Raw genomic sequence first — 1081982 nt, 5'->3', positions numbered from 1 at the left:
AACTACTTAAATGAGTGCAGCAGTCAGGAATAGGTGTGACTGACTGCTCTGATGTAAAGTGCCTACAAACCACCTCTACAAGAATTTTCATTTCATAATGGGTAGACTTCAGCTCAATCACAAAATAGAGGATTTCTCCCGTGTATTACTTATGTGACTGTGCCAGGCATGCCAGACTGACATTCTGCTTTCCACAGTTTTCCTACAATACATTGCTTATACATTCAAGACACTAGCAATGCACAGATTTATTTAATTAACTTGTAATTTGATGCCAGTAGTCTAATAGTAAAACTTGAAGACCCATCTTCTCTCACCTCCTGACCAACTGTTGTGATTAACTCTAGGATACCTACTTTCAGACAATGCAGCAATGTGGTGACTTCAGGTTTCATGAAGAAATTGCACAGGACCTTCCTAATTGTCAAAGCCACCAAACCTGTTACTGGGGTGGATTTTCTACATCATTTTCAGACTAAAAAGTTCATATGGGAATATCAATTCCAAATGAATGGTGAGGCAGTTTACAAACATATTAGCTGTTCACATAAACAAAAAAATGTGGTGGTTACATGCACAGCAGTACTTGGAAGGACACCCATGTGTTCATCTGTCAACAGTAAATCATCAGTATTAAAAGAACTTCTTACAATAATAGGCACTGTTAGTAAACTAATTGGAAAAGAAATGATATTTGAGGAAGAGAAAACATGGATTATTGCAGACAATTTTGTGTTATGAGCTCAAATTACTGATCACACTGTTGCCCTCAAGTATGTTACATGATGACCTTACTCCCCAGGTGACCTAGGATGATGTGAAACAGCTGTCTGCACCACTCACAGGAATACTTCACAACACTAGACATGACATTCCAGCTATGCTGGCACCACCGGTTACTTTTAAAGCCCACTGTTTGGCACCTGCTTAATTTTTAAAATCTTAGGTACATCTGCCACACCCACCCAACCATAAAAATAGCAACTTTTAAAAACTTGTGATAAAACTTACAATAAAAAATCATTCTTCTTTTTACAAAACATAGTTTCTTATTATCACAACAATAAAACTATGAGGTTAAAAATAAACAACAGGTGCAACCATCTGTCCCCATAGCAGTGTTACTTTGATCCCTATTTCACACACACACACACACACACACACACACACACACACACACACACACACATAAGCACAGTACCTTGCTGCTGCAATTTAATACATATGTATGATTTTTAATCTCTGGTGCTTCCTTGAATTCCAGTGTGTTAAAAAAATCGATGGGAGGAGCCAGAATGCTGTTCCAGCTGAAATTAAGTCCTGCTGAGAAGTATGTGAGAGCAAAGAAAGAATCTGAAGACTTAATGGCTGCGAGGATTATCTGACGTTCAGATAGTTTGTGTGTGTCTGCCCTCCATTTAGTAAAGAAGGAAGGTGGTCTTGGCATCCTTATGAGGACTACCATAATTTAAAGATGCAGACAACTCCTGATGGTTATCATGCTCCACACTCCCAGGACTTTACAGCCCCATTAGCAGGCACTCAGCTGTTCAGTTTTATCAATTCACAAAACCCATATCACCAGGTTCCAGCAGCACTGACAGATTTACAGAAGATGGCAGTGACTACACTTTTTGGCCACTTTGATTACATCAGAATGTCATCTGGCCTGAAGAATGCAGCTCAAACAAGGTAGCATTTCATTGACAAAGTGTTTGGGTCTGCCCTCCTGCTTCGGTTTTCTGGATGGTATGTTAGTTTTCTCCAGTTCTGTCACAGAACGCAATAAACATCTCCAGATTATTTTTGATAACTTTCCCATTACAGATTGCACATCAGCAAGTATAAATGTATGCTTAGGCAGAAAGAGGTGAAGTTTTGGGGACATTTGGTGACCTTCTGTGATGTTTGGCCTTTTCAAACTAAGGTGAGAGAATTTTCAATGGTTTTCTGTTTTTATGGCATGATGAACTTCTGCAGGTGCCATCTGCCTGATGCTGTGGCCACACGAGCACCCCTCTTTGCTCTGCCTTGAAGCCCAATATCATGAGGATTCTAGTGATGTTATCAGCTTTCAGCAAGGTCAAATCCAGTTTAAAGTGCTTTTAGCACATCCAGTGGCAATAATGTGTAAGCTTTCACAACTCTTCATTTCACATTTCTGTGTAAGTGGGAGTTATTGTGGTTTTACATTTTTTTTCAGACAAATCTGCAAGATTCCTGAGAGATGTAGTAGTTCACAAATTTACTTCAGGGCTGAAAAATCAGATATTCTTATGCTGCACCCTCACAACAACTTGTGCTAATTGTACACTTCCTTGTTAAATATTTACTTGTAATCACGCTTATTTATTTTGCCACTCTCTCAATCAAAGGATCTGTTCTCAGAGGCCCTAGTTCTTTTGTGGCTTACTTTTCCTGGTAATTTATTTTTCTGTTCCCAGATCGAGATTTTCATTCAGCAACAGAGTGTGTGCTAATATATAACACGCTGGCAGATTAAAGCTGTGTGCCAGACTGAGACTTGAACTCGGAAACTTTGCCTTTTGTGGGCAAGTGCTCTATTGATTGAGCTACCCCAAGTATGACTCACAATCCCTCCTCACAGCTTTACTTTTCTGTTAGCATTTTAAAAAAATAGATTCCATTTTTACAATGTGCAAGAAAGCCAATTTCCACCCAGTAAACAACCAACTTCAAACACAAAGTTCCATTTGTGCTAATGATTAAACTCAAGTGTAAAGCCTACCAACATGGTCACTCAATTAGAATAAAAATGAGGTGCTGATATCCATAAGGACCTAAAGCATACTGCCATCAATTCCACATTCTAGTGAATATCAAAGGAACCAACGTTACTGCTTTTGTGAATTTTCATATATGCAGTGTGGGCATACAGCACAGATAAACCTAAATCACCATTAGATCAACAGATTTCAGAAGCCTGAATAGATCCTACAAGCTCACAATAGACAGTGGTGTGCTTTAGGCCCTTATGATTCTTGCAAGGGAAACTCCCCATTGCCTCCCCTTCAGATTTGGAGGTAATATGGCCCACTGGACAGCCCATCAAAAAGTGAATGCAGATCAAGCATCACAACAGGGAGTACTATACATTGGTTACAGAATATGAGTCATGTGGTAAGAATATGTTACTGACACAAGTAAACATGATGAATAGTAATAGCAGGCAAGATACTACAAAGGCATCTCACAGAAATGAAAAAAGCAAATAAACAGGTGTGACCTATATTAAAACAAAGGAATGCAAGAGTTGAAACTTCCAAAACAGAACAGAGCTTCAAAAACGTTAAAAACATATGTTTTGACAGAGCACAGAGAAACTGTGTGATTGTGAAACAGTTGCATTCACCTTTTGCTGCTTATGTGACAAACTATTATGTTTTCATCATTTCCTTGGGAGTGATCACATTCACATTCATATGAACACCTGAATTGGGCAAGGGGACATATCTCACTCACTTACCAGGCATACAAATTAGTTGTGTTGATGAGAGATTCATATCATATGACACACGTATTGACACTAATGTTGTGTATGACAGAGCAGATGTGTTTACCAGTGGAGGATTCAGTTGACTTGTCACCTTGTCATCAAACGTTTGCAGTTCCCATGTGAAAGTTGCTTCCTTTCAGTTGCTAATACAGTAGTTGTGCAGAATGAACAGTCATTGTAGGTCCCTTCTTTACACCTTGCTTTTTGCAAATGAATGTTACACCATGACACAGACACAAATCTGAATACAGGGAACAGTAGAAAGAAATGGCACCTGGGGGTTTGATCACAAGTCACCTGCTTAGTAGTCCAATACCATGACCACTTAACCATGATGACACTGCTGTTTTAGCTTGCTCTACATTGCACTTCTTTCCCTTGGACCGTTTCTATTTCTTTTTTTACAGTTCAGTAGACCTTATTCCTGTTTTTCTGTTTGTTCTGCGTTCAGGTTTCAATGGCCTGTCTACTGAGCCCTCTTACAACAATATCAGAGGAAGGTGAGATAGGGAGTTTCCCTTGTCAGCACCTCAAATGGATTACTGTATGGCAAAATTCATAACTTAATAAGTATAATTCATTCAGAAAACCACAAAATAGGATTACTGTCAGTGCAACTTTAACCTATACTGACGACCAATCTCATTTCAATGCAGAATGTGGTGAGTGAATGAGCATATCTGAGGAGTGTGCTATCATCTAGCAGGATTTATGCCAAGTGAACAGTTACAAAAGTCTGGCATTGTGTGCTACCACCTGGTGCCACTGATGTAAACTTCTAGCTGAGTGGCAAGGGCTGTGCACATCATGACTCGTGCACATTGACAATCAAAGCTAGATGTATTTGGCCCATAAGGCAATTACGCCATGTGAGTTGCGCGTGCACAAAAGCACCTTTAAACATGTGCAACTGGAGGTATGATCACAACCCTGTTGCCAAGTTTCACTGAGTCTTGAGAAGCAATAGTGTGGTAGACATGAGAACCATATGTTTCAGAGGCAGTATCTATGTCACATTTAACATCATTCAAAGAAAAATAACCAATAAATATGTTAGGTGTTAAAAGTTAGGATGTCCATGTGCTCTTATACTCTTTTGCAGCAGATGCCTTTGAGCACATCCTATTTCTTCTGCATCTCTGGCTATCATTGTTGATGTTAGACAGACTGCTTCGCAATTTTTGTCAATCACAAATCAGTTTCCTTGGTTTTCAACATACCTCATATCTCTTTCTCACCATGACAATTTTGTTAGTTTGAATTTATCAGCCAGGGTACTCCTGATGCTTTTCATCTGTGAAGTGCTGATAATGTTGAGCACAGATATTTTTCTAGAATAAATGTGGTTACTGCAGGCATCAACTTCTTACAACTGGCTATGGTACATAATGTTGACATACAGGTAAAGGCCTTTATCAAGCAGACAAATACAGGACTGCATCTCCACAAGTTTTCAATGGCCAGCTTCCTTCTGTGATGCAACATTTCTCCAAGCTATACATGCTCTTTCATTTCATTGTCTTTTAGGAAACAGGTTTTTAATTCCACAAATGGCCTCACTTATTCTGGAGCCAGAGACACTGTACAGATGGTGACAGACAGATCTGCATGGACAGATGTGAGATGTGATTGCAGGTTGTGGGTAAAAACTGGTTTGTTTTATCAACCTGCTAAAGTAGGATGTCACATCCACTAACCAATTTGTTCATTCAAGGAGCTTACACAACACTTTTCTCATGTCCATATCGACCTGGTAGAAAGTCTCATCCCTGTGAAAGTCTTAAGTATATTTTTTCAGCAATTGGTAGGTCTAGCCACTGGGTGGAAGCAGTGCCCCTGATGGACATCTTGATAAAAATGGTCACACCAACATTTCTAACCACATGGATCTCATGATCTGGCTGCCCAATGAATGTAAATGGACCAAGGTTTTCAATCTGTGTCCACATTTTTTTGTGAGGTGGTAGAATTATGTGGTTTTATACATCATCATACCATCAGCTACCAGCAGTAACAGCATGGTGGAATGTTGGCACCAAACCTTCAAGTAGGTCCTGGTATGTCATGATTCTTCTTTGTTGGTGGCCTTGTTCCTCCAGGTTTTCATGTGGCATTCAAATCTGATCTTGGTGCACCAGTGATAGAGTTTGCATACATCAAGACCATCAGGTTTCCTTTGCAATTCTTTAGCCAACAACAAATCTACCCACTCAATAGCCTCCATTCTTAATGCAGAAAGTCAAGATCTGCTTTTCTAGTTTCCATCCATCCACAGCATTCCAGCAGGCAGATCCAGCTATTTTCATTTACAAAGACCTCAATACATGCTCTCACATTATGCATCACATGGACACTTTCAAAGTCCCTTTAGAACTGCCTTATATGGTTGTGAACCACAGTGCTGACACAGTGACAATATTAGTTAACACTAAATGTACCAAACATGACAAATCAGCCGACCTGTTCCAGACAAATTACACTTCGTGTGGGCCCCACTATTGTCACTTGACATCTACACTGAAGTGGCTGACCTGCCTACTCTGTTGCCCAAAAGTGCCTTCAGCCACTCCTAACATCAACATATGAAGCTGCTAATGAGGCTGCTTCATCACTGGGGCTACTCCATCACTGGACCAGCCTCACAGGACACTCACCCCATTTCTTTGGCATTATGTCCAGTACACATGAGAGCTGGCATAACAGTCTGGCATAAATATCCATTCATCATGACCTCCAGTCAGTCTCAAAATGGAAACCACAATAAAAATAAAAAAAATGTTTTATTTTCAACATTTATCTACACCTTCCAGCTACATCTCTACATATTTGCTGACCCAAATTAGACATTTATCATAGGGTGGTGCTGACTTTCCAATACCTTCATTATAAGAGGCAGGCATTTATGATTTCTGCCAATTCCTTACATTGGTCTGGGTGAAAATGCTGTCCTCGCAGTCAGCAGGTCATGTGAGATGAAAATCAGAGTGAGCCAAGTATGGGCTGTATGGTGGGCTGTCATCCCCACTGAAAACACTGCACAAATGTTCACATTACACTTGCAATGCAGCCGAGGAAACTCATAAGAGTTATGTTACATGGGCTTCAAGAAGTCAGGTGAAACCTCTCAAGAGATGCATCACACTTGGCAGGAGACACTATTTTCGAGGCATCTTTACATGCTCACTGCGCACTCAGTACTGAAAAGTGTGACATGATGTGGCAGATGGGAATACTAGGAGCACTGTGCAACACATTTGTGCAAAGCTTTACTGGATTTGTGCTGTGACCAACTGGGAGTTAAAAGAAAAAAGCCCTCACAGTGAAATATACTGCTTTTCTTCCCTATCAATAACACCTCAGGAATACAAAAATCAAATCACAATTTATCTACCAGTGGTGTTAAGGTGTTATCAGAGGCAGAGATTGCTTCAATAGACCTCACTGTTGTGGAAAAAATAAGACATTATTTTGATAATATGACAAGCCTGGATGAAATATTTGATCGAGTGCACTGTTTGGAGTATCAGCTAGGTGAGTGGGAGAATTGAGACATAATTTTGTGTGATGTATCACACATTACAAGTTCAGCTGATGCTTGGAGTAGTCATTTAGTTTTAATTAACACTTTAAAAAATCAATTTGTGAGTACAGAACTTGGTGATGGTGTTAATCCTTCTTTACATGTTCACTCTTCAGTGTAACACATTTTTCCGAATGATAAATGACCTGGGGAGATCTTGTTTGTCAAAGTCTTTATTTTCAATGTTCAGGAAATGTTCAGTTTCATACATCTTCATGTTGTCATTCTGGAAATGCCAGTTATGCAATACTTTCTTCAAGCAAGAGGAGAGGAAGAAGTCACTGGATGGCCTGCCTGGAGGATACAGGGCGTGAGGCAAAATTTGACAGCCCAGCGGAGCATGGGTTTCCAGTGCAGAAAGAGCTATGGTATTGTCATGAAACAAAAACTCCATTTTGGGCAGCTGCCCATGACACTTTGTCTTGAGAGACTCCCATAATGTACCACAAGATTTCTGTAGTATGCTCCAGTGATAGTTTGTCCCTTATGAGCAAGACTGTTAACATCCCAAAAATTTCTCAGTGACACCTTTCTCAGTGAAGATTAGGTTTTTTCCTTTTTCAGTGGCAGTGAATCCACATTTTCACAACTTGCTTTGCTCTTTTGTTTTGGTGTCATAGCGATACAACCAGTGCTCATCCACAGTGACTAGATGGTTAAAAAAGTAATATGGATTGCCTTAACATAGCTGCAATATTTCCACTGCTGCCATCACCATGGATTCCAAAAACATCAATCATGTGAAACACAACTTGTACTTTTCTCACATGACATACTGAAACCTTTGGGTCAAGGCAGTCAGGTAGCTGCAGTATTTCTTGTTTTCCAAAAAGCACTTTCACTCACTAGCACACCTGTGCTTATTGTCAAAAGTATGATCATATGGGGGTAACAAGTGAAATTTGTGACTGGATTGAGAACTTTTTGGTAGGGAGGACACAGCATGTTATCTTGAATGGAGAGGCATCATCAGATGTAGAAGTAATTTCATATGTGCCATACAGAGGTTTGTTGGGACCCTTGCTGTTCATTTGCATATTAATGATCTAGCAGACAATATTAATACTAACCTCACACTTTTTGCAGATGATGCAGTTATCTGTAGTGAAGCCCTACCTTAAAGAAGCTACATAAATATTCAATAAGATCTTGATAAAATTTCAGTGCTGAAAGACTGGCAACTTGCTTAAAAATGTAAAATTGTAAGAAATTGAAAATTGTGCATTTCACAAAATGAAAAAGCACGCATTCCTATGACTATGATATCAATGAGTCAGTTGGAATCAGCCAACTCATACAAATATTTGGGCATAACACTTTGTAGGGATATGGAATGGAATGATCACACAGGCTCAATCATGAGTAAAGCAGGTTGTAGACTTTGGTTTATTGGTAGGGGAGAGTGGGGCACATTGAACCATAAAAAATATTTCTCCATGTTACTCATCCAATAATTTTATTACAGAGTTGTGATTTACAGGTGTTACAGTTTAATCATTCAAGTATCAAATGGCCTTCTATGATTGCATTGTCATTAATTGTTTTTTAACTGCAGGCCTTTGAAGAAAATTTGGTAAATGGTTCATTGTGCCCCACATGTGGGGTACAATGAACCACTTTAAACAGATTCATTGAAAGAACCTATTTAGCATACAAAGTAAGTGTAAATAAACTTTAAACATAATGTGTACATATATTCCATGTGTGAATCATATAATTAAATCTGTAGGCACACAATCATGTAACTTATTTTGGAATTACTGAACATCAATGGACTCAAAGCTGATTCCAAATTTGAAATATGATTTTGTCTCATTGTCACACCATCAGTAGCAGGTCATGGGAGCACATAAAGTATGTTGCTATCTGGAACAAAAGCTTTATCCTTTATCTAATTCTTTCTCCTGCTCCACAGAAAATACCTTACGATTGTCTTAGTTTGGTGTTAATCTTTCTCTGGAACCACATTTAATGTCTTGAACATATCAATGAAGAGTTGGGTAAGGCATCAAATGAGATTTAGCTCCTTGATGAACTGCCATGCCATTATTAAGAATATCCTGTACAGCCTCTTGCATAACATAATGGTCAGTTTTACCTCTGTCCATCTTCCTGTGGTATGAAAGAGCCACCTTCAAACCTGATAATATAAAACAGGACTGCTGAATGTCTGTGATTTAAAAGCCTTAAATTCCTACACATATGTTTTACCCATTCTAAGGAAACAAAGTACAGAGTGCTTGTATTGGACAATTAAAAGATTCCTGGGGCACAATGAACCATGACTCATTGAGCCCCATGAGAGCTTGGTTCAATGTGCCCCAACAGTACATATTTCAAACAAAGCTCATGTGAGGTTATGTATGAACATTGTTAATATTTGAAGATCTGTATCATTAAAATACAGTATTGATATTGTTGCAATGACTTACTTTCTCTAAAATTTGGTGAAAAAGGATTGAACAAAATCCAAATTATCTATGTCTCCAAAAATTACTTCACTGTCGCGAAACTAACATATCACAAGTACACCACTAATGGCAGGAACTAGATCCTGCAGAAAACAAGTGGCAGTTGGTAGAGCAGTACTGACAACATATGCACAGAGGAAAAAAATAGTTAACCACCTAATACTGAAATTATACTACCTGATTCAATGTACCCCATGGTTCAGAGTGCCCCACTCTCCCCTAGAATACTGAGGCAGTGCAATCAGTTTACAAAGGAGACTTTTTACAAGTCACTCATGTGACCAGTTCTAGAATATTGCTCAAGTGTGTGGGACCAATACCAAATAGGACTAACAGGGGATATTGAACATATATAGAGAAGAACAGCAAAAATTGTGACAGGGTTGTTTGATATGTGGCACAGTGCCACAGAGCTACTGAAGGAACTGAACGAGAAGACTCTTCGAGATAAACATAAAATATGCAGGGAAAGTTTGTTAATCATGTTTCAAGAACCAGCTTTAAATGATGACTCTAGGAATACACTACAGTCCCCTATGTATTGCTCACATACGGATTACACCAAATCAACATGTATCATTGCAGCATTATTCTCCAGCAAATGCTGAAAATGAAATACCACACTATAATACACTTTATCAATGGGGTGCATCATATTATTTTGGCTCCTCTAGCAGCATGCAAAAGTATTGTGGAATGAGTATTTCAGTGTGTACCTGGGCTGCAGATATGTACCTGCAATACCTGTGAACAAGCAAAAATCTAATTTATGTTTTTGAGGTGACTATTAAAACCCCTTGTAAACCCCATGCTTTGCATATGAACAGTTCCAATAAGAAGGTCTCTGTATGGCTGGTTACCAGAAATATGCAAGGATGTAAGGTGCAAACTTGATTTCCAATGTTTAAATCAGGAGACTTTTAGATGAGTGTTTCTGCAAGGTAGATGGTAGAAAAACTATAGGTCCATTTAAAATAAAAACTTTATAGCATAGAATAAATCACTGCATTTCATATAAAACAAAGGGTATAAACACACGCCATTTCAGTTAAATTCATCAAAATACAAGAATATAAATCAGAGTTATTACATTTTTCAACAAATTTTAAAAGTTAATTATAATGGAAGGAGCAATGTTAGCATCTCATCAAATAGCTGAGATGTTGAACAGTCAGTAGGTACATAAACAAGAGAGGATAAAGTTGCTAAGCATGTGATGAAGCGAGTTGGGATCTCTTTACTTCCTCTCTTGTTTTGCCATCTGCCTCCTTAAATTAATTTTATTTTCGTTTTTGTCTAATCACCATTAACATGCATGAGTATAATCTGCATTTACATAAAAGAAAAAAGTTGGCCCTCAGCCTTAAGGAATGTAGCACCAGGTCTAATTTTATGCTTAGTTTTGTGTAAGTAATTACTTTCCTAATTTATTTTGGGCTTTCCTAGGTAATACATTCTGTTATAGGGTGAAATCAATAATTGTTTCGTGACTTAGATTCTATTGTTGACTTATAAACAAATATAACTTCTGTTCTAATTACAATCATTTGGAAGAAGAACTACTAGGATTCTTAAAGTACTTATTTGGCTCTATTTAAAAATGTATTAGCAAAGCCAGCCCTTAATTAATTCCAAAATAATTACCAGGTTTGTTTGTATAACTATATCTGCTAATTTCATTTTTTAAACAAATAATTTGACCTAACCTTTGTGATAGAAGGAACTGTTAAAAGGGAAGAATTTTTTTATGTATTCAGTTAATTGAATGAGTTATGTTTTAATTGTAATTTCTGTCACTTAAACATCAAGCAATTTGTAGTATCAGTGCCTATTATTGTGGGGATGTATAACAGATCGATTTTTGGTCCTGAGACAGCCAGTCCACGCCCGATTTTCAGATGGGAATTACATATCAGTTGCAGTAACAATGCATCAACTTAATAGTGGAATTAGGGTAACACAAATAGGCCAAGTGTTTATACAATTAATGACAATGTCTGTTCAGTTTATTTGAGAAATAGTGTCGCACGTACCGTATTACTCTGCAAGAACTGTGAACTGTGTGGTTAGGTTTTTACTGCTCATAGGTGTTCATAGGTTGATATGTTTATTTATTTGCTTTCCAACATGTTTATCATGCAATTGGCTTTGTCAAAATACGTTTTACATATTTATAAAAGTATAGTTATTACTAATTTTACATTATACATTATGCATAAGTATATCTTTTTAGTAGGTTTTTTTTTACATTTTTACATTTTACACACATTTTTATTTTACATATACTCATAGACAGATAAACTTCTTACTGATCAGAAGATTCCAGTAATAATTATTATGTAGTTTACATTCAAGAATTAATCATACAGTTTTACACATTTAGTTAATTATAGTTGCACTATTTCATCATTTATTTCATTCAAGAAATAATTATACATTTTTACACATTTAGTTGATGATAGTTACGTTATTTCGTTGTTTATTCATTCCTTCCAAATTACTTCCAATATATTCTTAAATTGATTAGAATGCTTTATTTTTAAACCATGTGTCTAACACCTCCTTATATTTGAGGAGGGTGAGGGTTTTGAATGATTGTGGCAATTTATTATATACCTTTAGACTTTGGTGTTTCTGACTGATGTGTTCCAGTGACAGCCTAGAATATGGTACATCAAGCATGTAGTTATTTCTAGTGCTGTGCAAATGTAAATTCATTCTCTGTGTAAATTGTTCTAAATTTTCTTTTACGTATATTAAGCAGTTATACATTGAGAGACTTGGAAGGGTCATTATGCTTAATAGGCTGAAGTGATCCTTACAGGTTTCTCTTGGAGCCAACCCTTCTATTGTAATTGCTTTTTTTCTTGCCAATTCCATGTCATAGACTGCGCGCGCAGCACCTCCCACAGGAGGTTCGAATCTTCCATCGGGCATGGGTGCGTGTGTTTGTCTTAGTATAAGTTAGTTTAAGTAACTTTAATTGGTGTGTAAGCCTAGAGACCAATGACCTCAGCAGTTTGGTCCTTTATGAATTCGCACACATTTGAACTTTTTTTTTTTCTTTCCAATTGAATACACAGTTTGTGCGTTTGAATTACTCCATAACATAATCTCATATTGTAGCTGTGACTGAAATAATACATAGTAGTGAAACATCAATAAACTTTAATGAAGGAATATCTTAGTTTATACAGCAGGAATATTACGTGTGCAAGTTTGCCTGTCAGATACCTTATATGGTCATCCCATGTGAGCCTTTGGTCTATTTTTAGTCCCAATAGTTTGACACTGTGATTCTCTTCATTCTGTACCTTCATATTAAAATAAATTTCCTCCATTTTTGTGTTGTTTACACATAACTGGTTAGCAATACATCAAACCTACATTTTTAAAAAAGTTCATTATTTTTGTTTACGACCTCTTGCATACTCTCACATGTGGAGATCATGGTCATATTGTGACAAAGCAAGCTGGGATCTTTTTATTTCCTCTCTTCTTTTGCCATCTGACTCCTAAAATTAATTTTTTAATTTTTGACCAATTACCATTAACATACAGGAGTATAATCTTCATTTTCATAAAAGAGAAAGGTGGGCCCCCAGTTTTAAAGAATATAACACCAGGTATAATTTTGTGCTTAGTTTTATGTATGTAATTGATTTTCTAATTTATTTTGACTATTCATAGTTAGTACCTTTTGTTATAGGGTGAAATCAGTACTTGTTTTGTAACTTAAATTCCTGTTGACTTATAAACAAATATAAATTCTGTACTAATTATAAACATTTGGAAGACAAAACACTGGCATTCTTTAAGTATTTGTAAAATAGGGGAGCTCTAATTTCGTTAATTATAGCCTTTATTACAAAGTTACTGAATCTATAATCGTCTTCTGTTGTAGAGTTGTTCAGCTTGTTTACAGAGTTATTTATATCTGTATCAGTTATTCTATTCCAGGTAAATCTTTTATCTGTTTTATTCTGTGATTGCAAAAGAAAAGGTTCTGTATCAGTTAAATTGTCACTTTTTGGTACATGGGCATTTACTGAATTTATGAAGTGTTCTTTGTGAATGTTACAATTAATTGGGTTACTGATTCTTTCCCTTTCCCATGTTCATCTCACTTTCAACTACTTTCCAGGAAGCTTTACATTTGATTTTAGAATTAAAATATACTCTTTTTTTTCATTTTTGCTGCTTTAATTTCAGATTTGTATATTTTCCTAAAGTTTATATATCTATTCTTGTTTTCTTGACTACCTTCAATGTTGTCCTTCAGCATGAGTAAGAGGATACTGATTTTATTGAGGTGTACCACATTTTTGTATGTTGTGGTTTGTGCATATTGCTATGGTTAGATCTCTTAGTAATAAGAGGACACTTAATATCTAATATATTTTTTACATTGGATATGTATGCAGAAAAGTTTTCATTTATGCCTTTGTTGATGATTATTATTCTAGCCCATTCTATTCTGCTCAGTTCATTTCTCATTATTTCAATGTTCAACAGCAAACTATTGTAGCAGTATGCTGATGTTTGCCTGCAACCTATTAATGAGGCTTATCAACATTTACCAATAATGAATTGGCCATATAACTGTGTACTATTGCAGGTTTTTGAACAGTGCAAGTAAAGAATTGTGAAAAGTAATTGCGCATATGTTGGCTACATATGTTGGCTACATTGTTTACAGTAGTCATTGTTGAACTTCCACCCCCTCCCCCATTTTCAGCCAGTATAACAATGCAGTACGTCGACATCAAGCACCATCAATGAAGAAATAAAGCAAGCGAATGTCATGAGCAATACTGGAAGCAGATACTGCAGCAATTCCACTGCCTCCATCTTGTATTTCAGTAGATTAGAGCAAGTATGGAGGCATACAGTCCACCTTCATTCCCTCTTACCACATGCGAATGGAACAGAGCAAGAACCAGTGAATCAAACCTCAATAGAAAATAAAGAGAAATCAAGAGTGACAGAAGAAAGTGGGCAGGCACAGTGGGAGAGAGAGGGGGTGGTTGAGAGAGAGAGAACAGAGCAGAACACCAGTTATCCTTTTGAAGCAAAAATGTATTACAGCTCTTCCAAGAATTTGATTCAATTAAAAAACAGTTGTAGCGTTCAACACTGTCCACAACTGAAGAGCTAAATTTAGAGTACAAACATTTCTGCATCTATGGGATTTGCTGAAAAATAAAATAAATAGTCAACAAACTTTTGCTCAGAAGGTAAGCAGTGGATGACTGTCTAACAAAGGCAAAAAAATGATTTATTAGATTTTGTGAGAATTTCAAGCATAACTAAAAATGACATAAGAAAATCTCAAAATTACATTTCTCTAGGCATCTAAACTGCAAGTAATGTGCAAACTAAGTCAACAGATCAAGCTACAAAAACCAATTTCATGTAACAAGTACAACTAGGGGGTAACTCAAAACAATTTTCCTTAAATATATCAAATTTATCTTACTTTTGGCAAGTAAGAATAATCTACAAGTATGGAAATTGTAAAACTAACAATATGTCAAAGAACAAAATTAAAGCAACAGAAGATTGTCATCTTACACTGCCTAATGTATTACAGTAGAAGTATTAATATTACTCCACTGACTACCCTGTTAAGAATAGCCTACTTGAGACGCAACATTATAATGATGCTTGATAAAACACATTAAATCACATTATTTACTCCTATATTCCCCAGAGGTAATATTATTGAATTTTTTTAACAGCTCTTGTAAAAGACACACTCTATGTAATTATTCAGAAGTTTGTGATATATCTTTGCCAAAAGTGCACTAAATATTACTAATATAATCAGAAAATTTCATATTAATCAGCAATAGCACTCAAAAAGCAGTCATAACTTTGAACATGGTTAACATTTGATTTATTTTTAAATAATCTTCATTTTTGCATTTATCAAGATTTACATATGTAAATAGTTTTGACTTTGATAAATTTTCGATGGTAGTAAAAACTTCGGCTAAGCAGATTATGATGTGACACACCATGTTGAGCACAGCAGAGTGGACATAAACTGGCTATCACAGTTTTGTACATTCCACCTGTCATTGAGGCAGGGATGGTTGGAGCTAGGGTGACAAAGAAACCAGGCAGGCTAAGCAGGTAAACAAAAGACCATGTGGTTGAGCAGAAAATTTTGGTACAAACAGATAATCACACTCACAAAATCTTTATGCACAGTTATAGTCATAAAATACATAATTATATTAACAAATAATGGAAGGAGTAAATGACATTTAACTGAGACACTAAGTAATTAAGAGGCACATAAACAAGATTTAAAACATTGTTGACCTATTGGACAATATCCATCTTCTGAATTAGCACAAGACACAAGGAAAAAAGCAGTGAGCTTGCCCTGGAATAGGCAGAGGGAGATGCATGTGGCACACATGATGAGGGGGAGAAATGGGTTGAGAGGAAGAAGATAAAATAGAGGAAGATAAGGTGAGGGAAGTGTAAGTGTAGATTAACAGAGTAAGAGGGAGGTACAGGGAAAGAAAAGAAGGTGGAAAAGGGACAGGAGCTTATGGAGACTGAGGAATGCGGCCAGGATTGAGGGAGTGTAAGGACAATTCCCATCTATGTAATATTTAATTCAGAGCAACTCATGTTGGGGGCCAGGAGTGTCCAGACTGCAGGGCTTGAAAAGCAGCCAATGAAGTTGAGCTTGTTGAGCTAAGAGAAATATTCTGCCACTGGGTTGTCAGTTTTGCTCTTGGATCCAGTTTGGATTGGGGATAATTTGGGTGGATAGTTGGTTGAAGGTGATATCACAATAAAAGACTGTGTGGGCTTACAGCACGGTTGGAATATGACATGACTGCTTCCACAGTACTGGAATGGCATCTACAGTGTACCTGCATTGGGCAGTTCTTGTACTTTTGTCTTACACAGGAATATGACCTATATGACAAAGGGTCAGGAGTAAGGCTAGCATTTGGATGGTCTAGGATATTTCATAGACTGGGCTGGTGGCAAATACCATTTTGGAAGAGGTGGGATGAATTTTTTTGATGCACAATCATAGGTAGTTGAAGTCCTAGCAAAGGATGTTATTAACTTGTTCTACTCCAAAGTGATGTTGGGTAATGTGGGGGAGGGAACTTCACTGCAGTTGGTTCATGTGGATAGTTGGAGAATTAGAGGCATGAGTGGAAAAGGACAACAGATACGTGTTTGTGGTCTTGGTCTGGAGGGGAATGCTCATCACTGCAAGTACCTATCAGGCTTCAGTTGCCACCTCTGACCCACCAGGAGAGTAGCATGTTACTTGTTTAACTTTCTCTGTTTGCTTCTGTAGTTAATTCTTAAGTTGGCACTATTAATATGGATAAGATGTGTGCATGCTGTGTGTTGACACAGGAGGAGTTGGCCAGTTCATGAACAGCTGAAGACACTTTTGGTCACAGTCAGCTGTCTTCAGGCTTCTGTCTCCAGGTGTAACAATGGCAGAAAACAGGTGCATAGGTGTTGCTTCTTTCAGTCATGGGCTGTGCTCCTGCCGCATTGCAGGGTGTGTGGGGGGGGGGGGCAGAGGGAGGCAGGGATGAGTGGGGGTGAAGCGAGCTTCATACGAGATGTGGAGGAGGCCATGCTTGTTGCTATCGAGGGTGTAGTAATACACGAGTTGTGGATTTGTGGATTGCTTTGTCAGCAATGACATCTGTTGTTCGGGTTCTGAGGCCATCCTCATTTCATGTGGGCAAGTGGAGGAAGCTGGCTTTGCTCATGGAATACAACCAGAGCTCTCAATCTGTAACCTTGTTCCCAGAGTTGATTGGGGTCCTTCAGTATGAAAGCAACTGGAGAGTCTCAACCACAGGTTCCATAAATCCTGTGACAGCCTTACCTGCAGATTTTTGAACCTGTGTGATAGGGTGGAGAACTTGTAATCTTGTCTCAGTGTTGTTGTCTTGAAGCCTTGTGTCTAGGGTACACTCTTGGGGCTGTAATTTTTATAATGTTGTTCATTCTTGTTGAACTAAATAACTGATGAAGATTTGCCTGTTTCTATGAATATATTTTTTTATCCCATTCTTTTATATCACACTGACTTTACAATCTCCAGTTTAGAACACTAATAAACATTGTTGTTGACAATATTAGCAAAATGTATGTACATTTCCATCAGAGGCATGCCCACTATTACCACATTCTGTAGTACTCACAATTTCCAAAGAGTTTACAAAGCAAAAGAGTTTACAAACTTTCTTGACAAAAGAAGAATCATCACCAAGATATAACTTTATTTTATAAATAAGTCCAGAAATAAATTTAATAATTTGTGTTAGGTTGTGCAATTAATAATATGAATTTCAAGTATACCAGAAATTTCATTATTTCAAATAATTTTGAAAGAAGAGTAATTTTAACTGTACATTCAGAGTACTAACAAATTGATTTCTTTTTACATATTTTAGCCTGAAATATAACACATTGCTTACAAAATCATGTGAAGTTCATTCAGTTAGACAGCTGATATAATGTTCACCTATACAAGAATCGATAATATACATGGTATCAGATATTTCTTTTAAAAAAGGCAATGTTAGAGGAGGGTGATCCATTACAAGTAGTTGGATACTTCTTGATAGTTCAGGTGTGCACTTCCCAACGGAACTTGCTATTCAGGTAACCGAGTACTTGTAGAGTAGACATGGCCTTTTTCTAGGTTAGGCAGCAGTTTGAAGTCCTCTGGTGAATGCTTGCCAGTTGATATGCAGAGAGGAAAATCACACCACATGCAAAGTGAAGACACTTTGACTAGCGTGGTTTTAACAGTAAATTGTCCAAGTATTTGTAATAAAATTCCTGAATTTATACCTCTCCAGGGAAATTGTCACTCGCAAATTATTCTTGGAACTGAGAGCAGACTGATACCTGAAGCAGAAAGCTTCAAAATATTTAGAAAGGCATGGAATGTGTATATCAAAAAGCTAGATTATATGCCACCAGAGGGGGAGTGTTCATTGCAATCAACAAAAGTCTTGTGTTTGTTGAGGTCAAAATTGACTGTAAGAGATGAAGTTACCACCTGGATGTTAGAAATGGGCCTAAATGAGCTCTTAAGTTGGGTATCAGATGTTTTTATTGGCCAAAAAATTCTGCCTTGACAATTTTAGAACCTTTCAACGAAAGTCCAAGCTCAGTAGTATGGAAATACCTAGAGCATATTGTACTGGAGGCGACTAACCTGCCGAATGTAGACTGTGACATCTATGCATTCACAGCAGGTGGTAAGGGGAGGCAATCTTATGTAGAAGTTTGAACACATTTTCTGAAAACTGTTGTGAGCAGCAAATTCAATAGTCCACATGCAGTGGAAATATTTTACACTGTGTAGTTACAAACAGGCCTGACCTTATTGACAGTGTCACTATAGAGGCAGGGATGATATCATCATGCTGAGTTAATAAATCCATCAGGAAGGCAAGGTGAGAATTTTCCTGGGAAGAGAAGCTAAGCAGTTTTAACATCCCACTGAGACAATGAATGCTCTTCATTTAGTTCCAATAAAATGGATTTAGGGAAATTATGGGCAAAATTTACACTGATTGTAAAGTGTGCTCTAGAGAAGCATGTGCCAAGTAAGTGGATTAAGGATGGAAAAGAACCTGCACTATTTAATAGCAAAACTTGGAAAAGGCTGTGAAAGCAGAGACTATTGCTACTCTTGGTTCAAAAAAGAGCATGCAACTGATAATAAGCTATAGTTATTAGAAATTGGTGTGTGTGTGTGTGTGTGTGTTATGTGTGTATAAGAAGATTGATACATGAATGATACAATAACTTCCATTGGCATACATTAGCAAACGAGAATATTCTGGTCCTATGTAAAATCACTAAGCAGTTCATAGCTTTCTATCCAGTCACTCATTGACCAATCCGGCGTGACAATAGAAGTCAGTAAAAGGAATGCTGAAGTTTTAAATCTCATGTTTAAGTAAAAATTCAAGCAAGTGGATCATACCAACATACACTCCTTTTACTGTCATGCAGATTGCCATACAGAGCACGTAGTAATAGGCATTTCTGGCACAGAGACACAACTGAAAGAAATGAAAATCAAAAAGTTGCCAAGTCAAAATGGAATTCCAATTTGATTTTAGAGATAGTATTCTACAGCATTGGCCCTTTACTTATCTTGCAGTTTTAATGAATCTCTCACTCACTTCAAAGTCCCAATTGACTGGGAAAAAAGCACAGGTGGTTCTGTATATAAGAAGGGTAAAAGAATGGACCCACAAAATTACAGACCAATATCATTGACATCAGTTTGCTGTAGATTCTTGAACATATTCTGAGTCTGACTGTAATAAATTTACTTGAAAATATCTGTCAACAAAAACAGCATTGATTTAGAAACCATCACTTGTGAAAACCTCAGTTTTCCCTCTTCTCGCAAAGTATCATGTGCACTATGGATGAAGGGCAACAGGTTCCATACTCCTAGATTTCTGGAAAGTATTTGATATGGGCCCCCAAAACAGTGAGTTAACAGAGGTCCAAGTATGTGAATTAGATTCCCAGTGAGTCACTTAAAGACTTCTTAAGTAGTAGAACCAAGTATGTTGTTCTCAATGGCTAGTGATCATCAGAGACAATGCTATCATCAGGAATACCCCAGGAATGTGTGATAGGATTGTTCTCATTCTCTGTATAAATAATCTGACAGACAGGGTGAATAGGAATCTGTTCCATGTCATCCCACCATGTTAGATTAAAGGGAGATATCAAAGCAATTCAGACACATGCTGCAAGACTTGTTGCCAGTAGGTTTGCTCAACATGTATTACGTTGATGCTTTGTGACTCCAATGGGAATCCCTGAAGGGAAGATGACATTGTTTTAGGAAAAGTGTAGAGAACCCTTCATCCTTGCACTCACCTGCCTGTCCCCCACTTTCACTCCCTAATGTCACTTTGAATTGGAACAACCTTCCAGTTGGGTTTTGACCAGCATTGTGAACAGAAATTAAGAGTATCCATCATAAAATCCTTCACCCTCTTTCAATCCATAAAATATACTGCTTCATCATTCTGCCACATCTGGTCCCACCTCCTGCCACATGGTCACATCCCAGTGGAAGACAAGTCCTATGCAACCACTTGGCACTTCTTATTACAGTACCATTGCTGGGATATCCTCCTCTTTCAGAGGGATGGCTATTGGTGAAAAAAATCTTGCATACACAAAGTCCACTGTAGCTACTGCACAGCTCTTTATGTGGATGTGACCACCAATCAGTAGCCCATCCTAACAAATAAGCACTGCTGAACTGTGGCCATTAGTAAAGCTGATCACACAGTTGCAGAACATGCTGATATTGAGTGGCTGCTTCAGAACCTGTTCCATCTGCACCCATCCCACCCTGAAATATCTGTTTCTCTACATTCCATAGATGAACTATCTCCTTGGACACCCTTCCCCCATGCACCACTTTCCTTCGATTTGGGTGCCCCCTCCTGCCCTTTCCTGTGGCAAGACAAGGTGAGCTCACTGGTGCTATTATCTTTCCTGTTTCCTTGAGGACTCTCCTTCCCATCTGTCGGTCACACTTCCCTCTACCTGATAAGTTCACAGCTCACCTGAAGTACAACACCAGGGCAATATTATGGGTGCAGATGGTGTATTAGTTAGCTCATAAGGATGACATTGAGCTAACAAAATCTTCAGAAGGACATTGTCTGAGATATCAAAATTTTCAGTTGAACATTGTCTGTAAGCTAATATTTTCAATTTTGTTTATGCCTCAATTATACTCTGAATTGTTACCTTTACTTCTTCCATTTGTATTGAACCCTACACTTCGCAGTATTATATTGTGAAATCAAATACCTCTTATGATAGCAGGGTCATCAACAAGAACTAACATTTCACAATGAAAATACAGATGGAGCTGAACTGTCTGCCTCATAAGAGAGAGCTCCTGTTATTTTTACATAGACTGTCCTAGTAACTTCCCATGTTTCATAAACAAAGCCTTGAAAATTGCTGCCGTGGGTGTGTACACATATCCTGTTCATTCATTCCCCAGGTGCTATGCACCGCCTGGGTTATTGATTTCTGCAAGTGCCTTGAGCCGCCAACCTCTCACTACTGTGGATGAGATACTTCCATACATTAGAGACCTGGCCTATAATACATGCTATCAATCAATAGTCTCTGGAAATTCCACGTTACTTTACGTCAGAGCACCATGGAAATACTTCAGTATGGCTGAGATGGCAAGTTACCATTCCTGCCCATAAGGTTGAAAATGCTTTTATAAAATGTTCCATGCATTAGTCTGAATTCTTCCTTGAAAGAGCCGTTCTTTCTTCTGCAATGCCTCTTGATCTTCAGTAATGCTGGATCTTCCCTGTTTGCGGCTGTAATGTTTGTTTTTTTGAGTAACGATGACTGGGATATCACAAACACTGTACTGTACTTACAATGTAGTCTACAATAGGCAGTCAGCATCTCTATGTTTGTATTCAGATACATACACTACTTTGACGTCATATTCCTGAAACTGCAATGACTATCTTGCCAATTAACTGAACAATTTTTCAGGCTTGTCATTTAGTATAAAAGTTGGTCAATTACAAAATCAAATGATTTGCCATCTAAACAGGATCAGAAAGTACTTATTGTTTAAAAGCTGCAAGGAACTCAGTCTCAGTATGATGGTAATTCTTCTCACAGTTGGAGTACTATGCAGGTGTTAAAAATCAGTGTTTCAGAAATTTCGTAGGTCTGTGCTAGTATTACAGCTATTCTTTAACCACTAGCATCAGTGCGTAGTTCTTTGTCAGAATTCTTGTCAAAATTAGCCATATGCCAATACCTCCCTAACAAAAGTCTTTCTTGTTCGTCTAGTGACTGTGTCTTGCAACTGTAATCCATTATGGAATGTCTGTAGTAGGAACACATAGCAAGGAAGCCTGCTACATCATAAATGCACTGAAAAATTGCAGACCTATTATGGATCTTACTTATTCTAGAACAGTATAGAGTCTGTACCCATTAATTAGGTACCTCAATATTTTACGAGAGGCGTTCAATAAGTAATGCAACACTTTTTTTTCTGTAAGCAGGTTGGTTATACTCAAGACTACAAACACCACATTAACCCCTACTCTTTTGGGTAAAAACTCTATCGCAGTTCAATATGATGACCTTTTGCCACCTTACTGGGACAGCCTGTATGCCTGTGTGGTGCCACTCTACTGGTCAATGTCGAAGTGTGTGTCTTGCTGCATCATTAACCTCCCCGTTATCCACAAACTGCTTCTCACATAGTACATGCTGCATTGATCCAAACAGATGGGAGTCAGAAGGTGTGGAACATGGACTGTAGGGTGGATGAGGAAGAGCAGTCCAAAGAAGTTACGTGAGCCCCTCTCAGGTGTGCAGACTTGTGTTGAGGCCTTGTATTGTCATAGAGAAGGAGAAGTTTGTCTGCATTTTTGTGCTGACGAACACACTGAAATAGTTTGTTCAGTTTACTGAGGGTAGCACAATACATGTCAGAATTGATCATTGCACCATGACGGAGGACATCAAACAGAATAACTCTTTCAGAGTCTCAGAAGACTATTGCCATAATTTTACTGGCTGAGGGTGCAACTCTGAATTTTTTCTTCAGAGGATAGGTGGTGTGGCACCATTCCATGGATTGCTGTTTTTCTTCTAGTTTGAAGTGATGAACTCATGTTTCATCTCTGTGACGATGTTCAACAAAAAATTTGTCACGGTCAGCCTTGCGATGCACAAGTGACTCCGTACAGATGGTCTTCTGTTAAGTGGAAAGAAACCCAATGGGCACATACCTTTAAAAGTATCTCAACTGGTGAATGAGTGCGTCAGCACTACCGATAGAGATGTCCAGCTGAGCAGCAAAGGGTTGGATTTTGATCCATTGATGACTTTGAACGAATGTGTCTGTACATTCCAAGGAGTCACAACTGTGTGCAGGTGGATAGCACATGGGACATCGGACAGGTCTGCGCAACCCTGTTGTGATGATGACAAAAGCTTCATCCAATGACTCACCATGCTTCTGTTCACTGCCAGGTCTCCGTAGACATTCTGAAAGTACCTGTGATGCTCTGGTGTTCCACCAAAAGAAATACAATAACAGCTCTCTGCTTGGAACATATCTCCGTTAGGGACACCATCTTGAAGGCAGCATATAGCTGTGCCACCTATTGCAACTTCTTGAAACTGTAGGGGTTGAAACAGGAATATTCCATGATGTCCCACAACAAATTCTCACTTTTTTCCACCAAAATTGCCAAAAAATGTGTTGCATTACTTATTAAACATCTCTCGTATTTCTTGTGTGAAAAAGACACTTTCTTGAATTCAAGCTACGACTGCATGTATCCCAAATTGTTAAGTAACTTAGTGCTCTTAAAATGCTTCAAGAAAAGAATAGTGTAATTTAGATTCCAAATACACACCATCCACTAAGAAGTCAAAGCAGACTGTCCACCATGTGTCCAAATGTGGGTGGAGCACTTCACGTACCAAACTACACAACTTTGCGCTCAGAGACCATCAGGTGTTATGAATGCAGTCATTTCCTTCTCAGCTTCGATCTGCCAGCAGTCAGTCTGGATAACCACAGTGAAGAAATACTTCACTCCCTTCAGAGACAATCGACAACTTTCCGACACTGAACTACGTCATCTTGCAGCATCTTCCCCAGTTCCTTTTGAATTATCCATATTTTAATTGAAACCACCTTGTTTGAGGAATGACTGTGGGATGACTGCCAATGTTGATGAGGCATTTCACATAAGTTTCATTTGGTTTGCCTCATCTTCTCTTTACACTTTGAAACTGTCGTTCCACTATTGTTATTTTGTAATAAAACCTGGCATAGATCAAATAAAGTAGTCACTTTTTTGTATATATATAATAGTTAAATTCCTTCAGGTGGCTTCAGTTGTATGATTCCAATAGTGCCGTTTGTTGGATACAGAAGTTCCGCTGTTCACCGTGTCTGTCTCAATTTGGGTGTTTCTAATGCCAGTTTTCTTTCTGGATGTGCTTGCTTGTTGCTACTTGATATAAAAAGTAATACGAAAAACTCATAAGTTCATCATTCACTTTCGATTTATTTCACAGGGAAGTACAACTTTGTTCCACGACTGAGTCTCAACTGACCACAGCCGACTCTACAAGTGACAAAGAATGACTCTAGCTTCAAAGATATTCCACACGACACCCAAACTTTCGCTTGTAATAAGTCTCTTTGATATTGTTCGTCATATCCACCAAGAATCATGAAAGAAGGTTGTATACGTGGAAGAACCCTGGAGATACTAAAAGGTATCAGATAGATTATATAATGGTACGACAGAGATTTAGGAACCAGGTTTTAAGTTGTAAGACATTTCCAGGGGCAGATGTGGACTCTGACCACAATCTATTGGTTATGACCTGTAGATTGAAACTGAAGAAACTGCAAAAATGTGGGAAATTAAGGAGATGGGACCTGGATAAACTGAAAGAACCAGAGGTTGTACAGAGTTTCAGAGAGAGCATAAGGGAGCAATTGACAGGAATAGGGGAAAGAAATACAGTAGAAGAAGAATGGGTAGCTCTGAGGGATGTAGTAGTGAAGGAGCAGAGGATAAAGTAGGTACAAAGACGAGGGCTGCTAGAACTCCTTGGGTAACAGAAGAAATATTGAATTTAATTGATGAAAGGAGAAAATATAAAAATGCAGTAAATGAAGCAGGCAAAAAGGAATACAAACGTCTCAAAAATGAGATCGACAGGAAGTGCAAAATGGCTAAACAGGGATGGCTAGAGGACAAATGTAAGGATGTAGAAGCTTATCTCACTAGGGGTAAGATAGATACTGCCTACAGGAAAATTAAAGAGACCTTTGGAGAGAAGAGAACCACGTGTATGAATATCAAGAGCTCAGATGGCAGCCCAGTTCTAAGCAAAGACGGGAAGGCAGAAAGGTGGAAGGAGTATATAGAAGGTTTATACAAGGGCGATGTACTTGAGGTCAATATTATGGAAATGGAAGAAGATGTAGATGAAGACGAAATGGGAGATACGATACTGCGTGAAGAGTTTGACAGAGCACTGAAAGACCTGAGTCGAAACAAGGCCCCCGGAGTAGACAACATTCCATTAGAACTACTGACGGCCTTGGGACAACCAGTCCTGACAAAACTCTACCAGCTGGTGAGCAAGATGTATGAGACAGGCGAAATACCCTCAGACTTCAAGAAGAATATAATAATTCCAATCCCAAAGAAAGCAGGTGCTGACAGATGTGAAAATTACCGAACTATCAGTTTAATAAGCCACGGCTGCAAAATACTAACGCGAATTCTTTAAAGACGAATGGAAAAACTGGTAGATGCAGACCTCGGGGAGGATCAGTTTGGATTCCGTCGAAATGTTGGAACACGTGAGGCAATACTGACCTTACGACTTATCTTAGAAGAAAGATTAAGAAAAGGCAAACCTACGTTTCTAGCATTTGTAGACTTAGAGAAAGCTTTTGACAATGTTGACTGGAATACCCTTTTTCAAATTCTAAAGGTGGCAGGGGTAAAATACAGGGAGCAAAAGGCTATTTATAATTTGTACAGAAACCAGATGGCAGTCATAAGAGTCGAGGGGCATGAAAGGGAAGCAGTGGTTGGGAAAGGAGTGAGACAGGGTTGTAGCCTCTCCCCGATGTTATTCAATCTGTATATTGAGCAAGCAGTAAAGGAAACAAAAGAAAAATTTGGAGTAGGTATTAAAATTCATGGAGACGAAGTAAAAACTTTGAGGTTCGCCGATGACATTGTAATTCTGTCAGAGACAGCAAAGGACTTGGAAGAGCAGTTGAACGGAATGGACAGTGTCTTGAAAGGAGGATATAAGATGAACATTAACAAAAGCAAAACGAGGATAATGGAATGTAGTCAAATTAAATCGGGTGATGCTGAGGGAATTAGATTAGCAAATGAGACACTTAAAGTAGTAAATGAGTTTTGCTATTTAGGAAGTAAAATAACTGATGATGGTCGAAGTAGAGAGGATATAAAATGTAGACTGGCAATGGCAAGGAAAGCGTTTCTGAAGAAGAGAAATTTGTTAACATCGAATATAGATTTATGTATCAGGAAGTCGTTTCTGAAAGTATTTGTTTGGAGTGTAGCCATGTATGGAAGTGAAACATGGACGATAACTAGTTTGGACAAGAAGAGAATAGAAGCTTTCGAAATGTGGTGCTACAGAAGAATACTGAAAATAAGGTGGATAGATCACGTAACTAATGAGGAGGCATTGAATAGGATTGGGGAGAAGAGAAGTTTGTGGCACAACTTGACTAGAAGAAGGGATCGGTTGGTAGGACATGTTTTGAGGCATCAAGGGATCACAAATTTAGCATTGGAGGGCAGCGTGGAGGGTAAAAATCATAGAGGGAGACCGAGAGATGAGTACACTAAGCAGATTCAGAAGGATGTAGGTTGCAGTAGGTACTGGGAGATGAAGCAGCTTGCACAGGATAGAGTAGCATGGAGAGCTGCATCAAACCAGTCTCAGGACTGAAGACAACAACAACAACATCCACCAATATCAATCAATATATTGCAATTTTTAAACATAATAGTAAATTAACATAAAAAATAAGTAGACTATAATTTATAAAAATTCTGACAAAAATATAAGAGAAAAACATTGGCCACTTCGCCCACTAAATTCGGTATCGATAACTTCAGTTGAAAATAATACATCTCCCAGATCCATTACAACTTGAAGGTACCCAAAAACTGACACTGAATGGTCAACACTTGCCAGTATTGTACTAACATCAAGCTGGGGCTCATTGGTGGCAGGATAGCAGATTCATCCAGTGTGCAGTCAGTAATTGTAACAAAGAATCATCGGCAATTTGTGTTCTAGAAGTTACAAATCCTAAATAATGAAATATTTGTCAGAGACAGGAATCAAACCACTGACCTGAATATCAAAACAAATGGCAGTAGCTGCTACGCCATGGCAGACAACATCCTGTATGTGATAGTATTAATTAATTATGGAGTAACTTGGCACTTGGTTAATTTGAGTTTGGAAACAGTTCTGATGCATTTCCACAAAATCAGACTATTAATTGTGGCCACAGCAACTAATAATTCAGTACTTAACTGTAGCAGGTTGTGGTTTTAATTTGTGCTGACTGAATAAACTGGTGTTTATGATTCACACTATGCCACTTAAAGTGATATCATTCACAATCCAATATTTACAAATGGCTCTGGGCACTATGGGACTTAACAGCTGAGGTCATCAGTCAATTTTACATAATTTTAAATTATAGATTAGATAACTGCATATAACCATCTTCAGTTATATACTGCGGCAGTTTATGGTCATCTCTTTACTGTCAGTGAGTTGCAGTTAAACACAGTGACCATACCTTGTCCACTGACCTCTCGGCAAGTTTTCAAGTGTAAAATTTAATGATGCAAGATGTGACAGCAGTATCAAAACTCAACAACAAGCAACTAGATTAATCAACAATAGCATTTTTATGGGCATCTCAAACAAGATCTGTTAATTACGCAAAAAAATATTTGATGCTTGTGAAATAGTTGACAAGAAGAAAGTGAAATTTATATGTAATGGATTTATTTCTCAAGCAACACAAATAACTATTATTGTTGCACACTACAAATCAACATCATTGGCCTGCAATGCAAAGAACACCCTATTTCAGTAACATTCATATATAGGTGACATAGTAAAAGAAAAAGCTCTCAAATGATCAAAAAACTACGCTACCCTACTCATGATTAAATTGTCAAAAACTGTATTAGATTATAGGTGCTTTGAAATTTCAGAACTTTGACATCACATCTCACTCTCTTTGTAGCTTATTCTATGTAACTCTGTACATACATAACAGAGGCAACTAAAGTCTCAAGTCTTCACAATAAAGAAGGCAGTATGGTGCAGCTCATACTACTACTACTACTACTACTACTACACATTGCTTCAGACTACATGGCCTTCACAAAAATAAAAGTAGACATTTTGCTTGTAGTCAGTCAAAGAGTTTTACATAATAAAATTAAACTCCATAAAATGACGATTACTGTATCTAACATGCCAAGTTCAGGAGATTTTTAAAAATCTGTTTTTATTTCTCATTATATTTATCCAGGCTTCGTAATCTTAGTATATAAATGATAATCTGACACTACGCAGTTCTTACAAAATCCAACTCAACATTTTACCACAAAAAAGCATCACACATCATGTCTCGTTTCCACAGCACAAATAATTATGAAAATTGCCATTTGAAAAGGAGGGAACAATGAAATGCAACAGGGTTACCCATCTAGTATATCTCACAGCCAAAAATTGTTTATTATTGCAATTTGATTTTACACATGAAATAACTTTGATTGAGCAAGTTAATGCCATGCAGGTTGCTGTGAGTGAATTACTCAATTTTCATTTTTTTGTTTGAAGTCCTAGTATTTCTCTTGCAGATATGTATTAGATTTTTCATACTTCAAGCTCATGAATCTTGTTTAATTATTATAAAGTAGTCACAAGAAGAGAAAGCCTAACATCTGCAATATATTGTTAGTGTTGGGATTAATGGTGGTTAAAGTAGCTTGAAATATTTGTATCTTATGTGGGGAGAGTGCTATTGGATAAATTTAGTCAGAAAAGACTGCTCGTTTCAAGAAAGGTCATTCTGGCATGAATGATTTCCACATTCAAGTTAGTCTCCATAACTGGCATACATGATGAACTACGACTGTTTACCCTTCATGCAACATTTGCATTCACTAGCAACAAAAATCAATGGGGTCCTATTACTGGATTTTGGCTTGAACATCATTAGTTCATTCATTGAGCATTCCTACGAAATATTGTCACTGATGATAAGTTATAATGTTTTTGTGTCAACTTCTTAAGAAGAGCCAGTAGGTTTCTACAGATATTAGATTGCTTAATTGCCTGAGCACTGTCAGATTGTTTTAGGCAATGTGAGAGAATAGATTGCTGATAGTTAATTTAAATCTTCTGCTTACTGCTGCGTTGAATAAACTAATGGAAAAACACTATTAAAATATAAACTCCACAAATACAAGTAAATTACAACTTACCACAGTAACCTTACCATAAAAGTATATTTTTAATAAAAGGCAGTGCATGCAATACTAGTGTGTCCAAATCAACATGAATTAGTACGATATTACACCCTCTGGTATTCAAAACAATCTGTGTTAAATGCTGTCCTGTGTCATGCTCGAGTAGTGGGTAAATGTAGTAGTAGTTGCTGTAGCTGCATAAAGAAATTCATAAATTATTCAGCTCCACTATATCGTACATAATATTGTGCATACCCAAAAACCAAAAATTATGTTGACTGAAGCAGAAAATAGTTTTAACAAATGTGCAGTATTATAAGTTTTTTTGCCCTTACACAATGAGGTACTGAAAGTAGGGAGAAGACTTACAATGGTGAAGTTTTCTTAAGATTACCTTACCAACTTTCGATTTGGCTGTTTGTAGCTCTAGCACAGAATAGGTAAAAAGCTGGCCTCTGAAGGAATTGGAACACACACAGCCTTTACTTAACAGCATGACACAGTTACCTCAGAGCCAGCAAACAGCTTTAGTAACTAACTCTCTCTTATTGCCTCACTGGTGGCTAAGACATGTAAATCATAAAGTAAAAGACAATATTAGCTGCAAATTCCATATCAAACTACACTCCTGGACTCAGTATCAAAAACTGATAACCCTGAGTCACACTGTTTGAAAATCAATAATGTTATTCATTGAAAATGACAAGGAAATATCAAGTGAATTTTACTGGATAATTCTGTGCCGAAGAAGTAACTGGTTGATCACAAAGTTGCCAAATATATATTGTGTTGTTGCTGTGTTTCTGTTATGGTGTCAGCAGGAAGAATCGGATTCCACAGGCAATATGTTGTCGAGCAGATAAGGAAGTGAGTACAGCTTGCAGCTCAAAGATTTGGCCACTGGAAGCAAGAACACCAAAAATATGAATCAGCGAACTTCATTCCCATATCTGTAACTAGGTTACGGGATGGGGCACAGTAACTAACAATACTCAGATGGACCAACTGCAAAATGAGCACCATGAATCCGAAACACTATTACTATAAACTGAAAAGCTCATTCACCAAATGCAATTCACAGAGAAGGCAACACCTCTTCTGATCATTACAAGCTTAGAATACATTTTTACTAAGACTGCTGTCATTGCCACAATCTCAAAACAGAGGAACACGAATTGAATGGAAAAACCATTGATCTGATTGAAAAATGTTAACTCCACAGAGTCTTGGTAACCTACGCACTACATACAGTTCCAAATCAAGAAATGCAAAAGGCCGAAAGTGATATCTAGAATAACTCATCCTTAAGCAAAACTACCGTTCACTCTATACCAAAAGAACAAAAAGTATCATTTACTTGTAATGTTTGCAATACAATAACTGCTAATGCCTTTGCAATTAAAGTGGAAAGTGCCTATGTCACTGAGCTTTTATATTAGTACATTGAAAACAGAGAGAACCCCGACAAACAATAGGTTGGCCAAGCTGTTACAGAAATGGGAATAAAATTCACTGGTTTACACTTTTGGTATTCCGGTCCTTGGCAGCTGCTTCTTTAAAATGGAAGCTGTACTCACTTCCGAGCCCACTCAATCAAACACTGACTGGGGAAATGTTCTACCTGTCGGCAATATAATTGAACATGGGAGGCAATGCAAAATCTTTGCATTCCGATTGAATTGGTAAAGAAGTCTTCTTTTTCTTTTCTTGTCATTACTGCTGAAGGATTTTCACTTAAGGTGTGGCACATCATTATCAATTCACTGTTTTTAGTCAAGGAAGGTCATTCCAAAACAGAGACTGCAACTTATCTCATCTTTTACATTGCAATTTATCTGTCCTGGCCATCAATGGAGCATAAGGGAGATGAATGCTGAAGCTGTTGGCTAACTCTGAGGTAACAGGATCCTGCTCCACTTGTTCTCAGTAATAATTTTGATGGAAGGCAGCTTTTTATCTATTATGTGACAGCTACAAAGCAGTCAGATCAAAAGTTGGTATGGAAGTCTTAAGAAAATTTCTGCATCACGTCTCCTCGCTTTTTTCAGCACCCCACAGTGTAAGTGCAAAACATCTTTCAGTACTGTACCTGTTTTGTTTGACACTGTGGCAATGAATAATTTATGAACAGTTTCTTTATGCATCTACACAAACACCCACTATTTCATAATTCTTCAGTATGACACAGACCAATACTTACATTCCGATCATTTTAAGTCCAAAGTGCGTAATATCTTAAGTCTATGCGTAAATAAACCTACTGGTTCAAAGTTAAAGATGTCAAGTCAAGTTTCAAGCTGGCTGCACAATATATCAGATGGAAAAAAATCTGTTCACATTGCCCTTCTTAAGAGACTAATGACATTTGAGCAAAAAGTAACCCCACTGGTTTTTGTTACGTTGAATTAAAGCATACATTACTGTTACACCTGACTTCTGAACCTTGGTATGGAATGCAAAACTAGCATGAAGGTTTAATTATAGTAATTCATGACATATGACAAGTATCGAGACTTCCTGAATGAGGATAGCACTCATACCAGAATGGTCTTTCCTCAAACATGAAAATCCTTTTATAATGCGATTTATCTGATAACACTCACCTACACACACAATTTAAATGCTTTGAGCTGACTTCACTCTATTAAACTCAAAGCTAACAATATGTTGCAAGTATTAGACATTTTTCCAGTTTCAACTTTTTTTTCAAACCTTGAACAAAGTTCATAAGTTTCAATTATGCAAAATCCAATACATAACAGCAAGAAAAGTATTAGAACTTCAAATAAGAAAGGGACAATTGATAAATTTACTCATAGCAACCTACGTATGTTGTGTTACTGCACGGTGTTCACTTGTTTTGTTGAAGTTATTTTGCACAGAAAAACAACACCTAAACATGTTTGTCCTTTCCAATACCAGTTCAAAATGTGCCCAAGGTGCACCATGTATCAATGGTCAGGCAGACACCCACTACCGCCAGTTGGTGGCTGGCTGAAAGGTGCCATTATTATGAGCAGACACTCAAGCAACCACAAGTTCCTTCGAAGAAATGTTTCTGGGAGGTTTTGCTATTACTGGTTATCTCTGAGGTGCCATCAAACTGATACTTTTAGCAGACAGACGAAATGTGGTTTAAAAATAAAGGAATAAGAGGATGAAACTTGGGACTTTGCAGCTACTGTACAACACTTACCACTATACAATGAGCTGATACAATACTGAAAGCTTGTGATGGAGGCAACACTTCTGATAGATGTTTCTGCATTCTGTGTTGTTGTCAGATCATGCAGATGACCAGATGTTGAATTCTAAGGGGCAGCTTCTTCTACTGACATCTTAAGTGAATGACTCGGATTTTGTCTCTGTGGCAGTGGCTACATCTTATTTGAAAGACTGTACATATTTAAAAGGGGGGAGGTGAGGACAATGGGTGGGGGAGTAGGCTAAAAGTACTGTAAATAATGTAAACACCTTCTTTGTTAAACAAATAACCAGCCTCACAAAAGAAATTACCTGGGATGCTTCGTAATTGTATGACATGTAGTTTGATTCCAAGTCCAGATAACTTTAACTTGTACAGTATATATTATAGTTTATTATTTATTCTACTACAATACAAAAAATGTAAGATTTATTACAACAACAGTTCTCACATTACACTAATATCTGCAATGTCATTGTGTAGGTACAGATATATCATTAAATGGTCTATTCCATAAAATATTTTGGGTGAAAAGTCAAAAATTCTGAAAAATGTGCTCAAAGATTTAATAAAAATAATGGGAACAACTAACACCATTCATTGTTCCTCCTCACAACACATACACATTTATTTGATATAGATACAATCTTTCTTATACATCAGTTCGTTTCAGAAGCATACAACAGAAAAGATGCATTCTAAACTACAAAATATGACAGCAAATCACAATATACCAATGACCATCAGGTAAAAGAAGTGAAATGCCAACAAGCATTTAATGCTACAAATAAAAATTTATTACAAAAACACTGAGTGGCACTTGATTTTTCAAATTTATGCCACATTATTTCATCATTAAACATACTGACAGTTCATAATTGGTTGTACATTTATTTACAGAGTACACAGTGCCTTCAGGCTGAGAAGGATTTGAGATGATGTCTTTGGAAACAAATTTTCTTCCATACATCGTTATTCTCATTAAGCCCTCCACATGAAGAAAGGTGCTGAATTAGAACAAGTGATTCTATCCATAATCAACAATAAAACATAATTGCAATTTCTCTAACATTTTAACAGATTCAGTGCTTTTCAGATGAGCAATGAGAATAGAGTGTCAGTATCCTGCAGTCCACAAGCCAAACAATAATTAACAGTGGCTAATTTCTGGGAAAGGAAAAATGGAATGCTCACAGAATAAGCAGAATATGAGACTGAATGTGACTACCTCTTGTAACCTAAAAGTTGAATCTTGTCGAGAAACAAACATTCTATGCAACCCTCTGCTCATATAGACAGTGAACACAGTCTCCTGCAGACTGTATAGTATCAAAGAGGAACAGTTCACTTCACTGATTCAGAGGATTTGATTGGACTCCTGGAGCGAGATCGTCCAGGGCTCTTTCTCTTTGGAGGCCCAGGCGTATGTGAGCGGGAACGTGAGCGTGACTTCCTCTTGGAGTCTACACCCCAATCACTTAGGTCATATTTACTTAAGTCCCCTTCATCTCCTGATTCTTCTTCTTCATCATCATCATCTTCTTCCTCCTCCTCCTCCTCTTCCTCTTCATCATCACCTTTTTTGTGCCTGTCTTCCTCCTCTTGAGGACTACGACTGCGTCCTTTGTCAGAATCTCTATTGGATCCCCTGCGCTTGCGCTTACGACGTCCAAATTCATCATAACCATCTGAATCGCTGTCACGCTCTACATACTCAACTACATCACGGTCATTGTAACCGCCTCCAAGACCAGTGCGTTCTTCAGCTTCATCAGCTACACGTGGAGCAGAACACATGTTGCAAGCAGTGCGGCGAGCCCAATTTACATTTCCACATTTGCCACACTGCCAGTCATCAGCACTAAATAGGCCACGACTCTTCTCAGCAGCAGCTCGTCCTATTTCAGGTGCAGCACCCCTCCGTCTCCTGCTGCTGCTTCCTCCCCCTGGCCCACCATCTCTCTCTCTTTCACATCTGTTGCAAGCTGTTCGACGTGCGAAGTTCAAGTTGCCACAGCTTGGATCTGGGCACACCCAGTCTCCAGCTCTCACACCATTCATGTCAGCACCTGTAAAATATAGTTTAGAAGCTATAAAATAAATCTGACATATGTAAGTTTAACCAATAGCATATTTCCCAAATGGCAGGCTTGTCAAATACTTGATATAATGTAACAGAGAGACCCCACAGGAGGGAGGGAGTCATTAAGAAGCTTGTCTATTTTTCCACATCGTAATGCAGGCAGATTACAACTGCGTTGTCCCAACGTGTAAAGTGATGAACAGTTATTTGTATCAAGTGAACAGCTGTTCATTCTAGGGATCACTTTAATGTTATGGATTAGTATGGAATGATAGAAAGGAAGAATTTAAGCAAGTTGCTGAATGAAAACCTAGACTTCTCAAAAAGCACTGAAGGTAACAACGAACTTAACGTCAACGTCTGATGGATTACCCCATCTGCACTACATGTGAATGCTGGGAGAAACTACACAAGTCTGCAATCAAGACTAGGACTCTGGTGAACATTCTGGAGCTCAAATACTGTAGATTTTACCTCTTGCCAGGTAACATCTAGGCAAAGAAGTGCCTTCCATCACAAGGATTTGAACAAGAAATAACTGGGATAGGCTTCTGTGTAGCAGCTTGCATTAGCAACTTTTAACTATCAAGCTGGGTCCTTCTAACATACTGCCATCCATCCAACAGTAACAATTAGCATACAGATGAAATAAAATGGATGGTAAAGGTCTGTTTTATGAGTTTTTTTGCATCAAATCATACTGGTTTTACATTTAAAGAGATTCAGTAGTTGTCACATTAATACAAAACCTGTTTATTACCGTGATATACTATCCAAAGGACCAGTGATAATTGCTAATGATCTTCATTGGACACAACAAGAACTTTGCCTTTCTCCAGAAGGTGACACTAAGGTGATGAAGATCTTCATCTGATATTAGATCTACAACTTTGCTTATATTGATTTACAGCAGATGAGAGTAGTGGCAAGTGGTGATGTAGGTGGTTGGTCTTGTCATACAATAAGCTTAGACATTTGTAAACATAACACTGTCAAAATATTAGTCAATCTGTGGTTGCTTTAAAAAGTTGTGTTCAACTGAATATTCAACTTCCGAGCCCAATTCTCATCATTTGTGGGAAGTTTTGATTTTCTGCTTTCCAATGAAAAATCTGCTGTTGAGGCTCATAAAATGCTGGCTAAGACCAATGGTGAAGCACCTATTAGAAATAAAGTGCAGAGATAGTTTCAACACTTCGGAATACATGATTTTGATGTCTAACACCAGTATGATGCTGGAAGAAAGAAGGTTTTTGCAGCTACTGATGTATGGAAACATTCACAGCAGATCATTACTGAAAGCGACTGATGAGTTTGATCAGAGCACTGAAAGGCAAATGGCCACAGTATAGCAACAGACATGAAAATGTGATGCTGCAGCTTGACAACACTTGACACGACGTCACAAAACCTATCAAAACACACTTGGAAATATTAAAGAAAATTTTCTGATGGCAAGATCACATTCAAAGCTGTTTTTACTGACTGGTTTCAACAGGTAACATTGTCATCTTCACATCTTTAAATTTTCTTTTAGTTCTACATCGTGTTCCATTGTGCATTCACTAGTCACACCATGTTAATACTTTAGTGGAGAGTATATTGCACATTCCACACAGGTTTATCAAAAATAAAAAAACAGCAGGTTTGCCACAAGTGAAAACACGCAGCTAAACTGCACGTAGTGGAACTTGGCGTGTCTACATGTGTAGCACTCCTCTGATGCCTGTCAGTTGTTAAAATCCACAATGTATGGTAAAAGTGCACATTCATGCCAATGTTTTACATTTACATGGCAAGTGAAACACATCTTGCAATCTTTTCACTTGAAATTACTATGTAAGAACTGAAGAGTTGTTTATCTACCTTATGCTGGCCCATCATCCAAAAAGATCAGTAGACTCCTACAGAAACATACCATCCAACATATTTCACTCCCTTCAATTAAGATAAAAAATCTTGCTTGTAATATTAAAGATGATCCAGACTGCTGAAAGATGGGTGTGTATTGCATCCCATATGAATTTCCAGTGTCTCAGTTGGAGGCAGACTATCAGGAGTCAAGCAGAGATGCAAGGAACATCAGCTGCACACCCAACTACAACCTTCAAGCAAATCAGCTGTTGCTCAGTACAATATGAGGAGGCCAGTATTGTGTTGCAAAAATCAAGAGCGTAATTAAAGAATGTATAGAAATAACAGTGTCAGAAAGCCTAATAAACAGAGATGGAGATTTCAATTTAAACAGAGCTTGGGGTCTGCTCTAAAATTAGAAAGATCTTGTTGAGGTAGGCGTCAGGACTTGAACCAAGCTATAACAACAGTCCACAGTATGGTTGGATTCCAGCGTTCTTAAGCAACCATGGTGGCAAATGACAAGAGTGGGGCGGCAATCAATGCGTAAAGCTATTGTTATTGTTTACTTCACGATCGTTAGTTGGGGGTTGAGCAAAAATTTCCCACAGCTGTGCCTGGTATACTCATACTAGTGTACTGAAACAGTAGTTTTTGAAACTGTGTTTCCAACAGCTGAAGGAAACATTACACTGTATGAAATAGTTGTGATCTTTAATATCTTCTGCTGCAGTGTAAAGTAATGTATTTGATTAATTACCAGAAATTCTTTTCTTTATCTAACAGAGGATTCACAACTCAATGCAGTTTAGTTTTCTGAATCCTCCTCTCCACAATGACGTCTCTCCTTACCCTTCTGTGATATCACCACAGTGCTATATATAGCCATAACTTACATGAGGTAAAGCCCTAATATAGGTCAGCAATACTGCTTAATCAGTAACCATTAAGCCTACAAGACCACCTGTTCTCTTAGACTACCACTCACTCTTTTTACAACATCCCACCTGTTAATCCTTGCAGTGGCCCTTGACTCCACTAATTTCATTACACATATAATCACAATATTCCTGCAACATACTGAAGTGAAGTTAGATGGTCGACAAAATATAACTTGTAACCTCACAATTAAAAACATGTTCCGACTGCTGAAGTGCAATGCAAAGGATCACAATACAGTACTGTTTGGTATATGGGTCATATCCACTTTAAGTCAGACAGGCCCTTCAGACATTCTGTTCAAGCGAGGGACATGTTCTTTAATCGGCTATGTTAATACAGCAACTGAACCATAGAAATTTGAACTTGCAGTGGTGTCGTATTTGAAAATACTACTGTACAACACTTATTCCACAAAGACTTAGCTGAAAGAAATGCAGTATTCCACATCAGGAAGCTTCTAAGGGTGGGAGCAACAGTATGATACCCTGCCTGTAAGATGACATTTTAATGAGTGATAAAGGATGAAGAGCATAGAATGTATACTAAAAATTACTTGAAATACACCAAGCGAGGTGGTGCAGTGGTTAGCACACTGGACTCGCATTCGGGAGGACGACGGTTCAATCCCGCGTCCGGCCATCCTGATTTAGGTTTTCCGTGATTTCCCTAAATCGCTCCAGGCTAATGCCAGGATGGTTCCTCTGAAAGGGCACGGCCGACTTCCTTCCCTAATCCGATGAGACCGATGACCTCGCTGTTTGGTCTCTTCCCCCAAAAACCAACCAACCAACTTGAAATACTAAACAAGTTGGAATCTGCAAATATGACATAAACCATACACCAAACCACGGAAATTAAAATTCTTGATTACAGCATCCATAAGTAGGCCTATATCAATAGCAAGACATGTAATTATATAGCAAATACTAACATATCAACATCAAAAGCAACAGTAACTGTCTCAGCAAATATGACATAGCTGTTGTCTAATTTTGTAGGTATCAAGAAGTGAACTGCACCTATTCTACTAAGAAAAACAGAAGTACATGAGTATTAGTTTCGTGGGCATTAAAATCACCAATAAACAACACACTTTCGTTATCAAACTTCACACTACCTTTCATAGGTTAACTTCTCAGGTTTTGCTTCCCATTCAATGGATTTAAATCAAATGTCACTGATTTATTTGCTTCATACAAAGCACCCCTTATTCCTTTTAATCTCATTAATCAAAACATCACTTTTCTTGTGCTATACAATATCTGATTAAATGTGTAAACATATACGTATCACAACACTGCTATGAAAATTAATAAACTACAAAAGTTCACAGTTCAAAACTTGTTAGTGAACTGTAACAAAATCAAGGAAAAGTCATTGAAAGTTCATGAATTTTCTTTCAGCCATGTTCAAGATAATTGGCAAAACAATGTCTGGTGGTACTTCAATTATGTCGAAGAAACTGAGAATGAACAAAAGTGAAAAATATATATTCTTCACACGCCCTACTGAGATGTCAGTGTCATGCACATAATTTATTTCTTCGACTTCCACCACTATCTGTAATCTGTATTTTTTTCTAGTTCCTTCTCAAATATTTCAAAAGTGCAAAAAAACCTTTCTTTAAATTGTGTATACTTGTTGCCTCAAGGCATTACACATTTTTACTAACACTGGCTGATACTTCGCCTCAGACTCCTCACGGTACACCTCTCCAACACCTGAAGAACATGACATCCAGTAGCTGACAGATTCGTTGCATTTGGTGGCATACAAATAAATTTTATACCACAAACACTACTGGGTTACACAACTGTTGGGCTGAAGAGAATTGTCTCCAAGAATACATTTAATGTTATCCAGGTGTATTGCACTTGAAAGAAAAGTATCTTTAAACAAGCCCGTTAAAGTTGCCATACAGATACACTCAAGTGTGATCGTACTGAGGCCCAGTGGTTCAGCATGGCTTGATACAGCACGAATGGCCCTTGTGACCACCTTCAATCAAAAGCTTCTGAATATGTTCACATCTATATATCATATACAAATGGAGCAAATCAACAGCAGCTGACTCTTCGATAATAACTCAATGAAGAACTCAATGAATGCATAACCTTATGGGGCACTTCTACCACATTTACTGGTAATAATTTTTCTGGGTCGCCCTGATATTCTGTCCCACAATTGAACTCATTCGACATGAGTCACTAGCCAAGTTGTCTTTCAAAATTATTTGTATTGTGCTAAACTGTGATTAATTTCAACGTATTAGATATTTGAAATTTTACCTAAAAATTGTCAGACTGAAGGTAACTGTAAATATCACTAAGATAACAAAAAGGGCAACAGTATAAAAGGCTATGTTTAAATAACCATATAGATCTAGAACATTCTCACTTCCGTACTTCATATTAGTGGGAACTTAATTACCCAACTGAACTATACAGTGTTAACCCTCATGCAATAACATCAATCTCACCCTACCCAAAGGCATGTGTATCAACATAGCAGCCTCTGTGCAAATGCAAATGTAGAAGTAATTAAAATGAGACACTACTAAGCTTTGGGAGTTGCGTTGGTGTTTTTGCAGGTTTCCCATTTCCACAAATGTAGCACTTCTCTCTAAAAAGAAATGAGGAATTCTGTGTACAACCCGATTATTAACTTAATTATTTATCATATCACACACTGTAATATTTGAAGACACGCTAACAACACTACGCAAAAAAGTCAGAACGACTTACCTTGTCTAATCTTCTTGCCGGTAGACGCCACAAAGCTTCACGTCACTAAAACGTCCACGAGCGAAACTGGTGACTTTCCACAATCAGGCTATTAGTACGTGTGATTGTAAACACTTATTAAAAACACTGTTTACAGCCAAACTAGGCAATTTAGCAAACAAATTTGTAAATAACGTACATTCTCGGTTCCATAAACGCCAAACACCAAAGATACTATAAACAGCCCGTATAGCATCCTGAAATGTAATCTGTGACGACGCCCCTTCGATTATTATTTATTCGTCGACATTCATATGCAAATGTAAGAGTCAGCTTTACGCAATCATTAACGTTAATCCTCGAATTGTATAACTGTGGCTTCATTTTAGTGCGGAAAATAACGGTACTTACCTCAATTGTTTCTGCTGCAGCGAAGGTCCTGGTAGGACGATAAAAAGAGCTTTTGTCCATCATTTAGAGATTACAAGAACACAGCTGTAGATTCATAAAACAGGAGAACTTTTAGTAAATTGTTTCAGTTCTATGATTTCTAGTAGCGACAAAAACCGTTAACCATGGACAACCACATCCAGCACACCGTTGATATCAAAGATTCGGTGCGTTACTATGACGACATAACGAAATTTTTGTGTGGAAGACAGCCATTAGGCCAGTTCACACTGGCTGTCACGTCACGTCACGTCAAGTCACCTAGCCCAGTACAAAACGGTAAAAGCGAGGTTATGAGTTAACATCCGTGATACAAAAAGTTGTAGTATAGTATCCTAATTAAGGAACCAACAACGATAAAGGTTATTCCCGATGAAAGCAAACTTCATAACGTAAAAGTCGATCAGTTTTGTGTGGTAAGATGCTGAGAAATGAAACAACATTTTAAACCATCGAAATTTATTTGATAGTGAAAATATATACACACTAACACATTAAACTATGTTTACAAGGAAATAAATAGATCCTATTGTCTTTATTCATTGTGTATTTTCTTACGTAACCAATAATGTCAGAAACAGCTTATGTTCTTATTTATATGCAGTGTGAACATCAAGTTTCTCCTGTTACTGTCAAAACGTAAAGAATTTTCACTTTTAGATATCTGACCTCGCTTGTTGAAGAGCACTCTATAGAAAAAATACTCAATTTGTCATGGAACAGTTGCAATTTTGAACGAAAATAAAGCACAGTAAGAAAATAAAGATTAAGAAAAAGCAAAAGAACAAAATACACTACAATATGATGCCTGGTTTATGGCGAAAATTGGTTAATTTCCGATGTCAGCAGAGGATAACACTGTTAAGACTTTCTTCCCGAGAAACCTTGACATCTCGTGACGTGACGTAACAGTCAGTTGACAACTTGTGTGAATTCCGCCATTTGAAATTCACCGTGGAATGGTTGATGTGACGTGACATGACAGCCAGTGTGAATTTGTCTTCAACTAATGCGACTAACCGAGGTAATGTTTATGACACAAAAAATTAATCTGGGAACAATAAAGAACAATACGTCCCATAAATGTTTTCAGTGCTCACATGAATGCAAATACGTAAGATTGAAATGAAAAATGTATATCACTGCAAGATCTTTAAATCAGTAACATCGAAGTACATGAAGTACTATAAATAACTTCATTTCTTAGTAGGAATTCCTTTCTAATTATATACCAAACCACCAGCTGATTTAGCTTCTCTGTTAACCATAAAATCTCAAGATTTTATGAACGATATGCCTACAAGAATGGTAGCTGTGCTGTCCAATTAATTTAGTCAGCATCCATGTCACTACATAAACGATATTGGACTTGTCACACACGGGAATTAAAAATATGGAATGTACAAAATAAAACTGCCTACAACGTATACCAGAAAATTACAATTTCTTTGTGTGTGAATAGTGAATAATATTTTCTCCCAGGAAAGACTACATATAGAATAAATAGTAATCTATATAGTACTGCTGTGTTGTGTTAACTGAAATTTATGAAGATAGAAATTTCTCACAGAATCTATCACACAAGTGCATTATGTATAAGGGAGATTAGTTGATAAAATCTTTTCTTGATATCCCATATATTCATTTAATGAGTGGTAACATATATCAATTAAAAATTTTCTGAGTTCTAGTTTAAAATTTATATCATTCTTTAATGTATTGAGGCAGTTCATAGTAGAGATTAATACCCACATAACATACATACTTCTTAGTTTGTGCTCTTTTTGTTTGTTCTATGTGGGGATAATAACCTGTTCCTTATGCTACAGTTCTGACAGCATTTGTGTGAGGATTGCTTAGATTTGCTATGGTTAAGAGTACACATTTAAATATAGCCTATAGATCGATGGCAGAGTAAGTATTTGTAATTTTCTGAAAAGAGGTCTGTGGTGAACTTGTTTAGGAGTGTGGGTGATTAACGAACAGCCTGTTTTTGTAGGATAAAAATTTCTTTTTAATTAGATTCTGAGCTGGCCCACAATACTATTCCATATAAGGAAACACAATGAAAATTTCAAAGGAAGCCATTCTGATGCCTTCTAACGTGCAACTCTCAGTATGTAACAAGTTGAGTAAAGTCAGTGCAAGGAATCTTACAAGGCTTTTAATTGTTAGCTTCAACTGTATGCATTCTTAACAGTTTTGCAAACTTCACTCTTTCTATTAATCTGTTACCCAGCTGTAGATTAATGTCTTCACCCTCAGTCATTTTACCAAACTATATGTGACTGTTTTTTCATTCAGTGTAAGTTTATTTGCTCTGAACCAACTCTTAATGCTTCTTACAATTTTATCAGTAGAGGAGTGTAATGAGTTTTTAAAGTCGTTCACTATTAGACTTATGTCATCTGCACATAATACAACTGTGGCTGTAGTATATTGTAACTGTAAATCATTCATATCTATGAGCAAAGCAGTGGTCCTAAGATGCTACCCTGGGGTACTCCAAAAGACACTTATTTTGTTTTTGAAACTAACCTTATTTTTTATTTGAATTAACAGTGGTAAGCTCTATAACTTGAGATCTGTTTTTGAGATATGACTGAAACCACATGTAAGCTCTCACTGTAATAGGTATAGGAAGGAGCATTTCTTGAAGACACTACTGAAGGTTTTGACAGGTCTAAATTGATTCCAACTGCACTTTTGTTTTTCTCTGAATATGTAATTATTTCTTGGGTGTAGTCTATAACTGCAGTTTCTGTGTTGTATTTTTCACAAAAACTGTGCTGATTAAATTTCCAAAGTTCATTGTTGTTTAGGTAACCAGTGACTCTCCATCTTATCCATTTCTACATTTTGGAGAAAGCAGTAAGAAGTGCTGGGATTGTAGTTTTCTATTTTATGTCTGTCTCTACTTCTAATGGCTCCTAAGGAAACACACTTTCACTAAAGGACAAATTTGTAATATGTGCTAAAGCTTCTGCAATCTACACTGCAGTCTTTACTATGATGGAAACTGGTACTTCATCATCACCTGCTGCAATTTTTGGTTTTAAGCTCCTAGTCACCATAATTACTACCTTTTCATTTTATGCAGAAATGTTCATGATATAGGCAAATCTTGGAAACTGTATTGTTTTTCTTGTAATTTTTAAGTTTAATGAATGTGGTACAATATCACTGACATGAATTTGTAATAGATTCTTGGAGCATATTCTGATCTCTAATGAAAGGAGGTTTCTTGAACAGAATGAGCCCCTCTGTTTCGATAACTTGTAATGAGACAACTGGCTCAGTATACATATCAAAACCTCTTGTGCACTGTCAACCATGGACTTTTTGAGACATATATGCAATATGGAATTAAAGTTCGTGGCGAGTCTACCATCATGCAAAAGAAAAAAATTTCATGGTAATGAGAAAAGCCATTCAAATTATACTGAAAAAGAAGTGAAAATAATATAATGGGTTTTAATATTTTAACTTTTCTGTTACTCTCTATATTTTAAGGAATAACATGAATCCATTATGATATCCCAGAAACATGTAGACAAATGATATTGTTTAACCACATAAAACAATAAATAATTTCTTTGTCCTTAGCAGAGACTACAAATTTTTGAAAAAAGAATCTCAGTACACAAGTAGCAATCAATAGAAGGATATGAAGGTAATAAGAAACACTTAAAACTGAAAAAGACTTTCCCTTGAATCTTAAAAAAGTTTCAGATATAAGAATAATTACTGGAATATAGTACAGAAAAATATATGAGCAGATGATTCACCAAGTAAATGATAAGTTCTATGTGACATATTCAGAGAAAGTGAACTAGATATGAACTCAACTGTAAGCTGTTATTTGTATATATTATGTAGATTGTAGAGATACTGACATCTCCTATATTACAGGTGTGGAGCTGCACAAAAGGAAATTTACAGAACCAATAAAAATCACAGTTACTGGATGGATTCCGAAATTGTCTGACAAAACCTAAATAACGCTTTTCCTCTACACCTACCATCACATGACTACTCAGCAATTGAGGTTTAGATGCTTGTCAGAGCTTTCATTGAACCATTTTCAGACTATTTCTATAGTGCTCCACTCTCTGATAGCATATGGGAAAAGCAAACACTTGAATTTTTCCATGCTCTGATTTATCTTATTTATTTACAATGATCATTTTTCAGTGTTTAGATGGAATCAACATCATATTTTCGCATTTAGAGGAGAAACTTAACGAATGGAATTTCGTGAAAAAATGTCACTGCAACGAGAAACACCTTTGTTTTAATGATTGCCATGCCAACTAGTGTATCTATCTATGACACAATCTCCCCTTTTTTGCGATAGTATAAAAATGTACTGATCAGCCAGAACATTATGACTACCGACCTACTATCGATATAAACCCATCCAGGCGATATCAGTATCAACTGCAAGGAATGACTGCTAGTCAGACACACACATTGTGCATGTAGTTTCAGTGAGTGTGCTGCCCACGTGTAGAACGAGGAAGGTGCAAAATCTATGTGAATTTGACCAAGGGCAGGCAGTGATGGCCCAGAGGCTTGGTATGATCATTTCAGAAACTACACGACTTGTCAGGTGTTCAAGGAATATCCTTAACATGTGGTGAAATGAAGCTGATACCTCATCCAGACATTGTCAGGTTGTCAGCGACCCCTCATTACGGATGTGGGACGTCATAGACTGAGCAGACTGGTAAAACAGGAAAGGCGATGAACTGTGGCAGAACTAAAATTAGACTTAAATGCTGGGCAGAGTACAAGTGTGTCCTAACACACAGTACACTGAGCACTCCTAACGATGGACCTCCGCAGCTGATGACACATGCATGTGTCAATGTTAATACCACAACATCGGTAATTACAACTGAAGTGGACACATGACTTTGGTGCACTGGCAGAGCATTGCATGGTCTGATGAATCTCAATACCTTCTACATCATGCCAAGGGTAGGGCACTAATCCATCGTATTCCATATCAGCCCCTTGACACCTGTACTGCGGGACAGAGACAAGCTGGTGTTGGCTCCATTATGCTCTGGGAAACATTCAGATGGGCATCCAAGGGTTTAGTGGAGCTCTTGCAATTCACCATGATGTCCAAGGACGGTTGTACACTTGTTGCACACCATGTACATCCCTTAGTGATGATCATGTTTCTGAAGGCAGTGGCATTTTTCAGCAAGATGATGCTCCCTATCACAACCCCAGAAATATGATGGAATGGTTTGAGGCACCATGTGGCGAGTTCTGGTTCATGTGATGGCTCCCCCCAATTCACCAGATCTGAACCCAACTGAACACACCTGTGATGCAATTAAATGTGGCATACGAGGTCATCGCACCCTTCTATGGAATTTACGGGGGTTACGTGACTTGTGTGTGCAAGTGTGGTACCAACTTCCTCCAGCAACCTACCAAGGCCTAATTGCAAACATGCCACAATGCATCGCCTCTTTTATACGTACGAAAGGTAGACATACTGGATATTAGGGACATGGTCACAATATTGTGGTTCATCTGTGTATATCCTGCATCGATCCCACCTGGAAAGGATCCTATACCATACAGCAACACTCCAGAAGAAGACCGAAAAGTGTAATGTGTGATTTTTATTACAATAGAAGATGTTATATCTACTAAGTTTTCTACAAAAAAAAAAAAAAAAAAAAAAAAAAAAGCAGTCGTAGGTCACCTTCCCCATGACAGTTAATTGTAATCCCCAAAAATCGGTGTGATTCGTCATGTAACCAAAATTAACGGATTTGTTGTGGTAGTCATGTGGAGGATCTAACATTTTTCTTTATTTAGACTCGTATAGAACTTTTTGCATCCTACAGATATCTAAATCAGTCTAACTATTGATATAGAGTTTCTGAAGACTTTACTACACGCTAAACGACATCATTATCTGCAAACAATGTAAAGCACCTTATCAGATTGTCTCCTAAATCATTTATAAAGATTAGAAACTGCGGAAGGGCTGTAAAACTTCTTTGGGGAAAGCTAGATATCATTTCTGTTTTACTCAATGGTGTTTCGTCAGTTACTACAAACAGTTACCGTTCTGGCAGGAAGTCACGAAACCAGTCACATAACTGTCGTGGTCCTCCACAGGCATACGATTTAATCAGAAGATGCTTGTGAGGAATAGCTTCCTGGAAATCTAGAAATATGCAAATAATTGAAAGCCGCCATCGATATTACTCGTTAATTTGATGAATAAAGAGCCAGTTGTGTTTCAGAAGAGTGACGTTTAGTCAAATTGTACTGACTGTGTCCATAGATCGTTTTATTTGAGATAATTCATAATGCTTGAACACAGTATACACTATATGATCAAAAGTATCCGGACATCTGGCTGAAAATGAGTTACAAGTTCATGGTGCCCTCCATAGGTAACGCTGGAATTCAATTTGGTGTTAGCCCACCCTCAGCACTGATGGCATCTTCCTCTCTCGCAGGCGTATGTTCAATCATGTGCTGGAAGGTTTCTTGGGGGATGGCAGCCCATTCTTCACGGAGTGCTGCACTGAGGAGAGGTATCGATGTCGGTCGGTGAGGCCTGGCACGACGTCGGCGTTCCAGAATATTCTAAAGGTGTTCTATATGATTCAGGCCAGGACTCTGTGAAGGCCAGTCTATTACAGGGATGTTTTTGTGTAACCACTCCGCTACATGCCGTACATTATGAACAGGTGCTCGATCGTGTTGAAAGATGCAATCGCCATCCCCGAATTGCTCTTCAACAGTGGGAAGCAAGAAGGTGCTTAAAACATCAATGTAGGCCTGTGCTGTGGTAGTGCCACGCAAAACAACAAGGGGTGCAAACCCCCTCCATGAAAAACACGACCGCACCATAACACCACCGCCTCTGAATTTTGCTATTGGCACTACACCACATGTTGGCAGATGACATTCACTGCGATCGGGTCTCCACATTGTGTACCGTGATGCGTCACTCCACACAACGTTTTTCTACTGTTCCATCGTCCAATGTTTACGCTCCATACATCAAGCGAGGCGTCGTTTAGCATTTACTGACGTGATGTGTGGCTTATGAGCAGCTACTCGACCATGAAATCCAAGTTTCCTCACGTCCCACCTAACTGTCATAGTACTTGCAATGGATCCTGATGCAGTCTGGAATTCCTGTGTGATGGCCTGGATAGATGTCTGCTTGTTACACATTACGACTCTCTTCAACCGTCGGCGGTCTATTGCAGGCAACAAACGAGGTCGGCCTGTACGCTTTTGTTCTGTACGTGTCCCTTCACTTTTCTACTTCACTATCACATCGGAAGCAGTGGACCTAGGGATGTTTAGGAGTGTGGAAATTTCGAGTACAGATGTATGACACAAGTGACACGAAATCACCTGACCACGTTCGAAGTACATGAGTTGCGCGGAGCGCCCCACTCTACTCACTCACGATGTCTAATGACTACTGAGGTCGCTGATATGGAGTACCTGGCAGCAGGTGGCAGCACAATGCACCTAATATGAAAAACGTATCTTTTTGTGGGTGTCCAGATACGTTTGATCATATAGTGTATGTTCCACAATCTTACTACAAATCGATATCAGTGATATGGTTCTGTAACTAAGTGAATTACTTAGGTTTCGTTTCTTGTATATTGGTGTGACGTGTGCAACTTTACACTCATTAGGTACAGATCTTTTGTCAAGTGAAGGGTTGTATATTTCTGGTAAATACTGAATTCTTAAATCAGCGTACTCTGAAAGGGCGCTAATTGGTATACAGTCTGGATCAGAAATATTGCCTTTATTAAGTAGCTGAAGTTGCTTTGCTATACGGAGGGTATCTCCTTCTAAGTTATCTGAGTGGTCAGCGCGACAGAATGTCAATCCTAAGGGCCCGGGTTCGATTCCCGGCTGGGTCGGAGATTTTCTCCGCTCAGTGAGTACCCAGCAGTGTTTTCCTAATCATCATCATCATTTCATCCCCATCGACGAGCAAGTCGCCGAAGTTGCGTCAAATCGAAAGTCTTGCACCCGGCGAACCGTCTACTCGACAGGAGGCCCTAGTCACACGACATTTATTTTAGTTAGTCATGTTGACAGCTTTTCTTGACTCTCGAATCCTGCAATATTTGATGAAGGAATTTTGGAAAACAATGGTTACTAACCACTTTAGTGGAGCAGACATCATTAACATTACCGGTGTTATCCCGCATAGAAGATACTGTTTGTGTCTTGGCGCTGGTATGCTTTACTCTGATGGGTCAGAACATCATGACCACCAACCTAATAGCCAATATGCGTAAAAGTGGCGACAGATTGTGGTATGAAAGCAATGAGGCCTTGATAGGCTGCTTGAGGAAGTTGCCACCACAGCTGCACACACAAGTCACCGAATTTCTGTAAATACCAGAGAGAGTGGCAATTAGCTCTGTCATCACATTCAATGACGTCACATGTGTATTCGATTGGGTTCAGATCTGGCAAGTTGGCGGCCAGCTCATCAATTAGAACTCGCTACAGTGTTGCTCCAACCATTCCATCACACTCCTGGCCTTGTGACATGGCACATTATTGCGTTGAAAAATGCCACTGCCATTGGAAAACATGATCATCATGGAGGGGTTTACGTGGTCTGCAACCAGTGTATGATACTCTTTGGCCGTCATAGTGCCTTGCACAAGCTCCACTTGACCCATGGATGCCCATGTGAATAGACTGCAGAGCATATGGAGCCGTAGTCAGCTTCTCTCTGTTCCACAGTATAGGTGTCAAGGAGCTGTTACCCTGGAAGACGACCGATTTGCGCCCACCCATTGGCATGGTGAAGAAGGTATTGGGATTCCACAAACCATGCAACTGTCTGCCACTGAGCCAACGTCCAGTGCCAGTGATCATGGGCCAATGTCATGGTGTTAGCATTGGCATATCCCTGTCTTGTCGCCTGTGAAGGCCCATCGTTAGGCTGCTCAGCTCATTGCGTGTTCAGACACACTTGTACACTGCCCAGCATTAAAGTCTGATGTTAGTTCCGCCACAGTTCGCCACCTGTCGTGTTTTGCCAGTCTGCCCAGCCTATAAACAGATGCAAAATGTCCAAAATTGGCGTTCTTTTATAGAAGCTCGAAATTAAACGCGAACTTCAATGCAAGATGGTTATAATAGTTTCCACAACGTAACTTTGTCTCGAAACCTAGCAGTAAATCCAAAGAGATTCTGGTCGTATGTGAAGTATGCTAGTGGCAAGACACAATCAATGCCTTCTCTGTGCGTTAGCAATGGAGATACTATCGAAGACAGTGCTGCCAAAGCAGCGTTACTAAACACAGCCTTCCTAAATGCCTTCACAAAAGAAGATGAAGTAAATGTTCCAGAGTTCGAACCAAGAACAGCTGCCAATACGAGTAACGTAGAATCAAATATCCTCAGAGTAGCGGAGCAACTTAAATCACTTAATAAAAGCAAGTCTTCTGGCCCTGTCTGTATACGAGTTAGGTTCCTTTCAGAGTATGCTGATGCATTAGCTCCATACTTAACAATCATATACAACAGTTCGCTCGACGAAAGATCCGTACCCAAAGACTGGGAAGTTACACACGTCACACCAATATTCAAGAAAGGTAGTAGGAGTAATCCACTATATTACAGGCCCATATCATTAACATCGATATGCAGCAGGATTCTGGAAAATATAGTATTGTTTTCAAACATTATGGATGACCTCGAAGAAAACGGTCTATTGACATACAGTCAACAGGGATTTAGAAAACATCGTTTTTGTGAAATACAGCTACCTCTTTACTCGCACGATGTGTTGGATGCTATTGACAAGGGATTTCACATGGATTGCGTATTTCTTTCTGGATTTCCGGAAGGCTTTCGACACTGTACCACACAAGCAGCTTGTAGTGAAATTGCGTGCTTATGGAATATCTTCTCGGTTATGTGACTCGATTCGTGATTTCCTGTCAGAGAGGTCACACTTCGTAATAATTGACGGAAAGTCATCGAGTAAAACAGAAGTGATTACTGGCTCCCCCCCAAGGAGGCGTTGTAGGTCCTTTGCTGTTCCTTATCTATATAAACGGTTTGGAAGACAATCTGGGCAGCCGTCTTAGGTTGTCAGTAGATGACGCTGTTGTTTATTGACAAGTAAAGTCATCAGAAGATCAAAACAAATTTCAAAATGATTTAGAAAAGATATCTGTATGGTGCGAAAGTTGGCAATTGACCCTAAATAACGAAAAGTGTGAGGTCATCCACATGAGTGCTGAAAGGAGTCCGTTAAACTTCCGTTACGTGATAAATCAGACAAATCTGAAGGCCATAAATTGAACTAAATACCTATGTATTACAATTATGAACAACTTAAATTGGAAGGAACACACAGAAAATGTTGTGGGAAGGTTAACCAAAGACTACGAAGATGCAACAGATCTACTAAAGAGACTCCCTGCACTGTGCTTGTCCGTCCTCTTTTAGAATACTGCTGCGCGGCGTGGGATCCTTACCACACAGGACTGACGGAGTACATCGAAAAAGTTGAAAGAAGGGCGGCATGTTTTGTATTATCGCGAATTAGAGGAGAGAATGTCACTGAAATGATACAGGGTTTCGGATTGACATCATTGAAACAAAGGCGTTTTTCGTTGTTGAGGAATCTTCTCACGAATTTCCAATCACCAACTTTCTCCTCCAAATGTGAAAATATTTTGTCGACGCCGACCTTCATAGGGAGAAACGATCATCATTACAAAATAAGGGAAATCAGAGCTCGCACGGAAAGATATGGATATTCGTTCTTTCTGTGGCTACACGAGACTGGAATAACAGAGAACTGTGAAGGTGGCACTTATATGTGATTTGCAGAGTATCCATGTAGATGTAGACATAGACAAAGTCCGACGTCTGTAAAGAGGCGTGGCCTCACAGCCCAACAACACCCTTACCCCATTCTACACTCGCATAGGACGCTCACTGAAACTACGTGCACCATGCATATGTCTGACTATAATTCATTAATCGTAAGAATAAACCCGAAGTAAACGTTTCATTACGTATTCTTCCGCGTTTGCTGGAGCCTCATTGGATTACCGTTTCACGTGGGACTGCAGCCAAGCTGTCTCAAGCACCATAAAGTACGATAATAAGGACACGTTTTGTGCTGTGCCTTACGCGCATATTGACTTAGCGATAATACGAGACAACAGCTTTACCGGTGCATTTAAATTGGATAGCACTGGCCGGTCAGGTAGTACAGCTAGCCTGCAGTGACGTGGCCAGCTGCAGTTCACACGTAAAAAGAGACGAGCAGAGGAGCAATACAGCTTAGAATGCCAATTAATTTTTAAGCAGAATAAAATAATAGACTGCAAATCTCTCTCAATACGCTCCTTAGACAGCTAGAGAGAAACCGCAACACGCTACCGTTTTCAGCTAACTTACTATTGTAATTATAAACAAGAATGATGAAAATTCCTGACTTAACCACAGGGTAATTTTTCTGCATAAGCTGCGTGTAACGTAAGAGAATATTGGAGGATTCCACCGTATAGTTAAATATTGAAGCCGCTGAAGGTTTACTTACAACAGTCAGTCGTCTGATAATTACTTAGCTCATTCCTTATCCGAATCCGAGAAACACATTTCAGTTCTGGAAGAGTCACCTGCTACGATGAAAACGAACCTATCAACAACAGCATCCGCGAAGACAACCAGGGGCAGCATTTTCTCTTCTTTTACGACGAACCGTTCTACATCCCGCCAGCGTTCGGCAGTGACATGTGAGGAAGCTGTGTGCGTTAATTCCAGTACGTCTTGTTACTTCTCAGGCCAAATCCCGCAATTTGGCTCCAGATCAGAATGGTACAGCTGCAAATGTAAAAATGCAGCATTTGTATGATGTGCTCGATGGTGTGAAAATGATTGTTTCTCATGTTTTTACGATACTTAACTACTTCTGTGGTATAAAACGATGGAAATGGCCCAAATAAAGAGGATTTGGATTTTAACTTTGGCCTTGAAAATTAAATTGCTATGTTTTCTTAATTTAAACAACTTTTATGAAGAGTCTTTCTTAAAACACCAATAATTAAGAATTTGTATTTGAAATGGAAACAGGAATTTCGCGTCCAATATGTAATTAGAAACACGAAGACGTGCATTATTTACAAAAATGATGATGAGTTTTATAATTATGAGATGTAGGTATTTCAAACTGAACGATAAAAAGATTATACCAGCAGATTCGAATCAACACACGAATAACAACGCTCAATTCACCTTCAAATACGCTGCAAACAACACTGTGTGTCCAATGTGGTTGTGTGTTTCAACTGCAGTATATACACCACTGAGAAAACTTCGAAGCCGATTATCTTCGTAAATTTATGAAAAACATTAAGAACAGCCTATTTCTCGGCACTTGTTAACCGTGTTCCACACGCGTGTTTCACTGCGGAACAGAAAGCAGCCTCAGCCATTTTCATACTGTTCATTAACAGCGCGACACTCAGAGCACAACGCTGCAGAGGCTGTGACTGTACACGATTTTTGTAATAAAAGCTACGTAGCTAAAGCGCGATTAAGAAAAACTTTGATGGCTGTTAATGCAATTGAATACCTTAAAGTTTCATTTAAAGTAATTTACTATCTAATACATAAGTAGGACCTACTCCCAAGAGCGTAACAACACGAGTGTACATGTGCTATGGCTTCTGATGGATCATCGTGTTTGTGTTTTTTACATCAGGTTTATTCTTATGATAAACGGACTATAGCAGTCAATCCTCTCCAGGAGACGCTGCTGTCGCCTGGATGGGTTTATATCAATAATATGTCGGTGGTCATAATGTTCCGGCTGATCAGTGTACATATGACCAGAATATCTTTTAACTTCCTGCCAGATTTCGAGATAGTGTTTCGTTGTGGAAACTACTAAAAGAATACCACACTAAAGTCCATTCTAAATTTCGAGCTTCTGTAAAATATTGATAACCTTGGAGATTATTTGATCTTTTAAATTTAGTATCTTTTTTGTTGTTTCTGGAACAGTGTCCTGGCCTGGTGAGTGAGCTATAGGGCATCTGTCCTGTTCTTAAGAATTTATCTGATATGAAAGTATCTCGCACTTTTCACCAGTACTATTTCTCTGAATTTAAGCCACATCTGGTCTATACTTACATAGTTTCTTTTTTTAAATGACTATATTTGTATTTACTTTTGGTGGATTTGGATGTTAATTCAGTCTTGCTACAAATAATTTGTGGTCACTGATCCCTGTATCTGTCATGATGCTCCCTATTTGCTCATGAACATCTATTTTACTAAACAGCTAACCCAGGGCATTGTCCCAGTTGCAGGTTGGCTGTCAAATGAGATTCATATTTTCCTTGAATCTTTCATTGTGTGGTATAGCATCTGACAGGGAGGGGAGAGGGGGAGCTGCAGTAAAACGAACCAATTATTAATATATTCTATTTGTCAAATATGATCTCTATACATATTAACTTATGGCAACTATCCACTTCAATTTAACTACAGGACAAACTACTTCTAACAGCAACAAAAATACCATCAGCAAGTGACTAGCATTTCTGAACACTTATTGGTAAATGCTTCAGCTGGACTTATCTCTGGCATTTTCAACTTTCAGTAACTGAAGTGGCTTCAACTGCTGTGTTTATTAGCGCTTGGTCCTTTAGTTCTTTCACAACACAGCTGCAACAACACAACAACTATAATTTGACAGTTCCTAGATCTACCCACATTCTGTGTTTAACATGTATCCTTTGAGACTAAAGCACTGTTTGTACTTTCCTGAGACCCTCTACTATATGAAAACATTCAGTCAACTCCACACAGCCCCTACCATCCATGTAGCTGCCTCCTCTGACGCAACTCAAGGAATCTTCTGTATACAAGATCAAAGAACTATCTGAGCCTCTGATTCAGACTCCCCACTATGCTTTGTACCAAGGGTTCGCAATTGATACTGTCAATGGTGTCACAGATGGTGAGCGCTGCCTTCATCTCATAAGCAAGACTGACTGTCTTTAGCACTTGAGACAGTCGCCAGAAACCAGAAAGAATATCTTCCATTTCAAAGTAACACACTTTATTAGTAATGACATGTGCTGCCACCCGAATTTGATCACACATTTTACTCTTAAAGGCATGTGGAAGGAGCCATTCCACATTTAAAATGGTTTCACCTGGCATGCACACACAGTTCACACTGGGCTTCTTCACCTCCTGGACAGTCATACCATTAAGGGGGTCCCTGAGCTCCTAACTACTAGTAACCCCACCCTCTATGAATACCCAGATCTAGTAGGCTGAGAGCCTTCCACTGAAATAAGGCAAGTGGTTGCAGATGCCTCAGGGTCTTTCTGAGCCACAAATAGTGCCTCACAAGTGGGTAGTCATTTCAATTAGTTCCCCAGTACCTTGAGATGACCTCCCTCATGTGCCTGGGTGTTGAGTCAACATCAGTGTGGGCTGTATCTGGGCCAAACGCACTACCAGACCAATTGGGGGCATATGGGATGCGCTTGATGTCTCTTGATTCTCCAGGTCTGTCCCCTCCCCCCTCCCAGTGTTGCACGTTGGCAACAGAATCAAACTGTATGATCGAATCAACCACCACTTGAAGGTGTGAGAGGAGGGTCGCCAACTCAGATCACATACCAACACAACATTCACAATCCCTCTCTATACAAACTTGGTGGAAAGCTACATTATACAGAAATTAGAAAATTTATAATTATACTTCAGAAGCACATAGATAAATCGAAACAAGTAACTTATTTCTACTTAGAAGCTCATAAATAGACACCAAACGATCTATTCCCATGGAGTTCCCTCCTTAAACGCTGGAATCAATACAGTTGGGTAGATTAAATATTTTTGAATATCAAAAAGCATCTGACTCAAAACACATGAGCAATTATTAGTAGAAGTTAAATCATATGGGGCCTGAAATTAAATTTGCACCTGACTTAAGAATTTCTTTGTAGGGAGGATGCAACATGTTCTTTTGAATGGAGAAGCATTATCAGATTTACAAGTGTGTTGGCACATTGCTGTTCATGTTGTGTATTCATGACCTTGCAGTCGATATGAACAGTAACTTCACACTTTTTGCAGAAGATGTGGTTACCCACGATAAAGCACTGTCTAAAAAAATCTGTACAAATATATAGACAAAACGTGTCAGATTTCAAAGTGGTCCAAAGTTTGGGGAAACCTGATTTAAATATTCAGAAAAGTAATATTGTACATCTCACAAAATGCAGAAACATAGTTTCCTACAACTGCAATATCAGTTAGTCACATTTGGAATATATACCAACTCCTAAAAAACAAGGTTTAAATGGCTCCGAGCACTATGGGACTTAACTTCTAAGGTCATCAGTCTCCTAGAGCTTAGAACTACCTAAACCTAACTAACCTAAGGACATCACACACACCCATGCCCGAGGTAGTATTCGAACCTGCAACCGTAGTAGTCGCTCGGTTCCAGACTGTAGAGCCTAGAACTGCTCAGCCACCCTGGCTGGCACCAACTCATAGATGTAACAGTTTGTAGATACGTGAATTTTCATCCATTTGATTTAGAAAGTGGTATTGGAAAATACAGTGCATTACAATACAAGATTAGAAATACATTTATGTACAGAACAGTATAAAGCAGTGTTTGGAACTACTGTTTTATACCATAATACAATGAAAGAATATTTCATTCAAAAAGAACACTTTCAATACAACACAATTTGGACTCAGCAAGGTGAATAGGCCCTGCAATATATATTGCCAAAGTTTTTACCTGTAGCCAATAAGTGGCATCCATGAATAATCACATGGTTCTGGCATCTGTCATCATGAAGAAAATAAAACAAGCCCTTTGCTAGCATGAACTTACCTTATGTCATGCTGTGCTCTAGTATCTAACTGGGTTGTGCTACACAGACACGATCAGCCTGGTCTGCTTATTGGATTTCACATGGAAAACTCTTTGGATTGCCAGTACACGAATGCAGATAGACTTGTGTGACTGTGAACTATCTGGTTTCTTCCCTTGGTGTGTCAACAATCTCACAACGACCTGTAGTGAACTGGTTTTGTGAACTGTCAAATGATAATTGTGTATCCTTCCTTGCTGTGTAATAAAGAGTGTTTGTTGCACTTTAGTAGGTGTAGTAGACATCACTACCTAAAATACTACTTTTAACACATTTCATATTTATGCAATATAGGAGCAAGATAATACTGGGTTGGTTCAAGGAGTTCACATCGTTTTTCCATAAGTTTAGTAAACACAACAGATACTTTAGTCATCAGTAATATACTCTCCTTCATTATTTACAACAGTCTTTTAACGTTGGGATAAATTTTTAGTTCCATGACATCAGAAATCATGTGATTTTGAAGCTGATAAATCGTTAAGCCATGTTTGGAGCACATTTCCTTGAAGGTTGTTCGATAGAGAGCTGAAAAGATGGGAATCTGAGGGCGCAAGATCAGGTTAATAAGGTGTGTGTGGAATAGCACTTCATCTAGAAAAGGGAAAAATGACAACACAGTAGCCTTCTTGGATGTTATGCGTATGAGGTGTACTGAGAGAAGGTCTGAAAAAAAGTTTTACTGAAAGTCAGTCATTCACACAGATATCTACATAAGAACTCAAATCATTATCCACAACAAAAGAAGGGCATTATTAAAAGTATTGTCAGCATAACCAAAATAATTTGCACATCAGAACACTGTCATAGTCTGTAAGCATGAATTTAGTTTCATGGGTTTCTATTCTATCTGTTGCATAATGATGGTGTATGTGACTAAGAGAGACACAAGTATAGAGGCTTACGTGATTTTTATGCTTGTTATTAATGTTGACTACTGCTGAGCTTACAGCAACTCTACCCACTTCAAAATGATGAAAACGTGGAAATTGCAATAGTGGATATTACAATGAATGTACATTCAAGGGCGAATATGAAGTCATCAAAAAACTGTTAGAAAACTGAACAACTATGTCCCCAGAATATTCTTCTAATAGCGCAACTTGCCCATGAAAAAATGTCGAATCAAGCAACATGTAAATTCCTTAACTAATACCAAACATCATTCATACATTAAAAGGTGAGAAACTACCTACCTAGTAGCATAAACTCGAAAAATATACCTGTAGTATGTAACTGATCACGTTAGTTCATGTATTCATATAAAATATATTGATTTTCAAGATAAGACACAGCTCATATCTCATGTGTTTGTGTACTTACAGATTTCATACTCTGATACAGATGTAGTCCTCTTATTCTTCCAGAACTGGGAAAGCCAAGAAAATACAATCCTGGGTGTTGGGTACACACGATCTCAAATGGATAAAACCATAGCAATTTCCATTTCTTTATTGACATTGACTTGGGATTTTTTCGAACCAAAACTAAGGAATGCCTCCTACAGTTGAGAGTGTTAAAATACTATTAGTTAACTGCCAAAGTACACAAGAAACTCCCAGAGTCTGAACTGCTCCTGCAAAGCAGCCTAGCTCACATAATACTATTCACATAAAGCCTGCTAAGACCTGGAGTTGATAGCTGTGAGGTCTTTTGGAAAAATTTAAGGGTGTGTCGAAAGGACAGGCTAATGGATATATTTAACACAAGTAGATAAATAACTAATATCCTCCAAGATATAAATTCTAGCTGCATGCAAGACTGTTTTGGGAGAACTCAGTATCAGGGCTGGGTATAAAATTGTAATTGGATCCTTCTATTGACTACCAGACTCATCTGCTGATGTAACCAAAACCTTAAGAGAAAAGCTCAGTTTGTTTGTACGTAAGTTTCCCAACCATACTGTAATCATCAGAGGAGACTTTAATCAAACAAAAATAAATAGGGAAATTTACAGTTTTGTTAGTGGTGGGCATGACAAGACATTCTGTGAACAATTGGTCTGAAAAGTACCTAGAACAAATGGTTCGGAAACCCACTCATGATGGAAATATTTTAGATCTAATGGCAACAAATCGACCTGAACTCTTTCAGGATGCCCACATCAAAACCGGTATCAGTGACCATGACATGATTGTGGCAACAATAATTACCAAAGTACAAAGGGCAACTAAAAGAAGCAGAAAGCTATATAGAAGGAATTTCCACAGTGCAGAGGAATGTGTGCTAATATGAAACTTTCTGGAAAATTAAAACTGTGTGCCAGACTGAGATTCGAAATGGAGACCTTTGCTCTTCATGAAAATTGTTCTATCAACTGAGCTACCCAGAAGTTGGGAAGGTAGGAGATGAGGAACTGGCAGGAATAAAGCTGCGAGGAGGAGTCGTGAGTAGTGCTTGAGTAACTCAGTTGGTTGAGCACTTAAGCACTTGGGTAACTCAGTTGGTAGGGCACTTGCCCACGAGACACAAAGGTCCTGAGTTCGAATCTCGGTCCGGCACACAGTTTTAATCTGTTGAGATGTTTCTGAAAGTTATATATGTTCAGTAAACTAGATAAAAGAAGAGTTTTGTCATATCTCAGTGAGGAACACCAAACATATATCACCTGATAGCAAAAGAGATAACACACTGGATAGATATGTAACCAACAAAACAGTTCATAATAGGAGGGACCCTTCGTGGTACACAGTCACTGCAAGGAAGCTTCTAAAGAAACAGAGGCTACTGCATAGTAGGTGTAAAACAAAGCATGAGGCTATAGATAAAGAGATACTGAATGAAACACATTTGGTTGTTAAGAGAGCAATAAATGAGACCTGCAGTATCTACAATGGTAGAACTTTGTCTGATGATCTTTCACAAAATCCGAAGAAATTCTGGTCATATGTAAAGACGGTTAGTGGCACCAAAGGTAATGTCCCATCACTCGTGGATGAGACAGGATCTGAAATTGAGGAAAGCAAGCAAAAGCAGAAATAATCCACTCCATTTTCAAACGTTTCTTTATAAAGGAAAACCCACGAGCACTGGCCCAGTTTAATCCTCATACCACAGAAAAGATGAGTGAAATAGATGTTAGTGTCAGTGGCGTTGAGAAACAGCTGAACTCGTTAAAATTGCACAAAGCTCCAGAGCCAATGGAATCACTATCAGACTGTATACTGAATTACCTCTACTTCTAACTATAGTCACTTGTAGATCCCTCGAACAAAACACCATGGCCAGTAGTTAGATGAAAGCACTGGTCACACCTGTTTATGAGAAGGATAATAGAATGATCCACAAAACTATCGTCCAATATCCTAGACATCGATTTGTTGTAGAATCTTAGAACGTATTCTGAGCTCAAACATGATGTATCTTGACTAGAATGACCTCCTTGGTGCAAGCCATATTGGATTTCGGAAACATCGATCACGTGAAACCCAACTCACACTTTTCTCACATGACACTGAAACCTTTGGAACAAGGCAGTCAGGTGGATGCAGTATTTCTTGATATCCGAAAAGCATTTGACTCAGTACCACTCCTACACTTACTGTCAAAAGTACAATCATATGGGGTTTCAAATGAAATTTATGACCAGACTGAGGATTTTTTGGTAGGGAGGATGCAGCATGTTATCTTGGATGGAGAGTCTTTGATAGATGTAGAAGTAACTTTGGGTGTGCACTGGGGAAGTGAGTTGGGACCCTTGCTTTTATTTTGTATATTCATGACCTTGCAGACAATATTAATAGTAACCTCAAACTTTTTGCAGATGATGTGGATATGTATAATGAAGTACTATCTGAAAGAAATGTCATAAATATTCAATCAGATCTTGATAATGTTACAAGGGGGGGGGGGGGAAGAGAGCAAAGTTTGGCAGCTTGGTGTACTTCACAGAAAGAAAAAAAAAACGTAATATCCTATGACTATAGTATTAGTGAGGCATGGTCTGAATTACTCAACTCATACAAATACCTGGGTGTAACGCTTTGTAGGGATATGAAATGGAATGATCACACGGTCTCCGTTGTGGATAAAGCAAGTGGTAGACTTGATTTATTGGTGGAATACTGGGGAAATGCAATCAGTATACAAATAACATTGCTTACAAATCACTCGTGTGACACATTCTAGAATATTGCTCAATTGTGTGAGACTTATACCAATATCCTAGGGGATAATGACTGTGTACAGGGAAGGGTGCAGCGAACGGTCACAGATTTATCTGATCGTTGGAAGATACTTAAGAAACTGAACAGGTAAATTGTTGAAGATCTATATTAAATACCCCAAAGAAACCTATTCATCAAGTTTCAACTACCGTGGTTAGATGATGACCTAGGAATATAGTACAACTCCCTAAGTTTCGCTCGTGTAGGGGTCACGAGGATAACTACAGGACGCAAATAAGCATTTAAACAATCATTCCTCCCTCGCTCTATGTGTGAATGGAACAGGAAAAAATTCTGATGCAGAACGTACTCTCTGCCATGCAGTTCACAGTGATTTGAAGGATATAAATGTAGATGTAGAGGCCACCTGTTGTATAAATGCTAATTAGAGTAAATTTTCTGAAAAATTATAGTTTTCTTCATTCGTTTGCCTTACTGTTTCCATATGAAATTTTCTATGACGTTCAAGCTTTGCGTTAGGTTTGTATCTGTAAGTGTTTTTCGATTTGCTCAACTCACGTGGAGTGCCGTTTTTTGTTGTGTCTAGGACGTCGCTGACTATTCTCTCGAAAGGCTCCAAATACTGACAGATGAGTAGGAGAACGGGCTTATATCTTTGATTGATGTATGACAAATAATTACATTTGTTTATTGTGTACCTCTTCTGAAAGAAGGAGATAAAAGGAATTCACAAATTAATTATTATTAATACTAGCTGAGTACCTGGCATTGCCCAAGTACTTATTTATTCCAATACTATTAGTCTACCTCCTCCTTTCCCCCTCTCTCTGTTCACCTCCTCCACCTCCTCTCTGTTTGTCTACTTCTCCCTCCATTCTCTGCCCACCTCCTCTTTCCTCCAACTCTCTGTCCCTTTCCTCCTGTCCCTCCCTCTATCCCTCTGCTACTACTCCCTCATTCTGACCATCTGCTCCTCCCCTCTCTCATTGTCTGTCTCCTCCTCTCCCCTCTAAATCCATCTTTTGCTGCCCCTCTCTCTCCTACTCACCTCACCTCTCTCCTCCACCATACTCTCTCCATTCATCTCCTTCTCCCCTTCAAGCCATCACCTCCTCCCCTCTCTCTCTGTCCATCTCTTGTTACCTTTTTCTGTTCATTATTCCTCTCCATCTCTCTCTCATCTCCTCCTCCCCCAACTATCAGTTCATCCACTACTCCTGCCTCTGTCATATCCTGCTGTTCCCTTTCTCTGTCCATTCTCCCTCTCTCTGTCCATTACCTCTCCTCCACTGTCTGTGTCTCTCTCCTCCTTTCCCCTCTCTGTCTGTCCATCTCTTCCTCCTTCAGTTCTTTCTCCATGTTATTACTCCAACCCCAACAAGAAGTTCCAGGTTGTTACCCCACACTATTTCTTTCCAGGTAGTGTGTAACTTTGTTTGAAATCGATCCATGGCTTTAGGAAGATCTTCTGATCTGCAGCTTTGCCCACATACACATATGTCACATGTATCTTACATGCATTTAATATATTTCACTCATATTTGTACACATATTTCATCTGTGTCTCTAGGGGATTTCACCATGCAGTTTCGTTTTCATGTACCTTAATCTTTCTGACGTTACGTCTCCTGAAATATGTGTTGTGCACTGATATAATTTTGTATGTACATTCAGCAGTATATGTGGATGGTGTCTGCAGAATGTGTTGTGGATAGAGTTAATACCAACGGCGTAATAAATTTAAACGCCACACATGATGCGACAATTTTTTTATGCACTTCACTGTTTTGATCCAATATCTCCTGACCTATGTGTCATACAGCGATATAATTTTGCAGGTAGATTCAGTGTTATATGTGAGTAATGCCTGAAAGGTGTGTTATTAATACAGAGTCCGCCAGTAAAATGTATACATTCTTTGTCAGGCTCTAGCGAGATACAGATATTGTTCGATTTGAGTTATGAGTGTGTTGTAGTACTGTCTTTGGCTCAACAGGTATTAGCACTTCATCCCGGTATTGAGAAAACAAGTTGGCTGGAGCATATTTGACATTCGAGCAACGAAAATGTATTGTGAAGTGGATTTTTAAGTTTCATAATGGCGTTGAAGTGCAACGTCAGAGGAGGTGGGAGTTTGAAACAGAACTGCCAACCCACCTAACAATTAAATGCATCATTTACAAGTTTCAATTGGATGTAACAATATTTACTAAGGAAGATAAGGAATACAGCGTACAGCTACAAGTTCTGCTTCATTCGTTCTCGTGTTGGAAATTTTTGTTAATTCTCCACAGAAGCCTGCTATGCAATGTGTACGTGAAGTGGGGGTTACCAATACAAGTGTACAAAGTTTTCTGAAAGCTGCACAGTGGAAAGTTTACGTTACACGATTTCTGCATACAATTAATGACGACGATTCTGATCGCCAAATGTAATTTTGCGAATGGTATCAGCAAATGGTAACTGATGATGAACAATTTGTGACGAAGGTAGTGTGGAGTGATGAGGCACAATTTAAACTTCATGGAAGTGTGAATCAGCAGAAGAGTGTGCACTGTGTACTGGAAAATCCGCATGTTTATCTGGATTAAATCTATCACAGGTTCATGTGTGGTGTGGACTATCATCTAGGGGCTTAGTAGGAACCTTTGTCTTTGATGCTACTGTCACTGGAGAAGTGTACCTGGAAGAGTTATGCACATAGTTTTGCCACGTATACATGCACTTTATGGAGCTGATGAAGAGGTCTTCTACCAACAGGATGGGGCGCCACCACACTACCACCTACCAGTACAAGATTTCCTGGATGACAATTTTCTGGGGCATTGGATTGGACGAAGAGGGCCCATTGAGTTCCCTGCACAGTCGCCAGATCTAACACCTATAGACTTTCACTTGTGCGGAACTGTGAAAGATAACATCTATCGACGTAAGCCGTGCACGCTGGAGGAACTTCGCCAGGAGATTACTGTGACATGTGCAGTGAACTCCACCGTAACACTGACTGACGTAGTTACAGCGACCGCTCGTCGTTCTGTTACACTGTATGGCCGCCAACGGTGAACATTTTCAAAATTTAAAGTAACCATGTGCTACATAGAAGGTTGTACAACATGTGTGATCAATTACTAAACGTAAAACAAACATATAAGTAATACTTTTCGTTTCTTAAAATGTGTATACATTTTTCTAGCAGACTCTGTACAATTAATGGTATAAATTAATAAATAAAAACGTTATATCTGATGCGGTAGTTTCTTTGCATGAGCAGCAGAAATATAGTAAGCGATAAACGTTCTTCCTTCAATCATTTTGTGAGGGTTGTCATCGTGAAGAATCTTCATAAATGTTTGAAATCATATGTAAGATTCGTTGTGAGGCACTAAGTGCTCTTATTGTCAAATACTATGTGGATATACGATAGTGGAAATCAGTATAAAGGTATGGATGTTTGTAAGAAAATTAACATTGTCAGTTGGAACAGTTGTGCAAGTGTATATGCAGTAGTATAAGATCGAATGCACTGACAAATACAGTCAAATGATATCGCACTTGATGTCAGTAGTACAGTATATAACAAGACATCAACGGTTCAGATAGTGGCAGGTGGAACTCGGTATAAAGGCAGTCTTCTCTGTGCTGTGTTAGTGTGTGAGTGCGTGCCATTACCACAGGTAGGAAACAGACACCATTAGTGACAGTGTGTATTGTGTATACAAAGCTTGACTGTGACAAGGCCACCCAAGAAACAGGTGTCACATGATGAAAAAGCAGAAATACGTGTGTACAGAGAAATGGGACTCTCTAATCATCAAATGGTTAAGAAGTTGAACTTCTGAAGTACAGTGATTGATAAGTTTGTTACATTGGACGGAAGATATGGACAGAACGGAAAATACGGGCAAAGCAGAAAATCGGAGGCACCGAAACGGTTATTTTTGCGCAAAACAAAGGCCAAAAACCTTATTCTTCTCAATTTCTCGCTGATTTACAGTCACCAGTAACTGCGAGGTGTGTACAACAAATTTTGTCACATGACAGACATCTTGCATTCAAGAAACGACTGCTGAAAGGTGCTCTAACACTCAAACATAAACAGTCTTGATTAGAGTTTACTGAAAAACATATGTCATAGACTTCAGAGTGGGATAAAGTTATCTTCAGCCGTAAGAAGAAGTTTAACTTAGATGGGCCTGATTTGGATTTCAATATTATTGGGATGATCTGAGAACAATGCAGCAGGTGAGAACGAGCAGTAATTTTGGTAGTGGAAGTGTTATAATTGGGGCAGCCTAATGGACTAAAGGTAAACCAAGCGTTGTTTGGATGAGCACCAGAATAAACTATAACATGTACACTGAGATGCTATAGACTGAACTGATTAGAATGCGTGAGGACCTAGAGAACGAAAGTCTAATTCCCAAACTAACGCGTCTGTGCCTATTTCTGTTACAATCAAAAAGTGGGTTGAAGATAATGATATTGATATTTTTCCCTGGCCTGCACGTAGCCCAGATTTGAATCTCATGCAAAACGCTTAGAGAATACTTGCAAGGCACGTTTATCGCAATTCAAGGCATTTTGACGCCATATGCGAGCTGAAGAGTTATGCAAGGACCGTGGGCGACAATTTCACTCAAGAACTATAAACTCTGACAAAATCAATGCCAAAGAGAATTTTTGAGGTAATTAGGAAGAATAGAGGTTGTACAAAGTACTAACAGTACAATTACACAACAGGATAGTAAGTGCCCTTGTACCAATTTCCATCCAGGTTATGCGAATGCCTTATTTTGTAACTCATTTTATGAAAGATACTATGTAATTCCATCATGACTGTTTACGTATTATACCTTTCTACTATTCTCATAATACATTCGATACATGTGTGCTTCAGGCACTGAAGTATTACCTTCGCAGGAACCCTGCCTTCATAGTGATTTCCACTACTGGAGATTAGCTATTTGGGCGTCATGAGATATGTTATTGTTTCACTCCCACCCCTTTGATAGGTAGGTGGTTCTTACCTCCACAGTGATTATCTCCAGACAGTAAGTGAATTGTGTATCATTTTGGTTGAAAGCGATCCAATTGTTTAGGAGGAACTTTGGAACATGCATATATATATATATTGCTATTATTAATGTTATTATCACTCATTACCTATGTAGCTAATTGTAGGTTGTACTTGCTGATATCTTTATTTATTTCAAAATTGCTGATTTGATTCACAACCAGTTTTGAGCCCCAAAGTATGGAGATACTACACTGTCAATGGGCAAGACTCATCAGAACCATGAGCACCTCTGAAGATGTCCATTGCAGCTCTGGATGAAATGTCAGGCACAAAAAAGGTTCATGGCCCACAACCATACAACCCACAAGATTCATCAATTAAGACAGGTGGTCATAAAAGCCTTCACTGTATGATAAAGAGGTAATTATTTACAGTTAAATTGATAGAAATAATAGGATTAAAAACAATAAAAATGCAGCAAGGCTCCCCAGTGCTTCTGGTGTCTTGTGGTGTTCATAGTGCAAAGTATCAATGCCGTCATCAAGATGAAACATGTACAACATGCTGCTAGGGACATACAAACTCGATTTTACATCATGTTATCATCTCAACACTGCTACATACAAATGGAATAAAACCAGCGGCAGCAATAGCAATTGGAACAAGGTCAGGTTGAGAGCAAAGAGGCTATGTGCTGCATTCTACTATGGGTAGTATCACACACTGCATCTCGAGAATCCCAAGGAATTGGGCTTCCTGATTCGACTAACTCTCATGCCACAGTAGTGCAACATGATAAAACCACGAAACTCGATTGCAATAATATGTCATATTGAATTTTGATGTATTTGATTGTGTTTGAATTACAAGTTACATGTTAATGACACTGCACCATTTCAAAGCAACAGCCCACTGAAGATTTATCACGAACATTATGTCACTCTTGTTACGATTTTGTTCATAATTATATGTCAGTTAATAACAAAGCGGCGGTAAATGCCTTCAGGACATCAAAACGTGAAAGATAATTTCTGAAGTTGCGTGAGTTTATTGTAGCATAATTAGTAAAGGCATGGCGTTGTGGAGTTAATGAAAGGAAGTTCGTGTCCTGCTATATGGTAATATCTTTTTCCATCTTCATAGTTGTAACAGATTCTGGGACATTCTTATTAAGTGTGGGTTCAGTACTGATATGCAGACAGTTATACATCAGGTGACAATCACTTCTGGTGGTAAGATAACATTGGTAGCAATATGATGTCAGTGTACATTCTAGGTGACCTTGACCTTGAGTAACAGGTTACACTTGAGGCAGTTGGATTAGTTATGATCAAGGTCACCCCCACCCCAATCCCCTCGCCCCTGGGTCCACCATCAAGCCCATGCACCTGAGGCAACTATGACAGTTATATTCAAGTTCATTGCGCAGCCTGAAACCAGTTACATGTTCTCCAGTCACTTGTATGATATAAAATTGGCACAAAACCACTCCCATTCCCCCTCTCGCTCTCAGCCAGGGGGAATACATTAAAATGATGGAAAACTGTCCCCCTCCCACCTGGACCTCCCCACCCTCGTCCTTTATAAGTGGAGTAACTATGTGCCAGTCTTTTGCTGAGCACTACTATAGGGAGGTGACCGAGTTTCTTATACACAAATTATTATTGCCATTTTTTATCTATAGTTCTGTAGTGAAAGGACTGGGAAATAATAATAGTGATATAGAAAATTAATGTGTGATTTACCAGTAACCACTTTTTTGTGATTCAGTTTCTTACAATACTTGTTTGTTGTTTATTAACATTTTATCAGTCTCTTTTATGGAGTTATTTACAGATGTAATGCAAAACATTTTTTCAGATGTCTTATATGCATTAGTTCAGTTAGAATAAATTGCAAAGCTTCAAGTTGTATGCATTGTGAATTGCACTACAGAACTTCCCCATTAGATGACAGCGGCCTCTAAATGGAGTTTCCACTTTTCTGTCCAATGGGAGTCCACAAATATGACAGTCAACTGCCTTCTTGTATAATGTATCATTCTCCTGCAAGTCAGTCATAGGAATGTTGTTATCATAGTCCCATCAACTTTCCTCACAAGTTTTTCGAGTTTATAGAAAAGTCATCTCGTACGATTATCTGCAGTCTATGATATGAATTTATTGAGACTGGAGTCATATGGGCATACAGCTTGATATACTGCCACATATGTTGTGTGCCATTCTGTGGAGGTGGTATGAGAGGCATTGGGGTCACCTTCATAATATGCTACAATGCTAGGAGGCACCTGAAGTCAGCATACACGATGAAGGGACATGGCTCCTGGTGGTGGCCATTCTTAAACTTAAGAACTTTTTATCCTTGGTAGTCATTTCCACTCATGTCAGTTTCTCACTCGAGCAGTCAATGAAGTAAGTGAGCTGAGGCAATTAAGCAAAAATATCTTTTATTTTCGTATTTACTCATATGGTTGGAAAGTAGGCAGGACACATGTTTGATAGAATGCAATCTTGCTTCTCGCCCTCAGAGAATAGCAACAAATCTAAGTGTTTGGGGTGCCAGCCAGCTAATTTTGAAAAGTATAGGGGGTCCAACTACTTTATGCTTTACTTTTGTCTGTGCAGTGTACTCCTGGTAATATTCTTCTTCTGGCCTGCTACCGTCCTCACCCAGGCCATAAACGGAATTAAGTGGCACAGATTCTATTGTTTTTGTGAAGTCCTAGAGTTTTACAGGGAATAAGATCCCTTTGAAGGATAAAGCCCAAAGACGTCATATGTTTGTTATATACTCATACGCTCAGGATGAACACTACAATTTCCATTACAAGCAAAACAAAGTGGACCCCCCATTAAGTGGATCAAAAACATGCAAGTATATAGTGAGGTGGGGTATGCAGCTGAGGCATTAACCAACACTTTTTCCTGCATTTCAGAAAACAGTCTTGGTACGAAGGGCATTCAGTAAGCTGCTGACAAGTATTAAGGAAAGTGGCAAGATCTTGATACCCCACAACAATGTTGTCAGTGCGAACTTGTGAGATCCTGTCCCTAAAAACGCCAGCGATCACAGAGTAATCCAATCCAGCTGCAAGATTTACTTGATGATTCATAAGAGAGTGGACAGTGGAGTTGCTACAGCTAGGTCCTAGGTGATGTTGACATGATGCCCAGCGCCAGCACCTATGAAACCGTCCAGGACAGAGAGAGTGTAACTGTGCTGGCTGACACGCTCGTGTTATCAGTCTGTGCCACGACGTTGAAGGACCGGACTGTGACGTATGCGGGCGCTACGACAGACTGGGCAGGACTGATGCATCATCATCATGTCAGATTGTGGAATTGTTGTTGTATATGCAAGTCTGAGTCTGCACATAACCGCCACATTTGCAAGGAAAAGCAAAAGAACGCTACTGGTAAGTATCAATATTGATAAGTATCACGTTTGTGCACAAAAGACAGATATACGCAGATGTCCACGATAATAATTCGCAATACCTGCATGAAAAATCACCATCGTTGGTATGACCACATTGGGATTTCAACCATTCATCTTCAGCATGATCGATATATTATTTTTTAATATTTTATTCAACTCTGCCTTTGGGTCAACATTCATCTGACTCGTTGCAACATTATCAAGGGCATCTAGAAAGAAAAAAAAAAAATGTTATAAATTTTGCTTACAAGTATGTGTAACAAACATAACCCTCCACCACACATCGTCAGGTGGCTTGCGGAGTATGAATGTAGATGTAGATATTACTGCAGAATCGAAAGAAAATAAACTAATACTACTTTTGTAGTCGTCCCTTGATGACCGGTGTTATCCCCCACAAGCTAACGCTGGAGAAAGAGGGTCAGCTCAGTTATTTAGAGCTCCAATACAGAGGGACTGGGTACGGCGTCAATTTCAGTCACAGACTGCAGCAGGGAGTATACAGTTACTGAACAGGGCTGTACTTGATCCAGTCCAACAGCGTCATTGCAACATCCTCAGCAGGGATCGAATGAAGCGTAGAGCCATGGGTCATAACAAATATGAAATGTAACGTCCACTGTTCGAAGTGCCGTCAATGTGAACAACAGATGACTGACACGTGTAACCAATGGCACTCCATACCATCACGCCGGGTGATACGCCAGTATGGCGATGACGAATACACGCTTCCCATGTGCGTTCACCGCGATGTCGCCAAACATAGATGCGACCATCATGAAGCTGTAAACAGAACCTGGATTCATCCAAAAAAATGTCGTTTTGTCATTCGTGCACCCAGGTTCGTCGTCGAGTACACCATCGCAGGCTCTCCCGTTTGTGATGCAGCGTCAAGGGTAACCGCAGCCACGGTCTCCGAGCTGATAGTCCATGGAGCTGCAAACCTCATCGAACTGTTCGTGCAGATGGTTGTTGTCTTGCAAACGTCCCCATATGTTGACTCAGAGATCGAGACGTGGCTGTACGATCCGTTACAGCCATGCGGATAAGATGCCTGTCATCTCGACTGCTAGTGATACGAGGCTGTTGGAATCCAGCACGGCGTTCCGTATTACCCCCCTAAACCCACCGATTCCATATTCTGCTAACAGTCATTGGATCTCGACCAACGCGAGCACCAATGTCGTGATACGATGCACTGCAATTGTGATAGGCTACAATACGACCTTTATCATAGTCGGAAACGTGATGGTAGGCATTTCTCCTCCTTAAACAAGGCATCACAACAACATTTCACCAGGCAACGCCGGTCAACTGCTGTTTGTGTATGAGAAATCGGTTGGAAACTTTCCTCATGTCAGCACGTTGTAGGTGTCGCCACCGGCGCCAACCTTGTGTGAATGCTCTGAAAAGCTAATCATTCGCATATCACAGCATCTTGTTCCTGTCGGTTCGCGTCTGTAGAACGTCATCTTCGTGGTGTAGCAATTTTAATGGCCAGTAGTGTAGATCCGAAAACCACATTACTTTGTTTATTTCAGCCATTAGGAATCGTTTATGCTTACCTCTAGATATTTAGTTTTAGGCAGGATGACACCTGCTCGTGGCTGTGCATAGGTAACACTATCTTACGCCGCTTCAGTCGGTGTTCTTAAATATAGGATTATATTTCGGTTCAGGTGCACACTGTTTCATTTTCGAGGTCACAAGCGGGCTGTGGTGGGGTGCAGCGCATCTGTCGATTAAAGAAAAAGAATATTTATCCGACGCTTTGTGGCTCTCCATTAATGGTGAAAGATCGCCGAGTGCGAGAGACACGGCCTCAGCCGCCGGTGGCTGATGCACCACAGCCGTTGCCTGCAGAGAACTTCCCATGACTCAGACACTGCTAGTCCCTGCATGCTCGCCACTGTGCATTTCGCTGAGGGACTCTGCGCGTCTGTAAAAAGATTGAGGCATACACATCGAACACGAGCAAGGCAATATGTAACCACTAGTTGTCACTCAGAACTATCACGGCACGCACCACTTCTGCGATAATAGTAAGGGAATGCAGGCAGTGGGAATAATTTTTTCTCTGATAGCGAAAACATCTTAGAAGTGGACATCGTCCAGTAGCGGACAGCCGCTATCACACCCAACCCTCCTACAGACCGGAGCACATTGTTTCCTATCTTGAAGCAGAGGCACACGTCTTTCTCAAGAGCCCACTACTTCAGACGTATGTTACAGTACGATACAAACCCCAGCACTCCACCAGGAATAAAAAATGATGTCTTTCTGACCCTGCAGAAAAACGTCACATGGAAAAGAAGACTGGTATTGCCTGCCAGTTCTACGTTATTGCACTAAAGTTATGACTCCCAAGGCTCATCTGTCTTTTTATGGAAGTGTTAAGATCACCGTGCACTTACATTAAGAACTGATGCATCTAAATATTATTGATTCCTACATTGATGTGTTTAGCTTCTATAATTACACGATATTACTTTCTAACTCAACAATAGAACATGAAACGCAATATAAACAATACAGAATGTCCAGTATTTCTATTAAACATTCAGATCTTTTTTCTTAAAACTAATTCCAGCAAAGTATTACGTACACATAAATACGGTGATAATCACCTCCAAAGCACTTGATCTATTAGAACACTCATTTAATGTTCAGTTATGGCACAGCCATAGGTCCTGCATATTTCCTCTGACTGGTTTATAGAACTTTCCTGCTAAAATTTCTGTTGGTATGTCTATTGCTGTTACAGCATGGTCTAGGGGAATATGCCAGTTTCGTCTCTAAAACTGACACAAAAAGTAGCATAATTGAGCTATGTGCCATGTGGGATTAGCTGAGCAGTCTCAGGCGCTGCAGTCAAGAACTGTGCGGCTGGTCCCAGTGGAGGATCAAGTCCTCCCTCGGGCATGGGTGTGTGTGTTTGTCCTTAGGATAATTTAGGATAAGTAGTGTGTAAGCTTAGGGACTAATGGCCTTAGCAGTTAGGTCCCATAAGATTTCACACACATTTGAAATTTTTTTTTTAGCTATGAGTGTTTACAGTAGGATGAGACAGTTCCTTGAACATTATTATTATTTCCGTATGTTAAATACATCCTAAATCTAAGCTTTGACACTTGTAGTTGATCAGTATTCCATGGTATCAACGTAGGAGAATAGTATAATGAGCATCACCATTGTTACGGGGTCATGAAGCTAGATTTTTGTAGGCATACAGCTATATATAAGATAGCTAAAGTCAACACATCTGCCTAATATGCACTAACTAACATTACAACACACTCCACATCCACCACAATCCACGTGTTTTAGTGTACATACTGAAAAGTAATGCCACTGAATTTATTATTCTGTTCTAAATGCTTATTACTCGGTCGACTTTCCCACCCTCTACCGTATTACTCAGTCGACTTTCCCACCCTCTACCGGTAGAGGACACCATATTGTAACATATAATATGGCAGTGTGTAACGTAACTATGTTGGTGTGTGTAGTCGAGGGTTGTAGCTGCAGAAAACTGAAAGTACGAATTCGAAGAATTAGTCCACACGTGGAGCATCCTCTCCTTCAGCATGAGACTGCTGGAAGACATCTGACAGCTTGGATTCACTGTCATCGCTCACTACCATGTACAGTCCTGAAATGGCCCCATTCGATTTTTGTTTCCAAAACTTAAAGAAGACCTTTGAGGACTTCACTTTGATAGTGATGAAGCAGTGCAAGCAGAGATGACGTTGCGGCTCTGTCAACTTTCTGCAGTGTTGGCATCAAATAACTCGTGTCTCGTTGGGGAAGTGTGCTCATCGCCAGGGTGCGAAATAAATATGTAGACAAGAAGAATAAAGATGTAGAATGTTAAAAAAGTTTGCTTTACACAAAAAGCTTTAAGAGTTTTCACATTAAGAAATTCGAAGCCATTTTTCAGGATGCCCTCGTATAAGGGTTGGCTTTTGATAGCTAGCAATGTGTGATCACAAGAGTGTTTTGTGCTAGACGTCTTGGGAGAAGCTGATTTTGCAGATACTGTGGCTGGGCAGTTAATATGTACAATAGTTTGTTGGTAAGGAAAGCAATCCGTACATGCTTGTATGTTAATAAAACAGACTACAGTCCAGTTAAAGCCGTCAAAGCTTAGCTGAAGTTAGAAGATGGAAATAAAGTTCAGAAAAACAATAAACTGCGGCTACCAAAGCTTAGATCTAGGACGTATGTAAGTAGAAGGACAAAGAGAGTTAATCTATTGTACCTCTGCCTCCTCCCCACCCCTACCCTCTCTCAGGAAACCATCCCCCTCTCAGGAAACCATCCCCCCCGCTGCTATAAGTACACTTTCAGGTCTGAGTTATTGGAATAGCCCCTCTCACCCTTATCAATTTGATTGACTACTTAATTAAATTGATTAATTAATTAACCTCTCTCCCTCTGGTAAATGCTCCCTCTCCCACCCTCCCTCCCAGAAATTGGCAGGAAAAAGACTCAGTTGATCGGTCATTTGGAGGAATTCGGTTGCTATGTGTGTAATATTGTTTAAACAGTTTAGACATTTAAATATTATATCATTATTTATAGCAGTGTATGGAATATAGTTTATTTATTTAGTTAAAGAATTTGTCCAGAAATCGATTGCTGTGTATGGAATATTGTTTAAACAATTTTGAGAACATGGGGAGTATTGTTTATTTCTGCGTGTCTTAATCTAATGTTTCTCCCTTTGTCGGCACTTAACCTATTGTTCTGTTAAGCAGGTTTCCATGTCACCCCCATTTCCTTAAAGTTTTGTACCACCTTTGATACCGAATTAAGTAACTACACTCCTGGAAATGGAAAAAAGAACACATTGACACCGGTGTGTCAGACCCACCATACTTGCTCCGGACACTGCGAGAGGGCTGTACAATCAATGATCACACGCACGGCACAGCGGACACACCAGGAACCGCGGTGTTGGCCGTCGAATGGCGCTAGCTGCGCAGCATTTGTGCACCGCCGCCGTCAGTGTCAGCCAGTTTGCCGTGGCATACGGAGCTCCATCGCAGTCTTTAACACTGGTAGCATGCCGCGACAGCGTGGACGTGAACCGTATGTGCAGTTGACGGACTTTGAGCGAGGGCGTATAGTGGGCATGCGGGAGGCCGGGTGGACGTACCGCCGAATTGCTCAACACGTGGGGCGTGAGGTCTCCACAGTACATCGATGTTGTCGCCAGTGGTCGGCGGAAGGTGCACGTGCCCGTCGACCTGGGACAGGACCGCAGCGACGCACGGATGCACCGTAGGATCCTACGTAGTGCCGTAGGGGACCGCACCGCCACTTCCCAGCAAATTAGGGACACTGTTGCTCCTGGGGTATCGGCGAGGACCATTCGCAACCGTCTCCATGAAGCTGGGCTACGGTCCCGCACACCGTTAGGCTGTCTTCCGCTCACACCCCAACATCGTGCAACACGCCTCCAGTGGTGTCACGACAGGCGTGAATGGAGGGACGAATGGAGTCGCTTCTGCCTTGGTGCCAATGATGGTCGTATGCGTGTTTGGCGCCGTGTAGGTGAGCGCCACAATCAAGACTGCATACGACCGAGGCACACAGGGCCAACACCCGGCATCATGGTGCGGGGAGCGATCTCCTACACTGGCCGTACACCTCTGGTGATCGTCGAGGGGACACTGAATAGTGCACGGTACATCCAAACCGTCATCGAACCCATCGTTCTACCATTCCTAGACCGGCAAGGGAACTTGCTGTTCCAACAGGACAATGCACGTCCGCATGTATCCCGTGCCACCCAACGTGCTCTAGAAGGTGTAAGCCAACTACCCTGGCCAGCAAGATCTCCGGATCTGTCCCCCATTGAGCATGTTTGGGACTGAATGAAGCGTCGTCTCACGCGGTCTGCACGTCCAGCACGAACGCTGGTCCAACTGAGGCGCCAGGTGGAAATGGCATGGCAAGCCGTTCCACAGGACTACATCCAGCATCTCTACGATCGTCTCCATGGGAGAATAGCAGCCTGCATTGCTGCGAAAGGTGGATATACACTGTACTAGTGCCGACATTGTGCATGCTCTGTTGCCTGTGTCTATGTGCCTGTGGTTCTGTCAGTGTGATCATGTGATGTATCTGACCCCAGGAATGTGTCAATAAAGTTTCCCCTTCCTGGGACAATGAATTCACGGTGTTCTTATTTCAATTTCCAGGAGTGTAGTTATGCCCTCCTACCTTTTTCTGGTACAATTTTCGAATTTCACTTGCTTTTGAACACCATTTCTGGTGCATTCTTCTTTGTCACCCACACCCTTAAACTACTGTACTGCATTTTACATAAAAATTATTCAAATTAACCTAGTGTTCTGAACTTAAACTGCTGTTCCACTCCATATCACCCACTCACACACACCCTCCCCTTAACTATTGTATAGCTAACTCCACATTGATATAAAAAATTTACACAAATTAATTAAATCGATGTTCTTCACATGTATGCGGTAGGTTTTTTTAATTTGTAGCATCCTATTGGTTGGTGAAATAGATGGAATATGGTTTAAACAAAAGATTGCAAGTTTAATACCATCCCACCACCCAGTGCCTGATGCCAACACCATGAAATCTGCACTCGCCCCCAGAAGTCAGGGTGCACCAGCAGCCAGTGCAAAGTGATGATGCGGCCGTCAGCTGCTGAACCATGCACAGGTGTCCGTTCTGGCCCCAGAATCATCAGGCAGCGGCATCCCTTTCATACTTGACATCTGAGAAATTCCTGTCGAAATATGTGTTCACCTAGACACCATTGCTGGCGCGATGATGCATAGCTGCAGTGTTGGTCCAGCGCTGAGAAATGTTTGCATAGCAGCTAACAGGTTCTCAGCGTTATACCGACATCACATATCTATGTAAATGACAGCGAAGTCCCCCCTATAGACGCACTATAGAAATCTGTTGCAATACTTCCTAGAATAACACAGCCTGCATTGTTTCTTGCGATACTAACGGGACATGCAAGCTGTGTCGATCTGTGCACACGTGCTTACCTGCCTAGGGAGGCTGACGCATCAACTCGAAATGTTCGTCCTGCTGTCAACATACATCTCAGAAACGTTAAATGTTCTCACTGCTGAAAGCCTTCATCATGTCTGTGCACGCTCGCTAAAACACCGTTAGTCATAAAAGCATTCTTGTTGTTTGGAAAGAGAGTACTGTGTAAGCATAGATGGGGGAAATCAGAATAATTACACAAACAGAATTCGAAGCACTGTCTTACAAAAAATAAAAATGGAGGGAATTTTCGGTACCCTACTGCTACTGGTCTAGAGATGTCCTAATGCCACAGTTGCGGATGAGTGACAGCTTCCCTGCCAGAGATGGGTGGTGTGCTTCAACTTGTCTTTGAACACTTGCTTTCACAGAACTTTCTGTCGATACCTTGCCTCTATCATGTTCGAATCAGTTTGTAGAGACTTTTAAGTCCTGGCACAAAGGATGTCTTGTGAATGAATGTAGCATTATGATTGGTTCCTATTGATTCACCTGCCAAATTACTGATACCACAGGCGTGGGAGCACTGCCTGTCTGTTTTTTGTGCAGATAAGACTTTCAGTGCCAAAAACTATTTGTACAGATCACCATATTGCACCGACTATTAAACCCTGCAAAGTGGCCCACAGATCGTCAAATACGAAAAGACTCTTACTCAATTACACTACTCTGCCACTGAGGACAGGAGATTGAATATTAGAGCATGAAACCGATGTGCAACCCGGCAATATATAACTGTGTACCGTGTCGATGTAGTAAACAAACAATTCGTATCCTGCGCCATACGAAATCGCCCCTTTTACATCATTCATGTAGCTATCGACCGTCAGACAAACATATACCGCGAAGACAGACGCCATAAGCACAAGCACTGTAAATATACTCCTGGCTGCACTAGATATTTACGCGAGGTCGGGTGGTCATCTATTCCGGATGCATGACCAGAATGCCCTTAGTGGGCCGAAGCCACTCTCAAAACTGTTGTATAAAGGCTGGGTCGGTCCCCTTCGGCACAAAGACTTTATTATTTCTGATCCCAACCTGCTTTCTTGCTTGCTTTTCAACACCCATCTCCAGCCTGTGGGATTACAAGAACACATGTAATTTCACATGGTTTGTCAGAATATCATAACATTTTCGCGATAGTTCTCGATATCAAGCACATAGCAATACCGCTTGCATAGCAGTGCCACTCGTCCAACAAGATATAGACTGGAAATTATTTCTCTAGGAACCCGAAACTTCAGCCAGGTGGAGCGTGCTGTAAACCATTGAGTAACTAGAAACTTTTCCCATCTGTGAAGACCGTTATGTGAAAACTATAAAAAAACAGAGGATACTAATATTTACTCTCACGAATATTGATGTCGGTGATATAACATATTCCAAACCATCCATATAATTTACAAAGTCAACAAAGGTGTTTCTTATGTCTAGAGAATCAGCAAATGTGTCTTCTACCCATCCTTCACTTGCTAGATGCAAAAACCACAGTCGATGTTCTCTCAACTAAATAACAGCTACATTTCTGCATCCCAACAGGTCTCTCCATTTGGACAGCTCCTATTGTTAGCCAGAAACGTGAATCATTTCCGCCACAGGCCACCGGCTCTGCGCGGCATGCATCCCCATTGAATGACATTTGACAATGAGTGAAGTATCGGAAATACACCCTGCTGAATGGTGTGGCTCTGGAAAGAGAAATACACTCCTGGAAATGGAAAAAAGAACACATTGACACCTGTGTGTCAGACCCACCATACTTGCTCCGGACACTGCGAGAGGGCTGTACAAGCAATGATCACACGCACGGCACAGCGGACACACCAGGAACCGCGGTGTTGGCCGTCGAATGGCGCTAGCTGCGCAGTATTTGTGCACCGCCGCCGTCAGTGTCAGCCAGTTTGCCGTGGCATACGGAGCTCCATCGCAGTCTTTAACACTGGTAGCATGCCGCGACAGCGTGGACGTGAACTGTATGTGCAGTTGAAGGACTTTGAGCGAGGGCGTATAGTGGGCATGCGGGAGGCCGGGTGGACGTACCGCCGAATTGCTCAACACGTGGGACGTGAGGTCTCCACAGTACATCGATGTTGTCGCCAGTGGTCGGCGGAAGGTGCACGTGCCCGTCGACCTGGGACCGGACCGCAGCGACGCACGGATGCACGCCAAGACCGTAGGATCCTACGCAGTGCCGTAGGGGACCGCACCGCCACTTCCCAGCCAATTAGGGACACTGTTGCTCCTGGGGTATCGGCGAGGACCATTCGCAACCGTCTCCATGAAGCTGGGCTACGGTCCCGCACACCGTTAGGCCGTCTTCCGCTCACGCCCCAACATCGTGCAGCCCGCCTCCAGTGGTGTCGCGACAGGCGTGAATGGAGGGACGAATGGAGACATGTCGTCTTCAGCTATGAGAGTCGCTTCTGCCTTGGTGCCAATGATGGTCGTATGCGTGTTTGGCGCCGTGCAGGTGAGCGCCACAATCAGGACTGCATACGACCGAGGCACACAGGGCCAACACCCGGCATCATGGTGTGGGGAGCGATCTCCTACACTGGCCGTACACCTCTGGTGATCGTCGAGGGGACACTGAATAGTTCACGGTACATCCAAACCGTCATCGAACCCATCGTTCTACCATTCCTAGACCGGCAAGGGAACTTGCTGTTCCAACAGGACAATGCACGTCCACATGTATCCCGTGCCACCCAACGTGCTCTAGAAGGTGTAAGTCAACTACCCTGGCCATCAAGATCTCCGGATCTGTCCCCCATTGAGCATGTTTGGGACTGGATGAAGCGTCGTCTCACGCGGTCTGCACGTCCAGCACGAACGATGGTCCAACTGAGGCGCCAGGTGGAAATGGCATGGCAAGCCATTCCACAGGACTACATCCAGCATCTCTACGATCGTCTCCATGGGAGAACAGCAGCCTGCATTGCTGCGAAAGGTGGATATACACTGTACTAGTGCCGACATTGTGCATGCTCTGTTGCCTGTGTCTATGTGCCTGTGGTTCTGTCAGTGTGATCATGTGATGTATCTGACCCCAGGAATGTGTCAATAAAGTTTCCCCTTCCTGGGACAATGAATTCACGGCGTTCTTATTTTAATTTCCAGGAGTGTATATGTACCATTCTTTTGACTTGACATACTCTTCCCTTGCGATCACAGTATTCCACATCAAATCCATACCTTCCTTATGACTGGACATAGTCATTTCCTTTGCACATGTCGGAACACAAACACATACTTCATAATCCTGACGCGCAAAGCAAACCTATTACGCACCCCCTACTGCTAAGTGTAATATTTCGCCTGTAACTGATTGCTGGCGATACGAAATAATACCGACCGAAAATCAACGATGGGTGGATATGTCTCATAAGTTTTTCTTGTGAGTGGTACCACTGGGTCTTAGAAAGAGAGACGTAATCGTCTTACAAACTGCAGATGTTAAAAAACACGACTATATTAATATCACAAGCAGTCATGGTTCTACAGGTGTACACAAGTATCCATGTTAAAAGCTATACTGGCTTTATGAATCGAGGTATGGCATTACCTCTGAATGAATTGGTTTTTCCAGACGAATACCGTGACGCTGAATGTAGACGGTGAAGGTAGGACTGTACATTATCAGACCAGCAGTGCGGTTACACGTAGGCCATGATGCAACCTGGTGATAAAATTGCTGGATTTTGAAAGTGATTCGGTTAATGAATGTGGTATGAAACCGCTATTTGCAACTCCCTCATGCCGCCGCTAGATATTTCTTCAGTATTTGTAATGTATTGTTTCGATACCATGTCAGAGGTTCCGCAATATTTTAATGGATTATAGGTGATGGTTGATTGAGAAGGATCACAAACAGTAGATGGTGTGCTGATTGAGGTTGTAAGAAATGTACACCAGCTCTCAGTTCTCTAGTGTTATGCTATTCACTAGAAATGATGTCTATGATTTGGAATCAAGTCTTTCCGCTCTACCACATACTTGCATTGGATACTATGGAGAAGTCCTTTAATGTTTACACCCGCTAGTGAATCATATTTCTGGCAATCTCATATTTGAAAAAAAGTCACCTTTCTCGAACCTGTCTGCTACAGTAAAATTCTAACGTGGTAATCCCTACATATTCTAACGTGGTAATCCCTACATATTTTGCAACTGCTGCCATTTGTATTCAGTCGCCTCCACACAACATATTCCACATTTGCAGAGTGTCTGCACTGTTTTCTGTATGTCTGTGTACATGGATGTTTCGCGGATGGCTCCTATGACCCACGGTACACCCAAGTTAGCATTCGAGTGTTGATCCTCTGCGCATTATATTCGGAGCGATGTTAGGATGCGCATCCACAATGTGTCACGTCCGAGTTAGCGTTCGAATGTGGATCTGCTGCCCACTATATATCCCGAGCGATGTTCAAAGGCTGATACACCATTCGTTGCATCTGGGATAGGGCTCACAGGTGGACCACCATGCGTCACGTCCAAAGATGTATTCTATGTCCGAAGTTGGCTCCACCAGTGGCAGGACCTGTTCCTTGGAGCTGTCTGCAACACATGCACATACACAAACATACAGAAAACAGAGCAGATGCTCTGCAAATGTGGGATATGTGGAGTGGAGGTGAGGGGATACAATCGATTACAGTGCTATACTCCACCTCCCGATAAGTGTATTTGCACTAGATGTTGGCAGTTGTACTACATTAACAAACAATTTTAGAACACGGAACGAGAGATTATGACATGATCACATGGGTAGAACTGACATAAAATCGACAGAATTGCAAAAAATACATATAAATCGAGGGAATATAAACCAAAATGTGGGGAAATTGAGGAACTACTTTTGTGTCTTCTAGCTGGCCCAGAATAATTTGTACATGAGCACAAGTATGCTACAGCAAGAGGAATCCGAGAAAACATCGACATGGAAGTGAAGGGAGCCAGGGAAAGATGACTACTGTATTTGACGCTTTTCAGGAAGACAGAGAACCATCTGACTCTAAACCTACAGGCATCTGTATTAAAGGATGACATAGAGTGGATGGAGTGGTCAGTTGAGATGGAGTTGTAATGAGGTGTGACTTAATGGTAGACTGATGTTGCATTCTAGAGAGAGAGAGAGAGAGACAGAGAGAGAGAGAGAGAGAGAGAGAGAGAGAGAGAGAGAGAGAGGAGGGAGAAGTGGTTGCAGGTCATTTGACCATTTTTTTCCTGATATTCTGTCAGGATGCATCAGTTGTGTGACAAAGACTGTGTTTGACTCATAAACAACTGCGTGTTCTGTGTGAATCTTAGAGCAGTGTCTACTTGCGATCATTAACAGCAAGCCTCTCAGTCATCAGAGGACTTCCATCTCATGTGTGATGAATCGTGACACATTCCTCTAAATAAACAAAGATTTATGTGATGTACTCCATTCCCCTGTCTCATCTTTGGTATAAAATCGATACTTCAGTTTCATAACTAATATAGCGATAGGAATTTGTGACATGTCGGAAAGTGCTGCAATGTGTTTATCTGTTTCCTGGTAAGAGGTATTCTCTGTTACTAATGATCATTTTATGTAGGACTGATGTGGGCATAGTATAATTCCTGAACCATGATCAGATGTGAACAGTGAAAGCTATACATCTCTGGAAAGCTATATTGTTCATGTATCACACAGTCACTGTTTTAAGGAAGTAGTTTTTTCGTTTTACAGTTTGTTACCATAGTTTAACGCAGAGAAACCTGCAAGAAGGATGTATGTCATGCACAGGAAGTACATTTCTTACATTGGAATCTTAAACCGAGCGAGGTGGCGCAGTGGTTAGCACACTGGACTCGCATTCGGGAGGACGGCGGTTCAATCCCGTCTCCGGCCATCCTGATTTAGGTTTTCCGTGATATCCCTAAATCGTTTCAGGCAAATGCCGGGATGGTTCCTTTGAAAGGGCACGGCCGATTTCCTTCCCAATACTTCCCTAACCCGAGCTTGCGCTCCGTCTCTAATGACCTGAATGTCGACGGGACGTTAAACACTAACCACCACCACCATTGGAATATTAACAGCGCTGCATCCCATATGACTGATAGGTCAGAAACTCTAGCGATCTAACATTATAGCTTGTTTTAAGTGCAGAACAATGTAGCCATAGGAGTGCATGTGTTTATGTTCTCTCTTACCATTACCGCCCTGGTACTGATCCCAGACATTAGAACAATACTTTAAAATTAATAGTGTAGTTGATTACGTAAAATGCTTCGAGTTCCATCTATCTGGAGCTCCATCATGCATAAAAGTCACCCATTTCTTGTTCTTCTTAACCGTATGCTATTACATCAAAACACTTCAAATCCGTTACCATACATCGATAAGGAGTACTAAACTCCTCGACATGAGTGCATCTAGAGAAATCTTGTGCACTTGGATGGGCGAGGACTCGTCAAGTTCCACTCATTCAAGGGGCATGGAATGTAGCGGTCTACTTCTGGTCGGTTGCAGATTAAATTGGTAACGATGCAGCAGGGCACACTGGTCAAAAGCAGTGTAAGGGGGTCTTTCAGACTCTAATTTCATCCTAAAATTGCGAGAATGCTCTGTGACTCCCAATCACATAGAGGCAAATAGTAAATTGTGCACTTTGCTCGAGGTGTTACAATTATGTAGATTGATGTCTGGTATACTTTGACGACGTATGTGTTCGAGAATTAACCATGAATGGACATACTGCACAGTCATCTATCTACATTCAGAATGATACTCGCAAAGTAGAGAAGGGGCGGTTTAGCTATGACACTGAGATTGGGGAAACATGCTGTCGCTTAGTGTTGAAATTACTGTAAAATTGTTAAAATTGTTCACACTATCAACTGTGAAGCTTATTATTACAGTACGTCGACGGTGTCTTCTCCATCCCATCCGTCCACTGGTACACTGTTGGTTACTGCATAATGACTGACTGACATCGCTTGTTTGAGGTGGATGGTTCAAATGGCTCTGAGCACTATGGGACTCAACTGCTGTGGTCATTAGTCCCCTAGAACTTAGAACTACTTAAACCTAACTAACCTAAGGACATCACACACATCCATGCCCGAGGCAGGATTCGAACGTGCGACCGTAACAGTCGCACGGTTCCGGACTGCGCGCCTAGAACCGCGAGACCACCGCGGCCGGCTAATGGCTCTGAGCACTATGGGACTTAACATCTTAGGTCATCACTCCCCTAGAACATAGAACTACTTAAACCTAACTAACCTAAGGACATCACACACATCCATGCCCGAGGCAGGATTCGAATCTGTGACCGTAGCAGTCCCGCGGTTCCGGACTGCAGCACTAGAACCGCACGAACACCGCGGCCGGCTGTTTGAGGTGGAGAAAGAGTTTTGGTGGAGGGGCAACACCTTCTGAGAATGGCTAGCACTGAAACAGAGATCGCGTACATGTCTGCAATGTGAGGAATCAGCCAAAACGGAACACAGAGCCATCAGCTAATTCCGTCACTGTGACAGATGAGTTTAAATGTAGAGGTCGTCAATCACCTTCAGACTGCAGTTTGGAAACTCTCCACAATGCCCCCAACCTCTTCCAGTTTCATTAAGTTGTAACTGTCTTTTATTTAAAATTATTCAGTGTGTGTGGTGTGTTATGGTAGCAGCAGTAACAACATGACTTATAACGTGCAACGTCTAGTTTTCTGTGAGAAGCAATGGATCAGAATATCAGTTTAGAACCTGACACAAACCTCAAAGTTGTGGCAGAAAACACAAAATGTATGGCAGTGTACAAAGCGTGTTACAGCAGAAAAAAGCAATGTTCCAAACAATGATACAGGGTCACAGGGAGGCCTCTTCGACTTATAATATAGTTTGTGGGATACGGCCATCCTCCTACAGTACATGTGATGAAATTTTAAACTGGCCTGTGCAGTGGATCAATACCTGGATATTTAATAGGATCATCACATGTGCTCGATGCCAGCACACAGATAGTGTTTGTTCTTGATATAAGGAAGGAGAAAGATGTGGTAAAAATCTTATTGAGTTCTCAATCAGATAAAGTTAGTGGACCTTTTATAGTTCGTAATTTTTGCTGTTGGATGGTTCAGAATAATGAAGATAGCATGTTGGGCTGATAGAGGTGAATGGGCCTCGAGGGACGCAGATCTGCTTTCGACTGTAGTATCTGTATGTGGTTTGGAGACACACCACAATGCAGCAGCAAAATCCTCACCTTCTACCAGTTCCCGTACTGTCTTTTATACTATCTAATGCTGCAGGGGCAGGTTTTGTTTGGCGCTGACCTTACACGTCGTACACTGTTGGCAGAGCTATGACAACTTGCTCCCATTTCCACTAAATGGTCAAAACACGTACCTGTCGAACTTAGATTAGAGATTAGATTAGATTAATACTTGTTCCATAGATCATGAATACGACACTTCGTAATGATGTGGAACGTTTCAGGTTAATAAAAGATGTCTGTACAAGAAATTACATTACACAAAATATTGCATGACACTAATGATTAAGTTTTTTTTTACTTAGTTTATATCTAAAAATTCAGCCAATGAGTAGAAGGAGTTGTCATCTAGAAATTCTTTTAATTTATTTTTAAATGTTAGTTGGCTATCTGTCAGGCTTTTGATGCTGTTTGGTAGGTGCCCAAAGACTTTTGTGGCAGCATAATTTACCCCTTTCTGTGCCAAAGTCAGATTTAACCCTGCATAGTGAAGATCATCCTTTCTTCTGGTGTTACAGGTATGCACACTCCTATTACTTTTGAATTGGGTTGGATTATTATCAACAAATTTCATAAGGGAATATATAGACTGTGAGGTTACTGTGAGGATCCCTAGATCCTTCAATAGATGTCTGCAGGATGACCGTGGGTGGGCTCCAGCAATTATTCTGATTACACGTTTTTGTGCAATGAATACTTTTCTACTCAACGATGAATTACCCCAGAATATGATGCCATACGAAAGCAGTGAATGAAAGTAGGCATAGTAAGCTAATTTACTGAGATTCTTATCACCAAAATTTGCAATAACCCTAATAGCATACGTAGCTGAACTCAGACGTTTCAGCAGACCATCAATGTGTTGCTTCCAGTTTAACCTCTCATCAATGGACACACCTAAAAATTTTGAAAATTCTACCTTAGCTACAGACTTCTGTTCAAATTCTATATTTATTACTGGAGTTGTGCCATTTACTGTACGGAACTGTATATAGTGTGTTTTATCAAAATTTAAAGAGAGTCCGTTTGCTGAGAACCACTTAATAATTTTGTGAAAAACATCATTTACAATTACGTCACTTAGTTCTTGGTTTTTGGATGTTATTACTATACTTGTATCATCAGCAAAAAGAACTAACTTTGCATCTTCATCAATGTGGAATGGTAAGTCATTAATGTATATCAAGAACAGTAAAGGACCTAAGACGGAACCCTGTGGGACCCTGTACTTGATAGCCCCCCAGTTTGAGGAATCAGCTGGTGTTTTAACATTACATGAGCCACTTATTTCAACTTTCTGCATTCTTCCAGTTAAGTATGAATTAAACCATTTGTGCACTGCCCCACTCAAACCATAATGATTTAGCTTATCTAAAAGAATTCCATGATTTACACAATCAAAGGCCTTTGAGAGATCACAAAAAATACCAATGGGTGATGTCCGGTTATTCAGAGCATTTAATATTTGATCAGTGAAAGCACATATAGCATTTTCTGTTGAAAAGCCTTTCTGAAAACCAAACTGACATTTTGTTAGTACTTTATTTTTACAAATATGGGAGGCTACTCTTGAATACATTACTTTCTCAAAAATTTTTGATAGAGCTGTCAGAAGAGAGATTGGGCGGTAGTTGTTGACATCTGACGTATCCCCCTTTTTATGCAATGGTTTTACAATGGCATATTTCAGTCTATCAGGGAAAACACCCTGCTCCAAAGAGCTATTACATAGGTGGCTGAGAATCCTACTTATCTGTGGGGAACAAGCTTTAAGTACTTTGCTGGAAATGCCATCAATTCCGTAAGAGCTTTTACTTTTCAGTGAGTTTATTATTTTACTGATTTCAGAGGGAGAGGTTGGTGGAATTACAGTTGTTTCAAACTGCGCAGGTATGGCCTCTTCTATTAATAGCCTTGCCTCTTCTAGTGAAGATCTAGATCCTATTTTCCCCACAACATTTAAAAAATGATTATCCAAAATATTTTCAATTTCTGATTGTTTGTTAGTGCACTTGTCATTCAGTTTTATTGCACTAAAGTCTTCCTGTGCTCTTGGTTGCCCTGTTTCCCTTTCAATAATATTCCAAATTGCTTTAATTTTATTATCAGAGTTACTGATCTCAGACATGATACACATGCTTCTGGACTTTTTAATAACTTTTCTTAGTACCGCACAATAGTTTTTATAATATTGAACAATTTCGGGATCAGTACTCCCTCTTGCTGTTAGATACAGTTCTCTTTTACGGTTGCAAGATATTCTTATTCCTTTAGTTAGCCAAGGTTTTTTATATGTTTTCTTGGAATTATGTTTAACTATTTTCTTGGGAAAACAATTTTCAAATACCCTTAAAAATGTATTGTGAAATAAGTTATATTTCAAGTTTGCATCGGGTTCCTTATACACTTCATCCCAGTCTAGCTGCTGTAGGCTTTCCCTAAAGTTTGCAATATTTATATTGTTAATTGAACGCACTGCTTTGAAAGTCTGATTTATTATACTGCATGGAGCTATGTCATGTACTGTAACAAGCTGTGCACTATGATCTGAAAGACCATTCTCAACAGGATAAGCATTTATGTCACTCTGTTTCTACACGGGTTGCAGAAGGTGGTGGATATGACTGTGACTTCTGATCAGTTGTGACTTAAATTGGAACGATCACATGCACAAAGTTGCAGAAATGGCAGTAGTTGCAAGATGCATGGGATCCAACGCAAGTATGTGGATGTAGGAGCGTCTACAAACTGATTCGAAAAAGATGGAGGCAAGATATCTACAGAAATTTCTGAGAAAGCAAGTGTTCAAAGACAAGTTGAAGAAGACCACCCATCTCTGGCGTGGCATTATAGTTGAATTCTTTTATCTTGACGGCTCGCGCATGCCCGCCAAGACGTGGGAGATTGCTGCGTTGCCAGTTGCACACGACGCACGCACCAAGAGAAGCAACGCCATAGTATAGTATAGTTTGCAAGCTTACGTTTAGGAGGGAGCGCGCAGTTCATGAAGTAAAGCCACCACGGACGCATTAACCCTTTCGCTGCTACAGAGACGTGCTCCCCGCACTCTGCGCTGTGTGCGATTTTGTCACTGCACTGCTCGCCTGTGCCGACACATGGTGTTCCCACTGCTTTGACACTCTTATCATTCGATTCCACAAAAACAATCTGCCCCAGAAAATAGATTTTTACACATCTTCTTGACTGATACCTTCCCCCCATAAATGACTTAATTTTGTTTCGATGTTCAACGCAGTTATTATGCAGCATTAAATATAGTAAAACATTGCACGAAATTTTGAAGAGTTTGCAGAGGTAAAAGTGCATAGAGTATACTTTCCGTATGGTCTATTTTAGTTGCCACAATGTTGAAAATGAAATGTGGACAAGATACGTAAATTTCATATAAAATTTACTGTATAACAATATCTCATTTAATTTAAGTACCACATAGGTGTCGTATGTAATATTGAGAAATATTCCGTCTTTCGCGACTGTAACAAAACTTTTATTTACACCGGGCACGTTTGGCTTTATTTTAAAGCACTTCAATCAATCAAAAGGAAGTAGACAAAATACATTAAACAAAACTGTGGACTTACTAAAACTTGAATATACCGTCTATCAGTGAAGTGATCTGAGCTATGTCAAATATAATTTTTGTGTGTGGCACACACAAAAAGCATTTATTTGCTAAAACACTGATTAGCCTACACAAACGTTGAATATTGTGTTACCGAGCACAAAACTACGAAAGGTGACTTGGCAATGGAGGAGACAAAATACTGTCCACTGAAGATGCTTCAAAAGAGAGAAAAGCGTCTGGTCTAAATAAGTCGCTTATTACAGTTGCAGAAGAGGAATATATTTCAGTACCATTGGTAAAACTGCGACTGTGGAGCAAAAACAAGAAAGAGAACATGAGTACCATTGTGTATGCGCCATACCTTTCATTGATTGAATTGCTTTAAAATAAAGCCAAACGCGCCCGGTGTAAATAAAACTTTTATTACAGTCGCGAAAGACGGAATATGTCTCAATATTACATAAGTCACTTATGTGGTACTTAAATGAGATATTGTTGTACAGTAAATTTTATATGAAATTTAGGTATCTTGTCGACATTTCATTCTCAACATTGTGGCAACTAGAATCGACCATACGGAAAGTAAACGCTATGAACCTTTACCTCTGCAAACTCTTCAAAATTTCGTGCAATGGTTTACTACATTTAATGCTGCACAATAACTAGGATGAACTTGGAAACAAAATTAAGTCATTTATGGGGGTATGTTATCAGTCTAGAAGATGTGTAAAAATCTAACTTTTGGGCCAAATAGTTTTTGTGAAATCGAATGATAAGAGTGTCAAAGCAGTGGGAACACCATGTGTCTGCACAGGCGAGCAGTGCAGTGATGACAAAATCGCACACAGCGCGGAATGCGGGGAGCACGTGCCTGCAGCAGCGAAAGGGTTAATGAAGAGACAAAACACTAGAAATTTCAAAAAATTGCATTCAAACGAATAAAATTCGTGAAGTAAGACACTGCGATATTGTTTTTAAATAAAGAAAATATTAAGCACCGCACAAGGTTTGAACCTTTCGCTTACTGACCCAACGCTTTAAAGGTTACGCTAACGCAGCTCGTCTTGCAATGTATCTCCATGAGGACTATAACAGGCCACGCAAAATACTGACAAACACTCTTGGTATGACTATGAATTACTCATGCTTCGTCGAAGTACAATAGGAAGTAAACAATTACCGCTGTCCTTTATTGAGAAAAATCGGTTCGTGAGATTGATACAAACACCTTTCCTTGCTATCGCCTGAATTAGGAGTCTTATTGCTCGTTTAGTTTAATTAATTAATAGAATATGAAGCAATTGGTATAAAAATGCTTTTTCCAAACTTTCTATAAAAGAAAGTCTGCTATCAAGACATTGCTTTTGTTCTATTACTTTATTTATGACTGAACGTTTCTAAAACTGAAGGCACTCGTCCGTACTCTGCTCTGCAGTCGAGATCTGGCAACGTCGTTCTCTGTTCATTGGCTGACTGTGTTTTTTGACGTCAGATGCGCAGAACGAACCTAAACTCGGCCTCCAACATAAATGACGCGCACTTTACAACATCTCCAGACCAGAAGCTGTAGGATATCGAAAATTTCCTCCATTTTTCTCTTCTGTAAGACAGTGCTTCGAATTCTGTTTGTGTAATTATTCTGATTTTCCCCCGTCTATGCTTAGACAGTGCTCTCTTTTCAAACAACGAGAATGCTTTTATGATTAACGGTGTTTTTGCAATTGGACACAGATATGATGAAGGCTTTTAGCGATGAGAACGTTTAACGTTTATGATATGTATGTTGACAGTAGGACCAACATTTCGAGGTGATGCGTCAGCCTCCCTAGGCAGGTAAGCACGTGTGCACAGATCGACACAGCTTGCATGTCCCGTTAGTATCTCTAGGAACAATGCAGGCTGTGTTATTCTAGGAAGTATTGCAACAGATTTCTATAGTGCGTCTATAGGGGGGACTTCGCTGTCATTTACATAGATATGTGATGTCGGTATAATGCTGAGAACCTGTCAGCTGCTATGCAAACATTTCTCAGCGCTGGACCAACACTGCAGTATGCATCATCGCGCCAGCAATGGTGCCTAGGTGAACACATATTTCGACAGGTATTTCTCAGATGTCAAGTATGAAAACGATGCCACTGCCTCATGCTTGCAGGAGCCGAACAGATATTTGGGCATGGCTCATCAGCTGACGGCCGCATCATCACTTAGCGGTGGCCGCTGGTGCACCTGACTCCTGGGGGTGCGTCCTGATTTGGCTTCGTTTGTGACGGGTGTTGGGTGGTGGGATGTGTTTTTTACTTGCAATCTTTTGTTTACATTATATTACATCTATTTCACCAACCAATAGGATGCTGCGAACTAAAAAAACTACCCCATACATGTGAAGAATATGATTTAAATAATTAGCATAAATTTTTTATATGAATGTGGTGTTAGCGGTACAATAGTTAAGGGGAGGGAGTATGAGTGACTGGGTGACATGCAGCAGAACAGCAGGTTAAATGCAGAACACTAAGTTAATTTGCATAATTTTTATGTAAAATGCAGTACAATAGTTTAAGAGTGAGGGTGACAAAGACGAATGCACCTGAAATGGGGTTCAAAAGCATGTGAAATTCGAAAAGTGTACCAGAAAATGGTGGTAGGACATAACTAATAACTTAATTCGTTACTAAAGGTGGTACAAAACTTTAAGGTAATGGGGGTGACATGGAAAACCGCTTAACAGAACAATAGGTTAAGTGCTCACAAAGGGATGAACACTAAGTTAAGACATACAGAGTACAGTGCTGAATATTTGGTTATGCAAGGTGTTTTCCCCTTGTAATTACTTCTTACAAGACTTAACACGTTTCCAAATAGTAGAGAATTATGAGCAAGAGAAATTCAACTCCCACAAACTGAATTTTTTAACAAACAATATATCTTGAATTCCTAATTATGATATCCTTCCTCTCCACTAAAGAGCTACCAATTTCCATATAATCCATACACTGCCTTGAATCCCCTAGACTCTGTAAATAAACAATATTCCACACATTGTCTAAATTGTTTAAACAATATTCCACACACTGCAACCAAATTCCCTCCAAATGACCGAACAACTGAGTCTTTTCTTACCAGTTTCCAGGAGGGACGGTGGGAGAGGAGGGGGTTTATCAGAGGGGGAGAGGTTAATTAATTAATCCATTTAATTAAGTAGTCAATCAAATAGATGAGAGTGAGAGGGGCTATTCCCGTAACTAGGATCAGAAAGTGTGCTTGTAGGAGCGAGAGGTTACGTTTCCTGAGGGGCTGGGGGGAGGAGGTGGGGGAACAATAGGTTAGGTGCCTGTCAATCAAAGGAAGGATCCTTTTAGCAGAACAATAGGTTAAGGACCTGACAATCAAAGGAGAACAATAGGTGAAGGAGAAAAAAAGGTTTGCCACTGAGTGCATACCTGCCTCTGCTGTACGCAACCTGTACTAACAAACTGCACCAGCTCTCTCTTTGTCCTTCTACTTATGTGTATAACAGATGGAAATAAGTATGTGTGAAGACATGACATTATCCTATTTTAAATACATGCATAGCCCAATTACCTGTAGCGACACCTACAAAGTGCTGACATGAGGAAAGTTTCCAGCCGATTTCTCATACACAAACAGCAGTTGACTGGCGTTGCCTGGTGAAACGTTGTTGTGATGCCTCGTGTAATGAGGAGAAATGCGTACTTTCACGTTTCTGACTTTGATCAAGGTCGGATTGTAGCCTATCGCGATTGCGGTGTATCGTATCGCGACATTGCTTCTTGCGTTGGTCGAGATCCAATGACTGTAAGCAGAATATGGAATCGGTGGGTTCAGGAGGGTAATATGTAACGCCGTGCTTGATCCCAACGGCCTCGTATCACTAGCAGTCGAGATGACAGGCATCTTATCCGCATGGCTGTAACGGATCGCGCAGCCACGTCTCGATCCCTGAGTCAACAGATGGGGACGTTTGCAAGACGACAACCATCTGCGCGAACAGTTCGATGACGTTTGCAGCAGCATGGACTATCAACTTGGAGACCATGGCTGCGGTTACCCTTGACGCTGCATCACAGAAAGGAGCACCCCCAATGGTGTACTCAACGACGAACCTGGGTGCACGAATGGCAAAACGTCATTTTTTCGGATGAATCCAGGTTCTGTTTACAGCGTCATGATGGTCGCATCCGTGTTTGACGACATCGCGGTGAACGCACATTGGGTGCGTGTATTCGTCATCGCCATACTGGCGTATCACCCGGCGTGATAGTATGTGGTGTCTTTGGTTACACGTCTCAGTCACCTGTTGTTCGCATTCACGGAACTTTGAAAAGTGGACGTTACATTTCAGATGTGTTAAGACCCTTGGCTCTACCCTTCATTCGATCCCTGCGAAACCCTACATTTCAGCAGGATAATGCACTACCGTATGTTGCAGGTCCTGTAAGGGCCTTTCTGGATACAGAAAATGTTCGACTGCTGCCCTGGCCAGCACATTCTCCAGATATCTAACCAACTGAACTCGTCTGGTCAATAGTGGCCGAGCAACTGGCTCGCCACAATACGCCAGTCACTACCTTGATGAACTGTGGTATCGTGTTGAAGCTGCATGGGCAGCTGTACCTGTACTCGCCATCCAAGCTCTGTTTGACTCAATGCCCAGGCGTATCAAGGCCGTTACTACGGCCAGAGGTAGTTGTTCCGGGTACTGATTTCTCAGGGTCTATGCACCCAAATTGCGTGAAAATGTAATCACATGTCAGTTCTAGTATAATATATTTGTCCAATGAATACTTGTTTATCATGTTCATTTCTTCTTGGTGAAGCAATTTTAATGGCCAGTAGTGTATTTAAACATATGTAGAGTCTACATTATGTTGTAAGGAAGTTGTCCTGAATTAATTATGTCTGACGGCATGAGTGTGTTACAAATATTTTCTGTAAGCACTCCAACGTATGACCTCCTTCCATTGCTATTTACAATGTTGGAGTAATTTGTACATTTTTAACCAGTTTTCTCCCTCTTTTCAAGATTGACAACAAAAAAAATGGCTCTGAGCACTATGGGACTTAACATCTACGGTCATCAGTCCCCTAGAACTTAGAACTACTTAAACCTAACTAACCTAAGGACATCACACGACACCCAGTCATCACGAGGCAGAGAAAATCCCTGACCCCGCCGGGAATCGCACCCGGGAACCCGGGCATGGGAAGCGAGAACGCTACCGCACGACCACGAGTTGCGGACGATTGTCAACAGAAGAGACATGTAAAATTTCCACGGTGCAATATTTTAAACAGTTACTATAATATCCGACGTTAAACATCACCATCACTGGCGCTGGATAGGAATAGTACCATATGTGCACACGGCCACGTGGTGTAGTGCTATTTTCGCTACGGCGAATCTGTTGTGCACACCCAACGGGGCTTTCGTAAGCATTTCAAGATTCAGCTACGATATCCAATTCCTGAACATGGAATGATATTGAAATGCGTAAGAAACTTCCGTATTACTGCCAGTGCATCAAATCGAAAGTCAACTGCCCCCTGGAAAACTATCCGAACCTCGAGAACACCGAACGTGTGCGTAGCAGTTTACTGACACGTCCTCGTCGTTCATTACAAAAACGTGCCCAAACAACCAGGCGAGCAGTTTACAACAGTTAAAAGTTCGAATTCATGATGAAATTTCCAGAACTCCTCCAGAAGTAACGAAAGATATATTCAAAAACTGGGTGAAACAGCTCGAGTATTGTGAAGCACCATATGATCGTCATTTTTCCGATGTAGTATTGCATAGGCAAACTTGAATAAACGATGTACCTTGTGTGAAATGTTCAATTTCGTTTCGCCTTTAGTTTGTGCGTTATTCTCATCGTCAACATATTGTGAAATATCCCGTAGTTAACAGTCTTTTCTCGGTCTTGATTGTCTGAATGGAGTATTTCTACACCAGTCACTTTTCATGTGGCCTTATTACTCCAATAGACAAACCGCATGGAATGGATAATGTCTGCTCGACACGTTGGTTTATTTTGATATTACTTGTCTCAATACAGAATTTCGATGCATAGTGTATCACTTTCACAAGCGTTGGAGTCTGTGTTAACAAAGTTCGACTACATTTTGTCTATCAGTCCCCTTTTTTAGTATAGTAGCTACTAGTTGCGTTATGTACCCCTGTCAGTTTCCTGTTTTAGTAGAGTGCTGCCGTGTGGTACTGCCTCCTGCCATTAACAAATGGTTCCACAAAAACTACGGTCTTCTACGGATTATGACAAATAGAAAGGTGCTGTTGTTGTTGTTGTCTTCAGTCCTGAGACTGGTTTGATGCAGCTCTCCATGCTACTCTATCCTGTGCAAGCTGCTTCATCTCCCAGTACCTACTGCAACCTACATCCTTCTGAATCTGCTTAGTGTATTCATCTCTTGGTCTCCCCCTACGATTTTTACCCTCCACGGTGCCCTCCAATGCTAAATTTGTGATCCCTTGATGCCTCAGTACATGTCCTATCAACCGATCCCTTCTTCTAGTCAAGTTGTGCCACAAACTTCTCTTCTCCCCAATCCTATTCAATACCTCCTCATTAGTTACGTGATCTATCCACCTTATCTTCAGTATTCTTCTGTAGCACCACATTTCGAAAGCTTCTATTCTCTTCTTGTCCAAACTAGTTATCGTCCATGTTTCACTTCCATACATGGCTACACTCCAAACAAATACATTCAGAAACGACTTCCTGATACATAAATCTATATTCGATGTTAACAAATTTCTCTTCTTCAGAAACGCCTTCCTTGCCATTGCCAGTCTACATTTTATATCCTCTCTACCTCGACCATCATCAGTTATTTTACTTCCTAAATAGCAAAACTCCTTTACTACTTTAAGTGCCTCATTTCCTAATCTAATTCCCTCAGCATCACCCGATTTAATTTGACTACATTCCATTATCCTCGTTTTGCTTTTGTTAATGTTCATCTTATATCCTCCTTTCAAGACACTGTCCATTCCGTTCAACTGCTCTTCCAAGTCCTTTGCGGTCTCTGACAGAATTACAATGTCATCGGCGAACCTCAAAGTTTTTACTTCGTCTCCATGAATTTTAATACCTACTCCAAATGTTTCTTTTGTTTCCTTTACTGCTTGCTCAATATACAGATTGAATAACATCGGGGAGAGGCTACAACCCTGTCTCACTCCTTTCCCAACCACTGCTTCCCTTTCATGCCCCTCGACTCTTATTACTGCCATCTGGTTTCTGTACAAATTATAAATAGCCTTTCGCTCCCTGTATTTTACCCCTGCCACCTTTAGAATTTGAAAAAGAGTATTCCAGTCAACATTGTCAAAAGCTTTCTCTAAGTCTACAAATGCTAGAAACGTAGGTTTGCCTTTTCTTAATCTTTCTTCTAAGATAAGTCGTAAGATCAGTATTGCCTCACGTGTTCCAACATTTCGACGGAATCCAAACTGATCTTCCCCGAGGTCTGCATCTACCAGTTTTTCCATTCGTCTGTAAAGAATTCGCGTTAGTATTTTGCAGCCGTGGCTTATTAAACTGATAGTTCGGTAATTTTCACATCTGTCAACACCTGCTTTCTTTGGGATTGGAATTATTATATTCTTCTTGAAGTCTGAGGGTATTTCACCTGTCTCATACATCTTGCTCACCAGCTGGTAGAGTTTTGTCATGACTGGCTCTCCCAAGGCCGTCAGTAGTTCTAATGGAATGTTGTCTACTCCGGGGGCCTTGTTTCGACTCAGGTCTTTCAGTGCTCTGTCAAACTCTTCACGCAGTATCGTATCTCCCATTTCGTCTTCATCTACATCCTCTTCTATTTCCATAATATTGTCCTCAAGTACATCGCCCTTGTATAAACCTTCTATATACTCCTTCCACCTTTCTGCCTTCCCTTCTTTGCTTAGAACTGGGCTGCCATCTGAGCTCTTGATATTCATACACGTGGTTCTCTTCTCTCCGAAGGTCTCTTTAATTTTCCTGTAGGCAGTATCTACTTTACCCCTAGTGAGATAAGCTTCTACATCCTTACATTTGTCCTCGAGCCATCCCTGTTTAGCCATTTTGCACTTCCTGTCGATCTCATTTTTGAGACGTTTGTATTCCATTTTGCCTGCTTCATTTACTGCATTTTTATATTTTCTCCGTTCATCAATTAAATTCAATATTTCTTCTGTTACCCAAGGATTTCTAGCAGCCCTCGTCTTTGTACCTACTTTATCCTCTGCTGCCTTCACTACTACATTCCTCAGAGCTACCCATTCTTCTTCTACTGTATTTCTTTCCCCTATTCCTGTCAATTGTTCCCTTATGCTCTCCCTGAAACTCTGTACAACCCCTGGTTCTTTCAGTTTATCCAGGTCCCATCTCCTTAATTTCCCACATTTTTGCAGTTTCTTCAGTTTTAATCTACAGGTCATAACCAATAGATTGTGGTCAGAGTCCACATCTGCCCCTGGAAATGTCTTACAACTTAAAACCTGGTTCCTAAATCTCTGTCTTACCATTATATAATCTATCTGATACCTTTTAGTATCTCCAGGGTTCTTCCACGTATACAACCTTCTTTCATGATTCTTAAACCAAGTGTTAGCTATGATTAAGTTGTGCTCTGTGCAAAATTCTACTAGGCGGCTTCCTCTTTCATTTCTTAGCCCCAATCCATATTCACCTACTATGTTTCCTTCTCTCCCTTTTCCTACACTCGAATTCCAGTCACCCATTACTATTAAATTTTCGTCTCCCTTCACTGTCTGAATAATTTCTTTTATTTCATCGTACATTTTTTCAATTTCTTCATCATCTGCAGAGCTAGTTGGCATATAAACTTGTACTACTGTAGTAGGTGTGGGCTTCGTATCTATCTTGGCCACAATAATGCGTTCACTATGCTGTTTGTAGTAGCTTACCCGCATTCCTATTTTCCTATTCATTATTAAACCTACTCCTGCATTACCCCTATTTGATTTTGTGTTTATAACTCTGTAGTCACCTGACCAGAAGTCTTGTTCCTCCTGCCACCGAACTTCACTAATTCCCACTATATCTAACTTTAACCTATCCATTTCCCTTTTTAAATTTTCTAACCTACCTGCCCGATTAAGGGATCTGACATTCCACGCTCCGATCCGTAGAACGCCAGTTTTCTTTCTCCTGATAACGACATCCTCCTGAGTAGTCCCCGCCCGGAGATCCGAATGGGGGACTATTTTACCTCCGGAATATTTTACCCAAGAGGATGCCATCATCATTTAATCATACAGTAAAGCTGCATGTCCTCGGGAAAAATTACGGCTGTAGTTTCCCCTTGCTTTCAGCCGTTCGCAGTACCAGCACAGCAAGGCCGTTTTGGTTAATGTTGCAAGGCCAGATCAGTCAATCATCCAGACTGTTGCCCCTGCAACTACTGAAAAGGCTGCTGCCCCTCTTCAGGAACCACACGTTTGTCTGGCCTCTCAACAGATACCCCTCCGTTGTGGTTGCACCTACGGTACGGCCATCTGTATCGCTGAGGCACGCAAGCCTCCCCACCAACGGCAAGGTCCATGGTTCATGGGGGGAGGAGAAAGGTGCTAGTAGCAATGAAATTCTAAACTTTGGCTGAAATGTACGAGAGTTGGAACTTTAATAGTGGCAACTATGTATTTACAGCTCGTACAAAATAGATTCGTGTTTCAAAGTTTTACTAACCTTCGAAGTAGTCACCAGCATTGTGTATAACCCGTTGCTAGCGATGTGGAAGTCGTAGGATACTCTCAGCAGTGCCAGTTGTGTTGACAGTTCAAGCGGCGCGACTACTAGACTAATTTCTAGCAGTTCTAAAGCGAATGCCGTGAAGTGTTTCCGTCAGTGTAGACACCGAGTTGTACTTACGAGGGCTTAAGTCAGGGGAGTGCAGTAGGTGGTATAGCACTTAGCAGCCCCATCAGTCAAACAAGTCAATAACAGCTTGCACTGCATGTGCTTGAGCATTGTCCTGTAAAATGATGGTCAGGTCCTGCAGAAAGTGTCATCACTTCTGTCGCTAAGCTGGTCGTAGGTTGTGTTCCAAAAATGAACAGCTACTGACAAACAGACACGAACTTTTCGACTCAATTAGTGTAGAACAGAGAATCGGTGATCATAATGCCAGTCTTGCGTCACTGAATACTGCTGTAAGTAGGAAAACAAAGAAAGGTAGGAAGATCTACCTGTTTATCAAGAGCAAGAAGAAAGAGATTTCAGGTTATTTGAGGGGTCAGCATGAAAATTACTTCTCCAACACAAACAATGTTGAGTATCAATTGACAAAAATTCGAGAACTTCGTACAATAGGCTTTAGACCGGTACGTACAGAGCAAAGTTGTGAGGGATGTAACAGATCCTCTATAGTTTGGCAGTCGTGGTAGAAAGCTGATACGAAAGCAAAGAGAGCTTTACTGCAGAATTTAAACGTGTCCGGAGCCATATACACAGATGAAAACTAAACGAAGCCCGAATTAGCGTATCTACGTCTTCATGGTTCCATAAAGGGCTGTGTGTGAAGCATTCAACAAATTCGAAAGTAAAATTCTATCTATCGACTTCACAGGAAATCCTAAGAAGTTTTCGTCTTACTTTGAAGCAGTAAACGGATCGAAGCCATCTGTCCAGACACTCGATGACCTAATGGCAGCCGGCAAGGGTAGCCGAGAGGTTCTAGGCGCTACAGTCTGGAACCACGCGACCGCTACTGTCGCAGGTTCGAATCCTGCCTCGGGCATGGATGTGTGTGATGTCCTTAAGTTAGAGGTTTAAGTAGTTCTAAGTTTATGGGACTGATGACCTCAGATGTTGAGTCCCATAGTGGTTAGAGAAATTTGAACCATTTTGAAACTAATGTCACTGAATCGGAGGAGGTGACAGAAGAGGCTGAAATACTGAACATCTTTTTTTCAAAACAGTTTCGCAAAGGAAGATCACACTGTAGTCTCTTCTTTAATTAGTCGCACGAACGAAAACATGACAGATATCCAAATAAGTGTCCGTGGGATAGAAAAGCAACTGAAATATCGCTCAACAGCGGAACGGCCACTGGATATGATGGGATACCAATCGGATTCCACATAGAGGGTGCCAAAGAATTTGCACCATTTCTAGCTGCAGTGTGCTGTAGTTTTCGTGAAGGGTTGTCGTACAGACGCACAGACCGATTAAGTCTATATCTCATACGTGAGTGTGTTGTAGAATTTCGACACAAGTTTTATGTTTGTACATTATGACATTTCTAGAGAACGAAACTATCCTCTTTAGGGGTCAACCAGGCTTCAGTTAACAAGGATCGTGTGAAATCCAGCTCGCCCTGTTCGTCCAAAAGACCCACAAAGCAGCAGTAGATGGCGTGTCTCTTGAGTTCTGTAGCATGCGATACGGTTCCGCACTACCGTTTAATGATTGACATACGAGAGTACAGAATATCAGACCAAAAGTGTGATTGGACTGAAGAGTTTCTAGCAAACAGAACGCAGCATGTCATTCTTTAGGAGAGAAGCCTTCAGACTTTTCACAAGATATATAAATGGCCTTGTACACAACGTTCGAAGTTTCCAGCTCGTGTCTTCCTTGGAGCTCATTGATGGTATAATGGGACACCTTCGAAATTGAACAATTCCCACCCGTTATGGGAGTAGTTGGTTGTAGACTGGACTTTCCTTTAATTTCTACGTGTCTGAGCAAGTTTTCTTAAGGTTAAATTATTCTCGTTGAAAAGCATAACTGTTTGACCGAATCAACAGTTTTCTTTGTTGTCTTTTATATTGCATGTTGCAAAGAATGTGCAAAATACAAAACTTATGGAAGATCCAAAAGTATTGCAACTGGCACCATGTTTGAAGTATTATTCATTATTATCACATTGATTTTTAGTTTGACATAATATTTCGTCATAAAAGCTATCAGCAATTAAGAATAGTTTCTGCAGTGTATCTTACTTCTGATTGTATTCACTGTAAAATGTATGATTTTAATTGAATCTCATCATCTGCAAAATGCGCTATGAGTGCATACAGTCTAATATTATTTATGGTTGTCTACCTGTCATTGGCCATCAGTAACATTTCTACTAATATCATTAATAATAAGCAATGATTGTACTGCCATATAACAACGTCATTTTTAACCTATTTCTGTGATACAACATCATAAATGAATGTTAACAAACTGCAAAAATTTGTTATGCATACTGTTGATATCGTACCAGGTGTGGCTACAAAATAACGAGACTGATGCTGTCACAGAGTAAACACGCATGCGCCAGAGATGAACAACCAGTAGCTGTGCTGCGTGAAGCCTTTTCCAAAAGAATGCTGCGTCTCTCAAATCACTACGACAGTGGCCTTCATTTGTGTGAGAACTGTTACTTTGTTTGGGCGGAAAAATGATATGTGTAATAACAGAGCAACGAATTGCCGTGAAGTTTCACATGAAACCAGGAAAACCTGCTACTGAAACCTATTTTTTACGCAAAGAAGTGTATGACGAAGATTGCTCATCATGTACGAGAGTTTTTGAGTCGTTCAAGCGTTTCCTACATGGCCGACAAGACACTGAAGATGACTCACGCTCGGGATGCCCTTCAACGTAAAAAACGGATGAAAGTATAGAAAAAGCAAGTAATTGGGTATTGACAGATACACTCGGCATTGTTTGTCCTTTGGACAGTATACTAAGAAGGATACGACACATCATGGCGCCAAAATACGTGCAAATATCTTGTAGTCAGCATTGAGTAAGGTTAGGGGGCGCTAATGGGCAACTGTATTCTCCCTTGATGCTTGTTAATTGTGTTGATAATGTCTTTGTCAAACGATGGCATAACCATGGCGACTGTCATTAACAGTTTGTGAAACATCGCAGTCAGCTTTGGCGCCACCAGATCTTGGAAAGACTGGTAAAATTCCACAGTGGGACCATCCACATCAGGCGACTTCTTTGGAGCACCCTTTGCTATTGCATCCTTGATGTAATCACATGTAACGTCCTCCATCAGGACTTCTAATTTTAATGCCTGAGATGGTGCGAGTGACGTGGGACAGAACTGGCTCAAAACCATGAACTTCATGTTGCTCCTACTGGTAGATGTGGCGGAAGTGTTCCACAAAGCCAGCCACGATATCTGCCTGGTTGATGGCTCGGTGCCCTTCAGGAGTGACAAGTCCTAAGACCGATTGTTGCCAATGGTGCTCCCTGTAAATCACAATGTGATGCATTGAGGGGTCTTCCTGACACTCTGTATCTTGACGGCAAATCCTCACGACCACTCCCTGAAACCTGCGGCAGGTCAGCACAATTATGTGAGCCTTGATCCTGTTACAATCCATCTGAAGGGCTGGAGAAGCTGGTTACATATTAAAGTCACAAAGGACAGTGAAGTTGAAATCTGTTGTAGGGCAGTTCCGTGTAGACACTTCCCTGCCAAACTGCATCAAGACTCGTCATATTGCAGGCTAGATGCATTCCAGTCACCAAGCCATCATCGTCGCATATGCTAGATGCCGGCATTCACATGCAGTCCAAACCTCCACTACATGCTGCTGACAGTCAAGATTGGTATGGCGTGTAGTGTTTAATTTACACAGTACACGACTGTGCCACACCACCCGTTGTGGGAGCAGGAGGGTACTGACATGTGCAGGGGTCCAATAAAGCCAAGGGTCACCGTTGTGCATCTTGGGTAGCATCGACAAGCCTCTGGGAAATGTAAATCCAATCCTGGTGACTCACTGTGTGGCCCATCTGAATGTATAGCCTTGTGCATAGTCATTGCGAATCTCCCATATTTCACAAAGGGAAAGATTGTGGATGGCAAAGCGCAGTTCCTGGCAAGGGTTGAAGTGTGGTTGTTAGTTCTTCTGATGTAACACACAACTGAAGTCACTTCTAAGCAGGCAGTGTTTGTTGCGGCCAAGAAAGAGGGAAGTAATGTCGAGCTCTGTCCCTTCTGTGCCTAGAGCCAGATGAGCCACGCAAATTTACAATACAGGTGCCCATCATGGTACATGCCATACACTCAGGGATGGCAAGTGTATGACATCATCAACTAATATCCCCCTCATGAACATACGTGGCTACACCGTGTACAAGGTCATCACCAGAAGAAGCGTAACTGGCCCCATCTGGCAGGGTGGCCAAGTGCACCTCCTGAATTAGTGTCTGAAGCCCAAATCATTTCCCACAGAAGGAATATCTTCACCTGAGTACTAATGTTGCTGATTTTAATCGTAGCCAGTTGGTATGCTTGAACCTCCACATGTAGGAATTCCGCCAGTAGGCAACAGAAGGTGGGCAGCTGGTAACGTCGCTCGCCTGGTGTCCTTGGAAACCATTGCTACTGTCATGCATGTATTGCTCCGTCGCGGGTGCCGGACTCACCTGAGTAGGGTTCCGTGCTTCTTCGACATTGCTGCTCCATGCTGATGTCTTCTACGCCTGAGATGTGTCCATATGGTCCAACACAAACACTGCCAAAGACGGCGGCAGAACAGCCGAGCCGCTAATGCGGCAGAGTCTTTTCCAGATCATCCGTTTGCTAAAGCTTCGCACTTGTCACTGCTGGTCGGTCTGCCAAAAGTAACATCATGGTCCTTTTCATCTAGATAAACCACAACCGAGGCGTCATCAGACTGATCGGTCACTGAATCACGGATTTGAGACAAGTCATGATTTTGACAGTGTTTTTGATTGGATGTGGCATGGTTACCTCTTCACTGTCATGGTGTAGATAGCCTTCCTGGCTCCCTTCACTGATGCCCTACAAGGTCTCTATTCTAGCACAGGCTCCCTTGTCCAGGTTAACAGTCATATCACCAGACCAATACTGACCTGCAGTTCCTTACGTCAGGGATGCACACTACTGATGCTCCTCTATGCTCTCGCCCTGGAGCCACTTATTGGGAGTCTCATGATACACTTGTCAGGATTCATCCTGTGGCAAAACAAATTCTGGTGCTGTGCCTATGCAAACCACCTGTTGCTCCTGATACGGTCACCAGAATATACCACAAGTGTACTCGATCTGATCTGTAGGTTCAGGATGTGGCAAGCAGTTCTTTGAATGAAGCCAGATCTATGGTGATTCCAGTTAGCCATGTGCTTGAGAAGAATTGGCGCCTCTACCTTGCGTCCAGAGCTTCTGATACCTTGGCGTCATCTTTACATCCACCACCTGTTGCACTGCAGTGGTCAACTTCCAGCACACCCTCCAAGTCATCCACATGACCCTTCAGCAACTTAACCTCCATTGCCTTGATGCTTTGCAAAATACGAAGTATCTGAATGAGCATATAGTTTCCACGTTGGTGTACATAGCACAGGGCCTTTCAATGTTGCTGGCGACTGGTCGCAGCCTCCAGATCCCGTCGTGCTACTTAATGATGGCTGGTAACATTTTTAAGGTCAAATATGATACATTCACCCTTCCCCGCAAAGCTAGCAGACATGGGCTCACCAACATCCGTTGTCGTGTGGTGGCTTTGTATCTGAACCCCATGAACAAAAATGGTCAGGTATAGGGAACTCACTCATGGAACAACTCTTGGATATTTACATGCCGGCCTCCATTTAACCACCAGTGTCAGAAGGACATGTTGCACCTCTAATTGTGCAACTGTCTATATTTTTGTGGATCTTAGCTATGGTTCAAATGGTTCAAATGGCTCTGAGCACTATGGGACTTAACTTCTGAGGTCATCAGTCCCCTAGAACTTAGAACTACTTTAACCTAACTAACCTAAGGACATCACACACATCCATGCCCGAAACAGGATTCGAACCTGCGACCATAGCGGTCGCGTGGTTCCAGACTGTAGCGCTTAGAACCACTTGGCCACTCCAGCCGGCGATCTTAGCTACGTCGGCACTGTCCTCCCATGTAGATGCCCCCCTTATCCAAGGAATTTCTATATACATTCAATTTCTGACCACGTATCTTGCAACAACGTTGAGATCAAGTATCCATTAATGATGTGGATGGTGCAACTTTCATCAGCTGTAGCTCCCATTATCAGTCCAAGCGACGTGGTATCACATAGCCTGTGGAAAATTCGCCGCTAACCAGCATTTATATGCGACTGGTTTAATGGACAATCCTTTATGCTCCACCTTTCATGGGCTCTAAACATGCACTTTGTCCAACAGGTTTAACATGGAACACACACGATCCTCAACTGAATTCCAGTGAGGGCAGGTTGTCAACACCAGCTGCTACGCAGGTGCAGCATTGTGAGTCGCCAGTGTTGCCCAATCGACCATTCTGACATCATTCACCGAGCTTTATTGTCAGAAGTTGTATACATTTACAGACAGAAAACAACACTTCTTTTATTTTTGATTGACTTGGTTTTGATAACGTCCACCTTAAACTTTTATGTTATAATTCAAAACTACACTGGACTCTTCTAATTCTTTCTCCAGCCAGTAATCTGACAGGTACAAAGAAGGTATGTTCTCTAATTCCAAAACATATCAAATTTTTTCATGTAGACTTTATTTTTTGTGCCTTTAGCAATTTGCTCTGTTCCTTCCAGAGCACTCTTCTAGACGAGAGCATGCGGTAATTTTAATCTTGCCTCTTATTTCCTTCGTAATACTATTGCTGTAACACTCCACTTCTTCGTGGGTGTACGTACCAGCTCTTCTACTACACACTCTTGTGGAACTTCCGTATAGGACTTTATGCATAAAAAACTTTCGCAAACGATTGGTCATTAAATGTTGTTACGCCGTCGGTTTTAAGCTCCGCAAACGATTGTTCTGTTGCTAAATGCACAGTATCCAATCCAGCTCACTTAGAGACAATGTAACCATCCTTTTTAAGTAGATCCTGGTGAGAATGGAGCGCCGGCCGATGTCGTCGTGCGGTTTTGGGCGCTTCAGTCTGGAACCGCGCGACCGCTCCTGCCTTGGGCATGGATGTATGTGATGTCCTTAGGTTTAAGTAGTTCTAAGATGTAGAGGACTGATGACCTCAGATGTTAAGTGCCATAGTGCGCAGAGCCATTTGTACCATTTTCGAGGATGGAGCTTTATAAACAGGTTTTTCGAGACTCCAGCATATGGCTACTTACTATTGCTATTAACAGTAAATGCAGATATTTTACATTAGCCATTAGTAGCCATATTTCACCACATACCGTGTTTAAAGTAATGTGTAAGTCTCACCTGCGCATTTGCAATAGCTGTTTTCTAAGTTATGGGATCATTGACAACACATGGATATGATGGGCACAGAGTACAGTGGGGCATACTGTAAATACTGCTTGTTAGAATTTAAAACACTTAAACAGTTTTGTGCAGGGTAAAACACATGATCCATTTTGTAGCTGTATATTGTAGCCTCCAGTCTGGTGATGCCATGCTGTTTAGTGGAGGCGGACGTAAATGTTTCTCATAATCGCTTGTCTGGACACTTTATTAAAGCTATAAGATGGTTACCGACAACTTTGTTTACACCCGGGCTTGTGGTTTGACATATAAATTAGTTACATACCTTTACTCTATAGTTGGAAAGTCGTAGAGATTTAACAGTCTGCTCCAATTATAGTTGTCCACAATCACAACGCAGCTTCCCAGAGGGTCTCATTCGATGCAGAAGTCGTCGTTTGATATTAGGTAGTCGCACATCTCTATTTTATTAAAAATCCCGTCAAAATTTTGCGTTATGTAAAATTCCTTAACGGAATAGTCGTCTACTCGCTGATGTTGCAGTGTTTCAGGCATCTCATCCATTACAACATCTATTTTAACGTCAGCTAATTCACTTTATATGGTAGAGCCAGAGTGTTTTTATATTTATTCGAAATTGTTTCCAGTGCTTCCTTGTCGATTTTATCCCATATTCCTTTTGCTGTCACACTTTCGCTCCCATGTAGGAGAAATAGTAGCTTCACAGTGACACCATATCATGCACTGACATACTCAAAGAAGTTACTATGTAGATAACAACTAAACCAGTTTCACATCTCCTTATTCAACATTAGATCATGCCTTCTCTAATTGATCCCAACAGTCCAATTGTTCACAGATTTAACTTACGATAATCTTATCACAAAATGCTTCTGTAATAGGACTAAGCACATTTAAATTCTTCTTCCTAAGGAGCGCACTATCTTCGATATAGTTTATGTTGACAATGTCAGAAACAAGATTTCCCAGGTTGCAACTATAAACCAAAGTGTTCGTCGGTTGGTATCGTACTCCTCCATAATAGCTGAGGCCCTGTGCTACCACTAGTCATTTCTTTCCCTATTCCACTCGCAAATAGAGTGAGGGAGAAAAAACTGTCTATATACCTCTCTACGAGCGGTAATTTCTCTTATCTTATGATAGTGGTCTTTATGTGAAATGTATGTTGGCGGCAGTAGAGTGCTTCCACAGTCAGCTTCAAATTTCGGTTCTCAATACTGTTCCTTTAAAACTATATTGCGTTCCCTCCAAGGATTCCCAGATGAGTTCTCGGAGTGTCTGCCCACTAATTTGGCGGGAGCCAATAGGAATGCTTCTACAGGGCTGTATTCTGAGGGAAACCTAGGTCTGCACAGTTATACACATTTCGAATGGGGGCAGTGAGCAGATGGGTACTTTGCTATTGCTCACTGGGTCAGCCTTCCCGGGATATTTCAAAAGCACACCTCAGAACGGAGGGATGAAGGGGCCCATATTGTTCATCATCTTGGTATTTACCCCAGTGGCATTTAAGCGCCGAGTCCTTCTAAGAAAGATAGGACAACTTTTGCGAGTCTGGAATGATTAACAGCTGTCCAACATGGCGAACGGTGGCTTGTGGACTGGGAGCGGTACAGTACTGACGTGCAGACGGAGTTTCACAACCCAATGGCCCGGGTTGCTGCTGTTCACTTGCGACCGGGCGGCGGTGGAAGGATGCGGGCAGAGGCGTCGCAGGGATGGAGAAGAATATGAAACATTCTACCGCCCCCATAGACCGACAAGTTTCGTAATGATGAGTTCCGGAGTAGGATATCAGAATTCTAAGTGACTTACTTCCACCATCATGACAAGGCAACCAAGGGACAGAACGCCATTACCATTGGATATCTTCAGTTATTTGACGACGGTTGTCAACTATTTTGGCATCGGGGGAAGTGATTATTTAGCCTGTGAGAAGCCACCAGAGATGTCACGGAAGCGTCTGTAATGGTTACCTGGTGAGTGTAACCCAACTGCACGAAAAAATTGGTCACCATCCAAAGGAACTCTCATGATCAACTTAATTAATTAGTCAGTTAATTCGATATCAATGATGTGTCGCCGGGCGCCTGAAAGCGAGGACGATATCATCACGGATATGATTCACGAGTTCGAGCGATAATCGGGCGTTTTGCCGTAATGACGAGATCTTTTAGGGGAATTTCATATCTCACCTACACAGAGAGAGACGACCATCGCAATAAAACCATCTATATTACTGAATTTATCAAGTGATACGTAGTATAAACCTGATAAGTACAATTCCTCCGTGCTACTACCTTAAGAGACTTTGCAGGTGATGGGACATTTGGTTACTTTAAGAGAGTTCGAAAGTGATGAAGCATTTGTGACAGAAGTACAGTATGCTCTTAGCGCTCTATCATGAGCCAAACATGAGTTTAATATTCTAGTCCTGTGATGCAGAACATGGCAGATATTAAGCTGATATGAAAAGATCTTCTACTTGATGAGAGAATAGCTAGAGGAAATATGGCCTGTGCCATAGTGCTGTACAGGATTTTGACAACAAGTAACGATACTTTAGCGATGTGAAAACATGTGTATGGGCTGATTTCTTGAAAAATAGCTCATATAAAAGGAAAGAATCTACATTTTATGTGAGAAATTCTAGGTGTATTGATAAAACAAAATCCTCATTTCAAACTGGGTAAATTGGATTTTTTTAATTGGGAAATTTATGTCAGGGATGAAACTGCAGTTAGTACTATACATCCAGGTTGCATCAGCTTGTTTTCCATTGTGTCACGGCCAGCAGCAGGAGTGTTCACGAGGGCTCAGTGAACAGAATCCATGGCTGTAGCGGTATAACTAAGCGGTGTAGTGAGCGGTATAACTAAGAAAATTTCCGGCTGGCCGGCTCTTTGGTTTCAAAATAAACTCGTTATATGGACTAGATTGGATGTGACTTGTCAGTCTTTCGTCCTGAGATGGAGTGTCCAAGTAAAATAATGAGCAGTAGATTCATAAAAAATATCACACAATGTATTCATCATGTTTCTGTTGGCTAGGATGCGACTTGCAACTCATAAATAAATATAAGTGTGTTTCATTCCCTAATGATGTAACTACAGGAATCCTGTATATATATGGGCAGGGATTTATAGCCGCAAGGAGACAGTACATCGGTTTTATAATATCATTACTCATCCTATGTCCCTCCCAGCAGCAATTCACTTGTAGATCAGCAAGAGGCTATTTCCCTACACTTCAGTGATAGCTTACTGTCCTGTTATTATTACCCATCTTTCCCACATAAGCTATTGGCTACACTGGCTGGAGCAACTCTTGAGTGCTGAAGTAATATCGGAAATATTCTCTCCACATCCAGCAGTTACTGACAAAACTGGGTATAGCTACAAAGCTTGATCAATGACAACTGCCCCTCCCCAACTCCCATGCTTCACACCTACAAGAAAAAGTTTGGATTTTCCAAACCAATAGGAGGGGGGGAGTCAGACTGCACCAGTATTTGATGTCAGTCATCTTGGATTCTGATGTTATCGACTGCATCAGTATTCCAAAGATGGTGAAATAAAGAGAGTACCCTACATCCTTGCACACCAGTAATATGCTAATTGAATTTATGTAAATAAAGAATATATTGTTATTAATCATTATTATGACCAATGCAATATAATGTAGTTATTATTTGAATTTACCAAAAATATTCGAGTTTACTATAAAAAAAATCCAAATTTATCGTGAGGGATGTGGTAGGGATGGGAGTAGAGGGGAGAGATCCTCGTATGGGCTGGGTATTTCCCAGAGGGGCAAGGTATAATAATTGATCAATTTAATTAATAAATCAATTGATTTGATATCAATTGATTGGGATTGGCATCTCTTTTCCCATAGGGATTGGGAGGGTGGGTTGTGGGGGGAATGGGGAGTTCTCAGATGGACGAATTATCCCAAGAGTTCATGAATCAACCCTCAGGGGGTCATATGCCAATTAGCTGAACAATAGGTTAAGTGGAGGGGAAGAGGTGGTTTAATTGATCAATTTAATTCATTATTACATCAGTTTGATACCAAAAGTCTTCCAGAACAAGAGGGTCATAAATTAATTAACAGAACAACCACAAAGACAAAATGGCCCAGGATCGGCTTTACCCTACTACTAGAACATTGTGCAAATAAGGAAACCAGTGATGATGTTGAGGATTACTACAAAGTGTTTGCATTCATACACTTTTTGGGTGTCTTCATTAGTTCACAGCACAATCGATTTTCGATACATTGTGAACTTTTTAACCTTTTTTGTCTTCTACAACGAAAAACTGAAGACATGGGTTTTACTGATGGAGTTACGAGACTCCATTTATTTTATGTTTTAAATCGATTAGTTGCAGGTTTAACGACAACAGCTGAGGTGAAAACCTTTCATCAACGCATGAGTAGACTGGAGTAGTTTCTCAAAACCCTGTAGAATGTTTGTCTGCTCGTGGCCATCAGATCAAGCATAATATCATTCCGTTTCTACTGCTCTTGGAAATTCTACTAGAGACAATAGCCAGGAATGAGCGCGGTTTATCCACTCTCAAGAGAATCAAGACGTACCTATGGAGTACAAGTAGCGAAGTACTAGTGAATGGGCTTGCCATGAAGACAATTCACAGAGAAGAAAATAGTGACATGGCGAGACAAAGAGACCACCGTCTTCCTTCTGTACTTTAAATTTCTAGTGAATGGTTGAATCATTTGGCCCATTTACTTGTATTAAAGTAGCAGACAGAAGCATATTTTATACACTTCAACGCAAATTAACGTCGGCTAGACTATAATAACAGGCAATTAATAGCATCAGTGCAGAAAATTTTCTTAGCAACTGGATTGTACAAATGTAAACTAATGACACACTTTAATTGTCTTAATTTGAACATTAATTTAGTATGCATCCGTAAAATTAATTTTCGATTTGAGCGGTAGTAAAATGACAGGCATAGCCTCCCCCTCAAAAAAAAAAAAAAAAAAAAAAAAAAAAAAAAAAAAAAAAAAAAAAAACAGTGAATACGCCACTGTTCGTTTTACGTATACTTATTAACAGGAACAGAAAAATACGAAGAATAAACAGCAATCCAGGAGCGACGGCACTGTGCTGACTGCTACAGGTACCGTCAAGCATGCAGCGGCACTAAGCCGCTGCTGGATTGCTGTTTGTTCTGACATGGGACACATTTGACATCGAACGCTCGGAACTGCACGAAACCATGCTTAGAGTAACACTAGATCGCATAAAAAGGTGTCTGTGTCATTTCCATGCAAAACGTTGCATTCTGCTGGAAGTGACATTTTAATAGAGAAAAACAAAGCAACAAGATATGAATATAATAGCAGCGAAATTATACGTAATTCATTACATTTTCGAGCAACAGTGACAAGAACTCTCTGCTTAGAGTAATTAAAATAGTGCAAAACACACATATCCTACAAATCTAATAGTGCTTACATTAGTTCTCATAGTGAAAATGAGGGACTCCGACGAAGTGGTCAAACAAAGCGGAAGAAAACAACGTGTACGTCTCACTAAAGCCATGTTCTTACATTTAAATCCACTTCCGTATTCATGCAGCCCAATATCAAAAGTCACACTAATTACGTTTTCAAATAAAAATATGGTTGCATCACTGTCATAGCCTGGTTTTCGCCAAGCATACTGGAACACAGGTGTATACTTTGGTGCAGATAATTAATTATAAATCTCAGGGTAAATGTTGATGGTGAAATAACGATCATACTTCTTCACTTTTAGTCTGACACACTGCAGTGCTACAAAATCCTTCTGATACAGAGCTTATATTGAGAAAAGAAGTAAACTTCAAGGGGACGGTAATACCTTCGTTTGGAAAACTTGATTCTAGAATGGAACAATTTGTATGACCTGACCAGGAGTCACACGGCAATAGGCTCGTCTCACTTGTTACACGCTCACCAAGGAATGAATCTAGGAATCGTTTCATATGTTCTGTAGTCATGTTTACACTTTTACTTGACACATGTGAATATTTTGTGGGCAGATTGTTTCAAGTTTCTTTGAAATATTAGGGCCGAAATATTTTGGGCCGCAAGTGCCTTGTGCCTCGTGAAAACCGATACACAACTTGTTTACTAGTTGTCTGTCGTTGGTAAAGTCACATTAATTGTGTAGCTGTGGATGGAGCTATGTACAGACTGCACTAGCTGTAGTTTTCTATTCTCTGCGGGACAGTGTTGATGATGATCACGTATCATACTCCTGCCACTGTTCCAAACATTTCCTTTCTCCACACCTTGCTCTGTCATATACATATTCGCTTCCTCCACAAACTGTTGTCACTTCTGCCGTATACTATTATTGTCACAGGTCTCTACCTGTGACAAATGTAGTAAAATGCCTGCATGAAATGCCATATCCAGCCTTACGATTGTCGGTAAAAGAAACTGAAGCTTTGAAATTGTCCAAGCCAACCATTTTAGAGGCTTCTAGTGCCTGCATTTGCAGATTCCAATAGTGAACTTAGATCCACACGACTTTATTCTATCAAACTGTGGTATTATATGCTCTTTTATAGTTTGTAACTGCGGCAGTCTGTTTTCTTTAAAACGAGCTCCTGCTCGCCTTTTGCTAGACATATAATTTAGGATTAATCAATAATAGGGGAAAGTTCGTATAGGTGCACTTTTGATATAAACTTGATATCAAAGTAATTGATTAGCTAATAAAATTTTCAGTTAATCACTCTCTCCCTCTGTGGTAAATCCCAAACCCATCAGAGGGTCCTTCCCCCCTTCCACCTCTGGGAAGTGCCCATCCCTGTCGACAGTAGTGTGCTTCGTGATTCTGTTGTGCCTTTGTAGGGACAGCCCTCTCGTCTGTCGCGCCCAGCCTTCCTGGGACATGTCACAGCAGCCGCATTGGACCACACACTGGTCACATCTCACGATACGATCCAACGCAAGTGTGTGATTCAGTTCATCATGTCTGATACCAAATCGCAGACACAATTTCTGAGGTCAGTGGTCAGTAAGAAGTAGGATTTTGTACCATTTCTTATGACTCCAAGCTAGCACTGCGTTTTAAGACACGTCTCACATGAGATCATATGACCATAACAGAGTTGCTCTGAAAATTGTGGGTACATCTCGGAACCTCTGAGGACAGTTTATTTCGTATCTAACTCACCCTCCAGATGTAGTCTTAAGCTTTGAATGTCGTAAATGTAGTCAAATGCATCGCCACTTTCGATCTCTTTTATGCCATGTTGTATGTAGTATGGTTTAGTGTTCGTCACGTGTTGTATATTTTGGTGTGTGCTGTGTATATGTCCCTGCTCTGATGCGTTTGTAAACGTTCTGAATGTGGACATGGAACACGTGCGCCAGAAATTCTTAATGGTATCACGACATCCAGATGAGCAAAATCACTCGAAATCTGTGTCGCTTACATCTTCAAACGCCTCAGTGTTTAGCGCAAATATCGACACACGAAAGGAATTCAATAAAAGATACAACCTTCATGCCGTCCAGTTCCAATAGCAACACAGTATATTCAGACACTATGGCATGCCCATCCCTCACGTATAGTGGTACTCTCACACTACTGTAACCTTCAGGTGAGCAAAAACAGCCAGAATATGAGTCTTTCACGTTACCTCGCCCCATGTGGAAAAAAATGCTTTCTGCAAACCAAAACACACAGAAATTCTGACCGGTTGAATCACCACAAACAAAACGTGTCGGTGCTCACAGACCTGAATTTTCACATGTTACCGCTCTGTAGAAGCATTCCTACTGCTTCCAGCCAAATTTGTCACTTACCTCCAGAACTGGGACATCCCCAGCCCTTAACATCCCTCCCATTCCTCCCTCCCATTCCCACCCTTCCTTCTTACCCCTCCCCTTCCCTCCCTCACCTGGAAATTGGTGGAAAAATCTTAGTCTATACTGAGCTGTTGGTGTCAGACAGAGAGAACTTTAATAACTGTATTACCTGTACGCATGCAGCAGAAGACTGTGTCCATAGCTTCCTACATAAGGACAGGAAAGAAATGATAATGGAGGAGCATAAAAAGAATACTTTTTGGCAAATAATGATGATGTAGAAGAACAACTTAAGATGAATTTCAGAACTAACACAGATGGCTACTGATGCTCAAACTACCAACCTTGTTTGAGATGGCTAGTCAGCCAACCTTTTCCACCACACAAAAGGCTATTGTCACTAGTTCAGCAAGTAAGTGATATTATTCTTATGTGGGGGACGCCACACGGAAACCCGTAACAATAGTTGTTCTCCCCATAGCCACACAGACAGGGTTGCAGCAAACCATCCTCTTCCACACCCCAGATCGACCAATGTCTGTGCGAGTCCCCAACATGCGATCTGGCAACACCGGAAGTATAAGGTGAGCACGCTAGCTCACCAGTCCCAGCCGCAGTCAGTGGAAGGACCACGAAACATCAACAGCTGGTGAAATCGCCCAGCATCTTCCAGAACAGAAAAAAGTGCAATAATAAGTACACCCTGCTTAATACTCTTACACTTATATCTGTTACATCTATGTCTGTAATTGATATTATTATTATTGCACTTAACAGTTCTTCTTCTTCGTTCAACAGTATAATTGGGGCCTGCAGCATAGTGCCCTCCAGCTTGTCAAGATGTGCAGCTGCATAACGGTCCAGGTTGTCAGGACTTGCAACAGAGGGAGTGACTTCCAGCACATGGAATACTGTAGCGGAACCGGTCAGTTCGTTGGAGTAGGATAAGTATCTACTGTTGTCTGTACCACTCACTAATGAAGGCATTCAACAGCAGAGCACGCATATAACTGTCCACGAGTTGCCGGAGACCACCCGAGGCTTTCAATTTCTGCAGCCAAAACCTGCTGAGCAGCATCGGCAGTGCTCTGGGAGTCTCAAACAGCATAGTGCAGGTCAGTACTGGCATGCAAAATATTCACCATCCAATAAACCTTGGGACATTTCTGTGATACTACAGGGATAGATTGTGGATGTAGTGGATGAGAAGATATCAATTTCTGCCAGTGAGCTACTACTACTATTCACTTCTACATATAACATATCTGTTAGTGGGTCAAAACCTCTGAATATGGGCACTGAGGCAGATTGCGACCGGCATGTGGTGATGGAGACTGAGAACATGATGAAGGATGTTAAAGTGCAGTTTACTCAGTAAGATTGAGGTGGTGGGGGGGGGGGGGGGAGGTATGTCCTGCAATGCTGTATATCAATGCTCAGATGACTACAAAGTATAATCCACCTCTTTCACACCAGGACATTTGCTGTGATTGTCCAATGCTATCTGTCACATCAGTGTATGATGACTCAGCGCTCAGGGTGAAATTTGGAGCTCTATCCATTTGTTTACTGTGTTCTATTGTTATAAACGAATTTGGACTATGGATGGTGCTACCTCTTGTGTCAAGAGACTGAACTGCCGGCTACCGCCTATTCAAGATGCATACAATGACCCTTTGAACTATCTTCGTGCATATAACATACAAGTGAACGTTTTAGAACGGTGCTTCAGTTCATGTATCCATGCAGTGCCAATGTCAGCTACTATTGCTTTAATAGTTATGGAATCCACCCGTGCTAAATTTACTGAAGGAATACCTTAGTTTTGTGATGATGCTCTCACTCTGAGCGAAATATGAGTAGAATTTAGTGCATAATATCAGTTCGTTACCATAAGCCTTTGTTGTTATTTACAAAAAACCTATCCCCCACTGCCTTTTGTGACACACACACACACACACACACACACACACACACACGATTTAGTTTTGAACATGAGTGCATAGGTATGTAAACAGGCAGAACACCGCGCTACGGTCGGAATCGCCTGTATAATACAAGTGCCTGACGGAGTTGTTAGATGGGTTACTGCTGCTTCAATGACAGGTTATCAAGAATTAAGTGTGTTTGAAAGCGGTACTATAGTCGGAGCTTGAGCGATGCGACACAGTATCTCAAAGGTAGGGGTGAATGGGGATTTTCCTGTACAACCATTTGACGAGTGTATCGTGAATATCAAGAATCCGGTAAAATAGTTTAACTATCTGATCAAAAGTATTTGGACACCCCCATGTGATGCGAAATTGACCACTAGATTCACAAGACGCGGTCCGGACAGTGTAAAAGGGGGCATAGAGTATTGTATTGTTAGTAGAGAGCCAGTAAAAACGGAATGTGTCTTTAGGTAGAGATCAGTGACTTCGGACGTGGACTAGTTATCGGATGACACCTGAGTAACAAATCCATTAAGGACATTCCAACCGTTCTAAAACTACCCAAGTACTCTGTTGATAAGGTCATTGTGAGGTGGAAACGCGAAGGACCACCACAGGTAAACCAAGACCAGACAGACCTCACTGTACTGATGAACACGGACCGTCGAGCAGTAAATCGCATGAAAGCCAAAGTGCTACCAGCTGTCCAGCTAGTACAGTGACTGTGCGTAAGGACTTAAGAAGAGTGGGGTACACGGTCGAGCAGCATAAGTCGCCGCATAAATCAGCAGCATAAATCATACATTTCTGTATTCGGTACTAACCGACGCTTGAGATGATGCGAAGGACGATAGAACGACGCCACTGTGCAAAGGACAGCCGGAGACGAATGATTTAGAGTGATGATCTAGCTATACTCTGGGGCAGTCCGATGGCAAAGTTTGGGTTGGGCGAATGTCTGGAGAACGTTACCTGCAACCATGTGTAGAATCAACAGTGAAAAACAGATGACGTGGTGTTACGGTATGGCAGTGTTTTCCGTGGTTATGGTCTGATCACCTTCTTGTGCTTAAGAAAATGCTAAATGCGCAAGTACATGAACACATGTTACAGCATTGTGCACTATACAATACAGAAACATTTCGCAGACGATGTTTGTTTGTACCAGCACACCCTGTCATAAAGCGGCAGCTACGAGGCAATTGTTTGTGGACAATAATATTCCTGGAATGAACTGGACGGCCTGCCCAGGGCCCCGACCTGACCAAACAGATTATCTTCGGGGTGAGTTAGAAAGTCGAATTTTGCTCCAGGCCATAGCGTCTGTTATCAATATGTTCTCTATCTACTTTCGGCCCTTGATGAAAAACGGGGTGCTGTTCACAATCAGGCACCTCACTCAAAGTGTCTCTAGCACAGTTTAAGCCATCATGTTGGCCAAGAGTAGATTCACCCCATCTTAATATCCTCTGACAGTTGTTCGGTTTGTTTAATCACATAATACAGCCTTGCTTAACCTTCTGTGGGGAAATAGCGAAGTTTTGGCCAATGGCTCTGAGCACTATAGGACTTAACTTCTTAGGTCATCAGTTCCCTAGAACTTAGAACTACTTAAACCTAACTAACCTAAGGACATCACACACATCCATGCCCGAAGCAGGATTCGAACCTGCGACCGTAGTGGTCACGCGGTTCCTCACTGTAGCGCCTAGAATCGCTCGGCCACTCCGGCCGGCAGCGAAGTTTTCCGAAGGTTTCCGAAGGTTGTCTGAGTCTTGATCGATTGTCAGTACGCAAGCTTAAGCAGGCATACCAACGAACACATCCTTGAGTGTGTGTACTGATAATGTGCAGGCTTGTCTTCACTGTCCCATAATTAAAAAAACCACCAATTTTTTGAGTTCAAACAAACTCGTGTGGCTTCTGTGGCCACTCCACAGACTGTGGCTTCATCTCCTGTAACAATATGGTCAAGGAAAGCGGTATCATCCCCATCGTAACGCGCCAAGAACGCCAATGCAGCACCCATTCTCGCTGCTTCCTGATAATCTGTGAGCATGTGTATCATTCACCGCTCATAGATTACGTGGTAACCGAAGTGCAGAGTGACAGTTACTTGCACAGTTGAACGAGACACTTCCTTGGCATTGTTCATGCACGTCGCTAACTGTGAATCGACGATTCTCTCGAATCATCCTATCCACCTTTTGTTTCAGCGCATTTGCGATGTCAGAGGGGCGCTCTGATCCCTTCATCATGAACATCTGTTCTCTCATTCTCAGACATTATGTACCACTTTCGGACAATGGCTGCATTCATTTCAAATTCGCGTTAAATAGCAAACAAGTCTGCGGTGAACGTCACAGGGGCTAACATTCTCCACCTGCAGAAAACGATTAACACCTCGCATCCAAGACTCGGCGGGATTCGCAATCGACACTGCCATGGGTTTACAGCTGTATCTGCACTTAGCACGTAACAGGGTTCAACTTACAACCGCAAGCGGAAACTGTCCGCATCACATTGAACACCAGAAACCAACGAGCGGTTGCCACAAGGCGCGCGGATTATAAGCACAAATGTTCTTTACTTTCTGGGTCGCGCTTCTACTTTCAAACGTCAGTAGTGTGACAGTCTTCATAGCGGCATTTTCTCGAGCGATCTGAAGATAATTATCTGGAAATTCTAGGAAAGACTCATTTGAATATAAGAACACCGGCTTTGCTTCTGGGCGTTGAGACGAAAGTCCATTGAGGGATTTTGCACACGTTACACTTTTAACAAGGTACACAGCAGTTGACCCTATCATAGCCAGACATATCGTTATTAAGAAGATAAATTCTTCCAGAAGCAACTACGGGAGGAGAAAAATTTGAGTTATTTCTTTATCTGGAACAGGAAGAATGGTTCAAATCGCTCTGAGCACTATGCGACTTAACTTCTGAGGTCATCAGTCACCTAGAACTTAGAACTACTTAAACCTAACTAATCTAAGGACATCCCACACATCCATGCCCGAGGCAGGATTCAAACCTGCGACCGTAGCAGTCGCGCGGTTCCGGACTGTGCACCTAGAACCGCACGGCCACTCCGGCCGGCGGAACAGGAGGAGATGAGGTATATAAAACAACACTCGCTTATTACAAACATATTTACTGAGGTTTTATAGCCCCAAAAGCTCGAGAAAAATCATAATATTGCTGACAATGTTTTGTGATTGTACTCTGATTTTCAATCAGTGCTGGTACGAACGACAGTAGGTTTAAATGTGTTTCTCCATTAATCCTGAATAACTATACGAATCATGTGTATGTTTTTTCGGCACGCAGAATGCTTGATATGAGAAGAAATTTATCGTTTCATTAACCACACATCACGTTTCCTCTTCAGTTTTTTCCCAGCATGCTAACGGCGAAGCCGGCCAAAACCACTAAATAACAAATTATCTGTCGTCCAGCCTCCGCTTATTTGAAACACAAACTAATGCGTGCTTGAACTGTGAGTAGCCGAAGGGCATTTGTGTATGTTTGCACAAAATGCTTGCACTTGCATGGTTCTCAGGCTTGCAGTTACGTGAGTGGCCGTCTTACGGTTAGAGAGAGATAGCGGTGAGCTAAATGCACGGGTAGGACAATAACATTCGCCGCGCGGAGTGGCAGCGCGGTTTAGGGCATCATGTCACGGACTGCGCGGCCCCTCCCGCTGGAGGTTCGAGTCCTCCCTCGGGCATGGCTGTGTGTGTTGTTCTCAGCATAATTTAGTTTAAATTAGTTTAAGTAGTGTGTAAGTCTGGGGACCGAATACCTAAGCAGTTTGGTCCCTTAGGAATTCACAAATATTTGAACATTTGACAATAAAATTTGATCAAAACTTCAATACATTTACGTGAACAGGCTGTATCATCACGAAAGTAAAGCTAAATAATTTTATTTAGCACTAATTGTTCGTTTCGTGAGCAATTTACACACCATATATGAAGTTTATGACCCCCGTTTTACTCATTGCAATTAAAACTGTACCAACGAACCCTCGTGCTCACCACACTACAGCTGAACGTTTAGCGATTGCATCTGATGAATTAAAAATGTGGGATACAGGAAGAGGCTCTTGGTTTAGCTGTCGCTGAAGTATCATCTAACGCTTTTAAGCCGCATGCCTTCGATTGCATAAGATATGATCACGGACAACAACCTTTCAGCAAAACTACTATTATATGTTTGTGTTGGCATTAACATGTAACTGTTCACTGTTAAAAAGCGGTCCCTGTTGATCGAGAAACAACAGCCAATGTGTGAACGGTTTTCTGCTGTACAGTATCCACAAGTTTTGCGGTGAAGTAATTTTGTATAAAAATTTTGATCATTAGCACTAAATGCTACAATTACGCACTTACTTCACTAACCGACGTATTCCTATTGGCGGGAACTTCTGACTGTGTTTATTCATCGTGCGACTTAAAAGTGGGACGTATTCGAGAGTAGTGCGGTTCAAATGTTTATCTCGCCATCTAGGTTTCGGATAAATTCTAGTGTCCGATTCCACTCGACGGCTTTGAGCAATGACGTCACACCTAAGGCAAAGACGCTACGTATAGGCTATCTATGAAATCAACGCATCATACACGTAAACAAACTAATGTAGCGTACGATAAAGTTATCATCACATTCACGCAGTTATTTACTTAGTCACGAATTGTATCGAAACGAACTGAACATAAAGAAAATAATTAAGAACAAGAGTTAAAAACAAATTTTCATGAGTGGTAAGAAGCATTCTCATAGTTTATGCGATTAGAAAACCACAGAGAACCTTTAAACTGCATTGCAATAAAGCGCATGGTGAAGTTATATTGTTATAAAATTGCGTTAATTTTACATTAATTATTGAATCCAACGGGAGAAGCGCAGGAAAGTGGGCGTTTTGGGCAGCGAGAAACTATAATGTATTAGAAAAACGGAAAAATTAAATGAATCATAACAAATACGAAACAGTAGCATAAAATATCGAGAAACTGACATACTGAATTCTAAAAGAAAAGCTAGTACATGACAAACCAATATCTACAAAAAAATAAAGAACATTGGAATAACTAGATGTAACCTAAATAGGTAAATGCCAGTTACAGGTTCCAACCGCTCCATGATTCATAAGTTGTATGCAGTGAAACGTAATACTATTTCTGCATCTGTAATTGCTCCCTAAAACTCCTGAGGCGTGTAACAAAAATTAGAATCGGTAACTAGAAATGACCTATATAGCCCAACTTTAGTTACCGATTCCAATATTAGTAACTTTTTTGCAGTAGTTCAGAGAGCAGTTACAAATGCAGAAATTATATTTGCCTACATTTTAGTGCACACACGTGCTGAAAAAAACAATCTAGTTAATGAATCACTGAACGTGTGGAATCGGTAACTAGAATTGACCTCTACAGGCTAATTCTAGCTACCGCTTCTAACTTTTCGATGGTTCATAATTTTGGACATTTTTGCAGTAAATCTATGGACTATGTTTTTGTAGGATTACTACGAATAACTAATGCCGGCCGGAGTGGCCGAGCGGTTCTAGGCGCTACAGTCTGGATCCACCCGACCGCTACGGTCGCAGTTTCGAATCCTGCCTCGGGCATGGATGTGTGTGATGTCCTTAGATTAGTTAGGTTTAAGTAGTTCTAAGTTCTAGGTTTCTGGTTTCAGGTAGAGTCAGTTTCACCAGATACAATTATCACACATAATGATGCAAACAGGATATTTGTCTGATTTCATTACAAGATCAGGTAGTATTCACTCTCGCAGTGGGCTCATCAGTTTACATGTAAACCACACACTTTTCAGTTTCTTTGTTGTTGTCTTTGATCTGGAATTACACTATGTTATCAAAAGCATCCGGACACCCCCAAAAACATACGTTTTTCGTATTAGGTGCATTGTGCTGCCTCCTACTGTCAGGTACTCCATATCAGCGACCTCAGTAGTCATTAGACATCGTGAGAGAGCAGAATGAGGCGCTCCGCGGAACTCACGGACTTCTAACCTGGTCAAGTGACTGGGAGTCACTTGTGCCATATGTCTGTACGCGAGATTTCCAGTCTGCTAAACATTCCTAGGTCCACTGTTTCCGATGTGATAGTGATGTGGAAAAGTGAATGGACACGTACAGTACAAAAGCGTACAGGCCGACCTCGTCTCTTGACCGACAAAGACCGCCGACAGTTGAAGAGGGTCGTAATGTGTAATAGGCAGACATCTATCCAGACCATCACACAAGAATTCCAAACTGCGTCAGGATCCACTGCAAGTACTATGACAGTTAAGCGGGAGGTGAGGAAACTTGGATTTCACTGTCGTGCTTTACCAATGGAGGGCGCCACGAACTTGTAAGTCATTTTCAGCCAAGTATCCGGATACTTTTGATCACATAGTATATATTATGACTACAATAGATTTACTTAGTTATTTACATTAAGTATTGAATATGTTCTCAATTTTTCAAATTCAGCTTCTTAATTTGTTTCCCTATTTCTTAGAAAAATGTCCTTGTTGTGCACAATATTCTGAAAATGCCCAAATATGCAGTACTGGCGGCGTGTATGCTGCTCAGTTATAAAATCATTCAATCTTTCCTTACAGAACGCGCACCCATCTTGATGTGCAGTGTAATACGAAATTCGTCAGACATGTGCACTTTTGGTGACATTTTTACTTTTTTTTCGCTAGGGCAAAGACTACAAAGCCTAGGGAAGCACAATCTTCTCCTTCAATGTATGTTACTAGGACTTCAAATTTTCGCTAACTTTTGCCGTACACTTTTCTAGGAATGTTTTCGTATTCTGTGCAAACACGTGGTGAGCTGAAGTGCAGGAGCGAAGGGCTGTGAGCGTTCCAAACAATCAGGTATTACACTCTCAAAAAATGTTCAGCGCATTCTTCTCTTACAAGCTTTTGGTGCGCTTTGCACATTTTCCTACCCTCCTCGTTCGTATTCTGTTTATGCGTTTTTCAGTATCTTGTACATGTTCTTTCCAGAAAGTAAACGATTTTGTTCCACGATCTCTATTCACTCAAAGGTAAAGGAAATTACATAAGTCAAATAAATCTGCCAAAAACTTGAAGGTTGGTTTGAACACCCCCAGTGCTATAATCTGCACCTATATCCGACGTTACTGTTAGTGTTGTCTGCCAGATGACTAACATGAGCAGCAGGCCCCAACACAATTCCGTGGGACTTGCCCGATGTTACTTCAACATCTGCTGATGACTCTGGATCCAAGATAATATACTGCGTCCTCCCTGTTAAGAATTACCAACGCAGAGATAAATTTCGTTTGATAGGCCATGTGGTCGCGCTTTAATTACTAAGCCGTCGGTTAGTAACGAACCTGGACGAGTTTAATTTTTATTGACAATACTAGTTTGTCAAAGCTTCAATACATTGAAATGACACCACGCCACCAAAAATATTTACAATTATTTGCATCTGACAATGCGATTTTACAAGGTTAACATGTCGAACACCCAAAAGATAACGTGTGCTGCAATTATATTAGCTATTACTTGCAAGCAACAGAAAACAACGAAAAGAGGAAATGGTTCCGAGAGTGGTTGAAAAAAGATGCGACTGGTCGCATGTTAATTCACTGGCTGAAATTAGGACCATTGACCCTAAACATTTCATAAATTATTTTCCAATGAGTCCTACATCATACGACAAGTTATTAGTTTGATGAGAGATAAAATAGAGGCAAAAAAACTTTAATGAGAGAGTCTATCGCAGTCGACAAGAGATTTTCAGTAACTTTAAGATTTCTAGAGATTGCCATCCGAATGCTCGAAGTTCAGTTCCGTAACATTATCAAATACAATTAGTAAGATTCTATTGAAACCCGCGAAGCAATTATATCTGTCTGGCAAGGATAGGTACAGGCAACTGACATAGAGCATTTTTTTGCGATTTGTGTCAGTTTCGTGAAACTGACATTTCGCAGACCTCTTAATAGTCATTGCAGATAATCGGCGTATTTTTCGAAGTGGGCGCGCTTTTCCAAACTGCTATGTAATTCAGCAATCAGTTCTATTTTTTAAAATTAACAAAGTAAGCACGGTCGAGAGAATCCTCCTCGGACCATCCTGAAGTGGTACATAGAATGTTTACCCTTGCACAGGTCTATTAACATTGTTTTGTGTTAAAAGACTACTTGCAAAGTTGAATCAGGTGTACGATATGCACCAAGCCTAATTGAAAACATGAGCTGTGGACACTAACGCCATGTGGTTTGTTCATAAGTTCTGTCGACATCTGAATGGAGAATTTTGTCAAACAGTCAATACTTTGCCTCACACGTTCATTGGCTATTGACAATACCGACAATATTTTGATGGCCATCAATACTGCTCGTCAATATTTCTAATATTGACAATACGTGCCCTCAGGCGGTCAATATATTGACGGTTCGATAACATTTATGAACGTGTGAGGGTCCCTAACCGAGTCAGGAAATAATGCATGTACTCGATTGTCTTCGTAATAGCTTTCAGAGTGTCGTGTGGTCTCGCATACGCTATGTTATTAGACTCTGTAATGGTTGGCACGAAGAAAGTCATTGTGTTCGAGATATCTCATATTCGTATAAAGAATGCTCCTGACATGCACGTGAGCTGACTTACTGTGTTCAAACCCTGGTCTAAATTTCTAGACGTCTTCTTCCCCTCTCCTCTGTAGTTTATCCCTACGATCTTCAGAACATGAAAGACAGTATTGTCAACATTGTCATCTTTTGTAAATCTGCACGTGTTATAAATTTGGATTTATCTTTCTGTAAGGTATCTTCTAAGATAAGTCACATGGTGAGTGCTACGTCGTGTGTTCCAACGGTTCTCCGGAGCCGCAACTGATCTTCGCCAGAATCAGATTTTACGAGTCGTTACACCCTTCCGTACATAATTCGCGCTAGTATTTCATAGTCATCACTTAAGAAACTGGTGGCCGGTAACACTCACAACTATCAGCAGCTACTATCCGTACCGAGTGAAGTAGTGCTGTGGTACAAACGACACTGACCTCAAACCCCCGCCAGGTGATCCAGATTTGGATCTTCCGTGTTTTCCCTCAATCGCCTAAGGCTTACGCCCGGGTGATTTATTTGAAACTGCACTGGAGATTCCTCTTCCCATCCTTCCCCAGTGCGACCTTACGCTCCGTCACTGACGACCTAAACGTCGACGGGACGTTAAACGCTAATCTCTCTTCCTGTCAGTCCACCAAAGTCACTTCCTATTGGTCTCGACGATGTTTCAATACGTTAACAAAAAAACAGAAACTTGAGTGTAACTATAGACAACCGTCTCTTTTTTTTAAATTTATTCGCTTTTGGGACGTGCCCTTACAGCCCTCTCAATAGCGTGAAGTCAATTATGGCGATACGAACGTAAGGGCAACGCAACATTCAATCCCCGAACGGAGAAAAATCTCCGATCCAGCTGGGAATCGAACCCAGGCCTCTTTAGTTAGAAATCCGCCGCGCTGACTGCACAGTTACCGAAGCGGACAGATGAGCATCTCACCTGGACAGAAAATATTGTCATCACAAGCAGGGAGATTCCCGGTTGCCTCTATGTCCTTAAAGAGTTTCGGATCGTACTTCTGCAGGCTGTGAAACGTAAACTTACGCAATCATTCGCTCTGCCTAAAATCCAATGCAGCGATGTAATTCAACACAGCATCAGTTGTGAAGGCACTAGACGGTTAGAACGAACCATGAATCTTTGTTTGCTTCACAGCTGCGACGTCCGTCTACATGGCCTCGTCACAGCATCATATACCCAGTCAGGTTGGTTGCGGCCAGACATATTAAGTGACTACCGCACACTATGTTTACTTTATCGACTTCTCGGAGAGCAAGCACAGCAGCACTTTACATCAGTGTTTAAATACCTGTCATCTCATCACAATCCGCACACAAGGTCTCACTTATCTATTATTAACCAACCTTAGCTCATCCATAAAAAGGAAACATTTGCAAACTCCTTCTCTGTAGCTGCTGTCTGCCTCTGGAACAAACTACCCTGGACTCTGCGCACAGTGACATACCCTTTTCCTTTTAAGGAGGTGGAATACTTCCTCCTTTTACCGTCATAACTCTTCCCCAAAAATTAACGCGGTTGTCCAGTTTTCCCTCTGTCAGATAGTCTACGTCTACATCTTGACCTACGTGATTACTCTGCTATTCACAATAAAGTGCCTGGCAGAGGGTTCAATGAACCACCTTCAATCTGTCTCTACCGTTCCACTCTCGAACGGCGCTCGGGAAAAACGAGCACTTAAACTTTTCTGTGAGAGCCCTGATTTCTCTTATTTTATCGTGATGATAATTTCTCCCTACGTAGGTGGGTGCCAGCAGAATGTTTTCGCAATTGGAGGAGAAAACTGGTGACTGAAATTTTATGAAAAGATCCCGTCGCAACGAAAAACGCCTTTGTTTTAATGATTGCCACACCAATTCACGTATTATATCTGTGGCACTATTTCCCCTATACCGCGATGATACAAAACGAGCTGCCCTTCTTTGAACTTTTTCGATGTCATCCGTCAGCCCCACCTGAGGTGGATCGCACACCGCACAGCAATGCTCCAGGATAGGGCGGACAAGCGTGGTGTAAGCAATCTCTTTAGTAGACCTGTTGCACCTTCTAAGTGTTCTGCCAATGAATCGTAGTCTTTGGTTTGCTCTACCCACAACATTATTTACGTGATCGTTCCAATTTACGTTATTTGTAATAGTAAAGCAAATGCTCCCATCTTCTCTCCTTTATGCCTGTTTCTCTCTCCATTTCTCAATCAGTCACATCACTTTCTTCATAGTAGGTATTGTGTTTTATCACGTTACTCTTTAAATTTTTCCACCTCTTGTTTCATGTCCATTGCTGCTACTCTTCATAGCTTATAATTGTTTCCCTGTAGCTTGTCTCTGTTGTACTTATTAACGAATGTAAGCTGCGCTTTTTTGTTTTTGAGCTATAGTAACTGTTGCTTTTGTTGTGATAAAAATGTAGAACGTACACTCGTTTGTCTACCGAGATAAGCTGTGCAAGTGTTCAATCCCAGTAGCTGAGTGGTGCCGGTACGGTAGCTCAGCGTGTTCGGTCAGAGGGCTGCGTTGTCTCTGTAATAAAACAAAAAAAAAATCTGAGTCAAGGAATCAACTTGAACGGATGTTTTGTGACGTCCGCCCAGACCAAACGCAACGAACAATATAGAACAAATTGAATAAAAAAATAAAAAATAAAAGATGTGGTCAGCGCGACAGAATGTCAATCCTAAGGACCCGGGTTCGATGTCCGGCTGGGTCGGAGATTTTCTCCGCTTAGAGACTGGTGTTGTGTTGTCCTGATCATCATTATTTCATCAACATCGACGCACAAGTCACCGAAATGGCGTCAAATCGAAAGACTTGCACCAGGCGAACAGAAAAGCTGTGTAAATGTAACTTGTGCGCTTTTGTTGACCGATTATGTTAATTTGATGTTAAGTAACCGTGTTTCATTTGAAGATCAGTTTCCTTGATTTTTTTAGTCCAGTTTCAGGCTGCATCGAACAGAAGTCGATGGCGCATTGTTTGGGGTCACGGCCGAGCATGATTATTGTTCATTCGCTGTTCAATCATCAGACTATAATTCATACGTCCCTGAGTTCATTTTTACTGGTATTTTTCTCTCAAAATACGGGCAATGTTAACCGTGTAATATTCAGATCGGTCACTGGTCTCCAAACAATGTCGTCTACCAACATACTCGTCGGTCGGATGTAATGACGGCTCGGGAAGGCAGAATTCAGCTTAATTAGAACAGGGAAAAAAATTTTTTTGTGCCACGTTTTGTCATTTCAGTAGTATTCTCTCAACCAGTGCTTACCAATTATTCAATGCTTTTCTAAAAGTAATGTTTGCTAACAGAGATAAAATCAGCAAACATTTCATGTTAATTAATTAATTCATATCTATCTAACAATAATAATATACGATATCTTATTTTTTATTTTTGTTAATTGAGAAATGATAATCAGCCGTCCGATCTTCAACAGTTTTCTACAGCTCCACATTTTAAAGGATTCTATTCTCTACTTGTTTGAACTACTTATCGTCCACATTTCACTTCTATACAATGGTATACTCGAGACTAATGGCTTCAGAAACGACTTCCTAATACCTAAATTGATATTAGATTTTAAAAAATGTTCAGATGTGTGTGAAATGTTATGGGACTTAACTGCTAAGGTCATCAGTCCCAAAGCTTACACACTACTTAATCTAAATTATCCTAAGGACAAACACACACACCCATGCCCGACAGAGGACTCGAACCTCCGCCAGTACCAGCTGCACAGTCGATGATTACAGCGCCTTAGATTTTAAAAAAATCTTATTTTTCCTCAGAATCTCCTGATTTAATTCGACTACATTCCATTACCCTGGCTTTACTTTCGTTGATGTTCATTTTATACATCCTTTTCAAGAGACTATCCATTCTGTTCAACTGCTCTCTCAAGTCCTTTACCGTCTCAGAAAGAATTATTACGTCATGGGTAAAAGCCTAAAAGTTTTTATTTCTTCTCCCTGAGCTGCAACTCCCTTTCTAAATTTCTCTTTGCCTTTCTTCACAGCTTGCTCAAATTAAATATCAAACAACGTCGGGTATGGGCTATAACCTTGTCTCAGCCGCTTTTCAACTACGGCATCCCTTTCGTCATGTCCCTCGAGTTTTATAACTGCAGTCTGGTCTGCGTACAAGTTGTGGTGTTCAAAGAACGAAGTTGGTACCTCACGTCAGAATCTCAAATAAGGACAGTCGCTGCCTAACGCGGCGACTAATGAGAGACGTCAGCGCAGAGACGTCTTCAAGAAGTTCCAGGCGACGACGCTCAGACACAGTTGGTAACCATCGCCTATGACAACAGCATCGTCTAGCTCATCAGATCCGGCTGCGACCTTATAGAACTATTAGTCAGATCTATGTACCAAAGTTTATAGTCAATTATACCTTGGGATGAGGCTATCATTCTGTATGGCAGCTAGTGGCAACAGTCATAGTGTTTAGCGACAGTAACAAATATAGAATGTCGTTCATGTGGACACTGATTGTGTGTAACCTAAGTATTTTATATTGTTAAAATAATAATGACTTGATCTAAAATTTTGTGTGTGTTATGGCATCCGCTTTACCTCCCTCCAGCGGTAAATGAAGGCTAGCTACAACAGTCTATGCCTGAATTTTTTTTCACCACTACCCAAGTCATAAATAACCTTCTGCTCCCTGTATTGTGTACAAGTTAACTTCAAAATTTCAACGTATGTAGACTAGTCACATTGTCAAAAATCTTTCTCTAAAGGTACAAGTGCTGTAAAAGTAGGTATACTTTCCTTCAACCTATATTCTAGGATAAGTGGTCGGGAGAGTAATGCCTCGAGTGTTTCTATATTTCTCCGTAACCCATATTGATCTTCCCCGATCGTCTCCTACCAGTTTTTCGCTCTTCTGTAACTAACACATGTCAATATTTTGAACCATGGCTTATTAAACTGATATTTCGGAGGTATTCACACCAGTCAGCACCTACCTTCTCTGGGGTTGGAATTATTACTCCCTTTCTCACCTTGGACATTAGGTGAAATAATTTTTTCATGGCTGGCCCTCCCAAGCATCTCAGTAACTGAGGGAGTATATTGTCTACCCAAGGGTTTTTTTGTTTCGATTTCGGTCTTTCAGTGCTCTGTCAAATTCTTCTCACAGTGTCATGTCTCCTACCTCATCTTCACGTACTTCGTCTTCTCTTTCCACAATACTGTCCTCAAGTTTGTTTTCCTTATAAATACTCTCTATAAATTGCGGTAGTTCAAAAGAAAGGCGCCTTTTGCATGCTGCAAATTACTTTTTCTTGAAAATTTAACTTGTGCACCCAGACGCGTTTCGCCCTAGTTACAAGGCGTCTTCAGTGAGTGTTCTGAAATATTACATGATTTTTTTTGTTTGCACCTATAGTTCATCGTTTGCACATACAGGCTATAGATTTATAACAGTTCACGGACGTTTTTTTAAATAAAATAATTCATTATTTGTATGCCAAAGAGTTTTCTGTCATGTGGCAAACCGGCTGAAAGTTTGCAGTTTTGTCCAAGTGAACATGACTAATAATTCACTGCTTGCACTGAATGATAATGCAATAGACAGTAATCGCAACCGAAGGCCACAAATCCCATTTCTCTCCCAAGAATGTGAATGAAAAAGAAAATAATAATAATAATAATAAACATACGTAAAACAATAGATAAATAATAAACCACACACACACACACACACACACACACACACACACACACACACACACACACACTCACTGACACACAAAGAATTTACACCAGCAGACATATAGTCGAAGAAAAAACAATTGAAAGCAAAAATTGAGAAGGTTGGCGACACTTAAAGAAGCGAGTGGTACTCTAGACACAGAAAACGGCAGTTACAGTGCTACATTTCGAAAACGTGACCACAATGAAAACTACAAACTTTCAACCAGTTTGCCACATGAGAGCAAGCTGTTCGGCTTACAACTAATTAATTAGATGCTGACCTGTAAGTACTTTTCCATTTTAATATACAAAACTTTATTCAACTGTTTTAAATCTATAACCTAAATATGCAAACGATTACCACATATGAGCAAGCGAAAAAATCGTGTAATATTTTAGGATACTCACTGAAAGCGCCTCGTAACTAAGGCGAAACGCTTCTGGGAGCACAAGATAAATAAACTTTAAAAAAACTTAATTTTCAGCGTGTAAAAGGCGTTTTTCTTTTGAGGTACTGCAATTTATATCAGAAGCTGCGAAAATGGTCACCGCAAGAAAACTTGTTCTCTATATATTCCTTCCACCTTTCAGCTATCCCTTCTTTGGATATTACTAAAAGCTTTATAATGGCCATTAAAATTGCTACACCAAGAAGAAATGCAGATGATAAACGGGTATTTATTGGACAAATATATTATATTAGAACTGACATGTGATTACATTTTCACGCAATTTGGGTGCATAGATTTTGAGAAATTAGTACCCAGAACAACCACCCCTAACCGTAATAACGGCCTTGATACGCCTGGGCATTGAGTCAAACAGAGCTTGGATGGCGTGTGCAGGTACAGCTGCCCATGCAGCTTCAACACGATACCACAGTTCATCAAGAGTAGTACCTGGCGTATTGAGACGAGCCAGTTGCTCGGCCAACATTGACCAGACGTTTTTAATTGGTGAGAGATCTGGAAAATGTGCTGGCCAGGGCAGCAGTCGAACATTTTCTGTGTGTAGAAAGGCCTGTAAAGGACCTGCAACATGCGGTCGTGCATTATCCTGCTGAAATGTAGCAGAGATCGAATCAAGAGTAGAGTCACGGGTCGTAACACATCTGAAATGTAACGTCCACTGTTCAAAGTGCCGTCAATGCGAACAAGAGGTGACCGAGACGGTGTAACCAATGGCACACCATCCCATCACGCCGGGTGATATGCCGATATAGCGATGACGAATACACGCTTAGAATGTGCGTTCACCGCGATGGCGCTAAACACGGATGCGACCATCATGATGCTGTAAACAGAACCTGGATTCATCCGAAAAAAATGACGTTTTGCCATTCGTGCACCGAGGTTCGTCGTCGAGTACACCATCGGAGGCGCTCCTGTCTGTGATGCAACGTCAAGCGTAACGGCAGCCACTGTCTCCGAGCTGATAGTCCATGCTGCTGGAAACGTCATCGAACTGTTCGTGCAGATGGTTGTTGTCTTGCAAACGACCCCATCTCTTGACTCAGGGATCGAGACGTGGCTGTACGATCCGTTACAGCCATGCGGATAAGATGCCTGTCATTTCGGCTGCTAGTGATACGAGGCCGTTGGGATCCAGCAAGGCGTTCCGTATTACCCTCCTGAACCCACCGATTCCATATTCTGCTAACAGTCATCGGATCTCGACCAACGCGAGCAGCATTGTCGCTATACGATAAACCGCAATCGCGGCAGGCTACAATCCGACCTTTATCAAAGTCGGAAACGTGATGGTACATATTTCTCCTTTTTACATGAGGCGTCACAACAACGTTTCCCAGGCAACGCCGGTCAACTGCTGTTTGTGTATGAGAAATCGGTCGGAAACTTTGCTCATATCAGCACGTTGTAGGTGTCGCCACCGGCGCCAACTTTGTGTGAATGTTCTGAAAAGCTAATCATTTGCGTCTGTAGCACGTCATCTTCGTGGTGTAGCAATTGTAATGGCCAGTAGTGTATCTGTGAAGCATTGGACCCAGTACGGACCGTTGAGCACTCAGACTGTCATGTGGCGTTTCACCGACAGCTTGCCATCTACCTTGACCGTGAAGAGGAGGCGCCTGATACGACAGGGCAGCGGAACATCGGAGTGCGGTTGCGGTGGGTGACCACTTAGGTGGCCTCCGGGTGTGGGGGTCTGGGCTGGTGGCGGTGCGAGGTTACGCCAGCCGCGGAAGGCGCGGCTGGCGGCGTTGCCGGGCAACCAGGTGCGACCTGGCAACCTGGGTCCGTCTGCGAGCACGCGCCCCTGCCTCTCCGCGGGCAGTCTGTGCGCGCGCGCCGCCGCAGCCGGTTCTGTAGTCGCGAGTGCGCGTCGCCTGCCGTGGACGCGGTGCAGTGCAACAGGTGCTCCAGCCGGCGCTCCTGCACGCGGCCTCAGCCGAGCTGCACCCACCCTGAGGTAAGACGCCGCCGGGGGACCCGCTGCCTGCCACCGTGCGGGCGCCAGGTGGCGGCCGGCTGACCTCCCGTCTGCCCTCTGCTGATCGGCCGCCGAGGACACCGCTCGAGTGTGATGGCCGAGTATCGTTAGCTGCGGTGTTCCAGCTCCGCCACCTTTGTCTAATTCGCTCGTGGGAGGACGCTGTACCCTACGCCAGTGCGTCTTGTGTCTCGCAGGCTTGTAGAATTCGAGTTAACCACGAATTACTACCACTAAACTTAATTTCCTCTCTTTTGGATCGTTACTTGGAAAGCCCTATTGTCTATAAAAGAATATAGGTAACGGTATGCACGTTATCGACGGGATTTTTTAACCCTTCCACGGCGTTTTCTGCAATCTCCCTTTCAAGTGGAAACAGTGGATTCCTACATGTGAAGATCTGCTCTGCCCAACCAATCGTGTGGTCAGCTGCGAGTGTTCTTTTTGTCACGGTGGAGAAAAAAGCCACAATGCATCCAGGCACAACTGCGATGAATGGACGATATATTTAGCCGTGAGTAATTTCGTGCTCGTCTTCGACAACGCCAACCACCTGTCGCGCAGAGTACGTATTGTTCCATCCGTGTTATGGAATAACAAGGATTCATATGCGTTAACACAAATAGACATTGAGTAAGCTATACTACTCAGTTGCGGTGTTCATAACAAAGCTAAAATCACAGGTACATTGTACAAGAAGCATATGTCGCCGTTTGAAGATGGTGATAGTCTCAAAGCTAAAATAAACCGTACATTCCACGAAAGTGGGTGTGCTTACAGTGTCGTGATAAGAAATGCATGTTGTGTTCTCCTGCCGTTATGGAAAAAAATGTCGAGTTATTGTCTTTATTGAGTCTATGGCCGCGAAAGTTTGGGAGTCAATTTTGTTCATTTCTGTTATCGGACCTTAATCTTGTGACCGCTTTCAAGGAAATCTCGGTTAACTGTGTACTCGGTTTAATTATAATAATTTATAATGACGCCATGAACACGCAGAATGATGTGTCTACCCATTTCAAGCAGAATTCGCGCAATTACTTTCCACAATTCATGTTCGGTGGGTGGTAGGGGTATCGTTCTCTACCTGTGTATGATTACGAAAGCATCTGGACATTTGTAGCTATTTATCTTCTTTGTTCCTCTTTATTCTATCGGCGCAGCTCTCGCTCGTTAGCGTATTGTCACCTAGACACTCATCCATGTTGCGCACGAGTATTTCCAGCTTGGACAACTTGAGAAACGACTATTGTCACTATTAACTATCTGTTTGACATCGAATGTTAATTTTATCAGCTTTACGCTCTACATTAAATGGAGGTCCACACACAGAACTCATAGTTATTTAGTATTTATTATACCGTGGTTCATTTTGCTTACAACACGTATTGGGGAAGAGTAAACGTCAGTACCGCACTAAAACACTTCTATAATAATGCAGTTTTAAAATCTGCAACATACCATGCGATACCGATGAAGATCTTATTCGTCATTTTCCGTAAACATTGTGAATTATGACAATACCCTGAATGGGATAGTGGAGTCTATTTTTCAGAGACGTCCCAGCTGCACACCTGTCTTTTTGAACGAAGTTATACGGCTCCCCAAGTCCTCACCAGACCCCAATAATAATACTAAGTTACGGTAATATTAAAAGAGTATGGAGATCCAACTTTCTTAAAATGTCAGAGCAGAGTAATAGAAGTTAATGATATCAGCGCAATGAATGATGGGGAAGTTGCCGTGGGTCTGAAAGGAGACGCCTGAAGAATGTTGGTGGGAAGTGGCCGCCGGCGCTTTTCGGCGCTACGTAACGCGGACGATGACTAAGCCACGGCGATGCTGCGCTGAGCATGGTTCACAATTCGTCACGAGACGATGAAAAGGCCTGCAACTTGTTCTGGCCAAATGCCATCCCGATAGTCGCCAATCCATGAATAGGAGGGAAAAAAATTGGTCAGATGCCAATAGGACTCGCGTTCTGAGGGTGCGGCACAAACTTAATTATGTTTGTAGGCAGTTTATCCCTCCCGGCAGCTGAGAATCACATCGATTTTTGGCTGCTGTCGACACTGATACTGCCACGATATTGGTCCCGGGAATGTTTTAATTTTAAGTTTGGAGCCGGATAACAAATGACAGAAGATAAATGTTTTCGCATGATACAGTTGTTACATATTAACTATTTTCTGTGTTTTTTCTTTTAGTTGTAATGTAAAACTCTGCTTCTTGCCAACTTTTGTGGTTATAGGTCAATGGGAAATACCCTATAGGTCTTGATGAGTGAGATTTCGAATATCAAAATATGTGACGTAAATGCTCGTATCTTTTGATTGCGTTGACTTAGAAGCTTCAATTTTTTACACCTCCAAGGGACCGTAGACCTCAGTACGTGACACGAGTTTCAACTTGACACTTCTACCCGTTCCAGAGGGAAAAGGTTTTTAACAGTCGGATGGACAGACACTCAGATAGACGGACAACAAAGCGATCATATAATAATTCTTTTCTTATCGATTGAGGCACGGAACCCACAAAATTAGCACAATGCACGATTGCAAAGGTATTCAATGAGTTTTTGATGCCACAACTTCCGATTTCGTGGTAATAAAATATGATATATTGTAGATGGAGCTATGTAAATTTAAAAATTTGGAAAATATTCTTAGTCAAATGTTAAAACAGACGAGGAACGGAATGAAAATGCCTTAGCAATAGCGTAACATAAAACCTGTGTTTGGAATTGGGTGAGGCTTATTTTAGTGTAGTCAAAATAATATACGTGTTTTGCTGCGCCAGGTAGGGTGACAGCGACATTTTAACATGGAATGCAGGGAAATAATTATTGATTTAGATTTTGTAACCAGTTGATAAACCACTTGAAAGCTAAACACATCACTTTCCCGAAACAGTCGCTTTTGCGCAACTACCTGCTGAACTTTTTACACAGGAAAGCTTCCACTTGAAGCGATCAGCTTTACTGGAAGGTTATATTGGTCACACTGGATCTGCGAAAAGAAATCAGTCACGACAAAGACGTTGCGCTTATGTATATCCGGTATCAGGCGAGGGAGGATAAATGACTCTCTCTTCCTTCTCTCTAAAACAAAATATCTTCGCAAACCGAGCTCATATCCGGCACCTCCAAACAGGCAGAAGTATCAGTTCAGTAATAATTTGAAGAAAACGGGAACATGTAATGGCTAGCAGCATGGGTACCCAGTGGCGATATATCAAAACTAAAACTATTTCGACTTTCTCCGAAAAACGTAACAAAATTCGAAACAACGAAGAAACAAGAATGAGCACATTTCAGTAGACGAGAAATGAATGATCGCCTCTGGAAACCGAAAGAATGCATAGAAGTATGGGCACACATAGAAAGCAATGGGGCACAGCTCACCAGGAGACATATAGTGTTTACATGAAGTAGAACGGTGACGATTTGTCACATTAAATTCTTCTCTTTTAAGCGGCTTCTATTATTCTGCTTCAGTTGAAGTGAAAATCGAATCAGTGACACAAATTCAGAAATCATGTCTGATGTATTAGCACAGAAGACACTGTAAAAAAAATGGCTTTGAGCACTATGGGACTTAACTTCTGAGGTCATCAGTCCCCTAAAACTTAGAACTACTGAAACCCAACTTACCTAATGACATCACACACATCCATGCCCGAGGCAGGATTCGAACCTGCGACTGCAGCGGTCTCGCGGTTCCAGATTGTAGCGCCTAGAACCGCTCGGTCATTCCGGTCAGCAAAACACTGTAAACCGCAATAAAATCTCCAAGGGTTTCTTGCCACTTAAGATCGCAGTGAGACGTTCCGGAAAGGCAGTCCGGATTTGTGGCGTATGGCAGTGGTAATCAACACTGCCACAATAACTCTTGTATGTAAAAATAATCATCTGTTACTTTAAAATGATACTTCAACCGATCTTTGTATGCTGTCTAGACACGTTTCCTGGTATTGTATTGTTCAAACGCTTTGTGCTATCAGTTTCCGCAGTGTAGACACATTTGCATATGGTCCCAAAACAATAACAAACTTACAACTGCAACTTTCATAGTCCCTAGAAATAATTTTATTTCAGATAGATACTACAGTGTTGATTACGTTGTCAAATAGTAGGGCGAGGTATGAGTGTGAATGTTAGGTAGGCAAACAGAGAGAAAGTACATAACTGTGGACGCCAAAGACATAATTTATCGGAATGATATTGGCCAACTATTTACGTTTTTCGTTCGTCGCAAGCGCTGCACTTTACTACAAAGCATTCTTTGTCGTGAGTTGTTTGAAAAAGACAATGACTCATGGACGCAGGTATAAGAGGAACTGCGTTAAACGAACACTGAAGTATTTTTTTTCCCTAAAAATGGCAGTCGGTACCGGTCACAAATTACAGACAAGCAATAAAAGTTTCAAAGTGAAAAATCCATCTTTATATTGAAATCTTATTTCAGGCTAGGCTGCCTCAAGAAGGGTTGTTACGACCAAACTCACTCATGCTCTGTCTATACATAACGATTGAAAGCAAATTTGTAGCAGGGTCCTCTTTCAAAATTAAAATAGCATTACAGAAGTGGTTCTCTGTTAACGACTAAATGACATTTACAGTAGTGTGAAAGAGATGGTGGAAACGATATCAGTTTACAATGTACCACAGTGTTGTAGGTGAAGTCGAGAGTACATTTTAATATGGGCCACAAGTCGGGAAATAAACTTAAATGCAAAACTAATTAGTTTACATTTCCAATTAAATTCATTTTTTACAGGCAAAGCAATTTCGTAGTAAGAAGGCCAGAAAACAAAACGATTTAATTGTCAATTTTGCGCTCTTAAATTTCACAATATTTTGTAGAAAAATGTACACAAACGTCAATTTTACATTCTGTACCCAAAGACTGGAAAATTACTCAAGTTACGCCAATACCCAAGATAGGAAATTTGAATTCATCACCTGAATTTACAGTCCGAAATTGCTAACGTCGTTTTGCAGCAGGACTTTGGGACATATACTGTGTTCGAACATTATGAGTTACCTCAAAAAAAAAAAAGTTATTGACGAACAGCCAACAAAGATTCAGAAACTACCGTTCATGTGAAACACAGCTAGTTCTTTACTCTCACGAGGTAGTGAATGCAGCGACAAGGAATGTCAAATTGAGTCCATATTTTTTAATTTCCAGCAGTCTTTTGACACTGTTCCTCAGGGGTAACATCTAATCAAACTGCATGCCTTTAGAGTGCCGTCGCACTTGTGCGATTGGATTCGTATTTTCTGTCAGAAGGGTCACAGTTCATAGTAATTGAAGGAAAGTCACTGAGTGAAACAGAAATAACATCTGGAGTTCCCCATGGAAATGTTGTAAATCCTCTGCTGTTCCTGATGTATATAACCGATTTAAGAGGCAATCTGAGCAGCCCTTTTAGATTGTTTGTAATTGATGCTGTCATTTACCGTCCTATAAAATTATGAGATGATCAAAACAAATAGCAAAACGATTTAAACAAGATATATGTATGGCGCGAAAAGCGGAAATTCACTGTAAATAATGAAAAGTGTGTAGTCATCCATATGGATACTATAACGAATCCACTAAATTTCGGTTATAGGATGTAATGCACAAACGCAAAGTAACATCATACTGCAACGATTGTACATATGCAAAGCCTGTAAATTCAACTGAAGACTTAGGAATTGCAATGACGAGTAACTTAAATTGGAGCGATCACATATACGATGTTGTGGGGAAAGCAAACTAAAGATTGCGATTTATTGACGGGACACTTAGAAAACGCAATAGGTCTACTAAAGAGGCGGCTTACACGACGCTTGTCCGCCCTCTTCTGGAGTACTGTTGTGCGGTGTGGGATCCTCAGGAGATAGGATTGACGGATACATCAAAGAAGATCAAAGAAGGGCAGTTCGTTTTCAATTATCGCGAAATAGGGGATAGAGTGCCACGGTAATGTCACACGAATTGGGGTGCCAATCATTAAAACAAAGACTTTTTTCTTCTAATAATTTCCGGGTATGCAGCCGGATCCCGTCGACATTCTACCACGATATTTCGGCCCAGAGACGTCCGGCCATCATCAGGAAATTATTAGAAGAAGAAATACGCCGGGAAAATTTCAGAAGTCACATCGAAGACTTTTTTGTTGCGTCAGGATCTTCTCGTGAAATTTCAATCACCAAATTTCTCCTCACAGTGTGAAAATATTTTTAGTGCCTACCAAAATAGGGAGAAGTAATCACAATAATAAAGTGCGAGGATCAGAAATATTTAACTGTTCGTTTCTCCCGCACCCTGGTGAAGAGTGGAACGGCAGAGAATTAAAGGACGATTCGAACAAAAATCTCGCGCGGCGTGCTTATTCTGTAGCTTACTTTGTATTTGTAGGCCAATTTCGTCTCGACTTTACCTGCCCCACTTGGATATGTTGTAAACAGTTATCGTCTAGAGCCTATATAGTAGGTGACTAGCTGCCTAACTCCAAGTTAAGTTTGGTAATTACTAGCAGATGACTACACCTCCAACTTTGACGATGAGCACTCTAACACTGCATCGGTCCAAACCTAATGATTATGTATTTCGCAGCAGATTACAGAAACACTGTTGTGTGTACCAGAGGACGCGGGGCCATGTGATAAGAATAGTACGCCTCGGCGGGCAGCCCACGAGTTGTGAATTGTTTTACAAGCTGGTACCACGAGCTGCGGCCGTGCCATTGCGGGCAAGCGCATCCTGGTACGCCGGCCTGCGAGCCGAGCCTGCGATGGGCTCAGTGTGGCCGACAGTCCCCGGAGGGTGCTACGTTTTGAGGTGAGGGGCGAGCGCTTTGCGTCAAGGGCGAACGCTCCGTCCCGGGTGTTCCTCACCCCCACCAAATATGCGGAACAGCTCTCAGGCCGTCTCTTCTTTCGTTACAACCTCAACGACGTCGGAGCAAAGAAAATATTTTCCTTATTCGGTGTGCTTTAATGAATGATTGAAAATTAATGGTCGATTTCATCATAAATAACATCTTCTTTGTCTTCTTCCTCTTCTTCTTCTCTGCACGTATTATGGTTTTCCTATTACGTCTACTTGTAGCCCTTGGTTATGGGTCTCCCTGTTTTTCCTCACCCTGCTGATTTGTATTAGTATCTTTGATTGCCTGTCACCCTCTATCCTGCTGACACGCTCTTTCCACTTTCTCCTATTTTTAGGGTCTCTCTATCGGTTAAAACAGAACTCTTCTGGGATAACTTCGTTTTTCGTCCTTCTGTCTGTCTAGCTGTTAAAAACTCATTTCCTCAGGAAGGGGTACGCGTATCACGCTGAAATTTATGTCACATACTAAAGTCTATGGCCACTTGGCGGTGTAAAAAATTGAAGGCTCTAAGTCAATGCAATCAACATAAATACGGCCATTTATGTCACATTTTGATACGCTCTAACTTAATCATCAAAATCTGAATGGTACTTCCGGTTGACATAGAATAATAAAATTTGGCAAGGGGCCAGGTATCACAGTGCAAATAAGGAAGAACATCCGAAAATTCTTAATCTGTAATTACATCAAACGAAAAAAATGAATGGAGAATTACTGATTATTACAGTAATAGTCACCCGCCTCCTATATGACCTTATGCCACATTTATATTACGAGATCAAAACGTCCTCGAAAATGTTGGAATCTCTGGGTCCGATACCTTCCCAGCATCAAAGTAGATAATAGGCAAAAATGGTCGAGATATTCATTTCTCGGAATAGATGAGCTGTCTAAATACATAATTAAGTTTGTACGGAAACTTCAGTGCTTGAGTTCTAGTCGCACCTGGCCAAGCTTTTTTTACGTTTAGTGCCAGTAGTACTATTTCGTCTCTTTTTTCTGTATTTCGATTGAATGAATGTCTTATGTATCCTACTACAAGTCTCAGAAATCTCTTTTCCGGGCTCTCGATTGTTAGTGTATCCTGTTTTCTTGTCGACTATGTTTCACTTTCATATATTACAAACAGGAGTGACAGTGTTTTGAAAATTTTCAGATGTGTCTCTTTCCTTACCACCCTTTGTAAGATTCGTCTTCTAGTGCCATTCATTGAGTCAAATTTCTTCTTGTTGTGATATGGTGTATCCTAAGTTCCGTATTTGTGTGGCCGTATTGTCCATAGTCACTTTACAATTACTGAAGGTGACTTACAATTAAAAAATTACGTCTATTTTTGTCAGCATGTTCATCTCGTTTTATTGAATTAAAGCATCATTGCTCTGTAATGAAATATATTTACAATTTGCGTTGCTTTCAGATCGCAAAATAGGTCGTTACGAAAGATGTTTATTCTACTTACGGTATTTTATGTATGATTTGCGCATACACGAGGAAACGACGTCTGCGTGCACGTTTTTGAGGTTTTCTTCCGCTTGCGCTGTTGTTTTCCTCCCTATCCCACATTGCTTTGCAAAATTAGGCATTTCATGATGTGAAACACAACACAATGTAGCACCCCTGTTGTTTCTTTGCTTCTTTCTAGCTGAGCATGTCTCTTGGTTCTTTCGTATGAGTAGTGGGAGCATAGAACCAGCGCCTGCCTCGGCAACACTTCACGGAAGTTTGACATGGGTGGTGATCCGCCCATGACTGGCTAGCCCAATGGCCACACATTTATGATTCTCATTATTTGGTAGCACCTGAAGATGAACTTTTAAGACTTCGAAACCGGCGGGGATAAATAAGAAATTACTGGCGGCTGAAGCGGATTTTTATTCTGTTAATAATTTATTCAGTAGACGAATAGACTTGAGGGTGCAGCTGCCCAGCAATCACTGCATCTGTGAATAACAGGGTAGGCAAAGCTATTTGCTGCAGGTTTCACAGTGTGACTACCTTCTTCACTCGTTTCACAGCACCAGACATTCAACGAGTCTTAGAAATCTTCAAGTAAAACTCCTGGCATCTCTTTTGTACTTTTCTATTTCTGCAATCTTCTCCTCGTTTAAATGACAGGCAGTGGTCTTTTGTGTTTGTTGAGACTGGATCATGAGATTGTCATCACCTTTGTTGGCGCCTAGACAACAGCGAACAAGATATTGTACCCGATTTTTTGTACACAGGCGTCAACTCAGTCACTAAATAAAATTAATGTACAGTACTGCACAATATCCACAGCAAGAAGAACTGTAAGAAGTCACACCTCCGACCAAAGTTCTACATCTACATTTATACTCCGCAAGCCACCCAACGGTGTGTGGCGGAGGGCACTTTATGTGCCACTGTCATTACCTCCCTTTCCTGTTCCAGTCGCATATGGTTCGCGGGATGAACGACTACCGGAAAGCCTCCGTGCGCGCTCGAATCTCTCTAATTTTACACAGATAATTTTATGGGGCTTAACATCTTAACATCTGAGGTCATTAGTCCTCTACACTTAGAACTACTTAAACTAACCTAAGGACATCACACACATCTATACCCGAGGCAGGATTCGAACCTGCGACCGTGGCAGCAGCGCGGTTCCGATCAGAAGCGCCTAGAACCACTCGGCCACAGCGGCCGGCAAACAGAGTGCAGCCTGTGGCACTTGGAGCACACAGCGTCAGGCGTGAGGCTCTGCTGTGGCCAGTGGCGACCTCGTGGCAGACAACGCATTACGATATACACTGAAGCCCCAAAGAAACTGGTACAGCCATGCGTATTCAAAAACAGAGATATGTCGGTCATTGTAGAAACACAAGACGTCAGAAAAACCACACCATGTGGTAAAAAGCTGGAAAATAAAAGCCCACTGAGGATGCTGCAACTGCAGTGAAACATGTTTGGGTTAAAAAACAAAACTGTGTTTTGCTAAAGGCGGACCCTATCCAAAAACATATATATGTAAACAGGCATAATACGGTGCTGCGGTCGGCAACGCCTATATAAGACGATAAGTATCTGGCGCAGTTGTCAGATTGGTTGCTGCTGCTACAAAGGCAGGTTATCAAGATTTAAGTGAGTTTGAACGTGGTATTATAGTCGGTACACGAGCGATGGGACACAGCATCTCCGAGATGCCGATGTAGGGGGGTTTTCCTGTACAAGCCTTTAACGAGTGTACCGTTAATATCAGGAATCCAGTGAAACATCAAATTGCCGACATCGCTGCGGCCGGAAAAAGATTCTGAGAAAACGGGACCAACGACAACCGAAGAGAATCGTTCAGCAACCCTTCCGCAAATTGCTGCAGATTTCAGTGCAGGTCCACCAACTGTCAGCGTGCGAACCCTCAACGAAACATCATTGATATGGACTTTCGGAGCCGAAGGCCCACTCGTGTACCTTTGATGACTGCACGGCACAAAGGTTTACGCCTCGATTGGGCCCGTCAACACCGACATTGGACTGTTGGTGACTGGAAATAAGTTACCTGGTCAGACGAGTCTATTATCAAATGGTATCGAGCGGATGGCCGTGTACGGGTATCGAGACAAACTCATGAATCCTGTGCCCTGCATGTCAGCAGGGGACTGTTTAAGCTGGTGGAGGCTTTGTAATAGTGTGGGGCGTGTGCAGTGGGAGTCATACGGGTCTCCTGTTACGTCTAGATACGACTCTGACGGGTGACAAGTGCGTCAGAATAGTGTCTAATCACCTGCATCCATTCATGTCCATTGTGCACTCTGACGGACTTGGGCAATTCCAGCAGGACAATACGACAACCCACACGACAAGAATTGCTACAGAGTGGCTCCAGGAACAGTCGCCTGAGTTTAAACACTTCCGCTGGCCACCAAACTCCCTCGACGTGAACACTATTGAGCATATCTGGGATGCCTTGCAAGGTGCTGTCCAGAAGAGATCTCCATCCATCATACTCTTACGGATTTATGGAGAGCCCTAGTGGATTCATGGTGTCAGTTCCCTCCAGCAGTACTTCAGACATTAGTGGAGTCCATGCCACGTCGTGTTGCGGCACTTCTGCGTGCTCGCGGGTGCCCTATACGGTATTAGACCCGTTTACCAGTTTCTTTGGCTCTTCAGTGTATGAGGGCGTGCTGAAGAGTAATATCTCCGAATTTTTATGTGAAAACTCGTAAAGCTTTTAAAATAAAACAAACGTTATCATCACGACGAGAGACCAGCTTGCTGATACGGTTACTGTAGAATGTTTGGCATCGTCGACCCAGCCACAAGCTCACCTCTGCTTCATCACTACCAAAGTGAAGTCTTCGAAGGTGTTCTTTAAATTCTGGAAGCGGAAGAAAAGCTGATGTGGCAAGTCGGGACTGCACGGAGTATGATCGATGACAGCGAACCCAGGGCGTCGGATTGTTGCGGCTGCACCAACGCTCGTGTACGGTCTGGCATTGCCATGATGAAGGAGGGGGTGCTGCACGTGTGGCACGTTTTCTGCGGTTGGGAACTCGATTACAGCTCGCTGTTTCTCACGCACCGATATAGTTACGTTACACACCACCATATTACACGCTGCGATTCGGGCCCTCAACCGGCAGGGTCCTGCGAACATGTAGAAACGAAGATTAAAGATGCAGAATGTAAATAACGTATATTTCATTTCAAACCCTTAAGAATTTTTGCGTAAAAACTTCGGGGCCACACTTTTCTACACGCCCTTGTACATGGAAAGTTGAGCCTTTATTGGTAGTGGGAACAAAAATAAAATACAGGGTGATTATAATTGAAGTGGAGTTTCAAAACAGTGTAATAAAAAAAGAACAGCTGCTCGGAATGACGTTACATTTGAACGGAACACTATCGAAGAAGGGGGAAACATGAATCTAATAAAAAAATTAAAGCAAATTTCAAACTAGGCGGCGCTGTAAGCGCCATAATCTAAGTGGGTTCGCCTACAAATAACAGATGAATCACAATACGGCGGCTATGGTGTAAGTTGCACACTATTCCAACCGCGCTGTGCAGCGTGCGTCACCGCGTAAGTTAGCATTCAACAGCTGGGGCACTGCTATTTCGGTAAGTCCATCCACCATGGCAAGGTTGTACCACATCGAATGAGAAAAATCGGTTTTCGTTTGTCCTGAGGCCAACAGCACACTGCACTTCCAACTAAACTGCCTTTTCGATTTTCGTAATCATTTTCTCCAGACTCTTGGTAGACATCGGACCAACACCTTTTTCTCATACTCTTGAATGTCCGGCACTTCTGCAGAGCTACTGGCGCAGCGTCACCGTTCTCGTAAAAGAGCTTTCCCAGCAGCGCGCGATCCTATGTTGAGAGAGTCACGCCGAGCGTCTCACAAGGGGACCACTAGAGCTGTTAACTACGGGTTTTGAAGAGTCTTAAATGCAGAGGAACTTCTACCAATACCTGACTCGCGGCTTTTCGTGTGGCGGCTCCTAGTTTCCGAGAAAACCGCTCTCGAGCTTTTATGTGTGCCTTCTATGCCCGTAACATTAGTCATGTTTCGAAACGAGCGCAGCGTAGCGGCTGAGGTGTTCATTTCCACGCTGGCTAGCTGTACGGGTGTTTTGAACCATCTTATAAATGCACTTCCGAGCAACATTTACGCCAATACATTTGCGATTAGAGATGCGATACATAGTAGTCGTACAATAAGATCTGTTGGCCGAAAGTTGAAACATCATTTTTGGCTGATTTAATAGACTAAGTTTCTCGATTGAAACACAAAGGAATAATCTATTGTGCATCACGGTGTGATCTATTGTTAAACTTCCGAGAGCGTGCATTCCTAGAAGAGTTAACATGTATTTTTCCTACTCCCGTGTATATTTCACGAAAAGACCATGAATATACTCGTTCTTTCCATGAACTATTCCCGACTGTGACAGAAAAGCCTGCGGAGTGGAGGGGAGATGAGAGCGGCAGTGATACAGAACTGCCCTCCGCAACACACCGCAGGCTGGCTTGCGGAGTATCAATTTAAATGCAGATGTAGAATGGTAGATAGAGGATGTTAAACGAAGAAGATCACGTTTTAATGAGTGCGAAACTATCGGTTCTGAGGCATACAAACGATCGAAAAAAAAAAGTAGACGGTACGGAAATTAAACACGTACCGCCACCAGCGTGATAATAGTGAAACTTAGCCACTGTGCTACGCTTACTTGCTCGGCACATGACTTACATAGTGGATGTGGGAGGTACGCATGAAATTTCAACATCGATTTTCTCGGCAAATAGGGGCCGTCACATGAAAAACGGCTAGCCACTTATTCAGGATGGGTCCCTCTACAACGTATCTTACTCTTCAAAACCTGTGATTAACTGATGGCTCCCTTATCAGATGCAGACTGAGCAACATCCGTGTACCCTATGTCTTTTATTTTGTATACTCTGCAAAATTTTCGTAATATTTTTTACTCTTTTTCTTTTTGCCTAACCCCCTCCCCTTCCTTCGATAATATTCTGTTCAAATTTGACTTCATTCTGAGCAATGGTTCCTTTTTTTTTTTTTAGGCGTTTGCAAACTGGAACTTTAATTAGAATCACACTGTATGTTGCGGTTGTGCATAATAAAAAGACGCATATTTTGAAACTATTAAAAGCTATGCAACACATCTTACAGACATTATTCAGTAGCGTACCTCTCTTTACTCGGACTTGGTGTAGATAGCGTAAACCAGGACAGCACTCACAGAAAAAACTACGACGGCTAGGTGATTACGCCGACGCAAGAAGAAAGAAACATGCCGAGAAGAGTTCTCATTGTGATCAGAAGAAACATCATTGGTTGAGCCTGAGAGACCCATTGGTTCTCGTTATTGCTGTACTTTAGGCGAATGGGAAGCGCCGAACAGTTGAAGCTACCGCTGCTCCACGATGGTGTCTTCGGCTTTCGTGGCGCCTTTATGGTGGCGGTAACAGCTTCCAGCAGGAAAGATCTTGACGAGTGCGTGGACGTGAATACCTGCGGTAGGGAAAAACGCAGCTGCATTGTGGACTGCTGGGAAGCTGCGGTCGTGCTCGCACGAGGAGGGAACGCGCCCGGCACGTCTGGGGAGCGGGCGTTTGGGCGCAGCCGAGCGGACAGAATTACCGCAGGCCCGGCCCGGCGCTGCTGCGTGCCTGTCTGGCGCGCGGCTAACGGGAAGGCGAGGCATGGGAAGAGGGAAGCGAAGGGAAGGTGCTACATGACGCGCGTCCCACAGTAGGTATGCCGGGGACAAGCAGGTGGGCGAGGCGTCTGGCCCCTCTAGTGAATAATGAAGCAGGTGTCTCGAACAGAATACGTCCTTCTCCATGTCCACCAGCGACTTCTTCCTACTTGTTTCTCCTGACTTTATCCCTTGTCTTCACGGGGTCGGCATGTTATTCTGAATTTCGCGATGTTAGTGGTAGAGGGAGGCCGGATGTTCTTCCTTTTCGCCCCTCCCCCAACTCAACAGCCCCACCCCCACCCCCTCCCCGGGGCCGCGCGGAGTAGCCGCACCTTGCCAACACCGACTCAAAGGAAGGCGTCGGCGATTGTTCGTGACGTCACGGCAGCTAGGCACGGCGAACGCCAGGTCTGTTGCAGGCAGAAACGCCTGGGCGTGCTTATCACTATGAATCTCTCATTTTTGGACAAAATGTTTGGTATTGTTTTGGATTCTGCAGGTTTATTTAGATGAAAGATTTACTTACTATCGTAAAGCTACAAATGAAGATCATAGTTGTGTGTTACTGAATCCTGTCGAAATGATCAATATGAAAAGATGCTTCGCCCCATTGCAAACTTCGCAAATTTTACATTCAAGTAACTATATTTACTTGATCCATTTTGTTATCGAAACTTACCCCAACCCCCTTACAATGAACTCGTTTCTTTTATTTATTTATTTATTTTCGTTTGACATCGTCACTGGAAATGTGAACTAATTTACATGTGTAAACGACCAACAGTTGCCAGTCATTACATTACAGTCGTTTTCAACGAAAGGAATTCTAAACAGGAAACAAAATAGCTTCATACATCGAAAATACTGCTGAGCTTAAACTTTTTTAAACATGCACATTACAAGAGATAAATATTCCCCTCTTGCAACTGAAAGGAGAAACTTTATAAGATAAAAAAAATTATTTGATAAAACAAGTATCTCTATTTTGCCTCTTCTTCTGCCCCCCACCCCCTTCCCCAACGAGTACAATCGCAAGATATTTCATTAACATTCAGTGCTCCTCACCTCATACTCAACAAAGATACCTGAAGAAGAGCACCAATATGTTCACAGTTTCTTGTAAAAGCAACCCAGTACAAACGTAACTTCCTCAGATTTACAAATAAGGTAAAGAAGCACGAATTCTGTTGCTGCTGGACCATGAAGCTGTTTTTGAACGTCAATCCTTAAAACAGGTGGAAATTTAAGTTGAGGAGTACACTATTTGTTAAAAAGTGTAATTAATTGCACAATTAATTATTGCAGAAATCTCTCAGAACAGTGTGTGTTGGTCAGCTATCGCCAATATTTTCACATTTTCCTGTGTCAGAGAGGGAGGCACCACCATTATGAATATGCCTGCAACAGACCTGGCGTTCGCCGTGCCTAGCTGACGTGACGTCACGAACAAGCGCCGAGGTCTTCCTTTGAGTCGGTGTTGGCCTTGCCAAGGTTCGCGCGGCTTCCCCCGTCGGATGTTCGACTCCTACCTGGAGCAGGGGTGTGTGTGTTGACTTAGTTTAAGTTAGATTAAGTAGTGTGCAAGCCTAGGGGCCGATGACCTCAGCAGTTTGATTCCATAGGATCTCACCATAAACTTCCAATTTTGCCTCCCCGGGACCGCATGTTGTGTACCCCATCTGCCTGTGTTATCGCATATAAAACAGGGATGCAAAAAGCCGACCGGTTAATACTGATACCGGTATTTTAATTCTGAATAACCACTACTTTTCGGTACTCATTTGGTCTCGGTTATAACAGGTATTTTTTTTTTTTTTTTGCTAAAAACCGAGTAATAAACGGATACATCAATTAATCATAGCAGTGGTGCTAAAATTTTTCTTCTTTACATAAACATATTTTTTTTAAAAAAAGAAGTAATTCTATTGGTAAAATTTGTGTTGCTTTAAAAGATTAAGTTATTACAAAAATTTTTAATAACAATGCCGACAGAAGCGAGAAACAAGCACATGGCATAAGAACTGGAACAGGACGGCTGGGACAATAACGTATCTGTGGCTTAAGGCACTCGTGTACGAGCAAGGTGCAGGCCTTGCCGCCACCTATCTACATGGCAGTCTCTCGAGCCATTGTGTTGCAGAATGACACCAACCACAGCGTGCAAATATTTTCACGAAAGACTTAAGGCAAATGAAGCATGTACTTCATTGCTATAAAGATTTGTCTGACAAAAAATGGCTCTGAGCACTATGGGACTTAACATCTGAGGTCATCAGTCCCCTAGAATTTAGAACTACTTAAACCTAACTAATCTAAGGACAGCACACACATCCATGCCCAAGGCAGGATTCGAACCTGTGACCGTAGTAATCGCACAGTTCCAGACTGAAGCGCCCAGAACCGCTCAGCCACCGCGGGCCGCTTTGTCGGCCACTTCTATGAAATAATAGAAGAGAAAGGAAATTATCCAATCAGTAGCAAATTAATGTCTATAAAATATGCCTTTACCTACTTGTAACCCATGGAAACGGACAAATTGACACGAAAAACACAATTTTCCAACCTAGTTTTCACCGTTTAACACTGACTATTCGTTATGCTCAAGTAAGAGTACGATCCCCGATTACAAAAACTTGGAATCATTAGGAGAATACGGGTAATTTTGTGTGTTTTCCAACTATTTACCAGTTTTCGAGAAAACAGCGAACGATGGAAGGAACAAATTATCCCTTCTTTACTCGTAATTTAATATTTGGCTCTCTGTATTTGGAAAGTGAGAGAGTCAAAATTTTTGATTCTTTATTTGATTTCTACGTTTATTACAGGAAGTAATAGGAACACAAAACCAAAAGTCGGTTATTTCAGAAGCCTATTATCTTGAGAGGCTGTAACAGTCAGGTTAAACTAGCATCGAAAAAACCGATATAGCCGAAAACCGTTTGCCTCAGTAATAACCGCCATCCCTAATATGAATGCGTGTGAACGTTTGCAAAATGTTTTTGCGTATCGTGTTACTGAGGCGGGGCGACAGTTCCGGCGCGATATTCACCTGGTCGGATGTGGCAAAAGCCTTAAAACTGACACATCTGCCCTCGTCGTTAACCCGCCGGGCCTCCCGAAACGCGGAATCTGTGCACTAACGCTCGCGGCTCTACGGGCGACTCCATGCTAACTACTCATAGACAGGGTTTCGAAAACATTGGTCACGTGAAACCAAACTCGCGCTTCGGGCCGCGTGGCTCTGTCGGTAGCGATCGAGAGTGATAAACCCTGGTTGGTGTGTCGCTTTGGTAATTATTTATTTTTTTCGTTCACTTCATTGCAAACTTTGCAGTACAGCCGTCACTATTAGCTGACGACGACAGCAGAAGCCGAGATCTCACGCCGTTGGCTCGATAGTTACACCAGTAGAATAACCTGTGGAGCGGGCGACAGCTGCTTGGAGACAAATTATTTCGGCGAATTCCACAACGGCTGGAAGGACACGACATTTTTTGTTTGTTTTTGTTGTTGTTGTTGTTGTTGTTGTTGTTGATGTAAGGGACGGCTATGGCTGTAGCAGGATTTCGTTCACTGCCGAAGCAGCAGACAGTTGAAAACGTTCTAATACGACAAAATATATATTGAAATGTTGGGCGACGGCAATTTGCCAACGGCACAAAAAAAATTTGTTGAAAACTCATTACGCAGAAAAGTTTCTGGTTTACGTGTGTGAGATGTCTTCGTATATTACGAGGAAGTCCTCACAGAAAGTAATCTCGTCGACAGCCACCATCGGCGAGAATTTTTGAAGAAACAACGGAAAACTTGTTGCATTACTTTACACGAAAAATAGTTTGTAGGAAATGAAGAATTAATTAGTTCACAAAAACTTATGTATATGTGTGTAAATTTAATATGATGACTATTATATAAGCAAGAGAAGCATTCGAAGTGAACGAAAAAAATGGAATAAAATAGACGAGGCGAGACTTTTTTTCAGAGTTGCATCGCTGTTTTGCTTAATCGGTATTTGAGCTCTGAACTTCACGCACCATAAATAAGAAAAAAATACAAAAACCCTTGTCAGTAATACTTTACACTTCTTAATTACGATCTTATGGGATATCAAGCGAAATTTGTGACTATATTGGTGATTTCATGGCAGGTAGGACAGAGCATAATATGAGAGGACTTCAATAAGTTACAAGTTATTATAGCAGGCCAAGTGACTTTTATCGAATGCTTAACTACACTTGACAGTGACACAGATACATGACACCATTTTTCAACATAGTCACGAAGTTTCTGTTAACAGAGGCCGGAACATTCTACCAATTGTTCAAATCTCTGTAAACAACGGTTGGAAGGTTCTACCTATCTTTCAGTTCCTCGAGTATAAAAACACGCTCCTTGCTTACAGAACCACCTTCCACATGATCTTTCAGTTTGCACGAAAGATGGCAATCGTACCGTCCAAAATCTGGACTTTCCGATCAGCATCACCTGCGTCTGAGCAGCCTTTCTAAAATTGCTGGCATTGCTTCACTGCGACTGTACTGGTCCAATACCGTCAAGTTTCGCGGTGAATCTGTGTGCAGCCGGAGGAAGACAAGGATATAGAGCCTTCATAAGGAGAATTACTAGTAAAGCACCACCGTCTTAAAAAACAAGTTTCCAGTTGATGACAGCTTTTTATGGTGTGTGACTGAGGCGAGAAATAAGATTCAGCCATTTCACTTGTCTAAGGAAAAGGAATGTAGTCGTCTTCGATCAAAATACTTGCGTACACACGGCTTTGTAGCGTCGGCCTCAACACGGAAAGTAGATGCACCTACTCCACGCCAACGGTTCCTACAGTCATCAAGAAACGTAGGATCTGAAGATGCTCTCTTAGAAGACGAAACCAGGCACGTAAAAGTAAAAGTAAACAACTTTAATGCGATTACGACTGCTTGTATTGAAATAAGTTACAATATTAATAGATCGTCGTTGTGGCTCTGAGCACTATGGGACTTTAAAATCTATGGTCATCAGTCCCCTAGAACTTAGAACTACTTAAACCTAACTAACCTAAGAACAGCAGACAACCCCCAGTCATCACGAGGCAGAGAAAATCCCTGACCCCACCGGGAATCGAACCAGGGCGTGGGAAGCGAGACGCTACCGCACGACCACGAGCTGCGGACGATCGTCGTTGTCCCTGCAACAATGTTCCAAAAAATTTAAAATATTTGAACAGCTGTGGTCTACGTGATGGAAAATCGAGTATCGTGTTAATATCATGAATTGTCTACACTTATCTTCTCCAAAAAAATTGGGGTACAGTGCAAATTTTATTCGAGGCGCCATCAACCATACGGGATATTTTCTTTTCTGATTTGTCTGTGGTGGATCGACACACTACACACCCACACGATTGTCGGCTTCCGCAGCTGTGAGTGCAACTGTGCGCCAGCTCACCGCCGAACTGGTTGTGCGAGAAATTCCGCACGCGTCGCTGCGGTTCCAAAATACTGGCCCTAGCAGCCGCTAAAAGACGTGAGCGAACAGCCGAGACAATAAGTAGTCCGTACTTCACTCCTAATAGTCTCGGATGTCCGATGGGCGTCGAACCCCAAAGGAGAAAAATATAACAGCATCTCATTCGAGATGACGACGCTTCAATTGTTTTAAAATTTTTTCGTTCACAGTTAAGAAAAAATATTGAACTTCTGTAATATGTAAATCGAGTGTCACTCAAGTCAATACCAATGAACCTTTATTATTACGAGATTTAGAGCTCAATGTCGGATCGACATTAGAGTTATTACATACGGGAGACTGGCCCGGATGGAGTCAAACAGCGCCGTGGCTTGTTTGAGGTATACTCCCGGATTATACATGAAACCTACGGGATACCTAAATTCGGGATTTAAGTAGCGTTACACTTTTCCCAAATGCAAATCCGCTGCCTAAGACATTTTACCACCTCACCCGGCAATCACTCGATGTGGAAGTATGATTTCGTGCAGAAAGCACGGAAAGCAGTTAGTCGTCTGTTCTAACGAGTGTATGACTTCTTGTAATTCTTGTCCTACTATACAGAAATTAGTTTCTCAATTCCATTACCAAGTAAAACCTTCATTGTGGTACACTTTTAGTTTCGTTTAATATTAGTTCATCTTACCACTGCATTAGAACTATTCTTCATATTCGGTAATGCAAATTGTAATTTGAACTAAACAGTATTTGAACGAATATTTAATTGCAAAAAATGTATGACGTGCATTCTAGCACGTTCCCATACGCGGAAAACGTCGACGCACGCCACTGCCTGGGAGAGTTATTCTACCACTTCGGAAGAGAATGGAATTTAGATTTCCCCGTTAACTTAAAACGAAAAGAAAGAATAATTAATTGTAAAATCAAAAAAAATTTGTGACATGACAACACACTAAAAATTATAAATTACATGCTCCAGGCACGTTTTATTACTTTAGAGCCGAGAACCCTTTTCGATAATCGTACGATGATCATAAAGTGGATTGCATTTTGCTTGCGTCGTGAAATGTTGTGGGAAGTACATACACGTTATGTCTTATTGGCAGACACTTATCTGTCGTCTTGTGCCAGTGAAGAAGTAATAACAGAAAGTAAATTGGAAGAAATCGTCCAGATAATGATGCCATGGCCACCGAAATGGGTAGAGTGGGCAGAGGTCTCCCAGAGAACGAGAGACTGAGGCAGAAAATCAACGTTTCACGAGTATTATCCGATCAGGTGGAGCACTTGACAAACGGTAACTATTTTATAACATGCCAACTAAGGCAAACAGGGGAATCAGAAATTAAAAGAACATGAAGCAAACGCTTTTCAAAGTATTTGAAAATATGCTGCAATAACAAATTCTGCTCGTTGTGTCATTGGGAACCACATTTTTTTAGGCCTAATGTTATTATCTTTTTATTTATTCCCCCAGTGGGCATCATCTCATGTTGCATATAGTATGCACAGTTTGTGGGAGCAATTGCGTGTGATCAACAGTTTACAGTTTGGCACCAGTTCGTTAATGTCTGACTTGTGCGGATAGCTAACTTCTACGAACATTTCAAGGGCTTAACGGTAGTACAGGAATATGTTACGTAATTGGGTACACATGTCTTCAACAACTTACCATATCTTCTTTCCGCATACCAATTATCCTTCTCCATGGGATCCATAGAATAAGACTAGCGTCAGTAACTTCCAGGAGAGACTGTTTTACAATTGCTTTATAGATTTTCGTTGTGTTGTCTTGCATCAGCGACGAATCTTGTACAGGTCGAGAACAAGAAGTTCTTGTTCCAAAAATAGATCGGTGCTATGCGTAGTGCGACTGAAGAAGGTCGGAATGTAACGGTGTGAGGTAAAGCCAGCGTTAGGCATGCAGAAGACTGCAGCTGCGTTGAGTTTGCATCAATACTGAGCTCCGGACCAAGATGCAACCCTCCATTTCTCACGGTAGCAAACATAGTCTGAGCTTCAAGACGTGATGAGTTAGAGACGGAAACTCTATGTCTGGCCGAGGATGGAAACCTCAGATTTTTAGTCTGGCACTTAGCCACCGAAAAACACATAGTATTACTCTTGATATTACAGAGGCGATGTGAATATCGTACGAGTTACTTTTCCGACCTCTGTATCAGCCATCTTCGTCAAGTCCATGCTTAATTCATCCTCTGGACGGTTTCGAGATATTGACGATATTATTAGTTTGGTTTAGCATTTGTTTATTCAGAACCATCACTAGCAATTAATGCTGCAGCATTTATTTATTCAAACCCATCATTAGCCGTGAGTGCAACAGTATTGATCTTCAGAAGGTGTTGCATACATCATCATTATTTTTATTACTTGCGATAACTCTTGATAATTACTAATAAAATATTGTCAATACTGCGTTCTACAATAAATAAATTACTCCCAGTGGGGCGCAAGCCTTTCTATTTGGCACTGTTTCGGCGGCTTGTATGTATTAATATGTAAATACGCCGTAAATCTGGCCCATTACATGCAGGTTTAAAAACAGATGCGTTAGCAACTAGTCCACGGATACGATGGTAATGAGTTGCAGATTTCACTGTAAGTGAATTACAAGGGAACCGTCAATTTTGAGGAGAACTTAAATCTTCCCTGTCGAAGGTACGAATACAGATGGCTTTCACGTTGGAGATTCCTGCCTTTAATAGTCATGAAAAGGATAAGAAAACTTGCTGGACACAGTTCACACACGACGTTGTAGACAAAAACAGTGAAAGTTAAGGGCAAATGAAAAGGAAGATTGGGGTTAAATGTTGTATCAAAAAACGAGATCATTAAAGACGCTGTAGGTAGAAATGCGCGTATTCAGTGAAATGAACATGAGCACTGGTGCTCTTGGAATTAGCGATGACTTTAATGAAAAAGATCCGAACGGGAAAAAGAAAAAAAAATAATTTCGCCCCCTTTGAACACTTCCGTTTATCCTACATTATCCACAATTCCAATAGCCTGATTTCTGCCATCTAATTTACAGTCCTGCTACGCTGCAGCACCTAACCGACATATCTAACCAATGCAACGCCTTCACACAGCATATCCTCTCCCAACGAAGTTCCAGCCGAATTCGTCTTCCAGACGACGATGCTCACCTGTATATGTACATACGTATGAAGGTGTAGATTTAACCACCCAGTCAGCACTAACTGTTCCATCCCTGTCTCATACCACATCAGGACTCTTCCTTCCCTCTCTATCTTTCCCCATCTCTTTTCCACATATCGATCCCTACTCCACCTCTGTTTCCTACGATACATGCTATCACTCACCATCATCCTATCGCATACCTTTGGCTATACCGACAACTACGATGGTACAGAATGCCTAACCTTGGCCTCTCCTATCCTCTCCCAGTGCAGACTTTTACTGAATTTACAGTGCTTTTATGTTAAGGTCTTCATATTTCTGTGGCATATTTGTTTTATTTTTTAACTAAGGCGACGAAAGTGAAGTGTTTCTGCTTTTAATACCATCAATCAAATTAATGTTTTCATAATTTTAAAAAATATGCATACTGATGAAAATCTCTCAGATTTCTAGCCATGTGGCAGCGTTATACAGCGTCCTTTCGGTGACGTTGTACTCGTTGTCTTCTGGCGAACATGATGAGAATGGCATGGCCGAAACCTCGTAGTATAACACTGTCTCTCGGCTGGAAACCCGAGAGCTGTTAATCATTAGTAGTTTTACACGTATGTTGGGGCAGTCTATATTCACACATATCTAACTTACATGGTTAATCTTTTTAATTGTATTGTTCACCCCACTGACGGACCTATGGGCTGAGGGGGAAGAAACAAGAAACACTAAACAAAATGAATTCTGTTTATTAAAGCCGAATATAAAATTGAAGTTGTAGTCACGGCCTTCCACCAGGTCCATATATGTGCCTGTTCCTCGCACCCACTTGTCAGAGTTCTTGCTACTTCTCTTCTGCCGCTCTTCCTGAGTCATTCTTTTATCCTTGTCGTAACTCATGGTTTCTCCTAGTCTTACCGTGCTTTTAGAACTCTTGCTTTGTGATCGATTTCTTAAAATTAATCAATGCGAGGAAATGATGTAAGTCGTCGTCTGTCCATTCCCTGTAGAACAGTCTCTCTCTCTTTAATTGTTCTGTGTAGTCACTAATGCACACAACACAACTTAACTATTGCAGAACGACAATGGTGCCTGCTTCTTGTAGCAAGGGTGAATGAACTCTCACCGGAGACACTCTCTGCATTCAGAGACGGTGGCAGCCTTGGGTACCGCCCCGCGGTTCCGGTATGGTAACGCACGTAACTCGCTCGTTGGCGTCGTTTTAACGTCAGCCACACGTCACTCTGCCCCGGGTACTCCCACTAGCCCGGAAACACCTCAGGGAGACAACGCTTCTTGCTCTCGTCTTCTCTCTCTGCCCGCCGCAGTATGTTGTAGTAGTGGCAGTAGTAGTAGAAATAGTAGAAGAAGAGACTGTCCTGTTACATTAATGTGACGACCTTTCGAAATCCATAATAACCACCATTTACAGCACAGATAGCTGTGGGGCGTGCAGGAACACAATCAGTGAGGTTCTGGAAGGTAGCGACAGGCATGTGGAGTCGTGCCAACTCCATTGCCGTAGTCAGCTGCACTAGGTTTCTCGGTTGAGATCGAGGTGGTCCCACAGATTGTCGACTGGGTGGGCACGACGGCAAGGTAGACTCATCCTCTTACTCTTCGAACTTCGCACGTACACTGCGAGTTGTGTGATACGTTGCATTGTCATGCTGGCAGACGCCATCGTCGCCGACCGGTGTGGCCGAGCGGTTCTAGGCGCTTCGGTCTGGAACCGCGCGAACTCTACAGTCGCAGGTTCGAATCCTGCCTCGGGCATGGATGTGTGTGAAGTCCTTAGGTTAGTTAGGTTTAAGTAGTTCTAAGTTCTAGGGGACTGATTACCTCAGATGTTAAGCCCCATGGTGCTCAGAGCCATTTGAACAATTTGAATGCCGTCGTGCTGAGGAGAAAAAACTGCACGTATCTGTGGACATGGGTCCCAAGGATTGATGCATACTTGTGTTCATCCATTACACCTTCCAGAGCCACGAGGTCACTTAGGGAATGCCGCGAAAACATTCCTCCGTCCTGGAACCTTCCGATGATTGTTGCAGTGTGTTTGGTTTCAGACGTTTCACGCTATACACGCCAGCGGCCACTCGTAATCTGAAAAGGCCACCTGTAGTCAATCAAGTTGCGCTAATGGCGTGCAAATTTCAGCCTTCGTCTCCGATGAACAGCAGTCAGTATGGGTGCATGAAGCAGGTGCCTGCTGCAGAGGCGCATGCGCAGCAACGTTCGCTGAGGAACCATTTTTGGTACCCCCTGGTTCGTCTGAGCATTCAGTTGATCACCAGTTGCACGCCTGTATAGGTCACCGCAGGAGCCGTGCACACCCGTCATCTGTGGCTCCTGGTCTTACGTCGGATAAATCGTTCTGCTTCCGCACTACGACAATGAGTGCTCTGTTCTAGCACCCCCACCCCCCCACCCCCACGCGCTTTATATACCATCCACTAGTGCTGCCGCCTGTCGATCGATATTGCAGGTTGACGTCCAACAAAGACGGCGGCCTCATTAATGTGACTGGACCCTGTAGATTTAGTAGTGGTGACAGTGCAAGTGGCAATAGTTGATTTGTCGATGAAACATTGTTCACAATAATATTAGGCACATAAAGTCCATAATGCTTTAAATCAGGTATGCAGTTTATACACACACTAACTCCAGAAACAAAAACCACAAGTTTTCCTTTTATTTATTTAATCGTATGGCTAGGGCCCCCCGTCGGGCAGTCCGTTCTCCGGGTGCCGGTCTTTCAATTAGACGCCACTTCGGCGACCTGCAGTCGATGAGGATGATAGATGATCAAGAAGACAGCACAACACTCAGTGCCTGGGCGAAGTAAAATCCCCGACCCAGCCGGGAATCGAACTCGGGCCCAAAGTATTGACTATCCGTCACGCTGACCATTCAGCTACCGGGAGCGGAAAAGTTTTCCATTGACACATTATTACGTTCACGCACTAATAACCATCATCAGTAGTCGAACGATGATTCTGAGAGCTGCCTCTCTCGTTGGCGATTTACGTTTCCGTAGCTTTATCCCAATGAATGCTGACATCTCCCCTGCAGCAACTAACGTCGTTCAGCGCTCACACCGACAGCCAGATATTTTGCGGTGTTTATTCTTTCCAGTGTTTAGTGGCCAAACGTGTAATAGAACAATAATGCTTCCCTGCTTCTACTTATAACCAATACGTTAATGTTACTTATGTTGAGGGTAAACCGCGAGTTTCAGCACCCGGCGTCAATACTGTTTCGGCTGTAATCTAAAATGTCATTCATATACGAGGATTGTACAGAAAGTATGTTCCGATCGGTCGCAAAATGGAAACCACTGGGAAAATCCGGTAGAGCTTTGCACAGATGTGTTGGGCAGTGTCTCTAGTATGCCCGTCGATCGTGTCGCGTCGCTCTTTTTAGTTTTGAATGAACAGTGAGCACGTAAGGTTGCGTAGGGAATAGCGTCTCCCGCCAAATATGAGGGCTTAGTTAGATATTTCGCCTGTATCATGCAGCCCACATAACATAACTGCCGAGCAGTTTCTTCTTTATGGCAATTCTCGGACGCACACTACAGGAGCAATGAAGACGCTCCTGCAGCGTTTCCGATGAGAAGTGTTTGATCACCCACAATACAGTTCGTAATTGGCTCCTGAGTCTCATCTCTGCTAACAAGAACCACTGGCTATGAAGGCAATTTTTTTCTACAGACAACGAGCTGCAGACCAGTGCTGGTAACTGGCTGAAAGCACAGGCGGCTGCTATCTATGACGAGGATATTGTAAAGTTGATACAACACTACGACAACACTCGAAGTTGGAGTGGCAACTATGTAGAGAAGTAGGTGGAAGGTGTACCTAACTGTTGCAAATAAAACGTTTCTGGTTTTCACTGTGGTTTCCATGTCCCGACCGATCGGATCTTACTTTCTGGACGACCATCGTACATCGTAAAAACAGCCGCCCTATAGCACTCTCGTATTATACTCTCTAAGTTACATACTTTTACATCTGATGATTTCACATCACTGAGAACGACACGTCGTGATTCTGATCACAAATCTGGGCTGAGATTAGTATTCCGTTCACTAGGTGGCAGTGCGAGAAAGGTGTGAGCGCTTCCTGGAAGTCAGGGACACTGTATCAATTTGAGCGCCGTTAGCTACTGCCTGATGAGCCTTACGAACAGAGTGAACCGAATTTCACGCTAGCTGTTTTGGAAATCCATGTACTTTTTTGCATAGATGAATATCAATATCCTAAAGGCTGTAATACGCAAACATAAAACGTATTCCATAATTGCCTCTCAGAGTGACCATCTGCCCGACTATCCTTCTTCGAAATAAAATCCAGCGTCATTTCACCACTCGCTTGGACCGCTGCAGCGATTTCCGACTAACAGCTGCCCTGAAGGAGAGAGAGATCGTTCGCATAATCTGTATAGCATCGTGGAGGTACACTACCAGGTCCAGTTGCCTTCCTACGTTTGAACGACTTCATTTTATACTCTATTCGACGGTCAGTTATCTTGGTGTCTATCATTGCAATCTTCCGCAGTGGAGCGGTTTCGGAAGACCGAAATGAGTATTTCTGCTTCTTCTGTTGCATTTTCGTTTCAGTGCCAGTTTGATCACTGTATAAATGATTTTGATGTTTTTACTGACTTCACGCAATACCAAAACATTTTAGAATTCCTTGACAGATCTTGAAAATAAATTTGCTGTTCAATTCATTGAACGCTTCTTTGAATGTTCCTCTTACGTTCGTTCTCCCTTTCTTCAGCTTTTCATGGTTTATGACACTGAAACGTCCCCTTAGAAAAATTATACAAGATTGCGATTAAACAGACACACAATATTATTTAGCGCAACGCAATCTGACTTTCAAAAATCCCTACAAAAGAATGGCCCTGACTAACATTAACCTATACCGTTCACAAATCACTTACCTCACAAAAATCTTCGTTACTCGAACTACTGCAATACAGCGAGCGCCATTACTGCCAGCTAAATAAAAGATTCAAACTACGGAAGGCACTAACTACTGATAGGCATAGTTAGCAAATGACAGATTTTAATAGAGAACAAACAATGTATTTACCTTAATAGTCATAATACATATAGCAGTTCATGACATCCAGTCTTACAAGTTTCAAAACTCCGCCATTTCTCTCCCCACATCCACCACTGCTGGCGGCTCACCTCCAACTGCGCAACGCTACGCGCTGTTCACATCCAGCTGCTGCTGCCCAACACTACAATGGCAGACAACAATGCAAACCAGCCATAGACTGCACACAGCACAGCCAGTGATTTTCATACAGAGCGCTACGTGGCAGCGGCGTACCATTATAAGAACCTAAACAGCATACTTACAACACAAACAATTGACAGTGATAAAAAAGGAATCTTCTTCCTCTCTGCTGAGTTGCTATGTCACGTTCTGCGTCATCTGTGACCTCGGACGTGTCTTCTACGAGTAATATTGAGGACTCATCGCGTGCGACTGCTGTTTTTGTGTTACTGTACTCTGTTTCCTCGTCTGTCAAACTATGTGTCGACTAATAACAATCCCAAACGATCTAGCGCTTTTCATCTAATGTCATTACGGTAAAACCATAGGAAATTTGCATTTTTTTTGCTCAAAAAATTTCTCATTGTCAGAAAGTATTTATCGATTCAAAACACGTTGTGAATTATCGTCGCAGGCAGCACAGAGTGTTAAAGCATTTGTCCAAAAGTCGGTAGTTGACGTTTGCAGTCACAACATCGCTTTTACAGTATTCAAATGGCTCTAAGCACTATGGGACTTAACATATGAGGTCATCGGTCCCCTAGACTTAGAACTACTTAAACCTAACTAACCTAGGGACAGCATACACATCCATGCCCGAGGCAGGATTCGAACCTGCGACCGTAGCAGCAGCGCGGTTCCAGACTGAAGCACCTAGAACCGCTCGGCCACACAGGCCGGCGCTTTTACAGTATTCTACGAAAGCCAGTTCATAGATGTAGGCCACTGATGGGATCATGTATACAACTGGAGTTCACCCCCTCAGCGTCAGTTAAGTCCTGGAGGTGTTGTACTAAGTCACCGAAACTAGTTGCAATATGATATAATAACATCAAATCGACGGCTGTAGATGTTTCATTTTATTAGTAGAAAAACTAAAGGTTGGTTGGTACTATTATCTGCCAACAAGTCGGCATACTGTTGCTCCGCCAGCTCCGATTCTGAATATCATCCAAAAAAATTAGATTCCGATGCTTTGCGTTATCTTAAAAGTCCCGCTCTGCCCTTTACAGTTGGCCAGAAGTGTATTCCGGTCCCCAGTAACAAGGTATAGCACTATAAATTTAATTCCTCTGCTTACTTCTGTGTTGTCTTTGGTATATAAAAACATACACATTTTTCAAATACTTCCCTTTAACCCAGTATGGGAGAAATGTCTGCCACATAACACTTAAATTGAGCACTTTTCGTCTTCAGTCTCATGTTTGGACAAGATGTCCGAAATTTCCTCACAACCGTGTCTATACTTTTTCACATTGCGCTCTTACAAATAATTTTTCGTCGTAGAATCACATGCTGTCGCCTTTTCCATCAGCACTCTCCTGTCTCTTCTTCCGTAGTCAGTTTTCAACAATGTGAACAGCAAACCGACGCAGCTCTCTGCAAACACACTTTCTATCACCTCTTTCTGACTTTAGCTACCAAACACAAGCAAGTACTTGACCGCGGCCCCACCGGTACCTTGCTAAGTGGCCAAATTTAGCTCCTCTAACGGTCGGGTCTACGCTTCGCGGCGTAGCCGAGTAACACTGTGACCGATATCCAACCGAACAAAACGTTTCTCCTGTTGTCATAGAAACTACACTTACCTTGTTAGAGTATCTACGAATCGTGACAGGAGATAAAGTTTTGATAAGGATCTCATGTATGGAAGTGGACTGTTTGGATGTAGAATTAGTTTGAAGATCGGATGACTTTCAAATCTCTCGTTGAGCTGATTGCTGTACAGGAGCTGCTCCTCGTGACCACCTACTGTTGTTTGCACAAGGTGGTCTGCTACAAATGCTTTCGTGCATCGGTCCGCCAGACCTCGTGCAAGGAGCTTTCATTTCGACAATGCAGCCATCTCATGTATAACACTCTTCAGATGGCCCGACAATAAAAAGTCGAGAAAATTTAAATCTGGCGACAGTGAAGGCCCAGAGTGTTGTTCCACCTTTCACCGTATGTTTGGATGAGATGTTTGCGGACGCCATGTCCAAAATGCACGGATGGGCCGTTATTTTGGAATCACATTTGCCGATGAACTGACAGTCGTAAATCTTCCAATAACCACGGCCAGTTCTATTTGCTGGGATGTCAAGTATCTGGAGAAACGTACTTGGAGCAGGAGATTTGAAAGTGATCCCATCTTCAAATTTATTTTGCATTGCGGTGGAAAAAGTCATAGGATAGCGATATGCACATATACAGATGGCGGTAGTATCGCGTACACAAAGGTATAAAAGGTCAGAGCAAGAGCGGAGCTTTCATTTTCACTCAGCTCATTCCCGTGAAAACGTTTCGGGCGTGACTGTGGCCACGCGACAGCAATTAACAGACTTTGAACGCGGAATGAGAGTTGGAGCTAGACGCATCAGACTTCCACTTCTGAAGTCGCTGGCTTATTCAATATTCCGAAATCCTCAGTTCTAATACCAGATTTCAAGTATTACCTCTCACCACGGGCAACGCAGTGACTGACGGCTTTCACTTAACGACCGCGAGCAGCGGTGTTTGCGCAGAGTTGTCACTGCTAACAGTCATGCAAAACTGCGAGAAATAACCGTAGAAATCATTGTTTGGAATACGACGAACGTATTGGTTAGGACAGTGCATCGAAATTTGGCGTTAGTGGGCTGTGGCAGCGGGAGACCGGCGCGAGGGCCTTTGCTAACAGCACATTTCCTGCAGCGCCTCTATTGGGCACGTGACCATATGAGTAGGATCATAGACGAATGACCCCTATTTTTGTTGGCAAGGTTCGAGTGTGGCGCAGACCCCACGAAGCCATAGACCCAAGTTGTCAACAAGCCACTGTGCAAGCTGTTGGTGGCTCCATAATGGTGTGTACTGTGTTTGTATGGAATAGACTGGGACCTTTGGTCCAACTGAACTGATCTTTCACTGGAAATGGTTATGTTCGGCTCCTTGGAGATCATTTTCAGCCATTCGTGGACTTCATGTTCCCCAACAACGATGGAGTTGTTAGGGATGACAATGCGCCATGTCTCCGGGCCACAGCTGTTCACAATTGATTTGAAGATCATTCGGAGAGCGAATGGTCTGGCCACCCATATCGCCCGACACGCACCCCATCGAACATATATGGGACATAATCGAGTTGTCATTTCGTGCACAAAATCGTGTTCCAGCAGCACTTTCGCAATATTGTAGATGGCTGTAGACACTGCGTGACTCAATATTTCTGCAGGGGACTTCCAGAGAATTGTTAAGTCCATGCCACGTGGAGCTGCTATAATACGTCGGGCAAAAGGATGTCCAACACGATATTAGGAGGTATCCCTTGACTTTTGTTACCTCAGTTTACATCCCAACAGTACAGGACATCGGTTCCTTATCAAAACTTTTTCTGCCAAGTTCCCTCTACAATTCCTAGAAGCTAGCAATGTCCTCCAATTAAGGTGACACCTGTTGTGAAAATTTTCTCTATACATTTATTCGAGTCTCAAGAAACTAGAATTTGTCGCGTTATACACTAAATGTACTTCTGCAAGTTAATGTCAAGAGCCAAGCTACATCTTCGACAACCAGTCATGAACTTAAACTGCCGCAAACGCCACATAGGACACATAACAGGCGAATGTGTATTGTTTTTCGAGGTAAGGCCACCTGACACGGTAGCCAGTTGTTTGTTGTTAAAGCAGGTAGTTTACGTTCACGTGCCTCAGACGCAATTGCTCATATAAGCCCTCGTATGAACAAAATATTAATTTGAAATTTTTGTCTGCAAATACTCAATTTACGATCCTCAGCCGTCTGCAGAGTTCTGCTCGCTCGCGGCTCGTAGTTTAAGACTCTGACGCGGAGATCCTTCAAAATAAACATTAAAATCAGATCTGCAACGAATGGTATATTCGGCCACACGTCAACAACCGAATGTTCCGCGGACTTTCTAGCCGAATTGCAGAATGTTACGCAGAAGTCTTCGCCCGGCGCGTGGCAGAAACACCTTTATCGGCGTGTTTGTTTCTCGCTCGTTTGTTCAAATGTTCTCACCTCCCTGCCACTCCGCGCCACCCCGCGCGCTCAGTTCTTACCGTGCTGCGTGTCTACACTCCTGGAAATGGAAAAAAGAACACATTGACACCGGTGTGTCAGACCCACCATACTTGCTCCGGACACTGCGAGAGGGCTGTACAAGCAATGATCACACGCACGGCACAGCGGACACACCAGGAACCGCGGTGTTGGCCGTCGAATGGCGCTAGCTGCGCAGCATTTGTGCACCGCCGCCGTCAGTGTCAGCCAGTTTGCCTTGGCATACGGAGCTCCATCGCAGTCTTTAACACTGGTAGCATGCCGCGACAGCGTGGACGTGAACCGTATGTGCAGTTGACGGACTTTGAGCGAGGGCGTCTAGTGGGCATGCGGGAGGCCGGGTGGACGTACCGCCGAATTGCTCAACACGTGGGGCGTGAGGTCTCCACAGTACATCGATGTTGTCGCCAGTGGTCGGCGGAAGGTGCACGTGCCCGTCGACCTGGGACCGGACCGCAGCGACGCACGGATGCACGCCAAGACCGTAGGATCCTACGCAGTGCCGTAGGGGACCGCACCGCCACTTCCCAGCAAATTAGGGACACTGTTGCTCCTGGGGTATCGGCGAGGACCATTCGCAACCGTCTCCATGAAGCTGGGCTACGGTCCCGCACACCGTTAGGCCGTCTTCCGCTCACGCCCCAACATCGTGCAGCCTGCCTCCAGTGGTGTCGCGACAGGCGTGAATGGAGGGACGAATGGAGACGTGTCGTCTTCAGCGATGAGAGTCGCTTCTGCCTTGGTGCCAATGATGGTCGTATGCATGTTTGGCGCCGTGCAGGTGAGCGCCACAATCAGGACTGCATACGACCGAGGCACACAGGGCCAACACCCGGCATCATGGTGTGGGGAGCGATCTCCTACACTGGCCGTACACCTCTGGTGATCGTCGAGGGGACACTGAATAGTGCACGGTACATTCAAACCGTCATCGAACCCATCGTTCTACCATTCCTAGACCGGCAAGGGAACTTGCTGTTCCAACAGGACAATGCACGTCCGCACGTATCCCGTGCCACCCAACGTGCTCTAGAAGGTGTAAGTCAACTACCCTGGCCAGCAAGATCTGCGGATCTGTCCCCCATTGAGCATGTTTGGGTCTGGATGAAGCGTCGTCTCACGCGGTCTGCACGTCCAGCACGAACGCTGGTCCAACTGAGGCGCCAGGTGGAAATGGCATGGCAAGCCGTTCCACAGGACTACATCCAGCATCTCTACGATCGTCTCCATGGGAGAATAGCAGCCTGCATTGCTGCGAAAGGTGGATATACACTGTACTAGTGCCGACATTGTGCATGCTCTGTTGCCTGTGTCTATGTGCCTGTGGTTCTGTCAGTGTGATCATGTGATGTAACTGACCCCAGGAATGTGTCAATAAAGTTTCCCCTTCCTGGGACAAAGAATTCACGGTGTTCTTATTTCAATTTCCAGGAGTGTAGTTGACAACATTAGTCTGATACACTTCGCGAATACGTAGTCACAGTTTATCGTACTCCCCAACTTTTGATTTGTTTGAAAGTGAAATTGTGTCAGGTCTAACTAGTAACAATCGATCATGGCTTCTAAAAAAAAAGACGATGAAAATAATCCGGAAAGTTTTGGGTATAAATTGTGCGAAATAAAAATTTCTCATGATGGCGTTGGAAAGAAAGGGGCTACATCAGGAATGATAAATAATTTGAAAAATAAACACAACGGCGAACATCGTTAAGTCGCAGCCTAGGCTTCCTTAGGGGCAAGAAATTATGGATCAAGGTACAGGTGTAAGTAAACCTTCGACATCAAAAAGGCAACTGAGTCTTGAAGAATGTGCTGAAATGCGTAAACCATGGGATATTAATCATCTAGAGGCTAAAAAATACCGTCTCGTAGTTGTTGAAATGATAGCAATTGACAATGAGGCAGTAACTATAGTACGCAGGGCTGGTGTTAGAAGACTGATTAACAGAATTTCGCCGCAGTGTAAAATACCAAGCCTCCGTTACTTTTCAGACAAAATGATTCTAGCAATATATAATAAGGTGGTTGAGACAGTAAAAGATTAATTTCAGAGATATTATATTTCCGTGTTGCAAGTTTATGGGACGTCCAGATGACAAAAACGCATGTCGTTATTCATGATAACGGATGAAACATAGTAAAAGCTGTTAGTAATGCAGAGTTGACCTCAGTGCGTTGTTTCATTCTACTCTTCAATTAACTGTTAACGATTGTCTGAAGGCTCAGTCAAATGTGACTCAAGTGATAGCAACAGGTAGGGGGATCGTAGCTCATTTTAATCGTTCTAGCACTGCACGGGAAAACCTGCATTCTATCCAAAAAGATTGGATCTCCCTCAGCTTGAATTGGTGCAACATGTCAGTATGCGGTGGAATTTCACCTATTATATGTTTGCAAGATTAATGGAACAAAAACGGGCCAGTTCAGCCTATCTCACGAACCGTGATACTATCAGTCTGCTGCTGCATAAAAGAAGTTTTCAGAGCAACTTTTGAAATTATTACAACCATTTGAGGAAATAAAAATAAAAGTTCCGGCTACGTATGCTTTTCAGAACTTATCCCTTACGTTTTACATCAGTGCGATATTGCGACTAAACGAGAACATCAGAGATAACACCCAAAGTAAGCCAGATGAGCCTTGTCATACAACAAGAGTTGCAAGAACGATTTGAAGACATCACAACAAGTAAAAATTATTTGGTGGCTGTTACCTTAGACCCACGCTTCGAAATGAATATTTTCACTTGTCAACTGAAAAGGAAAAAAAATGTAAAGCAGTATACTTTGATGGATAGCCTGAAGGTAAACTAAGGAGCAAGCAGCAACGATAGCGTGTATTCGTTCCCTTTTGGGGCCTAGAAGACGAGAACCGAAGGGCAGAAGATACGCCAGACTATTCACTTATCTTTTATGATTCATGCTAGGCCATCGAAAAAAAATGCAGTTGCAACTGAAATAGACCTTTATTTAAGTGTTAAGAATATATCACGTCATGACAATGCATACATATGGTGGGAAGCAGGTGAGATATATTTCCATGTTTCGTAAATCTTGCAGCAAAATATTTGTCGGTGCGAGGAAGTAGTGTTCATTCAAAGCGTCTTTTCTCTGAAGCTGGGACTGCCTACGAGAGGAAATGGAGTAAAGTACTGTCTAAAAATATAGAAAACTCAGTCTTTCTGCGCCATAACCTTCCACTTCTAAATTTTATTTACCAGAATTGAAGTGCACAGACCTTAATTATTTAAAAAAATGTGCCCACAGAATACATACAATAGTTTTATTTGATATCTAATGTTTTGTTAATTTTTATGCTATGGAAGTTGATTACGTACCTATGACTACTTCAGTGGTTACAAGAAAAATACATTATTATAATAAAATAAATCAATATATTCATTTTACCAATTATCTGACTACAAAAAACATCTTAGTTAAGTATTCGGTGCTCGGCCGAATAGTACCTAAATATTCACTATTTCTCGTAAGAAAATGACGTGAAACGTCATTATTGATGGTTAAAGTGTTTTGAGTTTCGTTGTTTTCGTGTTGTAACTTGCATTTTATGAAAGTATGAGGTTCCAAGGCAATGGTGGATTAAATATGTATAAAAAAGGCGTCGGTTTTGTATGATTTGTTAAAACCGGATGTCAGTTACTCGCACGTCAGTGATTAATGCCTTCAAGGGATCACATAATGTAAGAGATGTATACATGCAAGTGTACCGTAGTCCAGTGAATCCAAATATTTTTATGCTGGCACGGTTGCACATCGTGTTCGGTCAGAGGGTTAGCTGCCCTCTGTAATTAAAACAAACTGAGTTAATGGATCAACAACGAACTGAAACGGGTGTCTTATGGCGTCATCCCGGAGCAGATGCAACGAAATAGCCGGCCGGGGTGGCCGGGCGGTTCTAGGCGCTTCATTCTGGAACTGCGCGACCGCTACGGTCGCAGGTTCGAATCCTGTCGCGGGCATGGATGTGTATGATGTCCTTAGGTTAGTTAGGTTTAAGTAGTTCTACGTTCTAGGGGACTGATGACCTCAGAAGTTAAGTCCCATAGTGCTCAGAGCCATTTGAACCATTTTTTGCAACGAAATAAAAATAAATAAATAAAAACACCGAACAAAATGAGATAAAAAAGTGGATAGAGAGACAGACTTATTATAAGCATGTGACATGATTCGCATCATCCTTTCTCCAAATTTTTTTTATTCACCTTTTCGTTTTCTGAAAGAGTCTGGGCTTTCTTCTTGATTTACTTGAACTATGTTCTGCAATATTAGGTGTTATGTGCATATGAGCTCTCTCTCTCTCTCTCTCTCTCTCTCTCTCTCTCTCAAGAGTGACTTTGTTCCACTGCATAAACATGTCAGGGAATATGGACCAACGAACTGCAAGACTGTTCTCTACGTTACTGCCTAATCCGATCGAAATTCAGTATTTGTTTACCTATCCAAAAATCACCATCTCAGCACAAGAGCAGTGGCGTAATGGAAACGTCAGTGTTTCGTGGCGCGGACTATTAAATGTCATGCACTGAACCAGTACCTATGGTTTCAAGTTAAGAACTGAAAACACGAAAAACAGTAAGTTTGTACCGAAGCTAATATAAACAGCATAAAAGATATCTCGAAAACGCGTCTTGTTGTGGTAAAGTGTCGCGAAATGTGACGTCGACAAATATGCTACCTCCAGATCTTATCTTGGAGTTAACCTTTGATGTTATTCCCCACTTCCCTCCAAATCTTGGTTGTGGGTTGAGTTGTTTGGGGGAAGAGACCAAACTGCGAGTTAAACGGTCTCATTGGATTAGGGAAGGACGGAGAAGGAAGTCGGCCGTGCCCTTTCAAAGGAACCATCCAGGCATTTGCCTGGAGCAATTTAGGGAAATCAAGGAAAACCTAAAGCAGGATGGCTGGACGCGGAATTTTACGGTCGTCCTTCCGAATGCGAGTCCAGTGTAGTAACCATTGCGTCACCTCGCTCGGTCTTGGTTGTGGTGGCTGGTGACAGACTAATGTGTGTTGCGCAGCGAGATATGAGTTAGTTTCCATTGATAAATCCTTCTCCAGTATGGAAACCATGAACCGCGCCTGATTTTGACCCTAATGTTTTGCGACACTCTGTATGTTATTCTTCACCACTGAGCAAGCAACCCTAATGTCTATGAATTTATTACTAGAATTTTAATTTTTGAACCGTACTGGCACACGGGGACTGCTACCGCCAAGCCTGCAAAGCTACTGAGTCGCTGCTGGACTGCGGTTTATTCATCGTGTTTTGCTGTTCCTATTAATACACGTCGACAAAAAGAACACCGGACTAGACTAATCAGTGTGCGCGCTGTCGAATGGGCACGTAAAATTCCGATTAAAAAAAATCTAGTTTGTAAAGAGAAACAAACAAAGACCCTCTGTTGACACTGACCGTACCATGAAAGACGTGACGAGCAGTAATTGTTTGGGATGAGTCCAACTACGTGTTGCAAAAACGGATTTGCAAATATCTGCAAAAACTCTAAATCAAATGTGCCTGACAACTCTTAAGGGAGTACTTTCTGTTTGCCCGACAAGTAAAATTTCGTTATTCACTATACTTCCTGGTGTTTCAATTTTCATGGTTAGCAGTGTAGGATAGGTCCACATCCAAAAGTCTGCGAACGAGACATCAATGGGATTTGCGTGGACTGACGCAGTTACGAGTACTACGTTGTCAGCTGATTACTTGCATGAAGTCGATTTCATTCTGAAGATAACCGCTTTAACGGTGTATACGAATGTATGTGTTCGTGGCGAAACGTACTGATAAAATTCTCTCGAGCTTCCAGCAACGTCTAGTGGTGTGGGTTTTAAATCACTTGACGCGGCTGGTAGCTCGGGAGAAATTTATCACTTTAACGTTATTTACATCCGAACTCGGCAAGCCTCTGCCCCAAGCATCAAACCGCGCCAATTCGAGGAGCCGGTCTCGGAATTGCAAGGACAAGCCTGTTCATTACTCTGAACACCATTTTAATAGCTTTCTCTTATGGAAAATGGTGGAGCACTTCTGTAATGCTTTCGCACTGGCTAAATACATCCGAAACCAGATGTTACCTCAGTCTCCTCAGTCTCTTCCAGTAATCCACTTTAGTAAGGACCTCAAGTCAACAAAATGAGTTCCCTTCGTGAATTACATGCAACTCTTTCGGATTGCACGGAATTTTACTGTGGCATCCGCCTTCTACCCAACGCAATTTATCTCTCCCCATAACAACTTTACGTATTTGGCATTAACGATTGATCTCAGTGGTTAATCGACAATGGTATAAGGAAAAAAAATTCAGGAAACTGTGATCCAACTTCTATAGGCCAGAGGTTAATTAAGTACACCGCACATTTCTTACACCTCCGGACCATACGCACGAGAAACAAACATTCTGACATAAAGAAAACGTTGCTTAAGCATTCTGAGCAAAGAGCTCCTCGCTCTTTCGATATGTACTGGGACACAGTGCGGTGTGCATCAATACGACAACGATGTTTCTTTCACATCGATAATGCAGTTTTCTTTGTTCTAGTAAAAGAGACGCAAAGCTTAACTGATCCCAAGTTGTAGGTTTTGACTGCCACTTGGCAGCTGCATATCCGAAACACATGTATAATTTACTGTCGCAAGTAAAAGGTTTGTTGGGACAGAATTTCCATAAGTGGAATTTTCTACCTCGATGAAATCAAAGTTGAAAATAATCATTGAAATCACGCCCAATAATTCATGAGAACGTCCTGCAACGCGGGTATCAGTATTTAACACATGCAATTTCCATCCGTGACCGACTCTAACATGCATAATGAAATCTGATAATTTTGCATTAATCACCATATTCCACGAGATACTACGTCTATAACGATAACAATACTTACGTGAAAGCGAGTATTGTTTACATCTGACTTTGAACGAGGTTACTTCTGCGACACCAATCGGGATTATCAAAGGTCCTGTCACTGTGTATTTCTGTTATTCGTCACATTTCCTCGATTCTAGAAAGAAAGCGGTAGGCTAGAGTGTATCGCGTTGGCGCTATACAGGTCATTACAGACAGAGCCCTGGTACAATGAAGGGGCGCGGGAGAGCATCTACCAAGGAATAGTGGAAAAACTCTCCCGGCATCAGTTCAGATTACATTGTCCAGCTGTATTGTATTGTTTTTCCCTCTTGTCCTGTAATATTGTTCCCCTATTTCTTTGGCGAAAGGTTTCGTTCTCTTGGCGCACCAGTACAATTGTAAGTCTTTAAACAACTAGGGATATTAATCAAAGCTCCACAGTACATATATTCACTTATCAACATTCCATCTGAGGTTGAGAGTAACAGAGATGCACATAAGTACAATGATTGAAGGAAAAAAGATCTGCAGTACCCTGTAATGAATCTAATTTTGGCACAGAAAGGAGTGAAATATGCGGCTATAAAACTCTGACAATCTGCGGATAGAAATAAAATGCTTGACTGACAGCACAAGCATGTTCAGATGTAGATTAAAGTTGTTTATCCTCAACAGCTTCACTTCTTCTACACTATAGGGACATTCTTGAATAGAAATAATTCGTCTGTTGTACAGAAAAAAAAAACTTGTAAAAGGACAGCACGCAGCAGTGTAAATACTTTTCTATATTTTTACAAGGTATGTGTTCTGTTTTTGTTGAGCAGACACGTTTCACATCACAGCATTTATTATAAGGTGACCTATGCAACACGTAACTAGTTGAATAATTGACCAATCTGTTTGCCAATATCGCAATGAACACTTGTTTCTCGTTGGTCTCCTGTTTACTCTTCAGTCTGACCTGTTTGCCTGATTTTTGTTCTAGAAATTCTGTAGGTTTTTTTTTCTATTCACAAGCACGTTATGTTTCAACATCTACTTTTGTAAGACACAGATATCTCTGTTGAAAGTCCGTACTAAAACATACAGTCTCACGTCTAATTCTGTTTTATTAATATTGAGAAATGTACAAGCGTCCACACAGTACACATTGTTTCTGTACCGATCAGTCCACCTTCATATAGCCATCGCCTGATTGACATTTGTCTCGTGGCTGGTTTTCAGAATATATCCTGATTTTTTAAAACTAGTATTGAGCTAGACACAGCACTGCTGTAAATGAGCAGCTGACGAAGAAACCCATCCATTCAGCAGACGGCTCTTAGAACATCTTTCTAAGCGCAGGGTTAGATTTTCAAACGGTGGCGGCATAGGCTGCACACTTTTCGACGCCCCTCTCTCCCCATTTCAAATTAAAAATTCAGTTTAAAAAAATGTAATCAGTGAAGGGATTACCTAAAAGAAGCTTGTAAGAGATAGATAGACTACTTCTTAGAAAATAATAATGGTAACACGAGCAGTGACAGCTGAGAATCAGAGCAATGTCAGCTGGTACAGGAAGCGATACGAGGTGAAACTGTACAGCAATTTCGAGCGAGTACATCAACTTAAACCGTCAACCAAACGCTACACTAGCAAAATTGATGCTGGCTTCTTTTGGCTTCCATGTTTTCAAATGACATGCAATTCACTCACTTTGAGACCAAACCTACCGAAAATACAAGCACCGATGGAGTTGTCACGGCGTCCCCTTCCCTCCAGGAGTCATGGGCCCAGACCTATCTGGGCTGTGCGCATATCCGACACTGCCTAAACGTTTTCAACATTGAACCTGTTAAATGATGCCATTATACGCTACGTAAGGACTAAATGAGAAACGAATGAAGGCTTCATTCACACGTGCCTTACTTTTCGCTCAGCACACGGCAGATGAGGCCTTCAGAACGAAGGGGGAAGAACGGTGTGGAAAATACAGCATCGCGACGTGACAGGGAACTGCAGTGGCGGCAGTCTGGACGCCGGGCGCGGTGACTCGCATGCGAGGTGCCCTTGAACCGGCTGCTGCTGCGGCCAGCCGGCCAGCCAGCCGCCTTGAACCCCGGTCGGCGGCATTCCTCGCGTGTGACGCGCTCACCCCGGCGCGCACTGCCGAGCGGGACGGAGACTTCAATGCTCGGTTGGAACACGAACCCCGTGTAGCGGTGATAGCCGACGCCCTGGACGAGCCGGGAAACGTTCGCGGAATGATTGACCTCGGTCGTTTGAGGTCTTCGTGTACGGCTGTAGCCAAACTATGACCCTCTTGTCTCTAAGTACGGTGACTCGGAACGTCATAAGCTCTCGCGCAGTAAACAGTCGCTCGAGGCTGGTAAAAGAACGCAGGTCATTTAATCTTGTAATATTGGTATAGAGACCGAAAGGGCCCGCATTACAATACTCCTGCAGATAATTCTGGTAACAAAGAGAAACAATGTAACACTATCTTAATAGAGCATTAGTGGTAAACTCCAGGAACGTGAAGCACCTTTGAAATATTTAGGAACAAAATTACGTAGCGGCATAAGTAATCATTAATAAGGACAGTGAATGGAAGAGTTAGATTTACAATGTCATTGTCATTTCAGATCTGAAGATTGTTCTAGAGGAACCGAAACCGGTCATGTGAGTAAACATTTTTGCAATCAAGACGGATTATAAGTAATATTCTATAACCAGTGATTGCTGTATCCCCTCAGACATTGTCTGTTTTTGAAAAGAGTTGGATTTGTTGGGAGCATTCTGGGAGAAAGTGCTATGTAGTTGTTAGGCAACCCGTACAGAAGAAAGCAGTGTGGCCTATTTTGAAGTAGTGCTGCAGTTCTTGGGGTCTTCATAGAATTGTCCTGACAGCAGTCGTAGAAGAAATTCAGAGATGCACAGCTGGGACGGTTACGCCTTCATAATGGAAGTTAGATGAAATTTTCTGAAAGGCGTGCAACGCTGTACTCGCGAAACATTGTTGGGCCAATTCAGGAATTCTTTCTGAATAAGGCCGTCTAGATGGCTCAATATATTAATTTATTTATAACACAGTTCCCGTCACTGTCATATCAGATCCGTAATTAAGATTAAAGGGGCACTATTATGAGTGGTCTCTGTCACTCATTATCAGGCTGTAAAAAAATAAAGTTAAATTTTTTTTTTAATTTCAGTCGCCAGAAACATAGAATTTATAAAACAAGATTAGTATGAGTATCAATAAACCAATGTCAACACGGAGCATAGATTTTATTGATACTGACACTGAACGTTATTGTTCAAGTTTAGACTTTGGTGGGAAATTTTAAAATTTTTAACTTTTTAGTTTTTTAACTTTTGTAGCTCGATAATGTGTAAAAAAACACATCTCCTTAATATGATCTTTTAAGCTTAGATACGCCTCGGATAAAGTAAAGTATTAAGTGATCTGTACGGTTTAATTCACAGAATGACCACAATGAAGACACAAACACTCAGGAATTTTATTTATTCCTTCGCACTCATTGGTCCTCTCCTCGTCAATATTTGACAGTTGAGTCGCATGTGTATTTGTAGGGTGTAGGTGATTGTAAGGGATGCGTGTGTATTGTAGTGTTATGCTTCTGTTGTATGATGATGGTGAGAGAACGGGAAGGGTGAAACCCAGTGCCACCACATAGCCTCCTCCTCTCGCACAGCCCAGAGGAAGCCGTCGAGCTTACTATCCTCATATCACGGATGGACCAGCATCAACAGGGTCACATGTCCTCACTTCATGAGGCACTGCGGAGAAGAGACCTTTGCCATTTTCTTGGAAATCGCATTTGTACATCTGCAGGTGGAACGGATAGTTCTGCTGTGTAACTCCCGTTTAGAAGCAAATTCTTTTTCGTTCAAAATGTTCAGGATATCTACATTGCTTTCCTCAGGAAGAGTAATGAGGTTACAAACGAGATAAAATATTTGGAACAACGTATGTCTGTCAAAGGCATATTTTGATTGAGAAACAAGATCTTGAAAGTAAATAAGTCACGATTACATGGCAACCTGAGTTCGAACATAAATGAAATATTCTGCGCCTGTCTATATGCCGATAGTCTGTATTATGTCTTCAGTGAGACAAAAATAAATCAGTAATACTGAAAATTTGTTCTGTTTGTGATGTGTGTTGTTGAAAAATATGAAATACAAAACCAAGTCGTATTGAGTGCGATTGCATTGACATTTAAATGCGGCCCGTTTGCAGTTTCCCCTCATCCTCCTCCCCGCGCTCAGACAGCACTGTCTGCCAGTGGTGGGAGGGGGGGAGGAGGTGAGAGGTGGGGGTGGCCAAGCTCGAGAGCTGTGGCACTCGTGACAGTGCACCACTCACTTGCCAAAATAGTGGCCGTCTCTGCCTTACACACATAAATGGAATGACACTTTTGTTCAGATGGCATACTTTTAGTCTTCATCAAGTGATTGCTGCCTTAAAAACGTGTGACAGATGAAAACTGTTTACGCTCTGGTTCTTTGCAGGACTTCTATATTTTTAGGACAGTGCTTCTCCAGTTGAGTGGTCGAAACGCGTCTTGTAGGGCAACTCAGAGTTTCAATATAGCGCTGGCTCTTAGACCTCGAGCAGCTATTGGCAAACTGGAACTTCTACACTGACGAGCAAACGAAACTGGTACACCTACCTAATATCGTGCAGGGCTCCCGCGAGCACGCAGAAGTGTCGTAACAAGACGTGGCTTGTGCTGTACTAATGTCTGAAGAAGCTCTCGAGGGAACTGACACCACGAATCCTGCAGGGCTGTCCATAAGAGTGCGATGGAGTGGAGATCTCTTCTGAACAGCACTCGGCAAGCCATCCCAGACATGCTCATCGATGTTCATGTCTGGGGTGTTTGGTGGGCAGCGGGAGTGTTTATACTCAGAAGAGTGTTCCTGGAGCCACTCTGTAAAAATTCTGGACGTGTGGGGTGTCGCATTGTCCTGTTGGAATTGCCCACATCCGTCAGAATGCACAATGGACATGAATGGATGCATGATCAGACAGGATGCTTACGTACGTGTCACTTCTCAGAGCCGTACCTAAACGTATCAGGGGTCCGATATCACTCCAACTGCACACATACCACAGACCATTACAGAGCCTCCACCAGCTTGAACTGTCGCCTGCTGCAGTGCAGGGGCCATGGATTCATGAGGGTTGTTTCCATACCCGTACATTTCCATCTGATCGATACAATTTGAAACGAGACTCGTCCGACCAGGCAACATGTTCCCAGTCATCAACAATGCAATGTAGATGTTGACAGGCGCAGGCGAGGCGTGAAGCTTTGTGTCGTGCAGTTATGAAGGGTGCAAGAGTGGGCCTTCGGCTCCAAAAGCCCAATCAATTATGTTTCGTTGAATGGTTCGCACGCTGACACTTGTTGATGGTGTAGCATTGAAATCTGCACCAATTTGTGCAATGGTTGGACTTCTGTCACGTTGAATGATTCTCTTCAATCGTCGCTGGTCGCGTTCTTGCACGATCTTTTCTCGGCCGCAGCGATGTCGGAGATTTGATGTTTTACCCGATTCCTGGTATTTGCTGTACACTCGTGAAATCCCCGCTTCATCGCTACCTCGGAGATACTGTGTCCCATCGCTCGTGCGCCGGCTGTAACACCACTTTCAAACTCACTTAAATCTTGATAAACATCCTTTGTATGAGCAGTAACCGATCTAAAAACTGCGCCAGACACTTGTCTTATATAGGCTTTCCCGGCCGCATCACCGTATTCTGCCTGTTTACCTATCTCTGTATTTGCATAGGCATGCCTATGCCGGTTTCTTTGGCGCTTCAGTGTATTTGCTCCCAAAAGTTCGAAGTATAAGCACTGCATCCGGGGCTTCGTGTCTGGTTTCGGGTTGTGGCTCGTCTCATAGTTTCAGCTGGTCTCGAATGACCGGCGCACACATTTTCTGGGCTGGAATCGCAGCTAGCGGCAGACACAGACTGGTGACGCGCGGGTCTGAGTGTGGCGTGCCTTTAATGACCTGCGATGACCCGGCGCTGCGCGGCGCAGCAGACACGTGGAGCAGTCAGTCGGCATACCCTGTAGCAGCAGCAGCAGCGTTTGCTCTCGCCGCTAACGGGACGCCCGCGGCCGCTGCTTTCGCCCGTGACGTGCGCTCCCGGGAACCGCGGCAGCCGTGAGAAATGATCAATCGTCCGCGTGAGCCACGTGTAACCACCCAGAGGCGGTTTCTACGTCCTCTCAAGGATATCCCCGTCGATGAATCACTGAGCGAACGACTTTAATATTCCATGGGATTTATTGAGTCAACTATCCACATACCGTAACATGCAGTGACTTTGATCATTCAATAAATATTTTTCAAAATTACGTCAAAACTACGTAAGCATTTGAAGATAAACTTTTCTACAAGTTAATACAAGTATCACAGTCTGTACAAAACATATTAAATATTTTTTTGTTCTACTCTAATGCTTCTGTAATTTGTTTAATATGCACCACCTCACTTTTGTGACCCAGAAGACACGGTCGGTTGTCAGTGTAACTTTGTACATGTACACAACATCGGCGGGATGTAATATCTGAGCAAGGCTTTCTGAACGACGGTGCTAGGCGTCCACGTACTCATAAGCATAAGCAGCACAGGAACAGGGAGTGGGCTGCGAGAAATGGCCGTTCTCCGCCTAGACGGTGACTCAGCATGGAAGACCACAACGTATTTCTGCGCCGTACGCAGAAAAGCTCTCCGTTCCAGGTAGGCGGCGAGGTGGTCTGTGAGCCGGACGCTCAGGCCACCGCCCTGGCGGGTGCGTTTGCACAAGATGTCAGGCCTAGTGACGCCCCAGTCGATCCGGCCACTTCCAGCGTGTGATCGACGGTCTCGCAACACTCCTGACGGCACCGGTGAGGTTGTAATCAGCAGTTACGAAAAAGCTGCCTAAATCTTAGCGATTCGACATAAACTCTGTTTTGCCCACGCATCAACTTAACAGCAACACTCTCAGGGAATTCATTTACCACTGCTTCCGTAATTATATCTCTTAAACGAGGTATTGCTGTAAAGTTTTCAGATTTGTAAAGCACCTTAACAACTAATGAAGGGCGAAGTGTTCTGGATTCCTTGATTAAATTAGTAAATGAAAAAGTGAAACCATTTAACACATTGACTGTTAATATGGTCGTGACATTATTAGATTCTAAGTTTAAAAAACTTGCTTCAGGACTTTCAAGAGGCACAGAACGCTGCGGAAGTGCTTCAGAAAGAGTATGCTGCTATCATCGCATCAACTACAAGAATAATACCTAAAGAAGAAGCACCCATGAGTGGTGCTACTAAGTCTAGTGATACGTCTAACTGTTTGAAATCGAATGATCTACATTTTTTGCCCAATTAGCAACATCGTGACGTCGATGTCGTTACACCTGTCAGTGATTGCATAACTGACATATCTATAATAGACAAGCACGTTTGTGTATTAGAATACTGTGCAAAATCTAATAGTATGTTGCGTGTAATGGGCCAGCAAATTTTTGTTGTGTCCAGCGACTTCAGTTCCTGCGGAGAGGATTTTCTCCAAGGCAAGATAAATAATTACTTAAAAACGCAACAGGATAAAGGAGAAGAATTTAAACACCTTACGCATATATTTTAATGTCGTATTTTAAACAAGGGAGTAAAGAATAAGAATTTAAATACCGTACTTTTTATGATACAAAATTTACATATCTTGTAGTTTTGTATTTTAAGCGATAAAAATTGTTAGAAAGCTTTTTTTCATTTGAAATAAGGGCTAATAATTCGATAGTTTTTCGATATATCGATAGTTTCGAAGATACTATCGATCTTACAGGATTATCAACTATCGATGTTTAAGTAACACTAGTGCTTTGAGATTCCAACGTGTTACCACCCCCGGCCGGCCGATGTGGCCGAGCGGTTCTAGGCGCTTCAGTCTGGAACCATGCGACCACTACGTTCGCAGGTTCGAATCTTGCCTCGGGCATGGATGTGTGTGATGTCCTTAGGTTAGTTAGGTTTAAGTAGTTCTAAGTTCTAGGGGACTGATCACCTCCGATGTTAAGTCCCATAGTGCTCAGAGCCATATGATCGCCTCTGACGAGAAAAACTAGCCAAATAAATTAAATATATGCTGCTGTACTTTTCGAGGCATCTTTCTCACAGTCACAGGTGTGTAACTGATGCTGAGTGAGTGTTTAAGGAAACCAAGCAATCACTATTCACACAGATCAACAATCAACACTATTCATCCCCCAGGACAGAAACAGTGTTCCCATACTGTTTGCAAGTAAGAGAATGTCTCCTAAATGAAACCGGAGGCTTTCTCGGCGAATTTAGATGATTAGATCTTCTTGGCTGATTCCCTAGAAGACTTCATCAGTGTTCTAAATATCTGCATTGCAAGTATCTAGGCGGTACGTGGGAAACAGCTCCGTATTCACCTAGTAGGTGTAGAAAACCGTCCACAAACCTCATCCTGGCTGTCTGGCAGATCCATCGTTGTCAGTTCGCCGGGCGGATTCGATACGGGCCCGGCATGTCCAAGAAACTGTCGTGTTAACACACACGGCTACCCGGGCGGGTTGTGCTATTAATAAAAGGTTCTATGCCGTCTTTTGCGACTGTAATAAAACACACACACAAGTGGGAAAATGTCATTTCCCCCACTACACACAAACACAAAAGGAATGGAAATAATAAAAAGCCATACTCACACAAGGTACGACGTATCATCCTGCCCCCTATTCGTCATTTAAAAATAATAATAATAATAGTGGTGAAAAAATACATACTCACACAAACACGCACACACACACACACACACACACACACACTAGAAGCTTCCACAACCACCAAAACAAAAGAAAACAAAAAAACGATCACACCCCGCAGTATCTGAATAAGATACACGCGGTTTAAGTGGAACTACACAACATAAGAACGAAAATATATTCCGTATCAGTGAAGTGCAGTGTATTAAAATCGAACACCTATGTGTAGAAGAAAGTTAGGAATGAAATAGGAAACAAAAAATCGTGAGTAATAATAATGGTTTAATACTGGTTAACAGTAGGCCAGTAATTTAAAACATGACAAGTGTTTGTAACCCTTCAGTCTGTGCTCATCTACTGTACCGATAAGACAACTTGCTCGTGGAACAGCTCAGCACTTTCACAACGGAAAAAAAAAAAAAAGTTGAAAAAGTGGATACGGCTTCATTTCTGACGGATGTCGCGAAACAGGGCAGCGGTGCGATTATACGCTGAAACATATCCTGAACGTGATAAGTCGTCGCAATAAAAATTTGCGAACGTTACTAAAAAAAAAAGTTAAGAAACTCGAAGTGTGAAGAATAAAACAAACCAACAGAAAAAGAACGGCAACTATGGGAGAAATGAAAATAACGTTTTAAAAGCAGTAACGTACAATCCGCATGTTGAATGTGTGACGATGTTTATTGTGCTACGAATACTTCATTCCATTACATTTCACCCTTTCCACATTTCTCTCCGTCAACAACTTCTTGGCATGTTACAGCTCTCCGAACTGAGTCTTCGAAAACTGCAAAGTGATGCATCGTTTCTGTGCAATATCTTCAATATCTTGCGTGCAGATTAAGTATCGTTTCCAAACCACGGGAAAATCAGTCTTCGTAATATACACCATTGGTCCGTTGAAAAATCAGACTGCCTGTAAGAATTGGATAAACAACGACCTTGGTCTGACAACGTGTACTGCAGGTCTTCAGGAGTCGCATCTTTGTCTCATGTTTCATTGATGGGACTCCAGATAGCCGCAAGTATCCACCATTCCTAGCAGATGTGCGGACTTGTTGGCACTGAAAGCAAACAAATTGAAACACAAGCAATATGCCATTGGTCCGAATTGTTTTGCTTACACTCTCCATAGATGAGTAGCATTTCGAACTCCTCTTCGTTGGTGTACCCTGTCTTCATTTGAAGATTTGTGTGAGCACAGTGTACAACAACGATGGAGAGATAAAAGTCCACTCATATGTAGAGAATGTAAGTTACCAGAACAATAATTGCAGTAATGTCACGGTGTGACCGGTATGTTTCAGTTGTTTACCGTCAGCTCCAGCAAGTGTTCCAGTTACATTACCCCAGGTAATGTTCTGTTTGTTAGTACAGAGGAGTAAAGTCAGTTTTTTTTATTACGGTTTTGGTAACACTATGGTTACATGAATGGTACACTGTAATAGGTTTTTGAATTGTTCTCGGGGACCGGCCGGTGTGGCCGAGCGGTTCTAGGAGCTTCAGTCTGGAACCGCGCAACCGCTACGTGCGCAGGTTCGAATCCTGCTTCGGGCATGTATGTGTGCGATGTCCTTAGGTTAGTTAGATTTAAGTAGTTCTAAGTTCTAGGGGACTGATGACCTCAGATGTTAAGTCCCATAGTGCTCAGAGCCTTTTGAACCATTTGTTCTTGAGGAGAGGAAGAGGATTACCGAATAACAAGATGCAGGGTACTATTAAAGTAAAAAAGACATACTACAGTTCATATCTTCATAACGAAGTTGCAAGAAAGGCAATTATGCTGGTTAATGTCTCTCTCATAGCTAAACATCATTTGGTTGGTAAATTTGTTATTTTGTTTCTGGATAAAAAGTTATTTTGGATGGTCAAGATATAAGGAACACTCCGTTTGGTCTAAAGTATGAGGGTTGCCCAGAAAGTAATGCACCACATTTCTTTTCTTAACAATTCTTTAACGAACATGATGAGAATTACACACGCGAAAGAATGGTGTTTTATCTACACACGCTACTTTTCCACGTAATTTCCATCCCGCTCTATGGCCTTCCTCCAGCGCGAAACAAGGGCGTGTATGTCATGTCGGTACCAATCCTTGTCCTGGTAAATTCTGGAAATTTGTGGTAGACCTTATGGGACAAAACTGCTAAGGTCATCGGTCCCAAAGCTTACACACTACTTAATCTAACTTACGCTGAGGACAACGCACACACCCATGCCCGAGGGAGGACTCTAGCCTCCGACGGGGTAGCCGCGAGCACCGTGACAAGGCGCCGCAGACCACGCGGCTAACCCGGGCGCCCTTGTCCTGGTCCAGTGCTTCACTGTGTGAATCAGCTCCTCATCGTCTTCAATATGTCTGCCACGAATGGCATCCTTTAATGGCCCAAAAAAGTGGAAGTCCAAGGGGGCTATGTCAGGTGTGTGAGGTACGACAGCCGTGGATGGTCTGCTCGACCGCTGTAAATCATGGAGCTCCGCCAAACCGCCTTCTGATGACCTCGCTCTCCTTGCCCAGCGACTAACTGTACTTCTGTCGGCAGCAGATACTCCATAGACTTTGCACAAGCGTTTGTGAATATTCCCTACAGTTTCTTTCTCTGCAGTGAGAAATTCAATGACGGCACATTGGTTGCAACATACATCATCTGCAGACGCCATTTTGAAGCTGTCCTGCAGCTACGCTATATTTAGGAAGTGACGGAAACTTGGCGCGCTCACGCAGGAAACTTCAAATAATACATACGAAACGTTTCGCATTAGTGGAATTGTTTTCCGCTGAGAAAAAAAAATGCGTAGCATTACTTTCTGGCCAACCCTTGTACTTCATAGACGTAGTATAACAGCTGTAGAAGTCAGCAAAGAACAGCCTATGTTAATCAGATGTTGCAGTAGCCCACTTGCAGTGTTGTCAAGCCGAAGTTCACGTATGAAGAGTTTAAGACCTTCACGAGCACTGATGACATACTCTGGGTGATAAAGAAAAAGCGAGGCAGCCATACGGTATGTTCGGATGTCAATGTAACTGGGTACATGTACCCATCATTGGCGGGATGTAAATGATTACAGTTGTAATTCCCTGTAGTGCGGGCACGGGAGTGCTTCATTGCTGTTCGAGTATGCCACTGACACCACGTCTGGTGGAAGATACAGGGTGTTACAAAACGGTACGGCCAAACTTTCAGGAAACATTCCTCACACACAAATAAAGAAAAGATGTTATGTGGACATGTGTCCGGAAACGCTTAATTTCCATGTTAGAGCTCATTTTAGTTTCGTCAGTATGTACTGTACTTCCTCGATTCTCCGCCAGTTGGCCCAATTGAAGGAAGGTAATGTTGACTTCGGTGCTTGTGTTGACATGTGACTCATTGCTCGACAGTACTAGCATCAAGCACATGAGTACGTAGCATCAACAGGTTAGCGTTCATCACGAACGTGGTTTTGCAGGCAGTGTAATGTTTACAAATGCGGAGTTGGAAGATCCCCATTTGATGTATGGGTTAGCACGGGGCAATAGCCGTGGCGCGGTACGGTTGTATCGAGACAGATTTCCAGAACGAAGATGTCCCGACAGGAAGACGTTAGAAGCAATTGATCGGTGTCTTAGGGAGCACGGAACATTCCAGCATATGACTCGCGACTGGGGAAGACCTAGAACGACGAGGACACCTGCAATGGAGGAAGCAATTCTTCATGCAGTTGACGATAACCCTAATGTCAGCGTCAGAGAAGTTGCTGCTGTACAAGGTAACGTTGACCACGTCACTGTATGGAGAGTGCTACGGGAGAACCAGTTGTTTCCGTACCAAGTACAGCGTGTGCAGGCACTATCAGCAGCTGATTGACCTCCACGGGTACACTTCTGCGAATGGTTCATCCAACGATGTGTCAATCCTCATTTCAGTGCAAATGTTCTCTTTACGGATGAGGCTTCATTCCAACGGCATCAAATTGTAAATTTTCACAATCAACATGTGTGGGCTGACGAGAATCCGCACGCAATTGTGCAATCACTTCATCAACACAGATTTTCTGTGAACGTTTAGGCAGGCATTGTTGGTGATGTCTTGATTGGGCCCCATGTTCTTCCGCCTACGCTCAGTGGAGCACGTTATCATGATTTCATACGGGATACTCTACCTGTGCTGCTAGAACATGTGCCTTTACAAGTACGACACAACATGTGGTTCATGCACGATGGAGCTCGTGTACATTTTAGTCGAAGTGTTCGTACGTTTCTCAACAATAGATTCGGTGACCCATGGATTGGTAGAGGCGGACCAATTCCATGGCCTCCAAGCTCTCCTGACCTCGACCCTCTTGACTTTCATTTATGGGGGCATTTGAAAGCTCTTGTCTACGCAACCCCGGTACCAAATGCAAAGACTCTTAGTGCTCGTATTGTGGACGGTTGTGATACAATACGCCATTCCCCAGGGCTGCATCAGCGCATCAGGGATTCCGTGCGACGGAGGGTGGATGCATGTATCCTCGCTAACGGAGGACATTTTGAACATTTCCTGTAACAAAGTGTTTGAAGTCACGCTGGTACGTTCTGTTGCTGTGTGTTTCCATTCCACAATTAATGTGATTTGAAGAGAAGTAATAAAATGAGCTCTAACATGGAAATCAAGCGTTTCCGGACACATGTCCACATAACATCTTTTCTTTATTTGTGTGTGAGGAATGTTTCCTGAAGGTTTGGACGTACCTTTTTGTAACACCCTGTATAAGAGGTGTCAACAGTGTGAGATGTTGCATGATCACTGTGAAGGACACGGAAATGCCGCGCACTCGTGAGGGACAGCGATAGAAGCGCCTGACGGTACGAAACGGGCCTCATGGTGCGACTCCATTTGCCTGGCTGGTTGAATCGTGAAATTTCGTGATTTGCGGGGCATTCGGATGTGACAGCGGCCTGATGCTGGACTGCACGGGACGTGAGAGCAGGCATGCTAGCTGGTCACATCTTACCACCAGGAGGGCGCATCACCGTGCTGTGCACCGAGCAAATCGTAACCGCTTCACATTTTCACAAACAGGTAATGGAGTCACTGCAACATTTTGTCTTCCTGCACCATTGGTCGCACGCTAAGTGCAGTTCGAGTTGGGGATTACGATCCCATGTGAATGCTGCTGTTCACATGATAACACAAACGACTGCGTTTAGAGCAGTGCCGTGATGGGGAAACATCAACTACTGATTAATGGCGTCTACGTGTCTTTAGTGATGAATGACAGATGACCATCGCCGATGAGTAAGACGTCATGCTGGGGAGAGGCCCCGTTTTTCCAGTGCACTGGAGAAGCACAGTGTTTTTACTCCTGGCGTCTTGGTATGACGAGTCATTGGGTATGACTTCAGGTCACACCGGTTGTCACTAAGAAACTCTGGCAGCACAACGCTACGTCACGGAAACCCTTTGTCCTCATGTGTGTCCTGTTATGCGGCAGTATCTTGGTGCCATTTTTCAAAAAAATGGTTCAAATGGCTCTGAGCACTATGGGACTTAACTTCTAAGGTCATCAGTCCCCTAGAACATATAACTACTTAAACCTAACTAACCTAAGGACATCACACACATCCATGCCCGAGTCAGGATTCGAACCTGCGACCACAGCGGTTGCGAGGTTCCAGACTGTAGCGCCTAGCACCGCTCGGCCACCTCGGCCGGCACGCCATTTTTCAACAGGACAATGTTCGCCCGTACAAGACACGTGTGTCTATGAACTGAGCATTACGTGGTGTTGAGATGCCTCTGTGGCCAGCGAGTTCCCCAGATCTGTCCGCGATAGGACACGTGTAGGGCCAGTCCGGAAATGAACTCTGTCTCAGTGGCAGTATCCAGGACATCAAAGACCATTTACAAAATGGGGAGGGGGAGGGGGGGGTTAGTTTGCCTCAGGCAAGAATACAACTTGATGGCACCCTTCCCAAGCAAACCAGTGTCTGCATCCACAGTAGACACGTTGCACACATCATACTGATAACTAGGGTCATACTGTCAGGAGTAAAATACAGGGAGCGAAAGTCTATTTACAATTTGTACAGAAACCAGATGGCAGTTATAAGAGTCGAGGGACATGAAAGCGAAGCAGTTGTTGGGAAGGGAATGAGACAGGCTTGTAGCCTATCCCCGATGTTAGTCAATCTGTATATTGATCAAGCAGTAAAGGAAACAAAAGAAAAATTCGGAGTAGGAATTTAAATCCATGGAGAAAAAATTAACACTTTGAGGTTCGCTGATGACATTGTAATTCTGTCAGAGACAGCAAGGGACTTGGAAGACCAGTTGAACGGAATGGACAGTGTCTTGAAAGGAGGGTATAAGATGAACATCAACAAAAGCAAAACGAGGATAATGGAATGTGGTCAAATTAAATCGGGTGATGCTGCGGGAATTAGATTAGGAAATGAGATGCTTAAAGTAGTAAAGGAGTTTTGCTATTTGGGGAGCAAAATAACTGATGATGGTCGAAGTAGAGAGGATATAAAATGTAGACTGGCAATGGCAAGGAAAGCGTTTCCGAAGAAGAGAAATTTGTTAACATCGAGCATAGATTTAAGTGTCAGGAAGTCGTTTCTGAAAGTATATTTATGGAGTGTAGCCATGTATGTAAGTGAAACGTGGATGGTAAATAGTTTGGACAAGAAGATAATAGAAGCTTTCGAAATGTGGCGCTTCAGAAGAATGCTGAAGTTTAGATGGGTAGATCACATAACTAATGAGGAGGTATTGAACAGAATTGGAGAGAAGAGAAATTTGTGGCGCAACTTGAGTAGAAGAAGGGATCTGTTGTAGGGCATATTATGAGGCATCAGAGGATCACCAATTTAGTATTGGAGGGCAGCGTGGAGGATAAAAATCGTAGAGGGACACCAAACAGATTCAGATGGATGTAGATTGCAGTAGGTAGTGGGAGAAGAAGAAGCTTGCACAGGATAGAGTAGCATGGAGAGCTGCATCAAACCAGTCTCAGGACTGAAGACCACAACAACTCAAATATCATCACACTCCCTCTCGACCCGTGGAGTTTCATTTGATTCTTCTTCCCCTCTTATGTGATTCACAGTTTTTGTCAGGCAGTGTAGATCGCGTTAAGGGCGAGTGCCACAGAGCGGTGCTGGAGTAAGCTGCAGAGGGAATAAGGCGGAGAAAGGCGCGTCGTGTGTGTGTGTGTGTGTGTGTGTGTGTGTGTGTTAGCGCGCAGCCAGCGTCCGTGCAGAAAACGAAACTGGCCGCTGGGCGGCGCGCCGCACATAACGGGCCTTCCGCGTCCGTGGCGCCCTGCCAGAGCCGGCTGGCTGGCCGTCCAAGGCGGCGGCGGGCGGCGCCGCAGGAATGCCTGACTACTCGCCTGCCTTCTGGCCCTGTCTCTCCACGGCCGCGCCACACACATCTGTTCCTATAAAGTAACGTAGTCAGCGTTGTTGTGCGGAGTAGTGTCGGGGGAAGCGAGGGAGAGGGAATGGAGATCAAGGTTTAACGTCCCGTCAAGGGCGACGGAATGAGAAACGAGGTACGGGCCATATTCAGAAAGTAAGGACCGATCGTGTACGGAATGGAAACATCTGAGAAAGTCTGATGAACATTTGCGCAGATGAGTTGGTCAGTGTCTCTATTAAGCCGGCAATCGTGTGATGTCACTCTCTTTAGTTCTGAGTGCACAGTCATCATCATCATCATCATCATCATCATCATTTAAGACTGATTGTGCCTTTCAGCGTTCAGTCTGGAGCATAGCCCCCCTTATAAAATTCCTGCATGATTCCCTATTCAGTGCTAACATTGGTGCCTCTTCTGATGTTAAGCCTATTACTTCAAAATCATTCTTAACCGAATCCAAGTAACTTCTCCTTGGTCTGCCCCGACTCCTCCTACCCTCTACTGCTGAACCCATGAGTCTCTTGGGTAACCTTGCTTCTACCATGCTTGTAACATGACCCCACCATCTAAGCCTGTTCGCCCTGACTGCTACGTCTATAGACTTCATTCCCAGTTTTTTCTACCGAGCGAGGTGGCGTAGTGGTTAGACACTGGACTCGCATTCGGGAGGACGACGGTTCAATCCTGCGTCCGGCCATCCTGATTTAGGTTTTCCGTCATTTCCCTAAATCGCTCCAGGCAAATGCCGGGATGGTTCCTTTGAAAGGGCTCGTCGACTTCCTTCCCCATCCTCTCCTAATCCGATGAGACCGATGACCTCGCTGTCTGGTCTTCTTCCCCAAACAACCCAACCCAGTTTTTCTTTGATTCCCTCATTGTGGACACTTTCCTGCTATTGTTCTCATCCACTAGTACCTCCAATCATCCTAGCTACTTTCATATCCGTAACCTCAATCTTATTGATAAGGTAACCTGAATCCACCCAGCTTTCGCTCCCATACTGTTGGTCGAAAGATTGAACGGTGCACAAATAACTTAGTATTGGTACCGACTTCCTTCTTGCAGAAGAGAGTACATCGTAACTGAGCGCTCATTGCATTAGCTTTGCTGCACCCCGCTTCCAGTTCTTTCACTGTGTTGCCATCCTGAGGGAATATGCATCCTAAGCCGGCCGGAGTGGGCGAGCGGTTCTAAGCGCTACAGTCCGGAACCGCGCGACCGCTACGGTCGCAGGTTCTAATCCTGCCTCGGGCATGGATTTGTGTGATGTACTTAGGTTAGTTAGGTTTAAGTAGTTCTAAGTTCTAGGGGACTGATGACCTCAGACGTTAAGTCCCATAGTGCTCAGAGCCATTTGAATCAATATGCATCCTAAGTACTTGAAACCGTCCACCGGTTCTAACTTTGTTCCTCCTATTTGGCACTCAATCCGTTTATATTTCTTTCCTACTGACATTACTTTAGTTTTGGAGATGCTAATCTTCATATCATAGTCCTTACATTTCTGATCTAGCTCTGAAATATTACTTTGCAAACTTTCAATCGAATCTACCATCACAACTAAGTCATCCGCATATGCGAGACTGCTTATTACGTGTTCATATATCTTAATCTCATCCAGCCAGTCTGTTGTTTTCAACATATGATCCATAAATAATATGAACAACAGTGGAGACAGGTTGCAGCCTTGTCTTACACCTGAAACTACTCTGAACCATGAACTCAATTTACCGTCAACTCTAACTGCTGCCTGACTACCTGTGTAAAGATCTTTAATTGCTTGCAAAAGTTTGAACTAAAAGTGAGAACGAAAAATGAAATGAGCGTATGACATTGATGGCCGGGAGTCCTCTCCTGGATGAGTTCGGAAGCCGAGTAGAAACTCTCTCCGGCTCACACCACACTGGGTAACTTGCGTATCGATGATGATGAAAGGAAGATGGAAATAACACAACATCCAGTCCATGAGCGGAGAAGATCCCCGACCCGGTCGGGAATGGAACCCAGGCCTCTGTGCATGGCGGTCAGACGTGCTAGCTACTCAGCAAATGGAGAGGACTGAGCACGCACAGAAGCCTAGAAAATAGTGTCTCCCGCCAAGTACGAGTGCATGCCGGGAGATTTCACTTGATTTCATGCAACCCCACGTAACTTGTCATGTACGAGGCTAATTCGGAAAGTAAGATCCGAGTGGGCTCTAAATGGAAAAGCCGGTGAAGCTTTGCACAGATGTGTTGGGCAGTTGTCTCTAGTATGCACATCGATCGCGTCACGTCGCTCTTTCCAGTGCCGAGCGCACAGCGAGCACGTAAAGATGTATAGAAAATAGTATCTCCCGCCAAATATGGGGGACTGGTGAGATGTCATGCAGCCCACATAACATAACTGTTACGCGTTTCCTTCTTCGTCACAATTCAAATGGGGACGTAACTGCTGCGGTCATCAGTCCCCTAGAACTTAGAACTGCTTAAACTTAACTAATCTACGGACATCACACACATCCATGCCCGAGGCAGGATTTATCACAAATGTCGGCAGCACTCTTCAGGGGCGATGAACACACTCCTGCAGCGTTTTCGATGGGAAGTGTTCGATCACCCTCAATACAGAGTTTCATCTCTGCTCACATGAGCCGCTGTCTATGAAGACAACATTTTGGCACAGACAACGAGGAGTAGGATATAAGAGAGAATTGGCGGAATGCAGAGGCGGCTGCCTTCCATGACGAGGGAACTAAAAAGTTGATACAGTGCTACGACAAATGTGTAAGTCTGAGCGGCAACTATGTAGACAAGTATGTGGAAGGTTTAGCCAACTGTTGATAACAAAACATTTTTGATTTTCACAGTTGTTTCCAATTCTCGACCGATCGAATCTTATCTTCCGAATCGGCCTCGTATTTCCTTCTTCATGACAATTTCGGCAGCGCACTGCAGAGGCAACGAAGATGCTCCTGCAGCGTTTCCGATGGGAAGTCTTGGATCGCCCACCACAGAGTCCGGGCTTTGCTCCCTCTGGTGTTCATCTCTGCTCACACGAACCGCTGGCTATGAAGACAACATTTTGGAACAGACAACGAGCTGCATACCAGCGTAGCGAATTGGCGGAAAGCACAGGCGGCTGCCTTCTGTGGCGAGGATATTGGAAAGTTCGTTCAACGCTACGGCAAATGTCTGAGTCGGAGCGACGACTATGTAGAGATGTAACTGGATGGTTTCTAACTGTTACAAATTAAACATTTTTGATTTTTATAGTAGTTTCCATTTCGCTTACGATCGGTCCTTGTTTTCTGAATAGCCCTCGTATAAGCTCCTGTCGGGGAAGGACGAAGCAGGAAATCTGCCGGGTGTGTTTCAAGGGAATCCACCCCGGTTACGAAGAGATTGAGGGGAAACTATGGAAAATCTATATATGGGTTGCTGGTCAGGGGTTGAAACACCGTCCACCAAAATGTGGGTCCAGCGCCTTACCGATGCATAATTTCGCTCGGTTGTATGAAAATACAAGCTTTCTCGGCGAAAATTTCACGGCATATCAGCCGAAGAACAGCGCCCTTGGCTGAAGATGATGAGTAGAATTCTTTTCCTGGTCGTCTATGTACGCTGGCCTTGTTCGCCATTGTAGTCACCTGAACCAGTTTCGGGTTGCACGTGAAAGGGGTCTTTGTTCGGCATGAAGAGGACGGCCCAAGATTTCCCTAATCCTCCTAAATGAGTGGCGGTGGGAGCAGACTACACTGATTTTTAATATGGAAACAGAAAAGATTGTAACAACTGCAGAGGTATCTCTTTAATCAGCGTTATGGGTAAAATCTTCTCAGGTATTGTTGAAAGGAAAGTGCGAGTATTAGTTGAGGACCAATTGGATGAAAATCAGTGTGGGTTTAGGCATCTTAGAGGTTGTCAGGTCCAGATCTTTAGCTTACGGCAAATAATGGCGAAGTGTTATGAGTGGAACAGGGAACTGTATTTATGCTTTATAGATCTAGAAAAGGCATATGACCGGGTTCCTAGGAGGAAGTTATTGACTGTTCTACGAGATTATGGAATAGAAGGCAAACTTTTGCAAGCAATTAAAGGTCTTTACATGGATAGTCAGGCAGCAGTTAGAGTTGACGGTAAATTGAGTTCATGGTACAGAGTAGTTTCAGCGGTAAGACAAGGTTGCAACCTGTCGCCACTGTTGTTCATATGATTTATGGATCATATGTTGAAAACAATAAACTGGCTGCGTGAGATTAAGATATGTGAACACAAAACAAGCAGTCTTGCATATGCGGATGGCTTAGTTGTGATGGCAGATTCGATTAAAAATTTGCATAGTAATATTTCAGAGCTAGATCAGAAATGTAAGGACTATGTTATGAAGATTAGCATTTCCAAAACGAAAATAATGTCAGTGAGAAAGAGATATAAACGGATTGAGTGCCAAATTGGAGGAACAAAGTTAGAACAGGATGACGGTTTCAAGTACTCAGGATGCATATTCTCACAGGATGGCAACATAGTGAAAGAACTGGAAGCGAGGTGAAGCAAAGCTAATGCAGTGAGCGCTCAGCTACGATCTACTCTCTTCTGCAAGAAGGAAGTCAGTACCAAGACTAAGTTATCTGTGCACCGTTCAATCTTTCGAACAACTTTGTTGTATGAGAGTGAAAGCTGGGTGGATTCAGGTTACCTTATCAACAAGGTTAAGGTTACGGATATGAAAGTAGCTAGGATGATTGCAGGTACTAGTAGATGGGAACAATGGCAGGAGGGTGTCCACAATGAGTAAATCAAAGAAAAACTGGGAATGAACTCTATAGATGTAGCAGTTAGGATGAACAGGCTTAGATGGTGGGGTCATGTTACAAGAGACTCATGGGTTCAGCAATAGAGGGTAGGAGGAGTCGGGGCAGACCAAAGAGAAGGTACCTGGATTCGGTTAAGAATGATTTTGAAGTAATAGGTTTAACATCAGAAGAGGCACCAATGTTAGCACTGAATAGGGGATCGTGGAGGAATTTTATAAGGGGGCTATGCTCCAGACTGAACGCTGAAAGGCATAATCAGTCTTAAATGATGATGATGATGATGATGATGTAAATTCTCCACGCTGGCCGTTTTTCTTTGCAGAAAAATTCTGAGTCGTGTCAGGGACCAGCGCCTCACAGACGCTCCATTGGCGGGAGCAGAAAGTGGTCACCGAGGACGCCTGCTCCTGATTATGACTGGCTGAGAGCGTGGGTGTTAACGAAACCGAGGAGTCGCCCGCCAGCCCTCGTGGGCTGTACAAGTCATGTCCCCTCTGGGGCGGAGCTGGTGTTCTCGTTGAGTGCTGTGCGGAATACTGAGAGAACCCTAAGTGCGTGGGCGCCTGAGTCTCCTTAGGCACCTGCGAATGTTGCGGATTAGTAAGGGTCGACTAGGGTAAAAAGAGAGAGATTAGGCAGAGCGTGGAGTCACTGGAGGTGGTGTTGGATAAGAGAGACAGATTTGGCTAGGCCTAATTCATTCCAATAATTTACACCAGTTTCCGTGCAGATTTGAGACTGGTGTTTCCATGTGATTCTTTCCCTATTGACTTCGAACTGTATTCCTGTTTTGTTGCCACTAGCCAGTTTGAGGCGGTGTATAGAACTGTCAGCGGTGAACATTTCCAGTCCAGTGCACTAGTGGTGCTAATCATAAATGTCTGCTCGAGGAAGGAAGAGCTCACATTCAGTTTCAGGCAGTCTTGAAATTCTGGGTAAGTTCTAAGAATGATTGCCTCTGGAAGTCGCGAGGTCCAAACGATACATATCGAACGTGCGATCCTAAATCGATCATGCGACTCTGGTGGCGGACGTTATGAGTATGTTTACGGTGGTCACTACAGCAACGACAAAAGAAGAGCGTTCCAAAAATACTTGTAATTACGAAGGAGACGACTTTCCTTACTCGTTGTCGGTGTTTTCGTCATGTGAAAGTCTATGTGATGTGTACGCTACGGCAACAATTCCCTTTTTGCCGTTCATTCGCGGAGGTGTGTAACTTAGAGCACATAAAGGAACGACGGAAAGCAGATGAAAATGGCGACCACAAATAATTGATCATAAGGCACTCGAGCCTTTGTCGTTCCGGATACATCATATCCTCATTCAGCTCATCCCTAGTGTACAATAATGTTGTCGAGTAAGTTATTTAACTATGCAAATGGAAGAGCTACACTGTTCATTCATTTCTCCATACTTACCATTGCACTCACTATATACACACTCTTTCATAATGTAACACTACATTTACTGTCAGCTGACTGTAGGATTATGGAGACGGTGTTTGGTTATCATTTTGCGTGGTGCGAATCCTCATTTCTTTGATTAAAAAACTGAGTGAGCACCCTTCTGTAATGAGTGAGGAACTGAACTCAGAAAGAGTTAGTATTATTCATTGTATAACCTTGGAGTAAGGTTTTCCAGATAAAAAAAAAAAACATTATAATGCGGAACTGTGTTGTGAAATGACCGACATGTTTCATTATTCTGTTTATTTACCTGTGTTACACTTATTAACGAATCCCTAGTGTAGAACGCGCTGCTTACCGGGTATAATTTTTAAAACTGGTTTGTTTTAGTAATCTTTTAAAATTTTATATGACTAATCTTTGCACAATTTTATTCGTCGGCAGAAAATGTTATTTTGTGGTTTACATTTACTCTTCCTCCGTAAATATAAACGAAGTCTTGATCTTGCTACGTGATCATGGACATAGCTGTTCGTGCAGTAATTATCAAGGTTATTTTTGATGTACATAACTGCGTGGTAAATGTTTTGAAGAGATCTTTACAATGAGGACAATTACTATTTTAAGTTATTATTCTTATGAACTTTTCTGTAGATTGAAAACTGTTCTGTAGCTTAAAAACTGTGTTCACATTTTGTGTAGTTATTTCCCAAAAAAGAGTTCCATAGGTGGGAAGTGAGTGTACATATGAAAGATAATCAACTAAAAGATATTGGTTGTTTCACACGGATGACACGACTTTTAAGTGCATAACATGCTGGTGACATTCATTTTTCGATACCTTTGTGTGTCTACACCACTTCATCTGAGAATCAGTATTTAAAAAAAAAAAGTGGTTCAAATGGCTCTGAGCACGATGGGACTTAACTTCTGAGGTCATCAGTCCCCTAGAACTTAGAACTACTTAAACCTGACTAACCTAAGGACATCACACACATCCATGCCGGAGGCAGGATTCGAACGTGTGACCGTAGCGGTCGCGCGGTTCCAGACTGTAGCGCCTAGAACCGCTCGGCCACCCTGGCCGGCAATCAGTATTCAATCGTAGAAATTTTGTGCTCTGTCTGTGAAGTATCTGGCCTATCGCAATTGGCCCTGAGTGCTGTATGACACTCTCATGCCATTGCCACTACGCCGTCACGCTATTTTACTTCTCACTACTGAGCAAGTAATCTTACGATTTTATTACAAGAACGGCAACCCGTGCTTCCGTGTGTGCCTACGCTTAAGCTGTCCAGCCAAACTACCCCTAAAATGGCAACAAAGCAAGGTCCACGTAGCAGACAGAATGCGAGCGAGATACGTTTGCGCTCGTGAAAGCTGTTTGTGGTCTCGTGAGCATGCCCGACCATTCCAAGGACGCAACTGTTGCCACATTAGCAACAGAAACGTTGGCTGTGCACGCCTGTTTATTGGATTTGCAGATACTCTGCTCCTAATTGGCCCCGCGTGTCGTTCATGAAAAACTCTCACTTGCAGTTTTTACTGAAACTGGAGTAATTACTTTTTTCATTGGTTCATTATGTGCGGACTGCTACTATTAGTTGTTTCTCTGTTTGCTGCCAAAATATTACATTTAGAGAATTACAGTCCAAATAAATTGCTATTTGAACTTGTATTAGCTTAGTTAAGAATACTTTTTTTCCGAAAAAGCGGGTAGTTTTATACAAAGACGAACGAAATCATTCTGAGATGATAACGCTCGAGCCAGAGGTATGCTTACAGCTACATTTGTACGCCGAGAACCATCTCACTGTGTGTGAGGGAAGGTGCTTCTGATATCAGTTTCATTCACCCCTGCGGAATTCTTTCCGTAAATGGAGCATGGAGAGAACGACCATCGATAAACGTCCGTATGAGCTCTAATTTCTTTCACACACGTCCATGTTTCTCTTGACGGGACACCACAACCGTTGTTATAATCGATGATAAAATCCGCTACAGATATAAAGATTACGTATTTCAAAAAAAGGAAAGGACTACCCTGTTTCAGGACATCTGTGCCATCTTCATGTGCATATTACAATGTGAGTCCATAAAAGATGGTAAATGAGGTTAAACGGGTTAAAATATGAATAAGAGATTCACTATTTTATGCATCCTTTGTGAACTCACATTGTAGTATGCACATAAAGATGGGACACTTGATCTGAAACCGGTTTGTGCTCTCCTTTTTTGAAATGAACAATTTTCACAACTGTAGAGGATTTTATCTGATTTCTTAGTTTTTCTCATCGTGTTCATTTCGCGAGACCAAACTCTGATGAGCCAAAACATTATGACTACTGGTCACCTGATGTGGTAAGGAAGGTGTAAAATGGTTCAAATGTCTCTGAGCACTATGGGACTTAACATCTGAGGTCATCAGTCCCCTAGACTTAGAACTATTTAAAACTAACTAACCTAAGGACATCACACACATCCACGCCCGAGGCAGGATTCGAACCTGCGACCACAGCAGCAGCGTGGTTCCGGACTAAAGCGCTTACAACAGCTCGGTCACAGCGGCAGGCAAGGAAAGTGTATCAGCAGAGCAGTGAGGAATGGGGAATCATTATAATTGCGATGTGGGCCGCAAATGGGGAAAGCCACTGACATAAGCGACTTTGAAGGAGGGCGGACTGTTATGGCCCGGGACCCGGTAAGGAGCTTCTCAGATACGGCGAAGCTGGTCGGTTGATCGCGTGCTACTGTCATGGCAATCTGTGGGAAGTGGTCGCTCTTTAAGGCAGGATAGGCGGCATCTGTGGCAGATCTGACAACAGAGTACGGTACTGACAGACAGGCACAACCGTTTCGGCGCACGTAGTCGAACATGGGGCACCGCAGCAGACGACCCATACGTATTACCATGCTCACGTAAAGGCATCGTGGCCATGGCGTCATCTAGACTGGAGTGTGTGCCAAGGAGACGTGTCGTCTAGTAAAACAATCATGTTCCTTGTTACACTAGGTCGATGTTCGTGTCCGGGTACGCCGTCATCCCGCCGAAGTGCTGCTTGAATGATGCACAGCGCCCCTGACGCAGGCCGATGGGGTTACTATTATCCTGTGTGGGACATTCCCCTGAGCTCCCTACATCCCTTCATGTTTGGCGTCTTCTCCGATGGTGAAGGCACCTTCCAACAGGATAACTGTCCGTTTCACAAGACCCGAATCGTGCCACTGTAGTTTGAGGAGCATGATAGTAAAGTCACGTTGATCTGTCGCTAACTCTGCGCTCGCAATTCACCGGTCCTTAATTTACGGGAATTGCGTGACTGTGCGTAGACATCTAGAGGCACATACCCAAGGAAAGCTATCAAGGGCTGGCCGAATGCATGCCACGCACAATTGCTGCTGTATTGTTTTCCGGTGTGTGTTTGGGGGAAGAGGGCGCTTTTTATAGTCACACGATGGATAGTTGCATCGTGTCGTTCTGTTATGTGAGCGTTTTTTAACTCCTTGAGCCTCATACTAGCGGCTAATTAAGCTTATAATATAGGAGATTTTTACGATTTTTTTGGAAAAGCTAATGAAGCAATGAACGTAAATCTTTTTGCACATTATTTATTGAGCCTTGGACAACAGTTTCTCATTTTTTTAAAAAATGAATTCAATCATCATTAAGCAGCCCACCCGAGAGGAGCTTAAGTTGTTCTGTCCAAAAAGGGGTTGCGTCCGTGTCGGAAGTCATGCAGTCTGCAAATCTTATCTAAAAACAAACTACAAACAATTTTCTTAGAGTATAGGATATTGGGCACAGAGTTACAGCACAGTTTTTTTTTAAATATGATAAAATAAGAAATGAGGGATGTTCGGTCCCGTGTTTTTGGTCACGTTTTCTTGAATAACTAATGACTCAATTAAAATAAAAAAAATAGCCTACTCCTCCTGGCGGACATGCACGAGGAGCAACTCCGCAAATTTCAAAAAATATCTTTATTAGTGTACCCGCACACTGTATTTCAAGCTGACAGATAAGCTTCCATCACGCACACATCATTTTGGACAGAGAAACTTTAACTCCCCGTATGAGGGGCTTCATTATGACTGAAATTGTTTAAAATATAAGAAACTGTTGTCCGAGAATCAATAAATAGTGTGCAAAAAGATTTACGTTCATTGTTTCATTAGTCAATCATGAAAATCGCTTATGTCATAGGGTGACTAAGGAGAATGGACCCCTACCATCTCCTGCGCTTTATCGTAACGTGGAACGCTACCGTTGTGCTCCATATGATAAACGAAATCGTTGTCTGACCAACACTACGCGAACAAGAGACGAGCGCTTTCGGGCATGCACTATAATTACCCAGCCAGGATGCCGCTTTACCCGTCACAAGGTACAAATCGTTGCGTCATTCTGTTACTTGGAGAAGGAAGAGTCACGGCTGAAGATGATACGCTGTTCGTTTCTCTGCGTGACTCGTGAAACGGCCGGTGAAAGGCAGGATGAGGGACGCGTCGAAACACACTATTATGATGTGAGAAGAGTCGTTCATATATATTCACACTGGCACTGGACGTCGCTGTGAAGGACCGCTGACAGCGTTGCGGCATTGCGAGGTTTGAAGGTGGCGCCTTGGGCGTTCCTGTTACGCGCTCTACGCGATTTTTTGTGCTCAACTTGCTGCTTTCCTCCATCAGAGGGGGAGCAAAACTTTAGGTCGTGGTGAACACTTCGCCGTCGCGTATGGACGAATCCAGGACTGTTCCTTTACTAATTTGTTCAAATCTATATATTGCATGTGATCACTCGGGACACTAGTCGTTTTAGTGACACCGTTTATTGTGATTTATACATTAATAGGTACCCGGCTGTAATGACTGCCGCCGTCTTTTACACCCACGTTTATATTCCGAATGCCATCCTACGGCATGTCGCGAAGGATATCTGTGTAGCTGTGCCCATATGTCGTCGTCGTCGTCACCGTTCCTCACACTCGCTCCCCTCCTCCCACACCCCACACACGCTCGTTCCAAACAGTCCAGAGGAAGAACGATTGTTGGCAAGCCTCCGTGAGAGGTAGAACCTTCTCTGTAATTTTACCAACCTGGACTTTTATAGTTATACATGGAAGGAAGCAGAATATTGGTAGACTCCTCTAGAAACGGATGCTTTCGGAACTTTAACTGGTAACCACACTGTGACGAAGAACGCCTCTTCTGCAGCTTCTGCCACTGGCATAAGATGAGCATAACGTGACACTTTCGCGTATACTGGATAATCTATAGCGAAACTCATTGCGCTTCTTTGAATTTTCTCTATTGCCTCTATCAATCCTATTTGGTACGGAGCCCTCACTGATGAGAGAAATCCAAGTACTGGTAGAACCAAAGTTTTTATAAGCTACCTTTGTTGTGGACGGACTACATCTGCACCGCGCCTGGTTAGCCGAGCGGTCTCAGGCGTTGCAGTCATGGACTGTGCGGCTGATCCCGGCGGAGGTTCGAGTCCTCCCTCGGGCATGAGTGTGTGTGTTTGTCCTTAGGATAATTTAGGTTAAGTAGTGTGTAAGCTTAGGGACTGATGACCTTATCAGTTAAGTCCCATACGATTTCACACACATTTGAATTTTTGACTACATTTGCAATGAATGTCAGTGCGGCATCTGCGTTACCTGCGATTGATTTTATGTTGCCGTTGCCGCTGAAACGTACACATATTTTATCGATGTGACTGCTTCCAGCGATTGTACCTGCAACCATGCAATCAGGCGGTAATGGGTGTTTCTGCTGTTTATGTGCTTTTTTTTTACATTTGTTTATGTTGAGGGTCAAGTACCAATATTTGCACAGATGGTCGATGCTCTACAGGTCTTCCTGCATTTCAGCAGAATTTTCTAAAGTTGCAACTTCACTATATACAATAGCATCATCCGTGAAAAGCGATATCTGACTTCCAACGTTATCCACTAGAATTAGGTCATTTTTATACAGGTCTGTGGAAAGTAATGGCCCTATAACACTGCCTTGGGATATGCCCTAAATCACCCTTACATCTCAAGATTTCTGTCCGTTGAGAATGACATGCCGTGTTCAGTTTGCTAGGAACTCTTCAGTCCAATCACACAGTTGGTCAGACACACAGTTGGTCTGATATGACGTAACCTCGTAGTTTGTTCATTAGGCAATAGTGCGGAACAGTATCGGACAGCTTCCGAAAGTCAAAGAACTCGACAGCAGCCAGGGCGCCTGTACCTACTCCTTTCTGGAGCTCGTGGACCAACAGAGCGAGCTGGATTTCACACGATCATTGTTTTCGGGACCCATGTTGATTCCTAGAAAATACAGGGTGATCAAAAAGTCAGTATAAATTTGAAAACTTAATAAACCACGAAATAATGTAGATAGAGAGGTAAAAATTGACACATATGCTTGGAATGACATGGGGTTTTATTAGAACCAAAGAAAAACGTTCACAAAATGTCCGTCAGATGGCGGGTGAAAGATCTCTTGCGCGCATCGTTTGGTGGTGATAGTGTGCTCAGCCACCACTATCGTCATGCTTGACCTCCCAGGCCCCCAGACCTCCCCCCCCCCCCCCAAAAAAAAGGCTCTGAGCACTATGGGACTTAAAATCTATGGTCATCACACAACACCATCACGAGGCAGAGAAAATCCCTGACCCCGCCGGGAATCGAACTCGGGAATCCGGGCGCGGGAAGCGAGAACGCTACCGCACGGCCACGAGCTGCGGACCTGAGACCTCAGACCGTGTGATTATTGGCTTTGGGGTTACCTGAAGTCGCAAGTGTATCGTGATAGACCGACATCTCTAGGGATGCTCAAAGACAACATCCGACGCCAATGCCTCACCATAACTGCGGCCATGCTTTGCAGTGCTGTTCACAACATTATTCCTCGACTACAGCTATTGTTGAGGAATGATGGTGGACATATTTAGCATTTCCTGTAAAGAACATCATCTTTGCTTTGTCTTACTTTGTTATGCTAATTATTGCTATTCTGATCAGATGAAGCGCCACCTGTCGGGCATTTTTTGAACTTTTGTATTTTTTGGTTCTAGTAAAACCCCATGTCATTCCAAGCATGTGTGTCAATTTTTACCTCTCTTTCTACATTATTCCGTGATTTATTCAGTTTTCAAATTTATACTGACTTTTTGATCAGCCGGTAGATTTTAGGTCTTCCTAAATGTCATACGCGAGCGTCATGTGTGCTAGCGGTACAGTTTAGTCGGATGGCCCCCTGTGCCGGAGCTTGTGGCTGGCCCCAGTGGTCTGGGCTGTGGGTCGTGCGGAACTGGGCTGTTCTCAGAGTGGGAGTCCGAGGTACTTCCGCGCTGCTCGCAGGGAGTAACGAGGCGAGCCCGCCGCTAATTGCGCAGTAATTAGGAGGCGCGCTAATTGACGAGCTGCCTCCCAGGTCGACAGGCAGCCGCCACCGAGCCGGCCGCTCCTCCCAGCATCCCCCGCGGCCGCGGCTGGCATGCCAGACGACGCAAGCCGCTGATTTCGCCGGACCTTCAACGTAGCAGCCTTGATCAGAGCTGCGATTCGCTACGATGGGGACTGTGGTACGTTGTGCACATACACTGCTGGTCATTAAAATTGTTACACCAAGAAGAAATGCAGATGATAAACGGGTATTCATTGGACAAATGTATTGCACTAGAACTGACATGTGATTACATTATTCACGCAGTCTAGGTGCATAGATCCTGAGAAATCAGTACCCAGAACAACCACCTCTGGCCGTAATAACGGCCTTGATATGCCTGGGAATTGAGTCAAACAGAGTTTGGATGGCGTGTACAGGTACAGCTGCCCATGCAGCTTCAACACGATACCACAGTTCATCAAGAGTAGTGACTGGCGTGTTGTGACGAGCCAGTTGCTCGGCTACCATAGACCAGATTTTTCAGTTGGTGAGAGATCTGGAGAATGTGCTGGCCAGGGCAGCAGTTGAGCACTTTCTGTATCCAGAAAGGCCCGTACAAGACCTACAACATGCAGTCGTGCATTATCCTGCTGAAATGTAGGGTTTCGCAGGGATCGAATGAAGGGTAGAGCCACGGGTCGTAAAACATCTGAAATGTGACGTCCACTGTTCAAAGTGCCGTCAATGCGAACAAGAGATGACCGAGACGTGTAACCAATGGCACCCCATCACGCCGGGTGATATGCCAGTATGGCGATGACGAATGTGCGTTCACCGCGATGTCGCCAAACACGGATGCGACCATCATGATGCTGTAAACAAAACCTGTATTCATCCGAAAAAATGACGTTTTGCCATTCGTGCACCCAGGTTCGTCGTTGAGTACACGATCACAGACGCTCCTGTCGGTGATGCAGCGTCAAGGATAACCGCAGCCATGGTCTCCGAACTGATACTCCATGCTGCTGCAAACGCCGTATTGGTGTGGCGCTGTATTTTATCATCTTGTGTGGAAGATATACCTTTAATTCTCAGCAGATTAAACAACGAGGTATATCCAAACATGCCGAATCAAAATTTGCAGTGAAGTGCAGGAAAATTGAGGATTGCATCTGCTTTCACATTTTTTCAAGCTAACGGGATCAGTTGATGCGACACATTGACACATTCTGAGGCACCAAGAAATTGTCGATTTGGTAATGAAACGAAGTGTGTGTAGGTTGGGAGGGGGGCGGGGAGCGTAAAATTATAGGGGAGTCTAAGGCTCAACTACAGTCAGCAGTTTCAAATGGATACAGGTTGCAGCAGTTATGAAGAGATAAGAGGGTTGCTTAGGATAGAGCAGTATGCATGGCGGAATCGAGGACAACAACAACACACCGAATGTTAGTGGCAGCCTTCGTACCTGGCCGCCATCGCTATCATCTGGCGACTTCGCTATTTTGTCCAGAATGCTCTCCCTCTTGGTCTTAGCGCATCCACATCTGTTGCCATAAATGGAACTTGACGTAGAACACTAAAGGGAAGGAAATGTTACATTGTTACTAAACCATCGTAAATTTTACTATTCCATATTTTATACAAGGAAAGTTGTTATTTATAGGTTTATGCACTAATTACATGGTCTCCAGTGGTAAGTCATATACAAATACGTACAAAATGTCCTGTTTTACATCCCATACTCACAATACGAGACTGGCGGAAACCGCGAATTGGTACGTACTGCAGTCGTAAATTTTACGAGGATTTAGTAATCAAAGGCTAATAGCCCTTCCAGTTCCATAAAAACATATTATTAGCACTTCCAGTTCCGATAATTAGTCCATACTCAAGTGGGCAATTACTTATCCTGAATAAAAGGACATAAACACGCACCTTAAAAAAAGTCAGTAGCACCTAACTTTTCACCTGCTGAGTCCTCAACCGACGTAATTTCTCTAAAAGAGGCGATTAGTCTCCGCTGACTGTTCTAAATCTTTTTAATTACCGGTATTTTTAATTATGACCGACATTACGGCATTTACGCCACGTTCAAACCCCAGAAGTGTATTCCACGTATCTAAAAGTGATAGTTAAAAAAACTGTACTAATGCAAGAACTAATAAACAGACACCTTACAGAAAAACTTTGTAATAGCTACACAGTGCCACTGACCGGGTATAATCGGTTATTAATTTGATTAATTAACGGAAGTCCTACCAAGCACAATCGAGATTAAGTCCCACATCACCATTACCAGTCTTCTTATGCAATATTGCAAAATATCAAATTCACGTAACACCTCCTTTGTAGTCTTAATGACCCTGCAAATTTCTTGCAGCAAAATTCACCACAGCACATTTCTACTGCAGACGTACTAACTTTGGCTGACGAAACCGAGAACACGGCAGTTGTCCGTATGGACTTCCTCCAAAACGCTCTCACCTTCTCTCAAACTGACGCAAGCTATTCCAGGCAGTGTAAGCAGATGGATACTCTGGAAGACAGAATATTCACGCTGTGAATTTATCTACTGTACTCCACAAATTTCTGTTCTGATGCTAGTGTACAAAATAAACGACACTTCGATTACAGATGCTTGGGTTTATAGCTGTACTGCTTGCGTTACAGATACCAATGTATTGCAATTGATTAGGGAGCCGGTGAAGTAGTGCCTTCTTCAAAACAGGTTGTGGTTTTATTGCAAACTTTTCCCCTTCTTTGGATCTGTGAAATGTGTCAGGTTGCATCTTGGCTCACGCTAAGCTGATAGTTCCCTCTCGTCACTGGCTCGGTGCACAACTAAAATTCGTGATGTCATGGATAACGTCATAGGGTAGGGGGGAAATTTGGCAACATTGCACCTTGAGCCAGAACCCGCCTTGTCTACTTACTGTGCACTAATTCAAGGACGGAGGAAGGTAGTCTCATACTAAGTCTAACAGACGATGCCTACTGAGGAGAAAAAAGTTACAGTTTAGGGTCCTCGTGCCATCGGGGTGAACAAGGCGGAGCGCTACCTCCAGTGGGTCAAGATGGTCGAAGAAATCGCCAGCGCTCTATTCACAGGAGTCAGTCAGACTTCGCTTGAAGAAATATAAACTGTGAGATGTCTGGGCCGGGTTGGCTGGACGGGGGTTTGGATCCGTGCTTTAACTGCTGTGTCATCTCGCTCGATTATTACTGTGGTACTGAAACAGATCGAGGGGTCGATAATTGCTTCACATTGCGAGTAGTAAGGAGTGACACAAGTTTTGAAAATGTAGTAAAATATCTAAATATACAGTTTTCCTCCATCAGGTGCCGTAAAATGTGAAGAAGTATTTATTTTTTATTGCCAATTTGTTCTCGTACACAAGCTGTGCAACTTCACTGACGTAACAGGAGCTTTCAGCTTTCTGCACCTACCGTGACACCTCTCGCTTGTTACTTTTCATGAGCTCTGCTACTCTACAAACCATACTTCGCTCTCCGGCCAATCAGATGTTGATGTGCTCTGTATGTAACTGTACAGTTCGATATTTTCCCGAGGAAATGCTCAAAACTGTGGGAGTGTGTGCTTCATAAAACGCAGAAAAGAAATAGGTACAACTACAGTTCCAACGAATCGCAACTGGATTCAGTCAACTCACAGCTATAACTCGGTGTAAGAATTTGTTTACGAAATGTAATAATCACATGCGCTCAATCGCAGGTAAAAAGGAAGTGTCAAATTTGGGTTCATTGGCAGGAGACTGGGAAAGCGCCGCCAGTCTACAAAGGAGACTGCTTACAAATCGCTTCCGGCTACGTACCACCTTAGAGTAGGCCTAACAGAGGATACTAAACGTATACAAAGATGAGTGGCACGAATGTGCACAGGTTTCCAGAATATTTTCATTTTGCAGCGGAGTGTGCGCTGATATGAAACTTTCCTGGAAGATTAAAACTGTGTGCAGACCCGAGACTCGAACTCGGGAGCTTTGCCTTTCGCGGCAAGTGCTCTACCATCTGAGCTTCCCAAGCACGACTCACGCCCCGTCCTACCAGCTTTACTTCTCCAACCTTCACAGAAGCTCTCCTGCGAACCTTGCAGAACTAGCACTCCTGGAAGAAGTTTGGAAAGAAGGAGACCAGGTACTACCGGAAGTAAAGCTGTGAGGACGTGGCGTGAGTCGCGCTTGGGTAGCTCAGATGGTAGAGCACTTGCCCGCGAAAGGCAAAGGTCCTGAGTTCGAGTCTCTGTCCGGCACACAGTTTTAATCTCCAGGAAAGTTCCGACCACAGGTTTGTTTGACCCACTGGAGAGCGATACGGAAATGCCGAAATTTTGAATTGACAGATGCTTTGAGTCAAGAGCCTTTATCGCGCTAAAGCCTTCTTACACGATTTCACGATGCAGCCCTAAATGAAGAATCTAGAGACATTCTTCAGTCCCATAGTGTCCCCGAAGGTTAAATTAAACTAATTACAGCGCGCACAGAGATATTTGGGGAGTCATTATTCCTGCACTCCATTCGCGATTGGACCGCGAAGAAACTCAACATATGGTATTAGGCTAAGTAACCTCTGCTATGTACTTTGCAGTGGTTTTCAAAGCGTGTGCGTATTTTTTTATTTTTTAGTATTCTAACCGGTCTAATGGAGCCCTTGCCAGGAATTGCTCTCCTGTTCCAACCTCTTCATCTTAGAGTGGCACTTGCAACCTGCGTCTTCAATTATTTGCTGAATATATTCTACCTCTGTTTTTTTCTACAGTTTTTACCCTCTCCAGCTCCATTCCGTTCAGTGCCTTGGAAGGTGTATCGTGTTTTAACAGAAGTCCTATCATCCTGTCCCTTCTTCTTGTTAGTATTTTCCATGTATTCATTTCATCGCCGATTCTGCGGAGAACCTCCTTATTACATACCTTATCAGTCCACTTAGTTTTCAAGATTCTTCTGTAGCACCACTTCTCAAATACTTCGATTCTTTCCTTTCCTGGTTCCCACAGTCCATGTTTCACAGCCATACAATGCTATGCTCCAAACGTACATTGTCAGTAATTTCTTCCTCAAATTAAGGCCTATGTTTGATATAGTATACTTCTCTTGGAAAAAAATTCCCTTTTTGTCAGTGCCAGTTTACTTTTTATGTCTTCCTTGCTCCGACTGTCATGGGTTATTTTGCTGCCTAGGTAGCAGAATTCCTTAATTTCATTTACTTCGTGATCACCAATTACGATGTTAAGCTTATCGCTGTTCTTATTTCAGCTACTTCTCATTACTTTAGGCTCGCTTCCATATACTCTCAATCCATGTTCTGTACTCATTCATTCCATTCAGCGGATCGTGTAATTTTTCTCCACTTTCCCTGAGGATAGCAATGTCATCAGCGAACCTTACCATTGATATCCTTTCACCCTGAATCTTAATTCCACTCTCTAACGTTCCTTTTATTTCCGTAATTGCTTCTTCGACGTACAGATTGAACGTTAGGAACGTATGGCTACATCTTCGTCTTCCACCCTTTTTAAACCTGGCACTTCTTTCTTCGTCTCCCACTCTTGATGTTTCCTCTTGGCTCTTGTACGTGTTGTGTATCACACATCTTCCCCTATAGCTTAACCCTATATTTCTCAGAATTTTGGACATCTTGCACCATTTGACATTGTCGAATGATTTTTCCGGGTCGGCAAATCCTTTGAACGTGTCTTGATTTTGCTTTTGTTTTGCTTCATTTATCAACCGCGGATGTAGACATGAAAAAGTAAAGAAGACCAGTCGGTGGCAAATTTCTTTTCATACTTAAAAATGGAGCTTTGATTTCGAAAACCGATAAACATCCAGTGCCTGCTTTGACTTAGTGTGAAAAGAATTGGGGCGAGAAGCGGTGATCTCATGCTGAACTAAGATCCACGCCTTTGTCTGAAGCAGTTTATCGAAACAACGGAAAACTGTCAGCATGAAGAGATTTCATTCCAGATATAAGCCCACTGCATTAATCACCGTTCCAGCTCACGATGTCAGGCCTTTTACTATACCAGTTTCACTGAGTCAAAAAACCGGGCGATATATTCTAAAGGCGAAGCAGAGTTCCCGTTCGGGAGGGCGGCGATACAGATACCCGACAGGCCGCCCACATTTAGGTTCCCTGTGATTCCCCTATGTAGCTGAAGGTAAATGAAGGGATGATTATTTTGAAATGGACACAGTCGATTTTCTTGTCTCACTCAATCTTGTCGCTCTCGCCAACGCCAGGACGTTAAACACTAATTTGCTTTCTTTCCTGCACCAAAAAGCGACCGTGACTTCCTTCGCAAACTACTTCAGCATTTGCCTCGCATGGAAACTACTGTTGACCCAAGTGTGTGCGTGTAATAACCCTGAAACGGTCGATACTTTGTTTCGCTCTCCCAGCTGTGTGTGGCATTACTTCCTGGTCCGCTTGCAAGAGCGACTCCTTATGGCGATAGCAACCTCAGTGCAGACGTGCCGTGCATGCTGCGAGTCATGTTCTGCCACTCACGCTCACAAAGAGGTGCAGCGTGTCGGATCTCTTCCGCTCTGGCTGGAACTGTAACATACAAACTTTGTAGGGACTCACCAGGCGCCTCGTAAACAACATTCCTCGCGTCGCTGGAACAGAGAAGCAGTCTGAAGGAGTCCGGACATTGGGGAGACCGTACAGGTGGCCGTTGCTGCCACGGTGCTCGTTTTTCCGTTCGATGCTGTCCACGTGCGCGTCTACAAATTTTGGGACAGAATAAAATGTTTGGAAAGACAGCAGGAGCTAGAGAAAGCTTTCGTCTCAGTAACCTCTGAGGAGGAGTGAAAGGAGGTGCGCTCCAAACAAACTGTCGTCTGAACAAACTATTCTTTCTAAATCCTGATCCTTATTTTTTTCTGGGATCTGTGGCATCAGATTTATCTTGAGCATTTAATATATCTGTTTCGTCAAGCGAAACAACTTTGTTTGTTGATATACATTATGGAAATACGTACTTTTCTAGATAAAGGCTTGCAAGAAACGCAATCAGATGAATACGTGCCACAGAATTGACTGCGCGTAATCTATATATGCCTGAGATTTATTCGCAATTGGGAATATTGGCAACCATCAGCTGTATAATGGAACGACGGCCATGAAAATCTGTGCCGGACCGGGACTCGAACCCGGGTTTCCCATTTTATCGCAAGCGGTCGCCTTACCATTAGGCTCTCCCAGACCGAGGACGATTCGTGGCTGGACTCAACCTTCGATATGTTGTCAACCATGTTTCTACAAACTGTACGCGTACATTTATGTATATTCTCGTACAGGCAAGACATTTTACTTGGAAGTCGCTTGCCCCTTGTCGACGGATAAATACCGTATTGCAGCGCCTATGTTATTCCGAATTACGATGCAATGTTCCTTTGGACACTCTTGTATGTCCAAAGGAACACTGCCTCGTGATTCGGAATAACAGAGGCACTGCAATTGGTAGCAATCTATCTACACTCCTGGAAATGGAAATAAGAACACCGTGAATTCATTGTCCCAGGAAGGGGAAACTTTATTGACACATTCCTGGGGTCAGATACATCACATGATCACACTGACAGAACCACAGGCACATAGACACAGGCAACAGAGCATGCACAATGTCGGCACTAGTACAGTGTATATCCACCTTTCGCAGCAATGCACGCTGCTATTCTCCCATGGAGACGATCGTAGAGATGCTGGATGTAGTCCTGTGGAACGGCTTGCCATGCCATTTCCACCTGGCGCCTCAGTTGGACCAGCGTTCGTGTTGGACGTGCAGACTGCGTGAGACGACGCTTCATCCAGTCCCAAACGTGCTCAATGGGGGACAGATCCGGAGATCTTGCTGGCCAGGGTAGTTGACTTACACCTTCTAGAGCACGTTGGGTGGCACGGGATACATGCGGACATGCATTGTCCTGTTGGAACAGCAAGTTCCCTTGCCGGTCTAGGAATGGTAGAACGATGGGTGTACAGCCAGTCTAGGAGATCGCTCCCCACACCATGATGCCGGGTGTTGGCCCTGTGTGCCTCGGTCGTATGCAGTCCTGATTGTGGCGCTCACCTGCACGGCGCCAAACACGCATACGACCATCATTGGCACCAAGGCAGAAGCGACTCTCATCGCTGAAGACGACACGTCTCCATTCGTCTTTCCATTCACGCCTGTCGCGACACCACTGGAGGAGGGCTGCACGATGTTGGGACGTGAGCGGAAGACGGCCTAACGGTGTGCGGGACCGTAGCCCAGCTTCATGGAGACGGTTGCGAATGGTCCTCGCCGATACCCCAGGAGCAACAGTGTCGCTAATTTGCTGGGAAGTGGCGGTGCGATCCCCTACGGCACAGCGTAGGATCCTACGGTCTTGGTGTGCATCCGTGCATCGCTGCGGTCCGGTTCCAGGTCGACGGGCACGTGCACTTTCCGCCGACCACTGGCGACAACATCGATGTACTGTGGAGACCTCACACCCCACGTGTTGAGCAATTCGGCGGTACGTCCACCCGGCCTCCCGCATGCCCACTATACGCCCTCGCTCAAAGTCCGTCAACTGCACATACGGTTCACGTCCACACCGTCGCGGCATGCTATCAGTGTTAAAGACTGCGATGGAGCTCCGTATGCCACGGCAAACTGGCTGACACTGACGGCGGCGGTGCACAAATGCTGAGCAGCTAGCGCCATTCGACGGCCAACACCGCGGTTCCTGGTGTGTCCGCTGTGCCGTGCGTGTGATCATTGCTTGTACAGCCCTCTCGCAGTGTCCGGAGCAAGTATGGTGGGTCTGACACACCGGTGTCAATGTGTTCTTTTTTCCATTTCCAGGAGTGTATTTTCTATAGATAAGAGATGTATAACTGATAAACATATAAAACATTCCACACTTTTCTCTGAGTCACAATCTACACACCGATATGGTTCGATCACTCATCGAAAGGCTCTCTTAACATTTACGAAGTATAGTTAGCAAGTTCGTGCACATGGTGCTTCCATTGCGCACCACAATCTGTACAATTGCTAATGAAGGTAACAGTTTCACGCGGTTGCTCCTCAACTGTGGCAGAAATGACGTGATATTGTCAGCTGGTGTGAAAACTGATATCAGTGAACCTGGCTTGCATCGTTCTCTTGACCCACGACTTCAAAATACCTAGCATATCACAAGATTCTAAGTTTTGGATATCAAACCGGTTTCAGCCGCGTGATGCAGCAGAACTCAGAGTGTTGAGACGCTGACAACGGGTAGCAGAGCGGTGTGCTAGCCCCATGTCCTTCCGTATCGCATCCAAATAACATCATCGGCAGAAGATGATGCAGCGGCCGCTCAGCATGAAACGATCCTTAGGGTGTGAACGTGGACTTGGTAAACTTACATAACGAGTAATGTTTAAAAGACTTGAGTGTGGGTTCTTAGTGATACACTGTAAATTATTATACAACAAAACCAGCCCATTTTCTAGTGGTACTCTCTCAAAGCATTCCACTCTTCTCGTGTACTATGAAGCAAAAATAAATCTACAACCAATCAAGAAATTAAGAAGTAACCGAGATCTTACAATACTCGACAAATAAATTAAATGGTAATATCAATATTGATGGTGTAATATGGAACTGATTACAGATGAAATATGCAGAATTTCTCACTACACTACCTGATCAAAAGAATTCGCACACCTATTAGTAGACATATAATGAGGTGCGTTCACCCTTAGTCTTCGTGGGGGCTTTCACTCTACTGGGGACGCAGGTGTGTAAATGTACGTGGAGGAACAGCAGCCCCTTTATCCTCCAAAGAGAGTGGTTGCGTTGGACGCCGGGGCCTGGGACTGAGTTGACGTTCTACCTTATTGCAAAGGTGTTCCATTGAGTTCAGATCGGGACTCCGGGCCGGCCAGTCCATTTCAAAATGTTCTTGTCCACAAACCGTTGCCTCACGGATCCTGCTTTGTGACAGGGTGCATTGTCATGCTGATACAATAAATCATTACCTCCGAACGGTTCGTCCACTGTACGCAGAACACAATGCTGTCAGATGTGTTCATATTATTCCGAATTTAGTGTTTTCTTAAGCTCAATAAAAGGGCTGCACCCTAACCACTATAAACACCCCTATACCGCCACACTGTCCGCCTGCTTAGTTGACAGGTAACGTGTTTGCCTATCATGCAGCGGGACCGGTTTCGATTCCCGGTCGGGTTGGAGATTTTCTCCGTTCATGGCCTGGTTTTTGTGTTGTCCTTCTCATCATGTCATCATGACCGACATGCAAGTCGTCCAATGTGCCGTCACCTGAAATAAGACTTGCAACCCGTCGGCAGAACTTCCACGGAGAGAGCCTCCCGCCCATCAATGCCACACGATCGTTTCATTTCATTTACCGTAACACCAGCTCCTCCGTGCTTCACTGCTGGCGCTAACGTTCTCCAGGCATTCGAGAAGCCCGAACCCTTCCGTCAAATTACCAAAGGATATAGCGCGATTCATCACTACAGATCACTCGTTTCCAGTCATCCACTGTGTAATGGCGTCGCTCTATGTACAACATCGAGCGTAGCTCAGCAATGACCACAGAAACGTGTAGCTTATGTAGATTTACTCCAACGTTTAGAATTCACGAGTGATTGTTCCCTCTGGTTTCATGCGATTTCTTACAACCAGCCTATCGAATGCTGGGCGGTCCCTGTCCGCCAGTGCGTGTTTAGCTGTGGTTGTTGCTTCGTGTTTCCACTCCGCAGTCACTCCATCAACAATTTACTTGGGAAGCTTTAGAACGGTTAAATTGTCCCTGTATACACAACACACAAACACACACCAAAACCGACAAAAAACAGATACAAATACCAGAAAGCAGGTGTATATCAACTACAGTGTAACACTTCTGATGAAAGATACAGAGGACAAACAGCAAAACATTTGATGACAGATACAAAGAACACATGAAACCCTGAAAGTATGGGACAAACCACTTCACATTTGCAGAATACCTAAGAGAACACAATCAGAAACCAATCACTAGAGAAGAAGACATGAAAATAATTAGAATCGACAGTAAAAAGCGCCTTACAACCCTGCAAGAAAATTACCATACACAGAAAACCAAAGATGAAAAGAAAACCCTGTCGAATGATCAAGTACAAGTGCCAAACAATCCACTGCATACACAAATAGATAAAATAATAGAATAACACTCCAGAAGAGAAGTATTGTCATAATAATAATAATAATAATACCACGGAACACCTTTTCACTCACTTGTCCCTGGAAATGAGCGTACGGCATTGTGGGCCGGGTGTCCCCCATTCGAGGAAGTCCGGCCGCCGAGGGCAAGTAGTTACTGTATTCGACGCCACACTGGGCGACTTGCGCGTCGGGGGTGGGGATGAAATGACGGTGAGACAACACAACAGCCGGTCCCTCAGCGGAGAAAATCTTCTGCCCCAGCCGGGAATCCAACTCGGGCGCCTTGGCGTGGCATTCCGCAGCGCTGACCACTCAGCTAACGGGGACTGACATCTATTGTCTCTGAGCTCCTCCACAGGACATTTAAACCAAAACTCAAATCAGTAAATCACCAAAGCTTTCAACCGCTCTGCCGGCCGCGGTGGTCTCGCGGCTCTAGGCGCGCAGTCCGGAACCGTGCGACTGCTACGGTCGCAGGTTCGAATCCTGCCTCGGGCATGGAATTGTGTGATGTCCTTAGGTTAGTTAGGTTTAAGTAGTTCTAAGTTCTAGGGGACTGATGACCACAGAGTTGAGTCCCATAGTGCTCAGAGCCATTTGAACCATTTTCAACCGCTCTCTGACATCTGTTGCATTCATACTCAACACACTACAACCCAACGCCCCCCCCCCCCCCCTCCCACACAAACACACACACACACACACACACACACACACACACACACACACACACGCGCGCGCGTAAACGTCACGAATAGGCGTTAGTTTTCAATATATACTTCGTTAGTCTCTGTCGGTCTATTATGGCCAGGGGACATCGGCTGTTACGTACTTCTCAATTCAATAAACTTTACCAACAGCCGTATACTTTAAGTTTATTTTATTTTATTTCGAACGCAATTACTGTCACCCTTTCGTATGAATCAGTTTCACAACGATTGGGATTCATGGTATCCAGCTTTATAGCGCTATACGATAAGCTCGTTGATTCGAAAAAAGCGTATGGGGCCTGAAGATGGTAAAATGAATTGCCGAAACTGGTTGCCTTCGAAAGAAAATAAAATAACCTGAAGTATACGGCTGTTGGTAAAATTTATTGAATTGAGAATATACTTCGTTAGGTCAGCAACATGTGGGAGAACAAACCAAACAGAAGGAAACATACAGTGAACTCATAATCTTTATATCTTTGAAAGCAGAGTTTTCGAACAAATATCTGTAACTAGTGGCAAAACACTAATAGAGCACTACAAAAATAAGGTAAACATGCTCAACAAAGTGAAGGAAAAAGTTTGGAATATAAGAATGCGCTTATGTTTAGGAAATGAAGTGGTAGTGCCAACGCCAGGCGAGTTAAGAGGAAACGTAAGTCCAACAAACTGTAAGTAATTACTTATTTACATAAAAAACGCGACGTGAACTGTTCGATAGTGTAAAAGTAAACCATAAAAAACAAAACTGTACTTTTCTGGATCCCACTGAAGATGCCTTAGACAAAAAAAGGGGCGAAACGCGTCTGGGAGAAATAATTACAGTGCAGCAAGAAAAGGCAGTTTTTATTTACAAAACAAATATCTCTGTGCTTACAGCGGAGGATGGCTACGCAAACAAACTTATCGTCCCTGCTGGATTTCTTACTTACGCGACATTCAACGACTGGTTGCACGTTCAAGGTCACTGAGCTTTCCTGATCGGCTCATTCCGCCACACACCGTTGGGTGGCTTGCGGAGTATGAATGTAGATGTAGATGTAGATGTATTATTTCTCCACTGGCAAATGAGTACTCCACGCTTTCTTTTATGATGGCTGGTCTGCGTCTCGTGACATCTAGTGGTCAACTCCGCATTACGCAGGGTTGCTAGATATTTTTGATCAGGTACTGTATATGGTATTGATACTTGGGTACTATTTACTACACGACAGATAGTCAAGATTGTTTTACTATCATTTTCAGGTTAAAAACAAGGGAACAAGATCAGGTACGACTTGCAAATATTCCCGGCTATGTTTTCAGATGACCTACGTGTGTGTAGCTGGTATCGGATGCTTACTGCAGCACACTACTGACTAAGTGCGACAGAGACGGACGTGAAAGTGAGACGCGCGCCCTTAACAGTCGTTATCGGTCGGCGCCAGCAATGCGGACTCATTTAGCGCGGAAGCCACGGGTTTCTCCCGCAGCGGGAAAGCCGGCGACCTCTTACCACTCGCTCCACACGACAGCCGCGCTCTGCTGTGACGCACTTTCGGAAATACCTTTCCGCACGGATTTCGTTTGACAGAGCTTTCGTCTGCAGAGGTCGATCCGTGGTTCGTGCCAGCACAGCTGTAGTGACACAGCTGGAGCGGTATTCAAGCATTAGAAGCCGTGAATCATCCCGGGACGCGTAGAGGCTAGCTGTCTCCGCGGCATAATGTCTTCACTAATGAATACGCAGCCGCCGTGTTAGAGACACTAACACTTAGCCAAAATCTGCTAGCTCACTCCACTGCATAGTGTACTACTAGCGTTACGAATTCGCTTCCTTCTCATTCCGTTAATGAACAACGTGAAAGGGACTGAATGCGTCGGAAAGTTTGTTGCAATTTCACTTACATTGACCAACCAGAACATTATGAACACCTGCCTAATAGGCGGTATGGCCGCCTCTGGCAGGGATATCGCGGTAACGCGTCGTGGCATGGAAGTAATGAGGCCTTGGCAGGTCGCTGGAGGGAGTTGGCACCACATCTGCACACACAAAATTCCGGGGAGAGGGGCTGTGACGCCACTGTCAACCACATCCCAGACCTGTTCGATCGGATTCGGCTCAGCCGCGTTCGGGGGCCAGCAAATCAATTGGAACTCGTCGCTGTGTTCCTCTAACTACTCCGACACAGCCGGCCGGAGTGACCGAGAGGTTCTAGGCGCTACAGTATGGAACCACGCGGCCACTACCGTCCCAGGTTCGAATCCTGCCTCTGGCGTGGATGTGTGTGATGTCCTTAGGTTAGATAGGTTTAAGTAGTTCTAAGTTTATGGGACTAATGACCTCAGAAGTTAAGTCCCTTAGTGCTCAGAGTCAAATTGTCAAAAAATAAACAGTCAATTAATTTCATCCACTGCCGTCGGGAAACAAGATCGCCATGAAGAGGCGTTCGTGTTCTGCAATCATTGTACGATACTTCTCGGGCATGATGGTGCCTTGCAAGAGCTCCACCGGACCCATGGATGCCCACTTGAGTGTTCCCCAGAGAGTAAAGGAGCCGCCGTCAGCTTTTCTCCGTGCAGCATTCACGTATCAAGGACCTAGTCCCCAAGACGACGGATTTGCGCGCTCCCATCGACATGATGAAGAAGCTGTCGGGATCCATGAGACCATGCAACTCTCTGCCACTGTGCCCACGTTCAGTGTCAATGGTCACGTGATCATTTAAGTCGAAGTTGCCGATGTCATGGTGCTGATATGTTAGCCCCGCCACAATTCGTCCCCTGTCCTGTTTTACCAGTCTACCCAGACTACGAAGTCAGATATCTGTAATGAAGGGTGGTCAAGTCATCCCACGACGTCTGGACGTGGTTTCACCACAGCACTCCTCGAACACCCAACAAACCATCCAGTTTCCGAAATGATCTTGCCGAGTCTCCAGGCCACCACAATCTGCCTTCCGTCAGACTCAGATAGATCGTGCGCCTTCCTCATTCTAAATACGGATAGCACGTTTGCTGATATTATATGCACCGTCATGTGTCTGACTAGCAGTCATTCCTCGCCAGGTGACGATGTAGTCTGGACGGTTTTATATCGAGAGTAGGTCGGTGGTCATAATCTGCTAGCAAATCAGTGTATATTCTCCTTATGCGAATGATAAGCCATAGGCAATAGTCTGGACTTATCTTTACTAGTTACAGCTGCACCAGGAGTATCTACTTCTAAGTTGTATTAAACCGGCGACCTAGAAACAACGTAGAGGCTTCGTCCCGCCGTAGCCCTCACTGGTTCACAACATAACAACAGGCCACAGCAGTCCACACACCCTACCGTTGCCCCACACCGAACCCAGGGTTATTGTGTGGTTCGGCCCCCAGTGGACCCCCTCTGCCGTCTCATACCAGACGAGTATAACCCTAAATGTTTGAGTGGAAGAGTAATGGTGGTGTGTGTGTGTGTGTGTGTGTGTGTGTGTGTGTACGTGGAAATGGTCTTCGCTCAGCAGTCGCCGACACAGTGTAACGGAGGCGGAATAAGAAGAACCAGGCCGCATTCGCTGAGTTAGATGGAAAACCGCCTCAAAAACCATCCACAGACTGACCGGCACACCGGACCTCGACACTTAACCGGCGGGTGGGACTGGCACGCCTTCCCGCTCGTGAAGCAGCGCGTTAGACCGCGCAGCTAGCCGGGCGGGCGTTCTTCTAAGTTACTCATTTTCCAACTGTTCTTAATTGATTCAGATATATTAACTTCGTTTTCTTTGGTGAAGAAATTTCTGAAAAACGCATTAAGTCTTATTGGAACTGATTTTTAGGATTAAGTTCTTACTAATCTCTATTAATTTGTTTCAGTAGCTGTCGAATTTTATTTGTATTAGAAGCATACTGTACAATGTCATCAACAAAACGTAAGCAAATCAGAGTGCTGTTAGATGGCATTGCCTCTTCTTTTGATCAGTTTAAAGATTTCTAAAAGCTTCCACTAGCGCTACCGAGAATAGTTTTGGTGACGTGTAATCGTCTTTACTGATGCCGTTTTCGGTTCATAATTTCCCATATTCTGATGAAGTCTAATGGGCCATTTAGGGTAGTCTCTACAGTACATTTACATTGAGATTATCTTGATGGTAAACAAACAGGTGGCGCAAAATATGTTTTAAAGTGTTTTTGTCTACTACAAGATAATATGGGGTGATAAATTCTTATCTTCATATTCATGCTGTAGCAGACAGTCTGAAATTTAGTACAGAAGGTTTTCAAAGCGCATTCCTTCTGCAACAATGAATGTGTAGTGCCTTGGACTGACTTTCTTTGATGACTTCCTGAAGAAAATCATTTTACACTGCACAAATCTCTTTGGAAATTGCAGTAACAACATCCTGGAATGTTGCAGGTGCACCTTTGAAGTCTCTGCTCTTCTTATAAACCACTTAAGAAATAATCGTACAGCCTGAGAACAGGACTGTAAATGGGCCATTCCACACCATGGACAATGAATGCTTAGGTGTCCAGGGCAACGATCTGATCTCTGAATGTCTCCTGAAGGAAATCGAAATGGCGTGGACATACGCCTCCTGCATGGGCCAGTAGCTTCGGAGCATTCGGCCGCTTCGTGCAGGACGTACAAATCCATGTTCCAGTACCTGCCTGTATTTGTCTACTGAGACAAGTCGCTGAATAAAAATGGGCCAAACAGTGTACTGTGCACTGACTAAGCACCAAACAGTGACTTTCTGTTGATGAGATGGAGCAGCAACTTGAAAGTGTGGATTCTTGTTAGCCCAGTGGCACCAGTTCTGTTTGTTAACGTAGCCAAGGAGCCGGAAGTGTGCCTGATCACTAAACCAGATCCGAGTTCCATTCTCAGTCATATCATTTCCAAAAGAATGCCGCCTTGCTCCCCGTGTCTGTCCTTCGAAGGTTGCTACCGTCGAATTTGCGACTGAAAAGGTCGAGTTTCTCTTGATTATCGTCTGGAAAGGCCGCCGTCATGATATTCTTGAGTTGCTGTGCTACACGTCTTGTTGATGCAGTGGGTTCCTCGTTAAGTAAGGTTCGCACACGTCCCACGGTCTGCAGGGCTACAACGGAGACTGGCCGTTCTGATTGGCACTTCCTGGAGCCATGTGTGGATCCGGTCTTTTCAAAACATTTCATTAACCTGTCACAAAAAAAAAACAGGGAAAACGTTACACAAAATCGGTATCAGAGGATTCTTAAATGGTTCAAATGGCTCTGAACACTATGGGACTTAACATCTGAGGTCGTCAGTCCCCTAGCCTTAGAACTACTTAAACCTAACTAACCTAAGGACATCACACACATCCACGCCCGGGGCAGGATTCGGACATGCGACCGTAGCAGCAGCGCGGTTCCGGACTGAAGCGCCTACAATCGCTCGGCCACAGCGGCCGGCTGAGGATCCTTATTCCATCACAATTCGATTTCAGTTCCTTACTGGAAACTCACCGAGAAACAGTCACTCCGGGTGGCGTTGTTCTTGGACCAATGGGCTGCTGAGTGGGCGCCTCGCCACAATAATACGTCCAGAATTTGCGTAAAAAGTCTTTACGATCAACAAATGCTGTTCTAATTTTAGTACTTCCATTCTGAATTGTGAACTGAGACATCGATGGATAAGCTATAGAATTTTCAGAACTACAGTACATCAATATCCCAATTAGAATCATTTGTGACATACAATTAAACCACAGTAGACAAATACCAGCTATTTTGTGCCACCCTGTATTATCGCGACGAGGTAGATGAAACCTCCGTTTTCTCCTGTAAACCTCTGTGAACATCAGTAGTTGGTTGGCGTGAGGTTATAGAAAACAACTCATTGCACTCTCAGCCACCGCATGAAGACAAAGCCGTGCACTGAGAAATTGTACTTAACGAAAGTCGTAAGTTTGAAACCCACCCTTTGTGTTCAATGTTGCAGCCAGCATGTTAGGAACGACGCGACAGCAGCATCCGCCACCTCTGGCTTATTCTCTCCGCTGCAGACGCAGGCATCTGGCGACTCGTGTCAGTTTCTCAAGTCGCGCCGCCTGTTTCACGAAATCGCGACCCCGGAAAATCAGTTTTCTTCGCCGCAATTGAATTTCCTCGGCACTTCCTACTTTCTAAGCTGCTGTTCCGACAAGCCCGAGTCTTGCCGGTGGTAAGGGATTCCGTGGCTCGTCGCATACACGCTTCCCAATCACCGTCGTTCACGTCAAGTGTCTTGTATCGACTGTTGGAATATCAGTGGACACACAATATCCGCTAGTTCGAAACGAGTTCCCCTCTTCTGCATATGTACGGTAGGAAATAGGTAAATACAAATCCTTGGAATACGCTAATCCACTTCCGTAGCAGAGGTAGCTGGCGCTCGCCTGTGCTGTGGCGCTCGACTCGTGTGTAGGTCGTTCGAATCTTAAAGCAAGGAAAAAGTTATCGCCAGTATTTGGTCATCTAGAAGAGGGCAGGTGGCGCACAGTTCCTAATCCCAAAATTTTGCGCCAGTGTCCTGGGTTAAAATGGAAACCTCTTCGCAGTGTCCAAATGGGAAAAAGGCATGCGAGACAATTGATGGTAATCCGTTCGTTTCAAGGGGGCGTTATGCTCGGCGGTCCCCTTCGATCTGTTCAAGGACCGACACTGCAATGTAAAACTCACTCATTACAGTCACCCGCACGGCGCACACACACTTCTGACACCTCGTAGTAAGTGTCACAAAGGCAACGGCAAACCATCTCCACCATGACCTTGCCCAGAGCAGCAAAACGGAATTCCTCCCTTTGCTTGCAAAGCTCATTTCGCAAGTTTATCAGCGTCTTTAACTTAAGAAAGTGCCAGGTCTTCTGCTGTAGCGGTGATAACTATTAACTATCGTACTTGGCAGACAGAGGAAGACTATTCCAAGTTCGAGGGTCGTTATACATTTTCTGTAGAACAATGAAGGACTCCGTAGGACTATTTGACAAAGCGATATTTTCTCCTACATAAATAGAACTGTCGCAAATGGGGAACATTAAACTTTTGAGAATGACATTAGACGCACTCGACGTGAACACAGTGTGCTTCAAGGCAGAAGTTTCGACAAATTTACTACATCTGTCTATACACCACAAGCCGCGATGTGGTGCGTGGCAGAGGGTACCTATTGAACCACAGTCGCTTCCCACTTTCGTGTACCAGTCCCGAATGGCCAGCAGGAAGTACGACTGTTGGAAAGCCTCAGTGTCAACTGGAAGCTCCCCAATTTTACCGTCATGGCCTTTTTTTTCGCGATATCGCAAGGATAAGCATTATATTGGTTGGCTCTTCTAGAAACGTACGCTCTCGGAATTTTTACAGTCCTGCACCAGGCCTCTCTTGTAACGTCTGCCTTTGGAGGTGGTTGTGCACCTCCGTGATTCTTTCACCCTTATTAAATTAACGCGCTGCTCTAGCAGACGAGTGGGACGTCAGCTAGGAGGCTTCGTCTCGGGTGTGGTGTAATGCGTAGGCTAGGTTACGACTAAAAGGGAGCGTAAATTACAGGGGGGAGTTCATAGTGTGGGAGGTTAAGGTTGCTCAAATTGGGTTGGGAAAGGACATGGAGAGTTGGAAGACTGGAGGGGGGGGGGGGGGAGGTGCTGATGGAGGCGCGGCAGTAGGAAGGTCGTCAAGGATAGGGGAAGATACAAAAGGAGGGAGCAGGATTAGTGTTCATCGTCCTGTCGACAACGAGGTTATTAAAGACAGAGCGCAAGCTCGGATTAGGGAAGGAAAACGGCCATGTCCTTCCAAAGGAACCATCCCGGCATTTGGCTGAAATGACGTAGGTAAATCACGGAAAACCTAAATCAGGATGGCCGGACGCGAGTGTGAATTATCGTCCTCCCAAATGCGAGACCAGTGTTCTAGCGACTGCGCCACCTCGCTCGGCTGCAAAGTATAAAGTATTGGGACTCAAGTTTATGGGAGATGTAGGAGAACCGAAGGTGTTCTTTCATGAGGTGTGGGAATTTGACGACCTAGTTCAAGACTCGGTTGCGGGATGGTAGTCGGGTGCGGAAAGGGAGGCAGTATATATGTCGTACTGGAGGGAGTGATAAAACTTTAGAGGAGCGTAGGCACTCTGTGAGGCTTGTTGAGATTTAAGGACAGGATTTTTCCCGTGTCTATCGCCAAAGTTGTTGATTAATGGCTGTTGAAAGACGTCGTTCACATGTGTATGAATGGCTGGAGGGTTGTGCGCGGGTGGCACCTTGTTTGTGGACACACAGCCGAGGTCGCTGATGCACCTACGTGCGGTAGTGTTCGACTCGGAGGGTGAAACGGTTCAAATCCTGGTGATGGATGTAATTTTCACTGTAAGTGTCAGGCCGGCGACGGGAGGAGGATTCGTAGCGTCAATTTTCTAATCACCAGGCTTTGCGCCAATCTCCTGGATTAAATTCCAAAGTTGAAGAGAGGGTATGTGGCACTGTTGATGGTAATCCATCTGTCTGATGGGAACGTTAAAGTCGGCGGCCTCCTTGGTGCTATTCAAAAGGAAGAGGCTATGTGACGGCAATGGGTTCCATCGCTTCCCTCGTCTTATCACCCAACAATGCAACGCGGCTTCTGTGTCTGCACACGGAGTATTGTGATTCGTCGCCATAGTTGAGTGGTCAGCTTGGCTGCCATGAGGAAGATACGGAGTCGATCCCCGGTACTGCTTAGATTTTTTCCTTGCTGGGTGATGCGACCGAGTAGTAGTGGCTCCACGGTTTGGGAACAACGCAAAACGGCCGAAGAGCGCCTTACTGATTACGTGCCCCTCCACACAGCATGGCACCACGAGGCAGAGTAAGACACGGCGGCCGATCAACGTCCCTCGGTCCTTCAAGGCCTGGAGCAGGAGCTCTTTAACACGCACTAGTGTTTTCGTGATACTGAAGGCAGACAAGCATGCTGCCGGGAGCGTATATTCGTCATCGCGTTTGAAATTGTTCAGACATTTTGCAATCTCGATTGCCCATCTGATGACTCATCGGCATAGATACGGTGCCTTTACAAAAAGGTGAACAGTAGAAAACTCTATAACCTGATCACGGTCTCATTACATGAAGCAAAAACTGACTTACAAGACTGCCTGAGATGCATAAATCTCTCATGCTCTTTTAAGCGTTCTTTAATTACCGTAGGAAGACTGATCATCCAGTTTCTGTGGAACCACTCAGACCTCCTCAAACCTGAGAAACGACGCGCCTCAGCAAGAATTCCATTTTGCGGAAGAGGAGAAAGTAGACAACTGCGACGGCAGAGGAAAGAAGTGCGGAGGGCGAGGGAGCAAAGAGCAGGAAGGTAGGACTAAGCCACAACAACGTTTGTTTGCACTGTCGCCAACAATGACACGTAAGAATAAACACGCGTAAGCTTCGTGGAATATACGTGCTTGCTAGAGGCTACAGTCTACAGTAGTGAAGCACTACGCTCTCGTTCAACCTACAGTGTAGCAATGAACATTTCACTTGACATAATTATCTTCCGGATGTTCTTTTTATTTATTTTGGGCTAACAGAATAATAATATAACCATTGCTAAAGAGAGCACAGAAAGCACTGAAACATGTTTGGGAAAGCAAAAATAAACAAACTGCGTCTTGCAAGATACAAAATTCTTCTCAAATTTTCCGTATGAAGATTCAGAACAACAATAGTGTACCAGAAAGATCTATCTCGTCCTGTTTTTACATGTTTCCGAAGATCTTATTTAACTGTTCGTCTGAACCACAGCAGCTACGTACATCTTGCTCTTAGTCCTGACCGAGGTATGACATGATAACATGCTTAACCAGGTTACTAAGCATGAAGACGTTTCTAGCCATTCTAATACTCTTTCTGTCAACACCGTTATATCTTCCTAATATTTTGTTGTACTGCTGTCATACAAAGAAACACTCGGCTTCTTTATGAACATGCGGCAGCTGTTAACTCTGAGGTGTAGCCCACAGGGTGGAAAGGGGTAAGTTTAAATATTTGGAGGCGCCGGATTCATCTGAAACAATTTTCACCTACAAATCTAATACATCTACATTACGAATGAGTTGCCGACAGAGCTCTTACATTACTTCAACTACAGTTGAATTAAGGCGTTTAGTCTGTGCAAACATGAAAGAGTCATTGTCACCACGAAAACGCGGTTCCTTGGACGGAACGTAAAGATTTGAGGATTATTTTTTAATTCACTATTTACTTAGATTCTGTATTGAAGTCAGGACAATGTAAGCATACTATGTTGATTGTATTGTCGAACTAAAACACACTGAAACGCTAATTTTGAGGTGGAGATGGCATACATAGTCGTTATTCAAATGAAAAATGCAATATGGTATTGCATACATATACCCATGTGACATGCGAAACTGAATCCATAAAATATGTACTACTTTTTACACAAAGTAGTGCTTACAGTCCTATCAGCGCCTTTTTATAATTTGCAAACTATCAAAAATTAAAAGTAGTCTCCCACTCACGGAATGAGTGTAGCAGAGCAGGTGCAGGAATCATTCATCGCCGTTCCATCAACGTCCTGGTGGAGGTGGTTTCCTATTGCCTTCCCCCGACCTGTTATGGCCCGTGAATATCTATGTCGTGCCGACTACTAGCAGTATCATTTTTCGACGACAGGATTCGAACTGGCTTACTTCATAATCGGGCACCACAACACAATAAGATGTTAGAATACAGAAAAAAACATTTATGGACAAAATTATTTCGACATAACGTGACACGAACCCGCTTCGCTAAAACGGAAAATATTGGTCACACAGTGTGCTGCCAGCAGAACACTACCGAAGAACAAAACAAGTAGCGTAGCATTGCCAAACTGTATTTTCACGTAAGGGTATGCCAGTACTTTGTTTGAAAAGTCGTATTTTGGTACAAGAGTTATCTGTCACTTTCTTTTTATTAAAAGACTACCAGAACATATTCATGCATTGAGAACGACGTCCAAATGTGATCATTTGTACCGAGATCACAGTTATCCATAAGCTGCACCGAAAGGAACTGGGAGTGTTTTAATAAAGTGACCTTCAGCTATTGTTCCAAATCATGATTATTCGAAATAATAAATTACTTTTTTGTGTCGGACCACAAGCTATCACTCGATTCTACTAAGTTCCTCGGAAAAATTAATACTTACTTTGTAAGGATAACATGAGAGTTGCATATGATGTTACTGTTGCAGTAATGAGGTGCAAACCGTCGAGTCGTGTTGATGCTGTGGTTGCAAGAGAGGGATAACTGCTCCGATAGTTAATTAGTTCCAAATGTGCCTGGGGCTCATGGAGAGGCCGAACTAGGATGGGGAGCACTGCAAGGTCTGAAGCAGACGGAAATCAGATGGTGCTGGCCATGTGCTTAAATATTTGTCCCGGTGTAGGCGATTGAAGTTATTTTGTTTGTCTTTTCTGTTTTCTTTGTTTTATAATAGCGTTCCTCGAAAATTTTATCCAAATCCTTTGAGAAGATCGTTACAGTCGACACTTATTGCACTATCGCTCTCGTAAAAATCAGGTTATTTATTTTATTGTATTGAAATACACATGAGCAGTACATAGAAATTATAGATATACACATATAACATCATAAGACATATTACTAACAGTTAGACAATTTTATATCAGATCTTTAAATCCAGTTTCGTCAACCAGGTAGTGGCAAAATCGATTGTTTTGTTCAAACGTCTCCTAGGTCATTGATCCTTCGTTTTGAAGCCATTAGGGAATAATCTCTTTCTGTTAAAATTCGCTATACCTTTGGGAGTGATTTAGTTTGAGGTGACGGTGTGAACCGTCGGGTATTCTGCAAGTTTTCCGAAGGTGTGCTGCAAAGTAAAACCTCCGATTTCTTTAAATTTGAAAACTGTTAAAGCTTTTTAAGTGAAACATGCTTTATTAACATTCTACATATTTATTCTTCATGCCTACATATTTATTTGTCAACGTAATCACCCTGGTGATGAACACATTTGTCCCAACGAGGGACCAATTTATTGACACCGTCACTGTAGAATGTTTGACTTTGTTGTCAGGGCGACAACCTCACCTATACTTTGTTCTAGAGCTGTCATGGTGAAGAAGAGGGTGCTCAATGTGTGGACGAACTCTTCAAATTCGAGCTTTCAGTTTCCTGAGGGCCTCTCACGCAGAAACATAGTTACAATTTTTTTCATAATGTGGGGGCACGGTCATAATACACTTCTGTAAAGTCAGTACCGACATTAGAGTGTTGTTTACTTACAGTGTTACATTTATACTCAAATGTGTAAATGCAACACTATAAATAAACAACACTCTAATGTCGGTACTGACTTTAAAGCATCATAGTTACGTTACACTCCCCCACGTTACAAGCTTCGGCAGAGGACTGCAACTTGCGTCAGCGAAGCGGGAAAGTCGACCGACGGCGGGACCACGCCCACTTGTCACCATCGATTTTGCCCAGATTTACGGTACATGCAGGCTTCACCAGAAATGAAAGTGAAAGAAGCGGAAGCTGCAGATTGTCAAGCGCTGAGAGAAAGAAAGACATTTTGATGTGGGTCACGCAAGATATGAGCCATTTATATTAGCGCAGTAGTCAAGCAGCGGTTGGCGCAACGAAGCGAGTGCAAAATCATTATCCGAAGGTGACGGGGTCGAAAGCTTTATCACACTCCAAATGAACTGAAATAACGCTCAATACATTGTATTTTTTTAATATTTCCTTTAAAGGCTTGAAGAGGAAACCGAAAGGCAAAACTGGGATTGCAAATAAATTTCCAAGAAAGGATGATACTAACAGCGTCCACAGCGTCCACGATGACTCAGGAAATAACTTTAGAATGAAGGACTGTAATTAATGCGTTCGTTTCATTCTAACCTTCGGGCAGCCTCGGCAGCTGCAGGCGAGCAGCAGTCCCCTCTGCAGCTAAAATCGGGCCGCCGAGAGGGAGAAAGAAAGTACATCCGCAGAATACTGCAACAAAATTACAAAAATGGTTCAAATTACTCTGAGTACTATGAGACTTAACATCTGAGGTCATCAGTCCCCTAGAACTTAGAACTACTTAAACCTAACTAACCTAAGGACATCACACACACCCATGCCCGAGGCAGGATTCGAACCTGCGACCGTAGCGGTAAGAAATATGCGTGACACTTAATATCTCAACCGAAACTGAGAACAGAATAAAAAAAAATTGGAAACATTACTTTTCAGCTTGCCCTCGTAGCTTGCTATATTAGAGAAAAGGCACATTTTTGCCACACATTACAGGATATATGTCTGTCACTCTGGAAAAAAAAAACGAGTTAACGAAGAAAGTTTCTGTGATAGACGAAAGTTGTAAATCCACTCTGGAATAGCTGAATGTAAAAAAAGTTATGAACGTTGAGTAAGAAGGATCGCTGTCGCTGTTAAAAATCTTTGTTCAGAGATACGAATCGATTTCGCAAACCCTATTTGCGTCATCAGGTGATTAGTAAAAAAAATTATGCAAATATGGTTTGCGAAAACCGTCGTGCCTTTGAATGAAAGTTTTTAACGGTCGCAGCGGTCCTTCTTATTCGACATGGACCATTTGGTCTGCGGATGCCTCACTTACAAAGTGTTCTGCTCAAGTAGTTTTGACTAGACATTGGACCTTTAGGTTAAAACAAATCCTTTTTCAGAGTTCCTAGTTGCAAATAAACTTGAAGTTGTGTGTTTCATAGCTAATTAAACTCGAAACAGTTAATTTTATAATACCTAAACCAGCCTTTTTCGACGCTGAAACCTATGTTTGCCTGTTTTAGCTTTTAAATCCTGTTTCTTTAATGTCATACACAATTCTTGTATTTTCAAAAAGATAAGAGTTGCTTACAAGAATCGAAGGTGAGAGGACTGAAGGCGATATATAAAATCTGTTGCGCATAGAATTCTGAACAACGGCCTGTTTCCACAATGAAAGATATTCATAGCCTCACACTAGCCTCAGATAAAAACAACACATACACAAGGGGAGAGTTACAGCTGCCTAGCCAGTATAGTAACGAAATCACACCTCTCTCCTTCGTTATACACGGACTCTCATTGTTTGAGAGCGACGCCATTGTCGAACTTTTATTACCCTCCCGCCAAACGTAACTAATATGTAGTGTACCGATGAAACATGTTCATTGTTCAAATTCTGTTCTGGTTTCAGTGGGCGAACAGTTCAACAGAACATATACCGAAAACAGCTAGTTCGAGGTCTAAACCTATAAGACTGGCTAGCAGAGTTTTCTACACTATACGACAGATGAAAAAATTATGTTCTGCCAAGCATGCAACAAAGAGGTCAGTCGTTACGCGTTTCTGCTTCTGAGTTTTTTCTGCCCTTCTCACATCTTTCGACACGAGAGTGTTAGAGTGTTAGCGAAGCAGATTATTTTGTAAATATTGTTTAAAATTATACTAATAGCGTACCAGTTGTTCACTTTTATTACAATTTTTAAGTTGCTGAGTTCAATTTCTGTATAAAAGAAACGTAACCAATGTGAAAATGTCATATCTATAGTGCAAGTGACGCACCAAGTGCCAAGTTTTGATTTTTTTTTAAGTTCTGAGCTGTAATGAATAGTTATTAAGAGCCAGGATGATAGTCGGAACACTAAAATTGCTGAACTATGTTATATGATTTTTTTTCTTTTATTTTGTTAAAATATATTACCAGGCACCCTTAACTACTAATTTTTATGAGTGATTTTATATAGCATTTTGTTTCTTTCTTGTATTAGATTTCTGGTTATAAAAAGTCCCACTTAACATGCAGATGGGGCATGCGTTGGACTAAAATCTGAATTGGAGGAAACGTGCCGGCCGGAGTGGCCGAGCGGTTCTAGGCGCTTCAATCTGGAACCGCGCGACTGCTACGGTCGCAGGTTCGAACCCTGCCTCGGGCATGGGTGTGTGTGATGTCCTTACGTTAGTTAGGTTTAAGTAGTTCTAAGTGCTAGGGGACTGATGACCTCAGAAGTTAAGTCGCGTAGTGCTCAGAGCCATTTGAACCATTTTGACCTCGAACTTTTCTTTGTTTAGCTCCAACTGCCACTTTTCGCACTATACAGAAATTCTCTCTAGATCATTTTGTAATTGGAATTGATCGTCTGATAATTTTACTAGACGGTAAATTACAGCGTCATCTGCAAACAATCTAAGCGGGCTGCTCAGATTATCACCTTGATCATTTACATAAATCAGGAACAGCAGATTGCCTCTGGCACAATCTTGCGGAACTCCAGATATCACTTCTGTTCTGCTCGATGATTTACCGTCTATTACTACGAACTGTGACCTCTCTGAGAGGAAATCACGAATCCACTCACACGACTGAGACGATACTCCATATGCACGCAATTTGATTAATAGTAGCTTGTGAGGAAAGGTATCAAAAGCCTACTGGAAATTCAGGAATATGCAATCGATATAAGATGTATGGTTGCAGCGTGTGAGCTACTTCAAGTATTCTGCCCGTTGATGCTGCACCTAACTGGTGCAGCACGTGGTATCAACTGTAAAGCAGAGCAAGTAAGGCTAGTGTTTGTGACGTAAATAAACTAATCATCAAGGTAAATGAAGTTTTTACACATGGTAAGCAGCAGCGAAATACTACATTAAAAATCTCTCAGCCGCCTGGAAGCTATCTGAAAATCTACTGGATGATGCCACCTCTGTAACTTCAGCAAAACGAGTTCCGCAATAATCTCTCAGTCGAAGGGGACTTGGCTTATACTAGAGCTCACTACACGCTTATGGCAAGAATTATTTCAGAATTAGACAGCTTACGAGAACATTCCTTTACTGAGAGAAGTTGAAAAGAAAATGAAGCGCCACGTGAAGTTGAAGCAAAAGTAAGACCAAAATTCAAAAGATTTTTCAGAAGAACATCGCCTTGATGGCCTTGTGTGCTGTAGAATACGAGGGTGAGTCAAATGAAAACCTTAAATTTGTAATAACAGATCGAAATTTCGCGCTGTTATCCTGAAAGTTGGTAAGCGCGCTACAAACAGCGAGCAGAATGGCCTGTGGGTGGCACCATAGTGCAGATGCACACATACCGTCGCAGTATTAGTAGAAAGATGGCAGCCCCACTTGATACTTGCACCAACGAAGAACAGCGTTCTTTATTCGGATTTTGCGTAGTAAAGGTGTGAAACCTTTTGAAATTCATCGACTAATGAAGGTTCAGTCCGGTGATGCATGTTTGTCACAGCAGCAAGTCTACGAGTGGAGTAGGAAGTTCGCAAATGGTGTGACTTCAGTGGAATATGCTCCTCGTCCAGGTCAGACACAACGAGTTGTGACTCCACAGAACATTGCAAACAGTTGAAGCCATAGTGAAGGAAAACCGCCGAGTGACACTGAATGACATTGCAGCATGTTTACAGATTAGTCATTGGTCAGCACACCACATTGTGCATGGTGTGCTCCAGTTTCACAAAATGTCTGCAAGATGGGTGCCACGGCAGCTGACTCCTGAAATGAGAGAACCACGTGTTGATGCTTGTGAAGAACTTCTTCGGCGCTTTGAACGAGAAGGCGATAGTTTCCTTGCTAGAATCGTTACTGGGGACGAAACCTGGTTTCACTTTCACCAACCGGAAACGAAGAGAGCGATCAAAAACTGGCGCCATTCCTCATCACCAAAACCAAGGAATTTTCTAAAAGAACCATCAGCAGGGAAGGTTATGCTGACTCTTTTGGGACGAAAAAAGCGTCATTTGGAGCATTACATGCCTAGAGGGACCACTGTCACCAGTGCATCATACACAGATCTCTTAAAAAATCATCTGCGGCCTACAGTCAAATCAAAGCGACGTGGATTGCTGTCAGCAGGTGTCCTTTTGCAACATGACAATGCAAGACCCCACACTGCCCGTACAACAGTTTCAACAATCACAGACCTGCATTTTGAGTGTATTCCTCTCCCACCATACCAGACCTTGCCCCAAGTGATTGCCGTACGTTTGGACCACTCAAAGGCACAGTGGGAGAATAGAAGTTCCAATACAATGAAGAGGTACGCCACGCGGTGCATGAGTGGTTGCGCGGACTACCAAAACAATTCTTTTGTAAAGGAATTTATGCACTTTGTAAGTGTCGGAGGACTTGCATTGAGCGTGGGGAAGATAATGTTGAAAAGTGATACAGCTTTGTACCACTTCTGCACAATAAATAATATTTTAAAAAAATATTTAAGATTTTCGTTTGACTCACCCTCGTACATGCTTAGCGGAAAGTTCAGCTGCTCAGATTGCAGGATTCCTGTCCAACATGAGCCGAAAGTGAAGTACGCACCTCTCACATCTGTTGATGTATAATATCCTTTTTCGGCATATAAATTAATACTGACTGACAATGGCCGTACTTTTCTATGGAAATAACATGCCCACACGTCAAACCTGCACATTTTACATTATTTTTACTTTTTCTGCACAATAATTTTTAGGTATTATTAAAGGTTTTGTATGGCCTAAATGAGGTTCTGAAAGAGCCTGTTTGAGGTGGCGCTTTTCACGGCCACATAACCTGCGGTCTAGTGATGTAGTGACGACGACGCCGAACGGGCCGGCAGTCAGGCAAGCCGGGGAGCGGAGGAAGGCGAGCGCGCGCTGGCCAAGTGGCGAACGAAGGCGGCGCATGCGCAGGCGGTAGCCGTCCACGCTACGGTCGGCGCGCTGCAACCCGACGCCGGCTTCCGCCGCGGGCAGCGCCGGCCGACACGCGACGCCCGCCGCGCGGCCTTCGTCGCCCGCGGCGCCGTGGGAACCGGAGCACGCCGGCCGGCAGGAATCCCACGACACTCCGTAATTACGACTATGAATCCACGAGCGCGGCTGCCCCTGGTTACGAGCAGAGCCGCACGGGCTCGTCGACCTGTAACTTCTCCAGATTCTGTGCCGGAAAAAAAGTTAAAATGTGTGTGAAATCTTATGGGACTTAACTACTAAGGTCATCAGTCCCTAAGCTTACACACTACTTAACCTAAGTTATCCTAAGGACAGACACACAGTGCCCGAGGGAGGACTCGAACCTCCGCCGGGATCAGCCGCACACTCCATGACTGCAGCGCCCTACACCGCTCGGCTAATTCCGCGCGGCTCTATGCTGGAAAAAAGAACCTTCTCGTAATCAGTACAATACTCGGATTCCAAAAAAAATATTGACGAAATCATTCCAGTTGATTCACTTGTGGGTTGTTTGTGAAACACCGTACATTGTATTAACTGAACGAAACACTATATTGCCCTTTTTCACAAAACATTTTCATCTTTGTACGGCCTAGGTTTCGGGCTGTAATCCCACTTTCAAGTACGCAACAGATTCGAAATATGGCAATCAAGCAAATATATACACGTGGCAAATTCTTAACTTACAATTTTTCCATTTAAACCATAAATGTTATCTCTGTTGACTATTTTGAGATAGTTGCATTTATTTTGTGCAACCTTATGATATTAACTAGATAGCCTTTATTCTATCTCTGAATCTGTCTACAGACAGGCCAAAAGAGGAAATATTGCAGTTTACCTTCCACAGGTGAAATTTCTAAGCCGACCGCTGTGGCCGAGACGTTCTAGGCGCTCTAGTCCGGAACCGCGCTGCTGCTACGATCGCAGGTTCGAATCCTGCCTCGGGCAAGGATGTATGTGATGTCCATAGCTTGGTTAAGTTTAAGTTGTTCTAAGTCTAGGGGACTGATGACCTTAGATGTTAAGTCCCATAGTGCTTAGAGCGATTTTTTTTTTTTTTATTTCTAAAGCATAAGCAACACTTCAAAGGCAAGCGATTTCTCTGTCTTGAAGTATGTCTCACAGACATTAGTTAGATGAACCTTCAGTTCAAAGGATAAACACTTGGCTATGATAAAAAGTGGGGCTTATAAAATCATCCGCCAACTATGTTAATTCCGTTATATAAGACAGGCTTCGCTCAAAATGGTTCAAATGGCTCCAAGCAATATGGGACTTAACATCTGAGGTCATCAGTCCCCTAGAACTTAGAACTACTTAAACCTAACTAGCCTAAGGACATCATACATATCCATGCCCGAGGCAGGATTCGAACCTGCGACTGTAGCGGTCACGCTGTTCCAGACTGAAGCGCCTAGAACCGCTCGGCCACACTGGCCGGCCAGACTTGGCCGTCAATCTGCACGGGGCTCAGAGAATTCCATAGAAGCTGGAAATTAAAGAAGCCGGATTCATCCAGTTTTGAACATTGCTTAAACCAGAAGTGTATAGTGAATGTAGAAGTCCTACATATAGAAGGGAAGGTCGCAAAGCTCACTCAATTAGGAATATTAGGAATTAAAGAAACGGACCTATCCTCACATTTACTATTGAATAACCAGATTCAGTTCAATTACTCAGCTCTTTCAAATAATATTGCAACCTCTGCATAGGAGGGAACCCATGGCACCTTCGTTTATAAGTACGTGATCACACAAATGCCCATTCATCCACAGTTTGTTTATTCATTCATACTTACGAGTAAAGGCTGTCGTAATGGATGTCATAAGGTTGCACAATGCAAATGTACCTCTGTTAAAATGGTCAACAGAGGCAACTTTTATAGTTCAAATCGAGAACTTGGTTGTCACCTTTGTAATCAGTTGTGTACTGGAAGATTGGCTTACGACCCGAAATCTAGGTCATACGAAAATAATAAGTTTTGTGAAAAAAGGAAAAAGGCAAAAAAAGGTTCCGTTTACCTTTTTTTTCCATCAGTCTACTGACTGGTTTGATGCGGCCCGCCACGAATTCCTTTCCTGTACTAACCTCTTCATCTCAGGGTAGCACTTGCAACCTATGTCCTCAATTATCTGCTTGACGTATTCCAATCTCTGTTTTCCTCTACAGTTTTTGCCCTCTACAGCTCCCTCTAGTACCATGGAAGTCATTCCCTCATGTCTTAGCAGATGTCCTATCATCCTGTCCCTTCTCCTTATCAGTGTTTTCCCATATTCCTTTCCTCTCCTCATTCCTTACCTTATCAGTCCACCTAATTTTCAACATTCGTCTATAGCACCACATCTCAAATGCTTCGATTCTCTTCTGTTCCGGTTTTCCCACAGTCCATGTTTCACTACCATACAATGCTGTACTCCAGACGTACATCCTCAGAAATTTCTTCCTCAAATTAAGGTCGGTATTTGATATTAGTAGATTTCTCTTGGCCAGAAATGCCTTTTTTGCCAGAGCGAGTCTGCTTTTGATGTCCTCCTTGCTCCGTCCGTCATTTGTTATTTTACTGCCTGGTAGCAGAATTCCTTAACTTCATTGACTTCGTGACCATCAATCCTGATGCTAAGTTTTTCACTGTTCTCATTTCTACTACTTCTCATTACCTTCGTCTTTCTCCGATTTACTCTCAAACCATACTGTGTACTCATTAGACTGTTCATTCCGTTCAGGAGATCATTTAATTCTTCTTCACTTTCACTCAGGATATCAATGTCATCAGCGAATCGTATCACTGATATCCTTTCACGTTCAATAACAACTGCAGTAGCACCATTTTTATTGAAAGTTCTTAACGCGGAGATCCTTTCTTGTTGCGTTAACATCGGGACAATTCGGAATACTTCAGCTGTAAACACGTTTCACATATCACGCTTTCAACAGTTCACTAGTTTGATTATTGTGTTTGTTTTCTTTGTCATTGCATTGTATAGCAACTTGTCAAGGTGTAATTGTCACCATGTGGTAATAACAACTTAACGGGTTAACATATAATGCTGCACTGCGTCTTGGTGATTTTGTAACCAACTGTCCAGTGACTTTTGCATCACCTTGTATAAAGGACACGAAGAGCGTCCGACATCACAGTGAAGGGCACAGACATGCTGCATACTCATGTGAGACAGCGTTATCAGCACTGGACAAGTCTGAAAGGAGTCTGATTGTGGGTTTACATTTCGCCAGCCAATAGAATCGTCCAGTATCCAGATGGGTGGGGCATTTGGATGTGACAGTGGCCTGATGCTGGACTGCACGGGTACATCAAGGCAGGCCTACTTGTCATCAAGGTTGCTGTCGACCACGGCAAGTAGTGGGCTCCCTGCAACATTCCGCAGAATGCTGAGCCGTTGATCGGAGGCAAGGGAATTACTGTCCAATGCTTGGGCTTGTAACATTACATGAGTATGTCCTACATAGTCGGATCTGCTTTGCGCCACGTGAGTGTAGGGAAGTCGAAACCAGTAGTGACCCATGACGTCACATCAACTTGAGATTTTTTTCATACGTCATTCATTTCTAAGTTCTATTGACTATTTACAGAGTAAAAAATTTAATTATGGTTCAAATGGCTCTGAGCACTGTAGGACTTCACTTCTGAGGTCATCAGTCCCCTAGAACTTAGGACTACTTAAGCCTAACTAACCTAAGGACATCACACACATCCATGCCCCAGGCAGGATTGGAACCTGCGACCCTAGCGGTCGCGCGGTTCCAGACTGAAGCGCCTAGAATCGCTCGGCCACCCCGGCCGGGATTTAATTGTGTACAACATTTAATAGGTAATAAGTTTTAATGAGATAGATATAAATATGTTTTGACATAGCAAATAACCTTGTTGCATTGTGCATTATATGTTTTCTCTTCGTAAGAACAAAAACTTCGGTGTTGTTCGAGTGCGCTATCAAGTAGTCGTCGAGTGCGGATCTGCTGTAGCTTTCATGAATGGACATAGAATTGTAATTTACAACCCGCAGTTGATTTAAAAATTATTCTAGGGGCCCACGGCCCGACTTGGCTGCAAACGAATTGCGCGCAAATTCTCAAATATCGGCGCTGAGTTTAAGATACGCGGCTGGATATCGGGTGTTATCGTCGCGTGTCTGATTAAGTAACGTACCCACATTAGCTTGATAATAACTATGAAAGACTTATATGAGTGGCACAGTAATCGTCTTGATGCTTAAAGCAAGCGAGAAGAGATTTACTGTCGGGATACGACAAACTTCAATCATTGCATAGTCAGCTTGTTGATACGTTGCTTAGCAACTCATAAACGGACAGTGATAGAATTATCGAAACGATCTTGCAAGTATCAATGACCACTACACACACATAAGAAACTAATTACTCTAGCTGTGAGTGACTTCTGGATTCGATGAGTTTTTTTTTTTTTTATTTCAGCTAACTGGTATTAATAAACTCCTTTCGTACTTCAATCGTCAGTCGTCTCAAACCAGAGGCACGAGTGATGCTTCCTCACAGCACTACGATATCGTGAACCACCACACACATGTGCCCTCCTCTCACTACATTTCTGCACTGAAAACCCTGAGATATAGCCGCGGTAGTAAGAAGGAAGAGGAAAGATCAGCGAAAGAAACGGAGCGAAAAGAGAAGGGGAGGTCACAGGTTGTAGTTAACACCACAAGAGAAACGGCTCCGTATGGAGCGGTGACGTGGCCGGAAAGCAAGGACTGCTGGTGATGGATGGTGTCGCACAGTGTTAGCGATGAATCGCGCTTCTGTACTACACCGGATGTCCGCCGTTGGCTAGTATGGCGGGCGGGGACCTGGGGAGAAGTCGGACTCTTCCAATGTTTTGGAGAGGCACAGCGGTGTTATCTCGCTCTCAAGGCGTGCGGTACCATCAGGTATAACTTCAGATCACGGCTAGCAGTGATTGACGAAACTCTGACGAGCACGTCACAGGCACCCTGTGTCTTCCTCGCGTAGGACTGCATCGTGGTGCCACGTTTTAACAGGACAGTGCTCATCCACACATGGCACGTCTTTATGAACAGTCTGCGTGATGTTGACAAACTCCCATGGCTAGCAAGATCATCACATCTGTCCGCGATAGAATATATATAGACCAATTCGGACGTCAACTTCTATCCAGCGCTAATCTATATCAAGGACCACTTCCGAAAGTTGTGGTACGTCTTGCCTCAGGAGAGGAGGCAACTGATTTATGACACCCTTCCTAACCGAATCAGTGCATGCATCAACACCAGATGGAGTGCAGCGTCTTACTAATAAGTGCGCTCATGCTGCCAAATTCCCTGGGAGCACTAAAATAACATCACATACCCGCGCAACCCGTGAAGTTTCATTTCGTTTTATCCTCTCCTTCTGAGTGCTTCACTTTTTTTTTTTTCAAGCAATCTACGCAAGCGATGTGATGTGTAGGGTAATCAGCAATCTGCGACTATTTGTGAATGACGCTGCAGTGTACAGACAGGAGGATAAACGATGATTTTGATAGAATTTCTATTTGGCTTGATCGATGAGAACTTGCTCTAAAGGTGGAAAAATGATGGAAATCGATGCAGGTGGGTAGAATAAAACAATCTTGTAATGTTCTAATATAGTATCAATAGTGTGTTGACACAGTTACGTCGATTAAATATCAAGGCGTAACATCGCAAAGCGGGTATTTAGCATCTCCACACTGAAGCAATTCAAGGGTTTGTTATTAAATTTGTTACGGGTACATTCGATCAACACATATTACATCTTCAGAAAAAACCTTCATAACCCTTAAATTTGTGTAAGAGCTTAACAACTTTCCCTTTTCCGATGACGTTTTTCGTGCCAGTGCCAGTTTGCATTTTAAATCCTCTTTACTTCGGCCGTCGTCAGTCATTTAGCTGCTCAGATATCTTCTCAGCCAGCATCACCTGATTTAAGTCGATTACACTCCATTACCCTTCTTGTACTTTTGTTGGTAACAACGATCGACGATCAATGACAGATACGTTTTCCGGTGTATTTTTCTAGGTAGGTTCTACCAACAGCGCGTGTTTCAGGAATTGAAGTGACTGGGTACTGAATTCCCTCTGGAGAAGGAGCGTACAAGTAATAGAATGAAAAGGTCTGATTAATGTATGAAACACTATAAAATCAAAAACATTTCCAAATTTTAGTAATTTTGGAATGGACATCTAGAAATTTAGTAGATGAAAACAAAATGTTTATCTGAAGTCATGAGCTTTATGTACACACAAAGTTCGTATGTTGGTTAGTTTGAGGAAAGTAGCAGGAGTGATACTGTACATGGAGCGAAAAGTCATCTACAGCTGCTACTTTCCTCAAACTAACCAAAATACGAACTTTTGTGTACATGTTGTTGTTGTTGTGGTCTTCAGTCCTGAGACTGGTTTGATGCAGCTCTCCATGCTACTCTATCCTGTGCAAGCTTCTTCATCTCCCAGTACCTACTGCAACCTACATCCTTCTGAATCTGCTTAGTGTAGTAATCTCTTGGTCTCCCTCTACGATTTTTACCCTCCACGCTGCCCTCCAATACTAAATTGGTGATCCCTTGATGCCTCAGAACATGTCCTACCAACCGATCCCTTCTTCTGGTCAAGTTGTGCCACAAACTTCTCCTCTCCCCAGTCCGATTCAATACTTCATTAGTTATGTGATCTACCCATCTAATCTTCAGCATTCTTCTGTAGCACCACATCTCGAAAGCTTCTATTCTCTTCCTGTCCAAACTATTTATCGTCCATGATTCACTTCCATACATGGCTACACTCCATACAAATACTTTCAGAAATGACTTCCTGACACTTAAATCTATACTCGATGTTAACAAACTTCTCTTCTTCAGAAACGCTTTCCTTGCCATTGCCAGTCTATATATCCTCTCTACTTCAACCATCATCAGTTATTTTGGTCCCCAAATAGCAAAACTCCTTCACTACTTTAAGTGTCTCACTTCCTAATCTAATTCCCTCAGCATCACCCGACTTAATTCGACTACATTCCATTATCCTCGTTTTGCTTTTGTTGATGTTCAACTTATATCCCTCTTTTAAGACACTAACTATTCCGTGCAACTGCTCCACCAAGTCCTTTGCTGTCTCTGACAGAATTACAATATCATCGGCGAACCTCAAAGATTTTATTTCTTCTCCATGGACTTTAATACCTATTCCAAATTTTTTCTTTTGTTTCCTTCACTGCTTGCTCAATATACAGATTGAATAACATCGGGGAGAGACTGCAACCCTATCTCACTCCCTTCCCAACCACTACTACCCTTTCATGTCCCTCGACTCTTATAACTGCCATCTGGTTTCTGTATAAATTGTAAGTAGCCTTTCACTCCCTGTATTTTACCCCTGCCACCTTCAGAATTTGAAAGAGAGTATTCCAGTCAACATTGTCAAAAGCTTTCTCTAAGTCTACAAATGCTAGAAACGTAGGTTTCGTCCTTCCTTAATCTAGCTTCTAAGATAAGTCGTAGGGTCAGTATTGCCTCACGTGTTCCAAACTGATCTTCCCCGAGGTCGGCTTCTACTAGTTTTTCCATTCGTCTGTAAAGAACCCGCGTTAGTATTTTGCAGCTGTGACTTATTAAACTGATAGTTCGGTAATTTTCACATCTGTCAACACCTGCTTTCTTTGGGATTGGAATTATTATATTCTTCTTGAAGTCTGAGGGTATTCCGCCTGTCTCATACATCTTGCTCACCAGATGGTAGAGTTTTCGTCAGGACTGGCTCTCCCAAGGCCGTCAGTAGTTCCAATGGAATGTTGTCTACTCCGGGGGCCTTGTTTCGACTCAGGTCTTTCAGTGCTCTGTCAAACTCTTCACGCAGCATCGTATCTCCCATTTCATCTTCATCTACATCCTCTTCCATTTCCATAATATTGTCCTTAAGTACATCGCCCTTGTATAGACCCTCTATATACTCCTTCCACCTTTCTGCTTTCCCTTCTTTGGTTAGAAATGTAGTTGATTCTCTAGATGTCCATTCCAAAATTACTAAAATTTGGAAATGTATTTGATTTTATAGTGTACCAAAAAATGTTTTTGAGTTTGTAGTGTTTCATACACTAATCAGTCATTTTCATTCTCTTACTTCTACACTTTTACTCCAGTGGGAACTCAAAGTCCAGGCAGTTCAACTCCTGGAAAGCGCGGTTTGGTATGTCGTGGGCCTTAACTAGACAAATGCAAAAACTGGTTTAAATGGCTCTGAGCACTATGGGACTTAACTTCTGAGGTCAAAAGTCCCCTAGAACTTAGAACTACTTAAACCTAACTAACCTAAGGACATCACACACATCCATGCCCGAGACAGGATTCGAACCTGCGACCGTAGCGGTGACACGGCTCCAGACTGTAAAGACCGGTCACCGGGAGACAGAAATCTTTAAAAATTAATCTGAAAGACTAGCATAGGGGCTCTTCAGGACAACCAGGTTCCTCCAATTGCCACATATGCTGAAATCTTGCTGTAAACTGTATTACAAAAAAAAAAAAAAACTATGTTCGCACTAAGGGACTACTTGGCGTTTTTCGATAATCAGAATGTTTCAGTTTAAATTAATAGCCCATAGAAAGTGCACAAGTTTCATTGACTTCCGCAATTGAAAGGTGATTCTACTGTACCTCGTCTTCTACTCAAATCTAAAAATTTCTTAGTGTCTTTTTCGTCCATATTTTCAGAAAAGTTGATCAACAGAAACCGCTTTTCGTGTGGTGTATTTTTGTAATACTTCATAGTTCACGTTTCTAAATGTTGAATTGGTATTTAAAAAGTGATACTCGTCCTCTTCAAAATTTATATATCATGAATAGCTACTTTGAGGTCCTCTGCCTAGCTAGCCGTACGTTTGAGAATCCCCCTCCAAGAAAAGAGAAATAAAAGTTTTTTGACTCATTCATGTCACCTGATGGAACATCCGAATAAAAATATATTTGAAATATTTGTAAATTTTCCCTTGTGTCTTCAGAGGCTGTTGCGGTAAGTTTACACTTACTGCTATTATTGAGTTTAGCAGCCTAAATTTTCCGTGATAGCTGTATGCTGTAATTAAACTAGACACAGAGGCTCTAGATATGCTTAACAGATTTTTGTCTGTTGTGAGTGATGGTCGAACTAAACAAGGATCTATAATTGAGTCTAAGGCCTGACATGACAATTTGTTAACCAAGAGGAAAACTGGGTGCTCACACATCATAAGCGATTTTCATTAGCCTTGGATCAGAACCGAATTACAACTTGCATTCACGACTATAGTGATTTCAAATCATAGGATTAACTTGAAGTTCATGCAGTGTCCTTAATTTCTCCATAAAGCACTTCTTATTTTCCCTCAAGTCACTGTAGAAGACGCCTAGAAATTCCAGATGAAAGTGGGTTACAACAAAACCTCAAGCGAGTTTCTCTTAGCAATGGTTTAAAAATGCAAGTCCTTCTTCACTAATTTCATAAACAAGAACTCTCTGCATACCCATGAGTAGTAATAACATTCTGAATTTATGTGGTCTCTACAGTGGTGTTGTTGACATCTTTTCAGTGGTGATCTGATTCCGACAGGATCATTTTCATGGAAATACCTGGTTCTTCGGCAAAGACCAGGCGGAATATTCAAATCAGGCTACTGTGCGTATGCACCAGACGACTGCCATTTTACAAAAAGCGTCCGTCCTCCGATAATTACGTGCCGGTGAGAAGTACGGAGCGCTACCTCTGCACTCCAATGAAGCCTACTGTAGCTTGTTTACGGGCAAGTTTGTGAGCATACAGCAGTCTGGGCACATCGTAAACGCAGCGATTTAGGTGCAGGAGTCGCACTTACGCAAATGAACGGGCTTTCCACTCAAGCTGGTGGCATTCATGGATTCCTCCAGCTCTACCTGTTCTTTTAGTTACCTCCACTGCTTTGCAAATCGTCACACTGTCATAGGCAGCCGATCTCAGAGTCCCAAATAAGACTCCGTTTCGAGATCTCTACACTCTGTATAACTATTGATAATTTATTTATAGAAGTTCTTTGTCATAGGGATTGTTTACACGTTGCTAGTGGAATTTGTCGGAGAAGTCTAGTATTTACACAGACCTCATAAGCAGACTACATTATCCGATTAAACGTATTCAGGTACCTCCGGAGAAGTCTAGTATTTACACAGACCTCATAAGCAGATTGTTGTTGTTGTTGTTGTGGTCTTCAGTCCTGAGACTGGTTTGATGCAGCTCTCCATGCTACTCTATCCTGTACAACCTTCTTCATCTCCCAGTAACTGCTGCAAACTACGTCCTTCTGAATCTGCTTAGTGTAGTAATCTCTTGGTCTCCCTCTATGATTTTTACCCTCCAAGCTGCCCTCCAATACTAAATTAGTGATCCCTTGATGCCTCCGAACATGTCCTACCAACCGATCCCTTCTTCTAGTCAAGTTGTGCCACAAACTTCCCTTCTCCCCAGTCCGATTCAATACTTCCTCATTAGTTATGTGATCTACCCATCTAATCTTCAGCATTCTTCTGTAGCACCACATTTCGAAAGCTCCTATTCTCTTCTTGTCTAAATTATTTATCGTCCACGTTTCACTTTCATACATGGCTACACTCCATACAAATACTTCCATAAATGACTTCCTAACACTTAAATCTACACTCGATGTTAACAAATTTCTCTTCTTCAGAAACGCTTTCCTTGCCATTGCCAGTCTACATTTTATATCCTCTCTACTTCGACCATCATCAGTTATTTTGCTCCCCAAATAGCAAAACTCCTTTACTACTTTAAGTGTCTCACTTCCTAATCTAATTCCCTCAGCGTCACCCGATTTAATTCGACTACATTCCATTATCATCGTTTTGCTTTTGTCGATGTTCACCTTATATCCTCCTTTCAAGACACTATGCATTCCGTTCAACTGCTCTGAGAAGTCCTTTGCTGTCTCTGACAGAATTACAATGTCATCGGCATACCTCAAAGTTTTTATTTCTTCTCCAAGTATTTTAATACCTACTCCGAATTTTTCTTTTGTTTCCTTCACTGCTTGCTCAATATACAGATTGAATAACATCGGGGAGAGGCTGCAACCCTTTCTCACTCCCTTCCCAACCACTGCTTCCCTTTTGTGTCTCTCGACTCTTATGACTGCCAACTGGTTTCTGTACAAATTGTAAATAGCCTTTCGCTCCCTGTAATTTACCCCTGCCACCTTCAGAATTTGAAAGAGAGTATTCCAGTCAACATTGTCAAAAGCTTTCTCTAAGTCTACAAATGCTAGAAACGTATGTTTGCCCTTCCTTAATCTAGCTTCTAAGATAAGTCGTAGGGTCACTATTGCCTCACGTGTTCCAATATTTCTGCGGAATCCAAACTGATCTTCCCCAAGGTCGGCTTCTACTACTTTTTCCATTCGTCCGATTAAACGTATTCAGGCACCTATTACTGGACGTTACATCTACATCTACATTTATAATCCGCAAGCCACCGAACGGTGTGTGGCGGAGGGCACTTTACGTGGCACTGTCACTACCTCCCTTTCCTCTTCCAGTCGCGTATGGTTCGCGGGAAGAACGACTGCCGGAAAGCCTCCGTGCGCGCTCGAATCTCTCTGATTTTACATTCGTGATCTCCTCGGGAGGTATAAGTAGGGGGAAGCAATATATTCGATATCTCATCCAGAAACGCACCCTCTCGAAACCTGGACAGCAAGCTACACCGCGATGCACAGCGCCTCTCTTGCAGAGTCTGCCACTTGAGTTTGTTAAACATCTCCGAAACGCTATCACGCTTACCAAATAACCCTGTGACGAAACGCGCCGCTTTTCTTTGGATCTTCTCTATCTCCTCTGTCAACCCCACCTGGTACGGATCCCACACTGATGAGCAATACTCAAGTATAGGTCGAACCTCCTTTGTTGATGGACTACATTTTCTAAAGACTCTCCCAATGAATCTCAATCTGGTACCAGCCTTACCAACAATTAATTTTATATGATAATTCCACTTCAAATCGTTCCGTACGCATACTACCAAATATTTTACAGAAGTAACTGCTACCAGTGTTTGTTCCGCTATCATATAATCATACAGTAAAGGATCCTTCTTTCTATGTATTCGCAATACATTACATTTGTCTATGTCAAGGGTCAGTTGCCACTCCCTGCACCAAGTGCCTATCCGCTGCAGATCTTCCTGCATTACGGTGCAACTTCTCTGTATACTAAACCATCATCCGCGAAAAGCTGCATGGAACGTCCGACGTTAATGTTGGGTGTGTCCCTGTTTCGTCTTTATGACAACCTAAACTCTGTTGGAGACGCGTTGAGTGAGGTGTCTGTATGTCTGTGGCGCAATGGGAGACCACTGCTACCCAAGAGCTGAAACTGGAAAAGGTAGTGATGTTGCACCCTGGGATCTGGAGCGTTCTAGCTCATCCGAAAGATTATCCATTGGGCTCAGGGTGCGACTCTTGGAGAGAAAGGGGGGGGGGGGGGGAGGGAAGAGGGAAATCCATTTCGGTAATGTTACTGTCCACAAACCATTATCTCACAGATGCTTCTTTATGACAGCGTGCACAGTCACCCTGACAGCCCGCATCTTGTGGTCCTGCGGTAGCGTTCTCGCTTCCCACGCCCGGGTTTCCGGGTTCGATTCCCGGCGGGGTCAGGGTTTTTCTCTGCCTCGTGATGGCTGGGTGTTGTGTGATGTCCTTAGGTTAGTTAGGTTTAAGTAGTTCTAAGTTCTAGGGGACTGATGACCATAGATGTTAAGTCCCATAGTGCTCAGAGCCATTTGAACCATTTGAACTTGGCGTCTTTCTTCAACGACTGCAAATTAAGTTTCTTCAGCATCTCCGTGACCATTAACCATGACTTAAACCAGACTGTGTCCATTCTTGCTGCCCTTCTTTGTGTCAGTTTAATATACCTTGTTAGTTATATCTTGTATGGCTCCCAAACACTTAAGGAATATTCGAGGATCGGCCACACGAGTGTTTTGTAAGCAACATCCTTTGCAGACTGTTTCGATTTTGCCAGGATCCTACCAATGAACCAAAGTCTGCCACGAGACTTTTTCTCACCACTGAGCTTATGTAAGAGTTCAAAATTATAACCTTATAAAGTCCTAACCCAGGCATTTGCATTTGACTGATTCCAGTTCTAACTCCCTGAGACCGAGCGAGGAGCCGCAGTGGTTAGCACACTGGACTCGCATTCGGGAGGACGACGGTTCAATCCCGTCTCCGGCCATCCTTATTTAGGTTTTCCGTGATTTCCCTAAATCGCTTCAGGCAAATGCCGGGACGGTTCCTTTCAAAGGGCACGGCCGATTTCCTTCCCCATCCTTTCCTCACCCGAGCTTGCGCTCCGTCTCTAATTACCTCGTTGTCGACGGGACGTTAAACACTAATCTCCTCCTCCTCTAACTCCCTGATACCGTAATAATATAATTCCTCGTTTTTGTGAGTTGTGAAAAGCAAAATTTCACAGTTCTAAACATTTAAAACAAATTCTCACTCCCTACTTGTGTAGGATTTTGTGGACAGTACTCGATTATAAATATCTGTATCATCCGCGAAACGTCACAGGTTACAATTAATGTCACTTTTCTGGCCATTTGTGTACCATTACGAAGGTGGTTCGCCCTAACATTTTACCCTCAGCTTCGCCCCTGTACCTATACAGCACATATATTGCACAATTCTCCTCTTCCCACCCCTATCTGTCCATATCCTCCTCCCCCATTCTCTGTCTATCTCGTTCTCTAACCTCTCCCTACCGATCTCCTTTTTCCTCTTCAATTTCCACTATCCCTCTCCATTTTCACCTGCCTCCTACACCTCCCACTCTGCCTCCTCTGTCCATATCGCCCTCTCCCTCCCTCCTTGATCACTTTCTCCTCTCTCTTCTCTCTGTACATCCCCTCCTTCCCTTCTCTCTGTTCCCCCATTCCTTTCCCCTCTCTCAGTCCACCATCACCATTCTCTGTTCATCTCCCCCTCAATCTCACTATCCATCTCCTCCTCTCTTCTCTCTATGCTAGTCCGTGCCCGTCTGCATATAAAGCCCCTGGAATATACTCTAATACAACCTACACAACATTCCTGTCATGCAGAGCAGCCTCGATGTCAGGATGTGAAGGGTTAGCAAGCCTTCCCATCCCTCATCCCTATGGAGAAACGAGCTTCTCATCCCTACAATTCTTGCTCCCGCACAATAAGTGTATACACGTATGTGGCTACATCTTTGTTTCCTGAAAGTTTCCTCTAATATAAGTTTTGGTAATATAAATTTGCCTTGCCTGACTTCGCTATCGATTTTATATTTCATACTGGTGTTTCACTCGTGAGTATGCTAATATAGGATGAATCAGTGCTTCCTTTCTTAAGGGCTGTTGGTATATATTTGTTTGAAACTGAATCGAAAGTATTGTCTTCAAAGCTGTGAATCCCAGATATGCTAGGAAATAACACACATTGTTCTTTCCATAATTTCGGTCACAAATAGCAATTAGTCGGTTGCGATATATTGACTTCCAAAGCTATAATATACAATTACTTAAATAAAATCTCAAGACATTGTTATGCAATTGGTGATAATTTTAGTGAATTTCTTGTACACATAGAGGAGCCTGATAGGACTATAATTTTTTTCTCTGTCTCCTTTCTTGTGGAATAGAACAATTGCAGCATTGCTTCAGGTTTCTTTCGCTGACATTTCGAAAATAATTTTGCTAGTCCCTTTTGCATAATTGTTTCTCCAGATTTTTATGTTGTTCCTGTCCACAAAAAGGTTGACGTTTTGTTCAGAGTTTCATTTGGATAATACACGCCACTGTTTACACTGGCTGGTAGCTGAGTAAGCACAGCCGAAACTGTGAGTTACCCGTTCGCCACGAGAATGGCCCAGCGACTGCTAAGTAGACGGGAGTTGAGCTTCGCTAAACGCTAACACTGAACTAAACAGCACGGTATTTTCATTGTGTAATTTCTCTGTTCGTAGTGGTATTTACAACTCGTAAACTAAACCGCGAAAATATGGCCTTACAATGCGGGTTGTTTACACCCGTATAACTGACTTGAATGTCACTGCAGCTGCGTGGCATTGAGTTACGTCTGTCTGCGGGGTGGCGATTGCTGCATCGTTTACTGTTGATCTGTTTGTCACAGTTATCGTTCAGTTGATACCTCGTTTAGGTTAGGTCCTGCGTAACCTTGATCGTACTGATTAATAAAAATGTTTTAATGCTATCAAGTAACAAACTGACTGACATCTATACACTGTTGGCCACCATCTGTTATGTGGCTGAGGATACTTCACGTACCCACTGCCACTCCCTTACTTTTTTGTGCCATTCACGAATGGTTAGCGGGAACAATTTATGAGCTTCTGTGCGAGCTTCAGTATCTCTCATTTTAACTTCATGGTATTTTGCCGAAATGTACCTAGTAGGAAGCAATATATTCGTTAGTTTAGTATAAAACTACTCCGTGATGCACAAAGCCTCTCTTGTAGCGTCTGCCGCTGGAGTTGGATAAGCATCTCTGTAGGAGTTCTTCCTTAAAAATGTACCTGTGAGGTACGCGCCATTCTTCTTTAAGTCTACTCTATTTTCTCTAGCTTCTACCATTCCTATGTGGTATAGGTCCCAGACTGACCAGCCATACTCGGGTATCGGTCGAGGGGTGGTATTGTAAGCTATATCCTTCGTGTAAGTATTCTACCAAAGAACCGCGGTCTGTCACGTACCTTTCCCTATAATTAGTTTTATCTGGTAGTCCCATTTTAAATCGCTCTGTACCCACACTCCCAGACATTGAATGGATGTGACTGTTCATAGCGATTGTATGGCAATAGCGCAATCGCAGAATAACTTATCTTTTCAACTATTTAGCAGTAATACGTAACATTCGTTTATGTTGAGGTCAAACTCACAATCCCTGCAGCAGCAGTGAAAATAGTTCCTTCCAGCAGCTGAATGCCTGGAATACCCAGAGATAGGCAAGCTGTCGTCCTGAGAATGAATGAGACATGATCAGCGCTTACATAGAAGACATTTTGCTACATGTGTCGTCATAATTAACACAGCTTCAACCTTTCCTCCTTTGTTATCGCTCGAGACCGGATCTGCCGCTTGCCTCGGCGGCTGGATGATTTCTTGCTGCTCCTTGTTTCTATCGGGAGGAATGTTGCGCACGTCCTCTGTCTGCGAATCATATAAATTCTGCTCGTTGTGGTTTCTTATTCCGTTCACTTGTCTGACCAGCTTGCAGGAGAAGATGGAACAGAAACCCGGTCTTGGCTCAGACAGCTGTTGGGAAACCTCAAAGAGGCTGATCGGTGAACTGGGCTGTTGGTCGTTAATCAGGCACGAGGGTATGGTTTAGGTGTGATCATTGCCCTGTTTTGCTAACTCTCTACCTGTTACTCTGTACGAGCATATTTTATAACTTTATTCTAGAGGATAGAAAGGACACTTTTTTAAAATGATTCTTACTTATCCATCCATCACTAAGTGAGAGGTAGTGTGATCAGATGAAAGTTTATCGTTCAGGAAAGATATACACACATCAAAAAAAGTTTTGCATCACCCCGGTTCCGAGAACTCCTGAAGATAGACGTAGACTGTGGATATTGTATCACAGACACAGGCACTTTGACTGTTCAGAGATGTCGCTAAACCAGCCCAAAGATGAAAACAACCATGCATGAACAGCGCCTATTAGATGGAGGGGGTCCGTCAGCCGATCAGTTCCAGTCATTCCACCAGGAAGGAGGTACACAGCTTGTGTTTTCTGTAGTTCAACTACGCCTAGACAGTCAATACCGCGGTTCCATACCGCGGTTCCATCGCGTCCGCCTTGTTACTTTGTGCCAGGAAGGGCTCGCACCAAGGGAAGTGTCCAGGCGTCTCGGAGTGAACCAAAGCGATGTTGTTCGGACATGGAGGGGATACAGAGAGACAGGAACTGTCGATGACATGATTCGTTCAGGGCGCCCAAGGGCTACTACTGCAGTGGATGACGGCTACCTACGGATTGTGGCTCGGAGGAACCCTGACAGCGACGCCAACGAACTGTCAACGAACTTTGAGACGATTTGGTTGTGTCTTGGGGACCAAGTTGAGAACAGGAATGTTTCGTCGACGACATCACCCAACGGTGCGACAGTGTTACTGTGTCAGACGTGGACGCGTTCGCTACTATCTGACGTCTTCAGTGCTGCCAGGCCCATTACAAGGAATTTCGCTTGCAGTCCTTGAGCGTGCCAGCACACGTGAGCTGCCAAAGGTGTATCCTAGCGGCAGGCGTTAGTCGTCATAGGTTCGACGCTCCGTAGCGTCGTTGGATGAAATTTCCGGACATGGGTTCTTAACCGTAAGTCGTTAATCAGGACACCCTCAACAAGTTTTCCAGTATCTTCTGTTACGCCATGTGGAGTGTGAATTGTGTTACTGATTCTATAATTGTTAACAACCTAAGATAAACTTACTTCAGTTTGGTAGCAAATTTTGGGAGATGGTAACGTAACGTATAACAGTACACCATATTTGTAAATTATTAATGTCACTAGATTAGACTAGACTACTGCGCCGAAATCACGTTTTAATTGTGGCACGATGCTTTCATACTCAGATCTTTTACTCATCAAATTACCTTCCATTAGGACAGTAGAATGCGCTCAGGGGGCCGTAATGAGCGTCCGCGCGATTTTGAAGCGCCACGTCACGGACTGCGCGGCCCCTCTCGCCGGAGGTTCGAGTCCTCCCTGGGCACGGGTGTGTGTGTTGTTCTTAGCGTAAGTTAGTTTAAGTAGTGTGTAAGTCTAGGGACCGATGACGTCAGAAGTTTGGTCCCTTAGGAATTCACACACATTTGAACATTTGCGCTCAAGGAGCGTGCCATAAGTTTCAAAATTATAGGGAACAGCTGTCAGTCGTCGTTTCCGTTCTAGCTTTATTAGAGCAGATTGAGATTTTGGCTAGTAACTAGCCATTATCAGTGCAGTACTTCAGAATTCATTAAGTGTAATGAACTGTGACAGGAGCCCGAACAACAGGTGTAGACGTATCAGGGCATGAGTAACAACTCTGAAATACTGCATTGATAATGGCTAGTTACTAGCCGAAATCTGGATCTGGTCCAATAAAGCTAGAACGGAAATGACGACTGATTGCTGCTCCCTACCATTTTGAAAGTCCTTAAGTATTTTTGAAATCAGATCGAGCTTTATTTCTGACTTTACACGAAGCAGCAGTTTTAACTAAGGCCGGAGGATTAGAAATTAATGTCCAGTCGTGACTGGAATGCCAACACAATTTGAGAGGAAAGTGCAGAGCTGAAAATGGCGCATACTTAAAACAGGTTGTCCGAATAGGGCTACAGTCTCGCTAATCCCACATCAGCTAGCTTAGTCTCTTCCAACCGTACAAAAAGGCGTATCGTCGTTCAGTGTAGTTCAAACTAATTTCATTTCTTAAACGGTAGTGTGTGCATGTTCACCTCTGTAGACATTTTATTGTAGTTGCTACATAAGCATAGATCTCCTTCAATCTGTGATTTGTTTGTACTGCATAGAAAATTTCCATAGCCACAGATTAGATGTTCTGTATATCTTTTGAAATGCTGAGTGTCTGAAATGATTTGTTATTTTAGGCAGGGGACATTTCGCACCCTTTGCGTTCAGTAAATAATACATATTTCCCATAGGTAAACGAATAGTTTTAAATCTACAATAAATAAAATGGCACATAAGATTGTTATTTCAGGTCATTTAAATTTTTTTTCCTTGGAAAAAAGTATTGATACCAACAAAAACTGTTATCAAATAACTTCATTAACGAAACAATGATGGATAAAGAGTTTACACAGTGTGAAGGTTGTTGTTTGTATGTGCAAAATGAATATAATTTGCTATTTACATCTTTATCGGCTACGTTAAAAGAGAAGTAATGTTTCGCTATACGCTAGGGAAGGTTGACAGTTTCAGTTATACTGTCTGTATTCCCGATAAACTTACTTTTTAGTACCTGGCCCAAAGGTAGCTTAACACTTTCGTAGTGGATATTATTCTTGATGAGAAATATGTTTAACCCTTTTGCAGAGGGAAAAATGAAAGGCAGCCAGGTGTATTTCACTGAGGCTCACCGAGGGACCACGAGGGCTACTTTTTTTTCGACCTCGGATCGGCCGCGAAATGGAAACCACAGCGAAAATAAAAAATGTTTTACTCGCAACACTGAACTACATCTACCAGCTACTTTCCTCCATTGTCGCAGCTCCAACTTAGATCTTTGCCATAGCATGGTACCTTATTTCTAATACCCTCGCCATAGAAGGCAGCCATCTGTGATTTGCACCAATTCCCTACGCTGCTGGTCTGCAGCTCGTTGTCTGTGTCAAAATGCTTTCCTCATAGCCAGCGGTTCACGTGAGGGAAGCGATGAAAGAGGAAGCCAAGTCCGTGCTGCATGGTGGATGATCAAACCTTTCCCGTCGAAAACACTTTAGGAGAGTCTTTGTTGCATCTGCAGTGTGCAACCGAGCATTGCTATTAAGGACATGCGTGACGGTTACGTTGTGTGCTGCATGAAATCATAGGAAACCCCTCAGCATGTACTTCACACTTGCCGCGAGACACTAATGTTCCAGGCTTCATTATATGCTCACTATCTGCTCAGAAAAGAAAAGTAGGATGTGAAGTGACATATGTGCACTCTAGAGACACTGCGAAACACATCTGCACAAAGCTTCACCGGCTTTTCACTGTGGTTTAAATTTCGCTCCCAATCGGTGGTAAAAAAAAAAAAAATAAAAATAAAAAAAACTCTCGTACCTTTACATTCCAGTATTACTTTCGGGCACTGAGATGCTGCTGAAGCAAAATTTCAAAGAGAAGGCATGTGGAGGAGATACTACTCAACGTTTCCCAATTTGAGGCCCCAACATTACTTAAAAAATTACCAGACAACTTCTTATTCGAGACAATTACAAATAATAAATTTCATTGCTGGAAAATTGTTTATTGAGTTAGAAATACTGTGTAGCAAGAGTGTGTTGTCCTCACTTTCTGAAGTTTTTTTTTTTTTTACTCGGCCTTTTCACAACGTATCTCAGGTTTTGTTACACAAAATAAGAGCATTTCTACTGAAAATTGTGTCTGTGACGTAAACAGCACATGGCACACATACTCATGCACATTTCATCGAGTGTTCTTATGCTACACTGAGCTGTAAGCGGCGATTTGTAGCCACCGGAATCCTCCTTGTGAAGGAGGCATTAACAGCTGTGTGTTAAACGGCGCCTAGTGTACATAATGCTGAGCTGGTTTCGAAACCCGTCACTGGAGGGAAAGGGCGTGTATGGGTACAGTAGTACGAAAGCTGTGTGGAAACCTGAACTATACAGCTGTAATAAAATTGCCGCTGGAGGGTAACAATTTGTCACTACGTCAGCAGATTGTGTGAAAACGCGCATTTGTTTCTTGGAACAGCTTCTCTATCGGCAGCATCGAACAGAGTGGATCACGCGACATATCACGTCACGTCAGAGAAATCTACAGGCACAGCGGGGGGAAAATCGAGAGGGATTTGTGCCGGCGTTTCTGAAGCTGCAACAGCAGCCCTATTACTTAGAAGATCCTTATGACTAGCAGTTCCTTACGGCGACTGTACAAGGCGTAAAAAAAATACTGCCGCATTTCGAGAGGAGTCTAACAGAATAAAGAGGAAAGGTTTGATGACAGACGCTACTAAAAAGTTATCCTCCTAAATATGTATGCTTTACATTAAGCAGATACACTAACATCGAAATAATGCTTCTACAGTGGCGACGCAAACACACAGTATACCACACATAGAGGGCAATAAAGGCGATTAATCAACACGCCCTGCCGTGGTCGGGGTGCAAAGAAAGTAGTGATTTGTTGGAAGAATTCTGGGAAAATGCAGTATATCTCTGAAGGAAATCACATACAAGACACTAATGCGACCAGACCTAAAGTGCTGTTCCCATGTTTTGGAATCTTTATCAATTAACCACGACATCGAACGAATTTAGAGACACGCTTATAGGATCGAAACCGGTTTCTATGGCCCATATGAAAGTGTGAAAGAAATAGTCAGGGAACTTAAAATGGAATGTTTGAAAAAAAAGACAATGTAGTTCTCACGGAGATTCAAAGAACCTACATTTGATGAAGACTGCGGCCATATTGCTGGGTATGTCTAGTGTCTAGATCATGCGAACAATGTAAGAGAAATTAGTTCGTGTGTAGAAACACACAAACAACCATTTTAACCTCATTCAATAATGGAATGGAATAAGATAAAGAATCGGTAACACTAGTACGATGTATCCTCCACCTTGGACTGTACAATACCTTATGGAGTAAATGGAGTGATTCAGCTGCCCTTACTGGTGTCGTTTCATGCAACCCACACGACGTCTGTATCAGGAAATGTATCCAGAGAGATGACAGCCACGTCATCGATATAAGTCCCTCTCAGAGATTTGGGCGACTGTTAGCAAACAGAATCATACTGTAAAAAATACAGGTACAAGTGAGGATCCGCCATGAGTTACATTGTATTTTTTGGCCAAGACATGCCTTATTTCTGCCATATTTATCCAAGAGTCTCCAATCTTACTATATATAATTAACGGTGTAGTCATATAGGTTCTGGATGTCTCTGTAAGTTTATTCCGTGCCTAGTACTTTATCATTCGTAAATGGTTCATCAGTATTGCTTTATAAAGAGTGTTTTACCACTAGAAACAAAAAACAAAAATCAACAGGATACACCAAAATGGGAAGTGCGGAAGTAACAACTTTCCGATATGTAACGCAATGAAAAGATTAATGTACAGTGTGATTCAGCTGCCCAGTACCCGGCAGGGTAGCCGTGAGCACTAATGCGCTGCTGCCTGGACTCGGGTAGGCGCACCGGCCCCGGATCGAATCCGCCCAGCGGATTAACGACGAGGGCCGGTATGCTGGACGGCCTGGATGTGGTTTTTAGGCGGTTTTCCACCTCCCGCTAGGTGAATACCAGACTGCTCCCCACGTTCCGCCTCAGTTACACGACTCACAGGCATCTGCAGACGTTTGCACTATTTCATGGCTTACACTAGACGCAGACAGCTGGGGTACACTACTTACGTCCTGGGGGGTTCAGGGTGGTGGCAGGAAGGGCATCCGGCCACCCTCTGCAACTAACACTGTCAAATCCGTAGTAACAAGGCCGGCCTGGCGTTGAAGAAAGGCCCAAAGAAAGAAAGGAATGTCAGCTGCCCCTAGCGCGTCCGCATCGTTTTATGCAACCCCACATGACAGAACAATTTTTTTGGCCATTTAGCTGGGGAGATGTGAAGCACATTATCAAAATGTCGCAGGATAACTAGTAAAGTATACGAAGACATCGTAGATCTGTTGTACATATTTTGTTTATAAAATTGCTTTAGCACAATAACGTGGCGTTTCATATACAGATGTTTTCATTTGGCTATATTCCCATGTTGGTATTTACTGTTAATTTCGTTGTTTCTGATGGAGATACACGCCTTATAAAGCAACGTTGACGAACCATAACAAAAAATTAAGTCCTCTAGACGGAATAAACTCACAGAAACATCCATAAGCTGTATGACTATATCGCTAATTACACAAAGAACAAAGGAGGGAGACAACTGGATAAGAATGGGAGAAGTAAGGTATATCTTGATCCAAAAATAACGTGTAACTCATGGCCAGTCATCCCATGTACTTTTTACAGTACGGTTCCGTTTGCTGACAGTAGCCCAAAACTCCGAGAGGGAACTTACATCGATTACGTGGCTGTTGCCTGTCTGAATATCATTCTTGATACAGACATAGTGCAGGCTGCATAAAACGTTAACGGTAGGGGGAGCTGAATCATCCTATACATGGAGATGTAAATGTAAATGACAGTGATTGTCTGACGTTTCGTAAATATGCAATTTATAAATTATGACGCACATTATATTTTGCAATTACTCGTTTAGATATTGTACATAGTCTCAAACAACATGATTTGGCGCAGTTTCTTTCTTTTTCCAATAAAAAAATAACTTAAAGAACTATTTTATCAGACACACTCAACAATATCGAGTCAAGGTATCGGAAGAAATTTTCGTCCAGAAACTGTGAAGAAAGAAGATCTGCGTTTAAGTTCTGTCGATGACGACGTCAGTGGAGTCCGAGCACAGCCTCAGAACTGACAAAAAACGGGTAAAGGAAATTGGCGGCGGCCTCTTGATAGGAATCATTTCGGCATTCGCCTTAAATGATTCAGTGAAAACACGGAAAACGTAGAGCTGGATGGCTGGACGTGCGGACACTTTAAAAGCCACAATGAGGCCAAGAAAAGATTCTGAGAACGACTCTTCAAATCAATACCCTGTAGCGATCCGTTTTACAGACTTATCGGGCAGAAATGAAAACATGACACAAAAGGCGCTTCATCAGATGAATCGAACGTTAAGAGAGAAGTAAGAAATGAGGACCGACGGAAACAAAACAAAAAAAGATCTTGAACTGCAAAAGAGGTGAAAAACAGAAGGCAGTTGTGCGTCTCGAATGTGAAAGGCTGGCACAAATGGCACCTTTTGGTCTCTTTGAAGTTCTACCACAGCATTTGATTGAAGGGTAACGAGTGTTAAAGTTGAAACAGACCACACAAAAGAATGAGTTATCCGATAATAACACTACTGACGTCAAACAGTATCTCCTTCATTACCAGCGCATGTAAGTACGGGCAGAAACGTGGTTGATGAGAAAGGCGGAAAAGAAAAGACTGCAGGATTTCGAGATGTGGTGTTGAACGAGAATGCTGAAGATACAATGGACTGGAAAATTTTAAATTAAGAAAAGCCTACCCGAAACAGGAGGCTGGAGGAACAACATAGTCACTTGTCTATTTCACCGATCATCCTAGTTCATTACTCTAATCGAGGGGATGATGCAGAGAAGTTGATTTAGAGGAAGACCGATACAGGAGTTAATGGAGGAAATAACAGTTGGCAGAAGACTCGAGACAATAAAGACACTAGCTTCAAGAAGGGAAGAACATCAGCGATCCGACCAACTTTCGTAACGAGAAGGAAAAGAAGAAGTAGCGTAAACTACGATTTGACTTCGCATTCCTTGTGATACTTTGTTTATAGTTGTAATTGAAAGGAAAAAAGAGTCTTACCTGTCACAATTTCGTTGCCACATCTTGAAGTAAATCTGTGAACTTTGAGGGAAAATATGATTGAGTTGTATATAATTTCTAAGTAGATGTGTATCGAATAAAGCTAGCACATGGTTCATGTACTACGCTGCAGACGAGCCAAGCTTAAATCTCAGTCCTTCCATTCTGATTTAGGATTTTCGTTGTTTTCAGTCACTACAATGGAATACTAAAGACCAAGAACGATTCCTTCCCGTGTTCTTATCTATTTGAGCTAGAACTCTTGTCTCAAGCGACTTTTTCGTCAAATGGACGTGATCTTGACTACGTGGTTACTGTAGAGACAACCCCAGATATGAGCAGATTAGCTCGGGAAACAACGTGCAACTGACATTAAATTCGTCTAGCAAGTCGGTGTTCAGCTTGTGACTGAATGTCGGTTCGAATGTAGGTTCCCGTCGGTCTGCCCGTTCAACAGTTGACTATGGAATTGACTATTTGGAACATCTCTAACGCTGGCGGGGGCCTTAGTATGGGGAAGCGTGGCGTCTGCCATCGTCGCAGAGGGACTAGCAGAGGGTCAGGCGAACGAAACTTGTTGGCTGACAGTTGGCAGTGCGCTCTCGTATTTGCACAGTTATGAGATGTCGGTATGGCTGGTGGCCTGGTGCGGCGGAAAGGGCCGCGCCAAGTGTACCGGAAGGCACGCGGGCCACCGTTACTTCAGCCCTCGAGTAGCCGGAAGGAAACGCTAGCTAGCTAGCACCGTGCCGTACGCCTAACGGAGGTCAGCAGGCGCAAGAGTTCCCAATCCTGACGCTCACACAGTCCCGTTGAGCTAGCTTCGAATTTTTGCACGTATTATAGAGCCATAATTTTGAAGAAGCTATGCGACACACGACGGAAGTTTCCAGTACTGCTGCAAATGGTAGGGAGTAATTATTAGAGACGTAGATATGGAACCGTTTCTTCTTGTATTTTGTCTTCAACCTGTCGTTAATTTGAGTGTGTCATCCATTTCATCCTGTAAGGAGCGATCGGAAACTGTCCGTTTGAGGGCGTTGATGCAGCGTATATGTAACGTAGAGCGACTCCGATGCGGGCGTATAAGCACCGACTTGTAGGCAAGGAATTAGTGTTATACAGTATTTGAGTCTTTCCGACGTGCGAGTGATAAATGTGGAAACGTGAGCGACGACGTTGTTAAAAGAGCGTTCAAACAGGACCAACGTGCTGGTATTATTTTCTTGACTGCCGAAAGACAAATAGCAGTAGACATCGACCGCAAAATGAAGAATGTGTATGGGCCAGCATGTTTGTCGAAATTCAAGCGTATGGAATCGTGCGCCAACTTCGTGATTAACCTAAGTCCCAATATCGAAAATGTAATAACGCAAAAGTTACGCCAACACAAATAGCAAACACTCGAGCAACCGCCTATGGCTCCGATCCCTCCCCATCGCGATAACCACGCCTTCGCTCTGTTAAAAAAACCTTGTAGGGTCGACGATTCTTGTCGGACGACGAGATGCAGCAGGCAGTTACGGATTTCTTCACCCTCAACCCGGTACGTCGCTGGTTTGAGTTCCTGAATTCTGACGGCGATTTTGCCTGATTGGCGTACCGATTCTGGACTGTACGGCATTCGAACGGGGACTTTTTAATTGCCCCGTTATGCTTGTCTTTCCACTTCTACACACCTACTGCCAACAACATATTGCAGGCATTCGCTTAAGCAGATGGGATATAACGTAGTATCACAGCAGAGTGAAGTGGAAATGAGAGTGAGTGTAACAGAAATATTCACAAATACAACAGCAGGACGAGAAATGACCTTAAGAGACATCTAGGGCGCGTAACTTCGGGAAAGCTATATTGGTGCTAGTCACTAGTTTCAGGACGATAGCCTGTAATAAACGAATATCCAATCAGGAATATAAAATATTCATCATTTTGATGTGCAGCTCCTTGTATTGGCCGTGTTTGCAGTTAAAAATATTTTGGATTTGGGGTCCGCCAGTTATGCAAAACACCGTTTTTCTTTAACACCCAAACATGTTTCGGCACCACTGTGCCATCATCAGTGGGTTTCCTTTTTATTTTGCACTGTAATATGAACATTTATGTTAGAAGTTTGTAAGGTTATGTTAATATTTAGTAGAAACAATCGATCGCTTTTTTGTATATACCTTTACATTTGATGAATGTGAAATTTACAGATCCCTTTTATGTTGTAGCTTGTCATCTGTAACCAAACAATGTTGTTTAGAACGTTTTTTGGTGGGAATTAACCTATCTTCTGGAATGTAATTTAGTTACTCGCGATGTTTTCGCGCCTATATTCGGTTATTACTTACAGTTTTCCGTGGCCAGCACTCTCATTTCCCGCATTATGTTGACGTGTAGTGATGCAATGAGAGTGCTGGCCACGGAAAACTGTAAGTAATAACCGAATATAGGCGCGAAAACATCGCGAGTAACTAAATTACATTCCAGAAGATAGGTTAATTCCCACCAAAAAACGTTCTAAACAACATTGTTTGGTTACAGATGACAAGCTACAACATAAAAGGGATCTGTAAATTTCACATTCATCAAATGTAAAGGTATACACAAAAAAGCGATCGATTGTTTCTACTAAATATTAACATAACCTTACAAACTTCTAACATAAATGTTCATATTACAGTGCAAAATAAAAAGGAAACCCACTGATGATGGCACAGTGGTGCCGAAACATGTTTGGGTGTTAAAGAAAAACGGTGTTTTGCATAACTGGCGGACCTCAAATCCAAAATATAAAATATATTTGTAGAATAACCACAAGTCCTATTCTTTATCATCGATAAACATGAAACTATACAAACGTGAAGCGACAGAAGAAACCACCAACATTATTTTATGTACTCCATTCTTTTCTGTGCATGCCATTTTTCCCCTCCACTGCTCCTTCGAGCGCCTGCTACACAGTTCTGGAACTGCTGGCATATGTTCCAGCAGCCAGCCGGGGTGGCCGAGCGGTTCTAGGCGCTAAAGTCTGGAACCGAGCGACCGCTACGGTCACAGGTTCAAATCCTGCCATGGGCTTGGATGTGTGTGATGTTCTCAGGTTAGTTAGGTTTAAGTAGTTCTAAGTTCTAGGGGACTGATGACCTCAGAAGTTAAGTCCCGTAGTGCTCAGAGCCATTTGAACCATATGTTCCAGCAACCTGTCCCGACTTCTGCACGATGCCTCTTTTCTATCGTATCTGCATTACGTTTGAACTGTACCATTTTATTCTTTTCTGTTTCTTTCTACATGCCACGTTTCACTTAGGTGACACACTGCTCCAGATGTACAGCTGCAGGGACTCCTTTCCACATCTACATTTACAGATAGCCTCTTCAAGTCACTGTACAGTGGATGGTGGAGAATAGTCTGTCCCATTCCGGATCTGGACGGCGGTCTGATAGGAGAGATACTGTGTGTGTGTGTACGCGCCGGCAGCTGCCGAATCCTGCAGCCAGCTGTGTGCTGCGTGTGACCCGTTCTGCGTGCGGCCCGCCCTCCATCCACGCTCTCTCTGTCTGCCAGACACGCGGAACAAAGGACTGCAGTCAAGGCGCCAGAACAGAGGCTGCGGACCGCGTCACACCGCCTGCCCACGACGCCGAGGAAGCACGCGGAGTGCTTAGGTCTGACTCAGGCTGTACCATGGGGACATCTCTCAATCGAAATCTGTAGGACCACACACAATGTCTACATCTGTTATAGGTACAGCTGTTGTAGTAGGCATCATATCGAAGACACAACTCTCCAAGCTACTCAGCCTTATGCATTTCTCAGTTCCGCTTACATACTACACTCCACATTCATTTAAAACTGCGTATTTCATTCAAGTCTTGGTGTCCCTCAAAACACACACACACACACACACACACACACACACACACACACACACACACATCATTGCCAAATTAACTGTTCTGTACGACATCAGGATGTCTCAGACAAAACTATCTTTCTGTAAAGTTGTGCCAGAAACCTCTTTTTTTTTCATCAAATCGGCTTAGTACGTCTTCATTAGATAGTCGACGTACCCATCTAAATCTTAGCATCCGTCTGTAGCTTCTATTATTTTGTTGTATGTGCTATCGTCGTATGACTTCAATATAGTGCATCATTCCAAAGACACTTTTAGAAAAGCCTTCCTAACACTTGAATTTTATATTCCGTGTAAAATGTTCCTCTTTTTTAAAGAAGCTCTTCTTGGTATTGCCAGAATACATTGTATATCCACTTCACTGCTGCCATCGTCATTCATTTCGCTGTCCTAATAGCCAAACTTGTCTACCACTTTCCGTGACTTCTTTCCTAATCTGATTTCCTCAGCATCACTTGACTCCAATATACTAGCTTCATTTTTTTCGGTAAGGACAGAGGATAAAGTAATGAGTAAAATTCCGTCGTACAGGCAGGACTTCTTTTTTCAATCTTATTTTGTTCTACACCATTCGTTGAATTTGTTCGGTGCGGACGTCGGATGACACCCATTTAGGTTCTCCGTTGATCTGTTCACTCAGTACTTTGTCACAGAGGGTAGCTAACCCTCTGACCGAACACGCTGAGCCACCGAGCCGGCGTACTTGAACCCAGGTTTCCTGCTTAGGAGGCAGATGTCCTAACCACTACGACACCGTAGCACTGTTACTACCACTGCTGCCTGGTCTCCCCTAGTACGATGATCTCCCCAACAAAAACTTTAATTCACGCCTTCAGCACATTTTCCTATCCTTAAATTGTGGTGTAGTGGTTACCAAGTCTGCCTAGTAAGCAGGAGCCCCAATAGCGGCGCAAATTTTAATTTATTATTTCAGTTTCTATCCTGAGCGAAGATAAAGTTGAAAAGTATATGTCTCCAGGAAAATGTAATTCCATTAGGTAAATGTTTCATTTTTGTTTATGTTCATCTTATAGCATCTTTTCAAGGCGTTTTCCATTCTGTTCAGCTGATCGTTCCAAGTCAGTTTGTAGTAGTTGACTGAGTTACAATGTCACTAGTAAATCTCAAAGTTTTTATATGTTCTCCTCGAACTTTAATTCCCTTTCCCAATTTCTACTTGGTTATATTTACTGCTTGATCAATAAAGAAATTGAGTAATATCAGGTATAGGCTACAATTCTTTCACTTCCTTCTCAACTATTGACTCCATTTAAAGAAATTTATAACTGCAGTCTGGTTCCTGTCGTATTTTACATAATCTTTCGCTCTCAGTATTTTACCCCTGCTACATTCAGATTTTTGAAGCGAGTATTCCAGTTAGCATTGTCAAAAATTTTCTCTTAGTCTACAAATGTTATAAACGTAAGTTTACCTTTCTTCAGTCTATCTTCTAAGATAAATCGTAGGATAAGTAGTACTTCACGTTCTTCGACTTTTGTCTGGAGCCCTAACTTATATTCTTTCAAGGCGATTTTTACCAGTCACTCACTCGATTTGTAAATACGAGGGGACTTCAAAAACTAACTTACACATTATTTTCCCACGTTTCTTTTATTTAATGTTGCGCTACACGTCGGAATGACACAGATACATGACATTGCTTATAAACTTAGTCTGGAAGTCTCTGTAAACAAATGATGCAACGTTCTACCAATTGTTCAATTCCTAACGACTGAAATCGACTTCTTGGTTAGGGATCCATTCGGGAAGCTGCGTGAATGTCATTGTCGTTGCAAAATCTCTTTTCCCCAATGCTTTTGAACTTGTCGAAAAGATCCTTAATTGCCTAAACATTACCGTCAGTGGCCAATGTCGATGGGCTTCCTTCCCGAACAACATCACTCCCGCCTGTGCATCTTTGGCCAAAAGTGTTTCACTACGGCTGGACTTGCAGACAATGACAATCGTATTGTGTGGTGTGTTTTAACTTAGGAGTACGTTTCCAGTTGCCGCGTCAGTTCACTCTCACACTGTGACGCACTTGTATCCGTATCGCAGCTGAACTACCTCTGCGGGACACATCTCTTGTGACAATGCGCCACTCTTCTTCCGCATTGGTCTCAGCGTGAGATGATACATGTAACTTACGTTTTGAAGTCCCTTCGTAATTCGATTCTTCGACTTATTAAACTAATGGTTCGGCAATCACACCTGTCCGTAGCTGCCCATAATACGTATTGCGATTATTACACTCTTCTTCAAGTAGGGTTGTTCCATATAACCTGAATACCATGTGGAACACCCTTGCTATGGTTAGGGGAAGGCTGCTATCAATGGGCCACCTGCAGAAAATGTGTAATAAAATCCTCGGATATTGTAATAAATATTTTATTTTCAGTGTAACTTGAAAAGTATCATTTACATTTCGCTACAGTAGACACAAATTCATAAATATTCACAGTTAATGAAACATATGGAAAATCAAAGCCGACCGTTGTGGCCGAGAGGTTCTAGGTGATTCAGTCCGGTACCGCGGTGCTGCTACGGTCGCAGGTTCGAATCCTGCCTCGGGCATGGATGTGTGTGATGTCCTTAGGTTAGTTAGGTTTAAGTGGTTCTAAGTCTAGGGGACTGATGACATCAGATGTTAAGTCCCATAGTGCTTAGAGCCATTTGAACCATTTTGGAAAATGAAAATATGTGTCATCAGCCCAATTAAGGGGACTGGTTTCCTTCATTGAACCAGACACCTTCCATGTACGGTTTATAGCTGTTAAACACCACACACGACAAAATAAATGTCAATATATTTCGTAATTTTTATTTTTAGGAATTTTTTGTTGTCTTCTGAAACTGAATAACATGTATTCGAAACCAAGGAGGCTAAAACTAGAAATGTCGCTTTATAAGGTAAAAAAAATCACATTTGACTGATTATCAAAACACTTACAAACCACTAGAAAACATGAAACGGAAACTATCACTTAAATTTTGTACATATTGGCCTACTTAGGCCTAAGATTAGACAATATTCGTGGTGGCTGATTCATGGCAACTCGTACTGCATCGCTCAACACCAACTAGTCTTCGTCCACAGCACACAACTTCATACTGTTACAGGTTGTTTCAAAAATGACCGGTATATTTGAAACGGCAATACAAACTAAACGAGGAGCGGTAGAAATACACCGTTTGTTGCAATATGCTTGGGACAACAGTACATTTTCAGGCAGACAAACTTTCGAAATTACAGTAGTTACAATTGTCAACAACAGATGGCGCTGCGGTCTGGGAAACTCTATAGTACGATATTTTCCACATATCCACCATGCGTAGCAAATAATATGGCGTAGTCTCTGAATGAAATTACCCAAAACCTTTGACACCGTGTCTCGCGGAATGGCTTCACATGCAGATGAGATGTACTGCTTCAGCTGTTCAATTGTTTCTGGATTCTGGCGGTACACCTGGTCTTTCAAGTGTCCCCACAGAAAGAAGTCACAGGGGTTCATGTCTGGCGAATAGGGAGGCTAATCCACGCCGCCTCCTGTATGTTTCGGATAGCCCAAAGCAATCACACGATCATCGAAATATTCATTCAGGAAATTAAAGACGTCGGCCGTGCGATGTGGCCGGGCACCATCTTGCATAAACCACGAGGTGTTCGCAGTGTCGTCTAAGGCAGTTTGTACCGCCACAAATTCACGAAGAATGTCCAGATAGCGTGATGCAGTAATCGTTTCGGATCTGAAAAATGGGCCAATGATTCCTTTGGAAGAAATGGCGGCCCAGACCAGTACTTTTTGAGGATGCAGGGACGATGGGAGTGTAACATGGGGCTTTTCGGTTCCCCATATGCGCCAGTTCTGTTTATTGACGAAGCCGTCCAGGTAAAAATAAGCTTCGTCAGTAAACCAAATGCTGCCCACATGCATATCGCCGTCATCAATCCTGTGCACTATATCGTTAGCGAATGTCTCTCGTGCAGCAATGGTAGCGGCGCTGAGGGGTTGCCGCGTTTGAATTTTGTATGGATAGAGGTGTAAACTCTGGCGCATGAGACGATACGTGGACGTTGGCGTCATTTGGACCGCAGCTGCAACACGGCGAACGGAAACCCGAGGCCGCTGTTGGATCGCCTGCTGCACTAGCTGTGCGTTGCCCTCTGTGGTTGCCGTACACAGTCGCCCTACCTTTCCAGCACGTTCATCCGTCACGTTCCCAGTCCGTTGAAATTTTTCAAACATCCTTTATTGTATCGCTTTTCGGTCCTTTGGTTACATTAAACCTCCGTTGAAAACTTCGTCTTGTTGCAACAACACTGTGTTCTAGGCGGTGGAATTCCAACACCAGAAAAATCCTCTGTTCTAAGGAATAAACTATGCTGTCCACAGCACACTTGCACGCTGTGAACAGCACACGCTTGCAGAAGAAAGACGACGTACAGAATGGCGCACCCACAGACTGTGTTGTCTTCTATATCTTACACATCACTTGCAGCGCCATCTGTTGTTGAAAATTGTAACTACTGTAATTTCGAAAGTTTGTCCGCCTGAAAATGTACTGTTGTCCCAAGCATATTGCAAGAAACGGTATATTTCTATCGCTGCTCGTTTAGTTTTTATTGCCGTTTCAAATACACCGGTCATTTTTGAAACACCCTGTAATAAGACAATATTGTGTGAATTGCTCGTACTTTCCAATGACGGCTGCGGAAATTTAACCACTTTCACCATATCACTAGGACTTTCAATCATTAATGCTAATCAATTACAAGAAAATAGTGTAAATATTAGCTTTGTTCACTGTTGCTTTGTGTCTTTATGGAGTAACTCACTGCTAAGGTGGCGAATTTTTGGCAACAGGGGGTATACTTAACGAGCGCTAGTATGCGCCTATTGCCAGTATCCACAGCAACCTTACCCTAGTTTCTTCAGGGATCTCAATAACTGACGTTGCAGGAGGAGTATGATGTTCATATTTCCATCGAATTACAACAAAATTGTCTCTTCCTGCGTCGTCAAGTACACATGAGCTACCATCTCTTAGCCGTAAACGTAGGTTTCCGCGGCCGTTGTCACAGTCAATTAAATTCTTCTGGATTTGAGGCCGCATTGTTATCTATAAAATTCCGACGTTAGAGATACACCCTGAGGAAGGCGCCTTGCAATAGTCTGCGCAACGTCGGAATTTTATAGACGACAATGCGGCCTGAAACCGAAAAGACTTTTATTGAACTGTCAGTTGTGCGGAATTTTTCTCCAACGACAATAGCTTGCATGTTTATAGATAGACCGCATGTACCATCTAACGGTATTGATGTAACATTAATACTTCATCTTTGGGATGATAGTGAGAACACGTATTTCTCTTCTGTCTTGGTGAAAACGACGAATAATCTGTAAACGCCCAGTACTACAACCACGATATCAGTGTAGGTTAAAACCTCTACCCTGTAGCGAGTTGCCAGACGAGCTCGTCCCCTGGTCGCAGCCGCAGTTAGCTGGCTCGCGACGTGAGAGAGAGGTCATGCTCGCCCGTGAGTCCGGTAATGAGGAGAGCCGTGTCCGCGAATTATCGCTGACGTCAACGCGCGAGGGTTCCTGCCATCTCGGCGGGGCGAAAGTGGTGATCACGCCGGAAACTGCAGATGCGTGCCGTCATCGCCTGCCCGAGGGGATTGGCGGGGTCTTCCTCCACATAACGTCACCGTCACTCCAGACCACCTCCTGCTACCCTTTTTGCGATTTTACGGCTGCTAATGCAGGAACTCCGTTGCGACAATAGTCACACTATTGTACACTGAAGCTTCCGGTATCAGTTCGTAGAAATTTAATGTTGTACATAAACGCAAATTAATTTCCTTATTTGCGATTATACGGATGGTAGCCGAAATAAGGGAAATCCTGTTTTGTGCCAGAGTACTAATAATTTCGCACATTCGTAAGTTCGTAGGCCTCCACGGACAGTGAAACTCCTTGGCAGGTTAAAACTGAGTGCCGGACCGAGACTCGAACTCGGGACCTTTGCCTTTCGCGGGCAAGTGCTCTACCATCAGCGCACACTCCGCTGCAGAGTGAAAATCTCATTCTGGAAACATTCCTCAGGCTGTGGCTAAGCCATGTCTCCGCAATATCCTTTCTTTCAGGAGTGCTAGTTCTGCAAGGTTCGCAGGAGAGCTTGTGTAAAGTTTGGAAGGTAGGAGACGGATACAGGCAGAAGTAAAGCTGTGAGTACCGGGCGTGAGTCGTGCTTGGGCAGCGCAGATGGAACGCCGGCATGGTAGCTTAGCGTGTTCGGTCAGAGAATTAGCTGCTCTCTGCAGTAAAAAAAACTGAGTTAATGGATCAATAACGAACTAAAACGGGTATCTTTCAACGTCCGCCCGGAGCAGATACAACAAACGAAAACGAACAAAAGGAGATTAAAAAAAAAGATGGTAGAGCACTTGCCCGCGAAAGGCAAAGGTCCCGAGTTCGAGTCTCGGTCCGGCACACAGTTTTAATCTGCCAGGAAGTTTCATATCAGCGCACACTCAGCTGCACAGTGAAAATCTCATTCTGGTTCCAAGGACAGTATCATCTTGAATAAATTTATTTCGGGTGTTAGGACGCGTCACTTTAAAACACTAAAGCAGCTAAGCCGCCCACGTTTCGAAAGACTTGTTGCGGTACTGTTCAGACCGAATAACTGCTGGCTGTTTTGAGTTAACCGCCCTGAAGAGATCCGCAGCAAGTCGGCCGAAACCTCAGCAAATTAGTTGCTTTACTGTTTTAAAATGACACACCTTCTAAATAGCAATTTAGTGCTTTTGTGATTTAAAAGACACGGTCTAACGCCCATAATTACTTTATTTAAAATCCGCACAGAGTTTGCGACGTACTAAATACTATCCCGCTTGCTCAAATGGCGCTAAGCACTAGGGGACCTAAAATATGAGGTCATCAGTCCCCTAGACTTAGAACTACTTAAACCTAACTAACCTAAGGACATCACACGCATCCATGCCCGAGGTAGGATTCGAACCTGCGACCGTAGCAGTCGCGTGGTTCCGGACTGATGGGCCTAGAACCGCTCAACTACAGCGGCAGGGTATCCCGCTTGCGGGAAAATAAAATACGCTCTGCAAGTGCACTCAGAACGAGTACGTAAAGCTTTTGTTAAGTACTGAATGCTGTCAGTACGTCAAGTGTTCGAAACCTGCAATAACAAGACGATGATGGTACACACAATTGATACCAACGTACTGGATGAAAACCTCCAGTGATCTCCAGTGATCGGCGTCGCCGAACTTTCAGGAGGGTTCTCGTAAGTACCCGTGGAGTTAATGCTACGTAGCTGACGTCAGAGTCAATTAGCATCTGGAACAACCTGTTCCTGCGCTGAACAGTCCGACGCGCGCTGCATACCGAGTGAACGCCCTCCGCCGGGTGGCGATACTTAACCCTTTGGTCTCCACCCAGGGCATGTTTGTGCGCAGGCTATTTGGGCTGCAGCCAAGTAAACCCAAGCACAAAAATTTAAAATAAAACAAATTTCCGTTTTAATTGTGTGGTCTGGCAGCTTGTAGAAAACGTATATGAAATTACACTGCCTATTTAAAAAAAAGTGAAGTACCCAGAAGACTTGCTCTGATGTCAGTGTAGCTTTGTTCACGTACACACCATCGCCGGGCACGAAAATGACTAGAATTGCAATTCTCTACGATAGGCAGAGCGACCACCATGTAGCATTAGTGTTGTTCGTGTTCAGCATTGTTACTGGGTCTGGTAGGCGTGAATTGCGTCACATGTTGACTGATCACTGTCAAGGACAGGGAGATGCCACGTACCCGTATGATACACATTTACCAGCATCTGACTGAGTGGAGCCTCACTGTGGAACTTCATTTGGCCAGCTGGTCGAATCGCTCAGTATCAGGTATGGGAGGCATTCGCATGTGACAGTGACTCAGTGTTGGACTGCATTCGAACGTGACAAGCAATGGACTCGATCCAATGCTGTGTGTCTTCCCGCATCATTGATTGGAGACCAGCAGCGACCGGACTAGGGACTCACCATCCCATTCGTGTGCTGCACGTAACACCACAACACAGATTACTGCACTGGGGGTGACTTAATAAGGAAACGTGGACTGCTGACGAATGTCGTCGCCTTGTGTTCTGCTATGAGTAGTGGTTCTGCTCTACCCCAGATGACCACCATCGGCGAGTACGGCGGCGACTTGTGGAGAGATCCCGTCCTTCCAGTGTTTTGGAGGGGTACAAGGGTGTTAACCCTGGCGTCCTGGTGTGGGGATCCATTGCGTATGTCTTCAGATCACATCTTGTAGCGATTGAGGGAACACTGACAAACACAACAGTATGTCACGGACATCCTGTATCCTCATATTTTATGTCTCATGCGAGAGTACCTTGACGCCATTTTTCAACAGGACAGTGCTCGTCTACAGAAGGGAAGTGTCTCTATTATGAGTCAGTGTGACGTTACGGTGCTTCCGTGCCCAGCAATATCACCAGATCTGTCCCCAATAGAACATGTATGGGACCAGCTCGGAGGTCTACCTCTTGTCCCAGCATCAGTATCCAAGATATCAACGACCATTTACAATAGTTGTGGGCCAGGTTGGCTTAGAAGAGGATACAACGGCTCTGTGACATATTTCCTAACAGAAGCAGTGCATGCATCCAGGACAGAGGAGGGTGAAATGTCATATTGATAAGTGGGCCCATTCTGACAAATACCTTGTAAATTTGACTCAATTTTGAAATCACTGAAATAACACCAGAAACCCTCTCCACCTGTGAAGTTTCACTTCGTTTCCTCCTCGCCTTCTGGGTACTTCAATTTTTTGCCTTGCAGTGTATTTACAATAAGCAATTAATAGAACTGAAATACAGATAATTGCATAGATATGAATGTCAACATGGTTTTTTTTGTTTTTTAAAGTGGTGTAATTGCTCATAGTGATCACAATCAATCGTTTTGAGTACCTTAATAATATCTTTTTTAATGTTATCAATTCGTTAAATCATAAATATTAAATGCTGCGTTACAGGCTTTCAATTCGAAAGTGGTTCGAAAATGCTATTTCTGGAATTTAGTTATCACATAATTTGCCCTTGTTGGATCTACGTCACAAATTGAGCCTAGCGGTCCTCAGATTCTAGAATACTGCTCAGAGCGTAAAGGACATCGGTACATTGCACCACTGACCATCGATATCAAGAGACAGGCGTTAAATCTGATCTAATATCTAACGTTCACATCTAACACTGTCATCCGATCATCCGCTCCCTTCGTTATAGGTTGCTTATCTAACGGCTACCATGGGTGGCAAAAAATTGGTTTTAAGTATTTTATACGATGATTGGCCGAATTTAAAAATTTTAAATCCTTTCATGATCTACTAACTGAACGGAATAAAACTACTTTAAAGATTTAATACAGGAGAAAAACTATTGCAGTTACAAACTGTGTATACGTGTTCAGGCAGCAAAATTCACGGCACGCAAATTACCAAAACAATTTTCATTCATTATTTGATAAAGAAAACACTTAGCGAATTACAACAAACTTTACAAATAATTTCGAACCTTTTCGAAACTTTTTCTCGGTAATCCCTCCCACAAAATAATGAAAGGACGAAAGGTCCTGCATCCAGGTGCATGCTTCTACATTCTTTTCACTACATTTTCGCTGCTCGTGCAGTAAAACTTTAGCATCAGACACGAAGTTTTGTTTTAGCTTATTATTTCTTTATTACTAACTATGTACACTACACATTTTGCTGGCAGTATGCACATATATCACTGAAGATACCTACAAATTTATATCACTGCACAATACACTGTTTAGAAGAAAAACTAGCTTTTCTGAAAAAAATGTTTTACGTGCTTAGCGCCAAATATTTAACACTTAAACTCATTTATAGAGTAATTAGACATCTGAAGCTGTTTCGTACGTAGAACTTTGATTTTCAAAGACTCTGAGGTAAGAAGGTTAAACGTTAATTCTAACATCCGTCCTTTTTATGAGTGATAATGACTTAAAAATATTATGCATCACATTCCTACTTGCCGTTAAATATGAATGTGATGGTGGATGCTACTAATAGTGTTCGTTCAGTTTTTATATAACTCCAATGATCGTATCTAACTTATATAGGTGCTGTGCTGACGTTCTTGTTCTCTGTTTCAGGTTCGTATTCAGCTGCGACGCGGCAGTTTCCTCTGACAGCTATTGGTAAAGTACTGCTCAGTTGTTAGCTATATGTAGCAGAATTTCGTGAAGCTTATTACCAAACCGTACATGTATTGCGCCTTCTCCTCTCTGCCATTCTTCCCTCCATCCGACCCCCCCCCCCCGGCCCCTCTCTCTCCCCGTCTTTGTCTTCCTCTCTTTCCGTGTTGATGTCTTTTCTCTAAATTGCTCTTTCACGAGAATATAGTCCGTAGCTATTGCAGCCGCCGTTGATAACCGCGCGTTAGCAAGCCGCTTTCGGAATTCCGGGAGGCGCGCTGGCCCCACATTGAAACCACTCAGTGGATTAACGACGAGGGCCGCTGTGTCGGCCAGCTTGGATGTGGATTTTAGGCGGTTTCTCACATCCGATTGGGTGAATACTGGGCTGATTCCCACGTCCTTCCTCATTTACACGATTCGCATACATTTCGAAACACGTTCTCACACTTTTATATGGGATGACACTAGACACAAGTACATAGTATGTGTTACATGAAAGCGTGGTGTCTGTTCTTTGCGACATATCCGAAAGAAGAGACACAATTCGGAATCCGCAGCTGTGATAAGTATTACATAAATTGAAGATGGAAATGGGAGAAAGGAATGGAAAGGGAAGGAGTCGGGTTGTTTGGGGGAAGAGACCAAACTGCGAGGCCATCGGTCTCATCGGATTAGGGAAATATGGGGAAGGAAGTCAGCCGTGCCCCTTCAAAAGAACCATACCGACAATTACCTGGAGCGATTTAGGGAAATCACAGAAAACCTAAATCAGAATGGCCGCCGGCCAGTGTGGCCGTCCGGTTCTAGGCGCCTCAGTCTGGAACCGCGTGACCGCTACGATCGCAGGTTCGAATCCTGCCTCGGGCATGGATGTGTGTGATGTCCTTAGGTTAGTTAGGTTTAAGTAGTTCTAAGTTCTAGGGGACTGATGACCAACAATGTTAAGTCCCATAGTGCTCAGAGCCATTTGAACCATTCAGGATGGCCGGAGGCGGGATTGAACCGTCGTCCTCCCGAATGCGAGTCCAGTGTGCTAACCACTGCGCCACCTCGCTCGTTGGAAAGGGAAGGAACTGATGATAGCTATCTAACATAACTTCCTAGTAAACAGGAGATCCGGGTTCGAATCCCAGTCTAGCACACAATTTCATTCTTCGCCGCTGATTCCGCATAAAGTCCCGATGCAGCTGATATCACCAGCTCCTTTCCTTTCCTTTTGTTTCTGTTCATTTCCTCTTCAATTTACATAACATATACACAGGGTACACGAATACTATAAACTATACCACATGTACACGGAATTTTATATACGCCACATGCTGATAGAGGAGGGCGGCTATCTTTCGCTGATCGGAGTCCTTGACCTATTTTCTTTATTGGTCTAAAATCCAGTATAATGTTATATTCCTATAAAAACTTTTCGATCTGATCTGTTACTTTTTTTAATAAAAGAGGTAGAAACTGTATTCTTCCATCGTTGTTTTTCATGCTTGTTCTTCGGCCTTCTGTTATTTGGTCGTAGAAGTCTGTGACCAGGCCACAAATTTGTCAAACACAAACCGATACGAGCGAGATCGTTTCGTTTTAGCTTTTTCTAAAGCTAAACTGTTGAATTTCTCCACAAAGAAATTAGCTATAACAGGACCTAATGGGCTACCCATTGTAACACCATCAAATTTTTCATGAAATTTATCATAGCATTGAAACTGATTGGAAGTAAGCAATGACTGAAAATAGCAGACAAATCTCCACGAAAATTATTCGTTGTAAATATCATAACTTCGTTGACTGGGATCACAGTGAATAAAGACACTATGTCGAAACTGACAATGACATCTTCAGGAGCGAGAATTAAGCCTTCAATTATATCTATAAAATGACGCGAGTCTTTTATATATGAGTCAGTTTTCCCAATATATGGCTGTAAACGAGTACCCACATATCTTGCTATTTCATACGTGAGAGAATTGATAGACGTAACAGTGGGTCTCAGGGGAAGACTAATTTTATGAATTTTCGCTTGACAATAAAGTCTAGGACACAAAGCTTCAGTCTTCAATAAAGCTCTTTTTTTCTTCTTTTTGAACAGAAGTGGAAGACTTTATCAGATTATATGTTTTCCTCAGTACACCGGCTGTAGGGTCTCTTTTGAGTTTTTTTTTTTACAATCCTGACGTTAAAAGAATCAAATCGTAAAGAAACATTGGACGAATTCTTTGGTTTTCTAAATAACATAATTCTACGATTCCAGTGTACCATGGAAATAGAAAATGATTACGAAATATCTTTCTTGGATGTTTTAGTTGTGGGACAGACCGATGGAAGTTTGGGACATAAGGTTTTACGAGAAGTAATGCACACAGATAGATATTTACATAAAAACTCAAACCACCAACCACAACGAAAGAGAGGTGTCATTAAAAGTCTTGCCGATAGAACCAAAAGGATTTGCACGCCGGAATACTTGGACGCCGAATTAAAACATTTAAGCAGTGTTCCGAGAAAAATGGCTACTCGGCGAAGAAAGTAAACAGAATTCTATGACCAAATAACGGAAGGTCAAAGGACAAGCATGAAAAACAACAATGGAAGATTACAGATTCTCCCACTTTTATGAAAAAAGTAACAGATCGAATTGGAAAGATTTTACAGAAAAATGTCTTTAGACTGGGTTTTAGACCAACAAAGAAATAGGTCAAGCACTCCGATCTGTGAAGGATAAACGCTCTCATTTGTCAGCATGTGGCGAATATAAAATTCTGTGCACATATGGTAAAGTTTATACTGGAACAACCATGAAAAGCGTGAATACGCGGCTAAAGAAACACAAAAGTCTTTGCCGACTAGTGAAAATAGACATATTGGTTGTAGCAGGCACGATCTTCGGACAGGAAGTCAAGAAGTGAAGTTTTCTGAAACAAAAATTGAACTACGACCAGGAAGTGTTACCTACTACTGTGTAAAGAAGCCATTGAAATACATAAACATAGGGATAATTTAATAGGAAAGAAGAAACCATGAAACTTAACGATATATGGACAGTAGCTCTGGAGAATCGCTAAACAGTTTTTTATCAAGTTTTATCCATGGAGGTAAAAAAAAAAGGGAGGTACCATTACGTCACAAACTTGAAGCCCATGTCCGCCATCTTCACTAGCCCAAAACATTAGGTAGACCTCATCCACACTCCCATAGTTAACCGCGGTGACACTTCACTGTGATGCCACTCAGTGTCGTATTACTAGAGCAAATAGGCATTCGAGAACAGAAAAAACGTTCGAAATTGCCTTCCTGACACTGCGTTATTCATGTAAGCTCCATAATTTTTAGTATTTAAAACAGTTATTGCACGCACACGACGGAAATAAGGAACAAGACGCACATCTACACTGGAGTCTGCTAATGTTCTGGGCTTTAAAATGACACCCACTCTGGCTTCATAATAACGTACAACGTGTGTGGTGCCCCCTCCCTTCTTTTTTAATCTCCGTTGTTTTATCTTTGACAAGGATCACTTCTGCATATCACGCGTTCCTGTGGAATGCCTCTTTTCAGCATTATATATGCCGTTAGTCGGCATGACTCAAGGGAAGAGCAACGCCTCTGAAGATGTGCAGCGCAGTCCTGGACGAACCGTTAGGAGCAGAAGAGTTTTGTGGACCACTACTTTATACGCCGAAAGATGAAACGTCCCCTTTGGACAATTATTAATGAGTGTGCTGATGAAACCTCTTACGTTATTTGATTTTCAAACAGCTGAGCTAAACTGAACGTATTCAGACATTTCTATCTTTTCTTATTCTGATCAATACTAAACTGGCACACAATATTTTTAGCGCAACGCAATCTGACTTTCAATAATCCCCACAAAAGAATGGCCCTGACTAACAATAGCCTATACCTTTCATGAATCACTTACCTCACAAAAATCTTCGTTACTCGAACTACTGCAATACAGTGAGCGCCAATACTGCCAGCTAAATAAAAGAGTCTAACTACGGATGGCACTAACTACTGATAGGCATAGTCAGCAAATAAAAGATTTTGACAGAGAACAAACAATGTATTTACCTTAATAATGTTCAAAAGTCATAATACATATATCAGTTAATGACAACCAGTCTTACAAATTTCCTTATTCTGGCGGACACACGTCCAGATCGTCCGCTCTCAAAATTCTGCCACCTCTCTCCCCATATCCACCACTGCTGGCGGCTCACCTCCAATTGCGCAACGCTATGCGCTGTTCACATCCAACTGCTCAACATTACTATAGCAAATATTCCAACAATGCCAACCAGCCACAGACTGCACACAGCACAGTCAGTGATTTTCATACAGAGCGCTACGTGGCGTTACCAACATAAAAACCTAAACAGCCTACTTACAAACGTTTAACAAAAGCCTTCAAATAAGCATGTTGCCGGACGTAATTGGCAGTTCATGAAATGCATTGTTGTGTGTTGTTCTCCAAAGTCAGACATAACTGATACACACGAGAAGCCCCACCTTGTTCTTTCGGCCCTAGATAGATATAGATACTCCTGTGCGAAGGCTATTGAGACGTTGTCTTTTCCTGTCCAGGTGAGTTTTTTGATTGGCGCCAACCTGTTTAGCAAATTGTTGCGTTCTCGCCATAGCCCTAATTCTCATAGTTTTCATGTGTCCTGTGTGAACAATAACATCCTTATTGGTAAAGCGTTTGAAATCCAAAAGCATTAACATAAAGCATTTTCCTTTTATTTATTAAGAAATTCGTACCAAAATGCCAATTGTGATCTACAATGGTCGTTATTATAATTAATCGTGATGATTGTTTCTGCAATATACGAAGAGCATTCGAAAAGTAATGTCCAATCGGTCGCAAAACGGAGACCACTGTGAAAATGAAAAATGTTTTATTTGCAACTGTAAGCAGCACCTTCCAGCTACTTCTCTTCATAGTCGCCGATCCGACGTAGACAGTTATCGCAGCGTTGTACCAACTTTCCAACACCCTCATCATAGAAGGCATCTGCCCGTGCTCTCCGCCAATTCTGTTCGCTGTTCTACAGCTCACTGTCTGTGTCAAAATGTTGTCATCCAAGCCTGTGGTTCATGAGAGCAGAGATGAAACTCATGGGGAGACAATTACGGGCTGTATTGTGGGTGATAAAACACTTTTCATCGGAAACCCTGCAGGAACATGTTCATTGCCCCCTGCAGAGTCTGGCCGAGAATTGTCGTGTAGAACGAACTGCATGACAGTTATGTTATGCGGACTGCATGACATCAGGCGAGATCGCTCACCAGATGCTCATACTTGGCGGGAGACACTATTTTCTAGGCATCTTTACGTGTTCACTGTACGCTCAGGACTGAACAGAGCGAAGTGACGTGATCGACGGACATACTAGAGACCCTGCAAAATTTTACGGTATTTTCAGAGTGGTTTCCATTTCGCGACTGATCGGACCTTACATTCCGAATAGCCCTCGTAGAAGGTCTTCCATAGTGCAAAGAATTATTGCTTCGTATTTAAATGGATGCTGTATATTTCACTCTTCTCATAATTCTTTACTTTTTAAGTTCACTTTTCTATTTTGTGGATTTCGAAGAAATCTGTATTCAGAAACTGGGTTAGAGCGAAGTTTTCTTTGTTAGTTCAGCGTGTGAAGAGCATTTTCAAGGTGAAATGAAATTTCGTATGGCTAGGGCCTCCCATCGGTTTTCATGGTAAACTGATTGTGTTAGTGGGATTGCCTTGTCGAAGAGAGTGACAAAGGGAAATCATGGACTGTCTAAATCGGGACGGCTGGACGGAAATTCAGTCTCTGCTCCTGATCAGAACCGAATTACCCCCCATGCTCGACACCACTAGGTCAGATGATTGTTCCTCCGATTAAAGGACAAGCGTTTAGCTTATTGAGACGTTGGTCTTTCAAGTGCATAAGCTTAAACACATCAGTCTAGCGGTCAACTCTGTGATAAAATTTGTTGTTAATCTAATACAATTTCTGTTGTGCAAGAGATGCATTCTTCTACAAAGAGAAAATAGCCCAACTCTCTTCTAAACGCTGACTATTCTGCTCCACGAACTGTCCTGTGTTCCTATACCATGATTTATGGTGATGCTGATTCCAGTTTACGGCTCTTAACAGTACAGTTGCCAGTATCCGATCAGTATTCGTAGCCCGTGAGCAAGCAACAATCGTATATGAGAAACAGTGCTTTCCTGGGGTAATTCTAACAAAACGAGACAGCTGCAAGAACATATGGGGTTCATTTGTGTGATGGATGATAATTTTTTAAATCTTACGTTGTGTATTAGAAAATGAGGTTCAACGGCCTTGCGATGCTGCCATTACACACAGGTATGAAATACACTCCTGGAAATTGAAATAAGAACACCGTGAATTCATTGTCCCAGGAAGGGGAAACTTTATTGACACATTCCTGGGGTCAGATACATCACATGATCACACTGACAGAACCACAGGCACTTTGACACAGGCAACAGAGCATGCACAATGTCGGCACTAGTACAGTGTATATCCACCTTTCGCAGCAATGCAGGCTGCTATTCTCCCATGGAGACGATCGTAGAGATGCTGGATGTAGTCCTGTGGAACGGCTTGCCATGCCATTTCCACCTGGCGCCTCAGTTGGACCAGCGTTCGTGCTCGACGTGCAGACCGCGTGAGACGACGCTTCATCCAGTCCCAAACATGCTCAATGGGGGACAGATCCGGAGATCTTGCTGGCCAGGTAAGTTGACTTACACCTTCTAGAGCACGTTGGGTGGCACGGGATACATGCGGACGTGCATTGTCCTGTTGGAACAGCAAGTTCCCTTGCCGGTCTAGGAATGGTAGAACGATGGGTTCGATGACGGTTTGGATGTACCGTGCACTATTCAGTGTCCCCTCGACGATCACCAGAGGTGTACGCCCAGTGTAGGAGATCGCTCCCCACACCATGATGCCGGGTGTTGGCCCTGTGTGCCTCGGTCGTATGCAGTCCTGATTGTGGCGCTCACCTGCACGGCGCCAAACACGCATACGACCATCATTGGCACCAAGGCAGAAGCGACTCTCATAGCTGAGGACGACACGTCTCCATTCGTCCCTCCATTCACGCCTGTCGCGACACCACTGGAGGCGCGCTGCACGATGTTGGGGCGTGAGCGGAAGACGGCCTAACGGTGTGCGGGACCGTAGCCCAGCTTCATGGAGACGGTTGCGAATGGTCCTCGCCGATACCCCAGGAGCAACAGTGTCCCTAATTTGCTTGGAAGTGGCGGTGCGGTCCCCTACTGCACTGCGTAGGATCCTACGGTCTTGGCGTGCATCCGTGCGTCGCTGCGGTCCGGTCCCAGGTCGACGGGCACCTGCACCTTCCGGCGACCACTGGCGACAACATCGATGTACTGTGGAGACCTCACGCCCCACGTGTTGAGCAATTCGGCGGTACGTCCACCTGGCCTCCCGCTTGCCCACTATACGCCCTCGCTCAAAGTCCGTCAACTGCACATACGGTTCACGTCCACGCTGTCGCGGCATGCTACCAGTGTTAAAGACTGCGATGGAGCTCCGTATGCCACGGCAAACTGGCTGACACTGACGGCGGCGATGCACAAAAGCTGCGCAGCTAACGCCATTCGACGGCCAACACAGCGGTTCCTGGTGTGTCCGCTGTGCCGTGCGTGTGATCATTGCTTGTACAGCCCTCTCGCAGTGTCCGGAGCAAGTATGGTGGGTCTGACACACCGGTGTCAATGTGTTCTTTTTTCCATTTCCAGGAGTGTAGTTAAGGAGGTTCAAAAAGAAAATGCATTGTGCTATAAGGCAAACTCCGTCTCAGAAAACGAAGTGTCATCTAGTGTAGTCACTGTCACAATGATGTGTGAGAAAGTGGGCGAGTAGACTTGAATGTCTCACTACCTATCTACGACGAGCCTGATTTCGTAGAGACAGTCTGGAACTCAATAGGCAGCTAGCATATGAGTGATTAGGTCGATTGGTTGCTGACAAAACGTAGAATGTTCGTCTCAGGATAAAGAATAATCCTGGAATGACCAGAACATGCATGCCTAGCAGATCACAAGACAAGTAGTAGTTCGTAAAAATTTTCTTTTGAAACTGAGGCAGTTCGATCTCAGAATAGCTCTATGCCGTGCGGGATTAGCCGAGCGGTCAGCGCACTGCAGTCATGGACTGTGCGGCTGGTTCCGGCGGAGGTTCGAGTCCTCCCTCGGGCATGGGTGTGCGTGTTTGTCCTTAGGATAATTTAGGTTAAGTAGTGTATAAGCTTAGGGACTGATGACCTTAGCAGTTAAGTCTCATAAGATTTCACACACATCTGAACATTTGAACAGCATAGCTCTATGTACGAGGAAGGTGTGTCTCCCAAAGCGAAAACGCAATGGCGTAGATGTAATAACAACTGCCATTCTTGTAATTCACGACAGAATGGCCGATACGTGGAAAGTTTGCCTTTGTATCACATAGCGTAAAGTATACGTACGGTTATAAGGTTTATGCGGGATATTTTTATGGGGCTACGGAGCATTCTAAAGTTGAATCTCGGAGGAAATCTACATGTAGATAGTGATTACATGTACCTTTACTAACAGGCTAAGCAGATTTCCATTTTTACACATTCGTTTTGGAAGAGAGACTGCATTTCCTAATGAGGAAATTAGTAGCAGTTTAATCCCGAATTACAAAATTTCTCTAGACACAACTCATTAGCTGTGCATTTCCATTTGTTATTTTTTCAAAATCAGACGCTTTTTTTTCTCGCACTCACGTTTTTACAGCCACTGTGGAGCGCTCGCTGAGCTGCTGATTTGTACCCAAGGCTCAGTGTTCCACAAAGAAAGCGTTTCTCGCACGTAAAACGAGAGGCTGCGCCGTCATGACGGCGGCTGCACAGCTGCAAGGATCATTGCGCCAGGGCAGCTCGCTATTGACACAGGAGCGTGCAGTACTGGTATCTTGCCGTGTCGCTCTCGAAACAGTTCTCAGGAATGTGGAGAAATAGCCATAAGACGTCTGTAGCGGCTCTAAGGCTTGTAGGTCTGTCTCTGTAGAAGTGCGTACCGTCTCGCTGTTTTGCTCTTGTGCATGAAGGAATCTTTACAAGGGTACTCCTGTGTGCGTTGGCTTTAACAAGACATTGGCGCAGTTCAGAGGCTCTGTTTCATGTCCACAAAAAGATTCAGGATTGTATGGCGTCAATGACTGGATTATTGACAAGGACTGTCCAGTGGTGAAACTCTACAGCGCAGCTGGGAAATATCGATGTATCCCTTCTAAGGGTTCATCTTTGACCACCAAACTATCCAAGGTTTGCTTTATGCTACCTAATTCTTCATAAAAAAGAAGGAAAAAAGAGAGAGATTATGGTTCAAAGTCCTGTGGACGCCGAAGGTTTGAGGACGAAACATACGCTCGCATGCGAAGAGGAAATCGATCGAGTGTCCTTTCTAAAATAACCGTCCCGTCATTTGTCTTTCGCGACTTAGGGGAACCACGGAAAATCAAAATCTGCATGGCCATGCTGAGGCAATCAGTCATCGATTGCCAACTGTTCCTCCACTCAGCGTAGTACGAGGCGTGTTTTTTAAGTAAGTACCGTTTTGAAATTTAAAAAAAGACGTGCTAAGATATCTCAATAGTTTTATTTTCTACATGAAAGCCTCTACCGTAACATACCGCCATTACAGTCTGATTCTTCCTTGTTTTCGTTGTATACTGAGTGTTTAAGATGCCTCCGATAATCGTGAGTCCCGCCGACTGTGAAGTACGGGCTGTTATAAGATTTCTTAGTGCTAAAGGCCTAAAAGCGATCGATATTCATCGTGAGATCTGTGCAGTTTACAGAGAAAACATTATGAGTGATGGAATGGTAAGAAAGTGGGTGAGAGCATTTAAAGATGGCCGCACAAATGTGCATGATGAACAACGGAGTGGGCGTCCTTCAGTTGTTAATGAAAGTTTGGTGCAGGAAGTGGACAATAAGGTGAGAGAAAACAGACGCTTTACGATTTCCTCCTTGCGGGGTGACTTTCCTAATGTTTCTCGCAGTGTTTTGTATGGCAGTGTGACCGAGGACTTGAATTACCGAAAATTATGCGCACGTTGGGTACCGAAAATGTTGACGGATGTGCACAAAAGCAAACGTTTAGACAGTGCACTGACTTTCCTTGAGCGGTACCACAACGATGGTGATGATTTATTAAGCAAAATTGTTACGGGCGATGAAACATGGGTGGCCTACGTCACACAAGAATCAAAGCAACAGTCCATGGAAGTTGAGCAAGGGCATCGTTTTGCTGCAAGTTAATGCCCGTCCGCATGTGGCGAATAAGACCAAAGATCTCATCACATCTTTTCGATGGGAAACTCTAGATCATCCTCCGTACAGCCCCGATCTTGCGTCCAGTGACTACCATCTGTTCCTGCACTTGAAGAAACACCTGGGCGGTCAGCGTCTTCAAGACGATGACGAAGTCAAAACAGTGGTGATGCAGTGGTTAACAAGTCAGGCAGCAGACTTCTATGAGGAGGGTATTCAAAAACTGGTACAACGTTATGATAAGTGCCTCAATACTGACGGAAATTATTGAGTAAAGTAGATTAAGGTAGAGGCTTTCATGTAAAAATAAAATTATTGATATGTCATTGCAGGTCTTTTTTTAATTTCAAAACTCTACTTACTTAAAAAAAAAACAAGCTTCGTAGCAATGTTCTAAATGCTATTGTATACTTACGCAAGTAACGCTTTCTTAGGCGCAGTAAAAGGACCGCACCCCAACCATGATAAACACTACCACACTGTAGCACCACCTCCTCCTACTTCACTGTTGTCACTACACGTGATGGCAAGTAATGTTCTCCACGCGTCAGAAAACCCAAACTCTTCCAACACACTGCCACGGGCCACAGCGTCGTGAATCATAGCTCCGAATCACTTGTTTCCAGTCATCCACTGTGCAATGCCGCCGCTCTTTACGACACCTCAAGCGTCGCGTGGCACTGACTACAGAAATGTGTTGCCCACGAGGAACTGCTCGGCCACTGTACCGTATTATTTTTAACTTCCCACCCACAGTTATTGTGTTAGCCGGATTGCCGGTAGCACTTTGTAACTTACGAGTGGTTCTTTCTGCTGATTTCATGCGATTTTTTGCACCTCCGCAGCCCTCGATGGCCATGACCAGGTGCGCCTGGTATTAGTTTAGCTTTGATTGTTCCTTCGCGTTTCCACTTCACAATCACATCAACAATAGTCGACTTGCGCGGTTTTAGAAAGGTTGAAATGTCCTGTTAGTGACCAGTATACTTCGAATTCACTAAGCTCTCCTGACCAACCCATTGTGTTGTTAGTACTTCTCCACGGATAACACAACACTCATCGCATCCTTTTTTACTGGCGTGTTCCCCATCTCGTGACGTCTAGTGGTCAATTCCGCATTCCATAGGGACGTCCGGATGCTTTTGATGAGACAGTGTATATTAACATCATCTCCCAACATTTTATCACCCAAACATAATGGATGAATTGTTGTGGCTGGAGCTGATTAGAAACGAATGGCAAAGCAGGGAGGGCGAATGACCTTGGGGCCGAGCGAGAAAACGCTAAAAAAGTGGTTCAAATGGCTCTGAGCACTATGGGACTTAACATCTATGGTCATCAGTCCCCTAGAACTTAGAACTACTTAAACCTAACTAACCTAAGGACATCACACAACACCCAGTCATCACGAGGCAGAGAAATGAAAACGCTAACTGGGTGCTATTGAGGAGAGCGTCAAATCCACATGAGTACATCATAGCGGTGCCGCAGATGCACAAAATGGAGGTAACACACCAGAGGCGAATTCCGTCGCATATGATTAACATCGGGAAGAAGAAAAAGATTCATTATCGTAGCTCCAGAAATTTGTGGTAAGGTCTTATGGGACCAAACTGCTGAGGTCATCGGCCCGTAAGCTTACACACTACTTAGTCTAACTTTAATTTATGCTAAGGACGACACACACACACACACACACACACACACACACACACACACACACCCTTTCCCGGGGGAGGACTCGAACCTCCGACGGGATAAGCCGTGCGGACCGTGACAAGACGCCTGAGACAACGCGGCTCGTAAATCTAGATTTCCGTGTCCGCAGAAGAGTTGATGTTATCGCTTTCCCACGATATCTCGACAGTTCCACCAGGTGTGTCGGGAGCAATTATCCGTCGTTGTCAGTTTGAACTCTAGTGAATCATAGACCCTGCACGCCGCCTGTTTGTAACAAAGCTAGTTTGCCCTCAACGACAATTACGTTCTGTTGAAGATCTGCCCGCGCGGAACATTATCCGTATCTGTCGGAAACGAGTTCTACCAAGATGTAAGCAAAACTTATCGTTTTGCGCAAGCTTCAGCGCCTCCCCGTGTTGAACAAATCATCCGAGAATGTAATCTCCATCAGCTTCTTTATTGTGCTGTCCCAAAGTCTGCTTCGTACTTCGTACTTCATTCTGTGCTCACTAGTGAGCCTCACTGTGAGCCTTATTTCGTTGCCTGTTTGAGGAGGATGTGACGGTGGTGTTTTTTACATGTGTGTTTCCATTTCTTATTATTTGTTCAACAAATGATATGTCCATTCATTCGATAAAGTAACCCGATTTGCGCAAGACCACAACTGTCTTTAACAGAGCATTGCAGACCTTTTTATTTCGTTGGAGGGATCAAAATACACCAGATATGATCGGGAAGTAACAGAAATCTTGTTATTTCGCGAATTGTATTCGTCCGATTCGAGCGATTTTTTTCGTTGCCGTTTAAGTAAACATGTCTGAAAAGTATTTATATAATGTTGGGCATAACGGCTGTTTCACCTGTTGTCAACTGTCAAAAGGTTGCATGTGTTTTGATAGTATCGGCAATTATTGATTATCTATAAAAATGGATCAGAGGATTTGTATTAAATCTTGCTATAAGAACAGACTGAAGTGCAGACAGTTATAGGAACCTTAAATATTATTTTTGATTATTATATTATGAGCAGAATAGAGATTTATGGATGGAATAAGTGTTTCGAAAAAGACTGTGGCGACATTCAAGATGACGAACGCCTTTGGGCTGATGAAATCGCGAAAAAAAAGTGAAGTAATGTATTATTAACAATCACCGATTCACAATCAGAGATGCCGTTGACAACATGGCACATCATTTGCCACATGCCACGAATCTGCTTCGGATGTTTTGGGTACAAAACGTGTAATAGCAAAATTTGTTCCAAAATTGTTGAATTTCGAATAAAACCTGTGGCGAATGCAATTTACGCTAGAGTCACTACAGGAAGTCAGAAACGATACAGAACTACTGAAATTTGTCATAATAGGCGACGAAACACGAGTTTCTGTATGTGACGTCGCAACTAAGCTTTAATCGTCCGAGTGGAAGCATTTTGGATCTAGAAGACCGAAAAAGCTTGGTAAGTGCGGTACATAACGTTCTTAGATTTTAACGACGTTATGCAACATGAGTTCTTGCCAAAAGTTCGATCAGTAAGGAATGCTACTCACAAGCTGATGCGCAATTTTCGTGGAGCAATCCGAAAAAGAGCCCGGGTTTGTGAAGAAACAATTCACGGCTTTTGCATCACAATAGTGAATTCACTAGCTTACAAATCGTTGCTTGTTCATGAAAATTTGGACAAAACCAATACTTTATTGCCGCTGCTGCCTTCTTAGTAGCCAGACATGGCCACACATAACATTTCTCTGTTAAAAAAAATAAAGGAAACCCAGAATTTTATTAACTTTTTAAGTACCGATGGCTTTCGTATAAAACCACGACGCTATTTCAAGACAGAGACAGCTAGACGTATGCTAAGAATGTATTAACAGTCGCTTACAGCATTCAAAGCAACATTTGGAGCGGAGATTATGCTATGTCATTGTAGAAGATTGTCTCATCTTTTTTCTTTTCTTTATTGTGATCATATTGAGGTCATTAACAGTGAAAGTTATCAGTTTGTACTACTGCTTTTATGAGTGGTTTCTGAAAGGAACCACTGGTGCAATATGTTCTTTTGATATACATTTATTAAACTTTAGCCACAATTTTGCATGTTATTAAGGAATATCATTTGTTTTAGGCATTATGAGTTCATGGAAGTTTCGTGATCAGCGGTTGTGTCTAGAAAAAATGCAAAATTACTTTTAAATGTATCTCATGAAATGTTGGGGGGTTGAAAACTACATGTCCCAGTGGTTCCAAAGGGAAACCAAACCTTTATAACAATTGATTGTTTACTTTTTGCCAATTAATTCTTATTTCGTTGCCTACTATGATAAAAATTTACTTTTGTGAAAAATCTTAAATTTGTATTCCAAAGCGAAATCACCTCCTTAAAATAATCGACTGCTTATTTTTTGACAATTTCTTCGTGTGTTCATTTATAGGCCAATTTTGTGAAAAATTTTAAAATTATTTTTTTATATATTTTTGGGACTCAAAGGGTTAAGCAGGCATCGCTGAGAGAACTTTAAGAGGTAGAAAGCTCTGGCCTAAGTGCATAATATCTAATGGGGACTATTTTGAAAGAGATTTTATTGATAGACGAATAAATAAATTTCTTTCGAAAAACTAAAAATTCCTATTTTTTTAACACATTTCCTGCACTGGAAATTATACTTTCCAAGTATTTTTCCGATCTTCCTGGTCATTGCGTCGTCGTATGGAAAGCAGGCGACTCAGGACTTGGGTCCCTTGGTGTCAGTTACGTTTGCAATTACTTATGATTTGGATCGCAGCCGAAGCTCGATACGTTTTTCCGAGTACGCATTCCATTTCAAAACTTGTCTCAAATTTCGCAGTCTTTCTATGTGGCTGTTTTGCTTACCAGCGTAGATGCTCCAAAGAGAAAGAAGGGTGGTTGAGGGTCGTGACACGGTGTCAGCAAGGATCCGTCTATTCTCTTACGCAAATGATGATACGTTCAAAGTATACACTCCTGGAAATGGAAAAAAGAACACATTGACACCGATGTGTCAGACCCACCATACTTGCTCCGGACACTGCGAGAGGGCTGTACAAGCAATGATCACACGCACGGCACAGCGGACACACCAGGAACCGCGGTGTTGGCCGTCGAATGGCGCTAGCTGCGCAGCTTTTGTGCACCGCCGCCGTCAGTGTCAGCCAGTTTGCCGTGGCATACGGAGCTCCATCGCAGTCTTTAACACTGGTAGCATGCCGCGACAGCGTGGACGTGAACCGTATTTGCAGTTGACGGACTTTGAGCGAGGGCGTATAGTGGGCAAGCGGGAGGCCGGGTGGACGTACCGCCGAATTGCTCAACACGTGGGACGTGAGGTCTCCACAGTACATCGATGTTGTCGCCAGTGGTCGGCGGAAGGTGCACGTGCCCGTCGACCTGGGACCGGACCGCAGCGACGCACGGATGCACGCCAAGACCGTAGGATCCTACGCAGTGCAGTAGGGGACCGCACCGCCACTTCCAAGCAAATTAGGGACACTGTAGCTCCTGGGGTATCGGCGAGGACCATTCGCAACCGTCTCCAAGAAGCTGGGCTACGGTCCCGCACACCGTTAGGCCGTCTTCCGCTCACGCCCCAACATCGTGCAGCCCGCCTCCAGTAGTGTCGCGACAGGCGTGAATGGAGGGACGAATGGAGACGTGTCGTCCTCAGCGATGAGAGTCGCTTCTGCCTTGGTGCCAATGATGGTGGTATGCGTGTTTGGCGCCGTGCAGGTGAGCGCCACAATCAGGACTGCATACGACCGAGGCACACAGGGCCAACACCGGGCATCATGGTGTGGGGAGCGATCTCCTACACTGGGCGTACACCTCTGGTGATCGTCGAGGGGACACTGAATAGTGCACGGTACATCCAAACCGTCATCGAACCTATCGTTCTACCATTCCTAGACCGGCAAGGGAACTTGCTGTTCCAACAGGACAATGCACGTCCACATGTATCCCGTGCCACCCAACGTGCTCTAGAAGGTGTAAGTGAACTACCCTGGCCAGCAAGATCTCCGGATCTGTCCCCCATTGAGCATGTTTGGCACTGGATGAAGCGTCGTCTCACGCGGTCTGCACGTCCAGCACGAACGCTGGTCCAACTGAGGCGCCAGGTGGAAATGGCATGGCAAGCCGTTCCACACGACTACATCCAGCATCTCTACGATCGTCTCCATGGGAGAATAGCAGCCTGCATTGCTGCGAAAGGTGGATATACACTGTACTAGTGCCGACATTGTGCATGCTCTGTTGCCTGTGTCTATGTGCCTGTGGTTCTGTCAGTGTGATCATGTGATTTATCTGACCCCAGGAATGTGTCAATAAAGTTTCCCCTTCCTGGGACAATGGATTCACGGTGTTCTTATTTCAATTTCCAGGAGTGTATTTGTTCGTCATTTTTGTCTCTCGCATTACCATTACATCGAGTAAGGGCGCACTCTCAGTGACAGTGGAGAGGCATACGTACTTCTATACTGAAGAGCCAAAGAAACTGGTACACGTGCCTAATATACTGTAGGGCCCCCGCAAGCATGTAGAAGTGCCGCAACACGATGTGGCATGGACTCGAATAATGTTTGACGTAATGGTGGAGGGAATTGACACCATGAATCCTGCAGGGCTGTCCATAAATCGGTAAGAGTACGAGGGGGTGGAGATCTCTTCTGAACAGAACGTTGCAAAGTATCACCAAATATGTTTAATAATGTTCATGTCTGGGGAGTCTGGTGGCCAGCGGAAGTGTTTAAACTCAGAAGAGTGTTCCTGGAGCCACTATGGAGCAATTCTGGACGTATGGTGTGTTGCATTGTCCTGCTGGAATTGCCCATGACTGTCGGAATGCACAACGGACATCTGTGGTTGTAGGTGATCAGACAGGATGCTTACGTACGTGTCACCTGGCGGAGTCGTATCTCGACTTACTAGGAGTTCCACATCACTCCATGTGCAGACGCCCCACATCATTCCAGAGCCTCTACCAGCTTGAACAATCCCCTGCTAACATGCATGGTCCGTGGATTCATGAGACTGTCTCCATACCCGTACACGTCCATCCGCTCATATAATTTGAAACGAGACTTGTGGTGTCACCGCCAGACACCAAACTTGCTAGGTGGTAGCCTTTAAATCGGCCGCGGACCGTTAGTATACGTCGGACCCGCGTGTCGCCACTATCAGTGATTGCAGACCGAGCGCCGCCACACGGCAGGTCTAGTCTAGAGCGACTCCCTAGCACTCGTCCCAGTTGTACAGCCAACTTTGCTAGCGATGGTTCACTGAGTACATACGCTCTCATTTGCAGAGACGACAGTTTAGCATAGCCTTCAGCTGCGTCATTTGCTACGACCTAGCAAGGCGCCATATTCAGTTACTATAATCTGAACAGATAATATTGTGAATCATGTACCGTCAAGAGCGACGTTCATCATTAATGGATTAATGTTAAGTATCAAACTAGCTACGTCCGCTTACTGAATTCTAATTCCTTGTCATGTTCCTGACCTCACGTCAGTATAGTTTTTCCCTCACGCGAGCCTGCGTGAGCTAAAACGCGTGCATTTCGGCCTCCCCTCATAACCCGGTGTTGGCTCTTCTGCCAACACAACAAGACTCGTCCGAACAGGCGACATGTTCCTAGTCATCAACAGTCTACTGTCGGTGTTGGCGGGCCCACACGAGGCGTAAAACTTTATGTAGTGCAGTCATCGAGGGTACCCGAGTAGGCCATCGGCTGCGAAAGACCATATCGGCGATGTTTGGTTGAATGGTTTGAACTCTGACACTTGTTAATGTCCCAGCACTGAAATCTGCAGCGGTTTGCAGAACGGTTGCGCTTCTGTCACGTTGAATGATTCACTCCAGTTGTCATTGGTCCCGTTCTTGCAGGATTTTTTTCCGGCCGCAGCGATGTCGGAGATTTGATGCGTTACCGGATTCCTGATATTCAAGGCACACCCGTGAAATGGTGGTACGGAAATATCTCCAGTTCATCGCTACCTCGGAGATGCTGTGTCCCATCGCTCGTGCAGAGACTATAACAGCACATTCAAACTCAGTTAAATATTAATAAGCCGCCATTGTACCAGCAGTAACCGACCTAACAACTGCGCCAGACACTTGTTGTCTTTTATAGGCGTTACCGACTGCAGCGCCGTACTCAGACTATTTACATAACTCCGTATTTGAATTCGCATGCCTATACCAGTTTCTTTGGAGCTTCTGTATATTAGCTCGTAATTTTTGTCTCTCGCGTTACCGGTGCATCGAGTAAGAGTGCACTCGCAATAACAGTGGAGACACATTCGTACTTGTACACCTACGTGATCTACTTGGCGGTTTCGCTGTCCAATTCGAGCGTGGCTCGCAGTTGGGTCTGCCGGACGGCGAGTGTTTCTTGCGGCGGCGTTCGCAGAACGGCAGCGAGGCCAGGCCAGGCCAGGCCAGAGGTTCCGGGTCGCCTGCCTCTGCCGCCGCACATCCGGCTGTCTGTCCGCGGGACGCCGCCCGCTCCTCTGCTCTGCGTGCTCTCGTTAAGGGCTGCGCCGCGATCTGTTGTAGTCGCAGCTGCTCTACGCGTCCCACACCGCAGACTTCGTTTCTCCCTGCATACGGTCGCGCACGCCATTAACACACCCAGAATCTCCGCTGCGCGAAAAGCAAGGCGCGCCGAAAGATCGAGGCAGTCTACGCCCGTCAGGATGTACTTCAGCACACAGTTTTCTGTGCGTCAGACAAAAACGGAGAAACGGGTAAATACAGTCCGATCAAAAGTATCGGGACATCTTCTAGTGGTCATTAGAACGAAGTGTGTGCACTCTTCGCTTATATGACGCCTTCGGACTCTTTCAGTGTGGCGTCTGATCGTCTGTGGAGCTTTGACAGGCCATTCTCCCTCTAGAGCCGATACCAGGGAAGGTAGTCATGCTGGACGCTGGGATCTGGAGCGAAGTCGGCATCTTAAGGGGACGACACCCTGCCTATCTAACCATGTTAATTTAGGCAAGTATTTGACCCATTCCTCAAAGAAACTATTTGATTCAGGACCTTAATACTTTTACTGTATGCTATATGATGGTAATAGTCAACTGTACTAAAATCAGCCGGCCGGAGTGGCCGTGCGGTTCTAGGCGCTACAGTCTGGAGACGAGAGGCCGCTACGTTCGAAGGTTCGAATCCTGCCTCCGTCATGGATGTGTGTGATGTCCTTAGGTTAATTAGGTTTAATTAGTTCTAAGTTCTGGCGACTGATGACCTCAGAAGTTAAGTCGCATAGTGCTCAGAGCCATTTGAAACATTTTTGTACTAAAATATGCTTTATCCAATTAACAGTTTTTAACAAATACTCTTTTAAATTTATTAACAAAAATATTAAGTTTTTTTGCAGAAAATATTTTTTGTGAACTTCCAAATGGGGGAATATTAATAAATGTAGTACCAGAAGTGGCTTTTTTAGTTATGCAGAGTCTCTGAAAATTTAATTCATTTATCTATGATAGTTTCTGATATAATGGGGCATATGTACTGAAAATTTTAGTTTGCGGGAAATTGACTTTAAAGAAATTTTTTTTTTTTGAAATTTGTTACTTACATTTCATTAAAACTGTCCTGCTGCATATGACGGCCATTCTTTGTCCTCTAGCAGGTCTTCCAGCTTCTTTTTTCACCTTCCTGGAGGTTTGTCTTGCTTTCTTGGCCATATTAGATGCAGCCCTGTCTGCATCGGCTATCCTCATTTTATTGCAATGTTGCAGTCCAGTGATCATATTTTCACCAGGATTAATTCCCAGCTTTTTCAGTACCCAACACTTTCCAGTATTACCACAACTGAACGTAATAACAGCATCATGAACTCCTAGATTCATTGTACGCATGCCTACAATACAGTTTTAGGAAGGCGGTTCCAAATTATGCTGTTGAAACATTCATTTGGGTTCTGTGTCTGCCAATGCAGACATTTCCTTAGAAGGTCACGATGAGCCAAGTCTCTGAAAATAGGTTTAATTGCTGTAATAACAGCAGCAGGAAGAGAATGCTGCTAAGAATAAGATTCTCCAGTTGCCTGAGCCCTAATGGATTTGCACCACGAATTTTCTCCGGATGGACACAATCCATGAGGTGGCTTATCATCAGTAGAGGACTTATGGAAGAATATGCCCCAAACATCTCTCTTCATTGCCTCCAGATTTTCGTTATTTCTCCTAATTGCCTGCCCATAGTATACCTGCAACTTTTCTGTTCCAGTTTTAGTTAACAGACCCTAGCCTGTCAACAATTTTCCATCTTCTAATTTTTTTTCCTCTCATATAAACAGTTAGTTTTCTCAGCCTTGTCCCCAATCGTTTTTGAACATGGCCTACACATTATATTTTGCTAATAATGCATCTCTATATGGCTTAGAGTTGACAGTGGGTGACAGAAAAGTGGGCGTGCTACATAAACACACGTGATAGGAAAATGCTCTTTAAATGTCCACCAAAAAAATTTTCTCAGCAAAATCCTTTCCAGAGTACTAGAATAAAACGTTAATCTATCGAAATATGATGAAAACCGAAAATCGATTTTTTTCGACCTGAACCACGATGTGGTCCCCTTAACTCATCCCAAGGATGTTCCATTGGGTTCTGATCGCGAGTCTGGGCACGTCAGAACACATCAGGAATGTTACTGTCCACAGGGCATTCCCTGACAGATGCTGCTTTATGTCAAGGTTTATTGTCGTGCCGACACAATCAATCATCACCTTCGAACTGTTCCTCCACTGCAAGCAGTACACAATGCTGAAAACTGTGGCCCCGGTCACGTCCTAATCAAGAAAAACACGCTCACAGCGTAACATCAACTACACGCTCTTCAGAATTGGCAGTGCACATGACGGCAGGTAACTTACTCCAGCGTGATTCATCACTTCACACGTCTCTCTTCCAGTCGACCACTGTCCAGTGGCGTTGCTCGGTACATCACCTCAAGCGTCGCTTAGCACTGAGTACAGAAATGTGCAGCTTATGAGGAGCTGCGCGAATATTGCGGCACATTCTCAATTACATAGCCATAGTCGCTGCGCTAGCTGCACTGCTCCCACCTGTTTCGAAATCACGACTGATTCATTCCGCTTATTTCATGCGATTTTTTACAACCACCTCCGCAATTCTCGACAGTCACTGTCCTTCAGCGCGCTGGTCTTGGCTTAGCTGCGGTTGTTCCTCCACGATTCCACCTCAAAATCGCATCACCAACAGCCGGCTTGGGCAGCTATAGAAGGGTTAAAATGTCCCTGATCGATTTATTAGGTGACATCCAAAGACTAGTCCACGTTCGAAGTCAGTGAACTCTACTGTTACTGCTTCCCTGCTGACAACACAATGTTCCATGGCTTTGTTTTATACTGGTAGGTCTGAATCTCGTGACATATAGTGGTAATTCTGCATTAGACAGGGGTCTACGGATACGTCTTATCAGATAGTGTATCTACCTCCAGCATATATATATAGCCATGAACTGGAATGTCTGAACACTGATCAGTTTTCATAGTGCCATGTAGATATTATTATTGGCACTCCCATAAATCTGCATAGTGAGGCGCGACTGGTATCATCTGTGAACACAACGGCTCAGCGTCTAATTGAGTGTTACGTCCAGTATAGCGTCGCGTCTAACGAAGCAGCGATGCATAAGATGTCACTTTACTTAGAGGGCAGTACTCTGTCAGTACTCAGACACTGAATAAAGCATTCGTACGAGCGTGTTCAACAATGTTGTTTCGAAACTTCACAATTTTCTGCATTTTTCAGAGAGATTTTTGTTGCGGGCCCTTAGATGATAGTCTCGTAGGCGGTACTCGTAACTCGGTTACGCTGTATTGAAAAAAATGGCTCAGTGCACTATAGGACTCAACTTCTGAGGTCATTAGTCCCCTAGAAATCAGAACTAGTTAAACCTAACTAACCTAAGGACATCACACACACCCATGCCCGAGGCTGGATTCGAACCTGCGACCGTAGCGGTCTCGCGATTCCAGACTGCAGCGCCTAGAACCGCACGGCCACTTCGGCCGGCTTCAAGGTTGAATCCTGATTATTAAATGTTGATGCTCACTGAAACCATACATAATTTGCCGTCGTCTTATCTAGTTTATGTAGAAGTGAGATCATATCTAAGATGTGTTTCCTCGCTAGACAACTGCCAATATTCACCCTGCATAAGAACCGTTTATCAGTAAGAACACCCATGTTAAATATGACGACTGATTCTTTAAAAAAACAACTCTCAGATTACTTTACAAATGAGCTCATCTGTTACAAATCTGACATTATAAACATTTAAAATCTTTAAAGCGTGAAAAGTTTAGGCTCGAAACTACACTCCTGGAAATTGAAATAAGAACACCGTGAATTCATTGTCCCAGGAAGGGGAAACTTTATTGACACATTCCTGGGGTCAGATACATCACATGATCACACTGACAGAACCACAGGCACATAGACACAAGCAACAGAGCATGCACAATGTCGGCACTAGTACAGTGTATATCCACCTTTCGCAGCAATGCAGTATGCTATTCTCCCCTGGAGACGATCGTAGAGATGCTGGATGTAGTCCTTTGGAATGGCTTGCCATGCCATTTCCACCTGGCGCCTCAGTTGGACCAGCGTTCGTGCTGGACGTGCAGACCGCGTGAGACGACGCTTCATCCAGTCCCAAACATGCTCAATGGGGGACAGATCCGGAGATCTTGCTGGCCAGGGTAGTTGACTTACACCTTCTAGAGCACGTTGGGTGGCACGGGATACATGCGGACGTGCATTGTTCTGTTGGAACAGCAAGTTCCCTTGCTGGTCTAGGAATGGTAGAACGATGGGTTCGATGACGGTTTGGATGTACCGTGCACTATTCAGTGTACCCTCGACGATCACCAGAGGTGTACGCCCAGTGTAGGAGATCGCTCCCCACACCATGATGCCGGGTGTTGGCGCTGTGTGCCTCGGTCGTATGCAGTCCTGATTGTGGCGCTCACCTGCACGGCGCCAAACACGCATACGACCATCATTGGCACCAAGGCAGAAGCGACTCTCATCACTGAAGACGACACGTCTCCATTCGTCCCTCCATTCACGCCTGTCGCGACACCACTGGAGGCGGGCTGCACGATGTTGGGGCGTGAGCGGAAGACGGCCTAACGGTGTGCGGGACCGTAGCCCAGCTTCATGGAGACGGTTGCGAATGGTCCTCGCCGATACCCCAGGTGCAACAGTGTCCCTAATTTGCTGGGAAGTGGCGGTGTGGTCCCCTACGGCACTGCGTAGGATCCTACGGTCTTGGCGTGCATCCGTGCGTCGCTGCGGTCCGGTCCCAGGTCGACGGGCACGTGCACCTTCCGCCGACCACTGGCGACAACAGCGATGTACTGTGGAGACCTCACGCCCCACGTGTTGAGCAATTCGGCGGTACGTCCACCCGGCCTCCCGCCATGCCCACTATACGCCCTCGCTCAAAGTCCGTCAACTGCACATACGGTTCACGTCCACGCTGTCGCTGCATGCTACCAGTGTTAAAGACTGCGATGGAGCTCCGTATGCCACGGCAAACTGGCTGACACTGACGGCGGCGGTGCACAAATGCTGCGCAGCTAGCGCCATTCGACGGCCAACACCGCGGTTCCTGGTGTGTCCGCTGTGCCGTGCGTGTGATCATTGCTTGTACAGCCCTCTCGCAGTGTCCGGAGCAAGTATGGTGGGTCTGACACACCGGTGTCAATGTGTTCTTTTTTCCATTTCCAGGAGTGTATGTCTAAGGTTTGTTGGAAATCAGTAACAATTTGTTTCATTATCAAACACTGGAAGAGTACATACTATGGGTAATTTCCGCTTAGTTTTTAGGAAAGCTTTTTGCGCATCTCATTTTTTTGATTTCCTATCTCCTGACTCGAGCTACGTTACATATACGCTGCATCAACGCCCTCAGACGGAAACTTTTTGATCATCCATAATATACGTAAAATTTGCTGGAAGTCACTGAGTGCACTCATTCGTAAAATACTGAATGAATATAGTCTCGTAATTCTCGCAGAATGTTTTTGCTGCTTAAAGCCATATACACAGTTTGTAATTGTAATACTCGCCTTACTGCATTAACCATTTAACATAAGATTATACCTCTTAATGAGTAGATTATGACAGCATTTCATAAATTTATATTCGATGAATAATTATATGAAACATTAAAAATCAAATCCTCCGGGAGGATGATAGATAGTCTGCCTATCTAGAGAAGTTCTATATATTGTCGCGAATGATGTAACGACCATTTTACTTCGTGGACGGTTCAAAAGCTATCTGGGAAATTACAGTAGGCAAAGGAACTCATAATTGTGTTGTATAGTAAGTATTCTTAACTCTCAAATCACCCGAAATACTGAAATAAGTGTGGTGTTTTGAAATGGAGCAATGTACTTTTTGATGGTATTCTAAAGCTCTCATAAAGATGAATGTTAAAGTTGACGTCGAAACCTTTCGCAAAAGTGTCCGAGATATGTGCCAAAATTTAACGCTGTGGCAGAGCGGTTCTAGGCGCTTCAATCTGGAACCGCGCGATCGCTACGGTCGCAGGTTCGAATCCTACCTCGGGCATGGATGTGTGTGATGTCCTTAGGTTAGTTAGGTTTTAGTAGTTCTCAGTTCTAGGGGACTGTTGACCTCAGATGTTAAGTCCCATAGTGCTCAAAGCTATTTGAACTAAAATGTGTTGTAAAGACCGCCGAGCGAAGCTCTCATGCCAGCTTCCGACGTTAAATGCAGCAATAAGGTTGGCCTACAATACAAAAATAAAACGTATTTCTTCTTGTTCCTCCTTTACACGACATAGATACCGAGTAAGCTACGATTATTGTAATTCGAAGCGTACACTAACTTCTACCATGTCACGAGTGGCTTAGGATAACTGTTTCAAAAATTATTTAGGTATTCATGTTTAACTGAATAGCTTTTGTGGAAAGACACAAACATTCTAAACACTTGATACGACGACGGAGCTAGGTATGAGAGCCTTGCTTGGCGGTGTTTACACGACATTAGCCGATTCCGGCCACCCTTGCTTTTAAGTTCTAGAACACTTTCCCGATACTTTTGCAAAAAGGCTTCAACATTATCATTAACAAACGATGCATCACTGAGCTCTCCTTTTTAAGAGATCTATAATTTCGTTAATAAAAGATATCGTTCCATTTAAAAACTATACTTGCTCCTTTATTTCCATTGATACAAGAGTTAAGTCCGTTTTGTACGAGCGCCTTTCTCGTCAAAATCGACTATTCGAAGCACCTTCGTGTTATCAGCATGTCTATGACGTCAATGGTCTGTAGACTGTGGACTTCCAAATGTCCGCGTATGCTGCATATTGTGCATGCGTAGAAACAGGAGCTCGTGGCGGCGTCTTTTAACATAGGATGTTAACCTATTCTGGCCGAGCTCACTCCTCTTACAGAAATGGATTTTACGCTTCGGCGTCTTCTTAATGTTTATTGTGATGTTTGCTTTGTCTTCGTGGCACATTGGGAAGTTACACGAGGTCCTGGAATATTTTTCTAATGTGCTCGCATGCAAAAGAGACGAAATATCTGAAAGCGAGAAAGTATTTACGTTTTACAGAGAAAGAACCTGCACTATGAATATATCAGAACATAAATAGATAAACGTGTTTTAATGAAAAGTGTTTCAATAGTGAAAAAGTCATAATTATTTCACGAAAAAAATAATTTTCTATATTACTTGGCACTTAGAAAGAAAACATGTTACAGTGGATAGAGCAAAAAGACGTTATGTACTATGTTCTACATATTGTTTGATGTTTTTGAAAGTACATACTTTCTCGTGCACATAAGTGTACATGTTCTGAAGTGTTTGGATACCTCTTTTCCTATTCTTTCAGTTCTCAGGAGTGTAAAGGATTTACCACATGACCTTTGACTCTGCTTTGGACTCTATTCTCGTCGCTTGTTCCTACATTTTGTCACTATATATCGATTTTTCGTAAAAACGATAGTCCCTCAAACCTCACTTTCAATACCAGACTTCACAGCAGACAGTTCTCACAACACTCACAGTTTTGGCGCTGACATGTGAACAAAATTGACCAATCGAAACAGAGGAGACTCTGTACAGAAGGGAACTCCAGGGGCGCTCCAGTAGACTCCCTTGTCTCCAGCAGTTAACTGAGAAAAGTAAGTCGATCGTGTAAGAGTATTTACCAGTCAACAAAATTACCATCCCTCTGCGTACTTTCATATCCAGAATCCCTCACTCCAGTATCTTCAACTGTTCTCGAATAGTGCACCTGTCAAGTAATTTCGGCCGTGAGAACCACGTGACATCGACTGCCCGCCTTGTCATCCTTACGTGACTCAGGCTGTATTTGACAAATAATACGGGGACAACTTACGTCTGACTTCAGCAAGCACGAGCGCCTGAGAATTAGCCTTCGGTCTTGAAAACTGCTGTCACTAAAGAAATTAGATGTACCTGTAAAAGAGTTATTACTTAAAATGTTTCAAAAGCGTTTCTAGGATATTAAAACCCGAATAGCGTTTAGTGGCTGTCAACTGCACCATATCGGTTATGAATAAAACCACGAAATATTTTGGGAGTTAACAATTTTTTCTCATCGCTTCCTATTTGAAGAACCACTTCAAAAATGCGTCACCTCCGGTAGCTGAAAGATGAGCGCAGCTGACTGTCATGCGGAGAATCCGGTACGATTCTCGGTAGTGTCAGGGATTTTTCCTTGGTGGGAGGACTGGTACGGAGTTCACTCAGCCGCCCGATGCCACCTGAATGAGAAACAGCGGTTCCCGGTCTGGAAAGCAGAAAACGAGTGGGAGAACGATGTGCTGACCTAATGTCCCTCTGCATTGCACCCAACTGACGCCGCTCCAAAACGTAACTCGGCGCTCGGCCGGCATCGCGAGGTCCTCATGACTATAACGCGAAATTTATAATTTTAAAGGTGCACTATCTCTTGACCTCTGGCATTTTGTAAAATTCTGGAACATGTTCTACGGTCGCGTATTTCTCGATACTGAAAAAATTCCTTTACCTGAATCGACATGGGTTCCAAACTCAACGAGTGCTCTGTTCGTCCACGATAAACAGAAAGCAGTAGGTATCGACGCACAGTGAGCCAACTCGCTTCAAAACTTGGATATAACAGAAAAAGGAATAGAAGCTACAAAACTGTGTTCTTTTTAGAATCTGTGAGTCGCTGATTAGGAGTCCGATGTCCTAATTACAAAATTCAGTATAGCGGAACCAATTTGGCTGATCAAAAATTATAAATTTAGCGTACTAGATTAGAATTTCAGGTGCAAGCATTGTGATGTCACTGATAATGAATCAGAAGTAGACTGATAATGAATTGCCGTATTGAAATATTTTAGTTTTTCAAACTAAATAATAGTTTCGTTGTTTGTGTCATTAATTGTTCTCAGAGGGCTATTGTTGGGTTGTCCACTTAGAGATACACTGAAGAGTAAAGGAATATAGTACACATGCCTAATATCTTGTAGGACTCCACGCCACTACAGAGCCTCTACCAGCTTACCGTCCCCTGCGGGCATGCAGGGTCTACGGATTCATGAGGTTGTCTCCTTCCACTTACACGTCCATGCGCTCGATGCAGTATGAAACTAGACTCGTCGGACGAGTCATCAACAGTCAAATGTCGGTGTTGACGGGCCCATATCGATGATGTTTCGTTGAATAGTTCGCACACCGACACTTGTTGATGGACACAGTTGGAATCTGTAGCAATTTGCAGAAGGGATGCACTTTTGTCAAGTTGAACGATTCTCGTTGGTCGTTGTTGGTCCCGTTCTTGGAGGATCTTCTTCCGGCGGCAGCGATGTTGGAGATTTGATGTTTTACCGGATTCCTTACATTCACGGTACACTCTTGAAATGGTCGTATGGGAAAATGCCCATTTCATCGTCACCTCAGAGATGCTGTGTCCCATCGCTATTGCTCCGACTATAACACCACGTTCAGACTCACTTAAATCTTTATAACCTGCCATTGTAACAGCAGTAACCGATCTAAGAACTGCGCCACAGACTTTTTGTCATACATAGGTGTCGCCGACCGCAGCGCAGTGTTCTGCCTGTTTACATATCTCTGTATTTGAATACGATATCTTCGTATTTGAATACGCATACCTATACCAGTTTCCTTGGCGCTTCAATATGTTTCTAGACTTCTCTATACAATACTTGAATAGTTCTGCAACATTTCGCGAATAAATGTATGGCCACAATTTCGTATAATCTTCTAGGAATTCTACAGAAAAACCCTAATGAAATATTTTGTGCAGGTTAATAGTTAATGAGATAATTGCAGTAATGAGGGACCCATTTTTAATGACCGCCCACTAAAAACCTGCAAATATGTGCAAGCAAATACGCTTGAACTCTTTAACTATACTATTAAGATTGTAAGAGAGCCACTTACAAAAGTGGAGCTACGCATAGGAAAATTTGTAGCCAACGATTTCGGATAATATCGGTAGTAGTTCAGGTCCACATACGCCATTACATAGGTTAAAAATGTCAAAAACACACCTACTGCTGTGATACCCGTCTGTTTTTATCCTGACAGGATGTCAATCATATATTAAACAGGCCACACCAACAATATCTGAAAACTGTGTCGTTGTTCGATTTACAGTTTACCGTCAACTGTCACGGCATGTATCATATCGACCTGAGACTGGAATGACACCGCAGCATTTGGCAATATGCAGCAGTGCAGTATACAAGATTTCGTGTGACTCAAGTCGGAACACGCATCTTTTTTTCTATTCCGTCCAGATTTTGAAGCAAGATGGCCTACTGTGCAGCGCACAGGTTGATGCCGTATTCCTTAACTTTCAGATGTCGTTCGATACACCTCCGCACTGCCGCCTAACGAACAAACTAAGAACTTACAGAATACTAGGCCAACTGTGTGACCGAACTGGACAGTTTCCACCAAACAGAACACTGCTAACCACTCACAACAGAGAGAAATCTTCAGACGTAAAATGAACTGTGGGCGTAATCCTGAGGGAGTGTTATAGGTCCATTACTTTTCATTATCTATGTATATGACGTCGGAAGTTCCGTTAGGTTTATCGTGGTTAATGCTGTTGTATACAGAGAAATAACAACGCTAGAAAACGGTGGCGAAATGGAGGAAGACCTACAAATGATTGACGCTTGGTGTAGGCATTGGCAGTTGACCCTCAACATAAAGAAATGTATCGTATCGCGCATAAATAGACACAAAGACCCATTATTGTGTAATTATACGAATGCAGAGAAGTCACTGAAAGCAGTCCACAAACTATACAGAAGTATCCGTGCAGAGGAATTTAAAGTGGAACAACCAAATAATACTAATCGCAGGTGAGGCAAATGCAGAGTAAGATCTATTGGAGGAATATTCAGGAAGTGCAGTCCATCAACGAAAGAGGTAGCTTGCAAAACTTAGGTTCGACCAATCCTTCCATACTGTTCGTCAGCCTGAGACCCGTACCAGATAGGTTTGAGAGAGAGAATGGAAAAGATGCTCAGCCTACTCCAGTCGCCGGCCTACAGGAGCGGCGTTCTGCATCACGGTGTGGTTTATTGTTAAAGTTCCGAGAGCATGTGTTCCTAAAAGAACCAACCAGTATATTGTTTCCTCCTGAAGACCATGGAGGTAAAATTAGAGAGATTGTCGCTCGCACGAAGGATTCATAGGAATCATTCTTCCCACGAACCAATCACGAATGGAACAGGAAGATTGGGAAGGGACAGTGGTACGCCAAATACCCTCCTCCGCGCACCGCAAGGTGCCTTGTCTACACACCGTAAGGTACCATGCGGAGTATAGATGTACATGTAGAACAGGGAAACCAGAAAAGACATGGGGTGGTAAATTACTGAAGCGCTTCATGTAGCCTCCCTCGACACAATCTGCTCAAATGGTTCAAATGGCTCTGAGCACTATGGGACTCAACTGCCGTGGTCATCAGTCCCCTAGAACTTAGAACTACCTAAACCTAACTAACCTAAGGACATCACACACATCCATGCCCGAGGCAGGATTCGAACCTGCGACCGTAGCAGCCGTGCGGTTCCGGACTGCGCGCCTAGAACCGCTCGGCCACCGCGGCCGGCCACAATCTGCGCAAACCTTTTCTTCCTGCACAGGTTCTGAGGACGCTGAGAATGAGGAGGAATCTATTTGATCCTGTGTCGGCTTCTACTGTATGTGCCAGACATAGGACACACATTGTGAATGCCATCGAAGCTGGTGTTACATCACAAGAATGATGAAGGCAGTTTTTCGTGCCCTCCACTTGGGGGCCGATGACAGCGAGAGTGAAAGATATATTGCGTGTTCGATATTTTTGGCTTCAGTGCTCGAAATCTCTGAGAGCAATAATGGTACTTAGTTAAGTACGTACGAGGAAAAGAACTCTGATGGTCTTGATTTCCAAAACGTTCCTCTTCTTTGGGAAAAAACATAAAAAAATAGTATTACGTACAATAAAATCGGGTCGGTATGAGTAAAGATTTCAGAGTCGAATACGAGCCCGATGAGTCACCCATTTACATCTACGTACATACTCCGCAAGCCACCATATGGCACATTGTGAAGTTTATTATGTACCACTGACCGTCATTACCTTTCCTGTTCCACATGCAAATAGAGGAAAGAATAAACGACTATAGAGCCTCCACGCGAGCCCTAGTTTATCTCTTCTTCGCAGTCATTACGCGAAATATATGTTGGTGTCGTTCTGCCGTCGGCGGCAAATTCTAGTTCTCTAAATTTTCTCATTAGTGTGATTCTTCTGTTTCTCTCGACGTATTTGTTTATCGAACAGCCTATGGTTGTACTATTGGGTCAGTGTCCAACGGGCAGTGTGTAACATAACAGCCGGCTGAGGTGGCGGAGCGGTTCTAAGCGCTATAGTCTGGAACCGCGCGACCGCTACAGCCGCAGGTTCGAATCCTGCCTCAGGCATGGATGTGTGTGATGTCCTTAGGTTAGTTAGGTTTAGGTAGTTCTAAGTTCTACGGGACTGATGACCTTAGAAGTTAAGTCCCATAGTGCTCGGAGCCATTTGAACCATTTTTCGTAACATAACCGCTTGTCTGCTTCTGTCTATCTGAGTGAATCTTCCTAAAACTGTCTACTAAAACTTCTCAAAAATGATTACCAAATGAATTTATTCCTAACTTAAACTTTGTGTACCGTGCAAAACTATGACTATACTGACTTATACAAGGACTTAATATGATTTGCTCAAAAATGTCTGCAAATTCTATAGAAATGCAGTGCTACTCTGAATGTAACTTTACTTTTGAAATCAATGCGCAACTGAACATACAAAGAAATTACTGGCCCTAAACTGTATTTTTATTTACCTCGTGCCTTGACAAACATTTCTCGAAGCAGCGCACAGCATATAGGAGCAAAGCAACATTAAAAAACTACGATTGAAATTCCAAGCCATAAAGTGCAATGTGAGTATGTTCATAATGAACTGAATGAAGGGTGGAAACTTTAACTGATAATAAATGACTTCTGACAAAATGCAAATAAAACTTAATATTCAAAAGTAATGCTTTAAAATCACTAAACGTTCACAATAGTATTTACACAACATGACATCAAGAAATAACTTTAAGCAAGGGGAATCTTATCTTCCTATTAGGGCAACTTGTATAACAATCCTATTACGTGAGCTTCGTTACTATAATCTTAATAACACAAAAGAATGCTACGCCCTTGCCTGCTTGCCTCAACCTCTCAACATTCCAGAAAAACTCACAAGTAATCTCCTCAACTTCTCTCTCCATAATTGCACCAAAAATATTTATACTTCGATTCCATCAACCTTATATCACATCCGAATAAATCCAAGTCGACCATTTGCCTTGCCTCTACCGATATCACGAGCTCATTGCATTTCAATTCGTTTTACAACATTACGCCTAGGTATTTTAACGACGCGACTGTGTGAAGCAGTGCACCACTAGTGCTGCACTCGACCATTACATGATTGTTTATCCTACTCATCCACAACAACTTACATTTTTCTACATTTAAAGCAAGCTGTCAATCATCATAGTAAATAGAAATGCTGTCCTAGTCATCCTGTACCCTGCGTGACTCAAAGACAACACTTCCCTTGCACTACCGTGTCATCAGCGAGCAGTCGCGGACTGCTGCTCAGTCTATCAATCAGATCTTTTATCTATGCAGTCAAAAAGAGCGGTCCTGTCATATTTGCCTGGGGCACTCCTTACGATACCCTTGACTCTGATGTGCGCTCGCCGTTGAGGACTACGTGCTGAATTGTATTACTTTGCAGCTCTTCTGCCGTGGAGGACAACGTACTGGGCTGTATTAGAAATTTTCGAACCACTCACACATCTCAGAAACCTATTCAGTATTCTCAGATCTTCGTTAACAGTCTGCTGTGGGGCTCTGTGTAAACGCTTCCCGGAAATTTAGGTTCAAAAATGTCTCTGAGCACTATGGGACTTAACATATGAGGTTATCAGTCCCCTAGGCTTAAAACTATTTAAACCTAACTAACCTAAGGACATCACACATATCCGTGCCCGAGGCAGGATTCGAACCTGCGACCGTAGCAGCAGCGCGGTTGCGGACTGAAGCGCCTAGAACCGCTCGGCCACAGAGGCCGGCGCGGAAATTTATGAATATGGAATCTGCCTGTTGCGCATCATGCGTACTCAGCAGTATATCAAGTGAGGAAAGGACAAGCTGAGTTTCGCTTGAGAGATGGTTCCTAAGCCCCTGCTGCTTTGTGCACAGAAGCTTTTCTGTCGACAGAAATTATACTCGAACGTAGACAAGGTTATGGTCAAGAATTCTGCAGCTTGTACCGAAGCACTGGCACAGATGCCGGTCCAGATTGCGGACCGAGGTTCTGCTGGCCCTATTGTGTGTGTGTGTGTGTGTGTGTGTGTGTGTGTGTGTGTGTGTGTGTCTTGGGAAACCGACAAAGCGCTCCGTCGCGCAGCAGCAGGGTCGCCGTTTCGCAACGTTGCTGCCTGCTGCACGCTTCGTAGGCTTCTCGACTCTTTGCACATGTGTGAATGTGTACACTCTCTCGCTTACTAAAAGGGGATTGTACACCTTTGAAACTGTCACACACAATGTAGGCCACGGCGTGAGTGACCCAGAATTCTTTTATTTTGGGATGTCTTCGTGGTACCAGCATACAGAAAAAAAAGTACATAAGAAAACCAAGGCACGCAGGAGAACTGTGAAGGTAGGAGAGATGTACTGCCGGAGGCAAAGCTGTGAGGGCAGCTCGTGTGGTGAGCATTGATTACTGATGCGGCAAAAAATTTGCCTGCGAAACGCTGCGATGTATTATTTCTCTTGCCAGAAACGCACTCTTGAAGTTTGTCTCTATTCATTATGCAAAAAGATCATCTATTGGAGCCCTTCGTGGTGTACAGTTGTATGGTTCAGGTTTGACAACCCAGTAACAAACATGGAGATGCTTGATTTGTTGCATCTACAACAGTAAGCAAAAAGCTGCTCAAAACGAAATTTATTCCACGGTTTTCTTTCAGAATAGCTAGAGTGAGATGTGTGTGACAGACTGACGTCAATCACTTTGTGTCTGAAAGTCAACTCGGCTCATGAGTTCATAATCCACACATGTAACTAATATTAACGGGCCTGCGTTAAGAAGACCGTCATTTTATGTTTTGTTGTGATTTAACTGTTATCAAGGGCATTATTATTAGTTGCACGGCGCTCAGTTTTAACAACAATGACATTATCACAAGTGATAAATTTTTTGTCATTCGCGCTGGTCAGGTGACGAAATCACGCAAAAAATAAAAATGGTGACGGACAGTTCGTGATGAATAGCAGAAAATTACGGCTGCCCCACTTGTTGCGAGTGTAGAGAGGCTGCGTTACTGCTGCAGCTACAAAGCTGCTAGCCCGCACTGAAAAGCTGGGAAACAGACGAAAGCAGCGCGGCGCGCCAGAGGCGGATCAGCCACGCGAGGCCTCCGTCAATCGTCCGAGGGTGGGCCGAGCTACAGAGTATAAACATCTATGGAATGGGCATTCGGATGCAGAATGGTAATTCCGTCACGGACATCTGCTGCGGCTCAAGTCATGTGATTTTGGGACGGCGCATTTTTGCCCGTACAGCGCTTTGCGCATTTTGAGGGGTATTACTTCGCTGCTACGGAAAGATTACCTACAGAAATACCGTGAAACTTTGTGTACGCGTTTTACAGACTTCTTAGCACTTTGATACCAGAAATATGACGATCGGAGCTAGTGTGCTTCTTCGCTACAGCATCGTTGCTCAAATTCTACTTTATTTGTTTTTTCTGTAACGGGATAAGAAGTGAGAGTCAACAATATCTTTTTACGTTTTGTATTGAATTTTTTCAGAATCTCGAGTCTCTGCTCAAATTCATTACGTTACAATACTTTAGACGCCGCCGAAGTGTCACGAAACAACAACGCATTTGGAACTAGGATATTGTTACAAAAAATACGGTGAGCGATTTGCACCACCTTCTTATTCATTATTATTTCAAGTTTTTCTTTATTTGCTCTTCTGCTTTTTACAGATAAGTGAAAAAGTATAACATTTTTTGGCCATGTGAAAGGAAATGTAGAACTATACACTACGCACAAAAAATAAAAAAATGCATGATCAGTGCTCGAATTTTGGAGTAAGAAAAGAAATGACAGCCAACAATTTTTTTTCCTGTTGCACTGATTCATATTGTCGAATCTGTTCTAATTAATGACGTTACAGTGCAACTGTATAGGAAACCGTCTCAAAGAGAAATACAGGGTGTTTCAAAAAGAATATACGTATTTGGAACCCATATATTTATTAAACTTTAAGACGTACGGATATGATACTTACCACACGTCTTTACGAACCTCTCAAGTTCAGATTACAGATGTTCAATATGTCCTCTATCAGCGACAAGAACCAATATCACATCGATAATCAAATTCTTCCTATACTGGGTGTTGTGTGATGTCTTTAGGTTAGTTAGGTTTAAGTAGCTCTAAGTTCTAGGGGACTGATGACCATAGATGTTAAGTCCCATAGAGCTCAGACCATTTGAGCCTCCTATACTCGAGCAAGCAAGTCCTTCGTCACTGATGTTATGGCAGTGCGGATCTGGTTCTTCGACTCTTCCAGGTTCTGTGGGAGTGGTGGTACATGAACGTTGTCTTTAACGAAACCCCACAGGAAGAAGTCAGAGGATGACAAATCCGGTGACCGTGGAGCCCAGCTGAGACATGCTAAGTCGCTAACTCCTTGACGGCCCATCCAACGGGTCGGTAGAGTTTCATTCAGATATTCACGCAGTTGGCGACTCCAGTGAGGGAGTGCCCCATCTTGTCAAAAAAATGAAGTTGTCTTTGTGCAGCCTCGGAAACAACCTGTTTAGCGAGATACTGCTGACCGTTAACCGTATTTCCATCAAAGAAGAATGAGCCGTAAACAGATCATCGGGATGTCGCACAAAACACATTGACTTTGGGCGAATCTCGCACATGTTCAGTGGCTTTTTATGTGTTCTCTAGGCCCCAAATTCGCTCATTGTGTTTGTCTAGCTGACCACTAACACGGGAAGTCGCTTCATCACAGAACACGATGCGTTGTGCGAAAGTGTTATCATTGCCAATAGCATTAAGAATCTCATTACAAAATTCCATATGTTTGAGTTTGTCATCAGGACGTAGAGCTTGTAACAGCTGTAACTTGTACGGCGTCATAACCAAACGACGTCTCAAAATACGCCAAATTGTTGTTGCAGGCACTTGTAACTCCGGACTTGCACGACGAGTTGATTTTGGACTACGTTGGAAAGCAGTTTGAATTCGTGCAACATTTTCTTCAGGAACACAAGGGCGGCCAGGACTCTTTCCTTTACATACACATCCTGTATGTAGGTACTGTCGATACCATCTGTGTATTTTCCACCCATTCGGCGGATCAATTTGGTACCTCAACCTGAAACGTCTTTGCACTGTAATCACGGACTTGCACTTCGCGAACTCGAGAACACAAAATGATTTCTGCTGCGGAGTAGCCATTTTAAACAAATGACGGTTATCAAGCAAAACAGAAGCCAACTGACATCTAGCGGCTATTAATATCGATTATGTATTCGTATCTCCAACAGCCGAGCCGAGGTGCAGCGATCGATAGTTTGGACAAAATGTAATACGAATATTCTGTTTGAAACACCCTGTACTTAAATACACACAAGGGTTTGAGAACCCGCATAAACTGGAGTAGATAATCAGACTGTCACGTACAAATTTTATCTCCATACGAACATAGTACCAGAATATATACACTGACTGGCAGTTTAGTCAAACACGCTTACAAATTTATCTAGCACTTGTCTCGTAAACAAACGGCCATAAAATGGCAGAAATTAGTATCTCTACAATAAGTCTTTATAATATCGTGTCTCGATATTTTTAAACATATGAAGTGCCTCATATCAATATGGCATTTACAATTATACATTTGTTGTGCTTACCTATAAAAAGTAAGTAGTCCTCCGTTGACATACTTCCCTTTACATCCGTAGTGATGACAATACTGCACTAGCAGTTACTAAAGCTCAAACGCACAGAAACATATACGAGGGTTGGAATGTAAATAGTGGCAACTATTTATTCACAACCGATACAAAAGAGTTACATGTTTGCACCTGTTACTGTCCTTCAAAGTAGTCGCTAGCGTTGTGTAGAACACGTTGCCACCGATGTGGATGGCATAGTATACCGTTAGCATAGCCTGTTCTGTTGATGGTGGGAATGGAGCGGTCTACTGCCTGTCTAATCTCTGGAACAGTACTGAAGCGAATGCCGCGAAGTGGTTCCTTCATCTTCGGAATCAAATCAAAGTCACAAGGATGTAAGTCTGGAGAGTATGGTGGATGGTACAGTACTTCCCAGTCCCATCGACAGAACAGAGCAGCCACAGCTTGCGCTGTATGCGCCCGCGCATTGCCGAGCAAAATGATGGGTGGGCTGCGCAGAAACTGTCGCCGTTTCTTTCGTAAAGCTGGTCGCAGGTGATGTTCCAAAAACGAACAATAATACTGTGCATTGACGGTCTGCCGTGGAGGAACGTAATGCGTTAGGATAACACCATCACAGTCGTACACGAGAACCAGCATAACTTTCACCATACTGGGGGCTTCGGCGCACTTTCGACTTTGGCGGCGACCCATAATAACGCCATTCGTTAGACTGGCGTTTCAGTTTTGGCTCGTACGATGTGGCCCATGTCACATCCAGTGTTACAATACGGCGTAAGAAAGCCTCTCCGCGCTCAGAACGGTCCAAGTGCGTCTGAGCAGCGTCGTAACGCATCCATTTCTGCATTTCCGGCAAGTCATGAGGAAACCATCGTGATGCAATTTTCCGCGTGCCCAGATGTTCCTTCAGGATGCGAAGCACAGTCGCATGCGCTAATCCGGTTTCGTGGGCTAGCTCACGAATCGTATGGCGTCGATCACTGTCGACTAACGCGGCAACAGCATGCACTTATTTTTCAGAGACGTTAGGACGACTTGATGCATATCTGCCACATTATACCGCCCTTCATTGAAGGCTTTTACCCAACGTGCCACTGTTCTGTAGGGCAATGCCGATTCCCTGCACGCCTCTTGAAGACGTTGATGACACTGTCGTGCTGTACGACCTCTGGCACATTCAATCTTAATCCAATCCGTTGTTCCTATTTCGAAAAAATAGTGACACCGTTACGTTAGACCGCTCGCTCATAAGTGACTGTGTTTCCCTAGATTGTGCACATACCAGTGATGTGGGACGGGCTAGTCCATTTGCTCGGAGGTAAGGTAGGTATGTCAACAACGTGTGCTATCAGCGACAATAGAAGATTCGATTGCATAGTGTCTCCACAGCAGTGTTGTCTATATTTAAGTTCCAGCCTACGTATAAAGCAAGGCGATTACGTGTAATATTTATGTTTCGCTGTTCTAGACAAGCACCATCGTCCCAAAATCACTTGACTAGCCAGGTTTGATGTTAAGAATGCAGTAGGCTACGCTCACTCCATACATACACACACTCTATGGGCTGAACGTCCGCAGAAGGCCTGCGTCATCACAGCCACTCGGCTCCGGGCCTGTCTCTGTTGTACGCGCTGTCTACTAGAGTGACTACTTTCCATGGAAAAGAGTCACTTTGCTGTCGCGCTTATACTTTTTACGCATACTTCAGTTGACAGCCACTGACCGAAGCAGGGAGGTGACTGGCCCATTCTGAAGGAGCGTTCCACCAGGTTTACTACAGTTTCTCTAGCTCGATTAACTCTATTGTGGAGATCGTTGAATGGGCATGCCCGATTACCTTCCGCAACCTCCTTGTTCTATGCGAGTTCGCAGCCCCTCTCTAAAAGATCTCATCGCCCTAGGCACACCTCCCCTCCCCTACTCCCTCTCTTACACCTACTCCCGCCACTCTTTTCCAGATGAATAGAGACTTATACATCCATCAATATACATATATTTCACCAAATATACGAGAGCCTGATGGAATATAATACCTTGGAATTTTGTATTCTGTTCTCAATAGCGGTTGAGGTATTACGTGCCACGCATATTGCTCCGTCGGCTTCCCGCTTCGCTGACGAAAGTTGCAACCCACTGCCGCTACCAGGTGTAACATGGCGGTTTGCAAAGTAACTGTGTTGGTGCGTGAGAAACAGCGTGCTGTAATCGAGTTTATAACCGCAAAAAACGTGCCGCCGGGCGTGGTAGCAGAGCGGTTCTAGGCGCTTCAGTCCAGAACCGCGAGACCGCTACGGTCGCAGGTTCGAATCCTGCCTCGGGCATGAATGTGTGTGACGTCCTTAGGTTAGATAGGTTTAAGTAGTTCTAAGTTCTAGGGTACTAATGACCTCAGATGTTAAGTCCCATAGTGCTCAGTGCCAAAAAACGTGCCTTCGATTGAAATCTGTACAACAATGAAAGCTTCGAGAGTCAGAGTGATGGGTTCCTTGACAAAATGTTGAAGGTGATCGAAGCATGGTTCGTTATTTTGACCTCGAAAACAAGAGAGCATCAATGGTGTTCCGTCACAAGGGCCACGGATGCCAAAAAAGTACAAGACCGTGCCATTAACAGGCAAAGTCATACTCACACTGTTCTGGGATATTCAATGTGTGATGCATACTCATTCACAGGCCCTGCTTAATAATAATCTGCCCTTTGTCTAAGTCGGTTCCTCATTTGCAGCCCACGTCTTCGCTACGGTGATCCCCGTCCGTGTCTGCCCCGCTTACGTACTTTTGCTACCGCGTGACGTGCCCGCAACGCTACAAGACGGCATCCAACGTAGCGGTGGGCAGTGGACATAATATTTTGGCTTATCAGTGTATATAATGTAAAGATACAAATTTACAGCTATCTATTTTCTGTGTTACATCAAAAGGCAAACTGTATTTTAGTTAAAAATGAATATAATGGGTGATGCACTTCAGAATACACTATACCGAGACACTATAACACAGTAACCAAACCAGGACGACTTTTGGGACTGAAGCACTCATTGTAAATAGGAGAGACACTCACGAAATCCGACACATGCATGGCTTGGCCAGAAATAAGAGACAGAAGCGGAAGCTCCAGGTGACGAAGAGTTTGTAACGTATAGCGTTTTCCGCATGCGTCTGGCGAGGAGAGGTACAGAGGAAAGAATACAGAACGATAATCCGACGGTCGTGGGGTCCTTGTGCGGAGACCTCTTAGGGATTCTGAAGTGTACACGAGAACTTCGCACATAAAATTACATTCATTTATTGTTTGTCTCTTGATGATTTACACGTTCTGGGGTTGTATCTATCGTAAAAACAAGAGAAGCAGTAATTTTCTCGGCATCTTGCGCACTTAATAAGTGCTGCATTTTTACAATTACATGCTTGTTTAAGTTTCTGTACAAAAATAAACTTGGTTTACATTCGTAGGAGGTTCTTTGTGGTTGCACAACTTGGCAGCAATCCGCGCTTAACACTGCTCGAAGGTCAGAATGAAGCTGATGGCATGCGACGTCCCGTACACTTTCATTACAATCCCTTCTTGTAAAGTTGTTTGCAGAGTCCTCGTGAGCACTGCAATTACAAACTTCACTTGAAATTTTATTTTCTACCCCAAACTTTCCTTTGGGTTTCCTCTTCATGGCTTCTTTGAAAACATTAATAAACACAATATACAGGGTGTTACAAAAAGGTACGGCCAAGCTTTCAGGAAACATTCCTCACACACAAATAAAGAAAATATCTTATGTGGACATGTGTCCGGAAACGCTTAATTTCCATGTTAGATCTCATTTTAGTTTCGTCAATATGTACTGTACTTCCTCGATTCACCGCCATGATTTCATACGGGATACTCTACCTGTGCTGCTAGAACATGTGCCTTTACAAGTAAGGCACAACATGTGGTTCATGCACGATGGAGCTCCTGCACATTCCAGTCGAAGTGTTCGTACGCTTCGCAACAACAGATTCGGTGACCAATGGATTGGTAGAGGCGGACCAATTCCATGGCCTCCACGCTCTCCTGACCTCAACTCTCTTGACTTTCATTTATGGGGGATTTGAACGCTCTTGTCTACGCAACCCCGATACCAAATGTAGAGACTCTTCGTGCTCGTATTGTGGACGGCTGTGATACAATACGCCATTCTCCAGGGCTGCATCAGCGCATCAGGGATTCCATGCGACGGAGGGTGGATGCATGTATCCTCGCTAACGGAGGGCATTTTGAACATTTCCTGTAACAAAGTGTTTGAAGTCACGCTGGTACGTTCTGTTGTTGTGTGTTTCCATTCCATGATTAATGTGATTTGAAGATAAGTCATAAAATGAGCTCTAACATGGAAAGTAAGCGTTTCCGGACACATATCCACATAACATATTTTCTTTCTTTGTGGGTGAGGTATGTTACCTGAAAGTTTGGCCGTACCTTTTTGTTACACCCTGTATTGAGCACTGTTTCGGTTTATTTCAGGTGTAGTTACGTATAAATAGAAAATGAAAAATTGTTTTACTCTCAGGAAATCGACCCCACGATCACTTTCTGTTGGAAGTCCTATTAGTCTAAAATACTGAATGAATATAGTCTGGGTAACTTGTGCTGCCTCAAGACACATACACAGTGTCTGATACTTGCCTTGTTGTTAAACGTAAGATTACATATCTTAACGAGTAGCTGATAATTATATGAAATAATGAAAATCAATTTTTTGTTGGCCCTGGGAAGCCGTTAGACAGACAACCTACAATAGGAACCGGGCCACGGTGTGACGACTTCAGTCGTTTAGTAACACAGATTATGGCTTTAGTACCAAATGGTAACTTGTTTGATTTTTTTTTTTTTTTTTTTTGTTGATAGAAACGTGAAGATGAAAGCTAGCTCTCTGAAACATGTAGTGTGCTGAATAAATTAATTCAGAGTGGCGGACGTTGAATTCCCTAGTCACTCTTAACTTTCTTACTGAGTCGTGGTCGGACAAGATTTTTAGATACTGACGTTCACTCGTTCTGGTTTAAACGGTAAAAAGTGCTACCGTTTGTGCCAGTTGTTCCAAACTGCGGGTAATTACCCTCTGAGGGACGATATGAAATTTTATGAGGAGTAAAAGCAAAATGATTCTCTTATGCTTCGGTCACGAAACGAAACTATTTTTAAAAGATTAACAGTGTTCATAACACTGTAACACCCTTTACATACAATGAGGTGGCAAAATCATCGGATAGTGATATGCACATACACAGATGGCAGTGGTATCGCGTACGCAAGGTACTAAAGGCACTGCATTGGCGGAGCTATCACTCATACTCAATTGATTCATGCGCAAAGGTTTGCACCGCAAGACGACGGGAATTGACACACTCTGAACGCGGAATTGTAGTTGGAGCTAGACGTAAGGGGCATTCAGTTTCTGAAATCGTCAGGTACTTCAATATTCCGAGATCCATAGTGCCAAGTGTGTGCCGATAATACCAAATTTCAGGCGTTACCTCTCACTACAGACAACGCAGTGACAGACGGCCTTCACTTAATGCCCGAGAGGAGCTGCGTTTGCGTAAGGTTATCAATGCTAACACAAAGGCAATACTGCATGAAATAACCGCAGAAATCCATGTAGAACTTACGATGAACGTATCCGTTAGGACAGTATAGCGGAATTCGGCATTAATAGGCTATGGCAGCAGACGACCGGCGCGAGTGCATTTCCTAATATCACGACATCGCCTGCAGCGCCTCTCCTGGGCTCGTGACCATATCGGTAGGACCCTGGACCGTGGCCTGGTCCGATAAGTTCTGATTTGAGTTGGTAAGAGCTGATGGTAGGTTCAAGTGTGGCCCAGACACCACGAAGCCGTGGACCCAGATTGTCAACAAAAAAGCTGTGCAAGCTGGTGGTGGCTCCGTAATGGTGTGGGTTGAGTTTATATAGAACGGACTGAATCGTCTGGTTCAACTGAACCGATCATTGACTGGAAGTGGTTACGTTCAGGTCTTGGGGACGATTTGTAGCCATGCAGGCACTTCCTGTTTCGAAAGATGTCGCAGGCCCACAGCTGTTCGCGATTGGTTTGAAGAACACAATGGATAATTCGAGCGAATTATTTGGCGACCCAGATCGTGCGACATGAATCCCATTGAAAGTTTATGGGACATAATCGAGAGGTGAGGTCGTGCACAAACACCTGCACCGGCAACACTTTCGCAGTTATGGGAGGCTATAGAGGCAGCACGGCTCAATACTTCTGCAGGGGACTTCCAACAATTGTAGAATTCATGGCCTGCCCTTGTGGCCGAGCGGTTTTAGACGCTTCAGTCTGGTACCGCGCGACCGCTACGGTCGCAGGTTCGAATCCTGCCTCGGGCATGGACGTGTGTGATGTCCTTAGGTTAATTAGGTATAAGTAGTTCTAAGTTCTAGGGGATTGATGACTTCAGAAGTTAAGTCCCATAGTGCTCAGAACCATTTGAACAATTTTTTTAGAATTCATGCCACGTCGAGTTGTTGCACTACACCGAGCAGGAGGAGGTCCGACATGATATTAAGAGGATCCTATCACTTGTGACCTTAATGTAAGTCACCAATAATTACATTAAAAAAATGGTGTTAGCTCCAGAAATTATGTGGTGCAGGATGCAGCTTGTGAATTGAATGTATGAACAATATCTTCCTCACGTAGTCCATCCACTATACATATGAATTCTGATTTGTACCATGCATCTATGACAATAAAATAGACATATGCATTACATACGGTTATATATACCATAAAAATTTCTTCTGATAGTTATAGGTCTTTCTGACCAAAAATTGCTTTATTATTCATTTCACAACAGATAAACGAACTAATTGACAGCACTACACGACAGTAACAATGTAATGGCCAATACACTGTTGATGTCCTGAACTGTATTATTATTATTATTATTATTATTTTAGATTATTCCCATTTAAGAGAGCGTTTGAACTTGAATTCCTTTATGATGATTGTTTATGTTTTTTCTGAGCCCAAATTTTCTTCATTAGTTCACTGTGTTGTTTCTTTCGCTCCGCTGTCCATTTGCATCTTGGTCTCTTCTGTGTTGTGGTGTCAAAATTTCTTCTGATAGTTATAGGTCTTTCTGACCAAAAATTGCTTTATTATTATTACTATTATTATTATTATTATTATTATTATTATTATTACCTACTATTAGTGGCAGTGGTCTGTCACAAAGCGTTGGCAGCCTGAAGTCTTCCAATTTCTGTCGGTGGAGAAGCAAAGACTCCAGTAATTAAGTGATACATAAACAATAAGTTGGTGCACACTGTTCACTTGGTTCCTTGTAAATGGGACTGTAAGGTGTTGTTAGGGAGAGGAGTGGTGCAGAGGGAGCATGTTTTGTAATAAGTGTCTAGCCACAACGTATATACTCATCTTCCTTTACTGAGGAGAAGCTGTAGGCAGCACTACCGATGCACTGGGAATTGCTTCATTATTCTATAAGAAAATACAGTCAGAAATAGCAACATTGACTTCTTAATTTTCGGTTCAATAAAATAACGATAAATGTCAAATAGTCGTCTATCTTTTCTCATTTTAAAAATAAAAGTGTTAAAAGACTTATTTTTCATTGTAAAGTTTAGTACGGCGCAATTGTTGCTGATGGCTGCGGAGGAGAGGGGGCTACCAGGCAGTACCTGATTACGCCTAGGGATGTGGGAACTACTGCCTCCGCCTCGAGCAGCAGCCTGACCCCGGACACTCGCGCTGCCTGAGCTCACCGAACACTCGAACGCTCCGCGTGCCCGCGGAATACTGGGTGGTGGCGGGGCGCACGGCAGCTTTGCACAGGCGGCGCCGGAGAAAGTGTGGGCGGGTTGAGTCACGGGCGCTGAGGCCGCCCCGGTCCTAATGGCGCAGCTTTCGCTCCGGAGCCGGGCAGGCGCCGTTTCCGCTAGAACTGTCACTCGCTGCCTGCCCTGCCTTTATCTCCCATCGACAGCGAGCGGCGCCGGCCGCCCAAAGACCGAGTTCTTGCCCCCCCCCCCCCCCCTCTCTCTCTCTCTCTCTCTCTCTCTCTCTCTCTCTCTCTCTCTCTGTGTGTGTGTGTGTGTGTGTGTGTGTGTGTGTGTGTGTGTGTGTGTGTGTGTGTGTGTGAGCTAGAGAGAGAGAGAGAGAGAGACCGAGAGGGAGGGAGAGAATGTTAGTCCATATGTCATGACGTTGGTCTTCCGGTGTTGTCATCAATCATTTGGATCAATTAGTCACAACTGGACTCACTCGTAATATATAAACCAGCGGAAAAATACTCATATCGGAGCACAATAATGGAGAATATGATCCCGTTTAAAAGACGGACTGAGAAATGGGGCAACAGCTGCCTCGCTCTACCTTCCTCAGCACCTTTAAAAATTTTCCCAAACATTTTGGCATGCGAACATATTCGCGCCTTCTTTTTTAACATGTAACTCACCTCACACGTCCACAAACTGCAACTCACTCAGAACCCACTAGTTCATCGCTGTAATTCGCTCATACCCATCCACTCTGACTCTCTCATTCACCCCAACCCATTGTCATTATCTCTTTGTGTGTCTCTGTCACTGGCTTCTCCCTCACAGCCAGGTTCCTTCGTTCTGCCCTACTATTACTGTCTCCCTCTTTTGCTCTCTTGTCGGCCGCGGTGGCCGACCAGTTCTAGGCGCTCAGTTCGGAACTGCGCGACTGTTACGGTCGCAGGTTAAAATCCTCCCTCGGGCATGGATGTGTGTGGTGTCGTTAAGTTACACTCCTGGAAATGGAAAAAAGAACACATTGACACCGGTGTGTCAGACCCACCATACTTGCTCCGGACACTGCCAGAGGGCTGTACAAGCAATGATCACACGCACGGCACAGCGGACACACCAGGAACCGCGGTGTTGGCCGTCGAATGGCGCTAGCTGCGCAGCATTTATGCACCGCCACCGTCAGTGTCAGCCAGTTTGCCGTGGCATACGGAGCTCCATCGCAGTCTTTAACACTGGTAGCATGCCGCGACAGCGTGGAAGTGAACCGTATGTGCAGTTGACGGACTTTGAACGAGGGCGTATAGTGGGCATGCGGGAGGCCGGGTGGACGTACCGCCGAATTGCTCAACACGTGGGGCGTGAGGTCTCCACAGTACATCGATGTTGTCGCCAGTGGTCGGCGGAAGGTGCACGTGCCCGTCGACCTGGGACCGGACCGCAGCGACGCACGGATGCACGCCAAGACCGTAGGATCCTACGCACTGCCGTAGGGGACCGCACCGCCACTTCCCAGCAAATTAGGGACACTGTTGCTCCTGGGGTATCGGCGAGGACCATTCACAACCGTCTCCATGAAGCTGGGCTACGGTCCCGCACACCGTTAGGCCGTCTTCCGCTCACGCCCCAACATCGTGCAGCCCGCCTCCAGTGGTGTCGCTACTGGCGTGAATGGAGGGACGAATGGAGACGTGTCGTCTTCAGCGATGAGAGTCGCTTCTGCCTTAGTGCCAATGATGGTCGTATGCGTGTTTGACGCATTGTGCATGCTCTGTTGCCTGTGTCTATGTGCCTGTGGTTCTGTCAGTGTGATCATGTGATGTGTCTGACGCCAGGAATGTGTCAATAAAGTTTCCCCTTCCTGGGACAATGAATTCACGGCGTTCTTATTTCAATTTCCAGGAGTGTAGTTAGGTTTAAGTAGTTCAAAGTTCTAGGAGACTGATAACCACAGATGTTAAGTCCCATAGAGCTCAGAGCCATTTTTTTTTTTTTTGCTCTCTTACTGCTACTACCTCATTCTTTCCTTCCCTCTGTTACCGTCTCTTCTCCTTGTCACTATCCTCGTTGTCATTGTCATAATTCCATCTCACATTATCACTTGCTCTCGCCCACTTTCACATTCCCCTTCCTTTATTCCTCTCCCACTGGCACTGTCTCTTTCACTGTTCTGCCACTGTCAACTTCGTTCCACAGCCACTGTGTACCTCTCTTTCTCAAGCTGCCTTTATCTCCTTCGCTCATTCTACAGGGTGTATCAAAAAGAATCATCTGATTTGGCACGTCTCTATGTCTGAAACTAATAAACATATACAACGAATTTTGTTTTTTGATGAATGAGAAACTCAAAAAAAAATTTTTTTTCATGCCTTTTCGTAGGTGTATGCCCCCCCTCCCCCCCTTGAGATGCACGGCATATGTCAATGCGGTATTCAGATTGTTCCCATGCTGCAGCGGGCATGTCTTCAGTTACAGCTTCCGCAGCTGCTGTTACGCGAAGTCCCAGTCCATTCATTGTTGTTGGTAACGGAGGCACATAAACAGACCCCCACAAGAAATACTGGAAGCCAGTAATGCAAGGCTGAAATATTTGGTCCAGTGCGACCGATCCATCGCTCATTTCCCGCACTTCCAGTTGCCAGTGTGGTGGTGCCCCATCCTGTTAGTAAATGAAGTCGTCCGAATCAGTCTCCAAGTGTGAGAAAAGAAAGTTCTCAAGCATATCGAGAAATGTGCTTCCTGTAATAGTGTTCTACCCAAAGAAAAATTGAACATACACATTTTCCCGCGAAACTCCACGAAACACATTAAATTTTGGAGAGTCCCTCTCATGTTGTACAGCCTCATGTGGTTGTTCCGTATCCCATATTCTCACATTATGACGGTTCAACTTTCTATTCAAATGGAATGTCGCCTCGTCACTAAACACTAACCGCGGAAGAAAACTGTCATTCTCCATCTTGACAAGAACGAAATTACACGACTCCACACGTTGTTATTTGTCACCATCACGAAGAGCTTGCAGTAGCTAAATTTTGTATGGTTTCATGTGTAAACGTCGACGCAACACACACCAGGCGGACATCGGAGGCATGTTGAGCTGTCAAGCTGCACGGCGATCGGACTTCTGCGGACTCCTTGTGAGACTATTTTGGCGGGTGCCATTTTCCGTTCCCGAAACAATCTGTTTCTCTGATTGCTCTGTGCTGTAGGAGGATCCGCACCATACGTAGTACGAAACTCAGGCTGAGTGGTTATTGCTGACCCGCACTGCGCAAAACGTAGAACACAAAACGCTTTCCGTTGTGCGACACCGTTTTTACTAGAACCGAAGCGCGCACCGTGCTGGTACCTAGCGAGAACCATACAACTCGAGAGTGAGCTCTTTCCAGCAGTACGTTGTTCACGCACATATCTCAAATAACATAATAGTTATGACTATATTAAATCGGATGATTCTTTTTGATACATTCTGTATATCACAAGCACTGCCTACTACCTTCCAGTATTTGTTACTTTGTTGCTTTTTCGCGTCTTTCCAACTGCCATTGTGTCCTCCACTCTCAGCATAAAAATGTGCGATTGTATTCAAATGGCAAAATTTTTGAGAAAAGTTTTAAAGTTCCTATGGAAGGTAGAATGAGGCGGCTCGTACCCCACTTGTCAGTCAAAGTCTTTTAAACAGGAGGATATTCGTGTTTTTGTGCTCCTGGGAGCATTTTCCGCTGGTTTCCTTTCTTTTTCCTTCTACAGCAGGACACTTATGTGAAACGAACTTTATGGGTCAGGGATGTTTATTTATGAGAAATTGAAATTACGTAAAACTAATTTTACAACTCAGACCAGATTTTACGCGCGCAAATATTTTGCATGTGCTTCGCTACTACAGCATGGGGTTCCCAGAACCCTTCTGATGATAACGGAGACACTTTACAGCGTATTTTTACGTGCTATGTCCCGTTCCCGTTATACACTAAGTTTTCGCCTCACATTGGTTATTATTTGCGTATTTAACGCGACAGCTATGGTACCTTTGAACATATGTATCTCTGAAACGGCTAAAGATACCAAGAAAAATTTCCAAGATTGTTCGAGATTGGGATATTAGGAGTATATCGTAAGCATTACTGCTGTTTGGTGTTCATAGCCGCGTTGAAATTCGCTGCTGGGTTTCGGTACCCAAAAACCATGTTTTGGCGTGTTTCTCGACAATGGATAAAGATGTTTGAAAATGAGAAGATGGCAGTTCTAAATAAATCCATAGAGACCATACCGTTAAAATATGAGCAATTATCTGCGGTTAGTTATTTAGCTATCCGCTGCTGACGACAAAAAATGGTGAAAAACGCTTTTTTCGGGTTTTCTTGGGAACTGCCAAAGAAATAAGTGGTATCTCCATAAGCCCCTTAAGGCGCACCGTAGACCACATCTAATGTCAAGCGAAGCAACCGATTTCCTCTGTTTCCCTAAGATGGAGGAAGTGTGTAATTTTAAACTTTAATACAGTATCGTATGATAACTACAGTAAGACGATCCTTCAGTTGGGTATACATATGGTTCCTCACTCAAGGGCTATCCAAACCACTGGACCCTACTTTTCTATCACCGATAGAACCCGAAGTATGGGCCACTGAAAATCCCGGTTTTATAGGCGGCGTTTTGGGACATAGCGCATGCTGTCGCATGAGTACCGGTACCTGCGAGTAACAATGCGTGGATATTAGAAGTAGCCCACGAATGTAACTTATCGACTTAGTGCACTCCAAAAGAGTATTTTCAGTACTGTCATAGGTAGATCATTTGACGAGAGACAGTGAACGGTCTTTCTCATAGTGTACTCCATTGCACGAGTACTTTACTGGATGCGAAGAGAAGCATTTTATCTAAGGATACTTCTTGATTAAAGCAGACCTCCTTGCTGCCTACAGCTTAGAAAATGTTGTCATGATTCGAAGCAAACTTTGTAATGACCAAAACGAGTCTGTGGTTTCAATGGTTGCCTACGTGCTTTCTTACGCTTTGTTTCTAGGATCCCTGTACCGAGACGTAAGATGCGAGTAGTGTTGACGTGCTGCAGCTGTTATATGGGCCCTTACTGGCGGTATGAGTGAAGATAACTGGGCGAAAGCAGAGCGAAGTACCAGTTTGCTGTGTAGCGACAGCTCTCCTTCCCCCACAATCACACGTATGTAGCGGGTTCCGGAGCGCACGTGCTGGCGCGACTCACGCTCTTCATCATCTGCTGAGCGCTCGTTTTCCCACAGTTTGACCACAGCGCATTAGTCATACCTTGCCTGCTGGAACGCGGATGAGGTCCCTGCACTTCCTTCACGCCTCTGTGGCTTCACTTCCATTGCCGCACAAGTGCGCTTGCCTGAAGTGAATATGTGGCTGGTTCAACTTGCTCTGAGCACTATGAGACTTAACAGCGGAGGTAATCAGTCCACTGGAGCTTAGAACTACTTAAACTTAACTAACTCAAGGACATCACACACATCCATGTCCGAGGCAGGATTCAAACCTGCGACCATAGGGGTCGCACGGTTCCAGACTGAAGCGCCTAGAACCGCACGGTCACTCTGGCCGGCAAGTGAATATACTACTTCAGGTCCTATCATGCATGCATATGCAGTGAGCTGCAGCGAGTCGCTTTACATTTGTCTGTACGCGTCGTTTCGCATGAGAGGCAAGCAGCTTGATCTTAGGCTCAATGAGACCGTAGTGTGGCTTGGCCAGTGGATCGCCATAACGCACTTTGCTCATAGAGACAGATGGAGAGCCTTCTGGTGGGAGACAGTGAACCGCTTTCTGTTAGTCGTATCCTTCGCTGTTTACCGCCGTTTGTGCGCATTGTCGAATCAGCACCTCTAAAGTCCACTGTTGAACAATAGAACAAATGATAGGTCTTCTGCGGCGTCAGTCGATCATCAGCGAATCGCTTTTATGAGGATGTTAGAGGCATCGTGGTATTACAGTTTGGAAGGACAAAAACTGAACAAGTGCAAGTAAGTCTCGGGCTCTGATGGTTCAGTAGAAATTTAATTCTGAATACAGACAGTTCATCTACAAAGATTGATGAGTGACTCTGCGGCTATCGGAATATGTGACACAAATGGTCGTATCTTTTAACTACATGGACTTAGAAACTTACATTTTTTACACAATCAACGGGCCGTACGCTTTAGTATTAGATACAAATTTCAAAGTGATATCTCTACCTGTTCCTGAGAAAAAGTACTCTTAGCAGACGGGCATATATATATATATACTCATTCAAATTTTGAAGGTACCAGGGGTAAAATACAGGGAGCGAAAGGTTGTGTGCAACTTGTAAAGAAACTAGACGGCAGTTACAGAGTGTCCAGGGGCAAGAAAGACGAGCAGTGAAGTTCTGTTTTTACCGACTGACGTAAGGAGTTCTAAAACGTAATTCCTACACATAGGCATTTATATATTTACATAAAGCAGGTGCTGATATGAATATTAACGAACCATACGTTTACTAAGTCGTGACTGCAAAACACTAACACTAATTCCTTAAAGAAAAATGGAAAAACTGGTAGAAGACGACTTCGAGGATTCCGAAGAAATGTAAGAACACCCGAGGTAATATTGACCCTCTCGATGTATCTTAGAAGGGAAAGAAAACCTGTGTTCATAGCTTTTGTAGATTTGAAGCAAGCTTTTGACAACGACGACTGAAATGCACTCATTCAAATTTTGGAGGTACCAGGGCTGAAACACAGGGAGCGAAAGGTTGTGTGCAACTTGTACAGAAACTAGACGGCAGTTATAAACAGTCCAGAGGCAAGAAAGAGGAGCAGTGACTGAAAAAGATGTAGCCGATCCCCGGTATTATTAAATCAGTGCACAGAGCATACAGTACAGGAAATCAAAGCACTCCGTCTGTATACCACCAGTGGCCATCCGACCGCCGTGTCATCCTCAGCTGAGAATGCGGATAGGAGGGGCGTGTGGTCAGCACACCGCTCTCCCGGTCGTTATGATGGTATTCTTTGACCAGAGCCGCTACTATTCGGTCGAGTAGCTCCTCGTTTGGCATCACGAAGCTGAGTGCGCCCCGAAAAATGGCAACAGCGTATGGCGGCCACGATGGTCACCCATCCAAGTGCCGTCCACGCCCGACAGCGTTTAACTTCGGTGATCTGACGAGAAACGATGTATCCACTGCGGCAAGGCCGCAGGGAAGGAATTAAAATTCAGGGAGAAGAAATAAGAACGTTGAGGTTTGCCAATGACATTGTAATTCTGTAAGGGACAGCAAAGGACTCGGAAGGGTAGTCAAACAGAAAGGACAGTGTCTTGACAGAAGGATATAGCATGAACGTCAAAAAAAGGCAAATCAAAGGTAATGCAATGTAGTCGAATTACATCAGTCGACGCCGAGGAACTAGATTACGAAACGAGACACTAAAAGTAGATGAGTTTTGTCATTTGGGCACCAAAATAACTCATGATGACTGAAGTAGAGAGGATATAAACGTAAACTAGCAATGGCAAGAAAAGCGTTTCTGAAGGAGGGAAATTCGTTTAAGATTTAGATGTCAGGAAGTCTTTTCCGAATGTCTGGAATGTAGCCCTGTATATAAGTAAAACGTGAATGATACACAGTTAAAACAAGAGGAGAACAGAAGCTTTTGAAATTTTGTGTATAGCAGATAGATCATGAGAAAGTACTGAATAGAACTGGAGAAAGAAGGAATTTGTAGTATAACTTGACTAGAAGAAGGGATCGGTTGATATGACACGTTCTGAGACATCAAGGAATCACGAGTTTAGTACTGAAGGGAAGTAGAAGGGGGGGGGGGGGGTAAATGGTAGAGGGATCCCAAGAGATGAATACAGTAAGTTGGTTCAAAAGGATGTAGGTCGCCATAATCATCCGGAGATGAACAGGCCTGCACAGGCTGGACTAGCGTGGAGAGCTGCATCAAACGATTCCTCGGACTGAAAATCACAATAACAGCAATATGTTTACGGGTCTAGTACGAGTAGAATTTGAAGGTAGTCAACGTGGCCTTGTAGTAGGAACTATTCTGGAAAATTCCTGAAGTAATTTAGAGAAACAACCGAAACCCTAAATCAGTACGGACGGATGGGAAGTGGAGCCTCCAAACTCCCGAGTATAAGGCCAGTCTGCTCAATCTATTCGTCAGATGATTTATATATACAGAGAACAGGAGCGATCCTATTACATTTCACTTGGGCACTCCTGACGATAGCCGTGAGTTTTACGAGCACTCGCCGTCCAGGACGACGGTAGTGGGTTCTATTAAATAAATCTTCGAGCCTGGGAACCTAGTCCACATGCTCGGACCTTCCGTACTAGTCTGCAGTTCGGCACCATGTCAAACCTAGTTATGTGGAATCTTCCTGCTATCCTTCATCAATGGTTCGCAAGATACCGTGCGAGAACAGAGCAAACCGTGTTACCTCGTTGATTTGTGGGTATTATCCTATCGCTCTCAAGGAAATTTATTATATTCGAACTTAGTATATGCTCAAGAACTCGGCAACAAGCTTAGGTTAAGATTATATTTGTGTTTAATTCTGCGGCTCCGTTCTTTCACCTGTCTTTTATATGGGAGTCCCCCGTGTTTTTTTTTCAGTCACTTGGGACTTTCTTCTTTTAACATTCCTCTTACTATTATGGAATAAATAATCAAGTTTCAGATTTCACTGACGTATCTTCAGTGTTCAGATTTTATCTTCAAAACAATCTTCTAAATGACAATAACAATCATTTCATCTTCACAACAACAGCATATCAACTCCTTCACAGAAAAATAAATACCTAACTGACAATTTGAATTGCCCTACACCAAGCATGTCACTAACATAATACAATACCTTCCATTACAGTAATTATTATAGTACAGTTTATTGTACAGTTAATCAAAATGGTTCAAATGGCTCTGGGCACTATGGGACTTAGTTTCTGAGGTCATCAGTACCCTAGAACTTAGAACTACTTAAACGTAACTAGGACATCACACACATCCATGCCCGAGACAGGATTCGAACCTGTGACTTAAACCTAACTAACCTAAGGACATCACACACATCCATGCCCGAGGCAGGATTCGAACCTGCGACCGTAACAGTCGCGCGGTTCCCGACTGAAGCGCCTAGAACCGCTCGGCCATAACGGCCGGCTACAGTTAATCATTGTAAGCAAAACAGAGACTTACTACATTATATGATTAGTAAACAAATTACTTGATTTACTTTTCTATAAATAGTATTCTAATTTGCAGTGGAGGTTTTATATAATTGCATTTTCAAATTATTAGTTATAAAAATTATTAATCCCTAACAAATAAATGCAAAATCTCAAATTTACGTTACTAATATTTAATAATTAATTTACTTGCGTTGTTATTTTTCTTCTGTAGTTGTCTGTACCCAGGTGTAATGGTAGGTACGTCTAACGTGATGGGACTTGATTACATCAGACATTGTAGTTGTCGATACGCAGTAGTACCGGTTGGCAAATGCACTGGCTGAATAAAAAACCGCAACTCCAAGAAGGAGTCGTGCGACATAAACGAAAGTTGGTAGTCGTGTTTCTACATCTGAAAGATGACGTCTGTCAAATTTCGCGCCAGTCGCATAAGAGTGCCGCTAGTAGCGCTACTAGAAGAATGCAAGTCAGGTCTGCTTTAAGTACACGCTGTAACGATGGCGAGCGTCAGTTACCTTCGAGACTGGACGTGATGAGTTGGTGTTAGTCAAGAGTGCCTTTAATGTGACAAAGACGCCACTCTCAGCATGTCACTGAGTTTGAAAGAGGTCGTGTAATAGTGTTACTAGTAGCTGGATGGTCCTTCTGCGATACTGCACAAAGACTTGGCAGGAATGTAGCCACTTTGGAGGCAGCGGTGTTCACGAGAATGTACCGTCGGAACAAGACCGTGCTCCGGACGGCCACGTGCCAGTGCCGAAAGCGAAGGCCATCGCGTTCGACGATTACTTCTGTCGCATCGTGCTGCATTTTCGGCAGCAATCTGAGAAGCAGTAGGCACCACAGTGACACAACACACTGTTACAAATCGCTTACTTCGAGGGCAGCTCCGAGCCAGAGGCCTTGTAGCGTGCATTCCACTGACCCCGAACCACAGCCATTTGCGATTCGATGTTCTCAAGCGAGAGCTCATTGCAGGGTAGGGTGGAGGTCTGTTGTGTCTCCTGACGAAAGCTGGTTCTGTCCAGGTGCCAGTGATTACAGTGTCTGGGTTAGAAAGACGCCAGTTAACGACTCGCACCCATCCCTTATGGGTGCTAGACACACTTGATGTAAATCAGGAGTTATGGTCTGGTGTGGAATTTCGTATGATTGCAGGTGTACTCTCGTGATTACTCCACACACCCTGACTGCAAATCTGTACGTCAGCCTGGTGATTCGAACTGTTGGCAGCCATTCGTGAACGCAATACAGGGGGTGTTCTCCAGCAGGATAACGCTTGCCCACACACCACTGTTGTACCACAACATGCTCTTCAGAGTGTCGACGTGTTGCCTTGGCCTGCTCGATCATTAGATCTGTCTCCAGTGGAGCACGTATGGGACATCATCAAGTCGAGCCTCATCCGCAAACAGCATTAACCGGCCCGGTATTGACCGACCGAGCGCAACAGGGGCGGAACTCCCACAAACGTACACCCGGCATCTGTGCAACACAGTGCACGCACGTTGGCATGCTTGGCATTCAACATTCTAGCAGTTTCACCCGTTATTAATCTACCACTATCGAAGACAGTGCTGCCAAAGCAGAGTTACTAAACAGTCTTCCGAAATACCTTCACAAAAGAAGGCGAAGTAAATATTCCAGAATTCGAATCGAGAACAGCTGCCAACATGAGTAACGCAGCAGTAAATATCCTCGGGGTAGCTAAGCAACTTAAATCACTTAATAAAAGCAAGTCTTCTGGTCCAGACTGTATACCAATTAGGTTCCTTTCGGAGTATGCTGATGCATTAGCTCCATACTTAACAATCATTTACAACGGTTCGCTCGACGAAAGATCCGTAGCCAAAGACTGGTAAGCTGCACAGGTCACACCATTATTCAAGAAAGGTAGTAGCAGTAGGAGAAATGCACTAAATTACAGGCCCATGTCGTTGACGTCGATATGCAGCAGGATTTCAGAACATATCAATATATGTTCAAACATTATGAACTACCTCGAAGAAAACGGTCTATTGACACACAGTCAACATGGGTTTAGAAAACATCGTTCCTGTGAAACCAACTAGCTCTTTATTTAAATTAAGTGTTGAGTGCTATTGACAAGGGTTTTCAGATCGATTCCGTATTTCTGAGTTTCCGGAAGGCTTTTGACGCTGTACCACACAAGCGGCTCGTAGTGAAATTACGTGCTTATGGAATATCGTCCCAGTTATGTGACTGGATCTGTGATTTCCTGTCGGAGAGGTTACAGTTCGTAGTAACTGACGGAAAGCCATCGAGTAAAACAGAAGTGATTTCTGGCGTTTCCCAAGGTAGTGTTATAGGCCCTTTGCAGTTCCATATCTATATAAACGATTTGGGCTACAATCTGATCAGCCGTCTTCGGTTGTTTGCAGATGGCGCTGTCGTTTATCGACTAATAAAGTCATCAGAAGATACAAACAAACTGATAAATGATTTAGAAAAAATATGTGAATGGTGCAAGAAGTGTGAGGTCATCCACATGAGAGGTAAAAGGAACTCGTTAAACTTTGGTTACACGGTAAATCAGTCTAATCTAAAAGCCGTGAATTCAACTAAATACCTATGTATTACAATTACGAACGACTCATATTGGAAGGAATACATAGAAAATGTAACAGACCTACTAAGGAGACTGCCTACACTACGCTTGTCCGTCCTCTTTTAGAACACTGCTGCGCGATGTGGGATCCTTACCAGATCTAAAAAGTTCAAAGAAAGGCAGCACGTTTTGTACTATCGCGAAATATGGGAGGGAGTGTCACAGAAATGATACAGGATTTGGGCTGGAAATCATTAAAAGAAAGGCGTTTTTCGTTGCGGCGGAATCTTCTCACGAAATTCCAATCACCAACTTTCTCCTCCGAATGCGAAAATATTTTGTTGCCACCAAGCTACATAGGGAGGAACGATCACCAAGTCAGAATAAGGGAAATCAGAGCTCGTACGGAAAGATATAGGCGTTCATTCTTTCCGCGTGCTGTACGAGACTGGAATAACAGAGAATTGTGAAGGTGGTTCGATGAACCCTCTGCCAGGCCCTTAATTGTGATTTGCAGAGTATCGATGTAGATGTACCAGAATTTCACATTTGCAACGATTTAAATCGCGCTTACATTGACCTGTGATCTTGTAACACTTAAAAGTGTTACCTAGACAAATGTATTCCCAAAACTTCATTACTCTACATTAATTATTTTTCGGTGATGCGACTTCTTTTCCTTCAGTGTAGATGATGTTGAAATTGATAACAGCTCACGCTAGACAGGAGATTCGCTATAAGTGCAAGCCAAGTATGACAAGGGATAAGATATGACTGTAAACTGTAAATGCTATTAGACAATGGAGCCGCTATCAAGCGTACTGCGTGATATGCGGGTCAAACTGCCACTGGCCGAGACACGCGGCGGCCGTACTTCGGGGGCCAGCGCGCGTCGCCCGGCGGGTCGTTGCGTACAGAACAGCTGTCTGCAAGCCAGCCAGACACCGCCTTGACATTTGGGGGCGACCTCGTTCCGGCTGCCGCCCCGCGGTCTCCAACCTCAGCTGCCGTAATGGCCCCACTGCTATGACTGTCATTAATAAGCCAGTAAGCTCCAAGGAAAATAGTGATAAAAGATCCTTGCAGCTCTATAGCCGACATCGCTGCTGCACCATCGACTGGGAAATATGCGTTGTATCCCTAATGATGCAACAAATTTTCAGTACTAATATATGGCCAGTAAAGCGATAAGTAACGGTGGCGTAAACGTTATGATCAGAAAATTTTCCTCCAAGGTCTTCTTCGATATTCCAACTGTAACAAGCCATGCTGGAATAATAGCAATATCTGATCAAACGTATACGGGCACCTATTACTGGACGTTAATCTGGGACGTGTCGACCCTTCGCCTTTATGACGGCTTTAACTCCGCTGAGGATAGTTTCAATGAAGTGTGTGAATATCTGTGGAGGAATGGTAGCCAGTTCTTCCAGAAGAGCCGAAACCAGAGGAGGTAGTGACGTTGCACGCTGTGGTCAAGAGCGAAGTCAACGTTCTAACTGATACCAAAGGTGTTCTATTGGGTTCTGGTTGAGACTCTGGGAGAGTTATTCTCCACAAACTATTACCACACAGGAGCTGCTTTATGAGAGAGGGCGTTGTCATCGATGCAAACAGTCGTCGCATCCTTTAATGCAGGGCTTCCCAACCTTTTCAGCTGGTGAACCCCTTCTTCAGTCGAAAATCCATGGCGGACCCCTAGTCAGTCAAGAGCACAGTAACTTTAAATTTCAGAGCGAAACCCATGGGAATTGAAAGCTGTTTAATGCAAGTTCCATGGTCCCAATGACCCCCCCCCCCCAAAAAAAAAGTATCAATAGTCTTTGGTTTAGAGATGAATGAAAACAACATGAAGGTAAAAAATCGAATTATGAAATAGGTAGTGCTCTGACAAAGCAAGTTTATCATTTAATGATGACTGGGGCCGCATACGTGCCAGCGAGCGCTGTGATTGGTCGACAAAGCTCGCTTCGCGCATGCGTAAAAAGTTTAAGCGCATCTATCGCCTTGAGCTGAATAACAAACGACCCCTTTATTGTTGCGAAACAGTCGATCAGAGATGCCGCATTCTCCTGCACTAAACTGTGTATGCGTACTCACATAGGAACCGCAAAGGCTGCATGGGAATACGACCTGAAGTAAAACGCATGTTTTTCACACGAAAATAAAGTGATGAATTTGATTTTCACATTTTTATTCAATAATTTTACTCATTATTTTACACGATTTGGTGAAGGGCGGCCGCGGACCCCTTAGAGAGCCGGCGGACCCCGACCACACGTTGCGAAGCCCTGCAGTTTAATGTATGCTGTACACAATACCGTAAAATGCGTCAATATCCTGCCGCATTTAGCGTTTTCTTAAAACACAATAACAGATCCACACCGTAACTCTCCCCCCCCCCCCCCCCCCTCCCCCCGGACTTCATTGTTGCCACTAGAGATGATGGCAGTTCACGTTCTGTAGGCATTCGCCAAACACTAAGCCTCCCATCTTCTTGCCACAAGATATATCGTCTCCAAATCACTTGTTTCCAGTCATCAAATGTCCAATGGCGTCGCTCTTTACACCAACTCAAGCTTCGCTTACCTTTCACTTCAGAGAGATGTGTCTTATGAAGAGATGCTCCACCATTTTAATTCTCTATGCACAGTTACTATGCTGTGTGGACTGCTCGCAGCACCATGGAACTCGCGAGTGCGTGCTTCCGCTAATTTCGTGCAATTTTGTACAACCACCCTTCACAATGTAGACGGTCCCTGTCCGTCAGTACACAAGGTCCGCCTAGTCTCGGTTTAGCTCTGGTTATTCCTTCGCGTTTACATTTCACAGTCACATCGCGAACGGACGACGTGGGAAGCTGTAGAAGGGTCGAAATGTCCTGATGCATTTCTTTTTTAAGTGACATGCAGTATCTAGTCCACCTTCGATATCACTGATTTCTCCTGATCTTCCCGTTCTGCTGTTACTGATTCTCTACTGTCAACATCATGCTCCCCGTCTCCTTCTAAAGGGTGAGCCACTAACTGTTGCCACCAAGAATAACTCCGAAAGTGTGATAGGAGCTGAAAAGTTTGTAGGACAAAAGTTGCATGGGACAACGGGACCATAATATGACGCTGGTTTTTTGGTGCTAGGTGGAGTCGCTTCAGAGATATGAAGTTCAACTTTGTTTATTTAAATGGGATGCTATAGTTTGGTACTTATTTTCTGGTAGCGGCTATCGAGAAAAATCCAATGATGTGTTACAGTAATGTCTTTGAAGGTCAACGGTCACAAAGGGGGCATGAACGTCCATTGACAAGTGTTTGAAGTGATGACCATTGGTATCAATGCAGTGTTGCAATCTTCTTATCATGGATTGATTGGTATTCCTTATCACATCGGCATTTATCGAAGTACATGCTCTGACAATTCTCTCCCGCATATCTTCAGGTGTAATTAGAACGTCTTTATAAACAATGTCTTTTAGGAATCCCCACAATAAAAAATCCAGGGGCGTCAGGTCTGGCGAACGAGCCGGCCATGACACATCTCCTTCGCGTCCAATCCAACGATCTGGGAACTGTCTGTGCAACTCATTTCTAGCCATCAGTGAAAAATGTGCCGGACACCCATCGTGTTGATACGATATTCTGTTCCTTGTTGCTGAAGGTATTTGTTCCAATAACAGACGTAATGTTTCTTGCAGGAATGTGGTGTACTTCCTACCATTAAGATTTCCTTCGATGAAATAGGGACCTATAATTCCGTCCTCCAGAATCCCACATCATACATTGACCGACCACGGTTTTTGGTGTGCAAGTTGCCGCAGCCAACATCGATTTTCAGTTGCTCAGTAACGCATGTTATGCAAATTAACATTTCCACGGTTCGTGAATGTGGCCTCGTCAGTAAATAAAATCAAATTAATAAACGTGTCATCCCTCTGAATCCGAAGTTGAGCCCATTGGCAGAATTCAATGCGACGCATACAATCCGTACGAGTTAATTGTTGGCGGAGACAGAAATGGTAAGGATGATATTTATGACGATGCAGAACACGAACAACATAAGCCAGATTCCCTTGCAATCTGATGCGAAATAACACAAAGATCTCGAACCGCAGTGGCAAGAGCACCAATTTCTGTTTCCTCGTTAGTAACCTTCCTTTGCCGGATATCCGATGCGTTAAAGATCCAGTTGTTCTCAGTTTATCATACACATGTTTAAATGTACGACGTGTAGGGTGAGTACGTTGAGGATATCTTTCAGCGTATAAGTCTCTAGCTGTCACTGAATTTCGTTGGCATTGTCCTTAAATGAGAAGCATATCGACTTGTTCTTCGAAGGAATACATCTTTCACATTCGCTTGATTTGGCGATACCAGTCTTACCGTTCCTATTACTATTGTATTGCGAAACCGTTGAATGGTGTTTACACGTCAATGGCACGTTAGATGGATATGCCGTATTCGGCGAATATTTACAATTTGCACGATACAAGAGAGAGAACTGTCAGAGCATGTGCTCCGATAAGTGCCGAAGTGGTAATGAATACCACTCAATCCATGGTAAGAAGATTGCAGCACTGCATTGATACCAATGGTCATCACTTCGAACACCTTCTGTCAATGGACGTTCACGTCATCTTTTTGACCTTCAAAGACCTTACTGTTACAAATCATTGGATTCGTCTCGATAGCCGCTATCAGAAAATAAGTACCAAACTGTATCATCCCATAAAAAAAACAGAGTTGACCTTCATATCTCTGAAGCGACCCCACCTAGCAGCAAAAAACCAACGTCATGGCCCCCGTTGTCCCATGCAACTTTTGTTCCACAAACCTTTCAGCTCCTGTCATACTTTCGGACTTATTCTTGGTGGCAATAGTTGGTGATTCACCCTGTATACTGGCGTGTCCGCCTCTCGTGACATCTAGTTGTCATTTGCACGTTACACATATTTTTGATCAGACAATATAACCCTTGAGTCACTTTAACGGCTAAACCACGCACATCTACAGTTCGCTCTGTCGTGAGCCTTAATCGCATGTTCCTAGTTCAGCCAGCTCGTCGTGGTAGATGGCTACAGCACGCATCATTTGGCTTAGTTTGTGCATCGAGTGATCCCTTTGCACACACATGCACGTACCATCAGTAACCGTCTTTTATGACTCAAAGTTTCTAGCTTTGCATCCCGCTCCGAGCTGCAAGGAGCTAGACAAATATACAGCTACATCATCACGGGAGATCCCACCACTACCTTTCACTGCAATCGCTACGCGAACAAAAAAATGCGACGTTAATGCCGGATTACCGGTACATACAAAATGCAACTTATACAACCCATTTCGTAGTATCTCAGGAAGTGAAGGCGAGTACTTGGACGGAGACTTTAATACGCTCGTCACAGTCACTGACGCTGTACAGCTATCTGTCTGAAACGTAAGCCGCCAATGGCGTCCAGTAGAAAGTCTGGCATGAGGCAATGAACTACACTGGAAGTCATCATTACTAGTTACTGGAACAACTTCATGTTAGCGTTAGAATATTTTATCTCATCCTGAGTTATGTATTACCACGCCTCCTCGTTTAGTATCTGTCTGGACCAGCTTATCGCTGTGCCGGCAGGGAGCACTAAAATTACGAAACTCATGTAAGTAAAACAGTGCTATGGACACGTAAATATATTAGTAATACTTCTGACAGGAAGTTAAGTATACGTATTTTAAAAGTGGATGTATGGATGTATGTGTGTGTGTGTGTGTGTGTGTGTATGTGTATGTATGTAGGTATGCTTTCCATCTCCTCCTGAAACAATGAACCTATTTCAGCCAAATTTGGTACACAAAATGGTTCAAATGGCTCTGAGCACTATGGGACTTAACATCTGAGGTCATCAGTCCCCTAGAACTTAGAACTACTTAAACCTAAGTAACCTAAGGACATCACACACATCCATGACCGAGGCAGGATTCGAACCTTCGACCGTAGCGGTCGCGCGGTTCCAGACTGAAGTGCCTAGAACCGCTCGGTCACAATGGCCGGCATTGGTACACATATATCTTGCTGTCAGGTGACAATCGCTGTAGCGGTATGAAGCACCTACCGATCAAAGGGGGGCCGGCCGCTGTGGTCGAGTGGTTCTAGGCGCTTCAGTCCGGAACCACGCCGCTGCTACGGTCGCAGGTTCGAATCCTGCCTCAAGCATGGATGTGTGTGATGTCCTTAGGTTAGTTAGGTTTAAGTAGTTCTAAGTTGTAGGGGACTGATGGCCTCAGATGTTAAGTCCCATAGTGCTCAGAGCCACTTGAACCATTTTCTCAAAGGGGTGAATTCACAGATTTTATTCATCCAGTATATGGGAATGAGAATACTTAGCGACTTGCAACAAACTTGACGCATAATTTCAAACCTTTATGAGATTTTTTCTCGATGACAACCTTTACAAAATAATGAAAGGAAAAATGTTTATCGCTTTCTACTTTTCCACTCTTCGTGGGGTAAAAGCACCGCATGGGACATGACGTTATAGTTCATTACTTCTTTATTAGTAGCTGCATTCGTGACAAATTTTGCAGATAGTATACACATATACCAGTAAACGTAACTGCAACGTTATATGATGTACGACACATAGTTCAGGAAATATGACATCATAAACAGTGACATGCGTGAAAAACTGCCACATCGTGTATGACGTTTAAATTTATTACTTCCTTCTAGTAACTCTATTAGCAATAAATTACGGAGACAATATCTAAAATAGTATATCATCGTACGATACACAATTCAGGATATACAACGTCATAAACACTAAGCACAACGTCAGACGGGGCGGGGCACGGGCGTGGACGCACAGCTGTAAATAAAATGCGTGCGGAGGCCGACTTTTTCACCTAGTAAGCACATAAAAGTAAATGAAGTGTTTAAATGTGTGTGTCAATATAGGATAGCAAGGTAGAGTTGGTGAATGAGGAAGTTTCCATAATAACTGTTAATAGTGCATATGTAGTAAATTTGTAAAGTATTCAATATTAAATGCAGTCGTATTAAATACATCACAGCCTTTAACATTCTAGAAGCGATGGTTTCATTATCTCCGTAGTTAAAGTTTCTGACATAGTCGTATCTAAGTGTATATCAATCTAAGATTTATATAAATAAAAGAAATTGTGTAATTTTATGTTGGCAGAGGTACAAGTATTCAAGGGATAAAGGAGAGACAGGTTTCGCGCTCGCCCTTATGTGTGTGTAATGAGAAGGGGAATGGTACCTAGTGTGTCGTATAAAAGTACAGTACTCAACAAAACGGCTTTCGACCGCACGGGTTTTTGTTTTTACCGTCAGGAAGTTGATGTGACTCATCGTGCGAGGAAGCAGCCTTGCGGAAAATTATTCACTGAATGAATGAAAGACGCGCCTTTCGGTAGCCCTTGTATTGTCAGGTCAGTAGCCTCTGCAGTTTAGTGGCAGCCGTTGTCGTGCTTATCTCTGGGATGCCAGCAGTAGCCATAACGAACGTGGCGAAATGTGTTCTCTCCAGAGATACGTGACAGCGGGCGATAGTGAGCTTTATGCATTTTCGCAGTAACACAACCCTCAGCAGTTTCCTCGCGGCTGTAGGGCTAACGCGACACAACCAGGACTCATAGCGTTGCCTCGAAATGAAATCTTAGGCCATTTTCCTCTCATGAGTGGACTCTGTTTCAGTCTTTAAGATCTGAGACAAAAATCAAGAAAAAGAAAAGTACGAGAGAGTAAGAAAAACTCGCTTGAATGGCAGCAGAAACCGAAACCTGTTTACCCTTTATGATATATTTCAACTTGAGCGTCAGTGTAAAAAATGGTTCAAATGGCTCTGAGCACTATGGGACTTAACTTCTGAGGTCATTAGTCCTCTAGACTTATAACTGCTTTAACCTAACTAACCTAAAGACAACACACACATCCACGCCCGAGGCAGGATTCGAACCTGCGACCGTAATAACAGTTCGGTTCCGGACTGAAGTGCCTAGAACCGCTCGGCCACAACGGTCGGCTCGCAGGTAACCAAGAAATAAATTATTATTAAAGAGGGACACCCTATTTTCGATGACGAAACACATATTCACCTCTCTCAATGATAAACAGAGTGTAGTTGTAAAGGAAAAACGTTCCGTCAAGCCGCGCGGTAAGAGACGTTTTGCCACGGTTCGCGCTGCTCCCTCCGTCGGACATTCGAGTCCTTCGTTGGGCATGGGTGTGTGTGTTGTCCTTAGCGTAAGCTAGTTTAAGTTAGAGTAAGTAGTGTGAAAGGCTAGCGACGGGTGACCTCAGCAGTTTGGTCCCATAGAACTGACCACAAATTTCCAAATTTTTCCGTTCCGTCAAATTCCAACTTTTCCGTATATCGTCTGTACAAACAAGTAATACATTAAGTGATTTCGCCTACCGAACTCATGATAGCACTTTCGCAGCTGTCAGTCCACGTAGCCAATAAAGAAAGTGTCGCACAGATTCGATGTAAGTTTGAGCTTTCTGCCTTGCGGAACAATAATTTGTTCTACTTTTCCACTACGCGCAACTCATTTTTCTCCCTCCTTAGCCTTAGTTGTCTGACATAAACTGAAACTACTGACGGCGAGTTACTGGCCCATTTTCATCGCTCCCGACAATGTACCACTCCCACTCTAAGGTGAACTGCTTTCGACAATTCTCGCATTGCTGATAAAACTCTTCTTGAGGTGAAGCTTCGGTACACGCAGAGATTCTTTGCTCTCTCAAGATAGGGTCCAAGTATCCGCGCGGGACTGTAATGACCTTCTATAAATTTTTTTATAGCTGGAAAGTCTTTACAGTTGGCTCTGAGCACTATGGGACTTAACATCTGTGGCCATCAGTCCCCTAGAACTTAGAACTACTTAAACCTAACTAACCTAAGGACATCACACACATCCATGCCGGAGGCAGGACTCGAACCTGCGACCGTAGCTGTCACGCGGTTCCAGACTGTAGCGCCTAGAACCGCACGGCCACACCGGCCGGCTAGTCTTTACAGTTTCGCACAACTTTAGTTACACTTCCTTTGCATCATTTCCTCAGTCGCACCTATATCTGCCGTGTTGGACTCAAGAATATTTCCTTTTTGTCAGAAATACAATATAGGAGAATATTGGGTAACGTTAGACTGCCAATGCCGTATCACACTGCTGTTGTTACACTGCCGAAAGAAATGTAACACCAAGACGAAGCCATTTTATCGACAACTGCTGAGACGGTTAGTTCATCATTGCAGAATACATGATAGCAAATTCAGACCAAATTAAACACACGTGTCACAGTAAAGAGTGCCCAAATACGCAGTGTACCTCCATCCCTACCCACCCTTTCACCCCCCCCCCCCCTCCCCCCTCCACCAAACCCCCACAGTCTGGCGGCGGCGTCGTCGCGTATTCTCGCACGAAACGGTAGAAAAGGTGCCGAATGGCATCTTGCGAGAGAGTGTCCCAAGTGCCGAGTATCTTTTGTTGCAGTCCCGCAATGATTTTTGCAGACGATGGACATCGAGTAAATTCCTGCTTCACCCTGTCCCATATGCCCTCAACTGGCGGGAAATCTGGTGATCTTGCCAGGACCGTTGTTGCACACGTGACGAGCACGTTGCGCCGCAACAGCGGCGTATGAACGTGCACTGTCTTGTTGAAAACTGGTTGCTCCAGCCTCCCCCCCCCCCCCCCCCCCCCCGCCCCAGTGAGACTCTATTCGCCAGTCGACGCTTGCACGTCACCGAAATAGCCCTGCTCGCCGCTGTCGCTGTGTCAGTGGTAGCATCGCTAGAGGCACGCGAGATCTTGGTCTTGTTGCGAGCAGGAAGTTCCCGGTGGTTTTTGTGACACATGAGGTGCAACATGGGCCCAGACTTCTCCCTGGATGATGTTCGGTCGGGCACTGCTGCTCCCACAATGCGTCGATCCTGATATGCGTTTGTACTACGCGGATGTCTAGAACCTAGTCTGGGGGTTTGGGAATGCTCCACAGACACATTACTGCAACATTTCGTCCATTATGTGCAATAATATGTCCATCCAGCTTTCCGCAGGCCTGCAATGCGACCGTCTTCAAACGGCTGGAGTTGTTGAACAGGAGTAGGAACTCGTCGGCGGGACACGGTTGTGCCCTAGACTGAATGTTGCACTTACTGATCGTCTCCAGACACTTTACGGAGAGTGCACAGACAGGCGTCCAGACCACCTTATGACAGATGGTGACCATCAAAAAAGATTCAATAACACTATAACCCCCCAGTATCCACGTTACCCTGGTGTTACTGAACACGGTCGCTGATGATGTTGCTTTTTTTTGCCAGCAGAGTACTTTGACAATAAGTTAAAGATTAGGGTGCATTAAATACTAGTAGTGCTCCTTTAATTTATCACTACATTTACTTACGCTTCTACTCCTTCGAGAACAATAAAGCAATAAATCTCATAAGCAGAATAAAATTAAACCTCATCTTTTCTTCAAACTACAGTAGATAGATCAAGACCAATGATACTGCGTCGTTTCAGGTAATTAATAAGCCGTCGTTTTCGGTATTTCACGTAGAAAAGAATTCAAAAATTTGTACTTAAATGAAAACTCTGCCATACCTGGTACAGACCTTCTGGCACAAGTTCGACAGAGACCTGTCATTAGTGATGAAAACAGTAATAGTTCACCCCCGTTTCTTTTTCAGGATTATGCTTCACCAGAGTGTTGTGATAAGGTGGATACGTCAGCTACTGCTGGAAAAAGTTGCTGCAATCTGTAACATATCGTGAAATGTTTCCAGTTCTCTCGCATTATTTCTGCTGAGGTAGTACAATAAACGCATCAAACATGATGAAACACAAGATTAAACGGTTTCGTAGTTCTTTCTCCCACTGATACAGTCGACGGAATGAAAAAAAAAAGGCATGGATGCACAGCTGTCAAAGTCGCTAAACATTTATGTAGACTGCAGTTTTATAGTTACAAGTGCTCGTATAACACTGGCTTTTATTCTGTCTCCACAGGCCTCATTCACGAGCAGCTTCGAAAGTGTACAGTTAGCGTGCAAGAGTTGTTTGATGATGTTTCTGTGGTTTGGAGCGGGAAACTTTCCCCCGCAGCATAATTTCGGTGGTCGGGTATTCGTTACTCCCAACTCGCAGATTTTGTTTTACCAGTAATTAGGGTGGCTAGACGGCGGCTGGTTTGTTTGGCGTCACGCAGACAGCCTCCCCCCCCCCCCCCCCCCACCCCCACCCCCCCCCACCCCTCCTCACCACTCCTCGTCACTCTTGTTTCGCTTTTCTACCCTGGGGCTATTACAGCTTATAGGCTTGTATTACTTTAGAATTGAAAGCAAGCGTACGTTCTTTCCTTCATGCGCAATGCACTTCTAAATAACATTACAGCTACGCGATTTTTATTTATTTGCGTACAAATTTATAACACTTCTATTCAACCGATGCATTGCAATAGTGATTGCAGCAATAAAGCAAAATTGTGCTTCTTCCAATACGTACAGAACATATGATAGATTTTCGCTACGAGAATTACAGAATAGTTCGCGTCGAACAGGTTACTTAAGCTTCACCTTCTTTGATTAAATGAACCAAATTAAAATTGCGTGCCATGCTAGGACTCGAAACGGGACACGTACACTGTCCCATCAAAAGTACCCGGACGTCCGTATGTGATACAGAATTGACCATTATATGTCACGAGAGGCGGATCCGCTACTATAAAAGGAGGCGGGAGTTTTGGGTTGTCAGTAGAGAGGAAGTAACAGCAGGATGTTTCGGTCAGAAGAGCTCGTTGACTTCGAATGTGCACCAGTAACGGAGTAACGAGTCTATCACGGATACTTCAACCTTTCTACAGCAAACCAAGCGACGACTCCTGAAGTGATTTTGAAGTGGAAATGCGAGTGAACAATCAGAGGTAAACCAAGACCAGTCAGAACTCACGTACTGACGAACAGTGAACGTCGCGAATTGTGGAGGGAGGTTGCTAAAAATCACATAAAATCAGCAGAAGCAATCACTCGTCAACTCCAAAGTGCTATCAGCGGTCCAGAGAACATAGTGTCCATACGTAGGATATTACACTACTTGTCATTAAAATTGCTACACCACGAAGATGACGTGCTACAGATGTGAAATTGAACCGACAGGAAGAAGATGCTGTGATATGCAAATGATTAGCTTTTCAGAGCATTCACACAACGTTGGCGCCGGTGGCAACACCTACAACGTGCTGACATGAGGAAGGTTTCCAAACGATTTCTCATACACAAAAAGCAGTTGGCCGGCGATACCTGGTGAAATGTTGTTGTGATGCCTCGTGTAAGGAGGAGAAATGTCTACCATCACGTTTCCGACTTTGATAAAGTTCGGATTTTAGCCTATCGCGATTGCGGTTTATCGTATCGCAACATTGCTGCTCGCGTTGGTCGAGATCCAATGACTGTTAGCAGAATATGGAATCGGTGGGTTCAGGAGGGTAATACGGAACGCCGTGCTGGATCCCAAAGGCCTCGTAGCACTAGTAGTCGAGATGACAGGCACCTTATCCGCATGGCTGTAACGGATCGTGCATCTATGTCTCGATCCCCGAGTCAACAGATGCGGACGTTTGCAAGACGACAACCATCTGCACGAACAGTTCGACGACGTTTGGAGCAGCATGGACTATCAGCTCGGAGACCGTGGCTGCGGGTACTCTTGATGCTGCATCACAGACAAGAGCGCCTGCGATGGCGTACTCGACGACGAACCTGGGTGCACGAATGGCAAAACGTCATTTTTTCGGATGAATCCAGGTTCTGTTTACAGCATCGTGATGGTCGCATCCGTTTGGCGACATCGTGGTGAACGCACATTGGAATCGTGTATTCGTCATCGCCATACTCGCGTACCACCTGGCGTGATGGTATGGGGTGCCATTGGTTACACGTCTCGGTCACCTCTTGTTCGCACTGAAGGCGCTTTGAACAGTGGACGTTACATTTCAGATGTGTTACGACCCGTGGCTCTACCCTCGATCGATCCCTGCGAAACCCTACATTTCAGCAGGATAATGTACGACCGCATGTTGCAGGTCCTGAACGGGCCTTTCTGGATACAGAAAATGTTCGACTGCTGCCCTGGCCAGCACTTTCTCCATATCTATCACCAACTGAAAACGTCTTGTCAATGGTGGCCGAGCAACTGGCTCGTCACAATACGCCAGTCATTACTCTTGATGAACTGTGGTATCGTATTGAAGCTGCATGGGCAGCTGTACCTGTACACGTCATCCAAGCTCTGTTTGACTCAATGCCCAGGTGTATTATGGCCGTTATTACGTCCAGAGGTACTCATTTCTCAGGATCTATGCACCCAAATTGCGTGAAAATGTAATCACATGTCATTTCTAGTATAACATATTTGTCCAATGAATGCCCGTTTATCGGTTGCATTTCTTCTTGGTGTAGCAATTTTAATGGCCAGTAGTGTAAAAAGAATGGTTACAATGTCCGGGTTGCTTCTCATAAGCAAGACATCTCTGTAGTCAAGGCTAAGGCAGTGTAAAGAGCGACCGCCACAGGGTAGTGGGTGACTGGAAACGAGTGATGTGGAGTTATCAGCCACGCTATACCCATTGGCAATCGGATAGAAAGGTTTGTATTTGGTGAACGCCTGAAGAAGGTTATCTGATATCATGTGTAGTGACAACAATAACAATAACAAAAAACATGTTTTCCATGGTTAGGATGTGGTGCTCTTATTGTGCTTAACAAAACGCTAAATGTAAAAGAATATGAAAAATTTTACAGCACTGAGTACTATTAACAGTACAGGAAAAGTTCGGAGACAATTATTGATTGTATCAGCATGACAATGCACTCTGTCATAAAGCAGCATCTGTAAAGCATTTATTTGTGGCAAATAACATTTGTGAAATGGACTTCTCCCTATCCCAGAGTACCGACGTGAAGCCAATGGAACACTTTTGGGACGAGCTAGAACGTCGACTTCGCTCCAAATCCCAGCGTCCAACATCACTACCTTCTCTGGTTCCGCCCCTTGAGGAAGAATGGTCTGCCAGTCCTTCACAGTCATTCAGAGATCTCATTCAAAGTGTTTCCAGCAGAATTCAAGCCGTCATTAAGGAGGAGGGTGGACACACGTCATACTAATGTTCACTAATAGGTGTCTTGATACTTTTCGTGAGCTAGTGTACCTCTCGCTGCAAGAGATCTGCCAACTGAACTTCCTCAGCATTTAACGCGGATCACTGTAGTTATAGTGTAGTGTAGTGCAGTGTAGTGTATGTTGAGAGGCATAGCAATTCTGAAAAAACGATAATTACGTGCCGTCAATGGCACCCGAATTGTTCGTCTGAGATGAAGTGCGATGCATCTGAGGATATAGTGTACAGCTTTTTTGTGTCTGTTGTTTGCACTTCATATGCCAAACAGCTACAAAAATGTATCATGTGGAGTCCTGTACACTCATCTCTTATATGGTGCCCAAAGAATGCTCCTTTCTTGGATAGCTACAAAACAGTTCAAGCAGATCTCATTAATGCTTTTTATTACAATAAAGTAGATTTATAATACTTAACTTTGCTTTACAAGAGCGTGTCGCAAGCGACTGGCGGCATGCAAACAGTGCCTTCGCTATATACAATGTCCATGCAAGTTATTCAAGCTCGCTCATAAGTCACTGCTATCGTTAATATCACTGCTCTTCTAGTCCTCTCTGGTAGTGCCTCTGCTAGTGTCCATCTTCAACTGTCCGGCGGAGGCTGTTTTTTTTTATCTTTCTTTATTGTGATTTCATCTCCCTGCTCCATATGGGGGCAGGGGAGGGCTGTCAGCGGCACAATCCACCACTCTTCAGCCGAGTGACATGACAACTAAGACAAGAATAAAATGTTACAGGTAAGGTGATAAAAAAGGGGGACAAAAAACAAAGTAGGGGGAGGCCGAGGTTGGCAGGAACGGCGCTTATATTCTCTTCTTGTAGAGGCCGCTCCTGTTGTGGTGACGTCCTACTCAGCGTGCTGTTGGCTGACGTCGCCTCACAGCCTTCTCTATTTTTGTGTTCTTCATCTTGGATCCGTCGTTTTTCGTTACGCCGGAACATAGGAGAGATGAGCTAACAAGAAAAAAAAAAAAAAAAAACAAAGCTAGTACTTTCTCTGTCTGAAGTAGCAAATTTGGTTACCGCCATAGCCCAGGGTATACCAAATCTTTAGGCTCAAAATAGTTCATACGGTAAGGAATTCTAAAATCAGTTTGTTTAGACCATGAATCAATGGTCAGGTACGAGTATTTCAGGCGGCACGAGGTCTTGAATGAGCAATTGTGTGAGGATTGTGTTTGTATACTGCTTATGTTTCATAACTGCATGTCGCATCGACACTGGCGGCACTACTTTGAAAAACAAGTCAGTCATCATAGATGTATAGATGCTCGGGTTTACTATCGTTTACAGTTAATGACTGGTGGAGGATACAGAGCAGTACTCGTTAAGGGAACTTGAGGACATGCGTTTAATGTACGATGCAGCGAGGCGCAATGCCTAAAAAACCGATCAAATTTGCAAATAAAGTTTCGCGACGGATGAGCTCTAATTGGAGGGTAAGTATCGCTGTGGCAGCTGCCAGTCATCTTCAGGTGAGCCGTCGCAGACGCGAAAACGTCCTCCTACTTGAAATATCGTGCGAAGTATTGAACGACGACCGGCAGCAAGCCCGAAATTTGTTTGAACATTGAATATTAGTTCCTTATTTTAGCGTTCTCAGTCAGGCTTCGTCTGCCATTTGACTAATTCTGACCGTAAGGATCTGCGTGTAATGGAGTCCCAATCGAGACATAGAAGTTGGCATGCAAAGGAAAATCCAATCTAAAATTTGTTGGATCTTCTCTACAGAGTTGTAAAAACATATCATGGAGAATAACTCAGAACTCTGTCATTGAATGTCTTCGGTCCGATGTTACCAAGATCGCTCTACGTGATAAACTACTTCTGCTCAGCGTCTGCTGGAAGTAGAGCCGCCTGATCGCTCCGTGGCAGACTTTGTGCAGGGAACGCGTTTCCAGACGTTCTCGCAGACTCAGCTGGTTGCTGTCAGGCCAAGGAAGAAGTGTCGCCCTTGTGCCCGGCCACTACTATGATATAATCTTCTTTTGTTTTTTTTTTTTTTATTTGCAACCAGTAACATTGATTGTAGGTGACGAAGTAACAGGTGGCCACGGATAGTATCAGATGAAGCTTTACGTTGAATACAAAGCATGCCGATAATATAGGTCAGATACCACTGACTTTACGTTTCTGAACATTTGAAACAAGTTGCCAATTTTTGCACAACTTTGAAATATATCATGATCTGACTGAATATTTATGCAACAGTGCTTCACTACGACACCCGAAGCTACTTCTACATCCGAGAATGACTCTCCAGCCACGATAACATGCTGTATCCTCCACGCCAAAAGTCTTCAGTTCACAAATTTCACTTAATACCCTATATGACTGCACTTTCGACAATAAGTGTAGACGCGGTTCTGATTCAAAAGCTTTTCGAAAATCAAGAAATACGGCGTTTTTTCCCGGAATCCCTGCTGGTTGGTATTGAGGAGGTCATTCCTTTGAGACTTCTCCTCATGTTTGAGCTCAGACTAAGTTCTACAAATCTACAACAAATCGATGTCAAAAATATTAAATTAAATTAAATTGGGGCTGTTCTCCTCGGCTTTCCTTTGTAAAGGAACGTTTAAAAACGGAGTTAAGTACTTCAGCTTTATCTTTGTTACCCTCAATTGCAGTTCCTGTCTCATTCGCTAGGGACTGGACACTAACTTCGGTGCTAATAATAGCCTTAACATACGCCAGAATTTCTTTGGGTTTGTGAAAGATCTTTTGACAATATTCTGCTACGGTAGTATCGGAGGCATCACGCACTGCTCTCTTGACTGCCAAGCGCGTTTCAAATGTCGAGACGAAGACCCATCTTCGTAACACAGAGTGGTTATAACTAAACTTCCGGTACTTGAGCCTGTGTGGACGAAAAACTATTTACCGAATGGGTACCCAACTTTATGGTCAGACTGTGCGGTGCAGGATTGACGTTGTAATTAGTGTTAATGTCATGAGTTGCCGTTAGGCACCGGTACTCGTACGGCGACGTAGGATTGAAACACAGGCATCAGTGTGCATTATAACCGCAGACAGTCAGTATGGTCTGGACAAAGCGAGCAGAGCTTTACGCGTAAAACTGTTTCATCAGAACATAGTGCTACTGATCTTCTCGAGTAGTAACGTATTAACGGAATATGGGGTTGAAGAACGTGACTCAGAAGTTCGAATTAACTGTCGATTTGGGAACTGCCCCTGGGAGAGGCCTACGGCCATTGCGTCACAAATTGTTGAAGTTAACTGGGGCCACGGCTGAGAGTGTTGGGCGCAATGTGCCATCTTCGTGCAGTGCACGAGCTGTTTCACAACGTCTGAACATTTCATGGTCCGCGTTCAAAAAGTACCGCAAAAATTTGTGAATTGATATCTTTAGTGCGATTCCAGGCTGTCGTGGATGCAGGTGGTCGTCACATCGACCAGCATTTGTAACTTGGAGCGTAAACGCGGTGCAACGTAACAAATGTTAAAACGTGTTTCTTCCAGCTGTTTATTCGTTATTTCTCCTCTGGCTATCCTTACAAATGTTTCCACAAATGTTTCCCTTATTATCGTACTTGACAGTACTCGAGACAACTTGGTTACAGTCCCAAGTGAAACGGAAATCCAATGAGGTTCCAGCAAACGGGGAAGAACATACAGTGCAATGTTTACATAAGGTTTATTCTTAGGATGAGCGGATTATACCAGGGATTATTCCTTAATGGGAGGACTGGAACAGGGTGCCCTCGGTCTCGTGAGCCCAACTGAAGAGCTACTTGAATTAGAAGTAGCGGCTGCAAGACATGGAAAGCTGGCTGCTGCTACCAGAGCCGTGTGCCGACTGCACGCCCCTCCTCCATACAGCATCCGAATGACGCCATTAGCTGGCCACACACGAGCTTATTTTAATGACGGCCCACGAATATTTCCGACGGATTCTGGAAAGCCCGCACGCCACGCCTGTGAGTTAGTGGACACGTGACCTGCAGCTCGGCACACGCGAGCAGATTTTAATGACGGGCAAGTTCAGAAAGTCCGTGAGTTTCCTGTGGTTCCCAAGTGACAGCAAGTTTTAGATGTTACAAGTATATGGAAGGAGTGGACTAGTGACCACATCTAAAAACTTCTACAACTCTAACGCGAAATGCCGTGTTTGTGGAAAGTGACAAAAAAAATGGTTCAAATGGCTCTGAGCACTATGGGACTCAACTGCTGTGGTCATCAGTCCCCTAGAACTTAGAACTACTTAAACCTAACTAACCTAAGGACATCACACACATCCATGCCCGAGGCAAGATTCGAACCTGCGACCGTAGCAGTCGCACGGTTCCGGACTGCGCGCTTAGAACCGCGAGACCACCGCGGCCGGCAGGAAGGAGGTACATGGCTCTTGTTGTTTGTAGTTCAACCATGCCTAGACGGTCAATACCGCGGGTCGGGCGTCCGCATTGCTACTTTGTGCCAGGAAGGGCTCTCAACGAGGGAAGTGTCCAGGCGTCTCGTAGTGAACCAAAGCGATGTTGTTCGGACATGGAGGAGTTACAGAGAAACAGGAACTGTCCATGACATGCCTCGCTTAGGTCGCTCAAGGGCTACTACTGCAGTATATGACCGCTACCTATGGATTATAGCTCAGAGGAAAGTGACACATGAATATTTCAGGAACAAGACTATAAAAAATAGGGCGATAAAGAGACGGTTGAAATATGATGGCGTGATGGAAATTTATGCCTTCGAACGCTTTATGTGAAAACTCCGACAAATTTTAAAATAAAACAAACTTTATTAACACTCTACATCTTTATTCTTCACTCTACATATTCTTGTGTGGCCTAGCATTGTCATGCTGAAGGAGAGGGTGCTCCACATGTGGAAGAACTCTTGAATTCGAAACTCGATTACAACAAGCCGTTTCTCGCGTACCGACATAGTTGCGTTACACACCGCATGTTTCTCACTACAATTCGGAATACCATAGCGGCAGAGAGGTGCAAATATGTAGATATGAAGAATAAAGACGTAGAATTTTAATAACGTTTGTTTTATTTAAAACGGTTTAAGACTTTTCACATAAAAAATTCGGAGGAATTTCTTTTCAGCACACAATATTTACCCTGGAAGAAGGACGCTCGGTACCTTCATGTTAGGATCGTGGACAAGCACTATGCAATCAAAAATACTCGTATATATGTAAGCGGACATTACAACACGAGGTGTGTTCACCTTACGCCTTTATGACGGCTTGATTTCTGCTACGGGCTCTTTCAGCTGGACGCTAGGATCTGGAGCGAAATTGACGATCTGACTCGTCCCACACTAGGTTCAAGTCGCAACTCTGGGATCCAGTCCATTTCAGGAATGCTATTGTCCACAATCAATTGCCTCACAGGGTGCATTGTCATGCTGATACAAACAAAAGTGGTCTCCGTTCTGTTCCTCTACTGTACGCAGTATACAATGCTTCAAAATATGTTCATATCCTTCCGCATCTAGCGTTTTCTTAAGCGCAAAAAGGGGAACGTGCCCCATCCAGGATAAACAATCTCCACACCGTAACAACACTTCCTCCCTGCTCCACTGTTGGAACTAAAAACGGTGGCAAGTGACGTTCTCCAGGAATTCGCTAGACACAAATCCTTTCATCTGATAGCTTAAGGATATAGCGTGATTCATCACTCCGAATAACTCGTTTTCAGTCATCCACTGTCCGGCGGCGTCGCTCTTTGCATCACATGCGGTGCGTCTCGTCTTTGTTTAGCCGTGCTCGTCCCTTCGGGTTTCACAATCACATCAGCAGCAGTCGACTTGGTCATCGTTAGAAGAGTTGAGATGTCCTCGATGAATTAGATACCCAGGTGACATGCAATTACTAATCCACTTTCGAAGTCACTGAGCTCTCCTGATAGACCCATTCTGCTGTTAGTGCTTTTCTACTGGCACCACAACCCCCCCGCCCCCCCCCCCTCCCTTTCTCCTTTTATTCTGGTGTGTCTGCCTCTGGTGACATCTAGCGGTCAAATCCACATTACGTAGGGGTGTCCGGATTCGTTGGATTAGGCAGAGTATGTCGCGTGAAGTAACACATTTCTGGACTCTTTTTAGTACGTGGGCTCATCAAATTTTATGACTATGGTTATTCACGATAGGTTGAGTATTATTGTTACACTCTCGGATTATCAAGACAATCGCGTGACGAATCGCGCTGTTCTTCTTGGAATGTCTTCTAATTCCTACATTGATCAGACTTGAAGAGAGTCCCAGGCCAACGAACAATTCTCAACGATTTATCAGGAAACTGCTTGGTAAGCGACTTCTTTTGTGCATGGATTGCACTTCCTGGGGACTCTTGCAGTGAACCTGCCTGCTGTATGCTCTCACCACGAATATACAAATTTAAGTGATAATTCCATCTTAAATTTCCCCTCACACAACTGGATATATCGAGACTGTAATCAACCACATCGGATCCTTACGTCTATTCATTCATTTCATTTATTTACGTTGTTTTTTTAAAATTTTTGTTTACCTCCTAGAAGCCATCACAAATTAACATGATTTATGAATATATATAAAAACGACATTTGACCATCTTCAAAAATTCATTTTAGGGCACACATTCTTTTTATACCGTATATATAAGACGAAAACTCACAACAGGGAAAACGTCTAATCGAGAAAATTACAATTAGATCACGTAGCCACAACAAACCCAAATACAAGTGAAATTCTGAACCTGATAATACGCAAATTATTCATAGAGTCTGACCATTAGATGCTACAAATAAAGATTAGGCCAATCCTAAGTACCACACCGAGCGAGGTGGCCCAGTGGTTAGCACACTGGACTCGCATTCGGGAGGACGACGGTTCAAACCTTCGTTCGGTCATCCTGATTCAGATTTTCCGTGATTTCCTTGAATCGCTTCAGGCATGTGCCGGGATAGATCCTCTGAAAGGACGTGGCCTATTTCGTTCCCCATCCTTCTCTTATATGATGAGACCGATGACCTTGGTGTTTGGTCCTCTCCCCCAAATCAATCAACCAACCAACCCAAGTAACAATAGGACATCACTGAACAAAATTATATGACTGGACCCAGAATACTTGAAGATAAACAAAGAGAAAATTAATGGAGAAATTGATTAAAATGCAACAGAAAACTGGACAGACGTAGCGAAGCCAATTCAGAATGCAATGCATCGGACTCAACCACTTAGGAAGCTCAAACTTAGATGGTGGATCGCAACTGTGATCAGGCCAGTGAAAGTAGAATCCAGGCATGAAAGAAGTATAGCAGTAACAGAATAACAGAAACATTGCACCATCTTCACAATACAAAGCTCATAAACAATCCTCGAAAGATATTAGAAGAGTGAAAATGACATACGACAAAAGTAGATTAAATTAAATTTGGAAAACTTCAACAGAAACAACAGGAGAAATTTCTGCAGAATACTCACGGAACATCCAATGGATTGTCAGCCTCCAAATATCTGCTTCAATCTCTAGAAAGAAATTATAAAACTGCGAATTGTTAAAAGTGGAATTGTTACAAATGATTTGATGAGCTTCTCAGACTGCAAAATTGTTAAAAATGCTTTGATAACTTCTCAGATCGGAGAAGTCAAAAAGAAAAATTACTCTTCACAAATACAAAATCCACTTTCGAAGTAGCCTACGATTACGGAGGTAGGGGAGGTTATAAAGCATCTAAAAAACATCATAGCCTCAGGAGAAAATGGCATTATCTCCAAGATCAAAACATCACAAAGGAAGTTCATAAAAATCTCATTGAAATATGGATTACAGAGATAATTATACAGGAATGGAAATGTTCATTGATCATAAAAATGGCGTCAAGAGAGATCGTAATAATTACAAAAATACTTCATTATTACCAGTGACTTACAAAATTCTCTCTCTCACACAGACTAGAACCACAAGCTGATACAAGAACAACAATCAGGCTTCAGGATAGGAAGATCCCATATTGAACAGAATTCGAACCTGCAAACACACCTGAAGGGCAGACAGACGAACAACACTGTAGTCACATTCGTGGACTTTAAGAAGAAGGCCTATGACTCCGTAGACGGGAAGACTGTCTTTGATACATTAGGAAACATGGAACAGACAGAAAAACTATGGCATTCATATAACAGACACTCACAGACAACACATCCAAAACAAAATTTCTGGGAGAGATCTGATAAACATTCGTGATACGTATAGGGGTCACACAAGGGTCTCTCATCGTTTTGATTCAACATGGTGTTGGACAAAATTGTCAAACAATGGAAAGAGAAAGTAAAACGGGTGCCGTTAGGAAGAACAAGTGCAAACAAGACAATCCTAAAATACCTGCCATTTGCTGATGACCGGCAATACTCAGAAACTAGAGACAGTTAGCACTGGGATACTTACATGATATCTCTGTCAAAATAGATTTATAGATGTCATATGAGAAGAAGGAACAATAGACGAACCATGAATACGAAATACAGAAAGCTTAACAGTGTAGAAAAAATAGAGTACATAGTGGAATATGTACAAAAGGAGGTTCAAACAAGGCCTCTTACATAGAATGAACAGAAAAAACTTCAGAAAGGGTACAGACTGACTTGGACGCACTACAACAAAAGTAATATTTCAAGACAAGGCAAACTCACGCACTAAGTTGTAGTGCGAGGGACTTCCAGAGTGGCCGAGCGGTTCTAGGCGCTACAGTCTGGAACTGCGCGACCGCTACGGTCGCAGGTTCGAATCCTGCATCGGGCATGGATGTGTGTGACGTCCTTAGGTTAGTTAGGTTTACGTAGTTCTAAGTTCTAGGGGACTGATGACCTCAGAAGTTAAGTCCCATAGCGCTCAGAGCCATTTGAACCATTTTGATCTCCCATTATAGTACCCGTATGCAAACAACATATCTGCGTATTCTGCGTTGGTGAACATATGCGACATGTTGGTACTCACGGACACAACGGACTTGCTCAATTAAAAACACTCAGTTATGACACGCTCATAGCCTCACAACTGCACACTGATCCAACTTACGATTCCAGTCTGAGTAGGCTTGCAACTTTCTGTCCGCCACAGCGCCTACACAGCATTTCCGTAAACAATATCAACACCTGTCTTCATATCCATTCACGGACGTGTGTAATTTTCAACCCGCTTCAGTTCCGTAACGGTCGAAAATGGGACTCACGTTCATAGAACTTTTTCGGTTGATTTTCACATATACAATCACGTCACAAATTAGGTGACATTCCTCTTGAATCTCCCTGTATACAAGCAGACAGTGACCAAGTGTCTATACCTCGTTTAAAAAAACTGGCTCACTTTTTTTTATAGCGCTTGCACTGAAATAGGATGTAATTTGTACCATCAGTTGTAACGTTATCACAGCGGCAGTACAGTGTCTCCAATACACCGATTTTATGTAAATGGCGAGGAAAGATCCATAATTGATTGAGACACAATCTCAGAACGGACGTCATTATTTTCCTTGATTTCCTGGACTTTACACAAACCACAGTTCTCCTGCAAACGTGGGAGTAGTCTTCCGCAGCCATTGTCCCAGTTTTTTTTTTTAAAAAAAGAGGTCTCGCAGAAGGCCATCTGCAACAGTAGCCGAAAAGTCGGAAGTTTTACACAATAACAATGCGGCCACAGACCCAGAAGAATTTTATTGACCCTATCTCTCTTGGTATGAACGGTTGTATTCGCGCATAGCATTTATTTTGGCGGTTAGCTGTCAACATTTGCACCAGGCACTGATAATCTAAAAGAATCTCTGCATTTCGTAAAAAAGTTTCTAAGGATGTCATGTCCCTCTACGGAACTGCGTCTGCAAACCGGCTGCACATTTCATCAGCTTGGTCATTTATAAATATTATCTGGTCGCATTTTCTCTCACTTAATACAATTCGTTAATGATAATTGGCGCTACTCTATAGAACAGGTCGACTGTGGTATGGCGGCAAGGATACCGGTAGCAATCCCGAGGGTGAAATAAATTTTCGACTCCACAATGTGGCAAGGAGGAGAGATGGTGGTGTACATTTTCGGATTACCAAACTGTGCGTCAGGCCCCTACGTTTCATCCAAAACCACCCCGCAGTGTCCAATGGAGTGAGGAGATGAGGCGCTGTTACAATAATAATGGCGTGTGGCTCAATTAATGTGGTGCAAGTCTTTCAACTGGACGCCACTTCGGCGATTTGCGTGTCTCTAATACACCCCAGTTAGTCAACCAGGGAATTGGGATGTACAGTTCAAAGTGGAATCCGAACCGCGTGTCGTTCCCGTCAACTCTGCACGTTATCGATAGGTGAAGACCAGATTAAAGGCAGACAGAAAATCTGCAATTCTATCCCACGTGTCTCATTTTCCAGGCACGTGCTTTACTAATAGACCGCCAGGCTCGACTATAATGCCCTCGCATCAAGACAACAAGATCGGCGGCACTTTCGGCGCTAATGAAGTAGAACAGACTGTGTTTCGCCCTGCCCCCCCCCCCCCCCCTATTCTATAATCATTCCCAATAACAAATCCAGAACTGCTCTGTACAAGAACTCAACGCCGAATAAAGGGGAGGGGCTCTCCGTCGAAACGACCGTGAAAATTTGAGGAAAAGACATCATTCCACCAGGCTATATTTTAAAAATATATTTTATTCAAGGCTACAAGCTTCGGACATGGCCCTTTCCCAAGCGCAGCTGTTGCAGATGTGGGTATATCGTCCTCGTCTCGTCGTCCTAAAATCGCGTGTCTTGCGTAATTATGCATAGCACGATCGTCAGAACGTATGATATCGCGGTGTATAGCTAGAAAACACACACTGGAACAGACAGCTACATTCCACGTGAATGTTTCTAGAGCTAATTACCGTCTACAAGAGATAACACTCGTTGTTTGGAGACGGTCTATACCCATAGCGGAGTGAGGCGCAGCTAGTTGGAGCCGTGTGTGTGTGTCGGGTGGACGGAAGCTCGGGTCATTGCCCACAGCGGCCGGCCCGCTTCCTATGCCGGAGTTGTTCCGGCCAAACACACGGCGGTGACAATAGCTGCCAGTTCCTCAGCCCACATACCTGCGTCCACGTCTGCTCTTCCTGGAGTCGCACAACAGTGCATAATGGAGAAAATATGTCATGCAAATACCAGTCAAGTGGACTTTCAATACTCGTGGTGAGACGTATTTAGTGGTATGGACTGTACTGGGCTGCAGAAGTCCCCAAAGAAACATTCTTCAACCTCTGGTGTCGCAGCTGTACAAACAGTTCGTTGTAACTGCTCAGAATGTTCTTCGGACCAACAACGAGCATCCTATCACGGGGACATGTTGCATTATCTACGTGGGAAATGCTTTCGTTCGAAGCGTCCAGGAATGGGATGGGTATACTCACTTAGAAGCCTAAAATCTTTATCAACGATTTTTTTTAACTCGCCAAGTCTCCTTAGATTACAGAGCCATCAATGAGCACTATTTCTTACTAACAAGTGAAGCCTTAGTTACATCTTGATCTAGCAGAGCAAGTTACGTTTTTTCTGCCTTTTGCAAACCAACAGAGTGTACTCACCTGCAAGAAAAATACTGCTTCAGGTGTTGTACGTTTAATAAGCACAACCCCGTTGATGAATATCGAACGTCGTTACGCTGATCTTATCTACACGTAACTGATTTCGTACCTCATAAAATGTGGATGTTTTCTCAAGTAGTGTCTCTTGTCCCTTAACACGATCATCGCTCCCGAGACGTCCACAATATTGATGATTAAGAAGAGATCGTTTCTATAAAAGCATCAAGGAGAAATCTTTGACTCACCAGAGGCAGATCCAAACAGTTTTAAAAGCAGAATATTGCAAGCACCTCATTCCAGTTATCATTCAACGTTGAAATCTGATAATTATCGTCTTATACTTCCTAAATAATTTTAGAAAGGCACATGGAGGCTAAGTGAAGAAAACGATAACAGTATGCAATGCTCACACGAGTATTTACATACGGATATCACGTGACCAAGCACCCTCCGTAGCCTATGTCGCAATCTGAAGGTAATATGGTGCCAAACGACCTCGATGACTCAGTTGGAATCCTATAGGCTACAGAAATTTTCAGCACCACATTTTGAACACCTGGGACAGAAGTGGTAGCGTATAATCTCTCAGTGTCATCCAGAGCGACAGTGCACTGGTTTAAATCCCAAACCTTCCTGCAGTTCGTCGAGAAGGTGTCATGTGACACTGACGACGATCTGCTGGGTGCAGACGTCTTGGTGGCGTTCGAGAGGCCTAGAATTTCACCCCCTCCTTCCTTCCACTGCAACCATTATCGATAACAAACATAAACAACATGTTACACCGACTCACATTCGTCTCAAATAACACTTGAAACGCTGCTATGAGAAAACACAAAGGTACCTTCCTAAATGCCTCACATCTCTTAGACATTCACGAAAATGTGTAGCTATAGCTTTGCTTATTAGCTATGCTATTACGACTCTGTTCATTTAGGTTTGGCTTCCCGCAGTTCTTGATGACTTCATTTATTTAATTCTCTGAATGGTAGACTATCGAGGTCCGACAGTTTTCTTACGTCTGTGTGGAACCACCAGAAACAGCTATGGGTTCTGTTACTCAATAAATTTTAACCCTCTCCAGTCGTTTCATGCGATACTTGTTCCTGACAACAGTACTTCTAGCAGCGGCTTCTTTGAAGCTGTGTTCTTCGCTATAAAATGTATGTCTGAGAGCGATTACAGGTTGGAAGCGTGCAATCAAATCTCACTTTCCGTCGACCTTATCCAGAACAGCACTACATCATTCCCGCAATGATGTCATCGCTCACACTGAGATTGCACTCCTTGTCTAATGACCTAAGTGTCGATAAGACGTTAAGCTGCAACTTTCCATCTAGGCTTTAGCGGTCCAGAGACGAGGTCATAAGAGAAGGAGCATAAGCACGGAACGTGGAAGAAAACCGACCGTCTCCTTCTCCAAGCCACCGGGCAGTATTTACCTTAACCGATATAGGTATAACAAAGGTGTATAGGTATAGCAAAGGATACTTAAATATGGATGGCTAGACGGTGATTTGAACTGTCGTCCTCCCGTATGCGAGTCCAGTGTGCCTCCTCGTTGGGTCGTTCCAAAACGAGTATCGATTTCTGCCACTACTGTCGAAATGTGCTGTAACACGCTTGCGTTGTTTCAAAACAGTTGATCTTATCCAGTGATCAAAAGTTCTCCAAAATTTACAGAACATAGTGCAGAGGTTGGATGGAAATATGGAAACACCGCGAGAAACGCATGCTTGAACGTAAATGCATACGTTAGTCAAACGCGCAGGTTGCGCCGTTGCATTTGACCGCGAATGTCACCTGTGCTATGTTCTCAACACTTTTAGAGTGCCAGTAGTGGTCAGAATAGTATTCTATATACTCATGGGTGTATTATGTAGGAATTATGTGAGCCGGCCGCTGTGGCCGTGAGGTTCTACGCGCTCAGTCCGGGACCGCGCTGCTGCTACGGTCGCAGATTCGAATCCTGCATCGGGCATGCATGTGTGTGATGTCCATAGGGTAATTAGGTTTAAGTAGTACTACGTGTGGGGGAATGATGACCTCAGATGTTAAGTCTCATAGTGCTTAGAGCCATTTAAACCATTTGAACAAAGTGAATTCGTACGCGGTCAAATTGTTGGCGCTCGTATGGTGACTATTTCCGTAACCAAGGTAACCGAAGCGCTTGACACTTCAAGAGGCGCCTTATCAAAAAGATGTTTACAGTACACAAGGAAAGCGGGAAAATCATCGTCCCCTAAGTCACAACGCCGACTGTAGTGTGTGTCGAATGATCGTGAGATACGATCGTCGAAGAGGATTGTGACCAAAAATAAGAGGACGACTACTGTAAAAATCACTGTAGATTTCAATGTCGCACTCGCGAACCCTGTGAGCATCAAACCTAAGCGAAGGGAGATGGTTAAGTTAGGAATTGCAAGGTGATCTGGAACTCCAAAACCACACGTCAGTGACTCAAATGTCCAATACGGGAAAACGTGAGACCGAAGTCATAAAATCTAGTCTCTGGAGCAATGGAAGAAAGTTATCTGGTCTTACGAAACTTGGTTTCACAGTTTCCAACTCCTGGCCGAGCTTACGTCCCATGACTGAAACACGGTGGGCTTTCGGGGAAGACTTGCGCAGCCATATCGTGGTATCCCATGGGCCCCATGATTAGGCGTACTCTGCACGTTCACATTACTGCCAAGGATTGTTGGTTGATTAGGTATATCCCATGGCGCAGTGTTTGTTCCCCAATGGTGACGCTATGTTTCAAGACAATACAACCCCGGTTCACACAGCTCACATCGTCCAGGACTTGTTTTGTAAGCAACAGGATGAGATATCGTATCACTCCTGGCCACCGCAAGTCACCAGACCTCAATATTATTGAGCCTTTATGGCCTATTTTGGAGAGAAGGGTGCGCGATGCTATTCATCTCCATTATCGCTATCTGAATTTGCCATTATTTTACAGGAAGAATGGTATAAGATTTTCTAGAAAACCGTATAGGACCCGAGATGACGGGTAGTTGTTTTGAATGCCGGCGGTTTTCCTGCACCGTATTAGGCATAAAAATGATTTGTAGTTCTGGCGTTCCCATACCTTTGCCCGTCTCCTGTACATATTACACGCACAAGGCCTCGCACGTAACTTCGCCTCTGCATGCGTAACACAGATTGAATGGTTAATTAGTTGAACTGTGGCCAGAGATGGCAGTCGAACAAGTCGAGAAGAACCCAGAGAGAGCGCTGACGCAGGCAACGACCCGGGCACGCGCGTGTGCCGCAAGCTATACAAAGTGGTTAGCGGAACAGATTTCAAAACCGCTTCTCGGGCCAGGCCGCTGTCGAAGCTAGTAGCAGTTTTATGCCGAGTTCCGCAAGCCATATACAAACAATGAAGACCTGCAACGTAAAGACAGCTTACGAGAGAGATCTTTTGGATACGATACTGCGCCCAGCGGACCTCGCATCCTGCTGGGCTGATGGAGGCACTCTTTGTTTCAGCTGTTACTGAAAGACGGTAGAAGCACATGAAATATGAAACTTTGTGAGATGGAGAGGCTCATCAGGCTTTCCTGACTAATTGGATTTGGTTTCTTAACAAGAGATATGCATGCTACTGTACCTTTGTTGAGCTTGAGCCGCGCGGGATTAGCCGAGTCATGGACTGTGCGGCTGGCCCCAGGCGGAGATTCGAGTCCTCCCTCGGGCATGGGTGTGTGTGTTTGTCCTTAGGATAATTTAGGCTAAGTAGTGTGTAAGCTTGGGGCCTGATGACCTTAGATGTTAAGTCCCATAAGACTTCACACACATCTCAACGTTGAGCTTTATGGACTGTCCCGAGAATCACGAATCTCTGTTCAGAGCATGTTTCCCATGGAAGCCGTGACGAAGGAGCTTCGGGTTTTACCAATCTTGCGTTAAAGAAGTTTATTAATGTCCCTTTACTCAACAATTGTGATATGTTCCACAACACAGTTAACACGCACTATATCTTTGGATTCTTTCCATTCAGCTGTATTGATCTATTTATGCTATCGATTTCAGTGTTACGGCGTCTCATCAAAAGTATCCTGACACATATTAGCTGTCATTAATATGGGGCGTGTCCATCCTTCGTCTTTATGGCGGCTTCAACTCTGCAAGGGACACTCAATGACGTGTCTGAATGTTTGTGGAGGAAATGCACCACATTCTTCTTCAAGAGCCGAAACCACATAAGGTGGTGAAGCTGGACGTTGCGGTCCGCCGCGAAGACGACGTTTTAACTCATCCCAAAGATGTTCCATTGGTTTCATGTCTGATCTCCGGACAGGCCAGCCCATTTCAGCGAAGTTAATTGTCCAGAAACCATAGCCTCCCAGATACTGCTTCGTAGCAAAGTGAATTGTCGTGCTGGTAGTCTACAATCATCATCTCTGAACTCTTACTCTACTGTACGCAGTATACAATGCTGTAATGCATTCATCGTCTGCTAAGCAGTATTAGGAGCTACACCCCAACCACGAAAAACATCCCTTACCGTAAAAGCTCCTCCTCAGTATTTCACCATTGGCGTTACAAATGCTGGCCAGAACTTCCTCCAGGTAAAGCCAAACGCTTCCATCAGATTGCCGTAATGTATAGTGTGACTCTATACTCGATTTCAGTCTTCCAGTACCCAGTGGCGTCGTTCTTGACTATCTTAGCACTGACTACAGAAATGTGTGACTTATGACGAGCTGCTCAACTGTTGTATCTCTTTATTTCTAACTCCATACGCACAGTCATTGTCCTAGCTGAAGTGCTGGTAGCATGTCATTCCTTCCGTTGATTTTATGCTATCTTTTACAACAACCCTCCGCAATGCTCGACGCTCCGTGTCCATCAGTACATGGGATCTTCCTGGTCTTGGTTTAGCTACACTTGATTCTTTACGTTGCCACATCACGACCACTTTACCGACAGTGGCCGTGAGCAGCTATAGAAGGTTTTAAACGTCGCTCATGTATTTGTTACTGGGGTGATATCCAATGAGTAGTCCACGTTTGAAGTCAGTGGGCTCTGCGACCCACCCATTCTGCTGTTATTGCTTCCCTAGTGACAGCACAATACTGCGTGATTCCTTTTATACCGGCGGGTCCGCCTCTCCTTACGTTTAGTGGTCTGTTCCGCATTACACGCCGGTGTCCATAAATTTTTCATCATATAGTGTATTAACTCTTCAGACGTCCGAATGGATCTCCAAATTAATCGGCCTTGGAGTATGTCGAATAACTCAAGCGGAGTACGTATCGAAGATCCACCAAGCAAATCATAACTCAGACACAACTGATTCAACAAGAAACTAGCAAAGGGCGTGCAGATACATACACCTCGACGTCAGTAGAACTGGCCAATGTGTCTTTTTAAATTATGTGATTCTAAAGTTTGGGCTGCACTGTGAATCTTCTACGTGCAGCCAAGGGCGATGCCGCAGTTTTTAGCGCTCTGCAGTTCCATTGAGACAGAGTGCTGTTGCTATTCTTGTTTTGTCAACCAGGTTTAGGTTTACCCTTACTTCCCAAAATCGATTAAGGCTAACTCCGGTATGATCTCTTTGAAAAGGTCACGACCGATTTTCTGTCCTACGCTTCCCTAATCCGAGCTTGTGTTCCATCTCCAATGACTCCGTCGTTGACAGAGAGTTAAATCTTAATATTCTTCTCTAACTTCTGTAATATCCTTGTGATGAACATTTTTTCCAACACATCGACTCGAGATTGGAACCATTCTTCCTTTCATGTGTACGAGGCGTCACAGTTAACCCTCTTTCTCATTCAAAAATTTTTTTAAAACCCTGAAAGGACACAAGAAACCACATATGAAAAAAGATCTATATTCTGGAAGGCACAATGAATCAACACAAGCATGTATCAATCCTTGGGAACCAGTCCACTCCTACATCTGTCCTTGGTGATCCTGTCCACCCCTGCATGCACAGTGTGTTTTCATCGTCACGATGGCATCTACCAGCAGGACAATACAACGTGTAACACAGCTCGTAGTGTACCTGCATGGTTCAAGAGCACCATGATGAGTTTACCGTGCTCCCTCGATTTAAACTCAATTGAGAATCTATGGGACCACCTCGATAAGTCTCTTTGCGCTATGGATCGTCAACCCAGGAACCTAGTGCAGGTGGCCATGGCACTCGAGTCACGGGGCTCCACATTCATGTCGGTACCTTCCAGAACCTCATTGACCCTCTTCGTGCACGTCTCCTAGAGGTTTGCGCTGCAAATGGTAGTTATTTAGGCTTTTGACAGATGGTCACATTAATGTGATTCGGCTGTTACTCAGTGGAGTAATGTAAATATAAATGTAATAAAAATTGCAGCAGAGTGGGATATTCGAAGCATATAATATTGGTTGATAGAGCTGAATGCCCAAGAGGACCCTCTGGAAATATGAATCACGCAAAAACAAGTTCATGTAAATTTTTGTAGGACTATAGTCCACCTGCGTACCATTTTCAGATGATACAGGCACCAGACCTCCCGCTATTGCACTTAGTAGTAGTTCCGTCAACAAACTGCTAATGATAGCCGGCCGCTGTGACCGAGCGATTCTAGGCGCTTCAGTCCGGAACCGCGCGACTGCTGCGATCGCAGGTTCGAATCCTGTCTCGGGCATGGATGTGTGTGATGTCCTTAGGTTAGTTAGGTTTAAGTAGTTCTATGTTCTAGGGGACTGATGACCTCAGATGTTAAATCCCATAGTGCTTAGAGCCATTTAACATTTTGAAGCGTCAACGCTGTGTTGACTTCAGGCAACAGTGAATTGGTATAACGGGACCAGTTGCCAGCTCGCTCATGTGATTTAATGCCCTCTGATATACATCTTTTTCTCTTGAGGCATGTAAGTCGTGTGGTGTAAATTATTGCAGTTGCTACCATATATAAAGAAGGAATATGTCGTGCTCTACAGAATTGGAAGGAAGAGTAACGAATAGATGAAGATATATGATGGAGTGGCCGTTACTGATTATCTTATTTCACTGCCTTGCTTTTATTACTGGATAAGTAATAGCTGTTCCTGCAGTAATGTCTATGTGTCTTTGTTAATACTCTCTCGCTATCGTTGTCGAGCCGTTGTTGTATGTGTTCTATTGCGACAGGGCGTGGAATTACTCTCATAGCAGATAAGGCCACCCCGTGGTTGGTTAGACTCTAAAAAGCATCAGGTTGCTGAGGTTGCGTATGATGTGGTTGGTCGACTGCTTGGCATTGGCATAAAACAGCCGCGCAGTCAACCTGAATCGAAACCGAAAAACCGGCATTTCGTGGAGCTGCCGTGTCAGACAGCCACCCTCTGTGTTCTGTTATAGACACTTTGAAACAAACGGACGTGAGCGCCGGCGTTGTTAGGCCTCGCCCAAGCATTTCATTGTTTTCATCGAAGCAATGGGACATCTCGTGATTAGAATAGGTGCAGATCAGTAATCAGGTTTTTGTTTCGTGTGAAGACTATTGCTTGGTGTCAGAAACTTTTCAATAAAGCAACAAAAAAGTAGTTATTTCGCTTAACGAGTGACTCGCAATTATTTGCAGATGCTTCATCTCTTGAAATGTAGACGCGACTATTGTTGATGCTCGTTGGATAGACCTCGTCTCTTAAGTAATTTGTTGTCTGCTTTCAAAGTTCAAAAGAGGTTCTGATCAGGGAAGATGGTTTAACCGGGACACCACGACAGAAAGCTGATGCACTGGTTGGAACAGCCAGTCAAAATTCATGTCATGCTTCACTCTGTGCAGTACTTGCCTATACCGGAATGCAGCCGGCCACTGTGACCGAGCGGTTCTAGGCGCTTCAGTCTGGAACCCCCCGACCACTGCGGTCGCAGGTTCGAATCCTGCCTCGAGCATGGTTCAAATGGCTCTGAGCACTATAGGACTTAACATCTGTGGTCATCAGTCCCCTAGAACTTAGAACTACTTAAACCTAACTAACATAAGGACATCACACACATCCATGCCCGAGGCAGGATTCGAACCTGCGACCGTAGCAGTCGTACGGTTACGGACTGAGCGCCTAGAACCGCTAGACCACCGCGGCCGTCCCGAGCATGGATGTGTGTGATGTCCTTGGGTTAGTTAGGTTTAAGTAGTTCTAAGTTCTAGGGGACTAATGACTTCAGATGTTAAGTCCCATAGTGCTCAGAGCCAATTGAACCATTTTGAACCGGTATGCACTTCTGGACATTAAAATCGCAATACCACGAAAGCAGAGTGCAGCAAACATTAAATGAACATGTAGTATTCTGCGTGCTTGGATATGTAAAGGGTCAACATTTCAGCGCAACCGTACAAAGTAGCTAGGAGTAACGCCATCTACATTCTGTTCGTAAAGGAAGATTAGACAGCAGATTTCTCAATTGGAAATCGCAATTATTTCGTATTGAGAAGATCGTCTTATTCCTCATTTACAAAAGAGAAACGCCTTAAAGCACGTGTCGGAATTCGACAGCGGGAGGATCGTGGCCCATCAAATCTGCTATTAAATCATTCCGCGGCACTGCTTCTCGCTAGGTTAGGATCTCGCGACTCTCATGAGGATATGGAATCAATAGGTCCCGGATGGATACACTCAGCGTCATGACAAGTGTCTACACGGGCAGTGTCACGACACCTGGAACACAATGAACTGTCAGGACGACTACCATTCTTGCTGCTTCCCCTGCGGCGGCAGCAGAGTGAGGCGCGACGGCAGAGGCGCGGCCAACGACAACACTGGACACAGCAGTGGTACTACGCTCTCTTTTCAGGCGAATCCCAGTTTTACGTAGGGGATCACGATGGACGTATGTGTGTCTGGAGACACCGACCACAACGAGCCTTATCAGAGTGCATGCGTCGCTGTCCATACGTGCCCAGCACCTGGCGTGTTTATGTACTACTCGATAGACAACAGAGTCAGCTCTGAGTCCAATAATCTGTCATTTACATTTCTGCGTGGTTGTCGACTGTCGTCGATCTCTCCGTGACGTTATAGAACGAGTACTTCAACACGACCTTCCTGAGTACAGAATGTTATTTATTTTTTCTTTACAGTTACAGATTATTATCTGACAAACGAAAAGAGGCCACACAAATCCCAGTTTCTTGGATGTTAATATATTTTCGTATTAACTATTAATTCCTCGCACTTAAGTAAAAAAATTGAAACAAATAGAATGCTAATACTACAACTACTTCTGTTACTACAACACTACAGTAAAACCTTTAATGAAACGCCGAGTTACTAATACTACAGTTCCCACTACATAATCATTTCTGTTTTTGTACAATAATTTTGGGGTATATAAACTGTAGATGATTGTTTCTGCTACTGGATCCACCCACATCCCGCCCCAGTCAACAGCCATTGTCTGCTGGATTCCTTGGGCGTAGAGAAGCACTTCAGAAGCGTTCCCCCTAGAAGAAATAACTCCACGATTCACTGTTACGTCTTAGAATCCGCACTTCCGTGATCATGCAGCAACACAATGTTAATTCTTGCGAAAGTATTTCATTGACTGATCGCGGACCTAAACTATCTTCTCTAGAGATCTGCAGAATATGTTGTCTAGCAGGCACAGCAGCATGCTAACGTGCTGTTGAATGCCTTGTCAAGTCTTCTTTGACCTTCCTGGTTACTGCCGCTGCAGTATTGTCCAAGATTCGCCAAGTTGACCCACTTCTCAGTACAGAGGACGTCCAGCTGTTGCCATTTTCAGCGTTTTATCCACGTCTTTGAGACATTAAAAACATTTACTACTAGACAGCCGCTATGATTGTTGAACTCTGGCACAGAGTTGAAGCAGCGTGGAATGGCCAGCCTAGTTAGAGCCACTGTCGTTGCCAGGGCGGCAGATCTGTGCACTATACTCATATTTCGCACCCGGTATACCCCAAAATGGCTGACAAATTTAATGCAGTATTGTTCCTGCCACACTGCAGGTTCCCAATAACAAAAAAATTCGTTATTAGTTACTCTTCGTGGTGTTTAAGTTTGAATGCCCAGAATTGGACCCGTAATGCCTTATAGTAGCTTGAGTATCCGCATGTCCGTTTACCTTACTTTTATTTGATATTCCCCTTGTTCGAATCATTGCTAGCTGTGTTCGGCTGCAAACAGAGGCCAACAGCATCCTGTCACGTTATCACGTGTTTCCGCCACTCAATGAGTAGAACTTCCCATTATGTGTTCTTTCAGTATTTCTAGAAAGCGGTTCTTGGACTTCTTTTATTGCATAGACTGATAAATTATTATTTATTCGAGTCAGAAGCAAATACAGTAAGTTTTAATTATCATTACAAACAAATGAAAGAAACAGTTATCAGGCTACACTATCCTTGACTAAAATCTTGCAGCTTCAACTGCACCCGGTGTCACAAGGTGAATTTTTCTTCTGTCTTGAATGCAGGACATAGTTGACTGTCCACTAGTTGCATCATGGCCTGTGCTTCTCCGCAGAAAGTGGTGGTATCCAAAAGTAAGTGCCATTAATGAACTTTATTCTTGGACTTCCAGACTCTTGAAGTCGATTGCCTAAGCTTCACACGATCCAGCTCTGTTGGTGCCCAAGAAGAAGCGTTTCTAAAGGAATCGCCCAGGTAGAGATATTCTCAAGTCATCCACAGTCGCCAGCCGCTGTCACCGAGCGGTTCTAGGCGCTTCAGTCTGGAACAGTGCGTCCGTTACGGTCGTAGGTTCGAATCCTGCCTCGGGCATGGATGTGTGTGATGTCCTTAGGTTAGTTAGGTTTAAGTAGTTCTAAGTTCTAGGGGACTCATGACCTCAGATGTTAAGTCCCATAGAGCTCATAGCCATTTGAACCGTTCTGATCCACAGTCGTCTTCTTGCTGTAGCTGCTGTTGTTTGTAAGACTCAGTTGGTGTTGAGGAAACTTCGTCTCGACTTCAACGTTGGGGCTGCTGGAACGTACCCACGTAGTGGATTGTTTTCTGATTAACTAGAACATGCCTATGTAATGGATGGTGAGCCAGATTTCCTGATGGGTCTCATTTGTTCTCTCCGCGTTAGCAACTATTTCACGACGAATAATTGGTGACGTTAGGCCTGCGGGCTAGTGGAGTTTTGCAAGTGGCTAGATTTCAAACAACCTGTAATAAGCCTACAAGTTTCGTTTACAGCCTCGTCGACTATATTTGTGTGGGTAGATGTGTACCAGATTGGGCATTTATATTCTGCTACACTGTACCATGTTGCTACTTCCTTAGCTCTCTAGGTTTGTAGTCGAGAGCTCCACGGGCTACCACTGATCTTGTGAAGGATATTATTCTGGCTTCCACCTTCATTATGATATTTTCGCACTGCTGCTTGTAGGTCAAAGTACGATCCAGAGAGGCTCCCAGACATTTCGCATGTGACGCATTTATTATTTTTTTAATTAGCATTTAGCCATCGCCATACAGCCATACATCTTGTTTACTATTTCTATCCCTCACCATGTGATGTCAAGTTTGCGACGTGGCTGAGTGTGCTAAAGATGCAGCGCACACAGTTGTGTTTTAAATGGGTTCGGACGAAGTTGACAGAGTAATAGGCACTCAGCTTGCTCAATTCGTCTGTCAAGTGAGCTTCAAAGATTTCACTCGCCTGTACAGTGCTGTCGTGACGTAGTCGTCATTGAGTACTGCACAATGGTTCGAAGTGAAGCGAGTCGTTGTTGCAACGGAGGCTACGAATAGTGAGTAGCAGTGCTTCCCGTATTTTTAGTTCCCCTGAACTGCTGGTTCTCAGACAGCCACCTTGCGTAGACCTGGAAGATATCACGAGCGGAAACTGCAAGGTGTAGCGGCGCGGTCTTTTCCCAAGCAGTCGTGCGATCTGCCGGAAGCCGGTCACGAAGTACAGTACTACACTTTACTTTTTGCTTCGAGCGACTCAGCTCTCACACTAACGCGGTCACTTTTCTAAAGACCATCTCCAATTTACACGAGAGAGCTAAGTACATTTGCTCGTCACGGTGAACAAGCAAATTCGACATAAGGCTTGCCGGACGAGAGCTTGCTGAGCGTTTGGCATTGCCCGACGAGTCTGCCTCTCCTGCTTTGCTCACAGTTTTCTGCCTACCATTTTCGAGGAAACATAGGCAGAATTCCTGGTGGCTGAGTGGTGAGGTGCGGAACTCATATAGGAAGGAGAGCGTTTTAAATACGCGTGCAATCACCCTTATTTTGGTTTTCATTGGTTTCCATAACATCGATTACGGCAAATGTCACCATAGTTTCTTGGCAAAGGACACGGCCGATGCCCATCTTCACCCTTGCCTAACCCGGGCTTGTGTTCCGTCCCTAATGACCTCGTCGCCCGCATCCTGTGGTCGTGCGGTAGCGTTCTCGCTTCCCGCGCCCGGGTTCCCGGGTTCGATTCCCGGCGGGGTCAGGGATTTTCTCTGCTTCGTGATGGCTGGGTGTTGTGTGTTGTCCTTAGGTTAGTTAGGTTTAAGTAGTTCTAAGTCCTAGGGGACTGATGACCATAGATGTTAAGTCCCATATTGCTCAGAGCCATTTTTTTTAATGACCTCGTCGTCAATGGGAAGTTGAACCTCAATCTTCTTTCATTTTCCTATTAAACAAAGATTTATTCCCAACGAAGCAAGGAGAGCACGGCAGAGTAGCACACGTAAACAGAGCATTCTTCGCCAAAATAACTCTACTACTTTCAAACGTACGCCTTAATTTCAATAAACAATATCGGAACAAGTACGTCAAAATGTTAAAATGGCTCTAATCACTATGGGACGTAACATCTAAGGTCATCAGTTCCCTAGACTTAGAACTACTCAAACCTAAGGACACCACACACATCCATGCTCGAGGCAGGATTCGAACCTGCGACCGTAGCAGCAGCTCGGTTCTAGACTGAAGCGCCTGGCACCGCTCGGCCAGGGCGGCCGGCAAGTACATCTAGAGCACAAGGCTGTACGTAAGCGAATCGTGGACTATGGGAAAACAAGGAAATAAGAGACTCGAAGCGTTTAACGTGTTACAGACGGATGTTTAAAATTTAGTGGACCGATAAGAGGTGGGGAGGTTCTCCGCAGCATCTGAGAGGAAAGGGATATGTGGGAAATATTGGCCAGATCGAGGGACAGAAGGGAACGACTTCCATGGAACTATACGGAGCTATAGAGCGAAAAAACTATTGGGGTGAGAACTGTTTGCCAGAACGGAACTCTAATCCGGAAACTTTGTCTTTCCTGGCAACTCCTCTACTGTCCGTGCCATCGAGGCACGATTCATGATCCAGACTTATGGCTGTACCGGTAACTCTCTTCTAATTCCGAAACTTCGCCGAAATTCTCCTACATACCTTGCGGGACTAGCACTTATGAAAGAAAAGATACTGCGAAAAAATGGCTTAGTCATGGCCTAGGATACTGTTTCCAGAATTAGCTACTCTTCTGCAGCAGACAGTGCAGTCTCTGTTGCAGAGTGAAAATTCATTCCGGAGCTTGGAATATACCGAACAAAGAATGAAGGACGTTGCGTGCCAGTGCTACTCTGAGACGAAAAAGTTGGCTCAGGAGAGAAAGTCATCGGTGGCCTTGTCAGACGAATCACAGAACCGATGATCTCTCAAAAACAGTTACACACCAAACACAGGTTACATACGATCAAGTGACGTCCGGGTGTCGTAACAAAGAACGAAGTAAGAACACAATTCTCGCATCAGCCATACAGTCGGCCCGAAATCACCATCTGCAAGGGTGTGTAGTGTAAAAACCAGCCCAGTATTCCGAAGTACTGTGCAAGCAAAAACAGGCGGACACCTGCGTTCAGTGGGTAGAGCGTGAGTCACGGCGGCTGCCTCGTTCCTTCCGTGAGCTTGCCCAGCAATAGGCGCCCCTGTACAGAGTTGGTTCCCATGATTTCCACCGGGTAAGCCGATTCGCTACCAGGTCGGGAAAAAAGATGCATATGTTTTAAAATGGCACCGCTGAAACACCGAGTCAATTGTCTGCTTCCCTGTAATGCAGATCAACCGTCCACGTCCGTGAAGAAGTCAGACAGAAGCGGGCCATCCTTGCCTAGTTTAAGAAAGATTTACGTACAGTACTTTCTTAACAAAACATTATTACCCATTATTCCACAAAAAATTATTCCATAGTTATCTGGTGTGTTCTTTGCCTCTGTGTGGAAGATCAGTAGGAGTAGCAGGCGTACAGATGATGCGCTGTCGACATCGATGTCATTAGGGAGTAGAACAATAACGTGGAGAATACAAACGATTTGTGCAGAATCCACAGGGAGCCAAACTGCTGTTAAGACTAATCCTGAACTGGACCGGTTGTCCGTGTCGTAGAACAATCATACAAACCCTGCGGGAACAGAGAACGCAGCAATATTTTCACTTCTTTTCTTCAGCTCAACGTTAAAGAAAAATGCCAAAAAATAATGTGCAGCTATTGCAACTCCAAAAGGTTCGGACTTAGGTTCATTACTGTTCTTCAGATTTGTGTCTGACGCTCCACTTAATACGATAGAAGACTGTGAGTTATTTCGCAGACATCTCTGGGATTACAATCAGTCTTAAAAGGCACAAAATAGTAAAAACTTAGTAATTGATTTTTGATAGATATGTTATTGATTTTACTCTTCGCTTTGAAAAAAAAAGTTCATTTATTCACATGAACAAATTCAAACGTAACAAATCCCAGCAGTTAGAAGAGTAACTCATATCTGTCTATGTGGTGAAACTTTGAACCGAAGAAACAATTCTTGCACATTTGAAGATATACATTTGTATTTCAAAATAGGAAACAAAAGGTTAATATATTTCGTCTATTTTCATTTGGTAGTACTGTGTGGAGTAATAATCTGGAATAGCACACCCTTCATAAAAGGAAATTTAATCCAATAAGGCGTACTGTAAAGATGATATATGTTGCAAATACAGATCATAGTCTATATTTGTTTCAAATCACTAAGTATTTAATGGCAGCTTCACAAAAATATAATCCATAACGCAACCAGCCACAAAAAATTTTAAAATGTTTTATTTCACTGCCATAATCGGTTAGCTGCTACAATGCCCATATTCAGATGACTAACGTTTCCGAGAGACATAGCATTATTGTTAATTAAATTCGTAGCGTGCTTGGCTACTGCCTTATTGGCATCTTTAATGGTACGTGTTACTTAGTGACAGCAAATGAGAATTGGATTTCATAAACCGAAACTGCAAGGGAAGGGGTTACCAGGCCCCGGCGAAGAAAAGATCCTGCAACATCTCTACTGAGAATCTGCAACGTCGTCGCGGAAGCTCAATTCAAACGGCTCTGAGCACTATGCGACTTAACATCTGATGTCATCAGTCCTCTAGACTTAGAACTACTTAAACCTAACTAACCTGAGGACGTCACACACATCCATGCCCGAGGCAGGATTCGAACACGCGACCATAGCAGCAGCGCGGTTCCGGACTGCAGCGCCTAGAACCGCTCGGCCACAGCGGCCGGCCGTCGCGGAAGCCCGAGCAGTTGTACGAGTGACAATTGGCGCCAGGTGCATTGCGATCATCACAGCTTGAAAGTTTCCTTTAAAAATTCTTTTCGTTCTGACTTTTTGATGTCGTACCGCCTTGGTTGGTAGGTTGTGACTTTGCTGTTGCTTAGCTTTGGATGACTGCTGCGAGAAAAACCAAACGTATCCGCCTGTTAGAAATCAACATGAATTTGGCCCTGTTTTATAAACTCTCTAATAATGTGCAAACTGGTTAAATTCTAAACTTCGCAATTAATCTCTTTAATTAAACAAAGTGGTCCCTGTGCGTTAATGATCCGCCTTATAGCCCTGCTCATGAAATGGACCCTGCGCTCTGAAAATTTTCGTAGCAAACTGTTCCTGCAACGAAAATATCTTACCTCGTAATATAATTGCTTGGAAACGCGGAGCTTGCTGTTCTCTGTGCACCAGATGCTAATTGCTAACTACAGATGCTGTGAGATTAGTGCAATGCTCCAGGCAACAAGTAAACTATTTTACACTCATCATTGTGCGAGATACTGCTTTAAATAAAAATGACTTGGATCTAGGATGTGGACAATGCTCTTAGGTGAAATATTTCTTTAACAAACGGTTTTTAAATTATCTGATGTATTATCACTGGTATGACATTCATGTTACAACACTTATTAACATCGACTGAGGTCAACACTGATACCAAAGTCTTACTCTCACAAATGTTAGACCGATCATTAATAAAAATGGAAAGTACCTTACAGAGAAAATTACTCAGTCTTCAATGAAAATATTAAACTTTCCTGCTAGAGGTGTCTAATTCAACAATGATTCTAACTTCTCGAGACTGCAGTGCCAATAAAAAAATTACCTTGATTCCTCTTCATGCTCTTTTCATTCTAAATCACTTACCAAATCCCTCTCCTCTGTTTCACAATATTCAAACACAAATCATTTTACTTAAGCACAGATGCATTTAACGTTACGTCTACATTGCCACGAGTCCTTTGCTCAGTGTCTGTCTCACCACTCCTTCGTTAAACTCCAGCGCACCTCGCTGCCAAGCAGCGATGATGAACCAGATACATCTTCCATCGACAGAGCTACTCTGATCAAAGGCTGCGCGCGAATGGAAAGCGATTCCAAATTGTCGCTTAGCGTCTGAGACGTCGATAGTACGTACAAATTCCAGAAATGCAAATAACAAACTCCCAGTAGACCTGTTTCAAGCTGACTGAACACAGCGGTAGTTTATAGGAGAACACGTGACTGAGTGTTCATTTAGAACAGCCAAAGAGACCGATCCAGGCAAGAGGTTGGTTTTGGAAATGGTTATTGAAGACTGAAAACAATAACACCAAACAGACTCTTTATGCGAAACATCGTTCGTAAGCGAGCCACTTTCTAACATTTTCTTCTATTCATCGTGTAAAACTCGTTATGGAAGATGCTTGATAAGCAAGATTCGCCAGTAATTTAAAAAAAAAATGTGGTGGGCCGAATACCGTGTTTTTTGGTCCATTACCGCAGGCCGGAGTGATGGTGTTCGCGGGCCGTAGTTTGGAGACCTCTGCAATAGAACATTACAGTCACATGCGATAGCAATGGTCCATTAAAATTGTTTGGATGGTTTTTGAAGTATCTGACGACGCCTACTGGCCTGATTCTAGCGGGCAGCATTACGGTGGCAGCTGTGACCCGTTGAACAACAGCTGAGTCACGTCACAATGGCCACGTGTGCCCGCGAAGTAAGTCTCTAACTGTCGGCGGACAGGAAGTCGTGCAAAGCATCCGCCCGAAACAAGGTACACAGAGTGAGTATTGGAGGCCATGGCTCCAGTATGGCAGGCAGACTGCTACCCACCTGGGACGAGCCGACTGCACAGTTCAGTGACAGGCGAGGAGGACTGGAACGTGAGAGGGCCGCGGGCGGGCCTGCACGCCATACTGCGCACTGGGGAGCGTGAAGGCGCGCGCATCCGGAGCAGCATTGTGGCCTACTGCTCACGCAGACGTCCGCCCTGGCGCCTCCAGCGTCGCACACAAATAAGTGCGCGTGAACGAGGACGACCTCTGGTAATACATTACCTTGCTACGTTTCATCAAAAATTCAGAGGGTCTGTCCAACTGTCTTTACGGGTATTCGAGGTTTCCATGGATAAGGAAACAGCGTTTGTAGCCACCGTAAAATTCAACTAGTTTGAGTTCATGCATATCGTATTACACTCTGAGTCATTTCTGAGGGCACGTGGACAACGTACCTCATACTACTGACGATGCTACTGGCTACAGGAAAGTGCCAGTGCTTGGTGTAAACAATGTAATGTACCAAAAATACTTGATCGAATGTAAACAGTGACTTCACTGTTAAAAAGAAAAAAAGGCAATTACCAAAATATATACACGAGGTAGTAATTATCGAAAGAACATTTCTTGCCGGCCGCGGTGGTCTCGCGGTTCTAGGCGCGCAGTCCGGAACCGTGCGACTGCTACGGTCGCAGGTTCGAATCCTGCCTTGGGCATGGATGTGTGTGATGTCTTTAGGTTAGTTAGGTTTAAGTAGTTCTAGGTTCCAGGGGACTGATGACCACAGCAGTTGAGTCCCATAGTGCTCAGACCAATTTCAACCATTTTGAACATTTCTTGTTACGTTATTGATAAAAGTCGATCTTTTGATATTTTTTTCTTACCTTCTACGAAATTCCCTTCTGTTCAATAAGATGAATCGAGTAATTTTGCATGAACAGTCTTCCCAGGTCTCTGAACACTTTCTGTGAGATACGGTGATAGATGGCTATGTTGGCAGAAAAATGTTAGTCTCGATCTTGTCAAATACACTGTGCACCATAGCCGATCAAACAGTGCTCAGCGCACTGCAGTTCGGTAATTGTAAACACCTTGAAAACACAGTTTTGTAGGTAGAGATGTCAGTGCTTCACTACCGACGTACATCTAACTTGTGTTTCCCTTTGTTTCAGGTAAGCCGCAATGGATGATGAACGTGACCGCGCTGCAGCAACGTGCAGGCATCGAATTCTTCTACTCTTCTACAAATTAGGGGGTAACTAATCAACATCTATGCGCAGTAAGTTGTTACCGCTCTATGGAGACATCAAAGTGAACTGCAGTAAAGTGTTTCGAGGGATTCAGAGGTTTCGGCATGGTGACTGTATGAGCGAATACCAGCCGTTTACAGGTGGACTGTCAATTCTGACAACAATAAAAACGGCTGACTTACTAATGAGCTATTCCGAAATGACACGTACATCATCACGAGACAGCTCACAGAGCACCCGGGTATACCAAAAGGACGTGTGCTAACGCTGATCTAAGCTCGGCTGTTACATTTCGATTCTTAAAGCAAAGTATCTCTGCGTCGACAGATTCTGCAACAAATGGACACGGTATTGTTTGAAGATCATAAGGGTATGAATGTTGTAGAATTTCTCTAATTCGGAACGAGGTTACCTAAGAACAATATTCTTCGTCGTTGGACAAAATACTCCGAAAAAGAGGGATTTCTGTAACATCACCATAAGGCAAGACTGCTTGCTGCACCTACTGCAGTCCAAAGGTTTGGCCAACCAGGGTGGGACCGTAGAGCCATAACCCATACAAAGTCCAACTGAGTATCATTATATATTTTTATCAGTTTGGGCAGCTGAAGGCTTTGAATGTAAACAGCTTCGAAATAATATCGAGTAGATTATGTCTCTGAATAAGTGATGCAATGAAAAACTCCAACAGTTTTACGAACTTGCATTCGTATGGAAGTAGAGACACACAGTTCGCAATCCAGTTAGTTTTTATTATACTTCAAAGTCAAGATTTCGCCTATAAATAAACATTTTCAGTGCATTTTCGTTATAAGTCAACAGGCTCGTGGCAGTTCATGTCACCATATGTTCTTCCAGAAGTAGAGGCAGAACATATGGTGAAAGAATTGGGGCGAGTCTGTTGAGTTATAACGAAAATGCACTGAAGATGGCTATTTACAGCCGAAATATAGATTTGCAAACATAAGAAAAACGAATGGGATTGCGACTGACTGCTGTGTGCCGCCCCTTCCATACAAACTACGGTCACTGTGCACAACGGTTCCTGACGGAATCAGAATTGCTTAGCTTGCATGACTGTCACCTCAAACAGATCGTATAATGGACAAAATATAGAAGGGTCAATGCTAACACCTATAAAATTTCATTTCCCCAAAAAATGATTGTTAAGCTAGGAAGGTAAGTAAGACAGGAAATGGAAATCTACAACAAGTATCTAAGTTCTGTAACTTAGATGACAACAGAGATCTGATGGACTTTGCAGGACGAATGTCAATGATCAAATAAGCCTTCAGAGTAAAAAAAAAGAATAATCAACAATTAGCTTAATACAGACCCACCCAGCGAGGTGGCGCAATAGTTAGCGCACTGGATTCGCATTTGGGAGGACGACGGTTCAAACCCCCTGATTCAGGTTTTCCGTGATTTCCCTAAATCGCTTCAGGTAAATGCCAGCATGGTTCCTTTCCAAGGGCGCGGCCAATTTCCTTCCCCTTACCTCCCGAATCCGATGGGACCGATGACCTTTCTGTTTGGTCCCCTCTCCCCAAATCAACCACCCAACCAACAGATTGTCAAAGTATTTAGATGTAACGTTTTATATTATGTTTAGAGGTCTGCACCAGTGCTGATATCCGTGGCTATACGTATCTGCGGATATCCGCAATAAGAATTACTTTGCAGTTAAAATTTAATGGCAGTGGCAGTGTGATGAATTTCACTTATTTATATTACATTTGTACGGGCATCCCGTATTCTTCGTACCAGCAGTTGTCTTTCGTCTGACCCATTCCTGTTTCGTTTATAGTGGCATACGTCACCCATGCAATTACCGAAAGCTACCCGAAAGCTCTTCTAGAATACTCCGTCTATTAGAATCTTCGCTTCATCGCCTGACTACTACTCGCGTATCACATACGTCACAAATAATGTTCAGTGTAAAACTAGTGAATCTATCGACGTTTGTCTCAAATATATCTGTAAGTAGAAAAACAGTGGTTATTACATTGAGAAGCGTAGCAGTTAATATGTTTTTAACATTATAGTGAATGAATGTACGTTTAATTAATGAACTATACGAATAACTTTAAACAGTAGGTATGCGATGTGTGACAATAGCTCGTAATACGACTTTATTTGAGTTCCCAATATTACAGAAATGTTACGCAGAAAATTTCACATATTTGTTTCATTTATTACGGTAGAAGCTTGTCACTTACAGAATGTATCAAGAATATGACTGACTATGTTGTATTAAAACGTGGTCACGATAAGTGTCTACGTTCTTAATCAGTGCATCATAAATTACGTTGTCTGACCTCAGAAGACGAGAACTTACGTCAGGCCAATCACGGTTAGAGCTCCAGCGTACAGCACAGATTAAAATGGTTTATAAAATTTTAATACCCGCGAATCGGGAAAAACGGCTAACGACTGCGGATCAGGATATCGCTTGCCTTATCCGTGCAGACCTCCAGCTACTGCTGTGAATAAAATGGAAATTCGAAGAACAGGAAAGGACAATTTATATGAAATATTGTGGACATGCTGAAGAGTCTCGATAGCTTCCTGCATTGAGAGAAAATCCAATTCTGAAGTTCTAAAAGAAGTAAACGAAAAAAAGAACATTCATTAACATCTTGCAGAAGAAAAAAACTAGCCTAATTTGACAAAGGCTTCTACTCGCCACCGCAGTGAGTTCTGAACGCGCTTGAATCCACCTAACATAGTCAGTACAGTGTTCAAATGTTTCCACAAAGCCAAAAAAGAGATGTGTCATCATTGCCACGTTTAAGAATGGCATCTGACCAGTTTATAATCTCCTCTGTGAATGATTTCAGTTATGTCTTGTAACTAGAGGTGGCTACACAACATGTCAAACTGATTCCCAAGATATTACGATCATGGCTGAATGACTCTGTTTCTTTGTTCTTATTTTATTCGTTCAAAAAAAGGGGATGGTCTTCAGCCGTACAATTGTTTTTAAAAACCTCGACGTAATTAAAAGTAACGCTAAAAGTGGAAAGAACAAATATTATCTCATATAACCAAAATCAAGTCCAAATCCGAAGGGAGGGTTGTCGATGACGTACAACTCTCAGCTCTCAGCACTGGAAGCACGTTTATTACTGTCACCAACGTACAGACAGAACGAAACTGAACTCCTGTACGGAGAGTGCAGCTATTTATACAGACATGTTAGTATTTATACAGACGTCGATTGTTCCAGAACATTCAATATCACAAGCATAAGATATTTCAAGAACCTTCCACAATTGTTAAATACTAAAAAGCAAATAACTGCTTGTGGTCGGGTTTGAAATGGCGACCCATCGCACGGCCGCTACGCTAAATATAACATTACACTAGGCTACACTACATGCACTAGAGATCCCGGCAGTATTGTTAAATTCTTTGATCTTCATAGGTCGATGATGGTTCCCATGGTGATAGCTAATATGCTGGAGGATGGTGATGAGACTTCAGTACGTTAACTGAAAGACGACGTTCAGAGAGCTTATGATCAGCCACAGCTGCACAGCTGGTTGAAATGGCATTAAGAGGTGAGGAGGAAAGTAGAAACGGAACGTAGGTGGTGAACTGATGTAGCGGACTGGAAACGGGAATTTGTCAAGTTTTATTCTGAGGGATGGGGTAACGGGAGAGAGTCCAGTTTCACATGCGAGCGTCTTTGGTGCATCAGGGTTGAAGATGCTGCACATGGTAGGATAAGAGTGGGATTAGATAAGTGCATCTAGGAGGGAAAAAGTTAAATAGTAATGCCCCGGTGCCATTTTGGTGAAATGTGGAACGAGCATCTAGTGTGATTTTTTCGAGAATAAAGGATCACTCAAATGGATGGATAATTGGAGGACAGTTGTGAAAAGCGGAAAATGTATGTTCTTCGGGATATGGGACGTAGAGAGCTGATAGGATGGAGTGGTGAGTCTTTGGGAAGGATGGGGACAGTCATTTTTGGTTTTGTAGGATGGCTTTTCTTGTGTTGCAGTTCCAGACGTAGGTAGGGTAAGATGGGTACCGAAATTTAAGGCGTGGTTTTAGAAGATTATTGGACATGCAGTTCATTCATTTGTGTCAGAAACAAGCACAATACTTGGTAATTACCAATAAAAAAGAAAGAAAGAAAGAATTATCAAGCCACAGTACTGTTGACAAGCTCGCAACTTCGGTTGCGATCGGAGTCGCAAGCAGAAGATCGGCACAAGCTACTTCAGATTTCAGCTACTTCAAGATGACTATGTGGTCGCGTTGCCCCTGAGAGCTGGTAGAGTTTTACAAGTGGCGTAAGTTTGAAACAACCTGTAATAAGCCTACACGTTTCGTTTAGCGCTTTGTCAACTGCGATGGCGTGTGTTGATTTGTAACAGACTGGTCACGTACACTCTACTGTAACATGTTGCTAGTGTCGTCGTTGTCAGGGTTTGTGGTCGAGAGTCTCATGTACTTCAGTGATCTTATGAAAGATGTTAATTCTGGCTTTCGCCTTCATTCTCGTATCTCGCAATGCTGCTTGTACGTCACCTATAGTGACTTCTGGATAGTTTTAATCGTGCGTATTTACTAATTGTATTCCATGCCATATGATAAGTTTGCCACGTGCCTGTCGTGCTCAAAATGAAACGCATACAGTTATGTTTTAGCAGGATAGGGACGAAAATAGACACTCAGCTCCCTCAGGCGTCAGGTGGGATTCAACATAGTCAAAAGGTTTCCCATGTCTTGCTAATGCAGTATCACTAGCGTAAAAACAACTCCTCGCGTTCACCGGAAGTAGCTAGTCACGAGTATCGATAACATTAGTGAAAGAACACTTCCTTGAGATTCCGTGGAGGCAGCTTAGTGATTTCAATGAATGACTACGTGATTATGATCATGTACACTGAGATGACAAAAGTCATGGGATAGTGATTGCACATATGCAGGTGGCGGTAGTATCGCGCACACAAGATCATTGCATTGGCGGAGCTGTCATTTGTACTCAAGTGACTCACGTAAAAAGGTTTCCGACGTGTTTATTGCCGCCCGACGGCAATGAATAGAGTTTGAACGCGGAATGGTGCTTGGAGTTAGGTGCATGGGACATTACATTGCGGAAATCGTTAAGGAATATAATATTAACAGATCCACAGTGTCAAGAGCGTGCCAAGAATACTAGATTACAGGCATTAAATCTCAAAACGGACAACGCAGTGGCCGAAGGCATTTACTTAACGACCGAGAGCAGCGACGTTGTCGTAAAGTTGTCGGTGCTAACAGACAAGCAACACTGCGTGAAATAACCACAGAAATCAATATGGGGCGTACAAATAACGTATCCGTTAGCACAGTGCTGTGAAATTTGGCATTAATGGTCTATGGCAGCAGATGACCGAGACGAGTGCCTTTGGTAACAGCACGACATCGTCTGCAGCTCCTCTCCTGGGATGGTGACCACATCCGTTGGACCCTAGACGACTGGAAAATTGTGCCTCGTCAGATGAGTCCCGATTTCAATTGGTAAGAGCTGATGGTAGGGTTCGAGTGTGGCGAGTGTGACGAACCGTGGACCCAAGGTGTCAATGAGGAACTGTGAAAGCTGTTGGTTGCTCCATAATGGTGTGGCTCTGTTTAAGTAGAACGGACTGTGACCTCTGGTCCAATTGAAGCCATCATTGGCTGGAAATGGTTATGTTCGGCTACCTGGAGACTATTTGTAGCCATCCATGGACTTCATGTTCCCAGCCAACGAAGGAATTTTTATGGAGGACAATGCGCCATGCCACTGGGTTATAATTGTTCGCCGAGGGGGATTAGCCGAGCGGTCTGGGACGCTGCAGTCATGGACTGTGCGACTGGTTCCGGCGGAGGTTCGAGTCCTCCCTTGGGCATGGCTGTGTGTGTTTGTCCTTAGGATAATTTAGGTTAAGTAGTGTGTAAGCTTAGGGACTGATGACCTTAGCAGTTAAGTCCCATAAGATTTCACACACATTTGACCATTTATAATTGGCTTGAAGAACATTTCGGACAATTCCAGCGTCCGGCATCAAACCCACAAACACTTATGGAGCGTAATCGAAAGGTCAGTTCGAGCACAAAATGTTGCACCGGTAACACATTTGCAGTTATGGACGGTCATAAAAGCAGCATGGCTCAGTATTTCTGCAGTTAACTTTCAACGACTCGTTGAGTCCATGTCACGTCGAGATGCCGCAATTCGCCGGCCAAAAAGAGGTCAGACACGATGATTTTTTTTCACTTTAGTGTGCAGTGTGCGATCTGTATACATCATAAGCACTCACCCACATGTGACCATTGCTTCGTAGAGTCATTTATCATTTTCCGCTAGTGCATATTGGACAGCCTTGCCAGTAACCGAACTGCCGTAACGCGCAAGCGCCACGTTGACGGAGCCGGCGCGGCGCCAGAGCCAGAGCCAGACGTCTCGGGAGCGACGCCCGCGGCCCTCGCGGCCAGCCGGCCAGTGAAAGCAGCGCAGCGGATTACGGCGCCGTTTGCGTCAGCCGCTGCCGTGACATCACGCAGCCGTTCACCGCCACACCAGGATATCCGACTACTGCCACAGAACCTGCTCAACACCTTTAACTAAAAATTACGAGGACCACACGACTTTCGCTTACCTGTCACCGTCCTCATCCCACAGTAGTTTAGACCTCTCTTAGGTATTAAAGAGGCTGCCATTAAGTAACACGGCATCCGCGCACGACAGCTACGAGTATCAACATCAACAACCCATTGTAAATTGCCACCACTCTCTCCTTTCCTTTGTTTGACAATCTCTAACCATCGAACGCTTGCCACATGCGTGACTTTGTGCAACCACTCCTCAACATCACAAAAACTCGGAGCAGTGGCATAGTAGCCGCGAAGTAATACGTTTGAGAATCTCAAATACTGCACAGACGTACACCTTCAATTATTTAGTCCCATCAAAAGTACAATTTGTGGCACTGGTTGTTAATATGTTGTCAAATCAAATATGAACTCAATTAATTTCAGCCGGCCGCCGTGGCAGAGCGGTTCTAGGCGCTTCAGTCTGTAACCACCGTCTGCTACGGTCGCAGGTTCGAACCCTGCCTCGGGCATGGATGTGTGCGATGTCCTTAGGTTGATTAGGTTTAAGTAGTTCTAAGTTCTAGAGGACTGAGGACCTCAGATGTTAAGTCCCATAGTGCTCAGAGCCATTTGAACCATTTTTGAATTAATTTCAGTTCCATGCTGCAATGGCATTAACCATAGATTACTAAGCCCTTGTCAAATCAACGATTGCAGTGAGGTATAAAACAGGATATTTTGTACTTGATTTGGTAATTCAGATACCACTGGAAATCTAATAATGATGATTAACTATTGCACGACCTATTGACTATGACTTCCTTTGAATAAAGTGTGGAGTAGTAAACTTTACGATGGTTTCGTAGCAATGTAATATTTTTCTCCCTTTAATGTTCTAGGGTTAATACACACATTGATGAAATATCGAGGCAAACCAACATCGCAATTAATGTATGGAAAATTTAACATTTTGCTATGAACTCTATGCACCTAGAAAATTTCGCAGACAAAACGTTTTTGGAACAACAACAAAGAAAAAAAATGGCTCTGAGCACTACGCGACTTAACTTCTGTGGTCATCAGTCGCCGAGAACTTAGAACTAATTAAACCTAACTAACCTAAGGACATCACACACATCCATGCCCGAGGTAGGATTCGAACCTGCGACCGTAGCGGTCGCTCGGCTCCAGACTGTTGCGCCTAGAACAACAACACTTTCTTTATGCTAATGTACGAGGGTTAAGCAAAAATTTCAATTTCTATGCGTAGGACCAATGATTATAAAATCGATTGTCCGCAAATGAAATTTTGTTGCGAAAGGAACAAAAGGTGTTTTATCATACAGATCGAATGGTATAAAAAGACGTTGCAAGAGCAACGAAAAAGAAGAAGAAATCGAGAGCTGGTGACATTCGCTTTTATATTATTGTACATACAATGCCAAAAATTGTAGTTCGTAACTTACGATGTCACATCGTCTCGGGGTAATGAAACAATGCCGACACAAAGAACGTACGACAGTTAAAACACAATCAACAATAAATTTTGTGTAAATTAGTGAGTAGATGAACAGATATTTGTGAGTCATTCTCAGAGGAGGATAGTGTCGCCTAATGAGCGACGAAGAGATGAACATGGACTGACACATGTGTGCACAGCTTTGTAGATCTGGGAACTTGACGCGTCCATTTATGGCTTAGATAATTTAAACGTAAACAGAACAAAACAGATTGCACGCATCATCACTGTGTAACAATCCAGTTAGCTTTTAGTCTGAGATGTACTGATGTACTAAACGCCTTGGTGCAATTTGTGAAAGCTGTAACTGTTTCAGGTTTAGAGTTGTATTGTTTTTCTGTGTGTTGTTTCAGAGTAAATAGTCAGTTAAGTGTTCTCTGCGTTGCTAAATATGTCTAGAACTGTAATATAGTAAATGTGGTAGCGACGACACAACCGAACCTTACACGATCAGTTATAGTAACAGTGGCAATTGAACGACAGTCCCAGCTATCTAAGGGGACAATACTGACAGAAACAAAATACTGACGCTCAGTACTGACAACGATCCTTATCTCCTCAAAGTTGCTACGTAATTGTTGGGGTGTGTGTCGGAGGGGGGGGGGGGGGGGGGTGAGTGGGAAAGGGGATTACGTGGTCACGTTTAACACTTCTTGTTTATATATAACAGCAAAAGTGGCACTGTCATTAATAAATTCACCTGTCGAAAGCACTTCGGCTTATGCGAGACGAGACGGGTGCTTACAATGTTCACCTCCTCTAACAGGCTCCGCACAGCAACGTCCAAAGTTTGTGCGAAAAGCAGCAACATCTTAGCAAGACACTTTTCAATGAGGACTCGTGTTTATAATTTGGTGAGGCTCAATAAAATAGCGTACGGTGTCCATGGGGACTCGGCGAATGAGAGCTGGCGAAAACAGTGACAGTGGAACTTTGGCTGTAAAGGGAAACGACCATAATGGCGACTACATCGTTGAATGGTGAACAGTAAGCAGAGCGTAAAGCTGCAAGTGGCGAATGTCGATACCCACACGGAAAGAAACTACTGTGTTTCACGTTAAATTTATATTGCCGGACACTGTCTGCAATGGAACATTCGGCACCTGCTGTCGAAAGAAATACGTGTATAGGTGAAGGTTCTGGCCGTGGCCTCGGATTTCTAAAAAGACGCACGTGTTGCACGAGGGTGACCTCACCGGCTGTTTCCTTTCCGATCGCTGATATACGTACGTTGCAATGTACTTGTAAATTAGTGTGATTAGTTTGGCAAATACTGTAAGTGTTTTATGTGAGTCAATCTACACCCAACAATACTGTTTAGAATTGATATTATTTTATTCGGTAAAGCTAGATGCTACAATTCTGCCCGCTTAGTGTCGTAGAAATTTTTGTAGCATTCGATTTTGTGTTCTGAACATTCGTCAGTTAGAATGCCACAACATGTATTTTTACTGCTAGTATAACACTGCTTCAGTCATCGGCTTACAGTGTTTATGAAACTATTAGTTTCCATGTATCTGTACCAAACATTTGCAGCACTGGCAAATCATCTTTCTCTTCGTCTCTCAAAGAAATAACACTAGCGCTAATTCTGCGCACATTCTGGGCGTATGCTTGATTACCTCCGACAAGTATCAGTGCTTACCGCTATAACAAACTGATTGTCAGAGCCACGGGTGGCCGGCCTTAGTGGCCGAGCGGTTCTAGGTGCTTCAGTCTGGAACCGCGCGACCCCTAAGGTCGCAGGTTCGAATCCTACCTCGGGCATGGATGTGTGTGATGTCCGTAGGTTAGTTAGGTTTAAGTAGTTCTAAGTTTTAGGGGACTGATGACCACAGCAGTTAAGTCCCATAGCGCTCAGAGCCATTTGAACCAAGAGCAACGCGTGAAAACAAGCACTGTACCTGCACATTTTCACATGGGGATAATGCTTTCAAGTCACCTAGGCAGCCATCGTGCAGCATCTCCCCAAGAATTATGTTACTCTAAAATTGTTCAGATTAGGAACGCATTTGAAGAATGGGTAATTACCTTCCCCGCGGCCTGGGTTTAGAGATACTGAAGTATTAATCCTATAGTGATACCCCCAAGAATACTCCTGATCTCCTATGTTGTACACAGGAAAGTTGGAACTCAAGAAAACTGTGGTGAAATGTAGGAAGACCTGCAAAGGACCGGTGCTTGGTGCAGGGATTGGTAGCCGATCCTAGACATAGATGAATGGAACGTATGGCGCTTCAACAGACGGGAAGGCCCATTAATGTTCGATTACATTGTTGAGGTGATAGGTCACATGGAACAGTAATAACCGTAAAATGAAACCGTTCTGAGCTACGTTACGTGGAACGAACTCTTTAAAAGTCGTAGTATAGAAAACGTATTAGCATACGTTTTTTCTGCAACGACTTTTAAGAAATTAATTGTAAGCATGGGAAATGTAACTCATCCACGAAAGGAGAGGCTTACGAAACAATTGTTCCACCATAATTGAATATTGCTCGTGTGTCCGGATCCATTAATAGGCAGAGTTAAGAGAGAAGACAGAGATGATGCAAAGAAAAGAGACTAGTTTCGTCACAGGTTCGTTTAGTATGCGTAATAGTGTTATAGATCTGTTACATAGATTCTTTTGTTTAATATCTGACAAAAAGTGTAATTTCTTTCAGCACAACACAAAATTGTGTCATTTGATTTATAGCGAGAAACATACGCGATTTTCAGCGTCAGAATTCGGCAGACATGTTATCCTTTACGTACCTTTTATATCTTTAAATCGATTCCTGTCTCATGCATACATGCTGGAACACAACTCTGTTCATTATTACCGTAGCAAAACGCGACATATCTTCATATCTACCTCGGATGATACTGGAAAGAATCGCATATGTTAGGCGCTAGAAACAGAATCGTAAGGGATCTCTTCCACGTGACGGTGGTTTAACGCTCGAAACGCACAGAGGGCGAAAAAGAAAATCTTGTCATTGAAGAAGATATGCAGCGTGGTCCGAAACAGTCTGAAAAGCTCAATGGGGTATTTCAGGACAGGTGGTGCTCAGAAATAACTGTTAAAAAAAAAATCGAAACGTTGCGCCGCTACCGATTTACTTAGTATTGAAGTTAGCCAATGAGTCGTTGGGCGCGCAAATTCAAGCAGACTTCTAGAGACAGTGTCACCAAACGTGTTCTTCGTTTGGTTTCCTGAAACTGAACAAACGTAGCATTCGTTCACCTAGCTTAAATTTATCACCTCCGAAAACGGCACATTTTGCCCGGTAATGAGCATTTCAACAAGTGGTAGCTCACGGACCCACAGATGTCTCTGCATTACACCGTTTTAGCGCGTGCAAGTGCTTGAGTTTGCGCGCGCAAGGACCTGATTGGCTGACTTCACTGCTAAGTAACTCGGAAACGGCGCAGCGTATGGAATTGTTATCTTAAAAATTACTTCTCAGCAAGACCTCCCCTGCAACGCCCTTACAAGCTTCTCAGACTATTTCTGACCACCCTGCTTGTGTTGTTTCCTCTTGTGGGCTTCGGTCCGAAGACTGGATTGATGCAGCTCTCCACACTAGTCTATCGTGTGCAAGCCTGTTCTTATCTGCATACCTGCTGCAACCTACATCCACTTGAAACTGCTCGCTATCTTCAAGCCTTGGTCTCCTTCTACAAATTTTAGCCCCCCCCCCCCAAATTAATAATTCCTCGATGACACAGGATACAACTCACTATGTGCCACAAATTTCTGTTCTCCCCAATCCGATTCAGTACCTCACCAATCGTTACTCTATCTACCCATCCAATCTTCTGTAGTGCCGCATTTTGGAAGCTTTTATTCTCTTCTTGTCTTAAATGTTTATCGTTAACATTTCTCTTCCGTACAACGCTGCACTCCAGACGAATATTTTCAGAAAAGCTTCCCAACAATTAAATTTATATTTGATGTTAACAAATGTCTGTTTTTCAGAGAGGCTTTCATGCAACTGTCAGTTACCATTTTATGTTCTCTCTGCTTGTGTCATCATCAGTTATTTTACTATTCAAATAACAAAACTCCCATTCCCTAGCCTAATTCCCTCGGCATTGCACGATCTGATTAGACTATATTCCCGTTACATATACAGCCCCGTTACAGAGATGCCCATCAAGTTCCAGGAGCATCACGTAGAGGATTGCCTTTCACATTCCAAGAGCGTACCTCCTGAGAGGCATCATGTAACACATTAATTCCTCCACATACCTCTCGCACAATTATCATGACGGGAAAAATCAAATAAATTAGAACTTTTATCTACGAATACGTACAAATGTTCTAACGTGCGCTGTTCTCGAATGGGATAAGAAAGAGGAGGGGTGGCGACGGGGGGGAGGGGGGGGGGAGGTGGAAGGTTGATAGTTGGAAACGTACGTTCAATCACTCAGCGTAAAACGACCTGCAGAACAGAGATGTAGATACACTGTGTGATCAAAAGTATCCGGACACGCGGCTGAAAATGGCTTACAAGTTCGTGGCGCCCTCCTTCGGTAATGCTGGAATTCAGTATGGTGTTGACCCACTCTTCACGGAGTTCTGCACTGAGGAGAGGTATCGATGACGGTCAGTGAGGCATGGCAGGAAGTCGGCGTTCTAAAACATCCCAAAGGTGCTCTGTGGGATTCAGGTCAGGACTTTGTGCAGGCTGGCCCATTACAGGTATGTCATTGTCGTGTAACCACTCCGCCACAGGCCGTGCATTGTGAATAGGTGCTCGATCGTGTTGAAAGATGCAATCGCCATCCCTGAATTGCTCTTCAACAGTGGAAGGAAGTAGGTGCTTAAAACATCAATGTAGGCTTGTGCTGTGATAGTGCAACGCAAAACAAGGGGTGTAAGTACTCTCCATAAAAAAACGGCCACACCATAACACCACCGCTTCCGGGTATTATTGTTGGCACTACACTTGCTGGCAGATGACGTTCACCGGGTATCCGCCATACACACCCTGCCATCGTGTACCGTGTACCGTGATTCGTCACTCTACATAACGTTTTTCCCCCTCTTCATTCGTCCAATTTTTACGGTCCTTACACAAAGCGAGGCGTCGTTGGGCATTTACCAGAGTGATGTGTGGTTTATGAGAAGCCGCTCGCCCATGAAATCCAAGTTTTGTCACCTCCCGCCTAACTGTCATAGTAGTTGCAGTGGATCCTAATGCAGTTTGGAATTCCTGTGATATTGTCTGGATAGATGTCTGCCTGTTACACATTGCGACCTTCTTCACCCGTCGGCGGTCTCTGTCAGTCACAAGACGAGGTCGACCTGTACGCTTTTGCGCTCCACGTGTCCCTTCACGTTTCCACTTCACTATCGCCTCGGAAACAGTGGACCTAGGGATGTTTGGGAGTATGAAAATCTCGCGTACAGACGAATGACACAAGTGACAACCAATCACCTGACCATGTTCGAAGTGCGTGAGTTCCACGGAACGCCTCTTTCTGCTCTCTCACGATGTCTATTGACTACTGAGGTCGCTGATATGGAGTACCTGGCAGTAGGTGGCAGCACAATGCATCTAATATGAAAAATGTATGTTTTTGGGGGTGTCCGGATACTTTTGATCACATAGTGTTTGTATACATGGCATGTGGAATGCATCGCTTCGCTTCTTTGGAAAAGCTCGTTTAAGACAGCACGCCTATCCATACGTGAACGTCTGCCATGCATAATAACTTACTTAACAAATAATCCACTCCCAAGGGGAAAGCTGATGGTGGATCCTGTATATGGCTGTCTGCCTAATATGGTTCCATGCGTGGAAAGTGCATGGACTGCTGTTGAATGATTTAGCGAAGTTATAGTGACTGAGCACTGGCTGAGAAATCGTTTCACCACTGGACGAAAAATATCGTGGCGCCAGTCAGACGTCGCGATGTCGAGAACGAGGTGAAAGAAACGCAGGGCGCGGTTTGTCGAGGCGTGTAACAACAGACAGGGCCGACAGTGATTAACGACGTGAGAGCGCTCGGGGCGCTCCGCTGACAAAGACGTGAGGCGCCGCTGTCGTGGGGGACACGGGCGGGGCCTCGGGTCACTGCGTCACAGCAGCTCCCTGCGCTGGCTCCTCGTCGTATGGAGCCTTGGTCTGAAGACGCTCCAAAAAGCCGAAACCGGTAATGGAAATTAAATATTTTTCTTAAAAACTGTAGCTCTTTTATAAATATCAGGTGCAGTGGCAGTGTTCCGTACTGAGGTCAAAAATTATTATCCTTAAGAAATGTCAGTGGCTAGGTCAATCTGCGCCTAGTTTCCTTTTTGCACTAGCTTTAGGAGCCTCGTGGATCCTTTACTAATCCCGTTTCTCTTCATTCCTATCCTGGTATCGAGCCATTTCTCTCCTTCACGGCACATCGTATCTTTCTTTCTCGACACGCTTTAGTTGGTCCGCATGTTCTCTTTTGGCTTCATGTAGAAAACTTTCACTAGATCAACCAAGAAGGCCAAATTTTAGTTCATAATGCACTGCCTCGTAAACACGAATGTCTATAAGCTGCTGTTTTCCTTCTACATCTACATCTACATCTTCATAGGTACTCCGCAAGCAACGGTACGGTGCGTGGCCCAGAGTACCCTGTACCATTACTTGTCATTTCCTTTCCTATTCCACTCGCAAATAGAGTGAGGGGAAAAACGCCTGCCTGTATGCCTCCGTGTGAGCCCTAATTTCTCGAATCTTATCTTCGTGCTCCTTACGCGCAATATACGTTGGCAGCAGCAGAATCGTTTGCCAGTGAGCTTCAAATGCCGGTTCCCTAAGTTTTCTCAATAGTGTTTCTCGAAAAGAACGTCGCCTTCCATGCACTTGCGTTCCCGAAGCATCTCCGTAACACTTGCGTGTTATTCGAACCTACCGGTGACAAATCTGGCAGCCCGAGTCTGAATTGCTTCGATGTCTTCCATCGACCTGGTACGGATCCCAAACTCTCGAGCTCTACTCAAAAATAGGTCGCACCAGCGTCTTATATGCGGGTTCGTTTACTAGTGAACCACTCTTCTACCTTCTACCAACCCCACGGTGGCAACACACTACGGTCTGCGCTCCACCTCGTATAACGTTGTTCATACCTATACAACACATTCTTCCCGCGCTCCCACAGACCAATGAGGCCGTCGACTACACTGCTCTAAGCGAATCAGCGCATTAAGTGTTGCGGTCAGTGATTGTGGTTAGCAACCCGGCCGTCAGAACGGGCTCGTGTTTCCTTTCAGAGGAGGAGGAGGAGGAGGAGGAGGAAATTAGTGTTTAACGTCCCTTCGACGACGAGGTCATTAGAGACGGGGCGCAAGCTCGGGTGAGGGAAGGGTGGGGAACGAAATCGGCCGTGCCCTTTCAAAGGAACCATCCCGGCATTTGCCTGAAGCGATTTAGGGAAATCACGGAAAACCTAAATCAGGATGGCCGGAGACGGGATTGAACCGTCATCCTCCCGAATGCGAGTCCAGTGTGCTAATCACTGCCCCATCTCGCTCGGTCTTTCAGAGGAGTTGCAGTGGGAGTTACCTGCTACATTGACCTGAATGTCTGACAGTTGTGTCGTAGTACACACCGTAGAGTTGTGCGGTACATGTGAATTTATTTGTTATGTGTAAGAGAGCGGTAGTTGTGATTAATGCTTCACAGTCATTTCCACTCTACAAATAGATATCAGATAGCGGATAGGGACAAGTGTAACTTTTATAAAATCTCACTAAATGCCCTAACGCCTATGGCACGTAAAATAAATCTGACAGGATACACGTATGTTTCGTGAATACATTTAGTCTACAGTTTTATTGCATCGGCTACATTTCGTGACGACAAGGAACGCGCTCAGTTGGTGTCTGCAGATTTTCGATCAGCCGCATATCTTAGCTACGTCTGCCGATGACCACATGCGTCCCCGAAGCGCTCAAGAGGCGGCGCTTGTTCACTCTCCTGGAAGAGACTTACAGAGGATAGACTCACATGGTTAGCTCCGTCAAACCAGTCTTCGAACTGTAGGCCACAAAAATAACAACAACATCGCAACAAATCTGAGCGTAATAAGTTGATATGAACCCTGAACACTGATCCTGCACACCAAACTGTCAATATACGAAAATGGCCTTACGTCCCTCGATTATAGAGACAGATATAGTTCGTTACATCAATTAGTTATTTTACCGGAGATCTCATTCAGTTGTTTTCTATAGATTCTGCAGGTTAAAGGCTGTTCGCAAATGTCATCATGCTCTAAAGTGAAGTAACACTGGCTCTGCAAAAAAGCTGAGTTCTGATACGGAGCTCGTTTTCGTCTCGTTGTGCAATGAAGATGAGTAAGCTTCTGTACGCCAGGAGGTAACTGGATGATGTAAGTGAAAAGTGAACTGACTTGTTGCATTAAAACAACGATAGAGTAATAAATCTACTAAGAATCCACAATTTTCTTGTTGTCGTTCAAACAATCAACTTAATTTTCAACATATATGTATCTGTTTCGTGTAGCCTACCGGATAACGCACGCATTAGCACGCCGCTTCCGGGATTAGGTTCAAATGGCTCTGAGCACTATGGGACTTAACATATATGGTCATCAGTCCCCTAGAACTTAGAACTACGTAAACCTAACTAACCTAAGGACATCACACAACACCCAGTCATCTCCGGGATTAGGGGAGACGCTCTGGCCCATAATGATCTAATACGCCCAGCAGATTAATGCCGAGGACCGGAGTGCCGACCAGCCTGGACGTGGTTTTTAGGCGGTTTCCCACATCCGACTATGTGAGTACTAGGCTGGTAACCACGTTCCGCCTCAGTTACGCGACTCGCAAACATTTCGAATACGTTTTCGCGCTTTCACTTGGGATAACACTAGTCGCAGACAGATGGAGTACAGAAATTCCACTCCTGGTGGCGAGGGAGAGAAGATGGCGACAGGAGGGGGGTAACCGATCATCCTTTACACTCATTGTTGACAAATGTAGAATAGCGCACTGACCGCAATCTCATTTCTCCAAAATTTTTTCGGTCTGACATAAATGTATCATCCAACTTCCGAATTCGCGTCCCGGTCTGGTAAGTTTCATTCTGCAAACAATCCCCTAGTCTGTGGCATGCAGAAGAGCTATTCCCAAAGGGTATGTAGGAGAGATGGACGGTAAGAGATGAAGTACCTGTAAGAGATCCATGAGTAAATAATTTAGTGCTAGCGCACTCGGGGAGATGTAACTTGGATGGACTGCTCACGCGCTGCCTGCGGTATGTAAGCTAAAACTGAATCGCAGACCAGAGAGCAGTGTCGGCAGCAGTAGTGCCAGGAGCTCGCAGTCGGGCGGCTGGGCCGGTCGTGCTTGAGCGTGCCGCGCGCATATGTAATTTCTAACAACTGATTTTGTACTATTGTTATAGCAAGTCCCATGTAGATGTTTTCAAAAAATCTTTTAATAATAATCTTTCTTATAAACGTAACTTTTGACAATCATTCATCTGAATTTAAAGATTTTAACAATTTCTCCTATCTATGGTCATCCCTATTATCGTAAAGAAAAATCAGTTGTTTCCTTTGATACACAACAAGTCTAGTGGCCAGCATTGCACTGGGCTGTGCCAGAAAAAAAATTATAGGAGCAGATACACACGCGTTATCTGGCGACTTCATTGAGGTAAGATTTTTCAGGGTCATGACGCAGCATTGTTGACGTCCTGATTTACCAGTTTAGATTCAAAGTCAGTTAATTATTGAAAGGTTATATATATATATATATATATACTCCTGGAAATGGAAAAAAGAACACATTGACACCGGTGTGTCAGACCCACCATACTTGCTCCGGACACTGCGAGAGGGCTGTACAAGCAATGATCACACGCACGGCACAGCGGACACACCAGGAACCGCGGTGTTGGCCGTCGAATGGCGCTAGCTGCGCAGCATTTGTGCACCGCCGCCGTCAGTGTCAGCCAGTTTGCCGTGGCATACGGAGCTCCATCGCAGTCTTTAACACTGGTAGAATGCCGCGACAGCGTGGACGTGAACCGTATATGCAGTTGACGGACTTTGAGCGAGGGCGTATAGTGCGCATGCGGGAGGCCGGGTGGACGTACCGCCGAATTGCTCAACACGTGGGGCGTGAGGTCTCCACAGTACATCGATGTTGTCGCCAGTGGTCGGCGGAAGGTGCACGTGCCCGTCGACCTGGGACCGGACCGCAGCGACGCACGGATGCACGCCAACACCGTAGGATCCTACGCAGTGCCGTAGGGGACCGCACCGCCACTTCTCAGCAAATTAGGGACACTGTTGCTCCTGGGGTATCGGCGAGGACCATTCGCAACCGTCTCCATGAAGCTGGGCTACGGTCCCGCACACCGTTAGGCCGTCTTCCGCTCACCCCCCAACATCGTGCAGCCCGCCTCCAGTGGTGTCGCGACAGGCGTGAATGGAGGGACGAATGGAGACGTGTCGTCTTCAGCGATGAGAGTCGCTTCTGCCTTGGTGCCAATGATGGTCGTATGCGTGTTTGGCGTCGTGCAGGTGAGCGCCACAATCAGGACTGCATACGACCGAGGCACACAGGGCCAACACCCGTCATCATGGTGTGGGGAGCGATCTCCTACACTGGCCGTACACCTCTGGTGATCGTCGAGGGGACACTGAATAGTGCACGGTACATCCAAACCGTCATCGAAACCATCGTTCTACCATTCCTAGACCGGCAAGGGAACTTGCTGTTCCAACAGGACAATGCACGTCCACATGTATCCCGTGCCACTCAATGTGCTCTAGAAGGTGTAAGTCAACTACCCTGGCCAGCAAGATCTCCGGATCTGTCCCCCATTGAGCATGTTTGGGACTGGATGAAGCGTCGTCTCACGCAGTCTGCACGTCCAACACGAACGCTGGTCCAACTGAGGCGCCAGGTGGAAATGGCATGGCAAGCCGTTCCACAGGACTACATCCAGCATCTCTACGATCGTCTCCATGGGAGAATAGCAGCCTGCATTGCTGCGAAAGGTGGATATACACTGTACTAGTGCCGACATTGTGCATGCTCTGTTGTCTGTGTCTATGTGCCTGTGGTTCTGTCAGTGTGATCATGTGATGTATCTGACCCCAGGAATGTGTCAATAAAGTTTCCCCTTCCTGGGACAATGAATTCACGGTGTTCTTATTTCAATTTCCAGGAGTGTATATATATAGTCACAATTTTATTGTGAGGTTAGTCAGCATTATTATTCCGAGGTTACGGAAGTAAACTGTTGGGAGGTTACATACTGCCGGAAGTACAGACTATGACGGCGGGTCGTGCGAGAGTCGTGCCTGCAGAGATCAGTCGGTAGAGCAATTGGCCGCGAAAGGCAAACGTTTAGGGTCCGGTCTGGCACACATTTTTATCATGACAGGAAGTGGTATAAATCTTCTAGCTAGAAAATAGGTAGAAAAGACTTCGAACCCTGCTCGATAACTAACTGATGCACGTTTACCAGTGTGCTGCTGTGTCCACAGCTGCGTTATTGTGGTCAAAGTGAATTTCTTGATAGCTACTCTTGACTATTTTCGTAATCTAAATTTGTTTCAAATTTTTGAATACGAAGAATAATAGAGCGAAGTTTTGGTTCTATCTCCGTGCAACCAGTACCCCTCTACTCTAACTCCAAACAAATAGCTCCATCACTTTTCTAGCCGACAAAACTCTTTGATTTATCTGTTAAACTCTCATCCAGTTTTTGTCGGATTATGCAGTGTGATAATAAATGAAAACATTTTTGGAGTCGCACCAAACCACCTAAGTCTTTCACAATCCCATTTTAAAAAAAAAAAAAAACTTGTCGACAACTGGGGCGTACTCCAGCGAACTTACAAAAGTTTTGTCTTTGGTGACCTATTTATCTTAAATACCAATGCGTCTACAACTGCTTTTATACTCGTTGTTGAATATACGCATAATTCAATTTTGGTAATCACAACTGCTCTGTCCTGCACACGAATATGCTTAGTAACAGGACGACACTGCGTTGAATCGCATATTGGATAATTCCTTCCCGGATGATAGACATAAGGCAACGGACTTCAGCACCGCTCCTCCAGTAGCCTCGTTAGCAGACAGAGTCAGTTTGTGATAGTAATAACTATCAGCTGTTTTCAGAAATCCGGGATAATAGCAATCACTCGATCTGTTGCAAATCCAGTGCTTCAGATAAAAAGTGCTTTCATCGTCATAACCTAATTATGATGTTACAGAACAGACACTCTCGACCACTACACAAAATTGCTTAAAATTATTTGTCCCTTGCCACATCGATCTTTTGACTTGTAATTTTCTTTATCAGCTTGCTTCGTTTCGTTCAAATATTCGTTCTTGCTTTGTCTTTTAGAAATATCCCTAGCCTTACTAACATGCATTGGAAGTCAGAAATACCGCTTATTCACACCGACATAATAGATAAACTAATCCAGCAAGTCCTGACATGAGAGCACTATTCATTTTCATTTTTTTAAAATACCTTTTCAAAGAAATGGTTCAAATGGCTCTGAGCACTATGGGATTTAACATCTATGGTCATCAGTCCCCTAGAACTTAGAACTATTTAAACCTAACTAACCTAAGGACATCACACAACACCCTGTCATCACGAGGCAGAGAAAATCCCTGACCTCGCCGGGAATCGAACCCGGGAACCCGGGCGCGGGAAGCGAGACCTTTTCAAGCAGTTGATGTATTTCAATCGAAGTGCAGGGCCGAAACACTTCGATTCTAGATAACTAGTTTTATTTAAAAGATAATGTTTTATTACTATCAAATAATTAAGAAGTCGATAAAGATACACCCGCAACTTTCGTAATAGTTTTCCTAGACCAAATACAAGTTCAGTTTCGTAGTTCTCTTGAGCAAACGGGGTCGTTTGCATACATCACAATAATATTCTGTTTGATTTTTATTGATTTTTATCTTTCCGTTTGCCTTTTTTTTAAAAAATAATTATAGCACTTCTATCCCCTTGTAACCGGGTTCAACAGTTGAATTCATGCGAACAGAACCAAAAATTTGTGACGGACTTTCAACTCTGTTTGGAAGTATTGAATTATCTATATAATTGGCCATTAGTATAACTCGAAATGATATCGAACTTATACTGTGTTCGAACATTAGGGATTACCTCGAAGAAAACGATTTATTGATACATAGTCAGCACGGATTCAGAAAACATCGTTCTTGTGAAACTCATGAATAATGAGTGCTATCGACAGGGGATGCCAAACTGATTCCATATTTTTAGATTTCGAGAAGGCTTTCGATACCGTTCCTCACAAGCGTTGTCTAACCAAATTGCGTGCCTATGGAATATCGCCTCAGTTGTGCTACTGGATGCGTGATTTCCTGTCAGAAAGGTCACAATTCATAGTAATCGACGGAAAGTCATCGAGTAAAACAGAAGTAATATCCTACCTTCCCCAAGGAAGTGTTATAGGCCCTCCATCGTTCCTAACCTATACTAACGACATAGGAGACAACCTGAGTAGCCCTATTAGACTGTTTGCAGGTGATGCTGTCATTTACCGTCTTGTAAACTCATCAGGTGACCAAAACGAATTGCAAACTGATTTAGATAAGTTATCTGTATGGTGCGCAAAGTGACAATTGACCCTGAATAACGAAAAGTGTGAAGTTATTCACATGAGTACGAAAAGAAATCAGCTAAATTTCGATTACGCGATAAGTCACACAAATCTTAATGCTGTAAATTCAACTAAATACTTAGTGATTACAATTACAAATAACCTAAATTGGAATGATCGCATAGGCAATGTTGTGGGTAGAGGAAACCAAAGACTGCGATGCATTGGCAGAACACTTACAAGGTGCAACAGGTCTACCAAAGACACTGCTTACACTACGCTTGTCCGCCCTATTCTGGAGTATTGCTTGCGCTGTGGGATCCATATCAGGTGGGACTGACGAATGATATTGATAAGGGCGGCTCGTTTTGTATTGTCGCGGATCTGGGGAGACAGTTCCACAGACACGATACGTGAATTGGAGTGGCAATCATTAAATCAAAGGCGTTTTTCGTTGCGGCGGGGTTTCTCATGAAATGTCAACCACTAATTTTCTCCTCCGATTGCGAAAACATTGTGTTGGCACCCACCTACATAGGGAGAAATGATTATCACGATAAAATAAGAGAAATCAGGGCTCGCACAGAAAAATTTAAGTGCTCGTTTTTCACGCACGACGTTCGAGAGAGGAACGGTAGACACAGCTTAAAGGTAGTTCATAGAACCCTCTGTCCGGCACTTTATTGTGAATAGCAGAGTAATCAGGTAGATGTAATGTGGTTCGTTAGGCACGTAATTCTCATAGGGTTTGTCTGACGCTACTGGAATGCCTTCACAAGCCGATAGACTGAAAGATGAAGTCCTAGGTGTGATAAAGAGCGGGGTGGGGCGTTTGAGCAGGAGCAGCAGCTGTGGGGACAGTCTTGGCAAACTATCGGTGAGTATAGGAAGCAGACTTTATTGTTTTACCTATCATGAAGGTGGCAACACTGATGCAGTAAGATTCGAGAGGTATCAAAGTGTTTAGACTAGCTCTGCTGACAACCAAGTACATATTTCTCTGCGGCGTTCCTTCTGCTCGGTAATAGCTAGGAAGTAACACGCCGCATGCTGAGATCACGCGTACATTGGCAGTTAGTTCTGCATTGTCCACCGACAGTGCACAAGTTGCTGACTGGTTTCTACGTTTTCGGGTATTTTGCTCACGGAAGGTCCCCCGATCTCTCATTGTTTCTAGTGACGTTTGCTACTCAAATCATCTAGCACAACTGATTGTAGCATCACCGTACACCTGCCGAATCATATCAAGCGAGTCTGTGACGGATTTCCTCAGTTTGACAAGCTTCGCTCGATGTTCAAACCTACTGTCCATGCTGATATCCTGGGCTTGGTAGCAAATGTGGTGATAATAGTACCAAATTCACAGTCCCGCACTTAAACACGAGGCTGTCTCTCGGCAGACTGACTACTCTTGTGAGGGCAATGCTCGTTATGCCTGTGGGTACACCTTTGTGCTGTCATCTGTTGGTGTGTTACAGAGTTAGTTCTCGAAACATTTTGACAACCTCTGGTAGTTGAGTGCACCTCATTTCACTAATACTGTCTTTATTTTCGAAGTCAAAGAAACAAACATTACGCGAAGTTTTTATTCGTTATTTAGAAAGTTAAAAAAAAAAAACATGTATCAACGTACGAAGCCGTGGAACTGGAATCCTGGACAAGAAAGGACGGCAAGATAAGTATAGCCACGGGAGCTCTAACGGCCCGGGTTCGATTCCCGCTGGGTCGGAGATTTTGTCCGCTCAGGGACTGGGTGTTGTGTTGTCCTTCACATCATCATTTCATCCCCATCGACACGCAAGGCACCGAAGTGGCGTCAAATCGGAAGACGTTCACCAGACGAACGGTCTCCCCAACGGGAGGCCCTATCCACACGGCATTTCCATTTCCACGGGAGCTGTAGGTTTCAGATTCTGTGTTATTAGTTGGGGGCTGAATTAATATCATTTCAAATAAACTATAGGTACATCTCAAAGTTATTAAACGTTTCAGCGAATTACACAGAGAACTGTTAATCACACATTTCTACGATCGAATTGAAAACAGTGTATGGCAATTCGCAGCCGCTGGTTGCGGCATAGCGGTTGCGCTGACAGATCGGAAATCTGATCGACAGTTCGTTTCTCTTTAATTTTCCTTCTCTGTTATACTTGCTCCATCTTGGTGCGCAGCTGGCGCCGTTTGTAGAGGAGCAGTGATGTAAGTACGCTGCAGGTCAAACCGCCTAGTGCGCAGCTGCTCTACCGCCAGGCCTCGTAACTGCTGCGGCGACGCCTGCGGTGGGCGTCCCGGTGTGAGAGCAGTGGCGAGGTGTGAGCCGCTCGCCTCGCAGCGGTCCCGCCTGCAGTCCGCCCTCGCTGCTCACTCTGCTGGCGGCTCGCTGATTAAACACTCGTAGGGTCTACGAGTCTATTTTTGATGGTCTGTAATTTTAAAAATATTTGGTTTTAATAAACTGCTTTCTTTCACTTTGTTTGCCCCTTAAATTATATTCTGACAGAAAAAAAAAAAATATTTTGCAACTTTAGTTTAGCATCCGCTGAAATAGTACTTCCCAAGCTGTTCGGATCTTTCTGGACCCTGTGTATTTTAAGCTTTACTACTAGCCTATAGCTAATTTTCATAATAGTCAGTTTGCCAACAATGGAATGTGTGTGAGTGCCGTAAAGTGGGTATAGGGAAGTGAAGTCACTATTGTTTTGAACAACGGAATGTCTATTTCTGTGGAAAGAAGGGAAGGGGAACTGTGAGTTATTGTGTTTTCCTGTAACCAAATCATTTTCTAAACTGATTAACTTCTACTCAAGTCACTACGTTTATAGCTTTCAAATTCATATATTTCATAATTTTTTAAAATCAAGATAATGGTTTCTTTGCAAGATTTTTTAAAGGACAGTATTTTTGCCGTTGACTGTAGAAATTACTTGTTCCACTGTTGCAATTTCGGCCATTCGGCCATTTTCAAGTGGGACTGCAAAAGATTTTGCTACAGCTTATATCAGACTTTAAAATCCTCTGACATGTATACACGTCATCGATCTTTTCACGGTAATGAAACAGCAGACATACTGATGAACATGTCTGGTAGTAATGAAGTAGTTTCGAAAGATGAAGATCGTATTCTTCACTAGAAGGCGCATATGATACACCAGTACAGTAAATGGTAAGCAGTGCAGTTATGAAGTCAAATTCAAATGATTCAAATGACTCTGAGAACTATTGGACTTAACATCTGAGGTCATCAGTCCTCTAGAACTTAGAACTTCTTAAACCTAACTAACCTAAGGACATCACACACATCCATGCCCGAGGCAGGATTCGAGCCTGCGACCGTAGCAGTCGCGCGGTTCCGGACTGAGCGCCTAGAACCGCTTGGGCACACCGGCCGGCTGTTACGATGTCAAAGGATAAATCAACTGAATGGAATACAGAATCCCTACTCCGACAGGGACGGCATGCTGCACGTAATATAGTTTACCTGATTCCAGGACCAACAAGGTATTCCACTTCTCGGATTACAAATGAATACTCAGCTTTCCTCCATCGATTGTAAACATTATACTCACCCCCCTCCCCCTCCACTCTAATGCTGAAGGAATTAGGTTTATATGGAGATGAGTGAAAAAATTAGATGTCCTTGTGCTAGATGCTTACACAGATCTGTTGTTATTAGCAGGAGTTTATAATCACATAATGAGTCTAGTAAAATTTTATTGGAGGAGTACAAAGGTCGCCCTATTTACAAAGCTACAATGTGACTAGAAACGTTCAAAAGAGTAACAACGGTTATTCTATTTGATGATCCGAAGACGAGACTACAAAGACGCGAACAAGATAAGTTTAAACCCATAAGGGATTTGTGGGACAAATGAGTAGAGATAATTCCTAAATTATACAATCCCAATATGTTTGTTACAATAGATGAAAAGTTGTTGCGTTTAGGGGAAACTGCCCTTTCCGTCAATATATGCTTACTACCTGGACACAACGCTTGTTTCATGCATCCCAAAGAAAAACAAATGTGCAATTCTGCACACCATACTGTATCACGATGCAAAAGTCAGCGATGGCACCAAGAGATAACCCTTAAATAATTTTAGACTACGACACTACGAAAGGAGTTGTGGATACACTAGACAAAATGGTGGTGAATTACATAGTAGAAAGGAATACAAAGAGATAGTCTATTGTTGTGTCCTCAAATATCATCGACATCTCTCCATATAACTCTTATGCGCTACACAAGGCAAGTAACGCCCCATGGAAAGCAAACACCCTACAACGAATAAGACTATTCCTAGAAACTATTGCCGAGCAGCTAACTGATGGGGCTATGAAGAGACTAGTACATTTTCCAAGAGGAAATGTCGCAAGAGAAGCTGTAGAGAGAAGATCATTATCGTTTGAATATGTACCCTCCACATCGGAAGAAAATGGTCCTAGGACTAAGAAGAGGGGCAGGTGTCCTCTATGTGGAAAACCTGATAACAGAAGTTCCGTGAAATGCGTTAAGTGTTAAAAGTTCAGTTGCAAGAAACATCTTACACTCACCTATAAACTCTACGAATAAAGTTAGGCGTAGTGTAGTAAAATCAACACACACAGTATTGTATTGTTTTACTAGCCCATTATGGAATTTGAATGATTAATACATTAAACTATTTAAATCATAATTTTATTTGTGATTTCAATACAGGGTACCTACAGGAAATGAAGAAAACTGGTGTTTTTTGACCTGAACATCTTCAACGCACATGTAAAATAAACACCGAAGTAGGGTTAACTAGTCGACCGCGTCAATGACTACCGGAAATTAGCTCCTCGATGTGAGAGAGCTGCTCTCTAAATAAACACTGGCATCAGTAGTGCGCCTCGGAGGCACGTTCCTTCCGGAATAAAGGTCTTACGGACATCTTTCCGCATTAGATTGTCGATTTCGACCTTTTGACTGTTTAAAAGTAAAAATATCGTAAATGATGACTTGACGAAAGAGGAAGACCACAGAGTAAAAATCAACTAGCGCATTGTACATTCAACAAGCGTGTTGAACTGTCGATACCCAGGAACGTAACTTATTCAAATAGTTTTGTAAAACAGTATGAAAAAATATCTTTACATCCAACTTAGATTCGTCAGATATGCCAAATACACTGCCTCACAAAGAAAAGAGAAAGAAATGAAACGAAACTTCACGTGCTGAGAGAGGAAACGAAACTTCACGTGCTGAGAGAGTATCTGATTTATGGCCCTGATTGCAAAATAAGTCAAATTTACAAAGAATTTATCAGTAAGAGGCCACTTCTCACTAGGACGTTGCACTCCCTCTGGCCTGCACGTATGCACTTTTTCTGTTCCGATGGATGTCGTAAAGCCGTTGTGTCCCGTCCTGGGGTACGACGGCCCACATTTATTGTAACTGGTACTTGTTGTCCAGGATACCGGCAATGGGACGGAGTTAACGTGCGAGCAGGTCCCACACATGTGTCATCTAGAACAGATCTGGGAATATTGTTAGCCACAGAATTACCTGACAATCACATAAACATTTCATAGAAACACGTGCCATGTGTGGAGACCACAGTTCTGTTGTAAAATGACATCACGATACTGTCGCAGCAGACGTACACACGAGGGCGCAGGATGTCTCCGTGACAAACTGTTGTGTTGTCACAGTTCCCACAATCAATACGTGTATCGTAGCAGTTCTCACAGTCATACCAGATGGCTTCTCACATTACGAAGCCAAGACGATGAACACAGGGTGACGCCATTCCTCAGCAGTCAATGGCTCCTGCTCACAAGGCCTCTCCAGACGCAGCCGTCTGTGATGTTGTGTTAACTGCAGTTTAGCCCGCATCTCGTGGTCGTGCGGTAGCGTTCTCGCTTCCCACGCCCGGGTTCCCGGGTTCGATTCCCGGCGGGGTCAGGGTTTTTTTCTGCCTCGTGATGGCTGGGTGTTGTGTGCTGTCCTTAGGTTAGTTAGGTTTAAGTAGTTCTAAGTTCTAGGGGACTGATGACCATAGATGTTAAGTCCCATAGTGCTCAGAGCCATTTTGAACTGCAGTTTACGTAAGAGACGGTAATTCCCTGGTCTGACTGCTGCTAGTCTCCAAACAATGGTGCGGGACGACTCAGAATGTTGCAGGGAGTCAATTACTTGTTCTCGTAGGGCCAGCGCAGGTTGGAAGGGGCTACACTGTCCTTGGAGCACAATACGGCGACCCTTCCTTGTGGTGGTCACACTGGTCGAATCGTGACGACGAGTCTACCCTCAAGTTCCCGGCCGCTGTCACATATGACACTAATCTGGATGTTGGACGATTTGAGCAGCCGACCAAATGGAGACCCACAATGAGCCCCATTTCAAACTCTCTCAAATGCTGACAACGCAATCTAACACGAGTACGCAGCATCTTCGTGTACTTCATAGTGATTACTCAACATCCGAACTGTTCACGCCCCCTTATGTACCCTGACAGGCCTGATAACAACACCAAATACAAACATCCCTAACGCAATCCGGTGGCCGTTCTACCCATCACAGAGAACTAACTCTAGCCGCGCGGAGTGGCCGCACGGTTTGAGGCGCTATGTCACGGACTGCGCGGCCCCTCCCGCCGGAGGCTCGAGTCCTCCCTTGAGCATGGGTTCGTGTGTTATTCTTAGAATAAGTTAGTTTACGTAGTGTTTAAGACTAGGGACCGATGACCTCAGCAGTTTGGTCCCTTAGGAATTAATACACATTTGAACATTTTGCAACTCTAATCATTTTCATACACGCGGATGATGTTACATTGACAGCCGATCATGTCTTCTAGGTGCTTCGCTTTTTTGTCAGGCTGTGCTTTTAATCATAAACTATTGCCACATAGTATAAACTAAACTATGTATGGAGTACGTGGACTGAAAACAAACAGCTCTATACAGAAACAGTATCCCAGCACAAATTAATGAAGTGTAACTTCATTTTGTGAAAGAGAATCTCAATAATCACAATAAAATAATACTTACTAAAATGTTGATTGACGTCAAGCATTGCTTTTGTAGAATGCTAACACGCGCGAAAAGTCTAACTGAAGCCATCTTGCTATTAGTAACCGACGCCATCACGGCAATTTCTAGTTATAAAGTGCTGATCTTTCTCCATATCAGTTCCAAATAATCTCCAGGAAGTTTGAACAGGATTTATGTGGACGAAAGTTAAATAAAAAATCAAGCTCTGCCAGAAAATAATGGGGCGTTAAGTTTCTTTATTTCTTTCTGCGTTCTTGTCCATCCTTGCAAAAAATCACGAATTTAACAAAAAAAAAATCTCCCCTACGTTTACACATGACTGATGTGGCTTATAGAGTGATTGTGCATTTTGGGGGGATTCTTCTGCAGCCGATCTTTCTAATTCAAAGCAGACAAAGTTTTCTTCAGATATAACTGTATTCTGTCCTCGTCTTTTTTTCATTCAAGTAAATTCCACAGATATTTCGTTAACAAACAAAATACGTTTCAGGTAGTTCTACGCGTTCTTCAGTCTCAACTGTCTAGCTTATTTCCACGAAATACTGAATTTTATACTTTAATGTCAATCACCGGAATTTACTAAAACGTATTATGCATTTTTAGTATTAAGGAACGGTTTGCTTTTCGAATGGCAGAATTAGTAAATTGCCATTTGAAATTATCTTTTACAAGGAACGGCAACACAATTTCGGATGCACACGATGTTCAAATTTAATAAAAAAACATTTAAACATGGTAGTAATATTTCACCTGTTTATTTCACTCTGAGCATGGTATCAGGCCAAAGAACCGGAATGGAAAGTGCATAGGCCCGAGACATTAACGTTATTTCAAAACTTGGGTTACTCTTAAATTTAAAGATATTAGAGTTACAGGTAAACATCTGTCGGTGGGATGCTACTGGTTAAATCCCAGCGAGTTCATTGTTGTAGGTTTTGTGGTAGTTTGTATGTGCCTTAAATGATACCAAGTTTGGTGACCTTCACTGAAACTTCGGCTCCCCCCGTAGACGGTCGTAGAAGAACTTTACATCACCAGTATTTGGCCGGGGAGAGAAGGAGAGCTTCCTTACGACCAGATTTCATGGAGCAAGGGCAACTGGTAGTCAGGCCTAACAATACGAACTCAACACCCTACTCCACAAACATTCATCTAAGACATCCACACGACACATTTACACACGTGAGTCACTGCGACGAGGAAGGAGCAGTCAGCCCCTCAAGTTCTGGATTTTCTATTAACGCCCCTGAAAATGAGTCAACGTTTATTATAATTTACATAGTGTGGATTTATAGTAAATAAATACACTCCTGGAAATGGAAAAAAGAACACATTGACACCGGTGTGTCAGACCCACCATACTTGCTCCGGACACTGCGAGAGGGCTGTACAAGCAATGATCACACGCACGGCACAGCGGACACACCAGGAACCGCGGTGTTGGCCGTCGAATGGCGCTAGCTGCGCAGCATTTGTGCACCGCCGCCGTCAGTGTCAGCCAGTTTGCCGTGGCATACGGAGCTCCATCGCAGTCTTTAACACTGGTAGCATGCCGCGACAGCGTGAACGTGAACCGTATGTGCAGTTGACGCACTTTGAGCGAGGGCGTATAGTGGGCATGCGGGAGGCCGGGTGGACGTACCGCCGAATTGCTCAACACGTGGGGCGTGAGGTCTCAACAGTACATCGCTGTTGTCGCCAGTGGTCGGCGGAAGGTGCACGTGCCCGTCGACCTGGGACCGGACCGCAGCGACGCACGGATGCACGCCAAGACCGTAGGATCCTACGCAGTGCCGTAGGGGACCGCACCGCCACTTCCCAGCAAATTAGGGACACTTTTGCTCCTGGGGTATCGGCGAGGACCATTCGCAGCCGTCTCCATGAACCTGGGCTACGGTCCCGCACACCGTTAGGCCGTCTTCCGCTCACGCCCCAACATCGTGCAGCCCGCCTCCAGTGGTGTCGCGACAGGCGTGAATGGAGGGACGAATGGAGACCTGTCGTCTTCAGCGATGAGAGTCGCTTCTGCCTATGTGCCAATGATGGTCGTATGCGTGTTTGGCGCCGTGCAGGTGAGCGCCACAATCAGGACTGCATACGACCGAGGCACACAGGGCCAACACCCGTCATCATGGTGTGGGGAGCGATCTCCTACACTGGCCGTACACCTCTGGTGATCGTCGAGGGGACACTGAATAGTGCACGGTACATCCAAACCGTCATCGAACCCATCGTTCTACCATTCCCAGACCGGCAAGGGAACTTGCTGTTCCAACAGGACAATGCACGTCCGCATGTATCCCGTGCCACCCAACGTGCTCTAGAAGGTGTAAGTCAGCTACCCTGGCCAGCAAGATCTCCGGATCTGTCCCCCATTGAGCATGTTTAGGACTGGATGAAGCGTCGTCTCACGCGGTCTGCACGTCCAGCACGAACGCCGGTCCAACTGAGGCGCCAGGTGGAAATGGCATGGCAAGCCGTTCCACAGGACTACATCCAGCATCTCTACGATCGTCTCCATGGGAGAATAGCAGCCTGCATTGCTGCGAAAGGTGGATATACACTGTACTAGTCCCGACATTGTGCATGCTCTGTTGCCTGTGTCTATGTGCCTGTGGTTCTGTCAGTGTGATCATGTCATGTATCTGACCCCAGGAATGTGTCAATAAAGTTTCCCCTTCCTGGGACAATGAATTCACGGTGTTCTTATTTCATTTTCCATGAGTGTATTTCGGATGAGGTATCACTTGTACCTGAACTGTTTGTTGATTCTGAGCAATATGCAAAAGGAAAAACAAGAATAGTAACCAATTTTGTCATTTTATTTCACCCTTTTTTCAATTTCAGCATTCTGTTTACTGATAGCTTCGGCGTTCTGTTTGGAATTGGGCCATTCGCCTTGGCTGGGACAATAATTCGTCCGTCTCTGATTGACTCCGATCGCGTGCAGGCTCATCGTGTAAATTGAATTGTTTTCGGTTGGCAAGTCCCAGGAGCATTTTTCGTAGTTCCTCTGGGACACATCACACTGAATGTTGCCCCAAAGAGCGAGTTGGGCTTATCGTTGACTGTAGTGTTACGAAACTGCACCCTGCCAGTGTTACGCAAATTTCCAAGTATGCTTGGCTAATCTGGTACCTTTCTGATGCACACTTTCAGGAGGGCGTAAGTCATGTTCAACTGTGTGCATGATATTACAGAGAAGTGATGTCAGCTTCAGGTCACTTTGTTATTGTGGATACATGTTCTCAAATAGCACTGGCCGGAATTTGGATGTAAAGGAGTTAATTAATTTCTGTGATTACAAAGCTGTCAATCAATCCCATCAAGTTTAACTGTACCGTTCCGAATTGCCTCATGATCAAGAAGCAGGGTGGACGCAAACTTGGGTAAGACTGATTGTGATAATTTGTCGTTACAGAGTTTGTCCTTGGACTGTAACTGCAGAAAAGTGAGCCATGTATTCAGGTATCTGATACTGACGATAGATTGATTTGTGTGTGGCAGAATTTGCCCATGTTATGCTTGATTTGTGTGTGGCAGAATTTGCCCATGTTATGCTTCAGTGAATTGTAATTAATTTTTTTTATTGGTGCTTTTGTAATTGCCGTAATGTTGGTTTTCTCACAAGCGGATTGATTGAACTGACGTTAAGTAATTCACATGTTAGTGCCCCTATGGCCACTTACAGTGCACTAACGTGGAAAAATTTCTTAAGTTTATTTGGTCAAAAATAATGGCGTGGATAATTTTAGATTTTTAAAGTTATTGGTTCTTATGTTTAAAGGAAAAGGAAACTTGGACAATCTAGATCTTAAGTGATAATTCTAAACGCCTTGACTCATTGAAAAAATTTTAAAGGTTATTCGTTCTAATGTTAAAGGATAATTTTCCATACTTTAGAATCCGAGTAATTACCTTTAAATATTTTGAAATGTTTTATATTCTAATAAATTTGCATGATATTAATGTTTCAAGGATTACTCATTTTATTTTTTTTAAGATATGAGCTTTCATGTATGCCTGTGTACGCCTGCGTAACTTAAGCAAACCAATAAATGTTGAGCTACTGTGCTCAGCCGCTTACCATACCAGAACTGTTGTGTTCTAGCTTGACCAGCTCCAAAGGTTACCTTTCCCTTTCGAATCTTTAAGAGAAGGTATCACTTTCTGAGATTGATCGGGGGATTTTCTTATTGGTTTCAGATAGAGTTCATGGTTTCCTACATATGTTCGAGAATATTGTTTCTTTCACAGATAATATCTCAGGGACCGTGATACGAGGATTGCGATATTAATAATGAATCAGTCAGTTACTCATTATGTTCTGACGACTGTAGTAGGAACAATAATCACACGAACACTTGAGCAGTACAACAATCGCCAGTCACGGATGTGTCCTTATCACAATACTGGTCAAAATTGTTATTCTGTAGAACAGAAGCTGTTGAAGATATCGGCCGCCGTAGTTACACAGTAAAGTTATGCATGATTGACAGTCGTACACATTGCAGAATCGCGAAACATTGACGCACATCTTCAATGGGTGCAACAGTCTAGCAACAAGGTCCATGTGAATATCGACCTCAGTCTCGCACACAAGGGCTTCAGTATTACCACCGGCAGAAATATTTCGACAGCATCATACCGAGCGCCTAAAGTGTTCCAGAACAGGACCATGACAATCAAACTGCCTATCAAGGTAGTCCGTAACAACGTGTGCCAAACGTACCGATGCCCCTTCGTGTTGAAACCACCCCGGCCTACGAATTATAAGCTGCACAGTTTCGAGAAAGTATAGTTTTGTTGAAGCCTTTCAGTGTCATTGCGAAATAAGGAGGCAGTGAAACAATTCCTTGCATTAAATCACGCAGTAAACATAAAAAGCATGACAGTAGAGTCCACATCCCCCATGCGGGTAGCAATCATTATCAAGTATTTATCTACTGTCATCAACTTCCCTCGCCAGTATTTGGCTGGCAAGGGTGACGGCGTAAATTTCCTGACTACCAGTCTTTGCACCGATGTCCTGGATTAGATTCCAAATCTCTCCGTAGTGCCTCATGGAGAGAGGGCATGTGACAGTGCTGATGGTGTTCTGCCCGTGGAATGGGGACGTTAACTCGCCGGTCCCTTTGGTGCTTTTCGAGAGGAGTAGGCCATGTGCAAGTTTCACCAGGTCATGTACACGGATGAAGGCAGAACGTCTCAGACATTTTTCTTCCGTTCCGATCCCACAAAAAAATGAAATTTTTATGCGAACGCATTCCCTTGGAAAGATATCTCCGTGGCAGCTTTAAACCGTGTACAGGACCCACTTTCGCATCTGCATATTCCCCCTTTGGGGGACGTCTACCAGCTAGGCTATCAGAGCAATTAACTGAATTCGTGGTACATTATTCAAAACGCAGCTTGCAAGAAGGCCTGTCTCACTCTTTAGTCTTGTGACGATGCGTTTTTCCGCAAAGTAGCCACTTATGACGGAAAATTCAGTCTATACCTTAATCTGTTGACGACGCTGCACCGTATCACATAAAACTCCCCAAGCGTGCTGACACAGACTTTGTGCCTGAGAATAATAATGGCGGCTCGTCTTGGAAATTTAGCTACGGCTTCCGACTCAGAGGCTGAAACTCATAGCTTCACAATCACAGTTGTTTACGATAGTGTTTAAGGCGTCAGTTTACGAAGGTAGAAAAGTTGAAGTGACATTGTATTGCTAAATTTGATACCTTCACAGTTTCTTCTTGTTCCCAATTTTATGAATATCGTATGTTTAGCAGCAACATGAACTCTCATAAGGATGAGTTTATTTTCAGTTTTAGAACGTATCAAATAATTTTTAATATTACACGCATCAAAAAAAGTTTTCGTATCACCCCGGTTCCCTGAACTCCTGAAGATAAACGTTGACTGTCGATATTGTATCACAGACAAAGTCCCTTTGACTGTTCAGAGATACCACTAAACCCGCCCGAAAATGTAAACAATCATGCATGAGCAGCGCCTATTAGACGGAAGGGGTTCGACAGCAGATTAAATGGCTCAAATCGCTCTGAGCACTATGGGACTTAACATTTGAGGTCATCAGTCCCCTAGAACTTAGAACTACTTAAACCTAACTAACCTAAGGACATCACAGACATCCATGCCCAAGGCAGGAATCGAACCTGCGACCGTAGCAGTCGCGCGGTTCCGGACTGAAGCGCCTAGAACCGCTCGGCCGCCGAAACCGGCTAAGGGCTCTCAACAAGGGAACTGTCCAGGCGTCGCGGAGTGAACCAAACCGATGTTGTTCGACATGGAGGAGATACAGAGAGAGACAGGAATTATCGATGACATGCCTCGCTCAAGCTACCCAAGGGCGACTACTATAGTGGATGACCGTTATCTACGGATTATGGTTCAGAGGAAACCTGACAGCAACGCCACCGTGTTGAATAATGCTTTTCGTGCATTCACAGGTCGTCGTGTTACTACTCAAACTCTGCGTAATAGACTGCATGAAGCGCAACTTCACTCCCGACGTCCATGGCGAAAATATTGAAGGAAATTCAGAAATAGACAAATACAAGTCACTGAGGAATGAAATAAACTTATCAAAAAAAGTTGGATGTTGTATCACAGACACAGTCCCTTTGACTGTTCAGAGATGTCACTAAATTCGTCCACAGATGTTTTACCAACCATGCATGAGCAGCGCCTATTAGACGGAGGGCTTCCGACAGCCAATCAGTTCCAGTCATTCCACCAGGAAGGAGGTAAAAAAATGGTTCAAATGGCTCTTAGCACTATGGGACTCAACTGCTGTGGTCATCAGTCCCCTAGAACTTACAACTACTTAAACCGAACTAACCTAAAGACATCACACACAGCCATGCCCGAGGCAGGATTCGAACCAGCGACCGTAGCAGTCTCATGTTTCCGGACTGCGCGCTTAGAACCGCGAGACCACCACGGCCGGCAGGAAGGAGGTACATGGCTCTTGTTGTTTGTAGTTCAATCATGCCCAGACGGTCAATACCGCGGGTCGGGCGTCCGCATTGCTACTTTGTGCCAGGAAGGGCTCTCAACGAGGGAAGTGTCCAGGCGTCTCGTAGTGAACCAAAGCGATGTTGTTCGGACATGGAGGAGTTACAGAGAAACAGGAACTGTCGATGACATGCCTCGCTTAGGTCGCTCAAGGGCTACTACTGCAGTATATGACCGCTACCTATGGATTATAGCTCAGAGGACCTCTGACAGCAACGCCACGATGTTAAATAATGCTTTTCGTGCAGCCACAGGACGTCGTGTTACGACTCAATCTGTGCGCAATAGGTTCCATGATTGCCAACTTCACTCCCGACGTCCATCTTTGCAACCATGACACCATGCACCGCGGTACACATGGGCCCAACAACATGCCGAATGGACCGCTCAGGACTGGCATCACGTTCTCTTCACCGATTTGTGTCGCATATGCCTTCAACCAGACAATCGTCGGAGACGTGTTTGGGGGCAACTCGGTCAGGCTGAACGCCTTAGACACACTGTCCAGCGAGTGTAGCAAGGTGGAGGTCCCTGCTGTTTTGGACTGGCGTTACGTGGGGCCGACGCACGCCGCTGGTGGTCATGGAAGGCGCCGTAACGGCTGTACGATACGTGAATGCCATCCTCCGATCGATAGTTCAACCATATCGGCAGCATACTGGCGAGGCATTCATCCTCATGTGCGACAATTCGTGCCCCCATCGTGCACATCTTGTGAATGACGTATTTCAGGATATCGACATCACTCGACTAGAGTGGACAGCATGTTTTCCAGATATGAACCCTACCGAACATGCCTAGATGTCTGGGATTGATTGAAACGGACTGTTTGTGGACTACGTGATACACAAACCAGTCTGAGGGATCTACCCCGAATCGCCGTTGAGGAGTGGGACAATCTGGACGAACAGTACCTTGATGAACTTGTGGATAGTATGCCACGACGAATACATGATGGATCAGTGCAAGAGAACGTGCTGCTGGGAATTAGAGGTACCGGTGTGTACAGAAGTCTGGGCCACCACCTCTGAAGGTCTCGCTGTGTGGTGGTACAACATGCAATGTGTGGCTTTCATGAGCAATAAAAAGGGCGGAAATCATGTTTATGTTGATCTCTATTCCAATTTTCTGTGCAGTTTCTGGAACTCACGGAACCGAGGTGATGCAAAACTTTTTTTTTTATGTGTATATTAGTAATCTGAACAGGGAGTGCCATTTACCTTGAATATCACAAATTAATTTCTGTCCAGAAGGAAAATAAAAAAATATCAACCAAATGTTTGTTAGCTATCGGGGGAACATTAAACAGAATGATTATTTTTCTTGTGATTACGTCTGTTACTAAGATCTGAACTGTAGCACCTCTTATTTCACTAGCATCATATACTACTTGTTCGGAAATCCACTTTCTCTCCTCGACATCTGTGAATCCACGGGAAAGCTAAATCCGGATGGTCGTTCGGAGATTTCACCCCGTTCCTGCCGAATACGAGTCTGAGGGTGTAGCCCGAATAACAGTTCCGTCTGTGCACGGGCCGCTTCACAGTGTGTGAAAATTTTTCTGGTGATTTGATGATTTTCTTGTTGCTCGGTACGGAAATATATGGAGAAACGTTACCAACACCTTATATCACTCTTGCCTATCTTGGTACATCAATTGGAGGTCAGTGTGTAAATCGATCCGAAAAGATAATCGTTAAGGCTACATAGACTGAACGAGTTATCTCACACAAAAATATGCCCGTCCTAACTTTGTTGTGTTTGTAACGCGACTGAGGGTGTATGAGAAGTACTTATGTATAGTCAACCACGAAGGGCCGCAGAGAACGTAGCGTGATTGTGTATTTCAACGAAGAATGGATTGAAATCCCATGAGACGTGTCCGCAAGTTACCTCAAGTCTGTTGGAGTGGAGTATGTAGCAAATACTTTGGCAAGCCAAACTGGTGCTACACGACACTATGTGAAATGAGGAAAAACAATTAGAACTACCAATGTCAACGTACTGGCTCTCTTGAACAAGAATTGGGGACGTAAAGATCCTGGCATGTTTGAAGGACCATCGCAATTATTGCCCGCATTGAGTTAGGAAAAACAGTAACGTAAAGCAGGGCCATCAGAGAAGAATACGGCAGCAGGAGATATCTCCACCACCTCTCTCGGTGAACCATTAAGTGTGTTTCCTGACAAGGATAACAGTGGTTCCAGATAGTGGTAGAACAGCCATATTTACTTTCGAGGAAGAGAGAAACCAAAAGCTTAAGGTAAGTACGCTCTGGTATTGTTAAAAGTGCTGTAATACATCGAACAGATTAAGTCATTACTGCGGATGTCACCAAAGTGATAACAGAAAACGGACAGGGTTCATATTCTGTGCCCCCTGTGGTTTACGACGTTTTATTGGTAGTATCTTAGCAACAATTACTTACGATTCTCGTCATGTGTGTCTGCGGAACTATCATCTGCCGATTTATTTACGGAGGATCTATTGACCCTTGTGCCAAATTCTGATATTACTTTATTTTCAATTTCTGCTTTCATTAAGATACGTGCCAATGACAGGAGGGAAAAATGAAACTTTTTGGCCTGGTAGTAAAAGACTGCGAGGAAATGGTGCAAAACGGATGGTGCCACGTCTTTTAAATACGGTGAATGTTTCAGCAATTACTGCTTCAGCTCCCATAGCTTTCCTTTATCAAAATCTTTTTAGCCATGTGCACTGTCCTCATAATAAACGTTTTTCGCTTTCAAAATTCAGATCTCTTGACACGTATTTTTTCTTTCAGTTGGTGTAGAATATTTGTGTAGAGTTTGTTAGCCTTTATTTTATCCTTTTCTAGTAATCGATAACCAGCAGTCACTTATAATTCCAGAAAACAATGGACTTAACATTTTCAGCACATAAAATCGGCTACACTTTTTTTCTACAGTTGCAAAAATTTGTATAAAACTGTTGGATTCTCTTTCCAAAGGTTACCAAGATATTAGTTTTCAAATTTGTCTGTTGTCAGCATTCAATAAATGTTTTTCACTTCTTTCACAAAGTTAATTCTTCACGTAAAATGTATCGTCGCTTTCTTTTACAGTGTCTTTGATTTTTTTCGGAACTGAAACTGGTCTTCCGCGAGGTCGGATTCTGTCAGTTTTTTTTCCATTCTTCTGCGAATAATTCTAGTCAGTATTCTGCAAGCATGACTAATTAAAGTTCGGTAATATTCACATTTATTAGCGCCTATCGTCTTTGTAATTGGAATTATTTTATTACTTAAGACTGAGGGTATTTCGCCAGTCTCAAACTCTTTCACACAAGATGGAAGAGTTTTGACATGGCTGGCTCTTCCAAGCATATCAGCAGTTCCAAGGGAATGTCGTATACTCCAAGCTTTATTTCGGTTTAAGTCTTTCAGCGCTCTGTTAAATTCTTCTCTCTGTATCTTATCATTTTCATCTACTTCTTCTTCACGTTCTATAATATTGCCTTCAAGATTATTTCTCTTGTATAGCCCATCTACATATTACTTCCACCTTTCAGCTTTCTCTTCTGGGTTTATTACTAATTTTCTATCTGAGATTTTCATATTAATGCGTCTGCTTCTGTTTCCTCGAAAGTCCTCCTCAATCTCCACACAGTCGTCATCTATCTCTTCCCTAAATATGAATGCTTCTATATCCTTGCATTTCTGCCTAGCCATTTATGATGTGACAGTTTGCACTCCCTGCAATTGAATCTTTTAGATATCTGTATTGGATTTGGCCTATTTCGTTTGGTTCTTCATTTTTATATTTTCTCCCGTTCTCAGTTACATTTAACAGCTTTTGTTATATTCTCCCGTGTGTCTTTTTACGTATTTGATTCTGCACTTCCTTCACTATTTCATCTCTCAAGACTATCTATTTCTCTTCTGTTGCGTTCCTTACCCCTCTTTTTTTTTTATATATAGCGAAACGTCACGTAAATCACTATTTTAAAATCCCAAGAGCCATTGGTTCTTTCAACTTATCCAGGTCACTTTTGCTTAATTTCCTACATTTCTGCAGTTTTGTTCCGCAATTCATAACCAATAAATCATTAATAAAGTCCTCACATCCCCCTGAAATCTGTTTTCGAAACCTCAGGCTCACCATTATGTTATCCATTTTAAGGCTTCCTCTATTTCCAGGTCTTTTTCACGTATAAAACCTTCATTGATATATCGCTACAATTTATTACGTCGAGCTATGTGTATGAACGAAAATTTTCCTGCGACGTATTAACAAAATCACTGATGTGCATTCAGATGAGGATCCGAAGATAAAGTCCGGTACTGTGCGTGGCGGCTAGCGGGATGGCGCGTGTGAGCTCTCAGCCGCCCGCCTGTCGCCCCCTGCTGGTGACTCTTGGCTTGCCTCCACGGCCTTCGTCCTCACCGCACGCAGGCGCATCGGCTACGCGGACAGCGTCAGACAGTGACACTTGCGTAACGCCTTGTGCGCTGCAAGACTCCTGCACGCCAAAACGTCTATCGTATCAACTTCGACAACGACCTGACTGCGTAAATTCCATCCCAGACCCACTGCAAACGAACTTTGGTAACACACTGTGTAATATATCTGCCTCATTCAGCTATCGTATTAGGCTCCAGGAAGCTATTCCCAGGGCAGTGGAGATGCAAGAAGCATAGAGATGACGCAATGTGGGATGAGGTACAGGTGACAGATGTTAGATTCGGTACCATTCCCGTGACAAAGTCCGCCTGCATGATGCTGCTGCTCTGTGAATGGCTGCTGTGTTCGGCGGTAGGGGCCAAAACGTTAAACTTTAGAGGCTATTATTAATTAAACATGTCATCCAAATTACTTCATTTTTTAAAATAAACATCTCTCAACAGCCAACTATCAATCAGTCATTCCAAAATTATTAAAATCAAAGTATTATTAAAACAAAAGACTGACGATATTACTGCCGAAGCACTTCGGTGGCGTTCGGGTCGCGCCTTGCTGGCTTGGCGCGCAAAGTGTCTCGGGCAGTCCGGTTCTCCAGTTCTGACCGTTTCAGTAGACAGACATGTTTTCTGTTGTAGCAGAATTTGTTTCATCCAATTTTATTTACTACAGTTCCGACCATCGCTAGGTACAGACTTGTTGTCTGTAATAGTAGTATTTGATTCAAGTAACTTTATTCTCCAGTTCTGACGGTTCCAGTAGACAGACATGTTGTCTGTGGCAGGATGTATTTCATGTTATTTTAGTCAGATATAATGACTGTGGAAAGATATGTTCAATACTTTGTGATCAAGAATAGTTTCTAGTTTCTATATCAATAAAAACGCGAGTGACATCCCAAATGAGTTATAGTTTATTCGTAGCAGCAGTTCATCTACATCTACATGACTACTCTGCAATTCACATTTAAGTGCTTGGCAGAGGGTTCATCGAACCACAATCATACTATCTCTCTACTATTCCACTCCCGAACAGCGAGCGGGAAAAACGAACACCTAAACCTTTCTGTTCGAGCTCTGATTTCTCTTATTTTATTTTGATGATCATTCCTACCTATGTAGGTTGGGCTCAACAAAATATTTTCGCATTCGGAAGAGAAAGTTGGTGACTGAAATTTCGTAAAAAGGTCTCGCCGCGACGAAAAACGTCTATGCTGTAATGACTTCCATCCCAACTCGTGTATCATATCTGCCACACTCTCTCCCCTATAACGCGATAATACAAAACGAGCTGCCCTTTTTTGCACCCTTTCGATGTCCTCCGTCAATCCCACCTGGTAAGGATCCCACACCGCGCAGCAATATTCTAACAGAGGACGAACGAGTGTAGTGTAAGCTGTCTCTTTAGTGGACTTGTTGCATCTTCTAAGTGTCCTGCCAATGAAACGCAACCTTTGGCTCGCCTTCCCGACAATATTATCTATGTGGTCCTTCCAACTGAAGTTGTTCGTAATTTTAACACCCAGGTACTTAGTTGAATTGACAGCCTTGAGAATTGTACTATTTATCGAGTAATCGAATTCCAACGGATTTCTTTTGGAACTCATGTGGATCATCTCACACTTTTCGTTATTTAGCGTCAACTGCCACCTGACACACCATACAGCAATCTTTTCTAAATCGCTTTGCAGCTGATACTGGTCTTCGGATGACCTTACTAGACGGTAAATTACAGCATCATCTGCGAACAACCTAAGAGAACTGCTCAGATTGTCACCCAGGTCATTTATATAGATCAGGGACTGTAGAGGTCCCAGGACGCTTCCCTGGGGAACACCTGATATCACTTCAGTTTTACTCGATGATTTGCCGTCTATTACTACGAACTGCGACCTTCCTGACAGGAAATCACGAATCCAGTCGCACAACTGAGACGATACCCCATAGCTCCGCAGCTTGATTAGAAGTCGCTTGTGAGGAACGGTGTCAAAAGCTTTCCGGAAATCTAGAAATACGGAATCAACTTGAGATCCCCTGTCGATAGCGGCCATTACTTCGTGCGAATAAAGAGCTAGCTGCGTTGCACAAGAGCGATGTTTTCTGAAGCCATGCTGATTACGTGTCAATAGATCGTTCCCTTCGAGGTGATTCATAATGTTTGAATACAGTATATGCTCCAAAACCCTACTGCAAACCGACGTCAATGATATAGGTCTGTAGTTAAATGGATTACTCCTACTACCCTTCTTGAACACTGGTGCGACCTGCGCAATTTTCCAATCTGTAGGTACTGATCTATCGGTGAGCGAGCGGTTGTATATGAGTGCTAAGTAGGGAGCTATAGTATCAGCGTAATCTGAAAGGAACCTAATCGGTATACAATCTGGACCTGAAGACTTGCCCGTATCAAGCGATTTGAGTTGCTTCGCAACCCCTAAGGTATCTACTTCTAAGAAACTCATGCTAGCAGATGTTCGTGTTTCAAATTCTGGAATATTCCATTCGTCTTCCCTGGTGAAGGAATTTCGGAAAACTGCGTTCAATAACTCCGCTTTAGCAGCACAGTTGTCGATAACAGTACCATCGGCACTGCGCAGCGAAGGTATTGACTGCGTCTTGCCGCTTGTGTACTTTACATACGACCAGAATTTCTTCGGATTTTCTACCAAATTTCGAGACAATGTTTCGTTGTGGAACCTATTAAAGGCATCTCTCATCGAAGTACGTGCCAAATTTCGCGCGTCTGTAAATTTTAGCCCATCTTCAGGATTTCGCGTTCTTCTGAACTTCGCATGCTTTTTCCGTTGCCTCTGCAACAGCGTTCGGACCTTTTTTGTGTACCACGGGGGATCCGTTCCATCTCTTACCAATTTATGAGGTATGAATATCTCAATTGCTGTTGCTACTATATCTTTGAATTTGAGCCACATCTCGTCTACATTCGCATAGTCAGTTCGGAAGGAATGGAAATTGTCTTTTAGGAAGGCTTCTAGTGGCACTTTATCCGCTTTTTTAAATAAAATTATTTTGCGTTTGTTTCTGATGGATTTGGAAGAAATGGTATTGAGCCTAGCTACAATGACCTTGTGATCACTAATCTCTGTGTCAGTCATGATGCTCTCTATCAGCTCTGGATTGTTTGTGGCCAAGAGGTCAAGTGTGTTTTCGCAACCATTTACAATTCGCGTGGGTTCGTGGACTAACTGCTCGAAATAATTTTCGGAGAATGCATTTAGGACAATCTCGGAAGACGTTTTCTGCCTACCACCGGTTTTGAATAAGTATTTTTGCCAACAAACCGAGGGTAGGTTGAAGTCCCCACCAACTATAACCGTATGAGTGGGGTATTTATTTGTTACGAGACTCAAACTTTCTCTGAACTGTTCCGCAACTGTATCATCGGAGTCTGGGGGTCGGTAGAAGGAGCCAATTATTAACTTAATTCGGCTGTTAAGTATAACCTCCACCCACACCAATTCGCACGGAGTATCTACTTCGACTTCACTACAAGATAAACCACTACTCACAGACACAAACACTCCACCACCAATTCTGCCTAATCTATCTTTCCTGAACACCGTCTGAGACTTCGTAAAAATTTCTGCAGAACTTATTTCAGGCTTTAGCCAGCTTTCTGTACCTATAACGATATCAGCTTCTGTGCTTTCTATTAGCGCTTGAAGCTCAGGGACTTTTCCAGCGCAACTACAACAATTTACAACTATAATTCCGACTGTTCCTTGATTCAAGCACGTCCTGTAATTGCCAAGCACCCTTTGACATTGCAGCCCATCCCGCACTTTCCCGAGGCCTTCTAACCTAAAAAACCGCCCAGTCCACGCCGCACAGCCTCCGCTACCCGTGTAGCCGCCAGCTGAGTGTAGTGAACTCCTGACCTATTCAGCGGAACCCGAAACCCCACCACCCTATGGCGCAAGTCAAGGAATCTGCAGCCAATACGGTCGCAAAACCGTCTGAGCCTCTGATTCAGACCCTCCACCCGGCTCTGCACCAAAGGTCCGCAGTCGGTTCTGTCAACGATGCTGCAGATGGTGAGCTCTGCCTTCATCTCGTAAGCAAGACCGGCAGCCTTCACCAAATCAGATAGCCTTGCGAAGTTAATTTCAGCCTCAAGAAAAAGAATCCACGACCTGCGTGCTGTTTTCTGCGCTGGGGACATCATCATCATCATCATCATCATGAAGACAGCAGGTTAGTGAAGTGTACAAGAACTTATGTATTCCACACAGGGCAGTTGAAACAACTAGGCACCTCACGTGTACTGCATGCACAGTACAAATGTGCTCAGTGACACGTCATCTGCAGTAATGCAGAGGAGGTAAAGGAGGACGAAAGTGTTAACACTACCTCACTTTTATTCCTTTTTATTGTCATAACTCCCAATTTCCTTCCCCATCCTTTCCCAACCTAGCTTGTCGTCCGTCTCTAATAACATCGCTAATAAAGAGATGTTACACCTTAATGTCCCTTCCTTCTTCACATAGTGTGTGATGGATCACTTTAATGACGCAGTTTTACACAAGGCCTATTGTGCCAGTAAGAATAACGCGTACACAGGAATTCAAGTCAATGTTAATTTAATTTGGCGCGTAGACGAATGAAAATGTATACATCAATCAACCACGCCAAATGGCTAAATATCTCACAAAATTATAAGTATAATTAATGCATTGTCAGAACTATTTTTTGCGTACAATCAAAATTTTATCACAACCTCCATGCATCAATTAGAAATTAGTAATTCATATTTCTGACTTGATTGAGAGAAGATATATTTCAGGATATGTAGACCTGGGTTGACGATCTCATTTTGTTACACAACATTTCAAAGATTAACCTAAAGCGATTTTCGTCGGGCCATCAATCATAGCAGCCGACCAATTCGGTGAGCTCAGTCGCCGAAATATTGTGCAGAAGAGTGGGAAAGTCAACAGTTCTGCGCACTCTGAAATACGTCGTATGGTAAGGCGGTTACCCATACATATGTTTACCTATGTCAGACGGGTCCCTATTTGCACCTTAAAAAAAGCAACATACGAAAATTTGAAACCAGCCTTTATATAGGTTTACGATTGGCACACAAGTCGCATACCATTGTTACTTCACTTTGCCTGAATGGAACGTCGCAGTATATGAAAACGCATACGGCCACAGAAACAAAGAGTCCCAGTCAACATTTCCCATGCTAAATTTAAAAAAGGAAGTACTGAATCAATGATGACGTATCAGCTATCAACTACTGCAATATTCGTATTTGTTTGGTTATTTTTATGTTACCCACGAATAAAAGAGTAAACTTTCAAGTTTCAAGGACCTAAGGAACGACATAGTGGGACTCAGAAAAACCATGAGTATTGTCTTAGAATTGTTTTCCTAAATATATAGAAAAGAAGAAACTTCAATCCTAAATTATATGTATCACGGACATGGCAGAAAGCGAAGAACATATCACTCATTTGGAAATGTTCTGAGAGACGGGGCATAAAAATACCTGTTCCAAATAATTTAAGTGAACATCCTGGATTTTTGGAAACGTGTTGTATTATATTTGATGACAAATTGTGGAAATCGCTTGTTACGGAAAGAAGGGGTAAGTTTGATTGAATTACCAACGTAATTTGCCTTAGCGTAGCGTTTACAAAAGTCGTTTCTCTTTCTTTATCTCACGGGGACGTTTAAATTAATAATGCTAAAGAAATAACAGACAATGCAGGTGGCGTAATAGGCCAACAACAGAGACCAAAAACTGCGAATATTGGGACTACTTCGTGTAGTCGAAAATTTTTGTACAGCGATAGGAGCGCCACGAGCAGTATACTAGGAACTCCTTGCTGGTCAGGGATGAGTGTGGGCGTAGAGGTGCGTTTGAGGGCAACTTTTGTATGTTTTTCTTGAATAACTCGAAAACCGTGAGCTCCCAGTACAAAATTTAACTACATTAAAATTCCTACACGAGGTCCCGTTCAGTTTTTCTGTAGGACTAAAAGTTTGCACGTAGCGAGCGAGAGAATATGAAACTCTCGCGCGTGGTTTTTGAAAGCCAGATGTAACGCTGCGGGTTGCATAAAGCGACGTGGGTAGGGACAACTGAAATCTTCTTTATACAGGGTGGTCCATTGATCGTGACCGGGCTAAATATCTCACGAAATAAGCGTCAAACGAATAAACTACAAAGACTGAAACTTGTCTTGCTTGAAGGGGGAAACCATAAGGCGCTATGGTTGGCCCGCTGGATGGCGCTGCCATAGGTCAAACGGATATCAACTGCGTTTTTTTTTAAAAATAGGAACCCCCATTTTTTATTACATATTCGTGTAGTATGTAAAGAAATATGAATCTTTTAGTTACACCACTTATTTCACTTTGTGATACATGGCGCTGTAATAGTCACAAACATAGTGCTCACAATTTTAGACGAACCGTGTGTAACAAGTAGGTTTTTTAAATTAAAATACAGAACGTAGGTACGTTTGAACACTTTATTTCGGTTGTTCGAATGTGATATATGTACCTTTGTGAACTTATAATTTCTGAGAACGCATGAGTTACAGCATGATTACCTGTAAATACCAAATTAAAGCAATAAATGCTCAAAATGAAGTTCGTCAACCTCAATGCATTTGGCAATACGTGTAACGACATTCCTCTCAACAGCGAGTAGTTCGCTTTCCGTAATGTTCGCACATGCATTGACAATGCGCTGACGCATGCTGTCAGGCGTTGTCGGTGATTCACGATAGCAAATATCCTTCAACTTTCCCCACAGAAAGAAATCCGGGGAAGTCAGATCCGGTGAACGTGCGGGCCATGGTATGGTGCTTCGACGGCCAATCCTCCTGTCATGAAATATGCTATTCAATACCGCTTCACCGCACGCGAGCTATGTGCCGGACATTCATCATGTTGGAAGTACATCGCCATTCTGTCATGCAGTGAAACATCTTGTAGTAACATCGGTAAAACATTACATAGGAAATCAGCCTACATTGCACCATTTAGATTGCCATCGATAAAATGGGGGCCAATTATCCTTTCTCCCATAATGCTGCACCATACATTAACCCGCCAGAGTTGCTGATGTTCCACTTGTCACAGCCATCGTGGATTTTCCGTTGCCCAATAGTGCATATTATGCCGGTTTACGTTACCGCTGTTGGTGAATGACGCTTCGTAGCTAAATAGAACGCGTGCAAAAAATCTGTCATCGTCCCGTAATTTCTCTTGTGCCCAGTGGCAGAACTGTACACGACGTTCAAAGTCGTCGCCATGCAATTCCTGGTGCATAGAAATATGATACGGGTGCAACCGATGTTGATGCAGCATTCTCAACAACGACTTTTTTGAGATTCCCAATTCTCGCGCAATTTGTCTGATGGTGATGTGCGGATTAGCCGCGACAGCAACTAAAACACCTAATTGGGCATCATCATTTGTTGCAGGTCGTGGTTGACTTTTCACATGTGGCTGCACACTTCCTGTTTCCTTAAATAACGTAACTATCCGGCGAACGGTCCGGACACTTGGATGATGTCGTCCAGGATACCGAGGAGCATACATAGCACATGCCCGCTGGACATTTTGATCATAATAGCCATACATCAACACGGTATCGACCTTTCCGCGATTGGTGGTGGTGGTGGATAGTGTTTAACGTCCCGTCGACAACGAGGTCATTAGAGACGGAGCGCAAGCTCGGATTAGGGAAGGATTGGGAAGGAAATCGGCCGTGCCCTTTCAAAGGAACCATCCCGGCATTTGCCTGAAGCGATTAGCGATTTAGGGAAATCACGGAAAACCTAAATCAGGATGGCCGGAGACGGGATTGAACCGTCGTCCTCCCGAATGCGAGTCCAGTGTGCTAACCACTGCGCCACCTCGCTCGGTTCCGCGATTGGTAAACGGTCCATTTTAACACGGGTAATGTATCACGAAGCAAATACCACCCGCACTGGCAGAATGTTACGTGATACCACGTACTTATACGTTTGTGACTATCACAGCGCCATCTATCACAAAGCGAAAAAAGTGGTCCAACTAAAACATTCATATTTCGTTGCGTACTACACGAATCCTATTTTTTAAAAAAACGCAGTTGATATCCGTTTGACCTATGGCAGCGCTATCTAGCGGGCCATCCAAGCGCCATCTGTTTTCCCCCTTCAAGCTAGACGAGTTTCGTTGTTTGTAGTTTTTTCGTTTGATGCTTATTTCGTGACATATTTAGCCCGGTCACTATCAGTGGACCGCCCTGTATGTAGAACAAGAATTAAATTAGAGTTGGCGTCCACAAGATCAGTATTGCGTGAGACAAATAAGCGTACAGCTATGTAACAGGTATCAGTACATTGGCTTGTATTACGAATGTCTCGCGCATCACGCTGGCCCGTTTAGCATGCGTCTTCTCCAACCGCTTGGGATCGGATTTTGTCGAACTAAATGTTACGGCAAGAGGTTAAGCACTGCCAATTACATTGTTGTTGGAACGTCAATTTCTGGTAAAGTATACAAACTTACCGTATACGCACGACCTGCATCAGAACATAAGCCCACCACTAGTCTCGTAATGCTGTCCATACTTCGGTCATCGTAGTAATTAAGCTGTCATACAATAAACTTCTGAAATAATTTGAGTATTTAATTGGCGTATCTTCTTTATATTTTACCTCGTAAACTCTTGTGTTTTGTTTGTCGGCACATCCGCCCACCAACTTAAATATGCAGAAAATTTTGTGCTTGAGGGCAAGCTACCATGATATGCTCTGATCTTCTCTACTGTCCTGCGAAAGGAGCACACGACAGAACTCTGAAGATAGACAATGTCGCTCAGTCTATTGCAGTCAAATGAGGATTACAAGAAGCGGGAAACTGAGCTTGGCCACTCCTGTTCTCCCACTGGTATTACGAAGCCGCACCCACCTAGCTTTGTCTTCCTTGTATCACCTTCACAATTCTTCCTGTTGTGTCGCTTTAGGAGTGCAACCCACGCGCAGATCATAAAGCAACGACACCAAAAAATTTTCTCGGGGACTGAGTCGGTTTGGCGCATTCCAAACGATGGTTCCTATGGATGAGATCTACCTTACGTAATTCTTCAAACAGTCTATACCTACATAATTATACATTTCACAAATACTGAGTATGTCAGTACTTAGATTCACACAGGCATGTTAGATCAACCAGTATTAGAGTCGTATAAAGTGGGTCCAAGTGGAAATAGTGCGTTTTAAATGGTTCAAATGGCTCTGAGCACTATGGGACTTAACATCTCAGGTCATCAGTCCCCTAGAACTTAGAACTACTTAAACCTAACTAACCTAAGGACATCACACACATCCATGCCCGAGGCAGGATTCGAACCTGCGACCGTAGCGGTCGTGCGGTTCCAGACTGAAGCGCCCAGAACCGCTCGTCCACAGCGGCCGGCAGTGCGTTTTATCTTAGTAGCGTAGGACTATCTTCTTGCTGTATATAACGACACTGAGTGACATGAGAGCCCCACATGGCGCTGGTTATACCGCAGTAGCCGATTCCGGTCGTCTTGTGTTTCAAGTGAAGCACATTTCACAAAAATATTTTCGAAAATTTGTGCCGAAATTAACAAGCGTTGCATCACTCTACTCGTATTTTCGAGAGCTTTCAAGAGCCGAAAAAAAAAACCAGTTCCATTTCAAATAAAAAAAAACATACTTGCTTCAATGTTTCGGTTGATGCACGAGTTAAGAGGATTAAACATAGGCCTACAACAAAATTGCGTGGTCCTCTACTCACCATCATTCATCGAAACCCCGTTTGGCCGTGGAATAAAAAGAGTGATACACACCTCATCATGTTTTTATGCCAAGTGATAACGAACAATGTCGCGAATTTTATGAAGTACACAAGTAATTTTTAACATTTATAGTTGTCCCAATTATGACACCGAATGGTTGCTTTTAAATGGACATTTGTGAGACCCCCTTCTCTTGACAGCGGCTCACCGGTTTCCGACTCTGTTATCTTGCTACTATTCATTGAAGCTCCACACATGTTATGTGCAGCCTTTGAAGACTGTTTCCACTCTCACAGAAAACAGTATGAAGTTACATTATAAAAAGTCGGTGCGATAATTTTTCGGCTATAAATGTTAAAAATGATTTACGTAAGACCCTAAATTCGCAGTATCGTCCGCTAATAATTGGCGAATACTTTTACTGTATTTGGATGTATTTCAATTGGTTTAAGTTAACTGCTTCACCACATGTATAGTGTGTGTCACAGTCTCAAACGCGTAAGTACCAGCACAGCTGCCGGGCGCTGTCACCGGGCTGTTCTACGCGCTTCAGTCGGGAATCGCGAGACAGCTACGTTCGCAGCTTCGAATCCTGCCTCGTGCATTGATGTTCTAAGTTTAGAGGACTGATGACCTCAGATGTTAAGACCCATAGTGCTTAGAGTCATTTGAACCATTTTTTGAACCAGCATAGCTAATAATCTACTAGAAAGATTATATTATTTTCTGTTGAACATCCCCTCGCCATCTATTAGAGAAGTGACAAGGGCTTCATGGACAAGGCCAGGGAAGAAAATTGTCCTTGACCTTCCTGAATTACGTGTTATGACATTCACCAGACATAACCATGGGATTCCTAAAAGACGATGACCAATGGCGATTTGAATCGCGCCTCTACCGAACGCGAATGTTAACGCCTGCGTTATCACGCACGCTGTCACAGAAAGCGACCAGTAAACCCCATACCCATTCATTAAACAGTAGAACTTCCATGTATAAGCGAAGTAATAAATTAGAATTCATGACTGATGCATGAACAGCTAAAATGTAACAAGAGATAAATTTTCTTCGTTCCATCATTTAGTGGGAGGAGTGGAAGGCGGAGAGGAAGCGAAAGGTGGGAGATGTCAACAAGAAAAAGGTTCGACAAGTTTTAAAATTATGTGTAAAGTTTGCTGGAAGTCGCTAAGTGTCTCTTCCTCAAACACTGGAGAATATAGAGCGGGTAATTTGGGCTCCGTAACTTATGCTGCCCCAACACATATAAACAGCTTGTAACAGTAATATTGGACTTACTCTACTAAACCCAAAAGAAAGATTATGACTGTTAGTGAGGGTCTGTGGGCGAGTTTGAGTTTTAGGATTCTACAATGTGCAGCGCAATTAAAGGGTCACTTTTTCGAAACAACGTCATTGTCTCCCACTGCGACGTAGACGTTTGCAGCTTGGCTCAAAGATGCCGACAACTTGCCTATCAAATGGTGCAGAAGCATGACGCCCTGCGACGTCACGTTTGGCTCAGTTACGCTTCAGACAATCAGGTGTCGGCACATACGAAAACAGGGCCACAACTCAAAGGTTCATGTGAGGTTTAAGGTGGGTTAATGATATCACATCAGCTCCAAAATTCACCAAAATTCTGTCCAAAGCCATCGTGGACATGTCCGCGATGGGAGGGTCGTCACACACGTTCTTACCCACCTTTCGCCTCTTCTTTTGCTCTCCGATGGTGGTCATAACGCGACACCCTGCGCTGAAATCATCGAGTTTTGTTGTGTATGACCGTGGAAAACTTTTAGATGCACCGCGATTCGAAAAGGCGCGAGGGGATGGCATAATGGGCGTCAATGAATCCTTTCCGTGGGGATTTGATTAAAACACATTTCGCTGTGTGACCAAAAGGACGACATCTTGACAATCTTCGGCACTGCTGACACCAACGGATGATTCAACCCTTCCCTTAGCACATTGTTGGCCAACAACCCCACTGAATGTGACCACAGCCCTTTGACGTACAGTGACATTGCATTTTTTATTATGGTGTACATGATGGAACCCGCCGGCCGCGGTGGTCTCGAGGTTAAGGCGCTCAGTCCGGAACCGCGTGACTGCTACGGTCGCAGGTTAGAATCCCGCCTCGGGCATGGATGTGTGTGATGTCCGTAAGTTAGTTAGGTTTAAGTAGTTCTAAGTTCTAGGGGGCTAATGACCACAGATATTAAGTCCCATAGTGCTCAGAGCCATTTGAACCATTTTTGAACCATGATGGAACTACTAGGAACCGTTCAGAACCATTCGACAAAATTTGAACGTGACCCAAAGTGGCAAAGGGTGATTTTGTTTTTTCAGCCTCCTGTTTCACACCCTCCTGTGATATGATCACAGAGAGTGCGACATTGACACATGCATGAATAAAATGGCAAAGGGTCATTTTAATACACTCCCCCTCCAGTTTGGCAACACCCCTGGTGCCACCCACCAGTGTTTGTTGAGCGCTTTAAAAAGGTACCTCAACAGAGACAAACTCTGACGAAGCCCTATGCCTCGGCAGGCACTTCTCCTATTCCATATCACCTATTATCAGGCGCGAGGGCAACAGTGTAGCCTGCTTGCAGGTGCCTAGGACTCTCGTCATGGGTTCTGTCTGTACTGGAACATTTTTAAGGTGCTCAACAAAGGTCAGTGGGAGGCACCGAGGACGTTGGTGGACTATTTGGTCTTAGAGGAAAGCTATGTCGTTTTAGTCACACACGTGTCAATGTCACTCGGTTCCATGATCACGCCACAGGAGGGTGTGAAACAAGAGGGCTGAAAAAGTTAACTACCCTTTGCTGCTTCGGGGCACGCTTAAATTTCTTCGAACGGTCCACCTTGTACACCAAAACGAAATTGACGGTCTCAGTGCACTGCACTTGAAATGGATGCGATCGCGTTTATTGGATTTGCTGGCCTACTATGTCCTTCACTGTCTCCGTTGGATCAGCAGTGGCAAACGTTGTCAAGACGTTGTCCTGTCGTTTTAGACTGCGAAATGTGTAGGAATCAACGTCCCAAGGGAAGCAGTGGTTTCATTGACGCCCTTTATGCCACCCCCTAACGCCTTTTGGCAACAGCTTTGCCGCAGTGGACACACCGGTTCCAGTCAGATCACCGAAGTTTAAGCGATGTTGGTCGTGGCCGGCACTTGGATGGGTGACCGTCCGGATAGCCATGCGCTGTTGCCATTTTTCGGGGTTGCTCTCGGCCTCGTGATGCCAATTGAGGAGCTACTAGACCGACTAGTAGCGGCTCCGCCCACAGAAAACCATCATAACTCCTATCCGTATCCTCATCTCTGAGGATGACACGGCGGTCGGATGGTCCCGATATGCCACTTGTGGCCTGAAGACGGATTGTTAACGCCTTTTCGTGTGGATTACGAGCGACGGTGTGCCTGAAATGCTTTGTTCTTCCAGCCATAAGAAAATTGCATGATTCAATGCTAGGCGTGGCGCTTCTGATCTCCGTCGCAGAGACGTCACAAGAAAGGCGTGAAATATGGATAAGAGGGAATGTTACGACCTTCCCATCGTGTGACACGTCCACACTGGCGTTGGGCAGAATTGTGATGAAATCTGCTGCCAATGTGACATCATTAACCCATCTTACATTTCGCGTGAACTTCAGAGCTGTAGCCTTTTTCTCGCATGTGTCGACACTTTGTTGTTCGATGTGTCGCCGAGTTCGAGGGTGACGTCGCTAGGCGCCACATTTTTGCACCGTTACAGAGGAGGCTCTAGGCACCTTCCAGCCAAATTTAAAACTTGCGTGTCGCAATGGGAGGCAATTTAAGAGTCTCGTAAAACTGACCCTTTGATTGTGTTGTGCAGTATAGATCGACGTACACCGCCTTAGTAACGTTCTGAAGTGTGCCTCACGAAGCAACAGCACGAGTACAGATCGATGACAGGAGAAATACAGTACAGTGCCGGGTGCCTGTGGTTACGAGCTGCGTCAGACTGCGAGACAACCGGGTTTGGGTCGCTGCCGCACACTGGTGAGCAGCAGACGGGCCGGCGCGTCCCTGAGCTTGGCGTTGTGTTCCCAGGCGACGCGTGCGCCGGAAGTGCAGACATCGGAACGGCCCGGTCAGCCGAGGACAGCACGTCCCCGTCTACACGGCACGCAGTCTTCTGTCTTTTTATACGTGAAAACAGCGATCTTTCTTGAATTCCAGTTTGAATGTACCTTTTCCAGTAAGTGATTTTGTTGCTCTTCTTATCTATTGCTAGTACAGCCAATAATACACCTCCATCGGTCATCCATATCGCTTGCCAATAATGTTAGAGAAAACTTCTCGAACTTTCCACATTCTAAGGCCTCTACCTAACAATCCACAGACGTTCAGATTACCAAACACAACACAAAAATTCTTAGGATTAATGACCAATTAGAAACGAACTTGGTATTCCAGTACACTAGCCATCGAAGAGAAACGTCATAACAGGTTAAACAGTACTAAAACTATTAACCTCCCGAGAAAGCAGACTGCACAGCAGGACCATCATCTATACGTACAACTCCAGCCGGAAAGATCGAGCGGTTCTAGGCGCTTCAGTCTGGAACCGGGAGAACGCTGCGGTCGCAGGTTCGAGTCCTGCCTCGGGTATGGATGTGTGTGATGTCCTTAGGTTAGTTAGGTTTAAGTAGTTCTAAGTTCTAGGGGACTGATGACCTCCGATGTTAAGTCCCATTGTACTCAGAGCCATTTATACGTACAACACTGCACCCGCGCAAATCTCACCAGCGCAGATGTTGCTTGGAATTGCGTTTTTGCCAAGTTTCAGATAGTCCTACAAATTATTGTACGAATTCACTCTGTATCTAACTCCACTCCACCCGCGAAAATCTCACCAGCGCAGATGTTGCTTGGAATTGCGTTTTTGCCAAGTTTCAGATAGTCCTACAAATTATTGTACGACTTCACTCTGTATCTAACTGTTTTCCACCATCCATATCATTTACCAGCTCATTAGTTGCCTAGAACGCTTTCGCCTGTCCGACATCTCATGTAATTTGAAATGCAAACATTCCACTGAGAATCCTGGAGCGCTGCGACGTCTGTATCAAAACCCCCAACCCTCTTCTCGGAGCAAGTTTAATAGTGTCCTCTTCCAACCTAGCAAGGTTATATTGAGCGTATCCCTAAGACCTGCTGATCCTAATAACTACAAGCTAATGTACTTTTACAGATTCCAGAACGGGACACCAGTTCTCCTTTCAATAATTGTCTGCAAAATTCTACCTAACTCCAAATACCTACATCTACATCTACATCTACATACATACTTTTCAAGCCACCACGTGGCGTTTGGACCCTTGTACCACTGCTCGGCATTCTCTGCCCTGTTCCACTCGCAAATGGCGCGAGAGAAAAACGATCGTCTGTGTGCTTCCATACGAACCATTATTTCTTTTATCTTGCCTTCTCGGTGCTTGAGGAAAATGTATGTCGGTGGCAGTAAGATAGTTCTGCAGCCTGTTACAAATACAACGATACGTCCGTACGATCCTTTTGCGTGAATGAATTTTTAAGCGTGCAATTTAAAACTTCAGCGTTTCTTTTACTCTATGCGATTGACATACCAGACTGGTCTACGAGTCACTGAATAGAAGCTTTCCACCCGCTACGTAATTTTGCGAAGGACCAGAATTTACTAGGATTCTCGACCAGATCTTTCGCTAACGTGATGGTGAAAGTTATCGTATGCTCCGTGCATCGAACTTTTTACAGACGCACATATTTGTTCTTACTTGTGCCTGTCGACATTTCTACGTTCTACGTTACATGCTTCACTCAAATATCGCATATAAGTTGTTCTTTACTGCCATAATTTCTTATGATAGGGCTACTTGTTGCCCGATCTGAAAAGAAGTTCTAGCCTCGCAGCTTCGTCCTCAAAAACAAAACATACGTTAGACTAAAATATTTACACTCCAGTTGCGACTAGCATCCTAGTTCTGCTAGCGCACCTCTATTCCCACAGAGTTCTTTTTTGTGTAATTTGTAATATGTTTAATTCCCTATCCAAAAGAGAAGAGCGGGCTGTTCGTTGCCACCCTTTTCAGAATCCAGCTCGTTGCAGCGAAATACGAGTGCATGTGAAAAGTAATGCATCCGATTCTTTATTAACATTCTACATTGTCATTCTTCCTGTCTACATATTTATTTTTGTTCATAGTCATCCTGGCGACGAGCACTTTTCTCCCAGCGAGAAACCAGTTAGCTGATAGCGTCACTGTAGCATGTTTTACTTTGTCGACAGAGCCACAACCTCACCTCCCCTTCTGTCGCTCCGTCACTACCAAAGTGAAGTGTTATTTAAGTTTTGTAAACAGACGAACATAGTATGGGGGAAAGTAGGGACTGTATGAAGGACAGTGAATCGAAGGCATCGGACTGTTGCAGACGTCGCAGCGCTCGTGTGTGGTCTGGCGTTGCCGTGCTGAAGGAGAGCGCGCTCCGTTTGTGGACGGTTACAAACTCGATTACAGCACGATGTTTCTCACGCACGGACATAGCTGCGTTACACACCCACATGTTACTACCTATAATTCGGAGTCCTCTAGCGAGAGAGGCTTGCAAATTGCGTCAGCGGAGCGGGAGAGTAATATGCTTGGCATGTAACATTTCAGCCAATCTTGAGAACTTTATAAACAAAATTGAGGTATTGCTTTTCAACGTGCCCTATACAAGGGGGGAACTCAATTGGGAATACTTGGAAGAGGCTTTTCATTTACGAAATTTTTCTTAAAAGCTGGGAAATCTCCCGAAGACCTTTGTCGGAATTGGTGGATGGAGCTTATTTTATATAATTGATTCTGCAACAGATGAAATATGAAAACGTAGTATGGCTGGGTATCTGTTAACGTGTATTAAAAAGTCACTCTTCCCCAGAGAATTTTGTCCGGTCCCATATTCAGATTGAAATTTCTTACCACCTGTGAGAAATGTTGCCACAATCTGTCACCGAGATGATCTACATACTGTGTACAAAATACAGCACATTACAGGTGTTTAACAACGTATCTCACAACCAATTAAGTATAAATACATAACTAAACACGTATCTCTCAAACGTGACATGACAAGTTTGTCTCATTCTTACTGCCAACTTAATCTCAGGATCGTGTGACGTTCGTAATACCTGTACGTCGCTGCAAAACTAAGGCCAGACACAAGTTCTCGTGCGTCATTCATTCATTATCTTCTACACTGATCTTGGAAAACTGTAGCATACCCAGATAGATTTTTAAGCAATGCCGCCACAATTTTTTCTTTCGGCAGTCTGTAGGATCATGGGTCTGCAAGTTTGCGGAGGCACAAGCCTTTTATTTAAAAAATCAGTAACAGTATTTATCATTTGGTTAATGTAGCTTCCTCACCTAATTTTAATACTTACATGAAACGAACGATGTTTAAAAAACAAGAAAATATCACTAAACATTCCTAAATATAATTACGGCGCCCTTTTGTAGACTACCTCAACTGTTTCCACACAGTCTGCTATTTCAAAAAAAAGAGACAGGCTATGTGGTCTCTTGACAAATATCTGAGTAAGTTAGTTAGTAGTGACACTCTGAGACTATGCTAACGCAAGCCGACTCCGTTTGGGCGACATAGAACAAAAAAAGCAACTCTTCGCGTTCTGCTCCAGACAGGCCAATCGGATACGGTATGGAGAGGCGTGGAGTCAGCACACCGCTCTCCTGGCCGTTGTCGGCTTTTTTGACCTCGGAGCCGCCACTTCTCACTCAAGTAGCTCCTCACTTGGCATGGAAGGAGAACGAATAATTAAAAGGAGAATTACAGCATCCAGTTTTCCCTTTACTTGATCCTAACGTCACACACACACACACACACACACACACACACACACACACACACACACCAGTTTTGTCACGTCTTCAGAGAGAGCAGATTCCGCTTTGTATGTTTACCTCCGTGAAACAGTCTTAACGTAAGTCGACTCTCCTTCAATGGTCCTCACATGACTGAGAGTTTATTCCAAGAACAACAACGGCCTCGATTACCGACGATGACCAATGCGACTGCCGAACACCGGAACAAACACGGGAGGACATTTTATACGGCTGCCTGAAAAGAAAATTCGTGGGTACCTGAAAAGACATGGTAGAAGCAACATATGCAGCAATTATCCGACTGATGTCTTTGGATATGCACATGTCATATGTCATCTTATTTTGGCTACTGCCAGTTCTCCATCTTTTATTGTTACCTATACGTACATACACAGAAATGCATCTGCTTGTACTGATTCGTATCCTTTTTACCTTATCTCGTATCTACTTAATCGTACGTACTTGTAAAATATAATCCTGTAAGCCATAGACTTATTAATAAATAAATGCTCTTAATATAATTTCTAGCTACGGCGTAGACAATCAGGCTGTAGCAGATCTTCAAAAACAAGTCGAAATCAACAAATCGTGAATATGGCTCCTTTTTAGGGTTCCGTAGCCCAGTCGATAAAAACGAAACCCTTATAGTCTCACTTTGTTGTCCGTCTGTCTGTTTGTCCGACTATTAAAAACCCTTTTTCTCAGGAACGGGTTGAGGTATCGTGTTAAAATTTACTTCGCATACTTAAGTCTACGTTCGCTTGGCGGTGTAAAAATATTAAGCTTTCATGTCAGTGCAATCATAAGATTTGGCCATTTACGTCAGATATTTTGGTATCATACCAGTGTCGATAACGATATCGATAACGATAACAGAAAAAAATCGTCGAAATTCTAGATTCCCTAGGTGTACATAAATACATAATTAAGTTTGTACGGGGCCCTTAGTGCGCGATTTCTACTCGCACTTTTTTTCATTTTTTTCTTTTAAAATAAGTATACAGACATTTCTACGTAACAGAAATAAATTTCTGAATGTTAAAAGACGAAACAATTCATTTCCATCGAAGATACACGTAATTCCTCAGCTTTTCACAAGAGTCCATACAGAAGTAGATCTATTGCATTGTGTAGCTTCAATAAAAGGATGCTATCTGTTAAACTGAGTGGAAAGAATATAAATATAAACTTTCTTTTATTTTTTAGTTTACGGGATAAAGAGGGACAAATACAAAAATGTCATGTAATTTTACGATGGTGCGATAAATGTAACACATTGTTTAACTATGTTAGCTGTATGTTACATGTGAAGAAAAGTCACAAAAAAGTAGCAACATTTAAAAAAAGCGGTGCTATGAGAATAGTGGGAAATTGGGACACAATTTCAACATTTTTAAGTATGCAGCTGAAAAGGAAAACACAAATTTCTACATAGTACGAAAGAGGAATAATGCGGTGGACGTGGGTTAAACTGCTGGTGACGCCAGAAATTCAAACTGACACGACCATAACTGAAGTAGCATCGGACGATAATATTTCCACCAAGCTGTGAGCCACTGGAGATTTATTATTTATTTGTCTGCAAAAACTGTTGATACAATTTGTTATGTATATCGAGTGTATCACAATTAATACCTAAAAGTGACACATGTTAAAGTATACGACAGCAGAAGCAAAAACAATCCAGCAAACATGCATCCACAAACGAGCCGTTTGTGAAGAAATTGCAAATTTGTGCCAGTGGCACTGATTTCCGTGAGAAATATTATCCTACTCAGTATAAATACGTCTGAAACGTAAACCTTTCGATTAAGTCATCATCTAATTTCACCCACGGGGTAGCTCACCATGACACAGGCATGACGGATCACAGGTTCATTTTACTGTCGTTGTAAAATGTATCCCAAAGAAGTACCATCCATCATAAAATCCTTAAAATGTAAGTGTTCCAGTGGGTATGATACAATATCAACGAAGTTAATCAAAGAGTGCTCATGCGAGTTGAGTTCTATCTTAAGTTGTGTAATCAATCTCTTATCAGCGGAACTTCTGCAGACTGGTTAAAATATGCTGAAGTTAAGCTTCTTTACAAGAAGGGGCATGAAGAGATACCATCAAACTATCGGCCAAATCCACTTTTGCTGGCTGTCACAAAAATTTTTGAAAAGGTTGTGTTCAAGCGTCTCCTTAAGCATCTGACTGCAAATAATATATTGTCCAAGTCACAGTTTGAATTTCTTAAGGGTTTTGATGTAGAGAAAGCTGTTTACACTTACAGAGAGAATGTACTTAATTTATTAGATAATAAATTAGAGGCTACTGGCATTCTCTTAAGTAAATTAGAATATTATGGTGTCACTGGCAATGCTGCGAAATGGTTTGAGTCTTATCTATCTAACAGGAAACAAAAGGTGTCGTTGCAAAATACCTGTGCAGTAAACAGTCAATCTTCACCTGACTGGGAATTAATTACATGTGGTGTTCCTCAAGGTTTCTTCTTGGGTCCATTGCTTTTTCTTGTACACATCAACGACCTCTCGTCTGCTACATTGCCAGACGCGAAGTTTGTTTTGTTTGCAGATAATACAAACATTGCAATAAGTAAGTAGCAAGTCCAATACAGGTTTAGAAATAGCTGCTAATCAAACTTTCATTGATATTAATAAATGGTTTAAAGCTAATTCAATGTCACTAAATTTTGAGAAGACCCACTATATGAAGTTCAGAACCTGTAAGAGATCTACTTCCAGAATGTCTATAACTTATGAAGACATGCAGATCGAAGAAGTTGAAAGTGTTACATTTCTGGGATTACAACTCGATGATAAATTCAGTTGGGAAAGGCATACGACAGAATTGCTTAAGCGCCTAAACAAGTCTGTATTTGCAGTGAGAATGATGTCACATGTAGTAGATATAAATATAAATACCTTGCATACTTTGGTTACTTTCATTCTATTATGTCACACGGGATCATATTCTGGGGAAACTGATCAAACCGAGCAAAAGTTTTTAAGGTGCAAAAGTGTGTGATAAGAATCATTTGTGGTATAAATTCAAAACATCCTGTAGAACCCTGTTCAAGGAACGTTGTATTCTAACCATTGCTTCTCAGTATATTTATTCCTTAATGAAATTTGTTGTAAGTAATACATCTCTATTTCCAACCAATAGCTCAATACGTAGTATCAATTCTAGGAATAAGAACAATCTACATAAAGACCTAAAATCACTTACCTTGGTCCAAAAAGGGGTCCAATATTCAGGAACACACATTTTCAATAAATTATCAGCAACCAGTAAAAACTTGGTTTCAGATAAATCGCGGTTTAAACAGAGTTTGCAAGACTTTCTCACAGGCAACTCCTTCTACTGTGTAGACGAATATCTTAACAGAGACTGTTCAGCCAGCTTAAGTAAAAATGTGTATTAGATTTCAGTTTTGACGGCACTTGGTCACAACAATCAATATTAGGTATTTTGTGTATGATAAATTGATTAATAGTGCATAACAATGCTTCATTCTGACAGCATGTTAATTCTGTAAATATTAGCTGCTCCAGTTTATTGCATTCTATTCACCTATTTCGACAATCTTCTGACAAATGTTTAGGATAGTACGTATTATATACAAATGTTTTATGTTATACGTTCTGACATGTTCCACATCCACGAGAATCATCTCATTTTTTGGGTCTATGGAACGAAAACTGAATGTAATCTAATCTCATTTAAATCAAACGTACAAATATGGCCCAAGATGATTGCGTCTAGCAGGGCCTGTACCTTTGCTTTAAAGATCACCTGACGTCACTCCTCTGGATACTTTCTCTTTCGAATCATCTGTAACGTAATGTTTACGGCACTACCCGTGATACGATTGAAGAACTGGAGCAGCGAGTTGTACCGTCTAGTCAATATTTAAGAGATGATTCGGGAGTGCTTGAAAGAATTCGTAACTCGCTGCAGAGACGAGCATAATATTGCCTTCAAATGTAAGGACAGCATGAGGAATGTCTCCTTAACAGGTGCGAGAGTACAGTAAACTGCTATAGTGTTGCATTTCTTGGTAATGTAGGTCTTGGTTGAAATTTGAGCCTAGTTAGATGAGAACTTAATACAAAAGTTATCGTTTCAAATAAACAAGGGCCAGTCAAATGGAAACGAGACACATGGAAAAGAGTATGAAAACTCTTTATTATTTAAAAAGGAATCGCCATAACTGCTAATACATTTAGCCCTCTAAGAGACGGGACGGTCAATGCCTTCACGGAAAAATGTTTTTCTACTGTGTTTCGGTAAAATAGTTAACATATTTCTGTGACAAGATTCATAATTGATTTCATTAATGTAGAGGTACTTCGATACATCTATATGTATATATTGCAATGATATTATTCTTACATGTATTCTTTCTTTTGTCACTATGATTTTTGACGTACTTGTAACTCTGATTTTTGGGCGCATACGCGGTTATTGGAGAGTCAAGCTTTGATCGTCATGTTAAAAAGACACAAATTGTAGTCAGTTTATGAAATGTGAACTTTAACAGTGAGGAAGATATTTTCAAGTATGTTTTATATTGTGAAGTGATATTTTGGAACGAGTTACGTGATATTGCAACAAAAGTAATTAAAAAGAAGTGTAACTTAAATTCGCAGTGCTGATTACGTTTTTACATCACCATTGTCCGAACTTGCAAAAGTTTAATCTTCAAGAATGGGTTTATGAAACACATCTATAAAACTTTTGAATATTGCAGAATAACACCTAGGCCTCTTTGCATCCGAGCTTGGAATTATCACTACCTAGATTTTCGACGATTGAGCCATGAGTTCATAACGAGACCATCGTGGGAAACACGAAATAAATAAATAAATAAATAAATGGCTCAAATGGCTCTGCACTACGGGACTTAACATCTATGGTCATCAGTCCCCTAGAACTTAGAACTACTTAAACCGAACTAACCTAAGGACATCACACAACATCCAGTCATCGCGAGGCAGAGAAAAAACACGAAAAGATGAGTGCCTAGTTTATCCATTATTTCAAGAAATGACTTTATTAACTGTGCTCTAATGACACCTGCCTGATAATATAACTTTGTTTCTGCCCGAAAATGCAATATTTAGCAGCGTGAGCAACACTACAATTATAATTAATTTTTGACCTTTTTGTGGTAGGATTGTTAGACTACGAAACCAAGTTGCCCGCCCACATGCTGCCAAGGTTGTTTCGACTACGCTGCAGAAGTATCGCTGGGAAGCTCTTAACTTGTCCTCCATACAGTCCCGATCTCCCCCCATGCTATTTTCATATCTTTAGAGTCCCGAAGTAAGAAGTTCGTGGCCCTCTATTTCCTTCGGACGAAGAGGGGCACGCCTGGGTACAAACTTCGCTCCATAGGCAACCGCAAACATTTTTCCATGAAGGCGCTGTAGTTCTACAGGAAGAGTTCTAAAATCATAAACAGTTTGCTGCCTCGTTTTCATCTGATTGCCCTTTATATTTATACAAAATACGACAGTCAACAATATTTGGTACTGAAAATCGGCTCGTAACCACATATTCGCACTTACCTCGCAAACGGGTTCTATTATCGTATATTTCCACCCGTAAGAGCTTTCGAAATTAATTACTTTCTGTTTAAAATCATTGCAGTAGAGCAGCTCTGACGCCCACTCAGCGTGTCGTCCCAGGCGGTCGCTTGCGTCACATGTACCTTTAACCGGCGCTGAGAAGTTGTAACTGATATGTTATTTCTGAAAGTGGGTTTATGGCGGCTGACAGATCAGTAGACACAAGTGTGCATTCGTGGCTCACGGTACTACCGACAGCGATGAGTGCAGTATTGCATCTTTGCAAAACCATATTTTAAGTTAAAGACGACTTGTCGGTTGACTGTTTGTGTCAAACCTCTCATAATTGCGCTGTTGAAATGTTAACCTTTGCTGACCAGTCTTCCCATACGGCTGTTAACTCGGAGCGATGGCGCACCGGCTTACTGCCGCCAGCTCACGTAGCGCAATCTGCGTGCCGCGGCGCCCTTGCTGCAGACGCCGTCGCTGTAAACATTGGCGTGAGTCATCCCACAGTTCCACCTGCCGCCAACAGGTGGCACGCGGCGGTAGCGCCACAGCTGCGAGGGTATCAGTTGCAGCCAGTGTCGCCTTTACAGGCAGCTGCACGAGGCGCGGGAAGATCGAAAGAGGCGTCATTTCCATAAGGTAGTACCAGATTGTTGTTCCGTACTATTACAGTATTGATATCTGTTCCGCGTCGTACTTCGTTCCTCAAACCGAGGCACAGCGCCACACGCAAGCAAGAACCTCGCGCTTCTGTAATTGTTGCGACCCTACAGGGTGAGTCCGAACCGGTAAACTAAAGAATCTGTAGTTTGATTTATCATTCCAATTATTTTTATCACTTTTCTGCACGCATGATACTTGCAAACTGCATGGTATGGCGTTGAAATAATGATCCTACTGAGGTTAGATGCTCTTGTTGCGTTTGTGTATGTTTGACAATTAAAATCGGTTTTTAGATACTCTGCCACTGTTTTCCTTTTTCTTATTCTTTACTCGTATTAACTATGTGTCATCTTCAGCAGACTCCGTCTTGTTTCTGTAAAATACTGTGCCGGTACTCTGTAGATGATATGCTGTCAATCCATGAAACGTATTAATGCAGTTTCAAGCGAGAAAGCACCACAAAATAAAATGCACATTTTATAATTTCTAGACCCAAAATAGAGAACCAACCAAAAGCTTGTAGATTTTTCAGAAACATAATAATACCCACTGAAGACTGCACATAGGTTCATAGTGTAGCCACATACGGAATCGTCGAGAATGTGTGCAGCAAAGAACTGCGCGATAGTCATTTGAGGTATGTGACATAACACTCTTTAATTGAAGAACTAATCGCAAGAAGGCTTTGAGCGTGAATGGATGCCGCAATTGTTGAATGCCGACAGAAAGTAAATGGGAAATCGAACTTCTCAGCAGTTTTTGTATCCTTGTAACAGGAGCCAACAGTTTTGTTCCGCCGAGTTATCAGTGCGGTTGGGACGTGGGTTCACCGCTCCACCACAGGAGCGAAACATCAGCCAGAGATGTGGGTGGAAGTAGCGGCCTTGCATCAAGAAAGAGGAAGCGTTTGCCGGGAAGCAATAAGAATTCTGCTCATTAATGGTGTTAGTAGGGCTAAAACAATAACTGGCGAATTTTACGCAAGTCTTATAACTGCATTTTAAAAAAAGGCACGAAATGAGGCCTGGACTGAAAAAGAAAAAAAAAACTACTTCTTCAGGATAATGCGCCGAATCACGAAGGTGCTTTGACCATTTGAAGTCCAGTTAAAGAGTTACCGACAGTCGCATATGTAAATTTTGCACGGCATTCGCAATTCTGGGGTGAATGCTAATTACTGAAACCTTCTGTAAAAAAACAATGCCCTGAACGGGGGTTGCAGTGAAAAATTAGGGCATTTCAGACTAAAACAATGTCTTTCTTACTAGAAACTTTCATTTTGTTCTTGTAGCTAACAAATATCTAATTAAGGCATTTGCATTAGTCACGTAATAATATTTACAAAAACGGCGCTTCTTTATTACTATCTCTATCAAAAAGTATGAACACAGTACTCATTTTCAAAATAAATTTTACCTTATTCGGTGAACCTTACAATACTTTGGAACCCTTGAAATACCTTATCGATGTTGGCCACATTTTTCGTCGCGACTCCCTGTATGTTGTCTTGCAGAATGTGAACTGCAGAAGGAGACTGGCTCAAGGATTCCTCTGTGTCTCCACTAGTTCCCGCACAGCATCAACCTTGTCTTCAACGACCGTTATGGAAGGTCGACCGGGGTGCGTAGCGTCCTCGACGTTGAACTCAATACATAACAGAAAGATGTGGACAGCCTTGTCCAAGTATTGGAGGCATTTCCTGACATCTCTACCTCTTATCAACGTTTGACAAAAACAGTGCGCAAAGCTGGTAACCTCTCTTCTTTCTTGCATAAAGGCATATTTTCATCTTAAAAGAGCTTCATCTCTCGGCCATACCTCATAAATAAACCTGTATCCTTTAGTTATTTACCCTTTAGGAATTCGACTGCCGATTTTTGAGCGACACTTGTTTTCCTTTCACGACGGACTGAAAAAAATTGTTGGGAAGGAGTATTAAGGATAGTAAGTACAGGTGTTCTTACCCAGAAGGCTGGTTTCAACACCTTGGTGCTTTACTAGCCCCTGATGTACGCCCTTGCCTTTCCGTGACTCGTGAACTTACTTGTCCAGGGTGTAGGGTGAGCTACAGTTTATCGCGGACTCCTACCTACAATGTGACGTTGCATTTTTTATATTAACAAATTACTGCCTAATAACAGCGAACGGATAACTGACAAGAAATCCTGTTAAATCTCTGACCTTGGAATATGTAGTGTGACGCCTACACGTACTGCCATCGAATCACACTAAGGTTAGTTCAGCTTTAGACGTCTTCACTGTCCACACTTATAAACTGATACTGCAGTATTATCAGACGCTTGTTGCAGCAAATGTACTGTTAACTGTGACGCGTAACCGCAGAAGACGTGGTACATCGTACTGTACACAGTTGGTACCAATAATATTTCAAGAGCGGCTCTACACATCGAAAAGAGCTTCTTGTCAATTGATGGTACACAAAGACAAACATTTTTGTTGGTATGGTAAATGCTTCATTTTAGGAAGTATAATGGTTTTGAAAGACTTTCGATTGCTCGTGAGGAAAAAAGTACTATAAAGCAGTATCTGTCAGTATACCTACAGTTAGTGAGACTCTCCGGTCACTGAGGTAATTAGTAGGTTGAAATCTGTAGCAAAGTGGAGTTACAGCCGCACTTCGTTGCAAACGTGGCTAACGGAGCAGACGCTATGCTATGCTATGAAATGTACGCCCACTTTTAGCATAGTTCCCAACGAATATCCCTCCTGACTTTGACATGAACTAAATTATTGTCCTTCTCTTCTCATTCTCTTTTTTCGTTGCGACGGAATGTTCTCACGAAATTCCAATCACCAACTTTTTCCTCCGAATGCGAAAATATTTTGTTGACGCCGACCTACATAGGACGGAACGATCACCACGATAAAATAAGGGAAATCAGAGCTCGTACGGAAAGATATGGATGTTATTCTTTCCGTGCTCTATACGTGATTGGAATGATAGAGAATTGTGAAGATGGCTCGATGAACCCTCTGCGAGGCAGTTAAATGTGATTTTCAGAGTATCCATGTAGATGTAGATGTATATGTAGATGAGCAATCGAATGCCGTTAGAAGTACGTCTTTCCACTTACAAAAATTGTAACTGCTATAATATTTCCTCAGACGAAACAGTTGTATTAACAACTCAGAAAAAATTTCGCGCCTTTGTCAAATACCTTCTGTCAATATCTCGGCCGATTCACAAAATACAGTACTTTAAATGTACACACCTTTCTTTAATGTTTCGTTAGTCGTTTTAGTAACGACGACAAAAACAACTCTAACCAGACATTTTTATGTAATACAAGCACTTGTTTATTTAAGGAGTAATGCTTCAGTGGCAGTTAAATGTTGCTGGTTGTTACTTTTCATCATTATCAAGTCGTCTTAGCACCTCCTCACAGACTTCATTTCGCAGCACAATCCGATACTTCGACGCTCTTCAACATATATGTACTACAAAACATGTAAAGAAATTAAAATAATTTATAAGGTTTGAATATCGAATACGGTGCTCTTCCGTCGCGTAGACTGCTTTAAACACCAGAAAAATAATACTCTGTTTACAGTACTGACCAACGTCTAATGTGTTCCTGTATCAGTTGACGTGAAGGGTGGGATGGTTGCATAATCAAGGCTGATTCTATTAACAGTTATTGCCAAACGAAACTCGTCCTTTGTCTCTATTAGCCACAGTATCAACGGGACGTTAAAATATGGCATTCTTTTCTTTCCTTCTTCGTTTCTGATGTTGTTAATAAGGAAACAAGTAACACAATGGAAACATCCTTTATTAAAAGGAAAAGGAAATGCGATGTTCAACCCGAAGTTGATTTGGACAGTATTGTGCTTTTTACTACTGAACGTGGTATGTCCTTGACTTCCTGTTGTAGTCACCAAATATTCTTGGTGTCTAACATGAATGTAGCACGAAGAGAACCCTCTTCCACCGGAAGTAGATGCTGTTATTGGGGTGGCTTGCTTGCACGCAGCAACTATACTGTCTTGACTCAGAAGTAAATAAGTTCAACAAAAAAACTGAAGGCAACACAAACTAGCGAGAGTTTATTGAAGGAGAGTTTCCTTTACGCTACTTTAAGTTTAATATGACGGCTGACGATATTGTTACAAGTTAACTAGCACTTTGAACACTGGTCAAGTCATGAACACGATGAACGATGCAAAGGTGGTCTCTTTTTGTCGGCGGTTGCAGATAAATCCTGATGCTGGCTTTAGGCATACATCCTGACGCTGTCGAACTAACTGTTTCTGAGTGGAGCCTCGCGTCATTTTGTATCAGCTTTTGGCGGATGAATTTTCGTCGGGAACTAGTTGCGTGACGGGAGGCGGAAGCATAACATAGTCTTGTGTTGTGTGTATCCTCAATGGCGGACGCTCATGTCCGGCTTGAAAGGGAATGGAGAGAAGAAAACCTTTCTTGTAATTATGGTCAGGGACCGTATGTACATAATAGTTCTTTTAGGTTGTCACTTCCGCATTGGTCAAAAGTAAGTGTCGAACTGTTTACAATAACACCAACACGTCTTATAGCTTAGCTCAAAATTTTAATGTGCCAATACCTCTCTCCAGCTCTTCTAAACTCCCGCACACAGTTTGAAGATGTCAGGAAGTTTCACTACAGCTTATTTTCTGTTGTAGAACAATGGTTTCGTTTCAGCTCTGACGATTGCGCACAATAATCCCAGTTGAAGTTCAAGGTAAAGCACAGCGTCACCCTTCGAGACCTGTGCTAACGGGTATCGCGTACCGCAGAGGAATTCTGACCAGAGGAACAGCAGCAGTCACGAAGAGCCAGAGAGATCAGACGCAGAAATTACCTGCACGCTAGGCGGTAGCAGCAGGGATCACCAAGGTTGGAATGCCGAAGAGGATTGCGTAAGTGGGTGGGACGCTGTAAGGCTGTGGACGTGTAAGTGGACTCCCTCCTAACGCAATACGATTTCTTTTCCCTGTTTCTCTGTGACAGTGCTACTTAAACGTGTTATAAATTGTAAGAGGGCGTGCTGCAAAGTAACGTCTGCGAATCCTGTATGTGAAAACTCTTAAACCTTTTTAAATAAAACATACTTTATTAACATTCTGCATCTTTATTCTTCATGTTACATATTTGCAGCCCTGTGCCGCTAGAGGGCTCCGAATTGCAGCTGTAACATTGCGGAGCGTAACGTAACTACTCGTATGTCATTGAGTGAGAAACAGGGTTCTGTAATCAAGTTCTTAACCGCAGAAAACGTGCCACACGTGGAACAGCCCGGCGTCTTGAGTTCACTGTCATCGATCATCCTCCATGCAGTCCCAACTTGGCCACATGCAGTTTTCATCTCTTTCCAAAACTTAGAGAACACTCCCGAATACTTCGTTTTGATAGTGACAAAGGTGCAGGCACAGATGAGGTGTGGGTTCGCCGACAAACTCAAACATTCTACCGTGGCTGTATCAACAAACTGATCTCTTGTTGGGAGGAATGCCTTCTTCGCCAGAGTGAACATATTGAGAAATTAATACGCAGACGTGAAGAACAAAGATGCACAATGTTGATAACGTTTGTTTTCTTTATAAAGCTTAAAGGGTTTTCACATAAAAATTTCCGAGGAATTACTTTTCAGCACGCCCTCGTAGGTTAACGTTGTCTGTAAGGAAATTTGTGTTTCCTAAAGTATCAGCACTGGCCGTAAATCGCTAATACACTCCTGTGCAGTGGCACTCGACTCGGAGACGACGGATTTGGATCCTGCGACTGGAAGAAATTTGGCCGGTTAAGGGAAGGGGGGGGGGGGGGGGGGGGATTAGTGGCGTCACGTTCCTTGTAAGCAGATTTTGCGCCGGCGTCCTGTATTAAACTCCACGGAGTGGCGGTATATGATACTGTTGGTGGCAATCCGCCCGTCAGGCAAAGACGTTAAGCTCGACGGTCCCCTTCGTGTCATTCGAAAGCGGTAGGCTACGTGCCGGCGCCTGGTTGCACCCTATCCCTTCCTTTAATCCATAAAAGCACAAACACAACACTGCATAGCAGAAGCAGTAACTTACACGAGACAGTTACACACGTGAGACTTGATACTAACGGCATACCGCCTTCATTGGGACTTTGTCCAGGACTGCGGTATTGCCGCATATGCCCCTACGGCTCATTTCCTTATTATGGGATCGACTTTGACTTTTGAAGTGCGTTGTTGAGCAGTTGTGACATTAAACTAAATACAAAGTACTTTTAACTTCTCATTTACACACGGAACCCTTAGAGGATCACTTTCTTGTCCGCCTGTCTATCTGTCCGTCTGTCTGTCAAGAGCCCTTTAACGGAGGAAGGGGTACAGGTATCAAGTTGAAATTTGTGTCAAATACTAAGGTCTAAGGTCGCTTGGCACTGTAAACATTTGAGCTTCTAAGTCCATGCAGTTGCAGTATAAGGCCGTTTATGTTTCATATTGTCATACCGCAAACACACTCACCAAAACCTACAGGTGAACTGTCTGTATACATATCTAAGATTGTCAGGAACTTTCAGAGCGCGAGTCCGACCCCTACTTGTCCATTTTTTTCTACGGTACTGAGTTCTGTAGCTGTCGATACATATCATACACAAGTATAAAGTAATACAGCATGTCATCACTACTGCACTTGATCTGTCCTAAGTTGTATTTGGTTTTTATTTGCTTAAATAATGTTAAAAGCTTTAGATACCGAAAATTAAATAAATTCAATGTTGTCACCTCCACATTTTTTTACACTTTATTTCTAACATTTACTGGATCAATTCCGAGGGATTTATTAACGCAAATATAAAGTATGTGTGTGCCCCCCCTCAGCCATAGGCCTTGCCATTGGCGGGAAGGCTTGCATACCTCAGCGATACAGGCAGCCATGCCGTAGGTACAACCGGAACGGGAGGGAGGCCAGACAAACGTGTGGTTCCTGAAGAAGGGCAGCAGCCTTTTCAGTAGTTGCAGGGGAACAGTCTGGATGTCTGACTTGTAGCATCAACCAAAACGCCCTTGCTGTGCTCGTACTGCGAACGGCTGAAAGCAAGGGAAACTACAGCTGTCATTTTTCCCGCGGACGTACGGCTCTACTGTATGATTAAATGACGATGCCATCCACTTGCGTAAAATATTCCGAAGGTAAAATAGTCCCCCATTCGGATCTCCGGGCGGGGACTACTCAGATGGACGTCGTTATCAGGAGAACAAAACTGGCGTTCTACGGATCGGAACGTGGAACCTCAGATCCCTTAATCGGGCTGGAAGATTAGAAAATTTAAAAAAGGGAAATGCATAGGTTAAGGTTAGATATATTGGAAGTTGAGAAGTTCGGTGGCAGGAAGAACAGGACTTCTGGTCAGGGGAATACAGATTTATAAATACAAAATCAGATAGAAGAAATGCACGAGTAATTTAATAACGAATAAAAAATATTAACGGGGTTAAACTACTATGAATAGCTCTGTGATCACAATACTGAAGCCAAGATACACACAAAGGCCACACCCTCCACAGTAGCACAAGTTATGATGAAGAGATTGAAGAAATGTATGATGAGATAAAATAAATTATTCATATAGTGACGTGGCACGAAAATTTAATAGTCACGGTGGCCTGGAATTCAACAGTAGAAAAAGGAAGAGAAATAAAAACAGTATTTGAATACGGACTGGGGGAAAGGAACAAAGAGGAAGCCGCCTAGTAGAACTTTACACAGAGCGTAATTCAATCATAGCTAACACTAAGTTTAAGACTCTGAAAGAAGATTGTATTCGTGGAAGAGATCTGATTATACAAGTATAATGTCAAGACAGAGATTTCGGAAGCAGATTTTAAATTGTAAGACATTTCCAGGAGCAGATGTGGACTCTGACCACAATTTATTGCTTATGAACTGTAGATTAAAACTGAAGAAACTGCAAAAAGGTAGGAAATTAAGCAGATGAGACCTGGATAAATTGAAAGAACCAGAGGTTGTAGAGCGTTTCAGACGGAGCATTAGCAGCGAACGATTGACAAGAACGGGGGAAACGAATACAGCAACAGAAGAAAGAATAGCTTTGAGAGATGAAATAGTGAAGGCAGCAGAGGATCAAGTAGGTAAAAAGAGGAGGGGTAATAGAAATCCCTGAGTAACAATAAAGATATTGAATTTAATTGAGGAAATCAGACTATATAAAAATGCAGTAAATGAAGCAGGCGAAAGGCAATACAAACGTCTTAAAAATTGTCAGGAAGAGCAAAATGGTTAAGGAAAAATGGCTAAAGAACAAATGTAAGGATTTAGAAGCATGAATCACTAGGGAAAAGAGACTTAGAGAAAGTTTTTGACAATTTTGACTGGAATACGGTCTTTCAAATTCTTAAGGTAGCAGGGGTAAAACACGGGGAGCCAGAGACCATCTACAATTTCTACAGAAACCAGATTACAGTTCTAAGAGTCAGTATAAATAAAAGAGAAGCAGTGATTGAGAAGGAGTGAGACAGAGTTGTTGCCTATCCCCGATGTTATTTAATCGGTATATTCAGCAAGTGGTAGAGGAAATAAAAGAAAAATTTGGAGTAGGATTTAAAGTCCAGGGAGAAGAAATTAAAACTTTGAGGATTGCCGATGACGTTGCAATTCTGTCAGAGACAGTAAAGGATTTGGAAGAGCAGTTGAACGGAATGGACAGTGTCTTGAAAGAAGAATATAAGATGAACATCAACAAAAGCAAAACGAGGATAATGGAATGTTGTCGAATTAAATCAGGTGACGCTAAGGGAATTAGATTAGAAAACGAGACACAATGACTTTTGCTATTTGAACAGAAAAATAACTGACGATGGCCGAAGTACAGAGGATATAAAATGTAGACTGGCAATGGCAAAAAAAGCGTTTCTGAAGAAGAGAAATTTGTTAACATCGAGTACAGATTTTAAGTGTCAGATAGTCTTTCCTGAAGGTCTTTGGAGCGTAGCCATGTATAGAAGTGTAACATGGGCGATAAACAGTGTAGACCAATAGAGAATAGAAGCTTTCGAAATGTGATGCTACAGAAGCGCGTAGAAGACTAGATGGGTAGATGACGTAACTAATGGGGAAGTACTGAATATAATTGGGGAAAAAAGAAATTTGTGGCACAGCCAGACTAGAAAAAGGGATCGGTTGGTATGGCACTTTCTGAGACATCAAGAGATCACCAATTTACTACTGGAGGGAAGCGTGGAGCGTAAAAATCGTAGAGGGATACCAAGGGTTGATTACAGTAAGCTGATTCAGAACGATGTAGGCTGCAGTAGTTACTCGGAAATGAACGGACTTGCACAGGATAGAGTAATATCGAGAACTGCTTAAAACCAGTCTCCAGACCGAAGGCCACAAAAACAATAACAACAAAGTAGGTGTGATCGAATTTTGTATTGTAATTAGATTTTTAAGTGCAACGTTCTTACAGTATTCGTTTAACACATGAACAAGGTAAAGTCTTTGACCACATTCCCGTACTATGAAGCAGCTGGAGACATACGGAAACAAATGCACATTTGAGAACGGAAAACTTCCACGAGAACCATCAAATGTGTTCTCACATCCACAAAGTGAAACGGAGCGTATTTTTCTTGGACGTGGTAGTGGAATACTCCATACAAGTTCTCGAGAGGACGTATACACAGACCGAGAACCCGTCAATTCCAGAACTGCGAAACAGAGAGACACCACACTAGACACAGGACCCTTTGCACTTCATTCAGATCCTGAGAAGAGGAATACACGCCTGTTTTAATGTCTGCTGTGGGGCTGAAACAGTTAACTGTTGTTAATCACAACGGATCAGCCCACAACAAGAAAAGATAATCCAATTTTAAATGAAACTGTATGGGGCAGTTTATTAGCAGACCTGTGAAATGGTTATGTCACAGAATTTTTCTCCTCGAGAATTACTATTGTGAAACTAAAATACGAAGTAGTTACATTTGGAATGAAAACGAAGTTGATATCTGTATGTCACAGGATAATAATGTTGGAAATCACATTATCCATTGAACAGTATTCCTGTGACTACATGCCCTGGTGAGAGTAATCGTTGCCTTATCCTTTGCAACAGCGTAAAACAAGAATAGTGTGTCATTCAGGTGTCAGGGAAACCGATGTCACAAACAACAAGGCACCTAAAAACTAGTCTTTCCACTTTGTCGCAGCTCGATGTGGAATGGAGCATCAAGAATGACAGCAGAGGCAGCTGTGACCTGCTGCTGACCTCTGTATCTTGCGTAACACTGAGAAACCAAATTAGCGTAGCACTGAACAGCAGGAAAAAATCGCAGCTAATGCGGCGCGTTACAAACATTCTATTATTATTATCGAAGAACAGGCCGTAAGATATTGTTGTTGGTTGGTTGGTTGGTTGTGTTGGGGAAGGAGACCAGACAGCGAGCTCATCGGTCTCATCGGATTAGGGAAGGACAGGGAAGGAAGGCGGCCGTGCCCTTTGAAAGAAACCATCCCGGCATTTGCCTGGAGCGATTTAGGGAAATCACGGAAAACCTAAATCAGGATAGCCGGACGCGGGATTGAACCGTTGTCCTCCCGAATGCGAGCCCAGTGTCTAACCACCAGATATTTTTGTTCGTGGTTTCCTGCGCACCCGCAGCACACTTTTTCTGCACTGTATTAGCAAACTGAAGTCTGTCATACGTTATCGCTGTGATTTATTTTGCATTTTTGCCCTTCTTTACATGATTCAGACTGGTATCTCTCAACGTTTTAATAGATGAGTCTGAGTGCACAATAGTATCATTAATGCGACAACCAAATACTGTGGGACTATTTCTCCCGTTTATACGCATCTTCTTGCACTGGTCCGAATTTCAGACAAAGAACTCTACAATGCAGTACTTGGATATATCATCTACCTAATGATTTATTTCGCTAGAACTGGTGAGCGCAACCAAATGTTCGGAATGACTATTGTCTTATATTTGGTCAACAGTAAATACTCCGCCTCCGTTGCTGAGAGATCCGTATGACTCATTGATATGCGGAGATCCTGGATTCAGTTCTTGGTACTGGCTGTCATTTTTCTTTAATGCGAGTACTCCAAAGGGATGCACTCAGGCACGTGATGCCAACTGAGGATGCATGTGAATGAAATACCGGCTCCAAAGTCCAGGACCCTGACAACGACCGGTAGAGTGCTCTGCTGACCTCAAGGCCCTTCACACCGTTTCCGAATGACATCGGTGGCAGAGGATCACACATCGGCCAGTCGGCACTGATAGGTCCGTCAGGGCTGGAGCGCAGAACTTACCAGTGCGAAAAAGTTTGATGTCTCATATGTATTAGTGAACGTGGATTCTGCAACCAGTGTGTCTGTGTCATATAACTCGCTCTTCTTGTTCTAGAGATACTGAAGACTGTAAATTAAGAAGATTATAAATGCTAGTGTTCGTTGATTTTCAGAAAACCTTCGACAGTGTTCTACATTGTGGTTAGTAAAAGAAAATACCTGATAGCTGAACAGCGAACTATAGTCCGTTCTTCATAAGAATAAACCTAACGTTAACAAACACAAACGTGATGATCGGTCAGAAGCCGTAGCACACATACACTGGTGGTGTTACACTCTTGGAAGTAGGCCCTAATTTGTATGAGATATATTATTACTAAGTTACGTTAAATGAAACTTTAAGATATTGCAATGTATTAACAGCCATCAACGTTTTTCTTAATTATGCTTTAGCTATCTAGTTATTATTTCAAAACTCGTGTACAGTCATAGCCTTTGCACTGTTGTGCTCTGATTATCGCGCAGTTAATTCGCAGTATGGACGTGTCTGAGGCTGCTTACTGTTCCGCAGTGAAACACGCATTTGGAACACGGTTAAAAAGTGCCAAGGAATAGGTTGTTCTTAGTGTTTTTCATAAATTCACAGAGATAATCGGCTCGGAAGTTTTTCGAAGGGTATTACATACAGTTGAGAGACCGACTTAGATTGTATTTATAGTGGCGTCGGTAACGTAGTAAACTGACATTAATCTGCAGGCCATTGTTCGCTGGTTTAAGTCTTGTCTGAGTCATTTATTTTCCTCGTTTAATTTGAAATACCTACATTTAGCAATTGTAAAATCCATCATCATTTGTTATGTATAATGAACGTCTTCTTGTCTCTAATTACTTATTGAATGCGAAATTCCTGTTTTCATTTCAAATATAAATTCTTAATTATCGACATTTCATGAAAGACGGTTAAGGAAGGTTGCTTAAATTAAGAAAACGTTGCGTAAATTAAGGAAACATAAGTCATTTTTGAAGGCAAAAATCAAAAGCTAAATACTCTTTATTTGAACTAAGTCCATTGTTTTACATTACAAATTTACGTAAGTGTCGTAGAAACACAGAAAACAATCATTTTCAAGCATCGAGAACACCATAAAAGTTGCATTTTTCCTCTTGCCCCTGTACCATTACAATATGAACTCAACAGAAATGATCTGGAGCCAAGTTAAGGGATGTGGCCCGAAAAATAACAAGGCTATTGAGCTGCCTGACATGCTGGAAGTAACGCACGCAACTTTTTCATATGTCACTGCCGAATTCTGGTGGGATTAGGAACAACACCTCATAAAAGTGGAGGAGAAAATGCGGCACCTGGGTGGCTTCGTGAATTCTGTTGTTGATCGGCTCGCTATCAACGTAGCAGATGACAGTTCCAGAACTGAAACGTATTTCTCGGATTCGGATGAGGAAGAAGCTAAGAGATTACGTGACGAGTGACTGTAATTAATATCTTCATTAGCTCCAATATTCAACAGTACGGTGAAAACCTTTCAGTACGCTTTTGCATCATATTGTTTCTTTGTTCATCTCTTTTTACGTCTGAACGCCAAATGTTCACACCATAGCAGGTTAGTTAGACAGCTAGCTGGCCAGTGCTGTCGAAGTTTAATGCGCCGGTGAAGCTCCTGTCCCGCGTTATCGCTCAGGCTATGTGCGTGTAACACCGCGTAAAACATATACCTACGATCGTACTTGACTGTACTGGTCACAGCTTGGCTTCCGCTCCACGTCTAACGAAATCCAATGAGATTCAAGCAAACGCGGAAGAATACATGGCCTAATGTTTACACAGGTTTATTCTTATGATGAGCAGCGTAAAGTTTAGCGGTTGGATTGAAGACATCGTAGAAATCAGAGATCAGTATACTGTCTATGTACAAATACGGATGCTCGAACCCTTAAAATGAGCAATATATTGTAATGCACGTAAATAGACAAAAAGACATTATTGGACCTAACCGTCGACAATAAATCACTGAGTTCAATGAGGAAGTACATATTCCTAAAGTTATGCATTAGAAATGATTTAAACGTGAATGAACAAACAGAGCAGTGGTGAAAGGCGGCGATATACTGAGATTAGTTGGAAGTTCCTTAAGGAATTGTAATTCACACACGAAATAGGCTAATAACAACAACAAAAAATAATTCATCTGACTCTTGAGCAACGTTATCCCTCTGGGACGAGTTTCTGCTGAAGGAATTGCAGAGACAGACAAAAATCAAAGAAGAAAAGGAAAGAAGATAAGACTTAAACGTGACTGACATAAGAGACGAAGCGCAAAGTCCAAGTGGACAAAAATGGAGCGACAAATCTGCAGTTGCAGTTTTAACGCAATCGAAAACGTAAATTTGAATGAGACGACAGAGATCTGCACACCGATTCTTCCGAACGCGAATCCATTGCACCACCTAACTTGCTAATTCATAGGAAGGTCCGAGATCCGTCACGAGTGTGTTTAGGCCACGTGCGAGCCTCACAGGAATGCTCAGCAATCTCCAGTGGAAGACGCCACAGTAACGACATCACATAAAAGCCTAATGTTAGTATCTGCGAGTGGACGTTCCAAAACTTCTTCCACGTCCATCTGGCGTAACGGCAGTGACGGTAAAAGCAGTGAAACTGTGGCCTTTATGGCGGCACTCTTCCGGTGAGCGAAGTAGGAAATGAGGTAAACGCAGTGGTTCACCCAGCAGCCTCATTGGCCTCCGCCATACACCGCACGGAGGCTTACGAATTATAAACTCAGGCGTAAATGATAATCGCCTAGCAACGTGAGAAGAATATGGTGGATCAGCTCCTGGAGAAAGATTACACTTGTCGGCTGTGTGAATATTATACGGATAGTGCAGTAGGGTCAGAAAATTAAGTTAAAAAAATATTTAGTGGAGTGAAAACAAGACTCCTTAGAAATTACACAATGAATTTTTTTTTTCCGAATCTTCATAGCCGAACGAAGAGTGGGAAATGGACAAATGGGGCATCAAACTGACCAGCCCGACACAGTTTTGCATGAAAACCTTTAATTGCTTGACAGTAGTGAGGGTAGTTACGAAAAACTTTATTAGTTACTTGAGTAGAAAATTGAAACATATCACAGACAGCTGCTGGAAGTTGTGTACATGGAGTGTCAAAAAGTCTGTCTCTTCAAGACTTTATTTTCCGTATGAAAAGTTATACAGGTGTAGGAATTGTGGAATTATTTCTTTCACGTTGATAAAGAAATACAGAGTAAATTCAAACTTCTCTGCTTTGTCTGTATCTATATACTCTTAATAATATAATACTGATTGTTATTTAGATACATTGTATTTCATGCTTTCTGAACAAAAGTAGAAAAATTTAAAAAAAAAAGTTCGCTGCACACGATTTCAAGCATCTTTCAAAGGGGCGAGGAACGTTTATATACAAGGCGGCTACTATTAAACTTTCGCTGTTGGGCCAGTTTAGTAGCCAGTGTAGATGGAAACGATTTACCGTAAGGAAACGTAACTTTGTAGGTTTGATGTTCAGCCTGTGCGGTGCAGGATTTGCGTTGTTAGTAATGTTGGTGTCATAACTTACTGTTAAGGCGTCGACACTGGTACGGTGAAATAGCACTGAAAAACATGTATCAGTGTGCATTACAGTAGCAGACAATCAACATGGGTCTGGACATGGTGATCAGGGCTTTACTCGTAAAGCTGTTTTCCCAGAAAAACAACAACAGTGCTCCTGCTCTTCGCGCGCATCGACGCGTTAAATGAATACGCGAGTTCCTCTTTCCGCACCGGCGTTGAAGACCATGATTCGGAAACTGAAATTAACTGTCGATTTGGGAATCGTTCTTGGGAGAGGCCGCGGCCAACTGTTCTAGAAGTCACTGTTGCCGTGGCTTAGAATACTGGCCGCAAAGTGCCACTGTAAAGCAGTGCACGAGTTGTGTCACGACAGCCGAACATTCTGTGGTCCACCGTTCGAAAAGTGCTGCGCAGAATAAATTATGGAATGGTATTTGTAGTGAGTAATTCGGAGCCACATTGACCATTAATCGACCATGATTGTTTAATAATATGAAAAGGTTCTCGGATACCGTTACCAGTCATAAGATTTGTTGACAACTAAATTATTTATTTAGGGATATATTTCGAGGAGTTACCTCATCATCAGGCTATACTGGCGTTACAGAAAGATTTAACTTAAGCGTATACAGATATTAAAGTTTCTTTACATGACTGTTGTGACCATCCTGTGAAGAGAGAGAAGGATAACCTAGTATGAGGCGATGTCACTTTGTGTATGGAGATGGATATGAAAATATTCATCCTTGGCCGTAAGTCTAAAAACGAGATCCTAAATGAAAGGACAGAGTTCAAAAATTCACACTTCTTTACGAATTTCACTCTTAAAACAATTAGTACATGGAATTAAGGTTATATATGAGTATAGATCCCAGAAATATTTTTGTAGTCCATTAAAATAAAATGGTTCAAATGCCTCTGAGCATTATGGGACTTAACTGCTGTGGTCATCAGTCCTCTAGAACTTAGAACTACTTAAACCTAACTAACCTAAGGACATCACACACATCCATGCCCGAGGCAGGATTCGAACCTGCTACCGTAGCGGTCGCGCGCTTCCGGACTGAACGCCTAGAACCGCTAGACCACCGCGGTCGGCAATCCATTAAAATAAAAAGCTTTTATGCTGTCATTTGTATTATAAAATTGTCACATCGCAAATTGTAAAATGATTGTCTTACAAAAGTTTTCAAGTGGACAGCAGACCAATATACAAAATGGCTTCACCTCATACTAGATTATCCAAATCTGATGAGAGGTATCACCTCGAAATTAGTCGGTAAATAAATATTTAGCGGTCAAAAAAATTTGTGACTGGTAGCGCTATCAAAACCTTCTCATATCTCTAGTGAGGTTCCAGGCTGTCGTGGATGCAGATATTCGTCACATTGAGCAACATTTGTAACCACTTTCGTAAAAAAGGTTCGTAATTAATAGATGATACCACTCTCATGTGGAAATTAAAACGTTTTTCTTTCAGTGATTTATTCGTTATTTTTCTTCTACGTGTCCTCAAAAAGTTTCCCCAAAGTGCCATTGCCCTACGATCACTACTTTTTCGTGGGGGCGAAAGTTTAATTATGACCACCCTGTTATTCCTTACTTTTAGACAGCTCATTTCACAAAACATTTAACTGTTTTCCAAAGGACATGAAGTGTTACACAGAACTGCGATAAAATAAGCCGATAGTTGCGTCGTCGGTGGGGCTGTTTGGACTAGACGGCTCTCTCCAGACAGTCAAGTACGCGGCGTTTAAAGCGGCTCTTACTGTGGAATGCTGTCGGCGCCCGAACCGTGCCGGGGAAGAATGCAGCGTGTATTTCGTAACGAGCATACGGGTTTCTAGCACTGCAGGCGCCGGGTTTGCTTTCTCCTGTACTCCTCGCGTGGCGGCAGTGATCTGGAGGAGCGCTGACTGGGGCCACGTACTGAGTTTATGGCTGCCTTCAATCGTAACTCTCCCATCCTCTCATCACCGTACCATCACACAACAGAAACGTGACAACACACGACACACACACACACACACACACATACACATACACCCATACACACACAGTACGGTCACCTGACTCAGTAGATACACCTAGCACACAACTCTGAAAGAACGCGTGCACGGAGATAGAAGACCGTTTCAAGCGGTTGAACCAACGCCTCCTGGGACGGGCCTACCGCTCGGCGTCTCCCAGCTATAACAATCAGGGCCTGGATTACGCGTAGGCCAGGCAAGCCCAAGCCTAGGATGTCGAGAGGAAAGTGGCGCGTGTTATTATTCTTAAAAAGCTATCCAGCACAATGCCCGCTGTCAAGTAGCGAAATAGTGCACACAAATAGGAAACAAGCTATTGAAATAAAAAATTGAAGATGCTGTTAATACATTGTTGTAATGTGCTCTGTGCTAATGTTGGGCCACGTCACTATTACTTTGTCACTCTTTACCGTGTGAGCCACTGTTGAACTCGTTACTAATGTTTAGCTTATACACTACTGGCCATTAAAATTGCTACACCAAGAGGAAATGCAGGTGATGAACAGGTATTCAGTGGACAAATATATTATACTAGAACTGACATGTGATTACATTTTCACGCAATTTGGGTGCATAGATCCTGAGAAATCAGTACCCACTACAACCACCTCTGGCTATAATAAACGGCCTTGATACGCCTGGGCATTGAGTCAAACAGAGCTTGGATGGCGTGTACAGGTACAGCTGCCCATGCAGCTTCAACAGTATACCACAGTTCATCAAGAGTAGTGACTGGCGTTTTGTGATGAGTCAGTTGCTCGGCCACCATTGACCAGACGTTTTCAATTGGTGAGAGATCTGGAGAATGTGCTGGCCAGGCCAGCAGTCGAACATTTTCTGTATCCAGAAAGGCCCGTCCTGGACCTGCAGCATACGGTCGTGCATTATCCTGCTGAAATGTAGGGTTTCGCAGGGATCGAATGAAGGGTAGAGCCGCGGGTCGTAACACATCTGAAATGTAACGTCCACTGTTCAAAGTGCCGTCAATGCGAACAAGAGGTGACTGAGACGTGTAACCAGTGGCTCCCCATACCATCACGCCGGCTGATACGCCAGTATGGCATTACGAATACACGCTTCCAATCTGCGTTAACCGCTATGTCGCTAAACACGGATGCGACCATCATGATGCTGTAAACAGAACCTGGATTCATCAGAAAAAATGACGTTTTGCCATTCGTGCACCCAGGTTCGTCGTTGAGTACCCCATCTCAGACGCTCCTGTCTGTGATGCAGCGTCAAGAGTAACCGCAGCCATGGTCTCAGTGCTGATAGTCCATGCTGCTGCAAACGTCGTCGAACTGTTCGTGCAGTTGGTTGTTGTCTTGCAAACGTCCCCATCTGTTGTCTCAGGGATCGAGACGTGGCTGCACGATCCGTTACAGCCATGCAGATAAGATGCCTGCCATCTCGACTGCTAGTAATACGAGGTCGTTGGGATCCAGCACGGCATTCCGTATTGCCCTCCTGAACTCACCGATTCCATATTCTGCTAACAGTCACTGGATTTCGACCAACGCGAGCAGCAATGTCGCGATACGATAAACCTCAATCGCGATAGGCTACAGTCCGACCTTTATCAGAGTCGGAAACGTGATGGTTCGCATTTCTCCTCCTTACAACAAGGCATCACAACAACGTTTCACCAGGCAACGCCGGTCAACTGCTGTTTGTGTATGAGAAATCGGTTAGAAACTTTGCTCATGTCAGCACGTTGTAGGTGTCGCCACCGGCGCCGACCTTGTGTGAATGCTCTGAAAAGCTAATCATTTGCATATCACAACATCTTCTTCCTGTCGGTTAAATTTCGTACCTGTAGCACGTCATCTTCGTGGTGTAGCAATTTTAATGGCCAGTAGTGTAGTAAGGACTGTTGCAGTGTAGTGTTCTGAAACTACTACACAATTAAATTAGGCCAAGTACAAGGGTTCTTATTTATTAAAACTCACAAAATATCTTGTTATGAACTCTGGTACAGAAGTATTCAGTGCATACGAATACTTAGTCTGTGACAAATTATCACTTCCAGTAGTAAACATTCTGCAGAGGTGAAATCCATATTTGCGATGCAGCACTAAGGCTATGGTGCTTCCAGTACCAGGCCTAGTTACTAACATGGCGTCTTCCAAACGGTGTCTCTCAATAGTCTACATCACTTGCTTGTAAATTCGTAACAGCGACTGAAACTCAATCCGAAATAGGCCTTTGCTGCCCTCAGATCACAGGCTATAATACAACGGGGGTTGCCACATCGGATTAACGTGATTGCCTGTCACTGTTGGAGATAAGGTGCTCGCTCGTTGTCTCTCCTGACTTCATGATATCATCATAGTCACTGGTTGGTGTCGTGGTTGGTACGGAAAAGTAGTCCATCCGCTTTAGGAGAGCCATGAACAACCGCTGAGGCTGGCGCTGCTCACAGCTTCGCCTGCGTCTAATGAGATGATAAATCGTTGCTCCGTCGAAACTCCCCATGCGCCATCAGCATCATTAGCTGAAAGAGGGCTATGAGGTATGTAACGCAGAACCACCCGAATGCATGATAAGAGTATGGTGATCCGAAGTCGGCGCATGTTCCCGTATTGACGCAACCGAGTCACCACCTGGTCTCAACTGCAAGCTGTCGTTTCCCATGTTAACGGTGGTAACACCTTCTGTGCCCCAGTGGCGGATCGCCAGGACTGGAGGTTCTGCATCTGGCACCCGTGCACCCTTTACGGTGGCAATTGTCCTCCAGAGGAGTGACAGTATAAGTAGTTGGGAACACGAGTAGAGTGTCTACTTGAGGGCAATCAACTGCTAAGTTCCGCATTTGACCCTTGAATAGTCAGATCAACCAGTGACCCTAACAGCCATGTAGGTGCTGTATGCTTTGTGGCTCATGCACAAGGAAGTGATTTCTTGAGTCATAGATTGGGCGTCATGATCTGGCACAATGGCGCGAGGAAGACCTCCTACAGAGACGAACCGTTGTAATGACCGTACCATTCGGGCTGTTCCCTTGTTGTCCATATGTACCACATAGGGGTAGCCACTGTGGGCCTCCAGCAGGACTATCCAATGCATTCCCAGAAAAGGTGCAACACAACGGAGGTGGAGCTGACTCCATGGCTCTGAATCCAGCAGGAAACAAGGCGTGGGGCACATCCACATACTGGTTGTGGTTGTGGGCATCCAATTTGGCTGCTGCTGTCGGATATAACGAGCTGTACGGCAGGAAGATGTCACGACACACGCAGTTTCTGCGGTAACATGTAAACAAAACCCATCCCTCATGGAAGACGACGCTAAGTACAGGAATGATACACCAGAGACGCTGCAGTACGTACAATTGTCGAGAAAAGGTTCAGCCAAATTGTTGAAGAAGTTAATGTGGCCTTGACTGAGAATGCAATCTTCAAGCAGTACACTGACTTTAGAGTAGCAGTCAAGAAAGTATTCGTGTTAAAGGGGCTTGAGGCAATGTGTAAAGCAACAGGGGCCCGCATGATGTTGTCCCATGGACCTGATAGCAGAATCCTTATCTGTGCAACTAAATGGCTAACCCAGCGCACAATGCACGTCATCTATTGTAGGTTGCGTCTCTAAAGGCTTGCAAGGAGATTTGCAGTATTTCATATAATTGTTGAACTAATTTAAAAATTTTAATTCCTTTTATAATCTACTCATTAAGAGGTATAATCTTACGTTAAAGCTTTAACACGATAAGTAAGGCAAGTATTAAAGTTAAAACTGTATATATCTTACGGAAGCGTGATTGGGCAGTTATCGTTTACAATATACATAAATGATTAAGTAAAAAATGAAGGATGCTCCATAAAGCTGTTCACAGATGATGGGTTATCTATAAGAAGGTAACAATGCCAGAAGACAGCATCGATTTGCCGTATGACTTGCGGAGGATTTATGAACGGTTCAGGGACTGATAGTTGACATTAAAGGTAAACAAATGTAACAGTTTCTGCGTACATAGCAGAAGGAATTCACCGAAATGAAATGTCTTGTGACGAGGGCCTCCCGTCGGGTAGACCGTTCGCTTGGTGCAAGTCTTTCGATTTGACGCCACGTCGGCGACTTGCGCGTCGATGGGGGTGAAATGATGATGATTAGGACAACACAACACCCAGTCCCTGAGCGGAGAAAATCACCGACCCAGCCGGGAATCTAAACCGGGCCCTTTGGATTGACAGTCTGTCGCGCTGACCACTCAGCTACCGGGGACGGACAAGGAATTCACTACTGTGAACTTACAACATTTGTGACGAATAGCTGAAACAGCATCCGCCGTATACTATGTAGGAGTAACTATCCAGACTGATCTTAGGTGGAATGATCACATAAAGCAAGTAGTAGAAAAAGCAGATGCCACGCTGAGATTCTTAGGACGACTCTTACGGAAATACAACTCATCCACAACATCAGTGGCTCACAAAAAAGTTTTCAACCGATTCTATAATACTGCTCATCACTCTGGGTCCCGTATCAGGTAGACTAACGGAAGGGAGAGAGAGGGAGAAGATCGAAAGAAGAGCGGCGCGTTTCGTCACGAGATCGTTTATTCGGCGCGAGAACGTTACAGAGATGCTCAACAAACTTCAGAGGCAGACACTAGTCGTACAAGACAGGCTTTTAGCGTCACGGAGACGTTTACTATTGAAATTCTGAGAGAGTACTTACGGGAAGAGTCGGACAACGTAATACTTGCTTCCGCACACGTCTTGCAAATTGACCACAACGAGAAAAGTCGGTAAGTTAGAGGTAATACAGAAGATTATCGACGATCATTCTTCCCACATGCCATTCGCAAATAGGACAGGAACGGAAACCAGAAGTAGCCTCCATCACAACCATTACGTAGTTTGCGCATTATTGACGCAGAAGTACATGTAGACGCAGCGTAGCTTACGAGCAAATTATGCACATCAGTACTTGGGAACAAGAGCACTTTGCCACTTTCAGTAAATTTTCCACAAAATTTCAGCACTTCCCAAAACTGACACGAACCACAAAGTAATGAAAACAAGAAGGTTCATCGCTCGCTACATTTCATTGTTCATGCAGTAAAACTTAAGGATCAGGCATGATGTTTTAACTTATTACTTCCTTAGTACTAACTCGCAAGACATTTTGCACAAGTCTGTGTATACCACTAAGTGTACCTGTAACATTATTAATTGTACGACATATACTTCAGAAGATATGGCATCATAAACGTTGAAATGTGTGAAAAACTAGCTATCGTTAATCCTAGATTACTAAATCCTCGTAAAATTTTTATCAATTCGCGGTTCCCACCAATCAGATATCACCCGTAAAAGAAAAAAAAAATGGTTCAAATGGCTCTAAGCACTATGGGACTTAACATCTGAGGTCATCAGACCCCTAGACTTAGAACTACTTAAACCTAATTAACCTAAGGACATCAGACACACCCATGCCAGGCGCAGGATTTGAACCTGCGACCGTAGCAGTCGCGCGGGTACCGGACTGTAGCGCCTAGAACCGCTCGGCCTCCGCGGCCGGCTATCATCAGTAAAACAGAACATTTTGTTCTTATTTTGTATGTGACATACCACTGGTGCATAACCTATATCACGGCGTTTGAATAAAATATGGAGTAATAAAATTTACGTTCGTTTAGCATCAGTGTAACTTTCCCCCTGTTTAGTGTTCTAGGGTTAAAGCGGAGAGCAAATTACGCTGACTGTACTCGTCCAGTGTTCGATAATGAAAGCACTTAGCGACTTTCGACAAACCTTTATCATCATTTCAAACCTTTTCTAACCTTTTTCATTGTGGGCGAAAAATCCGAAACTAATGAAACCAACAAAATTTGGGTTTCCGTCTTCAACGATAAATGTTTTGCTTGCTCAACATCAAATACTTAAAACATGAACTCATTTGTAATCAGATATTTGAAACTGTTTTATACACGGGAGCACGTTTCTTTGGGGGGGGGGGGGCGTTGTTGATTATTTTCTAGAGTATGAATTGCAGGATCTGCCCGCTTTAGATCACCTTGGAGTTAAGATTGCTCTGGCCATGAAGTTCACCGTTCTTCCGGGAAGTATAATTCCGAAACAGACGGGGGCCCCCAATGGTCCCCCTATCTACAGTGACAGAGCTGGTGCCGTATAGGCAGGAGCTCTCGGGAACAACGTGCAGCATGGCAGGGTCGGCTGAGTGAGTCACTGCGCACTCTTGTCGCGAGCACAGCCGTTATCTGCTTCGCTAAAAGCCCGGCCGGTCTGCGCTTAGCCATCGACGCGGCGTCGCAGCAGGTTCTATACGCCACCTTCACACAGAAACACAGAATTGCCCGTAGGAGGCCTCTGTGTTCTCGAGTTGGCTTTGTAAAGTTAAGGTCACGGGTTGATATGCCGGAATTAGTCTGAGTTTTTACCTTCTGTTACAGTGTCTTAACTAATACGCTGATAAATCTACAGGAATACATCTGTTCGTTCTACAAGAAAACGACAGTAGCTAAACTTAATCCACCCGTACATACACTGGGTGAGCAGAATCAGTATTTTAAGGGTGTTGCAGGTTACATAGCGCTGAGAAATAATTGATATTGTCATTTTTGAAAGGGCCTTACTCCAAATTTTGACACAATGGTTCCAGATTCTATACACATAGATACATCTTTCTGCATGTAAAGGGTCTCATTCCAGGTATTGTAAATGCGTTTTTGTGACTTAGAGCAACGTCATTTTTGAAAGGGCTTTACTCCTGGAATAATGCCCTTTCAGTGGTGATCAACTTCGTATGCCGTCAAACGAAAACTAATGCAACATGTGTGAAATTTCGCTTTTCGTAGTTCAGCTGTTGTTATTTCTGAACATGTGTTGTGACTTTTAAAATGAAATCGAGTATTGAGTTGGAACGTAGTGGAAACAAGAAGAAAAGAAAGAAAGGAAAACGTTATGTTGGAAACTGTGAACAGAATCAGCAACAGCAACAGTGAAATGTCATGAGTATACTACCTGTTTCAACCATGTTTCTCTATGCATTTTGTACATAGTAAGCTACAGTCAGTTGTTGTGGCATCTGAATACATAGGAGGATTACAGAAGCATACATTCGATGTTTTATTTCCGGAAGTGTCTGTGGTTTTTAATTTTGAAAAGTCCTATATTGGAACATTGGCTATTAACGGGGAAAATGCAAGGCATTCAACATCTACGTGACTACATTTTGGAGGACTTTAAGCATTTCTATGAGGATTTTATGAAATGAACTGTATGTAACACTGCTGCTGGTACTGCTGCTGCTGATGATGATGATCATGACAATTATTTATGAAACTGTGTTTATATACTTCGGTTAGAGTTATAATACTGCGAGATTGAACGGGTAAAAAAAGAAACAATTTAAAACACTAGTAATACACAATTTGACCACGCATATGAATTACTTCTTCAAGATAAGGACCTTATTCCAAGATTTTCACAAAATATTCATTTCATTCTGCTCTTTAAACACTCGAAAGCCCATCCTGATACATTTCATACACTCACGTACAGAATGTTTTCCTTCGTTCCCGAAAACCTAACATTTTGCAATAAATTCCTTTACAAAAATGACTTTATTATTTGTTAAGAAAAGAATTCGATACGTTGCGCCGAGTTAGTTAGGATTGAACTTAGCTAATTAGGCCGTTGCGCAAGCAAATGCAAGTGGCCCGTCAGGAACGGTGTCGCCAAACGTGATCTTAGTTTGGTTTCCTAAAACTTAACAAGAGAGCGATACAAAAATTGAACGTGGGACGGGAGTAATGATCAAAAGACTGAGCAGTCTGGTGCGCTATATTTACAGCAACTGACACTAATAGTATCCAGCAGTCTGCTTGAATTCCTAGATGCTTACAATCTTTTCAGACTGATTCTAACCACACCTGTATACTTGCACGTCACCGTGCGGTGCATGGCAGTGGTCGATCGCGTAACAATATTAGCGATTTTCTAATTGAAAAATATTCATTACTAAGTTGTACAAAATTTTACTATACAATTTTTGACTTAAAGAATCGACGAGACTGCAAAATGAAAGGAACTGAAGCAGTTACGGAATTCAACATGATTTGTTAAAATCACCATGAACAACTACATTTTTAAGAAAAGTACCAAAGTCTTAGATTCATGTCAATGCAAAAATCAGAAATTTAGATATAAAAATAATTTATTTTAACTGTAAACAAACATATTTACTAGGCAAACGCAAGATAACAAACGGAACACACCAACCACGTATATTTTACCTGTATTTAATTCAAATACAATACTTTCCCAAATAACCCAAATAATCAGACTTAAAATGAAAGTTTAAATAATCTTAACGCTTTGCACATTCGGTGGTGTTACTGACGCTACTTATAATATCTTTATAGCTTTGTTCCTCTCAAATATCGAAAAGTTGAGGCTGTCGTCTAACGAAGTCTGTTTCTGATCAACCACAATTTCGAGAATGACTTTTTTCCAACTGCTGTTTGCGATCATTGGTGACAAGTATGTTCTTAGAGCGACCTCGGTATTAGGAAAACACTTGGAATTTTTGTGAGTTCTTCCAGATCGAAATTAGATGAGATTGGCAGAAAGCTGTTATACATAGCTGCCAACTGATGTGGACCTGTCACGCGTTTGACGGTGGACCACTGTTGATTTAGGACATGGGAGAGTGAGGTTTGACAGATAACTCTTGACTTTATTCCCATAACCTGACCACTGAAAAATTCAGCCCATACAAAATAAATACGCCCTTTTCGATTACAGACAAATACTAGCCACGATATTAACACACAGTCAACACGGATTTAGAAAACATCGTTCTTGTGAAACACAACAAGCTCTTTACTCGCACGAATTGGTGAGTGCTATCGACAAGGGATTTCAAATTGACTCCGTATTTCTGGATTTACGGAAGGCTTTTGGCACTGTACCATACAAGCGGCTTGTAGTGAAATTGCCTGCTTTAGGAATAGAGTCTCAGTTATGTGACTGGATTCCTGATTTCTTGTCAAAGAGGTCGCAGTTCGTAGTAATAGACGTAAAGTCCTCGATTAAAACAGAAGTGATTTCTAGCGTTCCCCAAGGTAGTGTTATAGACCTTTTGCTGTTTCTTATCTATATAAACGATTTGGGAGACAACATGAGCTCCGTCTTAGGTTGTTTGCAGATGACGCTGTCGTTTATCGACTAAAAGGTCATCAGAAGATCAAAACGACTTAAAAAACGTATCTGTATGGTGCCAAGTTGACAGTTGACCCTAAATAACGAAAAGTGTGAGGTCATCCACATGAGTGCTAAAAGGAACCCGTTAAACTTCGGTAACACGATAAATCAGTCAAATCTAAACACCTAGGAGTTACAATTACGAACAACTTAAATTCGAATGAACACAGAAAATGTTGTGGGTAAGGCTAAGTAAAGACTGCGTTTTATTGGCAGAACACTTAGGAAATGTAACAGATCTACTAAGGAGACCGCCTACACTGCGCTTGTCCGTCCTCTTTTAGAATACAGCTGCTCGGTGTGGGATCCTTACAAGATAGGATTGACGGAGTACATAGAAAAATTTCAAAGAAGAGCAGCACGTTTTGTATTATCGCGAAATAGGGGAGAAAGTGTCACTGAAATGATACAGGATTTACGATGGACATTATTAAAACAAAGGCGTTTTTCGTTGCGGAATCATCTCACGAAATTCGAATCACCAAGTTTCTCCACCGAAAGCGAAAATATTTTGTTGACGGCGACCTACATAGCGAGAAACGATCACCATGATAAAAAAGGGAAATCAGAGCGCTTACGAGACTGGAATAATAGAGAAATTTTAAGGTAGTTCGATGCACCCTGTGCCAGGCCCTTAAATGTGACTCACAGAGTATCCATGTACGGGCCAGTTAGTGATGCCTGCCCATTTGTGGTACGGGTCTAGCCAAAATGAGCTCGTGGCAATTTGATTCCCGTATTGACTGTAATCCGAGGATCAATGTATAAGGCAATGCACGCGACCTAGTCTCCTATCTTATCCTCGTAGTCCCTGCGCAAGTAACACGATGGGGGCAGGAGAACGGTCGCTCAATCTCCCTCAACACGGGGTTTCGCTAGAACATCACCACCTTTCTCCTCACAAAGGTCTCCACTTAAGTGGAAAACTGCACTGTCCTCCAGGAGATACAGGACACAGCCTACATAGAAAAGCGCCGAGCTGCCTATCAGTCAGGCGCAACGTCGTTAAGGTTACACTCCAAAGAGGGCTCACTTGACATGGACTACGTTACGCTTCTGCCTTGCGTCACATTAATAAACTGCGGAACACAATTAAAATACCACTTTTTCGGAAGCCCGTAGCTGTCTCCCATTGCAACGCAGAAGTTCGAAATTTCACTCAAGGGCACCTACAACATTTCTCTGTAATGCTCGACTACGCCTCAAACAGAAATCAGAAGTTCATGTGAGTTTTACGTGAGTTTTTGATTTCACAATAGTTCTGCCCAAGCCATTGTGTTACATTATGGGAAGTCCGTCATACCCCCACATCAACCGTTCTCTTGATACTTCTGCGACGGAAGTCAAAACTGCGATGTCCAGTATTGATATCAAGAGGTTTTCTTATAGGTGGCCGAGGAAAACATTTCATAAATACCATCGCTCAGAAATGACACGAAAAGGCCACAGGGGTGGCATAAAGGGGCGTCAATGGAACCACCTCTTTCGCTGGTGCTTTGATTCCCACACGTTTCGAGATGGAAAACGACAATTTGAAGTGCGATAAGCAGCAGGACGACGTTCTTGACGAAGTTTGACACTGCTGACACGTTCGGACGATACAACCCTTCTGTAAGGATGTTGAAGTCCTGCAGCACCACTGAACGTGATCGCACCCCTTGGAGTGAAGCGAGTCGCAGTTTTTCCTCTCTGTACAGGCTGGAACCAATACCGACCGTTTAAAATCGCTGGACGAAATTTGAACGCGATCGAAGCAGCAAACATGTAAAAGGTCTGTTTGGAGTTTACCGCAATGTTCTCTTGGCAGTGTGCTTTCGCTTCGCTTCATTGAAAGTAGTAAACCTATAGAGTACATTTGTAGTTTCACAAAACATACAATCAGAACAAAAAAATAACGAAACAGTTTCTTCACACGTGCGGAAGTAATAGTAGTAATAATAATTAGCAATAAACAAAATAATAAGATCAATAATAAGTACATAACGCTCAACCAACGAAGCAAAAGCAGAATGCCAAAAGAACATTGCTAGAAACTCTGAAAATTCTTTCACATGTAAGGAAAATGTTCTCCCATATAACAATTTCACTTGCAATTAGTTCAGAACAATTGTCGTAGGTGGGGTCTGAACGCTCTTCTTCTCGTCCACGCGAGAACCGTAATACAATCACTCACAGATACGGTTTTCCTCGGCTGGTGATACTTTTAATTACCGTTTACGCACGTTCTGCTGGACGATAGCACACAGCACGAATTAAATCGGTGTTTCAGTTCACCCTCTGTTGCCATACAACGCCTGGTATCGATCTAAGTGTCTGACATCTAGAGGTTTGGGTGTTAGCTGCACACTGACGGCTGATTCGCGGCGGAACCGTTGACAAAGTAAGCGTCATTTCTTCATCGATGGATCTTAGTCTCTCTCGCTTTAATGTATTAATTTCTGTCACAACTCAAAGATATCCGGGGATTTACTGCTTACTGACGACTCAAAAAGTATTCAAAGACACTTCGATGTAGAAAGTGCAACAATAATACTAAAGTAAATAAATTACATTTAATTCCTATGAAAATATATCAGTTACCGCCACGTATTAAATGAGCAAGGAGTAAACAAGCACCTCCTTACTTAAAATCAAAGGAAGTAAATTATATTTAATTTATTTAAAAGCATAAGAATTCGCTAAATATCTAAAATCTAAATCCCTTAATTTCTTAGAACAGTATTTAAATGTTCGCGTCACACCGTTCACTGCGTGGCGGCACACCAATCTGTTTTCAAGTCTGCCACTTTCTCTTGTAAGCCTAAACTCAAGTTATTAGGAAGAAGTTCCGAATCCACGAATGGATCACGAACGCAGTCAAAATCTTCAACATTCTCTCCAAAATATTTTTTGAAATTCAGCTGTAAATGTTCTTTAATTAAGTCCATCAGCATCTTATCATCGTCAGTAAGGGTCCATGTAGTTGAAAACATCTCACACGATCCATTTTCAATTGTCTGTATCCAAAAATTTAACTAATTAAGAAATCTTTAAATATTATACACAGCAGTCAGAATATTTTCATTTCCCCACCGCGTTTTCCTGAATAGGCGTAACCGCATTTCCCTGTATACGCGTACGAAAATATCGTAAAGATTTACCAGCTCGGATATCCATTTATCATGTGCAAATAAGACCGCATACTCCTGCCCCTCAGTAGCCAAAAATATGAGTACCTCATCTCTAAGTTCAAACATTTGCATTGACACTTTACCTCGAAATAACCCTCGTACTTCTGTATGTATGAGAAACGTAGTCTGCTATTATCCCATATCTTGACACGAAACATTAAAAAGCGGCATTATAGAGGCTGCGATTTGATGTTCACGGCTTTGACTGCTTCGTTCATTACGATTTTCAGAGGAGATGGTAAGATGCAACAACAATGACGTCGCGATGAATGAGACAATGGTCACTTCGTAAGATAGGATTTACTTGGTGGACTTCACCCACGAATCCTTTTACTCGGCCTGTCATAGAGGCTGCTCCGTCTGTACAAACACTAACGCAATCTTCCCACGTTAATTCATTGCGGGCCAAATACTCATTAGTCGCACGAAATATTTCTTCACGTGTTATATGCAACTACATGCCCAACAACATATCATGTAGGACAGAAGTCGTGAGTGACCTCCTACATCGGTGGACTTGTCAATTTGAATTGAGAATTTATGTCTGCTCTTTATTTTCGCCCTCAAAGTGTCTTCATCGTCATTGAACATGTCACTAAAATGGTGGCTGAATGCGTCAGCAGAGAGATTTTTTGGAATTCAGTAACAGCTTCTGAACCAAGGACTGGTTTTACCGTTTCGTTATACACTGGCATTAAGGTTTCTGCTGTTGAGGGACAGATATTTTTGCAAACCCCGGAATTTTAGGGAAAGGCACGTATAGCCAGTCGTACACAGAAGATGCGGTGTTACAAAGTACCCTCCCTCTGGTGGCGTAGACTATGTAGTGGTACTGGTGGGTATACAAATAACTTAAGGTAAGCAAAGTACAACAATATTGAGTAAATAAATTACATTTAATTTCTATGAAAATATATCAGTTATGGCCATGTATTAAATAATCAAGGAGTAAACAGGCACCGCCTTCCTTAAAGTCAAAGGAAATAAATTTCATTTAATTTCTTTAAAAACATAAAAATTTACGGAATGTCTAAAAGCGACACGCCTTAATTTCTTACAACATTACATAAATGTTGGTGTCACGCCGTTCACTTTGTTGCGGCACAACAGTCTGCCGTGGCACAATAGTCGCGAAAACGGCTCTACAGTATTGTTCCAGCGTTTGGTGTTCTTATCAGGTACACGTGACATCAGCACCGCACTGTTAGGAACGTAACAGGTCGGTGTAATCCACACGAAAGTGTACTCCAGATGCTCAGGGAACTAAGAATTCCTTGAAGAAAGTAGTGTAGTTCTCGCGCAAGCCCGTTGGATGAATTTAGAGAACCTGTATTCGAAGAGGATAGTGTGATCATTCTGCTGCCACCGCAGTATATCACGCGTAGGGATCATGAGAATAAGATAAGAGGGATTAGGGCGCCAACAGGGGAATAGCGACAGTTGTTTTTCCCCTCGCTCAATACGCGAATGGAATACGAAATAAAATCACTGAGGACTGCTTTACACCAGCGGAAACAAACGAACAAGCATTCGCAGACAAATTGCGTGTTCACTACCATTCGCTTTTATCTGTAAACAAGCGTTTACATTGGAAGAACGGAAGAAAATACGAGATAACGAGCTTAGCCTATGAACAGTGCGTTATTGGTTTTGGCTCTAGTAACCGTCACACAGGGTAAAACGCTATATAGTGAGATCCATGTTCAGAGAGGATTATTTTGCACTGCGAAAGCCCTCATTTTTTACGAAGTACGCAAAATGACGTTGCAAGTGTAAATTTAGGTGTCTGAATTCGTATGTAAACGCGGAGTACGTGGAGGCAGTTCAGTTAACATTGAACTGCATCTACAATCTTCCGCAGCAATGTTTGCAAATCTTTGCACTATGTCGGTTGACGCATTCTCACTAGAGCTAAGGACGAAATTTACAAGTAGGACATTTATTATCGACGACCAGTACAACCCGAATAAATGCCAGCAAACACTCTAATTATCAGCAGTTGGAGCCATTTACATTACTGATTGTTTCGCATTTCAATTGCTGCTATGCAGGGTGTCCCATAAGTAATGGTCAGTATTGAGTGATATGACAGGAACGATAATCCGAAGCAAAAAAGGTCTACAAAATATAGACTCCAAAATGCATATCTATGACCAGTTGTTCATCATCAGTTCTTTGAAACAAATGTCTTCTACGATAAGAGCTTCGCTTTCCGTATTTTGAGAAATGATCGGTCTTATGACTGGTTTGAAGCAGCCCGCCACGAATTTCTCTCCTGTGCCAACCTCTTCATATCACAGTAGCACTTGCTACTACGTCCTCAATTATTTACTGGATTTATTCCAATCTCTGTCTTCCTCTACACTTTTTACTCTCTACAACTCCCTCCAGAACCATGAAAGTTGCTTCCTGTTGTCTTAACATATGAAGTATCATTCTGTCCCTTCTTCTTGTCAGTATATACCATATATTCCTTTCTTCGCCGACCCTCTGGAGAACTTCCACATTTCATACCTTACCAGTTCAACCAATGTTCACGCTTTTTCTGTAGCACCACATCTTAAATCCTTCGATTATCTTCATTTCCGCTTTCCCAGCAGTCCACTTTTGCTACCATCTTTGCTCCAAACGTACATTCTCAGACATTTCTTCTTCAAATTAAGGCCTATGTTTGATATTAACAGACTTCTCTTGGCCAGGAATGCCCTTTTTGCCAGCGCTATTCTGCTTTTTATGTTCTTGCTCCGTCCGTCATGGGTTATTTTTCTGCCTAGATAGCAACATTTCTCAGCTTCATCTACTTCGTGATCACCAATCCTGCTGTTAAGTTTCTCGCTGTTTTCATTTCTGCTACTTCTCATTACTTTCGTCTTCCTTCGCTTTGCTCTCAGTCCATATTCTGAACTCGCCATTCTCATTTCATTCAGCAGATCATGTAATTCTTCTTCATTTTCACTCAGGATAGCAATGTCATCAGCGAATCGTATCATTGATACCCTTTCCCTTGAGTTTTAATTCCACTCTTGCACCTTTCTTTTATTCCCGTCTCTGCTTCTTCTAAGTACAGATTGAACAGTAGGGGCGGAAGACTGCATCCCTGTCTTACACTCTTTTTAAACTGAGCGCTTCGTTCTTGGTCTTACACTCTTATTGTTCCCTCTTGGTTCTTGTACAGATTTTGTATTACCCGCCCATTTTTCTCATTTCGAACATCTTGTACTATTTCACAATGTCGAACGCTTTTCCAGGTCAACAAATCCTATGAACGTCTCTTGATTTTTCTAGTCTTGCTTCCATTATCAACCGCAACGCCAGAACTGATTTGCCTCACTGTGCCTTTACCTGCCCTAAGGTCAAACTGAGAGTCACGTAATATATCCTCAATTTTCTTTTCCACTCTTCTGCATATTAAAAGCAAACCATGGAATTATGTGAATGATGTTTTTCCGAAAGCCTGACGGTTTATCGCCGATCTCATACATTTTCCACATCAACCTGAATAGTCATTTTACAGCCACTTCCCCCAATGATTTTAGAAATTTTCATGGGATGTTATCTATCCTTCTGCCTTGCCGGCTGGGGTGGCCGAGCGGTTCTAGGTGTTACAGTCTGGAACCGCGCGACCGCCTTAGCCCCCTGTACTTCCTATATACACAAATAAAAAAAAAACGATTTGCAACACCTCAGTTCCGAGAGTTCCGGAATATGTACAGAAAATTGGAATAAATATCAACGTAAACATCATTTCTGCCATTTTTATTGCTCATGAAAGCCACACATTGCATGTTGTACCACCATACAGCGAGACCTTGAGAGGTGGTGGTTGAGACTGCTGTACACACCGGTACCTCTAATACCCAGTAGCACTTCCTCTAGCATTGATGTATGCCTGTATTCGTCGTGGCATACTATCCACAAGTTCATCAAGGCGCTGTTGATCCAGATTGTTCCACTCCTCAACGGCTATTCGGCGTAGATCCCTCAGAGTGGTTGGTGGGTCACGTCGTCTATAAACAGCCTGTTTTCAACCTATCACAGGCATGTTCCATAGGGTTCATGTCTGAAGAACATGCTGGCCACTCTAGTCGAGCGATGTCGGTATCCCGTAGGAAGTCATTCACAAGATGTGCACGATGGGGGCGCGAATTGTTGTCCATGAAGACGAATGCGTCGCCAATATGCTGTCGATATGGTTGCACTATCGGTCGGAGGATGACATTCACATATCGTACAGCCGTTACGGCGTCTTCCATGACCATAAACGGCCTACGTCGGCCCCACATGTGCCACCTTGATGCACTCGCTGGACAGTGTGTCTAAGACGTTCAGCCTGACCGGGTTGCTTCCAAACACGTCTCCGACGATTGTCTCGTTGAATACATATGTGACACTCATCGGTGAAGAGAACGCGATGCCAACCCTGAGCGGTCCATTCGGCACGTTGTTGGGCCCATCTGTACTGCGCCGCATGGTGTTGTTGTTGCAAAGATGGACGTCGGGAGTGAAGTTGGCAGTCATGCAGCCTATTCCGCACAGTTTTTGTCGTACCACGAAAAGCGTTATTTAACATGGTGGCGTTGCTGTCAGGGTTCCTCCGAGCCATAATCCGTAGGTAGCGGTCATCCACTGCAGTAGCAGCCCTTGGGCGGCCTAAGCGTGCTTGTCATCGACAGTACCTATCTCTCTGTATCTCCTCCACGTCCGAACAACATCGCTTTGGTTCACTCCGAGACGCCTGGACACTTCCCTCGTCCAGAGCCCTTCCTGGCACAAAGTAGCAATGCGGACGTGATCGAACCGTGGTATAGACCGTCTAGGCATGGTTGAACTACAGACAACACGGGCCGTGTACCTTCTTCCTGATGGAATGACTGGAACTGACTGGCTGTTGGAACCCCTCCGACTAATAGGCGCTGCTCATGCATAATTGTTTACATCTTTGGACGGGTTTAGTGACATCTCTGAGCAGTCAAAGGGACTGTGTCTGTGATACAAAATCCAACGTTTTTTGATATGTTTATTTCATTCCCCATCGACTTATGTTTGTCTGTTCCTGAATTTCCTTCAACATTTTCATATTTCCTGCTGCTTTCATCGATCAACTGAAGTAGTTCTTCTGTTATCTTTTCTTCGCAGTTAACTTCCTTGTCCCTATATTTTTCTTTCCAACTTCTGTGACTGCTCGTTTTAGAGATGTTCAGTCCTCCTCAACTGAACTGCCAACTGAGCTATTACCGTGGTGTCTACAGCCTCAGAGGACTTCCCCTCATTCTTTAGTACATCCGTATCCCACTTCTTCGCGCATTGATTGTTACTGAATAGTCTCTTAAACTTTAGCCTACTCTTCATCACTACTACATTGTGATCTTAGTCTATATCTCCTCCTGGGTACACATCACAATCCAGTATCTGAGTCGGAATCTCGGACTGGCCATGATGTAATGTAACTGAAGTCTTTCCTTGTCCACCGGCCTTTTCCAAATAAACCTCCTCCTCTTGTGATTCGTGAACAGAGTATTCGCTATTACTAGCTGAAATGTATGAAGAACTCAATTAGTCTTTCTCCTCTCTTATCCCTAGTGCCAAGCTCGTATTCTGCCGTAACCCTTTCTTCTGCTCCTTCCCGCACAACCGCATTCCGTCTCTCCACGACTGTTAGTTTTTTATCTCCCTTTACGTACAGATTTATAATTTCAGTACTCTCATATACTTTCTCTATCTCTTCATCTTCGGCTTGCGACATCGGCATGAATGCCTGAACTATTGTTGTCTATATTCGTTTGCTATCGACTCGTAGAAGTGGTACTATGCACCAAAAGAAGAATGAAAGTCCAGTAAATATCTGTTCTAAAGTTCATTCCTTCAGGGAGAGCCCATGCTTACCATACAATTTCTTTCTTGTTTTGGTCCATACTACCTTGTCTCAAAATTTGGAAAGCAAAGAGTCTGCAGTAGAATAAAGCAGTTTCACACTATCGAAGATGAACAAGGGCTTATAGCAACTCTTGTTGTTGTGGTCTCCAGTATGAGGTCTCGTTTGATGAAGCTCTCCATGCTACTCTATCCCGTACAACCCTCTTAATCTCCGAATAACTACTGCAACCTACATCTTTTCGAATCTGCTTGTGTATTCATCTCTTGGTCTCCCTCTGCGATTTTTACCTTCCGTGCTTCCCTCCAATTTTATTGAAGTCCATATAGGAAAAATGATGTCAAGAAATACAATTACTGAAATGTGAAATACACACACGATATTTCACATACTCTACTTGATCAAATCTGCTGTACACTTTGCTAGAAGGCATACATCTTGATCCTGGTACACAATTTTTATTCGTCATTAAAAAGCTGTAACTTATCAGTGATACATCAACAATGTAATTACAAACAACACGAACGCAAGAAACGCGAATGATCCAAGTCTTTCGTATATTTTCAAATTTTTCAGTACAACAGATACATATTTGCTATTGTTTACTTTCAATGAAACTGATTGCACTTTCCTTATTTAATAAAAATGTGCAGAAAGCTTGTGCTTATTTACTCCGTCCCGCCTCTTGCGAGCATCTAATGAATTTATCGTCTTTCTCACGTCCCCAGTAGGAAGTTGGATCTGTGAGCGCTTAAGCAAGTTTTTTCAACCATGTTTCTTTTCTTTCGGCATATGTGTTGTCATTTTCTCGGATCCCAAAAGCACCTCTGCTGCTGGTATCTACATTTTTCTGTCAACAACATTACATTGTCTTCAGACCACTCCACCACTCACGCAACGCACGTCAACGAGAAAAGTAGACAAGACAGCACACGAAACTTTTCTGTGCTGCAAGCGACGAAGTGGAGAGGGGCACGAACTTCCTTTGGTAGTTCGCGAAAACAAGCGGAAAACAAGCGGAACACAAACAAAGACTGGCGAATGTGAACGGAACATGACCAAATGAATTGCGCGCGCGTTCGCCTATCGTTCAGTTCTGTTCAGATGATTTCGGAATATTCATAATTTCGGCCAGTGGTGCGTTGTAGCGAAATGCGGTTGGCATCTCTGCATACGACTATGGTTAATAGACGAGTACCGGAAGTTTCAGTGTTGTATGCCTGTTAGTTGCTTTTCAGTGTTGTACTGAGTAGAACGTTGTGTCGCACAGTTTGCGAATTTCGAAATAGCAGAGTTAGAGGAGCAACGCACCTGCATTAACTTTTGCGTGAAACTCAATAAAACCTATTCAGAGACACACCAAATGATGCAGGAAGCCTACGGTGATGAGTGCTTAAGCCATACTCAGTGTTTCGAATGCTTCGCACGGTTTAAAAAGATGGAAGTTAAAGACGGCCGTCGTTCAGGATACTCTTCAACGTCTACCGACGACGCTCATGTTAGGAACGTCAACGAAATTGTGCGTGCCAATCGAAGCTCGACTGTCCGAGAGGTTGTAGAAGAATGTAACATTTCAATTGAACAATGTCATAAAATCCTGACACGGCATCTAGGAATGCATCGTGTTGCCGCCAAGCTCGTCGCACGGCTCATGAGTTGAGACCAGAGAGACTTTCGCTTCGCAATCTGGGAAGAGCTTTTGGATCACATAAGTGAGAAGGAAGTATTCTTTAAGAGAATCATAACAGCTGATGAGACGTGGGTCTACGATTATGATGTTGAGACCAAGATTCAATATTCGCAATAGGTGGGGAAAGGTTCTCCGCCAGCCGTTGTGGCCCAGCGGTTCTAGGCGCTTCAGTCCGGAACCGCGCTGCTGCTACAGTCGCAGGTTCGAATCCTGCATCGGGCATGGATGTGTGTGATGTCCTTAGTTGGGTTTAAGTAATTCTAAGTCTAGGAGACTGATGACCTCAGATGTTAAGTCCCATTGTGCTTAGAGCCATCTAAACCCTTTGAAGGTTCTCCAAGACAAAAAAAAAAAAATCTCGTCATGTCAGGCCAAATGTCAAAGCCATGTTGATAGTCTTCTTCGACTTTGAAGGATTAGTTCATCAGGAATTCGTGCCACAGGAACAAACTGTTAATTCATTGTACTATCGGGACGTGTTGCGACGCCTGCGAGAAAATGTGAGAAGGAAACGGCCTGAAATGTGGCGAGACAATTCATGGCTCTTGCATCAAAATAACGCGCCCGCACATTCACTCCTGTTGGTGCGCGACTATTGTACAAAAAACGAAATCACTGTGCTGCCTCATTCCTCCGTACTCTGCCCCTGCGAACTTTTTTTATTTCCAAAGTTGAAAACCCGGTTGAAAGAACGAAGACAGGGGAGACCAAAGAAAATTCTCATACGATACTTCGCGCGATCCAGCAAGATGCGTACGAAGGCTGCCTCCGGAAGTGGGAACGAAGTCGGGAGCGGTGTATCAATTGTGGAAGACACTATTTCGAAGGAGACCATTCGCAATAAATAGAAGGTAAGCGTAGAAAAAAATCTTGTGGACAAAGTGCCGGAATTTTTTGAACAGCTCTTGTACACATATACGTTCTGTGGACGTATGGTACCAACACAGCTGAACGTCACGTCTGTCGTATGGACAGTTACCCGGAAAGACCCTCCGTCCGCTAAAATGTCCACAGTAGCACATCGACGAGATTCAGTTAATTTCTCGTGTGTGCTCATTTCAGACATTTACACGCAACCAACTTCCGTAGACGAAAACTGAATGTCGGAAACAGATTTTCGCTCACGATTTTATTTCAAAGCCTCAATTGTTTTCCCTAGCTTAGTCAAAGGTCAGTTTTCCGACCAATTATTTTACGCAATGCCCTCCGGATATCAGCTATTTTGGTTTACCATTTGGTCAGTGCGATGGCCGTTTTTCTTCAAGTAAGGAAGTGGATAGTCTTACGTTCAGTATTATATTTACGTCAAAAGATGGCACTTAACAGCCCAAACAACTGTGAAAAACGATTGACATCTGCAATGAAGCGAACATTGATTATGGAAGAGAAATCCAGCAGCTCGGACTTTATTTCCGAAAACAGAATTGGAATGTTTATATCACTAACCAGAAGCAGTATTGGGAAGTCGGGTTCGCAAACCTGGATTTTAGAGCCCCCATGGAAATATACTGAAGCTGACTTAACATGTTTAGTGTCTATAGTGTTTACCAAACCCGTACGATGCCCTCTTTTTGAATAATCCCATATTTTTCCATTTCATCGTTACGAATCAGACAGCACGACACAAATCATACTTTCACTCTGTGCAGGAAACAGTTCGAGTTTAATGATTCTATGGGTGTTTACTGGCCTCCCCCGAAGTCGATGTCTAAGTGGATAAAGTGCTTGCAGTTGATAATGTGTGCTGATGCTTTCTAAGAGCTGGGAATAAAATTTGCTTTATCAGTGGATGATGTAGAAATTTCGGTCTATAAAAAAAGACCAGAAGCATGAGCCAGAAGATACGTGGAATACAACATAAACGAAAATGATGACGGTATACAAAGATGAGTAAAAGAGGGGAGCACCGACAGATAAAAAAACTCTTACAAAAATTTTACAATTGCACAGTTATGGCAAATAATTACCAACATCAACAAGCATAGTTTACTGGCACTCTGGCTGAAACTTCAGTAAATTATTGTAAATGGCAGGTATTTGCGAGCCTATACACAGGCTTTCTAGCAATTAGATGTGCTCAGCGCATTCTATCGGCAAGTTGCATGTGCTCACAGCACGGTGCTGACACCTGGTAGCACACAGAGTAACCTACCCACCGCGCCACGCACACGCTGAATGAAACAACAGAAGTTCCAGTGTATTCTCAGTTACAGCCACCTTCCATTTATTTTCACGTTTGTAGAGCATAAATCTTCCCTCCATTTGTTCTAGAAGAAGGCGAACGCAAAGAACGGTGGGAATCGTACAAAGTAATGCCCACCACACCTCCTAAAGTTAAGGGTAACTTTCTGTCACCACTAGTTTTAAAGTGTCATAGATGCCTACGAGTTTAATAGTAATGGTACGTCAATATATGACATATTTTAATATAACAATATTAATTTCTATGTAACAGTTGTTTGTGTATTGCTTTAGCACATCTTCAGATTAATCATTTTAGAGGAGTACATCAATCTTCTGAGAAATTAAGAAGTACATGATCAAACAACTGTAACGACATGTGCAAGCGTTGAAGTAGTGGTAATACTGTTTCCTTCAGTCGTTTTCGCCTATACTCTGGAAGTCTCTCTCTCTCTCTCTGTTTTATAAGTGGAAATCGTTTCCATTTCTGTACTCCTATGATTTGCCTGTTCTACGCGCGGACTCTTGAACTGTGTCGGATTTGTTGGTGCAGCAGGTACAGCAGAATTTGAATGATTGACTTTAGCAGACTGGAATGCATACTGCAGCCGTTGAGGCCGAACAGAGTTAGCAATTTTCTAGAATTCCTTCCCATTTGCGAGACTCTTAGTTTTCCTACTATTTCGTTCCCTAAGAGAAATTTGTAACTTGACCAATGGAAAAATATAAACGCTTTTAGTGACGTTTTCTTTGTGTGTGTGGGGGGGGGGGGGGGAGAGGGAGTGGGTGGGGGAGGCGTCATGACACCCATGACCCTCCTACCCCGTCTCCCCCTTTGAATCCGCAACTCCTCCACTTTCAAACGAAAAAACGACTAACGTCATCCAAATTTAACTGAAAATATAAGAAATGACAAAATATGTTTCCCGGCCTGGTCAGGATAGTTTTCTTGAATTTCGCTATCTCAATGTGGAGAAACCCACTCTTATTTGTAAGAAATGTGCATGAGTAACGAACGACTCAGTGACTGTCACTATCGCTCAGGCATGGCCACGAAAGTGCCCAGACAAGGGAACTTAGAAATGATCAGGAAGGAAAAACGTAATATTTTTCCCTCTGGCGGTGAAATACTAACACAAATTCTTTAAAGGAGCAACGGCCTTCCGCAGTGGACAGACTGGGCCCCGTGAGATCACCGAAGTTCAGCGTTGTCGGGCGTGGTTGGCACTTGGATGGGTGACCATCCAGGCCGCCATGAGCTGTTGCCATTTTTCGGGATGTACTCAGCCTCGTGATGCCAAATGAGGAGCTACTCGACCGAATAGTAGCGGCTTCGGTCAAGAATACCATCATAACGGCCGGGAGAGTGGTGTGCTGACCCCACGCCCCTCCTATCCGCATCCTCCACTGAGGGATGACACGGCGGTCGGATGGTCCTGGTAGGCCACTCGTGGCCTGAAGACGGAGTGCTTAATTCTTTACAGAAGAATGGAAAAGCTGGTAGAAGCTGACCTCGGCGGAATTCGGTGTGGATTCTGGAGAAGTGTAGGAACACGCCAGTCAATACTAACCCCACGGCTTCCAATAGAAGACAGACAGGTTAATGAAAGGCAAACCTGGGTTTATCAACATTTGTAGACTTAGAGAAAGCTTTTGATAATGTTGATTGGAATACTGTCTTTGAAATTCTGGAGGTAGTAGGGGTAAAATACAGGGCGTGGAAGGCTATTTACAAATTGTAAAGAAATCAAACGGCAGTAATTAAGCGTCGAGAGCTATGAAAGGGAACCGGTGGTTGAGAACGGAGTGATACGGGATCGTAGCATATCCTCGATGTTATTCAATGTGTACGTTTATCAAGAATAAAGGAAAGCAAAGGAAAATTTGCGGTGCAATTAAACTTCACGGCAAAGAAATAAAAACTTTGAGGTTTGCCGATGACATTGTAATTCTGTCAGAGACAGCGAAGGACTTGGAAGTACAGCTGAACGGAATGGACAGTGTCTTGAAAGGAGGATAGAAGATGAAAATCAACGAAAGCCAAACAAGGATAGTGGAATGTAGGTAAATTAAATCGGCTGATGCTGAGAGAATTACATTAAGAAACGAGATACTTAAAGTTGTCGTAAGTTTTGATGTTTGGGGAGCAATATAGCTGACGACGGTCGAAACTGAAATGTAGCAGGGTTGACAGTGGTGGAGACAGTCGGAAATATCTGCGTCGTGTATGGGATAATGCCACTGTACGCAGCACGGTAAAAATATAGTTTTCTCGTTTTAAGACGTGTCGTTTTGACATTAGTGACTCTCCACGTTCAGGAAGACCTTCGGGGTTTGATGAAGGTCGTTTAAACGCGTTAATTCACTATGATCCAAGTCATTGTAGTCGAGAACTGGCAAATCCGATGAACGGTGATCATTCCACCACAACGCAACATTGGCATGCAATAGGTAAGGTTCAAAGATCGGTTGTATAGGTACCGCATGTTCTAAGCCAAAATGACAAGAATCAGAGGATGGCCACATGTGTAGCTCTGTTTGCTGCTCATCAACTGGCTCGTGAACAACGCCGACCATTCCTATGCTGTATCGTTATTGGTGACAAGAAGTGGTGTCTTTGTGTTAACATAAGGAAAAGAACAGAATGGTTCTACATCTGCATCAGCATACACACGTACATACATACTCCGCAAACCACTGTACGGGCCGTGGGATGGTCACCCTGTACCACAACTCGTCATTTCCTTTTCTGTTCCACTCGTAAACAGAGCGGGGCAAAAACGACCACCTATATGCCTCCGGACGTGTCCTAATCTCTATAGTCTTATCTTCTTGGTTCTTACGCGAAATATATGTTCTGGTGTCAGCCTCAAATACAGGAATTCTACATTTTCTCAGTAGTGCTCCTCGAAAAGAACGTCGCCTACCCTTCAGTGGTTCCCATTTCAGTTCCCGAAGCATCTCCGTAATACTTGCGTATTATTCGAACCTACCGGTAACAAATCTACCAGTCCAACTCTGAAATGCTTCAATGTCTTCCTTTAATCCGACCTGTCGCGGATCTCAAACATTCGAAAAATACTCAACAGTGGGTCGCACTAGTGTACTATATGCGGTCTCCTTTACAGATGAATCACTCTTTCTCAATTTTTTTCCAATAAACCGAAGTCGAGCATTCGCCTTCCCTCCTACAATTCTTACAAGCTCATTCCGTTTCTTATTGTTTTGCAACGTTAAGCCAAGATCTTTAATCGACGTGACTGGGTCAGTCAGCACATCACTAATCACTAACACAGTATTCTAAATTACGGGTTTGTTTTTCCACTTATCTACATTAACTTACTTTTTTCTTCATACAGAGCCGGCCGCTGTGGCCGAGCGATTCTAGGCGCTTCAGTCCGGAACGCGCTGTTGCTACGGTCGCGGGCTCGAACCCTGCCTCGGGCATGGATGTGTGTGATGTCCTTAGGTGAGTTAGGTTTAAGTAGTTCTATGTCTAGGGGACTGATGACCTCAGATGTTAAGTCCCATAGTACTCAGAGCCATTTGAACCATCTACATTTAGAACCAGCTGCCATTCTCGGACCGAATAATAATGTCCAGTGTCTGCCAAATGACATCTATTTGTGAGCTCCAGTTTCGGTATTATCCAAATGTTACATCCAAAATGCTGAACCCCACAAGCACTGTACGTGGTACATAAATTCCCCAGTCGACATTCGTAGCGTGAGAGAAAGCGTAATTGTGCTTTTGAGTACGACCAAGACTGTATTTAAGTTACTATTTCTATTTCTAAACTAAGCGAAAATTCCACAAACCAAACGTCCTCTATGTGGGAAATATTTCAGTAGTCTAATAGAGATTCTTGGCTTGTAATTTTTACGTAGTGTCTGTAGTAACGATGTGACGTCGTGCGTAGCATGTGGAAGAAAAAGGTTCATGTGTATATCTCCTGCCACAAACAGCCTCACAAATATAGAAAGTGCAGTAGTCATCAACGCAAAGATTTGTTTTAACACCGGAGTACTCTACTTTTGGCCATGGTCCTATCGGAGGTGGTATGTCCTTGTTCTTCTGTGATCTCTGAAGTGGCTTCCAGTTATAGAGAAACCTGAAGTTTAACGTGCACACCGAGTCACGAATTTGCACATTAACAAACATTGCCAGAGGTAAAAACAGTGTTAAGTGGCAAATAAAATTCCTAGGACTGCCTACTTCCCAGACATATGGATCCGTAGTCCGGCAATTAATCACACTTTCTTTCAATAAATAAAACAGTTTGTACAGCCACAGTAATAGAACCGAACTCATTTATGAAATTTTGTTCGTAGTCTTCGGTATCAACGTTTCGTAAGAAATTTAGGTGTAATTCCAGTCCAGAACAGGAGACAGAACTTTCTTGAATTTCTGGTCTGTTCCAGTATTACGATCAAATGACAGAAAAGTCTCGGCAAAAGCGTTATTATCACAAGCAGTTCAGTACGTGGAAGCCAACAAAGGTTGCTCATCCACAGATATGCTAGAAAAGAAAGTTATTACATCTGCGTAACGAAAGTAACTATGTGGGTGGACATTCCAAACGGCTGCCCCCCTCTAACACAGAGGTTCCCAAACTTTTCCTCTGATGGAACACCTTAGAACCAAGGTACGCCGATGTAACACTTTGTTTATTTTCAAAGGTAATAATTTTTTTAAAATGAGAAAAGCTTATTTTAATCAAAGATTACTACAATTTTAAATTATGACTATAACACAAAAATCATAATAAAACCCTAAAAAATTGATATCGTTAAAATGTCGAAAAAATTCACCTTCTTAATAGTTTTTCGAGGAGCACGTATTCACTTCCCGCGGAACACACTTCCGGAAACCCGCGTCTAGCATGCGAAGAGAATTTCAAGCCCAGCACCAGTTGTGCTAGTGACAAGCTGTGGTTCAACGAGTCGCCAAGCCAGACAAATATTTACAGTATAAGCAGATTTTATCAAAGATCTTACGCTAGATAGCTTCATAAGAAATAACAAATGTTTGCGACATACAATGAACTCATTCAGAAAAGTGTCAAAATGGCCACTGCCTCTTACATCACGTTATACGTTCAATTCTTAAATATACAAATCCTTACAGACAAAGAATACCTATAAAATTGAACTCCTGTCAACAGAAATAATTGTATAGGTTGATCGTAAGTATACAGCTCGTAAGTGGGAACAATTTTAGACAAAACTGTAAAGATGAACTACACAAGGAAGTCCAACTCTTGCCTGAACTTCTGATAACATTTGAAATATTTTTTACAGCTATTTCTATGACGGAAATTAATTCAGTTACAATTTCAACAAATCTTCATTTTTTGCAATAATATTTTTGTTAAATAACTGAAATAAGTAAGGCGATGTGGCAGTAAAAATAAAAGAAAGTGCGCGTTCTACTCCAGCATTTATATCATTCGTTCTCACACTTGTTTTCTCTGTTCTTTCACAGATGTCGTGACAGTCAGCCTCAGCAGCACACAACGACTGCAGCGCCATGCTCGGCGAGTTGGAGAAAGTAAGTACTGTCTTGATTTACATCATATACAGCGTTTCCTACAGTACATACGCTACTTTTGTCGGTGCTTTCCTGGGCTCAGTTTCTTTGCACGGGGCGTATTCCATACCAGAATGTGACAGTTACGTTCTGTTTCTTGAACAGCAAGTAAATTTATATTACACTTGAAAGTAAATGAATGACATTGATATAGTTGCGGATACAGAAAAACCTCAAGGAGATATCTTGAGATACCTCTACTTTTACCGCAATAAAATATAAGTCGCATGCAAGGTTTAAGAAATTTTTATTTAAACTGATTATAAACGTATACAAGACAATTCCATCTTATGATATAAAAAAGTTACAGTTATAGGTCTCTTCATTAAATGATGAAATCTATGCGCCTAATCTTCCTGGTAAATTTGTTAATTAGATCGTCAATAGAACAATCAATGTCAGAGAGAGTGTTTAACAGAGCTAAGCCATTAAGTCGATCCTCCTCCATTTTTGACCTCGGCCATGTCTTTGTACGCCGCAATCTTGAAAAACTTCTTTCTACTGTAGTAATAGATGCAGGCGGACAAGCAAATATTTTGTACAGCGTGTACTTTAGTAGGATAGTCAGATGTAGGACAAATAGACAACGCTTGCATAACAGAATCACGATCATTAAGGGTGTTTATACTCTTATTGAAGAATCTCTCCCATTAGTCTCGTTTTAATCGCCGGCCGGTGTGGCCGTGCGGTTCGAGGCGCTTCAGTCTGGTACTGCGTGACCGCTACGGTCGCAGGTTCGAATCCTGCCTCGGGCATGGATGTGTGTGATGTCCTTAGGTTAGTTAGGTTTAAGTAGTTCTAAGTTCTAGGGGACTGATGATCACAGATGTTAAGTCCCATAGTGCTCAGAGCCATTTGAACCATCTCTTTTTAATCACAGAACAGAATATTGCTCGAACAAATGCCAGACAGAATAACGTATCGAGCTCACTAAAATGGCCGCGACTTTTCTCGTACGAATGTAGTAGCTATTTATGTGCCAGACAGAAACGTATAAAATACGATGACGCGGAAGCGCCTGCTACATAGGAAAGTACAACTACTCGATTCAGTCGAGTCGATTGACGAAAGAAACGAACGAATAATGTGCGGGCTGATTGGCGCAGGTTACAATGCGGGCGGCGGCAGGGGGGGGGGGGGGGGGCGCCCGTTATTCTGTAATGGTGACTTATAAAGTGAGAAAGTAATTTGTGTTAAAAAATTCATTAAGCAGAGTTGCAGAAAGTTAAAGCAAACAATAATAATTACATTTTATGTAAAAATTTTATGAAACCTAAGGAAACTATTTTTAAACCCCAACTACGTACCGCCCACAGTGAAAGTTGGAGCGCACACTGCAGGATGTATGGACCAGTTCGACTACCACAGACTTAGACGAATGTTAACTGCAGTCTCTCTCTTAGGGCAATTTTCACACTAATAGTCTATTATTTATAAAAAGTGAATCGTTGTATCACCTAAAAGATAATTAGTTCTTTTGTGTCCCTTGAATGATATTAGTCGTGTTCGAACATTTAGAAAAAGTTTCGACTTCCACGTGTAACTTGATGTTTGAAAGAAAATGTTTAGATTGTTATGTAACTGGTGACGGATACAGTGTATTCCGTGACCAGCGTTCAACATGTGTATGGAACCTGTTTGATGCTAGAAATTCTACCCCGTTGTTCACACCACCTTGCAACTACGTATCGCAGTAAACATTCCAAGCCATTTGATAATCCACGTAGTTCAATCGATACCAAGTAACATTCAGCGCTCCTTTCTCTCATTGGAAAATATAAATGTTTCCTTTAAAATACTGCGGATAAAATAAGTTTTTAAGACTTACACAAAGTTTCATACGAAACAAGACCCATTCATATATACAATGAAGATTATCAGAAGTTAGAGAAGATACTTGAATAGTCGAAAAAATTGTGATTTGAATGAATACAGCATACATCACACGACACTGTCAGAAATAAACGACTGTTAAGATAAATGAAAGAATTAATGTCAGTAGAACATAAGCGAAATAGAAGCAAAAGTTGAATATTTGCCCTTGTCAGGTGAGTTGGTAAACCAATCGTGTGTTATTGGATTAGCAGGCGCTAATGAAGGTAGTATGTTTTAGAGAGCATAACTCAGACGGCCGCGCGTGATAGCCACGCGGTGAAAAGCGTCTTGCCATGGTTCGGGCGGCTACCCCCGTCGGAGGTTCGTGTCCTCCCTCGGGCATGGATGTGTGTCTTGTCCTTAGCGTAAGTTAGTTTAAGTTAGATTAAGTAGTGTGTAAGCCTAGGGACCGATGACGTCAGCAGTTTGGTCCCATAGGAACTTACCGCAAATTGCCAGTTTTGCCAAAACTCAGACCATTAGCTATACCTTTTGTATTACATTCAGATTTTTCTTTATTTCTGTTACCTTCGACGTTATACGTGTTTCTAGACCATGTTTACTTCAGCTTCTGTAGTACTGTAATGAAGACGATTCCTATTATCTAGGTTTTAATATGCCAGCAGCATTCCTTATTCTAACTTTTGGGCCTTCCGCATGCACATTGGCAGATATTGGAGAAAAACTTCAACGAAGAACATTTTTTCATAACTTAAAAAAAAATAGACTCGACTGCAATGTTATTCAATCTGTACAATCAGCAAACTGAGAACAAAACGAAGGATAAATTTGGAAAGGAAATTTAAAATTCGTGAGAAGAAATAAGAAATTTAGGGTTTGCTGATAACGTAATCCTTACAGAGAAGGGAAATGACTTGGAAGAGCAGCTGAACGGAATGTAAAGCGACTTGACAAGTAGTTACAAGATTAACACCAACAAAAGTAAAACGAGAATAATGGAATTTAGTCGAATTAAATCAGATGATGCTGATGGAATTTTATTAGGAAATGAGACACTAAAAGTTTTAGATGAGTGTCGCTCTTTTGGGAGCAAAGTAACTGAAGAAGGCGATAGTAGAGAGCATACGAAATGCAGAGTGGCACTGGAAGAAATGTGTTTCTGAAAAAGTTAACTTTGTTAACATCAAATAAAAATTTAAATGTTAAGAAGTCTTTTCTGAAGGTATCTGTATGGATTAAAGACAAGTACGGAAGTGAAACGTCCAGAATAAAGAGTTTAGAGAAGAAGAGAACAGCAGCTTTTGAAATGCGGAGCTACAGAAGAATGTTGAAGATTAGATGGATGTATCGAACAACTAGTGAGAAGGTGCTGCATAGAATTAGGCATAAAAGAAATTTGTGGCACAACCTGACTGAGAGAAGGGATCAGTTGATAGGACACGTGCTGATGCATTAAGGACTTGTTAGTTTCGTAATGAAGGGAAGGGCAGGGGATAAAAATTGTAGTGGGGACCAAGGCTCGAATAAAATGAATAGGTTCAAATAGATGTGGGGTGCAGTCGTTATGCAGAGATGAAGGGACGTGCGTAGTATAGACTAGCTGTCTTAAGACTGAAGATCACAACAACTACAAAATTCCTGACTGACGCTATCAAATACCTTTCCAGAATCAATAAAAACTGACACCCGTTTGACATTAGTTGCTAAGAAACTTGCAATCACGCCAAAATGGTTTTAAGACTACTTCATTCAGTAACGACTTGCGATTTGGCTCATAATCTAATTTGCGCCAGTGCCTCATTCGCACCTTCTAAACTACTAAAAAAAAAGGGAAAAAATAGTATCTTGCTGCAGAAACCTACATCTGGATGACCGCAAGGGAACTTGATCCCTAGTACTCCATACTGTAAGAGCAGTGACATAAGCCGTCTCGGTCCCGTTCTTCGCTCCACTCTCGTTAGATGTGAGTATCTGAAGACATTCTGGTGTTAACAGATCTTCACGTTAATGGAACGACTGCATCGTCAGCAATGAAGAACTGTATAATCTGGAATCACTCTATCCTTGATAAAGTAGTTAACGCCTTAGTACTTAAACCATGCAAAAGATACAAGCTATGCCGCGGCCTGGAATGGAACTCGCACCTAAAAGGCATTTCTGAGGAACCGAGACGATGCAGCGGCAAATTAAACCGCTGCATCAGTCCACGAACGGTTCTTGGTTGGCACAATTTGTACAGCAATGTTCCCGGTAGGTTCGTGACCGTATAAGAACCCTGAGCCTGCATAATTGCCGCAAGTAATCACCAGTAATGTAGTTTTAACAGGTCGCCAATAGTAAGTGCAGTGCAGCCTGTGCGTACAATGGTGACCATGTTTAACGATGTTATCTTCTTTTTACTGCCGCTCGCAGCCAAGTCTGCAATTATGCTAGTCCCGGCACTCACTCACTCACTCACTTACTCAAAGCCGCTTCTCGAGCGACACAACCTCGTAATAAATTGAGAGTCCGAGGTGCGGATTCAGCGTTCCGTTATGGAGGCGGTCATAGATTGTTATTGGCTGCACTCTTACCCCCCCCCCCCCCCTTTCCCCTACCCCCAGAAAGTCAACCTATCGTCATCATCACGCTTGACGTCGCAGGGTCAACATGCTTATTAACGGATTTCGCAAGCTAACTTTAAGGGTGGCCACAAGCCTTTCCTGTCACCATTAATAACCCGCTCCTGCCCCACCCCACCCCGCGACGGGAAGTGTGTGTACCCCAACTGTCTGCCTGTAGCGTTCTGATGTGAAAGTGCACGGAAGTTTTCTAAACGTTTGCGAATCGTGTTAATTGTGTCAGGACTTGGGTTACAGCCAGCATCCGTGAAGCGGGATGTGAGAAAGCGCCTAATAATCACATCCAGGCTGCTTGGCACATCGACCCTCGTCGCTAATCCGCCAGCCGGATACCATTCGGGGCTGAGACACGTCACCGCCTGGAAACGGCGCTTTAGCACGCACGACCATCCGGACGGGTAGATGACTAGGATTTTAATAACTACAATATAATGCTTGATATAATAATAATAATAATAATAATAATAATAAAACCTTCTTCTTCTCCTTCGCCGATGTCATCTGAGCCTACTGGGAAGCACGAGGCTCGTATCTACTCTTCTTACAGCAGCCCTTCATTTTCAGGCTGTGAGTCGGATTTATTTCTTCCCCCCCAATTGGTCCCTGTGGTCTACTTACTGGTGAGCGACATTGGGAAAACTCCCTATCGGGTATCTTTCCAGAACCACAATCGATGTTTTGTTTTCCCCAACGGGATCTCCAGTTGTTCCAGATCCATTTTTATCGATGCAATCCTTTTATTCTAGGAGGCCTTCTTTTTACCTGTCACTGCGAGGATTCTTGTGGTGAGTCTTTTGGGATTAATCTACAACTACATACATACTCCGCAAGCCACCTGACGGTGTGTGGCGGAGGGTACCCTGCGTATCTCTATCGGTTCTCCCTTCTATTCCAGTCTCGTATTGTTCCTGGAAAGAAGGATTGTCGGTATGCTTCTGTGTGGGCTCTAATCTCTCTGATTTTATCCTCATGGTCTCTTCGCGAGATATACGTAGGAGGGAGCAATATACTGCTTGACTCTTCGATGAAGGTATGTTCTCGAAACTTCAACAAAAGCCCGTACCGAGCTACTGAGCGTCTCTCCTGCAGAGTCTTCCACTGGAGTTTATCTATCATCTCCGTAACGCTTTCGCAATTACTAAATGATCCTGTAACGAAGCGCGCTGCTCTCCGTTGGATCTTCTCTATCTCTTCTATCAACCCTACCTGGTGCGGATCCCACACTGCTGAGCAGTATTCAAGCATTGGGCGAACAAGCGTACTGTAACCTACTTCCTTTGTTGTCGGATTGCATTTCCTTAGGATTCTTCCAATGAATCTCAGTCTGGCATCTGCTTTACCGACGATCAACTTCATATGATCATTCCATTTTAAATCACTCCTAATGCATACTCCCAGATAATTTATGGAATTAACTGCTTCCAGTTGCTGACCTGCTATTTTGTAGCTAAATGATAAGGGATCTATCTTTTTATGTATTCGCACATTACACAGCTTTGGAAAAAGACATTTAGTATTTCGGCCTTTAGTCTGTCATCCTTTGTTTCAATACCATTTTGGTCACAGAGTGTCTGGACATTTTGTTTTGATCCACCTACCGCTTTGACATAAGACCAAAATTTCTTAGGATTTTCTGCCAAGTCAGTACACAAAACTTTACTTTCGAATTCATGGAACGCCTCTCGCTTAGCCCTCCACACACTACATTTCGCTTCGCGTAATTTTTGTTTGTCTTCAAGGCTTTGGCTATGTTTATGTTTGCTGTGAAGTTCCATTTGCTTCCGCAGCAGTTTTCTAACTCGGTTGTTGTACCACGGTGGCTCTTTTCCATCTCTTACGATCTTGCTTGGCACATACTCATCTAACGCATATTGTACGATGGTTTTGAACTTTGTCCACTGATCCTCAACACTATCTGTACTTGAGACAAAACTTTTGTGTTGAGCCATCAAGTACTCTGAAATCTGCTTTTTGTCACTTTTGCTAAACAGAAAAATCTTCCTACCTTTTTTAATATTTCTATTTACGGCTGAAATCATCGATGCAGTAAGCGCTTTATGATCGCTGATTCCCTGTTCTGTGTTAACTGATTCAAATAGTTCGGGTCTGTTTGTCACCAGACGAGTCGGTTCTCTGTTTAACTGCTCAAGGTAGTTTTCAGATACAGCACTTAAAAAAAATTCACTGGATTCTTTGTCCCTGCCACACGTTATGAACGTTTGAGTCTCCCAGTCTATATCCGGCAAATGAAAATCTCCACCCAGAACTATAATATGGTGGGGAAATCTACTCGAAATATTTTCCAAATTATTCTTCAGGTGCTCAGCCACAACAGCTGCTGAGCCCAGAGGCCTATAGACACATCCAATTACCATGTCTGAGCCTGCTTTAACCGTGACCTTCACCCAAATCATTTCACATTTCGTATCTCCGTCAATTTCCTTCGATAGTATTGCACTTCTTATCGCTATAAACATGCCTCCCCCTCCACTGTCCACCCTGTCTCTGCGATATACATTCCAAACTGAGTTTAGGATTTCATTACTGTTTACGTCTAGTTTCAGCCAACTTTCTGACCCAAGTACTATATGGGCGTTGTAACTGTTTATTAATGAGAGCAGTTCTGGGGCCTTTCTATAGACGCTCCTGCAGTTTACTATTAGCACAGTAATATTGTTATTCCATGTTGCATTTTGCCTACTCCTACCTTGCCGCGTCTCAGGAGGCGTCTTGTCGGGCCTAGGGAGGGAATCCTTTAACCTAAAAAACCCCCATGTGCACTCCACACATACTCCGCTACCCTCGTAGCCGCTTCCGGTGTGTAGTGCACGCCTGACCTATTCAGGGGGACCCTACATTTCTCCACCCGATAGCGGAGGTCGAGAAATTTGTACCCCAGCTCTTCTCAGAATCGTCTGAGCCTCTGGTTTAAGCCTTCCACTCGGCTCCAAATCAGAGGACCGCGATCGGTTCTGGGAACGATACTACATATAGTTTAGCTCTGATTCCACCCCGCGAGAGAGGCTTTCCGCCTTCACCAATTCCGCCAACCGCCTGTACGAACTGAGAATGACCTCTGAACCCAGACGGCAGGAGTCATTGGTGCCGACATGAGCAACAATTTGCAGTCGGGTGCACCCAGTGCTCTCTATCGCCGCCGGTAGTGCCTCCTCCACATCTCGGATGAGACCCCCCCGGCAAGCAGACAGAGTGAATACTGGCCTTCTTCCCCGACCTTCCGTTACTTCCCTAAGAATGCGGATCAAATGTCCGTAGAAGGCCAGTCGCCGTTTCCTTACACACGTGAAGGTGTCAGTACAGCACGTCGTAGTGCCGGATTCTGTAGATGCGTTCCTCTTCTCTCACGTGTCCTAGTATCCTCCTCAGGATGTTCCTCTTCTTGATCTCCAGTTTCATGAGTGCGCCCTTCCTAGCCGTTACCAGAAGCCTTTACCAGATACTCGGAGGCATACAGAAGAGCGGGTTTTACTACCGACTGGTAGTGTCGGATTCTAAGATTCTTGGAGAGGTACTTGGACAAGCTTTTTGCAGGGGTAGTAAGCACTTTCAGAGTTACCGCGGCTGGTGTCTATGGCTAGGTTCTCGCTCTGGTTTGCAAAGATCCACTCTGCTAGGTACTTTACTGCAAATGCTTTTCTTATGGTTGTGTCTTCTAGTGAAAATAACAAAACTAATATTAATAATAATAATATTTTTACATTGATGTTTAGCACATCGCTTTAACATAGCCTGCTGTAAATTAATCTGAAATGCATTCGTCAGAAAATTTGAGATTTACATGTGTCATGTAGTTGGTTTAAGAACTAAAATAGCAACACTTTCACAAACCTGACAGTGTCATAATTTACGCAATATAAAAATCTAATGGGCAGTCACTGTTATCAGTATTCACTTACCACTATCACAGAGAAACACAGTTTGCAGACTATGGTACTCTAGCGTGTAAATGGACGGAATGCTGTATCCATCAGTCGTTCCCGCCCACTTCCGGAAAAGCCAATCGTTCTGTTGTTCTTGTTCTGTAGATTGGCGTTTCTACCAGTGGACTGAAGAAAAGTGTCGGATATGTTGTTGGCGCCAGGTACGGTTAGCTTGTGAGTGGGCGCCTTTAGCTGGTCAAAACGCGTGTTCATCCACGTGGGAAAGCAAATGAAAAGTATCCAGTGTTCGCATAGCTTGTAATTTTCTACAATTCTTGTCGTTTCAGAGACTCGAAGTTCTGATTCTACTTCAGTGTCTACTCCCTTGCCCACCAACCCCCGCCCCCTGCCGCCACCCCCACTCCCTTTGGATCCGGGCCTGAGCAGTCGCATGCTCGAATTCCGCCGCGGAAATGTGTGTGGGCTTCCACTGCGATAAAGAAAATACTTTGAAACATTTGAAATGTAATATTAATCTGTGAACTGGGCTGAAAAGATGACCTTATCGATAACCTAGGAAGCTCCATGAGGCTGTTCGCGGATGATACTGTTGTATACAGAGAAGTCGCAACCCTGGAAAACTATAGCAAAATGCAGGAACACTTGCAGAGCATAGGTGTTGGAATTTGTCCCTAGAGATAATAAAGTGTAACGTATTGCACATAAGCATGCGGAAAGAGCTGTATTGCATGACTGCACTCTTGCAGAACAATCACTGGAAGCAATCGCATCCATTAAATATCTGGACTACGCGTACGGTACGAAGTAGAAAGTACACTTAAAAGTAACAGCGTGGAAGGCGCATGTTAGACTGAGATTGATTGGAAGAAATTTCTTGAAAGGTAGTCCAGCCTCAAAGGAGGTATATCACAAAACTTTGGTTTGGCCGATTCTTACCGTATTTACTCGAATCTAAGCCGCACTCAAATCCAAGCCGCATCTCAAAAATGGGACACGAAATCAAGGGGAAAAAAAATTCCCGAGTCTAAGCCGCACCTGAAATTTGAGACTCGAAATTCAAGGGGAGAGAAAAGTTATAGACCGCACTTCCAAATCGAAACAAAGTTGGTCCATTGTAACATGAGACACAGTATAGGTCGAATGGATGAAGATGCAGCTACAGTAGTTTGGTTCCAGTCGTAAGCTTAGCAGTTAAGCTTTACCAGGTAGCCATTGCTATGCGTCAGCCGCTCCGTCCGTATTTATACGGGTACCCTTCCTTTTTCACGTGCTTCGTCTGGTTTCAATCGACTGCTTATTTTGCTTTGGCCTGATAAAGTGCCGTTCTCTTTGTTACAGGTGTTAACGTCACTCTAAGCTGAAAATGCATTATTGTACTGTGTCATGTATTGTTTGTCGCATTCTGATAATGAGTGTTTACGACCTGTCGCCGCTCGCGGCATGGCTTGCTTTTGTACACGCTTAGAATAAAAAGAAGAGAGGGATTGTCTCAGATGTCAAGAGACTTCTATCTGTTGTTACTTACACCACTGATTTCTTTGATAATGATCAACAAGAACCAAATAATAGACTACGTATGATAGAACATAGAAGAATTTAAGCGAAAATTTTTCTCCGTTTGAAAATCTTTGCAGACGCCTCTTTAGTACATTACATTCTGCACAGAAATTAGTCATCTTAGATTTAAAAATCGTGTCAGTTGCCGTGTTTTATTTCTCACTGTATCACTATTCAGCATAAGAATAATACGAATATAAACATGACATGATATGTATATACTTCCGCGTTTGCTGTTGTCTCGCTCTAGTTTCCTAGTTTATTAGGCAGACAGGATTTAAATGACATAGCAGCAAACATGAAAGAATACAAGACACAATGTTTACATTCGTATTATTCTTATAGTGAAGAGAACACTGCATGTGATTCACGATTCATAAAAGTTCCTGTTAGCAACCATCTCTTGCCACAGGTAGGAAAAAATTCAGAACGTAGAGTTGGCCATATTGACACACATTCAAAACAGTCTTGCCAGTCGGATTTTCGTTGTAGAATTTTAGTGATGACTTCAAATAAACAGAGTGTGTTCTTGTTGTCTTCTGACTGGTTTGATGCAGCTCTCCCCGCTTTCTATCCTGCGTAATGCAGAGTAGCAACACATATAAAGTAAGAATGAAAAAACTTAGAAATTAAACTCTGAAATTTAAAGCAAAATTTTATTACGTTTGCAATACATCTCATACGAAATGTTTAAAATATGAGTCATGATTTTGAATCACTATCACTCGATTCTCTGTCGCTCATTTCTTCATACAGTGCGTTGTCTTCCTTATCATCCAGTGCACTGGATATCGAACATTTTTTAAATGCTTGTTGCACAGTATGATTTGGAACACACTTCCATGCATCATACATCAATTGGCACAGTTGTGACAAAATTTTCACGTTTTACGCGTCCTGTTGGTGTCAGTTGTCTGTCGCTTTTCGAAAGCCAGTCTGTCTACATGTGTTTAAGCTTGTCCTTAAATGGTTTATTCAAACAGACGTCAAGTGGTTGTAGAATTGACGTCATCCCACCTGGAATTACTGCCAGGTCCGTTTTGCATCTAATACCAACAGACTGTGTAAACCAAGCGTTGCGCCAGGACGACGATTCCCCACACGCCTAATCCATTCCAGCACCATGTCCTCCGAAAACCACACAGTTTCGTCTGCTCGTACAATTACGTTTTTCGAAACACTTTCGATTTCGGTAAAGTCTTTCGCTTGAAAACTATAAATGGGGGTAATTTATGTCCATCTGCTGTGCAAACAAGCACACGACGGACATCCGCGGTTTTTCACCGCTGATGTAAGAACACTTATGTCTTTCTTTCCTTTGACGTCAACCGTATAATTTGGCGGCATGTCAAAGTATGCGGGAGTTTGGTCAGCATCTGACCAAGAAGGTATTGCTTTTCTGTGCGCCCCCTAATCAAGAAGCGGTGAAATGCCGCACGTTTTTCTTCATTATTTGTCGGCCCTTTCCGTGCAACTAAAGTTCGCCTCCGAAGTGATAAACCCAAGCGCTTCATAAACAGATCAATCCAGCTGCGTCTAGCCTTAAAATTTTCGATTTTTGCTCTCTAGCAATTTCATGTGCCTTAATTTTTAAAATTTCAGCATTCAAAGGCAGGAATTTCTGACGCTGTTCCTTAACAAATTCATTTTAAATCACTTCTAATGCATGATATTGGCCACACTTTGTCCAGCTAAGTGCTTTCCTGCTACTTGAACATTCAAATAATTGGTCTCTCTGCAGTCGCCATCGCCTGACGTTGGTCTCATCAATCCCGTATCGTAGACCTGCAGCTCGATTAGAACTTTGTTCCACAAAAGACAACTCCCCTCTTTAATTTGGCACTATAAAGAAAGCGCTTCATAATGGTTCACTAACACCAACAAGCACTTCACAAAATTCCACAGAGCAATAAGTGCCGTTACGTGAAGTCTTAATGAGCCCCAGCGTATCAACTCGTGCAACAATCCTAAAGCCTTGTGCATTGTTGGTATTTTTGTGTAAAGAAATTTATTTTTGTTGCTACGAACATTTGAAAGGCTGCTACATTCGAAGTTCAACAATACGCAATTTCTATTTACTTCGTTGGATAAAGTATGAAAATGCTGTGGTCGAAACTCGGGGCGGAGAAAAAAGGTCGTCTTCTACCTTTTTTCTTAATTTATTTACTGGCGCAGAGGTTTTGGCTCCATTATTTTTTGTGCCTGCAAAGCATGCCTGTGTAGCGCTACATTTATTCGACGGCAGAAGTTAGTTGTGGCGGCACCTACCAATAGTTTTCGGAACTTTGCACTCGATTCTAAGCCGCAGGCGGTTTTTTGGATTACAAAAACTGAAAAAAAGTGCTGCTTGGATTCGAGTAAATACGGTAAAAACAGCCCGTCAGTGTGGGATCCATACCGGATAGAACTGATACAGGAAATAACGAAGGTTCAAAGAAGAGCAGCGTACTTCGTTACAGGTCCTTTTAGTAAGCACGAAAGCGTCACGAGGATGCCTCAACCAACTACAGTGGCAGACGCTGTAAGAAAGGCGTTCAGCATTATGGTGTGGTTTACTGTTAACATTCTGAGAGCATACGTCCCTAGAAAAGTCAAGAGATATATTGCTTCCTCCTTCGTATATCTCGTGAGAAGACCACGAAGGTAGAATTAAAGGAATCGGAGCTCACACAGAGGCTCACCAGCAATCGTTCTTCTCACGGACCATTCCCGACTGAAACAGGAAAGGGGGAAGTGACACTGGTACTCAAAGTAACATCCACGTTGCACCGTAAGGTGGCTTGCGAACATAGGTATAGATATAGATGCAGAACATTTAAATAATACTAATGAGCGAACTGTTTGGCTAAATACCCGAACATCGAATTTTTTTTTTATAAAGTAAGAAATATGACTTCCCGTTTGCACCAATTTACTATAATCTATTACCAGCAGACTCATTCCATCTGCGCAGTACCCATAGCACATTTGGAGCTCTGTGCTTAACGCACGAGTACCGTTACCTATCGTCCTCGCCGGCCGGAGTGGCCGAGCGGTTCTAGGCGCTACAGTCTGGAACCGCGCGACTGCTACGGTCGCAGGTTCGAATCCTGGATCGGGCATGGATGTTTGTGATGTCCTTAGGTTAGTTAGGTTCAAGTAGTTCTAGGTTCTAGGGGACTGATGACCTCAGATGTAGTTCTAAGTTCTTGGGGACTGATGACCTCAGATGTTAAGCCCCATAGTGCTCAGAGCCATTTCAACCATTTTTTCTATCGTTCTCGGCGTGAAACCTCCCACAGCGAACGGTAAGCCTCAGTGATTTAGACGGTGGGCTCTCATTCGGGAGGTGTGGGGGTTCAGATCTCTGTCCTACTATTCAGAGCTGGCTTATTTCGTGGTTTCTCTAAATCCAACGAGGCAATCGCCGGTGCAGCTCGTGTGGAAAGCAAACACCCAATTTCCTATCCCGTCCTTGTCCAACCTGGGTTTGATCTCCGCTCTAATCTCGTCTTCGACTGGTCGTTAAACACGACTTATCATAAGCGATATTTTTGAGTCAGTAAAGGTCCGCAAGCGGTCATCTATCGCAGACCCTAATTTGCACATAATATGTGTCGTCCGTTGAGCTCTAAAATACTCCCTTTAGAAACAATATTCTCCTCTGTCTGCTGCATTAAAATTGTTGTCTTTTTCTCTGTACAGAATGGTGTATCCTTACTGAGTTCCCCTCCTTAGATGTACAGTTAATTCCAATGCTAAGTCGTCCATCTTCGGCAAATGCGGTACTCGTGTCGATAGAACGCTTAAGGCCAATCATCATCACTGTCTTCCGTGATCCGTTGTCAGTCGGTAAGTCACCTCAGTCTGGCCTCCACGTATAACACAAATATAAAAACGTATTTCCTCTTGAGCGTAAAAATACCTTGTAGAATCTTTAGCACCGACTCGAACTTCTTGATTACGGTTACCCTCTTTTACAAGGACTTTCATAAGACAGCTCACGCCGGGTGGAACTGTCCATTAACTCGTGAGCACCTGTCGTGCATTTTCGACGTTCGACTCTCGAGTACAAACAGTAATATGGTTACAAGCAAATAAGCGTAGAGATTATCACACCCTGCGTTTGCTCTACAATGTGCTCAATCATTTCGTTTCATCATATTTACCAACTCCTTTATAAACCACTAAATCACAGAAGCATCTCTTCAATAACATTCCCTGTACCACGAACCTGACTTTGCAACGACCTATATCGAAATTGTAAAGGAGCTACACTCCTTTCCAACTCTAATACACGTCTTATGGTTCACCTTGTATCACAATAGCTGTATTTTCTACAAACTTCTCTTGTGCATCTCATTCTAGTCAAATACCCCGTCCACTCTCACTTCTATCTGCTCTTGCCTACAGAGCCCTTTATTGAAACAATCAGCTTTCCTTTCAGCAAAGTTACTATCACTATCTTTTAAATTTTACTTTCTGTCATTGTCATTTATTTCTGGTTTATTTAATCACGGCTTCAGGTGTTCAAAATGCTTCAAATGGCTCTGAGCTATATGGGACTTAACATCTGAGGTCATCAGTCCCCTAGAACCTAGAACTACTTAAACCTAACTAACCTAAGGACATCACACACATCCATGCCCGAGGCAGGATTCGAACCTGCGTCCGTAGCGGGCGTGCGGTTCCAGACTGAAGCGCCTAGAACTGCTCGGCCACACTGGCCGGCGCTTCAGATGTGCTGAAGTAGTTAATACGCTCATATTCAGAAAAAAAACAGAGCACTTTGAACGACGAGAGACAGGACAATCATATTCAGAGGAGCCGGTCGGAGTGGCCGTGCGGTTCTAGGCGCTGCAGTCTGGAACCGAGCGACCGTTACGGTCGCAGGTTCGAATCCTGCCTCGGGCATGGATGTGTGTGATATCCTTAGGTTAGTCAGGTTTAATTAGTTCTAAGTTCTAGGCGACTGATGACCTCAGAAGTTAAGTCGCATAGTACTCAGAACCATATTCAGAAGACATGTAAACTAGCATGTTCTGTAGAAATAATCCGCATTTCAGTCATCTCAATTCAGCATCTGTCCTGTTGCCTTGCAGGTACAGAATTCACCATAGTCCTTGATAATTTGTTCAATGCGCGATGGCATTGACGCGTTTAATGCGCAAATGGCGTCCTGTGGTATAGCCATCCATGTTGTATTCACCTGGCCCCAAAGTTCACTTCTGGCGGTTGGCATTGGGTCGACTGGCGACATATCTGGTGATCTGGTGAACCAAGGCTGACATCCTGTGACACCAAGAAGGTACGTGTTCGTGCAGCAACAAGTCGCCGTACATTCTCTTGCTGAAAAATGGCGTCTAGTGTGTTGTGCACAATGGGTACGGCTCCGGGTCGCACACCTGTACCTTAAGGGGTTGAGTTGGCGCTGTTGTCTTGTGCCAATGCAGTGACTGTGATGTCGCTCCCTGTCTGCGGTGAATCAAAATGCGGACACAGTTTTCAAGCAAGCCCAAAACACTATCTGATGCCATCATGTCTGCATATTCGTCAAAGGTAGGAGGAGAAGTGGACGACGCCCGCGTAACCCATGCCACCCATGCCATAACAAATGGCGGCGGATTGTCATCCCTGACAGTGTAGGATGTGTTGCACTGCTCCACTTTTGGGCCAGAAGCGAGGACGTCGCAGATCTCTCCCGCAATGCCATTCGAATGGGGAGGAGGGGGAGGGGGGGAGAGGGGCATCTCGTCGTGTTCTACGGCCTTGCGTGAACCAGTCTGCACACCCGTTGCACTGCTGAAACACTTCGTCCCATACGAGCAGCAATTTCCCGGATGGATGCATCACATTCTCTCATGCCAATAATACGCCGTCTTTCAAACTCACTGACTTGGTGGTACAGTTCGCGCATACATCTGCGGGGCACTCTGCACGTCTGCTCGAGTAACTGTGGTCCATTTCCTTCGGTTTATAGTGACAACGAGAGCAGCAGGCACATTTACCAGTAGGTGGTGTTGCGCCGCCATATCGATGTTGACCTTGAACCCCCGGGCCGACATGATTCAAAGGCTAATCATTTCTGCAGAATACACTAATGTACATGCTCTGTGAATGTGAACGACCTATCTCAAGTCGTTCAGGGTGTTCTATTTTTTTCTCAACATGAGTGTATTGTTGTTACTCTTAATATTTGATATAATTATTATTATTGACTATTGACCCCTCCGGATAGCCGCGCGCTTTGACACACCGCTTCCGAGGTTCGGGTTTGGTGATGGGAGGGGGGAGGGGGTTGCGTCGGCCCAGGATAGGATCCGCACGGCGGATCAACGATAAGAGCCGGAATGTCGCCAATATCACTACGCAAGTACCTGCAAGCGACTCTGGGATTTCACGTTTCAAACGTTTAATGGACGGGCCTTTCAGCCAGATCAGGGTAGCGATTATAGCGCCGGCTTCTCCTTGAGTCACAGAGACTCCCGTCGGTTCCCTTCTATCGCTTATGGTAGTTCACAAAGAACTGCGTTCTGGTAGAACCTCTAATTACGTAAATTCCCACACAGTGTTTAGAGAAAATTCTCTGACGTCACAACAAAACGTTCTGAGGCATCGATTAACCCCTAAGCTTTGGCTGCAGTGTTTAGTGGGCCTTGTGAAACTCCTGCAAGACATTTACGAACCATTTAGAGAAAGTATCTGTGCAAACGTGAGCATCCGAGGCCGTAGGCGAGGCGATCATGTCGTGCTCGTAAAATTCAGCGAAACGCCCGTTCTCTCTTCAGCGCGATCACGTTCTAAACTGCGGCAGTCGCTTGCGCCTGGTTTTAAGTTTGTAAAACACTGTCCGAATTAAAATACGGATTGGAGAATTTGTTGGTGTGACTACCCTCAAAGGTTCGAAGTTGACGATGGTCTCCATTCCGAAGACTGGTTTTATACAGGTCTCTAGACTAGTCTATATCTGCATAACTAGTGCAACCTACATGCGTTTGAAAATGCTTGCTGTGGTCTACTCTGCATACCTCTGTTACAATTTTTATCCCCCACACTTCCCTATAATATCAAATTGACATCTCATTCATACAGTGGCCTATCCACCATATCCTTCTCTTAGTCAAATTATGCCATAAACTCCGTTTCTTTCCAATCCTTTTGCGTACCTCTTTATTTGTTAGCCGACCATCAATGCAGTCTTCAACGTTCTTCTGTAGCACCACATTTCAAAAGCTTTTCTCTTCTTGTCTGAACAGTTTAACTTCCACGTGTTATATATTGTAAGCCACACCTTGCTTGCGCAGAAAATTTCATTCTAAATACATTATGAACAATTTAAGAAAATTTGGTTAATTTGCTCGTTGTAGATTATAAAAGCCAGCTTTTTATGATTCGATAGCACTATGTGCCCTCGTCGTTAATTTTACTCAAATGGAGCCATCGGTCGCCTATAATGGTGGATATCACTGCAATGAAACTTTTCTAGGCCGCTCAAACGAACTTTTTTTTTTGTTAGTAGTATCTGTGCCGACTTAACCAGCTGATATCATGTAACGTCCCAAGAAAGCTAAGGAGAAAGCGAAGTGAATTCTGCTGACATCTGTGAACATCCCATCAGTGGTAAGTTGCGCATGTAAAGAGTCAGAGAAATCAAAGCGTGTGCTGTTAAACATCGCAAGTTGGTACGGCAGATTAATAGAAGTGAGAGTGACAATTTCGTTGATGCCTTCGCTGCACAGCCTCCAGAACAGTCGTGGCGCATTTTATTTAAAGGGTAGGTGCCGTACTCCTTAGTCAACTTGAGTGTAAGCCAGCTTCGCCTTGCGGAAGTCGTTAACGCCGTGCTTCCTCGGAGAAAGTCGGAGAGGCGCTGCATGGGCGACTGAAACTGCTGTCTCCCAGAAGACGGTACTTCGGTGTGTAGTCTGGCTAATAGCCCGACCTCTCTCCGCCTTGTGTCACCTTGTTCACCAGCATCAGCTTCCTATGATTCACACAGACGGTCGAAAGTATTCACACAGAGGTGGCATTTTTAAATCTGTGCTTTCTAAACGTTTGCAGCTTATGACACAGGAGTTTGATATACATTTGGAACACGTTCCTGATACCTGGACGTACAGGCCCAAAGCAATTACTGCTTCTACTACATGCCTCTTGCGTGTGTGATTTTAATCACCTTGGTGTACAAGGTATAAGATTTTTGTCATGTACAGACTAACATTCCACTTTCTTAAAGGCATTCCTTTAGTCGCTCCTTACTGTAAACACGAGGTGTTGTCGCTGACACTGTCGGATTTACACTCCTGGAAATGGAAAAAAGAACACATTGACACCGGTGTGTCAGACCCACCATACTTGCTCCGGACACTACGAGAGGGCTGTACAAGCAATGATCACACGCACGGCACAGCGGACACACCAGGAACCGCGGTGTTGGCCGTCGAATGGCGCTAGCTGCGCAGCATTTGTGCACCGCCGCCGTCAGTGTCAGCCAGTTTGCCGTGGCATACGGAGCTCCATCGCAGTCTTTAACACTGGTAGCATGCCGCGACAGCGTGGACGTGAACCGTATGTGCAGTTGACGGACTTTGAGCGAGGGCGTATAGTGGGCATGCGGGAGGCCGGGTGGACGTACCGCCGAATTGCTCAACACGTGGGGCGTGAGGTCTCCACAGTACATCGATGTTGTCGCCAGTGGTCGGCGGAAGGTGCACGTGCCCGTCGACCTGGGACCGGACCGCAGCGACGCACGGATGCACGCCAAGACCGTAGGATCCTACGCAGTGCCGTAGGGGACCGCACCGCCACTTCCCAGCAAATTAGGGACATTGTTGCTCCTGGGGTATCGGCGAGGACCATTCGCAACCGTCTCCATGAAGCTGGGCTACGGTCCCGCACACCGTTAGGCCGTCTTCCGCTCACGCCCCAACATCGTGCAGCCCGCCTCCAGTGGTGTCGCGACAGGCGTGAATGGAGGGACGAATGGAGACGTGTCGTCTTCAGCGATGAGAGTCGCTTCTGCCTTGGTGCCAATGATGGTCGTATGCGTGTTTAGCGCCGTGCAGGTGAGCGCCACAATCAGGACTGCATATGACCGAGGCACACAGGGCCAACACCCGGCATCATGGTGTGGAGAGCGATCTCCTACACTGGCCGTACACCTCTGGTGATCGTCGAGGGGACACTGAATAGTGCACGGTACATCCAAACCATCATCGAACCCATCGTTCTACCATTCCTAGACCGGCAAGGGATCTTGCTGTTCCAACAGGACAATGCACGTCCGCATGTATCCAGTGCCACCCAACGTGCTCTAAAAGGTGTAAATCAACTACCCTGGCCAGCAAGATCTCCGGATCTGTCCCCCATTGAGCATGTTTGGGACTAGATGAAGCGTCGTCTCACGCGGTCTGCACGTCCAGCACGAACGCTGGTCCAACTGAGGCGCCAGGTGGAAATGGCATGGCAAGCCGTTCCACAGGACTACATCCAGCATCTCTACGATCGTCTCCATGGGAGAATAGCAGCCTGCATTGCTGCGAAAGGTGGATATACACTGTACTAGTGCCGACATTGTGCATGCTCTGTTGCCTGTGTCTATGTGCCTGTGGTTCTGTCAGTGTGATCATGTGATGTATCTGACCCCAGGAATGTGTCAATAAAGTTTCCCCTTCCTGGGACAATGAATTCACGGTGTTCGTATTTCAATTTCCAGGTGTGTATATTGAATCGTAGATTGGTTGTGGTTAATAACCAGCCGTTTGAAATAGACGATGGCAATATCAAGCAACCATCATCTCGGTTTTGTGCTGTTCATACAGTTTCTACAGAGCGTGGGACTACCAACAAGTATTTTAATGTTGATAATAGTGTCAGAGCCATGCAGAAAGACCTAAAGAGCCAGATCCAGTCCTTTGTGAATATATTATAGACAGGGCATGTTTAAAGTCCAAGCGACACAAGCTGCCGTGAAAAACATGGCTTATACTCATGATAAGAGGAACAACAAAGACAAATCACACGCAGGTAAATTTAAACTATGAGCGATGGCAGCGGTGTATATGGGAAAAGGGTAGAATAAGAAGAGAAAGAGGAACGTGACAGTACAGAAGAAATAAAGATACAATAAAAGTAAGTGGCACAATTGACTGTAGAAATGAGAAGGGAAAAAAGCGTAATGGAGATATGGTGGTAGCATTTGCTTTACTGTTTGATAGAAGGACCCTTGCCGTACACGTTAAATTTTTAGGAAAAAGTTATGACATTGAGAAAATGAAGTGATAGTTTTTCGTAAATGCAGCAGGATATTGAACTGTGCGCAGAATGCAGATTACCTTCTTCAACGGGCGGCGAGTGCAGGAACAAAGCAGATCGAGAATGCCTTTGTTTTATGAATGGGTACAGCTGAAACCAGATAAGTGAAACCTGGAGTTGCCATTAAGATCAGATGATTAACCCAATCTCATAAAATGACAAGCTGAAGTAGCATGAAGTTGCTACATATTTAAACAGTATGACGAGCTCAGCTCGCAAATTCGCGAATGACCACAATCAAAGCGTGGAGTTCAATTTCTGGCTAACAGACGGCTCTTAAATGTATTCGAAAACGGAACACGGGCCATGTGTATAACGTAGTAGATGATATTAGTAAACAACCAACATGAGGAAGAGAGTACATGGTGGTGGTAATGAGGAAAATTCACAACAGCTTCTAGAGCAGCGGTCCCAACCCTTTCTGAAACCATTACCCCGGAATGTAATGACATATTAGTTAGTATCTCTCCCCCACCCCACCCCACCTCTTCCGTCCCCCACTACCATCGACACTGGCCGCCAAACATAGCTTAACAATGAAAAAAAGTCTTTGAAAATTTCATTTTTAACATGACGAAACATATAACGTTACTTAGTTTTTGTAGATGTTTTGTTAGACCACGAACTAATGAGTCAGTGAGGCAATTGGAGCTGCTAGTTTTGTAACAATCTTTTTTTATACAATGATGCAATTCTCTGTGGGCCGAGCGGTTCTAGGCGCTACAGTCTGGAACCGCGCGACCGCTACGGTCGCAGGTTCGAATCCTGCCTCGGGCATGGATGTGTGTGATGTCCGTAAGTTAGATAGGTTTAGGTAGTTCTAAGTTCTAGGGGACTGGTGACCTCAGTCCCATAGTGCTCAGAGCCCAATTCTCTGTGCATCACGAGTGCTACCTATAACTCCTTCGCAGGAAGGTAACTATCCACAATGAGCGCAGCCACTTGTCACGAAACATACTTCCTCTAAACCACTCATCTCCCTAGCGACACTTGTTCACCCCGCCCTGCATTTAAAGTCAACCAAATTAAAATGTTTGCACAATATTTGTGTCTAATATTTTTAAATCACTTTATTACTGGACTCCTTACGTATGAACTGCCAGAAATTGGAAGACTTCAGGCTGCCAATGCTTATGTGTGACCAGTGGCATTAATAATAACAGAAATAATAATAATAATAATTCAGTGAAGGACCTACAGCAGTGTAGTACCCCTTACACACTTACTGATGTGTTGTGCTACCAATTAGTTCTTTATTGTAGCAACTGCGTACAACCTGGAGAAGGCGTTTTCATGAGATATTTAAGCATATGTGATGTAAATTCCTGTATTTTACTGTTAGAGTCGCAAAGTACAAAGTACAAAATATGTGTGTATTGGGAGGACTTTGTGACGAAGATGTTCTTCATATATTTGTTTCACAATCTGTAACCTCCACCACATTGTGTTATCAATGTTAATGCCAGTATTTGGGCCGAAAAAAAAAAAAGAAATTAAGTATTGGTAAATTTTAGCATCAGTGATACAGTCTTTGGAAATAGTGATAATAGTAACGATCTTTTAAAATAATTTAGCTTCATGACCGAAATACAAGTGAACTCTTGTTTTTACCTTCAAAAAATTGAGTTTTACCACTTGGGTTGGCAATAATTGTGCTAGTGAATTCACAGCTACTTGAGTACTCTGTTCACAGACACCATCAACGGGAACCAACAACATGAGACTTAAGCCAAACCTATGGGCTCATTTCCCAATTCACATACCATCAAGCGAGAAGAGTGTTGTCGCGAAAAGGTGTGTTGTGTTCTACTCAAGAGGGACAATAAGTGAGTGTGAATGCCAGGGTAAAAAGTGTGGTATTGCTTAACATTTACCAAGACTGGCTCTACCATACCCAACAATCATGCTAGTTGATATGTAAAACAGTCATAATCGCTTATATGTACTAAATCTGATTTACAGCAAACAGCAGGGTATTTAAATAGCAAGTAACTGGGTTAATCTCTGATGCGAGGTAATGAGACGCATGAAAATGAGGAGCCGATGAAGCGGGCATAGTGTACGGTAGCCGCGTAAGCCGCCTAGCCGAAGTCACCCTAACTGATCGTATGAACCACTGACATTATCTAATAAACGGATGTTGCAGATACATAGCTCACAAGAACTCATGGTTAGTTCTAAGAATTATCAGTATCAGCTCCATGTTGGATTACATCGCAATAAGTGGAGTTTCGATGGAACGAGTGATTGCACACATGTACGTCTCACGCTCTATGTTAATGTGTTTTGGAACTTCTTTAGCTTATTCAGTGCAAAAGCTATTAAACTAAACACTGTTTTGTGTTACGTGAAGTAATCTGTTAATCGTGAGCATGCAGCCATGTTTAAATATCAATTCCGTTAATTTTCTGTTAACTGCCTCTTTCCACGTAATTGCGATATACTGTGCAAAGTGAGCTACGGAAGATGTAAGGTATTACCCGAAGAGACGAATACAGCAATTGGTTATTACTTGAAATACTCAATATTTCAGTTTCAACCTTCCTTTCTTTGTCAAGCATCGCTTTCTAGAACATGGTATTTAAAAAGAAAATGAGATTTTGTGGTACCATACGATGGCTTTTCGTATCACGTTCGAGTGGAACCCGGATGAAAAGCGATGCTGCAGAGGAAGTGAACTACATAGTGAAGACGTTTAACGAAATACGCGAATAATCTCAGTATTTTTGTTTACGCTGACTGTTAAATTATTCGGGCACGAAATGTGGAAACTTTTTGGACACTCCAACTTGGTTCCTGACAGATTCTGACGGTACTTGGTGTCGCCGTCAGAACGGTGGTCAGCGGGCTATCCAAACGGACTTCAGAATAGTGCAGTTGTCCCCGGTGCTTTGTGGTGACCGTTCTATTCCGTCACGGACAGAAAGCATGTGTAACGGTGAGAGCGCTGGGTACCGCTTCGTGTGTCGATTTAGCGAGGCGCACTGGCGGCAAACTATAGCGAGTAGCGGAAGAGACCGAAGTGGCGGTACAGCTAAAACACGAAGGTGCCTCAAATCATTTTTCACTGTGTCACCACACACACACACACACACACACACACACACACACACACACACACACACACACGTCCGTTATGACGATTTCCAACTTCCACCGAAGTAAAAGTTCTACTAACAAAAAAGAAAATCGTCAGATACAGGGTGGACCAGAACCCAACCAATTACCTTCCAGCAGTTGTTCAGGAATACCTTCTGGATATCTTCGTATAAGGGACGCACAGTCTCCGGTAGGCCGTCACAGAGTAATTACGATTTATTCAAAAATGGTTCAAATGGCTCTGAGCACTATGGGACTTAACATCTGAGGTCATCAGTCCCCTAGAACTTAGAACTACTTAAACCTAACTAACCTAAGGACATCATACACATCCATTCCCGAGGCAGGATTCGAACCTGCGACCGTAGCGGTCGCGCAGTTCCAGACTGCAGCGCCTAGAACCGCTCGGCCACCCCGGCCGGCAATTACGATTTATTCAGTTTGTTACTGCAGTTACCGTAGTTTATCTGCAAATACCGTGATAATAAGAAGGCTGTAATATACCATAACCAAAGGGTATAATACATCCGATTTCTCGTAGAAGCCTATGTACAGATGCAAGAGGACTGTGTCGTGGTTGTCGTCATTGTGGGAGTAGCTCAGCAAAGGCGTCGTTGCGCCGGTATCCCACTGCATTCGGTGAAACTGCACACGAACTGCACATCGGTCTACTTATCCATACAGCTGTGTATCACTGTTAACGTTCAACTACGTGTTGGAACTCAGAGAAAGTCGGTAGTCGGCGTGCCGACTTGCCGCGCTGTTCAGAGCAGATGTAGGCGCCCACTAAGATCGCTCGTTACCCGCAACTCAAGGTGCTGCTGTTCCATTAAGAGTAGAAAGACGGGCGCGCCTTGTTAGATGTGCAGTCTTTCTCGCACAATTTTAATGAAACTTTGCGGCAAAAAATTTGATTTTTTTCCTTCGTTATCGGCAACAAATACGTTACATAACGTCGCGTATAACAGGGGATTTTTCCGGGACTCATACTTCGGGTAATAGAAAGGTAGGGTCAAGTGTTTTGGATAGCCATTGGGCTACCATCCAACGGTACAGGGTCAATTTTTGAATATTACACTCTTCCTCTTTCTTCGTCAAATGGAGCAAACGGGTTGCTGTATACAGGGTGTTACAAAAAGGTACGGCCAAACTTTCAGGAAACATTCCTCGCACACAAATAAAGAAAAGATGCTTGACATGTGTCCGGAAACGCTTAATTTCCATGTTAGAGCTCATTTTAGTTTCGTCAGTATGCACTGTACTTCCTCGATTCACCGCCAGTTGGCCCAATTAAAGGAAGGTAATGTTGACTTCGGTGCTTGTGTTGACATGCAACTCATTGCTCTACAGTACTAGCATCAAGGACACTAGTACGTAGCATCAACAGGTTAGTGTTCGTCACTAACGTGGTTTTGCAATCAGTGCAATGTTTACAAATGCGGAGTTGGCAGATGCCCATTTGATGTATGCATTAGCACGGGTCAATAGCCCTGGCGCGGTACGTTTGTATCGAGACAGATTTCCAGAAAGAAGGGGTCCCGACAGGAAGACGTTCGAAGCAATTGATCGGCCTCTTAGGGAGCACGGAACATTCTAGCCTATGACTCGCGACTGGGGAAGACCTAGAACGACGAGGACACCTGCAATGGAGGAAGCAATTCTTCGTGCAGTGGACGATAACCCTAATGTCAGCGTCAGAGAAATTGCTGCTGTACAAGGTAACCACATCACTGTATGGAGAGTGCTACGGGAGAACCAGTTGTTTCCGTACCATGTACAGCGTGTGCAGGCGCTATCAGCAGCTGACTGGCCTTCACGGGTACACTTCTGCGAATGGTTCATCCAACAATGTGTCAATCCTCATTTCAGTGCAAATGTTCTCTTTCCGGATGAGGCTTCATTCCAACGTGATCAAATTGTAATTTTTCACAATCGACATGTGTGGGCTGACGAGAATCCGCACGCAATTGTGCAATCACGTCATCAACACAGGTTTTCTGTGAACGTTTGGACAGGCATTGTTGGTGATGTCTTGATTGGGCCCCATGTTCTTCCACCTACGCTCAGCGGAGCACGTTATCATGATTTCATACGGGATTCTCTACCTGTACTGCTAGAACATGTGCCTTTACAAGTACGACACAACATGTGGTTCATGCACGATGGAGCTTCTGCACATTTCAGTCGAAGTGTTCTTACGCTTCTCAACAACAGACTCGGTGACCGATGGATTGGTAGAGGCGGACCAATTGCATGGCCTCCGCGCTCTCCTGACCTCAACCCTCTTGACTTTCATTTATGGGGGCATTTGAAAGCTCTTGTCTACGCAACCTCGGTACCTACCAAATGTAGAGACTCTTCGTGCTCGTATTGTGGACGGCTGTGATACAATACGGCATTCTCCAGGGCTGCATCAGCGCATCAGGGATTCCATGCGACGGAGGGTGGATGCATGTATCCTCTCTAACGGAGGATTCTTTGTGTGTGAGGAATGTTTCCTGAACGTTTGGCCGAACCTTTTGTAGCAACCTGTATGTAGTCTATAGTTCGCCTTATTGGCCTTATGGAAATACCATTTAGGTCATGGTTGCTTCATGAAGGGAAAAAAATAAGTAAATAAATAAAACGTTCTCACCATTTTTCTCCGTCAACAGCGGATAGGCAAATAACTAACAGCAGCACATTGCTCAAATTTTAAAGGTACATTCTCTAGGCATTTATCAAGAAGTCCCGTTGTCAAAAATCTTTATCTTTTATCGAGAAAGCCACGCGGGATTAGCCGAGCGGTCTGGGGCGCTGCAATCATGGACTGTGCGGCTGGTCCCGTCAGAGGCTCGAGTCCTCCCTCGGGCATGGGTGTGTGTGTGTGTTTGTCCTTAGGATAATTTAGGTTAAGTAGTGTGTAAGCTTAGGGACTGATGACCTTAGCAGTTAAGTCCAATAAGAATTCACACCCATTTGAAACTTTTTTATCGAGAAACACCTCACAAACGTGGATCTCGGCTACCAAAACCGAGCTGAGGATTCCAAGACGGCTGTGCATAGGAAATGACTGAAATTTTTACGACCTATTCCTAAGATCACGAGCTTCAACAACCTTGAAAATTTTGTTCATAACTTTATCTGTTTCCGAGAAACAGAGGTACAAATTTATCGTTCTAGTACACGTAAAATAAGCACGTGATGTAGCTTTTAAGTCAGCTTCGAAACTTTTGCACAGAAAAATAGGGGTCGTTACGATTTTGCGTTTGATGCATATTACTCTAAACATTCCTGGTTATTAAATGTAGCTAACGTATTGAGTTTTTCTTTAGATTTGGGAAGAGGTCTCTATATTTCTCCAGTCTGAAGAAAATGGATTTTAAGTAGCGCAGTCAGAACCGATCGCGTGCGCCAGCTATAAATCCAGAATGAAATGGTACTGAATCGAATTGACGACAAAATTTATGGTACGTCTTGACTGGAAGAAAGTATAGTTAGAAGAACACATTTTTTATTTTCAATTTTTTTTAAATTTTTGGATGGAAGTGTGACAGATACACGGTGCAAGGGACGGCTAAAGCTTGAATAGCGTTAAGGTGTTTGAATGTATGTACACTACTGGCCATTAGAATTGCTACACCACGAAGATGACGTGCTACAGACGCGAAATTTAACCGACGGGGAGAAGATGCTGTGATATGCAAATGATTAGCTTTTCAGAGCATTCAGACAAGGCTGGCGTCGGTAGCGACACCTACAACGTGCTGACGTGAGGAAAGTTTCCAACCGATTTCTCATACACAAACAGCAGTTGACCGGCGTTGCCTGGTGAAACGTTGTTGTGATGCTTCGTGTAATGCTCCGTTTACACTAGCAAGTTATTGCAGGAATTTACTTGCGCGGAGGAACTTGCCGCGCGATTTGCGAGTGTAAACATATCGCCAAGTCGACTTGCGACCGTAGCAATTTATTGCGGAAGTGACTTGCTGCACGTTTTCCACTTCCAGTGTGAACACCACGCAAGAAGTATCTGCAAGTAACTTGCAACTTTTAGGGTTTATTTCTATTTCCTGCAAGTAGGAAGCACGTTGTAGTAAGTATGTCGTCTGCATAACACTCGTATTTAACATTTTACTTAATGTGGTGACTTAATTTTATGCAACCATATTGCGTATTATATGCAAACAAATTTCAGAAATGGAGGAGAAATGGGAATGCATGAAACAGGATACAGAACATTTTATTGAAGCCGTGGAGAGCTACCCCGAAATATGGAACGTGCATAACCGACACTTTAAGGATAGAGTGAAGAAGATGTGTGCATTAAATGAAATCTCGTCAATATTCGACACGTCTGTAAAAGAAGTACATAGAAAGTTGCATTTCTTGAAGACACAACCTCTTTGCCACCTGCATCCACTCGCTTCTTGTTTTAGGAGTCTAGAAAAAGACGATGTGTCATTATTACATGTATTTAATTAGCTTGTCACTTTCAATTTTATGAGCATTAGAAAAAAAAAATTATAAGCATATCATTCTGTAAAACGCAGTTTTTTTCGATAAAAATTTAATTTCATTGTTGTGTTTTCACATACCTTCAAATAATCTTCCCTTTTGAAGACGTTAACAATGGCTGTGCATACATCGGGTACGATCAGAGAAATCGTGCTGACGGGAATATGAAACAAGTACATTAGGGACTTGCAAGAGTCTCCTACAAAGAAAAGATTTCAAAATTCAAACTTTATTTGGTTGTATGTTTCACATAAATAAATGAAATGCCTATTTTATTCGTAGCTCACCGGTAGCTATACATCATAGAGTGACTAACAAACGTTCCTTTGCTGGAATAGCAGTATAGAAGTTTGTGTCTCGTTTTGATATGAAGGGCGCTATTAACATCAACAAATTCTCCAGATCATTTGAGGACATTCTGCAAAAGTTTTCAAAAATATCCATGCTCTCGATACTAAGATCTTGCAAAAGATTATTTTAGGCACCATTTTGCGATCTTCTCATTATCTACTCTCTAACCCAAATACTTCTCTTTTTCTCGTTTTGCATTACAATTACAAGAGCTGCAGCATATCTCAAGCCTACTTGTCATTTTACACTTCGGCTGACACTCGTAGTGGTACTGAAAGCATATGAAACAGTATCAGCAAGTTGTTGACGCAAGTTTCTTGCCAAAGAACTTGCGGAAGAATCTTGCTTAATTCTTGCGCAGCAATAACGTGCGGCAATAACTTCTGCAAGCGACTTGCTAGTGTAAACCCAGCTTAAGGAGGAGAAATGCGTACCATCACGTTTCCGACTTTGATAAAGGTCAGATTGTAGCCTATCGCGATTGCGTATTATCGTATCTCGACATTGCTGCTCGCGTTGGTCGAGATCCAATGACTGTTAGCAGAATACAGAATCGGTGGTTTCAGGAGGATAATACGGAACGCCGTGCTGGATCCCAACGGTCTCGTATCACTAGCAGTCGAGATGACATGCACCATATCCGCATGGCTGTAACGGATCGTGCAGCCACGTCTCGATCCCTGAGTCAACAGATGGGGACCTTTTCAAGACAACAACCATCTGCACGAACAGTTCGACGACGTTTACAGCAGCATGGACTATCAGCTCGGAGACCATGGTTGCGGTTACCCTTGACGCTGCACCACAGACACGAGCGTCTGTGATGGAGACCACGCCTGCGGTTACCCTTGACGCTGCATCGGCCGGCCGATGTGGCCGTGCGGTTCTAGGCGCTTCAGACTGGAACCGCGTGACCGCTACGGTCGCAGGTTCGAATCCTGCCTCGGGCATGGATGTATGTGATGTCCTTAGGTTAGTTAGCTTTAAGCAGTTCTAATTTCTAGGGGACTGATGACCATAGATGTTAAGTCCCATAATACTCAGAGCCATTTGAACCATTTGAACGCTGCATCGCAGACAGGAGCTCCTGCGATGGTGTACTCAACGACGAACCTGGGTGCACGAGTGGCAAAACGTCATTTTTTCGATGCATCCAGTTTCTGTTTAGAGCATCATAATGGTTGCATCCGTGTTTGGGGACATTGTGGTGAGCGCACATTGGAAGCGTGCATTCGTCGTCGCCATACTGGCGTATCACCCGACGTGATGGTATGGGGTGCCTTTGGTTACATGTCTCGGTCACCTCTTGTTCGCATTGACGACACTTTGAACAGTGGACGTTACATTTCAGATGTGTTACGACCCGTGGCTCTACCCTTCATTCGATCCCTGCGAAATCCTACATTTCAGCAGGATAATGCACGACCGCATGTTGCAGGTCCTGTACGGGCCTTTCTGAATACAGAAAATGTTGGACTGCTGCCCTGGGCAGCACATTCTCCAGATCTCTCACCAATTGAAAACGTCTGGTCAATGGTGGCCGAGCAACTGTCTCGTCACAATACACCAGTCACTACTCTTGACAAACTATGGTATCGTGTTGAAGCTGCATAGGCAGCTGTACCTGTACACGCCATCCAAGCTCTGTTTGTCTCATTGCCCAGGCGTATCAAGGCCGTAATTACGGCCAGAGGTGGTTGTTCTGGGTACCAATTTCTCAGGATCTATGCACCCTAATTGCGTGAAAATGTAACCACATGTCAGTTCTAGTATAATATATTTGTTCAATGAATACCCGTTTATCATCTGCATTTCTTGTTGCTGTAGCAATTTTAATGGCCAGTGCTGTAGTATGTATTTGCCGTGAATATTCTGAGACTTGCGAAGGATATACTAGCGTGGAGATGTGCATGAAACTAGATTTCGGACTAATGACTATAAAAACAACAGGTCGTCAAGGCGAGCGATGAGGAGCGCGCTTCTTGCAGAGGCGTCCCGGCGTATGGGGTGTGTGTGAGTTGGTCCATTGAGGACAGCATACTGCGAGGTCGCACAGTTAGGTGACGCTGTGTGAACACTACGTAAGACGACAATGGGCGCCCCTGGACGGCGTGGGAGGGCCGCAGGCAGCGGAAGCGGGGCGCCAGCCGCGTGTCCGTCACGCCGACCGAGCGCCCGCCGCAGGCGAGTGTGCGCATGCGCCAGTCTCTCGCCGGCGCTCTACCCACCTGCTCGTGTGCGCGCAACAATAGCGCCGGTGTGACAGCGAAGCCGTCCTGTCGACGCACTAGTTTCCGTTGCAGGCTCAACGCTCTCTTCTAATCCTAACCCTAGTGATCGGAAAGCTAGCGTTATCTTGTCTCATACCACCTGTCTCAAAACGTGTGACATTGTGTTGTATACAAACTCGACGTCGTCTCTGCCTCTTTGTGAAGATGTTCTCTGATAATAACATGCACAGTACCTAAGTAAAATTGCAAGTTGACGAGCAGAATACGTTATCACTTTGTGGCGAGTGGTAACAGAGTATATTGCCGAATCTCGTGTCATATGACAGGGAATCCTGCGATAACATTTACTTCCTGTTCCAATGGAAGAAATAAACTGTGCTCGTAGTGACGACGTTCTGCAGCTTTTCGATTCAAGACAAAGTTCCAACGTAGTTCTTCTTCAAGACAGACGCTATCGTGTTACATCGTTTGGCAGGTATTACGTTTTAGGAAATACGGTGACCAATGATGCTATAAACCCAGCCAGCAACGTTGCTGTCATCACCATTGATCCAAAGAACGAAATTAGACACCACAACTTTTTTGGATTCGCTCTGAAACTTGTTTATCGGTGTAGAATTTAAGTTGTTTCATCCATGGTAAATAGTGGGGCTCATTGAGGGCATCGCGGCGATATTTCTCTGAACCAGCGAGAGGAGCTCCTCCAGACAGCTCTAGACTTTGAAAACAAGTCTCTTCTACGCTCATTTCTCTCCAGCTCTACACGTAAATCACCGTCGTAATGGACAATACTTAATTTCTCATAATTTCCGCGAGCATAGGTCATGGGTCGCGAAAAACGTCGTTGCTCTGTACGTTACTGACCTATCAAATGTGATTGTTTACAATTAAAATGAAAACATGATTTTTCCTGGGGTACTGTATGCTCTGAGATGAGATCCGTTTGTTTGACTAACTGATTGCTATTCTGTATGCGTGTAAGAGTACGGAAAAGAGGAATGTGATGCATTATAACGCCAGCGGCAGATCTGTACAAAATTCTATATCAGACATGGTAAGAAAGTCAGTCTGTGACCCTTTATTGCTTCTGTGTCGCAGAAGGGAGTTGTTAGCAGAGATTGCTGAACGTCTTGTGTTCGCAGGTCTTTAAAGAAATCTGCCACTTCTCCGTCGAGAGTACGTGTGATTCTGATGCTTAAGGCATCAGATCTTTTTCATATGAATACTTCTTTTATGGCTCTTTTTCATATATAATTTTCCGTACGGTGTTCTAACACTTTATTCAATGATATTTTCCCTGTGATGTTGCTATTGATCTTAAATGCGGCTGTGCACTATTGGTGAAAACCTTCAGATATTGTTATTTCACTGTCTGTAATTGTAATTTTTGATGCACATGTTTCAGATTAATATCTTTAAACATGCGGAAATACACTTGTACGTTTTATAAGCTCCCCATTCTTAACTACACGACTGTTTCGAAAATATTTCCAGTATTGTAATGAATCCATTTTCGTCTTCCTTGTGTGATCTGTATCGTAACATCTATCGTAGGTCGAAAGGACGGTTGTAAAATCGTTCTGGGTTGAACATGTAGTGAATAACACTGTATACGGAAGTATCCAGTGGCTTCATCGCTCCTATGATCTAGCGCTTACGGTCGCTAGCTGCTGACGTGGAAGTCCCGGCTCCGATTACCAGTGAGAGCCTAGAATTTTTTTGTCGCGGGGGAGTCTGAAATCCAGTCCGCTCTGTCTCGTGACACGAAATAAACTGTTGACTGTGTAATTATAAGCAGTGATAATGAAACGCAAGCTAACTGTTATGCTTTTAGCAGTCTGACAGCCACTGCACCAGCCTGCGTGTGGTCTCAGTAGTACAGAATAGACTGCGAACTACGTTGCAGCGTGCGTAAGCGGAAGGTCTGGGACGACACTTGTCGCTCTGAAGAGGCTGCGTCCGCTGCGGAAGAGGCAGTACCGTTGCAGACTCACGGTGGGAGGGGAAACAAGCGAGGGAGGGGGGAGGAGAAGGAGGCGGCGCTCGTTTGGCGCAAATTACGGCGCCGGCCTCGTGGGACGCGTCTTCATTAGTACCGCTGTGTGCGCGCTGCGCCGCGCTGGATATCCACCTGTAGCCCAGTAACTAGTCTGCGAGAGGCTGCTGGAGGCTTCCTCACCAGCCAGTGTCCTGTCTCTGAAGGCACAGGGCCGATAGCTGCCAGTTTTCAAGCGTTCAGAGAACGATTAAGGGGGGAAACGATTTAGAGTCAAGCTCCACGTATCCAGCTTAAGAGGTTATGTCATGCTGATTGAATATTGGCTGGGGCAGCAGCTTCACTATTGTTGATTATTAGTGCGTGTAGTTTCTACAAGGGTGACGACAAATAGCGACTAGTTTTACGTTCGTTATCTATCCTCTTGGGCTGATATCGGAGCTTGATGGTGATATCTCAGTAGTGTAGTAATAGGACGCTACCACGCCTAAATTTGAAGATAACAGCCTGTAGTTCCTAATCAATGGCCGAACTCAACAGATCAGTATGTTGTCGACGGGTGTAGAAGCAGCCACTCAGCGTTGCGGTAATGGGCTTCCATACTTACGCAACACTCGTGTACAGTGTTTCCAGAACGGATGGTCTCCATTCCATGAGTTGCTTGTCTGTTAAGAAACTGTTTGCCATCAGCTACCTTCCGCAGTGAACAGCGGCGCCAGTGCATATGCAAACACATAGGACACAGAAGCACTTGTGACTATGTAATTAAATAAATGTGGCAGATCACTTAGAAAAAACAGCGGTGCCTCTTCATGTGACAGACCCATCACACAGGGAGAAGTACAAATACGTCTTCACAGAGTATAGAGTCGTTGTTTTCTATAAACCGAGTGTCCCAATCTGACACCCTCCTTTACAACTGGGCGACATTCTTGATAGCTTTTTCTAAGACAGGAATTCCATTATAACTGGATTTCGAGAAGTTTTGCCGTTTCGAAAAGAAACGATGACACTAACAACTAATGCGCTCATAGCTACGTCGCTTTCACTGAAAGCTTGTGACTCGTCCATTGCAGACATCATTTAGCAAATAAAGGTAACTTACGTTTGTGTCTAGCGCTGAATTGTGAACCACAAACTGTAGTACTACATTCCTGGTAAACAAATATTGAGAGCTCTACGTTATTTAATCAGAATTTTTGTATAAGATGGGCTGCCTAGGCAAGTTAAAGAGACGTTGTTATATGACAAGGAAGCTAATGAAGGAATTAGCCGAATCGCGATTTACTTCACAAAGTATCATAAAGAAGAGCTTCTAGGAAATTTGTAGATGAATCTAAGATACGAGGAAAGATAACACAATACAACATATGGAGCTTCCTTCAACGCTATGAACTGGCGCTGTTGTCATTAATCAAACGATCTCTGACAAATCGATGCAACTTGTCACAAAAGCAGCGGTTACAGGATTGCATGTGTATACGCACACCAACCAACTTTTTTTCGCGCTCTCATTCTTCGTAATACTCAAGGAAATTTTTCTGTACAGCACTGGGTCAGAAACACGCAGCAGCGAAATGATCCTGTAAAGTATATTTCGCAGTTCACTTGGTTCCGCGCCTGTTCAACCGGAGTGGTCAGAATTCCATCGTACCTGCACGGCAGACGAATCGGGACAGCACTTTAGGTGCGGAGAATGCAGACGGGACAGGACCGCGACGTCTCCTTGCCAACTGGGTCTCTCGGTCGGCGCTCCCACATCCTGTGACCGTTTGTGAAGCCAGGTGCACGGTAGACGTCGGTTCGGGCCAGTTCTCGGGGAGTCTACGACGAGGCAGCATCGAGTGAATCCCGCGGTCGTTGAGTTCGGCAGTCGCTGCTACCGAAGACGTAATCGGCAACTCCGCGCAGTGTCCAGTCTGTCTATGGCAGGATAGCAGGTCACTCTCTCTCCTATCGAGGCGTTTATCTCGACTCGTCTCAACTACTACACAACTGACAGACTCCTGGGCGCCATTGATGCACCGTGGAGGCAAGTTGACGATGCAGTATTTGGTTTGATAGCTGGATATCTACGATACTTTTGTGACTTCGAAGAACGCAGACAATGCACTATATACCAAACTGTGTTGCTAGTGGACCAACATTTCCAACCGATCCTCTGCAATTGGCGAGCTCGGCCAGGTGTCAGCCGGGACGTGATTAGGCGTTTCTCGGATCCTGTAACGAGTGGCCGCTCTGGCCGCAAGCGTGGTTTCGCAGCGGTACCGCGCTTCAAGGAGCCGTGAAACAGAGAGATCCGCGGATAACGCCGGCTGCCGAGCACCGCTTGCAGTGCTGCGAGGTGCGCCGCAGGGCTAACGCGCCCGCTGCGTGGTTCGTCGTGTCGTCACGTGTGTGTGCGTCGCAAGGAACAGGACTGGTTTAGTGCTCGGTTACTGAACCCATCGTACTGTCGGCGAAGTACATTGCTGTGCTAAATTCTGGAAACTTGGGGTTTCCGCAGACAAGAAGAAAACATATAGTCCTACAGTGAACTACTTGCATTGACGTACCACTTGGGCAGTTAGCTGACCGACGTTCCGTTGCAGTGGAGTAAAAACTTGATACCTATTATTTCAGAACAGTAGAAAGAAACGACAATGTCTGTTCACCTAAAGAAGTCAATCTTTAGTGGTTACATATTTCTTGTTATATTATCATAAACACCCCACAGACGCAGCAGATTTCATGCTACCAACAGCACATTTAGTATTTGGTATGTTTTACATATGAGAGTATTAGTGACTTTCGTTAGAATACTTTTATGAATTTACGACAATAGCGTGCGAACTCTACTGTTGTTAGGCAAGGATTTACTGTCATTGGGCGCCTGTCAGAAACACGTCTGCGCGTTGCCTATCAAAGTGAGTGGTGTCTTAGGGCGCCTCTTGTGGACCGCATACAATTCGGTGTACGCCTAACATTTTTGAGTGCTTATCTCCAAAACGATTTCGTTCAAAGGTTGTAGAAGTTGAATCAGCCATTTAGCCAACAAAACTGTCTGCCATGTCGGGAAGTTGTGAATTAATACATTAGTTACGATTTTCGCTGTTAAAATATATTTTAAAAGCTAGCGAGCTTGTTAGCGCTAGTTAAAAGGTGTAGAGTTCAATGTCTGAGCCTCACGAATAATGATTAGTTGTGCATTTAACACTGTGATCTGCGTAAATATGCCGAAAACGAATCCGTGAATTGATTACTGCAGAGTGTTTGGGCATTGTGAAGCAATAAATTACTTCAACGAATTGGTGCTTTTATTTTATATGCTGCGAGTTTGACTTTAGCGGCAACATGTGCAAAATCCCAGTCTCTCTTCGATTGACAGTGTACCACTCATCGTGAATCGAACTCTGTAAAAGTGAGTCTCTTCATAGTGATTTTATTCTAAACATTGCTGAAGATCGGTTAAACAGACCGACGTCTCATTTCTGCAGTGAAAGCTCCCGTTGAGGAACAGTACACGGCTTCTGCTAATTCGCAAGATGTAATAGACCAGTCGTTGCAAGCTAGTCAAGGTGAATAACGTGGTTTATTCCACGGCACGGTGAGTTGCTTTGCTGAGGTGCTGTCGAACAAGTCAGCAAGCATACTTGTGTGGTTATAGCGATACGTGAAGTGGCGGAAGCGCAGTGCGGCGTCGTCATGGAAGGTTCGTAATTGTGGCGCGAGTGGACCGTGACATACGAGAGCAGGAACCTGAGCACGTTAGTTCGAGGACTGCGCCCAGTGCCGGCGGTGACCCACAAGCGACGGCGAGGCGACGCGACCCGGAAGCGCAGCCGGTGCCAAGTCACGCGCCTCCAGGAACGCAATGGTGGGCGCCCGCACGCAGCGCGCGTGGTCGCCGCCGCCCTTGTCCGGCGAGCCGGCCGTGGAGGTGGGGGCGGGAGGGCGGCTGGCGCGGGGGTGGCGCCGGCTGGAGGGCGCGCTGCGGCCCTTCCCCTGGCGCCTGGGCCTCGGCGCCGCCGCCAGGGCTTCCGGCTCCTACTGCGTGTCGCGGGCCGACGCCCCCGCACCGCCGCCCCCGCCTGCCGAGGGGAGGCGCCGCCTGCACACGCTGCCGCTGCCGGACCAGCGCCGGCCCCCAGCCGCCAGGAAGCCTCGCTCGCGGACGCTGCCACTGCCCAAGGGGCCGTCTCCTCCCCCACCCGGCGCAGGCTACGGCAGAGTGAGGTCGCTGGCCGCAAGGGAATACAGTGCAGCAGAGCCGCAGGCCGCGCCTGTGGGACCTGCTCCAGAAACTAGATCACGGAGCGTGCTCTATCACAGACGAGATAACGCACGGGAGAAGACTGTCACACAACACTGTACCACGCACAGACGTGACTCCAATAACGGTACCGACAAACAGTGCAATATAGCCACGAACGGTGCGTGCGATTTGAATTACCACGGTCGGAATGGACATGTGTACGAAAGCGAGCTACAAGAACTGTCAACTGAGTCACGGGCATTCAATCGACGACAGACGGCGGAGACGCGCAGTTCTGCAGCCGGCAGCCAGGAAGTGATGTACGGGTTGCAGCATCGCCAGGCGCTCGCCTCCGTACACGAGGAGATGCTACGGGCGACGAGACTCTCGTGTGACGACTGGGATTCTCACACCGAGACGTCGAGGAACGCTCGCAGTCCGCACTCGCGGGAAGAGAAGGCAGTGCAGCGGCGCTACCGCACGCTGCCTCTGCCGGCGTACGCCAGCTCGGACGACGCCAGTCGCTCCGGCACGCCGTCGCGGGCGCAGCCGCGGCCGGCCGGGCGCTACGCGCGCCGCCCCAAGACGCTGCCGCCGCGGTCGCCCACGCCGCCCCAGCAGGGCGAGCCCTCGGCGCTGGGCGCAACCGCGCGGCGCCTCGCGGCGGCTGCCCGGAGAGGCCGCGGCTGTTACGCCGTGCCGCGCAGGAGCGACTGCCACTCGCCGGACCCCGGCGACCACTCCACTCCCAGCCTCGTCGCCGTCCGCTCTGCAGATGCCGACTGTAGTCACTACGCTGTACCCAGGCGGTGCGCAGTAGCCGAGATCTGTAATCGTCCCGTCCCTGGCAACACCAACACTGAATCCTTCCGTACCGATGCACCGTCGAAGCCTACCTCCAAAAAAAGGAATGGCCCTACCTCTCGACATTTGAACGCGCCGAAAAGAAGGCTACAGTCATCCGAGGCTCTGGGCCCTGAGCACGAAGCACAATCGGCCAAGTGTCTTCAACATCTTCTGAATGCAACCGGACTGCACGACGGTTCCGTAGAAATGACGGTCGGGCGAACGTACGCTGTACCCGTCCGAGGAGGATCCTCTTCATCCGAAGAGACTGATCGGCGGCAGTGGATACCGAAGAGTAAACTGCATCAGAAGGTGATCTGCGTCGCTGTAGAAACTGCTTCCCCGTCGCCTGTGGGAACTGACCAGTCTGTCGACTCCCCAATTTCTGTGCGGCAACGGCAGCGGCCACAGTGTACGACATTGCCTTTAGCTGCCATCGAATCGCAGATTGCTTTTGCACACTCGCGGTTAGGCCGCACCTACGCCGTACCTCTCCGGGGCGGATCGACGTCGCCGGAAGAAATGGAGCAGCGGAGATGGATCGCTCGAAGCTGCGAGTCGATCCAGTACGGAAGCAAAAGCGGCGGCAGCGCGCACGAACGGCACGGCGACGGGTATCCCTCCCCGCTGTCGGCCAGCAAGTCGGAGACGGATCTGCGCCAGAAGAGGGCGCGCTTCCAGGAGCGCAAGAAGCGATACAAGTCGCTGCCGCTCCCCACGGCCGTCGCCGCCGCAGCGTCGTCCTCGTGCCTGAAGTTGAGGAAGAAGAAGCTGTCGGAGGTGGGTCCCGCGGAGCGGCGCTGGAGCAGCAGCACGTCGCTGTCCGGGTCTTCCCCGGAGGAGGGCCGCCGCCTGGAGTCGCCGCCGCGGCGCTCCGTGTCGCTGGGCGCCCTCGAGAGGACCGCCGCCAGCCCCTCCTCGGACGCGGACGACTGCGAGCACGGCGCCCGACCCGCGGCCGCTGCAGCCGAGCGCCGGCGACCGCAGTGGCACAGCGTGCTCCACGTGCTGACGGCCGAGGCGCCGCCCGTGGTGCGCTGCACGTCCCTGCCGGCGCTCGTCGCCACTGCCATCGGCGGCTGCCCCTGGCGGAAGGTAGGCCCACTGCGTCCACTATCGGTTGTCACCGACCCGATGCATACACTTTGCCCTGCCGTAATGTTTACGGTTTTTGAAACGCCAGCGACTGGTGGCTGCCTATGGTCGAAACCTACCTCCTCCTCTTGAATCTACAGTGTGTATTTTCTTTTATATAACTATCGAACGAAACAACAGTTCTACTAATGTTATCATTCCATATTTATTTTTATCCACAAAGCGTTATGGAAGCTTAAACTTCCATCTCAAGATGCATTTACGTGGATTAATATGCCACGTATGTTTTGTGTTATAACCGTGCAATAACTTATGGCGCCGTCTAGTAGAGAAAAAACATTACACTGTTTCAGTACGTGGCTCATACTTTCGTGAAAGTCTTTGACTGAAAGGATGAACGAAGATAAAAATCTAAAGGTAAAATACACTACTAGCCCTTAAAATTGCTACACCAAGAAGAAATGCAGGTGATAAACGGGTACTCATTGAACAAAAATATTATACTAGAACTGACATGTGATTACATTTTCAAGCAATTTGGGTGCATAGATCCTGAGAAATCGGTACCGAGAACAACCACCTCTGGCCGTAATTACGGCCTTGATACGCCTGGGCAATGAGACAAACAGAGCTTGGATGGCGTGTACAGGTACAGCTGCCCATGCAGCTTCAACACGATACCACAGTTCATCAAGAGCAGTGAATGGTGTATTGTGACGAGACAGTTGTTCTGCCACCATTGACCAGATGATTCCAATTGGCGACAGATCTGGAGAATGTGCTGGCCAGGGCAGCAGTCGAACATTTTCTGTACCCAGAAAGATCCGTACAGGACCTGCAACATGCGGTCGTGCATTATCCTGCTGAAATGTAGGGTTTCGCATTAATCGAATGAAGGGTAGAGCCACGGGTCGTAACACATCTGAAATGTAACTTCCAATGTTCAAAGTGCCGTCAAAGCGAACAAGAGGTGACAGAGTCGTGTAACCAATGGCTCCCCATACCATCACGCCGGGTCATACGGCAGTATGGCGACCACGAATACATGCTTCCAATGTGCGTTTACAGTGCTGTCGCCAAACACGGATATGACCATCATGATGCTGTAAACAGAACCTGCATTCATCCGAAGAAATGACGTTTTGCCATTCGTGCACCCAGGTTCGTCGTTGAGTACACCATCGCAGGCGCTCCTGTCTGTGATGCAGCGTCAAGGGTAACCGCAACTACGGTCTCAGAGCTGATAGTCGATGCTGCTGCAAACGTCCTCGAACTCTTCGTGCAGATGGTTGTTGTCTTGCAAACGTCCCCATCTGTTGACTCAGGGATCGAGACGTGGCTGCACGATCCGTTACAGCTATGCGGATAAGATGCCTGTCATCTCGACTGCTGGTGATACGAGGCCGTTGGAATCCAGCACGGCGTTCCGTATTACCCTCCTGAACCCACAGATTCCCTATTCTGCTTACAGTCATTGGGTCTCGACCAATGCGAGCAGTAATGTCGCCATACGATTAACCGCATTCGCGTTAGGCTACAATCCGACCGTTATCAAAGTCGGTACGCATTTCTCCTCCTTAAACGAGACATAACAACAACGTTTCACCAGGCAACGCCAGTCAACTGCTGTTTGTGTACGAGAAATCGGTTGGAAACTTTCGTCATGGCAGCACGTTGTAGGTGTCACCACCGGCGCCAATCTTGTGTGAATGCTCTGAAAAGCTAATCGTTTGCATATTACAGTATATTGTTCCTGTCGGTTAAATTTCGCGTCTGTAGCACGTCATCTTCGTGGTGTTGCAATTTTAATGGCCAGTAGTGTAAATAAAATAAAAATACTTCTAGCGCTCAAAGCTGCCTTTCGCTCTCGTGTTATATCAGATAATCCATCACACTACTTAAACACTGAGGGAACAAACATGGCATCTACAATCTAGTCACTGCAAAGTACACATAAAAACGAGCTCTTCGTGCGTCTCAAAGGATGTCTACCGGACATCATGTCATCCCCTGCCTTATGACACCATGAGGATGAGTGAGGCATGGAGTGGTATGTGGTCAGCACACAGCTCTGCCGGCCTTTTTGCATCCTTGCAGTACAGACCTCCACAAAACTGTGAGCCCCGTAACGAAAAAGTGTTTTGTTTTTGTCTACTATATAATGTCACAAATTACTCCGGAGTCGTTACACGTATACATTGCATATTACGTCGCTTATATCCACATGTGGAGGTTTAAACCCCCGAAATGCGATGTGAAAATGAACGAAAAGAGACTAGTAACAGTAGCTTACCATGAAAAATATACAAATGTGGTTGCTACTCTATTTTCCGTACTTTATACTTATATTACATTAATCCGCCAATTAGCACGCTCCTGAAGGGGGCGAATTTGCATCCCAACTGCGAAGGAATCGGCGGGTTCTACTATACAGTGTGTCCCATTTATCTTGAATATCCCAAATTACTTTTCATAAAAAAAGGAGGTGGGATAGTATATAGCGATTGTTGTGTAGGTGTAGCTACTAGGAAAACATAAACCAATGTGACTGCCTTTTGTGTACTTTTGTTCGATAGAAAAATGTCTGCTGTTGTAAAATTTTTTTAAACGGCGCACTATATTTTTTGTTCGGTAATACACTCTCTCTTCGAGACCTTTTAAAAAAGATATCACAATTTACCATTCACGTAAACATGACGTTACTAAAACGTAACACAAAACTGGTTTTGATTGTCCTGTGCTAGAACACGGCAACGGCCGTGCCGCATTGGTAGCATCGGTTCCCGTCAAATCACCGAAGTTAAGTGGTGTCGGGCATGGCTAGCACCTGGATGGATGACTCCGGTTTACCGAGAGCTGCTGTAAGCGGGGTGCACTCGGCCCTTCTGAGGCTATTTGACTGAGAAGCAGCGATTCCAGTCTCGTACACTGACGACGGCTGGTACAGCGGTGTGCTGACCACATGCCTCTCCATACCCGCATCCACTGACGCTTCGGGCCTGAGGATGACGCGCCGGTTGGTCAGTATCATTGGCCTACCGAGGCCTGTTTCAACGGATGAGTACCAGGACGCAGTGCATGTACCTCTGGTACCGTAACTCCTCTACTTGCTGCAGTTGACAGTAAACAAATGGAAACACACCGGTCACACAGACATATTATTGCAATTATTGTTCTGCTATCTTACGTTCTCCAAAGATGAGTAGTATTTCTACCTTGTCATCGTTGGTGTGCATTGTACCCGCGCCGACCTTCCTCTGAAGACGGTTAACTGAATGACCGGTAAGCATTTTGATTGTATTTCCATTTGCTTACTGTCAACTAGAGCAAGTGGATGAGTTACGCTACCCCCAGAACTGTACTGTCTCCTAATACGAGGGAGTCAAACTCAGTTTTGTGGTGAGGTTTGAATAACGTCATGTTTGTGTGAATGGTTTACTGTTATACATTTCTAAACGGGGCTTGAGGAAAGAAAATGGATTACCTAAACAAGAAATACAATGTACTGTTTAAAAGAATATGCACAGTTATAGGTATCTAGGTAACGAACGAAGATACGAGAAAGGCAAGCATTCTGTCCCCCTGGTAGCTAAACAACATTTGGGTGATGCGTTTTGCATTTTTCTTTTGCACAAACAGTTATTTGCGGTGGTTAAGACAGTAAACCACAGTGTGGTTAGTCGCTAATCTGTATCCTTCTTTACGCTAAACTGATACTACTCGCACATAACAGCGCTTATTTACAGTACCTAAAGACTCATTTTGAGCTGCGCTGTTTATGAACAGTGCAATATATTTACAACGTGCATACATCGTGTTGCGTCAAAATTATTCTCACTGAAAGTGTCCTTACTTTCATAGAATATGTACTTGTCACCAACTAGCATGCCTCGTTGATCGACTACCGGTCTCTAGCTACGACGGGATGATTTTACAGACAAGGACACCACTTTTTTTGTTTCTATCATCAGTGTCCTAACTACAACATTACATTGTGAAAACTAAAACTTCTATACAGCGTTGTTTATACAACAATAATCTAAAGTCCCATTCAAGGTAGCGCTGATGAAATCCATACCCTAAACTGTCTTGGCTAGGTGCAAAGGCAGCCATCAAATTTACACAATCGCAAGCGATTCCTAATTTATTTTTCAGCAGATAATGGAATACATTTGTCTAGGTAACATAGTATAGTAACACTGCAAGCGCGATATAAGTCTCTGAAAATGTAAAATGCCGGTACGTTACTAACCGGTGTAGCCTCCAGAATGCTGAATTCAAGCATGCAAACGTGCATGCGTTGTGTTGAATAGATGCCGGAGACCAGTCTGTGGGCTGGAATTCCGTGTCTGTTGCACTTGGTCGGTCAGCACAGAGACGGTTAATGCTGTATGTGGATGACGCTGGAGTTGTCATCCGATGATGTCCCGTATGTGCTCGGCTGGAGACAGATCTGGTGATTGAGCAGACCAAAGGAATTTGCCGACACACTGTAGAGTATGTTGGGTTACAACCGCGGTATGGTGGCGAGCACGGTTCTAGGCGCTCAGTCCGGAACCGCGCGACTGCTACGGTCGCAGGTTCGAATCCTGCCCCGGGCATGGATGTGTGTGATGTCCTTAGGTTAGTTAGGTTTAAGTAGTTCTAAGTTCTAGGGGACTGATGACCACATATGTTAAGTCCCACAGTGCTCAGAGCCATTTTTTTGATGGCGAGCATCTTGTTGGAGACACCCCCTGAAATGCTCTTTATGAATGGCAGCACAACAGGTCGAATCATCAGACAATTTTGCAGTCAGGGTGCGCGGTGGCATAGCCATGCGAGTGCTCCTGCTGTCATACGAAATAGTTCCCCAGACCATAACCTCGGTTGTAGGTCCAGTCTGTCTAGCACGCACACAGGTTGTTTTCAGGCCCTCAACTGGCCTCTTCCTAATCAACACACGGCCATCACTGGCACCGAGACAGAACCAGCTTTCATCAGAAAACACAACAGACCTCCACCCTGACCTCCAATGAGATTTCACCTGAAACCACTGAAGTCGCAAATGGCGGTGGTTTGGGGTCAGTGGGATGCACGCTACAGGTGCGTCTGGCTCGGGGCTGTCGTTGATGTAACCGATCTGTAACGGTTCGTTGTGTCACTGTTGTGCCAACTGCTGCTCAGATTGCTGCTGAAGATGCAGTACGATGCGCCAGAGCCATAAGCCGAAGACGATTGTCTTCCCTCCCGGTAGTGCCACGTGGCCGTCCGGAACCCGGTCTTGTCGCGACCGTACGTTCTCGTAACGACCGCTGCCGGCAGTCATGTACAGTGGCTACATTCCTGCGAAGTCTTTTTGCTCTATCGCAGAAGGAACATCCAGCTTCTCTAGCCCTATTACACGACCTCGTTCAAACTCACTGAGGTGTTGATAGTGGCGTCTTTGTCGCCTTAGGGGTATTCTTGGATGACCATTTCACCACGTCCAGTCTCAAGCGTAACTAACGCTTATGACCGTTAAAGCGAGTATTTAAAGTAAATATGATTTGCATCCTCACAGTGACGCAAAGATCTAGAAACGCGCCTACCAGCTTTCGTTTATGTCGCACAACTCCTTCTTGGTGTTGCGATTTTTTTCCCATCAGTTCGTTTTCTATGAAGCTATTTAATTTAAACATCGGTGCTACTATATATTGTGAGAAACTGAACTATAAGAACGAACAAAAGTAAATCACTTGTCACATGTTTCAAAATAGTTAACTACGAGGCCGTGCTAAAAATAATGCCTCCGAATTTTTTATTCTGTTCTCAATATCGATTGAGGTATTAAATTTCATGCATATTACTCGGGCGACTTCCCCGATTCCCTGACGTAAGTTGCTATCCTCTGCCGCTATAGGGCTCCAGATTGTAGCGTCTTATGTGCCGATGTGTAACGTAACTACCTGTATGCCGGTGCGTAACAAAAACTCAGAAAAGTGAAAGCATGAATTCGAAGAGTTTGTCCACACATGAAGCACCCTTTCTTTCAGCATGATAATGCCAGACCACACACGAACACTGGGACACCAGCAATAATCTACATCTACATCAACATTTATACTCCGCAAGCCACCCAGCGGTGTGCGGCGGATTGCACTTTAATGTGCCACTGTCATTGCCTCCCTTTCCTGTTCCAGTCGCGTATGGTTCGCGGGAAGACCGACTGCCGGAAAGCCTCCGTGCTCGCTCGAATCTCTCTGATTTTACATTCGTGATCTCCTCGGGAGGTATAAGTAGGGGGGAGCAATATATTCGATACCTCATCCAGAAACGTACCGCCTCGAAATTTTGACAGCAAGCTACGCCACGATGCAGAGCACCTCTCTTGCAGAGTCTGCCACTTGAGTTTGCTAAGCATCTCCGTAACGCTATCATGCTTACCATATAACCCTGTGACGAAACGCGCCGCTCTTCTTTGGTACGGATCCCACACTGATGAGCAATACTCAAGTATAGGTCGGACGAGTGTTTTGTAAGCCACCTCCTTTGTTGATGTACTACAGTTTCGAAGGACTCTCCCAATGAATCTCAACCTGTCACCGACCTTACCAACAATTACTTTTATATGATCAATCAACTTCAAATCGTTCCGTACGCATTCTCCCAGATATTTTACAGAAGTAACTGCTACCAGTGTTTGTTCCACTATCATATAATCATACAAAAAAAAAGGATCATTCTTTCTATGCATTCGCAATACATTACATTTGTCTATGTCAAGGGTCAATTGCCACTCCCTACACCAAGTGCCCACCCGCTGCAGATCTTCCTGCATTTCAGTGCAATTTTCTAATGCTGCAACTTCTCTGTATACTACAGCATCATCAGCGAAAGCAGTGACGGTATCAACAAACTGCAGAAATGCGTTCGTCACCAGGATGACTAAGTTGGGATATAAATATGTAGACATGAAGAATAAAGATGTAGAATCTTAATACAATTTGCTTTGTTTAAAAAGATTTCCGAGTTTTCATAAAAATTCCAAGGCATTACTTTTCAGCACTCCATCGTACTTAAGACAGCAGGTTTCTTACATTACACACGTTGTACCAGCAACTGATTGTTATCGCGCGAGAACAAAGACATTGGGATAACGTGAAGACGAACATTCCTTTGTATAACGACAGATGGGGCCTGTTACTGGCGAAAGAAGGTCGGATTTTACGATTTGAACGGCATTTGTAGCGCTGGGTCACATAATAGGCCTTCGGTAAAGATTCGTTGCTCTTTCTAGAAAATGCCAGACGAAGGCCGATTCGGGCAGAAATGTGCACACCGACCTTTAGAGTTCTGTTGCAGTGGCGCGATATCCCTTCCTTTCTGTGTTACTCACAGGATCTCTGGGGCATCGCAACAGCACCAAGTACAGATCCAGCTTACCACACAGTTTACGGTTATGTCAATCAGCAACAATGATAGTTACGTCTCAGACTTTTCCAGATAACAGTTTTCCTAATACATAGACTCAGAAAATCTGACTCTAGTCTTTCAAGCTTGTATTCATATCTTCGAAATCAAGTATTTTTGCCACCATTTCCAGAAAAAAAGACACGCTCGTGGTCAGTGAAGGCAATCGAAAGTTGGCACAGAACATAATTTCTTGAAACTTTTCGAGTACTGTCAATTTTCATTATAATATTCTTGTGCAGGATAAATAGTGATAACCAGGTTCCAGATTTTCATATGCAGCTAAAATCATAAGGTACCCACCAACGCAAATTCTTATCGCGCGAAGTTCTTGCAATAGTAACTGTATAACGCACAATAATGGGCTCGTATAGAAACTTGGCTGTCATGTCACTCTAGGAGGTTCTGTGATGTCGCGCAAAACAAGTGTCAGTCCAACCACGACAGCAATTTACGCACTTGTTGCACTGCGCTGCGCACTGGTTCGCTTTGACTCGTCAGACAGGGCAAAATTTCTAAAAAAAAAAAAAAAAAAAAAAAAAAAAAAATGGTTCAAATGGCTCTGACCACTATGGGACTTAACTTCTGAGGTCATCAGTCCCCTAGAACTTAGAACTACTTAAACCTAACCAACCTAAGGACATCACACACATCCATGCCCGAGGCAGGATTCTAACTTGCGACCATAGCGGTCGCACGGTTCCAGACTGTAGCGCCTAGAACCGCTCGGCCACCCAGGCCGGCTCTAAATTTCTTACTACTGCAATATGCTATGTGAGTGCATTCATAAATACTCCGATAACTGACCAGTGGACTGAACAACATATGCTGGAAACTGTCAAAATGGTACGTCGCCGGCCGGCCGGAGTGGCCGAGCGGTTCTAGGCGCTAGAGTCTGGAACCGCGCGACCGCTACGGTCGCAGGTTCGTAACCTGCGATGGGCATCGATGTGTGTGATGTCCTTAGGCTATTTAGGTTTAAGTAGTTCTAAGTTCTAGGGGACTGATGACCTCAGATGGTAAGTCCCATAGTGCTCAGAGCCATTTGAACCATTTTTGGTACGTCGCCTCGAATTGGTTTCTTGCAACTTCCGGCTAAGTCTCCTTAAGGTTGATCGCAGTCCGGTAGTTTAAAAGTTCTGTAGGTCGAGTTGCACCAAAAACAAAGCACTGCAATTTTCCGTAGAATCAAAGTGTAATGTATAGGCTTCAATTAGGCCTTACCAGTTCCGACTATTGCATTACACAGCATCTCCAACCTGCTAACAGCTCCACAGTCTTATCAACCCTCTGCCTATCAATCGAGTGCACCTTCATGAAACCAAAGCACTAGCGTAGAAAACCTGCAAATGACTAATCAGGGTTCCACCCTCACGCACGGGAAAGCAGTTGAGAACTCTTGTGGTCTCTCCGTACTGTGAAAAGTAACATCGACACTTGCTTAAGATCGCTTGGTCTTTGCTTAAAATGCACTACCTGACAAAAAAGTGAAGCACCCAGGAGACACGATAGGATGTCAATTCAACTTTGTACACGTACACACCACTGACGGGTATCTATTAGGGCCATTTTTATTTATTTTTGTGGTTTTGTTTTTCAGTGCAAACCACACTGAATATGAAAAATTTTGCATTTGAAACATTTAACTATACCATCGCTCTTCTTAATAATATTCTTATTATTCTTTTGTACACCTGATAGTTGTACGTATTTGGAAATGTGAATACATTTCATGGCCTTCTTTACATAGTCGCCGCCCCGAATTAAGACATTCGTAGTAGCGTTGTACTAACTTCCCATTTCTCTCGCTATAGAAAGCATTCGCCATTGTTATCCGGCAATTCTCTACGCTGTTCTGCTGGTTGTCGTCTGTACAAAAATGCTATCTCCATAGTTAGCAGTTCATGTGAGCAAAGAGATGAAAATCAGAGGGAGCTAAAGTCTGGGCTGTACGGTGGGTGATCAAACACGTCCTATCGAAAAAGTCAGAGGAGCCTTTTTCTTGCAGCTGCAGTTGCGCCGATCATTGTCGTGCTGATGACGTGCTTGATGATAACATGATCATAGATGATTTCTCGAGGGCCTGATGCACTCGCTGAATAAGGTCTTTGGTTGGCACTCGCGTCATGAACATCTGTATTTCCCGCTTCAAAGTTTCTGCACCATTGCCCCACTTTGCTGTCATACATGACAGTTACGTTATGTGAGCTGTACGAAATGAGGAGGAATCTCTCTGCATGAAGAAATCGAAATGAGGAAGAATCCCTCAGCATGAAGAAATCGAATGACAGCACCCACTTAACACTTGGCGGGAGACGCTGTTGTTCTTGGCATCTTTACTTGCTCACTGTGCACTCAGAACTGAAAAGTGCAACATGACGCAATCGTCGGACATAGTAGACACACTGTACAATATACCTGCCCTTGTCTTCATCGTATTTCACTATGGTTAATTTCGCAAGCGATCAAACTCTAATAAAAAAGCCATCTTAAATGATTAGAGTTGCAATTGTCTGAGGCAGGTGGAAATGTCACAAGAGTGCATTAATGTAGTTCGTATGTGGTGTCGTAAAGCACCTGAGATGCGCGAACAGCATCAGACGTCGAGTGGTCACTGTGACGGAGATGGGGATGTCGCGTATTCGTATGGGACAGCACTATCAGCATTTGACAGAGTTTGAAAGGGGCGTCACTGTGGGTCTCCATTCGGCCAGTTTATCGAGCCGTGCGATATCCAGATTTGTGGGGCATTCGGGTGTGACAGTGGCACGATACTGGACTGTACGGGACGTGTGGACAGACATACTCCTCGTTAAGATTCATATCAGACCGGAACAACGGAGGTTAGCCGCATTGTGCACCAAACACATACTAACCTCTTAATATTTGCTCCTTCCATCTGAGAACAAGAAACGGGCTCCCTGCAGCAATCTGTCACCCAGCACCAACTGCTGGACTAGACAATTACCGACCCACCAGTAGGCTGTCCTTAACACACAAGACAGACGGTTGCGTTTCGAATGATGCCGTGTTCGGGAAGCATGTATTAGTGATTAATCACCGTTCAGCACTACGTCCGATGACCATCGTTGGCGAGTATGACGGCGACCTGGTGAGATGTTCTACTCTTACAATGTTTTGGAGAGATACAGGGGTGTTACTCCTAGTGTCTTGGTGCGGGGAGCCATCGAGAATGACTTCTTGTCACAGGTGATAGAGACTGAGGGAACTCTGACCACACAACACTACGTCACAGACATGGAGCGTCCTCATGTGTTACCGGTACCTCTCATGTAACAGTATTGTGGTGTCATTTTTCAATGCGAGAAAGCTCGCCTACATATGCCACGTGTCTCTATGAGCACTTGGGTGGTGCTGAGGTACTCCCGTAGCTAGCAAAATTGCCAGATCTGTCCGCGAAAGAACGTGTGTGGGACTTGCTCGGACGTCAACTCCGTCTTAGTACCAGTGTACTGGATATCAAGGATCACTTACAATTGATATAAGGCAGCTTGCTGCTGGAGATGATACAACGGTTTTATGACAAGCCTATCGAACCGAGTCAGAGATGCATCTAGACCAGAGATGGTGAAAATGCTAAGAGCGAAGGGGGGTCATACTGCCAAGTTCTTTGTAAGTTCCAGTCGCTTTTGTAATCATTCTACTAACGTCTTATATCCTCTCAATCCGTGAAGTTTAATTTCACGTCGTCCTTCCTTTCCGTCACCCGACTTCTCGTCTTCACATGGATCCAGCAGCTCCCGAAACAGCTTAAACGTTCGGGACTTTCAGCCAGTCTGCCATAGAAATAGGATGCAGTTTTTCCCAGCGGTCATCACTTTCTCCTGCATATCGCGCTCCTGTGGAAAGTGCTGCCTCCTGCCAGAGACTTCTAACAAACTTGTTAAAATGATGCTCAGAGATACCCGACGATCTGGAAGGACCTCTGACCGTTGAGCTAGCCTAGCAGAGTGGAAATACAGGTACAACATGTATTTTGCATTGTGCGTCTCCTCCAGCACTCACTTTACGTGGATTAGGAATCCCAGCGATTCACCTCAGGTATAAAAGTAAGCCACTCTAGCTGATGTGGTTCGGGAAAAACTGTATCTACGTCAGTTCTTGAGTCGGTAACAGCCAAGATAATCTTCTCCAGGCGCAAGCTCTATCGGATAAGACTCAAAAAGCAAATAAAACCGTTTTATAAATTAAAATCAGAATTAGCTAAATTTTCTTTAACAGTGGTCTCAAGAGGCTAGACAATGATGTGTTACAATACATACATAATATATTCCGCTTCACATGACTCCTACAGTCAGTGTACTCAATTTCTGCACAAACATACGACGAATTTATTTCTTCGTAGAATTTCTTCGTTGTCTGCCATTATTTACAGATACTTTACGGAAAATAAATATTTCTAGGAAATCCCAACCGTCTCCAACTAATGAGAAGGAGAGATTTTTTTGACGGCGTTGAAAAAACTCCTTCACGAGAGGAGGGAGCCATTTCTTAAGTGTAGCTTCCCCATGTAGATAAATGTCTTGAATGCAAGTGGGGTATGATGATTAAGTTGATGACGAATGAGTCAGGAGAAAGAGACTGTTACCACGCTCACGCCGGCGTGTATCACCGGTGGCTCACGCTAGACCAGCAGTTCCCAACCTGGCAGTAACTACCCTGTGAGGGGTAAATTTAAATTTTCTAAGGGATGAAGAAAAAAGTTCGATTGTGTTTCGGTGAAACTGAATTATTTTTGAAAGAACATTATCTTTGTCACTACACCAAAAGACTGCTTAAATATCTCATGAAAACACCTTCTCCGAAGTAGTTCCTGTAATGAGCCATAAATTGCATTATTATTCACTTAGCAATAGACAAACGAACTAATTGACAACAAAACACAACAATAACCGTGTAACTCTTACTACAGTGATGTAGCACCACACATTATTATTATTATTATTATTATTATTATTATTATTATTACTATTATTATTATTATTATTATTATTATTATTATTATTATTAAAATCATTAGTGGCAGTGGACAGACACAAAACATTGGCAGACTGAAGACCTCCAATTTCTGCCACTTCAGACGTAAGGAGTCCAGCAATCAAAGTAGTTACCAAGAATATACATAGTACACACATTTTAACTTGGTCGATTTTCAGTTGTATGGTATGGATGAAGTAGGTGTCGCCATTGTCAGCAATGGTGCAAAGTAACCACGTGACTACCCTCAATGTAGATAGATAGCTTCCTTTTTTGAGGAGGAGTCAGATACGCTTAGAATTGTTTCATCAATATGTTAAAAAAGGCATTCACCTTTTAAAAATAAAAGTATTGAAATAAAATTTGTTTCCAATCTAAAGTTTAGTTAGGTGCTAATGTTGATGACGACGAGGGGGATGTCTGCGGAGGGGAGGAGGTGTACTAGGTTATAACCGATTGTAATCAAGGGTAATGGTCTCAGAAAGTTTGGGAAACACTGCGCTCCGGTGCCCTACACCTGGCTCAACGAGTATGCTATTGGCAATACACTAAGAATTTTCGTTGTTTTCCAAGAATGGACTTACGCCACTTTCAAAATAAGCGATCGACATACTAATACACTGTTTGAGAGTTACTAAGAAACAGTGACATTGTTGTATAGTAATAATTACAGGCAAAGATGGACGACATGAAGCCCAGTACATATCAAACAGAGGTGGAGTAATGTGTTGGTAACGAAAAATGTTACAGATTTCACCGCATGGGAAAGCAGGATATCAGACGTACAAGTAAATAACTTTCAAGCTCGACACAGATCAGACTGCCAACATAAAGGTCGCTATCGGACTCTAATTAAGGAATATCCCTCTTCAGAGAATAATGCACATTTTGCATCTGTTATTCATGCAGGGTACTGTTGAGGAGTGCTCTCTCAAAGCGGTTATCAGTTCTTGCACAGGGAGAAACGTGTCTACGAAGAGCGTCTCAGGCAGGCGCTATAGGGACGAGATCCGCAGAGTACGCAGACCATTCCGCACCCCTAAACTGAGATACGTGATCCAGAACAATCTCCTTGCAAAATTACTGCGCTGTAATGGTACATCGCGCAAAGATATGCAGTTGTGTTCGGTCGTTGTGCACAATGCTTACCTACACCATAATGCCTTATCATATTGATGACGTTCATATTCTGTGGTGTGTGACACGTCCACCTCTCTCTCCACACTGACTGCTGGCCAGAATCAGTTGCGACAGTGAAGCGGGCTTCGTTGGAGAAATCACTCTGGACCACTGTTGCTGATCCCAACCAACATGCTCCTCACACCAACGAACTCTTTCTCGATGATGACGTCGTGGAAATGGCTGCATACAAAGCAGCCTGATTCAATCGTTGAGATATAGTTCTGGCAGAGACAGGTGTACCGGTAGTGGTTGCAAGGTCTGCAGCAGTCTGTCTAGGAGTAAGATGTCTCATCCTTTTCACCACTAGCGCTACGTATCGATCCCCTTGTCGTGTGGTGGTCCGACAACAACCACCGCCATGCTTTCGCACAGCATTTCCCCCTGAAGAGCTTCTTTTAATAGCGAGATGACACTTGTGGAAACACCCACTAATGTGGTCACAGTAGTGACAATTTGATCGGCTTCAGCCGTCTAACTGGTCGTCCACGATCGTAAGCACTGCAGTGATGTCTTGCAGACATATTCCCGTACCACATAGAATGTCGCACTAATCGATTCCACAACAATTTTCGGCAAACACAGTACTGCGTGAACTGTCGAATGTATACACAGCGTTGGCGCACAGGCTTCGTCGCAGTTCAACACATCCCGCACTCCACGTTTCCTTTTACCAATGGTAGATTGGTCTAGTGTTTCCTTGCAACCTTCCATTGTCTCGTAGCATATGGCAGATGTTCCTTAGCAAGTGTCAGTCATTTCTTGGTAATTTTCAAGCAGTGTAAAACAGTACCGTATGGCGCGCCGCCCCATTGTGAAAAACACAATTCTCAGTGCCAGCGTGAACGTGTTAACAGGGCAGAACTGGTCTTCCTGAAGATCACCAACGGGGGAGCACTTTAACGTACTCATACGCCTATGGACCACAACAGGGCCCACTTGTTCTGATTCTAGGTGGCACTGGGAACTGATGCGAGTACAATGGCGCAAAAATCTATGAAATCGATCAAAGTCTCGTCTTTCTGGCTGATCTTTTCCACTTAAATTGTTCTGGCGCTTGGGCTTGAAACTTCTACGTACGGATCGAACCTCGCTGAGGCCCCGGAAGAGCTTTCCTCATTGGTCCGCGGCGCCTGCCGTAGACAGAGATTAACGACTGCTCCACACCGTGGCGGAACATGAAAGCCGGCAGCCGGTTGTGTTGCGGTGGCGCCAGGGCCGGGCAGGAATGCCGCTCCATCGCCGGCGCGCGCGCCGCGCACCCCAGTTTCGGCGGCGCGTATTTCTGCTCCCGCCGCGGGCGGTTGCCCCGAATACGGTCAGCGCGGTTTCCGCATTTCTCCTAAACCGTGCTCCTCGACGGCGACGCATTCTCGATGCGAAAAATGCCTTCCTTGTGGCAACGACAAACTTTGTATCGTCCCATATGTAAAGGTGCGGATCTAGCGTTCAGTTCTGAGATGTGGTGAATACTATCTTACTATCTATCTCCCTCTGCCTCCTCCCTCAGTTACAACTTGACGTCATACCTTTTTTAACTTGCCATAGATTACTAGCATTTCAGTAATAACAATTATAATAATAAAATAAATAACTGAGGTGACAAAAGACACGGGATCCCATCTAATATCGTGTCGGACCACCTTCTGCCCACCGTGGTGCAGCAACTCGATGTGACATGGACCCAACAAGTCTAACTTAAACTGCCTCTATAGCTGTCCATAATAACGAAAGTGTTGCCGGTGCAGGATTTTGTGCACGAACTGACCTCCCGATTATGTCCCATAAATGTTCGATAGGATTCATGTCGAGCGATCTGGATGGTCAAATCATTTGCTCAGACTGTCCAGAATGTTCTTCAAACCAATCGCGAAGAATTGCAGGCCGATTATTTTGTGGTGTCACCGCCAGACACCACACTTGCTAGGTGGTAGCCTCCTTTAAATCGGCCGCGGTCCGTTAGTATACGTCGGACCCGCGTGTCGACAGTATCAGTGATTGCAGACCGAGCGCCGCCACACGGCAGTCTAGTGAAACTCTCTAGCACTCGCCCCAGTTGGACAGCCGACTTTGCTAGCGATGGTTCACTGTCTACGTACGCTCTCATCTGCAGAGAGCTACGTCATTTGCTACGACCTAGCAAGGCGCCATATTCAGTTACTATAATCTGAACAGATAATGTTGTGAATCATGTACCGTCAAGAGCGACGTTCATTATTAATGGATTAAAGTTAAGTATCAAACAAGCTACCTCCGCTTTCTAAATTCTAATTCCTTGTCATGTTCCAGACCTCACGTCAGTATAGTTCTTCCCTCCTCACGCCAGCCTGCGTGAGCTAAAACGTGTGCACTTCGGCCTCCATTCGTAATACGGTGTTGGCTCTTCTGCCAACACAACATATTTAGTGTATTGTCATCCATAAAAATTCCTTCGTAGAATGGTCGCAAATGGCCTCCATGTAGCCGAACATAACCATTTTCAGTCAGTGGTCGGTTCATTTCGACCAGAGGACCCAGTCCATGCCATGTGAATGCAGCACACACAACTAAGGAGCCACCACCAGCTTGCATAGTGCCTTGTTGGCAAGTTGCGTCCGTGGCTTCGTAGGATCTGCGGCACAATCGAATCCCACCTTCAGATCTTACCATCTGAAATCGGGAATCATCAGACCAGGTCACGGTTTTCCAGTCGTCCTGGGTCCAACCAATATGTCACGAGCCCGAAATGGAATGTCCCATACGTCTAGCTCCAACTACCATTCTGCAGTCAAAGGCTATTAATTCCCGCAGTGCGACCTTAATCATGTCGGGTACCTTTTCACATAAATCACCTGAGGACAAATGACAGCTCCGCTAATGCACTGCCCTTGTAAACCTTGTGAACGCGATACTACCGTCATCTGTACATGTGCATATCGCTATTCCATGAATTTCGTCACCTCGCTATAATGTTCTGGTACAACAATTGCAAATTGTTGAAAATATATAAAATGATTTAATAATAATAGTAATAATTTGTTTACATCAGTGCCTAGTGAATCAGTTTAGCATAATGTCCAAGAAGTTGCAGTTCAGAGAAATATAGCATTTGCAAAGCATGTATTTGAAAATTTTAGGCGTGCTTGTGGCATACAATAAATTTAAGTAAGAAATAATCATATTTTGAAAACGCCATTATTTACACAATATAAAATCGAAATGTTCCCTCGTCATTACTAGTATTTCACCAAGCAGCCCGGTTGCCTTTAGATTAAATTAGATTAGATTTAGTTTTCGTTCCATAGACCCAAAAAATGAAATGATTCTCGTGGGTGTGGAACATGTCAGAAAATACAGCATAAAAACATTAAACATTTGAATATAATACAGACTGCAGAGTCTGGCTATGTGAGCGTGTGCATGAGGGTAATTAGTTTATCCGTTGTGGTTAGGGAACACCGCAGCTGTTTTCGTAAATTATACTGTAGGAAATATAGCAACTAGCCAAAAGTTATTTAGAAACGATTTTATTGTGCCGTTACTAGTTTCGGACCTGGGCCCATCGATGCGTTGATTTCTTGGCTAGTTTTACATTTTTGTCCTAAAATATAACAAAGTTTTTATGTTTACCTAGTTTACAGAAGTTTCTACTCTGTATATGAGCTCTACACATCGTAGTAACTTCATGAGACACTCTCCTTTACATATTATAACAGAGAGGTTTGATTCTTTCTTTCTTTTTATCAGTGCTGATCCGTGAGCTAAACTAAATGCAAGATGGTGAATACATTTGTTTACAACAGCTCCTTATTTAATGTGCCAAAGAACGTGATATGTGAACAGACACGGCATACTTCTGGTGCTATTGCAGTGATGTCACCACAAACAACATAAAATGGCACATTTTAGAGCAATGCTCAACGGAATGTGAAAAGTGTCATTAGAGACTGAAGATAACTTACTTACCCTACTTTAGCACCCATTTCCACTTACCGGCAATTGGCTGTCCTCAGGTGTCAGAAACTTCTAACTTGCCAGTCTTCTTCCGATAGACCTCTCCTCTCCATGGCTTTACCCTCCAGGTTTCCTCAGCCTCCGTAGCCTCCTTCTCGCCGGCGGAGATCAGCTGAGTAAACACTGCGGCCATCGTTGTTCTTCCGTCCGACATGTCCATACGGTCTCAGTGCTCTAGCATCAATCTTATGTGCGACTAGTTCGAAAGAATCCATCTCCATTTTGACACACATGCTGCGCTGTAGTCAGAGCGAAGAAAAAACATAGCTATCCTGAAGCCACCGTGCTACACGGCTACGTGCCTTACTCCATCGACTGTTATTCCGTAATAACTTGCTACGTTACAAGTGGTTCATGGGTCACGTCGTCCATAAACAGCCCTTTCCCATCTATCTCAGGACTGTTCGATAGGGTTCATGTCTGGATAACATGCTGGCCACTCTAATCGAGCGATGTCGTTATCCTGAAGGATGTCAGTCACAAGATGTGCACGATAAGTGCGCAAATTGTCGTCCATGAAGACTAATGCCTCACCAATATGCTGCCGATATGGTTGCACCATCGGTCGGAGGGTGGGATGCACGTATCGTACAGCCGTTACCACCAGCGGTGTGCGTCAGCCGCGCATAATGCCACTCCAAAACAACAGGGAACCTCCACCTTGCTGCACTCACTTGACGGTTTGTCTAAGACGTTCAGCCTGTCCGGGTCGCCTCCAAATACGTCTCCGACGATTGTCTGGTTGAAGGCATATGCGACACTCATCGGTGAAGAGAACGTGATGCCAATCCTGAGCGGTCCATTCAGCATGTCGTTGGGCCCATCTGTACCGCGCTGCATGGGGTCGTGGTTGCAACGATGGACCTCGCCTTGAACGTCGGGAGTGAAGTTGCGCTTCATGGAGCCTATTGCGCACAGCTTGAGTCGTAACACGACGTCCTGTGACTGCACGAAAAGCATTATTCAACATGGGTTCCTCCGAGTCATAATCCTTAGGTACTGGTCATGCACTACCTTAGTATCCCTTGGGCGGCCTGAGCGAGGCATGTCATCGACAGTTTCTGTCTCTCTGTACCTCCTCCATGTCCGAACAACATCGTTTTGGTTCACTCCGAGATGTCTGGTTATTTCCATTGCTGAGAACCCTTCCTGGCACAAAATAACAAAGCGGATGCGATCGAATCGCGGTATTGACCGCCTAGGCATTGTTGAACTACAGACAGGACGAGCCGTTTACCTCCTTTCTGGTGGAATGACTGGAACTGATCGGCTGTCGAACCCCGCGGTCTAATAGGCGCTGCTCATGCATGGGCGGGTTTAGTGACATATCTGAATAGTCAAAGGGACTGTGCCTGTGATACAGTAACCACAGTCAACGTCTATCTTCATGAGTCCTGGTAACCGGAGCTCAAAATGGTTCAAATGGCTCTGAGCACTATGGGACTTAACATTTGAGGTCATCAGTCCCCTAGAACTTAGAACTACTTAAACCTAACTATCCTAAGGACATCACACACATCCATTCCCGAGGAAGGATTCGAACCTGGGACCGTAGCGGTCGCGCGGTTCCACACTGAAGCGCCTAGAACCGCTCGGCTACAACAGCCGGCGGGAACCAGCGTGATGCGAAACTTTTTTTTTATGTGTGTATAAACTAAACTGTAAGAGTCACAGATATAACTGTACTGTTTCATAGTACGTTGTCAAGTCTCCATTGCCATTTTTTTTCCAAAGTATCATTTCGTAAAATTAATCTTATATTCAATCTCCATTGATTTTCTTTTTAGCTGGTTATTATATTATACAGAGTTTCTTTTATTAAAGTCACTATATTCATTAATTCGTAACAAATATAAAAAGGTTGATGACAAATACATGTGGGGATGCTATACTATGTGCACTTGTGAGAATGTGTTGCAAATGACATTTTGAAAAAACGGGAAATGTCGTGCGACAACGACGCGAACATTCGGCAGAAGTCCCGTTTTCTCAAAATGTCAACAGATCACTACGAAAGCCTGAAGAATTACAAGTGTTGCAAATGTTTGCGTAGCGTGTATTTGACGCGGAACATGGGAACCAGCCCAATATTCACCTAGTGGGATGCGGAAAGTTGCCTAAAAATCACATCCACGATGGCCGCCACACCGACCCCTCATTCATCCGCCGAGAGGATTCGATCCGTGGCCGGCATAACTCTCCATTTTAGAAGCGGTCGGGTTAACACGAGAGGCTACCCTTGCGGGTCGTGATCACAAATATGTACCTAAGAATAAACAACAGATGATACCTAATGCTGCGATATAGTCAGTACTAATAAAAAGTGCTCAAACCGGTCACTGACCTTAAGATCATACATTGCACGGATCACTATCAGATACTGCTTTCAAGACCAGAATTCGAGCTCTTCTGCTGTATCTCGGTATAAGGACCGCTAGCAATAAAGTAGAGTTTTATCTCTTTTTGAGGGTTCATTTTATAAAATTTTTATGGAAAGACAACTATTGCAACAAAACATGCATTTTCTTTGTATTCCTTCAGCGTAATATATTAAACGACCGCAATATCATTGCATCTGGGAGTGAGGGCGCTTCGATCGTTTATCTTGAGTTTTTATCGTAACATATACGAGGAAACACTGAAACACTTAATAGTATATACACAACTGTCTGCAGGCATTTACACTGCGATGCGTTTTCCTTATTCACCAGTGTACTTGTTCACCGTCGCGTTACCGCGTGTCTCCACGGCTGGCCAAGTGTAATAATTTCGTGGTCAGGTAAAACGCCAAGAGCTGTTAGCTTCTTGGAATATTTAGCTGCGCTCCGGCTGTCAAGCGTGGCTGTACTTCGCCGCACCACAAACGTAAACACGGTCTGTGTCGTCAGACACGGTCTCCGCTGTCGCTATGCAGATGTGCTGGCGCTGCCGTGGAGCTGTAACTTTTTGTGATAGCCCCTGTGTCCAGATTTGCAATTCTGTAGGCCAACCATCGTCCTTGAGGTGAACAAGTCCTCGCTGGCACGCATCCTGTTGCTCGTCCTCAGTAAGCAAACCTGTTCTCTGCGCGTCCACTAGCAACCAAGGTCTGCCTTTCCCTGAAGCAGCCGCCATTAAGAGCTTACCGAAGCTTTTCTATATTTTCTCGGAAATAAAACTACACTGAGAACGCTCGTCCCACGGAAAGAGACCAATGGCATTCACTACGTGCAGGAGTAATATGTAAAAGGCGATATTACTGATATAGGACATTCCAAATAGAGCTGCATAATAGAAATTTTAACTTTAAAACTACCTTGGTGCGTTCTTACGATAGTCCAGTTAGAGATGATGGCAGACAGAGGAGCTGCTAATCTGTCCGATGTTCTGCATAATGGTATCTGGTTCTCCTACAAAGGAAGATCAGGGTTTTATGTCCCGTCAACGATGCGGTAATTAGAGACGCAGCACAAATTGGGATTAGCTAAGAGTGAGGTACGGGTCTTGTGTGTTGAAGGCACCAGCCCTCGCGAATGTCTCGGTGAACAGGGGCACTCAAAGACTATAATTTCAGTATAGTTATTGCTTCCTTGAATGAAATTGGCCGCGCGGCATTAGCCAAGCGGTCTAGGGCGCTGCAGTCATGGATTGTGCGGCTGGTCCCGGCGGAGGTTCGAGTCCTCCCTCGGGCATGGGTGTGTGTGTTTGTCCTTAGGATAATTTAGGTTAAGTAGTGTGTAAGCTTAGGGACTGATGACCTTAGCAGTTAAGTCCCATAAGATTTCACACAAATTTGAACATTTGAATAAAATTGGTCCAGTAAGTCGCTATAGACGCGAGGCGCAATATATCCTCAATTTTTTGATGGTCAGGCCTACCAGTACTTCAGACACCACTTTTCTGACTGTAAATGAAACCGCGTGGATGAAACAATGCAACATTTTTAAAGGAAACTCAGCACTAAGAGAGAAAAGAGCATTTTGTATGGAATAATGTTGAGATCTCTCGCAGAATGTGATGTGAGAGTAGCTGTTGGTATCAAATCAGAAGGTAAATAGCTAAAAACTGCCTTGTCAGTCTATTCCTAATGTTTTTACTTCATTGAATTATCACTCTACGGACGATGGATTAATGACCAGTACGCAGTCGATGCCATAGGTTATAGATAATTATTGTTCTGCCTGAGTTTCATTAGCTCGAAAACCACCTCTCGTTTAGGATGGGAATTTGTCTTGCTCTAGCGGCTTGAGAAAAATAGCCAACTTTTCCGGAATTCCGTAAAGCCTTTCTAGAAATGTTGAACTATTTTGCCCTATGTTGGCCGATTATGCAAATCTACACACTGTTAGTGTAACTAGCACTCCCTAGGAGCATAACTGTCGCATTAAGCGGTGTATCGAATTACGCGTCTCAAGCACCACACCAGTAAACCCCCAATTCTTGAAAGCATCCAACTTCCATGTATAAAACAGTTCAAATTTCTGACTGCTTTACAAATGAGTTGATGTATTAAATATTTGACATTAAGGAAGTTAGAGAGAAAAAGTTTGCAAAGGTTTGCAATTATGTTTAAAGATCGTTTGAAGTTGTTAAGTGTCGTGATTACCAAACTGTGGATGAGTATATTATGGGTGATTAGCGCTCTGTTTTAATCAGAAGCTTGTTTTTCACTCATTTCAACGTTTATTAAGTCATATCTTCCGAATCACATGTCGTATAATGATAGAATTTGCAGATACATCCAATGGTATATGTAGATACTGCCTGCAAAAGTGCTGCACATAGAGTTACTAGTAAAGAAGTAATAAATTAAAAATTCATACCTGAAGCTTAAGTTATACTGCATGAACAGCGAAAATGTAGTAAAGCCGTTATTACAATATCAAATTTCTTTGACAAAGTTGGTTTGTCAATATATTTAACGTAGTGCAAAACAAAGTTTTGCAAATGTTGTCTTTCGTCAAATAAAATTGATCAAAGTTAGCGTCTTACCTTAGATTTGATCAAAGAAAGCGATCGCCTTTTGTTAATTGCGAAACAATTGTGTTTTTCGTATATAGATTGGAGAACCACATTCAAAATGCAAAGGTGGTCGTATTTCGGAGCTTCTTGTGGCGGTATGAATGTGGAAAGGTAATTATAGTCTGGGATGAAATAAAATGTTTTGCCTTTTCTTAGCAGGCAAATGAAAACCCACGTTTCTTCTTCAAAGCAATTTAGAAGAGTCTGCAGCCGGCCAAGTGGCCGAGCGGTTCTAGGCACTACAGTCTGGAGCTGCGCGACCGCTACGGTCGCAGGTTCGAATCCTGACTCGGGCATGGATCTGTGTGATGTCCTTAGGTTAGTTAGGTTTAAGGAGTTCTAAGTTCTAGGGAACTGATGACCTCAGAAGTTAAGTCCCATAGTGCTCAGAGCCAAGAGTCTGCAATGACAGACATGTAAGTCAAAACCAGGAAAAGTGTAGGGCAAGTTAATTGTCGCCACTAATGTTTATTTGTTCATTGAAAAGGTATTTATAGAACTGTTGTCGTTTTTCAAGAACAGGAAATTAGCACAATACGATACAAGGTGATGTCGTAACAAAAGTAGCTGAAAGTGAATTAGAACTGGGCTTTGTGCTAAATATAATGCTACAGGCTGAGACATGCACATAAAGAAGAAAGTGTCTCAGGCGGACATGCTAGAGGACTAAATATTGAAGCTGGGGATGAGAAACTTGATAGGTACACACAAGGCACAGAAACGAGAACAAGGTCCAAAAGGACTTTATAAGAATAAATAGCAGCAACTCCCAAGAATGAAAAAATCGTGTCCAGTTTTGAAACTATTAAAATGAGGCAGAAACCGATAAAGAAATTCGCGAAGAAAAATTCACAAAGCAAACTACGATCTGTGTAAAGCATCAAAGTACTTGGCAGGCACGCGGTTATATCCATAATCAGTTCCTTTAGAATTTAAACACATCAGGTCACAATTTCTCATGTTAAAGTATTTTCGATTATACGTTTAATTACATTTCGTATTTGTATTGAAAAAATCACTGTCCCGTTTAGTGACTGCTAACTATGTAACTAACAGCATTAAAAATAGCAACTTCTCAGTTGATATCAGTCGGTTCTTCTGTTACTACACGTCAGCCATTCTGATGGAAGTATGACAAAGTATCTGACGACTGTGTAATATCCCTTTTTGACCCACCTCGAAGCTCTTTGTCAAAGAAATAAGTTGGATATTTTTCTTTGTAAAAGAAATTTGATATTGTAATAGCCTAAACGATAACCTTTTTTTCGTCATTTTTTCCTTCATTTCATGTGTCGATAACGTTTGAAATTACTATAAAGTTTGCCGAAAGTCGCTAACTGTTCTCAGTGTCAACTATTATTATGGATTAGAATAGTATGGGTACTCGCGAGCGGTGAGTTGCCATGCCTCAAAACATACACACAGTTTGTACCTGTAATACTTGCCTTACTGTGTTACATCTTTAACATAAGAGCAGATTTAGACAGGAATTTACATTTTCAAATTCATTCAATAATCATACTACATACTGAAAATAATTTTTTTTGCCTTGGAAGCCGTTAGATAGGCAACGAGCAACTGGGTACCATGAAGTGCGGTGTTCGTTTATATACCTCTGTCTCTGCAGAATCAGGCAACAAAATAGCTGTTTTCAAGTTTCAAGTGACAGTATCGATGAAGATCGTTGTCACTGTTCCGCATTTGGATATTCTGAGTGCCTTTTTTTTCACAGTATCGATTGAGAGAGAGAGAGAGATACGTAGATATCGCGGTAGTTTTGAGGATATATATGATAATTCCAGTAAGGAAAGCAACCTGTGAAAGCAGTTTTAGCAAATTAAACCTGTAAAAATCTGCGTAAAGTTGAGTATGGAGGAAAGCAGACTGTCAAATTCAACTATCTTGCTGGTGGGATACGAAACAACTTCTAAACTTGACTTCAAAGACAAAATCGATGATTTTGTGTCGGTCTAATAATGAAATACAAAGTAATATTATAATAAAAATACAAGTGCGGGAAAGTGGTGTTTTCACAACTCTTATTACAGTTCTTTTTCTGTTAGTTCTAATTAATAGTTTATATATTACTAATAATTTATGAGACGAACATTAAATCTTATATATATTAAACTAAAAGCAACGCACAATAGCTGCATACACAATAACAGGGAGATTTCGTGTTACCTTCAGGTTTTTAGGAAGTTTATACAGTATGTATTTTGTTTACTACAAGGATACATTTAATGTGTTGTATGCAATAATATTTGCACAATTTTTGGCAATAATGATTCATTTTCCTTAAAAGTACTTACAAAGTTATAACATTTGCTATAGGTACCTGAGGAGAAAAAATTGTAGAAATGTAGCTTTCTGAGGGAGAGGGAGAGGCACCGTCGGTAGTTGTATAAGGAGCACAAATGCGTGAGCGTGAGCGAATGGAACAGATTTGTTCCCAAACAAGACGCATATCGCGTGATATCTACATTTTCACTGTTGTGCAGATATTGTCAGTAGAATATAAATGGTGGGGAGGGGGTGGTAGAAAATGAAATGATCAGGGGCCCCTTGCACCAAAACTCTCAGAAAATAGCCCCGAATTTTATCGGTGGATTTTGGTTCACCCTGCTAAATTCCGCAGCTTCCGTAACTTACTTAAAGCGAATACCGGATACCGGGATAGTCTCTTAAAAGTAGAAAAGGTAAATAGAGGACAGAATGAAGGACGAAGAAATTATAGCTGGAGGAACACCCACCCTAGCATGACTAAAGGCGAGTCCCGGAACCACTGTTGGCTGGTGGCAGGAAGTTGCGATAGGCGGGAAATGCCTCGCTACACGAGCACGGCCGCTGGTCTGTAGAACAGATTTACGACCGCGGGGCAAGGGCGGCGGGGTTGATCAAGGCGCAGCACCTGCCGATCCATGGCACGGAGCCTGCGTTCCAAGATATAACAGATATGTTCGATGCGGCTCGAATCTGGGCTCCAGGCTGGCCATCTCAGTCTTTTCATCTTCTCTGCATGTTCCTGGAACTATTCCCGGGCGACGCGCGAGCGATGTGGCGGCGCGTCATCATCTTGAAACACCGCACGAGGTCCAAAAATGCATGGTGGTGGTCCCCGAGCAGCTCAAACTACCGCGGATCATTCAAAGTTCCCTCAGAACGACTAGGGGGCCCATTTCATACCAGGAAAATGCACCGTAGACCATAACAGAAACACCGCCGTATTGGACCACAGTTTGGCAGGCGGGATCCTTCGAATCATGTGTTCTGCGCCGCATACAGTGCCACCCACAGGCATGGTGCAGTTAAAATCGTCATTCGTCCAACCACATCACGTTGTAACACGCCCGGGAGTACAAATGGGGGTGGAGGTCCCTGAAACTGTTTGTCGTTTCGGACTGTTGCTTTTCTTGACCGTGCAGCCTGTCCACACCACGTAGCTGGTAATCCCGCGGCTGTCGTACTGTTCTGATCCACACTGCTTCTGGCTTACCTGAAATTATTTATCGAAATATGCAAGCGAATAAGGGGAGCCACTCAACTTTAAAACACAACACTTCGACATCTCGTATGAACAACTATATTCTGAGACGATTAAACGAAAATCGTAGGTTGCACTGTTTACATTCTAATTCAGAAGTGTTATCCCAATTTATGGATGATTAACAGTCCACAAAATATCATTTAGACGAGCGTACGCGTAACCGAGACGACGCGGGTGATTGTTGATGGTGCGGAAGCCGAATGATCGAACGCAATTTCTTACGCTCGTCACACATACAGATACCTGGTAATAGTCCTTGTCACTAGTAATGATATAACACTGTTCGTAAAGTTAATTTTTCAGTTCTCAGTTCTCACTTGTACAAGCGTGCGCGTAACCGCCGCGGCGCGGCTGATTGTTGATAATGCGGAAACGCGATGATCGAACGCACGTCCTCACACGTGCTACAAGACACTGGCACTTGACTGCACTCTTTTATGGCAACTAATTTTTACTGATTCACATTTGTTCATTCTGGGAGAGCGAACACGGCACGGATGATTGATGCTGTGCGACACGCAACGAGAGGAAATATAAACACGTTATCGACGGCACTGCTTATTTTTTCAGTACTTCTTGACGAACTTTCCTCTGAATCACTTCCATATTTCATCACTTTACTGTAACGGGACTTGTAGCAACACTTCAACCTGAATACTAAAAAAGCCTCTCACATGCAGAGCTACACACTACACAACATAACAGTACCGTGTCCCCCGCTCGACTCTCAGACGCGGCTGCCCGCAAAGATACGCCACGACTAAGCCAGCGATATGACAATACGCTTACAACGTTACGCCATTGTTTCAGTGTCCATCCCTGATGACTGGTGACAAATGCAAGCAGATGTTCCCGATGACGTTGTGTCAATAGTGGCACCAGTGTGCGGCGCAGCCTCCAATGTCCCATGGAACCCATGCACCTACGGATTGTCCACTGCGAGACGTGTCTAGCACGTCGTGTATTGAACTGAGCCGTGATTTGTTGCACTGTTGCCCTTCTTTCACGATTGACGACCCGTCTCAGATGTTGCCGATCACCGTCACCGAAGGTGGCTGAACAGACGATAGTTCGTCTGTTGCGGACTGTGACACCCTCCTTCAGCCATTCACGATACACCCTGGATACGGTTGAATGTGCGAAGCCGAATTCCTGCACCACTGCCGAAATCTAAATTCGCATCCGTCCGGCACTGACCACCATACCCTCTTCGAACGGCGTCAGCTCACGACGACGAACCACTTCTCAGGACGTCTCCTATACAACTACAGCTGGAACAAGGGGAGTGTGGAGCGCATACAACATACCTGTGTCATCTGTGCTCCCCTACCCCATGACATTTGCAAAGTCATTGAACTTCCTCTTGCTGTATTGGATCACAGATCTCTTTTCATTTGAATAATGCAAAATGAAGCTCTTAAACAAGAAGGAACGCGACACTATTCCACTACAAAATTAAACGACGTTTAGAGGCGTAATGGTGATAGTATAAAATGGCATGAATTGGAATTAACCTGTGTAACCAGTACTATGGAAAGCAGAGTCGGTGGGAGGATTCTGGAAAAGTGCACTGTATCAGGAAAGGAAACCACATAAGAGACTTATTCTGGAGAACTGTTCCAGTATTTTGGGAGATTCGTATCAGTTAGGTATGGTAGCTTATGTCGAAGGTTTCAGAGTACACACTCATAGTTGATTACTAAATACTGAAACAACTACAGCAGCTGACATTTTATACATCACTGCAGAAACATTCACCAGAGCACAACAAAAATTACCAGAAAACTGCATTGCTGGTCAGCGCATTGCACCTTTCGTTACGAACAGAACCGCAAAGTACGAAAAAATCGATTTTAACGTATTGTAGTAGCTTGCTACAAGAAAACTAATCCAGTGGTAGTGGATATTATGAAAGCCTTCAAGAATAACTAAAATCTTGGGATAATATTAAAAATAATGTGGATCAAGGGGTACGCTAAAATTAAAAATAAATGGTCGATTACTTGGCGAAGAACGCCATTCAAAATGGCACACTTGATAGCCTTAAGACTACACTATACAGAAGAGCAAGACGCCAGTGACAACCCAAGTATCAGTTACCGCAACGAATCAAGGAAAATATGACGTACAGTTAGTAATGAACATTTCCTCCAAGCCCTTGTCCCACACAGTGAAGACGAAGAAGGTACTTGTAAGTTTCGTGAGGCGCATGAAATTTAATCATGGATCATTCCCCAATCATCTTCACCGAAAACATATTTCTGAAATCTCTCTTACTGTGAATGAGATCCAGTAAGAGTAAGAGATATGAATCACATATTCGTAGTCAGGCAACTTTAGTGGCTGGATTAGTAAAAAAAATCGAAAAAAGTTAAAATGTTGGTTTTAATACTTCAGGCGTTCTACAGGGCGATTTGGAAAACGTTTACAAACTGACACACACACATAGGGCATACAACAAGGATCAGTAATCACATAGGAGCCGGCGGTCACAAATTCCACTAGAGAGCGCTACGATCATGAGAGGAGTTGCTATAAAATAGTAGGCGCAGCGCACGGAGACCGTCGCCATTCGCGCCGTGAAAGCGTTGGAAGTAACATGGATAGCTACTCGTGCAGCGAAATGGCTGAGATGCATGTGATTTATGGTGCGTCCAACTTCAATGGAAGAGGAGCCGTGCGACTGGATCGTGTGAGGGATCTGCGCAGTGGTTTCTGCAGGAATATGCTGTTGACCGAAGCGTAACAGCGAGTGTCTTCTTTACTAACGAAGCTACGTTCTCACTCGAGAGTGTGATGAACGTTCACAACCTGCTTACGTTGGTGGATAGGAACCCACATGCTACACGTACGCATGCCCCAGGACGTAAAATTTACCCTTAATGTGTGGACTGGCAACGTCGGGGACTTTAAGTGGACCGTACATTCTCCGGGACCGACTTGATGGTCGCAGATATCTCGTATTGCTGCGAGAGATTCGGCCGGACATGCTGAATGGTGTTCCCGTGCCTATCGTCGCCGCATTCTATTTCAGCACGTAGAGACACCGCGCATTTCAATAGACAAGAGGGGACCCATCTGCAAGTAACCCTTCCCGGTCGCTGGATTGGTCGCGGTGGGCCAGTCACATGGCCACCACGATCACTTGAACTTTGCCAATCGATTTCTTCCGGGGGGGGGGGATAAGAAAACCTGATACATCGCCTTAGGACATAGTGGGCGGGATTGTTGCAGCAGCAGGATGTCTTCGAGATACGCCACGTATCTTCGAGATACGCCACGTATCTTTGAGAGGGTGCGCCATGCAATACAGCGTCGATGTCAGGCGTGTCTCGACGCAGCTAGACAAAACTTTGAGCATCTCCTGAAATGAGCGTACATTTGTAGCATGTGACTAAATAACTGCAACGCCATTTAGTGGCCCCGGAAGGTCTTCCCAACACCTGGTCCCTATGTGATTACTGATCGTTGTTTTATGTACGAGTCCCATGTCAGTTGGTAAACGTTTTTTTGAATCACCCTGTACATAGTCTTTCCTATTTGGGTACAACGCATAGAACGTTCACATGACCATGTGAAACTGTCAGAAAAGTTCTCTTTGAGATGTTCAGTTCACGCGTCACATTGACCTGAATGTTGGTTATGTCCTCAAAGCATTGGCCATTCATGTGAATTTCCGCACTTCGCAGTGTTGTGGTATTTTCCTATTGATAACACCAAAACTCGTCACCCGTAATGATTTGTTCAAAAATGTTCAAATGTGTGTCAAATTTTATGGGATTTAACTGCTAAGGTCATCAGTCCCTAAGCTTACACACTACTTAACCTAAATTATCCTAAGGACAAACACAAACACCCATGCCCGAGGGAGGACTCGAACCTCCGCCGGGACCAACCGCACAGTCCATGACTGCAGCGCCTTAGACCGCTCGGCTAATCCCATGCGGCGTAATGATTTGTTTCTTTTCTTTTTCTTCAGAAGTGAAATGTCTACGTTTTGTATTTCAGTCTAGACTCAGCAGGCGCCCACGTGTCTTTGCTTTTGTTCGGGACAAACTTGGCACTCACTTTTCTCTCTGTTAATAAACATACTGGAAAAAGACTTGAATACTTGATTTAGAGATGTTGCTCATTGCGATTTGCGACGTAACAACATTGAAACACTATGATTGCACATACACTATTTAACTGTGTCTACAGCAACAACTCACTAGTCGAGTGCACACCTGTTTTTTACAGTTAGTTCATTCTGCCATCATAGGTACTGCGTTGACGTCGCTTGCATGCGAGGAATAAATTCTGTGTCGGAACTTTTTGGACGTATGGGACAGGCAATAAGCAACTAGCAAACGAATTTCTTACTGCAGTAATTAGATATCAGCAACAGTTACCCACTAATACAGCAATTCTCCTTCGTCAAGATAATACATTATTTTTAAATTGTGGAATAAATATAAACTTAACGTGCAAAATAACTTAAACTCTCTCTCTCTCTCCCCCTCTCTCTCTCTCTCTCCCTCTCTCCCTCCCTCCCTCCTTCCCCTATTCAGAAGCTTGTTGCGTGTTGCTGGATCGTAACAGAGACGTCCAGCGAAATTAAAGCTGGAGAAAGGCAACGTTATTCTCGCGAAAACATGTGTGTTTAACCTGAAGAACTGGTTTTCCAGGTACACTGAGTTACTGTTCTACGGCCACCGTCGTACATCTAGTGCAGAAACTACGTGAATAAGATAAGAGGGGTTGACGCATATCGACACTCATTTTCCTCTTGAAGAGTTTGTTTATAAAATAACGTTTTATGCTATCAGTCACGAATTTCCTTTCCTTTGTCTTTTGCACGATGAGTTTCAGGAAAAAATGCATTTTTCGTGTATTATACCGTTTATTCGAGAAGATTTTTGATGCGTCACGTACTTTATTGTTCTCTTGACTTTGAACAATTTTGTAAGTAAGTGATCGGTCTTTACACAGAGTTACTAGGGAGTTTGGAAAAAAGGTGCATTGACTGTCTTACGGCAGTCCACTTTTGTAGAAACTCGCCCTTATTAAAACAACTCGAACAATTTTCTTTCCATAACACACGTTGAAAACCTAAAACGTACAAAAACAGTCACAAAGATATCTTTGCATGTACTCAACGAAGATAACGTTATACACCGTCCATAGAATATGATATACTATTCTTTCGTACAGAGGATATTTCTCGTAAACTATTTCTTCCCAGTATTGCGTACAAGCAACGCGAAGTTTAATTTCACTGAATACCTTAAAAATGAACTTATTATACATAATTCATCCTGTACGTGTTAAGTCACCCACAAGTTCTCTCTCTATGTTTTTTTGTATTTTGCAATTAGTCCAACACATCGTGAAAAAACAATAAATCAATGAAAACTTCGCGCTGCGTGTACGTAATAGCGGGTAGAAATTGGTTAATAATCTGGATAGTAATTTGCTGATATATATTAACACAGGCACTTATTTCTACGTATCACTATTTTTTATACTGAAGGATGCTACTCAAGCATCTGAAGAAATTCAGTCATTCACTTTACAGTTTATCCATTTAATATTTTGTTTTCATATTTTTATGATGTGAATTTGTCTCCAGTTCATACAACAATTCCGTTTTATGACCTTCATTTAGTGAGTGGAATACGTTGGCGTTTTGATGTACATTTCGTAATGGATGTCCTGTATTGTGTATGTGTCTGATTATTGCTGATGTTGTGTGTCTGATGTGTTTGTAGGGTTTCATCCGCTCCGTAAACCTGGTGTGGGGATCTCCTCCTGTTCGTCTTAGGTAGAACATGGAGCATTCCTGGCATATTATTTTGTATATTCCAGAAACTAAATGTGGGCCATGATTAAAAGTTATTTTATGTATTAGATACTGTTGTAGTTTATTGGCTGTAGCTAGAGTGTCCAATTTTTACTTTATCGTTTTCGAAGGTGTTGCAATAATTTGTGATTTATTTATTTACTTAACCTGATAAGATTATGGTCATCAGTCCCTCTCTGATATCTACCTAGGCGTTCTACATATTTTACATGTCATATAATATAGTAACCATGTTATACTACATTTAGAAAATAAAAATTACAACAGTACAGATACAAACACATAGTTTATGTTCGTACATGTTGAATATAACAATAATTAGAGCTTACAGTAAGGTACGTTTTTAATTACGATAGGTAGCAGCAATGAGCACGAGAGGAAGGTGTGGAGGAGGGAGGAAGAGAGGAACGTGATAATACACAGTTAACAAATGTAAGGGACGTGAAAGTGGCGGGACTCAGAGAGAAAGAAAAAGATACACTGTGATACAATTGCATCACACATTTGTATGGGATGTAAGATATAAATCTGCTTTTATGTTTTTCTTCTGTGGTGTGATTTGCATCTTGGCTTTTCTTTACTTTGACTAGTACTGAGTCAACCATAGAAGCAGTGTAGTAACTGACAACTGGTATCTGTTGCACTATTCTTATTTCCTGTTGCATGTTTTCTTGGTTGAAAGGTATTTTATTTGCCCTGTGCAGCATCGACATTTATGCCGCTCGTTTATAAATATTTGGGTGACATGAAGTTGCAGGGAATGTGGTGTTGGTCATTGTATTTGTTCTATAATTCTGGAGTGGTTTTTTTGTGTCTTGTGATATTTAGGTCCAAGTAATTGATGCTCTTGTCTCGTTCATGTTCCGCTGTAAACGAAATTCTCTGGAATAGGCCACTAAAGCTCAAACATACCTATTAAAGAAGATGTAGTAATCCACAAGAACCTTGTTAAAAATATTAAACTTGAGTACATAGAGATTGTTGAATTTATGGACCTCCCCAGCTAACAGTAAGACATCCACACGGCAAACTACGCATGGATCTCATCGTTAGCATTAGAAACGCCGAATGACACATTAGGGTTGAAAAGAATTTAAGATTAACCGAAGACATTCCCACCAAAGTCACTGCTTCCCTTGTCTTTTTCGTTGACTTGATGTAATCAACTGTCCAACGTTTAGGAAAACATACTCAGTCGTTGATGGAATATACTTAAGCGTTTGCTAGAGTATTATTGTAAATAAATAACCATTGCTTCACAAAAGAGATGGATCAGGGTGTGTATGACAACTATTCCTAACATGCTGGAAATGAAATATGAAATCCAAGGCTGTTTCTACCATTAGACAAGACTACGCGGCCGCCTAGGGCGGCAAAATTTTAGGGGCGGCAATGGACGGAAAAAAATCAGCAAATGCGGAGAAAAATGAAAAAGAGGAAAACGTAGGACACCGTATTGTTTCCAAAGACATACAGAACTGTTACTTAATGTGTCTTCACTTACTTCACGCAAGTAAACACATTGCCTCTACAAAACCTCAAAAATAAAGCAGCCCTACTGAGTACGAAACGGAAACAAACATAATCTTGATTCATCTGTTCGGAGCGCTGGAGTGGGGCAAGTGCACTGGCATGCGATCATGTTGCGACTTGATATCATACCTCTATCAGTCCCTGTTTTTTTTTTATCTCTGCAGATCATTTGTAAAGCGTGAGTTGTATTGAGTGATTCTGTTGATGTTGCACTGGTACATTCAGTAGAGTTCTAGTTTAAAATGTTCAGCACTTCTTCCTTCTTCTTCCTTTAGGTCATCTAAGTACCACGCAAAAATTTCAATGCTTCCTTCTTTATTGTTCTTTCTCTTTCCTCCACTATTGTTTCATCTTTTCATTATGTATCCTTTTCCTCTCCTCGGACCATTTTGACCCTGCTTCTTCTCCCTCCTGCCTTGGAATTGTAACACTTTCCTCTTGAAAATCTCTCTTTCTGTTACATCTTTTTCAACAGTTGTTGTCCTCAATCAGTTTTAAATGAACTGAGGAGAGAGTATGAAAACTGAGGACTTTTCCCAGAAAATGAAGATGTCTGGTCACCTTAGTTTAATGATTAAAACTATAACAGGAGATTTGAATTATCGTGCCATTGGATGTTGGTGGTGGTGGTGGTGGGGGGGGGGGGGGGGGGGGGGGAATCGGGGAGACCGATGGTAGTAAAAAAGAGGGAGCGTCGTTTTTCAATTCTCGTCTAGGATGTCAAAACACCTAGCAAAACCCCTGATGAAATCTTCCAAAATCTCTGCCTCATGAGACTCCGTGCCGTGAGTCAGTGGTCTTACAGGGAAACATGCGGAGGTTGTTGCAACCAGCGAAATGAACACGAAAAAAAAGTCTAGCCTACCTCTGTTACTTGTTCATATATTGGTAGTGGTAGCCTTATTATACACAAACTTTGTTGCTTGCGTTATCGACTATATTTAATTTAATGCGTTCATAAACTTATTGTATATTAAAGGGAAAAAAATGACGCGCAGTAGAAACGACGTGAAAGCATGAATAATGCAAGACCCAGGAGTTGTTGGCCTCTGAGAAAGTGGAGCCTCTTGTGGGAAATAGACGAGGGTCGCTTCCGGGAGGCGGCAACTGGGGCAGACTGTGAACAAGAGGCTACCTAGTACGCGGTTTGCGAAGGGACAAAAGGAGAGCGTTTGTTAACGCAGAGTTCCCAGAAATCTGACTTACTAGGCTCGTATCACGCACTCGTAACGGTTTTGTTCTGGAGGTATTCTAGTTCTCTTTCTGTAAAAGCCATTTATGGTTATGACATAGTTTCCTTCATAACATACTTAGTACAACAATATTGATAAATTCTATGTACCCTTTCAGTTCGACTAGAAAAGAACTATACGCACGGAAAAAATGAGCCACATCGCGAATGGTCATCTTACTTGCACGAAGATAATTTACGTCAAGTATGAGTTTTTCAGCCACCTTCTTCTTCTTTTCAACTCGCTTTCTTACTCTCATGAAAAAGATTACATTGATTTGAAATTAACAATTGCAGGTAATATTATATGTAATCTAACACTTATTACTAAGCCTGAAAAATACAGGGAGTGGACAAAAATATGGAAACACCAAAAGCACAAGTGTGATCATCTACGTACACAATAAATCAGTTGAAACTTCCTGGCAGATTAAAATTGTGTGCCCGACCGAGACTCGAACTCGGGACCTTTGCCATTCGCGGGCAAGTGCTCTACCATCCGAGCTACCGAAGCACTACTCACGCCCGGTACTCACAGCTTTACTTCTGCCAGTATCCGTCTCCTACCTTCCAAACTTTACAGAAGCTCACCTGCGAACCTTTCAAAACTAGCACTCCTGAAAGAAAGGATATTGCGGAGACATGGCTTAGCCACAGCCTGGGGGATGTTTCCAGAATGAGATTTTCACTCTGCAGCGGAGTGTGCGCTGATATGAAACTTCCTGGCAGATTAAAACTGTGTGCCCGACCGAGACTCGAACTCGGGACCTTTGCCTTTCGCGGGCAAGTGCTCTACCATCTGAGCTACCGAAGCACTTGCCCGGGAACAAAGGTCCCGAGTCCGAGTCTCGGTCGGGCACACAGTTTTAATCTGCCAGGAAGTTTCATATCAGCGCACACTCCGCTGCAGAGCGAAAATCTCATTCTGGAAACATCCCCCAGGCTGTGGCTAAGCCACGTCTCCGCAATATCCTTTCTTTCAGGAGTGCTAGTTCTGCAAGGTTCGCAGGAGAGCTTCTGTAAAGTTTGGAAGGTAGGAGACGGATACTGGCAGAAGTAAAGCTGTGAGTACCGGGCGTGAGTCGTGCTTCGGTAGCTCAGATGGTAGAGCACTTGCCCGCGAAAGGCAAAGGTCCCGAGTTCGAGTCTCGGTCGGGCACACAGTATTAATCTGCCAGGAAGTTTCATATCAGCGCACACTCCGCTGCAGAGTGAAAATCTCATTCTGGAATAAATCAGTTTATTACACTACAAAACAAATAACTGATCCGTGTTTCACACCACTTTTCGCTACCTAACTTACGAGTCGCTCTCGTCCGGATCTGTGTTTTTTTATTCGCACTGATATATTTACTCTCCTCCATGAGTCTCGATATTTCACATCATCGTCACGGAAGCACCTTATTTACAGTGAAGTATGGATAAAAAGTATCCGGACATCTATTAGTGGACATTAATATGGGGTGTGTTCAGCTTGTGTACTTATGGCGGCTAGACATATGTTTCCCCTTAAAGGAATGGCAAATCGATTCTTCCCCAAGAGCAGAAACCGGAGTGGGTAACGATGATGGATGTGGTGTCTGGATCGGAGACAACGTTCTAATTCATCCCAAAGCTGTTCCACTGGGCCGGTTCGTGGCTCTTGGCAGGCTAGTCCATTTCAGGAATGTTACTGTCCACAAATTATTGCCTCCCAGATGCTGCTACCTGACAGGGTGCATTGTCATGGTGATAAAATCATTGTCTCCGAACTGTGTCTCTACTGTACGCATCAAACATTGCTGTAAAATGTGGAGGCGGAGGAGGAAATTAGCGTTTAACATCCCGTAGACAACGATGTCATTAGAGACGGAGCACAAGCTCGGATTAGGGAAGGATTGGGAAGGAAATCGGCAGTGCTCTTTCAAAGGAACCATCCCGAGATTTGCCTGAAACGATTTAGGGGAACCACGGAAAACCTAAACAGGATGGCCGGAGACGGGTTTGAACCGTCGTCCTCCCGAATGCGAGTCCAGTGTGCGTTGTAAAATGTGTTCATATCCTTCCGTATTAAGCTTTTTCTTAAGGGCAATAAGAGTACCACACCCTAACCACTAAGTCAGCCCCATACCGTAACACCACCTCCCCTTTACTTCGTTGTTGGCACTACACGATATAACAAATAATGTTCTACAGGCATTCGCCGAACCCAGTGCATTCATCGGATTGCCTCAACTTGTAGCGTGATTCATAACACCAAATCACTCGTTTCCAGTCATTCACTGACCAGTGGCGTCGCTCCTCACACCACTTCAAGTGCATTGACTACAGAAATGTGTCACTGATGAGGAGCTGCTCGACCACTCTATCAGCACCGCTGACGACATACGCAGCCGGAGTGCTGTAGTTAGGCTGCTGACGTGTTTTTGGTGGTGTGTTGCAGGGCGACCTGGTATGGTTCGATCCGGGCGTGGGGCACGCGCTTCCGGGCGAGGTGCTCGAGTACCACCGCGCCGCGCAGGTGCTCTCCGTCCAGGCGGTCATCAGCGGGAAGGTAAGGCCCTGCCTTGACTACTCTTTGCTGCTGTCACTATGTTACCTCATGTGCTACACAATATCACTATACATGCTCAGGTTGCAAGCTGAAGAACAGCGTCGTCCCGATGGAACGTTTCGACATTTTCCTATTTTCATTTTCTGATGAAACTTGCAATATGTAAAGGAATGGTCGAAACGTTGCATTTACACGGCTCTGTTACACACCTGACAACCTGGATAAGATTTAGACAGCAAACTTCGCTGAAATATGGAGTACCAGTATCCGCTTTCATTTACGCTGATACCTGCATTGTCTTCGAAGTCTTAACTCGGTAAATTTGCAACAAGTTTTAGTCAAGATAAAGTGGATAGTATGGTTCTAAAGCAGAGTATAACCTATAAAGAGCATGTAGTTCAAACTACGTGCACCATAACACCATGCACAGTTGGTAGGCTCATATCCGCTTTGCTAATTTCGCAACAGGCGATACCTATAATACTGTTTAATGAAAACTTTTCGACGGCACAGCCTCACAAGGAGAACCAAATTAACCTACACAGGTCAATTTTTCTGAAAGGGCAGTTCAACGAATGAAATACTAGTATTATGTAACTATATGAAGTTTTCTTGTTTATTTCGCAAAGAAGTTAGTACTCGTAGCTAGGATCTGTACTTGTCTAGTCTTTTAGCTATTGCTCCATACTCCAAAAATGAAAATATTTTAAGATCAAGTTTACTCTTCACAAAAACTGAATTTAATGACAATAAATTTGTAATAGAAGAACTATACTGCTCAAAAGAATTAGGAGAACACGTTTATATGAACGTCCTGTATGTTAAATCTATTTTGATGCCGATCATATCTGTGGTCTTATTGCAGAGCCTGAGATATTCGCTTTCAACGTATGGAACAGTTAAAGTCATTCGCGAGGCATTTACCATTTATCGGCTGTGTTACGCATGACAGTTTCAGGTGACCCCTCAGAAGGAAGTGAGTGCCGTTGTCCCAGTGTTCTCTAGTGAGGCACAGACACGGCATTCGTCATTTGTAGACGTTTTATTCGATCAAGCACACGCAGTGCGACATCTCAATGCAGTGCGAGTTGCGAGGGCGGCGTGTTTGATCCAAGTAGGAAGGACTTTCCATCTTGTTACTGCAGATGCCAATGTCTCTACACCTGCCATCTATAGGTTATGGACACGCTCTTGAGTCAACAGATCCGTACATAAGCCGAATTGGTCAAGGTCGCCGACGCATTACAGCCCCACGTGAAGTTCGACATCTGTCATCTCTGCGCTGCGGCATCGTACGACTACCGCCAGACCATTGCTAGACGATCTCAGAAGCGACCGCTGTGTCCTATCTTACGACCCAGACGTCCTGTTCGAGTACCCCGCTTGACATGACAACATCTTCGTAGCTCGGCTACAGTCCTGTCGCTCCCATGTCAACTGGCAACTTCATCGGCGGCGAAACGGCGAGACGTGATATTCACAGGCGAGTCCAGATTTCCTCTAACGCTAGATGATGGCTGCCTTCGTGTGTGTGGAGATGCCGTGGTGAGCGGTACCTGCAAATGCTGTCGAGGAAATCGACATATTCGGCCAGGGTTCTTTGATGCTATGGGGAGACATGAAATCACAGCCGTACGGATCTTGCAGTTGTCCACGGTCGCCTCACCGACAACCAGTACATCTAGCAGATCCTGTTGGATCCTGTGCAGGACGCTGCATATGGTAGTGACCCTGAATTCCTATACCAGGGTCCATGTGGCGGGCATCACCATAGATGTCTTGCGAAGCCTGGACATTCTGATAATGAAGTCCCGACCTAAACTCAATCGAACACCGAGACTTTGTGGGACATTCATAACAGACGAATTCGTATTCGTCCTATTGCATCATAGATTCTGCAAGAACTCTCAAGGGTTCTAAAATACTGTCACTGAAGAATGGGAACGGATACCATAGGGTGACCCCCCTCCGTAGAGTTGTACGGAACATGCTACGTTGATGTCTGGCGGTGAAAAACGCTCACAGAGGGCATAGAAGTTATTGAAGGTCTCAAAGTTCAATGAAAATCATTCAGGATGACGGAATGAATGACTGTTTTCACTGTGTTTTCGACACCTGTCAGAAATTCTAGTTCTTGATACGGAAGGGAGCGGGAACGTAATGGTCTTCTGTTGTGCACTTAATTTGTGAAAAATAACGGTATCATTTGGTAAGATACGGAGTCCACAATTATTGCTCAGTGGAGTACGGCAGATGCCCGAAGTCGTGTTTCCCTAATTCTTTTGAGAAGTGTATTTTGCGAAACCTTCAGTAAATGTAACGCATTCCATGAATGTGGAAGAAAGAAATATGGTACCTGACATTTCAGGGAACGTAATCTCCGGGAAATTCGACAGTAAACCTCTCAGTGATGCACATCGCCCCTCCTGTACCATCTGTAAGGGTCCTCACTTTCATTAGAGAATATGCACCGAGTGAGCTGCAAATTGACCTGCGCCAAGTGACTTCCACGCGAACAAAGAAGCGAGCGCTAGGAGTTAACGTTCCGTTTCCATCGACGTCATTAGGTACGGCAAACAGCTCAGATGAAGGAGAACTGTTGGAGCATTCGGGCGTTTTTGTTTAGAGAACCACCCAGCCGTTCACTTGAAACTGTTTAGTAGAGACACCGAAACCGTTCCTTAAGCAGGATAAGAAGTGTATTCTAATTCCCCTCCCCCCTTACCCAGTGAATCCAGTGTCTGTTGAGAAGATCAACAGTTGTGACGTCGATACTTCCCGCCATTATGCAACATTGAGTGCAAAATCCAGTCGTCTTGTAGTGAAACTGGAAGGCAGAGAAAGGCGCATCCGCATAATTGCAAGAGTGGCATCTCAAAGGTGAGGCTCTGTAGCGATGATTATCGGCTGCTTCGAGGTAGCTGCGGAGCTTGTTATTACAGTGCAGGGACATGGAACAAGCCACTTGTTCCTTAACTATGCCACCTTCATAACAGCATTCGGAACAAAGTGCGGTTCGTTTGCTGGCTTTGCGAAGTAACGGCAGGTGTTAGCATCTCGAAGAGACAGTGCCAGTATTCGTTAAACCCGCTGGGAGAAACGCATTTTCAGCTCTCTCCAGCCGTATAGCGCAGTGCCTTTACAGTCCCATCAAAGCTAACGCATGCAAAATCCACGGCAAAGGATAGGTTTTCGGTTTGTGACGAACTCATATAAAATAAAGTAGTAGTTGCTAATAATCAAGACGAAGCGAGATAATTAAATTTCAAGACAAAAAATGTTGAATGCATACAGCTTTATTCGCTAAGAAGTATAATAAGAGAGTTCTGCACAGAACTGTGACAGCGATTCTTAACTTTCTGAGCCTCTAAGCCTGAAACGAATAAAGGAAGTTAAAAATGAGTACGTAGGCCAAAATATTATCCCTGATAACGCAGAGAAACACGGTAATCGATCTACAGGCGTGATTTACGGAACCACCGCGATGTTGTGCTCCCCAGTACAAGCAGATTGGTTTGCAGTAGGTCTGGCCTTTTCTCGCTCTTATATGAGGTGAGGTAACTAAAGTTCTCATCTGAAATATGTTTTAAGACGTTACAGATATTAACGCTTTATTTGCACATTGACATTCAGTCAGCTGGCAACATAAAATATTAAGTGAAGTGTTTTCATGTTCGTACTAATTACCGATCTTTCATGAACTTACTTTCTTCAAATGCAATGCTGTTTTTATCTCCAAAATGGAAATGATTTTTCGTAACCACCCACCCACACTCACTCACACACACACACACACACACACACACACACACACAAAACATTTGAACAAATTCAGACTCTTCGCGGCCGCCAATTGACAACGAATCCATGAAACAAACGACTGTCAACAGCATATCTGAAACTTAAATGTGCCATAAAAAGTGCCCGTTAAGGTGCAGCAACATCACAACATTCAGAACTCGCCAATGAGCACGATAAATGTACGTTAAAGCTGTTATAAATCAGCAAACACAATTTATACATAGCAAACCACACCAAATAATTTTCCCAACCGAAACGTCATGGTATTATACCGATGCCCACAGATCCCTTTAAACATGAAACCAATAACACCAACAGATTTACACGAAAACAATAACCAAGTACAGCTCAGAACAAATTATATACAGCAATGACAAGATAAAAAACAGGAACAAGTCATTGTTTTATCGGAATACGAGGTTTAGAGGTTATATTCTAAATAAAAATTCATTTCAGTCGTTGTAAAATCCCTGTGTTGCAGATGAGATGCGGTACTAATATAGATTTGTGCTGATTTCTGTTGGGAGCAATAGTGCATACATAACGGAAAACGTTGAAGTTCATATGTAATCTAGACAATAAAAGTATATGATGTCAACATGTATAATTTCGGAAACAATAAAAGGAAAAAAAATTCAGTTAAGATGCCACAACTGTGGTGGAACGTGTTTGGGGATTAAACCAAACAAAAATGGTGTTCATAAATGAAGGCGATCACTTAGTAATTGATTATTGTGTAGATTCATGATAGAGGTTTTAAAATTACCGTTCCTGTTTTTAGTCTGTTATCGAGTTACCGCTGGCCACTGTCTTAAACACGGTCTACGGTGTGGGGCAAGATTTCATCTGGCAGTAAGCTCGTGGTCACGTTCTCGGGCCGTTAGCAACTGCGGCGCTGAGCTCTCAACTGCCTCGCGGCTTCATCGCGCTCGGCGAGTGGCGGCGCCGCTACAGGCTTCCGAATCGCCGCCATCTGCAAGGCCGGTCACGACAAAGCTGCAGACAGCAGTGACGACAGCTCTCCCTTTCGTTTCCAGGCTCCCTGGTGGCCTTGAGCGCGTCTCACCGGAGAAGAATCTCTTGTGACGGTGCCAGCACTGTAAAAACAAGGTCCTGATAGCACCCTGCACTTAGTGGGAGAGTTGTTCTCGCGAAAGTGTAACCCCGCCAGCTTTCCATAATGATTCAAAACACGCTGTAGTACTATTAACAAATGGATTCGAGTTACGGGTCGACATTAAGTGAAATATGTAATTCATTTTGCCTCTTTACCTTCTCGAACAAGGTAACAGAGCACTTGAGAGTTCTACAGAGGGACGCCACACATTCAATTTTCGCTGCGCACCTAATGAGCAAAAACCATAACCCCACTAATATGGAAAGTGATCCACACATCCTGAAACACAGCAACAGTTCATACTGAAAACTAACAATAGAAGAAAATTATAACATAAAAAAGGCTACAGTGGAAACGTAATAAACGAAGAAACAACGCTTTACAATAACACACTCTGTACCGCTCTAACACACACACACACACACACACACACACACACACACACGCACAACCACTCCCCCATCATACACAGAGATATAAGAAAGGAACAGAAGGCGTCAGAATTCCCGCTACGATTTTCATAACCTTCTCGCGATATGCGATATACTTCTCTCGCCACACTCGAACAGCTAGACGGCATAATGTTCTACATTACGAAAAGGTCCGAAAATTATGTTTTTCTGTTTCTAAAAGTAGCTGCAAGCTGTCCAACGAACGTGAGTACGTGGCAACTACTTTGGAACCTAGTATACGCCTAAACTGTATCCACAACACTACCGAAATCCCTATTGTAAACGCTGACAGACGTAATTTCACGTTTTGTATTTGTTTATCTACAGCCACTCATAGTTGTAGATGGCACGATGTATGTCGAGGAAAACAGCAACAAACAAAAGAAAAACACAAAAAATATGCCGAAAACAGCGGCTACAATCATAAAACCATGCTGTGTCGAATGGTAAATAAGGTATTATGAAATTATTCACAGAATACAATATTTGGAACCAAACAGTAACCATGTAATCATGTTTTACAATGTTTTATAAATATGCTATTTCTGCATGTTTTAGAATCAAAACCCACTGACGATGGCGATGTTTCTAGCTTAAACTAGTTTGGGAATAATTAAACAAATAATAAAAGTTTTGCATCAAGACGAAGCCACACTATACTGCCGAGTGAAAAAAAAAATGGTTCAAAAGGCTCTGAGCACTATGGGACTTAACATCAGAGGTCAGCAGTCCTCTAGAACTTAGAACTACTTAAACCTAACTAACCTATGGACATCACACACATCCATGCCCGAGGCAGGATTCGGACCTGCGACCGTAGCTACCGAGTGAAAACTGAGAAATATTTCACCATATGATAGTGATATAAGACACGAGGTGAAGCGACATGTTCCGCCTTTGAATTTTTTATGTCATTAAATTTTTAATATAGGCTATCTACTGTACAAATCACTGGAACGTGCGCGACAGAGAATGCTTTTGGTTCTGTCCATTACCGATTCACCCTGTTCTATGCACGGATAGTGGCCTGGAAAAATAACTTACTTGCTTGTATGTATGGTTTTATTCATATATACTCTTTATCTTTTATCTGGTGCACATGTCTCAGGGGGATATATGCAGACTGTTTCAAAGTCTTTCTTCTAAGGGTGATAGATCACGGGATGGTGAACAACTTTTGTTGGAGACAAAGTGTTGCCTGACGCTTTCTGGTGCGCTAGGCGTCTTTTATAATTAATTATCCCCTTGAGAGGCGGCAGCACGTAGGCACTCTGTAGGGTTCATATGTAATCTGTGTCGCCTATAACCTAGTCATCTGCTTCACGTAAAAAGCGGTACGTCGATCATCTAAAATATCTTTTTCTGCGAAGAGTCGCTCGTTCTTAAGGTTTCTTCTCGCAAATCAATCTTATCAATTACTGGGATAGGCAGTACGCAGATGCAGCACACTTGCTTAGTAGATCCTGCTACTGCTATGAAATCTCGTCGTCCCAGAGCAGACGAATTCAATAAAACGACGCCTAGTGTCGCTGGGATGCGTCAGGGAACATTTTATCTCTGACAAAAGTTGTTCCCCGTGACGTGATCTATAATCCCTAAATGTCTGTCGCAATGACTTTGATACACCCAGTATATATTCTAAAAGAATACGATTTTTTAAAATTTTCGCTTTATTTCTACTATTGTTAGGGTCTCTGCAAATTCAAATTGTGATTCGGCTAAACTGCTCTTTCTGTATCTAAAGTCCTCCCGCTGCATACAGAAAGAGGTCGTGCCATGCACCATAAAACGATAGTTTATATGTAGAAATGAATCACCAGCGAAACGTCGGACGTTTTTGTGAAATTCGCACAATGTTTCATCGGAACACAGACCGATATCTTCACGTACGACGGACACACGGCTGAACTATGACAGCAACCTCCTATTTATACCCGTTTGTTAGGCTGATATAAATATGAAGATGCGATCGTAGCTCAGTTGAGTTCATCGCACGTGAACATGTCGGTCAGGCTTTTCCGGTGGGTATTTCACAGTCATCTGACGTTTTGCCAAGAACTATTTCTATTAATAGAATGTCTATTAATAGAATGTCTTACGGAACACAATATTTTATGTAACTGATATCACTGAATCAGGTTTGTAAGCCTTCTGCTTGCTGACGAATGTCCTATTTCATATGAAGTGACCAACACGAGTTGGTGGTGAGATCCGAAGGTATCCATCCACTCATTTGGATAGAATACACCGTAAACATGTAGCTCGAGTTGGCCTTTGTTGCGTCTCCACCGTCGGGTCACTTATTACGAAATTCTTGCACTTCAACAGCACTCAACAAAAGCCTTGCTCTGCGTGTTTGTCAGACACCAAATAAAATCACAGATGCTTCCATGATGTTGCGTTTAGTTTGTCTTTCCGTTTCATGCTATTCCATAAAGTTTATCGTCCGCGTAAATGACTGCGTGCCTATCATTATCGTAATGAGCCAGGTGGTAATTTCTTCACGTAAAGTGCACCAGCACACCTTTAGAATCGAAACTCAGGTTCTGGTTTATATAATTCCTGTTCAAGTCTGCCTTGGGACCCTCTCGACGCTAAGAGATACTCGGAACCACATACAAGTTGCCACCTCTGGAATTGCCTGGCCACCTACCAATTACTTTCGAACGCGACTAAGTTTTCCAGCACTGAAATTATTCAGAGATAAAAAGTAAACGGTCCTCTCTCAATGCAAATAAGCCTCTGCACTCTCAGAGACTAAAATAAAAAAAGCTCCCAGGTTTGTACAATGTATCGCACTTTCATTTCCAGCAAATGGCTGATTCCAGCTTTTGCTCTAAATATCGAATACCACGATATAATATCAGAAGTAAATAGGAAAGTCATTTATTGGCAGGTAATGAAATAAAAGGATTCATTACTTGAAGCACTCAGATCTTCAGCTTGTTTCGATTGGCCCTCCGCAAGTTCACCATTTAGAGAAGCCGTCAGATACTGCCCTTCCTCTTTATTTAACCAGATCATGCATTTCCCACTTTTGTAACAAAATTCTGCTTATTACGCACTAGTACTCGCAATGTAAACGGGTTGGGTTGTGCTAGAAGCAGCAAAGTTCAAATTCCTGTCCAGCCACACTGAGATTTTTCGCAATTTCGTTAAATCACAAGAGCCTGCGGCTGAGGTATGATTCCTATAACAAAGCCTCAGCCGGTATAATTGGCCAACCAGATACGGCTGATTTAATATTGTGTCTCTAATGACCGCGAACTCGAGACTACGGTTTTCAGAATTTTGTGTGGCGTCAGAGCTGCCTAGTTGGCTGTTTGGAAATTAACGTACGTGTGTGAAATTAGGCTGTTTCTTTCTACAGGGTGGTCAAAAACAGTGTGAAAAGCTTATCAAGCTGTTGTAAGATAGGGTGCGCTGAGAAATAATTGTTCAGAAAAAAATCGATACGTTGCGCCGTTTTCGAGTTAATCAGCGTCGAAGTTAGCCAATCAGGCAGTTGCGCGCGCAAATTCAAGCGGCCCGCCGCAGACGGTGTCGTGTTCTTCGTTTGGTTTCCTAAAACCGAACAAGAAAGCTATGCAAAAATAGGACACGGGAAATTAGTAAGGATCGAACCCGAGCCTGATTGACTAACTTCAATACTAATTAACGCCGAAACATCGCAAGATATCGAATTTAATTTTTAACAGTTATTTCGGCTGGTCCCGGCGGAGGTTAGAGTCCACCCTCGGGCATGGATGTGTGTGTTTGTCCTTAGGATAATTTAGGTTAAGTAGTGTGTAAGCTTAGGGACTGATGACCTTAACAGTTAAGTCCCATAAGATCTCACACACATTTGAACATTTTTTAACAATTATTTCTCAGCATAACCTATCCCGCAAAACCCTTGCAAGCTTCTCAGACTTCTTCTGACCACGCTCTATATTGTGCGACCAATCCCAGATATGCTCTAATGTATTTGCTCTCTTTCTCTCTCGAAATCTCTGAATCCATCCATTCCGCTCCCTCTTCTCCACACACATACAGTGCCCGGTGTCCGTCCCCAGGAGACGTCAAACATCAATTCTCTGGTGCTTCTGCAGGTATTTTTCAATTTCCTTATGTGGTGGCTTCGTCCCAAATAAACGCTATTTGTGGACTGTATCATGCGACGCCATGTGAAAATGGGAAAAGTTATATTGATTCACATAATAAGAAATATGTAAAACAAATTGTAATTTTATGTGTCCAATTGATACAGCAACTTCAGGTAGGTCTGTGATGAGGTCCCCCTGTCGTCCTGAATTATGTTGTCTGTGGCTTCCATAAATCTCTTGAAGGGAATCCCGGGATGGTCCATTTGATCAAGCCGCGACCGTTTCCTTCCCAGTACTTGACCTGTCAGAGCCAGCGCTGCGATGACGTGGGCGTCGCCGGGACGTTGAACCCTGGCCTTCTCGCCCTCCTTTCATCCTAGCGACCGTGGTCCAAGCGACCACCTGTTGGTGGAGGGCGTGCCCGCCGTCGGACCGCACACAATCGACCATTTGCATTGTAACGCGTTCTTGTCCCCACTACTGTAACTTTCCCCGCCAAGTTGCCTTGCACCTCTCAGGCGGAAATCTCCGAGCTTTTCTGTATTGTTAATTTGCTACATATAATTAAACTTCCAAGTTCGAATTTAATAAATTTCCTTCAGACAAAAAAACTTCTTAGTAATGCTTGACATTGTCAGGAGTGGAGAAAGTGGTCGTTATGTAATTTTATAACATTTTTAAAAAATATTACAAAAATCTTCTCCTTGCCTAGACTGGATTTACATAAAATATTTAAAATAAGATGACCTCTTTGTTTTGGTCATAAGTAACAACCATCTTCTGATCATGTATATGCAAAATGCATGTTAAATACGAACAGGACATACCAGTAGAAATATCATGCGTTCGTGTAGAAAGCAGCATGAATAAAAAACCTTTTCTGGACAGCAACAACAAGACTTAGCCAGGCAGTATACTATGTTCTTACAAGTTGAAGAAACCGAATATGTCAGTAAAAATCACATCAATCAGAGACTGGCAAGGGATACACCCGGTTTGTTCGACATACGTCTCCTAACAATATGGTGAACCGCCTGGCTCAGTCCTCTTGTTGCTGTTCAAGATTTTTTTCTTATTCATGTTGGTTTCTAGATGAACGCGTGATGAACCAGTTAGTTTTCAACCTGCATTTTGCATACGCATGATTTTTGGAAAAAAATGGCGAATGCCTAGAGAACATACCGTTAAAATTTGAGCAATTTTATGCAGTTATTTAATATTTAGATTTCACCTCATATCGGATTTTACGTGTAGAAGTACAATAACTTTGAACCTCTGTATCTTAAAACGAATTAAGATATCAAGAAAATTTTCAAAGTTATCTGAGATCGGGATCAAGGAATATATGATAAAAATTTCAGCCATTTGCTTTGTATAGCCGTCTTGGAATCATCGGCTGCGTTTTGGTCCGCTGGTGACGGCAAAAATGTAGTAAAAAAATCTTTTTGCAGTTTTCTGAGGAAGCGCCCATGAACTACGAGTCATTGTGCCTCCATAAGTCCCATCAAGTCCACTCTAGACCACCTCTTGAATACGTCTGTTACTTACAACCGAAACTAGCTAGCCGTCTTTCTTAATTGTTTTATGTATATGCGGTCTAGGCATTAATAGATTTTTATAAATGTTTTTCAAAATTTCAGTAAAAAATCTTTTGTTCGCAAATCAGCACAGATTAGAAAGCCGCTCGTACGAATTTCAGCTACCGTGCCCGTTTTCTCGCAAGATATCCTGCGAACCATGGATGAAGGGCAATACGCAAATTCTATATTCGTAGATTTCCGAAAAGCCTTCGACACAGTATTCACTGCAGATTGTTTACGAAGATCCGAACAAGGAGTACCCTCCGCCAAGCACCGTACGGTGGTTTGCGGCATGTATCTAGAAATCGGATTCCTAGTTATATCCCGGACCACTTCTTTTGCGTCCTGCATTGTGCGGTACTAGTTAAGGACTTAAGACTCTTCGGGAGGACTACGTTCCAGTCCCCATTTGCTGATTCTGTTTAGGTTTTCAGTGGTTTCCCCAGTTCACTTAAGTCGAATATTGGAATCCTTCCACAGCTGCTATCCTGATTTACCATTCTTCAACTAAGCTAGTGCTCCACCAATTGCCTTGTCTTTGACGAGGCGTTGAATAATGATCTTCCTTCCTTTCTCCCTCGTGCGTTTAATCTTTGTCAACTATTTATGCAGTGTGTGGCTCACGGAGGAACTTGAAAATACGTTTCATGCAACCCATATTTAATTTCATTCTTTCATTAACAGTACAGAGTAACCCACGGCCTTGAAACTTAAGGTGCGTCGGATGCTTCTGAATGCAACAGCAAACACTTCTCAGTATTGCAATGTTATTCGTATGTTTTTTTAAATAATATAAAGAACATAATATAAAAATTTGTCTAAAGTTGCAGCGAATTGACTACTTAACAGTTGTTAAAATGGTTCTATACAATTTGTTTCTGCCTAGCTGATGAGAATATAATTTATACATGCAAATGCCAAAGAAAAATAAAAACGAAAATGTAATACAATGAGCGTGGTGGAAATAATTTGCAATATATAGAGGGAAGTGATATACTGTAACTGTATTTGTAATACAGCCTATGTAGCATGTTGGTTGGTAATGGCCTATTTCCACCTGTTTCAGGTGAGAAGGTCTCGGTAGAACCTCGAGCTATTCTCATCTGAAATGGTTTGTGCTTACGTATGTTTACTGTGTTTTTGTTTATAAGTATGCTACTGGGAGTGTTGCAAGTCAGGGCACTACATGATATTCAGCAGCTGTTTGTTTGTTCTATTGTTGGTGGTTGCGGTGTATTCTATGTGATACCTTAGATACATACACTTGGTATTATACAGATTAAATACTAACTGAGCGTTTGGTACATGGAATACATGAATTTTAGCTTTACGTGAGAAATATACTTATGTTTGTAAATTTGTTAGTAAAAAAAGAATGTAGTTCATTGCTAACTTGAGTGCATTATTCATTAAATAATAGTCTGTCTACTGTACACGACTAAAGGGAAATGTTGGATAAAACATCAACGAACTCTCAACAGACTTAATGAAATATTTCGTGGCGTTGATTTGTTTTGAGGTGATTTACAGCTACCTGAAGTGGTCAGTATTGCGTAACTTACTGATAAACCGTACATAGACAGGTTCATCAAAGTTACGGAAGTATCTAAACAAACCCGATAATTCTGTACAAGAGTAATTTTCGTCAAGTTTAATTTTAAGGCAGCGCCATGCAAACCACTATTATTGGTGTTCACCAAGAAGGCGGTGACTGTTCGAGAAGCTTCTAAGTTTGAATAATGACTTCAGGAGCGCAGGTATACACTCTTGGGATGTAGATGACTGTTAACGACCAGCCAGGTAATGGCTACCTAATAAATCTCAGAACTCGCTGGTACGGCACACCTGGCTTTTTATAGGAACGGCCGTTCAGGAGCTGCTGTTTCCTTGCTGGGACCAAGTTTTTAAATGCAACCAGCAGGGTCACTCAGCCTCACTTTCGTCGTCGTCGTCGTGGAGCAGCGAACACGTATCGACCGTGGCCACAGCACAAGATCTCGTGAACAACCGTCAGCTGCCGTCGGTACAACGCGGCGAAATGCTATGGCCTACAGGCAAGGTCACGCGCCATCATCCTGCACTGTTGCTCCTCTGTTGCTCGTCTCATCCTTACTGGGTTTTATTGTCTACAATTTAATGACTCTGGCATCGCATTCAAGGATTCGACGATGGGCTCTTCTCATTGTTACGGTAGCTGTATTACCCTTTCCATTCACCTACATACCTATGGATAGCTTCGACAAATCACTGTTCAAAGTGATTGCTTGATTCGCACCTGTAAGTAGGATCGAGTCAGATGCTTCAAAAGCTACACGGTGTGGCATCACCTTCATTTGGTTTCATTTGTTACCGAAAGAGTGGATAGGCGAGGTGTGACGCCAGAATGTCTCTTAGTGGTCGGGATAGTTATGATGAATGCTTGCACTGTGCAGTGTAGTGATCTGTTTCGTTTTTATGGATCATTATGCGAGTGAAAACAAGGGTTATGCTGAAACTAGGGACTGGCAAGCAAACTACTACTCTCATAAAGCACCTCGGATGCCATCGAGCTTAGTATCTAAATCCGAAGAATTTTCAACGTCACTGTCAACAGTCAGCAACCTGCGGAGAGTTTTTTGTGTTATTCGCCATCGAACGCAGACCTTTTAATTAGCAGGTGAAACGGTCCCGGAGGGGAATGTGGCCCAATCTATGATAGAACCGCTCGCAGGTACTTAGTACACTGAGGTGACAGTCCTGGGATAAGCGATATGCACATACAGGGTGTTACAAGAAGGTACGGCCAAACTTTCAGGAAACATTCCTCACACACAAAGAAAGAAAATATGTTATGTGGACATGTGTCCGGAAACGCTTACTTTCCATGTTAGAGCTCATTTTATTACTTCTCTTCAAATCACATTAATCATGGAATGGAAACACACAGCAACAGAACGTACCAGCGTGACATCAAACACTTTGTCACAAGAAATGTTCAAAATGTCCTCCGTTAGCGAGGATACATGCATCCACCCTCCGTCGCATGGAATCCCTCATGCGCTGATGCAGCCCTGGAGAATGGCGTATTGTATCATAGCCGTCCACAATACGAGCACGAAGAGTCTCTACATTCGGTACCGGGGTTGCGTAGGCAAGAGCTTTCAAATGGCCCCACAAATGAAAGTCAAGAGGGTTGAGGTCAGGAGAGCGTGGAGGCCATGGAATTGGTCCGCCTCTACCAATCCATCGGTCACCGAATCTGTTGTTGAGAAGCGTACGAACACTACGACTGAAATGTGCAGGAGCTCCATCGTGCATGAACCACATATTGTGTCGTACTTGTAAAGGCACATGTTCTAGCAGCACAGGTAGAGTATCCCGTATGAAATCATGGCGGTGAATCGAGGAAGTACAGTACATACTGACGAAACTAAAATGAGATCTAACATGGAAATTAAGCGTTTCCGGACACATGTCCACATAACATATTTTCTTTACTTGTGTGTGAGGAATGTTTCCTGAAAGTTTGGCAGTACCTTTTTGTAACACCCTGTATATAGAAGACGATAGTATCGCATACACAAGGTTATAAGGGCAGTGCATTGATGGAACAGTCTTTTGTACTCAGGTGGTACATGTGAAAAGGTTTCCGACGTGATTACGGCCGCACGACGAGAATTAACAGACTTTGAGCGCGGAATGGCAGTTAGAGCTAGGCGCATGGGACATTCCTTTAGGGAAATCGTTAGAGAATTCAGTATTCCGAGAGCCACAGTGTCAAAAGTGTGCCGAGAATACCAAATTTCAGGCATTACGTCTCACCACGGACAGCGCAGTAGCCGACGATCTTCACTTAACGACCGAGAACAGTGTTGCTTGCGTAGAATTGTCAGTGCTAACAGACAAACGACACTGCGTGAAATAACCGCGGAAATCAGTGTAGGACGCACGACGAACGAATCCGTTAGGACAGTGCGGCGAATTTGGCGTTAATGGGCTATGGCAGCAGATGACCGAACCGAGTGCCTGCTGGTGGTGGCTCCATAATGGCGTAGGCTGTATTTACATGGAAAGGCCCTGTCCCCTGGTCCAGCAGAACCGATCATTCACGGAAATTGTTGTGTTCGGCTACTCTGAGATCAGTTGCAGCCATTAATGCACTACATGATCCCAAGCAATGATTGAATGTTTATGGGTGAAAATGGGCCGTGTCATGGTCACAATTTTTCGCGATTGGTTTGAATAACATTCTCAACAATTCGAGGAACGATTTGACCACCCAGATCGCCCCACATGAATCCTATTTAACATTTATGGAACATAATCAAGAGGTCAGTTCGTGCACAAACTCCTGCAACACCACACTCTCGCCTTTATGGACGGCTATAGAGACAGCGTGGCTCAGCATTTCTGTGGACGACTTCCAGCGACTTGAGACCATGCCATGTCAAGTTGTTGCACTACGCTGGGCAAAAGGATGTCCGATAAAATATTAGGAGGTATTCCATGACTTTTGTCAAGCCGACTGCCTCGGCGTACCGAGGAAGGCGTTAAAGCTATTCCGCTTTCTCATCAAAGCTCTGAATGTAACTAGCAGCAGACAATACAGTATTATCATCCCGGAAGATAGTGGTACGTTCGGAAACAAGTGATCAGTTTCCACATGACCTAAGACTGTATTTCGACAATGGAAACAAAGTTATGACGAAATATTAATGTCGTGGAATGGACACTTTATTATCATAAAAGGTACAACTATTTATTAGAGGAGGAAAAAAAAAAACAGAACGCAGACGGCAAGTATTACATGATTACGGAGCTTTTCGCGGCGGCAACCTTTAACGAAGCGCTCGGTACGTAAGTCGTCTCAAATTGAAGTTAACCCTGATCGTTACAACTAATTTCGTCATCAGGAGATACAAATCTGACGGGCAGTTAGAGCACTGTACATTTTCGTACAGTCACATAAGCTTTTGATACCATTTTCAGATGTCCTCCAGCAACCAATCGTATAAGTTTACGTAAGAAACAGCTGGAATCCAGATTTTTATCTCCTGGTGATGAACGACAGCCGTAATGTTCCATGAAAATTTTAGATTTAATAATACATTGACGCGACGCTTGTATCGGAAGCTTTCCGTTAATAGTAAACACATCGATAAAGAGGTGGAGTCCTTCATGAAAGTAGAGGAAAACTGTGGTAGTCCGAAGACGAACCGTTATTCACACACGTTGAGCCAACCTTATTCCTCATGTCCAGTATAGGTCGTGCAAGTATGTCGTAAATACTCTCCTTCGTATCCGACCTGCAGTTTCCCAACAGGTTACCAAAGAACCGATGTCTGCTTTACCCACGACTGAACACACACTCTTGTTACATGTCATATCCCCGTATATATCTTTACAGCCGAGTATTTGTATGGCGCAACTCATTCCATTTGTAACGCCTCACATCTATTCTCAAAAGCTACTAAATTTTTATGTTTATTAAGCTATCAATTTGAGAACCGGCTGGAAACATTATAGCGATCAGAGTGAATGTTTGTGCAGTTTCCTTCAAAGAACACACTTGCGCTACCCACGACAAACGGTAAATTACTAATAGTTAATACGCAGCCTGCAGTATCATACCTCTCAGGGAACGACACAAGATTTTCTATGCGTGTACAAGTCATTCTCCTTTCGGTATGACATTCAGGGAGCCTCTTTCGAGATACTCTTCTTATCAAATGGTTCAAATGGCTCCAAGCACTATGGGACTTAACATCTGAGGTCATCAGTCCCCTAGACTTAGAACTACTTAAATCTAACTAACCTAAGGACATCACACACATCCATGTCCGAGGCAGGATTCGAACCTGCGACCTTAGCAATCGGGCGGTTCCCGACTGAAGCGACTAGAACCGCTCGGCCACATCGGCCGGCTACAACTTATCGCTCAAGGAAAAGGCAATTTTGTTGTAGAGAACCGTATGTCGTACCACTATAATGTGTGTCCCGAGAAGAACGCGCAGTGATCAGAGAGATAAATTAACGCTGGTATACGCCAAATAGTTGACGATATTCTTCAGTTTGTCTATAAAAGTTTTCAAATTGGTTATTATTGTTTGTTCGCACTCAAGTAAGAGACTTGCCACAGTAGATGCTTAAAAGCTAGCGCCTTTTCTAATCTACGTAACTTAATCACCTTAGCGTAGGTAGCAATTAGTAGCCATTCAAATATTTTTAAGCGATGAACTGTGAATTAGACAATTACAAGGGTCCACTGCAGTGGTGCTGGGCTGCCCGTGGCGCTTTGGAACTCATGAGTGATTCCTTCCACTGATCTCATGCGACTTTTTGCAACCACCTTCCGCAACGCTCGACAGTCTCAATCCTACAGTACTAGTACGTAAGATGCTCCTGGTCTTGGTTTATCTGTAATTGTTCTTTCGCTTTTCCTCTGTACAGTCACATCACCAACAGTCGACTTGGTTAACTTCAGAAGTGTCGAAATGTCCTTGATGGATGAGTTGCGCCATACAAATGGTTCAAATGGCTCTGAGCACTATGCGACTTAACGTCGGAGGTCATCAGTCGCCTAGAACTTAGAACTAATTAAACCTAACTAACCCAAGGACATCACACACATCCATGCCCGAGGCAGGATTCGAACCTGCGACCGTAGCAGCCGCTCGGTTCCAGACTGTAGCGCCCAGAACCGCACGGCCACTCTGGCCGGGGCCATAGAAATACTCGGCAGTAAAGATATACGGGGGATATGACTTCCAATGACTAGTCCATGTTCGAAGTCACAGAGCTCTCCTGATCGAGCCATTCTGCTGTTAATGCTTCTCTACTGACAACACAATACAGGAGGAGGGCGGGGGAAGGATAGATAGATTATGACGGGGAGGGGAAGAGAGGGCTGGTGACACGAAGGACATCCGTTTACTCTCTACCACTAACAATTAACAATCCAACCGCGTGAAGACACCAGACCGTGAAGATACGAGATAAAGGCCAGAAAAAGAAGAAAATAAGAATGTAATTACTATAGTAGTTGAACACGTAAATTCTGAATATTTTTTTTATCTAGCCCTACAATGCAGTTTATAAATACCAGAGGCGTACTGCAAGATAACGAATTTATACATCTGAGGCACAACTGAGTTTGTTGACATTAAGTTTATCAATAATAATCATTCGTAATCTCAAATTATCATTATAGGCTGGAATAACTATTACGAATCAAACACACTTCTAGGAAGTACTTTCATACGATTCTTCGTAGTACGTAATTCATATAGCAACAAAACTCGTATGACTATCAAAAGCGTTGCCACGTTCTTTGCGTCTCTATCCGTCATTGTATCGCTACAGACAGGGACTACTGTACAACTGACTGCTGCCCCGTAATGCTCGCACGGTACGACAGTACTTAACGCAGTACACTCGTTCGCGAGTATTTCTGTGTATGTGCCACTACGCCGAGTGTGGTATAATTTTCACATCTATTGCTTTCGCCTTCTTCGGAAGCGCAATAATTATATTATTTTCACTACCCTATGGAGAATAGGTGACCATCCAGCCGCCATACGCTGATGCCATTTTTCGGAGTGCACTCAGCCTCGTGATGCCAATTGAGGAGCTACTCGACCGAATAGTAGCGGCTTCGGTCAAGAATACCATCATAACGACCGGGAGAGCGGTGTGCTCACCCCACGCCCCTCCTATCCGCATCCTCCTTTGAGGATGACATGGCGGTCGAATGGTCCCGGTATGCCACTCGTGGCCTGAAGAGAGAGTGCTTTTTTATGGAGGATTCCCAGCTTTCATTCACCTTTATCTACATGACTACGTAGCAATTAACACTTACGCTTTTGTCATGGGGTTCGTAAAATTACTCTGTGTATTTCTCGACCGTTCCAGTCTCGAATAGCACGTTAGAAAAACGGACTTTTAAATCTACCCGTGCGATCTGTGATTTCTGTAACTTTATTACGACTGTCGTTTCTTCCTATATAGGTGAGCGCCAAAAAATATTTTCGCATTCGGAGGAGAATGCTGATGATTGAAATTTCGTGAAAATATATCGCCATAACGAGAACCGCCTGTGTTTTAATCATCCCACTCCAACTAGCTTATCATACATGTGATATTCTCTTCCTTATTCCGCGATAGTACAAAACGAGCTGCTATTCCTTGAAATTTATCGATATCCTCCGCCAATCCTCTCTGGTGAAGATCATATACTGCGCAACAATGCTCGGACAAGGCAGTCTCTTTAGTGGATGTATCCCATATTTTAGGTGTTCTGCCAATATACACAGTCCTCTGTTCGCCTTTCGCACTACATTTCTTGGTGATGGTTACTACCGAAGTTGTTCGTAATTGTAATCCGTAGGTATTTAGTTGAATTAACAGCTTTCACATTTGTGTGTTTGTCCTGTAACCGAGATTTAACGTAATTTTTTTAGCACTTTTATGGACGACCTCATAGTTCTTATTGATTACAGTCGATTGCTACTTTTCACACCGCGCGTATATCTTGTCTAAATCATTTTGCAAATTTGTTCTGATTATCTGAATCTAATAAAGTGTAAACAACAGCATCTTCCGCTAACAGACTAATGGGCTACTAGGATTATTTCCTAAAATGTTTGTATAGATTTCTTGGAGGCCCGAGATGTAGCTTTGGTTTTACTAGATGACTTCCCGTCAATTACTACGAACTGTGACCTTTTTGACAGAAAATCACGAATCCAGTTGCACAGCTGAGACGATACTGCATTGTTTAGCAATTTGATGATACGACGTTTGTGAGGAAAATCGTCACTAGGCTTCTGAAAATCTAGAAATACTGAATCAGCTTGAGATGTCCTATCGATGGTACTCAGTTTCGAGTGACGAAAGATCTAGTTTTGTTTTATAGTGACGATATATTCTAGATCCGTGCTCGTTGTGTGTCAATATATCTATTTTTTCAAGGCGCTTCATAATATTGGAGCGCAGTATAGTTTCCAAAATGCTAAGCAAATCTACGTCTGTGACAGGGGGATTCACGAGCTTTCTCTGCTCCCTTGACCTGATGTTAGAAGAGTTGCGCTGCTACTAAAGAGGACCTACGAATCCTACACTTGTAAGGGAATTGTTTTTTTTTTATTTACTTAATAATTGAGAAGAAGGGTATACAAGCCACCCCTAATATGTGGAGACTGAATAAATGCACTGAAGAGCCAAAGAAACTGGTACACCTGCATAATATCGTGTAGGGCCCCCAGCGAGCACGCAGAAGTGCCGCAACACGACATGACATGGCCTGGAATAATGGCTGAAGTAGTGCTGAAGACAATCATGCAGGGCTGTCCATATACCCGTAAGAATATGAGGGGGTGGCGATGTCTTCTCAACAGAACGTTGAAAGGCATCCCATATATGCTCAGTAATGTTCTTGTCTGGGGAGTTTGGCGGAAAGCGGAAGTGTTTAAACTCAGAAGAGTATTCCTGGAGCCACTCTGTAGCAATTCTGGTCGTGTGGGGTGTCGCATTGCCCAGCTGGAATTGCCCATGTCTGTCGGAACGCACAATGGACATGAATGGATACAGGTAATCATAGAGCATGCTTGTGTACGAGTCACCTGCCAGAGTCGTATCTAGACGTATCAAGGGTCCCATATCACTCCAACTGCCCACCCCCCACATCAGTCTCCAGCTGACATGCAGGGTCCATGGATTCATGAGGTTGTTTCCATACGCGTACACGTTAATCCGCTCGATACAATTTGACACGAGGCTCGTCCGACCAAGCAACATGTTTCCAGTCACAGTTGACGGGCCCAAGCGAGGCATAAAAATTTGTGTCGTGCAGTCAGCAAGAGTACACGAGTGGTCCTTTGGCTGCGAAAGCCCATATCGATGATTTTTCGTTGAATGGTTCGCACGCTGACACTTGCTGATGCCCCAGCTTTGAAATCTGCGGAAGGACTGTACTTCTGTCACGTTGAACGATTCTCCTCAGTCGTCGTTGGTCCCGTTCCTGCAAGATGTCGGAGATTTTATGTTTTACCGGATTCCTGATATTCACGGTACATTCGTGAAATGATCGTATGGAAAAACCCCCACTTCATCTCTACCGCGGGTATGGTGGGTCCCATGGCTCGTGCTTCTGCGCCGACTGTAACACCGCGTTCTAACTCACTTAAATCCTGATAACATGACATTGTGGCAGCAGCAACCGATCTAACGACTGCGCCAGACACATCTTATATTATATAGGCGTTGCCGACCGCAGCGCTGTATTCTGCCTGTTTACATATATCTGTATTTGAATACGCATGTCTATACCAGTTTCTTTGGCGCCTCAGCGTATATCGAGGTGCGGTTTTCGCAACTTATAATGGATAACATGGCGAATTTCCTGATGTACTGAAGTAATTTTTATGGAATCGCCTAATTACGACACGGAATTTGTTTTTATCTATTGAGAATATATACTTTTTCCAGTGACATAACATGTATGGGATCGATAAAATAGTATCAAGATAACAGCGACGCAAACCACTGTCTCGCCGTCAGGCGAAGAGGTTTCACTGACATCTGACGTTTTATACCAAATGAAAGTAAAATCGCGCCACATTCACAAAGGGGTGAGCCCATCAGTTGCAGGTGATAAAGGTGCCGTCGCAGCCGTCCGTGGTTGAAGCAGAGGCAGAAGATGATGAGCAGAAACGTGCTGTGGTACATACCAAGGGACTGCCACATAGGGGTAGATGGTAGTATACCTGGAGGCGCTGCAGTCATGGACTGTGCGGCTGGTCCCCGCGGCGGTTCGAGTTATGGGACTTAACTGCTAAGGTCATCAGTCCCTAAGCTTACACACTACTTAACCTAAATTATCCTGAGGACAAACACACGCACCCAAGCCCGAGGGAGGACTCGAACCTCCGCCGGGACTAGCCGCACAGTCTGACTGAAGCGCCTTAGACCGCTCGGAGATTCAAATTCACGATGAAATGATAACAGTGATAAGATTCACTGATGACATTGGCATTCTGAATGGAAATGAAGAATTACAGGATGTGTTGAACTGAATGAACAGTATAATGAGTACATAATATGCTTTGAGAGAAAATGGAAGAACGAGGAAAGTAATGAGAAATAGCAGAAATGAGGACATCGAGAAACTTAACATCGAAATTGATGACTACGAAGTAGACGAAGTTACGGAATTCTGTTTCCATGGAATCAAAATAATCCGTGATAGACAAAGCAAGGACATAGAAAGGAGACTAGGACATGCAAAGAGGGCATACTGGCCAAAAGAAGTCTACAAAGAATTTTCTGAGAATGTACGTTTGGAGCTCAGTATTGTATGTACCGTATCATGGACTGTGGAAAAACTGGAACAGATGTGTTGCTGCAGAAGAGTGTTAAAAATCAGACGGACTGATAAAGTAAAGAAAGAAGAGTTTCTCGTCAGAATCGGCGAAGAAAGGTAAATATGAAAAAATGGTAAGAAGAAGGAACAGGATGGGAGGACATGTGTTTAGACATCTGGGGATACCTTGCTAGGTCCGAGAGCAGTCGCTCTCGCTTCCCTTGCCCGGGTTCCCGGGTTCTATTCCCGGCGGTGTCAGGGATTTTCTCTGCCTCGTGGTGACTGAGTGTTGTGTGCTGTCCTTAGGTTAGTTAGGTTTAAGAAGTTCTAAGTTCTAGGGGACTGATGACCATTGATGTTAAGTCACATAGTGCTCAGAGCCATTTTATCCTAGAGCAGTGGTTCCCAAACTTTCTAAGACCATTACCCTGAGTGCAATCAGATATTAGCTACGTAGTACCCTCAGCCCACAATCGCTAACATTAGTGCCTAACTAAACTTAAGAATGAAAAAGAACTATTTTGTGGACACTTATTTTTAAGCTGACGACAGATAAATGATGTTTACTTTTTGTAGACTTTTATTAAACCGCAAACTAATAAGTCAATTAGAACTGATACTGCCTACTTGTTTCAACCTTTACTTATACAATAATTAAGCAGGTCTCAATGTTCCGCGAGTGCTGCCTCGAACTCCTTCTAAGAAAAGAAAGCTAACTCTACATCTTGAGGTTAGACACGTGTTACAAAACAAGATTTCTCCGCGTAACTCCTCTATTTAACAAGACTTCCTTCACCCACACCTTGTATCCACAACCAAGTAAAAATGTGTGCTCTATATGTACTGTTTGTAAATCACATGATTGCTGGACTCCTTACTTCTCATCCGGAAGATTTCAAACACCCAATGTTTTGCGTCTGACCACTACCACTAATAATAATAACAACAATAATAAAAACAATAATGCTATTTAGGTCCTGCAGCAATGTGCAGGGTATATCAAAAAGAATCATCAGATTTTAAAAAATCGTAACTAATATGTTTTTTGAGATATGTGCGTGAACAACGTACTGTTGGAAAAAGCAAACTCTCGAGTTTTGCATGGTTCCCCCTGGGTAGCATTGGTGTGCACCCACTTCAGTTCTAGTAAAAATGGCGTCGGGACAACAGAAATCGTTTTGTGTCCTACGTTTTGCGCAATGCTTGTCAGTAATAAATGTTCAGCGTGACTTTCGCACTAGGTATGGTGTGGATCCTCCTACAGCACAGAGCATTAAACGATGGCATGAACAAGTCCGAGAAACAGGTTGATTGTGTGAAGGCAAATCGCCGGGCTGTCGCCGAGTGTCTGACAAAGACGTCGAACGCATCCGCCATAGTTTCACAACGATGCTGTGCATCTCAAGGGAGGCATATTGAAGGCCTATAAAAGGTATGAAAAAAAAAACCTTTCTAGTTTTCCGTTCATAAAGAAACAAAGTTCATTGTGTATGTTTTATCAGTTTCGGAAATGTAGACGTACCAAATCGGATGATTTTTTTTTATATGCCCTGTAATAGCCAATTCACAGTTACTGTTGGGTTGCGCTGTCATTTAGTCCGTTTATCTGTTACGAATCGATGTGCATGCGACAGTATGTGCACCTAATATGCTGCAAAACTCAAAATAACTGGATTTTCCGGTGCTCATACCGCTGGTTCTATTGGTGGGAAAAGGTAGGGTCAAGGCTTTAGGGTAGCCACTGGGCTATGCCCAACAGCCCTTGGGCTGTACCCAACAGAGGGATCGCGTTAGTGTCACTATCGTACAGTACAAGGTCAAAATATGAATGTTACACACTTCCTCCTGCTTAGACAAAGGGAGCAAATCGGTTGGTTCTTTTTTTATTTGATGTGATCTACAGTGGACTTGATGGGGCTTACGGAAGCTCAGTTACTCGTAGTTCATGGGCGGTTCCTCGGAAAACAGCAAAAATATTTTTTTTACTACATTTTCGCCGTCACCAAAAGGCAGCCGATGAGTCCAAGACGGCTATGCAAAGCAAATGACTGAAATTTTTACCATATATTCCTAAGATCCCGATCTCAAATAACTTTGAAAATTTTCTTGATATCTTTAATTCGTTTTAAGATACAGAGGTGCAAAGTTATTGTACTTCTACACGTAAAATCCAGTATGAGGCGAAATCTAAATATTAAATAACTGCATAAAATTGCTCAAATTTTAACGGTATGTTCTCTAGGCATTTACCAAGAAGACCCGTCTACCCGTTTTCAAAAATCTTTATCCGTTATCGAGAAACATCCCTAAAGCGTATTTTTGGGTACGAAAAGACAGCCGCGGATTCCGAGACGGCTATGCACATCAAAGACTGTAATTTTTACACTGTATTTCTTAGATCCAGATCTCGAACAAGATCGAAAATTGTCTTGTTATCTTTACCCGTTCCCGAGATAGAGTCGTTCAAATTTACCCTACCTGTGCACGTACAAATGCACGTAAATTCGGTGTGAAGCGAAAACGTAGTTTAAAAAACGACGTGGCATGGATAAATATGCTGTTAAGTGCGTCATTTATCAAGAGCGAACCGCATGTTGTAGTACCGAAGCACATGCAAAAATTTTTGCATAGAAAATCCGGTCTGAGCTGTTAAATTAGTTTTCCAGTATTTTTTACAGGCCAATACATTTCTTTTCGTATGAGTTACATGCGCTGCTGCAGCAGTGAAAATAAAGTAACCAGCGGAAAAGTGCTCCTATGGGGGCAAAAAAAAAAATGAGAATATGTTCCTGTTTATTTGAAAGACTCTGACTGAAAAGTGGAGTCCAGCTACCTCAATCTGCTTCCTCTTCAATTTGAAATTTTTCCCAAAAATTTTTGCTTACGAACATATTCGCGCTTTTTTATACAGGGAAAGAAGAAGAGAGTGGCAAAGTCAATGAGACGCAAAAGTAATAGATACTGGGAGAGAGTAGACACTGGTTCTGCTTTAAAATGAGCGAAGGAGACAATGGCAGTGTGAGAGAAAGAGGGGGAGATAGTGGCAGTGGATCGTAGTTGACAGTGACAAAACAGTAATAGTAAAAGTGTAAAGGAGGCAATGCTAGGGGGGCGGGGGGAGGGGAGGAATAAAGAGAAAATGGAACTGCGAGAGAGCCAGTGAGAATATGATGATGAGAACGAGGGGGGGGGGGGGGGGAGGAGAGAAAGGGAATGACAGTGAAAAGAGGCAGCAGCAGTACGGAAGAAGGAACGAGATATTGGCAACAAGAAAGGGCAAGTGGGCGACAGTACCCGTGACAGGAGGAGACTGTGCTAGTAGGATAAGGATAGAAACGAAGGGGACTGTGGCTGCGGCACAGGGGACAGTGACAGTTAGAGAGACACAAAGAGATAATGACATTGAGTTGGGTTGAATGAGTGAGTGAAAAAGGAAACTGGGAGTGGATGGGTATGAGCAACTTACAAATAGTTCAAAAATGGTTCAAATGGCTCTGAGCACTATGGGACTTAACATCTGTGGTCATCAGTCCCCTAGAACTTAGAACTACTTAAACCTAACTAACCTAAGGACATCACACACATCCATGCCCGAGGCAGGATTCGAACCTGCGACCGTAGCGGTCACGCGATTCCAGACTGAAGCGCCTAGAACCGCACGGCCACACAGGCCGGCACAAATAGTTCAAATGGCTCTAAGCAATGTGGAAATTAACATCTGAGGTCATCAGTCCCCTAGAACTTAGAACTACTTAAACCTAACTAACCTAAGGACATCACACACATCCATGCCCGAGGCAGGATTCGAACCTGCGACCGTATCAGTCGCACGGTTCCAGACTGAGCGCCTAGAACCGATCCGCCACAGCGGCCAGCAGCAACTTACAGCGATGGATTAGACGCTGTGAATGAGTTACAGTTAGAGGAGCTTGTGACAGTTCGAGGTGAGTTGCATTTAAATAAATGCGCGAATACGTTTGTGTGCCAAAATATTTGGGACAGTTTTTGAAGGTGCTGAGGAAGGTAGAATGAGGCAGGTGGTACCCCACTTTTCAATCAGAGGCCTATAAATAAACAGGAACAATTCGAAATTGTTGCGATACGGCTACGGAACGAGTATTTCTCCGCTTGGTAGAAAAAAAAAGTTCAAATGTATGTGAAATCTTATGTGACTTAACTGCTAAGGTCGTCAGTCCCTAAGGTTACACACTGCTTTACCTAAATTATCCGAAGGACAAACACACACACCCATGCCCGAGGGAGGACTCGAACTTCCCGCCGGGACCAGCCGCACAGTCCAGGACAGCACCGCCCCAGACCGCTCGGCTTATCCCGCGCGGCCGCTTGGTTGAATAATGAAACAATATCTGTTCTTTTGCACGAACTACGTGAACTCGGAGAAGGCATTTTCATGAGATATTTTAGCACATATGACGTATCTGCTTTTAATTTTACTGTCATAGATCCACAGTACAAAGTACAAAACGTGTATGTGTGGGTGGATTAAATGAAGAAGGTGATGTTCATATATTCGTTTCACAAGATGTTATTTCCATCACATTGTATCACGCGTTAATGCTGGTATTCGAAAAAAAATTTTTAAGTACTGGTTACTTACGAAATAGTGGGTATAGTAATGGATCTTTTAAAGATAATTTAATTTTGTGATCGAAAGGCAGTTGAATTTCTTTGTTTTTACGCCTTAGAATATTTCATTTTACCCGCCAGAAGGTAATTACCGCCAAATTGGGATCCTCTGTGTTAGAGGGTAGAAACTATAGGGGAAAAAAAAGAGATTGCATTTCATCCAACATATAACTGAGGACGTAGGGTGCAAGTACTGTTCTGTCAATGAGACGAAGAGATTGGCACAGGAGAGAGTTCGTGGTGGGCCGCATCAAAGCAGTCAGAGAACTGATGACTCAAAAGAAAATCGCAGTGAGCTCCGCTGTAAAGTTGGGTGTTTGTTTTGGGGGAGGAGACCAGACTGCGAGGTCATCGGTCTCATCGGATTACGGAAGGACGGGGAAGGAAGTCGGCCGTGCCCTTTCAAAGGAACCATCCCGGTACTTCCCTGGAGCGATTTAGAGAAATCGCGGAAAACGTAAATTAGGATGGCCGGACGCGGGATTGAACCGTCGTCCTCCCGAATGCGAGTCCAGTGTGCTAGCCACTGCGCCACATCGCTCGGTCTCCGCTGTGAAGTACCGAGGCTTGGGGAAGGGATAGCAAATGTTGAGGAGTAGCCGCCGAAAAGACGTGAGCGTAGGACGGAGTCCCGCAAAATGCTGGCTGCGCTGCCGGTGTCGGTGTGAGAGAAAGAAAGAGGCCGCGCGCGATCGCGTATTCCGGGCGAGCGGCGGCGCGGTATGTGGCGCGGCTGGGCGCAGCCGGAGCGCCTGAGAGCAGGAAGCCCGGCCGGTGGCTGTGGCCGGCCGCCCGCTCCGCGCAGACGCGCCAGTCCGCCTCGCGCCGCCGCCACGGCAGGGTCAGCTGCGCGCGCTCGCCGCTCACTCCACCGCTGCACTCACGCCCCTGTATCAGCGCGCACACTGTACAGGTTCCTGGCGTCTTCCGCCTACCTCTGACAGCCGGTGTCGCGACTGCTCTGGCCGACACCGTCGATCGGCTGTCGACGGCCGTGCCCGTCTTCCCGAACGACAACTTGCATCTCCGTGCAACACCAGCAGGGTTCTGGTCGTTCGTGATTTGTGTCGGAGGGCGCGTCCGCCGGAAAAGAACAGCTGGTGGTCGGGGAGCGTCGGCGCGGACTCCCGGAAGTGGCGGCTGCGCACACGTCGGCTGCCTGCGGGAGAAAGTCGGTGAGCGGCGGCCCGACCAGCGGGATCTCTGGCGGCTGTCTGCGCAGCAAGAACGAGGAGGCGGCCCGCTCTGCTGTTCCCTTCTTGCACCTGAAGCCTCACCGCTGCGGAAAACCCACCCTCCGTTCTGTGCTGCAGTCAGTTCCCTGACGATGTGTGCGTCTTAGTGTTCAGTAACTACGTCCTGAGAAGCAGTGTTCCGTGTTTTCGCAGAGCTGGTTCCCTACCGCGTTGAATGTGCGTGATATGTAGAACTTATTTGTCGCCGTCATACTTCGATGTTGATCTTTCGGACAGAGCTAAACCGCAGTTGAGTAATACAGCTTTCTCGTTTACATGCATACCTGTTTCACTCTGGACTTATTTTGTCTGTAAGTAGCTGAAGCCGACTTCCACGTTGTATTACGTTGGAGCGGCATTGCCCAGTGCGGAAAGTTCATCAGTTACAGATGCATTTTAGAACGAGTAAGTACGATTTGGATTATACCTGTATACATCGAGTGACTGGAGCAGTAATATTTACCGAACCGTCATTAGTAGAAATTTAGAAGTGAAAATAAAACTACAATTTGAAAACTTTTGTCTCTCTCGAACTGATTCAGTTTTCCACTGCAATGTCAGTAAAATCTCTGTGAAACAAGAAGGAAATATGATGACCAGACACTTGCTGAGTTCGCCAGAGATCATTTTAGTGTAAACTGAGTGACTGAAAAGGAGACCTTACTCGAATTGGTCGAACCTGGAAGTAGTGCGTCAGTGTCCGGTGTCATCCAGCCCACGGGTGTAGCGTCTCCGAGGTGCGAGAGGTGTAACCGGAGCCGTGGGAAGCGAATGCGCCGGTAGGCGACGATGGAAGGCGCGGGTGAGTCCGGCCCCGGCAGCGGCGGCACGGAGCCCTTCCTCAGACTACGCAACCGCTCCACGTCGTGGTCGGGCGAGTCGCCGCTCTACAGCAACGAGCAGTTCCTCAGCGTGCTGGCGGGCAGCTCGGCGCCCTGCTGCCCGCACGGAGTGCCCATCCGCAAGCCCGGCGACGCCGCCGACCAGAGCTACGCCGTGCCGCAGCCCTCGGCCCACTGCTGCGCGCACGTGCACCGCGACTGCCACCGCCACCATCACCACCACCATCACCACCACAAACAACGAGGCGCGGAGACCGCTACCGTCGAGGCAGAAAAGGTCCGGAAGTGCTCGTGCGCGTCGCAGCCCGGAAACGCCGCAGCGACACAGCTGACTGTCGGCGAGGATGTCGTTACCGCCCCGGCACGCGTGTCTTCGTCCTCCTCGGACGCCACGCCGGTCGTCAGACACACGACTATTATCCGGTCCGGATCCTCGGCGAGGCCCGGTTCCGAAATGCCGACCCGCCGAAGATCGAGATCGTCCAGCCGCGGCGGCTCCGTCGAGGACCTGCCGGCTGTGGTAGTCGAGGCGAGCCCGGACGGCAGACGCCCGTCCTACAGCCACCAGCAAGTGGCCAGGTCTCTGTCCGTCGACGACGCGCCGGACGTAATCTACCGCGAGGAAGCTAGCTTCGGCAGGAGGTCTTCGTCTTGCTCCCACAGCCGGATCGTTCTCGAGTCCGACGCCTCAGCTGTAGACAACGGCGATCGCCACAGGAGCAGCAGGACGTCATCGTGTGAAAGAATCGAAACAGTCGTACACTCTAGGCGACAGTCGATGGCGACCGCCCCAGAGGAAAAGCCCACGGTTAGGAGAACTTCCATGTACGGAAATGTGGACGCCGACGGCTCCATCGTCATCTTCCCTCGCACGTCCGAGAAGAGCTTCGAAGCCGAGAGGCCGCCGCCGATCGACGCCAAGGCGCTGGACATACGCCCCGCCCGGCACGTCTACGCCAACGCCAGGACCCCCCCTCGCACGCTCAAGTCGCCGGCCAGTCTCGCCGAACTCTGCGTCAGAAGGCTCATACGATGCGTGAGTACCTGCAGGCGTTGCCAGAAACACGGTTTGTTTGAAGCCATCTAGCTGGCACAGTGGATAGGCCTTGAAAAACTGAACACAGATCAATCGAGAAAACAGGAAGAAGTTGTGTGGAACTATGAAAAAAATAAGAAAAATATACAAACTGAGTAGTCCATGCGCAAGATAGAGAACATCAAGGATAGTATGAGCTCAGGAGCGCCGTGGTCCCGTGGTTAGCGTGACCCGCTGCGAAACAGGAGCTCCTTCGTTCAATTCTTCCCTCGAATGAAAAGTTTAATTTTTTATTTTCAGACAATTATTATCTGTCCGTCACTTTTTTTGGAGTGATTATCACATCCACAAGAAAACCTAAATCGGGCAAGGTAGAAGAATCTTTTTACCCATTCGCCAAGTGTACAGGTTAGGTAGGTCGACAACATATTCCAGTCATGTGTCGCACATGCCATCACCAGTATCGTATAGAATATATCAGATGTGTTTTCCTGTGGAGGAATCGGTTGACCTATGACCTTGCTATCAAATGTTTTCGGTTCCTATTGGAGAGGCACGTCCTTTCGTCTACTAATCGCACGGTTTTGCGGTGCCGTCGCAAAACACAGACACTAAACCTACTACAGTGAACAGAGACGTCAATGAACGAACGGACAGATCATAACTTTGCGAAAATAAACTTTTCACTCGAGGGAAGACTTGAACCAAGGAGCTCTCGTTCCGCAGCTGCTCACGCTAACCACGGGGCCACGGCGCTCCTGAGCTTACACTGTCCTTGATGTTGCCTATGTTGCGCATGGACTACTCAGATTGTATATTTTGCTTACTTTTTTTCATACTTCCACACAACTTCTTCCTGGTTTCTCGATTGATCTGTGTTCAGTTTTTCAAGGCCTATCGACTATGCCAACTTATAACTAAATCTGAAGGTGGTGCGATGGGAAGGTTCCCTTGTTAGAACCAGTTTGACTTTCGCCTCGTGTTTTCAGACCGAGCGAATTTGTCATGTGGGGAGACAATGGACTGCCATTCGGGAAGATGGGCGTTTGAAGTCCTGTCCGGCCATTTCGATTTATGTTTCCTACAGTTTCCCTACGTCGCAAATGGGGGAATAGTTCCTCTGAAAAGGATTCCGCCGATTTCCTTCCTCATTCCAAACTTGTGTTCCGTCTCTAATAACATCACCATGGTCTAGACGTTAAGCTCTAATCTTCCTTTATTTTCTTCTTTTTGGCTGTCTAACCACTCTTGTAATATATAACAGCCAATAAATTGTACTGGAAAAAGAAAAATATTCTAAGTGCCTGATCAGCCGTTTGTCAGGAGAATGAAAGAAAAAAAGAACAGTTTATCTCTGTTTGCAAACATAAATGATTTGAACCCCAAAAATATTGAGAAGGCATAACTGTTACCACAGAAGAATGTTGCTCAGTGCATCACCGCAAAAAATATGAGACAAATTAGAAAATAAATACTTTATATTAAGAACGTTCTAAGTGCCATACCAGAGAACTTACTGATTCTATGAGTCAATAAGAAACTTCTTACAAGTTGATTCTTGCAAAGAAGAAAACAGTAACCAGCCACTATTAATAATGCTATTTATTGACACAATTAGCGCCGTCACTGGTTTCCAACCGACTGGATCATAATCAGACGGCTGATCGCATTTATGTTGCATTTGTTGTTGTTTACAGCAGTTGCTTGTTTTTTTTTTTTCAAAAACTAATGTAAACAACAACAAATGTAATAAATAGCATTGATAGTGGTTGGTTGCTGTTTTCTTATTTACGAGGATCAACTTGTATTTTGTACACAACCACGGACTCAAAAGTCAGTTTTCGACAAAATAGCAGACAGATTTTGTTACTAGTGTCGTTAATACTGAGGCACTACGTTTTATTGACGATAATACAGGCACAGAAATACAAAATTATGTTTTTAACTTGAAGAACCGTAGTCAACAAAAACACTACTCATATCTTTTAAATTTTGGAAATCCAAAGGGAACCACAACTTGGCAAAAAGAGCTGCCCCATCTGATAAACACACGTATGAAAGACTTTGTTCGTCGTTTGTCATCTAGGTCAAGTTTAGGCACTTGTAACAGAGTTCCCAAAACATAATAAATAGCACTGAAAACGAGTTTTGTGAAAAAAGTGACACTTATAACGTTTTCCATTTCAATTCTTCAGCTAATGAAATACGCGAATCATTCTTTGTTCACTGCCATAATTGATTTAGAACTGTGACAGGTCATCTTCAAACGTGGCTTATGAGAAGCTGAAGATGCCCATGATCGTATATTGTAATTTTTTTCAATACTGTTATGCCCTACAGTGAAAGAAATCGTAAATGATCAACATTGGAAATAAACTTGAAGCTTATTGTTATACATACCGTAAAACACAGTAGAATAATATTTGTAACTGGTAAACATTGAAAAGTTCAAATGGCTCTGAGCACTATGGGACTTCTGAGGTCATCAGTCACTTAGAACTACTTAAACCTAACTAACCTAAGGACATCACACACACTCATGCCAGAGGCAGGATTCGAACCTGCGACTTTAGCGGTCCCGCGGTTCCAGACTGTAGCGCCTAGAACCACCGGCCACTCCGGCTGGCCATTGAAAAGTCCTAACATATTTGTTTTCGACGCTCTGTGTACACAAGTAGCATTAAATTGTGATGCTGAGTTACTGTTCATCGTGTTAGTTGGTTTCTGCTACACGGTCACACATAATTTATTCGAATCAAATTGTTGATTAAGCTGCCATCTCTTTCAACCTAGATATCACGCCTCATGTAAAAATTTGATATATCCGGTCTGTACGTTCTCTTTATGCTATTTCTTCATGTTCATACACGTTGTCAGATCATGATGTTCCTTTTCATACTGAAAGGGTGCTGCAGTCTTTTTAGCTGGAAAACAACGTAAATCTGACTGAGAAAGTATAAAATACTATGAAAAGTGACCTATCTCATATTTTACTGCTACGTGTGTACACAGGGACCCGTAACAAAAGCGCTGGGACGATTGCACGATTTCAGTGCAAATGTCGGTGTCTGTACTTTGAGAATAGAAATGAACTTCAAGTCCACAGTGTTTATCATTCAAAATTGCTTCATTCTAGGGCACTTTGTCACCGAAAAACATGCAGCAAACGATTAGTGTTGTCTTCTCATAAGTGTGTTTCTTACAACTGAAGATGAAGAGTCATTTTACGAAACTGTTAATGGTAATGAAAAATGCTAAATATTTTAAAAATTCAGTGGCTAGTAGGTGTAATGTTATGTTATAGTACCGCCAAGGGTACTCTCAACATTTCACGTGTTGGTAACATAGCTAACGCACACTACAAGAACGAAAGCACGTCATTTAAGCGTCGTTTCAAAGACAGAGAAGATGAATTGATACAATCATTACTCCTATTCAGTGTCTCAAATACAGGCATCATTTTTTTAGTTTTAATGTCTCGTTGACATCCAGATAAAAATGTAGTGCTCTCTCTCAAGTACAGAACGTACTAGTATCTTTATTACCCTGTCCTATCCAATTTGCGATAAGACTGCCAAAAGCACGTTGAGTAAGTCCGATTTAGATTTCACTCTCGTCATCATTACAGAAGATGTAAGTTGGACATAGTTTTTTGCTTCTGGACACCATTCATATTTGTCAAGGCAGAGTAACAGTGATATGCAATTTATAGAAACTTTATTCACAGGCACAAACACATTTGATTTATCTAGCACAGACAATCTGACAGTGTAGGTTATCGACGTATTTTTTCCACAATACGACGACGAATCTGCATCGGTGTCAGCTTATGGACATTGTGCCGCGGATCAAGGTTCCTTCTTGTTCTGTTTACGGTCATATTGTGAGAAGAATAACTACTTACAGGTTTTTCCCTGTACATGAGGCGTGTCTATTCCAGTGTCTGCCAGCTGTGATTTTTCAGCACCCTTCCGCCAGGAAGACCATCATGTATTCATTTGCGCTGCCATTCTATGTATATGCCCGTTGCCCATTGTTATTTTAACCCTGATGGGAATCCAACAGTATAGGTGGTACAAGTTCTTTCTTTGTAAACAGTCGTTCTCGTAGACGAGCAGCAAATTCTCAAAATCACACCAATGAACAGAAACCCACCACGTTCTTTACCTACAGTTCGGCGTATGCTATTATTCCATTTTGATTCCCAACGAATTGTTGCCAGACTGAATGAGAATGAGAGGGGATGTGTGAAGTTTAAGTGGAAGGACGGTCCAATTGGCAGAAAGCTGCACGCGAAAGACAGAGTCAACATAGAATTTCGGCTGATCGCCGATATGAGTACATACACGCAGTTTGGTCATTTACGTCTCGATTGCAGTATGGATGGCGACAGTGCAGGAGGTTCTCTTTCGAATTGCACAATGCAGGTGTTAATAATCTCAGGTGCCTTTAATCAGTCCATCAACAAACACTAAACGTTTCATCATCAGTGGCCGTAGCTGTAAGGGAGAGCTATTTTCAAGTAGCTGGGTCTCATCCTGTCAGAATGTGGTTACAGATAAATTTTGTTCTAAACAACTGCGATAAATATTCATCTTGAGGTTGAAGCACACTCTTGTGTCTGTGTTTGCTTACACCATTAGTTCAGGGTATTTTCCAGAAACATTAAAATATGCCATTGTTACGTCTCTCTGCAAGAAATGTGTCAGTAATTACGAGCCAGTCTCACTTCTTACGTCATCTTTCAAACTTTTGAGAAGCTAATGTACTCCAGAGATGTCACTCACCTGAGTAGTAATAAATTCTTAGTCACTCATAATTTGGATTTCAAAAGGGGTGATCTACTGAGAAAGGTTTATACTTTCACTGAGCACATAATGAAAATTTTAAATAATGAAACGTCACCAGTTGAGATCTTCGGTGACATACTGTGTCATTTATAAATCCTATTAAGGAAATAAAGTTTTTAGGGATACATGATTCATCTCATAACTTGTTTAGTTCGTATTTAAGAAACAGGATAAAGTAAGTTACACCCACTAGGATGTACGAGTTCTATAAATAGGGTCACCATATCGCCTTCATGAGCCTAGAAATCAGTAAATTAACATATTTCGCATATTTTCATTGTCTGATGTGCTACGGATTACATTCTGAGGCAACTCCTCATGTAGAAAAAAATTATTCATTGCACAAAAGAAAATAATTATAATAATATGTGGCGTCCACACAAGTGCACTACATTTTGGAGGCATCTGCTTGAACAAGTGAGAATATTAACCACAGCCTTGCTATATATTTATTAAATTGTGCAATTCGATGTTATCAATTCACTGCAGTTCTAGAGCAATAGTAGTGTTCCCCAAAACAATACTAGACGGAAAAATGACCTTCACTGCCTTCTAATCTAACCGTAGCGCAGAAAGTAGTGCAAGACTAAACTATACAACTACACAGAGTGTCCGAGGAAAAATGATCAATATTCAGAAATGTGACAGGAATTATCATTCGAAGCAAATATGGATTTTAAAACGCATACTTTAAGAGCTATGATCACTTCCACATCTTCAATATTATGAAACAAAAGTGTTCTACTCCAAGTTCTTTGCTTTCCATATCTTGAGAGGTGGTAGTATGGACTAAAACAACGAAAAATGTTTCAGTAAACAAGTTCTCTAAGTGCATAGCTTCGCTTTTGTGAAACACTTCTCTTCTACTGAACAAGTCGTCATTGCTACTGAAGTACGCATTTTTGACCCCCTTTTACTACACAGTTTTTTGTTCTTGTTTTGGTTCATACTACCTCCACCCAAAAAATGTAAAACAAAGAGCTAGTAGTAGAAGATCGAAGATGAAGAAGTCGTCACGGCTCTTAAGGTATGCATTCTACGTCTTGTGGTTTATATCCTTTTTTTGCTTCGAATGATCGATCCTGTGGTATCCCTGAATACTGATCTTTCCTCCTGGGACATTCTGTATTTGATCTATGAAACAAGGGCTAACCAACGAATCTGTAGTCGGATGTAGTACGACTGATGACCGGTGCTGTAACAAGCGTAGCCAATGAAGTGAAATTCAAGAGGTAACGTTACGGTCAGCATCGACGAGTGTAGTGTGTTGAGTTCCTACGTAAGCCGAGTATGTTTGCGTAGCGTTTCCTGGCACGCGTGCAGTTTTGCCTGGAGTCAGCTATATGCTACGGAAAGGTAACAGATAACAGAGAATCGGAGAAGAACCACTGCATTTCACAAACGTGCACTAACGTCTAGGTCCCAGTGTTCTAATGCGGAAGTAGTGTGTAGGTGTGAGTGGGGGGTTTGTCACGCTAGATACTAAGCGGGAGAAATTGTAGTCGTAAGCTGTACTACTGATTGTTAATGCGTTAAATAAAGCAAGAACCAAGTAGATGCTAAGTCGCTTCGGCACAGTGCTTTGTGAGGTTTGGTCCTGCTGGAAGTGTTGTGGCACCTTGGACATGGCACCGAGTTTAGTATAACTGTTATAAGGGGAATGCCCTGCTTAATATGTAGTCCGATTCAAGGTGTAGTTCGGCAATTTTCACATACACAAAGTATAATGAGAGATGAAATTCACTTGAGGTATCACAAAAGATGTCCTAAGAGCAATCGAGAATAATAGTCAAAATCTCTGAATTATTTATCTGTCACTTATCCATTCGGGCCGGCCGGTGTGGCCGTGCGGTTCTAGGCGCTTCAGTCTGGAACCGCGTGACCGCTACGGTCGCAGGTTCGAATCCTGCCTCGGGCATGAATGTGTGTGATGTCCTTAGGTTAGTTAGCTTTAAGTAGTTCTAAGTTCTAGGGGACTGATGACCACGGATGTTATGTCCCATAGTGCTCAGAGCCATTTGAGCCATTTTTATCCATTCGGGTTATGACTTTTTGCGAAATGCGCTGCTAGCAAGCAGCACAGAAGTGAACCGATTGCTAACGCAGAAGAAGTGCGAAGTTTTGAGCGTTATATCTTATAACAAATGATCAATTTTAGCCTCTGTAGCCACGAAGTAGCTGCCTAGTGCAGCGAAAGTCACGAGTTTTAGTACTAACTGGAACGCTGGTGTGGGTTGTTAAAGTGTCGGTACCAGGGCTGTCCTTCACAACTGCACAAAATAATGGTATCAATTATCTTTCGCGCGCGCACGCGCGCGCGCGCGCGCGCGCGCGCGTGTGTGTGTGTGTGTGTTTCTTTGTATTACTAAGCAGCTAAAACGGTGCACACTTCTGGTTGCAAGTTACCCTATCTAAGGGCTTCCAGGGACAACAGAAATTTGATATTTTACGTTAAAGGCTTAAACAATAAGTCCAGTATTAAAGTTAAAAACTGTTTACATGTCTTGAAGCAGCGTAACTCACAACGCGCAAATTACCCAGACTACATTCATCCATTATTTGAGAATGAGATCACTTGGCGACTTCAAACAAACTCTACGCATAATATCAAACCTTCAAGCTGACATCCCCCAAAAAACAATGAAAAGGGAAAAATTATCGCTCACTACATTTCCGTTATTAATGCAGGAAAGCTTCAGTATCAGGCACGATGTTTTGATTTATTACTTCTTTATTACTTTATTAGTAATACATTCTGCACGCAGTATCCACATATAACACTGAATGTATCTGCACAGTTATATCGTTGTACGATTCACAGTTCAGGAGCTGCGTGAGAAGCTAGCTTTTCTTAAAACTCAGCACAAATTACCCAGACTACATGTACGCATCGAGTGCTTGATAATAGTGCACTTAGTGATTTCCAACAAGTTTCAAATATAATTTTAAACATTTTACATTTTTTATTAGTCTATGGGCGAACAACCCGAAACTAATAAAACCAACATAATTAGTGTTTCACATCATCATCCATAAAGATTTTACATAGTTAACGTCAAATATTCAACAAATTAACTGATCTGTAAAGTAGTCTGGCGTCTGAAGCTGCTTTATACATGGGAGCTCGATTCCTTAAAGAATTCTAATACAGTTAGAGAGCACTAGGGTGGTGTATTGTCTTGTTGTAGGTACCAGTCGCCTGTGGCGTGCTGGAGGCGAGCATACCTTGCAGATGAGCGGAAAGCACCTTCTTGTACCGTTTTCAAGTGTCAGATAACGGCAGACGTATATGGGGATCCAGATAATGTCATGAAAGAAATCCCCCACAAACAGGGTGTATCGCCTCACATCGATTTAGATGAACTCGTACATAGCCATCAGAGAGAGCCCCACTGAAGATATCCGCGATCAGGTGGTGATCAAATGGTATGATGCTGAGCGTGTTGCCCATCCTGCACTTGACTGTTATGCCTCTCTTTCACATGAAATGCCGAAATATTCCAGTCACTATGACGACAGCAACATCCCGTTTCTGGAACTGCAGCTACCTCTGATTCAGTTGCTCACGCGTGTACATATAAGATAGAAGTAACAACGAAAACCGATAAGGTAGACGAGCAGGTTATACGACTATGCACACAAATGCCAGTTATACAAAAAGAATCCTAGGAAAACCAGTTGACCAGACACCTCAGTACACCTGAGTAACATCGTGCAGACAGTATATTGTTACATATTGCTTTATTGAGGATTAATCCATAATACTTTTAATATTGCACTGCATATCAACATCAAACTATTAATAACTTCCTACATACGTACTTTCAAAATTAAAATAAAATCAGGCATAAGTTACACGAAAGTAATAAGATACATTTTCTGGCGGTGTAGTACAACTGGCAAATGTTGGCTTCCCGCTGTGCTTCTGCATCCAAACCTGAGCATATCACTAGAATTTGAATCCTTAACACCAGTTTTGCAAATAGGATTCATTTGAGGTAAATGCTCCTGTCCTATTTAGATGCTGTGCTAGGCGACTGTGTCCCGCTGAAAGTTGAAAGTTGGCTACTGCTCCCTTCCTCGGTTTATTCCTGAATAGTTTCCAATCTTCTTACGTGTTTTCCCAAATTTTCCCTTTTGATTCACTTGTTAACTCTGGTGTATCGGATTCTATAATTGTTTTGTGAATAAGTTTCTTAAGAGTGTCAGATGAAATGGGTTTTTGTTACCTTGCATGTGTGCCCATTTTTCGACCAATAGATGAGCAGTCTCGTTCTTATTGAAACACTCTTTCTTTACTTCTGCCCGTGGTATACTTAAGGTCTAGTCTTGTTTCATTTACGGCTGTTACTTCTGTGGGGTCGTTCGTTGACATACAGCTGTTTTAGAATCAACCAGTATTACGGTTTTTGTAAATAAGATGATTCTTTATATAACGTTATTAACTGCTAGTTACACTGCATTTATTTCAGCGTCAAAGTTCCTTATGTGTTGCCTGACAAGGGAGTACTGAGAAAATAATTTGCAGTGCACCTCGGATCCAGCTGAATCTAATCTGTGATAAAGCCGTATATATTCTAAGCCATACTTCTTTTGGGCATTTTTCGTGCAGCATCTTTATTGCAGTTGGCTTCAGCAGCATATCTGGAGTTTCCTTCATAGTAAGGCTCCTTGTCAATTCGTTTTTCACGCCTATGTAATGCAAAAGGCTGACAATTCCTTTTGGGATTCTCTGTAGTTATATTTATATCTAGGCGGTTGAGTATCTTTTTACGTGCATGTACTGGCGTTTGTGTTTTTTAATGAGATGGGAGGTGGGGGGGGGGGGGGGATAAATTCAGCTTGCAGCCAATGTGATGGGATACAACTTGCAGTTTCAGACGAATGACTAGAGAAGGATACATGGAGAAAGAACTACAACCGAGTTAACGTTCTGTAATACACTGTGACGTTTCAATGACTTTTCCAATTGCTTCATATCATTACACCTTAGGAATTACTGTGTCCAATCGCAAGTTTTTTAATATTTTTTATTGTACCATTACTAGTTTCAGGCCTGAGCCCATCGTCAGACGTTGGCGTTGATTTCTTTGCAAGTTTTACATTTGTGACTTAAAAAAAAAAGAAGCTCCTTTACATACTGTAAGACAAAGGTTTGACTTTTATTTTTAATCCATACTGATCAATGAAGATTTATTTAGTTCAGTTCATTAATCAGTACGAATTGTAAAAGGAAAATCAAACCTCTGTCTTATAATATGTAAGGAGGGCTTTTGAGGAAGACATAAATGTAAGACTTGCAGAGTAGTCAACGTTACCATCTGACAATGGGCTCAGGCCCTAAACTAATAATTTTACAATAAAACCAGTTCAAGAAAACTTGTCGCTGGTTGCAGTATTTCCTATGATGTAATTTAGGAAAACAGCTGTGGTGTTCTCTAACCAAAGTGGGTAAAATAATTCTTCGTGCCACTATAGAGTTTTCGTTATGTAAGCCGCGTCAAAGTAAAGTTAACTCGGAAACGTTTGAGGACCGTTACATTGTTCTCAATCTCAGAAGAGGATAACTCACACTCATTTTCTGATCGAAAGGCTTGTAGACGTTTACAGCGAGTGAGGGTGTTGGATAATCTGATAGATGGCAACGCACGGGCGCTGTGCAGCTTGCAGCTCGTGAGAAGCGAGCCAGAGGCCAGGGGCCGGGGAACCGGTTTGCGTGGCTTTCTCCAGAGCCCGGCCGGCTGCGATAAACACACCGACCGCCGCGCGCCGCACCTGACGCGAGCACAGCTATGCGGAAGCGACGAGCTTCTGACGCCGTATGTAATTCCCACCTACCGCACATTATGAGGGAAGGAAGTGATCGCCACGGTGCTACGAGGTTCGTGGGTGGAACTCTGTAGCCGTCAGTGTGACCGATGTGACGTTCAAACGAACTAGGTGCCAGCGAGGTTCTTCGATTGTAAAGACGCCAGCAGCCGCAGACCGTAGTCAACATCTGGGGATTCACGTAAAGTCCATATGCCAATGGTTGCACTGCGCAGGTCACGTCAAAAGCATCACTGATACCATGCCAAGTTACCATCGTTAACTAAAGCTGTATTCAACCTAAAGATTGTTCCGAAAACTTCATTGCTTCACTAGGCATCTTCTGTTGGAGGTGATACGTCCTTGCCTTTCTGCGACCTTTGAAAAGACTTTCCCAATCATAGTGGAACCTACAGTGAAATATGGAGTTCCAACCACGGTGCAACTTGGCATTTTTTAACACTGATTAACATGCCATAGGTGAGAGAAGCGGTAAGAGACAGAAAAATTCGAGATCTAACTGGGGATCGCACCTTCGCCCTTTGGATTAGTAGCTGGCTACTTACACAGTTAACCACCGAACTAGTAGAGAATTATAACCTACTAGAGCATTTTTCAAAAAGAAAAGCATTTGCACAACTCTGTTGTCGCATAATTTTCAGGACAGAGTTTGCACCAAAAGGATTTTTTTATATACAGCAAAAAAGAAATGTTAACAGTTTCATAGATGCTATGGTAAAGCGCTCATCGTTCCAACCGTTGCTTCAGCACCCTCAGAGCCTTCCTAACTTCGCCCTATTCAATTGAACATGGTATGTCAATGGCTTCGTACCAGTTCCAGCAGAAAACTGTAAGAGGGTCTCGTCGTTATCGCAGAATACGAACTACGATACAACATTGTACTTTTCACAAACATAAAGCATTCCCAGAAGTGAAAATAACAGTAATTACGATAAAAAAATCCTACGATAAATCGGCGATTGAATCCTCATAACACGTCCACATATGTTACACATGTGAAGTAAGACTACGACATTATTGACCTAAACACAGTAACTAATCGATAAGTATTGTGATTTGAGCAGCAAAATAAGTGACGATGGACGAATTAAAGATGATATATTATGCAGACTAGTAATAGCAAGGTAAGCCTTTCTGAAAAAGAGAAATTTGTTAACATATAATTTTATGCATTAGGAATTCTCTTTTGAAGATATTTGCATAGAGTGTAGCCTTGTACAGAAGTGAAATGTAGAGAATAATCAGTTCACAGAAGAAAATAACCAGAATGAAAAATGCTCCTATCGTAGCATAAAAAAGGCGAATATGTCCTCGACAAAATTAGGAATGTAAGATAAGGGAACCATCTTTTCGATTTATTTGGCAGCTTCAAAGAGCTTGAGTTCACTGCTCGATGGTCGGAGTAAACATCACGTCACGTCACGCCACTAGTTACAGCAGTGGAGATTACAAAATATTATTACTGTTATTATTATTATTATTTTGCTTGGGATTACACAAACATACTACCAACAGCTATCTACAGATATACAAACATCTACACAAAGAAACCACAATACGAAGAGACTGAACAAAGCCACATACACGTAATGCATTTAGCGAAAGAATCTTGGAATGATACCGACTGTATACAAAATGTATTGGAGAGCATAGGCCGGGAGATTAAAGTAATAATGTAATTAGTCAGTTGGGAGGAGTTGCTTTAACACGAATGAAGCATGAGGTTGGAGAATTACGTCTCCACATTTACTGAGCATGTAATGAGTGAAGGCGACAGCTACCAGCCACAGTCGCAAGTCCTTCACTTAGCAAACAAAGGCCAAAAGCTTAATCTGTTGAACGCCCTTGAAATCAACATACATCTGGCCCACAGTCATGATTGAATATTAATTGGCCAGTCACAGCTGAATATTTCTCCTCTTATAAATATTACTTAATCGTCACAATTTTCGGATGCTTCTCAAACAGTCTGTTCCATTCTATTTCTCCATTTTTCATTTATTTTACTGTGATTGTTAATGTACTCCATATATTCTGGTGTTATAACTGACAGTTCTGTTTTTTACTCTGTTTCTGTATCACCTTCTATATGTTACACCATTTCAAGTTTTCTTCAGTACTCTTGTCACGTACTAATTTCATTTTATTGAAACTGTTAATTTAATTTAAATTGATTGGTACACAACCACTGTTTTTTCGAGTTCAGTGTTAATGTTTTTCTGGTCTGTTCCCTTTATATTTATTTGCTATTTAACTTTAATATTTTAATTGCATTACCACTGCGCTGTCAAAAATGACATATTCTTTGTGTTCGTAACTCACTCTTTATGTATAACATCTTTTTCAATATTGTTCACGACTTCTTTGAAGACTATAGTCAGTTATAAACTGTTGATGGCCTCTTAAGCCAAAAACCAGTTAACAAAATAAATTAATACTGTAGAAATATGTATCATTGTGCTTTTCATTTGCAATTGTTAATGTAACTACTGATAGTAGCTGCATCAAATTTCATAAACACACATTACTATCTCGTATAAAGTCAAAAAGGTCTTTGTGTCTTTGAGTATCTTCCTGACACACAAAACTGGGCACTTGTTTCCAAAGGGCTCCTTGATTTTCAAAAGGTCTCGCTGTAGTCTGAAGAAACGACAGGGAGACACAAAGTGGTTTATATCTCCTCCTTCTTTCGTCTGACAGTCGCAGAAAGGGTTATCTTGGATGCTTATCCGATATAAGTAGGAAACAGCTGAAACATAGTTATTACGCATTAGAAGCTTATAATTTAACTCTCGAAACTGGTACATAATACTGTGGTTGTAATCCGTCACCTTGGCTATCCATTTCTAGTCAAATTCAAGTTATCAATTTTTCTCCCGAGTTCGAGGTGATTACTTGACTATCGAGCACCGATGTCTCAGGGCGAATAATGGGCCGTGCTTAGTAGGAAGATTAGTGTTTAACGTCCTGTAGAGGGGTCATTACAGTCAGATTCACGAACGAAGGCGATTCGCGCGGGCCGAGGCATGGAGTAATGTTGCTGGTTACAAGCGACAATTGTGGTACCCACATATACATGTTCTGCATTTGGAGAATGGATGTATCCTGTAAATTATGCCTCTCGTTCGCTTATGTAGAATTTGTCGCTTGCCACAACCATTAGCGCTGACAACTCGCAACGAATGGAATAAAAAGTCACTTAATAACTCGCCACGATCACGTTCAGTGTTTGTATTGCCTACAGCATACACAGCAGAGCGGTCAGAACACTATCGAACGCTCATTAGGTGTCGGAGAACGTGTGACATAGATGCGCAAAAACAAGCCAAAACTCGACCCCCATTGTTCGTAACTCCAATAGAGATGGATCACGAGCTATGATTGGGACGGATATCAGCCATGACCTTTCCGGGGGTCCACTCCACCATTTACGTTAGCAGTTTATGTGAAGCATTGGAAACCCAAATCACGATGACCGGACCGGGACCTGAACGACCTTCCTCTTGTTGTTGTGGTCTTCAGTCCAGAGAACGGTTTGATGCAACTCTCCATACTCGTATACGAGTCCCATTGTCTTACCAAAGCGCCACCTCATTCGGTAAAAGCCCCCTGGTTTAAATTACGCTATTACTTTCACTGACTTAGCTCCGAGAGTGTAATGGTTTCCTTACGTACGTTAACATCCACCGTTTTGGATATTACTGTAGAATCTGTATTGACGAAAACGATCTACTTTAGTTGTGAAACGATGGGTCGTTATCGTTACACAGTCATATCCAAAAGGAAAAAACTGTAGTGTAGATTACTTTTCTAGCGACATCCTTGGTATCTATATTATTTTTTGCAGCTGTCACTGTCGCAAGTTAACAGTGATTACGAAAACGGAATAACGGGCAGCAAGTACCAGTCTTCTAACGTCATTGAGAAGACCATATCGGCTGCAAACGGAAGAATAAATGACGTTGTTTGCCAGCGTGTCGTACGGTAGGACGGAATCTGCGTGTACTGGCGTGTCGCCCAAGGCCGTCTTCTCAAGGTCCTGCCTCTTTCTTGTTTAGTATTAAGACGGTATGCTGGAACTGGATTACCTTTCGCGTAACAGACAAAGAGGGGCATTCCGGCTTGTGAGATCCATTTCAACCGGTCTTCTTGTTTATATTTCGTTGTCACGATCACGGAGTTTCTTTCTTTTGCACCATCGCCTGTAAGTCTGTAGCAGACCTTGTCATTTAAGGTAGCCTAGCGGACACGCCGATCAATTGGGGCATTAGTGCATGTGCATGTGAAAGTCACAGTACAAAAAAGGATACGTGTGACAGAAATGAACTTTATACCACATGTAGGCACAGAAATTCGCAAACGATGTAAGATTACTGAACTCTGCGTGATCTCAGACTTTGAAACTTCTGCATGGCGTGAAGTTCAAAACTGCTACAATTCACAAAAAAACGTTTATGTATAAGCGCATTTTTAAACCCAGTTTTCTTCAGCTGAATGCTTTTCAGACTGTGTGGTTGACGCCACACAAACTTAATGACCGAATTAATATTAAGTTTTGTGTCTTTCAGCAGTGAACAACTCAAGATAGATTAAGTTATCTTTTTAAATGCATGACCTTTAGCAAGTATCAGTCGGTAGAGCCGAATGTGGCAAACTTGTGAAACATTAACAACTGCAGTAAATGCTGGTACATTATGACATTACATCATAGTATTCGCTAAAAGACGACAATGTACGTCTTCTAAATGTTGTTCGGCCCGTGTATATCAACTTGCTGGTACGTAGATAGCTGTGAGCCACATGTGGTCTTAGCGTACTTGGCTTGTGTTGATAAAGGATGTTTGATTTTTTAGGCACAGACTTAGGGGCGAGTAGATAATAATGAAACAGGCAAATAATCCTAATAAATATACATCCAGAAAGCAATGGTTTCGCCGTTAAGGTGTATGCACAACTACGATCACGTCAAAGCTACAATAATGTTACAGTCTAAGCCAACGTTTATTTCGAAATACCGCAAGTGGTAAAATACAAAGTTATAAACAGTCCTCATTTGAATGTATCATCCCGCCTGATACCTAAGTACTGGTAAACACCGTTTGGACAAGTGTTACCAGTTGCGGCTCGCCAACGCCATGACCTCTCGGATCCCCTGACTTGAAGCTATTGGATTTTTTTGTGAGGGGTTATTTAAAAGCTCTGGTGTACTACAGCCGTGTTGATAGTTTCGATGAACTTCGAGAACGCACTGTGGGTCATTGTTAGTACATACGGAAAACTCCTGAGATTTTTTACGTGTGTAGGCATCGATGAGGAGGCGTACTGAGACCTGTCTTCACATGAACAGTGGCCATGCTGAACATTTATTGTAATGTGTTTGTCCTCTAGTGCATATCTGCAGTGTGTTATAAGCTATTCAAGTGCTCAATCCAATACTTCGTATCGGGGTACCATGTGCTTTCACGCCTATGTTTATTATTGTTTATTTTCCATGATATTTTTATTATAGTTTTCTAGCATTCCCTGCTTCAGTCTTTCGTCCGTCATCTGAGTTCTCGTTGCTTCTAGATTAATAACATAACGCGCTGACGGTACTCGGCTGTTAATAATTAATTGTAGGGCACACGACGGAACAAATGCTTTGCTAGGATAGCGAAAAAAGGATTTATTGTATCAAATAGACAACATATTATACGGAAAATGTGTGCCTATTAAGTAAGTAAGTCGTGTCCACATATATACACATCAAAAAAGTTTTGCACCGCCCCGGTTCTAGAACTCCTGAAGATAGATGTTGACTGTGGATATTGTGTCAAAGACACTGTCCCTTTGACAGTTCAGAGATGTCACTAAACCTGCCCAGAGACGGAAACAACTATGCATGAGCAGCGCCTATTAGATAGTGGGGGTCCGACAGGCGATCCGTTCCAGTCATTCCACCAGGAAGGAGGTACACGGCTCGTGTTGTCTAGAGTTCAACCATGCCTAGACGGTCAGTACCGCGGTTCAATCGCGTCCGCATTGTTACTTTGTGCCAGGAAGGGCTCTCAACAAGGGAAGTGTCCAGGCATCTCGGAGTGAACCAAAGCGATGTTGTTCAGATATGGAGGAGATACAGAGAGTCAGGAACTGTCGATGACATGCCTCGCTCAGGCCGCCCAAGGGCTACTACTGCAGTCGATAATTACGGATTATGGCTCCGAGGAACCCTGACAGCAACGCCACCACGTTGAACAATGCTTTTCGTCCAGCCACAAGACATCGTGTTACGACTGAAACTGTGCGCAATAGGCAGGTTGATGTGCAACTTCACTCCCGACGTCCATGGCGAGGTCAGGTCCATCTATGCAACCACGACACCATGCAGCGCGGTACAGATGGACCCAACAACATGCAGAATGGACTGCTCAGGATTGGCATCACGTTCTCTTCACCGATGAGTGTCGCATATGTATTCAACCAGCAATCGTCGGGGACGTGTTTGGAGGCAACCCAGTCAGGCTGAACTCCTTAGACACACTGTCCAGCGAGTGCAGCAAGGTGGAGGTTCCCTGCTGTTTTGGGGCGGCATTATGTGGGCCCAACGTACGTCGCTGGTGGTCATGGAAAGCGCCGTAACGGCTGTACGATACGTGAATGCCATCCTCCGACCGACAGTGCAACCATATCGCAGCATATTGGCGAGGCATTCGTCTTCATGTACAACAATTAGCGCCCCCATCGTGCACATCTTGTGAATGACTTCCTTCAGGATAACGGCATCGCTTGACTAGAGTGGCCAGCATGTTCTCCAGACATGAACCCTATCGATCATGTCTGGGATAGACTGAAAGGGGCTGTTTATGGACGACGTGACCCACCAACCACTCTGAGGTATCTATGCCGAATGGCCGTCTGGGAGTGGGACAATCTGGACCAACAGTGCCTTGATGAACACATTTATAGTATGCCACGACAAATACAGGCATGCAGCAATGCAAGAGGACGTGCTACTGGGTATTACAGGTACTGGTGTGTACAGCAATCGGCCGGTCGAAGTGGCCGTGCGGTTCTAGGCGCTGCAGTCTGTAACCGCGAGACCACTACGGTCGCAGGTTCGAATCCTACCTCAGGCATGGATGTGTGTAATGTCCTTAGGTTAGTTAGGTTTACCTAGTTCTAAGTTCTAGGGGACTAATGACCTCAGAAGTTGAGTCCCATAGTGCTCAGAGCCATTTGAACCATTTTTTTGTACAGCAATCCGGACCATCACCTCTGAAGGTCTCGGTGTGTGGTGGTACAATATGCGATGTGTAGTCTTCATGAGCAGTAAAAAGGGCGGAAATGATGTTTATGTTGATCTCTACTCCAATTTTCTGTCTAGGTTCCGGAGATCTCGGAACCGAGGTGATGCAAAACTTTTTTTGCTGTGTGTATAATTAAGGCGAAGACGATCAGTGATATATTCAGAGCGATGCATACCAATCTCGAACTCTTACAGGAATCGGCGAAATGGCGCGAATAATGACGATAATGGGCAAGTGACACTACATTAGTTGTGTGTGGGTAAGTTGAAAATTTGGGTCTGATGGGAGGCGTGCTAGAGTAGTTCGTGCAGCTGTGATGAACACAGTGTCCGGATAGCTCAGTGGTCAGAGCGCCTGCCTAATAATCAGCAGACCTGGGTTAGAATTCTGGTTTGGCACAAATTTTCAGCTTTCCACATTGCTTTAAATCAGTGCCCACTCGCAGCCAATGTCTGTAATTTATGTGTGTCTGAACCATATATGTGGTTAGGCATCTGAAGCTGGTCGGAAGCCCGAAGCGAATAACGCTCTTGTAAAAATCAAAACCAACACACACTACCACATAGTAATATTTTCATTATATTCCTTTCTTTTCCTCCTTCACGGGAGAGGGTGGGCTGACTGCGGTATAACTTTCCGCCCTTCAGCCACAAGCATTTGCGATTAAAACGAATAGATTGATAACACTAACAAAGGTGGAATACTGGCATGGTTTTTTTAAAAATTATCAAAATGATAAAACATTAAAAACATACTTGTGTTCTGAAATAAATATTGATAAAATTAAAAAAAATCGTTCAAATGGCTCTGAGCACTATGGGACTTAACTTCTGAGGCCATCAGTCCCCTAGATCTTAGGACTACTTAAACCTAACTAATCTAAGGACAACACACTTCCATGCCCGAGGCAGGATTCGAACCTGTGACAGTAGCGGTCGCGCGGCTCCAGACTGTAGTGCCTAGAACCGCTCGGCCAATAAAGTTAAGACACAAAGAAATTACAGACATTCGCTGCAAGCAGGCACTGGTTGTTACCAATGGAGAAAGCTGAAAATTTGTGTAGAACCGGGATTCAAAGCCAAGTTTCCTGCTTACAAGGCATATGCTCTGACCACTAAGTCATCCTGACACAGTGATTATTGCTACCGCGCAAATTACCCTTGCACGCCTCCCGTCAGACCCAAATTCTCATCTTATCCACACACTACTATTGTAGTGCGCCTTGTCCATTATCCTCCTTTACTCGCGGTATTTCGCCGGTTTCCGTAAGAGTTCGAGAGTGGAGTGTATCTGCTCTGAAGTGCTCATTGGCCATATCGCCACATAAAATTGATGAACTTCAGAACTGGAAGTACCTAAACCAGGAGAGGATGATTTGGAAAAGAAGAAATGAGTAGTTCTAATGGTGTAACGTATGGAAATCCTTGTTGTTTATGGACTGTTTTTTTTACATATCAGAAATCGGACAGTACAAAGCTTAAGACTTAAGAGCTACAAATGGCGCTGCTACGATAACTACTTCAGTTACTGAAGGTAAGAGGCAGCCACTGAGATGATAGAACGATTATAAATAAGTATAGCAGAGGATAGGTTCGGTCCAAATACCAGGAGGAGACAATCCGGAACGGAGTGCTAAATGCTAGAGGTGCAGTCAGGCGGAGCTCGGCGGCTGTGATTGGCTGCTGCCGAGGCGGGCATTGCGCATGCGCGCGACCCGCCGCGCCGCCACGTACAGATATCTGCTTCGAGCATCGCGGGGCTCGGCTGGAATCGAGGCCGCGCGTGTCCGCCGCCGCAGACGTCTGCGTCGGCGAAAGGAAGCCGGCAGACAGGCTGCCTCCGGAAACGTTCACGGCCGCTCGCTCGAGAGTGCGCTCCATCAGGCGGAGGCGCCGCTGCCAGGGAACTGGGCTTCTTCACTGCTCCCCTCACATTAGTATATTCATCCGCGTCGCTGTAGCTGTGTCGTAGAACAGCTACTTCCAAGATATATACTGGAAGTTACACAATGTCGTTGTGGATCTTACAGAATAACTCAAAAGTGTATTTACAACAGATCCGCAGGGAAAGCTAGAAAAGTAACTTCACAGACGAATTGTGTTGATGTGTTCGAGTTTCTAAACAGGTCCGCTTTGATACGGTTTCCTTCCATTTTCGGAAACACACGTTCTTTGTAATTTTGTACCTAATGATGCGAATATGAATTCTTATTGTAAAACGTAAAGTTTCCCTGCTGCATGAAAAGATGCGTACAATGATAAATAAAATGTTCTCGAGGTTTCAGATGCGTACAGTTGCTGAAATTCAGTTACCAATCAAGTGGCTGGCGTCCACATCCTGGAGCTTTTGTAACTTTAGTCATTTGGCGTGTGTGAAACTTCGACAAGATTTTATTAACTGGTATCGATGTGAGAAAATCTACTCTAACATTTAAAATTATCCTACCCCATGGCTACTACGTCAAAGAGCATAGTAATAAACTGTATTTCTGGTAGTTATTACATGTGTGGTCAACTAACTCATCTTCGCTAAGCATAGTTACGGTCTTTGAACAGCGTGTCTGCCGTCAGTGGAAACAGACACATAGTGCACAATGGGGCACGTGAACATCGGACATTTCACTCATGCCACACTGTTACCACATTAGTTACTTGGTTACAAAAGTGGTAATTACCGAAGTCACCGTGGGTTACTGTCGCTTTTTCGTCCTTCGCACGTGGGAGAGTGGACAATATTGTAATTTTCCCGCCGGCCAGAGTGACCGAGCGGTTCTAGGCGCTACAGTCTGGAACGGCGCGACTGCTACGGTCGCAGATTCAAATCCCGCCTCGGGCATGGATGTGTGTAATGTCCTTAGGTTAGTTAGGTTTAAGTAGTTCTAAGTCTAGGGGACTGATGACCTTAGAAGTTAAGTTCCATAGTGCTCAGAGCCATTTGAACCATTTGTAATTTTCCCGTGTGGACCGTTCTGTGCACCTGGAAATGTTTTTTTTATTAGACTGTTTCGTTTTTGTTGACAAATTATACTCAGTGATGACACTGTAAACATAACTAACACGTACTCCATTATAAATATAAAGAAGCTCGTAAGAAATAGCTCCTACTGTAGAATAGGTTCAGAGCTAAGCATAAAATAACATATTTGCAGATTTTAACATAAAAACTCACGCCAAAGCGCATGGTGCCTCTAGGAAGCTATTCAGCAACACCCTGTCACACAACTCCGAACCAAACCGAGTGAGGTGGTGCAGTAGTTAGCACACTGGACTCGCATTAGGAAGAACGATGGTTCAAACCCTCGTCTGACCATCCTGATTTAGGTTTTCCGTGATTTTCCTTAATCCCTTCAGGTAAATGTCGGGATGGTTCCTTTGACAGGGCACGGCCGACTTCCTTCCCCATCCTTCTCTAATCCGATGGGACAAATGACCTCGCTGTTTGGTCCTTTCTCCCAAATCTGCCGACATATACAAAAAAGAACTGATATGTTAAGGTCTTGTACATGATGACTCAGTGGTAAAATGCCATGCTATGGTTCAGAAAGTCGTGGTATCAACCCTCGGTCAGTTCTAGGATTTTTATCTGTCACATAACACTTCTTTCATCTCTGTCAATACTTGTTGATATGACAAGTGCTGAGTTATGCTATGGTTCGGATTCCACATTAAACTGTAGGTCTGCTTATAATGGCTGTAGTCAGTGCAAAGGCTGGAGAAAGGCAACAGCACATCACCATAACAAGTTCATGCTAGTGAAAGTAGTGACCAGGCACTAGTCAGGGAAAAAAATTGAAATTTTGAATCTGTCTTCAGATACACTTTTGACAGCACGAATAAAAGATTAATGCCACAGTTCAGTGTTGTACAACAGCAAAGAAGAGCAGGTGCTGCAAAGCAGTCGTAATGTGGCCCTCATATATTCTTGTATGCAATGATTTCGCCGTTACGTGCCGCAATGGGCTATGAGGACTACATGTCACACTCAGAACTGACAGAAAAATGCTATATTGTATCACTCATCTCTATCTGGACCATAAATCTAGAGCACATTCTGAGTACAATAATAACAGCAACAGTCATGGATACCGGAGCCGGCCGCTGTGACCGATCAGTTCTAGGGGCAGAGTAAACGTTTAGATTTTGATGCAGATGTCACCCCCGACAAGAGTGGCACAAACGGCAGAATCGCGCTACAGTGGTTAGGAGAGTATAATAGTGAACTCACCTCTTGGCTACCATATTTGCCTGACCTGAACCTGATGGAACACATCTGGGACGTTATTGGGCGCCAACTCTGTGCACACAAATCACCAGCCATTAATTTACCGAACTGTGTGTAGGCATCTGGTGACGCGTACTTGCCACGCGGAATCGCGGCTGTACTGCATTCCAGCAGGTGCTCATTATGTTTCGTTTCATTAGTGCACACGAGATTCTAAGTAGTTAGTGCGTATTATCTCTTGCAATTCATACTATTCATAGATGGTATAGTTATCTATGAGAAAGCTTCATTCGTTAAAAATTATAGTAATGTGAAGCCACATCTTGAGATAACGATGCTGATACTCTCAATGCAGAACAACACAGAGTAACGGAATTCGTCAAAGTAATATGCAGTAAGTAACCTTCAATTACACAGTTAATGTGTTACGAAGAAAGTCAATCATGTCACACAAATTTCTGGGAGTAACAGTGATTGATAACATGAAATAAAACAATTGCATAGGCTCAGTTGTAGGAAAAACAAACGGATTACTTCCTCTGGAAAAGAATTGTACGACTACGAAAGAGGTTGCTAACAGAACTGTTGTAATTCCTAGACTGTGATACTAGTCTCGACTTTGTATAATCCATGTGACGGGACAAGGAGTCCGTACAATGAAATATGGTCACAGACTTAACTGACTTAGAGAAGCTGCTATATTTTACGTGTGCACATAATACGTCGTGAACTTATATTAAAACATTTAAAAACTCAGTTGTCAGACCATTATATACAAATACTCTTCTTCTCTTTAAGTATGGCACCCATATGAATCGTAAAGATAAAACCATACAAATAGCAGTCCTCAGGAGACATTAAGCAGTTATCGTTCCCATCCTCGTTGCGTGACTGTAACGGGAAGAAATCGTATTGATTTTTACAGGTTCATTCCGTTATATTCAGCTATGCCGAGAAGCAAGATACGTTTGCAGGCGCTAAAATAAATGGATCCGTATAAATAAAATAGTTCTCTGGGTCAGTTTATTTTACTACTGTGCGTTTCGAAGGTTTATATCATTATCTTTAGGTAGGGGAATTACATAGTTGCATTAGTGGTATTAATGTGGAGCACAAAACCTTTACACAGCAGCAGGCCAACTGAAAAAAAAGTTATGTTTCGGGTGATGTATCAAATAGACACTTCCTACTGCTATTATTGCACCAGCACTTCATAAAAAAAGTCGAAAACGTAACTTGTTTTTCACTTGGCTCGCAGCTCTGGAAAGGTGTCTATGCTCCGTTTTAATATCAAGAAGATGAACTGAGGTGTTATTTTCTCCTGCGCGCTGTTCGGGAGTGGAACGGTAGAGAAACAGCCTGAAGATGGTTTGATGAACCTTCTACCAGAAACTTAAGTGTGAATTGCAGAGTAGTCATGTAGATATAAGATGATAGTATGAACTGTAGATCAGAGTAATGGTGAAATAAATGAATGACAGTCGTACAAACACTGTCTTATCTGTGTTTAATTAGTCATCTTGATGCCATCCTTAACGAACGAAATGATTAAACGGTTACTTACTGAAGAACCATGGGGATTGATAATCTGTACGAGGTATTAGGGCGATGTTAGCCTACAGTCTGTGTCTTAGGTCTCTAACCAGTATACATTCTTTATGTTAGAGAGGGAGGCGCGCTCTTCTTGGACCGTCCTCCTTCCAATCACGATAAGCTGCTGACGTCTTTTGAACAAACAAGGATCATCACCATGTGTTCAGTGTCTGTTGACGATGTCATCAGGCTTTTAATGGAGTGCTAACGATATCGATGACGTCTGATTCGACCAATCATGAGGGAAAACTGAAATCGGCTAAAGAACAGTCTCTGGTACGCCGACGAATAGTGTGTCGCATACGCGACGTGCGACCACAAGCACGAGCAGGGGGTCACGCCTGTGTTCCACAAGTCGCGACACACCACTGGCCCACTTGCCTCCCGCACGCAGTACACGCAGCCCAACTGCATACTCGCAGCACGTACTCCGTCACACATGCGGGAGGGCCCACGGAAAGGATATGACCACAGGGTGTCCCCTACTGGCCGAGTCTGCTCTCTGGGTCAAACAGCATCCGTTATTGAGACTCAAACACACGACATGATGAGCATTATTCCTAATACGACGACACAGTAACACTACGAGTACTTCTACGATAAAAGTCACAACTTCAATACGTGTTAAGTTCAGTTTGTGAATCGCCAGCTGAACTTTCGGCCGTTGGCCAGTGAGGAGCATAGAGTTCTATTCCTAATCCAGCTATCCCCATTTCCTTTCTCACCATCCTTCTCAGAGTCTATCTCTAATTATCTCGGGAGAATGACGGTTTGTCCACTTATCCACATTTCGGATTTCTGTAAATCGGTTAATCCAAATGCCATCATGTGTCTCTGAAAACGATACGGTCGATTTCTCTTCTATACTTTCCCCGTTTCGAGCATTTGCTCTGTCTCTAACGATTTTGTCGTCGACGGGATGGTAAACTGTACCCCTACTCTTCTTCCTTTGTAATGATGTCCCTGTCGATGAGAATAAATTTGTATTTTAAACAGGAGTATGAACACACTCTTTGGTATACCAAGTTGAGCTAAGCGTTGAATTCCAACTTGATAAAATTTTGTAAGGATGTTCTGTGCCTTCTAACTGCAAAAATTAAGTAGAAGAACAGCCGTCGCTTCGATCCACTGTAAATGACATTATCCGTGGTGTCGAAATTCATGCGTACTGGAGACGGGCGCTGGCGTCTCTGGAGGTAGAAGACTACAGAAGATTCGTTACACTGGAATTATATAGGAAGTCAGCTCGTACCTGTAGATAGTGACACGCTCACCATCTTCCAGGAAAAAAGAAAAATCTGCCTTCCATACACACGGACCGCCCAAGTTCCCTGTATAAGTTAGTGTAGATCTTTTATACAAACTGTTGATATGATGATGCAACTTACATGCGGCAATAAAAGTAGATGAACTCTGGTTCTAGGATTCAGAAATTAGATAGTTCAAACTCGATCAAAAAGTCTGGTTTTATTCTACCTCATTTATTTTTGTAGTATGATACGGCAGTATTTCCGAAAAGATTTTAAACACGTTTACAGTTACGCTCACTCTTAACTTAATTAGCTGTTCGCAACATACAGGACAATTATTTTCTTGTATTCATTACGTTTTTTGCATTATCCTAGAATATTAAAAAATGCATTTATCAAAACAATAAACGCTTGGTTACCCAACGATTTTGCTTCTGCTTCCGTTTTTTAGATGGTGCTATACATTCAAACTTTTAGTCGTGTTTCGCAAGACAGTTCACAAACAACAATTCTGGTGACTACAAGTCTCTGAGAGAAAGTTTAAAATTTTCATGATGGTATATTATCGCTTTTAGGCCCCCCACGAACAACAGTGGGCTGTTCTTAGCGCTCAGTGTGTTAAGACAGCTAAAACAGTAGATTCGTACACTTCAGTAATCGACTTCGTTATTCAGTTGAAAAATGTTCCGAAATGCGCTGCCAGATCAAAAAACAAAACGTTTTCTGCGCGTATCATAGCCTGCACTTCAAGCAAAATTCGATGAGCCTCACATGTCCTACCGTCACAAGCTGAACACAATCGTACAGCAGCGAGGCCTCACTTCCGTGGAGAAGTAGGCATGTGGAGACCTCTGTGGACATTCGTCTGTCCACCAGTGCTGGCGAGACAGGGAACCGAGGACGACACGTTTTGCGTTGCGTAACCAGGAGAATAGCTAATGGACGTACGTTCTGCCTCTGAGAACCCTTTCACCACGGTGCGTTCTTACCCGATGAGCTTATCTGCAACGGGAATACTTCATTGCCTCGGTATGTCGTCAGCAGGTGAAGCCAAGGTTGGATACCAACCCTTATTCTTCCATGTGCATTTGGTAATTACTAAGAAAAAATCTCAAGGCAGCTACGACTGAGTGTTGCAGCATACAGATGTTACGTTCGTGGACGTCTTTCATAGACCAACATGGAAGGCACGTTAAATTCTCCCCAAAGCAAGAGTGATCTAAAAGAACAACAGAATTGTGACACTTTACTTACTGTTGAATACCTGAAAAATGGAAAAAAGGAAAGAAACTCGCACACATGCACACACTTTCAATTAGCCGTTAAATATGTGCGGTCTTGTGTCTGGAGCAGAATTGCTACAGAAAGATCAAGTAAGAGTTGCGCAGGCTACATACCTTCTGCGTTACGAGGCATGTCACATATCAGACACAGTAAGATTCTGCAGTAATCTGTGAATGTTTTGGAAAAGTAATGCCCTTTTGTCTCCGTTTCTAATCGTTACAGTTATATTTTGATACCGATTACGATTTTACAATGTCGATGTGGATTTGCCAGAATTAAACTTCGATTGCATCGAATCTTCTGTCTCTCATTTAGACGATGCGGTATTCAGTGGTTGCGACCCCCTAGAAACGAACACACTCGTACGATGCTAAGAAAACAGCAAATCAGCTGGTAGGGTGTAGTTGAAAATCCTCTAAAACATCTTTTGAGACGCGGTTCTTCGAAAGAGACTATTGTAGGTGCCCGGACGGATTTTCAGACTTCCATCTTCGAAACAATTTATTTCGTGTTCGAATTCGTTGTAGCAACAGAAGACCGAGTCCGTGGGAGGAGAATAATTCATAAATCCTAAATGCGGTTGCTTAAGGCAATGATCAGCATTCGAAAGTCATCTTAAAGTTCCAGTAATTCTGCGTAAGAAAATGCACCTCTCTTCTCCACACAACTGATGGGCGCTGAATGTCCAACGGAGCAAGACCGTGGAGGCAGTCCATGCCTTCTAATATCTGCACACTTGAAACCAGGCACAAAAAGAGCGACTATATCTTGATCAGAACAACAGAGTGATTGTCAGTTGATCATGAAAGGATTTTGTTCGTTCGTCGTCACGCGCAAGCGCAATATTGCTCCTGTGACAGCAGCGGCTGTGTGGTTCTATACTGAGTAAGTTCGTGCGTTCCCCATTGCAAGATAGTAATAGCCATATTACTTTCAAAAGCAATTTCACAGTAAGCTTCCATACCACACAGAGAACAAATCACAGCAGTTACGTTAAGGACCGAAACTGTCGTCTGCAGCTGACTGGTGACCGGCAGCTAAGGTAGCAGAGCGAAAAGACAGCTGTAGACAGGACAGAAGGTGCGACCAAACTCGTGCTCTGATTGGATATTGCTATGGCAGCTGTCCAGTAAACACCTAGCTGTCAGTCACTTTGTTATTCTGATACAGGTATAGATGCTACTATCACGTTCTCTTATTACTAGTGCTGTGATTTGTTCTCTGTGTCGCATGGAAGCTAACTGCGAAATTGCTTTTGTGAGTGATATGACTAAGACACAATAATTCCCTAAACTTTGCGAGTGACTCGCCTCTCGTTCCTGGCTGGAGCAGCATTGTTGGGAGAGTGCGCAGCGCCCATTGCGTAGCACTACCTGCCGCTCGCCAGTCAGCCGGTGTCGGCTGGAATGTCGAGGACAGCGGCCACGCCTGCATTATTCAGTGAATGGCCCGCATTCCGTTACCCGATTCCCTGCGAACTTTAACGCTCGGGAATCAGTAACAGAATTCCACGCGTGACAAGAATTTTCGGCGTTTGTCGTACTGGTCGATTTACCGGGTTGATAGAGACGCAGTCTTTTATACAAATATCTATTCCACAAACTGTTCCAAGAAACGTAAAATCTTCTCTATATCAATCTTAATTGACATTATGCCAAATGCACATCGTAGAAGTTGTTTGGCTCAACTTAGATGAAGGCTAAAAATTCGTTTAATGTATCACGTTCTAGACTACCACAAATGGGTATGAACTATATTATTATGCAATACGAACACTTTGTCTCCTACGAAAACATTAAGCGAACTCGCTCGGAATATTCGGGAGCGCTCTGTGTGAGGAAGGCTAAACGTGTCTCCGTGGACAAGACAATCCGTTTTAATGCTTCCCAATGGAAATACCGTTCCGGGATGAATTTTTGGTCTGAACGAAGACCCTCAAGGAATTTGATCTACCAAGGTAACTAATGAACAGTACTGCTCATATACGTAGGTAAGGCACTTATCAACAGAGGTCTGATGGAGAAATTAGAATGGAGTGTCTAGATCTTCTGAAGAGCTTGGGATACCTGCCACATTACTGGTGACAGATCGAAGCTGTTTTGTGGAGCCAAACATCTGTGCTTCTCCAATTCTCAAATTTCATTTTTTTGAGAGGTCATAGCAACATTTGTTTGGGTTCAGTGTCGATGAAAATGTAGCCTTACTGAAATAATAATTTATAATCAGCCAATTATTTTTCGCTCACACGCGCATTCTGTTATATTTTACAATGGAAAGCAACGTCTTATATTGCGTACGTTTTCTGTGTTAGAGGTTTCTTAATGTAAAAAGATTTAGCTAGAATTTACGCTTCGCTTTCGAAAATGTAAAGTATGTACCTTACATTATTCTGTTGAAATATTTGATATTTTGTAATTATTAAGGTGGCTTCCGGGCTTATATTTCAGAAAATATAATTTGCAATGCACTCCCTGTAGACGACTTAACGTTAACGGGTGATCTTCTAACAGTATCTTCCGCCTACTGCCAATGCGGTAAGCGGTCTTCGGACTACTGTTTTACATCAGATTTTAACACTGGCGTTTCATATTTGGAAGTTCTATATGGATGCAGGAACAAATCTCACTGATAATCGTGCAGTAAACATGACGGACTTACGTGGACATCTAACTACATCGCCGATGTTGAATTCTGAGGCCAGGTGTGTCCTTTGTAGGTACGAAGAATTTGTTTGATATTACATTGAGGACATGATATTGACGATAATCATATCGATACGTCACTTAATTCTGTGATGAACACAAGACAAAGTAGTATGTCTCGCGCTTACTTAACGAGAATCAGTTCATTGAGGAATTTTATTTATATATTCCTTATTTATTTTATTGGCTTTTCGTGCACGTTCATGGTGAAAGTAGTGTGCCAGTTTGTTAGATGTCGTTATACAGTTGTGTGCCTCATGTTGTATGCTTTAGTAAAAGTAGAAGATACATGCATAAGCATCGTGACAACAAATACAGCAAGAAACGCCGAAAGTAAATTAAAAACCATTCCGTGTCTTTTTCAGCACAAGTAATGGCGTCTCATCCCAGCGGCGAATTAGAACAGTAAACGGAATGCTGTTTCCTGTATTTGGACCGCGCTAAAAATGTCACAGCAGATGAGCTAAGCAGCAAATGATAGTTTTTGCGTCACTGTTTCACCAGTCAAGGCGTTGTTGCCTACTTTGAGATTACGTATCTTACACTTCTGAACTTTTGATAGCAAGTAATATGCGATCTTTCAGCAGTAGTCGGCAAGATGATGAACAGGGTATGTGTTGTCCAGTTTGTGTAAAAAGCAAATGATGATCGCACGTTTCTACAACAACGCATTTCGTATAGTCATCACTGAGCACTACAACGTTTTTATGTACGCATTACATTAACGTAAATATGGAAGGAAACGCATACCCACACGTGGTATTTGTTATTTGCACACTAGATAATAATGAGAATGGTTTTGCTTACAAGTAAGGAAAACACGTGCCTGATCATGACACGATGACCGCAGAAAAGCGTTACGGAGTTCATAAAATTGTGGCCGATACAGAAGACTGGATACAGACTAGGGTAACGTCCCCCCCAATCAACACTTTTGCAGAGTGCATACACTTCCGGACTAACTCCACTATTAACGGTCGTTGTCCGCTCCTGGTTCTTCACACCCACTGTAAAACTATCATAAAGCTATGCTATGTCTTTGGATTCTTTTTTACGTCCAAGTCAGGAACGAAGGATACGAAAAAAGAAGGAAGGAATAAGGTGCTGTCGACACGGAGGTCATTAGAAACGGAGTACAAGCTCGGAATGTTTTCAAGGATGGGGAATAAAATCAGCTGTGCTCTTTCAGAGGAACCATTCCGGCATTCGCCTGGAGCGAATCGGGGAAATCACAGAAAACCTAAATCTGGTTGGCCGGACCGTCGTTCCCCCGAATGCCGATCCAGTGTGATAATCAACGCTCCACCTCGCTTGATGATACGAATTACGCAATTACGGCAAGCGCATACCACTTCTAGTCCGTTGTGCGTCAATGCCCCTTAAACAGAAGCTGTGGGGTCTGAGTTCCACCTAGAGCATTGATTTGGATAACAAATCTATCTTTGCTGACTACATAATTGAAAACGTCCGAAAATTATTACAGAGATGATCAGGGTCTTCAAAAGTAAATTACACATTATTACGGTGCGCCAAGCAACATTTCTTGAATACTGAACTACACTTCAAAGTGACACAGATACATTACACTATTTTTCAACATAATCACCAAGCCTCTGCAACGGAACTTTATACCAATTCCTCAAGAATAGAAATCCGCTCCTTCGTCACGGACAGTCTTCATCGTAGGAAAATCGCTCCCCCCCACCCCCCACCCCTCTTCCCTACGAAGTTCCTTCAGCTTGCCGTCTGCTGTCGATTTCGATGTTGGTGGTCTTCCTGTCCGATCAGCATCATCCGCATCAGTTTGGCCTTGGGAAAATTGTTGAGACCATTTTACTACAGCTGTACGCGACAGTGCTTTTAGTCCATATATCGTCAGAAATTCTCCGTGAACTGATGCGCCAGTTAGATATTTTTCCCACAAGAATCGTATTGACCTGCGTACTTCAAATCTAAGTACATATACAGAAAAAGCGATATTTCAATCGCATAGTGTGGTGCATCTTTTATCCTTACAGCAGCAGAAATGTGTCTCCAGGAAACCTGGAACAAGTACTATCTTCTGAGAATGCGTCACTCTTGTTGCGCCATAGATGTTGGGATGGGACGACATATGCAGCTTACTTTGTGAACTCCGTTCGTAAAACCAGCCCTCAACACTACAGGTACAATTACTGACGACACGCTTGGTTTCACTGCTCTAAACATTATATCTTCTGGAATACTTAAGACTTCAAATAAAGAAACGATGCCACAGTTTCCACAGTAATGCTGTAACGCCGTAGTGCGGGTTGCCTGCACTGTTCTGAAGCCTGATGTATGCAACCGTTGCTCAGCGAATTAAGGCAGATACTCTGTTGCCGTTGCCATTCTTTAAAAGCTACATATTTCAAAAGGTATGAGGTTTATAACAGTGAAAACAAATCTGCTGTCACTAATTATACCTCTAGTTTTCATACCTCTAGTTTTCATTGCCGTAGAAAAAAACATACATACGCTACATTAAAAAAAAAAAAAGAAAACGTAACTTTATGTTGAGAGTGATGTTTATTTAAAAATATCGATTGTGGATTCCTGCCCATTGTGTGAGTCCCTGACGTAGGTGCATCCCCGGCCAATTAAAGTTTTCACTTTTTGTGTAGTTTCGGAAATTTATGAGGTTTCAGAGTTAGATGTGACAACCTGTATATTTGAATTTTACTGGATGATGGTCATTTAGTTAGTCTTCCATGTGTGGTCTGTTCTCGATTATGTAGTTTCCATATCTTGTCTTTAGTTCTGAGAATCTCGTCTGTAGAGGTACTGTTTCTGCGATCTCGTAGACGTGGTTTCTGTGGGTGAGGGGTGGTAGGTTCACTATATTTCGTAGCAGTCTTGATTCAGTGTAGTAAGGTTTTTCTGGACATGCTCCGTAGTGGAGCAGCAGCGTATTCGTAGACGGGTCTAACGAAATTCTTACGCGTGTGTACGGCTGTCCCGATGGAGCAGGCGTAACAGACAGTGGACGATGTGTTACCGGAGAGACACACCAGGAGGTGGCTGACCGCTGGGCCAGTCAGCAGGGAGGAAGGCGGCGTGCGCAGTTGGCTGCGCCGGCAGCGGCAGCGACTGGGCAGCCAGCCCGTTACCTGACCCTTGGCTCTGCGCAGGAGAGCGAGGCCCGCTCAACGCTGCCGCCAATACAGAGGCGCCCCGTGGCTCGCGTTACGACTGACTGCCACACATTTTGGAACGTACTGCGCGACGTACTAAAGGAAAAAATAACCGGCAGTGTGGCAGAGCCATTACAACATAAACACGAGGAACAGCATGTGTCGCGTGGCCCCGGACTCCAACCGCGTGCTGATGTAGTCGACGCCCTAGAGCTGCTACTGCCACAGCTCTCGCGGTAGAGTAGACACACGACGGGATATAACGTCAGTCCCCGTAGATTAACGGGAGAAAAAAAACCTGAAAAACTTCCGAAAAGGCGTTCCTCGCGTAGTCGTTGTATCTCAATTACAAGTCCGCAACGTTTCCACTTATGCGAACTCGTATAATTGATGCTTTTTATTATTAATATTGTATTGTTAATTGCCCAGATTTGCAGTAGTTATTAATTCTTCTCTCGTTCGCATAGCACACACCACTGATTGCGAGGAAATATTTTAGTTAACAGTTTTTTTCTTACGCTGTTGTCTCGTTGCTATGGAATTGTTGTGCTGGTATGCAGCGAGATCCAGAGATAATCTTTGATTCATTCTTTGTAAGATTGCGTCGTAATACGAAAATATTTTAAAGTTCACTTCTCAACTAATGACGTGAATATTTGCACTTCAATGAAATAGTCTTTCATGAGTAGTCGTTGATTTAGTCATTTATCAAACTATTTAATGATGTAGTCCACACCGGTTATTTCACTGGTAACGAACAGTTTATTGTTATTTTGTCACTAAATACTTATAACTCCCGTACCACACGCACACGGAATAGTTTAGTTAAGTCAGTCCGATTGAGTTATAATTTCTTGGCGTTCACTACATCTCAACACTTTAGCGTAATTGTTTTATCTTCATGATGGCGTGTACATGGGTCCTACTCAAGACTAATTGCGTGTATTCTTTCATAGAATGTTCACTTCTCCTTAAGATACAACTAATTTAAAGTCAAGTCCAAAGTTCACTAATTCTGTTATTAGATTTAAATAACTCGTAGTGCACGGTTAAATGAGTCTATCTGTTCCTGTCTCTGTTCATAAATTCAGTTTCTTAAGCCGTGAATCCCGTCACGCAACAAACACTTCTAAACTCGAAAACAATCTCGTCACGATTCGCAATCTCTATAATTCAGATCAGAACTGCTCTCGTACGTCTGCACTGGATGAGTTCTAGCAAGCAACTTCTTCTGTGGAAGAGCATTGTCGGCGCATTGAATTTCTTCGTTGCGCTTACAACTCTCTTCCACATAAAAGTTATCTCTGATGACATTACTTAGGACTTATCTTTTGAGATATTAATTTTACATTTGTCACATGGATATTTGTCCATTGCTGAACTCGATGTTCCTTCTTTCTCTTTCGCTAGCAAATATGCTCAGTGGTGTACAATGTAGTTATTGACAAAGCTCTTTCGTGTTAGCTCAGCGGCAAAGATGTAACTGCCAAGATAACTTTCCCTACTTCATGTTCTTTCTTAATTGACTTCAAGGTGGTCGTTGGGGCGTTACAAGCGGCACTAATTTTCCAACTGCTGGTTGATATTTGTGTTTGAATTATGAATTGTGAACCCTCCAATGTCAATCCCGTTTCCGTCGTTCATATTAATTGAGTCATTTTGCAAGGTACTTTCTATATTGTGACATTCATGAAGACCATGTGCCGGAAGAGAGCTAGTAAAGTGCGGATGAAGATGCAAATGTGTAGGCTCAAGTGGCTCTGAGCACTATGGGACTTAACTACTAAGGTCATCAGTCCCCTAGAACAGTGAACTACTTAAACCTAACTAACCAAGGGCCGCACACACATCCATGCCCAGGGCAGGATTCGAACCTGCGACCGTAGAGGTCGCGCGGCTCCGGACTGAAGCGCCTAGAACCGCTCGGCCACAACCGCCGGCTGCAAATGTGTAAGATAGTGACTGCAGGGAGATCTTCAAAATGGAAAAAATTGACAGTATTGCACAGGAAATTGGTTATGTAACTGGTGAACCAGAAAGAATGTCTGCACCAAATGCTGTGAAAGGTAGTTATTCTCGAAAAGCGAGAGCGGAACGCCAACTAAGGGGGAATATAGGACAAAAATACATAACGGCTAAAGTGAAAGAAGTTAAAGCTAGAACCCCGAAACCTCTAAAAGTGTGCCGCTTGAAACGTAAAGATAAACTAGGCAAAATGATTGATGATCAGAACGCGGTTGGGACACAAATATTTCATGAATATTGGGCTCTTGGAGATAGAAACAAAAGCCTCATTGACTCGAAAGCACCTACGACATCATGCAAAAGGACCCAGGATCCCGAGAGAACAAAATGCTGTATGGTCACTCATTTGTTTCATTTCCGAGTAAAAGGAGAACGATTCTGTGTTTGTAGAGGATGTTTCATGAATATCCTTGATGAGTCGCATAAGTTCATTATACTTGCACTTATCAAACGACTGGAACTTTAAGTGATGAGAACAGGGGAATAACACCACCTGGTAACAAAAAATTTCATTTTTTAACTTATACTCGTTTAGCGTGGCAGCCTAGAATTCATCTTTTGTAGAATTTAAATGTCTCGATTTTTGAGACAAACTCACCTGACCATACCAGCACAAATGACGACAGGCTGTTGGCTAGAGCTTTTGCCGGCACGGTGGGCACAGCGAGGCCCGTGTCTTGACATTTGCAGTGGGGGAGGCCGCCGCGAGGTCGGCTGGTGGCGGCCTTGGGAAAGCCGCGTCAGCCGCCAGGTATCCGGCCGGTGTGCTGGTCTACACAGCACAGTACACCACACTACAGTTAGCCGCCTCGGCGCACACGGCACGCGTGGCCACGGCCCTAGTGTTTACTGTCCGCCCGCATTCCGGGAACGTGGCACTCGGTGTGGCCGCAACGGGGCCAGTCCAATCATTCAGCACATTTCCCCTGGCCACAAAGAGTGCCACTTGGGTCAACGCGAGTTCCTACATCCGTCTTCCGTAATCCCGAGACAGGGGTTAAAATTGTCACCACTCTTGTAACTAACAAGACGCACAATCCCTGTTGCAGGTTGGCTATTTAACAGCTTCCTACCCGGCCGCTGTGACCGAGCAGTTCTAGGCGCTTCAGTCCAGAAACGCGCTGCTGATGCGGTCGCAGGTTCCAACCCTGCCTCGGGCATGGATGTGTGTGATGTCCTTAGGTTAGTTAGGTTTAATTAGTTCTAGGCCCTCCTAAGTCTAGAGGACTGATGACCTCAGATGTTAAGTCCCATAGTGCTTAGAGCCATTTGAACCAATTGAACAGCTTCCAGGGGAAACAGAAATTTTATTTTCGATATTTCATATAGGGCGCCTGTCGTGCTTGGGTAGCTCAGATGGCAGAGCACTTGCCCGCGAAAGGCAAAGGTCCCGAGTTCGAGTCTCAGTCCGGCACACAACTTTAATCTGCCACGAAGTTTCATATCAGCGCACACTCCGGTTCAGAGAGAAAATCTCATTCTGGAAACATCCCCGAGGCTGTGGCTAAGCCATGTCTCCGCAATCTCCTTTCTTCCAGGAGTGCTAGTTCTGCTAGGTTCGCTTATGTGAAGTTTGGAAGGTAGGCTCGGCTTGGCTCTGAGCACTATGGGACTTAACATCTATGGTCATCAGTCACCTATAACTTAGAAATACTTAAACCTAACTAACCTAAGGACATCACACAACACCCAATCATCACGAGGCAGAGAAAATCCCTGACCCCGCCGGGATGGAAGGTAGGGGACGAGATACTGGCAGAAATAAAGCTATGAGGACAGGGCGTGAGTCGCCGGCCGGGGTGGCCGCACGGTTCTAGGCGCTACAGTCTGGAACCGCGCGACCGCTACGGTCGCAGGTTCGAATCTTGCCTCTGGCATGGATTTGTGTGATGTCATTAGGTTAGTTACGTTTAAGTAGTTCTAAGTTCTAGGGGACTGATGACCCACAGTGCTCAGAGCCATTTGATCCATTTCTTGAGCGGGGCGTGAGGCGTGCTTGGATAGCTCAGATGGGGACGGCACCGTAGCTCAGCGTGTTCGGTCAGAGTACTGCTCGCCCTCTGTAATCAAAAACTGAGTAAAGGGATCAACGATCAACTTGAACTGATGTCTTGTGACGTTCGCCCAGACCAAACGCAACGAACAATACCGACAAAAAAAAATAAATAAATAAAATGGTAGAGCACTCTCCCGCGAAAGGCAAAGGTCCCGAGTTCGAGTCTCGGCCCGGCACACACTTTTAATCTGCCAGGAAGTTTTAATATTTCATATAATTATTGATTGAATTAAAAAGCCCCGTGATGACTTGGTGTTGTGTGATGTCCTTAGGTTAGTTAGGTTTAAGAAGTTCTAAGTTCTAGGGGACTGATGACCGTAGATGTTAAGTCCCATAGTGCTCAGAGCCATTTGAACCATTTTTGAATTAAAAAGTTTAAAATGCTGTCGTGATAAGGTAAGTATTAGAGCAAGGAACTGTGTATAGCCGGCCGCGGTGGTCTCGCGGTTCTAGTCGCGCAGTCCGGAACCGTGCGACTGCCTCGGGCATGGATGTGTGTGATGTCCTTAGGTTAGTTAGGTTTAAGTAGTTCTAAGTTCTAGGGGACTAATGACCACAGCAGTTGAGTCCCATAGTGCTCAGAGCCATTTGAACCATTTTTGAACTGTGTATACACGGTCAGTCAAGGAAAAAAATACATACTTTGAGGCGTGATAGTACGGTTATTAATGATTCTGGACAAAAAACGTCGTATGAACACATGTCCTGTTATTAATCTTCCGAGAAAATTAAAGCAATGTTTATTTTTTGTTTATTTACAACATGCTCCATTACACACTATTTGTAATATCACTGTGTTTGTGCGTGTGTGTGTGTAGTGTAATGTTGTTGTTGATGATGATGATGAGAGAAGGAAGAGTGTGAAAGCCGGTGCCAGCACATAGCCTATTCCTGGCGAACAGCACCAAGAGCGCCGCCAAGCTTAACGTCCCAAGCCGATAGACGGATCACCAGCACCAGTGTCACATGCCCTCACTTCACGAGGCTCTGAGGAGAGATTTCGTATTGAAAACAGGATGTTGACACTCAGCCTAGTGATCAAGAACTTCACGCCACCACATATCCTCTCCGTGCCGGACAAATATAGGCAGTGAAATAATGAAAACGGGGAACAAGACAAATGCACGTCCACAGTAAAAGAAACACTGTGACCTAATGTTTTGTTTAGTCGTGAACATTCCTAACAAAAGATGTTCAAAACGTCCACAGTCAACTGCAAAGCATTTTGCATCTCCTGCAGACAGCTGCTTTGTTGCTGATCTGAGCTCACTCGCACGGTCCTTTACCTCAGCACACGCATGTGGAATATGAGCGAGAGCTTCCTCCTTTGTGTCCACTCAGCGCTTGCTTAATCGAGTCATTTTGCAAGGTACTTTCTATATTGTGACATTTATGAAGACCGTGTACCGGAAGAGAGTGAGTCAAGTGCGGATGAAGATGCAAATGTGTGAGCTCAAATGGCTCTGAGCTCTATGGGACTTAACTTCGGAGGCCATCAGTCCCCTAGAACTTGGAACTACTTGAACCTAACTAACCTAAGGACATCACACACATCCATGTCCGAGGCAGGAGTCGGACCTGAGGCCGTAGCGGTGGCGCGGTTCCAGACTGTAGCGCCTAGAACCGCTCGGCCACCCAGGATACGTTTCAGTGACGTACTGTGTGAAGTGCGCTATGAAATTGCCGGTGAAAGATAACACTACATAGTCTAATATCACTTTGGTTGATTTCGTATATTGACAAGCGGTAAAGGACATGCGACTGACGACTGTGATTTTAACAGCTGTATGTCAGATATAGTTTAGAGAAGCGCATATGTTCGTTTGAAATCTTTTTTGCTGAGGATCACTGATTTTATCACCCCTCAAAGCCTGTACCTTTCCTCCTAACTCACCTGTGTATCTTGTTAGTTAATGAGTTAGTCAGCTACTCTCGCATTCCATGGATCATTTAAACGACAGATTGTAATGATGTGTAATGAGTCATTTTACATTCACAACGTAAATTAATTTGTATATATACGGTTACGTACTGATTTCTAAGCTTTTTACGAAAAAGGAAAAAATACTTTGCAGTAATAGAAATTCTTGTACGGAATACACGGCGTTGTCAAGGAGAAACTTTTTCAGTTTGTTTTCAAATTTTACTTGGCATCTTATATGACTGGGCAAGTGATCAAAAAATTTTATTGCAGTATTGTGCACCCCTGTTGTGCTATAGACAAACTTAATACGGAGTAATGAATGTGGATTTTCCTTCTGGTATTGTAATTATGTACAAAGTAGTTGGATTGTCGCAACCTAGATTCTTTAAGGTATCATAGTCCCATGCGTAAAACGACTTCAAATTTCTGATTACTTTACATGTGTGTTAATGTGTTTAATGTGTGACGTTAAGCATGTAAATCCTTCGTGATGGAAGATGCAAAATATTAATTATGATCGTTTTATTAGTTTCGGTCATTCACCCAGAAACACGCAAAAAACGTAGAAAGTGTTTGAAATTATGTTTTAAGTCTGCTGGAAGTCGCTAAGTGCTCTCATTGTCAAATAGTCTGAATGAAAACAGTTTGGATAATTTGCATTCCCTTTTAAGAAATGCTAGTTTTCACGGAATTCAGTGTTAATAACGCTTTATCTCCTGAACAGTGTTGTAATTTTGCAGCTACTTTCAGTGGTTTATGTGGATACTGACTGCGAAGTGTACTGCGAGTTGATAGTAAAGATACAATATTTTAAAAGGTCATGCTTGATGCTGACGTTGTGCTGCATGAACAGCGAAAATGTATTAAACAATAAACTTTTTTGCTTTCATCATTTTGTGGTGGGTGTCAGAGAGAAGATGTTTGAAATTATCTGTAAAAAATTGTTGGAAGGCGCTTAATGCACTCATTCTCAAATGCTGGACGAATATAGTCTGGGAAATTTGCGCGCCGTGAGATACGCTGCCTCAAGACCGCCTGACGCGAGTTAACAGACACTGGACGAGGAATGGTAGTTGGAGCAGAATTAGTTCTTTTTGCAGATGATACTAGCATTGTAATCAATTCAAGTATAATACAGAAACAGAAGAAATAGTAAACAAAGTTCTTAAAAATATAATTGACTGGTTTTATGCGAATGGTCTCACTCTCAATTTTAAAAGGACTGAAGATATTCATTTCTCCACATCTAGGGGTACTACACCAATGACAACTGTAACACATGGCGAAGAAATAATAAATACTGTGGAAACTTCAAAATCCTTAGGTGTCCTTACTGATGAGAATTTAAATTGCAAAAAGCACATTTTGGAACTCCTAAAACAAGGTAGTTCAGACACATTTGCGCTTGGATTCATAGCAATTCTTGAGGAGAGACAAATCAGTAAGTTGACATACTGTGCGTATTTTCATTCAATAATGTCATATGGCATAATGTTCTGGGGTAACTCATCTTTACGAAAGAAAGTCTTCATTGCGCAAAAACGAATTGTAAGAATAATATGTGGTTCTGACCGACGATCATCTTGTAAATATTTATTCCCTCATGAACTTTGTTGTAAATAAGCCAATACAGTTCAAAAGGAACTTGCCCGCAAAAGGCAAAGATCCCAAGTTCGAGTCTTGGTCCGGCACACAGTTTTAATCTGTTAGTTTAATATCAACGCGCACTCCGCTGCAGAGTAGAAATCTCATTCTGGAGACATCCCCTAGGCTGTGGCTAACCCATGTCTCCGCAATATCCTTTCTTCCAGGAGTGCTAGTTCTGCAAGGTTCGCAGAAAAGCTTCTGTGAAGTTTGGTAGGTAGGAGACGACCTGAGGATCACTGACTACCGACTTCCAAAACACAATCCGCCAACACTACCTCCTTGAAATTGTAAACCTGAAGAATACTGTGTTTACGAAAGTAAACTGTAATTAATGCTATCGTAAATTAGTTCAAATCACAAGCAAAAGATGAAGTGAAACCTTCTCGACTTACTTGATACCGATGGCGCTATCTTGAAGAAACTATCCGGCAAGAATTTCACACGTAATTGAAGGCAATAGTCCTAATTTTGTCCGTGTTGGATTTATGTGAGACTGTGACTGTTGTTGATATGAAAGGCAAATTAACAAATTATGTGTGTCAGTCAATTTTATTTTCTTCCATGACTGTTTCAAGGGCTTACACTTCCATCTCTAGGAAGTCAGCGGTTTACGTGAGTATTTATATTCCTGGATTTTGCCAGTTGTCTTACGTTTGATTTCCCTACATTAACTTAGACTGCGGTCATGTCTTGTCATCATATGGCAATGAAATCCTATTTATCACTGAATAACACACATAAACACGGAATAGAAAACATTCCAGACACCGTACGTTGCTAGAAATATCGTCTCTTGTGAGTCAGACTATACAGATTATATTGCAATTCAAAGATACAGGCAACTGCATCAAGGTGAGAAGATTCGCACATAAACATGGTCCTAGTAAAGAACTTATCTTCATAGGCTTCGGCATATTTCGTATCAAACAAATATGCTGAAACCTATGTATATAACAAATATGTTGAACCACATATATGAAAATTGTTTAATAAGGCTATATTTACGCGACAACATTCTCAAGATGTAAACACTTATAGCCATGTTGTCTGTATCTTTGGTTTGCAATGTAAGCTGGTAATGCCCTTTGATTTAAAAGGAACTATATTTCTGTACGTGTAGGATTTATCGCCTTTTTTCGTGTGTGTTTATATTTAATATACAGTATTACAAATGTGTTTATATAACGACTTATGCGGTGCTTTTTGTTGGAACATCTCGAGGTGGCTTCCTTATCGTTGACAATGTATAACTTCATATTATGATAATAAGTGATACATAATAACCGATTTGTAATGAAATGAAATGTAAGACATACCGTTGGCTACGTCTCCGAAAGCAAATATTCATTTATAGCACTTGTCAACTTGATGATGAGGCTGTAAATCCTCGAAACTCGTCGTGGGAAAAATAGTAGTCATCGAGGCAGATAATTGTTTTAATTTTTTAAAGGCAATGTTTGCTGGAGGATGAAGAATATTAAGTAGTCGAAACTTTGCGTTTCAAGGAAATTTCTTCCTGTGTGATGTATTTGTTTTCTTAAGGAACTTTGCGACCTTAACAAAAGTTTCGCCAGGGCACGGTTTTGACTTTCTACAGAAAATTTCAAGTTTTCCTTCGAATTACGTATATATTATGAATCTGATATTATTGATGAAAGCATCGTCAAAAAAGCACAAGGCTAAAACAAGAAAGATCTCATCTAGCACAACTCGCTGTAGTGTATCGCATCTGCAAATCTTTCGGCCCAGTACAGTGATTTTAATCAATGAACAGTCCCGCTGAGATTATTCTTCTCGCAAGGCGTGTATTTTTACCCATATTGTTACACCTACCGTGGTTTGGAGTCCACATTGAACTGCACGGCTCTCTACAGCGGGTTGGGTAAGTCAGTTCAAAGGTGTGAGGAAGGCAACTGCAAACCACCTCCGACAGGACCAGATCTAGTAAAGCACTGTGTTATTCGAAACAACGTTCATCTTGTGGACAGCCTTGCTTTTATTTTTACACCAGTTTTGAAACATGAACGGAGATGCTGCAATTCATTAACATGTCAACAAGCTTAACGTGAAAGAAACAAGCTAAAAAATAAGCAATTCGTTGATGGTGTTCTTAAAAACATGAGCTGCGTATTTAAAACTTAGCGCAAACTCAATAGAGGCTACCAATCATCTGCATGTCTGATAAGTTTCCTTTCGTGGGAACAGCGTCAGTCTGATAACGGGACGCTAATGATTTCCCGCGTTGTTGACATGAAATATCAGAGAACTGTTACACACTCTAAATAACGCAGGCCCATCTATCAACTTAGAAAACTATTCTATGGGCAACACATAATAGGCGGCAGAGAAAGACTGAATAATTTATAATGCTTCCAAAGTTAGAACATTCGTATCGCACACATTCACTACACAAGATAGCTGAAATCAAAACGGGCGGAAACAGAGGCGAATGTTTTTCTTGAGAAGAATGGATGCAACATTGTTCGTGTGATTTGCTCGTTCCAACCACTCGGCGTACATCAGAATAGGCTGTTTCTACTTTCTTGCTTGCGCTCCAGGAAACTAGGTTAGCCGGATGCCTGCAGTAACACTCGCCTTACGCATCTTACCGTTGTAAGTAGTCGCAGTGTATGGCCTTAGAAGCAGAGCGGACGCAAGTGTCCTGTTGATGTGTTCAGTGTGCAATCTTTCTGCTTCCCTCATATAGGGAGCGTTTAACTTGACCTCAGAACCAAAAAGCGATGTTTTCCATAACATTAGTAAGATAACAATTCTTCCGTGTGGATATGATGAACGATTAATCTCTAATATCTATACAGCCGACCAACTAAACTGTTTAGGTTCAACTATTTTTGCCATAGAAATAATTGCCAACTTTGGGGAGATATAAATCAGTAAGATGACATAATTTGCCTATTTTCAGTCACTGATGTCCAGCGGATAATGTTCTGGGATAAGTCCTCACCTAGACAAAAATCACATTGCACAAAAGAAAGTAAATAGAATTAAGTGTTGGGTCCACATTGCTACATCTTCCAGGTACCAGTTTGAACAATTGGGAATATTAACAATAGCTTCACTGCATGATTATTCGCTGATAAAGTTTATTGTCAACAATCAACTGCAGTTTGTGAGTATGAAAGATATCCATAAACACAATACTAGATGGAAAAAATAATCTGTACCTGCCTTTATTGAATTTAACTTTGGTACAGAAATGAATGAAATACACATCTATAAACCTCTATGATAATCTGGCTGTGGAAAGAAAACGTCTGGGAGCAGGTTTCAGATGCTGCATAAAATTTTATGCTTGTAGTTCTATATTACAGAGGAATTCTTCCGTAGAAATGATATGTAAATGGCCACCCTCTCTCCCTCCCTACCTCCCCCGCGCGCTCTCTCTCTAAAAAATCTCCGCAATCGTTCGTTCCTCTGACAGGTCCCACGTCATATCATTTGTAGTGAATATGATCGTGGAACTAACCACATATCAATGTTGTGGCTGCCGGTATTAGGTCAGTAGCAGCTTGATTGTATGCTAATTCCGGAAGATCCAAACTGAATTACATTTCTATGATAGAGCAAACACATGTTACTACTCATTTTTTTCCATTTGTCGTAAGTTGGTACCTGCTTAAATTAGTGCTTCACGGTGTTTCTAAACAGCGGACAATGCTATCGAAATGGGTTACCATAGGCACAGATAGCCCCTTCCAAGATTGACATTGATACGTCATTTCTGATCCAGTGGATCTGAGTTCGAATTCTGGTGCTGGAACGATTTTCAATTTCCAGTATTTGGTGGATGTGGGAACAGAGTGCGTAAACTACAGTTCCTGAATTACGACAATCCATAAAGTAGAACTACAGAAGTCGTGAAAAAAAGACACCGTTTATTAGGATACAGTTATCGCATGGCTTGGGGCCACTTTCGTGCCGAAAAGGGAAAGGCACCGAGTTTCAACTCTTGTTTCTCCCGTCTCTGTACCAACTACACCAAACACTACAAAATTCGCGAAAAGCGACGAAAGTGCATTTTGAAGAGGACAGCACTGTGTGTTTTCGTGCTCCGGAGGAAAGCTGTTCGTGGATTCGAGCCCAGTGAAGAATATTCTTCATTCCTGGGAAGGAATATATAAGGCTAAAGGATAATGACGCTCCGGGCAAATTGTAAGTTAGCAAGGTTATCATTATAGTTCCTTCAGCACTACGTTATACTCTGTTGGGTTGTGCAAAAAATTCAAAATACTCCTCTCTTATTTTACATCGCCTACATCTACCAAGCAATTGGCAAAAATATGCTCCTACTAACTGAATGTAAATCACCAAGCTATCAATGACTTGTCTGACTTCTTGCAGGCAGTAAAATGAACTTTACTTTTCAAGGAAGTTTATTTACATGTAATCAGTGGCTAAAACAGTAAAATAAAATGATCGACGAGGCATATCTGAAGTACTGCATATTCTGTCTAACAAGTGAGAAGTATCGCTATCTGTTTCTTGTACGCTGGACGTAATTGTTGAGATCATCGTTGAAAGATTATTACGTCATTCGCGAAGGCAAGCATATGAACTTATATGTAAGTACATAAAATGGAACTACTATTTTCTCTCCACAGTGTCCAGCGTATAAAGGTCGCTCTTCTCTTCTCGGAGAAAAAATAAACCACTGGGCTAATCCAAGAGGTCGAAATGATATGCGATGAACATAATGACACCACAGTCGGAGTGGGGACAGTGGGGCAAGGATCAACCTCTTTGTCCAAGACGTGCGAAACCATATGCCTCGGTCTCTCTAAGAGTGCGAGGCAAGGTTATTTGGACCTAACTCCTACGCCATCTTCTTTATCTCTGTAGCTATCTGATTCCTCTCAGAGAGACTCCTTATCCAGCCAACGGACCAGAAAAAGTTCATTGCTAGCTGCTTCCTCTTCATCTCTCGTAAACCAAAATTCTGTTGGTGAAAAAAGTTAAAAAGCTCCAAAAATCAGACGGTCACACAAAACGACTACTTTAGTTCCCACAGAAGTTTATTCGACTTTAACAAATAGCACGAAATCCGTTCATTTGAAAACATCATCTCCATTTAGCTAGTAACTCTACAAATTAATCCAAACCCCAATTGAAAATTAAAATTTCGCACACTTAATGTAAGACAGTCAAGTCACTCAAGTGGTCCCTTCAACAGCTGCCGCTGCCTTCAAAAGAAGAAATAACTGTGAGTTCACACTTTCACGTTGACTTTCCACATTCTAAACATGAATCACAACTTGAATTTCGGAAAGGAAACACTGCCAAAAAATGTGCACAATCTCTCCACATCCATCTAAAATCCGCCCTCCACATTCTGTGAGGGCCTGCGAGCGACCCCACACCACCAGTCCCGAGCAACTCTACAAAAATGATGTAACATTGCGTCTCTTAGCCAGTCATCACTGTTGGTTACAGGTCGATTGACTACTTCGTCAGAAACGGGATTTCTCATTGACACTGACTGCACTCTTCATCTTGTAGCTGTCTCTTGGTAGGACCTCTCGGTCTGATACACACGTTTTAAATTTCAGAAAAAAATTCCTACAACATGTGAAATCTTAAGAAGGCAATTTTGTCATTCAAAAGGAACTGGAAGTGTTAGGAAGCCATCATGATGTAATTAGGGAAATCTCTTCAGTCTCGAGGTGAGACTGAATTAGGGCAGATAATTGTCACAGACGCTGTAAGACGTTATCCTGAGGACGAAAATCCACCGTTCGGATGCCTCAAGGGCAGAAATTACACCCGTGAGGAGACGCTCTGCCGCTGCGCCCTGAATACACGTAATGCTACTTCCGAAATTAAAATCTCATCTAGGTAAGTTACAGTTATAAAAACCAGTTCCCTATGAGCATGGGAACTATATTACACAAGCTCACGACTTAGGAAAGCCCTAGTACGATACAACATTTGCTGCATTCCTTGTGGAGCAAAATATGAATCCTAAATTTTCAATGTCTGTAACATTTACCTCGACGGTTACTTGTAGCTGCTGACCTCTTCTCAAATTCTGTCTTGACGCTTTTGAATTCACAATGTGCGCACTCGCTAATCGTAACGGTGAAGGACAAAATCAATATAATTGTTATGGGGGAAACAGAAAACTTTAATTTATATGGCGTGGCATCACAGTTTCTCTTCCGGGACGTTTGGTATTACGGTAGAAACAACGCGAGAGGGACTCGGCGGTCTGGTCATACCAGTCCAACGTTGAACGAGCCTGGGGCGGCTAACGGCGCGTAATGGCCGACCCTGTGACATCACACCGACTTTCCTCCCGACGTCCGTGACACGGGGCTGGTGGCGTGAGCCTCACAGACATGCACGTACGTTGCATCAGCGCGGCTCTTAAGTACTTTTCTCATTTCTTCTGTTGGTACTACTGCTTGTGCTGATTACATCACCGTACTGAGCGATTCTAATGGTGTTCCGTTCCGTCATCTACCTCTTTATACTCATTAGGAAGTAACGGTACTTCAGGTAGTATTTCGGAGCTTCGATTTAATCTTTCTGTGTCTCGATAAATGTCATTAGCATCGAACTGACACGAGAAACTAATTTAAAGTCATAACTGTCTCACTACGAATCGTCAACTTGTAGCAGCCAGATTTCCCTAAAACATTCCATCACTTGACAGAGAATACACAGAGCTGTAACTCGCCACACAGTTGTAACTCGCCTGGTATCAGATGCGTTGAGGGACGCTCTATCTTCGATTGAGAAGGCACAAATTTTTTGGTCCTGATTTCGAAACTCTTTTTCATCAGTCCCTTGAGGTGTTGAATGTAACGAGGTGACCCTAACGTGTGTACCCTATTACAAAAATTTATTTCTAAGGAACTGTGCTTGATACAGCTACGCGGTTTGTTGCAAATCATAACTTGAGTCATGAAGTTTTTTATGGATACACTTCCGCACGTTTTTTCGTTTTTCTACAAATGGTAGCTTAGCTCATGATTGTTTTTATGGATACACTTCAACACCTTACGTTGCACCTCAATTACAGGAATATCGACCATTGGCAGTGCTTCACCCAGATGATGCACCGTCAACCTGGAAGTTATCTGTTCGCCAGTTCTTGGACGAAACCCCTCTGGAAAGATGGATCGGTGGAGACGGTCTAACACCATGGCCACCATTCACCAGACATAACCCCTCTTTACTGTCTTGTACGAGTTCTGCGTTAAGGATAAAACGTTCAATTCACAAGTCTCCGATGAACAAACTCGTACGGCAAGGATACAAGATGCTGTAAAGACAGTGACGGAACAATTGTTTCTAGCGACACTGAGAGAAACTGAGTAACGCCCACACGTTCTACGAGCAACAACAGAGCACATGCGGGAGTGTATCCATAAAACACCATATGAGTTGAGCTACCATTTGCAACAAATCAGATATCTGTATCTAGCATGGATCCTTAGAAATAAATTTTTGTAATCAGGGGGTGGGGGGGGTGGGCATGTTATGTATGATCAATCTGTACAAAGCTGACAATTTTTGTTCGTTTAAATGAGTCCTTGCACCGCCTTATGGGCTCTCAGCGAATAGCAGTTACGAGGTGCAAGTTAAAAGGTATCATGACCAAAAAGTCACACGGAAATCAAAAGTCCAGTTTCCACAGAAACAAATGACTTCCTTCCACTTCAACAAATTTAAATACTCATTTCTACAACAAGCACATCCTCCAGTTAACAAATAGCTCTACGTTGTTAAGCAAACCAGCCACCGAATAAAATAAGGGGCGAACAGAAAGTTTCCGTTAGAGGGCCTCATAATCCAGAGTTGATATGTCAATCACACAAAATCGCCGTGAACACTAATGCAATCATCCTACCGTCGCACCAGCCTGAAGATATTTAGTAAAATACATGTCCTGCTGTGTGAAGAAGTCCATAAACTGCTGTGCGTCATCGTCCGACAGAAATCGTCGACCCTTCAGCGCCTTTTATAAGGGACCGAAGACGTCATAATCGCATGGAGAGAGAACAGGACTAAAGGGCGGGTGCGCGAGTCTCTCCCGCGTGAGTTGGCGTCACTTCTGCAATACGAAATGTGCGATATGGGGACGTGCGTTATCATGAAGAAGCAGCACATACTGTCTTGGTGGTTTTCGACTGATGTCTGTACCGTACACATTCTTCAATCTCCGATGGATATCTACCGGTGTTTGTCCTTCGGCAGCCAAGAAAAGAATAAAAACACTTTGGTTCCGATTGGACACATCTTATAATAATGTCGCCATAGTTCACGTTTGCATATTTACCGGGCGTTGTAGAAACATGAATGCCACGCTAATCCCTTGCCAGCATGTCGTTGCTTATATACCTGCATTGGAGTCGTGCTACGTTGTATATACGCTGCAGCAACGCCCTCAAACGGAAACTTTCTGATTGCCCCTTGTAACATATGCTCTGGTTAAATTAGCGTACATTCGTCTTTGAAACTGTCGATCAGCTACATCAACAGCAAAGCTATCGTCGTAAAATCGCGGTGTCTCCGTTGCGACGATCACGTTCGACATTCGGAGCTAGTGATAACGTTCTCACTCGGTCCTGTCTCATTCTAATCCACGACTGCCCTGAACCGACTCTCCGATTTCCGCGCGTTCTAGACAAGTAAGGAGATTTGTTGAATATTTGAAGCGTTTTTGCAGTCGGCACTGCTACTGCAGAAAGATTAGTTTGTTTGTCGCGCCCTTGGTGAACCTCACTGGCTCGGGTGTCTCCACAGCTAGTAACAACCCTTTCAAAAAATGTTCAAATATCTGTGGCTCTGAGCACTATGCGACTTAACATCTGAGGTCATCAGTCCCCTAGAACTCAGAACTACTTAAACCTAACTAACCTAAGGACATCACACACATCCATGCTCGAGGAAGGATTCGAAACTGCGACCGTAGCGTCGCGCTGCTCCAGACTGAAGCGCCTGGAACCGCTCGGCCACATCGACCGGCGCATGGCGTGTATGCTGTGTCGGTACCAAATCTTAAATATCCCAGGGTGCGGCTAATTGCATCCACACTTCCTTTGCTGATTGACAGATGCAGCACCATCTGCAGAGTTGTAATGCCTCTGTCCTCGGGAATGACAACGTCAGCTCGCTGCAACATGTCTGGTGTGGCAACCGTGGATGGACTCCCCGACCGCTGCAAATCGAGGATCTTCGCCGAGTCGCCTTCTGATGACCTCACACTCCGTGTCCAGGGACTAACTGAACTTCTGTCGACAGCAGATGCTCCATAGACTTTGCACAAGCGTTTGTAAATATTCCCCGCAGTTTTTTTCTCTGCAGTAAGAAATTCAATAACGGCACGTTGCTTGTAACGTACATCACTTACAGGCGTCATTTTGAAACTGTCCTGCAGCTACGCAATCTGTCAGAAGTGACGGAAACTTGGCGCGTCCTTCAGGAGACTTCAGATAATACATAAGTAACGTTTCGCAATCACAGCGTTGTTTTCTCCTGAGGAAAAAAATGCGGTGCATTACTTTCTGAGCAACCCTCGTAGCATAATCACGAACTGTGGGAAATCGCCTGCGTGCTGGTCGGGGTAAGGGCTGATTCTAACTTGGGCTAACCGTGACATCCATAACGGCATTCACAATACACTGGCAGTTTTCCGAGGGCATTTCTACACTCACATTTAGGGAATCTTCTCTCATCCCCCTAAAGTTACCGACTAAGGGAGTATCCCATTCAAAAAATGGCTCTGAGCACTATGAGACTTAACATCTGTGGTCATCAGTCCCCTCGAACTTAGAACTACGTAAACCTAACTAACCTAAGGACATCACACACATCCATGCCTGAGGCAGGATTGGAACCTGCGACCGTAGCAGTCGCGCGGTTCCGGACTGAGCGCCTAGAACCGCTAGACCACCGCGGCCGGCGGAGTATCCCATTGCTGTGCGCTTGGGAACATCGTCCGAAAATCTCTCCTAGACCCTGATCCCTCAAGAGTTTGGCGGTCTTTCGTATCGCAATTAATGCACATTAGCTTCTCTTGAAATTTATATCCGAATATAGTAATTATTCCTCAGTCAATATAACCTGTCACGAAACTATACGCTACAATCTTACATCAGATGTGACTTTCAGGGGAAAAAAGACTACGTGATGATACCAGTATGTTGTGAAACGTTTCTTGCCTATTTCATTTCGGAAACGAGAACAGCAGGCATGAACCGATTTCCCAGTAGTCCTCATTTGGTCTACTTTTGCTACGACCCAGATTTGATGGTAAGATAAAAGATGCCAGTAATGTATCGTACACACGTTTCAAAAATGATTCTTAACTCTTGAGATACAATTTAGACCACAAAATCGCCAAGTGTATTCAGTTTTATTTGCTTCGTTGCCATTCATTACTCTGGTCTGGGTATCACTGCAAGCACCTTACATTTCGGTTTCAGTGTCGTATAACATTTTTCAACTATTTCCTTTTAATGCATGCTGTTAACGTTGACCTAGTGTTCGCAGATATCCCACATTTATTTCGTTCCTATCTGGTTACCGCTACCAGCGTTCAGGTTGACAAAAGGTTAACTGCATGCACTGGGCTCTTCTCGCCATTATTTTCCTTTATTCAAGGATTTCAAATTAAGTTACATGAAATGAAATGATCGTATGGCATTTACTGGCCGAGATATCCCCTTCGGGGTTCGGCCGCAGTATCGCAAGTCATTTTAGTTGACGCCACTTCGGCGACTTGTGTGTCAATGTTGATGAAAATGATGATGGTCACACAACACCCAATCCCCTGCCGGGAATCGAAACCGGGCGCGCTTACGTGGTAGCCGGTAACTCTACCACTACTACGGAGGCGGACAGTTAGTTACATGTTACCTTATTACGATAACGAAGTATTATAACACCAACTCGAATCTGTTTTTCATATCCGTTACAATCTGTACTTTCAGTGGTGCCTCTTTTGTTTTCAGTCTTCCATTCCAGGTCCATCTTCTTCCGTGTTTTCTCTGTGAACGGGATAATCTTTTCACAGTACACGTCGCGTTCTCTTTTCCGTGATCTATATCAGCTTAACATTTCCAAGATGCGCTATATGCTCTCTATGTCGTATGTGTAGAGAATTGTGAAGGTGGTCCGATGAACCGTGTACCAAATCGACGGAGTAATATCAGAACGGTTCGTGTTGTAACGGTTGACTTTTAGCTGGAGAACCATTCGTCCAGATTATGAAATGCGGATGTCACGTACAGCGGTGTTACATCATCCCGGTTCACTTTCAACAATCGCATGGGGCAAGATCAAATTTCCCAACGTGTCATAAAGGTGGCGTTGATATAAACTAGATTTTTGTTTTTGCTATGGTCGTACATGTTGCGAAACAAGTTACGTATCAATTTGACTTGAAGACTGATTTTGTTTGTACGGCTTTTAGTAGAACTCAAGACATACGTGTTCCGTTCACACGGAGAAAGTGGAATACTGGACTGTCCAGATTGATAGCCAACACAATTTCATCGAAAGTTAGTGAGGGTTAAAAAGCAGCCTACTCTTCAGTTTTCAACAGTTACGAAAAAAAACTGACTGAAAGTAGATGCGCCCTAAGTCCCATGAAGACGGTTCTAGCAAAGAACGTCCCAAATCCACTACCACGGATGCATACATCGATACATTTTCGGGAGTTACAATGTATGGAATAACTGTCGCCGTAGACATATCAAAAGCAAGATGTAACATATTTTACACAGTGAACTAATTATTTGAAAACTATGTTCAGTTTGTATGCCGTAAGTGTCGAGTGCTAAAACAACGAAAAGTTGAAAATTAATATTAAGGCTATTTTATAAAGATCCATTAGGTTCTGTGGATCGATTTGTAACTGTCGATCAGATATGAGTGCACATTGAAGCCCAAACCAAAACAGCAATGAAATCAGTTGGTGGAAACCGATAGCCTTGCACCAAAAACGGCTAAATATGTTCATTGGCCGAATATGTTATTGGCAATGTTTAATTAATTTTTGTTAGTAATTTCTCTGTAACAGTAAAAATTAATTAGCGAATACTACCTCTGTCTCAATTCTATGAAAAAAAGAGCGACTTGTATTGCAAAAACAAAGCAAGTTGTTTTTTCAGGACAACGCACCTGCCCACAAAGCAGCTCTGAAAATGGCAAAACTGATGTCACTGAAGCACGAGCTGTTGGAAATTGATCCTATTCAACAGGTTTTATACCTTCTAACATCCGTCTACTCACATGTCTAATGACATCTGTAGCTGGAAGTCATTTGAGTCCAATGAAAAGGTTATGGCAGCCGCAGATCAACATCTTGCAGACTCTCTAGAGTCGCGTTTCAGGGGTGGAATTCACGCACTGAAGAAACCATTGCCCTAAGAGTCAGAAGTAGAGAAAAACCTTGATTTGAACCCGGATCTCCAATTTGTCACGAGCAATCGCTCTAAACATTAGGTTACCTGGCCACGCTTCCAGGCCCGAAACATATTTTGTCTTTCATAAACAACCAGCTGAGCACTAAACGTAATTTTAACAAGGACACTTTCGTTATCTGGAATACTCATATCTAAACGTACCTCCTGTCTGTGAGCTACCAGTAGCGAACATGCAATATGAAAAAAACTATTCTGTACACATGAGCGCTGAGGGGACGGTGTAGTGGGAGTTGGATACAAAACATTAGAAAACATACAAGGCTCGAAGAAGATAGTTATCTAACTATGGATGTCAATGACAATTGTTGATAATGAATCATTAGAGTATGATGTGTGTAGCTTTTAATATCCTTTTTACAATAGACTGAAATTCATAATTGCTATTCATAAACCAATTACTTCTGCAGTTCTAAACACTGTTACGTTTAAGCAAAAAAGGAAAAAAAATCCATGCGAAGAATTTCACTCAATTAACTGAAGTTATTTGTAGTCGAATTGTTGCCACTGGCACTGTCATCTGTTCAATTAAGGAGTTAATTACATCTCTAAAGCAAGTGTTACGCTGACACCAAGGACGTTAAAGCATTTTTTTTTTCTGGCAGCAGTAGCACTGATTATCTACATTCTTCTCAGTGCTAATTTACACACATAAAAAAAAAGTTTTCCATCACCTCGATTCTTAGAGTTCCGGAACCTGTACAGAAAATTGGAATAGAGATCAACATAAACATCATTTCCGCCCTTTTTTATTGCTCATGAAAACCACACATTGCATGTTGTACACCATACAGTGAGACCTTCAGAGGTGGTGGCCCAGATTGCTGTACACATCGGTACCTCTAATACCCAGTAGCACTTCCTATTGCACTGATGCATGTCTGTATTCGCCGTGGCATAGTATCCACAAGTTCATCAAGGCACTGTTGGTCCAGATTGTCCGACTCCTCAACGGCGAGTCGGCGTAGATGCCTCAGAGTGGTTGGTGGGTCACGTAGCCCCTTTCAGTCTATCCCAGACATGATCGATAGGGTTCATGTCTGGAGAACATGCTGGCCACTCTAGTCAAGCGATGTCGTTATCCTGAAGGAAGTCATTCACAAAATGTGCACGATGGGGAAGCTAATTGTTGCCCATGAAGACGAAGCCTCGCCAATATGCTGCCGATATGGTTGCACTGTCTGTCGGAGGATGGCATTCATGTATCATACAGCCGTTACGGCGCTTTCCATGACCACCAGCGGCATCGTCGGCCCCACATAATGCTACCCCAAAACATCAGGGAACCTCTACCTTGCTGCACTCGCTGGGCAGTGTGTCTAAGGCGTTCGGCCTGTACAGATTGCCTCCAAACACGACGATTGTCTGGTTGAAGGCATACACGACACTCATCAGTGAAGAGAACGTGATGCCAATCCTGAGCGGTCCGTTCGGCATGTTGTTTGGCCCATCTGTGCCGCGCAACATGGTGGCGTGGTTACAAAATGGACCTCGCCATGGACATCTGGAGTGAAGTTGCTTATCATGCAGCTTATTGCACACAGAATGATATTTTCACTCTGCAGAAGAGCTTCTGTAAAGTTTGGAAGGTAGGAAACAAGGTACTGGGAGAAGTAAAGCTGTGAGGACGGGGCGTGAGTCGTGCTTGCGTAGCTCAGTTGGTAGAGCACTTGCTCGCGAAAGGCAAAGGTACCGAATTGGAGTATCGGTCCGGCACACAGTTCTAATCTGCCCAAAAGTTTCATATTGCACACAGTTTGTGTTGTAACACGACATCCTGTGGCTGCACGAAAAGCATTATTCAAAATGGTGATGTTGCTGTCAGGGTTCCTCCGAGTCATAATCCGTAGGCAGCGATCATCCACTGCAGTAGTAGCCCTTGGGTGGCCTGAGCGAGGCATGTCATCGGCGGTTCCTGTCTCTCTGTATCTCTTCCATGTCCGAACAACATTGTTTCGGTTCACTTCAAGACGCCTAGACACTCCCCTTGTTGAGAGCCCTTCCTAGCACGAAGTAACAATGCGGACGTGACCGAATCGCGCTATTGACTGTCTAGGCATGGTTGAACTACAGACAACACGAGTCGTGGGATGACTGGAACTGTTCGGTTGGCGGACCCCCTCCGTCTAATAGGCGCTGCTCATGCTTGGTTGTTTACATCTTTGGGTTTGTTTAGTGACATTTCCGACCAGTCAAAGGAACTGTGTCTGTGATACAACATCTGCAGTCAACGTCTATCTTCAGTAGTTCTGGGAACCGGGGTGATGCAAAACTTTTTTTGATGTATGTAGTTGTACAGGATGAAATGTTTCGCGATGGTGCACACTACTTACGGAAACGGTGTGGCACTACAGCTTCCTCCAGTATTTGTGCGCGGCAGACGAAAGCTAAATTCCGAAAGGATTACAACTAAAACCACCATAAAATCACAAAATTCAGATTAGTGTACTTCACCTTGAAAATTTTAAAGTGACTATAAAGACTTGAATCATGCTGTATTACAGACGAAGTAACAGAGGTAAACAGGTCAGCTTGTGACTGCACTGGTGAGGAGCGTGGTTTGGAGGAGGGGAAGAGTTATTCATAGGACATAAATGCAAGTCACCAATGCGCTTTTTTCCTAAATAATGTCGAATTAAAATAGAAGTTAGTGCCACATTCTAAACAAATATGTGACAAGCAATACAAATCTCGTTGTAATAGATCATCTGTTCTAATGCTATTGCATACTAGAACATTTGTATTTTAATGAATGTAAATAAACATATTCGAGCGTATTCTGGTTTTCAGGTGGTGATGAACACATTACGCTAAGTGAATTTATCATTGAAAATATGAGATGCTGTTACATTATATACCGGCATAAAACATATACGAGTTATGGAAATACAAAATGGAAAGATGATGAATACTTACACTGTCTAAATAAAAAATGCACAAAAGTGACATGCCTTCAATGCATACAACAGAGTGATTAATTTTTTCCCCTCAGATATAAAAATAGTGTAGTCTGGTGGCAGCGAAGTTCAGTGTTGTGCTACAAATTAAAAGCTGTGGCATTTGAGCTACAGTTGTCCTGTGATTTTCTTTGGCAGTAAATATGACTTATGGCTCTGAAAATGATGTATTTTCTTTAAAAAAATTAATCTGCACCGTGGTACGGGCTCCACTATAAGCTGCACGTCTAGGTCACGACATGCTTTGCTAGATGCGCGGTCTTCGTGGTCGGAAAAAATCAACGATGTGCCACCTACAATACTTAGGAAACCTCTGCAGTATCTAAAGCCATTTGTGTTTGATGAGTGGTTTACTTCATTTAACTTTCCTAATTTGAGTCAAATGTAACCAAAAAAGTCGACGAAACAAAATGTTTCGAAACTGTGACCCTTGTCTTGTATCACGTCCATTATCCATTGCATACTGCTCTAGCAATAACACTAAATTACAGATTAAAATAAAATGTAATATCTGAGACACCCATGTACTTGGAGACCTTCGCACGCTCCAGATATTCCTGTCAAGGACTAGTCCGTGTATGTGTTGTCTCAAGTTACACTTGCATGCCATAAGACGGGATGGAAATAGCCTTAGAAACGTTATAAAAGAGCTCTTTTATTTAACATTATATCCGGTGAACGTGGAACTGGCTCGCATGCGACCGGGGAATGCTAAGGGAGGTAGGCCAAGCTCGAATCAGTGCTTAAAAAACCGAAGTACTTGTATGTGTGTGTATGTGTGCGGTACTCACACTAGATAGGAGTCACAGGGGATATTGAACATACACGAAGAAGGGAAACACGAATGGTCCCAGGTTTGTTTGACTGATGGGAGAGTGACACAGATATACTGAAGAAACTGAACTGGCAGACTCTTGCAGGTAGACGTAAACTATCTCGAGAAAGTGTACTGACAAAGTTTCAAGAACCGGCTTTATATGGCGACTCTAGGAATATAGTACAGCCCCTCACATAGGAATCCTAAGGAGAAGATTAGAAAAATTGCACCACGTATAGAGGCATTCAAACATCCTTACCGTGCTCCATACGTGAATGGAACGGAAGAAACCATAACAACTTGTACAATGGGATATACTCTCTGCCATGCACTTAACGGCGGTTTACAGAGTATATATGTAAATGTGAGTGTAATATCCTGTCAATGACGAAGTCATTAAAGACGGCGTTCAAACTCGGACTGGTAAAGGAAGGGAAAATAAAACAGCTGTACCATTTCAAAGTAACCATCCCTATATTCGCTTTAAACTGTTTAGGAAAGCCAAATAAATTCTAAATATGGTTGGTCGGACAGTGTTTTATGCTAGCTCGTCCAGAATCCGAATGCAGTACGTTAACCATTCTGCATCCTCGCACCGTATTAGTGATCAGTCTGGTATACAGTCCAGCCTGATGGTGGCTTTTAGGCGGTTTTCCACGAACACGACTAAGAAACTCTCAGCCGCCTAAGAGAATGAAAGGAATGTTGCGCCCTTTGAAAGATAGTAATGCCGCGCGACCGCTACGGTCACAGGTTCGAATCCTGCCTCGGGCATGGATGTGTGTAATGTCCTTAGGTTAGTTACGTTTAACTAGTTCTAAGTTCTAGGGGACTGGTGGCCTCAGAAGGTAAGTCCCATAGTGTTCAGAGCCATTTGAGCCCAAAGATAGTAATGGTCTCTGAGTTCGAGGTAGTCACAATATTCCGTGTGAATGCGCCGGTAGCTACGTGGGACAGTCTATCCATACCTTTTCCCAGGACTGTCTCGAATATCAGCGACACATATCTCTGCCTTAAAAGTGAAATGCCTGCAAAGACAGTGAAAAAGCAAATGAACAAACAACGACGTGTACACAAGTGAGAGTAGTTGTCGCACCAAATTTTAGTCTTCTTAGGTAACTGATGATTGTGGCGGCCGGAAAGGCACTCGGTAACACAACTGAAAAGAAAATTACTGCCGGTTGGGAATTTTTTGCGCATCGTTACTGTACTCTGATACAAGTAGGTAAAATGGACATGTAATGTTCTGTAAATCAAACCAATCACTATGTAGAAGCGAAGTACGTTTCACACTCTGTATTAGTGAAGTATTTGGTGCGTGTGCGTGTGTGTGTGTTTGTGTGTGTGTGTGTGTGTGTGTGTGTGTGTGTGTGTGTGTGAGAGAGAGAGAGAGAGAGAGAGAGAGAGAGAGAGAGAGAGAGAGAGTGGGTAAGATAACAGGAAAATGACTGTGTGGCGGTAGTGCGAGCAGCATGGTGACAGAAATGTGTTTTGTATGTTGCAGCCGCAGGTGTTCACGCTGACCAGCCTGGCGGGCGTGAAGAGGCGGCAAGACCTGGGCCAGACCGGCATAGATGACATGATACAGCTCTCGTGAGTACGACGCCAACTGTCTTCTCCAATTTGCCCGCACCCCCCCCCCCCCCTCCCATCCCCACTACCCATATAAGTCTAAGTCTGCTGAAGGAGCCTGGTTTCAAAAACAGGCCGAATCTTTTTGCGGAAAATTTCGACCTTCCTATCGATATAATGTTCGGTTTCGCCTTCAAATATGTCCCTTTAGGACAAGTGTATGAACTTAACATCTGGATGGCATTTGGACGTATAGTTCAGTCTAAATATGTGTACTAGATTTGTGTCTCTTCTGTTAAAATTGAAGAATTCTGTTAAAGTTTGGTCGCTTCTGAAACTTGGCTCCTTTATTGACTTCTGGGTCTATGCTAGAAGTGGAGAGTATTTGCTATGTTCACCAACTCCTTTCGTAAAGTGAGCGGTGTGACGAGGTGCTTGAAAGCTTGTAGGTTCCGTGCAACGGGCTAAAAACGAGCAAAGGGATCCTCATGATTTGTCAATGAGAGACGATGAAATCGTACCAGAGATTTTCTTTCATTACACGTACACATTCACACCAGGGTACTACGAGGGTCTGTCAATAAGTAACGCCCCACATTTTTTTTCTCAGAACACATTTTTTCTTTGGTAATAGTACCAGCCAATATTTATTTTGCATGCGCTATTTTCCTACATATTGTCCATCACGTTCTGCATTGTGTAAGAGATTGCGTTCCCTGTTGGCAAAAAATCTTGTCCTGTGCTTGTAGCCATTTTTTCACTGTTCTCTCCATTGGCCTCAAACTCCTCCAAAAAGGTCAGATGAAATGGCTTTTGTCTGAATTTTGTGGTCTGTTGTGAGCTATCGCGGAACTCATCTTGAGCACACCTTTGAATATCCAATGCTCACCGATAGCTACAGAACCAATTTCGAGTTGCGCTAGTCGGTCTGCGCGGATAATGGCATCCAGGCGATTCACCGTGTCGGGAGTAGTGACTCAGACGGGACGATCCGAACGCAGCCGATCACTGAGCTCAGCTTGTGTACTTCCTGACGCCTTAACTCTTTTCACCTATCACGCAGTAGTACTCGTGTCAGCTGATGATTGCTACACAATGGATGTTAACCACATTTTCTTTTTCCGCCACCCAGAATTCAGTTACAGTATGCTGCTTATAACAAGTGTCTTTTTTTACACGCCACTTTGATGTTTCACTACGGCTGTGCTATCAGTCAGAATTGTTCGAATCTTCGCACACGTGCAGAAGAAATATCAGAGTTGAAACACCCAAAAGGACGTTTTCACATAGACGTAAAACGATTTAGGGGCATTGCTTACTGAATGAGCCTCATACCACTGACATAAATTTTATTGTACCCGTACGACGGGAGGAATCCATGATACCAGGATTTTTGATTCACTCTCACCGAAAAATATCGCAACTCATCAATATAGCCATCCCTTCCTATACTAAACTTTCCCATTCCGTTCCCATACCAAACTTTTTTCTTAACTCCGATCAGGTGAAAAAGATCTTCTGTGCCACAGAGTGAATAACTGCTACAGTATGGTACTGCTTCCTTCGTGGTGTTGCTGCCCCGTGCTGTCATGCCCAGTGAGCGGTGACTCTCCAATCCTGTTACAGATCAAGCTATAGAAGGACTCTCTTTGGCAAGCAGACGACATTGGCCACCACAGGGTACTGTGAAAGTGTATCCGAAAGGAAATACTTGTGGTTACCATTAAACAGCTCAAAGATTCATAATTTTGGAAATGGTTCTGGACCAGGTGGTCATATGGCCCGTATAAAATATGCTCAAGTGTCGTATGATACTTGTATAATGGTTGCTCCAATTAAATCATTCACCACAAATAATGCCTCATAAAAAAGTAAAGCATACAGAAGGGGAGGAAGAAATGGAATGAAACTTCACGGCTGGAGAGGGTGTGTGATGCTATTTCAGCTTTTACAAAATCTAGATAATGTACAAAGAACATGCCACTTCTGAGGCAGGCTGCCCCACATCTGTTGCAACTGATCCTTCATATCCCAGGTAATGACACCGGAACGAGTGACATCCAAACTTACCCCACGCATGTTGTATTGAAGACAGATCTGGGGATCTTGTTGTCCGCGGAAGTACCTCAAAATCACAAAGATAGTTTGTAGAGACCCGTGCCACATGTGGACGAGCTGTGTCCTGCTGAAAAATGGCACTACGATATTGTCACAAGAGACATAACACACTTGGACGCAGGATGTCCTGACGTACTGTTGTGCCGTCTGAGTTTCCTCAGCGGCTATCAGTCGTGAAAAACGGTGGCTTCCCACACCGTTAAACTATGAGTACCACCACTGTGCCCCTCCAAAACACTGGAAGAACGAGACCTCTTCGCAGTTCGCCGATGATAGTCATCTGTGATAGTGCAGAACCGTGATTCATAACTGAACACAATGCGACTCAATTCATAGAGTCATGCTTCCCGGTCACTTCATCACTCCAAACGCAGCCGTTGTGTTGCATTCTTAATGGCAGTTTGATGGGACGGAAATTTCCTATTCCTACTGCTGGTGCCTTCGATCAAAGGAGTGAGATGATGAAGAATGTTGCAGGGAGTCCAATACTTGTTCTCGGACAGCAGGCGCAGATGTGAAGGGGTTGCGATGTGTTTGATGCGCAACGTGGCGATCAACCATTTGTGGACAGACGTAATCGGGCGAAACGTGCATGACAAGTGTGCTTGCCAACACGATCCGATGCAATCCAACATAGGGTCTCTGTCACATCTGAATAGCCCACAAGTCTGGATACTGCACGTTCGACCAGCTGGCCAAAGGGAAACACAACATGAGGGATTCACTTTGAAACTCTGTCAGATGCTGATAACGCTGTCTCAAACGAGTGTGCGACATCTCCAACTCTGTCAGATGCTGATAACGCTGTCTCAAACGAGTGTGCGACATCTCCGTGTCCTTGAAAGTGGTCACTCAGCGTCTGTCTTTACGTTCCTTACATAGACCCCCAAGCCTGACAACAACGCTAAACACGGACAACTGTAATGCACTCTGATGCCGTTCTACACGTCATAGAGAAGTGAAACTAATTATTTATATACGCACCATTCGACCACGTTTTCTAGGTGCTCCACTTTTTTTAGGTAGTGTGTATTTGTAACCTTCTGACCTATTTTTAACAAACCTAAGTTGTAAAAAACGACTAATTTTCAGACCAATTACTTTGTTTTTCTCAGTAAAATGAAATGTATACTGTGACGAAACAATACATCTTAGTATTTATATAGACAGTACTAATGATATTAGAGACGTATTCTCGTGTCATTAAGCAGCAAGTAAAGAAATATCTTCTATTTTCTTTCTATTTTTTCCTTCATAAAACAAATTCTCAGTGCAATTTTCAGTGATAAAACTGTTTCCTAAACAGAGCAAAGCTGGATTTAAGCTTGCTGAATGGTACACTTCTCGGCTCGTTATTTGTACAATTATTTACAATGCATAACCGACATAAGCGATGCTTCAGTGTTACCCGTAAGAGGATCTGAGTGAACCGACTTGGAATTGCTATCTAGATAGAGCAAATTTATTATGAGATTTTCCACAGTTCACTTACTTTATGTTGTTCGTATTAAATTTACATTATCAATTCGTTATTTCTTACCATGCCGACCAAATTCTCGTATCTAAACACTTTCTATAATTGAAAATGACATATGAATGAATTACGATTCGAGACTGTAATTTTTTTATGTAGAACACAGTTTAATTTAATTGGCGCTATAAGCTCCCGTCTCCTTGGAGATTATATGGGTTAATTAATGATTATTATGTTACAATCTTCGTGTTGTAGTTGACCGTGTATATCGAGACTTCGTTCATTGTTAAATGCAATGGTGAGGTACTAACTGATGCAGACGCATTATGAACTGGTAAAATTTGATTTATTTCCTTTATCACACTGCACAAACATAAACATACTATTATTCAAACTGTGTGCCACTACTATCAAACATAGAGATAAATCCTTCGCTACGCAACCGCCTTTGGCTCACGCAGTCTTCACCTTCCACAGCCTCTCAACAACTGCCTCTGCTTGCGACTCTCTGCGCCACTGGTCATTATCGCCCTCCAAAGAACAACCACTTACAGATACTACACACCAGTACCCTCACAACCCGATCTCTCATATCTCCGACGCATACTGCATTCCAGAATGCAAAGTCCAGGCGGTGCGCCATGCATATAATAGCAAGAAACACTAAAAATAGATCAGTTTTTAATTGATTTTTACTTCGGAATATGTTATTAGATCTTCTAAATACACTAATGGAAGAAATCGCAAAATCGAAAAATAATTAATGTAGTGTAATGAAATTTCAAGAATACACTTGTTTAGGCAACATATTTCATTGATTAAGATTACAAGATTATAGGTTAATGTAAGCGCGAGAAAAGCCATTGCAAATGTGAAATGCTAATACGTTAACAACAAGTGTAACCGCCAGGATATTGAATGCAAGCATGCACACTTGCATGCACTGTGTTGTACAGATGCCGGATGTCAGTTTGTGGGATGGAGTTCCATGCATGTTGCACTTGGTTGGTTGTGGCTGATTCTGGAGTTGTCGTCCTATGATGTACCACATGTGCTTGATTCGAGACATATCTGGTGATCGAGCAGGCCAAGGCAACATGTCGACACTCTGTAGAGCATTTTGGGTTACAACAGGACTATGTGGGCGACCGTTATCCTTTTGGAAAATATCCCCTGGAGTGCTGTTCATGAATGGCAGTATAACAGGTCGAATCACCTTATTGACGAAAAAATTTGCAGCCAGGTTGCATTGGATAACCACAAGAACGCTCTTGCTGTCATGCGAAATCGCACCCCAGACCATAATTCCACGTGTTGGTCCATTGTGTCCAGTACAGTGACAGGTTGGTTGAAGGCCCTCAAATTGCTTCCTTCTAACCAACACACGGCCATCTCTGGCACTAAGTCAGAACCAGCTTTCATCAGAAAATACAACAGATCTCCACTCTGCCCTCCATTGAGCTCTGGCTTGACACCACTGAAATCGCAAATGGCGGTGGTTTGGGGTCGTTGGAATGTACGCTACATGGGTCTGGTTCCGTACTGTCCTTGAAGTACCGTTTTGTAACAGTTCGTTGTGCCACTGTGCTGCCAACTACTATTTGAATTGCTGCTGCACATACAGTAAGATGCGCCAGTCATACGCCTTCCCTTTCGTTCTGGGGACCACCGCTGCCAGCAGTCATATACAGTGGCTACATTCCTACCACGTACTTCTGCATTATCGCAGAATGAACATTCAGCTTCTCGTAGGCCTATTACTCGACATTTTAAAATTCAGTGAGATGTTGACAATGGCGTCTTTGTCGCTTTAAAGGCGTTCTTGACTAAAATCAACCCATCACATTCAATCACAAAAGTAACTAATGCTCACGACCATTTCGGCGTGTATTTACAGCAAACCTGATTTGAATCCTCATAGTGGTGCTACTAGCGCCACTCTCACGCGATTGGCGCTAAATCTGAATATATATCATGTTTCAGATGTAGAAACACGCCTACCAACTTTCGTTTATGTCGCACAAGTCCTTTTTAGTTGTGCTATTTTTTTCCGTCAGCTTAGTTACATCACAGATGTTTACATTAGGAACTACAATCGTGCAGAAAACAACTACACATTCCTGCATTAAAAAAATTGGCAGTTGAAAGGTTACGAAAGCGATGATGGGCATTATTTTATGAATCAGTTGTACGATATGTCTAGTTGTAAGGAGATCACCGATAACATTAACCTTCCAACATGTGCTTGAGTCGAAAGAGGTAACAACGACATTTTGAATTTTCGTACCGCGAATCAGACTTCACTAACAAGTCAAACCCTGCGATGTACAGCGCGCTGCACTATCAAAATGGAACGGCTATTCATTGAAGAAAAATTCCAATTTGATCATGATGTCATTCAGTTTCATAGTACCTCTAACAAATGCGGTGATACGAATGAGTATGGAGGTATAAAGAACTGCTCTGGAGTAGAAGGTCCTTTGTGATACTGCTTACGATAGGCGCTCAGATTCCTCGCATTAGACGTTGGTCGACGATGTCTCTTATCTGCTTCTAAATACGCAACTGTGTTTGAAAATTTCAACTCCGTGAACGGATAAACAGAAATGAATAACATTTAGTCCAACAATGGAAAATCCAGGATGGACTGTATAACATTTAACATTTAATCTAGATATGATATCAGCGACACACATAAACAGAGGAGTACAGCGAAGCATAAGTGGAAAATGTAAAAGGAACGTCAACGGCCTCATACTAGTGAACTTTATCACATATGCAACTTGTGAATTGAATCAAGGCGTCATATGACTATGGTTGCAGCGGTCCAGCCAATGTCGTGTCCTGTCTCACGCATGCTCGATGTGAGATAGTTCTGGTAGTTGCCTTGAGAAAGGGACTGGATAACTCCGAAGAGTGTCGCTGGTGTTGTATTCTTTAAGTACACCTCTCCTGGCATTGCAGGGCGCCTCAAGTAGACCTTAATGCTAATCTGAATTTAGAACGCAGCAAACACCGAAAGTTTACAGTCATTGTAAGATATGGCTCCCAGTACCATGATGCCGAGATTTATCCTGTACTTCACTGTCCGATTCCCTTCATTTCAGTAATTGACACTCACCTGATCACCGTCTCATTCTCAATGGACGATCAGTCACACTAAGGCAGAATCTTCCCTCATCACTAGAAAAAAGGTTGCATCATCATTCTGCCTAGGAGATGGTTATCATCGGTGATGCGTGAGTACCGTGCACTAATATTACACTGGGCTCCCTTCCGATTTCACTCTGGGTAGTAAGCTTCGAAAGATGACGTTCAGCCCTACACTTTCAGTGGTATAATTGAGGCTGAAATGAAAGAGCATAATTGGACAATGTTGCCAGTCGATACATTGCTGCTTATAAGCGCTGAGTTGCCGGAGACTTGTTTGGCTTGGCGTTCATGCTTATTCTGCGCAAATAAATTAATGCACGCATTCCAGTACGCAGCCGTTCTAAGCAAACTAAGGGACACACACCTGGACAGAAGCATCACCTTTCCAGTGTTATGTTGACACGTGAGTAAACTTCTAATGCTCGTCACCATTTCGTGATTAAGACACTTGTTACACAGTACTGTAAACACAATTAATGAAGCGTTGCTATTTTTCGATTCAATGCAGCCAAGCAGACCCAGGTCATCCACTTACGTCTCTTAATATTGTCACGCCTCGAAAGTGCTGTCAGTCACGGTACGACGCACTAAATTCAAGGAGCTATTTACTATTTTTAAAACCTTATGATCTGGAAATCCGACACCTTTCGGCGTTGACGAGTTATAGTGAATCCCTAATGCCTAATTTACCGCTGTCAGCCATCAACATAAAACTTTCAGTGCGTCTCTGCAGTCCTAGACTGTTATTTTATATAATTTGTTTTCATTTCTAGTAGCTAAAATTTCGTTAACAACAGTGAATTTTCTTTGACAATATATATCTAGATCTTAATTCCAAAGCACGCTCACAATCACTGTACCAACTGAGAAAATTAAGATACCTCACGTTATTCTTTTTTCTCAGAGAAGAAGACTTAAAGATAGTTCTTCATAATTTCTCCAAAGAGGATAAAAATGGCAAACATCATAATCACAAATATTGCCAGTAACGGATAAAATACCTGAATCCACTATTTCCTTTAATTTGTAATTATTTTATATTTATTATTATTATTATTGTTGTTGTTGTTGTTTTTGTTCAAGCAATAATGCCTGCGTATATTACAGAGACCTCAACGAAGCGTCGTTGTTGTGGAACCTGAAGATCCGATATGACAGAGAGCTAATTTACGTAAGTATATACAGGCGCCCATATCAGTTTTGTTAATACATAATTTATGATTATATCATAATGTAACCGTTTTACATTGCAAACAACTTTCCCACAGAGATATTTTATAGCACAGAGTACCGGAAAATAACAACACCCTATACATTCGCCCTAATCTTTTCTACATATTTCTATTGCTCGGTGGAATTTATTCCAGTTCTGGCTAAAACATATATGCCCATTGCAATTTTTTTTTTTTTTTTTTTTTTTTTTTACACGAGAACGTGCTTAGTTAGTAGATTGCCATGTTAACAGCAAAGCAAGCAAGACAGAAATTGTTCTTTACTTTGCGTAAATAACGCGTTATTCCACTGACTTTACATTAAATTGAGACATAATAGATGGTTGCAGTGATTTATATATAATGTATTTATTTTTCGTGTTTGAAAAATAACGTCACAGTAAAACATAAAGATCCCATTGTGTATGTCGCAACCAGATATGATGTACACAAAGAAAAATACTGTGGTTGCAATATGCTGAATGGACTATTAGCAGAAGTTGGTTAAGAGAACTGCAGCACAGTTATCTCGATAATTTTACAGTTTTCAGAATGTTCTATTCGACTAGTGAAATCAATATATAAAATCGAGGTCTATTTCTCCTTGGACTAAATAATTTACGAAATGTTAGTGAGAGTTAAGAGGATTTTTGTTTATCCCAGTGTCCATGCTTCCAGAGAAAATAACACTTTCTCCATTTTTTCCCCATGCTTACAAACTTGTTTGAGTGAAAGATTCTAGGAGAATTAATATCAACTGTGGAGAGTTTCTCAGATGGAATCACGATATTCGGAAAATGTGCACCGCGGTGAACAAAAGTGTGAGTGGTTTGTAATTCAGTGCATAAAGACAAAAATGCATCAGCAGTTAACATTCCAAGTCAAACGAAGCAACTCTGGTGTCTTTTAAATGTGTGTACCCGACATTAAACCTCAGTCTTTCATCCTTCCATTCCATTCGATTTCCGTAATTATAATTGAGGCTGTTAAACTGAGAAGCAATGAACTAGCAATTATTTTCTTGCACTGAAAACAAAACGACTGGTAATCTGATAGGCTTCTTGTAGCAGCAGACATCGGGCTATGATGATATTATTGAGAACATAGGTTGTATTAATGGTATACCTGTACCTAAGTGGCTCGGAGAAAAGGAGCGAGGCCCGAAGTTGGAGGAAGACGTAAGTTTGCAGTATCAGCTTCCGCTTCTCCCACACAAGGAAAATGGCTGGTAATGTTGGCATTACCGAATATAATAAATCGAAAATCTGACAGAAAATGGTACGTTTATGTAAAAAATGAGGTTTCTCATGCCTGCTTGCCTCTGCTGCCCCTTTTTTTTATGCGTGGGTTGCAATTAAATAGTGGCAACTACACTCCTGGAAATTGAAATAAGAACACCGTGAATTCATTGTCCCAGGAAGGGGAAACTTCATTGACACATTCCTGGGGTCAGATACATCACATGATCACACTGACAGAACCACAGGCACATAGACACAGGCAACAGAGCATGCACAATGTCGGCACTAGTACAGTGTATATCCACCTTTCGCGGCAATGCAGGCTGCTATTCTCCCATGGAGACGATCGTAGAGATGCTGGATGTAGTCCTGTGGAACGGCTTGCCATGCCATTTCCACCTGGCGCCTCAGTTGGACCAGCGTTCGTGCTGGACGTGCCGACCGCGTGAGACGACGCTTCATCCAGTCCCAAACATGCTCAATGGGGGACAGATCCGGAGATCTTGCTGGCCAGGGTAGTTGACTTACACCTTCTAGAGCACGTTGGGTGGCACGGGATACATGCGGACGTGCATTGTCCTGTTGGAACAGCAAGTTCCCTTGCCGGTCTAGGAATGGTAGAACGATGGGTTCGATGACGGTTTGGATGTACTGTGCACTATTCAGTGTCCCCTCGACGATCACCAGAGGTGTACGGCCAGTGTAGGAGATCGCTCCCCACACCATGATGCCGGGTGTTGGCCCTGTGTGCCTCGGTCGTATGCAGTCCTGATTGTGGCGCTCACCTGCACGGCGCCAAACACGCATACGACCATCATTGGCACCAAGGCAGAAGCGACTCTCATCGCTGAAGACGACACGTCTCCATTCGTCCCTCCATTCACGCCTGTCGCGACACCACTGGAGGCGGGCTGCACGATGTTGGGGCGTGAGCGGAAGACGGCCTAACGGTGTGCGGGACCGTAGCCCAGCTTCATGGAGACGGTTGCGAATGGTCCTCGCCGATACCCCAGGAGCAACAGTGTCCCTAATTTGCTGGGAAGTGGCGGTGCGGTCCCCTACGGCACTGCGTAGGATCCTACGGTCTTGGCGTGCATCCGTGCGTCGCTTCGGTCCGGTCCCAGGTCGACGGGCACGTGCACCTTCCGCCGACCGCTGGCGACAACATCGATGTACTGTGGAGACCTCACGTCCCACGTGTTGAGCAATTCGGCGGTACGTCCACCCGGCCTCCCGCATGCCCACTATACGCCCTCGCTCAAAGTCCGTCAACTGCACATACGGTTCACGTCCACGCTGTCGCGGCATGCTACCAGTGTTAAAGACTGTGATGGAGCTCCGTATGCCACGGCAAACTAGCTGACACTGACGGCGGCGGTGCACAAATGCTGCGCAGCTAGCGCCATTCGACGGCCAACACCGCGGTTCCTGGTGTGTCCGCTGTGCCGTGCGTGTGATCATTGCTTGTACAGCCCTCTCGCAGTGTCCGGAGCAAGTATGGTGGGTCTGAGACACCGCTGTCAATGTGTTCTTTTTTCCATTTCCAGGAGTGTATTTATTCACAAACGATACAACAGAGTTACATGTTTGCACCTGTTGCTGTCTTTCAGTCACCAGCGTTGTGTAGAACCCGTTGCCAGCGATGTGGAAGGCGTAGTATACCGTTAGCAGAGCCTGTTCTGTTGATAGTGCGAATGGAGCGGTCTACTGTCTGTCGGATCTCTGTAACAGTTTTGAAACGAATGCCACAAAGCCAAAACTGAAACGCCAGTCCAACGGATGGCGTCATTATGGGTCGCCGCGGAAGTCGAAAGTGCGTCAGAGCCCCAGTATGGTGAAAGTTACGGTGATTCTCGTGTACGACTGTGATAGTGTTATCCTAACGCATTACGTTCCTCAACGGCAGACCGTCAATGGTCAGTATTACAGTTCGTTTTTGGAGCATCACGTGCGACCAACTTTGCGAAAGAAGCGGCGACACTTTCTGCGCAAACCACCCGTCATTTTGCACGACAATGCGCGGGCGCATACAGCGCAAACTGTGGCTGCTCTGTTCGGTCGATGGGACTGGGAGGTACTCTACCACCCACCATCCTCCCCGGACTTAAGTCCTTGTGACTTTGTTTTGATTCCGAAGATGAAGGAACCATTTCGTGGCATTCGCTTCAGAACTATTCCAGAAATTCGAGAGGCAATTCGCACCATCAACAGAACAGGCTCTGCTAACGGTATACTACGCCTTCCACATCGCTGGAAACGGGTTCTACAAAACACTGGTGACTACTTTGAAGGACAGCAACAGGTGCAAACATGTAACTCTATTTTATCGGTTTTTAACAAATAGTTGTCACTATTTAAGTTCCAACTCTCGTAATATCCATCTAGACGTTTGTTATTCGTATCGCCTGCGTTCATAATGTAATCAGAAAACGTATGCAAAGTTTTGTGTCCGGGGCTGTTTGCGGTTCGTTCTTACTTAAAAATCGAACCAGTAAAGTTATCTCTAAAAGAGTATCTCCACCCACCGAATACGTCTGTCGATTAGGTATTGTCTACGAATCGAAGAAAACGTTCTGCAAAGAGCGTTCAGAATGTCGTGCAGAAGTATCCCAGAAAGTGGTAAAAATTTTAAATAACAATTATTGTGGCAGATGAAGACAATCTGCGTCAGCTTCACCCTGAAGTTTGATCATCAGACCGACGAATACGTAAAGCCTCATACATGAGTGATATGTGTGGTCAGCGAACATACAGACCTTGAGTAAGTGGAAAGAGCTGGAAATCATCGATGGTGCCGGGCATTTCTACTGGAAAGTCCTGGACTTTTGGTGCCACCCAGATTCGTGGAGGAACATGTTTACTGATTACCAGATTCATATGGTTAACCAAGGGAAGATGCAAACGCGGTACATGAGAAACTTCTTAATTCTCTCAAGATTGTTGTTTGCTGTGGGTTGCACCAGCAATGAATAACTTGTTGCATCTGATTCTACACAGTCATCACCGCATCTGCCCGTCTGGAAGTCTTAGTTAGTTTTGTATATCACATGTGCGACTGTTACTCTCCATTACATATTTGTGGAATGGTAACAAAACGATCAACAGGGCAACTGTGAGCAATGAGGAAACTTTGACTGTCTTACAGTCCGTCATTTCGAAGAGACTTCCACCATTTCACTGCCCAGTTACTTTTAAACCACACACTGAAAACGATTCTAATATCGTCGACATTACAAAACATATGATTGTATGGACGCAAAGTTTGGCAATTTCATGCACATACGATTTCATCATCTTTTACGGAATTATTACTTCCGTTTGGTAGAAGTCGGGAAGACGAGGTCTTCTAAATTCTATACGTCTGTGCCGTGTGGTTCAATTTCCACTCATCCAGCACATAATACAAACAAAGCCAGCGAGGGCGGTGGTCAGTGTTCGGACAGATTTAGCTGATATCTGACATCGCTGCTAGAATGTGCAAGAGCAGAATGTCATTTCTGAAGCCATAGTAACCTTTCAGTCTGGGATACAATTTTTTACGAAGTTTGCTGTGTGATTATTGAACGGCAGTTCAGTGAAACTTTAATTAACAGCAGATTGCACAGTATTAAATATTTTTTTGTTCCTCTATTCCTGGCGTGCGCGTATCGGAACTGTTTAGGTCCCTGTAATGGAAGCTAGACATTTGTTTGAATGACATTTTTATCGAGATTATCCACTCTGAAATGCTCGCCATTTCTCTTAAACATCCTAGACCACCCCAGTGCTACTGTTGCAAGTGCAAGAAACGTATTTAAATACTGAAGGGTTTCACTGAAAGGAAACTTGTCTAACACACGAAGAGCTCTCTCAGGTTTTAGGCTTCTACGTTAAGTATATTATGCAGGAAGTAATATATTCGAGATGCTGCAGCAACACTTCTATGTAGTCAAGTTTTACTGACTTCACACCCTACTATAATGAAATCTCTGTCACCACTCATTACTTAGTGTATTTTTTAAGAATTATATTAACAGTATGTTACAAAAAAAATTTATTCTACTTCACCTGGCCAATGTGAGTATGCATTTTGAGCGCCTGACGCTGTTGTTAACATCGATTCTCTTACGATTGCAGACCTACACGGGAAGTATCCTCGTAGCCGTCAACCCGTACAAAATGTTCGACATTTATGGCCTCGACATGGTCAAGAAATACGAGGGACAAATACTCGGAACGTTACCTCCGTAAGTATGCTGTCAGCTTTATCCATTTATATAACAGTTTCTTCAAATGTTCTGTCCTACATTTAACGCACAAGAAATATCTCAAGCTATTGTTACGAAATGGCTTTATCTGTTAATATGTGATGATTAGATCTAGCATTAGTATTTCTTCTATTACATCATTTTTCTGGTGTGCTTTGTACGTCTAATGCATTCCGAAACGGAGGACGTACAGTAACAAAAGCTTTGGAAACATGTAAAAGCTACTATTAATAAATGAAAGAAGAGCAGATTTCGAAATAGTGCGGTCGAGAGACAGTTGTGGTAGTTCAGAAAAGAGCAAATGTCGGCTGGGACTATCGTAAGACTTTCCGCACTGCACAGGAACTGGAACACTCCCGATGTCGGCTGTCTCAAGGATACGAGAGGATTTTCGTAACTTCTTTCGACCGTACCGTTTTAAAATCTACCCTTTCTTCCATTTTAATAGTGGTTTTCATAGTTTCCAAAGTTGTTGTTATTGTACATCCGTCATTTCGCAATATGTTAAAGGTAGAACTCATGACGTAGTGGCTGAGGAATGTGTCCCGTGACGCCACGGAATCTTTTCAGGCCATCAATTTTGAAAAACCTCTGCCACGAGCGGCTCTGCCACACGGCAGATCGAATAGACGATCGTTATTAGTTCCAGAGGAGAACAAACCGGCGAGGTTCACCGTGAGGGAGAAACAAGCCAATCATGTTGCAGGCACAGTTCTGTTTGGCTAAAGTCCCTCAAATTTCGGGATTTGCCCTGAACTGGCGGAAATCAGAAAGATGGTCGTGGACCCTCATGGAGGGAACGGCCTGTCTGACAGAATGTTAGCGCCAGTTCAGGGTTAGGCATATGAAATGTACTGTTTCATATGCTACACTAACGACGTTTGGGAAGATTGCTTAACCTGGCCCTGTACGAGGGTTGCCCAGAAAGTAATGCACGCATTTGTTTCTTCTTCAGTTCTTTATTGAACATAATAAGAATTTCACCCATGAAAGAATGGTGTTTTATCTACACACCTTATTTTTCCATGTAATCTCCATCCCGTTATATGGCCTTCCTCCAGTGCGAAACAAGGGCATGTATGCCCTGTCGGTACTAATCTTTGTCCTTGTGGCGGAGCCAGTACTTCACTAGGTGAATCCCCTCTCGTCGTCCTAAAAATATCTTCCACGAATGGCATCATTTAATGGCCCAAATAAGTGGGAGTCCGAGGGGACTAGATCAGAGCTGTCAAGTGTGACAGCCATGGACTCCCCGACCGCTGCAAATAGTGGAGATCTGCCGAATCGCCTTCTGATGACCTCACCTTCTGTGCCCAGCGACGAATCGTATTCTGTCGACTACATATGATCCACAGAATTTGCACAAGCGTTTGTGAATAGTTTCTTTCTTTGCAGTGAGAAATTCAGTGACGGCACGTTGCTTGTAACGTAGATCACCTAGAGACGCCATTTTGAAACTACCCTGCAGCTAAGCTTTCTGTCGGAAGTGACGGAAACTTGGCGCGCTCACTCAGGAGACTTCAAATACGATGGTTGTCCAGAAAGTAAGTTCCGATCGGTCGGGAAATGAAAACCACAGTGAAAGCCAGAAACATTTTATTTGCAACAGTTAGGTACACCTTAAACATACTTCTCTACATAGTCGTCGCTCCAACTTCCAGTGTTGTCGTAGTGTTGTATCAACTTTCCAATATACTCGCCATAGATAGCAGCCGCCTGTGCTTTCGGCCAGTTATCTGCACCGGTCTGCAGCTCGTTGTCTGTGGAAAAATTTTGTCTTGTGAGCAGCGATGAGACTCAGGGGGAGCCAATTACGGACTGTATTGTGGGTGATCAAACACTTCTCCTCGGAAACGCTGCAGGAGCGGCTTTATTGCCCCTGCAGTGTGCGGCCGAGAATTGGCTAGAAGAAGGAACTGCTCGACAGTTGTGTTATGTGGGCTGCTTGACACAGGCGATATCTCTAACCAGGCCCTCATACTTGGCGGGAGACGCTATTCGCTACGAATCTTTACGTGCTCACTGTTCACTCAAAACTGAAAAGAGCAACGCGACACAATCGACGGGCATACTAGAGACACTGCCCAAGACATGTATGCAAAGCTTTACCGGATTTTTTCCAGTGGTTTCCATTCCGCAACCGATCGGAACTTACTTTGTGGACAACCCTTGTAATACATTCGTAACGTTTCGCACTCGTAGCATTGTTTGCGGCTGAGAAAAAAAAAATGCGGTACATTACTTTGTGGGCAGCCCTCGTGACATTTAGCTACCAAAGGCTTGCTATGTTGGTACCGCTGAGAGGAAGGGGCAGTTATAGCCGTTAATTCTCCCGTGGGCATGCAGTTCTGCTGTATGGATCCCCTTTTGTAAAATTTTTCTGACGGAAAATAGTCCCCCTCACGGTGGATGTGGGAGGGGAGGGAAGGGGGATATAAAGGCGGCGCCCAGCGGAAAACAACCAGTCGCAGGAACGCCTGATAACTGCAAAAAGTCGGCTTGCGCATTCTGAACATCGCCACCCGGCTGAATACCCGAGAAATATTCAAAATAACTGGTGTTGGCGGAAGTAGTGATGGTGCAAATGCGGAACAGCAGAAGCAAGAAAAGCATTTCTGAGGAAGAGAAGTTTCTTAACGTCGAATAGGCACCGATAAACCCAACATTACGACCACCTGTTTCACAGTCTGTTGGTCCACCTTTGAAGCGCAATACAACAATATGTGACATGGATTCGAAAGTCCTTGGTAGGATTCCGGAGAAATATGTTTACTCTTAGGTGCGGTGGTTTGTTGACGCTTTGCTGGCGCCCGATAACATCCCAAATGTTTTCCATCGGGTTCAGATTAGGTGAATTTGTAGCCCAATATATCAATGTGAGCTGACTATCATGTCTCTCAAACCACTGTGGCACGGTTCTGATGTTGTGATACGAACAGTTACCTGCTGGAAGGTGCCATCGTCGTCAGAGAAGTCATCAAGCATGAAGGGATGCATGTGGTGTGCAATCACATACACGTAGTTCACCGCTGCCATGGTTCTTTCGGCTACTACCATAGTTCCATGAAGCCCAGATGGATGTACCCTATAGTATATTACTGCTCCCACCGACCTAGGTCCGTCGTGCGGTACTTGTTTCAAGCAGCCGTGCACCTAGCTGACACCGTACCTGGACACAACCATCGACATGATGTAACAAGAAACATCATTAATCCTACCAGGCGACAATTTTCACTGTTCCACGGTCGAATCTCGATGATTCCGTGCGCACTGAAACCATAATTGACGACGTACTGGGTGAACATGTTGTGGCCGAGCGGTTCTAGGCGCATCAGTCCGGAACCGCGCTGCTGCTACGGTCGCAGGTTCGAATCCTGCCTCGGGCATGGATGTGTCTGATGTCCTTAGGTTAGGTAGGCTTACGTAGTTCTAAGTCTAGGGGACTGATGATCTCTGAGCCATTTTAACCATTTTTTTTGGGCGAACATGGGAACAGCTGTGGTTCGTCTGCTGCGTAGATTGTTCAAAAATTTTCACTCCAAAACACTTGTGCCTGTACCAGTATACTCTGTCGCCAGGTCTGCCACAGATAGCCGCTAATCCTGCTTCACAGAGTGGACAAGACTCTGACGTCCACTTCAGTGTCGAAGCATGGACGTCCAACACTTTGTCACCTACTCGCGGTTTCGCTGCCCTTCAGTTTCTTTCCGTAAATGTTCACGACAATAGCAAGCGAGCAGCCGACCGGCGTCCCCATTTCCGAGATGCTCGTTCCCAGGCACGGGCCATAAAAACCTGTCCTTCGTAAAAGTGGCTTATGTCAGTGGGTTTCCTCATTTTTGGCCTGTATCGTCGCTAGAATCGTTTCCCATTCGTCTCTACTCCGCTTATACACACTACTGGCCATTAAACTTGCTACACCACGAAGATGACGTACTACAGACGCGAAATTTAACCGACAGGAAGAAGATGTTGTGATATGCAAATGATTAGCTTTTCAGAGCATTCACACAAGATTGGCGCCGGTGCGACGCCTACAACGTGCTGACATGAGGAAAGCTTCCAACCGATTTCTCATACACAAACAGCAGTTGACCGGCGTTGCCTGGTAAAACGTTGTTGTGATGCGTCGTGTAAAGAGGAGAAGAAATGCCTACCATCACGTTTCCGACTTTGATAAAGGTCGGATTGTAACCTATCGCGATTGCGGTTTATCGTATCGCGACATTGCTGCTCGCGTTGGTCGAGATCCAATGACTGTAAGCAGAATAGGGAATCGGTGGGTTCAGGAGGGTAATATGGAAAGCCCTCCTGAATCCCAACGGCCTCGTATCACTAGCAGTCGAGATGACAGGCATCTTATCCGCATGGCTGTAACGGATCGTGCAGCCACGTCTCGATCCCTGAGTCAAATGATGGGGACGTTTGCAAGACAACAACCATCTGGACGAACAGTTCGACGACGTTTGCAGCAGCATGGACTATCAGCTCGGAGACCATGGCTGCGGTTACCGTTGACGCTGCGTCAGACAGGAGCACCTGCTATGGTGTACACAACGACGAACCTGGGTGCGCGAATGGCGAAACGTCATTTTTTCGGATGAATCCAGGTTCTGTTTACAGCATCATGATGGTCGCATCCGTGTTTGGCGGCATCGCGGTGAACGCACATTGGAAGCGTGTATTCGTCATCGCCATACTGGCGTATCACACGGCGTGATGGTATGGGGTGCCATTGGTTACACGTCTCGGTCACCTCTTGTTCGCATTGACGCCACTTTGAACAGTGGACGTTACATTTCAGATGTGTTACGACCCGTGGCTCTACCCTTCATTAGATCCCTGCGAAACCCTACATTTCAGCAGGATAATGCACGACAGCATGTTGGAGGTCCTGTACGGGCCTTTCTGGATACAGAAAATGTTCGACTGCTGCCCTGGCCAGCACATTCTCCAGATCTCTCACCAATTGAAAATGTCTGGTCAATGGTGGCCGAGCAACTGTCTCGTCACAATACGCCAGTCACTACTCATGATGAACTGTGGCATCGTGTTGAAGCTGCATGGGCAGCTGTACCTGTACACGCCATCCAAGCTCTGTTTGACTCAATGCCCAGGCGTATCTAGGCCGTTATTACGGCCAGAGGTGGTTGTTCTGGGTACTGATTTCTCAGGATCTATGCACCCAAATTGCGTGAAAATGTAATCACATGTCAGTTCTAGTATAATATATTTGTCCAATGAATACCCTTTTATCATCTACATTTCTTCTTGGAGTAGCAATTTTAATGGCCAGCAGTGTAGTTTGGTACAAATTTCGGATCTTCATATCTCTCAATTCGCATCCTCAGACTTTTAATATGCAATAATTGCAGATGGAGTCGCTAAGAGTCAGTTTGGACGTAACGGAGACTGTTACGGTTGTATCTTTCCTGTGCAGTGGGAGAAGCTCGAGACTTTACTGGTTGCAATGAGATTAGTATACAGCAACCGTTAGTAGTGCGGGACTTGCGACGTTTTAGTGTTGTCTCCAGGTTTTAAGTGAGGACTGAGCAATTACTCCATCGATACCAGTATAGCAGTGCAGAGTATCGATCTGGGACGCCGATAAACATATACTCTGTCGAGAGAGGTCTACTTAGGTCACGAGTAGTGTCGTGCATGTCGGTGTGTACATACATTCGCAGCATGTCGTTATTAAGTAGAAAAGTAGCGGATTGTTCCTAAGCACCAAGATTATTATGAAAGAAGACAGCACTCCCAGTGTTTCAGTATGATATAAAAAATTAAACTAAACTCCGTCCGAACAGAGCTTGGAAGGTCCAACCGACCGACCGCCGCGTTATCCTCAGCCGACAGGCATTACTGGATGCGAATATGGAAGGGCATATGGTCAGAACACCGCTCTCCTGGCCCTAATCAGTTTTCGTGAACGGAGCCGGTGCTTCTCAGTCAAGTAGCTCCTCAATTGATCTCACAAGGCCTACGTGCATCCTGCTTGTCAACAGCGCTCGGCAGATCCGGACGGTCACCCATCCAACTGCTAGCCAAGACAAGTCCGACAGCGTCGAACCTCAGTGATCTGACGGCAACAGATACTACCACTGTCGCAAGCCGTTGGCCTTCCGTATGATACAGAATGTCGGACTATTCATTAGCACCTCGAACATTAACTTCAGCCATCGACAAGAATTAACGCTGTATTCTGAATGTAACGCCTATCTCAGGTCCATTTAAAACTATAAATGAGAACCTTCTGAGTTCGCCGTACAAAATGTCCACTTTTTTTGCTTTAGATAGCCTAAAACTCTTCATATACGAAGAAGATTCCTAAACTTTTCCATTTCAGAATTCCGAATGTCTCTTGAGCCTGAGTTTCATTACGTTTCTACTTTGATTTACGAAAATTGGTGAACGTATCCACAATGTGATATCTTCACAGATGTTACTAGGCCTTTCTTCAGGTGGCGGTGCGTTGCACTTTTTCAAGAGAATGGTGACCAACTTGAGACTCTGAAGAAGAACAGTATAAGTTTTTTTTATAAAAAAAGGTTGTTATTCGGAACCTTACATCTGATTGTGTCAGTGAGATGCCGACACCAGGAATGGCTGAAAGGAAAATTCAGTCGTGGCCCGCAGAAACATATTGCAAAGCAAGTGGACTGGTTGTTTCCTAAATAAAATGTAAAACGAAGAGCCCATTTGTATGCTACAAATTCAAAAAGCTAGGACAAGTGATGTTCAAAAAGTATTCGTTTCCTAAAACATTTTCCGAAGACTTAAAAATGGCAGTATATTTACGCCGAAACAACCCAAAAGGCAACGATAAGACGATCTAAACGAAGTTTGGTGAATGCAGAAACTTTGCCTGATATCCTTTGACCTTGATGTAATTCGCTTTGCAACAGATTTATAAATGGTACTGTTTCGTGGCGAGCAAATCTTCCTTTGCCCCAAAATGGAGTGACAATACAGTGTTGCCCTTGTTCGTTTATCTGAAATCTGATAACATTAGAGAGGTTAATACCCGCATGATAGCGTCTCATAATGTACTGATTTCGCGTAGAGCTTATCGGAGAAAATATAGCTCTTCTCTCACGTTATGAACTTAACCCTCAGGCACTGGGTGATATAATAGAATCATTTTAGCTTGAAAATGTTTAAAACATTGTCAGGTACCTGCGTTTTGCGTCAAACTGTTAGAGAATGTTTACTTTTTCCCTTGATTTGTCTGTTGTAGTCTCGCAAAGACAAACGACACATTAGTTTCGTCTTACAGGTCTATATCACTTAGGTTCCATGTTTCTTGAACAGAGAGCAACAATGGCTTAAGGGGGTAGTCTAGGCTACAAATTTTATTTAGCTTAAATTTTTAGTTGGCTAAAAATGTTCCCTGTAGAGTCTGTTTTTAAGATTCCATCTTATAAAGTGTGCCCATTAATGTTAAAATATATTAAAACCGCTGTTTACTATATGGGCGTCTGGCGTATACAACCGCACAATGCATCCGATGTATACTGTAATAGTTACTGACGTAATAGGGATCTTCTTAATTTAGGGTAGTATCATAGAGGGAATTAGTGTCAACTGCAGAACTATTCTCAACTAGATTTCTCATTATTCGCTTGTGGTAAAGAATCTGAAAGCACATGCTTGTCATTTCGCTTGCTTTTTTTTTCTTCGAAGTAAAACGTTAGTGCTTGAAAATGACAGACAAACGTATTTGCACGTATAGAAAAGATTCGAAAAATAATTCCAATAGTGCAAAAAACGCTTCGATTGGTAAGCGGGTTAATCGATAAATTTCGTCAAAACAGTAGTGCTGCGACATCGGCGGAAAAAAGACCAACTGCACGGTGCTGGCATTGCCGATTAAAGGTTTGTTCAATTTCAATATTTGAAAAAACACAAGTTGATACTTTGTTTTCAAAACAAATGTTTCAAGTTGTCGGTAGCTATAACTCGTGAAATACACATGCAATTACAGTATCCATTTTTTAGCTTGTGAGTCGGCGTTATTTCTACTGTAGTACCTAGGATTTTCGCGATATATTTTAATTTCCGTCTTTTGGTACAGGTTTATAAAGACATTCTTGCCGAAAAAATCGACTTTTATTTCAGAGTGCCGCCATTTTGTCAAAAACCATTATTTTTTAACATATCCCTACGTACTACGTTCGACGATATCATCATTTTCAAAAAAGTTTTCTAAGTTTTGTTCTAGGTTGAAAATTGTGGTGTTCAGAACTCCCACCAACCGCTCTCCCACTCCGCGAAGGTCTTTCGTCGACTTCGTGGGGGTGCAACTTTCTCACTTAAAATTAATACCATCTTAAGGGTATACGATAAAGGTATAAAGTCAGTTTTGTAATTTGTTTTTGCTATTTTATTGAAAAATAATAAACATCAGTTCCAAAATCGAGCGTCATCCTGGTCTATCACTTTAATGACTCACGTTCAGTAGTCGCAAAAAAGTGGCTCACGAGCCACAAGCGCCTCTTTCGCGCCTTCAGTGTGGCTCTTCTAGAAAATACCACGTGCGGGCAGGGATGTCTGTGCGATTGAAACTTGGTGGCCTATGTGCGAAAGACTACAACTGTAGTTAAAATCTGGATCACTACCGTTGGCAGTTCCAACTGCATCTGTCCTACACACTTTGGTTCTCCTTCAAGACTACGCCACAAGTCACCTTATTTTTCCAACTAGCTGCAGACCCTGCAAGTATTTTGTCATAAATTTAAAACTGTAATTATTTTGTGTTAGTGGCAGGTTTCCTATTTGACAAGCCTACACAGAAAAAGCAAAGAAAAACGGAAGACGAAATCCGTAAATTTAAAGTTGACCGGCTTAAGACTTTCGCGTTTATTCTAAACTTAAATGGCCTTTCGAAATTCTCATTTGTTAGGGAAAATTGGTTCATAACAAGAAATCAAATATGGAGAGACATTTCGCAACGGAACACATGCCATTTAGCACCAAATACACTTATCTGCCAGAACATTACAACCATCTAGCTAATTACCTGTATGTCCGTCTTTGGCGGCGACCCGTTGTGGCACGGAAGCAATGAGGACTTTGTAGGTTGCTGGAGGGAGTTGGCACCACATTTGCACACAAGTCACTTAACTACCGTAAATTCCAGGGAAGGGTTCGATGAACTCTGACGCCACGTTCCATCACATCCCAGATGTGTTAGATCGGGTTCAGATCTAGCGAGTTCGGAGGCGAGCATATCAACTGGAACTCGCCACTATGTACCTCGAACCACAATCCTGGCCTTGCGACATAGCGCATTATCTTGTTGAAAAATGCCGCTGCCGAGGGAAATATGGTCGTCCTGAATGGGTGTACGTGGTCTGCAACCAGTGTACAATACTCCTTGGCCGCCATGATGCCTTGCATGAGCTCCCCTGGACACATAGATGCCCGCTTGTATGTTCTTCAGAGCATAATGGATCCGCCGTCAGATTATCTCCTCCCGCACTACAGGTGTTAAGGACCTGTTCCCCGGTAAGACGATGAATTCGCGGCCTCCCGTCGGCATGATGAAGAAGGTATCGAGATTCATGCAACACTCTGTCACTGTCCAGTGCCGATGGTCACGAGCCCATTTCAGTCGAAGCTGCCGATGTCGTGGTGTTTAACGTTGGCACATGCGTGGATCGTCGGCTGCGGAGACCCATCGTTACCAGCGTTTGGTGCGCTGTGTGTTGAGACACATTTGTGCCTGCCAGCATTTAAGTCTGATGTTGTTTCTGCCACAGTTCGTCGCCTGTTCTGATTTACCAGTCTGCCCAGCCTACGACGTCCGATATCAGTAATGAGGGGTGACCGCCCAACCCTACGTCTGATCGCGGTATCACCTTAACTTCGCCACGTGTTGAAGAAGCTCACCACAGCAGTCCTCGAACACCCGACAAGTTGTGTGCAGTTTCCGAAATGCTCGTGCCGAGCCTCCGGGCCATCACAACCTCCCCTCGGTCACACTCAGATAGATCGCGCGCCATCCCCACTCTACACGCGGACAGCACGCCCCCTGATACTACAAGCACCGTGCGTGTGATTGACTAGCAGTCATTCCTCGCCAGGTGACGCTGCTGCCGCCTGGAGGGGTTTATATCGATAGTAGATCGGTGGTCATAATGTTCTAGCTAATCCGTGTATTCCGACGGCGATACAAGAAAGAAATCAGTTGATGAACTTCAGGAGAGTCCAGAAAAAAATCGAGTTCTATATTTAATTACTGGATGCAATCTTCCAATAGTGTTAACATTACAAGTTTTGTGATTAGCCAAGAGATTGCTAAGACAGAAAAGCCATACATACACGGTAAATAGTTGTTTTATATATGCAACCACAGAACTGTTTCGGTATTTTAAGAACAAAGCAGATACTCTTTAAAAAATTTGAAGATTTACCACTGTCTGCTAAAACAGTAAAAGACAGAACAGTCAAAATGTCTTTGAATATCATCAACCGGCAATACGAAAATCTTACGAAAATTTTACGAACAGCTGCTGACGAGTCTTGTGACGTAAATGATAGAGCGCAAGTTTCACTTTTTTATGGTTTATTGCATCTACACGTCCTAAAGAAGAACTTTAAGATTATTTCCACTCAATGGTCAAACACGTGGAGAGTATATAAGAAATGCTGTAACTGAACGAATTGAAAATTTGCATATTCCACTCAATAAAAATATCACATTCAACAGTTGGGGCATAGAGTATGACTGTTTATTTTGAAAGAAAAATACCATCATGGGGGTACCACTGCATCGTTCATCAAGAAGTGCTTTGTGTGCAGAAATTTCCAGAAGTAGTTTGCAAAGTTATAGATCGTGTGATTAAGGTTATCAAGGCAATTATAGTTAAATCTCTTAATCATCGCCAATTTAAAGAAATTTTACTTGAAACGAAGAGTATGCAGATCATCTGCTGCTGCATACGTTATCGAGACGAAACATTTCGAAGTGTTCCACCTTCTTATTAACAGGTTCTGCTTGGGTGTACTGTATCGAGAACTAACGAACGATAATGGAACCGCCGGCCCCGGTGGCCGTGCGGTTGTAGGCGCTACAGTCCGGAACCGCGGGACTGCTACGCTCGCAGGTTCGAATCCGGCCTCGGGCATGGATGTGTGTGATGTCCTTAGGTTGAAGTAGTTCTAAGTTCTAGGGGACTGATGACCTAAGATGTTAAGTCCCATAGTGCTTAGAGCCATTTGAACCATTTTTGATAATGGAACCAAAAATTTTATTTCATGGTAGACGTTACTTCCCCTCTTAATCAACTTAACCGTAAACTACAGGGGAAAAGAATCACAATCTTTTCCAGTGTTAGAAGAAGTTTTTTCATTTGAAAATAAATCTCTTTTTGCAACAAATTTTGAAAGAGAAACATTGATTCACTTTCCAAGCCTGTTGTAATATCGTCATAAAATATAAATATGTAATGTCGAGTATTGAGGAAGTTATGTTGGGATGGTTTGGACGTATAGAGAGGATGAACGAAAGCAGTTGGAAAAAAAATAATTATACAAGACGATTGTGGAAGAATGAGTTGGTAAGGTTCAACCTCAGTGAGTGTGTGTCAGTCAGATAGTGGACGGTTTTAGCAGAGGCCAACATAGGAATATCCAAATTAAGTTAATAACAGTGTACCTACTTATAAAGCTTCAGTTAAAAAAATTTACTCTCAGCCAAAATTTCAATAGTTGTACTATTGACATTTGACACTGCTAAGTAAGGGCTGACCGGCAACTACTTACCTACGCAATGGATTACAAGTTGTTGGTTCTATCTTCAGCCTTTTTGCAATTTTAATTAAATTAAACTTAAATTAAAACATTTTTAATTAATCCACTTGACAAGAGAGCGCGAAGAATAACGTGGTCGGTAGATTCCCAATCGGCAAAGCACGCGTGAGGAGAGCGGTAGTGGTGAGGGTTACAGGCAGGCGCTGTTAAGGGAAACGCCGAGCGCTGCAGGAAAAGTGCTGTTCCTAACTGTAGATTGCGCTCACATTTTTTGTGAACATTATGTGGGGCCCCTCCATGTCTACACTTGCATAAAGACCATTCAAAAAGATGTCACCTCAGCTTTGGTTAGTATCTAAAAAGATTTCTGCAGAAAATGAAACAAACACAACTGAGTTTACGCAGTGTAATCTCTCTAACATGTTTTGCAGACGCAATTGCGAGAGAATCCTGAAACAGTGGTTTATTAAATTTATTAAGCGAGGAACTGAGGAAAAGTGAGGTCAATAGCTTATCAAAAATCAGATCCTTGGCACGGAAAGGAATGTGTAACTGTAATGTCTTCACGTATGTTGTTCCAAAACCTAACTATTTTTCGTTTTACCAGCTGCCGATGGCTCTTAAAAATTACATTCTTTCATCGAAAAAGTCTGTAGTTAGTGGAATAACACGGTGGATAATTAAGTTTTGGGTAGTAACCGTATTTCAAGATGCTCTTTTTTTTTCTCGTGCTATCATTTACCAAAATCTTATTTCGATATCTCCAACGATATATGAAATATTACGAATGTTGTGAATATTTCATTCTGGCTTGAGATTGGTGATGGACAAGACCTACACCTGAGTCTAAAGAAAAATTCAATACGTTAGCTAAATTTCATACACAGCAACATATCATGTAATACGCACCTAACGTAAAATCGTAGGGACCTCTATTCTTTATTGTAAACTTTTTCAAATTTCGTGCCATGGCTTGTTTACATGCAAATATCACTGTAACTGTGATCATTAACGAAATGATGGGCATATATCTGAAGCTGACATATAATGCTATAAACAACGTTAAAATGATTTTTTTATCGAATAGTTTCTGTAAAATCGTTTGAGAATGAACTTTGGACGAAAATTGGTCGCTGCGCATCGGTTACCGTAACTTGAGCGGACTCTAAAATTGTTATTCTCTTTCATACACTGACACAAATGTAAGCACACTCTTACCAGCTAAACAGACAAGAATACTAAAACTCTTACATGACATAAAGTAGACATCACTTGTGTACGAAAAACAGAGCTAATTTCTCAATGAGTTGGAAATATAATTATTAGTCTTGCTTAGAACATGAGAGATTTTAACCGCCTATCAGAAAGGCGAATTCAAAGCTTAATTATTTAATTAGTTTAAAATTGATCCCAAGTTGAAAATAAGAAAAACAAGTTTTCTTCTTACCGGAGAGGAATTATCATCTACTTGCTTGAGAATTTTGAGACGTCATTATCGAATACACAGTCAATAGATCCTCAGATCTCCTCAGTCTCCTTTCCAAGAATGAACGGACTGGTCAATAAAAAGGTGCAATACCATTGTGCAATATTTAGTCTGCCTCGGAATGTTGGACAGTGAATACGCTGGTGCTGTTATAACTGCTCTATATTGTAGCTAGCAGAAAGAAGGAATACTGATGAGCAACTGTTTCACTCACGAAAATATGTCCACAAAATTGTAGTTGAACGAAAAGAAGATTATCATAACCGTTTACGCATTGATGGTCCAACATTTGATACAATTATTGTTCCCAAGACCAAAAACAAAACACAAAAACGCAGTTGCACGAAATCATCTATTACTTTGCAATAACTTGCTACTTGCTTATCTTTGGAAGACATGAAATTTACAAGTGCAATTTCACTTCAAAGTATTTGGGGAATGGCTACGGAAACCTTCATGCAACAATGGATGCGCTAAAGGATTATTTTCGAGTAAATAAAGTAGGCCTATAGGCTACACTAGACCACATTGAAAATGTTTTGTCTGGTTTGGCTCAATTTTACCAACAAAAATGAGAACAGTTGAAAACCCGTTATGCAATGTTTGTAATAATTATTTTTCTCTGTGTATGCTGATTTGCATATCGATCATTTTTTTGTTTTGTTTTTATAAGGTAACATAGACGCACAGTGCAGAGGAATGAAGGAATTTGTTAAAAAGGAACAGGATATTCCTAGAACTCTGTAACCAGCTTTGAATGTCAGTGGAGAACACGCGTTATTGTTGCAAAGCATATGTTTAATATGTTCAATATCATTTCACATTTCGTTACAGTAAATTTATTGTCACTTTATATTACACTTTTAAACTTATTCATAATGGGTTTAAGCTTCAGTAACTACGTTAAAAATAATATGCTTTGTCAATTCTCTCCTGTGTACTGATCACTGTGCTTACAATAATTAATTTTCTTGCGCAACACAGCTGATGTACCAACTTGCTGGAAATAGAAATGGTATGTTCAGTAAAGCAAAGTTCGTTTGGATCAGTTTATAGTCGACTGTAGCATTTAGTGGATATTTTATATGGCTTTATAATGTGTACTGAACCAAGTCATAATTATTAAGAAATACATGCTGTTTTCATTGTAGTTACGGTACAATTCATCCGGCTCCAAGACGAAGAAAGCTTCGTGCTACCGCGAAAGCACGCACTAGAGTAAAAAAATCACACAACTGTTATTAGTAAACGAAACTGAAATCGTCTTACGTATTGACATGTTAAATACATGTCCCAACTGCAGGTATTACGCACTGTTATCGCAAGGAAAGGAAACTACAAAATACAGAAAAAATACCGTGCTACAAAGTAACACATCAGTCAATAATGGCTCCATCACACAATACTGTCAAGTGGATAAAGTTGGCCTCAATCAATAATAAATGACTACCGGCCGAAGCTCTCAGGTTTTACCGTCTCCTATCAAGTAAGGAGTAGAAAGCGGCCGGCCAACTTAAAACACAGACGCATTTCAGTCTAGCTTGCGTCACGCCTCTAATGAGCCAAAAGTAATTAATATTGAATCTTCTATTTAGCTGATGAGAGAGCAAATGACTTTGTAATTTTGGCCATATGATAATAAAGCAAAAAAAAATGTGGCGTTATGAAACTGGCTAATGTTGGTTTTATGCCACAGAATCGAAGTGCTTCAGGTTTCCGTAATTTTGGCCTTATTTGATTTATTCTTTCTGATAGCTCAGTGTTATCACCAATCTCTATGTACATCTATTACAATGTGAAATAGTTAACGCTGAGAACGAACCATGTTGCAAAATAAGGTACAAATAACACTGTATTTCAGCACCATTTGTCAATTCACAAACATGAGAACATAAATGTACTGTAATCTACCCTTAGGTGGGTTATGGTTTACTTAAATGTGCATGTGTTGTTCTAGGCACCTGTTTGCTGTTGGCGCTGCAGCTTACAGTCATCTCCACAAAGAAGGAATGCCACCTGAAAATCAGGTTGTAGTCATCTCAGGAGAGAGTGGTTCTGGAAAGACTGAATCAACAAAACTGGTTATGCAGTATCTAGCTGCTGTGAATAAAGCACCTTCAAATCTGATAACTGAACAGATTTTAGAAGCATCACCACTGCTTGAGAGTTTTGGAAACGCCAAGACAGTGCGAAATGACAACTCATCACGGTTTGGAAAATATCTCGAGGTTCACTTTAAAGAGTAAGTTATGTTGTTTAAGTGAAATATTATATTTGAGAACTACATTAGCAACTTTTACAGAAGTTAATAAAAATAAACTACAAATGATTTTTGCTCTTCATACGAAAGTCAAATCTTAAAACTGCTAGCTAACCAACAGAAAATGAAAGCTGTTGATAGTAGAAACTTGACATTTTCAAAGCAAATGCATTATCCAAGAAACTATTTTCTGTTTCTCATGCAGAAGGAGTGGCAGTTTTAAAAAAGCACTACTTAATGCATTTACCAGAGTGACAAGACTAATTACACTTATCAACAACAGACAGACTTCTTTTCAATTACAAGAAACTGGGATGTAAATGGCTCATGAATACAGATCTAAGTTCAGAATTTCTGTATTGGCCTCAATTTTCATGTTATAATAGGTTTTGTAAGTGTTCACTGCTGTGTTTGTGTTATAAGTTTCAGACAAAATGGTATGCTCTCACAACAAGACTTACAAATGTAAACAACAGAAAAACATCTCACTACACAGAGAAGTGAGTAACCTAAGAGAAAAGAAAAGAAAGAATAGTATCCTAGAAGTGTCTTGGTGGAACCATCCTCCATGTTTGTCATTAACAGTACCAAGTTTATCTGAGAAGAAGTCCAAATCATGGTTCAAGGAATGTTGTTTAAGTGACATGTTAAATCACCTTTCTTTTCCAGCTTAATGAGGACATGTGAAGTTTTGTCCTTGGTTTTCATAAAGTTTTTGACAAGACCCAATTTAATGTGTAGCTGAGTTAGGTAAACATTTTCGGGAAAAACAAGAGAAGGGCCCCCAATATTCTTGTGTCCAGTAAGGAGTTCATTCAGAGAAGACATTTTTCCCCATATTGGTATTTTCTTTTTCCGTCTCTGCTGTTCCACTCGCATAGAATGCAGCAGTGCTTTATACATCTGATCTGCATGCCAATAAGAATTCTAATTACATTGAGACTCCCATATATAGACAATTTGTAATTCTCTTACTGTATATGTGTGAGCAACAGTTTAATGTTCTCATATGCCTCCTCAGATTAACTTCACGGCCAATAAGAACAGAAGGAAATTTGTTCTCATTGTTGAAAAATATTGCTTTCAGACTAATTTGCTGGAAAATATTAACAAGACTCACCAATTTACAGTGATGTCCATAATGGGCTCATATCATGACAAAAATGACACTTATTTCTGTCAGAGAAAAATAACAGTCTATGGTGTGGTTTGCTGCCCCTCTAAAAATCATGGGAAAAGGAAAGTATATGCAATGTGAACCTTTTAACCAACCAGCCAGGAGTGTAGTACAGGATGAACAACATGTGTGGGGGAGGGGGGGGGAGTGAAGCAGTTCTTACATTGGCCATTAATCTACTCCGAAGTTCACGGCATACTTCTATAAGAGGATTAAGTTTCTGTTTTCGTGATTTCAGAGTTTCTCTCCACAGACATAATGAGAAGAATTTTTACTACTTACACAGGTATTTTGCTATTAACAGCATTTCGTGTTACGAATTAATAGAAAACACGTATTACAAACCTTCAAAAACTTAAGTCGATAAGCAGTCATTTCCAGCCATTGTCAGATGTCTGAAATCTAAGATGTAAGTGACATTAAACAGAGTGTGATTCTACATGTTCAAGTGTGACTCGTTCAAGTGTGCCAAACCACCCTAATTTCCTCAAAGTGGATTTCCGAACTGAGAGTCAAGTATGCAAATTTCTTGTACTTATTTCAATTATTTTGCAACAGTTAAATATCCAGAATTCCAAAGTGAAAGGCATAAAATAATAACCAATATGGGTGTTTTCAAGGATTTTGATAAATAGAGTGTATAATGTAACTAGGGAACTGAGTCTGATAGCCAAAAAATAATTTCATTTTCCAATTCAGCACCCATGGCCTAGCAAAGAATACCATTCACATTCTTTTTAACAAAAATGTTGTTGATCAGTGTTGTCTGGAGCTAATTGCTTCAGATCACGTCATCCTAATCCTCCATTTTGGTGTTTAATGTATTACATAGATCTGCTTCACTTAATCCAATCATTATATATGAGTTTCAGATGTTGTTTCTGTAGTCTGTGTGTGTATTCTCCTTGTTGGGAGTGGTCCCTTCTTATGTATGTTTCTTTTGGCTTGTACTGTTGTTTTTTTTCTTTCCTTGTTCTAAATTTGGCTTTTTTTAAAAAGTGTGACAGTATGTGCTAAGTCTTGCCTTGTTTTGGACATTATTTTCATCTTCTCTTCCATGTCTCTATGCTTGAGCCTCTGTTTTCTGAACTATACTGTCTTGCTATCACTAAAGCTTTTGTAACTTCCAAGATCTCTAAATTCTATGCATTACCTTTCATTATTTGACTTTTCATGAGATTAAGTTGAGATTTTATTTTCTGACTTTCTGAATGTTAATACCTATTTTATTGTCATTCTAAAAGAAGATATTTACATTTATAATAAGGTCAATTTTCTGGTGCCACAGCCATGTTCTTAATGTGTAAGATGAATAATTCCACTGTGACTATTTAATGCTCATTGAATAGTCTGTAAGGTGTAATGCATCAGTCATCATGCTCATTTTCAAGCACATTTTACTTCAACAGTTTATGTAAGGGCGTTTGTGAAAAACATTAACTAGAGTATGTCATGGCAAGAAGAATAACTAGGAGAATCACGGTATACATTGAGTAATGAATTAGCTTTTACTGAAACCCTCAAACTGCACTAATATAAGGCACAGTCTGTCATACAAAAACACAAGTGTCACACATTAAAATGTTAAATAAATAGAAAAAATTTAAAAATATCTGAACAGGAGCATATAGACCTATGTAATGTAACATTCAGAGCCAGTTCATGTACTTCCAAGTACTGCAGTGTGTAACAGATAGTTAAATCTTGAATTTGAAATAAGTGGCAAATTTAACTTTCGAAACATTAAAAATTTCAGTGGTGTAATAATTGGAGCCAAAATCACTGAGTACCTGCTAGAGAAGTCACGCATAGTGACTCAAGCTCCAGAAGAACGTAACTATCATGTCTTTTATGAGATGTTACGTGGACTTCCATCAGACCAACGAGAAAAATATGGTCTTCTCTCGCCTGACAAATACTTCTACCTCAACCAGGTCAGTGAATTAAAATATTGCTATTATGACAAAATAATTTTAAAAAATGTGTGTAATCAGATTATATTATGAGCTCTTGATTGTATCCTCAATTAACAGCAGTTCATAAAAAGTTGTATCAAATTACCTACATATTTGCTACAGGGAGGCAATGTTGAGATTGATGGCAAGGCAGACAATGAAGATTTCCAGTCACTTCTGTCAGCAATGCAGGTTTTGGGTCTTTCCTCAGAAGAGCAAGATACAATTTTCAAGATACTTGCTTCAGGTAAAAATTTCTATAAAAGATAAAGTAGTTGGTTTGCTGTATTGCTTTGGTGTATAAGATTAACTATCAACAGTAATTTTACAGACATTATTCTTTAGTCACACATTAACATAATGTGTCTGCAAATGAAAACTCAATATTTGTCTTTCTTCAATCAGATTTTCATATTTCAGTACAAATTCAATGGAACTGAATTATTTTCAGTCTCGTTTGTCTGTGATTGGGAGGGTCTATGTCTATAATTTGCTCGATGAGAAAAATATTTGATCATTAAGAATGCTGCATAGCTGTTGTGTGGGGATGTACTCCAAAGTGGTATTTCTGTTCTGTTTTCACCTGTCTTCCAAATTTGAAGTGACATCAGTGTGCATATATTTTTGTATAAAATATATTTCTTAATATGAGACAGAGTGATAGCTAGAAAAAATGATAAATTGTGTAGCTTCGAATACTCTTTTGCAGTACACACTCATGAGTGCGTGCCCACCACACAGGAGAGGTGGGATGGGGGGAGGGAAGGAAGAATCACAGCAAGGAGTCACAGCAAGAGGTTTCTGTAAGCCCCCTCCATCTCTCTCCTCCTCCCTCCCTCCCTCCCTCCAAGCCCATGACTGCTGTAAGGGCCCAGGCATTCTACAATGGGCCTATCTTTTATTAAACATCATTTTTAAAACTCTATAAGAAGATCGAGTATAATTTATAGCAGTTTCCAATTTATGGTGAAAAGATCTCTGTAAGAACGTGTAACACCAAATGATTGATTATGACCTGCAGGCTCTCTTCGTTTATGGATCATTTTCCCTTCCATACAATGGAATGTAGTGTAAATCCTCTATCCTTCATGTGTTTATAATGTGTGTTGTTTGTTCTGCACATATTATTGTAGTCAAATGTCATATTGTGTGATCTATTGTCACTCTGTGTGTGTGTGTGTGAGAGAGAGAGAGAGAGAGAGAGAGAGAGAGAGAGAGAGAGAGAGAGAGAGAGAGAGAGAGAGAGAGAGAGAGAAATACACTGATGTATTAGTAATTTTATCATTTTTCTATGCAGTATTGCACCTAGGGAATGTGTACTTTCATCGGAAGCAACTCAAGCATGGAACAGAAGGAGTCGAGATTGGTTCTGATGCTGAAATTCGATGGACAGGACACCTTTTGCAGCTCAGTGTTGATGGAATCAAACGCTCACTCACTACTAAAACTACGGTACTGTATCAGCAAATTAGCATGATCTTTTTTCTTCTTTTCAACACAGACATTACTGCTGAAATACCATTTAACATTCTAAAATGGGCAAATTGCTTGTTAGATTTGCTGTGTAACCTACATGTTTAAATATTTTGTTAATCAGTTGAGGAGCACCATATGTCTTCTGTCATTATTAAATTTAAAACAAAACTCATTGCAGAATGAACTTACGCTGAACGAAACATGTCTGATCTCTAACTCTTGACCAGTGACTCATATTGGAAGATCATTTATTAAATAGGAATTCTGTTACAGTTTATTGGATGCCAGACATATAATTAGAGTAAATATATGGAGTACTTTATGAGCTACTGTGAAAGTTTGTCCATTATGTCACATGTGAAATCAATAATTCAGTTTTCTTTACTGTAATGGAACTATCTTCTAACTTCAGGATGCAGGTTCAGAATATCTTCTGTTAAATAATAACTGGAAACAATTAAGCAGTTATTATGAATAAAACCAGATTGAAATCTGAGGCAAAGTGTGGTAATTAACGTCTGCTCACTGCCTAGTTGATGATTTATGAAAGTGAACCGTGGGTGGAAAGATGAAATATGTAACTGGAAATAACTAAGGTCATCTTTGTAATCTGTAACTCTCATTTAATTCAATGGTCCACAAGCATTACAATAATTTCTTTCTTCATTCATGTGTAGTTTATGATCTAACATTTGTGGCAACAGCAAATTTCCCTGTTGTCTGGAAAGGCAAAAAAAAAAAGAAAGAAAGAAAGAATGCAAAATGCAACTTCAGATGATCCCACATAAAGATAAAATGTTTGCAGTCATACGTCAAAATATTTTCAGTACATACCTGTCAGTGACTAGTTTAAGACAGTACATAATGATTAGTTTGTAGGTGAAAAAGGAAGGTTTATAATATCTGCAAGTACGTATTAAGATCCTTGGGTTAGTTACAGCTCAACTTAAATTTAATCAAACAGTGAAATTGTTGAATAAAATAAGACTAAACGGGTAAAGTCATACAGAGCATCAGGTCAAAGAAGACACAGAAAGACAGATGGGAGGGAAATAAGCAATGAAATGATAACAGCAAGTTTGGAAGTGTGAGAAGCTAGGTGTGACAGAGGGGGCAGTGGTGAAGTAGATGTGAGAAAAAGAAAGACTGAGAATAAAGGAAAAGATAAGATTGAAATGTGGAGAAACAGATAAAAATGAAAGAAAGCAATATTGGTCAAAAAGCAACCAAGAAACCTAAATAATGAAAGACATAAGAATTGAAGTGGATGAAGGGGGTGGGGCAAGTTTTTTTTGGGATGGGGAGGGGACAAAGGTATTACAAATGAAACTCAAAACTGCATCTAATGTGGAAAAAGACATCAAGCCCATGAATGTGGAGTATAAGATTCCAGCTTCTCTCAGCCGTGTTCATTCATTCTCAATGGCAACTTAATGCTCAGTTTTTCTTTCTTTGATGAAGGAGTTCCTCTTATAATGACATTGCTCAAGTAGATGGTAATTGTGGGGAGGACGTGTAATAGGGAAGGCATAATTGTTTTCTGTGAGTCAATTAACTTTTGCTAGGCAACAAAACTATATATTTATCACCTAATGTTAGGTTAACTGGTAATAGGAATTTCTAGTTGTGCATTCAGGAAGCAAGAAAATTCACAAAGAATACTGTATTCTTAACAAATATACTTTGCGAAACTAAATAAAAATTGTTTTGTAGTATTTTCACATGGATAAAAAAAAAGAAAATAATATCAGTATTGACAAATTTGATTTTAGTTGGTACAGCAAACATTTAACTATTTGCAGGAAGCTCGTGGTGAACGTGTCTTCACTCCGCTGAGTATTGACCAGGCTTTAGATGCCCGTGATGCCTTTGCAAAAGCTCTTTACAGCACACTTTTCTCCTGGTTGGTGTCTCGAATCAATCAAATTGTTTTCAAGGGCACCAAACGGACTGCTGCCATTTCTATTCTCGATATATTTGGATTTGAGGATTTCAAGGTTGGTTGATAACTGTAAAGGTATGCTGAATAAATCTTGATATTATTTATCCTTAGATATTATGATAAACATTTGTGGATAATGTAATGAGTTATAAGAGGAAAAACATGTGAAAACTATTGATAAAAATATACATCCATTTGTACTTTGAAGCTGTAACAAACAACTCCAGTGCAGAGGTCGAACAATAGCAGTCTCATTGTTGAAACTAATTTTTATGTTCTTAATTTAATGGATTGAGCTGTAGAAAAATGTTATAAGTGGATGAGAGTTTTCTATTGTGAATATTCGGGACTGCATACACCTTAATGGAGTACTGTTTGCTATAACTCATTTGAATAGATACAGAGAAATTAAATCCCTTTTACATATCTAGGTGCCATACTACTTACAGTAATCCAGTTAGAATGAATAAATGAATAATTCTCTGGGATGACTGTATTGGCTTCTATTAAACTAGCAACTATTTGTATTCCAGGAGAACAGCTTTGAACAACTATGCATAAACTATGCAAATGAAAATCTTCAGTTCTATTTCAACAAGCACATTTTCAAGTTAGAACAACAGGAATATGCTAAAGAGAAGATTGAATGGCAAACAATCACTTATACAGTAAGTTCAATTGTTTTTTTGAACAGTTGTCCATTTTCTTGTTTGGTAACTTATCCCTTTCTTTCATCTTGCGATTCGATGATTTTGTATGGCATATTTCTTACTTTGTTGGTAACATATGAAGTATATTATAGAAAAATAATATATAAAGGATGATTCGCACAACAGTTAAACCAATTTAACAAAAATTTTAGAGTAGTCACATTTGGTATGTGCAGATATGTGTTGTAGTACATATATCTTTTCAAGAATTCATATGTGGTCCAGAAAGAGTTGCCTAGGATATGTAATTCAAACAACAATATGAGAAAAGACAACCACTCCTCAAGTAAGCAGGACATTGCACACAGATAAGCACACATGTGAGGTCTTAATGTCTGTAGCCCAGTCTTAGTTGGACCACACCATCATCAGAGGGAGAGGGAGAGAGAGAGAGAGAGAGAGAGAGGGAGGGAGGGAGGGAGGGGAGACTGTGTGTGTGTGTGTGTGTGTGTGTGTGTGTGTGTGTGTGTGTGTGTGTGTGTGTGTGTGTGAGACCACTTACATTGAAAGTACCAGTTATTCCACTTTCCAAAGTAAGTGTCATCGAGCACTTATGCCATTGTCTACTTCATTCTTTTGTATGAAAAATAGGGTTGCTCAGTGAGCAATAGAGAAATGCGAGTTGGGAATTACTAGGAATAACAAGAAAACAAACCAACATGTCAGGAATAAGACTGGTATGGAAGATGTAATTATGACTGTAATGTAAATCAGATGGAGATTACTATAAATCAGCTGGAGGTGGGTGGGACAAGGAGATTGTCAGTAAATTTGTACCTTGATGACAGCCTGTGTGGTTAGTGGGATAGTAAATATTTTTATACCATTCTTGTGATAAAAAAAATATGACCACATTATTCATTTATTTATTCAGGTTTATTTAACATCAAGGATCAGTCATGGTTGTATGATGTATTATCATGTTATTCTTATTTTGTGTGGCTGAAAAAAAATTGGAAATTGTATTAATGATTTTGCAAGATTTAAAATGTATTTTGAAGATTGTGAGAGTAGTTGGCTATTTTGAAGATTGTGAGAGTAGTTGGCTATTATGAGTTCATTATATTGCAGTCGAAAGATATGTTGTGTGGTAAACCAAGTACACAGATGTCTTATCAAAGTATCAGCTCAAACATTACATTTCTGAGATTTTTGCAAATTTCAATTTGATTTTTTTGCCATTCTTGTAACTTCTAAGACTTGCCCATGTGCATAAATTAAATTTTGCATTTGAAGATTCCTTTTTGTTTGGCTGATACACTGAGTTGCCAAAGGAACTGGTATAGGCATGCACATTCACATACAGATATATGCACACAGGCAGAATACAGCACAGCAGTTGGCAGCACCTATTTAAGACGACAAGTGTCTGGTACAGTTGTTAGTTCAGTTACTGCTGCTGCAGTGGTAGGTTATGAAGATTTAAGTGAGTTTCAACATGGTGTTGTAGTCGGCGCATGAATGATGGGACACATCATCTCTGAGGTAGCAATGAAGTGGGGATTTTACTGTATGACCATCTCATGAGTGTACTATGATTATCAGGAATCCAGGAAAACATCAAATATCCAACATCGCTGCAGTCGGAAAAAGATCCTGCAATAACGGAACCAACGACGACTGAAAGAAATTGTTCAGCATGACAGAAGTGCAACCCTTCCACAAATTGCTGTAGATTTCAGTGCTGGGCCATCAAAAAGTGTCAGTGTGCAAACCATTCAATGAAATATCATTGATATGGGCTTTTAGAGCCGAAGACCCACTTGTACATCATTGATTGCTGTACGACACAAACGTTTATGCCTTGCCCCGGCTCGTCAATGGATGAGTCTCGTTTCAAATTGTACTGTGTGGATGGACATGTACGGGTATGAAGACAACCTCATGAATCCATGGACCCTGCATGTCAGCAGGGGACTGTTCAAGCTTGTGGAGGCTCTGTAATGGTCTGGGGCATGTGCAATTGGAGTGATATGTGACTCCTGATATGTGTAGATACGACTCTGACAGGTAACATGTACATAAGCATCCTGTCTGATCATCTGCATCTGTTCATGTCCATTGTGCATTCTGACAGACTTGGGCAATTCCATCAGGACTACGCAACACCCCACAAGTCCAGAATAGTTACAGCTGGCTGCCTAACTCCTCAGACATGAACATCATTGAGCATATCTGGAATGTCCTGCAACATGCTGTTAAGAAGAGATTTCCACCCGCTTGTACCCTTACAGATTTATGGACAGCCCTATAGGATTCATTGTGTCAATTCCCTCCACCACTACCTCAGACATTAGTTGAGTCCATGCCATGTCTTGTTGCAGCACTTCTGCAAGCTCGCGGGGGCCCTACATAACTACCAGTTTCTTTGGCTCTTCAGTGTATTTCCTGTGGTTTGACAGAAAAATCTGTGACTCTGTAGAACTCAATGATTAATCATTGTCATAAATAATTGTTTCTGTTACATTGTGAAAAATTGATTAAGTAACCTCTGACAGGTATAATAAGTAACCACTGAGAGATCTATTAGGTTTTGGATAATGATAGGACCAGAGTGTCTGACTTTTTAGACATTAGGTTCCAGTCAAGCATATGTTAGTGCATGGTAGAAAAGTCGAATAATAAATAATATTGTTAAAAAATCCAAATGGTGCTTGTCATTTAGTGAATTTATGTTCATCTGTGTGTTGCTTTTTATGCATTTTTACATTATCAGTTCGTTGTCTCAGTACCTGCATAGTTTTCAAATCTGTTTATTGTTTCAGGATAATCTGCCAGTCATACATCTGATATCTAAAAAGCCTGTGGGTATTCTTCACCTTCTGGATGATGAGAGCAACTTTCCAAAGGCAACAGATATTTCGTTCTTGGAAAAGTGCCATTACAACCATGCTCTTGATGAGCTGTACTCTCGGCCCCGTATGTCTGGAAGTGAATTTGGAATCCGACATTATGCTGGACAAGTATGGTATAATGTTGATGGCTTCTTGGACAAAAACAGAGACACTCTGAGGCCTGATGTTGTGGAACTCTTAATCAGCAGTAAACTGAGTGTGAGTCAGTCTTCCACAGTTAATTCTATTTCACTTTCTTTCTTTCTTTCTTCCCTCTTTTTTTCCCAGGCCTTTGCTGTAACTCTTTTACTACCATTATTTATTTTTCACTTATTTTTAAAAAAGAATATGTTGTAGATTGAAATCCCTAATCCCCAGAAAAAAACAAGATGCAAAGGGGCACTGCCTTATCACCTGTTACCAACCTGGCATGGAACAACTGAACTATGTCCTTCACAAGGGATTCAGCTATTTACCATTGTACCCAGAAATGAGGGACAGCTTACCTGCAATTCCCCCCCCCCTTCCCCCTCCTCAAGTGGTACTCTGCTATCCACCAGTCCATCATTATTTCTTATGCATTCCCAACCCCTTGCCACATGGATCATATCATATCCATGTGGAAGCCTCAGATGCAAAAATTGTCTCATACACCCACCCAGCAAATCCTGCTACATTCCTGTCACAGGGTTATACTATCCCGTCAGAGGCAGGAATAGTTGTGAAACAGTTATATCTTACACCAACTCTGCTGCAATGTCTGCTCAGTTTTTTTATGTGGGTATGACACCAACCAGTTGTCCACCTGAATGAATGGCCAAATTGTGGCCAGGAGCAAAGTTGACCACTCAGCGGTGGACCACACTGCTGAGTGTGAAATGCTTAATTTCAGTGGCTACTTCACAACCCGTGCTATCTGGATCCTTTCCTCCAACATCACCTCCCCTGAACTGTGTAGATAGGAGTTGTCCTTGCAGCACATCCTTTGTTGCCATAGTTCTCCTGGACTCCGTCTCCAGTTACCCCCTGCTCCACCTCCATCTGTCGTAGTGCCCCAACTGGACTCATCATGTGCCCACATCTTCCTCCCTGCACTCTCCACTTCATCTCTTCTGTCTCCCCCTCCCAAACCACACCTCCGTGTCATTGTAACCACAATACATGCCATTGTCTTTGTGCAAAACTCATCTTTGCTGGTTCCCTTGTTGCATTCCTATCCTCTGCATCTGCTGTCCCCTTCCCAGCTGTCAGCCACTCTTCATATGTAGGTGTACTCTAGCTTGGGTAGATTCATCTGAAAGCTAAAGTGCCTGTCATTTATGTTGGCGGCCGAGTTTAGGTTCGTTCTGCACATCTGACATCACAAAACACAGTCAGCCAATGAACAGAGAACGACGTTGCCAGATCTCGACTGCAGTGCAGAGCATGGATGAGTGTCTTCAGTTTTAGAAACGTTCAGTCATAAATAAAGTAATAGAACACAAGCAATGTCTTGATAGCAGACTTTCTTTTATAGAAAGTTTGGAAAAATCATTCTTTATACCAATTGCATCATATTCTACATATTCTATTAATTAATTAAACCAAACAAGCAATAAGACTCCTAATTCAGGCGATAGCAAGGAAAGGTGTTTTTGGATCAATCTCACGAACTGCTTTTTTGCAATAAAGAACAGCGGTAATTGTTTATTTCCTATTCTACTGTGACGAAGCGTGAGTAATTCATAGTCATACCAACAATGTTTGTCAGTATTTTGCATGACGTGTTAGAGTCCTCATGGCGTTATGTAGGCAGACGAGCTGCGTTTGCGTAACGGTTAAGGTGTTGGGCTTCTACGTGGAAGGTTATGAGTTCAAACCTTGTGTGGTGCTTAATATTTTCATTATTTAAAAACAATATAGAAGTACCTTACTTCACAAATTATATTCGTTTGAACGCAATTTTTTGAAATTTCTAGTGCTTTGTCTCTTCATTAACCCTTTCGCTGCTGCAGACACGTGCTCCCCGCATTTCGCGCTCTTCCACGATTTTGTCATCACTGCACTGCTCGCCTGTGCAGACACATGGTGTTCCCACTGCTTTGACACACTTATCAGTGGATTTCACAAAAACTATTTGGCTCGAAAATTTGATTTTTAGACGTCTCCTTGACATACCTTCCCCCCCATAAATGACTTAATTTTGTTTCGATGTTCAACACAGTTATTATGCAGCATTTTAATGTAGTAAATCATTGCACGAAATTTTGAAGAGTTTGCAGAGGTAGAAGTCCATAGCGTATACTTTCCGTATGGTCAAGTTTAGTTGCCACAATGTTGAGAATGAAATGTTGACAGATACCTAAATTTCATATAAAATTTACTGTATAACAGTATCTCATTTAAGTACCACATAGTGTCGCATGTAATATTGAGAAATATTCCGTCTTTCGCAACTGTAATAAAAGTTTTATTTACACCAGACGCGTTTGGTTTTATTTTAAAGCACCACAATCAATGAAAGGTATGGCACGTACACAATGGTACTTATGTTCTCTTTCTTGTTTTTGTTCCACAGTCACAGTTTTATCAATGGTACTGAAATATATTCCTCTTCTGCAACTGTAACAAGCGACTTATTTAGACCAGACATGTTTCTCTCTTTTGAAGCATCTTCAGTGGACAGTAATTTGTCTCCTCCACTGCCAAGTCACCTTTCGTAGTTTTGTGCTGCGGTAACACAATATTCAACTTTTGTGTTGGCTGATCAGTGTTTTAGCAAACAAATGACGTTTGTGTGTGCCACACACAAAAATTATATTTGACATAGCTCAGAGCAGTTCACTGATAGACAGTATATTCAAGTCCTAATGTTTTTGTAAGTCCACAGTTTTGATTAATGTATTTTGTCTACTTCCTTTTCATTGATTGAAGTGCTTTAAAATAAAGCCAAACATGCTCAATGTTGATAAAAGTTTTGTTACAGTCGCGAAAGACGGAATATTTCTCAATATTACATACGACACCTATGTGGTACTTAAATGAGATATTGTTATACAGTAAATTTTATATGAAATTTAGGTATCTGTCAACATTTCATTCTCAACATTGTGGCAACTAAAATCGACCATACGGAAAGTATACTCTATGGACTTTTACCTCTGCAAACTCTTCAAAATTTCGTGCAATGGTTTATTATATTTAATGCTGCATAATAACTGCGTTGAACATCAAAACAAAATTAAGTCATTTATGAGGGGAAGGTATCAGTCAAGAAGATGTGTAAAAATCTAATTTTTGGGCCAAATCGTTTTTGTGGAATCGAATGATAAGAGTGTCAAAGCAGTGGGAACACCATGTGTCTGCACAGGCGAGCAGTGCAGTGACATAATTGCGCACAGCGCGGAATGCAGGGAGCACATCTTTTTAGCATCGAAAAGGTTAATGCGGCCATGGTGGCTTTACTTCATGAACTGCGCGCTCCCCCCTAAACGTAAGCTTGCGAACTATGCTATACTATGGCACTGCTTCTATTGGCGTGTGCATCGTGTGCAACTGGCAACGCAGTAATCCTCCCTGCACCTGGGCGGGCATGCGCGAACCACCAAGATAAAAGATTTGAACTATAGTAAAGTTTTCAGTGTTCTGTATGTTTTTCAATGATTCAACAATTGTACTATTAAGTGAGTTGTTACCTTTACGCCTAAATTATTTATTTGATTGTGATTTCAGCCCATCATTGCAGAGAATCTGAATGGATAAACTGTTAATCAGCCTGCAAATAGCATTTCAGATTGGTGCTGTTTATTTTCTCAGACTATGCCGAAGATAGAATATATTTTCTACATTTTGTGTATAACAAATTATTATATCCCATGTTGCGTGTTCCTGCATTTGTTATGTCTCAGAGAGTACGTGTCTGTTCCAGTTCATTTAAGATGAAATGAAATACTTCAACAGAAATAAATAAATGCTTATGTAATTTTAAAGAATGTAGTATTATTTACTATAAATGTAAAATCACAAACAACAAAAATGGTTCACTAAAAATATGAGAAGTAGACGAATTCATCTTTAAGAATTACCTGTGCAGACTAGGAGAAGCAATTGTAAAATAGTTTGCAATGTAGTGGCATGAAATGGACTGGAATATAACTTAATGAAGAAAAGCATTCTGTTGTTGCTGTAAGCACTGAGAAAGCAGTGGTGTAGGAAAATGTAATTTAGATGTCGAATTATTTCATTATTTACCTTGACCACAATGAGTACTTTGTACCCTCTCTTATATCAAAAGAAAATGCATTTGGTACATAACCTAGGATAACAATTTTTGTTTTAATTACTGTAATACAGAATAAAACATTATCACTGAGGAGTACAGAAAAATAAAAGATTGATAGAAGTTTGGAGACTGACAATTAGGCAAGAAGATGAAATATATGCAGAATTTTGGATTATACTCATGGGACTGCAACTAGTTGTGTACATACTAAAGACAGAACTAACATTGTTTCAAGTGGGAAGTCATTATTTTATTTTTGAAACTCTGTTACTTTGCTTATGGTATTCCATAGTTTATTAAACTTCTTATATTAAGAGGAAGAAAGTGCGAAAAATTTATTTACTATGTTTATTTGACTATTGTTTGATATAATGGTGGATGGATTATGTGTAATTACACTTTCCTAGAGATCTTTGTTTGCATCTCTCTCTCTCTCTCTCTCTCTCTCTCTCTCTCTCTCCCTCTCTCCCTCTCTCCCTCTCTCTCTCTCTCTCTCTCTCTCTAACACACACACACACACACACACACACACACACACACACACACACACACACACATTATGTTTGCAATTGCCTTGCTTCAGCTTATTGTGTCTGCTGTTTCTCATTTTAAGTTTGTTGATTATTAATTTCTCTCTCTTTGTCTTCCACTTAAGAACCGACTTCTCTCTTTTTAGTTCAATTTCAGTCTCTCTTTACAGTCATTTCCTTTGTCTTTCCTGATTGTAAGTAGACACAGCAATTGTTTGCCAAGTAATATGTAGGAATGGCTAGTATTGAAAAAGTAGAATTCCATCATTTGTTATTCTTTTGCCACTTATGTACATGATTATCAAGTTGTGTTATCTATTTGAAGTTCACTTGTATACTTGAATTACGTTGGAAACTACCATTACAGATGCTTAGCAAGATGTTCCACAGTTTGCGTTCTAGTCATGAAGCAGCAAAAACCATTAACAAAGCTAATGGACGCTTTGTCACAATGAAACCAAGAACACCAACAGTTGCTGCACGCTTCCATGATTCTTTGCAGCATCTTCTGGATTCTATGTCAAAGTAAGCAGCTTCATTCTATATACAGAGGAAGTGAAGTGTGTTCTTCAAAAAACACTTTTTGATGCATGAATTCTGTATTGCAACATATACTTTTTTCCTCATTGGAGTAAACTTGTAACTGAGCACAAAGTAATAGAAGGTAATAATACCTTTGTTTGATAAGCCACATGGAAAATGTTTCTGGTTGTATAAAGGGGGAATGTGTGTATCCTTGTATTTTATTTTTGTCAGACTAAACTGATGTTTTTCCCAGTATAATACTTAAACACCTATTATAAATTCTTCCCTTTGTCGTTTCTTAGGTGTAATCCATGGTTTGTGCGCTGTATCAAACCAAATAATGATAAAGCACCAATGAAATTTGATATGCCAATTGTCCTGGAACAGTTACGCTATACAGGTATGCTGGAGACAATACGAATACGGAAGATGGGATATCCTGTAAGACTGAAATTTGCTCAATTTGTTGAACGTTATCGCTATTTGCTCCCTCACAGAGGTCGCACAGTACAAAGAGGAACTCCATTCAGGTATTTGCATTGATATATATATATATATATATATATATATATATATATATATATATATATATATATATATATATATACTACTTTAATGTTTTAAGATAAAAGCACCAGTAGATAATACACCAATGAATTGACGTGTTCATTAATATTAAGAACAACATTTTTTTAATCAGTACAGTTAAATTTCATCATGTTCTTCATGATATCTGAAAAGATAAAAGAAATCTTTTCATATATTGTGTACCACTTTTGGCAACATTGCATTAAAAATTGTGCATACGAAAAATGAAAAAAGTGTGTTAGTAGTGTACAAAAATTGAATAATTTTTTTCCAGGTACTGGTAGGTAATGAATTGTCTTTCAAGTTTTCCTGAAAAAGATTAGAATTTTGTAAATGAAAATATTTGGAGATTATTAAATAAGCTGTCGCTATATTGTCTTCTTGATCTTTTTTGATCTTCTGCTGCACCAAGACTACGTTAGAAATTGAAAAGAGAAAATATTCTAAGAAAAGTAAAGAAATTATCTATTAAATGGAAAGTCAGTTTATAGAAAAATCAATCTTCACTTTATCAGATTGTAGAGTGTTACATGCTTCAGAACAAGCTGTTGGTTAATACATAGTATATAATCAAACTGCTCATTATAGTGTATTAAATAAATATGCTGCTTATGTAATATGACTTACACTTCATTACAAATGTGGAGAAATTTATATCCAGTGGCTAATTTTAACATGAAAGGTTGAACTTAAGCAAAACACAAAGTGCCTGAAGTCTGGAGGCAGCTGACTCACTGTGCAAGGTCACTGCCATTGTTTTGAAATCTGGATATGGCAGGGTCAGGAATGTTTATAAAACACATCCACTCCTGATTCTATGACAGTCTATCTTTATCTTATGTTGAAATGTTCCTTGTGTGAGATACCTTTGTGGAGTTGTCAGCCATGGAAGAGTAAGCAGTTAATTTAATGTCTCTTCTACCTTCTTTCTTTCTCTTCTATTTTATTGCACTATTGTTTTATGTGATTGTGGATGTGTTATTTATAATTGAAGCAGATTTAATAATCATATTTTCCTAGAGATTTAATGTTTATATTTTTGCATGGTATTTAAGTGATTATAGGCAAAGGTGAATGTGGTATGTAAGATATCCATTTTTCATATGCTTGATTCTGCTCTTAATTTTCTTTTTTGTACTTATCCATGTGCACTAGAAACTAGCAAAATAAAATTACTCAAATCTACCCAATAAGTTATTTTCACACTGACTTAAAGAAATTTTTATTTTATTGGACTCAGTTTTTGGATAACTTTTAATTTTCTTTATGTGGTGTGGTCTGCGAATATAGATGATTCAGTATGACTAGCTTTTTATTGTTTGCCAAGTTATTCACTTTTTATACCCATCAGATTTTCTGGAACTCACAATTTAATATTTGGTGAGTGAATGAATGAATATGTGTTTCATTAAAAGATTTATCGAATTAAGTTAAAACTAGTGGTGTACTCACATGATTTATTGCTGTGTAGAATTTCACTAGCAGATAATTTCTTGTCGTTGATGTCAGACAGATTTGCTGTATAGTACTTCTAACAAATGTCTTTCTGTTTTACAACCATCAGTAAGTGTTCCATCCTTATCCTTCTACTTATCACTGAACTGTTGTAGTGTAAGTTGATTTGGAATTGTCATCTTGTTGGTCATCTCTTTTGCTGTACAGGCTCATTCTCTGTGACTAACTGTTTATAATTTTTTTGACATTATTTTTACCATTTGCAATCCTGTTCTTGGATGTTCTGTTATTCTTGCACATCTTCTTGGAATTGAAGTGAAATTATCTTATCTATTATTTTCAAAGTACCATGGGATTGTTCTCCTCATAAGAAGCATTCCGTTTTCTCTGCAGATCTGTTATTCATCATGCATATCTTGTATCATTTCTGTGACTATCATTCAGGCTTTACTGTTTCATTTCCCGTTATTTATTTTTAGAACACTTACTTCTGTTTATTGAAGTTTTCACAGGTATTTTTATTCCTCATTTTCTGTCCATGGGCTCTTAATTACTTTTAAGCATTGTTGTACTATGTAGCAAAACAGTGACCATGTGACTGTGATCATGTGGCAATACATACAGATTATTAAAGGAAGCAGAAACAGCAACCACTCACTTTTAATTAATATATGTATTAAGAAATAGTTCAGTTACTCAGTTCAAGCTATCTCATTTACACTGAACTATGATATAACATAGTTAGGCTGCTGTTTCTGTTCCGTGTAAGGATTCGCTGTATAGTTCTTTCCACATCATTAGTATATGTTAATGTTTTACATAACAATTTTATAACTTGTAATGACTTCATTGTTCTGCATTCCACCAACTTTAATGTCTTCTGTGCCATCATTTGTTTAACCAGTACTGCAAAAATAATCCTTCTGGTGCTCTGTTCTGCGGATACCAAGCCAATTAAAAAATGTGACTACTTCCATCACCTCTAACCTCATTGCAGTTTTTCTGCCAACTAAAACCACTTAATTTTTTGAGAGTTTTCCATTCATACAAGGCTAATGATACATCAGTCCAACACAGTTTTATATGATCTGTTTGCATCCTCTTCTGTCAGTAAGAAATCTGTATTTCCCACTAATCTATTTTCTCCATTATCTAATTCAAACTGAGATTTGTGATCTAGTATCTGGAACAAGCATTGCATCAGTCTAGTATGTGGAACAAGCATCGAATCAATTTTGTGAAATGATCTGAACTAATAATTTTCTGGTAGTGTCTTCCAGAGCTTCTTTTTCATCTATTTCCACTTACCACCCTCACAGTTCCTACAATCCATTTATAGCTTTTGGGACAGAGTTACCCAGTGCACAAGCAGTGTTTAAAAACCTTTGTGACCCCTTTTTTGTGGCGGCAGTGACCAATATACGATGAAAAATTACAGTTATTCAAACGGATGTAGATATGCCTGAGCAGTTTCTTGCACAGACAACATGTGTCTTTCGTAGCCAGAAAGTGTATGAATTAAATGGCTGTTTATGGAAGCTAATAGGATTTTTATTCACTGACATCTTACAGGTGGGAAAACTTGACCTCATAGCTATAGTGGCCGTATGGTCAATAGAAAAATCGTGTTGATCGTATACCCACCCTGTTTAAAAAGAAGTGATAGATTCAGTGGGTTAGGAGTCTATTCATTCTTCCAGTTTACTCACAACTCATTGGGTATAATACATTAATAGAACCCCATATTCATGCTAATTTTACTTGCAAAAATATATTAGTGAAACTTTTTTTTTGGAAATCAAATGAAATTGTGCCAGCAATGAGAATTGAATTTTTTATTTCTTTCTTCCTTTACCAGAGAGCTATGTCGTGTGATACTTGAAACGGCAGCAAGTGGTAGTGGTGATTACCAGTTAGGAACATCACGTGTCTTCCTACGAGAGGGCCTCGAACGAAGACTGGAACGTGAGCGTGCTGAAGTTGTTAAAAAGGCAGCTGTCACTGTGCAGCGACATGTACGAGGTTGGCTGGCTCGACGACGATACCGAGCCATTCGCCGAAGTGCTGTAGTCATCCAAGCACACCTGCGTGGCTGGTCTGCTCGACGGAAGTACCGAACTGTCAGACATGGAGTTATACGTGCTCAAGCACTCTTCCGTGGGCGTAGACAGAGAGTGCGCTACAAACAGCTGAAGGTAATGTAACATATTATGTCCTGGTGAAACCTATGTGCCTGTCCTGTTCACTACTGTGGTTGACAGTGACAGGGAAGGGAGCTGATGCATTAACCTTTCTCTAATCCTCCAAAATGGGCAGTGGTCTTTGCCAACCCAGTTCTTTTGCAGGGCAAGCAATTCACAGTTGGAGCACTTTTGGAGTGTGTGAAATTCGAAGTCAATCAACAGCCCTCATGAGGTGTAGCTGTAGCTGTGCTCCAGAGATGATGTTTTGATAGTGTATTTCTGATGTTGGGACTAGATGATCATTTGTGATTAAATAAATTGTTTCTTGCAGTGTGGTAAACTGACAGAACCTGAAAATTTGTTCCAGTGTGCAGACCAGAATTTCAGGTTCAGCCATGTTCGCTATTCCAGACAAGTGTTGCTATTTAGAGACTGTACAAATGAGCAGTAGGCCAAAACTTCCAATTAGGTTGGAAGAGACAATGGAGTATAGTGAATCAGATGGACTTTGCAAGATTTAATTAAAATCAGTACATTCCAGTTCTTAGTGTGAAAATCTGAGTGTGGTGTTTGTTGTGTTCTGTGTTGGCTTTAAACTATATTCCTGTTTGGTTGTTGTGGATATTATCAGCAGTAGTTTCTAGGAGTCTGTTGGAAGTGATGCATGAGCTATTAGTGATGTGCATTTTCCAATCCAGTGGTTGGATCTTGGAATCCTTTTGAAAGTATTTACATACTTACATGACTTCAGTTAATGGCTTTACAGTATGAGAGGTTTAACCCTGTCTCCTGGGTCAAAGCAATGCTGGCATTATTTATTTAGACTGATTTAACAGTATAGCAGTGCAGAGGATTAATGTGAGTGTGCCAACAAATGTCTCCTATTAACTCTACAGAGCAGTACATAACATAATTTGACATGTGTGCTGCACTTTGCCAAGATTGTAAGGATTCTGATCGTGGCCAACAGTGTGACACAATGTAAGCTCCCAGGTTTGGACGAAAGGGACATTTCAATAAGTACTTGTGAATGTGTGGCAGTTTAGGTAATTGGAGACAGCTATTTAAATTTCTTTGGGAAAAAGGTCTGTTAGAGGTAGAATATATTTTATCTTTTGCTTTGTTACGAAATACTTGTTAGGAAACATTTGTGACCTTTTAAAAGGAGCCTCCTAACAGTTCTTCATGGTTTTTAATTTTTTATTTGTGGTAAAGGCTACAAGTGAGACAGCTTACATTGAATGTAGTAAAGCAATTAGATTTACAGAAGCACAGCAGTTCAACAGAAGTGCTAAGAAATCTTATTCATCTATGATCTTAAACCCATAAACTAATGACAAATAACTGTTTAGTTTATTTCAGTATAGTGGCACGTGGAATGTTACAGCCGTAACAGAATTAATTCGTGACTGCTGGATCCACACAGATGAGCTGAAGCAAGTGAAGAACATCTATGTCTACATTTACATCTACATTCATATCCACATACATTCTCTGCAAATCACTGTGAAGCATGTGGCAGAGTGTACATCCCTGTTATTAGGACTTTTCCTCATTCTATTGATGTGTAGAGCGCAGGAAGTGTGTTTTGTAATTAGTCTTGTCTTGTCTTCGCACGAGATTGTAATATATTCATAGATTCATCAACTAAAGTTGGCTCTTGAAACTTACTAAGCAGCATTTCATGGGATAGTTTGTGTGTGTCTTCAAGTGTTTGCCAGTTTAGTTTGTCCTATTTGGTGTGGGTCCCACACACTTGTGCAGTATTCTAGGAGTGATCACATGAGTTTTTCATAAGGAATCTTCTTTGTAGACTGATTGCATTTCCCTAGTATTCTACCACTGAACTGAAACCAGCCACCTGCTTTATCTATGACTGAGCCTATGTGATATTCCATTTCCTATTTGTACAAGTTGTTTCACCCTGCCAAACAATTTTTTTTTTAAATTCTTGAACCTTTATCATCTGATTTTCAAAATTTTGTTGCTACTTTTTGGTACATGTTCCTGATGTATTTTTGTATTTTCATTTATTTTGAATATTTAGTTTATTGTTGACAGTTGAAAAGGTTATATGTGTTTTCGAGTGCTCGGCAAATTTTCACTTTAGAAAAAGACAGATCAAAGAATTTCCTTTAAATTTTGCTTGAAAAATGAAATGAAGTGCAGCACCGCTTTTGAAATATTGGCTGTCTTTTTGGCGAATCTGTTATGAGTAAGACAAGAGCTTGCATGTGGTGTAAATGTTTCAAAGAGGGTTGAATAAACATTGAAGACAACAACAGCCCTGGATGCCTTAGCACGTCAGTTACTGATGACAGTGTAGAAAAATATAAAGAAAATGGTTCTGGAAAACCACTGGATCAGCATCAGAGGGATTGCTGATGACATCGGTGTATTATGTGGCTCATGCCAAGAAATTCCCGTTTGGTGTTTTGGGCATGAAACATATAGCAGTAAAGTTTGTTCTGAAATGCATGTGTTTATATGGGTGTTCTGCAGCCTATTTGTAATAAATAATTTTCTTTATGTATGCTGATTTGTGTACCAATTGCTATTTTTATGTTAATACTTTTGCACTAAAGGAGGCCACTGACAGAAAAGCAGAAGCATTGAGTCGCACATACAAAAAGAGAGAAAAGTTTCTAGCTTTCATAGTTATACATTTATGATCTAGAGTGAAATACACACAGAACATATACATGCGCACACTTCACTTATATATACAAATGCGCATACAAACCTATGTCCCTATATAGTGCCTGCTGGACTCCCGGCACCATATAAGTGCATAGACGTGTGTGTGTGTGTGTGTTTTGCTCTAGATTGTAAAAGGATAAACTGCGAAAGCTAGCAAGTTTTCTTTCTTTTTGTGTGTGCCTATTGACAACTCAATTTTTGTTCTTTTCAGTGAGAGGTCTCCTTTCTTTGAATCCAAAAGTATGTATTCCACAAGAACTTTCCAACACTATTTTTTATTTTCTTTCTTTTTAGAAATACTTGAATTTATAGCTGTTTTTTTTTTCCTTTCAGGAAGAACTAAAGAGACGAGCAGAGGTTGAAAAGGTAGCACGTGAAAGAGCCCGAGTGAAGGCACAGCGTGAGGAGCAGGAGAGGGCTTCTCGTGCTGTAGCTGGTGTGAACCACCTGGAGATACCTGCAGAGTTAGCTTTCATCTTTAGTAAACTTGATGGTAAGAGCTTTGAGAATGAAACAAATTCTGACGGTCTGTGTTATGATATTTAGTATTGAAGCATAGATATTCTCAACTTCCTAAATTGATATACTGTCAGAAAGAACCTGTCATATTATTATGTAGTGCCCCTGTTCTCTTTCACTTTTTAAATAACCAAAAAATTCACTTAATTTAATCTATATGTGAACCACTCACATGATACTTATAAATTATTAGGTCAGACATATTTTATTTTTAAAAAAAGGAAATATGTATAACTTTTTATAAAGTTATAACAACAAAAATAATCAGTTATTGATAATATAATGTAAATGAATAGATGAAAAGTCTACTCAACAAGTGGTAGCAATGGAACATATGCACAAAAGCATTTAACTTTTACAAGCTTTCGGAGCTTTCGGAACTGTCAAAGGGACAGCCACCTGTGAAATGACACATGTCATATACTTGCTGTTACATAAACACTGTTTGACCTTCTACATCGGCATGAGTACCATCACCCAGTTATCAGTTATTATAAAGTTAGTAAGATAACATAAAAAAGACTGAAGGATATCATTATGACACATTGTTCATAATCTGTTGTCAGGATGTAGATAACTGAAAATGGTGCTGCAAATTAATTGCATCTTCAGAAGTAGTTCAGACTGTTAAGAACAAAATCACTTATCAATATACAGTTAAGTATGGAAATATACATCATTAAAAGACATAATGGCAATCTTTTATTACCGACAATTTATTACTACTAATTCATATTGTTTTTCTATTTCATAGATTGGCAACAAGTCCATTCAGAAAGAAATTTGGTAAAAGTAGTTGGTGGTGTACAGTCATCTGCCCAGAATGAGAAGTATCATCTACCACATGACATCGATCATTATGCATTTACTAAATTCACCAATGTCTACTTCAAGGTAAATGTTGCTTCTAAAAATATTATTTTGTTGTGTGGAATTGGAAATTTTACAGCACTCTTCTATAACCATAAAATATAGTATGTGTGATAAAATTATATGTATTGTGAAAAGTGCTGAAGAATTTGATGTTTTTAAAAAACAATGCATGATAGTCAATTATTTTAACAGGAAATTGTTATGGATTTCATCAAGAAACTTCTTGATATGTGTAGCAGTAATTTATGGAAACATAAAAAATTCTAATTCTGGTGCTAAGAACAAACATCAAATTCATTTCTGATAAATAAGAGTTGTATACTGAAAATTTATCCTTGCCTGAGATTTAAAAGTGTGTGAGCTCTGTTTGTACTGATCACACACTTCTTCATTTATGGAAGAAGCCTTGGAGTCTGGGGCAAGATTGAGAGTGCTAAATGGACACATGCCATTTTAACCCTGCGTAAATTGGCTCCTGGGTGCTGTAGGCTGCCTGGCTAATAATTACCTTTGGGAGGCAAAATTCCAGTGCTGCTGATAGACACATTTAAAAAATTGAAAACAGTAATCCCAGTTTCAGAACTATTAATTCTTTCCTCGGGAAGGAAAGAAGTTTGCATTGTGGAAGGTTAGAAAGCAGTGGCAAACACTCAGACCCCAGAATTAGAGGGACACACCTGATGTGATGGTGAGGGAAACAACAATGCGTCTATCAATAGTACTGGAATTGCACCTCCTGACGGTAAGTATTGGTCAGCCATTCTGTCTCCTTGCCAATTTTGTAGGTTTCTCAAGAGAATTTTCCTTTGATACAGTTAATCGTGTTATCGAGAAGTATATGGTTAATAATGTCACTTAACATAACTTGGATTGGACTGGGTTTGGGGGTGGCCTTATAATCTACTAAGACATGAGTTTTTAATCATGTTTCTGCTACCTTTTGTATCTGTGCTATGGGGTCCTGACTTGTACTAAAATTTGTTTTTGTTTCTTCTGATATGATTAGATGTAAATGTAGATCATTAAAATGTTTAAAAAGCTTAACTTATTAGAATGTCATAGTTTGTAGTTGAGTTGTTAATTTTATTAGGCTTAACAAAGTCATTCGAAGTAGTAGACTTGATAGCCACTTATTTTTTATTCTAATTTCACAGAGAAAAACCATAGTTGTCTCTGAATTGTTTTAACTGAGAAACAATTAGCTAGTTCCAACCACAGAGGGTTTCCATCTTTTAGACATGTACCTTGTGTAATATGAACAATGCAGATTTCTCAGAAGTATAATGAGTATGTAACTATATTTCAGAGTCATCTTTGGGGCATGAAGAGGGAGCCTATTAAGACACCGTTTCTTGCTAAGTCAAAAGACATTGATTATCAGGATTCTCTGGCTATTTTCAAGCTGATTCTGAGGTTTATGAATGACAATAATTTGAGTGGCAAGAAAGAAATTGCGCTTGGTGATTACATAGCCAACAAGGTAAGTTTTTTTTCTTTTTAGAAATCATGTTCTTGGTAATCAACTTCCAATTTGAGTGGATGTCCTTTTTTACTTGTTCTGGGACGTTTTTAATTATTATCTCTTGAGTGAAATGAATTACAAAATAAATTACAAATTAATTAAAATCAAACGTAGTGCATAACGTTACTTAAAATTCAAAATTTGCATTAACTTCTGAACCTTTGCTCCTGTTCTAGCTTTAGCATGGGGTGTAGCGAACTCATTTTTTCATGTTCAATTACAGCTGGTGTGTGAGGACCCAATGTTACTTAAAATTCAAAATTTGCATTAACTTTTGAACCTTTGCTTCTGTTCTAGCTTTAGCATGGAGTACAGCGAACTCAGTTTTTCATGTTCAATTACAGCTGGTGTGTGAGGACAGGGGGGAAGGGGGGAGGGGAATGTGCATGTGCACATGCACATGCTGTCCATTTAATTTTCAGTTTTCTTCTGTAGCATCACATTTCAAAAGCTTCTATTTTCTTCTTGTCTGGACTGCTTATCAGTCACAGTTCGCTTCCGTAATGTAATCTAATTCACGTGATTTAATTCAACTACACGTCATTACCCATGTTTTACTTTTGTTAATTTTCATCTTCTAACTTGGTTTCAAGACACCACCCTGAACTGAATTTTCATGTCCTTTGCCACCTCCGACACAATTACAATGTTGTTGCTAATTCTCGTTATTTTTTTCTCCCTGAACTGTAATTCCCATTCCAAATTCCCCTTTACTGCTTGTTTAGTTGAATAACATTGAAAATAGGCTACATCCCTGTCTCACTCCCTTCCCAATGACTACCTTCTTTTCATGTCTTTGGCTCTTTTAATTGCATAGATGTAAAAGTTGTAGATACACTTTGGACCTGTGTTTCATAACCCCTACATTCAGAATCTGAATAAGTGTTTCAGTCAGTACTGTCAAAACCTTTTTCTAAATCTATGAATGATATAAACGTAGATTTACCTTTCTTCAATCTTTCTTCTATGACAAGTCATACTATTGGCATTATCTTGCGTGTTCCTACATTTCTCCAAAATTCACACTGATCGTTCCCAAGGTAGGCATCTGTGAGTCATTTTTTTGTGTAAGTAATTTGTTTTAGTACTTTGTAACATGGGTTATTGAACTGATGGTTCAGTAATACTGACATCTGTCAGCAGCTGCCTTCTTTGATGTTGATATCATTAAATTCATGTCGTAGTCTGAGAGTATTTCATCTGCCTCATGTGTACTGCATACTAGGTGGAATAATTTTGGTCTGGATGATTCTGCGAAGAATCTCAATAATTCTGAGAGAATGTCATCTACTCCGGTGCCTTGTTTCAACTTAGATCTTCCAATGCTCTGTCATAGTCTTCTCAGATTAGATTAGATTCGATTAATACTTGTTCCATAGATCATGAATACGACACTTCATAATGATGTGGAATGTGTCAGGTTAATAAAAGATGTATGTACAAGATATTACATTACACTAAATTATTGCATGACACTAATGTATAAGTTTTTTTTGCCCCCCCCCCCCCCCCCCCCCCATAATTTATATCTAAAAATTCAGCCAATGAGTAGAAGGAGTTGTCATCTAGAAATTATTTTAATTTATTTTTAAATGTTAGTTGGCTATCTGTCAGGCTTTTGATGCTGTTTGGTAGGTGACCAAAGACTTTTGTGGTAGCATAATTTACCCCTTTCTATTCCAAAGTCAGATTTAACCCTGCATAGTGAAGATCATCCTTTCTCCTGGTGTTATAGCTATGTACACTGCTATTACTTTTGAACTGGGCTGGATTATTAACAACAAATTTCATAAGTGAATATATATACTGTGAGGTTACTGTGAGGATCCCTAGATCCTTAAATAAATGTCTGCAGGGTGACCGTGGGTGGGCTCCACCAATTATTCTGATTACACGTTTTTGAGCAATGAATACTTTTCTACTCAACAATGAATTACCCCAGAATATGATGCCATACGAAAGCAGTGAATGAAAGTAGGCATAGTAAGCTAATTTACTGATATTCTTATCACCAAAATTTGCAATAACCCTAATAGCATACGTAACTGAACTCAGATGTTTCAGCAGATCATCAATGTGTTGCTTCCAGCTTAACCTCTCATCAATGGACACACCTAAAAATTTTGAAAATTCTACCTTAGCTACAGACTTCTGTTCAAAGTCTATATTTATTACTGGAGTTGTGCCATTTACTGTATGGAACTGTATATACTGCATTTTATCAAAATTTAAAGAGAATCCGTTTGCTGAAAACCACTGAATAATTTTGTGAAAAACATCATTCACAATTACATCACTTAGTTCTTGGTTTTTGTATGTTATTACTATACTTGTATCATCAGCAAAAAGAACTAACTTTGCATCTTCATCAATGTGGAATGGTAAGTCATTAATGTATATCAAGAACAGTAAAGGACCTAAGACGGAACCCTGTGGGACCCTGTACTTGATAGCCCCCCAGTTTGAGGAATCAGCTGGTGTTTTAACATTACATGAACCACTTATTTCAACTTTCTGCATTCTTCCAGTTAAGTATGAATTAAACCATTTGTGCACTGCCCCCCCTCAAACCAAAATGACTTAGCTTATCTAAAAGAATTCCATGATTTACACAATCAAAGGCCTTTGAGAGATCACAAAAAATACCAATGGGTGATGTCCGGTTATTCAGAGCATTTAATATTTGACGAGTGAAAGTGTATATAGCATTTTCTGTTGAAAAGCCTTTCTGAAAACCAAACTGACATTTTGTTAGTACTTTATTTTTACAAATATGGGAGACTACTCGTGAATACATTACTTTCTTAAAAATTTTTGATAGAGCTGTCAGAAGAGAGATTGGGCGGTAGTTGTTGACATCCGATGTATCCCCCTTTTTATGCAATGTATTTACAATGGCATATTTCAGTCTATCAGAGAAAACACCCTGCTCCAAAGAGCTATTACATACGTGGCTGTGAATCCTACTTATCTGTGGGGAACAAGCCTTAAGTACCTTGCTGGAAATGCCATCAATTCCTTAAGAGCTTTTACTTTTCAGTGAGTTGATTATTTTACTGATTTCAGAGGGAGAGGTTGGTGGAATTACAGTTGTTTCAAAATGCACAGGTATGGCCTCTTCTATTAGTAGCCTTGCCTCTTCTAGTGAAGATCTAGATCCTATTTTCTCAACAACATTTAAAAAATGATTATTGAAAATATTTTCAATTTCTGATTGTTTGTTAGTACACTTGTCATTCAGTTTTATGGCACTAAAGTCTTCCTGTGCTCTTGGTTACCCTGTTTCCCTTTCAATAATATTCCAAATTGCTTTAATTTTATTATCAGAGTTACTGATCTCAGACATGATACGCATGCTTCTGGACTTTTTAATAACTTTTCTCAGTGCCGCACAATAGTTTTTATAATATTGAACAATTTCGGGGTCAGTACTCCCTCTTGTTGTTAGATACAGTTCTCTTTTACAGTTGCAAGATATTCTTATTCCTTTAGTTAGCCAAGGTTTTTTATATGTTTTCTTGGAATTGTGTTTAACTATTTTCTTTGGAAAACAATTCTCATAGAATCACTTCTCCCTTATCTTCATCTTTTTCCCATTATGTGTCTGTTTTATCGACTTATAGTGTCACCCTTTGAATACCTCAAACTTGCATAACATTCATTATTATTCAGATATGTATAAATTTTGTCATGTAACACACATGTTTTTCTTGCCCTGACACATTGGTATGAGTGTTATCCATTTGCCAGCCAAATTTGTTCTGCTTCTCTTCCACCATAGCATCTCCATTGCTGGAGACAAGAACATGGGAATTCAAAATAGAATTGAGAGACTGTATTTCAGCAACAATGCTTGTAGGACACATTTCGAATGATATAAAATGTGTTGAAATTATTGATAGGATTCATTCTTTAGTTCTTGGACTTTTATTATGTACAGTTGTGAACTGAACTGAAGACTACTAACAATACACGATCAACAGCTGATGCTCGAGTTTGTAGTCCCATTATATCATTGTAAGTATTATTTATATTCTTGTAATTATTATAGTATGACAATACAAGTATAACATCTGCATAATATTTGTGGAAGTGTAGCATCTCTTAGCTCACATAAGAGTGCCATTGAATGAAAAAGTAACAATACTTAACATATAACAATTCTGTCGTGAAGAAAAGCAGATAATTTACAGTAGCATGCATGCTGTTATGTGCTGTCTCATCAGTTAAGGCTTTGCATGTCAATTATTAGGTTGCAAAACAGTCCTCTTGTTTCCTTATGTTTGTCAGTAAGGGAAATTTTATTTTGATTCTTTTTTCCCTGTGTCCAGTTCGTAAAACATGTTCTGCTTTTCTCTGAGCTCAAATGTACCATTCTTGCTTCATTTGAAAAAAACTAAAGGCGTGTACACATTCAGATGACACCAGCAAATGACAGTAACATGACTGACCATCTGAAGTTCAATAGAGCCATAACACAGTGACAAAGAAATGAATAAAGAGCAATCTTTTCACTTTGTTATGAGCAAAGCAGTGCCCCGAAGTAATACATTGCATAGGTTGACAGCAGATATAAGCAGTATGATATGTTAAAAATTATATTGTTCTCTTTGGTGGAGAGTGCGGCAAGTGGTGGGGTGGGGGATAGGGACCAAGGTAAATGTATCTTTTTCATTGACTTAATTTCCTGGTCACAAACACAGACATAAAGTAATAAGTTTTATTAAAAATCTGTTTACTTATTACATGGTTGTAATGTTACTGAGGAGGGATGAGTTTGGAGCTGGCCTACTATTTATGAAAAAGAAAGCTACATATATTTTCATCACTCTGCAATTGGTTTTAAATGTTTTTTATTAACATCTTGATGTTTGGAGTGAGATTACAGGTTATCAGACACATTGCTACAGTCAGCTGAATGTCATTAAGGCTGCTCCTAAACTTCAGTTTTGTTAATTTCATTACTGAGAAAATACTTTCACACAAATATGTGGTCCCAAACATACTGCAGACTTGAGCAGCTATTCAAAACAGTTGCAGCAACTGTTTTCAAGAGATGTTCTTGTAAAAGATATCAGTATTTTCTGCAGTGTGAAATCTCTTCCTGGGCATTATACTGAAAGTGAATGAGCTCCAAAAGAGTTTCAGGAGGTGCACTTCCAACATCCACTGCAAAAGGAGTTGCAAAAATACTAAAGTAAAGTTCAAATTGGTTTAAGTCACTAAATCTACAATCAGAGTTTTCGAACAAAGGCTTTAGCACAGTAACAAATTCATCAAAATATTCACTCATTGTCTCCTTTCCAAGATTTATTTAATTTATAACTAGTGCAATATTCAAAAAGTGTTTAGAAGACCCATCTGAAAGTTGCTTTATCCATAACAGCAAAACGGTGTCAAAAATGTTGGTAATTAGTTTATGTCTATCCAGCAAAGTTGTGCTCTGTCAGGTGCTTTGTAGAGTCATCACTCTCTTTTACTTCCATATCCATGAATAACTGTGAATAATGCCATGTCCTTATGCAAGGGTGGAAAAAGAAACAACACAATTCCAGCCCAAGATGCTGGAGTTGGCGGCCGTGTTTGTGTGAGGTGCGCCCATTGTGTGTGTGTTTGTGTGTGTGTGTGTGTGTGTGTGTGTGTTGTTTACTGATGAAGGCTGTGGCCAAAAGCTTTATGTAAGTGTCTTTTAATTGTGCCTGTCTGCAACTTGACGTGTCTTCTTTACAGTAAGTAGCAATCTGTCTTTTCCTACATTGTTGATATTCCTACCTGGAGTTTCCATTGTTCAATTCAGCCATTGTACTTCAAAAAATACAGCACAAAATAGTCACAACCTAGTTCTGCTAGGAAGGATTTATAAACTATCAACATCCCAAACAATCTCAGTTTATTAATGGTTTTTTCAACAACATCCATGGTATCCTGTATTTTGGCACATTTTGCCGGCTTATTAACGTGATGTAGGACATACTGTATCACTGGTATTTCTTATTGGATACCAACTTCTTTCAACGTTTTTCTTATCAAAGCAACAACACCAGACTTTTTACTAATTATTACAAGAGCTCCATCAGTTGAAATCAATGGAAGTTTTTCCCATCAAAGCTTGTAAGAGTATTTGTCAATAATGTTTTCTAAGCAATAAAATATGTCATTGTCCATCGTTGTATCATGTGTTGGCACGAAATGAAGGAGTTCCTCCATGACATTGAACTTAGCATCAAAACCTCTTATAAATACAGCATGTTACATTCATGCTTTCATCCAAAGCCAAAGAGAGGGAAAAAAAACTAAATCCATAGTCTTACCTTTCACTTGCCTTTCCATGTCCTCAGCCTTGCATCTGCAAACTGTTCTCCATGTAAGAGAAACTATTTCAAAAAACAGAAAGGGTCACTGGATACAAGATTGTTGAGGCAGCAACAACCTTGTCACAAATTCTTCTTTTGTGAAGGGGCACACTGTTTTGGCTATTTTAATAGCTGTGTGGTAAGCTCACTCATCATTGTGGGTGACATGGTTTACTTTCTGACATTTCAAGGAAGAGGTAAAATAAAGGTCAAAACCACACATAATACATTATAGATAATAGTAATATTTTCAAGAAATTCACACACACATACACACACACACACACACACACACACACACACACACACACACACACACACTGTACTTCTTCCATGTGATTAAAATAGCATTACAAAAGAAACACTAAAGGCTGGTTTGTGTTTCCAAAAGGAAGTGATTTTCTTCCCACACTGGGTTGAAGAATAGTGGTTCAACCAGTTTTTGTTTTGAGGATCTTAATTCCTCAGCCATCTTCCTCTCACTAATTCTGTTGTACCACAAATGCCAAAAAGACTCTGATAGTGACAACACTAACAACACAAAGTAAACTGGCCCACTTTGCCGCTTGTATATCAGTAACAAATAAACGATGTTAGCGGAGAGGTGGATGGGGAACTGCTGCCTGACAGCACCCAAGGGCAAGCAATGCAGGAACACATGGGAGCCCAAGCCCGCATTAGTGAATTTGCCCACCTCTCATCAAAGACAATCTGTTATTGTGATAAATAATTCTTTAATGTTCTTTGTCTGATTGGTTTGTGCTGCACAAAAATTCAGCATGTTTGTAGCAGCAGGCATACAGTATTGGTGAATAAAATAACTTCAGCTACAGGTGAAGTGTCTGATAATAACAAAGAACTTTCTTTTCATCTTTGATAAATATACAATGGATTTTGTATTGTCCTGTGTGAGTTCTTTCTCTAACTGTGCAATTATGGAAAATTTTGGATGGAATGTTATATGTATATTATGAGAATATTTCATTATTTAACAGTTAGAAGAGAAGTTGGGCAGTGAGCTGTCATGCAGAAAAGATAGAAAATTTCTGATTTTTTAAAAATATATTGTGCAGTTGTGACCTTCGTTCTCTGTACGTCTCCACCTTCCCCCTTCATCAATTAGCATCTTCACCAGTCACTATCCTCACCTCCACTCTTCCTGTTCCTACTAAATTCCTTTCTTTGTTCCAGCAACAGTTTCTTCTTCCCCTGTTACATATCTCTCCCACCACAGCTGACTGACTGTAATCTTTATTTTTTTCTTAATGCCATTGTTGTATTGTGAATCCCCCAGCTTCTCCCTGTACTTTCCCAGTTTCTTTCAACATTCCTTCGGGACTGTCATCAGCCAATTCCTCTTGCCTCCCAAAAAGAAGATTTAGAAGTTTCGGAATACAGCGTTTCTATATTAAGTGTTTTGTTCATATCTGCATGATTACAATTCACACTAAAGTGTTTGGCATAGGGCTCATCGAACCACCTTCAGACTATTTCTCTGCTATTTGATTCTCTAACAGCAATTGGAAATAATGACCACTTAAAAATCTTTCCTTCAAAGCTCTGTTATTTCTTATTTTATTATGTTTATCTCACCGCAAAAAAATACCTTTGTTTTAATGATTGACACCCCAACTCACTTATCAAATCTGTGAAACTCTCTCCCCATTTTCTCGATAATCCAAACCAAGCTGTCCTTCTATGGACTTTGTCAATGTTGTCCATCAATTGTATCATGTAAGGATCTCATGTCACAAAAACAATACTCTAAAAACAAAGATTCCAAGACTTACCAAGCGGGAAAGCGCCGGCAGACAGGCACATGAACAAAACACACACAGAATTACGAGCTTTCGCAACTGGCAGTTGCTTCGTCAGGAAGGAAGGAAGGAGAGGGAAAAATGAAAGGATGTGGGTTTTAAGGGAGAGGGTAAGGAGTCATTCCAATCCCGGGAGCGGAAAGACTTCCCTTAGGGGAAAAAAAGGACAGGTGTACACTCGCACACACACACACACACATATCCATCTGCACATACACAGACACAATATATGCTCCAAATTTGTACTGCAAATCGGCATCAATGATATGGGTCTGTAATTCATCAGATTAGTCCTGTTTCCTTTCTTGAGTTGCAGTGTTATTGGCAGAACTTCACATTTCACCTTGTGTGTTACCAAGCAGGCAGGCATTCTGGCTCCTTCTAATGTTAACAGTTTTCTCAACTGAATTTTCTGTTTGTTACAAGTAACTGCCTATGGACAATAAGACACATGTAGGCAGCTACAATTTGAACTCTGTGGAACTTCTGTAAACATAAAGTTCGGCTCCCATTAACCCTACAGATAATTACTCTGTGTCTCCATTTTCTGGTAGAATACACGCTATTGTGAACTGACATCAGTGCCAGGTATGCTATTGGAAAATCCTGATTACCAGAAGTATTTGAGAAAAGAATTATCCAGTGGGTACTCATTGTTAGTAAGCAGTCTTAAGAAATCCTCTTTTCATGTTTGTCAGCCTTTTTCCAAAAAGATCATTAACGATATGATTTTTGAGGGTATGTAACATTGAACTCTATTATAATTTGTTGCTAGAGAGCTTCTTGTGAGTAATTTTAGACTGTCATCTCTCTAAAGTGTTTATATTTGAAGTGTTTTATTACTTTGCAGGGAATAATCAATGAAAAAATGAGGGATGAAATCCTGTGCCAGTTGTGTAACCAGACGTGGAAAAATGAGAATGATGCAAACAATGAACGAGGGTGGCTGTTGATTGCAAATTGTCTCTCTGTCTTTCCACCATCAAAGACACTTTACAAATATTTACTTAAGTAAGTTTATGTGTTGCTGACAATGGTCAATAAGTGTTATTGTATTTGATATCTTTTCAATCATTTTATTGCTAATTTGTTGAGCTTATCTATTATTAGTGAAACAGTGATATCAGCAATTTTGAAGAAATAGTACAGTGATTTACTTGAACAGAGGTACGTGAGACTTCAAAAAATGATTGGAGGGAGGGATGTAAAGAAGGGTAATTGATAGCCATTGCAGAAGAAGTGAGAAGATACTTCAGAATTCACAACAGAGGTGTGATAAAGATTATAGGTAAAGGAAAAATGTACTAAGGCATATGCATAGTTTCTGTGCAGGAGGCTTACTTATTAAGAGTCAGCTTGCAATATATGTAGATTGCAATAGGACAATCACTTTTTGTAAGGTTTACGATTTAAGCAGTATGGTTAAAAAAAATTATTTAATGCAAACTATTACCAGTTTTCGATTTATTACACATCCATCTTCAGGGGGCTCATACAGCTTTCCTTTCTTTCTTGCTGGAGTCTCATGTTGTATTTGTTACTGGTGTGGTGCTCAAAGATAAACAAAAGATTTTTCATTCACAATTTGGTTAAGTTAAGAGAGATGTTTGCATTCTGACCTTTACAGAAATGTCTATGAAATTATATGTTAGTTAATAAAAAGTTAAATGTGGTGAAAACTTAAGTGGTGCATGTTTCTGTGCAATGAATTTATCCTGAATTTGAATGTTTATGCGAAGGTCAAAATGAAAAAAATCCCTTTTAATTTTATAGAATTATGAATGAAAAACCTTTTTTTTATGTTGGTGCACTACATCAGTAACGAATACAAAACAATGGCCCAGTGAGAAAGAAAGGAAAGCAGTAGGAGCTGCCTGAAGATGTATTCATAATGAATATAAAACCTGTAATAGTTTCAGTTGAATAAACTTTTTAAAACCATAGTTGTGGTTGCTTGCTGCTTAAATTGCAACTGTTATGATTGTACTACAGCCATGCTTCTCAGAATGTCAACTTTTTATAAGGTAACATAAGCATTTTGCATTTTTTAATTTTAAGAATAAATTTAATAATGTCCTCTTCTATTGATTTGTTAATTAAAACACAAATTGTGACTGTTTTTCAGCATTTTATGTAATTTGTTAAGTCCACAATTATACAATTACTGTCAGTAACTAACCATTTGCAAACTAAAAACTAATTTAAAGACAACTATATTAAATCAGAATATTCACAGTTGGTGTTTTTCGTATGATATATACTGAAGAGACTAAACATTATGGCCACTAGCTACCAGAAGGATGAATGCTACCTGATTGTGTTGTGGGCTCATGACTTGGGAAGGAAATATAAACAGAGCAGAGATAAATGAAGAGTCATTCTTACATCACAAAATCAGGAGATCCATTGACTAAAACAACACTGACAATGGGTTGATTGTTATAATATGCCAATTGGGGGCAAATATGGTAAACAACAAAGCTGGTTGGGTGTTTGTGCGGTACTGTGTTGAGCATCTATGGGAAGTGATTGAAGGATGGTGAAATGATGATTAAGTGACATGGTGTTGCGTGTCCATGGCCCATCATAGAATGTGGAAATCAGAGGCTTAACCGTTCTTTACGGTAGGATAGGTGGCAGCCTGTGGCGGATCTGATGAAAGAGTACAATGCTGTATGCTGGTGCAGTTACAAGTGTTTTGGAATGCAATTTGTTGAATGGGGGGCTCTACAGCAGACAACCTGTACATGTTGATTTGTTGACCCAAGACATCATCTGTTGCAATTGCAGCGTGCGTGGGAAAATTGAGAGTGGACCATGGGTCAATGGAAATAAGTCACTTGGGTGTAATATTTTGCTATAGGGAACATTGATCTGGGTTTCCATAGGAACTTTGGTGGTAATCAAAGGCAACATGATAGATGTGGACTATGTGAACTTTATTGCGGGCCTCTTGCATCTCCTTATGCTGGATGTCTTTCCCGTGAGATGATGGCATCTTCCAGTAAGAGGACTGTCCATATCACAAGTCTCTAATCATGCTACAGTGGTTTGAGAAGTGTGATAGTGAACTCTCATTGATGTCTTGGCCATCAAATTTGCTTGATATGAACACCATGGAACACCTCTGAGACGCCATTGGCCACCAGCTCCGTGCCTGCAAACCACTTCACAATAATTTACGGTAACTGCATGACTTGTGCATAGATATCTGGTGCCACGTACTTCTGGAAACAGACCAAGGTCTTGTTGAATCCATGCCATGCTGAATCACTGCTGTGTTGTGTTCATTAAGTGGACACACACTCTTTCAAGCAGATGGTCATGATGTTTTGGCAAATCAGTGTACAGGTCATACAATTTTACTTGGCCCCTAAGCAGAGGAGTGCTGGATGTTGTATCTTGCGATCATCTCGTAGCAAATTGATGTTGAAACAAGCCATGCCGCCCCCTCCCAGAGCAGCAAGCCTATAGCTTACAAAATAAATGAACGTTTAGTGGATAAATGCAGCACAGAAATTACATGACAATTGATGACGAGCCACCAGAAGGACCAGGTATAGCCCCTTCACCTATTTTTCTAAATTATTTTAACAATCAATACCTATAACATCACACACAGATCAGTAGTATATTCACAATGGCTACTTATTACTATGCTGTACAATTTTGCTATGTAGCTAAAGTTGGCAATGAGTGCACATGATCTGGAGCAGATTTCCACCAATCAGAAAATCAAGATAAAATGTGCGACCAGTATATAAAAGATAATTTACAACTTTGTGTAGTCTGTTATTTCTATGTTAGTTGTGTGCAACACTGAAGTTGTTTTATCTACATTATTACTTACAATCATGTTCTGCCTCTGTGATGTTAGTTTCACTCATAGTTTTTTCCCTTTCTGTTAACTTCGTCGTTTGGCATCCCTCTCTGTTCCCCTCACAATTTGCTTTCTCAAAGCCCAAATGATTCTCTAACTCCAAATGGTTTGGAAGTTATTAACATTGTTTGAACTGACACCCATGTCTACATGCTTAGAATATTGTACTGTGTCATTTCTCTTAGTTTCCCAAATTGCTTTCTGGCAAATATCCAACTTGGACGTTGCTGTCTTTTATCCTCTTTTTCTTCTTTTTGTCATTTCGATATATCTTTCTCCTTTAATTTCACATTCCTGAGTCTGGAACGAGAAATGTATTTGTATCACATGTTGCTTGATGCACATTAGTAAGTTGGTCAACTCTCTAACAGAATTTCGCTTTGTTGACTGAATATGGTTTTACTAAAAAGTGTTATAGATATTTTTATGTAAGTGAATGTTGTTCTTAAATCCAGAAATACCACAGGAACATAAAATTTTAAACTCATACGATCTTGATCAAATTTTTTTGCAGAATTACTAACTTTTATTTATTATGTCATTATTCTGCCCATTAGGTATGTGTCAGATAATGCATATGATGGCTACAAAGCATTGTGTCAGCGGAAGTTGCTGCAGTCTGCACGTGTGGAAAGTCAGTTGGCTCGCACATATCCCCCTAGTCTGCTTGAATGGCGATCCAACCGCAAGCGTGTGAATATGGCACTTACAGTGCATTTTGCTGATGGTGAGTGCACTGAAGGTTTTAATATATACATATATTCTGAGTGTATCAACTTTTTTTGTTTTTTTATGAGAGTGACAGATTTTTAGTACGTTATGACACTGTAGTGCTACAAATCTTTTTTTTTGCATATGTAGTAATGGGAATACCTAAATTGCCAGCTTTAGTATTTTTTAATAATGAATATCTTAGCTGATTTCTGTGGGAAAAGTTGCCACCACTGACAGTCATGAATTTTTCTTGTTCAAGAATTACATTTTTGGTGAGTTTCTTTGAATCAAATAGAGCTAACTAGAACTTAAAAAGATTTTACTTTTCACTTGATTGAACAGAATCTGTTTCCTTTTCCACAATATAATTTAATTATTTCTCAAAGGTAAGGCTTGTACAGATTACTCGCTACATTGAAATGTTAGTAAAGTAAAATATAAGAGTATTAGAAGAAGATGATGATGATGAAGAAGAAGAAATATTTGGTGCATTCTTTGTGTTTTGTGTGTGCTATTTCTTATTTCTACTTTATCCATCAGCCAACAGTGATTGTATTTCTTGTTATTTTATAATCTTAAATAATGTAGATTCTTTTTTGCACTAACTACAATGTACATTAATTTTTAAACTTTTGGAGAGTTCTTTGTCATGTAAGGAATGAATCTGATGGAGCTCTGTTCATTATGAATCCAGAGTAACCAGTTTTATGAACCACTGCAGTTCTAGATACTTGAGGCATCTGTAAAATTTAGGTCAAAATCTGTAATGCTGCTGCTCTAACCCAAAAATCATATGTATTTTAGTTTTATGACAGTAGCACTAATTTTTGTAGAAGAGCACATTAGAAGACTTAATTTAAATTTTAAGCGTTTAAGCATGTCCTCTTGTTGACTTTCATTCAGTTACACGAGGGAGCATTACTTATGGATAAATTGTTTACCTGCTTCTGTTGTATTAGTTTCACAAATAATCCATAATTTGAAGTACTCATTATGACCAGATTTTATATCTTTTGTTTAACCATAAGAGGAGACTCGAACTGCAGCAGTTGATTCATGGACAACATGCGAGTCACTTGCTGCTAGTGTCGTTCGAGAACGTGGAATTCCTGAAAGTTCAGGTTGGACTGTGGCTCTTGAGGGTGGCACTGGTGGCAATGGTCTGGAGTATGCCCTCGATCTCATCTCAGAGATGGAGTTGATGCCTGCATTTCCTGCCTGTAAGAATCCCACTTTTGGAGGTTCGCCTGCACCACGACAAAATGTTAACAAGGTGAAAAATTTGATATTTACAAGATCCTTTTTAAACATTTGAAGTAAATCATTACTATATTAGGCATTGTGAAATCAAACTTGAATTGTGGCAATCTTTATCTAATTTAAATCAGACCAAACTTTTCATTCATTAGTAAGATATTCATTAATGATTCAGTCAGCATTTATTAAAAAAACGTTCATTGTATGACTGATAAAGCAATAACTTAAATTATAGTAATGGTTTCCCGTAGTGCGGGTTACATTCAAAAAATTTAAATGCTTTCAGATGCTCTGTGTGTTTCTGTTTTGGAGTGTTAAGCTTGTAAAGTTGTGTTACTTGTGTGTTGACAGGCATTAGACCAAAAATAAGAACCAGAAATTGGAACAGAGGCCATTACAGGCAAACTGAAAGGCAAAATAAATGTAGGAAAGAGTATAGTGAAAAGTAAACAATGTAAATGAAGTCAAAGTGTATATTACTTCAGTTTGAAAGCATGAGAGTTGGAGAGATCAATCCCATATTGTGAAACACGGACCTCAATTATCTGTATTCCAGCACATGTTGAACAACATTGTGTTACACACTGAAGAGCCAAAGAAACTGGTACACCTGCCTAATATTTTTTAGGCCCCCCGCGAGCACACAGAAGTGCCACAACATAACGTGGCATGGCCTCATCTAATGTCTGAAGTAGTGCTGGAGGGAATTGACACCGTGAATCCTGCGCTGTCCATAAATCCGTAAGACTACGAAGGGGTGGAGATTTCTTCTAAAGAGCACGTTGCAAGGCATCCCAGATATGCTCAGTAATGTTCATGTCTGGGGAGTTTGGTGGCCAGCAAAAGTGTTTAAACTCAGAAGAGTGTTCCTAGAGCCATTCTGTAGCAATTCTGGACATGTGGGGTATCGCATTTTCATGCTGGAATTGCCCAAGTCTGTCAGAATGCTCAATGGATATAAATGGATGCAGGTGACCAGACAGGATGTTTACATACGTGTCACCTGTCAGTCCAGCAGCACATGTCCCACTGACGTGCAGGGTCCATGGATTCATGAGGTTGTCTCCATACTCATATACGTCCATCTGCTCGATACAATTTGAAATAAGACTCGACCGATCAGGCAACATGTTTCCAATCATCATCAGTCCAATTTCGGTGTTGACAAGCCCAGGCAAGGCATAAAGCTTTGTGTCATGCAGTCATCAATGGTACAAGAGTGGGCCTTTGGCTCAGAAAGCCCATATCTATGTTTCATTGAATGGTTGGCACACTGACACTTGTTTACCGCCCAGCATTGAAATGTGCAGCAATTTGCAGAAGGGCTGCACTTCTATCACATTGAATTATTGTCTGCTGTCGCCATTGGTGCTGTTCTTGCAGGAGCTTTCTCCAGATGCAGAAGTGTCGGAGATTTGATGTTTTATGAGATTCCTGATATTCACGATGCACTCGTGAAACGGTTGTGCAGAAAAATCTCCACTTCATCGCTGCCTCAGAGATCCTGTGTCCCATCGCTTGTGTGCCTACTATAACATGACATTCTAACTCATTTAAATCTTGATAACCTGCCATTGTAGCAGCAGTAACCAATCTATCAAATGTGCCAGACACTTGTTGTCTTACATAGGTGTTGCTGACCGTAACACCATATTCTGCCTGTTTACATATCTCTGTATTTGAATATGCATGCCTATACCAGTTTTTTTTGGTGCTTCAGTGTATGTTGGTAGCATAGGCATTTTTCATAATTTTTCATAATTACTACACATGACTTAAAAGTTGACTGATAGGTAGTGTGAACATTTTCATACTTTGGTTTCTGCCTAGTGTGTGTGTGTCTCACCTCTGTTGATTATGAAATTTGTAATTATAAACATATTACAATGCTTAGCTGTATTATAATTGTTTGCAGTTCTTAGTTTTCAGAAGCAACTGACACAATGCTCAAATGTTAAAAAGAATGTCAGTGTTCTCATTGTGATTCAGCTGTTGTGAAATACTGAAGCTACTGTACCCAGCTGAGCATTCTTTTCATTACAGTATTATAGTTAGTGTCAAAAATATAATAATATCTTAACTTATATTTGTAAATTAATGTTCAATGTCTTGTTAAAAGGTGGTTACCTCTACTCCTAATGCAAGCCCTGTGCCTGGTGACGTAGAGCCTACAACAACTCCTAGGCGACCAGCAGTGCCTCCACCAGAACCACCAGTTCACAAGCAGCCAGTGAGTTAGATCTGTTCTGACATTTGCTATTAGAACCTATTGCATATGTGTACTTAACGAACTTTCTTCGGTTCTCGACTACCTGTTAGGTAAGCTAGTGAACTGGAAGGAGAATGAGGGAGTTATAATTGTGAGGTATATATTATGTTCATAAAAAATACCTAAGTTGGGATAAAAACACAATAAGCCAAATGAGTTGCTGCAGAGGGTCAATGTAGCCATGTGTGCACCCTGCATTCCCTCCCCTCAGTCTTGCTTATGTGCCTGTTGGCAGCTCAGTGCATTAACCATCAACCATTGGTGGTAATAATGATAATAAAAGTAATAATAATAGCAACACCAAGTGCATAATAGCAGCACCAAATGCTCATCTTTAATAACTCTACTTGTGAATCTTGAACTCTTAATTTTCCTCCACATCAAATTAGTCTAGTGCAATATTCATTTTATTTGCATGTGCTAATAGGAACAGTAAGACAGAAAGAATAACAACTACTCCAGCAGGACTGTGCGCTGTTGCTGTAAGATGGTACGAGTCAGACCTGATCACCACCAAGAAGCAGCTGAAAAAGAGCACCCCCTCCATTACCCAGTATCAACCCGGTCTGGAATAACTAAACCATATCCTTGGCCAAGGCTTCAACTATTTATTATGATGCCTGGAAATGAGGAACAGCCAGCTCAAAATCCTTGTCACACTTCCCAAAGTGGTATTTCTCCACCAACCACAGTTACAAAACACCTTAGTTTATTGTTATCCCATATCCACTGTCATCCCTTTGTCACATGGATCATACACAGTAGAAAACCCAGCTGCGAAACCTGTCTGATTCATCCATCCAGAACATTGTACTCCAGTCCTGTGACAAGCTTACCCTATCCTACGCTATTAAAGGAAGGGCCGCCCGTGAAACAGTCCTGTCACATACCATATGTATGGCACATCTCATGGATGGCCTTTTTATGACAATCACCCAGTTGACCAGCAGAGTGAGTGGCCACGACCAAACTGTAGTCTCTGATCCCATAATCATCCTGGCCTCAATCTCTGCTAGCCACCTGCCCCATACCAATCTCCACCCTTACCCTGGATCCTAACTTCACCCATCCTGCACATGCGCCCTCTTCCTTACAGTCTCCACATCCTCCATTCTCTCTCTCCAACCAAATCCTTCCCTCTATATCATTGTGCACTGAACAAACTCACCATTTCAGGTGCCTATGCTGAATTCCTATCCCGTGCATCTTTTGTCTCTCCCTCCAGCATTCTTATCCTGTCACTTGCTACCTGTTCATCCCAGCTGTAAGTTTGAAAATATTTTGTCTTTTAGACTTTTCTCATTATTTTTATTCCAGGAGCACATTGATGTGAGGAAATACAGTGGAACCTCGTTTACTGAGCAAAACAAATTATAAAAAAAAGTGACTTGCTTAATGAGCAATGTTTCACATAATGAGTAACGACGATTTAGTGTGACATCACCAGCTGTTCGCGCACAGCAGGGGAAATGTTCAACAATATGAGCACATTTCATTCTCGACAATGTCTTTAGTTCGTACTGCAGTGTGGATTTAGTGCTCTTTCTGCTACCATCTTAATGCAGCTGGTAATCACACATTTTCCTAAACTTGTGTTCACACAGTGTTTTTTTTGTGTGTAAATTTCAATAACCTTCATAGAAATGTCCCTGAAGATCAAGCTGCAAGAAGATGACGATAAGAGAAAGAAATTGACCTTAGAAATGAAATGTAAAATCATTAAAAACCCAATTGTGGTGTGAACGCTGCTGATTTAGCACGCACATCAATTGTTTGCACTACCCTCAAGAACAAGGACAAGATTAAGGAGATAGATGCTTCAAAGGGAGTGACAAGAGTGTCTAAACAATGGTTTCTTATTCTGGATGATGCTGAAAGGTGAAAAGCCATCATAAGGTGACACTATTAACGAGAACATCATTTGTGAGAAGGTGAGAATGATTTTCGCCAACCTCATTAAGAGGTTGCCAGTATCATCAGCAGGAAGTGCTTAAGATAAGCCATGGGTGGTTCAAGAAGCTTAAGAGAATAATTGACATACAGAGCATTGTGAGGCATGGCGAAGCAGCCAGCTCCAACACAAAGGAAGCAGAGAACTTCATCAGCAACTTCAAGATGCTCCTAGATTGTGACCATTATATGTCACTTCAGGTTTTTAATTGTGACAACACAGGCCTATTCTGGAAAAAGACGCCATTGTGTACCTTTATAACACTGGAGGAGAATGTATTGCCCAGTCGCAAGCCAATGAAAGACCATCTCAACACTGCTATTCTGTACCAATGTCTTGTTGAAGCATCGGCAGAAACAAATGACTATAGATAGCTTCGCAGTAAAAAAGAATTAGTTATGCATTGTGAATAATAAAGTACATAATACTGCATGTATATGTTTCTTTGAATAAATGACATGAATAACATAAAACTCCTAGTACTTTTCTGCATGTAATGAATTATTGTATTTCACATTAATTTATATGGGGTGAACTGTTTTGCCTAATGAAGATTTCACTCTACAAGTAAGTTTCTGCAATGAATTATGCTCACTCCACTGTGCATTTAAACTAGCTAACAAAACTCCGTCCGAACAGGCCTCAGAAGGCCCATCAGTACTGAATGAGTGCTGTGTCATTGTCAGCCAATAGGCATGACTGGATGCAGAAATGGAGGGGTATGTGGTCAGCTCACTTCTCTCCTAGTCATCATTAGTTTTTGTGACCAGAGTTGCCTCTTCTCATTCAAGTAGCTCATCGGTTGGCCTCACAAGGCAGCCTGCTTGCCATCAGTGCTCGGCAGACTTGGATGGTCGCCCATCCAAGTGCTAGCCAAGCCCGGCAGCACTTAACTTCAGTGATCTAACAATAACCAGTGTTACCTCTGCGGCAGGCCCATTGATGAGGAAACATAATATAACATACAAAAATCTATTTTTAAATTTAGATTTGCTAATATGATTTATTTTGAAATGCAGAAGGTAATTGCTCTGGCTGTTTAATTCAAAAGAAGTTTGAACAGTGCTTCTTAATGAATTGCTTAATAAAAGTTTCCGAATTCTCAACTACTTGAAAATGTTTCTATCTCATATCTTTTTCTGGATCTGATCCATACAGAAAACGCCACTTCTAAAATTCCTCTTAAGAACAATCTTCATTTAATTTATGACTTACTTGAGAATCCCTGTACTCGTTTTCATCATCTTCATGCTACAAATGTGGGCAATATATACTGCAAATTCAAGTTAAAAATATTTGTTTCTCTGGAACTGAATTTTAGAGCTTAAAATTTTCAGAGTGATAGTAGCTATGCTTAAATTTTGTGATGACATGGTCAGTTTCACATTCAGGAGAGTGCAGAAAATTTGAACACTCCAGTTTCAACATTTGATAGCTACAGTACTGAACTTGTTTCTATTCTTCTCAGAAATGTTCTGTAACCCTGTGAAATGGAAGTTGTATAACTTACGTTAATTTGTAGGAAAGTATTTTTAGATTGTAGCGCAGTGTAAGGAGGAAAATATTTCTTTGATGTCAGCATAATTTTGTATCCATCTAAATGCAATCTGTCTCCTGAAGGACTGATGAATTGTATGGTCCTTACAGATAAAGCTACAGACTTATTCCTTCTTTTCCTCATTACTTTCACTTTGGATTAGCTTTCTTTTTCCAATTTAAGAGTATTTAGTGCATTTTATAATGTAAACATTTGAAGATGTTATTGGATATATCCACTAACGAAAGTCTCTTTATAAGAACTCAGAATTTATGCTAACGAATTAATCCACACATGGCCATTATATACAGGGTGTTCCAAAAAGGACTTTACAACTTTAAAAAATTATATAAATTTATTGAAAGAAGATATAGAGCTGGGTTTAGTGTTATTTTGTAGGGACACACATCAAGTTTTTTTACCGTAAACTAAAGAAGTCGCATGTGGCTTCCGTTGGTTATCCTGCACACATTCCATCAAAATCACAGCCAATCCATTGCCCTGGAAAGTCGTCACTGAGAAAATCCCGTAAGTCAGCCAGATAGTGGATTGGTGCACTATCTTGCATGAAGTAAACATTTCATTCTTGGTCATCCTCATCTATCTGTGGTATCAAAAATTGTTGTAACATATCCAGGTACACTAACCCATTGATGACTCTCTCATGGAAAAAAGGGGCCACATACTTTGTTCTTGCTCAATGCACAAAAAATGTTCAGTTCAGGGCTATCACAAACATGTTGCAATGTTTGATGTGGATTTTCACTGTCCCAGATCCTACAGTTATCTGTATTAACCTTGCCAAGTAAGTGAAAAGTTGACTCGTCAGAAAAGATGATTTTGTTCAAGAATTTTCATCCTCATGTAATGGATTTAACATATTCGCACAGAAGTTTTTGTAAGCAATTTTATCAGTGTCTTTTTATTGTTTGTGCGATCATCAATCTGTATGGTTTCAAATGCATGTGGTTTCTCAACATATGCCAAATGGTGTCATATATGGGATTTGCAGTTCATGAGATGCATGCCGGGTCAGTTTCATAGGGCTGTTGAAGAAAAGTTGTCTCACTCACTCAGCGATGTTGTACATGCTTGGACGTCCTGATGATTTCCCATGTCTTACTGGGCACCCTATTTCTGCAAAACATTTATGCCACTCATAAATTGTTGGCCTACTAGTAGGATCTCTAGCATACTTGGTACGGAAATTACGCTGAACTGTTGTTGCCGCCTTCGGTTATTCAAACCAGAACTCACAGCTAGCAAGCTCGGGTGCAGTGAAGGCAGCCATCTTTAACGCAACTGCCACTAGTGCTCCTTACAGTGTGATTCAGAATTAGTGAACTATGCAAGACAAAACTTGATGTGTTTCCGTACAAATTGACTCTACAATCACCTCTGTTGGTACTATCAATTAATTTATATGAATTTTGAAAGTTGTAAAGTCATTTCTGAAACACCCAGTACTACATTTAAAAATCGAATTTTATGTTTATTGCAATACACTTCCAGTACAGTTTCTTGTTGGCTTTATGTAAACAGTTTGGTTGTTTTCATATTCTGAAAAGGATGGTTGTCACCATATAGTGGAGATGCCAAGTCGCAGATAGGCACAACAAAAAGACTGTCGGAAAAAGAGCTTTTGGCCAACAAGGCCTTTGTCGAAATTAGACAACATACACATGCACACTCGTGCAAATGCAACTCACACACACATGACCACAGTCTCTGGCAGATGAAGCCTGGCTTTGCATTTGCATTTGTGTTTACATGTGTGTGTGTGTGTGTGTGTGTGTGTGTGTGTGTGTATGTGTGTGTGTGTTTTGCCTAATTTTAAAGAATGCCTTGTGGCCCGAAAGCTCACTTTCCAACATTTTTTTGTTGTGCCTATGTGCAAATCAGCATCTCCTTTATATACCGAGTAGCAACTATCCTTTTCATAATATTGGTACATTATTCCATTCTGTACTTTCCATTATTTGTTTGTTTCATTATTTCTGGTTTCAAGACAGGGCTTGACACGTGAGAAGATACTTAACAGTAGACATTAAAATCTGTTCTCCTACTGTTCTCAAGTTAAATTTCTCAAAATTTCATAGTTTTAATTATTGAATGACTTTCTATTTAATATCACTTAATAGTAAGAGTTTTGTTTACACTTATTCACTTCAAGTGATTCAGCAGGAGCTAAAGTTAGAATGAGTAATACTTATTGTATTTAAATCAAATGAACATCAACAAAAGCAAAACGAGGATAATGGAATGTAGTCAAATTAAATCGGGTGATGCTGGGGGAATTAGATCAGGCAATGAGACACTTAAAGTAGTAAAGGAGTTTTGCTATTTAGGAAGTAAAATAACTGATGATGGTCGAAGTAGAGAGGATATAAAATGTAGACTGGCAATGGCCAGGAAAGCGTTTCTAAAGAAGAGAAATTTGTTAACATCGAATATAGATTTATGTATCAGGAAGTTGTTTCTGAAAGTATTTGTTTGGAGTGTAGCCATGTATGGAAGTGAAACATGGACGATAACTAGTTTGGACAAGAAGAGAATAGAAGCTTTTGAAATGTGGTGCTACAGAAGTATGCTGAAGATAAGGTGGATAGATCACGTAACTAATGAGGAGGTATTGAATAGGATTGGGAAGAAGAGAAGTTTGTGGCACAACTTGACTAGAAGAAGGGATTGGTTAGTAGGACATGTTTTGAGGCATCAAGGGATCACAAATTTAGCACTGGAGGGCAGCGTGGAGGGTAAAAATCGTAGAGGGAGACCAAGAGATGAATATACTAAGCAGATTCAGAAGGATGTAGGTTGCAGTAGGTACTGGGAGATGAAGAAGCTTGCACAGGATAGAGTAGCATGGAGAGCTGCATCAAACCAGTCTCAGGACTGAAGACAACAACATTTAAATCAAATGTCATCTGAGTTGCAGTACAGAGAGTGACAAACAAGTGCAGATCCACATGTTTATTATTATTATTTAAGTACACAATCAGATAGCTTAGGTATTAACTACAACGTCTACTTATAATGTGGACTGTCTTGGTAAACTATTTTGTAGTCAATGCCATATTGTGTGTCTTCAGGTCTTGGATGTGCCAACGCCAGCAGCTCGCAGAGAGGAGCCTAGAGTTCGTTCACAGTCTCGTGACCACACTGTCCAGCAGACTGGTCTCTCGAGGAAATCTGCACTTAATGACCGCTACTTTGAGGACAGGGGACGTAGTCGTAGTCTCGATAATCTCCTTGAAGCGGTTAGTTATTATCCAGTTTTACCTCTGAAAATATATTTTGCTGGTGTGTCAAATATAACTATTGATGAACACAAAGATCATACTTACATGGAGTGACAATCATAACTAAGCAGCAGTAGTATCTGTAGGAAAACTCCAATCATTGAGATTTTGAAGTTGTGGAGACGTCTTTGGGAGCAACAGAAGCAAATAAATAAATGCACAAGGGCTAGGACTGACTGAATGCGAATTATGTTGAAGACATTGATGTTTTTGTCTAATTTATGTCTTTAGTATGGATATGTGATTAAACAGTTGTAGTATGCCTGTTACTACAGACAAAATTTGTAATAAAATGTGAACAGTGAACATCAAAATTAAACTGTAAGAAAAGAAAAATAAATTTTCATTCTTGAAGTATCATAAACATTCCCTAATTTAAATCGGAAGTAATGTTTATAGTGACAAAAGAAAGATTTGAGCGGGATGGAAATTTAAGAGGATAAGACATATCTCTTTGCTGGTCTGTCTTAGTAACTATGGGTGGTAGGGAGGCATTCATCAGAAGAGCAATACATTTTCATCTTTCTTCTGTTGAATTCTCTTGCAAGGTAATATAATGAATGAAGAATTTTCTCATTCTAATAGCACTTTTTGTACTGTCTTTATCCATTCTGTCTTACACACCTGATAGTTTCTGACTTGTGTGCTGTGTTCTGATTGTAACTTTAAAGTAGTATGAAATTTTTAAGTTTCAAGATCTTTACAAGTTGCTATAATTTATACAAAAATAATTAATGGCTTTGTTTTGTAGCTGTAACCAGATGTGTCCTTTCATGAAAAAATGGTTCTTGCTTAATGTTGAAAAATTCTTTGTCAAAAGGATGTGGCTGTCGCTCCAGCAGTTACACCCAGTAAGCTGTCAAGTCTTGGACTTTCTCAAAGCCGACTGAATGAACGTTACCATTCTATTGAGAAAGTTGACAGCACTTCCACGGATCCAGGAATGAGTATGGTGAGTAACATGTGCACAGGGTACAAGAACTAAAAGAGAGACATTTGGCATTGATTATGGTTGAAGTTTGGAGGACAGGAAGGTACTTATATAAAACTTCAGTTTTAAGTGAAAATCAGCAGTTCAAATTAATCTTAAAGTCTTAATATCATGAGCAGGATGGAAACATGAGCTGAGTAAAATAAATCATGTTTTGTGTAATAGAGGATATTACAAGACTGAGAGTAAGATACAGGAAATATACTAAAACTTACTCTTGCATGTAATGAGGCAAACCTAAGTAAATAAGAAGCAACAGAAAGATGGCAGTGGAAATGTGGTTAGTTAAAAAACCTCAATAGATCAAGAGAAATAAAAATACAATTTGTTTGGGTAGACCAAAGAAAAAATTATTCAGGTATGATGAAAATTGAGAAAGTCATTGCGAGAAGATTGAAACAGAAAGACAGTGTTACACCTGACACGGCCATCCTGGTTTTACATTATTTCACTGATTCAGGTAATAAGAATTCACTGGGAAGTTACATTTGCAAATTTTAATCAAACTGGTGCATTAAATTACCAGATGTCATTTTGTTTAGTTGAAATCTCCAGTCATTCTAAACATGTTAGAAAATTGGTTGGAATTTTGAATGGGTTGACTCTTTTAAAATGCATTGTGTGTAAGTCATATATACAAGACAAAAGAGAAGCCACTTCCAATTATGTAAGCAACAACAACCAGTTCCTTCATCACAATAGAAAGGTAGAAAAAGTAAAGCAGTTGTGTATGTGGGATCGAAGCAAGGAAAGAGGCTTCAATTTTTGATCATCCAAGAGAAAAAGTAAGTAACACCATGGAATTTACTGTGTACTGTAACTTCCATAATTCTACTAATGACTTAAAGGAATTCCATTGGTTGCAAAAAACATCAGGTGAATAAAAAAGCTGGAAATAATTCACAAGTGCTAACTGAAGAAAAAAAAAGGCTAAGAAAAACTACATGAAATTTAACACAAGGTAATAGATAAGAAAATACCCATGAAAAGACATGACATTGACAATTAGAAGTAGAGGAAAACAAATAGAAAAGAACTGTGAAAGAAAATGCATAAGCCAGTTCATAATCAATTATGTTTTTCATTCTTTTAACGTAATATTTCCCCCGTCTTTTTCATATTTACATTTGGAACGTTTGATGTATTTCCAATTTTTAATTCTCAACTTTCACTAAGTAACAGCCAGCCAGCAGTGGTATCATGCTGTATGTTCTGCACCTGTATAACATTCCTTCATAATGCTTCTAAAATGTTATTCCCTTGCTGCTCTTTCTCACTTTTTGCCAGATGAAGGTAATGAGACTTCAGAAATTGGTGGATGTTATAACTTTTGTGTCTTTCAATAAGCAGGTGCCTAGTAAGTAGATATGTTTTTCTCCATCTCCGTGTAGTTATTTGTAATTTCAGTTTGGCGTACTCTTTCTCCAAACATTGATGAAAGTATGGCTATTCTTACTTTGCTGAAGTCTGTGAAGACAAGAAAGGGAAAGGTTACTGACAACAGAAATTATGTTTTTAAGAGGAATGGCAGATTACAGGAGACGAAACAACAAAAGAAATCTAGATATAATGACAGGGCTACAAGTAGAAAGTGTAAGGAACTATATCTAATACTAATACTATAGATACATATCTAACATATGTACATAATATATCAAATATATATATATACATAACTCATAATACTATTGAAAAAAAGAGATAAATAACCTAGATAGGATGGACCATACTTCTGTTCTTCCAAAAAAAGATGGAAAAACCAGCACTGCTAATAAAAGTAGATGCCTGAAATATTCTGAAGAGCCTAATTTAAGAAATAACAAGTCAAAAAGAAGAAGAATGTTCTTCATAGTATATCACTGCATCAGCAATTTATTAATGGAAAAATTGGTATAAAACATATTATTCTTTGTAAAATCAATCCTTCACCAGATGTCTTTCAGTGTAGATATCCTTATTATTTACATTATTTTTAACTCTCCTCATTGATCAATACTTGTACAAAATGGCATAATATATTCCAACTGAGGGCAAAGTAATGTTCTTCATGTAATTTGGCTTGAAAAGTGCATTGAATTGATACTTTAATTTGTTTTATAAGTTATAATTTTTAAAATATATGCTGCATTGCATCTGTAATTTTATTATTATTATTATTATTATTATTATTATTATTATTATTTTTTACAGTGAGTATTACTATTTATGTTACAGATGCTGACTGCTGTCTCAAACAAAGAATATATGACAAAGTCAGAAGCATTACTGGAGGAGAACTTGGAGTCTGTTTCCCAGCGAGGAGAAAATACTCGAAAATACAGCCACAGTGCCAGGTGTGTCTTCTCTTGTTTGACTATCAGAGTGTTTCAACAACTGTACACATTATAAAAAGCTGTAAATCTTTAGACATAACAAACCTTATCATAATTGAAAGACATGCCTGATGTCAATTTAATACTTAAGATTTCATTAAAATTTATGGGCTGACAGACCTTGGTCAGTACGTACAACTGTTCTCTAATGTTTTGTCTCTGCTTGCGGGAGATGTCTCTGGATGAAAATGGTAACTGCATAAATAGGGTGTATATGAGCCGGGAGATCAGAGAAAACCTGGGAATTTTCTCATCTGGGAGAAAACCTTGAAATTTTTTCATCCGGGAGAAAACTGGGAAAATCCCAGGAATGTATTAGAATTCCAGGAATTTTTCATTGTTTTAGTTTTCTGTTAAATTTTTGTAATTTTGACTGGTAAGAATCGATACTCTAACAAAGGATATTACTGTATCGTGCTACTGCAGAATAATACTCACAACAATAAAATGTGAACGAGAAAAAAAAACTGAAATAAAACATAAATTGCAAAGGAAATGTGCCATATACGACAACAAAACACAGTGCTCATACAAGCGTTTGCTAACAGCAAAATGTGTCAAAGGCTTTAGGAAGACTATGCAATGCTTCATAACAACAAATTGCCTCTGATGAGCGTGAAGTTACAAATGTTTACTAGAGTCGTTGTAGCTGTGTAAGCAGTTGCAGCAAGCAGCTAGATAGCTAGATGCAACCGGGAAAAATTTTACTATTTTACTGCCGTGCCCAAGCATCCAGGATCTATGAGGGCCGGGGCATGTGGGGGGGGGGGGGCAGATTTATATTATTGAGGAGAAAAAACCGAGCATCTAGTGCACGTTGGTTTATCAATTACTCATATGATTTTGATGCCCATCCCTGCCATCCCTGTTGGTTTTTGAACACACTCATCTGGGTAAGTTGTTTTCTGAATTAATCATAAGCCGTATGGGGTAACCATGTGGTCTGAGGCAGTCCCCCTCTAGCAATTGCCTAAGTTATATTCTGGAAGTAGTGCAGAAAATGGTTTGTACAAACATAACAATGCCTAACTGTGTAATAATTGGGGATAACTGAACTGGTGATTCTGGCAGGGTTAGTAAAGTTAACCGGCGAATAAGTTTTGACAAAGGCAGAAATAGTTCCAGAATTAGTCATGACAAGATTGTTTGTTAGATCAAGGAAGGAGAAGAAATGGGGACATCACACAAATTAGGGAAGAATATGACGATTTCAAATTTATATAAAAATCTCGTAACACTGCTTTTGAATCTCATGCTCGAGGAACTGGAGCGTATGAATGAAATGTGAAACTATTTTCTAACATAAAGCTTTTTGATTGTGGTAGGCCTAATAGGCATTTTATGTCGGTCTCCGTGAATTATATTCTGTCATGTTATAAAAATGACCATTTGTGCCAAAACATTCTTGTATATTTGGCGTGTATTACAATTTCTGCAATGTTAGAAGGGCCTATTTTGTTTTATCTAGCAGACAGTGACAAGATAGACGTAATCAGATTGAGAAACTACACCAGCCTTGGGTACTATTTGTGTTAACAGCTTACGCAGTATTAGACAATGATATTTCGATTTTTCATGTAGCAAAATGTTCGACAAACTTTGATGAGGCAATAGATTCTTTCACAGAAAGGAAAGCACGCCATGTAAAACTGTAGCAAGATTAGAGAGAAAACATTGCGAGGAGCTAAAGATTGAAGAAATGTGTACTGTATTGCTTGTCTCTTGACCTGTATTTAATTTTATGTCACCCAAAACAGAAAATTATTAGCTAACAGGCAATAAAGAGTGCAAATTCTCTGAAGAGTTCTTGTTCTCCCAATTAAATATAATCCCATCCAGTACTAATTGCAATTTTTTTAAAGAGGGGCAGGATGTCAAAGTGGGCTACTGGGAGCAGGAGAGGCACCACAGGACATTTTAATTTCCACTGTCCTGAATATATTTTGATGGCATGCAGTACAAAATATACACCTTTCAATTCCACGGAGCGAAATACAGTGACGTACGATAGAAGAAAGTTGTATGAAATGGGGTGGCACTGCACTCTGGCACACTTAAGATGAAATAACATGTCTTACATTTCCTCGAACACATGTTTTATGTATCAGACACTTCATACAGCTGTGCACTACAAAATGAACATATTTTTGAAAATTCAGTTCTTTTTTTTAGTTTTTTGATGTTGTATCTCAATAGCTCGAGGGAGGGGGCTGGGCGGGGGGGTGGGGGCGGAAATATCGTAGATCCGAGGCTGATCTGATGCGTAGAGCAGTCTGAGTTATAACTGCGGAAGGCTAATATATGTTATTAGTTTCAAATTTTATTTTATTTCCACTTTTTTGACAGCCATGTATTAATCGCCTTGTAGAACAATGAAGTTATTTTTGTCGGTTTGCTAGAGAAATTTCGTTTTTATTAATCTTTTACGCTGAGACAATCAATGTGTTTGAAACAAATTGTTTAGTTCCACACTATTGGCTAATTTCAACTGCTTGCTGTATTTCAAGTTTTCATCTGCCAGCATGTATGGCATTATACCATAATAAAGAATCAAAAATGAGTTAATACAGGACTGGTACTCCAAGAAAATTTACATCCTGAAACCCACACTGAAAAGCTTAATATCGGGTCAAAGTCTGCTTCATTGGGAATCTGGACATACGAATGTTCTCTTTAAGTATGCACCTTAAATGTGCCATTTTAGTATGGTTCACGAAATTCTGATGCCTTTTTTCTTTTATGACAGAATGTAAGATCTTTTAATGTTTTACACGTATGAACATACGGGCTTGCTGTGTCATAGCAGCTGCCAAAGAGCGGTGGCGCCTGTTATCTGGCGCTCTCTGATGACTACAGAAACAAACCTATTTCCAACAGGTCATGGGAAAATATTGTGAATAGTGGTTTGAAACGCATTACTTTCAAAGTAAATTTCTTTTTATGCAAGTTGAACTATGTGCGAGAATGTACGATGAATTTCGTAAATCACAAAGCGTTAGAAGTATTTCGAGCTTAGAAGATCAGACTTTCATGTCACTATTATGAGCAAATTGATGTAGTGCTACGGGAAGCTCTCTCTCCACTGCAATAACTAATTTATTTGTGGAAACTTTGAGGACAAGCCACTGGAAAAGTTTTACTGACACATTTGTGTGATATATCCTGAAGTGTAACACGCACAAAAAATATCAACATTACACGTGAAAGCTTAGCTTCTCTTGCAGCGTATTAACCTTAGAGACCAATAGTATATATATGAAAGCTTTGAATTTATACTTTCATAAATGAAAATATACAGTGTACATGTTGCTGCACATCAATAATCTTTCCAAAAGGAAGTTTCTTCCCTGAGTTTTGTTTTCTAAGGTGCTAGAAGATTCTATGCCCATGTATAAAAACATAACCATTCAAAGGATTGACAAGATTTACAGTTCCGAGGGAAAATATACTGTTTTCGTCCAGGATAAAGTGTATTTTTAACCGGGAAACACGTCATTTTTTTTTTTTCCTTGTCCACATATACACCCTGATAAGGGCTCATGGAGCCAACTGTTCAATCATTCAATCTTACTGTAATAAGTTTGCATACTGTGTGTGTGTGTGTGTGTGTGTGTGTGAGAGAGAGAGAGAGAGAGAGAGAGAGAGAGAGAGAGAGAGAGAGAGAGTGAGAGGGGGGGGGGGGGGGGGGGGGATTGATCTCTACTCACCAAAAAGAAACGGTGCTGAAAGGTATGTAAAAAAGACAATAAACTACTTAGCTTACGTGCATAGCCATTCTTCAGAATTATTAAACAGATGTACATACACCTGCAAGTGCATGCAGGTACCTCCCTCTTCTCCCCCCCTTCCCCCCTCCCGCCCGACACACACACACATGCACACAATTGCATACTGTGTTCTTTCTCTTTGTGTGTATGTGGGGAGAGGGGAGGTGCACCCATGCCCACAGGCACATGCACTTACGTGTGTTGATGAATAAGTTGACAAATTTAATTTTTATTTTTGTTGAGATTTGCTACTATTTAATTTCAGGTAAATGTGCAACTTATAACAAAAACTACCCTGTTATTGGAAAAGTAAAGAAATGTTAATTTTCATTTATGAGTGATGTTAATTGGTTTGCAGATCAGCAGAAATAAATGGTGGTCATGCAAGCTCTTCCGCAGCATTGGATCAGTTACCATCTGATTTGTTGGATGCCCCTCGTGACCGTGAAGAGTTGGCACTTGATTTTGACTACCATGATTTGGTGAGTCAGTCCCGTAGCGAGGATGACAAAGGGAGCTATGTACGTCCAGGCCATCCACGGTAAGTGGTATTCTAGACATAAATTTTCGATTCATAAGTGGTGGCCATACAGCACCAATATTTGTTTCAGTTACACATAAATACTTTGCAGATCTCAGAAGGAGTAGCAGCATTATAAAGAAATGTGTATTATTTTCCTAATAGGATCATTATATGGCTGCACCATTTATTGTTTACAACTATTTTGGCATGAGAGTCAGTGTCAACTGAAAATTTTTCTGTTTTTGTAATGTAATCCATATTATACTGGGTGGTCAGAAAAGGTCTGAAAATTTTGTAAGAGTGCTTCAGGGCAGGTTGTGCTGGGAATTATTTTTGAGAAAAAATTCGATATATTGTGTCGTTTCTGAGCTAATTAGCTTTGAAGTTAGCCAATCAAGCTGTTTCATGCACAAATTCAAGTGACCCGCCAGATACTATCAGTGTCAGGTGTTTTCATAGCCTAGACAATAGTGCACTAGACTGCTGAGCGTATGGCTCGGGTTCAGTACTTACGTTTGTCCCATTTCCTATTTTGTATCTCTCTCTTGTTCGGTTTTAGGAAACCAAACAAAGAATGTGTTCACCATTTCTGGGCGACTGCTCGAAACTGCATGCACAATGGCCTGATTGAATTAATTCAGAGCTAATTAACTTGAAAATAGCACAGCATATCAATTTTTTTTCTTTGTATTGCAACTATATGAAAGTCTTTTTTAACAAATCTGTACAGTTAATTCTCAAGTGCTTGCAGCTTCCCAAAACAATCATACCCCTACAATCATACCAAGTAGCTTTTGTATTAGTTTGTCATGCCTTTTAAAGTTCAAGGAACAGACCACTGACTGTTATTACATGAGGTGCAACATTTTATGTTTCATTGGAGTTACGAATAAGTTTTGACAGATGAATATTTGTGCCAGACCATGACTAAATCCCAAATCTCCCACTTATCATGAGCGGTGCCTTAACCATTGCACTTCACTGCTCATGACAAGCAAGAGACCCGGGTCTGATTCCTGTTCTCCTGGTACAAGTTTTCATCTTTAGGCCACTAGTGGCCTACCGGGACCATCGGATCACTGTGTCATCCTCAGAGGAGGATGCGGATAGTAGGAGTGCAAAACATATTTATTTACCTTGGAGTCCAGCATTTCTAAGATAACTTGCCTGATATAATTTCATGTCATTGGATTTAATTCATTTCATGTGAAGCATCTTCTTTGATGTTAATGTTATTTAATTTGTTTATGTTGTGACAAGGTTGACTGAAAATATAAACATTTTGGTTTTGCAGGTTTATAAAGTCACACTATGCGGGTAAAAGGGCAGCACCAGGCAGCCATTCAAGTCGAGCGTACATTGAGACTCGCAACTCAGAGAAATCAGAGTATGGCGGCAAGTCATCTGCTTTGTCGGACACAAGTGAAGCACCTTCTCTTGGTAAGTCTTGAGTCATTCACTCCTGCAGCTTTTTGATTTGCGAAAAGATTGAAATGTGACTTATTATGGTAACTGAAAATTTTATTTTGGTCATACAATTGTAATATAGAGACTTGGTTCATAGTCTGCCACATCTTCCAATAATGTTTTGGAAATTATTGTAATGCCTTCCTTGGATTATTGTTACATTAATTCATGGATTCATATTTTTTTGTCTTGTAATCAGTAAAGGGACAAATGTTTCATTTCATAATCGTAGTACTGATGACTTTTTGTAACATTACTCACTAAAATCAAATGGAAAGTAGGAAAATACTGATAATGTGTATGTTTCTTTGACCCACTTGCTTGCATTATAGTAATTGTAACTCACTGAAATAATTTAAAGGTAAGAAAACCTGTTGATGAAAAGAGGATCTACCTTGTTTACCCAGTTCAGATGTGCTGATTTTTAGTTTTTGAGTTTTGAAAAATTGCTATATGGGTTTTTCAGGATGGTTCTTACTTACAGACCATAGTTGTCACCATGAGCATTCCTTGCTGAATATCAGTCTTTGAGTTCTGATTTTTTGTATTGTAATGGTTAATTTCAGTTTGGTGTTTTTGAAATCAGTTTGATGATTTTCAGATTTTACTTTTATAAAATTTGTGAGGCTCTGTGGATTAAAAGTAAGTGTAATGGGTTTGCTGTCAGAGTACATTATTTTTTTACATTGTGGTGTACATTTTAAAAATTAATTTTGATATCAAAGTTGATTAATGTGGAAATCTCATATTCCAAAATCAAAAATAATTAATTGTCATTGGAACTAGTATGACATCCTCAGATACTAACCTTTTCTCTTACCACAGGAGTCATTAATCACTGAAATGGTTTAATTATTATGCTATTCTGTTCAGTACCTATGTGGAATCTGACTTGCTTACAGCCAACATCTTTGTGGAAATCTAATATCTTCATATGCAGACAATTTTAGGAGGGCACTCTTAATAGTTTGAAGAAGCTTTACAACCATTCAGTTTTCTTTCCACTGTGGTGTCCAAACAAACCCCATTTCTTCCCACCGAGCAAGATGGTGCATTTAAAGACATTGATGGCATATTTGGAGAGGATGACATTTCAAATTCCTATCTGGCCATCCAGGTTTCTTAAGGCAAATGCAAGGATATTTATCATCTCTCTAATGACATTGTTGTTAATGAGAGCTTAAATTGTAATCTCCTTTACTTTTCTTACCCTGTGATTCATGACTATCTGCATTCCTGCACCTCCTCTCATGTGATTTGTGTCTGGTACTGAGAATATACAAAAAATTTTGATATCCTCCTTACCATTGTCCAAAATTATACATAGAGCAAATCAGTATTAAATAAATGAGGCAAGAGACATCTCTATGCACACCCATATAATCTGTCAGCTCACCTGCTGATCCCTTACGATGTTCAGTAGTCTTATGACACAACAGTTTTCAGTAAGAATGAATCTAGTACAGTCATAATTTCCAAATCTCTCTTAAAAACAGTATTTATAACACATATATACCCACAAACATTTTCCATATGTGTGAAACCCTGAACAGTTATTTGATCATGAAACTTCCCTTGCCTCTCATTTGTGGTTACCCCCAGACTGTTCTTCATTTGTCTTTCACTTTGCCTTACCTAATATTTTTAATGCCCATTTCTCTCTCTTTGTATTTGCATTTTACTTGTAACTAACAATTATTACTTCAGCTTTTAAGCACATACAATTATTTCCCTGTACTTGAGTTTTGGAATTGCATTGTTACAGTTTTCATTGTTATTTTATTACACAAAAGAAATATTTAGTTACATAAAGCTAAACCAAGAGAGGAGACACAGTGACTTAATACAGTAGACATTTATGACAAAGGGGTCCAATTATCTATATGGCATTCCTGATGGTTTTATTATTTGGTTCCATTTAAATATACAGTCGTAGACATAAACCCTTGCTGCTATAGAGCTAGTGCTAGAATCGTTCATTTAAGGCATCAATAAAACTGGCTGCCCCCTCAGTTTGCCCATTTGCATAATCTGGCAACACTGTAAGACACAGAAGTTGTGGAGAAAGTGTTGTCTTCCGCATGTGCTGGTACAGTGCTGTATCTACTGGTGTCTAGTGGTAAACATCGAGCGACATAGATGCAAAGTCATACGTTTGAGACCATTCTTTTAACCACATTTTGGCTATCTGCTAATGGTATCAGACTGATGGAACCTCAAATGTAAGTTGCTTCAGTTTCTCACCCATCAGTAATAGCAAAAGCTTTCAGAAACAATTCCACAAAACTTTTAATAGCAGTTTGCACTTAAGAGTTACCACACCCTACAGCAGCCACAGGTTACTGGCCACATGCGCCACATAACTGTCTACCTGACTTTAGGCACTGACCAGTCATGTGAATACAGCACAGTGCACTTACTGCATGTTTATGCTCTTGCATTGGTAAGCATAAAATTGTTTATTATTATAGTTTGATTTTCTGCACAAAATGTCTTCAGATGAACACAGCGAACACCATGCAGCTATAGAACAGTTGGAAAGTGCTATGAGTGTATTTATTAACTGTCATTTGCTTATTTGAAGTTCTAGTATTTGCCTTGCCATTACATATTGGATTTTGTGTACTTGAAACTTTCTAATGTCCTTTAAGCATTATAAAATAGAGTTGAAAGTCAAGACGGTCTAACATTTGTGACATATTATTCACTTTGAGTTTAATAAAGGGGTAAAGACAGTGGAGGCACCTTAAAACATTTGTATTGTGTATGGGTTGAGTGCTTCTGGGCAGCTCGCATCAGAAAAGGATTTTCTTGTAATAAGAAAGATCATTTTGGCACGGATGATTCACCATGTCTCAATAACTGACATATGTAATAAACTGTGACCATTTAACCTTTGTGCAACGTTTGCACTCAGTAGGCAAGATTCAAAGCTACAAAAACTAAATGGGTAACTATTATTATATTTTTGCTTGAATGTCATCAGTTTGCTTTTTGAGCATTCCTATGCAATATTTTTTTTAATGGGGGTGGTGTGCGCAGAACATTCAGATAGCCAAAGTGCAGAATATTACAGTTTTCAATAAACTTGGTGCCAGTCTAGCTGGAGGCCGATTTTTACATCTTTTGTGACAGAGCTACAACACCCAGACCAAAAATTGAAAAGGAAATCTCAAATAAACTTCTCTTGCTACTTCCAGTACGCCATAGTGTAAGGGGGGGGGGGGGGAAACTTATGATACTACACACTTGATAATTCCTCTTTTTGCTTACGATGGCATAGTTATTGGTTTTTGTGAATAAAAAAGTTTACTTAAAAAATGGCACATTTCCATACTACGTGAGTATGTCACAGACAGCATGTGAAAACAGACTGTTTCAGTAAGTAATATATTACTAATTTGTGTCACTACAGGCATCCTGATGTTACAGATGTTTTATGTTTTGATTAAAATAGACTTTTGTTGTAAGGCTATCTTGGTAGGTTGTAATTCATCTGTATTAGTGAAGTGCATAATTTAATAGCATTTTTCCAGTAGTTTACTCAACACAGCAGTAAACATAAGAGAGATATTAATCAACAATCTATTCTCTCACATTATTTAAAACAGTCTGGCAAGTAGTTTACCGATTTCTTGCCTGTAGAAATCTGCCAATCCTGAGTGAAAGATGTCATCAAGCCAGGTTTGAAGTCATTTTCGTCCCTCCTTGAGGGCTGTTCAATGAGGAGTGGGAAAGGTAAACATTGGAGAGCATAACATCAGAAGAATAAGTGTGGGTGGGATGACTTTCCAAACAAATTCCTGGATAGTTTTTGTTTTTGAAAAAACAGCAGAGTGAATTATCGTGTAGTAGCAACACTTGATGCAGTTTTGTCAGTTGTTTTTCTTACTTTTCTACCAAAAGGTGTCTTAGTTGTTGGCAACAAATACTAGCTGTGATGGGCACTCCCCTGGGGAGAAATTCACTGTGCACAACTCCCTATATGAGTCACCTGATGCCAATGTTACATTCACACTGCCCTTTGTTAGAATATAAATCTTTTGTTAGGTCTCAGCCATTAATATCTTCTTACACAGTTAACATAAAGGCATGATAACTCATTGCCAGTAATAATATTGCATAGTTAGTCCCAATGAGCAAACTGATAGTGTTCATTTTTGTTGCTTTGGATTACACCAAACTTGTGAATCTTGTCTGTGTCACTCAAAAGTTATATTAAAAACAAAGATTCCAAGACTTACCAAGCGGGAAAGCGCCGGCAGACAGGCACATGAACAAAACACACAAACACACACACAGAATTACTAGCTTTTGCAACCGATGGTTGCTTCTTCAGGAAGGAGAGGGAAAGATGAAAGGATGTGGGTTTTCAGGGAGAGGGTAAGGAGTCATTCCAATCCCGGGAGCGGAAAGACTTCCCTTACGGGAAAAAAAGGACAGATGTACACTCGCACACACACATATATCCATCCGCACATACACAGACACAAGCAGACATATTTAAAGGCAAAGAGTAAGGGCCTTACTCTTTGCCTTTAAATATGTCTGCTTGTGTCTGTGTATGTGCGGATGGATATATGTGTGTGTGCGAGTGTACATCTGTCCTTTTTTTCCCGTAAGGGAAGTCTTTCCGCTCCCGGGATTGGAATGACTCCTTACCCTCTCCCTTAAAACCCACATCCTTTCATCTTTCCCTCTCCTTCCTGAAGAAGCAACCATCTGTTGCAAAAGCTAGTAATTCTGTGTGTGTGTTTGTGTGTTTTGTTCATGTGCCTGTCTGCCGGCGCTTTCCCGCTTGGTAAGTCTTGGAATCTTTGTTTTTAATATATTTTTCCCATGTGGAAGTTTCTTTCTATTTTATTTACATCACTCAAAAGTTAAATGGTTACAGTTCATTACATATGTTAGTTATGGAGTCTTGCTGAACCTAAGTAATCATTCATACCAGAACAATCTTTCTTGAAACAAGAAAATCCTTTTCCTGATGTGAGTTACCAAAACGCACTCAACCCGTAAACTATACAAATGTTTTGAACTGTCTCCGCTGCCTTCACCCCTCTATTAAACTAAAAGTGAGTAGTATGTCACAAATGTTGTACCTTCTTGCACTTTTTACTCTATTTTATAATACTTAAAGAATGTTCATAAGTTTCAAGAATGCAAAATCCAATATGTAACTGCAAGACAAATACTGGAACTCCAAAATAAAAATAAAAATAACAATTGATAAAGACACTTGATACCTGTTGTATTACTACATGGCGTTCACTTGGTTTATCAGCATTATTTTGCATAGAAAATCAAACTGTAATAATAAACAATTTTATGCATACCATTGAAAGAGCACAAATGTACTGAAGGTGCTCTGTGCCACATTCACATGGTCAGACAGTGCCTAACAGCTGGTGGCTGGTAGCTGGTAACCAGTGGCTGCTGGAGGGTGAGGAAACTCTCAAGTATAAACTTTTCTGATATTGTCATGCGCACGAGCTGTTCTGTGGAGTTGTTTCTGAAAGTCTTTGCTGTTGCTGGTGAGGTTAGAAAGTGAAACGAATTAATTACCTGTGAGACTCCATCAGATTGGAACGACCAGCAGCTGAAATGTGATTTAAAAATATAATGGAATGAGTGCACTTGAACTCACAATGTTGGAAGCACTTCTTGATGTTTACAGCTCGACCATGGATAGAAATAGCACTACAACTGCATAAGTGGAAGACAACGCTTTCTCCAGAACTTTCGCAACTTACAGTGTTGACAGATCATGCAGATGGCCAAATTTAGAATTCCAAGGGGGTAGCCAGTTTTATTGGTGGCATAAGTGAACAACTCAGAGTTAGTCTCTATGGCGACCTGGTCTAATGTCTAAGATTGCTCATGGCTAATTTCCTTTCCCCACCACAACTTCTGTTACTACTGCCTCACTTTTCTTTCAGAAAGTTAGATAGATTATCTCTCTCTCTCTCTCTCTCTCTCTCTCTCTCTCTCTCTCTCTCTCTCTCTCTCTCTCTCTCTGCCCCCCCCCCTCCCTCTCTCCCTCCCTCTCCCTCCCTCTCCCCCCTCCCTCTCCCTTCCCTCCCTCCCTCCCTCCCCTCCCCCCTTTCTTCTTCTTATACAGTAATAACAGTGTAACATCCTCACCTGTTAACAACCGCATGTCTTGAAAATATTCAATTCCAACAGCTTCACATGTCCGACGTGTTCGAGTACCCTCTCAAGCATCAGATGTGGACCAGTTCCTGGATGATCTGTTTATGCCTGTGCTCGATGGCAGTTTGGATGAGCTTTCAGATGCTCGGTCTTTGGCTGCCTCCATAAAAGGAGGGGGAAGTGACAAGACTCATGAAGATAGAGATATGGATGATTCGGATCACGAAGTAGCCAGCCTTACTAGTCAAGGAAACAGGTAAGTGTTTGATAATGGCGTTAAATGAGACAAGAGTTGCTGAAATGAGGATGATGATTGACATAGACATGAAATCTTGAACAGTCTTCAGTGGAAGGAAAAAGGAGCTATCATGTTTTGTATTTATATTATGTACTGCATAATTTACACACAGATATCCACAAGCAAACTGAAATTACCAGAAAATGAAGAAGTGACTAGTTTGAGTAAAAATTGTATCCTATTACAACATGAAAGTTGTACACAGGTTATGTTGTTCATCTTCTTTTTATGAACCATTAACAATGTTTCAGAATTAAAGAATAGTTCATTCTTTCAACATTTTTTGTTCAGCGGAAATACTTTTTGTGATTCCTGTTGATGATGTATGCATTTTGGTAGATAATTATGCAAGAGCAAAGGAAAAAGATGAGCTATAATGAAGAAATGAATGAATGTGCGAATGAAGAGATAAGATGTGGAATCTATCATACAGAGGCAACGCAAAGCATATACAGATGTACCCTCCTTTGCATCCTTACAAGACTGTTGATGTGAACATTCCAAGTGTACTCTGATCCTTCTGAAGTTAATCTGATGCTTAATATAGTATATATTGTATTTTGTACTATACTAACAAATGACTGTAATTTATGTGTTTATTACTGTATACTTTGTATTTTTTCCTACAGTGTTGTTCTTTGCTTGACACATCTGTAATTTTTGTATAGGTGGCAACAGGAAAGTCGAATAATTGAGAATGTGGAAGATTACATAAAAGATTTGTTCAGACCAATATTTATTAACAGTAGCCTTCGTGGTTTGACAGAAGTTTCAGCTATGACAGAAGCCATCAAGGGTGGTGGTGGTATGGAGACACAGCAGGTATTAATACATGCCATAAGTGAATTGTGCGAGTGATATTATAATGTGAAAGTGTGCTTTTGAATTGTGATAAATTTGCTTGGTAAAACACATCTGCATAGTGCTGTTTTAATAAACATTAAAAATTTTATTTTTCAAAGAGTATCAGTATAACTCCAAAAAGAAAATTTAGTGTCTTGTAAGTGAAAATTGCGTTTTATTAATTGATGTAGCCCACTTTGAGGACAATGCCCATTGACAATGTTTGTCAAGTAAGTATATTCCATTCTTGTAGTGCTGTTCTAAGAAGTCTTGAAATACATCTACTACTGCTGAGCCTTTGCAAAAGACTGAGGGCATTTTCCAGCCACAAATTTCCTTAAATAAATGAGTATATGTCTGTCATGGTTGTCAAATGTAGCAAACAGGGAGGATGTTCCAGCAATGTGTGCTTGAGATCCTTCCTGTTTTTTCAGCTCCAAAGCACATTTGTGGGCATATTCATGGCCCTGATAAAAGACAGATGTTTTTGTGTTGCATTGTATACTTCTCTCACTTTTTTTCATGTAGTTGGCTGAGAAGACTTTTGTAATACTTGCTAGTTATTGTCTTACCCTTTGCAAGTTAATCAATGAATAGAATGCTTTTCGAATTCCAAGAAACACTGGTTTTAAGTATTCCCATAAATGAAGTCATCATTACCTTTTTTGTGCCAGGTCACTGGTTACTGCCTGTACCTCTGATTGCTGTTTTACTTTGGATGGTGCAAATTGGTAGCCCTGCATCCCATTCACAGAAACAAACTGCCACATAGTATTCACTGGATTCATTCGAAATGTATTCATTCATGATTATAATGTTATTGCCTGAGAGTAGCAGCGATTTAGTTGACAGTCAGCATATGCAGCTGCCATCTTAGACAAAGCTTTCTCATAGATAACTCTTCATGTACAGCTCACCAAACTCCTTTTTTATAAACCTGTGATGTAAGCTGTTTCATACATTTATAATAGTTGAGTATCCAATAAAGTCTTGTGCATATTCCTCATGTCTTCATCTGTGGTTGCAATTTTGTGAGAACCTTCACATGAATCATTTTTTCTGTCATCAGCTGCCCACCTTCTAATGGACGGATGATGGATGAATTTCTGTCAGTGATAACAGTTGAAACTGAAGTATTTTCATAATAGCCTAATATTTTAGGTGATCCTTTTTTAGAAACTCACACAATATCACTCCTTTAAAAATTCATACAAACAAAGCTATTCCAGAGATCAGGCTGATACTGTGTTATTGTGCAGTATCTACCAAAATAAAATAAAACAAAATTTCATTTGTATTAGTGTTATCTCTGCACTTACACAGTGATCGTGAATGGGCGATAAGATTAATTACTGCATGTGTTATGATGTATCATCCTTCACTAGGAATGGAACGATGAGCAATTTAATAGCACAGTGCAATGAAATTTATCCTTGCAATGTGATTTGCAGTGATCTGCAGATTGTAGATAATGAAATACATTTTTGCTTTGTGTGTTTTCACTTACCTTTCCATTTTTGTTTTTCTTTCGTTTTTCCAAATAAGACATCAACACAACAGCAAACAACTGCAGCATTTGGATTCACACCCATTGCTAGTATGACATCACCGGCACCTGTGGTCATGTCTGGAATGATGTCACCTCCACCTGTCATGATGCCATCTCTTCCCATGTTTAGTCCAGGTGAGCGGATCCCACTAGAAATTTTGTGTGTGCAAACTAACTTCCTGGGGCCTGGTGCAGTAGTTGTGTCTTACAGCTGATGAAAGCTTATATTCTGCTGTTAGTCAGTCTGTATTAGTATGCGCTTAGTCAGCGGTCTTAATTTGTAATTTTAGATTGTGTTCTTTTATATGATTTCTTGTTTCATTAAAGTCTCTGACATTGTGATATCCTGAAACGTAAATTCATGAATAGGCAGAAAATTATGATAAGATTTTCTCAAAATATTCATGAGAATTTAATAGGAGTGATCGAGAGCAATACTTTGCATAATGTTTTCTGTTATTAATCTACATATATTTGTATCAAATGTGTTTCTGAAGAACATGGAAATGTTGTTATTATTAAATCAAGGCCATACTTCATTTACAACATTTCTGTTTTCTTTTCTCCTATTGCCTCCATTTGTGGAATGTAATTGAAAGATAATGAGATATGAAAACAAAAGTGGAAAACACAGTGAAAGAACAGTTCTAGAAGGAGGGTAACACCTAATGTCACTTGCAAGGTGTATAAAAATTAAAGATTCATACTTATATGTGTATTTGTGCGCAATGGAGGAAACTTATTTCAATATGAATACTTATAAAGGTGAAATCTTCCAATGAAACCAGAGGCAGTAGTTTTTTTCAGCCCTGAGAAGCACTCACAAATATTGTGCAGAAAGCAAAGTTACCGTAAGGAGTCACTGTTTTGGTTCCCATGTCCTAGAGTGCTTACACATGCGACCCTCAGAAGAATGGCAAATGTAAATGACAATGAGAATAATCTGCATAGTGAGGATCAGATAAGTTGCAGATAGTCCAGTTACAGGTCCAAATCTCACATGCATCATGTGTTTCAACGAAATAAGTAAAATGGTATATTGATAATGAGTCTATGCACTCAATCACATGATCTCAGATAATGAAGTTTTTCAGAATCTTCTGTGGGTTGAGCTGATCAATAGTGAAGATGAACACATTATGTGAGTTCCATGCAAAATAAATCATCGCAACATTCACATGGTGTAATTGTGTGAAATCAGTAAAAGAACTATTAGTACTAGTTATATTTTTATATTGTATATATTCAGTTTTTCTCACTGTAATGAAAGTAATGAGTATGATATGGCATTATATTTGGAATATTGTTTTCATTATACAAGTGTGGTGGAACAGAAAATTGTCGTTTTTCTGTCCACTGCTTTTAAACTGTATCCTCCTCACAGAGAACAATTTTTACTGAAGAGATTATCAAGACTAAATTTTAATTACCAGTCACATATGAATGCAGCAGTTGTTACAATAGAAGAGCTTCAAGTTGTGGTAAATAAGAATGTTACACTTACTTAAGGTTGACATTGATATTCACTTATTAGCAATCTGCGAAAATAAAATCTCACAGAATGTGTGTTTTCTGATTCATATGTAGAGATAATGGAAGTAGAGGCTTCGGGGAGGGGGGTGTTCTGTAATACACCTACATCATAAAAAGAACAGGTAACATACCGAATTTAAACAGTAATGGATAAATGAGTGCTGACCACTAAAGAGTCGATTTGATGTGAAGGAGGAGTTGTTACTGTCACTCATAACGCATCCCATTACATTCTATTATAAAGGAATACTATCAGGAATGTAAAACAAATCAAGCGGTACTTTAGTACAGAAGTGCAGACAATATAAGCTGCTTCTGTATCTTACACTAATTAATAACCTAAAATGAACAGTAGTCCAGCTATTGAGTTATATAATAAAGGGCATTTGTTGTATTCTGCAAATTGTTATCCATTTCAGTACGTAGCAAGAAACGTCACAGTGAATATTGTAGAAGGAAAACTATACAGACACTATATGTATGAAGGTCTATTTTGCCAGGAACAGTATTCTATACTTTAATTGCAGGGGTACTCAGTTTCATAAATCAGGTATTCAAAACTCTACTCCAGTCTTTTTTATGTCTGTTATTGAGATTTTATTTATCCCACAGTCCGCCCCTGTTAGCTGAGAACACCACACCAAGGGGCGAGTTCCAATCCCCGGCTGGGGCAGGAGCTTTTCTCCACTCAAGGACTGGTTGTTGTGTTGCCCTCATCATCATCTCATCCCCACCTCCGACGTGCAAGTCGCCCAATGTGGTGTCGAGTGCAATAAGTACTTGCCCTCGGCGGCCAAACTTCCCCGAAGGGGGAACTCCTGGCCCACAATGCTGTACACTTTATTTCCATTATTTATCCCGCAGACTTACCAGATATAAGTATGAAATTGGTTGTGCCACTGAAGACAATACTACTTTCATTTAGTTACTGTTGTTACATATTTTTTCTGCTTTATTTTGCTGAATAAATCATTTATTATGTTCTGCCTTTCTTCTTTTTCGTGCCTGACAGTAATAAATTGCCCAATAAGAGAACAGGGCATGAGATGGTGCAATATGTATTAGCACTGTTGCGTGCAGGTCAATGAAGCAAATGTTTCCTTTGTGTGAAAAGCACAGTAAACCAACCTTTTTTCCTCTTCATTCATTATTTTTGCAGACATCAACATCAGAAGATCTATGTTCACACATGGTACTTTATTTAGAGTGTGACCCTTAATCATAATATTTGGAAAATTGGAAGAAGATCTGTTCCCTATGAACTGATTATAAGTCTGTCAAGCTACTGTCTTAGCTTTCTTTGCTATGGTCAAGCAATGTTCATTGCACTTTCAATTTTTAAAAGAACCGTTTTATGTTTTGAGTAGGTCCTTTATGTAGCTCAAGACTACAAAAGGACCAAATACCAAATGACAAAGAACCCTGCATTATCAGATGTGGTTAACATGACCCCTGAGGTAATACTCTTATAGGATAACTCTCTGACGATGAGGGTGTATGAAATATTCAGTTGCTACAACTCTGTTGTATGGGCTACAGAATCAGTAGACAACAAAATGTGTAGAAAGTGGAAAATAGAGTGATACAAAGAAGGAAAGTAATTAAAGCCAAAGTGCTGGAAGTAAGTGAGGATGAAGGAAAATAGAAGCAAAGGAACTGATAAACATCAAAAATAGAGGAGAGAAAAGAAAAGAATCTGCTAAAGAAACCAGTATGTCAGTTCTACATTCATGCACTGCCTTTTTACTGTTTCTCTCATAAACTCTCTCTCTCTCTTCAGTTGTTTTTTATTTTTAAATCTTTTTATCATCCTTACTTCCTTTGCTTCTGTTGAAACCATTACATGAACTTTATATGTTGACTGGTGTACAGCCTTATTTATGAGTCTTGCAGCTGAATAATCTGAATTCATTTCTTGGAAATGTATTTTATTTTGATTTTTGTCCTTATTTGTTTTCTGTATCTGAACTGCTTTAAGTCTTTACAATCAACACTTTACATCTTCCATTGATAAAGAATGCTAAATTACAAATCTGTTCCATGTAGAAAAACGTTCATAATATTTTCCATTAAAATGTGAAGAAGCGAACTTCAGTTGCAGATGGTTAATTTTAGGTTCTATTTTTGGGAATTGCTCTCAGGCCACACTGAAATTAGTACAACAATGCAAAAGCCTAGATTGAGCAGAAAAAACAGTATTGAGGAAGGCAACCACTGCAATATAAACGTGACATTTAGCACCATTTGGATGTATAAGAAAACATGATTACTGTAATTTGCTAACTGAATTTGTGGTCTCTCTCTCTCTCTCTCTCTCTCTCTCTCTCTCTCTCTCTCTCTCTATCACCCCCACACACCCACACACGCATGTACGTACTGCCACCACCACCACCATCTCTCTCTTGAAATTATGGCTCAATTAAGACCAGTAGTGGTCACCTCTGTTGTGTATGGGGAAAATTAGAAGAGATTAGGGGCAGAGGGAAAGAAAGAGAGCAGGGAAATGGTGCTGAATACAAAAACAGGCTAGGCTTCACAAAGGTAAGGGAGGACAGCAGCACATACTCTTCCAGTGGACAGTGGGAAGAGGGAGTAACAGTCTTGGATATTAGGTTGTCCAGGTGGAGCGAGGAATCCTTATAATAGATGTGATGAAGTTAATAGATGGTGTAGCTGTTTCTGCAACTGACACTCTTTCTGATAGAAATTTATGCATTGGTGATAGGACTTGAGTGGGCAGGAGGTTAGTGTATGGTGGATGGGAGAGATCTTGTATCTGTATTGTAGAGTTGCATATAAAACTAACCACAAACAAACTGTTGTCATTTATGAATGACCACCACCAAACTGTACTGAAGGACGAAGTTGGCCAACCTGTGGAACAAATCTCCTAGCACAGTGTAGTCCACATGCCTTCCCTTTTCCTGCCATGGTCTGTATCTTATTTGAACTGCACAAGTAATAACTGTCACTCTAACAAATTCTGACATTTTTCCAGTGGAAATTCAGTAATCATTGTGTTCTTGTGTTCATATTTGCTGCTCAATTATTCCTTTATACTGTACTGGTTGTCTTCATCATGTACTTTTCACACGTGTAGTAGCTTTTGTTGGTTGAGAAGACTGTGTTTCGTAGATTCCTGTCATTTCCACTATAAGAGACTTTTAAAATAAGGAGAAATGTTTTGTGTAAGGTGATGGGCCCAAAGCAGTGCTTTCAAGTTACTTTGCAAAAATGTAAGGTTACTTTTTAACAAAACAGTCAAACAGAATGTAGTGCAATACAATTGGTGTGTGGTCAGCTGCAACACTGATGCCAGCTGCCTCGAGCAATCTCCCATACATGGCAACCGGCGGAGTGACAGGTGTGCCTTTCTATTCTGCAGTTCCTGAAGCTATGGGACACCAACACAACTTCATGCCTGTGCCCATTTACAGTATGCAAGGTATGGCAGGTATGAGTAGGGTGGAAGAGACTTTCTAATATTCGTTATGTTCAGCTTGGCTTATTGGTCAGGTGGCTTCCTAGTTTTGGAAGATAAGTGGTGTTGTATAAATTGTTAGCTGCAGCCTTGCCACTTACCTTGCATCTGTAGTCTTAGTGCTGCACTAACACTAACAAGGATTCATATTGTTTCCTAGATATATACTGTTCGGTATCATTTACAACATGTAAAAAGTAAGTTACTTTGTTAGGAATGGAATGCTTAGTTTTTTGCCACATACAGGACATAAAGTTGGAGAACGGTGGCATTTGTTAAGTTCACTGCTTTGAGGACAGAAATGCATGATTTTACGGAAATTGGGTAATGACCATGTTTTGTGAGGAACTGTGTATTATTTAAGAGTTGCTGTACATTAAAGGCTGGCAAGTACTATCTATGCTTCATGGCAGTTCACTGCTGATTAAAATTTGTCTAGAGTTTTTTGTGAGGATATTTTTATCTCCACTATATCTTTTGAGTAATTCCTACTACTTCACAGAAACAGTACTGACTGCAAACACTTTGGTCCTTGTTGACTGCACCTTATAGATAAAAATTATGTTGTTATTGATGTAAAGGCAGATAATATTTATAGATGTTATCAGTGAGTGTAGGAGTAACTAGTAGAGATTATGCTACAACATTGTTAAGATACCCATGTTCCCTAAATATTTTAATTTGTATGGAATGTTTTCTCCATGAGGTTTTTCCTCTCACACTCTCATCTCCCTGCCCATGTCAATATGGGAAATCATACACTGAACAGACATGTCATTCTGTTAAAAGCACATGTGATGAACATCAATGTCAGACCAGAGTAGATCAGCCAGAAAAATCTGCTGTTGTCTAGATATAAGACATGGAATGAACTATGGACAGACCAAATCCTCTCATTTACCTCCACCTAGTGGGATCCTGCCATTAAAGAATTAGTCAAAATATGTACAGATGATGACATAATTGTCAGAGACTTGCCCTTTTCTCCACTCATATACTGTGAACTGTGGAAGAAGGGCAACAGGCAGATATGGTCCCCCATTGCAGGCTGTTAAAAAAGGTACGAGCATATGGAAAAGGTTCACAGATATGTGAGTGGCTCAAAGACTTTGTAAATTATAGAGCCCAGTGTGTCGTCCTTGACAAGGATATAGCCAGGAATGCCCCAACTAAATGTGATTGGATTGCTATTAATCTCTACACAGTGAAACACCTATTTTATGGGGTCCAGACTTACAAAAAGCAAAATTAAGGAAAATTCAGAATAGAGGAAATTGTCAAAACCCCAAAATACAAGCAAAAACATATCTAATTGTTGCATATGATTAAAAATCCTAATCCTCTCCAATACATTGTATAAAATTTGTAAAAGTGAAGGAAATTAAATGCACAATATAATGTTTGTGCAATAATTTGTAGTAATGTATTGTATCAGTTCTTAAAAAGTCACAGATTTGCAACAGCAAGTAAAAATTCGTCAAAAAATTGAAATTGTTATCTGTTTTACAGGTAATTGAGCTATTTTCCGATATTCTATGACCACAAATTATATGCCAAAACAGGCATTTTTGAGAGATATCTCCTTTGTGTTCAGCCAAAAACAAACGGAAAAATTGATGAACATGATGAAATAAATCAAAAACTGTGAAGTACGGTGAAAGACACAATTGCAGTGACCTCTGTTGTACCTAGGAGGCAAGCTCATTTTACATGTCTTAAAAGTCCCTTTTATATGATCGACTTTCTTGTCTGAGCTGATTGCTCAAGAGAAGTGAGTCTCCTGCAGCAGCCCTGGCACTCTGTTCCTGTATTGAGTCTCAACTGTCTTGACTGGTCATTTTTATTTATATGTCCGCACCAAAATTGCCAGTGTTGTGAAGGCTATCTGCTGTGGAGTTTGGCATCTGAATGGCGAAAGTGAGGTTATGAGGGTTTGTCTTCTTTATGGAAAAATCGAAGTATAGTAACAAATTGTAGGTAAAAGCAGTGACAGTAGAGTTAATTACTGACCAAAGAAGAATTCATAGTGGAAATTTTTGTCAAAAGTTGTGTGGTAAAGTGTTCACACTCCTGAGAACTGAAAAAAATAGGAAAAGTGTCATCCAAACCTTTCAGAACACATACATTTATTTGCTTGAGAAAATACATGCTTATAAACACATCAGACAGCATGTAGAGTGCTATAAATGGCGCCTTTTTCCTTTATCCTTTGTATCTTGGTTTCTTTCCTAGGCACCATATAACAACAAAATATTTTTTCTCATCCAGTAATTCTTAGTTTTTCACTGTTGAAATAATTTTCATTAAAACGTGTTTCTCTATTAACATTCTTATCTATATGTGGTATAGGTTCTCTTTCTGTAAAATTTAAATACTTTTTGCTTTCAGGTATTTTGTTTCTCTTGGAGGAGAATACTAGTAGGAAAAAATACCATGACCATATGTAACTTTTCAGTGTGCCCTGAAAGCAGAGCAAACAACACAATAAAGATTAAGAAGACACAATATCTATTTTTATAAAGGGAATGAACTCGACCAAAATAGGTTATAACTTCCAATGTTAGCAGATGCCACAACAGTCCCTTGTCTCTGCACATGCATAGTGTGCAGCACACTCCAAAATTTGGAGCTCTATACTTGGCACAATCTACAGATCATTGACATCATAGATACACTCATGTCATGGCTGGTTGCTGATTTACAAGCAAATGCAAAAGGTGCACGTACTTAAAGCAGTCAATTTTGACCAGTAAGTTGCTTGTGTGGTGTGGTGGCTGTTCTGGCTGTTGGGTGGCATAACAAGTTATCAGCGTATAAAAGCTCACTAGTGGAAAATGGCCGATGTTTCCTTGACCAAGCGTAATCTTCAAAAATTCGGTTTTTGAATTCAAAAGGTTGATTATCAATATTGTTCCTGAATAGATTACATCATAAATACATACAAAAAGACAATACTAAGTTATAAGTGACACGACGAAAGGTGGTGCTGGACCCCTTCATCACGATTTGGCTCGGTCTGGAACACTTTGTGTCATCCTGTTTTTCCATTGCTGCTGCAACCTAGCAGTAGTTGCATCATAATTATGCAGTGAAGTTAAACATTGCAAGTTGGGTTGCTAATGCGGACGTGTATTATGGCAGCAATTCCTCTGACATCTCCCCTCTCCACAACAGCCAGAAATATCCCCTTAACTCCACCACCATCAGCTGTGTGAACCGTCTTTCTTTTGTGCCATTTGTAACTTGTTCAGTTACATCAAATGTTGGTAGGAAGAAAATGGGACGAAGTCAAGCAGGACATTGAGTAAGAACTGAGGTAAACTTACTAGGAAGACTTGTAAAATTGGTCAATTTTTAGAATTGATCTTGTGAGTTTTTCACAGGAAATACTAATTTATGGCATAGAATCATGAAAAAAGTGAAATCATAGAATGTAAAATTGAAGTTTCACTTTATACATGTGTCGAAGTTGAGTGATTGTAGGAGGATACGAGGTGACTTAGACAAAATTTTTAGTTGGTGCGATGAATGGCAGCTAGCTCTAAATGTGGGAAAATGTAAGTTAATGCAGATGAATAGGAAAAACAAAACCTGTAATGTTGGGGATACAACATTAGTAATGTCCTGCTTGACACAGTTACATTATTTAAATATCTGAGTGTAATGTTTCAAAGCAGTATGAAGTGGAACAAGCACATGAGAGTGGTGGTAGCAAAGGCAAATGGATGACTTCAGTTTATTGAGAGAACTCTAGGAAAGTGTGGTTCGTCTGTAAACGAGACTGCACATAGGATGTTAGTGTAACCTAATCTTGAGAACTGCATGAGCGTTTGGGATATGTACCAGGCTGGATTAAAGGAAGACATGAAGCAATTCAGAGGCAGGCTGCTGGATTTGTTAGTAGTAGGTTTGAACAACACACAAGTGTTACAAAGATCCCTGGAGGCTAGGCGACATTCTTTTTGAGGAACACTATCGAGAAAATCTAGAGAACTGGCATGTGAAACTGATTGCAGAATGATTCTGCTGCCATCAACATACATTACATGTAAAGACCTAAAATATAAGATGTAAGAAATTACGGCTCATACAGCAGCAAATAGCAGCCATTTTTGCCTCATTCTGTTTGCGAGCGTAACAGGAAAGGAAATGACTAGTTGTGGTATGGAGTACAGACTGCCTCACACTGCATGGTGGATTGTGAAGGATCAATGTAGATGTTGATGTAGACACAGGATATCAACTAGCAAAGCATGAGAACCAGCATTGATGACACTCAGGCTTCATCGGCCATGGGGAAATGAATTCATTAATATAAATGGATGAGGATACTGAGCCAGGACAGTTAGGCCAGGCATCAAGATCTTTCCTGCATTATGCCCGGGATGTCGGTGGCCCCTGTGATGATTTACAACTTTACTTCCTGCACCGATGCTTTTCCAGTGAACCAAATATAAATTGGTGAACCACTACAGCTTCCCACGATCACACCAGAAGATGGTGAACAGGTGTCTCTGAAATATTGCGCAATTTCCATGACACCATCTGCCCAGTGCCGAGAAAACTTTTAAGCAATGTATTTAAATGAACCATAAAAGTTTAGATTCATTTCAATATTTGTATTAAATTTCAGGTTTGTAATGACTTAGTATTGTGTAGCAGTCCTTAATTATTTAACTGAATAACATTTCTTTAAAAGTCCAATACTCAAAGATGACTTAAAAGTGTAGTTCATTGCTTATTGGGAAACAAATACACTAAAGAAGTTGTATGTGTCATATTGTTTAATCGGTCTTACTGTCCTCTATCAATTTTCTTATCTTATTTCCCAAAATTCTTAGTAGTGTAACCACAGATGACATTTGGCCAGTAACTCATCTTTTCCTGACCTACATACAATATTCACAACATTGAAACAGTTCAGAATCTGTGTTTGTAAATAAACTTGTAAATTGTTCATAATCTATATTACTAAGCTAAGTTCTTGTGGTACTTTATACAGTTAGTTAACTGTCATTAAACAGTAGAATAATACAACATTAAATGCTGATAAATGCAGCACTAAATGTTGGTGGCAGAGGAAAGTTTATAGTTAAGAATAGTATAAAGTTGTAAAGACTGTCTCTGTAAATAATGAAAGGTAAAAATTGAAACCTCAGGTTGGAACATCAGCAAAAAGACTGTTACAAATTATAACTATCGGTCAAAGCAAGTGTGTGTGTGTGTGTGTGTGTGTGTGTGTGTGTGTGTGTGTGTGTGTGTGTGTGTGTGTGTGTGTGTGTGTGTGTGTGTGCTGAAGCTTAGTAACAAATGAATATTATTTTATGAGACTGTCAGTCACTCAGAGCCTCAGCTATACAGTGAGTGGTTGCATTGCTATTAACTGTGCTGCATGCAGGGTGGCGTAGCAGTTTACCTCACTGGCTGATGTGCCACCTGTTGACAGTTCAAATCCAACCACCAGGTTCTCAAAATTTATTATGTTTCTAATGTTTGTATGTATTTCAGAATATTTTATGTCTGTATAAATATAAGCACTCTCCTTCCAGAATAACTATTCTGTTCTGGATGTACGTCGGTATTCATAACAAATGTGCTTTAATTGCTAAATACTGTACTTTGTTGACGATCACAGTTTTGGATTTGTACTTCATTGTGGTTATGACATGACATTGTTTGCTTAAGGCACCAGGTGCTTCGGAATATCTACATCACTGTGGTTCCAATTAGACATTGTAAAAGCCATCACCTACACAGACAAGAACTGGAATACAAGCTGTATATTGTTCCCGATTCATTAAGCCAGTAGATTCCAAAACAACCATAAGTCAGCTGCACATCAGGCATCCATTGGGAGTCACAACCTGATGAAGTACCTGAAGGAACTCAGTTACTTCATTAGATACAACACATAGTATGATACAATGTGTTTGGCAAATGTGTTCTTTTTCTTGGACTGCAGAACCAGCTGTGGTTGCATGGGGATATGTCATAGTCTTACATACAGAATGTTTTGGCCTATGCCACCACTGTGAATGCAAATACGACACAAACAACAAAATCTCACATTTGATGGTAGGAGTTGCAGAAGATATGTACTTAAGCTCTTCTGGTAAAGGAATTTATTAAATGGTGCCAGCACATTGAGAAATGCAACAGAAAAGTATCAGACAAAAGAGGTATGACCAACTCCCAATTGTCATCCCTATGGCAGTTGTGGAAGACCACCATGAGTGACCTCTCTCATACATCGGGTAGTATGAGAAGAGTTACTGTAGTTTATGGCAGCCAGAAATATAAGACTGAGTGCACAAGAGAATCATCCATGAATGCTGATGTCATATGTCAGGAGGTAATAGAGAATGTTAAGGAAGAGATGTGTTGATCTTTAGTAACGACCTCTGCCACAATTCGAACTTGCCAGGAAGAATGGAATCAGCCAACTCAGATTATGCCACTGCTGACAAATGAGAACCCAGCATCTGAACAATATAAGTAAAACCATCTCCTTTGCCAAGTATAAAATCCCACAGCCGAACAGAGCACAACATGCCAGTATGTTTTCACTGTGGGTATCCTGGACTTACTGTACGCTACTGCAGAGAAAGCTGTCAGTGATTACAACTGTTCTACTCATGGCAGTACACTATAAATGATTATAGTCAACCTGTGGAGTGAAAACCATCGCAGTACTGAGGACAAGATCACTCTCCAATATGTCATAGCCATTCCCCACTGCTGTACAGAGGAATCTGTTGCTTGTCTAACTGTCGAATTCAGGGAAACTAAGCGAAACAATCATATACGGAGAAGAGGTGTCAAATCTGGAGTGGAGAAAAGACAGAAGACAGATCAAGCAGCCCTTTGTAAAGCACTGTATCAACACTGGGGCTCGTCCACCAAGTAGCCTGCACTTTTAGGGCATCTCACTTACTGAAGGACACATAATTTGCGAGGAAGTGGAGAAGATATTGCAGGATGACATCATTAAACCTGTAGATAGTCCAATGTCTAGTCGTATAGTCCATGTGAAGAAGGATGGCATATGACATTTGTGCATTGACTACTGATGACTGAACAAACTCATGAAAAAGATGTCTCTCTATTGCTGCCCATTGATGACACCCTAATCTGCTTGAAGGGAACAAAGTATCTTTTAGCTATGGATATGCAGGCAAGCAATTGGGAAATCAAGATTGATGGGGCTGAGTGCTAAACGGCTAAATTTATAACACCTGATGGCCTCAATGAATTCACATTTGAGCAGATGATTAACAACCTGTTTCTATGTATTAAATTGATTACTTTTCTTTGCTATCTGGATGGCCTTTTTTTTTTCCTCCAAAGGCCACTTGATAACTGTGTTGAAGTATGTTCAGATTGCAAGTCTCCATCTAAATCCCAAAATGTTCCTCTTCACTGTCAAAGAAAAAAAATCTTAGGGCACCTATTTAATAGCAATGGAGTCTGTTTTCTTTGAGTATGTTCATACTACTGAGGACTCAAAAAGGACTTCTTTACCAAGGCATGCCCCTTGTGAGAACTACTGCAGGGAGGTGTCAAAGTTTCCTAGAAGGAGGTGCAAGAAGGATGTTTCCTTGTCCTTAAGGAGGCACTAACATCTTCTCCTGACCTAGCATTATGTGATGAGAGTGCCAAGTCAGAATATCGCTCTGACTCTGGCACTTGTGGTATAGTTGCAATTGTAATGCAAATTCAGGTAGGTGCTGAGAAGGTGGTAGCTTATGCTTCCACAGTACTTTCCAAGTCTGAGATGTACTATTATAAAATTGAGAAAGTCTGTTTTGCTGTTGTTTGGGCAATCAACAAGTTCTGACCGTATTTATTTGGCCAACCATAACCGTTTTTGATGGACAACTATTCTCTTTGCTGACTGACTATTCCGAAGGATCCCATGGGTCAGCTTGCAAGATGGGAATTCAGGCTTCAGGTCTAGCATGTCATATAGTTATACAAAAATGAATGTAAACATGAGGAGACTAACTGCCTTTGAAGGTTTCCTTTGGCGGAACAAAGCATTGTGGATGAAATCTCAGTCATCACAGCATCAAGTACCATTGCTGCTGAAGAAAGGAAATATCCAGCATTGCTGAAAATTGTAGAAGCCTTGAAGAAGGAGGAACAGACAAAATAACAATTCCAATTAATAAACAGTACATTTTGTAAGAGGAACTATGTATTGATGGGGCAGGAATAGTGGCTCATTGTCCTGCTCATCTACAGCCAGCTGTCCTGAAGCTTTTCTATGATGATCCATCATTTGGTCACGTGGGATTTGTGAAGATTCTAGACAGAAATAGATGCAGCTATCACTCGCCAGGTCTCTACCGCTGTGTCAGACACAATGTGAGCCACTGTAAGGAATGTCAATGACAGAAGCAAGTGCTGCAGTTAATTTGGTCAGTTGGCACCAATTATGCCTGCAGCAGTGTCATTTCATCACATTAGAGTTGAACTCATGGGGAAGCTCCTGACAAACAGAAATTGATGGATAATAATCTGTTTACAGTCTGTATGGAAGTGAAACATGGACGGTAAATAGTTTGGACAAGAAAAGAATAGGAGCTTTTGAAATGTGGTGCTACAGAAGAATGCTGAAGATTAGATGAGTAAATCACATAACTATTGAGGAGGTATTGAATAGGATTGGGGAGAAGAGGAGTTTGTGGCACAACTTGACTAGAAGAAGGGATTGGTTGGTAAGACATGTTCTGAGGCATCAAGGGATCACCAATTTAGTATTGGAGGGCAGCGTGGAGGGTAAAAATCATAGAGGGAGACCAAGAGATGAATACACTAAGCAGATTCAGAGGGATGTAGGTTGCAGTAGGTACTGGGAGATGAAGAAGCTTGGACAGGATGGAGTAGCATGGAGAGCTGCATCAAACCAGTCTCAGCAGGTGAGGTAGTCAGTGCAGACTGTTGTTGTTGTGGTCTTCAGAGACCACAACAACAACAGTCTGCACTGACTACCTCACCTGCTGTGCTGTCATCAAAGTGGTGCTGACTGACAAAGTTCAGGAAATTGCAAAGATCCTTGTAGAAGACACCATTTTGAAGTGCACAGTACGCTGTGTAATGCTCTCTGATTGTGGAAAACTTTTCAAGTGGAGACTAGCTAGTATCAAAGATAATTTAACATTGCAACAGAACCCACAGGGTCATAACTGCCTACATTCACAGATGAAAGGCATCACAGAATGCTTTAATAAGATGTTAGCAGGTATGCTCTCAATGTACATTGATGTCGAACAGATAAATTGAGGTACAATACTTCCCGTCATGATAGTCACATACAACATGGTATAGCAAGACATAACAGGCTTCATGCCATTCTGCCAGACCCCCAGTTGCGTGGCCAAAACAGCAATGGATACATTATTCCTGTTTCACCCAGACAGTAATCAGGATGAGTACATGGAACAGCTCATCACCAGGGCTAAAGAGGCAAGATAGCTGGCTCACATACGGACTGTGGATGCCCAGGAGAAGGACCAAGAGCAGTAAAATGGCAAGCACCAGACAATGCGATTCAGCTTGGGATATTTGGTATGGACTTTCACTCCTGCGTGGGCAATGGAGCTATTGGGTAGTGGATGTTACATACAATGTCAAGGATTATTACATTTCATCAGGAAGACAGAAGTGCAGAGATGTCAAGTCCTCCATGTGAAGCCCTACTAGAGTTCTGAGGTGCAGATCAATGATGGGGTCTTCTTGTCCAAGGAAACTGAAGACCCACTAGACTGTCGTGAAGATTCCGTGGGTGGGACTACTGTTGACGCTCATAGTGAAGAGGATGTGGCAACATGACCAGAATGCGAGGATCCTGGTGCTGCCATACAGAACACTATTGAGAAGATTTTGATTCAGGGTGCTCCAACGAGAACTACTGACACAGTGGAACACTCTTTCTCCAAGAGAGGGAAAATGTCATGTGCCATGCTTCATGCATTCATTGTAGCTTAGTGGTTAGTGTTGCTGGCTGGCAGGTTTGTTGTTGCCAGTTCAAACCAGATACCAGCAATTATTTGGTATATATCATTTCTGGAAGTTTCTCAAAATTTCTTGTTTGTATGTTCTAGAAGATTTGATGGAGTTCTGTCTGTGTGTTGGTGTTCATAATAAATGTGCTTTCAGTGCTAATTGCTGTATTTCATTGATGACCCTGCTTTTGGATTTGGATTTGATTATGGTTACAACATGACAATATTCACTGATTTAAATGTTTGCATTCCTTACAGGACTTTTCAATATCATAAAAATACAATATTTTATTTTAAAGTCATTTCTCCTTTTAGTGTTTTTTTATTTCCATTGAGACATCTTCATCTGTGTATACTAGCTATAAGTGTTAAAGATAGTTGTACAAAGTAAACTGGGGATATGGAATTTACAGACTAAGTTTTTTTAACCTAACAGAATAACAGAAGGGTTTGTAAAATGTTTGGTGTATGTAATTGGAACTGGGTGAGAGCACCAGATAAGTTTGTCATGAATCATGCATTTGACCAATATGTTATATGACGTTTCAAGAGAAAAACCAAGCAAACAGTTATTACATTGTGATTAGACTGAGCCGTGTATAGTTACACTCCTGGAAATTGAAATAAGAACACCATGAATTCATTGTCCCAGGAAGGGGAAACTTTATTGACACATTCCTGGGGTCAGATACATCACATGATCACACTGACAGAACCACAGGCACATAGACACAGGCAACAGAGCATGCACAATGTCGGCACTAGTACAGTGTATATCCATCTTTCGCAGCAATGCAGGCTGCTATTCTCCCATGGAGACGATCGTAGAGATGCTGGATGTAGTCCTTTGGAACGGCTTGCCATGCCATTTCCACCTGGCGCCTCAGTTGGACCAGCGTTCGTGCTGGACGTGCAGACCGCGTGAGACGACGCTTCATCCAGTCCCAAACATGCTCAATGGGGGACAGATCCGGAGATCTTGCTGGCCAGGGTAGTTGACTTACACCTTCTAGAGCACGTTGGGTGGCACGGGATACATGCGGACGTGCATTGTCCTGTTGGAACAGCAAGTGCCCTTGCCGGTCTAGGAATGGTAGAACGATGGGTTCGATGACGGTTTGGATGTACCGTGCACTATTCAGTGTCCCCTCGACGATCACCAGAGGTGTACGGCCAGTGTAGGAGATCGCTCCCCACACCATGATGCCGGGTGTTGGCCCTGTGTGCCTCGGTCGTATGCAGTCCTGATTGTGGCGCTCACCTGCACGGTGCCAAACACGCATACGACCATCATTGGCACCAAGGCAGAAGCGACTCTCATCGCTGAAGACGACACGTCTCCATTCGTCCCTCCATTCACGCCTGTCGCGACACCACTGGAGGCGGGCTGCACGATGTTGGGGCGTGAGCGGAAGACGGCCTAACGGTGTGCGGGACCGTAGCCCAGCTTCATGGAGACGGTTGCGAATGGTCCTCGCCGATACCCCAGGAGCAACAGTGTCCCTAATTTGCTGGGAAGTGGCGGTGCGGTCCCCTACGGCACTGCGTAGGATCCTACGGTCTTGGCGTGCATCCGTGCGTTGCTGCGGTCCGGTCCCAGGTCCACGGGCACGTGCACCTTCCGCCGACCACTGGCGACAACATCGATGTACTGTGGAGACCTCACGCCCCACGTGTTGAGCAATTCGGCGGTACGTCCACCCGGCCTCCCGCATGCCCACTATATGCCCTCGCTCAAAGTCCGTCAACTGCGCATACGGTTCACGTCCATGCTGTCGCGGCATGCTACCAGTGTTAAAGACTGCGATGGAGCTCCGTATGCCACGGCAAACTGGCTGACACTGACGGCGGCGGTGCACAAATGCTGCGCAGCTAGCGCCATTCGATGGCCAACACCGCGGTTCCTGGTGTGTCCGCTGTGCCGTGCGTGTGATCATTGTTTGTACAGCCCTCTCGCAGTGTCCGGAGCAAGTATGGTGGGTCTGACACACCAGTGTCAATGTGTTCTTTTTTCCATTTCCAGGAGTGTATATGGAGCAGATGCAAGACAACAATTCTGTAAGTGCTTGTAGGTAAATGTTGCCAAAAGAAATAAAGATACATGTAGCATTGTTGGCTGGGATATACCAAGGGGCAGGTTCAGTCACCTTATGAGGACTGGGATTTCTTCCTCTGCATTCAATGCCTGTTTCCCACTCAGTGTGTAAGAGTTGTCTCTTTAAGAGTATCTGTTGAGTGTAGGTGACAGAGATGGACGTGTGAGTAGTTTGGTATTATGTTTGTGTGCTATGACATTGAGAAAAGCGAAAGGGTAAACCCAGTCCAGTACGAACCTGCTTCTCTGGAGTAACACCAAGTTTGTCTCCATCTGACAGATCACCAAAAACAGTGTCACATACCCTCAGTCAGTGAGGCACCACATAGGTTTTAGGAATTTAATCCAGAGCATGAGTGTAAATTTTGGTTATCAGGAGTCACCACTTGATCTCCCCTCTTCTGCTAAGAACTGATGAAGAAAAGCTTCTTGGACCATCAGGATTCAAATAGGGTACCCTTGAAGCAATTGCCACTGCACAGGCTTGCATTACTAACCTTGACTGCAGAGGTGAGTGTGTTAATGACACCATTCATATTCTATAGATTATGGGCAGATTGTCTATATACTGCAAGTTTGTATTTTGTTATTTTCATTGTAGTTGGCTTTGGAGGCCAGGATGTCAATAGGAATTGGTTATTGATCTCTTCAGATCATTAGAAACATTTCTGATCTTGTGGCATGGATAGTTGTACCGTTGGAAATCTTCTGTCCATTGAAGAAGACATTACCTATGAAGGTGTGCAAATGGACTACAATAATACGACTACTGTGCACATGACATCGTCTGCAATGACTGCAAGTACTAGTGTACCCCACTAGCTTAACCCTTGTAGCACAATACTGCCACCACTGGCCTGTATCCATCTTGTAGTAGTGTAGTGCATTTATTGAGCAGTTGTTTCCTGGAAGATTCTGTAGCATCCATTGACATGGTCGAATGGGAAGCACTTTGCGTCTGAGTAACAACTTATTCCCATTTATTAATTTAACAATATTACAGAAGGAAAGTTGCTACTCACCATACAGCGGAGATACTAAGTCGCAGATTGGCACAACAAAAAGACTCTCACAGTTATAACTTTCTGTCATTAAGGCCTTCGTCAACAATAGATACTTATAGGCACACCACACACACTCACGCAAACGCAACTCACACATGACTGCAGTCTCAGGCAACTGAAACCACACTGTGAGCAGCAGCACCAATACATGATGGGAGTGGCGCCTGGGTGGTGTTAAGGAGGAGGTTGGGGTGGGGAGTGGGAGGGATAGTATGGTGGCAGACAGCAAAGTGCTGCAGGTTAGATGGAGGAGAGGGGAGAGGTGAGGAGTAGAGGGGAGGAAATAGCAGAAAAGGAGAGAAATAAAAAGACTGGGTTTGGTGGTGGAATGAGAGCGGTGTAGTGCTGGAATGGGAACAGGAAAGGGGCTGGATGGGCGAGGACAATGACTAACGAAGGTTCAGGCCAGGAGGATTACGGGAACATACGATGTATTGCAGAGAAAGTTCCCACCTGCGCAATTCAGAAAACTGGTGTTGGTGGGAAGGATGGATTTTCCATTTATTCATTTTTATCAGAAACTGTCATTGGATCAGCAGTAGCCCAGAACTACCTCAGTTTTTTCAAGACATAGATGCCTCCCATGGAGCACCGTTAACAACAGTTGTGTTGAATAGTGTGCTCTAAAATACATATGCCATTCCCAGGTCAGTATTCATATACTTACTTAGCGGCAAATGAAAATTCTATTGATGTTTGCATTGGGCTATTTCCCTTATAGTCTTAATCTCGTACCAGCAGTTTACATCTATTTGTCCCACTGAGGTAGCACTTGGTAAGAAATTTTCATCTAGCAGAAAATTGACAGATTTCTTATTGGGGGTGGGGGAGGCACTGATGTCTTAATGTACTGATGGTACAGTTTATTGAATAATAGTGGTGACTATGTTGCAAAGTAATTAATATCAATACCACACAACAGTGAGTCAATGTAACTGGCTGTAAACAAAGTTTGTTCTTGGGAGCTCATGTTTCTTTACTTCTGAATAACATTTGAATAGTTGTACAAGTCTTTCCTTAATATTCTCAGTGTGCCTATCTCACATTTCGAACTATACTACAAAAATTCACATGGCTCTTTTTTCCTCTCCCTATTGGCTTGTCAAGCGAAGCAGGGGATACTTTTAGTGGTTGTAACTGTTGTGCAGAAGTGGAATGTCTACATTGGAAATGTTGCTGAAATTATGGTAATAGCAATTTTGTCTCTGTTTATTTGCATTGTCCCTGTGCTTTTTGGTGTTCAGTCAGCTTGCTTTCCATGTTATAATGCCTGTTGGCACAATTTTTGGGATATTTAGCCAACAGTTGTTTAACTTTTTTGTGATGTTTTGTTAGCATGAGTAGTTAATATTGTAGACTACTCAACTTTCCACCCAACATCAGTAATAGAGAATGAATTTTGAATCTCAATAAGAACACCAGTTGATAATATATCAAGAAAGAACCACAGAGAAGTGACAATGATTTAATATAATCTATCATGAGCTCATTATTATTTTATTTGTCATTGTATGCTAATAGGCAGAAAAGCTTAGCTTTCATCATATACATATAGGTGAGTGCTCCTTTTTCTCCATATCTGCACATACACAGTGATGTACAGTGAAAGCACAATATGTGGCTTAAGTTGTTAGTCAGTCTTTAGGTTAAGTATATGGGTGTGGTAACTGATTCGGTAGCACTAGATATGTCTTACTTATCAGAATGAAATACAAAATTTTTATAGAAATGAGAAATGTAGACATGATTTTTTAAGAATTAAAAGACTTGCATGCTGCCAACTACAAGAGGAAAAAATGAACATGTGAATACTATCACAGGTCTGAGCCTGCCAACACCTTTTGGTGCTGCACCAACGGCGCCAGCAGCTGCACCCGGTGTGGACCCAGGCGTGGCTGCTGCTTATCAGCGTGCCTTCTTGCAGACAGCGATGGCACAAAACATGCAGATCCAGCAGCAGCTCTTAGCACAAAGTCAGGCATTGCAACAAATGCTCACACAGCCTGCTGCGCAGTTGCAGATGCAGCAGATGCAAGTGCAGATGCAACAGCAGCAGCAAATACAGCAACCTGTGAGTGCCTCACACTAAACATGCTCATATGTTCAATATTTTAAATTTTGAGATTGTTTCAAGTATTTCTTTCCCTTTCATTTTATTTAAATCTCAAGTTATTATTACAGCTTTCAGTAAGAGCTGACATGATACTAATAGACATAAAAATGGAATTGTAAGAATTATCATACAAATGAAAGCACACAGAGATGTGAAAGTTATGTAGTTGCCTTTTAATATTTCAGGTGGCTAATGTAATATTTCACTTAAGATTATGTCTAATTTACTTTTTGTGTCTCTTTCCTCTTTAGAACCTAAACATTGAGGGTGCAGTGTTAACATATTACCCTTGGCATGAATAATTCAAAATTTTCTGAAATTGAAAAGTGCGTTTTTATTCATATTTATCTAGAACAATTTTACTTTTTTGTCAGGAGTGTATCTTGCAGTCAGTCCAACAGTACACACAGAAAAATTATGTGAATTTTTCCATTGAGATCTACATAATTGTTACTGCAGTGCTCAACAACTGATTTTAATCAAAGCATTTCTGCATTAAAAAAAAAAAAAAATCCACTTCCAGTTGGATGGTCTAACATGTTTCCTTCACAGTAATGGTAGAGATCACAGTACCTTTCAGAATTGTGTGGCATTTGTATGGTCATCTAGTTTCATCATTTAGTAAAATTCGTGTCAAGTTACTGAACCTGACAAAGATTTGTCAGCAGTGATGTAGCTCATCAGGTTGCTGGAGAGGAAGCCACAAATCACCAGAAGTAAAGAGTGTGTGGACAGAAGTGTTGAATCATCAAGTTGCATCATCATTAACCAGTACTTGTATTAAAACTTTTATGTGTGCATGTAAGCTTGCATAATTACTTTATATTTTATTGTTCAAGCACTTACATTTCACTTTATTTTCTTTATCTTTACAAATCTTACTGAGCTCTTTCTTTTTCTCTCTCAGTAATTGTGTGTCATCTTTTATCTAATTAGAGACTTCGGACTTTTTCTTTTGGTAATTGGTGGATTCCTCTCACTAGACACCTACAAGGCTGTACATAACACAGCATGAAATGTACTGATGCTAACTGCACCTTTGGTTGACTCATTTCACACTATGCAATATGTTCTCCGATAATGGTGACAGTGACAAGGATGAAGCTTTACCTTTGTGCCTGCAAAGTTATTGAATTTATTTCTGAGCATTGCAATTATTTTTCTTGTCATAAATAAAATAACATAGTAATGAAACGATATACTCTGCTTGTTGCTGATGACTCCTTCACATTTCAACACAGCTGTAAATTATTGTGTTTGATACTTTATTGGTGCTTGACTGTAAGCCTTTTGTAGTACAGCTGTATTGAAAAATAGATAGAGAGTAAAGAAAACAAAACCTTGGCAGTATTGCCTGAAACACAAATAAAGTTCTAAAGCAAGTTAAACCTGTTCCATATGAAGAGCATCAGACTAAAAGTGCTGATGTTTGGCGCTCATCCTTGTCATTAAAACTTGTACAGTGTTCAGTTTGTTGTGATACATTGACAAATTTTTTGTGTGGAGTAACTTTTGCTCAGGTTGGTTTCCTTCATGCTTCATGCAACTGATATGCAAATACTTAGTTTTGGAGATAAATGGTAAGCTATATGGATTACATATGTCTTTCCAAATGGACCTGGGGTAGTTATAATTAATATTGTAAACTACTTGCTTGTTATATGTGAGTTCATGACTCATTACCTGTGTAACTCACAAGAATGTACATATAGTTGGTTTTTTTAGTACTAAATCTTCATTGGCCAGAATTCATCAGATTGATTCGTCAAACAAAGTCAGTAATAATAGCTTGATATTGCTCAAACATCAGGTCTCAGTATGAAAAGACAGTCTAGTTGGTTTATATTTATTGTAAAATTTGATAATTCACATTTGCCTCATGGACAGGGAACATATTATTTCTATATGATATTTCATTTTACTCTTGCTTCTTTTTCTTCTCTGCCTAGTTACGCAAGTTTTATTTCTGTTATTTGCAGTGTGTGATTTTTTTTCGTGCTGTGTTTATAGTTAGGCTAAAGGGACGCGTGTGCCCGACAATGAGAGCAGCGCTATATCATGTTATGATGAAGAAATGAGATGAAACTATTTGTGTACTTAATGGAAAGCAGAAACAGATTACTAACTACAGTATAACTCTGCTTTGTTTTCCTGCTGTTTACAACATTTTTTAGAAGTTTCTTCAAATCCTTTGTGTTCAGAATGGAATCTCCTACCCACTTTTGTGTTATCATAATTATTAATTTTCTGTCATTTACATTTCATGAATGTTAACAGAAAGAAACAAAAAGAAAGTGCAATTGAAGTATTACAATGCTGAAAAGGTGTTGGCTTTCAAGTAGAGTTTACAAACATTAAGCAAGAAATTGTCTTGAGCTTTGGTCTCTGTAGCTAAGAGTAGGAGACTTAAAAAGTTGGAGCAATTCATATCTCTTAAACGGTTTGTCTCCAAACATTGCCAGCCTAACAATAACTATACTGTATGTAGTGCTGTTCGTAGTTATATTAAAGGTCCTACTCACGAACCAATTTATTGGTTGACAGACCAATAGACCATATTTGAGTAGGCTTGTTGACTGACCAGTTTCTCTAGTTGGGTGGTCAGTTGGATATATCAACCCGCCAGTCGCCGCCCTTCCCTCCTCCCCCCCCCCCCCCCCCCACTACCCCTCCACCCAGCCACCACTTATCCCAACAATTTGTGTCATTTACACTGCTGTTGTACCAACCATTCAACAAAAGTCTGTCTTCTGTCACTGTGTGCAGGAATAAACTGTTCAAATACGGCTTATGAAACTTAAAAAGATTGCAGATGTTTGTGAGACATGTCATTCAGACAGTGCAGAAATAAGAGATCCAAGAAATGAAGCACTTGTTTCATTTTTTAATGAATCCATAATGATTTCATGAGGCACACTGATAAGTGAATGATAGGTTTTATTCCCAGTACTTGTAGGAAATGAAATGGAAAATGTATTTATTTTTTATTTTGGTTTATAGGTTTCATTTCATATCATACGTGGAACCTAAAAACTGAAATAAAGACCAGCTAGCAGACTTTCATTCATAAAATATATTTATTTCATTATTAAAAGTGATGGCCATGCCAACTGCTATGAAGAGCAAAATGTAACAATTTTTTTACATTTCTAACAGTTGCTAAGTGCTTTTTCTCTTATGTAACTGTTGGTGTATTTATTACTTTTGGATTAATCTGAACACTGCCCTTCCTACTGTGGATAATAGTTAGGGAAGTTTCACAGTACCTGGTATGTCAGACTGAGACAACCACTCAAGCCATTCCTCTTCTTGGTCACAAAATTGCCGTAAAGGTGGTATAGCAGCTGGAGCAGGCGGTGCTTCTTCTGTCGAGCACGCCACATTGGCCAGTAGTTGCTGCACCGTGTTGAGTAATAAGGATATTTCTTGAGTCTGAAACTGAAACATCTGCATTAGCTGTGTTGCATCTAACACTTGTGGCTGCGTCACCTGAGCAGGGGGCAGGACAGGTGGAGCAGGTATTTTGGAAGACACAAATGCAAAAACATTTTTATGGCAAGCAATGGAAATAACGACAAAATCAAATAAATTCTCTGCAACGCCCACCTGAAAACACTGATTAGCAAAAACGACAAGAAACTGGTAAAGCAAAGCGAATGCTCCTGCAAAGTAAAGACAAGAGACAATTAAGGCGCCGGCACAATATACACTAAAAAATCTGTACCTGTCAGGCACGGGGATTGTTTCTAACACCGTGTCGCCAGTTTTTGGGTCTTGCCCACACATCGCTTATAGGATGCCTAAGGGATGCAGCGTTTTCAGAATGCTGTACAACAATTCAAACAAATAACATTAGTAGTTTTATTTCTATAAAGCAATTGACAACACTTAGCTTTGGAGATACATCTGTGTCACAAGTAACATGCCAACAGTAATAGTCCTCACTATAGGAAAGTACAGACAAGTACCTGATAACGATCACAACTAGTGGTTCTTGTAGCATACTTTGCAATTATGTTCCACTAACGTCAGTACACTGAGGCAATCTGAGACTCGAGGCAGGCAGGAGCGGCACTTATATTCACATCTTTCACATGTCGTTCCTGTTGTGGCACAGTCCTTTTCCGTGCACCATTGGCCGATGTTTTTCCTCACCGCCTTCTCTGGTCTTCCGTTTGTCTTCGTTCCAGCGCTTGTGGTTAATCCAGAGCTATTACATGATGCACACTACTGTCATTTGTGGCCATTTATTTACCTTTTACCTTTTACTTTGAAATGTGGTTCTCAGACTTAAAGGGGTGTCTTTTATGCTACACACATGAATAAATACACAATGTTTACATGAACACCATTTGTTTTATTTATTTTGCTTTGCCATGATGTATTTCCAAAGGCACCTGTAAATAATATCGCATGTTTCAGGAATAATTTTACACAATAACTGTAAAAATTTACCTGAACTGAATGAAAGGTTTTGAGAGCTTCTCTTCGCAGCTTACAGCTCCTCTTATCACAATAATGGTATTCTTTCTCATCGAATGTGGGTTGACAAGCTTTAGCAGTCATAAAAGGCATTTCTCGTCCATTCTTAAACAACTGTTCAATCCTAGTTCCTTCAGTAAGTAAGCCATTTTTTTCCCACAAGTGTCTCTCTTCTGTTCAGATCTTGTCATTTCTAAAATAGTCAAGGTTTGGCTCTTGATTTTATGTCCTATGAACCCATTCTTTTTCCAACTTCAACTTCAAATTGATGTCACCATTTGTAAACAACAAATGAAAAACATATTTTTGTTTTGAAAAAAACAAATGGGCCATTAATGAGCTTTTCCAAAGTATATATTTACTTTTCATTTTTAAACAAACCAAGAAAAAGCTACACTTTTAGTGTGTTACACACCAAATTAAAACTCAAATCAAGATCTTTAGAAAGACATCAGTTTCACCTTCTATCATCGACAGTTTTGAAGTTGAAGACATTTCTGCCTCATGACGATATCATAAAAATGATGAGTTTTCATTTCTTGAAATTTGAAAAACTAATAATTGTTTGTGCATAAACAAGTATGAAGTTCTGTACTTTTCATTTACTCAGTGGGTCCATATAGCAAATGAAGCACACACAAGAGAGTGCAGATGTCTAAAAAATGAGATTGGCGGAAAGTGCAAAATGACTGGGGAGGAATGGCTAGATGACAAATGCAAGTATGGAGAAATGTGAGAAACTAGGAGAAAGATAGATTCCTCATGACAGGAAGACGAAGGAGATCCTTTGGAGAAAAGAGCAGGAGTTGTATATCAAGAGCTTTACTGGCAGGTCCTTTCTGAGCAAAGAAGGGAAAGGTAAAAGATTGTATTAATTTATGGAGGGGCTCTACAAAGTTTAATAAAGTTTAAGCCAATATTATAGAAAGTGAAGAAGAAGTAGATGAAGTTGAGATGATACTGTGAGAAGAATCTGACAGAGTGCAGAAAGATCTAAGTCAAAACAAGGCTCCTGGAGTAGACGATATTCCTTCAAAATTATTGAAACTATTACTTGGGATGTGTAAGATATATGAGACAGGTGAAACACCTTTGGACTTCAAGAACAATGTAATAATACCGACACCAAAGGAAGCAGGTGCTGACACGTGTGAATACTACCGAACTAACAATTTTATAAGTAATGGTTGTAAAATTCTGACACAAGTTATTTACAGAAGAATGGAAAAACTGGTAGAAGCAGGCCTTGGAAAAAATCAGTTTGGGTTCTGCAGAAATGTAGAACCATTCAAGGTTGTACTGACCTTATGACTTCTCTTAAAAGATAGGTTAAAGAAAGGCAAACCAACATTTATAGCATTTATAGACTTAGAGAAAACTTTTGATATTGTTGACTGGAACACATGCTTTGTAATTCCTAAGGTAGCAAGGATAAAATAAAGGGAGCAAAATTTTATATACAGCTTGTAGAGAGACCAGATTGCAGTTCTAAGAACCAAAGAACATGAAAGAAAAGAGTAATTGAGAAGGGAGTGTGACAGTGTTGTTGGGTACGGCCTATGTTATTCAGTCTGTACATTATGTAAGTTTTAAAGAAAAACAAAGAAAAAGTTAGTGAAGGAATTGAAATAAAGTTCAGATAGAAGAAGTAAAAACTTTGAGGTTTGCCAGTGACATTGTTGGAGATAGGTAGGGTAGTTGAAAGTAATGGATGTTGTCCGAGGGGAGATGAGCATAAAAAGTAATAAAACAAGTGTAATGGAATGTAATCAAAATAATTAGCCAATGTGGAAGGAATTTGTTAAAACTCAATATAAATTTAAATGTTAGGAAGTTTTTCTGAAGGTCCGGAGTGTAGCCTTGTACAGCAGTTAAACATGGGCAATAAGCAGTTCAGACAATGAGAACAGGAGACTTTGAAATCTGGTGGTATAGAAGAATGCTGAAGATTAAATGGATAGATGACATGTAATTAATAAGGGGCTGAAACTGTGTGCCAGACTGAGACTCGAAGTTGGGATCTTTGTCTTTCACAGGCAAGTGCACTACCAACTGAGATACTCAAGCACAACACATGAAATGTCCTCACACCTTTGTTTATACCAGTACATTGACTCCTCATCAAGAGACGAGGCACTGGCAGAAGTAAAGCTGGGAGGACAGGTCATGGGTGTGCTTGGGTGGCTCATTTGTTAGAGCACTTGCCTCCAAAAGACAGAGATCCCAAGTTTGAGTCTCAGACCAGCAGACAGTTTTAAACTTCCAGGAAGTTTCATATCAGTGCACACTCCATTGCAGAGTGGAGATTTCATTCTGATAATGGGGAGATACTGAACCGAATTGGAGAGAAAAGAAATATAGGCTACAACTAGACTAAAAGGAGGGGACCAGTTGATATGACACTTGCTGAGGCATCAAGGAATTGTTGATTTGGTATTGGAGTTCAAAGAGTTGGCTAAAAAGTGAAGATGGAAAGCAATTTGTGACTACAGTTAGCAGTTACTAATGGATATTGATTGTAGTAATAATTCAGACATGAAGAGGCTTGCATAGGTTAGATCAGCATGGAGAACATAATCAAACCAGTCTTCAGACTGAAGACTACAAGAACATCAACAACAACATTGTGGATCCGTACAAGAAATAAAAAAATAATAAGTATCCAACACTATGAGGTGCAAACCATTTTATTTGATATGGACTGATCCATTAATAAGTTTGCTGTACAGAATCATAGTAGCTCTATCATTTCAAGGGAGATACTCTCCTCAATAAAATGTTACCATTTTTGTTGTACATAACAATCTGAGTCCAGCATTTAAATACATCACCTAATCACATTTAAAGATAAACTGCGTAATTTCTTGTTCACACTAGCCTGCGTGGAGTTTTATTCTTGCAGAGAGTGATATTCCTTCATAGTGAGGTACATGAAGTAAGGCCTCTATTAAAAAGCAGTAGAAGTCATTCACTCAATATGTGGAACATGCGCAATGACTGCAAACACTGAAAAGACATAAGAACATATGTGGGAGGGTAAATCCCACTCAGATCAGAATCACTTCCCTTCTAAATGTTGTTATATCTGCGGAAGAGTTACTGGAATTGCCTTTATATATAAATACATTTATTTTATTATTTTCAATTTAGCTATACTTTTCCTATCAACTGAAAAATTTTGATACATGTACATGTTCTTCTTTTATCTTTTTGCTGAGTGTCTGTAGCTCAGATGAACCAGCTCCTTTTTCGGCACCTCTGTATTGTTCTTTCGAAACATCCACAATACTACTTCTGTGTTCAAGGCTTCTGCAGTTCTTTGAGCTACTATTATTATATGCAATGGGATTATGCCATTGTTTCTCATTTTGTTGAAACATTACAGCACTGGGAATGCAGATTGATGTGACCACACTAAGCAGTAGCAAATTAATGAATTTCTTTGTTGCAACTGCATTTTTCTGTTTATTTTCACGGCTACCTTCACATGCATGAAATAATCATGGCACATAGAAACAATGCATGTAATGACAGCGAAACAGAGCAATTACATTTTGCCACAGTTCTCTTCATTAATTGGCACCAGGGGTAGCAGAGGAATATGACAACAGTTTGCGGAACAGAAGGTATAGCCAAGCATTAATTGTTGCTATGTTAGTTATTCTTCATCCACTTTGTTATTGTGACCTATGTTTTTTTTATACATTATTTAATTCTTACAAGAATACATATATTGTTAGTAACAGTTTATGAATAACACAACATGAACTTCAGCTTTGTTAAACCATTATACATATTATACATAGTCTTTTATATACTGTAAAAATACAGCATATATACTACAAAAGTTTCTGTGTGTTTTAGATTTGGGGACAGAATGTCAGTTCTGTATAAACTGTTGCTGTAACTGTTAGAATTGATGTCTTAACTTGCTCCTGTTGTATCACATTAGCACAGAATATGTACAAACAGCAATGAAAAAGTTTTTCGTTGCTTAACTTCATCCAAACACAGTCCTTTATGCGCACATAGCTGCCCAATGCCTTGACTAGTGAGGGTATTATGAACATGTACCTCTGAACAAATGCAGGCCACACATTGCTGGGAGTTCACAAAAATCATCTTGTCGGTCTTCAGTTGCAGTTGATATGAGAATGTCATACTTGGACTGCAGAGCAATGGAAATCTGTTGCACAGGGTTGTGAACCACACTTCCTTTTAAATCACATCAGTGATCATAGGAAAATGTGTCACACCTTTCAGAAGAATTTCATTTAGGTCATACATTTCGTGATTAATATAGGCAGCTGGTCAAAGAATCATAGCACAGGTGACTTGATATTGTTTATACAGGAACCGTTAATCTTTTAAAGTACCATTTATTAATAATACTGTTGTTCACTTGCAACACTTTATGGCTGGTATTGGTACCAATAGACACTACATTTTCAAGAGTACTAGAGGGTCAGAGTAGCACTACTGTAGTCCAGTGAGCATGATGATGAAATTCAAGTGACATACTCTCCTTTGGAGTAGTCAAATATCCATCCAATCAAATACATCAGTGATGTCATCAAATGTTAACTAAGAGCAAACACACACAAAGCTCCTTCATTAACCGTTATTAACAGTCTTAGACGAGATGCTCCAGTCTAATATCTCCTCATAATATGGCGGAGAGGAACTCATATTTACTGTCATTATGTGAGAGATGACTACTCTGAATTCTTATTGTGATCTGTCTGTGCCTTCAGCATTCATCATGTGCATGGGTTAAGAACAATATTGTACAGAAGGTATGTGATTTGTGTCTGAATATTTGATGACAGGTACTGCCAACCATATTCTAAAAACCTGATAAATTCATATAATGAATTGTAAGTATGTTATGTACTAAATCTGCATTAAACGATTTATAAAGGTCTAACTTATCAGTGTATAACTGGCACGCTGCCAGACTTCCGCCTCGACTGACATCTCTGCCCTTACTCTTTGCCTTTAAATATGTCTGCTTGTGTCTGTGTATGTGCGGATGGATATGTGTGCGTGTGTGTGCGAGTGTACACCTGTCCTTTTTTCGCCCTAAGGGAAGTCTTTCCGCTCCCGGGATTGGGATGACTCCTTACCCTCTCCCTTAAAACCCACATCCTTTCGTCATTCCCTCTCCTTCCCTCTTTCCTGAAGAAGCAACCATCAGTTGCGAAAGCTAGTAATTCTGTGTGTGTGTTTGTGTGTTTTGTTCATTGTGCCTGTCTGCCGGCGCTTTCCCGCTTGGTAAGTCTTGGAATCTTTGTTTTTAATATACTTTACTTAATTGGATAGATAAAATACTGCTCACCAAGCGGTGACAGAACACACACATAAAATACTGTTGTGATTGGCAAGCTTTCGGAGCCAGTGGCTCCTTCTTCAGGCAGAAGCGTGGAAGGGGAAGGAAGATGGGCGAAGAAAATGGACTGGAGAGGTCTAGGAAAAGAGGTAGATTTCAGGAAAGTCACCCAGAGCCGCGGGTCAGGGTGACTTACCATATGGGATAAGAAGGAAAGACTGATTGTTGGGGACTTCATCGGATGAGATTTGAAAACCCAAGAGCTTAAAAGTGGAAGACAGGGTAAAATGCAAGACAGAGATTACTACTAAAATATCGTGTGTGAGTTAATAAGAGTGAAAAGCTAAGTGCATTGTACATAAGAGAGGTGGGAGGCGAGCAGTGTAAAATATATGGGAAAGAAATGAAAGATGTAGAAAATTAAAATGGAGTGAAGCAAAGAGTAGCAACAGTGAAGAAAAGCTGAGATGGAAGAAATTAATGTAAATGAGGGCCAGATGGGTGGCGAGAACCAAGGACATGTTGTAGTGCTAGTTCCCACCTGCAGAGTTCTGAGAAACTGGTGTTGGGGGAAGAATCCAGATGGCGCATATGGTGAAACAGGTGCCGAGGTCACGAATGTTATCTTGTAGAGCAAGTTCTGCAACAGGATATTGTGAGTTGCCAGTATACACCCTCTGCCTATGCCCATTCATCCTACTTGGTGATATGGCGATAGTCATGTCGATGTAGAAGGCTGAACAGTGTTTACATAAGAGCTGGTATACGACACGTTGTTTCGTAGGTGGCTCTCCCTTTGATAGTATATGTTTTGCCAGTAACAAGGCTATTATAGGTGGTGGTAGGAGAGAGCACAGGGCAAGTCTTGCAGCAGGGACAGTCACAGGGGTAGGAGATGTAGGGTAGGAAGATGAGTACAGAAGGAGCATAGGGTCTGATAAGAATATTGTGGTGATTGGGAGGGCAACAGAAAGCTTTTCTAGGTGTGGTGGGCAAAATTTCATACAGGATGGTTCTCATTTCAGGGCATGATTTTAGGAAGTTATGGCCCTGTCAAAGTAGATGATTAATGCATTCCAGACCAGGATAACACTGCGTCACCAATGGTGGGCTCCGAAGCTGTTTTGTGGATTGATCAGTAGTATCAGCATTGAATCTGCTTTTTATCTAGGCTTGTGGGGTAATCAAGTGTAGTGAAGGCTGAGGTGAGAATGGTGGTATACTGCTATAAAGAATCTGCATCCAAACAAATACATTTGCCTTGAATGCCAAGGTTGTATGGGAGGGGACGTTTGGTGTGGAAAGAATGGCGACTGTCAAAATGTAAGTACTGTTGTTTGGTAGTAGGTTTAATGTGGACAGACGTATATAGCTGGCGTTCAGTGATGGCGAGATCAACGTCAAGAAAAGTGGCATGGAATTTGGGATAGAATTCTATCATTTGGACCTTTCCCTCTGAAGTAGATCATACTGCACTTCCCCCTTTCGATTGTTGCACAACCCTGCTGCAATTTGTTCATTTTGTCACGTCCCAAGCGTGGGTTTTGCGAGGGATTGAGCGACACGGTTCGTAAACGGGAATTAGCCGGTTGACCTAATTGAGAGGGAGACTTTTGATCTGGCTGAGATGTTAAATTCCCTGGTGTGAAGGTACAAGGCTAGGATGTTGGTAGAAGTAAACTCGTATGGACGTTATAAAAGTTCTAATTTATTCATAAAGAATACAGATCACCCTAACTGCGTAGTGATTGTACCTACAGAATAGCCAAGCCCATTACAGAGACGGTGACTGACTTCCACCGTTCTGGCTGCCTGATAGAACTTTCCAGCACTTTGCTGCCCACACTAGCACCCTACGTCAGAGTCCCGCGGTCGCTGCCTAAACGCTCATCGGCGACTATCTCCAACTGTCTGCCTGCAGCCCGCCCTCAGCCCAAGTCGGCTGCTACTCACGCTGACTACCGTCGCTGCCTAAACCCGAGAGAGAGAGAGATCCCCGGAGCGGCGTGCCTCCGAGTTTTGTTAGCTCTTCCCCTTCGACCCCGCCAGCGCTTGGCATGACGTAGCGTCGAGTGCAACTTTTCCTTATTAGGGATTGTTTTAGTATTAACTTCAGTACTTTTCTTCAGAAGCTGGGTGGAGGGGTAGAGGGGCCTCTCCCTATATGGTCACGCACTGCGTCCTGAGCCCTTCATTGGCTCCTCATGACGTAGTGCGGTCCCCACCTAGGGCCCTCTTTCTTTCTCTCTCCGCTCCCAGACTTCTCCCTCTAGCCAAGAGTGTTGATACTGCAAGTTATTGTTTATTAAGGGACCTGCCCAGAGCGCCCTGTTTATCTTAATAGCTGAGTCTGCTTCCTTGCTTATCACGCGCAGCTGCCTGGCCGCTTGGACCGCCGCCTCGGCTATTTGGCTGCGTCGTTATCTTTTGTGACCCCTCTGACACGCCTGGCGTCCCCTGTTAACTCTATCTCCCCGTATGATTTCTGGTGTATCGTCTGAGAACAACTGCATTTAGACTTGGCTTTTCTGCGGTTACAACACCTCCCCCGCCAGTCAATTGTGACTCTTTTTTTTTCCATTACATGCTTTACAGATTTGTTTATTACATTAGCATCTGATATGTTATATTTTTCATTTTCATTTAGTAAAGTCAAATTCATTAAACACACAATAATACAATTACATTATACATGCCTAACATTCAGTTATGTCAAAAGCATTTGCATTAAAATCAAAAGACACTTTCATTGATACATACATTCACATTTCAATTAGAATTACATTTCAAATACAGTTACATTTCAATTACATATTTCAAATACAGTTATTTTTCAATTACACATTTCAAATACAGTTATTTAACGTCTGTTTCTGAAAGCGACCGTATCACCTTGGTCTTTTCCACATCTTTCATAAATTACTATCTCTTCAGTTTCTTTATTACTGTGTCTTCTAGCTGAACTAGTCTCTGGGTATTGGTTCACTATGGTATTTCTTATACATACTTTTCCACAACAATCACTGTCTTCAAAATATTTCCATATACTTTTAAAACAGTCTTTACAACATTTACAGTTTTTACAACAGCATGTTATTATGATTAGAATAACTATTGATATGGCTACATACGTAGTTATGGAGTAATGTGTGAAGTACCTGGAGTATTTCATTTCCTCCTCTTGTCTCTCTACCATCTTCTGGACATCATCCAGTCTTTTTCCTGCGACTTTCAAGTCGTCTAACTGTGTTATTACCTGGTCCAACGGCAAATCTAATGCTAACGTTGAGACATTCCTTTTTTCCTTGTTTACCACGCAACAATCGAATTCTAGATTGATCTGCGGAACTATGTCTTTCTTCGTCACATTACTCTGAATCACTCTATCTGTTTGTATGAACACTCTAGTGCCATACCCCTTACATTTACTGTAAAAACTAATTTTTCCTACCCCTTTTATTACTAGGTCCTTTGGTGGTTCCCTTCCACACAATACTGTTAAGCCTTCTTCCTTCGGTGCTACATATAGCCATTCGTTACTGTTTAGATGAGTCCAAAGGCTCTGATTCAGTGCCACTATTTTTCGCACACAGTCTTCCGGAATTTCTCTTACCGGTTGCAACAATTTGGCTTCGCACTCTTCGTGGTCGAATGTTGACAGCAAGGCGAATGCTTGTTTGCACAGTCTCCTATTTTTACTTAGCTCCTTGCATTTTAGTTCCTCCGCAGAAAGTTTCGCGTACTGCCTTTTGGATTCATCTATTAGTAAGAATTCTTTCTCTGGCTGTATGTACACATATTTACCTTTCATGTTTGGAATTTCTTTTGGTAGTGGGAGTACTCTATACAAATTGAAATTGTTATTATTTATTAATGGAATATTAATTACATATCCTAGTATGCTACCCGAGATGAAAACATCTAAATCAATTATTCTTAACAATAGATAACCTGAGGACTCCGTAAGAGGAACAGGAAACTTTACATCTTTTAGTTCTTCCCGTATTAAACTTAGGTATTTTACAATTTGGACTGGATTAATTATATGAGGCTGTAGTATTCCCTTCTGAGCATTTACAATGGCATTTATCATTTGTTCGTATTCCTCTTCGATCTGACCAAACACTGCCGATAGTTGTAATACTTGCTCTGTTACTGTGGCGAAGGACGCTACACGTTTAAACCCTATATCGGTTTCCTTCACGTATTCCTTCATGAATCGTTCTAGTCTTTGCATACCTGTCTTCAGAATGTGCTCATTTGACTCTAGTGTATATACCATCCTGTTTACTCCCGCCAATGTGGCTCTTACCACTGCCACCTGTTCCTTTGTTAGCCTCAACAACCCTTCTGAGTTTTTCTCCATAGCGTCTATTCTTTCCTTATAGTATGCTGCATCTGCTTCGTCCAACGTCCCGAACAGTATTTTACTTACCTGCCCGACGAAGTTGAATACTCCTCTCTTCCTTCTGGTCTCGTGTTTCGTTAGCTGCTGTACTAAAAGTTGCAATCCTGTGATTTTTTCCACATGATGGGTTACTTGTTGGTCTAGTACCCTGCATTCTATTAATCCTACATTTAATTGTGTTAGTGTTTCTCGGCACCTTTGTACCGCTGCCCTACCATACCTCTCTGCATTCTGAAACCTTTCTGTTATTATATCTAGATTTACGTATGTGACTATTCTCCATGTGGTACTGTATATTTCTACCTGTCCTCTATTATCGTAATATAGTCCTGATGAACTCGGAAATGGCGTCACTTGGTACTCATTTGTTGCATGCTCTGATGCAGTGATGTAGTATGCTGTTATCACTATGACGAATTTCACGACCTGCCACTTGAGTGCCATACCTGAAATTTAAAAGAATTGTTTCAGCCTGTTGGCATGTACTTTTGTTTCCTTATTTCTTTTAACTTTTATTACTACGTTAGGACCTTCCACTTTTACTACTTCAAATGGACCTCTCCATTGTGAATCTAATTTCCGAGATCTACCCCGTCTCACCGACTCATCGTGCAGTAATACTTTATCTCCTACCTTGAAGTTTTTTGGATTTTGTTTCATGTCATACTGTTCCTTACTGATTTTCTTACTTCTTATAATCGAGTCTCTGGCCACTCTGTGGGCTTCCTGCATTCTCGCTCTTAGTTTATTTACATACATTTCATAATTGTAACTTACCTGCTGTGTTTCTTGCTGCAGTACTCCTGGTATGTTAACCTTTCTTCCGTATAGTAATTCAAATGGTGTGTATCCTGTGCTGCTGTGTGGTGTAGTGTTGAACACAAAAATTGCATACGGTACCCATTTGTCCCAAGAACTTTGATCTCCTGTTACAAAGTGTCTGAGATACTCTACAATAGTTCTATGACTTCTTTCTAGTGCACCATTTGATTCAGGGTGGTACGCTGTAGTATTTATACGCTTTACCTTCAACAATTTACATACACTTTTAAATACATCACTCAGAAAGTTAGACCCTTGATCTGTTAATAATACTGATGGAATTCCATACCTTAATACTACGTTTTCCACAAATGCCTCAGCTACTGTTTCGGCATCTTGTCTGTCAATTGGGATTGCTAAGGTAAATTTACTCAGATCGTCTTGGAATGTTAACATGTACCTTTTTCCTGTATTAGATACATCTAGTGGACCCACTATATCCATCGCACACTTTCCGAATACTGTTTCTGCTGTGTCTGTAATTTCTAAGGGCATCCTAGTTTTCATTTGCGTGTTTTTATTCTTTTGACACGATGGGCATTTCCTAATGTAATTTTCAATGTCACGCTTCATTCCGCGCCACTGCTTGTATGCTTTAATTCTTTCGAGTGTCCTGTGCATTCCTTGGTGACTTCCCAAGGGATTGTCATGCATTTCCTTTAGTATATTTTCTTTTTCTTCGGGACTAATTTCCTCACCACTATCCGTTTCCTGTTCTATTTCACTCGACACTTGTGCTTGCCGCACGTTTACGAAACTTTCTTCCCCATTTGCTTTTGCTGCCGAGATCTCTGTCTCCACCTTCTGCTTCGCATCTATCTCTTCCTTCCCTTCATGCCTTATTCTACTCAGCGCATCCGCATTACTATTTAACTTTCCTGGCTTGTATATTACTTCATAATCATACTCCTCGAGTTTCAGTCTCCACTTCAGGAGTCTCGAACTCGGATCTTTGACACTAAATATCCACGTTAGTGGCTTATGGTCTGTCACTACAGTGAACTTTCTGCCATATACATATGGTCTGAACTGTTTTACTGCGTAAACTATAGCCAACAACTCTTTTTCCGTTGTGCTATAATTTAGTTCGGCTTTGTTCAATGCTCTGGATGCATATGCGATGGGCAAGTCTTCGCCAATCTTCTTACCTTGCGATAACACTGCACCCAAGGCTGCGTTACTCGCATCCGTTGTAATGATGAACGGTTTCGTAAAGTCAGGGTACTGAAGTAACGGAGGGTTTATTAATTTCTCTTTTAGTTCTTCGAACGCATTGTTCTGACGTTCGCTCCATCGGTACTCCACTCCCTTTTTTAAGAGCTCATGGAGAGGTTTCGCAATCTTGCTGAAGTTAGCAATGAAACGGCGGTAGTAACCTATCAATCCGAGAAACCCTTTTAGTTCCTTAGTTGTCTTTGGCTGTGGGAAGAACTTCACCTTCTCCACCTTCGCCATATCTGGTGATATTCCTTTGTCAGTGATGCAATGACCTAGGAAGATTACTTCCTTCCTCAGGAATTCACACTTGTCTGGTTGCAGCTTCAAATTGTGCTCTCGCAACCTGTCAAATATTTCCCGGAGCTTTTCGTTATGCTCCTGCAGGTTTTTCCCATAGCATACTATGTCGTCTAGATATACAAAGCATTTTACTCCTTGTAAACCTGCCAAGACTGTATTCATCAGTCTCTGAAAACATCCTGGGGCTCCCTTCAGTCCCATCGGCATTCGTTTGTATTCGTAATGCTGATAGTTTGAGCTAAATGCCGTTTTCTCTCTGTCCTTCTCGTCCGTCAATATTTGATGGTACCCGCTTGCGAGGTCAAGCGTCGAGAAGTACTTAGCTTGCCCTAACTGATCCAGTATCTCGGAGATATTCGGTAGTGGAAATGCATCGCCTACAGTGATATCATTTAATCGTCGGTAGTCCACTACGATTGTCCATTTCTGTTTGCCACTAGCGTCTAGCTTCTTTGGAACTAACAGTAACGGTGCGTTCCAAGCGCTCTTACTCTCGACAATTATGTCATCTCTTAGCATCTGCTCTATTTGCTCCCTTAGCACTTCCTTTTGCGCTTCCGGGATCCTGTACGGTCTAGCGTTTACTACCTTTCCCGCGTGTTCCGGTGCAATCGGTATTCTGTGCTTCACTGCGGAAGTATAGGACAGGTTGTCCCCTGGTAGATGAAATACATCTCCGTATTCCGCGCAAACCTCTGCTAGAGCGCTTTTCTCTTCAGCGTTCAAATGATCCATTCTTAATTGCCTTCGCAACACACTAGTACGACTTTCTGTCTTTCCTATGACATTAGTACAACATTTTACTTCGCGTATTTTCCCTACTTTTTCTAATTCTTCCGTCATTAACCTGACGTTTCCTAACTGCACTCTGTCTTCTGATAAGTTTAATGCACTTACTATGCATTTCCCATTTCGCACTTTTACTAACGCTTCAGGTACATGTACCCCTTGTGCAATCTCCTGCCTAGGAATAATCATTTCCTTTTCGATTCCCCTTTTTACATTTCCTTCCACCTTTAATAACATTATTTTTTCCTCTCGGGGCCCTATTTCCCCGCCTACTTCTGAATCTTGTTCGTTCTCATGTCCCTTTGGCTCTTCCTCTACTACTAAGGGTATATCTCGCCCTTTTAGTCTCACTATTTTACCTGCATAGTCTAACTTAACTCTATGCTCTGTCAAGAAATTTCTGCCTATCAGTCCGTCGTACGGAATATCTAATCCTCTCCCGTACACATGAAATTTTTGCCCTACTTGCTCAGAACCGTCCACACTTAAGTGTACCTGTACCGTACCTATTGTGCTGACGGCCTCACTGGTTACACCTTTTAGCCGAAGCCTTTCCGCTTCATTAATTGCAAGTGTACTATTTATCGGAATACTCGTTCTCTTGAGCAGACACAACTGTGCTCCAGTGTCTATTAGCAACTTCAAATACCTTTTTAATTCTATGCAGTATAAAACCAAAACGTCATTTTCTGTTGCACAGTCGATTACCCTAACTGAGGGTTTACCTATCGCAACAAGGCCCGACTGTGCGGCCTTGCCGCCTCTTAGTTTCCCTGCACCACTTTACCGGTTTTGCTCGATACTGGCACCCTGCCTTTTCTCCATGCGTGCCAGGGCCCTGCGTGACAATCTTTCGCGTAATGTCCCGGCCGCTTACACTTGAAACAAGCAACGTCTTTTACCCTCGTACACGGAACTCCACAGTTCCCTGGTAGATTACATTGTGGGCACCTCCACTCTCGTAACCCTCCATCAGCTTCCCTATGATTTCCTCTAAAGTCTCTTGTATCTATCGGCTGAATTTTTCTTAATCTTACCCGGCATTCCGCGTCTGTATGTCCTGGCTTGTAGCACCCGTAACAAAAATTCGTAAACTCTTTGCCCGTCATTATCCGTACTCTTCCCTCTGGCCTATTCTTTCTACACTTGCTTGCCATGTGCCCTCTCAATCCACAATTGAAACATTTCAAATCTCTAATATCTCTGGTATTCTTCACCGTTTCCTTTCCCCGGTTGAAAGTTACTCTTGGGGCTAGTCCCCGCTCTTTCATTGACAGTATTGCACTTTCTTCTTGCAATGCTAGTTCCACGGCCGCTGCTAGCGTGATTTCATCGCCTCTACTTCTTACTATCGTCTGTATTCTATCATTGCTTAACCCTTGTATAAAGCATGCTCTTCCTAGTGAGTCAACCAGTTCTATTGCGCCCTTTAAGTTCTCCCTAGCCGTAACTCTGCTTACTGCTTCCCTGAAATCCCTTTGCATTTCATCTATTCGGCTTGCCCATGTCGCAATTGGCTCTCCTTGTCCCTGTCTCGAGTGAAATATCTTGCACGCGTAGTAGTCAATGGTACGCTTACTCGCATAATTTTCCTCTAGAACATGTTTTACTTCCTGCCATGTCCCCGTGCGTTCCCTTACTTGCAGCCTCGATCTGGCCTCTCCGGTTATTTTGGCTTTAACAAACTTCAGTAACGTTTCGTGTTCCTCCGGATTCACAAGTTCAAATGCAGCGTCTACATTTTCAATAAACTCCCTAAGATCTCTCTTATTTCCTTTGAACACTTTTGGAACTATACACAAGGCTTCCTTCACTGATATCTTACCGCTACTGGAGGATGACGGAACTTCGTTAGTTTGGGCCATCTTACCAACTTAACTATGTTAGCACTTTACAATACAAGATACAAAATTCTTAATATAATGTTATATGTACCGCTTCTCTTGTGGTGCGCCGTCTGTTCCGCTGATCCGCGTTGTCCCGCGTTGTGCCGCGCTGCTCCGCGCTGTCTCTGTGCTCTCTATGCCCGCGCTGTTCCGCACTGCCGCGATGCGTCGGCCGCCGCTCTGCTGGGCTGTGCCGACCCCGTCGCTCGCCTCGGCTGCCGCTGCTACGGCTGCTGCCGCTGCTCGGCCCGGACCCCCGGTCTCGAACGCTGGCTGCTTAGGCACCTCTGTGCCTCGTCGCTCCGCGTCGTGCTGCCGCTATCCTGCGTTGCCCTGCACCCGCGCGGACTACTTCTCTGGACTCTGTCGTAGTGGGGCTACTAATGCTGAAAGTTGCGAGTCGCCACAACTTCCTGCTAATTGCCACAGTCGCTGTAGCAAAATCTACTGGCTCCTATCTCCTTTTTGCCTATATGCCTTTGTGGTACCCCACACCTGGCACCAAAACTTTTATTTATGTCGCGTCCCAAGCGTGGGTTTTGCGAGGGATTGAGCGACACGGTTCGTAAACGGGAATTAGCCGGTTGACCTAATTGAGAGGGAGACTTTTGATCTGGCTGAGATGTTAAATTCCCTGGTGTGAAGGTACAAGGCTAGGATGTTGGTAGAAGTAAACTCGTATGGACGTTATAAAAGTTCTAATTTATTCATAAAGAATACAGATCACCCTAACTGCGTAGTGATTGTACCTACAGAATAGCCAAGCCCATTACAGAGACGGTGACTGACTTCCACCGTTCTGGCTGCCTGATAGAACTTTCCAGCACTTTGCTGCCCACACTAGCACTCTACGTCAGAGTCCCGCGGTCGCTGCCTAAACGCTCATCGGCGACTATCTCCAACTGTCTGCCTGCAGCCCGCCCTCAGCCCAAGTCGGCTGCTACTCACGCTGACTACCGTCGCTGCCTAAACCCGAGAGAGAGAGAGATCCCCGGAGCGGCGTGCCTCCGAGTTTTGTTAGCTCTTCCCCTTCGACCCCGCCAGCGCTTGGCATGACGTAGCGTCGAGTGCAACTTTTCCTTATTAGGGATTGTTTTAGTATTAACTTCAGTACTTTTCTTCAGAAGCTGGGTGGAGGGGTAGAGGGGCCTCTCCCTATATGGTCACGCACTGCGTCCTGAGCCCTTCATTGGCTCCTCATGACGTAGTGCGGTCCCCACCTAGGGCCCTCTTTCTTTCTCTCTCCGCTCCCAGACTTCTCCCTCTAGCCAAGAGTGTTGATACTGCAAGTTATTGTTTATTAAGGGACCTGCCCAGAGCGCCCTGTTTATCTTAATAGCTGAGTCTGCATCCTTGCTTATCACGCGCAGCTGCCTGGCCGCTTGGACCGCCGCCTCGGCTATTTGGCTGCATCGTTATCTTTTGTGACCCCTCTGACACGCCTGGCGTCCCCTGTTAACTCTATCTCCCCGTATGATTTCTGGTGTATCGTCTGAGAACAACTGCATTTAGACTTGGCTTTTCTGCGGTTACAACAATTTGTGAGATCCAGAAGGCAGTAGATAATGGTGTTTGACGTGATGCCATGTTCCTTAATGTCTTGAAGACAACTGAAATAGTTTCAAATTGTCAATAGTTGAACAGAATGTGAGCTTTTAGAATATCAGAATAGCTTTATTCCTGGATTGAAGACTTCCTATTGAATAAAATCAGTATTTTTTGTAATATCATCATCACAGACAAATATATTGTTTATTAACTTGTGGATATATTTTGGAATAAACTCATTACCAAAAACAAGACTTGTCACAGAATGAAAAGTGAGGTCATGGAAATCACTCTTAGAATGTTATAACTGTAATTACGAAAGGAGATAGTGGGGAAAAAAAAAGCCAGATATTTTATCATAGGTTCATTTAGCCTGCATATAAATGTTACAAAGGTATTTATTCAACCCAAGTGGCACATTCATGTAGAGAGGTTTTGTGAAACATGGAAAACTTATTGTTGAAATTCTGGGAACACACATTCTGCAAACAAAGTTGCTCAACATAGTTCTTTCTCCCATATATACCTTATGCAGTGGTCATGCCTGTAAATTCAGAGAAATTTGAGCATATGGGGGTGTAAGCAAAGTTGAGCATCATGCATGTTACATGCTTTATTGCTCGTGGACCAACGGTTGGAGAAGAGAAAGAAATAAATCAGGGTCTGAAGGACAAACTCTGATTTGTTGAATTGTTATGTTCTGTTATATAAACAGTATCTATCTTTGTAGTGATGAAAATAGGCATATGTAATCTCATTTTATAAAAAGTGTTGAAATTTTTGCTTTTATTTTATTTTTTTTTAAATTCTGGTTAGCAGCGCAACCTTTGATGCATAAGTCAATCCAACCTGAGCAAATGTTACCAGAGCTGGCTTGGTGGTAAGCTGAACATATCCCTCTAACATTGCACCTTTCCAGGCCTCTCATCATCTTGTGTCTGGACTGCACCAATTTCCGGCACCTCCGCCGGTACCTGCTTATGATTCTATAGACAGGAGTTCGAAGGTACTTTCAAGCATTTTGCCCCTACCTAGTTGGCATTATAACACAATGACCAATCATTCCTGCTAGATGGTGTTGAAGTGAATCTGTTAGCCTCCAGTATCAAGTATTTGTTAGCACAGTGTTTTGTATTTACTCATTTTTAAACAAAATCTCATTAACCTAATTGGAATCCATTGGATGCCTGTGTCCACAGCAACCATTGAATACTCAAATTTAAAGAAGGATAGTGGTCAATTGTAAAAATGTGTAATTTATTGCACATCTACAATTGAACTGTAACAGAGTCACCATCAGTGCTGAAATGTAAAAGCAGGTAAAATCAGAACAGGTACAAAACATGTATGTAACACAGTTATAGGAATCCATATAAGTTAGAACACAGGAATAACATACCATCACCAGGAGAGTTACACAGGTACCAACAAGTTGGAGCATTAACTTGTGTCAGCTGACACTAGCCTTTACATGGCAGAAACAAAAGTGAGGTAATTGCTTGCAACTAGCACAGACAACATCAATGAGCATTGTCAAGGACCTGTAGTGCCCTCTATTGGAGTATACATGTAAGAGCTTCTATTTGAATTTTTGTTAGAGACCATAACCTTAAAATACGGAGTTTCTGTGCTATGCAAATTACAGAGCAAATACATAAATGTATAAAAACAAGCAACAGAATTTACATGCAGGCACATTCATAAAGCACATGTTGTGTCTCCTGTGGGATTATTTTGATGAAAAATCTGTAGTAAAATAACACATCATAAAATCGTGCAATAAGAGTCTGTGATTACATTCGAGCGAGGTAGTAATCTAAAGAGCTTTATATTATGGAACCAAATATTTAAACAAATATTCATTTACACACTCTCATATTTGCGTCATTGACAAGATTTAAAACTTAAAAAAAGTATTTGTTGAATAAGAGTGTACAAATAAAGAGTATACAAATCATAGTCAAAAAGCTAATGGGTTTTCCATACCTCATAGAGCTCCACCTCTCTGACAGCATATTACAGAACCATTAAGTCAAATGTAAAATGGACTGTCATTATCATCATGCCAGCTGATGTTAAAACCAGTAAAGTAACTGTCATCTGGAAGACAAGAACAAAACTGAAATAAATACAAACAGTTCACTCATACAATAAATTAACAGTGTGTTGTATAAGGGACAGTCAAGATACTATTTCCTACAAAAAGCTCCCAAAAGTGGGTATTTTTTACTATCACCTGCTCATTAAGCAGGTGGTTGCCAGAGGGTCAATAAACCTTCCCTTCTCGGCTCAATGCAGCAACTTCACATGAGACATCTACTCCCAACTACATGGGTGGCAAAATTTGGGTTTACCTGCTCTATCCCTCCTCTCCAGAGCTACATGTTTGCTGATGTCAACTTTTATTGTACACCTGATCTATCCCACATAGCATACATTGCAATTGGAGCACTGGATTATATACACACCAGACTCATGAAATATATAATTTTTTTTCTTGCCAACACCATTAGTCAAAATCAGCCCTAAATTAACTGTTGTCAAAAAAGAAATGTGTTTTATAAAGATAGCTGCAATATCCATGCTAAATGTTCCATAAAATAGCAGGGAAGTCTCTTTTTTTTATTGCTGTTTTCCAAGTTAATGTTCTCACTTCGTACTGTTTTGTTTTTGTCTTCCAAATGATTGTTTCCAGGGTACTTTTTACTGCTTTTAACATCAGTTGATATGATAACAATGTAATCCTGTTTTATATTTCACATAATGGTTCTGTTTTTACATATTTGTAGATGACTTGACATTATGCTGCCAGAGAGATGGAGCCCTATCGGGTATGGAAAATGTGCTAGCTTTTTGACTATGTTCTGTATTCTGTTATTTGTACACAGAGATGGAGCTCTATCAGTTATGGAGAATGCAGTAGCTTTTTGACAGTTTTTGTATATTGTCGTACCATGACAATTTTCTTCTACATTTTTTTATTTTATTTTATTTTCTATTTTGTTTTCTTTATTTTAATTTTAGAAGTTTGTAACATTAGAAATATGAAAGTGTGTAAATGAATATTCGTCCAAATATTTGGCACTTTAACAAAGAGCTCTGGAAATTATTACCACACTCAAATGCAATCCTGAAGAGGGTGCCTGATGACTTGTGATACAATGTTATGTTATCTTATTTTACTGTAAATTTTTTAGATTTTATTTGAAGTAAATCTTTATAGTTTTTGACACATTACTGAAATTTGCTGTATAAAACTTTGTAAATAGATTTTAATCCATTAGTCTTATTATAAAATTCAAAATGCTTTTGTCACAATGTAATCTCATAGAGGACGCTATGTGTCCTTCATAAATGTATTTGCAAGTCAATTCTGTTGCTTGTTTTTATGCATTTATATATTTCATGTGTGATTTGCATATCACATATACACCGTATTTTAAGCTTATGGTGTTCAACGAAAATTAAAATATAGCTTCTTGGATGTATATTCCAATAGAAGGCACTACAGGTTCTCGATGACACATAGTCGTGCCCTCTGGACCCTTGGTAAGCAATGGCCGTACTTTTGTTTCTGCCATATAAACGCTAGTGTCATTTGTCACATGTTAATGTTCTGACATGTTGATACCTGTATGACACTTCTGGTAATGGTATGTTATTATTATGTTCTATTTGATATGGATTGATATAACTGTGTTACATACACATTTTGTACCTGTTCTGATTCTACCTATTTTTGTATTTTAGCATCAATGATGACTATGTTATAATTGAAATCTAGATCTGTAATGAGTTATGGATTTTTGTGACTTGACTGCTGTTTTTTAAATTTCAAAATCTCATTAGCTAGTCATTACTTTTAATTGTCTTTTAGAATTAACAGCAGTCTCTTTGAAATCATTACATTTTTATTTTGTTGAAAGTGCTTGACATATTTAATTAAATGTGAAACATTTTATTATTTATGACAAAGGAAAACCTGGGATGAAAATGTAGAAATAATAGGCTTCCACACTTTCAAAAATTAATACAAAGACAGAAGAAGATGCCTTGATCAAAATATTTTTTTTAACATTTACTTTACATTCTTTGTGAGACATTGAGAATGTAGGAGAGCATGTAAAGAAGTTTTTCATATTCTTAAACATTGCAAGGAAGTATTTGATAGTTGAATTAAACTTTTTCATTGTTTTGCGAGCCCATTACTTCCATCACTAATATATGGTACTTATATTTGCATTTTCTTTAATATTTGACTTTCTCAGCTCTTAGTTCACCAAGAGTACAGTGAAATCAGCAACATAATTATAAGACAAATGCTGATCACAAATAGTGTATATTGTTAAAACCAGGAATTGCCACTATACCAAGCAAATAATATCTGAAGAAAATGAATGTTTTTTTCAAATAATTTGTATTATTACATCCGATTCCTCACCACTACATATCACAAGTTGATGAAGTGAATAAATGATAAGTTTTTGAAAGAATTAGAATGATAACAATTGCTGTTTACAGTCCAGACCAATTTGTGAAAGTACATGTAAAACAGAAGAAGAAAATAATAGCTTTTGCAGCTGTCCCTTTCCTTACTTGTTGTAAAACATTTAAAAGCAAGCTAAGACATAAAGTTTACAGTATTTACTCGAATCTAAGCCACACTCGAATCCAAGCTGCATCTGAAAAATGAAACTCGAAATCAAGGAACATAAATTTTACCGAATCTAAGCCACACCTGAACTTTGAGACTCCAAATTCAAGGGGAGAGAGAAGTTATAGGCTGCACCTCCAGATCGAAACAAAGTTGGTCCATTGTAATATGAGACACAATTTAGGATGAATGTATGACGATACAGCTACAGTAGTTTGGTTCGAGTCGTAAGCTTAGCAGTTAAGCTTTACCAGGTAGCCATTGCTATGTGTCAGGCACTCCGTCCAAATTTATATGGGTAACCTTCGTTTTTCACGTGCTCGGCTGGTTTGAATTGATTGCTTATTTTTCTTTGATCTGATAAGTGCCGTTCTCTTTGTTATAGGTGTTTATGTCACTCAAGCTGAAAATGCATTACTGCACTGTGTCATGCATTGTTTGTCGCATTCTGATAATGAGTGTTCACGACTCGTTGTCGCTCACAGCATGGCTTGCCTTGGTGCGCGCCACCGCCGCTTACAATTTAAAAGAGATAGAAACAGAAAGAGAGAGAGAGAGAGAGAGAGAGAGAGAGAGAGAGGAATTGTCTCATTAGCGAAACACTGACAAGAGAGTGCTATTTGTTGTTATTTACACTGCTGCTTTCTTTGATAATGATCAACATGGACCAAATAATAAACTGTGTTTGATAGAAAATGTTCTGAATGAGAGTTTATCGAATATTTGTCTCCATTTGAAAATCTTTGCAGACGCCTCTTTAGTACATTACTTTCTGCACAGAAATTACAGTCATCTTAGATTTTAAAATCTAGTCAATTGCCGTGCTTCATTTCTGATCGTATCACTATTAGGCATAAGAATAATATGAATATAAACATGACATGATATGAGTATTCTTCCGCGTTTGCTGTTATCTCACTCTAGTTTCGAAGTTTATTAGCCAGGCAGGATTTAAACGAGATAGTAGCAAACACGAAACAATACATGGCAAAATGTTTATATTAGTATTATTCTTATGGTGAAGAGAATACTGCATGTGATTCACAATTCATAAAAGATCCCATTGGGAACCATCTCTTCTCACAGGTAAGAAAAAATTCAGAATGTAGAATTGGTCACATTGACAAACATCGCCAACACTCTTGCCAGTCGGATTTTCATAGTACATTAAAAAGCTGCTACATTCGAAGATGAACAATACAGAATTTGTATTTACTTCATTGGATAATGTGTGAAAATGCAGTGGTCGAAATTCGGTGTGGAGAAAAAAAGCTCGTCTTCTACCCTTTTTTTTTTAATTTATTTACTGAAGCAGAGGTTTTGGCACCAGTATTTATCTTTGTGCCTGCAAAGCATGCCTGTGTAGCGCTACATATATTCTATGTCAGAAGTTATTTGTGGCGGCACCTACCAACATATTTCAGAACTTCCGCTTACTTTGCAGTCGATTCTAAGCCACAGGTGGTTTTTTTTTTTTATTACAAAAACGGGAAAAAAAGTGTGGCTTAGATTCGAGTAAATACAGTATCTTTCTTACGGGCTATGATGTCCTGATAATAGTGTGATAAATAGAAACAAACCATTTGTTCACCACAACAAGGATAAGGGAAGGAATTGATTGCAACTGTTATAGCTTGTAGAATCCTTTTGTGATGTTCCCGGGGGAAAAAATTTAAAATAACTATGCTTTGCTGATTGCATTTAGATAGTTAAACTTAAGTTAGAAGAATGTTAATTTCCTCTCTGTTTGAAGAAAAAGTTATAGACAATATACAGAAATTAAAGCTTATCATATTTCAATATCTGTGTTATACTGCTTAACTATTTACTTGTCAGGGAAATTATTCAATAATGGGGAACAGACGCCGTTATCTTCAGTAGTAGCGGGGCAGCTGCATACTTGAGAAAAGAGAAGGGAGAGTATATGAGATGTCCGCTGTCATACTATTGTAGCTCAGCATGTTTCAAATTTCATGCATAGTATTAAAGCCATAGCTACAGCATTAGAACACGTAGAATATTCTAATTAAACAGTTTAATATCAGCTAAATAATTTTGTACAGAATATTAGCTGATATCTTGAATGAGAAAATGGCACATGCAGCCGAAGTACGGAACTGTGTAGCATTAGGAATAGTCACTGACAAACTGACCAAAAATGTTAGCTTCTGTAATCAGATGAGTTGCTCATTTGACCATAGAGATAGAAACTGACCAATTTTGAAACAGGAGATGGGAACAGTCTAACTGGAAACATTCCCAAAGGTATAATATTATTGTAGATTAATCATCAGCCAAAAACTCTTGATGTTCCTCTATCATATGTAGTTAACATTTTCAAAGACAGATTGATTGACCATTAGTCTACTTCCACAGACAGTGATGTAAAGTCATTTCTAGTGGGTTCAGCATATTGCTGCATTAATATCCCTTTATAATCCAACTTTTATTCGATGGGTCAGTGACAGCCACTTGTCTAGGTCCACGAAGCTAATTATGTGTCACTCTTGGGGGCAAAAGAGGAAAAGCTTTCCCGTTTGACAGAAGATCTTGTGATCCTATGATACCCGAATTCTTCCAAACCTGGTCAATTACTGGAATGTTTCAGTGCTCAGCACAAGACATATTGATACTGATGAGAATCCATCTGATTATAAAATGATTCAGCTCTCATAAAAACTGATCTACATCTACAACTGCATTGGTGAGTTAATCTCATGTAGTGAATTTAAAAGTCAAGAGATGTGGTGCACTGTCACCCGCTCAACAAAGCAGACAGGGTGCTGTTGACTGTAGTGGAAGAGATGACTGTGACTGGTTAAAATATGAGATTTTCACTGACACTTGCAGACTTGCTTGCAGATAGCATTGCTTGTTGGTGTGCGGTGCAGCTGACAAGACAGATGTATAAACTGGGTGACTTTTTTCTTGTTCCACTTTCAGTAACAAATTACATTTGTTGGACTGGAAGAGCATTCACCATGTACTTACTGTGTGCTGTGCTTAGAACATCAACTTTATTTTATGTGCTGTTTAGTCTATGTTCTAGTGAGTCACACATTTTATTCTCATAGCTTCTTCTGGTCTACTTCTGTATTTGGCTTTGTAACCAGTGGCATATTATTTTACATTGAGGGCAATAAACTGATATGTGGGACATATCACAATATTGGTTGCACTGAGCTTGTTGTAAATGTTCATTAATTTCTGTAACAGGCACTACATGTGAATCTGCAACACTTGCTTGCCTTTCTTTTGTCACTTTGACACAGTTTATTTTCTTAATATTCTTGGTGTCTGTCTGATGCAAGTGCATGGTAATATGGTGGATACTGTTTGTGATTTAATTATCTTCTTTATTTAAGTAATGTTAAATTGTAACATTGCATTGCATGACTGATTCAGTATGTGGAAAAGATTTTGAAAGTTACTTTTGGAGGTACCAGTAACTTCTGATGTAAGTAGTTCTTCAAAAACAAGATGTGTTATAGCAACATGCAGCTGTGTAGCAAGTTTAGTATGGCAACCTGTGCCATGCAGTTGGTGAACCAAAGAGCAGGAGAAGCCTGTACCACATCAGAATTTCAGAGCAGACTTGAAAACAAAAATAATTTTTTCACAACATTAAAAAGAAAGCAGCTATATGATTTGCAAGGATAATTTAAATTTGCTAGCTATTTCTTTTAATGGGGCCATTTGTTATTTCTAAATATTTTAAATTGTGTATGTTCTTCAAAAATATTACATAGAAATTCTTTCATTTTGAGTAAGAAATCAAAAATAATCCATGAAAGAAGATAATAATGAGTCCTTTTTTTACACTTTTTTAACTTTTTGGTGAGCTGCAGTGTTCAGAAAACACTAAAGTAATGCAGGAGTCTTGAAATTTTAAGATTGAAATGTGCAGCAGTTTGAGTTGCCTTAAGTAAACAAAATAAAATATTTTAAAAAATTTACTCATCTCTGATGAGCATTAATAATTTATCGGAAATGGTATGGGATCTCTAAATTTCCATATCCATAACTCACATTGGATAAAAATAGGCACTAATATGCCATACCATTTGATTTTCTGTAGCCCTGCATTTCACTTTGCAATAAAACTTAACTTGTGGTTATAAAACAGAGGAATATAATAACTGCAGTGAACCAGATGTTTTCACAATGAGTTATGTAATTTTATGGAAGTGGAACTGTTGTCAGGAGTAAATCACACTAAAATTCAGTGTCCTTAAAAAAATGTATTTTTTTAAATTCAGGCTTAATATTGAATCTCGAAGAATCTACTAATCATTTTTTGCATCTTTATTATAAACCTTCAACACATGTTAATAACTGTACTTATCTCTAAAGGATCATTTTATACCCCCCAAAAATTAGGTATCTTTTCGAGAGCCGGAAAATGGAGAACTCTGGTCAACTGAAAAACGCCAGACTACATCTGTGCTGCAGTATGCTGCGACACCTGCCTCCGCCAATGGGCCTACAAGTAAACAGCCACCAAAACCCCCACAGGTCTGACATACATATTTAGTTTCATTAGACAGTACAAAATTACAAGGTCATCCTTGATCATGTAGGCAGTGCAGTAGTTGCTAAAGGCAAAGCTTTGTAGATATGAGTATCATATTACAGCTATAGAACTTTTTTTTCCTCCACCACACATTGTAGGATGACTTATAGAGTATAAATGTATATGCAGATTATAACTTCTTTGTTGATGACTTCAAATTCTGCTTTTAAGACACCCAGAATATCTTCCATTTGTCCTTGTTTCTTTCTTATTCCTCAGTAACTGGATCTCAGTACTGAAGAATCTCTCAGATTAATATATTACCTACTACAAATTATATTATGAAAAAGACAGTTGCTCACTCACCATATAGCGGAGATGCTGAGTCACAGATAGGCACAACAAAAAGACTGTCAGAAAGTAAAGTCATTGATGTTAAGCCATTTGTAGCGGGTAAAACATATTACTGCATTAATTGCAAGTTATAATCAACTTGTATTTGATGGGTCAGTGACAGCCTCTTCTCTTAGGTCTAGCAAGCTAAGTATGTGGAAGTGGTGGGAGTCAAAGAGAAAAATTTTTCCTGTTGACAGAAGATCTCATGACCCTTTCTGACTGTCTTTTTGTTTAGCCTATCTACGATTCAGCATCTCCACTATATCGTGGGTAGCAGTAATCCTGTTCATAATATTGTTACATTTCATTCTGGATTTTCCATCGTTCAACTGCAGGTTATAATCTTTCAGATTCCTCAGCAGGGTTCTCCTATCAAAGAAGCTGCATCTTCACCTAGGAAAATGAGCCCCACTAAAAATGCACACTCAGCTTTCACAAATGTATTGTCTGAGCTCAAGAATAGGAAAAGTTCAGTTGAATCTACAACATCATACACTAAGGTAAGCTGTTACAATTAGTTTCTGATATTATTTTACTGGGTGAGTTTTCTGGGAGAAAACTTTTTGGTGTTATTGCTATGGAGACAGAACAACATTATTACCCCATAAAAATGAAACAACCAGAGAACTGGAACAATTAGACACTGAAGTAATTTTTTCCCTATACTACCTTTACCCTGAATATGAAGAATAAGGATAAAGATTCACAATGTGTTGTTTTATATTTGTTATATTGCCTTCCCTACACCAACATTTTTATTGCTGAATGGATTCAAACAATTTAATGCCAGAGCTTAGAGTGCCTTTTATCATTCTGTCAGTGCTATCACTGGCAGAAAATTCATTACATGGTTAGATCAGATTAGTTCTTGATTCCATGAATCGGTGTGGACGAGATCCTTGTGAATATTGACAACTGCTTCCACAATGTGCTCATTAAATAAGGAATCCCAAACTACTTCCAGCAGGGGTACTTGTTCCAATTGTTATTTATGTTTTTGTGTATTATTATATGTACATACGTGTATGTTCCATTTCCTTGTAATGATAGCATATAAAATTTAAATGTTCATTTGGACAACATACATACTGTATTATGCTGTGCATGGATGGATAGTGGAATAAGTAAATAAAAATGGCGAATAAGCAAAACATAGAGTTGGGATATAGGTTAGTCATAAGCAAAGACAGACAGACATTGAATTAAATCTTATATGTTTATTTTATTAAGTTGCCTAAAAACATGCACATACCCAACTTTGCAAATTCTTGACTTCCCTTGAGGTGGTTGTTTACTGTGGGCAGTGTCTTACAACAATAATGACTCTTTTATTCTTGGTAAAATTTTGGTAATTTAGTTACCATTCCAAAACTTGTCTGAAGTAAATCTTTTCATTCTTTAAGGTTAATAAACAAGTTTATATTAAAATTTAACTGTTTTTTGCCAAGGAAATCCCAGTAATCCTGTTTGTGGAAATCATTTCTCTTTAGGCACTTTTTAATATATCAACTGTAACTGTATTTGCATGCTTGGAGAGTGTCTTTGTTTTGTCAGACAACAAGCTTCAGTTGAATCCCACACCACTTCACAAGAGACAGTGTGCTGATGTGCACTGCCTATAATATGAGCTCACCGGCTGGTGTAACAGTTATTTGTTATGTTTGGGAACACTTCTGCCTAGCCAATATCTGCTTGGAGCTGCATTGATTAAGGCTTTGAAATTACATTAAGTATAATATTAAAAACATGCTCTACATGCAAGATCAATTGCAAATAAATAATAATAAGCCAGAATCTGCCACAAGAGTACTTAGTTCCATGCTAGTTTACCTAAACTGTATACATGGGAATTCTGCTTCAGATCTCCCTATGATCCTGCAAACCCCATATTTTGAACTTCTTATGTGTGTATGTCATCTTCCAACCTCTTCCTACTTCTTTCCAGTTGTTTGCTGTTAAAGATTCTTACATCAGTTATGTTAATGATTATCTTTAGCATGAAACAGATACTCACTACAGAAAAAAACTATCCATTTGTCAAACAATGAAAAATCCAGAATAGAATGGTGACAGTAATAAAAAGACTGCCAGCCTGGCCTTGGCAGCTAGAGACTGTGGTCATGTGTGTGAAAGTTGTTTGCTTGAATGTGCATGTGTATGATCTCGTCTATGGTCAGACGATCATCTGCGTGATTGAGCAGTGGTGGGAGGGGGATTAGAAATTCTTGCAAGTGCAAAGCCATGTACTGGAATTACTTACCCATTTTGTGGAAACAGCATTTTGACTCAAGAACGTGGACCTACCATCATTCTAAACATCATCACAATCATAAATTGTACTTCCACACTCAGTGAATAGTCACTTCCTATATGACACATTAATTTTGTGTAATTAGTGTGAAATAATAACTGTTTGCTATTCAGATACTGTTTTGGACGCCCAGAACAGTGCCTGAAAAGTGTTAGTACTTAGATAAATATGGTACTAACTCATAAATGAACAGTTCCAATGAAACATTCATATACATGATCTGCCTCCAAGGCTGTCCAGTAGAGACTTGTAATTACAATCATGGCAACATCAAAGCTGGCTCCCCTCCCACTAGACACAAGCTCTCTCACCATGAGTCCATTTGACATACCCAATTTTGCAAATGAATGAATGCATACAATATCTAACAGAGGAAACAAATTTATTAAGTTCTGTCCTCCGTTACCCCCTTAGTATTTTAATTAAAATAGGTAGTTCTTTACCTGAAGTGTTAACAAACTACAGGGAATATTTTACAAAATTCTCAATATATTGAGATAACACATAGCAGACAGTACTGGAATTCCCCTTCAACATAGCTGTTCCATGGCTATTTTAGTTCATGGAAGGTCTAACTATGTGAACATTATTCTAGAACATTCTAGTTCCTCTGTGATTCCCCACACAAATTATCCACCCATCCAACTTCCAGCCTTGCCGCCCTTCGCAACTCACTGCCTCCTAATGTAATCTCTGAGTGTTTGCCTGCCTAATGTCATTTCATGTGCTCTATCCTTAAGTGAATAGCGTAATTTAAGACAGCATTGAGTTAGGAATTACAAGTTGTCAAAATACCATGGTTTTAGGAGAGGTCCCTGAAAGACGTCCTAGAACTGGCACCATCTATAATTCTAATGATATGTTTCTTTATTTTGAAAATACAATCCCTGTAAGTTGAATTTCCTAAGAAAAATAATTTCAAAAATTGTTGAGGTTGTGTCTTTAGTCTACACTGGCACGATGTAGCTCTCCAAGCTGTTCTGTACTGTGAAAGCCTGTTCATTTCTGCATAACTAATGCAACCTACATCCATTTCAACCTTCTTGCTGCAGTCAAGTCTCATTTCCCTCTACAATTTCAACACTTCCCTTGGTAAATAAATTGGCATTCCTTGATGCCACAATATGTGTCTTGTAAACCAATCCCATAATTTTTTTCTGCCCAATTCGATTCTGTACCTCCTCCTGATAAACTCATCTAATCTTCAGTATTATCCTGCAACACTACATTTCAAAACCTTCTATTTTCTTCTGGTCTGATCTGTTTGACACTGACATTTTGCTTCCATACAAAGCTACGTGGAAGTATGAAGAACAAGTTAGTTTCTTCATTTAAAAAAATCACTTGTAGTAGATCCAGCTGACCTAAGATAATTAATTCTAGAGCATGGGTTTTACCAAGCAAAGTAGTTGTCTGTCTGTAATCCTAAAAACTTAACACTATTTTCTTTTCCTGTTGCTTTGTTCGGAAAGACTATTTTTGTAGATTGAGAAGTTCTATGAAAAGTGCTGAATTGTATGTACTGAATCTTTCCAAAATTCAGTGATAATACACTTTCTGTGAAGTAGATGCAGATGTTTTCAACTATTTCATTAGGTGCCGTTTCATTAACAGATCTAGTACTGTTTTTATTCTTGCAGTGTATCTTGTGACAATGCAAGTAGATCTGTCATGTATATCAGAAACAACAGAGTACCAAAAAGTAGGACTCTGTGGCATGGCTTGTCTGATTGCTTCAAATTGTCAGTACCTGCTATGATAATAATATGTAACTGGCACACTCTGCATTCTGCCATGCAGATAATAAAAGCTATGAACCTACTGTTGTATTGTTTCATAATATTTTAGCTATCATCTTCTCACCAGTCTCTCGAGCCATCTTCTCCTCCTCAGCAAAGACAGCAATGCTATACTGTCTCCAAAAATGTCTGTTTTTCTGATGACTTGATGAGGAGTGATATGCCCTTGTAATAATTGTGTGTTTTCTATGCAAAACTTTAGTGGCTACTCCCTTGTGAAAAGTGGCATTCTTTTGTTGAAAATGTTGCAGACATTTGTGATATTTAATCTAGAAGCAGAATTTGCTATTAAAATTAAGACGTCGTTCGTTTGTGTTGTGCAAGAAGTGTTTGTGTTCAACAATTGTTGTGATCTATTGATTCACAGTATTTACAAGAATAATTTTCTAAATAAGCTGAATGGCTATACTATGCATTAAAATAACTCTAATTTTTCAATTTAAATAGTATAGATTGTTGAGGTGGTGTAATGGATTGTTACTAATTCAGCCCAAACATCGGCAGTAGCAGAAAAGCTATTTTGTACTATGATTCTAAAAGCTGGTGCTATGCATGCTTGCTTTCTTACTCCTTGGCACTACAGCCATTGTAGGGCCTTGGCCTCTCTGATGATCACAGCCCAATCCTGATGATTTTCTGCTAGTTTCCTCCATCTCCTGACTCCAATCTTTCTCAAATCATTTTCAAAATCCTCCAGCCATCATTTCTGGGTCTCCCTTTGCTCCTTTTGCCACTTGGATTTCCTGTGTAAACCTTTTTGACAGCTCACTCCTCCAACTTTCACTCTACATGACCCAGCCGTCTCAATCTGTTACACCTAATTTCAGTCACCAAGTCAGGATTTCTATACAGTTCTTCCAATTCCTTGTTTCTCCTTATCCTCCATTGCCCTGCCTTACATAGGGCTCCGAAAATGTTTCTTAATATTTTCCTCTCCCATCTTCTCAAGAGCTCTTCTTCTGCTACAGTCATTGTCCATGTTTCTGAGCCATACATTACCACCAGTCTTATGACTGTTCGATAGACAGTCACCTTCGATTTTCTGCCCAGACTACATACTGAAGGATCTTGATCAGGGCCCAGTAAACTCTATTTCCTGCAGCAATCTTAGATTTTATTTCTTCTCTTATTCTGCTATCCTACATAACCAGCACTCCCACGTATTGGAACCTCTCACATCTCTCATAATTGCCTCCGTTCAACTTAATATATTTCTCTTTAACGACATCTATGTGTGCTACTATATCAAATCTTACACTTCCTTGAGAGGGTGGCACTAGAACAGAATTGTGGCAAACAATAATAAATAATCAATAACATTTATTAATACAGGGTGTACATAAAGTCCGGGAACACTTTCAATTATTTATTGCACAAGAACTAAACATTGTAACAATGTCATACATATTGCAATTGAAGAGAAACTCTGAAAGTGTTTTTTGGAAACATTCGATATGCGAACTATGGGTGACCCAGCAGATGTCAGTATGGTAATCGAATTTTTGCCATACCCGTCCCAACATGGCACCGTCAACTGTGGCAGTTGCTTCCCATATTCTCTCATTGAGCTCTCCTACTTCACGTGGTAGAGGCGGTACATACACCAGATCTTTAATGTGTCTCCACAGAAAAAGTTGCATGGAGTGAGATCTGGTGATCAGAGAGGTCATTTCATGAAACAGCTGTCCCCTTCTGTAGCGTGGCCGATTCATCGATGCGGCAGCTCAGTGTTCAGGTACCCACGAACTTCACGATGAAAATGGGGTGGAGCCCCATCCTGCTGAAAGATGAACGGAGAGTCTGATTGCACTTGAGGCATCAGCCATTGCTGCAACATGTCCAAGTAGGAATATCCAGGGACAGTGCTCTTGGTGAAGAAGAATGGTGTGTACAGTTTTCGACGTGACTAGGCACAAAAAACATTTATCTTTGGGGAATCACCTCAGATTTGACAGTTATGACGGTTCACTTTCCCATTAATGTGAAAAGTGGTTTCATTGCTAAAAATTAAGTGATCAAGAATGCCATCCCCATCCTCATTCAGTTGTTGCAACTGTGAACAAAACTCAAATCGCTTGTCTTTTGTTGTTGTCATTGACCTGCACTAGCTCCAATTTGAATGGTTTCATAGACAGCTTCTGTCGCAGGACTTTCCACACTATCATTGAAGCCATTTTGAGGTCATGGGATGCATGACACACCAATTTCTTTGGACTCCTTATGAATGTCTCTCGTATGCGTTCCATATTCATTTCGCTCACACTTGGACGTCCGCTTCTCTTTGCCGGGCACAAGCAACTCGTCATAGCAAATTTGTTGTGCCAGTGGTAAAAGGCCTTCCTTGTTGGTGGCTTCTTACCATACTTGGCTCTAAACATCCGTTGAACAGCTGTAGCACACTTGTTTTTGTCGAACTCTAACAGACAGAAAGCTTGCTTCACACCTGAACTCACCATGTTTATAACTAATGTTGACTATCGGCAAATTACCAAACTACGCTGTGGCGGCATACATGAAAATAGCTTTCAGGGTTTCTCTTCAAAATAACATATGTGTGATATCTGTACAATTTTTTGTTCTTGTGCAATAAATAATTGAAAGTATTCCTGGACTTTATGTACACCCTGTAGTTATGATACAATATTGTTCTTAACTTTGGTGCATAGCACTAGATGTTGTACAACTAATACAATGAACTCAAAGTAACTTTGATGTCTCTTGGCATTCTGTTATATTATCACTATGACTGAAAGTACTATGCAGACATTTGCAAGTAACTGTCACCATTGATCTGTAAATAGTGACTGCTAAGTCAAAACTATAGTCTTCTGAATGGACTTCTGGGAACTTTGATCCGTAGCATAATTGCATGAGATGCTGGCACTATAAAAACCAGGGAAACTGCAGGAACTGTCAGATTTTCCACAGCAAGTCAACTTTTGTGCCTGTTGGCAGAAGGACCTCCATCCTTCCCAGTGCTAGACAGGAGCAAAATAGTCCACTGTTGACAGCACTGTCTGTGACAGCTGACAACATGTATCAGTAGACAAATACAACACACTGAAGGACTTGGCACAGAAGCAGATTGTAGTCCTGAATGGCAAGTGCCATCTGGAGACGGCTGCTTGGAACTGAGAAAGTCCCAGGCAAGTGGTGTTGGTGGCATGGCCTCCCTTTGTGTTGCTGTGTACCTCTTGCCATGTACACAACATAGACAACTGAAACAACTGGAAGGAGAAACAGCATTGGTCGTTTTTTTTTTTTTTTTTTTTTTTTTTTTTTTTTTTTTTTTTTCTTTCATTATCCGCAAAACCGATTTTTGGTCACTTAGTGACCATTCTTAGTGCTGTAATATATACAATTAAAATTGTTGGGCACTGGTATCAACAAGCTTAGAGCGATCACTTAAACCAGTTTAAAATTGATTTTGCGGATAATAAAACAAAAAAATACGACCAATGCTGTTTCTCCTTCCAACTGTATCCATTATCTGGTCGTGGTGCAAAGAACACTCCATGGAGTCACCAATCAACTAAAACAATCCTGTTTTGCTTCATTTGCTTATTATTCACATGATATGTTGACATTTTGACAGAAGTAGAATGCACTGATGTTTTGCTGGTTTGTGCCACTTATTTAGTGAGCAAGAACTATAACCAAAAGGAACTTAAAGGTTAACATAAACGAATAAAGATTGTTTCTTAATTCATATCCCATGAAAACAATGCATTTTCGTAAAGGTGTTATTATTCTCTTGTACCACAAAAAAATAAATCTACTCTTCACAACTCAGAATTACACATAGGATTTTTTTTCCAAGGACTGTTAATCAGATAGCAGATAGTGTAAATGAAGTATAATTATAGCATTGGACATATTCACAAATCAGATTTGATGTAAACATAAGATGTAGTTACATTTTCCATCAAAAGAGAGGAAAGTATTAAAAAAATCTAAATGTTCAGGAATTGAATGAAAGAACCAGGTTTCCTGATTAAGGGAGGCACCATAAATCCATAGAAGAGGGAAATCAATGGTGAAAGAACATTTGAAAATCTTTTAAGTTTTGATTTTATGTTGCTAAAAGATGGCTGTGTGTCTATTCCTTACTTCTGTTCCTTGGCTTCTATAAAAATAAAGATTTTGTATTGTATGCTATTTGTCTTTTGCTTATCAATAGTTTCATCACATTCCTTTATCTAACATTCTGTTATGGTTAAGATGTGAAAATATATCATATTCTTGGTGTTTTTAGGCACCATCACCTGGAATGGCACCACCTCCTCCCCCTCCACCTATGCCACCACCTCCTGACCATCCTGACCCTTCAGAAGCTAGACCATTCTTAGATCCATATGGACGAGCAAAGACTGTTCGCATTGGGAAATGGCGATGGCCTCCTCCTAAAAATGAGACAGAAGATCCCAATGACAGTTTTTTGCAGTTCAAGTTGCGGCAGCATCAACGCAAGAATACACCACAGTCACAGCAGCAATACAACCAGGTATGTTAGAATTTTATTTGTTAATAATGTCCACAAAGTTTGTAAACCAGCCATACAATGCTATGAAGAGTGTTTCGTTATTTACTTAGTAAAGATTTAGAGGAAAATTGTAATCATTTCTGAAAAACGTATTTCAAAAGAGAATCATATAAGATACTTCTGATGTAATCTTGTTATCTTGTAAATACGTCTCACCATTACTATGATGAATCACAGTGAAGCAAACTGACGGAGGTGTATAGCAAGCATTTTTCAAATAAAATAATAAGATAAATCGTATGCATAAAATAAGGAAAAATCCTGTAAGAACTAATAGAACTTTTGTTTTTAGATCTTAATTTCATTTTCTTTTGTATACAACGCAGAAAATAGCAAATCATTTGATTTTAGTGTAAAGTCCAATTCTTCACCCTGCTACTGTTATCTGAAGTTGACAGTGTCATTATAAACCATAAGATAGTGACTGATTTCTTTTCATTTCATATTCTGTGTTATGAGCCAGTAGTACTGATGGGAGCTCTTTATCTCTTTTTATTGTAAAAATTAAGAGGGTAATGATATATAAATTGAGTCCATACTCAAATAATGTAAAATTGCATATATAAAAATGCTTAGAAATATTATATTTTGTAGTGTGGTATACAGATCGTTTCGGAAATACTGATTGAATGGGTTACATATCATTCTCCATTGTTAGGCCAGTTGTAGAATACACAACAATGATGCAGTATCCTAATAACAATGCTGCCAAACAAAACCACAAAATAATTATCGCAGATCACATATAAATTATATGCCATACAAATAAAATTATGAAATGCATTGTAGGTCTTACAGACTATTAAAGACACTCTCATTTTGATTTATTTTGAGTGAAATAGCACAGAATCAACTTCAGCAGTCAGTGTGAACAATAACAGATTAACATGATGCAATACTGTGAAAACATCAGATTTTCTATAAGCTTCTTTAAATTTATGACAAGATGTGAAAACAGAGTTATAAGTATTATGTTAGTAGTGTAATGCACTCTGGAGCTGGAAGTCATGAGTGACTAAAGGGCATGAAAAACAAAACAGGAAAGTAAAAGAACAATGAAAAGAAGAAAGATTAAAAGAAAGAATAGAGAAACAACAATGTACATCTATAGGATGAATGCCATATTTATAAACTATTGCTTCACTTTCAATTTCAGGAATATGGCGATATGACTGAGGGCATTGAATGGGAAGAATTTGAAATACCAGAGAGAGGGGGAAGAGTGACATCTCCTTCTCCAAGGAAGGACAGTCATTCCAGCAAACCACAAGAAATCTCTCCAACTAAAGAGAAATCTTCTGCAAAGTAAGTTTTCAAATCATGTTCTTTCTGTTTTTAAGTTCTCAACAACATTATCTCTGTCAAATTCACAAAAAGTACAAGGAAAGACAATCATTGACAGTATAAACAAAGGATTCAGCTGTGAATAAGCTTATAAACAAGTTAAGGATAACTCAGCTTCCAAACTTAGAGTGCATCTTGGAGCATACGTATAACTACATACTTTCCTAATGCTGCAGAGCAACTGAATGCTTCACCATACCATTGTTTACATGCCATTCAGGATTTCCATTGTCATATTAAAGTTATATATATATATCCACTCCAAATCCCATGCCACTTTCCTAGATGTTGACCTCCATCTGTCCAATGGCCAGCTGCACACATCCGTCCACATCAAACCCACCAACAAGCAACAGTACCTCCATTATGACAGCTGCCACCCATTCCATATCAAACGGTCCCTTCCCTACAGCCTAGGCCTTCGTGGCAAACGAATCTGCTCCAGTCCTGAATCCCTCGACCATTACACCAACAACCTGAAAACAGCTTTCGCATCCCGCAACTACCCTCCCAACCTGGTACAGAAGCAGATAACCAGAGCCACTTCCTCATCCCCTCAAACCCAGAACCTCTCACAGAAGAACCCCAAAAGTGCCCCACTTGTAACAGAATACTTCCCGGGACTGGATCAGACTCGGAATGTGGCTCTCCAGCAGGGATACGACTTCCTAAAATCCTGCCCCGAAATGAGATCCATCCTTCATGAAATCCTCCCCACTCCACCAAGAGTGTCTTTCCGCCGTCCACCTAACCTTCGTAACCTCTTGGTTCATCCCTATGAAATCCCCAAACCACCTCCCCTACCCTCTGGCTCCTACCCTTGCAACCGCCCCCGGTGTAAAACCTGTCCTATGCACCCTCCCACCACCACCTACTCCAGTCCTGTAACCCGGAAGGTGTACACAATCAAAGGGAGAGCCACATGTGAAAGCACCCACGTGATTTACCAACTGACCTGCCTGCACTGTGATGCTTTCTATGTGGGAATGACCAGCAACAAACTGTCCATTCGCATGAATGGACACAGGCAGACAGTGTTTGTTGGTAATGAGGATCACCCTGTGGCTAAACATGCCTTGATGCACGGCCAGCACATCTTGGCACAGTGTTACACCGTCCGAGTTATCTGGATACTTCCCACCAACACCAACCTATCTGAACTCCGGAGATGGGAACTCGCCCTTCAGTATATCCTCTCTTCTCGATATCCGCCAGGCCTCAACCTCCGCTAATTTCAAGTTGCCGCCGCTCATACCTCACCTGTCTTTCAACAACTTCTTTGCCTCTGTACTTCCGCCTCGACTGACATCTCTGCCCTTAACTCTTTGCCTTTAAATATGTCTGCTTGTGTCTGTGTATGTGCGGATGGATATGTGTGTGTGTGTGCGAGTGTACACCTGTCCTTTTTTTCCCCTAAGGGAAGTCTTTCCGCTCCCGGGATTGGAATGACTCCTTACCCTCTCCCTTAAAACCCACATCCTTTCGTCTTTCCCTCTCCTTCCCTCTTTCCTGAAGAAGCAATCGTTGGTTGCGAAATCTTGAATTTTGTGTGTATGTTTGTGTATCTATCGACCTGCCAGCGCTTTTGTTTGTTAAGTCACATCAACTTTGTTTTTAGATATATTTTTCCCACGTGGAATGTTTCCCTCTATTGTAAAATATAATCTATAGCGCATAGCCTAATATTTTAATAACCACAGCACATCATGCATGGATATGTGTGTGTGTGTGCGAGTGTACACCTGTCCTTTTTTTCCCCTAAGGGAAGTCTTTCCGCTCCCGGGATTGGAATGACTCCTTACCCTCTCCCTTAAAACCCACACCCTTTCATTTTTCCCTCTCCTTCCTTCCTTCCTGACGAAGCAACTGCCAGTTGCGAAAGCTCGAATTCTGTGTGTGTGTTTGTGTGTTTTGTTCATGTGCCTGTCTGCCGGCGCTTTCCCGCTTGGTAAGTCTTGGAATCTTTGTTTTTAATATATTTTTCCCATGTGGAAGTTTCTTTCTGTTTTATTTACATCGTCATTAATTTGAACCCAACAATTACGTTTGTTATTGTCTCTGTTGCATTTCGAAATCTTCTCTATCGTCTTACTTTCTCTTTTCGTTTGTACAAGAAGTTCCACTTTGTATTCATCTTCCATTTTTCCGTAATCTACCATACATTTTATCCTGCCCAATTATACTCAATAATACGTAATTTACTTCCAAACCATAACCTAAAATTTTCAACGCTTTCAACATAACCGCTGCTATAAAATCCATTGTTCCAAGTTTACAAACATTTCGTGTAAACTCGTGAATACTATTTCACAGCTTCAGTTCCTTTCACCCATTACACAACCATCTCAGTTTTTTTTTTGTGTTTTTTTTGTGTTTTTTTCTTTTTTTTTTTTTTTTTCTCCAACAACTTTCGTTTTATTTCCATTCCCGTTTTTCCCACAAAACCGATCATTTTCTAGCAGCTTCCCACAGGTTTACACGTTATTATTTCTTCATCAAACAATTGTTAGCCTCATTATCATAACCTGCCAGTACATAACCAGTCCTTTGAATACATTTACACACATACTCTTCGAGATTTTATTCGAAAATTTTTTTCGAATTTTATTTTTTTGGAAATTATTTTTTCGAAACTTTTTTCGAAAAAATTTTTTTTGTCGAAATTTTCTTGAATTTCTCGAAATTTTCTTGAATTTCCCCACCCTTTAACGTGATCTGGAGACAACATAACTACCCAACCTTTGCACCCATTGTTGTTCACCAACCTAAGTTCAGCACATGATCAACATAGCTCATCTCAAACCAACACTTTTTCGACTTTTTTCACACCTTTATCTCTCCCTATATAAATCTCTCTTTACTTTCACTTTAACCTCATATTACCCTTTCCACCTACCAATACCATGTCAACCTCACAACATCCCTACAACGACCCCATTAAATTTTATTTACATTCCCTCCGCAAACATGCCTTCACCCTAGCCAGATTACGCTCCCATATTTTATTTACTCAGGCTTGTCTGACATTTGGCATTACTCCCAAAGGCCTCACACTTAAAGTTCCCATCTCTGGCTGCAATCCTTCTTTCCATCAGTCCTTATACCAGTTCCAAACAGCACAATCCATAGCCCTCACCCGCCTAATCCTTCACCTATACATCGACTCGGCCAATGAACACACCCGTCAACTCCTATCCCAAATCAAAGTCCTCAATCTTTCCTCTCCCACATCCACACCGGCTGTACATAGCATCCTCCTACAGGCCAACCGCAAATTAGAACAACATGCCACCCTCCACCTCAAAAAACTATCCAATCTCCTGATTTCCCACCTCCGGAAAGGCAACTCACTCACCCTCCACAACCTTTCCAACAAACCTCAACCTCCTCTCATTGCACACAGACCCAGTCTCTCCCATCTACTCAATCTCCCACTTCCAGCTCCACTCCCCCCAACACCTCAAAATTCTAGTCAACACAATCTGGAACCACAACACCCCAATTCAGTAGTTAACCTTTCCTCCAAACCCCTCTCCCAATCCGAAACCTCTGTCCTATCCAAAGGCCACACCTTCAGCCCCACTCCCAGGTTCAACCAAACTGCCCTTGTCAAGGATTTACTGTCCTACACTCGTAGTCTCTGCTGGAAATATCACTTTGCCACGAAGAAAAACAATCCTGATCCCACTCCTAATGATCCAACTCCCCAAGACACTATCCAAATTGAACCCTGCCTGCAACAGTTCCGTCCTCCATCACAGCGGGACCCACCTCCTCTTCCTCAAAATCACCCTCTCCAAACCTTCCAGGAATTTCTCACTTCCAGCCTTGCCTCTCAATCTTTCTTGAAAAACCTTAATCCTACTCCCAACATCACCACAGCCGAATCCCAGGCTATCCGTGATCTGAAAGCTGACCGATCCATCATCATTCTTCCGGCTGACAAGGGTTCCACGACTGTGGTACTTGATCGTCGGGAGTATGTGGCTGAGGGACTGCGTCAGCTTTCAGACAACTCTACATACAAAGTTTGCCGAAGTAATCCCATTCCTGATGTCCAGGCGGAGCTTCAAGGAATCCTCAGAACCTTAGGCCCCCTACAAAACCTTTCACCTGACTCCATCAAACTCCTCACCCCACTGTCACCTCGCACTCCTACCTTCTACCTACTTCCTAAAATTCACAAACCCAAACATCCTGGCCGCCCCATTGTAGCTGGTTACCAAGCCCCCACAGAACGTATCTCTGCCTACGTAGATCAACACCTTCAACCCATTACATGCAGTCTCCCATCCTTCATCAAAGACACCAACCACTTTCTCGAACGCCTGGAATCCGTACCCAGTCTGTTACCCCCAGAAACCATCCTGGTAACCATTGATGCCACTTCCCTATACACAAATATCCCGCACGTCCAGGGCCTCGCTGCAATGGAGCACTTCCTTTCACGCCGATCACCTGCCACCCTACCTAAAACCTCTTTCCTCGTCACCTTAGCCAGCTTCATCCTGACCCACAACTTCTTCACTTTTGAAGGCCAGACATACCAACAATTAAAGGGAACAGCCATGGGTACCAGGATGGCCCCCTCGTATGCCAACCTATTTATGGGTCGCTTAGAGGAAGCCTTCTTGGTTACCCAAGCCTGCCAACCCAAAGTTTGGTACAGATTTATTGATGACATCTTCATGATCTGGACTCACAGTGAAGAACAACTCCAGAATTTCCTCTCCAACCTCAACTCCTTTGGTTCCATCAGATTCACCTGGTCCCACTCCAAATCCCATGCCACTTTCGTAGATGTTGACCTCCATCTGTCCAATGGCCAGCTGCACACATCCGTCCACATCAAACCCACCAACAAGCAACAGTACCTCCATTATGACAGCTGCCACCCATTCCATATCAAACGGTCCCTTCCCTACAGCCTAGGCCTTCGTGGCAAACGAATCTGCTCCAGTCCTGAATCCCTCGACCATTACACCAACAACCTGAAAACAGCTTTCGCATCCCGCAACTACCCTCCCAACCTGGTACAGAAGCAGATAACCAGAGCCACTTCCTCATCCCCTCAAACCCAGAACCTCTCACAGAAGAACCCCAAAAGTGCCCCACTTGTAACAGAATACTTCCCGGGACTGGATCAGACTCTGAATGTGGCTCTCCAGCAGGGATACGACTTCCTAAAATCCTGCCCCGAAATGAGATCCATCCTTCATGAAATCCTCCCCACTCCACCAAGAGTGTCTTTCCGCCGTCCACCTAACCTTCGTAACCTCTTGGTTCATCCCTATGAAATCCCCAAACCACCTCCCCTACCCTCTGGCTCCTACCCTTGCAACCGCCTCCGGTGTAAAACCTGTCCTATGCACCCTCCCACCACCACCTACTCCAGTCCTGTAACCCGGAAGGTGTACACAATCAAAGGGAGAGCCACATGTGAAAGCACCCACGTGATTTACCAACTGACCTGCCTGCACTGTGATGCTTTCTATGTGGGAATGACCAGCAACAAACTGTCCATTCGCATGAATGGACACAGGCAGACAGTGTTTGTTGGTAATGGGGATCACCCTGTGGCTAAACATGCCTTGATGCACGGCCAGCACATCTTGGCACAGTGTTACACCGTCCGAGTTATCTGGATACTTCCCACCAACACCAACCTATCTGAACTCCGGAGATGGGAACTCGCCCTTCAGTATATCCTCTCTTCTCGATATCCGCCAGGCCTCAACCTCCGCTAATTTCAAGTTGCCGCCGCTCATACCTCACCTGTCTTTCAACAACTTCTTTGCCTCTGTACTTCCGCCTCGACTGACATCTCTGCCCTTAACTCTTTGCCTTTAAATATGTCTGCTTGTGTCTGTGTATGTGCGGATGGATATGTGTGTGTGTGTGCGAGTGTACACCTGTCCTTTTTTTCCCCTAAGGGAAGTCTTTCCGCTCCCGGGATTGGAATGACTCCTTACCCTCTCCCTTAAAACCCACACCCTTTCATTTTTCCCTCTCCTTCCTTCCTTCCTGACGAAGCAACTGCCAGTTGCGAAAGCTCGAATTCTGTGTGTGTGTTTGTGTGTTTTGTTCATGTGCCTGTCTGCCGGCGCTTTCCCGCTTGGTAAGTCTTGGAATCTTTGTTTTTAATATATTTTTCCCATGTGGAAGTTTCTTTCTGTTATATATATATATATATATATATATATATATATATATATATATAAAGAAACTTCCACATGGGATATTTGGAATCTTTGTTTTTAATATATTTTTCCCATGTGGAAGTTTCTTTCTGTTTTATATATATATATATATATATATATATATATATATATATATATATAAAGAAACTTCCACATGGGAAAAATATATTAAAAACAAAGATTCCAAGACTTACCAAGCGGGAAAGCGCCGGCAGACAGGCACATGAACAAAACACACAAACACACACACAGAATTACGAGCTTTCGCAACTGGCAGTTGCTTCGTCAGGAAAGAGGGAAGGAGAGGGAAAAATGAAAGGATGTGGGTTTTAAGGGAGAGGGTAAGGAGTCATTCCAATCCCGGGAGCGGAAAGACTTCCCTTAGGGAAGTCTTCCCCTAAGGGAAGTCTTTCCGCTCCCGGAATTGGAATGACTCCTTACCCTCTCCCTTAAAACCCACATCCTTTCATTTTTCCCTCTCCTTCCCTTTTTCCTGACGAAGCAACTGCCAGTTGCGAAAGCTCGTAATTCTGTGTGTGTGTTTGTGTGTTTTGTTCATGTGCCTGTCTGCCGGCGCTTTCCCGCTTGTTAAGTCTTGGAATCTTTGTTTTTAATATATATATATATATATATATGATTGTGAAATTACGGTCAAATAAACCTCCATTTTGATCAGACATTGAGATCAGTAGGCACATAAGTAAGACTGAATAAGTTGCTATGAACACACACACACACATATGCATGTATGCGGGTTCATGGCAACATTGTCCCGGTTGACTGCATTGTACTCGTTCAAGTGTGTGTGTGTGTGTGTGTGTGTGTGTGTGTGTGTGTGTGTGTGTATGTGGTACTCTTATGCATTTTCTGTAGTAATTATATCTGAAGAAGGACGTTGTCTGAAAACTTACCAACACACCCAGTCTTGTTTATGTGGCTATTGACCGCTTAACATGTCACCAATGTTTATTTTACATGTCTAGTTCCATATACCAAATTGAGGAACAAATCTACAAGGTCTTGGACCATGTTGGTACATGAAATTAAAACATAGAAGTAATAACAGATAAAATAAAATGTTTATGAACCCAAAAAATGATAAGCCATAAGTTTATGTAAATGGAATCAGCAATGTTGTTGTTGTTGTAGTCTTCAGTCCTCCATGCTACTCTATCCTGTGCAAGCTTCTTCATCTCCCAGTATGTACTGCAGCCTACATCCCTCTGAATCTGCTTAGTGTATTCATCTCTTGGTCTCCCTCTACAATTTTTCCCCCACACTGCATTCCAATACTAAATTGGTGATCCTTTGATGCCTCAGAACATGTCCTACCAACCAATCCCTTCTTCTGGTCAAGTTGCGCCACAAACTCCTCTTCTCCCCAGTCCTAATCAATACCTCCTCATTAGTTATGTGATCTACCTATCTAATCTTCAGCATTCTTCTGTAGCACCACATTTCGAAAGCTTCTATTCTCTTCTTGTCCAAACTAGTTATCGTCCATGTCTCACTTCCATACATGGCTACACTCCATACATATACTTTCAGAAACAACTTCCTAACACTTTAATCTATACTCGATGTTAACAAATTTCTCTTCTTCAGAAACGCTTTCCTTGACATTACCAGTCTACATTTTATATCCTCTCTACTTTGACCATTATCAGTTATTTTGCTCCCCAAATAGCAAAACTCCTTTACTACTTTAAGTGTCTCATTTCCTAATCTAACTCCCTCAGCATCACCCAACTTAATTCGACTACATTCCATTATCCTCGTTTTGCTTTTGTTGATGTTCATCTTATATCCTCCTTTCAAGACACTGTCCATTCCATTCAACTGCTCTTCCAAGTCCTTTGCTGTCTCTGACAGAATTACAATGTCATCAGCAAACCTCAAAGTTTTTATTTCTTCTCCATGGATTTTAATACCTACTTCGAATTTTTCTTTTGTTTGCTCAACATACAGATTGAACAATATCGGGGAGAGGCTACAACCCTGTCTCACTCCCTTCCCAACCACTGCCTTCCTTTCATGTCCCTCGACTCTTATAACTGCCACCTGGTTTCTGTACAAATTGTAAATAGCCTTTCGCTCCCTGTATTTTACCCCTGCCACCTTCAGAATTTGAAAGAGAGTATTCCAGTCAACATTGTCAAAAGCTTTCTCTTAGTCTACAAATGCTAGAAACATAGGTTTGCCTTTTCTTAATCTAGCTTCTAAAATAAGTCGTAGGGTCAGTATTGCCTGACGTGTTCCCATATTTCTACGGAATCCAAACTGATCTTCCCTGAGGTCGGCTTCTACCAGTTTTTCCATTCGTCTGTAAAGAATTCACGTTAGTATTTTGCATCCGTGACTTATTAAACTGATAGTTCGGTAATTTTCACATCGGTTGATGCCTGCTTTCTTTGGGATTGGAATTATTATATTCTTCTGGAATTCTGAGGGTATTTCACCTGTCTCATACATTTTGCTCACCAGATGGTAGAGTTGTGTGAGGACTGGCTCTCCCGAGGCCGTCAGTAGTTCTGATGGAATGTTGTCTACTCCCGGGCCCTTGTTTCGACCTAGGTCTTTCAGTGCTCTATCAAACTCTTCACGCAGTATCATATCTCCCATTTCATCTTCATCTACATCCTCTTCCATTTCTATTACATTGCCCTCAAGTAAATCGCCCTTGTATAGATGCTGTATATACTCCTTCCACCTTTCTGCTTTCCCTTCTTTGCTTAGAACTGGGTTTCCATCTGAGCTCTTGATATTCATACAAGTGGCTCTCTCTTCTCCAAAGGTCTCTTTAATTTTCCTGTAGGCAGTTTCTATCTTACCCCTAGTGAGATAAGCCTCTACACCTTACATTTGTGCTCTAGCCATGCCTGCTTAGCCATTTTGCACTTACTGTCGATCTCATTTTTGAGACGTTTGTATTCCTTTTTGCCTGCTTCATTCACTGCATTTTTATATTTTCTCCATTCGTCAGCTAAATTCAATATTTCTTCTGTCACCCAAGGATTTCTACTAGCGGAGTCAGCAATCTAACACAGGAATCAGCTTAATTTTTCAAGGAACTCCTTGGCAGAATAGAAGGAGTGACCCATGAGGAAACCCTTTAGTTTTAATGTGAAAGTGCATGGAATACTGCTAAGATTTTTGAATTTTTGTGGTAGCTCATTGAAAGTACACGGCACAGAGAAAGAGTCAAGGATGTGGAATCCAAATGCAGATTGGATTTCTGCCTAGTATTAACAGAGTGAAAGCTGCTAATTCTTGGGAATAAGCTGATATTTGTTAATAAGAAACGGTAAAGGATATATATATACTGAGTGGCTTTCATAGGGCTGAACTAAGAGGTTACGAAGGTTAGGTGGACGGCGGAAAGACACTCTTGGTGGAGTGGGGAGGATTTCATGAAGGATGGATCTCATTTCAGGGCAGGATTTGAGGAAGTCGTATCCCTGCTGGAGAGCTACATTCAGAGTCTGATCCAGTCCCGGAAAGTATCCTGTCACAAGTGGGGCACCCCAAACCACCTTCCCTACCCTCTGGCTCCTACCCTTGTAACCGCCCTCGGTGTAAAACCTGTCCCATGCACCCTCCCACCACCACCACCTACTCCAGTCCTGTAACCCGGAAGGTGTACACGATCAAAGGCAGAGCCACGTGTGAAAGCACCCACGTGATTTAACAACTGACCTGCCTACACTGTGAAGCTTTCTATGTGGGAATGACCAGCAACAAACTGTCGATTCGCATGAATGGACACAGGCAGACAGTGTTTGTTGGTAATGAGGAACACCCTGTGGCTAAACATGCCTTGGTGCACGGCCAGCACAACTTGGCACAGTGTTACATTACACCATCTGGGTTATCTGGATACTTCCCATTAACACCAACCTGTCAGAACCCCGGAGATGGGAACTTGCCCTTCAGTATATCCTCTCTTCTCGTTATCCGCCAGGCCTCAACCTTCGCTAATTTCAAGTTGCCGCCACTCATACCTCACCTGTCTTTCAACAACATCTTTGCCTCTGTACTTCCGCCTCGACTGACATCTCTGCCCAAACTCTTTGCCTTTACAAATGTCTGCTTGTGTCTGTGTATGTGCGGATGGATATGTGTGTATGTGCAAGTGTATACCTGTCCTTTTTTCCCCTTAAGGTAAGTCTTTCCGCTCCCGGGATTGGAATGACTCCTTACCCTCTCCCTTAAAACCCACATCCTTTCGTCTTTCCCTCTCCTTCCCTCTTTCCTGAAGAAGCAATCGTTGGTTGCGAAATCTTGAATTTTGTGTGTATGTTTGTGTATCTATCGACCTGCCAGCGCTTTTGTTTGTTAAGTCACATCAACTTTGTTTTTAGATATATTTTTCCCACGTGGAATGTTTCCCTCTATTGTAAAATATAATCTATAGCGCATAGCCTAATATTTTAATAACCACAGCACATCATGCAGTTAGTCCATAATTTTTGGATTTTCAAAGTCACTAATTTATATCTTTGTTTACTTAAAATATAAAAATTGAGGCTATTGTTGAAAATAAAACTATCTCTTTTTTTTTGCTCCCACCCATACATTTTTCAATGTTTTCTGCATCATTGTCAATTACTTCTGTAATTTCTGAAATCCATATTTGGGTTCATATCAGGCAGTCCGCCTTATTTACCACTACTGTTATTCGCAATGCTCTGCACCAAGCGGATGACAAAGCAGCTATTTGTATACAAGATAATAAACGATTAGTTTGAGATAAGCACTACAAATGACAATGAGAACAGGAATAATCTTACAGACAAATTTTGATCTTGGAGACTTAGGCGTAAGTCCTTACATATGAAGTGAGGGATGGATTTTAGTAGCAAAGTGAAAGACTAATTATTTCTGATAACAAACTGTAGAAAATAAATATGTGTACCAAGTACAGCAACAGGCCACATCCACAATCAAATATTGACTAGTTGTTGATGAAACAATACCAAAATATGTCTGGATGAAAGTAAAAGAATAAGGACCACTGTTTTGCTCTAATTGAAGATCTCGCAGTATTCTCTAACAGACTGCTTAATTGCCTCTATGGCATGGTGGTTAGAGCTCCTCGATCAGGCTTTAAAGGTTCGAATGATTTTGACTGACCATTGTGTCATCCCGTCTTGTGAGAGCTTGCAGATGCAGTAGGGAGAGACATGTGATTAGCGCACCACTTCCTCGCCATTTTCACAACTTTTGAGACTGTGGAGCCACTGCTTCTCATTCAAGTAGCTCTTCAGTTGGCATCATGAGGCTGGGTGCATCTCATGCCAGTCCTACCACCAAGGAAAAATCCTTGGCAGTACCAGGAACCAAACCTGGGTTCTTTACATGGCAGCCATCTACAGTGTCCACTGAGCTACAGAGATGGCAAGATGGTTAGCATTGCTAGCTACTGACATGGACATGATGACTTCAAAGATTTTGTGGAATGAAAACATGGGGAATGAGGTTTACTAAATGGCATTAGACTGAGTGATTGGCATCAAGTTGGGAACCACATGACACTTACTTATCTTTTCAGTCATTTATTATTTTGAAGAAGGAAAAAAGTGGTAATAGTAGTACACCTTTCTGTCCACTGGCAACCATTCTACAACCACCTCCATCCGTCTCTCATCCTGATTCCACGTCATCTGCAGTAATGATACAATATACCCATTGAAGATATTCTTTTAAATTAAAAGTGACATGTATATTGTCAAGAGGCTCTTTACTGCCACACTCAAAAACCAGTCGATTTTGTAAATATGCCGATGAAATGGGAAGTGTTACACCATATGGCACCAGTCCATTTTTTTCAAGATTTATAGGAGATGTTCATCATGTAACAGGTATAAAATTATTAAAATTTCATTCCATTTGGAACGGATGTCTATCATCATTGAGCATGAGGTTCCCATAGACATGAATACATTTTTATATTTGTTGTGGCAATTAAGCTAACAGCTTCCAGGTGTCATTTTAAGGAAATTATTCCCATGCCTTGAACTCATTCCATGTCAGTTCATGAAGACTGCAGATTGGATCCTGTTATGAAAGTATATATCTTCCCATTACATTGCAGACATGCTGTATGTGTGACAAATAGGGGACTTATATTCCAGTCAATGATCTGTATATTCCTGTGAAATTATACTATTCTGTTGGAATATTCCATCTACTACATTGGTCATGAAGTTGTGACAACATAGTTTACCATTTGTGCCACGTACTAGTGAGCATTAATAATAGCTTCAACCATTACCAAATCAATCCTGTTATCATATCAAGTAACTCCCTACACCATGTACCATGACACCAGAAATTGTGGAAGTTTGCATATTGAAAATCCCTGTTTCTTGTACCCTTTCACCGCATCACCTACAGATATGTTGGTGTCAATCTTATCAGCACAAATACCAGCAGGATTCATCGCAGAACACCACATAATGATACTCAATGTCCCAGTTAACTCTGGCTCTACACTACACAAGTCTGCAGTGTGGTATCAGTGGTAACTGACACTTGTAAATTTTGTGATCTTAACCCACCTTCCTGTAACATTCCCAGTGGTTCATGGTGACACTCTGAGATCTCTGCTGAAATTTAGCTGTTATTATCCGTACATTTGTCATAGCCAGTCGAACAGTCCTACAATTGTTTTGTAGCATTGTCATGGGTTCATCTCATCACCACTCTTTCTGCAGTCATTACACTACAACCAGCTGTCTGTGATCTGTCAGTGGGCCACTCCTTTGTTCATTATGTCAGTGATTCCATCCTTATCAAAGCTTAAAAGATGGTGGCAAGCTGGATGTGCACATTTTGCGGGCAAGCTGTGTTGCAATCTCCATCTGGAAAGTTCCAGTAATGTTAGGCAGACACGATAGCCACCATGTATGCATACCAATCGTCATCTTTGTCGATGACATTTTCTGTACTGAAAATAAAATCCCAATAAGATGAAATTTTAGTTGCCATATACAACAGGTATAAAAATGTAGGAGTGTCAGAACGTCATTTTCATTCTGCAGCGGAGTGTGTGCTAATATAAAACTTATTAGCAGATTAAAACTGTGTGCTGGACTGGGACTAAAATGTGTGCCAGATTGAAACTCCAACCCAGGATCTTTGCCTTTCACAGGAAAGTGCTCTACTAACTGAGCTACCCAAACATGACTCACAACCTGTTTTCACAGCTCGACTTCTGCCAATACTTCATCTCCTACAGGTCTCCCAAACTTCACAAATTGCAGGACTAGCACTGCTGGGAGAAAGAATATTGTTGAGACATGGCATGGCTGCAGCTGGGGGATTGTTTCCAGAATGAAATTTGCACTCTGAAGTGGAGTGCGCGCTGATATAAAGGTCGGAGATGTGGTACTGGCGGAAGAAACACTGCGAGGATGGGACGTAAGCCATAATTGGGTAGCTCAATTGGTAGAGCACTTACCCGCAAAGGCAAAGTTCTTGGATTTGAGTCCCGGTCCAGGACAAAGTTTTATTCTGCCAGGAATTTTCATATCAGCACACACTCCACTGCAGGGTGAAAATTTTGTTCTGGAAACAATCAAAGCTGTGGCTTATGTCATGCCTTCACAGTATCCTTACTTCCGGGAGTGCTAGTCCCACAAGGTATGCAGTTGAATTTCTGTCAAGTTTGGAAGGTAGGAGATTTGGGAGTCATGCTCAGGTAGCTTAGGTGGTATAGCACTTGCCTGTGAAAGGCAAAGATCTGGGATTTGAGGCCCTCTCTGACAGACAGTTTTAATCTGCCAGGAAGTTTCAGTGGAGCATCTGTTTGATATTGCTCAGTGAAGGCATTCATGCTGAATGCTTTCCATTTCTGTCAGTATAAAAAAGTAAATAAAAATTCAATGATACTGCATAAAGAAGCTCACGATGAATGAGCAGAGAAAATTAAAGGGAACCATTTGTCGATGATTACTTTATTTCTCTACATCTCCCATGATTTGTATGCTTTGTTTTTGTCCCTCCCCTCCTTTTCTATTCTGCCTTAATGATTCTGTTTATTAATGTGCAGTGTAATATTAAAAAAAAATGCTTTTTCGGGGGTTTTTATCTTCTCCTTCACATTTCAGTACCAAAAACTTATATTAATTTCCTTATTCCTTATAATCAGTCCTACACATTATCCCCATGTTTTAGAGAAAAGGGATTTTCGGTTGCCAGTTTGTTAGATTTACTTTCGATTTCCAAACATTGTTTTTCCTTACTCTTGTCCTTTACTTACCTGAGGCCTGTTGATGCTGAACAGGAAAAATAAGAAGAAACAACACAGCACATTCGTGTCTGGATATTGGTTAGTGATCACTTGACTGACTTGCAGTGTTGACTGTGGTAAAACTTCTATCAGGATATGTAACACTGTGACAGAAACGCTACTAAGCCCACTTTGCATGGAATCCTCAAAATGATTGTTTTAATGTAATAAGCAGAAGTTGTACTATACTGCAGGCTGGAATGTCCTCTAGGGAGTCAGCTATGTACATCAAACAGGATCTTTTAAGTTCTCACTCACGGTATATCATTTCTTCCTTCCTTTATTGCTTCTTGTTGCAGGATTAATTTCTACATAAGAATATGTGCCCCAGAGTAATGAGAAATGCTCAGCATTGTAAGATTTCCTTTGCTTTTCATATTTGATGCTCTGAAGCAAACATCTTGGGCTGTAGGTGTGTCCATTCATTGTTTGGGCTGTGCCTGATGTGCTTCACTTAGGGCAGCTTCATTTAAAGTCATTAGTAGGTAATTTTTGCTAATTAGTAATACAAGTAGACTCAATACTGGACCTTGGAAAGTCACCAAATTAATTTTTTTTCCCTTTCCAAATTTAATTTTATTTGCATGATACAGTCTAACATTATGATGTCCTGTGATCACGATATGATTCTATTCATATGTGAGAATACCATTCATGTCATAATTTTTTAGTTTCCCAAATAAAATTTCATGGTCTATACAAGACTCAGAAATGTAATAGAATATTGTTGGTGTTCAGCTATGCCAGTATCTTGTTTGTGAGATTATATATGGCTTTCTCTGTTTAGTATTGTTTAAGAAAGCCAAAGAGGGACAGTTAGGAACTTATGGTATGAAAAGTGACTCGGTAATCGATTGTTCACCACATTCACAAAATGGTTTCAAAAGTTTGGAAGGAATGGTCACCTAGTTTGTCATTGTCATTGTCAGCTATTTGACATGCTTTGCTGGATTTTAGCCTCCTTTAGACATTTCCGAGGATTAGAGTGTACAGTTATAAATGTATGTGTTGTTTCTGCATTTTTTCTAATGTCATATACCCACCTTCCATTGAGTCATCATTTCTGCCTTTATTTAACTCTTAGTCTCCAGTATTCAGTTTCCTTGGTTCATCTGCCATCAACTTGCTCGTCTGTACATCCCACCAGACTCTGATTTTATTTTCATTATGGCCACTGTTACATCTTTCTTTGCAGGTTGTTCTCTGATCCATTCATTTGCATTTGTGTCACTTCCAGTTATTCTTCTCTTTTTGTTTGCTGAAGACTCCCTGTTTTCGAGTAGCTTTTGCATTAAAAATCCATGTCTCACTGCTATAGACCAGCTCACTGCCACAGACCAGAACTGGTAAAAGATGCTGACTGTAAAATTTTGTTTAAATATTTATTGGAAGCTTAGTTTTGGAAGAAACATGCTGTACAGTACCATAAGATCCCAGTCTAGGTTTACTCTTCTTTTATTTTATTTTGCTCTCTATCCAGTTGTGATTTTCAGCAGCCCTAAGTGTAAAAACTAACAATTATATACATGACTTTATTGTCTACTGTTATCTTTGATTGTATTGACTGTACATTATTTTAGTTTAAGATTGTTCACATATGTTCTATTAACACATATTGCAGTTTTGTGTAGACAGTTTAAGTATCTTAAGACTTCCCCTAGGAAAAGGTAATAGTTTTGGTGACGTGGAATCCCTCTTTCATTTTTCAGAAATGAAGCATGGGAAGATTCTGGGTGAAATAAAAATGATGGAATGAGTAAAAGTAACCACTCTTGGTAGCTTTTGAGTTGTGGCTAGGCCAGTAAATGAGAACTAGTAGTAGCAAAATGCAATCGAGAAAAGTAATAAATTATGAGACAGCATTGCTGGCCAGTTCTGCCTTCAGGAGATGAAATGTTGAGTACTGCTAATTAACACATATAAAAATTAACAAATATAAAAGTGAAAGTGATGATACTATCTCACATTTTGGAACTAGCAATGGGAAAGGTTAAAAAAGAGGACAGCTCACTCAGACCCCAGGACAAGCTGTAGTGGGGGCAACAATTTTGTCTCATAATTTACTAGAGCATGTTATCTCAGGTTACAAGCTTGTATCCTTCTTCAAAGGATAGATATATAAACAGTTAAATAATTGTTCACTGTGTCCTGGCATGAACTATAGGGCCACAGTGCCAGAACTATATACTTTCATGTGTGCTTAATCAGAAGAAAAACAAATAATTGTAAGCCAACTTAGTATGTTCCAGTTCTTGTTTATGCACCTATCTTCTGTCCAACACCTGCTATATACAGTGAAAGGTTACTTATCTTTCCATTGTGTCTTTGGTGCTGCTAAATCCAGATTTATTGTATTTACAGCAATTATTTCTCTCATTGAACTTGGTTATTTACTTCAGTCACACCTTCAAAATGGTACAGGCTATCATAAAATAACCAGGTTTAGCTCATTAATAATTGGTGTGTGCCTTGAAGACATGATCCCTTCCCATACTACTGTTTGTCTTGTGCCTAATCAGCATTTGCACATGTGTTTGCAGGGCATTTGAAGTGGGTGCTTCACGTCCAGTTCCAGGAAGTATAGGAAAGCTCCGCATCAGCAGTGAAATGCGATCAAAATTGGAAATGGTGACAGCAAATCATAGTATCAGGTAAATATGCTTGCTTAACTTATTAAATGACTGTTTCTGTTTTATGTCAGAGGGAAAGGTTTCTGCTGAAGAGTATAAGAGTCACTGCTTCATGTTGTAGGTAACAGTTTACCTTATAATAGCATGACAGATGCTTTCAATACAAAGCCTGTGGTCTAGAGGTAGCATCTTTGACTATTAATCAAAGTGTCATGGGTCCCAAAATTGAACCAATCCACTGTTAAATTTTGAATAAAAGTCATCAGCAATGGCAGCCAAAGGCTTCCAGCATAAGAAGTTAACCTGGAAATGCCAATGGCCCTGTCAAAGAGGGTGGGGGAGCGAACAGAGGTTCAGGGCACTCTCTTGCTCTTGGTGTGGGATACTGCCACTAAAAGGTGGAAGAATCAGTGTTGATCAACAGCATGAGGATGCAGAAGACAATCTAGACTACTGCATTAAAGACACATAATGTATATCAACAGGCCATGTGGCCTGTAATTGAGTGAGAAAGTGTCATAATGATCTCTTCATTGGCAAAAGATTCTGGATTAGCCCCCCCCCCCCCCCCATTTGGATCTCTAGGAGGGTACTGCCATAAGAAGATGGAATAACCAAAGAAGGGGAACATTCTACGAGTCTGAGTGTGGAATGTCAGATGCTGAATTTAGTAGAAAAGCTTGGAAAATTTGAAAAGGGAAATCTCAAAGATTCAGTCTAGATATAGTGGGGACCAGTGAAGTGAAATGGAAAGATGATAAGGATTTCTGGTCAGACTATTGTAGGGTAATATCAACAGCAGCAGAAATGATAAAGCTGGCATGGGATTCATTTTGAATAGGAAAGTAGGACAGAGTGTGAGCTACTGTGAACCATTGAATGATAGGGTTGTAATGATCAGATTTGACAGCAAACCAATTCTGACAACAATAGTTCACTTAGATGATCCAACATCACAAACAGAAGATGAAGAGAAAGAAAAAGTTTGTGTGGATCCTGAACATAAATACAGTATGCAAAGGGAGATGAAAATCTAATAACTGTGGGGGATTGGAACCTGGTTGTAAGGGAAGGAATAGAAAAAAGGTTCATGGGATAATATGGACTTGGCAGTAGGAATGAGAGAAGAGAAAGACTGCAGTAAATTTCATTATATAATAATGAAAACTCTCTTCGGTAATGACAAGAGGAGGAAGACTCAGAGACATGGGAACATTCCAGCTGGATTACATCTTGGTCAAACAAAGATTCCAAAATTAGACACTGGATTATAAAGCATATGCAGGAGTGGATATAGATTCAAATTAAAATTTAGTACTGATGAAGAGTAGACTGAAGTTCAAAAGAATCATTTGGATGAATCAGTGTGGAAGGAAGTGGGATACTGAAGTAGTGACAAATGATGAGACACATTTTAAGGATGTGGATACTGCAATGGGGAATACCAGAGCAGGCAGCTCAGTTGAACAGGAGTGGACATCACGAATGTTGGACAGACAAACATAGGTACAAGGAAGGTAGCTGGCAGAAACATTGGGTAACACAAGAAATACTTCAATACGAGAGAAGGAATGGTACTACTCACAATATAGTGGAGATGCTGAGTCACAATAGGCACAATATAAAGATTCACACAGTCATAGCTTTGAGCCTTTAAGGCCTTTGTCAGCAGGAGACACACATACACAAATGCGTGCACACACACACACACACACACACACACACACACACACACACACACACACACACACACACACACACACTCAAGCAAGTGCAACTTGCACACACATCTGCAGTCTCGGAGAGCTGAAACTACACTCTGAGACTGCAGACGTGTGTGCAAGTTGCACTTGCGTGTGTGTGTGTGTGTGTATCTACTGCTGACAAAGGCCTTAATAGCCGAAAGCTGTGACTGTGTGAATCTTTTTATTGTGCCTATCATGACTCAGCATCTCTGCTATATGGTGAGTAGCAACTTTTCTTCTCTCGTATTGTTACGTTCCATCCTGGATTTTCCATTGTTTGACAAGAAATACTTCAATTGATCTATGAAAGACATTGTTTGACAATAAATACTTCAGTTGATCTATGAAAGAAGTTAGTACAAAAATACTCATAGAAATACAGGAATACAGCAATACAAATCACGTAGGAATGAAATAAGTAGGAATTACAATGAAGGGGTGGAAAGAGTATATTGAAGGCTATGTGGGGGAGGACCTGACTGACAACAGCTAGAAGAAAAGATTGGAGTTGATGCGGAAGACATAGGGGATCCAATATTAGCCAGAATACACTACAGCTCAGGAAGACTTGAGATGAAATAAGGCAGAAGGAATAGATAATATTCCATCGAAATTCTTCAAATCATTGGGGGAAGTGGCAACCAAATGACTATTCAACTAGGTCTGTGGAATATATGCCAATAAGTGCGAGAACTATCGCACAATCAGCTTAACTGCTTGTGCATCCAAGCTATTGATAAAAATAATATGTAGTAGAATGGAAAATAAAATTGAGGATCTGTTAGATGACAGTCAGTTTGGCTTTAGGAAAGGTAAAGGCACCAGAGGGGAATTTGATAATGGAAGTAAGACTGAAGAAAAATCAAGGTGTGCTCATAGGATTTGTCGACCTAGAAAAAGCATTCAACAATGTAAAATGGTGCAAGATGTTTGAAATTCTGAGAAAAATAGGTGTCAGGTGCAGGGAAAGATTGGTAATATACAGTGTGTATAAGGAGCAAGAAGAAACAAAAAGATTGGAAGACCAACAAAGTGCTTGGATTAAAATGGGTGTAAGACAGGGATGCAGCCTTTCACCTCTACTGTTGTCTGTACATTGAAGAAGTGATGACAGAAATAAAAGAAATGTTCATGCTATCCTCAGAGAAAGTGAAGAATTTCATTGTCTTCAGTGGAATGAAACATATAGAATATGTATAGAGAGTAAGCTAGAAAAAGACAAAGCAGCAGAAATGAGATTAGTGAGAAACTTAATTGGTGACCATGAAGTAGATGAAATAAGGGAATTCTGCTATCATGGAAGCAAAGTAAGCCATGACAGACAGAGCAAGAAGGACATAAAAAGCAGACTAACGTAGTGTCGGCTACTGTAGGAGTCAGTTTGGACACAAACATGGAAGGAGGGACATTGCGATGGCCAGTTGCAGGAATCCAAATCATCTGTACAAAACACTTGAAGATTAATATAACTCTTTATGTCTAAAAAGAAAATAAACTTAACTTCTCTTTAACCTTGTGCCTCTTACATACAAGGACTCTACTCTCTATTACTACTCACAGAAGCAGGCTAAGTAACATCTTCCAATTACTGCGTCCTGATGCTCTTAAAGCCTACGGCCAAACTGGGCCGACCAGCAATGGGCGATTGGTTAAATCAGCATTGATAGGGGTGCTGAACTCGTGTCTTCCTGGAGATGTGGCGCTGCGTGCTCTTTCCATTGGCATGCAGGTCGGCATCTTGATGCCATTTTGCAACGCTGTGCTACTTAGTGTGCAGTTGATGCTTTAGGACTGCACAAGTAGTGCAGGCAAAGAGGGCATTCCTTGCCAAGAGAAATCTACTGGTTTCAAACATAGATCTTGATTTGAGGAAGAAATTTCTGAGAATGTACGTTAGGTGTGTAGCATTGTGTGGTAGTGAATCATGGACATTGAGAAAACTGGAGCAGAAGAGAATCTGAACATTGAAGATGTGTTGCTGCAGAAGAATGTCGAAAATTAGGTGGACTGATAAGATAAGGGACAAGGAGGTTCTCCGCAGAATCAGTAAAGAAAGAAACAAGTGGGAAACACTGGCAAGAAGAAGGGGCATGTTTACAGGACATGTGTTATGACACCACCAATCAGTCATTTCTCTTGTGTACAATCAGTGTTTAAAAGTTTACAGAAACAAGTCACTGTAAAAACGATACTATGTAACATATACTTATGAACAGGAAATTTGTAAGGAACATAAATGAGGCATTATTTGGCAGGAAGCTAAACATTTGCTTAAAATGGTATATGTTAGCGTATGCAGCACTTACATAGTTATATTTCTCAAAATAGAAGTTCCTATGATATGGTACATTCTTCCATTATTCATCATTAAAGTGCAGTTTCAATGAAGTAACTAAAGTGCAGTGTAATGGAACAACTCATGGTAGCGATTGGGATAGCTTGACCACTGTGGCTTTTTGTATTGGATTATAGCAGTGCAATACACTGAAAATGATGAGTTATCTGCATGTAGCCATTGCCAAGTGTTCATACAGTTTTATTTATTTCATTTTATTTTTTACATTCTACAGTGCTTTAATCAGTACAGTGTAACTCCACAAGTTATAGTTTCCTCTCCAGTGAATATGTTGTGTGATTGTGATGGACAGTTGATGAAAATAAACATCATACTACCATGTATCACAGAGAAAGTGCCACAGAAATGTGAGAGGTTGATCAATGATGCTGGGATCAAATATTTTAAAATAGTGTACGACAAAATGTCAGGTTTAAAATCGGTATATTGTATGGTAAATGTGTGCCCTCAGTTGATAGCAGATTGTCAAACTAAATAAAAATTACAACAATGAAGCATGTGGAAAACAAGAAATCATCCAAAGGATTAAAATGCCGTATAAGTGGAAAGTACTTAGAACAAATAAATATCTCACTCTTGTTGTCCACTAAAATCCTAGTTTAAAATAGGAGAAGAAAATTTGCCATTTGTGAGACCTTCATGTAAAACATGTGAAAGGAAAGATCACACAATATCATCAATTTAGAGTTTCATCTTATTGTGTACTTTTGCCTATATTATGTAACGATTGTCTTAACTGAAATGAAGGCACCATAGATGTAACTACAAGCTTTGTTGCAATAGAAAAAGCCTGTGACATTCACAATTTCCCGTGTAATATTACATTGGTGTGCACCAAATATTTTTGAAGTAACTCTCCATGTTGTTGTTGTTGTTGTGGTCTTCAGTCCTGAGACTGGTTTGATGCAGCTCTCCAAGCTACTCTAACCTGTGCAAGCTTCTTCATCTCCCAGTACCTACTGCAACCTACATCCTTCTGATTCTGCTTAGTGTATTCATCTCTTGGTCTCCCTCTACGATTTTTACCCTCCACACTGCCCTCCAATGCTAAATTTGTGATCCCTTGATGCCTCAGAACATGTCCTACCAACCGATCCCTTCTTCTGGTCAAGCTGTGCCACAAACTTCTCTTCTCCCCAATCCTATTCAATACTTCCTCATTAGTTATGTGATCTACCCATCTAATCTTCAGCATTCTTCTGTAGCACCACATTTCGAAAGCTTCTATTCTCTTCTTGTCCAAACTAGTTATCGTCCATGTTTCACTTCCATACATGGCTACACTCCATACAAATACTTTCAGAAATGACTTCCTGACACTTAAATCTATACTCGATGTTAACAAATTTATCTTCTCCATTTTAAAATGACATTATTACAAAAAGGATGGATCACTACTCACCTTACAGAGGAGATGCTGAGTTGCAGACAAGTACAACAAAAAAGACTGTTAAACGTGGGCTTTTGCCGTAAAGGCCTTCTTCTAACATAGAAAACACAAACACATTCACACAAGTGCAACTTACACACACATGACCACTGTCTCTTGCCACCGATGCCAGACCTTTTATGATATTTATAGTCCTTCGATGATGAGATCATTAAGCAGGTAATGTGTAGCATTATAAGTAGCACATATTATTTCCATTTCATAGAATATGTTTCCTCAACTGACTCATTAATTCCTTTAACTTTTTATAATTTATTGTTCGTACATATGAGATTTTGAAACACACTAGAATGCTGTATTTATTATGAAAATAAGACTGAAAATGAGTTTTAGTACGCATATTGTATGCCCTTTTCAATATCTGAGCAGGGCAAGTAACAAACCAGAGAAGCCAGCTGTCCTTCCTGCTAAGCGAGAAGATGCTCGTCCTGTGAGGAAGTTAGAAGATAATCGCCGACACATGCTAGAGCAGCAACTGAGTGAGTTGTGCTAACTATTACAGTAGAATATATTGGAAATTTAAGTTATGTATTTTTTAGCAAGGTAATGATGGATGCCATTTGTCTGACAGAATGAGCAACGTATACAATAAAATACTTTAGCTTTTTATCTCTGTTTAGAGGACAGTGAAGGGCTTATCATCCATGGTTAACGTACTTGTGGCAACAGGCTCATAATTGGTTTTTGGCACCAGTTTCTTGTATGTGTTGTTCTCTTTTGTGTGTGATTCATAGAGTATTAAATTCCTGTAACCTGTTCAGAAGAAAATAAGTGGTGCATCTTTCACTTCCTGTTTCATTTTAAATCTTGTTCATATATCATACAGTTTGCTTTCAAAACTAGATATTTATTCATTTGTCAGAAATACACCTATGGTTATTAATAAACTGTACATTTCAACTTTGAATAGAATTTAAAAAATGTGTTCTGTTTCATTGTCACTCTGATTTTCTTCTAGCCGGTCGTTGGGACTCTGTTGACTCCATTGCAGACATTCGAGGTGTTAGCAAGGAAGAACGATCAGATGTACAACAAACAAATATTGTCCGGAGTCAGGTACCTCCTCTTTTCATATTCAGACATAGTTTTACATTGATACAAAATTCAAGAGAGAATATAATGTGTATATAAGGATAGACCACTACTTTCAAGTCAATTCCACCAACTATCCCCAATCTCTCTGTACGGAGTACTGACTGTCTTCTTTTTTAACCCATAAGCACATCTTTAACAGAATGGTTTAAGCAGTTGGTACAGTCTCTGAAGAGGCTCTTTAGATCCAAAACTTGTTATCATAGACAATTGTATAATTCTCTCGTAACATTCTTGAATTGAAAAGTTGAGACAGGAATGCTATGTTAAATGTTTGCTTAGAGTACTTTTTGCCCCAAGTTCAATTACATGAGGGTCATTCAATAATTAAAGAGACAAATTGGTCTCAAGGACAAAAGTGTTTATTTTTACAAAACAATACTTCTTGTACTTTTCAACATAATCCCCTTTAACATTTATGCACTTGTTCCAACAGGCTGCAAGCCTTTATCTTGATGTTTCCCACAGACTTGTTTACGTCCTCGTTGTCCTGGATCCTCTTCCCACGTAATGCCTCCTTCAGTGCACCAAACAAATGGAAATCACTAGGTGCTAAGCCATGACTGTAAGGGGGATGAGGCAGTACTTTCCAGCCTGTTTTGTCAATGGTTTCTCGGGTTAGTCGAGCTATATGAGGACGTGCGTTGTCTTGCTGGAGAATCACACTTCTCCTCTGAGATCCACAATGTCTCTCTCTCATGACTGGCTTCACCTTGTTTAAAAACAAATCTGAGTAGTATTGGCTGCTCGTTGGTTGCTGCTCTTCGAATTATCAGGAAAAACTGGACCTTCAGTATCCCGTCAACATGACTTTTCCTGCTGATGCTTGGGTTTTGAATTTTTTCTTGACAGGCGAGTTTTTGTGCTTCCACTCCATGCTTTGTGGAACCCAAGTTTCATCACAAGTTAAAATCTTGTTGAGTAAGTGCTCACCTTCTCTTTTATAATGTTCCATTAGCTCTGTGCACACTCTCAGCCTTGTTTCCTTGTATAGCCACGTCACCTCCTTTGGAACCCATCTTGCACGTGTTTTACGGTGCTTCAGATTGTTACAGATAATGTTTATGAACTGTACCAGAAGTAACTTGAACTTTATCAACCATCATTTCCACAGTCACACAGTGGTTGACACAAATAATGTCATCAGTTCGACTTTCAAGTGAGGGAGCTGAAACTGCAACTGGTTGGCCAGAACGGTGTTCATCAGTCACTGAGTCGCGATAATTTTTGAACTGCTCTTCCCACTTGTAAAAATTTGCGCGATTCGTACAACCACCTTCACCATCAACTTTAGACATTCTACAGTGTATATTCACTGGTTTCTCGCCTTCAGCAAGTAAAAAACAAATTATAGAATGTTGTTCAACAAATGTGGACATTTCAAGTGGACTTGCCATTTTGAAATGTGTTTTTGAGGTTATAAACAAAGCAATGTTGATATATCAGCTGAGCAGGGCTCATCCCAGTGATGCCAATTTAAAGCCATAAAAGTACCAAACTTGCCCTACTAACAGTTTTCTCCCCAGACCAATTAGTCTCTTTAATTATTGAATGACCCTCGTATTTCCATTGAGTTTGTCTCATCAGTTTACATTGAATAATTACATTGTCTGCTTAAGTGAAAATAATCTTTTGACAAAATATTTGCTTCCAATATTTTTTTGTTCCTCTGTATTATAAAATTAATCAATGAATTGTTAACATAGAATACTACACTTACTTCAGTTTCTTAAGGAACTGAAGTTGGAATTTCATGTGAAACCATAAAAACATTAATTACCATTTTTTAAAAGCCAAACATGTAAATTTTATTTTACCGTTATCAATACATTATTCCTAGGGAATCTATGAATCTGTTGCATCTTTTGCAGGTAGAGCGGATGGAAAAAACAACTCCGAACCGCATAGAAGAAAAACTACCTACCACGAATGGATGGGATAGGCCAAGTGCAAATGCAATGGCTGATAAGGCAGCTTGGGAGAAAAGTATAGGCATGAGTGGCTGGGAGACAGCAACCTGGGAAAGAGAACGTGAGCCATGGGAGAGGCATACAGGTGTGACACCGAATTCTGGTTGGGACACAAAGCCAGCACCATCTGCTGCTAGCAGCTGGAGGCCTGCTCCTCCACCACCTCCTGTCACCCCGCACTTCATCGATACATCCCCTACATCACGGGCCAGCAGCTTCTATTCCCAGAGGTAAATTACATTTAATTTTTAAACTAATGCAGAAATTTTTATGGTAATATACACTGAAGCACCAAAGAAACTGGTATAGGCTTGTGTATTCAAATACAGAGATATGTAAACAGGCAGAATACGGGACTGCAATTGGCAATGCCTGTATAGGACAACAAGTGTCTAGGGCAGTTGTTGAGTTGGTGCACAAGCAATAGGACATAACATCCCCGAGGTAGCGATGAAGTGGGGATTTTCCCATACGCATTTCACAAGTGTACCTTGCATTGCTGACAGAAGTGCAACCCTTCCGCAAATTGTTGCAAATTTCAATGCTTGGCCATCAAGAAGTGTCAGCATGCAAACCATTCAACAAAACGTCATCGATATGGGCATTCAGAGCCAAAGGCCCACTTGTGTACCCTTGATGAGTGCATGACACAAAGCTTTATGCCTTGCTTTGGCCTGTCAAAACCGACATTGGACTCTTTATAATGGAAACATCTTGCCTGGTTGGATGAGTCTCGTTTCAAATTGTATTGAGTGGATGGATGTATACAGGTATGGAGACAACCTCATGAATTCATGGACACTGCATGTGGAGGCTCTGCAATGGTGTGGGGCATGTGCAGTTGGAGTGATATGGGACCTGTGAAAAGTCTATGTATGACTCTAACAGATGACACATAGGTAAGCATCCTATCAGATCACCTGCGCCCACCCATGTCCATTGTGCATTCCGATGGACTTGGGCAATTCCAGCATGACAATGCGATATCCCACACGTCTAGAATTGCTACAGAGTGGCTCAAGGAACACTCATCTGAGTTTAAATGCTCCTGCTGGCCACCAAATTCCCAGACAGGAACATGTTGATGGGTGTTGTTTGGTAAGATGCCTAAAAACTACTCAGGGCATCGTCTCTAGGTAGCACTGTGACTATTTTCTTTAGTCTTGATTTGAACATCCAGGTCAGCAGTTAGACATTTGTGTTTGATGATGGATGGAATGACTATGTGGTCAGGTGGTGAATTCCATTTTGTGCCGCACTGTCAAAGGAAATTCATTGAGGGTATGCTGAAGATTCTGGTCCAGCTCAAAACAGATTGGCTCCTGCTTGTTGCAGTCGACGCACAGGGATAATGGGTCCGCATTTGCGTGCTGTGAGGTGGGGCTGTAGTGAGTATCATAGGAATAATTACTCAGAAACATGGCGCACCACTGTAGATAATGTGCCTTTCTGTCTGGGAGCTTGGGCTGGGGACCAAATAGTGAGATAAGTTGCTTATTGTATGTAATAAGATGCTGTACAAGAAAACATGAAACTTTTTTACTCTGTATATGATCATGAGCCCTCTTTCTCAATCCGAGAATAATTCCTGTGTGCTGCCATCAAGATCTTAGAATTGACTGCAATAAGCTGCTCCAAGCCATCAGGATTTTTCTGAGAGTACATAGTGCAATTTCCATATTGAAACATGTCAGTGGCCAGAGTCAAAGGCTTACCAGGGGTGAACATGGCCAAACATAGATTGGAGTAGAGATGCTGCTTCAAGTTTTGGAATACTGACCGAATGCCTCCATCCACACAAACGTCACTCCTTTCTTACAATGGTTATTTATTGGATGACAAAAGTGAGCAGCCCATGGAATGAATTTTGCATATTTGCTTTAAAATGACTGTATGTCTCTAATATTCTTAGGAACTGCCAAATTTTCTACTGCCACAATATGTTCTGGCATATACCAAGCATAATTTACATGTACCCCAAATATTGCACTGGGGGAGGGAGGCAGGAGGGGCAGGCCAACTACATTTTTGAAGGATTCAGCTAGGACCATTCCTTAAAATTCACTGATAAACTGCACACAGATTTTGCAAATGCTGTCTCACTCATGGTGTCAGTAACCCAAATGCCTTCTAAGTCATTGTTGGAACACAGAAAGTCTTTAATAAGTTACTCGAGAAAATGCTTGGAATATTCATGGAGCTGAAGCTACACCAAATGGCAAATGGGTAAGTTGCCAAATCGCACAAGGAATATTTAATACTAAAATTTGTCGAAACTCAGCATCCAGTGGCAACTGCAAGTGTGTATCTCTGAGGCCAGTTTTGTAAAAATGACTGCTGGCCAACTTAGCTAGCAACTGCTTGGGGTGTGTTGAGTGTCCTTGAAATCGCCACCAAGTCCGACATTGCCATTAGGTTTATGGATCACGACTAGCAGGTGGCACACTGGCTTGATGAAACCAGTGACACCATTCCAAGATTCTGCTGCCTGTCAAGATCTGCTTTCACTTTATCTCACTTAGTAAATTGCATGGGTTGGATGTGACAGAACTTAGGAACAACCCAAGGTTTCAATGTTATACAGGACTCAAAATTGGTGGCTTTACCCACATCCTTACAAAAAATTTCGTGAACGACTGCAGCAATGCATTCAAGTTCTGAAATGGGACTGCCTGAGAGACGAGGTTTACTGTATCAAACAGTTCAAATCAAGAAATACTGTAAGCATCAAGTTCAAAAATGTTATCTGCCAACTGTAAATTTACAACCAAACACATGAGCTAGTGTTCCGCATTTTTGTATCTGGTCATTGCAACTATTAGTTATTGCCAAAAGGGACTCCATTGTCCACTATAAGAGATAGTGTAAGTTGGGCCACCTGCAAGGTGATAAATATCTAAATTGATTAGACTTGATGAAGTCGCTGTATCTCATTGAAACTTTTTTACAACTGTCAGCTGTCTACAACTCTGTCATGACATGGTGTGGCTGAAGTCTTGCTGAGGTACTCATGGGCTTGATTGCAAACATGAGAAAGTTTTTGCGCAGTGCTGGGTACTGTCATTTCTTGCACACAGCTGCTGAATGTCCTGGCATAAGGCAGCCTCAACAAGTTGCAACGAAATAGAGTTGTTGTCTCGTCTCACATAATGACCAACAATCTGGGTAAGACTGTCATAACGATAGGGGTGACTCTGACACTGTGGAAGGATGGTGCTCTGCATCTTTTGTGAATTCAGTGGGTGACACTGGTAGCAGAGACTGACAGTAGTCTCTGGCATTGCCCACCTTTGTTGCAGCACCAGGATGCGCAGAACCCATTCTGTTTATACACTTGACCAACCACCTTGATTACATGGTTGCTAAAGTCTCAATGGCCATTGATGGGGACCTGAGCCACTGGTGTAACTCGACAAGTTTTCCACCTCCCAATCATCTGAAACCACATTTTGTGCTGCTGCAATCAATTCTGCGGCTCTGCAATATGTGTTACCTCATCTGATGTTGGATCCAAATATGCTGACACTTAAGTCTGTACTGTTCTGTTGGGCACCAGCTGCACCATCATATCGTGAATTAGGCAGTCTGCATACCACATGCTGCGTTGGGTATCCTCAAAATTACATATACATACTAACCACTGTAATTCAGCTATCCATTCCACGTACAGCTGCCTCAGATACTTTGATATTGATTGAACTGTTAGTGGTCAGCTATATGTGCGTTTGCTGACCATAGTAGTGTGTTAGTAATTTACACAATTCTGAAAATTCTACTTTTTGAGAGTTCATAAGTGGCTCAAAATGGTTCAAATGGCTCTAAGCACCATGGGACTTAACATCTGAGGTCATTAGTCCCCTAGACTTAGAACTACTTAAACCTAAATAACCTAAGGACATCACACACATCCATGCCAGAGGCAAGATTCGAACCTGCGACAGCAGCAGTAGCTTTGCTCCAGACTGAAGCGCCTAGAACTGCTCGGCCGCAGCGGCCACCTCAGAAGGGGCCGTAATTTCTGTACCACCTCATACAAACTAAAGACTCGACAGCAATGAAGCACTAAGATCTACAGCCAGTGATGCACCTTATCTGGCTGTACAGCTTGAACCTGCATAGACAATTTTCCCACCTATCCGTGGTCTCATAAAAACCTGCAAATGGGCCCAGCACATGAGGCTGCATAGCTGGTGCTTGTGCCGCCAATCGTGTTACCAGCAATTGGATGAGCTCCTGCGTTTGTCCCTGTCGCTCAGCTCAGAAGGGGCCGTAATTTCTGTACCACGTCATACAAACTAATGACTCGACAGCAATGAAGCACTCTGATCTACAGCCAGTGATGCACCTTATCTGGCTGTACAGCTTGAACCTGCATAGACAATTTTCCCACCTATCCGTGGTCTCATAAAAACCTGCAAATGGGCCCGGCACAGGAGGCTGCATAGCTGGTGCTTGTGCCGCCAATTGTGTGATCAGCAATTGGATGAGCTCCTGCGTTTGTCCCTGTCGCTGTTACTGCAGGTGCTGTTGCAACTGTTGTTGCTGCTATTGCAATTATTGTTGTTGTTACTGCTACTGTTACAGCAGCTCCTCCTTTGGGCCCAAGATGGTAATAATATACAACACTATCACTAAAAACAAATGTATATTGGAGAGCAAGTCCTCATCAACAACTGTTATATCTTGCATAAGTAGATGGTAGCATCCAATAAAAACATGTGGAATGAGAGTGCATACCATGATGTGTGGTGCCTGTGAAAACACCCTGGTGGGCAGAGAGGCCAAAGGCTTGTCACGGGACAAACATGGAAACTGTAAGAGTGTGGCAGCACAAAGAATTTACAACACTGATTAAAGTGTATATAGGTCAAGTAAACAAGATCCGCCCTCATGCTAGCATGCAACTTTCCTTGGAGTCTGTGTGGTCAAAACAGGCACGCACCAATGTAGGTGACACTCATGCCATGTACAGTGAAGTCACCAATCACTCCATATCTCAAATGCAAACAACTCCTCATCTGACATACAAGAGTGTGTGGTGGGATACCAAAATAATCAAAATGGGACTCTCTATGTTATATGATAAAGGAACTTTCATTTAATGCAAAGTTTTGTGTGTAATTATCATGCAAGCTAACTGCTTGTAACATCAGTCGCTTATGAGTTCATATCACTAAATAAGAAGCAGATGTATACTGTCAAAATAGTTGCATGCATCCCCTTGCGGCTGCCGCTGATGTACCATTTTTCCAAAGTGTAGCTTACCAGTGTCGTAATGAATATAGCCTGTATTTCAAGACAACATTGTACTGTATGTGTATCACATAACCAGCACTGATAAGAAATAATTTTCAGTGATAGCCAGTTTACATTCATTTTTGTAATCTTCAACGGATTAGTGGGAGGGGGGAGTGTTATGCATCAATGTCATTAACCACTCTCTACTCTGCTTGCAAATGGTGTATGGGAGGAGCAACTGCCTGAACACCTCTGTAGGAGCCCAAATTTTTCTAATTTTATCCTTATAGTCTCTATATGATACACGTGTAATTAATATATTATGTTTCTCGGAAGGTGAGTTTGGAAAGTTTAAGAGCAAGCCTGTTTTTAAAGTACAGTCAGTTTATTTGTCAGTACGCCTCTGACTGGAGTTGGCCGAGTGTATGCTGTATAAACTCATGACTCCTCAGCCTTCTCCATGTGTGAATCATGGCAGAAGAATAATGCCCAAACTTGAACAATCAAGAATTTTGTAAATAGTTCCCTTAGTTGTCATTTCCTCATAATTAATTTTAATTGTATGAAGCTTAGCTTTGAATCCCTTTTCCAACAACTAGTTTATGTAAAATTTTCATATAAAGTGCTAATGCCAGAATATTGGCTGTTGTGATGGACTATAGTGATTTATTGTATATGGTGCAGTCAAACAATACAGAGTCCTTACATCACTTCTTGTACATTATATTTTCATATGTATTGGATTAGGTTCTGATAACCTGTAAAACTTTCTGCATTTTGTTCTTTATGATGTGCTGAATGATATCCACTGCTGATAATGTCTCCCCACTGAACAAAATTTGTTGGTCCTACCTGCCGGTACATCTTCAGTTTAGTTAGATAACTACTTAAATATTCCATAAGCACATGTCCTTCGCTGATACGTATCAATTCTCTGTGTACAGTGATTGCTTTACATGAACATTGGACATATTACCATGCATTCATTGCTTTTTAAAAGAGCAAACTAGCTAGTTACCAAACTGTAGAAGATTACACACTAGCAAAAGAGGAGAACAAAACATGTTCTGTAATACAGACCTCTTACCAAGGTAAAAGAAAGGAAATGTTTGATCCACAAACAACTTGTTAAAGATTAAGTAGAAAATATTGAAAATTGTATAGGTAGGTCAGGTAACCAATGAAGGAATACTGAATCACATTGGGGGGACAAGGTTTTATGTCACAACTTCACTAAAAGAAGGGATATATTGCTAGGACACAGCCTAAGGAATCAAACAATACCTAATTTGTTAATGGAGGGAAGTGTGGACTTAAACATTCTAGATGTAGAACAGTGTTTGCATACAGGAAGCCAGTTCAAAGCTGTGTAGCTCATAGCAGCTACACAAATATGAAGAGACTTGAACAGGATGGAATAGTGTGTAAAGCTGCATCAAACCACTCTTCCAATGGCATTCTGGTTCACACTGCTGGAGATAGTGGTCATATGTACGTGAGATGTGCTTGTTTGTGTGAATGAATGTCTTTGTGTGTTATCTGAATGAATGTGTGTGTGTGTTTCCTTTTCTGGCGAAGGCTGTGGCCAGAAGTTAATATGAAAGTGTCTTTTAGTTGTGGATGGCTGCAGCTTAACATGTCATCTTTGCATTAACTAGCAATCTATCTTTTCCTGACATTGTTAAAGATGAAGGTAATATGATGATGTATTTAATTCTCTCTTTTAGCACAATTCTTGTGTTAGTGGTTGTTCTAAGCCATTTATTTACAAAACTTTTGAGAACAAAAGAGGTGTTGCTAATTTATTTAAATGGAATAGCTGGAAGCAGCTACAGTGGAAAGACAACTGTGAAACAGTAGCTGAACAGCATTCTTATCAATATTGATAAGCTTCTTTGTTGCCCTCAGAAATCTGAATTTTTGCTATGTTTAAGGAGTAGTATGACAGTTTATCCATGTAACTTGCGAATCATTTGTAATCTGCAGTTCTTTTGCACAGATGTGATTCATTCTTCCATTCTGTTTTGAGATAAGTCAGACTCTTCATTTTATGATAGCCCAAAAAGAGGTGAATAATACTGCTATAAAAATCTTTGATCATATATCCAATGATGGTAAATGCCTGTCTCATAGCAAAGCTAAATTTGAGAGAAATCTGAAAAAGTTCCTTGTGGACAAACCTTCTTTTCCAACGAAACTTGGCCGGCCTGGGTGGCTGAGCGGCTCTAGGCGCTACAGTCTGGAACCGCGAGACCACTACGGTCGCAGGTTCAAATCCTGCCTCGTGCCTCGGGCATGCATGTGTGTGATGTCCTTAGGTTAGTTAGGTTTAAGTAGTTCTAATTTCTAGGGGACTGATGACCTCAGAAGTTAAGTCCCATAGTGCTCAGAGCCATTTGAACCAAAGAAACTTGCTGCGTATTTAGTGCAAAAGTGTTACTTTCTTGAAAAATGAATTTTTCACTCTGCAACAGTGTGTACGCTGATATGAAACTCCCTGGCAGATTAAAGCTGTACACTGAACCAAGACTCGGAACTTGGGACCTGCCTTTCCTGGATAAGCACTCTACTGACTGAGCTACCCAAGCACGCCTCACAACCCTTTCTCACAGCTTTACTTCTGCAGTACCTCATCTCCTACCTTCCAGACTTCACCGAAGTTCTCTAGATACTCAGTTGGTAGAGCATTTGCCTGTGAAAAGCAAAGATACTGAGTTCGAATCTTGGACCAGCATACAGTTTTAAACTGCCAGGAAGTTTCATATCAGCACGCACTCTGGTGCAGAGTGATAAACTCACTCTGGGAACATTCCTCGGGCTATGGCTAAGCCACGTCTCCACACTATTCTTTCTTCCGAGAGTGGTAGTCCTGCAAGTTTTGCAGGAGAGCTTCTATGAAGTTTGGTAGGTGAGTGATGAGATGCTGGCAGAAGTAAAGCTGTGAGGACAGATCATAAATCATGCTTGGGTAGCTATCAATAGAGTACTTGCCTGTAAAAGCCAAAGATCCTAAGTTTGAGTCTCACTCTGGCACACAGTTTTAATCTGCTGGGAAGTTACTTGTTACCTTCTTGTTTGTGTTATTAAATGAAATATTGTTTTTCGTTATATGCAAATTCGTAAATTGTTTTTTGCTATTTGAACTCTTCTGTAAATGGCCATCATGCAGCCATATTTAAATACAAATTAAGCTGATAGTCTGTAAACTGACTCACTCCATGTCATTGTGATATATCCTGCAAAGTGGGCGATCGAACATTTAGCAGCAATGATGACAAATCAGAACAACAGAAAAATTAACTGGGAACATTGTTTCAGTAATACAAATGCTCTTCCGAGGCCACGTTCCCCACCACCTCCAGTGCAACCTGGAGGGTTCTCTCAGCAGCAGTTGCAGCAACAGCATACGTCCTATCAGCAAGTTGGTGCTTCTAGTCGACTCATGGACAGAGACCGCCGTTCTTCTGCATCAACGCATCTGACAGATCGTATGGAGCGTATTGAGAGTAAGTACTACTGGGTCACATCCATTTACTGTGCCACGTGCAGAAAATGATCCAGTATTTAATACACGAAATCAGTGTATTTACATTTGATGCTTTATTTTTACAATTATTAGAAAAGTAAAACAAGAACAGGTCATTGAAAACTTGTTTATCACAAATGTCATTGACTCTTCTCTCGGAATTATTTTTCCAAGCCTTCCATACCTACATTATTTTTCCTATATTTTTTTCTATTGTCTAACTGCATTACCTACTAACAAAATTATTCCTTTTAAACACCGACAGCTTTATGTGTAATGTAAAGTTTATATTTATGTGTGTTTGACAACTCTGCTACACATGATCCTAGTTCAGTGATTGGTAAATATATAAGCTTCATCCTTCTTTGCATTGTAGCATCATACATATTTCATATTTTGTGTTCAGAAACATAATTTTGCATAGAGACTGTAAAAAAATGTTGGTACCTAATTAAAGACAGGTTCATTGTCTTGTAATGACACTCTAAGGAGATGGAACAGAAATGTAAATCTAGGAAAATGTATTTGTGACGTGATCATTGCTGACAAGGCTGTTTATTGGTGCTCTTGTTGCTGCATTATACAGTGTAGCTTAATGGCTAAATCCATCATTAAATTATAGGCAACTTGACAATCCCACTTGTAAGTAGTAGTAGTAGTAGTAGTAGTAGTACTAGTAGTAGTAGTAATAGTAGCTTTATTCATCCGCAAATCTCTTTTTACAAGGATATAGGACATCTGAAAGTATTTACAAATTTAGACCAATTTAAAAATAAGCCAATTCATATACACATATATTTACAGACTTATAGTTAGAAGAAATCATTAGATTTACTTTTTTACAAATAACTTATTAAATAATGTAATGCCACATTGTTCACTCATATCTCACTATCAGTCACAGCACTTTTTTAAATATGCACTTAATGAATATTTATGACTGTAAAATGGTCATATTCTGGAAGATTATTTTGTCCTGCTGAGATGTATCTATGTTTAGTTTCCACTATTAAATTCCAGCCCCATTTGGTAGTTTATCAGATTTGTAACTCCCATAGATATGCTTTGACCAAGGTTTTGAGTCCATGTCTTCATATGTCTGAAGTGACGTGATTGGTGGGTAAAAAACAAAAATAGTTATATTTGTTTATTATTTACCACACAATAAAAACATACTGCTCCAGTTCAGTGTCTAAGTCATTGTCTTAGCACTGTACTATTACTCAGAAACAAATACACACAGTGAATTGTGTGAAACTGTCAAACCAAATCACCACCTGTTGCCTGCTTCGCTCTTCTAGTAGCAGCAGAAATTCATGTAAAAACTGCCTCCCCTTCAGCTGAGGCAGCTTGCTGTGCTGTGGTGACTTGTAACATCATCCTTATGGTATCAACCAGGCCTTGCACCAGAATTACAAAGTATCTTCCAAATCAGATTATCATTTGTGCAATTTCAGCCAGTTTTCAGCCTGAATCAGTGGACCAAAATGCTATTTGGGAACCTTCACAGATTGCCGAATCTGGTCGCAGCAAATCATGTTATAATATCGACTGAAGCTTGGTGACGGATAGAAGTGTTAAAAACATAAAAAACAAAAGTCAGTACAAAAATGTTGATGTAAAAATGAAACAGAAGTAGTTATAATAATGATCGCTAACTAATAAATGACCTGTATAACAAGAAATCTATTTTCATAAATGCAAAGCTTTGGCCTTACAACACTTATTAAACCAGAATGCCTTTATGCATTGGAATGTTTCTCATTAAGTACAGTCAAAAAATCAGGTGAAATAGAAAAGGAGAGGAAAATAATAAGGAAAATCTTGGGACCAAAATATGGGAATGAGAAATGGAAATTATGAAATAAGTTTATGAAAAAGGCTACATGAAAACAGAATAACAGGAAAAATTGTTAACTTCCTTGACAGAAACCACAAAACATCAATGACGTAGATAAAAAAAGTTAAACCAGACCTGAGGGAAATTGAAAAAATGGAGGAAGAAATAGGAAATAGAGAAAATTTCTGAGCAGAAGTAAAAGGTTTCCAGGAGAAAACGAAGAAAAAGACAAGTGCAATATGGGCAGAAAAAAGAAGAGAAAAACATGGGGAAAGAATGAAAAATTACTAGAAAGAAAGAAAAGAGAAAAGAAAGAATACATAGGTTGGCGAAGAGTTCTCGAGCTTCCAGCCGGGTGGTGGTGGTGGTGTCTTTAGCTGCTGGGCTCAGCTAAAGACCCACCCAAACTCAACACACCTGGTATATACAGCATTGCCTGCGAATGTGGTGTACAGTATATTGGATAAACGCACCGCTGCATCTCGAAAAGGTGCGTGGAACACACCAAGCATGTCTGACTTGGACAGATAGAGAAATCTGCTATAGCTGAACATAGCATCAAAGGAAACCACACCTTTGATTTCGAGTACACCAGGGTGCTGTGCCGAGCCCGGAGCTATTGGGACAGCGTCATTAAAGAATCAATAGAAGTACGGGCCCATGAGAATCTTGTGAACAGGGACGAAGGTTATCAACTGAGCGCGGCTTGGAATCCAGCATTAGCTGCAATACACCAGGAACGTACCAAGAACCGTCTAGCTCACAAGACGCGACCAGAATGCTCTGACAGAGACACGAACGGCGCACCCGCTTCCCCCTCCACCCTGCCCGTCAGCTCCTCTGGACCCAGCCTCCCGCGGCCAGGTGGTAGGGGGCACGATGCAGGTATAAAGGGACCGGCATCCGCAAAGTCTCGCACTCCGCCAGAAGATGACGAATATGTCACTCGTTGAAATGTCGCAGTTTGAAGACACCACCATCCGGCTGGAAGCCCCAGAACTCTTCGCCAGCTGTATATACCGGGAAAACATACATTCACAAATACATAAGTTAATTCATGTGGTCCTTAGTAGACCAAACCAATTTTTAAAAATCGCTTTTGAATAGTATAAGACAGTTTTGGGATTTTGTCAACATAAATTATCTCCTAAATTATCAATACATTTTTATGATTTTAATTATTTAAAAGTAATTGAAACATCATATTTTAGACGAAACAAGTTATCTCTGTTGAGAAATTTAAACTCATAGCAGTTATTTGGGGTAATGTGTGGGAGAAGATGCATGAATAATCGAAAAACATGAATAATCAAAATGTTTTCAAACATGTATTAAGAATGATGCCTGTAGAACAGGCAGCAGCAGCAGCAGCATCAGTGTCAGATGTCTGTATGTGCACAGGCGCTGCTTGACACAGTTGTCTTCTGTTACCTGTCTAGCGCAGTGTCCGCCGCTGCCCTTAGCAGCTAGCAGCCTGTGCTGCTAGTCCCCAAGTATATGATGTGTTTGCTCTCTCCCCTTTTATTTTTTATTTTTACTTTATTTATTTATTTATTATGCATAAATAATCTGCAAACCAAATCATCTGCACATGAATAATTGGAAGTACGCTTTAGTTTCATAATGCTTTTTAAGAAAAGTGTCAAAAAGCAGGTGAAGCAGTGCACTCATATTAGATTTGGTCTGATTAAGTTTGTGGACACTGTCCCCCATGAAACCTATTACATCAGTTGAAAAAGAGGTGATTTTGACTTACAATAAATATTAGTGATGTTGGAGAAACAGAAAATCTTTTTCAAAAACTTGAACCACATTATGAAACCCAGTAAAGTAAATATAAGTAAAAAGACTGATGTGGAAGGAGATGGATAATTTCAAACAATTTTATGTTGTAGCAAAAATTGTCCGTTATGTCACATCAAAACCAACTTTTACTGTGCAAAAACGATGCACAAGTGCTTCCATCTTAGGCAGTTGATTAGGTATAAATCAAGTGCTTGCAACAGTATTAGATGGACACCAAGAGTAGAAAATTCAACAGAGTTGTGTCACATTGTCTTCTAAATTTGACAGCAGCTCTCCTGTGTTCCTTACTGAACTAGCACCAGTGGAAAGAAGGATAGATGGTAATGGCTTAGCAAAAGTTTTTTCTTTCATATATGAATGCCCTGCTTTGCAGCCAAATGTAAACACTCTGTGAATTGTGATCAGATCATGCGTGTGTTAAGAGCATTACGAAAGGCAAGTGTTTGCCTCATATCTGAATCCAGCATACAGTTTTAATTCAGTAGGTAGAAAATTATTGCTTAGATGTGATTTTTTTCAGTTTTATGCAAGGAAATTCTCTCTCTCTCTTTTACATTTATGATGTCTGTATTTTTGTTTATTCCAAGAATTTTGTATATGCCAATGGACTATTGTGATGTTTCACTGAATAAAAAACAGTTATTGTAATTAGAACCAGAATTTGATAATCATCTGGGCCTACCAAATGTACCAAGTACAATATGAAACTGATCACATTCAAATGTGATATTACTTTGATTATCTCTTAGTGCTAAATCATGTGTCCCAGCTGCTCTGTCCTGGTAGATGGCAGTGCAGGGGCATGTTCCCTGTGGGTACCCAGGTTCCACTTCTAACTTTGTCTTGAAGTTCTAGTATATACAGAACATTATCACTCCTATTGTTGTGTATAAACTTGATGTGTATTATTATTATTTTATTAGTTTGGCCTACTGAGGACAACCTAAAATAACTTGTCTTATTTCTTTTCTCCTTTCTTTCTTTCCAACAGTTTCTCATTCTTTCCCTATGTTGGCTTCCTGGCTGATTAAAACTGTGTGCCAGTCTGAGACTCAAACTCTGGATCTTTGCCTTTCATGTTCAACTGCTCTACCAACTGATCTACAGCTTTACTTCCACCAGTACCTCATCTCCTACCTCTAGTAGTGCTAGTCCTGCATATTTTGCAGGAGAACTTCTGTGAAGTATTTCAGGTAGCAGGTGAGGTACTGACAGAAGTAAAGTTGTGAGGACAGTTTGTGAGCTGTTCTTGGGTAACTCAGTTGGTAGAGTCCATGTTCCAAGTTTGACCCACGGTCCGACATGCTGTTTTAATCTGCCAGGAAGTTTCACGTCAGTGCATAGTCTGCCGCAGAATGACGAATTCATTCTATTTCCAATGTTGTTCTCTTCTTTCCTCTGGTCATATTACATCTGTTGCTTCATTTCCTTTCTTCTGGAAGGCCTTGAAACTGTTTGCTTTTGCTCAGAACTTCACTCTTTCTCCTATTTCTTCCTTCATCATTTCCGTTTCCTTGGGCTTGTTGCAACTTCTTTGATCCATGTCATGAATAGTTTAGGGTTTCTATCAAAAAAGTTAGTAATTATTTTTGTTATTTTTTTCAGCTGGCCTGTTTAGGTGTCCATAGAATTAAAAGAATAAAACTCTTCTCTACCTCATTCTGTAACATTCGTTCTGTTTTTTGATAAACGTCTTTGTTACTTTTTAATTTCCATTTTCCATCATCTTATATTGGTCCCAAAATTTTCCTTGTTATTTTCATTTCTGTTCATCTGTTAAGAACACTTTCTCTCCAAGCTGAAATTTATGTCACATACTAAAGTGTATTGCCCTTGGTAATGTAATAAATTTAAGATTTTACATCAATGCAATCAAAAGATATGGCAGTTTACATCACATCTTTTGATACTTGCAAACTCACTCATGAAACCCTTTGGGGTACTTCCCATTGACCTAAATTGTGAAATTAGGTATGAAGCAAGGCCTCGCAATAGAAGTAAGGAAAAAATCTAGAAATAGGGGTAGGTTTCTGGAAAGCCACCCAGAACCTCGGGTCAGGGGAGACTTACCATAAGGGATGTGTAGGAAAGACTGATTGTTGGGGTCTGCATCAGATGAGATTCTGTCTTCCACCTTTTAGCTCTCAGGTTTTCAAATCTCATCCAATGCAGTCCCCAACAATCAGTCTTTCCTTCTCAGCCTGTACGGTAAGCCTCCCTTGACCTGTGTTTTTGGGTGACTTTCCCAAAATCTACCCCTTTCTCTACACCTCTCCAGACCCTTTTCCTCACCCGTCAACCCTCTTCAACCCTTCTGCTTGAAGAAGGAGCCATTGACTTGAATATATATCTACCCAACTTTTATAGACACACACACACACACACACACACACACACACACACACACACACACACTCACTGTGGAATTTTCCCAAACAATAATTCTGTACATCAATAGTGACTGTATACTGCCATGATACATTGTCACCACCAACGAGCAGCTTGTGTATTCAGTTTTTTATGTAGATTGTTAGGGTGCATTTCTCACTTCAGAGTCTCTTGAATATGTATCCCTAAATTTTTCTTTATCACTTGCAGTTGAGTCATTTTTCTCCTCATGATTAAAACAGGGTTTGCTGCAGGATGCAGGTTTTCGAGGTGTGTAAGTTTAATTCTGCTGTGGTGGTGTGTGTGTGCACTATTTATATTTTCTTCATTGGATTTGTATTTTGCTGTCTTTTGGCAGTGCACTCTGCTGTTAATGTATTTAGAATTTTTTTAAAACAAAGATTCCAAGACTTACCATGCGAGAAAGTGCCGGTAGACAGGCACAATAAAATATTGTGCCTGTCTACCGGCACTTTCCCACTTGGTAAGTCTTGGAATCTTTGTTTTTAATATATTTTTCCCATGTGTAAGTTTCTTTCTATTTTATTTTATTATATATATTTTATTATATTTATTTAGAATTTTTGTATGAAAGTATCTTTCTGTGTTAACTAAAGTTTTCCTTCAATGTTTTTGTAGTTGAGGAGTCATCTGAATTCCTGCAGCCTGTGGATTCAGCACCACCACCAGCTGTAGAGCGACAGGATCCTAGCCATCAGCTTGAGGCTATTAAAACAGTGCTGTTTCCTCCCAGCACTGCTGCTTACTTCACATACAATAGAGTAGCCTGGAGGCTTATAGTCAGGAAAGAGGTTAGTTCCTTTTTAAGAAAGTTATGTGTGGTCCATCTGGAGTCTTAAGGTTATAGAAGTACTGAAATAAAATTAGCAACACATACGAAACTCACATTTAATTTTGTGTGCTAGAAAAATTGGAAGAATGAGTTAAAAAGTACAGAAACTGCTGTGAAGTCTTACTCTGAAATGAGTATGCTGCTTAAAACTTCCCTTCATATTGAATTATCACTTATGTGTTTCACCATCTTGCAGTTTTGTATGTAATGGATGATAATACAATGAACAGATTCACATTTTGATAATGGTAAAAATGTCACAATTTGGAATAGATGGACAAAACACCTGTAATAATGAATAGCTTGGTAGTCTAGAACTAATCAGATAGCAATAAAGAAAAAAAGGATGCATTCTCTCAAGTGCTGTCTGTAAATATGAGGGCATGCTAAAACGTAAAGCCTCCAAAATTTTTATTCTGTGGTCAATATTGGTTGAGGTATTAAGTGTCGTGCATGTTACTCAGTCAACCATCCCAGTTCGCTGATGTAAGTTACAACCCTCCGCTGCTAGAGGGCTTCTAATTGCAGTGTGTAATGTAACTAAATTGGTGTGTTGCAAACAGTGTGCTGTAATTGAGTCTCTAACCACAGAGGAGTTCATCCACACATGAAGGACCCTCTGCTTCTGCATGTCAATGCCATACCACACATGAACACTGCAATGTCTTTAACAATTCGATGCCTTGGGTTCACTGTCATTGATCACTCTCCATACTTGGTAGCATCTGATTTTAATCTGTTACCAGAACTTAAAGCACACCTTCAGGGACCTCACTTTGATAGTAATGAAGCGGTGCAAGCAGAGGGGATGTTGTGACTTCAGCAGTTTGTGACTTTGGCAACAATGTTGAACATTCTTCACTGACGGTATCAACAAACTGGTCTCTCTTTGGGAGAAGTGTGTTCATCAAGCGGGTGACTATGTTAGGTAGAGAGGAACTTAATAGACGACTTAAGAAATAATTATGTAGACATGAAAAGTAAAGATGTAAAACGTTAATAAACCTTGTTTTATTTCGAGAGCTTTAAGAGTTTTCCCATGAAAAAAGTCAGAGGCATTACTTTTCAGCATGCCCATGTAATTACAATATGCCTTAAGAGGATTTAAAGAATAAAATTTAGTTATTATTATGTAAAAAGATCATGTATTCTCTTAGAACATTTGATTAGATATAAGTGAGGGCTTGAAGCTCCTGAACTTGCTGAGTAAAATAAATGTATATTTAGAAATCAAAGGTCAAAAATTAATTTGCATTAACAAAGTACCAATGTATGTATAAACTACCATTTGGAATACTTATCCAGTAAGTAAAATCTGTTGTGGCCTATCTTGCAGGTGTTCACACCTAGTGAAGTCCTCACCAGCCCATTGGCCTTGCATCTAGTCTTTTGCCAAGTTGTCCAAGACTGCCTTAGTACTGGTTGTCTTCGTATTTCAAGGGACCAGCGTACCAAAATGAGAAAGGTGAGATTTTTCGTGTACACTGAGTATGTATCACTAAAAGCAGGGAGCAACACATATAACAGACAAATTAATATCTAGTGTAGAATTTTAGCATTGATGTAAGTATGTGTGTGTGTGTGTGTGTGTGTGTGTGTGTGTGTGTGTGTGTGTGTGTGCGTGCGTGCGTGCGTGCGTGCGTGCGTGCATGCGCGTGTGTGAGTGAGTGGAGAAAGAGAGAGAGAAAGAGAGAGAGAGAGAGAGAGAGAGAGAGAGAGTGTGTGTGTGTGTGTGTGTGTGTGAGAGAGAGAGAGAGAGAGAGAGAGAGAGAGAGACAGAGACAGAGAGAACGCGTGCATTTTACTAATTGCAGTGGAAAATTGTAAGCTTCATACCTTTCAAACATATTCACCCCCATATATTTTAATAAAGATGCTAAAGACTCTAATGTCAAACACCTTAAATTCTGTCAACTTCAGCATAGATGAATGATAAGTCTTGTAGAATCACTGTAGGTATGATACAGCATACAAAATAAAGATGCTAAAGACTCTAATGTCAAACACCTTAAATTCTGTAAACTTCAGCATAGATGAATGATAAGTCTTGTAGAATCACTGTAGGTATGATACAGCATACAAAAGACATCTATAACTTGTTTCCCTGATTTTAGCTATACATCACGTACGTCTAGTAAGATACATTAAAACATTTGATCGGAAACAAAAATGAGAGTATAGAACTTGGTATGTTTCTAAGGTCTCCTCCAGTACAAACTAAGCGAATTTATAGTGTACTATTATGCTGGTTGTTAAAACGCAAACATTTTTTGTGTGTTTTTATTTCAACATTTCTGTCTTAGTGGCAGTGAATGGGAACACAAATATAAAATAATAGAAAACGGAATGTTGAGAAGAGTGTCTAGGTGTATGAGGGGAAGTATGAAGCAAAAAGTGATGTGTATGGAAAGTACAAAAGTATATAGCAGACAGGAGAAATTGCTGTGAGGGAAGTGATGAGATGTATGGTTAGTAAAATAATATAGCATAGGAGGGGGAGGGGGGGATATTAACAAGTCAGATAGAAGGGATGCAATGACTGGCAGTTTGAGTTGGAGTGTGTATGCAATAGTGCCCATGAAAGATATGAATTAGGGCTTATATTAGGAGTGACTGACAGTGTAATTTAAAAGAATTTTTTACTTGAAAGCCTATGGAACTCTGTGGTTAATGTGTGTGGTGTAACACTTGCCCTGTACCCACTGTTTCTTGATAGCTGTTAAGCTGGAAGCTTCTCTTATCACCTACTCAAATTCAAGAAGAAAATGATAGCTGATATGATGACTTTTCTCTCCTGATGCCTCTCTGAATGTCACTCTCAAATTGAGGATTGGTTGTGATGAGAGAGAGAGAGGGCATCCTCAAACTGAGGACTTTGTGACATTCAGTACTATTTGCAGATTATTCATCCGAACTGACTGAAAATAGGAATACAGACATATTTTAAGTGCATGCTTTCTTGATGAAATCTTATCAGGTTAGCAACTATCATGGTGTCATATTGCTGTAAAGATTCAACGACTTTCCTAGTAATCATTTTCAAGCAAACTGTTGAGTCCATGTCCCGATTGTTCCTTTATAGTTGCTAAACCAAAGACTCCATTGTTGAGTGGCCAAAGGGGCAGCCAGTTACATGCCCTGAAAGAGTTGTCACGGCCAGTGGTGATGGGCCCCAGACAGAGTGGAGGGGGATCCAGGTGTAGAGCCCTGCTGTGTGTCTGTTCTGCTTGTTGCCTTTGCTGCTTTCACATCAGAGCATTACTTGTGTAGTTTTGCTAGCACCACATCCCAGTTAGAGCTCATTTGGAAACCACTGTCTCGGTTAACATCATGATCATTTAGCAAAATTAGGTAGATAGATTGCTACTCACCATAAAGATGACCCATTGAGTTGCAGACAGGCACAACGAAAAGACTGTTACACATTAATAGCTTTCAGCCAAAGCCTTCTTCAGCGAAGAAAGCACCCACACATTCACACAAGCAAGCACACCTTACACACACGTTATTGCCACCACCAGCAGCTCCGACCGTAACGCGACTGTCAAATGATAAACAATCTGAAGTGGGGTGGGGAAGGGGGACGTATAGTAGTGTATGGGTGGGTGAGAGAGAGAGAGAGCACTGTCTTGTGGGGCATCTAGGGACTAGAGACTGCAGGTGCAGTATCAGGAGGTGGGGTGTGGGGGGGAAAAACGGGGAGCAGAAGATGGGACAGCAGAGAGTGGAAAAGGATGGGAAAGTACATTGGTAGAGGGCACCACACTAAGGGGGTAAGAGACTGTGAAAAAGAAGAAGGCAATAGGACGAGGCGCAGAAACTGTTTGGTGGAGGGTTTGGGGTGAGTAGGTTCCTGTAGGTTGAGGTCAGGATAGTTTTGGGACCGGAGCACATGTTGTAAGGATAACTCCCATCTGCAAAGTTCTGAAAAGGTGGTGTTGGAGGGGAGGGTCCAGAGGGTCTGGGTTGTGAAGCAGTCATTGAAATCAATTATGTTATGTTCTGCTGCATGTTGAGCCACAGGTTATCTGCTTCGTTCTTCGCCACAGTTTGGCAGTGGATGTTCATCCTGGTGTAAAGCAGGTTGGAAGTTATACCAATATAAAATATTGTGCAGTGTTTGCAGCAGAGCAGGTATACAATGTGGTTGCTTTCACAGGTGGTCCAGACTTTGATGGAGTAAGATAACCTGTGAGAGGACCTGGAATAGGAAGTGCTAGGTGGGTGGATTGAGCAAGTCTTGCACCTGGGTCTTCCACAGGGACATGATGCCTGTAGCAAGGGTTTGGGATCGGGAGTGGCATAGGGATGGACTTGGATGGTGTGGAGGTTGAGTGGTCTATGGAACATCACTTTACTCTTAAAAGCATTTACTTTAGTTCAAAAAGGGGTCCACTACTCAGGAACAATCATCTTCAATAATTTGCCAGCAAACATAAAAAATTTAGTTACAAATAAAGATCAGTTTAAAAGGAGCCTGAAAGACTTACTAGTGGCCAACTCCTTCTACTCCATTTACGAGTTTTTTAATAGAAACAAATGATGTATTGTATATATTCATCCTATTAGTATTGTTATTTCAGCTTTAAAAAAATTTTAAAAAAAGAAAAGAAAACGTGACATGTTCCACATCCTCGAGTATCTCCTCAACACGGATCTACGGAATGAAAAAATAATCTAATCTAATCTAAAGGAGGGGTGGGAAAGATCTTGGGGTAGTATGTCCCTCAAAGCTCTGAAGAAGGATGTGGTTCAGTTGTTGCAGTCTGGAGTGGTATTGGGTGCTGAAGGGACACTCTTTTGTAGTTGGTTCTTGAGACTCACCAGGATTCAGGGATGTGTGAGGAAATGGCACAGGAAATCTATTTGCTGACTAGTTCTGGGGGATAGTGCCTATCTGTGAAGGTCTTGGTGAGACCTTCGGCATACTGGGAAAGGGGGCTCTTGTCACTACAGATATGCCATCCCCAGATGGCAAGGCTGTATTGGAGATGATTTTTTAGTGGAAGGGATGGCAGCTATAAAAGGCAGGTACATTTGGTGGTTGGTGGGTTTAATATGGACAGAGATGTGGATGGAGCCATCAGAGAGGATGTAGTCAATGTGTAGGAAGGTGACATGCTGGGCTGGAGATGTTGGTCAATGAGGGCTGAAATCCTTTAAGTGGAGGCTCAATAACCAGCTACAATAGAGTATCTTGGATTGTTGCATTTGTGAATTTTGGAGAGCATGTAGAAGGTGTGTGCACGGATTGTCATAGAAGTGTGGAATGAAATAGATTCAGTGGAAAGGTCATGGAAAGGGCCTAAGACCTTAAGCAGGGATTGGAGGTTATGTTGGACATCTAGGATGGGATCATTCTGGCCTTCTGCCAGGAAGTCACTGTGACTCATTGCAGTGGTGGAGCCTGTAGGGATTGGTGGCAAACAAGTGTTCCAATTGCAGGGTTCTGGAGAAGCAGAGTAGGTCCTTGACACGCCCAACATGGTTAAATTTGCATTTAGGGCTAAAAGTGAGTCTTCTGGATACGACTGAAACTAATGTGGGGCTGAGGATTTTGGTGGAAAGTGTTCAGGGATTGTTTAGGTTCTGCAGTTGGAATGTTAGTAGGGAGTTTTGTGAGATGTGTCAGTTTGAAAGGTCCATTAGGCAGGGTCTTGGTGCTATGATGATGAATGGCCACTGCCAAACAGTGACCGAGAGCAAAGTATACCACCCTGTGGCTCAGCATTCACCTAAACACAACATGCTTGATTTCAGTAGCTGTTTCACTACCCAAGCCATCTGGATCCTCCCCTCCACCACCAGCTTTTCTGAACTGGATCTGGGAGTTACTCCTACAGCTCATTCTCCGTTCCAAAATTATCCTGGTCTCAACCTACAGTAACCTACTATCCCCACACTATCCACCCTATAGTTCCCACTCCCTTGTCCTATTACCTCCTCCCTTTTCACATTCTCACCCCCTTTGAATGCTGTACAGTGCCATTGCACCCATCTGTCATTTCCCCTCCCCTGCTCCTCTCCTCCTCCTCCCTCCGTTTTTTCCCCCACATCCCACCTGCTGATACTGCACCTGACAGTCTCTAATCTCTGCACACAATTCTAGACAGTGCTCTTGTCTTCTCCCCCCCCCCCCCCTCCTTCACCCGCCCCCTCCCGTGCTGTCCATCACCATTTCCCACCCCACTCCAGATTTCTATTCAGTGACAACCACATTCTAGTAGAAGCTGCCGGTGGTAGTAGTCGTGTGTATATGTAGTGTGCTTGCTTTTGTGAACATGCCTGTTTTCTTTGCTGCAGAAGGCTTTGGCCAAAAATTGTTAATGCGTAACAGTCTTTTCTTTATGCCTGCTTGCAACTTGATGGGTCATTTTTTTCATTGCGTAGCAATCTATATTTTACTATAGTTGATATTGCAACCTGGCATTTCCATTGTGTAAAGATCATTGTTTACTCATATATCCACTGTCCTTTGGATGATCAAACCCCATTATGTGTTGGCATTACACAATACCTTTGTCTGTTTTATAAAAGACATATGCACTTCATTCATTTTATGCTCTGCCACTGCAGACTTGTCAGTTTATCCTAAGCAAATGCTCCTCACGTGTTCTGATAGCACTGTAAGATTTATCGCTGTGTATAATTGGTGTGCTGCATATCATACTCCCAACTAACACTGTAGATGCTAGGCGCCCATAGCAGAAGTTGGTCTTTTACTGAGCCAAACATGTTATTGATTTTGACCATTCCACTCAGTGGACATAATCAAGAATATGCTTGGGTTACCCAAAGACCCACTAGGGCTACAGGCATCTGGCATCTACAGTATCAGTTATGAGTCTGGCATGTAGTACATTGACCAGTTGTGGCAATGCATCTCCCAGCACTGTTCAAAATATGTGGGGCATTCGCCTTGGTCAATCTGAGAAGTTTGCAGTGGCAGAGCACTGTTGTGTTTTTGAACAGGCAAAGGTGCTGTGGCTTGCCAATGGGCTCTAGGATTCAGTTATCAAAGAAGCTGCAGAAATAAGAGTAAATTACAATCTTCTCAGCGAGGAGAACGATTTCCAACTGAGCTCTATATGGCATGAGGTGTTAGCAAAAATACAACGGAAGGCAGTGGGGGTAACGGGCAGGCAGCACCAAGATTTGGTAGCTAGAAGCCCTTCCACCCTGTCTGGGGGCCTCCCACCACCAGTCATGACATCTCAACCAGAGGAGTGTGCTCTCCAGCAGCTATAAAGGAACATACTGAACATGAACCCAAGAAGGTGACAAGTAGGAAACTTGTTGAAATGTGAAAATATCACAGGTGTCCTAGAAAATCTGGATACCTGGTGCCATTTAAATGGGTTAACATTAAATGTTTTGAAAAGCCAACTGATGCTATTTAAAACTGATCAAGTAAAAACAAGTGTGTTCACATAATCCACAAAAATTAGGAGCTAAAGGAAGCAGACTGTGTAAAATTATTGGGAAAGCCTCATGATGAATACCTGTCATGGATATCAGAAATTGCACTCCTGGCAAATAAATTAAACACGCTGACATTCTCTATGACAGTCTATGGTAAGATGACCAACATACAGACAAAAAACCATATTTACTTTGAATTCATAGTGAGATATGGCATTATATTTTGAGAAGGCACAGGAAACATGAAGAGAATATTTACCTTGCAAAAGTAATTATCAAGAATATGTGTGTGTCTTGCTCCCCACTATTAAGAGATCTGACACTATTAAGTATTCCATGGCTGTATACATATGAACAAATACTTTTTATTCACAACAATCCTGATCTATTTTTAGTAAATAATTTCCAGCATCTGTACAGTATTAGGAGTAAAGAAAACTCCAGGCTTCCTACCCACCGCCTGGAGTTCTTTGCCAAAACTCCACAGTGCATGGGATGGAAGATTTGTAACTAATTAAAAGACAAAATTATAAATAAGATCTAGAGTAGTTTGCTGAAGAGAATATTTGTACATCATACTAATCCAAAAGTGTTATTATGCAGCAAAGGAATTCTTGAATGATGATATTGTTATTTGGGTAGTATGCAGGAAAAGGCACTGAAATATGTCAGCCTACAATACTTTTAATGATGATTCAATTCTCAAGTATTTTTGTAAAATTAAATGTGGTGTGTACCCTAGAGTTTAGTATGTATAATGTGAACAAGCCTCCTGTACAGTATATCACTGACTTCACTTGTATGTTATGAAACATTAAACCTCTGATTCTGGCAGTGATAAGCAAGATCTATCAGTTAAACCTGTGACAAATACCTTAAAAAGTTATTTTTGAAAAAAATTGTATTTTGTACAAAATTTTGTTATGGGTCATTAACTTATTTTTACAGTTGCTGGACAACTACGGTGTTACCCTTAGCAACATACACTCAGCTCAGCAAAAAGTTACCATTAAGAAGAATGTCGTTGACATTGCTAAAGACTGGCCTATTTATTTTGCAAGAATATTTCCCGTATCGGTATGTATGTTTTATTTTTGTGTGTCATTACCATATTCAATATGATAATAAGTTTATAAAATATATTCAAAATTTGCAACTACAGAATTTGACAAACCATTTTCCTCCATCTTAGTTCTGGCTTTTGGAATACATCTTCGTGCATTTTGCTGCAATAAATTTGCTGCTTACATTCGTTGGTGCTTAGTAAACAATACACTTCACATAAGGATAAGATTCTTTATTGGTCTGCACTAAAACAAGATAAATAACTATTTTCATGTAATATACTCTTATTGCCCTACTGGTTATTTTTTGTAATTTGCATCCGACAACTGCACACATTCTGATCTTCGCGTTGCTGCAGGTAACAATGTACTATCTGCTGGAGATGTGGTCTTTCCAGTGTTGGTCATTTGCCACATTCAGTGGATAGTTTGGTGTGACTTGGAAGCTGAAGTCACTCATCACATCCCAACAAGGAAAAGAAAAAAAAATTAACTTGAGCTATGATATATCTGCCAGCTTGCAATGGAACCACACTTCTCATCTGTAATCATTTTCTGCTGTGGCTGTTTATTGATGTTTTGTGTGGTATTGCGAAGTGGATGGTGGCCAGTCAGTTTGCAGGTGGTCAACCAAGCTCTGTATGATGGTGCAGTGCAGTTGGCTGCAGTGCGACGGATGTTCTGCATCAGGTGGTGGCCTGTATTTCAGTGACATATTCTGCACTTAGGCAGGTTTGCAGCAGTCAGTGGACACTACTGTGCCTACCCCTTTAATACGGAGAGTAAGAGTCGTATCATTTTGTCCTGTAACTATGTATTGGCCTTAAAGGGAAGTTCCAGTGATCTGAGTAATGGTCCACATCAGAGGAAAAAGTGCTTCATTCTTTCCGGGTCTTTGAAAACAAAAGTAACTTTTTTTTCCATGCCATGTATGATTGCAAGGCCTCCATTTGCCACTGGAGATCCATGGGAAAATCTTGAGTAGAGCACAGAAGGTCAGGTTGTTGTTTGGAAAACTCCCTTGGTAGATGCAAAGGCTTGCCATCCAATAGCTCTGCTGAGTAGGCATGTAGGTCTTCTTTTACTACATTGCACAATCCCAACAACACTACTGGTACATGAATCTGTTGTGTGGCACGATATAGCGGCCTTCAAGGAACAGTGTAGGCACCCACAATGCTGTTTGCAGCTGCATGATCTGCAGAAGTCCATAATTTCTGTACCCCGTACAGCCAGATCATTGGATGAAATATTTCAGCCTCCTACAGCCAACTCTGGATCAGAAGTCAGTCAGTTGGTGGGTTCAGCCAAAATGTAAATTCCAACTGTGTGTGAACACACACACATTCTTGGTAGTTTTTGTTTCCAGTGGGAATACCTTCAGCTACATGGTGTATGTTCCGGTCATTGTCACCCTTTAACAGCAGTTACATGCAACCAGGAGTGGTGCTACCAAGCCCAGGGGGACGTGTGAGAAGCATGCCTGTGGGGTGAGAAAACTCCCAAGCAGAGCTTGTACTGCCTTGTTACTTTGCACTTCTGGCAGGAAATGCAGGTTGCAGGCTTTCAAATAATAATGGAGAAATGAGGTGACGGGGTGTGGCCCTCAACTATGCACCCACAGACTCAGCGTTGCAGTATTAAAAAGTTTTGGCTGGTTTCGTTGTCTAGGGGCTGGTATACTTAGTTGCCACATTACAGACCAAATACTGCTTAGTCTGCAGTATACAATAAAAATACAGACATGAATCGAATGGTCAAAGGTTTCTACCATTCGGCAATTGTGAATTATGAAAGTAACATATAAAATTATAAATGAAAGATTGCAATTAAATAAAATCTGCAAGTGGTGTCTACACAGATTTAAATGATGAGTACAATAGTAGAAGTACTTTTGAGACTGCAGTCTATTTCTGCAAAACACTTAATGGTGTCGATAGTCCAGCAATTAAATACAATATAAGTTGAATAACAGGCAAGCAATAGATTCCTACAGCACGTAATTAGTTATGAACAACAACACAGCTCGAGGGATATTCACAGCTAAACGCACACTGCGTGTTCACTGTAGAAGCCATGGAAATCTCACAAGTGCACAAGTCAGCACTCCAAAGTAATTCTATCTGCCGCGACCCCAAGCAAATCACTCCACACTTTCCAAGTCTCACCCGTGACCGAGTGTCTGTCACACCGTCACATCCAGTACCCTCTCTGTGTCCTGTGCGACTCTCCAGAACTCTCGCCTGAACTTGCTTCCATCCAGTCTCCCCATTCACGGGCACTGTGATTGGCTAGAGCACTCACACCATGTCTTCAATCCAACACACCAACACAAACACAATGAAAAGCATATGAAATACTGGAGTTACATTTAAATTACTTGAAATTAAATAAATACTCATATGGCTGGACCATAAACACGCTCTAACACACATGATTAGATACATAAACAAATTAAATAAACATGTATCAAAGGAATAGAACAAAAGGTAGCCCAGTAGCCTAATGTCTCTGTGCTTTCTAAAACACAGTAAATATTTAACCAATTTCTTCATGAATAGTATATATCGAATATAAACAAAGACACAGATGAGTAAGTATATTTATAAGCATGCTGCTACCGTTTTTTCATGTAACTGTGAAGTACTTATGGCCTGACGTGATTGATAGTAATTGGCCACTTTGACCTCCACTAACTCATGTACTATTCAAGTTACATGCCTGTAATTCATACCAATTTAAGTTTAGACTAATAGCTTTCTAAAGACACATAGATCGAAGAAATCAGATGAACCATTTAGATTTTGGAAATTCGTTACTGTGTGTTACTTGTATAATTTACAGTCAGATACTAAACTTTAAACTAATAAAGATACTGAAAACCTCATTACACCATCAGAATCGCCTTGCAAATAATGGTAATGTACATGTTTCTTTTTGAGGTATCATGATTCATCTGGCTGCTATTAATTTCTATACGAATCTTTGGCACTCCTGGCATGTTCCCTTCATCAACACAGTATCACAATGGAATTCTCAGCCACGCAGCTGGACCATGCGCAGGGGCTACCCCTCTTGTCCAGCGAGCGTTCTCCATCACATGTTTGCTGTTGGGCCCAGGCTGGCTGAGCGGCCCGTGCGGCCACTGCTTCGTCTGAACTTAAAATATTTTCAGGGTGCGACTACTCACCCGTTACCTCACAAGGTCTGGAGCTCCTGTTAGGCAGCCCTCCTGTGTACTGGGCCACATAAAGTGCTCTGATGTAGCACCCTTATAGCATGGATTGGTAGATGGCTGAATCCATCTAGAGTGTCAACCACCCATTGTTGTAAATGGGTAGGCACATATGGCTTACTAACTCATCACAGTATACCAGCTTCTCAGTTGCTAGCCATGGTATGTGATGTAAGTGCTGGGGCACCTTTCCATTATTTTGTGCTTCTACCAGTTCAGCAAAATCTGCAGGTGCAGAAATAGTTTCCACTCTAGACAAAACATTAGCAGTGACTTTTATTGAATGCTCACATGTTGAGTGTTTGTTTTAAACTGTGAAATAAAGTTTAGCTGCTTGATCTGCAATGGCTCTTTGCTTTCCATATTTTGAGAGGTGGTAGTGTGGTCCCTAACAAGAAAAAAATGTCCCGTAAATAGGGGGATACCTTAAGAGTTGTGAGCACCTATCATCTACTTTGTTAATATGAAACACATCTCTTCTACAGAACAAGTGCTCATAGTTCTTAAATTGTGCACTTTAGAGACCTTATTTACTAGGCAAGTTTTTCATGTTTTCTTTTGTCTATAGTACCTTCTTCCAAAATATGGAAAGCAAAGAGCTTGCAGTAGAAGAGATTTGATTCACATTATTGAAGATGGAGAAGTGTTCATAGTGTTACGGTTGGCAGGAGAGCCAACCGTGTTTTTCTAAAGGAGGCCAAAATGCATGCGTCTCAGCTCATGCAGGCTGGCCTGAGGTCTGGAACATGACAAGGGAATTAGAATTGAGAAAAATGGACGTAGCTGGTGGAATACTTAACTTTAATCCATTAATGGGGAACGTCACTCTTTATGGTACATGATTCACAATATCAATAGTACGGATACTGGCGCCTTGCTAGGTCATAGCAAATAACGTAGCTGAAGGCTATGCTAACTATCGTCTCGGCAAATGAGAGTGTAGAAGTCAGTGAACCATCGCTAGCAAAGTCGGCTGTTCAACTGGGGCGAGTCTCTCTAGACCTGCCGTGTGGCGGCGCTCGTTCTGCAATCACTGATAGTGGCGAGACGCGGGTCCGACGTATACTACCGGACCACGGCCGATTTAAAGGCTACCACCTAGCAAGTGTGGTGTCTGGCAGTGACACCACATTCCTCCCCCGCAAATCGGCGTAAGGCATAAGGCTTCCGCCCGCCGTGAGGAGGACGGCATGTTGACGTATGCGACGAGGTGGGGAGCCTAACAACAGGCGATGCTGTGCCACCCGCACCCTGCCATTCGGACCGCGGGGAGCTAGGAAACGCCTGAAAACCTGCTCCAGGGTGCACGCCAACATGTGGTGTATGCGCCCATAGAGAGACAGGAGGGGCCGAAGGGTCGACCTTCATCGGGCCGGGGCACCCGACGGGTGAAGACGACACAGGGTCCGGAGCGGGCAATAGTTCCATGTCGGAGGACAACTGGTCCCAGGAAGCCATCGGCGGCACGTGACCCAGGAAGGCGCCCAGCGGTTGCAGCGACGCGTCCACTGCGGGTGTCGCCAGCGGGAGAACAGGCGGTGGCGGCGCGTCACCATGGGGCAAAATGAAAGGCAGCGACAGTAACACCTGGGGCTGAGGCGAACCAGTAGATGGGTCCCCGGGGGCTGACCGGATGGCACCGTCGCTGAAAGCAGACGGGGAGCGGCAGATCCCGTGCGACGACAGAGGCGCAGCTGATTGAGATGCCGACGCATCTCACCAGAGGCCCCCAAAACCAGATACATAGCGTGTCCGAGGCAGCGAAGAATGCGCTCTGCGAGCCAACACCGTGAACCTCGCTAGTGGCGATAGTAGACAACTTCGCCTGGAGCAAAAGCAGGTGTCTGCCGCTGCACAGGAACCTGACGCGGCAGATGTAGCAAAGACATCAAGGTTCGATGATGACGACCGTGGAGGAACTCAGCCGGCAAGCGACCATCTCGGGGCTGAGAGCGATACGAGGACAAAAAGAGCAATAATGCGTCCTCCCAAGAATGTGACTCTTTCAACTTCAACATCTGTGACTTTGAAAGTCCTTACCAATAGTTCAGCGGCACCGTTGGACTGCGGCGAAAACGGCGCGGACATCAGATGTTGAATACCATTGGCCTTGCAGAATGACTGAAACTCTGCGGACATGAATTGTGGTCCATTGTCGGAAACAATAGTCTGTGGAAGACCTTCAATGCAAAAGATTGCAGACAACACTTGGATGATGGCAGACGATGTCGTGAAAGACATCCGGACCACAAAAGGAAAATTACTGAATGAATCTACCGACCAGCAAAATCAATGTGTAAGCGTTGCCAAGGGGAAGTGGCTTTTGGCCATGCAAAGAATTTCCGCGGTGGTGCTGATTGTTGTTCGGTACACACCATGCAAGAAGAGCACATATTCGTAATTGCGGCATCGATTCTGAAACAGGTAAAATGCTGACGAGCAAGTTGTTTCGTTCTCACTATACCCAAATGTCCTTGGTGGAGAAGCTGTAAGACAGAGGACTGTAACGAACGTGGTACCACGACCATGGACTGATCATTATCAGAACGCAACAGCAAAACACCACACTGTACAAAAAGTCTCTCCTTGTGAGCAAAAAATCGGCGAATCAACGGGTCCCCGATCCATGACTTAGACAAGGGCCATTGCGTAGCAACAAAACGCAGAACGGGAGCAAGGACAGGGTCGGCAGCTGTGGCTGTAGCTACACGACGAAAATCAATCGGAAACGATTCGACCACGTCATCGGTTTCCGCATCAATGAACATGCAAGCAAGTTCGGAGGAATCGAATGCCCTATCCTCAGCAACAGGCAAGCAGGACAACGCATTGGCGTTTCCGTGCTTAGCAATGGACCGATACAAGATATTGTAGCGGTACTGCGAGAGGAAAATAGACCAGCGAATGAATTTCTGCGCTGTACGTGGAGGTACAGGCTTGGTCGGATGAAAAAGCAATGTCAAAGGTTTGTGATCTGTGATTATTGTAAAGTGACGACAATACAAGAAATCATGAAACTTTGTAACACCAAATACGAGAGCCAATGCTTCTTTCTCGATCTGTGAATAATTTCTTTGCGCAGACGAGAGCAATTTGGGCGCAAAGGCAATAGGACGATCGTGCGATCCATCTTTGTGCACAAGCACAGCACCGATCCCGAAATCCGATGCATCCACCATCAACAAAAGGGGCTTCTGGGGATCGAATGGCGTGAGGCAAGTATTGGAAAGCAACACCGTTTTCAACTGGCGAAAGGCGCGTTCGCATTCCGTCGTCCAGACGAACGGAACACCCTTACGGCGTAAGCGATGAAGCGGAGCTGAAATGGAAGAGGCATGCGGCCCATAGCGATGGTAGTAATTTATTTTTCCCAGCACGCTCTGTAGCTGCTTCAAATTCTGCGGCGAAGGCAAGTCTTGTATGGCACGAAGGTGCGTGGGACTGGGATGTATGCCTTGGGCAATGAGTACATGTCCCAAGTATGGCAAGTCCCGAGCAAAAACCACACATTTGTCCTTGCCCAAGCGCAGACCATTTTGTCGCAGGACCCGAAATAATGTTCTGAGACTGGCCAAATGTTCTTCTTCCGTCTTTCCGGAGTTCACAATATCGTCCAGATAATTTGCTGCAGTAGGGACCGATGCACAAACAGTTTGTAGATATTGCTGAAAAAATGCAGGGGCGGATGCACACCCGAATGGCAGTCGTTTGAATCGATACAAACCAAGTTGCGTGTTAACCACCAAAACGCGCTGGGATTCTTCGTCCACCAGTATTTGCAAGTACGCATCTGCGAGGTCCAACTTTGAAAAATATTTACCCGGGCACAGTTTGTCAAAAAGATCTTCCGGGCGAGGTAAAGGAAAAGTTGCAATCACTAGTTGTGGATTCACTGTTGCCTTGAAGTCCACACAAAGTCTCAACTTACCGGAAGGTTTTTGCAAAATTAGTAAGGGTGATGCCCAGAGAGAAGCCTGCACACATTCAATTACACCTTGTGATTCCAATTTGTGTAATGTTTTTGCAACCTCATCTTGCGCTCTGAAAAATTTCGGTTGCACATTTACTTTCAGTTCCAAGTGTGCTTTATAGTTCTTAGCGCAAACAAGGCCCGGTGCAAAAATGTCTGCAAATTCTTCACATAGACGAGAAACACTGTCTGGGGTCAGTCTGGTTTACTGATAGGACCTGATTTACTATAGACAAGTTAAACAACTGAAATAAATCGAAACCAAACAAGTTCACTGCAGAAGAAGAACGAAGGACGTAAAATGACACAAGTTTTGCTTGTCCTTTGTATGTTGCCAGAAGGCTGCACTGTCCTAACACAGGGATATCTTGACCGGAGTAGCTATTTAGCGTAACATTTGCTGCACGCAACGGAGGTGTGCCCAGCAGTTTGTAAGTGTCTTAATTGATCAGTGAAACTGCAGCTCCGGTATCGAGCTGGAAAGGTATCACTTTGCCGTTAATGGCCAAGTCCACAAAAAGTTTATTGTCCTGCTGACGACAATAGCGACTGTCTCGTGCAACGTGAACTGACACTGGTACAGAATCTCGTGCGACTTGACGGGAGTTCTGGCGATGTCGACACACACTATTTTTGGGACGAACACAGTCACTGTTAGAGAGAGTGGCACTGAGCAGAGTGGAATGAACTACATGAATTTCCATGGGCGAAGTTTCGCGAGCCTGAGTATCCGTGGTTAAATTCCGATTCCAGCGCGCAGCAAAGGGCCTGGAACGGTTTTGAGCTTCCGATCTGAGCTTTTTCTAGCAAACACTCTGAACATGTCCTTTTTTAGTACAATAAAAGCAAATAGCTTGGCGTGACGGGCAATTCTCACGCGAATGTTTAGTAGCACACCGCGGGCATGATTTGATCACTGCATTAGCTTGCCGTCATGGTACACGTGCCTGAGAGCCTGGCGGCAGCGGCGCGGCCAGGCGTGAGGACTGTTTACTGTTTCGTGCAGCTCGCCCGGCGGGCCGGTTAACCTGACACACTGCTGGCGAAGTTTCAAATGATTCCTGATCAAAGTCAAGTGTGCCCTGCCGATCCAATATGTCCATCACTTGTTGAAGGGAGGGATTTACAAGTTTCAAAATCTGTTCCCTTATACGAACATCAGAAACGTTCTGTGCAATTGCATCACGTACCATAGTATCTGAATAAGGGAGTCCACATTGACACTCAAAAGCACAATCCCTAGTAAGGCCTTGCAAGGCTGCAACCCACTCCCGATTAGTCTGACCTGCCGTACGTTGTGTACGAAAGAAGGTATACCTTTTCGCAACTACATTGACTGATTCTTTGAAATATGCATCTAATGCAGACAAAATTTCTTCGTAGGACAGAGTTGCTACGTCGCTTCGGGGAAATAATTTGACTATCACACGGTACGTTTGAACCCCGATGGAGGAAAGGAGAGAAGGCTGCCGCTCGTTACCTTGAATTCTGTATGCGTCGAGATGGAATCCAAATTGGCGTGACCACTCCGTCCAGCTTTCCAGGGCAGCATCAAAAGGGCGAAAAGTGGGTGCAACAGCGTGTGGCGGCTGCATTAGCGGTGAAGCGGCTGCTGCCGCATCATTTTGCATCGCACGTTGACCCTGGACGAGCTGTCCAAGGGCATCCAGTAAGGGCTGCGTCTGCTGATTCTGTAAGCGATAAAATTCGGACAGTATATCTGTAGATTGTGGCGAAGCCATTACACATGTAAATCAGGGCAATATCGATACAAACGCGGTTATGCCTCATCGCCAATGATGTGGTTGGCAGGAGAGCCAACCGTATTGCTAAAGGAGGCCGAAATGCACGCGTCTCAGCTCACGCAGGCTGGCATGAGGTCTGGAACATGACAAGGGAATTAGAATTGAGAAAAATGGACGTAGCTGGTGGAATACTTAACTTTAATCCATTAATGGAGAACGTCGCTCTTTATGGTACATGATTCACAATATCAATAGTACAGATACTGGCGCCTTGCTAGGTCGTAGCAAATAACGTAGTTGAAGGCTATGCTAACTATCGTCTCGGCAAATGAGAGCATAGAAGTCAGTGAACCATCACTAGCAAAGTCGGCTGTTCAACTGGGGCGAGTGCTAGGAAGTCTCTCTAGACCTGCCGTGTGGCGGCGCTTGGTCTGCAATCACTGATAGTGGCGAGACGCGGGTCCGACGTATACTACCGGACCACGGCCGATTTAAAGGCTACCACCTAGTAAGTGTGGTGTCTGGCAGTGACACCACACATAGCTCTTAACATACATATTTTAAAACTCATGTTTATCACACATATTTGATTTAAATGATCATTCATGTCATATCCCTGAATTTGACCATTACTCCTGGGACACCATGTTTAGTGAAGGCATGCCCTTCCACCATGAATCAGGAGTATCTAACTGATTCAATTCTGCATAAAATAGTGGCCAATGGTACTGCTTCTCTTTGGCCTTCTTGGAGAAGAAACACAATGGCTGCCAGCACACACTTACATTTTGTTGTAGCACATCACCAACAGTGGGGAATAAGGCACCTACAAAATCGATAATGGTGTATCAGCAGTCAGATGTGCAAGAATGGTGGCTTGCATGAGACCTGTCTCTCAGGCTTCAAATTGTGCCTTTAGTTTGTCAGTCCAAGCAACAGGCATAGTACCATGCACTTTAGTGCCATCAAAGACAGCATAGAATAGCAACTGAGCCTCATCAGCGTGGGAAAAAGAACAGTAAATGTTTATCATCTTCTGATACTGATGCACTTCATGCACCCTTTTTGGGGCCAGCTGAGACGTAAGTATGGCGATTCGTTCAGTTGGTGGAACATCGTTTCACTGGCACCAATGTCGTATTAGCTGAATTTATGAGGATTCCATTGTTTCCAGGCTTCGGGAAACTATGCAGAGATGTCTTTCATGTTATTCAGAGGGTGTCAGTGCCACCAACACATCATCTGTGTATGTGATGCAGAAGTCTAATCCTTGCAAAACTTATGTGTCAAAGAGTTGAAAAGTCTGTACTGTATTCTGTTGGCCATAACACATGTATGGCAATGGTATTGTAGTTTTAGGAATATCATCTGTTGCCACAGGCATTTGGTTGTAGGCTTTTACTATGTTCAGTGTTGAGTTATCAATGCATCCCGTCATTCGACATACAAAATTTGTGAAGTGGTGCACAGGATAACAGCCAGAAATCTTTCTAATATTGGGTCCTCTATAATCGCCACCATCTGTTCAGTTATTTTGGTACTAGATGAGGGGGAGGATCCCAATTGCTTTCTGGTGGTCATGCCATGCTTGCTTGGGTCATTGCATTGAATTCTACTTTTGTGATGTGGAGTTTGTTGGGGGCCATCTGTCTGGGCTGTGACAGAACTGAAATACGAGATGTGATCCTGATGTGATTCACTGTTTAGTGGTAGGGTGATGGCGACACTCCATGGGTTGCATAACTGATGGGAAATTTTTCAGTTGGCACACCAGTGGCAGCAGTGTGGCAAGGAAGGGTACCAACAGATTGCTGCGCTGTGTGGGCTGTTATGAAACCTTCAATGATGTGACTTGTCCAAAATGATAGTGTTCCTCACATCAAGGACGATGTCAAAGGACAAGAAGTCTAGTCCGATAAAGTGTAAGTTACATCTGCAATATAAATCGCAACTTCAGTGACTGTCTTAACAGATGTCCAGTTTTCAGGAGCCCACATGTAGTTGTGAGTGATTTATTTGGTGCTGCTTAGTTGTAATTTGCATGTGTTCATGGTTGCCATTGTAAGTGGAAACTCACACATCTGACCCAGTGTCCACTAGAAACTGCACCTCAATGGTCCTGCCTGTGATCACTAAATGTTAGGATAGTTGTCCACATTGAAGCTGCTGGCAGACTTGCTCAAAGGGTGTGGTAGGATGATGTCTATGTTTTCCACACAGGAACACAGTGATCTGCACTTAAGTATCCTGTCTACAAAACCACGGTGGTAAATACATTGGTCCAGTCTGGTGAGGATGAGGAGCAATGTTATGTTCTCCCGGTGATGGAATGTGGTCTTGTGATTTGTATATATTAAGGGCTGTGACATGCTGTGCCAGCTTTTTGAGATAAGAGCTTTATGTAGTCCAGTCTGTTTCTGGCAGCTGTTGTATTAAATACCTGTGGAGTGGCAACCTCCAATACTTTGTCCAAGATCTCTGCCATATCAGTTAAGTTTGCCTCTGCATTACCAAGAACAGGTTGTGATGCAATTCCAGCAAGTGAAACATTTACACGGAGCACAGGAGTGGGTCTGGGATGTCCCGTCTGGCCAAGGTGCAGAAGTGTCACAGAAACTGTGATGACTTCCCATTGCCAATTTGTTCCCTCTGCAAAGATTGTGCTAATTGTTACATGCTGTAGAGGGAAATCCACATAATGAGCTCATCTTTTTGTTACTCGTACTTTCCAGAGGCAGGCAGTTTTGTGATGAGATCGCTAACCTCTGGTGGAGGGGCTGTCCAGTAGTACCACCACAGGTGCATATTTATTGGAGTCTTGCAATAGTCCAGCGGTGACAAAATGGCTTTTGATGTGTGTGAACCAAAGCTATAGACAATCCGTTCAGCAGGTGTACTGTGTTGATTTGCCCTACTGCATATTGAAAATATAACCTACGAAACAGCACATAAGTATCCTATGCCCTATATACAAATAAACAAAAAGTAGTGCCAGTGATATGTACTCCTTGGCAGATATTGTTTCACTAGACAAGATTAAGAATGGAAATTGACTTATCTCCCTTCGGCTTGATAATGCTGTTTCAGTATTATATAAAGCACATATATGTGACTGGTATATGTGTAAAAATCATGCACTGAAATTTACATTCAACCTGAACAAGTAGTATCTCTGCTCAGGTCAATGTACAAATACATAAATAGCAATTATGTAAGTCTTACCTATTTTTGATGATAAAATACTATATCGAAATCTCAATTACGAACCAGGTGGCTACAATTAAAATGCAGCTACTCACGGAGTTACAATGTGAACTGCAATTATCGTATGGCAGCAAAATGTGTTAGATATAAGGAGCATTCACAAAAAGAAGTCAGCTGGAGGCATAATTACAAAAACCAGTACTCGTATGTTAAAAGTATTAACCGTGGTTGTTGAGACACTTATCCCACTGTGACACAAGACAGTGAAAGGCTGTCTCACAAAATTCCCGGGGCTGCAATGTTAGCCGGCTCCGCATGTACAGCTGGATGTCACCGTCTGAGGTCAATCATATGCCTCTCAGAGCCTTTTTAAGGGGACAAAAAATGGCATAATAGCAGAGAGAGAGGTCTGGACTGTATGGAGGGTGGCCAAGAACCTACCATTTGAATTTCTGCAGGAATGCCGCGACTGTTGGCCGTGTGAGGTTTTTCATTGTCATGGAACAGAATGACCCACGGGTGAGATTTCCTGGTCGCTTTGATTTGATCGCTTGGTGAAGGATGTTCAAAGCTAGCGAGTAACGCTGGGCATTCACTGTTGTCCCATACTGCAGGAAATGAATCAGAAGGGGGCCATCTTGGTCAAAGAAAAATGTCAGCATAAACTTTCCTGTTCTCATGTGGATGGCCTTGGCTTTTTTGGGTGGTGATGACCCTGGATGCTTCCACTGGAGACTTTGTCATTTTAATTCTTGTTCCAAGTGATGACACCATGACTCATCTCCAGCCACCACTCGTGTCAGGAATGCACTCCCTTCCCGAGCATAGCGCTGCAGATGAGCAAGACAGTGGGCCATTCAACATGCTTCCTGGTGTGGTTGAAGACTGTGGGGCACCTATTGGGTACACACTTTGCACTTGTGCCTGCGTTCCTTCATGGTGGTCTGAACACTTCCAACGCTCAATCCGACTGTGGCAGCTATGGCTTTCACTGTCACTCAGTGGTCCTGGGTAATGAGTGCATCCACCAGCTGGATGATGTCATTGGAAGTGCAGTGTCATGCTGCAGACCGTGCATCATCGGCTGACGACACCCATCCTTTCCTGAAGCACTCGTGCCACGCCTTGACCCATGCAAGGGACATGCAGTGTTTGCCGTACACTTGTGACATTCGTCGATGAATGTCCATTCCTCCTACTCCTTCTGCTGTCAGAAAATGAACAACACTTCTTTGTTCTTCAATTGATGCCTCAATGTCACTGTTTGCAATGTGACTGGTAGTGTTCGACGATTGATGCATGGTGTTGCTGTCTCTGTATAGTCAAGTGACGTGCATGCAAACCCTCTAGCGATGGGCTTTAAATGCTCTGGTTGGAACCACACCTCCTGTCACTGGTTTGTACATTCCAGACTCCTGCTCATTTCTTTTTGAATGCCCCTTATATTCTAATGTGTTAATGCAGAACTGATTTACACTGGAAAAATATAGTTCCAATTTTGCCCACCTGATTCAAATCTGGTGCTCTGAATGTTAAAAGTATGTATAGAAATATTTCCATATGTAATACATTAGGAATGGGACACGGGCAGGAAAGCTAAACAAGTGAGAAAGGCATCATGTTTATTTTATTATTAACCACCACTTACATAATTTACTCAGTATGAGCACCAGAGACATTGATGAGGTGCTGCACCTGTAAAATGACATGATCAACAGTTGCTCACAGTAGTTCTGGTGGAATCTGAGCAATGTGTTCCTGTATATTGGCCTTCAGATCAGGTAGAGACTGAAAATGTTACTGGTAAACATGTTCTTTTAGATATCCCCAGAGCCAAATGTCACATGGATTCAAATCAGATGGTCTTGCAGGTCATCCATTTGGAAAACCTCTCGTGATAACGTATTCTTGTAAAGTTGCATTAAGCAGATCTTTCACTGGGTGAACGACATGAGGTGTTGCCTCATCTTGCATGACAACAGTGGTTTCCACACAGTTGTTCTCTTCCAAAGCCGGAATCGCTTTCTGTACGAGGAGGTCTCGATAACTTGCAGACATCACAGTACACCTGACAGGTCTTCTGGGTGCATTCTCTTCAAAGAACAACGGACTAAGGGTAAAGTTGCTTGTAAATCCAAACATCACATGCAGTGAGTGCAGTGACTCTTCATGCACAACATGTGGTTTAACAGTGCCCCAAATTCATCAGTTCTGTGTAATCACTGCACCCTGCATTTAAAATATGTCTCATCACTCCATAACATATTGCTAGGTCACATATCATCAACTTCCATCCATCCCAGAAACTGAAGAGCAAATGCAGAGTGTTGCTGCAAATTATGAGGTTTTTTGTTGACGTAGCATTTGGATCTTGTACAGGTACCAGTGTAAAACAGACTTCAAAATTTTCTGTACTCTTGACGATGGGATGGACAGCTCTCGTGACTCTGCATGACCACTAACACTACCCAGGCCATGTGCTGCATGGTCAGTTACAGCAACAGCAACCTCGTCAGTAACTTCCATCGGAATAGGACGCCGTCCTCTTCCAGCCGCCACCCATGTTTTCAAATTTGATTATCGTCTTCTTTAAACCATTTAATGACATCGAGTCTCTCCTCATACCTTTCAGTCAGCAATACTCCCTCAGTGCATTTTAAGTGCAGTCATCACATAAAACATTACCAGCGCACTGCCTATCTTCTCAATAGTCATACTGTTCACTAATGTTATGACGTGTCAAATGACAGTGTGGATGTCATACCGTCATACAAACAGTCCACAGTAACAGATTTGCACTTGGTGGTCAAAATTGGAACTAATTTTTTTTCCAGCATAAATTAGTTCCTTATTGACACATTAGGGTATGTAGCAAGTTTTGTTGCTACATGATAATTACAGCCCACACTGGATCTCCATGAGTAGCTGCTCTTGAATTATAACCACCTGATATTATCACCTTTCTTAAAGTTTCATTTGGCCTATCTTTTGCTACTCGTGAATCAGATTAGCGAAGATCTTCTTACTTACGAGTCATAGATGCAATTCACCTGAGAGTGCCCAGCTTCAGATACACATCATTCACATTTCATAAATTCTAATGCTTAGCTTTCTTTTCTTCCGTGTTTGCTCTACATTTCCTTTCCTCCACATATTTTTTGTCTTTGTAGACTAATATTTAATTAGAATCGGACTGTGAACTATTCCAATAGAACTAACACCTGATCTGAATCTACCACAACTAAATACAAGATAAATTTTATGTTTTTTCTTTGTTCTCTTTCTTTGGGCTTTGTTCTTGGAAAAATAACAATTTAGTTGTGAATATAGATCCAGCAGCCACTATAAATTAAGACACAAGGGAATTACTGACATTGGTTGTGAATGGACATTGATTTAAATCAATGGGAAAAATTGAAAATTTGTGCTGGACTAGGATTTGAACCCAGGACTCCTGCTTACTAGGAAAATAGGCTGACCTCTGTGCCATCTGGACACAGTGGTCATCGCAACTGCACGGACTAATCTAGCCTGCCTCCTGCCCAACCCAAATTCTCAACTTATGCACACACTACTAATGTAGTGCCCCTGGCCCATTACCCTCATTATTCATGGCATTTCACCGATTCCTGTAAGAGTTCAAGCCTGGAGGGTGCCTACACTGAAGCAATCATTGGCCATCCTCACTTTGATTGTATCCGAAAGAAGAGACACCATATATATATGGCCTCTTGTCTCTTCAGTGTAGATGTGTGGTAGGCTACAACTATTAAGTGGATGGATGAAATGTAATGAGCAATGAGGATAATGGGCAAGGGGGCACTACATTAGTAGTGTGTGGATAAGTCAAGAATTTGGGTCTGATAGGAGGCGTGCTAGGGTAATCCTTGCAGTTGCGATGACCACTGTATCAGGATGGTGCAGTGAGCAGTGCATCTGCCTAACAAGCAGGAGACCTGGGTTCAAATCTCAATCTGGAACAAATTTTCAACTTTCTTTATTGATTTAAGTCAGTGCCCACTCACAGCCAATGTCTGTAACGCATTTGTATCTTAATTTATGTTTTAATTCTTTTAATATTATTTTGACTTTTTCTTGAGGGCTGTAATGGTTTACTAATGCATAAACGAATGACTGAATGACAAATTGTAAATTTATTCTTTTTAACACTTTAATGACGATTAGTTTTATTTTCAAGTAATGTCAGGTACATGTGCTGAAATTGACCTTCAGTGTAATGAAATCTAATGGAGCCTTTCCTACAAAAAGTAATTGTTGCAACAGTGACTTTATCCCTAAAAATGTAGCATTTATCGAAATTGGTACCATTTCAGGCATTAGTGGCTAACACTGTATCCAAATCTTTGTTACAGAAGTGTTTGAATACTCAATTCAGCTTCCCATAAAGTGACTAATAGCACTGCACGCCGCCCTGTGTAATAATTCCTTAATGCTGCACTGAAAATGGAATTTGATAGAATAATCTCATTAAGTTGAGGGCAAGTGTGGCTCGCTATCAACTTGGACTTTTCAGTAATAATCATGCACTGTATGCTATAATGACAAATCTACTCATGAGTATTACACCAGTAGTCAAAACAGCTCAATAAATCCTGCATATACATTGAAAAAGAAACCAGTCCCGCTCAGAATGGTTATGTCAGAATCGCTACCACAGACTGGAACTAGCCAGAACTTACGTCAATCCAAAATATAATTCTCCATACACCAGTGAATGACATTTTAGTTATTATCAACAGATGACTGGATGTGATCATTGTAAGTTGTACCAGCCCAATATTTGTCTAATACAGTAACCTTGAACGAACCATTAACTCGAATTCTGTTTCATTGCCTAATAGTAAATTAACAGAATACACTAACAGCTCTAGGGATCTGCAAAATCTCAGTTTAGGTAACTTGTTGTAAATCAACCTGATGTCCTGAAGTCCACGGATAATCACATTTACCGTAGTCAGGTTTTTAGGCAGACTTGCAACACTATCCCGGCAGTCTAGTACTCGCCACAGTCCGCATGTGCATCTCGGCTGTGCTGCATTCCAAGTCCGTGTGTTGAGATACCTACTATCATTGTTTGGAGTGTTCCTGCATTGTTGTTGTCTCGCCACGTTTATCACCTCAGTTCTTGTTTCAGTGGCTAAACTATAGGAAGGTAGGAAAGGACATTGGCACTGGAGTGTTTAGCCATCGGGCGGGTGGATCTTGTAGTGAAAACGATTGAGGAACAGAGCTCACCATTGAAGCCTGTGTGCCATCTTGTCTGACAGATGTGTATCGAGGCTAAAGAGGGAAACAAAAGGTTGATGATCCATAACCAGGTGGAACTTGACACCAAAGAGAAACACAGGAAACTTCTTGAGAGCATAAACAATGGTGACGGCCTCCTTCCCAATTTGTGAGTAATTCTCCTGTGCTGACTTGAACATTTTTGAGGCAAAAGCATTGGGCAGTTCTGAACCATCTTTTGTGTTGAGACAGCATGGCTCCCACATCATACTGTGATGCATCAGTAGCCACAACAAGCTGGCATGGGGTGAAATGCAGACTGTCTTTCAATTTATGAAACAGTTGTTCACAGGCAGGATTCCAAACAAATGAGCCACTGTTCGTGAGCAATTGATTGAAAGGATATGTTACTCTAGATGCTTGTGGCAAGAACTTGTGGTAATATGCGACTTTGCCTAAAAAAAATGCCTGGAGCTTCTTCACATTAGTAGGACTTACTAGGCCCTCAATAGCTGGTATATGACTGTTTGTCGACTGTATCCACTGATGGCAAATGACATACACTGGTGTTTTATAGAGGGTTGTAAGAAGTTTAACTTATCCAAATTGCATTTGAGACTTGCACGGTCTGAGACAGAAGCTGAAAGTTGTAAAGATGGTCCTCAGTTGTGGGACCTTTGAAAACAACTTCATCAAGGTTGTGGTCTGTGCCATAAACTGTCCAAGAACAGGAATTTGTTGCTGGTTATAACTGACAAGATGGCCTGAAGTTGGAGGCATTGGAGGGAAACTGCAAAGCAGTTAAGTGTCAGAGGTCAAAAGCGATACTGCCGTGCCTGTATCCACTTCCAATTGAAGGGGCGTACTATTGATACATGCATTGATGAACAATTTCTTAGAAAAAATTTCAAAATTGTCACATACATGTCTAACAACATTAATGTCTACCGAGGGCTGTGTGTGTGTGTGGAATGTTGCAGCATGGCGTGCTGTAGTCCCACGACTTCCTATTCCGAAGACATGCTGGGCCCCATGTGCCTATTGTCATCTAAGTTGACAGTGACCATATCATCCTAGAAATCTAATAGATGTCCTGCAGTTCAGGAAACTTCAGATGCTTGTGCTAACTTAAGTACTTCTTCTAAGGAGGGGCTTCAAACTGCAGTGCCCATTGGCAGATTTCTTTATCGGGGGCCAAACTGGTGATAGCATCCTGAACCATTATGTCTGCATAAGATTCCTTAATTGAGCATAATGAAATGATGTGTGTGACTAACTTTGCAGCTCCACAGCCCAAGTCCGATATGATTGATAAGGTTGTTTCCTGCACTGAAAACATTCCACTGTCACGGAAATCACAACTATATTTGCAATAATAAAAAGTCAGCAAACTACAAATTTCATTGAAGGACAGAGATGCAGGGTCCTGACGCGGGGGGGAGGGGGGGGTTCGCTAACTTGGCTAACAAATGCTACATTTGTGGAGAGATCCACAACAGAATGAGAGCTTTAAGAAATTCAGCATCTATTACCTTGAAGTCTGTGAAGTGCTACAATAGGCATTTCTCATACGATTCCCAGTTTTTGGCAGCATCTTTGTAAGTGGGGAAAGATGGCAGAGAGGCCAGCAAATTTCATGCCCACATTAACAGGCCTGTAACATTCTAGCCAAATTGGCTGTGTGTTAGTGCTCCTGCATTTCCAACCATCTCTGGCTTTCGAGCCGCTGCTGCTGCAGTAAAACTTCATCAAAAATACCCATGTAAATAATGAACTGTACTCATCACCACTTGTATAGTAACACACACAAATAAGTAAGCATAGAATAACCAAATCATTTTAATGAAATCATTGGCTCTAAGTTCCATACAGAGTATGTGTACATAGCTGGGATGAGTCTAAACACGTGTGCACAAGAGTGGAGTCAAGTGAGCATACAATGAACCATAGCAGAATGAGGATTATAATAGGTAGGTTACTACTCTTAACTCATAAGGTAGTGCTGTCTATTGGTTGTGCACACTGATCCTCATGCAATACTGTTATCATTATTTGGTTGTGTTGCCACGTAGCAGCTGGAACTGTACTGCAAGATGCCAGCAGGGGCAAGTTGAATCATAAGAAGATGACTGGTGACCCACATCTTCTTATGTTCATGCCCAGCATGAACATGTGTTCTTAAGCTAGATAAAGAGTGCAAGATTGAAAGCTATTGAAGTCTTTACCTTTATCTGTAGCTATGGACCTTACATCAATTGATTGCCTTCCTTTATTTATTTTTTTTTAAATAATGAAGTTTTTGATCTGATGAAATGGAAAAACAGTTGCAGAGCACAACAACGTGCTTATGTATGGAGGAGCCTCTTTAGATGTAATACCAAAAATACAACACTAATACACAATGAATATGCTTTTTTTTTCTTCAAATTTATTTTACAGAATTTGATCAAATATTCAGTTACATTTCTGAATGTACCTTTCGATCATGTTCGACAACTGCTAGCTTTGTGATCGAGACTTTTAAGAAAAGTGGTGAAATATTCAGTTGTGTAACTTAAACAGCTGCAGTGATATTCTGAGTAAATTCTGTAATGAATTATTATTCTTTTTTATAATTTGACACTGAATGTGAGATATCTGTTTCAGGGTGGTCATCAGCATCCAACTGTTCAGCACCTGGCAGTATCTCATTCAGGGGTGCGCCTAGTGCGGCAGGACAAGGCGTCGTCCACCCATGATGCCCTCACTGTCACTGACACTTTCAGGTTAGCCTATATTTTCACTCATTTATCGAAAACATTTTTTTCTGATTTTTCTAGTCATTTCTAAAGGTATAATGTGACGGCGATATCCTCAGTTCTCCACTTCCCTATATTTGCCTGAAACTATTCCTGATTGAAAGCTCACTAAATACCACAATGCAAGATTTTCACTATTTCAGTTTGTGTTATCTGTTCCTAATGAGTTAACTGTACTCTTCAGAGTGTTGATGTTCACTGCCAAGCTTGTAAAACAACAATATACCTTCTTCTGGTCATGTCACAGACTGCTGGCTTCAGCTGCCAGAGGTTGTGCTCATGTGTGTGTGTGTGTGTGTGTGTGTGTGTGTGTGTGTGTGTGTGTGTGTGTGTGTTTTGTCTATTTTCAACAAAGGCCTTGTTGGCCGATATCTCATTTTGCACCCTCTTTTTGTTGTGCTATATGATGAGTAGCAACTATCCTTTTCTGATATTGTTACATTCCATCCTGGATTCTCTAGTTGATTCATTTTATTTTAAAGTGTGTTGCTTCCAGTCACAAAATTGATCAATGCAGTCATGAAAATTTAACTTCCATTGATGATTACTTTGTATGTCATAGCCATATGCTCATTTGAAAGTTATCTGTAAAATATATCTTCAGGCTCCTTTCCTTTATGTTTTTATTTCCACGTCCTCTTTGTGATCTTATGGTCTTCTTTGGTTTTGAAAGTGTTAATCTGTTATCTCAGAGAACAGTTCTGGTTTCTCATGGATGAAAATAAATATTAAAGTTGGATCAGACATCGTCATGTTTTGCTTTCATAGACCTCCTGCCTTAGGAGCAGTTGTGGTGGAACATCTGAGAGAAAATTTGGTGAATACTTTGCATACATTTCCTGTTCATGTTGTAGTATTAGGTGGAGATTTCAAGTTACCAGCCATAGACTGAGAGACTTGAGTGATTAAAGATGGGTTGTAGGGGCTGTGAATCATGTGAAGTTGATTTAAGTGCCTTATCCGAAATTTACCATGAGCAGCTAATCAGAGAACTGACTCATGAAAATAATGTCTTAAATATCCATGTCACCAACAGGCCTACATGTTCTGACCCAGTGGAGAACAGTGAATCAGTGAGCATAGGGCTGTTACTGCATTACTGAATACAGTTGTAAATATGAATATAAAGAAAGGTCGGAAGATATATCTGCTTAGCAAGAATGATCAGAAACAGAGTTCAAATTACCTGAGCAGACAACCTGAAAAAATCTCTCCCAAACTGAGGATGTTGAGCATCAGTGGTCAAACATCAAGAATATTGTACAGTATGCTTTAGATAGGTAAGTGTTGAGCAAAGTTGAGAGGATGAGGGAGACCCGCCATTGTTCTACAGTTGTGTTAGGAAGCTGCTGCTAAAGCAAAGAGAGCTTCACTGTAAATTTAAATGTAGCCAAAGGCATACAGAGAAACAAAAACTTAATGATGCCAAAATTAGCTTAATGAGAGTCATGCGTGAAATGTTCAACAAATTTGCAAGTAAAGTTCTATCTACGAACTTGACAGAAAAACCTAAGAAGTTTTGGTCTTATGTTAAATCAGTAAATGGATCGAAACCACCTGTCCAGACACTCAGTGTGACCACAATGGCACTGAAATGGAGGCTGACTCAGAACAGGTCGAAATACTAAACATCTTTTTCCAAAACTGTTTCACAGGGTAAAATCGCATTCTAGTACCTACTTTACATCACCAAACAAATGACAAAATGGTTGATATTGAAACATGTGACAATGGGGTAAAAAAGCATTTGAAATCGATCAACAGAGGTAAGGCCACTGAACCTGGTGGGATACCAGTACATTTCTGCATAAAGTATGTGAAAAAACTTGCCTGTCTTCTAGCAGGAGCATACCTTAGGTATCTGGAAGAGCAAAGTGTTCCTGATTATTAGGAAAAAGCACAGGTCATTCCCATTTTCAAGAAGGCTCAATGAATGGATCCACAAAACTATAGGCCTATACCTCTGATGTCTGTCTGTTGCATAATTTTTGTACATGTTTTATACTGGGATATTGTGGTATTTCTAAAGACCAAAAATCTCCTCTGCAGGAATGAACATGAGTTCCAAAAATAATGGTTGTGTAAAAGCCAGCTTGCCAAGGGAGTGTTATAGGACTATTCCTTTTCACATTGTATGTAAGTGACCTAGTGGATAACATGGAAAGTTTCCTGAGGCTTTTCACTGGTGATGCTGTTGTGTAGAGAGAAGCTGCAATGCTAGAAAATTGTAGCAAGGTGCAGTAAGACATGTGGAGGATTGATTTTTGGTGCAGGTATGGGCAGTTGGCTCTCAACATAAACAAATGTAATGTGTTGCACATAAGTAAGCAGAAAAACCCATTATTATTTGATTACTCCAATCCAGAACAATAACTGGAAGCAATCACATCCATGAAATATCCATGAGAATGCTTATGGAGAGATGTCAAGTGGAATGACCATATAAAACAAATCGCAGATAAGGCAGGTGCCAGACTGAGATTCATAGGAAAGATGTTCAAGAAATCATAACGTGTAGGCTGTCACGGCCGGCGTCTTCAGTAATTAAAACTTCCGGGCTAAAAGGGAGAAGTATTTCTACTATTGGACCACGGCCTCTTAGCCCGGAAGTTTTAATTACTGATGTTTAAGAAATGTTGGTCATTTATAAAGGACATAGCTACAAAACCTTCGTTTAACAAATACTTCAATATTGCTCATCAGTCTGGGATCCATAACAGGTATGATTAATAGAGGAAACAGATAAGGTCCAAAGAAGTGCAGCGCATTTTGTTACAGGGTCATTTAGTATGCACAAAAGCATCACGGACACACTCTGCCAACTCTAGTTACTGACATTGTGAGAGAGGCATTCTACATCATGGAGAGCTTCACTATTAATGTGCCGAGAGTACACATTCCAAGAAAAGTCAGTCTATGTATATCTTATATATCTCGTGTGAAAGACCACAAAGGTAAAATTATAGAGATTCAGTCTCTTACATAGACTTACTAACAACTGTTCTTCTCGTGAACCATTCACAACTGAACAAGGAAAATAGGAAGTGATAGTGGTACACAAAGTACCTTCTGCCGTATACAAGAGGAAAAAAATAAATAAATAAACAGAACAAAGAAAAGAATTGTGTGTCAGTGGAAGAGCTAAATGTGTGTGTGTGTGTGTGTGTGTGTGTGTGCATATGTCTGTGTGTTGTTGTTCCCCCCAACTACAGGGTGGCACAGTTAAAAGTAGCCCAGCTCCCCTTTGAATGCGAATGCAATATTTCGACTTCTGAAATAGAGTGAATAGCCAGAGCAATTGACAGTTTTATGAAGTGCTCAATTTTTAGGATTCTTCTGTCAGAATTTCAGTTTATTTCATCACTGATGTCAGATATTTCTCTTTGCGGTCTCAAAATGACTTTCTTGATAACGGAAAGAACTGAAATTGTGGAAGCATTTGTGAAAACAGGTTGGATTGATACAAAATTTTTGGGGTCAAGTACTGGATAGAGGACTACCAGCAAAGAGAGCAATACAAAGTCTGTATAAAAATCGGCACACCCGTGGATCAGTGCAAAATTCAAAACGACAAAGAATTCCTTCAGTTTGCACACCAGAAGCTATTGCAAACATTCGGTGAAGAATTATTCAGAGCCCAAACTCTTCACATAAATTGGACCAACAGGTGCAAGTGAGTAGGAGGTGTTGCCAGCAAAAATTGAAAAGTCTTAATCTGAAGCCACATTCTGTGACAATTGTGCAGCAATTACGGGAGGATGCCAATCAGAAACGTGTATATTATGGTATGTGCCTTTTGAATAACACCAACAACAGTTTGTTAGACCCTCTCCATTACACTGTGAATAATGATGTGTGGTCTCACCTTTCTGGCCATGTGAATTCACAGAACACGAGGTACTGGACAATGGAGAACCCTAACATTGTGTATCAACAACCACTCTGTTATGAAAAAATTGGCCTTTGGTGCAATGTAACAGAAACACACATCATTGGACCGATATTTTTTGACACTACCCACAACACATTTGCATATGTTGAAATTTTTGATGCATTTTGTGCTCAGATATCTGAATATGAAAGACAATACTGCTTCTTCCAGCAAGATGGGGCAACATATCACATGTCTTAGGTACCAGTGGAACAAATTCATGATGTTCTCACTGAGGAACGAACTGTCAGCAAATATTTATGGCCACCACTTTCACTGGATCTAAAAACATCTGATTTTTTTTTTCCTGTGGGGTCACTTGAAGAGCAAGGTCTATGAAGCAAAGCCACACACAATACAGGAACTGAAAGACATCAGTCATGAAAATGCAGCCTTTGATATTCAAATTTTAGTCAGGGTGTATCTGAATATGTTTAGATGTGCACAGCTGTGTATTGATGTTGTAGAGGGTCACTTTCAACATCTTCTATAAATGTATTTTCACCGTATTTTTCATTGTAAATAAATGATAAGTCCATTTCAGCTCTTCATTTCTGTAATTTCACTGCATTTCCATTACACTTACGTGGGATACTTTCATCTGCACCAACTGTATAATCGCCACATGTTGAAATGTTTTCTTTAATCTCCAGTAGCTGTAATAGTCTGTGCTGAAACTAGCTATAATGTTATCGTACAATATGATATTGCAGTGCCTGTGTTGTTCAGAAGTAGAATGCAATGTTCCTTCAGACGTGCATCCATTATACAGTTGATGGTGCCCATATTCACAACTGGGAATACATTGCATATATCTATAATATTGTGTCACTATTTTAATCTTTGGAAATGTGATTTTGTGGCGGCCTGTGGCTTTATTTGGAATTTATCTTATCACAGCTTTGACGAGATTGCTGAAACATCTGTACCAAAGAGCAGTGCAATACAGCTGATTCTGACGTCAGGTGTACGTATCTTGTTATACACACACAGAGCCAACCAGATTCAGTCAATGATTGACAGGTACCAGCTGGATTATGATAAGGTAAGCTGCAACCTGTTTCTTTTTTTATTATAGCTAACATTATTATTACCTTCAGCTGTAAAATTGGTGTAGCACAGCAAGGTGAGTACAAAGGTTTTGTTACACACCCTTGGAGAATGTAAATGACTTTAAATATTCATGATGGTAGCTGAGATCTGTATTTGATGAAGAATTATGCATACTGTGGCAATAGTTACAATTGGAGTTAGCACCAATTTTTAAGAAGATGGTAGTAGAACAATTTAAAGTTAAGTTACATAAATTTTGTGAGGCTTCGTTTGGATAAGCTCGATCACAGCGACCGGCAGCATGTTTCTGTCTATTTTATTTGTATACCAGCACTCGCTCAAAAAGAAATGGTTTAATTTTATTGCATTTTCTGGCCTGCATTCAAAGGGAAGTGGTATAATTTTTATGTGATTTCCAGTTGGTATTTGAGGAAAAATGGCATAATTTGTGTTATTTATAATGTGTTGTAGCACATTAGTACATGAATACTGACCACCTCTGCTTCAAACAATTTTGTATTGGTTTATATTTATGAACATGCTACTACAAATCAGAACCATAGTAATACCAAAAGAATGGGAAGCAATTGATGTTAGAAAAGCCAGTGGTTGGTAGAGGTTTGCTGGAAAAGTCTGCGATGTTCAGTGAAGAAATGATTGTGAACATCTTGAGGAATTCTTATATAGCTGCATGGTGTCGTTTTAAAAAAAGGTTCAGGTGGTATAATTGGAACAGAGAATTACTTCTTTTACAAAGATATTAAGGTGTTTCACAAAATAGTGTGGGTTTTGCTTTAAGTTTGACTTTTTATGTAACCTTCTCCTGTGTGTTGGCCACAATTGACTACTATGCTTAAAAAAATTCATGAAATAACTTTTTGTTTTATTTAAAGGGCCTATATTTTGTATATCCAGTGTAAGCATAAAGCCATTTCTTCTTTATATTGCCACACTTTCCCTTTGCTGCCTGTGTTTGTTCAAAGAAATAGTAATGTTACTTTTGTATGCAAAATTGTAAAGAACCACACAAGGATTGTTACTGCAGTTTCATTGCAATGATTGCAATGCCTGCTGTGTACTGTCTGTAAACCACCACATTTGTTTACACTAAACTACCAGGTTTGGGAAGAAATATTTTACCCATTTGTAAACATCACCTTCAGGGTCATTGGACCATGACACTGCAGCCACAGCTCTACTTTTGTAGTTTCAGTTGGTCATGGGCAGTGGAGCGTGTGGCTTACTTTGCTGGTTTTCTGAGATTGCTTCTTCTCTTGATACTTTCTGCCTTATTCATTTAACAACAGACTGAAATATATGTAGCACATAAGTGACAGGATAGCATTGTGAGAATATAATCTGGATGAGAAATCATAAATTCTATCACACTGTCAGAGCCCTTGCTTATTCCTGCTCATTGCTGCATTTTTGTTTTATTCTTTAGGTAAAGTGTGAAAGAATGAGTTTAAAAAAGTACAAATACAAGCAGTTTTAAATTAGTGCATGGGAAGTGTATAAGATTTAGGGAAATACTTGTGAAAAATATTTTGTCAGTTACCACATTTGAGGCAACTCAAAAGGAGATATTCTAGAGTACATGTTTTGAATTATTATGACTGTTCACATGGCAAGTTTCCTGAAGATCTACAAGCCTATACATCGACACAACTTAGAGTTCTCTGTAATTGCTAAAGCTATGCAATTTCTTCTTCACTGTCCACTGCCTTTGTGACTCATTCAAGAAAATGGAAGGATAACTTACCTTTTGAAGGAATCCAAAGTCTTTATAAGTTGAGATAATAGATAATGGAAGAGTAAATTCATTCTGGAAATGAAAGATTAGTTATTCCTGTCTCATTTAGCAATAACAATTTTCAACTTCCTTTCTTCAGCATAATTATGAAGGTGATTATGACGTAAATCAGTACAATAAAACTGTGAAGAAACATTGCCAAGGGTAACTATGTTCAGAAAAAAGTGCAAAGTTGCAGAGTGTGACAGGAGGATGTTACTACTTTCCAGAAGGTGTTGACATATTAAATATGTAAACAAGCTTTTGTGTTACTGAAATATGTTCCCTTTTCACTAGGTACAACAAAAGTGTTTTGAAACATAGTGTACTGTTACCCAGTGGCAAAGAATGTAACTATGAAGAGCTTGTAATCAGAACAGGCTGAGCAATGTATACTATGGCCTTGAGGAATCATACACAATTGACAACTACCATTGTGTTTACATTGTGGAGTGAAACAAGTGAGGAGAAACAACTTTCACAGCTGTTGGAAGTTTTTATTCTTGTTATGAAAGCTGAAAGTGGAGCTGGTCAGTGAGGCATGGCATGAGAAGACCTTCCACAGACAGTACTGATCAGTCTGTCTTGACTGTTGGTTTGAATCTCATCCAGTGACTGCAGGGACAGTAATAATGTTATCACCACAGTGTTTTCTCTGGCTTGTTGAACTTCCAGAAGCTCCTCAGTTACCACCACCACCATTACCACCTCCACAACTGCCGCAACATTTGCAACAACAGTGTCATGGACCAGTACTGTTAGCACCAGAAGTTGGACCTATCTCAACAGTTATGTGTAATGCATTGACTGTTTTGGAGGACTGGTATGAAGCAGTGCGATGTGCTAGGACTTTAGGACTTGTTCTGGATCTTTATCGGGCCGTAAGTGCAGGAATAAACCCATCTGACTGGTGCTCAAAGGTAAAAGACATTACATTAAGTCTTCCAGTTTCCCCTCCCCTCCCCTAACCAATTTAGTCGTTTGGCTTTTATTACTGTGTTGTTAATTTAGTGTACTGGTTTGTATCAACAGTTGTGTTTGCTGCATAAAAGAAAGTTATTTCAAAATTTAATTCTGTCATTCATAAGATATCTATGGTACAATGCAGCTTTAGTGATATGGGGTATAGGGTAATAAAGGTAGTAAGGGATCCTTTGAGATTTATGTGATAAGACTGAATTCAGTGAAAACTGTTTGTTAACACACTATTGCATACCTTTGGATCCTTAGTAGAGGACAACTGGTCCATCAGATTTATACTGTCAGAGCACTATTACTGCATTGTAGTGTTCTGAAATACTAAGAAGGAAATGTAAGTGACACTGAATGTTTCAGTTGATCCTGGGGACAGTTGAGGCAGGAGATTTGGGTTTGAATCCCAGTGTTACAGATTTTCTGTTTTCAGGGGAGAGATATTATTTACATGGATTTGTGGACACATTCTTTAATAACATGCTCTTTTAAGCACATCAGAGTCTGTTATGGTAGCAGGATTTCTGTTGGAATCTCTCTCTCTCTCTCTCTCTCTCTCTCTCTCTCTCTCTCTCTCTCTCTCTCTCTCTCTCTCTCTATTTGCCTATGTATCCATCTGTCTACCTATCTCTAATAGGAGACAGACTGACACAGTAATTGTTTGTCATAAAATGGGGTAGTATTGCAGGAAAAGATGATGTGAATATTTCAAGCAGCTGGTAAATGATAGCAAACCTTTAATTGTGTTGTAGTTTTCTCTGATAATGTATTTTTTGTGACATAGATTAGCTATTGAAGAGAAAAGAAAAAGAATTACTAGAAAATTGAAAAGAGGATATTTTATGTTCTGTTTCATACAGAAATATAATTTGCTAAATATTTTATATCTGTTATGACAATATGAAAAGGATAGATCGCTGCTCACCACTTAGAGGAGACACTGAATCTCAAACAGCCACTATGGAAAAGAATGCTAAAATATTAAGCTTTTGGGCAGAGTCCTCTTTTTGACATAGAAAACACACACACATTCACACAGGCTCAACTTCTACACACATGTGCACTGTTTCCAGTCATTGAAGCCTGACTTTAACTCGGTGCCTGAAGACAGTGGCCATTTGTGTGTGAAATTGTATGTGTCTGTGTTTTATATTTCAGGAGGATGACTTTGTCTGAAACATTAAAATTTTACCACAGTTTTCTTCTTGTGCCTGTCTGTGACTCAACACCTCGTCTATGTGATGAGTAGCAGTCTAACCTTTCAATGTTGTTCTTATTCAATGTTGGATTTTTTCATTGTTTTATTTCTGTTATGACCATTTATTTGTGGAAATCAGGCTCTAGATAGGCACATAGCGTTAGCAGTGTAAAGTCGTGGTAATCCTATGTGTGGTTCAGTCTAGGGATGACAGTAATGGGCAAGGGTGAAAATTATTGACAGCACATAGCCTACATGTCTCGGATACCATCAGGCTGGCTGGCAAAGTTAATATCCACATTCAAAAGACAGTGTGTCTTGTACATGCCCATTTGAAACTGACAAGTAGTTTAGTAAAATACAGAAGTAACTTAAAGGTGCCTTTGCATTTGGGTGAAAAAAGTTGGAGTGTGACTCATTCAACTGATTTATCTTAGGTGTTATGTGGTAAAACTGAGAAAAGCATCAATATTACTGAAACATGCGAAACTTGTTTCTAAACTGAGAGAAGTATAAAAATTGCCGAAAAACATAAACATTGCATTTTAAATATTTTAGAAATGACATCATGTAACACCTCAAGCTACTGTTCAATTTATTATTAATTATTGTGCAGCTGGTCTCAGTCAAAGACCATTATGCAGCAACTGTTGTAGACACATTACTTTTTTTATATATATATATATTTTTTATTATAGTTGTCATATGATGGCTTTTGCAAATGCCACATTGTTACAAAGGTATAGTACCTTTCATATTTGTGAACAAAGATTTAACACATAACATGTTTAACAATAAAGGTTAATACATAATATATACAGCTTAAAATGTTTTCAGTGGAAACAGGCAATTATTTGCTAGAAAAGTATTTAATCTTGTTTTAAATGGATCCCCAGTATGTCCTCTTATTGATTCTGACAGTTTGTCGTACCACATTGAGCCACTGAGATACCGACTATGGTCTGTTACTTCTAACTTTTTTTGCAATAACTGTACAAATTTTTTGCGATGTGATTACATACATCATAACATTTGGTTGTGTCACTCTAATGGCTTACAAAAAATGTGACAAGTACACACACGCACACACACACACACACACACACACACACACACACACACACACACACACACACACACACACACACACAGTGAGGTATTTATTTTTGGTTCAGACATCACGGCAGTTTTCCCGGGATCCAAGACCATGTGTCAGCGTTACAGCTGTCTTTTGTAGCACCAGTATTCAGTTCAAGTTTAATTCAGCAGAAGAAACCCACAGCTTTATCCTATAACTTATAAATGGGAAAATTCTCCAGCAGTGCATTGTTCTGATTACATTCAATTTTAGACATTTGGCTAAACAGCTACAATGCACTGCTTATTTTCCTGCAAATGTAGCTAAGATGATTTTCATTACCATCCAAGTATAGACCAAGGAATATCATTCCCTATATGTGAAATTCCATAAGTACATCTGTGGAATGGGTTGGCTGTTTTAACTCCAGTAGCTGTAATTTAATGGTATTTATGTTTAGGTCTTGGTTACTAAAATATTTAGTCACCTCAGATATCCCGTGTGTTAGAAAATAGGTTATTCCTCCTCATTGTTACCATAAAATGGTACAGATATGTCATCTGCATAAGTAATTATTTAGGAATTAGAAGGATGTATAACATCATTCACATACATAAGAAAAAGAAATAATCCCAATATTGACTCCTGCTCCACACACTTCATTACTGTTTCAGTCATGGATGTTGGTATTTCTCACCCCATCTTAATTGTTTTAAATGTGTTTATTGTTTACAGTTTTTTAGGGAAGTAGGTAGGAGTTCAAGAGTCAGATTGATTCTATAATCTTCATTGTCATATAGTTAACCTTACCTGTGTTTGCCACACAGATATCTGGCTTTCTGCAGTGCACTTCACTCTTTTGCATCTGTTACCTTGTATAAACTTATCAATTAAGAATGAAAAACAATTCAGTACCAGTGCAGAGTCCACATAAATGCCACTCAAACCATTTATCTAAAAATGGCACCAGTTGCCTGAGACTGCAGTCATGTGTGTGTGAATTGCATTTGTGTGTGTGTGTGTGTGTGTGTGTGTCTGTCATCTATTTTTTACGAAGGCCTTTTTGTTGTGCCTCTCTGTGACTCAGCATCTCCGCTATATGGTGAGTGGTTGCACAAACCATTTGTTTTCAGAAACCTTAAAATTAAATTATATAATAATGGCATGAGTCTTATTTCCTCAATTTTCCACATTGCAAACAAGTAGCAGAATTTCACATCTATTGAAAACTTTTCAGCAAAAGATTATGAGAATTATACTTACTTGCTTCAGGAGGATTCAAGTAATATCACATATGACTAAAGGTGGTATATTAATATAATCGCATTGATACTACACACACATTATTTCCTGAAGCTTCACTAAACTGATGTGAAAGCTTATATATATCACAACATCCTGATTGAGATGGTTCAGCGGGCAAGAAAAAAGACTTGCAGTGAGGACGAGAGGTATCGAACTTTACTTCTCATCATAGTTTCACTTAATCACTTCATGTTGAGTCCAGCATGGTTTCTTTATATGGCTCCTTGTCCGCCCCCGGTAGCTGAGTGGTCAGCGCGCCAAACTGTCAATCCAAAGGGCCCGGGTTCGATTCCCAGCTGGGTCGGAGATTTTCTCCGCTCAGGGGCTGGGTGTTGTGTTGTCCTAATCATCATCATTTCATCCCCATCGACGCGCAAGTCGCCGAAGTGGCGTCAAATCGAAAGACTTTCACCAGGTGAATGGTCTACCCGACAGGAGGCCCCCGTCACACGACATTTCATTTCATTTTCACTGATTTCTTTCCCTTTCCTTTTACGACTGCAAAAGGACATTTTCTAATGATATCAAATGGACATTACACTGTAACTTTCCTTACATCACATCAGTCCAAAGATGTGTTTCATGTTTTTATTGTTATTGTCTAGTTGGTTGTTACTTCCCATATCCAATGCTCATAGTTGCTTATTTCTGGAATATTTGGAGGACAGCTGCTGAGTGGCTACAAACACATTTCCATGAGTAATGTATGTGGGAAAGTCAGAAATTGGGGAGAACCTCCTGTGCCACAAACAGGAGGTGGGCTCTCTGAACACGATTTTGTAGGGTGTTGTGTTATTTATTAGTATGTATTGCCAAGAAGGACCATATTCAATGATGCATATGTCTTGTAAGGCTAAACGGTGAACACTGTGCTTTTCATTGTGTGGGTAATATTGTCTCAGGCGGTGACTGTACAACCAAATTGTGGGGGGAAAAAGAAAGTTGTAAATGAAGACAAGGTCTGCATTTGTTAAACGGTGAATGTACAAACTATTCAAAAGATAATCACTAGCTATTTGACATTCAGTGCCGGCTAAAAGTCTCCCCCTTATCTTTTTCCATGCATTATAGTCTTGGATATGCACCCATGCTGCTCCTCTGTTTTGTAATGCCACCTACCGTCTTCGATTAGGTCATTGTCTTAGTCTCCTGGTATCTTTTGATATCCATCAAAGAACTTCCTCAGGCTATCTATCATATATTCATGTGGCTATCATTCCTGATAATCTTAATATCATATTCAATACAGTCATACATATGTGTTCCATTCAAGTCTATTCCTATATGCTTTTGCTTGTTTTCCTGTATATACTAGTGATTCCTAACATCCATTACCAACAGAGCGACCCTCAGTTTTTTTTATATAGTTTTTATGTTAAAAGTCAGTTTCTCCCTGCCAGTCAGAATTCTTAAAACACACTGACTGTAGCTTTCCCGTTTCACATGTATTAGAATATTTGCTCTGAAAACTCTGTGTAGTTTTCCAAGACAATTCAGGCAGGTGTTTCTCTTCTGTATTATTTCTTTAGCAGTCTACCCAGTCTTTGTTTAAATATAAAAATTCATCAATTGTTTCTATAATTTCATTGCTAATTTCAACTGTTTACTTTTATATGTACTGATTGTACATTATTTTCATCCTATTACAATTTATTTTCAGTTGTACTTTTAGACTTACATTACTAACTTCTTCTATTCATTGCTGAAGTTTAGCTGCATTGGGTGCAAACAGTACAATGTCATCAGCAAAATTATGGAAATTCAGATATGTTCCACTAACACACTTCTTTCTTTGCTTTCCTGCTTTAAAACTCTGTAAACTTCCCTTAGATACATTGAGAATAGTTTTGGTATCATCAAATATCTTGGACTGGCCCCTCTTTCAATTTTGAATACATCACTTGTCATATACAGTCTAATGATAGCTGTTTGGAAGAGAATAATGAATAATTAAAACTGCTCTAATATATCATTTATTTTTCAGTCCCAGTCACACATTGCACATTAGGTTTGATCTCCCTGGATTCTGTTCTTATCCATGTAATTGTGTCAGCAACTCATCACGTCTTCATAATTACAATGGGATGTGGTCCTTATATACTCGACAGGTTGCTGACACAACAACATGATGTGAATATGATACAGGGAGCTTAAGACTAACCATACTGTAAAAAAATGTACAACTCGGATTGAAAAATAAACAGTATATTAAAGTTGCTGTAATTATCAATACAGTTGCTGTTCTTTTATGATGGATATAGTGAATAATAGCTTATTCGTCGAGTATAGATTTAAGTGTCAGGAAGTCGATTATGAAAGTATTTATATAGAGTGTAGCCATGTATGGAAGTGAAACATGGACGATAACTAGTTTGGACAAGAAGAGAATAGAAGGTTTCAAAATGTGGTGCTACAGAAGAATGCTGATGATTAGATGGGTAGATCATATAACTACTGAGGAGGTATTGAATAGGATTGGGGAGGAGAGAAGTTTGTAGCACAACTTGACTAGAAGAAGGGATTGGTTGGTAGGACATGTTCTGAGGCACCAAGGGATCGCCAATTTAGTATTGGAGGGCAGTGTGGAGAGTAAAAATCGTAGAGGGAGACCAAGAGATGAATACACTAAGCAGATTCAGAAGGATGTAGGTAGCAGTAGGTACTGGAAGATGAAGAGGCTTGCACAGGATAGAGTAGCATGGAGAGCTGCATAAACCAGTCTCAGGACTGAAGACCACAACAACAACAACAACAACTTATTCATTATAATGGAATTATTGAAACATACGTTGCTTGATTATAAGAAATGTTCATTGGGACCTTTTTTGTTGCACATTACCAGTCTGAATTTGCGGATGCAGTTGCAGATTGACAGCGAGCAGGTACAGAGAAATCTTCTTATGGGGCAGCCACAACTGTAAAGTACATTTTGAAAAATGTAGAAACCACAGGACAGTTGCTTCATCTACAATCCCTTATTGGGTACATGCCAGTTACAGTTCCATCATCTGTTGTAAACTGCAATGACAAAAATATTCTGTTACACGTGAAAAGGAGGGGATCCTCAAGTTTGAAATATCAGATGCGGAACTACGTGGCTAAAATTAAAGAAGTCAAATAAATTAAAAGAGAAAATATGATGTTACTTACAAATAAAATCACTTGATCATCTGAGGTCTTCCTCACCCCAGTGTTGTCATGGAACCAAAGGTTCCACATCAAAAGAGTGAAAGGGACCTAAAACAATCTGGAAAAAAAATAAAACACAGACATCACAACCAAACACCATCATCATCATCTTGGACAGTTTCCAGCCTCTGGCTGGGTCTGTATGGAACATAGGCCTCTCCCTTATCTTCTGTCTTGCCACCATCTCTCCGTCTTCACCTTGGTCCAGTCTTCTCCTTTCTTCTAGATGCGTTCCTCTATCCCTTTCAGCCATCTATCTCCCGGTCTTCCTCTTGGTCTCTTTCCTTCCAGTTTAATCTTGTGTATCCTCCTAGGTATGCTCTTCTCCTCCATTCTCTTAATGTGTCCATGCCATTTCAGCCTTGCTTCCTCTATCCCCTCCTGTAATGGTTCCACCTTCATTAACTCTCTGATCCTCTCATTTCTTAATCTGTCTATCTTTGTCACACTAGTATTGTTTCTCAAGAATTTCATCTCACTAGCTTGTTCTTTGTCTTACTATCTTCCTTTCCTAACCCAGGTTTCTGATGCATATGTCAGTATAGGGACATAGTATAACCAGTATATAACCTTTTTACTGATTTGGGGTACATCCTTGCTCCGTATCAGGCTTCTGACACTCTTCCGAAATACTTCTGTTTTTCATTCCAATTGTTCCTCTCTTACTTATACTAAATTTCATCCCATATTCTTGTACTGTTCGTTCCCATATGTCCAACTGCTCTGGTACTTGCTCCTCCTTATTCCCCCAAATCATCAGATCATCTGCAAACACCATAGCTTTCATCTTCCTTTCACCAATTACTTGTGCTATTGTACTCATTACATCATCCATCACTACAATGAAGAGTAATGGTGGAAGTGCACTTCCTGCCTCAATCCAAGCTGATCTCTCTCCTCCCACTTTCACACAGCTCACACTTCCATGATACATTTCCCTTACTCTCCAAATAATCTGTTTTGCTACTCCTCTGTTCTCCAGGTCTTTCCACACAACCAAACACCAAAAGATCAAAATAATGAAACATGTAAATTGCAGTAAAAATTTGGGGGGGGGGGGGGGTAGATCACATATTGCATGGAATTACTTATAAGAATTTCATAACAGCCGTTCCCCTCTGATGTGCGACGGGGAACACAAACAGGAAAACTATGTAACACTAATTACTAGCCACGAGTGCTGAAGCCGCACACTTATGACTGGTATTTACAATTACATATTTTCCTGTTTGTGTTCCCGGTCACACGTCACTGGGAACAGCTGTTATGGAATTTTTGTAAGCCGTCATCATCTTCGTTCCCCTCTATCCAACATTTGGTCGGGTTGGGGTATCAATGGTACTTCGCCACTTTATTCAGTCTTTCCACCATTCTTCTTCCACAGTTTGGTTCCATAACAGGTTTCTTCTCCTTAAACTCATCTCTGTTGTTTCAATCCATCTTTTTCTTGGTCTTCCTCTCAGCCTCTTGCCCTCAATCTTGAACTCCACCATTCTTCTTGGTACTCTTCCCTCTCCCATCCTCTTCACATGTCCAAACCATTTTAATCTATTCTTTTCAATTTTCTCAGTCAACTTCTCCACTCCAGTTTCCTTCCTAACATCTTCATTTTTCACTCTGTCTCTCCTCGTCTTCCCTAGCATATTCTCAGAAACTTCATTTCACCAGATTGTATCCTACTCTCCTCTCCTCTAGTCATAGTCCAAGTATCTGAGCCGTAAATTAGTAAGGGTGCGAAATAAGTCTTGTATAGCACCAGCGTGCACCTCATTGGCACTTCCTTCCCCCACACCAAGCCCCTCACACACTGGTAAAATGCACTACTCTGTTGTATTCTTTTGCTAATTTCTGCCTCCAAACGAGCATTCCCCATTAATACACTTCCCAAATATTTTAAGTTGTCCACTATTTCAATATCCCAGCCCTTAATATGAATTTGTTCCTTGCCCTCTCTATCCCCTCTGGTTACCATCATGGTCTTACTTTTCAATTTCATTCCATATTTCTCAACCTTATCATTTAGGATGTCTAATTGTTATTGTACCTCCTTACTGCTTGTTCCCCACACCACAGTATCATCAGCAAAGAGTAACAGCTTCATCTTCTTTCCTCTATGGGCTTCTTTCGTCTCTTTGACTATTTCATCCATCTCCATTATAAATAGTAGTGGTGATATCACACTTCCTTGTCTTAGTCCCCTAACATTCTTAAACCATTCAGTTCTTCCAACTGGTGTCTGCATACAACTAGAGTTTTTTTCATACATTGCCTGGATGACTTCAAGTGTTAGCTTTCTAACTTCCTTTGTCTTCAAGGTTGCCCATACCTTTTCCCTGGGAGCACTGTCATATGCTTTAACTAGGTCGAGAAATGTCATCACCAGATATTTCCCATACTCCCAATGGTTTTCCATCAACTGTCTCATACTAAAGATTGCGTCCACTGTTAATCTCCCCTGTATTCCATGAAATATGTGATTCCTCTCCCACTCCCCCCTCCCTCCCTCCGTCCCTCCCTCACACACACACACACACACACACACACACACACACACACACACTTTTATTACATTTTACATGTTTCATTATTTGGTATTTTGGTGTCCAGTTGTTATGTCTATTTTTTCGGATGGTTTTAGGTCCCTTTTACTATTTTGACACAGAACCTTTGGATCCATGACAACATTTGCAGTAAGGATGACCACAGATGATTAAGTGATTTTATTTGTAACATCCTGTTCTCTCTTTTAATTTGTTTTATTTTTGGAATTTTAGCCACGTAGTTGTTTATCTGATATTTAAGACTTGAGGATCCCCTCCCTTTTGCAGCTAACAGAATATATTTATTATTGCAGTTTACACCAGATGATGAAACTGTAACTGTTCCGAAACCACTCGTGTACCCAGTAAAAGATTGTAGTTTAAGCAACTGTCTTGTGGTTTCAACATTTTTCAAAATAGCTAGCAGGTAATGTTTTTATCACAACATTGATCAAAATTTTGTGGTGATTATTTAGCTGCAGTAGGTGCAATGTTTCTGGGCACCTCCCTGAGTTTGATTTTTCCTCCTGTCGAGATAACTTGTTCCTGCAGATTGAGACACAGCTGACTAGATGGCATTTTTCCTGCAGATGCGTGGTACAATGAATGTACACAACCATCAGGAGATAATTAGAAAACATTGATTGATGAATCATTTCGAGGATAAATAGAGATATTTTGAGGTTAGGAAAGGAAATATATTGAAAGAGTTAAATTAATACAGGTGATATATAATTTTTTAACATTTGTTGTACTTAAACCCCAATTCATAAAAGAATCGATTTCCTATAATAAAGCAGCTTCACATGTCTGATGACTTTACAAATGAGTTCATTTGTTAAATATTTGACATTAAGCGTGTGGGGAACAGAAAGTTTATAAAAGATTTGAAATTATGTGTAAAGTTTGTTGACAGTCACTAAGTGATCTAATTATGACCCTGAATGAGTATAGTGTGGGTAATTTGCATACTGTTTTAAGCGAAAGCTAGTTTTTTATGCATCTCAAGGTTTATAACATCACACCTGCTGAAAAGCACAAGTACAGTCAGTAGTATATCTGGACACCGTCTGTGAAATGTAGTGAAAATACGTTGTAGTAAAGAAATAATAAATTACGAAATAATGTCAAATGGTGGAGCATTACTGCATGAACGGTGAAAATGTAATATGTTATTATAATATTTCTTTTCATAGTTTTTTGGGGGGTATCAGTGAGAGAAATTTTCGTAAACGTTATAAATTACGTAAGTTTGATGGGAGTTGCTAAGTGCTCTCATTGCCATATATTGGATTAATATACCCTGTGTAATTTGCGTGTCGTGACGTAATGCTGCATCAAGCCACAATTTCTAACTGTAACACTTGACTTCTTCTTGTGTTAAAACCTTAACATAAGATCATTAATAAAAATGAAAGTGGTGTATGTGCAAAGGTATAAACGAGAATCGTTTGCGTTTGGCTGAAACGTAAGAGTACCAGTAATTGTAACCCAGGACAGTGATACCACTAGTAACAGAATAAGCACAAATACATCTTTTTGTTTTAGGAAGAGACATCATTATTTGTCAATCGAATGTTCAAGTACGTGCTGTGCAGGAAGCATACTATGAAATAATGTGGTGGTTAGGGATGAGAGGAAGAGGATAAAGGAGAGTTACGGAAGCCTGGCAGCAGAATCTGCCGGGTAGTTGAGTTCACTGGACGAGCCACGCACGCGCTTCCCTATTTCCTGCCTGCGGCGGCAGACAACCAGGAAGGAATGGGAGAGGAGCAAGGGAAAGTAGAACTGGATCAAATGGATTCCGCGGCGCCGCGCGCTATGCATGAACAAGCAATTTTCTCTTTTATTGCACAGCTCCACTCTTTTCCCTTCTCCTCGCCCCCCCCCCCCCCCCCCTCCCCGTCCGCCCCCGCCCTCTTGTTCACTCGTACGCACATTGTACTGAGCCCTTCAACACTCTCCCTTTCCTGGATAGCAAAGCTGAGGTCGTTGCGCCGCGGCCCGATTCGACCGGCGCTATCGTCAACAACAGGTGGCGCGCTGGGAATGTGCATAGCTAAATGCAGCCAAAGGCTGACTGCCTGCTGCCGCCACCTGGAAGCAGCAAACGCACATAGCTTCATAGTGGCACAGGCGGACAGGCTCGTTTCTGCACGCCATGTGGATTAGTTGGGGCAACGGCGTTCGCGACACCGTACAGTCGAAAAAATGGGCGTCCTCTACAATCTTGCACATGCACAAGGACAAGACTGTACTCAAGTGGCACGTCCTTTATCTCATGGCGAACAACACGAGTGAAAGATTAAATAGCCTACAAATAGGCCCTCTGTGTGGCAAGCAGACTGGCCAGTACACTCACACTACGTTTACACGCGACAACCTCTGGAAGACGAAATCGAATTTCGGAAACTGCTTTTCCCTTTCGTATTTACATTTTCAAGCCCGAACCCTGAAGCGGTGTTGCTAGACCGGTAAAATACCTACTTTCCGATCGTCTGTTATTTTACATTAATTGCGTCTGGAGATCTGTTGTTCTGGTGTTTGATTGAGTCGGCACATTGGCTATTTCTGTTCAATTAAATACACTTTATGCTCAGTTTAATATTTCTACTTCTCTTTCAATGCACATAGCCGAAAATTTTTAAAAACAAGACTAACCTGACAACACAAGCACATTTAAAAAAACGGTTGTGCGTGGACATGAGAGCGAAAATCGATTATGTAAATAGAAACCCGGCAGTTAGAACCGCCTGTCCATACTCAGTATTGCAGTGTTTTCAACTCCACGTGATCAACCAAAGCCTTACATGGAATCCGGTTTACAAAATTCGGTTTCGGGAGCCCCATGTAAACATAGTGGCACATTTGAAGGATTTGTCTTCCTTTAGACATTTTCTAGAGGAAAAGGAAGATATGGTTTAACGTCCTGTCGATGATGAGGTCATTAGATACAAAGCTTAAGCTGGAAGTGGATAAGGAGATTAGCTCTGTTTCTCTTGACGGACTGATCCCAGTATCTGCATTAAGCGATTTAGGGAAACCGCGGAATAACTAAATCTGCATGGATAGTCGGGGATTTGAACCACAGCCCTCCTGGTGGTGAACCCTTTTTTTCTACTATTAAGCTGTCTCACTAGGCGGTTTACGTGAAAAGTATACTACAAAGCTATAGTCTAGTCGATGGTTCAGTCACTCGTTCGTCGTATAGAATGTCAGGAAAGCTGAGATAAATTTTAATTGAGAGATGGGGAAATATAGTAGATTGTTACAAGCAAACTTTGCCTATTCTGTACTTGACGTCTACGGTATCTGATGTGTGCCCAATCATTGTGCAAACCGGTTTAAGGAAAAACATTAAGATTTCTGAATATTATGGGAAAAGGGAGATGGAAGCAACGAACCAGATCTGTACAGTTGAAACTCTCAGTGCGAAAATCACTAACAAAAACACGATTTTTTAAAAAGCTAGCATACCTCCCAGCCACATAAACAGACGTATCCGTTCAGTATCAGTTTGCAGAAAGCCAACACATGCGATGGATACTCACAATAATATCAAGCCTTTTGTCGTGGAGGCTCATCTTCGCCGCGTTAACGTCCGGGCGGCATGGCATTCAAACGAGTGGAACAACAGCAGAAAAATTGCCACAGTCGGTGCATTTTTAGTCCGTAATTTCTTGTCAGACTTTCAAAGAGGTATACCATCGACTCTTCCACACACAGATTTGCTCTTCTGGACGAGTCAGAAGCTTTTTCCCCGATTTGAACAGGATTTATACAGCCATCAACTTATAATGAGCAGTGAAATGAAAACGAGGCAGATAGGAAAAAAGTAAGTAAACTGTTTATTATTTGAAGAGTAGCTGTTAATACATTTATCCCAGTGTGAGACAAGATGGTTAATGCCTTCATGGAAAAATGTTTGCGCTTGCGTACGGAACTACAATTGTACCTTGGCGTGCACCTCTTCGTCCGAAGCAAATTGACGATGACGAATGTCTTCCTAAAATTTGGAAATCACATGGGGAGAGATCGGGACTGTCTAGAGGATGTGTGTGGGCTTCCCACCGAAACTTCCGCATCGTAGTCGAAACAACTTTGGCAACAAGTAGACCGGTCCACATTCTTGGTAGTTGATTTACTCGGACAAATAGATCCACGCTTGGGTGCAATCATGATTTCGTTGTCAACTGCAAACACTTTTCCATGAAGTCATTGATCGTCTTGTCCCACAGTGGGATAAAGCACTAAAATTATGCTGATTACTTTTGAGGTTACAAACGATTTACTTACATTTTTCCATTTGTCTCGTTTTCATTTGACTGCCACTTATACGTAATAAGGTTAGCTGCATTGTAGAGCTACATACATATACGAGACAATCAACATAAAATTACAGTAGAACCATAAAGTTAACTACTCTTCTGGCAAAATGGTACATAAACGACGACATGTTCTCAAGTATTTCGATCACAGCAGTGTGATTAGATATGTCGACAAACAGCAGCCGATGGCGAAAAAACGTTATTGTAGACGACTTGTAACGCAGCATCTGTTCAAGCAGCCAATAAAGATATGTTTGACATCCTCATCTTTATCGCAGTCGTACATAGTGGATGGGTCCAGACCAATACGTCGTAGTGTTTCGTATAACAGCTTTGGTTGATTGTGACACGTCTCTTGTCTCTGCAGCGCAGATGTGTTTCGTGCCACAAGTTAGTAATCAGCACTGAGTAAACTTTAGCGTAATATTTGCCTTTGTATCTGGAGGTCTCTTGTCATTCGGTGTACCTATTTTCTCTGATTTTTAAGCTGACAGCGTTAAAAAGATATAGCTGGAAATTCCACGTGTCCCCTCCCTCCGTCATAGACGTCTGCTTTTGTTAGTTTGTCTACTGTTTCATTTTCAGCAATGGCACAGAGTTCTTTTACTCAGCATATGGTAACATCTTGGCAGCTAATTACGAACCGCAATATCATACTCATGGTGTCATATGTCATTGGATGGTTGGGACGTCAGCTGTGCAGTTGCCGTAGCAGTTCTAACACTCATCTTAGGATAACGAACTTATAGTCCACGTGCTTCTCGACGTGTTGGAGCATTAGCCAAGAGCTCGACTGTCATAATCGTCAGTTCCTTTGGTAGTTTGAGTTTCCATCCAACACGGCAGTTGCTTTCACACTAAGCGCAACAACATCGAGCTTCATTTTTCGAAGCCTAGAGGGACTCTTTCAAAACGCATTTGAATAATCGCAGTAATTAGTACGGATTCCTCGTGGCGTCTTTTTCAAATGTTTTTGTTTGCTGTAATTTTAATTACTTAAATTTTTCTGTCGAGGTCTTCGAGAAATATTGGGACCGTGCGTGTTCTGTTGATTCTTACTGCGTGGTTAATGCCACAGATACGTTGAACAGTTACTGTTGGTGGCAGTCAATTCTGTAATTCACCCCTTTCTCATTTGTAGAACTTGGAGGACAACCGTTCTGGATACCTATCCACAGCGTGTCTGAGCACTATGCTTCGGCAGCAATTGACGGTCTGTCGTAACGCACGGCTGCTGTTTGCTGTCGCGTACGAATATAGTGGCCGAGGGCACCGTCGATACTGCTAGAAAGCTGCCGCAAACAAAAAACATGGTAGCCCCGCAGCTGAGTAGCCTGTAATGAGCCGCCTTCTTACGCAAACTTTCCCCCGCAGTTACGTGAACGCCGTTATATTTAAGGCGATCTCAAGCGAGACCGAGAAAAGTGGGAAATGGCCTGCCTGCTGCTATCCGGGAAATGTGTCGCCGAGACTGTCGAGTCGTTTAGTGGCCACAGAACGGAGAAAAGTGGTCCTGTCCGCTATGGAAGCTACCCAATCTACTTCGTTAGAAACGGAATGCGACTTTCTCCACCCCCCACCCCCGTTACACACTGACACGGCGACGGCGTTCCTGCGTACCGATCGAGGTGGGATAGCGTTGGTGTAGTGTTGTGATCTTCGTCTTTCCAGTTTCACATGTCCGTCTCCCTGTGATTTCTTGAAATTTTTGAGAACAGAAACATTACCGAATGGGAAGGTGACTCACTCCTTCCTCGAATTTTGTCATACATTGACAAGGTGTCTGTAGCAGCCATCAGAGTGTCTACATTTTAGAAATGCTTTATTTCACAGCACTGATGGAAGACCGAAACATATGCAAAGAAAGCGTTTTTATTCTGTCTGGTTGTATGGTTCTAGAGTTGGCCGATCTGCCAAGGATTAGTGAGCATAGAGTCTGCATAGAGTTATCGACCGATAGATATTTTTTCAACAAGGCCACAGTCCATCTCCTAGCCATTCCTATACTTCTGAATTATTTTCCCATCTGTGGTGGCCGCAACATCGATTAGAAATTACATTCCTATCGAAATGTGACTGTGCAAGTACTCCCTCGGGGACAATCAGAGTGATGTCCGTCAGTCATTTCATTTATAACGAAAAACATCTTCTCTGTTGCAGCATGTGGTAAATCGTCCATATTATCCTGCACATATTTTGTAGATAATTGTTGCTACTTTAAAAGTACGTCTCTTTCAGAACTACCGAGTGATGTGGCGTAGTGTCTCAAGTACTGGACTCGTATTCCTGAGGAACAGGGTTCGTATGTCCTCCGGAAATTCTTATTTATGTACCCCCCTCCCCCCCCCCCTCCCCTGTCGTGTAGTCCCCCATCATTCTACTTTTAAAATTTAAAATATTGCTCCCTCTTTAGTCACCTAATCATCGACGAGGCATTAACTTCTAACCTTCCTTCATCTTCATGCATTAGCTCCCGTTTCTGGTACTTTCGATGTGCTAACTGTTGACATTACTGGATTGCGGGGTTCCCGTTGTGTTTGCGGTGTCTGCAGCTACGTCTAGATAAGAAGATATTCTGCTATTTTACTTTTTCTCTACGTCGCCAGTTGTTATATAATATCGTCCAGACGTCTAGTTCAGTCTCGCCGGATTTTAGGCAAATAGAACATGTTGCCTTTTGTGTTCAACGTTGAGGGGCATGTGCTCCAACACATTTTACAGGTCATTTGCTGGCATCACTCATTCGAGAGAGCAAATGGTTAATAAATCATTAAACCATTTGTTCATTATTGCAAATTGAACTAACTGAGATTTGCGACTGTACCTAGAGATTTGACTGTGGTATGGCATGACTGTACGCGTGCCCGAGGACGACGGAAAGGCCTATGCGCTTTAGAAGAAGACAGTAACATGACACTCTGTAATGCCGAAAAGACTTCTGTATGAAAGCCTTAACATCTCATGATCAAATAGATAAGTACATGTCAGTCAGTTTCTGCTTCATAACTCCTTATTTACGGAATGATATGGCACGATCTGCTTCGTAAACACTCGTTTAGGCACTTGAGGATGACAGTGTGGTGTAAAGCAACTAACCAAGACCTTTTTAAGTTTAGCGCAGTATTCGTGAGGTAAAAAAAAGACGGATGACTTTATTCGTTTAGACAAAGCTTTGCCGACACGAAGGGCAAACTGTAGCAATCATCCGGGCACTAAAAGCGAGTTGAACTATGGATGTTTCGAGTTGCTAGCGTAGTACTTGGCCAACTGAGTCGCCGGGCGTGAAACAGTAAGGAAAATAGAGCCGTAGTCAGCGATACCGTGCAAGTTTTGAAAACTTCTGTTTTATCACCAAGAAAAGGCGTACAGTGTGTAGCCTTGAGAGTTTAATAAACCTGTACAGATAGCGGGACTAAAATCGTTTAATGCCAATGTCGATAGTCGCGGTGAAGTAGAAGAGAGACTGTAGTTTTTGCTTTAGTCACCGCTCTGTTGTGTTTCAACATAGTCGGAAAACATTGCATCCGTCATACGCAGTGACTGCAACACGCCACAGAGAACTAGCGCTCGTTCTCCTTTCGCAGCCGCTGAATCAGCCCTAGTTGCAGCAGCTGTAGAACCTAGCCAACACCTACTCGTGGGAGGTGCTTCAAGCAGGTGAACACTCCTGCAAGCAAGGCAGAAGTAGGCTTCACGGCATCGTCGACGGAAGGGCAAAACAGACATAGGACTCAGCAACTCAACGAAGAAATTACAAAAGATCAGAACTGAGTAAACGTTAACTGAAGTAATCTGTCACTCACAAATATTTTAGATCTTCGTTACCTACTGTGAGTGACAGTGTGGCAGTTTCTGTTGTAACTGCAAAGCTACTATTTTCTAGGTAGGTTGCACGTAGATTTTAAATTATCACGCAACGACTGGAGGGTGCACAGTACATGTCATTCGGAAGAGAAACTATTTGAAAAAAAGGAAGAAAATAAAATTCCTCTCAAAGGTGTTATGTGATCTAACAGTAAAATCTTGTCGTGTTATCAGTTGGCATTCATCTCCGATCCTCGATCGACTGTTATTTGACTGGGTACGAGTGGCTGACGTTATTAAATATTGCCCCTCCATTACTAATGGCGCCTCCAGACTGAAACTGGTAGGCAGCACCTCAGGGAGGGGCCCAGCAAACCTCAAAGATTTCAACCAAAATCTTGCCATATTTCTCCAACCTTTGCGCCGTAGGCAGTAGTATTCGCTTTTCGAGTGCAGTCCGAAGACAGGTTTGATGCAGCTCTCCGCACTAGTCTGTCCATCCAGTGCAATTCTCTTCATCTCTGAGTAACTATTACGACCTCCTTCCAGTTGAACCTTCTCGCACAAGTCTAGCTTGGTCTCGTGCTGCAATTTTTGCTTCACCCATTCCCTTCTTAACAAAACTAACCATGCATTGACCTTTCAGAATGCCTGCTATCAACCTATCCCTTCTTACGGTTTAGTATTGTCATAACTTTATTTTTTTCCCCGGCTCGATGCAGTACCTCGTCGTAAGTTACTGGAGCTGTATTCAATATTCAACATTAACCTTCAGTGCGACATTTCAGATCTAGTATGCTCTTGTCTGTACAACTCATTATCCTCGTTTCACTTCCATATAAGACTACACCCCGGGCAAAAATTTTCAGAAGCAATTCCTACATACATACAAAGTTGCGTTCAGTTCTCACATGCTCGTCATATAGTAAGTAGAGCGTATCACTCGGAACAAAATTTTGCATTTCTAATGCCGGTAGAACATTTCACGAAACAAGAAGAGTAGTCACTATTCAAACCCCATGGTGTCACCTTAGATACTGTTTCTTTATTATGAATTTCTGTGTTTACGTGTCAGATGCCTTCGTCTGCCTAGTTAATGGGGATATATGATATTCTGTACTTCAGTTTATCTTTCACGCAAGTCAAATAGCAGGTTAGTGTGATGTTTGTGATGTATTAAATTTTTTTGGCTGAACGATTTGTCCTATAACTTAGATGGCAGGAAAACAGCCTCATTAAGCTGCATTAGTTACTTTCGAACTCTTGGAAACTTAACAGCTCTTACAAACATGTACATGCATATTCCGCAAACCATCGTATGGTGTATGGCGGAGGGTACCCTGTACCACTACTATTCATTTCCTTTCCCGTTCCACTCGCAAACAGAGCGAGGGAAAACCGACTGCCTATGCCTGCGTTCGAGCCCAAATTTCTCTTAACTTCGTGGTCCTTACACGATTTGTCCTATAACCTAGATGGCAGGACAACAGCCTTATTAAGCTGCATTAGTTACTTTCGAACTCTTGGAAACTTAACAGCTCTTACAAACATGTACATGCATATTCCGCAAACCATCGTATGGTGTATGGCGGAGGGTACCCTGTACCACTACTATTTATTTCCTTTCCTGTTCCACTCGCAAACAGAGCAAGGGAAAACCGACTGCCTATGCCTGCGTTCGAGTCCAAATTTCTCTTAACTTCGTGGTCCTTACACGAAATGTGGGTTGGCGGCAGTAGAATCGTTCTGCAGTCAACCTGAAATGCCGGTTCTCAAAATTTGCTAAATAGTTTTTCGCGAAAAGAACGCCATCTTCCCTCCAGAAATTGTCGCTTGAGTTAACGAAAAAACTCTGTAATACCCAAGCGTTTATCGAACCTACCGGAAACAAATCTAGCAGTCTGCCCCTGAATTGCTTCAATGTCTTCCTTCAGTCCATCCTGGTGGGTATCGAGCAGTAGACAAGAATGGGTCGCACCAGCGTTCTGCACGCTGTCAACCAGCGTACAACCATTGCTTTATTCGAACATTAACAAATTGTTTTTTCTACTCACCTGCATTAACTTAAATTTTTCTACATTTAGAGCAAATTTCCATTCATCACATGAACTAGAAATTTTCCGAGTCATCTTGTATTCTCATACAGTGACTCAACGACTACACCTTTCCGTACACCACAGTGTCACCAGCAGACAGCCGCAGATTGCTGCTCACCCTGTCCGTCATTCTCTGAATGAGAACGCCGTGTCCTAATCGAATGCTACATACATCTACATCTATACACACATTCTGTTCAAACCACCATACGGTGCATGACGAAGGGTACCGTGTACTCGAAGGAAAAAGGACTGTCAATATGCTTCTTTACGAGCCCTAATTTTTCTCGTCTCCGCGATACTACCGCGGGATGTACATTGGTGGGAGTAAAATCGTTCTGCAGTTTGACTCTGCTGATTCTCTAAATTTTGTCCATAGTGTTTCGCGAAAAGAACGTCATCGTACCTCCAGGGATTCCCAGTTGAATTCACGTTACATTTCCGTGATATTGATCGAACTTACCGGCGATCAATCTAGTACCACGTCTCTAAATCGGTTAGATGTCTTCCTTTAATCCGATCTGTGAGAAGGGGGGAGGGGAGGATAACAAACGTTCGAGCGGTGCTCAAGAATGGATCGCACAAGTGTTCTGTTCCCGGTCTCCTTAAGGGGACCACACCCTGCCTATCTAACCCATGTTAATTTAAGCAAGTATTTGACCCATTTCCGAAAAAACTATTTGATGCAGGACCTTAATATTTTTACTGCATGTTACAAGATGCTAATAGAGTCAACTCTACTAAAATCTACTTTATCCACTTTATACTTTTTAAGAAATACTTTTTTTAATTTATTAACAAAAATATTAAGTTTTTCTGCAGAAAATATTTTTTTGCGAACTTCCTAATGGGGGAATATAATGAATGTAGTACCAGAGGTAGCTTTTTATGTTGTGCAGAGTCTCTGAAAATTTCATTCATTTATCTGTGATAGTTTCTGTTATAATGGGGCATATGTACTGAAAATTTTAGTTTGTGGGAAATAGAATTTAAAGAAAAAAACTTTTGAAATTTGTTACTTACGGTTAATTAAAACCTGCTGCTGCATATGATGGCCCTTCTTTGGCCTCTAGCAGGTCTTCCAGCTTCCTTTTTCACCTTCCTGGAGGTTTGTCTTGCTTTCTTGGCCATATTAGATGCAGACCTGTCTGCATCGGCTATCCTCATTTTATTGCAATGTTACAGTCCAGTTATCATATTTTCACCAGGATTAATTCCCAGCTTTTTCAGTACGTAACACTTTCCAATATTACCACGATTGAATGTAATAACAACGTCATGAACTCCTAGTTGCATTGTATGCATGCCCACAAATACAGTTTTAGGAAGGCGGTTCCAAATTATGGTGTTGAAACATTCACTTGGGTTCTGGGTCTGCCCATTCAGACATTTCCTTAGAAGGCCAGGATGAGCCAACTCTCTGAAAACAGGTTTAATTGCTGTAATAACAGCAGCAGGAAGAGAATGCTGGTGAGATTAAGATTCTCCAGTTGCCTGGGCGCTATTGTATTTACACCACGAATTTTCTCCTGATGGACACAATCCATGACATGGCTTATCATCAGTACAGGACTTATGGAAGAATGTGGCCCAAACATCTCTCTTCATTGCCTTCCGATTTTCTTTATTTCTCCTAATTGCCTGCCCATAGTATACCTGCAAGTTTTTTATAACAACTTGAACACTTTATAACAAGTTGAACAAAACTAACCATAGGTTTGACAGCGTGTTGTTTACAATCAGCAGAAAGAAAAGAATATCGACCGTTGCAGTCCAAGGATAGCCAACACACTCGGGAGTAAAAAAAAAATCCCTAACGTGCAATGTAGGGGATATGAAGATCTAAAATATATGAGGAAAACGGGGTGACAGAAAAGTGGGCGTGGCACATCAACACACGTGGTAGGAGAATGCTCTTTAAATGCTCGAAAAAAGATATTTTTCAGCAAAATCCTTTTCAGAGTACTTAAATAAAACCTTCATCTATCAAAATATGATGAAAACCGAAAATCGATTTTTTTCTACCTGAACCACGGTGTGGTCCCCTTAAGAAATGAGCTACACTTAACTAGAACTCTGGTAAGGAACCGACACCGAGCATTCGTCTTCCCTACAGCAGACCTTAGGGACTGGTTCCATCTCATGTAGCTTGTACAGCTGGCGTTGCAAAATGAAGCATGAATAGTGCCACGAACTGAACGGAGAGTCCGCCTCCGTAAGGGCTTGGGTACGCCTTTGAGTCTCCGGTAAAAATAAAGAAATAACGAAGAAAATGGAAATTCTGTTTGTTGTTTATTTGCACAGGGAACAAGAGTGGTCCAGCAAAGGTGTAATAAAGCCCGTAAAAGCGCTGTGTCGTGACGCTCTGCGCGCCTGTTAACAACGGATACCGGCCGCCCCTGTTCCACGTCCGGTAGCACGTCAGAGCTGCGGCGTGTTTCTCGGGCTCGCGGTCCCGGATGCACGCGAGCTAACAGCGCACTTTTTTGCGTTTCGCAGCTGCGTGGCGTGTGGCGCGTGGTGCGTTGTGTGACCGCCATGGCCGCCGCCTGGAACGCCGGCGTCCGCTCCTGTGGAGCGCGTCGCCCCTGTCCCTGCTCCCCGCTCCGCTCCCCTCTTCCTGCCTCCGTCCAGCTCCAGCCCGCGTCGTTCCTGTTACGCTCTGCGTCCTCACTCTGGCACGTCTGACTACGAAGGGGCGCAGTGGGCTTCGGACGCTGGATCAAATCCCTATCCTACCACCCAAATATAGGTTTTCTCTGATTTCGTTAAATCTTTGTTGGCAGATTCCGGTATGGTTCCTTTGAAAAAGTTTCGACTGATTTCCTTCCCCCATGCGCGCCTGAGCTCCGTCGCTAATGACCTCATCGTTGAAGGGACGTTAAGTACTAATGTTCCTTCCTTACGCCTAACGAGTTTATTGCGCTTTAGCCTCCAGAGGTCGACAGCATCAAATGTAAATGCAATTACACTCTAGGGCAAGGCGAGAACAGCCTGACAATCAAAGACCACCTTTTTTATCTCAGTGTGTTCTGAACAACATTTTTCAGTGCGTCATCCCTGAAGTGCGATTCTGGGAAGTCAGCTAAATACCCATATACGGATACAGATACTTGGCTGTAACACGTTGTCACCCTGAGACTTATCCTAGAATATTGTTTAGGTGTCTGGACCCGTACCAAATGTTACTAACAGGAGGTATTCAGCTTATAAAGAGAAGGGCAGCACGGATGGCCACAGGTTTATTTGATCCATTGGAGAATGTCACACAGATGCTTAAGAAACATAATTGGCAGACGTAAATAGACCCGAGAAAGTCTACTTTCAAAGTTTCAAGAACTGGCTTTAAATGGTGAGAGTATGAATATACTAACACCCGCCATGTATTGCTCCCGTAGGGGCTGTGAGGACAAAATTAGATTAACTGCAGTACAGACAGAAGCATTTAAACAATTATTCTTCGTGCGCTCAGTATGTGAATGAAATGGGGAGAAACCCAGTAACTGCTACAGTGGGACAAACCGTCTTCCATTCACTTCTCAGTGGTTTGCGGAGTATAGATGTACGAGCATGAGTCAAATGAAAACCTTAAATTTGTAATAACAATTCGAAATTTCGCGCCGTTATCCTGTAAGTTGGTAAGCGCGCTACAAACAGCATGCAGAATGGCCTGTAGGTGGCAGCATAATGTAGATGCACACATACCGTCGCCCCACTTGCGACTTGCACCAGGGAAGAACAACGTTTTGTTATTCGGTTTTTGCTCAGTCAAGGTGTGAAACCTATTAAAATTCATCGACGAATGAAGGTTCGGTACGGTGATGCATGTTTGTCACAGCAGCAAGTCTACACCCGAATTGAGTAGGAAGTTCGCAAATGGTATGACTTCAGTGGAAGATGCTCCTCGTCCAGGTCAGGCACTACGAGTTGTGGCTCCATAGAACATTGCAGCAGTTGAAACCATAGTGAAGGAAAACCGCCGAGTGACACTGAATGACATTGCAGCACGTTTACAAATTAGTCATGGGTCAGCACACCACATTGAGCATGATGTGCTCCAGTTTCACAAAGTGTCTGCAAGATGGGTGCCACGGAAGCTGACTCCTGAAATGAGAGAACGTGTTGATGCTTGTAAAGAACTTCTTCGGCGCTTTGAACGAGAAGGTAATGGCTTCCTTGCAAGAATCGTTACTGGGGACGAAACCTGGATTCACTTCCACCAAACGGAAACGAAGAGAGCGAGCAAGAAATGGCGCCACTCCTCATCACCAAAACCAAAGAAGTTTCGAACAGAACCATCAGCAGGGAAGGTTATGCTGACTCTCTTTTGGGACGAAAAACGCATCATTTTGGAGCATTACATGCCTAGAGGGACCACTGTCACCAGTGCATCATACACAGATCTCCTAAGGAAATCATTTCCGGCCTGCAGTCAAATCAAAGCGACGTGGATTGCTGTCAGCAGGTGTCCTTTTGCAGCATGACACTGCAAGGCACCACACTGTCTGTACAAAAGTTGCAACAATAACAGACCGGCATTTCGAGTCTCTTCCTCATCCATCACACTCACCAGAATTTGCCCCAAGTGATTTCCATATGTTTGGATCACTCAAAGACGCGTGGGAGGAAAGAAGTTCCGTTCTGATGAAGAGGTACGCCACGCATTGCATGAGTGGTTGCGCGGATTACCAAAAGAATTTTTTTCTAAAGGTATTTATGCACTTTGTAAGCGCTGGAGGACTTGCATTTAGCGTGGGGGAGATTATGTTGAAAAGTGATAAAGCTTTGTACCACTTCTGCACAGTAAATAATATTTTAAAAAAATATTTAAGGTTTTCATTTGAGTCACCCTCGTACATGTAGGGTTGCCATAACGTCTTCTTTGATCTCTCGTCTAGCGCTAGAGATGTAATCACCGCTCTATGATATTCGCCGGGTCCCTTGACATTCGGAACACGCTCGGTACAGTTCCATGTTGTCGCCCAATCAACAACATATAGGTATACGGAATATCAGATAGCATTATGTTGCACTGATGTGTTCCTAGCAAATGGAATACCGTTTGTCGTTCTTCACGGAGAGAAATCTTAAATATAAAATAAATTTGGGCGTATTTTCAGCTATAAATGTTTTAAAATGTGGTAACAAATTAAAGTCACAGGGCGCCACGTCTGATGGATATGAAGCACGTTCCAAAAGTTCGTGCTTCAAATTCCTCGATTTTCCTGATGCCAAATCATATTTGTGGACAGCTAGCCTACTTTGTCCTGAAAGTATAAATATATATATTCTTTTCTTTCTCAATCTCTCTCTCTCTCGCTCTCTCTCTCTCTCTCTCTCTCTCTCTCTCTCTCTCTCTCTCTCTCTCTTCAGTACGGTATTAGTGTAACTTTTAATTAAGTTGTAGATGAATAGCCGGCCGCTGTGGCCAAGCGGTTCTAGGCGCTTCAGTCCGGAACCGCGCTGTTGCTACGGTCGCAGGTTCGAATCCTGCCTCGAGCATGGATGTGTGTGATGTCCTTAGGTTAGTTGGGTTTAAGTAGTTCTAAGTCTAGGGGACTCATGACCTCAGATGTTAAGTCCCATAGAGCTTAGAGCCATTTTTTTTTTTTGTAGAGGAAGACTTCGGTAGTTTGCGTGAGTTACCGGTTTACCCTTTGCTTGGTAATCAATAACAAAAAAAAAAATCCTTTTGCATTCCAGAAAACACTGATCATAGCTTCCCGGCAGGTGAAATTAATGTCGCACTTCTTGTTGCAGGCTTCCACTGGCGAGAAGTTTCATACACAGCAACATAACGGCACAGAATCAGTTGATTGCTTAAATAAAGCGTCCAAGCGTCGAGAAATCAGTTTTAGTTTGTGCTTTTGCATAGCATCCAGCAACTGCGACGACAATCGTGCATAAAATCTTGTGAAAGTTAAATTTTCATTAGAAATACCGCATAGTTTTTCATCTGATATTCGTGTCGCGCACGAGCAATGTAACGCACTTGAATACAGCAATATACTTCATAACGGTTGAAATGAAGGGGGGTCATGGGACTATCCAGCGGCGAGGCAGAGGGCAGCGACTCATATCTTTCTCCCCCCCCCCCCCCCCCCGTGGTCTCGCGTTTCTAGGCGCGCAGTCCGGAACCGTGGGACTGCTACGGTCGCAGGTTCGAATCCTGCCTCGGGCATGGATGTGTGTGATGTCCTTAGGTTAGTTAGGTTTAAGTAGTTCTAAGTTCTAGGGGACTAATGACCACAGCAGTTGAGTCCCATAGTGCTCAGAGCCATTTGAACCATTTTTTCTCCCCCCCCCCCCCCCCAAAAAAAAAGGCTTGAAGAAGGGCGAAACGTGTGTTGGATACCCGCTAGAGGCAAGTGCACCTAGAAGTATTTGTCGTGAAACTACACGAGGTCACCCCTTCCCCAACCTCCTCGTTCCCACACCTTTTGGTCTAGTGGTTAGCGTCGCTGCCTCTACATAGCTGGGCTCGGTTTCGATTCCCGGTCGGCTAGGAGATTTTCTTCTCTCGGAACTGGACGTCTGTGTTGTCCTAGCTGATCTTCATCGACGCGCACCCGAAGTGGCTTCAAATAGAAAGACTTGCATCAGGCGAAGGAACAACCCCATACGGCATCTTCCGGCCATTAATGCCATACAGTCACTTCATTTCACCTCCCTCCCCCTTAGCTCTGACCCCGGGCACGCTCTTGGGAGTCGCAGACGATTTACAAGTCTTCATCAACTTCGGCTGTCCAAAATGCAATTTTCACTCTGCAGCGTAGTGTGCGCTGATACGAAACTTCCTGGCAGATTTAAACTGTGTGTCGTTCCGGGACCCAAACTCGGGACCTTTGCCTTTCAGGGGCAAATGCTCTACCATCTGAGTGAGGTACTGTCGGAAGTAAAGCAGTGAGGTCGGGTCGTGAGCGGTGCTCGGATAGTCCAATTGGTAGTGCACTTGGCCGCGAAAGGCAAAGATTCTTGGTTGGAGTCGTGGCCTGACACACAGTTTGATCTACCAGGATGTTTCAGCTTCAGCTCCGGGTGTGTTTACGTTGGTAATAAACATTCCAAAATCTATTAATTTTATGTCAGCACGGTACTCCTATTTATCCTTTCAACAAATCACAAACAACTCGACTTCTTTAAAAAGAGCTATTCCGCGGGTCCAATTGAAAATTCACTTATGTTATTGCGACATGTGCCAACAAAAGGGAAAAAAATGAATTCATTAGTATTAACACCATCTTTGTGCTGGGCTGAGAAATTTTCTCTTTGTCCCAATATGATGTGGTGGGGACCGATAACCGTAGCAGTCTGGTCCGTCTGGTCCCTTTAATTCCCCAAACAAACCAACCAACCAACGATGTGCTGTTGTAACTAAACCAGGCCGTAGGCAGCGACTTTATTACTATCTTTTGACCGCGTTGTTCGGTAGGTCAGTTTGTTCAATGCCAAACCAGTGATGTAGAGCTTCGGATTTCGATATCCGTTGACCCTTTGATTACGTGTAGTGACTGTCACTTCCTTCAATGCCTTGTGTTCCTCGGTATGTCGGCCACCTATAATCAGATTTCAAAGAAAGCCACTTTTTTTAACTCTCAGCAGAACGGCGGATGGAACTTGTTGGAAATGCCCTATGCAAGCTGATAATCAGCAACTTTCAACGTTAGATACCACTTCGAGGGAATGTAAAATACCAATTGGAAAATCTGATGTGGCGTCAGTCTCTCAATACAACTTAAGAAATGCCTACATCTACTGGCATGAAACAATGTAAATCTGTGGGTATGACAGCCGCGCGGTTATAGGCGCCATGTCACTGACTGCGCGGCCACTCCCGTCGGAGGTTCGAGTCCTCCCTCGGGCATGGGTGTGTGTGTGTTGTTCTTGGCATAAGTTAGTTTAAGTACTGTGTAAGTCTAGGGACCGATGCCCTCAGCAGTTTAGTCCCTTAGAAATTCACACACATTTGAACATTTGTGGGTGTGACATGTTACCCAGTGTGCATTTCACGAAACCAAATGCTTCTGCTGCAGATAATGATGATTTTGATGAACACCGAGTGAGTGTGAAAGTTAGGTAAAGACTCGGATTCAACTTTAAAAATTACTTTCCTCCTAAATGGCTGAAAGGAAAACTTTGTTCTCATATACCAAGGAATGATCACCTCCATTTCGTCCCTTTCAAATTTTCAAGGCAATCTTTGGGTTGATGAATGCTTTATTACAAAGTTAAGAAAGACTGTTACTCGCTTATGAGGGTGGTACAAAGCAGCAGACATTGAGACTGTCCACTGGACAAAAAAACTGCTGACAGCTGTGTAACCTTATTACTGCTACAACGTCTGGAACTACCAGGGGTAAGTTGTGAGCTGTTACTTGTCACGAATTTCTCTTCTTGAGCAATTCGGTTTATAGCGGTTACAATGCGAACGACGTAACTACTGAATTATACGTCACGAGAAAAGCGCGCGCGGCATCTTAAGGAAGCTTACGTCGTCGCCCGCCAGAAGGCCGTTTACTGGTGATTGCCTACTGTCTCGACAAACAGGATTTTCTTGTTTGTAGCCATCTGTTATTTGAGTAACCTTCACATAGCAGCGGTACTATGTATCGCTTGTAAAATGCTCTTGTCTTTTGCGGACTCATGACTTCACATAGCGTGCGTGACCTTAATAGTCCCCAAACATATTGCAGCCGTGCATCTCATCCTTAGAAGCAACGCTGTATCACGAAATGAAAGTGAATTTGGTTTAGAAACAGGTGTAAATGTACACCACTGGCCATTAAAATTGCTACACCAGGAAGACGACGTGCTACAGACGCGAAATTTAACCGACAGGAAGAAGATGTTGTGATATGCAAATGATTATCTTTTCAGAGCATTCGCACAAGGTTGGCGCCGCTGACGACACCTACAACGTGCTGACATGATGGAAGTTTCCAACCGATTTCTCATACACAAACAGCAGTTGACCGGCGCTGCCTGGTGAAACGTTGTTGCGATGCCTCGTGTAAGGAGGAGAAATAAGTACCACCACGTTTCCGACTTTGATAAAGATCGGATTATAGCCTATCGCGATTGCGGTTTATAGTATCGCGACATTGCTGCTTGCGTTGGTCGAGATCCAATGACTGTTAGCAAAATATGGAATGGGTGGGTTCAGGAGGGTAATACGGAACGCCCTGCTGGATCCCAATGGCCTCGTATCACTAGCATTCGAGATGCCAGGCATCTTAACCGCATGGCTGTAACGGATCGTGCAGCCACGTCTCGATCCCTGAGTCAACAGACGGGGACGTCTGCAAGACAACCACCATAAGCACGGACAGTTCGACGACGTTTGCAGCAGCATGGACTATCAGCTCGGAGACCATGGCTGCAGTTACCCTTGACGCTGCATCACAGACAGGAGAGCCTGCGATGGTGTACTCAACGACCAACCTTGGTGCACGAATAGCAAAACGTCATTATTTCGGATGAATCCAGGTTCTGTTTACAGCATCAGGATGGTCGTATCCGTGTTTGGCGACATCGCGGTGAACGTACATTGGAAGCGTGTATTCGTCGTCGCCATACTGGCGTATCATCCGACGTGATGGTATGGGGTACCATTGGTTACACGTCTCGGTCACCTCTTGTTCGCATTGACGGCGCTTTGAACAGTGGACGTTACATTTCAGATACGTCACGACCCGTGGCTCTACCCTTCATTCAATCCCTGCGAAACCCTACATTTCAGCAGGATAATGCACGACCGCATGTTGCAGGTCCTATACGGGCCTTTCTGGATACAGAAAATGTTCGACTGCTGCCCTGGCCAGCACGTTCTCCAGATCTCTAACCAAATGAACACGTCTGCTCAATGGTGGCCGAGCAACTGGCTCGTCACTATACGCCAGTCACAACTCTTGATGAACTGTGGTATCGTGTTGAAGCTGCATGGGCAGCTGTACCTGTACACGCCATCCAAACTCTGTTTGACTCAATTCCCAGGCATATCAAGACCGTTATTACGGCCAGAGGTGGTTGTCCTGGGTACTGATTTCTCAGGATCTATGCACCCAAATTGCGTGAATAATGTAATCACATGTCAGTTCTAGTACACTACATTTGTCCAATTAATACCCGTTTATCATCTGTATTTCTTCTCGGTGTAGCAATTTTTATGGTCAGTAGTGTATGTTTGGACGTTTTAATGTTGTTTACGTACTCAGAGCGATTCGGAATTCAAGTTAAAGATTTTTTGACTCGTTGTGTATGCTCAGTAGAAAGTAAATTATTATCTTTATGGATTCAGTGACTATAGGATTGGTAAGCTTCGGGCAAAATTGGATCCTTGAGCCGCTATTGCCATTACATATATATAAATGAAGTGTCTCATAGTGTTTGAAGTGTTCATTAGTACATAGATTTAAGCGGGAAATGTAACTCAATATCTAGAGAAACTTCACTCTTGAAAAATATCGAAGATGTAAGGGTTTAGACATTAGATTTGAAACTGAATTTTCTTTGTGTTAACGGAGAACACCGGATGCAACATTCATCGCCGATCTACCTCAGACGGAATATCACTGTCGCGCAGAGGAAAAATAAATGTGGGAAATTGCATTCAGAGACACGGAAGTGAAAGTGAGAATCGTGAGAGGCGCGAAATAAGACAACGCCTGCTGTGAAGCTACGTGAGAAAAGAGGAGGCAGCGCGGATGTTCTTGATCCGTCGGGAACGTTAGTGTTTGCATACGGGAGAAGTGCCAGCTGCTACTCGAAAACCTTCTTGTACATCGACGGAAGCACTACACTTCCGGGGCCTCACCTCAGAACCCAAAGAAATGGTTCAAATGGCTCTGAGCACTATGGGACTTAACTTCTAAGGTCATCAGTCCCCTAGAACTTAGAACTACTTAAACCTAACTAACCTAAGGACATCACACACATCCATGCCCGAGGCAGGATTCGAACCTGCCACCGTTACGGTCGCGCGGTTCCAGACTGCAGCGCCTAGAACCGCTCGGCTCAGAACACACTTCTAGGGTACATGCTCAGCAGAAGCCCCGCGGGACAAAATTCTGTCCTCACATTTCGTGTTACAACAGAGTTAGTCTCGTCATGGTAGCAGCAGCAGATATTAAAACAGGTGAAGGTGAGCCAGACAGTCGCAACGGTCAGCCGGCGTGCTTCCGCAGAGCGTCCGGAAGACTACCAAGTTGCTGCCGAGTATGACGGTTCCGTTGTGCACTCCGCAGCCCTTTTCAAAGAGATAGGCGATCTTGGGTCGCCGGTACCCATGAAAGTCACCATCTCTTTCATGATACATCCCCGCCATATGCTGGTGGCTTTACGGCGTAGTATGGTGGTGGTGGTGGTGGTGGTAGTGGCCTGTCCTCATGTACGACACTTACCACTTGACAATTGACGAACTGGGCCAATAGTAGATAATAAACAATAGTAACATCTGATGGCGGAAGCGTTCGCGTTTCGGAAATTTTGTACGGCTGTAGAAGATAACAATACTGGTGGATGCCATTTATCAGGCATTTCCGAGACTCACGTGCTTCTGTTAAAGCAATTTACTGTATAACGTGATTCGTATCTTCATAGACGACATTTCAATTGATGCACACTCATATGGCTTTGCTCAGTACGCCACGTGAGTAAGATCCTAGAACTATTCAATGTGATGAGTGACTTATAGACAGCTACTCGGCTAAGGATGTCAAGTCTTACTAATCCTCAGAACTGCGTTTCTGTTACACATCTACAAAATGTGTGGTCGACGTGGTTACTTTTGGATTGAAAAAGCAATAAATACAAATAGTTGACGTGTGTATACACAATATTGAAATCTGCGCAGATGTGATGCACCAGCGGCTCCCAAATACTTGACTGCAGGAGGTGGCAAATCCTGGAGAAATGCCTATCTCTTCCTTCTTAGTGGCAGGTGCCATAGCTGTGCTGACAACATTCTTCACGGGAACTTTGTAGATAGCTTTGATAACATATTTTGAGTGCTGCATGTCACATTGTTACTTAGTTCAGTTTTAAATATTCGCCCATTTCTTTCCAGTTTTGTCTTCAACATCAAAAATTGTCTCATATTCCGTTTTGTCCGCCTGTTGCCGTAGCTAAAGGACGTATTTTTTTCTTGACCAATTCTGTTATCTTTGCATCTCATTGTGTACCTTCTCCTTCTTCTCTATTCTTTGATCATTTCTTTCTACGCTCCAGATGCCCGTGTCTTTTGACCTTAGGTCTATAGATCCATATTTATTTTTCTAAGAGTCCCAACGTAAGACCTTTGTCCCAGTACAAGGAAAATCTCTCGTTGACGTATTGTACGTAAAGCTCAGCATTTCTGATGCATAGGAAATCTTTGTTCTTACAACGCTATGTTTGTGTCTATTGGGGTTCCACGTGATAAACTCTACTATTATATTGATTTACTTTATTTTGATGTGTTACGTTTGTGTGGATGCTTTTCCTAACTGTTTACGACGTGTGGCTTGTGAGCTGCTCCGGAGCAGCATCGCAACACTGCCTGCGAAGGTTGCATCACTCTGCCGCAGTCGTTTTCTCCGTCTTGCGATTTCAAGCTGTCTGCAAGCGAGGATGAAGGTACGCCCCTCCACACAGATCTCGCGACGGCAGAATCCTTTCTGCGCAGCCTCCGTCTTCTTTTACGAAGATGATTCTGAAGTAGTGTATCGAAATCTCTTATGGATAATATTCATTCCGCAGACAGTTATAAAAATATATAGTACGCCACTGGTAGTCATTACTTTCATCGTCACAGTGATTATCCATCGAAGCACTAAGGCATACTGCGTGCATAGAAGAGATGTCCATTCAAAACGTAATAGTCACATTATGGCGGCGTGTGAACGTTTGTGTTAGATGTGAAATCACCTTCTTCAATTGCGAATAACGAATGGAAGTACAGTACCTGAATGTTTGTTCCGGACTGTAGAGGGTATAGTCTAGTCCCACCGACACATAGTGCTGTAGCAACAAAATTTCCAGCGGATTTCTGCCTTCATGCTCTATCCTTCCCTGACTATGTATTGTTGTTGTTGACGTGTTTAACATACGAAACAAAAATAGATGGCAGGTATGCGTGCGAAGAAAGCTTGGGGTCTTCTTTAGGTCACTGTAAACAATCAAGCCATTTATCAGACTTAACTAGTTTAGGCAAATATTTGGCAGTAGCCAGTTTTGCTTGACGTGTTTGTCGAACATAGAGAAATTTCGATCGACGAGATTTTCAGCAAGATGGACGTTGTTTGTTTTGATGTTTAGCGCAAAAGAGTTGTATTAAATTGATATCGTGTGTTTACACAACTGTGGAAAGTACGATCGTGGATGGAAACAATATAGCACTTGCAGTTACCAAAATAGCAGAGGTATTTTGTCTTTCGTAGCCAAATATTACCCAGGAAGTGAAGTTCTTCCACAGACGCTGTACCTATATTTTCGCAAGTTGTAACTTTCTTTAGAGGATCTATTAAAAAAAAACGTTTTCGCATATTTGTGTCTCTTTTTTCAATGTGAATGCGAAGTAATTCTAACAAGTTGCAAAATGTTGGATTGTCCATCCAGTGAAAATTTATGTGATCATCATGTTCTGAGGGTAGGTAATACTTCCTCTAGCCTCTTTTCATCGGTGTATTTATCTCTGTCTCAACCATTCCGTGAACCAGCGTCTTGTTAATTTTTCTTCTTTACACACAGCTCTGAAGTCAGTGGACGAAATGCTTTTTCAGCGTCGGTAGCCAGTTCCACTAGTATCAGAATACTTCGACGCACAGAGTCACAGCTGCCTCAAAAGTGGGGTTAAATTTGATAAACTTGGTTAGTATGACTGCGCGCTTGTTTGACAGAACCGAGGATAGGAAAGAACGAATTTAACAAACAAGTTTGATACTTACCAGCGGTCTTGTGTGTTGCTGTTGACGATGAGAGGAAAGGGAGATTGTACAAACAGCACCATGGCTTCCACCAATCTTAAAGGACACCAAACTGTTAACAGTGTCACCTGCCCTTATCAGGTGAGATACTGCTAGCCCAGGACTTCGGCAAATTTGTAACTGCTCGCCATCACCTTGCGACATAGATCTCGGCATTTACAATTTCTTCCATCAGCAGGATTAAGCAAAGGAACGTCAACTGTAGGATAACTGTCGACTGTATTGAGATCCTGGTCATCAAACACAGTACTTTTATTTATCAAGTAACAGATATTTGCGTTAACTTACAACTGATAAAATTTAAAGAGTGACGTGTCACACCGTCGTCCCAGAGATTTCGTGGGATATGAAGTGTAGGTACGGGACGTTGCTGCCTATTATACGGTCTTAAAGTGAGTGCAAAGTGGTATTTACTTGCAAGATTATAGTTATGCTAATGCATCTTTTTGGTATCATATATCCCGAAGTAAGAAAGGGAAACTGTTGCTACTGTCTCGCTAAATACGCAGAACAGCATGTTGTACCACTAATAAACTCAACAGCACGAGTACTTGTGGCATACGGAGCAGAAACGTATAGGTCAAATATCTTACGATCACGCCAGAACTACAGGCTCACTGGTGACATTTTGCATACACTACATTTGATTCGTACATGATGTAACTAACATTTCAGCCTAAACTGCTACTTTTCGAACAACTGATATTGACGAGTTTGGCTTTTACTGTTAATATACTTTTGCTAGGTGTCTCATTTCATTCACATGACTACTTAATCGTGCTTAAATAGTCTTTCGCTTTTCTCATTAAGTTTCATTATTATTTTTGCTTACATCAAAGCGTCGTTTCGATTTATATGTGATAGTACTGACCCGCTTCACTGACATCACTGGTAGTGCGTTGCAAAAACAGTGTTTGTTGGCACGCTGTTTTCTTCATTCCTTGAGCCGTTAGTGTTGCTTGCTCGTGAGCTGCTTGCGAGTGACCTTTAGAGTCGGCCACTCCTTCAAGGAGACAGTCGTCTTGAATGGTGCCGTCATCGCCGTCCTGAACTGCTCGTTTTTAGAGCTTTGTAGCAACGTCTGTTTGTTTCTTCACTGTCACTGTGGAAGTAAAACAACCTTGCGGTGACGTGTAGCTCTGCAGGTACAGAGTGTTTCTAAAATTTTGTACCAATCTTTGGACGGTGATACCAATGATTTCAACAAGAAAATACCTAGAATCAAAAGAAGGAAATTGTTCATATGGACATTAAAGCTACAGTGCGTGTGCATTGAGGTACAGGCGGTACACAAAATTTTTGTGCCCTTCACTTTAGCAGTGTGCGATCGGGTCGAGGGGTGCGCTAAGTTTCCCAATGGAGCGACTAGTGTGAACGGTGCAACAGGGCTATTTCTTGAGTGTGAAATATTGTACGGTATGGAAAACAAAGAGGAGGACGACATTCCTTTCATCCGTGGCCTCGCAGATGACTACGGGCTATGAAATTGGAACTATTCTTACGATATTTGCAGCAGTGTGTGCCTTGTGTACTAAGCGGAAGAAGTGTTCGCGTTTTTCTTGTATTTATTTTTCCTGTGAACTCTGTTTTCTCTATTTTATCGTTATGGATGTTGCGTGACACATACAGAGGTGTGTTGGAAGTAATTCGTTGTCACAGTGATCTGTGTAGACATGTTTTCGGAGTCGGTATACCCCACCAACTCCCTCGCAACCCCTCTCCTCTTACATGTCTCTAATGTCAGCGTTTGGGCATCAGTTTGACCCTAAACAACCCTGTCATCAAAACTGTAGATTTTTTTTCGAATCTACACATGTTCTTTCGTAAGGCTATTTTGTTAAGGATCCCAGGTACGCCAACTTTCTCTGCAATCAGCCTTGTAAATGACCTGACCTAGATCAGCTACATCTGCTCAGGATATTCTTAAGGAATACCGTATTTAAGAAAACTCAAGTAGTGATAGCTTCAAGCCGCAAAAAATAATTTATTCGGGTATTCTATAATTAACACCAACGTAAGGCAAGTACCCTCCTTTGCGAGCACCTGTACAATCAACATACCTAAATCTTATGTGTAAAGAGGTAGAAGAAGAAAAATGACGTAGCAAGCGTTAATGATACAGTAACGTTTCTTAGGAATATGCCACTCAATTGTTTCGACGCCAACAGGAATACATCTACAAGCACAAATGTAAAGGAGGAAGATACCTATTATTGCATTACCATGGAACACATGTCTGTTCAGTAAATTTCATGGAAAAAACTAAGAAGCGGTGAAATGAGAATGAGTTGTGAGACTGATGTCAAAGATAGTGAAAGTCATTAATACGAAACCGAATGTCATCACCAATTTGAATTTACTGCATTGTGAAAATAACAGGAAAGGTGTGAGTGAAACCAGTCTACTCCTTACAGATATAGCGTAGCAAAAATACAACCGGCTCTGAAAATTTTTGTACTCTACTGGCCATTAAAATTGCTACACCAAGAAGAAATGCAGATGATAAACGGGTATTCATTGGACAAATATATTATACTAGAACTGACATGTGATTACATTTTCACGCAATTTGGGTGCATAGATCCTGAGAAATCAGTACCCAGAACAACCACCTCTGTCCGTAATAACAGCCTTGATACGCCTGGGCATTGAGTCAAACAGAGCTTGGATGGCGTTTACAGGTACAAGCTGCCTATGCAGCTTCAACACGATACCAAAGTTCATCAAGAGTAGTGACTGGCGTATTGTGAACGCCAGTTGCTCGGCCACCATTGACCAGACATTTTCAACTGGTGAGAGATCTGGAGAATATGCTGGCCAGGGCAGCAGTCGAACATTTTCTGTGTCCAGAATGGCCCGTACAGGACCTGCAACATGTGGTCGTGCATTATCCTGCTAAAATGTAGGGTTTCGCAGGGATTGAATGAAGGGTAGAACTACGGGTCGTAACAGATCTGAAATGTAACTTCCACTGTTCAAAGTGCCGTCAATGCGAACAAGAGGTGACCGAGACGTGTAACCAATGGCACCCCATACCATCACGCCGGGTGATACGCCAGTATGGCGTTGACGAATACACGCTTCCAATGTGCGTTCACTGCGATGTCGCTAAACACGGATGCGACCATCATGATGATGTAACAGAACCTGGATTCATCCGAAAAATGACGTTTTGCCATTCGTGCACCCAGGTTAGTCGTTGAGAACACCATCGGAGGCGCTCCTGTGCCGTTGGGATCCAGCACGGTGTTCCGTATTACCCTCCTGAACCCACCGATTCCATATTCTGCTAACAGTCATTGGATCTCTACCAACGCGAACAGCAATGTCGCGATACGATAAACCGCAATCGCAATATTCTACAATCTGACCTTTATAAAAGTCGGAAATGTGATGGTACGCATTTCTCCTCCTTACACGAGGCATCACAACAAAGTTTCAGGAGGCAACGCCGGTCAACCGCTATTTGTGTATGAGAAATCGGTTGGAAACTTTCCTCATGTGAATGCTCTGAAAAGCTAATCATTTGCATATCACAGCATCTTCTTCCTGTCGGTTAAATTTCGCGTCTGTAGCACGTCGTCTTCGTGGTGTAGCAATTTTAATGGGCAGTAGTGCATATCTGGCGCAGAATAAGATATTTCAGAGAATACTAAGGGGAACTAGTCTTCGCAGAAGAGCGGAATATACATACCATAGACGTCTTTACTGTTAAATAACGTTGCAAAAACTTTTCTGATTACTTTTATTTCGGCCACTTGTAACACAGGGAGGAGGGGGGGGGGGGGGGGATCTGGCAATGACGGCACCTGCACTGACTCAGTGAGACACTGCGGGCAAGTGACACACTGTCCTGTTGATCAGGAATTTTGCACCACCTTATCTTCTCCCATTGCCGACTATATGCGGGCGATGAAAATTTCGTTCAAGAGGAATTCGAACTGGTTACTTCAGGGTTAAACATCGTCGCACTTGTGTGCTTTAGCGATCTTAGCAACGGTGCAACGTTTCTTTTGCATTTCGAGTAGTGTATAAAGCTAACAATCGTATGCGTGAAGGACCATGATTCATGTACTGGTACGGTTGCTGAGGTTGAGACGAGGCGTCTTTCCTGTTCTGGGTCGACAGCGCCGGAAGGAGTTGTTGCAGGGAAATTCTGCTTGGGGTCTTTTCCTGCGCTTTCGTGGCTGCGTCCGGGAAGTGCCACAGGCTTGTACCCATCATCGCAGCGCGGGGCCGGTTCACTGGTACGATTCAGCAGGAGGTGCCGAAACTGTAACGCGTGTCGGCCACGCAAGGCGGCTAGCAGCGTCTGCTTCCGTCCTCTTTCCACGTTATTTCTTCGTCCTCTTTCCACGTTATTTCCTGTCCATTCGCGGGTCTCTAGGTAGTCCAAGGAAGATGCAGAACGTAAGTGCCGATTCATTTTGTATAGACAGCGGAACCATGGTGATGTGTTGAGAATACCTTCCCACTTGATAAGCTTTCGTTGCACCGTGTAGCACTGTTGTTATAATATACTAGGTACGTATGGAAGGAGCGATATTACAGCTAGTATCAGACACACCACACACGAGTTTCTGTGAATAAAGTAGGGAGTAGTAAAATTTGTGATAGTTTAGTAACAATATAAAATTTTCTCCACTCTAGTGTTCTAGGGTTAATAACGAGTGCAGTGAGTACCTTACATTAATGCTGTAATTACGGTCAAGCATTTTATTTGTGTTCACTAAACGAAATCCTCTACTGCTGTCACAGATTAACAGCATGCTAATACTACGTTGTTTTAAAAAGTGCTGCGCGGGGTAGCCGTGCGGTCTGGGGCCTTGCCGCGGTTTGCGCGTCACTCTCCGTCGGAGATTCGAGTCCTCCCTTGGGCATGTGTGTGTGTTTTGTCCTCAACCTAAGTTAGTATAAGTTAGGTTAAGTAGTGTGTAAGCCAAGGGACTGATAACCTCAGAAGTTTGGTACCATGGAACTTACCACGAACTTCCAAAAAATTTTAAAAAGTTTTAGAATATGTTTGGAAGAATGCTAACGTCGTCTCCAAGCTTTAACACTCCTACACATTCCTCTCACGAGTGTTTTAAATAGTAAACACGCAAAAAATAGATGATGGAAGTTCTGTCTCAACAAATTCTCATTCCTTCACAGGCAATATCACTCTCAGCAGATGACATCCAAGAATCGTTGGCTGCAACGAGAGAACATGATTCACACGGGAACACAACAGGCGAAGCCGTAATACACACACACGCGCGCGCGCGCGCGCGAAATCTCTTTTGCCTGACGCGTGCAGTCAGAATGATGATTGAGTTATCGCCGATGAGGGTATGAGGCGGCACGTAGCCAACTTTTCTCGAATGACGCCAATGGAGGGCCAGCGTTCATGCCCCCTTCCGCCTGTTAGATTACCATCAACGGTGCTACAAGCCCTCAAGTCAACGTCATTTAGTGGAGAACTTTAAAGTGAAACCCACGACTTTTGCGTTAATTCTGGCGATTATAAATTGTACGCCACCATCTCTCTTCCTTTTGTGGACCACGTACTGCCGATGTAATTGTCTTCAACAGTTGGATCGAACAGGGTACTACCGAGTCGAGCACCATCGCTCACGCGAGCGTTATCGACCCTGCTACGGAGGAGATTGGAAGTTAGCGAATCGTGTAAATTTTGTTCGATGTTTTCATCGTTCTGAAATGGAGGCGGGAAACGAACCTGTCATTTGCCTGGGCGGGTGTTGGGATCCGCCCGAAACCGCAGCTGATCATTTATGCCAGACAAACAGTTGTCAACCCGAGTGAGATTCGTCTACCAGGGCTGCAAGCCAGGGCGCTGCGCACAATGAGATCCACAAGCAAATCTGTTTGGTGCGTTATTTATGTCTAATTTTTGACAACGTTCTTTGGTACCAAATTTCTTATACTCGTCCAGTTGATACTGTTTTAGCTTGTCCCAATGAATGTGTAACCATTTTCAAGGGTGGGGTAAAACTTCTCGTCTGGCTGTGAAAGACAGTTTTTTTGGCAAAAAATTAGAGATTTAACTTCTCGATTTAGTGCCCTGTTAAGTTGGTCTACGTTGTCCAAGGTGTTTCCCGGATCCTTCCCTGAACTCTGGATCTGCAAAATATCGATCTACGGAAGCCATAACTACTTCGAGGAAGTGAAGGAATTGACACTTTGTAATACCTCACCGGTCGTAGAAGAATCTGCATATTCGATAAACCATCTGAAATGGCACAGTATTCCAGTTCATCCTTTCGTAATAAATACGCACAGTGGGGCTGCTTCAAAACAGTGTGAAAAAAAGTATTAGGACGGTCAAGTTGACACACTGTCTGACCAGAATCATCCCACAAATGGTCATTGATACGGGATGTGTCCACCCTTTAACATTATGACAGACCGAACCCTGCTGGGGACACATTCAGTGAAGGCCTAAACATCTGTGAAGGAATGGCCTTCAATTCTTCCTCAGGAGCCGAAAACACAGAAGAAGAGAGATTGGAGTTTAACGTCCCGTCTAAAGTGAGATCATTAGAGGCAAAGTACAAGCTCGAATTTCGAAAGGATGGGGAACGAAATCGGTCGTGCCTATTTCAAAGGAAACATGGCGACATTTGCCTGAGCGATTTAGGGAAACCACGGAAAACCTAAATCTGGTGGACGCGGATTTGAACCTAATACGAGTCCAGTGAGCTAACCACTGCGCAGCCTTTCTCGGTGATACAAAACAAGGTAGTGATGTCGGACGCTAGTTCTTGGAGCGAAGTAGACATTCTAACTCATCCCAAAGGTCCACTGATGGATTCACGTCGGGACTCTAGGCAGTCCACGTCATTTTAGGAATGTCATTGTCCACAAACTATTGCCACACAAATTCTGCTTCATGGCAGATGCATTGTCATTTTGTGATACAGTTACCGTCTCGGACTATTCCTCTAATGTACGCAGTGCACATTACAATAAAATACACCAATTTCCGTCTGCGGTTTGCATTTGCTTAAGCACTGCAGGGTAAACCACGAAAAACACACCCATGCCGTAACATCACACCTTCGATAGTTAACTGTCGGCACTACACATGATGGCAGGTAAAGTTCTCCAGGCATTCCACAGAAATAAAACCCTTCCGTCAGATTTCTACACGTTATAGCGTAATTCATCACTCCAAATCACTCGTTTCCAGTCATCCACTATCCACTGGCGTCGATATCTACATCACCTCAAGCGTCGCCTAGCATTCACTACAGGAATATACAGCTCGACAGTTATACCACCGTCTTTTAAACTCCCTACGCACAGTTTGCTGGATTGCTAATAGCACTTTGGAACTCTCGTGTGACCCCTTCCTCTGCCTCCACGCGATTTTTTACAACCACCCACAATAATGCTGGACGGTCCTCTTCCATGTCTGTCAGCACGTGAAGCCTGCCTGGTGTTGATTTAGCTATGGTTGTTCCTTCTTTTTTTCCGCTTCACAATCACAGCACCAACAGTAGACTTGGGCAGCTTTAGAAGGGTTGAAATGTTCCTGATGAATTTATTAGTCGGCCGACATCCAATAACTTGACCTCGTTCGCAGTCACTGAGGTCTCCTGTCCGACCCATTCTGCTGTTTCTGCTTCTGTACTGAAAATACAGTACTCCCCCATTCCTTTTATACGAACGGATCCACCTTTAGTGGCATCTATTGGTCAATTCGGCTTTACGTAGGGCTGTCCGGATACTTTTCACCAGATAGAGTATGAAACAGTAATATCACGAAACCAAATTTGGTTTATATCAACGCCATCTCTGTGTCAGGTTGAGAACGTTTTGGCTTCCTAACACTGTGCTTCTAAGATTACATTTTAGAAACGTCATTCATTTCTAGATCTTTGTTTGTGACTTGTAGCACATTTCACGTGTGTTTTAGCGGCATTTTGCGTCTCTGTCGCTACGACTATCACGCGTACTAACTAGTGAGAACCACCATAAGACGCATCTACCTGTAAAATGTGCTGTTGTGCTATTACTGTGTTTCTTCTAAGACGTATCCGGTTTGCCGTGCAGGTGTTGCGGTTAACAGTCACATATGTTGAGGTTGATGCATTGGAACTAGTCGAATCGAGGGCTTCTATGACAGAGCAATAGGAACGGCGCGGGAATGTCGCGGTGCGACGTTAAAACGACCGACCTTAGTTGTAGCGAATGTAAATGTCGTTTAATATCTCCGTAGCCGCTCGAGAAAAGCTCATATGCTACCGCAGTTGCGCAGCCAGCATAATAGACGGTTTACGTTTATAGTTGTTTGTCTTCACAACGCTACAGGGAAGTCATGTGGCCGCTAACCGCCTGAAATAGTGTATTCCGCTCAGCAGCCTCTTCAAAGGGGGGTAGGACGTTAAACGGGCCATCTTGGAGCACGAGAGTCACCACAGGACTTTTTAATTCCCACTGTCTATACTTTTACGAATAAATTCATAAAACTTTGTCAGCATGACCAGCAAGGATTCAGGATTCACACTCATAGCAGTGGAAGTTCAAAAACATAACAAAATTAATTTTGTTTTACATGTGAAAGTTCATCATTTTTTCTCTTACTATTGGCTGAGTTTGTTGCTGTAGGTACATGTTTCTTCATAAGTAAGAGAGATTCTTCGATGAATTTTGCACAGCATACAAACCATACTTACAGGTGTATGAAACTTTAAAATTATTTAATTTATGAAAAAAAAGAAGGTACTGTTACATTTTAAACTTCATGTTTAGAAAAAACCCAAATTTTATAGTTAATTATCTCAATTTTTACCACAGTTTTCAATAGATTTAGAAAATTGTAGAGCTTCATACACCTGTAAGTATGGTTTGTATGCTGTGCAAAATTCATCGAAGAATCTCCCTTACTTACGAAGAAAAATGTACCTATAGTAACAAATGCAGCCAATGGGAAGTGAAAAAAGGTCAAATTTCAAATGTAAAAAAAAATATTTTCTTATTTTTTTGAACTTCCACTGCTATGAGTGTAAATCCTGAATCCTTTCTGGTCATTTTGACAAAGTTTTATGAATTTATTCGTAAAAATATAGACAGTTGAAATTAAAATGTCCTCTGGTGCCTCTCCTGCTCCAAGTCGCTCCGTTTGACGTCCTACCCCCCTTAATCAGGGTAGTAGGACAACGAGCGTCCATCGAATTTGTTACCGGTAGATACACTACTGAAATGTATTGGCAGCTGTAAATAAGAAACAACCATCAGCTGTAAAAGGGAATGACAGCAATGAGAGTTTGTGTCGCAGGAACGACAACATATGGAAGTTTGTATGCAGCTGTGAGTTGTGCATGGATAGCCAACGCGGTGAGGCGTCAGATCGCGTAAAGCGGGAAATACGGATTCGAGTCCCGGTCCGGCACAGATTTTTACTGTTGTCATTCCGTTATGCAGGTAATGGTTGTTGGTATTCGCAATAGCTAGTACGTTTCAGGTATTTTATGACGGCTATCCGAAGGAACATTATTACATAGTTCTTCTTAACGTCACAGGCATTGCAAGTCGTAGATAGATATCTGGTGGTGAAAGCTGGAAAAAAAAAAAAGCTAGAGAAATGGAATTTTCTTTCCCAATCGTTCGTTCCATAAATTACGAGTAGAATTGTTTTGCAGAACTTTTCTGACTAATCATATACAGAGAATAAACGAACAGAGTAACACAAATGGTTCAAATGGCTCTGAGCACTATGGGACTTAACTTCTGAAGTAATCAGTCCCCTAGAACTCAGAACTACTTAAACTTAAGGACATCACACACATCCATGCCCGAGGCAGGATTCGAACCTGCGACCGTAACGGCCGCGCAGTTCCAGACTGTAGAGCCTAGAACCGCTCGGCCACTCCGGCCGGCAACAGAGTAACATAAGACCTGCATTGGTAAATAATAAAAAAATATTCGTTTAAAGATCGACGGCTTCTTTCCAAGACACTACTTTAATATCGTGGCCTTACTGGGACTAGTGGTTCTTGACGGCTTCGGGTGATTCCTTAAAATTCATGCAAAACTCCTTTACCTTCTTTAATGCTAAAACAAGAACATGTTTTGTCCTAAATGTGAATGTATGCTTTCCCGGCATACACAGCTGGTGAAGAGCTCTCGGGAATCCAGCTGGGTGTCGGTGTCTTAAAACTGTGACATTTCGACGAGTGACATACTCATCATCCAGATGTTTTTTCCTGTTCTTGTTTAAAATGGACGGTTATTGTAATTGTCTTTAAAATTCATGGTTGGGATATTATCAATTTTTTGCATGACTTCAGATGTTAAGTCCCATAGTGCTCAGAGCCAGTTGAACCATACACAAATAACTAGTTATGCATAGCTGATCTGTAACGTGACATCCCTTCAGAGTCAGTTAACCGAGCAGGATTCTTATCTACTAGGAATGTGGTTCAAATTACAGTCGCTCTTGTTTCATGTTTCCTGTACTGTTCCTAAATCCCTCAAACGAATACTGCCTGTATAACTTGGCCACGGCTGCGTTCTTCCTCTTTCCTTGTCCAAATGAGCTTGCTCCAGTGTACAGACATCGACGTCGGCTCTAACCAATATTCTTCATGTATCAGCTGTTGCCCATAAATAAATGTTACACAAAATTTAGAATATTTGTTTAGGAAGAGTTTCATTTTCCATTCGAGTTTAGCAAAACGCCAATGTGGTCTTCCATTTCCGCTCCATGTGCACAATAAGGAAACGTTAGCATGACTCGACACGAAATGAAAAGGCTGTATGCAAAATTCGGCCTCAGCTTTTATTACAGCACAGCCGATTTCAGACCTACAAACTCATTTTCAAGTGGTATCTAAGGAAAAAGAAAAGCAAAAGGCACTTGGAAAATTTGGTCCCAAATGGAGTTTACACAATATTGGAAGACGGTGGACATTATTACTGCCTTTCGCTGCTTAAATTGTTGTAACATTATCTGGTAAAATGAAAAATCATCCACAAAGTTTTTGCCAGCAGTGCGACAAGTTTTTCACATAAATGAACAGAGAAACATATTTTTTCTCGATGATGGTAGCTTTACACATTCAGGTTTTGTTACTGAAGTAAATTTGCAGAGTGATACAAATAAAAAATAATGTGGGAGCCGAGATATATTTTTCACTAGATGGAAAAATTAATATTCACAGTTGTGAACCGTACAGGGCCGCACTATAAACTTATACACATCAGTTACAGCTTATCGTTGAAAAGTGCAGCTGTTATGGAAATAATGTTTTCTATTGCTACAGACAAAAGTCTCGTACTTCTATACTGCTGTCGCGGATTTTGTTTTCTGCAAATTTTTGTATACGACTGCAACAAACGGTTGGCGTCGCTGGTCACTGACATTCAGATCCCGACTACTATTCGCTGCGATCACATCGTCTGATGGAATCTGAAGTTCTGGAACGGCTACCACTAGGTCTCGCGAGGCCAAATAAGAGACTGCATGAGTAAATAAACGGCGACATTGACACACGTCGCAAGCCCCCGAAGTGGACCTTCACAAGCCTGGAACCCACACGACATACACCGATCAGCCAAAACATTATGACTACTGCCCAACGCGACGTTGGATGCCGTATGGTAGCATTGCAGGCACGCGACACGGTATAAGCAGACACGATCGCGGAATCACCCTAGTGAAGATACGGGCTACAAATGGAGAAATACATTGAGATAAGCGACTTTGACAAAGGTCAGAATATTATTAGGCGGAGCCTGTGAACGAGTATCTCGAAAACGGCAGAGCTGGTCGAATGTGCACGTGCTACTGTCGTTGAGCATCTATGGAAGAAGATAGGACAGTAAAAATACCACTAGGCGCTGATTGGTTGGACGTCCACGACTCTTCACAGAACGTGAGGTTCATAGGCTTGTCTACTTTGTAAATTAGGGTAGATGGTGATCTGTGGAATCTCTGCCGAAAGAGCACAGTGCTCGTGCACGCGGAAGTGTTTTGGAGCACACCGTTCATCGCACATTGCTGGAAATGGACCAGCCCGAAGTGTTCACATGTTGACCCAACGACATCGTCAGTTACGATTGAAATGGGCACGGAGCCATCGGGATTCGACAGTCGAACAATGGAAACGTGTCACTTCTTCGGGTGAATCACATTTTTTGCCCGCGCGACTGCTACGGTCGCAGGTTCGAATCCTGCCTCGGGCATGGGTGTGTGTGATGTCCTTAGGTTAGTTGGGTTGAAGTAGTTCTAAGTTCTAGGGGACTGATGACCTCAGATGTTAAGTCCCATAGTGCTCAGAGCCATTTGAACCATTTTTGAACATTTTTTGCTGAGATAGGTCGATGGTCGTCACCACAAGCGCCGTCATCGAGGTGAATGGCGGCTCGAAAAGTGCAGCGCGCCACGGACGCAGGTTGATGGGAGCAGTGTTATCCGTGGGAGACATTCTCCTGCTCTTGCATGGGACCTGTGGTAGTAATCGAAGGCACGCTTACAGCTGCGAACCATCGACATTTCTTCACGCATGATGTCTTTCCGTCGGCATCTGTGGCCGAGTGGTTCTAGGCGCTTCAGTTCGGAACCGCGCTGATGCTACGGTCCAAGGTTCGAATCCTGACTCGGGCATGGTTGTGTGTGATGTCCTTAGGTTAGTTAGGTTTAAGTAGTTCTAAGTCTAGGGGACTGATGACCTCAGATGTTAAGTCCCATAGTCGTTAGAGCCATTTTAACCATTTGATGCATGAACAGTTCACCTAAGTCACTAACAATTTTATTGCACTGCAAATGATATGAGCTCCTCTCTTCTTGAGCGATTTTTCTCAACGACAGCTACTCTCTACATTCCGTACTGTTATCTCTTGCATGCCTTCCACGTTTATCGTTTTCAATTTTTTAAGTATTGCTACAGCTATTAAAACTTCAAAAGCACAATTTTTCAACAAAGTCTGTATGGATTAGGAATTTGTATGGGGCTAGGAGATGCTATTTTATACGTTTTAGTCCCTTTTATAAACAGGGACAATGTTCGACAATGCTGACCCGTCCATATGGCTGTGGGAAATCGTAATTCGCTGAAGAAAATTTGAATAAAAGTGTGGTATCTGTTCCGCTCATTGCAGATTTATTTCTGTTACCTTCACTAATGCACTGTAGCAGTTCTTTCTATTTATGGCCGGCCGGAGTGGCCGAGCGGTTCTAGGCGTTACAGTCTTGAACCGCGAGACCGCTACGGTCGGAGGTTCGAATCCTGCCTCGGGCATGGATGTTTGTGATGTCCTTAGGTTAATTAGGTTTAAGTAGTCCTAAGTTCTAGGGGACTGATGACCTCAGAAGTTAAGTCTCATAGTGCTCAGAGCCATTTGAACCGCTTTTCTATTTATGGTCCAAGTTTCATCGAGCTATGTTACTTGACAGTGAGACGTCATGCGAAACTTGCTTTTATTCGTAAGTTTTGTACACCAACGTAGATTTTTAAAATTATATTGATTGAAAACATCTATTGCGTGAAAATAAAAGTAATGCGGAAAAGATGCCAAAATAAAACTCTTCGAAGTGGAGAAAAATAATGTTTCGAAAATTACCGCAGTTTAGGTCGCACTCGGCAAAGACAATCGCGAGAATTTTGCCTCCTCTTGTGAGCCGCCCTTGCGGACGCCAACGCGGACGATGCAGTGGAATAAGCTAGGTAACCTTGATCCAGGTGCGGCGCTCACAGGACGGGTAGAGAAATCTGCCGCGTATTCCGGTGCCTGTGTCGTTGTCGGTGTGAGGTTAATTGAGTACCCTGTGGCGAGACCAGCTTTAACGAGGCCGGGTCACGCCAAGTGGCCTAGCTGCCCTGGCCGGCAGCGGCTCACCGGCCGTTGCCTTTCCATTGTTGTGAGCGCGACTTTCCGAAACAGTGCTCCACTACTCCACTTCTTACTCGCCTTTTTGTTGAATAATGTATGGTAGTATCTTCTTCGGACGAATTGCGATGTTAATAACATTTGTTTTAACATATTTATGTCACGCGTATGTATGAATGCTTCCTCCAAAATTAAATTCCAGTGGTGTTAACAACTTGGGAACAGTGTACACCTAGAGTCACAAATAAAGTACAAGGGCTGGTCACCAAAGACTGACCCTAATTTTTTCCTGTAACTTCCGCGATGTTTCCTATACCACGAATATCTGAAAAGAGCGTGTATTTATGTATGATGCCCATAGGCAGCAGCATTCTCGTATCGATAGATTGCTAATGAAGCTCTATTTTGTAGACGCTCTTTGCATATCGCTTACCGGACAATGGAGGTGACGCGAGAGGAGCAGTATTGCGCTATGAAATTCAGTTTTCGCTTAGCCCATACAGCCAATGAAGCTAACGAAAAGTTGCAGCAATCGTACGGTGAAGATGCACGACCTCGTGCAACAGTGTAGGTGGTTCAAGGACTTCAAAAAAGACCCTCTTGTCTGTGTTAAGCAAGGTGGGCCCGGTGTTTCGGGCGGGCTAGAGCGGCCGAGCGGTTCTAAGCGCTACAGTCTGGAACCGCTCGACCGCTACGGTCGCAGGTTCGAATTCTGCCTCGGGCATGGATGTGTGTGATGTCCTTAGGTTAGTTAGGTTTAAGTAGTTCTAAGTTCTAGGGGACTGATGACCTCAGCAGTTAAGTCCCGTAGTGCTCAGAGCCATTTGAACCATTTGAACCGGTGTTTCGGCTTCTGTTGTGACTGAAATCAATATCAACATAGCTGCTGCGTTTGTCTGTGAGGATCGGCGGATAACCCGAGTAAAGTATTGAGAATCTCATGTGGCAGTGTCTTCATGACTGTGCATGGTCGTCTCCTTATGATCCGTGTTTATGCCCGTTGGATGTGACGTTTGTTGATTCCCGAACGGATGGCTGTGTGAATGGAGACACGTCGCGATGTGCTATGCCTCCACGCTGATTGATGGGATGCGTTTCAGATATCGATTATCACCGGTGATGAGTCGTGGCTGCACATTCTGATCATGAAGGAAAACGACTCAGCACAATGTGGGAATCGTTAGGTTCTCCAACACCAAAACATGGTGGAACCTGTTCCACCTGCAGGAAAAGTGATGGTGACCTTGACTGTCATAGAGTGATTAACAGCATGTAGTTACGTCTCACACTACTGTTACAGTAGCATACTACATTTCAATATTGGCTAAACCGAGGAAGCACATTGCAAGGAAACGACCAGAACTTTCTGGGGCTGTGTGGCGACTACGTCATGACTATGCATAGCCTCACGTCGCAAGTCAAGTCCTGCAGTTTCTGGCTCAGTTCAGTATTACCTGTGTACCACATCCGCTTCATTACCGCGAGCTTGCACTCTCTGATTTTTTTTAACTCCCATCAGTAAAGGCAAAGCTTTGCGGTATTCGATTTGAGAACTCTGAAGCAGTGCTCAAGAAAAATGAGGCGATTCTCAAGGACCTGACAAAGAGTGGGTTAGGGAAGGAAGCCGGCCGTGCCCTTTCAAAGGAATCATCCCGGCATTTGCCTGGAGCGATTTAGAGAAATCACGGGAAACCTAAATCGGATGGCCCGACGCAGTATTGAACCGTCGTCCTCCCGAATGCGAGTCCAGTGTGCTAACCATTGCGCCACCTTGCTCGGGCAGATGTGTATTCCCGCATGGGAGTGATCATGAAGGTGCCGAATGCCATCCTGGGCTAGATTGTCCCAAGCATCTTGCGCCTTTTCGGCAGTGGTTCCTGCAGGCCCTTTTCGGCAGTGGTTTCTGCAGGCCCCGCAGAACGAGTAAATTTGTCGTGATCCAGCTGAATAGGGCAGTTGTTGTAGACCACGAACAGCGAGTTGTGTTGCAGCAGCCATAATTGGACAATCATTGCCCTGCTGAAAAAGCGCGTCACCTACCTGTCGAAGAAATGGACGGGGATAAGATCATGTGCAATGTAGTAGGCACTGGATTTTTTCCCTGCAGAAACATCAAATGTGATCGCAAGTTGTAACTAATGGTCCCCTACACAATGAAGCCTGGTGTGGTACCTGTGTACCGTGGGCGAATGCATTCTGGAATGCGCTACTCACCAGGTCTGTGCCATACTCGTTTACATCCATCAATCGCTTCAGGCAGAACCTACTTTCATCACTGAAGACAACAGTGCCATTCCACTCTCCAGTCAGCTCTTTCACGACACCAGAGTAGCCGCGCTTGGTGGGTCGTGGTGTCAGTGTCAGTGAAGCCAGGCCAGCGGCATGCGACATCTTAATTCAGCTGCAATCAGTCAGTTCCCTGGTTCTTGACGATACGCCCTGATTTTGTCTCTGGAGGACGTCGGTCGATCACCGCTGCTCGCAAAGAGCGTCGATCTCGACTGGCATCTGTACTACATGAACATTCAGAACCTGGTGTACATGTGGGAATGTTCGACAGACCACTGTTGAAAGCAGCAACATACTGCTGACATATTGTGCCCAACACGTGAAGCAATCCGTCGATAAGTTCGTCCAGCTTCGCGCAGGCCCACAACGCGACCCTATTCAAATGGCGGAAGATGCTCTACGGGAGTACGTACTTGTCGGCGGGGCATAGTTGTTGCATAGAATGAATATTTCACATACTATTCATCTTCAAAACTCAACACAGCACATTTATTGGCAGCTAAGTCTCAGACATGCCCCCTGAGTGCCATCTGATCGCCGATATTAACCGTGACAAATGAATCACTAATACTACAAAGCCTCAGTATCCAAAGCTTATATACCCTGGTACCAATGAACACAGTTCCTGAGACTGTTGCATTATTTTCCCGGAATGTATCTGTGGCAACAGCGCAAACGTTGTCTTGCAATTTTTCTTCGGGTGTTAGCTTTACTTGCGCGTGAGAATCGCGGAATTTCCGCGATTAGAATTCTCACATGTTGCAATTACGTGTAGGATGAGAGAAAGAGAGAGAGGGGGGGGGGGGGCGGAGAGATAGATCTGGGCAGCATTGCTTCGTTCCGCGCAGCAGCTAAGGACTTCAAAGCTACGTGAAAGCTTTTCTGACGGCTTGTGTGGCGATGCGTTTCGAGATGTTTCGGCCACGCTAAGGCGATAACAGTACTAGTTTTTTCGTCACGAAGCTCTTAAATCGTTAATTTCCTCCAACAACTTCGTGCGTTTGAATATTCACCTCCTCTTGAAGAAAGAGCGAGTGAACTTTGGTGGCTATTAAACAGTTTGCGCAGTTCTTTATAAGTGGCCCAGCTATGTCGACGTGATATGAAATAGGAGCGTAATCTGTTGCCCTGCAACTGGTGTAAAATTTTCTTCTACAACGGTGCATTGTGGTATCTTCTGTACAAGAAACACACTTCTAGAGCTTCGTAAAACAAAAGCAGTTCCAAAAATTGCGACTGATCCTTCGTAGGGCACACCACTATTACTTTCTCCATAACCAGTTCTGATCAACGCTATACTTGGTATTAACGAGGCAATATCCCCAAGGACGGAAGTCCAACCAGACGGATCTGCTTTCCCAGTAAATAAATCTTTTGAAAAATTGCTAATGCAGCTGATTTTTGACAAGCACTACTTTGCAGAAGACGATCAGAGAACATAGACACAGATAGCCAACAAGGGCAGAGGGCCACATCAAATGGTTGTCCAACTAATCTAAACACCTGGATGAAAATAATTCGTACGACGATTAACTATCTGAAGCCCTTTGCACAGCTGCGGCTCGTCGTGGAATGCATGCAGACTTTTCGTCATTTCGAGGATGAATATTCACTCTCAAACGAAGTTTTAGTTGTTATGAAATTCTTGGCCGAATAAAACTGTATGGTGGACCGGAACTCGAACCCGGAATCTTGCTTTTCGCGGGCAGCGCAGCCCAAGTCGATTAAGGAAACAAAAATAAAACATAAATCATTTGTGAGCATAATTTGAATCCTATCCGAACGCGAATAAAATTTCGTAACCATTGCGCCACCTTGCTCAGTTCAGATTTAAATGACGTTGTATTTTTTGCGCAATATTGTAATATCATCTAAGCATATTGTCGTTTGTTTGCTGTCATTCAATTGCCAGTTTTCCACGTCGTGTACATTGTTATACGACACCTTTTGAGCATTGGAAACAGCACGCACTACGGAGTCGTGAACAAAAGGACGTATATTAATTAGGCTGTGTTACAGGACAATTATCGACAGTGGAAACTAAAATTGCATGCTACATCCTAACAGTTGACGGCTGATCGAATGCAAAGCTGGTGGTTGTTTAGGTATACTATGACAGCCTGTATGTCTATGCTGCATCTACTGATCAAGTGAAATATCAACCTGTTTATCGTTATGCCGTTCATAGATTACAATCCTCAATCTGACGTTGGAACTGGAGATTGTATACGGCGACAGATACGCGACTTCTTGCTTGGCGCTAGACAGAGATTATGACCCTATTTGTTTTCACGGCGTAATTAAAGTGAATAGTACACCTTTCCCTTCAGCTTACACTAGGCGAGGCAACTGTTCCGGCCTGTTTGCTTCCAGCAACCTCTCTCCAGCCGATACGGCCCGGAGCATTGCGCCTCTGTATGCGAGCCCAGCAGTCACCACTCGCCACGGCACCGCTGTTTCGCTTCTGTCGTACTGCAGGCACCAGCTCTCCAGCCACTCCTCTGCAGCGTTTCAGCAACAGCTTTTTCCCCACTTTTGATCTTGCGACGGCAAAAAATTATGCGGGCACCCTATTCTGAGGTGCTATTTTATTTGGTTTGTATCTAGCCTTTGTTATTATTATAATTAGTTTTCTTTCGAACACCTGTCTTCATTTGATAGTCGTCAAGACTGTGAACGGTACAGAGGGGTAAAGGCGGTGCATGTTTCTCATCTTGGGAATTTCAATGTATAGTTTTGTCTGGTTCCTCTGGTGCGCCCCTTCATATATCTGGCTGATGTCGTTAAGAGATGCGGGGTGGTAATGCTTCTGTCCTTTTATTGAGCTATGCTAAAAGTAAATTAGAAAAGCACTTCTCAGCGGAGGAGTTTATAATGTGTCCATCCGAGAAATAATTTCTTTATAAAAATTGTTATATATTTCAACATCAGGTCACTCAGTTACCAATTTCGACTTATTACCAAGTTATCATCAGACCATCTGTTTAAAAAGAAAGAGAAAGAGTTATAGCAAATACTAGGAGACGAAATTAAAAATCAAACCACCTTCCATACAGAGCTATACGTACTCGAGTAAGTTACACAATAATTCGTTAACTGAACAGGCCCAGAGAGGTGCCCACAATGTTACATGTCTGTGCTTTGGTTGTTGGAACTGGAGAGTGCAGCGAACTGCGTACTAGTACAAAGTTGGTAACACTTAAAGCTGGTAAAAAATTGCTTAACTACTGGTGTAGATAAGCTGCGAGTAACAGACTGATAGCTAGCGGTCACAAGTGGACTCTAAATTAGCCAGAATGAACGAACTGTTAGACATGTGCGAGCCGATTAAAACAGTAAGCCAATCCTGTGGATGTACTTTTTTTTTTTTTTAATTCAGATACCCATTTGTGGAACTTTCGTGCACTAATATTTCAATTAGCTATGTATGCCCTTGTTCCCTTGGTTTATCGATAAGGTGAATATATAGCTGTCCCCAACCAGAAAGTGTGTTTGAACTCACAGTGCAATGTTAGGCATTGTCATTTTGGATTCGGTATGCACTTGCCTGCTCCAGCCCCTGAACTGACCAAGCCGTTATGGGCGGGGACTACACTTCGATGTAGACTCGGAACTACTATGCAGCTTGCCATTTTCACCTTAACAAATCAATGCAGGAGGTAAAAGAAGCGATAATTGGTAGAAATGATTTCGGGAGCGACTTGTGATCGAACCCCGAATCTTTTGTAGTCCGACACATAACCCATTGAGCCACCAAGACACATTTGGGTTATCCATATGCGTTAGCTTTCTTCTTCGCAACCGTTCGACTCGAGAAGTGTATAAGATAAGCTTATGGTAGAAGGGGGGGGAGGGGGGGCGTGCTGAAGCTGGTGGTAACCTCAAGCGGCTGCAAATGGCTTAGAACAACGTCGAGCGGAAACGGTATCTGCTTGGGAACTGCAGTGTCGAGGGTTGCTACGAAATTGCAGGGTGCCTGCCTCGTACTAGTGTGTACCATGCGGCAAGAAGCCGATGTGACGGTGTGGAAGTACTTCCTCTCTCCTTTATGTTGACCACGTGACTTTCCACTAGTAATTTTGAGTCTAATCACGTAACCATTTACAGCAATTCGCATTTCACGGTTATTCGTCCTACACAGTACCACTACTTGCCGACACACTTTCTCCGGCGAGCAGGAAATCGGTAGGACACCCCTCGGTTTTATACTATCTAAATGCCTGCTGACAAGACGCCGATAGATCACTCGGCGCAGCCCACAAACAAATCGCTAAGTGAAATGATACTGTGGACTGAAATTACTTCCCCCTTTCCTCATCGCTCTGCGCCGTCTTTTGCGGTGAGCCCCGCGTCTAGCGATCGCGGGGGAATGGAAATCGTCAGCGGCGCCCGCTTTCCACCTAACATTCCCCTTCTGGCGGATGGCGACTGGCGGCGTCTCGCACAGAAACCGTAAACGCTGGATTTAACGGCAGTTGAAGAGATGACAAGCTTCGCGGAAGACTCCGCAAGCCCCTGCAACGAACAGCTTCCGTGTGGTTCTCCTTGTAGAAAGGCAGAGAGATTGCTGCCTTCTGAAAATGACACATAGACGATGCTACAGATAGGCTCCCGGCACCATTCTCCTCTCAGAATGTGTTCTATTGTTGCAGATATTTATTCAGTTGTTAGTCTTTCTTCTGGTCTGAAGTGGTCTGTTAAAATGTATTTGTAGCTAATGTAATTGACTTCATAAACTAAAACAGGGGTCGCAAAATATTTTTCTCGCATATTTTTCTTCCCATATCGCTACTACAGTCTGTGAGTCTTCGTTGATGTTGGTTCTGTTACTCGGGTATTTAGTTAGAGGCGTTACGTGACATCTCAGCGCCGGCCGGGATGGCCGAGCGGTTCTAGGTGCTACAGTCTGGAACCGCGTTACCGCTACTGTCGCAGGTTCGAATCATGCCTCGGGCATGGATGTGTGTGATGTCCTTACGTTTACGTGGTTCTAAGTTCTAGGGGACTGTTGACCTCAGATGTTAAGTCCCATAGTGCTCATAGCCATTTGACATCTCAGCCCCAACTTAATATTAATCTGAGGGAAGGTTACCAATGCTTCCTGTAGATCTTATTGCTTTATTTTTAGTGTGGCTGTTTTTATGCGAATCTGAGGAGCAAACATACATTTGTTTAAATGATTGTTAAAAATCTCGTAAAAACCCCATGAAGGATAGCCGATGTACCACACAGACAGTAGTTAAACCAAATCGTTAATTCTATCGATATCTAGCTTGTATCTCTCTCTCACAAACAGTACGTTATAGGATTGCACGAAAATATAAAAGACGCCTCATAGCATGTGCCCTGTAAAATGCGGCAATTCTTTCTTTCAGGCAGTTTCTTTGTCAAATCAGTAGAGTATTATGTCGCAATTAATAGCCATAAATGTACATTTTACGTACTTGTATGCAGCGTATTCAGATTGCAGTAAATTTCATAGAAGTACTCTTCGGCTTCGCATGTGTGTACGTGGGGGGGGACTTTTCCTCGTGTCACAAAGTGGAGGAGTTAAAACACAGGTATTTCCAACCGTATGTGTCTGTTATGTTTTGCGTCTCGCCGGCCGGAGTGACTGAACGGTTCTAAGCGCTACAGTCTGGAACCGCGCGACCATTACAGTCGCAGGTTCGAATCCTGCCTCGGGCGTGGATGTGTGTGCTATCCTTAGGTTAGTTAGGTTTAAGTAGCTCTAAGCTCTAACGGACTGATGACCTCTGAAGTTAAGTCCCATAGTGCTCAGAGCCATTTGAACCTCTTCTCTTCTTCTTCTCCTCTTTTTTTTTAAAGCGTTCGACAGAATACGGTCGACGAAATGTGGTCAATATAATGTGAAGCCGAAGTAGCAGCGTCCAGGTTTTCCCCACGGCATATTATGGGGTTAACAAAGCAATATCCCGTTTCCAGTACTTTCAGCACTCTGCGTTAATAGTGTAATTATATTTCCATGAATACTTCTGTTCAATTTAACCCATTTCCGGTGCATTTTCCAAAAGGAGAGCTTTACGAGGATATGGATTGTGAACGATAACAACTCGAATTTATGTGGCACGGAATGAACATATTCCTGTTGTCATTTATTCGACTTCCATATGTTTACTGCGGTGCAGCTGAAATCGATACCGAAGAAGTTATCGGTCGGTTAGGAACTACTTGAGAAAAAATCTCAAGTCTTTCAATTCCCAAGTTATTTGTTGTTTCAGGCAAAACTATCCAGTATTAAACCGAATAATCTCACTTACGTTTGCAGAAAAGCTAATTGATTGCGTACCAAATGTATTATCACAAAAAATGTGATCCTTTGTAATATATGAGATATTTCCAGGAAAAATACAAGATGTACGAGAATAGAATAGACTAGACCATGATGCCTTCCAAGAAAAGTGCTTTTTCCATTGCGGTCTGGATGAGAGCTTGTCGAACACGTGGAAATTCAGCTGTGTAGCGACGGTGTGACCCGGAAACTGTGTGCAGTAGTCGTCAAAAATGGTTCAAATGACTCTGAGCACTATGGGACTTAACTGCAGTGGTCATCAGTCCCCTAGAACTTAGAACTACTTAAACCTAACTGACCTAAGGACATCACACACATCCATGCCCGAGGCAGGATTCGAACCTGCGACCGTAGCGGTCGTGCGGTTCCAGACTGTAGCGTATAGAACCGCCCGGCCACTCCGACCGGCCAGTAGTCGTCGGTACAATAAACAACATGCAAAGCGAACTAGGGCCACGAGGCGAAACCATATATACACTATATTTTGAGCGTGGATGAATGCAATACAAATTAATTACTCCCTCCCCCTCTCGCACACCCCTCAGTCATTACACTTGCCTCTAACACGAGCTGGGCGCATCGCGGATAGGAGAGATTCCATACACCTTCCTATAGACGAAAAACATCATGGCGCCACAGTTAAGTTCTGGCCTCTTTTTAAGTTAATTTACCATTCCGTTAGACTTTTTCGCGATCGAGTAATGTTGAGCTGCGCTTCTCTTCGGACATCATGTTAAACTGTAGGTGTTCTTGCAATTGAATGCGCAGTTGTTTACTGATACGTTGGGGAAAAGACACGTCATACAATATACACACTTATAATAAGGCAGTTTGATTTCCAAACGGGCGTCATCGGTACCATTCGTTGAATGCATTGAAAAAGGTGTAGTCCTTGAAGTGTCAAGGAGGACTGATGTTCGCAGCGATCGCTCTCGTGGCAACATCACAGAAATATGCGGGAGGGCAAAGAGAAAGTGCGGCGTCGCCTCCTGACGTTGTAGTCACCTGTTGTCCGCGTGACGTCGCAAACACTTAAAACTACTGTTTTCCGGTATTTGCGACGACTACACTTTTGCTCGTTAAATGGCGCATGGTGGTATGGGTAATGATTTTTGCCTGGCGGTCAGTAGAGCTCAGTTCACCATTTTCAGTTTTATCATCGTAATTCGAATGTAACATGTCCTTGGAGAGTTGATATCCCAAGATGTTTGGCATGCAATAGTGTTGAAGATCGTACTATAAGAGCACGCTCTCTTTTCCAGAATTTAAATTTTGTGCCTTCACAGGGAGAGGTAGATTGGGGTGGGCGGGAGTTCATACAATTACAATTCAGATCCTACTAAGACAGTAAAATAATCTACTTTTTCGATATTGGAGAATTTTTCCAGTACTGACGGGCGCCATACTATTGCGGTCAACTCTGCTGCCTAATAAAGTGGAGATTCGTGTTCGATTAGTTGCTTCTCAAATGGAGTAGTCTGTAACGGAGTCCACTCAATTTCATGCGGATGGTTCGGCGTCATAAGAACAATCGATAAGCTGCCGGAATAACGAAGCAATTGCATTGCCAGGCTGTTCAGCAAAGAGGCAGGATATCGAAAGCGAGTTTCCAGTATTGCTGTAAAATCTTCAGTAAGATGTCAGTCGTGCAACACTCCCTAATGTGGGACTATCCTCGTCGTACGACTTCACTGAATGTCTGTACTTGTAAGATACCAGGCTGTGGCCATTTGTGATCAGTACGCGTGTAAATACAACGAACCAGCCCGGACGACAGATGTAGTCGCTCATCTCTAACTTCATTCATCTCTTTTCCCACCTCACTGTTTTTGAGAGTTTGTCAGCTCCCGACAACCAAATATGTTAAGGGGAATCCCTCCCCGTAAGATGTCCTGTAGTGATGTACAGATTAAAAGGGATGCAATGGCAGATGGGCTGTGGTACTCTCAAAGAAAGATTGTTGTTTCTTCGTAGGATTTTTTTTTTATTTTTTTTTTTTTTTTTTTACACCAATAACCTCCCTTCACATTCATATCCTTCTAGGACTGAACCACCATCTTTACCTTCTGCGCATTAAAGACTACGAAAATTTTGTTACTTTCAGTGCTATCTTTCCCTGACTATAAATGATTAGTTGTAAGGATACACTATGCGGTTTGGTGCAAATAGTAGCTGAACTGCACAGTTTTTTTTATGGATATACACTGAAGAGCCAAAGAAACTGGTACACCTGCCTTATATCGTGTAGGGCTCCCGCGAGCACGCAGACGTGCCGCAGCACGATGTGGCATGGACTCGACTAACGTCTGAAGTAGCGCTGGAGGGAATTGACACCATGAATCCTGAAGGCTGTCCTTAATTCCGTAAGAGTGCGAGGGGTGGAGATCGCTTCGGAACAGCACGTCGAAAGGCATCTCAGATATGCTCAATAATGTTCATGTCTGGGGATTTTGGTGGCCAGTGGAAGTGTTTAAACTCAGAAGAGTATTATTGGAGCCACTCCTTAGCAATTCTGGACGTGTGGGGTGTCGCATTGTCCAGATGGAATTGCCCAAGTCCGTCGGAATGCACAGTGGAGAGGAATGGATGAGGTGATCAGACAGGATACTTTCGTACGTGTCAACTGGCAGTGTCGTATCAAGACGTATCAGAGGACCCACATCACCCCAACTGCTCACGCCCCACACCAGTACAGAGCCTCCACCAGCTTGAGCAGTTCCCTGGTGACATCCAGGGTCCATGGATTCATGAGGTTGTCTCCATACCCGTACACCTCCATCCGCTCGATACAATTTAAAACGAGACTCGTCCGACCAGGCAACATGCTTCCAGTCATCAAAGGTGCACGAGTGGGCCTTCGACTCCGAAAGCCCATGTCGATGATGGTTCATTGAATGGTTCGGCCGCAGTAATGTCTGAGATTTGATGTTTTACCGGATTCGTGATATTCACGGTACACTCGTGAAATTGTACGGGAAAATCCCCACTTCATCGCTACCTCGGAGATGCTGTGTCCCGTCGCCCGAGCGCCGTCTATAACACCACGTTGAAACTCGCTTAGATCTTGATAACCTGCCATCGCAGCAGCAACTGCGCCAGGCCCTTGTTGTCTTATATAGGCGTTGCCGACAGCAACGCTGTATTTTGCCTGTTTACAAACGTCTGTATTTGAATACTCATGCCTATACTAGTTTCTTTCATGCTAAAGCGCTAAGGGCTAAATCAGCAAACATCCAGTAGAAGTACATGCGGCTAGACGAAGAAACATGGGAACATAACAACTTGGCAAATTGTTAGCTACTCACAATGAGCATGAAGTCTTTCCTTGATTACAAAGATATATTTCTAAGCAACAATGTTACATATAGCTATCTGATTCGTTGCAAAAGGTACTTTCACCCACAAAGCTTGTTATGTCTCTGCGTTTTTTCCCCAACGCAGTTGAGTCCATGTAGATTTGAGCGTGATGTTTTTGTGAGACTTTTCCCTTTATTGACATTGAGCTGGATGACTTTTTTGTCGAGATCATTCACGGGGATTGTTAAGGGCCAGTTAGGTGTACAGTGGGCGAATCTCAGAATCTTTCTGAAAATAGTTGGATGGTTATAGGGCACTTGATTATTGATTTTACAGTGGTGGGAAGAACTTTAACTCTGTGTTGCGGGTCTGGCGTCTCGTATCTGTACTAATTTTAAATGCATGGCAGGGAAGAGAATTCATTCGGATCCGCCATTGATCGTTTCGATTTAATTCCGTGGCGTTATTTGTGTGGCGAACTGAACGACGCCAAGATAGCGTGGAATCTGGTATCGGCCGCGAATTTGTCTGTGACTCCACGAAAGCTCCGAGGACGGACGAAAAGGAACTTATTTCTACCCCGGCAAAACATTATCAAGAGAAACATAAAATTCATGTAGGTTGTTTGTGGTCCTACGTTTTTAATGAATACCTTGCTCTAATCGGATGTACGTTTTGAAATACCTAAAAAAATTATTTCCCAATCAGAAATGGAAATTAATCTCATATAAAGCAACTTTGCAAGAAGTTATACTGTAGTACTACCGTTTACTCGCCATTTAGCTACATCCGCTGACCAGCTGCACTTAGTAAGTCGGAGTTTGCGGTTAATGCGCTCCCTCCGGCTATTTTGTAACAGATGACCGGCAAGAATATCAGTTAATCCGTTGACCGACGCTGCCAGACACACAAAGCGTAAAAAGGGTGGCCGAAAGAGGGAGCTCACGCACTCCACGAGCCGAGCAGTCTTCTCCCGTGAGGCGAGCAGCTCGCTGTAGTTCCGGGAAGCGGCGCACTGGACCAGTGGGTCGCGGATGCGCTCTGCCGCCGCCGCTGCCGCCCCACATACTCGGCGCCAGCTGCCGGCCTGAGTCGCTACGCTGCCCATGTGACGTCCTGAAACCAGCCACAAGAGCATGGCGATCCAAGTCACCCGGCACAAGGCTTACAGCTTTACTGCCGGGGCAAACTGCAAAGGAAGCTTACTAGGGGTAATCGTGCAAACTTCTATTTAGCATCTCGAAAAAATTAAGTTGCGACTGTGAAACTTGTTGGTTTTTCTCTGCATATTCACCAATGCGACATGTTTTCTTCCAACGGTGAATGACTTGATGGAGACCTTGGTTGTAGAAGTCTGCATTTCGGCTGTTTAGAAAACGTCGGAGATTTGGGTAGTGTGCTCTTGTGACGGTTCTGCCCCTTTCCTATTATCTCCGCAGTAGGATATTCTTAAAATATACTCAGCGTCGCCTAGTCCGATGATAGTCGGGCATTCGCCTCTTGCGGCTGTCGTGAAACCACATCTTTCCGCGGGCTCTTTGGTCTTTTGTCTCCGTAGTGACACACCCAGCATGCTTACATGCTGAGACGGCTGAAGAAGTCATCGGAATTGGTCTAAACGGCAGCAACATATCCGCTGCTGCTTCGATACGTTGGGGTTTTTCAGTGGTTATGAAAAGTAGCGGAATCCTGCGGAAGGCGATCTTTTTCGTGTTCAAAGTGGTGTGCAAGATGCTTAAAGCTTAATACATGTCTGATTTTCGGCCAGCAGGCGTTCCACATATCTTCCTGTCCGAATTCTTCACAGAGAGATAATCTGCCACTCCGCTCATTCCTTCGTCAAACCGCAATGCAAATGCATGTGCCAGCTGAGCACTGTGTCATATGATGATGCATTGTTGCTGAAGCTTCAGCCTGTTCAGTGTGGAGTGGTGTTGCAGCGTTGTTCCTCTTCTAACCTAGAAGACGAATACTCTGCTCGTTACTCTAATTTATCAGTTGGCTATACCATTTTGTTTTGGCGCGTTTAGTGGCGTGCTACGGTACTGTGCGGCGTGAATTTCAGTGTGTACCATGACAGCGGATATAGGTAAACAAACAAAAAGATAATTACTTAACTTTATATCGTTCTAGATGATAATTAACACGTTATGATAGCCTCGTATGGCGCACAAGAAGCGTAAAGAAGAGCTAGGTCTTCACCTCAGTGACCAAGACTCATATGTACCTTAGCTGGCCATAGTGGTTCAAAAATGGTTCAAATGGCTTTGAGCTCTATGGGACTTAACATCTGTGGTCATCAGTCCCCTAGAACTTAGAACTACGTAAACCTAACTAACCTAAGGACATCACACACATCCATGACCGAGGCAGGATTCGAACCTGCGACCGTAGCAGTCGCGCGGTTCCGGGCAGAGCGCCTAGAACCGCTAGACCACCGCGCCGGCTATAGTGGCCGAGCGGTTCTAGGTGCTACAATCTGGAACCGCGCGACCGCCACGGTCGCATGTTCTAATCCTGCCTCGGTCATGGATGTGTGTGATGTCCTTAGGTTAGTTAGGTTTAAGTAGTTCTAAGATCTAGGGGACTGATGACCTCAGGAGTTAAGTCCCATAGTGCTCACAGCTATTTGAACCATTTGATTTGAACCATCGTACTCCAGTGCCAGACTGCGGATTCAAAAGTCTCGTGTCAGAGACGAATCCAGGCTAATAGAAATTTTGTTTCACCGTGTTGTTTCCAAATTTTCTTGAACAAACTAAGGTGTTTTCTTTATTGTTATAATATCAGTTATAATAGCGAAGAAAATTTTCGAGACAGTTGGCATGCAGCACCGTGTGTGTGTGTGTGTGTGTGTGTGTGTGTGTGTGTGTGTGTGTGTGTGTGTGTGTGTTGTGTGCGTCCATGTATTCGCCTCAGTCTCATTTTCAAACCTTCGTCAGTCGTAGTTGTTTTATTAATCACTCTTCTCTACTTTCACCTCTGATATTGCTTGTTATTGTGAAAATTGCCGAGTTGTACCGTGGTTGGGAATTCACGTTTAATTGTACGTCCCTCTGCAATTGGCTGTGTTAGTCAGTTTAAAGGTCGGAGGAAGGCACGTCCATTAGGAGCAAAGCAGGCGCGCCGTAGTGTATCAGTGTGTTAACACTGCGCCACCTGGCTCGGTCGGTCAGGCGGCTGCTGCAGACACGGTCTTCCGGAGCGAGATAGGCGCCTCCGCTAGGCAGCCGGCTCGCACAGAGTGCGGATGCAGGCCTTGGCCGCGCAGATCTGCAGCGTGGCCCCTACCTGCTGCTGCACCTGCATCTGGAGCGGAAAGGGCGCCGCGCCGCACCGGCTGTCACTACGTGCTGGCCAGTTAGCCGCGCCGCACGTCCGCACTCCTAACCCCGCTGCGCTCTGTAGTACAGCCCGCGACCGTCGTTACTTATCCTGGCTGACGCAGCAGTCCTGATTCAGATCGTTACCGTTTCCTTCTGGGCGAGATGAAACTGCAGAAGTAACGCGCACGGGGAGTCCCATTTACTTAGGAACATATGAAGAGTATAACATGTACAAAAAGATAGAGAAACACGGTATGAAACATGTAGCGTACAAACAGTATGAAACAGATCACTTGATGCGTGGGGCAGCCACAGTTGTGGAAATCAATTTGAATAATGAATAACCGCAACAGCTGCCCTGAGAAGATTTATTGATCTCTTGTTATTCACAATCAGTTTCGTGACTGTAAAGTCACATCCTCAGGTGCCAAACAGTTGACTCAATGAAGATGCAAAAATCTATTTGTAAACCTACGTAGTCTAAAAAAATACGAAGTTTTAACTCTGCAGTGGCCGCATAAAAGGTCGCGTGGCGTCTCACAGACACCAGGAGCATTCTTGCGGTAACAGTGTATATTTCGTTCGATCTGTTAAAATTTGTAAGCGCAAAGTACTAACTACGTTAAATGAAAGAGATGTGGACATTCTGATCGGTGTAATACGTTTTATTTTTCTGGTTTTTAATTATAAATATACACCAAAAAACTGTTGGTTGTCACGTTACGCAATCTGCAACGTCAAACGCAATTTGCAATCTCATTCATCTCAAACGTGAAAATTGTATTGTAGTCCTTATATGACAGCACCCCTACCTAATTCATTGCACAAATTATAACATAACTATCACATTCAGTGAGCTGTACCATCAGCAGACAGCGCGTACTTGCTATGCATGTACTGAACAGAGACATTTCTTACAGCTCCGGCATCTGTAAATGGTGTGTCGCTTGTTTGAACGACCACTCTCACAGCACCTCTATCGTTTTGAGCCTCGGTCCTCTTCTGCGGGTTGGACGGTGCCTTCATCTGGAAAAAGACTCTGAATATGTCGTCTGAACACTGAGAACGTCGACGCAAATAAACGTCAGCAAGATTACGCGCTAGATGTTTCAGAAATTAAGTGTGCCTGGTGCTAGCGTCAGTACTATTTGCATAGTATATTATCGTACTATGGAAAAATCACCACAGGCCATCTGTTGGTCTTTCTGGATACATTATAAGTACTACACAGCTGATCGACAGTATCGACTCCTCATTTCGTAGCATTATAAGAGGTTATCATTTCCGGCTATTTCTTATCTACCAGTTGTAGCATCATTTGCATTATCATTATGGACTGTGGAGAGTATCAGAACCGCCTTGTTTTTCTCAGTGACATGACATTAGAATTGAATTTTTCTCAAAGCCAAACAGCGTTGATTCTACCTTCCGGTTCTTTGTTTGCGTAAACTCTGGGAGAATTTCAGATTTATTCTTTCTCATAGTTCCAACCAGAGTGAAATTCTCCTGAAGTAAGTCATCTGCTAATTCTAAGGAGTTGAACCAGTTGTCTGTGGCTATATTTCTCACATCTGATATCACAGAAGTGAGACGTTTCGCAATATCTGTTGGTTTGTTACTAATTACAAATGGCCCTGCAGGCTGTCTACGAGTATATATTTCCGGATTGACGGTATAATACTCCTAGCATCCACCAAAGCAAATAATTTTAGCCCGTACTTAACTTGGTGTGCTTGGGATGTGCTGCCTGAAGAAACATTTGCTCCTGAAAGCTTATAACTTTTCATCAGCAGTGTAGTACTCTCCAACTGAATAAGCATTTTTGCAATTTTCCACAAAAGAAGAAAATATTTCACGCATTTGGGCTAAATTATCAGTCTGCTTTCTTTCCTTGTCGAATCTCAAACAGTATAAAAGGATCCTAAATGGTCTTTCATTCGTTGCCAGAGGAAATAACTCGATTCCCATTTTATTGGAGGCTCCTATGTCTTACTTGTTCGTTATGGCTGTCTTTTCTAGCCGCACATAAATACGACACTCCTGACACAGCTTTTATTTCAGTTGCATCTGTCAAACGAGCATACCTTTCTCTGGGATAATGCCTCTGTACCTCATTTACCTTTTTATTGGCGTACTCAACAGTGCTAGAGAGCATCCCATTCCACTGGCGCTCTTGGTTTCCTCACGTCTCCTTTCACACACAATCTTTTATCGTCGAGTTCGAATATTTTTTGGTGGACTCACTTTTGACCATTTTATAGAATTGTTCCTTCCCAGAAAGCATTCGTCAACAAGATTATCACTATAAGGGTATCCTGCATGTTGCTCAGTATCGGCATGTTCTTCTCATGTTTCCACACAGTTTTCTTCTACATCACTATAAATACCGAACAACAGCGGGAGTACAATTTCTCTGTTACGCGCATTATCCAAATTGAAAAATTGAAGCAGGTGTTGGGTGATGTCATACTGGATCTAAAGATAAGTAAATACCTATATTTGCCATTCGTAACGGCAAAAGTTGCGTGGCATCTGGTAGACTCCAGCGATGCAGCTTCGGAAACATCTACTTCCCTCCAACACTGTACCGCAACTAGCGCGATGTCGACAAGTTAAAAGTGTTTGCATTTAGTTTACTGGGAGGTAGGTGGTACCATAGGTGCACCAGTGTATCTGATAGTGAGTAAAAAAATCTGCCAGGCTTCTGTGAGATGCCGCGCGACCACTCCAGGGTTAATTACGTCGTAAGTAAGATAAGAAAGATCACGGATCTTTTTAGAGCTTGAAGCCGTCTGTATCAATAAAACATAACTGTGTGTGCCTAGTACTGGCTCACGTTGTGAAGCGTCCCTTTCGTCCGTACATTGGAGGTCCCGTGGCGTCGTGCGGATTCCCAGTCGCAGCCACGTTCAGAATTCACTCACTCTTTGCGATTCCGGGTGTGCGAGACAAAGTACGCGACGTACTGCTCCGCGGATTCAATGGGGAACGTTTATTGGCGGGTTCGGACTCACTCTCAGCTTTGCTACACTGCCAGAGCAGTCAAATAAGGGTCGCCAGCCTCTCTGTGGTCCGCGAGACAGGGTCAAATTCGTGGTTCCGAAGTCAGTAATTAACAGCCCTACAGCTGTCTAACTAGTTTCAGGAAAGATTGCGACGTTCGACCATTGGACTGGAAAGGTTCACCGCTAATAGCTCCTCCAACTGGTCCCTAACGGCGCCTACCAATAATCCCCACAAAATAATGCGTGTCAATAAAACCTCGTCAAGTAATTTTTTTCTTTTTTTTATTACCTCCCGGGACGTGCTCATGCAGCCACCTGGACAGTGGAATGTCAATTATGACGATACAAACGTAATTCCAACACAACAACCAGCTCCCCAGCGGAGAAAATCTCCGATCTGTCTGGGAATCGAACCACGGCTCCTTCGGTTAGCAGTATGCCGAGGCGGACCATCTGGTCAGACTCACAAACCACAATCTCCCAGTTAGCTACTTGGCTCCACAAACTGATGTGAAATACCTTTTGTTATCGAGCACTTTCTCGTAGGGCAACAGTAACCTAGAAAAACGTGGAAATGATTCAACCTGCAATCAACTCCCGCACGTGGCAGCTGGTGCACTCCCACACATGGGAACCGCACTTTCGGATTCCCTCAGCAGGAAACAACTCGGTTCGTCACGATGCATCGCCTTCTTCCGGCATCGGCAATACACGACGAAACTCCACCTCCTCGCCAGAGGGCACCACGATTTCTACAATCCACGAAGACTGCCGGGCGACTGCCGATTTCGTGAGCTCTAAACAGCTCCCTGAAGTTACTTGATATTTAGGCTTTCCAGCCAGTCAGAATGTAGGCATTTTTATTGCTCATTTCGTGCGCTTCTGTAAGGTGCTACTTCCTGGAAGGAAATTTAGAAGTTATCCCGCCAATGGCGTCGGGAATATCGGTCATCATGGGAAGTAACAAACAAACCTGTAAGCCAGCTGTGTAGGCTCCGGCAGCAACCCATTTAGCAGGATTAGGGAAGCACTGACCCATCACATCCAAGCTGGAGAACACCGCCTTCTCCCGGATACTGGCTCTGGCAGGTACGTAAGCCACGTAACGAGCACAAGGGTGCGGCCGAGAGATGAATGCATTTGCCTTCCTCATTTCACGTCACTGAAGTTGGCCTGGCTTAGGTGCCATGGCGGGAGATGTGCTGTAGTTTGGATTTCGCCCTGATCACACACATTGCTGCAATGAGTTGCACATTTTACTAGGTTGTCTTTGGTATTAGCTACTCCGGTTCGGATCGGTTGACAGATCTTCGTGTCTTCCATTCCTCCTCCTCGCCGCCTGTGAACTTAGCTTGAGATTAGGACCCATCCTCGAAGATCGTCCGAGCACATAGCCCATTTTCGATCCCTTGCTGTCTTGGGTGTGTTGATGATGTCACTAGCACTGCGTAGAAAGCTCTTTCTGTGTATGAAAGTCGTTGTCTTTCAGATTGCTCCCCGCAGAGCAAGTTGTTTCAGTGGTGGCACACCTTTATGTATGCTGCGATCTCTGTGCCGAGATATGCGGTCGCTATTTAGTCAGCATGTACTAGGTGGTCAGAAGTAGTCTGAAAGGCCTGTAAGGTTGTTGCAGGGTAGGTTGTGCTGAGAAATAATTATTAACAAAAAAATCGATACGTTGCGCCCTTTCAGAGTTCGTTAACTTTGAATTTAGCCAATCAGGCCGTTGCGCAGCACGTCACAAAGTGTCAAATGTTTTCATACAGCAGATGATCGCGGACGAGACCGTTCATGGTCCTTTGGCTCGGGTTTTATCCTTACTACCAACTTATGTCCAATTTTTGTATCACTCTCTTGTCCGGTTTTAGGAAAACAATCGAAGAACACGCTTGGCGACACCGTGTCTTTCATGCCTCTTGAATGTGCGGCCTGACTTGCTAATTTCCATGCTAATCAACTTGGGAACAGCGCAACGTATCGAAATTTTTTCTTAACAGTTATTTCCCAACACAACCTCCCCGGCAACAGGCTTGCAAGCTTTTCAGACTGTTGCTAACTTCCCTGCATAAGTTGTTCACGGAACAGAGTCAGGATGCAACCAACTCAATGAGCAAAATCTTTATAGAAATATTTTCGACGTATTCTCGTACTCATATATTTCGTCAAATATCTGTTGTATTAATGGATGCCTAGATAGCGGTGTCCAGCAATCACTAGTCTCGGAGCCAGTATTCTAGGTAAAGGGCAGCTCCAGTGTAGGATTTCAAGCTCTGTTCCGCATTCATCCACAAATTGCAAACACGATACGCTTTACAAAGGTATTCCTCGCAATCGTTCAACGGCATTGCGACACAGATGACACGTCTCCACCAATTTCGAAAACGCCAGTGACAAACCACGTCACTAAGATCTTATCAAGAAATCTGTGCGAGAATCCCTCCTTTCTCTGCTCCAATTTTGTGGCGAGGGTATGTCCTTAAGTCGCAAGGAAATTATAAACGAATGTTTGCTGTACAAGTTGTTGCTTCCGGCAGATGGGGAATCGCTATGTTATGTTGAAATAATAAAGCTGGTAAAGTTTTGCTTCAGCTCTCATTCAATAAAGAGCCGTATTGTGCATGTTCGATAAATCTTCAGTTGCGTTTTTACACAGTTTTAGTGAATCATTTTCGAGCAAAACTCAGCTACAAGATTAATGCAGATGTGACCTCAACTTGTTTTGACAAGTAAAGCATATTTTAAGCGTTTTAAAACTCAGGAAAGATTATTTCTGTCATTTAAGTTTTAAGAATAGTGGAAAATATAAAATGATTTTCCTGCTTGTAGATGAAATTACGTGTCTGAAAACTCAACATTTTGTTTACAACTTCCGCAGAATGAAGTGACCGTATTTCAGTCGACTGGTTATTTCTAGAATAAACGATTTATTGTCCTACCTGCAGCTGCGCCTGTAGTTCAATTCAAGCTCAAGTTTTTACTAGAGCAATGAGAAACGGGAGAGTATGATAAGCTACAAAGAGTTACTTAATACCAGATACATATGTAATAATTATTCACTAACGTAATGCAACCAGCTCCTTTTACCTCTTTTATTTTTGATTAGATGCCGTGGACTGTTCTGGAACTTTCAAGATATTGCTCTGCCAACTTTATGTCAGGTGAAATTTTTGTTGCCCAAACTATAGAAACAGTTGCTCGAGTACTGATTGACTCGGCAACAGACAAGTCGTCGCTACCATCAGTTTTCCTCTGAAAGCGTTAAGCATCAGTACTCCCCTTTTGCGTTAGTGTTTTTTCGGTCACCATTTCTGTCGCCAGAGCTGCAGTAGCTCAGACAGTCAGCCAATTAGCTCCAGACCAATTGTATGTTGCAATGTATAACTTTCTGCTTTCCGCTTTCTTCTACGCTGCTCTTACGTCTTGACAGGAAGTTGTGAATTAGAGTGCTATGACTTTCGTGGGAGATGCTAGCGCTTGACAGGTGGACTCCTCAGGACATGGAAAGGTTTAACCTAATTCTCCAGCATTTAGTCTGTGTGCTTATTATCTGATGCAAGCATTTCGCCAATGAATTACTACAAAAATTTCAGCACCAATACGTACGAACATTTCGGCCGCATAATGGTATAGAGATTGCGTGTTGGGGTGCGTTGAGCAATTAATAGTGAGTAGCGTCAGAGCAGGGGAGCACCATTCATACCTTTCTAATACATCTCGTGTCCCATTCATCACGACCGCTCACCGCCCTTCCCTGCTGTGTCAAATGAAATAGAGTACTGTGCAAGTTTCGTTCCTCATACATCAACGAAATGAGTGTTTGTTCAGAGCAGCAGTGTCGTAAATCCACAAGTGAGAGCTGCAGCTGCCGCGGATAATGCGTGCGCCGGACACTTACGAAAGGCGCGTTAGGTATGACCTGCCATTCCAGCTCCGTCCTTGACGTCCCGTTGCATCGTAGATTACGTACCAGAAAGAGCGGTACGCCGTTCTGAGGAACCACCACTTGCATAATAAGCTACGGTTGTTTCGTACCAACGGATACCTATATTGATACTTTGCGTGCAGCAAGTGAGTTTTTGTTTCGTTGTGACCGCTATGTCAGGGTATTTTTTAGCTTTTCCCTTATGGATAAGATGTTGAAGATTCAACCGATTTTAGAAGTCTGTATCTTGTATTTAGTAAAAAGAGAAACTTAGGGTAGCCGCGGAACTACAATTTTCTTGTGTGGTTTTTTTTTTAATTTTAATTTTTTATTTTTTAAACGATCTAACAAGAAATTATCGTTTTCATACATGCACATACAACCGTGACGTACTTTTTACAATTACTTTTAGGGTCAAAGTTTTTCTGAACCGTCGACAAATGGTCAATCCAGGTTCAATGTGCCCAACATCCGACGCCCGACAAGTACCAGACGATAGTCAGACTTTTGCGAGATTTTTTAGAAGTGGAGAGACATAGTCTTTCACAACCCACTCAAAAAAAAAATTCACAGACATTTTTAGTTTGGGCTATGTGGTGTAGCATAGTGTTACCTCAAGCCAACACAGTTTGATAGGATTCACTCGGATTACGAAATGAGAAGCTAAGAAAACACGATAGCAATTTATCGGATAAAGGGAAATACTCATGTTGACAATTTTAGCACTTGACGACAGGTGTTATATTGCGCGTTGGAATCCATCGTCCCGCATACTGGTACTTGGCCAAAATCCATACTCTGCCGACATGTTGCGTTTCAGAAAAAAGTTAGGAAGTTTTAAATGTCTTGTGTTAAATGTTTTGATACTCGCATCCACTGTAAATGCAGCCTTGGGGTTCCCGCTGTACAAGTACTCCAGTATAAGTTCGTAACCGTTTCGTTTTGCATGTTGGTATTCCGGTTGCTATGGGTTTATTTACCGATTGTCGTTTATTTATTTGTAGTTCACTGTTGCCATTTGAGTTTACATATTGTCATTTTGTCATTTGGAGATAGTGAGTGGAGCTGTGAACGCTACAAAATAGAAGGCCAAGTGTAGGAATCGGAACATCTCCGACATATTCTTCCGATCGAGCTCAGTAGGGGGGCGACAGTAGCGGAGCTAGCGAGAACTGCGCCGTGTGTGGGAATAGTTCTCTTGGAGAGAGTGCGGCAAGAAAATGTTTTCCTCGTTTTTAGGTGGTTCGTTGACCTTAGTGACTCGCCAATGTCACGAAGATCTCCGGGATTTAATGAAGATCGTTTAAACACATTGATCCTCGGTGATCCACGTTCGTGTACTCGGATGACCTGTGACCATTCCACCAACATTCGACATTTATATGCAATGGGGAAAGTTCAAAATTGGGTGTCTTGGTAATGCATGCTCTAAGGCAAAATCACGAAAATCGGCTGTTGGGTGCATCACTGCTTGCGCATCATCAATTGGCTCATGAACAACACGAAAGGAATGGTGGAGTCCAAAAAAAGCAGCAACTCCCTGTACAGACGTCCACAAAGGGTAATGTTATTCATGTGATGGAACAGCGACGGTGTGGAGCACAGATTCTCGATTGAATTTCAATCCAAGGAGTATGTTGGCCACGGTGGGTACGGTAACTGTGACATTTATTGTCAACAAGTGAGATGTCTTTCAGACACAATCCGAGAACAGCGACCAAAAAAGAGTGCATGAAATGAGGCTAATCTACGATAACAGCCGCGCGGAGTTGCCGAGCGGTTTGAGGCGCCATATCACGGATTGCGCGGCCCCTCTCGCCGGAGGTCGAGTCCTCCCATGGGCATGGGTGTGTGTGTTGTTCTTAGCATAAGTTAGTTTAAGTTCGTTTAAGTAGTGTGTAAATCTAGGGACCAATGACCTCAGCATTTAGGTCCTTTAGGAATTCACACACGTTTGAACATTTTCTACGATAATGCCCGCCCACAATTTGCTAGACAGACAACAAACGCTATACAGGAGTTGTGTACACACATTTGAACATTTTCTACGATAACGCCCGCCCAAATTCTGCTGGACAGACAACAAACGCTATACACGAGTTGTGTTGTGAAGTCGTTCCGCACCCATCATATTCATCTAATTTTGCGCCCTCAGATTTTCACTTTTTCTGCTCTGTATCGAACAATTTCAGGGAACATCCTTTCCGTCGGCCGGAGTGGCGCTTCAGTCTGGAACCGTGTGACCGCTACGGTCGCAGGTTCGACTCCTGCCTCGGGCATGAATGTGCGTGATGTCGTTAGGTTAGTTAGGTTTAAGTAATTCTAAGTTCTAGGGGACTGATGACCACAGATGTTAAGTCCCATAGTGCTCAGAGCCATTTGAACCATTTGAACATCCTTTCCGGATGAAAATGCGCTCCGAACATGGCTCGACGGGTTCTTCGCCTCAGAACCGTGTGATTTCTGCAGTCGTGGAATCGAAAAGTTACCCCAGCGTTGGCAGACTGTTGTGAACAGTGTAAGATGGTTCAAATGGTACAAATGGCTCTGAGCACTATGGGATTTAACATCTATGGTCATCAGTCCCATAGAACTTAAAACCTAACTATCCTAAGGACATCACACAACACCCAGTCATCACGAGGCAGAGAAAATCCCTGACCCGCCGGGAATCGAACCCGGGAATCCGGGCGCGGGAAGCGAGAACGCTACCGCACGACCACGAGCTGCGGACAATAGTGTAAGAGAGTATATTATTGATGACTAAAGTCTCTGTTGTCTTTATTAAACATGTAGAACAACGCTACGAACTAATGCACCAATCTAATATAAATTAAGAACTAAAAGAAATTCGCACATGGGGGTGCGACTCTAGGTCTAAAGCAGTGTCATACAATACTGTAAAGTTGTAGATTCGTTTGGCAAAATCTCTTTCACTCTGCAGAAACGGGATGGCTGCTACATGGTTGAGTAGAAGAAATATTTGGGACGTCTTAGTGGATACGTTATACTCTAATGATCGGAACGATGAGAAGTATGTGAAACGTGACGGCAGATTATTGAGAAAACACACCGGGAAGATGCCAGAGAGTACACAAAGCTCGTAGGTGTGCTGTCCATACTTGGGATGGTTCACGAAAACTCTGCGGGCCTTGATTCGCTCTTGATGCCTTTTATGAAATGCTGGTCAACCTGTAACACACAATGCTTTTGAACGATAGTCTTCCATGGGTAGTAGTCCCAAATGATTAATAACATTCACCTTTCTAATCGCCAAGGAAGACGACGAAATTCTGAGTATTTTGGTTTCATTTTCTTACCGAAGTCCAAAGTCAGACTGTAGTCGTTTATCAAACAACCGTTGACCTCGATAGTGCTATCAGCAACGTTTAGTAGGGAAGTAAGAATGATTCTTCTGTTGGAAGTGTCTGGAGACTCTACAGATGATTTCTGCTCAACTGCGCTGCTACTAACTGGGCAGTAGTTTGAGAATTGGATCACCAGAGTGGTCGGCTAACGGGTGGTCCTCCTGAGACAGAGCTAAAACGCATATCTACAGGAACTTCGTGAGGTTCAACAGTTGCCAGCAGTCACGACACGTGCCGGCAAACCGCTGCTCGTGATGCATGGCAGCTCGGGTCAAGTGCTAGAGGGTAACTTTCACAGCGTACGCGAGACAGCGCCGCTCGTCTAAGAGTGTGAATCCGCAAAGTACACGTAATGATGTAGATATTCCTGAAAAGTTAATGGTGTAGATGAATGAATTTTCTACTGTATGTCTACAATACACTACGTCCTTGACAAACCTCAAGGTATCTTACCTTAAGGGCCATACATAGGCCTATTTAAATGAGTACAGAATATTGAAGTTTTAGCAATGTTCAGTAGGATCGCAAGTAAAAGTAGATTGCGCTTACAGCTGATTACTGTCATTAAAACAAACCAAAGAAGTATACACACGATCCAAATACATTAATGTGACCACCGCCTGTGTTCGACATCAACATGCAGTAACCACTCACAGAGGGCAGGTGGCAACACGACCAGTGGACAGTTTTTAAAACGTGTCGGGTGGACGCGGAAAACAGTGTAGATGTTACAAAATATATATCGGCTCAACCACTTGTTTATAGTGTAAAACACTAAGATTGACGCGTTTCGGAAGTCAAGCTTCCATCATCAGAATAATAAAAAGTAAAAGAACCTGTTAAAACTCACTAAAATGGAACATGCATCAGGCACAATACAATTGATAATAAAATTAAAACATTGTGGTTGCAACACGGGAAGTAGCCACGATGTTTTAATTTTATTATCAGTTGTATTGTGCCTGGTGCATGTTCTATTTTAGTGAGTTTTAACAGGTTCTTTTACTTTTTATTATTCTGATGATAGAAGCTTGACTTCCGAAACGCGTCAATCTTAGTGCTTTACACTATAAACAAGTGGTTGAGCCGATATGTATTCTTTAACATTGACATTCACAACCACGACCTCTCATCCAGTATGGATAAAATCAAAACAGTGTAGATGTTTTCGTAATGTGAAAACTGAGAGATTTGTCTGACATCCAAGCTGGCATGATGATTGGCTTTCGGGCCCTGGGTGGAAGCACTTCCGAAACAGCTGAATCTGTAAACCGTTTGCTTGCCACCGTGATTAAAATATACCGTACAGGGCAAAATGGCACTATCCAAAACCAGCTTCCAGGCAACTGCAACGGGCCATGGGTAACAGGGATGAACGACGGCCGTGGAGATGTGTACGAGGGAATAGTCATGTGACTTTTGGGCAACTGACTGCCCAGACGAACCAAGGGACTACCAACAGCGTTCCTCAACGACAGTTCAGCGAACGTTGCTGCGTATGGGCCTCCAAAGCAGGCACCTGGTTCATGCACACAATCTGACTGCTGTTCATCGTCGCCGAAGGCTGGAATTTGAACGCGAGTATCGCAGTCGGGCGCCCACTGAGTGGTGACAGGTAGCCTTTTGAGACGTATCACGTTTGATGCTCCATTGGACGAATGGCCGTTGGCTTGTAAGGCCCAGCAGCAATTGTCGGAATGGTCCAGGCCGAAGGAGGACTCTTTATGCTCTAGGGAATGTTTTAGTGGCATTCCCTGAATGATTCCGTCATTATGGGAGGCAAAGTGGATTAACACAAGTATGCATCTATTCTTGAGGACCATGTCAACCCCTACGTGCAGTTTGTTTTTTCCTCGGCACGATGGCATCTACTAGCAAGACAATGTAATGTGTCACACAACCCGTAGCTTACGTGCGTGGTTCGAAGAGCACCAGGATCAGTTAGCATACTCTCCTTGGCCAAAATACTCCTTGGATTGAAATTCAATCGAGAATCTGTATAACCACGGTGATTGGCCTTTTCGCATCATGGTTCCTCAACCGAGTAACCTAGCGCAACTACCACGTCACTGACGTCAGCATGGCTCCAAATTCCTGTGGTTTCCTTCCAGAACGTCATTGACTCTCTTACTGCACGTCTCGCAGCGGTCCACACTACAAAAGGTGGCTATACAGGCCTTAGACAGGTGGTCACATTAATGTGACTGGACCGTGTGCGTATGTGTCACAACGTGACATATATTTTAACAACATTAATTTATTGGCAACTCGTTTTAGGCTTCTGGGGATCTTGATCAGACGTCAAAGCATACCAGTCGCTTAAATGTTATCTGTGTCACTAAAATCGCTAATTTGTTGAATTGAGGGAGGTCTTCATAAGGCGCAGAACATATGCTACCTACATTAGAAGCGTATGGTCAATGCGTATCAGTAGTGTTTACTTCCTTATAGCGTCTCCCAATTGGTCAACGAGCATCCGCACCATGGCAAGGAATACATGCTCACCAGGCCGCTGATTACTAATTGATGCTTTCGGTATTATCTCCACCAATGGGCTTGTTGTCAGAAAAGCTTACCGCCTATCAGTCGCCTACTTGAAGAGAGAGGAGTTTGGTACTGGATATACACCACGCAACCTAAGCAGAACGAGTGCTCCTTTAGTTTGATGGAAATCAGCACGCCTGCAACGGGTCGAAATGTACAGGCCATTCATCTGTGCCTTTGTAATCTTCATTTTATGCTATGCTGAGCTTATTGCTTAATTTAATCTGATATAAGTCCGTATTCTTAAGTTGAGTCTCATAAAGTACACATCTGATTTTTTCCCCCAATAAGTTTCTTTCTAGCTTTGTGTCTATTTTTCTTTCTGGCTTACTAGTCAATGATTACTTGAAATTCCGAATTGATATAAGTTTTCTGGTGAAAGAACGTGTTAAAGATATATGCATTAGTCTAGACTAGTTCTATTAATGTAAGACCTCTGCCATTCTCCCATATACACCTAATGGTTTGCATTAAAGTCCACCATTTTCATCTTGTGATGGGATTTATGGTCTGTAAGTCTTCTTAGGGGACTTCTACCGCCTCGCCAGAATGTGACCACGTTAGTGGATATCCATGGAATATCCTTCGACTATATTTAAAATAAGGTGTTGCTGTTTTTCATGAGATACCTGTTTACCTGTGTCACTGTGTCACTGTGTTTTATTTTCTTGTTTATTATAAAGCTACACCGAAATTTTGTTAGTGATCTTTATGTCGCATGCCAAAGATGCGTCGGGAAGGTGCAGAAGCCGTTGACCGCCAACATATTTAGACCAGCCCGTAAAGTCGAGCGCGTTCAGGAGCCCCAAAGGCCGGAGTGACGGTAACTCAAGAGTATCAGTGAAAACATCGTAATTTTCACAGTACACTTGTACTAAGTAAGAGGTTGAGCTGAGAGCCAGCTGAGACTATAAATTTAACTATAGTTATCCTTCTTTGAAGAACACGCAAATCTCTGAAATATCAGCGTGTTTGTTTCACCGTCCTTAGTCCCCTAGAATGCAAACGAGCTAGTTTAGTACTGTCAAGTAACAAAACTTTGAAGTTACAACAGCTGTAAACATGAGCTAACTGTCCTAATTAGTAGAATATTCGGGTCATAGGTACCGACAGTGCGTAAACATTGTGTTTTATGAAGGCCATTCACTAGCATCGGCTAAGCACTAACACAATTTACAAACGATCATGAGCGTAATGCTCCGTCTGAAACGCGGAACAGTGTACTTAAATTCCCAAAGCTCACCGTGCGAAATATTAGTCATTCACTTAGAAGAACACACTGGTAGCGTTGGAGCGCTGTAGGTGGTGTAGAACTGGTACTAGGCTGTCGTGTGACCTCCTGCCGTAGACGTACTGTAAATCACGACAGTGTAGTTAGGCGTGTGTGCTGGTCGGTTGTATGGGATTGGTGCCGTAACATAGGTAGAGGTGGGTATGTGAAATAAAGGCAGAAACGAGCTGTAGTTTTTGAACGTGCCCATAACCGCTCCGTTAATGGAGTTGGTGTTTTCAGCGCGGACTGTCCAACGTGTCTACAAGGAATGGTATACCACTCGCAGCCATGTAATACGTCGTAACAACTGCGGTCTTATAAAGATCATGACCGACAGGAACCGGAGAGGAGTGCCTCGCCTTATCAGTGACGATCGAGATCAAACACGATAGGAATTGACGTTGCCATGGAATGGGGGTTCATCTCAGCCAATTTTCGTACGAACATTAGTAATCGGTTGTCTCGCGAAAGATCATTGCTTACAAGGGAATCCCCCCATCGCACCCCCTTCAGATTTAGTTGTAAGTTGGCACAGTGGACAGGCCTTGAAAAACTGAACACAGATCAATCGGGAAAACAGGAAGAAGTTGTGTAGAGCTATGGAAAAAATAAGTAAACTATACAAACTGGGTAGTCCATGCGCAAGATACGCAACATCAAGGATAGTTCAGGAGCGCCGTGGTCCCGTGGTTAGCGTGAACAACTGCAGAACCAGAGGTCCTTGGTTCAAGTCTTCCCTCGAGTGAAAAGTTTACTTTATTTATTTTCGCAAAGTTATGATCTGTCAGTTTGTTCATTGACGTCTCTGTTCACTGTAATAAGTTTAGTGTCTGTGTTTTGCGACCGCACCGCAAAACCGTGCGATTAGTAGACGAAAGTACTTGCCTCTCCAATGTTAACCGAAAACATTTGATCGCAAAGTCATAGGTCAACCGATTCCTCCACAGGAAAACACGTCTGATATATTCTATACGACACTGGTGACGGCATGTGCGTCACATGATAGGAATATGTTGTCGACCCACCTAACTTGTACACTTGGCGAATGTGTAAAAAGATTCTTCTACCTTGCCCGATTTAGGTTTTCGTGTGGTTGTGATAATCACTCCCAAAAAAGTGATGAAAACATAAGACTTTGTCACATAAACTGCAACAAATGAACGCAACAGTTTCACAGTCGCACACTGTGCTCTGTCAAAACTTATGTTTTTAACGTTTTCCAATTTTTTCCGTGTGTAGACCGTCAAATGCTGCATATGTCCAAGCAAATCTGAACATTTCCTGGAATTTTGGAGAGCGAAGTTGATTATGTGTGGGTCCCTGAACTTTGATAATTGACACACTTCAATTGCCTGAAAATAAAAAGTTAAAAATTTTACTCCAGGGAAGACTTGAACCAAGGAACTCTCGTACCGCAGTTGCTCACGCTAACCACGGGACCACGGCGCTCCTGAGGGCACATTATCCTTGATGTAGCCTAACTTACACATCGACTACTCAATTTGTATATTTTGCTTATTTTGTTCATAGTTTCACAAAGTTCTTCCTGTTTTCTCGATTTGTGCCATGGGGAGGATCCCTTATTAGAACGACACGTCGTCTTTGAACCAAACATGACAGAAACTGGATGGTAGCTGACTGAAAGCATATAGTGTGGTCCGACACGCAGCGTGTGAATGGATAGATCAGATTAGAGACGGTTCTTTGCCGTTTCGGAAGCGTTTTTCGTACCAGACTTCTACGCCTACATACATACTCCGCAAGCCACCGTACGGTGTATGGCGGAGGATACCCTGAACCACTACCAGTCGTTTCCTTTCCTATTCCTCTCGCAGATAGAGCGAGGGAAAAACGACTGTCTGTATGAGCCCTAATTTCTCGTGGCTTTTCTTCATGGTACTAACCTACCGATAACGAACCCAGCAGCCCGCTTCTGAATTGCTTCGATGTCTCTTCTTTAATCCGACCTGGTACGGATTCCAAACACTCGAGCAGTACTCAAGAATAGGTCGCACTAGAATCCTATATGAATCTCCTGTACAGATGAATCATATTTTCCTAAAATTCTCCCAATAAACCGAAGTCAACCACTCACCGTTCCTGCCACAAGGCCCACATGCTCGTTCCATTCCGTATCGTTTTGCTGCGACCTTACGCCCAGATATTTAAACGACCTGACTGTGCCGTATCCGAACATTACGAGTTTTTTTCCCACTCATCTGCATTTACTTACTTTCTTATACATTTAGAGACAGGTGCCATTCATCAGACCAACTAGAATTTTTATCTAAGTCATCTTGTATCCTCCTACAGTTACTCAATGACGACAACTTTCCGTACACCATAGCATCATCAGCTAACAACCACAGATTGCTGCTCACCCTGTCCGCCATCTTGGGCTGACTCATTCACGGTGAGCAAGTGTTACCCTTCTTCTTCACCTTCATGGTGAATGTGCTGTAGGTAAACCTGTCTTCCATGATGACAGCAACCATGTTCACAGGACTGCAGGCCTACGTTTCTGGTTTGACTAGCCCTCGGGCTTCATTTCGCACTTTAACTGGCGCGCTAGATCAAATGCTCTTTTTTCCATAGAAAATGGTTCGGACTACAATGGCGGGTAACACATCTCGGCAGTTCTACTACATCAACATATCTGCCCGCAATACACTGTGCAGCGCATGGGTAGAAAGATTGATAGCTCTGTGGAAACTAATCATTTGCATATAGCCTAACTGAAGAAACTTGCGAACAGTCTACTCACTGAATTGAAGTTATTATCAAGGCTAGAGGCGGTGTTACGTGGTATTAGCGTGATGTCTCCTGGGGAGAGTGAATAATTTTTTGCCCAGAATCGACAAACACATTTACGTAGTTCAAAGGTAACAAGGTATGTGATGCCGGCATTAAGCAAATAATAACTGAAAGTAATAAATCCGTAACACAGTTACATCCCAACGGTTTTGAGCCCATCAACAAGCCACTGACAGAAAAGGAAATGAATGGCATTCGGTCTCACCGTATTTGCCGACCTGTTTGTTATTCTGCCGGCTGAGCGCTGTGTTCGCTGAATCACCGCCGTCGAGCGTTCCTACCCGACGGCAGACTCGTTCCTTGAGCAACGCCACGCTGCCTCCTACATCCTGTTCCACGATCTGTAACCTGTCCAGTTTCGCCGGCCGCGCTTGCGGTGTTTTGTTGTTGTCCGTGTGCAGGACCCGCGTCATGAGGGACTACCTGTTTATGGCAGCGTTATGTAACGAGCGGTTTTAATCCATAACGGGGCGTGGTGCTCCTGCCTCTGACCCTTGCCAAGCCTAGTATTTACAAGCAAGGGTGATTGCATGTTGCACGAGCCGTGATGGAAACGAGCTGGAAATCCTTGAAATGCCATACTGTGTGGAGCGCAAGGGAACAAAAAAGGAAGTAAACGCAAGATGTACGCCACCGAAACTTTTTTTGGTTACGCTAAGGCCGCCTGTCTTGTGCAGTCGACGAGACAATGTTTTGACGGTTACGTAACGCGCCGCAAATGATTGGGAATCGTGTTCCGGATGCTCATATGTTTTAAGAAGTACGGGGTGTTCAAAAAGTCTCTCCGTAGTGCCGTATGATTGTTAGCCGCGCGCCGTACGATTGTTCGTCTGCCTGGGTTACTTCCCTTCAAGTGGACTCTCCCAACATTCCACTGTTTCGTTTATCTCAGCCAGCGTCAGTAATATCCTTCGTATGTGTCGTTATTTGTTGACGTGAACGTTTAAGTTTAGTTCCTTTGTTCGTTTTTTTCGTTTTTGTCACTGTTAAAGTGTTAACCATTGAAGTACGTGTGTTTTTAGTCGAACAAGTGTTCAAAGCTGGCGGTAAATAGACAGTTTCAGTGCGTCAAACATTTAATTTTGTTTTCCCTGAGACAACACCCCCAGATCGCGATACTGTGCGAGATTTGATTAACAAATTTCGAAGTACGGGTTCAGTGACACATCCGCCGAGAAGTGGTCGTCCTAGCGTTTTGTCGGAGGATAAACTAACTACTCGATATTTCCGATAAAATGTCCATGAGCGCGAACTAATCAGTAAGAAAACTCGCCCAGGAAATCGATGTTAGTGTCGGAACGGCCCATACAGCCGTAAGGAAAAAATTGGAACTTTTTCCTTACAAAGTGACAGTCGTGCAAGAACTGAAAAATTCTGATCATGGCAAGAGACTGCATTATTGTCAGTGGTTCAGAAATTTCGTTCAACAAAATGGAAGGGATATTCTTAACGAAACGTTTTACACTGATGAAGCGTGGTTTCATTTATCCAGCTACTTGAACTCGCAAAATTCTCGTAAGTGGAGTACTGCAAATCCATTGTGTATTCATGAGAAATACTTCAGTCTGTAAAAATAGGAGTTTGGATTTTAATTTCTAGACGTCGGATTGTAGATCCCATATTTTTCAACGAAACAGTAAACGCACAACGACACTGCAGTGATATTCTTTACCCATTCATAGGAGAACTTGTGTTAAGTGATATACTGAACGGTTATTTTCAACAAAAGGATTCAACCGCTCATACAGCTCGAGTTTCAATGGCACTTCTTGTTGATGTTTTTGGTGATCGCATAATTTCACAGGGTCTTTGGCCTCCAAGATCGCCTGACCTAACACCACCTGACTTTTTCTTCTGGGGTGCAGCGAAAGCAACTGTCTATAAAAACCATCCAAAATCCATCGATGAATTGAAAGTTTTCAGTATCCACTTTCACTGCTTCTGTTACAGAAGAAATGTTACAACTTGTGTTTGGAAACATCATTAGACGAATTGTGTATTTAACAACAAGGGTGATACTTTCAACATTTAATGTGAAAATGTGTAAGTAAAATGAATATTCAGTAAATTAATAACTTGTATTTCAATGAGTTTCATTTCGGTATACTCACTGCGTCATACGGCACGCGCGGCTAACAATCATACGGCACTGCGGAGAGACTTTTGAACACCCCATAGTGGGTACCACATGGCCCACCTTCATAGCTGAAGCTGTTAACGCTAGTACGCTGGCACTCTATACGGAGACAGCCGGTTCCAAAACCCCATCTTAGAATACATTCTCATTACAGTTTGGTCGGACCAGGGGTGAGAAGTGATGGTTCAAATGGCTCTGAGCACTATGGGACTCAACTTCTGAGGTCATTAGTCCCCTAGAAATTAGAAATAGTTAAACCTAACTAATCTAAGGACGTCACACACATCCATGCCCGAAGCAGGATTCGAACCTGCGCCCGTAGTGGTGCCGCGGTTCCAGACTGCAGCGCGTAGAACCGCACGGCCACTTCGGCCGGCGAGAAGTGATGGCATAGTTTCCGATCACCAGCTGTGCACCAGTATTCTGGTTAAATTCAAATCTCACAGCAGTGTCTTACGAAATTGGTATAATTGATGTGGCAACTGTTGACGTGTCGTAACTGGAGTCCGGGTGTTTATGCAGTTATAAATTATTTTCCTTCACTATTACGCGAGTGAAAAGTGAAGATGTTTAATAATTATATTGCTGGCTTTAATGTATTGCTTTTTATTGTTATATATTTGTACATATTTCACTGTAGTTACCTATTTTAATTTTATGCATCATAAAATTACATGATATTACCTTTTTCCATACTTTTGCTTTTCCTCAGTAGGCGACTTCCTTAGATAAATATCCGAATCCGACGTATCATAAAAGTTGGAGACAGGAAATAAATTATCTACAACAGGGCTTCCCAACCTGTGACCCTTAGGGGTCCGCCGGATCTTTCTAGGGAGTCCGCAGCCACCTTTCACCAAATCGTGTAAAATAATGGGAGAAATTATTGAATAAAAATGTGATAATCAAATTCATAACTATTTTTTTCGTGTGAAAAACATGTGTACTTCAGGTCGTGTCCCCAAGCAGCCTTTGCGGTTCTTAAATGAGAACGGGTACACAATTTAGTGCCGGAGAATGCGGCTTCTCTGATCGACTATTTAGCAACAATTCGGGGGTTGTTTGTGCCCCGGCTCACGGCGCTAGATGCGGTGAAACCTTTTACGCATGCGCAGAGCGAGCTTTGTCGACCAGTCACAGCGCTTGCTGGCACGTATGCGGCCCCAGGCATCATTAAATGTTAAACTTGCTTTGTCAGTGCACTACCTATTTTATAAGTCGATTTTTGACCAGTTACTTCTAACATGGATCTGTGGCTCAAGTCAGGATCATTGAAGAAGGGTGCAGTTTCTCCATCGCCTGCACACAACACGACTGTTACGAAATATGCATGCTCCTTACACAACAGTAGCCAAATAGTGGAAGTGAACAGACCATAAGAGGCAGCTTTTCAACAGCGAACAGTTTGGACGTGACGTTGATTGCTCTTGGAGGAAGACAGCTCCATCGTGTAAAATTTCAATTACCAAGTAATTTTAATAAGGCTATAGTGTGTTGAACAAAGGGAGTAAATCCACTAGTAAGTGTCTGGATAAAGTGGGAATTCAAACTGGATCGTTAATTTCAAGTCGTTTTCATTCATCTCTAAACCAAAGAATATTGATACTTCGGGGAAAAGGGGAGGGGGGAGGGTCATTGGGAACATGGCACTTGCATTAAGAAGCTTTCAGTTCCCATGGGTTTCGCTCTGAGATTTAAAGTTACTGTGCTCTTGACTGACTCCGTCATGGATTTTCGGCTGAAGAAGGGGTCCGCCAGCCGAAAAGGTTGGGAAGCTCTGATCTATAAAAATCTCGCGCTAGTGCAACAAAAGGTGATTAGTTGCACTTAAGAGTTGGAATGTAGGACTGTTTCTGCTTAATTTCCAAATATTTAGCATTTCAGTTCTCAAAAGTAAAATAGACGGAATAACAATGCTGTGTTTAGCATGTAGTAGCAATTACTTTGTGTAGTAAATGGCTTCGTGTGCTTTCGAGGTTGACATTGGGGTAAGCAAAAGAAAAACAGCCACAAATTTTCCGACTAATTGCAACGTCTACAGATTCAGAGCTGGAGAGCGCATGCACCGAGAACGATTTGCAAAGTAGCAGATACTTTTTAAGGGTTCACAACTGTTTATGTTCATGACACCTTCTATTGTATCAAAATTATCATATATATTAGGACTTCGGTTACGACCGCCGACGCTTTCATTTCTGGCGGAGAGATCGTTGGAGCGTGCAATAAACAGATCAGGTACTTTATGAAGACGCAACTTCAACAACATATACATGTACGTAATGATACGCACGTAAGGAACAGTGCTGTGCTATCTTTTAAGAAGCAAATGTTTTTGAAGCAGATGCAAAGGACTCCAAACTCCACAAATTATTTGTTTCGTATGTGCTCCGATATGGTTGCTGAGAACATTTTGTGTCACAAACTTCAAGTGACACTGCAAAAGTAATGCGCCAACAGATTCCTGATGAATCAACATTATGGACCATTTTGCTTCCAGAAGGCTCTGAAAAGCGTGCAGCGCTGTATAAGTAATCACCATATGTGGACAGCCGTGGACGGAAGAACGGACTATGTGGACATTCCATGGGCAATCTCACAGTTCACAAACTCGACGGAGAAGAACACTCATTGATTTCCTTCAAAGTACTGGAACCCACAAGTAATTCAACAATAGCTGATTTTGTGAATGACAGTCAGTGCTGTGACCTGAGTGAATTCAAGAATAAAATGTTCTCTACATATTCGGAAGCTCCGGCCTACATGTTGAAGGCGGCAACAATTGCCGTACGCTTATTCTGACCGCATTTAATCCCATTCACCTGTCTTGCGTATGCACAGCAATGTATCACCGAAGAAATGCGCTGCCGTTAACCAGAGGAATATAAAATAATTTCTTGTACTAAAAAAATGTTTCTTAAAGTCACGCATTTTATGTCCCTCTAGCAAGATCGACTGTTGAACCTAGTTTTGCCACCTGAGTCTATACTAAGTACGTGGATTGAAACTGTCGGTTTCTATAATGGGCATATTCAAACCGTGAAATCTATAAGTGATTCATTTACGTTTCAGAATGAGAAGCACAAAATGCTTTCACTGAATCTAAAATCGAAAATGCTCTGTCGTACTTCCATACTAGCTTTGGCTTCCTTTCAATAAACAATAAAAACTTAGAATGTATCTGGTTTCCTTTACAGAAATTGTTAAAAATTGTTGAGAATATCACATGTAAGCTGACCGACGTTAAAGGTGATATTAGGCGGATGGTAGTGAATAAGTTTGACGCTGTTTTGTCAAGAAATCCAGGCGACTCGATTCTGGCTACTATCTGCAATATCCTCAGCGAGGGAGAAAAAGCCGCTCCAGTGGACGTCTCTCCAGGAATATTCTGTCTTCTAAAACTCAAATCATCAGTGTCCTGTGAGGTGGAGAGATCGTTTTTCTCCTACAAAAATGTGCTTTATTATCGGTGTCATTCTATAACGGCAGAGAATTTGGGATACTTGGTTGTTGATTGTGCTGAGGACAGGAGAGAGTCAGACGCAGCGGCGGTAGGCTGCATGACCGCAATGGAACTTGGAAGTCACCACAATGTCCTTTCATTCTCTGGAACATCGCAGCAGATGTGGAGCTTCCTGCACTGACCGTTCAAAGCCGTCTTCTTTATTAGGGTCTGGTGGCGCGCATCCCATTGTGTACCACTTGTCATCTCGATTCCTACAATTGAGGGCCTTCAGAACAGTAAACGATATGCCTGTGAAGTGTAGAAGCATATATACTGCCAACTGGCTGTAAGCTTCATACTCTGTTTCGATTGACTGAAACCACTTCTTCGTCTGGCAACTTCACAACACATACCGGGTGATCAAAAAGTCAGTATAAATTTGAAAACTTAATAAACCACCGAATAATTTAGATAGAGAGGTAAAAATTTACGCACCTGCTTGGAATGACATTGGGTTTTATTAGAACAAAAAAAAAAAAAAAAAAGAAACACCTCATATTGCTAGACGCGTGAAAGATTTCTTTCGCGTGTCGTTTGGTGATGATCATGTGCTCAGCAGCCACTTTCGTCATCCTTGGCCTGCCAGGTCCCCTGACCTCGGTCCGTGCAGTTGTTGGCTTTGGGGTTACCTGAAGTCGCAAGTGTATCGTGATCGACCGACATCTCTAGGGATGCTGAAAGACAACATCCGATGCCAACGCCATAACTCTGGACATGCTTTACAGTGTTGTTCACAAAATTATTCGTCGACTACAGGTATTGTTGAGGAATGATGGTGGACATATTGAGGATTTCCTGTAAAGAACATCATATTTGCTTTGTCTTACTTTGTTATGCTAATTATTGCTATTCTGATCAGATGAAGCGCCATCTGTCGGACAATTTTGAACATTTGTATTTTTTTGGCTCTAATAAAACCCCATGTCATTCCAAGCATATGTATCAATTTTTACCTCTCTATCTACATTATTCCGTGATTTATTCAGTTTTCAAATTTATACTCACTTTTTGGTCACCCGGTACTTCAGGAGGACAATCCCCGGCCACATATAGCTGATGCAGAAATCATATGCGCTCCAGTAATGTAAAAAGTGGAATGCTGTCGAGAATTACTTGACTAAATGGTCGTAAAATTTCTACCACATTTCTTTGATGATACATAGTCTTCTTTTCATCTGCTGCTCATGAACTTTGGCATCTATGTCTGGAAAACGGTATTCTGTTGACTAGGTGACGAATAGTAAAGTTGCACGTGTTTGCCAGCAATTAGCTCACATTTTGGAGTTATGATACGCTGTTTTTCGTTTAACATCGCGACAGCGAAGAAAGCAGACTTTTTTTTTTTTTTTAGTTCGACAGTAGACGCGCCAGCTATGGTGGAGTCGAGAAATATTATTTCTACGTTCGAATTAAGTTCCTCGAGGTTTTATGCTTTGAATAAATCATCCTAAGGCTGTCGGAGAGGGTTACAATATCTTTATTGCTAAATGTGTATATTAAGTACACAGAAAACGCAAATAAATTTCGACTGGCATTGTCGTTTGGCAGTAATGCCGCATAAAATTGCTCGACTTCCTGGACCGGCCATCAGTTGGCTATGGATCAGCGTGACTCCTCAATGATTCAGGCATCTTACGGGGATCATTCCACGCCCAGTTGTGGCCTTCTTCAAGGTAGAAGTAGTGCTGCACCCAGCTATGGAGGTGAATGATTCTAGCCAGTCAACGTGTATGAGAATGGAGAAAGGCGACAACGCTGATCACTGAATCGTGTACCTTTTTTTGGAATGTATTTATCGTTACCGTGTTTCTGAAAGTAGAATATAAATTTGAACATAGGTCAGTCCTGCGCTCGTGTAGACAAATATGGAAACTCACGTAAAAACCATACCCGTCCCGGTGAAAACCTTGAAACGCAAGTATATTCGATGCCTGATTTCGCAGTGGGTCACCGAATGCCCTAGATTGAAAGGCGCTGACAAGGCACGTCCATAGTTGTTAAGATCACTGATTTCGCATTTTCTGTTGTGGCACAGCTTTCAAACGTGAGCTGTGCTTCCCAACTACAAAGCCTGCTTCGCTGTAGCGTCAGGCAGGCGATGCGTAGGCAGGCAGCGTCGTGGGTACGTCGCGTAAGACAGTGGCGGCTCAGCCTACTCCTACGCGTGAGATTCGCGCCCTTGCCGCCGTTTGACCCCAGTAACCTGCCAAGCTGCCGCGGAGCAGAGGCCGGAATGCGGTTTTCAGTTCCCTGAGCAGCAGCTTTTCAGGGTGACTATTTCACTGCTTTGCCTCCTTTCTGTAATAAACGGACACATTGTGTACACTGCATGGTCTGGAAACAGATCTACTCAACCCTGGAGATCAGCTGACAACGTTGCTGAAACCTGCAGCTTTGATTCACAAACCACCAAAGCAAAGCCAGGTCAAAAGTGTTGCATCAGGCTATTAACCACAGTACATTTATTCTTTTGCTCAGCATATTACCTTTCTTTCTTTTTTTTTAGTAGCTCATACACCTTTCGCCACGTTACAGCTGTATGTCCTCTAATTATCGCCGCTTACGTTAAACTTTATGTGGAAATGTCAGAAAAATCTTTCTTTGGGATGTTCTTCAACTCGCGCATCACGTTCGTACCTCCTTCAATCTTGGCGAATCATCAGAGACCCATTTTACATTTGTCGTTATGTTGTAGGTTCGTAGTTATAACACCAAGTCTCGTCACCCGTGATGATTTTGTACCAGAAAAAAAGCTATCCACGTTTTTCATATCAATCGAGTCGCGAAAGACGTCCACGCGTCGTTGTTTTTCTTCTGGAGTCACTATATGCGGACAAGCTATGTACAAATGGTTCAAATGGCTCTGAGCACTATGGGACTACTTCAGTGCAGGATGCTTTTAATAGCTCCACAACAAAACTCTGTCTCAAAATCTGACAGGAAATCCAAAGAGACACTGGTCATATGTAACGTACACCAGTAGCAATACACAATCAGTACCTTCACTGCGCGAAACCAGTGGTAATATTACCGATGGTAGCGGCACCATCGCGGAGTTATTAAACACTACCTTCTGAAATTTCTTCACCCAAGTGGACGAGTATAGATTCCAGAATTCTAATCAAGAACAGCTGCCAACATGAGTAACTTAGAAGTAGATATCTTCGGTGTAGCGAAGCAGCTTAAATCACCTAATAAAGGCAAGAATTCTGGCTCAAATAGTATACCACTAAAGTTCTTTCAGAGTATGCTGATACAGTAGCCCCATACCTAGCAACCGTATACTAAACTTCGCTCGACGATTGATCTGTACCAAAAGACTGGAAAGTTGCACAGGTCACACCGATAACAAGAAAGAAAATATGAGTAATCCGATGAATTACAGACCCATATCAGTGACATCGATTTGTAGTAGGATTGTGGAACATACACTATGTTCGAACACTATGGATTACCTCCATGTAACGTTCTGTTGATACATAATCAGCACGGATCAAGAAAATGTCGTTTTTGTGAAATACAGCTGGCTTTTTATTCACACGAAATAATGAGTGGTATCGTCAGGGGTCTCAAATTGATTCCGTATTTCTAAATTTCTAGAAAGATTTTTATACCGTTCCTCACAAAAGACTTTTAATCAGATTGTGTACCTATGAAGAAACGTTTCAGTTGTGCTACTGGATTCGTGACTTCCTTTCAGAATGATCATAGTACGTAGTAATCGGCGGAAAATCATCGAGTAAAACAAAAGGAAATTTTATAGGCCATCCGCTTTTCCTAATTCTGAATAAATGATTTAGGACACAATCTGAGCAGTCGTCGTAGACTGTTTGCAGACATTGCTGTCATTAACTGTCAAGTAAACTCATCAGAAGATGAAAATCACTTGCAAAAATACTTAGACACGATATTTGTATGTGCGAAAAGTAACAATTGCCTCTGAATCACGGAACAGTGTGACGTCATACACACGAATACGAAAAGAAATCCCGTGATTTTGGGTTACACGATAAATCACACAAATTTAAAGGGTATCAGTTCAACTAAATACGTCGTTAAAAAAGAGTTAAACTGGAACGATCACATAGACAATGTTATTTGGAAAGCGAACCAAAGGGCATTTTATTGGAAGAACACTTAAAAGATGGAGCAGGTCTACTAAAGAAACTGCTTGCACTATGCTTGTCCGTTCTTTGCTAAAGTGTTGCTGTGTGGAAATGCATTATTACCAGATAGGATTGACGTAGGACATCGAATAAATCCCAAGAAGGGCAGATCGTTTTGTATTATCGCAAAATAGCGGAGATACAATCACAGATATGATACGCGAATAGGAGTGGCAATCATTAAAAGAAAGCCGTTTTTCGTTGCGCAGGATCTCCTCATGAAATTACAGTCACCAGGTTTTCCCATTGAATGCGAAAATATTTTACTGTCGCCAACCTACAGAGGGAAAATAAACATCGTAATAAAAAAAAAGAGAACTTAGAGCCCTTACAGAAATATTTAAATATTCCTTTTTCCTATTCGCTATTAGAGAGCGGAGCAGTAGAGAAATAGTCAGAAGGTGGTTAGAATAACCCTCTGCCAGGCGCTTAAGTTTGAGCTGGAGAGTAGTCATGTAGCAGTAGATGAAGATGAACCTGGAACCTCGGAGTCGTGTAGGTGACACGTACATATTGCGACATCAGCCACAGAGACGGGCACTATAATACAAAAATATAATATATGAATGTAAACCAGTTGCCTGACGACATACGAAAGCGTTTTACTCTCAAATCCGAAATACTAGTGCATAATATATTTAATATCTATAGCTTTCTTTAATTCACTGTGTATGTATGTATGTGCAGCGCGAAGGTACTAGTGCATAATATATTTAATATCTATAGCTTTCTTTAATTCACTGTGTATGTATGTATGTGCAGCGCGAAGGTTTTTTTTTTCATGTGTATCTTTCAGTTATCAAATAGGTGTGGTATTTTTTCTGGCCCTTTCGCAGTATCTATTAGCATACTTGCGTAAGAGCAGCCCATTCCAGGCTTAAGGAATGGGAACCACTTTCGCTGTCACTTGAGCGCAGCAGCGATCGATTCGCTGCAACAGTTTCACCTTGTGGAGGGAAACTACAGACCGGACTCGATAGTCGCGAAGTGAGGCGAACATTGAATACATTGCTCAGCCGGCTAGTTCAAAGCTGTGATTGGCCGACCGCCTGACAGTGTTTACGCTGACGCCTAGAAAGGAAGGCAAAGCGCGCCGCATGAGGGAACGCCACAAGGAGAACGGGTTATGAATCACTGGCCTTCGTTCTCACTGCGGTGGTCGCGAGCTGCCTCTAATTATCCTCCGGACTATTGCGTTCGTGTGTTTCGCTGTTGCTGCGGATGACTAACGAGAACATAAACAAGAGAGGATTGTGCTGTCGCAAGCATTTGGAAAGACTCCCCAAATGGCGCTTTTTACCGGAGGATCGTCTTTTACGATGATAAGATCACTGAAGAGGATAGTATTTATATCTCCTTCGAGCTTTTTAATCGACGTGATTCCACAAATACTCCGTTGCAAGATTTAGTGACAATGAATTGTCCACCCAGCCGCAATAACGTCCTCGTTGTCCGTGAAAGAAATGTAACACGCGGTCGTGGTTGACTTGGACCTCATTCCCGACAGGGGGCAAGTGGCAAGAAAGTGACTGAATTAAATGCCACAGTTATTCAATTATAATGTTGTGTGACCCTGTGAACTGTATAGAGATTTGTTTAAAGGCCGGAGGAGAGGACAGCTACCAAATGTCGTAGATGTGCGCAAGCTTCTAGGCTAAAACTACCGTTTATCTCGCATTCCAAAATCTTTTTTAATCTGTTGGTTGTTGTAGCATCGATAAGAGTGTTAAAATCCCAACAACGCTCAAGTTCACTTAATACAGTTAAACAACGCCTTCCGCAAAAGTGTCTCATGTAAAAAATGTTTCGACTAAGTGTGGACCAACTCGCTGCTCATCTCGCAAATGTACCTCCTACAATGACTGCCGTTCATGCAGTGCCCTACATCCTACCTGAAAGTACGGGAGCAACAATTTCCTCTCACCCCGGCAATCCGACCTATTGCGGTCGCCAACTATATTTCGTACCTTTACCAAAGGCAAGTATTCGAACTGTATTATAAGATATTAGGGCGATTATAGATGGTTGCATGATGCCTTCCCCTGTAACCTACAGGAGAACTAAAAAATTAAGAAAATAAAGGTCACAGATAAATTAAAGTCAGAGCTCAGTTTGAGATCTCGCAGACTTTCGTGCCCCGCGCTCAGGGAGTATCCAAGCAAAATCCGGATTTGAGATACTTAACAAAATATTTGCGAATCTGATATTCATGCACTTTCCATAGTTAAAATTTCGCCCTAATCTGAAAGGACCAGCGACGTGTGCGCCATCTATCTGCGAATCTCTAGACGCTGTAGGTTTTCATTTGTATACTGTTTATGTGACTGACGGCGATGAGAACGACCCCATCATTCACTTACTCAGATTCGTGAAACCAACCAAAATTCACACCCACAATGGCGGGTGAGTGAGTCCAGTGACCTTCGGTCCTGTTTCCAAATTGGGGCTTAGCTTGCCACATTGTTCACAAGTTAGCACTTTTCACGTTACCACTATATGAGAAATTTCACACGTGTCTTCCCGGAAGAATCGCCATGACGGAAAGTTGTACATGAGATCTACTACGACAAAAATCTCCTCTGCTATGGCAATTAGGGAAGACTTCCGCTTCTCTCTCCTTTTGTCACGACCAGCAGATCCTCGAACGCCATGCACTCAGCCTAGCCTTTCGAATCCGCTAATCCTCCACCACCCACGTCCTCTACCAACGTATAAACTTTCCCTACCTCCTACTCCATCTTGAGCATCTCTGAATATGCTATGTTACCCGCAAACTAAACATCACCCACCCCTTAGTCGTCTTCGTCGTCGTCGTTGTCGTCCCCCGTCCCCTACCCACTGCTTCTGGTTCCTTGCCGCGCCTCTACCACCACTTTCCCCCAACGCTACACCTCAACACCCTTTCCCGAATGAACTTTAATCGCCTTCCCTTACCTGATCATGAAATCCGCCCTGATACGTATCCATCCTACCAGATCTTAATGAACCCATCCACTGCCCCGGTCAGGGCTTCCTTCCTCTCAACGCCTCTCCACTCACATCCTAAGCCTTGGTCCGGAATGGCATCCCTATTCACCCTCCCGAATTCCTCTGCTATCCATCTGTCCGCGCAGACACCCTCTTAAGGGTATACGGAACGCCCTATGCTTACAATGTTAAATTGAGCTAGAAGTTAGGAACATTTTCTCATTTGTTATTTGGACGACACTCTTGATTTTTTCACAGAACGCAGAGATATGTTCTGCTTTTATGCTGAATTATTAATTTTGAAAAAAATAATGTATAGTTTTAAGATATTTTATTTTTTTGTAAATGTTAAAAAAGTTATACATTTTAACAAGTATTTTAAAATTTACATCCATTAAGACAAAATAATTCCACATATCTTTTAATTCAGATATATTAGAAGGTCTTAAGGAACAACTACAGAAAATTTCATCTTTCTACTATAAATAGGCCCTGAGGAAATGTACCTTATACACAAAAAAAAACTAAAGTTACGGGAAATTAGCTTCAAAGTTTTTACTTCAGTACAAGCTTGTTCCATAGCTTGTATCATTAGAATTGTCAAACAGTTTCCTCTTGATGGCTCCGCTATGCTGTCTATCCATCTTTGAATATACTTTTACGGCATTATCTGAAGACCTGAGCCATTCCTTGTCCAAACAAAGCATAGCTGCGGCAGTGCATAGTCCTACACAGAGCCCCAACTTTTGCAGAACTTTGCACTTTGTTATATTGCCCTGATTGAATGATGAAACAGCATCATAAACGGCCAAAGTAAGTGTGTTTATACCCACAAACACAGTTTTAGGTAGTTATTCCATATCACATGGTTCACACACTCATTTGGATTTTGAGTCCGGCCATGAAGACATTTCTTTAGTAGACTAATATCTGCGAGGTCTCGGAATATTGGTTTTATTTCATCCATTATGGCAAATGGCAGGTGATGAGGGTGATTGTATTGTTTCTTAGTTACCTTGCCTCTGTTGTACTTGCACCAACTATCGTCTCCTTTTGGGCATAGCCCATGTTGGGAATTCTCATTGTTTGACGCTGTATGAAAAAACAGAGCCCAGACTGCTCTTCTCATTAATTCTGCATCTGCTGTATTCTGTCTTATTGCTAGACCATAGCACTTCTGAACATGATCTATTGTAACATCTGTCAGTCTATTTTTCCCATCTAAAGTTTTTCCATCGCTCAATTTCTTGCCTTTCATGCTAGCCTTGAGCCGTCGAAGTCTTGATCCCATCCTTTTCTGAACATGGCCAACACACTCCAGTTTGGAAATTTTCACATCTTTACCATAGGGTCTCAGTTCCTCAATTTCTTTGAAAGCCTTTGAGTCACCAAGATAATTTATGTAGCTAACGTTGTACCATTTTACTGAGCGTTGATAAATACTTCGTACACCAGCACTTCCATTCCACCACTTGACCCATAGTAAATTGCCATGCACTCCTCTTCATGTTCATTTTCTCCTTGCATCTGCAAAGCTTGGAAAGTATTGCCACATCAACTACCTTACCGGTGTGCACACTTGTAGCTGTTACTACACCATTCAGAGATGTGTGGCCTCTCTTCTGCCAGCTTCCATCAAAAGCTATGGACAAGTCTCTGCTATTATTATTTTCAACAACTGCTTCCTCAACAGCATCTTTCATGTCTTCCTGTGCCACATCTTCTACGGCAGAGCCTATTGCAATTATGTGTTTGTTAAATTTTGAAGGTGGAGGAGGGAGGCTCATCACACCACACAACATGGCACCTGCAGCCCTGCCCTTTCCTATACCCGTAACCCATAAACCAGTCTAATGTTTATATCGTATAGTTTACCTGTATCTGCAGTAACATGTGAGGAATTGAAAAAAGTAACGCTGTGTTTGCAATAACTGCACATCAACTCTAATTCACAAGCAAGTCCTACATGTAAGTTTGTTTTCAATGAAACACCACATTTTCGACATTGTTTGCAGCACACATTGTTCTCCAAAACGTCTGATAATACAGAGACGTTAATTACCTCATATTTTGTAGTCCCAGCATTTAGTTTCTTGTATTCTTCTTCAATTCCAGCTAGTTTTCATCTTGAAGCACTTTCTGGTGTAGCGGCAGCAGCATCACTCAATGTATCACTACCAGTGTTGAGGTTAGTCGCTTCTGGGACATCAAATACTGATGAAGATGAATCAGACGAATTTTGAGTACACTTTACTTTCTTGCGCCAATGTACACGCTTTCAAAATACCTTCAGACTAGGTCTTGGCATGTTGAAGGAAAGAAAACTCAATGATTTCTCCACATACGACTTTCACAACAATGACATGGATGTACTCACAATGGAAACAATACAAATGGTGCAGAATCTATTGTCAACTGTCTAGCAGTGTAGCCAACAGAAAAGTTAACTCTCTTGTGCTCAATTGTATCTCTGGCAAGACTGTCTATATCAGGTATATTTCGCGTCTCATACACAAGGTGCGGAACAGCGTGTGTCGAAATTATTTTAAAAAATCATTTAAAATAGTTCTATTCACGTCATCCAAATATTTTATACATGGTATTAAACGGGAGGGTCTAAATGTTTCGAAAATGCATTTACCCAAAAATAATTTTTTTCATCGAAAAACTCATTCCGTATACCCTTAAACACTACCGCAGCTACTACATCCCCATGATACCTCTCTTCCTGGCGATCTAGACCCACTCATCACTTTGAACTGGCTTTTTACTGTTTTAAGTTATGCGCTTGTCCCTCTGTCTTTTGTCTTTCATGGAACATTCTGTTGCAGTTTCATCTGTGTCAATCTTTTAATTCATCACCTACTCCGCCTTTTATATGTTAAATTATCTACCAGAATCTATGTCTTTTTATTGTGTCAAACATTCATTTGTCAGTCTGCCGTGTTCAGTTTTGTACTGTTTTACACTTTTTGCTCTCATATGGCTGAGTATCGGCTACTTGAATCTGCTGACACCCTTACCCCCCCCCCCCCCCCCCCCTCCGCTCATGCAGGGTGAGGAGATTGAAAAATAAAGAGAAAAAATGTTCTTGGTTGCAAATGACCACATATGGTGATCTATTCAGTCACACTGAAAAAAGATAAATATTCGTGTAAAGACGTACACTGACATTTTCCATTATGTATAAAAGGACAAATGGAAAATAGGATGTACGATACAGAAACTAAAAAGTTCCGCGCATTACGGGTTACTGAACAAACATCACGGAGGTACAATGTCCTAACAAAAACCAAGTTGTAAAATAATGTGTTCAGTAGTAATTTCCCTTACGAAACCCATAGCAAACTCATTGCATTCAACAATTCGAGACACACAACAGTTCTGCATGGTATTAGCGATGATAGGAAGTAACTCAGCTACTACTGACTACCATTGGCTTAGGAGATAACTATCCTGTTCTTACTGTAGATGCATTTGGGCGGAAAGATTGTCAGGCTGTGTGAGCGAAGGGCCTGCGAAGCCTGACAACCTAACGCGTGCAGTAAAAGAGCCGAGTAGTACCTGCTACGTCACAGGCCTTCGTAATGACTTCCTCTTTCACTGTTATGTGGTTCTTTATGTGTGCCCCAGTTGCACATTTGTGGTATTGAGATAAATTGAAATGTGATTAAATACTCAGATTTTTAGCTGTGGGTCCGGTATGGTATATTTTGTGATACTTACGCAGTGCCCATCTGCGACAATATTTTTGGTACGTGGTAACTTAAAACTCCTCTCTGTTTCGGATCTCACGGTTAAACTGGAAGTCGACACTGAATAGGTTTTTGAGTCGGAGGAATATACCGCATAGGAACACTGCGTTTCCAGTACTACCATAACTACAACAACAAAAATGTTCAAATGTGTGTGAAATCTTACGGGACTTAACTGCTAAGGTCATCAGTCCCTAAGCTTACACACTACTTAACCTAAATTATCCTAAGGACAAACACACACACCCATGCCCGTGGGAGGACTCGAACCTCCGCGGGGCCCTACCATAACTACGAGTGTAGTGTTTACACCAATCTTGAGATTTGTGATTGTACTGTGGGACCATGCTATTTTTGTCTGTTCGTTTATGTGTATTATCTCGCTGTAGTTCGACATTCAAGATGTGCAAGCGATTAGTAAATCGGTAAAACTGTCGCCTACATCGGTCTGGCTTCCCTTTAATATTATCCATCGATACAGACAACTTTTTCTTTCGTTAGACGCTATTTTTTTAACTTTATGAGATGGTATATCTCGATTTAGTTCACTACAAATTCTGATGTCTTGGAATTTCCCCATGACAATAATAATAGGCGCGATGCTTTCATTCTGAACGGCTAATAGTATTGAATCTGAAGCAGACACACAGGTTCACGTAAATCGGAGAAGGGCTACAGTTGATTTATACTGGAAGTCGCAGTTAATGTAGACATCCAATGTCTCATAAACAGCTTAATATACAACAACAAAGTTTTCGACAAGTGACTGTACTTAAAGTACGTAGCATTTTAATATGTAGTTAATTATTATAGCTTCGTTTATCTACCTAAATACTGAAGCGATTATCGTCTTGTGGAAAAAGGGCCGATGACCTCAGCAGTTTGGTCACACACACACACACACACACACACACATACACACACAGGTGTTGTTTTATTTTTGACTGAGAAACCAAATACCAATTTTCGAAGTTCTAACTTCAAAATTGCCTTAATAGTGACATATTTTCAAAAGCATTTCATTCCCTATTTCACCCCCGTGAAACACTTAGTTTTTTACTTGTAATCGAGAAGTCAATTACCAATTCTCATAGATGTATCTTGAAAAATACTGTATTAGTTCTTCAATATGATTAATTTTCAATACAATTTCATTCACTATTTCACTCCTGTGGGGATTAAATTCTCAAAAACGTATTTCTTTATTTCTGACAGAGGAAACCAATTTTCGCAGGCCTATCTTCAAAATTGAGTAATAGTGACATAATTTCAAGGAACCTTTCATCCACTATTTCACGCTCTTAGGAATGAAATATCGAAAAATCCCTTCTTAAACGGCGCCCACACTATAATGTGAACACTATCTGCCAATTTCGAGTTTCTATCCTTAGCGCTTTGGACTGGGCGATGGTGAGTCAGAGAGTGAGACTGTCAGTCGAGGCATATATGGAGATCATTCGAACGTCGTGCATGTTTATTTCATATTTGTACAAAAAGACTTGCAGAATTTTACTACTGTATTTCAGATAAGGTTGTCGCTACTGTCATTCCATAATGGAGAAGACTACCCTAAAGTCAGTTTATGATGGATAACTGTTTAACTGTGCCCCGTACACGATGTATAGGAAAAAGCTAATTCAGATAGGAAGGGCACAACAGATGGCAGGAACAGCAGGTTTGCAGTCGGACGACCCGCGCTTAGCATTTGGCGCTGGGAGGCGGCCGCATGTGACACGACTGTTGGTCCCGCGGAGTTATTACGCAATTGCCAGGTGCTCCCCCCTCCCCCTTTCCGCCCTAGCATGAACCCCGCCCCCACCACCACACGGCGCAGCGCGGCACACTGACAGCCAGCATCCAGCCGCAGTCCCTTCGTGTCCTCCCGCGCGAACGCGCCGACGGTGAGCCGCGACCACTCGAGCGCCTCTCTCTCTCTCTCTCTCTCTCTCTCTCTCTCTCTCTCGCGTCGCGTTACCTGTAAATACAGTGATGTGCGGTGCCTGACAGTCGTTACCACCCGCCGTGTGGTGTGTGCGTTCGCTTAGTTCCAGTAGTGACAAAATGTAGTCTCGTCCGACTCCAGTTGATGTTTGTGCAATGACATTTACTACAGTGAAGTGTCGTCAACTGTCAGTGCTTGTGTGACAGAGAGTATTCGCAGCTTGGAGCTACTTGTCAGCGACGGAACAATGCTAGCGGTGGTGTGGAGAGGATGAACACTTCGTGACAACCTGTTGCACAACTCGTCGGCCGTTCAATCGTCTTTGATATGCAACTCAGACGTTCTAGTGTATTTCTGAATTTAATGTAAGAGTAGCGTATTTCATACGAGAGGTATAACGCACAGTTTAGAAATAAATATTGTATAAGACGCTGTGCCAAGGGATATTCGACACCTGGAGTTCTCGTATCTGTGTCAGAACACTTGTGCCTTTACGGGCGGAACAATTTGGCAGTCGGGGAAGACTGCCCGCGAGTGCAATTAGCGTGGAACGCAGCCGGCGCCTTTCTCCGAGCTCGGAGGCGTCATCTGGAGGCTCGACCGCGCCGAGGACCTGCCGCGTCCTACATTCGGTGCCCACCACACTCGTTACTCGCCCATCGCGGCCGGACTGTTTGCCGACACGGTGAAACGTATCTAAATAAGAAATCACATCCGTCGCGCCGGCCGGCGGGAGAAACTCGACGGACTGTTCTGGACAGACCGGTAATGCCACGGTCGTTACTGGACGCCGGGTATCCCGAAGAACCCGCGGTGGCTACGGCTTGTGGCTAGCGCACAGAGACAGGTGGGTGTGGCAGCGGTGGCTTCGGTTGCGAGTGGCTTTTTGCTGTTTGTGGAGCGGTCGATAGGCGGGAGGGCGTGCCCCGCGGCGCGTGTGCGTCTTTGTGTACAGTGGCCGCGGGAATCGATGCCCCGTGGGAAGGCGCGCCGGCTGCGGAAGTGCGAGTCCATTGTCGGCGGCCGCGTGCGGTGCCTTCCGGCAGCGACGGCGCGTGCGACGCGGCGACGACTGGACTTCCGGCGTCTGCCACAGCCTTGACCCGCCCGCCTCCTGCGCTCGTTACGTCACCGGAGACCGGAGTCGCACTGCGCCGAGTGCAAGTCCTGGCCGTCTAGCGGACGGACAGACCCCGCGGCGGGAGTGTAACGAGCGATCCTATCGCCCGAAGACGCCACCCGTCAGCTGACTGCGCAACGGCGCGGCAATTAGCTCAGCCTCTCCATTCCGACGCAACAGCCGCGAGTTCCCTGGCTCTTGCGCAGCTATCTCGTCGCCGCTTCATTGTGAAACAGCGCCAAACTCTAACTACAGCGCGCAGTTATTTGTCACCGCTTAATAGTGCGCCGAACAGATGTGAATCTTAAACGTGAGGATATCATTTGGCGGCGAAGGACAACATTGTCTATAACGTTACTTCATCCAGTAACTTCGCGATACGTGCTCGTTATCAACTTTCTCAGACATCAGAAAGTGAAGAGCCCCATACAAGTGATACTGGAGCAACAAAGAACTGAGCAGTAACCCACGTTGTATGTTTTGTAACATTGATTATGAAATGATCCCCGCAAAGGAAACTTTGAAGTGCCATCCAGAGGACTTCAGCGACGCCTGATCGACATTTTTGTGGAAGGCAAGTGTTGGAAAATTTTAGATCTGGGAAAGTACATAGAGTAAGGTCGAAGATGCCGTCTGAGGACGGGTTGTGCAGCATCGAGGATGTTCCGCAGCCTCCAGCAACGGAGAAGAATGGCAGCCATCACCACCACCACCATCACGGCTACCAAAAGTTGCTGCACATATTTCGGTTCAAGAAGAAAGCGAGTAAGTCGCAGCCGCAGGACGGTCGGGAGGGTAACCAGGAGCGGGCGCAGGATCAGGGCCCAGAGGAACGCCGGCAGCAGCTGGAGCGCGACATGCGCACGAACTGGGAAGAGCTGCCGGCCACGTTGAAGCGCCGCAAGGAGCGCATGTCGCAGGCCGTGCTCGCCGAGTTCCACAGTGAGCACGAGTCCTCTGCCGCCTCCTCGGCCGGCTCGGAGCCGCCGTCCGTCGCGGAGTCCACCAGCGGCGCCGAGGCGCCCGCCCGAGTCCGACAACCGCAAAACGGGGACGCGGACACCGACTCTCGGCCGTCGAGCGCATCGTTGTCCAGCGCAGAAAACGGGCCGGACGGCGAGACGGCTCGTGATGGAAGTGGTTCGGCCGCCAAGGTGAACGGTGAAGGTCGGGAGACCAGCTTCTCCGCCATCGGCGCGACTACCACAATGGGAAAGCAACCCGAGGGAGAGGAGAAGTCGAAGGCCGCGAACGGGTCGGACGCCGCGGGCGGTGAAAGGAAGGAGGACGCGGATGACGTCAGGTGTCACGCCGGGGCAAGGCCGACTGGCCATCCCGAGGCAGCTGGGGAACCGGCCGTCGGCGGCCAGAGCTCAGATACTAAACCGACCGACACTCGTGGCCCTCCGACCGTGCAGAATGGACAGAGTGCCGAGCAGAACGGCGGTGGGAAGTGTGAGGTCGGTGAAGCGCCAGAAGGCCAAGATGCCAAGAGACCTCTGGACGGAGCCGCGCTGCTGGAGCAGGAGCGGCTCAGCCTGCGCGAGCTGGAACGCCTGCGCCAGAACCTGCACCTCGCCCTCAGCTCCGCCACCGATCTGGACAGGGAGCAGAGGCACGTCGTCGAGCTGCTGCGGCAGGCCGTGTCCTCGGAAGAGTACCTCCTACTCAACACCTCCTCCTCTTCGTCCGCCTCCTCTTCATCGCCCTCGTCCGCGAGCTCCCGCTCGTCGTCGATGAGCGACCCGTGTCCCGCGTCGCCTGCAGCCAGGAACGTGAGACCGGACGACCGCGACCCGGACGTGTCAGAGGCCGGTTACGAGGATATGAGGCCAGACCCGTCCGCCGTGGAAGCGTACTACGACGCGATCGTGCGCCAGAGCGACGAGGAGCCGCCGCTGCCGTTCGTGGTGATCCCCAAGGCGACGGCGCTGGACAGGGCGTCCGCGCTCGAGACGAAGCGGCGGCGCGCCGAGGACGCGTACGACCGGCCGCGGCCGTCGCGCTGGAAGCGCCAGCTGGCCGAGTCTGCGCGGCCGCCGGGCTGCTCCATGGACACCATCGTCGAGGAGGACGAGAAGTTGTCGGTGCGCGAGATATTGCGCCGCTTCGAGCAGCTGGGCGCCGGCGCAGTGGCGCACGAGGGACCGGACGAGAAGAGCGCCACGCTGCGCCAGATACAGGAGACGCTGCGCTGCCTCGAGGAGAAGGTCCGCCACTACGAGGGGGCGGGCGCCAGCCAGCAGCAGGTGACCGCCGCTGCCTCCCCCGCTCCCCGACACATTCCTGTCCCCGATAGTGACAACTCGTTTCAATCTCCGAGATCAACGTTATAAATAGCTTTAGTAAAATATTAATATTTTTGCCACGCGCACATATACTGCGTGGTAAGATCACATGTCCCTTGACGCGTTTCGAGAGAACGAGTCATCCTCAGGCAAAATACAATATATCTAGAAGGAATGATCAGTATTCAGGGATATGACGGGAACGACCATTCGAAACAAAAATGCTCAGTAAACATGGTCTGTAGAATGCATACCATAAGAATTACGAGCCCTTCTCCATCTTCGAGGTCATGAAAGCAAATTTCTTCTGCTGAAAGCTCTTACAAGGGGACCTGCCCATCGCACCCCTCTCAGATTTAGTTATAAGTTGGCACAGTGGATAGGCCTTGAAAAACTGAACACAGATCAATCGAGAAAACAGGAAGAAGTTGAGTGGAACTATGAAAAAAATTAAGCAAAATATACAAACTGAGTAGTGCATGCGCAAGATAGGCAACATCAAGGATAGTGTGGCCACAGGAGTGCCGTGGTCCTGTGGTTAGCGTGAGCAGCTGCGGAACGAGAGGTCGTTGGTTCAAGTCTTCCCTCGAGTGAAAAGTTCACTTTCTTTACTTTCGCAAAGTTATGGACTGTCCGTTCGTTCATTGGCGTCTCTGTTCACTGTAATAAGTTTAGTGCCTGTGTTTTGCGACCGCACCGCAAAACCGTGCGATTAGTAGACGAAAGGACGTGCCTATCCAATGGGAACCGAAAACATTTGATCGCAAGGTCATAGGTCAACCGATTCCTCCACAGGAAAACACGTCTGATATATTCTACACGACACTGGTGACGGCATGTGCGTCACACGACAGGAATATGTTGTTGACCCCCCTAACTTGTACACTTGGCGAATGGGTAAAAAGATTCTTCTACCTTGCCCGATTTAGGTTTTCTTGTGGATGTGATAATCACTCCCAAAAAAATGATGAAAACGTAAGTGTTTGTCACATAAGCTGAAAATAAGAAACATTGAACTTTTCACTCGAGGGAAGACTTGAACCAACGACCTCTCGTTCCGCAGCTGCTCACGCTAACCACGGGACCACGGCGCTCCTGAGCTCACACTATCCTTGATGTTGCCTATCTTGCGCATGAACTACTCAGTTTGTATATTTCGCTTATTTTTTTATAGTTCCACACAACTTCTTCCTGTTTTCTCGATTGACCTGTGGTCAGTGTTTCAAGGCCTATCCACTGTGCCAACTTATAACTAAATCTGAGGGGGGTCTATGGGGAGGTGCCCTTGTTAGCCTTCCATATTTTGTGTCGAGGTATTATAGACCAAAACAAGAAAAAATTGTCTCTAGATATGGACTCTAAAATACGTATCTTCAGAGCTGTGCGCACTTGGTCAGAAGAATATGTGTTTCATAGTGGCGAACGTAAAGAAGTGCTGATAGCTCTTAAGGTATGCACTATGTTTAGTGGACTTTTTTTTCTTTTTGGGTCCATACTACCACCTCTCAAAATAAGGAAAACGAAGGGCTTGTAGTAGGAGAGATTTACGTCACAGTATCGAAGATGAAGTGTTCATAGCTCTGAAGGTATGCCCATGTTTACTAGAATCTTGTGTTCGAATAATCGTTCATGTTATATCCCCCTGTATTGGCCATTCCTCCTGGGACACCCTGTACACAAAAATTTTCAAGAAGGTAAAATATTTCAACAACGTAAAAAAGCAGAGTAAAACTATCTGACCTCTCAGATGCAGTCGCAGGCTGTTTTTTGGATTCAGTCCTCTTCATGTACTGCTAATAGTGTTGAACCCACACATTTGTTATTTTCTCCCACACATCTTCCTCCCCCATCAAGAACACCTTGTATCACGTGTTTTGCTCCGTGTTTACAGTGAGATGACAAAGTCACGGGATACCTCCTAATATCGTGTCTTACATCCTTTTGCCCGGCATAGTGCAGCAACTGGACGTGGCCTGGACTCACTGGAAGCCCTTTGTAGAAATGCGCCAGGTTACTTCTATGACCGCCCATAATTGCGAAGGTGTTGCCGGTGCAGGATTTTGTCCATGAACTGACGTCTAGATTATGTCTCATAAATGTTCTAATGGTTCAAATGGCTCCGAGCACTATGGGACTTAACATCTGAGGTCATCAGTCCCCTAGACTTAGAACTACTTAAACCTAACTTACACTAGCCCGAGGCAGGATTCGAACCTGCGACTGTAGCAGCAGCGCGATTCCGGACTGAAGCGCCTAGAACCGCTCGGCCACAACGTCTGGCCATAAATGTTCCATAGGATTCCTGTCGGACCATCTGGGTGGCCACATCATACGCTCAAATTATTCAGAATGTTCTTCAGACAAATCGCGAACAATTATGGCTTGCTGACATAGTGCATTCTCATCCATAAAAATTCCATCGTAGTATGTTGTCGTTGCTATGCTCTTCAGTCCTGAGACTGGTTTGATGCAGCTCTCCATGCTACTCTATCCTGCGCAAGCTTCTTCATCTCCCAGTACCTACTGCAGCCTGCATCCTTCTGAATCTGCTTAGTGTGTTCATCTCTTGGTCTCCCTCTACGATTTTTACCCTCCACGCTGCCCTCCAGTACTAAATTGGTGATCCCTTGAAGCCTCAGAACATGTCCTACCAACCGATCCCTTCTTCTTGTCAAGTTGTAACACAAACTCCTTTTCTCCCCAATTCTATTCAATACCTCCTCATTAGTTATGTGATCTACCCATCTAATCTTCAGCATTCTTCTGTAGCACCACATTTCGAAAGCTTCTATTCTCTTCTTGTCCAAACTATTTATCGTCCATGTTTCACTTCCATACATGGCTATACTCCATACGAATACTTTCAGAAACGACTTCCTGACACTTAAATCTATACTCGATGTTAACAAATTTCTCTTCTTCAGAAACGCTTTCCTTGACATTGCCAGTCTACATTTTATATCCTCTCTACTTTCAGTTAATTTGCTCCCCAAATAGCAAAACTCCTTTACTACTTTAAGTGTCTCATTTCCTAATCTAATTCCCTCAGCATCACCGGACTTAATTCGACTACATTCCATTATCCTCGTTTTGCTTTTGTTGATGTTCATCTTATATCCTCCTTTCAAGACACTATCCATTCCGTTCAACTGCTCTTCCAAGTCCTTTGCTGTCTCTGACAGAATTACAATGTCATCGGCGAACCTCAAAGTTTTTATTTCTTCTCCATGGATTTTAATACCTACTCCGAATTTTTGTTTTTGTTTCCTGTACTGCTTGCTCAATATACAGATTGTATAGCATCGGGGAGAGACTACAACCCTGTCTCACTCACTTCCCTTCCACTGCTTCCCTTTCGTGCCCCTCAACTCTTATAACTGTCATCTGGTTTTCTGTACAAATTGTAAATAGCTTTTCGCTCACTGTTTTTACCCCTGCCACCTACAGAATTTGAACGGGAGTATTCCAGCCAACATTGTCAAAAGCTTTCTCTAAGTCTACAAATGCTAGAAACGTAGGTTTGCCTTTCCTTAATCTTTCTTTTAAGATAAGGTCAGTATTGCCTCACGTGTTCCAGCATTTCTACGGAATCCAAACTGATCTTCACCGATGTCGACTTCTACCAGTTTTTCCATTCGTCTGTAAAGAATTCGTGTTAGTATTTTGCATCCGTGACTTATTAAACTGATTGTTCGGTAATTTTCACATCTGTCAACACCTGCTTTCTTTGAGATTGGAATTATTATATTCTTCTTAAAGTCTGACGGTATTTCGCCTGTCTCATACATCTTGTTCACCAGATGGAAGAGTTTTGTCAGGACTGGCTCTCCCAAGGCCGTCAGCAGTTCTAATGGAATGTTGTCAACTCCCAGGGCCTTGCTTCGTAGTTTGGAAACATGAATTTAATGAATGGGTGCAAATGGGCTCCAAAATAGTCGAACATAACCATTTGCAATCATTCAAGAGTTTAGTGGGACCAGAGGACCCAATCCATTCCACACAGCCCATACCATTATGAAGCCACCACCATCTTGCACAGTGCCTTGTTGACAGATTAGGTCCACGGCTTCGTGGGATCTGCGCCACACTCGAACCCTACCTTCAGCTCTTACCAATGGAAATTAGGCTCATCGGACCAGGCCACGGTTTTCCAGTCGTCTAGGGTCTGACCGATATGGTCACGAGCCCGGGACAGGCCCTGCAGGCGACTTCGTGTTGTTAGCAAAGGCACTCGTGTCGGTTATCTGCTGCCATAGCCAAATTTCGCCGCACTGTCCTAACGGGTACGTTCGTCGTATGTCCCACATTGATTTCTGCGCTTATGACACAGTGTTGTTTGTCTGTCAGCACTGACAACTTTATGCAAACGACACTGCTCCCGGTCGTTAAGTGAGGCCGTCGGCCATCGCGTTGTTCGTAGTGAGAGGTAGGGTCCGCAGTTTGGCATTCACGGCACACTCTTGACTGTGGATCTCGGATATTGAATTTCCTCGGATATTGAAATTCCTAAGTGGAATGTCTCATTCATGTAGCTCCAACTACAAAGTCTGTTAATTCTCGTCGTGCGGCCATAATCACTTCGGAAAGCATTTCACATGAATTATCTTAGTACAAATGACACCGCCGCTAATCCACTGCCCTTTTATACCTTGTGTACGCGATATTATCGCCATCTACACTCCTGGAAATTGAAATAAGAACACCGTGAATTCATTGTCCAGGAAGGGGAAACTTTATTGACACATTCCTGGGGTCAGATACATCACATGATCACACTGACAGAACCACAGGCACATACACACAGGCAACAGAGCATGCACAATGTCGGCACTAGTACAGTGTATATCCACCTTTCGCAGCAATGCAGGCTGCTATTCTCCCATGGAGACGATCGTAGAGATGCTGGATGTAGTCCTGTGGAACGGCTTGCCATGCCATTTCCACCTGGCGCCTCAGTTGGACCAGCGTTCGTGCTGGACGTGCAGACCGCGTGAGACGACGCTTCATCCAGTCCCAAACATGCTCAATGGGGGACAGATCCGGAGATCTTGCTGGCCAGGGTAGTTGACTTACACCTTCTAGAGCACGTTGGGTGGCACGGGATACATGCGGACGTGCATTGTCCTGTTGGAACAGCAAGTTCCCTTGCCGGTCTAGGAATGGTAGAACGATGGGTTCGATGACGGTTTGGATGTACCGTCTGATGTGCACCGTCTGATGTGCACGATGGGGGCACGAATTGTCGTCCATGAAGTCGAATGACTCGCTAATATGCTGCCGATATGGTTGCACTATCTGTCGGAGGATGGCATTCATGTATCGTACAACCGTTACGGCGCCTTCCATGACCACCAGCGGCGTATGTCGGCCCCACATAATGCCACCCCAAAACAACAGGGACCCTCCAACTGGCTGCACTCGTTGGACAGTGTGCCTAAGGCGTTCAGCCTGACCAGATTGCCCCCAACCACGTCTCCCAGATTGTCTGATTGAAAGCATATGCGACACTCATCGGTGAAGAGAACGTGATGAAAATCCTGAGCAGTCCATTCGGCATATTGTTGGACCCATCTGTACTGCGCTGCATGGTGTCGCGGTTGCAAAGATGGACCTCGTCGTGGACATCGGGAGTGAAATTGCTCATCATGCAGCCTATTGCACACAGTTTGAGTCGTAACACGACGTCCTATGGTTGCAAGAAAAGCCTTATTCAACATGGTGGCGTTGGTGTCAGGGTTCCTCCGAGCCATAATCCGTAGGCAGCGGTCATCCACTGCAGTAGTAGCCCTTGAGTGACCTGAGGAAGGCATGTCGTTGACAGTTTATGTCTCTCTGTATCTCCTCTCATGTCCAAACAACATCGGTTTGGTTCACTCCAAGACGCCTGGACACTTCCCTTGTTGAGAGCCCTTGCTGGCGCAAAGTAACAGTGCGGACGTGATCGAACCGCGGTATTGACCGTCTAGGCATGGTAGAACTACAGACAACACGAGCTGTGTACCTCCTTCCTGGTGGAATGACTGGAATTGATCGGCTGTCGGACCCCCCCTCCGTCTAATAGGCGCTGCTAATGCATGGCTGTTTCCTTCTTTGGGCGGGTTTAGTGACATCTCTGAACAGTCAAAGGGACTGTGTCTGTGATACAATATCCACAATCAACGTCTATTTTCAGGCGTTCTGGGAACCGGGGTGATGCAAAACTTTTTTTGATTTGTACTAATGTGACTTGTATCAATTCAAATGGACGCAAAGAACGGACTGAATTCGATGTTAGATTATTTTTGACACTCATTTAAATGCAACTATACTTTTCCTTATTCAGTGTAAGGTGGCTTAGAATGACGGGTCGTCTTGAATACGTATTAATGCAAGCAACTGCACATAACGAAGAAAATTTCCTGTAGTATTCGCTTCCAACTTTAGCGACTAACTTACGGACTGCCGTATAAATTAAATATGTAGATGTAATGTTAAGTCGCGATGTGAAACGAAACCAACACATGAAATAAATTGTAAAGAGGACGAATGCAAGGATGCTACTAATTGGGAGAATTCTGGGAAAGCGTAGAATAAACGACGTTCGTACCGCAGACATGGTTCTCGCGTTACTTATTCTTGCGTGCTGTTGGAGTGTTGAAGATTCTCAATGAAGCTGATCAGAAGGAATTCAGACAACGGTGTTAACAGAGATGCTTAGGGAACTTAAGTGACAGTCAGGTGCAGACAACACGCTCATTTCTCTGTTCCACTAACCAAGGGAAACAATATCCCATACTCTTGCAAGTGCTTTAGGCTGTGTTTTGTCAACGTAGATTTAACGATGAGAGATTTAACATTTGCAAGATCGTGAGACGTGAAGAGTTTCTTCTCCGTTGTGATGACTGCATTGTTTTCAATATTTGTTTGTGACATTGTTATCTGTTTCCCGTGCATATCGCTCAGATTCCTCTCTCACCTTACATAACTTCTTTTTAAAAAAGATTGAAGTTATGAGCAAGTATGCACCATTTTGTTCGTACGGTCAGTGACTGCATGTAAAGTAACTGGGTGGCACGTTAATGGGAGACACACATCGAAAATACGAACAGTTTTTTTCAGGCGCTTGTAGACAAACCGCTATCCCGATCAAACGAGCAATGTAAATGTCGCAGGCAACAGATTGCGGCGCACAGCACGAAGCTTACATGATGTGCAAGTTACTAGTATCTCCCTCCTTCCTTGCCTGAAGCTAGACAGTTAAGCTAATTTGTACCAACATATCTCTGCATCTACGTTAACACTGGGTAACTTACCGTATGATGTCTGGCCAAGAGGACACGAGCAGAGGTTTCCTATATAAGCCTAATTGCGGCAATTTCGCCATTGTGGTGATAACCGCGAAATGTATGGTTTTTGTGTAGGTTCTGGGAAAATGAGGCCAACCTTTTGGGCACGACGTTCTTCTTTACCTTGTGCCACTGAAGGTTGCACAAGTTTTCTCGTTACGAGTAAAACATTTTGAAGAAGAACTGTATAGCTCTATTTTAAACATTTTCTTCTGTTAATAAAGTTTTTCAGGTTATGGTTGTGCAGAGGACGGAGACACATAAGTGTTGGTAAAGAAAAATGAAAGTGGACCGTATTTAAAACACTAGAAGAAAAATATTAGAAATATATCACATTGTGAAACTGAATTAGAGTGTCAGTTATCATCCGGTTGCAAAGAAAAGTCGGATTGGCTTGTAACTATCTTGGCGCTTGCGTCTTGGTGTCCAGAAAAAAATTCTTCATAGAAATTGCCTTCGCATTTGAAGGACTGCTGCTGCTTTATTCTGTCAGGGAACGCAGGAAATAGCTTCACCACGACGGTTCTATCCTTCACCAGTTAAGGTACAGTGATTAATTCACTGTTGCATCTGAATCCACTCGCTACGGATTGTTCCGACACTGCCAGTCACTTTGTATGTCTCTTTGTCACTTTTTAATTGTCACTCCTGTTCAGAAAATCAATTACGAGGGCTTGCTGAAAATGAACGCTTCCGAATTTTTACGTGAAAACTCGTAAAGCTTCTTAAATAAAACAAACTTAATTAACATTCTACATCTTAATTCTTCATGTCTACATATTGGATCCCTCTGCCACTCGAGGGCTCTGAATTGTAGCATGTAACATGGCGGTGTGTAACGTAACTATGTCGGTGCATGGCAAACAGCGTGCTGTTATCGAGCTTCAAATTTGAAGAGTTCGTCCACACATGCAACACACTGTCCTTAGGCATGACAATGTCAGAGTACACACGAGCGCTTCGCAATCTGCGGGTCGGGCTCCTTGGGTTCACTGTCATCGATCATCCAACATGCAGTCCCGACGTAGCACCATCCGATCTTTGTCTGTTTCCAGAACTTAAGAAACAACTTCGAGGACTTCACTTTGCTAGTGATGAAGTGGTGCAAGCAGAAGTGGGGTTGTGGCTCCGTCAACAAAGTCAAATATTCCAAAAAAATGGTTCAAATGGCTCTGAGCACTATGGGACTCGACTGTTGTGGTCATTAGTCCCCTAGAACTTAGAACTACTTAAACCTAACTAACCTAAGGACATCACACACATCCATGCCCGAGGCAGGATTCGAACCTGCGACCGTAGCAGTCGCACGGTTCCGGACTGCGCGCCTAGAACCGCGAGACCACCGCATTCCACAGTGACATTGTCAACATTTTGGTCTCTCGTCGTGAGAGATGTGTTCGTTGCCAGAATGACAAATGTTGAGAAATAAATACGTGGACATAAAGAATAAACATGTAGAAGATCAACAACATGTGTTTCATTTAAAAAGCTTTAAGAGTTTTCACATAAAAATCGGAGGCATTACTTTTCAGCACGCCGTCGCAAACAGAATTGTCCTGTGTACCTGTTCGTCATCTTCGCCGTATATTCATGCTCCTAGCATTGGTAGTACAGAGGACCTTCAATCTTACACACTGATTATGTTTATTTGATTAAATCCTTGTAGATGCCGTACGAATGGATATTATGCATCCCTAAATTTCCTGTTGGTATAAAAAGTACTCACTGGGGAAATATTAAAGTTATTACTTTCTGTAGCAGTTACTCAGCGAGCGTGCGAAGTGCCACTGTGGTTAACAACTTCGACTAATTTTCGGTATTTCACTTCATGTCGAGCCACTCTTGGTTTAGTTTGCCCTTGTTTTCCCTAAATTACTTCAGGCGTGTGGTGGGATGATTTCCTGAACAAGACCACAGCCAATTTGTTTCCCCACCAGAATGATCTCGATGTCGACGACACATTACACGCTTTCCTTCCTTTCGGTGGCTGTTAACTTCCGTGGTATGAACATAGCCGTCTTCTGGAACTAGTATTTAATTTGTTATTTGGATGTATTTTTGTTTGCAGTGTGCTAATGCTTTGTTCTTCAAGAAAAGACAGAGTTAGTAGCTTAATATGCAGTCATTCTGTATGCTTTTGTTTTAATATGTTGTCAGCGTATTCATATCTCACGTCAATGGAGATACGTAAATTAGCAGAACTGAGAGACTACGTATCGGGTTAGCGTCGCTGCTTATTTACTCAGGAATCGCCGAAACGAGTTCACCGATGCTGTGTGTCTGTCCTGTCCGTACATTAGATTATAACTCATAATCAACGCTGTCAGATGTACAAAACAAATTAGAAGTAAGGGAATCAGTTGCCGCAAGTAAATAAAACCACTGGTGGATGTATCGAAAGACTGCAGATATTCCTACACGGATGTACTTTCTGTATGCTCGAAAATCTAAATGCTAAATTAAAACAAAAAAGAGGAGTAACTTAAGGCGTCATCCAAATTATAGCACACATGTAGATATGTAGTCCCAAATCACTGCACATGATACACGTTACCTGTATTAGTAGTCGTGTGTCACTTACCTATTGAGGCCGGGGAAAATGACAGTAAGTGCTCTAATCTCTGTTTATCATATCCCTGCCCGAGATACGCGGTGGCAGCAGAATAACTGTCGTATAGTCTTCCGCCCGTCTTGTCTCTCTCTAAATTTACCAAACAGCGGTAGTAAGAACAATGATGCCTTTTTCCAAAGATTTCCATTTAAGTTTCCGAGTATCTTCGATATTTCGTTTCACTTATTATCAGTGTCGTTTCTAGAAGGTACGCCAATGTGCCAGTAATAATTTAAAATTATAAATTTACCGCAACAGTTGCATTTTTTCATACGTTGCATAACGCGTTTCAAGAATTTATTCAAATATTCAAATGGTGTGGGTTTTTACATAATGAGCCAAATGTAATTCGTTCAGTAACGTCATTATTTAATTCATTATTGACACTACACTTTCTAGCCATACCTCTGTAAAATAGTTTGATGTCTGCTGTCGTGCCTACTAGAAAGGGACAGTATAGTGTCTTGTATGTGGTTTCCTTTTAAATGGGTTGCAGTATCCAACGAGTCTGACCCTTCCATTTACTCTTACTACTATGGACTTCGTTTGATATCATTCATATCTCTTGTTAGTGTTGCTCCTAGATATATAAACAATATGGCACCCTTCAAAACTGTAAAATTAATTTTGTAATTGGATACTGTTGATTTCATTCCCGGCATTCTTTTCCGTTTCCCATCATTTAAATAGAATCATCATTTATTGCACGAGGTGGAAATTCCTTCCACGTCGCTTTCCATTTCCTTACGATCTTCACCGAGCAAGGTGGCGCAGACACTAGATTCGCATTCTGGAAGACGGGGGTTCAAATCCACATCTGCCCATCCAGTTTTAGTGTCTCCGTCATTTCCGCAAATCGCTAAAGACGAACTACGGGATGTTCGTTTTGAAAGGGCACGGCCGATTTCTTCCCACGTCGTTCCCTATTCCGAGCTTGTGCTCCGTCCCAGGTGACGTTGGCGTTTTTATTTACTCTTTGTCAGAAGCCTATAGTTATAGTACACACAGTTATATACACGTATACATATTTACAAAAAAAAAGAACATTTAGCATCGGCCAAAATTTGCAAAACAGATGTCTCTTACCAGTGCACCTTGGGCACTATTGTTTGCAAACATAAGCTCATGCGTTGAACAGGTAAATGGACAGAGAGAGCACTGACCCAAGTGTTCCACAATTGCTATCCTCCGAAGTGAACCAGCACAGTTTAAAAGAGGACTTCATCTCACCGACATGAGTTCTTGAGCGGATAAGGGCGGTGCCATTCAGCCTTTTACGAATTTTCATCGAAAAAGTTGTTCCTTGTCTGGAGGGAGATTCAAAGGCTCTGCTGTTCGGAAGAGCCTTTCTGTTGATTTTCGCCCAGGCCATACAGTGTGTAAACCTCAGCATCTCAGCCTTCAGTCGTACACGATCGTACGTTAAACGCCAATCTTCATTACGATCGTGCAACGACGACGTTTGATCTGTGGACAACAGCAGCTTCACCGAACAATCTGATAATGCTGACGATTTATGTGCATTGAGAACGTTCATAGTTCTACTATTCTTCATTTCACACATCGGGCTTGTTCTACAAAATACAGATTTTCGCCGCAGTGGGAATCTCACTTTCAAAGTATGAAGAACAGAGGGAACCACAGACTTACTATACTGCTGAGCATTAGCAAACCGAGACCGGACGTGTGACCCATTGTACTGCTGAGACACAGAGCAGCATGCTGTCCATTGCGTCGGCGAGGTCGGCTGCGGCGGCGTTGGGCAATTGCGCAGCAGCGACAGACAGACGGGCAGATATGCTGGTGCCGGCATGACGGCCGCGTCAGCAGCAGAGGCCGCAGCGTTTTACCGCAGACTGTTCAGCGAGCTGCGCCAGGCGTCCGGGCGTGCGCCCCTGCCGCTGCCAGAACTGCGCTGCAATCTGAAGAACTCTTTGCAGGCCGGCCTTCAGAGGTTCCGCTTCAATCAGCGCAGTTGTGCCGGAAATTGAGTTGTTACGCGTATCCCATTAAGCGCCGCTTGGAAACTTAGAGTGTTTCTGAAGCGCTAGTTACTTGAAAGTTGGTTTTTGTGCAGGCCGAAGGAAAGCGAAATAGGAAAAAAATGATTTTCTTCATTATCTATCAATTAATACTATTAATTGCCACACTGAGGAAACTGGCTTACATTTAAGCTTCCTACTACAAGACGTCTTCTGGTCACCACATTTCTCACTTCTGATTGATAGTCGTTATTGTTATCACCAACAGCTGCGTTCAATACACTAGTCTCGTATTCAGGAAGTCAGGAGTCCAAATACTCGTCCAGTTTTGCATCTTAAAGTTTTCCGTGAGTTACTAAATCACATAAGGCGAACGCTGCGGTGATCACTTGAATAAGCTACGGGACCATCTTCTCCCATTATTTTCGAGCTGAATAAGCGCATTGTCGGCCCATACTTACACGTCTCAGATACGTTAAACTCTTAAATATCTTCCTTCTTTCCCTCTCGCGGCCGGACGGGTGTTTGCAAACTGGCGAAATTGGGCCATTCTGCTGAAAATTTCTAAGATCTGTTGGAATTTTCGTAAACTTTTCAGAGTTCAAGTAGACATGTTATTCTGTCAAGAACAATTTTTGGCTCACAACTCTCTACCTTGTGAAATACAAACGAGAAACTTCGGCCAGTTCTCTTTGATACCGACGGAGTAGTAGACTGAAAATAATCAGTGGTGTGAACTTCCGAATCAGGAGGAACAAAGAAGCTGTTTCTTTCTTCTCTTGCGCTCTTCTCTGTAGTCTCGGTGATTTTAACACGGCTTGCGCCTTAAGAGGTGAAAGCTGTGCCGCGTCTCGTCGCTAATGCTTCCCTTTTCTGGCAGTGTTTTATCAAGAGGACTGTCCATGTCCGCTCAGGTGACAATTTGATTGACGGAGACGTGGGACACAGCGTCAACAAGGTTTGAGAATCGATGCTAGCGAGCTGCTTTTCGCCACCTGTCAACAGCGTAACCCATTGTCATGGTGCTGGAACTGAGGAACATTGCCTGGCGCTTGCACAATTTTTTTCGCCATGGCAGTTAACATCCTGCTGATGTCTATTTCAAGATGACAGGCAAGTACTTATTGCGGTTTTAACAACATTAACTTACGCCACCTCAGAGACCCTTCCATACATCCTTAAAAATACCATTCCTACAGAGTTAAGAAGTACGTTTGTATTTGTGGCATAGTATGACCAGCGCATGAATACTTTAATGATTAAAATTCGCTGACGCAATCTTTAATCACGCACGCACTATGTTTTGAATGTCGTTGCCAGTTGAAAATTTCTGTATGTTATTTACTGATGATAATTTAGTGTCGACGCTAGCGGGAACCTTCAACTCTCCAATCTAGATTTTTTCCCCCTTGCTTCAGTACTGAAACTTAACATAATGTCGCATTCCGATATAGTACTGGGGTGCATGTTCAAATCTTGCTCTCCATCACGGAAATATGGTGCTATGACATTTGTACAGATAATCATCTTACTCAGTACCTCGGCCTTTAAAAAGTGTCGCTAGGACTTTATCGACAGAAAATCGTGATTTCACCTTCGATGAAGCTGATTCGGCTTTGGAAATCGAACTGCTTTCACAACCACTGGGTTTCCCATTCTGTGAGTTGATGATGTTTGGTGCTTTAACTTATTTGAGACGTACAAACTGTTTATCCAGACGTAAGACAACTTGCAGGCCCTCTTGGGCACTTGAAGTGAAAGTAACAGCACGTAAAAGGAAAAGTTACTAAGCGGAGGAATAATAAGGCAACAGCATGTTGCCAATACCAACCGCATAGGCTGTAGAGTTTCCACATAAATGAGCCTCGAAGAACAACACCCCGTGTAAAAAATTCCTCTATACAGGGTGTCACAGGAGGAATGGTCTATATTCAGAGAAATGACGGGAATGATCAAAGGAAGAAAACGGGCTATTAGACATTGGTTCTAAAAGGCACAGCTTAAGAGCTAAAAGCACTTGTTCAGAAGAAGAGATGTGTTTCACAGTAGCCACAAGGAACAAGTGCACGTAGCTCTTAAAGTACACTCTTAACAGTTCATGACTACTGGATATTTTTTCTTGTTTTGTTCCGTTTTGATTTCTTTCAAAATATGGAAAGCGAAGAAGAAATTTGTTTCACAGTATTGGAGGAGAACAAGTGCTCATAGCTCTTAAGATATCCATTTAGGAGCCCATGTTTACCAGACATTTTTGTTTCGAATGGTCATTCCCGTTATATCCCTGAATATCGACTGTTCCTCCTGGGATACCCTGTATGTTTGATCGATCCTCCTTTTTATTCACAAGCCGGCCATCGGCTTCAGAGAAGTAATTTGCCAGCGGACTTAAATTGCGCTAGCACTGTGTTGTTATGGTGCGGCCAGTTTTCGATCCTCCTACAGCCTATCGTCCAGTTGTAAATACTTCTGTTAATATGTGCTGTGGTATCCACTAGACTAACGAGAGGTGACCTCCGCCCGTGGCAGGTGGTAATAATCCCAGTTGGGTGTCACTGTGAAGCAATATGGCGCGACGAATGGCATCCAGTCCGCCCAGCATTGTTCAGACGCGTGGGCACTGGCTGCGTGGACATCCTTCGCCTGATCCTGCGCTGGGTGGGGACCTGCATTGCTGCGGACAGAGCCAGTATCAGGCTGTCCGTGGGCCTTGTGTCTTCAAAGAGCGGACACTGTTGAAGATCCACAGCTATACAAAATAATTCGAAACTTATTCGCTGATTGCGAATTCTTTGACATCAGCTGTATTAGGTATAGATATACTACTCACTAGTGACGAATTTAGTGGACTTCGGTATAAGGGTGCAGGCACTGTGACAATGAAGGTTTGGATCGGTTCGGGGAGAGTTCACGGATAGCCGAAGCCGTTAAGGCGACAGCCAGTGACAAGCGGGAAATCTGCGTTCGAGGCCAAGTCCGGCACAAATTTTCATATGTCGCCACTGGACAGTATATCTGTTGCCAATACAGCTGTTGTTAAGGAATTCGCAATCTGCTAATAAATTTCCATGTCAGTGGGACGTTCTTTCCCCCGCAAGTGAAGAGCTAGCGGTCATCCGCTATAACGTCCGAGACAGTAGTTTTTGTGTATTCATAACAATACAAATTAAAAGGTAACAAAACAGTCAGCAGCTTCTGTACTTAGGCGAAATCGCAGAGCCTTTAATGGCGACCGTGTGAAGGTAGAAAGTTGTGAACCGTAGTTGTAGGTTGATTTTAGACTTAACCATTTTGAAATTACTTCCATTAAATCGTCCCGGTCTTTACTTCTTGGGCGTAGTTCATCTAGGACGCAAGCGCGATATCATAATAAGGAAATTAATAAACAATTTGTTAATCTTAATTAATTTAGTACGGTTACGAACCACGCGGATCCGATTTAACTACATAACTTCCTCTTCAGCGTTGCTTACATTTTGTGAACGAAAAATTCCCATGTGAAAGAACACAGTTTTATTTGGCCGAAGACACAATTGCATTATAATCCGTGTGCTTCCCGTCGTCTCGCAGCATTAGATTCGATTCTCTTCCTTTGTGAAACGGTATAACCGGCCGCTCTGGCCGAGCGGTTCTAGGCGCTTCAGTCCGGAACCGCGCTGCTGCTATGGTCGCAGGTTCGAATCCTGCCTCGGGTATGGATGTGTGTGATGTGCTTAGGTTAGTTAGGTTTAAGTAGTTCTAAGTCTAGGGGACTGGTGGCCTCAAATGTTAAGTCTTATAGTGCTTAGACCATTTAGATAGTGAATTATGGTGTGCATAACTAATATGCTGGACCATAATGTGCTAATGGCTGCACGATATAGAGAATGTTACAACCCGGTCGCCTGGCACTCATGACTTGGTCATGATCATATGCTCTGGGAGGACGTGTATTGCCCATGCTGTGAGCGACATCGAATTAAATGTTCGTCTGTACCCCATTTATGTGTCGCGCCGAACTATCACATTCTGCGAAACAATACTTACCTCCCTTCCTACAACATGACAGATATCCGCGTTGTTGTTGTCGATCTGGTCTTCACTCTGAAGGCTGATTTGATGCGGCGCTCCATGCTACTCAGTCCTGTGCAAGCCTCATGATCTAGTAACAGCTCAACCCTACTTCCGTGTAAACTTGTTTGCCGTATTCATCGACTGGTGTTTTCTAAAATCATCCTCCCCGCTTCGCTTCATAGCCGAACTATTTCTTGATGCCTCAGGATGTCCCTTCTTTAAGTCAAGTTTTGCCATAAATTTCATTTTTTTCCCAGTTCAGTACAATACTTCGATAAACGCAAACAAGAAGACTCGAACTGTTAGTCCACTAACAACAAATCCCTTGATCATGGCGTTGAATGTGCCCATCAAGTGCACAATGTAGTTCTCGTCCGACTACCAGGATGGTAGCAAAGCTGAAATAAAAGAGATATAATCCTTTGATAAAGATTCGACTATAGTTACCGAGCGAGAGATATTGAAGTCATGTTCAGAAGTAGTGACATTCAAATCCTCTTCTGGACACCCATAATTGGTTTCCCAATGTTCAGGAGAACGCGGATATACGTTTCTAGAAATCTACTGAACATATTCGTGCTGTTTGCAGTGTTTGAAGGAACATTGTGTTTACCATGTAAATTCCGTATCACAAGTAAAGGCAAAAAAATCATAATCTTCTTCGATGTGTAATTTATTTGTGTTCGTCCGCGTTGTAAATACTCGTAGAATTAAAGGACTTAAGATAAAGTCTGCATGCAATTCCCGAGCGACGAACAAGGAAAGAGAGAGAGAGAGAGAGAGAGAGAGAGAGAGAGAGTGTGTGTGTGTGTGTGTGTGTGAGAGAGAGAGAGAGAGAGAGAGAGAGAGAGAGAGAAACAGATATGTGAGACACTCACGCACATGTAACAAGAAATGCCAGTGCTGTCGCATCGTCCTTCGTCCTCGTGCGTCTGGAATACTCGGCGTGCTCCAATGACCGGTTTTTTCCCTTGTCTGTTTGTGCGCAGTGGCACACAGCTCACAAACGACGTCATTTGTCGTCGTAATAGACGGGAAATTGTAATTGGTGAACGGCACGAAAGGTCGCGGCGGCATTCGACTAATTGTAATCGGTAGAAGCTGATGAGCGAGACCGTTAGGTGCCGGCATTTTTTCCTGTGGCCGTCGTTCGCCATTTAACGCTTACGTCTGCGCTTGCTGCTGTAACCATCGTCGCGGAGATCCTGTTGCACCTTCTCACGGTCATATTTACACCTTGACGGTGACATTCCGCCTTACGGTTAGTTTACGTTCATTATTTCGACTGTAGTTAGACCGTCTCCATGGTTTTATACTTAGCGTCAGTGGTTACTAATGCTGATGTCCTGGGGTCGGTTCCTTTTCACCGTATAAGCATTCTGTTGGAAGTCGTAGGTCAGAGTCTACATAGTTTCATGGGAAGAAGTGAGAAGCTACTTGAGCAAGCAATGACTATAATAAGCATGCCGCCGAAGTAGCGTCGAGTTGCAAGCATCCGCGTTTAGAAGCGCAGCTTCTTTGTGTGTTAGAATCAGAATCTACATTACATCTACATCCATACGCCGCAAGCCACCTGACGGTGCGTGGCGGAGGGTACCTTGAGTACCTCTATCGGTTCAGATTCAATTGCCATTCCCTCCACCGTGCGTCAATTCGTTGCAGATCCTCCTGCATTTCAGTACAATTTTCCATTTTTACAACCTCTCGATATACTAGAGCATCATCCGCAAAAAGCCTCAGTGAACTTCCGATGTTATCCACAAGATCATTTATATATATTGTGAATAGCAACGGTCCTACGACATTCCCCTGCGGCACACCTGAAATCACTCTTACTTCGGAAGACTTCTCTCCATTGAGAATGACATGCTCCTTTCTGTTATCTAGGAACTCTTCAATCGAATCACACAATTGGTCTGATAGTCCATATGCTCTTACTTTGTTCATTAAACGACTGTGGGGAACTGTGTCAAACGCCTTGCGGAAGTCAAGAAACACGGTATCTACCTGGGAACCCGTGTCTATTGCCCCCTGAGTCTCGTGGACGAATAGCGCGAGCTGGATTTCACACGATCGTCTTGTTCGAAACCCATGCTGATTCCTACAGAGTAGATTTCTAGTCTCCAGAAAAGTCATAATACTCGAACATAACACGCGTTCCAAAATTCTACAACTGGTCGACGTTAGAGATATATATAGGTCTATAGTTCTGCACATCTGTTCGATGTCCCTTCTTGAAAAGTTCCTTCGCGTACTCTTTGTAAAATCGAACTGGTATCCCATCAGGTCCAGAGGCCTTTCGTCTTTTGAGCGATTTCAATTGTTTTTCTATCCCTCTGTCACCTATTTCGATATCTACCATTTTGTCATCTGTGCAGTGCAGTCTTCCTCTGTGAATCCGGTAGTCGCGTGGAGTGATTGCTATTTATTTGTTTCGGCGTTTTAGGAATTGTACTGCGCGTTCGTCGATAGAATTGACCAAATGTGCATAATGCATACTGGAATCACCATTCTAACTTGAAACGAGGCCATTTTGTTTAAGACCGATTATTTGAAGCGAGTGTATCAAAGAGTACCAGTGTGTCAGGTGAGACTGCGGAGGTACACCAGGGGACGGCCTACACGATTCATGCCATTACGATGTCAGCAAGTAGCCATTAACCAGAAGGGTGAAATCTGAGTTTCTACCGGCGTATAAAATGTTCAGATAACAGAATGGCCGAGTGAAGTTTTCGACAATCGCAGACATTTGGACAGGTGTACACCCTATCATTTTCAGGGCACAAATGCATCAAGGAGCTCTGTGTGAGGGAATTTAAAACCACAGTATCCAGAGCATATCCGGAAAACACACACGCACGCACAAAATTGCGCGTTCTGTAAACACTAGCGGCACCACAAAACCAAAGACGAGCGTTCTCAGAAGTTATGGATAGTGAATATTAATAACCAACAGGTGATGTAGCATTAACTTTCTTCCACTGTTTTTTGACAAGGGAGAGATCAGGTTTCTATGCAGAATTTCAACAAAAACGTCTGTTTCTATGTGTAAGATCACTTGCTAATTTAATTTCAACTGCTACCTTAGTAACATTACCGTCATAGCTGGAGGTGCGTGCCGGAATCCAAGTGTTGTTATATTACATTGAATGACCTCTGACAGTACATCGGCGGTTGTCGAAGATGTCACCCAGCTGCATTCCCGTAAGGTATTTGAAGCGAAGATTGGTCTGAATACCACCGTGCTTTACTGGATGTAGTCCTATTAGATGCGGTAAGCCCTTGTCTTCCTCCGACTTTTCAACTTGCATATTACAGAGGCAGCTACAGTTTAATGTGGGCTAGGAATCACGATAATATGGAACGAAAACTATTTGTAACAGAGAACGCCGAACATTACGGGGAATCCTGATATAGAGCTAAATGTGACACGAGAGACGTGATATCTGAAGTCAAGCTACGTTCATAGTTCTATGCAAGCTCTAGGACCTCCGCAGTCGAATGGGAATTACAAATCTGTGTCACCACGTTAACAACGTAACGTAGAATAGCGATGACGGAAAAAGAGTTAACATGCACGAGTGAATCATCATTAGGCTTGGTCCCAACTGCAAATCTGTCTTAAGTAGGTTCCTGAGTACCTTCTTTCAACCGTTCAGCATATTCGATATTTCAGAAGCCACTGTTTCACGGAGTTCCCTTGGTCAAGTTATTGCTCTACAACAACCAGTTACGGTCAAAAATTTTAGACGCCTAAATAGGTGCTACAGTGCATATGCTGTTTCCTAATAAAGTCGCCGTCAGTTTATATGAAATTGCGAGAATCCAATATATTCGAGTTAGTTCTGTCCAGACGTGATTTGATAAATTGCTGAACTCACAGCTCCCTTCCACTGTTCAATCGCCGGAGTAGGGGACTGTGGGACACCTATCATTTCGGTAGTGATTTCATCAGCCGCCATCGCTAGCGGAACAAGTGCTGATAAGTGATTGATACACGAATAATGAAACTTCGGAATAAACGTTATTAATAAGGCGGCAGGCAGTGTCAGAGCTGGAACACAGCTGCGATTTTCCCGCACTGCATGCATCCAAGGCGTCAATAGTTTTCGGAGGAATTCAATTTTTAGAGTGTATTCATTTTCAGACAATTATTTGCTTGCATGAATTTCGAGAAGTGTGTTCATAATGGGAGACTGCTCTCCAAGCTAGTATGTTCTGTGCAAGCCTCTTCAACTCTGCATAACCACCGCAAACTATATCCACGTGAATTAAGCGTTGACCTTCCTGTACAATGTTTTCCTTCCTGCCATTCCCCCCATTACCACACTGACGATTCCTTGATAGTTCTTAAAATTTGCCCTATCAACCGATCTTTGCTTTTAATCAAATTGCGCCTTTTTTTATTCCGAATTCGATTCACTAGCACCTCATTAGTTATTCGATATACTCATCTCATCTTCTGCATACATCTGTAGCACCACATTTCAAAAACTTCATTTATCTTCTATTTGAACTCTTAATCGTCCACGGTTCACTTCCGAACATATTTCTTGTGTATGCTATTCTGCAGCTTCAACAAATTGTGTGAAAAGCAGATGGGTGTAATAATAATTTACGAGAGCTGGGTACTGAATGTTATTTTTCACGTATGAACTACTTTTCCTTTGTCAGATTTGTGCTTGACTATTACAATATCGATACTGTTGTCGCAAGTATTTGGCTGTTTTGAAGAAGCTTGCACAGGATAGAGTAACATAGAGAGCTGCATCAAACCAGTCTCAGGACTGAAGACCACAACAAGAACAACAACCTAATACATCGCGATTTCCGCATAAATTTCTGCTATTGAACAAACTAATTTCATTAACGACGCACAGGAGATTACGACTGGCTACGACATCCGATTACTGATTCGTCGTGTATGTTTCCCCTCATTCTTCATGAGAACCGTTACCAACAATACAACATACAACAGAAATGCCGCGAACACTGTAAGTGCAGTTTTATCTTCGGTTTTAGATTACTCGTCACTATCGTGCTCAGAGATCTGCTATGTAACACGACAGGATAGGCATAGTTTTTCTCTATTTAAATAGTATAGTTTAATCTTCAACAGTGAATGGTAACGGACGAAATAAAATCATCAACCAGCTGCGGAATTTGGCACAGTTATTATGCAAATTTGAAACTCTCAGTTATTTGTTATGTGAATAGTACGTGTAATAGAAAATCTTTCAAATAGTATGGCTGAAGTGATGCTGCGTGCCCGTTGCCCTGAACGATAGCGAGAACACCGTAGGGTACTTCGGAACGGGAACGGCGAAAATACTGACGGTGAATAAACTAATGTCGGTAATGAAGTTAATAGTTACATCAGTAATTTACCTACATGGTAATATAAAAAATATGTATAAGAATGGCCGTATTGTGAACAGTTTTTGCAAATGGCTAATATGACACGATTTTTTCTGTATTGTATTGCTCTCTCTTTTTGTCCCCACAAAATGAAGGGTGCGGCTTGTATTTGGGGCTATACGGTGATTTTCAGTTCCACCTGATTACAGCAAAATGATGGCCTGAAACGTGACGCGGGAAGAAAAACAGATTCATGCACGATATTTATGGCTTTGAAGTTACGGGTGCTGCCTGACATGTCGCGTATCTCGCGAAGAGGGTCATTAAAGCAGTTGGTTCCTGGTAAGCTACAGCTACGGCCGCGTAGTCGGGCCGGCTCGGCCGCCTGCACTCCGACTGCTGAGAACGCGGTAGAAAGCTGTCAGCGTCTCGGTTGTGACAGCCTCCTGCTGTGGCAACCCTCCGAAACTGAAGAGATGGGCAGCCACTTTTACGTGTCATCGCTGGCGGCCCAGCACCCAGCCGTTCCGTCCCACTCGACGTCGCATCGGGTTCTCGTAACATGAGATACTTAGAGCTGAAGTGAGAATATGTGGCACGTTTTCAACTAGATTAAATGAACTGTACTTAACTGGGAAAAAATCCAGTGTCATTACATTCCGAAGGCTATAATATGACTGATGAAAAATGCGAGGGTGTGCCGAAAAATAATGCCTCCGATTATGTCGGTGCCTGAGAAAAAGCTTGCTGGAATCGAGTTTCGAGTCTGAAGAGTTTGTCCACACGTCCTTCAGCATGGCAATGCCGGACCGTAGAGGAGCACTGCGACATCTGCAACAATCTGACGCCCCTGGTTCACCGTCAGCGATCATCCTCCATTCAGCCACAACTTCGCCCCATCCGATTTTCATCAGTTTCCGAAACTTAAAAGAACATCTTCAAGAACTTCACTTTGACAGTGATGAAGCCGGGGCAAGCAAATATGCGGTTGTGGCTCCGTCAACAGACATTCTACAATGGCGGTACCAACAAACTGGTCTCTTGGTGGGGTAAATGTGCTCATAACCAGGGTGATTATGTTGAGGAATAAATATATAAAAGTGAAGAATAAAGATGTAGAACGTTAATAACATTCATTTAAAGCTTTTAGAGTTTCCACTTAGGAAATTCGGAGGCATTACTTTTCAGCATGCCCTCTTATGTTGGCCAAAACAATTAGTCTATCAGGACATACATCAAACACAGGAAGATATACTCCCATAAACTACACAATATGCAGGAGTTATGTTATACATATTATGTAATGCTGACATGTAGATCTCATAATTTTTCACTCGAAAGGAATAGTTCAGAGACAGGCAAACATACAGTAATTATTGCCAACGATTGAAACTGTGTAGACAGAGAAGTTGGGCACCTGTTCACACCTCCCACAGCATTAACATGCAGCCTGCTAGCATGTGAGACAGAATGGTGAGCCAGACCTGTATTGATACGCTTGGTGGATTAATGACTGTGGGCTTGTATGCTGGCCTGCCTGAGTGTAGTTTTTAGGGTGATACTCAATTTCCACACAAGAGGATATAATAACAAGTAATTAAAATCGAGTAAAACACAAAATAAAGTATATGTGATCCACAGAGATAGGTGCACACAACTTCTCTCCCCTAGATTACCTTGATGAATGTGGCGTCAGGAAAGGCGTCCAATCACAGAGTTAAATAATAAAATAAAATTTTCTGAATTCTGAAAAAAGTGGATGCTGTTCCAGATGGTATAAACGCTAGGATTAGAAGAAAGATTTTCTGTATTGGATAGCAAAAAGTTGTGTCTATCAGGAACCATAATACAGCATAGTGAAATATTTTGTAACATGTAGGCTGTTGGTAATCTATTTCTTCCCTATAACCATTTTGCAAATGTGCAAGTCCATCAAAGTGTGCAGGAGAAGTTCTATCTAGTTTAGAGCGTAGGAGAGAGATACTAGCTGAATTAAAGCAGTGAAGGCAGGTCATGAGTTGTGCCTGAATGGAGGAGCTGATAGGATTTTGCCTGTGAAAGAAATTCTAATACAATATAACCTCCAAATATGAGGCACCACTTCACACAATTGTATTGAGAGTTTTCCAAACTACTAGTTGAAAATTAGAGGACTTAAGTTTCCTATTCAGGAGAAGCATGATGTGCTTGGAGTAACAAAAAAGAATATACAGGTCAAAATAAGGCTATTTGAATCAGAAAGATAAGAGAGTGCAAGTGAATGGTCAACAATGACTGGGAGAGCGGTGTGCTGACCCCAAACCCCACAATGCTGCATCCAATGACTCCATTGTTAGAGGATGATATGGCGTTCGGTTGGGCCCTATTGACCTATCTAGAACATGAACTTTACCTTAACAAGAGGTGTGGTGGCAATTAGCTTTGAATTTGTGTGGGAATGGCTACATAGGGCTAGATAAAGACGATGGTCCAAAATAGTAGCTAGAATAAGGATAATTCAGAATATACAATATCACTGAAACAGGAAGGGGAAAAAAATTTACAAACTAAGGAAAAGTTTTGGAGGAAAAACGAAAAAGTAAAATAAATCTTGCAGCTCTAAGGAAGGGGGGAGTTAGACTGACAAAGGGGAATGTAATGCAGTGAGGCTCAAAAATTCAAACAGCATGGAATCAAGTTATTGAAAAGTAAATTATTCATAATGGGAGTCAAAATATTTAATATCACACAGTACTTATAATTAAAAATACTACAAGTGCATTAAATGCAGTATATATATATATATATTTATTTAAACTGCTTTATGGTTATAGTAAGTACATAAAACAAGAACACTGTGCTATTACCAATCTATAAGAAAACTGACAGTGGCCTTTTGCTTCTGATCCACCTCCACATGGATTCAGTGTCTTTAAAATGTATAATGAGTAGCAAATTTGTTCTGTTACTACTACGTAGTAGTCCAGATTCAACAGAGCAGTACCTCTGTTGGTACATGTTTTAATATTCATTTATATATCTTGGACAGGTGAAATCATCTCCCTCATTCTCTCCATCATTATTGTTCTTGTTTCAAGTCTATTCATAATGCATCAGCATCATGGTCTCTTGGCTGTTTATAGGCTGTCTTTCACTTCTGAATGACAGCTGGTTGATCAATGTTCCTGAGTGCAGATGATGCCAAAGGGCTCAGATGAAAGACAGCTGACAATATAAGGCTTATTTCCATGTTCAGTTTCAGGTGTGATATATTGCCCTATCATTTCATGAATGTTGAAAGACAAGAGTACTTGATAGAGCATTGTCATATACAATAACAGGGTTACTAGACATGGAAGTTATATGAGATTGCGTGTTAATAATTAGCACAGTGGCTGATATTCAAGGGCCTGAAAAAGGACAGTACTTATTGTTACTATTCATACTGACAGTTTTTCTTCTCAAATACTTTACAGACAAATAAATACTTTAGGAGTAAAGCTTTGAGTTGGTGACAGGCATGCACTAAAAAGAAAGAAAACTTGCTAGCTTTCAGAATGATATCCTTTCTCAAACTAGGGTACACTAGAGTCTCTCTCTCTCTCTCTCTCTCTCTGTCTTGAAATTAATAATTGACAAATTATGAGTACTGACACAGAAAGACAAGTTATTCTGAACATTAAATTGCAGGAATGAGAAAAGCTATATTTTAACATGCATGATTACATAAGATGGTGCATAAGTGTATGATCTCGAGGTAACACCGCGGAGTATATAACACACTGTTATTGTGGTCTGTTATACTCTGTGTGGAATACTTTTCCACACTCGCATGCACATACAAAATTTATTGCTCTTATATCCTCAACAAAAATCAAAGATTCTGTGAGGGCGAAATAAATGAAGGTAATGAATGAGGGAGATAAACTTTTGTTGTTTCCATTTACAGAAACTTTTCTTGAAATACATGGATTAAAGTTTTGAAGTACATGAAATCACCTTATAACTGTAATTAGATATGTCTCTCAGACATGAGATTAAAATGAAAGGGGATATTAAATATATGTGAAACTAAGAAAATACCACATTTTGACCTTAAAGTCATCTAATTGACACTTTGTGGCATTGTGTTGTTTACATCATTCTCACAAAAAGTATTATTTCTGTTCGTTTATTAACTGCAGGTGACAATATTAAGTAGGCCTGCAGTGTGGACATACATATTTGAGGAGTGGGTTACTGCACAAATGTGATACAGTTTGTCTGACATATGTTACAGAAATAATACTTGAGTCTCAAAAGAAAGAAATAGTTTTTTTAAACTGTTGTATCAGGGAGAAAGAAAGGTTTGCTTGAGATGCAAGATTTTGCAGCTCAGCACACATTGATGAGCACTTTTTGGTTTGATGGGATATTCGTAGCTAATTTCTGACAGTATTTTAAAATCAAATCACTGTTGTTATTAAATTCCAATCCAGTCTGTCACAATGTATATTCTTAGCTGATCAAACAGTATGAAAACAAAAATCACACAATAGCTGTATTTCAGTCAGTTCTTATTTATTTTTCCTTCAAGCTACCGGTTTCAGCACTTCACTGGTGCTATCTTCAGGCCCATGTGCATTAGAATATCAACAAGTATGTAGTACAGTGTATGTCTGGTGTAAAACACAAAATAATAATACAGTTACAAAGCAAGACCAACAAAGGTTGTTACACTATACAAAATATAAAATAAGGGGATATATAGAATTAAATGTGCACACAAACAACACTACAACAGATCATGTTCGCATACTGGTTGGCATCAGTAAACTATCACATTACACATAAAAGACATCTAATAGAAACTACAAAAAGTATGAGATGTGACATAAACAATCAAAGGCATGAAATGATCATAAATCACACCACATATTAATAGAGGGCTGAGCTGCTTCTTTATTTCTGCTTCTTCTTCTTCTTTTTTAAAATACAGAATATAAGACACATCCAAGTCATGTGGTTAAAAAGGTATTGCTTCTAAAAATAAAACCACCCTCCACCATTAAAACATAACGTTACCGCTTATGAAGTGTATTGTAGTGGTAATCACCTATCACCCATGTATTATGTGCCACTCGCGAAAATAACTGAGTTAGCAGCCCAATATCAAAGATAACTTATTCAATGGCAAACCCAATACTACTCATACTATCATGCGAGGGGTGGTATACAGTGAATAGGCATGGAGGAACTCATAAACCTGAGTAGCATAAAATTTTATACCAAATCAGTAGTTTTACGCTAAGCATACCTTTAATGTCAAGTAACTGGAGAACAAATACTAGGAGGAGGAGGGGATTTGGGGGGGAGGGGGGGTAATGAGAATATCTGGTTATTATATTAATCAGAGAGGGAAATCACTATAATTAGCATATCTTGTGGAAAATGCAAAGTGTCATATGTTTTGTAGAAGCAACAATGATAATGAATTCAAGTGAAAACTGAACCTACGAGGTATGCACTTAACAGAATGGAGCTGTGGGGATGTTAAAGGATAAAGGTACATGGGGAGGAGGATATAAGAACAACCAACAAAAGTATACAAGGTAAACCCCCCCCCCACCCCCCCCCCACCCCCACACAGACACATGTTCCTTTATACTTTTCCTTCCCCACGTATTCATTATGTTAATTGCATACCTCATCACATCTCATATGTTTTTGTAGTTTCTATTAGATGTCTTTTGTGTGTAATATGTTAGTTTATTGATGGCATCCAGTGTGTGAACATGTCCTGTTATATTGTGGTTTTGTGTTCACATTTAAGACTTTATATCCCTTTATGTCTGTTTTGTGTAGTGTAGCAACCTTTGCTGGTCATGCTTTGTATATGTATTATTATTTTGTGTTTTACATCAGAAAAAACACTACATTGTATACTTGTTGATGTTCTAATGTACATGGGCTGGAGATTAAAGAAAAATTAAATAAGAACTGACTGAAATACAGCTGTTGTTTAGTTTCTGCTCTACATACTCTGTTTATTCCTGTGGATTTTAAGTGCAAAGCGAAACTAATTGCAGAGAAGAAAGACCAGAACTGTCAAATGACAGTAATATTTAGTGTTAATATAAGTGCAAACACTGTGAAGGTATCTGCAAACTGAAAATCTTTGACTTATACATTCAGATTTCCTTACATATTAACAAGGTCTCTTTTCAAACTCTGTTGTGATTGTGCATTAGAAGATTCTTCCTATATAGCATCCATTGTTTTTTCTGGTTACAATAAAACCTGTGTGTATGCTTCCAAATAAACAACTTACATTCTCTCAGCAGCAGTATGCAATGGTAATCTTGTGGCGCTTATGATTTCATTGTTTATTAATTGTTTTAGCTACACCAGAAACAGCAGCCTGTCATTTCGGCTGTGGATGGGTACCACCACCAGCAACAGCAGCAGCAGCAGACACAGGGTCAACATCAACAAGTATCACTGCAACAACACCAGCACCAACGCACCTCACCCCAACATGGAAGCCCAAGGCGTGCTATGTCACCACCTCCAGCTCACAACCATCTGGATGCATGGACTGGGCGGCCTCAGCATACAGGAACTGTGCTCACCACAGCACATGAGCTGTCACAGCAGCAGTACCAACAACAGCAACAACAACACACTCTTCCAAATCAGCACGATGGCAAGCACTCGTTGTTGCAGTTTGCAATGCTGCACTTTCGACAGAGTCCTGAGAAGTGAGTACAGTTTCCATGTTGGGTAATTTGCTTTGTCAGACTCGAAACATACTTTTTGTGTGTAGTGACAACACATAGAACAAAAACAGCTGGTTTTGAGCTGCCCTTTTGATACATATATGTATGGTGACTGGACTTTTGTCACCCCCATCCTTTACAAAACGATTCAAGGTTGTGCTCCATCTCTAGTGCTCTCATTGTTGATGGGGCTTTAAAACCTAACTACTTCCTTTGACTTTTATCACAGAATGTTGATTTTTAGAAATCTGTCACTTAATGAGATACTGTCCAACGTAAGTGAGCACAGTCATTTTACACAACAAGAATATTTCTCACTATATACAGTGTTCTATCCATGTCAAATATAAAATGTATACACATATTTTGTGGCAGGAAGTAATATTTGAGTCCACCGAATGAGAAGTACAATAAGATTCTCAGTGTTCAAGTGTTAGGTTCCTTCTTTAATTGCGTGATTGAATTATTGTAGTAAAATCCAATAGAATGGCAACTGAGAAGACCCAAATGAAAATCTGTGCTGTGATTCATATAAGGAAACTGGCAAATAAAATCATTTCAAAATTGTGATTCTGTGATTTGGTGTAAAAAAATTTTTAAAACAAGTTTGCCAATCTATGGCATAGTGAAAAAATGAAGAGATTGTGAGCTTAAAGTGAGATGTAAGGGGAATGTGAATATTAATGCCAGGCCATCTCTAGTGGTGAAATGTAAGAACATTAACTTAAAATTGTCCAGTAGACACACAACTCTATTCAGACAGTAACCAGAAATGTTGAAAACTGTGCTTGATCAATGCATAAAATTATTTATTATGAACTGAATAAAAAATCTGATAGCTCACTGTGTACCTTCTGCAGAAGGAGTAGTAAACCATTCCCAGAGATAATGTTGGAAGCTCCAGTAACAATTAATATAAATTTTCATGTGTCTTATAATAAATGTTATATTCACTGTTTAAGATCCAAAAATGAATAATCAAAGAAGCATTGCATACACTTCGGCACATTTTTCATCTGTGAAGATAATGTTAGCACTTGCTGTGATGGTTGTGTAGTTCTTCTAACAGGCTATGCATAGAAGTACACACAGAGAATAATGATACCGAGTTCGAGTCTCGGTCGGGCACACAGTTTTAATCTGCCAGGAAGTTTCATATCAGCGCACACTCCGCTGCAGAGTGAAAATCTCATTCTGGAATAATGATACCCATTGGTGAAATGACAAAAGGAATAAGAAAGACCACTTTGCACACTCAGTATGAAGGGATCTCATGTCAACATGTTGAAGTAGTTGTTTCAACAACCGCTGAGAGAAAAGGATGCAACCAGCTGCAGATTGTGGTGCACCTTGGAGCAAACAATGTCTATCCTCTGGTTGCCAACGTTATCCTCAGACCAGTCCAGTAACTGGCAGAAGAAGTTGAGAAAATCAGTCTTTCTCACATTATTTGAATAAAGCTTACAATCTGCACTATTGAATCAAGAAATTATTGTAGTCCCCTGATTCTGAATCAAATTGAAGGCTTCAATCAGAGACATTGAAGGTTCGGTAACAAGCTTGGCAATGAATTTCTAGACTTTGACCATAGGGTTGAGAGCTGTAGAATCTCCCTAAATGGTTCAGGGGAGTCCTACACATCAATACCTGACTGTATGCTGCATGCACACTCTCCATGCAATCCATATAATGGGTACTCCATAGTATCAGGGCGAAACCAAAAAAATGCCTGGTCTTCCTGCCCCACTGATGAAATTATTAAAATGTTACTGATCACTAACAAAGGATTTGCAATGAAGTGACAGAATTGGGAGCAGCGGAGTTGATGTAACACTAATACAGAAAGCTAGATAAAATCCAGTATTGTTGAAAGTGAGAGTTTGAGGTATATCTAAGTGTATATTGAAAGAATAACCTAAGGGGCAATGGAAATGGTATATTCATTGCAGCAGGCAAAAAACTCAATCCCACTGAGATAGAAACTGCAGCTGCATTTGAGATGATTTGAGCAAGACTCAGTATTAAGGGTGGGCATAAACTTAAAATTTGGTCCTTCAATCAGCCACCACACTCACCACCAGATGTAACCAAAACAGGCAGAGAAAACCTCAGCTCACCTGTACATATGTTCCCCAATCCCACCGAGACTACATCTACATCTACATCTACATCTACATGACTACTCTGCAATTCACATTCAAGTGCTTGGCAAAGGGTTCATCGAACCAAAATCATACTATCTCTCTACCATTCCACTCCCTAAATGCGTGCGGGAAAAACGAACACCTAAACCTTTCTGTTCGAGCTCTGATTTCTCGTATTTTATTTTGATGATCATTCCTACCTTTGTGGGTTGGGCTCAACAAAACATTTTCGCATTCGGAAGAGAAAGTTGGTGACTGAAATTTCGTAAAAAGATCTCGCCGTGACGAAAAACGTCTTTGCTGTAATGACTTCCATCCCAATTCGCGTATCGTATCTGCCACACTCTCGCCCCTATTACATGATAATACAAAACGAGCTGCCATTTTTTGCACCCTTTCCATGTCCTTCGTCAATCCCACCTGGTAAGGATCCAACACCGTGCAGCAATATTCCAACAGAGCACGAACGAGTGTAGTGTAAGCTGTTTGTTTAGTGGACTTGTTGCATCTTCTAAGTGTCCTGCCAATGAAACGCAACCTTTGGCTCGCCTTCCCCGCAATATTATCTATGTGGTCTTTCCAACTGAAGTTATTCGTAATTTTAACACCCAGGTTCTTAATTGAATTGACAGCCTTGAGAATTGTACTATTTATCGAGTAATCGAATTCCAACGGATTTCTTTTGGAACTCATGTGGATCACCTCACACTTTTCGTTATTTAGCGTCAACTGCCACACCACACAGCAATCTTTTCTAAATCACTTTGAAACTGATACTGGTCTTCGGATGACCTTACTAGACGGTAAATCACAGCATCATCTGCGAACAACCTAAGAGAACTGCTCAGATTGTCACCCAGGTCATTTATATAGATCAGGAACAGCAGAGGTCCCAGGACGCTTCCCTGGGGAACACCTGATATCACTTCAGTTTTACTCGATGATTTGCCGTCTATTACTACGAACTGCGACCTTCCCTCCAGGAAATCACGTATCCAGTCGCACAACTGAGACGATACCCCATAGGCCCGCAGCTTGATTAGAAGTCGCTTGTGAGGAACGGTGTCAAAAGCTTTCCGGAAATCTAGAAATACGGAATCAACTTGAGATCCCCTGTCGATAGCGGCCATTACTTTGTGCGAATAAAGAGCTAGCTGCGTTGCACAAGAGCGATGTTTTCTGAAACCATGCTGATTACGTATCAATAGATCATTTCCTTCGAGGTGATTCATAATGTTTAATACAGTATATGCTCCAAAACCCTACAGCAAACCGACGTCAATGATATAGGTCTGTAGTTAGATGGATTACTCCTACTACCCTTCTTGAACACTGGTGCGACCTGCGCAATTTTCCAATCTGTAGGTACAGATCTATCGGTGAGCGAGCGGTTGTATATGAGTGTGTGAGACTTTAGTCATCCAACCATCAGTTTAGATATTATTCCCCTTCTCTAAGAAATACTTAGAACAGAATGTTCAGAAGCACTCCCATAAAGAAAATATATTACATATAATGGCAACAAAAAGACTTAACCTCTAAAGTTATGCCCACGTTGAAACTAGTATCATTTATCATTAGACATAGGCAGAATGTCATATCTCAAGGACAAACTCAAAATCCTTAGCTCTGGTCAGGACCACATAGAATCATTGTGATCCATGTTTTTATGCACCTAGTAGAACAATTCATGACTGGTGTGACACACTGTGGTATAAAACCTCTGTCAAGATACTTCCATAGAAACACTGACTACTGGATTATAGTTGTAATAGAAAGTATAGGGCCAGAGGAAGAGAGATGCTCAACAAAATACATATGGCTGTCAAAAGGGCAGTGTGGGAAGCCTTCGGCCACTACTGTAGCAGAAAGTTATTGATAGATCTCTCACAAAATCGAAAGAAATTGTCGTAATGTATGAAGACTGTGAGAGGCACTGAAGTTAAGTATCCAACACGAACCGAAATTGAAGGTAGCAAAACAGGTGCAGAAACACTGAACACTTTCATCTTATGTTCCTTACAAAGGGAACACCACAAATACTGCTGCAGTTTAATTCTTGCTCCAATGCAAAGATAAATGATACAGATCTTCGTGTCAGCCGCATTAAGCAAAACAGCTGAAATTGAGCAAGGCCTTAGGGCCCTATGGAAACTCTGTCAGATTCTAGACAGAATTTGCGTCTGAGTTAGCCCCTTTCTTAATCGCAGTATACTGTAAATCTCTCAAACAAAAAAAATGTCGAGTGATTAGGAGAAATCAAAGATCATGCACAGCTACTAAAGCATACCAGAAATGTCCACAAAACTACCAAGCCATATCATTGACATCCATCCACTGTAGAATCTTAGAACATATTCTGAGTTCAAACACAATGTGCTGTGAGTTACGTCCCCAATGCCCAATCTGCACATTTTCTGAAAACATTGGTTAAGCAAAACTCAACTTATGCTTTTACCTCTAGACATTTTGAAAGTCATGAATTAAGAAAATCAGGTGGTTACAGGATTTCTTAGCTTCCAAAATGCATTTGGCTCATTACCACACCACACTTTACACAAGTATTTATAAGAGTATGATCATTAGGTATCATGAAATTTATGAGTTCATTAAAGATTTCTTGGAAGGGAGGGCATAGTTTGTTGTTATTGATGGAGAGGCAAAATTAGATGTAAAAGTGTTTGTTGGAACTGCAAATAACTTCCAAAAATTATGTGCACTATGAAATTGCCATTATTCTTCTTTTTCTTTTATTACTACTAATAATAGTTGTAGTATTAGTAGTAGTCCACTTGTACTCTTCTTACTTTGTCATTGGTGTATGAACCTTATTGTTGTTGTTGTGGTCTTCAGTCCTGAAACTGGTTTGATGCAGCTCTCCATGCTACTCTATCCTGTGCAAGCTTCTTCATCTCCCAGTACCTACTGCAACCTACATCCTTCTGAATCTGCTTAGTGTAGTCATCTCTTGGTCTCCCTCTACGATTTTTACCCTCCACGCTGCCCTCCAATACTAAATTGGTGATCCCTTGATGCCTCAGAACATGTCCTACCAACCGATCCCTTCTTCTTGTCAAGTTGTAACACAAACTTCTCTTCTCCCCAATCCTATTCAATACTTCCTCATTAGTTATGTGATCTACCCATCTAATCTTCAGCATTCTTCTGTAGCACCACATTTCGAAAGCTTCTATTCTCTTCTTGTCCAAACTGTTTATCATCCCTGTTTCACTTCCATACATGGCTACACTCCAAACAGATACTTTCAGAAACGACTTCCTGACACTTAAATGTTTACTTGATGTTGACAAACTCCTCTTCTTCAGAAACGTTTTCCTTCCCATTGCCTATCTACATTTTATATCTTCAGTTGTTTTGCTCCCCAAACAGCAAAACTCCTTTGCTACTTTAAGTGTCTCATTTCCTAATCTAATTCCTTCAGCATCACCCGAATTAATTCGACTACATTCCATTATCCTTGTTTTGCTTTTGTTGATGTTCATCTTATATCCTCCTTTCAAGAACTTCCGTTCAACTGCTCTTCCAAGTCCTTTGCTGTCTCTGACAGAATTACGATGTCATTAGCGAACCTCAAAGTTTTTATTTCTTCTCCATGGATTTTAATCCCTACTCCGAATTTTTCTTTTGTTTCCTTCACTGCTTGCTCAATATACAGATTGAATAACATCGGGGAGAGACTACAACCCTGTCTCACTCCCTTCCCAACCACTGCTTCCCTTTCATGTCCCTCGACTCTTATAACTGCCATCTGGTTTCTGTACAAATTGTAAATAGTCTTTTGCTCCCTGTATTTTACCCCCGCCACCTTCAGAATTTGAAAGAGAGTATTCCAGTAAAAATTGTCAAAAGCTTTCTCTAAGTCTACAAATGCTAGAAACATAGGTTTGCCCTTCTTTAATCTAGCTTCTAAGATACGTCGTAGGGTCAGTATTGCTTCACGTGTTCCAACATTTCTACAGAATCCAAACTGATCTTCCCCAAGGTCAGCTTCTACTAGTTTTTCCATTCGTCTGTAAAGAAGGGAAAGGTGGGAATGAACCTTATCACATCTGTAATAAGTAGTTTCGAATCAGAATAAGATCTGAATTTGTTTCCAGTACCAGTACTATTTGTAGAGACTGAAATACCCACAGAAAATATAATTTCATAAATATAGCAGGGGAAACAATTCAGTCAGTGGTCAAATTGTGTAGTTTACTGCAACTGGTCCAGAGAAAGTATGAAACAGTGACACATGAGATTTTGCCTAATTATTGATGAATTTATAGCACCTAGATTGTTGCAGATAACAAAGATTAGATTGTTGCAGATGACAAAGATTTGCTCCGACACACTGGTGAAAGTTTATTCATATTGTAAACTCCCAATGGAAGTAGGATGAAGTATAGTTACCACATTATTATTTTGAACAATTCTTCATAGCGAATGGTTGTTGTGTTAAGTGAATTGCATCAAAATGCAATTAACAAAGAATATTTTAGAGTTAAGGACCTCTTAGACTAAAGAAAGTCATGTACCTGTGAAGGAATAACAACCAGATGGGTAGCTTCCTGCAATACTTCATCTCAACAGCCTCCTGTAACCTCATGAGGAGTTTTTGATAGTGTGCCTCTATGATGATTTGCACTTATGAGCATCCTTTAGCAACACACTGTGGCCATCCAATAGAACAGTCACCTTGCCCAGTGGTGGTTAGGTCTTTACCGTTTTTGGTGTGATCTACATCTACATGGATACTCTGCGAATCACATTTAAGTGCCTGGCAGAGGGTTCATCAAACCACCTTCACAATTCCCTATTATTCCAATCTCGTATAGCGCGTGAAAAGAATGAACACCTATATCTTTTCGTACGAGCTCTGATTTCCCCTATTTTATCGTGGTGATCGTTTCCCCTTATGTAGGTCGGTGTCAACAAAATCGTGTCGCATTCGGAGGAGAAAGTTGGTGATTGGAATTTCGTGAGAAGATTCTGTCGTAACGAAAAACGCCCTTGTTTTAATAATTTACAACCCAAATCCTGTATCATTTCTGTGATACTCTCTCCCATATTTCACGATAATACAAAACGTGCTGCCCTTCTTTGAACTTTTTCGATGTACACCGTCAGTCCTATCTTGTAAGGATCCCATACCGCGCTAAGTATTCTAAAAGAGGACGGACAAGCGTCGTGTAGTCAGTTTCCTTAGTAGGTCTGTTACATTTTCTAAGTGACACGCCAATGAAACGCACCCTTTGGTTAGCCTTCCCCACAACATGTTCAGTTCTTTCCAAATTAAGTTGTTCGTAATTGTAATACCTAGATATTTAGTTGAATTTACGACGTTTAGATTAGACTGATTTGTCGTGTAACCGAAGTTTAATGAGTTATTTTTAGCACTCATGTGGACGACCTCACACTTTTCGTTATTTAAGGTCAACTGCCACTTTTCGCACCATTCCAATATTTCTTTTAAATCGTTTTGCAGTTTGTTTTGATCTTCTGATGACTTTATTAGTCGATAAATAACAGCATCATCTGCAAACAACCGAAGGCAGCTGCTCAGGTTGTCTTCAAAATCGTTTATATGATAAGGAACAACAAAGGGCCTATAACACTACCCCTGAAATCGCTTCTGTTTTACTCTATGACTTTCCGTCAATTAGTACGAACGGTGACCTCTCTGACACAAAATCACAAATTCAGTCACATAACTGAGACGATATTCCATCAACGCGCAATTTCACTACGATCCACTTGTGTGGTACAGTGTCAAAAGCCTTCCGGAAATCCAGGAATACGGAATCAATCTGAAAACCCTGTCAATAGCACTCAGCACTTCATGTGAATAAAGAGCAAGTTGTGTTTCACAGGATCGATGTTTTCTAAACTCATGTTGAGTGTGTGTCAATAGACCGTTTCTTTCGACGTAATTCATAATGTTCGAACACAATATATGTTCTAAAATCCTGCTGCACATCGACGTTAACGATATGGGCCTGTAATTTAGTGGATTACTCCTACTACCTTTCTTGAATATTGGTGTGGCCTGTGCAATTTTCCAGTCTTTGGGTGCGGATTTTTCATCGAGCGAACGGTTGTATATGATTAAGTATGGAGCTAATGCATCAGCATACTCCGAAAGGAACCTAATTGGTATACAGTCTGGACCAGAAGATTTGCTTTTGTTAAGTGATTTGAGTTGCCTCACTACTCCGAGGATATTTACTTCTACATTACTCATGTTGGCAGCTGTTCTCGATTCGAATTCTGGAATATTTATTCCGTATTCTTGAAGGCTGTGTTTAGTAACTCTGCTTTGGCAACACTGTCTTCGTTAGTATCTCCATTGTTATCGCGCAGAGAAGGTATTGATTGTTTTTTGCCGCTAACATACTTAACATACGACCAGAATCTCTTTGGATTGTCTGCCAGGTTTCGAGACAACGTTTCGTTGTGGGAACTCTTACAGGCATCTCGCATTGAACTCAGTGCTAAATTTCAAGCTTCTGTAAAGGATCACCAATCTTGGGGATTTTGCGTGTTTAAACTTGGCATGATTGTTTCGTTGTTTCTGCAACTGTGTTGTAACCCGTTTTGTGTACCAATGAGGATCAGCTCCGTCATTTGTTAGTTTATTTGTTATAAATATCTCAATTGCTGCCGATACTATTTCTTTGAATTTAAGCCACATCTGCTCTACACTTATATTATTAATTTGGAATGAGTGGAGATTGTCTCTCAGGAAGGCGTCAAGTGAATTTTTATCTGCTTTTTTTGAATGGTTATATTTTTCGCTTTTTTTTCGAGGATTTGGGGATTTCAATATTCAGTCTTGCTGCGACGGCCCTGTGTTCACTAATCCGTATATCGGTTTTGATGCTCGTTATTGACTCAGGATTATTTGTTGCTAAGAGGTCAAGTGTTTGTTTTTCACAACCGTTTACTATTTGCGTCGGCTCATGAACTAACTGCTCGAAATAATTTTCAGAGAATGCGTTTAGCACAATTTCGGATGATATTTTATGCGTACTACCGGAATTAAACATGTATTTTCGCCAACATGTCTAGGGTAAATTCAAGTCACCACCAACTATTATCGTATGAGTCGGGTACATGTTTGAAATCAAACTCAAGTTTTCTTTGAACCTTTCAGCAACTGTATCATTTGAACTGGGATGCCGGTAAAAGGATCCAATTATTATTTTATTCCGGTTGCCAACAATGACCTCTGCCCATACTAACTCATAGGAAGTATCTACTTCAATTTCGCGACAAGTTAAGCTACTTCTGACAGCAACAAACACGCCACCGCCAACCGTGTTTAGCCTATCGTTTCGGAACACCGTTAGGCTCCTCGCAGAAATTTCGTCTGAGCTTATATCCAGCTTTAGCCAGCTTTCAGTTATGTTAACTGCTTCCCTAACTCATTTGTCTTGGGGGTCATAGTCATACATTCAGCAGTTGTCAGTGGTCATTAGGTTTCTAAGAAAGTCATTTGGATTGGTGTGACAGGGCCACAAACTTTTATGATGGTGTTTCAGTTAAGTATGCTTGTTCAGTAGGTGTGCATCCAATCGTGTTCAAAATATTAAGTTGCTGAAAGGTGATCCATGCCAGTCTTGGAACACCAAAGCCTCAACTTCTCTTGTGATTCTTGGTTCTTTGCAGAGATACGATCTGCAGTTTCACTGATGTCATTCAGACCTGTTTGACCAGAGTAGAAGCATCTGCACCACCTGTCCACTGTTTTGTATGATGTGTATTGTTGCCAGATACTTCCTTCAACTCAGCATGGATTGCTGCTTTGTTGTTTCGCTTCAGGTGCAGGAAATCAATTACTGCACATTACTCCATCTTACCAGTAGGCTGTGCCCCTTACACCCCTTTGGATATTCTTCTGTAAACGTTAATAATGAAATATTAACTGTTGGCAATGAAAGTTTGGGAGCATGGCATGAGGTCAGAATGATTATAGTGCCAAATGGGGCTGGCCCTGCAACAGAAGGCAGTTGAAAGTATGAGAAAAAAGTATGTGTTAATCAGTGAGCAGTTACGGTGCCTTCATTACATGGCTGGAGACAACAGGGATGGTTTCAATTGGGAAGAATCATCCAGAAACTGGAAGAAGGACAAAGTGTGTCAAGTGTAATTCAAGAGATTGGTATTTCTCACAGTACTATTTCATGTACATGGGGAGAATTCCAAGCCAAAGGCACTGCTGTCTGAAGGATGGGAGGTGGTTGACCAGTCAGCTACAGCAGCAGATTATGACTACATCATGCAACAAGTATGAAGAGTCCCCACACCAACCAGTAGGTGCAACTGCAACCACATTTAACAGGACTACAAGGCATGCATTCTCATGCTCTCCAGTGGCTCAGCAACTGTGTGGGGGTGGTCTCTTTGTCTGAAAACCAGTATGTTGTGTTCCATTTTCCATTGATGGCTGGGACCATTTGCAGTGGTGACAATAGTGTAGGGACTGGACCAGTGAAGAAAGGGGGGGGGGGGGGGTGTGTCACGTGCTCTTCTCAGATGAGAGAAAATTCAGACTGCGTAGTGATTCTGTATGTACATGTACTCTCATATGGCAAGAGGTGGGAGCATGCAAAGGACCCAGGGACATTGTCAAATATGATTGTTTTGTTGGTCCTGGTGTTATGGTGCAGGGAGATATAATGTTGCATGGATGTACTGACCTCCAAATCTCTGAACACATTACACTCACCAGTCAACATTATTGTGACACTATTCTTACTCGTGCACATCTTTTCAGAGGCGCATTCAGCACTGACTTTATTTTTATGGACAACAGTGCACGAGTGATTCAAACCGCACAGGTGGAGGAGCTCTTAGAACAAAAAGATTCTTGGCAAATGGACTGTCCCACTCATTTCTTGACCTACATCCCTTCAAGCAGATGTGGGATGCACTGGGTCCCGAGCTGTATTGCAGCTTGTCCACATTCATGAGTGACCGTTCAGGAGTTGTCAAAGGCCTTGGTGGTAGAATAGAATGCCCTACCACAAAACTCCTTCACCAGCCTTGTGGCTAACATTGGAGCATGTTGCAGAACACACATTGCTATCCATGGTGATCACACATCCAGTTAAGATCGATGTGTCACCTTTCGTAATATCCAGGGGACCATCATAAATTGCAGTGTTTTTGTATAATTATTGTCTTTCAGTAAAAGAGTCATATCTCTTTGTCTCATTGCACATTGCTTGAGTTACCTTCTGTAGCAGACTGTGCAGTTCTTTTTATGTATGGTCCAATTTTCATTGAGCTGTGTTACTTGGCATTGGCACATCACACAAAAGTTACTTTCCCAGCCAGAATGATACTTCAGCTGTCGGGTATTTCTGCTCTGAATAGTGCATCCAAATACCACACAACTTTTTTTCATGTTCCCATTTTTTCTCGTAGACAATTTAACCAGATTTTCTATAATTATGTTACTTTCTTAAGTCAGAATTGGAATGACTTTCACAGTACTTAGGATTACGCTGTTAGTTTGAAATGAACCTTACAGTGTCTACGCAAACAAAGATTTTAAAGTCTTACACTAACCAGAGCTCTCTTTGCTAATGCTTAATTGATGTTCTTATTGCCACTTATATTGCAATACTGTTGGAAACACCAGTGCTGTGACAAAAAGTTAAACATAAATGAGAAGGGAAAGTATATTTCCTGAACGTGAAGTATGTAAGGTTACAGAATAAGATACTGGCATACAGCAAAGTGCAAAGCCTGTAAATTCTTAAATCAAAGGTACACTTTAAAAAAAAATAACAAAGCTGTAAACTCTCGGCACAACAAATTAGTTAATAGTCAGTTGGTTGATCTTTCTGCCACTTGTACTTGTTAGCGATGTTTCGTGTGTGAGGTGGCTCAAGAGCCCTTTTAATAGTAGCTTGCCCTGCTGCAAGGGTCTAGTGTAGAGGTCTGAGAATTCTTTGTGGCAGCTGCAAAGTTACTGTTTGTCTCCCCTATGGATCCTGGACATGCTCCATAGGATTCAACTTTGAGATCCCACTGGCCAATCTGAATGATGGATATCTTCATGAGAAACATCTACCAGAAAAGTGCTGCTCTGGTTGGCATAGTAGGCAATATTAACTACTCTTAGTAGGAACCAATCAGCCATATGTCCCTGTTGGAGGGGGGAGGGGTAAATTTTCTCAATGCTTGTTCCTATCTTACTACTATTCTGAAATGTAAAAAGTCAACCAAATTTATGTTGTCTATAACAGGAGGCAATACTATGCAAAATGTGCTCCATTAGCAACACTGATGCCTTTGGTTATTGTTACCATTTTTGCTCAGTAAGGAGGTGAGCTTGTAAACTCCTCTGCCACCCCCCCCCCCCCCTCACCCCCCCCCCCCACAGGCAAATGAATAATAAATTAATTACATAACTTTATTTTTTTGAGGAGACAATTAAAATTTTACTATTACTCATTCTTCATACCACACTTTATCAATGGGCTGTGATTTTTTGCATTGGCTCCTCTTGCAGAGTGCTACAGTACTGTAGTGCAGACATTTCTTCATGTACCGGCTGTGCAGGCACATACTTGCAGACAGACATAAAATTGTGTAACTTTATTTTTTCAAGGCAATAATTAAAACTTTATGAGTGCCCTCGTGGTGACTACAGCTATGACAACCACAAGGCCTTTGACAAAATATACTCTCAGTATACGCTCATGACCGTTCACTGAACTGTAACTGTGTGAGACAATAGACACTAATTCTAGACTGTATTTGAGCGTTCCTTCTGCCCCATTCATATCTTATATTAACTGTTGACCCCACTGCTGTGAAGCTTTCAAGAAAGGTGAATTCTTGCAACTACATAGTTCACACTGACTACAGAAAATACTGTCTTTCTCTGCTACACAACAATGCCTTGGTATTTGTGTCTTCATTCAGGTTAATCAACCACATAATTTCATTGTTAATCTTTGTGGCTATATTTTTGCAGTTATTGTGAACACTGTATATCCTGTAGACAAGAATAAACAGTACTCATCTTTTGTAGGTGAATTTTACTTTATTTATTAACTGTATATGTTTTCATAATTGCTTTAGGAGTCTTCAGTTGCGTGCAGCAGAAATTATTGTTATAATTATTAATTTAATCTGATTATCTTGTTTCAAGTTCTTTAGTTTGGACATTTAGTGCAAACTGTTTATTTTCTGCTGAAAAATACTTGTTTCTTGGTTGAAGCATTTTAAAATTAGCATCTGTTTTATGGATTATAAATTGTAGGATGTGGAAGTTCTTAATTACATGAGATAACTATCTTAGTTGGCATGACCGTCATAGGAGGTGGCTTCAAGGTTGCATGCTGAGCAGCAATGGCAGTGCGTGCAGCAAAGCATATCTTCAGTTGTGTGCAGAGTACTTGGTGGGGAGAAAGTGCTCTCCTGCTCATGATGCGTGTCTTCAGAGTTCCTGCTGTCCCCGCAGATGAATACAACTTGTTTGTGTGGGACACTGCTATTTTCTTGTCGTTTGAGATTTTGGTTAGGTGTTACCTGTGAGTGTTTTGCTGGTCCTGGATACAAGCTACATGAATGAGTCTAGAGATCATTCACAATACATTGATTATTCCAGAACATTGGGAATTGTTTGGAAGTGAATCTGTGTGTCTCACACTGTAACTCATCATGTATCATTATTCATCATCCTGTATGTACTATGAAAAACCAAGGTATATACCTACACAGTGCCATAATATATATGTTCTTAGTTAGATTAACTGTGCAGTGCTTCTGTTTTTATAGTAAAGATGGCACAGGTTGCTTGGTGGTAACTGTTAAATGAATAGTCACAGTATGAGGTAATTTAAATTATGTTGTTATAGTAATGTTCCATAAAATTACCTCTTATACTTTCCTCATCTTAATAGAGTTTAAAGACATTATTATCAGGCATTTCCTTCGAATCAGTTGTCCACAAAGGTGGATTTTTATTGCAGTTTCTTTGAAGTTTATCAAATGCCATGTGTAAGATAAGTCTCAGTGATATTTCTGACAAAATACTTTCATGTAATATTTTTAGAAATTGTGGTAGTGATGATTTCCTAAATACTCAAGGCAGTGTGTCATATTTTATCCTATTTCTGATTATTAAATCAGTTTAGAAATTGTAAATTATCATTGCGTTTTAATACTGGTTCTACCAGTAGACATGAAATGTTTGAAAAAGAGTATGGCATTGACATTGAATCTCCTCACTTTAGTTTGCCACTTATATTCTCACAAATTTAAAAAAATAATATTCTTGTAATGTTTTAAAAGTTGTGATCTGATTGGTCACAATGATTGATTATTGCTAATACCTAAAAGTTTTGTATCTGTATGTCTCTCTACTAGCCATACTGGCAGCAAATTGTGGATTCTCATGACAACATAGGACATGTTTGGATGTAAGACGTGTTTCTTATATCTCCTACTAGGATATAATCAACGTGAAAAAGTCATCTACTATTTCTGGGAATGACATATAAATAAGCATGGACATTAATACTGAAATAAGTTTCACATATTCACTTATGTATGCCAGTATCACAGTTATTCTTACATTTGTGAAAGTCATAGAGAATGCAATTCTTAAAAGCTATGCCTAGTACTTCTGCTTACTGTTGAGTAATACTTCTCTTCTTATAATTAATTCTCAAAATTTCAGGTTCGAGATGCTTAAAGCAGCTGATGGATCCATCAGTGGCTCCTTGAAAGTGATAGAGAGTCTAAAAAGTAAGAAGAACAAGAGCAAGAAAGGCAACAAGGAGAATGAATGGACATGGAAAGAACAGGTGAACAAATTATATCATTAAAAGACTCTGAGAATTATATCACAATTATTTTTCTGGGATAAATTTTGCTGTTAGTATATATTGAAATTAAAGTTTTTAATTACTGCCAGTTTAAATGTGTTTGGCTCTCAAGTCAAGTAAACCCTGATGTTTCATTAAGAACTCTGTAAAAAGACTAAGGTCCTTATTGTCTGTTTCCTGGTTCATGGTTTGAGGTGACTTCTCATTTTGTTCAATAGTATTGTGGATATGACAGCCTTTTTCTGTGTTGAATGCTTATCAGAATGAAGGAATTTTTGAAAATATCAAAAGCTGAAATTTCAGCTGTGCTTTGGCTTTTGTCTCTCTCTCATTTTTTACTGCCATTTTGAATGAGAATTTCTTGTTGTCGTTGCGCTGTCATTCCTTCAGAGGTATCGTATTTGTGTTTGGTTTTATGTGTTATATCATAGTTTGGAGTTTGCATATCTGATTTCAACATGTATACTTCATGTTGAGACCACTACAGATTGTTACATTTGATAGCTAAAAAATAAATATGTAAGTCTTAGAAGTTCTGAAATGCTAATTAATAATCAATTTAGGCACATTTTGTATGTAAACTGCGTTCATACTTGATATAGTACTGTAATTTATTTGAGTTTGTTGTCATTTTTTTGTTTGTATGTGACATTTATACACTGGTATTGCTTTCCATATGATTGTCAGTGCATCTCTTTTTTTTGTAGGTGGATCTGGTGAAATTTAGTTCATCACCAATTGAACAATCATTATTACGCCTGGATTCCGTTGAACTCAATGATTTAGCCATTGAATGTTTTGTATCAATTATGAGATACATGGGAGACCTCCCCATGCCAGCTGATGTGACAGAGGTCAAATGTGTTTATACTATACTTATGGTGAGTATTTGTTTCTTTGTGGTACATCTTTAGAACAGCAAACAATTTTTGTAGACACTCATTCCATATTGAATGCCTTTACTACTCGTAGTGTATTGCACTTAAGTGACAGCTTACATGTCTTTCTGAAACTAACATAGTTGGAAAGCCAGTTTTGTATTAGGCAAGACTTTAAAAAGAAACAGAATGTAACTTGATGAACATCACACTACTCTGCTTCAGTGCCCACACTTAAAGTGATGAAATCAGTTCTCGTGTTGTATGAGCTTTATTTTTTCCATTTGAGATCAAAGGAATTAAAATAATTAATTAAAACTGAAAGTAGCATGAAAACATTCAAAACTCTTGCGCGTTCATGGAACTCTTAATTATTGTCTGACATAATTCCATAGAAATAAAATAAAACAAAAATTAGGAGTCTTAAGTTTTATGTTTGTTCTCTGTGGTATGCATAATATGACTTGTTTTTTGTAAGGTGCCACTATAAGTGGTAGATGTTATGTGACTGCATGCACTACCAATATTTTCCAAAATGCTGTGCATAAAAATAGAATTTTTCTGTGGGCTCATACCTTGGATTCTGTTGTTAGTAGGAAGGCAGGGTCAATCCCTTGGGTTAGGGACCATTTGTATACCCAAAAAAAGGATCATCTTACTACAGTGATCCTACAGTACAGAGTCAAAATTTGAATATCACACACTTCCTCCAGCTTAGGCAAATGAGCAAATTGGTTGGCTATTTTTGCATTAAATGTGGTCTACAGGGCACCTTACGGGTCTGTCCTGGAAAAAAAGAAAAGTGTTTTCATCATTTTTTGTCATCAGCAGTGGGTATGTAAATAATTAACCACAACAAATTGCTCAGATTTTAATGATGTATTCTGTAGGCATTTATCTAGAAGTGCCATTATCGTCTTTTCAAAAATCTTTATCCATTATCAAGAAACACCCCAAAAACATGGTTTTTGGATACTTGAACCGAGCTGCAGATTCCAAGATGGCTATCCACAACAAATGACTGAAACTGTTACAATACATTTGTAAGATCCTAATCTCAAACAACCTTGACAATTTCTCTGAATCTTTATCCATTTTTGAGATACAGATGTTCAGTTTTACTCTGCTGGTATACAAAATTATGCATGTAAAATCCAGTGTGTGGCAAAAAATGTTGATATAAAAGTGACGTAGCACAGAAAATTATGCTGTAAAGTGACACCGTTATCATCAGAAGGGTTCTGGTAAGCACAAAATTTTTGTGTACATAAAACCCAGAGTGAAGTGTAAAATTAGTTTAATGTTATTTCAGTTTCACATAAGTAAACATCAAAATTTTGCCAAACCATAAAGTTATTTTCGTATGAGGGACATGACCTGCTGTGGCAGGAAGAAGAAGGGAACGAGCTGAAAAATGCTCCTATGGAAACACAAAAAAGGCTAATAGGCTCATGTTTTAAAAGATTCTGTCTGAAAAATGAGGTACTATTGCCTCATTCTATCTTCCTCAGCATCTTTAAAAATTTCCCATAAATTTTGACATGTGAACATATTACTGCTTTTTTATGCTAAGAGAGGAGGAGACAGTGGCAGTGGGAGAGAGATGGAAAAGTGATAAATACTGGAAGACAGTAGACTGTGGTTATGTTATAGACATTCAACTAAATAGACATTCAACTAAAAAACCTTTGAGACTGGTTTGTGTACCACTCGTCACCAATATAGACAGAATGAAGGAGACAATGCAGTAAGAAAGAAAGGCAGGGGCACTGTGGCAGTGGAAGATAATTGACAATGACAGTGACCGTGACAGAGTGAAGGAGACAATACCAGGACAGAGAAGGAGAATGTGGAAGTGGGTGAGAACCAGTGATGAAAAGAGACAAGAGTGTATGTCAATGACACTGAGGAAGAGAGGGATCAATGAGAAGAGACAGCAGCAGTGGGAAGGAATGAATGAGATGGTAGCAGCAATAAAGACTGAGAAGTAGACTGTGACAGTAGGGGGAGACAGTAGTAGCAGGACAGAGCAAAGGAGACTGCAGGTGTGAGACAGGAAATGGTGACAGAGAAACACTGAGATAATAACAATCAGTTGGGCTGAGTGAGTGAGTGAGAATGGGCAAGTGGGTGTGGATGGACTTAACAGCTTGTGGTAGTTGGAGGTGACTTGCACATTAAAAAGAGTGTGAATATCTTTGCATGCCAAAATTTTTGGGAACATTTTTAAAGATGCTGAAGAAGGTAGAATGAGGTAACTGGTACCCCACTTTTCAGTCAAGATCTTTTAAATAGGTGCATATATGCCTTTTTTGTGTTCTGATAGGCACATTTTTCCACTGGTTGCAAAAAGCTTTAAATCTTTGCAAATATTGACTGCAGATTCATGGACAGGTCTTAATAATCATATTCAAACTTCATATTTTTTTGTAATTATTTATAATATACTGATGTCTAGAGTCCTTGTTTGATAAGTCTTTCATCATTATGGATATGGAGCTTGATTCTTGAGTCTTGTACTCTTCCTAACACTACATAATATAAGGCAATGAAAGTTATTGATGTCACAAGTTCTGTATGATCTTATAATGAACTGTGTATGTTATGGTGTTAAGTGGAACTGGGGAAATAGCCAAGCATTCAACTAAAAACCACATTGAGCCTGGTTTGTGTACCAATCGTCACTAATCCGTACATGGATTTGCTCCTTTCCTCATAAGCTAGTGCTATATAAATTATACTTTATGAGTAGCCTAAGTTAATGAACTCATCCATACTACACTTCAATCTACAGAAAATAAACTGATTGAGTCAGTGTCTTTGTTCACTTGTTAATTAGCTTTGCTTGGAACATCAGATTTAATGTCAAAATTGATTTTGCAGTCCTGCAATAAACAGTAAGCCTAGTTCCCCTAGCATTTTGTTGTTTTAACCATTTATTGCTATTATGCTGGTCTCAGCCATAGATAGAGCAAAAACAATGTGATGTAGAATAGATTACTACGAGATTTTTTTCTGAGAGGATATTGCTTCACAAACTAAACATAATTATATCAAACTCTACAATTAATAGAAAAAATAATTCTTCTATAACTCTAAAGACTCATGTTAAGGGCTGTAACAGCATGTTACCACTTGTTCTCCAGAACAAATTGAAAATAAAGTAATGTTCAGCAATTTATTACTGCAGTGTCAGCCTCATTGCTTTTTATACACACAGTAGATGATCACTACATCTATGTAATCTGCTGTAAAAATTTAAACCATTCCTGCTGTAGTGACAGTGAGCATAAAAATTTATATTTAGTTCATTTGCAAACACACACTGTCAGTATGAAATTTTCGCTCTACAGCGGAGTGTGCACAGATTTGAAACTTCCTGGCAGATTAAAACTGTGTGCTGGACTGAGACTCGAACTCACAGGAAAACTTCTATGAAGTTTGGAGGGTAGGAGATGAGGTACTGGTGGAAGTAAAATTGCAAGGATGGGTCGTGAGTCGTGTTTGGGTAGCTCAGTTGGTAGAGCACTTGCCCACGAAAGGCAAAGGACCTGAGTTCGAGTCTCAGTCCGGCACACAGTTTTAATCTGCCATGAAGCTTCGCACACTGTCAGTGTTCTTCATTGTGTTTTGATTTGAAGATGGATGTTATTTTAGTTTGTGTACTTAACAATGACATACTACCAGTCATCTTACAGCTGAGTTTACAAGTCACTAATAGAGCAACAAAAGAGGCATGTGCATTGTGTGTTGATATTATTTGTACAATCATGTTTCTGCTTTATGTTAATAATCCAGTCCATTAATACAAAGAAGAAGATCTTGTTGAAGATATTAGTAAGTAATATTTTTGAAAAGAATCACTCACTCTGCAGCAAATTCCGTGCAATAGTGAAATATCCTGTTAGATCACAACTGCATGGCAGACTGGAGCTAGAACTCATAGGACCAGGGTCAAATCTTGGTCCAGCACTTACTTTTAATCTGTCAGGTTTGTTTAATTGTTGGCAGAATAACAGTTTGCATTTAATTACATGACTGAGCCACATATGACAGTTGTGAAATGGACAGGTGTAATCATCTGTTTTATATAATGCTGGTGCTTCTCTGTTTCCTAAAGACTGGTAACCAGAATAATTAAGATAAACAATGAATGTTTTTAATTTTTTTCCAGCATTGTCACAAACATGAGCAGTTACGTGATGAGGTCTACTGTCAACTCATGAAGCAGACCACCAACAATAAGTCAACAAGGCCAGACTCTTGTCAACGTGGCTGGAGGCTTTTTAGTATAGTAGCTGCATATTTTGTGTGTTCGGATGTACTTCGACCTTATCTATTTAAATATCTTGAAACAGCTGCTTATGATAAGAGAAGAGCATACCATGGTAAGTATTATACTTTTAATCCTGCTAATGGACACTTTGTGATGTTTTTGGAGTGATATTTCTGCATTGTATTCTGTGACTACGGTACACATCGAAAATGAAGGCTGTACATGTTGGGAGGTCATTGTCAAATAGTATACGACTGTGCATGGTTAGTAAAGTGTGAAAAATTTTCTATGTACTGGAGATGAATCAAATTTATGGTGGCATGTGGCTGTTATGAGAAGCTTTATATTTTACTCACTGATGGTACTGAAACAATGTAGATTCATATTGCACAGCTTGGCGCCGTTTCTATTACTGAGAATACAAAGTAAGACATAACTAAGTTTTCTGAAGATATATTGAGCACATAACAAGTAGTCATGTGATTCTTATGGATCAGATATATTGCCTGTTTGATTGATAAAAGATATATTTTTGGGTTTGTGGCTGTATTAATGATTTTATTAATGATTTCGTTTCTGTACATAATGTTTTAATGACTAATCTCTTCCTCATAAGATATGCAATTCCTTCATAGTGACAATATACAGTAGCACCTGTGTTTTATTGTAAATGTGGAACAAAGTGTAATAAGTTATCTCCTGCTACATGATTGATCTCCATAGTAAATTTCCATTGTGCAGTAATAATTTTTGATTAATAAGCTATGTTGTTAACTTTTTTGCAGTTCAAATGGTAAGACATTTTTAATGTGGAACTATTCACTCCCTTCTTCTATTCCTTTCTCCTGTAGGGAAGCAAGTAAACAAGATATCCCATCCACTTTTGGCATTTTTCTCTGACTTCTCACCTCAGACCTCAGCTACAAGTAACGGGAAGCCTTCAGTCAAATTGTATATTTTCTTCGGCACCCAGCTGCCCTTTTCTGCAGTCCCTCAGTCTTGTTCAAAAGTAGCAGCCACAGCTCCATTTTCATCATGAACAAAAGCCATGCTGATGGCAGTTGAATGAATGAAGGACAGTGTTGCCACATAACCATGTTACTGATATTTGTCTCGTTAGTAATCAGTATTTCGATATGATACTGTTTGGCCAGTGTCTGCAGTAGAAATGACACTACAACAGCATCATGCATTTATAGTCACATAGCAAGGGGAAGGGTTCTTGTTGTCAATTAAAGGACAAGGGAACATGAGAGTGGAATAATTGTGATTCTCCTCCCAAATGGCACTTCAGCTGATCTGCAGTACACATGATTTTAGTAAAAAGAACTTCCATAGTGCTCTTCAGGTATCAAAAACAGGTGGAAATGCTAAACAACTTCATATGTTAATATTTTTGAAGGGTTTAGCAGCTGAAATTAAATAACAATAAAAAGCTAGCCTGTTAACTCAGACTGGTAATTTCACCATATTGTAGCACATACATATAGTGAACCTGTGGAACCAAAAATAGTTTACTGTAGGGCTGAAATAGAAAGGAATAGACATCTACATCTTTTTTGCTCTCCTGCCACGCACATGACACTGCTTTTTTTCTCAGTCCACAACATTTGATGTTAGTCATCATCAAGACTGATAGGAAAAGATGTTGTGAGAAACAACTGCTAAGCTTGTGTCAGGTTTTAAAAGAAGACAAAAATAGGGGGGCTAGAATTTTGAAATTTTGAGTTTGCTATGATATTGTCAGAATGACTACTCTTCAGAATCCGTATGTGTGTATTGAACCGTTCAATATTGATTAATAATTCCTTTGTCTTCATTTGTATAAAAACAATTCAAAAACAGAAATTATGATAACATCACTTACATTGTATTTCGCAAACCTTCAGTTTAAAACAGGAAATGAAATGCAGAGGACAAGAATGGCCTATATAAAAGGAATCATGAATGTGTCAAATCATGTTCTTTTTATTGCTTAAATGTATATGAAAAATAAAATAGCTAATAATAAAACTAATGCCTTTACCACACATGACGATTTCTTTTAATTGCAATGGTTGTAATGTTACAGGTACTGCAACTGTGTGCCTGCATAACCTACGTAAGACTTTTAAATATGGTGGTCGAAAAAATGTTCCAAGTGTAGAAGAAATTACTGCTATCAGTGCAGGACGCAACTCAAAACGACAGATATACCGCTTACCTGGAGGCACAGAACGAGTTGTAAACACCAAGTGCACTACAGTTGTTCAAGTATGTCACTATTTTTGTCCTATCATCTGAGGAATGCTTATTAAAGAAGTGTGTGTGTGTGTGTGTGTGTGTGTGTGTGTGTGTGTGTGTGTGTGTGTGTGTGTGTGTGAGTAAGAGAGTGGAGGTGAGGTCCCTATTGATTAAGGAAGCAGTGTTCAGCTGTCCATCTAACTATTCTGGTTTCATTTTCATGTAATTGCCCAGCAAAACTTCATTTTAATACTGGAATAGTTCTTTCAAAAAATGTACAGCCGATAACTCCACCAAACCTCCAGATCTTAGATAACATTGCTCTTCGTGGCTCTGAACACTATGGTTCAAATGGCTCTGAGCACTATGCGACTTAACTTCTGAGGTCATCAGTCGCCTAGAACTTAGCACTAATTAAACCTAACTAACCTAAGGACATCACACACATCCATGCCCGAGGCAGGATTCGAACCTGAAACCGTAGCGGTCGCTCGGCTCCAGACGGTAGCGAGTAGAACCACACGGCTCTTCCTGTATAGCACTTTTAGCTTGTCCTTTTTTTGCAGTTTTGTAAACAGTCAGTTAGTTGTGAAAACAAGTACAGTAAATATATAGTCATAAGTAACTGATTTAGAAGTAAAATCAAACAATCGAAACTCCAGGTTGAATATGAACTATGTAAGGAAAAGATAGACTGCTACTCACAGTAAAGATGACATGTTAAGTATCAGATAGACACAATAAGAAGGCACTTACACATTATCCTTTGACTTAAGCCTTCATCAGAAAATGTAAACATGCACACACATTCATGCACAGAATCAATCACACATCTTGCACCTACGACTGTCATCTCCAGCGGCTCGTATCGGAATGGCATTCCATTACACTTTGCCAGAGAAGGTAGTGTGTGTATATTCCCTTTTCCAACAAAGGATTTGCCCAAAAGCTAATGTGTATGTCTTTTTGGTGTGCCTGTCTGCTAATCAACATGTAATCTTTATGGTGAGTAGCAATATAGCTTTTTGTTTTATTGTTGAACTAGAAGTAAATGCTTCATTGGAGAAATAGTACACAAGTTATGACAATAAATGGAGTAGTTTGGGATGTTGTGTGACAAGGATCTTGTCAGATCTCTTATAGTGAATGTCAGCATGAAACTCATCTGGCAGGCTTGTTAACACAGATGATATTGACACAATCATGATCAGTTTTGTGCATGCCTAGCACATGAGACACTCGTACCTGCAGGTACTGGACTCTCTGTGTGCCATTGTTTCAAGGAAGCATTATGAGTAGGCCTGACCTGGGAAAAATTGCTGCTGATACGAAAAATCATATACCAACGTAGAGCTAGAAAACAACCATACCATTCAGAACTACCACATCACTGATGCATCACATTGAAGCAAATCATATACCAATGTAGGGCTAGAAAACAACCATATTACTGAGAACTACCAACTTGCTGTGGAGTAGATAAGTGCTACACCACACAAATGTACCTCTACTTACTGAATGTCGGAGAGCACAGAGATGAGCTTGGAGTGTGGAACACCAGTGTAGGATGTTTGAAGCCTGGAAAAAGTCATTTTATGTATTGGTATATGCATTGGCAAAGTATTACTGTGTCAGAACCCATGTGAGTCTATGCATCCTATTTGCCAAGAGGGTAACTTTTAGGCGTGTGGTGGATGTAGTGTCATGTAGAAGATATTTAAATGGGGTGAGAATGGCACCTCTGATGTGTGTGACATTATTTTTCACCAGCGAACAATACAGAAACCAACTGTCTGATCCTGGAATTGGTCTAGTTGTGACCAAACTACATGAATTGTGAGCAATGGTTGAGTACTGAATGTTGAAGATGGCTATCCAATACTTCAGAGTCTTATTGAATCCATGCAATGTTGTGTTGCTGCTATTATCAGGACAAAAGTATAGATGTCTCTAATTCCAGTGCTCATGAGTATAATATGTCTATATTTTGTTTTCTTTTTTTTATATTATTGTTGTTTGACTTATGTTATATTGCATACAGGCACCAGACAGTCTGGCCAGTACTAAACTTCATGATGTGTAACAGCCAGTGGAAACATAAAGCAACTGTGTTTATCTGTTGGCTGTATGGGAAGCAATGCCACCTCAGGGCAGATAATAACCATCCTGTCTGTTGCTTCATAAATTTAATACTTTTCTGAATTAGTTTTTCTTATAATAGTTTTAATAATTAATCAGACGCATTTTATCATTTTTTACTTAAGTTATCAGTTTTCATCCAGTCTTTTTGAAGTAGTCTTGGCTGTGACAATACAGACTGGCTAACAATGTGTAAGAAAGTGAATAATCTCTCATACATGCTAACAGAGGAATCAACATGGCGAATGTTAACTGTGTGATTATTTGTACATTCATGGGTGTAGTATTCAGACATAATGAAAGTATACACATGTTGTAGTTTCAACAGTTATTATTCATGCTACCAATATTTTATTTTCAGGATGTGATCGAGGAGATGTGTGCTATGATAAATGTACAGTCTCCAGCAGAAATGGATGAGTTCTCATTGTACTGTATAGTAGAAGGGGATACATTTACAATGCCACTGGCACGTGAAGAATATGTGCTTGATGTGACCACAGAACTCCACAAAAACCAGCAGGTATTTTCAGAGACATATATTCAGCTTCTTCCTACAGATGCCATGAAATATTATACTATTAATGAAAGTAATCCTCATTTTTAATTTTATTTTCCTCCTGACTTACTTTAATAATGGTAGAGACAATTATTTCTTTGGCTTTCACTGTGCTGGCTTTGAATGTTGCTGTCATATATTATTTTGAAAGTACTGTTTCCTGCTGATTTTTTTGTATGGAAATATTAAAGCAACTTTATTTTTATGTTCACATTAACTAAAACATGCAAATATCCTAAGCAATGTTGTGTGGACTGCTTTCATAGTGAAAATGATACTTCAATCGCCATTTCATTTTTCTTAGATGAAAACAAATTATAAATGTTATTCACAGTTCTCTTGGTAAACCCACAGACATTCCTTTGTTAGGCTGATGGTAGAAACTGTTTGGTAAAAAACAACAGTAACAATTAGATTCAGATAAGAAGGCTTAAAATAGAATATTTTACTTAAAAATACACATGAAGTACACAAGCTAGGAGATACATACCTGGTTGAACCTTTCAAGGATAACAAACAAAAATGAGTAATATGCAACGACAGCTAATTGATGTATGGCACATGGACAGCACGAGAGGGGTAGAGAGCAGTAGAGCTTAAGCAATCAAAGCAACCCATCGTTGCCATTGTGCACTTCCCTGTTGAGACTGAAGAGAGCTGAGAAAATTTGCTTGTGTGGCTGGTGACTGAAATAAGCACAATTTTCATTGTCTCCACTTTTACGAAATAAGCAAAATTTGTCGTCATTTCATGCTGCAGCATGGGTAAAGTGAGATGAGCAGGACAGAAAGCCGACTCAGTGAAAGGGCTAATGCTGCTGTGTGATCTTGTTGATCACTCCAAGAAGAAAGGCGACAGTCGTACACTAGTCCCTCCTCTTTTCAACCAATGCAGAGGCATAGATGGAACAAGCTGTATGACAAGATGTTGAGCTGCTGCAATCTTGATCTTGGTCTTGAGTCCGTTGACATAGATTCTGGCAGAGAGCATGGCTGACTACAGGTCACACGATCGGTGTGGACACCTACATTTTAGAGGTGCACAAGAAGAAGAAGACACCAATAAAGCAGTTCTGGAAGATGACCAAGGTGCTCCTCCATGTGCTGCCTTGGATAGGCAGTGAGTTGGCAGCCGAAGAAGGCAGCTGGTTACAGGGATATAACAGTCAAACGGCATACCCAGACAAACAGGAGGAAGCCACTGATGTTTCTCGTTGCTGTACAAGTGGCATTGTCCTGAAATACATCAAGTGCTCAGGCAGATATGACAGCTGTGCTTGTGATAGAAGAAAAGAAGATGCACTTATGTGTGCTCTTTGTGTGGCCAAAGCCGGGCAACAGACAAGATCATGACCAATAAGAAACATCCTCAATGGAGAAGTTGCTGACAGATTCTGGCACCCAAGACAACACAACCAGTACGTGAGGAGATGACAGCAGCTGCTGTTGACTGTGAACGGACGGAATATCCCACCAGTAGTAGTGGTGCTGAGGGACTGGCTGCCAACAGGTGCTGAGGGACTGGCTGCCAACAGAGGGGAGGCAGGTGCTGCAAGTCACTGACATGCGCACCACACTATCTGCCACTACTGAGGAGGCCACTCTGGGCTTCAGAGCCATCATGGAGGAAGAGAGGGCTGCTTTCAGGGCTGCCCTGTATGCTTAAATGGAGGAACTCTGCCATCAGCTGTGGCAACTGCACGCAGCACTTGTGCATGACTTATGTGTTGATACAGAAGAGGAGCCTGCCTCCCCCACAACCCCAGTCATGTAGCAGAAGGAGGGAGAAGCCAACACCGAGAAGCAGATGCCAGTATTCGCCTTTGCTGCATGGCCACTCAGTTGGGTGATGGGCAAGGCATCAGCTACCCTACTGTGAGTGATTGATACTACAGCTAACATCCAGCAGAGGCAGCATGTTTAGATTAAAGGCATCTGCAGCAAAATCCTGTGGGACATCAGACACCTGCCCATGGCACCTGAACGTACCTTGATGAAGGTGCAGTGAAAGTAGAAGTAGTGGCCAAACTTAAAGAAATTTTCATCTGACTGCATTATTTATGAGTATAAGATATTTGAAACTGTAGTAAAAATGTAAAATATTTCAATGCAGTATGGTCAAACACACCCAGAAGGCTTTTTAAAACAGAAAGTGTTCATGCATATTATCCATATCACCTGATTTTATTTTGTCAGTTTTTGTTCTTGTACATATTTTCATAGAAATGCATAAAAGTGCATTCAGTGCCTGTCTTTTTGCCCCTAATTGGCTAATTGTGATATTGTTGAAAATAGGCTTAGGCATTTTAATAATGTTTCCATTTTTTGTGATTCTTCCAGGTTTTTTACTTAATATTTTGCCGGTCTGTGTGGCATTTCCCTCTACGGCTTGACTCCCATCTTTATATAGAAGTGGTTTTCAACCAAATAGCACCAGATTATCTAGAAGGACTTTTGTTGGTGATGCCAGGAGAGCAATTGGAGCAAGATGTCATTGTGAGTAATTTTAATTCTACTGGTAATGTAAGTGTATGTAATTCAGAGGGGACAGAGAAAGGATCTCTGTGTAGACATATTTGGAAGTTATAGTGAGGTCAATATTGATCATGGGTTTCAATATTTTCCAAATTACGTATTTTTGTTTTCACACACGAGTATCTGTCACATGCTCTGACCTCTTTTACCCACTGTCCAACTCATCTTTCTCATTGTTGGCAACTAAAAGTAAGAAAACATTGGATTTTGAGCCCTCTCTTGGTCTTCTAAGGAGTTTCTGCTCGAAACATTCAGGTGTGAGGAAAGAAGTTTGTCAAGAATGAAACATAGTAAATATGAAAAATATTTGAAGCATCTGTTCACTTATCAGCCAGCGAAGTAGGGACAACTGCAACTAGCTGATGGATATGCCAGCTGAAAAATATTAGTGCAAGTTTTAAAAATTGCTTTCACCCAGATTAAAGCATGAAAAATGAGAAAGAAATACTAACAAAGAGATAGAGTCCTGGCCAGTACTTACCTCAGCTCAGTACAGCCGATAGATACGCAAAAAACAACCGGAAATTTATGTTCCTAGCTTTCGGAATAAATGTTCCTTCATCAGGGAGGAGAGAGGGGAAAGAAAGGGAAGAAGGGAAAGTGGATTTAGTTACTCACAACCCAGGTTATGAAGCAACAGGGAAAGGAAAACAGGGAGTGGAGCAAGGATGGAGGCATGGTTGTCAGAGGGAAGCCAAAGATATTCTACTGTAAGTACTGTGCCAACTTCAAACCAAAGAGGACGCATACAGAAGTAAAGAGGTATATAGTATAAAGATGTAGGATTAAAAGATGCATGAATGGCTAAAAAGGAAAGGGAAAGAGGAAAAGACTGAAGAGTAAATGGTAGTGGGGCTGTTTAACGTAGGTTCAGTCCAGGGGGATGGCAGGATGAAAGGATGTATTGGGGTGCAAGTTCCCATCTCCACTGTTCAGAGGGACTGGTGCTGGGTGGGAGAAGCCAAATGGCACATATGGTGTAGCAGGTTCCTAGGTCCCTAGAATTATGCTGGAGGGCATGCTCCGCTACTGGGTATTGGACATCTCCTAGGCGGACAGTTAGTCTGTGTCCGTTCATGCGCTCAGCCAGTTTAGTTGTTGTCATACGAATGTAAAAGGCTGTGCACTGCAGGCATGTCAGCTGATAAATGACGTGTAGTTTCACACATAGCCCTGTTTTGAATTGTTTTACCAGTAGCGGGGCTGGAGTAGGTGGTTGTGGGGGGATGCATGGGGCAGGTTTTGCAGCGAGGTCGGTTACAGGGGTAGGAACCGCTGGGTAGAGAAGGTAGTCTGGGAATATTGTAGGGTTTAACAAGGATGTTAAGGAGGTTAGGGGGGCGACGAAAGGCAACTCTGGGTGGTGTGGGGAGAATTTTGTCAAGGGATGATCTCATTTCAGGGGTTGACTTGAGAAAGTCATATCCCTGGCGGAGTAATTTATTGATGTATTCGTGGCCAGCCTAGGAGATGTTCAATACCCAGTAGCGGAGCATGCCCTCCAGCATAATTCCAGAGACCTAGGAACCTGCTACACCATATGTGCCATTTGGCTTCTCCCACACAGCACCAGTCCCTCTGAACTGCGGAGATGGGAACTTGCACCCCAACACATCCTTTCATCCCGCCATCCCCCTGGACTGAACCTACGTTAAACAACCTCACTCCCATTTACTCTTCAGTCTTCTCCTATTTCCCTTTCCTTTTTAGCCATTCATGCATCTTTTAATCCTACATCTTTATACTATATACCTCTTTACTTCTGTATGCGTCCTCTTTGGTTTGAAGTTGGCACAGTACTTACAGTAGAATATCTTTGGCTTCCCTCTGACAACCATGCCTCCATCCTTGCTCCACTCCCTGTTTTCCTTTCCCTGTTGTTTCATAACCTAGGTTGTGAGTAACTAAATCCACTTTCCCTTCTTCCCTTTCTTTCCCCTCTCTCCTCCCTGATGAAGGAACATTTATTCCGAAAGCTAGGAACATAAATTTTCGGTTGTTTTTTGTGTATCTATCGGCTGTACTGAGCTGAGGAAAGTACTGGTCAGCCCCTCTATCTCTTTGTTAGTATTTGTTTCACATCTTTATATGAGATTTTCCATTAATTATTTAGAAGTATGAGAAATAAAAGATATCATTGTATTCATGTGAAGGAAAGGATAACTTTGTTTAAAACCCCATATTAAACAGTGCACAAAATACAGGAAAAAACACACATCCTTTCGTCTTTCCGTCTCCTTCCCTCTTTCCTGATGAAGCAACTGTGGGTTGCGAAAGCTTGAATTTTGTATGTGTGTTTGTGTTTGTTTGTGTGTCTATCAACATACCAACACTTTCGTTTGGTAAGTTACATCATCTTTGTTTTTAGATATAATTTTGCCACGTGGAATGTTTCCCTCTATTATATTCATGTCTGTATTCTAACGTATATAGTAATTAGCTCTAACAATTAAATTGTATTTCTGAGAATTTATGTCGATACTTAAAGTCATCTGGATCCACCATATCAACACAAAGAGTAACAAACTTAAGAAGGAAACTGATTTCCCAACGGTTACTGGAACCTTAGTATCCACCACCTCTTACGTGATCTGTTTTTTTAATTTTTGCAACATTCACCCTCATCTTCGACTTGTAAACACCAAACAGTTGATTTTTAAGAGAACTATGAGTCGTGATTCTTTGATATTGATCTAGTGTTGCTTCCTACTGTCTCCTGTGTCAATGTGTAATTTTATATTGGATTTGGGGCGTCACCTTCACAAGTTCCAATTCTTATTCCTGTTTCCAATCTACATCCTGACGAAGAATTTTTTTTAAAAATGCGTTGATTTCAATTTTTTATCTTCAATCTTTCATTGTTATGTTGTTTTACAATACCTTATTACTCTCCAGATTACCCATGGCTATAGAAGAAAGTGTACAGAACTTCCGGCTATCCTTTTGAATAAAATCATTTTGGGTATATTTTGTAGCCGTCATATTCATCACTGAAGTAATATTTAAGACTTTATTCTGGCTAATAAGCAAGTAGATAACTACACAAGATATTATGTTTAGTGTGAATTATTTAGATCAGAGAATGAATGGTTACATTACCAGAAGAAGATGTGTTTTTCTGTAAAAGGTATAAGTAAAAATGAGTGATTTTTGTTTGCCCTCAGTATGACATTGCTAAGATGGCTGCACTACTGCATCGTGCTGCTGACATGACACATCTGCCAACAATGAAAGAAACGAAGTTCTTGTTACCAAAGCCTGCCTTATCAGTACGTGATGTGAAACCAGCTCAATGGGTAAACATGGTGCAGAGCAACTGGCATGATGTCCAAGGACTGTCTACAATACAGGCCAAAGCACAAGTATTAGGTAAGTCCTGCTTCATTTATGTCTCATATATTCTGTGTGTTTAACTTGTGTTACAAGTGACAACCCATTTTGCAAAATTTGGATTATTCTTCTACATATGTGTGTCAAGAGGGCAGTGTTTATAGGTATACATGGTTTTAATGCCAAAGTGGATTGACATGATGCACACAAAAATGTAGGAAGATAGGATGTATGAAGTGCAAAAGTGAAATCCCAGAGCTTAGTGAATGCATTTAAAATTTATTGTGTTTAATCAACAATGTCAGGAGAGAGACTAACAGACTAACTGCCTGAGGTATGAAAACATGCATTAGATGTCAAAACAAAACATCCATGAACTGACACAAGATAGTTCCGATAGTCATCAAAACAGAAATGTCATCTGCAGTAAGTAACACAAGGTTTATGAGTGTGAACAAATAATAAATAATGCATAGTGATAAATATATTTATACTTCAACAAACAAAGTAAAGGTTATGTGAAGTGTTATAAAAACAGAAACATGTAAATATATAACAGTATCACAAGAAAATAAAGAAGTAACAAACCCCTTAGAAGTAGCTTACATATTTAATGACTTTTTACAGGCATTTTTGAGAACATTTCTTGTGGAGAAGTGCAGTGGTCTGACTAAAATAATTTAAAAATGGATTAAAATCTGTCTTGACTGCAATAAAATATTTATTTGCAGCGGTTACCAGTTTCAATCAGAATATGGCCAGCTTCAGACCATTTATACCATGATGGTAGGCCGTGGCAGCGAACAAAGCATGTGTTGTGGCTCCATAAATGTTAGTGTAAAATGGAGTAAGCATAAAGAAAATCTTAATGTAATATTGAGCAGGTGACATTCACTGCCACTCCCTAACATGGTGTAAATGGTCTGAGGATGTTACAATCTGACCAAAACTGGTAACCAGTGCAAATAAATATCTTTTCATGGCCAAGACTGTTTTTAATCAATTTTTAAAGTTTTTTATGGGCATTGCTGAGAATATTGTAAAATCAAACATAAATAAGAATACCCATTCTAATAAATATAAAGTAAGCATTTGTTGTAGGACGATATACATCAGCATTGCCACACAAGGTGAAGTAGCAAAAGCAATGAAAAGACTAAAAACTCCGACTCTGCAGGCATTGACAGTGTCCCTGCACAATTCACTAAAAGTGCTGAAAACAAGTTGAATTACTTAAACACTTATGTGACTTCTCAGTTCAAGCATGTCCTGAAAACATTTAAAGTAATTCCAATATATAATAATGTGGAAGGGATAATGTAAATAACTACAGGCCCACCACAATTTTCTCTCCCATTTCAGAAATATTAGAAAAAGTTATGTATGACAAACTTAGCGATTTTGTAAATAAAAGCAAACTCCTATATAATGAATAAAACATATACCGAAATAAGACATCAACAACTACTGCCATTTACGACTGCATAAATTGCATACTAAGCCTGATGGACAAGAAAGAGGATTCAAAAAGAGTATTTACTGACCTATCAAAAGCTTCGACCTGGTTGATTGTAAGAGTCTGCTGTCAAAGCTTGTAAAGTATGATAATCAATGTCTGTCTAACCATTGGATCATTGTCTCCTGAACAGTCATAAGCCAGCAAAGAGCATCAGGTTCACTAATGCCAACCTTAAAATTACTTTCAACACTTGACACAGTACAATGTAATCATATGTGGCCTACCCCAAAGATCACTAATGAAACCACTTCTGCACTTTTTATTAATTAATTATCTAAGCTTAAATGTGTATGCTCATAAAACAGACATATTTGCAGATGATACCAAAATGCTATTAAAAGGGGAAGAAAGAAATAATTACAACAATGAGTAATCACTGTCACAGAACAAGTTAGCAGTTGGGCACAGAAAATCAGCTTTCAACAAATGAACAACGCTATTGCAATAAAATATCATGATGCTCTGAACAAAGATATGTACATCACATTTCTGTCCATCAATGGTGAACTACTTGGTAACAATGCAGAAACCAAATTCTTAGGATTATGGCTGCAAAAGAATGCAAAATGGAAAAAGCATATACAATATCTTAACTTAAAATTGAGCCAGACCTGCTACCCTCTTTGTTCATTAAACTCTTGCTGTCATGAGAAAAGAAGTAAAGAAAGTATATCTTCCCTTATTTCACTCTCACCTTAATCATGGGGTCACATTTTGGGGAAATGCTAAAGCAGCTATCAGCACATTCAAACCAAAACCAAACTGAAAAAAAGTGCTATTAGTGCTCCAGTATTTTACTTTTACCATGTATATACATTATGGAAACCCTTGTATTCTTTAAAATGAATGTAATAGTGAAAGACAGTAGATTCCAAATAAAATTTGATATTCATAACAGCATTACCAGACTAAACAGAAACTTATATGCGACCCAAATTGTTATGTCCTTGTGCCAAAACTATACTGTCCACATGGTGTTCAATTTTGTAACAGTCTTCCTGTAAACATAAAAGCAAATACTGAGGTCAAAACCTTTGGAAAATCTTAAAAGTCATATTTACAGCATCCGTGGTATTACTACCTTAAAAGAATGTATGATGTGTATTATATAATTGAGTCCAAATCTGAAAGCAGTACTTAACATTGAAAGCATGTTTATTACAAGCAGCAATGTACAGCCAGAACAGAACATAACTGAACTTTTGGATGGGGAATACTGCTATTTATCCAAACATCAAATATTCCAGAATATACTAACATTACAAATGAAGGACATTTTGAGAACCTTCCAGAAACAATAAATACTGGAAAGCATGGGGTTTGGACTGGCAGGTCGCAGCACATCAGCAAGTGGTGATAGCTGCTACGCCACATTGCATGCAACACAGCTTGCGGCATTGCTCCCTCATCTGGAGGAACAGCGACCCACTGTTTCAGAAGTTCTCGTTGGAACTGACTGCAGCATCCTGGATTTAGATCTTGTTAATAGGCCTCTGTATGCCAGCACTGGTGGATCCTCACACACTGGTTGTTTTGTCACATTCTTGTCACTATGTCAAGCTTAGATGGCAGCCCCGCCCATTGAAGCTTTGCGATCGTTGAGTGGGTCTTCAGTTTCCTTGAGTCTCGCATCATTGATATGTGCCTCTGAAATGTTGTAGGGCTTCATACGAAGGACATGGGAGATTTCTTTGAACTTTTGCTTCATGATGAAGAACCATAATCCTCAACTTCGTAAATGATGACCGACAAGCAAGGAGGGCATGATGCAGCCTAAAACAGTGCTTAGTAACTTATCTGATAGTCCCACTTTCTAAACATGTTTCAAAATTCATACCAAGTCTCCCAGGATGTGTCTCATTGGCCACTGCTTGGTGTTATAGTGCTTTTGGTCTGTCTCCTGGGCATCCAGTTCTGTATGCGAGCCAGACATTTTAGTTCTTCGGTCCTTCTGATGAAGTGTTATAGGTAGTCATCGTGAGTTTTTGTCCATTTCAAAAGAGAGCAGTGTGTCCTTTTTGTATCGGCATCGTGACCATGGAGCAAAAGACCAGTGTGAAGCGCGTAGTATTTCACATTGCTGTTTTGTATCTGTATGTAACTAGGGGCAGCATTGTATCTCAGTCACTGTTCAACATCAACATACATTGAGAGTATATTTGCCATCATCTTATTAAAGCGCTTTGTGAGGCAATATGTTTATGAGTGGGATGAAGTTGTGATCCTGTGGTGATGCAACATGAAAACTTTTTCGTGATCAGAGATTGTCGCACAGGGTGCTCCATCCTTCAAAATGATGTCTTCTGCAACGAACCTCACAGTTTCTAGAGCTTCAGCAGTTGTCAGTGCTTTCTTGACAGATTGGTGGGAGAGGTAGCCAGTGCAGATTATTACCCATCATTTCCTGTTTTTGGGTTATGGGAACCTCAATAAGAGGTCAATTTGAACTTGATTGAATGACATTGCTATAGGTGGAATTGGTACCAAATACTCTGGAGGTAACTGTGGAACGTACTTCTGCTGCTGGAATTCCTTACAGTGGCTCACATAGTGTCTAACGGATTGGTGGAGGCTTAGCCAGTGATACCTGTGCATAATTCTGTCTAGAGTCATCACAAGTCCAGAGGACCAGATGCTGTAACATAGTGGAAAAACTACAGGACAGTTGACCTTAGATAAGCTGGGATAGTGAGCAACCATTTCTGCCCCATTGGATCATAGTTCCTCATATACAATATTCCATTTAGTAATTGGAAGTCTCCTTTGGTTGGCTCCTCATTCTTAGGGCTTCTATGGTTTTCAGCAATGCCGGATCTGACCTCTGTCCAGCAGTAATGTAACTTAATGCAACAGTGACTAAGATTTCATCCATAATGCTGCATTCCACTACAGGATTCCTGGAAAGGCGGTTGGCATCCTTGTGTCAGTGTTTGTTATTGTTCGCCAGTGTGATATCGTAGTCCACGACCGTCAGTGCTTATCTTGCCAGTTGATCAGACATACCCTGACGTTAGTCAGCGAGCATAGAGAATAGTGACTGCTACAACAGTGAATGGTCTCTCACGTAAGTAAAGCTGGAAGTAATTGGTGACCCAAACAACTGTAAGGCAATTTTTCTCAGTTTTGGAGTAGTTTATATTGTACTTGGAAAGTATTCTGCGATCACCTTCATCACAGCACTGAACTAACCAGCTGTGCCCTGATTGGCCATTTATACAACAGCCATGTGGAATGCTGTGGGCCACTACATTCATGTGGCGAGACGGTGGTGCTCTAGCCGTGCAAGCACAGTACTGTGCGGCCATGGTGCCCCATGATGGTCATCTGAGTCCATCTCCTTTGGCGGGCATTCAACCTCTCCGGCACCCAATACCAGATACTCATTTCATAAATCGAAAATAATTCCACTATATAAACAAGATCGGTGAAGTTCTTTTGTCTACTCATATAAGAAAACTGAACATAAAATGGTGGGGAAGTATATACTTTCTGCAGACTGAAAAGTGAGCAGCATTTATTATCGGGAAAGCTGCCTTTCTTGGAAGAATGCTACAGCTGGCTTACATGATGATGATGTATCAATTTCTTCAATAGCAATGTAGAACAGTGGGCACAGATTTATGTAGTTTCTACATGCATTTCTTTCCTTAGTATTATTAGTAATTCATATCTGTGTTACATGGAGTGTTAATGCATCTTGTGGAAATCACAAGCCCACAGGCATGTCTGCGCACTGCGTTGTCTATGATTCATAAGGTGCACTGCAGAGGGTTATAGTAATTTTGTGAAACACCCCGTAGTTGCTTCTTGTGGTATAGTGGGGTAGATAGAGTGGGGAAGCACCTGCTCACCCTTCAGTTTGCAGACCTATGAAAGAGTGACCTACCTTCCCTCTTGCTTTTTGCCATCAACAAAAGCTTCACATTTAAAATAAGTATCTCCATTGATGACTGAGACTTATCTTTTTGATGACACTTGGATGTTGTCTTTAACGGCAAACAGCCATTCACAACAATCTTTGCTATGTGTGCTTATGGGAATAGATTTATTGATCTTGAGCTTGCGATGCTTGCAAGAAGTCCCACCCAAGACAAATGTTATGACTACAATATGATAAAACAACAAATTTGGAGACCTGTGTCTTGTCATTGACAGTTATTCTTCCCATACATGTTCCTATAGGTGGGATATATTTCCTATTTGTGACTTAAAGCACAATTGCTTTCTTATCAAGGAATGTAGTTTTCCTTAGTTGTCAATGGTAGGCATTCAGCGTTACAGAAAAGGAAGTCCCTGAGATGACTACCACCCAGACAAGTTGGCTATTGATGATGACATCAGAGGGTTTCCTGACATGTTTGTGTCTGTTGTCCATGGAGGATTTTCAGTGTGGTGGCCTGACCCTCGTAAATGTATGCCTTGCTTAGTTTTTCTGAACTCAGCAGCTAGGAAAGTGACTGGACCTCCATATGGCTAGAGGGCATGGCTGTGTTGTATTTATTGATGAGCAACCTTTTTCAGTGTATAGTGACGGGCTTTGTACTGCATGTTGACTATAACCATCTGTGCTTGCCTGTCATGAACAGAAGCGTTACATTGATCAACATCTGATGGTATAGTAGTTGTTGAAAACTTATCCTCTTTCTCTGCAGTAGCATACAATGTATCCAGGGAACACACAGTGACAATAAACCAAGTGTGTTGTCCTGTGGCCTCTAAATGTTTGTTCTTCTGCGGGGCATTATATTTGGTGAAGAAGTTGGTTATACCTGCATTGGTCAGGTGCCAGGTTGTTGTTTGATGACTGCAGCCAGAGTTGGTCAGATCCATTCCCCGTGTCGCATTCGACTGGTGGTTGAGATTGGTGATAAAGATATATGCACCTCTTCTTCAACATTCTCTGTAACCTCCTGAGATGTATGGACCCAACATTATTGTCTGCTATCTCTTGCTTACTCAGTCAAACAGTTGTGGCTGCCGTAAAGTAGTGTACCTCTTTTCTTACAAGCTGACATATGAGAGAGGTGATATCATGGTGGTCTTCTAAAATTGGTGTAGAGACTACTTGTGGGAGTCCCTCATACTTCTTTTTCCTGACTCTTTTCGTTAAATTTCCTCAATGCACTGTCACTTAATTAATTCCTCTGTTGTGACATCCCTTACCAGAAGAGCTTGGTACATGTCTTCTGTGACCCCTTTCACCAAGTGTGAGATGTCAGTTTTTGTCATATTCAGACTTTCACGTCATCTAATTAAAGCCACCGTTGATGCCAATCAGAATTTGGTGAATTAAGAGAGTGGATTGACCTCTGTACGGCAACAGGGCAAGGCTATTGCAGATTGTAGAGCAGATTGTTATAATTATCTGCAGTTCTGCATACTGTTTGTACAGTAGTGTCGTTTCCCCATGACGTTGGGCCCTGTTCTTCAATTGTTCTTCTGCTAAGTGTACGTGATGCTGATTGTTGCCAAACGTTTTCTTTAGGTCAGCCTGGAATTTATCCCTGCTGTTGACCTTCTCTTCATTGACCTTGAACTGTTAATAGGCTCTGCATTCCAAGTAAAAGTACACATTTGTCAAATGCATCATGTCATCCCACCTGCCATATTTGACAACTCAGTTGAATGCTTTCAGCCATTTCATCAGGTCCTGACCAGAATATCTGTGAAACATTGATGGATGGTTGATGTGCAGCTGACTTACTACTGTTTTATTGGCCTCCCAAATATATGGACTGTGGAAATGATATACTGCATGAAGTGCTTGATTTCCAACACTGTTTTTGAAATTTAGACTTGTTCAAACATTATTTTAATGCCTTTCTGAGTATTTTCAAACTACGAATACAGCATTTGCTTTACATCGCTTCAACCACAGGTAAAGTTTTATCACAACACATCTCAAAATTTGCGGTTCTGATGCTTTTTGTCAGAGGTACTAGCATGCTGTGCCAATGTGTACCATCACAAATCAAGCACTGACAGCATTTATTCTAGTTCCTGTCTGTATAGGCAGTGTCTTTCACGTCATCTAATTAAAGCCATCGTTGATGTAGATGCTCTCAAGTATGCAACATCTCCACCACCGCAGCCAAAATCAAGTGAAGATTTGAAAGCAGGTTCATCAGTGAAGTGCATCACTGAGCTCTGAAGGCATGTTTTCTATGAATAGCAATATACTACCAGAAAAGAACTGGAAGGAGAGTGCTGTTATTTATATGAGCATTGAGTATTCCAGAATATACAAACATAAGAAACTCCAAGAACCTTCCAGAACTGATAATTACTAGATTAGAAGTAATAGCTGGGAATTGGATTTGAACTATGAGCCCACAGCATGCCAGGCAGCGATGCTAACCATATGCCACACTGTATATGGTACAGCTCACAGCAATATGTAAATGTGTGAAGTGTATTATTTGACAATACTATGAAAAGGATAGTTGCTACTCGTCATACAGTGGAGATGCTGAGTCGCAGATAGGCACAACAGAAACACTGTTGAACAAAGCTTTTCACCAAACAGGCCTTCATCAGAATTTGACAAAACACACACACACACACACACACACACACACACACACACACACACACACATATATACATGACCAGAGTCGTTGGGTGCCAAGGCCAGCCCAACTGCATTATTTGTAACTTTAAATATGTGTACATAGAAATCACTTTCACCTCTACATATATAAATTGACTTTTACAATGTCTTATGCATAAGCTGCTTTTGTAAATTACAGGACCAGTAAAAAATACACTACAATACACTACATCATATGGTGCCTGATATGGTGCCTTCTACTGCTGCTAATCATTCCCTATCCTGTCCCACATGCTAATGGAGTTAGGGAAAAACTACTCTCTGTATGAGCTCTCTCTCTCTCACCTTGTCTTCACGTTTGTTTATTGAGATATGTGTTGGTAGCAGTAGCATTGTTCTGCAGTCTGTTGCACATGACAATCCTCTAAAGCTTCTTAATAGTGTTTCGTGAGAAGCATATTTTCTTCACTGTAGGAATTCACTCATGGGTTCATGAAGCATTTCCATAATATTCACGTGTTGATAATAGATATAGCAGCAACCCTTTGAATTGTTTTGTGTTCCTTTAACACAAACTGCTGAGAAATCCAAACTCTCAAGTGGTACTCAAGAATAGAGCAGAGAAGTGCTCTTTGCACAGATACCTTTATCACTGAGTTACACTGTCCTGGAATCCTCCCAGTGACCTAAAGTGAACCATGTACTTTCTCTACAATTGACCTAGCATGCTCATCCCATTTACATCACTTTGCAACATTCCACCTGCATATATATTCATCGTGACTGTATCAAGTAGCAAACTGCTGATACTGTATTCGAGCTTTATAGGATTCATTTTTCTAATTATTTGCATCAATTTATATTTTTCCACCTTTAGAGCAAGCTGCCCTTCATCACACCAAATAATAATTCTGTCCAAGTTATCCTATATCCTACAGTCACTTAAAGATGACACTGACCTGCACACCACAATATTATCAGCAATCAGTTACAGATTTCTGCTCATACCATCCATTAGATTGATGAGTATTTAGAGAATTTTATAATGTCTCGTCACCAGTTTTGCAAAGGCCTCATTGCTGACACTGTGGAGGCTGAGTTGCTAATGTAGTTACAGTTGGCCGAGTTTGTGAGTTCGTGAAATGTCTTCCATTGCAGTACATCACTAAAAGAATTTCTCCCTGCCACTACTACACAGCTATGCCCCAGGGTCAGGTAACAGGACAGGAGAACAAAGATTCTAGAACAACCCAATGAATTAGTAACGTGCCTTTGTGACTATTTCAACAATGAAACCTGAAACATTGCTTGTAACATGACACAAAAAGGTCCTCCATGGCTACTTGCAAATAATCATAGGTAAACTTCACAGTACATAGCAAATGCAATTTACAACAACTGTGTTTACTTCTAAAAGTTCACTACATGATGTTCCATGTCTAATTCAGCCATGGACGATGATCTATAACCAAGTGGGGGAGAGTTGCTCTTCTATCTTCCAAGTAGGCTTCTGTCCATTGTTGTCTGGTCATTGGCGGACTATATTTGGCCGGCAATTGGCCGAGGCAGAGTCATGCTCAGCTCCACCTGTAGTGCTAGTGGAACTCGCACAAGTGGCCAGTCTCTGTGGCACTAGCACCAGCATGCATCTTTGTGCCTGTGGTGCTTTAGCCCTGGCTGTGTCTTCATCAGACGACACAACAGAGAACAAGACCAGTCCTATAACAGTTTTCTGGGGCACCCTGACTATACCTTTGTGTCTGATGAACACTCCAGTCCAGTACTGAGTTTTACTTAAAATGTCTTCAGGCCACTCACATACTTCAGAAGTTGTTCTGCGTGCATGGGCCTCCGTTAACAGTCTGGTGTGTGCCACTGTATTAAACAATTTCTGGAAATCTAGGTATGGTGTTTGCCTGTTGTCTTTCATTTGTAATTCTCAGGCTATCACAGTAGCAAAGAGCTAGCTGATTTTGGCTAAGTGATGCTTCCTAAATCTGTGGATAAAAGATTTTCTCTCTCAAGAAAATTTATTACATTCAGGTTTAGAATATTCACTCTAGTTGCCACTGTTAAGGCTCACATTATGAAAGGAAAAGATTGCCTGCATACTAACTTGTGTAAAATTATTCTTCACCTATTTATATCAGCATAAAAGGCAGGCTCAAAGAATGGATGGACACCTCCAAACAGCAAAATTCCTCAGTTATGCATTGTTAAGAAGAAACAAATTGTGAACCTTAATCCCTAAACAAGGTGAAACATGAGCAGCAATTCAGTGCCCCATAAACACAACAGTGTTCTCCTCTGCCCCACCCCTTCTCCGTCCATTGTTGTTTTCTTCAGATTGTGGGAACTGTGGTTCCAGAAGCTTGAGGTTTATTCATATGGTGTATGAGCTGCCACCTTTTGTGTGGTTGTTATAATTATTACTCGCAAGCAATCTTTGCAGAATATATCATAATTTTGGATAATTAACATATATTAGTAGCTTATTTAAAATACCGTTAAAGAAGAATATCATAATGTACAAATACTTTTCCTTTGAAGAAAAGGTTTACAAACAAATCCACTGCAAAGCCATGGGCACCCACATCGTACCCTGCTTCAACCTGTTTTTGGGCCATCTAGAGGAAACCTTCCTAGTCTCCCAAAATTCCCAACCCATTAGTCTGGTTAAGGGTCAGTGATGATATCCTCATGATCTGGACTCAGGACCAAGACACCCTATCTGCATTCCTCCACAACTTCAACAACTTTTCTCCCATCCACTTCACATAGTCCTCCTCTACTCAGTGTGCCACCTTGCTGGACATTGACCTTCACCTCTGTGATGGTTCCATCCACATCCCCACCCACATTAAACCCGTTAACCACCAACAGTAACTGCCATCCCTTACACACCAAAAAATATGTTCCATGTGATGAGAACTCCCTCGCCCAGTATGCCGGAGGTCTCACAAAAGCATTCACAGACAGGCAATACACCCCAAACATAGTCCACAAACAGATTTCCTGTGCCATATCCTTATACACCCCCAACCTTCCCACCAGTTCCCAAGAATCATCTACAGAGGAACACCCTCTCATCACCCATTAATGCTCTGGACTTACTTATCCTTCATGGGGGCTTTGATTGTCTCATCCTGCCCAAGATACTTATCAGCCCTCTTAAAGTGGTGTTCCATTACCTGCCAATCTACACAGTATCGTAGTCCATCCCTGTGCCACTCCCTGTCCCAATCCCTGGCCACAGGGATCATACCCCTGTTGCAGACAATGGTGCAAGACCTGCCCAATAGTACTTCCTACTCCAGTTCTGTCACAGGCTTAATGTATCCCATGAGAGAATGGGCCACCTGTGAAAGCAGCCACATCATATGCCAACGCTGCTACAAAGCCTTTTATGTTGGTGTGACTACTAACCAGCTGTCCATCAGGATGAGCGGCTACAGCCAAACTGTTTTCAAGAACAGAGTTGACCACCTGGTGGCAGATCATGCAGCTGAGCACAGCATGCAGAATTTTAATGACTGCTTCACAACCCAAGCCATCTGGATCCTTCCCTCCATCACGAGTTTTTCTTAGCTATGCAGTTGGGAGTTGCCCTTGTAACACATCCTCCACTCCTCTAATCATCCTGCACTAAGTCTCAGGTAACCCACTGTCCTTGCACCCTTCACCCAACAGTTTCATCTTCATTTATTGTGTCACCCCCTCCCAATTCACATTTCCATCTCACCTTTGGCATGTGGTGAATCCCCCTGGCCACTACAATCATGCCAGTCCATATACCTGTCGTGTCTCCCTCTTGCATTCCCAGCCAACAGACCTACCACCTCTCTCCAAGCCTATAGCCACCCACCACAAGGCCATCTCCCATCTCCTTCTCACTCTACCCACCCCACCTGGCAGTTCCCCCACCACAACTCAGAGCTAGGAAGTTACCCCCCCCCCCCCCCCTGTTGTGTGTGCCTGTCAACAACTCAATACTTCTGCTTTTCAGTGTATGGTCTCCTTTAATCCTAAACTATTTACATTGTACAAGAACTTTACTACAACACTTATATTGCTTTTCCATTTTATAATAAGTATTCTTTATTTTACAGACATTTTATCTAAATGGCCATTGTTTGGATCTAGTTTCTTTGCTGTGAAGCGTGTGTCAGATCCAAAAGAGCGTTCAGAGCACATTTTGGCCCTTAATAGACATGGTGTCCATTTCATTGATCTGGTGACACATGTAAGTATGAATATGATTTAACATTATTGTATTTTTATGGAAAAATAATCAATAGTTTTAGGTAGCAGCAAATATATTGCAAAAGGAAGTACAGAAAATGTGTAATATTAATTATTCACTTTACAAGCTGAACGTCTCACACCCTTATTTTTAATGAACTTTTCAGCCCTTAAAAGGCACTGCACTAATAGAAGTGGTATTTATATTTTTCTAGGAAACACTGATTCATTATCCCTTCTCTGAGGTGATCTCAACCAGAAAAGTGAAGTCAGAGGATGGAACTCTGTTTCTGGATATGAAATGTGGTAACCTGATGCAGCAGCGTATTACTCGGCTACAGACAGATCAAGCGCATGAGATTTCACGTCTCATTCGGCAGTACATTACCATGGAACAGAGACTCAGGCATTCGTGAGGAGAATTTCTGGTACTGCCTTTCACAGACGGAACTGTTGTGTTATTACAGACACTGTGAACATATTGTGCTTCTTGAGAGAAAGGGCAAGTGTATTACCATTAGTGAACTGTGCAGTGCATCTATTGAACATGTAAAATTGAAAAAAAGAAATCATTCCCCATAAAGGGATAAAAGGCAATGTGTGTAATGAACGAACCTTGACGTTGTATATCAAAGTTCTGTGGCGAGAATAGTCTAAATTTTCTTATTTTGGGAGAACATTGTTTGAGCATCAAGCATATGATATTTGGAAAGTGCTGGTTTCATATATAGTTTGTCTTATTTATGTTTTTAATGGCTAGTGCTTGTGAGACCAGAAAAAGTGGTTGAAAAATATACATTGGCTGACAGGTGTTTTGTACATTCATGATGGCAAATGAAGTTAAAACCACATGGAAAGATTTAAAATACTATACTTACTTGTGAGTGAGAATGAATTTTACTGACTTATTGAGAATAATTTTTGGCATAGTTTAAATTGGCAGATATACCTGATACATCCAGCTAGTATAGTTTTAAGTTGTCATATTGATATTATCTGTTACCAGATATCAAAAAGGTTCTGTTCTTTTCTATGTATAAAGTTGTCTACAGATGCATCTTAAATGTAGATCAAGCATCTGTGACAGTAGTGCATCTACATTTTACTGTAAAGAATTATGTGCAGCTACCAATAAATTTGTGCTCAAATGCAATAATTTCTGTAAATTTATTTGTAAATACATATAACTGTAGCAATCATAATTTGTCATATCAAATGCTGCTATGGTTCATTGATGGCTGAATTTTGCTTAGTTGCTTTTGCAATAGCAAGCAGTAAGCTGTATCTTTGAATAACATAAGAAATGTCTGTCACTAAATTGTATCAGTGCTCAGGTTTATTTACTGATAAGTATACTGGTCACGACTTTGTAATGTTGTATTGAAATGTAATGTACTCTTGAATAAGTGGTGCCAATACTTTGAATTATTATGCAAGAAATATAAGACTTTTTGTGTGCTGAACCTGTTTGGACCATGAGAAAAGTATGTTTGTTGTAAAGTGTGATCGTATGTGCAGATAAGACTTTTGCACCTATTATTTGCTCAGTCATTTATTATCTTATGTGTTATATGAAATGTGTAATCATATGAGCTAATTATTTTACACCTTAATCACATGTAATTATATACTTTCTTCTTTCAATAATATGGCATTCATCCTACAGTTCACGGTTTTCCCACTTGACATTAGTATGATATCATTAACAAGAGAAGCCAGATATTGAACACCATGGATCCAGATAAATTGTCATTTAGATAGGAGAGAAAAAAAAACCAGTTCTACATTCCAAAGTTTGTGAGAAAAGTAACAGGAATCTATTCTTTGGCATACAACTCGTAATGATTGTAATCAAATGTTGGTGTCGCTCTGTAGATGAGTGACTTAGGTATTATTATTTCTGTGTTGTCAGAAAGACCAGTTATTATTAATTTTATTTTTTGCATAAAATATAAATTATTATGAAATAAGACGAAATTCCAATGTTATATATATTTGTATTCATTTGATCTGGGAAAAAATGGTGACTATTAACAAATTTCCATTTTTATTTCATTAGGAGTTAATATTTATTTCAATAAAATGTGCCTTTGTTACAAAGTTCCAAAAATCTTTGTCCATACATAGAATGCAAGAGGAAAACCTAAAATATTCCAATGTTGATTGTATTGTTTAAAAAGATTTTTCATAGAAGCCTTTTCATCAAAATTGTAGTGCGCATTTGAACCTGAATTCAAAAACCTGGAGTATAGCGCCTTCATCACTCGTCCAATGGACAATATTACAAACTGGTTGTAGTCATTGGGCGATCAGTGACAGAAGAAACTTTTGATCTTTCGTGTTAGTTTCAAAAAATGTAATGTCACAAGGTAAAATTTATAAATGTCTGCTCTTGATGTAGAACATCTGTGCTAAAATCAATACAAAGCCATTGGTGCATCAAATGCCCCTCGCCTTGCATTAAAAACATTAAAAATTTCATTTCTTTTTATCTTCTTTCTAATAAATATCTGTCTTTTTTGTTACCAAATGTTTTAATGTTTGTTGTTGAAACACCTAAAATTAATATTGATTCAAAATGTTTCCTTTTATATGTTCTTTTAATAAGAGACACGTAAATGCCCTTATGAGTTACTTACCCTGTAAAATTGAAATTGTACTTTGTGATTGTAGGTTGCATGCAGTTCAAGATATGTATTACGTGTTCTTTATATATGGTTTCTCATTGGACAGGCAAATATTCTACATTTTGTTTTGGTGCTAAAATTCTAAAATGGAGAAGTTCAAGCCAAAAAATGACCATAGATATTTATGTAATGAATCTATTAATTTTCTATTATGCTCTATACAGCTTAAGTTCTTTGCTTTGAAAGATATTTGTTTATCACATACTCATTTAATTATTATGAGAATTGTAATATTTTTACAATATTGATGTACATATTTTATAAAAGTATGCCATTAAATAAAAATTGTAATGTCACTGTTATAATATTTTGTACAATTCTTCCAGTTTTTTAAAAATGTTGTACTCTATTGAGGAAAGATACTAGAAAAATTTGGTTAAGTGCTACATGTTGTGTGTCAAGTTCAACAACAAAAAATGACCTTGATGAAGGCTATATGTAACAATAGCCAAAACTATAGCTGTTTTATTTCACAGACAACATAACCTAAACATAGTAGAAGCCCACCTCCATACATCATTCTAGATGTCATCCAGACTTACTTATAATTCTTCATATTCAAATGTCCTGTTTGTTGAAGACGTATATTTATTTCTAAATTCATGAGAGAAAGAAGCATAAAAGAGTAACTGGTATGTATAGATACTGAAATGACAAATAGTTAAGTAGAAGGATGAAAAGAACAGACAACAACAAAAACTGCTGTACATAAGAGGAAAAGTAAAAATAAAACAACGAATAAAAGGATTATGGAAATGAGTAAGAGGAGAAAACTCAATAAGTAAGGAACTGAAAGTAAAAGTGGTTTTCACCTTGGAGTGTCCTCATCTTTGTCATAATGTAAGAGTCATCTCAAATGAGACACACACTATCAGAGCAGATTTGCTGAGAGTAGGAAATGAGTAGACCTCCACAGCAATCTCATGTGATCTATGTATATGATTCATGTCATTAAGACCAGCCCATTAGCAAATCTTCTCTGATCATTGGGACTCATATCAAAGCAGGACTCAGCACTGAAGACAATTCTACTCAATTCAATGAGATTCTGGGCCGAAGGGATGCCTCAGACAGTGGTGGGATACCAACCTGACTTGCCCACTGTGTACAGTCTTACAACCAGGAATGCTGGTGTGAGTTGCCATTTCATTTCATAGCAGGACCCCTTTGGTTGTCATCCACAGTATCCTTACGTCCCAGTGGTATGTTGATGATATTCCAAGCCCCATTTTTATACCTTTCATGGCAATCCATCCTGGGCTTACATTTCATCAAGATAATGCCCACCTGCACACAGCAAGAATTTCTACTGCTTGTCTTTCTACTTGCTAAATCTTACCTTTTTGCCAGCAGGATCGCCAAATCTCTCCCCAATTGATAATGTTTTGATCATTATAGGGAGGGCCCTCCAACCACCTCCAGATTTTGACAATCTAATGCACTATTTGGCACGATACCCCTTAGGAGGACATCCAACAGATCTATCCATCAGTCCCAAGGTGAATGACTGCCTGCATAAGGCCCAGAGGTGGACCAACATGTTATTGACTTGCTCTATTTGTAAACCTCTTTCTCTTGAATAAAGGCTCCACTTTTTTTGGAATCTTAATCATTTGTTTGTACATGTCATGGTGGGTCATTCTTTTTGTCTTTGAGAGCATATACTAGTTGAATACCCCTGCTTCACCGACGTATTTATTACTTACTCTTCCATGTGCCTCCTCACAACCTTCCCTCCGCCTCCCCGCAAACTCTCTGTTTCAGCATCACACACACTCTCTCTCTTTCAGTCAATTTCCCTCCCCCCCTCCCAAATACCCAAGCTGTGCTTCCACTAACTGCCAGCGATTGTCAGAAATTGATATAGGTATGACTTTAAGACACAACAGATGTGTTTATGATAGTACAGTCTTATACACAATATTGGGGGTACTATTCCCAGGCACCTTGATGTGTAAATAAATTTATGGATGAGCTAATGTACATTCCATGTACAGTTGGCCATATCATAAGGTCTATGCCACATACCTCCATGCTTTGCCCTTGTACTTGATTTATTGTGATGGCAAATATCAACTCTGTGTGGTTGTACAATCTGCAGAATGGCACCAGGACGTCCAATGGAATTTGGGTTGTGTGAGATATGTATACTGATTCACAACCACCCCTACCTGTTATGCCATTTGGTAATATGTTCATTACACACAGTTATGCTCCATTGTACAGATTTGGGGCATTCAGATATCCCATTAACATAAAGCATGCCCCTGTCTTTAACACCAAATGGTGTGTGGCATACAAGGAAGTGTCAGTGACTGCAGGAATTCCATTAGTGATTGCCCCGTGCTGTTGTCATTGACCACCATGTCGACAGACATGCAACAGGTTACATCAGGTAGCATACCCAGGATTTAGTATTTATCACAGATATTATGTTGTTTCTCCCCTTTCTCTGTTCATCTCCTTTATCCCCTCTGTGTCTACCTACTACTCTTTTTCTCTCCTGACCCATCCCCTCTTGCACTCCCCTCTCCCTGTCGACACCTTCATGACACACACCCTCCCCCCCCCCCCCCCTATCTCTCTCTCTCCATCTCCTACTCTGTTCATCTCGATCTTCTCCCAGACATGCACACATCATCTACATGTGTGGCCCCTGCAAAAGAGTGATAAAGCAGGGTGGTACTACTGCCGTAACACACCTGTTCTGCCGGGCTGCCTACACATTGAGGGATGGAAAACCATTTCTTGCCAAAGATGTGTAGGCTGCCCTGCAAAGCAGGTCAGTAAGGTGATTGGTACTGTTTCCCTACAACACCTGTCATGCACAACACCTTAGATGGCAGGGGCTTAAAAAAATCACATGTCTGTATCTTCATACTTGTTAGAGCCATAGCATTGTAAATCCCCCTATGTTTGTCCTCTTGAGGCAAGGAGTTTGTGTGCCAAATTTGGTACACTTCAGTCCAGGGGCCTGGGAGGATTTCCTAGACATTCATACATATTCTCAGCTTTATTAAGATACTGCCTTAGTGCCCATTGCTGTGCGCACATGACTTAATGGTCAACACAAATTTTTTGTCATTTTTATTTTTAATCGAATTTGTATGTTGTTATGTCCAATGCTCATGTGTAAAGCTACACACTGTGCAAACAGTGTACCTACTCTATGCAAACTAAGCCACAGAAATGGTATTAACATTTAATAAAGCAATTCTTCATATAAAATGTGCATATTGTTTAAAAAAATTGAATTAAATTGATACATTCTTATGCACACTGTTCATGTACAAGTCAACACTCAGAAAGTGTACTTAGTTATTACAAATGGATATTCCTGTATATGGATTGGCATTTAAACATAGTATCTATTTTATCATCAGTAACAATTAGTTTGCAAAGTAATTACAACAAAGATAATTTTGTAAACATATATTAGGATTACAGAAAACTTAACAAGTTAAAGATGCCTTTGTTTTTGTGTGCAATTCTGACAAAGCCAGTTTGACATGATAATTGAGACCATAGAAGCATGGATTTTTCTGAATGTAGTAATTCAGACTGAAAAGCAATCCTGGTAGCTGAAGTTAGAGGTTTTTGTTAATCATGCCTTCTGAGATCTTGTGGTGACATTTCCATAGAAACTTTCATCCTCTAATACATATATTTTTATTTCTAATCAAGAAGCTAAATATAAAATTTTCATACATTTAGCTTTGAAAGTGATTTCATAATGAAATCTGTTCATGAGCTTTTCATCCTCCGTTTCATCCACTTATGAACTGAATTTCCAAAAACAATGAAAAACATTTTTTAATTTCTCAATGAGAAGTCAAACACCAATTTTCAAAAGAAATTTTTTCATCCACTATTTTACACTCCGATAGGCCAAAAACAAATGCTGAAAAACAACTTTTTTTACTTCTGACCAAGAGATTGAATACCAGTGTTCCTAGTTCTAGCCTCAAAATTGCTTTAATAGTGAATACAACTTTTTAAAAGTATTCTAGCTTCAAAATTGCCTTAATAGCGACATATTTTCCAAAAACACTTTATCCCTTATTCCTCCTCCTCAGCGGTAGAATTTTGTAAATCCTTTCTTAAACGATACCTACAGTATTTTAATATAACATAATATTTTCATTAAAATTTTAATCCTCTGTTTCACGCCCTCAGAGCTGAAGTTCCAAAAACACTAAAACACATTTTTTTAAAATTTGAAGTGAGAAGCCAAATGTACAAATTTTCATAGATTTAGTTTTAAAAATGCTTCGATAATGAAATTTTTCATAAATCTTTTCATCCTGTGTTACACCCCCATAGAGGCTGAATTTCCGAAACCACTGAAACACATTTTTATTATTTGTAACCAAGAAGTCAAATACCAATTTCTATTGATGTAGCTTTAAAAATACTTTAGCAATTCTTAAATAATAATTACTTTTCAGAAAATACTATCACTTACTCTTTCACCCCAACATGGGTTAAATTTCCAGAATTGCAGAAACACTATTTTTTTTATTTCTGACCAAGAAACCAAAACCAGTTTTCCTAGTTCTAGCCTCAAAATTGCTTTAATAGTAACGTACTTTCAAAAAATCTTTCATCCTTTATTTCACCCCCCCCCCCTCCCCCTTAGCGGTGAAATTTCAAAAATTCCTTCCTAAATGCTGCCTAAAGTACAAGACCAACACCCTCCCTCTGACCATATATTCCTCCCCTTCCCTCTGTCCCTATCCTCTTCTCCTCTCCCTGTCCATATCTCCACCCCTCTCCCTTTTTCCCCTTCCCACTACCTCTCCAAACTTTCTACCTGCCACGCATCTCCCCCTCTTCAACGTCTCTCTTTCCATCTCCTCCCCCCTCCCTTGAAGCATCTCCACCTCATTCTTCTCTCTGCCCATCTAATATAGCTTCGCCGTATTTCTGTCCAATTCCTCATCCTCTCTCTCTCTCTCTCTCTCTCTCTCTCTCTCTCTCTCTATCTATCTATCTATCTACCTACCTATCTATATATCTCCTCTTTTCCTCTTTCCACTCTCTCTGCTCATGTCATTCCCCTCTTAGTGTCCAGATCATCATCTTTCACACTCTCTTTGTCCATCTCTACCTGCCCTCACTCTCTGTCCCTCTCCTCCACCTCCTTTCTCTGTCCACCTCATCATCCTCCTTCTCTCACTACTTATCTGCCCCCCTGCCCGGACTGTCTGCTCAGCCTTGCCCCCCCCCCCCCTCACATGTAGCTCCTAATAAACAGATTGATGTAACAGGCCAATACTATTTCAACACAATGCACTTGACATGCAGGACAGCCTGTGTGGCAGGGACTGGAGAGGGGAAAAAAATTAAGTCATACTTGAGACAGAAGGTTATAAACCTCACAGTGCTGATAGTAATACAGTTTGTGCGGATTAGGTTGAAATCGAACCAGGGGTTTTGTTTGGAAATGCCAGACATATGTGCATGCTGCTTTATATATACGTAGAGTATACAACATAACTTGGCTTTCCAAATTAACTGGACAGATCTTACACCTACAATGATTATAAATTACAACATAAAATGATGAAACAATTTAAATAACCTCAAATTTAAGTGAAAATGTCAGCTGTTTCTGATATTGTTTGCTACATAAGAAGAAAAGCACAATGGATAAGGTTAACAGGCTCTTTGTATACCCTTATGAATATTGTTTGATGCATTTGAATATGTAAATATTCATTAGCAAATAAATATCGAAGCTTTGAAATCTTGTTTAACTTCTCAGCAATTGACCATACAAAACTGATCAAAAACATCCACTTTGAAGAAGTTTACTTTGGCTATTAATAAGCTTTGTAATGGCTAGTTCCTTAATTCTGATACTATATTGCAATTTACTGCACTGCAGATGGCCAATTTCACCATCTGCTGATGGACTATAAATGAACTGATGTCACACTGACATTCCATCCTGTGTGAACACTCCACCATTTAATACAGATGTTGCTTGATGTTCCATTACGTTTAGTGAGAATTGGCCTTAAATTTCACTGTCCTAATAAATTTTTCACTTCAGTGATGTTACACTTTTGTGTTGCAAAAAAACCAGCATTATAATCTTCACCTGTTGCATATTATATCCTCTAGTCCTATTTCAATACCCTTAACAGCATGTCCAGTTTTCCTAAAAATACTTTGATGCTTGATGACACCCTTTAGTAATCAATGCAAGAATATTACTACTAACCTAAAACTATCAATAACTATAGCATTACCTATAAAATTCTGTTCTCCATACAAAAAACTCTGTATTCAATCTAATAAATGATTTGTTATTATCATAGGTTGCCATATGACTTCCTATGTCCAATTTTCTGCAGTAATTATTTGACATGCTACAGCTATCACATTTAACAACTCTAAAAATCTTGGACCTACTGATAACAAATAGACCCGAACTTTTCAACTCTGTAATAGCAGGACAGGGAATAAGCGATCATAAGGCTGTTGTAGCATCCCTGAATATGGAAGTAAATAGGAATATAAAAAAAAAGGGAGGAAGGTTTATCTGTTTAGTAAGAGTAATAGAAGGCAGATTTCAAACTACCTAACAGATCACAATGCAAAATTTCTGTTCTGACACTGACAATGTTGAGTGTTTATGGAAAACATTCAAGGCAATCGTAAAATGCGTTTTAGACAGGTACATGCCGTGTAAAACTGTGAGGGACGGGAGAACCCACACGTGTTTCAACAACAAAGTTAGGAAACTACTGTGAAAGCATAGAGAGCTTCACTGCAAGTTTAAACGCAGCCAAAACCTCTCAGACAAACAGAAGCTAAATGATGTCAAAGTCAGCGTAAGGAGGGCTATGCGTGAAGCGTTCAGTGAATTCGAAAGTAAAATTTCATGTACCGACTTGACAGAAAATCCTAGGAAGTTCTGGTCTTATGTTAAATCAGTAAGTAGCTCGAAACAGTGTATCCAAATATTCTGGGATGATGATGACATTGAAACAGAGGATGATACACATAAAGATGAAACACTAAACACCTTTTTCCAAAGCTGTTTCACAGAGGAAGACCGCACTGCAGTTCCTTCTCTAAATCCTTGCACGAACGAAAAAATGGCTGACATCGAAATAAGTGTCCAAGGAATAGAAAAGCAACTACAATCACTCAACAGAGGAAAGTCCACTGAACCTGACAGGATACCAATTCGATTCTACACAGAGTACACGAAAGAACTTGCCCCCTTCTAACAGCCATGTACCACAAGTCTCTAGAGGAACGGAAGATTCCAAATGATTGGAAAAGAGCACAGATAATTCCAGTTTTCAAGAAGGGTCGTCGAGCAGATGCGCAAAACTATAGGCCTATATCTCTGACATCGATCTGTTGTAGAATTTTAGAACATGTTTTTTGCTCAAGCATCATGTCGTTTCTGGAAACCCAGAATCTACTCTGTAGGAATCAACAAGGATTGCGGAAACAGCGATCGTGTGAGACCCAACTTGCTTTATTTGTTCATGAAACCCAGAAAATATTAGATACAGGCTCCGAGGTAGATTCCATTTTCCTTGACTTCGAGAAGGCGTTCTATACAGTTCCGCACTGTCACCTGATAAACAAAGTAAGAGCCTTCGGAATATGAGACCAGCTGTTTGGCTGGATTGAAGAGTTTTTAGCAAACAGAACACAGCATGTTGTTCTCAATATAGAGACATCTACAGATGTTAAAGTAACCTCTGGTGTGCCACAGGGGAATGTTGTGGGACCATTGCTTTTCACATTATATGTAAATGACCTAGTAGATAGTGTCGGAAGTTCCATGCGGCTTTTCGCGGATGAAGCTGTAGTGTACAGAGAAGTTGCAGCATTAGAAAATTGCAGCGAATTGCAGGAAGATCTGCAGCGCATAGGCACTTGGTGCAGGGAGTGGCAACTGACCATTAACATAGACAAATGTAATGTATTGCGAATACATATAAAGAAAGATCCTTTATTATATGATTATATGATAGTGGAACAAACACTGGTTCCAGTTACTTCCGTAAAATATCTGGGAGTGGAATGATCATATAAAATTAATTGTTGGAAGGTGGGTACCAGGTTGAGATTCATTGGGAGAATCCTTAGAAAATGTAGTCCATCAACAAAGGAGGTGGCTTACAAAACATTCGTTTGATCTATACTTGAGGCTTGATCATCAGTGTGGGATCTGTACCACGTCGGGTTGACAGAGGAGATAGAGAAGATCCAAAGAATAGCGGCGCATTTTGTCACAGGATTATTTGGTAAGCGTGATAGTGTTACAGAGATGTTTAGCAAACTCAAGTGGCAGACTGTAAGAGAGGCGCTCTGCATTGTGGTGTAGCTCGCTGTCCAGGTTTTGAGTGGGTGCGTTTCTGTATAAGGTATCGAATATTTTGCTTCCCCCTACTTATACCTCCCAAGGAGATCACGAATGTAAAATTAGAGAGATTCGAGTGCACACAGAGGCTTTCCGGCAGTCTTTCTTCCCGCGAACCATATGCGACTGGAACAGGAAAGGGAGGTAATGACAGTGGCGCGTAAAGAGCCCTCTGCCACACACCATTGGGTGGCTTGCGGAGTATAAATGTAGATGTAAATTCACACTCAGTAGCCCAATGTTAACTCAGACAAAAAATATCAAACTATTTCTCTACTCCAAAATTATTTACAATAAACTGTTTTTCTCATTTACCCTGTGAGTGTTAAGGTTGCAAATTTCGACGTAAAGAATCCTACTCCTCGCAGAGTTGTGACCAGTCACCATTCTATGGGTGGCCTGGGATGACAATATGCTTTTGTTCCCTTTTGTCCAAGTTTTTTGGCTCTACCTCAGGCATGACCACATACTGCTTCAATGTGTTCCAATTTCTTACAAAGTTCAAAAATAATTGTTAGGAAAGTGGCAGGAAATTAGCAATAACTGTAGTTGGCATTATAAGATCTGTGCTTTGAATGAATAGCACAGTTAATTCACAGTCAGGCTAAAGACCAAAAAAGTAGTGATAGTACGGAATGTAATAATAAGGAAAGTGAAAGTGTGGAAGCATGTCTAATATCAAAGTTCAAGCAGTTTGATTATTGAGAAATTCAAAGTCTTTCATGCAAATCCACTCATTTTATGTGAGTGTCAATGCATGAGCTGAAACTGCACAAGTATCAACAAATATGAAGACAGATTGAAAGTTCTTTGAGAATGATTGTCAAATGATGTCAAAGTTTGGTGCTTCATCTCACTAAATTCTATAGACCCTTGTTTGCCTGATTTTGAAGTATATCACAACCAATCACCAAAAGAAAGTATCTCAATGCACAGATTGGCAAAGGTTTCTATGTATCGCAACAGCAATTCTGCATATTTTTCTTGTATTGAAGATCAATCAAAATTTTCTCTCACCGAATGGTGTGACCACATGGCAATCACACAGACTAGTCACATGTAATCAGCAAATCAAGCATCTTGCTACACTGTTAGAACAAGAGTGTCATACACTTCCATGCTCAGCGCCTACATTAGGACCGTCCCCTTACCATGCCAGTAAATGGGCAGTTTTGAGCTCAAAATACCCAACTTAAAATAATTCTTAAAATCTAACACATACAGGAAAACTTAAGTAATAAGTGTGTTTGTGATTGAATTTGGCACGTATCATCGTCAATCTTTACTTATTTTGTTTTGGAGTAATCATGATGTTAATATACTTGACTTTTTCAACCGTTTGTAGTCAGTATTCTCTCAGCTGCTGCAGGTATCATTATATGCACTGCCTGACAAACAAAGAAGCAGTCGGAAGACATAGCTGGATATCAATGTAACTTTGTTCACATACACACACCATCAGTGGGTATGTAAATGATTAGGGTTGATATTATCTGTGACTGGTAGAACAGCAGCCACAGAGCATTAGTGTTTAGTGTTTGAAGTGTTTAGTGTCTGAAGTTCCCTGGTAGGGAATATAAGGGTGTGAACAGCATCAGATGTTGAGTAATCACTGTGAAGGACACAGATATATTGCACTCTCATATGAGACAGAATTATCAGGAACTGACAGAGTATGAAAAGGGTATCAATTTGGTTGGCTGGTCAAACTGTGCAATATCTGGATTTGTGGGGCATTTGGATGTGACAGTGGTCAGATGTTGGACTGCATGGGAACATGATGGCAGTCATACTCATCATCAAGTTTCCCTTTGAACATGTTTGATCACCACAAGGAAGGATCAGTATACTGTGCACCAAGTGCATCATAACACCTGCACATCTGTGCCTGCCTTCTGGGAACAAGCAATGGATTCCCTACAACGTTCTGTGTCATCCCACATCATTGGTGAGAGATTAGCAGCAGGTGCTTGTGTAGTAGTGCCATGACTGGGAAGCACAGACTGCTGATGAGGTGCATCACATTGTGTTCAGCCATGAATCGCAGTTCTGCACTATTCTGCATGACCATCATTGGTAAGTATGGTGGTGACTGAAGGAGAGGTCCAATTTTTCCAATGTTTTGGAGAGGCATGGTGGTGTTACTTCTCAGCAATGTTACTCCTGGTGTCACTGTGTGCCACTGAGTCTGACTTCTAGTCACAGATGGTAGTGACTGACGGAAATCTGATGGCACAGCAGTGCTCCATGGACATCCTGAGTCCTCGTGTGTTCTCTCTCGTGTGACAGAGTTGTGGTGCCATTTTTCAACAGGACAGGGGTCATCCGCAGATGTGATACACTCACAGCTAGCAAGCTCCCCAGATCTCTCCATGATAGAATATGTGTAGGGTTCACTCAGGCACCATCTGTATCCCATCACCAGTATCCAGGATATCAACATCTGGTTTCAACAGTTGTGGGCCAGCTTGCCTCAGGAAAGGATACATTGGTTTTATGACCCTCTTTCCAACAGAAACGTAGGTCAGAGGGTGTGCAATGTCAATGTACATTTACAGACGAACAGCACAAGTACACCACTGGCCATTAAAATTGCTACACCAAGAAGAAATTCAGATAATAAACGGGTATTCATTGGACAAATATATTATACTATAACTAACATGTGATTACATTTCCACGCAATTTGGGTGCATAGATCCTGAGAAATCAGTACCCAGAACAACCACCACTGGCTGTAATAACGGCCTAGATGCGCCTGGGCATTGAGTCAAACAGAGCTTGGATGGCGTGTACAGGTACAGGTGCCCATGCAGCTTCAACATGATACCACAGTTCATCAAGAGTAGTGACTGGCGTATTGTGATGAGCCAGTTGTACGGCCAACATTGATCAGACATTTTCAGTTGGTGAGAGACCTCGAGAATGTGATGGCCAGGGCAGCAGTCGAACATTTTCTGTATCCAGAAGGGCCCGTACAGGACCTGCAACATGCAGTCATGCATTATGCTGCTGAAATGTAGGATTTCGCAGGGATCGAATGAAGGGTAGAGCCACGGGTTGTAACACATCTGAAATGTTATGTCCACTGTTCAAAGTCCTGTCAGTGAAAACAAGAGATGACCGAGACATGTAACCAAGGACATCCCATACCATCATGCCAGGTGATACACCAGTATGGCGTTGACGAATACACGCTTGCAATGTGCGTTCACCGCGATGTCGACAAACAAGGATGCAACCATCATGCTGCTGTAAACAGAACCTAGATTCATCTGAAAAAATTACGTTTTGCCATTCGTGCACCCAGGTTCGTCGTTGAGTACATCATCGCAGGTGCTCCTGTCTGTGATGCAGCGTCAAGGGTAACTGCAGCCATGGTCTCCGAGCTGATAGTCCATGCTGCTGCAAACGTCGTCGAACTGTTCGTGCAAATGGCTGTTGTCTTGCAGACGTCCCCATCTGTTGACTCAGGTATTGAGACGTGGCTGCACGATCCGTTACAGCCATGAGGATAAGATGCCTGTCATCTCGACTGCTAGTGATACGAGGCCATTGGGATCTAGCACGGCATTCCGTATTACCCTCCTGAATCCACCGATTCCATATTCTGTTAACAGTCATTGGATCTTGACCAACACAAGTAGCAATGTCACGATACGATAAACCGCAATCGCAATAGGCTAGAATCCGACCTTTATCAAAGTCGGAAACATGATGGTACACTTTTCTCCTCCTTACACGACGCATCACAACAATGTTTGACCAGGCGACGCCGGTCAACTGCTGTTTGTGTATGAGAAATCGATTGGAAACTTTCCACATGTCAGCACGTAGTAGGTGTCACCACCGGCGCCAACTTTGTGTGAATGTTCTGAAAAGCTAAACATTTGCATATCACAGCATCTTCTTCCTGTCAGTTAAATTTCGCGTCTGTAGCACTTCATCCTCATGGTGTAGCAATTTTAATGGCCAGTAGTCTAGTTCTGAGGTGCCATGTGTCAATCCATGCTAAAACACCCATATTAGTACATGGTGTAGCCTCCACAGCTGGCAGTGCAGTCGCTGACTCTGGCATCCAGTCGATTGTACAAGTGACGAATATTGCCCTCGGATACAGTATGCCACACCTGCTCAAGTACTTGTGTAAGAGTTGGCGGAGACGAGTTGTATGAATCACTTCTCGTCCTATCATATCCTACAGTGCTCGACTGGAGACTAGTCCAGAGATCATGCTGGCCAGGGAAGTTGCTGCAGGTCTTTCAGAGAAAGTTGAGTTCCACAGGCAGTGTGTGGGTGAGTATTATCACGTTGGAACAATGCACCACTTCCTTGTTTGCAAGAAAAGCAAAAGAATGAGTCTAATAAAATTTTGCATGTACTGAACTCTGGTTAGTGTCCCTTCCATAACGAGTGTTATAGCTTATAGCACACCAGACCATAAGACCTTGGGTGGGGCCAGTTTCTGTTGGATGAAGTCCCAAAACTCGTCCACAGGTGTGAGAATTTTGACGTGACCACTGATACCAGCATCATTGCACAACTGACACAGAACGTCCAACTTGTGTGACAATCCTCTGAAAGGATCATCCCATCAATTGGAAGTCCACAATTTGACCCCTTTCAAACTCACTGAGTTGGCTGTAGGAAACACTAGTGCATCTCTGTGGCATGGTTGTCTGCTTGCTTCATATGTTTGCACCACCCTGAGCCTTCTGGCTGTGAGCATTGCCTATTAAAGCATAGATACAGACGGCGCTCTGGTATCTGTGCCACTATGCCATCTGTTAGCAGACTACGTTGAAACTTATCAGTACATCTGCTATCCACCAGGTGGCATAGGCCATTACCCGATCAAAATCAATGGTGTCTTTGAGGTTATTACTTTTTTCCGGTAGTATAGTTAAATAATATGTATAAAATAGAAACCTCTGTTACTGCACTAGATGCATCCACTTGGCTTCTCAACAGCCACTACTTTGACTATGCAAGCACTGCACCCAATGATCATGAAATTCTTAGTGAATCAGGTGACTGATGTGCCTGTGGCAGCATACAACTGCACTTAAAGGTCAGCGCTTGGAAAGATAATGCACTTAAATTTACGCAAAAGGCATAGCACAAGTTAGTTAATAAAGACTATGCTCAGTATGAAACAAATTGTTCATACCATAACTACAATACTAGAGGTAAAGATGATCTACATGTTGAACTAAAAAATTTAACACTTGTACAGCAGGGAGTAAAGTATGCTGCTATAAAGACTTTTAATGCATTGCCTAATTATATTAAATGTACAAGAGAAAATGAAATGCTGTTCAAAGGTATGTTAAAAAAAATACCTGCTCGACCATCCACTGTACTCGTTAGATGAATTCTTTTTCAGAAGTAATGCCTTCCCTTAATAATAGATGTATTTAGTCTCTTAGTTATTAGATGGACGATAAAATATTATGTTAATGTTATAGTGTTAATGTTATAGTTATAATGTTATATTGAGAATTGCTATACTAGTTAAATGACAGATTGTAAATGAGAAAAAATAATACTTATTAATATCTATATCATTGTATTGTATTACTACTGTGTAGCATTAATTGTGTTTGTACAATTGTATTGACACGTTCCACATCCAGGCGAATCACTCGCATGTATGGAATACGCATACCAAATAAAATAAAAATAAAATAAACACTACTCTACACAGTGAAGTGCAGTGATACAATTCACTTCATGTTCACAGTGAACTGCACAACAGTGCTGATTCAGTAGCGGAATGCGGATGTACCTTCAGTCTGTACAGGTTGCAAGTATCATACAAAAAAAAGTACGACACACCATAGATAGACTTTCACAGGTATACCTCCACAACATCCCAGACATACACTGTGTTAGAAAGGGACTTGCTTCTGAAGAGGGAAGCTAGCATTTGTGCTGAGGTCGGATCTTACTGACATCTCGATTATCTTTCCCTGGGCACTGGATGGAGAGCGTCTCTGCGGGTCAAGACAACCTGAGGTACGTGCTCTTAATGTTCTGTTTATTCATACATGCTGATCAGCACTCAGGAAGGCTGGCTCCAATGTGTGCTCCACTGGAAGAAGTTCCAGTAAGCAGCTGTGCTGGGAGTGGTGTGGACAGCCGGTCGTTGAATACATCATGAGAGAAGTCCTATGGCATTTTTTCAGTTTTAAATAAAGAAGTAATTGCCACCCTCCTTCAAAGCCCTTAATGAAATCAAGACCAGCACTCTGGAGAGTATGGTGTTGTGCAAGAGGAAGACACCGTTCCAAGCACAGAAACTTTTTTTTTTTGTTTATTCTGCAACAATGTTCTGTTCTTATCCTGATTGTAGCGGCGCAGGTGTAAGGCATATTAGTGAAGCAGTAAGGTTAAAGCCGTTATTCTTTACAAGTCCAGTACAATCATATAGTTTTAGAGGACCTGATAGTTATGTCACACACTAAAAGTACAAGAGATAATTTCAGAGCCACTGGTTTCTATTGTGTACATTAACTTTTACTTTGTCCTAACAATAACAGAAATTCTGTCCCCAATGGAAACTTGAGATATACATTGTAAATCTTCAACCGTACCATCATGTACGAGTGCTGCAAACGTTTGGGCATCGTTATGAAAATGTCAGCAAGTCAGTGTAGCAGTGGGCAGCAGCTCATGATCATCAGAACACACGGTTGAGATTGGTTCTATATTCCACTGTACAACTTTGTTATTTTGCATGATAATTATCGAATTATCGTTTTATTTATTAGAATAGAAAATATATCATAATTATTTATTGCAATCCATAAAATCAAGCCAAGTGTACAAAATATGCTTTTAAAATGTGTACATATCTTTGTATAAATCTTGCATCTGAAATTATTAAAAAATCACGTAAGAACATTACCACATAAAGAGAAATTTTCTTCCGCCAGAAAAAAAAAAATTTGGCCTGAACAAGTTAAGCGAAGTGTAGGTCTGCTAGTGCCTGTTTTTAGAATACTCAGAAAATTGACAAAATTTTAAAAAATTTACCAAAAATTCTAAACTGTCATATGCTGGTGTGTTCACAGGGTGTACACTGTGGTGTTAGTTGTTACATATTTAAACCTCTGTATTTATGTGCATCTTGTTGTGAAAGTAGGTATTTGTGGAATACTTCGGAGTAAAATCGATAAAATTTTAACGATTTGTCTAAAAACTGTAAATGGCGTCATATGTTGATGGTGATAGTTTGTAACATTTAAAGCCATGTGTTTACGTGTGTTTAGCGAAAATCGATAAAATAGCACCAAATCTGTGGTGTCACCGACAGACACCACACCTGCTAGCGCGGTTCGTTAGTATACGTCGGACCCGCGTGTCGCCACTATCAGTGATTGCAGATCGAGCGCCGCCACAGAGCAGGTCTAGAGAGACTTCCTAGCACTCGCTCCAGTTGAACAGCCGGTTTTGCTAGCGATGGTTCACTGCTTACTTACGTTCTCATTTTGCCGAGACGATTGTTTAGCATACCCTTCAGCTACGTCATTTGCTACGACGTAGCAAGGCGCCATTATCAGTTACTATTGATATTTTAAATCATTTACAGTCCAGACCGACGTTCATCATTAATGGATTAAAGCTAAGTATTCCACCAGCTACGTCCGATTTTCTAAATTCTAATTTCCTTGTCATGCTCCAGACCTCACGCCAGCCTGCGTGAGCTAAAACGCATGCCTTTCGGCCTCCTCTAGTAACACGGTGTTGGCTCTCCTGCCAACCACAATGAAATCCATAGTCTAACATGTTATGTTAGACTGTGACCAAAACCCATATTTACATGAGTAATCTTAAAAATCCTTAAAATTAGCTATGTAACCCATTTTTACGTGCATTCTCTTTAAAAAAAGTGGGAAAAAACAGCTACAAAATCCATATTTGCATTATCTTCTTAAAAGTGGGGGAAAATCGGTAACATAGCAATGAAATGTGCGTCTTCGAAAAAAGTAAAATTAGCCATGAAATCGTAAATAGTGTTCATATGGTGCAGAAACTAGCATTAGGTGCAGTACTCTGCTGACCAATTGCCAAAACTAAGCCAATACAATAAGTGCTATACTATGCTGGAAATTTGTAACTTCACTTGAATTTATTGGTAGTGTTGACCAAGAGAGTTGCTGACTAACAATGGCGCTCTCAGGATGCTGGAGCACTAAGGGGGCAGGTCCAGTAGTGGGAGAAGAACCAACAGGAGCACACTGCAACAGTGGGGGAGGAGAGACGCCATTTTTGGGTCACAAGTCACAGTCTTTTTGATAACAGGCACCAGACATGAACGCAAGCGCTCTACTCGAACGCCGTCTAGCCCGTAAATGCCAGATGCCAGAAGTTAACATGACAGAATTGTTGTTCACTAGTTACTCAGTCAATATCTTGGCTATAAATTATGGTAATTAGTGTGACAGTTATTGCCCAATAAAACATGCTCAATAAACGAAACATAGGATAGGGCATCTGACTGGTTTGTTTACATAGAGAATAATGCGCCCCACTTGACCAGAAACCGCTTTCCCCACACTGATTTATCACTCTTTATTCGAGCTAATCATTTTTTCAGTTACTGTTAAAATGTCTACTACATTTTATTACTCACTTACTGAGAGCTGCTTGTATATTGAGTAGTCATTTGCTGTTTCCATCTAACTGCCTTCTACTCACAACTGAATGTGGCATTGCTGTATTTGAATGCGAGTATGTCGCTGGTGGTCTTCACTAGTGAACAGGTGTTTACACACGATGTTACAAAAAGGTACGGCCAAACTTTCAGGAAACGTTCCTCACACACAAATAAAGAAAAGATGTTATATGGACATGTGTCCGGAAACGCTTGATTTCCATGTTAGAGCTCATTTTAGTTTCGTCAGTATGTACTGTACTTTCTCGATTCAACGCCAGTTCGCCCAATTGAAGGAAGGTAATGTTGACTTCGGTGCTTGTGTTGACATGCAACTCATTGCTCTACAGTACTAACATCAAGAACATCAGTACATAGCATCAACAGGTTAGTGTTCATCACGAACGTGGTTTTTCAGTCAGTGCAGTGTTTACAAATGCGGAGTTGGCAGATGCCCATTTGATGTATGGATTAGCACCGGGCAATAGCCGTGGCGCGATAGGTTTGCATCGAGACAGATTTCCAGAACGAAGATGTCCCGACAGGAAGACGTTCGAAGCAATTGATCGGCGTCTTAGGGAGCACGGAACATTCCAGCCTATGACTCGCGACTGGGGAAGACCTAGAACGACGAGGACACTTGCAATGGACGAGGCAATTCTTCGTGCAGTTGACGATAACCCTAATGTCAGCGTCAGGGAAGTTACTGCTGTACAAGGTAACGTTGACCACGTCACTGTATGGAGAGTGCTACGGGAGAACCAGTTGTTTCCGTACCATGTACAGCGTGTGCAGGCACTATCGGCAGCTGATTGGCCTCCACGGGTAAACTTCTGTGAATGGTTCATCCAACAATGTGTCAATTCTCATTTCAGTGCAAATGTTCTCTTTACGGATGAGGCTTCATTCCAACGTGATCAAATTGTAAATTTTCACAATCAACATGTGTGGGCTGACGAGAATCCGCACGCAATTGTGTAATCACGTCTTCAACACAGATTTTCTGTGAACATTTGGGCAGGCATTGTTGGTGATGTCTTGATTGGGCCCCATGTTCTTCCACCTACGCTCAATGGAGCACGCTATCATGATTTCATACGGGATACTCTACCTGTGCTGCTAGAAAATGTGCCTTTACAAGTACAACACAACATGTGGTTCACGCACGATGGAGCTCCTGCACATTTCAGTCGAAGTGTTCGTACGCTTCTCAGCAACAGATTCGGTGACCGATGGATTGGTAGAGGCGGACCAATTCCATGGCCTCCACGCTCTCCTGACCTCAACCCTCTTGACTTTCATTTATGGGGGCATTTGAAAGCTCTTGTCTACGCAACCCAGGTACCTACCAAATGTAGAGACTCTTCGTGCTCGTATTGTGGACGGCTGTGATACAATACGCCATTCTCCAGGGCTGCATCAGTGCATCAGGGATTCCATGCGACGGAGGGTAGATACGTTTATCCTCGCTAACGGAGGACATTTTGAACATTTCCTGTAACAAAGTGTTTGAAGTCACGCCGGTACGTTCTGTTGCTGTGTGTTTCCATTCCATGATTAATGTGATTTGAAGAGAAGTGATAAAATGAGCTCTAACATGGAAAGTAAGCGTTTCCGGGCACATCTCCACATAACATATTTTCTTTCTTTGTGTGTGAGGAATGTTTCCTGAAAGTTTGGCCGTACCTTTTTGTAACACCCTGTATAGCAACACAACAGTTGCAGTGTACCAGTATGACAACTAAGCTCCACTACAGCCTCATATACGAGGGGGATTTGGAAAATAACCTTCCCCTGTCAACAGTGGGCAGATTTGTGTGATATAGGAGACAGACGACACGGCAGGTGAATGCTCACGTGTAAGACGCCGATACAGCATTGGGTAGAGGTCGACTGCGATCAAGCAAATGGCGTTGTCGCAGTGCCTGCGCAACGCGGAGGCCAGCCGCTCGGTCTTTTCCCGGATGTATGGAGAGAAGGTGCGTTTTGGAATCGTGGTCAAAGGCGGAAGTGAGCGCTGTTATCCGCTACTCACCGTTTTCTGGAACGCCAAAGGTGTTTTGCTGCTGGACTTTATGGAGGATGCAACCATCAATGCTGCGCAGTACTGTGCCACTCTGTCGAAATTGGATTAGGTGGTTCGGAAAAAGCGTCCTGGCCTTCTCGGATCTGGCGTTCTGCTGTCGAATGACAATGTGAGACCACACACTACGCCTGCAACGCAAAACCATATTGCAACTCTTGGTTGGGAGCGCCTGCACCATACGCCTTACAGTCCGGGTCTCGCACCAAGTGACTTCCATCTGTTTCCTGCTTTGAAGGAGACTCTCGGCGGAAGGCGCATTGACAGCAATGCTGACGTCAAACAAGCCGTTCAACGTTTCTTCCGTATGCAACGCCCTGATCTTTTCCTGGAAGGCTTTTTGAAGCTTATATAGCGGTGTGACAAATGTCTCAATGTACTTGAAAATTATGTAGACAAATAAAGATATGTCTTATCTTTAATGCCTCATTCTCTTTTTTTTTCCTTTCACACACAACTCTGACCACAGTCGACAGGGGAAACTTACACTCCTGGAAATTGAAATAAGAACACCGTGAATTCATTGTCCCAGGAAGGGGAAACTTTATTGACACATTCCTGGGGTCAGATACATCACATGATCACACTGACAGAACCACAGGCACATACACACAGGCATCAGAGCATGCACAATGTCGGCACTAGTACAGTGTATATCCACCTTTCGCAGCAATGCAGGCTGCTATTCTCCCATGGAGACGATCGTAGAGATGCTGGATGTAGTCCTGTGGAACGGCTTGCCATGCCATTTCCACCTGGCGCCTCAGTTGGACCAGCGTTCGTGCTGGACGTGCAGACCGCGTGAGACGACGCTTCATCCAGTCCCAAACATGCTCAATGGGGGACAGATCCGGAGATCTTGCTGGCCAGGGTAGTTGACTTACACCTTCTAGAGCACGTTGGGTGGCACGGGATACATGCGGGCGTGCATTGTCCTGTTGGAACAGCAAGTTCCCTTGCCGGTCTAGGAATGATAGAACGATGGGTTCGATGACGGTTTGGATGTACCATTCACTATTCAGTGTCCCCTCGACGATCACCAGAGGTGTACGGCCAGTGTAGGAGATCGCTCCCCACACCATGATGCCGGGTGTTGGCCCTGTGTGCCTCGGTCGTATGCAGTCCTGATTGTGGCGCTCACCTGCACGGCGCCAAACACGCATACGACCATCATTGGCACCAAGGCAGAAGCGACTCTCATCGCTGAAGACGACACGTCTCCATTCGTCCCTCCATTCACGCCTGTCGCGACACCACTGGAGGCGGGCTGCATGATGTTGGGGCGTGAGCGGAAGACGGCCTAACGGTGTGCGGGACCGTAGCCCAGCTTCATGGAGACGGTTGCGAATGGTCCTCGCCGATACCCCAGGAGCAACAGTGTCCCTAATTTGCTGAGAAGTGGCGGTGCGGTACCCTACGGCACTGCGTAGGATCCTACGTTCTTGGCGTGCATCCGTGCGTCGCTGCGGTCCGGTCCCAGGTCGACGGGCACATGCACCTTCCGCCGACCACTGGCGACAACATCGATGTACTGTGGAGACCTCACGCCCCACGTGTTGAGCAATTCGGCGGTACGTCCACCCGGCCTCCCGCATGCCCACTATACGCCCTCGCTCAAAGTCCGTCAACTGCACATACGGTTCACGTCCACGCTGTCGCGGCATGCTACCAGTGTTAAAGACTGCGATGGAGCTCCGTATGCCACGGCAAACTGGCTGACACTGACGGCGGCGGTGCACAAATGCTGCGCAGCTAGCGCCATTCGACGGCCAACACCGCGGTTCCTGGTGTGTCCGCTGTGCCGTGCGTGTGATCATTGCTTGTACAGCCCTCTCGCAGTGTCCGGAGCAAGTATGGTGGGTCTGACACACCGGTGTCAATGTGTTCTTTTTTCCATTTCCAGGAGTGTATTTTCCAAACTCCCCACGTAGATTTCAACTAACTCGTGACTGCCAAAAACATGGTGAGTAGTCATTGGTAATGATATGCAGTGTAGCCATTTAAAGCTCAAGCTTTCCAATTTGCTTTTTCTGCCACGAAAGCCACAACAATAAACTCAATCGGAGTGTCTTGAATTAGACACTATAGTGATGAAAAATAACGAAAATCCGCCTGAAAACAGCAAATTATTGTATTTTAAACTGTCCAAACGAAATTTTTGTCCTAGTTATGGTCTGGCTTCTATCAGTTCTCAAGGTTGAACTTGCCAAAAAATGTTCTAAGAACCACGCTTAAATATTTCAGCGTATGTCGCTCCCTTTGCAACTCAAATATAATACTCGTACAAGAAATAAAAGTATATATTTCTACAATTCTGATAAGGTACAACAAATAATTGTACATCATGCGATGTAACCAGAATATGAGGTCAAAGTCAGGGGTTAATCATGAAATGGATAATAGGTGCAGAAAACTGATTAAAACCTGAAATTGACAACAGTGAAATGTTTGGAGAAAAGTTAAGCGTATTTTGAAAGGATTGGCTAATGGGAAACGGTATATTTGTCGCACTAGACGAGAAAATCAAATCCACTAAAACAGAAATTGAAACTGCAGGATGTGGGCTTATCTAGACAATATTCATTGTCACTGCTGGGCAAAAATTTATTATCAGACCTTTCTATCGACCAACATAATCGTTTCCAGATTTAAACGAAAGGCTTAGAGAAAACTTAAGTTCACTAGTATTGATTTCCCCAATCATACTGTCATCGGTGGATAAGACATTATGATGTAGCTGTGCTGTGGAACTTCAACTACTCAAATTAAACTCAGAAAATAAGTGCATTGTGACAAAACAATATTACATTTATCTAATATGTTTCCAAAATCCTCGTAACAAAATCTTCATAAAAAACTTTAGCAATAAGCAGACACAGAAAGACAGAGTTCATGATGCTTCAACTCCACTTAAATTCGAGGACAGCAACACACGGGTTGAAACGTGCTGGCAGAATAAAACTGTGTGACGGACCGAGACTCGAACTCGGGACCTTTGTCTTTCGTGGGCAAGTGCTCTACCAACTGAGTTACCCAAGAACAACTCATGACCTCTCCTCACGGCTTCAATTTGCCAGTTCCTCGTCCCCTACTTACCAAACTTCATAGAAGGTCTTGGAGTGCACTGTAGCTCAGATTGTAGAGCACTTGCCCACGAAAGGCAAAGGTTCCGAGTTCGAGTCTCGGTCCGGCACACAGTTTTAATCTTTCAAGAAGTTTCATATCACCACACACTCCGCTGCAGTATGGGTAAACGAGAGGTCGCGAGGGCACTGCTCAAGGTTCAATTGTTGAATGAAACGGTACGCCTGTGGACGGACTGCTGCTAAAAAAAAGCACGACTCCGATTTTCGTCGGGGATTGGATCTAATGTGTCAGTAAATGTTGTTCCAACCGTTCGACATAATTTGACCATGGTTCGACAGACGTATCGAAAGCTGGAAACGTCAGTGGAGCCACGTGCAACGTGTCCAATCAACTCTATGAGCTACCTCTTGCAACGTTGGGGAGTGAGGACGATACCTGACCGTGTGAGCGGTGCCTCAATCTGCTGTAGAGTTTCCATTAAGGACTGAAGAAATTCCTCTGAGGAGGCCGTTTCGTTCGAAAATGAAAGTCCCATCCTCATCGCCAATAGCTATAGCGTTCTGTGGCTGGCAGGAAGGAACTAAGGATCAAGTCTGAACACACTTTCACTAAAACGCCTTCTTGGCGTGCAATTATTTCCAAATGCAAGAACAACTAGAAACCCAACCATTTCTGTGGTGGCAAAGAAAAAAAAAAAAAAAAAAAAAAAAAAAAAACCAGATAAGAGCACAAGACAACGGAAAAAATAATAACCAAAATACTATAATACACAATTACTAGTGGCGTTACGACCAAGAAGATACAACTTTCTACTGAAGGCTTAGGCAAGTGTCTACTAGCCTAGAGCCAGCGTAGGTATCGGCTAGAGCTGTCCTAGCTGTAGGTACACACTGCCGGTCTGAGTCTGCTGGCATGCTTGTAACACTGATTCGGCAGATTCTACATGTAATCACATTAGTTCCAATTGGTGGATCTCTGTCACATGGCTTTTCACGAAAAAGTGCCGTGTTTACGAGGAAAGTCTGTTGATGTTTACATCCACTGGAGAGCTCTTGAAGGAAGGTCAGTTGTCTGTTGTGCGGGCCCTCTAACTAATAAAGGGCCGCTATGGCACTTGTAAAGGCTGTTAGTGCTAGCAAAGTTCGTGTCCAGGCACTTATGGACGCGACAAAATGGCTCTGAGCACTTTGGGACTTAACTTCTGAGGTCATCAGTCCCCTAGAACTTAGAACTACTTAAACCTAACTAACCTAAGGACATCACACACATCCATGCCCGAGGCAGGATTCGAACCTGCAACCGTAGCAGTCGCTCGGCTCCAGACGGTAGCGACTAGAACCGGTCGGCCAACCCGGCCGGCTGGACGCGACAGGGACTGAAACTGAAAAGAAGTACTCCCAGATCAAATTATAAATGTTAACTTAATCAACTTGTTATGCAGTTCTAAATTATTCTTGTGTTAATATATAATTTGACTTCCATGTATTACAATTACATCTTACTTCTAGTTGTAACTTCTAAGCTAGATACAAGTAAATCTGTGGCCACTAAAGACTCTTTATCTTTCTTTTACATTCAGGATATCGTGTTGTCAAAGCCCAAAGCTGATACATTTAGGAGTCATGAAATTTCGTTGTACCATAAGAAATCAGTTTGAGAGTCGTTAGAGGCACCAAACTGTGTCTAAGCCTCAGCTGCATCCTGTAAAAACGTCGAGGAAAGCATAGCAGCCGTTATGTAAATCATTTACGAAAGATCGAAGGACAATATCGCTACAAGGAAGTTTTTTGTATTAAAAGAGTTGTGTATAGACTTCGGATGTCTTTCTTTGAGCAAATTAACTTTTAGTGGCAGATTATGAAAGTTATCATAGTATTCATGATACGAAGGATGCAATTTGTAAAAAAAGGCTGATGATATTTTACAGAAAATAAAGTCAGACAGGTGATATTCAATTATGATAGACGAGTCTACTGACAGTACTCAAACAGAAACTCTAATTATATACTGGGTGATTATAATTACACTTTCTCTACTTACCACGTTATAACACGTTAACTAATAACTGGAGGACTGTACTTGGTAGCATTAATGTCAAGGACATAGAGAAGAGAAATAATGCAAAATCCATTCAGTTGAAACACTTTTACTGTGCTGCTACGGTTCATCATAGCATTATATACTGGTACCATTACTGCTACAAGAGGGGCTCGATATGGCGCTCATCAGTGTCCAGAAGAGTCTACAGGCGCAGGATTGCATTCTGCACAGCAGAACAAAGCATGTCCGTGTGTGTACTAGCTACCTCTCTTTATATGTAGCGCTTCTGATCAGAACGTGTGAATGTTCCCCTGGTAAACCCTGTCCCTCAGGTAGCGCCACAACCAGAAATCACAGGGAGTGAGATCAGGTGATCGTGCCAGCCAAGCATTTGCAAGAGATCGGCTGATAATTCGATCGTTTCCAAATGTGTTTCAGAGAAACATGCCCAACTTCACGAGCGATGTGCTGTGGTACCCCATACTTCATGAAAACTGTTGAATTCAATGCGTCTCTATCTTACAGGGAGGGTATGACATGCTCGCGAAGCATATTGCTGTAGTGCTGACAAGTCACACTGCACCTCCTTGGTCCTTGAGCCCCAACCTCTTCAAAGAAAACCAGGCCAATGATGAACGTAGCCATGAAGCCGCACCATATGGTGACACGTTCACTGTAAAGTGAAACTTCATGTACAGTGACTGGAGTTGAAGATCCCCGCACTCGGCAATTGTGTGTGTTCACCTCATCCATCAGAGAAAAATGAGCTTCGTCGTCTACCCATAGGATGATGCAGCGCCAGCTCTTGTCAAGTTCAATCCTCACGAGAAAGTGGAGAGTGAAGTCAACTTGTCGTTATGCGTCCTTTGGTGCAAGATGCTGTACCATATGGATCTTGTACAGACACCATTTGAGAATGGTTCGAAGCACCTTCTGTACAGTGGCTCATGGGATGTTCAACTGTCGTGACCCAGAACGCGCTCTGCCTGACGATCGGGAATAGGTCGCAGCGTTGTCTGGCGTAGCAACAGCGATTTCATCAACCAGCTGTGGTGTAACCAGTAGTCGGCCTCTTCCGAGAACGACGCCCAGTTCTCCAGTTGATTCGAACTTCTTGATCATGTTCCGCACAACGGGGAGAAAGAGGATCCTTCCGTAATCCTTTCAGCCGGCAATATTCCCGAAGTGCAAAAAATGGTTCAAATGGCTCTGAGCACTATGGGACTTAACATCTGAGGTCATCAATCCCCGAGAACTTAGAACTACTTAAACCAAACTAACCTAAGGACATCACATACATCTATGCCCGAGGCAGGATTCCAACCTGCAATCGTAGCGGTCGCGCGGTTCGAGACTGAAGCGCCTAGAACCGCTCGGCCACAGCGGCCGGCTCTCGAAGTGCAGCTTCAGCATTACTGTTGTTTTGATAACAGAGCTTCACCAATAATGCCATGCTCGTTTTGTCCAAGCTCGTATTGACATTTCAACAGGTGCACTGCAACTGGTCAGGTGGGTCAGACTGAATCATGACGACTGATCACAGCACTTGGTGGCCATAGTTCGATCTGGACGGTTGCGCTCTGACACGTGGAAATTATGGACCCGATACCCTGGACATTAATGCTACCAAGTTTGGTATTCGTATGGTAATTAATTTCCGTATTATAACGTCTTAATATAATAATTCCAATCCCAAAGAAGGCAGGTGCTGACAGATGTGAAAATTACCGAACTATCAGTGTAATAAATCACGGATGCAAAATACTAACACGAATTCCTTACAGACGAATGGAAAAACTAGTAGAAGCCGACCTTGGGGAAGATCAGTTTGGATTCCGTAGAAATATTTGAACACATGAAGCAATACTGACCCTACGACGTAACTTAGGAGGCTAGATTAAGGAAGGGCAAACCTACGTTTCTAGCATTTGTAGACTTAGAGAAAGCTTTTGACAATGTTGACTGGAATACTCTCTTTCAAATTCTGAAGGTGGAAGGGGTAAAATACAGGGAGCGAAAGGCTATTTACAATTTGTACAGAAACCAGATGGCAGTTATATGAGTCGAGGGACATGAAAGGGAAGCAGTGGTTGGGGAGGGAGTGAGACAGGGTTGTAGCCTATCCCCGATATTATTCAATCTATATATTGCGCAAGCAGTGAAGGAAACAAAAGAAAAATTCGGAGTAGGTATTAAAATCCATGGAGAAGAAATAAAAACTTTGAGGTTCGCCGATGACATCGTAATTCTGTCAGAGACAGCAAAGGGAATGGATAGTGTCTTGAAAGGAGGGTATAAGATGAACATCAACAAAAGCAAACCGAGGATAATGGAATGTAGTCGAATTAAGTCGGGTGATGCCGAGGGAATTAGATTAGGAAATGAGACACTTAAAGTAGTATAGGAGTTTTGCTATTTGGGGAGCAAATTAACTGATGATGGTCGAAATGGAGAGAATATCAAATGTAGACTGGCAATGGCAAGGAAAGCGTTTCTGAAGAAGAGAAATTTGTTAACATCGAGTATAGATTTAAGTGTCAGGAAGTCGTTTCTGAAAGTATTTGTATGGAGTGTAGCCATGAATGGAAGTGAAACATGGACGATAAATAGTTCTGACAAGAAGAGAATAGAAGCTTTCGAAATGTGGTGCTACAGAAGAATGCTGAAGATTATATGGGTAGATCACATAACTAATGAGGAGGTATTGAATAGGATCGGGGAGAAGAGAAGTTTGTGGCACAACTTGACTAGAAGAAGGGATCGGTTGGTAGGACATGTGTTGAGGCATCAAGGGATCACCAATTTAGTACTGGAGCGCAGCGTGGAGGGTAAAAATCGTAGAGGGAGACCAAGAGATGAAGACACTAAACAGATTCCGAAGGATGTAGGTTGCAGTAGGTACTGGGAGATGAAGAAGCTTGCACAGGATAGAGTAGCATGGAGAGCTGCATCAAACCAGTCTCAGGACTGAAGACCACAACAACAATAACGTTTTAAACAAGGAAAGTTTAATTATAGCCATCCAGTATGTAAAAATAGTGCAGAAGGGAAAAATATTCACTTGTTGCTTAACACTACATCTGCTGACAGTAGTACTGAGAGAGTGATATACGGTATACTAGCGATAATGCGACATCTAGCAATCCGACACTTCCGTAGTCCGTTGCCGGGTCGGAGGTCGCCACTGCGTTTGCTTCAAATACGGACAGGCACAAACTTGGGACAGGCACCTCCTCCCGCCTGCCCCGTTCCTCACGCCAGTATAAAAAAATGTGTTATTGAGAGTGCTCCTTCGGCGTTATTAGTGAATTTGAGTTCTGCTACGTGGTCTAATTGCTCTGTTTTAATTTTTGTGCTGAAAAGTGTTGTGTGATGACGAGAACAAGTGGAGATGCTAAACTTAAGCACAACACTTTAACCCTTGCTGATAAGTGGGGAATTATTAACAGATATGACAGTTGTGAATCTCCAACTTCCATTTCTAAAGCTTTTGATATCGGGTGACCCCACCGTTTATGACGTAGTAAAAGGTAGGAGTAAAACAGAACAATTAATAAAAATTGTAGAAGATGACTCTCAGAGAAAAATCCTTCGCATGAGCGAATACGTGCAAGTTGAGAAAGCTCTGTATGTTTGATTTAAACGACAAAAAAGCAGACATATCCCTATTTCACGAGATATTTTAAAACAGAAAGCCTAGCTTTTTTATCGTGAAATGACCAACAAAGGTGACTTTCCTGCCAGCGATGGCTGGTTTGAAAACTTTAAGAAGTGGCACGGAATTCGTTTCTTGCACATGGGAGGAGAAAAATTATAAGATGACTACAGTGAAGTTTCTCAGTTGATTCAAGTTTTAAACGGTAAAATCGACGAACTGGGCCTTACACCTGAACAACTGTATAATGCCGTTGAAACCGGCTTAAGCTAGTGGTAACTCCCAACCAACGCTTTTTTAATGGAAGAAGAAAAAGACTTTCAGGGAGGAAACCTCGAAAACAGCTTCTCACGTTAATAGTGTGCGCAAATGCCGCTGGAAGCCATGTGTTAAAACTCTTAGCTGTGGGTAAGTCCAAGTTCCCATGGCCATTTACACTACTGGCCATTAAAATTGCTACACCACGAAGATGACGTGCTACAGACGCGAAATTTAACCGACAGGAAGAAGATGTTGTGATATGTAAATGATTAGCTTTTCAGAGCATTCACACAAGGTTGGCGCCGGTGGCGACACCTACTACGTGCTGACATGAGGAAAGTTTGCAACCGATTTCTCATACAAAAACAGCAGTTGACCGGCGTTGCCTGGTGAAACGTTGTTGTGATGCCTCGTGTAAGTAGGAGAAATGCGTACCATCACGTTTCCGACTTTGATAAAGGTGGGCTTGTAGCCTATCGCGATTGCGGTTTATCGTATCGCGACATTGCTGCCCGCATTGGTCGAAATCCAATGACTGTTAGCAAAATATTGAATCGGTGGGTTCAGGAGGGTAATACGGAATGCCGTGCTAGATCCCAGTGGCTTCGTATCACTAGCAGTCGAGATGACAGGCATCTTATCCGCATGGCTGTAACGGAACGTGCAGCCACATATCGATCCCTGAGTCAACAGATGGGGATGTCTGCAAAACAACAACCATATGCACGAACAGTTCGACGACGTTTGCAGCAGCATGGACTCTCAGCTCGGAGACCATGGCTGCAGTTACCCTTGATGCTGCATCACAGACAGGAGCGCCTGTGATGGTGTACTCAACGACGAACCTGGGTGTATGAATGGCAAAACATCGTTTTTTTTCGGATGAATCCAGGTTCTGTTTACAGCATCATGATGGTCGCATCCGTGTTTGGCGACATCGCTGTGAACGCATATTGGAAGCGTGTATTCGTCAACGCCATACTGGCGTATCATCCGACGTGATGGTATGGGGTACCATTGGTTACACGTCTCGGTCACCTCTTGTTCGCATTGACGGCACTTTGAATAGTGGAGGTTACATTTCAGATGTGTTACGACCCGTGGCTCTACCCTCTATTCAGTCCCTGCGAAACCCTACATTTCAGCAGGATAATGCACAACCGCATGTTTCAGATCCTGTACGGGCCTTTGTGGATACAGAAAATGTTCGGCTGCTGCCCTGCCCAGCACATTCTCCAGATCTCTCACCAATTGAAAACGTCTGGTCAATGGTGACCGAGCAACTGGGTCGTTACAATACGCCAGTCACTACTTTTGATGAACTGTGGTATTGTGTTGGTGCTGCATGGGCAGTTGTACCTGTACACGCCATCCAAGCTCTGTTTGACTCAATGCCCAGGCATATCAAGGCCGTTATTATGGCCAGAGGTGGTTGTTATGGGTACTGATTTCTCAGGATCTATACACCCAAATTGCGTGAAAATGTAATCACATGTCAGTTCTAGTGTAATATATTTGTCCAATGAATACCCACTTATCAACTGCATTTCTTCTTGTTGTAGCAATTTTTAAGGCCAGTAGCGTAAAAACATAAAAGTCGCACCTCTTCCAGCGACATACGAAAGCCAAAACCGAGCACGGTTTGCTAAAGAAGTTTTATTTTAGATTGGCTTTCCAACCATTTTGTACAAGAAGTCAAAGAACACTTAAAGAGAAAAAAAATCTCTCATTGAAGACCCTTTTGTTATTAGGTACTGCTCCAAGAAACCCGGACAAGGAAGAATTGAGAGTTAAAACAGCTATTGGTTATACAGATGCTTTGTATTTTCCAAAAAAATACTACTGCACTGATTCAACCATTGGATTAAAATGTTACCAAAACATTGAAACCACATTACAAAAAACGCTTACTGATTGCTATCGTCAGCCAACCTGACGCAAACATCGCATCAGTCTTGGAAAAATTTAACATCAAGGATGTCATTGTCAATGCATTTGCGTTGTGTGAAGTCAAGCTTTTAAATCTGGTAAAATCTTGGAAAAATATTTGACCAGAAAACTCACTCCTACGAAAGAAAGTCGGCAGAGATAGCAAATCTGAAGATGATAACGAAGTTACCAAGGTTGTGCTTACATTTTCTTATATAATTAACATTGTGTAAGAAGATGCAGAAGAACAGAAAAGATGGGTGTTACACTATAACATTGGTTTTGAATTGACAGAAGAGGAGATAATCCAGGAATTTATGGCTCATGTTGTAGACGTCGACCCATTTGAGGCGGCCACGGAAGTGAAATGCACTATCACTTGCAATGAGTTTATGGTGGCTGCCAACACTATGGTATGCCGTTGTGAATAGAGGGAACTCGACTACGAGAACATTTTAATGTTAAAACACATTCAATAAAAAGCGATGACAGCCTCTTTACAAAAGAAAAAACAAAAAACTACCACAGAGTTTAAAAGTAATAAATACAAGTAAAAAATATGCTACTTGTATACACTTGTATGTATTATGTACATTGTATTTATGTGTGCATTTGTATGCATTTATACATAACAAATTTGTCTTATATGTACATATGTATATTTTATAACTTCGCTGACACTAAATACGTTCGTACATGCTCAATATGTGTTGTAACAATAGGCGTAGTATAGTTAAGTACAGCGCATTGTATTGTATGGAACTGGGGACCTAGAAACGACGTAGAGGCTCCATCCCCTCCGTAGCCAATGCACCGCCCCCCCCCCCCCCTCTCCACACCCACCGCCCCTGGAAAGTCTCACGCTAGGCGAGTGTGACCCCAATGTCTGCATGGTAGAGTAATTATGGTGTACGCGAACGTGGAGAAGTGTTTGCGCAGCTATCACCGACGTAGATGTAATTGAGACATTGGTAATCTGACATTTTTGATAATCCAAAATTTTTGATAATTCAGCATCTCTGATAATCTGACATTTTTCGTAATCCGACACCGCCTTGATCC

At 42.1% G+C, this 1081982-nt stretch overlaps 2 protein-coding genes across 9 annotated transcripts; one reads left to right on the top strand and one right to left on the bottom strand.

Annotated features, from left to right (window-relative positions):
* Positions 1-33471: 33471 nt before the first annotated feature.
* LOC126324719 (zinc finger Ran-binding domain-containing protein 2-like) lies at positions 33472-40804 on the bottom strand. The gene is made up of 2 exons (XM_049995086.1): positions 40553-40804; positions 33472-34998 (listed from the first exon to the last, which is right to left on the bottom strand). Exon 2 carries the CDS (start codon positions 34988-34990, stop codon positions 34274-34276), a length of 717 nt encoding a protein of 238 aa, XP_049851043.1. The 5' UTR covers positions 34991-34998; positions 40553-40804; the 3' UTR covers positions 33472-34273.
* A 91263-nt stretch (positions 40805-132067) lies between these two features.
* On the top strand, positions 132068-1054034 carry LOC126324633 (unconventional myosin-XV). Of its 8 annotated transcripts, XM_049995083.1 has the most exons (58): positions 132068-132205; positions 478058-478123; positions 553898-554008; positions 641691-641779; positions 649611-649674; positions 655072-655181; positions 670403-670687; positions 673639-673816; positions 673961-674084; positions 675135-675289; positions 677116-677310; positions 677789-677923; positions 680731-681018; positions 685958-686115; positions 686418-686645; positions 690017-690353; positions 693375-693534; positions 694315-694454; positions 695740-695913; positions 704976-705136; positions 708563-708732; positions 709748-709992; positions 712096-712206; positions 718826-718993; positions 719856-719987; positions 722241-722359; positions 726524-726706; positions 727983-728128; positions 734342-734564; positions 735275-735428; positions 736995-737133; positions 741833-741976; positions 756999-757249; positions 778993-779079; positions 787108-787242; positions 787987-788136; positions 796002-796250; positions 797446-797594; positions 814667-814777; positions 820677-820786; positions 821266-821363; positions 823271-823599; positions 831926-832113; positions 838807-838979; positions 840357-840485; positions 847391-847519; positions 867554-867672; positions 872537-872681; positions 1004503-1004861; positions 1019727-1019853; positions 1020582-1020755; positions 1024927-1025140; positions 1027100-1027281; positions 1029752-1029913; positions 1032289-1032444; positions 1035648-1035852; positions 1047992-1048125; positions 1048340-1051715. In XM_049995083.1, exons 2-58 carry the CDS (start codon positions 478103-478105, stop codon positions 1048538-1048540), a joined length of 9513 nt encoding a protein of 3170 aa, XP_049851040.1. In that variant the 5' UTR covers positions 132068-132205; positions 478058-478102; the 3' UTR covers positions 1048541-1051715. The 8 variants fall into 8 exon arrangements, with proteins under 8 accessions (XP_049851040.1, XP_049851041.1, XP_049851036.1 ...); XM_049995079.1 differs by lacking the exons at positions 132068-132205; positions 478058-478123 and adding an exon at positions 515569-516720 and having other exon boundaries at positions 1048340-1054034; XM_049995084.1 differs by lacking the exons at positions 741833-741976; positions 778993-779079 and having other exon boundaries at positions 1048340-1051713.
* Positions 1054035-1081982: the final 27948 nt, after the last annotated feature.

The sequence above is a fragment of the Schistocerca gregaria genome, chromosome 2, assembly GCF_023897955.1.
Source record: "Schistocerca gregaria isolate iqSchGreg1 chromosome 2, iqSchGreg1.2, whole genome shotgun sequence".
In the NCBI taxonomy this organism is placed as follows: domain Eukaryota; kingdom Metazoa; phylum Arthropoda; class Insecta; order Orthoptera; family Acrididae; genus Schistocerca; species Schistocerca gregaria.
This window is presented reverse-complemented; position numbering and strand designations above follow the sequence as displayed.

Coding starts and splice junctions, on each gene's coding strand:
- LOC126324719 (XM_049995086.1), bottom strand. CDS start 34,990: ATGAATGGTGTGAGAGCTGGAGACTGGGTGTGCCCAGATCCAAGCTGT.
- LOC126324633 (XM_049995077.1), top strand. CDS start 583,053: ATGGAAGGCGCGGGTGAGTCCGGCCCCGGCAGCGGCGGCACGGAGCCC. Junction 670,688..673,638: donor CTCGAGGTTCACTTTAAAGA/GTAAGTTATGTT, acceptor TAAAAATTTCAG/TGGTGTAATAATTGGAGCCA. Junction 823,600..831,925: donor AGCAGCTTCTATTCCCAGAG/GTAAATTACATT, acceptor ACATTGTTTCAG/TAATACAAATGCTCTTCCGA.